This window comes from Macaca thibetana, chromosome 4 (assembly GCF_024542745.1).
Source record: "Macaca thibetana thibetana isolate TM-01 chromosome 4, ASM2454274v1, whole genome shotgun sequence".
NCBI lineage: Eukaryota > Metazoa > Chordata > Mammalia > Primates > Cercopithecidae > Macaca > Macaca thibetana.
The window spans coordinates 34,306,481-35,214,045 of record NC_065581.1 but is presented as its reverse complement, the minus strand read 5'-3'; the positions used below and the strand labels follow the sequence as shown (position 1 = coordinate 35,214,045).

The 907,565-nt window shown below is 50.7% G+C and overlaps 12 protein-coding genes and 2 pseudogenes across 80 annotated transcripts in view; 10 read left to right on the top strand and 4 right to left on the bottom strand.

Annotated features, from left to right (window-relative positions):
- The first annotated feature begins 345 nt into the window (after positions 1-345).
- NUDT3 (nudix hydrolase 3) lies at positions 346-120,493 on the top strand. The gene is made up of 5 exons (XM_050787848.1): positions 346-470; positions 52,793-52,903; positions 103,566-103,610; positions 105,691-105,775; positions 111,162-120,493. The coding sequence occupies exons 1-5, from the start codon at positions 372-374 to the stop codon at positions 111,338-111,340; spliced, it is 519 nt and encodes a 172-aa protein (XP_050643805.1). The 5' UTR covers positions 346-371; the 3' UTR covers positions 111,341-120,493.
- A 35,891-nt stretch (positions 120,494-156,384) lies between these two features.
- SMIM29 (small integral membrane protein 29) lies at positions 156,385-159,492 on the top strand. Of its 8 annotated transcripts, none has more exons than XM_050787864.1 (5): positions 156,385-156,536; positions 158,031-158,218; positions 158,409-158,434; positions 158,750-158,855; positions 159,031-159,492. In XM_050787864.1, the coding sequence occupies exons 2-5, from the start codon at positions 158,108-158,110 to the stop codon at positions 159,094-159,096; spliced, it is 309 nt and encodes a 102-aa protein (XP_050643821.1). In that variant the 5' UTR covers positions 156,385-156,536; positions 158,031-158,107; the 3' UTR covers positions 159,097-159,492. The 8 variants fall into 8 exon arrangements, with proteins under 8 accessions (XP_050643821.1, XP_050643822.1, XP_050643820.1 ...); XM_050787865.1 differs by lacking the exon at positions 156,385-156,536 and adding an exon at positions 156,805-156,926 and having other exon boundaries at positions 158,031-158,158; XM_050787863.1 differs by lacking the exon at positions 156,385-156,536 and adding an exon at positions 156,805-156,926.
- A 165-nt stretch (positions 159,493-159,657) lies between these two features.
- Positions 159,658-169,662, bottom strand: HMGA1 (high mobility group AT-hook 1). Of its 5 annotated transcripts, none has more exons than XM_050787689.1 (6): positions 169,546-169,662; positions 169,190-169,303; positions 165,294-165,472; positions 163,086-163,169; positions 162,361-162,411; positions 159,658-161,058 (listed from the first exon to the last, which is right to left on the bottom strand). In XM_050787689.1, exons 3-6 carry the CDS (start codon positions 165,426-165,428, stop codon positions 161,005-161,007), a joined length of 324 nt encoding a protein of 107 aa, XP_050643646.1. In that variant the 5' UTR covers positions 165,429-165,472; positions 169,190-169,303; positions 169,546-169,662; the 3' UTR covers positions 159,658-161,004. The 5 variants fall into 5 exon arrangements, with proteins under 5 accessions (XP_050643646.1, XP_050643645.1, XP_050643647.1 ...); XM_050787688.1 differs by having other exon boundaries at positions 159,658-161,055; positions 162,357-162,411; positions 165,327-165,472; positions 169,546-169,657; XM_050787690.1 differs by having other exon boundaries at positions 165,327-165,472; positions 169,546-169,657.
- A 44,461-nt stretch (positions 169,663-214,123) lies between these two features.
- LOC126953365 (keratin, type I cytoskeletal 18-like) lies at positions 214,124-215,682 on the bottom strand (annotated as a pseudogene).
- Positions 215,683-258,246: 42,564 nt separating this feature from the next.
- GRM4 (glutamate metabotropic receptor 4) lies at positions 258,247-385,514 on the top strand. 6 transcript variants are annotated; one of them, XM_050787589.1, is made up of 12 exons: positions 259,252-259,433; positions 270,578-271,459; positions 315,261-315,477; positions 346,720-346,855; positions 349,623-349,777; positions 352,361-352,501; positions 367,475-367,675; positions 367,909-368,045; positions 371,641-372,576; positions 379,784-379,816; positions 379,895-380,030; positions 385,258-385,514. In XM_050787589.1, exons 2-12 carry the CDS (start codon positions 270,941-270,943, stop codon positions 385,305-385,307), a joined length of 2,661 nt encoding a protein of 886 aa, XP_050643546.1. In that variant the 5' UTR covers positions 259,252-259,433; positions 270,578-270,940; the 3' UTR covers positions 385,308-385,514. The 6 variants fall into 6 exon arrangements, with proteins under 6 accessions (XP_050643543.1, XP_050643545.1, XP_050643546.1 ...); XM_050787586.1 differs by lacking the exon at positions 259,252-259,433 and adding an exon at positions 258,247-258,524 and having other exon boundaries at positions 379,784-380,030; XM_050787588.1 differs by lacking the exon at positions 259,252-259,433 and adding an exon at positions 258,441-258,494 and having other exon boundaries at positions 379,784-380,030.
- LOC126952767 (ubiquinol-cytochrome-c reductase complex assembly factor 2) lies at positions 378,796-696,636 on the top strand. Of its 50 annotated transcripts, XM_050787720.1 has the most exons (8): positions 649,014-649,157; positions 659,911-660,287; positions 666,112-666,325; positions 667,501-667,720; positions 682,648-682,794; positions 692,754-692,828; positions 693,660-693,729; positions 696,454-696,636. In XM_050787720.1, exons 2-8 carry the CDS (start codon positions 660,089-660,091, stop codon positions 696,549-696,551), a joined length of 1,023 nt encoding a protein of 340 aa, XP_050643677.1. In that variant the 5' UTR covers positions 649,014-649,157; positions 659,911-660,088; the 3' UTR covers positions 696,552-696,636. The 50 variants fall into 50 exon arrangements, with proteins under 50 accessions (XP_050643686.1, XP_050643699.1, XP_050643701.1 ...); XM_050787718.1 differs by lacking the exons at positions 682,648-682,794; positions 692,754-692,828; positions 693,660-693,729; positions 696,454-696,636 and adding exons at positions 668,788-668,963; positions 671,225-672,746 and having other exon boundaries at positions 648,918-649,157; positions 667,501-667,676; XM_050787729.1 differs by lacking the exons at positions 649,014-649,157; positions 659,911-660,287; positions 666,112-666,325; positions 667,501-667,720 and adding an exon at positions 378,796-378,799 and having other exon boundaries at positions 682,647-682,794.
- On the top strand, positions 591,675-601,952 carry MLN (motilin). Its single transcript, XM_050788839.1, has 5 exons — positions 591,675-591,896; positions 594,845-594,968; positions 596,768-596,884; positions 600,109-600,211; positions 601,738-601,952. Exons 2-5 carry the CDS (start codon positions 594,852-594,854, stop codon positions 601,950-601,952), a joined length of 552 nt encoding a protein of 183 aa, XP_050644796.1. The 5' UTR covers positions 591,675-591,896; positions 594,845-594,851.
- LEMD2 (LEM domain nuclear envelope protein 2) lies at positions 606,553-625,008 on the top strand. The gene is made up of 9 exons (XM_050787673.1): positions 606,553-607,320; positions 608,927-608,967; positions 611,558-611,633; positions 615,129-615,205; positions 616,103-616,182; positions 617,882-618,027; positions 619,017-619,118; positions 619,200-619,302; positions 623,471-625,008. Exons 1-9 carry the CDS (start codon positions 606,567-606,569, stop codon positions 623,619-623,621), a joined length of 1,530 nt encoding a protein of 509 aa, XP_050643630.1. The 5' UTR covers positions 606,553-606,566; the 3' UTR covers positions 623,622-625,008.
- Positions 696,637-697,637: 1,001 nt separating the features above from the next.
- ITPR3 (inositol 1,4,5-trisphosphate receptor type 3) lies at positions 697,638-774,259 on the bottom strand. The gene is made up of 58 exons (XM_050787539.1): positions 773,889-774,259; positions 754,565-754,635; positions 739,465-739,586; positions 737,350-737,436; positions 736,551-736,709; positions 736,260-736,358; positions 735,831-735,914; positions 732,738-732,884; positions 732,407-732,502; positions 731,889-731,939; positions 731,563-731,705; positions 730,144-730,243; positions 729,898-730,058; positions 729,105-729,246; positions 727,777-727,938; positions 726,798-726,970; positions 726,139-726,258; positions 725,607-725,789; positions 724,181-724,432; positions 723,940-724,084; positions 723,435-723,576; positions 722,509-722,708; positions 721,024-721,153; positions 720,478-720,535; positions 718,878-719,043; positions 717,797-717,961; positions 717,640-717,714; positions 717,100-717,225; positions 716,192-716,314; positions 715,896-716,096; positions 714,591-714,842; positions 714,270-714,395; positions 714,043-714,168; positions 712,077-712,197; positions 711,324-711,514; positions 710,564-710,712; positions 710,268-710,376; positions 710,045-710,135; positions 709,791-709,960; positions 709,194-709,368; positions 708,900-709,084; positions 708,474-708,674; positions 708,208-708,318; positions 707,588-707,683; positions 707,349-707,450; positions 706,556-706,642; positions 705,949-706,059; positions 705,685-705,877; positions 705,339-705,464; positions 704,710-704,882; positions 703,925-704,089; positions 703,010-703,202; positions 702,402-702,506; positions 702,195-702,322; positions 701,269-701,434; positions 700,473-700,633; positions 699,107-699,268; positions 697,638-698,505 (listed from the first exon to the last, which is right to left on the bottom strand). The coding sequence occupies exons 1-58, from the start codon at positions 773,975-773,977 to the stop codon at positions 698,437-698,439; spliced, it is 8,016 nt and encodes a 2,671-aa protein (XP_050643496.1). The 5' UTR covers positions 773,978-774,259; the 3' UTR covers positions 697,638-698,436.
- Positions 774,260-784,091: 9,832 nt separating this feature from the next.
- LOC126952823 (eukaryotic translation initiation factor 1-like) lies at positions 784,092-784,633 on the top strand. The gene has a single exon (XM_050787882.1). The coding sequence runs from the start codon at positions 784,234-784,236 to the stop codon at positions 784,573-784,575; it is 342 nt and encodes a 113-aa protein (XP_050643839.1). The 5' UTR covers positions 784,092-784,233; the 3' UTR covers positions 784,576-784,633.
- A 25,840-nt stretch (positions 784,634-810,473) lies between these two features.
- Positions 810,474-815,587, bottom strand: LOC126953363 (putative gametogenetin-binding protein 1). The gene is given in 6 exon segments (XM_050788838.1): positions 810,474-810,732; positions 812,729-812,757; positions 812,760-812,846; positions 813,778-813,987; positions 814,664-814,686; positions 815,436-815,587. Coding segments are annotated over 6 exon segments (609 nt in total). The 3' UTR covers positions 810,474-810,624.
- A 421-nt stretch (positions 815,588-816,008) lies between these two features.
- The window catches only part of CUTA (cutA divalent cation tolerance homolog), a 162,139-nt gene continuing 70,582 nt past the window's right edge, over positions 816,009-907,565 (top strand). The window contains exon 1 of one of the 3 annotated variants that reach the window (XM_050787841.1): positions 816,009-816,018. The gene's annotated coding sequence lies outside the window, so the exon portion shown is untranslated. Of the gene's footprint in view, positions 816,019-850,616; positions 850,627-906,518; positions 906,529-907,565 lie in introns of those variants that run through there. The other 2 variants (XM_050787846.1, XM_050787845.1) reach the window with 2 other exon arrangements.
- BAK1 (BCL2 antagonist/killer 1) lies at positions 819,600-827,323 on the top strand. Of its 2 annotated transcripts, XM_050787835.1 has the most exons (7): positions 819,600-819,875; positions 821,974-822,083; positions 822,246-822,346; positions 823,964-824,099; positions 824,450-824,593; positions 825,663-825,843; positions 825,970-826,545. In XM_050787835.1, exons 3-7 carry the CDS (start codon positions 822,277-822,279, stop codon positions 826,072-826,074), a joined length of 636 nt encoding a protein of 211 aa, XP_050643792.1. In that variant the 5' UTR covers positions 819,600-819,875; positions 821,974-822,083; positions 822,246-822,276; the 3' UTR covers positions 826,075-826,545. The 2 variants fall into 2 exon arrangements, with proteins under 2 accessions (XP_050643792.1, XP_050643791.1); XM_050787834.1 differs by lacking the exon at positions 821,974-822,083 and having other exon boundaries at positions 825,970-827,323.
- LOC126953362 (uncharacterized) overlaps positions 828,342-907,565 on the top strand; it is a 102,738-nt pseudogene continuing 23,514 nt past the window's right edge.

Sequence of the window (907,565 nt, the reverse complement as noted above, 5' to 3'; positions counted from 1 at the left end):
GCGCGATTCCCGAACGCGGCCTGCGCTGCGAGCGCGCGGTCGTCCCGCAGGCCGGTGCGGCCTTACGCCGCTGACGCATCGCGCCCAAGATGGCGGCGCGGTCGTCGTCGGGGGTGGCGGTGGCAGAGGGGGCGGCGGCCCTGGCGGCAGCGGAGACGGCAGCCGTGACGGTGGCAGCGGCGGCGCGGGACCTGGGCCGGGGGGAATGAGGCGGCCGCGGCAGGCCAGCGGCGGAGCCGTGTAGCGGACAAGCTCCCCCTCCCTGCTTCCCTTGGCCGAGCCGGGGGCGCGCGCGCACGCGGCCGTCCAGAGCGGGCTCCCCACCCCTCGACTCCCGCGACCCGCACCGCACCCCCACCCGGGCCCAGAGGATGATGAAGCTCAAGTCGAACCAGACCCGCACCTACGACGGCGACGGCTACAAGAAGCGGGCCGCATGCCTGTGTTTCCGCAGCGAGAGCGAGGAGGAGGTGAGGCGCCAGGCTGGGCTGGCCGGGGTCGCCGGGTCTCCGGCCCCTTCGGGTGGAGGCGCGAGGGGCGCCGCCGCTGGAGGAGGGTGTGCCCGGGCCGCCCCGCTGGTGCAGAATGATGTTCCGACGGAATTTCCTGAGGCGAAAAAGGGGGGAAGGACCAAGGACGTTGGGGCTGAGGGGAAGCGGGTCTGAGTGTGGCCGCACGGGACGCGCCGGGCGGAGGGGGTGACCGGCTTGCGGCCGGAGCGCTTCGGTTCGGCCGCCTGTTACCGGGGAGAGCGGCCGCGGGAGAAGGCAGTGGGCTGGGAAGAGTGCGGCTTTCGGTTCAGGCCAACGGCTTTGATCCAGGAAGAGCCGCTCCGCACTTGTCAGCCAGGCACATGTGTGCGGAGGCTGGTGTGCACGAGGCGCGGGCCGGCCTTTGTGGCAGAGAAATAGTGCGCTTCATTGGCAGGTTTGGGGTTTGCCGAAGGATTAGGTGTCTGTGAGCCCAAAGCCGAGGGATGGGGGTGGGGGTGTCTTCGGAAGATTTAGGGCGTTGTGCATAAGCCACAGCCAGCTGTTTATTTTACAGTGCGCTGGGTAGCCTTTATGGTGTAGTCTGAGAAGAAAGGACATTTGATATAATAATCTTTGTGTGCTGACAATGTTTCATATTAATTGGGAAGACCAAAAGCAGGATTTAATATTTTTGCTCTGACGTTCCTCCACTGCCTTGTGGGAAGAGCCTTAGAATTAAATTAGCTAGGAAAATAAAAATGTTTTAGAATCAGTTTCTTTTTATAATAGATAGGGTACTTTAAACAAAAATCTCGGCTTCCCAAAGCCGTTTCTGTGGTGATGAAGGGAGTTCAGAGAAGCACATGTTTTGTAAATCCACAAAGAATAGCTGCTTTGGAAATTCATAAGATGCCTGTGGGAATGCATTTCTCTTATGTGCATTGTGGTAAAATGGCAGTTAAACTGCAAACAGTGAAGGACAGTGAAATCCAATATGTTATACTCCAGCATTCAGCAGTGGGCTATGGTGGCAGGGCCGCAGTACAGTGCATGGTGTCGAAATGGGGAAAGGAACTTGACCCGTTAGTTATGAAAAGAAGCTGTGGCGAAAGAGACAGATGGATTGCCAGGAGTTGCTGTCCAGAGGTATTTAGGAGGAAGTGGGAATTTGAATTACTGCCTGAAGAAAATTAGTTAGTGAATTGTGCTGTTAAGGGATCCCATGTGTGCGCCCTTTCAGCAAAACAGAAAGAAAGGAGATTTGGAAACGTATGCTTTGTATCCTACCATATATTGTAAAAGTCCCCAAAACAGATGCATTGTAATAGCTAACCAGGGCCGTGCTGTAAATTATACACTGTTTTGGAATGCATATTTGAGTAAAGTAAAATTATTCCTGGTGCTTACTGCTCCAGAGGCTTTATTCTCTTCATTATCATATCATGTTATGGGAAATCAGATGGGATCACAGGCTCTTAACTGAAGGGAAAGCTGATTAGCATAATAGCATGTCCTACTACACTAGTATGCCTAAATCTGTGAGCACCCCAATTATAAGTATAGTTTAGTTGCACAAATGATGCAAGACTATTTGTTTTGAAAAATCACGGCCGGGCGCGGTGGCTCAAGCCTGTAATCCCAGCACTTTGGGAGGCCGAGACGGGCGGATCACGAGGTCAGGAGATCGAGACCATCTTGGCTAACACGGTGAAACCCCGTCTCTACTAAAAAAAAAAAAAAAAAAAAAAAAAAAAAAAAAATCACACCAGGCCGGACGCGGTGGCTCACGCCTGTAATTCTAGCACTTTGGGAGGCCAAGGTGGTGAGGCCACGAGTTCGAGACCAACCTGGCCAACAGACCCCCATCTCTAAATTAAAAATAATAATAATAAATCATACTAGAAATAGAAAACGTCTTTTTGATAAATTGAAAACTATAGATCATAAGCAAACTAACAAAGGCTTAATTTTCCATTTTCTGTTAAATGTTTTATTATGCACTGACATTAGGAACATTAATGTTGAAAGCTTACTTGTCTGTTTAGGCTACCTCACGGCATCTTACAAGTCAGACCAGGCATAAGACTTGCCTTCTAGGGCTTACTTTTTTTCTTTTTTTTTTTTTTTTTTGAGACAGAGTCTCGCTATGTCGCCCAGGCTGGAGTGCAGTGGCCGAATCTCGGCTTACTGCAACCTCCGCCTCCCAGGTTCAGGCGATTCTAGGAGCTTACATTTTTATTTTTAAAAATTTATTTATTTATTTATTTATTTTGAGACGGAGTCTTCCTCTTTCACCCAGGCTGGGGTGCAGTGGCTTGATCTCAGCTCACTGCAACCTCCACCTCCCGGGTTCAAGCAGTTCTCCCTGCCTCAGCCTCCTGAGTAGCTGGGATTACAGGCGCCTGCCACAATGCTTGGCTAGTTTTTATATTGTATTTTTTATTTTTTATTTTTTTTGAGACGGAGTCTTGGCTCTGTCTCCCATGCTGGAGTGCAGTGGCACGATCTCAGCTCACTGCAAGCTCTGCCTCCTGAATTCACGCCATTCTCCTGCCTCAGCCTCCCGAGTAGCTGGGATTACAGGTGCCTGCGACCACGCCCGGCTAATTTTTTGTATTTGTAGTAGAGACGGAATTTCACCGTGTTAGCCAGGATGGTCTCAATCTCCTGACCTTGTGATCCGCCCGTCTCGGCCTCCCAAAGTGCTGGGATTACAGGCATGAGCCACCGTGCCCGGCCTTTATTTATTTATTTTTTTGAGACAGGGTCTCACTGTGTCACGCAGGTTGGAGTGTAGTGGTGTGATCATGGCTCACTGCAACCTCAACCTCCTGTGCTCAAGCAATCCTCCCATCTCAGCCTCCCAAGTAGCTGGGACTACATGAACAAGCCACCATACCTGGTTGATTTTTAAATTTTATGTGGAGAAAGGGTGTATTAGTCCATTTTCACACTGCTATAAAGAAATACCTGAGACTGAGTAATTTATAAAGAAAGAGGTTTAATTGACTCACAGTTATACATGGCTGGGGAAGCCTCAGGAAACTTACAATCATGGCGGAAGGCAAAGGGGAAGTAAGAACGTTCTTCACAAGGCAGCAGGAGAAAGAGAAGCGAAGGAGGAACTCCCAAACACTTATAAAACCATTGGATTTCGTGAGCACTCACTAGCATGAGAACCACATGGGGGAAACTCCCCATGATCCAGTTACTTCCCTCACTCAACACATGGGAGGGATTACAGGTCCTTCCCTCCACAGGTGGGGATTACAAATCGAGATGAGATTTGGGTGGGGACACAGAGCCATACCATATCACAGGTTCTCCCTTTGTTGCCCAGGCTATTGTCAAACTCCTGGGCTTAAGAGATCCTCCCATCTCAGCCTCCCAAAATGCTGGGATTATAGGCAAGAGCCACTTTGCCAGTCCAGGAGCTTAAAATTTTAAACTGTTAAAATGAAGTTTCTTTAATGCATTGAAACATTTAGTTTCCTTTATTGAATTTCTTTTTGAATGTTGGTTAATGAGCAGAGGAATCATGCAGAGCTTTCAATTACAGATGCAGTGGGTGTTACAGCTAAAGCCTGGGAAGAAAAAGAAAATGAGTGAAATACGTCCATTTTAGATTTCTTCAGTTCAACAAATGTGTATTAAAACAACAAAAACCATGTATTAAAGAGCCTACGATGGCGGCAGCACTGTGTCATGGGGAATCTAAAGATTAGCATCTCTTCCTGTGGACAGAGTTGAGTAGTTTTAGATGAGATTCCTTAATCGGGAGGGATTTTGGACCACAGAATAATCTCTAGGGTGCTTTTCAACTCTCAGATTATATAATTGTGTTGGAAGGAAAGTAATTTGTTAGTTCCAGGAGAACTTTTATGTTCTCAATAGATGTGCCAGAAGCATTAGCTGCCACACATTGTGGGAATGTAAAATTCAAACCGAATAGGGCATTCAACCCAATTAAAAAAAATTTTTAATGGGCACTGATGGCCTTAATCAAGATGGAATAGTTTACAGAATATTATTAGCATTAATACGATAGTAATATAAGTATATATAGGACCTTGATTTATAAATTTAAGCAATGTCAAGAAGCATACATGCAATGTGAAGAAAAAGAGATGAAAATACAGCCGTGTGTTGCTTACATTGGCGATACATACTGAGAAATGCATCATTAGGTGATTTTGTTGTTGTGTGAACATCATAGAATGTACTTACACATACCTGGCTGGTATAGCCTACTGCACATGTAGGCTGTATGGTATATAACCTGTTGGTCCTAAGCTGCAAAACTGTACAGCATGTGACTGTACTGAATAAATAGGCAATTGTGATGCAGTAGTATTTGTGTTTCTAAACATACCTAAACAAGCAAAGTACAGGAAAAATACGGTACAAAAAATAAAAAATGGTTCACCTGACCAGGACACTTACTATGAATGGTGCTTGTGCGACTGGAAGTTGCTCTGGATGCGTCAGTGAGTGAGCGGTGAGTAAATGCGAAGGCTTAGGGCATTACTGTACACTACTGTAGACTAGAAACACTGTACAGCTTAGGTTGCACTAAATCAAAAAATTATTTTTTCAAAAATTAACAGCTTACTGTAATTTTTTTACTTTATAAGTTTTTACATTTTTTAACGTTCTGACTCTTGTAATATTAGCTTAAAACACATTGTACATCTGTATAAAAATATTTTCTCTTTTTTTCCTGTCACACTAAAATCACTTTTTCTTTTTTTTTTTTAAAGAGTTGAGCTCTTGCTCTGTTGCCCAGGCAACAGCCCAGGCTGGTCTTAAACTCCTGGGCTCAAGTGATCCTTCCACCTCAGCCTCCCAACAGCTAGCTAGGACAACTGGTATATGCCACCATGCCTGGCTAATGTTTTCTTCGTTATATCTTTATTCTAGAAACTTTATTTAAAGATATTATTTATTATTTATTTGTTTTACTTTTTGTTCCTCTGCCTACCCATATTTTACTTTTTTTTTTTTTTTTCTTTTTTGACACGGAGTCTCGCTCTGTCACCCAGGCTGGAGTGCAGTGGCGTGATCTCAGCTCACTGCAAGCTTTGCCTCCCGGGTTCACGCCATTCTCCTGCCTCAGCCTCCTGAGTAGCTGGGACTACAGGCGCTCGCCACCATGCCCGGCTGATTTTTTGTATTTTTAGTAGAGATGGGATTTCACCGTGTTAGCTAGGATGGTCTCGATCTCCTGACCTCGTGATCCGCCCGCCTTGGCCTCCCAAAGTGCTGGGATTGCAGGCGTGAGCCACTGTGCCCGGCCCATATTTTGCTTTTTAAGCTTTTTCTTTGGTTGAAAACAAAGACACAAACACACATTAACCTAGGCCTACACAGGGTCAAGGATCGTCAGTATCACTGTCTTCCACCTCCGCATCTTATCCCACTGGGAGGTCTTCAGGAGAATAATAGGCATGGAACTGTCATCTCCTATGATAACAATCCTTTCTTCTGAGACTGTTTTACAATTAACTTTTTAAAAAAGTAAGTAAGTAGAGAGAATACACTCTAACATAATAAAAAGTACAGTATAGTAAATACATAAACCAGTAATACATTTACTATCAAGTATTATGTACTGCACGTGATTGTATGTGCTACATTTTTTTTGTTGTTGTTGTTTTGAGACAGGGTCTTACTCTGTTGCCCAGGCTGGAGTATAGTGGTGTGATCACGGCTCGCTGTAGCCTTGACCTTCTGGGCTCAAGTGATCCTTGCACCTCAGCCTCCCAAGTATCTGGGACTCCAGGCACGCGCCACCATGCCTGGCTAATTTTCGTATTTTTTTGTAGAGATAGGGTTTTGGCATTTTACCCAGGCTGGTCTTGAGCTCCTGGACTAAGGCAGTCTGCCTCCTCAGCCTCCCTAAGTGCTGGGATTACAGGCATGAGCCACCGTGCTCAACTGTGCTAGACTTTTATGTGACCGGCAGCACGGTAGGTTTGATTGTGTACTCACCATAAACACATGAGTAGCACATTGTGCTATGACACCACAGCTACGATGGGATAGGAATTTCTCAGCTCCATTATAATCTCTTGGGACTACTCTTGTATATGTAGTCTGTAGTTGACTGAAATGTTATGTAGTACATGACTATATTAGAAGATAATATCTCATGAGTAGCCAAACCTATCATTCTAGGTTTTTTTTTTCCCCAGCTCCAGAAAACTTTATTTATAGACCAGCAACGAGAGGCTGAAATTCTGATCCAGGTTAAGATGTGTCAACGTAGTAAGTTTATTGAACACTCATTGAGTGCCAAGTTCTGTGATACTGTTATGAAGGAGACAGACATGCAGGGAGCTTAGAGTCTAATGGGAGAGATGGAACAACAAACAGACCCAACAGCGTGATGAAAATGATTCCCTTTTCTCTTTCTGGCTCCTCTTCTTGTTGATAAACAAAATTTAACAGAAAAAAATCTCCCACTTAACAAGTTCTACTGATTGTTATTGATATGTTGATAACATCTTTAAATTGGGTATTTGTGGTAACTAACATTTATTACAGTAGGTTGAACCTGATATACAGTTTCTTAACCAACCACTACTTTAACCAGCTTGGTACACTGAATGCTTGGCAGTTACTCAGCAGGCTTCTGGGTCTGGTGTACCCCAACCAGATGACCTCCCAGCTGCCAAATTGTGTGATTACAGTTAGTTACCTTTATTCCTGTATCTGTTTATGTTCATTGTACTTGTTATTGTAATTGTGCAACTTAACCAGCGAAATTTGAGTTCAGAAAAGAATAAGGCTGGGCATGGTGACTCATGCCTGTAATCCCAGCATTTTGGGAGACCAAGGTGGGCGGATCATGTGAGCCCAGGAATTTGAGACGAACCTAGGCAACATGGTGAAACCCCATCTTTACTGAATACATAAAACTAGCCAGGCACGGTGGTGTGTGCCTGTAGTCCCAGCTACATGGGAGGCTGAGGCACAAGAATTGCTTGAACCCGGGAGACGGAGGTTGCAAACAGCACGCCACTGCACTCCAGAGTGAGAGTCTGTCTCAAAAAAAAAAGAAAAAGAAAATAAATTACTGCTCACTTATATGGACAAATAAACTGGAGAAGATTGGAGAGGGGATCTTAAAAGTCTAGGACTCTGCTCATAGATTACTTCATGAATGTTTTTAGGTTTTTGTTCTTTATAGAAACTAGGACTGGGAAACATAGATCATTAATTATGGGTGTGGCATATGAAAGAAAGACAACTTACAATTCAGCAATAGACTCATACTCAAAACAAGATCTTGGCCCTACAAAGATTAGCAAATAAATACATGTTTATATGCATATAAAAGATTTATTTGTATAATCTTTTGTATAATGTATTTGTATATACATTTGTATAATGTATGTATATAATATGCATACATATACGTATTATATACATACATTATATGTATGTATATACTATATACATACACACTATAGGTGTGTGCCACCTTACCTTGCCTGTATATGTATATGTACATGTATTTTTTTTTTTTTTTTTTTTGAGACAGAGTTTCGCTCTCGTTGCCCAGGCTGGAGTGCAGTGGCACAATCTTGGCTCACCGCAACCTCCACCTCCTGAGTTCAAGCGATTCTCCTGCCTTAGCCTCCCAAGTAGCTGGGATTGCAGGTATACACCACCATGCCTGGCTAATTTTGTGTTTTTAGTAGACACGGGGTTTCTCCATGTTGGTCAGGCTGGTCTCGAACTCCTGACCTCAGGTGATCCGCCCACCTCGGCCTCCCAAAGTGCTGGGATTACAGGCGTGAGCCACTGCACCTGGCCATATTTTTTATTTTTTGTGGAGATGAGGTCTCATGTTGCCCAGACTGGTCTGGGACTCCTGGCTCAAGTGATCCTCTCTACTTGGCCCCTCAAAGTGTTGGGATTATAGGCATGAGCCATCACATCTGGCCTGTTTGATTATTTAATATTTTCATTTGCTTTTTGAAAATAATATATAATTAATATATGAAGTATGTACATATAAATGTATATTTATCTGCTAATCTTTGTTCTTAGGGCCAAGATCTTGTTTTGAGTTTTTTGTTTTTGTTTTTGTTTTTTGGAGGCAAGGTCTTGCTCTGTTGACCAGGCTGGAGTGCAGTAATGCGATCTCAGGTCACTGCAGCTTCCACCTCCCAGGCTCAAGTGATCCTCCCACCTTAGCCTCCCAAGTAGATGGAAGTACAAGTGCATGCCACCTTGCCCAGCTAATTTGTGTGTGTGTGGCGACAGGGTCTCACTCTGTTACTCAGGCTGGGTTTGAACTCCTGAGCTCAAACGATCTTCCCACCTCAGCCTCCCAAAGTGCTAGGATTACATGCGTGTGCCACCGCGCTCAGCCTACATTTATATTTTTTAATCAGCAGTATCCTTTACTTGAACTTTAGCATAAACTGTATAGAAGACTAACTTCTTGAGTAAGATTTTATTATCCTAAATTGGGTAATATGATATTCATCTGTCATATTGTTCAACTTTGGCCCTCCTAAAGTACTTCCAGTAAGATTATCCTTCTTCCCCCAGTCTTTCCTTTTTTAGAGCCTCTGTGAGGAGAAGTGAGAGACAGGGGTGGGCTTGTTTGTACTCTTAGAAAGGCCAGATGATACAGAACATACAACAAATGACATCACAGTGCCTAGGAAAGTTAAAGCTGCTCCTAACGGGTCTGTTTTTACCCAGGGAGAAAAATGAATACTAATAGGATTGTGTGAGTTAGATTTCCCTGTGCTTTAAAGCTGTTTTAATAAAGAAAGGATGAAGCTGTTCCTAAGGTGTTAGGTTTGTTTGTTGTACTTTTCCACTAGAAGCCCTATGTCTCTTGGCAAACAGGGAGCTGCTTCACATTTTCTCAGATCCTTCAGCTCACCAGGTTGGAATGGAGAGATGATTGACATTGGAGCTCCTCAGTGGGCAGAAACTGGTGGCCTGTTTGTCTGTAAAATGCCCCAGAGGAGCAGGTGAACCGACAGCAGGCTCTAGAGAAGGGAGTAAGACACAAGGAGCAATCCCAGAGGCAATAACCATGACAAAGGGCTTCCGGTAGATCCCAAGGTGGTCAGGGAGTCCTTTTGTAACACATCTTGGTCGCTGTTCAATATTAACATTGCTCTAAGATCATGATGGGTTCATTGATCCAGTCATGACTGGACATTTCTACTCCTCATTTCTCAAAATCTTTCCTGGAAGCTTTTTTCCCCGCTTCCCCTTCTGTTTGCCTAATACCAGTTAGTCATTTCTTCCATTACATTATTTTTTGCCTCCTTCCCAAGGTGTGAATTCTGGTCTAAATTCATACTGCAGTCTCCATTCTTTTAACTCCTTGCCCCAATCCTACTTCTTTGCTTCTGCTTTAATTCTCATTTCTCAATAAAAATAGTGCTGCACATCTACTGTGTGCTGTGTGAAGCAATCTATATCTTTCTTCATAGCCTAGTACAGAAAGGAAGGGCCCTTTTTCAGGAATACGATTGTTTATTCATTTCTTTTTTTTTTTTTTTTTTTTTTTTTTTTGAGACGGAGTCTCGGTCTGCCACCCAGGCTGGAGTGCAGTGGCCAGATCTCAGCTCACTGCAAGCTCCGCCTCCTGGGTTTACGCCATTCTCCTGCCTCAGCCTCCCGAGTAGCTGGGACTACAGGTGCCCGCTGCGTCACCTGGCTAGTTTTTTGTATTTTCTTAGTAGAGACGGGGTTTCACCGTGTTAGCCAGGATGGTCTCGATCTCCTGACCTCGTGATCCGCCCGTCTTGGCCTCCCAAAGTGCTGGGATTACAGGCTTGAGCCACCGCGCCCAGCCCACTGCTTATTCATTTTTTCAGCACACATTTTCGGAGTGTCTGTGTAAGACCGTGGGAATACATGGATAAATAAGACTGTTTAGCATTTTGGGAGGCCTGTGTGGGAGGGTCGCTTGAGCTGGGGATGTCTAGGATGCGGTGAGCTGTGTTTGCATCATTGCACTCCAGCCTGGGCAACAGCGAGAGAGACCCTGGCTCCAAAAAGAAAAAATAAAAATAAAATAAAATAATGAAATGATTCCTTAAATAGGCTTTCTTTGTATACAATTAGTTAATCTCTTTGTTCATAAAACAGTAAAGTCCTTTTAAAGAACTGCTTAGAAAATCTTTTCTTTGACTTGGTTTTTTAACATATTTCTGATGTGTTTTATAAGAGCAGCTTAGCAATGTTGAATAAAAATGGATATGAACTCAGACATAGTGCTTATACTTTTCTTAAAAGGAAGAAGGATTGTGATTTTTCTTTTTTTGGAAATGGAGTCTAGCCCCGTCGTCCAGGCTGGAGTGCAGTGGCACAATCTCGGCTCACTGCAACCTCCGTCTCCCAGGTTCAAACGATTCTCCTGCCTCAGCCTCCCGCATAGCTGGGATTACAGTCGCCTACCACCACACCCGGCTAATTTTTGCATTTTTAGTAGAGATGTGGGTTTCACCATCTTGGTCAGGCTGGTCTCAAACTCCTGACCTCGTGATCCACCCTCCTCGGCCTCCCAAAGTGCTGGGATTACAGGCGTGAACCACCGCCCCGGGCTTTCGTTTTTTTTTTTTTTTGAGACAGGGTGTTGCCCTGTCATCCAGGCTGGAGTGCCGTGATGCAATCATGGCTCACTGCAGCCTTGACCTCCTGAGCTTAAGCGATCCTTCTTCGTCAGCCTCCTGTGTAGCTAAGATTACAGGCATGCACAACCATGCCTGGCTAATTCAGTTTTAGTAGAGACAGGGTCTTGCTGTGTTCCTCAGACTGGTCTCAAACTCCTGGGCTCAAGCAGCAGCCCCTCCTGCCTTGACATTCCAAAGTGCTGGGATTACAGGTGTGAGCCACTATACCTAACCATGATTTTTCTTTGAATATTTAGGAATCCTAATAAAATACACATTAAGGGAAGTTACAAAACAAAACAAGAGAAATCACATTGTGCTTATTATACTTGGAAATTTGTTTGTGTTTTGAGACAGGGTCTGGGTCCACCACCCAGACTGGAGTGTAGTGGCATGATCATAGCTCACTGCAGCCCCAACCCTCCAGGCACAAGTGATCCTCTCACCTCAGCCTCCTGAGTAGCTGGGACTATAGGCATGTGCTGCCACACCCTCCTAATATATATTTTTTATTTTTTGTAGAGGTGAGGTTTTGTTATGTTGCCCAGACTGGTCTGGAACTCCTGGCTCAAGTGATCTTCCCTCCTTGCCTTCCCAAAATGTTGGGATTGCATGCATGAACCACCACATCTGGCCTGTTTGATTATTTAATTTTTTTTTTCTTTTTTTTTAGAGACAGAGTCTCACTCTGTCACCCAGGCTGGAGTGCAGTGGTGCCATCTCGGCTCACTGCAAGCTCCACCTCCCGGGTTCCCGCCATTCTCCTGCCTCAGCCTCCCGAGTACCTGGGACTACAGGCACCCGCCACCACGCCCGGCTAATTTTTTTTGTATTTTTTAGTAGAGACGGAGTTTCACCGTGTTAGCCAGGCTGGTCTCGATCTCCTGACCTCGTGATCTGCCCGCCTCGGCCTCCCAAAGTGCTGGGATTACGGGTGTGAGCCACCGCGCCTGGCTTTTTTTGATTGATTGTTTGTTTGTTTGAGATGGAGTCTCACTCTGTCGCCCAGGCTGGAGTGCAGTGGCACCATCTCGGCTCACTGCAAGCTCTGCCTCCCGGGTTCCCGCCATTCTCCTGCCTCAGCCTCCTGAGTAGCTGGGACTATAGGCGCCTGCCACCATGCCCAGCTAATTTTTTGTATTTTTTAGTAGAGACGGAGTTTCACCGTGTTAGCCAGGATGGTCTCCATCTCCTGACCTCATGATCCGCCCACCTCGACCTCACAAAGTGCTGGGATTACAGATGTGAGCCACCGTGCCTGGCTTTTTTTGTTTGTTTGTTTGAGATGGAGTCTCACTCTGTTGCCCAGGCTGGAGTGCAGTGGTGCGATCTCGGCTCACTGCAACCCCCATCTCCCAGATTCAAGTGATTTTCCTGCCTCAGCCTCCCGAGTAGCTGGGGTTATAGGCGCCCACCAGCAAGCCCGGCTAATTTTTGTATTTTTAGTAGAGTTGGGGTTTCACCATGTTGGCCAGGCTGGTCTTGAACTCTTGACCTCATTATCCGCCTGCCTCGGCCTCCCAAAGTGCTGGGATTATAGGCGTGAGCCACCGTGTCCGGCCTATTATTTAGTACTTTTATTTGCTTCCTCTTGCAGAAATGATTTGATTGCTAGACTTATATTCAGCCCTCACTAACCAAATGTGCGGAGCCCTGACTCAGAGCTTTTACACCTATGACTGTGGTATTGATTTCTTCCTAAGAAGCTTTGCAGTTTGGGTAGTTTGCCTTTAATAATAGTAAGACAAAACTTTTAGATTTTATTGCCAATATAAGTTAGGAAAACAATCCAGAGAGTTCCTGTATATGATAATTGTATTTCTGTGGGGTTTTTTTGTAGGTTCAATAACTATTTTATGAGGAGCTAGCTGGGCACGATCATCCTTTTGCCAGGGTGTGTGGGTCATTTTTTTTTCAAAAGGGAATTATTATTTTTGGTTACAAAAGTAATTGTATTGTGATATCTATAAAGAATATTTCAAACTGAGGAGTTTTTTTTTTTTTTTTTTTTTGAGACTGAGTCTGGCTCTGTCGCCCAGGCTGGAGTGCAGTGGCCAGATCTCAGCTCACTGCAAGCTCCGCCTCCCGGGTTTACGCCATTCTCCTGCCTCAGCCTCCCGAGTAGCTGGGACCACAGGCGCCCGCCACCTCGCCCGGCTAGTTTTTTGTATTTTTTAGTAGAGACGGGGTTTCACCGTGTTAGCCAGGATGGTCTCGATCTCCTGACCTCGTGATCCGCCCGTCTCAGCCTCCCAAAGTGCTGGGATTACAGGCTTGAGCCACCGTGCCCGGCTAAAACTGAGGAGTTTTTAAATGTGTAGAATACAGAATCTGAGCTTCAGTCTACTGGCAAGATGGAATTTAGGCCGGGTGCAGTGGCTCACACCTGCAATCTTAGCACTTTGGGAAGTGGAGGGGAAGGATCACTTGAGCTCAAGAGTTTGCGACAAGGCTGAGCAATGTAGTGGGACCCTGTCTCTATAAAAAAAATTAAAAATTAGCCTGGTGTGGTGGTATGCGCCTGTGGTCCTAGCTACTTGGGAGGCTGAGGTGGGAGGATCACTTGAGCCTGGGAGGTCAAGGCTGCAGTAAGTCATGGTTGTGCCATTGCACTTCAGCCTGGGTGACAGAGTAAGACACTGTCTCACAAGAAAAATAAGATGCAGTTTGGAGTGTAAAATAGAGAAGTGTGGAGAGTTTATAGGAGGTGTTTATAGGAATTGGAGAAGCCTGTGAAGAAAGATGGGCTAGAGTGTCAGGGATGACTTTATGGAGCAGGCTAGACCTGAACAGCTTGGTCGAGTATGGGTAGTTGAAGAATATCCTAGGTGAAGGACACTGGGCCAGCTAGACCACGGAAAGTCAGAGGCCCAGATATGCTGCCTTTGGAAGCCTGTTTGTATCAACGTATTGTGGATAAAGAAAGCTCTTATGCACTGTCTGTCCCCCTAATCTGTGCTGGGAGAAAGAGAGAAAGTAAGAGGGCCCAATCCAGTGTCTGAGAGAGTGATGACCCTTTTTCTCATCCCCAAGGACATGAAAACAAAGATCTCAACAGAGAATTCTATCCATTTTGAACCCTGTAACTAACAGTGAAATCAACCAGGAAAATCCGTGATTTCGATTTCACCTACTTTTCATTTCATGGTATGAATACTATATACCACTAAAAATTAGTACTTTAACTGGCTGCAGTGGATCTTGCCTATAATCTCACCTACTCGGGAGGCTGAGGCAGGAGGATTACTTGAGACTAGGAGTTTGAGGCTGCAGTGAGCATTGATCTTGCCACTATTCTCCAACCTGGGTGACAGAGCAAGATCCTTTCTCTTTAAAAAAAAAAAAAAAAAAAAAAAAAAAAATAGGGCTGAGCATGGTGGCTCACGCCTGTAATCCCAGCACTTTGGGAGGCCAAGGCGGGTGTATCACCTGAGGTCAGAAGTTCAAGACCAGCTTATTCAACATAGTGAAACCCTGTCTCTACTAAATATACAAAAATTAGCCAGGCATGGTGGTGGGTGCCTGTAATCCCAGCCATGGAGGCTGAGGGAGTAGAATCGCGTGGACCTGGGAGGCAGAAGTTGCAGTGAGCCGAGATCGTGTCACTGTACTCCAGCCTGGGCAACAAGAGCGAAACTTTGTCTCAAAAATAATAATAATAACAATAATAAATAAATAGATAAAAATTAGTACTTTACTGCATAAAAGAAAATTGATTTAATATGTATTTACTTTTTTTTTTTTTTTTTTGAGATGGAGTTTCACTCTTGTTGCCCAGGCTGGAGTGTAATGGCTCAATCTCAGCTCGTTGCAACCTCCGCCTCCCAGGTTCAAGGGATTTTCCTGCCTCCACCTCCTAAGTAGCTGGGATCACAGGTGCGTGCCACCACATCTGGTTAATTTTTGTATTTTTAGTAGAGATGGGTTTCACCATGTTGGCCAGGGGATCTCAAACTCCTGACCTCAAGGGATCTGCCCACCTTGGCCCCCCAAAGTGCTGGGATTACAGGCATGAACCACCGCGCCTGGCATAAATTTTAAAATATGATCTCTGTGCCAGGTGCAGTGTCTCAAGCCTGTAATCCCAGCACCCTGGGAGGACAAGGTGGGATGATTACTTGAGGCCAGGAGTTCGAGACCACTCTGGGTAACATAGCAAGACCCTGTCTCTACAAAAAAACTTTTGTGGATTACCTTTAATTTTTTTTTTTTTTTTTTCTTTTTTTGAGATGGAGTCTCTCTCTGTCGCCCAGGCTGGAGTGCAGTGGTGTGATCTTGGCTCACTGCAACCTCTGCCTCCCAGATTCAAGCGATTCTCCTGCTTCAGCCTCCTGAGTAGCTGGGATTACAGGCAGCTGCCACCACGCCCAACTAATTTTTATATTTTTAGTAGAGATGGGGTTTCGCCCTATAGTCCTTGCCACTGCAATATTCTAAGCATTTGATATTTTTTCCAATAAATTATTTTTGGCTTCAGACAGCCAGGCTTCGTTTCTTTTGCTTGCAACCAAGAACTTTGTCTAATATCACTTCAGTAGTTTTTAAGGTAGACTCCTCAACTAATCCAGTGCACCAGAAGAAACGTATACATGTTGAGTCAGAAATTTTTTTGTGTGTGGAAGAGCTTTTCATTTTATTTATGAAGCAAACTTTAACATTTTTCCTTTTTTTCCCCCCAAGTTAGGATCTTGCTCTGTCTCCCAGGCTGGAGTACAGTGATGTGATCGTGGCTCCCTGCAGCCTCATCCTCTTGGGCACAAGCAGTTCTCCCACCTCAGCTTCCCAGGTAGCTGAGACTACAGGTGTGTGCCACTTCATCTGGCTTTTTTTGTGTGTGTGTGAGAGAGATGAGATCTTGCTGTGTTGCCCAGGCTGGTCTCAAACTTCTGGGATCAAGCAGTCCTCCTGCCTAGACCTCTCAAAGTCTGGGATTACAGGTGTGAGCCGTTGCACCTGGCCATTTTTCCGCTTTTTGTGGTAAAAATTTATTCATGCTAAAGTTTGTAAAATTGATTTTAAATGGCAAAAAAGTAATTCAGTCAAATTAGAGCAAATCAGAGCACTGTAACTAACAGTAACCTGAACGCCAGTGTTTTTATAAAATGCTTATCAGCATAGTCATGCTCTCTCCACACTTTTTTTTTTTTTTTTGAGACAGAGTCTCGCTCTGTCACCCAGGCTGCAGTGCAGTGGTGTGATCTTGGCTCACTGCCACCTCCGCCTCCCAGGGTCAAGCAATTCTCATGCCTCAGCTTCCCAAGTAGCTGGGGTTCAGGGGTGCACCACCACACCTGGCTAATTTTTGTATTTTCAGCAGCAGCGGTGTTTTACCACATTTGCCAGGCTGATCTCAAACTCCTGGCCTCAAATGACCTGTCTGTCCCAGCCTCCCAAAGTGCTGGGATTACAGGCATGAGCCAACGTGCCCTGCCCTCTCCACGCTTTTTAAATTCTCTTTTTAGAATTATCCTAAATAGTATTTGAGAATGTGTGAATTCTTAATGTTTTAAATGTTGGGGGTATCAAGAACCAGATTTTTTTAAATGAATTTTTGAAATCCAAGTTTATGAAAACTGTATGATGCTGCTTAAAATACACATATTGTAGTCTCCAAGTACTGTCTTGGTTAACAGGAATTTATTGAGTCTTCACTTTTTGCAAAACATTATTCTTGATGCAGTGATGGTTTTAAAACTGTGGACATGTCCACTGCTCTCCAGGAAGAATGCTTTTCTAAATTGATGAATTAATTAAATTACCATTAGGCATTTCAGTACAGTTGAACAAGTGGCCGCACTATGTGCCTTGGGTGGGATCAGATAGAAAAATTAAAGAGGTGGGACATAAAGTACATGGAGCAGTTAGAAAAAATGTAGGAAAGTCTGTGCTTCTGGAGTGCTTCGTTTTGGATGCAGAATACAGAAATAGTCAATCTTGGGCTATAAGAAGTTGATAGGACTTAGGTACAAAGGGGAAAGAGTATATTAGGAGAAGGGGACCCAGCATGACTGAGGGTGGGAATGAGTTTGTTGCATGCCAGAGACTCTGAGCATATGAACCTGGGTCTGGGATAGTGGTGTGGCAGGGTATCTATGGGGAGTGATAGAGGATGTCAGCTGGCAGGGAGCTAAAGGTATAGAGTCTTGATTTGAGATAATGAGGAGTTTGGGTTTGATCCCACAGTGGGGAACCACAGTTGTCCTTCGAAGGGTTGTGGAAAGGTTTGTGTGAGAGAGGAATGCAGGGTGAACTTAATGGGGGCTACCAGAGGGAATGGTTGGGAGAATGATGTTCTCTTCTGGAAGTGAGAGCCATGGTAGCAGGAGAATGGAATGAAGTAGTGAGTTAAATGACAATGCAATCAAAGGGTGGACAGGTTTGGTAACAGATGATATGTTAAAGATAAAGGAGGCCATGCATGGTGGCTCATGCCTGTAATCCCAACATTTTGGGAGGCGGGAGCAGGAGAATCACTTGAGGCCAGGAGTTCAAGACCAGCCTGAGTAACATAGGGATACCCCGTCTCTACAAAAATAAAAAAAATTACCTGGGCGTGGTAGTGCATGCTTGTAGTCCCAGTTACTCTAGAGGCTGAGGTGGGAGGATCAGGCTGCAGTAAGTGCCATTGCACTTGAGCCTGGGAGGTCAAGTGGCATGATAGTGCCACTACACTCCAGCCTGGGTGACAGAGTGAGACGCTGTCTCAAAAAAAAGAAAAGAAAAAAAAAAAAGATGAAGGAGCTATGGTTGAAGATGACTTTTAAATTTTGATCCTGGGTGACAGGAAAAATGGAAATTTAGAAGAGGTTGGTTTCATAGAGAAGATGGAACTTTGGTTTTGTCATATCGAATTTGAGGTGGTGAACTGAATTCAACTGATGATAGTTGGAGATGTGGGACTAGAAGGGGAGTAAGAAGTTAGGACTATAGATACAGTGTGGAGTGTCAGGGACCTTGGAGAGGGAGAATAGAAAGTTAGCACGAGAGAAAGTACGCAGAAAGCAAAGACCCTGAGCTTTGGGCATCATCACAGTCAAAGAGGCACTATCATAAAAGCGGAGGTGGAAGAACATTTCACAAAGATGTGATGGGTGATAGGTCACACCTAGAGCCGTCAAGTATAAGGAAGATGAGATGGAGCAACAGATTTAACGATGACTTTATGAAACTGTTAGAAGGATGGTAAGATGGACATGTGGATTTGGGTTGATTAAATCAGGAAAGAAGCGCATTTTCTTCTGAGATTGGAAGGTGGATAAATGAAAAAATCCAAGAGCCTGAATTATATTGACATGAATTCGAGAAAACTCCTTCCAGATGGATCTATTTTGAGAAGGAAAGAAGTTCACCGTATTTGCTCTTCCAGTCAATATACTGATCTGGTGATTTGAGAGGCAAGAAAAAGTCTAGCAGAGTTACTGTGGTGTGGTCAGGATTGAAGTGATAGTTTTATAAGGGGGTACATTTGGAGGCTGAATGGTATTTATCCTTACAAACAATTGTGGGCCTTCTGTGTACAAAGCAGCATGTAGACTCCAAGGAGGATAAACTATGAGCAGGAGAGACTATTTTAGAACTCTGGTAACTTTTTTTTTTTTTTTTTAATTTTTTTTGAGACAGAGTTTTACTCTGTTGCCCAGGCTGGAGTGCAGTGGCAGGATCTCAGCTCACTGCAGTCTCCGCCTCCTGAGTTCAAGCAATTCTCCTGCCTCAGCCTCCCAAGTAGCTCGGATTACAGACGTGCACCATCATGCCTGGCTAATTATTGTATTTTTTAGTAGAGATGGGGTTTCACCATGTTGGTCAGGCTGGTCTCGAACTCCTGACCTCGGGTGATCCCCTGCCTCAGCCAAAGTGCTGGGATTACAGGCGTGAGCTACTGTGCCCGGCCGAACTCTCGTAACTTATAACCTAGTGGGCTCAAAAGGAGATGGAATTTATATTGTTTAAGTTTTGTATATTTCCTTATCCCTTTGCATATAGACACTGGAGAGGGGAAAGAGAACTGTAGAGATGTTCCTAGATTGGGGACTGATTCAAGAGCATGGTATAAGGTCAGAGGAATCAGAAAGTAGACTGAGAGTCAGTTGTTTTATTTGTAAAATGTGAATAAATAATACCTAATTCATGAAGTTGTTGTGAGACTTGAATGAGGAAAGTAAAGTGCCTCCCAGATAACATAGTTGGTACTGTAACAAAGGCCGGAACCACAGAAGGAATCGCACTGGCCAAGAAATGATGATGATACACTGAAATGAGTGCTGTAAAAGAACCGTCTCCTAATGCTTTAGGAATGGAAGAGTAGACAAACGCTGGATTGAGAAGTCAGACATAGTGGAAAAGGACTAGATCTGAGTGTTGAAGGATGACTGTAAATTTGCTGCTACTCCAATACAGATTGTGCAGGCATTAAAAAAAAATCAGATGCTGATCATAACAGCGTCACAAAGACAGACTGATATGTGATCTAAAAAATATAAGAACTGAGAAAGGAAGGAAAGATTCGGTGCAGTAAGTGGTGCTCTGAATTTACAGTGAAAGGGCTTTTATGGAAAGAGAGGAAGACCTGAAGCTATAGAATCTTTACATTTGTAAACCTGGAAGTAAACATAGACATGATCTATCCAGCCACCTCAGTGAAATAAGGGAACTGAAACCAAAAGAGTGTTGAAATCTGTCTACTGTGATACTTCTGGTAAAATAATAACAAAGATAAAACAATACAAAGATAACACAGTTTTCTTCTGACAGATCCACAAAAGGAGTTAAACAGGTAGAATGCAATAATTTTTTTTTTTTTTTTTTTTTTTTTTTTGAGAGGGAGCCTTGCTCCGTCACCCAGGCTGGAGTGCAGTGGCGTGATTGCGGCTTGCTGCAACCTCTGCCTCCCGGGTTCAAGTGATTTTCCTGCCTCAGCCTCCTGAGTAGCTGGGACTACAGGTGCATGCCACCACACCCGGCTAATTTTTTGTATTTTTTAAAGTAGAGATGGGGTTTCACCATGTTGGCCAGGCTGGTCTCGAACTCCTGACCTCAGGTGATCTGCCCGCCTTGGCCTCTCAAAGTGCTGGGATTACAGGCATAAGCCACTGCGCCCAGTCAAATAAAAATATATTTCTAAAGCAGACTCCGAGTACCAGTATTTAAAAGAACAAAAGCAGGTGGAATGAAAGGCTGTACCACAATTATAGAAGTGTAATCTATACCAACTTCAGCAGCATCTATTGCTGTTGTCACTGTTAGCTGAAGCTGATCACGAATCCTAGCACCAGTGCATGTGTGTTGTAGGAAGAAGCTGAATTTGTCAGAAACGTGGATATTTTTGGCAAATTTTGAATGCTGTAAAATACTTTTTAAGGCAGTTTTAGTAGTCTTCCTTTCATTATAAAGATGTTCCACATTCACCATAGCAAATTTGGAAAATACCCTCTTTTTAGCCCATTAGGTTATAAGTTACCAGAGTTCTCTCCTGCTCATAGTTTATCCTCTGTGCTGCCTACATGGTGCTTCATACACAGTAGGCCCACAGTTATTTATGAAGATAAATATCATGCAGCCTCTAGTTTCCTCCAAAACGTATGAAGGAAGTTATTCTCTTTAATCATTCTGGCTTTAAATTTTATAACATTGTGTTTAATTTATATACAATTCCTCCCCCCCAACCCATGGGACATTTCTTTGTTGCCCAGGGTGGCCTCGAGCTCCTGAGTTCAAGTGATCCTCCCACCTCAGCCTCCTGAGTAGCTTGGGCTACAGGTTTAGATTATATACAGTTTTTTTTTTTGTTTTTTTTTTTGAGACGGAGTCTCGCACTGTCGCCCAGGCTGGAGTGCAGTGGCTGGATCTCAGCTCACTGCAAGCTCCGCCTCACGGGTTTGCGCCATTCTCCTGCCTCAGCCTCCCGAGTAGCTGGGACTACAGGCGCCCGCCACCTCGCCCGGCTAGTTTTTTGTATTTTTTAGTAGAGACGGGGTTTCACTGTGTTAGCCAGGATGGTCTCGATCTCCTGACCTCGTGATCCGCCCATCTCGGCCTCCCAAAGTGCTGGGATTACAGGCTTGAGCCACCGCGCCTGGCCATATACAGTTTTATAATCTGTTTTTTCACATATAATATGCAATTTCTCCTAATTTCAATTCTGTATACACATTTTTAATGGTTACATGCCCATGAAAATGATGAAAGAAGGTACTTAAATGTTCTTCTCTTATTGTAGATGACAGTGTTTATATATATATAAAAAATATATAAAAATATATAAATATATATGTAAATATATATAAATATACATATATGGCTGGGCACGGTGGCTCACACCTATAATCCCAGCACTTTGGGAGGCCAAGGCACGTGGGTCGCTAAGTCAGGAGATCGAGACCATCCTGGCTAACACGATGAAACCCCGTCCCTACTAAAAATACAAAAAATATATATATACATATATATGTGTATATATATGTATATATTTAATATGCATAAATTGTGTGTATATATATTCCAGCCTCCCAAAGTGCTGGGATTACAGCCATGAGCTACCGCGCCTGGCCCAAAGCATTTTCAGTAGCCATAAAGTTGCACTTTAAAGACACAGCAAAGCAGTATTAGACTTTTTTTTTTTCTTTTTTTGAGACGAAGTCTTCCTCTGTTGTCCAGGCTGGAGTGCAGTGGCGCAATCTTGGTTCACTGCAGCCTCTGCCTCCTGGGGTCAAGTGATTCTCCTGCCTCAGCCTCCCGAGTAGCTGGGATTACAGGCATGCACCACCACACCTAGCTAATTTTGTATTTTTACTACAGATGGGGTTTCTCCATGTTGGTTAGGCTAGTTTCGAACTCCTGACCTGAGATGATCCCCCCGCCTCGGCCTCTCAAAGTGCTGGGATTACAGGTGTGAGCCACCACGCCTGGCACAAAGTACACTTAAAAAAAAAAAGTGACACTTGGCCATCAGAGAAATGCAAATCAAAACCACAATGAGATACCATCTCACACCAGTTAGAATGGTGATCATTAAAACGTCAGGAAATAACAGGTACTGCAGAGGATGTGGAGAAATAGGAAGACTTCTACACTGTTGGTGGGACTGTAAACTAGTTCAACCATTGTGGAAGACAGTGTGGTGATTCCTCAAGGATCTAGAACTAGAAATACCATTTGACCCAGCCATCCCATTACTGGGTATATACCCAAAGGATTATAAATCATGCTGCTATAAAGACACATGCACACATATGTTTATTGTGGCACTATTCACAATAGCAAAGACTTGGAATCAACCCAAATGTCCATCCGTGACAGACTGGATTAAGAAAATGTGGCACATATACACCATGGAATACTATGCAGCCATAAAAAAGGATGAGTTCATGTCCTTTGTAGGGACATGGATGAAGCTGGAAACCATCATTCTGAGCAAACTATCGCAAGGACAGAAAACCAAACTGCGTGTTCTAACTCATAGGTGGGAATTGAACTATGAGAACACTTGGACCCAGGGTGGGGAACATCACATACCGGGGCCTGTCGTGGGGTGAGGGGAGGGGGGAGGGATAGCATTAGGAGATACACCTAATGTAAATGACAAGTTAATGGATGCAGCACACCAGCATGGCATATGTATACATATGTAGCAAACCTGCACGTTGTGTACATGTGCCCTAGAACTTAAAGTTAATACAAAAAAAAAGTGACAGCCAACCGTCTTAAAGAATTATAATTCTCCTCTTACCAGTCTTATTTCCCCAGTGCTCAATAAGAATTAGTGTGATTCTCTATTCTTCGAATCAGTGAACCACATAAACAGACTGGTATCTCTGATGGTTTCAGAAAGGATCTCGTATAGATTTATTTGCAGTAAGGAATCAATAACAATTTAGTAGTGATTGTACTTTCCTGTTTCCCATGTTGCATATGCATCTGCTGAGTATGAGACTTGCTATCTTCAAAGCATTTTTTCTTTTTTCTTTTTTGTTTTTTTGAGACGGAGTTTTGCTGTGTCACCAGGCTGGAGTGCAGTGGTGCAGTCTCAGCTCACTGCAACCTCCACATCCCGGGTTCAAGCGATTCTCCTGCCTCAGCCTCCCGAGCAGTTGGGACTACCGCCATGCCACCACGCCCAGCTAATTTTTGTATTTTTAGTAGAGATGGATTTCACCATGTTGGCCAGAATGGTCTCAATCTCTTGACCTCATGACCCGCCTGCCTCGGCCTCCCAAAGTGCTGGGATTACAGGCCTGAGCTACCGCACCTGGCCCAGAGCATTTTCAGTAGCCATAAAGTTGCTCTTTAAAGACACAGCAAAGCGGTATTAGACTCTTTTTTTCCTTTTTTTGAGACAGAGTCTTGCTGTGTTGCTCAGGCTGGAGTGCAGTGGCGCGATCTCGGTTCACTGCAACCTCTGTCTCCTGGGTTCAAGCGATTCTCCTGCCTTAGCCTCCTGAGTAGCTGGGATTACAGGCATGTGCCACCACGCCTGGCTAATTTTTGTATTTTTAGTAGAGACGGGTTTCACCATGTTGGTCATGCTGGTCTTGAACTCCTGACCTCAGGTGATCCACCTGCCTTGGCCTCTCAAAGTGGTGGGATTACAGGTGTGAGCCACCGTGCCTGGCCAGTATTAGACATTTTTAATGCATTGTTTTCTTTGTTGGTGATTGTCATTAACAGTACAACACCTGTAACAAAAACTGTGTTTATGTTTTAGCCAAAGAAAACACGTGAGAATTCACCCAGAGGTGCTGGACTTCACTGGCTTGATGGTCAGCTTAGTCTAAAATTAACACCATTGTTCAACTTGTCAAGTCCTGTCCAGGGAAGGAAGTTGGACATTGGTTTCCCATATTTGGCTCAACCAGTGTGTGACAGACACTGTTGTTTGGCTGACCCCACATCCTGAACCCTCTTTTCGCTAAATACTCATTTCCCAGTTTTCTGTGCAATTAGGAGTGGCTGTCTGACCCAGAAGCAGAAGTTTGCTGAAGAACAGATGTGACTGGCACTATTACTTCTGTCATCTGCCTTGAACGTTGAAGTTGTATGTGGAGTTGTAGCAGCCACTTTGAGGCCATGAGGAGGAATGGGAGAGTGCAAAGATACAGAGTCTGGGCCTTGATGGCATCAAGTGGTCAGACCAGCTCCAGTAGCAGTCTTCCTCAGATTTCTGTTAGTGAGAAAAGTTAAGTTCCTATTTATTTTAGCCAGCATTATGCAGGTTTAGATTCATAGAGCATAGTGGATATGACTTGCAGAATGGTGCCAAGAAGGCAGCAGAAACCATTAGGGCAGGTGCAAATGGTCATAAATGTTCTATGGATAATCTGTTTGGATTTTGAATAATAACTTGCCATATTCTTAAAAATAAATCAAGAAAAATGTAGCGTTTTCTAAATATTATGTTTCAGGGCTTTATTCAAATGTAACTTAAAAAAAATTTGTTTTCGGCCAGGCGCGGTGGCTCATGCCTGTAATCCCAGCACTTTGCGGGGCCGAGGTGGGCGGATCACGAGGTCAGGAGATTGAGACCATCCTGGCTAACACAGTGAAACCCCGTCTCTACTAAAAATACAAAAAATTAGCCGGGCATGGTGGCGGGCGCCTGTAGTCCCAGCTACTCGGGAGGCTGAGGCAGGAGAATGGCGTGAACCCGGGAGGCGGAGCTTGCAGTGAGCCGAGATCGTGCCATCGTGCCACTGCACTCCAGTCTGGGCCACAGAGTGAGACTCTTGTCTCAAAAAAAAAAAAAATTTATTTTCAGGTAATAGACATTATAAACTGCCTCTAGGAAACCTCAGTTTTGTCTCCAAGATTATGAATATTATGTACCTTTCACGAGTGGCATGTGTTAGTCATACCAGGAAGAGGTCAGGATTAGTGTCTCTGGGTCCTTGGAGTTTCTACCAGCCGGTTGCCTAATACTGCCAAGTTTCCTGAGAAGACCCTCCAGGCACCTGCTCTGTTTGTGGCTTATTCAGTTAAAATAAGTTGTAATATTCAGTAGAATTTTAAAAAATCTTTTCATTGTACTGAGGTGACGTGGTAAATGACTTTAGATCAATATGTTGATTTTTCTTAGACAAAGACTTCCCTGTCTTTGATGCTGCCCTCTTAAGCCACACATTGTCACATCATGGTCTTTAATTTCCTTCCAGCACCTATCACTGTTTGACATTATCTTACTTACCTGTTTACAAGACCCCGTCCTTAACTGTGACTTCATCAGAGCAGCTGTCTCCTATGTCTTGCTTACCATTGTAGCCCCATCGCCTAGACAGAAGTCTGACACACATGTCTTAATGTTTGGAATTTTTGCCTTTCAACTATAAGACAACTACTGGTTTATTTCATATTTTTAGATTAATTTTATTTCTGAATGATGAAAGAAGAGAGATTTCAGGATGCTTTTTGCAAGTATCCTTTTGTAAATAATGTTGTAGCTATGAGTAACTTAACCCCCAGTAAATAAAAAGTCAAGACAGAGAAAGTCTTCATTATATATTTTTCTTTTATGTAGTCATTTTGGTGAGTTGAATTTAACTCACAGATCTGGTAGAAATTATTTCGAAAGAAATTTGCAGAATTGTATTTATGTTCCTTGTTAACATATATTTCTATACAAGTTTTCCTTCTATATCTTGTGTTCAACCAGTGATCTATTACAGGTACCCAATAAACAGTATAGAACTAAATCAGAATCAGCTAGGCTGCTAAGGGAGTTGAACTGTGAGGAAGCTTCTCAAGATCCACTCCAGAAAACAGACAGTGAATTGCTTATAAAACAGAGCTACTGTTGGGCTGGGCGCGGTGGCTTTTGTCTGTAATCCCAGCGCTTTGGGAGGCCAAGGTGGGCAGATCACGAGGTCAGGAGATCAAGACCATCCTGGCTGACACGGTGAAACCCCGTCTCTACTAAAAATACAAAAAATAATAGCCGAGTGTGGTGGCGGGCACTGTAGTCCCAGCTACTCAGGAGGCTGAGGCAGGAGAATGGCCTGAACCCGGGAGGCAGAGCTTGCAGTGAGCTGAGCTCGCACCACTGCACTCCAGCCTGGGCAACAGAGTGAGACTCCATGTCAAAAATGAAAAACAAAACAAAAAGAGCTACTGTTTCATACATTGATGCTTAAACCTGGGAGTTTGTGAGCTACCAGTTGAAAATTGCTGTCTGAGATTCATCTATACTGTGTTTTTGTTTTTCCCCTGTAGTATGTTTTGATGATATTTAATGACAGCCAAATAAACAAGACTTTCTCTCCACGCCCTAGAGCCCAGAGGATTGTATGCTGCTGCGCTTCTTTGCTTTATGAGGTCTCCTGGCCTGTGCCTTTCCAGATCAGTTATTCCTCCAAGAGTTCAGGTCCCTTCTCAAGCTTGTAAAGAGGCTAGGCCTTCTCAGGCCCCAGCTACTTAGTAGGGAAGAAGGAGAGGGAAAAAGCAACTTGAAGTAGTCCTAATATGAAAACATCTCAAGGAACAAACACCCGAAAACAATATTCTTTATGGAAGATGCAGTTTTCTTTTTTTGAGTTGGAGTTTCACTCTGTTGCCCAGGCTGGAGTGCAGTGGCACAATCTCGGCTCATTGCAACCCCCGCCTCCTGGGTTCAAGTGATTCTTCTGCCTCAGCTTCCCGAGTAGCTGGGACTACAGGTGCAAGCCACCATGCCCGGCTAATTTTTGTATTTTTAGTAGACACGGAGTTTCACCATATTGGCCAATCTGGTCTCGAACTCCTGACCTTGTGATCCGTTTGCCTCGACCTCCAAAGTGCTGGGATTACAGGCGTGAGCCACCGCGCCTGGCCAAGATACAGCTTTTAACCTCTCCATTCTTTTGGCAGTCCCCAGCTTTCCCCACTCCCCAAAATGGTAGCCAGTTTTGCCCATGGCACAGCTCTTTCTTCTCCATCTTTTCTTCCTTCTAGGGTATGAAGTAATGCTCTGAACTTCCCTTAGAGCAGCAGTGTCCAAATGCAAGGCTAGGAGCAAGTTTTTATTTTATGGTAAAATGAGAAAAAGAAAGCCAATGTATGTATAAGTGCTTTGGAAAGTTGCCACTTTTGTTCTGAAATTAGGTTTGTCCTAGTGTTTTTGGTACTAAAATGTTCCTTATGAACTGGATGGTCATGCTGGATGGTACTTATGTTTAATCTTTTATTTACTTACATTACAAAATATGATAATGGCAACTACTAGTACCTTATTTATTTTTTCTTTATTTTTTTTTTAATGATATGGAGTCTTACTCTTGTCACCCAGGCTAGAGTTCAGTGGTGCGATCTCGGCTCGCTGCAACCTCCACCTCCCAGGTTCAAGCAATTCTCTTGCTTCAGCCTCCCGAGTAGCTGGGATTGCAGGTGCACAGCACCACACCTGGCCAATTTTTGTGTTATTAGTAGAGACAGGGTTTCACCTTGTTGGCCAGGCTGGTCTCGAACTCCTGACCTCAGATGATCCACCCATCTCAGCTTCCCAAAGTGCTGGGCTTACAGGCGTGAGCCACTGTGCCCGGCCAATTTATTAAAATATTTTTAGGTCGGGCATTGTGGCTCACACCTGTAATCCCAGCATTTTGGGAGGCCGAGGCGGGCGGATTACTTGAGGTCGTCGGGAGTTCGAGACCAGCCTTGCCAACATAGCAAAACCCTGGCTCTACTAAAAATACAAAAATTAGCCAGTTATGTGCTCGCCTGTAATCCAGCTGCTTGGGAGACTGAGGCAGGAGAATCACCTGAACTCGGGAGGCAGAGGTTACAGTGAGCTGAGATTGTGCCACTGGACTCCAGCCTGAGTGACACAGTGAGACTCTGTCTCAAAAAAAAAATTTTTTTTTAATTGTGGTAAAATATATGTAACATAAAATTTGCACAACTTTAGCTATTTATAAGTGTACAGTTCAGTGGCATTAAGTACATTCCAATTGTTGTGCAACTATCACTTCTGTCCATCTCAAGAATTTTTTCATCTTCACAAACTGATACTCTATACCTATTAAGCAATAAGTCCCAGCCAGATGTGGTGGCACACCTTACAGTCCTAGCTTCTTGGGAGGCTGAAGTGCAAGGATTGCCTTAGCACAGGAGGTAGAGGCTACAGTGAGCTATGATCATGCCACTGTACTCCAGCCCAGGCAACAGAGTGAGACCCCATCTCTAAAAAACAAAACAGTAAGTTCCCATTCTGGCCTCTTCTGTGCCCCTGGCAACTACCTTCCCTCCTTCCCTCCTTCCCTCCCTTCCCTCCCTTCTGTCCTTCCGTCCGTCCGTCCTTCCTTCCTTCCTTCCTTCCTTCCTTCCTTCCTTCCTTCCTTCCTTCCTTCCGTCCATCCTTTCTTTCTTCCATACTTCTGTCCTTCCTTCCCTCTCACTCTTTCTGTCTCTCTTTCTCACTCTCTCTCTCGCGCTCTTTCTCTCTCTTTCTTTCTTTCCTCTCTTTTCTTTTCTTTTTTCGACAGGGTCTTGCTCAGTCACCCAGGCTAGAGTGCAGTGGCAAAATCATGACTCACTGCAGCCTCAACCTCCTCAGCTCAAGTAATTCTCCCACCCCAGCCCTCCCCAGCAGCTGGGATTATAGGCATGCATCACCATGCCCAGCTAATTTTTTTTTTTTTGGTAGAGATGGGGTCTTGCCATGTTGCCCCGGCTGGTTTTGAACTCCTGGGCTCAAGTGATCTGCTGGCCTTGGTCTCCCAAAGTGCTGGGATTACAGGTGTGAGCCTGACCCATTCTACTTACTTTTTAAAAAATTTTATTTATTTATTTATTTATTTATTTATTTAGACTTTTTGAGACAGAGTCTCGCTCTGACTCCCAGACTGGAGTGCAGTGGCATGATCTCTGCTCAGTGCAACTTCTGCCTTCGGGGCTCAAGCAATTCTCCTGCTTAAGTCTCCTGAGTAACTGGGATTACAGGCTTGCGCCACCACCTCTGGCTAATTTTTGTATTTTAGTAGAGAAGGGCTTTCACCATGTTGGCCAGGCTGGTCTTGAACTCCTGACCTCATGTGATCCACCTGCCTCGGCCTCCCAAAGTGCTGGGAATACAAGCGTGAGCCACCATACCCGGCCTGTATTTATTTTTAGAGATGAGGTCTTGCTGTGTTACCCAGACTCGTCTCGAACTCCTGGCCTCAAGGGATCTTCTTGCCTCAGCTTCTTGTATAGCTGGGAATACAGACATGAGCCACTATGCCACCATTCTACTTTCTATCTCAATGAATTTGACTACTCCAGGTAGCTCATATAAGTGGAATCATAGAATTTTTGTCTTTTTGTGACTGGCTTATTTCACTTAGCAAGATGTCTTCAGAGTTTATTCATCTTGCAACATGTGTCAGAATCTCATTCCTTTTTAAGGCTAAATAATATCCCAGAATTTTATTTATTTATTTATTTGACGGAGTCTCGCTCTGTTGCCAGGCTGGAGTGCAGTGGCACAATCTTGGTTCACTGCAGCCTCTGCCTCCCAGGTTCAAGTGATTCTCCTGCCCTAGTCTGCTGAGCAGCTGGGACTACAGGTGCCTGACACCACGCCTGGCTAATGTTTGTATTTTTAGTAGAGATGAGGTTTCATCATGTTGGCCAGGCTGGTCTCAAACTCCTGACTTCAGGTGATCCACCCGCCTTGGCTTCCCAAAGTGCTGGGATTACAGGTGTGAGCCACCTTGCCTGGCCGATTTATTTTAAAAACGCGTCTGTGAAATTTTAAAAATCTGGAAGTCACTTGTTAACATCATGTCCTGGATGGACTAATATTTTACTGATTGGTTCTTTTAATAAGTATTTGTTGCACTTCATATATACTCTACTGGATGCTGTTGGTGTGTTACATAAATGGCCAGTTCTTAGGCCCTGCCTGAGTTTGTGATTTATGACGGGAGGGAAAGCTTCACTTACAAGCAAGGTAAAGGTTGGGCAAAAGACACGGTATTTGTGAAGAATGGAGAGGATTTATGTATGACCTCCCATTGTTTAGATTTGTTCTGTTTTTTTTTTTTTTTTTTTTTTTTTTTTTTTAAATATCCTAGGCCATGGCAGACCATTGTTTAGATTTAGAAACTGTCAGTAGCACTCATATTTTTAAAATCAACTTATTAAAAAAAATTCTACAGAAGGCAAACAACAGGTTGAGCTGCTGTCGGATATACTGGAAATGATAAGGGAATTTTATAATGCTAAAGAACAAAAGGGCTTGGCTTCTAGATGAGGACAAAACCTTAGTACGTTTATTTAAATTCAATTATATTTACAGTAATTTACAGTAAGACAGCTTGTCAGCTGTTAACTGTTTCCTCCACCAGTCATGTTTTCTAACTTTTTATAATCATGTTACATGTTTCTTCATTCTTAATGCCCAACATAGGTAGGTAAAAACAGCCCTTGTTATATAATAATTTGACAGCAATAGAAAACACCAGCAGAAAAATTTGTTACTTAAAACAGAGCATGGTCAGGTTTAGTCTTACTTGAGAGCTTGACACTGCCTGGTTAGTTAGCAACTAGCTTACTTGTTAGCATCTCTGGAACAGAGGAGAAGCAGACGTTGGGCGACAACCATGGTGAAACCCTGTCTCCACTAAAAATACAAAAATTAGCTGAGCTTGGTGGTGGGTGCCTGTAATCCCAGCTACTTGGGAGGCTGAGGCAGGAGAATCGCCTAAACCTGGGAGGCGGAGGTTGCAGTGAGCTGAGATCGCACCACTGCACTCCAGCTTGGGTGACAGAGCGAGACTATCTAAAAAAAAAGAAAAAGAAAAAAAAATTACTGCTGGGCACTGATTATGATTATTTCTATTGTGAGGATGATTGTGGGGGTAGAAGGAACTTTTCTGACATATCAGAAGACTGGCTAGCTTAATGTTGAACTGGACATGGGAAAGTTACAAATGTGCAATTACTAAAAATACGTAATGATCAGAACTCTCACCTAGCCCATGCTTAATATGTCTATTTTGGGCCCTCTTTCTCACTGCCAAGACTCTCTAATCTCTCACAACTGCTGAGTTTGCTGCTTATCCTTAAATGACAAGCCTGCTTCCCTTACTCCCCTTCATGAGTTAGGATAAAAATTCAGTTATTTTTGAGTGCTGAGGTGGATGAGCAGTTAAGTCTGCCCTTTATTTACCTTGGTTATTTGCCATTTCTGCTAATCTCTTTTGCATAGTTACCTGCCTCAAGTGGAAGTGACTAAATGCCAATACTTGTTAACTTGCAAAGGAACCCAAGCAATCTTTTATCCTTCATGAGTTGATACGGATCTGGAGGACCCCCAAGCTCTGCTGCCCTAGAACCCAATAAACTTTGGTGTGGCTGCTAGCATTTTATGCAACCTCTCAGTTCATAAACCAGCTATGAATGTCTGTTAGCTGTTTTGGTTACCCAGCAAAGTAGAGGGGAAAACCACGTCTTGGCTGATTTGAGTGTTGTGCTCAATCGTTAACTGTATATTCTGAGCACATTTTACTAGTCTAAGTTGTTAGAATCCATGTGCCGTATAGAACTGAAGCTACCAAAAGCTCTTTATTCAGATGTAAATTCTCAGGACTATCATGAGTGTTAGCTCATGGAAGCTAGTGCTGTAGCTGTCAAATGGAGACAGGTGGTTTATGGAAATAATGGCTTTAGAGTCACGTCTGAAGTTCAGGTCTGAATTATCCTCTAAACCAGTTTCCTCCAGTGTAAAATAGAAATACATCCACTAATACCATCTGATTCCTAGGGTTACTGTGAGAATTTAATTAGGTTATATTTACATGAATAGAACTTGGGGCCGGGCACCGAGACTCACGCCTGTAATCCCAGGACTTTGGGAGACTCAGGTGGGGGAATAACTTGAGGTCAGGAGTTTGAGACCAGCCTGGCCAATATTGTGAAACCTTGTCTTTACTAAAAATGCAAAAATTAGCTGGGCATGGTGGCAGATGCCTGTAATCCCAGATACTCAGGAGGCTGAGGCAGGAGAATCACTTGTTACTAATAATTTTTTGAGTTTAGATTGAACCCTTAGTGATCTGTTGAGGTAATCTAGCATATAATTTAAAAATATTTTTAATCCACGAGCTAGCCCACTAGCTCATACCTGTAATCCCAGCACATTGGGAGGCCAAGGCAGGAGGATCTCTTAAGGCCAGAAGTTTGACACCAGCCTGGGCAATGTAGCAAGACCCCATCTCTACAAAAAATAAAGTTAGCCAGGTGTGGTGGCATGCTCCTGTAGTCCCAGCTGCTCTGGAGGCTGAGGTGGCAGTGAGCTATAATCATGCCACTGCACTCTAGCCTGGGGTACAGAGCAAGACCTTGTCTCTGTGTGTGTGTGTGTGTGTGTGCGCGCGTGTATGTGTGTGTATATATATATAATAAATGTATATTTAGTACTTTTAAAAATAAACTTTACTTTTTAGAGCAGTTTTTGGTTCATAGCAAAATTGAGTATAAAGTACAGAGTTCCCATAGGTCCCTGCCTCCACAGGCAGTCTCCCTCACTATCAGCATCCTGAACACAGTGGTACATTTGTTACAGTCAGTGAGCCCACCAAGACACATGATTATCACCCAAAGCCCATACTTTACATTAGAGTTCTCTCTTGGTGGTATACTTTCTATGGATTGGACAAACGTATGCACCATTACAGTATCAGACAGAGTAGTTTCACTGCCCTAAAAATTCTCTGTTCTGTCTCTACCCGTTCATCCCTCCCTCTCTGCTCACCCCTAACAACCACTGATCTACTGTCTTCATAGTTTTGCCTTTTCCAGAATGTTACCTAGTTAGAATCATACAGTATGTGGCCTTTTCATGTTGGCTTCTTTCATTTAGTAATATGCGTTAAAGTTCCCCTATGTCTTTTCATAGGTTGATTGAGTACCAAATAATATTCCTTTGTGTGGTCGTACCACACCTTATTTATCCATTCATCTACTGAAGGACATCATGGTTGCTTCCAAGGTTTTGGCAATTATGAATAAAGCTGCTATAAATATACATGTGCAGGTTTTTGTGTGACTTAAGTTTCTGACTTTTTGGGGTTAATACCAAGAAGTATGATTGTGTTATCATAGGGTAAGAGTATATGTGGTTTTGTAAGAAACTGCCAAACTGTTTTCCAAAGTGGCTCTACCATTTTGCATTCACCCCAGTGAGCAAATGAGTTTCTGTTGCTCCACATCCTCACCAGCATTTGGTGGTGTTCAGTGTTCTGGATTTTGGCTTTTCTAATAGGTGTTAAGTAGTGTCTTCTTGTTGTTTGATTTGCATTTCCCTGGTGACATATGATGTGAATCATCTTTTTATATTGGTTTACCATCTGCATATGTTCTTTTACAAATTATTTTTTGGAGACAGGGTCTCACTCTGTCACCCAGGCTAGAGTGCCAGTGGTGCAGTCATAGCTCACTGTAACTGAACGCTGGGGCTCAAGTGATCCTCCCATCCCAGTCTCCCAAGTAGCTGGGACTGCAAGTGCACACCACCACACTGGCTAATTTTCAAAATTTTTTATAGAGATGGGGTCTTGCTATGTTGCCCAGAGTGATATCAAACTCCTGACCTCAGGCAGTCCTCCTGCCTCAGCCTTTCAAAGTGCTAGGATTATAAGTATGAGCCACTCCTCCTGGCCCCATATGTATATGTTTCTTCATGAGGTGTCTGTTCACATCTTTTTCTCATTTTTATTTAATTTAATTTATTTATTTATTTATTTTTGAGACGGAGTCTTGCTCTGTTGCCGAGGCTGGAGTGCAGTGGCCAGATCTCAGCTCACTGCAAGCTCCGCCTCCCAGGTTCACACCATTCTCCTGCCTCAGCCTCCCGAGTAGCTGGGACTATAGGCGCCCGCCACCACGCCCGGCTAGTTTTTTGTATTTTTTAGTAGAGACGGGGTTTCACCGGGTTAGCCAGGATGGTCTCGATCTCCTGACCTTGTGATCCGCCCGTCTCGGCCTCCCAAAGTGCTGGGATTACAGGCTTGAGCCACCGCGCCCGGCCTTTTTCTCATTTTTTAATTAGGTTTTTTATTGTTGAATTTTAAATGTCCTTTGTATATTTTGGATGAATCCTTTATCAGATAAGTCTTTTGCAAGTATCTTTTTTTTTTCATCCTGTGGCTTGTGTCTTCTCATTCTCTTGGTATTTAGTACATTTTAACTTATTTTCCAGGGGAAAAAAAATCTAGTTATTTGAACTTTTTCTGCATGTGTGTCTATGGGGGAGGGAGAGAGAATAGGAGTAACATTTTCGAGTCTTACTAAATGGTTATTATGCTTTCCTTCAAAAATTAAGTAATTGTTATAGACAATCTTTTTTTTTTTGAGATGGGGTCTTGCTCTGTCGCCTAGTGGCACGATCTTGATGATCTCGGCTCACGGCAACCTCCGACTCCTGGGTTCAAGTGATTCTCCTGCCTCAGCCTCCTGAGTAGCTGGGATTACAAGCCCCACCACCATGCCTGGCTGATTTTTGTATTTTTAGTAGAGACAGGGTTTCACCATGTTGGCCAGCCTGGTCTTGAACTCCTGACCTCAGGTGATCCACCCACCTTGGCCTCCCAAAGTGCTGAGATTGCAGGCATGTGCCACTGTGCCCGGCATTTGTTGTTTGTTTTTGTATGTTTGTTTGTTTCTGAGACAGGGTCTCACTTGGTTGCCCAGGCTGGAGTGCAGTGGCACAATCACCACTTACTGCAGCTTTGCAGCCTCGACCTCCCCAGGCTCAGGTGATCTTCCTTCCTCAGCTTCCTGAGTGGGTGGGACTACAGGCACATGCCACCATTCCTGGCTAAATTTTTGTATTTTTTGTAGAGATGGGGTTTTTCCATTTTGTCAGGCTGGTCTCCAACTCCTGGACTCAAACAATCTGCTTGCTTCAGTCTCCCAAAGTATAGACATTCTTAAAACTAGTTTTAGCATATCACACCCACTAGAGTGGAAAATAGCAAGTGTTAGTGAGGATGTAGAGAAATTGAATACCTCATACATTGCTGGTGGGAATGCAGAATGGCTCAGCTGCTGTGGAAGATTTGTGGGTCCTCAGAAGCTTAAATGTAGAATTATGTTTGACCCAGCAGTTTCACTTTTAGGTATGTACTTAAAGGGATTGAAAAGCTTGTACTCAAACATTTGTAGAGGAATGTTCAGCACTATTTACAATAGCTGAAAGGTAGAAACAACCAAATGTTAACCAGGAGATGTGGATAAACACATTGTGGTATATGGTGTATACATAAATTGGAATGTTATTCAACTATAAGGAATGAGGCACTGATACATGCTACAATGTGGATGAACCCTTCAAATATGCTAAGTGAAAGAAGACAGACACTAAAGGTCACATTTTTATTGTATGATTCCAGTTATATGAAGTATGCAGAATAAGCAAATCCATAGATACAAAAACCAAATTGATGGTTGCCAGTGGGAGGGCGGGGACAGGGAATACCTGCTAAATGGGTATGAGGTTTTTTGGGGTTTTTTGTTTTCTTGGACGAAGTCTTGCTCTTGTGCCCCAGGCTGGAGTGCAGTGGCACGATCTTGGCTCACTGCAGCCTCCACCTCCCAGGTTCAAGCAATTCTCCTGCCTCAGCCTCCCAAGTAGCTGGGATTACAGGCGCCTGCCACCACACCCTGCTAATTTTTGTATTTTTAGTAGAGACAGGGTTTCACCATGTTGGCCAGGCTGGTCTCGAACTCCTGACCTCAGGTGATCCGCCTGTCTCGGCCTCCCAAAGTGCTGGGATTACAGACGTGAGCCACCGCACCCAGCTGAATTCTCAATCTTAATGTGGTTGTTACCTATCTTTTTCTGTGATTTCTTGTGATAACTCCTTACCTTCCTGAATTGAGTAAATGTTATTTCTAGTAGGATAAAGCAGTCTGATGGTTAAATTTAATTCATTTCAGAACACAAAACTTTGTGAAATAGTACTTGAAATTACATAAAAATATTTTCCCTGCAATAACTATCTTTCTATCTTAATTTTCTCCTATATAGTTAATGTTTTATTCCTGGCCCACCATATGATTGGCTCTTTTTTTTTTTTGTTCTCATGTTTGTAAGAACAATAAACTTGAATTCATACATCTATGAAGAGCTGTTTGTGCCCTATCTACTCTCTGGTTATTGCTCCTCTGCCCAGCCCTAGCTCTGGCCCCCCTGTGAGGCATGGGTTTTATATATCATGGCTCTAGCTGGGCATCAGGCCAGGCTATCATGGTTTACAATCTATTGGTATAAAATAAAAATTTCTTTTTTACTTTAAAAAATAATTTCCACATAATCACTTGATTGTGCTTATGTGTGGAATTAGTATTTTAATACTAACCTGTGAAAATTTTCTGTGACTCCTTTGAAATAATACGCCATAGGATGGAGTTAGGAACCCATAATAACAGTAACAAAAAAGAATAAACTTAAGACATGGATAAGGTCAGTGAAGATAAAACTTTTTAAATGTTATTGAAAAAACTTGAAAAAGTATCTTGCTCTTAGGTGGGAAGTTTCAACATCCTGTCGATTCTTGTAAATTAGTCTATAAATTCAACTTGATTCTTGTAGAAATTATAAGGGGGGTGTGTGTGTGTGTGTAAACCACTCATGCAGTTTCTGATTTCAAATGGATAAGAAACCTTGGAGGAAAAGCCAGTAAAACTCTGAAAAAGAAGAGTGAAGGGCAAGTATGGTGATGTTAGCCCCATGAAACCATGTTGCAGACCGTGGTACTTAAAATAGAATGCTACTAAACTGGATCATGAATTGGCAAATGAATCAATAGAACCAAATAGATAGTCCAGAAATAGACCTCAATGCATATGGGAACAACTGACAAATACCTGGAAAAAAGTATAGTCGGGTTCCTTCCTTGTATTTATAATCAGAATAATTTTTACATAGATAGGAAGTACAAACATGAAAAACTACAATCATAAATTACTAGAAAAAAACCTGGGATAATTTCATTGTAATCTTGGACTAAGACAGGACCTTCTAATTATGCTAATTTGAGTCATAGAAGAAAGGATTTGAAGGACCTACATGAATGAAAAGCTACACCTTGCTTATGGATTAGAAGACATACAGTTTTTCTGAAATCTATTTGGTTTTACAATACTAATCAAAATCTCAGCAGGTTTCTTCTTTTAAAAAAATAATATTTTCATTCTAAAATATATGAAAGTACAAATGGCTAAGGATAACCAATGCATTATTATTATTATTATTTTTTCTGCAGGGTGCAGGGGATATAGGGTCTTGCCCTGTCACCCAGGCTGCAGTATAGTGGGATGGTCACGGCTCACTGCAGCCTCAACCTCCCAGGCTAGGCGCTCCTCCCACCTCAGCCTCCCTAGTATTGCTGAGACTACAGGTGCTCACCACCATGCCCCGCAAATTTTTTAGTTTTTATAAAGATAAGGTTTTGCCATGTTGTCCAGGCTGGTCTAGAATTCCTGGGCTCAGGCAGTCCACCTGGCCTCCCAGAGTGCTAGGATTACAGGCATGAGCCACCATGCCTGGCCTTAAAAAAACCTTTTGTTATGGAAAACTTAAAACCTGTTCCAAAGTGGGTTGAATAGTATAGCGAACCCCTATGTACTCCTCAGTCAGCTTCAACTGTTATCAGCTCATGGCCAATTTTGTAGGATGTGTTCTTAATCACTCCTCCCCCTCCACTATTATTTTGGGTCCAATCTCAAACACCATATAATTTTATTTGTAAATTTTCAGTAAGTACTTCTAAAACAATACTGTCTTTAAAAAATAACCACAATTCGGCTGGGCACGGTGGCTCACACCTGTAATCCCAGCACTTTGGGAGGCCGATGTGGGTGGATCACAAGGTCAGGAGATCGAAACCATCCTGGCTAACACGGTGAAACCCTGTTTCTACTAAAAATACAAAAAATTAGCTGGGTGTGGTGGCGGGCACCTGTGGTCCCAGCTACTCGGGAGGCTGAGGCAGGAGAATAGCGTGAACCCGGGAGGCAGAGCTTGCAGTGAGCAGAGTTGCGCCACTGCACTCCAGCCTGGGCGACAGAGCAAGACTCTGTCAAAAAATAAAAGATTAAAAAAAAAAACAAAACACAATTCCATAATTATACCTAAAAATAATTATATAGAAAACACAAAATAAATGATTGATTTTTTCCCCCTCAATTTGTCATTATTCCCCAAATTAGTGAGTTGGTTCATTGACATCCCTCAGTGGTTACCAGTTCTGTTTTTATTTTTTAAAAATTATCAATATAAACTCATGGATTTAAATATATTTGATATTCTAATCTGTTACAGTTATTCTTACTGGCCTATTTTTGACCAGCGTGAGCCTTTTCAAGTTAAATCCTGAATCCTTTTGATACAGTCCTAGTGGGTTTTGATAGCTTCTTCAGTATCTGATTTGACAAGATGTTTCAGACTTACCTTGTATATTTCCTGTTGGTCATGGAATCAGCCATATCAGGAATGAAAGTACAGCATTCTGTACAAAGAATCACTATTGGTTTTACAGATATAGAAAGGATAATAAGGGAATATTGTGAATAACTATAAGGCAATCAAATCAGTATTTTCAATGAAATGGGCAAATTTCTTTTTTAAATTTAATTTTTAATTTTTGTGGGTACATAAGATATTTTGATGCAGGCATACTATGAGTAACAGTAACATCAGGGTAAGTGGGTATCCATTACCTCAGGCATTTATACTTTCTTTCCAGGGCTTTATTTCTTACATTGTTAAGCATCTGGTTCCTAAGATGTCCAGTATCACAGACACAGCCAGGAACAGTGTGTCCTGCATTTAAAATACCCAGTCCCTTCGTGGCTCCTGTCATGCTTTTCTCTCTTGAGATTGTCCCATTCTACTCCTAAGCAGGGTCTTATGTTTACTGGTTTATTGTAAAGGATATTTCAAAGGATACAGATGAAGAGATGCATAAGGGAGGTATAGGGGAAGGGGACCGAGCTTCCATGCCTTCCCTGGGTGCACCACCCTCTAGGGACCTGCACATGTTCAGCTGTCTGGAGTTCCCCAAACCCTGTCCTCTTGAGTTTTTATCCAAATTTCTTGAAAGATACAAGCTACTAAAGCTTCCTTAAGAAGAAATAAATAAGCCTATGTCTATTAAAGAAATTGAATTTATAGTTAAGCCCCCCCCCCCCAAAAAAGAGCTGTAGGCCCAGGTGGCTTCGCTGGTGAATTCTAACAGATATTTAAGAAAGAAATAGTGCCATTCTACACAATTTCTTTACTTTTTAGAAAATAAAAGAAGTATAATTTCTTTATTTTTAGAAGAGGAAACATTTGCCTGTTTTATAAAGCCAGTATTACCTTGATACCAAGATGGTACACTACAAAAGAGAACATCAGACACTGTATCCTTCCTGAACAGAGACCCCAAAACCCTAAACTAGACATTAGCAACTTGCAGTATACAAAAAGAATAACACTTCATGACTAACTGTGATTTATTCCAGAAATACAAGGCTGGTTTAACATTTAAAAACTGGTCAGTGTACTTTACCACACTGACAGACTAAAAAAAAGAACCACCATATCATCGTATCAGTAGATTCAGACAAAACATTTGACAAAATCCAATATCCATTTATAAAAAAAAAAACAAAACAGCCGGGCGTGGTGGCTCAAGCCTGTAAACCTAGCTACTAGGGAGGCTGAGGCAGGAGAATGGCGTAAACCCAGGAGGCGGAGCTTGCAGTGAGCTGAGATCCGGCCACTGCGCTCCCGCCTGGGCGACAGAGTGAGACTCCGTCTCAAAAAGAAAACAAAACAAAACAAAGCAAAACTCAGCACTAGGAGTGGAACTTCGTTAACCTGATAAAGGACATCTACGCCAAACAGCTAACATCATACTTAATATTGAAAAAATGAATACATTACCCCTAAGATTGGGAATAGATAAGGTTGTCTCCTCCTACCACTGCTATTCAATATTATTTTGGAAGCCCTAACCAGTACAGTAAGGCATGAATGAGAAATAAAAGACATAAAAATTAAAGGGGAAGAAGCAAAACTATCTTTATTTGCTGATAACATGATCATCTATGTAGAAAAATCCTAAGGAATCCACCAAAAAGCTGCTAGAACAAATAAGTGAATTTAGTATGGCACAGAATATAAAGTCAATATATAAATATTTTTTTTATATATATATATATGTGTATATATATATATATATATTTTTTTTTTTTCTCCTGAGATAGACTCTTGCTCTGTCGCCCAGGCTGGAGTGCAGTGGTGTGATCTTGGCTCACTGCAACCTCCGCCTCCTGGGTTCAAGCAGTTCTCCTGCCTCAGCCTCCCTAGTAGCTGGGTTTACAGGCACCCGCCACCACGCCTGGCTAATTTTTGTGTTTTTAGTAGAGATGTGGTTTCACCATGTTGGCCAGGCTTGTCTCGAGCTCCTGACCTCAAGCAATCTACCTGCCTCGGCCTCCCAAAGTGTTGAGATTACAGGCGTGAGCCACTGCTGCTGGCTAAATGTGTGTGTGTGTGTATGTGTGTGTGCACGTGTGTGTGTGTGTGTTTATTTGAAATGAAATCTCACTGTACTGCCCAGCTGGAGTGCAGTGGCTGTTCATAGGCATGATCATAGAGCACTGCAGCCTCAAACTCCTGGCCAGGCCCAGTGGCTCATGCCTGTAATCCCAGCACTTTGGCAGGTTAAGGTAGGTGGATCCCGTGAGTCCAGGAGTTCAAGACTAGCCTAGGACCAGGCGCAGTGGCTCACGCCTGTAATCCCAGCACTTTGGGAGGCTGAGGTGGGCGGGTCACCTGAGGTCAGGAGTTTGAGACCAGCCTGGCCAACATGGTGAAACCCTGTCTCTACTAAAAATATAAAAATTAGCCGGACTTGGTGGCGGGTACCTGTATTCTCAGCTACTTGGGAGACTGAGGCAGGAGAATCGCTTGAACCCGGGAGGCAGAGGTTGCAGTGAGCCGAGACCACACCATTGCACTCCAGCTTAGGCAGCTCTGTCTCAAAAAAAAAACCAAAAAAAAAAAAAAAGACTAGCCTGGGCAACATGGCGAAACCCTGTCTCTACAAATAAGTATTAGCCAAGTATGGTGGCAGGCGCCTGTAGTCCCAGCTACTCAGGAGGCTGAAGTGGGAGGATTTCTTGAACCCTGGAGGTCAAGGCTGCAGTGAGCTATGATGCGCCACTGCACTCCAGCCTGGGCGATAGAGCGAGATTCTGGCTTAAAAACAAGACCAGGTGTGGCTCATGCCTGTAATCCTAGCACTTTGGGAGGCCAAGGCAGGTGGATCACTTGAGGTCAGGAGCTCGAGACCAGCCTGGCCAACATGGTGAAACCCTGTCTCTACCAAAAAAAAATACAAAAATTAGCTGGATGTGGTGGCATGCACCTTTAATCCCAGCTACTCAGGAGGCTGAGGTGGGAGAATCGTTTGAACTCTGGAGATGGAGGTTGTAGTGAGCAAGACTCTTGTCTCAAAAAAAAAAAAAAAAATACTTTGGGGTTGTGTATAGGTAAGTAAAACAAGATTGGCAAACATTGATAGTTATTGAAGTTGGACTACTTAGGAATTCATTATATTTTCTCTCTACTTTTATGCATGTTTGAAATTTGTGTATAATAAATAATAAGTTTTAAAAACATACCCTGTGGTTATTTTAAAAAAAGGAAGGGGCTCTCAGAGTGTGCTGATAAAATGATCTCCAAGATTTAAGTGAAAAGGCAAAGTAGAACAATGTGTATAATGGGTTACTATTGGGGTTGACAAAGAGGAAAGAAAAGAATAAATATGTATTTATTTATACTCATACGTTAGAATATCTCTAGAAGTCTTCACAAGAAGTGCCTCTTGGGACAGAGTTAAGAGAAGGCTTGCTATGTTTTTTTTTATGCCCTTTGAATATACACATTATGTACTATTGAAAAAATAGTTGTTTGAAAAGAGTAGAATTAGGAAGACAAATTCTAGACACATATACCTGTATAAATTTAGAATGATAGAATATTAATGCTGAAAGAATTTTATAGATTTGGGCCATCTCATTTTAAAACTGAAAAAGCTGAAGTCTAGAGAGAGTTAATTTTTTCATTGCATTTATGTGACTGGCGTCAGAGGCAGACCTGTAACCCAAAGTCTCCTGACTGTCCTCCTCTATAAAGATGACAGTATACATTTGTGGTTTAAACTTTGACATCTTAAAATAGACTGAATTGTGGTTAATAAGTTGATGCTACCTCGGGAACACAATAGCTGCCCTTGAGTTTACAGTGAATGTCTTCTGTTTGAGCACGTATTATGGAGGCGATAATTTGGTACATGGCTTGGCAAAATCAGCATATTGATGAGCAGGAATTTTACAGTATATTCCTATAGTTCTAAGACTGTGGGAAAATTATGCAATTCATGGATATCAGGAAATGCTGTTACTGTGACTTTGTTTATTAAAATAACCTCAAGGCCAGGTGTGGTGGCTCATGCCTCTAATTCCAGCACTTTGAAAGGCTGAAACAGATGGATTGCTTGAGCCCAGGCGTTTGAGACCAGCCTGTGGAACGTGGTGAAACCCTGTCTCTACAAATAATGCAAAAATTACCCAGGTGTGGTGGTGCACACCTGTAGTCCCAGCTGCTGGAGTGGGTGGGGGGTATTGAGAGGATTGCTTGAGCCCAGGAAGTTCAGGCTACAGTGAGCCAAGATGGCTCCAGTGCAGTCCAGCATGGGCAACAGAGTGAGACCCTGTCTCAAAAAATAATGATACAGTAAAATAACCTCGAGAAACTGGAGCATTTTAAATATTTCATTCGCTTTATTTGGCTTTCATAAATTTCCTAAGAAATAGTGTTTGGCATTGTTCTTGGCCAATTGTAAGATTTTTTTTTTTTTTTTTTTTTTTGTAGAAACGGGACCTTGCCTTGTTGTCCACTTGGTTCTCGAACTCCTGGGCTCCCACAGTGCTGGGATTACAGGTGTGAGCCACCATGCCCACCTCCATTTATACATCTTAAATACTTGTTCTAAAATATTCAAGCCATACTCAAGGTTTTAAAGTAAAACACTTCCTCCTTAGCACTGCTGATTGTACTGTACAGAGGCAATCTCTGTACACCCTGGGGACTCACTTAAGAATGATACATCTGTGTGTATATATAGTTTTTCTTTTTTTTTTTTTTTTTTTTTGGAGACGGAGTTTGACTCTTGTCGCCCAGGCTGGAATGCAATGGCACGATCTCAGCTCACTGCAACCCCCACCTTCCGGGTTCAAGCAATTCTCCTCCCTCAGTCTCCCAATAGCTGGGATTACAAGCACCTGCCACCACACCCAGCTAATTTTTGTATTTTTAGTAGAGACACGGTTTCACCATGTTGGCCAGGCTGGTCTCAAACTCCTGACCTCAGGTGACACGCCCGCCTCGGCCTCCCAAAGTGCTAGGATTACAGGCATGAGTCACCACACCCGGCCCTCTAATTTTTTTTTTGTTTAAAGACAGGGTCTTGCCTTATTGCCTAGGATGGAGTGCAGTGCACAGTCATAGCTCACTGTAACCTCAATCTCCTGAGCTCAGGTGATCTTCCTGCCTCAGCCTCCCAAATAGCTGGGACTACAGGCATACACCACTAGGTCTGGCTAATTTTTTTTTTTTTTTTTTTTTTTTAATAGAGACAAGGTCTCTCTCCATGTTGCCCAGACTGGTCTTAAACTCCTGGCCTCAAAAGATCCTGCCATCTTGGCCTCACAAAGTGAGTGTGGGTTTTTTTTTTTTTTTTTTTTTTTGAGGTGGGGGGGTGTAGAGATGGGGTCTCAGTACGTTATTCAGGCTGCTCTCAAACTCCTGGGCTCAAGTGATACCCCCACCTCAGCCTCCCAGAGTGCTGGAATTACAGGGGTGAGCCTCTGCACCTGGCCACCAAAGTTTTTTTTTTTTTCTTTTTAAAATTTCTGTCAGTGTGCATCCCAAAGTGTTGACATTACAGATGTGAGCCACTGTGCCTGGCCCCGATATCTGTGTAATAGTTTGTGTCTGTGGAAACCTTTTCATATTGTTCTTAAAATAATCTTGTTGCTCCCAAGGTAAAAACTGTCAGAATATCTGTTCATAACACAGTATGATGTTTCTTTGTACTAGGCAGGGAATTTCCTCTTTGGTTAAATAAGCGGCCTGATAAGCTAACTAAGGTGAAGCAATGTTTATAAGGCATTTTGTAAATTGACTGTTTATGTCTAGTGGTTCCTTCTTTGAGCATTTTTTTTTTAGTTCCTCTGTAGCTAAAAAAAAGAGTTTTAAATTTTTAAAAGAGTTGTTAAAAATAGTAAAATGCTTTAAAGCTGTAGAAACTGAAACTTCTGTGCTTGGCCCTATGATAATTTATTGATTTACTTTCAGCAAGTTATTTAACCTCATACTCAGCTTTACTCATCTTTTAAACATTTTATGGGATCATCATGCACAAGAACTTGTGACAGCTGTTCTTTAAAACATTGTGTAAAATATAGTAAATGTCCATTTATCTGGAATCCAAACAAGTACAGATAGTTACTCACTTTTACAGATAATTACTCACTTTTATCTTGGCCTTGTTTTTAAGAAGGGACACATAAATTATTTAAAGGGCTCATCTGAAGATGCAATTTGCAGAGCATATCACAGATTTGATAGGATATGGTCCTGGTGCCATCTGGGGTACCAGCAGAGCACTCTGGCAGTATTGGCAGTGTTGAGGGGCTTGTAAAATGTCACGGGAATTGCATTGTTGGAAACAAGATCATGTTGAGTGCTTTACCGCATGCAGTTGATTCTCCAGAAATCAGTAACATGTCTAATCATGTAGTTTGTTAATCACGATTTCCTATGGCATAGATTATCACCGTAATTAATCTCTTTTTTTTTTTTTTTTTTGAGACGGAGTCTCGCTCTGTCGCCCAGGCTGGAGTGCAGTCGCGCGATCTTGGCTCACTGCAAGCTCCGCCACCCGGGTTCACACCATTCTCCTATCTCAGCCTCCCGAGTAGCTGGACTACAGGCACCCACCACCATGCCCGGCTTATTTTTTGTATTTTTAGTAGAGACGGGGTTTCGCAGTGTTAGCCAGGATGATCTTAATCTCCTTACCTCGTGATCCACCCGCCTCGGCCTCCCAAAGTGCTGGGATTACAGGCGTGAGCCACCGTGCCCGGCCTAATCTAATTTCTTTAAGGAGAGTATTTCCAGAACTTTGACCTAGGATCTCTGGAGTGTATCTATGCCCACTATACCCTTGGCAGTAGGAATGGAGACTTGGCTGATACCAAGGTGGATGGTGGGTGGATAGGGAGAAAGGGGTCAGATCCTCTGGCCAGAGCTTTGCAAATGCCCATGTTCCCCTTGTGTTAGTCTTATTCTGGCTGGAAGATTCTGATACCATTGTTTACAAAATCACCGTCAGTTTCCCTCTTAACTCCAGTCCCACATTCATACAATTTCTCACCAGAAATACTCATTAGACGTCTCACTGAACCCTCAAATTCATATGTTCAGAGGATGATTTCACAACTCCTCCCTGTGGTTCCCTCCTCCACTGACGCCTCCATATTCTCCTTGGAAGGCTGCTACACCATTGATCCAGCCCATATCCAAGGAGTCATATTCCCACGTCCTGTCAGTCACTTGGCCTTATAGACTCTTCTTTCTATGTATCTGGAAACCTGTCACTTCCTTCCGCTTCCCACTCCTACTGTCTTAATCATTTCTCAACCTGCATTACCGCAGGAACCTGCTCCATTAGCATGCTTTCCCATCTCCAACATATGTCAAAGTTACCTTTCTAAAACTCAAATTGGGTTTTAGAGGCCAATTCAGGAGGATCCCTTGAGTCCCGGAGTTCAAGACCAGCCTGGACAACATGGCAAAACACCGTCTCTACAAAGTAAAAATAAAAAGTATTAACTAGGCTTGGTGGCACATGCCTGTTGTCCCAGTTACTTGGGAGGCTGAGGCAGGAGGATCACTTGAGCTCAGGAGTCCAAGGCTGCAGTAAGCTATGATTGTACAACTGCACTCCAGCCTGGGCAAAAGAGCGAGATCTTGTCTGAAAAAAAAGAGAAACCTTCCCATATCATTTCTCAGTCATGATCCATCCCCTACTCCCTGAGTCTGAGTTGTTGTTTCTTTTTTTTGAGACAGAGTCTTGCTCTGTCACGCAGGCTGGAGTGCAGTAGTGGGATCATAGCTCACTGCAGCTTCGACTTCCTGGGCTCAAGCAATCCTCCCACCTTGGCCTCCCCAGAAGCTGGAACTGTAAACATGCACCACCACACCTGGCTATTTTTTTTGTTTAGGGTTTCTGTTGTTGTTGCTTTTGTTTTTTGAGACAGGGTTTCATTCCCATCTCCCAGACTGGAGTGCAGTGATGTAATCTTGGCTTACTGCAACCTTCTCCTCCTGGGCTCAAGCAATTCTCCTGCCTCACCCTCCTGAATAGCTGGGGCTACAGGCTCACACCATCGTGCCTGGCTAATTTTTTTTTTTTTTTTGTAGAGATGGGGTCTTGAACTCCTGAACTCAAGTGATCTGCCTGCCTCAGCCTCCCAAAGTGCTAGGATTACAGGCATGAGCCACTGCACCTGGTCTAATTTTATATATATATACACACATATATATATGTATGTGTACATATATGTGTATATATATAGATTGATTGATTGATTTTGGTAGACATGGGGGTTTCTCTATGTTGCCCAGGCTGGTCTTGAACTCCTGGGCTGAAGTGCACCTCCTACCTCAGCCTCCCAAGTAACTGGGACTACTGGGTTTACAGGCATGAGCCAGTACATCCGGGCAAGTATCTCTTTTCATTATCACTGTGGTATCCTCAAGCTACGTATTTCTCAGTCTGTATAATTACTCTTTTTTGGTCTTCCACTAGATACTCGGTTCCTTTAGGGCAGGGACTATGGGTTTCTTTTATATTTTAAAAATTTATATTAAGCACTATTTAGCAAAAAACCCCACAACAATTTCTAAGAAATAAAACAGTCGTGTTCCTGCTGTATTTCTCCCTCCCTTCATTAGGTATATCATTCCCACAGATTTCTTTATCATTTCACTGCACACATGTCACAAATCAATACAATGTTTTTTCTGCTGTGCCCCTGTGGAAAACAAGTTGTCACTGCGCCACCTGTTGATTTCTGCCTGCTCTACAGAGCCACCTGTATCATGAATCCAAGAGTCTGTTTATGGGTGGGTGTGTTCTGTGGGTCTCTTTATCCACCTCTGCATAGATATCACCTGTCTCAATGACTAAAGCTTCAAAATGGTCTGATACCTGGTCAACTGGTTTCCCACTTTGATCTGCCTGCAAACTGCAGTGTATTTAATCTCTACGTCTCCAGTTCCTGGCTCATGATGATACTTAATGAACATTTGTTGAATAGGTAATTTTTCCCCCTTAGTGTGTTATTTTCAGAATCTTTTTGGAGCTTTTGCACTTAATTCCTTTTCAGATAATTGTATATGTCAAAATCAAACTTCAGAATAAGAATTTACTGACCAGAACACCATTTAGTACTTTATATGATAGGAAGGAGTAAAACCACTGGCTAAAGTGAAAAATTTTTTGTGGGTGGACACAGTGGCTCATGCCTTTGATCCTAGCACAATGGGAGGCCAAGGCAGGAGGATTGCTTGAGACCAGGAGTTCAAGACCAACCTGGCCAACATAGTGAGACCCCCATCTCAAAAAAATGAAGTTTAAAAATTTTTTAAATTAGCCGAGCATGGTGCTGTGTACCTGTAGTCCCAGCTACTCGGGAGGCTGAAGCTGGAGGATCCCTACAGCCAGGAGTTTGAGGCTGCAGTGAACTTTGATCCTGCCCCTGTACTTCAGCCTGGGCAACAGAATGAGACCCTGTCTCTACAAAACACAGAAACAGAAACTTTTTTTTTTTTTTTTTGTAGTAAATTCTCAATAGGTTGTCAAGGAAACTTACCGAGGAGAGCTATTTACCAGTAACAGTGTTTGCTTTGAAGTGTGGCTACAAACTAATGAGGCTTGCTTCCTTCAGCCTCATTATTGTAGTCTTAGTTCATATAGTCATGGTTGAATGTGCAAAGCAGTAACACTTGCTAGGTTTACTAATTAGTGTTTCACATTGATTGAAATTTAGAAATTGAATGCTTATACTTTGTCAGAGGTTTCCTTTTCTTTGCTTTAGCTTTGAAATATTCCTGTAAAGGTTTTTCTTTTGGACTGTAACTTCATTGCATGGCCTTAGTCAGCCTTTGAAGCAATGCGTAGGTTTATAATGGCTGGCAAGCACTTTACCGGGAAGTGAGGGAAGAAAGACTATGTGTTGTTATTTATACAACAAGTCAGTGGAGGATTAACCCATTTTACTACTTTTTCTTCTTGAATCTTTTGTAGTTGGATAAATATGACTTAAATGCCTTTGTCTAGAGTCTTTGGAGGGCTTTTTTTTTTAACCTTGTAATTTGAATTAACCTACATGCTTATATTTGGGTTTATTTTCTTTTGATAAGGAATGTTTTAAAATGTAAGATTGGTCACAGTTATTGGTCACAGGCACTAGTTTTATGATTTAGTAAATCACTGGCCAGGCGCAGTGGCTCACGCCTGTAATCCCAACACTTTGGGAGGCCTAGGCAGGCGGATGACCTGAGTTCGGGAATTCGAGACTAGCCTGACCAACATGGAGAAACCCCATCTGTACTAAAAATACAAAAATTGGCCGGGCATGGTGGTGCATTCCTATAATCCCAGCTACTCAGGAGGCTGAGGCAGGAGAATCGTTTGAACCTGGGAGGCGGAGGTTGTGGTGAGCTGAGATCACACCATTGAACTCCAGCCTGGGCAACAAGAGCGAAACTCCATCTCAAAACAAAACTAAGGATAACCTGGAAGCTTACTCCATTGAGGTATAGACTCTGGGGGAAAAAAAGTACCACTGACTCCCTTCAGCTTTTAAAAAATGACTGTGATTGGCTGGGCGTGGTCGCACACCTGTAATCCCATCACTTTGAGAGGCTGAGGTGGGTGGATCACCTGAGGTCAGGAGTTCAAGACCAGCCTGGCCAACACGGTGAAACCCCATCTCTACTAAAAATACAAAAAACTAGCTGGACATGGTGGCGGGCGCCTGTAATCCCAGCTATTCGGGAGGCTGAGGCGGGAGATTCACTTGAACCCAGGAGGCAGAGGTTGCTGTGAGCCAGGATTGCACCACTGTACTCCAGCCTGGGCAGCAGGAGCAAAACTCCATCTCAAAAAAAAAAAATAATAATAATAATAATAAGACTGTGATTGCAAAACTAGTATTTTTTTTTTTTTTTTTTTTTTTTTTTTTTTTTTTTTTTTTTTTTTTTTTTTTTTTGAGACGGAGTCTCGCTCTGTCGCCCAGGCTGGAGTGCAGTGGCGCGATCTCGGCTCACTGCAAGCTCCGCCTCCCGGGTTCACGCCATTCTCCTGCCTCAGCCTCCCGAGTAGCTGGGACTACAGGCGCCCACAACCGCGCCCGGCTAATTTTTTGTATTTTTAGTAGAGACGGGGTTTCACCGTGGTCTCGATCTCCTGACCTTGTGATCCGCCCGCCTCGGCCTCCCAAAGTGCTGGGATTACAGGCGTGAGCCACCGCGCCCGGCAAAACTAGTATTTTTTAAATTGAAATGAAATTCACATAACATTAGCTTTTTTATTTTTTATTTATTTATTTTTTTGAGATGGAGTCTCGCTCTGTTGCCCAGGCTGGAGTGCAGTGGCCGGATCTCAGCTCACTGCAAGCTCCACCTCCCGGGTTTATGCCATTCTCCTGCCTCAGCCTCCCGAGTAGCTGGGACTACAGGCGCCTGCCACCTCGCCTGGCTAGTTTTTTGTATTTTTTTTAGTAGAGACGGGGTTTCACTGTGTTAGCCAGGATGGTCTCGATCTCCTGACCTTGTGATCCGCCCGTCTCGGCCTTCCAAAGTGCTGGGATTACAGGCTTGAGCCACCACGCCCGGCCACATTAGCCATTTTAAAATGAACAATTCATTGGCATTTAGCAATCACCATTTCATATCTACTTTCTGAATACTTTCATCTTCCCCAAATAAAGCCCTTACCTGTTAGGCAGTTGCTACTCGTTTTCCCCTTCCTCCAGTTCCTGGTAACCACCAATCTGGTTTCTGTTTCTCTGGATTTGCTTATTCTGTGTATTTCATATACATGGAATCATACCATATGTGACCTTCTGTGCCTGGCTTCCTTCACTTAGCATGTTTTCAAGGTTCATCCATGTTGTAGCATCTGTCAGCAATTCGTTTTTTTAATGGCTGAATAATATCCCATTGTATGTATAGGCCACATTTTGTTTATTCATTCACTCTTATTGGATATTTGAGTTTTTACCTTTTGGTTATTGTAAATAATGCTGCTATAAACATTTGTATGGAAGTATCTGTTTGAGTACCTGTTTTTAGTTCTTTTGGTTACATACCTAGCAGTGGAGTTACTAGATCTAATGGTAACTTTATGTTTAACTTACTGAGGAACAACCAAATTGTTTTCCACAGTGGCTGAATGAAGCATTGTACATTTCTATCAGCAGTGTACGAGGATTCCAATTTCTCTACATCCTTGCCAGCACTTCTTATGCTGTGTTTGGTTGATTGAATTATAGCTATCCTAGTGAGTGCGAAGTAGTATCTCATTTTGGTTTTACTTTGCATTTCCCTAATGACTAATGATGTTGAGCATCTTTTCATGTGCTTATTAGCCATTTGTATATCTTCTCTGTAGAAATGCTGTTTATCTTTTTGTTGTTTTAGATACTGGACCTGTATTAAATATAGAATTTGCAGATATTTCCTCCTGTTGTGTAGGTTGTCTTTTCACATTCCTGATTATGTCCTTTGTTACACAGAAGTTTTTAGTTTCAGTAAAGATCAATTTATCTTGTTTACCCTTTTGTTGCTCATGCTTCATATCTAAGAATTTGGCATATCTTGCCAAATTCAAGATCATGACAGTTTACTCCTGTGTTTTCTTCTAAATGTGTTATAGTTTTAGCTCTTACGTTTAGGTTGTTGGTCTATTTTGATTTCGTATAAGGTCTGAGATAGTCCAATGAGAGGATTTTTTTTTTTTTTTGAGTTGGGTGTCTCACTCTGTGGCCTAGGCTAGAATGCAGTGGCTTGATCATAGCTCACAGCAGTCTCAAACTCCTGGGCTCAAGAAGTCTTCCCAAGTAACTGAGACCACAGGTGTGCACCACTAAGTCTGGCTAAATGTTGTATTTTGTTTTGTTTTGTTTTGTTTTTTTGTAGAGACGAGGTCTCATCATGTTGTCCAGGCTAGTCTTGACCTCCTGGGCTCAGGCAGTCCTCCTGCCTTGGCCTTCCGAAGTGCCAGGATTACAGATGTGAGCCATCACACCTGGCTCTTATAGTACCTTTTAACTGAGTATATGTACATATCAACCAAAAACTGTGGATTTCATAGTATTTTAAATTATTTTGCATTGTATTAATCAAAGCAGAACTTAAAATATATTTGAAAAATAGTACTTGTAAATTTAAGACAATTTTTCAGTCCATGGCTTATACACAAGTGACTGAATATGGATTCATGGATTTCCTTCCCATAACACCATGATCTTCTATGAATCTACAGATCACATATTTTGTAGATGAGCATCAGAAGAATCTCTTATGACAGGGAAAAGAGAGACTGAGGATGAAGGCAGAGTTTCCAAGGGTCCATAGCCGCAGAGACCTCAAGGAAGAGGCTGGGGATAACTGGAATGTCATTAACTAGAAGGCAGTGGTGGAATCTGTAAGGGCCAGAGAGGAAGTAGCATTTCATTTGAGGCAACAAGGATGGTTGCAGAGTTTGGTTTGTAGGCTCACAGGTCATCATCAGAAAGTAATGGTTTAGGGAGCAGTTGAAGATTCCTTTATTTCCTTTGGAAATAATGCCAACTCAACTCAGCCTCCAAACAGGGAGTCCAGCTGACTTTGTTTAGCATCTTTCCTACAGAGAGGGATAAGGAAGGAAAAGGAACTAGGCAAATTCTAGATTTTTATTTCAACTCTGACCAGAATGCTGGCTGAGTCTTTAAAAAAAAGTCCGGTTTTATTTTAGCTGAAAATGTGATGAAAGGAATTTTTCTACTTCTCATGTGGCCAGGAGAATTAGGGTCCCTTAGAGTCTAGGGTGGTGTATTATATTGGCCTGTGGCCATCTGATGGAGCAGGAACTGGGATACAGCTCCCAGTTCATGAGTGAGAAACTTGGTGGGGAAGTGTTGGATCACAATGGCAATCATGGTCAAGGGCCTTCTGTCTTCTGGCCAGCTTTTTCAGTGCTGACAGGCTCATCAGTGACAATCTTCTTTTTTCTTTTTAAGTCTTTTTTCCACCTTGTCAGGTCTGTGTCCAAAGGGCAAAAGGAACAAGGAGGGGATAAATGAGCAGGTGATTGAGTGTCTGAGGGGAGTGTAGAGATAATGGTCTTCAGATGCCCTTCTGCTTTTACTGGCTGATTGCCTACTTTTTCAAATAGAAACGAAAGCTACTTTGCAAGAAGTGATTTGGGAAGGCATAAACAAAGAATGGGTCTTGGTTACTTTGATGTTTGTGGTGTTTAAACTCTGAATTTGTGTGGATGTGTCTTTTTGAATTTTTAACCCCCCCATGCAACCTTTGTGACTTAACAGGTGCTACTTGTGAGCAGTAGTCGCCATCCAGACAGATGGATTGTCCCTGGAGGAGGCATGGAGCCTGAGGAGGAGCCAAGTGTGGCAGCAGTTCGTGAAGTCTGTGAGGAGGTATGCATGGAGAAGAGAGGGCACAGCTATGCCTCGTCATCATGAACCTGTCCTATCTGTGTAGTTCTTTAATAAATCAGCACTCACTGAATAAATGTACAGTCACAGAAAAAGGGCAATGAATGGTTACCCGGTCCCTCCTTTATTACCGGATGGGGTTGTGACATGGTAATGTTAACCAGGCACTCTATGCCAGACTTCCCATGACTTTTTATGCCAGACTTTTGTGACTTCCCATGGATTTCTTCCAACACTGCCTATTACCTGTGGCACAAAATCAAGAAGCAAATCGTTCCTCACCTCTAAGGAGTAAGAGGAACAGGCAGCATTAGTATAAATGACTTATTGTCATTAAGCTTTGGAGGAGGCCCTTGTTTTCATGTGCTTACTGCATCCTAGCCATGGAACTGTGGCTAAAGCAGTGAATCTGTTAGCTAGATACTATGGTACAACTTGAGAGATAATAGTATCTTCTTTTTTATTTAGTCACAAGATGTTCCACATACATGTGTTGAGTTTCTGGGCCATGATATCCTACTAGATACTCCAGAATAAATAGAAGAAATAAAGTCATGGACCCTTAGTTCTCTTATTTCAAGCATTTACAGTCTGGGGGAAACTGAGAAACAGATTGCAATTCAAAACCCAGAGAAACGAACTATTGTTTTCCCATAGCCTCTTGTGGTGACACCATGCTCTGCTCTTCTTGTTATCTCATTTAGGACTCATAACTCAGTTGTGTAAGCTTTATTGCCACAGTTTACTCACCCTGGTCACATAGGTAGTGCTTTTGAAATCCATTTCCTTGTTCTAGAGGGAATTTAAGATTGATTCTAAGAACATATAAAAAAGCACTTACAACAAGTCTAATTTCTATGTTTCTTTTGGATCCAGCTTTTGGTGAAGTGCACTTAGAATAATCTTACCCTTGGAATATCCAAGGAAGTCTTGATTCTCGCTCTGAATTCCTAGACTTACATTGGCTTATGTTACTGTCGTTGTAGCATCTATCTTACTCCCATAACTAAATTGTTCTCTCTGAGGGTAAAAATCACGTTTCCCATCAAAAATCCTTACTTTCCGTGCCTATTACACAGCTAGGTGAACAGAAAGTAATTAATATATGCTTCTTTGATAGATGGAACAATGGTTGGAACAATGCAGATGCTGAAGAAATACCCTAAATGGAAATTGTCAGAGTATAGAAAGTGATAAACATTGACAGAGAGGATATGAGAAGGCATTCTTACAGGAGGCTAACCCGGGTAGAACCAAATGGAATCAAGAGAGGGTGTAATGAAGAGAACATTGACGTGGGAATCCTGGTTTCTGTTACTGTCAGTTAATAACTGTGTGACCTATGAGAAAATAACTTTAAACACCCTGGACCTTTGTCCGTCATTTGAATATCTTCCTTTTTACTCCATCGTGGAGGGAGGGAGGGGAATATGAGGTTCAAATGAGAACATGAGTATGAATATCCTTTGTGAATTATGTATCACTCTACCACGTAGGATGTATGCAGCTGAAAATAATATTATGCCCATTACTGTTCCGTAACAGGCTTATTATATCACATAATAAGTCGTCCCAGGTTGGCTGACTCAGCAGTATTAAGAACCCAGGTGCTTCCCGTCTTTCTGTTCTGCCATCCTTGGTACATTGGCTTTTGTTTGCGGGCTTGTCTCCTGTGGTGACAAGATGGCTATCACAGCTCTATCCTTACACATTCTTTTCAAATGTAGGGCACACAGTTTTACCTCATGGGTCTCTTTATTTGAGAAAAGAAATTTTCCCCAGAAGGTCCCCAGCGGACTCTTTATGTTGGTGTTCCAGAGTTGCTTCGCATGCTTGTGCTTAAACTTCCTGGCAAAAGGTATATCAGTTCCATGTTTAAACTACTAGAGCCTTCACCATCTAGGATTTGACTTTGAGAAACCTCTTAGACTTTAATTTAAAGCAATTGAAAAGCATGACCAATAAGAGAAGATAAAATGTTTATTTTGTTAGAAATTTAACTTATATTGGAATGTGCCAATACATGTTTACTCTAAAAAAAATGAATAGATAATATATAATTTTAGAGTGAGAAAAAATTTATTATACAGGCCATACAGTCTCTGTCACAGCTACTTAACTCTGCCATTATAGGGCAAAGGTAACCATAGACAGTAAAATACATAAACAAATGGGCCCGGTTATGTTCCAGTGAAGCCTTATTTATAAAAACTGTGGTGAACCATAGATAATGCCTGGTTTAAGCTCTTGCTACTCAGAGTGTAATTGATGGACCAGCAACATCAGCATCAGCCAGGAGCTTGTTAGAAATGGAAAATCTCAGACCCCAACCCAGATCTACTGTATCAGAATCTGATTCTAATAGGACCTCTGGTGATTTTGAGATCCTACTGCCTTAGAGTATTGAATTCTTACCAATGAGTGTTCTGAGAATTCTTCCTGATGGATCTGTGGAGAGAAATGCTCTTTGAGGGATGGACTGTGGTTTAGTGGTCTCCACACCCATTCCAATGACTCTTCTGACATGGAGAGATTAGAAAGCTAAAAAGTACTTTTCCTAGACTCAGGTAAGGAATGCAACTAAGTCTCCTTGATGATATTTAGATATCCCCAATACAAAGCACTTGTACAAGATTGCTGTACTCACGAGGAGGTCATGTTCTGAGAGCAGCGGGCCCATCTGTTTTGGTGGCACACGTTTAGACAAAGGAGATATGGTTTTGGAATTGGCAGCTATAGTGTCAACTTCCTGATTTGGCTGGTGGCTTTTATTTGGCAGCTTCCTGATCCATCCCAGAGACAGCAACTCCCTTGGCAGTCCAGTTCTGCCATGTGGTTTTAAGAATTGTTCTTGGAACCTTGGTCTGTGTTTCTTGAACTCTCCTAGTGATTTTGTAAACTGTTTTTATCCCTTATAAACCATTATCTTAAACTAATCAGGTGGAATTCTGTTGTCTGCAATTAAAAATCTTGACCCAACCAGATTCCCTGTGAATGTTAACAGCTGCTTTAGTTGTATCAGACGTTCTCCTCTGCTTGGCCATGCTAACCCATCAAGGAATTGAGGTGTCTTTGCAAAGCATCCCCCTCCAGAGAAGAGTGTCCAGTGGCCCGTGAGAGAGGTGTCTGATCTACAGTGTGTCAGTAGTTTAATCAGGCAGACCTGTTTCTGTTGGAAAATGAAGCTGTGACAGAATCCAGTTCAGAATCTGCACCTTCCTCATAACTGTTTACTGATTGAATGTTACTTGTCTGTTCAACAGATATTGAGTGCCTATCCATCTTGCACAAAATACCGGGCCACAAATTGGGGATACAGAAATTTGGGTTCTACCATCATCACATGAGCTTAACGTCTCACTAAGAATACAGAGTTAATAGGAAACTATAATTTGAAAATTCAACTTTGAGGGAACAGTTTGTACAGCATGCTGGGGCACTTGTTGGCAGAGTAGCCAACTCTGGCACAAAGACTGGCTCCTAGGAGAATGTCTGGATGGTTATAGACCTGCTCATTTAAGATTTTTCCATTTTGGAGGGACTTTGGGGATACAGTAGGTAGTGTGATGGTGGTCTTGTACATGATATCCCCACATAAGGGAGATTAGATAGAGGAGGGATGAAGTAGCTGGTGAGCTTTTCTTTACTGTGAAGCAGAATTGGGTTCCCACTTTCCTGTCAGACCTGGGATAATGCAGAATTAGAAGGGTGTAGACACACCCTGAAGGCCAGGTATGATTCTGTACTTTGCATCCCTAGGCCTGAGGGCACCAGAAGCTTTGCCTAATTCTTTCTGTAGGAACTCGAAGTTTGACTGTTCAAATATGTGGTGTGGTAGGGCCCGTTGGTGGACCTAAACTGAATAATTTTGATTTAAATCCAGTTGGCTTCTGTAGGTTCTAAGGTGCTTAAGGCAAAAATAGTATTTGAGAGTGACCATGCAGTTGTGGATTCAGACAGATTGTTACAAGACCTGAAATGGAGTGGTGGTTCTCTAGTAGAGAGAGAGGAAAAGGTTCAAAGACCTTGTGCAAAGACTTGATACTTGGTTTTGGGAGTTGTGGTTGGAATATCTCTGGCCGTTCTACTTTTGTAGAGCACATTTGGAATTTGTGTCTCTTTCAGGAAAGCTTACCTTATTTGTTGTCACTGTTGCTGTTCTGTGTTTGAGTGTTACAGTCGAGTTGTCCCTCGGTTATACAAGTGCAGCTAAGATGTAGAAAACCAGATGTTTGCAACAGGAAATGCATTGAGGGAGTAGGAAGGATATAGGGTACTGTACTTTTGTTTCCTGGAAATTGCATACTATCCTTCTATAGGTAAAAGGGAGAATAGTGTGAAATAGGAATAAAGTGCTCGTGAAACAAGGAAATGAAAAGTGCAGCACAAATAATTAAACTACACTCCTCATATGTTTAGTATCTTACCTAGCTCCTCTCTTGAAAGAATCCTGATCTTGAAACTTTATTCTCTCAGTAATACTAGAATAAAGTATGGGATATGATGATGTGATTCTTCTTTGATTGCAGGCAAGCTCTGCCTGCCATTCTCAGCCTTAAAGAATCCTTCCTGACTTTAGATCGAGACCATCCTGGCTAACGTGGTGAAACCCCATCTCTACTAAAAATACAAAAAAAAAAAAATTAGCCGGTCGTGGTGGCGGGCGCCTGTAGTCCCAGCTACTCGGGAGGCTGAGGCAGGAGAATGGTGTGAACCTGGGAGGCGGAGCTTGCAGTGAGCAGAGATTGCACCACTACACTCCAGCCTGGGTGACAGAGTGAGACTCCGTCTCAAAAAAAAAAAAGAAAAGAAAAAAATAATAATCCTTCCTGACTTTGAGCAAATTATTTTTTCTGCAGTCAGAGGAGAATCATCTAATCTTATCCCATATTTTATTCCAGCATTATTGAGAGGATAAAAAAATGTCTGTGAACTGCTTTGAACTTTAGAATAAGTATCCAAATAAATAAAATGTACACACAATAAAAATAAAGAGAACATGTCATTACAAAAACAGAAACAGTTCAGTGGCTTCCATCAAAACAGAATGAAAGAAGTGGATTTTCCAGTTTTATTAACAGAGAATTAGACTTGAAATCAGAGACTTGAAATATTGATAGATGTTTTTTATTGTCCTTGAAGGGAAGCTTTTGTAAACAAAGCACTATTTAGAGGTTTATTTAGTTTTCAAGATGTTTATGCTTTCAGATCTGATTTTTCATTTGGAAATGTAGGAGATTTTAATAGCCACTTTTTGAGGGGCTTTGTGGATAATACCTCTATACCAATTAGTTGAAAACCTTCAGATGTTTCAGATTCCATTTATAAATTTAATATATTTGATTTTTTTTTTGAGAATTTCAGTTGTCCCACTTAAAAAAAAAAACTTCATAAAACTCTTCAATGAAAAAAAGTCTTGTGAAAAACTACTACAAGTAAACACAGGGGGAAGCATTTTAGGGCACTGGTCTGGACAAAGATTTCATAGGTAAGACCTCAAAAGCACACGTGACAAAAGCAAATATAGACAGATGGGATTGTATCAAACTAAAAACCTTCAGCACAGCAAAGGAAAGAATCAACAGTGGAGATATAGTCTACAGAATGGGAGAAAATATATATGCAAAATATTCATTCAACAAGGGATTACTATTCAGTATACAAAGAACTCAACAGCAAAAAAAGAATCCAATATTAAAATGTGCAAATGATATGAATAGACGTTTCTCAAAAGAAGACAAATAGCCAAGAAATACATTGAACAAGGCAGGGATTAGGGACAGCAACACCACTCCCAGACTCCCCCACCCCACTCAAAAGTGTGTATATAACCTTTTGTTTGTTTGTTTTGAGACGGAGTCCCGCTCTGTCATCCAGGCTGGAGTGCTCACTACAACCTCCGCCTCTGGGTTTCAAGCGATTCTCCTGTCTCAGCCTCCCAAGTAGCTGGGATTACAGATGCCTGCCCCCATGCCTGGCTAATTTTTGTATTTTTAGTAGAGATGGGGTTTCATCATGTTAGCCAGGCTGGTCTCAGACTCCTGACCTTAGGCAATACACCCGCCTTGGCCTCCGAAAGTGCTGGGGTTATAGGCATGAGCCACTGTGCCCGGCCCTTATATCACTTTTGACTCTACAAAAACTTAACTGCTAACAGTCTAGTGTTGACCAGAAGCCTTACTGTTAACATAGTCAGGTAACACATATTTTGAATATTGTATGTTATATATACTGTATTCTAGAGAAAAGAAAATGTTGTTAAGAAAATCATAAGAGAGAGAAAATACATTTACTGTTCATTAAGTGGAAGTGGATAATCATAAGGTCTTTATGCTTGTCATCCTCACATTGAGTAGGCTAAGGAGGAGGAAGAAAAAAGGTTGCTCTTGGTATCTCAGAGATGGCAGAGGTGGAAGAAAATTCATGTATAAATGGAGCCACATGGTTCATACCTGTGCCGTTCAGGGGTCAAGCTGTATATGAAAAAATGTTCAACATCACTAATCATCAGGAAAATGCAAATTAAAACCACAGTGAGATATTATGTTCCCCTAGTTAGGATGGCTGTTACTTAAAAAGACAGTAACAAAGCCAAGGATGCCGGGCGTGGTGGTTGATGCCTATAATCCCAGCACTTTGGGAGGCTGAGGTGACCAGATCACCTGAGGTCAGGAGTTCAAGACCAGCCTGGCCAACATAGTGAAACCTCCTCTCTACAAAAAATACAAAAAAAAAATAAAAGATTAGCTGGCCTTGGTGGTGGGTACCTACAATCCCAGCTACTTGGGAGACTGAGGCAGGAGAATCACTGAAACCTGGGAGGCAGAATTTGCAGTAAGCTGAGATCACGTCACTACACTCCAGCCTGGGTGACGAGAGTGAAACTCCGTCTCAAGAAGAAAAACAAACAAACAAAAACAACGCCAGGGAGGCTGCAGAGAAAAGGAAACTCTTATATGCTATTGGTAGGAATGCAAATTAGTATAGCAATTATGGCAAGCTGTATGGAGGTTCCTCAGAAAACTGAAAATAACTTTGGGAGGCTGAGGTGGGAAGATGACAAGATAAGGAGTTCAAGACCAGCCTGGCCAACATGGCAAAACCCCATCTCTACTGAAAATACAAAAATTAGTCTGGCACAGTGGCATGTGCCTGTAATCCCAGCTACTTGGGAGGCTGAGGCAGGAGAATTGCTTGAACCTGGGAGGCAGAGCTTGCAGTGAGCCAAGATTGTGCCACTGCACTCCAGCCTGGGTGACAGAGCAAGACTCCATCTCAAAAAAAAAAAAGAAAAGAAAACTGAAAATAGAACTACCATATGATCCAGTGATCTCTCTGGGTGTATATCCAAAACAAAGGAACTCAGTGTATTAAAAGTCTGCACTTCCATGTTCATTGTAGAATTATTCACAATAGCCAAGATATGGAATCAGCCTAAGTGCCCACCAACTGATGAATGGATAAAGGAAATGTGATATATATAAGTATACACACACACAGCACTCACACATATACACACAAAATGGAATAGTATTCATCTATAAAAAAGAGTAAAATAATGTCATTCATGGCAGCTGAACTTGGAGGACATTAACAGTAAGCGAAGCCAGCTGGGTGACTCACACCTGTAATCCCAGCACTTTGGGAGGCCGAGGTGGGTGGATTGCTTGAGGTCAGGAGTTCGAGACCTTCCTGGGCAACACAGTGAAACCTCCCCTCTACCAAAAATACAAATATTAGCCGGGTGTGGTGGCACACGCCTGTGGTCCCAGCTACTCAGGAGACTGAAGTTGGGAGGATTGCTGGAGCCCAGGAAGTCGAGGCTGCAGTGAGCCATGATCATGCCACTGCACTCCAACCTGCATGACAGAGTACGAGACCTGGTCTCAAAAAAATTAAAATAAAGGAGAAATAAGCTAGGCACAGAAAAGATGAACACCACATGTTCTTTCTTGTATGTACAAGCTCTAGTGTTCTATAGCACTGTAAGGTAACTATACTTAATACTTACTGTGTTATTTTCAGATGAGATTGGGCACGTTCATGGTGGTATGGCCATAGAGAATTGTGTGTTTTCAGATAGCTACAAGTAAGGATTTTGAATGTTCCCAAGACAAACAAATGATAAATATTTGAGATGATGGATATGCTAATTACCCTGATTTATCATCATTTGTTTGTTTGTTTTGAGATAGAGTCCTGCTCTGTCACCCAGTCTGGAGTGCAGTGACACGATCATGGCTCACTGCACCCTCCATCTCCTGAGTTCAAATGATCCTTCCATATCAGCCTCTTGAGTACCTGGGACTCCAGGTACGCGCCACCATGCCCAGGTAATTTTTATATTTTTATAGAGGCTGTATTTCACCATGTTGCCAAGGCTGGTCTCCAACTCCTAGGCTCAAGCCATCTGCCCGCCTTGGCCTCCCAAAGTTCTGGGATTACAGCCATGTTATGCCCAACCAGATTTATCATTATATATTGTATACATATAGCAAAATGTCACTGTACTCCATAAATATGTACAATTATTATGTGTCAATTAAAATTAATGACAAAAATATTTATAGCCAGGCCTGGTGGTATGGGCCTATAGTCCCACCTGCTGGGGAGGCTGAGGCAGGATGATCACTTGAGCCCAGGAGTTCAAGACCAGCCAGGGAAACATAGCAAGACCTCATCTTAAAAAACAAAAAGAAAAACAAAACACAGCATTTTCAAAGAAATACAAAGTTTTATAAAACACAGAGAAACACTTTTTTTTACAAACTCCTGTGACTCTCATATATTACTCTTAGAAATAAGATGTTTTAGAGTCTTTAAATATTCCCATGCTATATATGAGGTTTGTAAGATTTTTAACTTAAAATCATGAGTCAGAAATGAATTATTCAACTATATTTTTGAAATTTGAGGCCACAAGACTGCCAGCCAGAATAGATAACATTCTTGTAAGCATTACAAGATCTTAGATTATGTCTGGTCTCCTTAACACAGAAATACTTAATGTGGTAATAAACATTATAATATTTAAGACTAAAGTATTATAAATTATAAAATACTTATTGATTCCCTTGAACATTTTTATGTTTAATTCTAAATCTTTCTAGGATTGAAAGATGCTTACCTGCTGAAGAAACTGAGTCTTCCTATTAAATGAGGCCACAACTCTTAGGTGACCTGATAGGGCATGACTCTGTTCACTTTTGCTTCATCAAGACTCCATAACTTCACAAGGCTGGGGGTCATGGAGTTCACACAGCATGAATCAACATAGCTAATTTAGTGCATCAGCGTGAAGGTTACTTCATTCATGAAGCCTTTGTGATTCCTCCTAGTAGGTTCACTCATGCTATATGTTTCCATTGCAGTCTGTATTTCTAGCACTGTGGTATTGTTCATGCTTTATTGATGTTGCTTGTTGAATTATCTGTCTTTTGTGCTAGACTTTATACTCTGTATAGTCTCCTTCCTTCCTTCCTTCCTTCCTTTCTTCCTTCCTTCCTTCCTTTCCTTCCTTCCTTTCTCTCTCTTTCTTTGTTTTTCTGTCTCTCTCTGTTTTTCTTTCTCTCTTGCTCTCTTTCCCTCCCTCCCTCCTTCCCTCCCTTCCCTCTCTTCCCTCTCTTCCATCCCTTTCCTTCCTTCCTTCCTTCCCTCCTTCCCTCCTTCCCTCCCTTCCTTCCTCTGTCACCCAGGCTAGAGTTCAGTGGTGTGGTCATAGCTTACTGTAACCTCAAACTCCTGGGCTCAAGCAATCTTCCTGCCTTGGCACCCTGAGTATCTGGGACTACAGGTACATGCCACCATGCCTGGCTAACTTATTATTATTATTATTTATCAGAGACAGGGTCTTGCTATGTTGCCAAGGGTCTCCTAGCTTCCAGCCCCTCCTCCCTCAGCCTCCTAAAGTGCTGGGATTACAGGTGTGAGCCATTGTACCTGGTCCCCATTTTTTCTTTTTTCTTTTTTTGAGATGGAGTTTCACTGTTGTTGCCCATGCTGGAGTGCACGATCTTGGCTCACTGTAACCTCTGCCTCCTGGGTTCAAATGATTCTCCTGCCTCAGCCTCCTAAGTAGCTGGGATTATAGGCGTGCACCACCATGCCTGGCTAATTTTGTATTTTTAGTAGAGACGGGGTTTCTCCATGTTGGCCAGGCTGGTCTGGAACTCCTCACCTCAGGTGATCCACCTGCCTCGGCCTCCCAAAGTGCTGGGATTACAGGTGTGAGCCACCGCGCCCGGCCCCATTTTTTCTTGCTCGTTGTTGAATCTCCTGTGCTCAACACATATTTCAAGTGCTTCATAGAGTGCTACAATTATTGACCTAACTATTGGAACAGCTGCAGAAATGCAACTGCAGTATATCCTTTTAGGTTGTCAGAAATAGACATATTCTCCAAATGCATCAGTTAAGTGAGGAAGAACATGACGTTGTCACAGCACCTGCCCAGCCAAGGCTGTACAAAGCTGGAAACTTGGGCATCACTCGTGGCAGGTGGAACAACAGTGGGAATGCAGAGTGGCTCAAGGAGCCTGGTCACATGCCAATGGCTCAGCCCCTCTCTTCTACTGCGGAGGACCTGCCTATCTCATCTCTTCTCAGCCTCCTCGCTTACTGCTTTTATATTGTGTTTTTCCTCTCTTATGCAAAACTTACTGGTCTGTTGACTCTGTATTCAGCCTTCCTAAGAGAGGACCTGATTGGTTTTGCCTAGTGACAACTTCATGTAGTATGCCCCTTTAGGCAGAGCTGCCAGGCCACATCGTCAGCGTCTGGCTATTTTGAAAATGTCTACCTTACCTTTGCATCAGTTGCTGATATTTAATTCTCTTAGCTGTGCTCAGAGTAGTGAAGTCACATGCTATAAAAGCATGGCAACCCATGGTTAAGTACCATCTGCAGCAGCTTTTCCAAAGGTCCTGTGTATGTAGTAGGAACTGTTATTATCTACATTTTTACAGGAGAGAAAAGGCTGAGGTTGAGTGATTTGCCCCAACAAGTTGTGTCCAGCCTAATGTGCTCAAGATAAGATTTGAATCCAGGACATCTTTCGTCCCCAACACTCCTAATGCTATAGCTCCTTGAAAGATGTCCACCAAAATGTTTGCAGTGGTCATATTTATGTTAGTTTATAGGTTATCAAGTTCTCTGCATTGAGTGTGTGTTTCTTTTATTACTAGAAAAAGTTTCCATATAAACATGAAAGGATTGAGATTATTCAGTAGTTTATCATGGCATTGTCAGTCCTAGGTCTCATTAAATTCCACCTGTTCTAAAGCTTTGTTCAGCCCATCTTAAAAATTGTAGCATTGGCCGGGCGCGGTGGCTCAAGCCTGTAATCCCAGCACTTTGGGAGGCCGAGACGGGTGGATCACGAGGTCACAAGATCAAGACCATCCTGGCTAACATGGTGAAACCCCGTCTCTACTAAAAAAAAATACAAAAAACTAGCCGGGCGAGGTGGCGGGCGCCTGTAGTCCCAGCTACTCGGGAGGCTGAGGCAGGAGAATGGCATGAACCCGGGAGGCGGAGCTTGCAGTGAGCTGAGATCCGGCCACTGCACTCCAGCCTGGGCGACAGAGTGAGACTCTGTCTCAGAAAAAAAAAAAAAAAAAAAAAAAAAAAAATTGTAGCATATTGGCTGAATTTCAGAAACAGATAAATCTGAAGCAGTTGACACATTAGCAACCACATTTAAGGGGAGGGCTAAAATATTCCCTTTTGCAAATTAGCCTCGATTTTTTAGCTGCTCTTGGTCAAAATCCCATTAGAGTGACCCCTTACAGGGTTAGGAGAACAGGCTTGCTCCCATGGCCTGCCATGGGCTTTAGTAACAGTGCCTATTTAGACCAGGGCAGCAAAAGCTGTGTGAGCCAGCCATGTGATAGTCTTTCTGTAATAAAAAAGGAAAGCACCTCTTTGTATGATCTCAGAGCTATTCTTTCTTGCTAATTCAGTGGGAAAGGTAAAACTCTGGGCTGACAGGGAAAAAAGGGAAGCTGTGTCTGAAACTGTTCTGTTTTCTGTTTGTCTTACATTCCCATTTCCTTTACCTTTTCTCACCTCAGCCATCCCAAGAGTATTATCACAAAAATAGAGAACATCCAAAAACAGAAAAAGGAGGAGAAAATTGTGGGCCTAAGTATAGCCATTCATTAGTATCCATTCCTTCATATTGGTTTCAGGACCCCTGGTGGATATAAAAATCAGCAGATGCTCAAGCCCCTTATATAAAGTGGCAAAGTATTTGCATATGACCTACACATACCCTCCTATATACTTTAGATCATTTGTGGATTACTTATGATACCTCATGCAGTGTAAACACTATGTAAATACAGTTGACCCTTAAACAACAGGGGATTGAACTGCACGGGTTCATTTATATGTGGATTTTTTTCCAGTAAAAGTTACACTATTACACTGAGTGTGCTTGCCTCTCCTGCTTCCTCTTTTACCTCCTTCACTTCTGCCTCTGAGGTGGCCCCTGAGACAGCAAGACCAACCCCTCCTCTTCCTCCTCTTCTTCCTTAGCCTACTCAATGTGAAGATGATGAGGATAAAAACCTTTACTGGACTCCACTTCCACTTAATGAATAGTAAATATATTTTCTCTGCCTTATGGTTTTCTTAATAACATTTTCTTTTTCTAGCTTTATTATAAGAATATAGTAATAGTACACACAACATACAGAATATATGTTAATCAGCTGTTATTAGTAAGGCTTCTGGTCAGTAGTAGACTATTCGTAGTTAAGTTTTGGGGGAGTCAAAATTATATACCCACCGGACATGGTGGCTAGGGCTAGGAGTTTGAGAACAGTCTGGGCAACATAGTGAGACCCTATTGCTACAAAAAACAAAAAATTTAAAAAAAATATTAGTTGGGCATGTTGACATGTACCTGTAGTCCCAGCTACTTGGGATTCTGAGGAGGGAGGATTGCTTGAGCCCAGCATCAAGGCTGCAGTGAGCCTTTATTGCGCCAGTACATTCCAGCCTGGGTGACAGATGAAGACCCTGTCTGTTAACAAAAAAAAGTATACACAGATGTTTGACTGCGTGGGAGTTGGCACCCTACCAACTTGTTCAAGGATCAACATTGTTCAAGGATCAACTATAGTTGTACTGTATCGTTTAGGAAACACAAGGGAACAAAGTCAGTACCTGTTCAGTACAGATACAATTTTTTTTTAAATTCTTGATCTGCAGTTGGTTGAATCCACAGATGTGTAGTGCACAAACACGGAGAGCCAACTGTATTTGCAGTCAGCCTGATAGTTTGTGATACAGCCATTGCTTTTTTAAAAAGTGTGATTAGTTCTCTGTGACTTCCTCACTTATGTCGTAATAGTAGTTCTGTGCTACTCCTCTGGCTCATGCCACCTGTTGCTTTGCTGTAGAAACAGTCCATCTTCAGGTTGGTGATGTCAGCTTAGATTTCCCTGTATCTTTGCTGCCCTCCCTCAAGTTTTTGTACAAGTTATGTATGTACAGTATCATACATAAAATAGTAACTCCACAGCATGTTTTACTTAATTAACCTTCATTAAAGAACGTTTGTTTAAAAAAAAAAAAAAAAAAAGAAAAATCCAGCAGGTCATGGACAACTTAGAAAGTTTGAAAGTCTGAATACCTTAATGTAGAATAATTGAGGTTGCCTTCCTAATGGCACTGCAAGAGTTCAGATCTGCTCAATTATCTCTCACTTTGTTAATCTATCTTATAGCAGCCTGTCAAGAAGTTATTTTAGTCCAGGCGCAGTGGCTCACCCTTATTATCCCAGCACTTTGGGAGCCCAAGGTGGGTGGATCACTTGAGGTCAGGAGTTCGAGACAAGCCTGGCCAATATGGTGAAACCCCATCTCTACTAAAAATACAAAAATTAGCTGGGCATGGTGGCACATGCCTGTAGTCCCAGCTGCTCGGGAGGCTGAGGCAGGAGAATTGCTTGAACCTGGGAAGCGGAGGTTGCAGTGAGCCGAGATCGTGCCATTGCACTGCAGCCTGGGCGTCACAGGGAGACTCCATCTCAAGAAAAAAAACACAAAAAGAAAAAAACGAAAAGTTATTTTAACTCTTGATTCTGTTTATATTCTCTTTTCTTCTTTCTTTTTTTTTTTTTTTTTTTTGGAGACAGAGTCTTGCTCTGTTGCTTAGGCTGGAGTGCAGTGGCGTGATCTCAGCTCACTGCCACCTCCACCTCCCTGGCTCAAGTGATCCTCCCACCTTGGCCTCCTGAGTAGCTGGGACTACAAGTAAACGCGCACCACCACACCCAGCTAATTTTTATATTTTTTGTAGAGCCGGGGTTCTACCATGTTGCCCAGGCTGATCTCGAACTCCTGAATTCAAGTGATCTGCCCACGACCTCCAAAAGTGCTAGGATTCTAGGCATGAGCCACCACGCCCGGCACCATTTGTATTTTCTAATAAGAACATGGGAAATGCCTTAGTGAACTTTATTTTTAAAATATGTGTCTTCTTATCCTAATTCCTGTACCGTGTATTCCCTGTCCCTACAAAAGAATAGTTGTTCTTGGCCAGGCACAGTGGTTCACATCTGTAATCCCAGCATTTTGGGAGGCCGAGGCAGGCAGATCACCTGAGGTCAGGAGTTCAAGACCAGCCTGGCCAACATGGTGAAACCTCGTCTCTACTAAAAATGCAAAAATTACCCAGGCGTGGCAGCAGACACCTGTAATCCCAGCTACTTGGGAGGGTGAGGCAGGAGAATCGCTTGAACCTGGGACGTGGAGTTTACAGTGAGCCGAGATCGCACCATTGCACTCCAGCCTGGGGGATAAGAGCGAGACTTCATCTCAAAAAAAAAAAAAAAAAAAAGGTTGTTCTCATATTCTCGTATATGTATTATATATATATAAAATATATATTTGTATATATGTGTGTATATGTATATATGTATTTATATGTATATCTCTCTCTATATATATACACACACATAGCAACCAGAAGGCTCCATATGGTATCTCCGAACAGTCTCTAACAGGAAAGCAGAATTTCATGTTTCATTTTATACAAGAATAGAACATTTTTATTTTTAGAGACAGAGTCTCTCTCTATTGCCAGGCTGGAGTGCAGTGGCGTGATCTCGGCTCACTGTAACCTCCACCTCCCAGGTTCAAGCGATTTTCCTGCCTTAGCTGGGACTACAGGCGCATGCCACCACGCCCAGCTAATTTTTTGTATTTTTAGTAGAGACAGAGTTTCACCATGTTGGCCAGGATGGTCTCGATCTCTTGACCTCGTGATCTGCCCACCTTGGCCCCCCAAAGTGCTGGGATTACAGGCGTGAGCCACCGCGCCCAGCCTGTCTTCAATCTTTCTGATAAGTGCATAGAAGAAAACGCTGATGTATGCTGCCTTCCCTCTCTGATTCGGCTACCTATAAGAGAAGGGCCCCCGTCCTATGATCACATGATCTGCTTGACCTTATCAATCACTTGGATGACTCACCATCCTTACCCTGCCCCCTTGTCTTGTATACAGTAAATATCAACGCGCCCAGCCATTCGGGGCCACTACTGGTCTCTGCGTCTTGGTGGTAGTGGTCCCCCAGGCCCAGCTGTTTTCTCTTTACCTCTTTGTGTTGTGTCTTTATTTCTTATGATCTCTCATCTCCACACATGGGGAGAACACCCGCCAAACCCCTTAGGGCTGGACCCTACATCTCACACCTGTAATCCCAGCACTTTGGGAGGCCACAGCAGGTGGATCACCTGAGGTTAGGTTCGAAACCAGCCTGACTAACATGGCGAAACCCTGTCTCTACTAGAAATACAAAAATTAGCTGGGCATGGTGGCAGGTGCCTGTAATCCCAGCTACTTGGGAGGCTGAGGCAGGAGAATTGCTTGATCCTAGAAGGCAGAGGTTGCAGTGAGCTGAAAACATGCCACTGCACTCCAGCGTGGGCGGCAGAGCAAGACTCCATCTCAAAAAAAAAAACAAAAAAAAAAAACTGGATTCTCATGTAAGATCTTCTGATCTTTCAATGTGGACAACTCATTTTAAAAATTGGCTTTTACAAATGTTAGAGTAATATCTGCATATGAATTAAAAAGACAACAACAATAGTAGGACTGAAAGGCTCATAGTGAAAAACAACCGAAGTATGTGTTAATTAAATGAATGAGCTGTGTTTCGAATTTTAACTTTATTTTAAACTGTAAATTGATAAACTCCAACCTCTTAGAAGATAGTTTTTGTTTTTGTTTTTTGTCTCTGAAAGCAAATAAAGGTTTTTAACCTTGGGAATATTTTACTGTTAAATAAAAATATTAAAATTAGAAAGTGTATCTAGATGTAAATTGCTATAAGAGAGACTGTGAGTTACCCCGTTTGTTTAAAAGCAGGCTTTATTTAGATGGAATTCTTGAACTTCCATTATTTAATTTTTAAAGGATTTTAAATCACATGAATATGAATTCCTAATAACAATGTACATGTATGGCCTGTGGCTTTATCTTTAAAATCAGAACTAAAATAGGCAAGTAATTTTTCTGTATGTTTGACATTTTTCAAAATGAAAAGTTGAGAAAATAAGCATAAATTCTTATCATATACCAACTACATTCAAGATCTGAGCTGGAAGCTACAAAGGACAGTGATGTGATAGATGCCACTTTCCCTAATATAGAGTGTGTGTTTGTCAGTATTGCCATGTCTGTCAGCACTACCGTGTCTTTATTTTTACTTGGTAAGAAGACAGATATTTTTAGCTCCTTTGGTCACAGCACTACAGTATATAAGAATCATCGTGTCTTAGTACATTATATGTGAGGATCTTATTCTGACAATTTATTCTTTTTAAAGGATTTAGTGGGAAATGTGGATCCGTAATAAAAATTGCAGGAAGGCCGGGCGCGGTGGCTCAAGCCTGTAATCCCAGCACTTTGGGATGCCGAGACGGGCGGATCACGAGGTCAGGAGATCAAGACCATCCTGGCTAACATGGTGAAACCCCGTCTCTACTAAAAAATACAAAAAACTAGCCGGGCGAGGTGGCAGGCGCCTGTAGTCCCAGCTACTCGGGAGGCTGAGGCAGGAGAATGGCGTACACTCGGGCGGCGGAGCTTGCAGTGAGCTGAGATCCGGCCACTGCACTCCAGCTTGGGCGACAGAGCGAGACTCCATCTCAAAAAAAAAAAAATAAAATAAAAATAAAAATAAAAATTGCAGGAAAGCCTTTGTTCACCTAACATGAACATATATTTTTGTGTGAGGAAGCATCTTTATTCCGCCCTCCTAGGAAAACTCATACACAAAAATATAGCAAAAGAAGTTAAAAGCTTATCCTTAGAAAAATAATTTTGTCTGGGTGCAGTGGCTCACGCCTGTAATCCCAGCACTTTGGAAGCCAAGGTGGGAGGATCACTTGAGCCCAGGAGTTTGAGACCAGCCTAGGCAACAAAGGGAGACCTTGTCTCTATAAAAATTTTTTTTAAATGAGCCAGACATGGTGGCTTACACCTACAGTTCCATCTACTCAGGAGGCTGAGGAGAGAGGATCGCTTAAGCCCAGGAGTTTGAGGCTGCAGCAAGCTATGGGCAACAGAATGAGTCTCTTTAAAAAAAAAAAAAGAAAAGAAAGAAAGAAAAAAGAAAAAAAAATGATTATATAAAGTGATCAGAAAAAGCATATCATGTTTTAATGTAGAAGGTGGTGTGAGGCAGTTTTACATTAGAGGACAGAATGAATCCCATAGATGTCTGGCATTACCTTTCAGACCCTTAAGTAAATTGGTGTTGAATCCCATTTCTGGCAGCTGAGAACTTAGAAAGGGTCTTCCCTCTCAGTTACAGTTCAGGGATGAAGGCAAACCTTGGCATAGACATAGCCTCCAGTGAAGGGCCTGGCTGAGATGCAATTGCAATGATTCCTGTACTCAGCTTTTGCTCTGTGCTCACGTGGCTGAGTGTAATTCAACACTGGCCCCAGAGCCATGTTCCTAGTAGAACCGCCTCTCTCTCTTTTCAGAGAAGCGTCTCTGCTCTGAGGCTGTTACAGAATGGTAAATGGCTGCCCCTGGATTATTTCCATGATTACTTCTAGAGTCATCCTTAAGATAATTGGCTTTTTAGTGACTGTCATTCTGGTTTTTGCAAAAATTCATGGTAGATACTATTGACTGTATGAAAAGTGGTATTCATAATGTTATTACATATTTGTGTTAGTGACCATTTTAGTTTTAAATATATAGGTGCTTTTGACTAAGACCATTAGAGTGATTTGTAAAGTTTTAACCCTAAAAATGGAGACACGCTGGGTGCAGTGGCTTATGCCTGTAATCCCAATACTTTGGGAGGCCAAGGCAGGAGGATCACTTGAGGCCAGGAAGTCAAGATTACAGTGAACTATGATCATGCCACTGCACTCTGTCCTGGGCAACCAAGTGAGACCCTATCTCAAAAACAACAGCAATAACAATAACAAAAAACTATATAATCTGAACAAGACTTTTATTCTGAAGGCTTTTTTTTTTTTTCCCGAGATGGAGTCTCGCTCTGTTGCCCAGGCTGGAGTGCAGTGGCCGGATCTCAGCTCACTGCAAGCTCCGCCGCCCGGGTTTACGCCATTCTCCTGCCTTAGCCTCCCGGGTAGCTGGGACTACAGGCGCCCGCTACCTCGCCCGGCTAGATTTTTGTATTTTTTAGTAGAGACGGGGTTTCACCATGTTAGCCAGGATGGTCTTGATCTCCTGACCTCGTGATCCGCCTGTCTCGGCCTCCCAAAGTGCTGGGATTACAGGCTTGAGCCACCGCACCCGGCCTTTTTTTTTTTTTTTTTTTAAGCAGAGTCTCGCTCTGTTGCCCAGGCTGGAGTGCAGTGGTGCAATCTCAGCTCACTGCAACCTCTGCCTCCTGGGTTCAAGCCATTCTTCTGCCTCAGTCTCCTGAGTAGCTGGGATTACAGGTGTGTGCCACCATGCCAGGCTAGTTTTGTATTTTTAGTAGAGACGGGGTTTCCCATGTTGGCCAGGCTGGTGTCGAGCTCCTGACCTCAGGTAATCCGTGCACCTCGACCTCCCAAAGTACTGGGATTACAGGCGTGAGCCACCACACCCAGCCCATTCTGAAGGTTTTTAAGTGCTCCTTGTAAGCACTTAGTGATGCTATTAATATATTAGTGTAGCCAAGTTTGATCACTTGATTAAGCTAGTGCCCACTATAGCTTACCATTTTTTTCTGTTTATAAAAATAATACATGTTCCTAGTAGAATGAAAAGACAGAAAGTGCAAAGAAGATTATATAGTACCCTAATTCCATGGCTAATTATTGTTTCCCAACTTTTCAATCATGAAAATTTTCTAACATGCAAGAAAAATTCAAAAATAGTAAAACAAACACTATACTTCTTGTAGATATAATATCTTTTGACCTTTTGCATACTCGCTTTGTCTTTCTATATTGTTAACTTTTTTTGGCTATTCCATTTGAATGTAAAGTTGTAGATAGTGTGACACATCACTCCTAAATTCTATTCTTTAGCATGTATTTCTTTTCCTTTTCTTTTTTTCTCCTCTTCTCTTCTCTTCTCGTTTCTTGTTTCTTTTCTTTTTTTGAGACAGGATCTCCCTGTGTTATCCAGGCTGGAGTACAGTGGCGCAGTCTCTGCTTACTGTCACCTCCACCTCCTGGGCTCAAGCAGTCCTCCCTCCTTAAGTAGCTGGGACTACAGGCACGAGCCACCACACCCAGCTAATTTTTGTATTTTTTGTAGAGATGGAGTTTCACCATGTTGCCCAGGCTGGTCTTAAAATCCTGGGTTCAAGAGATCCACATGCCTTGGCCTCCCAAAGTGCTGGGATTATGGGCCACTGTGCCCAGCCTGCCTTTCTTTGTGCCCGCCCACCCTTCCTCCCTCTCTTTCCGTCTTTCCATTTTAAAATTTAGATTTGGGGGATACATGTGCACATGGGTATGTTTGCATGTTGCTGAGATTTTGACTTCTAATGACCGTGTCACCCAAGTAGCAAATATAGTACGTGATGGGTCGTTTTTCAACCTCCTCCCACCCCACTTTTAGAATCCCCAGTGTCAATTGTTCCCATGTTTGTGTGCACGTATACCCAGTGTTTAACTGCCACTTATAAGTGAGAACATGCAGTGTTTGGTTTTCTGTTTCTGTGTTAATTTGCTTAGGATAATGGGCTGCAGCTGTAACCATGTTGCTGCAAAAGGCATGATTTCATTCTTTTTTATGGCTGCATAGTATTCCATTTTGTATATGTACCTTTTCTTTATCCAGTCCACCATTGATGGGCACCTGGGTTGATTCCACCTCTTTGCTATTGTGAATAGTAGCAGGCATCTCTTTGGAATAAGGCCAGTCTCCTGCATAACCGCATACCATTGTCACACCTAAGGAGGTTTATAATAATTCCATAATATTATCCGGTATTGATTCTATATTCAAATGTCCCCAATTATCATGAAATGTTTGTTACATTTGTTTCCTCACTAGGCCTTAACTTAGGTTCACACATTACTGTTGATTGTATGTCTTTTTAGGCTGTTTTACCATAGAACTTCCATTCTTTCCATATGCCTAGCCCCCGTGATACTGACTATTTTATAAGAGTCCAGGGGCTGGGCACGGTGGCTCAGGCCTGTAATCCCAGTACTTTTGGAGGCTGAGGCAGGTGGATCACGAGGTCAGGAGATTGAGACCATCCTGGCTAACAGTGAAACCCGTCTCTACTAAAAATACAAAAAATGAGCTGGGAGTGGTGGTGAGCACCTGTAGCCCCAGCTACTCGGGAGGCTGAGGCAGGAAAATGGCGTGAACCCATTAGACGGAGGTTGCAGTGAGCCAAGATTGCACCACTGCACTCCAGCCCGGGTGACAGAGTGAAACTCTGTCTCAAAAAAAAAAAAAAGAGTCCAGGGTAGTTGTCTTATAAAATACCTCACATCCTGGTTTTGTTTGATTGTTTCTTCCTGGTTTCCTTTAACTTTTTCCCCCATCCTCTGTATTTCCAGCAGCTTAGTCTAAAACAGTGCCATCCAATAGAACTTTCTGAAGTGAAGGAAAAGTTATATATCTTCGTGTTCCATATGGCAGCCACTAGCTTATGTGGCTCGTTAAACTAATTAAGGCTTTCTGGGCACACTGCCTATGGGATAGTTCTGCTCCACGAGAAGCAGTAAAGCAACAACAACAAAAACAAACTAATTAAAATAAATAAATATAAAATTCAGTTTCTTAGTTACACTAGCCACATTTCAAGTGCTCAATAGCTACATGTGTATCATGGTCACCATTTTGAACAGCCCAGGTTTGGAGGCTTGATTAGATTTAGGATAAATATTTTTGGTGAGTTGCACATAGGTATGCTGTATGCTTCCTGATGCTCATGTCACTTGAGGAGGTTCTAGTACCTGGGCGCCTTGGTGAGAATGTAGTACTGCTGAGTGACTTGCATACCCGTGGAATGGATTGGGAAAGATAGTGATGGTCGATCTTCCCTGAGATTTGCCACTTCTAAGCAGAGAAGAAATAATAAGTGAAAAATATATATATTATACCTCACTGATTATCAGATAAATGCAAATTAAAGCAAGCTGGTATCTTGCTCTTATTAGATTAGCCAAGATTTTAAAACTAATTCTATTAATGATGAAGGAGACAACACATATTATTATCATTGTTATTATTATTATTTTTTTTTTGAGATGGAGTCTCGCTCTGTCACCCAGGCTGGAGTGCAGTGGTGTGATCTTGGCTCACTACAACCTCTGCCTCCCAGGTTCAAGCAATTCTCTTGTCTCAGGCTCTTGGGTAGCTGGGATTACAGGTGTGCACCACCAGACCCAGCTAATGTTTTGTATTTTAGTAGAGATGGGGTTTCACCGTGTTGCCCAGGCTGATCTTGAACTCCTCAGTTCAGGCAATCCACCTGCCTCGGCCTCCCAAAGTGCTAGGTTTACATGCATGAGCCACCGTTCCTGGCCTGAGATAGCACATATTATAACCTTAAGGATGTCTATGCTATCTCGGACCCTATATGCCATTCTAACTGCTTTCCCTTCCAGGACCCCACACATCTGACATAATGCATGTGGTTCCCTCCTGTCCCTCCTTCTAGAAACCCTACCCTATCCTCTTGCCACCTAGAGACACCTCTTTCGGTTTTCAGCTTAGTCACTACATTTTATCAAAGCTTTTATGACTTTCCGTGCTGATACATAAGTGCTTGTTTCACCATTTCATTGTAATGTAAATTTCAAGTGTTTTTCCTATATATTTAATGTGGACTATTTATTTATTTATTTTGAGACAGGGTCTCACTTTGTCCAGGCTGGAGTGGAGTGGTGTGATCATAGCTCACTGCAGCCTCAACCTCCTGAGCTCAGGTGATCCTCCCACCTCAGCCTCCCAAGTAGCTGGGACCACAAGTGCATGCCACCATGCCTGGCTAATTTTCTTGTATTTTTTGTAGAAACAGGGTTTCACCGTGTTGGCCAGGCTGGTCTTGAACTCCTGGACTCAAGAGATCCACCCACTTTGACCTCCCAGAGTGCTGAGATTACAGGCATGAGTCACTGTGCCCAGCCTAGTGTGGACGTTTTAAAAGCAGAAAAGTAGGCGCTGGATGCAGTGGCTCACGCCTGTAATCCCAGCACTTTGGGAGGCCAAGGCGGGCGGATCATGAGGTTAGGAATTTGAGACCAATCTGGCCAACATGGTGAAACCCCATCTCTACTAAAAATGTAAAAATCAGCTGGGCATGGTGGCAGGCGCCTGTAATCCCAGCTACTTGGGAGGCGGAAGCGGGAGAATTGCTTAAACCCGGGAGGTGGGGGTTCCAGTGAGCCAAGATCATACCACTACACTCCAGCCCAGACAACAGTGCGAGACTCTGTCTCCAAAAAAAAAAAAAAAAGAGCAGAAAAGTAAAAAGAACAAATTTAAAATTTTCATACTCGCCACTAGTAACATTTTGATGTATTTCTTTCTGTCTGAGTTTTGGCCTATTAACAGCCCTCCTTCTTGACTGTGGGCTTTTCAAGAGTATTTTCAAATATTGGATACAGAAGTGAATTAGGAGGTTCATATAAATTATTAAAAAGGAGACAGAAGTTTCTCTTTACTGTTGTGATATTGAAACATATATATATGTTTTCGTCTCAGGTTCCCGGCTTCTAACTGTCATAGCCTTTTGGAGTTAACAGTGTTTTGTTATAATGTTGGAGCACTTTAGGCTTCAGGAGCAGGCCTCAGAAAACAGAATCTCTGTCTCTGACTTCCTCCTGCCCTCCTTTTACCTGCCCAAGACAGGGCTCTAATCTTTCCCTGCCTTTCTAATTGTGGGTCACAAGATCCTCATTCCAGAGAGGGTCATGCCCCATATGTTGGAGGAAGAAATCCTGCACAGAAAGGCCAAGAAGAATCTGAACAAACAGGCCTTGTTAGGTTTTCCTACTCGGTCGATTAGTATTAACTCATACCCTTTGTGTTCAATCACATTTCAATGTGGTTGTCCAATCATGCCTATCCAGTGAAATCTCCGTAAAAGGCCTAAGAGGACAGAGTTCAGGGAGCTTCTGGGTAACTGAACACGTGGAGGTTCCTAGAGAGCAGCACACCCAGAGAGGGCATGGAAGCTCTGTGCAGCTTCCCCCAACCTCACCCTGTGCATCTCTTAATCTGTATGGCTTATATTCATTGTAATATACCGGTAAATGTGAGTTTCCATGAGCTATGTGAGCTGCTTTAGCAATTGAGCCCAAATAGGGGGTCGTGGAAATCCCAACTTGAAACTAGTCAGTCAGAAGTTCCAGAGGCCCGGACTTGTGACTGGTAGGAAGGAAGGAGGGTCTTGTCGGACTGAGCCCTCAACCTTGGTTTCTGAGGCTGTCTCCTGGCAGATAGCTTCAGAATTGAATTGGATGACACCCTGCTGGCATCCCCTGCAGAACTGATCCCTGCTTGGTGTGGGAGAGGAAAACCCCCACACATTTTGTTACAGAAGACTTCTGTGTTGATTGTTTGGTGTGAGAGCACAGAAAAAACACGGTTTGAGTTTTCCCTGCCTCACAGCTGTCTTTTTCTACCATCCCAGCCCTTTTTTCCTAGAAGAGCCCTATCCTCTCTTGCCACAGGCTTGGACACATTGACCAAATCTTGTAACTTTCTGTGCCTTTTGGTTATATCTCACCCCAGCATTTTCACTTCTAAGTATATGCTGAGAAATGCTTATTTATGAGCAGAAAGAAGCATGTACAGGCTAGGCATGGTGGCTCACACCTATAATCTTAGCACTTTGGGAGGCCACGGTGGGAGGATCATTTGAGTCCAGGAGTTTGAGACTAGCCTAGGCAACATAGCGAGCCTTCATTTAAAAAAAAAAAATTTTTTTAAAGAAGCATATACAAGAGGTTCATCACAACTTTATTTGTAATAGCAAAAAATTAGAAACAGTAAGTGTCCACTGATAGGAGAATGGTTGTGTCAAATATGACACATTCATATTTTGTATTATCCAGCAGTTTAAAAATAATATAGGAAATCTATATATCCCAACATAGAGCGTCCTGTAAGACATATAGTTAAATGTTCGTTGAAGATAAGGTTAGTTGGCAAGCGTGATCCCATCTGGGTAAAATAAAATGTACAAAAACATATTTGTATGTGTTCATATATATGTAAATATACAGAGTGGAATCTGGCAGGGAAAATATTAAACTGATTAGAGTGATTACCTCTGGGGAAGGAATTGGGACTGGAAGGAAGCCATGGAAACTTTTACTTTATCTGAAGTTTAAAAAAATTTTTTACAACCCCGTCATCTTTTCCAGAGTCTGGGCAGAAATGTGAAGCAATCGTGCAGTTGTAAAGTTAGTATTTAAAGTGCTTAAGGATACAGCCACCCTTTCCCCCAAGAATTCTAAAGGGATATATTTGAGCTTAGAAAAGTTAAAATTAGAATTGCTGAAACTCTGTTCTGTATGTCTTCTCCTTGGGTACGAGGAAGTGAAAGCGAAGGTGTCTCTGGGGGCAGATGGCAGAGCTTCAGTTAGGCTTTTGCTTTTGATGCAAGTTTATTTTCGGCTTTTAAACCTGACCTTGCTGTTCTTAGAGTTTTAACTTTTTAAATTTAAATTAAAATGTTTTGTTTGTGAGGATAAGATTAGTTGGCAAAGAGGTGGTTCACATGGAGATCACTGAGATAACTGACTATGTTTCCAGAGGACTGGGTTAATCTTTAAAGGGGTAAAAGACACTTTGACTAGAAGTAATCCATGAAGAACTATCAGATGTGTTAATCATCCTGAGAACTAGAGAATATTGCTCTTGTATAAATTTATGCTTTTGTGTATTGAGAAGCGATGAGTTATCTGTTGCTACCTAATAAAACTTAAAATAAGGATAATCATTTGTTATCTCATGCTTTTTGTTAGATATGAATTCAGACAACGTACAGGCATGTACCATGTTGTCTGGAGCCTCAGCTGAAAGAATCAAAGGCTGAGAGCAAAATACTGTGGGGGGAGAAAAGCTTGAATGCCTTTTCCATAGGCTTCCAGTAAGTTTTTCTCCTACATCTGAGTTGTCTTTGCTCACTTTTCTCTCTCTCTGCACCTCTTAACATTAGATACCTTAGGATTAGGTCCTTTGTCTTTTTTTTCTTTGTCTGCTTCTCATTTATTCCTTGATGATCTCTCCCAATCTGGAGGCTTTAAATACAGTAAGTAGGTGGTTGGATTAGTGGGTAAGTAGGTAGTTGGGTGGATGGGTGAGTAATCTATCCCCATCCACTGCTATTCTTGTCCTGCCTACTTGGTGTTTCCATTTGACTGTTCAATAGCCATCTGAAACTCAATATGTATAAACCTTGATTCTACTGCCTTCCCCCAAACCTGCTTCTCCAGCAGTCTTCCCCATCTCAGTAAATGGCAGTTCATCCTTTAAGTTACTTAACCCGAAAACCTAGAAGTCATCCTTGATTTTTGTTCTTTTCTTACACCTAATACCTAGTTCATCAGCAAATCCTGTTGGCTCTACCTTCAGAATACGTGTGTCTAGAATTCAACCACTTCTCACCATCTTTTTCACTATCCCCCTGGTCCAAGCCACCATCACCACTCACCTCAATTCCTTAGCTATACCCCCTGCACTCTTGCCTTCTTCACTCTGCTACTTTCAACACAGTAGGCAAAATGATCCTGTAAAAAGAAACCAGGTCAGATCATGTCACTCAAAGGCTTTCTAAGCTGAAGCCCTTAGACTGGCCTGTGATCTGTCTGCCTCTGGGACCTCAGCTCTCACTCCCCTTTTCTCACTGTGCTCCAGCAATACTGGTAGCCTCCTTGCTGCTCCTCTAATACCAAGCCTTTTCCCTCTCAGTGCCCTTGTGATTGCTGTTCCCTCTGCCTAAATCACCGTGGTTGGAAATAAAACAGTCTAACATTAAACCTGGAGGAGAGAGACTTCATCCTGTTGCTTTTTTCAGTGTTTTATTAAGTGCCTTTTATTGGTGAAGAAATGCCATGGTACTGAGGATGAGAAATTAAGTTTCAAATAACAGAATGTGTTTATACTAGAAGTAGCAGGTCCAAGCATTCACACCTATGCCACATGAAATACTGGTTTTCATCTACCTACCTGCCATTCTTGCTCATTCATTTCTCTTCCATATGAAGCAGTCCTGTCCTTCAGATGAGGCGGGAATTTCTAGGAGACTCTCTTTGCCACTGAAGTGTTCATTTCATTTGGCTCCATTGTTCCTCTTTACTACCTTTTGTGATTGGGGGGAATTTGAGGGCAGTCTGGGATGCCATCTGAATAACTCATTCTGTCAGTTAAGAGACTTGGTAGGGGTCCACATCAGGCCCTAAAATAGATACGGTTTTAGTTTCAAAATAAGCCATAAAAACTCTCTCAAAAGAGCCAAGCTTTTGGGCCAGGTGTGGTGACTGACACCTGTAATCCCAGCGCTTTGGGAGACTGAGGTGGGAGGATTGCTTGAGGTCAGTTCAAGACCAGCCGGGGTAACAGAGAGAGACCTGTCTCGACAAAACAAAGCGAAAAGAGCCAGGCTTTTGAAGTGGGTTTCTAGAGTGGAGAGTAAGGCAGTCAAAGAGGGGAAGAGATTGTTTTAACCAAGATGACGAGAGCTCCTCCATGACATGCTTTAGCAGAGATTTATGAAAGCAGGAAGAAAGACGATCAGCTATTTCTGGCCGTGTGACCAGCAAAGCTCTGGGTGTCAAACTGAATTGAGGACATCACTGAGAAAATCCTTAAACTTGAGAAGCCTAAGGTAGTATGCCTGTCATATATAGGGACTGTGATATTAAGTGGAATTTATTTTTATGGGGTCATAGAATCACATTGTTGAAAGGACGTCAAGAAGTTATCTAGTTTAGTATACTTTTGGTCAAACAGAAACCTATAACTATGCAGGCCTTCAGTTTTTTCTTTTGAATACATATTTATAAAAGATATGTCTGTACATGATCTAAATGAGTAAACTTTTTGAGACAGGGTTGTGCTCTGTCTAAAAAAAAATTTTAATGAAATAAATTACCTTTAATGCCATTGAATAGTGAGATGCCACTACATACCTATTTGTATAAAATTAAAAAATGATGTCATTTAGAAAATTGAGAATAAGAAAGGTAGATGCAGCTTATTGCTGCTTTAAAATAAACTGTTCATCTCTCGTGAGTGAATAGATGTGATATTAAATGTTTCAGAAAGAACAAGACCACGTTTGTAGTGATATTTGGCAAAGTTGAATTTTTTTGTCATTTCAAACTGAAACTGCCAGTTCTGCCTTTAAAATGAAAGCTAGAAAATTGAGGAGGCTTTCGGGTAGTAAGAGAACCAGAATCACTTAAGACTGCAAAACCAGTTTTTCTTAAGTGTTTGTTCCCCCAACTCCCTTTTTAAAGCTGGCCCTTCATACGGATTTTTCAGGTAGTCTCAAAGGCAAAAGATTTATGTAATACCCCAATAGTAACTGCAAATTCAAAAAATAGTTTAATATTCCATTTAAATAAACTTATCTCCCCTGCAGAAAGTGTCCTGATTTATTTTCCCAGCAGCGGAGATGAGGAGGTTGGTACGTGTATGTGCTTTAAAATCGAAGACACCTAGGTTCTAGTCCTGGTGCTGATTATCATCTCTAGATACCAGTTTTCTTGTGTGGAGCATAGATATCATGATATAATACCTGCTTCACAGGTAGACATTTAGTAAGAACTCAAATGCTAGGTATTATTCTTACTAGGAAAACAGACTAATTTGCCCTGAATCCCACAGTGACTTATGACCTGAACCCTCAGGACTGTCTCCCAAAGTCCTGGGCTTTCATGTTCCCTTTTCCCCTCCCATCACCCTATTAACTTTGTCAGGAGTATGCTAATCAAGTTAATGAACTATATGAATAATTTTAGGCTTCTTTACGTAGTTAGGAAAGAAACTACTTTTGGCCTTAGGGTTTAATGTTTTTTGTTTTGTTTTGTTTTGTTTTTTGTTTTTTAGACAGAGTATCACTCTGTCACCCAGGCTGGAATCAGTGGTGGGATCTTGGTTCACTGCAACACCCACCTTCCAGATTCAAGTGATTCTCCTGCCTCAGCCTCCCAAGTAGCTGGGACTGCAGGTATGCACCACCACGCCTGGGTAATTTTTGTATTTTTTTTTTAGTAGGGACAGGGTTACACCATGTTGACCAGGCTGGTCTCAAACTCTTGACCTCAGGTCGTCCACCCACCTTGGCCTTCCAGAGTGCTGGGATTACAGATGTGAGCCACCGCGCCCGGCCTTATATTTTTAGTAGAGACGGGGTTTCACCATATTGGCCAGGCTGGTCTCAAACTCCTGACCTCAAGTAATCTACCTGCCTTGGCCTCCCAAAGTGCTGGGATTAAAGGCATGAGCCACCACCCCCAGCCAGGGTTTATTTAATTTTTCTATGCTCACTTTTTTTTTTTTTTTTTTTTTTTGAGTCTGAGTTTCACTCTCATTGCCCAGGCTGGAATGCAATGGTGCAATCTCAGCTCACTGCATCCTCCATCTCCTGGGTTCAAGTGATTCTCTTGCCTCAGCCTCCCAAGTAGCTGGGATTACAGGCATGCGCCACCATGCCCGGCTAATTTTGTATTTTTAGTAGAGATGGGTTTCTTCATGTTGGTCAGGCTGGTCTCGAATTCCTGACCTCAGATGATCCACGCACCTCGGCCTCCCAAAGTGCTGGGATTACAGGGGTGAGCCACCACTCTTGGCCTAATTTTTTGTGTTTGTAGTAGAGATGGGGTTTCACCGTGTTAGCCAGGATGGTCTCAATCTCCTGACCTCGCGATCCGCCCACCTTGGCCTCCCAAAGTGTTGGGATTACAGGCGTGAGCCACTGCACCCGGCCTAAACTTTTTTTTTTTTTAAAGCCGTTTTAGGTTTGCAGCAAAATTGAGTGCAAACCACACAGAGTTCCCATATATCTACTGACCCTACATGTGCATAGCCCTCATTATCAACATCTCACACCACAGCAGTACATTTGCTTCAATCAATGTACCGACACTGGCCAGGCGCAGTGGCTCACGCCTGTAATCCCAGCACTTTGGGAGGCTGAGGCGGGCGGATCACGAGGTTAGGAGATCGAGACCATCCTGGCTAATACAGTGAAACCCTGTCTCTAGTAAAAATACAAAAAATTAGCCGGACATGGTGGCGGGCGCCTGTAGTCCCAGCTGCTTGGGAGGCTGAGGCAGGAGAATGATGGGAACCCCGGGAGGCAGAGCTTTCAGTGAGCCGAGATTGTACCACTGCACTCCAGCCTGGGTGACAGAGCAAGACTCTGTCTCCAAAAAAAAAAAAAAAAAAAAAAAAAAAAACCAACACTGACACATCATAATCACCCCGAATCCATAGTTTTCATAAGGTTCCCTCTTGGTGTACTTTCTTTGGATTTGTAGAAAGACATAATGACATGTATCCAGAATTATAGTATCATACAGAATAGTTTCACTGCCCTATAAAAATCCTCTGTGCTCTGTATATTCATCCCTCCCTCCCCTAAACCCCTGGTAACCACTGATCTTTTACGGTTTTCATAGTTTTGCTTTTCCTAGAATGTCTTGTAGTTGGAATATACAGTATGTAGCCTTTTCACATTGACTTTTTCCACTTAGTAATATGCATTTAAGATTCCTCTATGTATTTATTTATTTTTCTGTTTTTTTCTGAGACAGGGTCTCGCTCTGTCACCCAGGCCAGAGTGCAGGTGTGCAGTCTCAGCTCACTGCAAGCTCCACCTCCCAGGTTCAAGCAGTTCTCCTGCCTCAGCCTCCCGAGTATCTGGGACTACAGGCCTGTAGTTGTGCGCCACTATGCCCAGCTAATTTTTGTAATTTTAGTAGAGAGGGGGTTCCACCATGTTGGCCAGGCTGGTCTTGATCTCCTGACCTTAGGTGATCCACCCACCTCAGCCTCCCAAAGTATTGGGATTATAGATGTGAGCCACCATGCCCAGCCCCCTCCATGTCCTTACATATATAACTTGATAGTTCATTTGTTTGAGCACTGAATAATAATCCTTTGTGTAGATATACCATACCTTATTTATCCATTCACCTACTGAATTCACCTACTGAAGGGAATCGTGGTTGCTTCCGAGTTTTGGCAGTTATTAATAAAGCTGCTATACAGTAATCAAGACAGTGTAGTTTTAGTAAGAGATAAATAAATAAGTGGAACAATAGCGGGCCCAGAAATAGACCCACATTTATGTGTAGGTTTTTTCATGGACATAAGCTTTCACCTCCTAATTTAGGTAAACACCAAGGAGTGCAGTTGCTTTATCATCATATGGTTAATAGTATGTATAGTTTTGTAAGAAGCTGTCAATGTGGCTGTGTCATTTTGCGTTCTTTCCAGTGAGCAAATGAGAGTTCCTGTTGTTCCACATCCTCACCAGCATCTGGTGTTGTCAGTGTTTTAGATTTTAGCTATCCTTTTTTTTTTTTTTTTTTTTTGATGGCGGAGTCTCTGTTGCCCAGGCTAGAGTGCAGTGATGAGATCTCAGCTCACTGCAACCTCCACCTCCCAGGTTCAAGCAATTCTCCTGCCTCAGTCTCCCAAGTAGCTGGAATTGCAGGCGTGCACCACCACACTCGGCTGATTTATGTATTTTTAGTAGAGACGGAGTTTTGCCATGTTGGCCAGGCTAGCCTTGAACTTCTGACCTCAAGTGATCCACCCGCCTCAGCCTCCCAAAGTGCTGGGATTACAGGCATGAGCCACCCGTGCCCTGCCAATTTTAGCTATCCTAATAGGTGTTTTCTATTTTAATGAAGTTCACCTTATCAATTTTTTCTTTCAGGTATTCTGCCTTTGGTGTTGCATCTAAAAATTCATTGCCAAACCAAAGGTCACCTATATTTTCCCCTGTGTTATCTTCTGGGAGTATTATAGTTTTGTATTTTACATTTAGGTCTGTGATTCATCTTGAGTTAATTTTTTTGAAGGGTATAAAGTTGTGTCTAGATTGATTTTTCTGCATGTGGATGGCCAGGCAAAAATGCCAGCATCATATGTAGAATAGACAATTTTTTTCTCCATTGTGTTGCTCTCATTCCTTTGTCAAAGATCTGTGTACTGTATTGATGTGGGTCTATTTCTGGGCTCGCTATTTGTCCATTTATTTATTTATTTGTCTCTTACTAAAACCACACTGTCTTGATTACTATAGCATTATAGTAAGTCTTGAAGTTGGATACCCGTTCTCCAACTTTGTTTGTTCTCCTTTCTTACTGAGTTGGCTGTCTGGGCTTTTGCATCTCCTTATAAACTTTAGGATCACTTTTTCAATATTCACAAAATAACTTGCTGGGATTTTAATTGGGATTGTGTTGAATCTGTAAATCAAGTTCGGAAGAACTGACATAATAATGTTGAGTCTTCCTATTAATTAACATGGATTGTTGCCATTTATTTAGTTTTTCTTTGAAATCGGAAAGTTTTGTGGTTTTTCTTATATAGATCTTGTACGTGTATGTTATAAATTTATACCTAATTATTTCACTTTAGGAGGTGCTAATGTAAATGATACTGTTTTTAATTTCAAATTCTACTTGTTTATTCTTGGGATGTAGAAAAGCAATTGACTTTTGTATATTACCCTTGTGTCTTGCAGCCTAAAAACAAGCTAATTGTTTTAATTTCACAATTTTTTTGTCAATTCTTTTGGATTTTTAAAAAATTAAAATCATATCATCTCAAACGAATACAGTTTTGTTTTATTCTAGTTTCTCACCATTAAGCTTCTGGTTTCTCACCATTAAGCATGATGTTAGCGATAGTTTTTTGTACTTATTCTGTATCAAATTGAGGAAGTCTCCCTCTGTTCCTAGTTTGTTGAGAGGTTAATTTTTTCCTTTTTTTTTTTTTTTTTTCTGTGTCCAACTATGATTGGAGATTGAGAGATTTTTTTATCATGAGTAGGTGTGATTTTGTCACATGCATCTTCTGCATCTGTGCCTGACCATGTGACTTTTAGCTTGTTGATGTAATGGAATACATTAATTGATTATTGAACATTGAACCAGGCTTGGGAGAGATAAATCCCACTTGGTTGTAGGTATAATTCTTTTTACACATTGTTGGATTTGATTTACTACAAGATATTGGTCCATAGTTTTCTTGTGATGTATTTGTCCTGTTTTGGTATTAGGGTAATGCTGGCCTCATAGACTTAAGTTAGGAAGTATTCTTCCTTCTAAAAGAAATTGTAGAGAATTGGTATAATTTTTTCCTTAACTTGTAGAATTCACCAGTGGCCCATCTGGGCCTGGTGCTTTCTGTTTTGGAAGGTTATTATTATGGTTATTATTGTTGTTGTTGTTGTTATTATTATTATTTGAGACAGAGTCTCACTTTGTCGCCCAGGCTGGAGTGCAATGGCATGATCTCAGCTCACTGCAACCTCTGCTTCCTGGTTCAAGTGTTTCTCCCGCCTCAGCCTCCTGAGTAACTGGGATACAGGCATGTACCACCGTGCCCAACTAATTTTTTGTATTTTTAGTAGACACAGGATTTCACTATGTTGGCCAGGCTGGTCTTGAACTCATGACCTCAAGTGATCCTCATTCCTCAGCCTCCCAAAGTGCTGGGATTACAGGCATGAGCCACTGTGCCCTGCTCTTGTTACTATTTTTGAGACAGGGTCTTGCTCTGTCACCCAGGCTGGCGGGCAGTGGCACAAACATAGCTCACTGGAGCCTCAAACTCCTGGGCACAAGCAGTCTTCCAGCCTCAGCCTCCTGAGTAGCTGGGACTACATGAATAGGCAACTATGCTAAGCTAATTTTTTTATTTTTTGCAGAGACGGAGTCTCACTGGTTTTGCTCCTCCTTGTCTCAAACTTCTGGCCTCAAGCAATCTTCCCACCTCAGCCTCCCAAGTTTATAGGCATGCAGCAGGATTATAGGCATGCAGCACCGCACCCAGCCAGTTATTTATTATTGATTTAATTTCTCTAATAGATAGAAATTTATTGGGATTGTTTTTTCTTGTGTGAGTTTTGACAGATTCTACCTTTCCAGGAATTGGTCATTTCGTGTAGATTGTGAAATCCATGGGCACAGGGTTGTTCATAGTTTTCTTTTATTTTCCTCTTTTTTGTTCATGGCATCTTTAGTGATGTCTCCTTTTTCATGTCTAATATTAGTAATTTGTGTCTTCTTTTTTTCTTAATTAGCCTGGCTAAAGGCTTATCAATTTTTATATGATTTTATTTTTATTGTATATTTTAAACATACATTTGTATACTTTTAGGCTTTTTAATTTTACTGACCTTTTTTTTTTTTTTTTTTTTTTTTTTTTTTTTTTTTTTTTTTTTTTTTTTGAGACGGAGTCTCGCTCTGTCGCCCAGGCTGGAGTGCAGTGGCCGGATCTCAGCTCACTGCAAGCTCCGCCTCCCGGGTTTACGCCATTCTCCTGCCTCAGCCTCCCGAGTAGCTGGGACTACAGACGCCCGCCACCTCGCCCGGCTAGTTTTTTGTATTTTTTAGTAGAGACGGGGTTTCACGGTGTTCGCCAGGATGGTCTCGATCTCCTGACCTCGTGATCCGCCCGTCTCGGCCTCCCAAAGTGCTGGGATTACAGGCTTGAGCCACCGCGCCCGGCTTTACTGACCTTTTAAATAACCAGTTTTGGGTTATGTTCATCCTCTCAATTGATTTTCTGTCTCAATTTCATTGACTTCTGTTCTCATTTTTAATTATTTTCTTTTGCTTACTTGGATTTAATTTGCTCCTTTTCTAGTTTCCTAAGGTAAAAGCTTAGATTATTAATTTTAGATCTTTTTTTTTCTAATATATGCATTTAGTGCTAAAGTTTTCCTCTAAGCACCACTCTCACTGTATCCCACAAATTTTGATGTTATGTTTTTATTTTTATTCAAAAATTTTCTTGAGATTTCTGTTTTGATTCATATGTTATTTGGAAGTGTGTTGTTTAATCTCCAAATACTAGGGGATTTTCCAGCAATCTTTCAGTTACTGATTTCTGTCTTTTTTTTCTTTCTTTTTTTTTTTTTTTTTTTTTTTTTTTTTGAGATAGGGTTTCATTATGTTGCCCAGGCTGGTCCCGAACTCCTGAGCTCAAGCAATCCTGCCATCTCAGCCTCCCAAAATGCTGGGATTACAGTTGTGAGCCACTGTGCCCAGCCAAGTTAATTGATTTCTTAACTCCATTGTGGTCTGAGAGCATACATTTTTATGATTACTGTTCTTTCAGATTTGTTAAGGTGTGTCTTGTAGTTCAGAATGTGGTCTGTCTTGTTGGATGTTCCACGTGAGCTTGAGAATAATGTGTATTCTGCTGTTGTTGGATAAAGTGGTCTATAGAGGTCACTTATGACAGTTTGATTTTCTGCCACCTAGATCTGCCTATTTCTGATAGAGGGGTGTTGAAGTCCCCAACAGTAATAATGGATTCATCTACTTCTCCTTGCAGTTCTGTCAGGTTTTGCCTCATATATTTTGATATTCTGTTGTTAGGCATATACACATTGACGATTATTACATCGTCTTGTAGAACTGATCCCTTTATCATTATGTAATGTTTCTCTATTCCTGATAACTTTCGTGCTCTGAAGTCTGCTTTTTCTGAGATTAATGTAGTTACTCCTGCTTGCATTTGATTAGTGTTAGCATGGTATGTATCACTCTCTATCCCTTTACTTTCAAGGTATGTGTTTTTATACTTAAACGGGGTTTCTTGTAGACAACATATTAAACGTACTAGATGACTCTTGTTTTGTGATACACTCTGACAGTCTCAGTCTTTTTTTTTTTTTTGAGAAAAGATCTCACGCTGTCTCCCAGGCTGGAGTACGATGGTGCAATCAGTGCTCACTGCAGTCTCGACCTCCTAGGCTCAAGCTGTCCACCCACCTCAGCTTCTTGAGTAGCTGTGATTACATGTAGGCACACACCGCTATGCCTAGCTATTTATTTATTTATTGTAGAGACAGGGTCTCCCCATGTTGACCAGGCTGATCTCGAAATTCTAGGCTCAAGCGATCCTCCACCTCCACCTCCCAAAGTCTTGGGATTACTGGTGTGAGCCACCGCACCTGGCCTTTTTTTTTTTTCTTTGAGACGGAGTTTCTTTGTATCTCCCAGACTGGAGTGCAGTGGCACGATCTTGGCTTACCGCAACCTCCGCCTCCTAGGTTCAAACGATACTCCTGCCCCAGCCTCCTGAGTAGTTGGGACTACAGGCATGTGCCACCATGCCCTGCTAATTTTTTTTATATTTTTAGTAGAGACGGAGTTTCACTATGTTGGCCAGGCTGGTTTCAAACTCCTGACCTCAAGTGATCCATCTGCCTCGGCCTCCCAAAGTGCTGGGATTACAGGCATGAGCCCCTGCGCCTGACCCTGTCTTTTAATTGATGTATTTAGACCATTGATGTTTAAAGTGATTATTGATGTAGTTGGATTAATATCTCCCATGTTTGATAGCTTTCTATCCATTGCCCTTTGTTTTCTGTTCCTGTTCTTGTCTTCCATTCTTTCTCTGCCTTTTGTGGGTTTAACTGAGCATCTTTTTATTTTTTTATTTTTTTATTTTTATTTTTTTTGAGACGGAGTCTCGCTCTGTCACCCAGGCTGGAGTACAGTGGCCGGATCTCAGCTCACTGCAAGCTCTGTCTCCCAGGTTTATGCCATTCTCCTGCCTCAGCCTCCCGAGTAGCTGGGACTACAGGCGCCCGCCACCTCGCCCGGCTAGTTTTTTTGTATTTTGTAGTAGAGACGGGGTTTCACCGTGTTAGCCAGGATGGTCTCGATCTCCTGACCTCGTGATCCGCCCATCTCGGCCTCCCAAAGTGCTGGGATTACAGGCTTGAGCCACCGCGCCCGGCCAAACTGAGCATCTTATATTATTTCATTTTTCTCTTTATTTTGTTCTTATCCTTCATTTTAATGGGTTCCTTGGAAGAAGAGATAATATACATAGTCTGCCACTACATTTTTTGTTAAAATTTTTAGAGACAGGTTCTCCCTCTTGCCCAGACTGGAGAGCAGTGGTGCAGTCATAGCTCACTGCAGGCTCAACCTCCTGGGCTCAAGCGATCCTCCCACCTCGTCGTCCTGAGTATCTGAGACTACAGGCGTGCCACCATGCCTGGCTAATTTTTTTATTTTTGTAGAGATGGGGTCTCACTTTGTTTCCCAGCCTGGGCTTTAACTCCTGGCCTCAAGCCATCCTCTTGCCTCAACCTCCAAAAGTGCTGCATTGCAGGCATGAACCACCACACCTGGCTTTAACTTTTTTAAGTTTTAGAATTATTATTGTTTTTTATTATTTTTATTATTTTTAGAGACAGGGTCTTGATATGTTGCCCATGCTGGTCTTGAACTCCTGGGCTCATGCAGTCCTGCTGCCTAGCCTCCCAAGTAGCTGGGATTACGGTTGTGTACCACCACACCCAACATTTTAGAATTATATCTCTTTTTTTTCCTTTGACTTGAAAATAATGGTATAAATGTTTTTGTTTCTCTAAGATACTACACAGGAGTATCTTGCTTTTAATAGACTACTCTTCACAAATTGCACATAGGCCACATTTGTAAATTCACTCATTTCTGTGTATGATTTATCTCAAAAGCTAGTAGCATTTAAAAAAGAATTGCTCCTTAGTCAAGGAACTGGTATTTTAAATTGACTAATTTAAAGGTATTTTGCTGTTAGCATACTTTTAGTACAAATAACTACCCTAAATTAGTTTTTAACCACTTTTTAACAATTGGAATGAAAGATATCTTTTTACTCCGTTTAGTGGTCTGTGTTATAACACACATTGAATGCCACCTGTTGACGAATAGTAAGCTTAGTGGCTAAGTGTACAGATTAGAATGTGCCCTGTTAGAGAGAATATAGTACTGTATTTGAGCTGGTTTGTGTTGGAACCCTGAATAGAGGTGGAATTACTGGGACAGGAGCCAGTCGCCTTCTGCGAAATGAACTGAGTCCAGAAGAGTCTTCCAAAACAGTTGTGTTCGCTTTCCCATCCAGTTCCACATTCCAGGAAAGGATTTTTAGTCATTAGGAAATATATCCACAGCTTACTTTCCATTGACTTCAATATAATTAACAGTGGTTTCAGCAAACACTAAATGCAACCCTTGCCTCTGGAGATGCCACAATCATTAAACTACCAACAGCTGCTGGATTTAGACAAATCTAACTTATCCGGCCGAGTTGCCACTTAACAGCTTTCTCTTAATTCCATGGACTTACAAATACAAGCTGCTTATCACAAAGCTTGCTACACAGGAAGCAAATTTAAGGACTGCCAAGACAGTATGGTAGTCATGAACTTATGTACACCTAGTAAACCTTCATCAATATAAAGTAAAAATTATCAGAGTTATGGGGAAAGTCGACAACTCAATAGCCATATTGAAGACTTCAAAACATCTCATTTTGTGCTTAATAGTCCCTATGAAGAACAATAAAATCTCATTTAGAAAGTGATTGAAAAAGTGGCAAACAGAAAAATAGAGGTTAAATAACACCATTAACAAGATTGAGCACGTAGCTATGTTGAGAGATAAGCTTCCACCCAACGAAGATTATGTAATTTTTTCAAGCATGCATGGAAGGATAAGAACATAACCATATGTTGTACAGGAATTATTACAAATTCCAGAGCATCAGTATTTATAGACTATGTATACTCTGATAGAATGCAGTAAAATTAGAAATCAACAAGAGAAGAAAGAGAAATCAAAAGAGAAACATAGGTTTGGAAACAAAAAAAAAATGTTCTAAATAATCCATGAATTAATCATAGAAATAAGCAAATAGAGCTGAAGAACTATGAAAGGCCGGGCGCGGTGGCTCAAGCCTGTAATCCCAGCACTTTGGGAGGCCGAGATGGGCGGATCACGAGGTCAGGAGATCGAGACCATCCTGGCTAACACGGTGAAACCCCGTCTCTACTAAGAAATACAAAAAATAGCCGGGCGAGGTGGCGGGCGCCTGTAGTCCCAGCTACTCGGGAGGCTGAGGCCGGAGAATGGCGTGAACCCGGGAGGTGGAGCTTGCAGTGAGCTGAGATCCGGCCACTGCACTCCAGCCTGGGCTACAGAGCGAGACTCCGTCTCAAAAAAATAAATAAATAAATAAAAGAACTATGAAAGCACTTCACATCATGACTTAGGGGACACAGCTCAGTCAGTTCTTTGATGCTTAGATGCTTATATTAGAAAGTTAAATGGACATTAAATAAATTAAGCCATCAACTCAAGCTGGAAAAAATAAGAGCAAGCCCAAAGGAAGTAAAGGGACAGAAATAACAAGGAAAGGAGTAGAAATTAATAGAAAAATAGAAATGATCAACAAAACCAAAAGTGGGTTATTTTTATTTGTCTAATAAAATAGATAAAACTTCTGGCAAGACTGATAAATAAGACAAAAATAAATGAAGAACCAAAAAGAGAAATAACCACAGATTTATAATAGAGGTTTTTAAATTATAAGAATGTTACAAAGAGTAACAAACAGAAAGATTTGAAAACTTTCATATAAATTTTCCAGAAAGTCCTACCCAAATTTACTTTTAGAATAATCCAGGCCAGGCGTGGTGGCTCACACCTGTAATCCCAGTGCTTTGGGAGGCCAAGGCAGTTGGATCACTTGAGGTCAGGGGTTCGAGACCAGCCTGCCAACATGATGAAACCCCATCTCTACTAAAAATACAAAAATTAGCCGGGCATGGTGGCGCATGCCTGTAGTCCCAGCTACTAGGGAGACTGAGACAGGAGAATCGATTGAACCCGGAAGGCGGAGGTTGCAGTCAGCCAAGATAACACCATGGCACTCTAGCCTGGGCGACAGAGCAAGACTCCATATCAAAAAAAACAAACAAAAATCAGACCAGGCACAATGGCTCATGCCTGTAATCCAGCACTTTGGGAGGCAAAGGCAGGAGGACCACTTGAGCCCAGGAGTTCAAGACCAGCCTGGGTGACATAGTGAGACCTCATCTCTACAAAAAAAAAAAAAAAAGTTTTTAATTAGCTGGGCATGATGGTGAACCCTGTTGTCCCAGCTACTCAGGAGACTGAGGTGGGAGGATTGCTTCAGCCTGGGTGGTCAAGGCTGCAATGAGCCATGATCTGCACCACTGCACTCCAGACTGGGAGACAGAATGAGAGGCTTTCTCAAAAACAAAAACAAAAAAAGGAAAAAGAAAAATTTGAAAACCTACATGTAGATCATTAGTCCTTAAAGAAATTAAGTAGTAAGCACCTCCCTTCCTGCCAAAAACTACCAAGATCAGACTAGATTAATTTTACTAAAAATTTTAAATATGTATATTCTTGAAGACTATTTAGAGGATAGTTACATACCTTTTGTAAGACTGGTAAGATCTTGATTAATGATTAGCAAACTCTTTCTTTCTTTCTTTCTTTCTTTCTGTCTGTCTGTCTGTCTGTCTGTCTGTCTTCCTTCCTTCCTTCCTTCCTTCCTTCCTTCCTTCCTTCCTTCCTTCCTTCCTTCCTTCCTTCTTTCTTTCTTCTTTCTTTCTTTCTTTCTTTCTTTTCTTTCTTTTCTTTCTTTTCTTTCTTTTCTTTCTTTTCTTTCTTTTCTTTCTTTTCTTTCTTTATATAAGGGGGTCTCACTATGTTTCCCGGGCTGCTGTTGAACTCATGGGCTCACAGTCTTTCCACCTTAGCCTCCCAAAGTGCTACGATTACAGGTATGAGCCATGCCCAGCAACAGCAAATTTTCTCTTTTTTTTTGAGACTGAGTTTCACTCTCATCACCAGTCTGGAGTGCAGTGGCGTAATCTTAGCTCACTGCAACCTCCGCCTCCCAGGTTCGAGCGGTTCTCCTCCCTCAGCCTCCCGAGTAGCTGGGATTATAGGCATGCACCACCACACCCGGCTGATTTTGTAACTTTAGTAGAGATGGGGGGGTTTCACCATGTTGGCCAGGCTGGTCTCAAACTCCTGACCTCTGGTGATCCACCTGCCTCGGCTTCCCAAAGTGCTGTGATCACAGGCATGAGCCACCGTGCCTGGCCTCATAGCAGACTTTCTTTGAAGGGCCAGATAGTAAATGTTTTAGACTTTAGAATTCATATGGTATCTCAGCTCTCCTGTTGTAATGTGAAAGCAGCCGTAGACAATACTTAAACGAATGACATAGCTATGTTCCAGTAAAACTTTAATTGTAAAAACTGATAGCAGGATGGATTTGGCCTGTAAGCCATAGTTTGCTGACCCCTGATCTTGATAATTAAAACTAGAAGGGAACAGTAAATTGTCATTTATGAATGAGAATTTGCACAAATTCTAAGTAAAAATTTATTAAAATTCAACAACTATTCATTATAAAAACTATTAGCAAGCTAAAAATAAAAGGAACTCTCTTAACCTGATAGAGCATCTAATAAAACCAAGAGCAAACATCAAATTTTTGAAATGTTCAAAGCATTCCCATGACAGATAAGAATAAGACAGTTCTGCTTGCTCTTATGCTAACATTTAATATTGAACTGTGATCCTAGCCACTGCAATTAAGACAATAAAAATAAATACAAATTGTAAAGATTCCAAAGAAATGGCCGGGCGTGGTGGCTCAAGCCTGTAATCCCAGCACTTTGGGAGGCCGAGACGGGCGGATCACAAGGTCAGGAGATCGAGACCATCCCGGCTAACACGGTGAAACCCCATCTCTACTAAAAAATACAAAAAAACTAGCCGGGCGAGGTGGCGGGTGCCTGTAGTCCCAGCTACTCGGGAGGCTGAGGCAGGAGAATGGCGTGAACCCGGGAGGCGGAGCTTGCAGTGAGCTGAGATCCAGCCACTGCACTCCAGCCTGGGCGGCAGAGCGAGACTCCGTCTCAAAAAAAAAAAAAAAAAAAAAAAAAAATCCAAAGAAACAAAATTGTTGTTATTTACAGAAGGTGCGATTATTAACTTAGAAAATGAAAGAAAAACAACAGGAACTCCAGTATTAATAGAATTAGTGAACACATTTGGAAAGATTGCAGGAGATAAGATTGATATGCAAGAAAACCAGCTGAGTATTGCTGCTTCTGACTAGCCTGGGCAACATAATGAGAACCCCAATTCTACCAAAAAAAAAAAAAATTGCCAGGTATGGTGACACATATCTGTGATGGCACTACTCAGGAGGCTGAGAAGGGAGGATCACTTCAGCCCAGCAGGCCAAGGCTGCAGTAAGCTGTGTTTGCACCACTGCCAAAATATCTGAAAAAACTGATTTTTGGCATTTTATATGTAAAGGTACAAAAATGGCTTAGAAGTTTTTGTTAAAGAAGAGCAGAAGCCGGGCGCAGTGGCTCACGCCTGTAATCCCAGCACTTCGGGAGGCCGAGGCGGGTGGATCATGAGGTCAGGAGCTCAAGACCATACTGGCTAACACGGTGAACCCCCGTCTCTACTAAAAATACAAAAAATTAGCCAGGCGAGGTGGCATGTGCCTGTAGTCCCAGCTACTCGGGAGGCTGAGGCAGGAGAATGGCGGGAACCTGGGAGGCGGAGCTTGCAGTGAGCCAAGATCGTGCCACTGCACTCCAGCCTGGGCAATAGAGTAAGACTCCGTCTCAAAAAAAAAAAGAAGAGCAGAGAAGGGTATTCAAAGTATTGAGATAAAGTTGTATTAGTTAAAATCATCAGCATATGCTATTAGTACATAAATTAACAACTAGATTAGTAAAACAGTAATATCTATGGCTCTATTCTGGACTCTCTAGACCATTGGCTATTTGGAAATAAATTACAGATGGATCATATGATAAAACTCTCAGATAATTAGAAAAGATAATGTGACTCTAATTTTATGCCATAGGAATAGGGATGTGTTACCTTTTTTACTGAGACAGAGTCTCACTCTGTCACCCAGGCTGGAGTGCAGTGGTATGATCTCGGCTCACTGCAATCTCTGCCTCCTGGGTTCAAACAATTTTCCTGCCTCAGCCTCCCGAGTAGCTGGGACTACAGGCACATGCCACCACGCCCAGCTAATTTTTTGTATTTTAGTAGAGACGGGTTTCACCATTTTGCCCAGGCTGGTCTGGAACTCCTGAGCTGTGGCAGTCCACCCACCTTGGCCTCCCAAAGTGCTGGGATTACAGGCATGAGCCACCGCACCCAGCCAGGGATGTGTTTCTTAAACAAGATAGCTAACACAAAAGGTAAAGATAAGTAAAATAAACTGTGTCTAATGAAACATGCTCAGGAAAGAACATTGTAAACAAGGGTAAAAGACACGTGCCAGATTGGGAGAAAATATTTACCACAGAGCGTAAAGCATAAGTATCAAGAAGGAACCTGAAATGGGAGAATAGTCTGAGCCCAGAAGTTTGAGACCAGCCTGGGCAACATGGCAAAACCTCATCTCTACAAAAAAAAAAAAAAAAAAAAAAAAAAAGCCAGTTGTGATGGCACGTGCCTGTAGTGCCAGCTACTCAGGAGGCTGAGGCAGGAGGATCGCTTGAGCCTGGGAGGTTGAGGCTGCAATGAGCCATGATTGCACCACTGCACTCCAGCCTGGGCTACAGAGACTGGTCTCAAAAAAATAAATTAATTAATAAAGACACAAAGAACTGCAGATTCATTATGATGGTCACCTGTCAAATAAGAATATGAATATATAATTCTCCAAAGAGGAAATCTGAATGTTCACTGAAGTAGGAAAAAGCACACAGTTTCAGTTAAAAAATTAATGTAATACAATTTCGCGCTCATTATATTGACCCAAAAGTGGGGAGGGAAAATGGCTAACAACAAATACTAAGTATTGAAGAACAAGAGTGATGGCACCTCATACACTGCCTGTGTACTTTGGAGAGTGTATCAGTTTGCTGTATAACAAACTATTCCAAAATGCAATGGCTTTAAATAGTACATATTACTACTTACAAGCCAAGGTCAACTTCTGGTGTCAGCTGGACTATTCAGGTATCTGCAGCCAGCTCTGAGTTGAGTAGGCAACTCTGCTGATCTTGGCTATGCTCTCACACAGTTTGGAGGTTAGCTGGCTGTAGGCCACTCAGCCTAGACAGCTGTGGTCTTTCATCCTTTAGGAGCCTAAGCTCAGGCTTATTCATATGCCGATGGCAGAGTTCCAGGAGGAAAAGTGGAAACTACAAGGCCTCTTGAGGCCTAGGCTTGGACCTGGTAAACCATTCTTCTACATTCTGTTGGCCGAAGCAAGACACAAGGCAAGCCTAGATGTAGGGATGGGCAAGTAGATTCTATCCCTTGATAGGAAAAGCTGCAGAATTACGTGTCAAAGGATGTGGATGTAGGGAGAGGTGGAGAGTGGTCACCATATCTGCAGTTGACCTACCAAAAGAGACCAACTTGAAATTATCTGGAGGTACTTATCCTCTGTGACTGAGAAATTTGACTTTTAGTGTAAATCTCAGAGAAACTCTTTCACTTGACAATGAGGAGATAGATTAGATCTACAAGAGAATTTTTTGCAGCATTTTTAATAATAGCAGAAGTAAACTGACAAGTGAGTGGATTAATAAATTATGGTAAATTCATAAAATAGATAACTGTTCAACAATTAAAATGAATTACCTAGAACTACATGTGTCAATATAGCTAAAACTCTGAAACATAATACGGAGGGAAAAAGTTATAGAAGGTAAAATACCTTTTTTTAATTCAGTAGAGAAACTTGCACAAATACTGTTAATAGTGGATACATACCCAAGTAGTAAAAGTATAAAAACATGCAAGAGAATGATAAACACCATTTTCAGGTGAGTAGTTGCCTCTTGCAGGGAGTGGGGAATACAGTTCTTGGTCTTCTCAGAGAGCCGCCTTGTAAATCAAGGGAAGAAGTGCAGGAACCTTTCAGCTGCGAATAATAACAGAACACCTGTCTAAAAGTGGCTTCAGCATCATCAGTTATGTGAGAAACATGAAGGGCCCAGACATTGGCCGTTATTACCTCATTGCTTCACAGCTCCCCAGCATCAGGGCGCTGGGTCAGCTTCTCACTAGATTTCTTTGGCCTTCCCCTTATGATCAGATGATGATAGCAGCTCCAGCTTTCACATCCCCACTTGACAAGGAAGTACAGGGTTTCTTTTTGTGCAGTCTTTTTATCGTGGTGGGAGATCTTTTCCAGAAGTCCCTGAGAGACAGCCTCTAAGGAGCTGTTGAACATGCAACACCCGTGAAGCAGTCCCTGCAGAGGGGAGCAGAATTTCCTATGCCTTGCTTAGGTATGCCTTCTGAAAGTACGCCACAGCCCCCACCTGGACAGAATCTGGGTCTCCCTGGTAGCGGCAAGGGAAGGGGAATGCCTGTGGGCTGAGCCAACATCAGTTAGTCAAAATGTCTACTGTAGAGTGAAAAGCTGGTTACAGAAGATGGCGGTCCACTTTGTGCCAACAAAGTCAGGATTCCTTGTGGTAGATCATTTTAGACACAGGTTCAAAGGGCCATCACCCACATTAGTGCCTCTGCCTAAGCTTTTGTACATATACAGGGAGACTGCCACAGAGCAAGATGAGATCCAGCCCTTTCCAGAGAAATACCTCAATCCCAGTAGAACACCTCAAAGGAAAAAGAGACACTTGTGTTTTTTTTCTCTTAAAAAAGCAGGGCTGGGCAGGTGGCTCACACCTGTAATCCCAGCAGTTTGGGAGACCAAGGTGGGAGGATCGCTTGAGACCAGGATTTCAAGACCAGCCTGGGCGACACAGCGAAACCCTGTCTCGCTGTGTCGCCCAGGCTGGAGCGCAGTGGCACAATTTTGGCTCACTGCAGTCTCCGCCTCCTGGGCTCAAGTGATTCTCCTGCCTCACCCACCTGAGTAGCTAGGATTACAGGTGTCTACCACAACCCGGTAATTTTTGTGTTTTTAGTAGAGATGGGATTGCGCCATGTTGGCCAGGCTGGTCTCAAACTCCTAACCTCAGGGGATCCACCCGCCTCAGTCTCCCAAAGTGCTGGGATTACAGGCGTGAGTCACCACACCTTGCCTTACAAAAAAAAAAATTAAGAAAGTATCGGTTGTAGTGACACATCCCTGTAGCCCCAGCTACTTGGGAGGCTAAGACAGGAGGATCACTTGAGCCCAGGAGTTCAAGGCTGCAGTGAGCTATGACCATGCGCCCTAGCCTGGGTGACAGACTAAGACCCTGTATCTTAAAAAAAAAGAGAAACGGTAGGCAATTGTTCAGATTATTTTTGTTAACCAGGCCTAAAGTACTAGAAAAGGGTGAAAGAACTATCTCTACTAAGATGGACTTTTAAATAAAGACTCCCTCTCCAGATTAGTGGTTTTTGACATATAGATTGAAATTGTAACTGCTTTCATATGATTTTGCAAAAGACAGATCCATACCAGCATCCTTATGGAACCGAATTTAATATATCCCTGAATTTAATCTTATCCCCAAATGTGTGAGCCAAATATCTGTCAGATGTGGCCCTGACACATATCCCGACCTGCATGCAGGCATCATGTGACAGATAAAAATAACTCACTCTCAGATTGCTTGTGGCAGCATTTGAGAAAAAACTAGGAGATGAAAGTTGGACTCTGAGTCTGGGAAATTTGTGAAAAAGTAAGATAGCTAAGGTAAACTGGGAGAACCTTTGCCTGTGAGAAATTTTTCTTTTTTGTCAGCACTATGACCTTAAAGAACTGAAATCCTTTTACTAAAGGGGGAACCTCTTGCTGAGAAAAATGCTGAATTCCAATATCTAAAATTGGTAAATAGGGAAATATTTGTTTGCTTTATGGTATAGAATTATTGGTAAGATCACATTAAATAGATTTTGCTAATTAGATCCCATAAATACTATGAAAGACAGGCTAAGGGACAAATAAAAAATATCTTTAGCCCTGTGTGGTGGCATGTATCTGTAATCCCAACTACTCAGGAGGCTGAGGCAGGAGAATTGCTTGATCCCAGGAGTTTGAGGCCAGCCTGGGCAACATAGACACCACCTCTTTAAACAAACAAGTATCATTACTTTCTACATTCTACAAGTTGGAAGACTAATTGGAAGTGAAAAATACCACTGAAATGTTGGTGCATAAATGGCAGCATAATTTGACTTACACTAGATTTTACACATTTGTGTCTATTTCAGATAGGTACTTTTACATTTTTCTTTTTTTTTTTTTGAGACGGAGGTTCGCTCTGTCACCCAGGCTGGCGCGCAGTGGCCGGATCTCAGCTCATTGCAAGCCTCCGCCTCCCGGGTTTAGCCATTCTCCTGCGTCAGCCTCCCGAGTAGCTGGCACTACAGGCGCCCACCACCTCGCCCGGCTAGTTTTTTGTATTTTTTAGTAGAGACGGGGTTTCACCATGTTAGCCAGGATGGTCTCGATCTCCTGACCTTGTGATCCGCCCGTCTTGGCCTCCCAAAGTGCTGGGATTACAGGCTTGAGCCACCGCGCCCGGCTACATTTTTCTTAACTGCATCTGACACAGAGTGAATCATAGACACATGTTGGTGTCAAATGCAGAGGTACTATTACTAAACGAAAGTTTTGTGTTTTGAAGTTATTTTGTTTTGTTTTTTTTGAGACAAGGTGTCTCTGTTGCCCAGGCTGGAGTGCGGTGGTGCGATCGTGGCTCACTGCAGCCTTGACTTTCTGGACTTGGGTGATCCTCCCACTTCAGCCTCCTGAGTAGCTGGGACTATAGGCATGTGCCACCATGCCCAGCTAATTTTTTGTATTTTGTAGAGATGGGGTTTCACCTTATTGCTCAGGCTGGTCTCGAACTATTGGTCTCAAGCAGTCCACCTGTTTCGGCCTCCCAAAGTGCTGGGATTATAGGCTTGAGCCACTGTGCCCAGCCAAACAAAGGTTTTAAATGAATTATATTGAGTTGTCATAATATTAAGTTGATATGTGCCCTAAAAGTTTGGAGATTGTTTTATAAACTTCTAGTTTCTTTAAGAAAAAAATAATTGGATAGTAGCTGCTAAAGAGAATGCTTTCTCTCTCTCTCTCTCCTTTGCGGAGGAGAAAGGTGAATGATGGCCTCTTAAATCTTTTCTCGGGCCGGATGCAGTGGCTCACGCCTGTAATCCCAGCACTTTGGGAGGCCGAGGCGGGCAGATCATGAGGCCAGGAGTTCAAGGCCAGCCTAGCCAATATGGTGAAACCCTGTCTCTACTAAAAATATATATTTTTTAATTAGCTGGGTGTGGTGGTGTGCACCTGTAATGCACCTGTAGTCCCAGCTACTTGGGAGGCTGAGGCAAGAGAACCGCTTGAACCTGGGAGACAGAGGTTGTAGTGAGCCGAGATCGCACCACTGCACTCCAGCCTGGGCGACAAGAGTTTTAAAAAAAAAAAAATTTTTTTTTTTTTCTTACCTCTGTCCCCCAAGGCCCTCATCTGCCCCAACAGCTCTCCTCCCAGACCCTCAGTGGAGGCTTGTGGCAGGAGCACAGGTGACATGTCTCAGGAGATGAGCGGAGTGTGTTCAGGCTGCCTGGGATCAGAGTACAGAAATGGCTTTCCAACTCAGGCTGGCCTGGCAGCTTGTCCCACTTGTCAGGCAGCTTCATTGGTTAATTCATGAAGTATAAGCTAGCTAGTTTTAGCTGACTGTGGAGGGCAGTTATTTCTAAAAATAGAGAGAAGCAACTTACTATTTTCTTATTTAAGAAAGGCAGACATTTCCATTCAAGTAGACCAAAAGCCACGTGGGTAAATGAATATAAAATGGTAGAGAAAGCAGACATGTTGGCAAGAGAAAAGAACAGAGTTCATTGACAGATAATTAGCAAAAATTAATTTCAAAATATGTCATCCAGGCCAGGTACAGTGGCTCACAACTGTTATTCCCGTACTTTGGGAGGTCATAGTGGGTAGATTACTTGAGGCTAGGAGTTTGAGACTAGCCTGGGCAACACAACAGGATCTTGTCTCTACAAAAAAAAATTTGTTTGATTAGCTGGGTGTGGTGGCATACGACTGTAGTCCCAGCTACTTGAGATGGTGAGGCGGGTGGATCACCTGAGGTCAGGAGTTCAAGACCAGCCTGGCCAACATGGTGAAACCCTGTCTCTACCAAAAATAGAAAAATTAGCTGGGCTTGGTGGCACACACTTGTAGTCCCAGCTACTTGGGAGGCTGAGGTGGTAGAATTGCTTGAACCCGGGAAGCAGAGGTTGCAGTGAGCCAAGACTGCACCACAGCACTGCAGCCTGGGTGACAGAGTGAGACTCTGTCTCAGAAAAGGAAAAGAAAAAAACAAAAGTATATATTAAGAAGGCCTAGGCCGGGCATGGTGGCTCACGCCTGTAATCCCATCTCTTTGGGAGGCTGAGGTGGGTGGATCACAAGGTCAGGAGTTCGAGACCAGCCTGGCCAACATAGTGAAACCCCATCTCTCCTCAAAATACAAAATAAAAATAAAAATAAATTAGCCTGGGCCGGGCACGGTGGCTCAAGCCTGTAATCCCAGCACTTTGGGAGGCCGAGACGGGCGGATCACTAGGTCAGGAAATCGAGACCATCCTGGCTAACACGGTGAAACCCCGTCTCTACTAAAAAATACAAAAAACTAGCCGGGCGAGGTGGCAGGCGCCTGTAGTCCCAGCTACTCAGGAGGCTGAGACAGGAGAATGGCCCGAACCCGGGAGGCGGAGCTTGCAGTGAGCTGAGATCCGGCCACTGCACTCCAGCCTGGGCGACAGAGCGAGACTCCGTCTCAAAAAAAAATAAATAAAAAAAAAATAAATTAGCCTGGCGTGGTGGCGGGCACCTGTAGTCTCAGCTACTTGGGAGGCTGAGGCAGGAGAATCGCTTGAACCTGGGAGGCAGAGGTTGCAGTGAGCCAAGATTGCACCATTGCACTCCAGCTTGGGTGACAGAGTGAGACTTCATCCCCCCACTCAAAAAAAAGGTCTGACCACTGAAGTTGCCCCTCTCCCTGCCACTTCTTGTCATCACATCACTCTGTGTATTTCTGTCATGATACTTACCCGTAGCAGAATTACCATGTTTATGTTCTTGTTGATCTAGGCTTTCCTGAGTTCTTGCAGGGTGCTGAACTCTCTTCCAGCATATTGTATACGGACAGCCAAGTCAGACAAGGGTCTTAATCTTATGGGATCTTGCATTCTAGCTGATTCATTGTTATACCTCTGGCACATACACTGTTTTCTGGTTCAAATTAGGCATTTAGTATATATTTGTTGAATGAATAAGTGAATGAAGTAATCTGTGTGTATATGTATGTATTTAGAGATAAGGTCTGGCTCTGTCACCCAGGCTGGAGTGCAGTGGTGTGATCTCGGCTCACTGCAACCTCCACCTCCTGGACCCAACAACCCTCCCACCTCAGCCTCCCGAGTAGCTGGGACTACAGCTGTGCACCATCACACCCAGCTAATTTTTGTATTTTTTGTGGAGACAGGGTTTCACTATGTTGCCCAGCCTAGTCTTGAGCTCCTGAGCTTAAGTGATCCACCCGCCTCAGTTTCCCAAAGTGCTGGCATTACAGGCGTGAGCTGTAGTACCTGACCAATTAATTAATTAACTAATTTTGAGACATGGTCTCACTTTGTCACCCAGGCTGGAGTGCAGTGGTGTAGTCATAGCTCATTGCAACCTTGAACTCCTGGGCTCAGGTGATCCTCTCACCTCAGCCTCCCCAGTAGCTGGGACTGTAGCCACATGCTGCCATGACTGGCTAATTTAAAAACAAATTTTTAGAGGCAGGGTCTCACTATGTTGCCCAAGTGGATCTTGAACTTTTATCCTCAAGTGATCCTCCCAATTCAGCCTCCCAAAGTGGCAGTGCCTGACCTGAAGTAATCAATCCCTCAAAATATTTTTGGTATGGTGGCTTCATGGCCTTGATTATCTTGCTAGGTTTAGCTAGCTTTGCAGTAGGGAGAGAGACCAGAAGAAATGAAAGGCATTCTAACTTCCCAGAGCATACACTGCTGTTAGCAGTCTGTGACACAGAGGAAACACTGGTATCACTTCACAGATGTGAGTCTGCCCAAGCTGTGTCCTCTTGTTTTTTGTTTCTATTTTATAAACTGCTTAAGAAGACTGAGAATGAGACCAGCAATATAATACTATCAGTGCATTAATTATTCTTTTCACTTTCCAGGCTGGAGTAAAAGGGACATTGGGAAGATTAGTTGGAATTTTTGAGGTAAGTCTGTTAAAATCTTTGGTACAAATGATATGTATTAATAACCACACAGATATTAACATAGGAAAAATGCCATCTCTGTTTCAGCGAGTTTTTGGGTTTTTTTTAGTTATTTTTAACTTTTTGAGACAAGGTCTCACTGTGTCGCCCAGGCTGGAGTGCAGTGGCACAGTCATAGCTCACTGCAGCCTTGAACTCCTGGGTTCAAGCACTCTCCTGCTTCAGCCTCCCAAGTAGGTGAGACTACAGAAACACACCACCATGCCTTCTAAATTTTCAAATTTTTTTGTAGAGACAGGGTCTTGCCAGGTTGCCCAGGTTGGTCTCAAACTCCTGCGCTTAAGCGGTCCTCCTGCCTCAGCCTCCCAAAATGCTGGGATTACAGGCGTGAGCCACCGTGCCCAACCTCGGTGAGTTTTTTAAAGAAAGCAGCACCAACAGAGGATAACATGCTTTAAAACAAAAAGAAAGAAATCCCATAGTCTTGTCCCCTAAACTACTAGAATTATTTGTAAGTATTATTTTACCCCATTCCTACCTTTCTTCCTCTCCTACCAAGGTAGGAGGAAGGGTAGCTGAGTGTAGCGAGACAAGAAAAATAGAAGATAAGTAACAATAACAAAGAGAGGAAAAACAAGGAAATAAGCTGTGATACAAATTTGAAAGAAGGCAGGAAAAAATGTGAGAAATCAGGAGAAATAAAGATGAGCAGATGCTGGGCATGGTGGCTCACCCCTGTAATCCCAGCATTTTGAGAAGCTGATGCACAACAATCTCTTGAGGGTAGAAGTTCAAGACCAACCTGAGCAAGAGAGTGAGACTCTATCTCTACAAAAAGTTTTAAAAATAAAAATATCAGAAGAAAGATCTCTAATGAAAAAATAGCTATGTAAATAAATAATTTTTTTTTTTTTTTGAGACAGAGTCTTGCTCTGTCACCCAGGCTGTAGTGCAATGGCACGATCTTGGCTTACCACAACCTCTGCCTCCTAGGTTCAAGCGATTCTCCTGCCTCAGTCTCCCAAGTAGCTGAGATTACAAGTGCCCGCCACCACATCTGGCCAATTTTTGTATTTTTAGTAGAGACAGGGTTTCACCATGGTGGCCAGGTTGGTCTGGAACTCCTGACCTCAGATGATCCGCCTACCTTGGCCTCCCAAAGTGCTGGGATTATAAGCATGAGCCATCGCCCCGGCAATAAATAAAACTTTTTAAAAGGTGGCTGGGCACTGTGGCTCATGCCTGTAATCCCAGCATTTTGGGAGCCCAAAATGGGAGGATCGCTTGAGCCTAGGAGTTTAAGACTAGCCTGGGCAACATGGTGAAATCTTGTCTCTACAAAAAAAATACAAAAATTGGCTGGGCACGGTGGCTCACATAGGTAATCCCAGCATTTTGGGTGGCCTAGGCGTGCAGATCACTTGAGGTCAGGAGTTTGAGACGAGCCTAGCCAACATGGTGAAACGCTGTCTCTACTAAAAATGCAAAAATTAGCCAGGCATGGTGGTGCATGCCTGTACCAGCTACTCAGGAAGCTGAGGTGAGAAGATCACCTAAGCTCAGGAAGGTCAAGGTTGCGGTGAGCCATGATCATGCCACTGCGCTCCACTCTGGGTGACAAAGGCCCTCTCTCAAAAAAATAGGTAAGTGGGGTTAGTGGGAAAAGGGGTGGGTGGGTGTGTGTGTGTGTGTGTGTGTCACACTCAGCTTGTTTGCCTTGCTGGGGTCACTGAAGTTTGAGACCTCTGTGGTGGCCCACCCATCGACAGTGCTTTCCCTGGTGTTCTAGCTAAATTTACATGATGCCTTTTTCTTAAGGAGTCACAGCATTCCTGTGAAGTTGTGTTTAGGGGAAGGGGAGGCAAAAACAATATAAATACTTGGTTTTAGAAGTCCAGGCAAAGAGCACACCCTCAAATTCAAGTGTGGCCTGTTTTAAATCATGTAGAACCATAAAAAGTAAAAGTTTAGAATCTTTGTGTCTAAGCTCTCTGGACATATGCTTAAGAGTGTGTTTCATTTAAGTAATTCCAGCTTTCTAAGGAAAAACTCTCTCTGTCCTTCTCTCTTTGCCCTTCAGAACCAGGAGAGGAAGCACAGGACGTATGTCTATGTGCTCATTGTCACTGAAGTGCTGGAAGACTGGGAAGACTCAGTTAACATTGGTAAGCCATCTTCAGACAGCCTGGAAAGGGCTCCTCACAACCAGCCCTTGCCATGCCACAGGTCATTACCAGAACCAGAAACAAGAGCTTACCAGGCTCAGTGGCTCACACCTATAACCCCAATACTTTGGAAGGCCAACACAGGAGGATCACCTGAGCCCAGGAGTTCAAGACCAGTCTGGGCAACCTAGTAAGACCTCATCTCTACAAAAATCAGAAGAATTAGCTGGGTGTGGTGGCACATGCCTGTGGTCCCAGCTTGTGGGACCTTGCGGGAGGCTGAGGCAGGAAGATCATTTGTGCTTGGGAGGTTGAGGTTACATTGAGCCATAATCATGCCACTGCACTCCAGCCTAGGCAACAGAGTGAAACTGTCTCAAAAACGAACAACAAAAAAAAAAACAAGAACTGGATAAAAAATAGAAATAATTGAGGGATGTGTATAATAAAACAAGCATGTACATTTTGAACCCGATAGTATTTTGAAATGTTTAAATGGAATCTGAAGTGAGTATATGGTCCACAAATAGAAGCATGACCCCTAAAAATAAGAAATGTTGCTTCTAAAATCAAACTGAGTCCTTCCCAAACGGGCTATACTTCTGCACCTCCTGAGCAGATACTGATTGAGGGCCTCCGCCATGCCAGGCTCACTGCTGGCCGTGGGGACCGTAAGTGAGAGCAGGACCCTGGTCTTGTTCCTATTGAGAAAATTGTTTGTTTGGTAGTGTGAGTCCCTCTAGAAATCATTTAGTAGATGCAGAATAGTGCAGGTAGTTTCTAGTTTTATTCTTATATGATATATCTACAATATATATTTTTATATTTTTCATGTTTTATATGAATATAAAAATGATAAAATTTATGAATTTTTTTTTTTTTTTTTTTTAAGGCGGAGTTTCACTCTTGTTTGCCCAGGCTGGAGTGCAATGGCACGATCACGGCTCACCGCAACCTCCGCCTCCCAGGTTCAAGCGATTCTCCTGCCTCAGCCTCCCTAGTAGCTGGGATTATAGGCATGTGCCACCACACCCAGCCAATTTTGTATTTTTAGTGGAGACGGGGTTTCTCCGTGTTGGTCAGGCTGGTCTCGAACTCCCAACCTCAGGTGATCCACCCTCCTCCGCCTCCCAAAGTGCTGGGATTACAGGCGTGAGCCGCCGCGCCCGGCTTATGAACTTTTATAAAAGGGTGCTGAGTGCACTCTTTAGGTACACCCAGCTTTCTCCCAAAGGAGTCATTTTCTTTTATCTCAGATGGCCATTATGTTTACATCTTTTGAACTATAAACTGTGGTGGTGCAAAGGTTGGTTCACGGTTTGATTATTTACCTCTGAAGGAAAGTATATTCTAGAAAGTAAAACACTAATTTCCGTTACAAATTGGCAGACAGATAAAATTTACTTGCCAACATTCTCCCTTTAATGTTAGTGTTTTCCTTGCTGCCATGCCCCTCACATTGTTACTCTGGGCAGTTCGTAGCCCTTTGGCTCTTGATGGCTTTGTATCTAGTAATAATGCAGGGTGCTCAAGGAAATAAATTCATTGTGGATATGCTGAAAACAGACTCCCTGACAGCTGTGCTAGCGCCAGAAAAGGAGACAGCAATGGATGTGTGGTGTGGCCCTATCCTCAGAGCACTCTGTCAGGCAGGAGTCACACACTTGTGATACTAACTTTTTTAGGTACCGTTGCTCTATTAATATTCAAACAAACCTTTCACCTTGTACTCCCACTTCTGATAATTGACCCTAATGAAATAATCTAAAATATGACAAGCCTATGGAGCCTTCCTTCAGATGATCTTACTACCATTTTTCTTACCGGTTAAAAATTGCATCTTAAATGTATAACTCAGTGAACGACAAATCAATGAATGACGTGTGTCTGATGGAATGTTATACAGCTGTTAAACACCATAGTTTAACACCACCTGGTGCAGTGGCTCACGCTTGTAATCCCAGCACTTTGGAAGGCTGAGAAAGGCAAATCACTTGAGGTCAGGAGTTCGAGACCAGCCTGGCCAATGTGGTGAAACCCCGTCTCTACTGAAAATGCAAAAATTAGCCAGGCGTGGTGGCACACACCTGTAATTTCAGCTACTCAGGAAGCTGAGGCAGGAGAATCGCTTGAACCCGGGAGGTGGGGGTTGCAGTGAGCCAAGAGTATGCCAATGCACTCCAGCTCGGGCAACAGATAAAGACTGTCTCAAAAAAAAAAAAAAAAGTCAATGTTAAAGAAAAGCTAATATTGGCAGGGATGTAGTGAGACTGACATCCTGACAGACACAAGCAGGACTCGGGATCAGTGTCGCCTTTCTGTAAAGCACTTTTGCAGTATAAATCAGGAGCCCTTGAAAGTTCAAAAGCTCTATTTTTGTAGTCCTTGTGCTAGATATCTTTCCCTAGATGGTTAAAAAGAAAGAAAAAATGGGGAACATTTTTTAAAAACAGGATTATTTATAATAATTAAAATCACTGGGCATGGTGGCTCATGCCTGTAATCCCAGCACTTTGGAAGGCTGAGGCAGGCAAATCACTTAAGGTCAGGAGTTCGAGACCAGCCTGGCCAACATACTGAAACCCCATCTCTACTAAAAATACAAAAATTAGCTGGTCGTGGTTGTGTACACCTGTAGTCCCAGCTACTTGGCGACTGAGGCAGGAGAATTGCTTGAACCCGGGAGGCAGAGATTGCAATGAGCTAATGGCACTGCACTCCAGCCTGCATGACAGAGTGAGACTCCGTCTCAATAAATAAACAAACAAAAATTAGCTGGGCATGGTTGTGGGTGCCTGTAATCCCAGCCACTTGGGAGGCTGAGGCATGAGAATCGCTTGAGCCTGGGAGGCAGAGGTTGCAGTGAGCCAGGATCACATTGCTGCACTCCAGCCTGGGTGACAGACTGAGACTCTGTCTCAATAATAATCACAGACAATTGATGTCCAGTGATGTGGAAATGGTTAAATGAATGATAGTACATCCATTCTAGATATTAAGATATAACGCAGCCATAAATGTCTGACCAAAAAAAGACAGGGTCTCACTCTGTTGTCCAGACTGGAGTACGGTGGATCACAGCCCACTGCAGCCTCAAACTCCTGGGCTCAAGCAGTCCTGCCTTAACCTTCCTAGCAAGGCAATGTCATATTTTTTTCATAACATAGATTGCTTAAGAAACAGTGTGACGTAGGATAGGCGTGGTGGCTCATGCCTGTAATTCCAAGTACTTTGGGAGGCTAAGGCAGGAGGATCACTTGAGGCCAGGAATTTGAGACCTCATTTACACAAAAAAAAAAAAAAAAAGAAGAAGAAGCAGGTGTGGCGTGTGCCTGTAGTCCTAGCTACTTGGAAGGCTGGGGCAGGAAGATTCCTCGTGTCTGGGAGCTTGAGTTTGCAGTGAACTATGATCATACCACTGCAATCCAGCCTGAGATCCTATCTCTGGGGAAAAAAAAAGAAAAAAGAAAAGAAAAAAGAATGTGAAGAAAAAAAGAACCAGTAACAAAAATTAAAAAGCAAATTCAGTAGTACATACTTTTAGCAGCCAGGTACTCTTCAGGTGCTTTGCATACTAATCGTCACAACAAACTTGTGAGATAGGCCCTATTTATTGTCTGTTTTATAGATGAGGAAAATGGAGCAGGAGCACAGCTATCTGAGGCTGCACAGCTCATTGGAGCCATTTATGTGATTGGAGCCCAGCACTTTGGCTTCAGAGTCCTTGTTCCTGACCATAACACTCTAGCAGAGCTGGTCAGGATTCGGAGCACCTGAAAGCATGATCCAATTTTAGTTATCTCAAGATTGTTTCTTTTTCAAGTATATGCAAAAAAGGCAATTGTGCTAGGGTATTGAGAGTGGTCTTCTCTGGTTTACAAAATTATGGGTACCTATTACTTTTATAAGAGAAAAAATATAAAGGATTTTAAAGCGTGGACTAGAAAAGAGTAAGAAAATAAACTGAAAAATAGAAGTGTGATTGTATTGAGATTGTTTTTTCTTATTTTAAAAAATATTTTCTGGCTGGGGGTGGTGGCTCACGCCTATAATCCCAGCACTTTGGGAGGCCGAGGTGGACAAATTACGAGGTCAGGAGATCGAGACCATCCTGGCTAACATGGTGAAACCCCATTTCTACTAAAAATACAAAAAATTAGCCAGGAGTGGTGACGAGCGCCTGCAGTCCCAGCTACTCGGGAGGCTGAGGCAGGAGAATGACATGAACCCGGGAGGCCACTGCACTCCAGCCTGGGCGACAGAGCAGGACTCCGTCTCTCTCTCTCTCTCTCTCTCTCTATATATATATATATGTAAAATTTTTTTTTCTATTATGTCAGTACATTCACTCTTAAAAGAAAACTTTTAAATAAATTAGTGATTACAAACCAGCCATCCTAGTAATTCTGGAAGCTGATGTTTGTGTTGATTTTCTTTTTCCCCCTGCTTGGATCAGGGTGTCACTCTGTCACCCTGCCGGAGTGCAGTGGCGCAATCACAGCTCACTGCAGCCTCAACTTCCCGGGCTAGGGTGATCCTCCTACCTCAGCCTCCTGGGTAGCTGGAACTACAGGCTTGTGCCACCATGCCCAGCTAATTTTTGTATTTTTTGTAGAGACAAGTTTGCCATGTTGCTCAGGCTGGTCTCAAACTCCTGGGCTCAAGCGATCCGCCCACCTTAGCCTCCCAAAGTGCTGGGATTATAGGCATGAGCCACCTCGTCAGGCCCTCATGTCAGTTTTTTACAAGAGATGGGGATGCTGCTGGGCTTTGATCCCTATGTATGTGCAAGCAAGGAAAGCTCAGAGACCCAGGAGGGCAGGAGGAAAACACTAGCCATAGTTCTCTCTGGAGGGCAGGTTTTACACAATTACTCTTAGCTCTTCAGTTTTCAGGTTTCTCGCCTATTTTCTACATTAGACATTTGTATAATATTTGAAGCATACGAAGTGCGCTTGAGTTACTTTTGTAAGGAAAAAAAGTATTAAGAAACATTGCTTTAACGTTTTCTACATTTTCTCAAAAGTTCTAGGCTCAGAGGCCGGGCGTGGTGGCTCACGCCTGTAATCCCAGCACTTTGGGAGGCCGAGGTGGGCGGATCACAAGGTCAGGAGATCGAGACCATGGTGAAACCCCGTCTCTACTAAAAATAGAAAAAAATTAGCCGGGCGCAGGGGCGGGCGCCTGTAGTCCCAGCTACTCGGGAGGCTGAGGCAGGAGAATGGCGTGAACCCGGGAGGCGGAGCTTGCAGTGAGCCGAGATTGTGCCACTGCACTCCAGCCTGGGCGACAGAGCGAGACTCCGTCTCAAAAAAAAAAAAAAAAAGTTCTAGGCTCAGAAACCTTATTGCTCTTGTACTAGTTTCTTTTCTCTCTGCCTCCACAGGAAGGAAGAGGGAATGGTTTAAAATAGAAGATGCCATAAAAGTGCTTCAGTATCACAAACCCGTGCAGGCATCATATTTTGAAACACTGAGGCAAGGCTACTCAGCCAACAATGGCACCCCAGTCGTGGCCACCACATACTCGGTTTCTGCTCAGAGCTCGATGTCAGGCATCAGATGACTGAAGACTTCCTGTAAGAGAAATGGAAATTGGAAACTAGACTGAAATGCAAATCTTCCCTCTCACCCTGGCTCTTTCCACTTCTCGTCACAGGCCTCTTCTTTCAAATAAGGCATGGTGGGCAGCAAAGAAAGGGTGTATTGATAATGTTGCTGTTTGGTGTTAAGTGATGGGGCTTTTTCTTCTCTTTTTATTGTGGGGTGGGGGTTGGGTGTGTAATTTGTAAGTACTTTTGTGCATGATCTGTCCCTCCCTCTTCCTACCCCTGCAGTCCTCTGAAGAGAGGCCAACAGCCTTCCCCTGCCTTGGATTCTGAAGTGTTCCTCTTTGTCTTATCCTAGCCCTGGCCAGACGTTTTCTTTGATTTTCAATTTTTTTTTATTAAAAGATACCAGTATAAGATGAAATCTTTCAAGAATTTGTCCTATAATATGCTGTACAGTTCAGTAGAGTGGTCACTTCCACTGCAGGATACATTTATCTACACATTATATATCGGACATATAATATGTAAATAAATGACTTGTAGAAAGAGAAATTTGTTTAATTTTTCAAGATTTTTTTCTCTTTTAATTTGGGCATTTCTGGAATTGAGAGCCTCACAATTAATATACCTTTTCGTTTTTGATGCTAGTGGCTGGGCAGGTTGCCCTGTCCTCTCTCTATTTCCCAGTCGTTGACTGTAGGTATGGGAAGTGTTTAGCTACCTTCATAGTGCTCCCAGGACTCATGGCCTTTCCTTCTTTAAGCTGTATTTCCATACCAAGAAAGAAACAGGAAGAAACCTTTATTTTATTATTATTTTTTTAACCAAGCTAGGAACAAATGTCTCAGCCCAGATCTGTAAAAACAATGATAGAAATTGAATTCTGCCCCACATGTTGACAGTAGGGTTTGAACTGGATTCTTGAGATTGCTTATCTAAAAAACTGGAGCATCAGGTACCATTTCTGTCCTGCTGGTTTGGAATCTTTTCCGTAATGCTACTTATTACCGACAACGACCTCTCTTTGTGTCCGTATATGCCTTACACCGTGCTGACCTGGATATTGTCCTTGTGCTCTGAAGCATCCAACTGTACTTTGCAGGTGCATCAATGTAGTCCCGTCCCCGAACTGGGTAACCGTGTTCCTGAAAAGTACACTGGGGAAATTCACCTGCTTGCTTGTCTTTGTAATGGCACGACACTTGTGATTGCACCATGAAGCATGCTCAGAGCTATTAAACTGGTCTCCCATCTCCCACCAGGATATGAAAGGTCCATATGGGAAGCCACGTAATCACTTATTACAGTGGTTACATAATACACTGGCTCACTGCAGAGTTTTGTTGTTTTTTGATACAGGTTTCGTGCTGGCTTCATTTGCCAATTGTGTTGTTTAGTTCGGAAGTAAGAGGGTCTTGAGATTGAGGGATAGGGAGGAGTACACTGACTGATCCCTGGCTTAGAACAAGAGATTATCTCTGTACCCCAGTGTCATCTCCTTAGCCAAGATGTGAAATTAAAATCGTAGTTCTCCTTATTTAAAAATTCTAATAAAGCACTCAAACTTTGAAAAACTTTTACTTTTCCCTCCTACTAAAAGAAATGTATGTACCTCATAGGCCTGTGTCATTTAGTGTTCAGCACTTTTGGGAACATCAGTTGGTGAACTTTAAATTTTGTTGTCTACTCACCAGGCATGGTGGCTCACACCTGTAATCCCAGCACTTTGGGAGGCCAAGGCAGGCGGATCATCTGAGGTCAGAGGTTTGAGACCAGCCTGGCCAACATAGTGAAACCCCTGTCTCTACTAAAAATATAAAAATTAACTGGGCGTGGTGGGCGCCTATAATCCTAGCTACTTGTGAGACTGAGGCGAGATAATCGCTTGAACCCGGGAGGCAGAGGTTGCAGTGAGCCGAGATTGCACCACTGTCGTCCTGGCTGGGCAACAAGAGTGAAACTCCATCTCAAAAAAGAAAAAAAAAATTGCTGTGTACTCTTAGTTTACATCCTCTCTCCCAATCTTGAAACACAGAGCCAAAGAGCAGTTGTATTCTTGGGATACCATGATACCTCTGGGAAAGGAATTATATCCCCAAGGAGAGGTCCCATTGGAGAAGAACACCACTGTGGAACTTGAGTCTGAATGCCAACTTCCTATTCACATATCCTTCTTAAAAACGAACACACTGTTTCTTATCCTGACCTAGAGCATTCTAAAGTTCTGTTCAAATAAAGAGCAAAATAAAGTAGATTTAACCAAATGCTAAGTGGAATTCAAGAAACACATTCTTCCAGATAAATACTACCTTTATGGTATGGATTTGAAAGTCCTTTGCAGGAAAACAGTCAATACTCTTTAAAAAAAGGAACTGCAGGGCCGGGCATAGTGGTTCACACCTGTAATCCCAGCACTTTGGGAGGCCAAGGCAGGTGGGTCGCTTGAGGACAGGAGTTTGAGACCAGCCTGGCCAACATGGCAAAACCCTGTCTCTACTCAAATACAAAAATTAGCTGGACGTGATGGTGCACGCCTGTAATCCCAGCTACTTGGGAGGCTGAGGCATGAGAATCACTTAAACCTTCCTGGGAGGCGGAGGTTGCAGTGAGTCAAGATCACGCCACTGCACTCCAGCCTAGGTGACAGATCGAGACTCTGTGTCAATAAATAAATTAGAAAATAAAACAGACCTGCAGTGCTAACAGTAATGTATACATTTGTTAATGGTCTGAGTGTGTTTTGACTGGGCTAGTGTAATAATATACTACCCTGAAAGGGCAGTTTTGATTGTTGTTGGTGTCTTTGGGTCAGGAAAGTGAACTGTGCCAACAAGTATTTTTCAGTGACATGAATGGATTCCTGTTAATGCAATTAACTGAGACACTGTGCTTATGCTTTCTTAACTGACAAAAAGAGGCTTTGTCCAACATCAGAATTGTTGAAACTGGTGCTGTTTTCTGTTGCATTGGGATTCTGATGATCGGGGATTTTCCCTCCCTGGCACTGTAAACACCATGGCCGTCTTTACTGAGAATATCATCACAGTCCTTTAGTGATACATTAGTTAGACCCATGGTTGCAATACCTTTATCTCCCCAAAGAAAAGAATCAAAAGAAAGCACAAAAACTACCCTGTTTGCAGAATATTTCATTGACATTGATTTGTCATTAATTCTACCAGTGCTGACCTCATTCAGACTTGGTAGAAACAGATTCCTATGTTTAGGGCAGATCCCTAGCCTCTTGCTCACAGTGAATTTGCATGTCCTAGATTCTGGTTATTGCTAGAGCATCCATTAAAGTCTACCAAACTCAGGACAGAAAAAGATAGCAGTGGATTTAAAAAATTTTTTAGTTTATAAATTACAATCATTGGGGAAACACTAGTAAGGTCATGTGGTCTTTTGGACCAGGATTTTCTCCTCTCTTCTGTCTCTCTGTGTGTGTATATATATATGTGTATGTGTGTGTGTGTGTGTGTGTGTGTGTGTGTGTGTGTGTGTGTGTGTAGGAGGACAGAAGGGCTACCAGGAGGTGTCAACCATGTTAGATTTTCTGTAGCCTTCCAGAAACAGTGCAGCCCATGAAACAGGAATCTTAATTTTCCTCATTGCAAATATAACAGGATGGAACAGTTAGTGAATTGACTGTTTTGTTTTTGCAAGTGTCCACCACTCCATCCGCCCTGCATAGAGAGGGCTCTCTCACTGCTAGGTCTAGGCTGAGCCATCTGGAAGGATCAGAGGGTGTGGGAGTATCACTGCCTCTCAGGCTGCAGAAGGTCTCGAGGGTGGTGTCACAGCAGGATTTCCACCTTCTGCATTGTGCTGCACAGCCCCATGGAACGTGAGGCACTTGAGGCCTTGCTTCTTGCAGCCTCTGGGGAGCAGAGTAGGTCACTGCCCTCTGGGAGTGTTTTGCAGTAGTTTTGTAAATGTGTTGCTACATAGTCAAGTTCCTTTGTGGCAAAGAAATATTTTGTTTTGATATTAGGAGCCAGCCCATGTATTGTCTCTTAGGCTTGCTTGCTTAGAAGAAAAAAGTCACCCTCTGTGGTTTTTAAAAGAAGAAAAAAATTCTGTGCCAATCCGTTCCTCCCCCTGCTCCTTCCCTTTTCTCTACATACAGTGCTCATTGGGGGCTCCTGCTAAACCTTCTTAACCAGAGAAGTAATAGGTACTTGTTAGACCTGAGTGTACGTTTCACATGTTATCCTTCACCTATTTCTCATTTCATCTAGTACTTTCTTAATGCCTTTGTTGGAGTCCCCATCCTCATCTTTAAAAAAAAAAAAAAAAAAAAAAACAGCTGAGCCTAAGCCACATGCACATTTTTTAGTTCACAAAAAGGATTTAATAGCCACATTGTGATTTTTGCCACAACTGTGTGTGATTTTAATATTCTCTAATATCAAGGGTGGATTTAGAATTAAAGGAAATACCTGGAGAAATCACAGTGGGATGAATTTTTGCTTTAAGAGAAATGAGAGTTGGCTGTAATTGATAATACAGCTTTATCCTAGTCTCATCTGCATTTCAGAAAATAACCCTCATCTTTACAAAACATAGGACACTTGTGAGACAGTTAACTCAAGCAGCTATGGGGAGGGAGGACATTATTGAACGGTGATTAAATAATGCAGATGGCCCTTCTGTTTCTTAAAGACGGTGGATAGAGGTCAGACTGCCCAGTTGAGGCAGCAGGCATTTATTCGGAGTCCTGTTGGATAGAGCCTGTCTCCTCGAGGCTGCAGAGGCTTCCAGGATGTGGAGCTGTGCATGTTAGTGACTCAGCCTTGCCTTCATCAGGGCACCCACCTAACTTGGAGCAAGTGGGAGAGGACCCCAGAGTCATCCTCTGTGCTGTTTGGTGAGTTTTGCAGCGGAGACTTCACCATCCAGGAGAGCTGTGTTTCTGTGTCACTTGGAATATCACCTAAAAATGAAACACTTGATATTTTAAGGTATTAAAACAAAAAAAAGTGAATTGGGGAGCATTGGCTGCAATCCCTAAAAGATACTGTTATCTGTGCAACCTGATATCTCAAGTATCAGGTTGACTTGAGATCACCACAGGTCCTGGGAGCCCAGAGAGTTTAGGCATGCTGTCCTTTGGAGGCCAGCAGCCTTTCACAAACCCTGCCTCTAAAAGGGTGGTTTCACATTTGACCATGTTTTTGCATTAGCCTCAGAAACTCTTGTCTTTAGCTGATAACCTTTGAGGGATGTGAGAAGCCTAGTTGGAGCATCTGAGAAAATGATACCTCTCACCTTCAAATTAATCAAATAGTTTGTCCTCCTAGTCCCCTTATAAATTAATAAATGGAGGACCGGGCACGGTGGTTCACGCCTGTAATCCCAGCACTTTGGGAGGCCAAGGCGGGTGGATCACGAGGTCAGGAGTTCAAGACCAGCCTGACCAGTATGGTGAAACCCCGTCTCTACTAAAAATAGCAAAATTAGCCAGGTGTGGTGACACACTCCTATAGTCCCAGCTACTCGGGAGGCTGAGGCAGGAGAATCGCTTGAACCTGGGAGGCAGATGTTGCAGTGAGCCGAGATCCCGCCACTGCACTCCAGCCTAGGCGACAGAGCAAGACTCTCTCTCAAAAAAAAAAAAAAAAAAATTAATAGGAAGAGAATCCCATTTTGTGATGATTTGGGCACACTACTTGAGCTGAGGCTAGCAGTCATGTGATTTTGGCTGTCTCTGACCTGAAGCTTTTGAAGTAAGAGTTATGTCTCTTCCCTGAAGCTTTGTTTACGGTGATAATTTGGTGAGTTTGAGCTTGTCTTAGAAAATAAGACTGTCCACCTGGGGAGGGGAGCTTATAGGGAACCCATGTTAACTCAGAATGCTGAAGAAAGTGCTTTTAGCCAAAAAAGTAAGATTACTACCTAGAAGGTAGAAAGAAGTCATTGCTTCTGTTCCTCCAGCAGTCAGTTGTTTAATAACTCTAGGTTTCCTTTCGTTTTTATCCCCAGTTCTTACTACTAAAACTTATTTGACTTCCTATCAGGAAGCAGACAAAAAAAGCGCCATTTAAAACCCTGGATGGAGGCTTTAAAGGATACACAAACAGCAGCATTGTCATTTTGTTCATCACCATTTTGATGTGCTACCCATTCTTCCACCCTCCCTTTCCTGCCCCCAAGCCTCCCAGCCAGGCCAGATGTGAAGATTATATTAATCACTGATTCAGAGAACATTAATTCTTGTCTGGATTAATTATCTACTAAATTGCTTATTATCTGTGACTACCTTGCAGAGAATATCTCAACAGTGCAGTAAATTAGCTCTCCTAGACTTGAGCTTCCAGCCAGGCATTTAGATCACTCTTAAGCCTTTGTGGAATTCTGAGGGAAAAAAGCAAGATGCCTCAATGCCAATGCTGGGCCTTAAGACTCTACTCCCCTCCCTGTAGGGTGGGGCAAGTGGCTCAGTTTTGGAAAATCATTTTGCCAGTAAGATTGCCTGTGAATCCCTTTTAAGAAGTCGTCCTGATCTGAGCCTGTCTTCCTGAGCACTTTGGTGCTAAATTGAAAATGGTAAGCTAAAGCAGTGACAGATCCACATAGCCTCTTTAACCTCTTTATTGTCTTGCCAAAAAAAAAAGTTTCTCAGGTTAAACCTTGGTCTTTAACCTCCCTTTGTTGTGGAGAAAATGTGTCACTAATCAGTGGTCCAAAGGATATCTAGCTTTGGTTACTCAGTTCCTGCAGCATAACAGATACGACTTATGCCAGGGAAGGTAGCGGCTGATTATGGAGACACCCAGGAGCAGGAATAAGAAGGGATAGGTCTGTTCTACATAGAACCTCCCCAGATCTGAAGTTAAGTCTTGGAGAGTTTCCAAAGTGCTGAAGTAAAAAGGAGACTTGGAGGGCCTTTGCTTAATGAACAAGAGGCTTGTGTCCTCCCAAGAACATGGAGTTCAGAAGGGAGTAACAGGTACCTAAGCTATATAGCTCACAGACTGAAACCTGCCCGCTCACCCCATCCCTGGTGACTGAGAGCATTTTTGCTCAGAATTTTCTAAGAGGACTCTCCCTTCAGAAATCCAATTTGCTACCAGAATTTTGTTTAGACTCTGAGAATCTCACCCTTTCACTTCCATCTGTGAATGGACATAGATGTGTTGCTCAGGGATCAGAAACATCAGAGTCTAGGGCCCAGTGGCATGGTGTTGCATTAATAGTTAGAAAAGTGATTGGTCAACTCTACTGTAAAAGAAGTAAATAGTACAGTTTTGTAAATGTCAGGTCTGTTCTATTGTTTTATGATCTGAAGACTATCAAACTGGTTGATAATCAAAGAAAAGGTTGGTGGTTAGAATAAGTAAAATTTCAGTTAGAAAGATAGCTTACCAGTTTTCCCTGTGCTTAATTAAGGAAATCAAGAGTATTTCAGGATGTTGAGAACTGTTGTAAAATGGAATTGAAGTGTCTCTCACCTTCTTAGGTGTATCAGAGAGAGGAAGTGGAAGGACAGTAGTAGCATCTTCATACTTACTTTTGCCAGCCCAGCCTCCATTTCAAAGACTTTGTCTTCCATCCTATCCAATGACGTGGTCAGGGATGGGCTCTGAGGTGGCAGTGAGGCCCCACCTTGGTTTGCTCAGCTGTGATGTGTAGTCTCCACACAGCTTAAGGGTTTTTAAGGAGTTTTCTCACAGGATTACCTCCACTCCACTCATCTACCATCAGCATCAGAAAGGTTAACATCCCTGGGACCATTCCACTTACAAAAGAGATGAACTAGTGTGCTTTCTCCCCTTTTCCAGGTGTGCCATCCATATACAGTCTCCTCTTGGCCAGGTTCAACAAGTGTTTCCAGGGAACCCTGTGACTTGAGCCTAAGTAGCCAAAATGTATTGAGTTTACATTTTTCCAGAGGACAAAAGTATTTCTTGTCCCTTTTCCCTCATGCTCATATGTTTTAGCTGAGGCTTAAAAGGCCAAGTTGAGTAATGTCTCTGGAACTGAGACAGAGCCAGGGACCCATGTACCCAGGGACCAGTCCCCTGGGGAATCACACAGTGGCTCAGACTAGACTGCTCTGTCCCACCAGAACTCTGCTGCTGTTCATTTCCATCAGGACCACCCAGGAAAGCAAGTAAGTTGGCCTTCTCATCATTCGATCACCTAATCTCTTGGGCTGCAGGATGACAGCATATATAGATCTCCTGTTTAGACAGTGTGTTCATAATTGTAGAAAGGGATAGAAAATGGAACCACCAAGAGGCTGCGTCATTTTTGAAGAGGATGGCAAGGATGACCCCAAATGAGCTCAACAAAACTGGGAATCCAAGGAATGGTGCTTGTAGGGAAAGAGAGGTCAGTTTTGGTCCTTAAACCTCTTGGCACCTGGTGTGGGTTATAAAACAAGGAGCTGGAGTAAAATTGTCCTTACCTCCAATCCAAATGCTGTCCAGGATTTGGGAGCTACCCAACCTGTGGGTATATGGTGTTGGTTTCCATTTTTTGTTTGCGTGTTTCCAAAACAATCTTGCTTGGTACTGCATGGAAAGTTCAAGCTTTTCTTCTTGCCCGCTCAGGACCACCTGTCTGGGCTGGCCTCTTCCCCGTGTCTTCACAGCGTTCCTAAGGAAGATTTTTGCAGCGCTCTCTGGAGCTGAGGGGAGTGGAATTTGGTCCAGAGAAGGCGGAAGGAAATAGTTTTCCTGTTTCCTTTTCTCGAGGCAGATGTTCTCAGGCTTCCTTCACACCTTCTTCCCATGGGTGCGGCTGGCAGTACAGTCAGGTTGTGGAGGAGGGCTCAGAAGAAAGGGGCACTGGTTCAGCCCCAGGTTTGGTCTGAGACAGGCACACAGCAGATACTATCCCACCTTCCTCTCTTAAGAACAGGCCAGCCACACATATAACCCTTTCCCTACTTTACTAATATGTCCCTTATGTGGTATCAGCAACAGAGGACAGGCAGACTTACCCCCTGCCATCTGGAGAGAATGTTGTTACTACCCGTAAAACTTGACCACCCCCATATCCCACTCCTTTTTGTAAAAACAAATGCTTAAACCTGTGAGCCTGCCATTCCTTTCTATGTGTTAATCAGTTTCCTTCCATTTGAGCTGTGTGGGAGGGAAGGGCATTGAAACTGTAGATTGTAATCTTGTGCCAACCAATAAAAACCAGTATTTCACACATATCCCTTTTAGTGTCTGGTGTCTTCTTTCCAGAGGTTTCCCTTGAGTCCTTCATGTCAGTCTTTTGGTTTCCCCCACTCCTCTGCTGGATTCTTGGGAATTGCCCTAGAGGTCAAGGGTGATCCCATGGAAGATTTGGTGTGCAGGGCATTCAGGTGAGAAATGCAGTGGAGAAGCCAGAGGCTATTAAAATCAGCATGTTGTTGTATCTTGCCATCCTTGCAACCAGGTGCCCAGAGAGAGCCCTGGTTAGACGGTCAGTGCCCAGTGCTGAGGAGAGGGCCTGTCCCCCTTAGCCAGGGAGGCTTTCTAGGGGGCGCAAAGGAGCTGGAATGGGAAAGAGGTGAGCCACTTTCAGAATAAGGAAGCGTCGCAAGAAGTTGCCTTCCTCTGTGTGGGGTGGAATCAGGAAGGGTGGAGCCATTTTTGAAGTTGTGTAGTGGTAGGGCTTGCAGGCAGAGAATGGGTGAGTGTCTTCAGTGGGAGAGCAGCATTAAGTGAGCTCTGTCCCCTGGTCCCAAAATGGAAGGAACAGTTTGAGCTGTAATGGAAAATAAAGTCTGATGAGATCAAATTATGGAAAACCACAGAAGCCAGTCCAGAGAGTTTGGTTTTATGCATGGGCGTGTTCCTGAACAGGGCAGTCATGTGGTATCAACCATGTCTGAGGAGGAGCCAGCAGGAGAGTTTGGAGTGGAACAGTCTGGAAGCCGTTGTGATACCATGCAAGGAGTGCACTGGAAATGCAGTGGGGGATATAGAAACAAGAATGAACAGCATATCACACAGAAACACCCATCCGCCAAGACAAGCTGGCTTCTCTAGGATGGGACTTTGTTGGCATCACCACTGGTCAAGTATTTTAAGCCAAGAAACCTGATGGGGTCAGTGGAAGAGAGTCGCTTCCAGGAACAAGACTCACACAAATCTAACTCGTAAGAGACTAATGTATATGCCCAGGTGCTAATCGGTTCATTTATATGATGGTAAACATCAAAGTTACCTGGTTTGTGTACTGGCTGGCTGTATGGGAGGCCAAAACTAGGCAGAAGGTGGGTTACTGAGCAATAATAATAACCTGTTGACCATTCTACCACAGGACGAATTCCCTTTCAGTTGGTCAGAGAACTCTCCCCCTAAAATTCTGATTCTGCAGGCTTCCTTTGTCCATTCCATGATGATCACCCTTCATTCCTCCATCAAAGGATTCTTCCTTTTGCCAGATTTAGTGTGTATGATGAGGCTATGAGCTCATACATGCTGATACAGGTGATGTACTCAGGAAACCACCAACTGGCCACCTCTAATTGGGATTTGAGTGTTCTGGAAACTCCCCACTCGCCCATGTCAGATCATTATGGACCATTCTAAAGCTGATCCATCATCACATTGACTACATGATTCTATTTCATTTGCAGAGGGTAAATTGCAAAGTTCAGGATTACCTTTCTGCAGCCTAGTCTTCCAATGGCCTGCAGGACTTGTGGCTAGAGAGAAAGAACTCTAAAGAGACACCCCAAAACTTCGGACATGGGTGGAGAGAGAAAAATCAGCCCTGAGGACACCATTGCAGCCCCTGTCATTGTGGGGACCAGCATTGCACTTCCTCCATCCTTTGTTGACATGCCGGGTGGTAGCACTGACCATCTAGGCCAGTTTGAGTTGGTAGAATAACTGCTCATCCCTAGTCGGGGTGGCTTCCATCTCTGGACACCTGATAACTGTTCCAAGAAAGCCTGGTGTTACAAGCCATGGCTTTGCTTGCTTTCTGGTTTCCAACAGATTGAGGCTGTGAAGGGTTTATTTTATATCCTTGATCTTGTGACACCAAGCTAACATCTCAACATCTGAGGATGTAGCCATGAGGTTCCATGTGCTATGTTCTGAATACCAGCAATGTGCTAAACCTAGGACACACAGTCCTCACAGAGGCACCTGCTTGGGTGACAGATGGCATGAAATGGGAGAGGTGACAACCTGGGAAAAGTAAGTCTCGTGGGGGGGGTGAAGTAGAAAGGACCAATATCAGAGAGAGCTCAGGTGGGAGGACCATGGAAGGATGAGATGGAGATAAGAAATTGAGAAAAGGGAAGAAGGACAGTCATCCAAAGGCTACCTGCTGTAATAGAAGATACAAATGTTGGGAATTAGCCCAGGATGCAGGTCTCTGCTCCCCTGCTGACAAGCTCTTTGATCTTGAACAAATTACCATCCCTGCTCCCTCCTGTTCAGTGGGGGAGAAGTCTACTTCGCAGGATTATTGTGTTAAATAAGTGAAGGAGTGTGTGTGACACCAAAGTCAGGGTGTGATTATCAAATGGTGGCACCTCTTTGGAAATGCCAAGGCCTGTGCTGAGTTCACTAAATAAGACACAAAGTCACTACAGACGCAAGTAATCACAATGCAAAGCGATACATGCAATACAAGAAGCCCGAGGGAGTGCCTAACTCCTCAAAGGAGGCATCGTCTGAGAGGATCCATGAGGGATGCGTGGGATCCCAGCGTGAAGGGACAGCATGTTCGAAGGCAGAGCACTGTGTTCAGGGAACATGATAGGGATAGTGGGCAGGGAGGAGGGAGAGGCAGGTGGTGCCATGGGAAAGGTTAGCTGGGGTCAGGTGGCTTAGCAGGCTGTGTTTGAACTTTACTCTGCATGCCTGGGAAGCCAACAATGTTTTTAACAGAACAGTGACTACATCAGGTTGGGCATTTGGGGAAGATGATACTATCTACTCAGTGTTTCTTGTGTTCCTGGCCAGGTGGTGTTCACTGTTTTACACTTAAGTCTTTGCAGTCCTATGAGGCATAGGTCATGGTAAAGGAAATGGAGGCTTAGGGAAGCTAACTGTTTTCTAAAAGACCTAGACAAACTTGTCTAAAAACCACAGGGTAAAGCACCAAGGATGTCTAAGACAATTTGGAGAAACTGCCAGGGAAAACACAGGACTACAATGGAAGTCCTATGTTCAATCAGTATCAAGACTTAATATAAAGGTACAGTAACTAAATGTGATAAATGGAATAGCTGGATAGAAATAGAAGTGAATTAGACAATAAAAGTGAGCAGGGGACCAAAACACAGACCTGTGCATACATGGGAATATGGTAGGAGCCAGAGGAACCATGCACCTGAGTGGGGAAAGGAAGAGATCTTTAGCAAGTGGTGTTGGGACTATCAATTAACCAAACAGGAAAAAATGATATAGCGGCCAGGCACAGTGGCTCACACCCGTAATCCCAGTGCTTTGGGAGGCAGAGGCAGGAGGATTGCTTGGGCCCAGAAGCAGGGGGCTACAGTGAGCTATGATTGCACTAGTGCACTCCAGCCTAGGACACAGAGGGAGACCTGACAAAAAAAAAAAAAAAGGCACAGTGGCTCACGCCTGTAATCCTAGCACTTTGGGAGGCCAGATCACCTGAGGTCAGGAATTCAAGAGCAGTCCGGCCAACATGGTTAAACCCCATCTCTACGAAAAATACGAAAATTAGCTGGGCATGGTGGTGGGTGCCTGTAATTCCAGCTACTCATGAGACTGAGGCAGGAGAATCGCTTGAACCTGGAAGGCGGAGGTTGCAGTGAGCCGAGATCACGCCACTGCACTCTAACCTGGGCAACAGAGCAAGACTCCGTCTAAAAAAAAAAAAAAAAAAATCCCTACCTCACACACCATATGAAAATAAATTCACGAATATGAAAAAAGACTCATAAAAACGTTTAGGAGAAAATGTGGAAGTTAAGTAACATATCCAAGGTAATAGAAGAACTGCAGTTCAACATGGGGGTCTGGCTCGCCAGAACCTGCCCACTTGGCAGTTCTTTCTTGGTCACTTCAGACTGTAAGAAGGACCAGGGCAAGGATAAATTGAAGGTGGGGAGGGGCGAATGAGGGCAGGATGTGCACCTGGTCCCTACACACCTCACAGGAAGGGTTGCAAGGGAGGCAGAGGGAGGGACTTCCTCATGACATCGCCATCACTCAATAAACAGGCACTGGTGATGGGCCTAGATGCTGACAGGGTTCTTGTGTGAGAGAGACCATCAGGTACTCCACAAACATCTATTGAGGGCAGATGGGTGGTCATTATGCTTAGGTAGGTGTGAAGAGGATGCAGATAAAGCAATAGCAGTGAATCCTTGCATGATAGAGCAGGAAGGATTTTAGGGATCATCTAGTCCAATCCTCTGTTTCACAGATTTAGAAATAGACACAATGAGAAGGGATTTCACTAGTATTCTAGTTTGGAACTCTAAGTGAAAAATACAGATCACTGGCCATGCTGTAAATAGCTGCTCTGTTTCTGTTGACATGAAAATCTTTTTTAAAAAATGGTTATCCTGGCTGGGCATGGTGGCTCACACCTGTAATCCCAGCACTTCAGGAGGCCAAGGCAGGTGGATCATTTGAGCTTGGGAGTTTGAGACCAGCTTGGCCAACATGGCAAAATCCCATCTCTACTAAAAATACAAAAAAATTAGCAGGGTGTGGTGGTGCATGCCTGTAATCTCAGCTACTCGGGAGGCTGAGACACGAGAATTGCTTGAACCCAGGAGGCGGAGGTTGCAGTGAGCCAAGATCGCACCACTGCACTCCAGCCTGGAAGCCAGAGTGAGACTCTGTCTCCAAAAAAAGGGTTATCCCACTCTGGCCACCAAACTCTATCAGCCAGTGCCACATCAAGACCCATGCCCGTGACTTCATCACTCATTCACCATTAATTACTCCATCTTTCTTGTCCCCATGTTCTTCCAGTGTAGTCTCCCTCAGAATCCCAGACCTGAATTAATCCATCTTATTTTATTTTATTTTATTTTTTTCTGAGATGAAGTCTCGCTCTGTCACCAGGCTGGAGGGTAGTGGCGCAATCTTGGCTTACTGCATCTCCTCCTCCTGGGTTCAAGCAGTTCTCCTGCCTCAGCCTCCTGAGTAGCTGGGACTACGGGCGCATGCCACCACAGCCAGCTAATTTTTGTATTTTTAGTGGAGACAGGCTTTCCACCATGTTGGCCAGGATGGTTTTGATCTCTTGACCTCGTGATCCGCCCGCCTCGGCCTCCCAAAGTGCTGGGATAATCCATCCATTTTCATCCCCTCCTATGTGAGAGCTGAGCCTGCCCAGAGAAAACCATATATACCATGGGGTCACTATGGGTTCATGTCTCCCCTCCACTCCACCTCCAGTGCTTCCCATCAATAGCCAGTGACTATCACATTGACAAGTCCAAAGGTCACTTATCAGTTCTCATCTGACCACTGGCCCCCAAATCCTGTGGTGTCCTTGGCAATATTTCTTGTTCTCTTCCTACCCATAGCTTTTAGGTGAGGTTCCACCTCCTTAGATTAGTACCCAATACCTTTTGTGAGTTGGCCCCTGCCCACCTCACCAGACTAATTTCTTGCCACTGTCTCATCCTTGTTTTCCCCTGGCCTCATAGAACTTCTTACAGTTCTCCAAATGCATGCTACACCATCACACTGTTTCACAATTCACATGTTCTGTACCCTCCTTTGGGAAAGATCTCTGGGATACTTCTTCCTATGCTGGACTGTGTGTCTGCTTGGACATGCCCCTGTTCTGAAGGTGCCTTCTGAAGGAAGGAAAGAGATTTCTCCATTGTGGTATCCAGCTAAGTGATGCAGAGCAGGTACCCTGGAAATGAAATATGGGTTGGAACAAGCAAAGAGCCAAATGACATTTTGGGGATGTCTGCCGCACAAGAAATGTGTGCCAGTGTCACCGGGTCCCCTCAACCCCCTCCCTCCACATACCCCTTCACTTCCCCCAAACCCTGGAAGCAAATGCAAGGTTCCCTGGGACCCGGTGCCAGAGACGTTTGGAGCAGGTGGAGGAGGTGGGGAGAGCCAGGTAAAGAGGCTCTTCCCTTTGGGGCAAGGGTGACATTCAAATAGTGTGGCACTCACTGACCAGTCAGAACAAACACGCGATGGAGGCTTCTCCTCTGAGGCCCCTTCCCCAGGTTTCTCTTCCTGCCTTGAGTCTGGAGGGCAAGGGAGTAGGAAGAAGAGGTGCTTTTCTAGGATAAGGAAACCCTCAGTTCCTGCTGCTCCTCTTAGCTCAGCTCAGCAGCCTGTGAACTCTCCCAGACCTGGGGCAAGAGCTAATGGGAGGCTGGTCACTTCCTGCCAGGCTTGTGCCCGGGCAGAGGAAGCCAAGTTTGGGTGAGCCTGGAAAGGAGGAGAAGAAGACGGGAAGTTTGGGGGGCTTGCAGTTTATGGGGTGGAGTTGAGGAAAATTTGTTTTGCTTGGGGCAAACTCCATCTGAGGAAGTTGAGTGGACCAATTATAAGAGCTAATATTATTTTCTAATGTTTTTCAACTTATAAAACACTCTCCCATCAATTCAGACCATTCCTTGAACACCTACTACCTGCACAGGCCCAGGACCCAGACCTTCACATCTACCTTGAGGGGCAGGTACTTCCATCCCCGCCTCGCTGCAGAGGCAGCTGAAGCCTGCAGGGAGCTGGAGGACAGGAGGGAAAATCAGTTGAATGTGGAGCAGGATGGGAAGGTGAAGGAAGCTGGGGACGGAGAACAAATATCTTGCAAGTCAGGCCTCTGGTGTTCTCAGGGGCTGGTCAGTGAGGGGTTCTCTCCGTTGAATCTTCAGGACTCACTCAGTCCCTGCTCACTTGTCCCTTGCGGGTATGCAGGCCCGGCATGGGCACCTCTTCCTCCCTCCCCCTAGCCTGGGCCCTGCCCAGCCCCGCTGACCCCTTACCTCAGAGTGGGGTGGGAGCCCAAGGCCGACCTGGCCCCAGGTCCAGCCTCCCACAGGAGACCAACAGGCTTCTTACTGGCTGAGATGGTGGGAAAACCGCTCGAGCGAAGGCAGGAAAGTGGGAAAACACGGGCTGCACAAGGAACACCAAGTGATTTCACAAAGAAGTGAGTCAGTGTAGGGAAAAGCCTGGAAGGAGGCGCCCCTGGGGTCAGGACACCGTGGGCTGGCCTGGCAAGGCTGGGCCTGTGCAACAAAATGGCAGGCAGGAAGAGTCCGCGGGCAGCCTCAGCTCTTCTTCCTTACTGTGTCCGCCCCTTCCCAGTCCTTGGAGCTTGGTCTGTGGAGTCGTCAGTCATTCATTCCACTATTTAATTTTTAAAAGACTCTTTAAGAAACAATTTTTTTGGCCAGGCTCAGTGGCTCACACCTGCAGTCCTAGCACTTTGGGAGGCCGAGGTGGGAGGATGGCTGGAGCCCAGGAGTTAAAGACCACCCTGGGCAACAAACTGAGACTCCTTTTCTACTAAAAATAAAAACCTGGCCAGGCATGGTGGTACGGGCCTGTAATCCCAGCTACTTGGGAGGCTGAGGCAGGAAGATCCCTTGAGCCCAGGAGTTCGAGGCTGCGGTAAGCTATGATGGTGCCACTGGGTGACAAAATGAGACCCTGTCTCTAAAAAAAATTTTTTTAATTAAAATTAATTAATTAGGCCGGGCGCGGTGGCTCAAGCCTGTAATCCCAGCACTTTGGGAGGCCGAGACGGGCGGATCACGAGGTCGGGAGATCGAGACCATCCTGGCTAACACGGTGAAACCCCGTCTCTACTAAAAAAATACAAAAAACTAGCCGGGCGAGGTGGTGGGCGCCTGTAGTCCCAGCTACTCGGGAGGCTGAGGCAGGAGAATGGCGTGAACCCGGCAGGCGGAGCTTGCAGTGAGCTGAGATCCGGCCACTGCACTCCAGCCTGGGCGACAGAGCGAGACTCCGTCTCAAAAAAAAAAAAAATTAATTAATTAATTAAAATATTCAAAATAAATTTAAAATAATTTTAGGACAGGCACAGTGTCTCATTCTAGCACTTTGGGAGGCCAAGGCAAGAGAATTGCTTGAGCCCAGGATTTTGAGACCAGCTGGGACTAAAGGCACATGTCACCGCGCTCTGCTAATTTTTTTTTTTTTTTAAGTGGAGATGGGGGGTGTCACTATTTTGCCCAGGTTAATCTCCTGTTTCCTAGCTCAGGCAGTCCTCTTGCTTGGTGTCACAAAATAATGGAATTATAGGCATGAGCCACCCCACCCGACTTTAAAAGGCATTCTTTATTATTATTATTATTTTTTTTTTTGAGACAGAGTTTCGCTCTTGTCACCCAGGCTGGAGTGCAATGGCATGATCTCGGCTCACTGCAACCTCCACCTCCCAGGTTCAAGTGATTCTCCTGCCTCAGCCTCCTGAGTAGCTGGGATTACAGGTGCCCGCCACCACACCCAGCTAACTTTTGTATTTTTCGTGGAGAGGGGGTTTCACCATGTTGGCCAGGCTGATCTCGAACTCCTGACCTCAGGTGATCTGCCTGCCTTGGCCTCCCAAAGAGCTAGGATTACAGGTGTGAGCCACTGCTCCCGACCTCTTTATCACATTTTTTTAAAAGTTGTATTGAGGCCGGGCACGGTGGCTCACGCCTGTAATCCCAGTACTTTGGGAGGCCAAGGCGGGTGGATCACAAGGTCAGGAGTTCGAGACCAACCTGGCCAACATGGTGAAACCATCTCTACTAAAAAACACAAAAATTAACCAGGCATGGTGGCTAACGCCTGTAATCCTAGCTACTCGGGAGGCTGAGGCAGGAGAATCGCTTGAACCCAGGAGGCAGAGGTTGCAGTGAGCCAAGATTGTATGACTGCACTCCAGCCTGGGAGACAGAGTGAGACTCCATCTCAAAAAAAAAAAAAAAAAAAAGTATTGAGCTATAGAGCTATAATTAACATACAATAAGCTGCACATATTTAAAATGCATAATTTGAAAGGTCATGACATGTTTGCCTATGAAACTATCACTGCAACCAAGATAATGTACATATCCATCACTGCCAAAAGTTTCTTTGTGCCCCTTTGTGCCCTCTCCCCTGGCCCTTGGCCCCCTAACCCCAGGCAAACACTAATCTGCTTTCTGTCACATTACATGAGTTTGCAAGTTCTAGAGTTTTCTATAAATGGAATCATACATAATAAATGTTGTATATGTTGTGAGGTATAGAGCCAAATTGATTTTTTTCCATGTAGATATCCAATTATTCAACACCATTTGCTGAAATCCTTTTATTCCTAGTTTGCTGATTTTTCAATCATAAAAGGGTGTTGAATGGTCAAATGCATTTTTTGGCATCCATTGAGATGATCATGGCTGGCACAGTGACCCACGCATGTAATCCCAGCAGTTTGGGAGGCCAAGGCTGGAGGATTGCTTGAGCCCAAGTTCAAGATCAGCCTAAGCAACATAGTGAGACCCCCTATCTCTACAAAACATTTTTTTAAAACAGTTAGCTGGGCATGGTGGTGTGCACTTGTAGTCTCAGCTACTTAGCAGGCTGAGGCGGGAGGATCACTTGAGCCCAGGAAGCTGATGCTGCAGTGAGCCATGATCATGCTACATCATCCCACTGCACTCCAGCCTGGGCGACAGGCGAGATTTTGTCTCAAACATAAATAATATAATATTTTTATTAAAAAAGAGATGATCATGTGGACAGTCTTGTTTCCCACCGTCACACTGCCTGCGCTCACCCTTGCCAGGTGGCATGGAGTACCCTGACCCCACTACTCACTACCCTTGGAGCCTCCAGTCACTTAGTACCTTAATCTCAGTGTCCCTAGCTTCAAAATGGAGATAATGACAGCTACCTCATAAAGATTATTAGTAGATTGAAAGAAATAACATACATGGGATATGTTATTGTCTCACTGTCCTATTAATGTGGTGTATGACATTGATTTTCTGGTGAACTACCCTTACATTCCTAGGATAAATCTTTGGTCATGGTATATAATCCTTTTTGATATGCTATTGGATTTTTTTTTTTTTTTTTTTTTTTTTTTTTTTTTTTTTTGGAGACGGAGTCTTGTTCTGTCGCCCAGGCTGGAGTGCAGTGGCGGGATCTCTGTTCACTGCAAGCTCCGCCTCCCGAGTTCACGCCATTCTCCTGCCTCAGCCTCCTGAGTAGCTGGGACTACAGGCGCCCGCCACCACACCCGGCTAATTTTTCGTATTTTTAGTAGAGACGGGGTTTCACCATGGTCTCGATCTCCTGACCTCGTGATCCTCCCGCCTCGGCCTCCCAAAGTGCTAGGATTACAGGCGTTTTATACTAGTGTACTAGTAGTTGGTTGAGGGCTTTTTGTTTTGTTTTGTTTTTTGTTTTTTTAAGGCAGGGTCTCACTCTTTTGCCCAAGCTGTAGCGCAGTGGCGCTCTCACGGCTAACTGCAGCCTCAAGTGATCCTTCCACCTCAGTCTGGGCTCAAGTGATCCTTCCACCTCAGTCTCCCGAGTAGCTGGGACTACAGGCGCATACCACGATGCCCAGCTAATTTTTTTGTATTTTCTGTAGAGATGGGGTCTCACCATGTTGCCCAGGCTGGTCTTAAATTCCTGGGCTCAAGTGATCCTCCCTCTCAGCCTGGCAAAGTGCTGGGATTACAAGCATGAGGCACCACATCCAGCCTCAAGCAACTGTCTTGGCTCAATGTCCCAAGTGGCATGGGCCACCACGCGTGGCTAAAAAATTTTTTATTTGATTGATCGATTGATTGATTGATTGGTTGATTGCAGACAGTGTCTCACTCTGTCGCCCAGGCTGGAGTACACTGGCACAATCATGGCTCACTGCAGCCTCAAACTTCTGGGCTCGAGGGATTCTGCTGCCTCAGGCTCCTGAGTAGCTAGGACTATAGGTGCTTGTTGAGGATTTTTGAATCTATATTCATAAGGAATATTGGTCTATAGTTTTCTTGTGGACTCTTTCTCTGGCTTTGGTATCAAGGTAATGCTGGCCTAATAGAATGTGTTAGGAAGTGGATCCTCTTCAATTTTTGCAAGAGGTTGTGTAGGGTTGGTATCCATTCTTTTTTTTCTTTTCTTTTTTTTTCTTGAGGAGTCTCACTCTGTCGCCCAGACTGGAGTGCAGTAGTACAATCTCTGCCTCCCTGGTTCAAGCGATTCTCCCACCTCAGCCTCTCAAGTAGCTGGGATTACAGGCATGAGCCACCACGCCAAGCTAATTTTTGTACTTTTAGTAGAGTCAGGGTTTCACCATATTGGTTAGCCAGGCTGGTCTTGAACTCCTGACCTCAGGTGATCCAGCTGCCTTGGGCTTCCAAAGTGCTGGGATTACAGGCATGAGCCATCGTGCCCAGCTGTTGGGAGATTTTTGAGTACTGATTCTATCTTTTATTATAGGTCTGTTGAGATTTTTTATTTCTTCTTTAGTCAGTTTAGATAATTTGTGTGTTTCTAGGAATTTTTTCCATTTCATCCAGATTATCTTATTTGTTGGCATACAATTGTTCATAGTATTTGCTTATAATCCTCTTAATTTCCGTAAGGTCAGTAGCAATATTTCTGTGTTTATTTCTGATTTTAGGTATTTGCATCTTCTCTCTTTTTCTTAGTCTAAAGTTTTACTTTTTCTTTGGTCTTTTCAAAGAACCAACTTTGGTTTTACTAATTCTACTTTTTTTTTTTTTTTTTTTTTTTTTTATTGAGAGAGGCTCCCTCTGTCGCCCAGGCTGGAGTGCAGTGGTACGATCTCGGCTCACTGCAACCTCCACCTCCCGGGTTCAAGCAGTTCTCCTGTCTCAGCCTCCCGAGTAGCTGGGACTACAGGCACATGCCACCACACACAGCTAACTTTTTTATATTTTTAGTAGAGACAGGGTTTCACCGTATTGGTCAGGCTGGTCTTGAACTGCTGATCTCAGATGATCTACCCACCTCGGCCTCCCGAAGTATTGTAATTATAGGCGTGAGCCACTAAGCTCGGCCAATTCTATTTTTTAAAATTCTCGACATCATTTATCTGTTATCTAATATTGATTGTTTCCATCCTTCTGCTGGGTTTAGGTTTTGTTTGCTTTTCTTTTTCTAGTTCCTTAAGGTGTAAAGCTAGGTTGTTGATTTGAGATCTTCCGGTGTTCACAGCTATAAATTTTCCTCTGAGTACTGCCTTTACTACATCTCATCAGTTTTGGTATGTTTTCATTGGTCTGAAAATATCTTATATTTCCCTAGCGGTTTCTTCTTTGACTTGCTGGTTTAAGAGTGTGTGGTTTACTTTCCACATATTTGCAAATTTTCCAGTTTTCCTTTCACATGTGATGTCTAGCTTCATTCCACTGTGGTCTGAGAAAGTACTTTGTGTGAGTTCAGTCCTTTGAAATTAATTGAGAATTCTTCCATGGGCTAACACCTATGTTAGTAAGGGATGTTGACCTGTAGCTTTCTTTTGCACCTTCGTCTGCTTTTGATATCAGAGAAAAACTGAGTCAGAATGAGTTAGAAAATATTCTCTCCTCTCAATTTTTTGGAAGAGTTTAGGAGAGATTGGTATTAATTCTCCTTTAGATGTTTGGTTACAAAAAAAAAAAAAAATTCACCAGTGAAGTCATCTAATTCTGGGCTTTTCTTTGTTGGAAGGTTTTTAAGTTTATTAAGATCTGTTTTGTGGCCTAACATACCATCTATCTGGGAGCGTGTTCCATGTGCACTTGAGGATACTGTATAGTCTGCTGTTGCTGGTGGAGGGCTCTGTGTGTGTCTGTTAGGTCTAGTTGGTTTATACTGGTTTTCTTTTCTTTTCTTTTTTTTTTTTTTGAGACAGAGTTTCACTCTTGTTGCCCAGGCTGGAGCGATCTCGGCTCACTGCCATCTCCGCCTCCCAGGTTCAAGCGATTCTCCTGCCTCAGCCTCCCGAGTAGCTGGGATTACAAGCATGTACCACCATGCCCGGCTAATTTTGTATTTAGAGATGGGGTTTCTCCATGTTGGTCCAGCTGGTCTTGAACTCCCGACCTCAGGTGATCACCCACCTCTGCCTCCCAAAGTACTGGAATTACAGGCGTGAGCCACTGCGCGCGGCCTGGTTTATACTGGTTTTCAAGTCCTCTGTTTCCTTATTGATCATCTCTGTAGGAATGTATTCCACCCATTATTGAGAGTAGGGGATTGAAGTCTCCAACTACTATAGAACTGTCTATTTCTAAACAAATACCTCATGTTCCTACTTATATGTGGAAAATAAAACAATCAAACTCATAGAAGCAAAGAGTATATTGGCCAGGCATGGTGGCTGACGCCTGTAATCCCAGCACTTTAGGAGGCCAAGGCGGGCGGATCACGAGGTCAGGAGATCGAGACCATCCTGGCTAACATGGTGAAACCCGTCTCTACTAAAAAATACAAAAAATTAGCCGGGTGTGGTGGCGGGCGCCTGTAATCCCGGCTACTTGGGAGGCTGAGGCAGGAGAATGGTGTGAGCCCGGGAAGGGGAGCTTGCAATGAGCCAAGATCACGCCACTGCACTCCAGCCTGGGCAACAGAGCGAGACTCCGTCTCAAAAAAAAAAAAAAAAAAAGAAGCAAAGAGTATGTTGGTGGTTACCAGAGGCTGGGGGTAGGGGGAATGGAGAGATGTTGGTCAAATGGTATAAAGTTGCAGTTAGACAGGAGGAATATTTAAGGAGATGGATATGTTAATTAGCTTGATTCAATAATTCCACACTATATACATATATCATAATATCACTTTGTACCCCTTAGAGATGTAAAATTATAATTTGTCAAAAAATTAAAAATTTTAAATAGCAACTAAATAAAATAATGCTGCACAGGCCAGGTACCGTGGTGCACACCTGTAATCCTAGCACTTTGGGAGTCCGAGGTGGGAGAATCACTTGAATCAAAGAGTTCTAGACTGGCTTAAGCAATATAGTAAGACCTCACCTCTACAGAATTTTTTTTTGTTGTTTTTTGAGACGGAGTCTTGCTCTGTCGCCCAGGCTGGAGTGCAGTGGCACGATCTCAGCTCACTGCAAGCTGCAAGCTCCGCCTCCCAGGTTCACGCCATTCTCCTGCCTCAGCCTCCGGAGTAGCTGGGACTACAGGCGCCCACCACCACACCAGGCTAATTTTTGTATTTTTAGTAGAGATGGGGTTTCACCGTGTTAGCCAGGATGCTCTCGATCTCCTGACCTCATGATCTTCCCGCCTTGGCCTCCCAAAGTGCTGGGATTACAGGCGTGAGCCACTGAACCTGGCCAAAAAAAATTTTTTTTAATTAGCCAAGCGTGGTGGCACACACCTGTAATCCCAGCTACTCAGGAAGCGAAGATGGGAGGATCACTTGAGCCCAGGTGGCGAAGGCTGCAGTGAGCCAAGACAGCACCACTGCATTCCAGCCTGAGTGACAGAGTGAGACCCTGTCTCAAAAAATAATAATCTGGTATAAATATTCTTGTACACATTTGTGAAGATATATATTTTCATTTTTTTCTGGGAGGGCACTTGTTGTGTCATTAGGTAAGTTTATATTTAAATGTATAAGAAAATTCTAAACAGTTTTCCAAAGTGATTGTACCATGCCACACTACTACCAGCGATGCATGAGAATTTCAGTTGTGCCATATTCTCTTAAAAATTAAGTATCTTTATTTCTTTGGGAGGCCGAGATGGGCGGATCACGAGGTTTTTTGAAAACTCTATTTCTGGCAGCCCTGTAGTCCCAGCTACTCAACTCTGTCAGTATTTGCTTCATATGACAGAGCGATTACGGGATTCTGAAAACTCTTGTTCAACATGTCAGTATTTGCTTATTATACTGTTGTTCAACTGTACTGTATCTTCTTGATGAATTGACTCCTTTATCATTATAAAATGTCTTCCTTTATCTTAACAATTTTTTACTTAAAATTGATTTTGTCTGATATTACTTTTTTTTTTTTTTTTTTTTTTTTTGAGACGGAGTCTCACTCTGTCGCCCGGGCTGGAGTGCAGTGGCCTGCCATTCTCCTGCCTCAGCCTCCCGAGTAGCTGGGACTATAGGCGCCCGCCACCTCGCCCGGCTAGGTTTTTGTTTTTGTATTTTTAGTAGAGACGGGGTTTCACCGTGTTAGCCAGGATGATCTTGATCTCCTGACCTCGTGATCCGCCCATCTCGGCCTCCCAAAGTGCTGGGATTACGGGCTTGAGCCACCGCACCCGGCCTGTCTGATATTAGTGTAGCCATTTTTGCTCTCTTTATGCTCTTCATGGGATACCTTTTCCATCCTTTCACTTTCAATTTATTTGTGTCTTTGAGTCTAATGTAAGTTTCTTATAAACCACATATACTTAATGTACTTAGATTTTTTTTTTCTTTTTCTTTTCCTTTTTTCTTTTTCTTTTTTTTTTTTTTTTGGAGACAGAGTCTCACTCTGTTGCCAGGCTGGAGTGCAGTGGCGTGATCTCAGCTCACTGCAACCTCTGACTCCCTGGTTCAAGCGATTCTCCTGCCTCAGCCTCCTGAGTAGCTGGGATTATAGGCACGTGCCACCACACCTGGCTCATTTTTGTGTTTTCAGTAGAGATGGGGTTTCACCGTGTTGGTACGGCTGGTCTTGAACTCCTGACATCAGGTGACCCACCCACCTCAGCCTCCCAAAATGCTAGAATTACAGGCCTGAGCCACCGCACGCAGCCACTTGGATTTTAAAAATCATTTCAAGGCTGGGTATGGTGGCTCAGAAAAAATACTTTTTCTGTTTTTTTAAACAGAGCAAGACTCCATCTCAAAAAATAAAATAAAATAAATAAAAATAAAAATAAAAATAAACATTTCTGGCCAGGCGCAGTCGCTCACACCTATAATCCCAGCACTTTGGGAGGCCGGGGTAGGCAGATCATGAGGTCAGGAGTTCGAGACCAGCCTGACCAACATGGTGAAACTCTGTCTCTTCTAAACAAAATACAAAAAGTAGGTATGGTGGCACATGCCTGTAATCCCAGCTACTCAGGAGGCTGAGGCAGGAGAATCACTTGAATCTAGGAGCGGAGGTTGCACTGAGCCAAGATCGCGCCACTGCACTCCAGCCTGGGCAACAGAGCGAGGCTCCATCTATAAATAAATAAATAAAATAAAATAAACATTTCAACCATTTTTCAGTCTACAGTTCAGGGGCATTAAGGACATTCACATTGTACAACTATTGCCACCATCCACTTCTGGAATCTTTTTCCTCTTCTCAAACTGAAACTCTGTACACATTTAATAACAACTCTCATTCTCCTCTCCTCCTAGTCCCTGGAAAGTCCTATTCTTTCTATGAATTCGCCTCATGAGTGGAATCATACCGTTTTTGTTCTTTTTTTGATGGGCTTATTTCACTTAGCACACTGTCTTCCAGGTTCATTTCTGTTGTGGCACGTGTGAGAATTCCATTCTTTTTGAAGGCTGAATAAAATATTCCATTGTGTGGATACACATAGTTCGTTTATTCACTCAGTTGTTGAGGAGCACTTGGGTTGCTTCCGCCTTTTGGCTGTTGTGAATGCTGTGAACGGGGGTGTACAAATATCTGTTCAAATCCCTGCTTTCAGTGCTTTGGGTATATACAGATATGGTTTGGCTGTGTTCCTACCCAAATCTCAACTTGAATTGTATCGCCCAGAATTCCCACGTGATGTGGGCCCAGAGAGAGGTAATTGAATCACGGGGGCCAGTCTTTCCCATGCTATTTTCGTGATAGTGAATAAGTCTCACAAGATCTGATTAGTTTGCTGCAGGGGCGGGGCCCTCATGGAGAACTTCTGCTAAGGCAGTGAGGAAGGGAAATGTGGGGTCGGAGCCCCCACACAGAGTCCTTCCTGGGGCACTGCCTAGTGGAGCTGTGAGAAGAGGGCCACCGTCCTCCAGACCCCAGAATGGTAGATCCACCTACAGCTTGCACTGTGGACCTGGAAAAGACACAGACACTCAATGACAGCCTGTGAAAGCAGTGGGAAGGAAGCTGTTCCCTGCAAAGCCACAGAGGCAGAGCTGCCCAAGACCGTGGCACCCCCATCTTGCATCAGCATGACCTGGATATGAGACCTGGAGTCAAAGGACATCATTTTGGAGCTTTAAAATTTGACTGTCCTGCTGGATTTCAGACTGCATGGGCCCTGTAACCCCTTTGTTTTGGCCAATTTCTCCCATTTGGAACGGTTGTATTTACCCAATACCTGTACACCTCATTGTATCTAGGAAGTAGCTAGCTTGCTTTTGATTTTATACGCTCATAGGTGGAAGGGATTTGCGTTCAGATGAGACTTTGGACTGTGGACTTAAGGGTTAATGCTGAAAAGAGTTAAGACTTTGGGGGACTGTTGGGAAGGCATGATTGGTTTTGAAATGTGAGAACATGAGATTTGGAGGGGCCAGGGACAGAATGATATGGTGTGGCTGTGTCCCCACCCAAATCTCAACTTGAATTGTATCTCCCAGAATTCCCATGTTTTGTGGGAGGAACCCAGAGGGAGATAATTGAATCATGGGTACCGATCTTTTCCATGCTAGTCTGGTGATAGTGAGTAAGTCTCACATGATCTGATGGGTTTATCAGGGGTTTCCCCTTTTGCTTCTTCCTCATTTTTCTCTTGCTGCCACCATGTAAGAAGTGCCTTTTGCCTCCCGCCATGATGCTGAGGCCTCCTCAGTCATGTGGAACTGTAAGTCCAATTAAACCTCTTTTTCTTTCTAGTCTTGGGTATGGCTTTATCAGCAGCGTGAAAATGAACTAATAGAATATCCAAAAAAGTAGAATTGCTGAGTGATACGGTAATTCTATTTTTTTTTTAAAGATGGGGTCTTCCCATGTTGCCCAGGCTGGTTTCAAACTCTTGAGCTCAAGCAATTCTACCTCAGCCTCCCAAGTAGCTGGGACTATAGGCACACACCATAACGCCTGGCTTATTTTTAATTTTTTGAGGAACTTCCATACTGTTTTCCTTAGTGACTGCATCACTTTACATTCCCACCAGCTGGGTACAAGGGTTCTAATTTCTTCACATGTTCATGAACACTTTTTCTGTTTTTTTAAAATATATTATTTTAAAAATGTATTATTTAGAAAATATGCATCCTAATGGGTAGGAAGTGGTATCTCATTGTGGTTCTGAATTTTATTTTATTTTTTGGTAGAGATGGGGGTCTCACAACATTGCCCAGACTGATCTTGAACTCCTGGGCTCAAGCAATCCTCCCATGTCAGCTTCCCAAAATGCTGGCATTACAGGCACAAGCTAACATGCTTGACCCATTATGGTTCTGATTTGCATTTCCCTAATTATTAGTGATGTTGAACATATTTTTATTTGCCATTTGTCTTTCTTCTTTGGATAAATATCTGTTCAAGAATAGATGGATCATTTTAAAATCCATTCTGCCAATCTCTGTCTTGTATTCTGAGTGGTAAAATATAAATAATAGGGCGAACATGGTGGCTTACGCCTGTAATCATAGCACTTTGGAAGGCCGAGGTGGGAGAATCATTTAAGGTCAGGAGTTCAAGACCTGGCTGGCCAACATGGAGAAATCCTATCTCTACTAAAAATATAAAAATTAGCCGGGCATGGTGGTGCGAACCTGTAACCCCAGCTACTTGGCAGGCTGAGGCACAAGAATTGCTCGAACCTGGGAGGCAGAGGTTGCAGTGAGCTGAGATCATGCCACTGCACTCCAGCCTGGGTGACAGAACAAGACTCTCAAAAAAAAAAAAGTCTCAAAAAAAAATATATATATATATACACACACACGTATGTATACATGTATACGTGTGTGTGTGTGTATGTATATATATATAAAATATAAAATTTACCATTTTTACCTTTTTTTTTGAGATGACGTTTTGCTCTTTTGCCCAGGCTGGAGTGAAGTAGTATGATCTCAACTCACTGCAACCTCCACCCACTGGGTTCCAGCGATTCTCCTGCCTCAGTCTCTCGAGTAGCTGGGATCACAGGCGTGCCTGCCACCACACCTGGCTAATTTTTTGTGTTTTTAGTAGAGACAGGGTTTTACCATGTTCGCCAGGCTGGTCTCGAACTCCTGACCTCAGGTGATCCACCCACTTCAGCCTTCCAAAGTGCTGGGATTACAGGCATGAGCCACTGCACCTGGCCCATTTTAACCATTTTTAAGTGTAGAATTCAGTGTCATTAAGTACATTCACTGTCTTTTAATTGGTTAATTTAATCCATTTACATTGAAAGTGATTACTGATCCCGAAGGACTTACTTCTGCCATAGTGTTGTGTTCTATTGTCTTACCTCCCTTGTTTTTTTTTTTTTTTTTTTTTTTTTTTTTTTTTAAGAAAGGGTCTTGGCCAGACATGATGGAGCATATCTGTAATCCCAGCACTTTGAGAGGCCAAGGTGGGAAGATCACTTGAGGCCAGGAGTTCAAGAAAGAGAGAGGGTCTCACTGTGTCACCCAGGCTGGAGTGCACTGGTGAGATCATGGCTCACTGCAGCCTTGAACTCCTGGGCTCAAGTGATTCTCCTGCCTTAGCCTCTTGGGTAGCTGGGACTACAGATTCATAACACCACACCTGGCTAATTTTTTTTTTTTTTTAGAGATAAGGTCTCACTATGTTAGCCAGGCTAGTCTTGTACTCCTAGCCTCAATCATCTCCCACCTTGGCCTCCCGAAGCATTGGAATTACAGGCATGAGCTACTGCACCCATCCTGTCCCATCTTTTTTGTTCCTCAATTTCTTCATTACTGCCTTCTTTTGTGTTTGGTCGATGTATTTTTCTACTATACCATTTATATTTCATTTTCTAGATATTTCTTAGTTGTTTTCTTTTCTTTTAAATTTATTTTTGTAGAGACAGGGTTTCACCCTGTTGCCCAGGCTAGTCTTGAACTCCTGAGCTCAAGTGATCCACCTGCCTCAGCCTCCCAAAGTACTGGGATTACAGTCATGAGCCACTGCGCCTGGCCCTATTTCTTAGTTGTTTTCTTAATGGTTACTATGGGAATTACAGCTAACTTACCAATATAAATAGCCTGTTTGTCATAAACAACTATGGAGGCCAGAAACCAATGGGCTGGTATTTTAAAGTACTAACAGAAAAAAATTTTCAACCAGGAATTCTAGGCAAGGCATGGTAGGTCATGCCTATAATCTTAGCACTTTGAGAGGCTGAGGCAGGAGGAATGCTTGAGCCCAGGAGTTCAAACCCAGCCTAGGCAACACAGTCAGACCACATCTCTACAAAAAAACAAAATTAGCTAAGTGTGCTGATGTGCGCCTGTAGTCCCAGCTACTCCAGAGGCCATGGTGAGAAGACTGCATGACCCCAGGAGTTCAAGGTTATAGTGAGCTATGATTGCACCACTGAGCTCCAGCCTGGGTGACAGAGTGAGACCTTGTCTCTAAAAAAATAGAATTCTACATCCAGCAAGACAATCCTTTAACCTGAAGTAGAAATTAAGACATTCCTGAAAAACCAAAAACTAAGGGAATTTGTTTCTGGTAAAGAAATGCTAAAGGAAGTCCTTCAGACTAAAACAAAAGGACACTAGACAATAACTCAAATCTATACAAAGAAATAAAGGTCATTGGTAAAGGTAACTACATAGGTAAATATAAAAGCTAGTATTAGTGTATATTTGGTATATAATTCCTCTTTTTGTTTCCTATATGATTTAAAAGACAAATGCATAAAACAATTATTATTATTATTATTTTTTTGAGGCGGAGTCTCGCTCTGTTGCCCAGGCTGGAGTGCGGTGGCTCAATCTCGGCTCACTGCAAGCTCCGCCACCTGGGTTCACACCATTCTCCTGCCTCAGCCTCTCAAGTAGCTTGGACTACAGGCACCCACTGCCACATCTGGCTAATTTTTTGCATTTTTTAGTAGAGACGGGGTTTCACCGTGTTAGCCAGGATGGTCTCAATCTCTTGACCTTGTGATCCACCCACGTCGGCCTCCCAAAGTGCTGGGATTACCCGCGTGAGCCACTGTGCCCAGCCCAACAATTATTATAAATCTGTGTTAATATGTCCACAATATATGAAGGTAAATTTTTTGTTTGTTTTTGGGTTTGTTTTTTTTTTTCTTTTTTTGAGACAGGGTCTCAATCTCTCACCCAGACTGGAGTGCAGTGGCACGATCTCAGCTCATAGCAACCTCCACCTCCCATGCTCAAGCGATTCTCCTGCCTCAGCTTCCCAAGTAGCTGGGATTACAGGTGTACGCCACCGTGCCCAGCCTGAAGATAAATTTGTAACAATAACAGCATAAAGGGAGGGGCAGAATTGAATAGGAGCTGTTAATGTACATTATTTATGTATTTATTTTCTTTGAGATGGAGTTTTAATCTTGTTGCCCAGGCTGGAGTGCAATGGTGCGATCTCGGCTCACCGCAACCGCTGTCTCCCGGGTTAAAGCGATTCTCTTGCCTCAGCCCCCCGAGTAACTGGGAGTACAGGCATATATGCCACCATGCCCGGCTAATTTTGTATTTTTAGTAGAGACGGGGTTTCTCCATGTTGGTCAGACTGGTCTCGAATTCCCGACCTCTGGTGATCCTCCTGCCTCGGCCTCCCAAAGGGCTGGGATTACAGGCATGAGCCACCGTGCCTGGCTGTTAATGTACATTATTAAAGCTGAGGTGGTATCAGTTCAAACTGATTATGATTATTCTAAGTTTATCTATATTTTTCTTCTTTTATTTTTTAGACATGAGGTCTTGCTATATTGCCCAGGCTGGACTTGAAACTATTTCTTTTTAAGTACACTTTAGCAGTTGGTGTCTTTCCATGTATTCTCCACTTAGCCCAAACTGCCAAATGTATTGGCATAAAGTTGTTCCTAATATTCCCTAATTATTCTTTTATTATTATCTGTGGAGTCTGTAGTGAAGTTACCTCTCTCTCTCTCTCTCTCTTTTTTTTTTGAGACACTCTGTCAGCCAGGCTGGAGTGCAATGGCACAATCTCGGCTCACTGCAACCTCCGCCTCCCAGGTTCAAGCAATTCTCCCACCTCAGCCTCCTGATTAGCTGGGACTACAGGTGCGTGCCACCACTGCTGGCTAAGTTTTGTACTTTTTTAGTAGAGACGGGGTTTCGCCATGTTGGCCAGGCTGGTCTCAAACTCCTGACCTCAGGTGATTCCCCCACATTGCCTCCTAAAGTGCTGGGATTAGAGGTGTGAGCCACCACGCCCGGCCCTCATTTTTGATATTAGTGATTTGTGTCTTTTTTCCTCATCAATCTGGCTAGAGTTTTATACATGTTGTTGATCTCAAGAAGCAGCTTTTGATTTCATTGATTTTCTGTATTTTTTTATTTTCTAATTTTTTTTATTTCTGCAGGTTTTTTTGGTATTTCTTTTCCTCTTCTTACTTTGTTTTTAGGTGGTAGCTAAAGTCATTGACATGAGACCTTTCTTTTTTCTGTAATACAGGCATTTAGTGCTATAAGTGTCTCTTCATTTTAGAGGCATCCCACAAATTGCGATATGTTGTTTCCATTTGCATTCAGTTCAAAATAAATTCTAATTATTCTGTGATCCAGAGGTGTGTTAATTCAGTTTCCAAGTATTTGGGGATCTTCCAAGAATCTTCTTCTTTTTCTTTTTTTTTTTTTTTTTTTTTTTGAAACGGAGGCTCACTCTGTTGCCCAGGCTGGAGTGCCGTGGCGCAATCTCGGCTCACTGCAAGCCCCGCCTCCCGGGTTCACGCATTCTCCTGCCTCAGCCTCCCAAGTAGCTGAGACTACACGCACCCGTCACCACGCCCGGCTAATTTTTTTGTTGTATTTTCAGTAGAGATGGGGTTTCACTGTGTTAGCCAGGATGGTCTCAATCTCCTGATCTCGGATCCGCCCGCCTTGGCCTCCCAAAGTGCTGGGATTATAGGCGTGAGCCACCGCGCCCAGACCCAAGAATCTTTATGTTATTCATTCCTAATGTAATTTCATTGTGATCAGATAACATACTTTGCGTTTTTTTGTTGTTTGTTTTTTTGAGATGGAGTTGAGCTCTCGTTGCCCAAGCTAGAGTGCAATGACACGGTCTCCGCCCACTGCAACCGCTGCCTCTTGGGTTTAAGAGATTCTCCTGCCTCAGCCTCCTGAGTAGCTGAGATTACAGGCACGCGCCAACATGCCCAGCTACTTTTTGTATTTTAGTAGAGACAGGGTTTCACCATGTTGGTCAGGCTGGTCTCAAACTCCTGACCTCAGGATTCACCCACCTCAGCCTCCCAAAGTGCTGGGATTACAGGTGTGAGCAGCCACACCCACTCCATACTTTGTATTACTTGAATATTTTTTAATCTTTGGAGACTTGTTTTATGGACCAATATATTATCTATCTTGATAAATGTTCTCTGTGCACCCATTATTAGGTGGAGTGTTTTATAAATGTCAATCAGGTCAAGTTGATTGATTGACAGTATTGTTCAAGTCTGCATGTCCTGGCTGATTATACTCTCTACTTGTTTTATCAGTTACTGAGAGGAGTATTTAAATCTCTGACTGGCCGGGCGCGGTGGCTCAAGCCTGTAATCCCAGCACTTTGGGAGGCCGAGGTGGGCGGATCACAAGGTCAGGAGATCGAGACCACAGTGAAACCCCGTCTCTACTAAAAATACAAAAAATTGGCCGGGCGCGGTGGCGGGCGCCTGTAGTCCCAGCTACTCAGGAGGCTGAGGCAGGAGAATGGCGGGAACCCTTGGGAGGCGGAGCTTGCAGTGAGCCGAGATCGCGCCACTGCTGCTCCAGCCTGGGCAACAGCGTGAGACTCCGTCTCAAAAAAAAAAAAAAAAAAAAAAAAAATTTATTTATTTATTTAGAGACATGGTCTTGCTGTGTTGCTCAGGCTGGAGTGTAGTGGGTATTCGCAGACACTATCATAGTGTCCTGCAATCTTCAGCTCCTGGGCTCAAGCAATCCTCATGCCTCAGCCTCCAAGTAGCAGAGACTACAGGTGTGCCACCACACCTGGTCATTTCTTGCAGTTCTATCAGTTTTCGTGGCATATATATATATTATATATATATTTTGTTGTTGTTGTTGTTGTTGTTGTTGTTAGAGAGAGTTATGCTCTTGTTGCCCAGGCTGGAGTGCAATGGCGCAATCTCGGCTCACCACAACTTCCGCCTCCCAGGTTCAAGCAATTCTCTTGCCTCACCCTCCCGAGTAGCTGGGAGTACAGGCATGTGCCACCACGCCAGGCCAATTTTTGTATTTTTAGTAGAGACAGGGTTTCTCCATGTTGGTCAGGCTGGTCTCCATCTCCCGACCTCAGGTGGTCTGCCCACCTTGGCCTCCCAAAGTGCTGGGATTATAGGCGTGAGCTGTTTCATATGTTTAGAAGCTCTCTTATTGGGCACATGGACATTTAGGATTGTTATGTCCTTGATTAACGTTTTTGTTATTATGAAATTACCTTATCTCTGGTAATATACTCTGCTCTGAAATTAACTTTGCTTGATATTATCATAGCTCTTCCAGCTTTCTTTTGATCAATGTAAACATAGTGTAAGCATCTTTCCACCCTTTAAATTTTAGCATATTTGAATCTTTACATTCAAAATGTATTCTTGTGGGCAGCATGTATTGAATCTTGCTTTTTTATCCAGTCTAAAAATCTCTGATATTTAAATAGGCTGTTTAAACCATTTACTTTATTATTTTTTTTTTATTTTTATTGAGACAGGGTCTCACTCTGCTTTCCAGGCTGCAGTTCTGTCGTGCGATCCTAGCTCACTGCAGCCTCAACCACCTGGCCTTAAGTGATCCTCCCACCTTAGCCTCCAGGTAGCTAGGATTACAGGCATGTGCTACACACTGGCCTTTTTTTTTTTTTTTTTTTTTTTTTTGTTGGTAGAGACAGGGTCTTCCTATGTTGCCCAGGCAGGTCTTGAGCTCCTGGGCTCAAGCAAATCTCCCACTTCAGCCACTCCAAGTTCTTGAATTATAGGCAAGTGCCACCACGCCTGGCCTCCCATTTACTTTTTTTTTTTTTTTTTTTTTTTTGAGATGGAGTCTAGCTCTGTCATCCAGGCTGGAGTGCAGTGGCGTGATCTTGGCTCACTGCAACCTCTGCCTCCTGCAGATACTCCTGCCTCAGCCTCTTGAGTAGCTGGTATTACAGGCGTGTGCCACCACGCCCAGTTAATTTTTGTATTTTTAGTAGAAATAGGGTTTCACTGTGTTGGCCAGGCTGGTCTTGAACTCCTGACCTTGTGATCCGCCTGCCTCGGCCTCCCAAAGTGCTGGCGTGAGGCACCGCATCTGGCTCCCATTTACTTTTTTTTTTTTTTTGAGACGGAGTCTCACTCTGTTGCCCAGGCTGGAGTGCAGTGGCGCGATCTTGGCTCACTGCAAGCTCCGCCTCCCGAGTTCACACCATTCTCCTGCCTCAGCCTCCTGAGTAGCTGAGACTACAGGTGCCCACCACCACAAGCAGTTAATTTTTTTTGTATTTTTAGTAGAGACGGGGTTTCACTGTGTTAGCCAGGATGGTCTCGATCTCCTGACCTCATGATCCGTCTGCCTCAGCCTCCCAAAGTGCTGGGATTACAGGCGTGAGCCACCGCACCCAGCCCCTGTTTACTTTTAATGTAATGGTTGATATAGTTATGTTTCATTTTATCATCCTATTTTTTTTTTTTTTTTTTTTGAGATGGAGTCTTGCTCTGTTGCCAAGGCTGAAGGGCAGTGGCATGATATCGGCTCACTGCAACCTCCTCCTCCCGCGTTCAAGTGATTCTCCTGCCTCAGCCTCCCGAGTAGCTGGGATTACAGGCACCCGCCACTATGCCTGGCTAATGTTTGTATTTTTAGTAGAGATGGGGTTTCTCCCTGTTGGCCAGGCTGGTCTCAAACTGTTGACCTCAGGTGATCCACCTGCCTCGGCCTCCCAAAGTGCTGGGATTACAGCGTGAGCCACTGTGCCCGGCCTTTGCTATTTGTTTTATAGTTGTCGTACCTGTGCTTGGTTCCCCTATTCCTCTTTTTCTTTTCTTTTTTTTTTTTCTTTGAGACGGGGTCTCACCCAGGCTGGAGTGCAGTGGTGCGATCTCGGCTCACTACAAGCTCCGCCTCCCGGGTTCATACCATTCTCCTGTCTCAGCCTCCTGAGTAGCTGGGACTATAGGCGCCCGCCACCATGCCCAGCTAATTTTTGTTATGTTTTTTAGTAGAGACAGGGTTTCACCATATTAGCCAGGATGGTCTCGATCTCCTGACCTCGTGATCCGCCCGCCTTGGCCTCCTGAAGTGCTGGGATTACAGGTGTGAGCCACCGTGCCCCACCCCCCCGTTCCTCTTTTTCCGCCTTTTTTTTTTTTTTAAGATTTCTTATTTTATATTCCACTTTATTTTCTTTGTTGGTATCTATAACTCTTTGTTACTTTATTAGTTACTTTAGGGTTCATACTATATATATCGTCAACTCACCACAGTCTATCATTAAGTGATATTATACAACCTCATATATATATGAATATAGTAGTATATTCCCATTTCTTTCCCAACCTTTTTTTTTTTTTTGAGATGGAGTCTGGCTCTGTCACCCAGGCTGGAGTGCAGTGGCGCGATCTCGGCTCACTGCAAGCTCCGCCTCCTGGGTTTACGCCATTCTCCTGCCTCAGCCTCCCGAGTAGCTGGGACTACAGGCGCCCGCCACCTCGCCCGGCTAGTTTTTTTTTGTATTTTTTAGTAGAGACGGGGTTTCACCATGTTAGCCAGGATGGTCTCGATCTCCTGACCTTGTGATCCGCCCGTCTCGGCCTCCCAAAGTGCTGGGATTACAGGCTTGAGCCACCGTGCCCGGCCTTCTTTCCCAATCTTTATGCTATTAAAGTAATACATAAATTGCATCCTTTATATTTATTGAGACTTTTTTTGTTTTGTTTTGTTTTTTCTGAGATGGAGTTTCACTCTTGTCACCCAGGTTGGAGTGCAGTGGTGTGATCTCTGCTCACTGCAACCTCCACCTCCAGGGTTCAAGTGATTCTCCTGCCTCAGCTCCCAAGTAGCTGGAATCACATGCATGTGCCACTACACCTGGCTAATTTTTGCATTTTTAGTAGAGACGAGGTTTTACCATGTTGGCCAGGCTGGTCTGGAACTCCTGACCTCAGGTGATTCACCCGCCTAGGCCTCCCAAAGTGCTGGGATTACAGGCATGAGCCACTATGCCCGGCCAAGACTTGTTTTGTGGCTCAGAATATGGTCTGTCTTGATAAATGTTCCATGTGCAAAAGTCCCACAACACAATATTGGGTTTTTTGTTACAATCTATTACTTTTTTTTTCTTTTTTTTGAGATAGACTCTTGCTCTGTCTCCCAGGGTGGAGTGCAGAGGTACGATCTCGGCTCACTCTAACCTTCGCCTCCCAGGTTCAAGCAGTTCTCCTGCCTCAGTCTCCCTGAGTAGCTGGGACTACAGGTGTGCGCCACCACACCTGGCTATTTTTAGTAAAGACGGGGTTTCACCATGTTAGCCAGGCTGGTCTCAAACTCCTGACCTCAGGTGATCTGCGCACCTTGGCCCCCCAAAGTGTTGGGATTACAGGTGTGAGCCACCGTGCCTGGCCTCAATTACCTCTTTGAAAAGATTTAACTAACAAGACGGGGCAAGCTGGGCATGGTGGCACGCATCTGTAATCCCAGCTACTTGGGAGGCTGAGGCATGAAGATTGCTTGAACCAAGGAGTTCTAGACCAGTCTAGGCAACATAGGGAGAACTGGTCTCTAAAAACAAATAGGCCAGGTGCAGTGGCTCATGCTTGTAATCCTAGCACTTTGGGAGGCTGAGGCGGGCGGGTTACCTGAGGTCAGGAGTTTTAGACTAGCCTGGCCAACATGGTGAAACCCTGTCTCCATGAAAAATACAAAAATTAGCTGGGCATGGTGGTGGGTGCCTGTAATCCTAATTACTCAGGAGGCTGAAGCAGGAGAATCACTTGAACCAGGGAGGCGGAGGTTGCAGTGAGCCGCGATGGCACCATTGCACTCCAGCCTGGGCAACAAGAGTGAAACTCTGTCTCAAAAATAAGTAAATAAAAGCAAACAAACAAAAATGGTAGTGTGTGTGTGTGGGGGAATATATGTGTATATGTGTGTGGAATATATGAGCATATGTGTATGTACATATATACACACTGACACATATAAATATATTTACATATATGTTTACTCACATAACTACCATTTTCAGTACTCTTCATTTCTTTAGGTAGGTCCTTTTTTTTTGTTGTTTTTTTTAAGTAGGTTTTTGGGGAACAGGTGGTGTTTGGTAAGTTCTTTAGCAGTGATTTCTGAGATTATGGTGCACCCATCACCTGAGTCATGTACACTGTACCCGGTGTGTAGTCTTATATCCCTCACCCCCTCCCACCCTTTCCCCCAAGTCCTCAAAGTCCACTGTATCCTTCTTATGCCTTTGCATCCTCATGGCTTAGCTCCTACTTACAAGTGAGAACATAGGTGTTTGGTTTTCCATTTCTGAGTTACTTCACTTAGAATAATGGTCTCCAGCTCCATCCAGGTTGCTGCAAATCCCATTATTTCATTCCTTTTTATGGCTGAGTAGTATTCCATGGTGTGTATATATAAATCACATTTTCTTTATCCACTCGTTGATTGATGGGCATTTGGGCTGGTTCCATATTTTGGCAATTCCAATTTGTGCTTCTATAAACATGTGTGTACAAGTGTCTTCTTTCTTTCTCTCTCTTTTTTTTTTTTTTTTTTTTTTTTTTTGAGACAAGGTCTCGCTGTGTCTCGTTCTTTTGCCCAGGCTGGAGTGGAGTGCACTGGCGTGATCTCGGTTCATTGCAACCTCCACCTCTTGGGTTCAAGCGATTCTCATGCCTCAGCCTCCGAAGTAGCTGGGACTACAGGTGTGCGCCACCATGCCCAGCTAATTTTTGTAGTTTTAGTAGAGACGGGGTTTCACCATGTTGGCCAGGCTGGTCTCAAACTCCTGACCTTAGGTGATCCGTCCACCTCGGCCTCCAAAAGTGCTGGGACTACAAAGTGCTGAGCCACTGAGTCCAGCTGCAAGTGTCTTTTTTCATATAATGACTTATTTTACTCTGGGTAGATACCCAGTAGTGGGATTGCTGGATCAAATGGTAGATCTACTTTTAGTTCTTTAAGGAATCTCCACACTGTTTTCCATAGTGGTTGTACTAGTTTACATTCCCACCAGCAGTGTAAAAGTGTTCCGTTTTCACCACATCATGCCAATATCTATTGTTTTTTGTTTCTTTTTTTTTTGAGGCGGAGTCAGTCTGGCTCTGTCGCCCAGGCTGGAGTGCAGTGGCACGATCTCAGCTCACTGCAAGCTCCACCTCCCAGGTTCAAGTGATTCTCCTGCCTCAGTCTCCCAAGTAGCTGACATTACAGGGGCATACCACCACACCTGGTTAATTTTTTGTATTTTTAGTAGAGATGGGGTTTCATTGTGTTAGCCAGGGTGGTCTCAATTTCCTGACCTCATGATCCGCCCGCCTAGGCCTCCCAAAGTGCTGGGATTACAGTGAGCCACTCATTACAGAGTGAGCCACTGTGCCCGGCCTGTTTTTTGATTTTTTGATTATGGCCATTCTTGCAGGAGTAAGGTGGTATCACATTGTGGTTTTGATTTGCATTTCCCTGATCATTAGTGATGTTTTTCTTTTTTTTTTTTTTTTTTTTTTTTGAGACGGAGTCTCGCTCTGTTGCCCAGGCTGGAATGCAGTTGGCGGATCTCAGCTCACTGCAAGCTCCGCCTCCCGGGTTTACGCCATTCTCCTGCCTCAGCCTCCCGAGTAGCTGGGACTACAGGCGCCCGCCACCTTGCCCGGCTAGTTTTTTGTATTTTTTAGTAGAGACGGGGTTTCACCGGGTTAGCCAGGATGGTCTCGATCTGCTGACCTCGTGATCCGCCCGTCTCGGCCTCCCAAAGTGCTGGGATTACAGGCTTGAGCCACTGCGCCCGGCCGAGCAATTTTTCATGTTTGTTGGTCACTTGTATATCTTTGTTTTGAGAATTGTCTATTCATGTCCTTAGCCCACTTTTTGATGGGATTGTTTTGGTTTTTTTCTTGCTGATTTGTTTGAGTTCCTTGTAGAATCTGGATATTAGTCCTTCGTTAGATGTATAGATTGTGAAGATTTTCTCCCATTCTGTGGGTTGTCTGTTTGCTGATTATTTCTTTTGCTGTGCAGAAGCTTTTTAGTTTAATTAATCCCATCTATTTCTCTTTGCTTTTGTTGCATCTGCTTTTGGGTTCTTGGTCATGAAGTCTTTGCCTAAGCCAATGTCTAGAAGGGGTTTTCTGATGTTATCTTCTAGAATTTTTACGGTTTTAGGTCTTAGATTTACGACTTTGATCCATCTTGAGTTGGTTTTTGTAAAAGGTGAAAGATGAGGATCCAGTTTCATTCTCCTACATGTGGCTAGCCAATTATCCCAGCTCCATTTGATGAATAGGGTGTCCTTTCCCAACTTTATGTTCTTGTTTGCTTTGTCAAAGATCATATCATCGGCAGTGACAGTATGACTTCCTCTTTACCGATTTGGACGCACTTTATTTCTTTCTCTTGTCGGATCATATTTTTATTTGGTACAATTACCTTTTTCCCTGAAGAATTTCCTTTAACAGTTCTTGTAGTGCAGGTCTGCTGGTGATGATTCCTTTCAGTTTTGTATATCTGAAAACATGGTTTTCAAAAATTTTTAAATTTTATGGTTCAATTTTTATCTATTTATTTATTTTGAGACCGGGTTATGAGACTGGCTAATGTTTGTATTTTTAGTAGAGACAGGCTTTCACCATGCTGCCCAAGCTGGTCTCAAACTCCTGGGCTCAAGTGATCCACCCGCCTCGGCCTCCCAAAGTGCTGGAATTACAGGCGTGAGTCACCACGCCCAGCCTGAAAACATCTTTATTTCTTGTTTTTGACAGATTTTTTTCGCAATATTCTAGACTGAGAGTTTTTTCTTTAAGTAGTTAAAAGATGTTGCTCCACCATCTTCTCACCTGGATTGTTTCCAGTGAAATCTTATGTCATTCTTAACTTTGTTCCTCTGTGTGTAACATCTTTACCACTGGCTTTGAGCAATTTGATTACGATGTGCTTTGGCATAGTTTCTTCACGTTGCTTGTGCTTGGGTTTATCGTGCTTCCTGGGTCTGTAGGTTTATAGTCATCTTTAAGTTTGAAAAGTTTTGTGTTGTTGTTGTTTTGTTTTTTTGAGACAGAGTTTTGCTCTTGTTGCCCAGGCTGGAGTGCAATGGCATGATCTTAGCTCACAGCAACATCTGCCTCCCAGGTTCAAGCAATCCTCCTGCCTCAGCCTCCCAAGTAGCTGGGATTACAGGCATGCACCACCACGCCTGGCAAATTTTTGTATTTTTCAGTAGAGATGGGATTTCTTCATGTTGGTCAGGCTGGTCTTGAACTCCTGACCTCAGGTGATACACCTGTCTCGGCCTCCCAAAGTGCTGGGATTACAGGAGTGAGCCACCACGCCTGGCTCAAGTTTGGAAAGCTTTTGGTCATGATTTCTTCAAATATTTTTCTGTTCTTTTTTTCTTCTCCTTTTGGACCTCTAATTATCCATATATTAGGCCATTTACGGTTATCCCACAACTCACTGATCCTTTTTAAATTTTTCTTTGTTTTTTTTTAAATTTTTTAATCTTTGGGTTTCATTCTGGATAGTTTCTATTGCTATGCCCTCAGGTTCACTTGTCTTTTCTTCTGTAACATCTAACCTGCCATTAATCTTGTCCAGTGTAATTAATCCTGTCCAGTATGGTTTTTTTTAAAAAATCTGATATTGTAGTTTTCATCTCTAGAAGATCACTGGGATATTTTTCTTTTTTTTTTTTTGATTTTTTTTTTTTTTTTTGAGACGGATCTCGCCTTGTCTTGCAGTGGCCGGGATTGCAAGCTCCGTCCCGGGTTGAGCCACTGCCTCAGCCCCTGAGTAGCTGGGACTACAGGGGCCCCACCTCACCCGGCTTTTTTTTTTTTTTTTTGAGACGTGTTAGCCAATGGTTTCACTCTTGTCGGCCTCCCAAAGTGCCAGGCTTGGAGGGCATACATTCCTTGCTTAAGTGTGGGATTCTTGGTTCACTGCACCCAACCTTTTTTTTTTTAATTTTTGAGACGGAATTTCACTCTTGTCACCCAGGCTGGAGTGCAATGGCGTGATCTTGGTTCACTGCAACCTGTGCCTCCTGGGTTCAAGTGATTCTCCTGCCTCAGTCTCCTGAGTAGCTGGAATTACAGGCTCCCGCCACCATGCCCGGTTAATTTTCGTATGTTTAGTAGAGACGGGGTTTCACCTCTTTGGCCAGGCTGGTCTCGAACTCCTGACATCAGGTGATCCACCACCTCGGCCTCCCAAAGTGCTGGGATTAGAGGCGTGAGCCACCGCACCTGGCCACCAGGGTCCATTTTTTTTTTTTTTTTTTTTTTGAGATGGAGTCTTGCTCTGTCACCCAGGCTGGAGTGCAGTGGCCGGATCTCAGCTCACTGCAGGCTCCGCCTCCCGGGTTTACGCCGTTCTCCTGCCTCAGCCTCCCGAGTAGCTGGGACTACAGGCGCCCGCCACCTCGCCCGGCTAGTTTTTTTGTATTTTTTAGTAGAGACGGGGTTTCACCGTGTTAGCCGGGATCGTCTCTCGATCTCCTGGCCTCGTGATCCGCCCGTCTCGTCCTCCCAAAGTGCTGGGATTACAGGCTTGAGCCACCGCGCCCAGCCCCAGGGTCCATTTTTTAACGGATGTCAGATATTATAAAAACTGGGTATTTTTGCCTTCCTATAAATCTTCTTGAGCTTCATTCTAGAAGTTAACCGAAAATAGTTCAATCCTTTCAGGTCTTGCTTTTTTGGTTTGTTCAGTGCATCCAGAGCTGGAGGACACAAGGATGAGTGAGGCATTAGCTGAAGTGGGCAGACAAGTCCAGGCACTAACCACAGCAGCATGGATAAGGAGGCAGTCAAAACTCGAGCAGCGGAGCACAATGTAGTCTCAGCCCCACCCTAGCCTCCCGCTTCCTGAAATGGCAGCTGCATGAAGAGGGAAGGCAGAGCGGCAGTTTTCCTGGCTATACTTGGAGGTACTCTCATCAGATATGAAGCTTGAACACAGGAAGACACCAGGCCTCAAATGTAGCTCTGGGGCAGCTGTCAGCAGAGAGTTGTCCAAGAAGAGAGGCCCACCTGTCATCTCGTCCCACTCTGCCGTTAATGATCAGGCCAAGGGCCCTGAGAAGTCATCACACTGCTTAGGCATCAACTGACTCATCTGCAAATCGCGGTTGCTCCACCTGCCCTGCCTAGCTCACAAGGGTGTTCTCTCTTAGGAGTAAAGAAAGTAAAACCTGGCCAGGCGTGGTGGCTCACACCTATAATCCCAGCACTTTGGGAGGCTGAGGCAGGTGAATCATCTGAGGTCAGGAGTCAGAGATCAGCCTGGCCAACATGTTGAAACCCCGTCTCTACTAAAAATACAAAAATTAGCCAGGCATGGTGCTGCACACCTGTAGTCCCAGCTACTCGGGAGGCTGAGGCAGGAGAATCGCTTGAACCAGGGAGGCAGAGGTTGCAGTGAGCTGAGATCGTGCCACTGCACTCCAGCCTGGATGACAGAGCGAAACTCCATCTCAGGAGGTGGGGGGGGAGGAAAAGAAAGTAAAATCTTTACTGGGTCTCTGGCCCTGAGAGTGGCTTTCTCCACATACCCCTCTAAGCAATGTGACCACTGGGCCTGCTCATAGAGGGCCCTCAAGATTTGTGGTTAGAAGGCCTGAGGAACTGGACAAAAGTTGAATGTGTGGGCAGTCATAAGGGCCTAAGTTCTCAAACCCCATCACTTACCCCCAACTTGCTTGCAAGACGTGGCAGGCCCAGGTCTGTCTGACAGAAGCCTAGGGTGAGGGGTCTCCCTACTCTCCAGACTCAAAAGCTTGAGAGCAGTAGGAGATCCAACTGGAGCTTCCAGACTCACGCATTTCTTTCAATCCTTTCCCTCCATCCTTGATTCCCCATGACAGTCAGATGGTAGTGTCTGGAGACAAGGGATCAAAGTTCCCATCTGCCCTCTGACCTCTGCACCAGACCTGCCCTCATCCAGCCTTCCCTGGAAGGGCCTGAGGAAACCTGTAGCTGGACCAGACGAAGCAATTCACCCATGTTGGCACCATTGGCTGCCTCTAGCTAATAGGGCCTGGGCTCCCAGAACCTCACATCTGCCCCTAAGGGTTCCTCTGGCAAGAACAGGGTGACCTAGATCATGCCTTTTGCCCATTACCACCTGGTGATCCAGGAGGGCTTTAGCCTGGTTCAGCTGCCAGAACCTTGATGTTCTTGGGTGGTTTCCATAATCTGCCAGTCAGTTTTCCCAATCCTGTGTGATTTTGGGGGGGTAGAGGAGGGTCTGCTACAAAACTATATATATAAAAAATATATATGCATATGTATACACACACATACACGTTTGACGTAACTGTAGATTCATATATAGTTGTAAGAAATCATACAGGGAGGGCTGGGTGCGGTGGATCATGCCTGTAATCCCAGCACTTTGAGGGGCCGAGGCGGGCGGATCACGAGGTCAGGAGATTGAGACCATCCTGGCTAACACCGTGAAACCCCGTCTCTACTAAAAATACACAAAATTAGCCGGGCGTGGTGGCGGGCGCCTGTAGTCCCAGCTACTCAGGAGGCTGAGGCAGAATGGCGTGAACATGGGAGGTGGAGCTTGCAGTGAACCGAGATCGCGCCACTGCACTCCAGCCTGGGTGACAGCGTGAGACTCCATCTCAAAAAAACAAAAAAAGAAAAAAAAGAAAAAAAAATCATACAGAGAGACCGGGTGCGGTGGCTCACGCCTGTAATCGCAGCACTTTGGGAGGCCGAGGTGGGCGAATCACCTGAGGTCAGGTGTTTGAAACTAGCCTGGCCAACATGGTGAAACCCCGTCTCGACTGAAAATACAAAAATTAGCCGGGCATGGTGGCAGGCGCCTGTAGTCCCAGCTACTTGGGAGGCTGAGGCAGGAGTATCACTTGAACCTGGGAGGCGGAGATTGCAGTGAGCCAGGATCGTGCCACTGCACTCCAGCCTGCTTGACAGAGCAAGACTCCATCTCCAAAGAATAATAATAATAATAATAATAATACAGAGAGATTGTGTACACTTTGCTTAAATTCCCCCAATGCCTGTAATCCCAGCACTTTGGCAGGCCGAGGTGGGCAGATCACGAGGTCAGGACATCGAGACCATCCTGGCTAACACAGTGAAACCTGTCTCTACTAAAAATGCAAAAAAATTAGCCGGGCCTGGTGGCAGGCGCCCCTAGTTCCAGCTACTCCCACTCCAGCCTGGGTGACAGAGCAAGACTCTGTCTCAAAAAAAAAAAAAAAAAAAAAAAAAAAAAAAAAAAAAAAAAAAAAAATCCCAGAATGATAACGTTTTACAAAACTGTAATAATCACAACCAGAATATTGACACTGGTAAATTCCACTGGCCTTAGTCAGATTTTCCCAGTAAATGTGTGCCATTTTAATGATAAGACCACAAAAGCTTTGACCCAAGTTTACCAACTTAGCAAGTTGCCTTTGACCCAGGGGAACCTCACCCCACCGCTTCGTGTGTTCCCTAAAACCGAAAACAGGTGAACAGGAGTAACTTAACATTTCAGGGGATATTATGTGGTAAGCTCCCTGCTCATGTCATCATTTAATCCTCACAATAGGCCGGGCACGGCTGCTCACGTCTGAAATCCCAGCACTTTGGGGGGTTGAGGCAGGCAGATCACTTGAGGTCACAAGTTCGAGACCGGCCTGGCTAACACGGTGAAACTCTGTCTCGACTAAAAATACAAAAAAAATTAGCCGGGCGTGGTGGTGCGCTATAATCCCAGCTACTGGAGAGCTGAGGCAGGAAAATCACTTGAGCCCAGGAAACGGAGGGTGCAGTGAACCAAAATCGTGCCACTGCACTCCAGCCTGGGCGACAGAGCCAGACTCCATCTCAAAAAAAAAAAAAAAAAAAAAAAAAAAAAAAAAAAGGCGCAGAGAGGGTGGGCGTGCCAGGGCCCCCGGTAGCCCAGTCCTGCCGCACTCTACCAGTCGAGCACAGCCCGAAGGCCAGGGAACAAACACAGAAGGAGGCCGAGAGGGCCCGGAGCAGGGTCCTGCCGCGAAGGGCCTGGGCTCATCGTTAGAGTGCGGCGCGACCCTACTCTGGCTGCAACGAGACGGGTGAGTGAGGTGGTCGCCCGGGATCTCCCAGAATCCGAGCTCCTGACGCGGGAGGGCCAGGGGCCTCCGGAAAACTGCGCGCGCCCCGCCCTGCCCAATCCTGCCCCGAGCCGCCCGCTCCTCCCCCGCTGCGTAGCCCTCGGCTGCCCTCTGCCGCCGCGGGGCGGACCCTGCAAGCCCCGCTGTCCCCGCCTTCGCACCGCCCACCTCCGCCTCCGGATTGGCGGCTCCAGAAATCTCCAGGCCACCCGCTTTCCGCTACCGGATTGGCTGCGCCCAGGCGCTAAGGCCCAGCCCATTTCCCCGGGTCCTTTGATCACGCGCCTGACGGCTTTTCCGGGGCCGGGGAGCCAACCGAGGGCGTTCCTGTCGGGGCTGCAGCGGCGGGAGGTAAGGCATGGCCAGGCCGGCTGGGCTGCAGAGCGCCGGCACGGGTCCACGCCTCGGGGTGCCAGGCTTCCAGGATGTTCGGGCGCGGGGCGGCTCATCCGCGTCCCCCAACACCCCCCACCTCCGGCCTGAGCCTCCCAGCGCCGTGGGAACCACCTCCTGTCCACTGTTGCTGGCCCGCATCCTAGCAGCGGCCTGACGCCCTCCCCACCCTGGCATGCCCCCTTGGCCTGGGACGATGAGCATACGACTGGGTAAGGGCAAGCTCGATGCCCCGTGCCCTACGGACACGGGGGTAGGTCGTTCATACCTTGCCCTCTGATAGAGACTCAAGCGAACCTGGGTCGCGGACCTTGGGCCATCAGCGTGCAAACCGCCCCAGGACGATCTCTTTGCTTCTGTCGATGGGGACTGACCCTCTCCACCTCTGCCTGTCAGCCCAGGCCAGGAGGGGAGGGACCTGGGCGGAGCCCTGGGTGGAGACAAGAGGAAGGTGACATCATCTTGAAGATACAATCCAGCTTTACCCACTCGTGTCCACCCTGGCACACGAAACCGATGGGGCAGAGGGTGTTCGGGCTGTATGTCTGAGGTGACACCAGGGACAAGGGCATAGAATTCAGGCATGGAGCCCATCGCTTGAAGTGGGATTGGACCAGGATGGAAGCGGAACTCCTTCAGATGCTCCCACCTCACCCCTGGCTGCAGTGCAGGTCCCTCCTTTAGACCTCATTTATCCATTTTGCTCCACTGGACGGGTACTGGCAGCCCAATGCCCCAAAAGGGCTGGGGCAGGCACTGGAAACCTGCACTTCTTTCCCCAGAAGTTGAGACTTGTAAATGTCTCTAGCTGGGCCCCGCCCTGATATAGGGATAGGAGTTGGGCAGGACTCAGCCCTGGATCCAGGCCTTCCCTTGATCCCCTTTCCTGCCAGGATTTGCCAAGACTCACTGGAGGGTTACACCCGGTACATCTACCTGGAGGATCCCTCCTCCCAGGATTTGACCTGGGACCAGTTTTTATAGATCTCCAGCTCTGGGGGAGGGATCCAGAGTCTGGATGTCACCTGGGTGCAACTGATAACCTCCCTTCCTCCTCCCCAGGGAGCCCAGTGGAGGCGCCCTCCCGAAGTGCCACTGCCCATGCTGACCAACCACCCAGCCCTCCGGCTGCTGATGTCATGAGTAACACCACTGTGCCCAATGCCCCCCAGGCCAACAGCGACTCCATGGTGGGCTATGTGTTGGGGCCCTTCTTCCTCATCACCCTGGTCGGGGTGGTGGTGGCTGTGGTAAGGAGCCCTCATATACACACACAGACACCCACAGCTTTGCTAAGGCAGGGGCTGGGTGGGCCTGGTCCAGTCTGCACAGAGTCCCCACTGTCCTGTTGAGGGAGTCAAGGGTGTGGAGGTGGGCCTCTCTCTGCTTGTGGGCCTTCCCGGGCTCAGCAGCCCCCACAGTGCTGTGTCTCTGTTGCAGGTGATGTATGTACAGAAGAAAAAGCGGTGAGTGTCCCTGTCTCCCCACCTGCCCTATCCCCACACCCATTCTGAAATTCCTGCTCATAGGCTCTGAGTTTTCTGTAAGAAGCCATCCTGATACAAGCCTGAATTTTGTTTTCCTTGCCCCAGCCTGAGGTTACTCACTGGGGAAAGTCCCTTTGTAGAATCAGGGTTGTATTCTTGGAACTATAGTGTGTCCCAAAAGGCACCCACTGGTTGAAGTGCCCCTGCCTGGGAGAGGGAGGCGAGATGGGGCAGCCAGGTGTTTGATGAGGGTTGGGGGGCCTCCTAGGCTGAGTCCCCTCCCCTGCTCCCCAGGGTGGACCGACTGCGCCATCACCTGCTCCCCATGTACAGCTATGACCCAGCCGAGGAACTGCATGAGGCTGAGCAGGAGCTGCTCTCTGACATGGGAGACCCCAAGGTGAGCACTTGGGCGCCAGGGGGAGAATGAGGCAAGGTGGGGATTAGCCCTGTTCCCAGCCATACTCGTCCACACTGAAACCAGAGCCTGGTTCTGCTTACTTGGGCTGTAACTGAGTGCTGCAGACTCCCAGGGAACACAGCCCAGCCTTGTGGTGTGGTCTCTTGCCCGACAGGTGGTACATGGCTGGCAGAGTGGCTACCAGCACAAGCGGATGCCGCTGCTGGATGTCAAGACGTGACCTGACCCCCTTGCCCCACCCTTCAGAGCCTGCCGTCCTGGACTGCCTGAGGCCCTGCCGTCAGCCTGCTTCCCCTGGCTCCCCCTGCTGGGTGCTGGGTCTCCATTTCTCCCTCCACCCACCCTCAGCATCTGCTTCCCACGCCCTCACCATCACCTCACTGCCCCCAGGCCTTCTGCCCTTTGTGGGTGTCGAGCTCACTGCCCACCCACAGGCACTCATGGGAGGTTTTCCTTCTGGGATGGGGGCGGCTGGGAGACACCTTTGCTTTCTCTAGCCCTCCTGGGCTTGGCTTGGGCATAAATCCCCAGGAGGGCTTTGGAGTTGTTTCCATGGTGATGGGGCCAGATGTATAGTATTCAGTATATATTTTGTAAATAAAACGTTTTGTGGCTAGGGGTTTTGTTGATTTCATCAAGAAGCTTAAAATGACCTTCCTCTGAGGTGATTCCAGTGCTGTTTCCCCTCCCTTCCCACAGCCTGAAGGACAGGGCCAGAACCCAAGTGTCACCTACCCTACCTGCCCCAGGCTTTAGAGGCACACACCACAGTAGACTCCAGTCCAGAAAAGGATATTTTTTTTTATTCAAGTAACTGCAAATAGGAAACCAGAGGGGGAGCCCCAGGCTGGGACAAATCACGGCTACCCCTCCCCAACAGAACAGGGGGAGGAGGCGGCCCCTACACCCTTTATGGTCGATTTGGGCCCCCTTGCTCACTCTGCTGCAGCATCCTAGGGGCAGGGCCCCACCTTCCCTGGGACTGGGGTAGTCGGTCACCCAGCCTGCCATGCCCCAGCCCCTCTTCCCCACAAAGAGTATCTTGGGGGAGGGGATCGTGGGCAGAACAGGAGGCAATGAGGATGAACATTTGGCGCTGGTAGCAGCAGCAATGACGGATGTCGAAGAATGGAACATTGAACAAAAAACAACACAACTGTCCAGAGGTAGTTTGTGAACAGAGGAAAAATGGAACCAGAACCTTGGGGGGCAGGGAGGAGCAGGAGGGGGGTTGGGAGAGGGCAGGGTGAGCTCCTTGTTATTGGTGCCCCATCTGAGGAGGGGGAAATGGCTGAGTGGCGGAAGCAAAGTAGGGTGAGGGGAGCAGCCCCAGCCCACCTCAGGTGACGGCCACAGGGCTCGTGGGCCTCACCTGGACAATAAGCGACTGCATCTCCATCACCACCACATGTACTCAGATCCCAGGCGGAGGGCAAGGGGGCTGTGGCCACAGTGAAGCGGGAGTAAGGACACACCCCTCCTGCCTTCCTGGAGCCAAAGGGGGCTGCCCAACCTAGCGCAGGGACTAGGGAAGGTGAGGAAGGATGAAAAATGTGAGCCCCATGTGATGACAAAGACAGTTTGGCTGGGGGAATCCTGGGGCCAGCACCCCCTCCACTGGCCACACCTGCTGCTGCCAGGGCAGTGGAGTAGGGCGGGCCAGGATGAGATGGGGCTTGGGCCCCTTTTAAGGCCAGGGGAACCCTCCCAGGTCCCACTACAGGAAGCCAGAGGGAACAGTGAAGGAGCAGAGAGAGCGCCCCCAAACCAAAAGCCCAGAGAGCAATGTCCCCACCACCAAGGGAGTGGGGACGCAGCAGGTGCAGGGTGCGGCTAAGTGGGATGTTAGCCTTGTCCAGGAGGGCATGTGTGTATGCGTGGGTGGGCGGGGGGAGCTGGGAACTGAGGCCAGGGGAAAACTGCTCCCCACTCACGCCATGGGAGCCCTGCAGCGGCTGGTGTGCTGTGTAGTGTGGTGGTGAGGGCACAGGTGGAAGATGGGGGTGGCGGCCAGAGTCGGTGGTGATGGTGGGTCTGGGGAAGGGGCGGGGGCGGTGGGAGCGGAGCAAAGCTGTCCAGTCCCAGAAGGAAGCTGCTCCTCCAGTGAGGGGCAGGCGGCACGCATGGGTCACTGCTCCTCCTCCGAGGATTCCTGCGAGATGCCCTCCTCTTCCTCCTTCTCCTGCGAGGTGGGCAGTTGTTGGTGTGAGCTCTGGCCTGGCCCCCCTCTTCCACCCCCAGAGGCTGGCCCCCACCCGCTCCCTGCACTCCCTGGCTCTCCTGAAGAGGGATGAGTCAGGGCTGAGTGTGTGGGTGACTCAGCAACCTCCACGGCCAGGCTTCATTCATAAAAAGAATTTAAAAGGAGGAAAAAACCCCACACACATGCTGCTGTCACCCAGAGCCAGAAGCCAAGCCCCCTTGGCCCCCAAGCCCATGGAGCACAGGAGGGCAGAGCTCAGGGCAGCACTGAGCTTCAGGACGTGACTGGCTCCCTAGGGGAGAAGAGGTGGGGAGGAGGTGGCTGGGGGAGGAAATGGGAAGGGGTGGCTGGAAGGTACATGAGCCCTCTGGTGGGTGCAGGGGAACCAGGTCCTTGGCCCACAGGGGCAGATGCTGCGCTGTGGTGCCCTGGCCCTCGGGAGTGGCCGAGGGCTGACCCCAGGCCGGGGTGGGGAGGAAGGGGAAGTGTGTGCCGCCGGGGCTCACTCACTGGGCGGGAATGTCGGGACACCACACGGGGCTACAGCCCCCGTGCCAGGCATAAACTCCAAAACAACTTGTTTCCTGTTACTCACTCTTGGGGCCTGGCCAGCAGCACCCCCTACCCCCCTCCACCCCAGCAGTGGCTCAGCTCGAGGAATGACAGCTTCAGGGATTTGAGGGGGCAGGCTGGGGGTAAGAGAAGGCCAGGAGCTGGAAGGCTGGGGTGACCCTAACTGCAGTGGCCCCCTAGAGGCAGCCTCCTGACTCAGCCCACTGAGCCTTTCCACCAGCTGTTTGAGGGCCCAGAAGTGGATGGTGCCCTTCAGTGCAGTGTGGTGGGTCACATCAGAACTCCAGCACTGACCCCTCCCAGGGCCCAGCTCCTTCACTGTTTCTCTTCTCCAGAGGATGATAGGAAGGACAAACCTTGCCCCTGTGGCTTCCTTTCCTCATCTCTAATTGAGGGGGACACAGGCTAGATGACTTCCCAGATTTCCCCCAGAAGTTCTGAGGATTCTAGGAGCAGGAGAGGGACCTCCCACACAACTAGGGCAGGGCAGGGGGATGTGGTCTGGTTTGTACCTGGGACCCCTCACTTCTCATGGGCACAGCCCAGGCCAGGCACCCCCCCCCCGCTCTGGACTTCTATAAAATCTGATGTCCCAGCAGGTCAGGGACAGCCTTTCCATAGGGGGTGCATAGCATTAGGTACTATGTACTCTTAACACCCTCACTCAAAGAGCCCACGAGGTAAGCAGCAGTCTGCTTCTTCACCTACCAGTTTTTTGGGTCTGCCCCTTGGTTTCCTTCCTGGAGTTGTGGTGGTTTTCTAGAGGGTTAGAGAAAATATCTCCTAAGTCCAAAATGCTTAACAGTGCTCACCTGATGCCCAGTGGTGAGGGAGGGGCAGACCTACCTGCCTGTTCAGGGCGGCCCAACACTCTCACCCAACAGGCCCACCCAAGTCCAGCTAGCGATGACTGGCCAGCCACATTTGCCCCCTCAACATACACACACGCCCCCTACTCCCATCTCCACCCATGACTCAGAGGATATGAGTCGTGTCTTAGAAAAAATAAAATAAAAAACAAAACAACTTTTCTGAAAGGCTGATGCCACTGTGAATCTGGCCTTTGCTGCCTGTCCCCACCCCTTCAGGCTCCAGGGGACCCCAAGAGGAGAAGGTAACATTCTCAGCCCAGGGGCTGGCAGGGACCCTCCACTCTCCCCACTCCGCCTTTCTCTAGATCAGGAAAGCCGTGGGACTTGACCTCATCTCCGCATTGTCCTGGGCAGGACCAACCCCACAGAAGTGAGACCTTAGTCACTGCCCCACTCTCCCCAATTAGCAAAGACTCATTGCCACCCCTTTACCAGGGAAGGGGGTGCACAACTGGGATGACTGAGCCCCTTCCCAGACCTCCCCACAGCCGTGGCCATGGAGCCAACAAGGGGATCCTCTGCTGGTCATCCACCCAGGGCTGGTCCCATCTCAAGTCTCACCCGGGTCTTGGCAGCACCCTTGTTTTTGCTTCCCTTTGGTCGGCCCCGAGGTCTCTTAGGTGTTGGCACTTCGCTGGGCTCCTTCTGTAAAGACAGAGAGGATAGTCAGGGACAGTCACTACCTGTGTTTCCATCCCCTTAGAAGACACAGCCCCCTGCCTCCTCAACAAGGTTAAGTCAGCAAGAACCAAGAACCACCTCTGACCCAGGAATCCCTTCAGGATCCAAAGCTCTAGTTTGAGCATCTTTGCAAAGTGCCTCCCATCCCTCCCCTTGCCTCCCTGCAGATTTCTAAGACGCAAAATGACAAGAGCCCAGAAGACCCCTAGGAAAAGCATTCTGGGGACAGAAAGATACTGTTAGGTGGCTCTGCCCAAGTGTCAGTTCTGACACTGATCTTGGGCAGGATACGTAATGCTGGAGCCTCAGTTTCCTCATCTATAAATGGTGAAGACTTCCCTCGCAGGGTTGTCATGGAGATTAAATGGGTAATGTATGGTTATCTAGCACTGTCCCGTGATCACTGCCCACCCTCTCAGATGACCTATGCTGGACACACACTCCCTGCCTGCACTTACAAACCTGGAGCCCATCCAGGCTGCCCCCAGAGAAGGGGAATTACAGCCGGACTCCAGAGATCCCTGCCATCATTCCCACTGAAATTTTAATAAGCCCTAAATAGAATAAAAAGCTGCTGCATAATGCATACAAGGTACACGGTGAAGGTGCGCCAGCTACTGTTTCCTAGGGGGCTGCCCATGGCCTGTCTATAACCAGGATCCAGTAATCCAGCACCCCTCTTGACACCTCCCACTGACCATGGCTAACTGCTGGGATAGGAGGGGAGGCTGAGGGAGCTAGGCTAAGAGGATAAATGATCCCACCCCAGGCTCTAAAGGTGGCTGCCGAATTCCAACACAGCAGACTCATCACAGCTCGTGTCTCCCTAGGCCCAGGTCAGCACAGACCACTCTCCACCTTATGGACAGGGAAAACCTACAGGTGAACAACCTACATCATGTTTAAAGGGCAAAGGTCAACCTCAACTCCTCTTACCTCCTCCCCAGGGAAGGGAAGTAACTGGGCTTCACCAACAGCCACCCCTCACTTGGGTGACAGCTGCCTCTGTAAGAGGCCAATACGGCCCCCCCCCCCCCCAGCCCAAGTGGCCATGCTCCCTACGGTGCCCCATAGTGCCAGGCTGGCAGCCTCATCCTTCTATGAGGACCTTGTGGGGAGAGCAGCACCAGGGTTCTGAGGGTCACTGACACAAACTCCCCAACATTTTGACTTCTTGGGCTTCAATTTCCATCTACAGTGCCAGGGGCAATGCCCATTCCAGAACTACTCATAACATGGCCTGTGCATGAACAGGTGCAGGCCCACGCAGGTACCTGTTTCTCACCCGGGATGAGGAAGTACAAGAATCAACCATAAGTACTCAGAAACTTTACAGCAAATTGACAAAAATCATTTTACGTGCACTGAAACTGATTATTAAAAACCCTGAGCTTCTGTGTGTTTTTGTTTTTGTTCATTCATCTTTTTTATTTATTTTTTTTGAGACAGAGTCTCACTCTGTCGCCCAGGCTGGAGTGCAGTGGCATGATCTCGGCTCACTGCAAGCTCCACCTCCCAGGTTCAAGGCCATTCTCCTGCCTCAGCCTCCAGAGTAGCTGGGACTACTGGTGCCCGCCACCAGGCCTGGCTAATTTTTTGTATTTTCAGTAGAGACGGGGTTTCACTGTGTTAGCCAGGATGGTCTCAATCTACCTAGTAATCCGCCCACCTCTGCCTCCCAAAGTGCTGGAATTACAGGCGTGAGCCACCGCATCCGGCTGTTCATTCATCTTTACTACATTTTAAAATCACCGGTCCACAGTGGACTGGAAATTAAGAAAAAGGTGAATGTTTTAAGCAAGCACTGGGTACATGACCTCTGGGGTGCTTTAGGTTTGACTTTCTGCCATTGGGCTTCAGAATTCATCTTGAATTCCTCGGCCCCCGTTCTCTCCTGGTGGTCTCTAGAGATCTGAGCAGAGTTGCAAGTGCGGCAGGAGTACACACAGGTGGGAGGACACACCCACATGCTTACTGCACAGAATTATTCTGCACCCTCCATGCATGTTCTCACCTGCTGAATGAAACTCCAGGCACCTCCCTAGCCCCAAAGGGTAAACCGAGTGAAGGAAAGGTTTGGACACCCACCTGACTCCCTACCAGCGCTGTCCCGGGACTCACCGGAGGCTGCTTGCGCGGCCTGCCCCGGCCCCGCTTCTCAGTGCCGTCCTTTTCCTGCTTGGAGGCCAAGGGCTGGCTGGACTTCGAGCTCGACTCGCTCATCTTCCCTTCTCTAAGGAGCAGGTGGAAGAGTGATGGCTGGGATGCTGGGAAACAGAAAAGTGCTTTTAGACAAACATCTCACTTCAGCCACTTTCTACCTCCTCATCACCCATACCTTCAAGGCACACTGCAGAAAACTGTGCTCCCAGGGGCCCCGAGGCCTCCTACTCTGCCCAGGATGGAGGGGTCTGCCCACCCCCAGATGCTGCCAAGGGCGGGGAAGGGCCGTTGGCCCTAATCAGCTCCTTATCTATCTCCTGTTAAGAAGGGCTCTTTGTTGTCCTGCCTTAACACCGCCCCAATGAAGCAGGGTGGGGGGGTCCCAGGAGGTACAGCCAGCCCAGACCTAGCTACGTGGGTGAGGCCGCCCTGGGACAAAGGTGTGGGGAGGTGGGGTCTGACATATTGCCAGCATCCCCTCCTTCTGTAGCCAACTGCTGCCCTTTGCCTTTAAGAGAAAACCCAGGCCGGGCGCGGTGGCTCAAGCCTGTAATCCCAGCACTTTGGGAGGCCGAGACAGGCGGATCACGAGGTCAGGAGATCGAGACCATCCTGGCTAACACAGTGAAACCCCGTCTCTACTAAAAATACAAAAAAAACTTAGCCAGGCGAGGTGGCAGGCGCCTGTAGTCCCAGCTACTCGGGAGGCTGAGGCAGGAGAATGGCGTGAACCCGGGAGGCAGAGCTTGCAGTGAGCTGAGATCCGGCCACTGCACTCCAGCCTGGGTGACAGAGCGAGACTCCGTCTCAAAAAAAAAAAAAAAAAAGAGAAAACCCAGTCTATGCAGTTCAGTGGGGACTAGGGAAAAAATGGAAAGAATGAGACCTTGCGATCTGGCAGCTACGGACATTGATCCCCTGCCCACTTCACTGACAATATTGCCTATCTGGCAAGGTCCAAGACTCAGGACCGAAAAGAGCCAATCACATAGCTAGGGGGTGCCCACCCATCAGCTCTCTTCTCTGTTCTCACCCAGGGTAAATCCCTGGACGATTCAAAGATTGGTATAATTGAGGGAGGGAGGAGATGGTTGAAGCTACAGTGTGGGTGAGGTGGTGGAGGAAAGGGAGCCCAAAGCCAAAGGCCATCCTCTTTCCCCTTACCCCTTCTCTGCCCAACTGGAGTCAGATGGGACTTTGTCAGATGGGCAGGGAATTCTCCCAACTGAAATGCACCGTCTAACAGACCCTAGCTGGCCCCCTGGCAGGGCTCATCCTAAAAGCTTCTTGGTCATTTTCTAGCATCCTCCTTCTTCTTAAGGGTCTGTTGGGGTTTAATTAACCCTATCAATTTTTAGTTTTCCTAAAACTTCCCATTGGAAGGATGGCCTGCAACCAGTATTTTGAACACCCTGTACTACAGGCTTAGAAACGACAGTTCTCCACATCTTCATCCTAGTTCTTATCATCCACAGGCTACAGATAGATGAGACGCCGGAGGCCTAGGCTACACATTTTTCCAGTAACCAATCCCTGCCTGCCCACGGTAAGGGGTGGGCCCAAGCGGCTCCACTTCTGAAACCCTCTCAATCTGTAAGATCAAGGTAATTATAAGGTACCTGCCTGAACTACTCCTGACTGCTTCAAGGATCAAACTAGGTAATAGTTTAGAAAAACTTAAAATAATGGAAAGAAATCTTCACTCTAACCAAAATAAGAACTAGACCATTTGAAAATGATTTATGGGCCAGGTGAGGTGACTCATGCCTGTAATCCTAGCACTTTGGGATGCCAAGGCAGGAGGACTGCTTGAGGTCAGGAGTTCGAGACCAGCCTGGACAATACGGTGGGACCCCCGTGTCTAATTTAAAAGAAAAAAAAAAAAAAGAGTTTTTACCCCAATGAGAGGAAAAAAAACGTTTTTCCAAACTTGTGATTTCTGGAGGGCCCAGGACCTCCATTCTCAAGCATCAAGAGACCCTCCAGACAGCGGGACTTTGCTAATTATTCTATCTTATAATGTTTCAGACTTGGAGACCCTTTTAAACAAGGTGGTTGGTGATTTATCCTGCTCCATCATTAGTGGCTTGGCCTGCTATGCAATTACAGGCAATGATTAGAATCTTATATTACACCACAGGTCCCCCTTCAAACTAAACATCAAAATTAATCAACTAAACGAGTGCTGACCTCATATAAGGTCTGCCCGAGGCCCCCTCATCGAGGGGGTTCCAGTTGGGCGAAGCCAGTACGGAATCCCAGAGAGCCTGGCCCGGCCTGCCTAGAGATCTTGGCGGGTCTCCCTGGAAGCTCTCATACCATCTGGTGCCTCCCCCACCTCTTGCTGCTGGGGACCCTTTAATCCCCCTCAGCCAACCCCCCACGAACTAAACGAAGGCCCGAGGCCCTTTCCAGTGAGGCCAAGAAACGCTCGTCTCTTCCACCTGTTTCGGAACATCAGAGGCCTGTCTTGTAGGAACTACATTTAGGGCCTAACCCCAATCCCTCACTTTGTAATATGCCCGCTTGGGCCTCAAGCCTGTCTCCTCCATACGCTGTGCACGCAAAGTGTGCTCCTCGAATACTTAAGGACTCTGCAGCAAAGGCCCTAGGAAATTATCTTGGGGGTTCCCTTATTTTCTTCCCCGTCCCCCGTAAAATAGTGGCCCAGAGAAGCCTGATGAGTTGCCGAAGGTCACACAGCAAGTTGGCGAGCAGGAAAAAGTAGGTTCCCGGAGACCCTTTCAACCCGCCACTTTGCCTACCCGCCTAGCGGCTAGGGCTAAGCCCCCGAGGCATCAGGCTCCAGACCCGGCCCCAGGGTGACTCTGCAAGTGTCTGCGCCTGGCCGTTGCAGGCCGGCCGGCGGGACTAGGGGCCAGGGCGCACGGGGGGAGGGGCGCAGGCCGCTCCTGCAGGCGCGGGAAAGCAGCGCACCCCGACCGCATGCACCGCCACGCGGGTGCACCCGGCCCCACTTCCTGCCAGAGGGGGCACCCAAGCCCGCCTTGGGGCAGGAAACCTGGCGCGCGCGGGAGCGGGGGAGAGGAAGAAAGCCCCCTCCCTCCGTCCCCTCCCCGCAAAATAAAGCCCCAGAAGAAAATAAAATAGAAACGGGGAGTCAAAGGGACTAGTTCCAACAGAGCCCAGCAAAGCAGCGAAACCAGTTTGTGGGGGCGGAGGGCAGGCCCGGCCCCTGGGGCTGAAGAGGCGCAGGCCAGGCCAGAGGTGGGGTCGGGGTGAAGCCCCAAACCCAGGCCCGCGCTCCGGCCTCATCTGCGGAGGGGGCGCGAGAGAAAGGCCGAGAGGGCGTAGGGCCGAATTTCGGGGTTCCTCCCCATCCCCCTCACTTCCAGAACTTCCCTGGGCTGCGGGGGGCGCCCGACCCCCCACTCTCCCGCCGCGCCGCAGCCCGTGTCTCTCCTCGCCCCTCACCCGGGCCCGGGCTCGGGCTCCGGCGGGAGCGGCCGCCGCGCGAGGTGCGCCGGGCTCCTCCGGGCTCCGCCGGGTGCACAACTCGCGCTCGCCGCAGCTGCGCGCCCCCTCCCCCACCGCGCGCCTTTCCCGGGTCCCCGCCCCCCGCAGGGCGCCCGCGGCGCGGGGGAAGGGGTGCGGGCGTCCTCCCCGCGCCGCCGGGCCCCGCCGCCCGCCCCCGCGCCGCGCGGCCCTCCCCCGCCGCCGGCTCGCACCGCCCCGGCCTGGGAATAAAGCCGGCGCGCGCGCGCTGCAGCCCCGGGCGGCTCGCAGGAGGGGCGGCGTGCGGGCGGGGGCGCGGGCGCCCCCCTCCGCCGCCGCCGCCGCGGGCCCCGGGGACGACTCACCGCGAGCTCGGCCGCCGGCCTGCGGTGCGCGCTCCGGGTTGCCGGGAGCGGCGGTGCTGGGCGCTGAGGACCGGCCTGGCTCCGCCGCGGCCGCCGCTGGTAGCAAATGCGGATCTGAAACCGGGAGAGAGAGCAGAGGCGCTCAGAGACCGCCGCCGCCGCGTGCTCGCCGCCCAGGCCCCCGCGGGGTATTTATGTGTCACAGCCAGGCGGGGGGACAAAAATATTCCCCCTCCCCCGAAGGATGGCGAGGGGCAGGAAGCTGGGCACGGCCCGTGCGCGGCCTCAATAAATAAATAATTTAATTAAATTATAGATATAAAAAAAAGAAGCCACCGGAGCGGCCGCGAACTCACGCCTTCTTGGAGCCGCGCCAGCGCCAGAAATAGCCCCGGCTCGGAGTCCCAATTAGAGGAGCGCAGCACCGGCTCAGGGGAGCTTAAAAAGAGCGACCCAGGGGCAGGGGGGACGGGCCCGCCCGCGCCAGCCGTGTCACTCAGGGGGCGGGGCCATGCAAATGAGCCCGGGGATTTAAAAGGGCGGCCGCCCGCCAGCCGCCGCTGCCGCGCGGGTGGGTGCTGACGGCGGGGAGGGGCGTGTGGGAGGCCTGGGCTGCGAACTCGAGTCGACCGCCCACTCCTCGCAGTCCCGGACGGAGGAGGTGTGGGAAGGCACGCACAGAGGAGTCACGAAGGAGCTTCTCGCGGGGGGTGGTGACGGGTGGCGGTATCCTTCCTCCCTGGTACAGTGGTCCCAGGGAGAGTCACCTCTAGGGGCTTCCTGGGCGTGTGGGCCAGGCCCCCCCCAGGGTGTGCGGGGGTGGACGGGGGTCCACGCGGGCCGAGGGGGTGAAGAGAAACGCGCTCGTTAGAGAGTTCCGCGGCCTACACGCCGCCCCCTCACTGAAATAGAGGGCTGGTAGATTTCCCCTGGGCGGACAGGTGTCAGCATGTGCCTTTCAGTGTCAACCCGCGTGTGGTTGATTGGTGAGATACAAGTCTTGTGAAATTCAAACGTGAAACTTGTGAAATCCAAAGTGTTTTATTAATGGCCACCAGCGAGCCATGATCAAGGTGGAGCCTTCCAGCGAAACCAACGATTGGCTCGTTGGCAGGTACACCCAAGGGAAGCTTCATGCCTTGAGGTGACTTAGATGGTGTTCTGGAGATACGCAGGCCCACTTGGGGACCTGGGCCCTTACGCTGGGACTGTAAATAAAAATAAAACGTGGGCCAGAGGTCGCCTGGAAGCGCTTTGAGGGCAGGGGCCGAGCACGCAGGCCATCTCCGCCACGCCTGGCCCGCCTGGCGCCCGGCTTAACAAAGACTTGTTGCACCGAGCGAGAAGGAAGCCAAAGGGGAAGATGGCGGGGAGGGCGGTGGGGGAGGAAAGGGCGCAGGCGGAGAGGCGCGCCCTGCAGGCCGGCCCGGGGCCTTCTCGGGCGCACCTCCCGCGCCCGGTCCCCGAGGCGGCCTTCCACACCTCCTGTGATGCAGGGAATTGAAATGCGCTCCAGTGACACACGGCTGTGACTCATGTTTTTCTCTGCTCCCCTTCTTCCCGGTCAGCCGAGGCCCTGGCCCAGCCCCCTCCTCAGGGGGCGAGCCGGCGGTGGAGGGGACGCAGGAAAGCCCTGGGCCCGGCGCGGAGGCGGGGTGGGGAGCGGCGGGCTGGGCCTCGCAGTTGCAGGAATGTGGCAGGAATGTTTCCGGTGGGGGTGGGGAGCGGGCGGGGGGTGGGCCCAGCCCCCACCCGTGCGGCGGGAAGCGCTCGGGGCCCGGGCAGCACGTGCTCGGCCGGGTGGGGGCGGGGGCGCCTGGGCGGGAAGGCGCCAGGGGCTGGGAGCGCGGGTTCAAAGGGGAGGGCGCGGGCCTGGGGCCGGCCCGGCCTAGGGGTGGGCCCGGAGGCCGCCCTCTGCGCGCCGGCTCCCCGCCCCGCGTCCAGGTGAAACGCAGTTCCTGAGAAGTCCCCGGGCCGCCCCTGGAGGGGAGAGGAAGTCACCAAAGGGCGGCCCGAGGGGAGGGGAGGAGAGGGCGGCGGGGCCCGCGAAGGAGGCTGGGGGAGGGGCGACCTGCCCCTTTGTCTGGCGGGCGGGTGGGTGGGGGTGGGGCCGGTGGATCGCGCCGCTCCCTCCATCTTTGTGCCTTGGGCCCCGAGCCCACGCTTAGTAGGCCGTGAGTGGTGGTGGCTGGAGGGCGTTCGGTTTCGAGCGCGGGAACCTCTGCGGCGTGGCGTGGAGGCGCGATCCCTCAGCCTCCAGCACCCCCTCCCAGGTCACAGGCTCCCCGCCAGCACCCTGGGACCCAGGTCTGGGCTCGGGCTGCCCCCAAGAGCCGCGCGCCTCTCCACTTCGCGCTCTCCAAGGCCGCGGAGGCTGCTAGGCCCGGCCCCGGGTTGGCGGCCTGGCGGCTGGGGAGGTGCGGAGAGGGTCCTGTCGGTCCCCTCTCTCGGGTACATCTCTCCCGTCCGTGTGGGACGCGCGGCCGCCCCTGGGACGGGGAGGGGAGAGGGACTTCCGCCTCGAGTGGGCTGTGGGAAAACTTGGCCAACTTTTTGGCCCACTTCTAGCAAGGCGACTCGATCTTGTTTTTCCTACTCTTATTTTCCCCTCGGCCTGATTTCCTCAGCGACTTGTTTTTTACCTTGTATTGTGTGTATTTTTGTAAGCCACCTCAAACCCTCTCTGGAAGGAGGCAGGTATAAATAAATTCGTAGGCAAATAAATATAGTAGCTTGTTCCCCTCCAGGATTACCCACACCCTTGAAATCCAAATAACTCGACTCACTGACCCCCACCTCCACGCTTTCTGGATTGTAAATGCCCTGAGTTCACTGCCTTGCCTTTCTTTTCCCTTTGAAAAAGTCTTAAGCAGAGGAGCGAGTGGTAGGGATAAAAAGATGAGTAGGATCTAGTCCTTGTCCCAGCGAATTTCACGTCTAGAGAAACCAGAATCAAGCCTGCACTAGAGAAAACTGAATAGCAGTACAGGAGATGCCATGTTAGAAAACATTTCATTCAGTAGTTATTGAGAAGCTACTGTGTAGCAGGAACTGGGCCCAGTTCTTGGGGTACAATCAGTGAACAAAGTCCCCCGCACTCTTGAAACTTGGACCAAGGGGTCAGGCGCTTAAAGACTTAGAAGGAACTACAGGAGGAGAGGATGGGAGCCCAGGGTGGTCAGGGAAGTCCTGGAGGAGACGGGCTTGAGCAGGCCTTCATGAGACTTGGGTAGTTGGGTGGCTGAGGAGTTGGGGACAGGGCAGGCAGGAAGAGGGAGCTATTCCAGGCCAAGGACCTGGTCAAGGCCTGGAGGATTGAGGGGTTGGTCGATACCAGAACCTGTCTTCCCGACAGGAAGCATTTTCGGTTATTGGAGTCAGCCTGTACAGTTTCCTCAAGGACGACCCAGTGAGCTTCAGTGAACCCAACAGGAATGTCCAGGGAATGGGGAGTTCGAGTCAACTTTACATACATTGGGACGCTGACTCTTAAGCTCATTTTCTAGTTGAGTAGGTGAAAAAACTAGTGTGGATGTTTCCATTTAGTTCTATTAAGTATTTGGCTTGATGCATTTTCACAAAGTGAACACTTTGTGTCACCAGCATGCAGACCAATAAATACAACATCTCCAGTACCCCTATGTAACCACCATCCCAACCTTAAGCAGCGTTTCATTTCACCTGTTTGTGAACACGTAGAGATATGGAGTCTTATATTTTGTATTCTCCTGGGTTAGTTTCCTTGCTTACCCTTATGTCTGTAAGGTTCATCCATGCTACTGTGTGTGGCTGCAGAATGTTCATTTTCAGGACTGCTTAGTGATGTGATATGAATGTACCACAATTTTATATCCATTCTGTCGAAGGACATTTGGATAGTTTCTGGCGGGGGTCTATTGTGAATAGTGCTGCCATGAATGTTCTAGAATATATCTTGGTGAGTAGATGTGCAAATTTCTGTTGGGTACGTGCCTAGGAGAGGAATTACTGGATCACAGGATATGTATGCTCAGCTTCAAAAGACGAGCAGGGCACTTCAGAGTGAAAGCGGCACTATTAATACTTATGACCAGACAACAGGCATAAACCTGACCTGGCCCCTATCAACCAGGACTGACCCAGGCCGGTAGGAGGTGGGGCTACCCTGGTACACAATGTTTGACCACTCTCCTCGAGAGTCACCCAGCTACTAGTGCATCTGGTCATCTGGCAGGATCAGGCCTCCAGGCTCTGCTGACCACAAGTTCTGCTGCCAGCAAGGCTGGCAGGCCTAGAAGGGGAGGAGGGCCTCTGCTGCTTCCAACTTTCGAGGGAAAAACTCTCAAGTGAAAAGGAGGGCCCAGGAATCAGGGCCCTCTCCACTTTCCTACTTGAGCTAATAACCCACCTTGCATGGCCCCAAGATGCCATGGACTTTTTAGCTTACTTCTTCAGGGCTTTACCCAAGGAAGCCCAGCTCCTCTCCAACCCCTGAAGAAATCTAAGGAGAGGGTGGAGTTTATGAGCATATACTGAATGCATATGTTCTCTTACGTCCCTACTGGTGAGTGATGCTATTGCCCCATTTCACAGATATTAAAACCAAGTCTTGACCGGGCGCGGTGGCTCACACCTGTAATCCCAGCACTTTGGGAGACCGAGGTGGGCAGATCACCTGAGGTCAGGAGTTCGAGACCAGCCTGGCCAACATAGGGAAACCCCATTTATACTAAAAATACAAAAATAAGCTGGGCATGGTGACACATGCATGTAATCCCAGCTACTCAGGTGGCTGAGGCAGGAAAATCACTTGAACCTGGGAGACAGAGGTTGCCATGAGCCAAGATGGCGCCACTGCACTCCAGCCTGGGCAGCAGAGTGAGACTCCCTCTCAAAAAAATAACCAAACAAGTCTTGGGGCAGTTAAATAGCTAAGGATTTTGCCTCTTTCCCCTCTACTGCTTCTATTCCCAGGCTGGGTGGGCTTGCTGCTTCCTCCCAGCCTGGCCAGATGGATCCTTCCAGGTACCACCACCATGGGTGTGGCCTTAAAATGGGTAGCTACATTCCTGTCCTCAAGGGGCTTGCATTGAGTGGGGTGCATGAGGGAATAGACAGGCACACAGGCAGTTCCACCAATGTGATACATGCTGTAATGCAGGCCTGAGGAAGCACAGGGCAGGGGCCCAGGGCATGGGTGGAGCATCCCAGGAGGCCTAGGAAGCAGGCAGGTGGGAGCAGTAGTTTGGCATGGGGATGGGCTTGGAGCTGTGAGAGATGTGGTGGGCAGGTATTTGGTATGCACCATGCCCTACGTTCCTTTGAAGCAAGTTTTGGATATGAATTGGGTTCCATCAAAGAAAGAAATTTGGGGCCAGGCACAGTGGGTCATGCCTGTAATCCCAGCAGTTTGGGAGTCTGAGGCGGGAGGATCATTTGAAGTCAGGAGTTTGAGACGAGCCTCAACAACATGGTGAAACCCCATCTGTACTAAAAATACAAAAAACTTAGCCAGGCATGGTCTCGCATGCCTGTGATCTCAGCTAATCGAGAGGCTGAGGCAGGAGAATTGCTTGAACCCTGGAGGCAGAGGTTACAGTGAGTCGAGATCACGCCACCGCACTCCTGCCTGGGCAACAGAGTGAGACTCCGTCTCAAAAACATAAATAAATAAAATAATTAATAAAGTGGCCTGGCGCGGTGGCTCACGCCTATAATCCCAGCACTTTGGGAGGCCGAGGCCGGTGGATCACCTGAGGTCAGGAGTTCGAGACCAGCCGGACCAACATGGAGAAACCTCGTTTGTACTAAAAATACAAAATTGGCCGGGCGTGGTGGTGCATGCCTGTAATCCCAGCTACTCAGGAGGCTGAGGCAGTATAATCGCTTGAACGCGGGAGGCAAAGGTTGTGGTGAGCCGACATCGCGCCATTGCTATCCAGCCTGGGCAACAAGAGTGAAACTTCATCTCAAAAAAAATAAAAATAATAAAGTGAAATTTGGTGGGAGGAAGCACAGAGGGAAATTCTGCTCTGTGGGCTATGGAGATACGGGTTTTCTACAAGACATCCAGCATCTAGTCACCAGCTTCGTTGTGTTCAAGAGGCAGGTGCAGTGGCACAAGGCCTCCTGACCCTAGGTCAGATCTCAACCATGCTGGTGGGGCCTCCTGATTCCCTACCCTCCTCATCAGGGCAGAGGCCAGGCCGGCAGTTCAGTCCTGTTGTTCCACAGGGCCTAGCATGGAGCCGGCTCCTCCAGTTCTTGCAATGGTTTTGTAAGCACCTAATTCCTGGCATTCAATCTCTCTACATGAGACCTAAGGCATGATTCTCCTCTGCTCAGATTCCTCCAGGGGTTCTCATCTCATACAGTAAAAAGAGAGGCCTTCAAGGCCCTGCAGTCTGCCCTCTGACCCCATCTCCTACCCGTTGCTCTCTCTGCTTCAGCCACATGGGCCATTTGATGTTCCCCAGGCCTGCCAGGCATAAGCCCACCGCAGGGCCTTTGCATTTGCTGTGTCCTCTGCCTGCTTTTCCCCTGATGTCCTCAGGGCTTAGTTTCTCACTGCCTTCAGGTCTCTGTTCAGTATTACTCATCTACACTATTTACAACTGTACATCTCTGGCCAGGCATGGTGGCTCATACCTGTAATCCCAGCTCTTTGAGAGGTCGAGGTGGGCAGATCACTTGAGACCAGGAGTTTGAGACCAGCCTTGCCAACATGATGAAACCCCGTCTCTACTAAAAATACAAAAAATTTAGCCAGGCGTTGTGGCGCATGCCTGTAATCCCAGCTATTTAGGAGGCTGAGGCACGAGAATCATTTGAACTCAAGAGGGGGAGGGCACTGCACTCTAGCCTGGGGGACAGATAGAGACTCTGTCTCAAACAAACAAACAACCTGTACATCTCCCGTTATAGTCCACCATCTCTTTGACCATGCTTTATTTTTTTCTTGTAACACCTGTCAATTTCTAACATAAATAAACTCATCTATTTAACTGCTATCAAGTGTAAATATGTGTGGTATTTTCTGTGCAGCTCCCTCCACTGGAAAGCCAGCTCCATTAGGTTATGGAATTTTATCTTTTGTGTTCCTTGGGGTATCCCTAGGGCCTAGCGTAGTGTTCAAACTCACACAAAAAAATGCGTTGAATGAAGAATGATTAGCCAGAGTGGTTATCCGCAAAGGCCAAGCCACAGGGCTTCTGTCCCCAAACCTCAAGGCAAAGAAGAGGTCAGGGAACCCAGCAATCATCATGGGAATGGCAGGGTGGCCAAGCCTGAGACAGGTGCAAGGGCTTTTGCACCTTCCAGAGGTAAGTGCTTTTTTTTTTTTTTTTTTGAGGTCGAGTTTCTCTCTTGTTGCCCAGGCCGGAGTGCAATGGCGTGATCTTGGCTCACCCCAACTTCTGCCTCCCAGGTTCAAGTGATTCTCCTGCCTCAGCCTCCCAAGTAGCTGTGATTACACGCCCGGCTAATTTTGTATTTTTAGTAGAGACAAGGTTTCTCCATGTTGGTCAAGCTGGTCTCGAACTCTTGACCTCAGGTGATCTGCCCGCCTCCGCCTCCCAAAGTGCTGGGATTACACGTGTGGTGGCTCATACCTGTAATCCCAGCACTTTGAGAGGTCGAGGTGGGCAGATCACTTGAGACCAGGAGTTTGAGACCAGCCTTGCCAACATGATGAAACCCTGTCTCTACTAAAAATACAAATTTTTTCACTTGATCTCAGGTTTAGTCACAGGAGCTGGCAACCATTTGACAGCAACCACTTTGTCCCTTTCTTGGGGCAGACTGGCTGGTTTGCTTGTTGGTGACCAGGCGTGGTGGCAGCTCACCAGACTGTGAGTTGGCCTGGATGAGTGCAAGATTTTGGCTTTCCGTGGAACAAAATAGTTACCCTTTGGTCTGAGTAACGTGCAGCCCACAGTCCAATGTTACAGGGTCTGCAGGTAAAATGCCCCCAAACACAATGCCCCTTTCCACCCAGGACCAGCTGAAAACACATGCACTACTAAGCTGCGTAGCCTGTGAAAGCCGCGTTCGTGTGAGCCGGTAGAAGGCGGCCTGTTAGGATGGCTACTGCACACACATGTGACCCCGTTACCCAGGTGCTGGCGTGTTTTCTGGAATCCAGCTTGAGGCCTGGGCTGGGTTTGCCTCCCAGGCCACACACCAGGATTGGAAGTCCATGTCAGCTCACTAGCCAGCGTTAGGTTGTAGGGGGTCAAGTCCTGTAACTTTAGCCACTGCTGCTACCCGTGTCACACCCGCTGGGGAACAGGCACTGACTGAAGTTTCAGGGGATTTTCATATGGTCTTTAACTTATTTCTCTTGTTTCTATTTCTTGCCTGCTTTTTTTTTTCTTTTTTCTTTTTTTTGAAATGGAGTGGTGCTCTGTCACCTGGGCTGGAGTGCAGTGGCACGATCTTGGCTCACTGCAACCTCCACTCCCAGGTTCAAGTAATTCTCCTGCCTCAGCTTCCCGAGTAGCTGGTATTACAGGCTCACGGCACCACACCTGGCTAATTTTTGTATTTTTAGTAGAGACACGGTTTCACCATGTTGGTCAGGCTGGTCTCGAACTCCTGACCTCGTGATCTGTCCACCTCGGCCTCCCAAAGTGCTGGGATTATAGGTGTGAGTCACCATGCCCGGCCTCTTTGTTTTTTTGAGACAGAGTCTCACTCTGTCACCCAGGCTCCAGGCTGGAGTGCAGTGGCATGATCTTGGCTCAGGGCAACCTCTGCCACCTGGGTTCAAGCAATTCTTTTTTTTTTTTTTTTTTTTTTTTTTTGAGACAGAGTCTTGCTCTGTCACCCAGGCTGGAATGCAGTGGTGCGATCTCGGCTCACTGCAACCTCCACCTCCCGGGTTTGAACGATTCTCCTGCCTCAGACTCCTGAGCAGCTGGGACTACAGGCGCATGCCACCACACCCAGCTAATTTTGTATTTTTAGTAGAGACGGGTTTCACTATATTGGCCAGGCTGGTCTCGAACTCCTGACCTCGTGATCCACCCACCTAGGGCTCCTAAAGTGCTGAGATTACAGGCATGAGCCATGGCGCCTGGCTAGGATTCAAGCAATTCTTATGTCTCAGCCTCCTGAGTAGCTGGGCTTACAAGTTTACGCCACCATGCCTGGCTAATTTTTCTGTATTTTTAGCAGAGATAGAGTTTCACCATTTTGGTCAGGCTGGTCTTGAACTCCTGACCTCAAGTGATCCACCCACCTCAGCCTCCCAAAGTGCTAGGATTACAGGTGTGAGTCACCACACCCTGGTCTCTTTCCCGCTTTCTAAGCCAAGTGGGAATGTGTCGTGGGCTGTGGAGGGGGAACAGTGACCCCAAGGCTGGCTGCCCTGAGCCTCCAAGCCTGACTGTTCTCCATCATTAGCTGTGGGCAGGCTCCCTCCCACTGCAGTCTGGGTTTGCATGAGTTTTGGGTCATTTCCTTCTGCCGCTACAGGCTGCACCATTTACCGAAGGTGTGTCACAGCTAGGGGACACTGCCCTGATTAGGGAGACATGTGAGACCAGAACTCCAGGCCACCCTGCGTCCTTAGCCCGAATCTTTTTCAAGGCTGAATGTGGTAATGGGGTCCCCGTCCTAGAAGGGGCAGGAGGGTATGCTGCCTGCCTGAAACCAGAAGCACAGGGGCGCCTGGGGCGGGATGTACAGCCTCACAAGCTGTGGGCCAAAGTCAGGAGATGGAACTGAGAGCAGGGTGGAGGTCGAGGGGCGGGGGTCTGGGCTGGGGAGGAGGTGGGCTGGGGGAAAGGGGCCAACACCACGCTGGAGATTCGTGAGAAGCCTCTAAGGCTTTGTTTTGTTCTTCTCCACACCCACAAGCTTCGCACCAGGGCCTAAGGGGACCTTGGCGCTCAGCAAAAGTTTGGTGAATGGATGGTTGAATGAGAGTGAAAGGGGCTGGGGGAGGGGTAGAGGAAGTGGGTAGCTGGGGGAGGGGAGGAAAGCAGAGTGGGGGAAGGGAGGTAGCCACTGGCGGGAGAGCGGAGGAGGGAGGCAGGCTGAGCTGGGCAAGCCTGCTGGTCTGGAATCTGCCTAGGAGATGGTGGCGGGGAGCGGCCCAGCCGGCTCCCGCTTCCACGCCAACCTCCTCTCCTGCTCCCTGCTCACCCAGTCCTCAGGCCTTTCCCCCACCCATAAATCCTAGGGGTCAATATGCCCTCTAAGACCTAGTTAGTCCTTGCTGTAAATTGGGTTGGAGCCTCTTTATTTTCTTATTTTCTAGGAACCCAGCCACTAGGGGGTCTCTAGAATACCTGAGTGGCCTAGGAGGTAAGCAGCGTAAATCTGGTGGCCAGCCCAGGCTGGGACACCTCCCAACTCCTGGCTTCTCTCTGAGGTCTGCTGGATGGTGGGAAATACAGCTACTGAGAACTGGGCATGCTTTGCAGTCTGGGATGGAATCTATAGGGCAGACTGGTAAGCTAGCGAGCAGAGAAACCCCAGGGCCTGCCCTGCTGGCAGCTGCCAGGGACTCCCCAAAAAAGCAGTGGAGCTCGCCATGGGCAGTGTCAGGCTGGAGCTGCTGACAGTCAGGTTTCTGTGTCATCATACAGGGGGCCTGTTGACTTCCTCAGCTTTTGGTGAGGGGCAAGGGTGGGTCTGCATCCCAAGGCCGGTCCTGTTGCCTCTTGTCTGGGCACTTCTGGGCCTGCTCTCATCTCCCACCTCCAGCCTTGCTGCAGTCTCCATCCTGGACCCACAGGTCCCCCAGGAAGGGCTGGCTGTTGATCCCAGTACTTCTCTTGTGTTTGTGGGCCTGTTGCTACCAGCCCAGGTGGAGGTGGAGTGTGTAACAGTGATCAACAGCTCCTTTCGAAGCAGCTTCTTGACTTGGGGCCCTCTCCTCCATCCCTGCTCCCTGGGATCTGTCCGAATTTGAGACGCATCCTTTCACATCATTTTTGCCCTTGGCTGGAAGGGGCTTTGAGGGTAGGATGGCTGTTGTGGGCAGAAAAGAGGGCCCGTCTTTGTTTTTTTGAGAGGGATTTTCGCTCATTGCCCAGGCTGGAGTGCAATGGCGCGATCTTGGCTCACTGCAACCTTAGGAAAAAAAGGCCAGTCTTTCTCCCTCTTCCCAAAGAAGTGTGGTGGGGTTGGCACCTGGAACCTGGTGGCCCTACCCACCTCGGCATTGGCCTGAGTCCATCTTAAGAGGGTGGCTTGGTCTTCTGGAAGTCTACAATGCTTTTCTTTGACGAGCTTAAAGCACCTACTACGTAGTGAAACAGAAGCCTGAGAAGGTTAAGTATCTTGCTGTAGCAAGGAGTAGAAATGGATAAAAGACGGAGGGTCTAGGGGTGGGGTGGGGCCTAGGCCACTTTTGGTGGCCATAAGAGTTGGGGGTGGGCCAGGCACGGTGGCTCACGCCTGTAATCCCAGCACTTTGGGAGGCCGAGGCGGGCAGATCATGAGGTCAGGAGATCGAGACCATCCTGGCTAACACGGTGAAACCCTGTCTCTACTAAAAATACAAAAAATTAGCCGGGCGTGGTGGTGTGCACCTGTAGTCCCAGGTACTTGGAGGCTGAGGCAGGAGAATGGCATGAACCCGGGAGGCGGAGCTTGCAGTGAGCCGAGATCTCGCCATTGCACTCCAGCCTGGGCAACAAAGCGAGACTCTGTCTCAAAAAAACAGAAACCCCATCTCTACTAAAAATACAAAAATTAGCCAGGTGCGGTGGCGGGCGCCTGTAGTCCCAGCTACATGGGAGGCTGAGGCAGGAGAATGACGTGAACCCGGGAGGCAGAGCTTGCAGTGAGTGGAGATCGCACCACTGCACTCCAGCCTGGGCCACAGAGGGAGACTCCGTCTCAAAAAAAAAAAAAAAAAAAAAAAAAAAGAGTTGGGGGTGGAGAGGATGTGACTCTGAGATTGGGGGCCTGTGTCCTGCCTGCTGCTGCAGACAGATAGGTGAGATAAGCCTAACATTTAATGAGTGCCTTAGAGCCTCAGATGCATAATTCCAATCCACACTGGAGGAAATGCCCTTATTCAGCAAGGTCAGGTGACTTGCGAAGGCCAGTGGCTGAGCCTGGATTCAGATTGCAGATATCTGCAGGTCTTACCTGTGGCCCAACTCCTGTCCTCACCACCCCATCAGGGCTGCCCAGGGCAGACCACCCCCACTTAGCGCTTCCTATCCCAGCCCCTTTGCCCACCTCTACTTTCCTTATATTCTACAGCCCACATCTAACATCAAGACTGTGCTGTCCATTGCTATAGCCATTAGGCACATGTGGCCACTGAGTGCTGGGAATGTGGTCAGGCTAAGCTGAAATGTGCTGGTAGCATAAGTACTCACTGGATTTACAAGGCTTAGTACAAAAAAAAAAAAAAAAAAAGAATAAAGAAAAAAGAAAAAAATAGTTTTTTGTATATTGATTACATGTTGAAATGGTAACATTTGGATATACTGGATTAAATATAATACATTATTAAAGTTAATTTTGGCCAAGCCCAGTGGCTCACGGCTGTAATCTCAGGGCTTTGGAAGGCTGAGGCAGGAGCTTCAGGAGTTGGAGGCTGCATTGAGGTATGATCGCACCACTGCACGCCAGCCTGGACCACAAAGTACAGACCCAGTTTCTTAACAAACCCTTTAAGGAGACTTGGTTCCTTAAAAAAAAATTAGGCCAGGCGCGGTGGCTCAAGCCTGTAATCCCAGCACTTTGGGAGGCCGAGACGGGCGGATCACGAGGTCAGGAGATCGAGACCATCCTGGCTAACATGGTGAAACGCCGTCTCTACTAAAACATACAAAAAACTAGCCGGGAGAGGTGGCAGGCGCCTGTAGTCCCAGCTACGCGGGAGGCTGAGCCAGGAGAATGGCGTGAACCTGGGAGGCGGAGCTTGCAGTGAGCTGAGATCCGGCCACTGCACTCTAGCCTGGGTGACAAAGCAAGACTCCGTCTCAAAAAAAAAAAAAAAAAAAAAAAAAAAAATTAAAATTAAAATTGGCCGGGCACTGTGGCTCACGCCTGTAATCCCAGCACTTTGGGAGGCCGAGGCAGGCGAATCACCTGAGGTCAGGAGTTTGAGACCAGCCTGACCAACATGGAAAAAACCCGTCTCTACCAAAAATACAAAATTAGCTGGGTGTGGTAGTGAATGCCTGTAATCCCAGCTACTTGGGAGACTGAGGCAGGAGAATTGCTTGAACTCGGGAGGCAGAGGTTGTGGTGAGTCGACATCATTGCATTCCAGCCTTGGCAACAATAGCGAAACTTGGTCTCAAAAAAAAAGATTAATTTCATGTGTTTCTTTTTACCATCTTAATATGGTTACTACAAAATTAAACATTACATTCGTGGCTTCCCTTCTATTTCTATCGGGCAGCACTAGCCTAGATCATTTGCTTATTTTTTGTTTATCATCTCCTTCACCTAACCAGAATGCCAGCTCCTGGAAGGCAGGGGTTAATATATTTTGTTTACTGTCCTGCTTTGTTTACCGTCTTGTCCCAGGATTTTATAACTTGGCATATAGTCGGTGTTTAATAAATATTTCTGTAATTGAATCGCATCGATTGATTCTAGGGCAACCTTAGAGGATGAGGAGGAGAGGCTGGGGGAGGGACGGAGTTCATCTCTGGTTCCCCGGGGCGCTGCAGGACCTCAGATTGGCCTCCTCCTTCTGCCATACCCCAGGAGGCTCCACCAGGTGACGTGGAAGACCCTCAGGGGGTCCTTCTTGACACCTCGTGGGAGAAATGGGTCTGGGGGTCTAGCCGTAGGTTAGCAACGCTAGCTTCTGGAAGCTGGAAAGGGACTGCCCTGTGGAGGCGCCGGGTCCAGGCTGCTGGACCCTCGATACTCTGCTCGCCCATCCCCACAGGGACGCACAGGCCCAGCCCGGGAGTGCGGGCAACGGCCGCGTACCGGGAGCCGGCCGGGGGTGTGCGTGCTTCTGTCTGCGGGGAGGGCGTGGGTGGGGGGTGTGTGCAGCTAGGGCTCACACACGGTCACTGTGTCAAAACAGCGTTTCGAACACTTTCTCTTTCCCTGCGATTCGACTGCGGCTCCGAAAGCCCCTTCCGCAGGGACTTCCCTCCGCGCCTGACTCACGCTGCCTCATGCGTGTGACTCAGGCCGGCGCCGCGCCAGCCCCGGCCCCGCCCCCGCCTGCCACCCGGCCAGCCGCCCAGCGCAGGGGAGGGCGGCCCGGCAGGGGCGGGGCCACGGCGGGCAGAGGGGGCGGAGCTCGGGAGTGGCAAAGAAACTGAGCCTTAGGAGGATGCACCCTTATGAGCCTGCTATAGGGAAAGACTGAGGGAAATGAAGACAGCGACTGAGTGAGGGAGACAAGAAGACTGATAAAAAAGGGAGAGACAAAGTGGGGAAGCACACAGAGGAAAGGGGCCATAGCCTTCCTGAGAGGAGGCCAGGGGAGGCCCAGCTAAGGCAGACAGAAGGTGGGAGGGTGGGAGAGCTGAGCAGTGAGGGGAGGGAGGAGAAATAGGGAGACCGGGAGCATGGGGTGCTGGCCTGCTCCGCGCTCTGCTCGCGCCTTGGGGGCTGGGACTGTATTAGGAGGCTGGGCGGAAGGCCTCAGAGCCTGGCTCTCCTCTAGCGCCACCTTCCCAGCTCTGTGGCAGCCGGGGTTACTTCATGTCTCTGGGCCTCAGTCTTCTCATCTGCGAAATGGCATGGAGCAGGATAACCCTGCTTCCCTATGCTTGTTATTCTTCCTTCTCCCCGCCCCTTCCCCTCCCATACCGACTTCTTGGTCCGGGCTCCCTTACCAGCTGGCTTCCTCTTGAGCAGCACCCATGCAGCCGACCTGAGGGGTGGCGAGAGAGAAGTCAGGGTACTCCTGGCCCTGTTTTGGTCCTTGGTCTGACTGTGGCTATGCTCCTCCATGGTGGCAGCTCGGGAACACTGCATTTTCCCATTACCCTTTCAGCCCAGAAATTGCAGTGGCTTGTCATCATTGCTGGTCCCAATACCCAGGCTGATCTCCTTCACCCTGCTCCCACCCCTGTCGTCCTTCCATTAAAGCCTCTTGTACCTTTTAGTTGCATTCCATTTCCTGCCTGGGCCCTGTTTGCTATACAGCAGGGTGAGCACTAAGTGAGGTAGCACAGGACTTAGCATCCAGTGAGTGCTCAATAAATCACAGCTCTTAACATCATCATCCTGCTCCTTCAAGAATACGGGTGTGGGCAAAAATGATAATCATGAGGGGAATGATGCACAGCTTTAAAAAGCTCTTTTTTTTTCTGAGGCAAGGGTTTGCTCTGTTGCCCAGGCTAGAGTTCAGTGGCATGACGGAACCTCACTGGAACCTCAAACTCCTAGGCTCAAGGCATCCTCCCACCTCAGCCTCCCAGGTAGCTGGGACTACAGGTGCACACCACCAGGTCTGGCTAGTTTTTTATTAATTTTATTTTTTTTGAGACGGAGTTTCACTCTTGTTGCCCAGGCTGGAGTGCAATGGCTTGATCTCGGGTCAGCGCAACCTCCGCCTCCCAGGTTCAAGTGATTCTCCTGCCTCAGCCTCCCGAGTAGCTGGGATTAGAGGCATGCACCACCACGCCCGGCTAATTTTATATTTTTTAGTAGAGACTGGGTTTCTCCATGTTGGTCAGGCTGGTCTCGAACTCCCGACCTCAAGTGATCAGCCCACCTGTTTTAAAATTTTTTGTAGAGACAGGGGTCTTACTCTGTTGCCCAGGCTGGTCTTGAACTCCTGACCTCAAGCCATCCTTCATTGTTTGTAATGCTATCTGTTATGGGTTGACCTGTGTCTCCTGCCAAACTCCTGGCCTCAAGCGATCCTCTCACCTAAGCCTCCCAGAGTGCTGGGATTACTTCTGCAAGCCACTGTTTGTGGCCCCCATAAATCTTTATTTATTTATTTATTTATTTTTGAGACGGAGTCTCACTGTGTCTCCCAGGCTGGAGTGCAGTGGCGTGATCTCGGCTCACTGCAAGCTCCGCCTCCCGGGTTCACGCCATTCTCCCGCCTCAGCCTCCCAAGTAGCTGAGACCACAGGCGCCCGCCACCACGCCCGGCTAGTTTTTTGTATTTTTAGTAGAGACGGGGTTTCACCATGTTAGCCAGGATAGTCTCGATCTCCTGACCTCGTGATCCACCCGCCTCGGCCTCCCAAAGTGCTGGGATTACAGGCTTGAGCCACCGCGCCCGGCCCCCCATAAATCTTTAAATCGTCACAGTGAGTGTGTGAAACAGGTACGGGTTATTAGTCATTTAGACGTGCAACCTCTGCCTCCCAGGTTCAAGTGATTCTCTTGCCTCAGCCTCCTGAGTAGCTAGAATTACAGGCATGTGCCACCACATCCGGCTAATTTTTGTATTTTTTAAGTAGAGATGGGGTTTTGCCATGTTGACCAGGCTGGTCTCGAATTCCTGACCTCAAGTAATCCAATCGCCTGGGCCTCCCAAAGTGTTGGGGTCACAGGTGTGAGCCACCACACCCGGCCCCAATTGGCAGAGTTTTTAAATGACCAGTCTCAGTGCTGGCTGTGTTTCAGCCCACTGAGTCCTCTCACATGTTGCTGATGAGAATGGGAAACATGCTTGACCTTTCTGGCAAGCAGCTCAATCGTGTGTAGGACTTGAGAAGGGTTCAGCTCTTTGGCCTGCTAATCCCATTTCTAGGAATCTCTCCTCTGACATAATTTAAAAAGGGGTCAGAGGTTTATGTCCCAGCATCTGAAATTTATTCCATCATTATAGTAATAATAATAACAGCAATAAAAGAAAACAACATAAATGCCCAACAGGAGGCAATTGGTAAAACATATTAAGAGTGAACGGCAGGGCGCGGTGGCTCAAGCCTGTAATCCCAACACTTTGGGAGGCCAAGGCGGGTGGATCACAAGGTTAGGAATTGGACACCAGCCTGGCCAACACAGTGAAACCGTGTCTCTACTAAAAATACAAAAATTAGCTGGGCATGGTGGTGTGCGCCTGTAGTCCCAGTTAGCAGGAGGCTGAGGCAGGAGAATCGCTTGAACCTGGGAGGCGGAGTTGCAGTGAGCCGAAATGGAGCCACTGCACTCCAGCCTGGACCACAGAGCCAGACTCTGTCTCAAAAAAAAAAAAAAAAAAAAAAAAAAAGAGGTCGGGTGTGGTGGCTCACTCATGTAATCCCAGCACTTTGGGAGGCCAAGGCGGGCGGGATCACAAGGTCAGAAGTTCAAGACCAGCCTGGCCAATATGGTGAAACCCTTTCTCTACTAAAAATACAAAAATTAGCCGGGTGTGGTGGCAGGTGCCTGTAGTCCCAGCTCCTTGGGAAACTGAGGCAGAAGAATCACTTGAATCCAGGAGGCAGAGGTTGAAGTGAGCCGAGACAATACCACTGCACTCCACCCTGGGCGACAGAGCGAAACTCCGTCTCAGAAAAAGAAAAGAAAAGAAAAAGAGTGAAGGATGATGGAATTTTTTTTTTTTTTTGAGACAAAATCTCGCTTTGTCACCCAGACTTGCTTTCAGTGGTTCGATCTCAATTCACTGCAACCTCCACCTCCCGGGTTCAAGCTGTTCTCCTGCCTCAGCTTCCCAAGTAACTGGGATTACAGGTGTGCGCCACTGCACCCGGCTAGTTTTTATATTTTTAGTAGAGATGGGGTTTCGTCATGTTGGCCATGCTGGTCTCCAACTCCTGACCTCAAGTGATCTACCTGCCTCAGCCTCCCAAAGTGCTGGGATTACAGGCGTGAGCTACTGTGCCTGGCCAGATGATGGAATGTTTTATAGCAATGAATATAATTTTTTCAGAGTAAATGCCATTAGGAATGCTGGACACCTATTATGGAACTCCTAGAACTAATAACTGAGTTTCTCGTGGCCACAGAATACAAGATCAACACATGAAATTCAATTGTGTTCCTATATGTTAGCAATGAGTAATTGGAAGCTGAAATTAAGAACACAATACTATTTATCTCTAAAAAGAAAGAAACAAAAAAGGAAATATTTGCGTATAACTAAACCTACACAACATACACAGGATGTTCTAACATAACATACACAGGATGTCTATGCTGAAAACTACAAAAAATGCTGATGAAAGAAATCAAAGATCTACACAAATGGAGAAACATACTGTGTTCGTGGACTGGAAGACTCAATGTAGTAAAGATGTTATTTCTCCCCAAACTAATTGAATTTAGTTTCTTAGGGCTGTCATAACAAAGTGCCACAAACTAGGTGGTTGAAAACAACAGAAATTTTTTGTCTCATAGTTCTGGAAGCCAAAAGTCTGAAATTAAGATGTGGGCAGGGCCGTGCTTTCTCTTAAGCCCCCAGGGGAGGATTCTTTTCAGCGTTTTCCCAGCTTCTGGTGGCTTGCCTGCAGTCACTGGTATTCCTTGGCTTGTGACAGAAGCACTCTAACTTCGCCTCAATTGTCACCTGGCGTACTCTCTGTGTCTCTGTGTCTCTTCTCCTCCTATAAGAATATCAAACATATTGGATTAAGGGTTGACCTCATCTTAACTACATCTACAATATGCCTATTTCTTCTTCTTTTTTTTTTTTTTTTGAGACGGAGTCTCGCTCTGTCGCCCAGGCTGGAGTGCAGTGGCCAGATCTCAGCTCACTGCAAGCTCCGCCTCCCGGGTTTACGCCATTCTCCTGCCTCAGCCTCCCGAGTAGCTGGGACTACAGGCGCCCGCCACCTCGCCCGGCTAGTTTTTTGTCTTTTTAGTAGAGACGGCGTTTCACCGTGTTAGCCAGGATGGTCTCGATCTCCTGACCTCGTGATCTACCCGTCTTGGCCTCCCAAAGTGCTGGGATTACAGGCTTGAGCCACCGCGCCCAGCCCTACAATGTGCCTATTTCTAACTGAGGTCATATTTCAAGGTGTTGAGGGTTAGGGCTTCAACATATCTTTTTTTCTGTTTTTCTTTTTTTGAGACAAGATCTCCATCTGTCACCCAGACTGGAGTACAGTGGCACAAACACAGTTCAGTTCACTGCAGCCTTGACCTCCCAGGCTCAATCGCCTGCCTCAGCCTCCTGAGTAGCTAGGACCACGGGTGTGGGCCACCACACCTGGTAAATCTTTTTTTTAATTAACTAATTTATTTATTTATTTTTGAGACTTTTTTTTTTCTTTTTTTTTTTTTTGAGACGGAGTCTCGCTCTGTCACCCAGGCTGGAGTGCAGTGGCCGGATCTCAGCTCACTGCAAGCTCCGCCTCCCGGGTTTACACCATTCTCCTGCCTCAGCCTCCTGAGTAGCTGGGACTACAGGCGCCCGCCACCTCGCTCAGCTAGTTTTTTGTATTTTTTAGTAGAGACGGGGTTTCACCGTGTTAGCCAGGATGGTCTCGATCTCCTGACCTCGTGATCCGCCCGTCTCGGCCTCCCAAAGTGCTGGGATTACAGGCATGAGCCACCGCGCCCGGCCTGAGACGTTATTTTTGAGACGGAGTCTCGCTCTGTCCCCCAGGCTGGAGTGCAGTGGCTCAATCTAGGCCCACAGCAAGCTCTGCATCCCAGGTTCACGCCATTCTCCTGCCTCAGCCTCCCAAGTAGCTGGGACTACAGGCTCCTGCCACCATGCCCAGCTAATTTTTTTTGTATTTTTAGTAGAGACAGGGTTTCGCTGTGTTAGCCAGGATGGTCTCGATCTCCTGACCTCATTATCCTCCTGCCTTGACCTCCCAAAGTGCTGGGATTACAGGCATGAGCCACCGCGCCCGGCCAATTTATTTACTTATTTATTTATTTAATTTTATTTTTTGAGACAGAGTCTCGCTCTGTCGCCTGAGCTAGAGCGCAGTGGCGCGATCTGGGCTCACTGCAACCTCCGCCTCCCAGGTTCAAGTGATTCTCCTTCCTCAGCCTCCTGAGTAGCTGGCACTAGAGGCGTGCGCCACTATGCCCAGCTAATTTTTGTATTTTTAGTAGAGACAGGGTTTCACCATGTTGGTTGGCCAGGATGGTCTCGATCTCTTGACCTCGTGATCCACCTGCCTCGGCCTCCCAAAGTGCTGGGGTTACAGGCGTGAGCCGTGCCTGGCCAATTTATTATTATTATTATTTATTTATTTTTTGAGACAGAGTCTCTTTCTGTCGCCCGGGCTGGAGTGCAGTGGCGAGATCTTGGCTCACTGTAAGCTCTACCTTCCAGGTTCAAGTGATTCTCCTGCCTCAGCCTCCTGAGCAGCTGGGATTACAGACATGCGCCACCACCCAGCTAATTTTTTGTATTTTTAGTAGAGACGGGGTTTCATCATGTTGGCCAGGATGGATTCAAACTCCTGACCTCAGGTGATCCACCCGCCTCGGCCTCCCAAAGTGCTGGGATTACAGGCATGAGCCACCACGGCCGGCCCAACATATCTTTTTGGGAGACACAATTCAAACCATAACGCTGATCTGTCGATTTAACACAATTCCAATAAAAATGCCAGCAGGAGTTTGTATACATATGGACAAATTAATTGTAAATTTATATGGAAAGGCAAAGAATAGCTACAACAATTTTGAAAAAGAAGAATAAAGTTGGAGGAATTATGCTACCTGATTTTAGGATTTGCTGTATAGCAACAGTATGGTATTGTCAGAGGAATGGACACATAGATCAATGAAACAGAATAGAGATTCCAGAAATAGACTCATGTAAGTATGGCCAATTGATTTTTTTTTTTTTTTTTTTTTTTTTTTTGAGACGGAGTCTTGCTCTGTCGCCCAGGCTGGAGTGCAGTGGCACAATCTCGGCTCACTGCAACCTCCGCCTCCTGGGTTCACGCCATTCTCCTACCTCAGCCTCCCGAGTCGCTGGGAGTACAGGCGCCCACCACCACACCCGGCTAATTTTTTGTATTTTTAGTAGACATGGGGTTTCACCGTACTAGTCAGGCTGATCTCGATCTCCTGACCTTGTGATCCACCCGCCTCGGCCTCCCAAAGTGCTGGGATTACAGGCGTGAGCCACCGTGCCTGGCCGGTCAATTGATATTTGACAAAGGCGCAAAAGCAATTCAATGGAGAAAGGATAGTCTTTGCAACAAATGGTGCTTGAACAAGTGGACATCCACATGCAAAATATGCATGACTCAGGCCGGGCGTGGTGGCATTTTTGTATAAAAAATACAAAAAACTAGCCGGGCGAGGTGGCGGGCGCCTGTAGTCCCAGCTACTCGGGAGGCTGAGGCAGGAGAATGGCGTGAACCCGGGAGGCGGAGCTTGCAGTGAGCTGAGATCTGGCCACTGCACTCCAGCCTGGGCCACAGAGCGAGACTCCGTCTCAAAAAAAAAAAAAAAAAAAAAAAAAAACCAAAAAAAAAAAAAAACAAAATATGCATGACTCACGTCTGTAAAACCAGTACTTGGGGAGGCCAAGGCTGTAGAGCTGCTAGAACCAAGTGTTTGAGACCAGCCTCGGCAAAATTGTGAGACCCTGTCAAGAAAAAGGAAGGAAGGAAGGGAGGAAAGAAGGAGGGAAGGAAGGAAGGAAGGAAGGAAGGAAGGAAGGAAGGAAATAATAATTAGATCTAATATACAACATCTGGAGGAATACATAGGAGAAAATCCTCACGATCTGGGGTTAAAGAGTTCTTAAACATGACACTAGGCCAGGCGCTGTGGCTCATGCCTCTAATCCTAGCACTTTGGGAGGCCAAGGCAGGTGAATTACCTGAGGCCAGGAGTTTGAGACCAGCCTGGCCAACATGGTGAAACCCTGTCTCTACTAAAAATACAAAAATTAGTCAGGCATGGTGGCAGGTGCCTGGAATCCTAGCTGCTTGGGAGGCTGAGGCAGGAGAATCACTTGAACCTGGGAGGTGGAGGTTGCAGTGAGCTGAGATCATGCCACTGCACTCCAGCCTGGGCGACAGAGCAAGACTCTGTCTCAAGAAAAAAAAAAAAAAAAGTCCGGGATTACAATCACACCTGTAATCCCAATACTTGGGGAGGCCGAGGCGGGCAGATCACCTGAGGTCAGGAGTTCAAGACCAGCCTGGCCAACATGGTAAAACCCTGTCTCTAGTAAAAATACAAAAATTAGCTGGGCATGATGGTGGGCGCCTATAATCCCAGCTACTCAGGAGGCTGAAGCAGAATTGGTTGAACTCCCAGGAGGTGGAGGTCGAGCCAAGATCGTGCCACTGCACTCTAGCCGGGTGACAGAGTGAGCCTCCATCTCAAGAAAAAAAAAAAAGACACTAAAAGCTGGATCCAGAAAAGAAAAAATATTGATCAATTGGAGTTCATCAATATTAAAGCCTTTTGCTCTGCAAAAGACACCATTAAGAGAATGAAAAGACAAGTTACAGGCTGAGAGACAATATTTACAAGTCACATATTTGACAAAAGACTTGTATCCAGAATATATTTTAAAAACTCTGGCACGGTGGCTCACGCCTGTAATCCTAGCACTTTAGGAGTCCAAGATGCGTGGATCACTACTGGAGGCCAGGGGTTCAAGACCAGCCTGGCCAACATGACGAAAGCCCTGTCTCTACTGAAACAAAACAAAGATTAGCCAGGCGTGGTAGCGCGCACCTGTAATCCCAGCTACCCTGGAGGCTGAGGTTGCGGTGAACCAAGGTCATGACACTGTTCTCCAGCCTGGATGACAAAGCCTCTGTCTCAAAAAACAAAAACAAACAAAATAAACAAAAACAAAACCTCTTCTTACTACTCAGGACACTGAAATGGGAGGATCCCTTGAACCTAGGAGGGCGAGGCTGAAGTCACTCCAGTCTGAGCAACAGAGTGAGATCTTCTCTAAAAAATAAAAGAAAAAGAAAAAAACTCTAAAAACTCAACAGCAAGAAAACAACCAAATAATTTTGTTTGGGAGGGGGTTAACCTCCACAACCCCTCCTTCAACCAACCAATTTTAAAATGAGCAGACACCTCACCAAAAAGAATATGCAAGTGTGCAGAATATAAAGCACGTGAGAGACATTGCCCAGGTGTGGTGGCTCACGCCTGTAACCCCAGAACTTTGGGAGGCTGAGGCAAGCTGATCACTTGAACTCAGGAGTTCCAGACTAGGCTGGGCAACATGGCTATACTCAATCTCTACAAAAAATACAAAAAGTAGCTGGGTGTGGTGGCGCCTGTAATCCCAGCCACCCAGGAGGCTGAGGCAGGAGCATTGCTTGAGCCTGGGAGGTGGAGGTTGCAGTGAGCTCTAAAATTAATAGAGTTATACACCAAAAGAGGTCATCGCACTTCAGCCTGGGCAACAGAGTGAGACACTGTTTCAAAAAAAAAATTAAAAAAAGAAGAAGAAAGAAAGATGCTCAACATCATTAGCCACTGGATGAGTGTAAATTGAAATCACAATGACCCACCTTTCACACTTCTGTTATTTACCCTAGAGAAATAATTTATGTTCACACAAAAACCTGTATAATCTTTTTTTTTTTTTTTTTTTGAGACAGAGTCTTGCTCAGTCACCCAGGCTGGAGTGCAGTGGTGTGATGATGGCTCACTGCAGTCCCGAACTCCTGAGCTCAAGCAATCCTCCCACCTCAGCCTCCTGAGTAGCTGGGACTACAGGTCCATACCAACACACTCAGCTAATTTTTAAATTTTTTGTAGAGATGGGGGAAGGGAATGTCTTGCTGTGTTGCCCAGGCTGGTCTCAAGCTTCTGGCCTCAAGTGATCCTCCCACCTCGGCCTCCCCAAGTGCTGGGATTACAGGCGTGAATCATCATGACTGGCCTTATATGAGAATGTTGAAGCAGCTTTATTCATAATCACTGAAAACTGTAAGCAAGCGCAATTGGGTGAATGGACAAATAAACTGTCCATCCATTCACGGAATACTGCTCAGTCATCAAAAGGAATGAACTATTTTGATACACATAACATTATGGATGGAAGAAGTCACACTGAGAAGTTTACATGCTGCATGATTCCATTTTCATAACATTCTAGAAAAGACAAAACAATGGTGATGAGAGCAGATTAGTGCTTCTCAGGGTTTAGGGATGGAGGAAGGTGTGGCCACAGGGAAGAGCAACTAGGGAGTTTTTTGGGAGTGATGGAACTGTTCAGAATCTTAATTGTCAAGGTGGTTATGTGCATCTGTACAAGTAAAATTCATAGAACTATACACCAAAAGAGGTCAGCACAACTGTATGAAAATTCAAAGGAAACCGGGCCTGGTGAGGTGGCTCACACCTGTAATCCCAGCACTTTGGGAGGCCAAGGTGGGTGGATCATGAGGTCAAGAGATCGAGACCATCCTGGCCAACACAGTGAAACCCTCCCTGTCTCTACTAAAAATACAAAAATTAGCTGGGCGTGGTGGTGCACGCCTATAGTCCCAGCTACTTGGGAGGCTGAGGCAGGAGAATCTCTTGAACCTGGGAGGAGGAGATTGCAGTGAGCAAGATGGCGCCACTGCACTCTAACCTGGTGACAGAGCGAGACTCTGTCTCAACAACAACAACAACAACAACAAAACCCAAAACAATAAAAAACCATATCCAGTTGGATAACTGAGTAATAAAGCAAGTGCAAGTTTAGAACAGTGTTAATGGGAGCATCCAGGTGGTGGGGATGAGTGTTCAACAAACGTTTCTTTTAGCTTTGCTGTTTGAAAATTTTCATAATAAAATGTTGAAAAAAATCTATATCCACAGTGGCACTGAGTTTGTTTTAAAAATCTCTCTTTCGGCCTGGTGCGGTGGCTCACCCCTGCAATCTCAGCACTTTGGGAGGCTGAAGCGGACAGATTACAAGGTCGCGAGTTCGAGACCAGCCTGGCCAGTATGATGAAACCTCGTCTCTAATAAAAATACAAAAAAATTAGCCGAGTGTGGTGACAGGCACCTGTAGTCCCAGCTACTAGGGAGGCTGAGGCAGGAGAATTGCTTGAACCCAGGAGGAGGAGGTTGTGGTGAGCTGAGATCACGCCACTGCACTTTAGCCTGGGTGACAGAGATCAAGATGATTTCATCTCAAAAAAAAAAAGAAAAAAAGGTCTCTCTTTCTTCTCTCTGCTTATCTACACCTATATGTGTAGGGAACACAGTGAAGGCATTATGCCAACGTATTATCAGTGGTGATCTTGCTGAAGAGTGAAAATGCTGGTGATTACAAATATGTTTTTGTATATTCATGTGTTTTATTTTGTTTTCCTTTTTTTTTTTTTGAGACGGAGTTTCGCTCTTGTCACCCAGGCTGGAGTGCAATGGGGTGCAATTTACTTTTTTTAGTAGAGAGTACTTTTTTTTCACCAAGTTGCCCAGGCTGGTCTCAAACTCCTGACCTCAGGTGATCCATTCGCCTGCCTCAGCCTCCCAAAGTGTTGGGATTACAGGCGTGAGCCACTGCTCCCAGCCTGTATTCATGTGTTTTCTATAATCAGCATATATTATTTAGGGAGATTGTAGGCTATATTTTTGAAATGCTTTTTAAAAAAATTTACATGTGCAATGCATGCTTGTTGTAAAGTTCAAACCATACAGAAATCTGTAATCCCCCAAGGGCAAATCCCTTGTGCTCACTTCCGACACTGTTAATAATCTGTGCATATTCTAAGGGCTAAATATACATGTTTTTTCTTTTTCTCTCTTTCTTTTTTTTTTTTTTTTTTTTTTTTGAGACAGGATCTTGCATTGTTGCCAGGCTGGAGTACTGTGGTGCCATCACTGCTCACTGAAGCTTTGATCTCCGAGGCTCAGGTAATCCTCCCACTTCAGCCTCCCAAGTAGCTAGGACCGTAGATGTGAGCCACCAAGCCTGGCTAAGTTTTGTATTTTTTTGTTTTGTTTTGTTTTTTTGAGACGGAATCTTGCTCTGTCACCCAGGCTGGAGTGCAGCAGTGTGATCTCAGCTCACTGCAACCTCCACTTTCTGGGTTCTAGCAATCCTCCTGCCTCAGCCTCCTGAGTAGCTGGGATTACAGGTACCTGGCATCATACCTGGCTAATTTTTGTTATTTTGTATTTTTTTTAGACAGAGTCTTGCTCTGTTGCTTAGGCTGGATGCAGTGGCGTGATCTCGGCTCACTTCAACCTCCCCCTCCTGGGTCATGCGATTCTCCTGCCTCAGCCTCCTGAGTAGCTGGGATTACAGGCACGTGACACCACACCTGGCTAATTTTTGTATTTTTAGTAGAGACGGGATTTCATCCTGTTGGCCTGGCTTGTCTCGAAATCCTTACCTTGTAATCTGCCTGCCTTGGCCTCCCAAAGTGCTAGGATTACAGGCGTCCCACCGTGCCTGGCCAATTTTTGTATTTTTAGTAGAGACGGGGTTTTGCCATGTTGGCCAGGCTTGTCTCGAACTCCTGACCTCAGGTGATCCACCCGCCTCGGCCTCTCAGAGTATTGGGATTACAGGCGTGAGCCACCACGCCCAGCAATGTTTGTATTTTTTGTAGAGATGGGGTTTCACCATATCGCCCAGGCTGGCCTTGAACTCCTGGCCTCAAACTCCTGGCCTCAAGTGATCCGCCTGTCTCAGCTTTCCAAAGTGCTGGGATTACAGGCAGGAGCGACAATACCTGGCCCTAAAGGCTAAATCTTACATTCAGGTTTGTTGCTTTCATATTTTGTCATCTTTTCAACATTAAGCAGCTCTTATATATAGTTTTTGTCAGTTAAAACAAGTAAAATTAAGTCGAGTGTGGTGGCGCACGCCTATAGTTCCAGCTATTCAGGAGCCTGCGGTGGGAGGATCACTTGAGCCCAGGAGTTCCAGGCCAGCCTGGGCCACACCAAAAGACCTGAGACCTCCTCTCTAAAAATAAATAAATAATAAAAAAGTAAAAAGCAAGCAAACAAACAAAACCAAAAACTAGGCAGCTCTGACATATTTTAGTTTTATTTCCCATTGTTAACATCACCTAGCAATAAGTTTTATGTTTAAAGAAAGAAAATGGCTTCTTCTTTTTTTTTTTTTTTTTGAGAAGGAGTCTCGCTCTGTTGCCCAGGCTGGAGTGCAGTGGCGCGATCTGGGCTCACTGCAAGTTCCACCTCCCGGGTTCATGCCATTCTCCTGCCTCAGCCTGCCGAGTAGCTGGGGACTATAGGTGCCCGCCACCACGCCCGGCTAATTTTTTGTATTTTTAGTAGAGACGGGGTTTCACCAAATTAGCCAGGATGGTCTCAATCTCCTGACCTCGGCCTCCCAAAGTGCTGTGATTACAGGCGTGAGCCACCACACCAGCCAGAAAATGGCTTCTATTCTACAGGTTCAAGGCACAGATCCTGAAGTGAAGAGAAAGTAAAGTGCAATAACTTCTCCTGGTTCTGAGAACTGGACCAGGAAAATCTGCCTCCTTGAAACATGGAGTCACCCTTTTTTGTATTTTATTTTATTTTTACTTTATTTTATATATCTATTTTTTGAGACAGAGTCTTGCTCTGTCACCCAGGCTGGAGTGCAGTGGCATGATCTAGGCTCACTGCAACTTCAGTCTTCCAGGTTCAAGGGATTCTCCTGCCTCAGCTTCCCGAATAGCTGGGATTATAGGCATCCGCCACCACGCCCGGCTAATTTTTTTGTATTTTTAGTAGAGACGGAGTTTCATCATGTTGGCAAGGCTGGTCTCAAACTCCTGACCTCAGGTGATCCACTTGCCTCAGCCTCGGCCTCCCAAAGTGCTGGGATTACAGGCGTGAGTCATCGCACCTGGCCCTTTTTTGTTATTTTAAAATATGTAACTATAAATACTCACTTTCAATTTCTTTTGTAACATGGGTCAAAACCTCTTTTGTTGTATGTTTGTGTGTTTCATCTCCCTGATTATAAAGTAATACCAGCTGAGGAAACTAAGGCCAGAGTAGGGAGGGACTGCAGGGGGCAGGATGTACTTCTGGCCCAGCCACCAACTCTGTGACTTCTCTCTGGGCCTCAGCCTTCTAAACTGCAATATTTTATAATGAAGAATAAGCAAATGAAAGTAATAATAAAACCCTGTTGCTGGGCAGCAGCGTGGAGAACACTGCAGACTGTCCCTCATGCCTGATCTCCTTTTCTTCCTGAGTACTAAAGCTTTGTATTTTTAGCTGAGCACATGACACATTTTGACCCTCAAAATAGACTGCTTTTCCTTGCCTCCTTTGCTAGATATGGTTAGTGGAAAACAAGCAAAATGTTTTTAAAGGGAAGGCATGTTTTATGTTTCTCCAGTTACTCCTTTCTAATGGCTAGAGTGTGGACATGATGGCTGGCATACATGCAGCTATTTTAGATCATGAGGTAGCCTTGGGGATGAAAGCTGCCCACTGCAGAGCAACCAGATGGACGGTACCCACCTGGCTTCCTGGCACACTGCAGCACATCATACCAGCTCTGGACTGCCTGCCTTGGGCCTTCTCAAACAGGAGAGAGAAATACATCTCTGTCTAGCAGAATCTACAGATATTGGGGGATTTTGTTCTTTGCAGTTGTATACAAGGCAAGAAAATTGATGAGGAGGCTGTTTCAGTAATTGAGGGAAGAGACCAGGGGCCTGAACAGTGGCAGAGAATGGATTGAAGAGACATCTGTCTGGGACATGCCAAGCTCCTAGGGCCTGAGGGCCTTCATGAGGGCTGCTGATTGAGTTGATCTGAAGTTCAGTAGAAAGGTCTAAACTGGAGAAAATAGATACGTTCAGAGAGGTAAAGATGCCCCTGGTAATATGACCGGGAGGGCTGAACTCTGAATGGAGTGCGTATTAGTTATCTATTAAAGAGTATCACATTACTACAAAACCTTAATGAGTGGGGGGTCAGAAATCTGAGATCCGCTTAGCTAGGTGGTTCTGGCTTGGGAGGTTTCTCCTGAGATTGCAGTTAAGATCTTGGCCAGGACTGCAGTCATCTGAAGGCTTGATTGGGGCTAGAGGAGCCAGTTACATGATGGCTCACTCACATGGCTGTAGGCAGGTGCCCTAGTTCCTCACCACATGTGCCTCTCCCTGGGGCTGCGTGGGCCTCCTCATGACGTGGTGGCCGGTCTCCCTAGAGTGAGTTATCCAGAGTGCGAGCAAGGCAGTTACTGTGATGCCTTTTATGACCTCCTTGGAAGCCACACATTGTCAGTTCTGCTGTATCTTGTTGGTAATGCAGGTCACCTTATACAATGTGGAAGGGACCACACAAAGGTGTCAGTGCCAGGAGGTGGGGACCCTTGGGCCTAATCTTGAGGCTGGCTCCTACATAGGGAAGATCAGTAAAGGCTGGAGGAGACAGGAGCTGACTTGTTATGGAGACCTGCCCTGTGCTGAAAATTTCATGGGAGCAAAGATTGATGCCACTTCCTGGGCATGTGTCACATGGTGGTTAGACATGCAGGCGGGACTTTTGAAGGCTATGTGGCCTCTGAGAAGTTTTAGCATGGGCAGTTTTGATGATTAAGAGAAATAATGTGTATAAGGCACAAGGCCCACAGGAAGTACTCACTAAATTTCAGCTCCTGAGGCCAGGTGCAGTGTGGCTCACACCTATAATCTCAATACTTTGGGAGACTGAGGCAGGCAGATCGCTTGAGTCTAGAAGTTTGAGAGCAGCCTGGGCAACATGGTGAAACCTCATATCTACAGAAAATACAAAAATTAGCTGGGTGTGTGCCTGTAGTCCCAGCTACTCAGGAGGCTAAGGTGGGAGGATCAAGCCCAGGAGGTTGAGGCTGTAGTAAGCGGAGATCGTGCCACTGCCATTGCACTCCAGTCCCGGTGACAGAGTGAAACCCTGTTTCAAACAACCGCAAAGTCAGCACCTGGTGAGGACAGTGTCGGAAAGACTGAGGATCAAGTTCCCACTTCGTCGCTTGGTAGTTGCAGTGCCTTAGCCATCAAATGGGGATGCCAACATCCGTCTTACAGGGCGTTGTGAGGATTAAGAGAGGAAATACATGTAAAATGCCGACACAGTGCCTGGCACATCAGAATTACTCAAATAAAGCTTTCTGACGGTTAATTTCTCTGCTCAGAATTCTCTGCGGCTTCCCCTAGCCTGCATCACCAAGGGCATTCGAAGCCTTCCCTGACCTACCTTTGCCAGCTGAATTTCATCTCCACGCCTGTGCGACCCCATTCTCGCCACCCCACAGGCCATCCCCCTGCCCAGCCTCTTCCTTCTGTTCATCTCTTCCCCAGGCTTTTCTCCCCGGGGTCTCCCAGATAGGGCCTCACCTGCTTTTTATCCCAGAGCACTCTATATCTCTCAGGCGTGTCCCTGCCTTGTTCCCTGTGCCTGGAGACACGCTGGGCACAGCCTGGGGTGGCGGAAATCCACACAGGGACTGTGTCAATGACTCAGCTGAGATGAGGGCCACCAGGGGCTAACTGGGCTGACTGGGGAGTAGCGGGGTAACCCACTGAGATGGGGAGCAGCGAGAGAAGGAGGAAGGGGAGAGCTGCCCAGGAAGGCTGCCCGGAGGTGATGAGTGGTGTCCTTCCCTCCCGCCCCTCCAGGATGTCCAGCCAGCAAAGGGTGGAAATTGAGTCTTTTTCATCTGCACACTTTAGGTGCTCAATAGTTAAATTAAAATTTGAATTTAGTTGGGAGAAGTGTAATTTAAGCATTTGTGGAGTAATAAAATCCCTGCCTTTCCCCCAAATAAACCCCACACCAGCTTGCTCAAGGTGCCTGAAATCCGCCTATTAGAATCATGTCCAGCTTAAAAGCTGGCATCTTCAGAAAGCTCCCGTTCCAACCTGCACCCAGCGTGCTCCGTGGGAGGGCAATAAAGGGCCCATGAGTCCTGATTAACTGATCTGACAAACCACCTGTCACCCATAGCCCTAAGCCACACTGTGAAACTGCTAGGGTGGCACCAGCTTTTTATCTTCCTCAGGGTCCTCCCCTCAGGCCCCCAAGCCACCCCCTCATGGTCCAGATTCTCCCCAGAGTGACTCCGTCCCCATGGTCACCTCCCCTCCTGAGCCTCCCGCTCTGAGGGCCAAGGGCTGTCCTCAGGGTCCTCCTGGGGCTCCCTGGTGGTTAACAGCCTGAGGCAGGATAAGCTCCTGTTCAGAGCGTTGAGAGGAAATTGCCCCTGCCTCCACTCCTCTCCCCACACACTACCTAGGCAGAGATGTAGGGCCCTGTCCTGAGCCTTCGCCCATGGAATGCAGGTGCAGCTGTGCTGGGGTGGAGTAAGGTGGGGTCATACAGCCACAGGGCTCAGAGTTGCAAGGCACCCCAAGAAGTCAGTTGGCCCAGTCCCCTGCTGTTAGGCAGGCGAGGGACTGCTGATTGTCCACGGTTTTGAATGAGGTATTTAATTGGTGGTATTATCCACCTCCCTGGATAATACCAGCATCTCTCCCATGGGGAAGTGCTTCTCACCTGGGGCTTTTGCATTGGATGGTCTCACAACACGCCCAGGAGGGAGGGAGGAGTGCTGTACTGGTGAGCAGGATTCAGGTTGCCTATCCCTGGACACCTTGACTCAAATGGCTCCAACTATGAGGACATTTATACTCTCTGGTAACAAGGTGACCAGAGTCGGGTGTTTCCGTGCTGGTTAATTGAGTGACTCAACTGCGTCATCAAGGACTGAGGTTGTTTTTAGCTTTCATTTCTGCCATTGCCAAAGGGTAGGCCATGTTTTTTCTCATGGTCACAAGATGACTGCCTGTCACCAGGCACTATGTCTAGACACGACAACATGCAGTGAAAAGACAGCAGCCTTCCCAGGAGCTGCCAACAATATGTCCTCCTGTTTCAGTGGCCATAATTACAGCATTGCTCTCATAATCTGATATTAGTGCCATGTTGGGAGACAATTACTTCTCCATGATTCTCTCATGTTTCCACATATCAGGTGAGCAGAGATTGTCTTTTTCTGTCTTTTTTGTGTTTTCTTTGGATACATAATAGCTGTACATATTCTGACTGTCTTTTTTCTATCTTTTCAAGGAGGTTTATATAGTCAACAGCTTTGGAAGATAATGTTTTCCTCCGACCAAAGGGCAGGTTTGCTTAGGTCCCGTTACAAAATATTCAGGTTCCTGGCGGGTGCGGTGGTTCATGCCTGTAATCCCAGCACTTTGAGAGGCTAAGGTGGGCAGATCATTTGAGGTCAGCAGATGGAGACCATCCTGGCCAACATGGTGAAACCCCGTCTCTACTGAAAATACAAAAATTAGCCAGGCGTCATGGCACACGCCTGTATCCCAGCTACTCAGGAGGCTGAGGCAAGAGAATCGTTTGAACCCAGGAGGCGGAGATTGCAATGAGCTGAGATGTGCCACTGCACATCTTGCTTGTGATACAGCTTGCTGGGTGATACAGCAAGACTCTGTCTCAAAAAAAAAAAAAAAAAAGACTTAGGTTCTTTAAGCTCAGGGTTCCTCACTTGTAATAGCCCACTTCAGTCACATGACCACACCTCACCACAAGGGATGCTGGGAAATGTAATGTTTAGCTAGACAATCATGTGCTTAGCTACAATTTCCATTTCTTGTATGTATGTGTGTGTGTGTGTATGTATGTATTTTTGCAACAGAGTCTTGCCCTGTTGCCTAGGCTGGAGTGCAATGGTGCCATCACATTTCACTGCAGCCTCAACTTCCTGGGCTCCAGCAAACCTCCCACCTCAGCCTCTCAAGTAGCTGGGACCACACAGGTACACACCACCATGCCTGGCTTTTTAAATTTATTTACTTATTTTATTTTATTTTATTTTTGAGTTGGAAATTCACTGTTGTTGCACTGGAGTGCAATGGCACGATCTCAGCTCACCACAACCTCTGCCTCCTGGGTTCAAGCAATTATCCTGCCTCAGCCTCCCGAGTAGCTGGGATTACAAGTATGCACCATCACACCCGACTAATTATATATATATAAATAAATAAGTATATATATATATATATATATATATATATATATATATATATTTTTTTTTTTTTTTTTTTGAGACGAAGTCTGTTGCCTGTTGCCCAGGCTGGAGTGCAGTGGTGCAATCTCAGCTCACTGCAACCTCCACCTCCCAGGTTCACGCCATTCTCCTGCCTCAGCCTCCCGAGTAGCTGGGACTATAGGCGCCCGCCACCATGCCTGGCTAATTTTTTGTATTTTTTAGTAGAGACGGGGTTTCACTGTGATCTCGATCTCCTGACCTCGTGATCCACCTGCCTCAGCCTCCCAAAGTGCTGGGATTACAGGCGTGAGCCACCGCGCCCGGCCTAATTTTATATTTTTGGTAGAGATGGGGTTTCTCCATGTTGGTCAGAATGGTCTCAAACTCCCGACCTCAGGTGATCTGCCTGCCTCAGCCTCCCAAAGTGCTGGGATTATAGACGTGAGCTACTGCACACAGCTACTTAAATTTATTTTTTAAATTAATTATTTTTTGTTGTTGTAGAGATGAGGTCTCACTATGTTGCCCAAGCTGGTCTCAAACTCCTAGGTTCAAGCAGTCCTCTCTCCTCAGCCTCTCAAAGTGTTGGATTACAGACATGAGCCACTGCACCTGGCCTAAAATTTTCATTTCTACCTAAGAATGGAGAATGTATACTGGGGCAATTGGTGGTCTGTGCCACAGTTACCCCATTAAATCTGGGATTCTACTAGGGAGTCAGGAGGAATGGTGTTGGAGGCAACAGCAGTATCTGCCATGGTAGGGTTGGTGCTGTGTTCCCATTTTATAGATAGGGACTGGGTTCTGAGTGGGTGGTGTTGCTGCTGGGTCCAGAAGCCAGGCCGCTGACTCCTGACTTTAGTTTTCTTCCATTCTTCTCCTGCTTCTGCAGCAATACAGATCAGGTTAGGCTGTGGGCAGGGGGAGCCTCCCACCAGCCTTGGCATGCAGGGCCACATCCTCTTCTCAAGACACTCAGTCCCCTTGGCTTCCTGAGTCTTCTCTCTCCTGCTGTTCTTCAGGTCTTTGACCTCTCTTCCTCAGGCTCCTCCACTTTCTTTTCTTTCCAGCCTGTCACTTCCAGAGTTCCCCAGGTGCTCACTTGCACCTGTGTTCGCTGGTCCAAATCAGATATCATCTGTTGCCATGTCCCCACACTCCTGGCAGTGGCTGCTGCCATCATGCCGGCTGCAGCAGGGAGGTACGGCTGGGGCTGCACACTCCATGGAGCCAGTGGGAGCCCCGCCCCTTCTGAGTTGGGGCAGGAGCGCCCTGGGGTGCCGCTGCAGCCACCCAAATCGTGGCCACCCAAACCAAATGGAGGCAGACCGGGCCTCCGGCTCCATGGAGCTGACAGAAGCCCTGCCCTCCTTGGCAAGGCTACAGCCACCCAAACTGTGGCTATGGATCTGAGCCTCCCTGTGCTCTTAGAAGGGCCAGGAGCAGGCAGGAGCTGCCCTCCTGGGTGCAGCTGCAACCACCTGACCGTTGGCTGCAGACCTGGACCTCTCGCTATATGGAGCAGGCAGGAGCCAGGACAAGAAGGAACTGAGCCCCTTCTGAGCTGGTGGAGTGGGAGCTCCCAGGTGCTACTGCGACCACCTTCCCTGGTGCAGGATCCAGGCATCTCTGCAGCCTGCACCCTCGGGGCCCCAGGAAGAACCCACCCCGCTTCTGTCCCTGCAGGCTCGGGGTGTCTGCTCCTGCTGCCTAGCTTCTCTCCACTCCTGGGGCCTGCTTGGATCTTGGAGCAGGGGTTGGGGCAGAGCCCCAGGGGCCATGAATGGCAGTGGGAGGCTGATTGATTCCTGAGTAGAACTCCAGTAAGGCCCCACCTTCAGGCCAAGGAGAGCCTGAAGTCTGGGGGCCAGGCTGCCGGTCCTGAGGACTGGAGTGGGAACTTGTGGTGCCTCTCTGGGCTGCCCATAGCCACCCATGGACCAATCAGCATGCACTTCCTCTCATCTGAGGTCCATAAAAGCCCCGGGCTCAGCCAGAATAGGGCAGAGGATGGCCAGAGGACAAACAGGGCAGAGTGATGGCAGGATGACCAGTTGCAGAGAGGAGCTGCTCTCTCTGCTGATAGCTGGAGCTGACAGAGTGACCAGGTGTAGAGAAGAGCTACCTCTCTGTTGAGAGCTGCAGAGACAACCCACCAGCAGAGAAGCGCCACCCTCTCCAGGGCCTCCTCTCTGCTAAGAACTGAAAACTCGAGGGATGACCTGTCTACGGAGAGGAGCTACCCACTGCTGGTCTCTGAGCTGTTGTAACACTCAACAAAGCTCATCTTCATCTTCACGCTTCGCTTGTCTGCATACCTCATTCTTCCTGGGGGCACCTGGACACAGGACAAGAACTTGGGCAAAGGCGCCAGGGTCACAGGGGTTTCCGGCCTGAAACTGACATCCCAAAGACCCTATAACACTCCTATCTGCCTAGACCTCTCTGTGTGCTCTGGGCTTGTGAATCCAGCTGCCCATCTGACACCCCATTTGGGTGTCATACAGGCACCCTGATGTTATGTTTAAAAGTGAACTCATAGCTGGGCATGGTGACTCACACCTGTAATCCTAGCATTATGGGAAGCTGCGGCAGCAGGATCCTAGAGCCCAGCTAGGAGTTTGAGACCAGCCTGGGTAAAATAGTGAGACCCCTGTGTCCACAAAAAAATAAAAAATTTGCCAGGCATGGTAGCATGCATCTGTAGTCTCAGTTACTCAGGAGCTGGGGCAGGAGGATCCTTTGAGCCAAGGAAGTCAAGACTGCAGTGAGCCGTGATCTCTTCGGTGCACTCCAGTTCACCACAGACTGAGACCCTGTGTAAAAAAACAAAACAAAAACTCATGACATCACCCACAAACTTGCTTTTCCACTCTCGGCAATCTCAGTAACTGCTTCCACCCTCCAACTAGCAATGTTGGCACCTTCGATGCCTTCCTTTACCTCTTCCTCCACATCCATCCCCCTGCATACTGGATTATTGCCATAGCCTCCTACTCTGCCTCCCTGAAGTTACCCTGACTTGCTTGCCCATCCATTCCTTACTATCTTTTTTTTTTGAGAAAGAGTCTCTCTGTGTTGCCCAGGCTGGAATGTAGTGGTGCGATCTTGGCTCACTGCAACCTTGCAACCTGCACCTCCCCGTTCAAGCGATTCTCCTGCGTCAGCCTCCCAAGTAGCTGGGACTACAGGCTCGCACCACTTTGCTAGGTTAATTTTTGTGTTTTTAGTAGAGACAGGATTTCACCGTGTTGGCCAGGCTGGTCTTGAACTCCTGACTTTGTGATCCACCCACCTCGGCCTCCCAAAGTGCTGGGATTGCAGGCGTGAGCCACCGCGCCTGGCTCTTTACTATCTTAAAATGCAAGTATGATCACACTAATCTTAAAAATCTTCAAAAATATCTTCAATGGCTTGCCATTGCTTTTAGGATAAAGACCAACATTCTTTAAATGATGTGGCAGAACAGTTGCCCCTCCCTTGTCCATTATTTTCAATTTGTAGCTGGGCACAAAGTCATTTAAATAAAGATTCCGCTTCCCAGCCTCCCTTGTGACTGGGTGGGACCACGTGACTAAATCCTGTCCAATTGAATGCAGACAGAAATGTGATGTTCTTAGGTAGGGAGGGGGCAGGGCTTCTTTTGACCTTTCCTTTTGCCTGCTGATGAGAATGAAGACAAGATGGCTGATACCGTAACCCCCATCTTGGACCAGCAGGAGGAAACGATTGCTGAGGCTGGTGCAGCGCTACCTTAGAAGAACACACATTAGCCTTAAATCAGGTACCTACCTTTGGGCTTTGGTTATGGAAAACAGTTAAGCGCTGAGCTTGTTTGAGTCACTATTTTGCATTTTCTCACAGCCCAAACAAATCCTACCTGAATCATATGGCCCTGCTGGGCCCTTCCCCTTGCTTACTCTGCTCTAGCCACAGTGGTGGTGTTGAGTTTCTTCTGCACACCCACCTTCTTGACTCAGGGCCTTTGCATATACTCTTTCCTCTGCCTGCAGCACCCTCCTCATCACACTTTCCTGGTCATCTCCAACCCACCCTTTCAGGTGGGATGTTGCTTACTCCAGGAAGCGTTCCTTGACTGCAAGGTCATACCTACAGTATTTTATACCTAGAGCATAATTTTCTTAAGGTTTTTTTGGACAGCATAGAGCAGGTTTTTTTTTTAACACCTCTCCTTTATTCAACATTACCTTCAATAATAATCATGACTTGAATAATAACAACCAATAAAAATGCAGTAAAAAAAAAAAGTTCTTTCTTTCCTTTTTTTTTTTTGTTCAGACAGGGTCTCACTCTGTCACCCAGGCTGGAGTGCAGTGGCACAATCCTAGCTCACTGCAGCCTCAACCACCCGGGGCTCAACTGATCCTCCCACTTGAGCCTCCTGAATAGCTGGAGCTACAGACGCACTTATTTTTATTTTTACTGGAGACTGTGTTGCATTATGTTTCCTGGGCTGGTCCTGAACTCCTGAGCTCTAGCCACCCTCCTGCCTCAGGTTCCTGGAGTGTTGGGATTACAGGTGTCAGCCACCACGCCTGGCCAAAAATTTTCTTTTATTGAATTCCATACATATACAATTATCCTAGTAAAAAATAAAACAAATATGATAGAACCAAAAAAAAAAAAAAAAAAAAAAAGAAAGAAAGAAAGAGGCCGGGCGCGGTGGCTCACGACTGTAAACCCAGCACTTTGGGAGGCTCAGGCGGGCAGATCACGAGGTCAAGAGATAGAGACCATCCTGGCCAACATGGTGAAACCTCGTCTCCAGTAAAAATACAAAAATTAGCTGGGCATGGTGGCGTGTGCCTGTAGTCCCAGCTACTCGGGAGGCTGAGGCAGGAGAATTGCTTGAACCCAAGAGGTGGAGGTTGCAGTGAGCCAAGATCGCACCACTGCACTCCAGCCTGGTGACAGAGCGACACTTCGTTCCCCCAAAAAAAAAAGAAAAAAGAAAAAAGAAAAAAGTATTAGGTTAATATTTTTAAATTATATTAATGCGTTTTTTGACAAAAGAGAAAAATGAATATCTAGATCTATTGCAGCAATGAACAATGTTACATTTTGCTTTCCAGCCTTCTGCAAATTTGTCAAAGACTTTGTCAAAACTGATCTTTGCATATTCGTGTCCTAGTGTAGGCAAATTTGTCATAGAAGATTTGTTTATCTTCTATCATAGTTGACCGAAAAACACTTCTTACTAATTTTTATTTGGGGCCGGGCGCGGTGGCTCACGCCTGTAATCCCAGCACTTTGGGAGGCTGAGGTTGGAGGATCATGAGGTCAGGAGATAAGCCTGGCCAGCATGGTGAAACCCTGTCTCTACTAAAAATACAAAAAATCAGCTGGGCATAGTGGCGTGTGCCTGTAGTCCCAGCTACTCAGGAGGCTGAGGCAGGAGAATTGCTTGAACCCAGCAGGTGGAGGTTGCAGCGAGCTGAGGTCAAGCCACTGCACTCCAGTCTGGGTGCCAGAGTGAGACTCCATCTCAAAAAAAAAAAAAAAAAAAAAAAAAATTGGAAATGTTTCTTTTCACATGAGGCAATAGATACACAAAGAGTTAGGGAAAGCCTTAAACATAAGGGTAAGTTTGGCAGAAATTCAGAAAAAAATTCATTTTACACTAAATTCCAGAAATTACAGTACTGTCAATATCTGTGTTTCTTTGAGATTGATTTTAAAAGCTTTCGAGTATCTTCCCAGTGGAAAAACTTTAAACAAATAAAACTCCCAGGTGACCGCATAAAATTATGCTACCAATGTTTATTTCAAATCCAGTGTTTAAACGCAGAACAATATAGTACAACAGGGATTCTAGAAGCAACTTTTCTCTGCAGTGAGTGTAAATAATTCTGAATCCATATGGACAGGGGCAGCTGGGTCCTCCTGTGCTGGGGATTGGCTAAAATAATAGAGAATTCTCTCAATTAACTTTCAGGTAAAATCAATGTTTATTAAATAATAAGTAACAAAAATGTGTTAATTTGAAACTTACATATAGGTTATTAAAGGTCAACAGTAAGGGAAGCAATTGTTGAGGTTTTAAACCACCAAAATAATTTGCGGGTGAGAACGTTGTTTAGAGTCGCTTGGGTGTAGTGATCCTGAAGAGCAGGGTGGCTTTTAGCTTGTTCTTATTGTTTGAAAATATGTTACCGACACTCCCCTTACTGCTGGCATCAGTGCAGACGCGCAGCCACCTGCCCCTGGTGCGCTCTCTGAGGTTTTGACTCCCGACGTTTCCCGTCGAGGCACTTGCCTCAATTATGAGTTCAGACTGTGTTTGTGTCATAACTTTTTTTTTTTTTTTTTCATTTTTCCCCCTCTGTTCTTTATTTTTAGGGAGGATGTCATGAATTCTTTGAGATCTGTTCCCCACTAGGCTGTCTGCTCGACTCCAAGTGGGTAGTCCCCGTTGTGTATGGCTATGCCCAGCTCCCAGCAGAGTACCTGGCACTCAAAAGGGCCTCAATACCTATTTGTTGAATGAATGTAGGTGAAGAACCTGGCACAGAGTATGCGCTCCATAAAGGCAGTGACAGTGACCGTCAGCTGCAGCACATTCAAGGTCAACACCCCTTCTTGGTTCCCCTCAGGCAAACCCATGTCTCCCTCTCTTGGATCGCTTTATCTCTGGAAAATAACCTTATCTTGGCCAACAGTCCTTCCTGGAGGGCAGCAGTCACATCTCATTCATCTCTGGGGTTCCCTGAACCCCAGCAGAGGGCCTGGCACAAAATAGGAGTTAATCACTACTCCTGGAATAATCATAGTCTATTGAGCGTCCACACACACCAGGTATTTTATATCACGCGTATGGTTTCACTTCTCCAGGGGGAGCATAAGGAAAGTTGAATGACATGTCCAAGATCACACAACCAGTAGTGATAGAACCCGTTTTAGTCCAGATCTCCAGATCTCTGGGGCTCCAAAACCCCTGTGCTTTCTATGATTCCTCTTCCCAGGACAGGGAGCATCAGGGAGGTGGGTGGGGGGGAGAGTGTGAGGAGGGTGTGTGTGGGGGTTGATGGGGAGGACTTCAGTACTGGGGTGGGCCTGTCCTGGGGACCTGGCTTGCTCAGGCAGGCGGAACCTGGGCTTCCGGTCAGGCACGTGCCAGGTACCTGGGGTGATTCCTGGTCAGCACCTCTGCCTTTCCATGGGGTTGAGGAGCCCAGGTGTGGACCGGGAGCTCCAATGCCAGCCCCACCACTGGTGAGCTGTGCAGCCTGGGCAGGGCAGAGAATCCCTCAGGTTTTGGTTTCTCCACACACAGAACGGCAAGCCACAGGAGCACCCCAATCAAGATGGCCAGTACTGTACTGCCTAAGGCATCGGCCCCAGGCGGAGCTCTCCCAGTGCCAGTGTCTTTGGGTCCATGTTCCGTTCTCCCCACTCCCTTTCACAATGCAGGAGGAGCAAGGTGCACTCCGACGGGCCGGGCACGGAGGGCGTGCGGCGCACCTGATGGGGCGTAGCGGTCCCCAGGCTCCTTCCACGAGGACGCCCCTGAGGCAGCACCGGGATGCCAGGCAGCCGGCTCCCCTGTAAACTGGGGTCCCGGGCGGGCAGGAGTTGGGAGGGATTCGACCTGCAGCAGTCAGCAGCGTGGAGGCAGGGGGGCCGTGGGTGCCGACTTGGGGAGCGGAAGAGTAGTGCGGCCGGTGGCCCGCGTGGGCCTGACCCTGGGAGTCTCGCGTGGCTGCCTGGCGCCACCTCGCGGTCGTGCCCGCGTCGCCGCGCCTGCTCTAAAAGCAGAGCTGCTGGAGGGCGCGGGTGAACTGGGATTGGGACAATTTGGGCTCTTGGGCTGCGATACTGCGACAAACTCCCAACCCCGTTTCCTGTCTTCCGAGGGAGGGAAAACCAAGGCTTTGAGGGTCTTCTAAGGCCTGCGGCGAGCTGGGAAGGCTGGGAAGGAAACACCGAGTGAGGCAGATTGGGGCCAAGGACGCTCCTGGAGCTCAGGAGGCCGCCGAGCGTCCACACCATGGCTCAGGTTCCACCGTTCAGTCCCGCAGCCTTTCAGTTGTAAATCCCTTACGCCGGTGGGTCACACTCTCTTCTCCACTCTTTTCTTCTTCAGCCAACATATAAACCTAAACACTTCAATCAGGAAGACTTTGCACATAAATGAATGAAAAAGCGGTCAATATAAAAACTGGGTAGAAGCGCCGGTCTGTCTGCAAATGAGACCGTCACCGCTAGTGCTGTCGGATGAAGGCTCCGCTGGACACAGCCTCTGGTCCCAGTCAGCCTTCAGCTACCCTGAGAGGGACAAAAGCTCCTTCTGAAGAAGTCAGTGGGTGAGGTCGATAATGAGTCTTGAAAACTGGGGGCTCCGTACAGGTCTAGGGCGAGGTCTGTGTCTGGGGGCCCAGGGAGCATCTGTGTAGGAGCACGCCCCTCTGGATTTCTGCTTCTCAGTGTCCTCTGGCTGGACGGCAGGTGACCTCTAGGGATCTGGGGCGGTGCCAGCCAGCCCTGTTGCCTGGTAGGGGCACTGAGTCCTGGGGACACAGGGCAGGGGGTGCAGGAGGTCAGAGACCCTGGGATTCCAGGCAGGGATGGAAAACAGTGCCCTCTCACTGTCACTACCCTGCCCTGTCGGCACCAGGCAGGCATCACTAGGGTATCCCAGCACTCTAGCTGTTTGTTTTGCTTTTAATTACTAATTTTAAAATATTTGATGCATAAAGAAAAATACATATACACCCTCCAACAAGACTATTTAGTTTTTAATATTTTGGCTATTTGCTTCAGATCCTTTTTTTTTTTTTTTTTTTTTTTTTTTTTTTTTGAGACAATCTCACTGTGTCGCCCAGGTTTTTTTTTTTTTTTTTTGAGACGGAGTCTCGCTCTGTCGCCCGGGCTGGAGTGCAGTGGCCGGATCTCAGCTCACTGCAAGCTCCGCCTCCGGGGTTTACGCCATTCTCCTGCCTCAGCCTCCCAAGTAACTGGGATTACAGGCGCCCGCCATCTCGCCCGGCTAGTTTTTTGTATTTTTTAGTAGAGACGGGGTTTCACCGTGTTCGCCAGGATGGTCTCGATCTCCTGACCTCGTGATCCACCCGTCTCGGCCTCCCAAAGTGCTGGGATTACAGGCTTGAGCCACCGCGCCCGGCCAAGTCGCCCAGGTTTGAGTACAGTAGTGCAATCACAGTTCACTGTAACCTTGACCTCCCAGGCTTAAGTGCAATCCTCCCACCTCACCCTCCTGGGTAGCTGAGACTACAGATGCATGCCACCACACCTTGCTAACTTTTGTATTTTTTGTAGAGACAAGGTCTCCTGTTACCCAGGCTGGTCTCAAACTCCTAGGCTCAAGCAATCTGGCTGCCCCAGCCTCCTAAAGTGTTGGGATTACAGGAGTGAGCCACGACACCCGGGCATCTTTTTTTTTTTTTTTTTTTTTTTTGAGACTGGGTCTCACTCTGTTGCCCAGGCTGGAGTGCAGTGGTGTGATTACGGTTCACTGCAGCCTCGACCTCACCCCAGCTCAGGTGATCCTCCCACCTCAGCTTCCAGAGTAGCTGGGACCATGGGGGTGCCACCATGCCTAACTAATTTTTTTTTGTTGTTGTTGAGTCTGAGTTTTGTTCTTGTTGCCCAGGCATGATATCAGCTCACTGCAACCTCTGCCTCCTGGGTTTAAGTGATTCTCCTGCCTCAGCCTCCTGAGTAGCTGGGATTACAGGCATGCACTACCATGCCCAGGTAATCTTCTATTTTTAGTAGAGACAGGGTTTCTCCGTGTTGGTCAGGCTGGTCTCGAACTCCTGACCTCAGGTGATCCGCCCACCTCAGGCTCCCAAAGTGCTGGGATTACAGGCGTGAGCCACGGAGGCAGGCCTAATTTTTGTATTTTTTGTAGAGACAGGGTTTCTCCATGTTACTCAGGTCTTGAACTCCTGGGTTCTAGCAATCTTCCCGTCTAGGCCTCCCAAAGTATTGGGATTACAGGTGTGAGCCACCACAGCCGACCTCTTTTTTTTAAAATACAAAAAGTCACAGAAATAACTAAAGACCACCCTTGTGGCCTCTTCTCTCTCCCTTCCCTGAAGTTTTTTTTGTTTTGTTTTGTAAGGAGTCTTGCTCTGTCGCCTAGGCTGGAGTGCAGTTAACACGATCTCGGCTCACTGCAACCCCTGCCTCCCGGGTTCAAGTGATTCTCCTGCCACAGCCTCCCGAGTAGCTGGGATTACAGGCGCGGACCACCACAACCAGCTAATTTTTATATTTTTAGTAGAGACGGGGTTTCACTATGTTGGCTAGGCTGGTCTTGATCTCCTGACCTCGTGATCCACCCCTGCTTGGCCTCCCAAAGTGTTGGGATGACAGGCGTGAGCCACTGCACCCAGTCTGTATTTTTTATTCTCAAACATGTTTTAAAACTTTTACCCAATAGGTATATATCTTTATTTTATTTATTATTATTATTATTTTTTTGAGATTCAGTCTTGCTCTGTCACCCAGGCTGGACTGCAGTGGTGCGATCTCGACTTACTGCAACCTCCGCCTCCTGGGTTCAAGCAATTCTCTTGCCACAGCCTCCCAAGTAGCTGGGATTACAAGTGCATGCCACCATGCCCAGCTAAGTTTTGTATTTTTAGTAGAGACAGGATTTCACCATGTTGGCCAGGCTGATCTCAAACTCCTGACCTTGTGATCTGCCCTCCTCAGCCTCCCAAAGTGCTGGGATTACAGGCGTGAGCCACTATCCTGGCCCAGGTATGTATCTTTAAACAATATATGGTATTGCTTTATATTCTAAAAGTTTACATGAACAGTATCATAATGTTGTATGTCATTTTGCAAATTGCTTTATCTCAACATTATGCTTTTGAGATCGATCAGTGCTTATCTTTGTAAATTTAATCCATTCATTGTAATCTCTGTGTGTCTTTTATTTTAACTACTCTCCTGCTGAGAATAGGTTGCTTGTAAAATTTCATGATTATGATCAATGCCTCAGAGAACCTTCTTGAGCACATCTCCTTGGAAGAGAAACAAAAGCTTCTCTACAGTATCAACTGGAAACGGAAGTTCTGGGTCATAACGCTCATGCATCTTCACCTTGACGAAGATTTGTCAAATTGCTCTTCAAAGTGGTTGTACCAATTTACACTCCCATGGACAAACTATACAACTCCCATTTCTTCAATTACTCTTGTTGTGTGTATTAATTTTTGCCAGTCTGTTGGGTGTGAAATGGTATTTCAATCTTGTTTTAATTTGCATTTCCCTAATTACTAGTGAGACTAAACAGCTTTTCATGTACATTGGGCATGAGTGACCTGCTCTTCTTTGAAAAGCCTGTTCAGATCCTTTGCCTATATTTATTTTAAGTTATTTATCTTTGTCTTTATCTTTTTTTTTTTTCTTTTTTTTTTTTTTGAGATGGAGTTTTGCTCTTGCTGCCCAGGCTGGAGTACAACGGCACAATCTTGGCTCACCGCAAACTCCACCTCCCGGGTTCAAGAGATTCTCCTGCCTCAGCCTCCCAAGTACCTGGGATTACAGGTATGTGCCACCACGCCTGGCTAATTTTGTATTTTTAGTAGAGACGGGTTTCTCCATGTTGGTCAGGCTGGTTTTGAACTCCCTACCTGAGGTGATCACCCACCTTGGCCTCTCAAAGTGCTGGGATTACAGGTGTGAGGCACTGTGCTTGGCCAATTTTTCTATTTTTAATAGCGATAGGATTTCGCCTTGTTGGCCAGGCTGGTCGTGAACTCCTGGCCTCAGGTGATCTGCCTGTGTTGGCCTCCCAAAGTGATAGGATTACAGGTGTGAGCCACTGCACCCCTCTCCAACTTTATTTGTTTACTTTATTTTTTATTTTTTAGAGATAAGATCTTGTTCTGTCACCCAGGCTGGAGTGCACCGGCACAATCATGGCTCACTGCAGCTTTAAACTCCTGGGCTCAAGGGATCCTCTTGCCCAGCCTCCCAAGTAGCTGGGACTACAGGTGTGAGCCATTGCACCTGGCCTATGTCTAAGTATTTTTAAATTACTTTTAATTATTCGATAATATTTTTTAAAAAAAACTTTTTTATTTACTTGTTATTTCTTTTTTTCCCCCACAATGACCTCGGAACTTTTTATTGGTCTTCTGCTCCCCAAGGGGTACCCTGCTTCTGCTGGCTCAATGCCTCGGAACTTTGGTGGTGGTGGTCTCATGCACCACTTTGCTGTCCACTATCCTGGCGGCAGGGGGAGGGTCGTCTGTTGGATGGTGGTCATTTGCATGGAGTTGCTGCTGTCCAGGGCATCCCAAGGTTGAAGTCCTTGCCGTCTTCCAGCAGGCGGTGGTAGGTGGCGATCTCAGCCTCCAGCTTGACCTGGATGTTCAGCAGGGCCTTGTACTCCTGGGCCTGGCGCTGCTCCTCTGTCCGGGTCTGTGCCAGCTCCAACTCCAGGTGCAGCAGGACCCCGCTGGGCTACTCCATCTGCAGGGCGTAGCGGGCCTTTGCCTCCCTCAGGCTGTTCTCAAAGCTGGCCTTCAGATTTCTCATTGAGTCCAGGTTGATCTCCAAGGACTGGACTATACATCTCAGCTCCGTGAGCGTCATGTCAGCAGCTCTGATCTTGGCGGACTGCATGGATCACTGTGGTGCTCTCCTCAGTCTGGTGGGAGCAGTACTGGTTCAGCTTCTCTTGGTTCTTCTAAGCCAGCTTGTCATATTGGGCCTGGATGTCTGCCATGATCTTGGCGAGGTCCTGTGATTTGGGGGCATCTACCTCCACGGTTAACTCAGAGCTGGCAATTAAGGCTTGTCAGCCTTTAACTTCCTCCTCATGGTTCTTCTTTATGAAGAGCAGTTCCTCCTCGAGAACCTTGATCTCTGTCTCCAGCTGCAGCCGAGTGACATTGGTGTCATCATTGACCTAGCAGAGCCTACAGATGTCGCTCTTCAGACTGGCACATGGCCAGCTCTGTCTCATCAGTGGCAAGATGGGGATTGTCAATCTGCAGAATGATGTGGGCATTGTTCACAGAATTTGCAAAGATCTGAGCCCTCAGGTCCTCCATGGTCTTGAAGTAACGCCCCCAGTCTCTGAGCTGGGGTCCCTTCTTCTCCAGGTGCTCCTGGATTTTGCTCTCCAGCCTCCGACTCTCAGTGTCCAGGCTCCTCACCCTGTCCAGGTAAGAGGCCAGGCAGTTGTTCAGGCCTTGAGTGGTCTCCTTCTGGTTCTAGATGTCCCCCATTTCAGTCAGACCCCTGGCCATCCATGTGGCCCGGCCCCCAGACCCCAAGGCACCCTGGAAGCTGGTGGAGTGGGACACAGAGATCTGAGAGCCTGGGCCCTCAGCATCTGCATAGACGCTGGCTGTGCTGCTGACCAGCTGGGCACTAGCTGGGCGGCTGCATTGAGTTCAGGGGCGGGTAGTTGGTGGAGAAGGTGGTGGAGAGAGTGGTGAAGCTCTTGCTGTCCAGGGAGGAAAGTGCGAGGACAGGACTTAGGTTTTGCCGAGGGCCTGTTTAATTTCTTTAGAGATGGAGCCTTGCTATGTTGCCCAGGCTGATCTTGAACTCCTGTGCTCAAGCACTTTAGCCTCCCAAAGTGCTGGAATTATAGGTGCACACTACCATGCTTAAAAAGCTTTTTGTTATGGAAAAATGTAAATATATAAAAGATAAGAGATTATATAATGAACTGAAGTGGGTACCTGTTAGCCAGGTTCAGCAGCATTATTAACATGGCCAGTCTTTTTTTTTTTTTTTTTTTTTGAGGTGGATTCTTGCTCTGTCGCCCAGGCTGGAGTGCAGTGGCACAATCTTGGCTCACTGCAACCTCCGCCTCCCGGGTTCAAGCGATTCTCCTGCCTCAGCCTCCTGAGTAGCTGGGATTACAGGAGCCCACCACCATGCCCGGCTAATTTTTGTATTTTTAGTAGAGATGGAGTTTCACCGTGTTGGCCAGGCTGGTCTAGAACTCCTGACCTTATGATCCACCCACCTCGGCCTCCCAAAGTGCTGGGATTACAGGCATGAGCCACCGTGCCCGGCAACATGGCCAGTCTTTTTAAAATCTATATTACCATATACTCCTCCAATTCCCAGACTGGATTTATTTTGAAAGATTGTGTTTTAAATTCTCAAATGTATGGAAAGTTTTTTTTTTTTTTTTTGAGATGGAGTCTTGCTCTGTCGCCCAGGCTGGAGTACAGTGGCGCGATCTTGGCTCACTGCAAGCTCCACTTCCTGGGTTCCCACCATTCTCCTGCCTCAACCTCCCAAGTAGCTGGGACTACAGGAGCCCGCCACCACGCCCGGCAAACTTTTTTATATTTTTAGTAGAGATGGGGTTTCGCCATGTTAGCCAGGATGGTCTCGATCTCCTGACCTCGTGATCCGCCCACTTCGGCCTCCCAAAGTGCTGGGATTACAGGCGTTAGCCACCGCTCGCAGCCAAATGTATGGAAAGTCTTTATTTATCTTTTTTTTGCTAATAACTAATAACATAATGCATTATAAATAAAGATTACGGTCTGCATGATACTGAATTGTCAATATTACTTGCGACGCACTCTGTTACTAGCATGTAATCATTTTTGGTAAACGTTACATGTATGTTTGAGAGCAATGTATATTCCCCAAGTGTTTGGTGCAGGCTTCTACATATTAAAGTTTGTTAATTTTGTCATTCAAGTCTTCTATACCTTTGCTGACTTTTTATCTTCTTTATTTATTAGTAGTTGGAAGGCGGGGTGAATTACACCTGTGATCCTGGCATTTTGGAAGGCTGAGGCAGGAGGATCCCTTGAGCTCAGGAATTCAAGACCAGCCTGGGCAACATAGGGAGACCCTGTCTCTACAAAAAATTTAAAAAATTAGCCAGGCATGACAGTGCACGCCTGTAGTCCTAGCTACTTGGGAGGCTGAATTACAGGATGATTACTTGAGCCCAGGAGATCGAGGCTGCAGTGAGCCGTGATCATGGCCCTGCACTCCAGCCTGGGCAACAGAGCAAGGCCTTGTAACAACAACAGTAACAACAACAACATCAACTGCAAACTCCATTCTTGTCTGATATTAATAAAGATATGCTAAGGGCCAGGCGAGGTGGCTCACACCTATAATCCCAGCACTTTGGGAGGCCAAGGCGGGTGAATCACTTGAGGTCAGGAGTTTGAGACCAGCCTGGCCAACATGGTGAAACCCTGTCTCTACTAAAAATACAAAAATTAGCTGGGTGTGGTGGTTCGTGCCTGTAGTCCCCGCTATTTGGGAGGCTGAGGCAGCAGAATTGCTTGAACCTGGGAGATGGAGGTTGCAGTGAGCCGAGATCTTGCCACTGCACTCCAGCCTGGGCGAAAGAGGGGGACTCCATCTCAAAAAAGAAAAAAAAAAGGTATGCTAAAGTTTTGGGGGGGAATTTTAGTATTTACCTGCTATATCTTTTTTCATCCTTTGACTTTCAGACTTGCTGTGTCTTATGACTTAGATGTGTCTTTTATAAACAGTATATAGCAGGCTTTTAAAAAAAATGCATGTGTAGCTTAACAGAACGTATAATTAATCAATATATTATCCCCTTTCCTAAATACTGCAAGAAAGACCTCAGAACACTTCAGCGCTGGCCATCCTCTTTTGCCTGGCTTGTTCTGTATTTTAGGTCTGTCCTCTTTCTGGCACCCTCAGATTCTACCTTAGTATTGTTACTTTATGGCAATGGGGCTCGTTTGAATTTCCTCACGCTTACCACCGGATTGCTCACCGTTTCTTCACACAGCTCAGGCTTCCCTTCTGGGATGGCTTTGCCTCCTCCTGCAGCACATCCTTCACCTGTAGATCTGATAGTGGCAAGCACTCCTGGTTTCATTTTGTTTGGAGCTTTTTAAATTTTAATTAATTAATTAATTTATTTATTTATTTTGAGACAGAGTCTCACTCTGTCGCCCAGGCCGGAGTACTGTGGTGCAATCTGGGCTCACTGCAACCTCCGTCTCCCGGGCTCAAGCAATTCTCCTGCCTTAGCCTCCTGAGTAGCTGGGACTACAGGAGCGTACCACCATGCCCGGCTAATTTTTTGTATTTTTAGTAGAGACAGGATTTCACCACGTTAGCCAGGATGGTCTCGATCTCCTGGCCTTGTGATTCGCCCGTCTCAGCCTTCCAAAGTGTTGAGATTACAGGTGTGAGCCACCGCGCCCAGAACTTTTAAATAATTATAAAATATGACACACATATGGCCGAATCATTAAGTCTTCTTCTATCCTCTACGGCTACAGCTCTTAAAATCTTTTTCAAACTCATTTTCTTGCCTCATTGTGCTGTTTTCTTTTATTTATTTATTTATTTTTTGAGACAGAGTCTTGCTTTATCACCCAGGCTGGAGTGCAGTGGCAGATCTCGGCTCACTGCAAGCTCCTCCTCCTGGGCTCACGCCATTCTCCTGCCTCAGCCTGCTGAGTAGCTGGGATTACAGGCACCTGCCACCATGCCTGGCTAATTTTTTGTATTTTTAGTAGAGATGGGGTTTCACCATATTGGCCAGGCTGGTCTTGAACTCCTCACCTCAAGTGATTCACCCACCTCGGCCTCCCACAGTGCTGGGATTACAGACGTGAGCCACCGCGCCTGGCCTAATTTTTTTTTTTTTTAAATTTTTAATAGAGACGGGGTTTCACTATGTTGGCCAGGCTGGTCTCGAACTCCTAACTTCAGGTGATCCACCCGCCTTGGCCTCCCAAAGTGCTGGGATTATAGGCGTGAGCCACTGCACCTGGCCATCATTCTCTCTTTAAATATTTCATCTCCTTCTTTTTCTCTATTCTCTTTTTTTCACATGATGATCAAATATATATTAAAAAATCTTCTTTTATCCTCTATGGCTACGGCTCTTAAAATCTTTTTCAAACTCATTTTCTTGCCTCATTGTGCTGTTTTCTTTTATTTATTTATTTATTTTTGAGATGGAGTCTTGCTCTGTAGCCCAGGCTGGGGAGCAGTGGCGCGATCTCGGCTCACTGCAAGCTCTGCCTCCCAGATTCACGCCATTCTCCTGCCTCAGCCTCCGGAGTAACTAGGGCTACAGGCGCCCGCCACCTCGCCCGGCTAATTTTTTGTATTTTTCAGTAGAGACAGGGTTTCACCATGTTAGCCAGGATGGTCTCCATCTCCTAATATCGTGATCCGCTCGTCTTGGTCTCACAAAGTGCTGGGATTACAGGTGTGAGCCACTGTGCCCGGTCCATTGTGCTGTTTTTTAGGCAAATTCTTTGAAAGTATTTTCTGCTCACTAACTGTCTTTTCAGCTGTAACTAATGATGCTTTCAATACGATTTTACATTTCAACCTTTATATTTTTTATTTCTCAAAGTTCCATGTAAAAATCTATGTATTCATTCCTAATGGTCTTTTGTTGAGTATATATTTTTTTTAATGCATCTTTTATTTCTTTAAGTATGTCATAAATATCTACTTGACATTTTGTATCTGAAAATCCCCAAATCTTCAGTCCTTAGGGATCTGTAGTTCATTGTTTCTGCCAGCTCACAGACACAGTACCTCACCTCCTTGTGTGCTGGTGATCTTCGTGAGTTCATTGTTTAAAATTTGTGGAAGTCTCAGTTCGGTTTGGGGAAGAGTTTTGCAGACAGCATTTGCATTTCTATTTCTGTTGGTATCAGGAAGTGATCTGAGATTACTTCATATCCCCTTGAAAGAACAAGTCCCAGACTCCCTTTCCCCATTTTGGGCTGGCTCAAGGCTCAGTTTCCCCATAACACGGCAATTTACCTAACTGTCTGCCGCTTCAGCCCTGGCCAGGCCCCATTTCCTTGTCTAGGAGGTAGTATTTTTGGAAACATACCCTATCTCTTGTCAGATCAGCTACCTCTAAAAAATTATGCTGTTCAGGGTTTAACTCTTCTCAGCCATGATGCCACAATGGCTGAGAACCTCTAATACTTTCCTTTTCTACTTCTCTGACTGGCCAGGGGTCACATGACCCCAGATGGCCAACTGGAGTCCTTCCCTGGAATTTTCTGAATTAGAGTGGTAAGAGAAGCTTCTTCCTCTTTGGGGCAGCATCTTAAGGATGTGAGCTCAGTGAGGGTGGCAGTCATGCTTCCCACACATGGGGAGAAAGCCTCCGAGAATGGAACCGCATGCTGAGAGATGAGAGAAAGTGGGAGAGAGGGGGAGGCTGCAGCATTTCCTGTATGAGCTGTGGTTTGATCATGTGAGCCAGAATATTCGCCCCTTGCTGCTTGGGTTTTCTGTCTTTTGCAGTCTTGGTTTTTACCTGGTGAGATGATGGATCGTTATTATTTTGTTTTCTGCTTTCTTTTTTTTTTTTTTTTTTTTTGAGACGGAGTCTTGCTCTGTCACCCAGGCTGGAGTGCAGTGGTCGGATCTCAGCTCACTGCAAGCTCCGCCTCCCGGGTTTATGCCATTCTCCTGCCTCAGCCTCCCAAGTAGTTAGGACTACAAGCGCCTGCCACCACGCCCGGCTAGTTTTTTGTATTTTTTTTTAGTAGAGATGGGGTTTCACCATGTTAGCCAGGATGATCTCAATCTCCTGACCTTGTGATCCGCCCATCTCGGCCTCCCAAAGTGCTGGGATTACAGGCTTGAGCCACCGTGCCGGGCCTTTTTTTTTGCATTTTAAAATAATCTATCTATCTATCTATCATCTATCTATCTATCTATCTATCTATCTATCTATCTATCTATCTACATTTTGTTAAGAGAGGGTCTCACTCTCTTACCCAGACTGGAGTGCAGCGGTGCAATCATGGCTCACTATAGCCTTGACCTCCCAGACTCAAATGATCCTCACGTCTCAGCCTCCCGAGTAGCTGGGACTACAGGTATGTGCCACCACATCCAACTAATTTTTAAATGTTTGTAGAGACAGGGTCTCACCATGTTGCCAAGGCTGGTCTTGAACTTCTGGCCTCAAGCAATCTTCCTGCCTTGGCCTCCTAAAGTGTTGGGATTACAGGCCTGAGTCAGTGTGCCTGACCATCTGTATTTTTTTAAAATAAGAAAGTATTATTAATTTAAAAAGTGTTATCTAAAAATCCTGCCTTAATTTATTTGGTGAAGAAAATATCCTAACCCCAGTCGATTTCTGTAAAGTGAGGTCACATGTTGGGTTTGGCTAACGCAGGGGCCTTTGAAGTGGGTGAGGACTGACTTGTATGTCCCTCCTGTTGATGGTGAGGGAGCAGCATGCCATCGCATGAAAGACAGCCTGGGCTTGGTTGTACCAAGTGTCTGTGGTGTCCCTGATGATGGAACAGTGGCTTTGGAACTCCCTGCCCTGTGCCAACCTCTGCCTCTGACTCCCCCTCACAGGGCTGTATTGTTTGAGGGGCTGCTCAGTCACCCTGGTGTCCCTGGCACCCAGCACCGAACTGCCAATAAATGTTTTTGATTGACTTATGCTAGACCTTATTATTTTTTTTTTTTTTTCGAGATGGAGTCTCGCTCTGTTGCCCAAGCTGGAGTGCAGTGGCGTGATCTCAGCTCACTGCAGTCTCTGCTTCCCAGGTTCAAGTGATTCTCCTGCCTCAGCCTCCTGAGTAGCTGGAATTACAGGCTCCCACCACCATGCCCAGCTAATTTTTGTATTTTTAGTAGAGATGGGGTTTCATTATGTTGGCTAGGTTGATCTCAGACTCCTGGGCTCAGGTGATCTGTCCACCCTGGCCTCCCAAACTGCTGGGATTATTAGTGTGAGCCACTGCACCTGGCCTGGACCTCAGATTTTTATTTTATTTTTGAGACAGGGTCTCGCTCTGTCACCCAAGCTGCAGTGCATTGGCACAGTCAAGGCTCATTGCAGCCTTGAGCTCCTGGGCCCAAACAATCCTCCCACCTCAGCCTCTCAAGTAGCTGGGCTAATTTTTAAAAAATTATTATTATTTATTATTATTATTATTATTTTTGAGACGGAGTCTCGCTCTGTCACCCAGGCTGGAGTGCAGTGGCACGATCTCAGCTCACTGCAAGCTCCGCCTCCTGGGTTTACGCCATTCTCCTGCCTCAGCCTCCCGAGTAGCTGGGACTACAGGCGCCCACCACCTCGCCCGGCTAGCTTTTTGTATTTTTTAGTAGAGACAGGGTTTCACCGTGTTAGCCAGGATGGTCTCGATCTTCTGACCTCGTGATCTGCCCGTCTCGGCCTCCCAAAGTGCTGGGATTACAGGCTTGAGCCACCGCGCCCGGCCATTTATTATTTATTTTTTGAGACGGAGTCTTGCTCTGTTGGCCAGGCTGGAGTGCAGTGGTACAATCTTGGCTCACTACAACCTCCATCACCTGGGTTCAAGTGATTCTCCTGCCTCAGCCTCCAGAGTAGCTGGGATTACAGGTGCCTGCCACCTGGATAATTTCTGTATTTTTAGTAGAGATGGGGTTTCACCCATCTGTTGGCCAGATGTTGGCCAGGTTGGTCTTGAACTTCTGACTTCAGGTGATCTGCCTGCCTTGGCCCTCCAAAGTGCTGGGATTACAGGCATGACCCACTGTGCCCAGCCTCTGGGCTAATTTATTATTATTATTATTATTTGTTTTTGAGACAGAGTTTTACTCTGTCACCCAGGCTGGAGTGCAGTGGCACTATCTTGGCTCACTATAACCTCCACCTCTCAAGCAATTCTTATGCCTCAGCCTCCCAAGTAGCTGGGACTACAGATATGTGTCACCATACCTGGCTAATTTTTGTATTTTTAGTAGAAACAGGGTTTCACCATGTTGGCCAGGCTGGTCTTGAACTCCTGGCCTCAGGTGATGTGCCTGCTTTGGCTTCCCAAAATGCTGGGATTACAGGCGTGAGCCACCATGCCTGGCCTTAATTTTTTAATTTTATTTTTCATAGAGACAGGTTCTTGCTATGATGCCTAGGCGAGTCTTGAACTCCTGGGCTCGAGCAATCCTCCTGCCTTGACCTCCCAAAGTGCTAGGATTACAGGTGTGAGCCAGTGCACCTGGCCCAGACTCAGATTTTGAGGTCTCCACACAGCTTAGTGCAATCAGAATGAGTCAAAAAAAGATACAGGATGCTTTGAGATACTTGTCTTCTCTGAGTCTCAGTTTCCTCTTCTGTAAAGTGGTGTAACCATAGGTAACCTTCTGCAGCATTGTTGTAAGGATTGGACACAATGTACAGAGTGCACACATTGGTTAAAATAATCCAACTCTGATGTTGGAGGAGAAGGAAAGATGAAGTGGTAGGTGTTGACAGTCACAAATCGTGTGAAAGGATATTGAATGAGGCTTTTCTTGTTGTCACTTAGAATCACAGTTGGGACAAAGAAGCATTAAGACTCATAGTCTAGAGAACGTGGACATTACGTATGGCAGACTCCTCCAGGGCCTGTTAAAAGGTGGATGAACCAGTTCTGCTTCTCCTGAACATTCTGCCAGTTACCAGCAAGGATGGCGTGTTCCTAAACTGAGTAACTGGTGAAGTTGCCTAATTTCTCTGTGCCTCAGGCACCTCACCTGTAAAATGGGGGTAATAATAGTATCCACTTTTTTTTTCTGAGGCAGAGTCTTGCTCTGTCGCCCAATCTCTGCCTCCCAGGTTCAAGTGATTCTCCTGCCTCAGCCTCCTGAGTGGCTGGGATTACAGGCACCCACCATGGTGCCCGGCTAATTTTTGTATTTTTAGTAGAGATGGGATTTCACCGTGTTGGCCAGGCTGGTCTTGAACTCCTGACCTCAGGTGATCTGCCTGCCTCAGACTCCCAAAGCGCTGGGATTACAGGTGTGAGCGACCATGCTCCACCTAGTACCCACCTTTTAGGGTTGCTGGGAGGATTAAGTGAGTCTGATGGTGGTAGTGGTCCATCTGGAGTGGCTGCTGAAAAGACTCTGCTTGCAGTGCGGGAGGCATGGCTGGGGCTGATAGCTCCATGGAGCCAGCAGGAACCAGAAACAGGCAGGAGCTGCATCCCCTTCTGAGTTGTTGGGGTGGGAACAGCTGCAACCGCCCAGCCACAACTGTGGACCCCAGCGTCCCTGTGCTCTCAGGGGCCTGGGAAGCCCCTCCACCCCTGCAGGCTCAGAAGCGCCTGCTCCCACTGCCTGGCGTCTCCCCACTTCCACTGCCTGCTCTGATGTCAGAGCAACGTTGTGGCCAAGCCCAGGTGCTGTCACACCCAGAGTCCGGGTGCTGTCATGACCCAGCCAGGTGTGTGTGCACTTGGTGCAGTGCTGACACGCCAGCCCCCTGCGCCTTGGCCCCCTCCAGACTTTGAGTGCTGGTAAGCATGGGAGGGAGTCCAAAGTGGGGCTGAGGGTGCCTCGGCTCAGGTCTGCAGGTGCCCCTGAACATGAACAGCCTGGGCACCATGAATGGTGGCAGGAGGCAGACAGGCTTCTGGGCGGAAAGGAGTGAATCCCTGGTGAAACCCACCTTCAAGCCAGGGACAGCCTGAAGTCTGGGGGCCAGACTGCCAATCAGCACACAATTCCTCCCCTCTGAAGCCCATTAAAAACCCCAGACTCGGTCAGACTTGGGCAGATAATGGATGACCTGCTTGCAGATAGGAGCTACCCACTCTGGGTCTCCTGAGAGCTGTACTGTCGCTCAATAAAGCAGCTCTTCACATTGCTCACACAAACAGGGCTGAAACACGCCCCCGGCTTGCCATGTTTGCGAGCAACAAGGAGAGAAAGAAAGAAGAGCTTCAGCCTTTTGGTGAACCCAGGCTTGGGAGCTCCCCAAGGCAGGGCTGTGACATGCTTTTTGGGGCTCTGCGGTTCCTGGCATCTCCAGGCTTCCGGGCACCACCATGTTCCCTGGTGTACACAGTGGAAGCTGCTTGTGGTACGTCTGGACCAGCTGCAGCAGGGAGCCAGTGCCTGTGTCGGTGCCTGGAGTGGCCTGCCTCACCGCAGCTGGTGTACCTGGCTGTACGCAGTGGCCAGACCCTGTGCTTGCTCGCTCACACACCCCTTGCCACTCCGCACCTGGCTCGCCCTTGGCAGGCATGGGATCCAGGCTGGCAGCAAAAGCTGAATGCAGCCTGCCAGGCCAAGTGGGTAGAACAAGCCCAGTGGGCCTGAGCAAAGCTCGTGAAAAGGCGCCACCAGTCACAGAGGTTTCCAGCTGGTGAAGTGATACCCTGAGGATCCCGTAACAAACTGTTCTCAGTGCAAGGAGAACAGTGACCAGGACCTCAGAAGCGATGTGTCTTTTATTAGCATTGCTTTTGTTTGAGATGCTGTCTCAAACATCTCTGAGATGAGATGGAGTCTCGTTCTGTTGTCCAGGCTGGAGTGCAGTGGTACAATCTCGGCTCACTGCAACCTCCGCCTCCCAGGTTCAAGTGATTATCCTACCTTAGCCTCCCAAGTAGCTGGGATTACAGGCATGAGCCACTATGCCTGGCTAATTTTTGGATTTCTAGTAGAGACTGGGTTTCACCATGTTGGCTAGGCTGGTCTCAAACTCCTGAGCTCAAGTGATCCACCTGCCTCAGCCTCTCAAAGTGCTGGGATTACAGGCGTGAGCCACAGTGCCTGGCTCTGATATTAGTATTATTACCCCAATTCCTTACCTACCCCCAACTCCCATCTGGGTCTACATAAGCCAGAATTTAGGAAATCTAGATAAATCCTAGGAGAAAGGGTGGTGACTTTCCTCTCCCACTGCTCTCGTCAGCTATGGGGGCGACACTAGGGGCTTCCTCTCCCTGCAGTGGGGAGGTTGGGGGAGTGCCTGTAGAAAGGGGAGCCCACATCACATTCTCTGACTGGATGTTTGCCTCCTCAGTGGTCAGTCTGATCTTCCCCTAGGCCCACTTGAGCAGGGACAGGTGGGATGAGGACAGCAGGGGTCTCTTACATGGCCCTTACTTGGTGAGGCCGGGATGAGTGAGTCTGCTGTGGCCAAGTGGGCTCTGGGAGCATTAGACCTATTTTGCTTGTCTCCCCAGGGAGGGCTGGCTGCTGGGCAAGGGGCCCTCAGCAGCAGGAGTGGGAGTTGGACCCCAGGTGGGAGCTGAGAGGTGGTGGAAGGGCTGGGGCCAGCACAGGGGTCCCCTGTCAGGGCACTGAATTGGCAGGGACCGAGCCGGGACCCTCCCAGCCCACCATCGCTCTACGAGAGGCTGGTCGTGTGGCTGCCACACAGCAGGGAGCCACTGACACCCACAGGGAGGCGATGCCGTGAAGCACAGGGTCCCTCGCTTCACCCCTCCCTCCTTCCCAGACGGGGGAAGGCCCAGGCCCCTCCCGTTCACAGGCCCCTGGGCATGGCCGTGGGCCAGGGAGGGAGGAGGGGAGCGCTTGACCAGACATCAGGTGGAGTTCAAGTTGGCACAAGATGGGGCAGGGCTTTTTTATATCTGAAAGTCACCAGAAAGCAATGGGATGTGCTGGAGATGGTGCTAAGGGATGGGAAGATGTTAAAGGCTGGATTTAACATCCCCTTTAAAGGGGACACAAAATGGTTTGCGTTAAAGCGCTGCTGAGCTGAGAAGGTCCTTGGAACCATTCACCAGTGCAGCATCCCCAAAGCAGGGTGGTGGCCTCTGCTTACCCTGGTGCTGTGCCAGGGGTGTCCAGCTCAACACAAGGAACTGAGGGTGAGTGACTCCTGAAGTGAGGCTAAGCCCCCTGCCCTTGTCAGGAATGATGTAGGCAGCCTTGGGGTTGACACCCCCGTCCGATCCACAGTTTAGGGCAATGCAGGCTGAGTAGGAGGGTAAGTCCCCAAAACTGCATCAGCCGGGCATGGGGCCTGATAGCAACCCTCCCTCCCACCCCTCCTCTGTAGGGGTCAGGCTCAGACCAGGGTCAGATGACAGCCAAAGGTCCTCGGGGACCCAGAGGAGTAACACCTGTGACTTCAGAGCAGAGGAAGAGGACCCTGCCAGGGCGGAGAACAAGATGGTGGCTCCACCTGGTGTCCTGAGCCCAGGCCTGGCTGAGGGCACAGGGTCAGAGGGTAGCAGTGTGGGCTGCTTCAGGCCACAGGGCCCCAGAGAGGGCGAGGTGGGTGGACCAAGGACAAACCCATGCCAGAGACCAGCTGAGGAAACTAGGCAGGGAACCAGGATCCCAAACGGTTCCCACCACAGCGAGGCACCTGTTTTTGGCTGGGACCTGTAGGGGACGCTACCTGGCCTGCCTGCTGTTTGCTGCTTCAGACAGTTCTCTTTTGTTAGTGTTTTTCTTATCATTGCTTGTGTAAGGCCTTTTAATTTAAACCTTGTTTGCTGAGTGAATGAAAGTAGACCCTTTTCCAGGAGCTGTGTCCATTTGATGGAAAAAGTTTCCAAAGACAACTTTTTTTTTTTTTTTTTTTTTTTTTTTGAGACGGAGTCTTGCTGCTCTGTCGCCCAGGCTGGAGTGCAGTGACGTGATCTCAGCTCACTACAACCTTCACCTCCCCGGTTCAAGCAATTCTCCTGTCTCAGCCTCCTGAGTAGATGAGATTACAGGTGTCTGCCACCACACCTGGCTAATTTTTGTATTTTTAATAAAGACGGGGTTTCACCATATTGGTCAGTCTGGTCTTGAACTCCTGACCTTAGGTGATCCACCCACCTTGGCCTCCTAAAGTGCTGGGATTATAGGCGTGAACCACTGCGCCCAGCCCCAAAGACAACCTTTCTAAGCCCGAATTTCCTCACACATGAATGGGGAGTAGCAATATTTACCTGAAAAGGCTGACGTGAGGGTTAAGTGAAATAGTGTAAAGGGTCTGGCACAGTGCCTGGGACACAACAGGTGCTCAGTAAATGGCAGATTGTTATTCTGCCTCCTCCTTCTATACCCACATACCTTCGCACATTTCCTGGTACTTGTATTAAGAAGGAAAAGGTTACAAGGAAGAGGTGAAGCAAGATGGCAGAATAGAAGGCCCCACTGATCATCTGCCTGACAGAAACACCAGATTCCACAACTGTCTACATAAAAAGCACCTGCGTTAAGAAACAAAAATGAGGCGAGCATTCACAGTACCTGGTTTTAACTTCACGTCACTGACAGTGGCACTAAAGAGGGTAAGAAAGGCAGTCTTGAATTGCCAACACTACCTCTTCCCATCCCCCTGCAGCAGCTGCATGGTGCGGAGAAGTCTGTGATTGGGAAAGGGAGAGCGCAGTGATTCTGAGACTTCAGATTGAGCTCAGTGCTGCCCTGCCACAGTGGAAAGCAAAAGCAGGCTGAGCTCAGCTGATGCCCACCCATAAAGGGAGCATTCAGATCAGCTCTCACCAGAGGGGAGTCACCCCTCCCAGTGGTCAGAAAGTGAGTTCTGGCAAGCCTTGCCACCACAGGCTAAAGTGCTCCCGGGTCTGAAGTAAACTTGAAATGCTGTCTAGGCCGCAAGGACTGCAACTCCTAGGTGAGTCCTAGTGTTGAGCTGGGCTTGGAGCCAGTGGGCTTGCGGGGCACACAACCTATTGAGGGTGGTTGAGGAAGTGCTTGCACCAGCCTTCCCCCGGCCCCATGCTGTACAGCCCGTGGCTCCAAAAGAGATCCATTCCTTCTGCTTGAGGAGAGGAGAGGAGAGGAGAGGAGAGGAGAGGAGAGGGAAGAGTAAAGGGGACTTTGTCTTGCATCTTGGATACCAGCCTAGCAGCAGTAGGATAGGGCATCAGGCAGAGTCATGAGTCTAAGGCTCCCATTCCAGGCTGTAGATCCTGGCTGACATTTCTAGACACACTCTGGGCTAGAAGGGAACCTGGTGCCTTGAAGGGAAGGACCCAGGCCTGGCGGGATCTATCACTTGCTGACTATAAGAGCCCTTGGGCCCTGAATAACCAGCAGCAATACCCAGGTAGTACACTGTGGACCTTGGGTGAGACACTGAGATGTGACTTCAGTGTGACTCAACACAATCCCAATTGTGGTGGCTGTGGTGAGAGACTCCCTTTTGAAAAAAGCAGAGGGAAAAGTAAGGGAGATTTTTTCTTGCACCTTAGGCACCAGCCTATCCGCAGTGGGGTAGAACACGAAGCAGGCCCTTGGGGTCCTCGATTCCAGACCTTGGCTCTTGGATGGCATTTCTGGGCCTGCTCTGAGCTGGAGGGGAGGCTGCTGCCCTGGGAGGAGAGACCTCGGCCTGACAGCATCCAACACGAGCTGACTGAAGAGCTCTTGGGCCTTAACCCTTTTCTCATTTAAGAAAAAGCAAAAATGTGCAGCTCACTGCCAGCACTCGTTTAATTTTACACAAACACGCTCTTTGAGGCTAAAGCGAATCTGACTGATTTTCAACGTGAAAATAAAATATAAAAACCTCTTGGAGTTATTTCTAAACAGAACTAACATCATCAGAATCATCTGAATCATTAGAAGCATCTATTTCAGGAAAATCGGATTCATTAAATGAATCTTTGGCCAAAAACTGTTCGAGAATGATGTTAACATCAAGCATAGGAATGCTATGTTTTCTAGGATTTGACATTTTCAGTGATCAAGAATTATTACATTTTGTAAATGGAAGTATCACGACTAAAACCAGAATGTTCTAAATAGAATAATGTCTTTTGTTTTCAAAGTCAATATACTAGAACAATGTGAAAATAATAATAAAAGGGAGATAATTTGTGACAAAGTTATCTCAGTGTAAACGCTGCAGCTGCAAGTGCTCCAGCAGGTATTCTCGGGGCAAATGGGAAATTAAGTGAACTTCAGCAGTAGCCTGCCAGTGCTCCCCATGGACCTGTGGTGGTGGCCATGGGGTGAGGCTCATCTGCCTGTGGAAAGGGGAGGGAAGAGCGGGAAGGACTGTGGCTTGTGGTTTGAGGGCTGCCTCAGCCACAGAGAAAATCAGGTAGACTTCTAAGGTTTTTGACTCCTGTCCCTAGCTCCCAGATGACATCTCTGGACCCCCTTGGGGCCCAGGAGAACTCACCACCCTGAAGGGAAGGACACAGCCTGGCTGGCTTCACCACCTGCTAATCATAGAGCCGTAGGGACTTGAGTGATCATAGGCGGTAGCCAGGCAGCGGTTACAGCAGGCCTTGGGCAAGACCCAGAGCTGTGCTGGCTTTAAATCTGACCCAGTCCAGTCCCAGCCACGGGAGTGCTTGTATCACCCGTCCCTCAGGACCGGGACCAGGACCAGGCAGCTCAGGAGAGAGAGAGAGGAGAGAGAGAGAGAGAGAGAGAGAGGCTATTTATGTGGAAGAAAGTAAGGGAAGAGAATAAGGGTCTTTGCCTGCTAATCCAGAGAATTCTTCTGATCTTATCCAAAACCACCAAAGCAGTACCTCTATGAGTCTGCAAGAACTACAGCATAGCTGGGCTTGGGCTGTTCCCTATTGCTCACACAGCTTGGATCACAACACCCAAATCCTTTTGAATACTTGGAAAGCCTTTCTAAGAAGGACAGGTACAAACAAGCCCAGACTGCAAAGACTACAATAAATACCTAAGTCTTCAATGTCCAGACACCAACAAACATCAACGAGCATCAAAACGGTCCAGGAAAACATGACCTTGCCAACCGACCTAAACAAAGCACCAGATACCACTCCTGGAGAAAGATATGTGACCTTTCAGACAGTAAATTCAAAATAGCTGTTTTGAGGAAACTCAAAGAAATTCATGAGAACACAGAGAAGGCATTTGGAATTCTATCAGATACATTTAACAAAGGGATCAAAATAATTTTAAAAAATCAAGCAGAAATTCTGAAGTTAAAAAATGCAACTCATGTACTGAAGAATGCATGAGTCTCTCTCCCTCTCTTCCTCTCTTTTTTTTTTATTTTTATTTTGAGATGGAATTTTGCTCTTGTTGCCCAGGCTGGAGTGCAATGGCATGATCTTGGCTCACCACAACCTCCGCCTCCCGGGTTCAAGTGATTCTTCTGCCTCAGCCTCCCTAGTAGCTGGGATTACAGGCATGCGCCAACACGCCCAGATAATTTTGTATTGTTAGTAGACACGGGGTTTCTCCATGCTGCCCAGGCTAGTCTCGAACTCCCAACCTCAGGTGATCCACCCGCCTCAGCCTCCCAAAGTCCTGGGATTACAGGCTGAGCCACCGTGCCCGGCCAAGAGTCTCTTAATAGCAGAATTGATCAAGCATGGCAGGGCACGATGGCTCATGCCTGTAATCCCAGCACTTTGGCAGGCCGAGGTGGGTGGATCATCTGAGGTCAGGAATTCAAGATCAGCCTGGCCAACATGGTGAAAACCTGTCTCCACTGAAAATACAAAACTCAGCCAGGTGTGGTGGCACGTGCCTGTAATCCCAGCTACTTGGGAGGCTGAGGCAGGAGAATCTCTTGAACCCAAGAGGCAGAGGTTGCAGTGAGCCAAGATCATGCCACTGTACTCCAGCCCAGGCAACAGAGCAAGACTCTGCCTCAAAAACAAAACAAAACAAAACAAAAAATTGATCAAGCAGAAGAAAGAATTAGTGAGCTTGAAGACAGGCTATTTGAAAATACACAGTCAGAGGAGACAAAAGGAAAAAGAATAAAAAATAATAAAGCACACTTACAGGATCTAGAAAATAGACTCAAAAGGACAAATCTAAGAGTTATTGGCCTTAAAGAAGAGGTGGAGAAAGACACAGGGGTAGAAAGTTGATTCAAAGGGATAATAACAGAGAACTTCCCAAACCTAAAGAAGGATATCAATACCCGAGTACAAGAAGGTTCTAGAACAGCAAGCAGATTTAACCCAAAGAAGACTACCTCAAAACATTTAATAATCAAACTCCAAAAGGTCAAGGACAAAGAAACGATGCTAAAAGCAGCCAGGGAAAAGAAACCAACAAAATACAATGGAGCTCCAGCACACCTGGCAGCAGACTTTTCAGTGGAAAATTTACAGGCCGGGAGAGAGTGGCATGACATATTTAAAGTGCTGAAGGAAAGAAACTGTTATGGTAGAATAGTATATCTGGTGAAAATACCCTTCAAACATGAGGGAGAAATACTTTCCCAGACAAACAAAAGCTAAGGGATTTCATCAAAGTCCAAAAGAAATGCAAAAGAGAGTTCTTCAATCTGAAAGAAAATAACGTTAATGAGCAATAAGATGTCATCTGAAGGTACAAAACTCACAGGCAATAGTAAGTACGCTGAAAAACACAGAATGTTATAACACTATAACTGTGATGTGTAAACTACTCTTTAAGTAGAAAGACTAAAAGATGAACCAATCAAAAATAATAACTACAACGTTTCAAGACGTAGGCAGTAAACATTCCTTCCTTCCTTCCTTTCCTCCCTCCCTCCCTCCCTTCCTTCTCTCTCTCTCTCTCTTTCTTTCTTGACAGAGTTTCTCTCTGTTGCCCAGGCTGGAGTGCAGTGGCGCAATCTCAGCTTATTTTTTTATTTTTATTTTTTTTTGAGACAGAGTCTCGCTCTGTCGCCCAGGCTAGAGTGCAGTGGCGCAATCTCGGCTCACTGCAAGTTCCGCCTCCCGGGTTCACGCCATTCTCCTGCCTCAGCCTCCTGAGTAGCTGGGACTACAGGCGCCCGCCACCGCGCCCGGCTAATTTTTTGTATTTTTAGTAGAAACGGGGTTTCACCGTGGTCTCCGTCTCCTGACCTTGTGATCCGCCCGCCTCGGCCTCCCAAAGTGCTGGGATTACAGGCGTGAGCCACCGCGCCCGGCATTCAGCTTATTGCAATCTCCGCCTCCTGGGTTCAAGTAATCCTCCTGGGTTCAAGTAATCCTGAGGAGGATTACTTGATTACTGAGTAGCTGGGATTACAGGCACACGCCAGGGCACCCAGTTAGTTTTTGTATTTTTAGTAGAGATGGGGTTTTGTCATGTTGGCCCCATGCTGCTCTCTAACTCCTGGCCTCATGTGATCCACCCGCCTCAGCTTCCCAAAGTGCTGGGATTACAGGTGTCAGCCACCATGCCTGACCTATCCTTCACTCTTAATATGTTTTACCAATTGTCTCTTGCTGGACATTTATATTTTTTCTTTTATTATTGTTGTTATTATTATTATTACTATAATGATGGAATGAATTTCAGATGCTGGGACATAAACCTCTGACCCCTTTTTAAATTATGTCAGAGGAGAGATTCCTAGAAATGGGATTAGCAGGCCGAAGAGCTGAACCCTTCTCAAGTCCTACACATGATTGAGCTGCTTGCCAGAAAGGTCAAGCATGTTTCCCATTCTCATCAGCAACACGTGAGAGGACTCAGTGGGCTGAAACACAGCCAGCACTGAGACTGGTAATTTAAAAACTCTGGGGCCAGGCGCAGTGGCTCACATCTGTAATCCCAGCACTTTGGGAGGCCGAGGCGAGTGGATCACAAGGTCAGTAGATCAAGACCATGCTGGCTAACATAGTGAAACCCTGTCTCTACTAAAAATAAAAAAATCAGCTGAATGTGGTGGCACACACCTGTAGTCCCAGCTACTCAGGATGGCAAGACAGGAGAATTGCTTGAACCCAGGAAGCGGAGGTTTCAGTGAGCTGAGATCACGCCACTGCATTCCAGCTTGGGTGACAGAGTGAGACTCGGTCTCAAAAAAAAACAAAACAAAAAAACAACAACTCTGACAATTGGGGCCAGGTGTGGTGGCTCCATGAGGCTTTATTGTTTCTATTAAAAAGTGGGGCAATAAAGTTAAAGTGTAGAGATTTTATTTGTTTTCTTTTTGCTTGTTAGTTTATGCAAGCAGAATTAAGTTGTTACCAGCTTAAAATAGTGGGTTATAAGACAGTATTTGCAAGCCTCGTGATAACCTCAAATCAAGGAACACAACAGATAGACAAAAAATAAAAAAAGCAAGAAATTAAATCATATCACCAGAGAAAATCACCTTCACTAAAAAAAAATAAAAAAAACAGGAAGAAAGGAAAGAGGATGACAAGATCACAAAACAACCAGAAAACAAATAACAAAATGGCAGAAGTAAGTCCTTACTTATCAAGAATAACATTGCATGTAAATGGACTAAACTCTCCAATAAAAAGACATAGAATGGTTGAATGGACCAAAAAAACAAGACCCAATAATCTGTTGCCTGCAAGAAACACACTTCACCTATGAAAACACACATAGGCTGAAAATAAAGGGATGGGAAAAGATATTCCATGCCAATGGAAACCAAAAAAGAGCAGGAGCAACTATACTGGTATCAGACAAAGTAGATTTCAAGACAAAAACTGTAAGAAGAGACAAAGAAAGTTATTACATAATGATAAACAGGTCAATTCAGCAAGAGAATATAACAATTGTAAATATATGTGCACCCAACACTGAAGCACCAAGATATATAAGGCAAATACTATTAGAGCCAAAGAGAGATAGACAATAATAGCTGGAGACATCAACATCCCAATTTCAGCATTGGACAGATCTTCCAGAAATTAACCAAGAAATATAGGACTTAATCTGCATTATAGACCAAGTGAACATAATAGATATTCACAAAACATTTCATCCAAATGGCTGCATAATACACATTATTCTCCTCAGCACATGGATCATTCTCAAGAGTAGACCAAAGCCAGATGTGGTGGCTCATACCTGTAATTGCAGCACTTTGGGAGGCTGAGGCAGGTGGGTCACTTGAGGCCAGGAGTTTGAAACCAGCCTGGCCATCATGGTGAAACCCCATCTCTATTAAAAATACAAAATTTTGGCTGGGCATGGTGGCTCACGTCTGTAATCCCAACACTTTGGGAGGCTGAGACAGGCAGATTGCCTGAGGTTGGGAGTTTGAGGCCAGCTTGGTCAACATGGTAAAATCCTATCTCAACTAAAAATACAAAAATTAGCCAGGTGTGGTGGCATGCACCTGTAGTCCCAGCTACTCGGGAGGCTAAGGCAGGAGAATCACTTGAACCTACGATGTGTAGGTTGCAGGGGGCTAAGATTACATTACTGCACTCCAGCCTGGGGAACAGAGAGAGATTCTGTCTCAAAAAAAATTTTTTTTTTTATCTGGGCATGGTGATGTGCACTTGTAGTCCCAGGTACTCAGGAGACTGAGGCATGAGAATTGGTTGAACCTGGGAGGTAGAGGTTGCAGTGAGCCTAGATCACGCCACTGCACTCCATCCTGGGCGACAGAATGAGACTCTGTGTGAAAAAAAGGCCAGGAGCAGTGGCTCATGCCTGTAATCCCAGCACTTTGGGAGGCTGAGACGGCAGATCACTTGAGGTCAGGAGTTCGAGAGCAGTCTGGCCAACATGGTGAAACCCCTTCTCTACTAAAAATACAAAAATTAGCCAGGCATGGTGGCACATGCCTGTAGTCCCAGTTACTCAGGAGGCTGAGGTGGGAGAATTGCTTCAACCCGGGAGGTGGAGGTGGCAGCGAGGCGAGATTGTGCCATTGCACTCCAGCCTGGGTGACAGAGTGAGACTCTGTCTCAAAAAAAAAAAAAAAAAAAAAAAAAAAAAAAAAAAAAAAAAAAAGGGTAGACCAAATGTTAGGTGGCAAAATACAACTTAAAACATTAAAAAAATTTGAAATAATATCAAGCATCTTCTTTGACCACAATGGAATAAAACTAGAAATTAATAACAAGAGGAATTTTGGCAACTATACAAATAAATAGAAATTAAACAATATGCTCCTGAATGACCAGTGGGTCAATGAAGAAATTAAGAAGAAAGTTGAAAAAGTTCTTGAAACAGATGATAATTAAAAACAACATACCAAAACCTATGGGATACAGAAAAAGCAGTACTAAGAGGGAAATTTATAGTTACAAGTGCCTACATTAAAAAATAAGAAAAACTTCAAATAAACAACCTGATGATGCATCTTAAAGAACTGGAAGATCAGGAGCAAACCAAAACCAAAATTAATAGAAGAAAATAAATAATAAAGAGCAGAGATAAGTGAAATTGAAATGAAGGAAATAATACAAAATATCAGTGAAACAAAAAGTTGTTTTATTGAAAAGATAAATAAAATTGACAAACCTTTAGCCAGACTAACTAGAAAAAAGAGAGAAGGCCCAAATAAATAAAATCAGAGATGAAAAAGGAGATATTACGACCAATATCACAGAAATTCCAAGGATCATTATGGCTACTATGGGCAACTATATGCCAATAAATTGGAAAATCTAGAAGAAATGGATAAATTCCTAGAACATACAGCCTACCAAGATTGAACCATGAAGGAATCCAAAACCTGAATAAACCAATAACAAGTAATGATATCAAAGCTGTATTAGTCTGTGCTCACATTACTATTAAAAAAAACCTGAGACTGGGTAATCTCTAAAGAAAAGAAGTTAATTGGCTGATGGTTCTGCAAGCTGTACAGGAAGCATAATGCTGGCATCTGCTTGGCTTCTGGGGAGGCCTTTGGAAGCTTGCAGTCGTGGCAGAAGGTTAAGTAGGAGCTTGCACATCACATGGCCAGAGCAGGAGCAAGAGAAAGAATGAGGAGGGAGGTGGTACACACTTTTAAACAATCAGATCTCATGAGAACTCATTCACTTTTTTTTTTTTTTTTAAGTTTTGCTCTTATTGCCCAGGCTGGAGTGCAATGGTGCAATCTCGGCTCACCGCAACCTCCACCTCCTGGGTTCAAGTGATTCTCCTGCCTCAGCCTCCTGAGTAGCTGGGATTAGAGGCATGCGCCACCATGTCCGGTTAATTTTGTAGTTTTAGTAGAGATGGGGTTTCTCTATGTTGGTCAGGCTGGTCTTGAACTCCCGACCTCAGGTGATCCACCCGCCTGGGCCTCCCAAAGTTCTGGGATTACAGCCGTGAGCCACTGCATCCAGCCCAGACTCATTCACCCTCATAAGAACAGGACCAAGGGGATGATGCCAAACCATTCATGAGAAACACCTCCATGATCCAGTCACCTCCCACCAGGCCCCAGGTCCAACATGGGATTACAATTCCACATGAAATTTGGTGGAGACAGAGATCCAAACCATATCAGAAGCCATAATAAAAAGTCTCCAGCAAAGAAAAGCCCGAGACCTGATGGCTTCACTGTTGAATTCTACCAAAGACTTAAAGAAGAACAAATAAAAATCCTACTCAAACTACGCCAAAAAATAGAGGAGGAGAGAATATTTCCAACTCATTCCGTAAGGCCAGTATTACCCTGATACCAAAACCAGACAAAGGCATGTAAAAATACTACAGGCTAATATTGCTGATGAATATCGATGCAAAAATTCTCAACAAAATACTAGCAAACTGAATTCAGCAACACATTAAAAAGATCATTCATCATCACCAAGTGAGATTTATCCCAAGAATGATTCAACATATGCAAATCAATCAATGTGATACATCATATCAACAGAATGAAGGACAAAAACCAACTGATGCTGAAAAAGCATTTGATAAAATGCAACATCCTTTTGTGATAAAACTGGGTAGAAGGAACATACCTTGACATAATAAAAGCCGTATGTGACAGATCCATGGCTAGTATACTGAATGAGGATAAACTGAGAATCTTTCCTCTGAGATCTGGAACATGACAAGGATGCCCACTTTTACCACTGTTGTTCAACATAGCACTGGAAGGCATAGCTAGAACAATCAAACAAGAGAAAGAAATAAAGGGCATCCAACTTGGGAAGAAAGAAGTCGAATTATCCTTGTTTGCGGATGATATGATCTTACATTTAGAAAAACCTAAAGACTCCACCAAAAACTATTAGAACTGATAAACAAATTCAGTAGAGTTGCAAGATACAAAATCAACACATAATGATCGGTAGCATTTATACATGCCAACAGTGAACAATCTGAAAAAGAAATCAAGGAAGTAATATCATTTGTGATAGCTATAAATAAAATAGAATATCTAGGAATTAACTGAATCAAAGAAATGAAAGATCTCTACAATCAAAATTATAAAACACAGATGGAAGACATTGAAGAGGGCACACAAAAAATGGAAAGATATTCCATGTTCATGGATTGGAAGAATCAATATTGTTAAAATGTCCATACTACCCAAAGCAGTCTACAGATTTAATGCAATCTCTATCAAAATACCAATGACATTCTTCACAGAAATAGAAAAAAAAAACTCCTAAGATTTATAGGTAATCACAAAAGACCCAGAATAGCCAAAGCTATCCTAAGCAGAATGAACAAAACTGGAGAGATCACACATTACCTGACTTCAAATTATACTACAGAGCTACAGGAAACAAAATGGCATGGTACTGGCATAAAAACAGAGACCTAGACCAGTGGAACAGAATAGAGAAGCCGGAAATAAATCCTTACCTTTAGAGTGAACTCGTTTTTGCCAAAGGTGCCAAGAACATACACTGGGGAAAGGACAATCTCTTCAACAAATAATGCTGGGGAAACCGGATATCCATATGCAGAAGAATGAAGCTAGTCCCCATCTCTCACCATATACAAACATTAAATCAAAATGGATTAAAGACTTAAATCTAAGACTTCAAACTATGAAACTACTAAAAGAGAACACTAGGGAAACTCCTCAAGACATTGGAGTGGGCAAAAGTTTATTGACTAATACCCCACAAGCACAGGCAACCAAAACAAAAATGGTCAAATGGGATCATACCATGTTAAAAAGCTTTGGCACAGCAGAGGAAACCATCAACAAAGTGAAGAAACAACCCACAAAATAGTAGAAAATATATAAAAACTACCCATCTGACAGTGGATTAATAACCAGAATATATAAGGAGTTCAAATAACTCTATAGGAAATAATCTAATACAAATATAATAAAAGGTGGGCAAAAGGTCTGAATAGACATTTCTCAAAAGAAGACACACAAATGGCAAACAGGCATATGAAAAGGTGCTCAACATAATTGATCATCAGATAAATGCAAATCAAAACTACAATGAGATGTCATCTCACCCCAGTTAAAATGGCTTTTATCCCAAGACACGCAATAAAGAATGCTGGTGGGGATGTGGAGAAAAGAAAACCCCCACACACTATTGGTGAGAATGTAAATTAGTACAGCCACTATGGAGAACAGTTTGGAGGTTCCTCAAAAAACTAAAAATAGAAGTACCATATGATCCAGCAATCCCACTGCTAGGTATACACCCAAATAAAGGAAATCAATGTGTCAAAGAGATATCTGCACTCCCATGTTTATTGCAGCACTATTCACAATAGCCAAGATTTGGAAGCAACCTAAGTGTCCATCAGCAGATGAATGGATAAAGAAAATGTAGTACTTATACACAATGGAGCACTATTCAGTGATAAAAAAAAAAAAAAAAAAAAAGATGCTGTCATTTACAACAACATGGACAGAACTGGAGGTCATTATGTTAAGTGAAATAAGCCAGACACAGAAAGACAAACTTTGCATGTTCTCATTTATTTGTGGGAACTAAAAATAAAAACAATTGAACTCATAGAGATAGATTGTAGAAGGATGGTTACCAGAGGACTGGGAAGGGTAGTTGGGGGTGGTGGGAAAGTGGAGATGGTTAATGGATACAAAAAATAGTTAGAAAGAATGAATAGACCTAGTATTTGCCAGCACAACAGGGTGACTAGCGTAAAAAATATTTATTTTTATTTTTATTTATTATTATTTTTTTGAAACGGAGTCTTGCTCAGTCACCCAGGCTGGAGTGCGGTGGCGCGATCTCGGCTCACTGCAAGCTCCGCCTCCCAGGTTCACGCCATTCTCCTGCCTCAGCCTCCCGAGTAACTCGGACTACAGGCGCCCGCCACTACCCCCGGCTAAGATTTTTGTATTTTTAGTAAAGACGGGGTTTCACCGTGTTAGCCAGGATGGTCTCTATTTTTTATTTTTTTGAGACAGAGTCTTGCTCTGTTGCCCAGGCTGGAGTGCAGTGGCGTGATCTCGACTCACTGCAACCTCCACCTCCTGGGTTCAAGAGATTCTTGTGCCTTAGCCTCCTGAGTAGCTGGGACTACAGGCATGCACCACCACGTCCGGCTCATCTTGTATTTTTAGTAGAGACGGGGTTTTACCATGTTGGCCAGGCTGGTCTCAAACTCCTGACCTCAAGTGATCAGCCTGCCTTGGCCTCCCAAAGTGCTGGGATTACAGGCATGAGCCACTGTGCCAGGGCTATAGTAAAAAATACTTTAATTGTATATTAAAAGAACTAAAATAATATAATTGGATTGTGTATAACACAAAAGATAAATGCCTCAGGTGATGGATACATTTACCCTGATGTGATTATTACACATTGCACGCATGCATCAGAATGTTTTATGTAACCCGTAAAATATATACACCTACTATGTATCCACAAAAATTAAAAATTAATTTAAAAAAAGAACGGTGGCTCAAGCCTGTAATCCCAGCACTTTGGGAGGCTGAGATGGGCGGATCACGAGGTCAGGAGATCGAGACCATCCTGGCTAACATGGTGAAACCCCATCTCTACTAAAAAATACAAAAAACTAGCTGGGCGAGGTGGCAGGCGCCTGTAGTCCCAGCTACTCGGGAGGCTGAGGCAGGAGAATGGCATGAACCCGGGAGGCGGAGCTTGCAGTGAGCTGAAATCTGGCTACTGCACTCCAGCCTGGGTGACAGAGCGGGACTCTGTCTCAAAAGAAAAAAAAAAGAAAAAAAGTAGTCCTGGCGTGGTGGCTCACGCCTGTAATCCCAGTGGTTTGGGAGGCCGAGGCGGGCTGATTACAAGGTCAGGAGTTCGAGACCAGCCTGGTCAACATGGTGAAATTGTGTGTCTACTAAAAATACAATCAGCCGGGCATGGTGGCAGGTGCCTGTAATCCCAGTTACTTGGGAGGCTGAGGCAGGAGAATCGCTTGAACCCGGAAGTGGAGGTTGCGGTGAGCCGAGATCATGCCACCGCACTCCAACCTGGGCAACTGAGCAAGACTCCATCTCAAAAAAAAAAAAAAAAAAAGAGAAGAAAAGGTCAAGAAGAGAAACGAGGTTGAAAGGACCAAAAGGGGTGTTGGAGTGCCCTCTGCTGGCCAGTGTTGACTCAGGGCTGAGTCAGAACCTGTCAAAGAACCAGGCCGGCTGAAAACGGAGCTGCCCTGTCCTCCTTCCTGAGATCCCTGTCTTCTCGAGAGGAGGGAGCAGCTTCTGTCCCTGCGGGGAGGGGTATCAGTAGCTGCCCAGGCACATCTGCTACAGCAGGGACACAGGCTCCCCAGATCTGATACTCTTGCACTGTGAGGGTCTCCTGGCTGGCAACACTTGCTGCAGATGTGGTTGGAAGGAGGAGGCGCGGGAGGCCCAGGGAGACTCGGTGCAGGCCTGGAATGTGGTACCAAGTCATCTGCTCTCAAGCTTGTGATCGCCCCCATTGTCCCCACGTCAAGTAGCTGTAACCATGCTGTTTTTCATGGTTACAAAGTGGATCACCTTCAGCCTCTCACTGGTTCCTCACACAGTCCATGAGAGATTTTCATTCCTCTCAACAGCTGCTTTTCAGAGAGGTTCAGGGACTTGGCCAAGGCCGAGCTTTGTGGTTGTCTCAGACCCGAGGCTCCAAGTCCTGCGTTCTTCATGTTCTTCATGTTGCCTCTCAGAGAATCATAGAAATTTAATCTCCTGGCCAGGCATGGTGGTTCATGCCTGTAATCCCATCACTTTGGGAGTCCGAGGTAGGTGGATCACCTGAGGTCAGGAGTTTGAGACCAGCCTGGCCAGCATGGTGAAACCCTGTCTGTACTGAAAATATACAAATCAGCTGGATGTGGTAGCGTGCGCCTGTAATCCCAGCTACTAGGGAGGCTGAAACAGCAGAATCACTTGAACCTGGGAGGAGGAGGTTGCAGTGAGCTGAGATTGCACCACTGCACTCCAGGCTGGGCAACAGAGCAAGACTCTGTCTTAAAAAATGAAAGAAAATAAATTTGATCTCCTTGCTGTCTGATGCTTGAGTCACCTGCAGTATCTGTGACACGTGGCCATGCAGTGATGCTGGTCCTCCAGTGCACACCTTGGGGGGCAGGGACCTCCCTTTCCCTGGGGCAGCCGTTCTTGTGGCGGCTGACTGCTTCAGCCTCCTGACTTGGATTCGCCATGCGGAAGACACTGCTTCCTGTCTGTGGTTTCTCTCTCTGGACAAGTTCTCCTCCTTGGGCCATGGAATGAGAATATCCAACCTGCTGCCTGGAGATATTTGAAGATATTATTGGGGATCCCTGAGTCTTTCCCTGGCAGACCCCAATTCTGCTTCACCTGTGTTCCCATCAACCAACATTGGCATCATTGGCTCCGCTCTACACCTCCTAGATGGGTCCCTTCTGAGCCCGCCCCCATGACCCGAGCCAGGCTGACTCTCCCCTATCGTCTCTGTAGTCTTTTCTTTCTCCACCCCCTGCCACCTACCTGAGCTCTGTGTGACCCTTAGGATTACCCCAACAGCCTCCTAATGGGCCTCCCTGCCTCCAGCTTTGCCCCTCGGGGCCATTCTTCACTCTACATCAAGAGGATTTTCCTAGGCCTGGTGCAGTGGCTCACGCCTGTAATCCCAGAACTTTGGGAGGCCGAGGAGGGAGGATCACGAGGTCAGGAGATGGAGACCATCCTGGCTAACACGGTGAAACCCTGGCTCTACCAAAAATACAAAAAATTAGCCGGGTGTGGTGGCAGGCGCCTATAGTCCCAGCTACTCGGGAGGCTGAGGCAGGAGAATGGCATGAACCCAGGAGGCAGAGGTTGCAGTGAGCCAAGATCACACCGTTGCACTCCAGCCTGGGCAGCAGTGCCAGACTCCGTCTCAAAAAAAAGGATTTTCCTAAAAAGTTTCATCACTAGCGCCCATTGCCTTGCAGTAAGTCCCAACTTCTTCCCCTGTCAGAGGGGACCCTGTTCCCACACCCACCCTGGACCTCGGCCTTGTTGAGCGATTCCCCCTAGCTGCTTGGTTTGGGTTTCTGACCTCTTCACTTTGTACTTGTGTGAGGACTGGAGCTGGGAGGAACAGAGGCCCCTTTCAATATGTAGACTCAAGCTGCATGAAGGGGAGCCATGGTCAGAGGTGGAGAGGGACACCGCCAGGTCTCAGGAGGCAAACTCATTTTCCCTCTTCCTTCTCCATATGTGGGCAGATTTTCCTTCCCTCTCAGGCTGCAGGGCGGTGAGTGTCCCAATTCATGAATGACAGGTGCAGCACACAATTAGAGTCAATCTGTCTCTCTCTCTCATCCAAGTTCCTGGGAGAAAACATCAGGTTGGTATGAGCCCACTGCTGTGCGGGGCAGGGGCAGGTGAGAAAACCTGGAGTGCCCATCACTCCAAGGCCCAACCCTGGTGTCTGCCCAGCAGCCTCCCTGCTCTCACCCAGGTCTGAGCCTGCTGCTTCTCCTCTGGGCTCTAAGGTTATCCTGGGTTCACTCTGCATAGTCACAATGTCTGTTCAGAATCCCCCTTCTCCTAGAATCCCCCACTTCCCCCATAACACGTAAAGCAGCCACTTCCTTTCCTTTTCTTTTTTTTAAGGCGGACTTTCACTCTGTTGCCCAGGCTGGAGTGCAGTGGCGCAATCTCAGCCCACCGCAACTTCCACCTTCTGGGCTCAAGCAATTCTCCTGCCTCAGCCTCCCGAGTAGCTGAGATTACAGGCGCACATCACCATGCTTAGCTTTTTTTTTTTTTTTTTTTTTTGAGACAGTGTCTCGCTCTGTGGCCCAGGCTGGAGTGCAGTGGCTTTATCTTGGCTCACTGCAACCTCTGCTCCCGGGTTCAAGCCATTCTCCTTCCTGTCTGAGAACCCAAGTAGCTGGGATTACAGGTGCCCACCACCACGCCTGGCTAATTTTTGTAGTTTTAGTGAGATGAGGTATCACCATGTTGGCCAGGCTGGTCTTGAACTCCTGACCTCAGGTGATCCACCCGCCTTGGCCTCCCAAAGTGCTGGGAGTACAGGTGTGAGCTACCGCGCCTGGCCCCTACTATTTTTGTCTGATGCCAGGTAGTGTGGTGTGTATGTAATCCCAACTACCTTTAGCCATGTCTTTCTCTTTCTCTCTGACACTTAAAAAAATCTCTTTTTTTTTTTCCTTTGAGATATGTCTCCCTCTGTCGTCCAGGCTAGAGTGCAGTGGCTCAATCTTAGCTCACCACAGCCTCAACCTCCTGGGCTAAAGTGATCCTCCCACCTTAGCCTCCTGAGGAGCTGGGACTACAGACGTGCACCACCATGCCTGGCTAATTTTTAATTTTTTTGTAGAGATGAGGTTTCACTTTGTTGCCTAGGCTGGTCTCGAACTCCTGGATGCAAGCAACTCTTCTGTCTCAGCCTCCCAAAGTGCTGAGATTACAGGTATGCACCACTGTGCCTGGCCTAAAAGACTCTTTTTATTGATTTTGTCTCTGTTCTCTTGGTTCTTTTCATTTCTTTCATGAATCTCTTATTATATTTTCCATTAAATTTAATTTCCCGTTAGAGTATCTTTCAATTTATTCATTTAAATTTTTATTTTATTTTATTTTATATTTTTATTTTTTTGAGATGGAGTCACCCAGGCTGGAGTGCAGTGGTGTGATCTCGGCTCACTGCAAACTCCACCTCCTGGGCTCAAGTGATTCTCCTGCCTCAGCTTCACAAGTAGCTGGGATTACAAGCGGGCACCACCACATCTGGCTAATTTTTGTATTTTTAGTAGAGACAGATACCTGTCTCTACTGTTTCACCATGTTGGCCAGGCTGGTCTTGAACTCCTGATATCAGGTGATCTGCCCACCTTGGCCTCCCAAAGTGCTGGAATTACAGGTGTGAGCCACTGTGCCTGGCCATATTTTTAAGTTTTATTTTTATGGGTGAGTACCTTGCAATTTAATTTTCATTTCTGAAATGATTTTAACTTTTCTTTCTTTTTTTTGAGACAGGGTCTCACTACATTGCCCTGACTGGAGTTCAGTGGCGCAGTCTCAGCTCACTGTGACCTCTGTCTCCCAGGCCCAAGAGATCCTTCCATCTCAGTCTCCCATGTAGCTGGGACTATAGGCGTGTGCCACCACACCTAGCTAATTTTGTATTTCTCACTGTGTTGCCTAGATCTGTCACTTTTTCTTGAATTTCTTTCCTAATTTCTGTTAACTTTCATTTCCTGCTTTTCTCCTTTTTTGGTCTATTTCTGTTTGGTGTTTTAAAATTTTTTATTTAAAGGGTTTTCATACTGCAAAGGCTTATGTAAGAATACTTAGTTTGGGTTGGAGTATTGTGTTACAGTTTTCTACTTGGTATTTTTCTGGAGGAGAATTTTGATCAGCTAAAACGTTTTGATTCTCACTTTCTATTTTTTTCTTATAGTAGATTTGTATGAATGTTTGCTTTTTTCAGTTCATGTTGAAGTATCTGCTATTTCCCTTGACCAGCAATACAGGCACTTGCAGACAGAAGCAGGGGATTTGGGTGACTTACTAGGTTTCTTAGTTCAAGGGCACCCTCTTCTAAAGAAGTTTTCCCCCCTAGGCTCTGTTGCCCAGGCTGGTGTGCAGTGGCACCATCTCAGCTCATTGCAGCCTCAACCCCCTGGGCTCAAGCGATCCTCCTGCCTCAGGCCTCCCCCATCTTCCCCCAGCAGCTAGGACTACAGATGCATACCCCCACACCCAGCTAATTTTTGTATTTTTTGTAGTGATGAGGTTTTACCATGTTGTCTAGGCTGGTCTCGAACTCCTGAACTCAAGTGATCCACCTGCCTCAGCCCCACAAAGTGCTGGGATTACAGGTGTGAGCCCAGCTTCTAAAGAAGTTTTTCAAAAAATCAATGATACTTTTGTTGTGGGGAGGGGGTGATATGTCTTTTGATTTTGTGATTGTTATTGCTTTTGTAAAACCTTTAACTTCCACAGCTTACTCCCTTCTCTGCGTTCACCACCAAGCTTTCAAGGGACGCCTTCCCCTTTCGGGTCGCCCCCTCTCCCCTCCACTTCCTCAGCCCTTTCAAGACCGCCACTCTGGTCCTGCACATTCTCAGTTCCCCCAGAAGTCGGTGTTCTGATCCACCGGGCATCAGCCCTTTCTCAGCATTGCCCCAGTCAGGGCAGGCCTTGCTTTCTCTGGGGTCATTGTTTGTGTCTACACTCAGGCCTTGGCTGCCCTCTCCTCTTTTGTCTCCACCTGACTGTGTACTCTGTGGGCTCCAGACCTTGTTCTGTCATTTTCAGATGTTTATTTCTCTATTTGGTTGTGGATGGAGTTTACAGTGCTCCATCCACAGATGATGCTGAGGGCAGGGGGTAGGAATGACTTTCTTTGATCTCCCTGTTGTTCTGCATGGCTTTGGGGGGATATGCGGAGAGGCTGGGTTACAGGGGCTGCCATTATCCTAAGGCACCCTGGAAGGTAGCTCACGTCCTCTCAGTGAACAGGCAGTGACCATCAGCAAGTTACACATGTGTTGTCAAGTCCATTCCTGTTATTCTCTTTTACAGTTTTTACATTTATTGCCTAAATTGGCCAGAGACATCCTGTTGTGTGCAGCTGAAGAAACCTAGCTGTAGCAGCGTGTTTCCTGCCACCTGGGTGAGGCTGGATTGCAGGGTGAGGCGGAGGTGAGCTAGACGGAGAGGTGGAGATGCTTGGAGCTCCTGTTTCAAGCCATCTCGAATGCAGGGGCATTTTTGGGAACTGGACAACTTTGGAATTCCTTTATTTATTTATTTACAGACATGGTCTCACTCTGTCACCCAGGGTGGAGGGCAGTGATGCAATCTCAGCTCACTGCAGCCTACGTCCTGTGTTCCAGTGATCCTCCCACCTCAGCATCCTGAGTAGCTGTGACCACAAACACATGCCACCATACCTGACTAATTTTTTTTTTATTGTTTATTTTTTTTTGTAGAGACAGGGTCTTCTTATGTTTCCCAGGGTGGTCTCAAACTTCTGGGCTCAAGCGATCCTCCTGCCTTGGCCTCCTAAAGTGTTGGGATTACAGGCATGAGCCACTGCACCCCACTCCATGTATTTATTGAAACAAAACACACTTTCAGCATGAACACACCCATGTCATCAGCACCCAGGTGAAGGACAGAACATAAGAAGCCCCCAGGGGCCCCTGCATGTCCCTTTTGGTCTCTGCCCACTTCAAAGGTAACCAATATTCTGACTTCTCTCACTATAGGCCAGTTTTTATACTTTGTAGAAATGGAATCACATGGAGTTTGTGTATGTATGCTTGAGTCTGGCTTCTTTTGCTCAATATTACCTCTGAGTTCCACGCATGTGGTTGTGTAGATGCAGGATATGTTTTGGAGTTGGAAGTGACCAGACTTGGAGATTCATCCAGTGCCCTTGGACAAACCACTTCACATCTCCCACTCAATCCCTTTGTCTGTCAAATGGGGCAGATGGTGACAATACACAGCTGTTAGTGCTGCAGTTTTCACATCCTGCTCTGTTAACGGGCCTGGAATAGGGCAGAGGTCCCAGGGCCCTCTCCCTCCCTTTGCCTGAGAGGGTGGGGTCTGGGAGCACTTGAGCTGGAGTTGGCTCCAGTGTGTGAAACTTACACACACCTCTCCCTACCCACACAGTCCTTGACATTTGCACTTTTAAATTTTAAAATAGCTCTTTTGTCTTCCTTCCTTCCTTCCTTCCTTCCTTCCTTCCTTCCTTCCTTCCTTCCTTCCTTCCTTCCTTCCTTCCCTCCTTCCTTCCTTCCTTCTTTCCTTCTTTCTTTCTTTTCCTTTCTTTCTTTCAGATGGAGTCTTGCTCTGTCGCCCAGGCTGGAGTGCAATGGCGCTGTCTCGGCTCTGCAACCTCCGTCTCCTGGATTTTAAGTGATTCTCCTGCCTCAGCCTCTTGAGAAGCTGGGACTACTCGCCTGGTTAATTTTTGTATTTTTAGTACAGACGGGGGTTTCGCCAAGTTGGCCAGGCTGGTCTCAAACTCCTGACCTCAGATGATCTACCCACCTCAGCCTCCCAAAGTGTTGGGATTACAGGCATGAGCCACTGCACACGGCCTAAAATATCTCTTTTCATGGAGTGCCTGCCTGCCCTGGCTCTCCACTCTGTCCCTCTGTCCTCAGTGCTTGGGCCCCTGGGAGGACATGGCTGTATAATTAGTAAAAATATTAAAATATTGCACAAGTAATGATGCATGTTAGTGACAATCTCTCTCAGCATATGGAGCTTTAGTTTGCCTGGACAGACATGGCACAGGGTTGGGCATAGGGGGTTGAAGCCCTCCCGGCTAAGCTCTCTGAGCTTCTGAAGATAGAGACCTCGCTATGTACCTCTGGGGTTGTGGTGAGGATGAAAGGGGCTACCCCATGCCAGAGCCTGCCGACGCTGTGCCTATAATGCCTGGCAGCGCCTGTAATGCCTGGCAGCGCCTGTAATGCCTGGCATGGAGGTCTCAGGCGTAGCTGCACCTGGCATCATCTGGGATAGCTGGAGCCTAGGTCCTCCGGCACACAGTCTGGTTTAGGCCGGCGCGGCAGCTCCTTCCCGTAATCCCAGCGCTTTGCTGGAGGATCGCTTGAGCCCAGGAATTCAAGACCAGCCTGGGCAACATGGCGAGACCCTGTCTGTCCCAAAACAAACAAACAAACAAACAAACAAACAAACAAACAAAAAACAGATTTTAATTGGTTTGGAATGCGGCCTGGACACAGGGAAATTTTAAAGCTCTCCAGGTAACTCCAGTGTGCATCGAGGTTGCGAACCGCCGGCCTGGCACACAGAGGGAGCTCAGGGGATGCTGAGAGTGGGAGGATGCCGGCTTGGGAACCTGGAGTTGCAGCTTCCTGCGGCTGGCGCGCCCCTCCTTGCTCCCCTCCATGCCTCTGCATCGCACCCCACCCCTGTACCCCACCTTCCTCCCACCAAGGAAACCTCACCTGCCGCCTCCCACCCAGGTCCTTTGGATTTTGCCGGTGTGTGTGGGTGCGCATAAGAGGCCCCTCCCTGCCAGGAGAGCAGGTGAGCTTGGCCGCGCACGAATCCGAGGGGGTGGCCGCCCAGCTGGGAAACAGCCCTGAAATAGACCCCCGCCGCCCCCGCTGCCTCCTTCCGGAATCTGCTCAGGTGAAAAACAAGCCTCTCAATCCGGGCGTGTCCCCCGGCGTGGGACGGGGAGGCGCCCAGCGTTGCGGGAGGCGTAGACTGGGCCTGGGTCCCTCTCGGACCCGCCCCAGGCCCGGCCGCTGGGTGCAGTGAGGGCGTTCGGCCACCGGGCGGCGGTGCTGGCCCGCGATGGGGAGCCCGGCTCGTGGGGCGCGGGGCCCGCGCTCGGGTGCGCTGGAATCGAGGCTCCTCACGTTCTTCACAGCGATCTCGCCGCGTTTCTGGGGTGGCTGAACTGGCCCTCCATTCTAAGGAGGCCGGCGCAGGGTGCCTGCTTGGGGCAGTGGCACCCCCTTCTGCAGGCACAGAGAGCCGGGCCGGGGTGCCAACTCCCCCCCACGTGTGTCCTCCCTGCCCTGCTGCTGCTTTTTATCCCACATTTCCCACGAGCTTCCTGAGGTCTAAGAGTGTGTGTGTGTGTGTGTGTGTGTGTGTGTGTGTGTGTGTGGTCAGGACCATCCGTCCATCTAACCTCCCATCTGTCTGTCCATGCAACCACCCACCTATTTCACATTTGTTGCTCAAGGACTGTAAACCAGCTGGACCAAAGAAATGGGGTGGGAAGGGGCACATTCTTCCCGGTCTGGGAAGGCAGACCAGCGAGCGGGATGCCTCGGAATTCTGGACTAGGGGTGCTGCTTAACCTGGGCCTTGAAGGTTGGGGAGGGGGTTTTTGGGTGCAAAAGAGAAGGTAATTTGGCCACAGAGGTGAGAAGGAGAGTTGAGGGCCCAGGGGCTGGGCTGGGCTGGGGTGGGGGAGCAGGACCGCGCTGAGGGGAGGTGTGTGCGGGGAGCCGTGCTCACCATCTCACAGGGCCATCGCAGCAGCCTGAGCTGTGGGCTTTATCTTCCTCTCCTTATCAATGAGGAAACCTGGGCTGGAGAGGTCAAGTGCCCATGCAGTGGTGAACGTCACAGCCCAGGCTGAATGTGGCTGAATGTGGCTATGGAAAGAGCCTAGCTTTTAACATAGAGCGTGACACCTGGGGGAGTGTTGTGCCAGGGTCAGCCCGCACCCACTGACAGTCCCAAACACCCCATGTGGTCCTGGACCTGGCACTGGCCTCCCAGGAATACAGGGGGTCTTTCCTGGCTTCTACTTTTTTTTTTTTTTTGGTGACATAGTCTTACTCTGTTATTGGGCTGGAATGCAGTAGAGTGATCTCGGCTCACTGCAACCTCTGTCTCCTAGGTTCAAGTGATTCTCATGCCTCAGCCTCCCCAGTAGCTGGGATTACAGGCATGTGCCACCACGCCTGGCTAATTTTTGTATTTTCAGTAGAAACGGGGTTTCACCATGTTGGCCAGGCTGGTCTTGAACTCCTGACCTCAGGTGATCCTCCCACCTCAGCCTCCCAAAATGCTGGCATTACAGGTGTGAGCCACCGCACCCAGTCCCGGCTTCTGCTTTTGTGCCCCCAAGGTTCCTGCGGTTCTGTTCTCCCTGCTCATACCTGCTCACAGGAGAGCATCTATCATCAGCCATGACCTCTGCAGTGTTTGGGAAAAACACTTTGCCCCTGGGAAGGCGATTCAGTTTTGTCAGCAGGTGGGGAGCACTTGGTGGGGGCAAGCCAAGGCAGTCTTGGGGTCCCCAGCAGTCCTGAGACAGAGCTGAGGATGGAGATGCCCGGAGTGTGGGGGATGGAGACTTGAAGCTGGGCTGGCCAGAATCTGGGGCAGGGACTGAGGGCAGAGACTGAGCCGGGCATGAAATCTCTGTGCAGCCCTGGCCTCTCTGGGCCCTGCGTTCGTGTCTGTACCCTGAAGGGGTGATGCAGATCCCAGATATAGGGAGGGCTGAGGAGAGGCCCAGGGGTGGGGATATAGGATTGAGCTGGGTGTGTGCGTTGGGGAGCCCTGGGTTTTCTGCCCAGGTCCCTTCTTGTCCAGGGTAGAGTCCGTATGTCTCAGTGGGTGAGGAGGTCTCCAGGGTCGCACCACAGAGGCTAACCCCTGGACCCTCCCTCCTCTGTGCCTCTCAGCTTCCCCATTTGTGGAGTGGAATCATTGCACTGGCCAGTCCATCACAGGGCTGTTGTGGAGACTCTGATGAGCACCTGGCATGCAGCAAAGGGCTCCAGTGTGCCACCTACTCCACCCCCAGCGTGGGGCTCTGCAGGCCCCAGCCCTCCTGAGATGCCCCACCTTCCCATCCCCAGCCACCTTCCCACCTTGTTCCTGCCTGTCCCCCTTGTCTTCCATTGTGGGGGCCTCGTACCCCACTCCAGCTGGTTAGAATTCTATTAATATTTCAGTTTGATGAATTAAAGATTCTTTTCTACCCTCATTCTGATGTCCCAGGAGGGAATTAAAAGCGCATCGGATCCAATCAAACGCCATTAAAATGCAGCCCACTAGGGTAGGAGCTGGCGTGTGGGCTTTTCTTCCCCAGCACTGCTTTGTCCTCTTTGGGGGGTCTGGGTGATGGGTCGGTCGTTGGGAGGTGGGTACAGGAAGAGAGAGGAAAAGCTGAAGAGGAGGAGGAGGACAAGGGGTGTTTGCATAAATGCTGCTGCCTCCTTCAAGGGGAGCAGAATCCCCTCCACCCCTGTAGCTCATGTTTCCCCAGGAATCAGGAGGAGGGAGTTGGGGGCAGTGCAGCTGTGACCTCAGCCCCAGGGCCAGACCACAATACCCCTTCTCCTCTGCCTTGATGAGACTTTTTCCAGGGCAGTGCAGCCTGCCTGGCGTCCGTGCTGGAGATACCTCAGCAGCCGGCCTTGGAGGCGGCCTAAGCAGGATGCAGGCTCCTCCAGGCTCTGCCGGTGGGAGGTCCCGGGGCCTGTGTCCAGCTCCCTGTCTTGTCAGCTGTCTGGGTCCTGCTTGGGGAGGAGCAAACATTGTCCATGGAGTTTCCGAAGTAGAACCAAGGCTGGAGTGTGGTGGGGGGGGACATTGACAGAGGGGCCCACCTGGGATTCCCAACTGCCAATCAATTAACAAGCCTGTGTGGTCTTGGCCCCATGTCAAGGGCCTGGAGCTTGCTTGGAAGACAGGAGCATCAGACACAACCTGAGTCCCCAATCGTGGGGTCCCTGGCCCTTGAAAAGCATTTCTCACTCCATTCTTTCATCCCCCAACTGCCCCCAGAGTGGCCTGCCACAATGGGACTCACATTTGGCAGTGGATGATGCTAAGGCTCAAAGTAGCAGAGTGGCACGGAACGCTCACTTGTGAAGACCCTGAGTGCTGTGGGCAGTGTCCACACTGGTCTGTCCATGGAGTGTGTGCAACAAGATCCTGGAAGAGTGCGGTGGAGAGCTCGGTAAAAGGATTGGAGGGTCTGAGGAAGATGGGCAGGGTGGGGGTGGGCGGGCAGCACTCCAGATTGAGGGGCAGTGAAGCAAGGACACTCTCCTCCCAGGGCACCGCCTCCTGCAGGTCTCCTCCCAGGGCCAGCTGGACTGTGCCCCCCCCCGCGCCTGTCACCTGGCTGCTCCCCCGGCGCCTGCCCGGAGTCCTGCCATTCAGCCGATGGAGCAGGCGGCCGTGAGGTCTTGGGCGGGAGGGGCTTTTAAATGTTAATTGTATTTTGACATCCCGGCTTGTGACATCCATCCTAATGACATTTGGCTCGCGGCTGACAGCCCCCGGACATGTGGAGAGAGAGATGATAAGTTGTTTTAAATTGCAGCCAGGCAAAGAGGCTGGAAAATCGTGAGTCTTAAGAAAAAAGAGGGCCGGGCGCGATGGCTCAAGCCTGTAATCCCAGCACTTTGGGAGGCCGAGACGGGCGGATCACGAGGTCAGGAGATCGAGACCATCCTGGCTAACACGGTGAAACCCCGTCTCTACTACAAAATACAAAAAAACTAGCCGGGCGAGGTGGCGGTCGCCTGTAGTCCCAGCTACTCGGGAGGCTGAGGCAGGAGAATGGCATAAACCTGGGAGACAGAGCTTGCAGTGAGCTGAGATCCGGCCACTGTACTCCAGCCTGGGTGACAGAGCGAGACTCCGTCTCAAAAAAAAAAAAAAAAAAAAAAAAAAAGAAAAAAGAGACAGGAAGAGGACGGAGAGAGAGGAGGAGGAGAAAGTCTTTCTAGGTGGGTCATTCATTCATTCATTTAACAATTTGTTGGACAATAAATTCTTACTGTAAACTCGGCACAGTGTCTGTCTGCCCAGTGGAAGGCCAGGTGCTCAGTCTGGCCGTGCACCCCACTCCCCCTTATCTAGGTCTCTCGGCTCTTCTGAATCCTACTTGTCTTTTAGGGTCTAATTCAAGGGGAGGCCTCCTTTGGCCTCCCAGCCTCAGCCATCCCTATCTTCCTGGCCACTCTTATGCTTAGCCCATGGCAGGGCGCGGGAGGGGCACAGTCAGGACCTGTGCCTAGGTCCTCTGCCTCAGACCACCAGGACCTGTGGTTTAGAGGTGACCCATTGAGCACCCGGGCTGCCACTTGCCACCCCGCTCTGGGAATGAGACCCAGTCCTAAATCCCACCATCCCTCCCTTCTTTTTAAATAAAGTGCTTCCTCCTCTCTGCCAGTGGCAGGAGGAATTTCACTCTGGCTTCTCTCAACTTCTGCCCTGTGGCTGCTGGAAAGGAAGAGGCAGTTTTCCTGCTTCTTCTGCTGTTCCTTTCTCATATCCCCTCCCTCTTCAGCCCTACAGGTGGGGAAACTGAGGGTGGGGAAGGGAAGTGGAAGCATAATCTCTCAGGTGAGGGGGCCCTATAGGTGGGGAAACTGAGGCTGGGGAAGGAAAGAGGAAGCATCATCTCTCAGGTCAGGGAACTCCGGAGCAGACAATTGGCAAGGCTCAAGCTGACCTTGGACCACTCGTCTCCTTCACCCACTCCACTCACAGCCCTTCTCCTGCCCGCCCCCTAGCCACTTGGTGGGCATCCCCTCCTTCCCAGCTGCCTTGACCTCCATGCAAGTGGGAAGAGACAGAGACCCCAGCCTAGCCTCTAACTCTGTCCTGCACCCACACTCTTGCGGGGTGCTCCTGCAGCATGTGTGAAGGCCTCTCTAGCACGCTGGTGCCGAATGTACTCTATCATAAATCCTCACCTACGTGTTCCCACTTAGTCCTGGGTGAATGCATTTAGCAGAGCTGTGTTCAGATCCAGCTCTCTCTGCTCTCAGCCTGCTTGGCCCCAGCCAGTCTCTCTCCTCCTTCAACCTGCCTGGGCAGGTGGAGGTACAGGTACAAATGTGCTGTGTACCCTGGAAAGCCCTTAGTCCAAATGGGATGATTACAGGTGCAAGGCCCTTATCAGAGACCCCTGGGGCCAGGTCTTTTTGGAATTTAGAAATATATTATGGTGCAAATGCCATACAGTATGCAATACCCCCAGGAGGCCTGGGGCAGTATCCTCAGAGCAAATTCAGGCTGGCCTTCCTGCAGTGCAACAGACAGTATTCCTCCACCAAGGCTCGAGGCAGCAGCAGGGAATAGCTTTGATGTCAAGTTTTGTTGCCAGTTGAGTTGCCAAAAACTTATGAACAAACTTGTGGCTTTCAGAGCATTTCAGATTTTGGAATTGTGGAAAGGGGACTTTAGCCTTAGTCAAGTTATTACTCCAAGCCAAAAGCTGGAGAAACTCCCAGAGAGGTGGGAAGATTCCTGGAGGCTGGATTCATACTGGCCTGAGGGAAGAGCAGATTCCCAGGGCTCTGTCCCAGAGCCATCAAAGGTGTCACTCATATCTGTCCAAGCCTGTCCTGAGCAGGCTGTGGGAATTTCTTTTTTCTTTTCTTTCTTTCTTTTTTTTTTTTTTTTGAGATGGAGTTTCACTCTTGTCCAGGCTAGAGTGCGATGGTAATATCTTGACTCTCCACAACCTCCGCCTCCCGGATTCAAGTGATTCTCCTGCCTCAGCCTCACGAGTAGCTGGGATTACAGGCACGTGCCACCAAGTCCGGCTCATTTTGTATTTTTAGTAGAGATGGGGTTTCTCCATGTTGGTCAGGCTGGTCGCGAACTCCCAACCTCAGGTGATCCTCCCGCCTTGGCCTCCCAAAGTGCTGGGATTTGCAGGCGTGAGCCACTGCACCTGGCCAGGCTGCGGGAATTTCTAAGTGCTCTTGAGGTGAAGGAGCGGGACTGAGGTGACCTCTAGAGGCAGAACAGGGACAACTTACCCAGGATTCTTAACCCAGGGCCCCAGGCCCTTGACCTCAGCCCATGGCTCCTCCTCAGTGCCTGCAGGGTGACTTACAACTCCCTGGAGAGCCTGGGGCCATTGCACTCCCTGTGCAGTCAGCTCTTCATCCTGAAAATGTCCTGCCAGGGGACAGTTATTGTTTAAACAAACCCCCCCATCACAGACATTTTCATCTAATGGCCTGGTTTAGGGGAAACCAAAATTGAAACCCATCAGACATGGAGGCTGAGGTGATGGCTGGGCCAGCTCAACACAGAAGCATTTATCAGGTGTCCTGGGTCTGCTTGGTTCTCTCAGGGAACCTGCACCTCCAGGCTCGCTTTAATTTATTTCAACAAATCCTAAAGGTCAGGATTTTCAATGACAATTGCCCTCCTCTATTAGGAGTCTTTCAAAAGGTTGGGGTGAGTTGTTTTCCCTCACCAGGGAGGACAGAAAAAGAGCAGGAAGAAAGAATCTGATGCAGCAGGAATGAGTTAGGTCAGACCTCAGGAAGAACTTCCAGGTCACACAGGTATGAAACACAGGCTCAGGACTCTGTATTATTATTTTCTGTAGGACTCCCTGCCTCTCTCTCCTCCCTTCAGCCTTCCCCCTCCCCTGCAGAGACGATGTTGCCATTTCCAGGTATGAGGACTGGTGCAGGAACGGGTGGGTCAGCATCACCCCCTGCTTACTCCACCAGTAGCAGGCTAGCTTCCTTTAAAGGTTCAAGAGTGAGACCCAGTTCTGAATCCCACCATCCTTAGGGAGACCTTGGCCCAGCCCCTGGTCTCACTGATGGGAAAACCAACGCTCAGAGAGGCTGGGGGGCTCCCCCACATCACATGGTTCTTAGTGCAGAAGTCTGGGCTTCCTGCTTTCCTGCCTTGTGTCCTCTTCCCCTCACCCCAACTCTTCACAGTCAGAGCACGACTCATAGGGGAGGCAGGCTTGCTGGAGACAGTGTTTAGGAATCAGGCCTTGGAGCAGCTGGTTCAGGCCAGGTCCCTTGAAGTGTGACTCCTTGAGGTCATTTCTGATTGCTTTTCTCCCACAGCTGGGGTCCCCCAGCTCCCCCAGGGCAGGGGATGCCACCAGAAGTTCTTTGAGGTGTGTGTGTTTGTCTCTGTGTGTGTGTTAGTCTATGTGTCTCTGTGTGTGTGTCTCTGTGTGTGTGAGTCTGTGTTTGGGTCTCTGAGTCTGTCTCCATGGCAAGTCAAGTCAGCCACGACCCAGCAGAGAGAACAAGAGTGAGAAGAGGGTGCCCCAGCTGGACAAGTGGGGGCCCACAGGTGAGGGCCACTGATGGAGCGCTTGGCCACTGTGATGGTCTGGAGGCCTGGGGTGGTCAGGATGTTGCCCGGAAGAGCTAGGCCTCAGGCTGGGAACCTGCGAACTGGACGAGTCCAGAAACTCAGCCATCTGCCAGCCAACAGTGTTTCTTTTTTTAACCCCTGAAAAATATAGCCTGCCCAGCCTTCTGCGACACAGCTGGTGGCGGGCGGGGGGTGGGGTAATTATGGCCAGAGTGAAAGCAACACTGAGGGGCAGGGGGTGGGGAGAGTGGCTGGGTTTGTTTTATCTCTCAATAAACCATGGCTCATGTTATTGTCACTGTAATTAGTCCATTCATTCATTCATTCATTCATTCATTCAACAAAAGTATATTGAGGATTCTGTTAAAAATTTCAGTGGCTCCCACTTACGGGTGCCTAAATACAGGACTAGGTGCTGCACGTACATTATTTCATTCTGTTTTCATGAACACCTTGTAAGCAGGGCCCCAGGCACTAGTCCATATGGTACCTCTGAGAGGATCAGAAAAAGGAACCCCATCTTTTGGGCAGATACAGCCACAAGACAGGATGTGTCACTTGTCAAGACCAAGGCAGGCTGAATTTGAGCTGCCCTGAGGCCTCTCAACTGGGTGGCCTCTTGGCAGTGAACGATGCACACCCCATACCTGTAGTTCTGCTTTGAGATTAGTGTCATAATCCTTGTTCTACAGATAGGAAACTGAGGGCCTTGGGTAATGTGACCCACACACACACGTGACACAGATTTGAACCCAGGCAGGCTGTTCCCAAGGACACGGCCTCTCCAGGAATAACTTGAGTTCCCTGCAAGCCCAGAGCAGTGCACACTTGGCTGGGCAGAGCTGCTGGGCAGCAGGAACTTTCACGGCCTTTGCTTATATCTCTACAAAATGTGTGGTGCTGGGGTCCGAATGACCACGGGGTGCACTCCTCAAGGGCAGAATTGCGTTCAGTCACGTGTGTACACCTAGAGCTGGGAATGGAGCAGGACCTCAGTCAGTGTTGTTTTCATTAAAAAAAAAAAAAAAAGCATGAATGAATGGACAATCTGGGTGCTTCCCTCAGAGACTTCAGACTGATTGGGTAAATGAGACATGTATTTGGGCCATTACATGTGACATCAAAGAGAGTGCAAGCTTTGCCAACATTTATTCACCCACCAAACAATCCTTGAGCTTACGCTACCGTTCAGGCATGGTGCCAGGCTCCATGGCCAAACGATGCTGAACGAGATGTGGTTTTGGCCTAGCATAGTCTGGAGCTCTGGAGGAGGTGGAGCCTGAGCAGGTCTTCAGGAAGGGGCAGGAGCATTGAAAAGGGGCAAGGAGGGAGAAAGGGCAGTCCCGTTGCAGGCGGTGGGGGTCTGTCCCTGTTATTCCCAGACCCTCCCAGACATTCCCCTCACCTAATTTCCCCTGTAGAAATTAGGGTTGAGCTGTGAGGGTGGCAGAGTCCTGCCAGGCCTGAGCATCGTCAAGCACAAGGTAGCACTTGGCAGATCAGCTGGGGGTCGAAGTACTGATGGGGAGGGAGGCCTCTGGCCAGCCTCTCCAGTTCTGCCGCCTTCTTCCCCCAGCTCCCTGGCACAGTGTTGTGCGCCCTCCCCAGGACAAGGACAGTCACACATCATGGCTCTAATTGAAGCCACTTCTGCAGTCTGGGGCGAGATGCTCTTGCAATCCTAAGAGGGCTGCAGTGGCTCCCTCACTTCCCCTGCTGCCTGCCTCTAACCAACTGAAAGTTTTCAAGCCCCCTCCAGGAAGGAGGCGAGCTGGCTCTGTGGTTGGTTAAGGGATTCTTCCCGAGTCTCACTGCAGCCTGCCAACCAGGAGGCCACCTGTTACACTTTTGCCAACCAGTGCTGGAGGGAGACCAGCGGGTGGGGTGTTTCCCTAGCCTGATGGGGTTCTTAGGTGGTAAGGGGGCTCTGTGGAAAGTGTCCCTCGGACAGGCTGTGAGATCTGGGGCAAATGGAATCACCTCACTGGGCCTTAGTTTCTCCCCTTGTTATACACTTGCACCAGGAGCAGTGGGGTGTGCAAATGAACATGCCACATGGGGGCATACGACACGTGCGCGCGGATGTGTGAGGTTCCAGTGACGCACCAGGGTGGGAGTAGCGCGCCCCTCTGCGTCCCTGTGCTTTGCTGTACTTTTCTGGGTGTGTGTTGGGGAGGCTATGTTCCTGACCCTCCCCCTCTGGGGTGAGAAGGGGTCCCCGCCATGTCCTCGGGGTAGGCGAGCTAGCAGGCGCACTGGGAGGAGGAAGAGGGGGGCTTCCGGAAGAGGGCGCCGGTGGGGTGTGGTGGAAGGGGAGCTGCCAGCAGGTCGGGTGTGGAGGGGTGGCGGAGCGCCGCGAGAGCCCTGGCCTTCCGGAGGTGGAGGTGTGGGGTAGGGGATGGGCTCCAGGTGCTCTCTCTTTAAAAGGCCGGCGGAAGCGCCGTGAGCCTGGCCGGCACTTTCAGCGCAAACTTGCGGGGCTGGGCTCGCGCCTCCTCGGGTGCACCAGCGGCTGTGGGCGCCGGGGCCAGCGGCTGCGGCTCCCTCGCCCCCTTGCGCTTCCCGGCGCTCCCGCCCTCTCCCGCAGCCTCCCCTCTCAGCGCCTTCCTCGCTCTCTCGTCTCTCGCTCTCTCTCTCGCTCGCTCTCCAGCGCGCTCTCTAGCTCGCTCTCATTTTTTTTCCTGCTGCTGTTGCCGCTGCCGCGGCGCCGCGAGGCGCCCGCACCTCGGCCGGCTGCGCTCGCTGGTCGCTCCCGCTCCGCTCCCTTCCCAGCCCGGAGCTCTCGGCCAGACTCACTCCCCTTGCCGCCTCTCCCTCTCCTTCCGGCTCGGACGCCGGGCTCCGCCGCAGCAGGAGCAGGGGTTGCCGCCGATCCCCCTCTCGCTTGCTTACTTGCCGGAGCAGCAGCCGAACGCCGCGCGCTTGGCGGCGGCTCCGGCCGGGCGGCCGTCAGCTCATCCCTGCTGCGTCCCGGACTCCGGGCGGCTCCGCGGCGCGCTCGGTCCGCAGCGTCAGCGCCGCCCGCCGCGGCCCGGGCTCTGGGCACCGCGAGAACCGTGCCTCCGGCTGTCGCCTGCCTGCGCCCCCGGGGCAGGCGGCACGCAGCCGACCCCTCGCCGCGGCTTAAACCTTGCTGGCGCGCGGTGAGTTGTGGCCCGAGGGGGACGGACAGAGGGGACCGTGCCCTCCGGCCTCCTGGGGCGAGGGCTGCGGCGGGGACATCGGGGCTCAGGGAGATGGCCTCCGGCGAGCTCCCGCGCTCGGAGTGCCCCGAAGAGAGCCGGCGCCCCTGGAGCCCTAGGGGCCGGAGGGCTCGGGACCTGAACTAGAGGGTCTCCCCTTGGGGCTAAGGCAGGCTTTCCGGATGCCCCTGAGGGAGGGAATGGGGCAGAGGCTTTTTTTGCGGGCCCGGTGGAAAGTACTGTCTCTGCATACAGGGGCTTCCACAGGATAGAGGGTCGTGCCAGCTTTCAGGTGGGGGCGGCGGCATTAGCGCATCCCAGTCTGCGGAGAGGCAGGACAGGCGGGGGCGCGGGGCATTATTTGCACCTCTTCCCGGCAGTCTCCCGGTGAGAGGGCACCCAGCCTCGCGCGCCTGGGCTCCTTTCTCAGGCACCGCGTCCGGCTCCCGTGCCCGCCCCAGCGCCGCCTTCGCCACCGGCCGGAGCCCGGCAACCGCTTGCCCGTGGCCTCGGCGGGTTGTGGGGCTCTCCAGGGTCTGGGGTCTCCCCGCAGCCCCAGGACTTCAGGGTCAGGCTCTTTCCGGACACTCGGGACCGTCCCTCCCCGGGACCCTGATGAACCCGCGCGTCTACGCGGCCGCCGGGCGAGCGGACCGGCCGTGGTCTCTGTGTGTGCATGTGTGTACGCGCGTGTGTGCTGGGGGTCCCCGCTCCGGGGTCGGTCTTTCCCGGCGCTCGCAGGTGGGAGCCGTCTCCTCCCCGCGCGGGGGTGGGGCCGGGAGGTGGAGGCCCCGACTGCGAGAGGCGCCCCCGCACCAGGGCGGTCTGAGGCTGTTGTGCTGAGATGGGGCAGCAGCATCGGCGGCGGCAGGGAGTCCTGAGGCCCGAACGTACGAGCGCCCCCTGCCCCTAGGCCCCGAGTGACATCCCGCCCTCAGACTTTCATTCCCTTTTGGAGGAGGCGCCTTGCTTCTTTCTCCCCTCCCGGCCCCTGGCGCGGGAGAACACGGCCTTTCCGGACACCAACTGAGCTGCGCTTGCCTAGCTGGGTGCCCGAGGCCACGTGTCTGTCAGAGCGGTGGCTGCCCCTGTGTAAATCTGGCAGAAAGCCCGAGGTGACAAGCAGGGAGGGGAGTGTGTTTCCATCATAGTCCCTCACCTTGTCCGTTATGGGGTGAGTGGGGGCCTAGGGCAGGCGGGGAGGGCAGTGCTCCCAGGGTCTCCATAGGGAGCACCCCATCCCACACCCTACCATTCTGCAGCGCTCAGCCTCCCGCCCCGGGGCCAGCCAATGGTGGACGTGAAGAATGCCCTCATTCCCATCTCCCCACACTCCCGGGATGTGTCCTGGGCTCGCCCCACTTTCCCCTGGATCCCAATGGGATGCTGGGCCTCAGACTGTGGGTCTGCATGCTCAGCTCCTCGGAGTCCAGAAGGGCCTCAGGGCCTTCCGACCTAAGGTAGGGGGAAGCTTCCATGAAGAGGGGGGGACTAGAGAGGCGTCTAGGCACTCCGCTGAGGCGTCTGGGCACTCCGGGGTGTGATCACCCACAGCGCAGGGGCCTCATCACTTCTTCTTGGTAGGCCCTGAGGACTGTTGAACCAGTCCTCGAAATGGGCCTGGCTGCGGTTGGAGCCTTGTCCCCTCTCCCACTTCCTGGAAGGCCTCACCAGCCCTTGGTCAGATCCTGTCTTTGTGGTGGGGTGGGCAGGAGACTTTGAGGATGGTGCCTCCAAGCCTCTGCTCAGCCCTGGGCCGGATGTGATGTCTGCTTGTGAATTGGGTGGCCACTGTCTCATGTTCCTCCAACTTCCGTCCTTTTACACATAAGCTTTTGCCTACCTGCCAATACCTTCACAGCTGTCAGGGACAAAAATACCCTAAAAGTTATCCCCTCGCACCCCACACCTTAGCCACTTCAGGGACTACCTTTTCCAGGGGCATCTGCATTTAAGAGAGACGGGAGAGGAAGATGGCAGTGCTTAACCCAAAGGAGGGCTCTACTCTACTCATGGATTCTCAGGCATTTTCAGGAGCCAGATATATTGCGGGGGGGGGGGGGGGGGGGGGGGGGGCGCGACATGTAGCTCCTCACTAAGCACAGGTCCTGAGCAGGCGGAGGGGAGGTGGGAGCATGTCAGGAGTTGAGCTGCTTTCTGGGCCTCAGTGGCCTTGCGTAGGCCGCTCCTCCTACCCCCCCTCCTCCCTCCTCCCCCGACCTGCGTCTGGGCGGCTTCATTCCGTTGGAGGCGTGACGTCTCTGGGAGGGAGCGCCTTGCACAGCGGCAGGCAGCCCGAGGTAGGTGAGAGAGCGAGCGAGCAAATGAGTGAGCCCGGGACTGAGCAGTGTGCTATCCAGAAGGGTCAGAGGGCCGGGCTCAGGCCCAGAAGGGCTCTGCAGCCCCCACCCACTTCCTGAGGGGTCCACAGTCCAGCGCCAGGATGTGCGGCCACACCCATACCCGCCCTGCCGCAGGGGGACAGCTGGCAGCAAAAGATGGGAGCAGAACCCACAGACTCCTGAACTGAATAATTACAGCCGATAGATGTGTCCTCTCTCCTAGACAAGTGTGGAGCCGGCAGCCTCTAATTACCACCCACCCCAAGATATCTGCCCACCCCACTGTCCTCCTCTGCTCGGCCTAGAACCCAGCTTTCCAGTGGGCAGGCTGCACTGGCAGCCTGGGCAGCTGGGCCTGCTGGCTGCTGGCTCGAAGGTTATCTCACTTCTGCTGAGTGGCGGCCGCCTTTGCCTCCTGAAGAAGGCATGCGGGGAGCCGGCATCGGAGCTCTGGCCCCTCACTGGGGCTGCAGAAGGGCTGCTGGCTGTCTTGGCAGCCTAACAGGGCTTGCACTGGTGGGCAATGGGCCTGGAGCAGTGGACACCAGCTCTCTGTCACTCCCACTCAGCCTGATGGCTCCTAGAAAGAACGGAGAGGGCTCATTTCCTTAAGTGTCACCTCTGCCCTAATTAGCAGGGGATTATAAAAAATTAAGTTAGAGGGTTTGCTGCCTTTGGTCCTTGTAGAGTGCAGGCTGCTTTTTCTGGGTCCTGTGAGCCGTCTATGTCTGTCCTCTCTCTGTGTACTGTCTCCGGCCTCCCTCTCCCTACTGCCTCCCAGATGAACCTGACGCTGGTAGCTCCTCCTTCACAACCAATTCCTTCTCCCTGCCTGGCCTGGGGGCTTCTGCCTCAGTTTCCACTTCTCCCCTCCACCTGGCTTGCCTTGCCTGAGCCTGCTCCTGGAAGGGAGGCATGTCAATGGAACTTGCTTAGAAGAGATGTAGTCTGCCAGCCAGCAGCCAGCCCACCCCACCTCCTCACCTGCAGGCCTGAGAGACTGTTCCAGTCTGTCCATGTTTCTCTTGGCTCCCTGGAAAAACGAGCACAAGGATAGTAAAAATCACCCCTTAAATTAAAGCTGATGACTCCCGTCGAAATGTTTTATTATTAACCTCACCATTTAGCAATCTCGTGGCAGCAGTGAGGCATAAATATATGTGTACACACGTATATTAAATAAATTGGGGAATGTAGTGCATAATGACATTATCTGGACCCCATTCAATTAAGGTAGATATTATCTGTGGTAATTGGGAAATGCCAGCCCATGCCATTTGGGGCCGAGCCACGCTGACAGGCAGGCCGTGGTGTCTAGTTAAGGCTCTCAGTTCTCCCAAGAAGGCACTCTCTGCCCATTGGCTGTGGTGACAGTGAGTCCCAGGAGAGCTCGGGCAGCTGCTCTCCCTGGGCTGGGCCACCAGCATGGGAATCAGGAGGTCTGGGTTCCACCCAGTCCTTCACACTCGGCCCTCCCAGCCAACCCTCTGTTCCTTAGGGTGACACAGGCTAGCCCTTGGATCTGTTTCCTGGTTGGGGGCATGACTTCTAGTAAAAACTCTGTCATTGCCACAGGGTTATTTTTAGGTTTAAATGTAGAAATAAATATTGGAGACTCGACCTGATTCCTGAGCTTGTGGAGGGTGATTGCTTCTCAGGTGCCACTCACTGCCCCTTTTCAGTGCCTGACCTCGGTGCAGCTGAGGGATGGACGTCTCCCCACCAACCACAGTTATGTTCTTGCAGTGCAGTTTGGATGTTGATTGGGCTAAGCCAGTGACCCCAGCTTTCCAGGGCAGTGCTGGGTTGTTGAGGGGACAGGAAGAGGGAGGAGAGAGGAAGAAGCAGTATTAGTGGCAAAGCTCACAATAGTAACAGCTGCAAACAAAGACACTTGCCCACTTGGGTCTTATGCTGGAAAACTGGAGACGGTGGTGTGTAGGGATGGGGAGGAGGGGCCTGGGGGTCTGTATGGTTGGGGCCTACTGGGTGGAGGAGATCCAGGCAAGCATGAGCCTGGTGGCTGGTCCCCTGGCTCTGGGAGAGGAGGAAGGTCAGGGTGGGGCATTGTCTAGGCTGAGCAGGGGGACCCAAGGGCTGATGAGATGTGCTTGCCTTGTCGGGGGGACTTGCTGCTGTGAGCTGCTGTGGCCTTTCCAGGTGGCTGTCCTTCTAGGTCTCAGGTTTCTCTGGTGATGAGTCCCTGCCTGTGCTGTGCTCAAACCCTTCCGTGGCCCCTCATTTCCCTGTCCACACTGTGGTCCATAAGGCACCTGTTGATCTTGTGTTCCGGACCCTCTCTGACATCGCATCAACCCTCTCCCCACTGCTCCCTGGTCATGTTGGCCTCCTTGCTCATCCTTGAACATCAGGTGCCCGGCCTGTGCCCACCTCAGGGCCTTTGCACTTGCTGTTCTTTCTCTTTGGAATCCTCTTCTCCCAGATGTTCACATGGCTCATGCCTTTACTGCTTTTACTCTAGGATCAAATGCCATCTCCTCAGAGAAGCCTTCCCTGATTTTTCTTTTCTAAAAAAAATCTTCTGGGTCATTCATTCCCTGTCCCCTTACCTGCCTTATTTTTTGTCATATCCCCTGATCTCCTGAAGTTCCAGCTGTCTATGTGTTCATGTATTTGTTGTCTGTCCTGTGCCCACCCACTTTGGGACGTGCGCTCCACGGGGCAGGCATTTGTGTCTGTTTCACTCCCAGTGTTTCCCCGGTGCCCACCCAGAGCAGGGCCTGGCGCATAGTGGGTGCTCAGAGCACCTTTGAATGTCACCCTGAGGGACTGAATGGCTGTGGCAGAGGGGACTGTCTTCTGTGCTTGAGCACACAACAGAGTTGTGAGAATTCAGTGCTAGGTCCGAGTGCCACTCTGGACTGGGCACACTGCTGCAGATCCCCTGTCCTGGGCTCTGCTCTGGGCAGGGACCTGGCTTTGCCTGGTCACTTACTGAGCCTTTCCTGTGTTCTGAATCTTGGACTGGGCATGGGGGACATAGAGATGAGGGCAGTGCTGTCCATGCAGGCCTTTAATGTGCTCCCAGCCTCGTCATTGTTAACACAAGAGAGGTTCTGTGTTGTGTCTAACTGCGGAGGAAGGAGATAACAAGAATTGTAATAATCAGGTCAGGCTTCCTGGAGGAGGAAGGATCTCAGCTGCTTCTTGAAGGGAGAGCTTCACAGAGAGGAGGCTGGAGGGAATCATAGGGAGAATGCAGGGGCAATGGATTGAAAGTTTTCTGCGCCAAGTTTCCACTGGCATTAGGCAAAAGAATTACTCCCTCCTTCCTCCCTCCCTGCTCTCCTCTGGGGCATTCCACCCCATGCCCATCACAGAGACAGTCACCTCTGAATCAGGGCCATGCTGTTTTGGCAGAACAGGGAGGGGACAGCTTGTGGAGTGGGGTCTGGGGTTTCTGGCATCAGGCTGGTGAGCTGGAGCAGCTCAGCGGGGAGGGAAAGGGAAGAGGATTGGGGCTAGACCCCCACTGTGCCCTTCTTGCTCTTAGCTCTTAGCACGTGGCTGTGGCCATTCTGGCTGACTGCCTGGGAGCGGGGCTTCTCTTTAGGCAGAATAAAGCCTCAGCTGGCCTTGGGTGGGTTGAAGGTTCCAAGATGCCTTCTCATAGCTCAATCAGTCCTTAGTTTCCCTGCCTGAAACTATGCCTCACATTCCACTATTAGAATCATTCCTGTGGGTTAAAGAATTGCTTATGGAAGGGGCCTTAAACACAGAAATAGATTACTTGAACGAGAGGCCCAGGAATCATTTGGTTCACATCACATCATTCATTCACTTCCACGAAGCCTGCTGGGGATGCCAGGCTGTGTGCAGGGCTGGGCTGCAGAGGTCAGCACAAAGAGGGCTGTGCTGCTAGGATTTGAAGCACTAACTGGTTATCCCCCTACCCTATGGCCTGGGAGTCATACAGTGTGGCTGGCAGGGGTGGCACAGTTCTGACAGTTCTGACGACCGATTCCTGTCCTGTCCTACAAACCACACCTCTGCCCAGCCAGTGGGGGCCCAGAGGAATGGCAGAGGGGTCACAGAGGTGAGGGGAGGGGAGAGACCTCCAGTTCTCCCTCATTTCCCCTTTGGGACAGTGGCCCTGCCATCCCCCTTCTGGGAGATGCGGTATGTGGGCGATGAGGCATCTAAACAGTTCGGGAATTGAAACCAGACTCCACACAGCCATTCACAATTCTCAGCACTCCTGAGCACCTGGGCTGGGTGGGCCCTGCAGAGGCAAAGGTGAATGGAGATGAAGGAAGTGCGGGTGGGAACACAGAGAAGGTTGGGAGCTGAGAGGAATGTGGGAGGGAGCTCTTGGCCTGGCTCTTTTTGCTGAACCCCAAGGGGCTTGGGCCTGAGTCCCCAAGCCCCTTTCCTATGGGAGCTGACCCTCAGAGGGCCAAGAGCAGGAGCCAGGGGCTCTGGCAATGACCCTGACCCTGGGGAGCAAAGGACAAGGTTGTTCCCTCTATTTGCCCTTTATTCTGGTGTTTGGGTTTTATTCTGTTTTCTTAATTTTGGAAGAATAAAAGGAAACTCAGTGAAAAATAATTGGGGGTTTGGTAAATCACAGCAGTTCTCTTCGGATCTGGTTGTTGTTTTGTGGTTTGTGGTTCTTTCTGGCTTGGGCCCTGGATGCAGGGGGAAGGATTGAAGTTGGAAAAGCACGAAGGTCCTGCTTGTTTATATTATACTAAGAAGTGGGCTGGGCAAAGTGACTGACACCTGTATTCCCAGTACTTTGGGAGGCTGAGGCTGGAGGATCGCTTGAGCTTAGGAGTTCGAGACCAGCCTGGGCAAGCAACATAGTGAGATGTCATCTCTACAAAAAAAAAAAAAAAAAGAAAAAAGAAAAAATTACCAGGGCTTGGTGGTGCATTCCTGTAGTCCCAGCTACTCAGGAGGCTGAGGTGGGAGGATCGCTTGAGCCTGAGAGGTCGAGGCTGCAGTGAGCCATGTTTGCACCACTACACTCCAGCCTAGGCAACAGAGTGAGACCCTGTCTCAAAAAAAAAATGGGGGCGGGGACTTAGAAGTGGCCACAAGGCAGGTTCCTGGAGTCCCTGCACAAAAGCCCTAGATATCAGAGAGGTCCCAGCTGGGATGTGTGGGGACTCCCCCCATCCCCCTTACTCTGACTGTTAGTGGGGGAAAGGGATAGCCTGCAGCTGTCCCCAACCAGCTCCCCTCACATCCCCATTCACTGGAAAGAATGTTCTGGAAAACACTGTTGGCCTGAGAGTTATTGCTGTGTGGAGGTGACCCAGTCACTCTCATCCCTGCCTCTCAGGGCTCTCATTCCTCCATGCCTGGCTCTGTGGTCCCCTGGAGCCAAGGAACCTAGCGGAGCCAGAGAAGAGGAGAGAGACTGGGAGAGGGTGGTGGGGAAGGGAGAGGGAAAGGAAAGGGGAAAGAGGCCGGTCTGGGGGTGGGGCCCACACTGGCTTGGACTCACAGTCATCCCTGCAATTTTACCTGGGGAAGGATGCCCCTAATTGACCCAGGCTTGAGCTCTCCTGGCTATTTTGGAATTGGCGGGGGAGTGTCTGAAAACTGGGCAAAGGACTTTAAAGAAGGACCCCTTCTATGTGCCCCCAGCTCCCGCCTCTGCAGAAGGAAGCAGGCCCTGCCGGGGAAGGGAGCATCCGCCTGGCCCCCACCCCAACCCACCCCACCACACCCAGCCTCTGCTCTCAGTGGCTTCTTTCACTCATGGGGTATTTTTACTTTTCCCTTGTTCCTGTTACATGATCAAAGGAGGGAGGGGAAGCTAAAAGAGGCAGTGGCTTGCCCAGTTCTCTGGAGAAGCTCAGAAAAGGCAGGCCTAGTGGGACTGAGGGGTGGACAGGGACCTGTGGGCAGGGGCTGGGACCCAGTCCTGTGGGAGGGAGGTCTCGCAGGGGATCTGACCAGCCTGGGGCTCCAGGCTCTTGATTCTAGTCTGCGGGTGTTTGCCTTTCTCCTCTTGGAGGCCTCCTTCCCCCATGGCGTCTGCCCTTCCCCGTGTGTGTATGTATATGTGTGTGTGTGTGTGTGTACGTGTGTGCGCGTGTGTGCACGTACTGCTCAGCCCAGACGTGCTCTGGCCTCAAGGAGAAGCCTGTGTGAGCCCTCACGAAGGATCTGGAAGCCTGAGCAGGGCCTGACTGTCAAAAGCTGCTGTGTACTGGTTTCCCAGCCTGAATCTGCCCTGCTGTAGCCCCGGCACACAGCCTGTCATGATGCCAAAAATCCTTCCGTTTGAAATTCATGGAAACCGATCATAAACTCACAGGACGTTAGAACTGGCAAGGCCTGAGAGATCCTCTGGGCCAGCACAGAGGAGCAGTCAGGGGCACAGGCAGCTTGCACAAGCTCTGTGCCCCTGGCTAGATGTCGCTTAAGCACTTGGTGCCTTGCCTTCCTCATCTGTGAGATAGGGATAAAAATACCATGTAGCTCATAGGGATGTGGGGATTACATGAGAAAATGTAGGTAAAGCACTTAGAACAGTGCTTGGCACATGGCAGTGGTTATCATTTGCTGTGATTTCTCCACAGGACACCGTCGGCATTTGGACAGGATGGTGTTTAACTGTGCAGGCTCTCCCACCCACAGCTGGCCAGTTAGCATCTGTGCCCCCTGCCTGCACACAGGCTAGTAGCTGACTCCCCTCCATCAATGCAGCAACTGAAAATATGTCAGCAGGGACAGTATGGCCCCCAGATTGGATTCTACTCCAACGCACCCATTTTACAGATTTTCCTGAGAGCTAGCAGGGATGCTATCTAGCTTATCTCTAGCTACTGCAGCAGGACCGTAAGATTCATCTGTAGCTCTTCTGGTTTCTCTCTTCTGAATTACCTGGTACTGGCATTAGCAACTCATACCCCACCTCCTTTCACTCTCCATAGCCATCTAGGACAGACATCTGGTAAACTCATTCACAGGAAGGCATGAGTGATGATGAAAGCTCCATACAGGTGCAGCTCCCTACTTTGTATTTTAATGGCTCCTAAGCCTTCCCCAAAGCACTGGCCTTGGCCCCCAGTCCTAGGTCCCCAGCTCCTGGCTCCAGGGGAGAGGGTGGTATTGTGAAACTTTCTTCAGCTTTGTTGGGGCTTCCCAGTGTGGCTGATGCGGCTTCCAGTCCTGGATGCATCTTGGTTCACTGTGTGACTCTGGGAGAATTATGTGATACCTCTGGGCTACCGGTTCAACTGCAGCATGGGGCCAGGGAGAATTAGTAGCCATATTCTTGGTTTCTGAGGAGATAATGTGAAGGGAGCATTTTGAGGAAGGGGTGAAATGTGAAATGAGGGTCTAGAAGGCTGGAGAAGCTCAAGAGCTGAGGCTGGACTCTGGGGGCACTGCAGCTTCCTTCCCTCCCCTTGGCCCAGAACTGGAGCAGTCAGGGCCTCTGCAGGGGGAATGACAGGTGGGGCAGGGATGACCCTGAGACCACTGCTTGGTCTTGATGGAGGGACCACATCTCTGGGGAAGCCTCTCAATCCCAACACAAGCTCCTCTTCCAACTGCTTGGGAAAACTGAGGCACAGAATGGACAAGTGACTTGCTGGTTTTCATTTGACAAACCCCTGGGGAAGGGGGCCTTGGATTTGGCCCCCAGCCAAGCCCTGACTCAGCTTCCATCTCTTCTCCCTGTGGCCTCCAAAGTGGTGGGGAGGGAGGTTGCTGGCTTTGAATGGGGAGGCTGGGGTGAGGGAAGGATCCTCCAGGGGAAATTAGCCCAAATTAGCAGTGAGAATGAGGAAGGGCTGGTGTTCTCTCCTCTACCCTTGCAGATAAATATTTAATCACAACAACAATAATAATGATGATGATCTTAATAATGTGCAGTAGCTCAGGCCGTAACCCGAGCCCCGCTCTCAGAGGGAGGAAGTGGGGTGGGGAGAAAGAGCAGTGGAGAAATGGAGAGATGAAGAAAGTCAGGAGAGGGAGGGAGAGAGGGAGGGAGGGAGGACATGCAAGCTGAGTGGAGGCCTGCTCCTCATGCAGGGGCTGCTGGCTTTCCCCTGCCCTGCCTGGGGTAGCTGTGTAGCTGGGGTGGAGGCAGGAGAGTGCAGGGTTCACCTTGCGCTCCCTGATTCAAGATGAAAATCCAGAACCGCCACAGCCTCAGCTCCTCCCTGGTCTTCCCTTGGCCCAGCCTACACCACTACATTCCAGGATGATTTCTTGAGGGGGCCTTATTTGCGTTCCTGGGTCTCTGAGTCCCTGAAGAGCCAAAGTGTCTTGGGTTCCAGAGCTGAGAGCAGGGAAGCTGGGCTGCAGTAGGCATTGTCCAAGCTTTGTCTGAGCTTGTAATTAAACTGCACACTCCCTGTGTGACTCAGGCAAAATGCTCTCCTGCTCTGGACCTCAGTTTCCTCATCTTTGTAATGAGATTGGGCCCATAGGACCTGTTTCTTGCTCTCCTTCATGTGGGTGTGTTGAGGAAGGCCCCTCTTCCTCCCAAGCCAGTTCGAGGCTGTTCCTGGGGACTGTGCTCTCTGATGCCCGGGCTACTGATGGCAGTGGGTACAGGTCTTAGGAAGCTTCAAACATGACCTAATTTCTGCCCTACACTCTCCCATTTAAGCCAGAGTTGAGCAACGGCGGAGAGGAAACCAAGTACAGATTTATGGAGTCTTTGGCGATAACCTCTAGCATCTCCTTCTCTCAGGCTCCTGATGAGAGATGAGACTAGCTAATGTCTTCTTTGGGCTTCTGTTTGATACTCTGTCTCTCTTTTCCCCTTCTAAGGTTGGTAGGAGGAGAGGATTGGAGCTGTTTTCTCCTTGATGCCAAGATACGCCAAGCTAGGAGCACTCTGCCCTTTCCACAGTCATCCACCGAGAACAGGCCTGCAGGACGGGACAAGGATCAGAGCCTTCCTGCAACCCCGGCCACTGTCTGCTGTCTGTGGGCCTGGACCGTGTGGGCAACTGCGCTTGGCCCGAGTGACAAGGAGGTGGGAGAGGGTAGCAGCATGGGCTATGCGGTTGGCTGCCCTCAGTCCTCCTGCTGCTGAAGCTGCCCTGCCCATGCCCACCCAGGCCGTGGGGCCAGGGGCCTGCCAGGGCTAGGAGTGGGCCTGCCATTCATGGGTCTCTAGGGATTTCCGAGATGCCTGGGAAGAGAGGCTTGGGCTGGTGGTGGGCCCGGCTGCCCCTTTGCCTGCTGCTCAGCCTTTACGGTCCCTGGATGCCTTCCTCCCTGGGGAAGCCCAAAGGCCACCCTCACATGAATTCCATCCGCATAGATGGGGACATCACACTGGGAGGCCTGTTCCCGGTGCATGGCCGGGGCTCAGAGGGCAAGGCCTGTGGAGAACTTAAGAAGGAAAAGGGCATCCACCGACTGGAGGCCATGCTCTTCGCCCTGGATCGCATTAACAATGACCCGGACCTGCTGCCCAACATCACGCTGGGCGCCCGCATTCTGGACACCTGCTCCAGGGACACCCATGCCCTCGAGCAGTCACTGACCTTTGTGCAGGCGCTCATCGAGAAGGATGGCACGGAGGTCCGCTGTGGCAGTGGTGGCCCACCCATCATCACCAAGCCTGAACGCGTGGTGGGTGTCATCGGTGCTTCAGGGAGCTCGGTCTCCATCATGGTGGCCAACATCCTTCGCCTCTTCAAGGTCAGTGCCTTGGTTAGTCCCCTGAGGTGCTCTTCCCCCAGCGGTCTCTGCCCGCCACACGCCAGGGTGCCAGGCCTGGCCGACCAGCCCCTTTTTCCTCCTCTTTTCCTCACTCCAAGGGACAGTTTTTTCCTCAGAGCAGTATCTGAGAATTTGGGGCAGCTCTTCCTGGTTTCAGTATGTTGTCTTGTGGTCTTAGCATAGGCACAGCAGAGTGAAAGGCATCGGGACCCAGCCTTGTGGTGCTGACCGAGGTGCTGAAACAGCACCTGCCGCTGGAGGCTTGGTGAGCAACTCCACTCCTCTCCAGGGAATTCTGCACCAGGAGGGAAAAGGATGTTCTGGAGAACGACAGAAGGGAGGAGGAGATAGGTAGACAGACAGATAAAAAGATAGGCAGGTGGATAGACAGAAAGGCAGACAGATAAGAAGAATGGAAATATGAATGCTGGAGATTGCCAGGGAGAAAAAGCAAGATTTTTGTTTTGACATTGTTTTCATATAATTGCAATTCCCAAGAAAGATATGTTTTTCTTCTGGATAGTTGAGGAAGCCCCCTGTGGCCCTCCTGTCCCACCCGATATTATGGTTGGAGAATGTGTCCTCATTTTTTAGATGGGGTGTGGGGCTGCTGAGCCTGCAGAGAATGCAGATGAGGACGGGAAAACTGAGGCCTGAGAGAGTAGGCGGTCTCTGTTTCTGGTGCCCTGGGCCCTGAACCAAGCTTCCCTCTGTGATTTCCTTCCTTCTGCCCTTCTTCCCTGCACACCTTTCTCCCTTTCCTTCTGGAATCCCTCCCAGCCCCCTCCTTGCCGCCTCCTTTCCTCTCTTCCTGGGGCAAGAGCTGCTGATTTGCAATTCAATTGGAGCCAAGTGCTTCGCTAAGCTGCTAAAACAACTGAAAGCTACCGGGTAGAGAGAAAAACATTACAAGCATTTTACCAATAATTATGTGCCCGTTTCTCTCTTGGAGCCTGCCTTGTTTGCTCTGTGTGTGTGTGTGCGTGTGTGTGTTTGTGCATGTTTGTGTGTGTGGGGAGTGGAGGAGAGAATGGGGAGAGGGAAGAGGAAGGGACACAGTGGAAGCTGCTTGGTCCCTCCCTCACCCTGGTGTCAGATTGTTGGCCTCTGGAGTTGACCTTTGTCTCCCTAAAGTCTCCAGGGCTAGGAAGTAGACTGAGAGAGGCTGTTTTGCACCAGGCACGGTGGGGAGAGCTGAAGCTGGACCACTCTCACCAGAACTCTTTCTGGAAGCCATTGGCCCACTTCCCATGATGCATCAGGATTTGGGGGCATGTCTGGGGGCCCGGGTAGAAGTGGAGATGAAGGGAGAGGACGGTCCCAGTGTTGGGGTGGGGGTGAGGAAGCTTGTGGGTGGCAAAGGAGGAGGCCAGAGTTGTGCTGCCACATGTCTGGGTGGGGCAGGACTTTTGCCGTTGGCTGCTCTGGGGCTGAAGAACACGTGTGCCCCTAACTGTGTATGCAGCCATGTCTCTGGTATGCTCTGTGGGCCTCAAATATAAGGCTTTTCCTGGAGTATTGGTTTTACTTGATGAGTTGGATGAAAACACAATTTTAATTTTAAAACAAATGGATGCATTATGAAGACAGCAAAATTTGTACATGGTTTTATTTTCTTTTTATGATCAGTGGTTGAACATGGATGTACGTAGTTTGAAGATGAAGCAGGAAGCTTGAAAGCATTTCTGCCCTCACGATAGGCAGCTGGAACAATCCCTGGGGGCTGTGTTGGTCTGATAATCTTTCAGAGTTCTTTGGCAGGATGGTTTGGGAATGGTAGCCTGGTTCAGTCCTCCCACCGCACCCAGTTTTGCAGTGGGGACTGGACACAAGAGGAGAGGAGGAGCTGGCTAGGCTGTCCCAGGCCAGGGCCTAGTGATGGCTCAGGCCACATGAGTCATCACTTCAGCCCGCCTGGCCCTGGCCTAGGAGCTGAGGCAGTCTGGGCCATCCAGCAGAGGGGACAAGCCCTTGGACTCCTCCTTGTCAGCCTGGCAGGGTGGGGCACAGATCCCCAGCCTCCAGGAAGGTCACCCCACAACTGAGGCTGCTGTATTCTCTTTATCTGAGCTTGTAATTAAACTCCTTTAGTGACTCTGGGTCTTTTAGAAAGATGGTAAAACAGCCTGGTCCGGCCCTTGAACCTGTGACATTGGTGAGGATCCCTTCCCCTGTTTTTCAGAGCGGAGTGAGTGCCTACTTTACAGGGAGGCAGAGAGGCCAAAGGAGCTGAGAGTGCCCCGTCACTTGGTACATGGTGAAGGCTCAAGGAATGGTCACTCAGAGTTGGGTCTTAAGGTGTGTTCTTGAGAACATAGATATTTTGAGATGAGACGCTCAGTGCCCCAGACAGGGGATTGGGCTGCAGCTGCTATGCTAACCTCTCCCAGGATGGGGAAGGGCCAGGGTGGGGTGAGGGGCCTGGGGTGAAGAGCCTTACCATCCTGGGGGTTCATAGTGTCCCCTGTCTGGCCACAGAGGAGCGTGGTGCAGTCTCAGTTTGGTTTGTGCCTCCTCAGAACACAGGATGGAGTGGTTGGGGCAGGGGTCAGGAGCCCCCCAGGCTGCACAGAGAGCAAGGCAGGACCGGGAGGTAGAGACCTGGGGAGTGGAGAAGAAAGCAGGACAGGGGGGCAGAGCTGGACAAGGAAAGGGAGGGGCAGCAGGGGGGAAGCCAGCCGGCTGTGGCCTGCATTCCCTCGGTCCCTTTTAACGGCCTTAATGTTCCAGGCTGGCGACAAGAGGCCTCCTCAATAATTAAACTGATAGAAACAAGAGGCTGGGTGAGAAACTTAAAAGCCATTTACAGAAGCAAAAAGATTGAACTTTGGGGAGGGAGGTTGGGAACAGGAGCCTCAGGAAAGAGAGGGTGAGGGAGGGATGCCTTGCGGGAGGGGACCTGCGCCCACCACCAGGTGTCCATGTCAAAGGGCACCACTGCAGCCCCTGTCCTGCTCCCCTGATGATGGGTTAATGTGGCCTGCTGGGAACTTGGCACCAGAGGCTGTGATGACAGCTTTCCTTCCTGCAAGAGGTGGACTTCCGGTGCTTGGTTCAGAGGGGGTGATTTCCTGCATGGAGAATGCGAATGGGGTGCAGTCAGGGTCAGGATGTGAGCAAAACTCACAAGCCTTAGAGCTGGAAGGGGCCAACCTCTTGCTCTACAGATATGGAGGCTGAACCCTGATAAAATGACAGGGCAGGGCTCAAAGCCAGGTCCCCTCTCCCAGGCCTGACTCCTGGGAGACTGCCTGCTCAAATTAGCTGAGTCAGAAGTGGGACTTGAACAGGTCTCTGTTGGGGACCAGAAGGCCTGACTCTGGGAATTCATAGGTCTGACAGCTTCTATCCCTAACTTCCCTGCTCCCACCCCTTCCTTCATTCGCAATTTGTCCCATTCTTTCAGGACAGGGGTGCTGATGGGTGTGAAGAATACCTTTGGGTGGGCCCCCAAGCCCAGTAGTTGTAGCTTGTACAATGCACTGTTGGGGGCCCAGCCCAGGTTCAGGCCTGGGTTTGAATCCCTGATCCACTAGTTACCTCACCTCCACTTACCATGTCAGTTATTTACACCATAGTGTGAATGAGCCCATAAGACCTTTTCGTGGCTGGCGTGGTGGCTCACACGTGTAATCCTAGTACATTGGGAGGCTGAGGAGGGTGAATCATCTGAGGTCAGGAGTTTGAGACCAGCCTGGAAACATGGTGAAACCCCGTCTCTACTCAAAATACAAAAATTAGCCAGGTGTGGTGGCATGCGCCTGTAATCCCAGCTACTCGGGAGGCTGAGGCAGGAGAATCACTTGAGCCTGGGAGGTGGAGGTTGCAGTGAGCCGAGATCGTGCCGCTGCACTCCAGCCTGGGTCACAGAGTGAGACTCCGTCACAAAAAAAAAAAAAAAAAAAAAAAAAAAAAAAAATCCTTTTCCTGAGAAGTCATTGTTGGGGGGAGGAGGAGCAGACTGGAGACACCCCCGGAGGGAAACAGTTTCCAAGTTCTGTACCTGTAAGAGCTCAGAGGGATCCAGAAATCATTTCTTTGAGTCTTTTATTCATTTTGCAGTGGAAAAGCTAAGGCTTGGAGAAGGGGGCGCTGCACAGCATGGGGGTAAGCATTTGGACTCTGGAGCCAGGCAGCCTGAGGCCTGACTACCCTGGCAAACTGCTTAACCCTTCTCTGCCTCGGTTTCCTCATTTGTAAAATAGGGATGATAATGGTGCCAGCCTCATAGGACAGCATGGGGATGAAGAATTAAGGTCCAGCTAGGTGTGGCGGCTCATGCCTGTAATTCCAGCACTTTGGGAGGCTAAGGTGGGCAGATCACCTGAGGTCAGGAGTTCGAGACCAGCCTGGCCAACATGGTGAAATCCTGTGTCTACTAAAAATACAATAATTAGCTGGGCGTGATGGCAGTTACCTGTAGTCCCAGCTACTTGGGAGGCTGAGGCAGATGAATCGCTTGAACACAGGAGGCAGAGGTTGTAGTCAGTGAGATTGCACCATTGCATTACAGCCTAGGTGACAAGAGCGAAACTCAGTTTCAAAAAAAAAAAAAAGAGTTAAGGTCCAAGAAGGCCTAGCATGGTGCCTGGCACACAGTCAGCCCACAGGAAATGTCACAGCACAGCTTGTAGCTGGGCCTGAAGTCAGCATGAGGGACTCCGCTGATGCGGAAGAGGATGGAGTGGGCAGGCAGCGCCAGACGGTGACCTTTAAGGCTGATCCCGGAGAGTTTTCCACCATCTGCTGGGCCTCTGTGTCTTCCTGCCACGAGCGCAGCACTCAGTGTTGAGACTGAGCAGACAACTTCGGGTCATGAGAATTTCTCGCTATCACGAAATGGGGCGTGGGGAGGGGGAGCAGAGGTGGCCTCTGCGTGCCACCCCCAGCCTGGCGGTGTGAGTTCCCTAGTCCCATGTCGGGCTGCACGTGCCCTCTAGGCTCTTGGCTGCTCTTGAGCCGGGACTATGGGTGTGGCCCCGGGGGAACACTGGCTTAGATCCCACAGGATGTTCTGTCGAGGACATGGCTTCGTGTCTTTGGGTGTTTTCACTACACAACCAGGAGGAACTCTAGAGAGAGCCCACCTACCCTACTGCAGCCTGCCCATCTTGACCAGGCCAAGGAACCTGGAGGCAGTTTTGACCACCGTGTTTCTGTTTGTCAGCTCACCCTGCAGGCTGCACTTTCAGAACTTGTCCTGGACATGACAACTCCTCATGGCCTCCACCCCCATAGTCTCTTACCCAGCCCATTACAGAAGCCCGGTCTTTCCTCTCCCTGCCTCCAAATGGCCTCTCCACAGCCAAACCTTCACTCAGCAGCCAGAGATCTTTCTAAAACCCAGAAGGAATCCACTCAACCCTCTGCTTAAACCTTTTATTGGCTTCCTGTTGCTCTTCGATTAAAATGTGAACTCCTTTCCTGTCTGAGAGGCCCTGTGCTACCTGATGCCCCGATGTCCCTTTGTCTCTCCGGGCACTGCCCACACCAGTCATACTGTTTTCTTTATGCTCCTTGAAGACACCATGTTATTTTCCAACCGCAGGGCCTTTACACCTGCTTGCCTCACTGTCTGGAGTCTTCTCCTCCCATTCTTTGAAGCCGGATCTTTCTCATTCGGCCTTGAGCTTAAATGGCTTATCTTCAGAGAAGCTCCCCGGCCCCTGGCTATTCTGTCTCTTTCCCTGTTCTTTTCCTTGATGGCACTCATCACAGTCGTGGTCATGAACACATTTGTTTTCCTTTTTGCTATTGGCGTCCCCTCTAGCCCAGGGGTTAGCAAACGATAGACCAGGAGCCAAACCTGGCCCGATTTTGTACAGTTCATGAGCTAAAAAAGGCCTTTATGTTTTAAAGGGTTGAAAAACAAAATAAAAAGAAAAATAATGTCATGATACAGGAAAATTATGTGAAACTCACATTTCTGTGTCCATAAATAAAGCTTTAATGGGAACACAGTCATGCCGATTCACTTATGTCTTGTCTGTGGCTGCTGTCAAGCTACAAGCACAGAACTGACTAGAGGAGACAGAGACAGAGCTGGCCCCTGCTAGGCTCTACGCCTCACCTATAGAACTCCCAGCTGATGCGGGCCCATGGTGGCCCTCAGGAAACCCTCACCAAATGGACTCATGGTGGGATGAGGAACGGGAAGGAGACCTCAGCAGCTCTCATGTCTGCAGCAACAGCTGGGCTGAAGTCTTGGGAGCTGAAGTCTTGGGAGCTCCCTGCGAGCTCCTGGCTGTGGGGATGGGTGTGGCTGGACCTACCTTACCAGTGGTAGTGGTAAGTGGCACTACCAAGCCAGTGCCCTCTAGTGCCCACTACTGGTGGCATCCAGGGTCAGCTGGATGTGTTTCTTTCCCCCCAAAACACCTTCTCCAGGTCCCCACTGACTCAGGGGATTTTTCACCTGAAGCTTTGCTGCTTGTTAAAGGGGATCACCATGTACCATTTTAGGCGGTCATTAGAGATTTGTCCCAACAGAACTGTAAATGTTGGGGGGGTGGGGGATGAAAGAGGGACCCTCTCTAAGAGGTGACTGAGGTGAAATAATTAGAACATTTACATAGCACTTACCCTGTGCCAGGCTGGTCCTAACCCTCACAGCAACCCCAGGGGCAGGTACACAGTTGTTATCCCTGTTTTGCAGAACTGAGAACTAAGGCACAGAGAAGCTAAGCAACTTGCCGAAGGTCACACAGCTAGTAAGTGGTAGAGCCCGGATTTGAGCCCAGGCCATCTGAACCTGAATCTACCTTTTTCCACCACTCTGCTCTCCTCCTTCTTGACCACTAGCTAGGGGTGAGTTTGAGACCTGGCCTGATGCTTACTTACTGCATGGCCTCTACAAGCCTCAGTTTACTCGCCTGTGAAATGGATGTGATGATACCCAGTTGGTAGAAGCGATAATGTGCCCAAAGCCCTCAGCAGGTGCTCAGGGGAGGCTGGGGATACAGAATAGAATTTGATAGACGCTGGAGTGCTCATGCGGTGCTGGGGAAGGAGAGAAAGGGTTGTTTGAAGTAGGTCTCGCTGAGGGTGACTGTCAGGGGCAGTTCTCCTGAGGGGAGGGCAGAGAAGCCCCCTGCTGAGATAGTCTGTCTTTCCCCCAAACCCCTACTGTGGTGAGAGCCTGGGAAGGGGAACCTCCAGACCAGAGCCAGACCCAAGCCTGAATAGAGAGGCAAAGGGACGTGGAAGGAGGGGAACCCTGGCATTGGGCAGCCCCAGCAGCCCTAAGGGGAGGCTCAGAGCCCCCCTGGCTACTGGCAGTCAATCATCTGTGTGCCCTTGGGCAGGCCCTTCCCTGTGGAGTGGGGCCAGTGGTGTAGAAGTTGCTTTGCTCTAGCGGCTCTAAGCCTAGCGGCTTGTCACAATCACGGGGGAGTTCAGGGAGCATTAGATTCCTGGATCCCCAGTGGGCCGATGAGACTGGGAGTCCAGGGTCTTTGTTTGGACACTTAGTAGCCTCAGTTGGCCACTGACCCAGATGCCTCAAGTCCTTGGTTTTCTTCTCCAGGGAGTGCCCCACCCACCCTGCAGTCCTCTCAAGCCTGCTTCCTCCAAGGGGCACCCTGAGGTCTGGGAGGGTTTGGAGTGGAGGCAGGTAGGATGTCAGCTTTAGCATGCGGTGACTGGATGGGCAAACAGGCTCATTCCTGCAGAGTTAAAAGGCAAGTGTGGAGGCCTTTGGGGGCCTCTGGGAAGACCTCCTAGAGAGGCTTTGGAGGCAGGCCCCATAGGCTCCTGGAGCCCAGGTAGGAGCTGATGGGGCCTCTGGATGTGATGTGTGGCATTATGGAAGGGCTGAGGTGGGGGCTGAGTCTGGCGGGGGGTCCTCAAGTTCATGACTGCTGGCTCTGGCTTCTTCTCTCCCATCTGGAACTCAGTTTGTCCATCTGTAAAGAGTCATGCATGTATTTGTTCATTTACTGAACCTACTGGCCATCTCCTCCATGCCCGGCTCTTCTAGAGCAGCGGTCCATCTCAGCTGCACATTGGAATCACTTGGGGGAGTTTAGAAAAGCCTCATACTCTGGCCCATCTCAGGAATTCAGATTTAACTGAGATTGGGCCTGGGCTGCCCGAGTGATGACAGCTGCGTTCCAGGTGCATTCGAAGTGAACTTGATCACGCAGGAAGCACACGGGTGAGCCCTGCCCTGGTGGGCTTCCACACTGGAGGGAGAAGGCAGGCAGTGAGAAGACAAAGCATGTAGTGCGCATCGTCAGGGGAGCAGTGCCCTGCAGAATCACAAAGCAAGGAGTGGCTGGAGAGCCGCACGGGAGGGGATGTCAGTCTAGACAGGGTTGGTGGGGAGGCCTTGTTGCAGAGCGTACTTTTGTACAGAACCTGAATGGAGTGGAGGGGCCGTCCTGTGGCTGTGAGGAAGAGTGTTCTAGGCAGAGCAGTAACATGTGCAGAGACCCTGGGGGCAGGCCTCTGCTTGGCTGTTGATCTGAGCGGGGAGCTTGAGATGCAGGTCTGAGACAGTCCGGGGATCAGGGAGAAGGCCTTCAAACCCCTCCTCATCCTTCTTGCTGCAGAGGGTGTCGTGGGAGGACAAGTCACCAGGTCTCTTGGGACCCCTGTTTCCTCACCTATAAAGTGGGCAGATGGTCCCTGAGCAGCCCTTGTGAAGCCACAGAGGTGAGAGCCCCCTGTGAGAGGCTCATTCTTCCCCTGGGCTCCCACCCTGATGGCTTTTGCCCACTTGGGCCTTCCTGGGCCTCGTCAGACCCTAACCCGTTACTCCCCCTAGCCTCCAGCCTGAGGATGGACAGAGTTGGGTGCTGGAGACCAGAGAGAGGAAGGGCCAGCCAGATGGGGATCCCCGAGGGGCAGTAATGTGGTGGCTGCCGCGTGGACCCTGGGGCCAGCTGGCCTGGGTTCATACCCTTGCTCTGCCATTTGTTGCCTGGGAGAGCCTCTCTGTGCCCCCCATTTCCTTGTGTGTAAAATGGGGATGCCCGCAGCACCCACTTAACAGGCGCTGTGAGGATGAAATGCGTGCACAGCAAGGCCCAGGGCAATGCCTGGTGCGTAGACCATGGAGTGTGGAACAGAGCACCGGCTCTGGAGGCTGCATGTGGTAGGTGGTGCAGATCCCGGCCCCAAAAGTCTGACCCTCCTGAATCTCACTCATCTCAGCTGGGAAATGGACAGAATCACGTGCACCTTTCTGGGTGCGGGTGAAAATCACAGTGGGAGCTGGTAGTCTGGCGGGCTTACACAGGGCCCGGTCATGTTTGTCCTCATCTCCTGCCAAAGGAGCATCCAAGGGGGCTTTGAGGGGTATGGCCTGAGTCGTGAAGGGTGGGGGGCATGGTGATGGGAAGGGGCACATCACCGCATTGATCCACCGATGACTCTGGTAGGTGTGCCAGAGCCTCCTTGCATGGGGACTTATTGACCTGGGGTTCTCTGGCCCTTCATACTGTTGGGTGGCCCTGCTGCGGGCGCTGGGGTGATCTCTGGCTCTCTATGCAAGGCAGGGTTGAAGGTCTTCCCTTGCCAGTGAAGCCACCTGTGGCCCAGGTCCTGCTTTCGGGGCCTGCCTCTGCTGCCGACTCGCTGTGTGACCTTGGGTAACGTGGCTGCCCTCTCTGTAAATGAGAGCACAGGATTAGGCAGGCTCTGAGGTGACCCACTCCTCCTCACCCGGTCATGCTCTGTGCTTTCCACGGCCTGCCTCCTGCCCTGCTCGGGCCATGTCCTCCTGGAATGCCGTTCTTGCTGCCTTGTGGGCAGTTAGACTGACTCGAATCCAGCAGGACTTAACTGACCTTCCCAGGGCATGTGGGGGCTCTTGCGGGAATCATGTCTCTCCCCACAGTTCCTGAGCACCTTGAGGGCAGGATTGGGCTGAACCGCTCTTGGTCATCCCCTCAATTTCCAGTGCCTGGCCCGGAGACAGACAGACAGACAAACCGGGGAAGCCGCCAGCCCGAGGCCTGGGTGTGGAACTGAGGGACAGGATGGTGCCCACAGCAAGGGTGGACCCCCATGAGTCTGCAGGGTTAGCCCCGCCCTCCCCCCCCCGCCGCAAGGAACTGTGTGCCTTCATTTTTCTCCCAACCTACTAAACTAGCATTTTTATGACCCAGACATGCTGGAAATGAAAGGAAGGCAAATTCTGCTTTATATTCCAATTGACCTTTATGCTTGCCAGTCGCTCGAGGCCTGGGCTGGGGGCAGTGAGGAGAGGCAGGGCCGGCCTCGATGCTTGGTTCCATGTGGAGAGTGGTGGCCCACAGCGCTATTGCGGGTAGGGGAGCCGGAACACAGTTTTGCCCCCTCTTTCCCTGTCTGTCTGTCCTCAGCTCCCTGCCTCCTTCTGTCTGACTGTGGCTTTCTGTTCCCCTCTCATGTGTTCCACCCCATCTCTTTCTTCCCCCTGGCGCCTGTTGGACTCCCTTGTGTACCACACCACCCACACACAGACAGTGTTGGGCTCCCTCTCTGTTTGGGTGGTGTGGGACAGCCTCAGCCTTGGTGGCCTGTGGTTAAGGGCTGGAGGCAGAACGGCTGTCAAGCCCACCTGTTCCTTGTGGGACACATCCCAGCCTCTTGCCTACTTGGCTGCCCACCTGCCTCATACCTTGATTACGGCCTCGGGCATCTCAGTACTGAGCACTTCCTGGTGGGCACCCATCCCACCCAGACCCCTCCCTCCGACTCAGGGTGCCCCTCAATCCCACACAAGTCTTGGCACTGCTCAGGGCCCTGCTCTCCTTGCCTGTGGGGGTGAGGAGGGCTGGCTCTGCAGACTTCCCAGGGATGTCGGGAGACCTGGCCGGGTGCAGAGCTTCAAAAGGGAAACTACAACCTGGGTTCAAGCCTCGGCACTGCCACCTGGCTCTATGGACTTGGCAGACCACTCACCCTCGCGGAACCCAAAGTCCAGATCTGTAAAATGGGTAGAGTGGCTGCATTAGCTGGAACAGCAAAAAGTGACTAGCTCAATGCCTAGCACATTGTAGGCACTGAGGAAACAGGAGCTGTTGTAAAGTGGGCCTGCATGTGAGGAGGAGGCTGGATTCTCCTTCCTGTCCCTCCTCTCATTCCTTTATTCCTGGACCTCAGTTGTTTCCAGGCCTCAGTTTCTCCCTGGGGTCTGCTGAGAGGTGGTGCCCCAGGAGGAGGGATGCTCTGCTCAGCCCTGGCCCTGGCCCAGCACAGGTGCCCTGAGCGGGGATCCGCCTCGAAGGCGCTGCCTGGTCCTGGTCTCCAGCCAGCTACAGGGCGGAAGAGGGATTGAAAAGTCATCAGAGTTGAAATCTCCTGGAGAGGGAGCTCTGGCTGGGCAAAGCGGGGCCCTAATGGGAACGGACAGAGGTAACACTTGCCTCATTCTCTGTCCCTGGGGCTGTGGCTGAGGGGAGGATGGGCAGCATCAACCTCTGTCAGGGCCCTGTAGAGGGTGGTGTTTATGTTCAGTGCAGTCTCCTCCCTCCGACCCAGCTCAGGCTCTGGAAGCTGGCAGGGAGTCCAGTGAGGTCCCCACAGCAGAGCAGCTGGAAGAGAACAACCCTTAATCCCAGGGAATGAATTCCAGCTGGGAGACCGTAGCCAGGGAAGGAGTCTGAGGCTTAGGACTGGGGGGCGATGTGTGAGGGTGAGTGGTTTCCGGGGTCAGGTCTGTTCTGAGAGGAGACTTCAGCAGGAAGTGAAGTGTGCGCAGCTCTCACCATGCTGCCTTTCACTTTATTGAAAATGAGTGGCATGTTCAATGTGGGTCTGTCATGAAGGGCTTTCTCTCTTTTACGAAGGTGTACATATATCTTAATAAATGATTTTAAACATATGGAAAATTATAGAGGATAATATAATGGATTACCCTGTACCCAAGACCTGGCCCACATACTGATATCTTCCAGTAACAGTTTCAAAACTGTTTAAGAAAGAAAACTTTGCAGGCTGGGTGCGGTGGCTCATGCCTGTAATCCCAGCACTTTGGGAGGCAAAGGTGGGTGGATCATGAGGTCAGGAGATGGAGACCATCCTGGCTAACACAGTGAAACCCTGTCTCTACTGAAAATACAAAAAAATCTGGCCAGATGTGGTGGCACGTGCCTGTAGTCCCAGCTACTCAGGAGGCTGAGGCAGGAGAATCACTTGGACCCAGGAGGTGGAGGTTGCAGTGAGCTGAGATTGCACCAATGCGGTCCAGCCTGGGTGACAGAGTGAGACTCCATCTATACATAAATAAATAAATAAATAAATAAATAAGAAAAAAACTTTGCAAATATGATTGAAGGCCTCTGCATACACCTCCTTGCCCTCTCCCTTCTCTTCCTCCTTGGAGGCAACCACTGCCCCATCCTGGAGATATCTTTAAATCTCTTAATTCCTGTGCACTTAAAAAATGCAGGCGGGGCACAGTGGTTCACACCTGTAATCCCAGCACTTTGGGAGACCGAGGTGGATGGATGACTTGAGGTCAAGAGTTGGAGACCAGCCTGACCAACATGGTGAAACCCTGTCTCTACTAAAACTACGAAAATTAGGCAGGTATGATGGTGCACGCCTATAATCCCAGCTAGTTGGGAGACTGAGGCAGGAGAATCACTTGAGCCCAGGAGGTGGAGGTTGCAGTGAGCTGAGATCACACCATTTGCACTACAGCCTGAGTGACAGAGTAAGAATCTGTCTCAAAACAAAACAAAAATATATATACATATCCCCACACATAATATTTAGTTTTATTTTGCGCGTTTTCTTTTTTTTTTTTTTTTTTTTTTGAGACGGAGTCTGGCTCTGTCGCCCAGGCTGGAGTGCAGTGGCCGGATCTCAGCTCACTGCAAGCTCCGCCTCCCGGGTTTTTTACGCCATTCTCCTGCCTCAGCCTCCCGAGTAGCTGGGACTACAGGCGCCCGCCATGTCACCCGGCTAGTTTTTTGTATTTTTTTTAGTAGAGACGGGATTTCAACGTGTTAGCCAGGATGGTCTCGATCTCCTGACCTCGTGATCCGCCCATCTCGGCCTCCCAAAGTGCTGGGATTACAGGCTTGAGCCACCGCGCCCGGCCGCGTGTTTTCTTTTTTTTAAGAGACAAGGTCTCCTCCCTCTGTCACCCGGACTGGAGTGCAGTGGTGTGATCATGGCTCGCTGCAGCCTCGACCTCCTGGGTTCAAGTGACCCTCCTTCTGCTCGCCTCTGGAGTAGCTAGGACTATGGGCACGAACTACCACAATCTGGCTAAGTTTTAAACTTTTTTGAAGGGACAGGGTCTTGAACTCTCGGCTTCTAGTGATCCTCCCTCCTCAGCCTCCCAAAATGCTGGGATTACAGGCGTGAGCCACTGTACCTGGCTTATCTTTTGTGTTTCATGCATGATAAAAACAGGATCATGTTGCACATGTTCCACTTGCTTTTTTGGCTCAGTGCCACGTGGCTCTGTGGTTGCTGTGCTCATTTTCTTTGCTGTGTAATGTTCCACGGTATGACCATGCCCCTGTCCAGTTACTTGTCCATCCTCTGGTTGTGGGCACCCAAGTGATTCCACAGTGATCTTTCTGTTTCTACAACATCCTTGCCGACGTGTCCGTACGCTCTGGGGGAGCTCCTGGCGGCGCATGCCCAGGTGTGGCATTGCAGGCCCGGGGGGAATTGGGGGAGCTCCTGGCGGCACGTGCCCAGGTGTGGCATTGCAGGCCCGGGGGGAATTGGGGGAGCTCCTGGCGGCACGTGCCCAGCTGCGGCATTGCAGGCCTGGGGGGAATTAGGGGAGCTCCTGGTGGCGCATGCCCAGGTGTGGCATTGCAGGCCCGGGGGGAATAAGCCTGCAGTCTTTCTCAGTGCTGCCCCGTTGCTCTCTACATTCTGCGCAGGGAATGGTTTTCCTGCCTCCCTGTTGGAATCCCCCAGGGCCTGTTAAACACAGGTTTTCACAAGGTGCCAGGGTCTATTAATATAAAATGGGGGGTGGGGAAGTCAGGGAAGGCTTCCTGTAAGAGGAGAATGAATGCTGAGACTCAGTGGTCAGGACACAGTGAGCTAGGTTGAGGGGTGCTGGCTGGCAGAGAGGTCATTCCAGGAGGAGGGAACAGCCAGGACAAAGGCCTGGAGGCCCGGAGAGAGGGTGTGATGTGCTCGTGTTTGGAGGTTGGCTGTTCTGCTCCTGGGAGGCTGCTGGGGCTGAGGGGGTGATGTGGCAGGAGCTGGGGACATGACAAAGGTGTCTTCTTGCCCGAAGTGGTAGCTCCTGACAGCCAGGTCTCTGGTTGCAGCTGGAAGGAGGTTTATGAGAAGCCTGAAGTGCGAGGAGATGTTAAGTGCCTTATAAGTACTTTGATTATTTTAAATTCCTTAAGTGGTTTTCTAAGATGGTCCTAAGTATCCCAGGGACACAGACACAAAATCAATTAGGAAAGTGCAACAAACCCAACAGGGGAAACGAAGGGGAAGCCAGGAGCCCTCTTACCTGCCTTCTCTCCCTCCCTCACCCCCACAGGACCTGGCCAGGACTCCCTCCCTCACGCCCCAGGCCCTGTGCTGAGGTCTCGTGGAGGGAAAGAGTGTGCGTGCTGGGGAGGGGTGCCTGAGTGTCTCCTTAAAAGATGGGTTTCTCTCCTGAATGAGCCTTTATTCAGTGGCCTTGGAGGAGACTGGGTTCCCCAGGCCTGGCTTCCTCAACCCCACAGATGCAAAATCTTTGGGCATTCTTTTAAGTTACGGTATTACTGTTTGAATGTATCATACATTCCCATGGTTCAGTCTTCAAGGTATCAAGAGACACGCTCCCACCCCAGCCTGGCCCTAGAGGCAGCCATTATTCCCTGTGCACACTTCCAAAGAACCTCAGGCCTGCACATGGGCTGGGCTGCGTGTTGCACGCTTGCAGAGGCTGGGTTCTTTGGAGATCCTCACCACCGACCTAGCATAGGAAGGGGATTAAATGCATATATATGGCCCCGCGTTCTGCCACCTCTATGCCCCCCAAAGCTGCAGTGCCTGCTGGGTGACCTTGCAGCATTCCCAGGGACATGCTTCGTCAGTGTGTAAGGACCTTTTTCTTTGTGTGGCTGCGTAGTGCCCCTGTTTCTGGTCTCCACATAATGGACATTAGGTGGTTTCCAATCTAGGCTCTGACAGAGCTGCTGTGGAAGTCTTTGCATGGGCGACTTTGCACGTCTCTGCAGGACAGACTCCTCCCACAGAGGGCTGGATCAAAGGGCAGATGTGTTGGCAATTTCCCTTGATGTGGCCACCTTGCCCTCCTGCCAGAGAGGGGCAGGACTGATCCAGTGGTGCCCTGTGGCTGGGCCTCCACCTCTGCAGGACATGCCCAGAAGGAGGCCCTGTGGCCGATCCCGACCTGGCCTCATGTAGCAGGTCAGGGATTCGTCACCTCTTTCCCTCCCTCCCTCCCCCCCCCCCCCCCTCCCCCTCCCCCCCCCCCCCCCCCCCCCCCCCCCCCTCCTCCCCCCCCTCCCTCCCCCCCCCTCCCTCCCTCCCTCCTTCCTTCCTTCCTTCCTTCCTTCCTTCCTTCCTTCCTTCCTTCCTTCCTTCCTTCCTTCCTTCCTTCCTTCCTTCCTTCTGTCTTTCTTTCTAAAGAACTTTTCTTATCTTTTTCTTTTTGACAGAGTCTCGCTTTGTCACCCAGGCTGGAGTGCAGTGATGCGATCTCAGCTTACTGCAACCTTCGCCTTCTGGTTTCAAGCAATCCTCCTGCCTCAGCCTCCTGAGTAGCTGGGATTATAGGCGCCTGCCACCACGCCTGGCTAATTTTTGTATTTTTAGTACAGACCAGGTTTCGCCATGTTGCCCAGGCTGGTGTTGAACTCCTGACCTCAGGTGATCCACCAGCCTTGGCCTCCTAAAGTGCTGGGATTACAAGCGTGAGCCACTGTGCCTGGCCTCATCACCTGTTTCTTTTGTGGATCTCCACAGAATCTAGAGGGATGAATCACACGTTTCTATTTGTTTTAACAGAGAGATGTCAATATAGGAAAACAAATCTCAGTTCCTAAAAGAAGCGAGGCAGAGAACCTACTGGAAGTTAGCAGCAAGTACCTGATTCAACCATGACCATTTTAATCTTCATGAGAGATTAAGTTAGTGGGTTTGGTTCCAGTTTGTACAGTTGTATTCATTAGGTAAATGTTTACTGAAGATCTGCGAAGGCCCTCAATTTTGCTGTTGAACAAGGAGGTGGGTTTTTCCTTTGCTTTTATTTGCTTTCCAGTTCAATTAAAAAATGCATATTTTATGTGAACCTTGGGAATTAGCATGTGAGGATGGCCCACGGTTTTCAGGACTTTCAGATGCCTGCTGTAGGTGGCTTCTGGGCATTTCTTAGAGACTGCAATGGGACAGAGGGCCTGGTGGAGAACGGTAATAGGGAACTCAGGGATAAATCCCAATAGTTCACAATTTACAGCTTTCACAGTCACTTCTTGATCATTCCACACAAGAGTCCTACAATGTGATCAGGACAGCTTACAGATGAGGAAACTGAGGCCCAGAGAAGTTAATGTGTGGGGGGCCACCTCAGCCAGTTAGAATCAGAGCCGGACTTCGAATCAGGGTCCCAGGCCCCCAGCACAGTGCCCTGCCCCTGCACACACCTGAAAGTCATGAGTGTGTCCTCCTAGTCCAGCAGCTCTTAGTGTAGGAGCCTATGGGTGCTTTGCAGGCTGGAATCAGGTCAGCCCTTGCTCTATCCCATTAAGCACAGAACAGGCAGCCATGGGTCCCTCTGTGAGTGGGACTTGATGTCCCTTAGGCCCTTTCTGTTGTGCTGGTTATAAAAGCCAGCATGTTTGTCACAGGTTTGGAAGAAAACAGAAAAGCGTGAAGAAGCAAATTGAAATTGCTCACTCATTCTGCTATCCAGGGTGACAGCCTTGATGCGTGTGTGTATTTCCTTCCAGCCTTTCTTCTGTGTAATTTACCAAATTGAGATCACAACATCTATATGGTTCTGTAGCCAGCTTTTGTCCACTAGACTACAGTGGTGAGCATGTTCCAATATCCTTGATTAGTCTTTGAAGACTGGCATTCATTCAATGGCTAGGTCATCACCCATGGGGGGCCCTCGCATCTTTCATGTACCACGTCTGCTGGTGGCTGGATGTGAGGTCTTGGGGCTGCTTCCCTGGCTGCATCTGTGCGTTTCCAGTGGCCTCTCTCTCCATGAGGAGATGCGATGGTGCAGCCTTGGGTGCTGGGTGGTGAGGAGCAGGAGGTGGGAAGCCCTACCTAATTGGAGCAGTTATCCTGGGAAAGACAGGTGCTCAGGTGAGCTCCCCGTGGGGGTGGGTGAGGAGGTGGATGTGGCAGGTGGAGTGTAGGAGGTAGCCAGGTGTCCCAGGTGATACTTGGGGTGCTGAATGAACTGCAGGCATGGGAGCCAGGGACCGTGGCTTCACTTCATGCATGCTCAGGATGAAAGCCCCCTAAACCCCGGAAATTCAACTCAGGGATTTAAATCCAATGTGGCAGCTGAGGGAGTGGGTGGGCAGGGAGCCAGGCTGGCAGGGAGGGATGACCTCACAAGTATCCTTCACCATGGACAGGTGGGGTTCGTGGCAGGGGGGCCTGGTAGAAGGACGCAGATACCCCTGAGGCTCCCAGGTTAGCACGGCCTTGGAAGCCTTTTTGGACTGGCCCAGCCTGTCTCGCCCACCTCATCTTCATTCCCTCCCTCTGGCCCTGCCATTTTCAGTTCTGTTTCCCCTGAGGCCAGTCTCTGAATCCCCCCAGCTTCCCATCTGCTGGGCCTCTGCTTCTGATGGTCCACCTGCCCCGAAGAATGCTCTGTCTGCCTTTTCATTCCTTTACATTTTTCTTTAAAATGGAGGTACAACGTATACACTGTAAGATACACAAATTTCAGGTGCATGACTCGTTGAACTTTTATAAATGCATGTGCCCGTATCAGACAGAGAACATTCTCATGAGCCCCTCCTAGTTCATATCCTCTCCTCCCCAAGGATAATCAATAGCCTGATTTCTAACTGTGTACTGGTGTCGCCTGGTTTTGAGCCTCACGTAAACAGAATCGTGCAGCGAGGTTTTTATGTCCGGCTTCTTTTGCTCACATTGTCTGTGAGAACCCCCTGGAGTTGGGTCTGTTGGTGGTTTGCTCACTTCTATTGCTCTGTACTCTTTCATTGTATCATTGTTTGGGTAATTCATAATTTATTTACCCTTTCTGCTGCCACTGGACATTTGGGCTGAATCCAGTGTTTGGCTATTATGAATAGAGCCGCTCTGAACATTTGTGTCCTTTAGTGGATGTAAACGCTCGTTTCTCATATACATATTTTAAGTGGAATTGTTGGCTCATAGGTTGCATGAATGATTAGCTTTAGGAGGTACTGCCAATCATTTTCCCAAAGAGACTGTACCTTCTTGCCACCTTTCTTTGCTTTGGTAATCCCACATTTGTTCTGAGGCCCTTCTCCAATGCCCCCTCTTCTGCTATCCTGAAGAGAATAACCCTGGTCACTGGGGTGTCAGCTCTATGAGGCAAGGTCGTGTCTCTCTTCTTCCCTGCTGTGGTCTCCAGTGCCTGGAACATAGTAGATGTTTAATAAAACGAATGGTTGGATTTATGTGTCTGGCGTGTGCTAGGTGTTTTCACAGGTTATCTTGTGTGAGTCACCAGCTAGGAAGTCAGTATCACTGGCCCCATTTTACAGGAGAGGAGACTGAGGCTTGCTCAGAAAGCAGTGGAGGCCTGCGGCGCTGCCTGTCCCTGAAGCCAGTGCTCATTCTGCAGTTCTAGGCGGCATGTGTTTAGAATTTCTTGCTCTTTTTCAGCTCGCCCACTTTGATTTCACTCGGCCTCATATTCTAGTCCGGGGGTTGTTGAATTAAATCTCGTGGGTGACCCAGTTAGTTTGTGACCCAGCCAGCTCCTGAAGGATCCGTCAGCTCTTTCTTCATTCTGAGCCTGTGCCCCAGAATCAGGGATTTCCAGGTTGGACAAGGGTGGTGAGGCCGCAGAAAACCCACTTGTATATAATTAAAGCCCTCTTCTGGTGCGGCCAACATTGGTACCTCATTTTTACCTTTTCAAAGTCCCTTTCCACTGATTGACCGTCCATGGAGGTCACAGTCTGGCCACTGTCGTTGGCATTCTCTGAGTGATAACAAATGGAGCCCAGGGGGGTGTGATGTGTCCGCAGTTCCTCCTGGAGCCTGAAGAACTAGGGTGAGAACCTGGAACTCCTCCTCCAGCCTCGCGCTGTACAGTTATTTAGGGAGGGCTGAGAGCAGGCAAAGGATTGGAGTTAGGCCCAAAACCCAGCAAGGCTTGTCCCAGGGCCCCTTTGGGAAGCTATAAAGGCTCTTTCAGAGCATCGATTTACTAAATGGTCTTTTAGAGGCCTGAAAGGTTTGCCGAGTGTCTCAGGGCAGACCCCTGGAGGCTGCTGTCCAAGGTCCTGAACCAGGGCCTCGTGGCTGGGAGTGGGGGAAGGGGCAGCAATTTGGGCTTGGGGTGCTTATGCTTCCCAGAGGATGCGCTCCTGCCAGTTTTGGTGGGAGCTGGGCATGTGGCCGGGCAGACGGTGCGGGTGCCGTGATATTTTAATTGAAGCCTGGAGACACGGTTGCTCTCTCTACTGCGCTAACAATGTAGGGAATAAATAATTCAGCAGTGGCTGTGTTGTGCCTGCTGTCCTCACCCACGGGGGTGGCCACACGCATGCACACACACACACACACACACGCACACACACACACATGCAAGCTGTGGAGTGGGCCAGGAGCTGCTGTTCTGGCTGGTGGCTGGCCCAGAGGCAGCACGTTGCCATTTAGGCAGGGCCCTGACCGTCTCTCAACCCTGGTGAATGGTGAATCTCTTTGCACCCAGGCAACCGCTGAGGAGAGATTAGCAGAATCTGGGGACAACTGCTCTTGGGTGCAGTGATTAGTGGCACTTAAAGGTCCATTTGACCTCAAACCAGCCTGAGATGCTGGTGACCTGGAGAAAAGGCCCCTCTTAACGGACACGTTCCCTGGGCTGTGTTTTGAATGGATTCCATTTGATTCAGCAAACATATATGGAGCTCCAAGTTTGTGCAAGATACCAGAGCAGGTGGTGGGGATGGGCAGGATTGCCAAGTGAATAAATCTGGGTCCTTCCTGGATGGGGAGGTGTGACGGGCATGTGATTTGCCACAGCTTGAATTGGGGTGTGGGAGGGCTGTGAGGGGTACAGGCGAGGGTCTAGGGGCTGAGAGGAGGGTGAGAGCAGTTCTGATGAGGTGTGCGTGGGGCAGCTCTTGTCAGAGGTGGAGCCGGGCAGTGTCCTCAGGGCAGAGGGTGGGCACAGGTGGGACCTTGGGCTTGTCTGTGACAGAGATGTGGCATGTGGGAGGGTTGGGCAGGGGGTAAGTGGAGAGGGGCTGGGGGACATCAGGGGGCTTAGGTCAAGAAGGTGGACTTGATCCTGCAGGATGGTGCCTGCCTGGATTTGGGAGTTAGAAGTATTCCTTTGGGTGTGGACTGGAGGGTTGGTTACAGGGCAAGGCCTGAAGCTGAGAGAGTGATGAGGAGACGGATGGAACAGTTCAGCCTGGAGATGATGGTGGCCCGGATGATGGCCTTATGCATGGTGACATCCATTGGTTCATATATCCACCAAACAGTTGGTGAGCATCTTTTAGGAGCAGATGTTGGGTTGGGCTGAGAATGCAGCAGAGTGAGCCAAATGCACACCATCCTTGCCCACACAGAGCTGACCTTCTGGACACGGGAGAAAGACAGGAGACATGGTGTAATCATTTACATGAGTGAGGACAGGTGCTGTGGAGGGGACCTGCCCAAGGCCAGGGGCTAGAGAGTGGTGAAGGAGGGGAAGGGTTCTTGTACACAAGGCAGTCAAGGAAGACCTGGGTAGGGGACTTTGGAACACAGACCCAGGTGAGTGAGGAAGGCAGCCCGGTGGCTGGGTGGTGTTTTGGGTGGCAGGCACAGCCAATGCAAAGGCCCTGAAGCAGGAATGTTTTTGGCCCATCTGAGGAGCAAGGGGGTTGCTCAGAGGGGAGGGGAAGCTGTAGCAGGGCTGGGTCAGCAGGGCCTGTGGGCTCTGAGACAGAGGAGGACTTTTACTCCAGGTGCAGTAGATAGTCTTGGAGGGTTTTAAGCAGAATGACACAATTAGACTTACGTTTTAAAAAGTGCTCCCTGGCTGCCATGTGAGGACCAGATTTGTAGCACTGTTAGAGCCTTCAGCTGCACCCTGCTGCCTTGCTTCTCCTTCCTCCCTTCTCCCATCACTCCTCCCCGAGGGCCATCAGCCTCATCCCTGCTCCACAGAAAGTCCCTGAGGAGGCTTTCAGAGGGCTGGGCCGTTCTGCAGAGCCCCATCCTCCCTCCAAGTCCCACCCCAGTCCTCAAACCTCAGCCCAAGCTGGGACCTCCAGCTACTGCTAGATAAACCCTGCCCAAGAACCTGCGTCTGTTTTCCTTAAAAAGTGGGCATTTCGACAAATATCTCCCTACCTGGGTCAACGTTAGGTTTAAATGGGGGAACATGGCCAGGCGCGGTGGCTCAGGCCTGTAATCCCGAGGTGGGAGAATCACTTGAGCCCAGGAGTTCGAGACCAGCCTGGGCAACGTAGTGAGACCCCATCTCTGCAAAAACAAATTTAAAAATTAGCCAGGCGTGGTGGTGAGCACCTGTGGTCCCAGCTTATCAGGAGGCTGAAGTGGAAGGATCGCTTGAACTCAGGCATTTGAGGCTGTAGTGCGCTGTCATTGCACTGTTGCACTCCAGCCTGGGCAACATCTCTAAAATAGAAATAAATGAAAAGAAAGGAAGGAAGGGAGGGGGGGAAGGGAAGGAAAGGAAGAAGGAAGGAAGGGAAGGAAGAAAGGGAAGGGAGGGAGGAAGGAAGGAAAACAGAGAATGTAGGTAAAAGCTGTAAATGGAAGGCCGTTATTATTGCAATTTTCAAAGCCAGAGGGAATGACCAAAGGGAATGGTTAAGGACAGACCCTGAGAGCAGTTGTTTAGCAACCTGTGACTCCCAAAGACGGTCCTGGTGAAAACATAAATGGATTCAAAGCTGCAGGGAAGAGAAGTTTGGGGAAGCAGATGCCTAGCAAACTGACAGAGGAAGTTAGGGGTATGGGAGCATCCCTGGCTGAGAGGTGCGGTGAGGGCATCTGTGTCACTCCTATTCTTGGTGTTTCATGCCCTGGGCCCCAGGCAAAGGAGGGAGCCAGGCAGGGGATGGGGTGGGGGGCTGAGTCCTGTTTTCACTAGAGGTGTTTCCTGAGCCTCTCCTGCCGCCTCCAACCCCTTCCCACCAAGAAGCTGGGGCCAGGATAGTTTCCAGCTGGAACCTGCCATGGGCACTAAAGTGTCCTCATTTTGGGGGAAGCTCACACTCCCCACCTTCCACACTCAGGCCCTTCTGTCCCCCACAGAGAAACTGGTGAGTCCCCCCAGCTGCATCAGATAAGACCCAACAACAGGGACCTCCCTCTCTCCCACCTCAGGAGGGTGGTTGAATTAACTGCCTTTCATATTTTTGGCAGAGAGCTGTCAGTGAGACCCAAACAGGGAATGCACTAATTGAGGGTCTCCTTCTGGGAAACCCCTCTGATTGGCGTCCAGGAATCATGGGTCTGCCATGGCCGCCAGCCCGGCATGGCTTATAGAGCTGTAAGCAGGGAGATGCTGCCTCCCTGGGGCGGGGGAGAGGAGGAAAAGAAAGGGCCTGTTTAATTTAATTCTGTGTTTTATCGCTCGTTGGATAAATAACCTTCATTAAGATGGAAGGTGGGGGGATGGACAGGGAGAAGTTTGATTAATTTCAAGCTGGTTTCTCATTTGTTAATTTTCTCCCAGTTCAGCAGGATTATTAAAACAAATTACAGGCACTGCTCTCTCCTCCCTGGGCTGAAGCAGGGCTCTCGGGGAGTGATCATGTACCCTCTTCCACTACGTTTATTTAGGTGCAACTTGGGGTGAGTGAGGAGGCCTCCCCATTTCAGAATCTCCGGGCAAGTCTCCTTTTCTTATTGAGAAACCTCAATAAGATCTGGACAATCTGGAAATGGAACAGGTGGGGATGTGCCGGGTCTGGGCACCCTCCCCCAAGCAGTGCCAATTCCTGGGCAGGCTGGTGACTGAGGAGAGAGGCAGTGCTGCCAACTCCAGCCCATGGTGCCCCGGGGGGCAGCCTCTGGGCATCCCCAAGCCGGTGCCAGTGCCCAGCGACCTTAATCCTCCTCCATCCCCACTGCCACCTGGCCGCTGCCCATGTTGACCCCCACCCAGCACATCAGCTCTCGCCCACCTGGAGCTCTGCCCCTGCCCGGCTGGTTCTCCCACGGGCAGGACCCAGCTCTGCAGAAAGCTGTCCCCTGCTGGGGTGTTGGTGGGGGACAGCACTTTCCTGCCTACCGTGGGCAGTTAAGAGTTCCAGCTGCTTGATGGGCAACTGGGCAGGATGGCAAGATCTGGGGTGGGTTATGAACACTCTCGTGCTCCCCAAAATGCACAGCATTTCCTTAATGCTGCCTTCACCAGTGCTGACTCTATGTGTGTGTTTGTGTGTGTGTTTGCACGGTTGGTTGTACTTACCACCAAGAGCCCTGTGAGTATGAGTCCAGGAGTGGCTCCTCATCCACGTGTGGGCACACCTGCCTGAGCCGCTGCTCCTGAATGTGTGTGGGGTGGGGGTGTATAGGGATGCTCAGTGCACCTGTGTGCCTGAGTGACCTTGCCTGTCTCAGAGCATGCCTCCACCGGCTCCTGGAAGGGCTGGATCCTGGCGTGTGTGTGTGTGTGTGTGTGTGTGTGTGTGCGCGCGTGTGTGTGTGTGTATATGTGTGGTCTGTGTGTGTCTCCTCCTCCCTGGCCCCTGCTGCTGTCAGCTGATACCCAGATGCATGAGACAGATTGTCTAGAGCTGCCCCCAGCCTTGGCAGACTGAGGGTGCCCATGGGGAGCCCTGTCTCTGCTTGGCTCCTTGCAGTCTGTGGGGCACAGGGTTCCCCTGGAGAGAGGCTGTCCCTTGTGGGCTCTGACTGTCACTCCCAGCCTGCCCTGGGGGGAACTTCCTGCTATCTCACCTCCAGGCCTGAGCTGGAGGAAGGCTGGGCAGAGGAGAGCTGCCAGGCAAGACAGATGGCCTGCAGCCTGGGCCAGGGAGGGGCACCACTTTGATCTCTGATGCCTTGGGGACTCACAGGCTGCAGGTGCTACCAGTCCAGCACCCAGGCATGGCGGGGAGGCTGAGGCAGACACATGCTCCAGGAGAGACATGTCATGTAAGGTGGGGCTGAGAAGGGGTATGGTAAGGGGGCAAGGAGCGGGGCTGCTGTGGCTGAGATGTTCAGCAACAACCTCTCTGATAATGTGACGTTCGATTAGAGATGTGAATGGTGTGAAGGAGGACATTCTGTGGAAAAGCCCAGTCGGCAGAGGGCACTGCACATGCAAACGCTGTGAGGCTGGCCATGCTTAGGGTGCTTGGGGACTGTCGCAGGAGGCCAGTGTGGCCAGGTCGGTGGGGGAGTGGGGCTGGTAAGAGCAGAGGTAAGTGAGGCAGTGGAGCCGACGCAGGGCCAAGGCTTTCCTTCAGTGTGGGAGGGCTTGGGACAACAAGTGGGTTTTTTTTTTCTTTGGTGGTTGTTTTTGAGACAGGGTCTTGCTCTTTCACCCAGGCTGGAGTGCAGGGGCGCAGTCGTGGCTCACTGTGGCCTCGACCTCCTGAGCTCAAGCGATCCTCCTACCTCAGCTTCCCAAGTAGCTGGAGCTATAGTTGTTCTCCACCATGCCTGGCTAATTTTAAATTTTTTGTGGAGACAGTCTTGCTGTATTGCCCAGGTTGGTCTTGAACTCCTGAGCTCAAGCAATCTGCCCACTTCAGCCTCCCAAGGGACACCATGGTTTAAGTGACGGTTGTGCCTGAACATGTGACCCACTATGTCCCACATGTGTCCGTGTGCACATGTGTGGACCTAGACCACCCAGGGAAGGGGAGCAGGCTGCTGGGGAGGTGTACATGGAACAGAGAGTCAAAGAGCCTTGGAGGTCCTTCCAGCTGAGGGCACAGGCAGGGTCTCCATGGCTCCAGAGAACTTGGAACCACATGAAAGTGAGAGGGAGGCAGACTTCAGCTCAGTATCCTGAAAGCCTGGCAGCCGCAGGTGCTGGAATTGACTACTGTGTAGAGTGATGAGCTGCCTGTTGCAGGAGGCAGGCCAGCAGAAGCCAGAGGCCCCAGTCAAGGATACCGTAGGGGGTAATCCTGCCCTCCACAGCTAAGAGTCTATGGTTAAAGGCCCCCTTCCAGGAGACATGGGTGGGTTTGAACAGAAATCCGCTTTTGAGACTGGACAGCAGGCATTGTGGAGGTCTTGGAGGACTGGGCAGGGCTTTGGGCCCCTCTTTGAATGTACTCTGCAGATGCCCACTGTCTGCTGGTGCCCGGGAGGCCTGGCTGTGCCTGCTGACTGGGGTGGCAGGCCTCTCTGCAGGCTCTGCTCCAGAGGCAGCCCCTGCAGGGACCCAATGAGGCCTGGGTTGGTGGTGGCAGAGCTTTGTCAACCTTCCGCCTTTTATGAAGATTCTGGGGCAGGGGCCTGAGTGGGTGGGACAGGGTGGGAAGGGCTAAGATCAATGAGGGGTTGCATTAGTGGGCCTGGGCTGCAATCAGCTGCTGGCAGCTGAGGACAGCAACTTCTCTCTAGTCCCCAGGTCCTCACGCTGAGTGGCGGGTAATAATTCCTACTGGGAAGGGCTGCTATAGGGGTGGCATGAAGGGAGATGACGGTGGAAAGCACTATCACAGGTGGGTCCCTGGAGCAGACCTGAGTGAGGGTTGCAGGCACTCTAGCTGAGAGGGGACCTCGAGGTGCACCGGTACAGGAGGGGAGGTGAGAGGGAGGGATGGGGGGCTGGTGCCAGTGCCTTCGTGAGCGGGAGACCTTGGTGGGCAGCCAGGAGATGGCAGAAGCAGATCCTCAATACAGGGCAGGAGCTGACCTGTTCTCTGCCACATCCCAGCACCTGGCACACTGTGGGCACTGAACTGGACATTGGAAGGTCTCTGCAGGCGTGGAGGGAAGTAGAAGGGCTGCGGGGGAGGCCCCCCCCAAATCAGGTCTGCCATCCTTCCAGAGAAGCTGGGAGGTTGGATTTCTGGGCTGGGGATCATAGGAGGCTGCCACGACAGAGCCAGAGGGTCTCAGGTGATTCCATCCAATCCTTATTTCTCTGTGGAGGCAGCATAGTGTGATGGCAGGCAGAGGCCGGCTGCGAGGGTTCAAGCCCCGGCTCAGCCACTTATCAGCTGAGTATCCCTGGGCAAGTCCCCTCCGCAGTGCACTGGGCTAGGCACTAGCAGCTCTGTCTGCAACAGGTTTCTGGTGAGGCCTAAATAAATTAATGCATAAGCAGTGCTAAGAGCAGAGCCTGACACATCATAAGTGCTTGAGAGCTGTTAACTCTTATTATAGTGGCTGTTAGGATTATTCGATGAGAAACCTGGGGCACAGGAAGGAGGACCGTCTGCTTTGAGGTCATGCGGTGAGTTAGAATTCAGGTCTTCCCATCGTGGCAAGCTCACGGAAGCTGCGGAGTGTGGCAATGGCAGAGGTGGGGTAGGGTGGCCTTCTTCTCCTGCTCTGGGCTGGGTCCCTGCCCTTCCTCGCCCTGCCTGTGCTGCAGAGGTAGCTAGAGAACCCACAGCACCATTGTTTTCTTGAAAGAATGGGCCCAGAGGGGAACCATGCAGCTGGCTTTGGAGAACTTGTTAGCCTTGTCTCCTGGCTCCAGGCCCTTGTGTTTTTGGTGTGCTCAGTGTCTAGGCAAGGGCTTGTCAACTGTTTGTCAAAGGAGGAGACACCCAGGAGCCAGAGGGTTTGAGGGAGGGTCATATTTCTCTCCATCTCCATAGACATCCCAGTCCAGGCTGCTGTCTCCTCTCACCTGGACTACTGCAATGGCCTCCCGCTGGTATCCAGGGCCCATCCTGCCCATCATGCTATGTCTCCCATCCTCTGTTTTGGCCTCTCAGTTTCTTGAACCTGCCATGGGCCCTTGGCCACAGGGCCTTTGTACCTGCTGCCCCTTCTGTCTGGGATGTGCTTCCCTCCCCTCTTCACCTGGGTTTTGCCTACCTATCTTCCAGATGTCAGCCAAATGCCGCCTCCTCAGGGGAGCCCTCCATTGCTACACTGACCAGATCCAGGACCTTGTTCCAGGCTCTCATCCCCACCGCCTCTCGGACATCACGATTTTGTGTGTGTTGGCGTGTGGGTCTGGTGAGAGGCCAGCTCTCCTGCTGGACTCAGTTTCACGAGCTCACAGCTTTGTCTGCTTTCGCTTACTGTGGCCTCCTGGTGCTTGCTGTGGTGCCAGGCGCATAGAGGTGCTCAGGAGGTATATTCTGAATGTGTCCATCATGGAGTGGAGCCATATTGCCTCCCCCCCTTGCCAGGTGCTAGAGGGAGTGGAAGGTTACCATGAGTACCTGTATGTGGGCCCCTTCCTGCGGGCACCACCAGAGATCAGGTCAGAGCCAGGGGCTGCCAGTGTCCAAGGACAGCGTGGGAGGCAGCCAGGAATCGGCCAAAGATCCCTTGGGGTCCTTCTCACCCCTGGCTTCGGAGATACCCCCTGCAGGCTGAGTGCTCAGCAGCCAGCTCTGCCCCAGGGCCATTGAGGCTGTGCTGGGCGGAGGGAGGGGCCAGCCTCTAGCCGCCTGTGGTCTTGGCTGAATTGCTGGCTGCTTGGCCCATCCATTCCTCAGCTGCCTTATCCACACCAGGCCAGGAGTTTCCAAATTCTCTTTGCAAGCAGAAAATATCCCACAGCAGAATCTTGAAGAAACCTGATGATGAGAAGCAGGTGAAAACCGACCATTGCTCAGGCTCGCCTGTTTGTAGTTGTCATTAATATTTATTTGCAGAACCTGCAAGATGACGGTGTGGGTGCCAGGCACTGTCCTAAGTCCCGGGGCTCCAGCAGTGAGCAAGGCAGATCTATCCCCTGCCCTCAGGGAACTGATGTGCCAACGGGAGGCAGACATTCCTCACTAGATGCGTGAGTGAAAGGTGTGGTGTTGCAGGAAGTAGTGTGTGGAAACAGCCAGTGCAAAGGCCCTGAGGTGGGCTCCTGCCTGCTCCTGCCTGTTCAGGAACAACATGGCTGTTGGAATGGCTGGAGCAGGGTGAGTGAGGGGGAGGGTGGTAGGAAGGGAGGCCAGGGGGCTAATGGTGCAGGTCATGTAGAGGCCTTGGGAGCTATTGAAAGACTGTGGTTTTTACTCTATGAGAAGGGAGCCTCTTTTCTTTCTTTCTTTCTTTTTTTTTTTTTGAGACTGAGCCTTGCTGTCTCCCAGGTTGGAGTGGAGTGGCGCGATCTCAGCTCACTGCAAACTCCGCCTCCCGGGTTCAAGCGATTCTCCTGCTCCAGCCTCCTGAGTAGCTGGGATTACAGGCGCCGGCCACCACACCTGGCTAATTTTTGTATTTTTGGTGGAGACGGAGTTTCACCATGTTGGCAAGGTTGGTCTCAAACTCCTAACCTCAGGTGATCCACCTGCCTTGGCCTCCCAAGGTGCTGGGATTACAGGCATGAGCCGCCACACCTGGCCGTGATGGGATCCTCTTTTTTTTTTTTTTTTTTTTTTAAAGACGGAGTCTTGCTCTGTCGCCCAGCCTGGAGTGCAGTGGCCGGTTCTCAGCTCACTGCAAGCTCTGCCTCCCGGGTTCACGCCATTCTCCTGCCTCAGCCTCCCGAGTAGCTGGGACTACAGGCGCCCGCCACCTTGCCCGGCTAGTTTTTTGTATTTTTAGTAGAGACGGGGTTTCACCGTGTTAGCCAGGATGGTCTCGATCTCCTGACCTCGTGATCTGCCCGTCTCGGCCTCCCAAAGTGCTGGAATTACAGGCCTGAGCCACCGTGCCCGGCCGGGATCCTCTTAAAGAAAGGAGCCCTGTGGTGTCACTCAGGTTTTAATTGGGTTCCTCTAGCTGCCAGGTGGGAATGCACCGTGCATGTGTGTGGGAACGGCAAGTGTGGGTGGCAGGAGACCAGCAGGAGGCTAAGGGCCCTGTTGTGATAGCCCAGCCAGAGATGCTGGAGCTGTGGACCTGGGTGGTCCTGATGGAGGAGGTGAGTCGTGGTTGGATTTTGGATCTCTTTTCAAGTAGAGCCAACAATATTTGCTGATAAATCAGGTTTGGGATGTGTGAGAAAAGGACTCAAGGACTTTGTCAACACTCTGGCCTGCACAGCTGGAAGGCAGAGTAGCAGTTACCTGGCAGGGAAGGACTTTGAACCTGCTGAGTTTGGGACACCCATTGGATAGCCCAGGGGAGCAGCAGCTGGATGGGAGCCTGGAGCTCAGGGGTGCATGCTCTGTCTCCTCGCCTGCCGTGGTGAGATCTGGTGAACCCCTGAGAGGGCAATCCCAGGCCCCAGGGAGTGAGTGGAGAGGCAGACAGAGGGAAGGGAGCGCTGAGCCCTGGGGGCCGCCAGGGTCGGATCAGGGACAAGAGGCAGGACGAGCAAAGGAAGCTGAGAGGAAGGAGGGGACCAGGAGTAGTGGGACCACCAAGCGAGGAAGGGACTACCCGGGTCAAATACTGCAGTGGGGCCAAGTGCAATGAGGACTGGCGCTGGGGAGAGGGGACCGAGCAGCCCCAGCCGCAGCTCAGCACCCCCAGCCTGGCCGGTCACCTAGCCTTGCCTGCATCTTCCTTCCGAGCTGGGTTTTGGCCCCCCTCCCAGGGGTCAGGCTCCCTTTCCCCAGTGGAAGCCCCCAGAGCCCCAGGAGGGCCTTCTCTCTGCCACCCTGGGGCTGCCAGCCTGGCCCTGGCCTGGCTGTGATATAAATTATGGGGAAAGATGGTGATGTGACTTTTATCGGCTCATGTGTTCAATAATGGTAATACATCCCATTATATCATATTATATTAATATAGTGCAATATATTACACACAGCGCTGCACATTAACTTGACTCGAGAGCGCACTGGGCAGACACCATGGTTAATTTTCTTGGCCTAGCCACGCCCCGTTGCCAGCACTCAGTGCTCCTGGTGATGTGGTCATCAGGACGTGGGGTGCAGTTACGGACACCCCAGGCACTACACTGAGGTTTTCCCAGACCCGCGCCTGCCTGTGTGAGGATTGTCGGCTTTTGGAGAAGGGGCTTTCGGATGTTGTTACTCCCACCTTGTGGAGGCCCCTCTGTCCTTACCCATGAGAGCAGCAGTGGTCACCTAATTAAGCCCCCATTGAACAGATGCAGAAACTGAGGCTCATAGATGTGAAGTGGCGCCCAAGGAATGTGGTGGGGAAAGACCTGGAACTGGGACTCTCAGCTCCCCATCCGGGCTGCTTCCTGGGTGCGGGGATGGTGTAGGCAAAGGGCAGGAGGCTGGGAATGGACACACAGTGTGTGCCAGGTGGGGAGGGAGCAGGGGGTGAGAGTGCTCAGGGGCTGGGGCCAGACAGACCAAATCTCATTTTGCCACTTGTTGTATCATCCTGTTTCCATGTATTCTTGGGCCTCCGTTTCCTCATCTGAAAAATGAAGGTAATAAGTAATGTTCGCTTCATGGGATTGTTGTGTGAGGGAGAAGTGAATAATCTACATGAAGTGCTTGGCACAGAGTAGGTGCTCGTTAGCCGACAGCCACCAGTCCTGTTATGATGACAAGAACACTCCAGTAGCCTCGTGCTGCTGCCGCCTCCCGCCCACTGGCAAGGATGCCTGGCCCTGGCCCAGTCCGCTCCGTGTCCCCAGCCCTGGGGAAGCCCGCCCTGCCCCACCCTCAGCCTGACCCCTTTGGGTCCCACAGCCTCCCTGGGCTGCCCCCAGCTCTCCCTGCCCCTTGGACATTTGGGTGTGACCTAAGGTCAGCATTGCCTGTGTCCTGGCCCACAGACAGCACCGTGGCACAGAGGAAGCCCGGCTTGCCATTGGGTGGGCCTGTGTATGAGCCCAGGCACGTTCCTCAGCTTCGGAGGGGCAGCTTCTCATCTGAGGATCGGGCTCCAGCTTCCTACCTTGGGGCCGTGGTGAGGGTTACCAAGCAAGGCTGTGCATGAGCCTCTGCCGCACCTCCTGTGTGTGAGAGAGGTGCATGGCTGGCTCCGAACATCTGGGCCAATTCCTCCCCTCTCCCCAGGCTTCTGTAACACCCATTCTCCCTCGGGACCCTCGCAGTGCCTGAAACACGCCAGTCTCTCACCATGGTGCCTGCGGACAGGTGAGGAGACTGAGGCTCACAAAGGAGGTGACTTGCCCAAGGTCACTCAGTGAGGCAGCTTCTTACCTCTGAAAGTTGGACTTTGAGCCCTCCTTGGAAAAGGGGGCATGGCTGTGACCCTTGGGGCTCCTTGATGGGCCTCTGCCCTGCCCACCTGGGCTCCTCCTGGCCTCCCCCGACGGATCACTGTTGACAAGGTTACTGAGTCAGCATGTAAAACCTGCAAACGTGAGTGTAATTTATTGATCTACATTTCGCCTATGAAATAGGACAAGTGCTGATTTGAGGATCGCGTTTGCTCTCTCCCTCGTCCACGCCTCCGCCCGCTCTCTCGGGTGCTCTTATCTGCGGCCCTGCCTCTGAGCCTGCATCGAGCCGCCTCCTTTGTCAGCACCGCCGAGGCTCTCCACTCCATGCCCTCTATTCTTCTCCAGCTTCCATGCCTTATCGGGCCCCTCTTTTTTCCTGGGCTCCTAAGAAAACATGTAATGTTTAAAAGGGTGAGACAAGGGACTGAATAAAGCGCTTTCTGGGGAAATATTTGTTCAAAGGCCTGTTGCCTGCGTCTGTCTGGTTCTCTCCTGGAAAACATAATTCAGAACGGGCCTGGAAATTAATCCAAGTGTCCGCTTGTTCTCCTGATAAGAGGCTGGGCAGAACCCGGGGATGGGGAGACAGGGGTGTCATGGGGCAGCTTCTCAGCATTTGCTTCTGGGGGTGTCAGTGGGGGACACGGTGCGACAGGTCCCAGGAGGCGAGGGATGCCAGAGGGAGGGTCCTGCCTGAACCCAGGAGGGAGGAAGGAGACCTCAGAGCACCTTCTGTGTGCCGGGCATTGCCGTGGGTGGCCCGCTTACTGCAGAGTGACGCCACTGGCTTGCCCGGGCGCAGCGTCAGACCATGTGAGAATTGGAGCTGCTGACCAGCTCTGTGACCTTGACAAGGCCCTGAGGCTTTGGGCCTCGGCTTCCTCACCGGCTGAAGGCACTTCAGCACTGAGGTGCTTGTCTCATGGGCTGGCTGTGCACAGGGAATGAGGTGTCCCCTTTGTTCAATGAACGCCTGTCCTGTGCCAGGTGTCTGAAGACACAGTGGGGGGATAGCATGAAGCCCCAGGCTGTTGTTTTGGAAGGAGATGGATACTATATGAATTAAGTAAGGAAATATAGTGTGTTAGTAGGCGATCATTGTGCAGAAAATCAAAGCAGAGGAGGTGAAGGCGGGGTGCAGGGGAGGGAGGTGGGATTGGTCAGGGAAGGCCTGCCTGAGAAGAAGACATTTGAGCAAAGTCTTGAAGTGAGGGATGAGAGGGAGCGAGCCGCATGCATGTCTGGGGGAAGAGCATTCAGGCAGCGGAACAGCCAGTGCAAAGGCCCTGAGGCTAAGTGTGCCTGGAGAGTTCGAGGCTCAGTAAGGAGGCTGGCGTGACTGGAGCTGAGTCAGTGAGGCCAAGCTGGGAGTGGTTGGAGATGAGGTCAGAGGTGTTGAGCATGAAAATGCTTTGTTAAAATGCCAAGTGTTGCGGGTAATTCTGACAGACTGCTCTGAGCTGAGCCGTAAAGGGCATTTTATTAGCACCTGGCAGGGGCTCCCAAAGGAAGGCTGGTGTGTCAATTTTGCAGGAAGCGGGGAGGCCTGTTATTGCTCCTGTCCCCTGCACACCTTAAATGCCCCAGTCCTTCCCGCTGGCTGCAAGATGGTGCAAACTCTTCCCAAGCTGTTTCCCCATGATGGTGCCAAGAGAAAAAAGAGGACCCTTGGGACTTCAGGGCCATGCTGTGGGGGTGGAGGACAGGTTAGGATCCTAGTGAGGGACCCTGACCTGGCCACCAGGGCACAGGTGGCAGTGGTGGTCCACACGTCCTGGCCATACCCCTGGCCTCCGGGAGAGAAGTCAGGGGCCACGAGATCACTCTCTGGCAGCCTCGTGTGGGGTTGGTGATCCTAATTAAAAGTTCAGATGCAAAAGGCTTGATGATGGAATTTCTAATTAAATCAATTTCATCTCGTCTGGGAGACAGGTTTGCATATAATAAGCATGAAATTAATAATTATGTATAGAAACTAGCTATTGCTCAAAGCAGAGCCATTTTACACAACTTTCCAGGGCTCCTGCCCGATCTTTTGTGCTGGAGATGAGTGGGCCACTTCAGCCCTTAGTTTGACAGCCAGGAGTGGAGGTGGGGGCTCAGCAAGGAAAGGAAGCAGGGCTGGTCTCCGGCTACTGCCCTGAGGATCCTGCCCCACAGGATGGGGGCGGCCTTCTCACTAGAGGCTGCAGCGTCACCCTCAGATTCTCAGTGTATGTGTGTAGATGTTGCGTGTGTGTGTGTAAATGCATATGCATGTGTAGGCCCACCATGTACAGAGGAGACAGGTTTTACCTGACAGCAGCATGGAGTCTGCAGCTAGTCCGAGTTCAAATCCTGGCTCACACTAGCTGTGTGAGCTTGGGCAAGTAACTTAACATCTCTGTACCTCAGTTTCAGAAAAATGGCGAGAATAAGAAGGCCCACCTCATAGTGCTATTCTAAGATTGAAGGTGTTAGGGTGCATGAAGCTACTTAGGACAGTTCTTGGCACATAGTAAGCACCCGATAAGTGTTAGCTCTCATGATGATGAGGATTGCATGTATGCGTGTGAATTTAATTCAATACAATTCTGCCCAAACCAGCCTGTGATGAGTGTGAACTTGACACATCCAGGGCCTTGAGGTGGAGATAAATAAGAGTCATTCCTAGTTCTCCCAGAGCTGGAGCCTAATGTTTACTGCTCCTTGGGTCTGTCAGCATAGGCGAGGTGATGGTGCCATAACAAACAACCCTCAAAGCTCCGTGGCTTAAAATAGCGTCAGCTTAACTCTTGCTGTGTTACATGTCTCTGGGGGTTGGCTAGGCACTCTGCTCAGGGACCCAGGCTGGGCTGGAACATTGCTCAGGGACCCATTGCTTACAGTAGCAGAGGAAATGTATACCCTGTAGGTCTCAGGACTGCAATTCAGTGCAGTGGGACAGAAGCGATGGGCATGCTCTGCTCTCAGCTCATTGTCCACAACTTTTCAAGTGGCCCCAAGAAGGCAGAGATCTTGAAATGCTGGGCTGATGGCTCTTGCCCAGCACCCAGCATTAGTTCTATGTGTATTCATTCACTATCGATTGTCTCTCCCACTCGGATGTCAGCTCCAGGAAGGCAGGGATCATGCAGAGTACTCAGTGGGTGCTCAGTAAACCTGGTCAAGTGAGTGAATTAATGAATGAGCAGACAGAGCTTTGGAGGAGCATGGGTGGATTCTGGGAGAGTGTATGGGGGGAGGCTGGTGGCTACAGGAGCAGCTGAGGCAAAGGGACCGCATGGGCCTCATGGCCAGTTCTACTGTCTTTGATGATAGTGCCTGCAGCCTAGGACACTCTGACGTGCACTCTCCATCACAGAGGGGAAACTGCAGGTCGTGGTGTGATAGGAAGGGGGCTGTATCGTGGGGGGCATAGGTTACAGGGGCAGAGGAGGGCCAGAGCAACCCTGGAACTGGGCAGAGGGGAGGTCCATCTCCAGGCTGGGGGGAGGAGCAGAGCAAGGGAGGCCAAGGGCCCTGGGGTGGCAACTGCAGCTTCTTCAGCTAACAGGAAGAAGGCCGAGTTCGGGCTGGTCCAGGGTGGGCCCTCGCAGGCTGATCTGTGACCTGTGCACTGGGGCACGTGTCGGCTGGCCAGGGCCAGACAGGGGCACATGGTCAGGCCCCAGAGTGACTGGATGCTCAGGGCAGGAGTTGGCAGCTGGTCTGCGTCCACAGAGCAGAGGAATCGATCTGATTAATGAGGGCGTCAAGTCCTGAGGTGAGCGCCCAGGCAGGCCTGATTCGAATTCCTGGAGGGTCTGTGGGGAAGGGGCTGGTGTTCCCAGATGGCTCTGATGAGTGTCAGGGAAGGCGGCATTGAAGGCAAAGGGCCCCATTGTGTGTCCCTGGAGGAGTTGCTGGGGTAAGGACAGACAGTCTCCTGATCTGGGGTCTATCCGGCTACTCCCAAAGACCACCCAGTTGTGCCCACTCAGTCCCCTGCCCAGGTGCCCCCCGCCATTTCCCCTAGGCCTTATTCTTTGGTCACTGGGGTCAGGACAGCTCCGTGGAGGGCATGGGTGTGTGAGGCCTCCGTGGGGCTGTCCCAAGATGTCTGGGTTACTCTAACCTTCTGCTCCTGAACCCAGTGGTGTGCATCAGCGATGGGCCCGGTCAGGGCTGAAGGCTGGGGACTGCTGGCGTCCTCTCCGTGTGCTGGCCCCACCCTACTCCCTCTGCTGCCTCCCTGCACCCCCTGCTGGTCCCCACTCTCTCTGTGACCACATATAATTGATCCCCAATGCTGTGAGTCTCCCGCTAAGTGCCTGCCACCCACCTCCCCTCCACCCCGAAGCCCCTGTCCCAGATCAGGCAGCGTCAGCTACTGTCTGCAGTGCACTCGCCGCCTCCTCCTGGACTGCCAGGCCTGCCTCTCCAGACTCTTCCCCTGCAGGCTGAGGGCCATTCTGACCACCTGTACCCCTGCCCAGGCTCCCTCCACAGCTGCCCTGGCTCCCAGGAAAGTCCTGCCCTCCTTAGCAGGGCCTGGGAAGCCCCTGTGGCTGGGCCTCTGTGCACAGCCAGCCTGGCCCCAGGCCCTGCCATTGTTCCCCTCACCCTGTGGCTCTTCCCTTGCCCATGGGAGATTGGGGGGAATCTTTGTTCTCCCAGCCACAAGTCTGACTCCCCAACTAGGCTGATTCTCTGAGTGTTATTTAAATTTGTGTCCCCAGCACCTGGCCAGAGGGGTGCTCAGGTGCTCTGTGAAGGGGAGCCCTACTGAGTGTGCAGGTGAGACCCGCTCCCAGCCCACAGAGGGAGGGAGGAAGGAAAGGGCAGTTGGCAACCCCTCCTCTTGAACCTCTGGCCGCCCCGCCCCAATCTCTGCAGCTAAGGCCCTGTGGGGGAGGCTGCACCACTCAGGCCCCTGAGGAGTCAGGGTGGGGGATGTTGCAGGCAAGGCCCTTGGAAGCCGGCACTCTCCTCCTCTTTCTCTGAACCACACGTTCCTGTCCACCACAGCTTTCATGTACCTAAAAGCATCACTAGCTTTTATCTGTGAAGCAAACAGCTGATGCTGAGAGCCCGGTGGTGGAGGGCCTAAAGCAGCCAGGATCAGAAGGGCAAGGAGCATGCAGCCAAGCCTGGGGCTTGTGCCGGCCCGCGCAGGCTCCCCTGCTCCCTGGGCGATAGGGGCTGCGCAGGCCAGGTGGGGATCTTAAGGTCTGCCTGGGTCCTGGCTGGGCCAAGGCTGGTGGCCAGAGGTGGCTGCAAGATCCCAGACTCAATCTGTGGTGGCATGGCCTGGCCTGTGGGTGGAACAGAAAGAGCAGAGTCAGCAGGGAGGGTGGGGCAGAGCTGGAGGCCTGCAGGGCATGCCCAGGAGGGTGGGAACAGGGGCCCAAGCAGCTCAGTCAGCACCTTGTTTCTGACATCTCCTGATGGGGATACTCAGAGGACACTATCATCTCTCCAGGCCTCAGCTTCCTCATCTACAAAATGGGCACAATGATCCTAGCCCTGCCTTTCTCTCTAATAAGAATATCTAGCATTTGCCCAGGGCCCCCATGCGCCCGGCCTGTTCTAAGCACTTTTTGTGTATTTGCTGATGCAGTCCTTTCTGTTGTGATTGTGATGACTTTATGGGGAGGAAACTGAGAGGGTTCACTGGATTGCCTAAGGTTGCAGAGTTGGATAGCGAAGCTGGGTCACAGCCCCGGGCAGGGTGGCTCTGATGGGTGCTGGACACTTACATGCTGTGCCAAGCATTAGGGCAGAGGAGGAAAGGCAAGGTGCTTTTAACAGAAAAGGTCACAGGCAGAGGAGTGTGGGTTTTGTCAGGTAGCCCCTGGGGTGTCTGTGGTGATGGCCCTGGACGTCTGGTCACTTGACTTGGGGCATACGAGGCCTTGTGGGGGTTGTGGTGGGGATTTCAACCCTAACTGAGCCGAACAGTCTTGAACAAAGCTCCAGCCTTCAGAGACTCTGAGTACTGTGCTCCGGGTGGGCACTGAGATGCTGGGCACGTTCCCTGCCCTCCAGCATCCTCGTTCCACCTTTGGATGGCGTGGGATGTGGACCAGCTGCCCTCAGTGGATTTTCAGATGCTGCGGTTCTGGGAACCAGTTACCCAGAGCTGGAGCTGTGGCCTTCTGGGTCACCGCCTGTGTGCTAGCCGGTATCAGCATGCCTGGGCTGGTTGTGTGAGGCTGCTGGCTGGGCCTGGGGCAGCCCGAGGGCAGATCCAGGCACTAAACACATGTGTGTGCCTGGATACACACATGCACACATGCTCTCACACACAGGCATACACACATGCTCACACACACACAGGCATGCACACATGCTCACACACACAGGCATGCACCATGATCTCACACACACACACACACACACACACACACACACACATATGCATGCATCATGATCACACACACACACACACACAGGCATGCACACATGCTCACACACACAGGCATGCACCATGATCACACACACACACACACACACACAGGCATGCACACATGCTCACACACACAGGCATGCACCATGATCTCACACACACACACACACACACACACACACACATATGCATGCACCATGATCACACACACACACACAGGCATGCACACATGCTCACACACACAGGCATGCACCATGATTGCACATGCTCACACACACAGGCATGCACCATGATCTCACACACACACACACACACACACACACACATTGCATGCACCATGATCACACACACACACACAGGCACACATGCTCACACACACAGGCATGCACCATGATCTCACACACACACACACACAGGCATGCACACATGGCCTTTGCACTGGCTGCTCCCTTGGCCTGAAACACCTTGGCCTCAAATACCCCTCCCTGCTGGGGTCCTGACAAAGACATCGCCCTGTAAGAGAGGTCTCTCCTGGCCACTCTGCAACACTCCCCTGTTTCTTTCCTTTCTTTTTTTTCCTCGCTCCTTATCCCCATCTAATAGACTCAGAAGCTTATGATGCACCTCTGCATGACCTGCCTCCATCTAGACTGGAGCCCACTGAGGGCAGTTGTCCATAGTCCATCCCCAGCCCTCAGAACTATGCCCGGAGGCCGTGGGTGCTCCATGCCTCTTTGTAGGGGGAATAAATGAATGAATGTGCAGGGCACCCATGTGCTCAGGACACATGCTATAGCCCATGCGCCCACGTGCATGTGTGTATGCGCACACACACTCAGATGTACTTGAAATCCATCTTCATTGTTGCTTAAGTCCGGAAGCAGCTTTTGTCTTTCCTCATGTGGCATGGACCTCCTTGTCACTCTGGAAGCCAGAGACAGGGGAAGAGGAAGAGAGGTTTCTTCATGCATCCTCCCACCCCTCAGCCGCTCACCCCTTATCTCAGCCGAGGCTCTCCTGGGTGGTGGCTGCAGGCACACTGTGTGTCACTCCAGGGGGCCGTACAACCTACCCCTCATCAGGGGGCCCAGACAGTGGAGCACTTTTTGCACAAACACTTTCTGCCATCTCTGCTGGTGTCTCCCAGGATGCAGTGGGTATTGACTAGTGTTTGGGGGTGGGAAGAGTCTAGTTCACCTCTGCATCTCTCCACGTGGCCTTGCCTGCACAAGGTGGGGTGCTTAGAAGGCCTGTTGAATTGATGAGTAGGCAGAGAACAGTAACACCGGGAGGATGTGCCTGGTGCCCTTGGAGCGGCCGCATTCAGTGCTGTGGAAGGCTAGGCCCCCTCTGAAGGATGAGGGCTCAGGGAGGGCTGCCTGGAGGAGGTGACATTTAAGTTGGGCCTTGATGAGCAGGGGGATTTGGATGTGGGAGATGAGGTCATGGGCTCTGGGGACAGAGGAAGATAGACAAAGAGGAAGGAGAAAGGGACAGACAGAGGGACCTAGTGCAGGATGCCTGTACTTGGTCAGGGGCTGCTGGAATCTGAGTTCTGACTCTTATCCCTTGAGGGTGTGACACAAGCTGCTGCGTCCCCAGCACCTGGAACAGTGCCCAGTGTACAGTAGGTGCTCAATGTGTTGGGTGAGGGAAGCAAAGGAGGCAGAGGGATGGAGCAGCTGGCACCGGGGCGGGCACCGCTGTCTCCCTCCCCTCCTGCTGCTGCTGTTGGGAGAGGAGAGGAGCGTTCTCTGAGGAGAATGTAAATTGCACGTCCCCCTCCTGCTCGGGCTGGGCTGCGGAGACAGTGGGAGTTGAAGAGACGTCAGAGCCCCACATGGGCCAGGTTGTCACAGTCACCTGCTTAGACGCAGACATGGCTCCCTGCCCGCCTGTGGCGGCCCCTGACACCTCCTGCCCCCCATCCCTCCACTCCAGGTTGGGGTAAGAGAGCCTTGGAGAGCCCGATAGCATTCCCAGGATGTCCCTGTGACAATGACAGTGACAACAATGAGACTATGGAGAGAGCGCGTGATGGGAGGGGGCCGGAAGAGAGGGAGAGTCCTAGGAGGTAAAGTCAGAGAGAGGCAAGAGAAGGCGATTGCTGCCAGAGGAAGTTTAGCGGAGGAATGACAGCTCCCCTAAGAGCTGACCCTTAGTGCTCACCGCCTGCCAGGCGGTGTTCTGAGTGCTTTGCCTGAATTCCCTCGTGTGACCCTCACAGCCTTAGGAGACAGCTATTGTAATTATTCCCATTGTGCAGCTGAAGAAACTGAGGCCAGGGGAGGTGAAGTAACTTGCCCAAGTTGTTTTTCAGCTGGTGAGAGGCAGAGCTGGGATTTGAGTTTAAGCAGTGTAGCTCCCCAAATTCTACTTGAAACTGTCTCCCTAGGAAGTGTGGGAGGGCTGGAGCTGAGGAGGGAGGCTGGGGGGAGAGCAGACAGGAGAGGCTGGCAGGTGGACACATCACAGGAGGCTGGCTTATCCCTGGGATCCTGTTCAGGAGCCTGATTCCCACACCCGTGTCTCAGGGTTGGGTCCTTGTTCCAGTGTCTCAGGAATTATTGGGGGAAGGTCAGGGGCCCCTCCTGGGCTCTTGAAATCAGGGGCCTGGGGCTCTTCTGCAGGCTGACATGCGTATCCTACAGGAGCGCATGCTTGGCCTCCCACCCTCTGGGGAATGGAGTGTGTGCCGTGGGCTGGGGCCAGTGTGCCAGGGCCCCGCTCTGGATGTGGGCCAAGGTCTGAAGGCTTCTAACGAGACTGGCCCCACAGGGGATGCCCGGACATCCATCTGTCCATCCTGCTTACCACCTGTGCTGAGCACCACCTGGGCCTAGACAGGAGCTTGGAAGGAGGAATAGGGATGAGTGAGAAGGAGCCACCTCATCTGGGGGGGCCTCTGTTTCCATCTGCCGCATGCTGTGAGGCCTGGCTTGAGCAAGTCCAGAAACCGGAGTGGGCCTCCTTCCCTCTCCCGGGAGCCAAGGCCCGGTGGGAGGAAACACCAGAAGTAGGGACAAGCTTCTGATCAGGAGGGGCGTGGAGGCAGGCAGGTGATGATCGCTCCTGGCTGAGGCGCAGCAGAGGCCAGCGAGAGACGTAAACAAAACACTTGTCTCTCAGGGACCTCCCCCCAACAAAGAGCTAACCTCCCCTGCACAGCGTGAAGAGTGCAAAGGCTGAGAAACTGCTCTAAAACACAAGATTTCTTAAAAACAAACCAGCCATGACTCGAATACCATTTTCAGACCTCAAAAATAACAACCTTAAAGTGAATTAAAAAATATCCAGTCAGAGCTCACATTTTAGAGGGTGCTGTTTTTATGCTAAGTGTTCTCCAAGGCAGAGAGGACTGGGCTAGTTTTCAGTCACTGCTGACAGAGCAGGCGAGGGGACACATAGATTCAGGTATATTCAAGTGTGGTTTGCTTTCCAAATGGGTGAAGATGTGCATGGTTCAACACTGGAAACCTACAAAGGGTAGAAGGTGAAAGGTCCCTGCCCGATCCTGTCTCGGCCACTTGCTTTCCTCCCCTGAGGCAATGCACATGTTTTGTTTCAGAGCAACCAGTATGCACTTCCCCTTTCACACAGTAAACAGCTTCCACCTGCATGTTGCCTCCTTATTGCTGTTATTTTTACCCCACAATATCTTGGAGACCCACCCAGAGCAGTGCCTGGAAATCAGCCTCGTTCCTTTTCACAGCTGTGTAATATTCCTTATCTGGCTGGAACTTCTTTAAACAATCCCCTCTTGATGGACATACAGGTTGTTTCCAAAGTTTTACTGTTACAAACAGTGCCAGTGGATAATGTAGTACATGCCATTTTATAAAGACCACAAGAGCTACAGTGAGGGGGTTTGGGAGTTAACCCTTGTTCTGCTTAGAACCCTAAGGTTCTCTCCTGTCTGCTCTCCCCTCAGCCTCCCTCCACAGCTTCTCCCACACTTCCTAGGGAGACAGTTTCAAGTAGAATTTGGGGAGCTACACTGCTTAAACTCAAATCCCAGCTCTGCCTCTCACCAGCTGAAAAAAAACTTGGGCAAGTGACTTCACCTCCCCTGGCCTCAGTTTCTTCAGCTGCACAATGGGAATAATTACAATAGTTGTCTCCTAAGGCTGTGAGGGTCACATGAGGGAATTCAGGCAAAGCACTCAGAACTTAGGGTTTCTAACCCTTGCTTAGAACCCTTGCTTAGAAAATCCAAAAAACCAGTTAACTGTTTCCCCTACCCACATCCTCACCCGTGAAGGTCTCAGTGGTTTGGGCTTTTCCCACAGGGGAGGCGGACAGTGAGCCATCTGGGCCATGCTTTTGGCAGTGGGCATTCTCAGGGGAGGGTGGACCCTCCCTGCCCCCAGTCAACTTTCTTATTGTCATTTGTCCATTTATTAAGAGGCTGTGGGGCCTACTACGCGTTGACTCTCCCCATCCTGCTCTGCTCCGGCCACACAGGCCCCTTGCTTGGCCACCCACACGCCAAGCTCATTCCGCAGGGAGCTGCCGCTCCCTGGGCTCCGATACCTTCCTATCCTTGCTCATGCTGGCTCTGCTCGGCCGTCGCCTCCCCAGAGAGGCCTTTCCTGGCCTTGCCACCTGCCACCCTGATGTCCCACCCCCTTATGCCACTCTGTGAGGCCTCATGGTTGTGGAGAATGGTCCCGGTACTTGTTAGCTTGCTTGCTCCTCTCCTCCCACCAGAAGGAAGCTCCGTGAGTGTTTTATTCACTGCTGTCCTCAGCACTCGGGACATCATAGGTGCTCAATAAAGTATTTGTTGAAGTGAACAGAGTTGAATGTTGGGATATTGAGGTGGGGCTCCTAGGTTGGCAGAAGCTCTGCCCTGTCCTGAGGAGGGGAGCTGACTGGTCTGGGAGGTGGTCCCAGGGATAGGGACACATTAGGCTTTAGCCAAGTGGGCAACCACTTGCCAGGTGCACCCCCAACCTCCCACCTGGCACCACTTGCCAGGGGCACCCCAAGTATTCCTGTCCCAGGAACATTTCCCCACCCATGGTTGCCACTGGGCCTGAAGTCCTGGCCACAGGTTTCTTGGCCAGGATTGAATCTGAGTGATTCCTTAGGGGCATAAAATCTTAGTTTTGACGCCAGCCGGGATCAATATGCATTCCCCACCCCTGTCCCCTTGGACAACTGAGCGGGCAGAGGGCACACAGGAAGGAGAAGTGTTCCTGTGGGCCAAGCGGCGAGTGGAGCCCACAGGCCCTGACCAGCCAGGAGAGCAGAGCAGTGGGTGGGGCCCTGGAAGGGAGGGGTGGAGAGGAGGGACCATACCCCTTCCCTGTCCTGGGGATGGTTGGGTGTATCTACAGGAGGCATGGGGTCTGAGTCTCATGCCTGCCTGGGGAGGGTCCAGGTGAGGCCTGTGGAGGCAGGAAGATGCCCTGTGACTAGAAAGCCCTGGGGCTGGGGCAGGGCCCTGGGTCAGCTCTGCCTTGGAGAGGTTGTGGGACCCAGCAGGGTGGTGACTCTCTGGGCTCAGTGTCCCCAGCTGCAGAGAGAAGGGACTTCCTGAAGCCCACCCTGCTAGCTTCCTGGGCTTCCATCCTTGGGGGTGGAGTGGGGGACGGGGGAGCTGGAATCGAGGCTCCATCTCCTCTGAGCAGGGCACGAGGAAGGAGGCTGAGCTGGCAGAGAGCTGTGGGGACAGGGTCTGCTGGGTCCTGATCAGAGGGGCTGCCTGGGGACATGGGATGGGCCACCTGACCCCTCAGGGCCCCTCCTAACACCCAAATCCCCAGGCTGAATCATCTCATGTATGTGGGGATTTTCCCTGGGCTGGGATCTTTGAACTCTTTGTGTAAATTGAGGCAGCCAGAGGCTCCCAGGATGTATGTGTGTGGTGTGTGTACGTGTGTATGTGTGTGCGTGTGTGTACCTGTGCGTGGTTGGAGTGTCTTTGGGGACCCCAGGGAGGCTGGTTGGGAGACTTTCTGGAGGAGGAGGCAGTGCCCATGGGGAGGGGTGGGCTGTAGTGGTCCCAAGGCTGTGGGGACCAGAGGGAGGTTGGTGTGTAGGGGAGTGGGGCTGGCTCGGCGGGGTGGGGGCAGCCGCCACCCTCAGCAGCCCCTTTCGCCCCTCAGATACCCCAGATCAGCTACGCCTCCACCGCGCCAGACCTGAGCGACAACAGCCGCTACGACTTCTTCTCCCGCGTGGTGCCCTCGGACACGTACCAGGCCCAGGCCATGGTGGACATCGTCCGTGCCCTCAAGTGGAACTACGTGTCCACGGTGGCCTCGGAGGGCAGCTATGGTGAGAGCGGTGTGGAGGCCTTCATCCAGAAGTCCCGTGAGGACGGTGAGTCAAGTGCCTGGCTGAGGGGTCATGCCGGGCTTGGGGGCATGTGACTGACCCACCGAGAGCCCCCAGCCGGGGCCTGATGTGGGCTCTGACTGCCTGGCTGTTGCCAGGTGGGCCTTGTCCTCCTCTTTGAGCCCTGAGTTTGGCCCATGGCCTCACTGGGCTCTGGGTGACTCCTGTGCATGGCAGGTATGAGGACTTCGCAGACGTGGGTGTGCAGATGAGGGCACTGTTGACCTCCCTGGTGCGGGAGCCTGCAGGGCGGCCGCTGTCCTCACAGCAGAGGAAGGGACGGGGTGGGGACGAGGGCCTTGTTTAGAGGGCTGTCAGGGACTCGGGAGATGGGTGGACAGCCAGGCAGGCTCTCAGAGGAATGAGGAATTTGGAGCCCCTAAAATTGACCTGTCTGTGCTGGGGGTGAGGGGTGAAGGGCCGTGGGTGCCCTGTGCTGGTTTGGGCATCAGTGAAGAAGGTGTCGCTGTGGGTGGAGTCTGAGGAACTGGCAAGTATTTATTCTCCTCGAGGTCTTCCCCTCATACCCTGATGCCACCTTCCCCCATTAAGCTTGCTGCATTGCCTTAAATTGCTGTCCTCAGATGCTCTGTGATAAAGCTTTCAGGTGTCCCCAGAGATAAGCGGCTGAGCAGTAACAAGGGTTAACCCCTTGGCAGGTGACTCCCACCTAGCAGGGCCTGGGAGCGGGCCCCTGGCTGGGTCTCTGCTTCTGCTTGGTGCCCTGGGAGGGCTGGCTGCGTGGGCTGCAGCTGTGGGCATCTGGGAGCAGCAGGCAGCCCTGGGCTGGGGGGCCTTCACCTGGGCTGGGGTGAGCCAAGATGGGACGGCTCCTAGGAGGTTGTGGGGCTGAAGGATGGTGCCTGTGACTTCCTCGGGGCCCTGTTGTGGTGTGTGGGGGAAGCGGGGAGGCCCTTCTCCCTCCTGGCAGACCCACCTCCTGCAGAGAGGGCCCGTCTGCCCTGCCCCTGGTCTCTCCCAAAGCCCTGCCTCTACACAGCTTGCCAGCGCCTGAGACCTTGGGTGATAGTGTCTGTATATTTATACCCTCATGGCCTCAGGACTCTAATTGCTTTTCCTAAGGACTACAGAGTGTCCGCAGGCTGCCGTTGATAACACCCCGTGAGCATAATGCTGCTATAAATCTCAGATAAGCCTCTTTAATTGTACTGCTGAAGCTGCTTGGGTGCCTCCACCTGGTGGAGGGGGCAGCGGGGCGGTGGGAAGTGGGGCAGCGCTGACTGATGGCTGAGGCTCCAGGCCACTCTGCACTCCGGCAGCCTGGCAGAGCAAAAGGAAGCAGAGGTGAACAGTATTCCACTCCTACCTCCAGGCGGGCTGGCAATAGCACCTGGGGACCCTGGCAGACAGTGTCAGAGCCTCAGAACCCCAGAGCCCAGCCCCTCCCTCGGGCTACCCACATGTCCTTTCCTCCTTTGCTCAGACCCAAGACCTGGGCACCTCCCTCTGGATGGCACCTCCTACCCTACTCTGCTGGTTCCTTTCCTCCTTTGCGGCTTGAACTCTTCCCCACACCAGCCTCCTGCCTTTTCTGTTCAAGGCATGACCTTTGCAGGATTTAGGGACAAAGGTATAGGATGGGGGAAGGGCTCGAGGGCCGTGAGTCTCTGTGTTCAGTTGTGTTCAGTCCCTGCCCTGAGGGACCTCAAAGCCACCCCCAGTGCTCATACAGGCCTCCCTCTGTGCCCAGCACCTGCTGTCCTGGGCAGTCCTTCCTGCCCTACGAGGTAGATGCTGCCTCATCCCCATTTTGCAGGAGAGGAAGTGCAGGCAGAGAGGCTGAATAGTAGCTAGCACCAGGCCACACAGCAAGTAAGAGGTGGAGAAGGGATTTGAACCCAGAAGGGCTGGCTCTGGGACTAGAGGTCTCACCTGTTTCTGTACTCTTGTCTTCTCTGTCTTCTGTCATTTGCGTGCTCGCTGAGACCCACCTGGGCCAGCCCCTGTGCAGGTGCTAGGGTGTGACAGGGACACACAGGTATGCCCGTGTACACACAGCCTGGAGGGACAGGAGAGGCATGGGATAGGGGTGCGGTCTGGGCTTTGTGTTTTGGCTGAAGGTAAGCCTATTGTTTACTTTTTTAAAAATCAACATCTGCCGGGCGCGGTGGCTCAAGCCTGTAATCCCAGCACTTTGGGAGGCTGAGGTGGGCGGATCACGAGGTCAGGAGATCGAGACCATCCTGGCTAACACGGTGAAACCCCGTCTCTACTAAAAATACAAAAAACTAGCCGGGCGAGGTGGCGGGCGCCTGTAGTCCCAGCTACTCGGGAGGCTGTGGCAGGAGAATGGCGTGAACCCGGGAGGCGGAGCTTGCAGTGAGCTGAGATCCGGCCACTGCACTCCAGCCTGGGCGGCAGAGCAAGACTCCGTCTCAAAAAAAAAAAAAAAAAAAAAAAAAAAAAAAAAAAAAAAAATAAAAATCAACATCTGATCAAGTATTGGGTGGTTAGAAAAAATAAAGTCTACTCAAGATTTTTTAAAAGGACTTCATGATCTAGAAAACTAAAATTTGCTATTACGTGAAGGCCTTCAGCATGGGGCACTCCTGTCCTGGCAGAGGTGCCCCTCACAGTGCCTGCCACGCCCCATGCACCATCTGCACCTCCCTGAGGTCCTGGCTTCCTGCTTGACTGGGCCTTCCACGTCCCCAAACTTCCAAGGCCACCCCATGCCAGTGTGCAACAGCCTACGGGGGCCTGGCCAGGGCAGGTTAGGCAGCTAGATCTCCTCGCGCAACCCAATAAATGAAACTTGATTTGGAGGAACATCTTTTAGAAGGTGAAAAGAAAGGGAGAGAGAGAGCTGCACTCCAGCTGGCCAAATTGAAACCAGAATTGAGCGGCCGGTAGAAAGAGGCCGCTGTACCTTGTAGCCTAATCCCTGCGAAAGATTAAAGATGTCTTTGGCTGTATATTGTATTGATTCGTCCTCTGAAGTATAAATCATCTGTGAGTTGCTCAGAGGAGCGCCGGGGAGGGGAGTGGCGGGGAGAGCGTGCTGGCCAGGCTGGGATGCATGTTGGAATTGTGGTGAGCAAGTCCTAGGTGCCAACTGTGTGCTGGGCTCTGGGTCCTTCAGAGGAGCATGACTATGCCCATTTTATAGATGGGGAAATGGAGGCCAGAGGGGGCGGGTCACTTTCCCAAGGCCACAGAGCCAGAACACGGAGGAGCTGGGTTGGGAACCTGGCTCTGTCCTTCAGGTGGGGAGCCCATAGGTGGCACCTGGAGTGGCTCAATACTGACTGGGCCACTGGCACCAGGCCTAAAGGAAGTCCTGGCACTGGCATTCCCCACCTCCACCCTTGTCCACACATGCTCTGGGCAATCCTGTGGCCCTTGACTGAGCCCTGCCTGGACCAGACGCCCCCTGTGAGTATTACAGATCCTGGTAATGACCATGCAGCGAAGTGCAACACCGGCGGGCTAGGTGTTTTGTCCCCATTTTGCAGATGGGAGAACTTAGCCTCAGAGCAGTGATGTGGCTTGCCTAGGGTCACACAGCCTGGTGCCGGAGCAGGACTTGGAGCTAGGGCTGTCAGGTCAGGCACTCTACCTATATGCCCTGTCTTCTCCAGCTTGCATTGCAGAAGTGGCGGCAGGTGCATAAGAGGTCAGGCTCCTTCAGGCAGACCTGTGCCCTGGCTCAGACGCTGACTGGCTGTGCGATCTTGGGAAAGTCATTTCGTCTTTCTGGGCTCAGTTTCTTATCTGTGAAATGGGAATAAAGCAGGATATAAGAGTAAAATATGCGGCTGGGCACAGTGGCTCACACCTGTAATCCCAGCACTTTGGGAGGCCGAGGCAGGCAGATCATGAGATCAGGAGTTCGAGACCAGCTTGGCCAACATGGTGAAATGCTGTCTCTACTAAAAATGCTAAAATTAGCTGGGCACGGTGGCACGAGCCTGTAATCCCAGCTACTTGGGAGGCTGAGGCAGGAGGATCGCTTGAACCTGGGAGGTGGAGGTTGCAGTGAGCCAAGATCATGCAACTGCACTCCAGCCTGGGTGACAGAGCAAGAATCCGTCTTTAAAAAAAAAAAAAAAAAAAAAGAGGAATGAAATGTGCTCCTGGCACATGCCGGCAGGAGCTCAGGAATGCGCACCAGAGGGTTTGTCAGGGTCTGGCTGTCTGGGTCCCAGCCCTACCTGGGGCCTGGCTAGTCCTGGGAGGCCTGGGAAGTGCTGGGCCCCTGTGCTGTGCCCTAACTGGGAATACAGGTGTGTCCAGGGACGGGGCTAGAGACAAAACTACAGGAGCCCAGCCTAGCTTGGTTCTTAGGGGATGGCTGGTCTGGTGGGGAGAGGGCAGCAAGGTGAACTCCAAAGGCAGCTAGGCCAGGACGTGTGTGTGTGCGTGTATGTGTGCATGTGTGTGTGCGTGTGTGTGTGTGTCTGTGTGTGTGTCTGTGTAGGGGTGTGTGTCTGGGAAGTTCTGGTCATGTGACTGGCAAGCCTGCCTTGGTGGGGGTATCTGTAGACCGGGTCTGTGTGTGTGTGGGGGGGTTGTCTGTGTGTGTGTGTGTGTGTGTGCGCGGGCACGTGTGGACCTTCTGGCTGCAGCCAGGACTCCCTCCTCCCTGTCAAGGCAGAGGCTGCACCAGGGAAAGGCAAGGAGACTGCCCTTCCCTCGCGGGCTCCTCCGCGGCGTCACCAGGGCGGGATTAGACATGCAGAGCAGGCCCCGCCTGGGCTCTGGAGATAACGCCAGTGAGTCACCGAGGAGGGAGAAAGGCAGGCAGTGGCAAGCGGGTGGCACAGACGTGGGCACAGATGTGGTAGGTTTTTTTTTTTTTGAGACGGAGTCTCGCCCTGTCACCCAGGCTGGAGTGCAGTGGCGTGATCTCAGCTCACTGCAACCTTCACCTCCCGGATTCAAACGATTCTCCTGCCTCAGCCTCCCAAGTAGCTGGGACTACAGGCGTGTGCCACCATGCCTGGCTAATTTTTGTATTTTTAGTAGAGATGGGGTTTCACAATGTTGGCCCGGTTGGTCTTGAACCCCTGATCTCAGGTGATCCACCTGCCTTGGCCTCCCAAAGTGCTGGGATTACAGGCATGAGCCACCGTGCCTGCCTTTTTTTTTTTTTTGGAGATGGGGTCTCACCCTCTTGCCCAGGCTGGAGTGCAGTGGTACAATCACAGCTCATTGGAGCCTCAACCTCCCAGGATCAAGCAATCCTCCTGCCTCAGCCTCCCAAGTAGCTGGAACCACAGGCATATACCACCATGTTTGGCTAATTTTTTTTTTTTTTCATTTTTTGTAGGGGTGGGGTCTCACCATGTTGCGTGGGCTGGCCTCAAACTTCTGGGCTCAAGTGATCCACCCACCTCCATCTCCCAAAGTGCTGGGATTATAGGCATGAACCACTGCACCTGGCCCAGGCCTGTTTTAAGTGCTTTGTACATATTACCTCATTTAGCTCTCAAGACAGCTCCATTATACCAATGGCTAAACAGAGGCTCAGAGAGGTTAAGTAAGTCCCATGAGGCCACACAGCAGGGCAGGATTAGAATCTGGCAGATACTCTCCCTAGCCACTGAACTTACCCTCTGTGGTGCATGGGGCAGGAAGTCCTATCCACGGGGTCACCCAGGAGTTTGTCTCTAGTCTTTTCAGGTAAGTGCGTCTAGCATGTCTGGGTATATCTGTGCCTCAAGGGTGGAAACAAGATGGCCTCTCTGGGTGTGGCAGGAAGGAGTGTGGGGGGCTTGGCCTGCTCCTTGGAGGATGTCTCATTCCTTGAACAGCAGGAAATTCTGAGGCCCTACCTCTTGGCTGTGTTGCTGTGCCCTCCATTGATATTCCAGAGATGTGGGTGAGTCAAGCTGTTGCTGGATCTGACCTCTAGCTCCGACTCCCAGGGCTGAGCATCAGACTTGCATGTAGATGGCCTCTGTCAGCACAGTGGCATGGCACGGCTGACAGCCCACTGAGGAGACAGTGCTTGGGCAGCAGGAGGCCCGGGCTGGGCAGCTCCTCGTCCAGTGGGCTGTGAGACTCTCTGCATGTGGCGTCCCTGGCTGTAAATGGAGCACCCCATCTACGGAGGCTCCACGGGGATGAGGTGAAGATCTGTGTAGCCAGAGCCAAGGGAGCTGGCACCACTTGCATTAAGGGTGCCTGTTCCGCTGCCCCTCCTCACTCTCCGGCCTTGCCTCCTTCCGCGCCTCTCCCTCGCTCTTGCCACACCAGCTATCTTGCAGCTCCTCAAATGTTCCAGGCACCAGCCCACCTCAGGGCCTTTGTGCGGGCTGGTCCTCCTGGGGGAAAGCTGCTCCTGCATATCCACGCAGCCCGCATTCTTGGTGTCTTCAGGTGTCTTCTCGGATGTCTCCCTTCAGAGAGGCCTCTGAACAGCCTATCTGAAACAGCCCCTGCCTCAGTCCTACTCTCCAGTCCCCGTACCCTGCTCTGTTTTTCTTTATAGCACCAGACTAACACCTTTTTATTTGTTTGTGTATTGTCCACCAAGGCAGAGATTTTAATCTGCTTTGTTCTCTGCTGCATCTCCAGCATCTGGCACAGCCCTGGCACATAGTAGTTGCTCAATAAATGCTTGTTGAATGAATGGTTAATTGCAAAATCCAGCCCCCAACTACTCACTTCTTCTTTAGCTCTCTTCCCAACCCTAGACCTAGAAGTTGCTCTCCCAGCCTACAAAGGGGCAAACTGAGGCTGACAGAGTGTAGGCATTGGGGGTGAGGCCAGGCTAACCTGGGACCTCCACCTCCTGCCCCACTGAGCTCCCTGGCTGTTCCCCTTCCTCTCTCTGCTGACTCACTGAAGACAGAAATCCATTCCTGGAGACATAAGGGAGGGAGCAGGAACTCGGGGCCTGTCAGCAGCTGCGTCAGGTGAACTGTGGGGTGCGCCTCGTGCCATTCCTCACTGCTGGCCTTGGGTGCTTCATCCTGCAGTGCTGCTGCCCCCGGGGGCAGGAAGGGAAAGTGGCTCAGTCCTCCACCAGCTTGAGTCTCCAGCTGGCCGGAGCTTTCTAGATTTATTTCGCCCTGTGCTGTGCCCTGTGCCCTCCCTTGCACATAGAGGACCGCAGCATACCATATGACTCTGTAGAGTGAAATGTGAGTGAACAGACGACCAGCCCTGTTCCCTGGGCACGTTCCAGCCCCGGTGTGAGACAGAGACAGGCCGCAGGCCCTGCTCTCAGGCCCTTTTGGTGGGCATGAGAGGAGCTATGCACAGCCAGCCCTAGCACCTGCCCTGCACACAGTAGGTGCTCAGCAGAGCCTGCCTGAATAAGTAAAAAAAAGGCATGTGGTGATGTGTCCATTGAAGTGAAGACACAAACCCTAGGGCTGCAGGGGCTCCAGCCCAGCCAGGCTGGGCAGGCAAGGAGGGCTTGGAGGAGGTGTATTTGGACAAGAGGAGGAAGGAAAGGCCACGCCAGGTGGGAGAACAGTAGGAACAAAAGCCTGGAGGTGTGAATGAACAGGCAGACGGAAGCGATGAGAGGCCTGGGTTGGAGCTCCTGTGGCCGTGGGGTGGGGAGGGGATAGGGAGCCATCTGAGGTGGGGCCGAGGAGAGTTTCTTTTAGGTCAACACCGCATGTTGAAATGTTTCGGCTGGCTTGGCTGACCATCTCCACTTGTCGGGCCCAACTCGCTCAGGGCCCTGAGGGGTCCCCTTGCCATTGAGGCTCAGAGCCAAGGCCCTTCTCCTTGCAGGCGCCTCTCACCTGCCCTGTCCCAAACAGAGCTGAGCTCCTTGGTGGAGCAGGCGGGGGTGGAGTTTTTCCCTCGCAGGCTCCCTGGGAAGCCCCTTCAGGTGGGCCACAGTACCTGCTGACCCTTCCCTCTGTCCCCGCCCCACTGACGGCTCCAGAGGCCAGGGAGGGACAGGACCCCACCTAGCTCTGTGCCCCCCGCCCTCCCTCGCACATAGCAGGGCCTCAGCACACGCTACAGAATGAAGAGTGAACAGATGACCAGCCCTGTTCCCTGGGCCGCCTCCTCTTACCTGTGACAGGAGTGGGTACAGTAGCCCGCCTCTGAGGTCCAGCTGGCACGGACAGGCTGTGTTCTCGCCCTCCATGGCCTTGGCTCTAGGCATCCTTCATGAAAGCAAAGACCTGTTCCCCACAATTTGGGCTCATCCTGAAGACACCCTCAGACACCCACTGAAAACTACTTGTTTAGAATGTGTCTGTCAGAGGAGTGCCAGAAAGGAAGCTTCGAGCAAGGCCGAAAGGAATAGGAGTGGATGTCAGCGCTGACCCCTCAGGGCTTGGCGTTTTGGTTCAGGAATGATCGGGGCCAACTGCATGGTGGCAGTGCCTGGAGTGTGCAACCTTCCCACCTCATCAGATGAACCATGGTCAAAATGAGCAGGGAGCAGGGGTTTGAGTGGGGGTAGAAGCAGGGAGGGGTGCTGCTGCTGGCTTTAGCTTGTATCCGAGTATCAGATGACTTTTAGCAGCTTCAAAGGGAGAGGCCTCTGGACTGTTCCACCAGCTGCCTCCTGGGACCAAGGGACCCTGCAGCCCAAGGCTGAGCACTCCGCCCTCTGACGTTGCGTTTTCCCAGGATGAGGGGGAGTGGGCCCCACCCTGCAGCAGAACCTCCCATTCTAACTTATCAACCAGGCCGTTCTAGACCCGAGACCCATCTTGCCTTCCGTTGCCCTTGTACGCCACCTATCACTTTGCTGCGGGTGGAAATTAAGTGGACCTGGCATGGGCGCCCCCTGCCAAGCCATGAGACCCACCACTCGCCAGCTGGGTCTCCTTGCCGGGGCTTGGAGATTGGCAAGGTGTTGTTGTTAATGTGACTGCTCGTGATTGCCAGGTCAGTCTCCGTTCCGTTGTGAAGATGAACCACGCGTTTGCTTGGTGCGCCTCGGGGACTGCGCCTGTCTGCTTGGATTCCTCTGCCACTCTGACCTGTGCAGGGCCTGACGCCTCTGCATTTTGTAAGTCCCCAGGTTGGTGTCGCCGGGCCTGCTGCTTTTCTTTCAGTGCAGCCACTTTTCCTGGCTCCCTCTGCCTGATGCGCTTGTCCAGACGGGGACATGCTCCCGTCTGCATTCGCCTCTAAGCTTGATGGGAATGACAGGAGGAAGACGTCAGATGCTGAGCCCTTTTTCTCTGAATTTGCATCTCTTCCCTCCTGACGAGAAGCAACGTTTTCTTTCACAGCCTCCTTTGTGGAATGTGTTTGAAGATTCCTTTGGGGTTTGAAAAAATTCCCTTTGCCGGTGGCAGCCCCTTTGTGGCTTTGGCCTTCTGAATCCGGTCCTTTTCCCCAGTGATGCAGGAGAATAGAGTGGCCAAGAGCCCAGACACTGGGGCAGACGGCGTGGCTTCAAATCTGGCTCTGCCATCATGAGTTGTGCTACCCTAAACAGTCCCCGAGGGGCCCTGTGCCTCAGTTTCCACCTTTGTCAAACAAGGATAGTAATAGTCCTTCCCTTACAGCTTGTTGTGAGGTTAAATGCACGCATAGCTATAAAGCGCTTGCCGGGTGGACCGGGCACTGCACCGAGCACTGGTGCTCCCGAAGGCATTAGTTGTTTTCCTTCTTAACCAGAGAACAGGAGCAGGGCAGGGGGCCCTGGGCTGGGAGGCGGACTGAGTTCTGGTCCCGGCTCTTGTCCCTGGGCGGCTGTGTGACTTTAGGCTGGTAACCTTCCCTCTCTGAGCCTCAGCTTTATTGACAGCATGCAGCCAACATATCAGGGGACCTCTGAGTCCCCCAAGGCACAGGTCTTCACATCCCTCACTGACTTCTCGTGGCTTTCCTGTCTCACTTTGCCACATGGAGGGTCAAGCACCACAGTTGGTCTCTGGCTTCCTGTGTGTCTTGTTTTTGGACCCAGGCAGGAGCCCACAGAGTAGCTACTTCCAAAGCGGCCTGCTGCTCCCTAACTCCTCTGGCCTCTGATTTTTTTTTTGATGTTTTTGACAAATCTCTCAACTGGAACCCCATTGTCTTCAAGCTCATTTTCTTCTGTTGTTTTTTTTTTTTTTTTTTTTTTTTTTTTGAGACAGAGTCTCGCTTAGTCGCCCAGGCTGGAGTGCAATGGCGCGATCTCGGCTCACTGCAAGCTCCGCCTCCCGAGGATGGTTCACGCCATTCTCCTGCCTCAGCCTCCCGAGTAGCTGGGACTACAGGCGCCCGCCGCCTCGCCCGGCTAATTTTTTGCATTTTTAGTAGAGACGGGGTTTCACCGTGTTAGCCAGGATGGTCTCGATCTCCTGACCTCGTGATCCGCCCGCCTCGGCCTCCCAAAGTGTTGGGATTACAGGCGTGAGCCACCGCACCCGGCTCTTCTGTTGTTTCTTTCTCCTCACTGAGCCTGTTCACTCAGAACACACTGGGGTCTGTCCCCCAAGCTCCCACTGGACAGGGACCCTTCCAGTGTCTTCCCTTGGCTAAAGGGCAAGTGGTGAAGGCTGCTGCCCTGCTCACCCCTGCTCGGGTTTGGGCCTTGACTTTCAGGAAAGCATCTTCACCTGTTTGCTGACCCTGGACTTCGGCCTGCTTTCCTGGCTGGGGTGGGGTTCTTGGAACTCCAGGTCCTCACTCTGAGCTCCTTGGAGATGTGGCTGAGATAAACCCCATCTGCCTTTTCCTCTGCATCTCTGAAGGGACCTGTGAACCCACCATTTCCTTCCCTGTCTCACATTCGCCACCCAGCACTTCCCACCTCAGGCCTACATGGGCCCACCAAGTGCCCTGGGGCGGGTGGGAATGTCCAGCAGCCTGAGTCCCCGTCTCAGCCCCAACCTCCACCACTATGTGACCCTACACGATTCACTTCTCCCTGAGCCTCTGGTTTTTCATTTGTAAGACCAAAAACGGACTGTGTGCCTTCCTCAGTGGGCTCATGTATGTGGGCATGAATGGTATATGTGGACATTTCTGCCTTGATATTCCATGTTCCCCAACCTGGTCCCTCTTCCTTCTTCCCAGAGCCTTTGAGCCTGAACAGACTCAGCCTCCCATGCCAGCCTCACAGCCAGCCTGGCCTGGCCTGTGTACAGACCCCTGAGGCTCCTTGTGTGTAATACACACATTTTGAGGCCATGTTCACGAACTATCATGACAGACGCTGCTCCCCGGCCCCAGCCTCAGTCCCTGCACAGAAACCCTGAGCATTGTCCCCACTGTAGAGGAGGTGACTGCAGCCCAGGGTGCCCAGGGGCTTGCCTGGGCCCTCCCAGCTTGTCAGGGCAGAGCTGGGCTTTGTAGCCAGTTCTGTGTGACTCCGAAACTGGCCCTTGCTCTGGAGCTCGAAGGTGGGAAGATGGAGTCCTCCTTTTAAGTGGGGAATTTGGTTCCCTTCATCTGGCCTTCCCCAGGGAAGCACTGGTGGGCTTGTCAGATGGGCAGGCCTCAGAAGGCCCTGCCCCACGGAGGCCAGCAGTTCTAGGGCTAGGGAGGAAAGAGGTAGGGATGGGGGCACGGTAATCTGCAAGGGTCCCTGGTTTCCCCACCTGGTGTGAAGCTTGGAAGACCTTGGCATGGTGTGTGTGTGTGTGTGTGTGTGTGTGTGTGTGTGTGTGAGAGAGAGAGAGAGAGAGAGAGAGACAGAGAGAGAGAGAAGAGAGAAGTGGGTCAGGAGCCCTCAAGTCACATGTGACTCCCACATGACCATGTATGGGCCGTGAGGGGCCCTTTCTGAAAGTGGTCTGGGAGGGCTGAATCCCCTGGCAGCCACTTCTCCGGTGCTGGCTCCCCTCGTGCTTCTGGGACTTTCAGGGACTCAGAAGGTGGAACCCGGGCCTCCAAATCCCACAGACCTGCCCAGGGGTATGGCTGGTGAGGAGGGGCGTGGCCATTTTTTCCTTCTGCCCTCCAGCCTTTGCATCCCTTTCCTCCACAGTAATTCATTCATCTGCAGAATGAATATTTATTGAGCACTGACTGTATGCCAGGCATTGGACCAGGACACTGGGGTACGGCCGTGGACTAAGCAGATGAAGCTCCTGGCCTTGTGGGGCTCACACTTGGGGAGAGGGCAGGAGGAACTTGCAGTGAATAAGCAAACACATCACTGTATAATTATAATTTGAGATACCAGCTGTGAAAGATGCGGCTCTGAAGAGGAACAAAGCAGTGTAAGTGGACAGAGAGGGGCAAGTAGGGGAGACTCTTCCCTGTAAGGTTGACGGACTTTCGGTCCTCACCCTGGCTTTCTGCAGGGGTGACTTTTGGCACATCCCCAGCTGCAGCAAGGGCATTAGCCAGGTGGAGATCTGTGGGAAGAGGGCCCCAGGAAGGGGAACTGGCATGTGCAAAGACCCTGAGGTGGTGCCTGCCTGGCATTTGGAGAATAACCAGGAGGCAGGAGCAGAGTGAGTGAGGCAGGGAGACATACGGGCAGAGGAGGGCAAATTGCATGGGGCCCTGGGGGGCCCTGTGAGGACTTTGGCTTTTGTACTGGGTGAGCTGGGAGCCGTTGGAGGGTCAGGAGCAGAGGAGGGTCGTGATCCCTCTGGCTATTGTGCAGGGAATAGAGTGGGATCTTGGGCCAGTGTGGAGGCCACTGTAGTCCAGGCAAGAAGTGACAATAGCCTGGACCAGGGGTGGGGGTGGTGAGAAGGGACAGATTTGGGGTGTATTTGAAGTCTGGGCCCACTGGCCTTGCTTCTGGGTTGCCTGTGGCCAGAGGGCTGGAGGGTGAGGGGTCACCAGGCCAGGCACAGTGCTCCTGGCTTCAGTACCGTGGATAGTGAGTCTGCCCCAAGGTCAGCTGCTTGCGAAGTCCTGGTTGGCTCCAGCCCAACCAAGGGCCCCTTTTTGGGCCAGTCTTATGGATGCTGAGTGGGTCTTCATGTGTGAAGTTCAGTTCCTTCCCCTTGGTTTTGTTACCAGTTTCTTTTTTAGCTATACATGTTTATTTCTGGGCACTGCTGCGAATTCTTTTTGGGACAAGGCAGGTCTGAATGCGACAATGAAGCTGGGATGAGAGGTTTGGAGCAGTTGTCTCCAAAAATCTCTTGTGTCTCTGGCTAAACTGTTGTTGCAGGGAGGGGAAGGCCAGGCAGGATGGGGGAGGGGAGGCTGCCTTGAGAAGCAGTGATGGGAGAGACCTCCACGGGAGGTGGGCCTGTCCCAGGGTGGCGGGGGGCTGTCCTGGCTGTGTGCCTCCCTTCTGAGAGTCAGGAGGGGCAGCCTTCCCGAAAGAGCAGCAGGTGACGTGAGTCGAGTGGGCTGGCCCTGGCAGAGAGTGCTTTCCCCGGCCTGCCAGACTTGCCTTGTGTCCATGGACGAGCCATTATTCCTCACTGGCTGTTGGTTTCTCCACCTGTAATATGGGTACAGCTGTATTCCGACTTCGCTGGTTATTGTAAGAATTACAGAGATAGGAATTAGCCAACAGAAAGGCCTAGTGAGAGCTGTTGGGAGTGAGGGGCTACCTCTGAGGCCTCAGACCCAGGGGAGTGCCTGGGCCTCTTCCTGGTGGGGGTTCTCCCAGCCTCCCGCTGTGACTGTCCTCTCCTCTCTCCCCCACTTACATGCTGCATTATATCTGTGCCCCATTTTGCGGTAGACAGAATGATCATATGGATATTCTATGCAAATTCTGCTTTTTAATGAGCCAGAAGGAAAGCTAACGACTCTTGCAGACGTCTTGGGGCCCCAGGGAGGCCTTGGGATATGGGGAGGAGAGGAAGCAGGACAAAGTGACAAGTAAGAGGAGAAGAGGGAGGGAGGGTGGAGAGTGAACAGAGGGCCATGCAGTAGGGGCTGCGGAGGGGTGCAGGAGAGGGGACAGTGGAGGCCCTGTGACCATCTCCCCAAGCCTCCGTGCCCACCCCGTTTTACAGGTAGGAAACAGGCTGAGAGCAGAGGCTACTTGTCAGGGCACCCCAGAAGGCAGGAAGCAGAGAGGAGGGCCAGATAGAAAGGTGGAGGCGGGAAAGAAGATGGGGTGGAGGAAGGGAAGGTGGAGGCTGCAGCACTGGGTTCTGGCTGGTGGGCTCGGTTTCCTTATCTGTGAAATGGTTGTAATACCTAGGACCTGGTTGTACTGGAAGGAGCTCAGACTTCAACATGTAGAAAGGTTACTTGACTGGGAGTGCTGCGTGAACATGAGGGGCTGTGCAATGACGGGAGAAAGTGTGTATTGTGGGGAGACAGAGAAGAGGCAGAAGGTGGGCAAGAGAGAGTGGGGAAAGACGGGAAGCACAGAGGAACAGCAGCTTGAGATGGGGCCAGGAGCCTTCCGGACAGTAGGTCAAGTGTTAATTAATTAACCACCTAACTAGCATGTTCATTCCTTTGTTCATTCTCTTGTCCCTATTGTTGGCTTCACAGATGGATGGCAGCTCCACGAGGGCAGGCTTATCTGTCCTATTCCTGGTGGTACCCACAGAATCTAGGACAGCTCCTGGCACTGGGGGTTGCTGAGTCAGTGACAGTGACTGCTCTGTGCCTGGCAGTGTGTGGATCCAGGGCCCAGCAGTGGCCACTGCTGGAGTCAGAGGCTGGTGGGTGCAGAGGCATCTAGTCCAGTAACTTTCATTCACTGTGCTAAGTGCAGTGATTGAGACATTGAGATTGTTATAAGCGCCCAGGGGAGGAGGAGCTTGGGGATAAAAACCCATAAAAGCTTCCTGGAGGAGGGGGCCTGAGCTGAATCCTTAAGAATAGATGGAGCTGACTTGAAGAAAAGAGTCTGGGAAGGTGAATTAGACATCAAAGGCAGAGCAAAGAGTCTGTCTAAAGGCTCCGACGTATGTTGGAAACTGCAGATGCTGTTAGAGGTGGGGGTGGGAGAGGAGGCTGGGAGTGGATGAAGTCAGTCCTGCAGAGCCCTTCAGGACAGGCTGAGGACTGGACTTGGTCCTGAGGGAGGTGAGAGCCACTGAAGGTGTGAGGGATGGGAGTGACCGGGTGGGACTAGAGTTTCGGTGGAAAGTTGTAAGGGCCAGGCTGGGCAGCCTGAGGTTTGTGTGGCAGGTGTGGGGCTGTGGTCTGGAAGGACGGTGTCGACAGAAGTGGGGGTGCGCCATGAATTAGGGCCTGAGGGATGAGGTATGGGTGGACCTGCGCCAGGGACACTGCGCCAGGGACATCTGGGGCTCCTAAGCCAGCCTGAGAGGGGCCTGGGCAGAATGTGTGAGCACAGCACGTGCTGGTCAGCCTCGGGCAAATCCTGGCCCCTCTCTGGTTTAGATCAGAAACGAGCTTTCAAGTCTGGGCAGCTGCACCCTACCCTACCCCCGGGGACATGTGGGACATGTGGGGAAATATGTGGGGCACTTTGGATTATCACAATGACTTGAGTGTCTAGTCCCTTGTACTGTAACATGGGACAGTCCCACACTGTGAAAAGTTGTCCCACCCCAAATGTCTGTTGAGAAAAACTTGCAGACGCTACCCACCCCTCCCCCAGCTCCAACTACAGCATACAGGAAGAGCCCCTGCCTCCTGCCCTTGCTCCCCAAGGCTCTCCTGACCCTACTCAAGGCTGCTCCCAGGATCCAGGCCTGGAATCCCTTTTCCCTCCCTATGTGGTTCCTGTCTCCCATCCCCCATGACCCCCATCTGGCCAAGCAGGCCCCCAAGCTTTGAGGCTCCAAGCCTTTTCCCAACAGTGCTGAGAGCCTGGGGGAGTTTTTTGGGGTGAGGACTTCTTCAGCTCAGGGCTCACATCTGGGCCCCAGCCCCCAGCATCTGCCCATCAGCTTTGCCAACCTGAGTCCTCACAGCCCAGTGTCTCAAGAAGGCTTCTCCTGCTGCCCTGGGTGAGGCTGGTCCCTGCTGCCGTGCTCACTTCGGGAAGGCATCCTCTCACCAGTCCCTCCACCAAGGCCAGCTGACACGTCCACCTTCTTGGTCCCCCCTCCCTGGCGTGGACCAGCAGCCCCATTTTCCAGCTGAAGAAGCTTGGTGGAGTGAAGGGATCATCTGGTTATATCCAGTGCTGGGGCTTGACCCAGCCCCCCGGTTTTCTGTATTTCTTGCTATTCTGCCACCAAAAGGAGTGGCCTGCAGGAGCCAGAGCCGGGCTCTTTGCCACCCCTCCCTCCTGGCCTGGCCTGAAGAGGAGGGGCAAGGGCTAGCTCAGGAGAAGGGTCCAGGGGGACTTCATTACCCAATGCCTACTTGTGGCAGTGGGTGGGTGGGAGGGGGCGCCGAGCCTGCTGCTGGCAGGGAGGCATGCTTGGCCTGCCTGGGTAATTACATCTCAGCATTTCATTTTGCTTGTCAGTTTCCACTTCCAAGGGATGTGGGCTCCTAAATATTTCATCCCAGCCTGCACTGTCTGTTCTTCTCTGGCCAAACCACATGCCCAGCTGCTGGCCTCTAACCCTGGCCAGGCCCTACTGCTGGCCTGACTGTGCCTCGAGGTCATCTTCCCCATGCCTCTCTCTGCCCCAACACAGGGTCTCTGCCACCAGCCCAGTGCTGGCTCCCATTCCCAGGGTATCTGGGGTGAACAGACTGGGGAGACAACATTGTTGGAAACTAGGTTCATTTCAACTATCGTCGGTTGAGCATCCTACACTCTGCTGGAAACTGGGCGGTTAGAAACGGGAAAGACACAGTCTGCCCTTGAAGGGGCTCATGGGCTGATGGAGGAAACCAACAATAATAGTATAATAATAATAAACACTTCCTGAGCACCAATGTGCCAGGAACTGTTCTAAGTACCTTATGTATATTAACTTGCTTATTCTTCACACTTTGTTATGTGGAGACAAGGCTCAGAGAGATTAAGGAACTTGTCCAAAGTCACACAGCTGAGAAGTGGCAGAGCTGGGATTTGAACCTGAAGCAGGCCAGTTCCAAAACTGACCACAGCACAAAGTGGAGGATGGCAAGTGGCAGTGGAGAGGAGCAGGCGGGCGCGATGAGCTCCCACTGTGGCAAGGGGCTGGGATATTTCATGTGGGAAGAGGCAGAGAAGTGGGGCCCTAGGCTGGAGGGAGCTGAGCAGATAGAGACGTGGGAAGGGCATTTCTGGCAGAGGGACCAGCACTGGGAAAGGCTCTAGGGGGGAACGTTCTGGCTGAGTTGGAGAAAGTGGTCCTGCTGTGGTAGAGGTGAAGTGAGGCGGAGGAGACGACTGGAAGGTGAGATGTGACCTCCTCCACCAGAGTGTCACTGGAGTTGGGGAAGATGGGAAGAAACTTGGGGGTCTTGTCCTGTGAGTGGCTCCTCCAGTATCCTCAGCCACACTCCACGGTGTCCCGGCCTTGACCGTGGCCTGAGGCGGGCACAGAGCCGTGCAGTCAGGCTGAGGGCCCTGTTCGCCACAGCCCCACCGCACTGCCCACGGGTTGGACCAGGACATGACCTCGGCAGGGACCCTGACCCACACTAGCAGTCTCGAGTCTGGCTCCCGGTTGGCCTCCCACTGCTGTGTGAGCCTTGGGCAGACTCCCTTCCCTTCATGAACTGAACCCAAGAAATGGGTGGGATTCGCTCATCAGTGAATGCTGGGCACAGCCACTGAGGGTGGGGACAGCAGACCTGGGGTAGGGGCCTCTGGAGGGCTTTGGGTGGCGGCCACGAACCAGCCATCTCTTCGTGTCCTGCCTCATCCAGGCCCCTCCTGCCCCATCCAGGCCCCTCCTGCCACCATCTGCCTCCAAACACCATGGCTTCCCTTTTCTATTATTTTTCTGCCTTTCTTGCTTCAGAGGTGTTTTGCCTAAGTGGGTTTGTGTTAAGACATTAAGTCGATCACTCAGCAAATTTCCCTCTGCTCAGAGCCTAGCGCCATGAATAATGCAGCTCTGAGCCACACCGCCTGCGCTGCCCAGCGGCCTCCTGTCGGGGGGACGGCAGGGCACAGCTCTGAGATGTTGAGCCCCACAGCTGCCCTGGCAGGTCCTCCAAGGCCTGCATCCTCCTCCACACCCCAAAATATCCCCTAGGGGCTAAGCCTGTCCACAGGTGATCCGCTCTAGTCCTCACTGTAACCCTGCTGTGTCTGGGGGACGGAGTTCATACCATACCATTTCACAGAAGGGGAAATGGAGGGTTGGAGAGGGGGCAACGTGGCTTTCATCGTGAAGCAGTAGGTGGTTGAGATGGGACATGGCCCTGTCTGTGCCCAGACTCTGCCTCCTCATGTCACACCAGTCCAGCTCTCGTATGTCTGTGTCCCCTTCTTCTGCCCCGTTGGTGCCCCTGCATCCCAAGATCCAGCCCCGTTCTCCCAGCAGGGGCAGGGACAGGCGGGAATGGAGAGCCTGGTGGCATAGGGTGGGGTTTCAGAGGCAAAAGGACGGCTTTGCCTCAATGTGCCGGCCACAGAGCTGCTCCATGAATAGCCGTGCTGTCCCCTCCGTCCAATTGCTGGACCACAGGCCCCTCCATGGTCACCTCAGCCAGTGAGGACCAGGCCAAGGGAGGAGGTGCTAATTGTGCTGAAGTGTGGCTGGGCCCCCAAACGACGTGAGGGATGTGAGCTTCTGCCAGGCCCTGGTGCATGCTAGGGCCTCGCAGGGCCTTTCTGGGAAAGGATTGAGGCTAATTGGGGCATTCACTGGGGAGACTTAGCAAGGAGGCCTTTCTCAGTTAAGAAGAGATGGGCTGGAGGGGTGCTTTGTGCACGTGCGGTGACCGTGTGAGAGCCGCCAGGCGGTGTGAGGGTGGGGGTGCAGACGCGTCGTGGTGGGCACTGCCTGCTTGTGCTTGGTGGAGCAGGGTTGGCCGGGTCAGGCAGGGTTGTTGTATGTGACTGTCCAGGGTGACCTGTGTCTGTGTGTGGTGTATCTGTGACTCTGTGTGGGGTTATGTGTATCTGTGTGTGGTGCGTATCTGACTGTGTATGGTGACGTGTGGATGTTTCTGCATGTGGTATGATGGTGTGTGTGTCTGTGGTGTGTATGTGACTGTGTGTGTATCTGTGGGGAGTGATGTGTGGGTGTGTCTGTGTGGTGTGTAGTGATGTGTGTGTATCTGTGTGGTATGTGTATCTGTGTGGAGTGATGTGTGGTGTATCTGTGTGGTGATGCGTGGGGGTGTGAATCTGGTGAAGTGTGGGTGTGTGTCTGTGTGTGGTATGTATCTGTGTGGTGACGTGTGTGTGATGTGTATCTGCTGATGTATGGGTGTGTGTGGTGACATGTGTGTGGTGTGTATCTGATGATGTGTGTGTGTGTGTGTCTGTGTGGTGATGTGGGGGGGGGTGTGTGTGGTATGTATCTGTGTGGCGATATGTGGTGGTGTGTGTGTGTGGTATGTAGCTGTGTGGTGATGTGGGTGTATGCCTATCTGTGTGGCAATGTGTGTGTGTGGTATGTATCTGTGTGGTGATGTGTGGGTATGTGTCTGTGTGGGGTGTGTATCTGTGTGGTGATTTGTGGGTTTGTATCTGTGTGGTGGTATGTGGTTATTGTGGGTGTGTGTGGTGTGTATTTGTGTGGTGATGTGTGGGTGTGTAGTGGTGTGTATCTGTGGTGATGTGTGTGTGTGTCTGTGATGTATATCTGTGTGGTGATATGTGTGTGTGGTGTGTATCTGTGTGGTGTATGGTGTGTGTGTGGCGATGTATGGGTGTTTGTGTGGTGTGTATCTGTGTGGTGATGTGTGTGTGTGGTGTATATCTGTGTGGTGTGTGGTGATGGTGTGTGTGTGTGGTGTGTATCTGTATGGTGATGTATAGGTGTGTGTGTGGTGTGTATCTGTGTGGTGATGTGTGTATCTGTGTGTGGTGTGTAGTGTAGTGTAGTGATGTGTAGGGCTGTGTGGTGTGTATTTGGTGATGGTGTGTGTGGTGTGTATCTGTGTGGTGATGTGTGTGTTTGTGGTGTGTATCTCTGTGGTGATCTGTGTGTGTGTGTGGTGTGTATCTGTGTGGTTTGTTTGTGTGGTGTTTATCTGTGTGATGTGTGTGTGTGATGTGTATCTCTTGGTGATGTGTGTGTGGTGTGTATCTGTATGGTGATGTGTGTGTGTTTGTGGTGTGTATCCCTGTAGTGTGTGTGTGGGGAGTATCTGTGTGGTGATGTGTGTCTGTGTGGTCTTTATCTGTGTGATGTGTGTGTGTGGTGTGTATCTGTGTGGTGATGTGTCTGTGTGGTGTTTGTCTGTGTGATGTGTGTGTGTGGTGTGTATCTCTGTGGCGATGTGTGTGTGGTGTGTATCTGTGTGGTGATGTGTGTGTGTGGTGTGTATCTCTGTGGTGATATGTGTGTGGTGTGTATCTGTGTGATGTGTATGTGTGGTGTGTATCTCTGTGGTGATGTGTGTGTGGTGTGTATCTCTGTGGTGATGTGTGTTTGTGGTGTGTATCTTTGTGGTGATGTGTGTGTGGTGTGTATCTGTGTGATGTGTGTGTGTGGTGTGTATCTCTGTGGTGATGTGTGTGTGTGGTGTTTATCTGTGTGATGTGTGTGTGTGGTTGTCTGTGGTGATGTGTGTGTGTGGTGTGTATCTCTGTGGTGATGTGTGTGTGTGGTGTGTATCTGTGTGATGTGTGTGTGTTTATGGTGTGTATCTCTGTGGTGTGTGTGTGGTGTATATCTGTGTGGTAATGTATGTGTTTGGTGATATCTGTGTGATGTGTGTGTGGTGTGTATCTGTGTGGTGATGTGTGTTTGTGGTGTGTATCTGTGGTGATGTGTGTGTGTGGTGTGTATCTGTGGTGATGTGTGTGTGTGTGGTGTGTATCTCTGTGGTGATGTGTGTGTGGTGTGTATCTGTGTGATGTGTGTGTGGTGTGTATCTGTGGTGATGTGTGTGTGGTGTGTATCTGTGTGATGTGTGTGTGTTTATGGTGTGTATCTCTGTGGTGTGTGTGTGGTGTATATCTGTGTGGGGATGTGTGTGTGTGGTGTATATCTGTGTGATGTGTATGTGGTGTGTATCTGTGTGGTGATGTGTGTGTGTGGTGTGTATCTGTGTGATGTGTGTGTGTAGTGTGTATCTCTGTGGTGATGTGTGTGTGGTGTGTATCTTGTGTGATGTGTGTGTGTGGTGTGTATCTCTGTGGTGATGTGTGTGTGGTGTGTATCTGTGTGATGTGTGTGTGGTGTGTATCTCTGTGGTGATGTGTGTGTGGTGTGTATCTGTGTGATGTGTGTGTGTTTATGGTGTGTATCTCTGTGGTGTGTGTGTGGTGTATATCTGTGTGGGGATGTGTGTGTGTGGTGTATATCTGTGTGATGTGTGTGTGGTGTGTATCTGTGGTGATGTGTGTGTGTGGTGTGTATCTGTGTGATGTGTGTGTGTGGTGTGTATCTGTGGTGATGTGTGTGTGGTGTTTATCTGTGTGATGTGTGTGTGTTTATGGTGTGTATCTCTGTGATGTGTGTGTGGTGTGTATCTCTGTGGTGATGTGTGTGTGGTGTGTATCTGTGTGATGTGTGTGTGGTGTGTATCTCTGTGGTGATGTGTGTGTGGTGTGTATCTCTGTGGTGATGTGTGTGTGTGGTGTGTATCTCTATGGTGATGTGTGTGTGGTGTGTATCTGTGGTGATGTGTGTGTGTGGTGTGTATCTGTGTGATGTGTGTGTGTGGTGTGTATCTCTGTGGTGATGTGTGTGTGGTGTGTATCTCTGTGGTGATGTGTGTATGGTGTGTATCTCTGTGGTGATGTGTGTGTGTGGTGTGTATCTCTATGGTGATGTGTGTGTGGTGTGTATCTGTGTGATGTGTGTGTGTGGTGTGTATCTCTGTGGTGATGTGTGTGTGTGGTGTGTATCTCTGTGGTGATGTGTGTGTGTGGTGTGTATCTGTGGTGATGTGTGTGTGTGGTGTGTATCTCTGTGGTGATGTGTGTGTGGTGTGTATCTGTGGTGATGTGTGTGTGTGGTGTGTATCTGTGTGATGTGTGTGTGTGGTGTGTATCTCTGTGGTGATGTGTGTGTGGTGTGTATCTCTGTGGTGATGTGTGTATGGTGTGTATCTCTATGGTGATGTGTGTGTGGTGTGTATCTCTGTGGTGATGTGTGTGTGGTGTGTATCTCTGTGGTGATGTGTGTGTGTGGTGTGTATCTCTGTGGTGATGTGTGTGTGTGGTGTGTATCTCTGTGGTGATGTGTGTGTGGTGTGTATCTGTGTGGTGATGTGAGTGTGTAGTGTGTATCTGTGTGGTGATGTATGTGGTGTGTATCTGTGTGGTGATGTGTAGGTGTGTGTCTGTGTGTGGCTAGGGGTTGTCTGAAGTTATAATTGGGTGCAAATGTGTCAGGTTGGGGATTTACATGACTTGTGTGCCCAGGTTTGTGGGTGTGTATGTGGAGGATGTGATGGGATTGGGTGTGGTGTGTGTGTTTGTGCGAGGCTATGTGGTGACTGGGTGAGCCTGTGTGGCTGTGGGACTATGGGATCTGTGACTGTGTCAGTGTGTGCATGTGGCCCTGTGCCCGTCTTTGTGGCTGTGAGGCTGTACGAGGTTCTTACTGGGTCCATAAGTGTGATGGGAGCTGTGTCCCTGGTGAGTGTGTGTGACCGTGAGACTTTGTGAGCTTGTGGTGGTGCATTGCCGTGTGTGTGTGTGGCTGGGGTGTGGTGGGGCTGTTGAGAGCCTTCAGGAGGGAAAGGATGTGTGTGCTGCCTTGGACAATCCTGGTGCCCTGGTCCCCGCCTCTGTGGACCTCTCCAGCCCTGGGTCCTGGGTCCTGGCCTGACTGAGTGATGGGGCCCCTGTCCTCCGAGCTCCTGCCGTCCTGCCTCAGCAGCCCCACCCCCCTAGGCCTTGCTCCCTCCCCAGAGGCGTTGACTCCTGGGGGCAGACCTGCACAAACACCACTACACTGGGCCCTCACACTAGCCCTATCAGGTGAAGTTTAAACCATCAACTGTCACCTGTCTTCAGGCAGGGCTCTTGTGACCCGGTCCCTTTGCATAGCCAGCATGCAGTTTTCTTCACTTGCTCATCCTTTGCAGGCTGATTTCCCAAGCACTCACGGTAAGGAATTGATGTCTTGGTGGAGAAAGTAAAATCCCAGCAGAAGGCAGGACAGAGGGAGACGTCCAGGTGCATGTGGGTACCCACCCCACGCGTGTGGACGCTGAGCACGGAGTATCACTGTGGACCAGAGCAAAGTAGATGCCAGGCTCAAATGGGGTGTCCAGTGCCTGAGCATGTAAGGAGGTGGCAGCCCAGAGGGGAGGTCACCGAGGGGATGGGAGCATGTAAACAGGTGCAGGTGCCCACCTCCAACTCTTACAGAGCCTCTGCCCTCACGCCCATGCTGGCAGCTCCTGCCAAGCTGTCCCCTCAAAAACCTGTCAGTCAGGAACTCAGTTCTCCATTCGTCCAGCAAATGTGGATTACCGCTGTCCTGGGCAGGCCCTGCACAGGTCCTGGGCTCCGTAAGGCCCCAAGCAGAAAGACAGGCCCCAGGAAGATAAATGCAGCCCAGCCAGGGAAGAACTGGGTAGGGAGCCAGAGGGTGGCTGAGCAGCTGAGGTGGGGGCGCTCCTGGCTGAGGGAGCAACATGTGCAGAGGCCTGTTGGGGGCACAGATGTGGCCAGATGGGTGGATCCTGGTGGGGACTGGGGTGGTCCTGGATGTTGCAGTAAACCCAAGTTCACTGGGTACATCAGGGAGACCCTCCTGGGAGGAGATGCAGGCGCTTAGGGTCACACACACACACACACACACACACACAGGGGGCCACCAAGGGTTGTAAAGCTGGGAGTGTGTTGGGCGGCTGGAGACTGATGAGCTGGGGAGCGGGGTCACAAGCAGGAGCAGACAGGTGGGGGTGACAGGTGACGGGAACCAGGCCTGGCCCTCTGTACAGTCCCAGACCCAGCCGGAGCCAGCCCAGTCCTCGTGTGTCTCGCACCCAGCTCACTCGCCAGCAGCCGCATGGGGAGGGCCTTTGCTGGGGCCTGGTGTCCTTCTTACCTTGAAACCCCCTCTGGCCATAGAACTGCTGCCTGGGCTCCATTATTTACATTCAGGCTTTGCTCCCAGCTGAAAACAAAAGTAGCAGTCACCAGCCACCAAGCCCTCTGAGCAGCTATTTCTGGTCCCCTTCCTGAGAGCTGGTTTGGGGAAGGGCCTGGCTTTGGGAGTCAGAAGGAAGGAGGGGTGTGTGTGTGTGTGTGTGTGTGTGTGTGTGTGTGTGTACGCCCATGAGGGTCCAGGGGTAGCTTCCAGCCTCTGTCCTCCCCTCTGTCCTCCCCTACGGGAACCAGGGGGACCTGCTCTCCTGCCCCCGTCCCTGTGTGTAACTCCCTACCCCCTACCCCGCTGGAAATTGCTGCCTTCACATTTTGCCATAATGTAGATTTTTCCACTTGAATTCCTAGGGTTTATCTTTTCATTGTTTTCCTCTCTTTTTAAATTAAAAAAAAAAATTTTTTTAAGGAAAAGAGAAAGCGAGGATGTGCATATGTCTCTGCTGGCCTCAGGGCCGGCTGGCTGGGCCCCGAGAGGCCAGGCCTGGAGACCAGAGGGAGCTGGCTCAGGGCTCTGGAGGAGGATTTTTCTCCTTCCTTGTCTGGAGCCGAGCGTCCACCGTGATAGCCTGGGGGACCCCTGACTGTCTCCCCACAGCAGGGAGTGGGGGGGCACAAGCCAGCTCCTCTCACGGGAGGCCTTTTCTTTTCAGCCCGCCCAGGCTGGCTGCACCAGTGGGCACATCCCACAAGTGGCGGGCAGGGGTGGGTCCTTGAAGGCAGGGGATCTGGAGGCTGTTTGAGGGGTGGCCTTGCAGGATGACGGGAGGACTTTTTGAGACAGGTGGGGTGGGGAGAGCCATGCCAGGGAGGATGGGGAAGGGCTGCAAGGAGAGCGTCCCGGGCACAGTGGGGGCTCAGAGGGTCCTGCCACGGTCAGACCTCCTGTAAACCTAAGCTCACCTCAGGCTCGGACAATCCCAGGTGGTGCAGGACAGAAGTGTGAATTCATTTAGCAGCACATCCCACCTCACTTGAAGGTAAGTGGGATTTACAAGTTCCAAAGTGTTCTCAATTCCTGGGGTCTCAGGCAAGGCAGCAGCTCCTAGAGAACAGTCAGACCTGAGTTCAGATCCAGCCTCTGCCTCTCCAGTTGCATGGCCCAGCCTAAGCCTCCCTGTTCTCCAGGGCGAATCCAGGTGGACTGAGGGGATGCAGCCCCCTGTCTCCATCCAGCACGTCATGCTGCTGCTGTCCTCTGCACCGATTCCAGGATGTTTACGGTTCCTTCCCACCCTGGGACGCAAGCTGCATGGCGTCAGGGCTCTGTCCTCTGCAGGGCTGCATCCCAGTGTCTCACACCATGCCCAGCATATAGGAGACACTCAGTACACATCTGTGGGCTCCACGAAGGGAAAGTGGTGGCAGCAGGCAGGCAGGTGATGTGAGGGGCCTGTACTTCCCTGAAGATGTGCCTGCAGATGCTCAATAAATGTGGGCTGCTGAAGAATGGTGCTTAGGGGTCGTGCAGTGGGGGTGTGGCTCCAGGGGGCCCTTCCTCTGCCACCTGCCTGCTCAGGCTGACCCGGAGCACTGTCCCCTTGCGCTTCTGCTCAGGGTGATGGCTCTTCCTTCTGGTTTTGCTTCCCCAGCGAGACTGAGAGCTCCTGAGGAAGGAGTCTTACTCAATATCGTTTCTTAGGGACCGACTGTGCCAGGAACTGAGCAGGGCACTGGAAGGAAGGAGGAAGGGAGGGAGGAAGGGAGGGAGGAAGGGAGGGAGGAAGGGAGGGAGGAAGGGAGGGAGGAAGGGAGGGAGGAAGGGAGGGAGGAAGGGATGAAGGGAGGAAGAAAGGGAGGGAGGAAAGGAGGGAGAGAGGAAGGAAGGGAGGAAGGGACAGAGGGAGGGAGGAAGAAAGGGAGGGAGGGAGGAAGAAAGGGAGGGAGGGAGGGAGAGAGGAAGGGAGGGAGGGAGTGAAGGAAGGAGAAAGGGAGAGAGGAAGGAAGAAGGGAGAGAGTAAGGGAGGGAGGGAGTGAAGGAAGGAGAAAGGGAGAGAGAAAGGAAGATGGGAGAGAGGAAGGAAGATGGGAAAGAAGGAAGGAAGAGAGGAAGAAAGGAAGAAAGGACACAGACCTGACCCTGACCTTGGGAAGTACAGCTGGAGGTGGACATTGACACAGATATGTCAGCTGGGCCTGGAGACCACCAGGAAAGGTCACCAGACCACAGATGGAAAGGACGGAGAGACTGAAAAATATGACAGGAAACTGATACCAAGTTTCACCCACAAAGTCTCTATTTCATGTTCACGTGGGGATGCCTGAAGCCTGGGGTGGTGAGGGTTCCAGCTCACACCACCGGAGGGCTGGCCAGGTGAGAGCCTGCTCTCACGGGAAGATGGGATTTCAGGAACCACATGGCTGGGAGGAGAGAGGCAGGCAGCCCCAGGCAGGCGGGCGTGGAGGAAGGTGGAGGAAGGCAGGCAGCCTCCCTGTGGAAGCCCTTGGGCCAGCTGCGGCCTTGCAGCCCATTTCACAGATGAACACAGGGAGACTCCGGTGTGCCCTGCTGTGTTCTCTGTCAGGCGACCCCACATGAGGACCGCAGCGCCCTTGCTGTCACCCATGTCTAAAAGTTTTGTCCAGCCGGGGTTCTGTGGCCCAGATTTGCTGAGTAGTCCCATGTTGCCACATCTGCTTGATCCTGATTATTTTTTAAAGAAATAAAATGTGGATTGAGTCGGAACCTTCTTCAGTCCTGTTCCTCTCTTCTCCCTCCAGGTAACCATGATTCTGAAAGGTGGCAGGTTCCCTTCCTGTCCTTGTTTAGTCACTCAACAAATATTTTGGAGCACCTACTGTGTGCCAGACAGTGTTCTAGGCACCGGGCAGAGTGTGATGAAGACAATGGACAAAGTCTTTTGCCCTCATGCAGCCTTTTCTCATATATGTAGAGCAAATATATATGTGTCTTCATAAATATTATATGTGGTCTTTAGATTTTACATAAATGGGACAGATTCTGCTGCAACTTGCTTTTGTCCATCAGTTTTATGATTTCAGGATTTATCATGCTGACACATGAGAACTCTTATTCATCTTAACTCCATAATAGCCCATTGGGCAAACACACCACAGTTTATTCATTCTTCTGTTATAAAACATTTAGGTTATTCCCATTTTTTTGCAGTTTCAGGAGTGCTGTGTTGCGCGACTTTGTGTGGGTCTCCTATGCCCACATGCGGGGGTTTCCCTGGGGACGAGTGTGGATGGGGAAGCACTGGCCTGGAGGCAGCCAGCGTGTTCAGCTTTACTAGATGCTGCCATGTGGTTCTGCAGAGGGTTCCGATGGACACGCCTTGATCAGGTGTCCAGCTGCCTTGTAGTAAAGGCGGGCCCCGAGGGATGGGGCCAAGCATAAGTCAGTTTTGATGGGTGGGACAGCCCAGGGAGAAGAGGAGGTGTGGAGCCTGGGCGGGCTGGGGAGGAGGCACAGAGCTGGGAGAGACAGCGGTTCCTGCTGGAAAGCAGTCAGGGGCTGGCCTGGATCCCAAACTTCCCAGTGCAGTGGTGAGAGCCTCGTCTGGAGGTGGCTCTGCCCCTGCTACTGTGTGCCCCTGGGCAAGGCCTCTCTGGCCTCCATCTCCTCACTCTCCATCCAGCTCGGGCCAGGAGGTCTCCAAGGTCCCTACAGACTTGATATGCTCAGATTTTCTTGGCAAGTGGCTGTGGCTTCCTGCCCCTGGCCGGCGAGCAGAGGCACCAGCTTGGCCGGGATGGCAGAGCTTGCAGCTGGCAAGTGGCAGTCGGGTGTTTGTCAGAAGCCTGGGCTGCTGGGGTCCTGGCAGGAGGCTGGGCAGGGGCTTGCCAAGGGGAACCTGGGAGAGCCAAGGAGGCCATGGGGACACCCAGCCTTCTTCATCTGTGTCCCCCTCCCCATATGGTCCTATGCCTGGAGCCTGAGGAGTAGAGGGCCCCAGTCTCTGCCCTGAGATACGGAGTGGGCTTGTTCCCTGAGGGCTTTGTGGGCTTTAATTTGACTAAATCTACTCTCAGTATGGACCCATGGATTCTTATTTTATTCAATGAGAGAGGCTGGGGGAAGGGCACAGGGTGAGGAGGCATCCCCTTCCTTGGGGGAGAGGTTTGAAACAGGCATCTGCGGGAGTGTTAGCCATGTGGCCCAGGGGCTGGGCTGGTGGGCTTGGTGTGACTTTGGGTCTGTAGCAGCGTGGCCTGGAATGCACAGGGTGGGCCGTGGTGATGGTGGACGTTGATCTGTGCCAGTGCGTGCATTCTGTGACTGTGTGGACACATGTGTGCACACATGTACACGAACCCACCTAAACAGAGGCTGCAGAAGAGGCTCTGGCTCGTGAAACACTGCCCCTTTATTCTCAGTGGCTGCTGCGAAGTCATTGCTTTGCAAGAAAAGGGAACTGTCCAGGAGTGGGAGGGGCTGCAGGAAATGGGGGCCTCTCCACCTGAGGGAGGCTCTGGATACAGACCAGGACTGCAGTCCCACTCACTGGCTGTGTGACCTTGGTTAGGCTATTTCACAATCTGAGCCTCAGTTTCCTCATCTGTGAGATGGGATTATTAGCACTGGCTAATGTGTGAGGATTTGAGACTGGGCCTCGCATGGTACCAGGCATGCAATGGATGCTCAGAGGCCTCTCAGGTCGCTCTGGCCGTCCCTGGCTGCAGCAGGCACCAAGAGAGCAGTTGAGGCAGAGATTATGCCACTGCCAGGAGTTTGTGTCATCCCAGAAGAGGGCCTGACTTGTGAGCCAGTTCCTTTACCCACTCCCCTGAGCAGACATGCTGACAACAGGGCTGTGAAACAAAGGGACCCCACGGGTACTTGGTATCTCATCCTGGGGGCAGCGACACCAGTGGGCACTCACCCCAGGATGGGTGCCATGCCCCATCCTGCCCATGGGCCCACAAGCCCCCTCGACTCCACAGTCCTGTCCCTTCATTACATGACTGGCTGAAAGGTGGCCGCTAGAGCCAGATGGCCCAAGTTCAAACTCCAGCTCTGCCCCTGACTATCTTCATGATCCTGGAGAAGCTACTTAACTTCTCTGTGCCTCAATTTCCTCATTTATAAATTGGAGATGTGGTGATTACACTGGCTTCAGATGAGTGAATCCATGTAAAATTTGCAGAATAGCATTTCCCATGCATTGGACACTCCATAAATGTTCATTAGTATTATGGAGCTCTGCACACCCCCTTCCCCCGCACTCCCCTCTGGTCTGAATCTCTTGCAGTTGGGAGGATATCAAACCCTCCTCAGACTGCATTAGCATCTCAAGTACCTTGTGGCTCACTCACACTCCTGCTGACTGAGCCATGGTCACCTAATCCTTCCTTCACCAGCAAAATGAAGCTTGCAAGATATGCCCTGAGGTGCCAGGCAGGACCATCACATGGATCCTCTTAGAGGAGCATCACTCAGAAATAGGACTTAACCTAACAGTTTCTCCCTGTTTGAGAGCAATTAACTCCCTTCTCCTGCCTTCCTCTCCGCTCCTGGAGCCAGGTGGCTCATCCTTCCCTTCCCTCTCCTCCCAGTCCAGCCTTTTCCTCTGTCCATCTGTCTCCCCAGATGGGGGGAGAAATGTCGCAATTGGCCCACTTTCTAAGTGGAAAGAAACCATATGGAGGGTTTAGTTGGGAGCTGAGAGCCAGCCTGGCCAGCGGTGCAGCCAGCAGCTGCCTCCCTTGGCTCCCTCTGTGACCCCAGACTGACAGGGACCCCAGTCCTGCCCAAGCACCCTTGCTCCTTCCCCCTCCCCATGAGCTCCTAGTAACCATGCTCTTCTCTAGCACTTGGGACTTCTTGGTGTCTTAGGAGAGCCCTAAGGAGCTGTGTGTGTGTATGTGTGTGTGCACATGTGCGTGTGTGTGCATGCATGTGTGTGTTGTGTCCTGTGGGCCCAGGCCAGCAGGGTGCCTGGCACAGAGCAGCCACTCCTTCCAGAGCGTACCCTGTTCTCTCCAGAATGCCTACTGCCTGGCCACTTGCATCCTCTAAGGACTCAGCCCAGTGTCACTGCCTTTGGGTAGCCTTCCCTGGCAGCCATCTCCCTACCCATGGATAGGGACCCCTCCGTGGGTGGAGCTGGGTGCTGGCACTGCCCTGTGGGGCTGGTGGTAGTCATGTCCCCTGCACTCTGAGCCCCTGGCAGCTCCACCCAGAATTTTCTGATGTATTGGGGCAAGTCTGTGTAGAAGGCTCAGGTGACCCCAGCCCGGACCTCCAGGTCATTTGGAAGCCCAGGGGTGCCCAGCCAAGGTGTTTGGTTTGAGGCATTGTATGGGACCCAGAGGAGGGCAGCCGCCATTAGATACCGGGACTGGCTTCAAAATTAATCCCTCATGCTTTTCTACTGACTGCCACCATGGGCTTCTGGGGTCTTATTCTCTGGGGGTCTCCAGTTCCTGGACTCCAGTAGGGCAGGTAACTGTGTGGCTTTGGGTAAGCCACTTCTCTGAGCTTCAGTTTCCTCATCTGTCAAAGGCAGTGGCTGACACAAGCATGGCCCACAGATGCTCTGTACCATGAGGTTGGGTGAGATTTAAACACATGAATGACATCTGTCCCCTGCCAGCACTTGAGAGGCACATCTGGGGCTGGGGACTGGCTGGGACAAAGTGCTCCCAGGGTCTCTGATGGCCACCCAGTCTGGTCGTGAATCCTGGCAACATCAAGTATTAACCCTCTTCTGATGGTTCCAGCCAGTGGCCATGCATGCTGCTCTTACCAAGGGCCTGGTGATGGGCATGGGACCGAGGGACAGGAGCCCTGAGAAGCACGTGGATATGGGTGTAGCAGGGACTGACGCCTCAGGGTGGGCTCTATTTCCAGCTTTAACCCTCCAAGAAACATTATGAGGGGGTTACAATAAAAATAATCAACATTTACTAAACACTAGGTACCGGATGTTGTCTTTATATGCATTACCTCACTTATTTTATAACGATTCTATGAAATAGGTAATGCCATTATTTCCACTTTATAGGTGATGTATGTGCATCACAGAGAGGTCCAGTAAGTGACCTAAGGTCACACAGCAGTAAGTGGCAGAGCTGAGATTTGAACCCAGGCAGTCTAGCTCCTAAGCATGATGCTGTGCTGCTTCTAGCTGCTGTATGGGGAAACTGAGGCTCAGAGTACTTAAGTGACATGTCCGGGGTCACCAGCTGGTAAGTGGAGCCAAGATTGGTACTGAAGCTGTTCTGACTGCACAGCCCATATCCAGAGACTGGGATCCCAGGGCTGGGAGTCAGGCTGGGGAGCCTAGGCAGCACCCAGCCCCCATCTCCTGGAATGTGTGTTGGGAGAGTGGTGGGGAGATTCAGGTTCCCCTGCCCACCCCAACTAACTGGTACCCCTCCTGCAGGGGGCGTGTGCATCGCCCAGTCGGTGAAGATACCACGGGAGCCCAAGGCAGGCGAGTTTGACAAGATCATCCGCCGCCTCCTGGAGACTTCGAACGCCAGGGCAGTCATCATCTTCGCCAATGAGGATGACATCAGGTGAGGGCAGGTGGCAGCACGGTGGGCACCGGGAACCATGCAGGTGTGGGCAGAGCCACAGGTCCTGTCCAGCTGGAGACCTTCCCAGGCAAGCCTGACCCCACCCTGGGATCCGGAGAGGTGGGTGTGGGTGAGTGTGTATATGGGCAGGGAGACCCACAGGCTGGCACGCAGGCTTCTGCTATGGGGCACCCCTTCCCTCCTCCCTCCATTTCCTGCATCCGTTCCACCTGCTAGGGATGGCTACCTGGGTGCTTTAACAGAGGGCTGAGGCCGTGAGCTTGGGGCCAGACCACTTAGGTTCTAATGCTGTTCTCTCACCTACTCGCTGTGTGACCTCAGGTTAATTTCTAACCTCTCTGGCCCTCTGCTGCTAAAACACAAATGAGTTAATGATACCTGCCTGGTAGCATTTGAGAATTCAATGCAGGAATGTGCATAAAAGGCTTAGAGTAAGGTCTGACATGAAATAGGTGCCCAGTAAATGTGGGCCACTTCTCAGCCCCTCTCTCCTTTCTGTGGTGAGCTCAGAGTACAGAGAAGAGCTCTGGGCTGTGTTTGGTTCTAGTCTTGGCTTAGGCTCAGAAAGTCCAGGCTGAGGGAAGACACAGCCCTGTCCTCAGGGAGCCCCAGGATGAGGGGAGATACAGCCCTGCCTAGAATCTGGTAGGGCCCTCTAGTCCCTGCTGGTCACTTCTCCTTCAGAGAGGAGGGTGAGAGCAGATGTGGCCCCTGCCAGGTCTCCTCAGATATCTGGTCTGGGCTGGCAGAGCCTGCTGTGCCCTCAGACTCCCCCTCACTGGACCAGCCAAGGCTGCTCTGTGTGCCCGTCCTTCCCAGGCGGCTTCTCCTATTCCTCACCAGTGCTCCCAAGCCGTTTCTCACTTTCTAACCTGGACTCCAGAGTTGCTGCACAACAGATACCTTCCCAGGCCATTCGTGGGTCCCTGGAGGGATGGAGGAGGGCTTCTGGAAGAACATTACGGCCTCAAAAGCCAAAAGGACCAGCTGCAATGGTGGTGTCTCAGGCAGCGAAAGACCAGGGAGGGGAGGCCCTCAAGCCCCATCCTGACAGCCTCAGAGCTGCACAGAGGTGGTACCCAGTCCCTTGAGGCGTGCAGGTCCCCTGAGTTCTGGCTCTGAACGTTTATGATGGCCACCGCTCAGCCAGCTCCTGGGGAAGCTTCTGAGCCACCAGGCCGTGCTCCCCAATTCCTGCCCCTTACTCCCATCCCAAAGCCTGGCAAGACTTGGCTCCCACACCCCACCCAGCTATGCGGCTCACTCCAGGCCCGCTGTTTTTGAGGACACCTTCGCTCGGATGGACCCACATTCTGGGAGGGGGACTGAAAGCACTGGGCCTTTTGTCCCAGCAAAGAGGCCCCTAAGGGAGGGCTGGAAGGGAGCTAGACTGACTTCCGGAGCAGGCTGTGGGAAGTGGGGTAGGAGGCGGGGGCCATTTCTGGAAATCCACATGCATTTTCAGAAGCAAACAGAAGTAAAAATAAATCCAGGTGACTCTGCAGGGCTGGATGGTTGGGAGCTCTGGCCATCTCAGGCTGGCCGGATGCAGACGGGTATTAATAGGGTGTGGGTGTGGGTTCTGAGAGCAGCCTTACATGCCATTAGTGGTAACCTAGGCTGTGGGGGGGCTACACCAGTGAGTGGGGCTGGAAAGCCTCAGGAGTTGGGAGATGATGGAGGAGGATGGGGTAGGATGAGATGGACAAGGCCAGCTCAGGTGAAAGCTCTGGGGCCTGGAAACATTTGTTTCTTCCTGGAAGCCCAGGCCCTCCAGCCCCAGCTGGCTGCCTCCTGCACAGGCCCAGCAGCCACCCCCAGGCCCTGGAGTCTATGCCCTGGTCCTCACCGACGGAAGGGCCTGGACAGTTTGTAGTATCTCACAGCCTCTCACTTGCTGTGTGGCTGTGAACAAGTTCCTTGCCTCCTCCCTACCTCAGTCTCTCTTCGTGGGAGCTGGGTTAGGGGAATTCTGCTCATTCCTCCTTGTTTTTCCCTTCCGAGATGTCTTTGAAGGGCCACTTAATTCATGCCTCCATGAAGTCCCAGCTGAGCGCTTGCTGTGGGCTCCTCGGCCCCGGGCTGGGCTCTCGGGTCCCTGGTTTGATTTATATTACCATCACAGGCAGACTGGGCTGTGTGTGAGCACTGGGCGGCTGGCTCCACACCCATCTCCCTCCATCACCCACTCCCACTCAAGGTGTGGGGCGCAGCTCTCTGAAGGACCTGGAATTTTGGCACAGAGGGCGGTGAATGAAGAGGGAGCTGCGGGCAGAAGGCAGCATGTGCAGCGGGGTGAGGGCGGCCGTTGTGTGATGGTGGATGCGTGTGAGAATGGGCAAGGAATGTGGGGATGGATGAGACAGGAAGGCGTGCGTCTCAGGGGACCGGGGCTGGGCAGAGGTGGTTCTGGGGCCTGAGTCAGATGTGGGACGGGTGTGGATCTGGGGGGACAGGTGTGGTCGTTGCAGGGACAGATGTGGGCCTGGAGAATCACACTGGGCCTGCAGTGGGCATGGGCCCAGGGACAGGCAGGTTGGATGAGGCAGTAGCCAGGGGTCTATGGGCAGGTAGGGGCAGGGGGTAGGGGGAATCCACGGGTTGGGGTGAAAGCATGGGTGCTGGGACAGTTGTGGACCCGGGGCTTCTGGGGGTCAGGGACGTGGGCCCAAAGCAAGTGTGACCAGGAGTGGGGGCAGTTGCGTGGACAGACACGGCTGGGCTGGGCTGGCGTGTGTTCCTACAGGCGTGTGCTGGAGGCAGCACGAAGGGCCAACCAGACAGGCCATTTCTTCTGGATGGGCTCTGACAGCTGGGGCTCCAAGATTGCACCTGTACTGCACCTGGAGGAGGTGGCTGAGGGCGCTGTCACGATCCTCCCCAAGAGGATGTCTGTACGAGGTAAGGCCGGGCAGGTGCAGGTGGTCGGCACCTGGACTGCTCCTCCTGCCGTCCCTCCTCGGCTTCCTTCTCCTCCTGCTCCTCCCCTTTCCATATCCCTCCTTTCCTCTTCTTTGGCCAACAGCCTCTTTTTTTTTTTTTTTTTTTTTTTTTTTTTGAGACGGAGTCTCGCTCTGTCGCCCAGGCTGGAGTCCAGTGACGCGATCTCAGCTCACTGCAAGCTCCGCCTCCCGGGTTCACACCATTCTCTTGCTTCAGCCTCCTGAGTAGCTGGGACTACAGGCGCCCACCACCATGCCTGGCTAATTTTTTGCATTTTTAGTAGAGATGGGGTTTCACCATGTTAGCCAGGATGGTCTTGATCTCCTGACCTCGTGATCCACCTGCCTTGGCCTCCCGAAGTGCTGGGATTATAGGCGTGAGCCACCGCGCCCGACAGCCCACAGCCTCTTATGTTCTGAGGTTCTGGACTGGGAGGTCTTTTAGGCCACACGCAACACAGCAGAATTTGAATCCAGATTCAAGACCTTCCCTCCTTTCTTCTCAGACAATTTTGGGGTGGAAGGTGTGTGTAGAGTCCACTGCTGGAAGAGGCTGGGAGCCACCCTGCCAGGGCTACAGGACAGGCCTTTCCTGCAGAGACTGCCTGGGGTTGGCGGGCCCTGGGATGGTGCTGAGGTTGGGCCTGCCTCGCCCTGAATCCCCTCCTCTCAGGGCAGAACCCACAGTCACCTGGGGAGGAACGAACTTCTCTGGCCAGAACTTCACAGAGAGTGAGGTGTGATGTTCCCGTTAATGGCCTGATGGGCAGGGACCTGGCAGTCTTCACCATGAGGAGAAGGCTCCCTGGGCCCTCTCCTTCCCTGCCCTCCCTCCCTTCAATAGAATCCAGCATTAATGGAGCTGGGAGGGACCGCAGACATCTGCCTCTCCAAGGCACTTCCCAAGACACGGAGGCCTGATGAAGGGAGGGACTTGCTCAAAGTCACACAGCAGTGTCCTCTCTTCATCCTGAGGCAGAGGGAGCTCCCTGGCCCATGACTCCTTCTAGCCCTGGCCCATACCTGTCCATAGGCCCATGCCTACCCTGTCATCCAAACCTGCCCCACTGGGCCTACGCCTCCCCCAGGCCCATGCCTGTCCCTGCAAAGACCACATCTGTCCCCCCACATCCATACCTGCCCCATGTCTGACTCAGGCTCCAGAACCACCTCTGCCCAGCCCCGGCCCTCTCAGACTCATGCCTTCCTGGCTCATCCATCCCCACATCCCTTACCCCATCACACATCCAACACCCCCCCACCCACCCACCACACACACAGCCAGAATTTCCACACCACCCCCAGCCATAATAAACACAACATAACAATAACTGCTATGGTGCTTACCAATGCCAGGACCCTTACGGACATCTCCTTTAGCCTCCCCAACAACCCTGTGATGCATTCTTCCCCACATTTAGTAGATGGATACGGAGGGCTCAGAGAGCTTGAGACACACACAGTGCAGCGAGTGGCAGAGTTGGGACCGGAATCCAGGACTTGCCTGACAAGTACCTTTTCTCTCAGGAACATTAGAGAAGCTTTTAGAACAATGGTCCTCATCTGGGGATGATTTTGCCCCCCAAGGGGACATTTGGCAATTTCTGGAGCCATTTTTGGTTGTCACAATTGGGGGATGCTGCTGCTGGCATCCAGTGGGTAGAGGTCGGGGTGCTGCTCAGCATCCTACGGTGCATAGGACGCCCCCCCACAGTAATGATCCCACCCAGAGTGTCCACAGTGCCAAGGCCGAGAAATCCTACTGCAGGCCAAATCTCCTCCTCGATGCCAGTGCGTCTCCTGCCACCTGGCCAGTCATTTTGCTTCCACTTGGACGCTTCCATGGGCAGGAAGCTCCACGTGGGCCCCACTGAGCTTTCACGCCTCTGGCTCATACAGAGCAGCTCAGTCCACAGTGCCGCGAACAGTCAGTATGGCAGGAAGGGTGTCTGGGAGGAGGAGAGGTTGTTCACCGCCAGCCTGCCCACCCTAGGACATGGTTTCCCAGGCTGAGAGCAGAACTGTGAGCCATGCAGAGCACGTGGAGGAGGGAGGTGGCCTCTGTCAGTGACGAGGACGCCCTGGATGTGAAGGGAGAAGGTCCAAGTCCTGGTCTTGCTGTGTGACCGGGGTAGTCCCCTCCCTTCTTGTCTGACCTGGTCTCCTCTTCAGGTGCTCCCAGTGTTGGGCAGCCCCACCAGCCTCTGTGCTGTAATCTCAGGACTCCCAGGCGGCCCCTTCTCAAAGCCCGCTGTTAGCATTGCAGCGGTTAAAGGCCGCGGAAACATCCTCATCGGTGTGCTTCTCTTCCATAAAGGCAGCAGTTGTAGATTACACACGCTCCCCCTGGGACCTAATACAGCTCTTTTCATTTTGAATGAAATGAAATGCTCCACATTTTGTTTTCTCCTGGATCAGAGGATGCGCTCCTCCCAGTCTCTCTCCCTCCGCCTGGACCATCTCTTATGCTGAGGGAGGCGGGAAGGGCTGGGGCTGGTGGGAAGGAGGCCAGTGAGGCCCTGACGTCCCGGTTCCCTGCCAGGCTTCGACCGCTACTTCTCCAGCCGCACGCTGGACAACAACCGGCGCAACATCTGGTTTGCCGAGTTCTGGGAGGACAACTTCCACTGCAAGCTGAGCCGCCACGCCCTCAAGAAGGGCAGCCACGTCAAGAAGTGCACCAGTGAGCACGCGGGCCGGGCAGGGCCGGGCGGGCTCTAGGAGGAGCCGGGGAGGGCCGAGCCTGGGCGCCTGAGGCCGAGAGTCTCCCTTTGACATGGAGTTGGGCCTGCACCTGGAGTGGAGTTGGGAGGCCTGGGGTGGGGACTGGAGGGGCGGGGCCACAGCCGATTTGGGGTGTGGCCCTGAGATCCCTGGGAGTGGCGAGGCCTCTGGCCAGCCCACAGCACGGCACTGACCCCTCCAGTCTTGACGCACACCAGGCTGGGCAATTTCCAGAAACCACCTCTAACCTCCAGGGTTCCCTCAGTCACTCAGCAAGCACCAGTTTGGCTCCTAGGCCGTGCCTTGCCCGGTTCTAAGCTTGGCAGATATAGGGCAGTGAAGAGAGTCCAGCGGCACTTGGAGTTTTTATTCTAATGGGGAGACAGACAATCAAGAAGATGAGTGAATGATACAATATGTCAGAACAGAAATGTGCAGAAGAAACAAAACAGACAATAAAAAGAATGGAAAGTGCGAGGGTAATTGAAACTGCAACTGTGAAGTGGCCAGGGACGGCCTGCTTGCGCAGGTGACATCTGAGCCCGCACATGAGAGGGATAAGCCGCGCAGGGGAGGGGCAGTGATCGGTCCATTTTACAGATGGGAGAACGGAGGCTCAGAGGAGGTGAGTAGAGGCACTTGAATTCCCATAGATAGAGGGCGGTAGAGCATGACTTGCTCCCGGGTCTGAGCCCTAGGCTCCCCGCCCCCTAGGGAGCCATCATGGCGTGTCCACTTCAGATACATCCAGACAGGGGTCTTTGCGCGCCCTGGTTCTGGGTCACTCTGCGGCAGGACCCAGCCTCAATAACATTGGGGTGCTCTGGTGCCTCTCAGCCTGAGTGGTGCCTAATCGAAGATGATGAGTTATCTCCTGTATTCTCCCAGACTTGATCGTGCAGTTCGGTCAAAGGGCGGGGGACACGCTGCATGGAATCAGCTCCTCCAGGGCCAGGGGAGAAGGGAGTGTGATGAGGGTGGGTGGGGAGCATGCTGCCCTCTGGTGGCCAGAGCCCACAGGGACGTGCAGCCACTGGACCACTGGGGACCCAGAGAAGCTCACAGCCAAACCCACCTGATCTGCAGAATGAGTGCAGGTATGCGAGTGTGCCCAATGTGTGAGCATGTGTGTATACACCTGTGACACGTGACTTCGCATGTGTATGAGAGCTGGTGTTCCTGAGAGAGAAGGGGTGTGTGTGCCTGTATGTGGGGCTTATGTATTCCTGGGTAAGCTAAACATAAATATTGCTATTTACTATGTATCTACTGTGTTCAGACACTTTACGGACATCATCTTTAAAATGTGAAAGACATTTCACTCTCACAGCAACTCTAGGAACTCTTAAGATTCCTGCACTCTAGAGGAGGATATGGAGAGTCAGAGAGACCAAGTGACTTGCCCGAGGCTGCTCAGCAAATGCCTGAATCAGGCAGTAATCACAATAGAGGTGTGAGAAGCGCAAAGATGCCTGGGTGTGGAGGCTGAGCCCTCCTGTGTGGGGTGGCCATGCATCCTGTCTCCCGTGTTCTGGTGTAATTATTGAGAGCATCCCCTTTGGTTCTTGGAAGTGCCCATGTGGGATGGAAAATTGTATGGGCACCCTGATTTAGATCAGCAGACCTAGATCGGGGGTGAGGATGGGGATGGATGGGGTGAGGATGGGGTGGGAAGACTGGAAGTGGTGGCAAGATGGACAGCTGGGGCCTCCTGGACCCAGTGTCTAGGCCGTTGAGGGGTCTGGGCTGTCAAGGGGAAGGGCTTTCTGGAATCTCCTCTTTGTCTGGGAGGGACAGGAGGGGAGAAGGCTTTGGTCAGTTCCTATAGGCTCTGTCCAGACTTCTAGTCCTTGGGGCAGGATTCATGAACCTCTCCAGCAGTCCTAAGGGAGGCGTTTGGTCTGATTGTTAGCTCAGGTGGGGAAGGAGGACTGGAGCAGGGTTCAGAAGAGCACAGAGCTCGGCTGGGTGTGGCGGCTCACGCCTGTAATCCCAGCACTTTGGGGGGCCGAGGCGGGTGGATCATCTGAGGTCAGGAGTTCAAGACCAGCCTGGTCAACATGGCGAAACCCCATCTCTACTAAAAATACAAAAATTAGCCAGGTGTGGTGGTGGGCACCTGTAATCCCAGCTACTCAGGAGGCTGAGGTACGAGAATCGCTTGAGCCTGGGAGGTGGAGGTTGCAGTGAGCCAAGATTGTGCCACTGCACTCCAGCCTAGGCGACAGAGTGAGATTCTGTCTCAAAAAATAAAAAATAAAATAAAAAAATAAAAAAAGAGCACAGAGCTTTGCCGTGAGCCTGAGGCAAGCTCTGCAACCTTTCTGGGCCTTTGCTTTCTCATCTGAGCAACGGGATTGATGAGCTGGCCCAGAGGGTGTCTCCAGAAGGAAGTGAAGCGTTAATGGAGGCACTTCCTGATCTGTAAGTGGTGGCTGTAAAGCCTGGAGGTGAGTTAGAGTCACCTGGGAGCTTTTAACACATACCAGGGCGCCACCCCCAGACCAACTAGATCAGAACCTCAGTGGTGGGGCCTAGGCTGTGGATTTTTACAAAGCTCCCTAGGTGATTTTAATGTGTATTTAGTGCTGGAGCAGTGGTTTTCAAGCTTTGTTCACATTGAATCACCTGGGGATCTTTTAAAAATTCAGTTACCCTAGACATTCTGGTTTAATTTGCACTGGATGCAACCTGAGCACCAGGATTTTTTGAAGTGCCCCAGGTGGTTGTACTATGCAGCAAAGTTTGGGACCCTCTGGCTTGGAGGGAGGGGTGGGTGATGGAGGGAGGACGGCGTGTGCCCTAAGCAGGTGAGGAGGCATGAGCAAAGGGGCAGAGGCTCTAGTGGACGTGGTACATCTCACCTGACCCGAATCCTTCCTGCTGCATTGGGAGCTCCAGCAGGGTCAGAGTCCCTGTGTGGCCCCAGGCCAGGCGCGGTGAGCCTCTCAGTCTATCTCTGTGTGAGGTGAGGGGTGGGTGAGGGGGCTGCTGGGAATGTCTGTGGGACCTGACACCCTGGGGGAGAGGCAGGCAGCTCTGGTTTCCCCATGGTCCTGCTCCTGAGCTGAGCCTGTCCCACGGGAGAAGGCCTTAGGCCAGGAGGACTGGAGTGACACCCACAGAGAGCTGGGAGCAGGGGCAGGGGAAGGACCCACTCCTGGATCTGAGTCTGACTCTGCCTCCTCCCTGCTGTGTGACCTTGGACAAGTTATCTAACTTCTCTGAGTCTCAGCTGCTGTCAGTAGAACAGGGAAGTCAACAGCCACCTCAGTGAGCTGTGAGGTTTGGAGATAAAGCGTGTGAGGAGGCTGGCTGAGAAGGTGCTGATAAAATGATTGTTATTGCTGATATAGAGAGGAAGTGGGAGAGCTGGGATTTAGACAGGCAATTGGGTAATCTAATAGTCCAAGTCTGTTGGTACCAATTCTGTCTGTCTGCTGTAGGATCCCGGAGGAAAGAATGTGCCATCCTGAAAGTGGGTAGTATAGATGATCACAGATGCAACTCCCATTTTACGGAAGAGGAAACTGAGGCAACTTGTGACTATCACAGAGCTAGAGAGCTGTCAGAGCTGATTTGCAGCCTGGCTGTCAAAGGCCCCTGCCCTTCCCGTCCTTCCCTCCCATTCCTCCGGGGCCCCTCTCTCTTGCCCTCAGCCAGCCCGGGCATGCTCTGTGAGACCTATTCTCCACCTGCCCCCACTCTGTCTCCAGAGTTTACTTTCCCCTCAGCTCTTCAGGATCAGCTCACTCTGCTCTCCTGAGTGCTCACGTTCCATAGTTGGCCTCTGTCTGTTTCAGTCCCACAGGCCTGCCCTGCTCAAGGTCTCACGGAGAGCAGGTGCCACTCCTGTGTCCTTTGCTTTGCCAAATCCATTCCTTCCCACCCCAGGTGATGGATGGGCCTGGTGACCGCCCAAGAGGGTGGGAAGGACCCTCTCATCCTGGGATCTTACACTTGGAAAGATTTGATTCATCCTTCAAGGCTGTCTGAAGTGGAGTTCCCCCAAAATGAGGATTTGATAGCAAGTAGATGATTTGGGAGGGGATTCCAGGAAAGAGGAGAGAAAGCAGAGATAAAGAGGGTGAGATCAAGCTGGTTGCCACTGTGAACAATTGGAGCTTAATCCTCCTGGGACAGAGGAACAGGCCTCTTAGTCATCCCACAGAGAGCGAGAGGGAGCCGGGGTATGTGTGTGCCAGCCCCCATCAGTCATTGGTGGAGGGATGCTCCTGAAGGCCATTAATTCCTTGGCACCTCCAACCTGCCAAATGGCTGGGCAGAGAGGGCTACTGTACCCAAGAAAGCCTCAGAAGGGTGGCACATGCTGGCAGCTGGAGGCTGAACTGGTGTGTGCTGAAGGGGTCAGGGTTGGGGGTATGGTAGAGCACTCATTCTTTCTCAAACATACGGCTATTAGAGTCCTGCAGACCTGGGTGTGAATCCTGGTGCTGCCAATTCCTAGCCATGTGGCCTTGGGCACATTACCTCACCTCTGGGGGCCTCGATTTCCTCATCTGTGCAATGGGAATTATATTATCCCCTCCCATTCTCCCAAGAGCTCCATCCCCAGTAGAGTGCTACCTCCCTCACGGCTTCCAGGGAAGTGATGGGAGCTGATCTGCAGGAAGCACTTGCAGATGGCCCATGGATCCCCCCAACCCCATCGAGCTGGGGTCACTGAGAGGGGCATCTCTGCAGCTGTCAAGCCTACCGGAAGATAGCGCCTGCCTCCTCCTTTCCTCCCATGCCCTCCCGGGGAGCCCAAAGAACAGGGTTTGGGAATTAAAGTCGTAAACAAGGCAGCTGTGGCATCCGTCTTTTTGACAGCGCTGCCAGCCAGGTGACGCTGAGCGGAGGAAGGCCCGGTTTATGAGGAGAGAGGGAAAATTTACTGCCTGCTGCACACAGGGGCTGCGAGCTCAGAGAGGGAGGGCAGCTGCATGGTGGTTGGGGGTGTGTGGGGAGATGCCAGTCGCCCAGCCTGTGCTACCAGCAGTAATAACGGTAATAGTGAAAACATAATCACAGCTAATATTTATATAGCATTTATTAATTGTCGAGCTCTGTTCCAGTATTTTGCATATAATTTTTGAAGCAACCCACGTTACAGATGAAGCATCTGAGGCACAGAGAGGTTAAGGACTTGCCCAGGGTCACACAGAGTTGGAGTTTGAATCCTTCCATTTGGCTCCAGAGACGTTTTGCTTAGAGCAGATGATATCCCAGCCCCAGGCCCCTCCTGGCTTCTCCAGCCCGCCTGTGAAAGGTCTTCCCACCTCTGCATCCCAAAGAGAACCTGAGGAAGCCTCCCTCCTTGGGCAAATAAGAAAGGCCAACATTTGGGAGCACCCTTTATGTGCCAGGCCGTGCCCCCATTAGAGGAACTCACAGTTGTTCAAACCATTGGCCCTTCACTCAGTGCTGCTTCCCGCTCATCAACTGGGAAACCAACAGCGTCGACGAAGAGTCTGACTGTGTGCCCAGTCAGCCCTGTGTTGGGCTCAGTGAGGGGGACAGACTTGCCCTGGGGAGCCGTCCTGTGAGTGGCCTTGCAGATAAGGTATAGTGGATGGTGGCGTGGCCTGGCAGTCAGAGCCGTGGGCTCCAGAAAAGGCCTAACTGTGAGGCTGGAGAAGGCAGAGCCTGGAGGCCTCTTGGAGGAAACTGGGAGTGCTGGGAGGACAGGAATGCTGCACTTTTATGTCAGAAGTTCTCACTGAGAAGGTGTGTGCTAGTCTGTTTGCATTGCTATAAAGGAATACCTGAGGCTGGGTAATTCATAAAGAAAAGAGGCTTATTTGGCTCACGCTTCTGCAGATTGTGCGAGAAGCGTGGCACCCGCATCTGCTTTTGGTGAGGGCTTCAGGAGGCTTCCCATCATGGTGGGAGGGAGACAGGGGAAAGAGAGCAGGAGGAGCCAGGCTCTTTTTAACAATCAAATCTGTTGAGAGGGAGTCAGGAGTCGCCTCCCTCTGGGTAAGCTGCTCCAGCTCCTCGGCCTCGGTTTCCTTATCACTGAGATGGGGATCCCTTTTGGCCCAACCACTAAGCCCTCAAAACACCTGGGTGCATCATTCCCTGGGACTGGCAGGAGTTGGTGTTGGGCCAAGGCTGAATTGTTGGGGACAGAGCTAGAGATGGAGGAGACTCAGCCAAGTGGGTTACAAATTCCCAGACTGGAAAGCATAATAGAGTGAGAACTCACTCATTACCATGAGGAGGGCGTCCAGCCACTCATGAGGAATCTGCCCCCATGACTCAAACACATCTCACCAGGCCCCACCTTCAACACTGGGGATCACATTTCAGCATGAGATTTGGAGGGGACAAACATCCGAACTATTTCAGGGCGATCCTAGAGCGAACACCTGAAGGCTGTGAGAGAGAGAGCCATGTGGAGACCTAGGAAAGGGCATGCCAGGCACAGCACACAGCAAGTGCAAAGGCCCTGGGATGGGCTCCTGCCTGGCAAGCCTGGGGAGCAACGAGGAGGCCAGTGTGGCTGAAGCAGAGAGAGCAATAGGCAGGAGATAGGGTCATGGGGGAGCGACGGGCAGGTGGTACAGATCATGTGGGCCTTGCGGGCAGTTTGTAAGGATTTAATCTTTTATGCAGAATGGGACAAGCCATTGCAGGGTTTGAAAGAGGATTGACGTGACCTGATTTATGACCTAATGAGATCACTGGGCTTCTACCTGCTCACTCCTCTCTGGGAGCGAGGGCAGAGTGGGAGACCAGTTAGGAGGCTGGTGCTGTAATCCAGGTGGGAATGATGGGCCTGGGGCGCGTGGTGGTCATGGAAGTGGTAAGAAGGGGTCGGATTCTTTGTAAACTTTGCAGTGTGGCCATGGTGTTTATGGAAGGATTTAACGAGAGAGAAAGATGACAGAAAGTCAAGGATGGCTTCAGCGTTCTCTGCTGGAACAAGGAGATGGATGAAATTGCCATGCACTAAGATGGAGTGGGCGGGAGGAGGAGCAGGCTGGGAAGGAAGGCAGGGCTTTGGTGGAGGCCATGTGGAGAGTGGGATGCCTCCTGGGACCCACGTGGCCTTGTGGAGTAGGCGCTGGAGTCAGGGAGAGGCTAGAGTGGCCATGTGACTGGGGAGCTGGCAGAGTACAGATGGGGCTGGCTGGGAGCACCAAGGAGTGTGTGTGGCTAGAGAGGAGGTCCCAGTGAGCCCTGGATGCTGGAGTGTTGGGGGCCGAGAGAAGGGGGCCAGCATGGAAGCTGAGAAGGGGCAGCCCGGGAGGCAGCAGGGCCCAGAGCATGGTGTCCCGGCAGTGATAAAGAGAGCACTAGAGCAAGGAGTGACTGGCTCCATCACATGCTGTCCAGGGGCCAAGTGAGACTGGTTGGACTGGACCATTGGACTTAGCTACCTGGGGGGCGATTGTGACCTCCACAAGAGCAGTCTCCTTAGAGAGGTGGGCGCAAAAGCCAGACTGGAATTGGTCAGGAGACAGAGGAGAGAAACTGATGACAGTGAGCAGAGGCACCGCTTTCGAGGAGCTGCATTGTAAGCAGGAAGAGGAGAGGCGGGTCAAGAGAGGGGATTTGTTTGTTTGTTTAAATGGGAGAAATGACCTCTTCTACCTTAAAGAGAAAGACATAGTGTGTTAGTTGTTCTCACACTGCTATAAAGAACTACCTTAGACTGGGTAATTTATGAAGACAAGAGGTTTAATTGACTCACAGTTCTGCAGGCTATACAGGAAGTGTGACTGGGAGGCCTCAGGAAACTTACAATCATGGTGGAAGGCGAAGAGGAAGCACGCACGGCTTACCATGGTGGAACAGGAGAGAGAGGGCGAGAGGGGAAGTGCCACACTTTCAAACCATCAGATCTCTTGAGAACTCACTATCATGAAAACAGCATGGGGGAAATCCGCCCTCATGATCCAATCACCTCCCACCAAGTCCCTCCCATGACGTGGGGATTACAATTCAAGGTGAGATTTTGGGGTCGGGACACAGAGCCAAACCAAGTCTCCTAGTAAGGCGGAAAGCTAAATGCTGCTTGAAGGGAGGCTGGCTGACTAATGGGGAAGAGGGATGTCTGCGTTGGGAGTTGTTAGCAGGGGCCGGGCAGCTCATCCACACTTGCCTGAGACTCAGTCCCCAGAGTACCCCCCACGCCCAGCCCCAGCCCCTCCTGAGTGGAAGAGCTGAGCCCCAGCTTCTCAGCCAAGGTGTGCTGGCCTCAGAACCAGGGAGGAGCTGAGAGCTGGTCCTTCTTGGGCACTGGGCTGTGCAGGCGCCAGGTGTGACTCTCCTTGCCTAGTCCCAGGTGTGAACTTTACTTCACAGATGAGGGGTCTGGAGCTCAGAGATGCTAAGTGACTTGCCAGGCCCAGCAAGGGGCTGAGTGGGGGTTTCCAGCTGGCCCCACCAGACCCTGGGGCTCGTATCCTGTTTCTCAAAGCGAGGTCTGTGGACATCTGAGGACACATTCTTGAGCCCAGATTCACAGGGACTCAGGAGTGCCATGAGGATTCTTAAAGTCTGCATTCTCGTGTTGCTGGCCATCCCGAAGTGAGCTCTCCCAGTCTCAGAGACGTGGCTTCTCTGCTGCTGTGAGCATTTGCAGTTGGGCTTCACTGTCATAGCCAAGCTTTCAGCTTCTATCCTCAGTGTTTTCTTGCTGGGGTCATATTCTTGAGGGTCTGCAAGAATTGTTTCCTTCAAAAGGAGCCTGTGGCTGGCTTGAGGTTGAAGAGCCCCAGGCGATGCTACCAGAGCTCTTGGAGCTTGTAAAAGACCACTTGAGAGGGAGTCAGGAGTCGCCTCCCTCTGGGTAAGCTGCTCCAGCTCCTCGGCCTCGGTTTCCTTATCACTGAGATGGGGATCCCTTTTGGCCCAACCACTAAGCCCTCAAAACACCTGGGTGCATCATTCCTTGGGACTGGCAGGAGTTGGTGTTGGGCCAAGGCTGAGTTGTGGGGGACAGAGCTAGGGATGGAGGAGACTCAGCCAAGTGGGTTACAAATTCCCAGACTGGAAAGCAGGCGACTTGATGAGGATGGAAATTCGAGAGGAGGGGACCGGCAAAACCGCAGTATAGGGCTGAAGAGCAAGCGTGTGACTCTGGGCCAGGGAGATCCTGGCTGGTGACGTCTGGGAGTTTGGGGGCTTGTGGGGTGGTGAGCCTGGATTCGGGAACAGGACTTGAGGGACCCTCAGAAGGAACTGAATGTCTCAGGAAGCACAGAGTGGCAGCTTTCTCCACCCCATCCATATGTTGGGCTAGGCCGAGCTGACCTGGGTTTGTCTATGCGGTGGGCATCCCTTGCCCATCGCATGTTGGTGGGGAAGGGGTGGGGAGAGTCAGCACTAGAGCCAGCACCAGCCAGGCTGCAGACAGGATGGAGGGGAGGCCTCTAGGGGTGGAGCGTCATCCAGCAGGCGCGTGTCAGGGAGGAAAGGAGAGCTGAGGCTGAGAGAGGACTTTTGTGCACAAGACATGGTGTTGCATCTCCGTCAGTCCTCCCAGCGGCCCCTCAGAGTAAGTCTTACTATCTAGAATTCACACTTGGGAGATGGAGGCGCTAGGACACTCCTATACTTGGCCTAGAGTGTATAGCTGGGCCATGGCCCCGCCGAGAGTCAGGGCCATATGTGTTTGTTTGGTCCATTACACAAGGCAGCCTTCTCTGGAGGGGCTCTGGGACCCCCTTATTTTACTCCCTACTCCCTGGAAGTTTGCTTAAGGGACAAAAATGGGTGCAGGGTATAGTTGTGGCTCATGCTCACCCAGAGCCTTGGTGTGCCTGGCACCTCACCTTCCCATAGTTCTGGGAGACAGGCTGTGTAAATGCGGGTTGATATCTGTGTAGGTGTGTGGTGTAGACATGGATCGATGCTTGACTGCACATGGGAATGAGTACATGTTTCACAGCTATCACTGCCTCAGCCGTACCCCTCAGCACTCACCACCCCTGTGTGCACTAATGGGGCTCATGCCTCTGGGAGCAGCCCTCAGCCTAGGACCGGCGGAGCTGGAGCATTTATCCCCATGAATGGGACGACGCTGAGGTGTAGTTTACAGGGTCTTCTGGAGGTCCCCAGCAGGACGGAGCCCCACATGTTGGCATTAGTTGACTTCCCCCCCCCCACCTCACCTCCTTGTCCCCTCCTCATGCTTCCTGGCATCACCCCCAATAAAACCCTTGCTCTCAAGTCCTCAGCATCTGCTTGTGGGACTTCTCAGCCTAAGCCAGTGGGTGAATCTGAATACCCATGTGTTTGTGTTAGTGTCACGTTAAATGTGTAGTTGTAGCTATATTGGAAGCATTTATATGTACACCTGTGTTAGAGCATGCATGTGTGTGTAGACGTGTGTAAATTCATGAAGGTCCGTGCGTTTGCTACTCTATGCATGCAGATGTGAATATCTGTGAGTGTCTGTGTGGTGGACTTTGTCTACCCTGGCGTGAGGGAGCTGCTTCAGCAATGTGTGAACTGGAGGATTGTGGCTCGGCGGGTGAGTTGTGGAGAGGTGAGGGGGGAGATGAGGAGGACTCTGATTATTTCAACCTTGAAAACTCATTTCAATTACAATTTACAACCTGCAAACAAAGGCTGCAGTCGCCGTAGTAACCACGCTTCCGGGTTTTGATGGAGAAAATCCTCCCTGGATGGTTCCCCAGCTGACTGTCACCCGTGGCGGAGCCAAATGCATCTCTGCCTCACTGTGCCCCGGGACACAATTAGGACATCTTCAAACTGTTGCTGCTGTCACTGCTGCCATGTGTCTGGAATTTGTCTCCTCCAACAGCTCTCAGAAATGCATGTCTTGCTTCCTCCCAGAACTGCGGTGCCCCTGCCTGGTCCTGGGGTTCCTGCCCACCCAAGAGAGGGGATTGGGGATTTTCCCACCCCTTTCCCTCCACTGGCACCTTCCTCCTCTAGACCTGCAGACAGGGAGTCCTTAATCCCTGGTTAGGTCTGGCCAGACAATGGGGGCAGGGCCTGGGTCCCAGGACAGGGGGAAGGAGGCAGGTCAGCGGCTAAATGGAGGAGGGACAGTTCAGGGTACTGAAGACTCTTTTGGACAACCAAAGAGATCTGGGTTCAAGTCCCAGCTCCACCACTTCCCAGCTAGCTCCATCTACAGGTATGTGTCAAACACCTACTCGGTGCCAGGATTCCTGTGAGGCTCTGGGATGTCACCCACCCACCTGCAAACCTTGCTCCCTCCCCTGTGAGGGGGCCAGTGAAGCCTGTCTCCCAGAGCTGTGGGAAGGCAAGGTGCCAGGCACACAATGGCTCTGGGTGAGCATGAGCCACGGCTGCAGAGTCACCTGCTAAGGAGCCGGGTTGGGTGAGGCACAGGCACAACTGCAGCTGCTCATTTAGGCCAGAGCGTCCTGTCTTGTTTAGTGAGGGTTTGTGGTTCCTGCAGTATCCCCCACCCCTCCCCTACATGCTCCGACCCCTGCAGAGGAGTCACCTAGTTTCCTGTGGGGCACAAGGGAAGGGCCTGAGGCATCTGAGGCCAGAGTTGAGGAGTGTGTGGTGTGTGCGTGTGTTTCTGTGTGTGTTTGTGTGTGTATCTGTGTGGTGTGTGTGTGTATCTGTGTGTGTTTATTTCAGTGTATGTCTGTATGTGTGTCTATCTGTGTGTGTCTGTGTATATATGTGTATGTATGTATATCTGTGTGTGTGTGTGTGTGTGTGTGTATGTGTGTGGTGGGCATCCTCACAGCCTGGTCACTTCACTGCACCCCAGTCTTCCCATATGTTACTGGGGCTAGACTTGAGACAAAGTCCAGGAGGCCGCAGCAAGTCGAGAAGTTGCTAGAAGTCCACACTGCTGTGACAGCGCTGGGATGGATGCTCTGTAGGGGCAGCACCCCAGGCCTAGCACTCTGGAGCCCTTCCCCCGGAGCTGCCCTGGGTGGAGGCAGGTTTCCCTGTCGAGGAGGCTCCTGCGGGATGTCCACACTAGCATCCATACTGATAGCTTCGTGACCCTAGAGAAAGCCCGTGGCCCCGAGCCCGAGTGGCCCAGGAGTGGATGCTTCAGCGGGACCCTCTGAGGAGAGGCTGAGGCTAGCCTCGTGGGGGAGGTGTGTTTCCCCAGAGATCCAGCTGGCCTCCAGTGGCTGGGCGCGTCCTTGGCCTGGGAGAGAGCTGCCTTCTCTCTGCAGTGGCCGCAGCCTCCCACTCCATCCCTGGTTAATAATTTAGTCTCTCATCCATATGAGATGAGGCTGTGATGGGAGCTGTGGGGGAGTCAAGTAGTGTTTTATGCTTCCTCAGGCTGGAGAGAGCAGGGCCTAGGGGCCTGTGGGGAGCAAGTGTGGGTCCAGGGAGGGTCTTTCCAGGTAACTCTGTCCCAGCCTTCTCTGTGTCCTTTGGGGATGGGATCGTCCATTCTACGTCTCCCTAAGCCCTCATGACCTTGTGATCAGAGGCCTCGGGCAAGGCAGGATGGCGAAGCTGTCTTTCGTGTTCATCCCGTCTGTCTGTGCCTTGGCCTGGAAAAAGTGTTGCTGGTTAGCAAAGCTGGCAGACGTGACCCAAGTCAAGTGCAGCCTGGGATGGAGCAGGGGTGGGGTCTGGAAGCTGGGAGTGCCCATCCTGTCAACCCTGGCTGTGTGACCTGGGCTTCCCCACCAGCCTCAGTTTTCTTGTCTTTAAAATGGCTGTGGGGGCAGATGACCCCCGTGGTCCTGGTGTCCCTAGCATTGTGGTTCCATGGTTTCTACTGTCCACTCAGCAATATGTGAGTACCTACCCTGAGCAAGGCTGAAAATGGGATGTGGTTCTGGCTGGTAGGGTTAATGAGTGACCAGGCCAGCTATCCCCCATCCCCACATCCTTGTGTGGCCGGGATTAGACGGTGTGAAGGGATTAGAGGGTGCAGCAGACCTCAGGGAGAGGCAGTGAGATCCCCTGTACCTTGGGTCTGCCTCCAGGGTATCCAAGGCAGGGGGCTGGACACAGTAACCTCTGGGAAATCACTGCCTCCTGTGGACCCAGCTTAACCCTGGCCTATGAGGGCAGGACGCAGGTGCAGCCGCACACCCTGCTGGCCTCTGGGGAATTGCCTCTGTGCAGTGTGGCATGTGCCCTCTAGCTGAGAGGCACGGGCTAGGAGTAGAGCGATAGGAGGAGTAATTTCCTCGCCTGGCCTCAAGGAAGAAGGCCATGCTGTATGCAGGGGCTGTGGTCTTGGGAGGGGAAGCCAGGCTTCCCTAGCTCTGCCCATCCTCCCCCTTCCTCCTCCCAGCCATCCTCCTGCCCCCATGTCCTCACTTCAGATCCCTGGTCCCCTCCCCACGTTCCTGCCCTCCCGCATCCCTGTGTGGCAGAGTGTGGTGCTCAGGCTTGGAGTTGGAGTACCTGGGTTCACATCGGTTCTTCATGGTCCTGGAATGTTGATGAGCTTTTCTGTGCTCAGGGCTTCAGTTTCTTTTTGAGATGGAGTCTCAGTCTGTCGCTCAGGCTGGAGTGCAATGGTGCAATCCCAGCTCACTGCAACCTCTGCCTCCCAGGTTCATGTGATCCTCGTGCCTCAGCCTCCTGAGTAGCAGGGATTACAGCTACCTCCCATCAGGCCTCTCCAGATGTTCCCAGATAATTTTGGTATTTTGAGTAGAGATGGGGTTTCACTGTGTTGGCCAGGCTGGTCTCGAACTTCTGACCTCAAGTGATCCACCCACCTCAGTCTCCCAAAGTGCTGGGATTATGGGTGTGCCATGCCCAGCTAGTTTCTTCATTCTACAATGGAGTTGATTACACCATAGCATTGTTGTGAGAAATCAATGAGTGAATATACATCAAGAGTTCTGTACAATGCCTGACACATAGCAGGTACTGGTGGAAGTTACTTACTTAATGTTACTGTTGTTATTCAATGTGTTATCTAATATCATGATTACCCAGGGTCCAGGCCAGGAACCACCTCCCCCTCCACAAAGTTGTCCAGCCCAGGGACCTCCATAGCCCTCTTGGAAGCACCTGTTCTGCCCACTTAGCACATAGGGTACCATGGACGAGCCACCTGCTGGCTGCCAAGTGTTTTCAGTACCTTATCTCATGGAAGCCTCATGGCAGCTCTGTGAGGTGGGATCATGATCCCCTTTTTGCTGACGTGGACAACCAAGGAGGCTGCACAGGGCCCCAGAGCAGAGGTCAGTGGACATGGAGGGGAGGGGAGGAGGATGGGAGGTCAGACCCCAGGTCACAGTGCCTTGGGGAGCCATTGCGGTTAGCAGCGAGGAGTCTATGGGGGCGGGTTTCTCAGTTTGCAGAGTTCACTTATCCTTGCCACTGGGGGATAGGAGGGTTGTCCCTGAGGTAGAAGAGGGATGGATGGGAGTGATGGTGACTTCTGGTATCTAGGGTGACTGGAAACCATTGAAGGCAGTCTTTCAGCCTCTCTGGGCCTCAGTTTCCCTACCCATACCCTGGGGTGAGGGCAATATCCTCTGACTGGAGCGACTGCCCATGGGTGATTGGCTTTAGGGACACTCCCCTCATTGATGGACACAGCTACTGTCCTGGATGTTTCCCAGACTTCGAGAGGGGCAGCTACTCCCAAGATTATCCCAGGCCAGGACTGGGGGAAGGCATCAAGGGCCACAGCCACAGGGAGACCTCTGGGACGCTGCCTTCCAGGGTGACGGGTGACAAGGGAGTCTGCCCTGGATATTCTGGGACCTTGGGTGGCACAGGCATCAGTGGCACAGTGTCCAGGCCGTTGGACTCTCCCATTACACCCATGGGCCTGTCTCCAGGCGCCTCCACAGGGCCATCTCCTGGGTGATGGAGCACTGGGCTGGGAGTCAGGAGGCCTGGCCGTGCACAGATGGGCTGTGCCACCTCTCCAGGTGCCAGAGGGTGGTCTGGCTCCCATGACACCACTGTAAGGACAGTGGGCCTCACGAGTGTCCCTGTTCCTGGTGTTTCATTGCAGACCGTGAGCGAATTGGGCAGGATTCAGCTTATGAGCAGGAGGGGAAGGTGCAGTTTGTGATTGACGCCGTGTACGCCATGGGCCACGCGCTGCACGCCATGCACCGTGACCTGTGTCCCGGCCGCGTGGGGCTCTGTCCGCGCATGGACCCTGTAGATGGCACCCAGCTGCTTAAGTACATCCGAAACGTCAACTTCTCAGGTGGGGACGTGGTGCGGACCATGCCTGACCCTGGGTATCCTGGGCCATGCCCGAGGGGAGGGGCCCTTAGGCTCTGTGGGGTGGGAATGGGAGGCCTCTCCCGATGTTTCCAAGAGGTGAAATCTCCCCGGATGTTCCATGAAGGGGTGAGTCAGAGAGGTCTCTGCCCCAGGCTCATCATCCGCCCTGCCTCTGGGTAAAGGCTCTGCAAAGATACCCACCCACCTTTACAGGCATCGCAGGGAACCCTGTGACCTTCAATGAGAATGGAGATGCGCCTGGGCGCTATGACATCTACCAATACCAGCTGCGCAATGACTCTGCCGAGTACAAGGTCATCGGCTCCTGGACTGACCACCTGCACCTTAGAGTAAGTGGGAGGGCAGGGAGTGCGTGGAGAGTCACTCACGCAGTTCCAGCCCCTGGGAGGGGGGGCCCAAGGGGAGGCTGCCGCTGATTAGCCCTGACCTCCAGGACTGCTGCTGCCAGGCTGGGGCTTCCTTCCCAGTGCCCCCTCCCAGACCTCAGCGGTTCTGAGGCCCCCACCCTGAAATGGAAGACAGGGCAGTCGGAGTTCTGCTGCTATTCTGGTCCCTGCCCCCTCCCTTAGCCTGGGGCCTTCTTGCCTGCTACCCACTGAGGAGGGGATGGGGGAACTCTGGATCGAAGAATTCACACCAGGGTCAAATGGCTCAAAGGCTTTTTGGGTGGGCAGGTGGGGGGCGATGGGGGTGCATGGGGGAATAAGGTGAGGAGAGGAGGGCTGCATTTGGACAGAAGAGGAAGTCTTAGGGCAAACGACCCAGGTCAAATGGTGGGATGTGTGGCACTGACTGGTGAGTAGTGAGCCAGTTGCCAGCTCCCCAGCCCCGTCAAAGCACGATAGAGGGCAGCCATTTTTCTAGGTCCTCTTAGCCACACTTTCCTAGCTCATGGACTGTCCCAGGGATGTGGTGACTTTCCCTTTCGGGCCCTCAGTATCCCAGCAGTGAAACAGAGCAGTGTTTTTGGAGAGAAAGGACCTTTGGTTTGTTCCCCAACAAAGTGCTTGTGGACTTGGTCTGTACCTTGCAAGGGGAAGGGGTGAGCCATAACCGGGGTGGGCCACTGTGACCCCCCGGATAGACTGGAGAGACTCAGAGACAGGTCCTCATCTGGCCTCCGCCCTCCGCCCTCCTTGTCCTGGGATCCTGTGGGTGTTGCATTGAGGCCCCGCTGTCTCCTCTTGTCATAATCTCTTCCATCGAGGAACCCCTCATGCTCTGCTCTTCAAAGCACTCTTGGCCTGCATCTCATTTAGCCCAACCATCTTCTAAGTCAGAGGAAATCTCTCAGGAAACCCAACCCTGGGGAGGCAGAAGGACTCTCCTAAGGCCACACTATGTGGCAGGAACAGCCTGTTCCTAAATGAGGATCCTTGGATTGCTGAGTGGAGAGAGATGGGCACAATGGGGTGTGAGGAGCTCTTGGCAAAGTGGGACAACACCAAATCGATGTGCCTGTCTTGTTTTGGTGCAGTGGGCAGAGCCCCGGGGCCGGGGACTGGAACTCATTAGTGGCAGCAGCTAGCATTTACTGAGTACCTGCTGTGTCCCAGCTGCTGCTCTAAACACATCGCCTTGCTGTGAGGATGACAGCTCTGTGAAGCAGGCAGTTATCCCTATTTTCCAGATGTCCTAACTGAAGGTGGAAGGCAGGGACTGGGCATGTGTGGGTGGCAGTGGGCCCTTCCCCTAAAAGTCCCCTCCCCAGGAATACAAGGCCCCTCCACCGGCCAGACCATCTTCATGGTCCATTCTGATGCAACTCACAATGCCCTCTTAGATCTCCTCACCTGTAAGGTCCGGACAGAGCTGAGGTGGTGGGAGGAGGGAGATGGGGTTGGACTTTAACCATCAACCTTCCCCACTTTCTCCGTGAGTGGCTCAGTTTGGGCTGTGCTGTGAGGGCCACAGAACAGGCAAGGTAGCTGTAACCACCTACCTGGCCACTGTCCTCCTCCAGGGTCTGAGAGTGTGGTGGCCTCGCGTCACTGGTACCCTGGACCTTTTTGCCTGCTCGGTTATTCTTTCATAGATTCCACAGAGACCTGCTGGTCCTCTACTATGTGTCAGCCTATGCTGAGGGCTGGAGACACAGCAGGGAAATTAACACAATGCCCCTGCCCTCATGGAGCTGACATTCTCGTGAAATATTAAAAAGTGTATCCATTATGACTTCTAAATGGAGGTGACTCCAAGTAACAAAGGGCAAAGTAGCTTCATATCTACTTTCATTGGATCAGATGAGAAAACAAAGGCTCAGAGAGGAGAAGCCATTTGCTCAAGGACACACAGCCAGATAGCAACAGAACTGTGATCCCAGGACTTGACCTCAGTCACTGCTCTTTCCATTGGAACCACAGAGTTTTCCGGAACACTCATCATCACCCTGTGTCCTCTGGGGAAGGGTCTTTCCCCTGCAGTTGTGCAGCTGCAGTGCACAGTGACCGTCCCACCTCGACATTCCTGCAGGACAGGTTGCACTTGTCCTTGCTCTGTGCCCTTTGGCTTCTGAGATAATCCACATCCTGTCATGCCCAGAACCACAGGACAACCTTCTCCCTTGAGATTTTCTTCCTACTTTGCCATGAGGCATCCCTACCCACCCCACCTTATCCTTTTCCTTTATTCTTTTTTTTTACTTTTTAACATTTTATTTATTTATTTTGAGACAGAATCTTGCTCTGTCGCCAGGCTGGAGTGCAGTGGCGTGATCTTGGCTCACTGAAACCTCCACCTCCCGGGTTCAAGCAATTCTCCTCCCTCAGCCTCCCAAGTAGCTGGGATTACAGGTGCATGCCATCACACCCAGCTAATTTTTGTATTTTCAGAAGAGACGGGGTATCACTGTGTTGGCCAGGCTGGTCTTGATCTCTTGACCTCGTGATCCACCTGCCTTGCCCTCCCAAAGTGCTGGGATTACAGGCCTGAGCTACTGTGCCTGGCCCCTTTTCCTTTATTCTAAAGCCCTCCCCAAACCCCTCTACCAGCTGGTTACACTTTATCAGGAGGTAGCACCCAGTGCAAATGCACCAGTCTAGTCAGGCTTGCTGTGCTCTGAGAGTGAGCTCTTCCTAAGAGATCCTTTATTTAGAACAGTTGCTTTGGATACAGCTCCCAGGTGTAGTCACGTCCCTTTGCCCGATGCCTGAGGCTCTTTTGGGACTTTCACTTTCCGGAATATTGTAGCATATTCAGTGGCGTGTGACAACACTCATGTGGCTCTGTTGCTCACAGCCATTGTGTCTTCAGGGACATGTAACTGTGCGTAGCACTAATTTAGAGCAAGATGTAAAGAAATGCTAACTCCTGAGCACACATTAAGCACCCTCTGATTAAACTTTTGTTCGTTGCTCCCTGCTGAATCCAACTCCATGTGCTGTTTGGCAGAGGTGCCTTGGGCTGGGCCATAGGGCAGCACATCTTCCACTCCGGTGTGCACAGGAATCAGCTGGGGGGTCTTGCTGCAACACAGATTCTGAGTTAGTAGGTATGGGATGGCGCTGCAATTTGCCTTTCTAACAAGCTCCTGGGTGAGGCTGCTGCCGCTGCCCTGGGACCACTGAGTAGCAAGGCCTTAGGGGAGTCAGGACTCCTGAGTTCTCTCTGCTCTGCCACTGTTGTTTCCTGTGACTCTAGGTTGTCACTACTGCTTTCTGGGCTCAGTTTCTTCATATGAATCTTGAGAGTTTCAGGTTCAATCAGGATTCCCTGTAGGTCAATTATGTCTGAGTTATGCCAGAGACCTTATTTAACTCCAGCTGTTAGATTCAGTATGTCCCTGTGGGGTCCGGGCAGCTGAACTTTTAGCCAACTAGCTGAGTGATTTGAGTGTGGGGCTACAAGGTGCCACCACCCAGTAGGATGGTCCCAGGTGCAGGGTGGCGTGTTCTGAGGCCTGCTCTACGGTACTGTTATTGCCAGATAGAGCGGATGCACTGGCCGGGGAGCGGGCAGCAGCTGCCCCGCTCCATCTGCAGCCTGCCCTGCCAGCCAGGTGAGCGGAAGAAGACAGTGAAGGGCATGCCTTGCTGCTGGCACTGCGAGCCTTGCACAGGGTACCAGTACCAGGTGGACCGCTACACCTGTAAGACGTGTCCCTACGACATGCGGCCCACGGAGAACCGCACGGGCTGCCGGCCCATCCCCATCATCAAGCTTGAGTGGGACTCACCCTGGGCAGTGCTGCCCCTCTTCCTGGCTGTGGTGGGCATCGCTGCCACGTTGTTTGTGGTGATCACCTTTGTACGCTACAATGACACGCCCATCGTCAAGGCCTCGGGCCGTGAACTGAGCTACGTGCTGCTGGCGGGCATCTTCCTGTGCTACGCCACCACCTTCCTCATGATTGCCGAGCCCGACCTCGGCACCTGCTCGCTGCGCCGAATCTTCCTGGGACTAGGGATGAGCATCAGCTACGCGGCCCTGCTCACCAAGACCAACCGCATCTACCGCATCTTCGAGCAGGGCAAGCGCTCAGTCAGTGCCCCACGCTTCATCAGCCCCGCCTCGCAGCTGGCCATCACCTTCAGCCTCATCTCGCTGCAGCTGCTGGGCATCTGCGTGTGGTTTGTGGTGGACCCCTCCCACTCGGTGGTGGACTTCCAGGACCAGCGGACGCTGGACCCCCGCTTCGCCAGGGGTGTGCTCAAGTGCGACATCTCAGACCTGTCGCTCATCTGCCTTCTGGGCTACAGTATGCTGCTCATGGTCACATGCACCGTGTATGCCATCAAGACACGCGGCGTGCCTGAGACCTTCAATGAGGCCAAGCCCATTGGCTTCACCATGTACACCACCTGCATCGTCTGGCTGGCTTTCATCCCCATCTTCTTTGGCACCTCGCAGTCGGCCGACAAGGTGAGTGGTGGGGGCCGGGGGTGGACAGTGGGTGGGTGAGGGCAGTGAGCAGGGGACAGCCTCCTGAGGCTGGCTGGCCTCTCCCCTGCTCCAGAAATGCCTTCTTTCATGCCTCATTCTGACTTCTCTCCCAGTTGCAAGTTTTCTCTCTGGGTTCTGGGTTTTCTTTCCTCTTTCTCTGTTCATGCCCCTCTCCCTCTTCTCTCTCCCTCTTTCTCTCTGTCTCGTATCTCCTTTTTTCTCTTCTCTTTCTGTCTCCTTCAGCCCCACTTCACTCCCTCTTTCCATCCTCCCCCTGTTCTCCTTCTCCCCTCCTCCTCTCTCTCCCTGTCTCTCCATCCCTGCTGCCCCTACCCCATCTCCTTCCCTTCTTTCCTCCCCCTATTCTCTCACCCCTTCCCCTCCTCTCTCTATTAACCTGGGATGCCATCACCCCTTCCCCTCCTCTCTCTATCAGCCTGGGATGCCATACCCTCCTTCACTCTTCATTCTTTTCTAGACTCCTTTCTCTTACCTCTCTCGCTACTCAACCCTGTCTTCCTTTTGGTTCACTCCTCTCTTCTCCCTCCTCCATCTTTCCCTCACAGGATCCCCATGGGACCCTTCCCCTCTCCCCAGCCCCAAGCTGCCCTGGGAGCCCAAAGACTAGGGGCTGGCAGAGGGCCTTTCCTTCCCTTGGCTGGAGTTGCAGAGTGGCTACCTCTGTCTCCTGTTGGCCTGTTCTGAGGACCTGGGCACACCCCAAGAGACCTGTATGCTTGGCTCACATCCCAGTCCTGGTGCTGGCTGAGTGACTCGGGGGTTTTATCTTGAAGGACTGGGAGTCACTGAAGGCAGGGGCGTCAAGGTGAACCAAGGACCCCAGGTCTTGGTCTGATCTCCATGTATAAGTGTGGGATCTGGGCAAGTCAGTTGGCCTCCCTAGCCTCAGTTTCTTCATCAGTAAATTGGGGCCATGTCCCTTTCCCTGCAGTCCTTCCAGGTATTGTCACAATCACATGACACAATGGGTGCACAAACAGTTAATACAGTGTAAGGAGTGTGGCGCTGAGGAAGCCAGAGGAGTGGGGAACGAGATCAGAGAGGTGACAGGCCAGATGGTGGCGATAACATTGGCTTTTACCACGAGTGAGAAGAGAGGCTGCTGCAGGCTTCTGAGCAGGTGAGGGTGCTGTCTGATGTAGGTTGAAAAGGACCCCCTGGCTGCCAGGAGCAGCTGTGAGAAGGTCACTGTCATGCTCTGCAGGTGAGGGTGTCCCCAGTAGATGCAGTGGGGAGTGGGGGAGTCTGGGCCTGTCTGGAGACTGGCTGGCCAGGTTTCCAATGGATGGCATTGGGTGGGAGACCAGGAGAGAGTCAAGGAGAACACCATGCTTTGAGGGCTGAGCAATCAGGAAGGAAGGAGTTTCCCATGCTAAGGAAGAGAAGACAATGAGAGGAGCCTGTGAGGGGGCAGGAGAAGGGGTCCTTTGGACATGCTAAGTTTGGGATGTTCATTAGACATCCAAATGCAGCTGCCAAGTCAGTGGTTGAATATAGGAGTCTGGAGTTCAGGGGCAAGTTCTGGGCTGGAGACATATCTGAGGAGTCGTCAGCTTGAGGCTGGCATCTAAAGCTGTGAGCCCATGGCTGGGCATGGTGGCTCATGCCTGTAATCCCAGCACTTTGGGAGGCTGAGGCGGGTGGATCACCTGAGGTCAGGAGTTCGAGACCAGCCTGACCAACATGGTGAAACCCTGTCTCTAGTAAAAATACAAAAAAGTAGCCAGACAAGGTGGCTTATGCTTGTAGTCCAGGCTATTCAGGAGGCTGAGGCAGGAGAAATGCTTGAACTTGGGAGACAGAGATTGCAGTGAGCTGAGATTGCGACACTGCACTCCAGCCTGGGTGACAGAGTGAGACTCCATCTAAGGAAAGGAAAAGAGAGGAGAGGGAAGGGGAGGGGAGGGGAAGGGAAAGGAGGGGAGAGGAGGGGAGCTGTGAGCACCAGTCTGAACTCCCAGGGATGCCTAGTTTTCAGTGAGGCAGCAGCCAAAGCTGCCATGGGATGGGGTGCTTGTCATGTGGAGACACTTTACCTAACGGCTGTTAGGCCCCATGGCAGCTGGTGAGGTCTCATCATCTCTTGCTTACAGATGAGGACAGAGGGGCACAGAGAGGGGGAGTGACTTGCCTTGGTGGCACAGCTGGACTTGACCCCACTTTGTCTAACTTAGGAGCACCCCCCTCATCCTGAGCGCACCCTTCCCCCCTGCAGCTCTGGGATACCTCACGCCCTGGGACTCCTTGGTAGGTGCCTACCTCTTTTCCAACAGCTCCTCAAGGGTCATCTTCCAATAGGGGTCCTGTGGGGGGCCCTAAGAGGTAGACCTTGGGGCTGGCAGTGAGTGTCCTAAGATCTGAGATCTGCTTCAGCAGGGGGATCCCACCTTGCATGTCTGAGCCAAGCAGCCGCCATGCAGCCATGGCGCCCAACCCGTGCTGTGAGCTGGGTCTCTGGCCTCCACCAGGCCTGCTGTGGGAGGCCCTCCCTGCTGAGTGCAGGTGCAGGCAGAGACCCTCACGCCTCTCAGTGCTCATGGGCCTGTGGAGCCAGCGGGGAGGCCATCCCATACCCCAGGAGGCTGGCAGCTTGAGAAATTACCCTCAACAATACCAGGAGGCCCCTTCCCACACCTCCTCAGGGAGTGAAGGTACCTGGCTGGGAGGCCCACACTTGACGGTTAAGCCCCTCCCTCCACCTTGCCATAATTCCCCTGGCTGCCTTCCAGCAGCCCACTCCCCAGTGGGGTCCCTGTCATCCCAGGATATCAGGCCCTCTGGTCTCCAGATGTTGCAGCCCAGCCCCCCAACTCAGCCTTCCTACCCTTTGCAATCTCTCCAGGTGACCTACCAGCCGCTGATTCCTGCCTTTTTAGGAGGCTCCCCCAGCCAGCCGTGATGATGAAGGGAGTCCCTGAGATGATCAGTTCATAGGCCCAAAGAGGGACAGGGACTTGTCCCAGGTCATATGACAGGCTGGCCTCACACTGGGTGCTCTCTCCCTGGTGTCCCAGGACATCGGACATATACCTCTCCCACTCTGGGCCTCTGAATGGGAGGGGGCAGAGGAGATGTGCTCTGAAGTTCCTGCAGTTCAGGCTACCAGGCTTCTTAGAGACTCAGGCAACCCGGGGCTGTGTCTGGGCCATGTCATGCCGAGTTGCAAGATGTCCCAGTGCAAGCTGCAGGTCTGGCTGCTAAGTGTGTGTGTTTGCATGTAGATCAAGCGGGGTGTGGCTGTTGTCAGGAGTTGTGGTATGCCTGCAGAAGTGTGTGTGTATAGATGTGTGTGTGCCTTTTTGTGCATGTACATGCTCAGTGGTGCATGTGTGGTGTGTGTGTGCACGGGTGTGTGCCCATGTGCATGCAGATTGAGTGGGGATGGGTTGATGGGTGTGCTGAGGGGTATGTAGCTGCTGGTGTGTGTATGGATGTGTAGGTTGAGTATATGTGCCCAGGAGTGTGCACAGAGTGTGCAGATGTGTGAGTGCAAATGTTAGTGAGTGTGTGCAGGTGGATGTGTGTAAGTACATTTGTGTCTATGTATATGTGCCCATGTGTGAAGGTGTATGTGTGTGTGTGTGTGAGCCCAGCTGAGTCAGATGTAAGTGTGCAGCTGTGAGGTCAGGTGTATGTGTCAATGCAGGTATGTACGTGTATATTGATGTGTGTGTGTGAGCAGGCATGCATGTATGCACACACGCACTTGCACACTCCCTGAGGGTTCAGGTGCTGGCACAGAGTGAAGCTGTCTGTGCCGCTCTGGTGAGCAGGCGGCTGGATTTCCCAGCCTTAGCCCGGATTTCCAGGGCTTAACACCGCAGCCATTTGGCATTACACTGAGCGGGCTTTCTCCACTACGTGGGGTTACTGCTCAGTCATGCTTGGGCGGGATGTGGCTGCAGAGGCAATCAGGGTGTGGGGAAGTTTATTTGTCTGGTTTGTACAGATTCGGAGGATCTTGGTTCCTATCAGGGTCAGCCTGCAGAAGCACAAGGCAGGCAGAGCTCCTTGGTGCCCCCACCGGGGCCCCTCAAACCCTGTACCCCCAGGCCTAGCACGAAAGCAGGAAATTCATCATCCACATCTACAGCTGCTCCTTCCTGCGCCCTTTCCTTACCCCAGGTGTCCTCTGCCCTCCTGCATCCAACTCAGCTCAGACAAGCTCCTTCACTGTGGGGAGCACATGACTAGTGAGGTTGAATGCAGGATTCCTCACAGAGGACGGAGTGCAGTGGGGGCCCATCCACACAGGGGAGCAGGGATGGTGGGAGTTCAGGCACCAGCGGGCTAAGAGGCGGGTGGGTGAGAGAGGAGGGGAGATCGTAGCCTGAAGGCCGCCTCTCACTCTGCCTCCCTTTAAGACCTTGGTGCCTGGGTTCAGCCCCTCAGGAGTGCCTGCTGGGGTCTAGACCACTGTTTCTCTGATAAGGGTTAACCTGCTACCACCTCCTGGTGGCCATGTGTGCCTTCACAGAATAGGGCTCCAGAAACAATGTCTGAGCCAGAGGCAGGTTCCCATGGTGGGGCTCAAATTCCACACCCTGGGGCAAGGATCGGAACTGGCGGTGTACAGGGCCCCCGCTTCTGCTGTGTACAGGGCCTACCTCCCAGCTGGGGATGGCTACAGGAGCCCCCAGGGCCCATGCTGGGAGGGAGGGTTCTGTTCTGTTTATTGCCCTTGAATTTTGTTTGCAGAAAGGCTCCTAGGCTGAAAAACAAAATAGAACAGAACACCAATGACTGTGCCCATGTGTTCAGAGTTGACTATATCATTTTCAGCGCCCAGCACAAAATGGAAACGCAGAGCCCACTGTTCAGAAATTATCCACAATTCAATATGGTGGCAGCAGGACCTTAAACCGAGAGCTAGGCACAGGCCCCTGGGTGAGTGCACAGGTTGTGCACTCAGCGCTGGCCCTGCCTGTGTTCATGGAGGGGCGTCTGGTGCCCAAAGAGGGGAGGAAACTTGTTAACATCCCACAGTGGGCTGGGGCAGAGTAGAATCTGGAACCCAGGACACTGACCCTCAACATAAAACCGTGTCCCCTGCAAGTGTTCCTCTGCCCAGAGGAGGGCCTCTATTCCTGGTCCCACCAACTCCATGTGGGCCCAATTGCACTCCACCCATCAACAAGGAGCAAAGGGTCTAAGATGGGGGTCTCACCTGGAACACAACCCCTATTCCCAAGAACCCCTAGTGTGAGAGGAGAGCCAGCCCTGCCCTCAGGGAACTCTGATGTAATGAGGGAGAGGGAGACACACCTTGTCCCCAGGGAACTCCCAGTCCCATGGTGAAGACCCAGATGACAAGCCTCTTCTCCATTAGCCCGAGACTCTATGATATTCCCAAGCGTCTGTTTTAATGCTCTGGAGCCTGTTCCTGCCCTCTCACTCTGGCCACCAGCCCCATCTCGGGCGGGAGAGGTGTCCAGCATGCCCCCGCCGGCTGGTCATGACCTTTCCCTCCAGGAGAGCTCCATGCCCACGGGTGAGAGTTAAGTGGTGTCTGAGGATGGAGGCCTGTCTGTGTCTGGAGGGGCGCGTGCTCACTGGGGGACAGGCTTTCATTTCCCCTGGGCCTGTGACATTTTCCTGAACCAGTGGCCGCGCTCGGCCTCCTTCCCCTTGGAGCTCTGCCTGACCTGGGCCACACCAGCCTGGAGGCTGCACTTTGAGGAGTGTCAGCGCCTTGGCTTGGGCACATCATGGCTGTCCGGTCATGCCTCCGTGTCCCCCATGTCTCTTCTCCTCAGTTTCACCTCAGTGCCTGCAGTCACTAAAAGCAAGTTCCACATGGCTTCACAGTCTGTGCTTGGGGTACCCTCATGGTTTAGGTGAGGTAACTGCTTTCATCCCATTACACTGAGGGAAAAACTGAGGCCCACAGAAGGGCAGGATTCTCCTTTTAGGCCCTACAGCTTCTCCAGTCCCTCTCCCAAAGGTGGGAAACCCAGGACAGGGTGGCTGGGTTTCCCTGGAAGGTCATCCCATCCAGTGTCATGAGGCATTTATGGAGGGGTGTGCAAGGGACAGGGAGGAATATAAGAACTGGAAAACCTGGTCCTTACACGGGGGGTACTGCCAGATGAGGCCAGGGCCCCTATGCCTTCAGGAAACAACTCCAGACCTGTGTCCACACTGCCGGTCTGGGTAGAAGAAACGAAGGGTGTCATGGGGGCCCATAGAGTTGGGGGTCAGGAGAGGCTTCCTGGAGGAGGTGAAACATCAGCCACGTACCAGGGCAGGACCCAGGCCCAGAAAGCAGATTTGGGGAAGAGCATTTCCTGCTTCCTTCGTGCCCAGACCCAGGAGGCCTAGCCTGGGTCTCCTTTGCTCCCACCTTGGCTGAGGTGGTTCAGAGGGGCGGCTGAGGCCTGGAGGACCTGGAGGAAGGGAGAGGCAGGGAGGGGAATCCCAGACAGGGACAGTGGGAATTGCCGAGCCCTGCCTGGAAGGCCCTACTATTGTAAAATGGATTATCCGACACCCAGATTAATGGGCTTTCATTTTGCTAAACATCTGTCACCGTTAGTGCTGGTGAACGAGCATGAAATGAGCTCTGACTGCTGCCACCACCGTATCGTGATGGGTGCCAGGGATCCCGTGCTCTGCACTGGGGACCATTGGGGGGCAGTCATTGAATGGGGGCCTGGTCTGAGGGGCTGTGATGTGGCCACTGGGTGTTGTTCCAAAGCACCAAGGGGTGCTCCTGTCACCCTCAGCCCTGAGAAGGGCCGGCTGTGGTCTCCTGAGAGCCTCTCCTCAGGCACGCCTCCTCCACATAGCAAATAACAGCAGTAACCTGAATTGGCACTTACCATGTGCCAGATGTTTTCCACACTTTTAAAACATTTATTAAGTCACTTAATTCTCACAACAGCTGTAGGTGGTAAGGACTATCATTATCATGCCCATATTATACATGAGGAAACTGAGGCACGAGAATGTGACGTGTCCGATATCACACAGCTGGAAGTAGTGAGCCAAGATTTGAATGCAGAAACCCTGGTCTGCAGTCCCAGCTCCAAGCCACGACTCCCTTCTGCCTGAAGGCAGCGGGATGCAGGGTGGGGTCCCCAGGTGCGTCTCTGGGTGGGAACTGGCGGAGGTCAGGGCTCACACGGGGTGGAGCCTGCTCTGATGCCGCCCTGCCCTCCGCCAGCTGTACATCCAGACGACGACGCTGACCGTCTCGGTGAGTCTGAGCGCCTCGGTATCCCTGGGAATGCTCTACATGCCCAAGGTCTACATCATCCTCTTCCACCCGGAGCAGAACGTGCCCAAGCGCAAGCGCAGCCTCAAAGCCGTGGTCACGGCGGCCACCATGTCCAACAAGTTCACTCAGAAGGGCAACTTCCGGCCCAACGGCGAGGCCAAGTCCGAGCTCTGCGAGAACCTCGAGGCCCCAGGTGAGTGCCTGGTCCTGTTCCGCCCCCTCGGGCCCCAGGCCCCGCTCCTTTTGCAGCAGGTCGGCTGAGCTCCTGCCCCACCCCGCCGCTCCCTACCCCGATGCCCCATCCTGGAGAGGCGGTGGGGGAACCCTGAGGCTACAGGTGGAAGCCAGCCTCTCAGGGAGAGCCCTGAGGCACTACATTAGAGCCGGTTCTGTCCTGCCCCTCCTGGTGGCCTGGAGAGAACCTCAAGGTTTCCCCAGCCTGTGCCCTAGCAGCACCCTTCCAGGCATCTGTGCCCCACCCCAAGGCAGGCCACCAGGGGGCGCCTGGGCCCTGAGGGTGAGTGGAACCCCAGGATTTCCCTGTGCTGGGGCACGGGTCTCCACCTGTGCCCTTTCAGCCCTTCTGGGAGAAGGGGTCGTCCCAGGGGCCCTGCACACTGGCCCTTTGGTAACCTGGTTGGGTGGGAGTGGCCCTGGGCAGCTGTAACACCCAGCTTGGCTTTGTTCGGCCACCTCCTAGCAGGCACCTGGGCAATAGGGATCCGGGACATGAACTGGCCAGGACCGGTGAGTGAGGGCAGGGTGAGGCAGAGGGACCTACAGAACTGCCTAGCGGCGCTCAGGTAGCCGCCTGTCTGGGGGACTGTCTGAGGAGACCCAGCAGGAGAGGGTCATCCTTTGTGGTGGGGGAGGGCACCAGGCAGGGACCTCGGCGGCTGAGGGGCAGGCCTGCAGTCTGGAGCTGGCCAGGACAGGTCCCTTCAGGGCTGGTTACAGAGCAGTGCCACCATCTTTGCCAACTCCCCTCTTCCTCAGAGATCTGCCTGTGCTCCCCTGTTTTGGAGAGTATACCAGCTTCTGACACCCTCCCCTCTCTGATCAACACCCCTTATGCCTGTGTGTTCCCTTTCCCTGCCCTGTGACCTCTGGTTCTTTCCAGTCCTCCTCCTCCCCATAGAACACCAGCTTCTCCCCACCTACGACTCTGGGGTTCCCTTCAGGTGTCATGCTGGCCCCCATACAGAGCAGGGAAGGAACAGAGGGGCCCATGGGACTCCTACCTTTGGCCTTCCATGTCTACCTGGATGTCCAGAAACCCCAGATGAAGCCCTGACCAGGCCTTTCTGCCTGACTGGGGACCTCGTCCCGGCTTCAGTTTTCCTCCTTCCCGTGGAGACCTCCCTTCTCAGGTCCCAGGTCCCGTTCCCTCCAGGCCCCCTCTCTGCTGCGTGCAAGAGCAGGTCTGTCAGATGCGCTTTTCCCCAGTGCTCCTGAGAGTTAGTGGGTATTAGCCTCTCCTGGAGGTGACACCCTGACCTCAAAAGGTGACACCGTGGGTGCTGTGACAGGGCAGAGGGCCCCATAAAGGGTGGGGCCCTCACAGAGAGCTCTGATGGCTCAGTACTGGTCCTCTGCCTCTGCTCCAGCCAGTCACCTGGGAACATGGGACAATTACCCACTCCTGCCAGAGAAGGAGGGGTGTGGAGGCCTGGGGAGGGAGACCCCGTATCCCCAGGTCCCTGCTTCCTGCCCAGAGGAGCCTGGGGGCCTCCAGGCTGTGGAGCAGCCCCCACGGGGCTCAATTCCAGCTGCTCTGGGGTTGGGAGGGACCGAGGGGTCTGTGGTCACCAGACCCCCTGCAGGCCTTGGCATCCTCCCCCCTGAAAATCTTAGGGGCTTCCATGGTAGGGAAGTTAGGGAGCCCCTCTCCCTACCTCCTATGTGAAGGCCAGTGGCCAGCACCCTGTGCCCCCATTGTCTCTCAGCTCAGTGACAACAGAGGCCATGGAGGCACCAGGCAGGAGCCAGGTGATTAATTCTGGGGGCAGCCGGACGGTGGGGGTGTGAGCAGGAGGAGTGGAAAGGTGTCACTCCTGTGGAACAGGGACATTTTTCACTCTGTCACTGGCAGGCTACGTATCTTTAAACAAACAACAGAATAAATAATTCAGGGGCCTGATTGCAGGCAGACTGGGTGCGGAGACAAGGGGCGACAAATGGGGGCTGTCAACTGGCGCCTAGCACTGCCTGGCTAATTGTTATCTGCGCCTCCGGCAACTGAAAACCAGCAGCCAGGGCCTGTGGTCAGCACCGGGTGGGCTCAGGGCCTCGGCCCGTATTCCTCGGCCTTCCCCTCATACTGAGAGTGTGCCGGGGGTGTTGCTGTCCCTATCCGGTCCCCGCTGCTGGAGTAATTCCAGCCCTGTCCTTCTGCCTAGCATGCTGCAGGATTTAAAGAGTGTTTCTGTTCACCTCTTGGCTGACCCCACGTGGTGTTTATTATCACCCCATCTTACAGATGAGAGAATCTCGGCTCTGAGAAGGTCAGTTTGTTAGAAGGGCCACATGGCAGGTGTCGAGATTCCCCCATAGCATTGCAGGCAGGACTGGACCCCAAGTTTCCTGACTTCTGGCCAGAGCCTTTCCCTTGGAGCCTCACTGTCAGCTCGTGGGGGCCCTGGGCAGACTCACGGCTCCCGTTTTCCAGATGGTGAGACTGAGGCTTGGGTGAAGGGCTCCCCAGCTTCTGGAACCTGTGAGCTGGGTTTTCTAGGGCAGACAGGTGGGGCATTAGAGGAGAGCAGAGGCCCTGCGGTCCTTCCTCTCCACACTTTCTCTAGTCTGCAGCTGCCACTGCTGCCCCTCAGCTGCCCTCAGGCTTGCATCCCCTGCAGTCAATGGAGATTTTGTTGTGGCTGCTGAGAGTTTTTTTCACCTCTGAACCAGGAGCTGCTGGGTTTTACAGGCTTGGAAGCTGAGTTTTATCAGTTCCCCCAGGGGGTGACGGAGCCCTGGGAAGTTGATTCTCACCAGCCTGGCCTGCTGTGATTCACATAGCCACTGCTGCGCGTTTTCTGACCATGGGGGATAGAATGGAGTGAAGATGTTGGGGGCAGTTGGCAGCCCCTCAGGAGAAGTAGTTTAGGCAAAAAGACCACTTGCTGAAGTTACAGGCAGGGAAACTGAGACCCAGCAAAGAAGGGGAAGAGCTGCCTGAGGCTCAGAGAGAGTGTGAGGCCGCCCTGCAACTAGAATCTCAGTTCCTGCCCTCAGGGTGCTGATCTGCGCTGATCTCCCTCTCACACCTCCTGCCATCCCAGGCCACCTCCTGGATGCTGCCCCCCCGAAACGGACCTTGACCTGTCCTGTGGTCCCTCTGCCCTCTGCCCTCTTGGTCATCCAGAACCCTGGAAGGTCATGGGTCCTTTCAGAGGTGAAGGTGGGAATTCTTCATGAGCTGTAAGGTGTCATGCTGTGTTCTTATTCTTTTTTTGGATGTTGTGGCACCATTTTCTTCCATTGGCAGCTATCCAGGTAGCACCTAAACTTTGAAACTTGCCCACCACCATCCGGCTAAGTGATTCTTCATCATCTGCTTGAATTTTTCTGTTGACAGGGAGCTCATAGGCCACTGACTCCACTCAACTCTGGCCAGGAGAAAGTTCTTCCTTTAATTGAACTGGACTCTGACCTTCATGCCTCCCTACTAGTCCCATGGTGGACCCCTCTGCTCACCCCGTCCCCAACCAGTTTGCTTCTTCCACATGTGATAGACTGATAGTTGGACACCGAACTCCTGCCTGTGTTAGTGGGCTTCCAGTTACACTGCTGTGACAAAGAGGTCCCAGAACTGAGCAGCTCAAATCAGACAGATGTTTGTTTCTCTCTGCCGTAATAAGACATCATGGGTGGGTGGGAGTGGGGACCCAGGATCTTTCCATCTTGTTGCTCCATTGGCTCCCTGAAGATTGAGGCTAGATGACCTCAATGGTTGTTCTGCTCATGGAAGGGAAAAGAGAAGAAGCATGGGGGAAAGACCCATTTTAATTGAATGACATGGGAGCTGCACACAGTCCTTCCATGTGTATTTCATGAGGAAGAACGCAGTCAGGTAAGGCCTCACCTAGCTGCAAGGGAGGCTGGGAAACCTAGTCCTTCAGAGTCATGTGCCCAGTGAAATAGGGGAGAGAGGACTGGGGGGACAATTTGCAGACCACCACACCTGTCCCCCAGTTTCCTCTTCTCCAGATGACCCTGGCTGAGTCTGGCAGATGTGCCTCCTTTTTGAGCCAACAGATCCCGACCGATAGTCAGGGCAGCTTTAGGACAAAGGGCAGCTGGTTTCTCCCACCCACTGCTTCTCTCCACACTCGTGGATCAGCCCCTGCCCCAGGCAGCAATACTGCCCTGATTACCACCAGTGAGCCAGCTCCCAGGCCACTGAGGGAGGGCCTAAACCCTGGCTGAACAGGACAAAACCAAGGGTCTGGCCAGGCCCCTCACCCCTCTGGCCTTAGTTCCTCATCTGTCAAGTTGGGTGATGCTTCATTGGCTGCCTCACTAGGCTGCTGTGGGGTCTGCACTCTGGAGGGGTGGGGGACACTCACACTGCTCATGAGAGCTGCTGGCATCACTCAGCTATGGACAGGAATGGGAGATACCCTGATGTACCACCCCAGTCCCAGGGTGGAGTAAGGGCCAGAGGGACAGGGGCAGATAAGGGGGGCTCAAGACTGAGGGAGACGGGGCACCGAGAAGTAGAAGGGGTGGATGCTCAGAGGGCCCTGGGGATCCGGGGGACTTGTGTTTCCTTGGGTGTGGGGCAGAGTGCTGAGTCAATCGCATGCCTCAGTTTCTAGCCATGCATGGCCCCACTCTGGTTTTCATTATTTATTTCCTCTATCCCTGTTCCTCACTCTCTTCCCCTAGGCCACCGTTCTAATTTAATGTATATTCCTTACATGTGCGCATCCAAATTGCGTGTGGTTGAACTTCTGAAAGACTTCCCTTTGATAATATTTTAAGGTTATATGATGTCATAAAAAAAGGTTTCTTTTGAAGTGTGGTAGAATTAGGAGGTGGCAGGGGCCCCATGCTGGGGAGCCCCTCACATGGGAGTGGGGTTTGGGGAGGGAATGCTGGAGGAAGGAGTCATCTCTAGAGTAAAAAGGGAAGAGGAAAGGCATTCCAGGCAAGCAGCCCAGTCCGGCAAAGGCGTGGAGGTGCGAAACATGGGCCCAGTCCCTGGATGAGGAGCTGGGAACAGCAGGAGAAGCAAGCGGATGGGCCAGGCGGGGCCGGTGCAGTTTGGGGCAATGTTGATAGCTCAGCCCAGGACTGGATGCCATGAGAGGTGGGGAGCTATGGTAGGTTCTTGTGCAGGGTTATGCCCGTGTGGAAGGAGAGTTTGAGAAAAGCAGCCCCTGACTCCTGGGTACCCCTGGTCTCTCTCCTTCCAGCGCTGGCCACCAAACAGACTTACGTCACTTACACCAACCATGCAATCTAGCGAGGCCATGGAGCTGAGCAGCAGGAGGAGCCGTGACCCTGTGGATGGTGCGTTGGGCCAGGGCCACACCCAAGGGCCCAGCTGATGTCTTGCCTGCCCGTGGGCACCCACGGATGTGGCTTGGTGCTGAGGACAGCAGAGCCCCCGGCCGTCACTGCTGGCAGCCTGGGCAAGCTGGGTGAGCGACAGGAGCACGAGGGGCCGGGGCAGTGCCAGGCTACCACAAGAACCTGCATCTTGGACCATTGCCCCTCCCGGCCCCAAACCACAGGGGCTCAGGCCGTGTGGGCCCCAGTGCTAGATCTTTCCCTCCCTTCGTCTCTGTTTGTGCTGTTGGCGACCCCTCTGTCTGTCTCCAGCCCTGTCTTTCTGTTCTCTTATCTCTTTGTTTCACCTTTTGCCTCTCTGGTGTCCCCGGCTGCTTGTGCTCTCGGCCTTTTCTGTGTCTCCTTTCTGGCTCTTGCCTCTGCCTCCTCTCCCTCATCCTCTTTGTCCTCAGCTCCTCATGCTTTCTTGGGTCCCACCTGTGTCACTTTTCTGCCATTTTCTTTCCTGTTCTCCTCCGCTTCATTCTCGTCCAGCCGTTGCTCCCCTCTCCCTGCCACCCTTCCCCAGCTCACCAAACCTTACATGTTGCAAAAGAGAAAAAAAGAAAAAAAAATCAAAACACAAAAAAGCCAAAACAAAAACAAATCTCGAGTGTGTTGCCAAGTGCTGCGTCCTCCTGGTGGCCTCTGTGTGTGTCCCTGTGGCCCGCAGCCTGCCCGCCTGCCCCGCCCGTCTGCCGTGTGTCCTGCCCGCCTGCCCGCCTGCCCCTCCTGCCGACCACACGGAGTTCAGTGCCTGGGTGTTTGGTGATGGTTATTGATGACAATGTGTAGCGCATGATTGTTTTTATACCAAGAACATTTCTAATAAAAATAAACACCTGGTTTTGCACCTGGGCTCCACATCCACTGAGGGTCCTGCCATGGGACCACAGGCTCAGCCTGCAGCTGGAGGGCCTGGACCTAGAGGGAAGCGGGAAATGGGCTCTGGAGACCCAGGGCTTGGGGGCTGTGGAGACTGTTCCCTGGGCTGGGATCTAGTGTGCTGTGGAGGGGCCAGATTTCCAGGTAAAGGGCAGGGACATTGCAGGAAATTCCAGGAATCGGCACCTAGTAGTCCCCTAGTTAGGGGGGGATGCTCTGTCCCCAGCCCTGGGAGGGTAACATTTCTGCCTTGCCTGTCCTCTGTCTCACACCCCTCACACCTGGGACTGCCCTTCCATCCCCGCCCCCATAACCTGCGCCTCTCTCCTTCCAGCCAGGAAGTCCTCTTCTTGAGAAGTTAACTTCCGAGGCTGCCAGCACTCACAGCCATCCCTTCCTGCTTCTGTTGTCTCCAGGCTCGGGTGCTAAGATGATGTGTGTCTGTTGTGGAGATCAGTGTGTTGTATGTGTCCACGTGGGCCCACAAGTGCACGGCACAGGCATGGCCGTGTGGCTTGTTGGCTGCGTGTCTGTGTGCACGCCCAGCGTGTCCATGCACATGCGTGTCTGTCTTGTTTGAGTGTCTGGTCGTCTGTTTGGGTCCCGGTGGCTCGTGTGGATTCCTGTCTCAGGCCCATGGTGAGCGTTCACCGCAGCTGGCTTCCCTGGCAGGTTGGGAGGTGGGAAACAGGAACACTTAGGGGCTGGGCTCTGGCTGGGGTAAATTATAGAGCCAGCGACACAATGAGGCCATAGGCAGCAGCTGGAGCCCGGGCTGCCTGTGCCTCCCCCTCCTGCCCCGCCCCTGCCCTGCCCCGCCCCCAGGTCCTGCACCCCCTCCCACCTCCAGGCTAGCTGACGGCACTGTGGAGCACAGTGGAAGGGACTGGAGGAACCCTGGGCAGGGGGCCAGGCAAGGACAGGGTATGAGGGTGTGTGTAGGGGTGAGGCTGGGACACTGAATTATGCCAGGTATCATGTCTTCTCCATCAGCCCACTCTTACTTCTGGCCTGGGCATCTCACACACCTGTGTGTAGGAAATCTCTTCTTCCCTGGGACCTGTGTGCAGCACCTAGTAGATGCTCAGTAAGCGTCTGTGTGAGGGACGGAGACAGGAAAGGAGCGCCTCACTGATCATCTTGCAGAAGGTTCCTAAGACCTCTGCCCAGGAAGGATTCCACCCAGTGCTCCAGCCCGGTCAGGCAGAACTAGGTTGCCAGATCAAGGGTATCTGCCGAAAGCTTCCAGGGCAGTGGGGGGGTGGGGGTGGGGTGAGAGGTAGGGATGGGGAATGCAGAAGAGGGTACAACCAGCTCTCCCCCAGGATGACTCTGGCAGCACCCCAGCCTGGGCACCCTGCCCGCTCTGTGGCTTACACCCCTCCTGAAGTGATTGCTGCTCTGAGGTCCAAGGCTAGGTCCAGGGCAGGGCCTGCAGGGGTTTGATGCTCAGCCCAGGACTTGCCTAGGTCCCCCTACATCTGTGGGACCCCCATCTAGGTTCCAACGGGAGAATCACCTCTCCAAGGGAGCTGCTGCCCCTCGGCTCCCCTTGGCTCTCAGGAGGGGCCCTCAGGGCCTACCAGTCCCCTGCCGGTGGGGAGAAATAGCCCTGCCCTCAGGGAGCTTCCAGTGTGATGGAGGAGATACAGCAGACTGTGTCCCAAAGTAAAATGACTGTTAGAATGAGGTGGGTGGAGGAGGGAAGCCTTGGGTGAGTGTGACTTTGGGCATCTGAGCCTGGGGTGCAGAGGTGGGCTCTGTGGGCCTGAGGTGGACAGAAAGGAACCAGGCCCTAACAAGACTTTTGCCAGCTAGACCTGCTGCAGCAGTTGGGAGGGTGGGTACTGCTGGGGTCCTGGATCCATCACCTAGAAGGCTCAGGCCAGTGCAGTCAGGACTGGGTCCCATAGCTGGGCTGGGTGGGACCTGCCCTGATGCCTGTGGTGGGAGGGATGCCTGGCCCTTCACGGGTGGCTTGGCTCCTCGCCTTTGTTCTCATCCTCAATTATCAATGACCAGAGAAAGCTGCTAAGAATCTTCACAATGTTAGATTTCAACAAGATGGAGGGGAGGTTCAGGGTCCCTGGCACCCTGGATAGGGAGCCAGCGGCCCCCAGAGACCTTTGCTATGTGCAGGGGGTATGTGCTCACCCCTGCGGCCTCAGCCTCCTCAATGTCTGAACGAAAGGATTGGGCTAGCAGACATCCCATCCCACAGCACACTTTCTAACCAGCAGGGCAACTTCTAGACAATACAGACGCTGGGCTCCCCCCAGACCACTGGACCTGAACTTCTGCGGGGAGGGCTGGGCACAGGCACATTTTAAAAGCTCCCCAGCAGATGGGCCGTGCAGTCAAGTGGGCCAGGTGTGGCACCAGACTTTGGGGTTTGTGAAGTCAGGAGGGAGCAACAGTGCCCACTCGAGCTTGCCTGGGCTCAAGCCCAAGGCTGGGCTGCTGCCAGCCTGAGCAGACACCCAGGAACTTTGAGGCCAGCTGGATGCACAGGGCACTTTTGTGGAACTCCTAGGACCCTGGGGAGACCAGCCTCAGGAGCAGAGTCTCAGGTCCCTTCGGCCTCTGAGGGGCTGTTCTGAGCTCTAATGTCTTATGGTCTGCCCCTCCCATCCTTCTTTCTCAGGCCGTGGAGGCAGAGGCATAGAGCCAGGCAGGACAGAGGTCTCAGTGGGCCACATGCCAGCTGCCCCCACACTGCCTCAGCGTCCAGGCCCTCCAAGGGGTCCTGGGGAGCCCCTGAGAAGATGCTGACCCTGCAGAAGGCTGGGCAGCCCGCTTTCTGACACCCTCACTGGCTCCACAGCTCCCCCTTCCCATCCCAGGTTTCCATGTGCCCACTGAACAGGGAAGGGAGACTGAGGCACTCCCCTGGCACTGAGGGCTCCTTCTGTCCTCCTGCCTGCCCTGGATGATCCTGGCTGCCCCTCAAGGCTTGGCCTTGGCACTCTGAGCCTCACAGGGCTCAGACCACCACCCCCAACCCAGCACTGAATGGCACTCGGCACCGGAATCTCACTTCGGTTGGCAAAAGCAGCAATTAGCATCTAATGAGGCTTCTTGCTTTATTTTTAGGTAACCTCCAAGGCCCTGCCTGTGTAATTCAGCCCGCCATTGCTCGGCAGATAATTAAAGCATGTCACCATAATTTGCCTTTTTTTTCTATAAAGCCCCATAATTATGTTTTTATTGCGAGTGAGGGGGAGAAAGAGGGGAGGGAGAAAACAAAGAGAGGTGGAGTTGGGGCAGGAAATGGGGCTTGGCTCCTTCAGCCAGACCTCCTCCTACTCCATCCACAGAACCAGGACCCCCGCCCCCATTCTGGGTGCAGCTACCCCCTGGGACCCACCTAACTTCCAGGGCATCTCTTCCCCCTTTTATAAAACCAGCCCCAGTTTGCTCCAAAGCACACAGGGCAGGGAGCAGCAGAGCTGAAGCCAAAGTGGCCAAAAGTGGATGATTCTTGAGCGGGGCGTGGGCACATGGGAAGTCTCTGTGCTGCTCTCCTTCCTGTATATTGGAAAATTTCCATAATAAAGAGTTAAACAAAGCTCCACCCCCAGGAAAGGCTTTTCTGACTGCAGGGCAACTGGTATCTGCCCTCAGGGCACTTGTTTCTTCTTTCTATGAGGTGAAGGGCTGTCTTTTTGCACCAGGAGATGCATTTCTGTCATTATTTTGGTGCTGGTGAGTGGCAGTGGGTGATCCTTCCTGGAGCATCTGAAATCACTCTCCAAGCCTGCAGGCCAGCTGGAACAGGCCGGGCAGCTGCACACATGGTTTGAGGGAGCTCACTGCCCCCAAACATCTTCCCAACTCCAGCATCAGTGCCCAGAATTCTGTGGTTAAAGCCTCAGGCATGTTCTCCCAAAACACATCAACCAGCCAGCAACCATACTGGAGTTCAGCATCAAGAAACCAGTTGCCCTGAAGGTGTGGGACAGGGGACAGGTAAGTTTTGAAGTATCTGGTTTTGAAATAGCTCCCCAGATTACCCGAGCTCAAGAGCAGACCCTCCTCCACTTTCTGAATGCCCCTTCAGCCCCAGACTTCATCCTGTATTCAGAGGGCTTGCTCATAGTTTTCACCCACCGCCAGACTGTCAGCCCCCACCAGGGCAGGGCATTTCATTGCAGTGAATCTCAGGGCCTAGGACAGTACCTGGCATATAGTAGGTGTACAAGAAATGTTTGCTGAATGAATAATCAGGGAGATGGGGCTGGAATGGATACTTAGAGGAGCCTGTTTGGCTGTATCCCCACCCGCTAGCACTCAGCAATATCTGAGTCTCTGCTCAAAGTTAGTTTCTTCACTTAAGCTTCCCACGGTCTTCCCCAGAGGTCTGGGGAGAGCTCGGATGTAGCACGTTTGTTATTGGGTAGAAAGTGACCCCCATCTACCTCCTAGGATGACAGGCATGCTGGAGTGGAAATCAGGTGACCTGGATTCTAGGTAAGGCTCTTTGACCAACTTGCTGTGTGCCCTTGGGCAAGTAGCTTCCCCTCTTTGGGCCTCACTTTCTTCATCCTTAAAATAAAGGATTGAGCTCTGAGTGCTCAGAGCCTGAGTAAGCAGCCAGCGTTCCAGCAATGCAGAAAGGGGAGGCTACTGCCAAGAAGAGTCTTTTGGGGCCAGTTGCTATGGCAACTGTGCACACACTAGGGGGTTGGGGAGGGGCTCGAGTATGCAAATCAGGCCGTTCCTTTGGCTTCCCCAGCCCAGGTTGTCTGTGCCTGGAGAAAGAGGTTTGTTAACATTTGGAGCAGTGGAGGAGGATGGAGAGCCGGTGGGGGTTGTTGGTGGAGGGGACCAGTGAGGGTGGGCCCGCCATCCCTGCACTCTGCCACTCCTTCACTGGCAGGTGAAGAAAGCATAGAATGAGGGGTAAGCTGGGTGGGGCCCCAAGGACCATCCACTGTTCCTCGTCATACACATTAACAGAAGAGGAAACTGAGGCCCAGAGAGTCAGGAGGCTTGTCTAGACTTGAGAGGCCTCGTAAAGCCCCACCTCACATCCTGATCACCCACCCTCCCTCAATCAGGAAAGTTAGGGGAGTGCATGGTTTTCAGAGGGGCCCGTAAATGCTCTTCTTTCTGAGCTTGTAAGATGCTCTTGGGGAAGCAGGGAGAGGAGCCTGGAGGTAAGGCTCTAACTTCATCCAACCCATGGAGGTGGTCAGATGCCCCGCTGAGCATAGGCAGGATCTGGGGCCATGCACAGATAAGGCCAACTGAGGAGTCAGGTTAGAGACCCTGGCTTTAGTCTCTTGCAGGTCTCTGTGACTTGAGTACCTGAGCCTCTTAGCTCTCCAAACTTCAGTTTCCCCATCTGTGAAACAAAATAGTATCTGCTGAAAATGATTTCAAGACTACAAAATCATTGCATGACCACAGGAGATGGGGAGAGGATGTGAGCCCTATCCTTGACCTTTGGCTGCCTCACCTTCCGGAACAGCGTGCTCTCTGCGGTCCTCCTCCCACCCGGATCCTCTCTCCTCTGTGGTTTTGGGCTTCTTTTCTTCCACCCACTCTTCAAATGCTAGGGCTCCCTCTGGGGCTCCAGGCTTGGAACTCTTCTTTCATTTCAAAAGTTTTATGGCCTCTCTCATTTAAATTCATGGCCTCAGACCTTTCCAAATATCCCATGTCCTCCTCCTACATTTCCCCGCTTCCCTTGCAGTTGGTTTGAGGCCATGTGACTGTTCTGGTCAATGACCTGTGGGTATAAATAATGCCAGTCACTTCTGGACTGAGGCTCGGGTACCTCCTCCACGTCTCTCTTTTACTGTGCTGGCCTGGGAAGTCACGTGTTGAAATGGTGGCACATAAGATGGAGGGTACCTGGGTCCCTGAATCACTGGATGGAGGAGAGCTTCTGCCAACCCATGGTGAACTTTCTATAAACAAGAAATAAACTTATTTTATGCTAACATGTTGAGATTTCAGGGCTTGTTACTAAGTTTTTCTTTTTCTTTTTCTTTTTTTTTTTTGAGATGGAGTCTTGCTCTGTTGCCCAGGCTGGAATATGTGGCACAATCTTGGCTCACTGCAACCTCCACCTCCCGGGTTCAAGCAATTCTCCTGCCTCAGCCTCCCAAGTAGCTGGCATTACAGGTGTCCACCACCATGCCTGGCTAATTTTTGTATTTTTAGTAGAGACAGGGTTTCACCACGTTGGCCAGGCTGGTCTCAAACTCCTGACCTCAAGTGATCCGCCTGCCTTGGCCTCCCAAAGTGCTGGGATCACAGGCATGAGCCACTGTGCCCAGCCAGTTATTTCTCTTTTTTTTGAGACGGAGTCTTGCTCTGTCTCCCAGGCTGGAGTGCAGTGGTGAGATCTCGGCTCACTGCAAGCTCCACCTCCAGGGTTCACGCCATTCTCCTGCCTCAGCCAGTAGCTGGGATTATAGGCACCCGCCACCATGCCCGGCTCCTTTTCTTTTTTTTTTCTTTTTCTTTTTCTTTCTTTTTTTTTTTTTTTGTATTTTTGGTAGAGACAGGGTTTCACCATGTTAGCCAGGATGGTCTCAATCTCCTGACCTCGATCCACCTGCCTCGGCCTCCCAAAGTGCTGTGATTACAGGCGTGAGCCACCACGCCCAGCCCAGTTATAGTTTTTTCTATCCTAACTACTATACCATCAAACAAGTGCCAAATGTATATATATCTCCTAGCTTCCAAACCTCCCTTTGAGCACTCCACTGACTACTCAGAACTGTCTACGGTGGAACCCATAGTCTTCTCTTGAGTCTTCTTCTTCCTGTCTCCCATGATCCCTGTCTTGGTGACAGCAGCCATGCAAGCCAGAAACCTATGCCTTATTCTAGGCCGCCTTTCCCACCTCTCAGCTGCTAATCCCCAACATTCCCTCTACCTGCTTCCATGCCCAGGACCACCTCCTGGATTCGTGCCTTCATCACCTGTCTCCCCTGGACAGCCGTCACTGTCTCCCAGCTCCTGCTGTGGCTTTCAGCCTTTATTCCTTGTATATGTATAGATGATAGATAGATAGATAGATAGATAGATAGATAGATAGATAGATGATAGATGATAGATATAGATAGATGATAGATGATAGATGATGATAGATAGATATAGATAGATGACAGATAGCTAGACAGACAGATAGATAGATGATAGATAGATATATATAGATGATTGATAGATAGATAGATAGATAGATAGATAGATAGATAGATAGATAGACAGACAGATAGATGAGAGCTTTCTATGTTGCCCAGGCTGGCCTCGAATGCCTGGCCTTGCCTCCTTATGTGCCAGGAGAACAGGCCTGGGCCACCGGGGGTCCCAGCACAGCCTTTATTTCAATACTTTAAAGGTGTTGCTCCCTGTCTTCTGAATGGCATTGTTCCCAAGGAGCATCCCAATATCTGCCATCATCCTTATCGCTGTTCTTTTGTATATAATACATTTATTTCCTCTCGCTGCTTTTAAAGTTTTCTCTTTCTCACTGGTTTTAAACAATTTGGTTATGATGTGCCTTGGCATAGTTTTCTTCGTGGTTTTTTGTTTTTTGTTTTTTGAGACAGAGTCTTATTCTGTTGGCAGGCTGGAGTGCAATGGCACGATCTCGGCTCACTGCAACCTCCGCCTCCTGGGTTCAAGCGATTCTCCTGCCTCAGCCTCCCAAATGGCTGGGACTGCAGACGCACACCACCACACCCGGCTAATTTTCGTATCTTTATAGTAGAGATGGGGTTTCACCATTTTGGTCAGGATGGTCTCGATCTCTTGACCTCGTGATTCGCCTGCCTTGGCCTCCCAAAGTGCTGGGATTACAGGCGTGAGCTGGCCCTCATGTTTCTCTTACTTGGATTTTGGTGAGCTTCTTGGATCTGTGGGTTCAAACTTTTCATTATTATTTGGAAAACGTCTGGCCATTATTTCTTTTTTTTGTTTGTTTTTTGAGACGGAGTCTCGCTCTGTTTCCGTCTACCGCTTTTATCTGCTCACCTCCAGAGACTTCTATTATACATATATCAGGCCTCGAAATTGTCTGACAACTGAATAATGCTCTATTCATTTTTTTCCTGGCCTTTTTTCCTTCTGTGTTTCATTTTGTATAGTTTCTATTGCTATGTCTTCGAGTTCACTAACCTTTTCTTCTGTGGTATCCAATATGCTGTTAATTGTATCCAGTGCATTTTTAGAAATATCAGCATTGTAGCTTTCATCACTAGAAGCTCAATGAGATCTTTTCTCTCTCTTCCACATTTCTAGTTAAAAGTTCATTTTTTCCTTTAGCTTCTTGAACATGTGCAATGCAATTATAATAACTGTTTGAATATCCTTGCCTACTAATTCTATGGTGTCATTTCTAGATTGATTTTTTTTTCTTATTATGGGCCACGTTTTCCTCCTTGTTTGTATACCCAATATCTTTTTTTAATGTTTTATTTATTTATTTGTTTATTTTTGAGATGGAGGCTTGCGCTGTCACCTAGGCTGGAGGGCAGTGGTGCGGTCTCGGCTCACTGCAATCTCTGTCTCTAGGGTTCAAGTGATTATCCTGCTTTAGCCTCCCGAGTAGCTGAGACTACAGGCATGAACCACTACATCTGGATAATTTTTGTATTTTTAGTAGAGATGAGGTTTCACCATGTTGGCCAGGCTGGTCTCGAACTCCTGACCTCAAGTGATCACCCGCCTTGGCTTCCCGAAGTGCTGGGTTACAGGCGTGAGCCACCATACCTGGCCCCAAGTAACTTTTTTATTGGATGCCAGACATTATGAATTTTACTTCATTGGGTGCTGATTATTTTTGTATACAAAGAAATATTCTTGAGCTTTGTCTGGAATGTGGTTAAGTTACTTGGAAATGGTTTGATCCTTTCAGGTCTTGCTTTTAAACTCTGTTACACAGGACCAGAGCAGCACTGAGTCCAGGGCTAATTGTGCCCCACTTCTGAGGCAAATCTTGGTGAGTTCTCTAGCCTGTGCCCTGTGAATTATGAAGTTTTCCATTCTGGCTGGTGGATCATGTGTGAGCTACAGGGATCGTTCCCTCCAATCAGCCTCAGACAGTTTCCTTACTGGAACCTGATGCATGGAGCGGTATTCAGCTGAGAGCTCCAGGAGGACCTGGGGGCTCGCTCTCTGTGAAGTGTCTTCTCGCTGCACTCTGGCCTGTGGTCTCCAGCCCCCTCAGCCTCCCTGAGCTCCAGCTCAGTCTGCTCTGCCTGAGTCCCCTCCCCCTGTGCACTAAGTGAGACAATGGTGGGCTCACCTCATCTGTTTCCCATCTCTTAGGGATCACTGTCATTCACTGCTTAATGTCCAATGTCCTGAGAACCATGGTTCCATGTGTGTGTGTTTTTTTGTTTGTTTGTTTTCAGTTGTTTCAGACAAGAAGATAAATCTGGTCCCTTGTTACAGACTGAATCTCTGTGTCCTCCCCAAATTCATATATTAAAACATCATCCCCCAAAGTGGTGGTATTAGGAGGCGGGGGCTTTGGGAGGTGATTAGGATTAGATGAGGTCACAAGGGCAGAGGCCTCAGGAATGGGATTCGTGCCCTTGTAAGTGTCCTGAGAGAGCCTGCCTCTCGCTCTGCTCTCTGCCATTGAGGATAAGACAAAAAGTGGCTGTCAGCCCTTACCAGAGCCTGGCCACACTGGCACCCTGATCTCAGAATTCTAGCCTCCAAAATTGCAAGAAGTAAATTTCTGTTGTTTATGTGCCACCCAGTCTGTGGTCACTGGTCACAGCAGCCCAGACTAAGACATCCCTGTCCCTTCATTTCAGTTGGCAGTGGGCGTGTCCTCCCGTCTTTCTGGGACACAGATCCCATTAGGCCGTTCCCCTGCTCGGTTCCACCTGAGCTTTCTCACTGCCCCCAGTCTAATAACAAGAAGGACTAATGCAGTGCCAGGCACTGTTTTAAGTTTTGTGTGTTGAACTGTTTAATCTTTACAGCAAGTGTGTGGGGGAAGTGCTCTTTTTGTTCTCATTTTACAAATGGAGATAATGGAGCTTAAAGAGGTTATATATCTTGCTCAAGTGCACACAGCAGGAGGAGCTGGAGGTGGAGCTGGGATTTGAACCCCGGCAGTCTGGCTCCGGTCGTCATCCTTAGCCTCCACTCCACACTGCCTCCCTAAGGCATTCTGGTTGCCTTCTGCTTCCACCATTCATTTCTCCATTCAGTTGCTTTTCAAGCACTACTGTGAGCCCGAATATACTGCAGTTCTTAGAGACATGGAGCAACTAGCTTGAAGAAACAATTATAAAATATGGGGAAGAGGAGAGTGGCTACACACACCAGCAGCTCAGAAAAGGGTCTCTGAGTCACCTTCCTGAAGGAGTTAACACCTGAGCTGATCCCTAAAGGTCTGTCTGGTGGAATGGAGACAGGGAAGGGTATTTCAGAAATGAGCAAAGGACAGAGATGATCAACAGCGTATTTGGGAAGAGAGGCCTAGTAGAGATACTGGGAAGACCAAGATGAGCACTCCAGGGGTGACAGATGAGGCTGAAGAGCCAGGCAAAGGAGAGGGGAGGGGACCTGTGGGCTACACCCAGTGGCCTGGACTTCTAAGAAGGGAGTGACCTGGTTGAAGCTGTCAGTTGGGACAGCCTCTCTGCGGGTGGTGGGATAGAAGGGTCTGGCCTGGAGGCTGGGAGACCTGTTAGGAGGCCATTGCTGTGGGTCTGGTGAGAGATGAGGGCCTGGGGATGAGGGACTCAGTTGGATGCAGAGGGTAACTGAGCAGATGGAGTGGGGCAATGCTGGCATGGATGACTGGATGGTGGAACTGCCAGAAGGGGACAGTGAAGACGTGTGCTCCTAGGTTATATCTTTAAAAGGAATGGGCATGTACTCCTTTCAACCCTTTCCTCTCCCCTCCTGCTGGAATGCAGATGTGATGGCAGGAGTGGGAGTAACCACCTTGAACTCAGAGACTGAAGTCAAGTTTAAGGGATGGCAGAGTCACACTATAGCCTAGAAGCACCACGCTCTGGACTGTTATGTGTCGAAGAACTCGACTTCTAACTGGTTTAAACCATTCTATTTTGGAGTGTCTGTAAGGGCAGCTTAGCATCTACTTGAACTAATGCACCTACATGCCACTGATTCTCCACCAGTGTTGAGCTTTGTGTAGGCTGATCCCTGTGCCAGGGATGCCATCCCTTCTGGTACCTCCACCTCTACCTACTTGGACAATGGGCACCATTAGGTCAAGATTGATGGCTTGAGACTGTAGTCCTAGCTACTCAGGAGGTCGAGGCAGGAGGATTGCTTGAGGCCAAGAGTCTGAGAACAGCCTGGACAATACAGTGAGACCCTGTCTCTAAAATAACAATAATAATATTTTTTGAAAAAAGATTCTACTTTGGCATTCCCTCTCCCAAGAATGGTCCTTCTGCTGTACCTCCACTACACTACATTTTATTGTGTTTTCTTGGATATTTCTGCATCCCAGACCATAAGCTTCTTGGGGGCCACATCTTATTTCTCTGTGGGGTCAGTGCCTCCTTCTCGTAGGGACTCAATATATGTGTTGGTTGAATGGTCTGAGCAGTGGGTGCAGACAGCATGCTGCAGGGTTGCTGGAAGAATGAAATGAGTGCACCGTATTTGTCATGTGGGCTGGGTTATGCTGTGTGACAGTCACAAATTCTCAGTGGCTTAAAACCGGAAGATTGTTTTTCCTCACTCACACTATCCATCCGGGGAGGGGATCTGCTCATTACAGTGACTCGCGGATTGCAGATGACGCAGGCTCCTCCAATCCTCACGCGAGGCTTCCCTGGCAGGGGAAGAGAATATGGAGAACTGCACGCTGGCTTTTCGTGCTTCCACCTGGAAGTGACACATGTCCTTTCTCTCATATTCATTGTCAAAGCAAGTCCTGCAGCCACACCTCAAGGGGGGTGAGGATATGTAATCCTGTTGCCTGGAAGAGGAGAACTGGAGCTATTGGTGAGCAGCGGTGACGGCTACCACAGCTGGGTATGGAAAAGTTTGGCATGGTGTCGAGAACATAGCACACCATCAACCAGTGTTTAGGTTCCCCAGTCACTCATCATTCAACAAATACTTCACCGTCACAATGGTGAAAACAGTTGATGTTCCTTGTCTCATGAAGTTTATGGTCAAGGGGGGAAGACGGGACAGACATTTCTCAAATCAACACACTCATATACAGATAATGACAGTTTGTAATAAGTGCTTTAAAGGACATGAACAGGGTCTCTTGGGAGAAAATAATGGGGTGTGTGTGTGTGATTATTTTAGAATGGGGAGTCAGAGAAGGCCACCTGAGGAGGCAGCGTTTAAGATGAGACCCAAAGAAAAAGGAAGAAGTCAGGGAAAGCGCAGGAGAAGAGCAGAAGAAGGCGTTTTAGGGAAAAGGGATAGCATGGGCAAGGCCCTGGGGTCGGAGGAGGGCTGGTCTGGCAAGTTTAAGAAATTGAAGGAGGTCTGTGAGGCAGCACAGAGGGACTGGGGTAGAGGGCAGAGTGAGGTGAGGGTGGAGAGGCCGGGACCTAGGCATCCACTGGAAGGCCGCTGGGAGGCTTTAAGCAGGTGGGGCCTGACACGCACCCTTAGTGACCTGTGAAGTGTTTGCGTCTCCAGGCTCAGACCACAGAATCCTTTGCTTCTCCTATGCTTGCTCCCTGGGGGATCTCATCAGATCCTGTGGTTCCAACTCTGAAGTGTGCCTCTCCAGCCCTGTCCTTGCACCTGAACTTGACCCATGTGGCCTACTGCCTACCCCTAGCTCTGCCAGGCACCTCCAGGTGACCCTCCACCCCCTTTTCCTGCTCCTCCCTCCCATCTTGCTCTCAGTAAAAAGCCCCACCCCCCTCATGGGCAGAAACCTTAGGGCCAACCTTGACTTCTCCCGCTTCCTCACCCTCCTCATCCGTGTGTCTGCAGCTGCCTTTGCCTTGCCTTGACACCTCCAGAATCCAACGGCTTCCCTCCACACGGTCCCGTCACCGCCATCCTTAGCCTGGGTTCTGAGAGGTCTTCCCAGTGGATCCCTGCTTCAGCTCTTGGTCCTCAGTCAGACCCCCACACAGCAGCCAGAGGGATCCTGTGAAATGTCAATGGATCCTTCCACACCGCTGCTGAAGACCCTCTACGGCTTCCCATCACTCTTTAAATAAACCTTAAATCCTGGCCCAGTCTATGAGACTCTGCGGGGCCCACTCCCCAGGCATTTCTCTAGCCTCATCTCCTTCCCTTTTTGCCTTTCTCACTCCAGCCACTTGGGCCTCTTCACTCTTCCCAAACAGTCGGTTGCTGTTCCTTCAACAGGGAACGCTCTTCCCCCTAATTCTGGCGGGCTCTCTTGAGCTAAGTTGCCTTCACAGAAAGGCATTTCCTGACTGGCCCACCTTAGACAGCACCCACCCCGCATCCCTGCAGCCACCTATGGCTTCATCTTCCCTCCTAGATTTCATCACTCCCTGACAGTAGTTACTGTGTCACCCTCCCCCAGCAGAACATAAGCGCTGCGCAGATAGGAACTTTGCTCTGTTTTCTTTTCTTTCTTTCTTTCTTTGAGACGGAGTCTGGCTTGGTCGCCCAGGTTGGAGTGCAGAGGCGCCATCTCGGCTCGCTGCAACGTCCGCCTCCTGGGTTCAAGCAATTCTCCTGCCTCAGCCTTCCGAGTAGCTGGGATTACAGGCATGCGCCACCACACCCGACTAATTTTTTGTATTTTTAGTAGACACGGAGTTTCACCATGTTGGCCAGGCTGGTCTCGAACTCCTGACCTCAGGTGATCCGCCCGCCTCAGCCTCCGAAAGTGCTGGGATTACCGACGTGAGCTACCACACCCGGCCTGTTTTCTACTGAACTTCCAAATCCTGAAACCGTGCCTGGCACATGGAAGATGTTCTATAACTATTTATTGCCGGGCACGGTGGCTCAAGCCTGTAATCCCAGCACTTTCGGAGGCCGAGACGGGTGGATCACGAGGTCAAGAGATCAAGACCATCCTGGCTAACACAGTAAAACCCTGTCTCTACTAAAAAATACAAAAAACTAGCCCGGCGAGGTGGCGGGCGCCTGTAGTCCCAGCTAACTGGGAGGCTGAGGCAGGAGAATAGTGTAAACCCGGGAGGCGGAGCTTGCAGTAAGCTGAGATCCGGCCACTGCACTCCAGCCTGGGCGACAGAGCGAGACTCCGTCTCAAAAAAAAAAAAAAAAAATGTATTAAATGAATGAATGAATGGAGCAAATGCCTTAAATTCTAGGCACCATTAGAAAGACAGAGACCTTGCTTTGTTTTATGGAGAGAGGGGCCAACTGGGGTTACTGGAAGTTTGTGTTTCTGGAGGTACAGAACGAACAACTTTGGAACAGATTCTGTTTGCTTTTTCTTCACTCCAGGTGGGGCCCTTTAGTTACACACAAGCAAGCCAGGGCCCACCCCCATTTGTTCGCAGAGGAAACTGAAAAGTCATCCACCACAAATTGGAATGCAGATGCTGCAGTTTGCCGCGTCGAGTGTGCTGTTTACTCATGTAAATTGGGAGCGTCTCTATCCCGGCTGTGCCCTTGAAACATTAGGGAAATGCTTTTCCCTAAACGCACATTTAGACTGAACTGTGGCTGTCCCAGCATGGTGTCACTTTGATGTTCAATAACCAGACTCTGGAAATGTATTTTAGAGTTATTATGACTGTCTTGCATTGTCCCAGAGCCAGTCCTCATTCATTCATTCATTCATTCATTCGATCATCCATTTATTCATTCACCAAGTCAGTACTGAGCACCTTGTGTGGTCCAGAGTGAACCAGGCTGACACGGACTCTGCAGGAAGCAGTGAGTATTCTTGCTGCAGGCGTCGCTTGGGTCTAGAGCCACGAATGGGGAGGGGGGTGCAGGAGAGGACACCCTGAGGCTGTGAGCCAGGGAGGTGAAGAGACCTGGAGATCTGGAGAGGGAGGAGATTGTGGAATCAGGCCTTGGCTTCATGGAATCAGGCAGGGCCCACAAGGATGGTGGGATTTGTGGGTTTGTGAGCCTCAAGAGCAACTGCTGCTGGCAGGCAGGTCACACACTCTCAAGACCCTGCTGATTGTCTCCCAAACCTTCGGTAGCACATGCTCTGGGCTTCCAGCTGCACACTGGCACAGGGAGAGGGAGTGAAATCAAAAAGGCATTTACCAGGCAGAGAGAGGCGAGCTGGAGCAGTAAACATTAGAAAGGAAGATGCAGGCGCAAGGGACAGTGGATGCCTTGAAGAATTGCCACTCACAGAATACCCAGAAGTGCTCCATAAAATGAAACAACCATTCTTTTTCAATACATGGCTGGGTTTGTAAAATGAATAAATGAATGACTACAAGGAAAATCTTTAGGGTGTCAAACATTAAGAGGGTGCTGGAAGCCTGAGTGTAAGGGACTCTGAAGCTGTTGGGAGGCCACAGGTGGTGTGCAGATCATGCTTCTCCAAGAGCCAGATCCAGGTTTCCCAACAGCAGCATGATGGGCACTTTAGGCCTGATTATTCTTTGTTGTGAGGGGCTGTTCCATGCATTGTAGGATGTCTAGCAGCACCCCTGACCTCACCCACCAGATGCCCATAGCACTTTCCTCCTCTGATGTGACAACCAGAAATGCTGCCAGACTTTGCCAAATGTCTCCGGGGGTACAAAATTGTCCAGGTGGACACAGGCCTAGAGGCTTGGTTTTAAAGGGCCCCACAAGGAAGAAGGGCTGTGGGCCCAGGGCGGTGGGGAGTTGTAATTGAGAGCTCCACAAAAAAAACTAAGACTTTCAAAAGTCTACATTTTTTGTGGAAGGATAGAGAAAAACATCCATTCAGTGGCAAAGAGAAATAAGAACATTTGCCTATTTTGGCATGTGCTCTTTGTAGGAGAAAAAAAAAAAAAAGCCTTCTTTGAATTTTGTAATCACAAGCCTGACCACACAGGGGTATAGGTAAATGTTTGCATTATGTGTGTTCTAGGAAATACCAGGTGGTGGAACTAACCCCAAGTGTGTTGGTAGCACCTAGCCACCTGGCTGGCAGAAGCAACAGCAAATTCTCTTGGGAGGGGCACACCTTCAACTTTTGCTGTACAGGATTCCCATGGATAGAGACCAGCTAAGCTCAAGTTTACAATACAGAATTACAAAGCATGCAGGGAAACAACTGATCACGAGCAAGTCAGTAAAAACCACAAATGGCAGAAGTAGACCTTCAAGACTTAAGATATTGGAATAATCAGATTAAGAGTATATACATATATACACACACACACACACACTTTAGAGACAAGGTCTCCATCTGTCATCCAGGCTGGAGTGCAATGATGGTGTGATCTTGGCTCACTGCAGCCTCTACCTTCTGGGTTCAAGTGATCCTCTTACCTCCGCTTCCTGAGCAACTAGGATGACAGGCTCACATCACCATGCTTGGCTGTTTTTTTTGTTTTGTTTGTTTGTTTGTTTGTTTTTTGTAGAGACAAGGTCTTACTATGTCTTACTATGTTGGTGGTCTCAAACTCATGACTTCAAGTGATCCTCCCACCTCAGCCTCCGAAAGTGCTGGTATTACAGGCATGAGACAACTGCATCTGGCCCAGAATATGTCTTTTTAAAATATCATGTTTAAAATGAAAATGAGCAAATTATGAAAATGAACAAATAGACTCAGAAATGAAAATGATAATGTTGAAATTTAAACCTCAATAGATGGGTTAGACAGCATATTAGATACAGCTGAAGAAATAATTAGTGAACTGGAAAACAGATATGAAGAAATCATTAGCTATAATGCTGCACAAATAGAAAAATATGAACAACAGGAATAAAAATATGGAATACAGAAAGGGGGGTTTAACAAATGTCATCTGGGAATTCCAGAGGAGATTACTGAGAGAATGGGAGAGGAAATATTTAACAATGTGTTGATTAGAAATTTTTCAGAAATGATAAAAAAGATAAATCCTGGGAAAGAAATATAAAGATCTGAACAGAGTAAATAAGGAGAAACCCAGACCTACAAACATCATAGTGAGACTGCAGAAACCTAAGAAGATCTTAAAAGCAGGTGGATAGAAAAAGTCAGAGCACAATGACCCCAGGATGGATCTGTGGGACATGAACACTGTTCTGAGGTGCCCAGAAATGACCCAGGGAAGGGGACCGTAGGAGAAATGCTGGATTACTGCTAGCATGAGCAGGTGGGGGCTCAGACCATCACTATTAAAATTAAAAATGTATGTCATCTTAGTGATCCCTCAAGCTGGGCCTGGTGGTTTCACACCCACAGAGGGAACCTCTTACATGCCTTTGGCCCACGGGCTGTTGGGGGTTCCTTTTGATTGGAGAGGGTGAGGGCTGCCTTTGCAGCACTGCCTGGCTACAGTCTGGGGAGAGCAGTGGAGTTGGGGGACCTGGAATTGACCCTAAAGGCAGTGGGAGGTCTGGGGCTGACCCTAGACCTCTGATCTTGCTTGGGACTCTAGTCCCCCCTCAAGGACTCTGGAGAACACTAAGGGCTGTCTTCCCATTCACAGAGGCTTCATGGAGGAGGTGATGGGCTGTAAGAGGAAACTGGGAATGGTGGGATGGGGAAAGGTGGGGTGGGGCTGGGTTGTTTGCAACAAACTGGGGACGACAGGGGGAAGGCTGAGAAGGAGAGAGTGCTGAGGGGAAACCCAGGGACTGTCTTTATTTCTAGGTAAAGACAGCACCTCCCTCAGTCCCACACCTTGTGCATGCGCACCCCCTTGTCCATTCTTGCTATGAATTTTTCACCAAACAAGCTTCATTAATCGTCTAATAACCAGATTAATTAAGGACGCTGAAAGTAAACAGCAAGAAGGTAATTTGCTCCTGATTACTGTGTAATTGTGGGAGGATGCACTCATTTGCATATGCAAAGAAGGCTCCAAACAGAGACGATGATGACAACGGAAGAAAGTAATTGTGTACCTAAGCGCCAGACCCCAGCTCTTTCTCTCACCTCCCACCTTCTCCAGAGCCCTCCTTAGCCTCAATTAACAGGTGATGGAGAGGCCAGCCCAGTTCCCCAGCCCCAACCATCCCAACTCGGGACCCAGCTACCCAAGCCCTGTGGCCCAGGCCGGCTCCTCCAGCTCCTTCCCCGAAGGGAAACTGGGAATTCTTGCCTTGACCCTGCCTGAATGACCTTGGCAACAAGCCTTTTATCCTTAAGGCCCCTAGCCTCCATTTCCTCAACTGTAAAATGGGCTCCTAATTACCCCTCCCCTGTCGTCACTAAGAGGACTAAACTTAGAGCGAACCAGGGAGTCGTTTATAAATTGTAAAGCTCTGGGCAAAAGCTCTCTGTGTCTTATTTTTTACCTGAGTCCAGGATTTGCTGAGTGTACCTCTTCAAAGGCCCCTTAGAATCCTGCCTCCTTAAGGAGGCCTTCCGGGATTGTGCCCCTCAGGGGAACTGGCTTCCCTCTGGGCCGCAGTTTGCTCAGTTCTGTAGGAGAGCTGGCGCACAGCTCCAGCTAAATCCACGAACCCTGGGGACCGGTGAGGCGTAAAGGCCCTGGGGAGAGGCCACCCTGTCTTCGCCTCACCAAGGCTAGGCTTAGACTTGGTGGGGGGTACCCTGCGCTGGGGCGTCCTCTTCCCCGCAAGGGTCTCAGACGTCATATTGTTTTCTTATGGCGGCTGATGTCTCTCCTAAACTCAATTTGCGTTTTCAAAGCAGCTAATAGACTTATTAAAAAATCCATTTCACTCGGGATTGAGTCTGACTGGAGCTAGATCAATTCGCAGGGGCCTCTCCCCGCGCCCTCGCGTCGCCAATGGAGACCGCGGAAGCCAGTCCGCCTAGCTCGGCTCCCAGACCCTGCAGAAAGGGCCCTCAGCTCTGGGACCCCTCTAGCTCTCATCATCCCGTGGTCGCGGCCCTCGTCCACACCCGCGAGGCTTAGGTAGCTTGCCTCTTCCCATCACGCAGCCTCTTCCAAGAGCTTGTAAACTCTTATTGAACTCTCTCTGGACAGGTGTGTAAACCTTGGGGGGCGGTTGGGGGAGGCGCCAGTTTGTGTGCAGTTGGGGGGCGAGGGGGAGGCGGCTTGATTTATCGATTGAACTGCCCCCCACCTTTGATTTCAAACCACCTCCCTCCTGCCCGGCCAGATGTGGTCATTGCGTGGCCCTGGGATTTGAAAGGTCCCCATGGTGCCTCGGGTTCAAATCCCGGGTCTGCCCCCCTCCTTGCCATGAGACCTTGAGCAAGTCACTTCTGCTCTCGGTCCTCATTTTGTCCTCTCTAACAGCAATACCAATACCTCCCTGCAGGATCAGGGTGAGGCTGAGGCTGCGGGGAGAGCCATGCTTGAGACAACAAAGATTCTCAACTCTCCCTCTGTTGCTTGGGGGAAACAAGTTTTGCATGTTTATAGACACAATGTGAGACAAACAAGACATGAGGCAGCCTCTCCCCCACACTCTTCCTAACAGAGGAGTCCCTAGATTGCGATCTTGGTGAAGGTCAAAGATCCTGCCTAAATACCTGTGGAACATTCGGTGATGATAGGGGTTCCCCACATTCTCAAATGACAGAAATCAGAAACTAGTCCAGGTTGGCCACTTGAGTCTGAATCCTGTCTCCATAACTTACTAGCTGTGTCTTCATGAATGCCAGCCTTTTTTTCTTTTTTGAGACAGAGTCTCTGTGGCTCAGGCTGGAGTGCAGTGGCGGGATTACAGCTTTCTGCAGTCTTGACCTCCTGGGCTCAAGCGATCCTCCCACCTCAGCCTCCCCAGTAGCTGGGACTACAGGTGTGTGCCACCATGCCCGGCTAATTTTTGTGTGTATTTTTTGTAGAGACAGGATTTCACCATGTTGTCCAGCTGGTCTTGAACCCTTGGGCTCAAGTGATCCTCCTGCCTTGGCCTCCCAAAGTGCTGGGATTACAGGCCTGAGCTACTGTGCCCAGCCGAATGACCCTTATGTAGTAGTTTTAGGGGAGGGAGAAGGCCCAGCCCCAGCCTTCGTCTTTCCTTTTTCCTCTATCCTCTGAGAGCAGCCTCAGCCCAGGAGGTCCTGGCCTCTTGCAGCTTCTCCTTCCAATTACTCTTTGGCCAAAAGGACAAGGCAGGCAAAAGTCTCTAGGGGTTTCCTTCTGTGTTCTAGTCTCTGGGGAGCAGGACATGTGTGGGGGCAGGACTGCGACCTCCTGTTCCCGTCCACAGCTACTCTCTGCCTCCGACTTTCTGCCTCCTGACGGTCACACCCTCAGCCCCCTGTGCTCCCTCAGTTCTGCCCTCAAGCCGTCTCACTGCCTCTGAAGTCTCTGGCTTTTGGTCTTCAGAGAGCCCCTTAGTGGGCACGTAGGGCTGGGAAAAGTGGGGATGGAAGGAGGGATGATGGACTTAGACTGGGTTTTGGAAGAAGCAGTTTCTGGAGCTGGAGAGACCTAGAGTGCCCAGGACGGGAACCTGGTGGCAGTCCAGCACCCCAGGTCAGCAGCCCCTTCATTAGCAGGCACCATTGATTTTGTGTGCTCAGCCTGGCATAGCAATTGTCCAGTGTCCCTCCTTGAAGAAAAAGTTGCCTTTGAAGGTTCAGGAAGGTGCTCGGGACTCAGGGCCTCCCTAAGCCCACGAGGGCTCCCCAGGCTCTGCCTCAACAGGAGGGTCAGTCCCACTTCTTCTGTCTCCACACACCCCGCTCTTTGAACCAAGAGCAGGGTGAGTCTCCTTCCCTCTTCGCCTCCTCTCGCAGCCCCCTCCCCTTCCTTCCCTCTGGGGCTCACCATGGGACCACCAGTTTGGCGGGACAAAGATGTTGGGACAGGCAGAAATACTTCAACAAGGATTTACCCAGAACCCACAAGTCTTTGACCTTCACCAAGATCACAATCTAGGGACTCCTCTGTTAGGAAGGGTGTTGGGGGAGAGGTTGTCCTGTGTCTGTAAATATGCAAAACTTATTTTTCCCAAGGCAGAGGGAACTCAGCTTCTCTGAGTAGCCCCCATTCGGGGGTTGCAGAGTTGCTGACCCTGGTGTGAAATGGACATTGAAACATCTAGAGAAGGTGGTAGAAAGGGAATTGGGGTAAGAGAATGTTAAAGAGATCATGACTTTCATGTAAGTAGAAAACTAATACGTGCCAAAGACTTTAGCTTACTATGTAATGAGGGAACCAGTAAGATGTTACAACCAGTTCAAAGGAGAGTCCGAAGGGCAGATTCATTATAGGCCACCGGAAATGAAGTTGCAAATAGATGAAAAATAGGCCATATCTACAAGTCAATAGTCAACGGCACTTCTATCAGACAAACTTCAGGGGCATTTCTATGGACAAGAACCATTTACTTTACCCTCAGTTTTGTGCAACTTACCAAGTTATAAACGAGCTCAGAGGCAATGAAAAGCAGAAGCCCCTCAGAATGAGATATAGCCCAGAGCTGTGCACCAGATGGAACAATTGGTAGACTTCCCCGATTTCAGAGCCGTTCGCCATTTCTTGTGAATGGAGGGTGAGTGGGGGACAGGGCTAAGGACTCATCAAAGGCACATACCCTCATCTGCTTTCAGGTTTGCCTGGGCTTCCTTGAGCTTTGGAGAAGAGAATTTGAGCCCTGGTAGCCTTAGCATCTATAACTGCTCTCCTTTCTTTTTAATTATTATTTAAAAAAAATCAAATTGTAACGTATTGACCAGGCACAGTGGCTCACAGCTGTAATCCCAGCACTGTGGGAGGCTGAGCCAGGCAGATCGATTGAGCTCAGGAGTTTGAGACCAGCCTGAGCAACATGGCAAAACCCCATCTCTACAAAAAATACAAAAATTAGTGGCATGATGGTGCACACCTGCAGTCCCAGCTACTTGGGAGGCTGAAGTCAGGAAGTCAAGGCTGCAGTGAGCCATGATCGTGCCACTGCACTCCAGCCTGGGTGACAGAGCAAGACACTGTCTCAAAAAAAAAAAAAAAAGTTATACACATATTACAGTGAAGTGCACAAATATCAAGTCTACTACCTCATGAATTTTTACACATGTATACACCCATGTAACCATTATTCAAATCACCGTATAGAACATTTCCAGAATTTCAGAAAGTTTCCTCATGCCCCCTCCTAGTCAATAATGTTCCTCATGCCCCCTCCTAGTCAACCCTGGTTGGGTGCGGTGGCTCACACCTGTAACCCTAGCACGTTGGGAGGCTGAGTTAGGAGGATTGTTTGAGCCCAGGAGTTCGAAACCAGCCTGGGGATCATGACGTGCACCTGAGGCAGGAGAATAGGGTCTGGAAGCAGGAAACCTAAGGCCAATTCATGCTGACATCCTAGAACTAAATCAAAAGGAAAGCTCCAACTTTCCACAACCAAGTGACAAAAGGACCAGAGGCCACTCCCCCTTTGCAACCCCCCTTCCTTTTCTGCATGGCGGATGAAAAATTGAAAGTACCTCTGATTGGTCCCCTCCCACACCCAGTCAGAGTGGTCATGGGCTTAGTCTTCATATGCATAGGAGTATAACTTTGTAACTTTACTTCAATCAGACTGGTTGCGGGCCACTACTTTATTTAGGTAGGGTGCACACCAAGTAACCAATGGGAAACCTCTAGAGGGTTTTTAAACCCCAGAAAATTATGTAACCAGCACTCTTGAGCAGCCTGCTCGAGTCCAGTCCCACTCTGTGGAGTGTACTTTTGTTTCAGTAAATCTCTGCTTTCCTTGCTTCATTCTTTCCTTGCTTTGTTTGTGCATGTTGTCCAATTATTTGTTCAAAATGCCAAGAACCTGGATGTAACACACCTGTAGTCCCAGCTATTCGGGAGGCTGAGGCAGGAGGATCCCTTGAGCCTGGGAGGTGGAGGCTGCAGTGTGAGCTAGGATCTTGCCATTGCACTTCAGCCTGGTCAACAGACTGAGATCATCTCAAAAAACAAAAACAATAACAAAATGCTAACCTCCTTAAGAGGTAACCACCATTCTGACTTATATCACCACAGATTATTTTTGCTTGTTTTTGAACTTAACATGAATTGAGCCATATAGTACATACAGTATGTATGATTTTGTATGGATTGCTTCTGTATAATATTTGTGAGATGCATCCATGTCGTTGCATCTATGAGTAGTTTTTTTATTTTTATTGCTGAGTAGTACTCCATTGTATGATTATTTCATCTCCCTTTGATACAGATTTAGGTTGTTTCCAGTTTTGGCCCGTTCTGAGTAAAGTTGCCGTGAACATTCTTTCATATGTGTTTTTGTAAACATATGTTTCATATTCTCTTGAGTAATGTCTAGGAATGGAATTGCTGGGCCATATATTTTACATATGTTTAGGTTTACTAGACAGAGGCAAGCAGCCCAAGTGGTTGCACCAATTTGTATTCCCCTAGCAGTGTATAAGAGTTCTACTTGCTCTACATCATCACCAGTACTTGGCGTTGTCAGTCTTTCTCTTTTTAGTCATTCTAATGGCTGTATTGTGGTCTCTTATTTTGGCCTTAGTTTCCTTTTTCCATCATTTGTGATCAATGATGTTGAGCACTTTTTCATAGCTTATTGAAAGTTTGGATACCTTCCTTTATGGTGTGCCTCTTAAAGTCTTTTGGCCATTTTTGAGTGAGTTGTCTTTTCCTTTTTGATTTGTAGGAACTCTTTATCTATTCTGGATATGAGTTTTTGTCATATCCACGTGTAGGTAGATATCTTCTCCCGCTCTGTGGCTTGTCTTTTTGCTCTCTTTTGGTATCTTTTGATGAACAGATGTTTTACATTTCAGTGAACCCCAATTTATCAATTGTTTCCTCTGTAGTTAGTATTTTCTGTGTTTCCAAAATATTTCCCTACCCCGAGGTCATGAAAATATTCTCTTACAATCTTTGTCTAGATGCCTTATTGTTTTACGATTCACATTTAGATTTATGATCTACTTAGAATTTTTATTTATGCTATGAGGTGGTCTCAAGCCTCATTTTTTTCTCTATGATCCAGTTGATCCAACTGACCCAGCATCATGGTGGAAAAGTTGCAGTGGTGTCTTTGTTGCAAATCAATTGACCCACATATACGGGTCTATTTTTGGATTCTCTGTAACCTCTCTTATTGGTCCGTTTGTCTACCCTTAACCCAATATCACAGTGTCTTAATTGCTGTAGCTTTATAGAAAGTTTTAAAATCAGGTAATTTAAGTTGTTCGTCTTTGTTCTTCCTGATTGTCTGGGCTATTTTCGGTTCTTTTCATTTTTACATAAATCTTAGAATAAATAGACTTGTCAATTTCCACAGAAACCTGCTGGCATTGAGATTAGGATTGTGTTGAATCTACAGATCATTTTGGGGAGAACTGACATCCTACCAATACTGAGTCTTCCAGTCCAGGAACACGGTACATGTCTTCATCTACGAAGTCTGTCCCTAATTTCTCCTGGCATCTTGGCTCAGCTTCTAAACCCTACTGCACTCCGGCACTGGGTGGGCATCAACTTCCATTCCTTTGACTGCTGTAGGGAGTTCACTATCCAGCTGTAGCACTTCAGGGGGAAACTCAGGCACAAGGCACGAGAGAGGGAGGAGGAGGTAGAGAGATCTGAGGAGCTAAGAAGGCACGGGGGCCACGAGGCCCCCAGCCACCATCTACCCCCCGCGCCCCTCCTGAGGAAAGCCTGCTTGGTGGGAGACCTCTGAGCCAGCAGTTGCACGCAGCAGTCATCTGACCTCCCTGAGCTTCAGTTTTCCTAGTTGTGCAATGGGAGTGTGGTCTCAGCATGAAGAACACACGTGAGGAATGAAGAATGTACATTGCAGGGCACCTATTAGGCACTCGATACATAATAGTGGCATTTGTTTTGTCCTGAAGGGAAGACCGATCTCACCAATGTGGACACAGAACCAGAGAGGGCCAGACCCATGAGGCCCTCTGTGCCAGGCACACTTTTGTCCCTTTTAAGGACCAACTGAAAGTGCGCCTTAGTAACAAAGAGAAGAGAAAAGAAAGGTGATATCTGTCCAGAAAGCTGGACTAGACAAGTGGTTGGTGCCCCAAACCCGAGGGGCTGTCCGGTCCCAGGCTGATCACTCTTCCTGTTTGCACAGACTTCCGGATGGGCTCTAAGTGCTAAAAGGAACTAATTAAACCCCTGGCAACTCCTGCTTTGTTTCCCAGTCACAGATTTTGTGCTGACAGAAGCAGTTTCTTGCCAGATTATTCTTAAAGGGGATAAACCCTTTTCCTACTGAACATTTTAAATACAATTTCATGGGAGAGAGTGATTTTAAAATACACTTTACTAAGCACTTCCCTTTTTATTTGAAAAACACTTTTATAGCACTTGTCATGGGCTAAGCACCTTGCAGATCTAATCTCATTTAATCCTCATACTAACCTGTTATTATCATCACCGTCTTATCACCTACAGGGTAACTCTCTTGCTCATGATGGGCAGTTAGTGGGCGACAGAGCTAGAATTCAACCCAGGCAGCCTGGCTCCGTGGCCTTGCGGTTAACCTGGCCCTGGTGGCCTGCTTGGGAAAAGTCTTTCTCAGATGGCTGGCCTCCGAGGGCCATCATTTTAGAAGTCCCCGGGGCTTCCCCTCCTGTAGCCCTCTGCAGCGCCTTTGGCCATGCTCCCAGCTTGCTGCAGAGACCTCATTAACCAGCAGCTCCCAGGGCCTGGGGGCGGAGCACCTAGCTTCAAAGTCCCCTCCTCCCTCCCACATCACATCAGGGAACTTGGCCTGCAAATAAGGCAGTGTTATGGATTCCTGGCAGGCAGCAGCAGTGTGGCTACCAGTCAGCCAGGGGGCACGGCCAGGACTGGCGCAGGAGCTCTGGGGCTGCAGCCTGGGGGGACTCAAAGGGAGGAGGCCCCAGGGCAGCCTGCCTGCCTTGTTTCCCTTGAGGCTGGTTCAACATGGTCCTTCTTTCTAGCTGCTGGAGATTGAGAGAGAGACTCCCAGGTCTTGGTTCCAGCCTCAGCGTTCAGGATACAAGTAGATTCCCACCTCAGGGCCTTTGCACGTGCTGTCACTGCTGTCTAGACCACTTTCTCCAGAAACCAACATGGCTCACCCTTTTACTTCCTTCTGATTTCTGTACAAATGTCACCTCCTCAGAGAGGCCTCCCCTGACTATCCCGTCTAAAATAGCACACACTGTCCAGGCCTCTAGCCCCTGACTGCATTTTCTTCATAAGTGGTATGAAAACATTCTCTGTGTCTGTTGCTTTTTTGCTTGCTGTCTGGCTCTCCCCCAGGAGGCTATAAGCTGCCTGAGGGCAGGGACTTTCGGCCTTGTTCATCGTTGTATTCTCAGTGCCTAGAGCATGCCTGACATAGTATGTGCTTGATAAATACTTGTTGAATGACTGATTGGTGGGTGCTGCAAGGCTGGATGTGCTGCCTTGTGTTTCTACCCCCGAGCCTCCTCATCTATATAAAGACGAGACAGTGGCTGTCCTCCTATCTGACCAAGGATGTCAGGATGGGCTGCGTTGTGCTGTGGAAACAACCCCAGAGCCTCAGTGCTGAGCTGACTTCCCTGCCTCTTCTCTCTCTTCGTGGTAAGAGAGGTAAGGCCAGTCACATCTACAGGTGGTGAGTCTCCGGATTTGCCCCCTCGCCTCGATCTCGCACTTAGAAACAACTCTGGCTACTTGTCCCATCCATGGGCTTTAGATTCTGGCTTGTGACAGCTGTGTCCTCTTTTGGAAGAAAGCATGGGGACATAATGGTTTACCAGCAGGATGAAAACTGGTTTAGTGGCTGAATAGTTATCAGTGAACCCAGCACTTAATTAGGAAAGATGGGCCATGCAGGAGCAGGGAGAATCCCCCTTCCTCTGTGCACAAGCTCACGGTTATGGGGCCCCACCAGTAAACCACGCTGCAACAATGAGAGGGTAGGTGTGGGGATGGAGCCCGTGGCGGGAGGGCCAGGTAGGGCTTCCTGGAGAAGGTGGTGCCTGGGCTGAACCTTGAAGGATGGAGCTGTCAGCCTGTGAGGAGTGGGGAAGCTGCAGCCTCCAGAGAGGAAGGTGCTGCAGGAGGAAGGCACGGAAGGGAAGAGGAGGCAGAGGGACTGAGCTTCGGAGCGGTGCCCTTAGTGACCGGAGGATTGAGCGAAGCTTCTCTGCAAACTCGATGGAGGAAAAATCGATACCTAGTTGGGTCTCCAGGCATCACGCCTGAGCCGTGTTCAGAAGCTCCGTGAACAAAGCAGGCCTCAGGAACCTCGCTGCAGGGAGGGCGAAGCTGCCACAGCCCCCTTGGTGGTGGGGGGGCAGGGGGAGGGGCTTTGGCCACACCTTTCAGAATTAAAAATGTTTGTTTCTCCTGGCTCCTGCATCCAACATGCCTGGGCGTTGGGGAGAGAGGCACCAAGGCCTGGGCCCCTCAGGCTGCCCCAGTCCTCTCCAGCCTCACTCTGACTCCCCTCCTAATAAGCCTGGCTTCCTCTGTGGCCCCCACCCTGCAGACACTGCAGCCACACCAGCCCAGTCACCATTTCCCAAAGGAGGCGGCTCTCTTCTACTTCCCACTCACTCAGCCTGGAACGCGGCTCCTGTCTCCACCTGTGGAGACCCTGCCTATCTTTTAAGACCTCACCAAGCCACCCCCTCACTGAGGACTCCCTCCCAGACCCAGTCCGAGTCCCTGGCTCCCTCCTTTGGAGTGGGTCACCAGGAGGCCCAACTAGAAAGGGTGGCAAGGAAGCCCATGCACCAAGACCTAGAAGAAACCGAGAGGACCCAGAGCCCAGGGCACGCGGGAGGATTCCTCCCGCCCTTTATCCTGAAGCAGGTGGAAGGATAAGGGGTTAACAGGAGATGGGTTAACAGCTTGACTGGGAAGGAACCAGCCAGGTTTCATAAGGCTCTCAGGTGGCAGGAAGGTGCTTAGAAGAGGGGGTTGCGGGGGAGGGAGGCTCAACCTCTATCAAGATACAGAAAATTATCATCGCTTCAGAGAACTTCCCTTGGCCCCTTCCTGGAGAATCTCTGCCAAGAGACCATCCATGGTCTATTTTTTGTAAGATGGCCGCCCAGGTAAAGACTACATTTCCCCATCTGCCATGTGGCTCAGGTTGTGGAGGATGAGGGATTAGATTCAATGGGGCTCAATGAGCAGGAGGGTGAGGGTCTGGGGATGGTGGACAGCTGGGAGGTCTACAGAGGGGCTTCCTCCTTTGATAGCTTGGGGCAGCTCAGGGGGCAGCATTTCAATTGAGAGGTTTCCTTTTTTTTTCTTTTTTTTTGAGATGGAGTTTCATTCTAGTTGCCCAGGCTAGAGTGCAATGGTGCTATCCTGGCTCACTGCAACCTCCACTTCCAGGGTTCAAGTGATTCTCCTGCCTTGGCCTCACAAGTAGCTGGGATTACAGTGTACACCACCATGCCCAGTTAGTTTTTTGTATTTTTAGTAGAGACAGGCTTTCACCATGTTGGTCAGGCTGTTCTCGAACTCCTGATCTCAGTTGATTCACCCGCCTTGGCCTCCCAAGGTTCTGGGATTACAGGCGTGAGGCACTGCGCCCGGCCCGATTGAGGGGTTTCTCTTAATCAAGGAACAAACAGAGCACACGGAACAGTCTGGCGTTTGGGTAAGACAAAGACTGTTGTGTGTCCTTTGCCAACTAGACTATTGCCAATGGGACACACAAGAAGCTGGTAGGAGGATTTGGGTGGCTAGAGTATGGGATGGAGGCAGGGGACACTTTTTCCACAAACATTTTATTATGAAAATTTCTAAACATAATGGAAAAGTTGAAAGAGTTGAACAGAGAACACATCCATTTGTCCATCACCTCAATTCTACAATGAATAGTTCACAAGATTTACTTTATTCCACGTACCTCCATCCACCCATCCATCTTATTTTTTGAAGCATTTCAAAGTAAGTTGCAGACATCAGTGCACTTCACCCCTAAACATTCAGCATGTGCACTGTTAACTAGAGCTCAATATTTGTTTCTGGTTCCTTTTTTGTGTTTGGTGTTTGTTTGGAGATGTTTAGAGATATATGCATGAAGCAGAATGTACCAATCTTAAGTGGATCATTCCATGAGCTCTTCAAAATGCACCTGTGTAATCCAACCTTTTTTTTTTTTTTTTTTTTTGAGACAGAGTCTCTGTCTTGTCCCCCAGGCTGGAGTGCAGTGGTACAATCTCAGCTCACTGTAACCTCTGCTTCCCGGGTTCAAGCAATTCTCCTGCCTCAGCCTCCAGAGTAACTGGGATTACAGGCGCCTGCCCCCATGCACGGCTATTTTTGTATTTTTAGTAGAGATAGCGTTTCACCATGTTGGCCAGGCTGGTCTTGAACTCCTGACCTCAAGTGATCTGCCCACCTTGGCCTCCCAAAGTGCTGGGATTACAGGTGTGAGCCACCGCATCCGGCCCAACCTCTGTCAACAATACAGAACATTATTGTCGCTTCAGAGAGCTTCCCTTGGCCCCTTCCTGGACAATCTCTGCCAAGAGACCATCCATGGTCCATTTTTTTGTAAGATGGTTGTCCAGGTAAAGGCTACATTTCCCCACCTGCCATGGAGCTCAGTGTGCTTCTATGATTAAGTTCTGGTCTATGGAGTGTAAACAGATACACCAAGTGGCAGCTTCTGAAGACGTTCCTTAAAAGACCTGGTGTGCTCTCGGCCCTTCTTCATCTTCCCTTCTTCCCATTGCCATGCCTGCGGTCTTGGGCCATGAAGAAGGGGACACACCCAGGTATGGTGGAGCAGGGAGCTGGAAGGCCCCTGACTCCTGAAACTCTTCATGGGCCACTAATCTGTAATATTGGCGCGTGGGGGAGGCGAGTGTGGGTGGGCAGTCTGTCACTTACTCCAGATTTTCATGTGAGAGAGAAATAAACATCTACCCTGTTTCAACCTCTGTCAATAGTAGTCTGCATTCCAGTCAAACTAGTCTTAATTACAAACTTGTCTACCTTGTAAATGTTGTACTATATGCATGTATTACCTATTCAAAAAAGTGAATCATAATACAAAACTGCATGTAAAATAAACAAAGAGAGGGTCTGCTGTACAGACTGTGCCTGCTCTTCCCAACCAGTAGTGGAGGGTTGGAGTCACAGCTGGTTCTGTGAGTTAGGACGTAGGATTGATGTCACATGGCACAGACCCAAATTAGCAGTAGCTTACACAAGATAGAAATGTATTTCTCTGCACATAAAAGCCAAAGCAGCCAATATCACAGATTAGTGACCCAGCTCCCACCCTCCCATATGTGGTCATCCCATATCTGTTCAATGACCGTGGTTTCTGAACACAAAACCTGAAAATCTCTAAGGGACACTGGCACCCTCCAGGAGACATAGGCAGCTCTCTGGTCCACACTATAATAAACCCTCTGAGACCTGCCTGTAACCTGGGCAAAGGCTTCTCCTGCCCAAGACAGAACCTCCCACACATGGGGGGCTGCCAGCTTCGGGCATCACAGGACTGGACCAGCTCCCCAACCTGTGTTTGTGCCCTGGCTCCAAGCTGCCATCTCTGTCTCTAGACAAGCTCCTAGGCTTCCAGGGCCCCCACCCTGGGCCTGGGGATTTGGAGACAAGTTCTCTTATCTGGCATTGCAGCAGGCTATCCACCAGCCTCCTGCCCTCTCACTGATGTCCGGCATTGTTGACGCACCAAACCTTAATCTTCTTAGGCCATCCTCACTTGCAGATGTCAGATTCCACACCTGCTGCCATCTCAGCCTTATGCCTTAGATCCCGGTTGTCACATTGCCGTGCTCCCAACCAAGTTGCAGGAGTCTGAACCTTGGCTAATAGCTCTCAGTCTGGGGCCTAGGGGCCATCAGAGGGGCTGCTCGTCTGGCAAATCCATTCCCTAAAAACCATCCTTGGATTTGGGACTGTCATTAGACTGGCAACAATAATAACTTTAGTCATAGTAGTAGTAATAATAATAATAATAGAGCTACTGCTTTCTCAATACCTATCAGATGACAGATGCTCTCATTATATTTGTCTGAGGCAGGGCTTGTTTGCCCCCATTTTACAGATGAAGAAACTGAGGGGGCTAGGAACAGTGGCTCACGCCTGTAATCTCAGTACTTTGGGAGGCCAAGGCGGGAGGATCGCTCGAGCCCAGGAGTTTGAGACCAGCCTGGGCAACATAGTGACACCCTGTCTCTACAAAAAATGCAGAAAATTATCCAGGCATGGTGGCACACACCTGTAGTCCCAGCTACTCAGGAGGCTAAGGTGAGAGGATCACTTGAGCTGAGGAGGTAGAGGCTGCAGTGAGCCTTGACTGGGCCACTGCACTCTAGCCTGGGAAACAGAGCAAAACCCTGTCTCAAAAATAAAACAAAAGAGCGAGCGAGCGAGAGAGAGAGACAACAACAACAACAACAAAACAAAAACCGGAGGCTCAGAGGTGTTAGCAGACACTTCCATGGCCACATAGCTCAGATGAGGGTGGAGTCCAGGCCTGGCTCCCTCCAGAGTGTCCCAGGCTCTGCAGCTGTGTCCTTCCCAAGGTCATGAAAAGGGCCTGGAGTTCAGTCTGGCTCAGATACTCACTGGCTGTGTCACTGGAGGTCAGGTCCTTAGCCTTGCCAGCCTCGGTTTCCTCACCTGTAAAGTGAGAAGGATGATGTATGGGGCACAGGGACATATTGAACCCTTTCTCAGCCATGGTGTGACTGCCTCTCTTCCCTGAGGGCAGGGTACCCTCAGGGCCTGGCCCTGTGCCTGGCACCCCCACTCCAGACCTTAGCAAAGCAGAGTTGGTCTGAGCTGCTAGTGCTTCTGTTAGTAGACACGCCTCGGGGGCACGCATAGGTCAGAAAAGTGTCACAGGGGATGGGGACTGGAAGGTAAGAACAAGGAGGGTGCGGACACCGGTGGGCAGGTGGGGACAGAGATTGGGGGCTGAGCCAGAAGAAGTTTTAGAGCAGGGCAAAGGTGCTCAGGGCAGGCTGAGGGAGGTGACCTCCAGTGACACACTTCGAGAGAACATGCCAAGATCCAGGGCCAATGGCATGGAGTGTGGTTCCTGTGTGAGCCACCCTGTGGCAGAGGGTCCTCTGGTCCTGGCCAGCTCTAGGTCACATCTGCACCCCCACGTTGCACCCCTCAGGCCTGCTGACTCCTTCTGAGCCTTGGGCCCTGCCCTTCTCAGGCCTGTGGAACCTCTCAGCATGGTTCTGGCCCTAGTGCTCTGGGTAGCTCGTGCAGACACCTGTCCCCCCACCACCCTGATGGCACTCGGGGAGGGGCGTGGCGTGGGCAGTGGGCAGCAGGGGAATGGAGGGAAATGAATTCCAGACGAACCGTCAGCCCTCAGGTGCAGCCAGCATGGGGGTGGGGTGGCAGTTAGGAGAGCAAACCCTGGGCTGTTTTCCCGCAGGAGCAGCTCCGGTGGTTATTTACTTTTCTGAGATTCTGGGAGGGGAAAAAAATGAGCATGGGGCCTCCAGGGGCCTCAGCAAACAGAAGAGAGGCGTTAGTGTGTTAACCGATTCTGTCAGCTGGCTGCGCGGCTTCCCTGAGGCAACTGGCCTGTCGGCAGGTCTCAGGGAGCCTTGGGGACAACACGGAGGGCCCAGCCTGGGCAAGCCAGAGGGAGCGCGTGGGTCAGAGAAGCTGTGCCACCACCCACCACCCACTGTCCAGGTGGCCCAGGGAGGGGAGGCCACACAGCCCAACCAGAATGGAACCCGTCCACAGGGCCCGGGTCCCAGGACGGGGAGAAGGAGCTTGGAGGGGAGGTATTACTGGGTGGGGTGGGGGTGGGGGTGGGGTAGCTGGGGCTGTTCAGCCACTATGTACCCAAGACCAGAGGGGGCCCTGCTGTCAGGAGCACCGAGGCCATTCTCCAGCTGATCCCGAGGCTCTGGTGTCCAGGACCCTGACAGGCCAGAGTTCCAGACCTGGGCAAGCCCTTAACCTCTCAGGGTCCATGTTTCTCTGACTGCAGCCTAAGGATAAGGACAGCTGCTGGCTGTCTCCAGAGGGCACTTGAGAGGTCATGGAGCGCAGTCATTTTCCCACCTCATTTCTGGAGGTTGGCATGATTCTCTTTTTAACAGAGTGGGAGGCAGTAGGGTGAGACGCTGCTTTCTTTGGGCTTCAGTGCCCTCACCTGTGAAATGGGTATGATGACAAAAGCGCCTGCCTCCAGAGTGGTCGTGAGGCTGCATGTGCTCAGCAGCGTTGACTCATATTCTACGCACGTGTGTTGGGCAACGCCTCTGCCCCAGGACACCCGACAAGTTTATATGGTCCCTGCCTTTAGGGGCTCAGTTCTCAAGGTGTAATCAGAGGACCTCTGGAGGTTCCTAAGACCCTCTCAGGGGCAGGCCTCGAGGTCAGAACTGTTTCTTAATAACACTAAGATGCTATTTGCCGTTTTCACTGTGTTCATCTTTGCCACTGATGCTGCAAAAGCTACCTGCTTCAAAGTGCTCTGGCTTAGCAAGGGTCGAGGTGGTGGCACCAGACCCTCCTAGCAGCCATGGCGTTCTTCACCACCACACACCTGCAGGCAAGAAAGAAAAGCCAGTTTCATTATGAATGTCCTTGATGAACCAATCAAAATAATTAACTTCATTAAATCTCTATGCATGAGTATACATCTTTTTAGTATTATGTGTAGAGAAATGAGAAGTACATGTGAGGCATTTCTGAAGAACGTGGTTCTCTAAAAGAACAGCATTCATGAGATTGTTTGAGCTGTGAGCTGAAATTACTATTTTTAACCCCCTTAAACACCACTTTTACTTGAGGAAAACAACCGTAGACCAACTATAGTTACTCAGTCTTGGTTATTTGGCATACACTTTCTCGAAAATGAAGGAAGTGAGCATGTTGCTTCAAGGAAAACAACTGACAGTATTTGTTGCCAATGACAAAAATTTGAGTTTTCAAGCAAAAATTAGAATTTTGGAAAATTTTTATTTGCTACTATGAGCTTGACAGCTTCCCAATATTTTAAAGAGTTTTATTTCCAAGTGATCAATGCATGCACGATATTATAAAGTCATGCTTGGGTAAAGATCCATTCAGAGTATAAGATAGACTGATGGATTTTAATATAACAGAATATGAAAAGTTTGTTGATGAGGCTTTAAATTCCAGACTGCAGGTAACCCTAAAAAATCTACTACTTGATGAGCTTTGGTGTAGTATCAAAGAAGAATGTCCACAACAACTGAAAAGGCCATTAGAATTCTCCTCTGTTCTAACTCCATATCTGAGCAAAGCCAGATTTTCTTTATTTACCTCAACCCAAACAACATATTGCAGTAGATTTAATGTAGAAGCAGATAACAGAGTTTAGCTGTCTTTCATTAAGCCAGACACTTAAGAGATTTGCAAATCTATAAAGCAATATTGCTCTTTTCCCTTTTGTTTTTGAAAACAGTTATCTTCCACAAACATATATTACTTATATTAACATGAAATGAGTTTATTGTTTTTATTTTAAATGAATTAATGAGTATTTAAAAGTTTCTCAGTTTTAATATCAAATACGGCAACTATCAATAAACCCACATAAACCAATACTCTTTGTGGTCCTCAATAATTTTTAAGAGTGTAAAGGGCTCCTGACACCAAAAAGTTCAAGAACTACTGATCTAGTACATGTGGGAACAAGCAAACAGTTATTTGCAGCTGGGTGAGTGTCAATGTGGGTCTGTACAAGGCAGAAGGAAGGTGAAAGGGCAAGCCAGGGGGGCTCCCAGGAGGAGGTGTCCTTATAACACAGCTAAATGTGGCTGACAGGAGATTTTCAGGTTTCTGGAACTGAGATAGAGGCTGGCATGAAGAATCCTTGGAATAGCAGAAAGATCCTCAGAAACCCATGAGCAGCTGACACTGCAGGCATCTGAACAATGATTTGAGCTGTTGCTCCCAGGCCAAGATACCCAGGCATCAATGTACTCATGGACCCAATAAGACTAGGGGTCCCATGTCCACATGTACCCAGTGTGGTCAGATCCAGATGCTAGTGGCAGGGACCCTCCCTCTGACCTCTAGCAAAGAGACCTGCAGGACACCCTGGCTGAAATCAGGGAAGGGGCCATCCACTGACACTATGTCCTCTCCCCTAGTTCTGCCCCGAGGCCCTTACGCCAGGGCCAGCACAGGACCTGCCTTCCTCCTCCCAAGGCCCCCTTTCCCCAACACTTTGTCCATTTCTAATTTGCAGCTAGCCTGGCTGGTGTGAATGGGCGGGGCCGGGGAGGAGAAGAAATTCTCGGTGGCAGGAGAGGAGCCAGGCTTTTCCTCACTCTGAGTCACCGAGGCCTCCATCTTCAGCTGGAGCATGAGAGGGCAGACCCTGTGCTCTCCAAGTTGCTCACAGCCCCAGACTCCACGTCATGCAAGCCTGGCACAGTCGCAGGGTTCCTTGCCTCTCATGGTGGAGCGAGCTGAGTTATCTGCCCAAGAGGGAGCAGCAACAGGAAGAAATCCGGTGAGGCCTCAGTGTCAAATATGTGCACTCTCACCTCTCTCCGACCTCCCCGGTCGGCTCTGGGAGCCGGGACTCCACAGTCACAGCCTCCACTTCCTCACCTCCCACCATCCTCACCTCCTCCACGCAGCCTCCAGCTCCCACTGCTCACTCCAGTGGCTTTAGTGAGTCTCCAATGACTGCCAACCTCTCGCCCCCAAGGCCTGCCCTTGCACAGGGCCCTGCACTTGGCAGTGTTCTGACTTACTTTGACTCCCTCAACGTAGCCATGCGGTGCTCCCCAGCCTCCACCCACCTTGCCAGACCCCCACCTCACCAACGCTTTTGTGAAAGCCCTGCCCTCTTGCTGTCTAAATGCTCCAGGACCACCCTTGACCACTGAATCTGCTAGGAAAGTGAGCAGCTGCCAGTCAGGAAGACGTGACTGACAGTGGCGTTTTATTTCTTGCATAACAAGAAGTCTGGAGGTGGGGGTCCTGGGCTGGTTCAGCTGCCCAGGGATGTCACATGGTCGTCTCTGGCTGCAAGGGAGGCTGTGATGGTGAGTTGTAAGTTTGCTTCTTGGGCATATGGTGTGGATGTGGGGCGGTGGGATAACCAGCCAGGATCTTCTCTTGGAGAGCTAATCCTCCCCGGCCCCCTCGACACGGATGCCTCCTAGCTTGATTTGAACCACCAGCCTCCCTCCGGGACTCCAGTTCAGCACTTCCAACTGCCTGGTTCAGTTTCACCTTAAAACCACAGCCCAAACCCAACCAACCCAAACGAGCCTCTCTTCCTAGGTCCATCGCCCTGCAGTCCACTTGGTTGCCCGAGTTGGAAACAGCAGCGCCTGTTCTGTCTGCTCCACCGCCTGTATGCATGCTGTGCTTCTGCCCGGGCAACGTGGTCCCCAGAGCAGCGAGCTTGAGCCCACTTCCCCCAGTGACCCTGGCCTGGCTCAGGCCCAGGACATCTCTCTGCCACTGCCCTCCCCCCACTCCAGTCCCTCCTCTGCCCTGGGCCAGATCTGTCTAGGGCACACAACTATCTGACCGGACTAGCTCCTGGAGTCTGGCTGCAGCAGGCTTTCTGGTCTCTCATCCTATTCTATATACAGATCCCCCACATCTCCGAACCCCCCAGGGACACAGGTAGGCCTCCACTGCCTCTGGACTGCACTTCACTCTCCTCTTGCCACCAGCCAGCTTCCCACTCACTTATGACCCACAGAATGTGCTGCCTCATGGCTTTGATCCTACATGGATCTGATGCCCCATGGTCTCCCCGAGTCCTTCCTCTGCCCCTCCTCCGCAGATCCACCAGTGAACGCCCCCTGCACAGTACTGTGGACAGGTCAAGCTCCTGAGCAGATTCCAGGCCAAGCTATGGGGCAAGGCAGCCTCTTCACTATTTATTGGCTGCTCTGGGTCAGGTGCCTGCCTTGGTCCCATCAGCCGAAGCCATGGGGATCACGTAGTCCTCACCAGGCTGACCTTCCAAAGGAGCTTGGGGGCAGTGCCACAGAGAAGTAGGGGCAATGACAGCAATCCTGTACCCATCTCTCCAAGACCTCTGCTCTGCCACTTCAAATACAGTCTCCTCCCAGAAGCCTCCCTCAACCACCCACCCTACTACTGAGCCGGGAGCCCATAGCTTGACTCCTCCTGCCCAGGCACTGTGGACATCTTCTTGTAAGAGTGTGCACACCAGTGGGGCCGTCTCTGAGTCGTTTACCTTCCTAGCTGGTTTCTGAGCCTCCTCACAGCCCTCCTATGCAGTGAATACACTAGGTACTCAATAAATGTTGGGGAAGTGATATGAACAGAATGTCTGACTCAGCAGGGACTTGACAGCATTTAGTTGCAAACCCAGGGCTCGTGTGTCAAAACCAGCTCTCAGACTGGTTTTGTTGGGCCCCCATTGAAAACGGGCAGATTTCCCATCCAAATCTGGATTTGCAGTTTCTCTTGCACAAGTTGGCTTGGGTTCCCCCAAAGCAGAGCCCAAGGCGAGGATAGACTTGTGTGTTTGGGAGATGAGCCCCAGCAGCAGGAGCGAGGGAGGTGGTGGAGTGAGCAGGAAGGAGGAAGAATGGTGAAGGTGCAGGACGGAGCTGGCACTGCTGTGGGCACCAGGGTTCCATCTGCCAGTGGAACCGGAAGCCACGCCTCAGAACTGACCATGGGAAGGAAGAGACTGGGGCACTTGTCCACCAACTCTGTCTTCCATTGGTTGAGGGCTGTCCAGGGCATTTACCTTCCTCGAACTTCCTGGATGCCCGTCACAAGGGCTGGCTTGGAAAGAAATCCCAAGGCAGGAAGTGAGAACAGTGCTGGGCTCTCGTGCCTGCTGGGAGAACCTGCAGAAGTAGAGGTGCACCACCCCCTTTTTCAATTTTTAATTTTTTTTTTGGTAGAGACAGGGTGTCAATATGTTGCCCAGGCTGGTCTCCAATCCTAGCTTCAAGCAGTCCTCCCACCTCAGCCTCCCAATGTGTTGGGATTACAGGCGTGAAGCCGCCCTGCCTGGCAGCTCCCCTTTGGACAGGCACTTCCCCCACCCTGGCCCCATGCCTCATCTTTGTTTCCTTCCATCCTCTGCATGTTGCTGAGTTGGTGAATCTGGTAGGATCCCTCAGATCCTTTTATAGAGGGCCCTGGGGCCCCGAGAGGGAAGACCCAGAGACCTCATCCAAGGTCTTGCAGCATGCACACCGGGTTGGGCTCAGAACCCCTGACTCCTGGCAGAGTGCCCCCTGCCACCCACTCTCCTTCCCTTTCCACCCCAGGCTTGCTGGGGGCTTGACTTCTCTGCCTCAGGAACGAGGCCCTCAGACAAGGGCTGTGGACTGTGAACTCTAGCCCAGGCCTTTCCCCTCTCTCTGTAGCTGGCTCGGGACAGAAGCCAGTAAATAACATGCCACCCATCGATCGAGGTCACTCAGGCCAGGGCCGATCGATGGCCGCAGACAGCTGGGCAGGCAGGTAATGAAGTGCCAGCTCCTTGGCGGGGGCGCTGGCAGCCCTGAGATTTAATCCCCTTGCCTCTTCCATGTGGCTCCAGCTTGGGTGACAGGAGGGAAGACAGATGAGGCTCCGAGGCTGGTGGTGGGGGGCGGTGGGGGAGTGGGATCCAGGAATAGGGATGGGCAGTGGGGGTGTGAAGTTGGTAAGGCTCGCTGAAAACGCAGGCCCTGTTTCTCCTGTGGGCCGCCTCCCCAGGCAGGCTTCCCTTGGGATCTTCCCAGAAGGGCCTGTATCGCCCATCCCCCTCCACACACAAAGCACATTTCACCCTGTGTGCTTGTGCCTGCAGGCGTACAGCTGTCTACGCTTCCAAAATGAGGGCTTTGGAGGGCAGGAAAGAACACAAGAGACAAAACACTGTTGAACACATAAGATGCGCTGACTCAGTGTCTTGGGCTTTGTATCTGTCATCTTATTCGATGTTCACAGTCGTCTGGCTTGATAAATATTATTATGTTCGTTCCAATAGATAAAGAAACAGGCTCAGAGAGGAAGAGACGGTTAACAGCTAGAGCTGTCCAGCGATGAGCCAGACAGGGTAGCCTCATGAGGTGGTGAGTTCCCTGTCACTCTGGGTATTCAAGCAGAGATGGAAGGGCTAGCTGTCAAAGGGCTATGGAGGAAATCCTGCAGAAGGTGGGCCTTGGACTATGTGACCATGGGGTCCTTCCCAACTTTGAGCTTGTGTGAGTCTTTGGGAAAGATGGACTAAGCTGGGTTTCAGGAGCAGGGCCCTGGGTCCCAAGTGGAAGGATGGCTAAGTGAGAGTGGTCACTACACTGGTGGTTTCCAAACCATGGCTGCAGACCCCTGGGGCACTCTGCAGGGACTTCAGAGTCCACAAATATTTGACTTAAAGTTCATTTTCAGCCGGGTGCAGTGGATCATGCCTGTAATCCCAGCACTTTGGGAGGCCAAGGTGGGCAGATCACTTGAGGTCAGGAGTTCGAGACCAGCCTGGCTATGATGGTGAAACCCCGACTCTACTAAAAATACAAAAATTAGAAGGCCTGGTGGCGCACGCCTATAATCCCAACTACTTGGGAGGCTGAGGCAGGAAAATTTCTTGAACCCGGGAGGCGGAGGTTGCAGTGAGCTGAGATGGCGCCACTGCACTCCAGCCTGGGCGACAGAGCAAGACTCTGTCTCCGGAGAAAAAAAAAAAAAGCTCATTTTCAATACAGTTTTTATGACGAAATAGTACCTAAAACCAAATACAGGCTGGCAATTATGTTATACAATTTTTAAATTGTATAACATAATTCACATAAAATCACTAGAAAGGCTGCTTTGGGTGGATCTGGGGCTAAAGATTCTCCTACATCTGCATTTAATTGAGAGCCTTGCAAAGATGGAAAATATTGAAAAACAAAAGCCCCTCTTTTAACTTGCAATTCCTTATCTGTATGAATAAGTGATAGCCTACAACACAACACAATGCAGAAAGAACTCGGAGGCTGAGCCTGACGCAGGATGGAAACCGTCACCAGTAATCCCTTATTTGTCTCACAATCAACAAAACAGCCTTGTTCGCATCTTATCTAATCTCATTATAATGCTCTCTTGTATCATAATAGGAATAAGGCGTGCATGTGAACACATCCGGCGTCTGTACTCATAGGACTTTTATCTGTTTTACACATTGTGATTCCTCTTAGACTTCATTTGAGGAAAGAGTTTTACGGTTGAACATCCTGGGACGCCCCCATGGTGAAGTGGCCGATGCTGCCTCCCAGGCTCTTTCTAAGCAAGGTGGGGTGGGGGTGCGGGACCCGGGGGTGCGGGACCCGGGCCTGCGGCCCCTGCCTCTCCTTACTCTCAGGCCGCCGCCTCATGACAGCACCCATGGTGGACGCCTGTCCCTGGGCCCCAAGCCTGACCCCACTGCTGTGGGTGCAGGGGTGAATGGGGTAGCTGGAGTCCCTGGCTGACTCTTCCCCAGGAGGACAGTGTGAGGAAGAGGCAGTGGTGGTGATGGAGGATGCTCAGAGGCCTACCTGAAGGCCTACGCGGTGCCGTGCATGGGAGGCCACGCGTAAGCAGGAGTGAGGCGGGAGCAAGGAGCCACAGATAGAGCAAGCGTGGGAAGACATGAGTCCTCGGCCAGGGTTGAAGGGCTGGTGGATGGGAGCTGGTTTCCACCTGGGTGGGAAAGGCCTCCGCTCTTGTTCCGTGGGTCTGACCAAGAGGCCCAGAAGCTGTGCTGCCCTGAGCCCTGCCCCGTCTCCCTGCTGGAACTCCCTTCGGGCCTGCCGGTCTGCCAGGGCTGTTTACGCAGTCTGTTGATGCATATGGCCTCATCTCTATCACATGCGGCTGCCCCATCGACTCTCTGACCCTCACACCAAAATAACCCACCTGGCCTGACCTGTGAGACCCAAGGCCTCCTCTCCACACAGGCCCTGGGGATGGCCCTGATGAGCCAAAGTTTGGGGGTCAAAATACCAACCTGATCTCATATAATTCACTCCTCTCCCTACCCTTGAGCAACCCTGGTCTTAGGTCTGCTGCTCCAACCCCCCAAGCAGCCTCCTGCCCCAGGGCCTTTGAACCTACTCAGTCCTCCTGGAGCTTCTTTCCTGCAGAGAGAGCTTTGCACAGTGGGCTGCTTCTTAGCCTCAGGTCACACCTCAGGTGTCACCTCCCCAGACAGTCTCCCCTGACCACCTCATCCAGTGTAACCACCCCATTCTGTCACCATCCACACATTCCGTCACTTGGATTATCTTTTTTCCATGGCACCTCGCATTTTCTGCGATTAGCTTGTCTACATCTTTTCTAGAGTATTTTGTTTTTCTGCAGCAGAATGTCAGCTCCACAAGGAGCTGTCTTGTTCATTCCTGTGTCTGCTGTCCCTAGCACCATGACTGGCACACGGTAGGTACCCAGCCAATGTTCGTGGAGTCAGGGAGCTCAGATGTTCAAAGCTGTGTGCGCTTTGCAGCGATGATTTCCTGAGAAATGGGTGACTTTATTTTTAAGCACAGAAGTGTGGAGGGTTGAATGAGAGAATAGAGAAAGGTGCTCAGGGAGAGAGGGAAGGTGGCTGGTGGGCCGTGGTGTTTGCGGGTGGCGGTGTTCTGGGCTGTGTGAAGATCTAGTAGCTGATTTGAGGGAAAGCCAGATGCAAGTGGAAGCATCCATGTCTCAATGATGTGAGAAGAAACCCGGGGCAGAGGGCACAGAGAGGGGGAGAAGACAGCCCAGGCTTGGGAGCTGCCTAAGCAGGCCATCATCAGGCCCTACTCCCCAAGGCAGGGGAGCCTGGAGCTTGCCACTCACTTAACTAAAAGAAATGGGAAAGAGAAATGCAGGCATATTTTTAAAGAAGATCTTTTAAGATTGCAAAATATGATCCAGCTACGTTATTATCCAGTGGACATTGCATTACGCAGAACCCAAAAGGGAACGCTGCCTTTCCTTGCTGGTGCCCACCCTGCTGAGGAGGGCGCCGCCTGCTCTGCTGGGGCCTGGGAGGGTTTCCTTAGAGCTGTGGCTCTTGGTGAGGCCTTGAAGGATGGGGAGTTTTAGTTGAAGGGGGAATGGCATCCCAAGGTGACAGACTGCTGCGGCATGGGCCCACAGGGGAGCCAAAGCTCTACCAGGTGTGGGGAGGTTTGGGGACTCAGGCCTGGGTTCCCGCCCACCCCAGGTGGTAGGAGAGGTGTATGATGCCAGGGCTGAGAGGAGCTGACAGAATTTTGTTTTCTCCGCCCCCCACCACCCCCCAACCCCGCTGCCTCCTCAAACACAACCATCCTTTCATCTGGGCTCACCCTGCCCGCCTCCCCACGTCTAATCTCATTTAGAGCGGCAATTAAATTTTAAAGGCCCATCAGCACGGTCCCTCAAATACCAGGTTCTCTCCAGATAGGATTATTTAATAGACTGGATGGCAACTGTGCGGGCTCCGGCTGGGGCTGCAGACCCACCGAGGCAGAAAATTAATCAACACAGCAGCCTCCCCCCGCCCCCTGGCAGACAGGCCTGGCCTGCCTCCACTCCCTCTCCCCTGCCTACCTCGGCTGCCCCATGAGTTTCCTGAGCAGGGGGCACCAGGGTTTGCAGGAGGAGGGCGGGAAAGCCTCAGGAACCTGGCAGATGATCTCAGGGGCCTGCCTGGAAGCCCCATTCTGCCACTTATTAGCGAAGCCAGGTGGGACACATTACTTCACCTGTCTGGCCTCAGTCTGCTCATCCGTGTAATGGGGTCACTAGAGGCTCACAGAAGCAATGTATGTACAGCACTCAGCGTGATAACCAGCACTTGGCGTGATAACCAGCACTCGGCGTGATAACCAGCACTCGGTGTGATAACCAGTACTTGGCGTGATAACCAGCACTCGGCGTGATAACCAGTTCGTTGCAGGAACTCAGTACATAAAAATTCCTTCCTTCTCCTTCACAAATAACCACAGCTTGTGTGCTGATGTGTGCTGGTGTCACGGACACCCGGCTGGGGACAGGGAGAGGAAGGTGGGAGTGGGCCTGAGCGTGCGTGGGTCTGTGGGCTGCCTGCACCTTGGGCATGTGGCATCAGGAAAACGGGCCTCTGAGGTTCGGTGTCACGGGTAGAATCTCACTTCCTGTGTGTTCTTGGGCAAGCCTCTTAGCTCTTGGGCCTCACTTTCCTCGCCTATAAAACAGGGACAGAGTATCTACCGACTTCATCGGTCATTGTGGGGCCTGGTGAGGTGACATGACTGAGTCCCTGGCACAGCAGTAGGTGCCATGACAGTTCTGTTTGTGTCACCCACTGGGTGCCAGGCAGCCCTCATGCGGGGCAACGCCAGGGGAGAGGAGCAGCCTGGGTGAGCTGGAGAGAGACCAGGTGAGGGTAAGGCACACACCAAGGAAGTGAGGCTCAAGACCCTGGGGACAAGGGCTGCGTCTAAGGGCAGTGGCTCACCTCGGGCTCCCTCCCGCCTGCCCTCCAGATCCAACTCCTGCTCCTTGGTGGGGGCTTGAGGATGCAGAGGGCGAGAGGGGCTATCTGTGAGAAGGGAATCCCGACCTGGGATCTCACATTCATCGAACAAATATGGACTGAGCACCTACCCTGTGTCAGGCACTGCTCTAGGTGCTACAGGTGCTGAGGACACAGCAGTTACCACAACAAAGATCCTGTCCTGGCCAGGTGTGGTGGCTTACACCTATAATCTCAGCACTTTGGGAGGCTGAGGCGGGTGCATCACTTGAGTCCAGGAGTTCCAGACCAGCCTAGGCAACGTAACAAGATCCTGTCTCTACAAAAAATACACACAAAAAATTAGCCAGGTGTAGTGGCATGCACTTGTAGTTCCAGCTACTCAGAAGGCTGAAGTGGGAGGATTGCTTGAGCCCAAGAGATCAAGGCTACGCTGAGCTTATGAAGCTGGTATTAGACAAATGCTAAGATGACAGTGAGTGCTGTGGACAGGGAAGTGGGGCTGTGAGCAGGGTGGTGGCAGGAAGGGGATAAGCTTTTTAGATGGGGTGGTCAGGAGGGCCTCTGTGAGACGGTGACCTTTGAGTAGAGGCCTGAAGCAGGCAAGGAGCCTGTGGCTATCTGGGGGAAGAGCATCCAGGTAGAGGGAACAGCCAGTGCAGAGGCCCTGAGGCAGGAGTGAGGCTGGCTGTTTGAAGAGCAGCAAAGAGGCTAAGTGGAAGTTCAGTGCTGGAGGGGAGCAGAAGAGGGGATCAGTGATGCAGGAGGGGCACAGGCCTCGTGGACACTGTTTCACTCGCCAGAAGTGGACAGGAGGGCAGGGTTCTGAGCAGGACAGCAACAGTATCGGACATGCTTTTGCCGGGGTTTCTGAGACTTCTGAGGGGCAACTGAGTGCAGAGCACAGGCGAGGAAACCAGGGACCAGTGAGAAGGCTACGACTGTCCATGGGGAGGTGGTGACGGGGTCCTGGGCTAGGGTGGGGACAGTGGAGGTGTGAGAAAGCCTGGGATTCTGGATATGTTTTGAAGGTACAAGGGACAGGCAGCAGAGACCCAGGGTTGAGTCTGGGGTGGTCTCCCCAAGACCTGCCCACCAGGTTTCTGGCATTCGGCTCCTCCATCCAGCACATCCCCCTCCTTGGCTCTGTTGGACTCCTTCTCCTTGCTGGAACCTTCTGGAAACAGCCCCACGGTGGAGAGGGAATCTTCCCAGCTAGCGGCACTGGTCGGCTTCTGCCTTTGCAGTTCTGCTGCCGGCCTGGTGCTGAAGGCTGCATTGGGGCTGGGCGGAGGCTGGACCTCCAGAGCTAGAGGAGGGGAAGCTGCGTGATTTCTGCCAGAGTGGGAGACCCTTAGGGCTGAGGAGGGGTGATGACAGCAAGAATGAGGAAGCGCAGCCTTTCAGAGTGGCGCCCCCAATCCTGACCGCCCGCGGCCTGGGCTCAGAGACCAGAGACACCCCTCCTGGACTGGACTGCAGGAGCGGGGCTCCCAGGGTCCTGTTCCCGTCCATCCCGGTCCCCTGCACCCAGCCGGCTGGCGTGGCGGGAAGGAGAATGCGGTGCCCCTTCCCCACGTTCCCCCTCCCCAGCCCCCAGCCTGCACGGTGCGGTCCGGGTTCAGCTCCGAGAACAATCGCCCCGCCGGCCCTGAAATTCAGCAAATTGCCTGGTGTGCTCAAGCCTGCCGTTTCCCGTGCGCTCCTGAGCCCCGACGAATTATCTGAAGAGAAATCAGCCCTGTTTTCCCCTCTCCTCACAAAGGAATAAATGAAAAGGTTTTCAAATTGCTTCTAAAGAGAGGGCTCGGCCTCGCGCTCCCCACGCAGACGCGGGTGCTGTTCCAAGGCGTCCCGCCTGGGCCCCACGTCTACCCACTCGCCCACCTGAGAGAGGGAAGGGTGGGGCGTGGGAAGGGGGAATGGGGACACGGGGCGGTGCCTCCCGAATGGTGGTCCCAATCTGCCTTCCCCTTTGGGAAAAGGCCTTTGGGGTCATGTTGAAATACAGATTCCCAGGGGGTCAGGAATTCCCAGGCCGATTCCTGCTGGAAACTGATACCTGCATTAGCCAACCCCAATTCCCTGTGTGTTCTCAGGTTTACTTTATAATCTAGGTTTTTATTTTATTTTATTTTATTTTATTTTATTTTATTTTATTTTATTTTACTTTGAGATGGAGCCTCACTCTGCTGCCCAGGCTGGAGTGCAGTGGTGCAATCTCAGCTCACTTCAACCTCTGCCTCCAGGCTCAAGCGATTCTCCTGCCTCAGCCTCCCTAGTAGTTGGGATTACAGACATGCGCCATCACATCCGACTAATTTTTGTATTTTTAGTAGAGATGGGGTTTCGCCATGTTGACCAGGTTGGTCTGGAACTCCTGATCTCAAGTGATCTGCCCACCTCAGGCACCCAAAGTGCTGGGATTACAGGCGTAAACCACTGTGTCGAGCCGACTTTATAATCTAGGTTTCTAAAGACCATGGCGGCTGGGCACGGTGGTTCACACCTGTAATCCCAGCATTTTGGGAGGCTGAGGCAGGCGGATCACCTGAGGTCGGAAGTTCAAGACCAGGCTGACCAACATGGAGAACTCCCGTCTCTACTAAAAATACAGAATTAGCTGGGCATAGTGGCACATGCCTGTAATCCCAGTTACTCGGAGGCTGAGGCAGGAGAATCACTTGAACCTGGGAGGTGGAGGTTGCGATGAGCCGAGATTGTTCCATTGCACTCCAGCCTGGGCAACAGGAGCGAAACTCCGTGTGAAAAAAAAAAAAAAAGAGACCCAAAGACCATGGCAAGTTCAGGGGCAGTAGGAGAAGGGGAGAGGAGGGCTGAACTAGGTGGGCATGGTGGGCAGTTGCCCACTAGCTCCTGGGGCAAATAAGTCAAAGGGCACCTGTCCACACACTTCTTCCCAAAACTCACAAATGCTGACTGCAGAGGAGCAGAAGGGAAAGGCTACAGGGAAGGGGACCCAGCATGGGCAAAGACCCAGAGGTGGGAGAAAGCAGATTCCTTCACAGAGCCAGGAGAAGGTTGACGTGTTTGGGATGCAGAGTGAAGGACTGCGGCGGGTGGTGAGGCCGGCAGGCAGGCTGGAGACCCTGCCTATGAAGACTGCCTTTTGTCCAAGACCACTAGGAAGCTAGTAAAGGTTTTCAGCAGCAAAGTGATGTGGTCAAATTTTTTTAAAAAAATTGTTAAAAAAAATTAACATAGTAAAGTTGGCTTTTTGTAGGGGCTGGCAATTATGTGAGTTTTAACATACGTATAGATTCATGTAACCACTACCTCAGTCAGGATATGGAACAATTCCACTAACCCCAAAACTCACCCTTTGTAATGCACTCTCTCCAGCCCCTAACCCCTGGCAACCACTCACCTATTCTCTGTTGCTATAGCTTTGCCTTTTCCAGAATGTCACATGAATGGAATCATATAGCATATATCCTGTTAAGACTGGCTTCTGTCACTCAGCATAATGCCACTGTGATTTGTCCAAGTTGTTGCATGGATCAGTAGTCCCTTTTTATTGGGATTGTTGGGTCATAGGATACATGTATATTTCACTTTATGAGAAACTGCCAAACTGTTTTCTAGAGTGGCTGTATCATTTTGCATTCCCACCAGCAACGTATGAGTGTTCCAGTTGCACTGAATCCCCACCCGCATCAGGCATGTTTTTATATTATTTGCTCTGTAGTTATGTAGTGGTATCTCATTGTGGTTTTAATCTGCACTTCCCTAAAATGACACAGAGTCACTTTTCATGTTTTGTTCTTTTCATGTTCTTTTCTCTCTATTCTATTCCATTGATTTATATTTGCCATCCATATATCCTGTCTGGTGAAGTATCTAGTCTTTTGACCATTAAAAAAATTGGGTTGTTTGTTTGATTATTGAGTTTTGAGAGTTCTTTACATATTGTTGATACAAGTCCTTTGTCAGATATATGATTTGCAAATATTTTCCTTCCAGTCTGTAGCGTGTCTTTTCACTCTCTTCATAGTGCCTTTCACAAAAGTTTTTAATTCTGATGAAATTCACTTTATTAATTTTGTATTATATAAATTGTGCTTTTTGTTTTATTATATAAAACTCTGCCTAACTCCAGGTTGTGAAGTTTTGTTTTTGTTTTTGTTTCTTTTCTTTTTTTTCTTTTCTTTTCTTTTGAGATGGAATCTCGTTGTGTTGCCCAGGCTGGAGTGCAGAAGCTCGATCTCCGTCTCCCGGGTTCAAACAATTCTTGTGCCTCAGCCTCCCGAGTAGCTGGGATTACAGGCACGTGCCATCATGCTGTGGTAGTTTTTGTATTTTTGGTAGATATGGGGTTTCACCTTGTTGGCCAGGCTGGTCCCAAACTCCTAACCTCAAGTGATCCACCCATCTCAGCCTTTCAAAGTGCTGGGATTACTGGCATGAGCCACTGCACCTGGCTGTGAAGATTTTGTCACGTGTTTTCTTCTAAAAGTTTTATAGTTTTAGTTTTAGTTTTTTAGTTTTTTTTTTTTTTTTTTTTTTTTTTTTTTTTTTTTTTTTTTGAGACAAAGTCTTGCTTTGTTGCCCGGGTTGCAGTGCAGTGGCATAATCATAGCTTACTACAGCCTCCAACTCCTAGGCTCAAGCGATCCTCCCACTTCAGCCTCCCAAGTGGCTGGGACTACAGGCATGCACCACTGCACTGGCTATTTTCTTATTTTTATTTTTTGTAGAGACAGGGTCTTGCTATGTTAACCAGGCTGATCTCAAACTCCTGGCCTCAGCTGATCCTCCCACCTCAGCCTCCTAAAGTTCTGGATTACAGGTGCCAGAAACCATTCCTGGCTCAATTTTTTCTTTTTCAAAAATGTTTTGACTATTCTAGTTTCATTGTCTTTACATATACATTTTAGAATCAACTTGAGGTGGGAGAATAGAGTCTGGAGGCAGGGAACCTAAGGCCGATTTGGGTTGACTTCCTAGAACTGAATGAAAAGGAAAACCCCACCTCTCCACGCCCAAGTAACAAAAGGATCAGAGGCTACTCCCTTTGCAACCTGTCCCCACAACCCTGTGTCTCAGATGAAAAATGGAAAGTACCTCTGATTGGTCCCCTCCCAAAACCAATCGGAGATTGGCATAGGGTGTAATTAACTTTGTGACTTCACTTCAGCCTCTAATTGGTTGCCTTTCACAACCAATCAGACTGGTCATGAGCCACTCTGCCATTTAAATAGGATGCAACCAAGTAACCAATGGGAAACCTCTGGAGGGTATTTAAACCTCAGAAAATTCTATAGCCAAGGGCTCTTGAGCTGCTTGCTCAAGCCCATTCCCACTCCATGGAGTGTACTTTTGTTTAAATAAATCGATTTCTTTAAACAAAATCTATATTTTGTTTAAATAAATCAAAAGAATGCTGCTTCATTCTTTTGTTGCTTTGTTTGTGCATTTTGTCCATTTCTTTGTTCAAAACACCAAGAACCTGGAGGACTTATAGTCAAGATCCCCACCAGTCACAAACTTACTTATATCTGCCAAAAAGTTCTGCTGGGATTTTGATTGAGATTGGGTTAAACCTGTAGTTGAGTTTTGGACATTGAACTTCACTGAGTCTCTCAATTCATGAACAGATGGGTCTCTCTATTAGGTTTTGGATTTCTTATATCAGCATTTGTAGTTCTCCCCATACAAATCTTGTATATGTTTCATTATATTAATACCTATGTATTTCATTTTGGGGAACAATTATAAAAGGTATCGTCTTTTAAAACACTTTGGTTTCCAGATGCTCATTGCCAGTATGTAGAAATAGGATTGCTTTTGTGTCTTAACCTTATATTCTGTAACCTTGCTAAACTCCTATTCATTTCTAGGAGCTATTTGGGTAGATTCCACGTTTTCTACATAGACAATCCTGTTGTCTGTGAACAGGGATCATTTTATTTCTTCTTTTCCAATCTGTGTTGCCTCATTTCCTTTTCTTGCCTCATTGCACTGGCTAGGACTTCCTATACCTTGAGACTCTCATTCCTCGAGACTCTCATTGCACTGGCTAGGACTTTCTGTACCATGTGTAACAGGAGAGATGAGAGTGGATCTTCTTGTCTTGTTCCTGATCTTAGAGAAATGCATTCAGTCCTTCACTATTAAGTATGATGTTCGTTGTAGGGAGTTTTCTTTTGGTAGGTGCCCTTTATCAAATTAAGGAAGTTCCTTTCTATTCTTAATTTACTGAGAACTTTTATTATAAATGGATGTTGAAGTTTGTCAAGTGTTTTTTTCTGCCTCAATCAATATGATCATGTGATTTTTCTTCCTTAGTCTGTTAATATGGTGAATTACATTGATTGAATTTTAAAAGACAATACCACATCCACCCCAGCCCTGACCCAGGGTCCTCCATGCCAGCTTTTCAGCCCTGCCTTCTGCTGAAGGTGCTCATTCTTCACCACCTGAGTATCAGCCAGGATGCTTTTGGCTGCAAGTAATAGAAAAGCCACTCATAATGGCTTAACCAACAGGAGTTTTTTTTATTACTTCTATTTATTTAACACCAACAGCGGCAGACATCTGTGCAGGCATATATTTAAGGGTTTTGCAAATAACTCACTTTTATTCTCATAACAACCCTGTGAGGTAGGTACTATTGTTATGCATTTTACAGATAAAGAAGTTGAAGTAGCTGGTTTAAGGTCACAGACTTGCTTAACAAGATGTCAAGAGGTTGAATACATCAAGGGCAGGTCCAGCGGTTCAGCACATCATCTTGGGCCCTATTTTTGCTCCTCCCTCCACTCTGCTATTCTCAGCATGTCAGCCATGTTTTTTTTCCTAATGGTCACAAAGTGGCTGCCACATCACACGCTCACACCATAATATCCAAAAGCAGGAAGGGAGGGCTCCTCTCCTAGCATATGGCTCTCTTTTTATCAGGGAGTAAAATCTTTCCTAGAATCCTTCTAACTGACTTCTTTTTATGGTTTATTGGCTGAAATTGGGTCACATGCATACATTTAAGCCAGTCACTGGCAAAAGGGAGCAGTGGGTTTGCCATGACCGACTTTGACAATCATGTGTGGCCTCCCTTCCCTGAGCCTCCCCACCAGAAGAAGGGATCTTGTCTGCTGGGTGGGCAACCAGCAGTGTCTGTCACAGACCAACTTCCCAAAGGGCCAAACTCTTCTGCTTCCCAACATTTTGAATCAGTAGGGGAACTCAAACAAATGTTTAACAGAGTCAAAAATGGCTTCTCCACCTGCATGGGCAACTAATGGTATATTTGGGAGAAATTTAGAGTGACTTGGCTGTAGCACAAGCCTGGCTGCAGAGCCAGGCCTCGAGTCCCCTCCCCTCCCACCTGTTCAACTGCCCCCATTCCTCAAGACTCAGCCCACAGTCTCCTCCCAGCCCCTTGCTTCCTGCCGCCTGTCCCACAGCATGTTGTATGTACCTTGAGTGTTCACCTCCTGAATTGTGGTAGGTGAGTTATATGTGTCTCTCCTCTACCATCCTCCTCAGTGGGGTCCTCACACACAGGAATGTGTCTCATTGATTCTGGTGTCCATGGAACCTGGTGCAGGCACATAGAATAACAGCAATGGCTGAGAGGGCTTTGCCCGGCGCCAGGTGCTGGGGATTTATATTTATTGACTCTTTGGATCTTCCTAAGGACCTGAGGGTGTGTGGCAGAGGCTGCTCTTGGTCACTGATGTCCTCTCCCACCCCCCCCAGACACACCACTGGGCCACATCCCCTGGCCACCTTTGCAGCTAGGAGTACCTGTGTAACCCTCTTGTCACCAAAGGAAGCTGGGTGGGAGGGATGCGAGCCCTGCCAGCCAGGCCTTCAGAAAATCTTCCGATCTGCCTCTAGCAGGGCCCTGGTTGTGGAGACCATGGGGACCATGGGGACAACAAGGGTAGGGCCCCTGGGGAAGGTGGAGCAACAAGACAGAAAGAGCCTGGGCCCTTCGGTCGCTGCTCCCGGGGGGCCCGCCTGCTGGCGTAGGCTGCCCTGTGCTGAAACACGAGGGGGAAAGAAGCTGCGGTTGTGCTTGAGCCAATGCCCTCCATGTGCCATGGGCCTGGTACGGCAGCTCAGCCCACCCTGGCTGGTGCAGGTGGAGGCTACAATCATCTCCCACAGGATTATCCCCATTCTAGAAGTAGGGGAACCAAGGCAAGGGGTAGTGGGGGTTGAGTAATTTGCCCTGGGTCGCACAGCCAGTAAGTGGCCATGCCAGGTGACCCAGGCAGCGTGGCTGCTGTGCTCTGTACCCTCAGCAGGCTCTGATACAGGCAGGAGCAAAGTCGGGGACAGTCAGGACCTGCGGGCTGCAGATGAGATGGGGAGGAGACTCCGAGAAGAGCGAGGTCAGAAACGATGCTGAAGTCAGACCTGAGCTCAGAACACACCGACGGGAAGGAGCAGGAAGGAGAAACGAGGCCTGAGGAGGAGGCGCTGGCGTAGTCGGCGAGGGCCGGGGAGGGGAGACAGCTGTCTTGAGTCAACTGCTCCGAGAAGCTGGGCCCCAGGGAGCCTAGAGGGTCCCTGGGTGTGGCAACCTGAGGGGGTGTCTGTACAGGTACGAATGTCACTTACAGAACCGGTGCTCATAGGACTCAAGGAACCTGGGTGGGCATCCAGCCCAGCCCCTACTAAGGAGGATACTGGCTGGGAGGCATTAAGAGGCCTGCCAAAAGTCCTGGTGTGGTTTTTTTCATTTTAACTCCAGAAGATGCTTTGTGTGGTAAACATTGGCTCCAGAATCACATCTGGAGCCCGGGAAACCCAGGGCACCCCCGCCAGCCCCCTAGCTCGTCCTGGTGTCACTGTGCTATTATTTTAACTATTGCACTCACTGAGAAATACTGCCAGCGTGTAAAAGACTGTGTTAATTAATTACCCGGGCACTTCATTGAGAGTCAATGGTGTAATTGTTGTTCGTGGTGGATAAATACTAATTGAATATTAAGAACATATTTGTGCAGAAGGAGCTGCTTCGGGAGTGAGCTGTGCCCTTTGTCAGCCAGATGTTTGGACTCGTTATAGAGGCTGAGTCATTAGTGGGGGGTGCCCTGGTATGTGGGCTCTGTTGTTCTGTGTCTGTGAAGGAAGACAGGCCGCCTGAGGAAGGACTGGCTCCTGGGCAGTGAAAGGTGAGGGATTTCCACGGACAGACCTAGACTGGAGATAGGAGCTGTATTAAGCAGATGACAAATAAGTGCTAAGCTTTGGCCTAGGCAGTTCCAGGTGTAATTTTTTAAAACTTTCATACAGCTGGCTTAGTCCTGGCCAGGGAGGCAGTCAAGGTGGGGCGTGTTGACTCCATTTTACAGGTGGGGAAGCAGAGGCTCCCTGAGTGAGGCTGGTGACTTGCTCAGGATCACAGAGCCAGTCTCCCTGCTCCCACTGCAACAGGGGATTACACAGATATACCTAGCTGCAAGGGAGGCCAAGAGACATGGCCCAGTGGTGTGCTGGGGAGGGGGTGGGAGAGGATATCAATGGCCAAGAGCAGCCGCTGCCACACACCCTCAGGTTCTTAGGAAGATCCAGTGAGTAAACAAATATAAACCCCCAGCACCTAGCACCAGGTAAAGCCCTCTCAGTCATTGCTGTTATTCTGCATACCTGCACCAGGTTCCGTGGACACCTAAGGCAGGCAGCTCACACTCGGGGCCCCAGACCCCAGGTCAGCCAGGGGAGGTGACTCTCTCCCCCTGGTTCTCTGGAGTCCCTGTGTCCCAGGCCTGACTGGTGCCCGGGAATCAGAGCCCTCCTGGGGTTTCTAGCTCTGGTGATGGCTCCGCCCTGTCAAGGCAGTGTGAGGCAGTATAGTTAGTAATGCAGGCTCTGCAGCCAGAATTCTTAGATTAAGAGCTCAGCACAACCTCCTACGTGCTGAGAAATATTGGGCAAATTACTTAAACTCTCTGTGCCTCGGTTTCTATACTAAAATGGAGACAATGATACAGCTCACAAGCAGGGCAGTGGCTGACTCACACTGTGTGGAAAGAACATAGGCTGCCCTCTTGGCCAGGTTCCCTTGTGCAGTGAACAACCCAACGTACCTGACTGTATATGGCAGCCCTGTCTACAGGGTTGTTATGACAGTAAACAAAATATAATACAGTAAACACCCAATGCACGTTAATAATCTTCCACAGTTTTTGGATCCCATTTCCCTAAGAAGTGGGCATGACTTTGCTGCCACCCACCAGCTGCCAGCCCTTTTAGAAGGGCTGATAAGAAGACATGTAGACCAAGAACACGAGAGGAGACGACTTCTGTCACAGCACCAACGGCCGCCGAATCTGCAGAGCCTGATAACAAAGTGTCTGCCAAAAGTCCTGGCCCTACAGCCATCAGAGCGGCTGAGTCAGACCTTGCCACCGCCTCCTCCACTCCAGTCTCTTAGTCACTGCAGTCACTGGGTCCTGCAGGGAGTTACTCACAACTGTGCGGAACTCTTAGTTGAGCCTCCCCAGAGGTGGGCCTTGAGGCAACGATTCAAATCCAATTGGATTCCAGTTTAATTGGTGGATGTGGGGAGGGAGACAGGAGGGAAGGCAGCTGCTGCGGGCAAGTGGAGCGCGATGCTGCTGGGAACGCTGGGAGGCAGCCAGAACCTGCCCCACGGTTACCACGCCCAGGGCCTCCCAGCTCCCTGCTGTTGGGGCTGCTGCGTAGGAGGGCAGCGCAGACTCCAGACATGGCACTCTGTGAGACTGAGCGTCTGGAAGGCGAGTGGGTGGACACCGAGTGGGAGAAGGGTGGAGGGGACATGGGAAGCACTGATGGGGTCTGCTCTACCACGAAGCACCTTCCCATTCCCGGCCCATTGGCACGAGGGACTCCTCCAGCAGAGAAGCTGGAAGTGGAGGTGGGGCCTGAGTCATCAGGACATTCCTCGCCAGGTGCCAGGGGCCATGGTCCAATGTCCTGCCATTGTTATGAGTTCAGTCTGAGGGAAGAGAGGTTGGTTCTCTCCCACCATCACAGAGCTTGCAAGCACAGAGGCGTGTGGACCAGGGCCCGTGCTCTTAACCACTGTCCTGCAAGGGCCACACTGTTAAAAACCCACTTGGCTCAAAAGGGTCTACAGGGAGCAGCTGACAGACGCCCTGCAGCACCCTAGTTTCTTCCTATGGGGACACTGGAGCCCACCTCTGGGGTGAGGGGGCGCCATGTGGGCCCCTCCTGGCTCAACTCAGCCCAGTAGCTGGGGGAGGGAGGCTCTGGACTCAGGTCACTGCCCAGTGCCTTTCTCCCACTGCAAGGCACTCCCGAGTCTGCCATGCAGCCAGGCAACCTGGTCTAACCCCACCACACCTGTTATTAGTCAGGGACTGGGCGAACCCCCAGCAGCTTCCCTCAGAATCCTGTGGGGGCATCACCAGCAGGCCAAGTCCCCTCCATGCTGGGCGGGAGGAGGGATGGAACCCGAGGCCGCTCCAGAGCTCCAGGCTGAGGAGGGAGGCAGAGCCCTTGAGAATGTCCTGTCTGATGGGCCACCTGATCCTCAGGGAGCTTCCCTGTACTGGGGAAGGCACAGCGCCAGCGGGGGGCAGCTCTGCATCCTCCACCTTCCTGACAGGGTAGCACAGTGGTAACAAGCCCACACCCATCCTCAGGAACACCAGACAGAAGCTGGGAAGCTGAGGTGGGGCGTGAGGGAAAGCTCTGTGCTCTCTTCCTGCAGGGGATGAGCTAGGTCCAGGCATCCAGGTAGGGCCAGGCGGAAGAGTGTCCAGGAGGCCAGAGGCAGGAGCCATTGTGTCCGTCTCCGGAACCCTCTCTGTGGCTCCTCCCATGGCCCATCTCACAGGGTGGGGAAGCTAAATGAGGCTCCCATCTCCTTATGGTCCCTTGGAGCGGCCCCCCATAGCTCAGACAGCTCCTGGGCCAGCGTAGCAATCTGTGGATGATGTCCAGGAAGGGTCCCCTCCTAGGTGCCTCAGGGGGGTTCAAGCCCAGGCTTGCACAGCCTGGGGAGTGGGCGTCTGTGTGTCCCATGGCAAGACGACTGGGAGAGGCCAGAACTGCCTGGAGGGTGTTGAGATCTCAGGCACATCAAGGTAGCCCCCCTCACCCCTCACCCCACACTTCAGCCTGCATCCCAGGACCCCGCAGGTATCAGCAAAGTTCTCCCGGGAAGCCAAAGACATCAGAAGTGCCCCAGGAAGCCACCACCCCCAGGGCGACAGACGGGACTATTTATATGGAGGAAGCAGGCCTGTCACCTCCAGCTCCAAGTTGCCTCCTGCTTCCCGGCTCCCTCTCTGCTGCTGCCTAGATTAGGAGCTTGGCAGATGGAAGGAGCCGGGACCTTCCCCCATGCCCCAGGCTCCCTACATGTGCCAGCGCCACCTTGAGCTAGCAGGGGCCTGGCTCACCCTTCCTGGCTGCCTGTACCTGCCTCCGACCCTGGTAGGTAAGGACCTAGTGCCAGTTGATTCTAGGGGATAAGCCAGAGGGATCCACAGAGGAAGGGGGGCAGAGAGGGTGGGATGATGGTTGGAAGACAGGGAGAAAGGAAGGGGTGGAGGAAACAGTGTGGAAACCTCAGGGGACAAATGAGCAAGGAGGGGAGGTCAGATCTGAGACAGAGGAGTGGGGCAGAAGGAAGAGTGGGGGGTCCGGAGGCCCCTCCAACAGTGTCTGTGTGCAAATTAGGAAAAGGCGCCCTCTGCAGGTTTATGAATTAGAAGAGCGCATAAATCAGGGGTGCCTCTGTGCGAAGAAAGATATCCTCCTTCCCCGAGGACTTGGCCTCATGCCAGGTCACGGAGCCTGGGGAGAGGGGCATGGGCCCGCCTGTTGCCCCTGCTCCCTGTCATGACCTGCACTGCTGCACCTGGCAGCCCGGCAGCCCTGCTCCTGAGGCCCTAGCAGGAAGAGTGGCTGAGGAAGAAAAGCCTGCCTTGGGGCCTGATCTCTGGGCTGGGGACCACTGTAGGTCAACCCCAGTGCTCTGCAAGGTTCTGACCCACCAAGAGGCAACTGGTTTAATGATGTTGGTAACCAGACCCCAGGCTCATTAGGAAAGCGCACAGCGTGCTGACCCAGCCAGGCAGAGTGCCCACAGGCGACAACCCGTGAAGCTCTAGCCTGGTCCCCCACGGGGTGACAGTCCGGACCTCCTGCCAGAATTTCCTGCATCGGTGGCGGCTGCTTATGTCTCCCAGCAGCCCCAGAGGAAGGATAAGCACCTGGCTCAGCATCCCAAGCCCACCTGGGGTCCACCCTCCGTTCCCCATTTCTTCGTACACCCAGCAGATGGGGCCTCTCACCATCCTGGGCGCGGGGTCCTCCGGCTTTGATTCCTGGTTGTGTTCTGTGGCTTTGGCACTCAGGAGGTGTTAGAGACTGATGTGCAATTTGCATTTTAATAAAGAAAGTTGTATTTCAATCATTTGCATTTAAATAAGGTGCTGCTTCCTCCCTCCCTTCCTTCCCTGCTGGTGGTGGCACCTTTGGGAGCAGAAGAATCCCCAGGCCTTCCGTTCCCTCTACTCCTCATCCAGCCAGCTTCAGTGTGGGGTGATGGGAGTGGTGGGAATCTGCCCTCCCAGTACTCAGTCTCTCCCTGCAGAGCTCTTTTGCACAGGCACACACACACACACACACACACACACACGTGCGCAATGAACATTCACATGCATCACATGCATACACAATGCACATGAGCACACGCGTGCATAAGCACATACAAACGCACAGCCACCAAAGGCAATAAGATGCCCACTTGCCTGGTGCTCCCCCAGCTACCCAACCCCTGGTAAACAGCCTGAAGAGGCTCAGGCCTGGGCGGTGACACCCCTGGACCCACTGCATCCAATTTTTGCTGAGTCCTTTCCCTGGACTCCAGTGGGGCCCATGTAAGTCGAGGGGGTGGGGAGGGCAGTGGCCCAGCATGAACCCTGTGTCCCTAGGAGCCCCTTCCTCACCCTGGCTGGGCTCCGAGGGTGCGGTCTGCACACTGAAGTCACCTGAGTTCCAGGCTGCCAGCTTTCTTCTTTCTCTACCAACATTTTTTTCACCCAGCGCTTTGGCTTACTGGTGGTTCCCAGGTGGCTGCCAGCTTGCTTTCCTGGCTAAAGCTCTGTCTCCTGAATCAGCACCCGCCCTCATCTCCCTCCAGCATCCCTAGACTCTCCACACTTGTGGTTTCTTCAAGACAGCACTCTCTTTACTTTTTTTTTGGTGGGGGGGTTGGAGTCTACGCCTCCTCTTCATCCCTGCTCCCCTTCTCCCAGGCCGTGCTGTGGCCCACAGACCCACATCCTGCACTCCTGGCACTGGCCCTTAGGCTCAGTTTCTCCATCTCTACATGGGGCAACCGTGCCTGCTCCTTGACTTGTGGGGATTAACCAGTCACAGAGTCACATGCTTGGCACATGGTAGAGGCTCAATAAAATGAAGGCTGGTTTCCCCACAGAGCCCCCAAATTCACATAGCCGGATCACACTGGGCATTGAAATATGGCCCCAATAGAACCTCAGGACTGCCACAGGTTGGTTTAAGCAGACACTGTGTCATATGACTCGGTCCAACAGGAAGGAATACAGCCTGACACACAGTGAGAAGACCTGGGTGCCGTGTCACCTCACCTCTGGGAGCCTTGGATTCTCTGTCTGTAAAACTGGTGGGATAACATCCGCCTGGTCTCCCTCAAAGGACAGTGGGAGGGGCCAATGAGCTGCAGGGCATTGGTGTGCTTGGGAGGCTGCAAGGTGGGAGGGTAGGCCCCTGGCTGGCTGGAGAACAAGAGGCAGGAAACCCAGGCAGAGCTAGGCAGGGCCACCGGCCCTCACAGGGTACCTGCACCGACAGCACCCATGTGCTCACAGCCAGCCCCAGGAAGCCGAGCTACTGTCCTATTTACAGATGAGGAAACAGGCTCCAAAGTCATTCCACCACCCCAGCCCGCTGGCAGGACGTGGAGAAGGCTGGAAGTTGTGCCCACATGAAAGGATGTGGTGGCGACAAGCCCTGTGGGCATTTGGATGTAGAGCATTCCCGGCCAGGACCCAGAGGCAGAAGCATGACGCCTGTGCTGGGACAAGGAGGCTGCCAAGAGGAGCGTCCTCCGCCCTGGGGCACCGGCGAGGCTGGTGGCCTCTGATGTGGTTGTCTTCTATTTTCTGAGTTGGCTGTGATGGGCAAAAGGTTGGAAAGCTGGGTCTGGGGCAAAAGGCACCCAGGGGAATGGAGAGGCCAACCTAGGACTCCCCAGGCAGGAAGGGCAAGGAAGCGACCCCTGGGATGGGGTCTCAGGGAAGAAACAGAAACTCAGGCAGCAGGTCAGAACTCGGCCAGTGGAGCCAGGTTTGCCCCAAGCCCTCAGGTCTCTTCCTAACGATTCATCCCAGAGGCCTTCCTGGCATTGCCATCCCCACAAATGCTTCCGGACTCACAAGGTAAGGTCTTGGAAGCATCCCCTCCCAGGAGCATGATTAGAATCCCACCTCTGCCCACCAGAAAAGAATGTCCATGCAGGTGTGTGCCCCAGCCCAGCCTGGACAGACAGTGCTTCCCTCCCCATTTGCAGCCGCTGCCTGTGGTCCAGCCCTGGTCGGCCTGCTCAAAGCCAGTGGGGGCCCTGTTACTTTAGCATTCCCAGACATATGTAGAGGGAGAGCTGTGTGGGGGCACCTTTGCCTTCTCGGCTGAGGGGCCAGAGCCATGGACAAAAGCCCATCACTGACCAAATCTGTAGAATTTGTTGCGCACTCACCGTGTCCCAGGTCATGAACCAAGAATACTTTTTATCTTCACAACAGCCATATGAAGCAGGTTATGAAGGCACCCAAAGCTCTACATTGAGGATGTGACGGAGCCAGGTTCAAACTCAGGACAGATGGACACAGGCTCTGCCCTCACTGATGAGCTGAGTTAGTTCTGTGCTGACTCCCTCTCACTTCCTTCCTCTTCCCTTCCTTCCGCTGCCATCGATAGAGCTCCCACTTTGTGTTGGGCCCTCTCTGCACAGAGTATACATTGCAGAACAGGGAACTCTCCCTGTTGCTCTGCCGTGGGCTCTTCCCCTCCGGCGTCTGGGGAAGCCTATGGACCCCTTCTCAGAATAACATTTTTAAGTCCGCAAAATAAAATAGCTAAGATTCAAAGGAAACCAATTATATTAAAATACAGCTATCAAAATATTAGAAAAAATTGTACTGGAGCGATATATGTGCTTCTTTATTAATGCACTGAAAGAATGAAATTGAGCAGTCGGGCTGAAACCACATCCTCTCAAAGTAGGGTTGAGCATGAGTGAGACTTCAAGTTTTCTGCTGCAATTATAATATCATTGAAACGATCTGCACTTTCTATGGGTGACAAAGTCCCAGATTCTGGGACCACTTCTGTGGTTTGTTGCTAACGCACACAATGGAAACAGGTGCTACGTTCAAATAAAGAGGAGTGAAAATAAAGATGTGATTCTTCCTGTCCACATTCCCAGGCCCCGGCATTCTATCCTGGGAACTGTAGGGATCCACAGACCCCAGGTACTACCACTGCTCCAAGGGGTGTAGATGCGGGAAAGACAGCAGAAGAGGAGAGCAGGGAAGGGGCCAATCCCTGAACAGGAAGTGAGGGAGAGAGGCCACGGCGCTGGGGGAGGAGTAACCGGTGGAGGGAGGTGAGGAGGCCAGAGTGGCAGGCACGTGCGAATGGGCAGAAGCTGGTGGCCCGGAGTTTACAAAATGTCTGGCCATGCTAAAATTTTGGATTCATACTAGGAATGACAGCCTTGGGACCATGGAGACCAGAGCAGGGATGTGGTCTTATTGATGATCTCAGAGGGGTCCCTCCCTAGAGGACAGCCTGTGGGGCAAAGGTGGAGGCAGGGGACCAGTGAGGGGTGATTGCTGTCCTCCAGGCCCCAGCCAGGATGGCAGCAGTGCAGCAAAGTGGTCAGATTTTGGGCATTTTTTTTTTTTTTTTTTTTTGAGACGGAGTCTTGCTCTGTCCCCAGGCTGGAGTGCGGTGGCGCGATCTCAGCTCACTGCAACCTCCGCCTCCCAGGTTCAAGCAATTCCCCTGCCTCAGCCTCCCGAGTAGCTGGGACTACAGGCACACGCCACCACACCCAGCTAATTTTTTTTTTTTTTTAATTTTAGTAGAGACGAGGTTTCAACATGTTGGTCAGGATGGTCTCAATCTCCTGACCTAGTGATCCACCCGCCTTGGCCTCCTAAAATGCTGGGATTACAGGCGTGAGCCACCGTGCCCAGCCAGATTTGAGGAACTTTAAAAAAAATGGCTTTTTTGAGATATAGATCACATAGCCTACAATTCACCCATTTAAAGTGTATAATCCCATGGTTTTTAGTATGTTTGCAGAGGCAAGCATCGCCACAATCGAATTTAGAGCATTTTCATTAGAAAGAAACCCCACAGCCATCAGCAGTCATTCCCAATTTCTACTCCCCACACCCAGTCTGCAACCTTTCCTCTCCCTCACACCCCCGGCCCCAGGCAATCACTGATCATTTAATACTTTCTGTCTTTGTACATGTGCCCGATTCTGGACTTTCCCCCCTCTTATCTAACTGTAATTATATATCCTTTGACCAGCCTCCCCCCATCCCCTCTCCCCCAAGTCACCCCAGCCTCTGGTAACTAAACTCCACTCTCTACGTCTACGAGAATGACTTTTTAGATTCCACACATGAGTGAGAATCACGTGTCTTTCTGTGCCTGGTTTATTCCACTTAACATAGTGTTCTCCAGGTTCATCCATGCTGTCACAATGACAAGATTTCCTTCTTTTTTTATGGCTGAATAGTACTCCACAGTGAATATGTACCAATTTTCTGTATCCATTCATCTGTTGAAGGACACTTAGGTTGATTCCATGTCTTGGCTATTGTGAATAGTGCTGCAATAAATATTTGAGTGCAGATTTTTTTTTTTCAGCATGCTGATTTTATTTCCTCTGGATATGTTCCCAGTAGTGAGATTGCTGGATCATATGGTAGTTCTATTTTTAATATGTTGAGGAACCTCCATACTGCTTTCCATAATGGCTGTGCTAATTTACATTTCCACCAACAGTGTGCTAGGGTTTCCTTTTCTCCACATCCTTGCCAACACTTGTTATCTTTTGTCTTTTTGATAATAGCCATTCTGACAGAAGTAAGGTGATATCTCATTGTGGTTTTGATGGGCAAAAGACCTGAATAGATATTTCTTAAAAGAAGACATCCAAATGACCAACGGGTATATGAAATAATGCTCAACATCACTAATCATGGGGGAAATGCACGTCAAAACCACAGTGAGACACATTTTAAATGTAGAGCCAGCAGGATTTCTGATGGGTCGAAGGTGCAGGGTGAGGAAAGGAGAGGCACGTGCCCTGCCCCAACCCTGGACCAGCGGCTGGCTCTGGGCAGCTGGTCCCTGCTGTGACAATGGAGCTCTGGTTCCGCTACCTTGCCCCCAGCCTGAGAGGTGCCCTGTGGAAGCTGAGGCAGGAGAGAGGGACAGCTGTGGAGCACTGAACAGGGACCAGATGGCAAGCTCACTTCCTGACTTTTCAAAGCCGCTGTACTCTTTCACATGCATCCTTACTGTCTTTTACACCAAGGCTTCCAGGAAACCTTCCCGCTGCCTCAAACACAGTACTGGCTTTGCTACATGACTTTCTTTGCAAAAACACAGGAATTCCCTCGAGAGATTTACCTAGCTGATTTGTGGACATGGGATGTCCTCTAGTTACTCTCACTTCCTGGGTGACTCGAGAATGTCCTTGGCAACCCCAAACACAACTTTTCTCCTCCAGGAGCATTTCCAAAGACAGCTGCAAGACCAGGAGGCTTTGTCTCAAACTGAAAAACAAGCCGCCTTTAGTAGATTCTCAAAAAGTGTTTGCTGATTGAATGAATGAGGTGAATAGGGGTGAGGAGAAAAAGACAATTTCTGAGGTCCCTCAGAAGTTTGATTTGCTTTGAAGTTCCAGAATATCAATATCCATGGTCCCATATAAGAGCAGGAAACCGTCCCAGGTCCAGGTGCTGAGGCTCAGCACCGTTGTGGGTGGTCGTTCCTGTCCTGCCCCAACACAAGTGCGTCGTGGGCAGCCAGCAGCCCCCCCTTGTCTGTCTCTCTGCTCACACCCACCCGTACCTGCCCCTCAGCCTGACTCTCTGTCCCTTATGGGCCATGCTTTGTGGCCATTTGGTTCTCTAGAGAGTTCTCAGGATCTGGCACCCCCATTTTTTGAGCTGGACGGAGGGACTTTCAGCTCCCAGTCCCCCCTCCCCTGAGGAGTCATATCCCAAGGAAGTTCCCTTTAGAATGCCCAAGACCTCCCAAAGAGCTAAGGCCTAGATCAGAGATTGGCAAACTATGGCCCACGGGTCAAATCGGGGCCACTACCTATTTTCGTATGGTCTGAGAGCTAAGAATGGGTTTACATCTTTAAATGGGTGAAAATGAATCAAGATAAGAATAATATTTTGTGACGTGAAATTATATGAATTTCACATTTCGGCATCCATAAATAAAGTTTTCTTGGGACACAGCCGCACATTTGTTATGTATTGTCGCTGGCTGCATTCGCCCCGCATGGGCGGATTAGACGGCTGTGATGCAGGCGGTGTGGTTGGCAGAGCTCAGGCACGTGCTATCCGGCCCTTTGTAGCACAAGCTGGGGGGCGCCTGGCCCAGAGCACGTGCAGCCCGTGGCACCTGCACCGCCTGCTCCTAAGAGAGTGACTTGGGTTGTGGAAGTGAGTTCCTTAGGCCCTTGAGGCGTGAGTGTTTTCCTACCTGTAATCCTGCTTCCCGCTGAGGTCGGTCTGAGAGTTTGAGGATTTCACGAGATTGGCTTGTGCCATGAATGGCCCCAGCGGCGCAGAGTGGTGCCTTTCGGTAACTCATGCTGCAGCCCCTGAGACTTGCCCTTAACAGGCAATGCTGCCCCCAAGTAGGTGGGCACCTTCCTGCATGAGAAGTCAAGTTACAGGGACCACAGCAGGTGAGGAGGGCAGCCTGGCAAGGGAAATGAAGTCACGTGGCTCATCCTAAGAGGCCAGTGACTGGAGATAGCTCCTTACCTTAGATGGGTGAGGAGACCCGTCAGGGTGGGTCACTGCCTGGTCCAAGAAGCATGGAACACATGGTCCAAAGTGCACTGTCTTGGTGGGCCCAGGGCCCTTGGGCAAGTTCCTGCCCTCCCCTGGGTGTGTCCTCATTGGCGTTTTGGCAGGGGTGGGCTTGCTGCCCCCGCCTTCCCCAGTCTGAGGCCAAGCAGCCCTCACCAGCACTCTCCTCCCTGGCATCTTCATACCACCTCTCAGGCATTCATCAGCCCTAACCACCAGCCCCCAAGGCAGGGCCATCTGGGTGTGGCAGGCCCGGGCCGGCCCGGGAACTGCCTGAGCTCTCTGAGACAAGGGGGTTGAATCCTTCCCTCTCGCCTCCCACTGTGGCTTTATTAATTGTTTATATTGGAGACTGTTAATTGGCAATAACCAGAGTGCTGAAGTGTCTTTTAATCACCCCCTCTCAGGGCCCTGAGGCTGGATTCAATAAAGCGAGAAGGAATTAGCACCCCCCATCCTCTTCATTATCACAGTTAGATAAACTGCCAACACCTGTCATGCAAATGAGCAGGAAAGAAAACCCAGCCCCTCCTCCTGGCCCTGCCAGGAACTTCCCTGGGTGAGGTAAGATGCAGGCCAGACTACGACAGGCATTGCACACACACACACTCACACTCACACACAGGTATACAAACCCACACACTCACCTCCTGTACCGTCCTGACCACACTCACTCACTTAATAGGCGTTTCTTGAGCACCTACTATATGCCTGGAGCTGAGGAAACGGCAGTTTATCAGGGGACCCAAACCCTAGAGGACAATGACAAAGGCCTCTACAGGGTGCTGTGGGGGGCCAGAGGGGCAAGGACTCTCTTTTTGGGATGCAGGGAGGGGAGTGAGAGGAGGTTCTGTTGTCTGTGCAAACCTACACCCTCGAGGAGTCCTAACACATTGCATGGTGCCCACTCCATCTGCGAAGGCACCTGAAGCTCCCTGGCTCCGTCTGTAGGTGAAGAACCACCCCTGGAAGGCTCTGACACACCCACACTCTGGCAGTTACTGGAGGAGTTATTGTTGGCCTTGGAGACAGGGCAGCCAGGAGAGCTTGCAACAGGCAGGGTTGGAGCTGCGGGTGCGGCCTGGGGTTCGAGGGGGGCTGCGGCGGGAAGCTGTGGCTCTCTGGGTGCGGGTATGAGGGCCTAGGCCCCTTGTCCTGAAGGACAGCCAGTGGCTCCCCATCACTACATCTCAGACTACACTGAAGTCCCTGCCACAGCTGAGTTGGCTCCGCCTCTCCACCACTCTCCATTGTTCCCAGTGTTCCCATCACCATCTGTAACACGCCTGAGCTCCAGCCACGCGGGCCTTTGCCACCCCACCCCCGGCTGCTCCTGTGCTGCCTCCTGCCCACCCAAATGTTTCCCATTCATCCTGCAAGGCCCTATTCGGTTTTTCTTTGTGGGGAGGGGTCAGTGAAGACAGTGGGTGGGACAGCAGTGGATACAGGATGGAGTCTGTTTCCTGTTCAGCCCTTAGATTGGGTTTGGACCTGATGAGAGGCGAGGGCCAGACAGTGAAGGGATTGTGAGAAGCTGAGGGACTCCGTGAGCAGATGAGGGCTTTCAGGTACTGACAGGAGGGTTTACCCGTCAATGTGACTATATATACCGAGAAATTGCTATGGCCGCCAAGCTCCTTCTGCATCATAATTGTCTGCAGACCTGCCTTGTCCTCCTGGTGGTAAGCTCCCTGGGGGCAGGGACGGAGCTCTATTTATTCCCATGTCCCAGGTCAAAGTCCTGGGCCAGGGTCTAGAACGCAAAGGAGCTGACAGAGCAGGTTCCACAGCTCACCCATGTTACCCTGGCGCCCAAGCAGGTTGGGAACCAGCACTGACCCCTGGGTGAGGCCCTTTCCCTAAACGGGACTGCCCCCAGGAGGCCACCGTCTCCCTCCTCTGCTCCAGCTCCTCTGGTGACCTCCTGTAGCCTCAGCAAAGTGGGAACATTACTGCACACTTGCACACAGGCTGAGGCAGGCACCCAGGAGGAAGAACAGAGGAGAGGTTGGGGGGCATCTCTCGAGAGGCGCCCACCCGGAGAGCAGTGTGGGGCCAGTCGGCTGGTGTACTGAGATCCTCCGATAAATGAGGGGCCAGGCCCCAGGCTTCCTGTCTTTAGACTCCAGTTTCCTTGTCTGTCAAACTGGGATCCTAAATCTGACCTTGTAGCCTCCCACCTGGAGAATCCCCCAGTTGCCTCCATTGGAAGCTGAGCATAATCTGTAGGCATGCAAGACCCAGGGACCTGGCCCTGCTCCCCGTCTTCCTGCACCAGGCCCCCACACTCCAGTCACGGGGAATTCCTTGCTGTTCCTTGAATGTGCCGCTCTCCCATACCCATTTTTGCCCTTCCCCCATCTAGAACACGCTCTCCTATCTGGCAAATTCTGCTCGGCCTCCAGGACCCAGCTCTCTGACTTTCCTTCACACCCTGCACACTGCAGCTGTCCCTGCCTCTCATCGTCCCCTCTACATGGAACTTCTGCGGGGCCATGTCTCATTAGCTTCACGTCCCCAAGGCCTGTGTGGAGCTGGTGCACAGTACCTGTTTGCCAAGGGAGTGAGTGATGCTTTCTGGGGTCCCCTCCAATTACAGGATCCTGATGGAGTTATCTGTGTGTAGGTGTGAGGAGGAGGTGAGAGGTGGGGGAAGCTGTGTCCCTTAGGGCTGGCCTCAGGCTTTGGAACTCCAATACCCCCTTCTCAGAAAAGCCCCAGTGCCCCATTGCCCTCAGACCCTTCTTATTGTGCCTCCACAGAGCTTGAGTTCAATAGGATTAGGCTGGACTGGGAGCAACAGAGGTGTGAACTCTGAATGAGTTAAACAAAATGAAACTGGATTTCTCTCTCGTGTAAAAGTCCAGATAAAGTCTCCCAGGGATGGCACCACAGCTCTGCCCTGTGCAGCCCTCAGCAACCTAGGCCCTTTTTTCTCAGTGGCCCCACACATGGCCTCCATCCCAGGTCCCACCTCAGGACACAGCTCCCTGCTTTTGACTGGCGGATCTCCCTACTCTTCTGAGTCCGCGTGGATCTCACTACTGACTCCAGGTGGACTCCTGGCCCCAGCCTCACAAAGTCATTAATGCCAGGGTTTTGGAGAGGTGCCCTCTTTCTGTGGGAGTTTTCTAGCTAGTAGAGTGAACACCTGGGGCTGCCAGGGGCCATCCCTGCCCCCCATATGTGAAGCCAGCCCACAGAGGAGTCGGGACAGTCCTGTTGACAAGACTTGAGCACCAGGACCCAGCCGTATCTGGAGGTCCAAACTTTGTATGGACTTGGGCCAATACGTCCACCCCCACCATTTTATTTTTCTTTATTTAATTTGAGTATAGTTCTGTAAAATTTGATTAATACAAGAGCTTAGAATGTCACCCCTCTGTGGATATTTGGATTTAAATAAAAGAAACTCTGAGATGGAGACACACTGAAACCCCAAAGGAAGAAGCCAGTGAAAGGAGTACGTGAAAATGTGGAGAATAGGTCTGCCCTCTCCAGCGTGCCCTGCGCTCCGTTCCCCTTGCTGGTTCCCCCCAGCCCCACCCGGCTCCCAGCCTCCTCTGTCTCTGCCCAGACCTCCCTCTGGACCCTGCAGCTATGTGCTGTGCTCAGCTGCCCACTGGACATGTCTGCTGGGAGAGCCCACACACAGCCCACGTACCACATCCAAAACCAAACCAAAACCAAACTCATCAGCCCCACCCTGTAGCCCGCTGCCCCCTCCTCCCAGCCCAGTCCTCTCAGGGGCACCCCTTACAGTCCTGCGTCCTTAACTTCTGCCACCTTGAGCTGCTGTAATTCAGTGTGAGCGCCCTCACAGTCTCTCCCAACCTGCGGGCCTGCCCTCTCCCCGTCCACTCACAGCCCAGCTGCCAGGGCCTTGTCCTAAACGCATGCTGGTTTAGGATGGACTTTCTCATCCTGAAGCAGGCAGGGTGCTGTGATCTGGAGGAACTGCGCAGAACGCCCCAACAGGGGAGGTGGGGAACACGGGAAGAGCCTGGCGCATGGCTGCCTCTGAGCAGGAGAGGCTGTGAGTCCTGTCTCCTACAGAGAGTGATGCCAATCCAGCTGTCATCCTGGGGACCTCCTGAGAGTAGATGGGTCCAGAGAGCTCGCCTCACCCTGCCTCGTTGGGCCCCACGGGGAACAGCTCCTGGCTTCCCAGGAGGCCTCAGCAAAGTCAAAGCCCTTGGTCACAAGCTTCAGGTGCAGGCAGAGGTAAAGCTCAGTAAGTCCAGGATGAGGACACCTATCCCTCATTCAAGGACTTCTACTGATTGCTAAATACCCTGCCTCTAAATGAAAAGCCATTAAATGAAGACATATTTTCATTAATTTTAGAGAAAAAATTACTGTGGTTTCTAACTAATGTCAAGGCATCTAATTTCTCACAGATAGAAAAACAGCAATTGAACATGGAAAACAAGTTTATATAGGAGTAAATAGCAATATGAGATTAAGCACCACAGTTTGTAACTAAAATGTAATGTGATGAGGGTTTTTCTTTCTCGGGAAAGGACTGGGTGTTGCCTGATGTCAAGATAGGAGGGGAAAGGGTTCGGTGTCTCTGAGGATCTGCTTCCAGGCAGCAGCTGTTGGGGGTCATGGTTATCTTGCACTGAAAAACAGAGAACAGAGAAGCATAAGTTTAGGGCAAAATCGAGGCTTAACGGAGAGCACTTCCACCAAACAGGTGGAAATGGCCATGCAGGCAGCAGCCTGAGGAGCCCTGGAAGTTGCTGCTCCCATCTCCTGCTCAGTGCCTGATAAAGCAAAGCAGTTTGGCCTGTCCAAACTTGGAAGGCAACTCAGATGTATTCCGTGTGTTAATCTCTGCTGAGACACTGCAGAGCGCACTAAACAAGTGGCAATTATGACTTTTTTTCTGGAAGTGTAATGCCAGCCTCCAGGTGAAGCCAGCCTCACTGGGAGCAGTTTAACTTTGTATTTTTAAAAATCATGTGAGCCAATAAATCCTCTCTACTGTTTAAGGCAGTATTTTCTGTTACTTGCAATTGAAATATGCACCTGCAGATTCCTCACCCCCAGGCCCTGCATCCATCTGCGGTTTGCCAATTGCCCATTGAAGGTGCAGTGAGGCTTGGATGCTTGTGTCTGTACTGACCATGTGCAGTCTTTTTTCCCCTGCCATTATTTCCTACGTAACACACATAACAACAATTGTATTAGGTATTGTAAGTAATCTAGAGATGACTTAAAGTACAGGGGAGGATGTGCATAGATTATGTGCAAATACTATGCCATTTATTTTTATTTTTTATCTTTTGAGACTCAGTCTTGCTCTATTGCCCAGGTTGGAGTGCAATGGCGTGATCTTGGCTGACTTCAACCTCCGCCTCCCAGACTCAAGGGATTCTCGTGCCTCAGCCTCCCAAGTAGCTAGGATTACAGGCGCCCGCCACCATGTCCGGCTAATTTTTGTATTTCTGGTAGAGATGGGGTTTCACCATGTTGCCCAGGCTGGTCTTGAACTCCTGACCTCAGGGGATCCACCCGCTTTGGCCTCCAAAAGTGCTGGGATTGCAGGCAAGAGTCACCTCGCCCCTCCATATGCCATTTAATATGAGACTTGGGTATCCTTGGAGTTTGGAATCCTCAGGGGTCCTGGAACCAATCCCTTGCGGCTACCAAGAGATAAATTTATCTAATTAGTGGGGTTTGGGGTGAAAATGTTTTTATAATGAAAAAGAAGGTGGGAGGGGAAGTTGTCAGAAAAGTGGTGTCACTTTTCGAAAGCCAATAGGGTGAATAGTCGTCAACCGGGAAGCCTGAGGAAGGGTCTGTGTTTTCCCAGGACTGGAGGACTCCTTCCCAGCCCTGTTAGGAGGAATAGACATCTGTCCACCCCGGTGCCCACCCGGCCGGGGGTGTGGGCAAGCCGATCCTTACGGCCGGGAAGGGTGTCTGCTCTGGGAATCCAGGAGAAACAGAGCTGGGAGTGAAGCACTTGGGTTTCCCCACCGCCCTGCACGTGCGGGCGGGCCACGGCTCCCTTCCCCTCCTCATCCCTAGCAGAGGTCCTCAAGAGGGAGCAATCAATGTGGTTGGACTCTGAGCGTTTATAAGGTTCAAGCTGAGATACGGGACTATCATTCTGTAATTTTGTGGGGAGGGGCAAACCTGATTCCCCTCAGTGCCCCTTCCAGCTGTGTGAAGCCTGCGGTTCTGGGGCCCAGCGTCCCGGCCCCCACGTTATGGCAGTGAAGCTCCTCCCCGATTCTTGATTACACTGTTTGGATAGGATTGGCTCCCCTCAGCCCGGGGGCGGGGCCTGGGTATTTGCAGCCAATCAAGGAAGCTCCTCAGCCACAGGACTTGGTCCAAATTGGGAACATGACCCATTCAAGCCAATGAGATACAAGGAAATTGGTGCTGGGGGACTCAGAGGAAAGGAGCCCCTTTGCTTTTCAGAGCGTTACTGGCAGATGTGCTCGCTGCCGCTGGACTGGAAGAAGGGAGCATGTGCCTGTAGCTCCACGAATGCGGATAGCCATCAGCGGGCAGAGGGGGCAGTGTGAGGATAAAGCTGACGCCATGGAAGACAGAGAATATAGACGGGAGTAGGGTGTCCAGTGACACCACTGGGTTGCTGGAGCCAGCCTCACCTGAAGCAGTTTAACTTTGCATTTTTTTAAAAAAAACTATGGCAGCCAATACATCCTCTCTACTGTTTAAGGCAGTATTTTCTGTTACTTGCAGTTGAAATATTCCTTCCTGACAATGCTGGTCTCTGCTCCAGTATTGAGGGTCATACCCATGTGGATCAGAAAGAAGGGGCCCCGACGCCGGGCAACAGGCAAGGTTACTGATGGCAGAGGGCTGCTGGGCACATCCCATGTAGGGCTTCAGATGGATGATAGCATCTGATTCATGATGGACATCTCAGGCTGTCGGCTGCTTTGTGACTCAGGGTCAGGCATTCAGTCTCCCTACAGCCCGTGGTGAGACCCATTTCCTCAAAGAAGAGTTACTTATTCAGAAGCTCCAGAGACTCCACTGGGAATTTGCGACTGGGGGCTTGGCTTGTCTCAGGTGAACTCCACACAGCATTGTGCCCTGCCCTGGACACTAAACATCACTAGGAAGGGCTGAGGACAAAGGGGCCTGGACCACAGCTGAGACCCCCTGCAGAGCCTGCCTTTGCTTAGGGCCCCATGCAAAGCTGGATGTTTTCAGGTTGCTTAGAAACCCCTTTTAAGTTGGTAAAAAGAATTGATCTTAAGGCTGCCTTCAAAACCCAAAGAAGTCATGAAGCATTGTGCCTCCTTTTAAGTTATTCATTTGGAGAGAACTTTCCAACATGTCTCAGACCACTGGACCTGCAGGATCCTCTCTGAGGTGCCAGGTCCTGAATCATGGCCCAGTCTCTGTCACATGTGCATCTTACCAAGACATGGAGGACGTCTGTGACTTCCTTCCTGTTGGACACTATTAGTGTTGTGCCATCAGTACAAAGCACGAGCCCACTGGCAGGGTGATGCCCCTTGGGATGAGAAGCTGGTCCAGGCTGTGGGAAGAACCAGAAAGCCAGAATTTCCTGAGGCAGAACTGTACCATTATGTTCCTCTCCCTGCCAGGGGCAAGCAAACTACTTCAAGTGTTTTCTGTTTGTCAGGCAGAGTACATTCCGTTTTCCAGATCAGCAACTGAATGCCAAGCACAGGGCTGAATTAATTTGCTCTACCAAGGAGCCTACATCTGGAACAGCAGCTGCAAAAGGAATGGCCACTCTGTTAAGTGTACAACGTGCCACTGTTGTTTGCTAAAATCCTGGCTATTTTTCACACTAGCCAATCTGGGATAGAAAGGAGATGTGGTCAGTATTGTCCCAACTACATCTTTCTGGTGTTGGATGGTGACACTCAGCCTTGCAGTCCCCTGGGGTTGCAGTGTTGCTTTTGGTTTACTATATTTGTGGGTAGAAGGCGCGCAAGCGACTTCCTCCTGGCCCTCCCTTAGTCTTCTGATCAGGAAGCTGATATGGGGTTTCTCTCCTATAAAGGCCTCCATTTCCTTTCAGGAACTTGAGAAGTCACTGCTGGAGGGGGTTGAAGTCCCGCTGACCTACTGTAGGGAGGATTCAGGTGGGAACAGTTATCCCTGAGCTCCCAAAGTACCAGTCTGCCCTAGAGACCACAGTGGCATTCCTGTTCCCAGGAGTTAGAGCTAGCTCAAATAATTCCCTAATCACCCATTCCTCCTGTGATCATGTCTTAGTTCATTTGTGCTGTCATAAAGGAATACCTGAGGCTGGGTAATTTATAAAGAAAAGAGGTTTATTTGTCTCACGGTTCTACAGGCTATAGAAGAAGCATGACGCCAGCATCTGCTCCTGGTGAGGGCTTCAGGAAGCTTCTGCTTATGACAGAAGGCAAAGAGGAGCCAGCTGCAAAGACCACATGTCAGGAAGCCAGAGAGAGAAGGGAGGTGCCAGGCTCTTTTAGCAATCAGTTCTCTTGGGAACTAATAGAGTAAGAAAGCACTCATTACCATGAAGACAGCACCATGGTAATGAGTGCTTTCTTACTCTATTAGTTCACCCCTTCACTAGGGGTCCACTTCCATGACCCGAACACCTCTCCCCAGACCCTACCTCCAACACTGGGGATCAAATTTCAACGTGAGATTTGGAGAGGACAAATATCCAAACCACGTCAACTTAGTAACCCAGGTAAAGGGCAGCAGCTGTGTTTGGAGGAAGCTCACAGAAGATTTATCATGTCCTATGTGTGCTGTTATAACAGGTTCTAGCTCAAAGGCCCTGTCTGCCCCTGCGTTTGAGAAGCTCTGGGTCTGAACCAACCCTGGACTGGGAATTCCATCTCAGTTACAGGTACTCAAGCAAGCCCTTCATTCACCAAACCTGGAAGATTTTGGTTATAGAATCAAGTAAGACCTCAGTGGGCTGCTTGCTCATTTCATCCCTTCACTGATCAAGGGATGTCTTGATCACTTACCCATATCCAGGGATCACTGCTTTCAGAGTGATTCCCTTAGCACCCACTCCCTGCCTCCTTTTTAGAGGATGGCCATGACCTCTATTTTCACATAGTTACTTAACCTGGGCTAGGCCACTAAAGCTCCTCCCACCCACTCTAAGATTAGAAATCCCATTGTAACAGCAGCACTTCTGCTATAATTTCTAACTATTGAGAGTGGGTAGCTGAGCCCATTTTACAGATTTGGGAAGGGTTGATATGGAGTTTTATTGGTACTGACCTCCAATAAATGGTTGTGCTGTGACAATGTGCCTCTCACATCACCTTTTGCGATGCATGTAATTGACTGCTGGCCCCAGCGGCTGCACTCTGACTCCTCCACTGTGTTTGTACCAACACCACACTTGCCCAACCTGCACCAGGCCTACCTGTGCCCCACAGGAATGCCAGGCCGGCCCAATTCTGTAGGGCTCCTCTTACAGGTGACTGTGGCTCAAGGACTTCCCATTAGCCTTGCTGAAACTTTCTCAGAGCTGCTCAGCCACCTGAAACTCCTGACCCAGCCTTCCTTCCTTCCTTTGGTCCTTCCCAGTGATCAGACCTGTGGTGCCATGAGGGCTCTGCCTACTGCCTCTGCCTTTCTCCCCGTTTTCCTTTGCAGGAATTTTCTAATCCCATCTTGGTGTCTGCATCCTAGAGGACCCAAACTACCACATTTTATACCTTAAGTTGGATAAGAGGTTCATAGATGTTTGTTACATTATTCTTTATACCTTCTGTAAGTCTGAAATATGCTATTAATTTTTTTGATACGAAAAAGACAATATTATTATCCTCTTTCACTGAGAGCATCCTCAAAGGAAGGAGGAAGGGAGAGTCTCCTGGAATTGATGTGAATTGAGAGATCGATTCAGCATTCCTCTCTCTAGCTATTTTGACTTCTGTTCCTCTAATGATGCCAAGGATTTTCTGGTCCCCTTTTGCCAATTAGTGTGGATCATCATATGGTCCAGGTTTGCAGTAGTGACTTCTACAAAATGTCAGAACTTCTGCCAACTGCCTGAGAGAACACACTGAATGCAAAATTTCTGGTGACTGCACCCATACCAATAAATGCAGCCAAACCTGCACTTATATCCCTCTCGCCTTGATAAATGCCCCCTCAAGATCCATTTCTACACATATTCCTCATATCTTAGGAATATAAATTACTGAATTTCTGCAATCCTTTCCAGGTATAACTATTTCCCACCCGGATTCTGAATTTTATCATCTGGACCATGTTCGGTCTGGGTCCTGAATATTCTGGGAGAAACGGTGAGGGGTGAGTCATGAGGGAGCTCGAGAGTGGTACACTGAGGTACTTGGATGCTTAGGGTCTCTTGAGACCCTATAATCCTCCCAGATACCACTGTTCCAGTAAGATATTAATATTTCCTGGTCAATTCCCTCCACTTCGCAGAAGTCACCTGGTGAGGTTGTGAATTCACTGACACTGTAGTTCACAGTAACTTCAGAATCAATCTCTAAGTTCCGTCTTCAGCAATTTCAGCTGCATGGCTACACGCAATAAAATACTATTTCAGCACGGTCATATAATGGCTCTGAATTTTATTCTGTGCCTCGAGGCAAACATTTTGACTTGAGTCTGTCATTTTCTTGCTTTAAATTATCCGGTATTAGGAACAACCATCCAGCCTATGGTCCCAGCACTCATATCCTTTATAAATGGGTCCATGGCAGCTGTTACAGTCTTTCACTTTCGGTTGGTACATGGTCCCAGGTGACCGGAGGGTATAACATGATTAGTTGTTCACCACTGTGTACCATTGGCAACCACTTTCCTATCCAATAATATGAACCATAGTCTGACTGATTTTCCCCCATGGAGTTACGAAAACCAATTCCAAGTAGCTCACATATCCCTAAGGGTTTTGCATGAATCCCACTCCCGGCACTAATTTCTGAATCAGGGTTATTTGACTGCAAGCATCGAAAGTTGACTCTGAAAAAGTGAAACGAGAACAGGGGATTTATTGAGGAGTTAGTGAAGGAGGTCACAGAATAGAAGGAGAAGCTAGACAACACGTCTCAAGATCCACAGGAACCAGGGTAGCTCTGGAGTCTTGAGTAGCATGGGCAGTCTCTCTAGGGTACAGCCACGAGATGCCTCCGTGCTTACCACCTTCCATCCTGTGTGTCTCCATCAGACATTCAGGTTCTGGAGAGAGGTTTTGATTGGACTAGACTGGGTCATGGACCTGACCCTACCATGAGGGACACAGGCCCAGTGATTCACCACCTCACGGAACCAACACAGGGCCAGGCAAACTGTGGTTTCCCCCAGTGAAAAGATGTTGAACAGACAAAACTAGTGTGTGAATTCCATACACCATTTCCTTTCAACTGTGAGCCTTTTCACATTCTCTTCCCTCTTCCTGGAGGGCTCTGCTCCCCTGCAGGCCTTGGCTTAGATGTCACTTCCTCTAGGAGGTTTCCACGAGCGTCCAAGCCTGGGATGTGTGCCCTCCGACACGATACCATAGCACTTGTCTCGCTATGTTGTAGTCGTCTGTTGACTTGTCTTTCTCTCCTGTTGGTGAACTCAATGATCGCAGGGATCCTGTCTACCTTGTGCACATTTGTCAGCCCCAAGTGACACTATTCATGGCACATAGTGGATCCTCAGAGCTATTTGTTACATGAATAAAGATACAAATCTGGCTCTCTCACTAACCTGATGTGACCTTAGGGAAGGCCCTTCCCCTCTGGGCTTTAGTTTTCTTATTCCTAAAATGCAGGGTAGCAGTATTTATTGTTTGAGGATAGTCTGATGGCAGGAAATAGAAATCCATGTATGCTAGCTCAACAAAACAGGGAGGGTATCGTGAGGAATCAGGGCATCTCATGGAACCTGAGGGCTGTGCAAGGGGCTGACTCAGGAACTAAAAAACATTCTAGAATCAGCGTGTACCTTTGTTCATCCTGCTCCTTCTCCTGGGGCCATGTGGTCCTGCCTCTCGCTCCTCTCACACACTCCAGGTCTCTGCCTCTGTTCATGGATGGTAGTGACCACTTCAGCCCACTTGTCTCAGGTTCTTCCAGCTCGTGTGTCCCTGGTTGGGTTCCCTGAGGGGCAGATGCTGACATGGAGCTTGTGGAGGATGTTTACTAGGGAGTGTTCCCAGGCTCAACCCTTGTGGGAGGAAAGGGAAGGTGCAGGAGTGGACAGAGGGGGAAGCCGAGGTGTGATGCCATCCTCAAAATGTCCTCTGATCTCGTGGAAAGCCCTGGACCTGGGATAGTGAGGGGACTGAGCCTTTAACCACTCCTCCGCATTTGGATGTGGGCTGCCCAGGAAAGAGAGCACGGCCATGGGCAAAGCAGCTCTCTTTGGCTGAGGCCATCCTTGATGCACTGACAGCTGGTGATATGGTTTGGATTTGTGTCTCCACCAAAATCTCGTTTGGAATTATAACCCCCAGTATTGGAGGAGAGGCCTGGTGAGAGGTGATTGGATCATGGGAGTGGATTTTGCCCTTGCTGTTCTTGTGATAGTGAGTGAGCTCTTGAGAGATCTGGTTGTTTAAAAGTGTGTAGCACCTCCTGCTTCGCTGTCTTCCTCCTTCCCCAGCCCTGTAAGATGTGCCTGCTTTCCCTTCGCCTTCTGCCATGATTGTAAGTTTCTTGAGGCCTTCCCAGTCATGCTTCCTATATAGCATGCAGAACTGTGAGCCAATTAAACCTCTTTTCTTTATAAATTACCCAGTCTCAGGTAGTTCTTTATAGCGATATGAGAATGGACTAATCCAGCTGGGGAGTATCTTGTTTCCCAGCACTTTCAGCAGCAACAGCTAGAGGAATATGCCCTTCATTCCTCTGGGAGATCTGGGCAGTGCATCAAATGTTCTTCACATGAGACTAAGTCCCAGGCTTGATTCCTCTTCTTGAGGAAGAATCTGATTGGCTCAGCTATTGTTCAGGTGTCCACTCTAAAGCCAAGGCTGAGCTATTGTTCAGGTGTCCACTCTAAAGCCAAGGCTGTCAAGTTACATGAGACAGACAGCCCTTCAGTTAGGGATGGGAGGGGACCAAAAAGAGGGGATGTTCAAGGCTGGTGAGGATGTGGAGCGACAGAAACTCTCATTCTTGCTAGTGGGAATGCAAAATGGTACAGCCACTTGAGAAGACAGTCTAGAAGTTTCTTACAAAACTAAACATGCTCTTACCACAATCTAGCAATTGTGTGCCTTGGTATTTACCCAAAGGAGTTGAAAACCTATGTCCACACAAAAACTTGTACATGTCGTTTATAGCAGCTTTATTCGTAATTGCAAAACTTGGATGCAACCAACATATCCTTCAGCAAATGAAGGGTAAATAGTTGTGGTACATCCAGACAATGGAATATTATTCTGTGCTATAAAGAAATAAGCTATGAAGACATAAAAAGACATGGAGGTAACTTAAATGCATATTACTAAGTGAAAGAAGCCAATCTGAAAGGGCCACATACTGTGTGATTCCAACTAGGTGACATCCCTGAGGAGGCAAAACTATAAAGACAATAAAAAGATCAGGGGTTGCCAGTGGTTTGGGGAGTGAGAGGGAGGGAGGAATAGGCAGAGCACAGCAGATTTTTAGGGTAGCAAAAATACTCTATATGATTCTACAGTGGTGGATACATGTCATTGTACATTCACCCAAACCCATAAAATGTATATTACCAAGAATGAATCCTAATGTAATCTATGACTTTGATGACAATGATTTTTTTTTCTTTGATGTCAATGTAGGTTCATCGATTGTAGCACGTGCACCCCTCTGGTGCAGGGGGTTGATAATGGGGAGGCTGTGAATGTAGGCGGCAGGGGTATATAGGAACGCTCTGTATCTTTTTCTTTCGATGCTGCTTATGGTTGAATCTCATCAGCAGGGAGTGCATTAGGTAGTAGGCAACAGGAAATGCTTGCAGAGGGGAGTTTATTTGGCTTGTCCAATAAGAAGTCTGGGAGAAGGCAGTCCTGAGCTGACACAGTCGCTCAAAGATGTCCCTGGGGACCTGGGATCTTTGTTTTCCTGCTCTGTCATAGCTATACATGTCCTCCTCATGGTCACATGGTGGCTGCTCACCTCTGGTCATCACATCTGTCTCCTATAAATAAGCAGAAGGGAGAAGAAGTGAGAAACAGGAAGGGCAAAGGGTTCTCCTCTAGCTAGGCTTTGTCTTTTTATTTGGAAAGGAATGCCTGTTCCACAGACTTTCACTTCTTGCCCCTTGGCCAAAAGTGTGTCGCAGGGCTACTCCTAGCAGCAGCAAGGGAAGCTGGGAAAGTGAGCATTTTGGCTTTTTAGCCATTGAGTAAAGGAAGGAAAGAAAAAGGGGGCTTGACAATTGCTTTTGGATAGTTCATCCACTGTATGTACCACAACTGCTTACTGCCTGTGTGACCTTGGACAAGTCACTTAACCTGTACAGCTTGTGCCTCCTTTGAAAATTAAGATAATCATAGTGTGTACATCATTAGGTGAGTTCATACAATGCCCGATATGTCAGAAACTCTATTGACGTTAGCTATTATTGTTGTTACTCAGGCAATCAATGATTCCAATGGTGGCATTATAGCCACAGTGGCAGGTGTTGGGGTGAGGTGTGTGCCATGCCCCTTTTCCTGCTGGCATCAGCCTTGGAAAGCACAGTTCACAGAGCATGAGTGTCTTGCCCTGAGGAGGCAGGTGGCCCAGAATTTAGTTTCAATTTGAAATGTTTGAGATCAGGGAGAGGGGCCCTAGGCTTCAGGGTGTAGTGGATGTGGGTGTGTTCCTATCTTCTGGGGCAGGACGGCTCAGTCTGGGTGAATAGGGGGTCGCACTGGTCCCCCTGCCTGGAGAGGGATCATTTTAATGAGTAAAATTTGGCCCTGGGGGCTGGTGCCACATTTCTCTTCCTTACTGCTGGGGAATCAGAACAAATCGATTGTGAGCAACCCTAATACATTGATTCAATTTGGTGAACAGAGAAGACAAAATGAAGGGGAAATATGTATTGCTCCCAGCCACAGGGCCAGTGGTTAATCTCAGCTTCATAATCTTGTGCTGGTGGTGTCTTAAATAATTAAGTGGAGTGAAGGCTGACTAAATTATTCCTCCTCCCCTGACCTCTTAGAGGACCACTGGCCTGTGTAGTCAGCCCACTGTTTCCCAAGCACGCGGGTGCCCTTGGCCACCTGGCGTGGTATGTGGTTGGGCACCCAGGTGGGCTCAGGCAGGCATGCACTTGTCCCAGGCCTACAGATCTGCACACATATATGTGCACACCCCACACACATATGTGCACTTGTCCCAGGCCTACAGATCTGCTCACATATGCACACCCCACACACACCCTGCACACCTGCATATATCCCTGCATACCCACACACTTGCATCCAGCCAAGAAGGAGCCCCTCCTACCCCCAGCAAGGAAGAGACGGAAGAGGTGAGGGGATCAAGCTAGGGGGCTGGTGGTGCAGTGGCTGAGGGTTGGGGGGCTCTGAGGCCCAGGCGCCCTCTCTGTTGTTTACCTGCCGCCCTGCACAAGAGGGCGGCTCCCCTAAGCTGCCTCTGCTGCAGCAGCTCCTCTCTCCTGGGCCCCGCGCTCCAGCTGGTGCCCGCCTCGTTAATAAAGGCAGATTGCTGCTCAGCTCGTCCCCAGCACTCCTGACGGGGCCATTAATATTCCAGGGAAGATTAACTCCCCCTCTGCTCCCACCCCTGCAGCCACTGGGCCCTGCCTGACAGATGAGGACCCTGGGCTCAGACAGAGATCCTGGAAGCTAGGCAGGGTGCTGCCTGAGATGACCTCTGGAGGTTAGGCACGTTCCTGCCTCCACCTGGCCCTTCCAGGCTTCACTTGTGAAAGTAGCAAAGCATGAACGAGAGGCAGAGCCAGGCAGGCAGGTGGACCCTGGGATGGCATCTTAAGGGATCTAACTCAGTACTTTTATTTGGCTCAAAGAATGCGAGTGACCTACCTACTGTCACATGGCAGGAGCGGAACCCAGGTCCACTCAGATCCAAAATGGCGGACGGTGTCCACACACCGTCTATGGAGGCCATGGTGGGGCACAGGTGCAACGAGAATGGCAGCATGATCCTGCCAGGGAGCTGCCGGTGAGGCACCTACTCAGAGGTGATCTCTGGTAGCTCTTTTCCTGCTTGATAGTGTCTGCCTGGGACCTGCAGGCGGCAGAGGCGCTGAAGGTGGGAGGCAGCAAAGAAGGGAATCCAGGCCTCGAGGATTCTAATTTAAAGACACAGCTGCCCTGGAATCCCACTTCTCTGACAAACTCCAGCTCCCTCCCGTGTGTAGCCCCCTTACCACCTCAGGCACACTGCATATACCACACACACATGCCATACACGTATACACACACCTGCACACACCACACACTCTCAAGTGCACACAAGCGTGCACTAAACTCATCCATTCTTGGAGTTTTGATCAGCACTTACTTGTGATAATAAAAACTAAATATTTGGTTTTTGTCCCTGTGTGCTGGCACGCAGACCCTAAAACTCTTGGAATCTCCCAAGTGGAAAGTGTCTTTTGTATGCTAATGAGATGGGTGGCGGTCCTAGGTAGCTTCGGGATGGAGCTGGTCACCAACGACCAAGGCTTGATTAGAAGGTTGGGACTTTCAGCCCCACCCAATACCTCTGGGGAGGGGAGAAGGCTGGAGGTTGAGTTCAGTCACCAGTAGCCAATGATTTAAACAATCATGCCTACAGGATGAAACCTCCAGAAACATTCCTAAGTGATGGGACTTGGGGAGCTTCTGGGTTGCCACACAAAGGGAGGTGCCGGGAGGGGACACAGCCAAAGAGGGCAAAGAGGGCATGGAAGCTCCCACCTCTCCCCTATACCTTGCCTTATGCATCCCTTCTGTGTAGCTGTTCCTGTGTTATTTCCTGTATAATAAACCAGTATAAGTAAGTAAAAGTGCTTTCCTGAGTTCTGTGAGCCATTACAGCAAATTATCACAGGGAGGAAGGGGTTATAGGAACCCCTGATTTAGAGCCAGTTGGTCAGAAGTACAGGTGGTGATCTGCGACTTGCAGAAGAGGCCCCCCCGATCCCCAGCTCTGACAACTGAAGCAGCAGTCTTGCAGGACTGAGCCCTTCCCGCGGGGTCTGCGCTAACTCCAGGGAGTTCGTGTCAGAATTGAATTGAGTTGAAGGACATGTTACCAGAAAAATCAAACTGTAAAATATTTAAAAGAGGTTTATTCTGAGCCAATATGAGTGACAGAAGCCCAGAGTACACAGTCACAAGGAGTCCTGAAAAAGTGCACCGGGGTGGTCAGGGCATAGATTCATTTCATACCTGTTAGGGAGGTAAAGACATAAATCAGTACATGGGAGGTACACACTGGTTCAGCCCAAAAAGGCTGGATATCTTGACGCAGGGTTGATAGGTTACAGGTAGATTCAGAGATTCCTTAAAATACAATTGGTTGAAGGTGTAAGGCTCTGTCTATCTAAACTTGGAGTGAGAAGAAAAGAATGTTTTTCTCGTTTGTTTGTTTGAGACAGGGTCTCCCTCTGTCGCCCAGGCTGGAGTGCAGCAGTGCAATCTTGGCTCACTGAAGCCTCCACCTCCCAGGCTCAAGCGATCCTCTCACCTCAGCCTCCCGAGTAGCTGGGACCCCAGGTGTGCACCACCACACCCGGCTAATGTTTGTATCTTTTGTAGAGACAGAGTCTCCTTATGTTGCCCAGGCTGGTCTCCATCTCCTGAGTTCAAGCAATCTGCCTGCCTCAGCCTCCCAAAGTGCCTGGCCAGAAAGGAATGTTTTCACTTAAGGATGCAGTGTAGTAAGATTGATGGCCTGTGGGTGTGACACAACCCTTGCCTGGCATGGCCTTAGGTCCTGTTTATAATCTTGTATCTTACTGCCACAAAGAGTCTGTTGTGTCAGTCTCGTGATCTTTATCTTAACATCAATTCCTGTCAGTTCTGCCTAAACTCTGAAAGGGAGGGGGTATACTGAGGCGTGTCAAACTGCCCTTCCCATCATGACCAGGAACTCCATTTTTTAAGGTTTCTCTGGGGTCCCCTTGGCCAAAAGGGGGTCCATTCAGTTGGTGTGGAGCTTAGGATTTTTAGTTTACAAACATCTGGTTGGGTGGCTGGAGAATCAGAGAGCTGGCCATTGAGTGGAAGAAAAACCCACACATTTGATGTCAGAAGTATTGTGAGTAAAGATAGTCAAAACTCAAAATTTGTGTCTCTGGTCCAGCTGCCCTCCAAGCTACAGTGGCTTCCCATCTTTGTGATGGCGGGGTCTCCAGTGAGCCATGCCTCCTGCTATCCATGCCCTGTGTGGTTCCCTACTTTTGAACCTGGATCAGGCGAGCCATGTGTTAGAAGTGATGCTGTGTGACTTTGGAGGCTGGGGAGACCCTAGATTAGAAATGCCTGGGTAAGCCCAGAAAACCCATGCTAAATTGTGTGAAGCCACTCAGTTTTGGTGTGGTTGACAGTGGATCATCAACTACAAGGAGAGCCGAGGTGAGACTTAAGAACAGCTTGGACTTTGGAGAATCCTGGCTGTGACTTTTGTGGGTTGTCTTGTGGGGCCACTGCCAGAGATAGGATGGGTTTCTCCTGAAGTTAGTCAACATTCACTCATCCCAGGTACAGATGGATCTGGATAAAGGGAATGAGGACTTGGGACCAGGTGTTACACCAGGGACATTGGGGTTAGATTGAGCTGCAAATAACAGAAAATCCTCAAAGAACAGTTGCTCGCAACAAAGTATGATTCTCTCTCAGTTGCATGATGCTCAGAGGCAGGCAGCGGAGGCTGGCATTTCGCAACCTTCAGGAGTGCCCTTCACATGGTATTCTGTGACTGGCACCTTCTGGAACACACCACAGAATGCCATGTGAAGGGTGCCCCCTGGAGTTGGGCAGCAAAGGGCACCACCAGGCTTCTATCTTGTTGCGCCATTGTGCATGGCTTCCATTCCAAGGGCACACCCCTACTCCATGATCCAGGGTGACTGCTGGAGCTCTAGCCATTCCATCTGCTTTCGGTCAAGAGGGAAGGATGATGAAAGCCACCCCTCATTCTTTTAAAGACAGTTGTTGAAAATGACACTTCCATGTATACCTCATTGGTCACATGACCACATCCAACTGCAAGTAAGGTTGGGAAATTTGTTCTGAATGGTACCTGCCCAGCTTCAAATCAGGAGTTCATAGAGGAGAGTGGACACTGGGGGACACCAGAAGAGTCTGCGGGAAGAGGAACCCGTACTTTCCAGGTTCAGGGATCAGCCCCAGAAACCACAGTAGAGAGGTAGGGATCGGAGGCCCACGGCCACGTGGAAAGACGCAGAGGGCAAGGCTGGGGGTAATGTGGGGAGCTGGTCTCAGAAGAGACCCTTTCGGATGATCACAATATAGTATCATTCCTAAACCGTGAAGGCCTGTTAAAGTCACAGCTAAGACCATACAGTGAGGTGGGGAATCAGGGAAGGGTCTGTCCCATGCTCAGGACAAACAGATGAGAAAAGAGAGGGGCCCCTACTAAGTTCAGTGGTGGCAAGAAACCCCAGGGAGCTGTTGCTGAGGACAGCTGAGTCTAGCACCCGGGGGCCTTCCAGAGACGGGGCCTTTCTTCTCACAATCTGCCGTGAGGTTAATGAGGTTTGTCCACAGACGCCTCAGACCCAGCATGTCCAAATAGAGCACTCACCTCCTTCCCTGCTTCTCCCCACTCCAAACCTGCTGTCCCCAATCCTCAACCTCTCTGGTGTGGCCAGCCACTCTTGCCGAGCCCCAGACAGACACCTGGAGACACACTACACTCCATCTCTCACCTGCTCACCTCCAGCCCTCAAGTCAGCCCCTCCAACCCTCAGCGCTCCTACCTGTGCTCTGCCCTCTCACTCTGCCTCCCTGGCCCCTGTAACCTTGCCTGGATTACTGCAATCAGGCACCTGACTGGTTTCCTCCTCTGGTCTCCCCTGCTCTACCCACTTGGAGAATGCTGTATGATCAGCGACCTGATGCCCAGTTGTAACTTCCATCCTTGACCACACCCCTGGCTAGCTCGAGTCCTCCAGCCGCTTCTCGCTGCCTCCAGGATAAAGTTGCAGCCCTCATGAGCTGCCTGCTGCCCTCCTCAGACCAGCTCATACCTGCCCTTCACTCCTCACACCAGCTGCCCTGGACTGTGGCATCTGGCCCCTTCAGGCCAGAGTCTTGATATGACATACATATTGCAAGTCCTTGGTTCTTCACCATCTCATGACAGGGTGAAGTTGGTTCCCATTTTACATCTGAGGAGACTGAGGTTCAGGGAGGTTAAGAATCTCGCCCAACATCCCAGAGGCTGAGCTGGAATTCAAGCCCAGAGCAGCCTCACTGGGAAGTTGGTGCTGTCTCCTCCAGCTGTGCCCAGTGTGGTCAACCTCCCTCCAGGTCACACGCATTCCTAGTCTCTCATGTTCATCAGCACACAGCCCAGTGCTCAGACTGCCCTTCCCTGGGGACCTCATTCTCTTCCACAGACTCATTTTCATATTCTTGCAGGTGGCTCAGTATAAAAAATCTTACAGGGCAGGGCATGGGGACTCAGGCCTGTAATCCTAGCACTTTGGAAGGCCGAGGCAGGTGGATCACTTGAGGTCAGGAGTTCAAGACCAGCCTGGCCAACATGGTGAAACCCCATCTCTACTAAAAATACAAAAAATTAGCTGGGCATGGCGGTGGTTGCCTATAATACCAGCTACTCGGGAGGCTGAGGGCTGAGGAAAGAGAATCACTTGAACCCAGGAAGTGGAGGTTGCAGTGAGCCGAGATCGCGCCATTGTACTCCAGCCTGGGCACAAGAGTGAAACTCTGTCTCGAAAAAAAAGAGAGAAAAAAAAATTACCAATTTCTTCTAACAGAGTCAGCTCCTCTAGCCAACGAATCTTTCCCCCTTTCCCGGCCTCAGACCTTCACACAAGCTGTTGCTCCCTGTCTGCCCCAGGAACCTCTCCCCCATTCATTGCATGACTGGCTCCTTCTCATCTGTTTGGTCTCAGCTTAAATGTCACTTCCCCAGGGAATGTAAAACAGTGAGACTTCGGAGAGTGGCGCAGTCATTTTTTACAAAGTTAAACATAAATGCACCATATGACCCAGCAATTCCACTCCTAGCAATTTATCCAAGGGAAATGAAAACACACATCCACACAAGACTTGCGTGTACGTGTTCCACTGTGTGGATGACCACATTTTCTTTATTTACTCGTCAGTTACACATTGGGGTTGTTTCCACCTTTTGGCTGTTACAACCAATGCAGCTATAAACATTCACGTATAAGTTTCTGTGTAGGCACATGTTTCATTTCTCCTGGGTATATACCTATGAGTGGAATTGCTGGGTCATATGGTAACTCTAATCTTTAATCACGTGAGGAACTGTGACTGCTTTCTAAGGAGGTAGTACAGGCAGATTCGGATCCTTTTCACATCCTCACCAACACTTGTTATATGACTTTTTGATACCAGTCATCCTAGCAGGTGTAAAGTGGTGTCTCCTTGTTTGGATTTACATTTCCCTGATGACTAATGATGTCAAATACCTTTTCATGTGCTTATTGGCCATTTGTATATCTTCATCGGAGAAATGTCTAATCAGACCTTTCGCCCATTTTTTTGGTTTTTTTTTTTTTTTTTGCCTTTTTATTATTGATTTGTGAGAGTTCTTTAGATACAAGTCTCTTACCAGATATATAACTTGCAAATATTTTTTTTTCTTCTTTTCCTTCCTTTTTTTTTTTTTTTTTTTTTTTTTTTTTTGACAAGTCGCCCTCTGTTGCCCAGGCTGGAGTACAGTGGTGCAATCTCAACTCACTGCAACTCATTGCAACTGTTTGAACCACCTCCTGGGTTCAAACAATTCTCCTGCCTCAGTCTCCTGAGTAGCTGGGATTACAGGTGTGTGCCACCACACCCAGCTAATTTTTGTATTTTTAGTAAAGAGAAGATTTCACCATGTTGGCCAGGCTGGTCTCAAACTCCTGACCTCAAGTGATCCACCAGCCTCGGCCTCCCAAAGTGCTGGGGTTACAGGCGTGAGCCACTGCACCTGGCCTATTTTCTCCCATTCTGTGGGTTGTATTTTTACTTTCTTGATAATATCTTTGAAACACACAAATTTTTAATTTTTATAAATTCAAATTTGTCTTTTGTTGCTCATGATTATGGTGTCATATCTATGGATCTATTGCCAAATCTGAGGTCATGAAAATTCTCCCTATGTTTTCTTTTAAGTTTTATAGTCTTAGTTCTTACATTTAGGGCTTTGATTAATTTTGAGTTAACTTTTGTTTATGGTGTGAGGTAAGGGTCCAACTTCATTCTTTTGCTTATAGCTAACCAGCTGTCCCAGCACTATTTGTTAAAGACTATTCTCCACTGAATGGTCTTAGCACCCTTGTTGAAAATCAGTTGATGGGAGACACATGGTTTTATTTCTAGACTCTCAGTTCTAGTCCATTGGTCTCTGTGTCTATCCATTGATACAGACCACATTGTTTTGATCACTGTTGCTTTTCTTCATCACCACATTGCACGGAATACTGTGGTTCAAATATTTGTTGACTGTTCAAAGCCCAACAACAAAAAACCACCAGGAACACACCCCTAGGATTTATTTAGCTTGCTGTAGCAAGGGAGAATGCACCCTGCAGAACTTCCCAAGCATTTCAAAAAGAGAGTTACGAAAGGGACCTCCTTCCAGGGTTGGGGTTGGTGCTGGGTGACTTTAGGGAGAGGGTGAGGAAGCAGAGTCTAGTCTGGGGTTGGGTGCTTCCAAGAAGTGGGGCAATTTGGTGATAGGGAACTTAATTTTTATACAGGAGGTAGGAGGATTAAAATAGGGCTAGATTGTCACTGGTGGAGAAGCACTGGTCACTCAAAGAGGCTGGTCAGTCATTTTGTGACCCTGGAGCAGTCTTCTCTAATGTGCTGTCTTGAGCACTGTCTTTGTTTCTTTGGGAATTTCTTGGTCTGATTGTCAGCAAGGCTGTTTTCCACATTCTGGGAGTAAACAGATGTCCTCTGCTGTGGAACAACTAGAGATTCAGCAGGTCAAGGCAGCCTCCATAGAACCTATGACATCTAATCCAATGCTTGCTTTAGGGACCAACACATTGGCCAGGGTCAGCTGGGGACAGCAGGAGGTGCCCTCAGTGTGTGACGGCTTGTGCCTTGACCACTAACTCACCGTGTGGCCTGGGCCTGTTTCCTCATCTGGAATATGGGAAGATTGGAGGGGACAGCACCCCAGCCTCCTTCCAGTTCTTCCTCCGTGATCTACCTGTCTTCCTGTGCTATTTCAAAGACAGGGAAATCTCCCACGATGAGTGTCCCTATTTCACCAGCCAATACCACGTGTGTGCACTCACACACACTCCTGCACACACAGGCAGCTGTGACTCACCCGCCTCAAGTCCCTGATTCAGTCTTCTAGCTCAGCAGCTCCAGACATTTGAATTTCATACCCTGGCAAAATTTCCAAAAAATATTTTTGGGACCAACACAGGGTTGCCAATATTTTATTTTGTCAAATAGGACATTAAAAATAGCAAGTACTACCACCTGCTGCAAACATTGAATCATAAAAGGATAATATAATCAAGGGTAATACTTTCAAGTTTCCTGTGTTCTCCTCATTTTTTGGACAAGGGTGAAATTCCTGCTGGAATAGACAATTGTTAGTGTTCCCTGTGTTTAGGAATAGCTGTTTTATCTTTTGACTTTTGCTCTTATTAAAATGCAAATGCTGTCTGAGGGCCAGCCTCAGTTGGCCACAAAGGAGTGAAGGGCTTGTGGGGAGGGTGTGTGGCAGGCTGAAGGAGGGGACAGGAAGGGCTTTGAGCTGAGCCCTGAACATCAGGTCTCCAGAAGCTCAACAAGCCAGAGAGGAAAGAACTCTCACCCATGTCTCCAGGCACATCTCAACAGCCTCTTTAATTGAGACGTTTGAAACTTCTCAGCCCTGGGAGAAAGTGTTGGGTAACAGGTGAAGCTCTAGTCAAAGTAAGGCTGAACTAGAAATCTCCTCTCTGGCCTTGAAGCTGTGCCCTCTTAACACCTCCCTAGCTGCCACATTAGTTGTGAAATGTTTGCCCAAAGCCTATGAGAAATACTGTGTGTGTGTGTGTGTGTGTGTGTGTGTGTGTGTGTGTGTGTGTATGACAGAGAGAGAGAAATCTCTGCAACCACCATAAGTAGTTTTTGTAGAAGAGAGAAAGAAGTGGAAAGTAAGTTGTCCAGCCCCACAACAATGGTGTGAGTCTATTTTTAACTTTTTTGGGTCACAGGACAACACATAGCATTGGTGATTCACTCTGTCTGGACCGTGCAGAGCCAAATTCAAAGAGTAGACCCCTCCTACCCCCAATGCATTCTCCCAGTGCCCTATGCACTGTGCTACTATTCCTTTAAAATGTGCTTCTGTGTCACCAAAGGGGACCAATCAGCATGCAGGGGGAGGAGCTACTTGGGGCCCTGACCACCAGTTGTGCCAATAAAATAAGAGTCTATAGGGACTGCTCGGGAGTGACAGCCTCCTGAGGAAGCTTGGAGCAAACCCGTTTAAAGGGACAGTGTATCAGATGGGCCACTCAGGTGGTATAAAGCATTCAGAGTCCCTGAACTGAGCAATGCAGCCCCAAAGTGGCTGCTGTCCTTCTGGAAGATGATAATTTGCTGGAAAAGACAAGCGATTTATCTGTCTAATTGGGCTTTTATTTGCATTTTAAATCATGCTCTTTTGCTAAACTAATGGACCCCCTATTTATAGATGACTCCAACACAAAGTGACTACTAATTACTACAATTAATATTACGTTAAGGGCTTGCCAGCCAACTTCACAGCAACTTGTATCGCCTACTCATTTTCAATTAAGGCACATTGACAGGGAGAATACGTGGTTATTAAGAGAGGGCCCTGGGGTGTAATTACTGCTCACGAAGGTCATTAAGCAACTCCCCTGCAGGGTTGGCACCTTGGCGCCCAGGGGCTGGGGCCCAGATCCACATCCTACCCGGGGCCATAAAGGCACAGTGCCTCAGGCTGCCAGGCAGATGGCAAGCCTGGCTCTGACTTGCCTGGAGGTGGAGCAGATGATGCCAGGACGCTGGGGCTGAGACAGCAGAGGCAGGGCAGCTGAGGGGGCTATTCCTCCTCCTGAAGACAGCAGTTGTGGCAGCCACTGGAGAGCTGGCAGGAGCACCGCAGCCTCCCTGGAGCGGCACGCAGCAAGTGTCTATGAGACCTCCTCTGGGACAGGCAGGGGGTGGCAGTAGGGGAGCAAGGTTCGGGGGAGCCTGGGAGGCAAATGCTTCAGGGCTGGGAGGGGTCCTGGGCTCCAAATGCTGGGGAATGGCCACTTCTGAGGAGGAGGAGGAGACCTTGGGGTGAAGCGAAGCCGTTAGAGAGTAGGAAAAGGCCTGGAGGGGTGGGGTAGCGGTTGGAGGAGTTGGAGAATGTGAGCATTTCAATATTCAGGGCCAGGGTGCTTGTGACCAACTGTCCACTGATTCTTCCTGACCTGGCAGCCACAGCCCACCTGCCACAGTCAAGGCACGGGCTGTTGGCTCCAGAGCCAAACCCAGGGCCCAGGCAGGGGAAGGCCGGGAACCTATGAGGCCCAGGGCCGAGACCTGCTGGTGGTGGGTGAGGACCTGGCACAGGAGGTGAGCAGCCCCTGGCAGTGGGGTGCTGGAGCTGGGCCTGGGAGCCAAGCCAGGGCCTTCCTGACTTCAAGAACTCTGTGTTTACAAACTTGCAATGGGCCAGGGTGGAAGATTTAGATCATGAAACATTACAAACCTACAAATGCCACAAACCAGGTGTTCTCCTTCAGAGAGCTGGGTGTGAACCATTTCCCAGCACACCACAGCCTTGGGGCAGCCTGTCAGGGCACTGCGCCCTGGGGACTGCACTGTGGAGCCTTGTTTATTTCCTTAGCACCTGAACCCACGTCCATGTAGTGTACTTGGTAGGAGCTCAGTAGGTGTTGACTGCACTGAGTTCGAGGGGTGGAGAGGAAGTCCAATTCTAAGAAGCGGGCTGCATAGATAGCGTGGCTTCTCAGGAATCAGGTGGGGCTGTGTTCACCTCCAGACCTGGGGTCTACATTTGGGACAAACCTACAAGTCTGGACAGGCACTTCCTCCCCCATGGCCTCAGTCTCCAAGGAGTCCCTCTCTCACCAGACCAGCACCCACACACCACCAGCTGCCTCGTCCGGGAAGGGGATTGGGCCTCCATGGGGAATGGGCTCTGGAGTATTGCTGAGTATGGGGAGGGAGGGCCCTCAGCCCTCTGGGGAGGACTGAGTTGGGGGGTCCCTGGGATAGTGTGCAGGCCCAAAACATGGCTGTCACGGTTCTTCTGGCCACGCTCCTGAGAAGGCTCTGCCCATCAGCCCTGCACTAATGAGTCCTCTCCAGGCTCTATCCTCACTCCTCTGTCCTAGTCACCTTCATTGCCTTGTTCTCGGGTGTCCTCATCCTTTTCAAATCACCTCCAGCGGCCTCTGTGTCCCTCCTCTGTCCTCTCTGCATGGTAGGTCTTCGTCAGCACCGGGAGGGAAGGGAGAGGAGGAGGCGGGGTCGTGGTGCTGCGTGTTAGGATCAGGTTTGCTGCACGAGAATGACAGTGGCTCCCATAAGACGTTTCTCTCTCCCTTACCACGGGAAGTCCGGGGCTGGGATTGGTGGTGCCATGCCTATCTCGTTGCTCTGCCATTCTCATAACGTGGCTCCCACCTCACGGTCCAGGGTGGCAGCCATCACTCCTGTCTGCCTCTGGCCAGCAAAGGAGGAAAGGGCAGGAAGAGGAGCATGCTGGTCCCTTTGAGGCACTTCCTGAAATCCACAGGTGGCAACTATTCTGGCTATCAATTTCTTGTACCTGAGTTGTGGTCCCCCTGTGCTCAGAGAGGAACTTCCTTTGCCTCCAGGTCCAGCCGTTGTCCCAAGAAGGCAGCACTCCACTGGCAGGGGACCCCAGCAGACCTTGTCCAGGTGCCACAGGTACACGGTTGTGGGCTCGCCTTCCTGCCTGTGGCCAAGAAGCACTCCCGTGTGACCACAGCCTCTGTGGCAGGATGCCAGGCCCCGAGGAGCACACCAGATGCTGGGATTGCCATGGAACCCACCTCTCCATGGGGTGACTTTCACATGTGCAGCCTGGTCAGGGTTGGGGGTGTGGAGGGAGCAGGACACAGTGTCCACCATCCCACGGGCTGGGCCTTGTGCCCTTAGCTGTCAGCCAGATTGTGCCTGGTAAACCATCTCTACTTCTTTGCTTTCTTCTTTCTAATTTCCTCCAGAAAACTCTCTGAATGTTTGCTGGGCTAAAACCTGAGAAACTGAGGAGGTGATTAGAAGAGTTTCAGGAGCCAGGCACCCAGGGAGGCAGGGCAGATGGTGACCTCCTTACAAGGCCACTGATACTCTCCCCCACCTTCCAGGGCTGGGACTCAGCATGGTTCTCCCCAGCTCTGCAGAGCCAGGGACCGTCCACTCAGGAGCCGGCCTGACCAGGGTTAGCCCTCCCAGTGGCTCGGCCTCTCCTCTCCTGGTGTGACTCTTTTTTTTTTTTTTTTTTTTTTTTTTTTGAGAGAGGGAGTCTTGCTCTGTCACCCAGGCTGGAGTAAAGTGGAGCGATCTCGGCTCACTGCAACCTCTGCCTCCTGGGTTTAAGCAATTCTCTTGCCTCAGCCTCACAAGTAGCTGGGATTACAGGCGCCCGCCACCATGCCCAGCTAATTTTTGTATTTTGGTAGAGATGGGGTTTCACTACGTAGGTCAAGCTGGTCTCAAACTCCTGACCTCAAATAATCCGCCTGCCTGGGCCTCCCAAAGTACTGGGATTACAGGCATGAGCCACTGCGCCCAGCCGTGACTCTTCTTCAGGCCCCATTTCTACCTCCCCCAGCTACCCTTTCTCTTCCCTCCCAAGTAGCCCTTGCCAGCCATCAGGGCTGATGTCAGGGGCCTCCGTGGATTAGGAATGAGGGCAGCAGCAGGAGCATGACTCTGGGTCCCCCAGGTGGGCTCACATAGGCTCCCTGGCCTCCTGCTGCTTTTTTGCTTCCTCCACCTCCGCTCCCCAGGCTCGGCTCTCCTGGGGCTCAGTAGGCAGTTCAATGAGGGATGCCACCAAGACAGCACCTCCACCCCGGGCCCAGTGGGGGTTGTGTCTCTGGGCAGAGCTTCCCCAGTGGCTGTCCCCATGGGCCCACCAAGCTGTCTCATTCAGAGAGGCTGAGAACCGGCAAGGAGGAGACAGGCCGTCACTTCCCACCGGTTGGAGAAGGCACATAGTAGGCACTAAATAAATGCTATTCTTCCCAGCTTTCTCTTCCCTTGCATAACACGAAGTGCTTCGTGAAAATTTCTGGTTACTCATAAAAATCTTAAATAGCTCTCACTTTGTAAGTGTTTAGACAACTTAAAAATGTAACTCCCCCACCACCCGGTTTCCTTTTCATGTGCTAGTGGGGGCCGTGTTTATATACACAGTTATGCCGCTGAAAGAAAGGGTCTCGGTGGCCACGATGCGAAAAAGCCGGATGTCTGGGGTTTTGGTAATTGTCTTAGTGTGTTTTGTGTTGCTTATAATACAATATGTGAAACTGGGTAATTTATAAAGAGAAAGAATGTATTTCTTATAGTTATGGCAGCTGAGAAGTCCCAAGTCCAGGGGCCACATCTGCTGAGGGCCTTCCTGGCGCAGGGCGTCTGCAGAGTTCCCAGGCAGGCCAGCTCAGGTCTCTCTCCCTTTTATTATAAAGCCACCAATCTCACTCCAGTGAAAACCCATTCATCTACTAACCCATTAATCTGTTAATCCATGAGTGGACCAATCCTTTCATAAGGGCAGAGACCTTCTCTCCCAATCACCTCTTAAAGGCCCACCTCCCAATACTGTGGCACTGGGGATTAAGTTTCAACAGGAGTTTCGGCCGTGATAAACATTCCACTATAGCAGTAAGGGTAGCTGGTGCAGTGGTGTGCTTCATCTCTTCTTGGGCTGGCCTCTATGTCGACCCCCACTGCTGAGGCCACTCCCTGGGGCTCCTCCACTCCCTGATTCTGTCCAGGAAGCGACCCACATCCACCCCTCCTCCTGGGTCCTTCCTCTTTCTCTTGACTGGGGCTCCTGACCTCGCTCTGGTCCTCTGTGCCTCGGGCTGCTGGGCCTGCCTCACCTCCACCCTGCTCGGCCATAGCCCCACACCCATCACATCCATAGTCTGGCTACCCATTGAGCTGCTTCCATGGCCCGTTCCCAGAGCTGCTGGGCACGTAACATATCCCTACCTAGATCAGGCCTGTGGGCACCTAGCTGGCCTCTAGTTAGCCTCTTCTCATCCTCACAGCCCTCTGCCTCTTGGTAGAAACCACCCCTCCTATTTCACAGAGAAAGAGAAGCTGTCAGAGAGGAACCCTGACCTCCCTCCCATTATTGCCCTCTTCCTCTCCCCCACCTGCCATTCCCACCGGCATTTAAACACCTGAGGCCTCCCTTCCGAATGGGAGCACCTCTCCCAGCCCTCACAGGGCCTAGACGTCAGGGCTGTACTGAAGTCTAATTCTGCCATCTCCCCCGCCTTCTCAGGGCCCACGCGACCGAGGCAGCGAGGACTCGGCTGGCTGTGCCTCTGCTCTGCTGGGATTTCCGCCCTTCCTACCCACACGGCTCCCTCTTCCTCACGGTCCAGCTCAGCTCTGCCTCCTCCTGCTTCCTTCTGCAGCTCTGTACAATCTTCCTCTGGTTTAATTTCCTGCACCTGCAGCTCTTGGGCGTAATATTAATTTGTCGTGTGTTTGTTTTGTGTCCCACCCTCTCAGCAGAACATCGGGTCCAGGAGGGCGAGTGCTTGTCTGTCTTGTACACAGGTGTATTCCCAGGGCCTTGGGTGTATGATTGAGCAACACAAAAGACTTATTCTATGAATGAATGCATGAATAAGTGAACGATCTTTATTCTGATTCTATAGGTAAGGAACTAAAAACAGCCCCTCCCTGGCCACTCAAACCTTCCTGCTTCTACCTGGCACACCCTTCTTCCATCCTGGGCGGCTCTCCTGCCTCTGTCTGCACTCCAGCCCTGGGAAGCCCTGCCCACACTGGGCACTGGGCTTATCTCCTTTCACTGAGCTTTTTATCCATAGGCCAGCTGGGATTCTTCCTCTGCACAGTCCCTGTTACCAGGCATGGTTCATACCAAAGCTCCTTGAGTTGATGAAAGAGAAAAGGGGATTTATTAAAACAAACCCCAGTAGCTCACCTGCCTTCAGAACAGGCCAGGGGTATCTCAGATGGGCTTGTGAGGTGTCTCAGGACAAGCCATGTGCTACAGACACCCAGAAGCAGGGCTTCACCCCACCCCTCTCCTCTCTTGGTACCTGGGACACCCCAGGTTGAACTCCTAAAACTTTAATTGCCCCCTCCCAATGATTCAAAGGTCCTGCATTTTCTGGAAAACAGAACTCCCTGGGCAGACTCACAGGAGCACAGCTGATGCCTCCACCCAGTTCTGCATGAGCCCAGCGAGAGAGTTTTCTGGGTTAGCACTGGGGGTGGCTGAACTCATGTGGGAAACGATCCCTAGAGGGGGACATGTCTGTGATGGGTCAGAGCACTGGTTTGTGTGAACTGCCCCAAGCTCATTATCGAGGAGAGTTTGAAAGGCTCCAAGATTCCATCACCTCCTTCCCTGCTAGCCTCAAAACCTCCCAACCAGAGTGCTCACAATGAAGCCAGGATGGGCTAGGAGTCAGGAAGGCGCAGAGGGTCAAGGAGATGGGATGGGGCCAGGGAGGAGGTTCCTAGGGAGGGGTTCCAGACACCCACCTGCCACTGGACTCTGCCAGAGCCAGAAGGTGGCTCAAAGGAGAGCTGAGACTCATTTTGCATATTCCTTGCCTTTCACCCATCTTCCTGGTTCCCAGTGGCAGGATGATTTCCTCCCTGGCAATGGCCCCTGTACAAACAGCATAACTAGGCGGTGGCTGGATCTTCAGGGACCCTTCCATACTTTTGGGTCAGATACCCACATCTTCCATCTCTCTTCCTCAGGGGCCTCCAGGGTCTTGCATGCAAACTTTGCAAATGGACACGGCCTCTTCTGCCTATAATTTGCCCCCTTCTTCCATCCTCTCCCTCCGCACAAGCTACCACTGTGCACCTGGTTTCCCAGGGCTCGCGTTTTCTCTGTCTCTGTCCATCTCTCTCCCTATGTCTGTCTGTCTGTCTCTCTCTCTCTCACTAGCCGCCTCTACCCCTTCATCAGTCTTTAAGCCTTGTGTTTTCCAAGTCTCTGTCTCCATCACAGTTTCCCAAGCTCAGCTTCTGTCATCCCTGCTTTATAACCGAAATGGTCTCTAATCGGCCCTCTGCCTCCAGCCTGGCCTGTGCCATCTGCATGCTAAGGCCTTTCTCCAGCCCACACCAGATCCTGCCTCTGGTCACTCCTCTTTGCTGGGCCCACAGAGCCCTGTGTGCACTGGCCTGCCTGCCTCCCATTTCTTCAGGCAACACCCCAGCTAGTTCCTCCCAGCTCCTAATGTTGTCCGCTGCCCCCCGGATCCTTTCACTTGGCTAGCTCCTGTCCACCCTTGAGGTCTTAGTTTAGACATCTCTACCTTGCAGAAGCTCCCCCTCTGCCTGTTGCCCCCTCTAGGCTGGGATTTGCTGCTCTCCTTTGTGCTTTCCAATGCGCTGTGTGGTCCCATCCTGAAACACCGCACCGCAGGGCCCGCTCATAATGGCAGGGACCATCCTTCTTACCCTCCACCAAATCCATAGTAACAGCCCAATCGGCAGGAAGGCTGGTGAAGCCACGACTCTGCTCTCGACATAAGGAGCCTTTTCAGGGAGAAGGAGGGGACAAGGAGGCCTGGTGAAAAGCTGATGGTGGAGGCAGCTATGTCAAGACGTGGTCAGGATGCTGTGCCCAAGACCCCTCCTCCCCGGCCATCAGTAGTGACTGCGCTCAGGGAATGTCCAAGGTGGCGCTGCTGGAGGAGATGTGAGCAGAAAGTGAGAGGCCTAACGGGCCCAGTCTGCCTGTTGGCCTCTTTCTCTTTCCTCTGGACATGGGGCCTTGAGGAACATCAGCACTTGTGACCACGAAGATGGAGGTGACATGCTAAGGACAGCAGAAAGATGGACGGGGTCCTGATGGCCTGGGCCCCAGCCCTGGACTGCCTACCTCCATGTAACAGTGGGCATGGCTGCTGTGACTGGCCTATGGAGCAAGTCCTGGGGGAGATTTTCCACCCTCCTAAGATGTCCTGGCTCCCCACTGCGGACCTGAGGCATCTCCTCCCCACCACCCCCTGACCTGTGCCATCATCCCTGCTCTGGAGACCCCACTCCAGGCACAGTCCTAGGCCAGGAGCACAGTCAGGAGGTCCCCAGGCTCTATGAGTCTCTGTTATTTTATGTTGTAACCCTCAGTCTGTGTTGAGGCTCCCTTGGTTCTCCCCAGTCCTGGAGGAGGGGGTTAGTGTGTGATGTCTGACTCTTGGCTATCTGGCCCTACTCCCCTTGATTGTGGGCTGCCATGGAAACCCACTGACCACAAGGCTTGGCCCCTGACCCTGAGGAGGCAGTCCCCTGACCCAGCCTCCTGGGATCATCTGGACCCTGAGCTGGGGGGTGTGAGCTGAGGGGTGTGAGCTGGTGGTCATGAACCAGGTTCAGCCTCTGAAGTCCAAGCCCAGAGGTGAATATTTGGCTGATTCACCAGATTGTCGGGTCCTAGCCCATCTGGCAGGACACGGGACTTACAGCCCTAGGCCTGGCTGGGGCTGGGCCCCGTTTTTCAATGTCAGCACTTTGCTCCCTGTTCCTCAACACCAAACACCCTGTTAACACCTTGGAAAAGACCAGGGAATGCTGGCAGCCAAGGAAGCCTGTTGGAGCTTGAAGAGCTACATCCCCTGATAATGATGGTGGGCACTGGGCAGCCAGGTCTGCAACCTTTAACCAACACAAAGACTGGGTAAAGAAAATGCCATTTCTTTATTTGGTTGGCAGCTTTTAAAAAACTGCTCAAATGCCCAGTCTGGTTTAAAGTTCAGTCCCATTTGGAATCAGGAAGAGTCTCCCCAGACCCCAGGTGTGGCTGGCTCCTGTCTGCAGAGAGGGGTTCATTGTCCTCCTGGGTGCGGGTCGCGGCTCCTCCTTCTGGCTGGAACAGCACTCTGGCTGGCGCTCTGAGCTGGTTGTAGTTTCACGCGGTCCAGTCTAGTGTCTGCACTGAACTGACCCCCACCATGCTAGGCACCTCTGTAGCTACACAGCCTTCTGGGTCCTGCTTACAGCACGTGGAATCAGGGCAGTTCAGGAAAACCAAGCCTTAGTGATCTCCTCAGCCTGCCCATGCAAGGTGGCCACAGAGCAGGTGCATGCCCAGGTGGCCATAGGGCCACTCGCCCTTCATTGACTTTACTTAGCTTGTGATGGTTCTCCCGCTCTGAAGCAGAAACCTGAAGAAGGGTTTTTCTCTTTATTCTCCTTCCCAGAATCCTTTGGTGCAGTCAGGGCCAGCTTTTCCCTTCTCTTTCCTACCCAGACCTCACTTAAGTAAAAATTCCATACAGAGTCCAACTCATCAAGCCTGGCCCTCAGCAGACTCCTAAAGATGATTCAGGAAGGTAGACCCTCTTCTTTCAGAACCACAGCCTAGGTTGCCACCTCCTGGGATTGCAGCAAACACCTTGCTACAGAACCAGGAGCTGATGATTACCTGCACCGCCTCTTTCATTCTTTTTAGAACAAACCAGAATGCTTCCATATCAACTTAGCCATAACGTCAGGCCACCTCTCTCTCCAGCTGTATTCCTGGGTTTGTTCCCTTGCTCCCAGATGGCTTTTTCACATGGAAACTGGCTGGTCCAAGACCTTTGTGTGAATTCTCCTTTGTGGAGTTCACCATGTTACTGTAAGTCCATGAAGACATCAAAGCCCTATCCCACCCTGAAACCACTGGTCCTTGCTCTTGTATATGGATTCAGAGCCCTGCCACCACTTCCTCTATACTGCCACACGCTTCAGCCTGGGACAGCGTTTTAGTCCCCTTCCTGTTCCCAGCCCAGTCTCCTGGGAAGCAATTCCTGCCTGCTCTATTACCCTGTTCTGCTAATAGGGTGCCCAAGTGCCCCGTTACTCCTCTGCCTTCCTCACTGTCAGGGTCCCAAGTGCCTGGGTTTCTGCATTGGTGACTATTTTGAGCTAATTCTTAGTTCCCGCCCCCTCAACTTCACCTGCTCTAACTTCCTAAGCCTACGTATCCCCAGAAACCTGAACAGCTTCAGGATGCTTTAACCGCTTAACAAGGATGTTTTGCATCTCAGAAAACCCAATCCCTGATCCTTACAAAAATGGCATTTCTGAAAACTTTTGATGTCAGACACCCTAGCTTGGATTCCATTACCCCACCCAGGGGAACCTGTGAACCAGACCATAAGGAGGCAGGATTGTCCCAAGCAGGGGCCTCCTTTGAAGGCCTTTTTTGTGGGCATTCCAGCTCAGAAAACTCTCTCCTGCATCACTCACTGAGGTTTGCATAAGGCCCTCCACCAGCTCTTCTCTGACCTATGGGAGTCGAGTCCTGAGGCTGCTGGGGAGTCTGAATGACCAATACACGGACCCTGTCACTGCCTCCACCCATCCCCAGCTCTCCGCCCCAGCTTCCAATGGTGATTGCTGGCCTCACTTTCAAAGAGGCCCAGCTATGCTGCTTGACTACTCTGATTTTGGCCCCCGTCCAGCCCCACTGACTTCCTGCAGCTTGTGAGTCCACATGCAATATTCAGGACCAACAAGATTTCAGGTAACCTTCAGGAGACTCCAGAAAATCCAAAGTGAAGACAGAGCCTGAAGACCCATGAATAATTCAGCTAGAGGAAAGGCCCTTCCCACCCACCGATGTTTCTGGTTGGTCAGAGACAAATGGTTTGTGATCACTTTTGAGATTTCTTAAATCTTTTGAATATCCTTATGCTATCCCCTTCTCTGTTCTTAGCTGAGAAGCATTTAAATTGCACAGGGACTCTGCACTTGACTGGGAGATAGTGAAAAAGCAGGGAGCCAGAGCTCCCATCAGCAGCCACTGTGGAGGGGCAGGGAGAGGAACCTCAGAAGGTTGAGTAGGCGGTTGCAGCTGTGAACAGAAGAGGAAGCTGTGATGCAAGGGCAGGCGAGCCCCAAAATTGGGACTTAGCCCAGGAAGGTTCTTGAGTTCTCCCAGGAAAGAATTCGAGGGTGAGCCGGTGGTAGAAGAAAACAGCTTCATTAGGCAGCAGTTTTTCAGCTCCGTGACTGTCCCTGCAGAGCAGGGCTACCCTGTAGGCAGCATGTCAAGAGTAGCAGCTCAGGGACAGTTCCACAGTCATTCTGACACCCACTTTTGATCACATGCCAGTTGAGGGGTTGATTATGCAGAAATGTCTAGAAAAGGGGTGAGAACTTCTGGGCATTGCCGTGGCAATGGTAAACTGTCATGGCACTGGTGGGCATGTCTTATGGAGAGAGAGGTGCTTTCGGTGCCTCTTCCGTGTCATCCAGTTTTCAATCTGGCCTGAAGTTGAGTCCTGCCTCCTACTTCAGCTGGCCCGAGATCCCAAAGCACAAGCAAGAAAGGGATCATGGGGAATGGACCCAAGATCTGAAAGGGGGACAGGACCGAACTGGCAAGAGTCCTGTCACTCAGGCGGACAGGGGACAAGGAGTGAGGAGTGACAGGGATGGGGAGCTGGGATGACATGGAGGCATATTTGGAGGATGGCTGGTCCATGCAGAGGAAATGCCCAGTGGGCACCTCGTTCCGTTGGAGATGGTAATGTGGGAGATGCTCACCAATTCCGAGCCTGATGGGTAAGGGTGAAGCATCCAAAGTCACGGCTCATTCTCCATTTCCTGGATCTAGACACCGAGTCCCAGAGGTTCCCTGAGGCTCAGACTTGAATGTTCTTTGGAGATGCTATTGGATGAGGATGGAACTTCCATTAATGGTGTGGGGCCCAGCTAAGGCTGGGCAGGCAAAGAAGACGCAGAAGTGGGTGAAGGGCAATCTGCCCTCCTCCACCCTTTCTCTCCTTTGTGGAATTTTGCTCAGCATTGCCCAGCAGACGCATTTTCACGGGAAGGACTTCAGCCCCAAATTTTCCCACTCAGACCAGTGTCAGCTTGGGGTTCCTCTTTCCCAAGCCCAGAAATTTTCTCTCTTAAAAAGAAAAGATGCAAGCTCCCTAGCAAGTATAGAAAAAGGGTAGGCACCCTTTAGAAGAAAGACACCGGTGTCATCAGCTAATTCCATGGTGAAGTTCTTAAGATCTTCCCCTAGGATCCCTGCCCCACTCCCCACTCCTGCCTCCATTTACCAATATTTCCTGAACTCTGAGTTGGGGGAACCCTGTGGGCTGGCGGGTAGAGGGGGATCTCAAGGTGGCCTCTCTTCCTTTAACTCCTCATTGTGTTGGGGGTTCTGATGTGGCAGTGATGGTGCAGTTAGCTGGGAAAGAAAATGGGGCTGGGACTCTTTGTGCTAAAGCTGGAAAGCGGTCAGGGTGAGCCTTGATCCAAAACCCCCAAAACGCTCGGGGGCAGGGGGAGACAGGCGTGACAGCCCTGCTTGTGCCTGGGGCACCTAACTAAAGGCCTGTCTGGAAACCCTGCTCTCTCCCTGCTGCCTGTTGCTAGACTGGCCACTGTCTTCTCCAGGACAGGGAAGCCCCACAGGTTCACTGTGCACGGCACCACACTTCCCACTCCATCAAAGGCCGGGGACCACGCCTCTCCCTCCCCCACCCTCAGAGCCCCCTCTGCACTGTCTGGCCCTCAAGGGCAGCAGGCCTGTGCCTGGGTAGGGGAGCAGGACTACACATTTTTGGTCCTTCTTCTCCCTGCCTCTGGGGGTTCAGACTCAAAGGAAACTCATGTTGCATCTCATTTCACAGATCGCTTAGCATGCCATCTGTCAGGGGGCAAGCAGTGGCCAGCCCAGGCCCAGAATGGATTTTCTACCAGGGTCCAACAGGCCCTCTCCCCAGTAAGTAGCTCCCCCACAGGACAGCTCTATTCTGTCCTGGGTTGAGAGACAAGGAGATTTGATAGGACCCCACCCCAATCCCACCCCACTTGAGACTTGGTGCCTTCCCATGTGCTGTCATCCACCCACTCATCCATTCAACAAATACTCACTGGCCACCATCTATGTGGGCCCTGTTCTAGAAGCTGGGGGACAGCATGGTCGAGAATGACCACAACCTTGCCTGCATGGAGCTTCCCTTCTAAGGAAGCAAGAGAGATACCCAACAAAGAGAAGAGATGGGTGAGATCAATTCAGACAATGATAAGCGCTGCGAAGAAAATACGGGGCCGGTGTGATGGGGCAGCCTTGGGCATGGGCCCAGGAGCCACAGGAACTCAGAGAAGGCCTTTTCAAAGGGGATGTCTAAGCTGAGCTGGAGGCATGAGGATAAGCCAGTAGTGCATAGGAGAAAAAGTGCTTCAGGAGCAGCCAGACAGTTTCTGTTCTGGGAATGGATCTATACTTCCTGTGGTCAGCAAATCTCACAGGGAGAAAGGAGAGAGGCCCAGGGGAGGAGGAATGGGGGTGGAGCAGAGGCCTCCTCCCTAGGGAGAAGCACCTGGCTGTCCTGGCCTCCTGAGAATCCTCTCCGGACAGTGTCTGCCTGGCTTGTCTCTGATGGGATCCCTGCCCACGTCCTTTCAAACCAGGAGCCACCCCTGCTGCCCTTGGCTCAAACTAGTATCACAAGAGAAGAAGCACAACATCTTAAACCCAGTCCTGTTAAAATCACATCTGAGCCCCTCTCCCCTACTTCCTACTCTGTTCTCTTCCCTCCTTAAACCGTAAGACAATTTCAAGAATAATCTATTAGTCCCTCATTGTTCAGTTCAATCCCATGTGTCTTTACCGACCATCTGGTATGTGCCCTGTTTTCAGGCGTGCCAGAACCTGGCTGTGGGCCCCAGCTCCAGGCCCTGGAGGGAACATCCTACCTTCTCTCCCTGTACCCTAAACCTGACCACTTCCCTCCTTAGTTCTGTCCTCTGAGCTGAGCTGGCAGGGATAATGACGGATTCTATGTCCCCATGGTCTCATATGCAAAGCAGTGACTCCAAAGCTCTCAGCCCATCCAATTTAGACAAGAGGTCTGACTTAGGAAACCTGCTGGATCTGTCCTACAGTGTCCGAGCCTACACCCTTCCTGAGCAGACTTTCTCTTCCTGGTCCCCTCACCCCTGACCCTGGGTTGCCTGAGGCTTCTCCACGTTCCCTTGAGGCCCCTTGAGGGCCCTAAGCACCCGGTCTAACCCCTTCCTCACCCCTGGAGAACTCATCGCTTCCACCCAGAGATGCCTGCCATCACCCTGTCATCTGCTGTGAGAGCAAATGTCATTGCTGTCTCCAGCAGGTGCCAGGCTTATTCAGTACCCATTAAATCGAACCATCAGCCACCATTACATACGCAGGCAGGCAGCATGTAGGCCAGCTTCCTTGATTGCTACCAAAACCCTTCATTTATCCCCGAGGTCAGGAGGGGCAGAAGGGGCAGAAGGCCTTGTCCTCAAGAAGTTTATCATCTTGCTAGAAAGAAAAAGAATGCCTAGGGAACTCTTAGAGAGTAAAACAGAGTGACGCCTAAACAGAGCATAATAAAGGCTAAGTGAATATGGGCTGCAAAAAAAGTGCTCTGTGTTGTCAGAGGACTGGGGAGACTGTGTGGGCTGGAGTGGACAAAAGGGGCTTCATGAAGGGGAAGGGCTCCAGCCAGGCCTTAAAGAGTGGACAGAGAACAAGAAGGAAAAGTGGGAAGTCACAGATTCCTAGATACCAAAGAAAAAAATAAAAAATGTGGCAACACTCTTGAACGATGCCATGGAATCCCTAGCACCGGGCAGAGGACGGTCCTATGGGAAGTGAGGCTCTGCCTCTGCAGTCCTATGTGTGCCTCTGAAGCATGGGTAGTTGGCCTGTGAGTCCACACCAGCTGAGAGCTGCTGGGATAAGGAAGCAGGTCGGGAGAGGTTCTGGCTGCAGGAGCTCAGGTTTGGGGGCAGGCAGAGGGAGAGAGGCAGTGCGTGTCCACCTTAGTTTCCAGGGAAGAGGCTCTTACCACCTGCTTGGGAATGGGCTGACATGGACTGTGGTTGGTGCAGGCAGGCAGGCAGCAGAATAGGTAGGGAGGGAAGGGCAAGAGTTGGAGCCACAGTCAGAGACAAGGCCCCCAGAGCAGGCAGCCTGCAGAGCTACAAAACAGTGGCTGCAGAAGACAGGTTTCTACTGGATTGCTGATCCTTTGCTCACATGTGGCCCAAAAGTGTGGACTCATCTCCCAGGCATCCTTTCCCCCTGTCCCCCCCAGGCCCAATGCCTGCCCCTCAGCCTCCGTGAGCCAGTCTGCACCGCCATGGAGGTCTGCATCTTCTCAGGCTGCTTCTCTCAGCCTCCCCCTCTCTATCTTCTCAGCCCCTTTATTCACTTGCTCCTGGATTCCAGGATCTCCAGCTCCAAATCAATCCACACTTAGCAAGCCTCCGCTGCGCCCTCTCCACAGGCCTGAGGCTGTTTCAGGCCACACCGCAGTTCCATTCTATCCCTCCCACCCCATGCCTGGAGATGTGCACTTCAGCCCCAGTGTTTTCATCCTACTCTCCTGTACATCCTCAGTTCCATTGCAGGCTGCAAGACACAGCGGGGCTCTGAGACCAAACGCAAAGGCTGGACGAATGGCTCCAAGCTGCTGGGAGTGAAGCATGAATCAGGGCAGTTTTTCAACCAAAATAGGAAAAAAATACAAATCAGCGTCAAACTGCATGAGATTCTGATGGCCACCAACCCTGTGACAAACAGTGATCAGGAAGACATGGAAAGGCATTCAAAAAGAGCGAGGCGACAACAAAATTGATCCGCCTAATCTAACAACTGACAGGCCTAGGGCGTGGCAGAAAAGCCAAGTATGTAATAGTCTCTCCACAAGTGCCACCAGGCTAGAAAAACAAGTGCTGGCGCCGAGTGGCTGGCGCGGAGTCTCGACGAAGGCGGGTGGAAGAGCTCAGGCGACGGCCTTGGTCAGTGGTGAGTGGCCACGACAGAGTAGAAACTCTGCAGCAAGATAGAGACTAGGAGGCGCCCAGGGGTTGGTTAAACACAGTTCTACTGTGCACAGATAAGCAAACAGCTGCAGTAAAGCTGTGTCTTCCTTAATCACGACGTCCCATCTTACTAATTGCCCTGAAATGTCCCCAGAGCTTCTTAGAAGGCTGTCCTTCCAGGGGCACCACTTTTCTGGGTGATTAGTTCAATGCATCCTCCCTGAGCCTGGCCACTCCCACCCACCCTTGGGATGAAATGTCTGTCTCTTGGCTCCGACTGCCAACTCTCTCATCTGGACGAGACGCCGAGATGCGGTTCTTTGTTAAAGACACCTGGCAGCGTCAAATACAGAGTTTTCAAATCCACAGAGAGAGGAAAGGAACTGGATTCATTCTCCAAAGTGACAGACCCTGGAGTAGGAGGGCTCTGGTGGTGGGGCACTGAGGCTCCCGAAGCCCACATCATAATATTTAATGCTCTGGTGGCAGAGGGGCCCCAAATATACCCCTAAAATACCTCATTTTAGGAAGAGGAATGATGATGAAATGTGGTCATTGGTAAGGGAAAAAAAAATCAAAAAGAACTGTTTAAAGAGCAAAAACTCCACAGGAAGTCTTAGAGAATATTTGAAAATAAAATAAAAAAAAAAAGTGTCCTGCAGAACAAAAAGACTAGGCCCATAACTGGATGTCACAGGCAGCTAAATGCAGAGCCTTAGGGGCCACCTTGAGCAGGGAGCCTGCTGGGAGGGAGGGCTGGAGAGGGGGCCTCAGTTCCCCACCCACACTCGAGGGGCTCCTCACAGACCTCAGAAGTAGGAATTAAAGAGTCTTCAGGGCTACAGAAGGCTTCCATCAGCCTAGAATGAGGGCAGGACACACAGAACCCCAGACACACACATTTTGCAAATGAATGACAGGTGTCCATCCAGTCTGCCGATGACACACAGAGGTGAGGGAGAAGGACCATTGACCACCCTGTCCAAACCGGCCCCCCTCACATCCAGAGCCTGGCCACCCCGAGCTGGCTTCCAGAAACCTTAGACACTCTAGCCGGGAGTGATGCCTCTACCCTTCTTAACAGAACTTGGGCAAAGCCCTGGTCACAGATGATGTACACCCAAGTACTTTGAGCACTAGAACCTTCTTTCCCCACCATAGGTACTATGACTATTGTTAATGTAACACTATTATGGAAGCCTCAAAATCCTTTTTCTGGTCCAGACATCGCAAGGCCTCAGGAACATTTGCCCCCAAAACCCGCAGCAGGGCTGTTTTGAATCCACTGCACATCTTCGGGTATATCACAAAAAGGTATCCCCCTCTGGGTGGATCCAGGGCAGGTGGCGCCCTGCTCAGCCTGCTGCATGGAGCTGGGTGTCTGCCCCTCAGATGAGCCCCCAGTGCAGGGTACAACTTGCAGAGGCACGGGGGGAGGGCAGAGGCTTCTCGAGGGGAAATGGCCTTTCGTGTTTACGGTATGGTCGATCATCTGAATGGAGGGCAGGGGACCAGGACAGAGGTAGAGGCTCCTTCCCTTGAGCAGGGGACAGGAAGGATCACCACCACTTTGACAGTTGCTGTTTCTGGCTGGCGACAGGGTGGACCAACATCTATTAGAGGTGACTGCAGAAGTGACGGGCCTTGAAGCCCAGTGGAATTGCTTCATGTTAGTCTTTTTGGTTTTAAGTCAACTTTTGATGCAAGTAGAACACACACACAGAAAAATGCACACACGTGTCATAAATTTCCAGGCCAGTGCATTTCAACAACTGAATGGACTCATGTGACTAGCATCAAGGTCAGCAATCAGAATAGTACCAGCCTCCCTCCCTGGACCTTTCTGTGATCTCCCTCCCCAAATGTAATCACTAACCTGAAATCTAACCCCACAGATTACGTTTGCCTGTTTTTTGAACCTTACACAAATGATTGCTAATAATATTTAGCCCTTTTATGTGTGACAGTTACATTTGGAAGCTGTATCATGCGGTTGTATTCCGTTGTAGAAATACACAATTTATTTATCCATTATACTGTTAACGGGCATTCAGGCAGTTTGACTTTTCAACTTTTTTTTTGCTGATTACAAAGATAATCAAATAGTCATTGTAAAAAACAAAAAACAAACAAACAAAAAAACAGTTCCCATTTTCCAATCTCATGGAGAGCTCCAGGGTCTCTCTGGGTTCTCAACATCCAGGCTTCCCTTCCTTCCTTCACTTTTTGGAGCTCCTGTCACCAGCATCCACATCGCTGGGCCTTTGTCCCTACAGCTCAGCTCAGCCTCCTTACAATCCCCAACCCAGGCCAGTGTCCGCTCTGCCTTCACACCCCAGCTCCACAGGCACTCAGACTGCCGGAAAGCTGCTCCCGCACAGCCACAGTGCCAGGAACCTCTGCCTCCCTCTCCAGCTGGGCCTTGGGGCCTGCCCTTCCACTTGCTTTGATCAGCTGCCTCACCTCTTGCAACCTCCTCTGGGCTTTTTGCAACCACTAGCCAGAAACTCAGAAAATATCTTCAGCAGCTATTTCACTGAAGAAAGGAGGCCCAGAGCCTAGCGGCCTTCGCCTGCCTCCTGACCCTCCCATGTGCCAGTTGACAGGACCTCCTGTCTCCCAAGGTCTGGCCCTGGACCCTCCTCCCCAGCCTCTCCAGGATTTGAGCCCTGCAGTCTTCTCCCTCGATCCAGAAATCCTCAGCCCCTGCCCTCTCTAGGGCATCTTCCACTCAGGCTGCTAGTGGGCCACTCCTTCCCTCCCTCCTGGGGGCACCAATATGCCCTCCACTCACCCCACAGCAGCAGCTTGAGCTGAGCTCACCAGCAGCCTTGCTAAATCCACAGGACACTGCTCAGGCCTCCAGCACAAAATCTCTAGGTGGCATTCTCTGTTGAGACTTGTCCCTTGACTTCCCGGAGTGCCACTTTTCCTAATTGCTCTCTCTACTCCCGACCCCACCCTTTTTTCACCCTTTTTAAACCAGTTCCTCCAACTGCCTCTTAATGACAACTTTCTCCAACATTCTGGGTTCATCTCTTTCCTTCTGGGGCTTCTCTCTTAAGACAGAATGTGGGAAACTCTCACACCTCTCCCATCCCTGGTCCCACCCTTCTCCCGGAATTCAGGCCTCCTATCTAGCCATTCTACCTAGAGGTCCCAGAAGGGCCTCAGAATCTCAGGGAGTTTCCTTTTGAATCAAAGCACATTGAATTTTGCATTTAGGAAATAAGCCAACAAGTGTTTTCGCAATACAAGCTACACAATGTAGAGCTCAGCAAAACCTTGGCAGGTGGGCTGCAGAGCAAACAGTCTGTCCCTCCCAAGCCTCCAGGGTGCGCGTCATCCTAGGTGAGGTGCGCTTCCCAAAGTGCCTGAAAGGTGCATTAGAATTGCTGGCAGAGCATGTGGTTTTTCCATGTATGGAGAGGAAACCTGGATTTAAGAGGTTGAGACACTGGAGAGAAGGACTGTATTTGTCAGGGAGCCAGCAGGAGCCGAGACCCTACCAAACCAGGTATTTTCAGCAAAGCTCAGTGATCTGACTCTTTATCATGACAAAAGTTTGGACCTGCTGCCGTGAGTAGAAGACAACCTAAAAGAGCAAGGGTGTGCAAGGTGGGTAAAGAAGGTTCCCTATACAATGAACAGACTCAGAGAGGGCAGCCAGGCCAGAGCCATGCCTTCCCCTGAGGGATGCAGGCAGCCCACACCAGTCAGCAGGGAGATGCCTGGAGAGATGTCTCTCCGACTTCATTCTCCTGGCGCAGCCAGGGCCTCTCCAATGCAAATGCAAGATATCGGGCACAGAGATCTTGCTGGGAACAGGGCCTGGAGAAGAATGTGAGAAAGAGCAGAAACAGGGGGACTGCATCAGCACCATTCAAGACATCCAAGACAGACTGAGGATCGTCATGGACATTGCAGTAGGGACCAGGAAGTAAACTCGAAGGACCCAGTGACCTTCCTGGAGCCTTCGTCCATTCCCCTTATTGACCCTCCTTTTGTATTGTCTGGATGAATTGCCAGTGAAGCCCTCACTTGAGAGGGTCTGTGTGTTTGTACCACCGCAGGGAAGGCTAAGGGCAAGGCAGGGGTGGGCAGGATCCAGTGAGCCTGCCTTCCTCCCCACTTGATGCCATCCCTAAACTGTCTGAAAAGTGTCACCTGGCTAAGCAAGAAAGCCACTAGAGACGTGGGGTAAAGATGAAACAGGCAGCTCCCTGGAGGCTGGGTTTTTAAGGAGGAAGAAATCTGAGACGGAAAGATGATGTTTCAAAAACTTGTAAGGATAAGAGAAATGGTTTACCAAAAGGAAAACCCCAAAGCAGGGCTGAGCATGTGTGTTTCTGAGTGCAGAACTGTTACCAGTGGGGTGGTCAGAGGAGGCATGCTGGAACCGGTCTTATTGAATGCTATTTTCAATGGGGAAATGGGATACACAAAAGAGAAATGACAACTGTGGGTGGTTAGATTTCCAACCACAGGGAGAGAAGCTGCAGAAGGACCAGCCCAGGGCGCAGGGAAGTAAATGACAGATTCCGAGTCGACAAGTGTAAGGTGTGGCCCTGAGATAAGGGGGAGGATCCGGGCGCCCCTGAGCACAGGAGGCCAACAGAAGAGTGGAGCCACCAACTGAAAGCAAAATAGAGCCTCATCTGACACTTCACCCAAGCAAGGTGTTTCCGCACAGGAAACCCACTCATTCTGTTGTCAGTGAAGCAAGATGTTACAAGGCTTTTTCTAGTCCAGAGAAGGGTGCCAGGCAGCTGGGGATGGGGAGAATGGGGGTGTTCTAGAAAGAAGAGGGCTGGGCTGAGCTGTGTGTAGCATCTATCCAGTCTTTTAAGGATATGTCGGCAGGGATCATGAATCAGCCTACGAATCCTACAATATCAAGGCTAAGGCATCCCTTGGGCTGCAAGAACCCGTTGAGTAAAGCAGGTAAGCTCTTCTCTCTGGAGAGTATTCTATGCTAAAAATAAATTTGAAGTAGGGCTTAGATGCACTCAGAGAGAGCCCTATAAGGATAATGGAGGAAGCAAGGGGACCCCACTGGGGGCCCAGCAGCCGAGAGGCCTAGTCCTGTGACTGACTTGCAAGCCTGTCCTTAGTGTCCCTGCCCTGGCAGAAGCTCTAGCTTTGGCCTTTCTTACATTTCAGGCCACACAGTGTGCACAGCATTGCCAGCTGTGGGCTCTTCCTGTGTGTGGTGAATGAAAGGTAGGCAAAGATTTGTGAAAAATCAGAATGGTTTCCAGGCAACTGTGAGCCTGCTGGTCCCAGCAGAAAGCAGTGTGCACTCATGAGCGGAGCCCAAGGCTCCAGAATGGGCCTTGACCAAGGCCAAGCCCCGGGAGGGATGATGGTGGGCGGTGGGGGCACAGCGAGGGGCGCGTGGCCAGGTAAGAAGTCACTCCACACTTCCAGTTCATGGCCCAGGTTCAAGACACACCTCCTAACCCCCAAGAAACCGCTAGTGCTGTCTGTGAGGCCCTTCTGACAACCCTAACTGCTCACACCCCCAGCATTTGCACAGTGGGGAGGTGGGGAGGAGAAAGGAAGGAGCCCTATTCTCCACAACGGTGTCCCTTCTTTCTCCCCAAAGGAGCCCCTCGGAGTTTAACTGCAGGTGAGGTGAGCACAAGTCCACGTTCCCACTCCTGACCCTGGAAGCCGATCCACTTCCAGGACTTTCTGCTTTCCACCTTCCACCCTGGACCCTCTTCTAAGCAACTTTGCACTTTCCCCACCGTGACCTACTGTGGCTCCTTGGGGGCCACCTGCAGACTGGAAAAGTAGATCTTCCTTCCAGCGTCCTCTTTTCCCACCTCGGTCTCACTCCCATGCCTCACTTCGGCTCTCCTTCTCTCCCCTTCCCTGCTGGGAGAAGAAAGGGCGACAGCCCATCACCTTCGGGCTGGCTGATGGGGACACCGCCCAGCCTTGAGGGCATCCCAAAGGCTTTCAGGACAAAGGGAGGAAAACATTTCCACCAATGACTTTCCACACCCCCACAAATGGCTCCTGCCTCCAGCCATTCCAGAAAGACCATTCCAGACTCAGAGCAGCCCGCCTGCCTAAGCGGAATCTTCTTAGGCGGAGAAGCCAAAGGCTCCAGGTCATCCACAGCTTCCTTTGGAACCTAAAAATCAGAACTTGATTGCAGTTGTCATGCTGATGGACAGAAGTGCATAGGGGACCTGCCACACCCACACGTCAAGGGAGAGGGAATGAAGACCAGAATAGTCAAGCCAAATGACGAAGACCAGGATACTCAAGTCAAATGACATGGCTGGTGGTAGAGGGAATGGGACTGGTGAAAAAGCAGGTGACGCTAGAAAAATCTGAAAAGTAAAAGGTGGGAGAGAGCCAGTGTGTCGAGGTGGAAGGAAAGGCAGCCTCCCTGAGAGCCACACAGTGAGCCCAGGCCATCGAGTCATCACCACCCACCTCCACCCAGGCTCTTCTGCACCACTGACCCCACCACTGCCCCCTGGACCTCTTCTTTCCCCTGCTTCAGAGTGGCCCAACGACAGGAAGAAGCCATCAGAGGGACTGCTGCCATCTAACGGGATCCCTTAAGACTTGGTGGAACCAGATGTGTCTACTGGTTGCCCTGCAGTAGCCCTGACTTCTTTAGGGGTCACATTTCCCTCTGTGTATGACTGTCTTCCAGCCCTGCCACTGTGTGCATCTACACTTTCCCTCAGGAATGTCCTGGGGCCTCTGCTCCTCTGTGTTCACCACGTAGGGCTCCTCATGGACCCCTGTCTCTTGGCACTGTATCTGCTCGGCCCGTTCATCTTGAGCCTTCTTGTTTCTCTGTATTTGCATTCAGTGTGAGGGCCAAAATCCAGAGCTGGTCACAGAGGAGAGTGCCATAATCCTGGGGATGGAGCCTTGTGGTATCTGAGGACGGATGTCCCCTGATCTTTACCCTGTCCTTCCCCTTGGCTGGGTAGCAGCCTGTGAGCCCAGAGGGGATTGGGAAGGCAGGCCACATTGCGTGAGGAAGCCGCAGACACTCACTTCCTGGCGTCTCTTCCCCTTATCCAAAACCTGTCCTTCCCTGAGGGTGGCTCCTCTTCCAACTCTTCTGAAAGAAACAGTAAGGCTCTTCTCTCTTCTATCTTCCCTCAGGCAAGGACTCCAGGACTGTGCCTTACTGGCTTCTTTCCTTCCACTCCTGACCATTCTAACCCCTCTTGGTGATGCTTCCTCTTCCTCTCGGAGCCCTCTCATGTCACATGACCGTCTTCTTCCCATCTTCATCTATCAACAACCCAGTGTACTTCCACATTTACATCCCCACAGGAGCTTATTAGAACAATGCCTAGCACGTAGTAGATGCTCAATAAATATTTGTTGAATGAATGAATGGAGGGCTCTGGCCTCAGACTCACCAATTTCATCTCTGCCCCAATACTTATCAGCCTAAACAATTTTATCAACCCCCAAGGAGACTTGCTGCTCATCTCCACTTCTGCCATCCATCCCCACAGCCAAACCTTGAACCCAGCATTACCTACGGAGCCCCCACCTTGGCTCCCCACCACTCCCTTCTCTGGAAACATGTTATGGCTGCTCATCCCAACTTGAAGCTCTTCAGTTACATATTATGTTTTTTCTCTACCTCAGGGTCAATCTGTTTAAAACCCTTGGTTCCCTTTTCTTTATGCTGGGCTTGCCTTGCTGGTCTCCAACCTTGGAACAGTGGACCTTTCATTTTCTCAAGTCTTGCCCTTTAGCTCTGCTAAGAGAAAAATGCTACCAGCTTCTTCCATCACTGCTCGGCAGGGCGGGCTCCCCTCTGCTAACCCCTGTTGGCCCTTTTCCCCAAATTCCCAGAATTTATCATTACCCTCAAACCCTCATCCCCATCAGTTGACAACATCCACTCTTAGTTCACTGATAAACACCTCGGCCATCAATTGTGAACTCCCCCCAACCCGCCAACCTCACGTCGTCTGTCCATGTCTCCCATTACCTCCAATGTGCTCCTTGCCCCTTTGTAGGGTTATGCCTTTGCCTGGGCTTTGGGATACGCCAGCCTTTCTGCTCACCCCAGGTTGGCCCTCCAGCCAAGTATCCCTCTCCCCAGATTTCTGTTAAGTTCCCTCTGCCCTCGCCTCCCTCCCCACAGCCTACCTCCCGTCAGATTTATACCTTCCCTTCACTATCCCCCTTCCTTAAGCTAGCGTCCTCTTTCAAAATTGCCATTTATCAGAAACCTCTGGAAGGATCTTCACAGTCTGTGGAAGGCCCGCCCACCCTTCCTGTCCATCTCATCCGGTGTAATTGGCCTCCTCTCCCACCAGCTCATGGGTCTCATCCCCCAGAGACTCAGCCCCCTTTTTGTTGCCACATCCTACAACCTTTCCTATTCCTTTTTATTACAGAAGAAATCCATGCTTATTTCAACACTAAAGAGAGAGTCAAATGTGTGAGTCCCTCTTACCCTGCCCTGAATGGTGTTAAAGGTGGAGCATGTGTCCTTCCGCTGTTTACTACATGCAAACGTAACGTAGGTTTATGTACACAAAAAGAAGTTGGTTTCAAAAACATATATGAGATCCCAGTACACATATTATTCTGCAGCTTGCTTCATTTCAAGCCATGTACCAACATGGTTCCACATCAGATCAGTGTATATGCCCAGCCACACTCTGTGAGACTGCACTGCACCCCATTCTGTGGCTGTGCCATGAGTTTAAGGGCTCCCCATTTAGCAGGCACGCAGGTTGTTCCCCATGTTTTTAAACACTGCCAGGCTGCCACAACTATCCCTGCATGCTTATCCTCACGGAGTTCTGTATTATTTCTGTTGGAGAGAGTCTCAAAAATGCCTCTGCTTTTTATTTCTATTTAAATATTTTTGTTAGATGGCCCTCCAGAAAGGTTGTACCAGCTTTAAAACCCTCGGTTCCCTTCCTTTTCTTTATGCTGGGTGTGCACTTTACCTCAGCCCTCGAGGGTGCCTCTGCCCATGCCTGGGCCACCGCCCAATAACCTTTCCCTCGTGGCATCTGCAGCAACAGCCCTGCCCGCCCCTTCCAACTCTGTCCCCAGCCCCCCCACAATAGCACAGACATTTCTCGCTATGTTACTCTTTTGGTCTTCTTCTCGAACCTCCTCTCACTCCCCGTCCCCCTGACACTGGGCCATCTTCCTCTGCCAGCCCTTCGCTGTTGTTCTGAAGATTCTCTGGGTTTCCTCCTCCGTCATCTTTATGCCCAAGGCAGTCAGATGGATCTCCCGCTCCCTCTGCACCTCACCCCTCTTCTCTCCCTGGGCCACCTCGCCTCGTGGTACAGGGCAGCCAAGTCATTCAAGCCAACTGCCCAATGAACGAGGATCTACACAGGTGAGTGTGCGGAAAAGGAGAGAACTCACATCGACCCTGGCATTCATGCATTCTACAAATATTTATTGAGTACCTATTATGTGCCAGAGGCCGGGGAAGATGTTCAGCTGAATCAGGCGAGGTCTGTCTTGGAGGCAAGGGAGACATTAATCAAATAATCACACAGGTCAATGTTGGGTTTCAAATTGTGCTGGGTGCCATGAGGGAGTGGCTCACAGACATGTCCCTGGCAGCTGCCTTGCCTGAAGGAAACATGTTATCAGGGGAATGGCATTGGAACTGAGACCTGAACAGAGGGCAGGGTTTGATCGGATGAAGCAGAGGAGGAAGAGCTCTCCACGTTGCTACAGCAGGCCTGGGCCAGAGGGCCTTGAGAAGAGGCCTTGAGAAGAGGCCTGGGAAGCCCGGGAAAGGATGGCAGGCAGTAGGGGAGAGGAACGTGTGTTTATGAGACACCTGATCTTGGACCTGTCTGTATTTCTAGCCAATCTAGAAATAATAACAGGAAAGCACTCACTCCCGGCGCTGGCCCCTCTGAGACCAGGAGACCTTGGGTTCAGCATACACTGATGGGGAAGAAGCAGGATGCAGAGGCCTTCACCCTCTCTCTCACTGATTACCAAGGTTATAGCCCTACACTCTGCCTTTGCAGATGCCATGCTTCCTCTCAGCTGGACACTCAAAAGCCTCCTACCAGTAACTGGAGAGAGAAAGTAAGCCTCTGGGCCACAGCCAGGGGGACAGGGGAGGGTCAGGACAGTTTGGCTTTTGACCAATCCACCCTTGCCTGGCCAAGCCCACCCCTGGCTTCCAGAGGCACGCCCCCCCCCCCCCACATCCAGGAATGTGTGCCAGGCAATGTTTTCTCGCTGGATGCATGGGGAAGGGTTCTAGTTCTTCATTCACTTAGTGTGTCCTGCTCTTGGAGTCTGGGCACCTCTCAATAGAGGCTAAGAAATGCTGATCCCTGTGGATAAGAGAGCCACCTAACTTGGCCATCAGCCACTGAGCCCATCATCCATCTAAAGTCTCTCCAAATACTGGTCAGATGGAGGTTTCCATAGTCGCCATTCTAAATGGCAGGACATGTGACGGAGTCTGGAGCCCCATCCCAGCTACCCTTCAGCCTTCCTTCCAGCCAAGAACCACCTACTCTGCCCAGAGAGGCCACATTGCGCTCCAGCCAAGGGACCCCCTCCTTTCCTCCCTAGGAAAGAAGTTCTGTCCTCTATCCCCAAGGAGACTGCATATCCTTCACCACCTCCACTGAAGTTTCTAATGTTAGGTGGTCCTTCTCTTCACAGCACCTGCCCAAGTCTGTGTTTAGATGCCTCGAGCCTGATGCTTCCAACTAACATAGAAATGCCAAGGCCCAGCATGCTTCCCTGGCCATCCTACACCCTTGTTGAAATCCAGAGGCTCATGGACTTAAAAGTTCTTCAAAAATGAAGCCAGCTAGCTTCTACCCCCATGCCACAGCAGCCCTGCACAGATTGGTAAGCCCACTGTGACTCTGCTTAGTCCACCCTCCTGCCCATCCACACTGATCACCAACCACTAAGCCTTGCCTGCGGGAGTCCGAGGCACTCACTAGGTCTCTGACTCAACCTGTAGTGAAGAGGGGGTTTCCTGGGAGTGAAGTACCTATGAGGGTTACTGCCCCTCCTTTCTGGATTTTGGCTCTGAAAGTGTGGAATAAGACAGCGCACAGCGACTCTTCCACTTCTCAATCCAAGAGACCTCCATATAGTTCCATTCCATTCCAATGACCTCTGATCAGAAGGAAAATTACTATTGCAATAACACAGCACTGAGAGATTCTGAAAGAATCAAGCCAGGTCCTTTCGCAGATCAAAGCTTTCAGGAATTAAATGCTCAGTTAATTCACGGAGAAAATGATGTGTGGGTAATTTCTGGAATCTTTTCACCTGGGCAGACACGTGACTCCCACCAGATCTCTCCCACCTATTGCTTTGGGTGCCAGCCAGAAGGCATTGTCCCAGCCCGGGCTGGGTTCTAGCCCTGGGTCAAACGGGCTGGAGTGCCAATAAAGATGGTACTCAGTGACCTTGGTTCACCAGCAGAACCTGAGAAACCCTCTTCTACATGAAAGGAGAAGCAGCCCCTTGAGGGCAGCACCTGCCGGTGAGTGTGAAGCCAGGCCACCCTGTCCTTACAAAATTCTTGCAATATTTGAGAGAGTAGACATCCGAGTGTATAAAGTACTTTTCCTGTGCATCTTTTCAATTCCCAGGTAGTCCCAGTGGGCTCAAACTATTCACCCAGAGAAGACAGTATGAACTAGATTTACCCTGGCCCCTGACCAGACCTGGTGGTGGCAGCTCCAACTCCATGCAGACAGGAGTTGGGCTGCCCTACCCGGAGAAGCTAGCCACCCACTCTGCCCGGAAATATCTTGAGTGTCCCCAGAAGCCCTACTCCTTCCAAAGTTGAAAACAATGGTGATCTGCTGAAGACACTGGAACTCCACAGGAAACTGCTGAGCAAAGGAGGCAAGGAAAAGGATATTGAAAAGGATATTCTTGGAATATCCAGAAAACCAAGCAGGGAGGGGGATGTTTAAGGGAAGAGAAGGGGCTATCTCCTAGGGAGTAGTCTAGAATCTTCCCGTCACTGACACCCAACTTCTGCCCATTATCAGAGGTGCATCTGTCCCTTGGTGAGGGACAGGTAAGGAGGACTCCAGCAGAGCCTCAGCAAACAAAAGCTGTTTGCCTGCTGCGGGGGAGGGTGTGTGTGACAGGGAGGGTTGGAGAGGGGCTGCCTTCCACCACTTGTAGTTCTAGGAATCCATGGACACCCTTATCGTGGCTGCAGGCCAGTGTTCCGCGGGTACTTGTCCTAGGGTGGGAGGAAGCAGCTGTGAAGATGCCAGCCTACTAGGGACAGGGGTAGGACCAGGTGTGCAGCCTGGGACAAGGGACAGAAGGAGGAAGCAGCACCATCAGCACTTTTTCCTTAACACCTGGGTGTGGGTTTGCGTGTGCATTTCTTAGGCAAAGAGGCATCTTAGTGCATGTTTTAAGCTGCCATCTCCTCCTTTTAAGCCTCCTAATTAATATCTGCTATGTTAATTATTTACTGGGAACAGATGTTAGAATTTAAAGAGCACTGAGCAGAGATCTTTTGCTAATCAATTTATTTTAACAGGTTTAAGTCTTTACTACCCACCCAATTGGAGATTTCCCCACCACTGGAAGCCTGAGCTCCTACAAGCCTGTGTTGCACATATTTCCAGCTCGCCCCAGGCTTGTTGCCTGCTCTTTAGCCCCTCCCCATCCTGGCCAAAGTGCCTCCTTCCCTTGGTATTCTAATTTGATCTGCGTAAGTCTAATTTGACCTGGAGAAAGAATCTTTCCTTCTAACATCAGTCCTTAGGTTGGACTAAACGGTCACTCAGTGAGATCTGGCCATGTCCTTCTAGGCTTTGAGTCACGTTTGCTGAAGCCATGCCAGTAAAATATTTCTGGGACTGAGAAGAAGTCAGCCTGACATTTTAAACAAACAAAGGCTGCAAGACTAAAAGGCCCATTTCTGCCTCTCCCCAGGGGTGTTTCTCACTGGGTGGGTAGGGAGGGCTTCGAAGCAGCCTGTGAAGTGTGGGTCAGCTTGAAACACACAGGGCAGCAAATCCGAACAGGCAAAGGCCTCACTCTCCACAAGAATGTGCAGTGTAGGAGACGGCCAGGCCTGCACCCTCATGTTTTTCTGCCTGATCAGGGTGAAGAAGGGAAAGGTGAGCTCTGATCCTGGAACTTCTTCCCTGCCCTCTGCCAGCTCCCACCTCGCCACCACCCGGGGTTCTGGAACCACGCCAGGCAGGGCAGAAACCGAAGTGCTTTTGGAAGTCCACAGGGATTCCCACACCCACCACAGCCCAATTTCATCTGCCCACAGGTGCTCCCTGAACTCAATGGCTCTGCCTCAGCAAGGATATGGTCTGAAGGACAGGTATGGGGGCAGAAGAAGGTGAGTCATGGCGGGGTGATGGGCCTCACTACTAATCTCATCTTCCCAACATCAATTTCACCCAGGGCGTTGGACGAGGAGCCCCTAGTGGTTCCGTATGGTGAGGTTCTGTAGTTGCAGGATGTGGTCTCCTCCTTCAAGTCCATCTTTACGCAGAAGGCTGAGGGAGGAGGTGGCCAAGAGGCTCACTTTTGTTTTTGCCTGACGCCTCCTGGAGTATCACTGTCCCAGGAGCCCCTTTTGACATAGCCATCTTATGTTTGGGGCTAGGGTTTGTCTGCGGGTCCCACTGAAAATATTTATTAGAGACAAGTATCCAAGGAAGGAGGAAAACAGCAGTAACTGAATATGTGGGTTTGCTACCCACAGAATGAGGCCAGGGAGGGTTTCTGTGCAGGAACAGGTAGCTTGGGCTTGCAGGAGTCATACAAGGAGTGATGCCTTCAGACAACTGACTCCCAAGTTCCATTTTCCCTGCACAGGTAAGGAACCATCACACACTTGACTTTGCCTCCCCAGAGGCCAACTCACGAGGAGGAATGGGCTTCCCTCGCTTCTTCCCAGGCAGAGCTGAGGTGACTCCTTGGGGCTGGGGGCTCTGCCTCTCGCTGAAGTCCAGAAGAAAACATGCCTATGGCCTCAGACATGACAGAGTCTCCCTTGGCCTCGGCCGGTATTTGACAGTCTCAACCCCACCTGCAGAGGTGCCTGTGAGAAGGGCTCTTGTTCCCACCCTAACACAGATGCCATCAGGGACCGCTGTCCAGAATTTTCTGATAGTTCTGGAGGGTTTTTGGAGCCCTAATCCCACTGTTCCTTGTCTGTTCTGCTTGTAACAGAGCTCATCTTTTGGGTACCTCTTTCAGTGGGCAAAGAAAGGGTCCATTGTCTGAGTGGGGGCCTGGGCCTGGGCCTGTGCCACATGGGCCAGGGAAAGCTTCCTAGGTCCTTCTGCCCAGAAGGAATTTGGTCAGGCAGGTGAGGGAGAGTCTGCCTCCGAAGAGGGTCTGAGAAGCAGTCACATTGACCCAACCTTTGCGTGTGGCTTATTGACAACATCCGCACCCACAGCCCTGATCCATGTCGGAGACTCCCCACTTCAAAGTTCTTAAAGCCCTCACAGCACACATGAGTTCCTGTGGTCTTGGGGCACCCAGTTGCCTCAGGTCCTTGCTAGGCTCTGTTTCCTGGGCCTTGTTGGGACCAAAGATTCTGCCACAGCCAATGAAACAAGACCAAGCAGAGAACAGCACAGCATCCAGGGAAGGAGGGGGCTTGGAGGCCAACAAGGGCCATTGTCCCTGGGGAGGGGGCAACTCCAGAGAGCACCAGTGGCTGAGAGGCTCAAGTCCCCAGCAAGGCGGCAGGCCCTTCACTTCTTTCCAAACCTAAGGCTCTATGCACCATCAGGACCATTTGATCCATGCACTTGGTTTCCACCTCAAAGATGTTTCCCTTTCAACTCTAAACTCTGGGCCGGGCAGGCAGGCTCAGGGTCCCTTTACTTTACAAAATTAACCAAGGCTGACTAGACAGGCAAGAATATGTAGTCTCCACACATTTTTTTTAGGGAGCAAGAAGATACTTTGGTTGTGGGGGGTTGGGAGGGTCTTACGCCATGGCCCATAGACAATCACTGCCCACCTAGAAATCCTTTGTGGTTCAGGAGGAGGGGAATTTCCTGCTGGCTCTTACATTCCTCGAAGGTATATACAATTAGCTATAAGTGGGAACAAATGGGGCCTGCTCAGGCGCCATTCTCCAGTAGTTAAAGCTCAAATTGATCTAATTCCTTGGATGCATTCCTAGATTTCACTTAGTTTCCCACCCTTTCTCTACCCCACTGCTGATACAGATCTTATTTATGTGCCTCTGGTTCTGGTTCTGGCCTTCTTTAAGATCTAGTAAGTATGTGCATTGCCAGTGCCAACTATGTGTCAGTTCCATGCCAGGAGCTGCAGGAGGGCCCAGTGGGGAATGAGGCATTCCCTACCCTTCAGGGAGTCTGCCTTTGGGTTGGGAAAGCAGATGAATGTTAAAGGGCACAGCGCTGCCTCGGCGACCTTGCACGTATCCACATGTGCCACACAGGCAGTCTTGAACCACAGCTAATCCGAATCAAGGCCACAGGAGCAAGGCCTTGACATCCTGTGATCCTCCCAGACCACCAGAGGATGGGAGGCTGGAAGTCCCTGCTCTGAGGCCATCTCCTACTTGTACTTTCTCCCCTGGGAGTCTACCATGAGGCAGTTTCTTATCCTCTCTGGGTTCTAGCTAGAGAATATCGCAATGGAAAGAACTACTTTCCAGGTTTCAGGATGAAAACACGGAGGCACGAATAGTCACGCTGCTGGATTCAAGCCCTGGTACCCAGAACCTTTGGAACTCAGGCTCAGACTCAAATTTTCCTCTGGTTTATTCTGTGAATGAAGGCATTTCTCTGGGTATCTTAGTAGGGAGCCAGTTAAGCCCCCAAACTTCCCCTCTTCCCTACACCTTCGCTGACAAACAGATCTCCTGGTCAGCAACTGTCCCCCAAATGTAGTTGAGGACTGATAGCAAAGAGCTAATGAGACTGCTGGTGCTGGGTAGCTTCTTGGAGCATGTCCCCTTCCTCTTCCCCTCCCCACCCTCCCCCATCCTTTCATCCTATGGCAGCCTCTCCTATTATTATTTAATAGCCCTGGCTGGCACCTGCCCCCAACCGGAGTTCGTTGGTGTTGTATAGAAGCTGATAGAAGCACATCCATTTTTTTGCCTTTCTCAACCCCAAGGCCCCTGTCTGGTGAGCAGCCACTGACTTCTGCTCTGTAAGAGCACGCTTTAGCGCATTTTGAGTATCACACATTCTCCTTTTTGCCTCTTGCCACAGACCCCAAGGCACCTCCTCAAGATGACCACAGCTGTGACTGAAGAAGCAGTCACAGCAAGCTCACTTCACAGGAACCAAGCTGTGGGTTGATCCTACAGACTTGAAAAGGCAACTCAAAAAGGTATGAAGTTGTCAGATCCTCACCCCCAAACTGTGGCACACTATTAACGCCTCTAGGCGGGCACGACTGCATGCCTTCCACTTGGGGCCTGAATCCTGCCTCCCTGGGCTGAGCGGCCTCCATGCCAACATGCTCTGACTATCGTGATGCCCCTGCAATGCCTGCGACCCTGCTGAGGCACAGCCCACCTCCTATCCCTCTGGGACTAAGGGGTCGGCGAACCAAGAGGTTTTGGGGGGCCTCCCTCCAGGTTTCCCAGCCTCCAGGAAAGCGCCCCCGCTGCCCCCGGCCCCGCTTCATCCCGCGTCCCCATTCGAGGGCCCTTCTGGCAATCAAGGCCCTTTTTCACCCTCAGAGAGGGAGTTATGGTTCTGCCAGCCCCAGCCCCCTAAAGGCCGCGCGGCAGGACGGAGGCAGCCTTTAAGAAGAGCAGTTACTCCGAGGCCAGGCCGCAGCGCGCGGACAGCGGGCACGTGGGGAGGGACCTGGTGGCCTTCAACGCCCCGGCCCCGCCCCCTCGCCCCGGCCCCGCCCCGGCCTCTCTCCCCGCCCCGCGCCAGGCTGCCCCTGTCAAGCCCGCGGGGGCAGGACTCTGCTCTGAGGTCCCCGGGTGGTTGTTGAGGGCCTCGGCCTCCCTAGATTCCTTCCCATCTCCCAACAGCAATCCTCCCAGGGCCATGAGCCAGGAACCCCTGGTGGTTCTGTATTCTGAGGTTCTGCAGACGCAGGGTGTAGTCTCCTGAGAGTCCATCTTGATTTGGGAGGCTGCGGGAGGAGGTGGCCAAGACCCCTTCCCTAGACCTCGAGGCAGGACGGAGGCAGCCGTTAGGAACGGCCCCACTCCACCAGCCGGCCCGGCGGGGCGGTTACTCTGTTCCTGAGGTACCCCCCCGGGGTGGATGTATGGGGACCTCCGCCTCCCTAGACTTCTAGGCCAGGGGCGAGGACCACCTTAGAGGATTTCCCGAGACGTGCCTGATTTCACATGTCCTGTCCTGCTGGCAGGGTGCGCCTCCTTTCTGCGCTTTGGGGAATGGTGCCTTCACGCACTTTGTAAAGGGTCTGGAACTGAGCTGAAGAGAAGTGATTGAGGGCTACTGTGGAAAGTCTCAGCTAATTCAGGTTTCTTCACCCACCAGATTGTCTGTGGGGTTGGAAACAGCTCTGGAGGGGGCCTGCAGAAATTACTTTCCCAAGTCTTTGGCCTGGAAGGAACGAACAGTGCCTGGCCAAGGACTTTGGGCAGGAGAGAGATGGGAGCAGAGAGGAGCCAAGGTCTACTATTTTCACTTCTGTCAATTAGATAAAAGCCCTTCCCAGAAGCTTTGAGCACCGCTGTCAAGTCCCATTCTTCCCCTAAACCATCCAGGTTCCATCTGCCTTGAAGCCAAAGGATCTTCTTAGCTTCCTCAAGAAAAATTCAGGCTCGAGCTTCTCCACCAGCACTCTCCTCTCCCCGAAGGAGTGGGTGGGCTGCATTTCTCTTCATATTCTATTCCATTCCAGACTGTCCTGGACTACCAGCCTGTCCGCCACCCCTTGGGGACGTCCCCTCCTACTCTGCCCTTGCCCTCTCAGGTCCCAAGCTGAGGAGATGAGCAGAGCGGTAAAAAGAGAGGAGGTTTTGAAAAGCAATGTCCTCTCAGTCTTTAACAGATGCCCCCCTAGGAACCTGCAAGAAGTGAAAATTAATAAGCTGAAGGTGGCCACAACCAATCTCTGCCACACTCACACCCTCCCCCATCCCAAATCATTCATTTTAAATAGTGGAAGACCTTTTTAAAAATGTAACATAAATTGGCTATTTCTTGAGGCAAACAAAAGGTGGCTCTGAAGCGATACATTTGTACTTGCATAAATTCATTAAAATAGAAAGCTTATAACCATCCAGGTTTCATTGACAGCCCCAGTCCATCTACATGCAGAAATGGTCCCCCAAAGCCATCTATGACAATTATTCTCACAGATCATCATGATAAACTCTAAGGGAATATACTAAGAAAGAGGGAAGAAGAGAGGAGGAGTCCATTTTTAATTAGTGGTTGGAAATAGAGCAAAAGTTAGACGGCCTTAGGTTTAAAACACAGATGTGCATTGTGATTGTACAAAGGAGGAGCTGTTGACAGAGAAAACAAGGTGGTGAACTCTGCCCTGGGCCTGGGACAGTTAGGAGAGGGTGGCTCACCGCAGAAGATAGACTGGTAGAGGGGTATCAGGCTGGAAGAAGCACAGCTTGGCCCTGGCGGAATGGCGGAGTGGCTGGAGGGACTGCAGGAGGAGGACAGATCTGGAAGCAGGTCTGGGCTATACTTTGGCCTCAGCCAGGGAGCCAGAGAAGAAAGGCTTAGATTCGAGGGGGGAAATTCACTCTCCCAAATTGCTTTCTCAGAAGCGTTAATTCAGATCACCTGAAGACAGGGTCTGGGCCCCACTATGGCATGGTTCCCAAATGGGGGTGTGCTTGGAAGCCTTGGTGATTAAAGGGTGTTGACTAATAGAGTCAAACTCTGTAAAATATTTGAAGAGATTTATTCTGAGCCAAATATGAGTGACCATGGCCCGTGACACAGCCCTCAGGAGACCCTGAGAACATGTGTTCAAGGTGATCGGGGTACAGCTCAGTGTTATATATTTTAGGAAGGCATGAGACTCAAAGACATTTAAAAAATACATTGGTTTGGTTCAGAAAGGTGAGACAACTCAAAGTGGGGCTTCCAGGCTATAGGTAAATTTAAACATTTTCTAATTGACAATTGGTTGGGTTTATCTGGAGACCTGGGATTAATGGAAAGGAATGTTCAGGTTAAGGTACAGAATTGTGAGAACCAAGTTTTATTGTGCAGAGGAATCTCTCAGATAGCAGACTTCAGAGAGAGAGCGGGTTGTAAAATGTTTCTTTTCGGACCTAAAAGGGTACCTGGCTCTTAGTTGATTTATCTCCTGGATCTGGGAAGGAAGGAAGGAAAACAAAGGGGAAAGGAAAGGTTTCTTATAGAATGTGGATTTTTCCACAAGAGACTTTGCAGGACAATTTCGAGGTATGGCAAGGAAATGTATTTTGGGGTAAAACATTTTGATTTTCTTCCTTGCTATGCCACAGTCGGATTGGAAAGTAAGTCACGATATATACGGGGTCAAATAAAACCCACCTGATGAGAATGTATGGTTGGTAGGGCATGACTCCCAGACCTCTTAGATAGGAATCTGGGCAAGACAAAAAAAATCAGAACTTAGTCCTCAAGGGAAGGGGCAGCAGCGCTGTCGAGGGCTAACCAAGCATCAGGACTGGATCACCAGGCTTGGGAGAGTAGGGGTGTCAAGGCCCCGACAGCAGGGAGGGCCTTGGCCCCACCAGGAGGGCATCAGAAAGCAGGGAGCACTTGTAGTTCACCGTGATTCCCCTCGAAGCCCTGGGCCAGTCTCCTGCAGGGAAGGGCGGGCAGGAAGGCTTCCCCATAGGGGCAGGCTTGCTTTTTTGGCCAGCCACCCACTTCATATGAAAAACAGAGGTCCCCACTCCAGCGGTGCTGCCAGAAGGAAATCAGAAGCTCTAAACTAGAGACCAGAATCTGCGGAAGCTTTGAAGAGTGGCATCTTGTCATTTCTAGATGTTTCTACTTTGGTTGACTCTTTAATTTTTCTGCAGTTAAAACCATTAAAACAGCAAGGAAGCAGGGGCCAGGAGGGGAGCCCAGATCTGTCCCAAAGAAAACGAGAAAGACTGAATCCTTGGGGCCTGCCGTACAAAGGAGTGGTGGGTTGGAGGAGGGTAGGCAGAGACTAGGGTGGTCTGGGACTTTAAGTGCAAGACCCTGTGGATTTCATGGGGGGCAAGCCATGTGCAACAGAGAAACTCAGGAACCAGGGGGTTTCGCACAGAGGTCTGGGTGCTGTGAGGTACAGGGAAAGAATTAGTGGGTCTGGACCAGTGGGTAGGTGAGTCACAATGGAGTGTTGGTTTAGTTTAATCTCTGGTTTGTGTTGAGTGAATTTGCGTATAGTCCAACCACCACCCCCCTACCCCAACTAGACCATGTGCCCCTCAGGAACTGGGACTGTTTTATTTTCTATTCCTTATAGCAGGCTCGGTGCCTGGCACACTAAGTTGAATTTTATTTAAAACATTTCATTTACATTAAATGGTATATTTGCAAGTTCATTCTTCCAGATCTCAGTTTATTCTTTTATCCAGTCATTTTAAAGGGATTCTCTCAGACCCTCCACTAGCTAAGGGAGCCGAACTTTTCTTCCAGAATTGTCAGGAAATGGGACTTACTGAGTTAGTGAGCTACTTATTTTATCTAGAATTAACTTTGTCTAATAAAATGTATATGCATTTTGGGAATGGATGAGGTGCTACACAGATGAAAGACGGTATTATTCGTCATACAGTGTTTTTGATTATAATAGATTATTCTCTGCCAAAACCCAGAAGGGCTCAGTCGAGGTAGGTTGCTGAAAGGGGAGGAAGTCTAAATAGCAGAATCAGACTTTTCCATAAGTTTACAGTGGGGTATGGGCAGCACTCAGGCAACCAGCCCTCGGCACAGCAACAGGGGACCCACCTCCTAAGTTGGGGCTGAGTAAAGACATGTTCCTGGGGCTAGGCTTTGCCAAGGCAGGCCTCTTCTGAAACATAAGCCCCATCTTTCTCCTGGCCCCGCCACCCCACCTCAGATGTGCTGTCTAGAAGCTGCACATCTGGGGTCGTTCAAACTCCTGGCTCGAATCACTGGAATCACCTGAGCAGGATAATTTTACAGTAATGATTAAAAATTGCTCTTCTAGATATAGCCTTGCCTCAGGGTAACCATTAAGAACATTACTTCCTAATTTAAGAAGCTCAATGTAGGGCGCTTTGGGCATTTAAAAAGAGGGAACTGCACTCATATCTTGATAAATTGTAAAATGTCTCCCACCATCTTCTTGTTCCAAATCTCCTCTTCTGCTTTCTACCATTGCCCTCTCTGGCATATAATCCTTTTAAAGAATAAAAACAAAAACAAACAAACAAAAAAAAGGAAGGTAATGAAAAGCCTATTGTTTCTTAGTGTCCACTGATGTTAAACACGCACACACATGCACAATTATGAATTTTGTGTATTTCTTCCGGGGGTTGGAGCCATAGGGGTTACATATTGGTATGCGATTTTGGAGCCTACACTTGAAATGGGAATTTGGATGTAGTTGAACAGACTTTTAACATTGCCCCGAGAAGAATTATACTGGCATTTGCTGGTCTGTGGTGTCACACCCCGGAGTGTATAGGATCCTCACCGGCTCTGTGACTCACCCTGGAAGTTGCACCTTTCTCGGGGGGCAGGGTGGGGAGTCACTTTTTATAAGTAAACCCTAGAGAGCAGTGTTTCAGTATCAATCAGTTTCTCAAGTTTGAGAGCAGATTGCGCCTCAATCCCTATCTTTGGGGGTGCTCGCCAAGCTTTCTGGGGTGCCGTCAAGCCAGGATCTCCCATTCTGATGCATCCTGGGTCTCCACTTCCCTTCCCTGCCTCTTCCCTGCTCTCCATGCTGAGCCAGCTAGATGGGTGAAACAGAGAACCTGTCTAGTCCAAACTCCTTATTTTACAGATCAGGAAAGTGAGGCCCAGAGAGGGATGACCCTCACCTCATCCTGCATCCCCCTCCCCCTCTTCTGCCTTCACCCCAATACCTTCCAGCGTGAATGATGCCAACCCTGTCTCTCTTCGAGCCCCGCATCCTGCATTACTCTTTTCACAATATTTTTGAGTAGGTGGCCTGCCACAATCTTATATTTGGCATGGCAAAGGCAGACCCCTTTCCCTCCCTGCAGACCCCCAACTCAGCCACTGTGAGTGCTGTAAGGCCAGTCCCCACCTGTGTCCTTCTATTCATCACAAACTCAGCACATGCTTCTTTATCTTTTACCTCCTTGTGTCCACAAAACGGGCCACAACCAGGGTCATGCTGGTTGAACAGATCTGGGAGAATGGTAATTGACAATTCACACCAAAAATTGTGTTGAACAAAAATTCTCTTCTATTAGAATAATGACAGGAGAGACCACTTTGCCATTATGTTGCTTTCTCCTCAACTGGGACACACACAAAACCTCAATAAAAATGTTATATCAAAGGCTCACAAACATCATTCAAATCTTCCCTAACCCATTGCTTTCATGTGAAAAACGAGCATTTCATTAAAAACAGGACTGTTGTGTGTGACGCTTGACAGGATGTTAATTTGTTGTGGGAATCTGTCAGTGTGCAAACAAGTACTTGCATGTTTTGTGCAGATGAGGTAACCGCTTGTAGAATGGCAACACCAGAAGGCATTTGGGTGACCTGCTTTGGCCTTTTGACTTTACAGAAGAAGAAACTGATGCCTGGCGAGAGGAAGGGACTTGCCCAGAGAGCCACTCACTGGTAGTAGAACTGGGACTAGAACGAGAGCCTCCCGACCCCCAGGCAGGGCCCTTCCTTCTCACAATGGCAGAACCACAAGATGTTGACAATGGAAAGGATCTTGGAGGTCTCCCTAACACTTCTAAATACTGAAAGGTTGGATCAACTGCAACGAGAGAGAGCCAACTACGCTGAAGAACTTGTCATCGCCTCCTGAGAGCTGCCTGAATTGGAGCTGCAGGTCCCAGGAAGTAGTGGCTCCTCTTCAGAAGCTGGGTCTGCAAGCCCGTGCAAATGTGAGTTGTCCGGTTCCCTTCCTGCACTGGTGGAAGCTGCTAGAGGGCAGACACTACGCATCTTGATTCTTTTCTGTCAACTTTCAGCTGTCAGCTCTGATGTTTCCTCATCCAACGGCTGCTTATGGAAGCCCCCCAGCTGCCGGGCCAGTCGCCAGCCGTCTGAGGTGTCGACAGAGAAAGAGAAAGACCAGGAAACCATTTCTAACATAGTTGGCCCAGAGCAGAGAGTGAATCGCCAGAAACAGCCTGGAAGAGGCTATAAAACGAAAATAAAACAGGATGGTAATTTATGATGAGCAGTAAAAAGGCCTGGGAAGCTGAGCAGCCAGTGAAGGTTCATTTCCCTCTACTCTGTGGATCTTTAACCATGCTGAGCATTTCCCTGTCCAGCCTGGCAGCCCCTCAAATTTGGAAAGCCCTCTGTCCCCCACATCAAGGTGAGAAAGTAAGGCTGTCTTGGCAGCCCTTGCTTCACTGGTTCTCCTCTGCCAAAGCACCTGCCCACAGGGCCTCAAAACCCTTACGATAAAATTCATTTCCATTGTGCAACACCATGAAGATGGTGAGGCACATTCCCACCCATTATCTCATTTGATCCTTACAGAAATTCTAGGAGGGGCTTTTATTTTTTTTAAGAGACGGAGGCTTGCTTTGTCATCAGGCTGGAGTGCAGTGGTGCCATCTTGGCTCACTGCAACTTCCGCCTCCCAGGTTCAAGCAATTCCCCTGTCTCAGCCTCTTAAGTAGCTGGGACTACAGGTGTGTGCCACCACACCCGGCTGATTTTGGGAGGGGCCTTTTATGAAGATATAAGGGTACTGAAAATCACTCACAGCAAATCAAAGACCCAAGACCTGACAAACCCCAGACCTGGACTCAGGACAACCTATTTCAAGATCAAAGTCTTTCTCAAACCCACCCCATGAGCCTTGCTAGGAGCAGAAGACTTTAAAATTTAAGACATAAGTGTAGGCTGTTCCCCTGCTTCTACACTCCTCCCATCCAGGAAGCCCCAAAGGCTGGAGCCCAGGTGTGGGACAAAGGGCACCCACAGAGAGCCTAAGGACCCTCAAGGCGGAGCGGGCCAACTTGAGAGGGAGGCCAGCAAACCTCTCTGATGTCAGAGCCTTCAGGCAGTGATTAGAGCAGGCTACCTCTCTGCCTCTCCCTGGCCCTATCAGGGTGGTCACCCATGAGTCACTGAAGTTTGTGGAGCCCATGGGCTGTCCCTGCTCTGAGGAGCCCAGCTGGGTCTCCACAAGGCCTGGCCAGGTATCCCAAAGGGCTAAGCCAGCCTCTTCCCCCCCTTACTGGCAGGTGTGAATTGTTCCTAGCGGCCCAGACTTCTCGACCTCTCGTTCTGTGCAGGGTGGGTGGTGTGCCCCCTCAAGCTCCCAGTTTACAAAGTTCAAAAGTGAGGGCATGTAGCAACTGGTGAGAGAGCTCCCACCACATCCTTCCAAGCTGGGTTTAGAAGGTGCCTGAATGAGGAGGGAGGTGCCTGGAAGCAGAGCGGCTCTGGACACCCTCATATTCGTGTGGCTCTTCCTTGGGTTGACCTGGGGGTCTTCCTGTGGGACTGTCCCTCTGTGGAGTAAGAGGGAAGAGGGTCAGAGCTGCGAGCTCTGGGGTGGAGTCCAGTGCCGGTCCTACAATTGACTCATCATGTGTCCCCAGAGAAGTCACCTCTCTTGAGATCCAGTCACCTCTACTTGTCCATTTTATAGCACCCTTGGAAAGCTCCAATGAGATAATGGGTATGGAAGGACCTGGTAAATAAATCAAGTGTCCCTGAGTTATAGGGTGCTATAACTTATCATTGGCTGAGCAAGGAGGTCACCAACAGGCCCATCCCAGCCACTATCCATCTTGGGGCTATTTATGGCGAGTCCCCAGGTCTGCAACTGCCATCGTGTCCTCAGCACATCAGGGCTTGCATGTTCACATACTCCTCCCTGTGTGCAAGCCTGAAACTCAGGGAAAGCAAATGCAACTCCAAATCAGGCCAAGGTGGAGGACCCGAGGGTCACTGATCCTGAATATTCCCAAGCCCACTCCCTACCCCCACAGACATCCTTTCTTTTTCACTCATCCTCTCCCCATGATTCCTCAGAGGAAGGAGGAGGCTACCCAGCTCAGAGCCCTGTGCTGCTCTCTGCTCATCTACCTGAAGCTCAAACTGTCCTGATCTCCATTGCTTTTCAAGAACAGGTGTCAGCAAAAACCTCAGGCATTCTCAGCAGAGGGCCTGAGAGCCATGGTCCCTAATTGAGGCTGCTCACTGGACACTGACTTACAGGTCTGAAGACCTCAAGACCCAGAAGACCACTTCTGGTTACAAGGCTGGGCAGCAGCTGCCCTAAGCCTCTCTTTGGTGTTAATTTCCTAATCTGCCCCCAAGAACCCCAGATTCTTCTTAGGGCAGATTCCCTTGGCTGTTCCTTTTATTTAACCCGGAGTATCCCTTGGGTCACTTGATACTTGAGAGGAGAATTCTTTGTTAAGCTAGAGCACAGATGTTCAAAAGTGAGTTTTCAGAGACATGGATGCCACCACCAGGATCTTAGAGGATGGCCTTCCCTTGCTCCCCAAATGCCCAAATTCTGAACTCTTGGGTGTCCAACCCCACCCAGCCAGTCTCCAAAAACTGCTTCTCCTTCCTCTCTCTTGCTCTACAACACCTCCTGGCCCTAACAATGCCACTATTCCTTGAGTGGTTTGACGCAAGTGAAGTAACAGATATAAAACAATTGAGTTTGAAGTAATCGACGCAAGAATTTGGACTCTGGAGAACTTCCCAGAGGAATGAAAATCAGCAATGTGGTGGCCTCTTTGGAAAAGACCTGCCATGATGAACAAACCCTAACAATGCTAAGCAGGTCTGTCTGCTCCCTCCAATTCCTTTTAAAAAACACTATCAAAGAATGTGTGACAGAGAATCCACCCAGACCTGATGATCTGCACCTCTTCAGAGGAGCTGTGCCATAGAAACTGGGAAACTGCTGGCCGGGCGCGGTGGCTCATGCCTGTAATCCTAACATTTTAGGAGGCTGAGGCGGAGAGATCACCTGAGGTCAGGAGTTCGAGACCAGCCTGGCCAATATGGCAAAACCCTGTCTCTACTAAAAATACAAAAATTAGCTGGGCGTGGTGGCGCATGCCTGTAATCCCAGCTACTCAGGAGGCTGAAGCAGGAGAATCACTTGAACCCAGGTGGCAGAGGTTGCAGTGAGCTGAAATCATGCCATTGCACTCCAACCTGGGCTACAGAGCGAGACTCTGTCTCAAAAAAAAAAACAAACACAAAAAACACACACAAAAAAACACCTGCAAACTGTTACTTCTTGGTCTGGGCGTATTCTCCCAGATTCGCTAAAGGAAAGGATAGAAGTTTCTGTGACCCAGAGTCCAGAACTGAGCATCGTGGAGCCCCTGCCAGAGGGTGCTGGCATCCTGCTAAGCATTCCTCTCCACCCCCCTCCCCAAAGTTCTGCAAAGGAGACCTCATTCAGGTGCTCCCACGCTGGCTGTGGGCGCCAGGCTGATGGCCCTCCAGAACGGATGCCTTTGGAGGTTTACTGAGGCTGACTGAAGCCAGAGTTAGTTCCCATCACTTGTCTCGACATGGATAGTTGGACTGCTGCCCTTGCTTAGGGGCCTTTCATTCTTCACTGGAATCCAAGTTACACTTCCGCTTCTTCACTAGTTGGCTGCTGCATATCTAAGCTGCTCAGAGTTCAGCCACGGCAGTTCCTTGGGCACTTGTGGGTGCTTGTGGCTCAAAGGCACCATGCTTGGCTCAGGGGCTCCCACTCCCAGTACTTAGGGAGCACCAAGAAAGGAATGGCTAGGAATCCCACCCACAGTGTTCCTGTAAGGCCAACATAGAAAAGTCTGCCTTCAGTTGAGCCAGCTCGTCAGTCCTAGAATGAAGGCAGAACTCAGCCTAGGCCAATCTGAGGGAGGGTCTTTTTTTCAAATTAAAAAAAATTTTTTTTTGAGATGGAGTCTCACTCTGTCACACTAGCTGGAGTGCAGTGGTGCAATCTCGGCTCATTGCAACCTCTGCCTCCTGGGTTCAAGCAATTCTCCTGCCTCAGCCTCCCATGATGGTGATTCTTAATTAGCAGGGCCTGAAGTAATGAGTCTCTCTCCCTTCTTTAACAATGCAGTTGAGAGGCTCCCAGGAGCACGGATCCCGATGGGGCTGTCTGGCTTTTTTCTTGCAGAGTCCATTTATCCCCTGCCCCTGTTCCCCTCAACCTCCCTCTGTTTATGTTCAAGCTGACGTTTCTATTGATGTATTGATCTCTGCTAGCTGAGGAACATTTCTGCTGAACACGCTCACTGCTCAGTTGGGGGGCCAGAGGGGCAGGCTCTGCAGGGGGTGCCAGGGACAGCAGCCTCAAGTCTGGCCTAGGGTGGGGAAGGGTACCTGGGACGGAGATGTTGATGGGAAACAGGGAAATGATTGCTTGTAAAGACAAAAGGGGGCAAAAGAGAGAACTATGATCAACAGCTGTGGCCTCCCATGGATGCCCTGGGGCACGGGGCCTCGTGTGGCATGGAGACGGATTGGCCTGGAATCGTTTTACTCCACTTCACTTTTGAGTGGATGCGGATCAGTCTTCCTACCTGCCTAGGGAAGCTTTTTTCTCCTTACTCTTCATCCATGGTTAAGAGACTCAAAATAACGTGGGAATGTGTATTAAAACCTGTCAACTGCCAAAGGAATCAATGTGAGCTAGGATGCCTTGTTGCCACTACCTGAGGACCTGTGAGGTTTTTAGCTGACTGTGATCTGAGAGCATAGTTCTCCCCTTAGCATCTGAATTGTTTGAAATGCTTGTTCTCCGGTGCCGTAAAGAAATAGCACTTGAGGCCGGGTGCGGTGGCTCAAGCCTGTATTCCCAGCACTTTGGGAGGCCGAGACGGGCGGATCACGAGGTCAGGAGATCGAGACCATCCTGGCTAACACGGTGAAACCCCGTCTCTACTAAAAAATACAAAAAACTAGCCGGGCGAGGTGGCGGGTGCCTGTAGTCCCAGCTACTCAGGAGGCTGAGGCAGGAGAATGGCGTAAACCCGGGAGGCGGAGCTTGCAGTGAGCTGAGATCCAGCCACTGCACTCCAGCCTGGGCGACAGAGTGAGACTCCGTCTCAAAAAAAAAAAAGAAAAGAAAAAAAGAAATAGCACTTGAACATAAACTTATTTATCAAGGCCATTTTTCCTTCCTGCAGAAAGGGTACACTCGCCAGCAGTTTTGCCACAAAAGTACACCAAACAAAGGAGACAGGGTCATTCATAACCTGACGTGTCCACCCTACTGCTGTGTTCAGTTTCCATTGGCTGGAACGGGACCTCACATTCTGTATTTGTCCAGATTGGCTAGCAACTTAGAACTTTTTAAAAGAGGCAAAGGTAGAGGAGAACAAAGGAACAAAGGTAGAGGAGAACAAAGGTAGAGGAGAACAAAGGAGAACTTGTGGAATGCTGAGAAAGGTAAAAACACCTTCAAATAAGGAAGAGGAACAGGCCATGACCTAATGCTTGCTTGGACCAGTATAAGCAACCCAGGGCAAATATTTAGGCTAAACTGTGGGAGCTAAGAACATAAAATACGTTGATTTCTTTATTACGGCTAGCAGATATTTAAGAATGTTAGCACAGGTCTTTGAATAAATTTTGCTTCTAAGAGAAGTTACTATTTATTCCTAATTAGACAGGGAGGAAAGTGTTTGAAGAGGAACCTCTACTTTACTTTTTACAGGGGCCCAGACAGGTCGGCAGCGACAGGCTCACAAAGAGGGCCCATCTGCTGTCCAGAAGAGACATGCTTGTCTCAGCTCGACAAAGCAGTTCCATTGCCACACTCTCACTGCTGGAGCTCCCGCCTATCCTCCACTCCGTGGAATTTGGGGTGATCCTGGCAATCTCTCATTTTTGCAAAATCCCAACAGGCATTTAACCAAAGGCAGATTCAGGCTGTGGGTAGGGGAGAGTAGGGCACACAAAAGAGGGCAGCTTCCTTGTCTTCAATGTCACGCGCCTCCCATGAAGAGACCACCAAACAGGCTTTGTGTGAGCAGTAAAGCTTTTTAATCACCTGGGTGCAGGCGGGCAGAGTCCGAAAAGAGTCAGCAAAAGGGTGGTGGGATTATCATTAGTTCTTCTACGTTTGGAATAGGTGGTGGAGTTAGGAGCAATTTTTTGTGGGCAGGGGGTGGATCTTACAAAGTACATTCTCAAGGGTGGGGAGAATATTACAAAGTACCTTCTTAAGGGTAGGGGAGGATATTACAAAGTACCTTCTCAAGGGTGGGGAGGGTGTATTGTCACAAAGTCAACTGATCAGTTAGGGTGGGGCAGGAACAAATCACAATGGTGGAATGTCATCAGTCAAGGCAGGAACTGGCTATTTTCACTTCTTTTGTGGATCTTCAGTTGCTTCAGGCCATCTGGATGTATACGTGCAAATCACAGGGCATATGATGGCTTAGCTTGGGCTCAGAAGCCTGACATTTAACTTGCCTTGCTCCCTTGAAACATTTCCTTGTTTTGACTTCTCGCTCCAGGTACCTGCTCACAGAGCCCCTGCCCTCAACACTGTGGTCTTTCCACTCAAGGAAGCCTCAGTTGGCTTTTTGTGGGGTGGTAAGACATTGCTTGGTCATGACGTGAAATGCAATGAGACATCACCTTAATTCAGACTAAACACCATCTGGTAGCCTGGTACATTCACACACATAACCTGGGAAGAGGTTTGCAAATTGCATGTCAGGAAATGCATGTTCTCATCTTTGTGGCATGAGAAGAAGAAGGAGGCAAGGCCTGGGTCCTAGTTTCAACTCTGCCGTCACTGAGTGGATAAGCAGTTACTTCATGACTCCAACCTTTGGTTTTCTCCAGAGCTGGACTCAAGGCCACTCCCAGAGTCTTTTCTGTGGCTGTGATGTTGGAGGCTTTAAGAGCACTGGGGACCCATTCATCACATTTCAAGTCAACTCTGTGAAAAATCATTTAGTCAGAATTATCCCAAGAGGCTCAGCTCGCCCCTTGGGCAGGTCTCCCAGCAGCACTCCCACTGGGCCCATTGCACATGCCAGCCCAGGGGACTCATGGTTAACATCCGGGCGAGAGAAGCTCGGGACGCTTATGACTGGCAGATTAGCGTTGGGAGGCATGGCAGTGTTGATCAAAGGACAACCTTGGGCCAGGCTCAAAGCAAGAGCAATTGGGAGAAATAATTAGGCAGAGTCAGAATGAAATTTAAATACACCTGGACCTGCCTCTCCTGTTCACCAGAGTCCTACGGCCGACGCCTGCACATATCTACGACCAGGAGCTGGGTCCCCCATTCACGCTTCTGACCAACATCTGCCTCCTGGGATGGACTGGGCCCTCCTCCACACACTGGTATCCATTAGACACACCTTTACACACTGCACCCCACCCTCTCCGTGTGAGATGTCCTCAAGGTCACCTGATCCAGCAGCCTTGAAAAGAGGCCTCTTCACATGACATTGTTCCAAACCCCAATACATGCAGGCTCATTTTCTCTGAACACTTAATTCCTGGTGGGTGTAGTTGAAATCTACTCAGAGCTCCAGGACAGTGTGTCTGGCCAGCAAGGGGCCAGGAAGCCAGCCTTCCCCTTCCTTATCCTGCGGCCTGCCCTCATTTCCCATATCCCCCCTGCTCCCCAGCCCCTCCTTCCCAGGCCCGGCTTCAGCAGCCCATTTGGGCCCTCTTGCCCTCACCCCACACCACGCCCATCATCTGCAAGAGAAGCTTATTGGACATGAATGGTGTCATCATAGAGATGAACAGGACTAAAATTATTGGGAGAAGAGCTCACCGGAGCTGATACTCGATCTGGGTCAAAGCAGTGGATAGAAAGGGGTGCGTTCCACTTATTGGCTCAGCCAAGGTGCGGTCTGCCCAGGAACCCTCCCAGAGAGCTGCAGTGGGGGCGGGCTCGTTAAAGTATACAGCAGGGGAGCACCCCACCCTGGCCAGGGAACAGACGCAGCTCAAGTTAGCATAGTGCAGTGGCTGGCCTGCCGTGGACCGCATGTAAGAACTGATCAGATGAGGGAGCAATTGATTGTGCCTGACAAGGCCAGGCAAGGCTTCGTGAAGCTGGGCTCTGGCCCAAGTGAGGCCTGGATAGAGAGGTCAGTGCATAGCTGGAAAGGAGCAGAGCCAGCAACTGTTTTTGATATACAGATGACTGCGCCACTCCCCAGCAGCCCCTTCTTTTTTCTGGGTACCTGGATGTCACCATGACAACCAAGCCTCCCTCAGCCTGTGGTGTGGGCTGGGGGCTCCGTGAGCTCAGGGTGGGGACCCCCAAGAGGTGGTAGCAGCAGACCTAGGGGAGAGGCAGGAGAAGGGAGGGTTAGAGAGGGCAAGCTGGCTCTGCAGGGGTGGTGGGCTGGGTGGCTGGGGAGGCTGGAAGGGCAACCCTCTGGTGTTGGGGAGGGGAGTAGGACTGAGAAACACCCATGAGAGCAAGCAAGTTATGGGCCCCCCTCCCCGCCACTCCCCACTTTCAGCACTTGTGTGATGTCATTCTGAGAACACCACCATCACCGGCGTGGAGAGCAGCCGGGACCCCGTGGGCAGGTCCCTAACCTGGTCCTGGTAGTTGGACTCCACCTCTGGAAGTGAGCATATCTCTCCCTCCTTTGCTTCTGCAAGGAAGGCACAGTCCCAAGCCTTTTCCAGCAGTCCCCAAATTGTCACTGACTGCCCCATCCTGACCTTCGAGCTGTCCTCTACCCTACTGGCAGCCTCCACTGCATGTGCATGCTGCAGTCAGGGCCTCCTGAAGGCAGTTCTGAGGAATGGCTCTGGACAGAAAAGGGAAGGGTACTACATGTGTCCCTGAGCTGTGACCAGCAGGGGATTGGGGAGGGGTCTGTCCCGGCCCACCCGTGCTGCTCTGAGAAGGTGGCCTTCAGCCTTGCAGTCTGGATTCCTCCCTCCCTGGGGGGAATAGATTAGGGTATGGTGCATGATGGTGTAATCTGTGTCTACAGCTGCAAGTCACTTAGGAGAGGGCCCTGCCATCTGGGCCTCTGAAGCAGGTGTAGGGTCAGCGGAAGAGCTCACCTTCCTAGTCACAAACCCAGGTGGTGTGTGGTTCCTGCTTTCCAGCCCCATCAGCCTCCCTGGCCGTGTACTTGAAGACATGCTTTCCTCTGACGGGTGAAAGACCAGGTGGGTTGCTCCGTTAGGGTCAGGCTGGGATGGAGTGTCCTCAGGTCAGACAGACCCAGCGTTGCCTTGTTCAGCAAAAGTGCCAAGATGCCATTTCATCCTGTGCATGGGAACAAGAGTGCCCACTCATTCCTCAGGCTTTCTGAGTCTCTACTCCTACCTGTCACCACCTTCTCCCCTACTTTCCCACCCATCCCAACCCTACCCTGCAGTGAGGGAGGTTGTCCTGGCAATTAACTGTCCATTCTCCTACTGGGGCCCTTCAAGTAACGTTTGGAGCTTTTCCCTAAATCCCAGCTTGGATAAATGATCCCCTCACGTGTCCCCAAATTCTTGTTTGGTTTCTGAAGTTGGTCAGATGCTGCTTTCTGGACCCCGGCTGTGGGAGGGTGCATCCACCTCCTGCCTCCATCATTTCAAGTTTGTCTTCCCAGGGCTTGCCCTGAAGGTATCTGAGATTGCAGGGAAAGATTTCTGCATAGGGAAGGGCCTGCCAGGGGAAGCAACGCAGGATGCTGAGGGCAGGCGGACGTTGGAGCAGAGGGTGTCCCCTCCCGGCGCACCGGATTCTCTCTCCACTCCAGACTGCTGCTGCTGCCTCAGCCATTCGTTACTCACCTCTTCCTTTTCTTTCTGGTGATCTTTTTAGCTTCAATGCCCAATGCTAATCACCTCATGCTCTGAGTACTTCCCAGATCAACCTTCTGAGAAGCAGAATCCATTTGCCCTGTGTCATCTCTTCATCCCAGACCACACCTCAGGTTGACGTGCCTTGATGGGCTGCCCTCAGGTCAGCTGGAACCAGGCACAGACAGAGACCTGGGGGTCTCCCTGTGGGACAGAGCAGCTATCTTTAGAAGGAGCCATGTGCCTGGCAAAGCAGCAAATGGCATGTCTATTACATTTTCATTAATTTGACAGACGCCTGTTGAGCTCCCTCATCACATGGCAGGCACTGTTCTAGGCCCTGGGTAAACCACAAAGGCAAGGACAGGCCCAACAGGGTCCTCCGCCGTTCTTTCCCCAGAGCACAACAGCCCTTCGGAGTCTAGTGGACTCTTCTCTAAGAAATAGGAGATGGTGGGCCTGGCAGAGCTGGATGAGCTCGCCCAGCCACTGCCAGATAAGGAGACGGATGCACAGAGAGGAGGTGTGACAGAGCCAGGTGAGCATGCAGGCAACAGGGGCTTCATGTCTGTGATGCTGGGGCCGGCCTCTGTCTGTCTTCATTTCAGGGAAGTGTCCCTCAGGCTTCTTCCTCTAGTTGGAGAAAGGGAAGCCCTGATCTCTTGATTCTGCAATTCTTCTGCCCTTGCATCTTCCTCCAACCCACTTGTCCCAGCCCTCTTGTATTGTACCTACCTCGGCTGACACTGGTGGGTGTGGTGAGGAGGGTGCTTCAGAACTAGGGCCCAGGGGACCCCACCTGCCAGCTGAGAAACCCAGGACCAGCCCTCAGCCCTCTGGGAAGACAGATGGGCGGCCTACCTGATGGTTCAGACTCCTCCGCTGTCAGCTGTGGGGCCATTTCTGTCACCACGTGCCGATAACTGAGTTTTCAACTCTGTGGAGGTTCCCTAAAACAGGACACCCTCTTGCACAGATTTGTATGAAAGACAACTGTGCTGGAGGCATAGGCGTCTAGAAGTTCCTTAACTCAGATGCATGTGAGCAGAAGTGCTTTCAAGTGAATCCAGTCACTTTGTTCTAAGTCCCACATTCCGGCTATGACTTCAGCCCGGCGAGTTCCCTCCAAGTTGCTGCTGCTTGTGCTTCCATTGCAATTCTTCCTGCTTTCTGTGCTCAGCTCCCCAAAGCTGCCTCTGCCCTCACCATGCTGTAAGGCTGTCCCTTGGCCCCCCAGCACCTCCTGTCCTCCTCACCAGCCTAGTCCAGCCAACCCCACTGGCCTCCGGGGTGGGCCAGCAAAGGGAGATGGAGAAAGAATGAGAGCCCCTGACAGCCCAGTCAGCAACGTGGAGGCCCAGGTCTGTGTTTCTAACCAGAACTGCAGATCAACCTCACAGGAAACTTTTAAAATCTCACACACACACACACACACACGTGGGCCACCCCTCAGAGATTTAGATCAGTGGGCCCATGTTGCATCTGTCTGTTCTAAGTGGTGGATGAGGGGAGAAAAGAGAAAGCCCCCTCTCAGCATACAAATGGCAAAAAAAAAAAAAAAAAACACAAACACAAAAAAAGAGGTGCAGAGAGAAATTGCATTAGGGAACAGTTGCCTGTAATTGTTACCAAACTTTTGGAAAACAAGAAACAACAAAGAAATAAAAGCAGTTGATAATTAAGTACATAATTGTACACACCACTTGTTAATTAAGCTTTTACTCCTAAAACCTGACAGAATCTGCTTACAAGGTGATAACGTGCAGGAACGTGGCATATGGTGAGCCATCTGCAATACAAACGCTTTGTCGATGAAAACTTCCCTGCCCCACAAAAAGAAGGAGATGCTAAATGTAGTTTTCCGGAGCAGAGTGATGTATCTTCATTCCGTGCAGAAAACGAGTTGATGGTACAGTGTGCAGATGAAAGAATGTCAGGAAGGGCCACGCGGCTCCCTCTGTCCTTGCTGCGGCTCTGCGCGTCTGTGGCCCATGGTAGGGGTTCTGGGCATCGCTGGGTTGGTTTACCTGGTACCTGAGAGCAGTGCCTTAAGAACAAATGAAAAGCAACACTTCTCTTAAGTGTTCCCGTTCTGGGTGTGCAGGGAGCCAAAAAAGACCTACGAAGGTCTTGAGAAAAGTGGGTTGAGGAGCAACGACGGTCCCCCTGTTTCTCAACTGTAGCCCACTGCCCACTATCCCACCACTGGAGCTGTGGTCTCCAAGCCTCCTAACCTCTTCAAACCCTCCTCGGCTGTAAAATGGAGATAAATTACTTACCTTGTCAATTGCCCTGGGTTGATGGCAAGCCCTGGTGAGATTGTTCCCAGACCAAACTGAGGGTCGGGCTGCTATTCGTCATGGCCCAATAACGAGATGCGGTGAACTGGGGAGGAAGTTTTTATTTCTGTAACCGGTTACAGGTAGAAGGCCTGGAAATTATCGCTAGACCAACGCAAAATTACAAAGTTTTTCAGAGCTTGTATACCTTCTAAGCTATATGTCTATGTGTAAGTGTGCATTCATCGAAAGACATAAGTGATTGACTTCTTTCAATCTGTAACTAAGGTCTGAGTCCTGAAGGCCTTCTTCTGGAGCCTTAGTAAATGGACTTAATCTAAATGGGTTTAGGTGCTGGGGTGATTACCCTTGTCTTGTCTCCTGCTAAATCACGGAGGTTTGGAGAGTTCCTTCAGATCCCCAATAAACTTATCTGTGGAGGCCTGGGGAGTTTCTTCAGACCCCCAGTAAAACTTGTTTAATCCTAAATGGGTCCTGTTAAGAATTCCTGTGTCATGCTTTAAGGCCCAGGAAAGGCCTCGGCAAAACTCTTGATGGGCTTTTTGTTTCATTCCAGCCTTTGTATAAGGGCACTGGCTTTTTCATTGTTTAAGATTTAACCACTCAGTCAGTACTCAAACAGTTGTGATGGAGGCCAGTGTCAGTGAAACCTGGCCTGCCACAAGATGATGTAAAAAGCGTATGTCTGGTGTGAGATTTTACGTATGTAGGAATTATTGTTACTAATAATAAGCCCTTGAACCCTGCGTGCGCATACCTTCACTTCAGCTTGATCCTTGACCTGCACGCAGAGCTGCACAGCAGGCAAGCCCAGGGCAACAGGCTGGATCCTTGATCTTCCTGGGCTCCAGGGGTCACTGGGGAGGGCTGATCTTTGGGAGACGTGGGAGGATGGAGCATGGGTGCAATGGAAAGGGGCCCTGGGGTCCTACGGTGCCTGCGTCTCCTTCGTTCTGAGGGCTTTCCTAGTTCTGCTGCTTGTGTTCTAAGAGTCTGACAAAGCAGCCCTGCAGAAACTGTGGCAGCTGTAAGAGGGGAGGGCCACCCGGGGTTTGAGGCTTTGGGGCCCAGTGGGTGGGCTGGCCTCCTAGAGACAGCTAGCTGGGAAAGCAGTGGGGCTGGGGGCCCTGCCCGCGCCCACCCGAGTCTCCGGGCCTCCAAGTCTCTGCCTTGCCTCTGTGACTCTGCTTCTCCCCCACCTGCTTCTTCCAGGTCTTCTGAAGGAGGAGGGGTCTGGCCATGCCCGTTAAGAAGGCATCCTCCCCAGCCCCCACCTGTGGGCCTTGGCCCCTGCCTACCCCAAGAGGGCTGCCTTTGGTCTCACACTCATCCCCACGCTCATCAGTGGGGACACACATTCCCAAGCACAGTGATCCGTGTGCATGGGAGAACTCCCACCCTCCTCTTGCCCTGTGGACCCCCTTGTTCAAAACTGTCCTCTGCTCAGGCTCAGGCCAGGACTCCAGGTTTTTGCTTCCTGGACCCAAAAGCGGGGACCCCTCCACCTCTGCTGGGGGCATCCATCATATTCATTGATGATTTTTTCTCAAGTATTCCATAAAATCCCTTGTCGGGCTGTGGAGACAGCGCTGCCTTGCTCCTGAGCGCCTCACCTCCGCCCCTGCCTGCCTCTCCTGCGGGGCCCACTGCTCTGTGCTCCATGGAGGGGCCCACTGTCCCTGGCCTGCCACTGCCCTGGCCCTTCCTCCAGTGATGAATGCTCCTGCAGGAAGCCCTGGGAAGTCTCTATAGCACCACGCCTGCTCTTGTCACAAGAGAGGGGCACAGTGTAGGCACAGTGTCTACTCCCTGGAAGGCAGGGCCATGTCCTGGTGGTCAGACCCACCAGGTATATTGAAGGGAACAGAGGATAGTCCCCGAGTATCTGCATGGGCCTTCCTGTGAGCAGGGCATCTGGAGATGGAGCATCTCGTTTCTTCCTCTCAACAGCCCTGGAGGGAGGCGAGGGGGAAGGGAGCAGCAGGGCTGTTGGGGGATGGTCACGGGCAGCCCTGGGTCCCAGGCTATGATGTGTCTGTACATTGGTGCCGCTCCCCTAACCAGGCCGCTTTCTCCCTTGGAAGTATGGGTAACAGTGTACATCCCAGAACAGGCAGAGGGAGTGCTCTTGATACTCAATACTTTACCCGTCTATGGGTTTCTTAGTCTCCACATCTTGTAAACAAAGGAAACTAGGTCTGTACAATCCCCAACACCATCACAGAAACAGATTCTAAAGCTGGAAGGAATCAGAGATGATGAGGTCTACTCCCCCTCATTTTGCAGAAGGAAAACCTGGTCCCCAGGGCAAGAGTGATTTGCTGAATGTTGTCAAGGCAATGGGAGGCCTTGCTGCCTTGGGGCCACACTCCTGCTGCTCCAGCACCCCAGTATATAATAGCAATAGCAGGATGGCTGGTGCAATGACCACCAGACAGGTGGAGAAGGTGGCTTGAGCAAGGAAGTAGAAATGGAAGAAAAGCCAACTTCTGGCCACTGCTGAGAGGGCGATTTACTAGGGCAGAACAAGAGGGTCTCCAGGGACGGACAAGTGGCTGCTGTATTTCTAAGAACAGAAGCCTCTTTCTATTGCTAGGGGCAAGAGCTCCTTTTGGGCATGCTCTTACATGAAATAAAAAGGGTAGAATTAGGGCTCGATGTGGGCTGGGGGGTGAGAAGCGGATAGGGGGCGGTGGTGTGGCTGAGAGAAGAGCCTGAAGGGGGGAGGCTCAGGTTCTGGCTCAGGCTCCAGAGGGTGGTCCCTGGCCCTGAAGAATGACTGAGCAGAGCCATTGGGGGGTCCAAAGCCCATGCTCAGCTCTAGGCTGGATAGGGTTTGCAGGCAGCGTCCATCTCAGGGCTCTGCCCAGCTGTGGGCGTGGCACTGAATCAGCACAGACCTTGGGCCAAAGCACCTGGGACGTTCCCAAGGGGGCCCCAAGGGCCCCACCGACCCCTCAGAGGGGAGGGAGGGGGATACCTGCTCCAGAACTTGGAGCCTCTTGGCTGAAGGGGTTGTAGGAGACGAGCTCCTGGTACAGGCTTTCAAGTGAGGGGAGGGGCTGGAGAGGGGAAGGAAAGTGATGTGGGAGGAGGGGTGTGGGCAGCATTCTCGGAAGGTGTCCCCACGCAAGGGAGTGGAAGGATGGACAGGCATGGCCAGGTTCTTGCTCCAGGCCTGGGACCCTCTCCTCACCTTCCAACTCACTCCTGCAGTTTTGGCCGTCCTCCACAGAGGAAAGGCTGCCTTGTGAAGGCCTGAGTTGGCCAGCAGCAGCACAAAAGTTCCACTGGCCTGTCCACCCCCACCCCTACCCCATGCTGGGGGAAGCTCAGTTCCCCAGGGCCATTTCACCAGCTAGCCTGGCACCTCTGGGAGGCGCAGACAACCTGCCAGTATCCCCATTTTGAACAGACAGCAGAAGTATTTGGTGCTCACACCCACAACTGCTGCCACTGATATAGCGGAGGGCTTATCCGACAGAGATGGCCCTCGCCCGGGAGCACTAGGGAGCCAGGTTCCTCTCCCCAGCAGAAGGGTATGAGGACATTCTCTTTGGAGCACCTGCTTGCTGCTCTGGGTCACCTCTCAGGCCCTCTGCCCCTACCCCAAGCTCCTCCTCTTGCACTGTCCCAGGGGTCCCTCAAACCCAGGCCTTGATGAGTGGGGAGCTCTGTCCCTAGCAGGACCTCCTGGCCATCCTGCAGCTTTCTCCCTGCACAGGGAGGCACAGGTAGGAGCCGAGGGCCGTGTCCAAGAGCTGCTCAGCTGCCAGCCCTTCTCAGCTTCCCAAGACTCCCACCCCCAGGTAGTTTATTTCTCAGGCCGGTTCTAGTACAGAGAAACACACTGCAGGCCTGCGGCTCCTCCTGAGCCCCGCAGCTGGCCACAGCCCACTTGCCCTCCATTCTCTCTCCCTCCCACTGTCCCACTGTGGCCTCCTTACCCCTCTCTTTCCTCTCCCCTCTCCCTTTCCCTCTGCTACAGGAGAACAGCACAACCCTTGCTGCATGCAGGCTCATACATCCCACAGCCCCTCTTCACGCTGTGGGGCTTCTGCAGGAATTCCTGTTGGGTCTTTGAGCCCGCGGGCCCTCCTCGCTGGTAGCTGCACAGAGTAGAAATGCTGGCCTGGTAGGAAGGAGGGGAGAAGACCTGGAACAGGAGTGAAGCAGATGAGGTTGAAATAATGCAACCGTTAGAAGAAACTTCTTGAGTAAATTTGGAGATTAAAAACATTCTCCAGCATAGCGAACGTACTCACCTGAAGCCTGGATGGCAGAGATTAATGAACTATGGGATGGAAAGTTAATCTCCAAAGATCTTGCTCAGGAATAATATAAATTGGTTGCCCTGGGTATAGTAATCAAATGGACCGCTAGTGCTACAGTACAAATACTTGTTTCTTTTCTTTGGTAGAAGGAACAAAATTTGAAAAAAAAAAAAAAAGAAAAGGAGCTTTTAAATTTCCCTCTTTTCTCTTCATACATAAAGAAAAAAATCATTTGATGCCTCTGTTAGGCCTTTTAAAGCAATGTGCATGGGGCAGGACTGTCCCATCCCCCGCTGCTTTAATCAATTCTGTGTCTGCTCTCCTTGTTTGACTCCAATCTTAAATCTTTGGGCATCTTCAGAAAAAATTCCCACAAAGGGATCCAGGAGATCATCCCGTCCACCCCCTACCTGTATTGGCCTCCCAGCCCCACCCCCAGCAAAGGAGCAATCATCTTGTGCTCAAAAGATTCATTTACCCCAACCCTGTCCTCACCCAGACTGCTGGATGCCTGTCTTGGCCTAGGAGGACAGGCTCTTCATCCACTCATTCACTCATTCATTCATTCGTCCATCCCACAGTGCAGAACTGGGAGGCGCCCAGCGTTCAGCTTGTTAGCACTGAGAAGCCATGGGTTCTGGAATTTCCCAGAGTCCCAGTTGAATAGAATTTCATTGTTTTAAAGTGAAGGTTGATGTTTCAATAAATCCTTTAACAGATTTTAAACCTTTCTGTGAGTGAATCCACAGTCTCCACGTTCTGATTTCTCTTCTGCTGCATGGTAGCTAAGGAAGAGCCTGTGGTTGTGAGAATAGAAAGGCACCAAAAGCTCCCGGTCACAGGCGGTGCCAGCTGGGATCCACACAGGAATCAGCCTTGGTAAAGGGGAACCTAAATGGCTGGCAGCTCAGAAGAACCTGGGCCTGGGGGCATTGTCCAACGGCTGTAGCTTCACAAGAGACCAATTTCTAAACCCAAAATACCAAGTATGTCTTGTTTATTATTTTTATTTTTTTAGGACAGAGTTTGACTCTGACCCAGGCTGAAGTGTAGTGGTGCAATCACAGCTCACTGCAACTTGTATTTTTTATAGAGATAGGGTCTCCTGTGTTTCCCAGGCTGGTTTTGAACTCCTGGCCTCAAGTGATCCCCCATCTGCAGCCTCCCAAAGCACTGGGATTACATGTGTGAGCCACCATGCCCGGCCCAGTTATTTATTTACCCTGAGAAATGCAACTGTCATGGGGACCAGAACCCTCAGTACACTCTTCCTATTGATTATGGATGAGGGAAGGCGAATCCTAAGTGCAAGCTCAGGGCAGAAGTCAGATTGGACAGAGAGGTGTTTGGAGTTGCACTTGTATAGCTCTTCATTGAGAAAAATGTCGACATTAAACACAACAGCTGTGGAGGATCTTTGGCAACCAGGCAGAGAGAGGCCTGTGGCCACAGTGGGGCTGTCTGCCCTTCTTTCTGACTCCCAGCAGCTGAAATCTTCTTATGTCTGGGGACCCTTCCCCATGCTGTATTAAGTGGAAAGCCTACCTCCTTTTACAGAAATGCAAAATCCCAGATACTCACCTTTTCTTTTTTCTTTCCTTTTTTTTTTTTTTTTTTTTTTTTTGAGACAGAGCCTCTCTCTGTCACCCAGGCTGGAGTGCAGTGGCGCGATTTCGGCTCACTACAACCTCTGCCACCTGGGTTCAAGCGATTCTCCTGCCTCAGCCTCCCAAGTAGTTGGGATTACAGGCACCTGCCACTGCGCCTGGCTAATTTTTGTAGGTTTTTAGTACTTACAGGGTTTCACCATCTTGGCCAGGCTGGTCTTGATCTCATGATCCAACCCCCTCAGCCTCCCAAAGTGCTGGGATTACAGGCGTGAGCCACCTTGCCTGTCTGATACTCACTTTTTTATACTCCTTTGTAGGTTGGCTGTGATAGGTGTCCTGGCCACACCAGTGGAGCACCCAGGCCTCAAGCAGCATGTTGGGGAAGGGAAAACTCCCCATTCTGGTGATGGAAGTGGCCGTGACCACATCTGGTTTTCAAAGGTAGCTTTATAGGAACAGAAACCAGCAGCTCCCCAACATCTGGCCCTGTCTGCTGTGCAAACCACAGGGACAAGGACCTTTCTGGGGCGCCAGTGGCATCCTCTGGAACCAGCTTCTCAGTGGAATTTCAGATGCTATTCCTGGTCAATTGCCTTTGCTACATGGTATCCTTTAATAAATTCTGTTTCTGCTCATATCCACCTGAGTCATTCTCTGTACCCTGCAAATAAGAACCCTGCCTGGTAGATGACCCTTGGCTCTGCCACCTGGACTCAGTTGTCCAGAGTCACACAGCTGGTGAGTGGTATACCTTGGGCAAGCCCAACTCCCTGGACTGCCCCACCTGCCCCCCTGTCTGCCTGAGAAGTCCTGGAGGAAGCTGATGAGCGCCATGCCGCCAGGCATCTTGGAGAGAGTAAGCCAAAGGGTGAGTAAACTCTAAATGGGCTGAGAGCAAAACGCATGTTTTTTTGGGGAAGAGATGTTCTACCAAGCCTAACTCTCTGGGCAAGGAGAGCTAGGAATGGTTTCAGGGCCAGGGACCTGGTCACCACACCCCCAGCCTCTGGCTCTGAGCTGACAGCAATAAGGATCCCAAAAAATGAGCACTTAGCAACAATTAATTGCTAAGATGCAAAGAAAAATTGTTTTGAATATTAAAATTATAGCTATAACACTATTAGGAGTATGATTCAGAGTTTATGGAAACATTATTTATATTGATTTATTCCCAGAGCCATCAAGACTCCTTGAAAATAATTAATGTTGACATTTCCATTGCTGAAGCTAAATGTTGATATCATATAATGAAAATTATATGCTTGGGATGGGCTGTGCTCTAGGAAGCATTAAAACAAACACCAACATCTACAGATCCCTCCCTACCCCCATTACTAATGACCCAGTCACCAACGGGCAGGCCTCTGAGGCTCTTCACCCACAGGCCTCTAGCCCAGCACCATAGCCATCAGCCCATCCGAGGACTCTCAGAAGCAAGGGCCAGCACCCCAGGGTAAGGATGGGGCTCATCCAGGGCCATGAGCCAGGAGGTGGGTCAGTGTCTAGAGAGGAAGCCCCTTTGGCCAGATCCTCGTAGTTACTGAACCACTGAATTGCTGCTGGCCTCAAGAAGTGAGGGAAGGAGAAGGACGAGAGGAGGTGAGGGGAGTGATTTGGCTGTGACTCCCCCAAAATCTCATCTTGAATTGTAATAATTCCCACATGTCAAGGGCGGGACCAGGTGGAGATAATTGGTTCATGGGGGCAGTTTCCCCCATGCTGTTCTTATGATAGTGAGTTCTCACAAGATGTGATGGTTTTATAACGGGCTTCCCCCTTCCCTCACTCTCATTCTCTCTCCTGCTGCCATGTGAAGAAGGATGTGTTTGCTTCCCCTTCTGCCATGCTTGTAAGTTTCCTGAGGCTTTGCTGGCCATGCAAAACTGTGAGTCAATTAAACCTCTTTATAAGTTACTCAGGCTCGGATATGTCTTTATTAGCACTATGAGAACAGACTAATACAGGGAGTGAGGAAGAGAGGAAGAATGAAGGGAGTGAAGTCTTCCTCCAAGCCTTGGGAAATTCCCTACAATGTGACTACAAAGCTGTGACCCTCAGGCTGGCAGCAGAATGCCAGTCTCCCCTTTTCTTGAGGCAGCCCATGGCCAATCAAGTCTTTATGGGCTGATGCCTTTATAAGAGCCAGCCATCCCACTCAGGGAGCTACACCCTCGCTACACCCTCTCATCCTCGCCTCTGCACCTCACCTCTGCCTTTGTTCCTCCACCAAGCACACAGAACAGTTGGCTACTCACATTCACTCTTACAAAACCCTAGGGAGGGGAGATGCTCAAAGATGATGACTTGAATAGCAAGATAAGAGCCCATTCATTGGTGGGTAGTGAAAGCAATTTCATGGGCTGTGACCAGCATCATAAAAAAAAAAAAAAAAAAAAGAAACAAGTAGAATATATCCAGTGTATGAGTGTATGACAAGCTGGGAAGGGTAAATTTCTATGAATCCTCATTTAAGTTAGGTGCATGGACGTATGGGTCCTGTGTAATGTTTATTTTTCCTGACTAAAGGCTGTTGTTTGCTCTAGAGTTTTGTCTGGATTTTAACATTTCCATATCAGTTTCTAAAGTAGCAGTAGTTGGTTTCAGGGGACAGAAATCGGTATGTTCAACCCTATTATCCCTGTTAATTTCTATTTTGATTCCAGATGTGTTCCCAAGGGCCAGGGATGGAGTGGTGTCGGGGGATGGAACCAGGTTAAACTACATACACACACACACACACACACACACATTGACACCCCCCCACACACACTCACACACATACTCTCTCTCTCACACACACACTCATCCATACATTCACAACTGATGCAGGGATTTTTCTTAGCCTGTTTCCCAGACTCACAGAAGGGGTGCCCTGTCTACTTGGCCCTCCATACTCAGCCCCTTGCAGAAGCGAGCGAGTGCAGGATTCAGCCGGTCACTCCAAGCACCAACACAGGAGCAAATTCCATGTGAGGCCTGTGGCCAGACCAGGTGTGTCACCTCAAGGGGAATGCAGCAGCAACCAGGCAAGAGTGTCTATGATCTCAAAGCCCCAGAGCAGGTGTTAGTGTGCTAATTAGCCCTTTTAGTTCCACCATCCACAGCCTGATGGATGGCTGCATGTTAGCAGCTCAGTTGGCCCCTGGCCCCATTGTGTGGTGTGGCTGCCGTCTGCCAGTGAGGGCAAAGGACCAGTGTGACAGCCCTTCTGGGTACCTAAAATCAATGGGTCCTGAGCTCTTGTGCAGCATCCCAGAAGAATGAGGTCATGCTGACAGTTGAAGGGTGGTGAGGGCAGAGAATTTTATTGAGTGACAGAATCGGCTCTCAACGGAGAGGGGAGCTGGAGAGGGGACGGGAAGGGCAGGTTGTCTTCCCCGAAGTCAGCTTGTCTCTGTTCCAAAGTCAGGTTGTCTCTTCCCTAAAGTCAGGGTATCCCTCTCCGAAGTCAAGTCGTCTCTTCCCTGAAGTCAGGCCATCTCAGTCTCTACCAACTGAGTCTGGGGTCTTTATAGGCACAGGATGGGGGCAGAGCAGGCTGCAGGTAGTATTTGAAAGGCGACATTTGATTGGTAAAAAGGCATTATTCAAAAAAAAAAAAAAAAAAAACCAGGAGAGAGCAGGCAAACAGGAATAGAAGTTCTCACCCTGGGTCTCAGGTTTCAGACTGTTTTTGGCTTGAAGATGGGGTTTCACCAGGGACCCACCCCTGTCTGCCTAGGATTTCTCTGCCTCCTGCCTCTATCACAACCACACTTACATACCCACACAGTCACACCCATACACCCACATATATACCCACACATTCACATACACACACATCACACATTCACACCCACCCACTCACACACACACATTTGCACACAATCATCCACTCACACTCATACACATATATCCTGTCTCACACATTTACCCACACTCACACCCACACACCCACCCCCCAACACACATTCACACCTACTCATTCACACACACTGGCACACACACTCACAAACCAGCAGAGACTCGGAACCTGTGATTTGCCTACATGTTCTTCATGCACATTTATTTTCCCTGCACAACCCCTGCAGGAAAGATTAGTCAAGGGAACAATCCAGGCACCCGGTTTTGTGCTCATTACAGCCCACAAACAAGAACATTCATAAAAGACTTTCTCTGACCAGGGACTCCCATGGGCAGGAAGTGTAAAGTCGGCACCCCATGCTGCTGCTACAGAGTCAAGAAACCCCATTGCTGTCAAAGGTTGCCTGGAGGGCTCTGGGGTGGAGAGTGAGCCATCACTGGGTGATACAGCATGTGCGCATTCATTTTTTTTTTCAACAGATTTGAAGCATCTACTGTGTCCCATGCACTGTGTTAATTTGGGGCCATTAGAGACAGGCTCTGGCCTTGAGTTGCCTCCTGCAGTGGGAGAGTAGCCAGGCGACCACGGCAGCACGGGGTCCTAAGTGTGATTAGGGCTGGAAGCAGGTGCCAGCAGCTGCGGGGGCTCCGAGGAGGGGAGGGAGAGGGTGAGGGCATTCCTGGTAAGGGACTGCACATGACACGAAGGCCTGGAAGGCCCAGCATGGGGCAGGAGAGGGTACTTGGCCACGGTGGCCTCAGGAGCCCACAGGAGGACGTAAGTCCGCAGAGCCAGGTGAAACCCTTGCAAGGACTGGGTGGCTCCTGGGCAGCATAGAAGGAGCGGGAGAAGAGGCCCCAGAGGGAGCAGCCGCTCCGCTCTGCAGTTTTCAGAGAATTGGGTTGGGTTCTGGTGAGAACAGCTATCTGGGAGGTGCTCAGGCTTGTGGACAAGATGGCTGCCCTGAAGAAGGAGATTGCAGGAATAAAGCGCCTCTTGGTGGGCGTGAGGCTGTGCAGGATGACACAGCAGGCTTTGTGAGGGCCAGAGAAATCCACCAAGGGTCCCTCCTCAAGAGTGTTTTAGGCCCTTCTCAGGTCTCCCTGTCCACAAGCCTCCAGACCTGCCCTTCCTCCTCCACCTCCCCCCAGAATCCTATTTAAAGCCATTAGGGGTGGGGGCAACAGGGAGGCAGCAGGCTGAGAGGGCACAATGGGCAGGTCCTGTGGGGACTGTTTGGCATGGATGTGAAGGTGTAAGTTGCCTGAGGGGCCTCTTCCCTAGGATTCTGGGTCTCTCCCTTCACGGACCTCCCACCCCCAGGCAGAACGACTGGTCTAGAAAGGAGGAATCACACACAGTGGTCTCCGGGCATCCATGGTGAACACAGGTTCTTCCCCTCAACTTCTTCTCTTCCTCTTTGCCTCTTCCCAAGAGCGCCTGCTCTCTTCGGGGGGGATCCTGGACATCTGGGGAAACACTCACTACCCACTGGGGTGGAACACATGACCTGGGCTAAGCCAATTGGTGCACCTGAACTCCCGGCCCAGTGATGAAGCAGGAGTAGTCATGTGAACTGCATCTGTCCAATGAGAATGTGTCTTAGAACACTGGCTAGGAATGCGGGAACCAAGACATGGTCCTGCCCCACCAGGGAGCAACCAGCCTGGTTGATGAAGGTGGTGGGTTGATGAAGGTATAGCATTGAGAAGGCATTGAGAATTGAGAATTCTAAGCATTAGAGGAATGTGTACACGAGAAGCACTCCCTCTCACCCGGCTTGCTCTTTCCCTGCCTAATGTTTGATGAAGATGGTAATATTTATTGAGCACCTAGGTCTGTGCTAAGCCTGTGCTGAGCGTTCCATGTATTAACTCATATCTCCAACTTTATCACGGTCCCCGTGAGAGATATGATAACAATCTTCATAGATGAAGACCCCAAGACACCAAGCAGAAAGGGAATGGCTCCGCTCCTGGACCACCACCTTCCTACATCCTGTTCACACTTCCAGTGCCCCTGTGAGAACCTTCACAGCCTTAATATCAACAGGCTTCTTTATTTAAGACGCTGCTGTGGAGAATGTGCTCCTGGGAGTGGCCACAGGCCCAGCCTCCCCACATCCCAATCTACCCCAACTCTAGCACCATCTCTGCCCTGATCCTTCTAACCAGGCATCCATGTGACCTTAGGGAATGAGGCCAATGGAACCTGAAGCTAGTCCGGAGGTTCTGTGGCCCCTTGCTCCCTCGGGTCTCCTGGCAGCCTGTACCCATTCTAGTGCTCCTGAGAGGGCTGTGTGCTTGGCAGCAGACTGGAACCTGCCCCACAGGAAGCTGGCTCATTTCCATGCAGGCACCACCGTCTCCTCATCCCTATGTGAACATCACACTTGCTCAGCTACATGCTGGGCTCCGCAGGGCTCCTGCTGCTGAGCACCAGGGCTCTTCTCTGTCCATAATGAACTCATGTCTGCTTATATGTGGAGCAGCTGGCCTGTGGCCCCTGCTTTAACACTCTGCATCCCTAATCTGAATAGTGGTGCCACTGCCCTCCTCCCCGTTCTGGCCACAGCTGAATGCCTTACCCAGCATCAGTCCCTTGGTGCTCCCAGCTCATGGATCTCCCAGGCCCTGGCTCACCCTCAAGTCCTGCATACCCTGGGGATGTTGTCAGGAGTAGCAGGAAGGCAAGAGGGCAGATGCAACAGCTTGGCCCACCCAACCTGTCTTCCAACTACAACAGTTCTAAGACTTCCTTTACAGCTAGGGTTCCAGATGTGATTTGGAGTCACCAATATACATGCAACTGCATGAGACTTGATTTTGGAGCTGAGTCATGTGAGGAAAGAGACAGGGTGTGGGATATTCACTTTTCAGGTGTAGACAGTGGCAGAAGCAGCATGGTTTTGGAACCAGCAACTGTAGCAGCAACTTTTCAACTCAGCAGGTAGTTGTCTGACTCAGCAGTGTCCTTACCGTGGCAGGCAGGATGTGATTCTGGAGCCAACAGCTGCAGGAAGCTTCTAGACTCTGCAGCTTCATGATTGCAGAAGAGGCAGCAGCTCTCTTGGCAACTCACTTCTGCATCAAGGCTTTAAGAACTTAAGCCCAACCCAGAGTCTGTGTCATCAGCCCTTCTGACAATTCTGTATAAACTAATACCCAGTAGTAAGTCCTTCCTGCTTAAACTAGCTACAGAGCAGTGTTCTCTATCCAATTAAATCCTGGACGACATCCTGTCTGCAGGTAGAAAGCCCATCTGCTTGTAAATTCTCATAGCTGGAGCCCGGTGGGAACAGCTGTAGGGCCCCAGCATATGTGCCCTTTGGGGAGTCTTAGAATTCTATGGCTCTAGTCTTCAGAAGGTGTCTAGGGGAACAGCTGAGCACTGGCAACAGCCGTGAGGAAGTCTCTGCTGGGGAGGATGAAGCTGACTGGGCAGTGGCAGCAGGAGGGGCCGCCAGGCCAGGGGAGGACAGATGAAGGCTGGGACTCTGCTGGGCAGGGTGGAGGGGGTTCTCAGCTACAGATGACAGAATCCCATGATTCTTGTTTAAGAAGGGGCATTTATCAAGGGTTGTGGATGACTCACAAAAGCACTAGAAGATCTGAATAAACAAACTAACTGAGCTTCCATGAACAACTCCCAACAGCACACCCCAGAACGGGGCCGGCAAGGGGGCTGCTGCCTCTGCAGAATCCGGAAGTTGCAGGATATAGAAGCAGCCTTCAAAAGTCTGATGCCATGACTGGCTGTAGTAAAATGGACACCTCATGCCCTTCCTCCCTGCCCTCACAGCTCAGCTCCAAACCAAAGTCTCTTGTGTCAAGTTGGCAGAATCTCAACGTGGCTGGAACCCAAGAACCCCAAGAAAGTCTGGGAAGTGTAGTGTTAGCTTTCCAGACTCCCAGGGCAGAAAGGGAAGCCCAGCCGAGGAGAACAGGAACGGGAAGTGAGTGAGCCAGCACACCATACCCACCACACACCCCTTCCACTCTCTCTGCGCTCCTCGTCAGTCCTATGGGGGCTCCAGAGTGGGGAGCAGGGTTGTGGGTTCGGCAGGCCCTGTCCCATGCCCCTCGATGTGGCTTGCACAGCAGCCCTATGTGAGGTGGTCATAGGATGAGGGCCCTACCAGCCCAGCTGCTGAACCACCCCCCCCACCGCCACCTCCAAGTAGTTTAAGCAGAAAAGGAATTTATTCTGGGATACGTAGCAAGTCACAGAGCCACTGGGAGAGCCTAAGGCCCTTTAGTAGCTACACTACCAGGAATATCGTCTGAAATCACTGCAGGGCTGGATCACAGAGACCCGTCTGTCATGGGAGCAGGTCCCGGCATCCCATCTCACCCACCGTCACTGAGGCTTTGACACTGAAACCCCTGCCACGCCACCGTGCCTGCAGCCACCCTCACCCCAGCAGTGTGCTCAGGGGCCGTTCTCTAGGGTCACAGCTTCCCCTTGGTGGAACGTGGCTCTGTGGCTCTGCTCTGGCCACACCAGGGTCTGGGAAAGTAGCTGTTGGGATTCCACAGTGAGAAACAGGGACACATGGAGTGAGCAGGGACTTCCTCCAACTTCTCAGGGTCTGAGTGGTCAAGAGAATGACAAACATCACCTCCAAAGCCTCGACCAGATGAGGGTTAAACAAAAAACTTTGGGATATGGCTAGGGTATGGCCAGGCCCTCTTCGGTATACTCTGCCCCTCCAGGACAGGCTTAGAGTGTGTCCTCCGTCTTCCCAGCCCTCCTCTGCTCCCTGGTGCCGGCATACTGGTGTTGGCTAAATGTTTGGGAATTGAGCTGAACCGTCTGCGTAGCTAATCTGCCTGGCTCCTGTCAACATGAGGGCATTTGCCTGGCAATGGGGCCCAGCCTGTTTTCCACTCAGAAACGCTGTGGAGAGTGAGAAGATCTTGTCTGAGCAAGCTTCCCGTTAACTGTCACGGTGACCTTAAAGACTGGAGTTGGTTCTGGTGACCGGGGGAGGAGAAATAATATAACACAAATAGCAGCTACCATCCGTTGGACACAGTAGAGCAGCCGCATGGACTGGCTGGAGCCAGACTGCCTGAGCATGCACTCCGCTGCCTCCACCAGCTCAGCCCTGGGCAAAGCGCTGAGCCACCCTGTGCTTCCATTACCTCACACATCGAATGGGGATAGCAACAATACCAAAGTGGCCGTGAGTCCTATATGAGTTCATGCAAGAAAGGCCTTTGGAAGGAGGCCTGGCATAGAGAGGAGGGTAGCACTTTAGTGGTGCCTTCTGGGGCAGTGCTGAGTGCTTGCATTAACACCTCTAAGCCTCACACCTGTCTGGGAGGTCAGCTCATTAGCATCTCTCCCTGAGGCTCAAAGAGAGCAAGTCACTTACCTAAGGCCACCCAGCCAGTGAGTGGCAGAAGTGGGATTTGAACCCAGGTTTGTCTGACTCCAGATTCTTACCCCGAAGCCCAAGAAAGAGGGGGCATGTTCACACCATGCCCACTCCACACACACATCAATACCAGGGTGCCTCCCACATGCACAGCGCTGCTGGGGCTTGGAGATTCCAAGGGGAGGGGGCCACCGGCCACAGGAGGCTGCTGCAATCAGATACTGATAATCCGGGCTGGTTAATGTTGAGGCAGGAGTGGTCTAGGGTCCTGCTGGAGCCAAGCAGAGGGCTCTGAGCCCAGTCTGGGCACCCGGAATGGCTTCCTGGAGATGACCCTGGGTGGAGCTCTTGTTTAAATTGACTTACTGGGGGTATGATTTATAAATAATAAACTGTACACATTTTAAGTGAACAGTTCGATGAACTTTAACAAATGTGCATACCTGGGTACTCACCATGCCAATCGAGATATAGAGCAATTCCATCTCCCCCAGAAAGTTCCCTCCAGAAAGTTCTCTCCCGCCCCTTTCCAGTCACTGTTCTCCAACTCCCACCCCAGGCAACCACTGTGGGCTGAGCTTTGAAAGATGAGTAGGCAGGGAGTGTCTCTGAACCTATTCTGGTTCAAGGGTTGCCAAAAAAATATGTATCAAAAAAAAGAAAGATGAGTAGGCTTCTTCCCCCTCATTCCCCATCCCTTTGGCTCCAGCCAGGGAAAGCGATCCCAAACATCAGCCAACAACTCCAGGCTGGCTGTGGGCCCTCAGCCAGAGTGAGGGAAACTGTTGGCTGCCCACTTCCTTCCTGGGCCTGACCTCTGGCTCCTGCAGGCCCCGGTGCCCCCTCCACCCCAGCTCTGAGCCTCTGAGCTGCCAGCCTGCCCAGTGCCCACCAGTGCTCCAGGAGGACAGGGATGGTGCCCACAGAACCCGGTAGGGAAGCGGGAAGTGCTGAGTGAGTGGATCCGGGTGTGCAGGGGGCTGGGGAGGGCAGCCAGGCCTGGTGCCCCCCTGAGCCAGCCCCTGGTCAGGGAAATACTAGGCACTTCTGCTGCACCCCTGCTCCCTACCACTAGGCCAGACCCGCTTCCCAGGCACCCTGGGGTGGGCGGCCTGGAGCAAGGTAAAGGGGTAGTCTCTGGTCTCTCAGCACCCCACTGGAGACATTCCTGCGCTTGGAGCAAGACAAGGGAATGGGCAGGAAGCCTCATTAGTGCCCAGAGCACTGGACTGGGGCTCCCCTATCTGCCACTGACTAGCATGAAGTTTGGAACCAGCAACCTCCCCACTCTGGACCCCTCCAGCTACACATGGAGAAAGATCTCTAAAGTCCCTACTAGCCCCAGAGGCGGAAAACCCTCCTTAACCTCAACCCTTCCCTCTGGAAGCCGTCTAATCTGCAACCCTCCAACTCGTTGCAAAATGCAATAGTTCGCTCTAGGCTGAGAACCCAGGCTGTGGAACCAAGACCCCATCCACCCTGGGCCAGCCAGAGAGGCAGTTTGACGTAGGGCAGGCGCTGCTAATGGGCTGCTGCAGATGCTCACTGTGCTGGCTGGAGAGTTAATTACTCTGGAGGCCAGAGAGAGATGAATACTTCATAAAGCCAGAGCCACCCGTGAATTATTCATCCTCCATTTGTCACAAGGGGTAGAGGGACGCGACAGACAGCTCGGAGGATGCAGGCGCCCAGATTGGGGGGAAGGGGAGCACGTGGTGCTGCCTCCCACTGACATCCAGAGGAACTGGTTCCTCTCCCATCCCAGCCTCGGCCGGGTCCAGGGGGTCTTGGCCCAGCTGCCTGGGGGACTCTGGGCCCCTCCCTTGCCCTCTCTGGTCTTGGCAATGCATCTGGGCTAGGTGGCATGCTCTGACAGTGACCCAGCCCAATATCAGGGGAGCCCAGGAGATACTGGGGTTGAGACCTCACCCTGCCACAGGACCTAGCCACAGGCGTGACAAATTCAAACCAGACCACAGCAGGCAACCGCAGAGAGAGGCCTCAGTGGAGTGGAGAGGCGGATGTGGGCACTGCAGTGTGGCATGGGCCTGTCACCCCCGTCCCCAGCCCTCCCCATGCTCAGGGCTGCAGCAGGTAGGGGGGATGCCCCAGAGATCTCCCAGCCCCTTTCTCCACCCCAGCACTTGTCCATCGCTGCTCCAGGGCCCCTGGGGGTTTGCCAGAGCAGAGGAAAGTGCTGAGTAGCTGTGTCCTGAAAGCAAGTGCCACCCCTACACCTGAGCTTCTCCCACTGCCTCCCGAGCCTCAGAACTACCTGAGGGGAGATACTACTGTAACCTCAGAGACCGCCGTCAGCCATGGGTCCAGTTTATCCACCTAAACAACAACCTCCTTCCTTGTAGCCTTTTGATGGGAAGCAGGAGGTAGCTACACAGAAGAGGGCAGCCCACTGTGTAGCTGCATGGGGCCCTGGGCCCACGCGAGCTCTTCCTGCGGGTTTCTGGCCTGGTCAGAGGGCTGCGGGTGGGAGTCACTCTTGGAGAGGCCCAGACCCCGTCCGCACCAGCTGGGCTGCCCTGAAGCCAACCTTCCTCTCTGGGTATGATCTCTCTGGACCCGAGGTCCAAGCTCAGCCCAGGGAGTGCTCTGACGCCTAGGCCTCCCCAACTCCTCTCCAGCCCGTGGACCCTGGCCCACGCCAGAGGAATGCACCTTCGCAGCACAGAGCCTTGCCTCACTGGACCTGGCACCCTGGGGCTGCGCTGGACAGAAGGGAGTTGGGGAGACCAGGAAGAACTGAGCTCAGCGTGCAACCTGGGGCCAGGGAGGGAGAGAAGTTTGTTTGGGGGACTCCCACTGCTTCCTTCCCTCCCTGCTGGACTACCATTTCCCTTTCACACCTTCCTCAGACTGTGCTAGCAACGTTCCTTTACAGGAACTGAGATCCAGAGAGGGGGGCTCCGCTCAGGGCAGGCAGGGACCCAGCCTCGGGCCTCCTCCCTGGGGTTTCATTTCCTTCTCCACCACTCCCCTCCCTGCCCTCACCCGGGAAATGGACGTTTGGGCCTGGTGACCTCCAGGGCCCCTTCCTGATTCTCCTGGGTCTTTCTCCTTCTGGGTGAGCTGTATCCTCTCAGGCCCCAGTGTGGATTCCATCTGGTGTCTACCCAGCTTTCCTAACTCAGGTAGGATTTTAGCCTCTCTGAGCCTGTTCGTACCTTGGACAACAGGGTAACATCTCTTGCCCTGCTGACCTTGGTTCCTGTGTACAGGTTAGATGTCATCAAAGATGGGAATGGGGCTTAAAGTCAGAAAGCTCCTTGCAGATGTGCAGTAGAAGGTTTACATGATTCTGGGGTCTCAAAGTGACAGCCCAGCTCTGCTCTATTTGGCTGCCCCATGTGATTTCATATTTGCTGCCATTAGGCAGGGCACGTGGCATCCGTTTGCTCCAGGCCTCCCCGCTGCCTACCTCCTAGACTGGCCGGCTGTGTCAGACGTCCACCTTGGAGGTTGGCGCTGCGTTTGGTGGTGTCAGAACCCTCACTTCTACCTGGAAGCTTCTGGGTCCTGTGGGCACCTCCCAACTGGGAGACCACACAGCTGGAGTGCACAGCTGGCAGGGGCCAACCCGTCCCACCTGCAGCCAGTTGCCTCTGCCCCTCCCCAGTATCCAGGAGCCCCAGCCTCCGGGGCCTGAGGGCAAGAAGGAGCCCACAGGTGCTACCTCCAGCCACGGCTTATAACAAATTGCTTCCACAGGCCCTGAAGTGGATGCAATGTTTTCCCTATTTCCATTTAGAAATGTGCCAAGTCTCCCCCAGCCTGGTCCCCTCCCCAAATCTAAACCCTGCCTGTGCTCCCCAGACCTTAAAGAATATTTAACCACCTGTTAAATGATTTATCCCATTGAGGTTCCAGAGCTCAGGGCATCTCACGGGCCTCCTCGAGAATTAACTAGAGCCATAAATCAAAGCGACGTTTGAGAAATTTCCAGCCGCCTCAGACAGCAGGCAGCGGCTCCAGCCCAGACAGGGGAAATGGCATTTAGATGGGGGAAATGGCATTTAGAATGGAGAGGCAAGAGCACCGGCGGGGAGCAGCCTCCAGACCAGCTCAGACGGGGGTGGAGGGCCAAGGACATTGCTTCAGAGGGCTCTGTGCAGAGGCAGCCACAGATATGTCCTCTCCGTCCCGGTGCATCCAATACAGGCAGCATCTTAACTCCTGGCACGTGCAGAGAGCCCTCCATGGTTGGCAAAGAGCTTTCCCACCTGTTATCTCATCTGATTTCAAAACAGCGCAGGGAGGCAGGTGCTGCGACTGAATACAAGAAGCCCAGTGGTGAGGCTCCAGGCCTCTGCAGGGGGCAGGGGCAGTCTTGACTTGTGGCGGCCCGAGAGTGGACGAGTGTGGCAGGACTCAGGGACCAGACAGTGAGATGGGCTGAGGCACAATGGCAAGAGGGGACCAGGTAGGCTCTGTTCAGATTCTGGGTCTGGGGAAGGAAGGAGGGTAAGAGGGGCTGATGTTGAAGACTAGTTATGTGCTAAATCCAGACCCAAGTGGCAGAGGTGAACCCTCAAATCCCACAAGAACCTAAGGAGGTAAGTAGTTTGTTTTTTGGGTTTTTTTTTTTTTTTTCTGGAGACGGAGTCTCGCTGTGTCACCCAGGCTGGAGTGCAGTGGTGCAATCTCGGCTCACTGCAACCTCCACCTCCTGGGTTCAAACAATTCTCCTGCCTCATCCTCCCAAGTAGCTGAGATTACAGGTGTGCCACCACCATACCTGGCTAATTTTTGTATGTTTGGTAGAGATGATGTTTCACTAAATTGGCCAGGCTGGTCTCAAACCCCTGACCTCAGGTGATCCTCCTGCCTCAGCCTCCCAAAGTGTTGGGATTACAGGTGTGAGCCACCGTGCCCAGCCAGAGAGAAGTAGTTTTTTAAGCACCATTTTACAGATGAGCAAACTGAGTTTAACTGACCTGGTCAAGGTCACATAGCCAGCAAGTGTCAGAGCCAAGAATTGAACCTAGATTCATCTGGCTTCAAATTCTGTGCTGTTCTTCTCCACTCTCAGATCTGCTAAACATAAGAACTAAATTTGACTGGGCACTTGGCAGTGCACACAGCAGTCCCCTAAGGGCCTTATATACATTATCTTCTGTAGTCTGTCCAATAACCCCAGGAGGTGGGTTCTCCTATTCTCTCCATTTCACAGATGAAGAAGTTGAGGCCTCAACCCTCAGCTCTAAGGAGCAGTGCTAGGGCTTGCAGCCAGGCAGGATGACCGCAGAGCCTCTCTGTACCACCACTCACTCAGGTCCCCTGTGCTTGGAGCCCTGAGCTAGCAGCTACGTGTGAAAAGCTTGGCGGCTGTGCTTTCCAGGCAAGAGGGAGACGGTTGAACCATCAGGCCCTATCTTGGAGGGAGAGAATTCCACACAGAGAGGGGCTCACACCAGATGCTCAAACACCAGGCTAGGGCCAGTAGACAGTGCAAAGCCAGGTGCCTGAGGGGTCCCTAGGAGTTCCATGGGCCCCCAAGGCCAGGGCTGTTGGCAGCAGACCTAGTGGGCCCCAGGTACCCAGCCATGACTGACTCTGAAGCAGAGGGGCTGGGCCATGGCCTGGGCTCATCTCCATTCAGGAGCACCCTGAGGGGAATGTCAGGGCCAGCAGGAGCTCAGCATGACCGTTGGCTCTCTGCAGGGGTGAGGGGTAGCCCTGAACCTGAACCATCCCCTCTCCATTCCTTGATAGCGAAGGCTCTGGTCCCAGAAGTGAGGGCCTCTCCATGAGGCTGGAGGCAGGGTCCAGCGGACAAGAGTCAGGGCCCTCAATATCCTCCTCTTGCCCCCATAACCCTTGACATGTCCTGGAAAAGCCAGCACTGGGCACCCAGATTCTTTCTCCCACATGGCTTTACCCCAAGAGCAGAACAGAAATTCCTTTTCAGTTCTTGAGCCCCAGTTTGTAATTGAGAAATCCCCAATTTTTTTTTTTTTTTTTTTTTTTTTTTGAGACATCCCGCTGTCACCCAGACTAGAGTGCAGTGGCATGATCTCAGCTCACTGCAAACTCTGCCTCCTGGATTCAAGCAATTCTCCTGCCTCAGCCTCCCAAGTAGCTGGGACTACAGGCATGCACCACCACACCTAGCTAATTTTTGTATTTTTAGTAGAGACAGGGTTTTACCATGTTGGCCAGGCTGGTCTTGAACTCCTGACCTCAAGTGATCCACCCTCTTTGGCTTCCCAAAGTGCTGGGATTATAGGCATGAGGCACCATGCCCAGCCAAAAAATCCCAAATTTGAGAGGACGCCTGATCAGTATGGTCTCCCAGAGGCCCTGTCCTGTCACTCCATGGCATGGGGGACACGGGAAAGTAGTATTAAACACGAATGCCCCAGCACCTGTGGGGCAAGGCACCCTCTGGCCGAGGTGGCTGCTTTCACCCCAGCTTTGCCCCCATATCTCCCCTCACCCCCTCTGAGCCCCTGAGCCTCAGGGTGCTACATCCCCACCAGGGATGACCCAAGGCTGGTGCCTCCAGGCAGCTGGGATGAGCCGAGGCCATTCCCACGGTGGTGTGGTTAGGGGTCCCGCAGGCACAGGCCCGGGGCAGGGAGCCGGCTGCTTGCCTCCCAGCCGCAAGCTGGCCAGCCAGGCCCATCCACCCCGGAAAGCAGGACCTGAACTTGCCCCTCCCCGTCTGCCCCTTACTGGAACATAAATTGAGCCAAGTTTGCAAAGAGCCCAGTGTCCCCTAGTGTCTGCTCGGGGCACAGCTCAGGCTCCTCAGGCTTGAAGCCACTTGCCTGCTGGGAAAAAGGTGGGAGACACCCCGTGAGTCCCAAACACAATGGTGAGGCAAGACAGAGGGTGTCCTCGACCTCACCTCCCCGCCTAAGGGCCTCGGGTTGCCCTCGTACCACCACCCCCATGCCCCAACCTCCCACTCTAGCACCCCCTTCACCCCTCGCATCAGATCCTTCCCATTCTACGCCTAAATTTTGCTGGCCCCATCCCAGCTAGTCTCTTGACTCAGAATGTCAGGGCCAGGAGCTCAGGGTCCCATCATCATCACAGATGTGAAGGCTGAGGCAACTGGGCCAATGATGCCAGGGTTGGTGCAGGTATATGGTGAGCACTTTATTGGCTGACGCTCAGTTGGCGTCTGGTTTACAGAGACCTGATGACGCCCCTGAATCAATTGCTGCAGCTGGGCTTACATGGCTCCCGGTGCCACCACCACTGGCCAGACAGAATCTCTGTGGATTGAGGGAGGCTCATTTCTGCCCCAGAGCCCCTGAAAGTTCACCTAAGAATGGATACTTGGGACAATGGCCTTCCAGGCAGAGCAAGTCTCCAGGACAAAGACCTTTCGGCCAGAGGGACCCAGGGAGGCCTCTCAGCTGGAGCCGGGTGACTGTGCTGGGCTCCTGGGAGCGGGCTCTGAGGGCCGCCACCCTGAGTGATGATGTCAGAACCCCCATGGAGAAGCAAACAATTCAGGGGTGTCCAGGCAAGAGAGAGGAAGGTCATTCTCACATCACCTGTCATCTGTCCCTGTCAGGAGAAGGGGCAGGTCTAAAGCCTTAAGCAGAAGTGGGGGTAGGCCCCATACCTTGGACTCGGGGCCAGAAAGAAAGTCTGTTTTTCCATGGCTTCCGTCAGCGGAGCCCAGGTCACCTTCCCCCTACCCCCTGAGAGTGGCTTCGTGAGGCTGACAGGCTGTGTGACACAGCTTAGCAGGTCTCTTAGCAAAGTGCACATGTCACTAGCATGCCAGGTGCTGGGAGGGAGGAACAGGCACCCAGCCCAGCTCTCCTCCCTCACCTCGGGATTCTATGGCTGGAAGCTGCACCAGCAGAGGGGTTAGAGAGGCTAGAACACAGTTACTGGGTAGTGCCGGTCACCCTGGGTCTGGATGCTGCAATGGTCCAATTTGATAGCTCAAACTACCGCAGGAAGGGTCTCCAGAGGTCCTGGGGGGTGCTGGTGGAGCAGAGAGCTGGTAGCAGTGATCGGGGGGCGGGGGGTCCTCCCCACAGCCTCAAAGGAGACTGGGAGGCAGCTCTGGTTCCCTCTCCCAGCCCCAGGGCTCAGAAGGAGTGGGATAGAGGAAGTGTCTGCACCAGAATCCCGCCCATGAGGACAAACTTCTATGTTATTTGGGGCACAACTGGAAGGCGCTGATTTTACCTGGAAAGCAGGAGGAACCTAATGCCTGACACCAATATAGACTTTACATATTTCCCAGCTAATAGCTGCTTGTAGCTTATGCTAATTTGGCATCAATTCTCTCTTTGTTATGATTAAAGACCGTATCACAGACAGCATTAGCAGTGAGCCTAATGCAGGAACTGCTGGATAGCTTGCGGCCAGGGTTGTTCTACGAGAGCTGCAGGGCAGAGGGATGACCTCACAGATGAGGAGGCTGAGGCCGAGGCGAAGGCTGAGAGTCGCAAAATGTCTGGCCCAGGGTGGGTCAGGGCAGAGCCGGGACCGGAGCTCACACTCCCTACTCCCATTTTCCCTCCTTCCAGCACTGCCACAGCTCAAGTCCTGGCCTTCTACCCAGCACCCACTCATGCAGTCCCCAACCTGGTCCTGACCCCAGTTCTTCACCAAGCAGCTCTCAAAACATATATCCCCACCCTGGCTGAAAGCTTCCTTCAGGTCTTAAATTTGACAGGAATCCTGGTTCTACCCCAATTCCAGTTGAATTTCAGTCCCTAAACCAAACCCTGACACCAATCTCCCCAGCCCACACCAGTCCCAGCTCTGGCCCTGGGCGCGGAAGTGTCTAGCACCTAACCCTCAGCAAAGCCCTCCCTAGGATGAGGTCTGGGTCCACCACCCCCTCTCCCCAGGGTCTGAGGGATTAGGTGACATATCTAAGGTCACACAGGAATGAGTAGCAGAGTTGGCTGTGGAGCTCAGGTCCCCCTGACTCTGGAGTCTCCAGGTGGGGGTGGACAGCAGGAAGCCTGGAAGGTGCCGGGAGATGGTGGCCCCTCCACAGGCACTCCTCTGACAGCACATGGCCTCACAGGAGCCCCACAGATTCTCGAGAGTTGGGCAGCTCAGAGATCGTTCATCTCCATTTTACAGATCAGAAGACTGAGGCCCAAAGGGAAAGGCTAAGGTCAGTGGCAGAGCAGAGCAAGAGACCAAGTCCCCTGACAGTCTACCCAAGGCTCTCCCATGGCCCCACCCTGCCTCCTTCCCACTCCATAGGGGCTGAGCAGGCAAGTCAGGTATGGAAGAAAAAATAATGCAGGAAACTGCAAGATCACAGACGACAGAATATTGATTTCCATCCTCATTCCTGGAGAAGTGCCCCAGAATGGCAATGCCAGCTCAGCTGCCTTTAATCGGGAGGCTGCCTGGGCTCCAGAGCAGCCACTGGAGTCCCTGCTTGCCAACAGTGGGGTGTTGATCAAACGGGTTACCGCCCTGCACTCCCACTTCCCTGCCTGTAAGATGGGACCATGTGGCTCCCCAAGACGTTGCTGAGTGTTGAGATCTGATGATAGATGCACAGCCCCAGCTCAGCAACTGGCTCATTGTAGGAGCTCCCTGACTTTAGTTCCCTCTACCATCTACACCACCCTGTGTCTGGGAAGGGTCATCTTTCAGCAACATCTCTAGACCCAGCTGACCTCCCAGTACCATCCACTCAGTTCTGGAACTTGGGCTGAAGAGGTGCTTTGTTCATGCAAGCGTGGTGGGGTGTGAAGATTGACACCCTGAGTCCCTAGGAGCAACCTGGAAGACCAGCTGACAGTATTTAGCCCTGTCCACCTGCCCACCTCTGGAACATTCTGGTGGGCCACTCAGGTGTATCTGCAAGGCCCTGGGGCTGTGTGGAAACATCCAAAGCTTGGAGTAGCCTTGAAGGCTGAAGAATGAAGAGTGACCCCGGGGCACAGGACCCAGCAGGGGGGCCAAAGAAAGGGGCCCTGGGGTGATGGGGCCAGTGCTCAGGCCCCAGAAGGAGGAGCAGTAGCAGTCGAGGTTCCCTGGGTAGGCAGAGGGGATCCCACCAGGGAAAGACAAATGGCCAGATGGCAGAGGGAAGACACCGGCTGCGGCCTCCACTGGGAACATTAATTAAGCCTTCAATTAGAGCAGGCCTGCCCCTGTCGGCTCCAAAGGGCACCCAGGGCTCCAGTTGCCCTGCCCAAACCAGGAGTTAATAACTCACCCTGTAATGGACTCAACAGAGAAACAGCCAGGAGCACCCACTCATCCATACGCCTGCCTACCAGGGTTCTGGACAGGAGGGAGAGCTGGGGACACCTCTTTGGATCCCTTTATTCCCCAGAAGCCACATCACAGGCCAGCTGGAGGTGGGAAAGCACAGTAGTCCCTCTTGTCCCTGGGGACTGGAGTGTTCATGTACTATTCCCAGAAAATCTCTGCATTTTACGGCAGGGAGGCTCCAAGAAGTTTTATTTACTGTCCGGGACGATTTACTGTGTGTGGTGCTGGGAACAGAGATGGGTAACACCCCAGCTCTGCCCTCCAGGAGTCCATGTTCAGCTTAGGCAGGGCTGGCCAGGGCAGGGAGTAGGAGGGAGAAAATAGACATGAAACTGACCATAACCAGAGCCTTCTATGGCCAGTACTGTCAACAACAGCAGCACCTTCTAGGAGGTATGAGAGGAGAGTCTCAGCTCGGGGGTAAGGGAGAGCCACACAGAGGTGGCCAGTAAACTGAGAGGTCAGGGTCATATAGTCCCACTCCTTGTTTTACAAGTGAACAACCTGAAGCCCAGAGAGGGCAGGTGGCTGGCACAAGGCCACACAGCTATTCAGGGTCAGAGCCAGAATTAGAACCCTGTCAATAGTGGGCCTCTCCATGCTAAAGCAGCAAACTGAGGCCCAGAGAGTTACTTAATTAGGACATTGAATGGAATCCTCTGTCACCCACCCTGTCCTGAGAAAGACTGGCCCTCCAAGGGTCATTTCACATGGCAAACATTGCCCAAGGGTACACATGCAATCTGTTCTACTGAGAGTGCTCCAGAGAGCAATGGCTCCCCCAGCCTCCCCTGGGTGCCTGGCTCCTCCTGTCCCTTTCAGCCTGCCCCTTCTGCCTCCCCATCTCCTACCCAGGACCCTCAACCATTCTCCCAGCACCTCGGGCCAAGGCCAACTGCGTGGGCTGCCAAGAATGGTCAAACTCCAACCTTCCCAGAACTGGCCAGGGCTAGGGCTTTCTTTTCTTCTTTTCTTTTTTCTTTTCTTTTTTTTTTTAAAGGGAGTCTCACTGTGTCACCAGGCTGGAGTGCAGTGGCACAATCTCGGCTCACTGCAACCTCCGCAGTGATTCTCCTGCCCCAACCTCGCAAGTAGCTGGGATTATAGGCACCTGGCTAATTTTTTGTATTCTTAGTAGAGATGAAGTTTTGCTATGTTGGCCAGGCTGGTCTCAAACTCCTGACCTCAGGTGATCCGCCCACCTTGGCCTCCCAAAGTGCTGGGATTACAGGTGTGAGCCACCATGCCCGGCCCAGGGCCAGGCTTTTAAAGCATGGTTGTGACACAGCCTGCACCAGAATCACCCAGGGAACTTGTTAAAATGCAGATTCCTAGGTACTGCCCAGGACCTGGTGATTCAGAATCTCTGGGAGTGGGTCATAGGAATCTGCATTTTAGAATAAACTCCCTGGGTTTGTTTTTCCCCATAAATGATATTAGTGGATACATAAATGTAGAAAAGTGTAGAAGTAAAAAGTGAGTTGCTGCATGCATTTTCACAAACTCCACATCTGTTTAATGTCTACCCAGGTAGAGAAATAGAACATTTACAGGCCCTCACAAACCCCTCATGTCCCTTCCAGTTACCAACCTCTCCAAACAGGGCCACTATCCTGACTCCTGACAGCTCAGTTCTGTTTTGTCTGCTTCTGAATTTCACATGTATAGAATTCTACAGACACCTGTGTCTGCCTTTTTTTTTGCTTGACATTATTTGTGAGACTCATTCATACCATTATATGCATTTGTGGTTTGTTTATTCTCACTGCTGAGTAGCATTCCAGCCTATGATTGTGCCACAATTTGCATGCATTCTGCTGTTGATGGGCATTGGCTTGTTTCCAGCTTTGGGATATCAAAAGAGGGCTGCCATGAAAATTCGATGACATGTATCTCCGTGGACATTTGTATACATTTCTGATGGAGATATGTCGATCAGCAGAATTGTTGCATCACAGATAGGGTTTGCTTGTGTTCAGGTTTAACAAATACAGCTGAACAATTTTCCAAAATGGCTGTACCAATTTAGACACCCACCTGCAGTGTCTGAGAGTTCCAGTTGATGCACATCCTCGTCAGCACTGGGCGCATCTCTCTTTTCATCTCAGCCATGCTTGTGGGTGTGGAGTGATACCATTTTATGCTTCAACTTGCATTTCCCCGATGACTAATGATGTTGAGCACATTTTCTTATGTTTATTGGCCATTTGGGCATCCTCTTTTGTGAAGTGCCTCTTCAGATCTTTTGCCAACTTTTTAATCAGATTGTCTGTCTTTTTCTTATTGATTTATAGGAGTTCTTTATATATTCTGGGTTCTTGTCCTTTCCTGGCTATGTGTATTGCAAATATCTTCTTCAACTTGGTGTCTTGCCTTTTTACTCTTAATGATGTATTTTGATAAACAAATTTTTTATTTTAATAAAATAATTTTATTAAATATTTTTTATTTTCAATCAAATAATTTTTTTCCTTTTTGAGGTAACACTTTTTGTGTCTTATGTCCAGGTGGTTCTATGCACCTGAAAGTTTGAGGGGGTAGCTGGAGTTCTTCCAGACGGGCGACAGGCCTTGTTAATGCTCATTGCCACTTTCTTCTCAGACAGACACAGAATTCCCTTAATCATATGTGCCACACTTGCTGAGCACTTGTCCTGCTGTGGGGCACTTTACATGTTGTAGCAGACATCCTTGTGGGCATCTATTCAGCCTGAGTCCCAGCTGGAGCCTGTTTACTGAGAACTACTCCTGGACAGATGGGCCGTGGTGTGGCGGTGGCACTGGTACGTGACCCTGGCACACTGGCCACAGCTGATTGGACAGGACAGACCCTTACCAAGCTGAACTCGTCAGGCTATCTCTCCTGGGGATCTAGATTTGTCCTGAAGGGTGCTAGACTCAGTTCTGATTGTAGCAAGGAAGAAATGATGAGAACTCAGGAGCCGAGGCTGCCATGAGAGCAGGAGAGGGCACATTTGGCCCCACAGCCCTGGAAGCCCGCAGAGGAAGACAGAGGAAGCGGAAGTGAGACGGGGTGGAGTGTGACACTAAGATACGCTGCACCTCCTGGTTCTTGGCCCTCACAATGCACTCCTGCCTTGGGGGCCCCCAAAGATGACCAATAGCTTTTCAATAAATTCCCCTTTATGTTTAATGTGAATCCTGTCCTTGCAACCAAGAGAGTCTTATCTAAGAATGGTTAGCATCTTGAATCTTCAGAGCAATGAATTCTTTCCCTCTTAGAGATAAAGAAGCTGACTTGGGCTCAGGGAATGATTGCATTTTAAAAAAATGAATTTGATTCCCTCATCTAGCTTTGGACACATTGAGCAAAACACATATGAAACAGGACACTGTTTACTGCAGACCTTTTCAGAGCCTTTGATAGAACGGCACATAGGGATCTGCCAAATGCAGAGTCTCTCTAACTTATTCGACTTGTGGAACCTCCTTTTGTAAGAGGCATTGCGTGAGACTAATGTTTTATGGAAATTGCTGTGAGGAACCAAATTTCTACTACCTGCCCCAAGGTGTTCTCTCTGGAAGGAGGTGTCCTGGTCCAATAACTGGAAATGTTCATCTCCCCAGGTACATGACCCCTCAGTGGATATGATGAGGGAAGGGATCTGTTTTCTAAATCTCTTTCCTGAGGGTTTTTCTAACCTGAAGCAACCGTCCTGGGCCTGGGCGCCGCTAGACGAATCAACTATAACTGAATTTCAGAACTTTCCAAGTGGTTGGCAGGCCTCATCATGCCAGGGACTTCAGGCTCCACCAAGCCACTGTCATCCCTGGAGCCTGGTCCTTAACCAGCCTGCCTCTTCCCAGCAGGAATGAGGCCAGGAAGGGACAAAAAAAGAGGAGGGAATCTGGGAAGAAAAGACGAGGGAGAAAGGGGAAAAACTGAAGGAAGGAGAAAGAACCAGAGAGGAAGGAAACAGTGAGGAACAGACAGACCCTCAACAGGGGCGCCAGGAGGGTTTCATGAAGGGACTATTTACCAAAGGTGTGCACAGGATTTTGGAAAACCAACAAAGATGGAGCAGGTTGGGTGTGGTGACTCACACCTGTAATCCCAGCACTTTGAGAGGCCAAGGCGGGCAGATCACCTGAGGTCAGGGGTTCGAGACCAGCGTGGTCAACATGACAAAACCCCATCTCTACTAAAAACACAAAATTAGCTGAATATAGTGGTACACACCCATAGTCCCAGCTAATGGGGAGACTGAGGCAAGAGAATCCCTCAGGAGGCGGAGGTTGCAATGAGCTGAGATTGTGCCACTGTACTCCAGCCTGGGCTACAAGAGCAAAACTCAAAAGGTAAAAAAAAAAAAAAAAAAGGTGGAGTGTGCCTAGGAGCCAGCAGCATGGAGTCATGACCACCCCTAGTCCTGAAGGGCCAGGGAGGGAGTGGACCCGGAGAGAGTGAGTGTATTAGTCTGTTTTCACGCTGCTGATAAAGACATACTCAAGACTGCGTAATTTATAAAGAAAAAGAGGTTGAATGGACTCACAGTTCCATGTGGCCGGGGAGGCCTCAGAATCATGGCAGAAGGTCTCGTCTCACACAGCGGCAGACAAGAGATAATGGGGGCCAAACGCAAGAGGTTTCCCCTTATCAAATCATCAGATCTCATGAGCCCTATTCCCTACCGCAAGAACAGTGTGGGGAAGACCGCCTCCACGATTCAAATTATGTCCCACTGGGCCCCTCCCACCGCATGTGGGTGTTATGGGAGCTGTAATTCCAGGCGAGATTTGGGTGGGGACACAGCCAACCCGTATCAGTGGATGTGGAGGAGCCAGCTGAGCAGCAGCTGCCAGGGCCTTCGGTGCTGTCAGCCCAGCAGGCCCGGATCCATCCCATCCATTGTCCCCCTACCCTCTGATCTCCTGCTGGTGCCTCCCACTGGCCAAACCCTGTCAGAGGCCCCTGGTCAGGGAGCAGCTGGTGCAGCCACACACTCACACTCGCAGAGTGGAGATGGGCAGGAGCAGCTGAGGGGAATGGAGACTGCCTGGCATGGGAGGCTTGGGAGGAGGCTGGGGGAAGCAGAAGGGCAGGGAGGAGAGATGAAAATACAAGTCCTCCAAAGGGAGGGCCTTGAAAGAGGTAAAAGCAGAGAGGAGCCTCCAGGCTGGAGGCAGCTTTTCTCTGCACCCTCCTAGATGCATGGGCTTGTCGCCTCTCCCCAAACCACCAGATCTGTGAGTATCAGAACGGCCCGCACTGGGCAGCAGACATGTGGGTGTGGCCCCAGCACAGACAGGCAGCCGGCCTCCTCCCTGCTCCTGCCAGCTCCCACAATCGGGTGGGTGGATGGAGCTCTGCTGAGCTCAGCTCGACAGGCCCACCTCTGATGTGCACAGCCCTCCCTTTATGCAAGCCATGAGTGCCTGAAAGGTTGGGAGCATAAATCAATGCCAGGCAAAGGAGTCCTCGCTGAAATTCACCAGGAAAAAATGCATCGCTGAGGATCCTAGAGTGAGTTCCTCTCCACAGACCATAGTTGTCCCCGACGTGGCTCTTGGCTACGCACACATTGGAGCAGTTGAAAGTGGGCCCACTCTGACTATGAAGCTTCATCAGGAGGATGTTCTGGCCACGCCAGGGTGGGTGATGAGCTGCATCTGCCTCCCAGCCCCGCAGGTTCAGGGAAAGTTGCCAGCACTCACACTTCCCTCTCTGCTTCTCTCCTCCACGTTCTGGTAACTCCAAGGGGGAAAAGTGCAGGCGCCTCTCTCTACCCATTCCGCAGAGAGGTGAGCTGATGGGCAGGTACTCAGAGCCGCCTCAGGCCTGCCCCTGCCACCACCCAGCCCACCTTTCTCCACCAGCCTTATGAACTCCGGGCCCGGCCCCTGCCTTCAAGGGGGCCTGACTCCCTCACTGGCATGACCTCCGAGGGCCTGGCTGGGTGGAGATGATGGGAGAGCCACCTCCCAGTTCACTCGGAGCAACAGCAACACTGGGCCTTTGGTGAGATAAACCCAGGAACACCAAGACCAACCCGGGGAAAGGGATGTCTGAGGCAGAGAAATCCTTCATGAAGGGAGGCAGCTGCTGTAGATCAAAGCTGTTTTCTGTGCCTCTATGTCATCATTAGCAGAGGGCAGAGGTGGGGGAAGACGGTGGCAGGCACAGGACTACAGGAGAGCTCTTTGCGTCCCCTAGAGTAGAGCTGATGCCCCTGAAGCATCTGGTGGAGGTGAGGGGGGCAGTGCCAATGTCCTCTGGGTCCAGGGGCTTGTGGAGGCCAGAAGAGGATCTCCAGGACCAGGTCACGTGCCAGGGAAGGCTTCCTGTTGGAGAAAGCCTCTGAGCTGAGTCCTGAGGAGGCACTGGTGGTAGGCACACTAGGTGGTAGGTACACTACGCCACACTTGGGTAGGCCAACCCCGTGTATTTGGAGTGTCTTCACTTATGGGGGACTTAACAGAAAGGCAAGACACCAGGAGAGTCTTGAATCCAGAGACCCATCATGAAGTACCCATTAATGATAGACGGATGAGGCATTCAGAGAAGGCTTCCTGGAGGAGGTGAGCCTAAACAAAGCTTGAAAGGAAAGGAGTCAAGAGAGACTGTAGACCTTGGTAGACCCCTCACTTCCATGCCCTCGTTGCTCCCAGGATCTTTTTCTCCTCAGCCACTGTCTTGGTTTGAAGTTGTACAATTCTCTAATTGTTTCATTAATGTCACTGGACTACGGGCTCCAAGGTTTTGCTCACCGTTGTGACACAGTGAATGTTCAATAAATGTTTGTGGCAGGAATAAGTGAAAGGATGAGTGAATGACTGTTTGACTTGTCCTAACTACTGTGGTCTGGAAGTGGCATGGGTCTGTCCCACGGAGGAGTGGGAGGCAGTGGGAGGCCTTGGAGATCTTGCAACACAGCTGGAGCTACACTGGGTGGGCTGGACAGAAGATGGTCTGGGGCAGCGAGACAATAAGCGCAGGGTTCCTTGTTCTTGTTTCCAGGGGAAGTGGGAGCTGGGAAGAGGGCACAAGGCTAGGACCCAATGGAGCGTGCCATCTTGAACCCTGCAGTGGCTAGAGCTTGCAGGAGATGGGCTTGGAGGGAAAGGGGGCCCGGGATGGAGCCAGACCTCACATAGTGTGCACCCCAACCCCACAGCCCCTCTCCCCAGCCTGGGGTCCTCCAGGAGCTGCTGGACCTCTTTCTCCTGTCTCCCCCACTGCCTCCTTGGTCTGACTGTGCAGAGTGATTTGTGGGCCTGACAAGTTGAATTGTGGGTAAAGCGCTGTCTAAATGTGGAGCAAATTGGAACTGCAGCTCCAGCTGGCGGGCCATCCATCACGGGAAAGGCTCGTCAGCACCTCACTGCCCTGCCCAGCCTGGGCCCCTCACTGTGCTTGCCCCAGGGGTGAAGGGGTCTCCTCCTCTCTCCACCTAGGGTCTGAGGGGGCCAAGGATAGCATGGGAATGGGGGCCTGGGACTAGGGACCTAGCTGGAAGAGAGACAGGGAAGAGGAGGACTGACCATTCCTTGCATTTGTAGGGTCTCCTTTCGGCTTTTCCATAGCATTTTATGCTGATGAATTTCACATAAGCCTCCCAAGAGGTGTATTGTTTATAAATTGGGAAACTGAGGCACAGTGCAATCAGGTGAAAGGTCCAGCCTTGCACTGCACTAACAGAGACTGGAGCATGAAATTTACTGCTGGAATACCTGGCATTCTTAACAAAGCGGTCGTTTCTTGCAACACGGAAGAATTCAAAAGCAAATAAATATTCCATCTGGCTCAACTCCTAGTTCCTGGAACTGACACCTTAGTGGCTCCGTTATGGACGGATGAGGTGAAGGAGCCGCAAAAACACCTATAACCTGCAGGCCCTGCCTTGAGGGACTCGCTGTCTGTGCCAGCAGCTGTTCCCGTTCTAGGAGAGCCCTCTCCCTGCCTTTGCCCTGCCCAGCCTCTGACACCCCATTCCTCAGTCCATGTGACGCAGCTCCTGGCCACGGCTGATTAGGCCAGAGGCGGTCACCTGAGCCAGGCTATCTCCTCATAGCCTGGCCCTGACCTCTGACTTGGGACCTGCCTGGAAAAGATGAGCTATGCCAATTAGATGCAAGGAATTTGGAATTGGGATCTTGAGCAACCCAATCAGGTAGCAGAGTGAGCCAAGCTGAAAGTTCCCAGGTAACCTCAGGACTCATCTTTCTCAGAGGCCAAACTGTCCAGACCCTGCTTACTTTCCCCTGCCTCTCCCTCAACTCCGGATCCAGAAACCTCTGTGTGTGTGTGGAAGAGGGGAGGAAGATGCTACACTTGCTCTCTGTCATCCCACATGCCCCCAAGCTACCAAACTGTTTATCCACATGAGTCATTTCCGTTTCCCCTTGAGGCCTGGGTTTGGAAACTCAGAACCCAAGCACAGACTGCTGTCTCTCTCTTTATGCTGAGTCATCCCTTCCTTGAGACAACAGCTGAGCTGTCCTGCTGACTACTGAACGGAAGCGGCCAAGGTTGGGGATGGAGAGGAGCCGTGGAATATGAATTAACATTCCCATATGTTATCCTGTCACACAAGGTTACCCGTGGCCCAGGACCTCAAATGTGGAAGCATCAGGAAGGAAGAAAGCGCCTCTCTGCAGGGGAGGGGTGTGTGTTTGTGGAGGGGGGGCCTCTCTGCAGACCTCTGTGCTCCTGATTTCATTTTTGTGGAGCCCTTCCTGGCTGCCCTGGCCTGGGCCTCTCATGACCTGTAAGATTAGTGCTAAAAGTCCGACTGTTTGTACAAAGTACGTTTGTATCTGTTTCAGTCAGGGTTTAAGTGCAGGAAACAAAAGGCATGTGGGGATTTTAAGCAGAGAGGCAATTAACATGGGAAATTAGGTGCTTACAAAGTCACTGGAGGTGCTGTAGCAGTCGGCATTAGGCTTGCATCCAGGAATGAGTATGAAACGGCTGAACTGGCCCCATCAGATAGGGGAGGAATCAGAGCCACCACCGGACACACCAGTCTAGCTGCCATCCATCATCTGAAGCTGCTGTCACCACCACACAATGTCTGGGCCCCATAAAGCCGGTGCCTGGACATTGGAATGCCATGAAGGAAAACTCGTGTGTCCATGAGCCTACCTGCCACCAGCAAATAGTTAACGGATGAAGGAGCTGGCTCTGCCTCTCTTCCGCCCTGCAGGCCTCATGTAGGTGTCTGCATTCAGCAGAACCTCACGAACGGAAACCCTAGGTGCACGGGAGCCACACTGCTGTTAGCTTTGTAGCCTCTGCAGCAGCAGAAGGCATGGAATGGATGCTGAGTCCAAGCACATACCTCAGAGCCCAATTCCAGATTCCCAAGAGACCCCAGAGGCGAACGTGGCCCATCTTTTGCAGCCGGTGTGGACTGACTGCCCTTGGTTAAGGCCTGGCCTGGGGAAAGCTGTGTAAATACAGGAGGGGCAGTGGAAGGGGAGTGGGGACTGAAGAGCAAAGTGCGTGACTCTGAGTGTGTGCACACATATGCACCTGCATGTGCCTGTCCGGGAAAGAGGAGTGGGGGTGGATCTTAAGGGCTGTGAGATGAAGCCCAGCTCTCCCGACATTCTCACAGGACCTCTTATAACAGGAGCAGCCAACAGCTGTGGAGGCTTCCGTCCAGTGGGGAAGTCAGCGGTGGGGTAGACCTCACCCGCTCCCAGTCTCCACCTACCCTGGGTCAGCACAGCCATCTCTGATCAGCTCTCACGGGAGCCTGAAGTCTTTGTCTCTCCTTGAGCTAATTTCTGGGGATCCCAGCATCTTGTATTAACAAAACCAGGGTACCTAGAATGTCCCTCTCTTCAAAATACAGTTGTGACACACACTGTGGCTGCAGGTTCCCTGGGGGAACCTTGGCTGGGGTGAGGTTCATTGAGGCTCAGTTCTGCCTGACGGGGCCCTCCCTGCAGGCCGCTAGCCCAGGGCAGGACTGAGAGGTTGAGAGATGCCAGCCCCAGGAGCTGCTCAGCTTTGTGGCTGCAGCTCCCTCAGCAGAAACCCTTGCCTGTGGAACTGCTCTCTCCCTTTTGCTTGTTAAATAGTTCGTCTGCTGCCACTCCCCGCTCCTGGAAGATGGAGGAGCTGCCACTCTGGAGGCATGGGGAGGTGGGAGGGAGCACACACTCCAGGCCAAACACCCGCCTGCCCTGGCATGCAATCCGCAGGGAGACCCGGGAAAGGGAGGCTGCGTTCCGCAATGTGTCAGGAAGACAAGACAGGCTCTCTCTGCTCCTCTGCCTTGGAGAAGATCTTAGCCGAGCCTGACATCAGGGTCGACTTGGCCAGAGCCTCACAGAGACTCAGAAGCTAATGAAGGATTCATCCCCATCACCTCAACTCAGGACGTCCCCAAGGGAATGACCCCTCCTCCCTCTGCCCCCAAACTACTGCCTCCTCCGGCCTTCCCTGTTTGTGTCACAGCCCCCTCCCCAGTCTCTGAGACCTGCTGCTCCATCCCCTGAGACTTCTCTCAGATGTGGCCCTTGCTTGTCATTCCTACCTTCGGACCCACTCCCCTACCTTCATCACCACACCAGCCACCTCCCTCAGCCCTCCTGCAGCTCCCCTGTCTCCTGTCCCTGGAGGGTTCCCCTGCTGAACACCCCTGGACACCTCCCATCCCCCCATAACTGGCTAAATGGAGCCCCAGTGCCTCAGCCTTGTCTCAGAGGCTTTCTGAGGCTCACCCCCGGCAAACCGTTCCAGGCTATCTCCCACACACACCCACATTCTTGCCAAACTATATTATGCATCAATTCTCGAATAGTGGCCACATGATGGAAGCTGGCTAATTAGAGCCCTGTCCTGAGACTTTTTCCTGAACTGGTCTTCTGGGATTTGAGCTGTAAGGACGGTGTGGTAGACTGAAGAAAATACCTCTCTCCCAAAGATGTATGTACTTCTTAATACTTGGAACCTGCAAATATTACCTTACCTGCCAAAAAAAGCGAATACTGCCTTATATATAGCAAAAGATGTAATTAAGTTAAGGATCTTGGGAGGAGAAGCATATCCTGGATAATTTGGGTTGGCCCCGAATGCCATGACAAGTGTCCTTTACACACAGAGAGAGGAGAAGTTAGACACAAAGGAGAAGGCAATGTGAAAACTGAGCAGAGAGAGATGTGGCCACAAGTCAAGACATGCTGACAGCACCAGACGCTGAGAGAGGCAAGGCACGGCGTCTTCCCTGGAGTCCTCAGAAGGCACGTGGCCCTGCAGACAACTTGATTTCAGACTTGTGGCCTCCAAAACTGTGAGAGAATAAATTTCTATTGTTTGAAGCCACCAAGTTTCTTATAATTTGTTATAGCATCCCCAGAAATGGATACAGATGGTGAGTGCTGGAGCTGCAGGAGTCATTTTGTGCCATGTGGAGAGGATGTGGGAAGCCTGAAGCAGATCCAGAAGAAAGTAGAGCTAAGGGGTGGAGAGGGGTGCAGGGGGCTGGAGAGAGCCTGGAGGACACTGGGTCACCCTGCAGGCAGCCTTCCCTCCCTAGCCTTTTCTGCAACATAAGCCAACATGTTTCCCCTTTTACTTAAGCCAGTTTGAACTGGTTTTCTGTCACTTGCAGCCCAAAGTGTTCTGACTAACATTCTCACCCAGTAATTATTATGAGCTTTAAAAATAGCTCAAATCTTTGACCCAGTGATCCCAGCTTTCTGCCCTAAGAAAATAATCTTTACAAGGACAGTCACAGCAGTGTGAAAAAATAGAAACAACCTATATATGCAACCACAGGACATGTGTTCATGAATTATGGGGGGATATTATGTAACTATTAAAACTACATTTTCATGCTTATTATAAAATAATAAGTGAAAGGCAGGACAGCAATAAGAAATACATGCACACACATAACCATGCATTTGTATATTTATATATAACAAGAAACTCCATTGTAAAAAATTGTGTTTCAGATAATTTTTTTTTTTTTTTTTTTTTTTTTTTTGAGACAGAGTCTTGCTCTGTCACCCAGGCTGGAGTGCAGTGGCGTGATTGCTTGAGATAATTTTTGAGGCAACAAAGCATTATACATGCAGTTGAAATCCTTTGTGTACCTCCCCTCAATTTCTTACACAGCCTCCTTCCCTCTCCGAAGGTAGCTATCTTATCTAAGTTGGTATCATCCTCATGTATGATTTTAAATACTTACTGCTTATGTATGTATCCATAAGTAATGCATCATATTTGCACGTCTCTACATTTTAATCTGTAGGATGAGGCTTTCTGCAACTTGTCTCTTCTCCACCAACCATATATTTTGCTTTCAGTCCATCTTGATAGCATGTTCATTAATTTTAGCTGCTGTCAAAAATTCCTTTTCTTAGTGTCCCACACTTTACATATACTTTCTCTGGTTAATAAACGCTGAGCTCATTGGCAATACTTCTTACTCTAAAATCCTGCAGCTCTTATGGTTCATTGTGTACACGCATGAGATTGTCCCCAGGGGTTTACACCCCAAGCGCAGTAGCGGGCGCAGGACATGTGTGTCTTCTTCCCTACAAGGTGCAGCTGAATTGTGCTCCTAAGGAGTGGTATTTAGAGTTAGTAGTTGGCGGGACACAGTGGCTCACGCCTGTAATCCCAGCACTTTGGGAGGCCAATGAGGGCGGATCACGAGGTCAGGAGATCAAGATCATCCTGGCCAACATGGGGAAATCCTGTCTTTACTAAAAATGCATTACAAAAATTAGCCGGGCGTGGTGGCACATACCTGTAGTCCTGGCTACTGGGGAGGCTGAGGCTGGAGAATTGCTTGAACCCGGGAGGTAGAGGCTACTAACCCGAGATCGCGTCACTGCACTCCAGCCTGGGCGACAGAGTGAGACTCCATCCCCCGCCCCCGCCCCTCCCCAAAAAAAGGGTGAGTAGTTTCCATTTTCCACATCCTCAATAGGGAGACGTTTTTGACAATCCAGCGGGTAGGAAATTGTATCTCGCCATGTGGTTTGATGTACATTTCCCTTTTTACAGGGCTCTCCATACACTTTCCATAGATTCATGTCCCCTTCAGTTTCCTCTTCTGTTCAATGCTTTTGACCACTCTACTTTTGTCTTTTGAATGGAAAATATATTCACACGAATTACACTCAAATGTCAACAGTGTCTTAACACTTTTTATTTCTCTTTTATAGTAACAGGACACTTCGTTTGTGGTGGCCCTATCAGCGTCCCCTGTCTGGAAAACATCCCCCAGCTTCCCACCTGCTCCGGCCGTGTGGTCCAAATTGGAGCCCAACTCTCACCTGATCCCGCCCCACAGGTCACAGGGTTTGGTCCAGGGTTAGGCACATGACCCAGTCAGACCAATCAGAGCCCCTCTCTGGGCTTTTTAACTGGAGGACGAGAGCGATTCTTTCCTGGTCGATCATGAAAATGTGAAGACATGAGGCCAGTAATCCTGCTTCATAGAGACACACAGCCTGCGACCAAGAAACAAATACCAAGGGAGAGAGGAAGGGAGTGAAAACGGAGAGGGCGTGTAGGCAACCAGACCTACCACATGTGTCCAGACACGCCGCGGCTCTGAGCTCCACTGACTCGCACAGACTTGGGGGATGAGGCCCGGCCAGAGACCTGCCCCTACCATCAAGGGTTGCCAGCCTTCTGCAGGGCACCCACCAGGTCTGATGTGCCCAGGGCTGGGGAAGACCCTCGCTCTGACCCTTTAAATCCAGGCTGCAGAGAAGCCTGTTCCTGACGCCGAAGCAGCAACACTGACCAATTCCCAGCAGGACTTCCGCACAGGGCCTGGGCCTGCTCACCTGTGGGGAGGCGCTGGCCAAGGGCATCCCTCGCCGCTCGCTCCTACCCCCGTGGGCCTCGAACGGCCCCTTCCCGCTGAGTCAGAGGCCTGAAATAAGAAGCGTGTTCCAAAAGATGTGACTTTTGGGAAAACTTCAGCCAAATCAATTAATGATAAAACCCTTGAGCAAACACAGCTACTTTTATCATTTTAGAATGTTGTGACTGGAGCAGCAAACGAAATTAAATTAAAAACACAGAGACTTCAGGTCAGAACCCCAGCCGCTCTTGTTGGTTTTTAATCTCCTATTAAACGATATATCTTCTGATGGCTTTTGTCAGCTTATTTAATGTAATAACCCAGGACATGTGGCCCGCTGACCTCCTCATTCCCCCCACATGGCTAAGGGGGAGGGTACCACTGGCAGCCAGGTCCACCCACAAGCTTAAAATGGGGATGGGAGGGGGGCAGCCGTCATGGGGAACGGCAAGGGGCCACAGAGGACTCTGGAGACTGAGCTTCACTAGAGCTCTGTAGGCAAACACAGGGCACGGAGGTGCCCCGAGGCCAAAAAGCTTTCCCAAGTCACATTCAGAGCCAGGATTGGAACCCAGGCCCCCCGGCAGCCAGCCCACAGCTCAGTGTCCAGGAAAAGGGCCGAGTGCAGGGCTGGGAGTGCGGTCCTCAGTTCTCCACCCCCTCTCAGGGCATTAGTAGTGGGGCTTATGCAGCTCAGTCTGGAAGACAGAATCAGAGTCCCAGTCCCCAGGAGATCCTGGCCTGATGGCAGAGGACTTTCCCATGCTCGGGGACTTCCCAGTGTGAGGATGGAGACACAACCCTGCCCTCAGGAAACTCCCAGTGAGGTGCAGACACAGGCAAATACAGATGGCCAAGCCTCCAAGTAAATTGTTTTGGTGAGAACAAGAAAGGGTGGCTTGGAATGTGTGTTGGCTTCACCAAGAAAGGCTTCCTGGAGGAGGCGGAGAAGGGGGCAATCTCAAGACAGCTTAGGCAGAGGATTTGTGGCAAGAGAGAGAAGCTGCAGCGGGTGAGGGAGCAAAGACACAGGGTACATTTCCACTATGAGTTGCCTGTACCCACACACAGGCACACACAAACATACAGGCCTGTGTGCACACACTTACACCTATGCGTACGTACAAAACCATGCACTCAGAAACACAAGCTGACATACCAGGCATAAGGACACATGGGTGTTCTCTTACCATCATGCATGCACACACATGCACATACACACATGCATTTATGCACATACACCTGTACATGCAGTCATAGACAGACCTACACGCTGGCCAGGACCAGGCTTTGAATGAAGTCCAAATATGCTCTGTCTGCTCTGCTCTGCTCTGCTCATAGGTATGGGGTCCTGCACTGCCCCCAGCCATGCTTGGGGCCCCCAGCAGCTGTACTGCCTGTTAAAAGTTTCTGAGCCCCCTGCCTGGGCTCTGTCGGCATCCCTGCCCCTGCCATGGTCCTGCCCCCTGGTGTACCTGCTGCCTTCTCCCTGGCTCTGTGGGCGGGCAGAGAGCTGGGGCTGGCCAGGAGGACACTCCTCGGGGAACTTCGTAGAGCTACCCACAGGCTAGGGAGAGGTCTCCGGGGCTTGTCTGGGCCACTGCCCAGCCTCGGAGCAGGATGTTCCTTCCCTTTCAGCCACTTGCTGCCTCCCTCCTTTCCTCTCAAGGTCTCTGACAGGTCAGGTTCTTTCGAAGACAATTCAGAGGAAGATTACATGCAGGAAGTTTTCTGAGAAGAACACCTGTGAGGAGTGACGCAAGCAGGACTGGGCAGACAGAGGGACTGGGCTGCTCTGTGGTCACAGCAGAGGCCTCAGCCACCCCAGGGAGGACAGAGGAGGGGAGGAGGCCCTACAGCCTGTCCCACATGGGGCAAGGGGATCTGCCTTCACACTGGTGCATTTACCAGCAGCTGGATGCTGGCTGTCCCCAGAAAACGCTGCAACCTCAAAGGAAGAGGCCAAGGGTAACCACAAGGAAGAGGAGCTCAGCTTGGTGCAGTCAGCTGTCCACATCCCCCATGGCTGGAGAATGGGCACTGGGGTCCTGAAGGGAAGTATGTGGGCAGCACCTAGGTGGCCACTATAGTCTCCAAAGGATGAGGCGCCTGACCCCCTCCTGCTGTAGGCCTCACTCACGTCCCTTCTGCTGCAGTTGAAGTCCCCTCTCTTGAGTCTTTCTGAGCCCTGCTCCCCTGTCTGTCCTTCCCGCTTCAAACTATCGCCTTAAGCTGGTGTGGACGGCTCCATATTGCAGGTTTCAGATTCCCTCACAGGAAGCCAGAGGGTGAGGCTCCCTCCAGCACCCTCTCTCTCGCCTCTCCTGAGGCCCAAAGTCACCTCTGAACACAGGGGTGCTGAGTCATGGGCGAAGCGATAAGGACACCCCCTCTGACTGCAGTCCTTCGTGACTCAGAGCAGTGGGACAGCGGCTGAGTCTGATTTGCTCTGGGCTGACAAGACAGCGGTGTGGGCTTGTGACTATCATTCAGCAGGCTCTGTGGGTGGCAGAATGACAGGATCCCCTCTTACCTCAGTCCTCGGTTGATGTCCCCACCACCCCTGTTTACTCTCACACACACAGCGCTGGCAGGAGTGGGAGCTGAAATCCTTTGGATTTGAAGCACACTTCATTTCTTCTTCTCCAGGGAAAGTGTGAGCTAGAGAGTGCCGACTTTGAGACCAAGGGGCTGTTCCCCCTAGACTATATTTCATCTGTCCTAAGGAACACATTTGTTTCACACTTTAATATCCCTGAAATTGAAATCTGTCTAACAGTTGGTGGCATAACCTAGTTTAATCAGCAGCATTTTCCCCCTTCATGGTAAAATAATGGTTCCTTTAAAAATCACTGGTATCCTAGATTTGATGAGACTGGTACTTTGCATCCACCTGGGAGGCAATGCCAACCTCTCCACCCAGGGAGATGAGGGAGGCGAGGGAAGGAGACCGGAGGCTGGGCTGCTTTCAGCACCCAGGGAGGTCAGGGAGGGGAGGGGAGGAGACCGGAGGCTGGGCTGCTTTCAGCACCCAGGGAGGTCAGGGAGGGGAGGGACTAGAGGCTGGGCTGCTTTCAGCACCCAGGGAGGTGAGGGAGGGGAGAGATGGGACTAGAGGCTGGGCTGCTTTCAGCACCTGGGGAGATGAAGGAGGGGAGGGGAGGGGAGGGGAAGGGACAAGAAGCTGGGCTACTTTCAGCACCCAGGGAGTGAGGGAGGGGAAGGGAGGGGACCAGAGGCTGGGCTGCTTTCAGCATTCCCTGCATCAGGCTTTCACTGGGCAGCTTCCGGATCTGGGCCCTCCCAAGGCCTCCTGCAGGCAGATGAAGAGCAGAACCATGTTTTGGAGCCAAACAGAAAATTATTTTTGGAGACTCAGGGCAGAAGTTTACCTCTAGTGCCCTGCAGACCTCAGCTGCTGGCGGCCAAGGTCCTCCTTCTGAAGCCTAAATAAAAGTAGCTGAAGCTAGTCCAGCCTCAGCAGCTGGGGCGATGACAGCGATGTGAACGTGGGTGTAGATGTTCCAGGGAAGAGGGCTTGGGGCTGCGGCTCCAGGTGAGGCCTGTTGAAGTGTTAATGGGCACCATCTTGAGCTGAGAGAATTAGCCCCATGGGGCAGCCAAATGTAAAAAGCCTGGGAATTTAGAAAGAAAATGCTGCCCTGGAGGAGAGGCAAGATGGGAGAGTTCCGGATGCTGAGCTGAGTGGAGGAGAAGCACGTTATGGACCTCGTCTGGCACAAGCAGCAGGGAGCCCCCGACACTGCACTCAGCTGCTGGCTCTCATCGCTGCCCTAGAGGCTTGGTGAGCTCCCAGATGGCCATCTCAGCAGACTCCTGTGGGGCAGGTGGCAGGAGGATGATACTGAGATCCATGCCTCTTTCAACAAGCAGCAGAGACAGGAGAAAGCTACTTTGGCCACAGGGTCAGTGGTGGGAGCAGGTGGGAGCCAGCATCTCCAGAGGGAGACTCCAGGCAGAGAGGAGGCTGAAGGACCTGCTTGGCAGTGTAGGTTGAGAGCCCCACTGTGCAAGACACGATGCTCCCTCCTCACCCCCTCCAACCTGAGCGGAAGCAAGGCGCTCTGGGAAGCCTGGTTTGCAGGAGAAGGCCAGGAGAGCAGGGCCCTGGAGCCCAAGCCCTGCAGGACGCCTGGCCAACCCAAGCCAACTTCATTCATTCCTCCGCCCCATAAACACCTGCTGAGTAGTGAAGCAAACAGGCAAAACAGACTCCTCTGAAGGAGTCTACGTTCTAGTGAGGGGAGAAATACATTAAACAAAATAAACACAGAATGACATTGGTGCTAAGCGCCACAAAGAAAAATATAACAGAATGAGGAGGTTGGAATGAACAGGAATACCGCTTTCTATCACGTGGGCAGGGAAATTCCTCTGCACAGATGTGACGACAGACGTAAGTGAAATGAGGGCGGGAGCCTTGGGGGCATCTACGGGAAGCTTCCTTCCGCTCAGCACACCAAGCAGTGGTGCAAAGGCCCCGCCAGGGTGGGACTCGGATGGTCCCAGACTAACAAGAAGATCAGGGCTGGAGTGGAAGGAGACAGTGAGCGAGAGGGAGATAGGTGCGGGGAAGGAAGTGGCATCCAACCCCACAGGGCTTTCTGGGCCATGGAAAGGACTTTGGCTTCCACTCTGAATGTAAGGGAAGTCTACAGAGGGTTTGAGCAGAAAGGGGTGACCTGACTTCGGTTTTAACAGGATAACAGACAGCAGGGGCAAAGGGCAGGCAGCAGGGACGCTGTTAGAAAGCCATTGTAATCTCCAAGCAGAAGATGACAGTGGCTGGATTGTGGATATATTTAGACGGCATAGCTGATGAGATTTGCTGACAGATTGGATTCGGGATGTGTTCCAGTTATCTATTACTATACAACAAACCACCCCCGATCCTTGGTGGCTTAAAACGACCATAGGCATTTATTTTGCTTATGAATCTGCAAAATGTGGGCAGGACTCAGTGAGGAAGGCTCCTCTCTACACCACATGATGTCAGCAGGATGGCCTGGGAAGCTGCGGAGCCACTTGCAGGGTGAGTCTCACATGGCTGGTGGGTGCAGGCTGATGGCTGCAACTAGGGCTTGGCCTGGCCCATCTACCCGAGGTCTCAGCCCCTCCTCATGTGGGCCTCTCCCAGGGCTCCTTGGTTCCAAGGGCAAGCATCTCAGGAATCCAAGGCAAAACCTGCAGGGCTTCTTACCATCTAGCCTCGGAAATCCCAGAACATCACTTCCTACTGCCTTCTATTGGTCAAGTGAGTCACCAGGGCTAGCCCCGATCAACGGGAGAGGAATTAGACCCCACCATCTCTCAGCGGGGAGAACAAAGAACTTATGGCCATCATTACTCTGCCACACAGTGTGAAAGAGGTGAGGCGAGGGTGACTCCAGGATTCTTGGCCTGAGCCACTTACGTCCTGGTGTATGCCACTAGTGAGGCAACTGCTTCTCGCTCACCTTACCCTCCAGAGGCCGAGCTGTGGGCCTTGTCCAAGCCCCCTCCCTCACAGGTCTTATTTCTTCCTGTCAAATAAAGGGTCTGAATGGGAAGACAGTTGTCCCTTCCAGCCCTGGGACACTAGCAACAGGGCGGGGAGCAGCTTCCTTATGGGGTCCAAGAGACGAATGACCCCTCCTCCCAGGAGCTACTCTTAGAACCTCGGGCGGGAGGCCTGAGACAGGGCTGGGGTGGCTGGCTGGGAGGCACCACAGAGCAGGGGCCTGGCCTGCAGCCCTTCCCCTCGGCATCCTGCCTCTGCCTCTGGGCCAGAGCCACCCATGTGTCCTACCCACACTCAGGAAAAAGGTGGACAGGCCCTGCCCGTGAATGCCAGGTTCTGGTTTCCAAGCCTTTATCTCTCAGGGCATGGCCAGGGATCAGGAGACCCAGAGGCAATCAGCTGATCACCTGTCCACTGTGGCCCCACTCTGAGCCAGGCAGCCTGGGTGGGGGCCTCTGACATGCTTTTCCTGACGCAGAAGAGGGCCCGGAGAGGGGCTGCTGCCCATGGCTATGAGCACACGGCTCCACCCAGCCTGGCCCATCACCCTGCACACACACCTGAGATGGCTGAAAGGTGTATGTCTCCCTCCTGCAGGCAAGAATAACAGAATATGGACTCCCCACCCTGAAGAAAAGACTCTAGCACAAACTCTCATGTGCCCATGAATGTCCTGGGGTGTGTCCTTAAAATACTGAAGCTGAATCAAAGGTTCTGTGTTTCCACCCAGTCCCCAGGTGATGCCAACGCTTCTGGGCCACAGGGCAAGGGGCTGGTCTAGCCAGACCTGCGGCTTCCCAGGTGGACACCCCAGGAGACTGCAACACAGCCAGCCTGGCTAGAGGGACCATTGTCCAGCCCCTCATCTCACAGATGAGATGGACAGCAGCTGTGGCACGCCAAGCACCTACAATGCCACCATACCAGCTGGGCTCTGGAGCGAGAACACACAGGTGGATGGGCTCTGTGACCTTGGGCAAGTTCCTTTGTCTCTCTGGGTCTCTTTGCTCATCTGCAAAATGGAAAGAAGCCTGGAAAGCGGGAGAGAAGGATGGGTCGGGAGAAAGGGGAGTAGAGGGATGGGGAAGAATATTGTGCAGGTGACCTGGGGGGGAGCACTGAAAAGGAGAGGTGAAGGGAGGAGGGGCAGAAAGAGAAGGCAGGGGAAGAGGGGGCAGGGCGAAAAGAGGCAGTCAGGGAACCTTGAAGAGAAGGGCACTCAGCCAGAGTCATAACTGTGGGATGGTGGGAGAAGGAGAAAGTGAGGAAGAGTCTGGGGCTGGGGACCGGGACAGCCTGGGTGTCATGGAGGAGGTGGGCAGGGAGGGTGGGCCCGAGGGGGATGCAGTGCTCTCCCTTCGTCCCAGGCTCTCAGGTGCCAGGGAGAAATGAGATTCTAGCTGCAACCCTTCTGGGAAACATCCTGCCTTTTCATTTATGGGGAATAAGTAGAAAAATGACTGGAGGAGGTGCCACCACATTATTATTATTTATTTATTTATTTATTTATTTATTTATTTATTTATTTATTTTGGGCAATTGCGGCAAAAATGTCTCCACTGGGAGTGTAAAGCCCATCAGGATGGTACACAATGGCCGGCCGCCTTCAGCAGGCTCAGCACCTGCAAGCCTTCCTCCACGGGGCCATATTTAACCAGGGGTCCCTGCGGCCCAGACATGCCTGCAGTCCTGCAATGAGTTGCAGAGTGGAGGTAAAACACTCACCACTGGGCATCTCTCTGGCAAGCCTGGCCCTGGTTCCACCCAGCTCTACAACACAGCCCCGAGAAGGGACACTGAGGCACAGGAGCTTCTCCACCCCTTTCTGGACCACCAGACCCACTCATTTGTACTGGCTTTTCCCACCCATTCAGGGGCTTCCTGAGACCGGAGTTGACCTTGGGCCTCCTTGAAGAAAAGAGAAATGGCTCTCTGTGCCTTCCTATAACCCACACCCCCAGTGAAATCGTTCTCTTTTGATTTTTGTCCGAAACAGTTCTTTGTTGTCTAAGACTAGGAGGGGACAGAGAGGAGAGGCTGGTGGCAGTGGGAGGGGGACAGGGGTCCTTGTAGGAAACAGAGGAATTATGTCAATAGGCTGCCAAGGGTAGAGGCTGTCATCACGGGCCTTTACAAGGCGCTGTGGCAGTGAGCGTGCAGTGTTACACAAGGTGTAATTCATAAGGGCCCAAAGCCGGCAGGGCCTGCGGAGCTCAGCCCAGGGGCTGGGGTGGCCCATGCCCTCCTCCAAGGAGCAGCAGCCCCTGCCACCCTTGGCGCACACTGTACCTTGACATGGAGTGCCCACCCCTCCCGAGCAGTTGTGACTTTACTCATTTCTCAAGGCCCGGCACAGATGCCACCTCCTCTCCAGAGCCTACTCTGAGCCTTCCAGCCTAGGTCTCCCACCTTCCCTGCGCTGCCCAAAGCCAGCTCAGAAACGACATCCTGTCCTTCAAGAAACCCACCGCGCCCTGTGGTTGGCCAGGCTTCTTTCTCCAAACACACTGGGAGTTCCTTAAGGGCAGAGCGGCCCTTGTCCTGGCTCCTGTGAAGAGCCTTTGGCAACTCCCTCTTCCTGTTTCACAGGAGGAGCCTCACGACTCAGCGCTTCCGCACCCAGCCTCCTGGCCCTAAGCACGGAGAGCCGCTGCCTCATTCCCCTTCACCACCCTTAGCCCCCCTGGCTCTACACATTTGAGCTCTTTTTTGGTTTATTGTCTATTTCTCCTGACTAGAATGTAAACTCCATCAGGGTGACTGTTTTTGTGTGTTTTCTTCTCTGCTGTATCCCCAGCATCCGGAACGGTGCCCAGCACAGAGTAGGTGCTTAGTAAATGTTTGTTACACCCAGCTCTTTACAGAGTGAATTATGCAGTAGAATTTTTTCTTGCCTTGATCTATACACACGCAGCAACCGAGGAGAGGTGATTTGTTCTGCACTGGAAAGCGCGGGGGAGAAGGGAGGTCTTTCATACCACTCTGAGGTCTCGCCCCTTTTCCTAGAAAATCTGGAAACTGGTAGCCTCTCTCCATAGAATTCTCTTTATCCAGAGCATAAGCCCTCAGAGAGCTCCAAGAACAAATATTTTTTGCTCACATCTCTTTTGGAAAACATTCAGAGAACACCCTGCCTTTTTGAGAGGAGAGAAGTACAGTGACTCCCACAGTGTCACCACTCAGCAAGTCAGTGGCCCGGCCAGAGCCACCCCCGGCGCCAGGCCAGGGCACTGGCCATTCCCACACTGGCTCTCTCTGCCACCCACTGAGGCTGAGAGAGGCAAAAGACCAGGAAAGGGGCTGACTTTGGAGTTTTGATCCAAAACTGGGGCTGGGGCTCTGGGGAAGGCCCCAGGCCCAGGAGGCTCTGCACAAATAGAGCTGGTTCTCAGGCTGGAAACCAGACCAGCTGGGCCAGCGCTCTCACCTGGAGCCTTGTGAGAGCACTGCCTCCTGGGCCCCGAGCATGGGGTTGAGTAGGAATCTGCATTCCTGACACACGCTCATGCTGCCGGGAGGAGGACCAGCTTTGAGAACCACTGGCTTAGAGAAAACACCCCCAGCTCTTCCTAGGCTCACATTGGGGAACTGGACTGGGAATTAGGCTGTGTGAGGGGCCTTTGCTTTTTATTTATCCGCTTAGGCATTGTTATGAACATTTAAAGACCTGTAGAGATTATTTCTTATTAAAACTTATTTTCAAAGTTTTAAAAGAAAACGAACAATTCATGCATGGTGTGAATGGCAATTATCTATTCAACCTAACAAGCATTTATTATGTGCCTACTGTGTGCAGGCCAAAATTTTAAATGAATAAGAGGCAGTCCCCATTGTGTAGACACAGAGCCGTGAGGGGGAGTGAGACAGATAAAACAGCATTAATAGAAAGGAGGAGGAACCATGCTAGAGGTGTTTACAGATACAATGGAGACACAGGTGGCAATTCATTCCACCTGAAGAGTCAGGAAAAGCAGCCAGAGGAAAGGTAGCATTTTCACTCAGACTTGAAGGACCCCAGCCAAGGAGAACAGCATGAACATGGCCTAGAGAAGGCAGGATCTGCATTTTTAAGGAACTGGACCAAAAGCCTGGGGTGCTGGGTGGCCTCAGATATGGGGGTTGGAAGACACTGGAGGTGGGCCAGAAAAAGCAGGTGGCAGGCGGGTGCTGAAAGTCCGTAAGTGGCTGTGACTTCACAGAAAGCTCTCAAAGTCCTGAAGCAGAAAGAGGAGCCGTCAGGCATTCAGAAGCAAGGCTGAGGGTGAATGGGCTGGCAGGAGGAGGAGAAGAGAGGCTGGAGACCGGGGAGAAAGCAGGTGCGGACATCCTGGAGAGGGATGATGGGGTCCCGGGTTGGGGACAGTAGAGCAGCAGCACTGGGGACAGATATTGTTGACTCCTGGCCTGAGGGAAGAGGAGGGAGAGGGAGGGGTTGATATGCCCTGAAGTTCCCAGCTCAGCCACAGGGATGTGCCAGCTCCAGGACCTGTATCATGTGGACCTGCCCTATTTCCCCAGCCACAGTTGGTTTGTCCATGTCCAGGCACCTGATCCAATTAGGTGACGAATCTGGGGATGAGGGGGGCAGCACTGAGATTCTGCCAGAGACCCGCTCTAGAGGATTCTTTGCAAAATATGTATAACTAAGGCCTCAGCCTTGATACCTGCACCCTCTTGTTCCCAGCACGGGACTGGGGACTCAGCCTGGTAGTCAGAGGAAAGGAGGGCAGAAAGGGCTGGTGCAATCCAGGAGGACCTCCTAGAGAAGACAGCTGGATTTGGATAGACAGAAGGAAAAGCAGAAGCCATGCAGGAGCACAGGAACAGGCAGGCCCTCAAAGTCCATCTCTTCCTCTCCAGCCCTCTTGGGGGAGGAGCCCCAGTGCAGCCCAGCACCTCTGGAAAGGGGCTCCAACTCCCTCCTCCTCACCCCTCTAGCCTGGGGTCCCAAGAGTAGCTCTGGTAGGGAGTGTGTGGCCTCTCAGCAGAAGGGGAAATGAGCCCAGGGAGAGCAGTATCTTAGTTCGTTGTGTGTTGCTATAACAGAATACCACAGACAGGGTAATTGATAAACAATAAAAGTTTATATGGTTCACTGTTCTAGAGGGCAAGAAGTCCAATATCAAGGTGCCAGCATCTGGTGAGGACCTCCATGCTGTGTCATCCCATGGCCAAAGATGGAAGGGCAAGAGGGCACAAGAGAGCAAGGGTAAGAGAGGGCTGAACCGGCCTTTCTAACAAGCCCACTCCCGAAATAACTAACCCACTCCTTCGATAATTACATTAATCCATTCGCGAGGGTGGAGCCTTCATGGCCTCAGCATCTCTTAAAGGTCCCGCCTTTCAACACTGCTGCATCAGGGATTAAGTTTCCAACACATGACCTGTGGGGGACATATTCAAACCACAGCAGGCAGCAACTCACCTCAGGTCACACAGCCAGTTAGTGGTCCTGCAGGACCCCAAATTCAGGCCTCTTTCTCCTGGGGAGGTAGCCAGGCTGGGCAGACCTCCATGTGGCAAAATCTCCCAACCTGTATGGGACACAGAGGACTGGCCCAGAAATGCTGACTTGGAGCCCCATGTAGACTTCCGTGGGCACTGAGTCTGAGAAGCCCTGCACGCCTGGTGCACCCACTCCTAGAAACTCCTTCAGCTCCAGCCTGGGGTGGGGGTCAGGAGGTTAGCAGCACCATAGTCTCACAGCCTCAGACAAATGCCTTCCTGCTCCCACTTCCAGCTGCCTCCCATCTGGCCTGGGGGTGGGTGGTGGGGTTCGCTAAACCCTCCTTCCAGAGTGCCAGCCATAAGCTGCCCGCCACATGGGGAAGGGAGGGAAAGCGGAGAGAAAAGAGGCTCTGGTTGGCCAGCCCAGGTGCCTGTAGACCGCTCCTTGGTGGTAGGCAGCCACTGCTGTGTCACAGTGGAAGTCGCAGCAGTGACAGGGACCTAGTCTGATCCACTGAGATGCAAATGGATGGCAGCATGCTGCAGCAGAAGAGGACACAGATGCCCCGGCAACTGGAGTCTCCCCGGGTCAGGACCAAGCCCACTCAGGGCCTGGGTGACAGCAGGAAACTCCAGTTCCTCTGTTTCTTGCCTTGCTCTGTACCAATTCTCCCTCCCTCCACACACTCCATCCTTTCTTTTCTTTTCCTCCCGTCTCTCTCACACCTCCCTCCGTTCCCCTGCTTCCCTGCCCCTCCCTCCTCCTCCATGGTTGTTATTCCTCTGGGTTGAGCATTGCCCTCCCCTGTGTCCTCTTTGTAAATCTCCCAGGGAAGTCCTCAGGTTGTTTCAGTGACTTCCCTGCAAGGACACAAATGAGAACACAAAATGTGGGATGAGGAACATCTCCCTCCATTCTCCCATTTGGCCTCTTGAGCCCTGCCTTGGGACTGCAATGACAGGAGAAGAAGCCAGAAAAAACAAAGGGGAGTCTGGGAAGCGGAGAAAGCGCCAGCACCTGCCCACAGGGAGGAGTGGGGATGGGCAGGGAAAAACTGGGCCGACCCCAAATTTCAACCCCGGAAGTGCCCAGAGCTCCACTCTGGCAGGGGCAGGGACCTGGGAGAGCCATCTTCCTCCACATCCCTGGATCTCCCTCGAGCCTGAAGAATATGTGTCACCTGCCTAATGAGGCACAGCAGGTGGAATGGGGTTACAAAGTGTCAATGAAGCCATTCCCCACCATGCACAGCAACCAGATGTGGCAGGTCTGCGGCAGGAACTGGCCCACGATCCCTGTCACCCCACCGTCCCCCTCCTGGGGAGCCTGAGGCCACTGCTGTTCATTCCCCAAGGGGTGTTCTCAGCCAGCACACCCAGCCCCAGCTGGCTCGAGAACCGTCAAATGTCTCCTACATCGCACACCAGCTGAACGCGGCCTGCAGCCTGAACGTACTGTCCCACACACTTGCACTGCCATTTTTCAGATGTCTAAAGATGCTCTTGTGATTAATAAAACACAAATGCATCCAAAACGTTGCTGAACCCGTAATGGATTTTTGTCATTGTGAATTTCCTACACAGTGACTGGTACTGAAAGCTCAGTTGAAAGTTTTTATTTTCAAAGTGATGCTGGGTTTTATTCTTTTTTGGTTTTCTTTTTAACTTTTTTATTCTGGAGAATTTAAACACACACATGCACACATACAAGCAGAGAGACTTGGGGAGCCCCAGATACCCCTTCCCTAGCATCAGCAGCCCTCAGCTCCTGGCCGGCCTCATTGCATCTACATCCCAGCCACGTCCCCTGCCTAGTTATTTTGAAGCAAACCCCGGACACCGTATCATTTCCTATTTCAATCTTTTACTATAGATCACTAAAAGATAAAGACTTTCTTTTTAAACAGAATCAAAACACCATTATCGCACTTAAAGAAAAAAGCTTAATGGTAATTCTTCCACATCCAGTCAGTGTTCAAAGCAGTTGAGACTTTTTTGTCAACCATGGATCTTCACGCTTGAAAAGGTGGGATCCACTGGCCTGTGTGTCCCTCTTGTTTGGTCATAACTGTGCCTGCCTTTTATTCCTCACCCAACCTCCTCCCCATCGTGGCGGGTAAGAACAATCTTGGGCCAGAAACCGAGTCAGAATCCTCTTCCCTTCCAAACCCCCAGCGGAGAAGCGAGTCAGGGCTGCTGCTGTGGTCTCCACAGTGGCTGTACCATAAACACGTGTTCAGTCAAATTGAGTTGCACTCTGATGCTGCAACACAGGTGTAGATCGAAGGCCTCAGCTCAGAGCGTAGTGAAAAGCAGTGGGCATCCCACCCCCAGCAGGAGCGGACACACAGGGACAGGGTCCAGGTCCAGCACGGGGGTGGGGGCAGTCAGCTTCCTCCTCTAGGTATCCAGAATAGAGCCCACAGCCCCAACTATTCTGCTGAAGGGTCTTGCCTGCCTGACCTCTGTGCCACTCCATCAGGTCCTGTGAAAAGCTGTGCCTAAGCACCCTCCTCTCTGCTCTGCATCTAAATGCCACCTCCTCTAGGGAGTCCTCCTGGAGCCCATCTACCACAAAAAGCCCACGTACCTTTATCCTCTGTGTCCTCTGGACTTTGCCTGGCCCACCCTTTACTGAGGTTGAATCATTTGCTTCCCCTTCGATGTAGCTGTGAGCCCCTGAAGGGCAGGGACAGTACCTAGTCCATCTCCATATCCCCCCATGGAAAGCTCTTAGCAACTGCTTACAGCTGAACAAACAGCAGACCGTATTTCTACCTGGAGATGTGCCTTCCTTGCTGAGATATTTCCTTCCTTATTGATTTTCTCTACCCCTTTGATCATTTTCTTCCTTTTTAAGTCAGAGCTTCTCACACACAAATCCATTTATTGTGCAAGCTCTTAGTAAGCACCACTGTGTCCCAGGTGCAGGGGTAGGCAGTCACTCCACTAACAGTGAGGCCGGCAGGGGTGCAATGACGCGAACAGCATCACGCATGTGTAGGTATGTATGGGTGCAGGCGTCTTCTCCAAACCCTCCACACGTGGGTTAGGTCCTGCAACCCCTGGGTTCACATAATCCCAGGCCTGGCTCTCCTTCACCTCCAGGTGTTGGCAACTCAAACCTGCATCAGTCAGGTGGTCCCATCCTTGGTGGAGATGACATTTAAGTTGAAGAAAGATTTTCACATCCATGTCTCATTCAATTCTCAGCTCACCCAGGAAGTGAGGGATTGGATGAGACAAACATGCCCAGTCATCAGTAGATGAAAGTGAAACACAGAGAGGTTGTGCTTTGCCCAAGAGGCACACAGCACAGCAGGGATTCAGAGTGCCTGGACCTGAATCCAGCTTCAACACATTTCAGGGTCCATGAAGCCAGCCTCCAGGAGACCCCACGTGCACAATGCTTGGTCTGGTCCCACCCCCAAGCCCTTTGTCATCACCCAGAAAACTCCTTCCTCCCTGTGTCTGGTGCTAAGAGAGTTGGGAGGGGCCTCCAAAGCCCCCAGCATGGCCTACCCCCTTCGTTACATTAATATTACAGTTGAGGTAACCGAGTCAAGATGGGAAAACGCCTCAGCATGGATTGAGCACCTACCAGACACACCAGGCTCTTGGCATCCATTGTCTATTTAATGCTTACCCAGCCCCAGCAAGGCAGACCTTGACCCCATGATCTACATGAAAAGGGGCTCCAGCCAAGCCAAGCCCCAATATTTTTGCAACCTCACTGGCCAGAAATGGGAACAAACTTCTGTATCAAAGCTGTCAGCACTTCTCTGATTCTTGTGGAAAGATAGCTCTTCTGTTCTGAGAAAAATAATGTAGCAGATTTTTTTGTGTAAAAGTGCAGCTAAACTCTTCTGGACTGGAAAGAGTGGATTTGATGAGAAGCACACGATTTTGGAGGCAATGTGGCCTCTCTCTCTCAGCTCAGCAGAGGTTGGGGATCTGGACCCTGGGTCACAGGGTTAGGGCCAAAGGCACTTTCACTAAAGGTCTAAGTGGCCCCTTGGTATCAGTCCAACCTAAGGTGAGAGCCACCCAGCGGGAGAAGTGTTGGAGAGGTGCCTGTGGAGGCAGGATCAGGGCACCTGCCAGCCAACTTTTCTTTACACTGGCTAAGCCCTAAGTAAAGCTTGTTTAAACCCCAGAGCCTGGTCTTTGCCAGACTTTGCAAATTAAGGGAATTAGGCTATGTCCCAGCTTGGAAGGAAGGGGTTGAGGAGGAAGAAATTGACCTGAAAATGCCCACAGTGAAGAGGTGGCAGGCAGAGACCAGGAACAGCTGTCAGTGGGAGCGAGATGCTGGCAGAGCTGCCACCACGGATTTTGGGAGATGTGCAAGAATTCCTTGCGGATCCCCAGAATTGCTTGGGAGGGAAACCTGGAAAAGACTGGACTTGCCACATGGCAGGAATGGGAGGGGTTCAGAGTATCATCTCGCTGAAAATCGCAGACCCCATAGACTGGGGAAGTCGGACACATCTGGGTCACTACCAATGAGAAAACTGAGGCCCCTCAGGCCAGATGCATTGCCCAGCATCTCCCAAAGCCCCTGCTCTTCTGGCTGGAATAAGAATGCAGCTCTCCTGCCTCAGCCCTGACAGTTCCTCAGGAGAACCAGTTTCCCCCAGGCTGAGAGGCTGGTTGGCCCCGTTCCCTTGGTCACCATCTCCTTGCCTCTCAGAGGCTCCTCTACCTCAAGAAGGCATGGAGTTCTTAGGGTGGCAGCCCGCCCTGACATGTGTGTCTGCCCTCCACCTTGGCTCTGATTGACTTTTTACTTCCTGCCTGTCCAAGCAATAATTAAGATTCCTTTTTCCATAGTAAGCAGCTGCTGTCATCACCACTTCACAGCTCTGCTAATCACATTCCCCTTCTTCTCTTTATCCTGGAGGCAGGTTTCTGACAAGTCCTGTTTCCATTCCCTGCAGAAAAAAAAAGAAAAAGAAAAAGAAAAAGAAAAAAGGAGAAGGATGTTGAAGATAGAGCCTGGGAAGGTGAGGATGGAAGTGGTAGATCTGGGGGTGGCTTTCTTAGAATATGAACAAGTCCAGCTCTGACTTCCAAGGCAAGCTCAACCCGGATGGAACAAAGATCACATTCTGCAGAGAAAGTAGGAGGGACCCTCACGACCCCATGGTACCCAAACTTACCTGTCCCTGGTACCTGAATCTCCTCATTATAGATTTATCCTTTTGAATAGGGCTTGTTAGAAATACAGATACTCCTGGGCCAGGCACGGTGATTCATGCCTGTAATCCCAGCACTTTGGGAGGCTGAGGCAGGCAGATCACCTGAGGTCAGGAGTTCAAAACCAGCCTGGCCAACATGGTGAAACCCCATCTTCACTAAAAATACAAAAACTAGCTGGGTGTGGTGGCACACACCTGTAGTCCCAGCTGCTCAGGAGACTGAGGCAGAAGAATCACTTGAACCCGGGAGCCGGAGGTTGCAGTGAGCTGAGATTATGCCAGTGCACTCCAGCCTGGTTGACAGAGCTGGACTCTGTCTCAAAAATGAAAATAAAAAATAAAAATAAAAATGATACAGATACTCCTGGAGGGAGACTTGTCAAACTCAGAGTGATTTTTGGTGGCGTCTGTGAGGATCCTGTGTGCTTGCCCCCTTCCCCTGCTCTGCAATGGATCACAGTGGGCTGCCCCCGCAAACTACATTTCCCAGGCTCCCTGCCTGCTGGCTTCCTGTCAGGTTAGATCAATAGCAGCCACTGGCTGGAGGCTGGTAGGAGGGAGAAAAGGAGAAGCCCGGGTATTTCTTCCCACTCCTCTGATCTGGGGTGTCTCTGCTAGTGGCTGTTTATTGGCTTCCAGAGTTTGTCCCTCCACAATTCCAGTTCCAGTTCCAGCCTGGAAGGGCCCTGGGTAGCCCCTTCTCTGCGTCCCAGCTCCCGCTGGGCAGCCTGGTTCCTGGGCTGTCCCTATTCCTCCGACCTAGGGTGGAGCAGATTCCTGCCATTAGCAATCTTCGGGCCTTTCTTTCCCCATCTCCTGCTCAGCTCCTCCAGCACTTCTGTAATTTTTTTGCATATTATATTCCCTGATTGAACTGCCTGGCAAAGCTCTGTTTTCCTGCTTGGACCGTCACTGATAGAGCTTCTCACCATTAAAATATTCAACACAGAACTGTTGATGCCACCTGGCCTAACACATATCTCTTCCTTCCTCAGTTTTCCCCAGCTCAGTAAATACCACCGCCGTCCACACCACACTCAAGTCAGAAATCTAAACATCACCCTTGATTCTTTCATCACCAAATCTGCTTCCAAGTATATATTCTGAATCTTGGGTTTCCGTCATCACCATCCTCCCTCCCCTGGCCTGCGACTTCCCGACTGGGGTCCCTGCTTCTCATTTCCTCCCACAATCTTCTTTCCACATGGTACCCCAACCCACACCATGTCTTCTCCCCCGAGTCTAACGTCCCTCAGTGGCACCCCCTTCAGACTATCTAGGGTCAATCAGGATGTGTGGCCCCTGTGGAACACCCCCTGCTTCTGGCTATCTTATGAAAAGAAATGAGGGCTCAGAAGTGATGACAGGAGACTGTAGATTTGGAAAAGCCAGGTTATGTGGCAAATCCTAGCTGAAAGGGAGAGAGAGAAAGGATGAGTCCAGCCCCTCTGGCTCTCTCCCTCTGCCCCCAGATGGGAGGAAGGGTGGCTGCTGATGATCGGGGAATGGTAAGTGTCCTCACATGGCCCTTGGGGTCTTGTGGGATGGCTTCTCCTCCTCCTCCCCACAGCTCATCCACCCACCCCACCACCCCGCTAGGCCTACTCCACACCATGTGGAATGTCAGTTTCTAGAACACAGCCAAACTCTTTCCTGCCTGTACAGTTTCCCGGCAGGGCTGCTCCTGGCAGAGGAGTGGCGCCCATGGCCCTAGCTGCCCATAGTCCTCTTGCTCGTTCCACTGTCCCTGCTGGAGGGAGCAGTAGGGAGGGTGGGAGGGCCAGGTCTTGCTGCAGTTGGCTGTGTGGGGTGACCCTAATCCAGCCTTTGGCCAGTGCGTGTGTGAACCCTCAGTGTTGTCAGGGCAGCTTAGGGCTCTGGCTGCTCCCCTCAAGGGAGCGTCCTCTGGTGCCGGCCACCTTCCCCCAAGGCCTGGGATCTGTGGTTGGGGGGCTTCTCCCAGAGGCAGGGCTTGCCTCACTGGCTGTGGAAACCCTGCCTCTCTGTGTCCCATCTCCCAAACACATCCTCTCCTGCCTCCCCCAACCTCCTTTACCACCAACAGCTGCAGAATTTCAGCCGAGAGCATAAAAGACAGGTGCTTGTCTTTGCCTTTGTTCTTTTAAGAAGAAAAACAATGAGGAGACAAACCCTAGGAAATCAAGTGGGGGAAAAATCCAATCCTGCCTTCTGAGGAAATGTTAAATCAGCGAATTGAGATGCCGACATGAAAGCAGGATGGCCCGTGGAGCCTGTCACACCCGGGCCAGCAGGTGGGTGGTGGTGGGATGGGGCATAGCTGGGGAAGGGGCCTCCAGTGGCACCAGGCTGAGGCCCCAAAGTTCATACCCCGTGGCTCCCCTTTGGCTCTCTCTGGCCCCTGGGCTCTCATAGTCCCTCCCCACCCAGCAGTACAGTGTGATTTAGGGAAAACTCTCTTGCTTCAGCCCCTCCCATCCCCAAATTATACTTAAGTCCCCTGCCCTACCTATCGTGGAGGAGAGCGCTCCCTCCTGGTGGCCTCAGTGAGTTTGGCCTCCTTGGCCCCCCAGGACTGGCCCCTCGGGCTGCACCTCCTGAGAGAAAGTGGCCCTGCTGCCCTCCATACCCCCGAATGAGTTAGCCCTTGAGGACAGAACTGCATTCCTGTTTCCTGGGCACCCACCGATGCTCAGTGCCCTGGTCAGCACCTTATGACCTTGGACCTGCTGGACACAGGAGGGATCCGAGTGAAGCACACAGGGGCAGTGAGGAAGGGAAAGGTGGCTGGGGTCTGTGAAGAGGGCCCATCGGGGGTAGCCACTCAGTGCTAGGCTGTGGGATGGGGTGTGAAGGAGACCAAATGATACTTGGAGAGGAGAACAGCAACCAGGGAGGCAGCACCAAGATGGAGCGGGGGCAATGGGAGGAAGAGGAGGCCAGGGCCCCCTCCCTGGTACTTGAGCTGGGCCCAGGCCTGAAGAAGGCATGCGGGACCTCAGGGATGACAGCTTGGGGGTGGGCGGGGGAAGGGAAACCCCTCCGTGTGGTTATCGCCATGCCCAGGCTGTTTTGTCCTCTAACGAGCCATGTCCTCCCCATGCAGCATTGGTCCGTGTGGTTCTGTGTGGAGCTGGCCTCTGTGGGAGCCTCCACACACTAAGCCGGCTGGGAGTCTTTTAGGAGTCCTTGGCCCTGTCATCATGAGCTTTTTGGAAAAACACTGGGGGGACAAACTGGACCCCTGTAACAACCTGACAAGGCCAGTGGCTGAGGGGAGGGCTGTACTCGCCATTTCATCGGCCCCTTCCCTTGGGAGCTAATAGCAAGCCCCCTCCCAGCGGGAGGCTGAGCCCGCCCACACTCCTCTCTCCAGCTCCCTGAATCTCTTGTTTTCCTGAGTACCCTTGAATGAGGGGTAATCATTCCAGAGACTCAGCAGGCGATGTTTGGCTGCCCTTAGGGAAAAGGGAAATATGTCCAAGTCTATTTGTTTAAATCATTCAGCCCTCCAGGTTTCAAAGCCGCGTGAAGGGTGGCCAGGGCCATCAGCACCACGGACAGCGCACTCGGGCCCAAGAGGCCACCAGGTGCCTGCAGGCTGGAAGCTAGGGAGGAGATGGATTCTAGGCCTAAGAAAACCTCACTCTCGAGGCCCTGAGAGCATGTCCCTTTGACTGCAGCTTGAAGGGACATTGGATAAGGAATGTCACCGCCGGGCCCAGTTGCCTGGTAATCAACCATTCTCAGTGCCCTGCATGGAAAGGCAATTAAGGCGAGAATTAAAAAGCCATCGCATCATTTAAAATCCAATAACATGGCTGGCCTGAAATGTGTCCCCAGTCTCTGGGGAGGGTGGAGGTGGGGTGTGGGAGATGCTGAGGGTAGAGGGATGCGACAGCGAGGGAAGAGAAAGGTAGAAGGGGAGAAGAGGATGGCATGGGCATGGAGGTTCCTGAGGCTGCACACCTTCCCACCACCCAGCTGAAGTCCGCTCACCCAGCCCCTCTTAAGAGCCCTTTCTGATGACTCCGGCCTTAAGGATATTCTCTTCTCTGGAGTCCTTCAGAGCTGGCTGCCCGTGCTAAGTGCCGTCTTCTGGTATTCAGCATTGATTCCCGGCTGTTCATCTTTCCTTCTCGAGCAGAACAAGTGCTCCTGCAGGGCTAGGCTGTGCTTACAACGTCCGTGTGCACACCCCCACCCAGTGCCAAGCACAGAGCTCAACACTAGGTAGCAATTATTCACCGCTTACCAGTGGGTCCCTTGCTGTACCTTTTACATACTGCCCTGAACTGAACACAGTCCTACCCAACTCCGCATTACCTCTCTGCAACCCAGCAAGGCCATCCCCCAAATGAAAATAATAAAACTTGTGGTCCTCACAAGTCTGTGTGTTAAATGCAAAGCGAGTAAGGGCATTTCCCCCTTTCATTTCCAGTGTCTAAAAAGGGTTCATGCACATTCCTTCATGTAAAAGCTCTGAATTCACTTCTCCCTCCTAAGAGAGCCAGAGAATTCCTAATCTACTAAGATGATGTTAACCCTTTTCACATCAAATAAAGCCCTCCTGCAGGTAATCTTCCTGTCACAAGCTGACTGCCTTGATGTGACTTGGAAGTGAGTGGGGATACTCCATTCCCTTTCATTTTCCATCCTCCTTGGTAAAACCTGAAAGCGGGAGGATTCAGGTTTGATTGGAGCTGTTCTTGCAATTTATGCCTTCTGTCCCTTGAGGGCTTACACGTGTCTATTTTAAATAAACTCCCCCTTTTTTATCTCCTTTTTACAAAGAACAACTCAAATCTTCTCTGAGGAGAGCTTTACTTTGGGATGGATTTCAGTTCTGACAGTTCAACATTCATGAGGCGGGCCCTGGGTGAATAATGATTAAATGAATGATCTCTGTGATGGAGTCTTACTTGAGAGCTGGGGATATTCTCTCAAGGTCCTGCAGTGTTTTGGGCTGTAATTTCCTAATAACTTGGTCACTCTTTCAAGGAAAATCTTATTCTAAGAGGTGGAGAAGGAAGAAAAGGGATGGATGGTGTCAGGGGAGGGAAGGGCGAACTCTAATGCCCCCTGTCTTCAGAAGTGCCTTGGGCAGTTTTTTTTCCTTGTTTTAGTTCTAGGTAAGAGAAGCTGAGGCTTGCCACTATCTAAACTGCTGTCTCCAAATTCATCCTGCCTGCGTCCTGGACACTGCAGTGTGAACACAAGACCATGACTCTGGCTCACCCTACTATCCTACCTGAGATTTTGGGACCTGCCCGTTTGGTGCATAGTTAGATGTGGCACACAACAGGCTACAAGGATTAGGAATGGAGGATTGTGGTCATTTATGGTGGCAGATCTGGTCTCTACTTAGCCAGACATCTGTGAAGGGGTTGGGGCCTGAGGTCCCCAGAAAATGGAAGGTGTGACTGGCCCCTTACACCAGACCTGACCAGCAAACAATTTCACACTCAATTCCTGGGTGAACTCACCCTGTTCCACCAGTGTCTCACACTTCCCCAGATCTCACCCAGCCACCCAGCCCTATCCCTGGACGCAAGAGGAAACAGAATCCTCCCCTTTCTCCTGCCACTCCAGAGTGGGCTAGTGGAAGGAGACCCACAGCTGTCAATGGCAGAGGCTGCGTGTGGCCCGCTGTTTCCATTTGTAGCGGCTGGCAGCCCCCAAATCCAAAAGCCATCAGCCCAGCAGATGTGGGGAAGTCAACAACTGAGGTTTGCTGATGCAATGGAAGAGAAAAAATTTGGACAGCTTGTGTCTTCTACCTGAATCCACCCTGGATAAGGCTGACATTTGAAGCAACTTTGGCTCCCATCCTCATGGCATAAAACCTCTACCAAGACTTCTTTCCTTCTTAAGCATGAAAGTGCAAACTTTTCTCAACCACAGACTTCAGACTTCCTTAATCATTTATGAGAATGTGTTAGCTGTCCCTGCCTCCTGTTCTAGTGCCTGGTGCCCTCAGCTCAGGGAGCCAGGAGCTCTGCCTGCCCTGAAGGGGTTGAAGAGAAAGAAGCAGCTTTGGCTTACAAGAGGCCAACCTTTCCTTAGAATTAATTCATCACTTCCAGAGCAATCTGCTTTCTCTTCACACACATCCATCATTGCCATAAAAATATAAGTACACATATTTAAAACTTGATTAAAAGGAGATCTGGTACCACAAGCTCAATTCCCAGAAGAAACAGGAAAAAAACAAATCCCATAGAAGTCCGGTGCATAGACCCTGCTCTTAGCACCCACAGCCTGTCCTTGGAAAAAAAGTTATGTGATCTCTTCTTGAAGTTTTATAGCAGCAGCTTTGGCAATAAACCCCCGCAAATAGAAAGGAAACCCAGAAGCAAGTTGGTGATGGGGACATTTCTAGGAGTATTTTAACCCCCCGGGGAAATATTGACCAGGAAATCGGCAGGGATGCTATTGTAAAACTCAGCCGAGTCCCTAGGTTGTGTGCACACTGTCAATAATCCATGAGGCTGAACCAAAAAGAAAAGCATTTTATTGGATTGTTTCGGGTCCAGGTTGTCACTGTGCATTGAATGGACTCAACAGGAAATTGGAGATGCAGGAATGTTAATTCAAGTAGCAGATGTAACACACAAACAAGAAGCTCGGCAAATTGGAAATTAATCCTGGCCGGATCCGCTCTGTGTCAGTGTTTTCCTCTCCACTTGCACTGTGCCTGTATCATGGGGCTCTTGGCATATGGTGTCTGCTGTGTATCATTTCTCAACAAATCATTTGTGAGTTCTGAAAAAAGATCCTGAGTCATAGAAGGAAAAGAATAAAAATACTCCCCAGGTCACCAAAGCCTGTGTCCCCTGGGCCAGGGCACAGTTGTTGCCCAAAATAAATCTCTCAGAGCTTTGCTTGACCCAGTTTTAAACGTCGTCACCATCAACTTGTATTTTTGCTTATGAGTCCGGTTGCACACCTCTGTCTCTGTAAGGGACATCAAGGACTTCAGACGCGAGGTCTCGGCAACAACTCTCTGTCCTCCTGCCCTCCCTCCTGCCCCTGGGTTGCCTTGCCTTGGCCTTTGCTCACCATGAGCGATGCACATTTAATTCTTACCAGCGTTCTGGACAAGCCAACCTTTTGAAACCTTTCATTTTTCATTATTATTCCTTCAGCTTTGACTGCAATCCTTAGGCTGTTTTGGTTCCTCTGAACTCTGCCTTCGTCTGGCTGCCGCCCTCTGGCTCTTTGAGGAACCCATCTGGAGAACAGGGCAGTGTTCAAGCTTCCCGGCCCCCAGGAGCCCCCAGTTGCACCTTTTCTTCTTGGCTGGTCCCTCCCTCTCACCCATATCCTCCATCCTGTGTCCTCAGGGCCTTGGTGACATATGTCCAGCAGCCTACCTGGCCATTTCCAGCACGCAGTTCTAACTCCTGACATCTTCTTGTATTACATCTCTGTCCTCCCTGATGTTTGCTACATCTCCCAATTTAGTATCATCTGCAAATTTAATTAACATGCTGTTGCCTCCCTGTTCCAGACCATTAATGAAGATGTTATGGCAGTACCCAGCAAACAATATTTTCAAGGTCATGAGGAGAGGAGAGCTAAACTGCTAATACCTCTGCCCACTGTGGGAGAAAGAGGCAATCAAGTGCTCACATGTGGTTTGAGCCATTTCCTCTGAGTTTTGTCAACTTCCTTTCCTAGACTTGGGTAAGGTTTCTACGCCTCCCCTCTCCCTCGGCTGCTGCATATCTGTGGCAATTCCCACTTGGAAAATGAAGAACATCAGATTACGCCTTCCTTTTATTTTTGTCCAGTTTCTAGCAGGAGAGAAACAGCCACTAACTGAGCATTTGTAGGGAGAGCCAAGGTACATGGTAAAGACAAAGTAGTGGTTATTAGGCTTGTTATTTACCCAACTCCATTTCTAAAGCACTAACCGTGGCAGTGGAAAATGCCCAGCGAGGACCAAGGCACAAATAAGGTAGAGAAGACGTATTCCTGGTGAGACGGTTCCCAAAGGGCTGGCCCACACGGCCTGCAGCCCAGAGGCGTGTGAGCGGAGGCCCCTGCATCCCAGCAGCTTGTGACCCCAAAGCAGACCTGGAGCCCCCTGTGAGTCTACATTCCCCTTTTGCATTAGCAGGCACAGCTCATTGTGAACCCTGGTTTGCCTTCCTTCCACACCGAACTGCAGATGTCACACTGTAATACTGCAAATTACTTGGGTCAGAAACACTGAATCATGGGAGCGATCCAGGTTAGTGCTATTCACGCCCAGAAAATTGATCCTGGGTTATTTACTGTTTCCCGCACTTCCCTTCTCCCCATCTCTCACTACAGGCCTGCCTTGGGCTTGGAGGCTCCTAATCATTTCTCAGACAGAGTGTCTTGGAGGCGTCTCTGGACCAGAGCCCAGAATGGCCCAGCAGAGGCAGGGCACGGATCTCAGAGCTCTAGAACAGAGGGGCCCTGAGAAAGTGGCCTCAGATGTCTCCCTGTGCTCAGTGGATAGACCTGGTCCGCCATCTGCAGTCCTCCTCCCAGCCCAAGCCTGGCCTCTCCAAGCCTAAGGACATACAGCAGAAGCGGCACTTGTTCCAGTTGCTCAGCTCAGGCTGCCTCATGCTCAGAGACCTCATGGGGGATGGCTTAAGGAGAGAGTGGCAGGTTTATAGAATTGGTACCAGGCCACTGTTTTGTGTCTTCCCCAGCTACAAACATCCCTATGCACACTCACCAAACAATGAGGGGCAGAAGAACAGAGTTATTTAAAAAATAAATAAATAAATAAATAAATAAAAACTTCATTCTGAAGCCAGACTCCCTGGCCTGGCCATTTGAATAGCTGTGTGACCTTGGGTCCATTGTTCCACTTCAGTTTCCCCACATGTAAGTTGGGATAATAACCACACGAACCTCAGGGCTGTTGTGAGGTTCTAAAAAGCAGACGCGTGTAACATCTGGCTGTTATTTATCACATGCTCCAGACACTGTTGAGGTCAGGGACCAGCACACATTTTCTACAAAGGTCCATGTAATAAATATGTTCAGCTTTGTAAGCCACAGGTCTCTGCCACAGCTACTTAAACTCTGCTGTTACAGCCCCAAAGCAGCCATAGGTAAAATGAATGAGTGGATCTGTTCCAATATAACTGTATTTATGAACATGGAAATTAAATTCACGTGTCACTAAATATTCTTTTGGTATTTTAATTATTAAAAAATGTGAAAACTGGTTTTAGCTCACAGGCTGTAAAAAGAACAAAAGTGGCAGGCTGGTTTGGCCCATTTTGCCTGTCCTGGTCTAGGTGCTAGAGATGCAGATGTGATGTGCCCCATCACAGCAGCCCATGCTTATGGATGGAGCCCTCCAGAGCATCCCCGAGCCTGAGAAGCTAATAGACTACTTCCTGACTCTCAAGGGACTACTTTGCCCCCACCAAGGTCTGTGACTTTGTCTTTTTTTTTTTTTTTTAAGAGACAGGGTCTCACTCCGTTGCCCAGGCTGGAGTGCAGTGGCATGATCATGGCTCACTCTATCTTCCATCTCCCAGGCTCAAATGATCCTCCCACCTCAGCCTGCCGAGTAGCTGAGACCACAGTGGCATGCCATCATATCTAGCCAATTGTTTTTATTTTTTGTAGAGATGAGGTCTTGCTATGTTTCCCAAGTTGGTCTTGAATTCCTGGGCCTCAAGCAATCCTCTTGCCTCAGCCTCCCAAAAGCTGGGATTATAGGTGTGAGCCACCTTGCCCAGCCTAGCGACCTCTTCCTAAAAGCCCCTCTTGAAACAGGGCCAGTAAGACTCCAATGAGGCCCAAGGTTAAGGGATGGCAACTCTGCTGCAAACCCTGGCATTTGGAGCTCTAATTCCTGAGATAAGTCTCAGACCTCAGAGCCACACCACACATCTCACAACAGCCGCTGGTCCAGTGTGCTGGAGTTCTAACCGTGGGTGCAGAGTGGAGTGCTGTACACACAGACCCCGCTGGCAGGAAGCGAGGACACCGAGCTGCCATCTGTTTTCATTAAGCCTTGCTGAGTGGGGAAGGTAGAAGTTATCTGCGCTGGGTTTGAAGCACTGCAAACATTTGTTTCTGAGTGGAAGGGCCAGAGCAGACCCAAGGACTGGCTGGGCAGGGTCTCCTGGGTAAGAAGTAGTGCCCCTCTGGATGTGTGGGGCAGCCTCTCTGGAAGGTGCTACTAGCCAACGTAGGTCGCCTGGGAAAATGGCCACTGCCCACCCAGACCCTCGGGATTCCACATCCTGACTGTACCCCACCTCGGTCTCTGCCTGGTCCATCACAGGTACCCAGAAAACTAGAGATCTTCCAGAGTGATGTTTTTACCCTAAAGTCCCCTTCAAGGTATCATGAGGATGCCCAATATTCCATTTCCTCCATCAAATCTAAATCCTTCTGCTTGGTTGCTAAGGGTCCCCACACTCAGATCCGACTGAGCGGCTCCTAGACCACACAGGGGACCTCCTGTGACACAACCACACCATCCTAAGCCTGTGTGTGCCCCAAATCCCCAGAAGCCCTCACTCCTGCCCTCTGCTGCACCTGGCCACGTCTGGCCTTCACCCTCGTATAAAGAGACCTTGCAGGGGAGTCACAGACGAGCTGTTTAGCAGTGCCTCTGTTTCCTTATCTATCAGATGGGGGAAACAAACGCACCCACCTCACGGGGTTGCTGTGTTTAATCAGAACGTTCGTGTCAAGCACTTCCTGAGTAATGCTGCGCTCTGGAAATGGCCCCACCCAGCCCCAGCAACAGCAACCCAGGTCTGACTCCAGATCACATTCACCTCTTCCCTCTTCCCTCTTTGAATCTTTACACGTACTGTTTGAATTGCATGATTACCATGAAACACTGCCCAGGTAGGTGTCCATCTCCCCATTTAGGCTGCGGCGTGCAGACCTCCCACGCTGTCACCCCTCTGCATTTCCTTGGCTCCTTTGTGGCATCTGGCCCCACACAGCCCTGGATCTGGACTCAGTCATTTTCTTTTCATTAATCCACTGAAATGCTGTCACAAACTCCTGAACACTTTCTTTCATGAGGGGCTTCAGGGGGAAGACTGAAGAGAAGTTATCTTTCTAATACACACTCTGACAGGTCAACAGAAGATCTGATCACTAGAGCGTTGGCCTGCAGATGCTCACCAATGTCACATATTTAAGGAACAAAAAAAAGAAAAGGCTTTTGTTAAAATGACCTCTGAGAGGCAGCTGAGTTTTCAGTGGATGGGAGAATGCCATCTGGGTGTCATCTGACTGTCGCTGTTCCTTCCAGGAAAGCCCTGGAAGCCCACAGCGTGGCTAGCCCTGCCCGGGGTTTCCATGAGTTTCAAGAATCCAGGCTCCCTCACCGAGGGCCCCCAAAGCTGTGGTTAAAGGTTAACAGGCTCCAAGGGCAGCTCCCAGGGTTGGGAGGTATATAAGAACCCATCAGATCAGTCGGACACCAGAAGACAAGCAGAGAGAGACTCCTCCAGACCCACTCAGACCACACGCACGCTGTAAGTAGCCCTCGGAGAAAGGGGGTGGGGAGCGGTTGGCATGAACCCTAAAGCAGAACGGTGGTGCAAGCCAGAGCCAGCCTGGTCCAGGGCCCTCTGCCACCTTCCAGTGCCCAGCCGGGCTTCACACTGAGTGCCCGAGCTGATTCCCAAGGCATTAGTGAGCAGAGGCAGGGCTGAGGCACAGAGGCTGGAGGGAAGCAGGTGGGTGCACCTCCTGGCAAAGCAGCGTCTGTTGTGGGTGGGTCTGGCACATCCACAGTGGGCCGGGAACCCAAGCCAGAGCTCATCATGGATGCAGGGCTCCTCTTGGCATGGTGGCTTTGCTCTGGAAAGGTAAGGAAAAGCTGGCCCTGCGGTGACTCATGCCTATAATCCCAGCACTTTGGGAGGCCGAGGTGGGCAGATCACGAGGTCAGGAGTTTGAGACCAGCCAGGCCAATATGGTGACACTCTGTCTCTACTAAAAATACAAAAATTAGCTGGGCGTGGTGGCGGGCGCCTGTAGTCTCAGCTACTCAGGAGGCTGAGGCAGAAGAATCGCTTGAACCCGGGAGGCGGAGGTTGCAGTGAGCCGATATGGCACCACTGCACTCCAGCCTGGGAGACAGAGTGAGACTCCATCTCAAAAAAAAAAAGAAAAAGGAAGGAGGGAAGGGAAGGGAAGGGAAGGGGAAGGGGAGGGGAGGGGGGAGGGGAGGGGAGGGGAGGGGAGGGGGGGGAGGGGAGGGGAGGGGAGGGGAGGGGAGGGGAGGGGAGGGGAGGGAAGGGAAGGGAAGGGAAGGGAAGGGAAGGGAGGAAGGAAGGAAGGAAAGGAAAAAGAAAGAAAATAAAAGAAAAAGTTGACCCCAGGGGACAGCACATGGGGAGGCAAGGCTAGCCCAGCCAGGAGTGCCGCAGGGGAGGGCAGACGGTCACCCCCGTCATGCAGAGCTGGGCACTTGAAGGCTGAAGCCCCCCATCTCTGATGATGGGAAAGGAATTAGTGCCTCACTGTACAATGAAAAGCTCCCTCTCCCACTTCCAGCTCGCCAGAACACATGAACTTAGGTGACATGCCGACTGCCAGTTGGATCAAGAAAATGAGCAGCAATTGGATTTTGCCTTTTTTTATTTAAAGTTTTTATTGATTCCTATGGAGTGAATTAAATACACCAGAATGAAACAGGATCTATAGCTTCTCTGAGAAGGAAATGGGACGCCATAAATGTGACACATCCATCTCTGCTTGGGGGAAAAGCAGGCCCCAGAGACTCTTCAGGGAAAGCACAGGAATGAGACGGGTCCCACCCACCTCAACCCAGTCTCCGTTCAGCTCAGGCTCCTCTGGGGCTCCGCACAGGGCCTCGGCTTCCTGGGAGGTGGTCTTGAGTGGGCAGGTGGTCCTTTCAGCCTGCTGGGAATTTGCATACAGCTGGGATGGGGAGGCTTTCGCTGTCTGAGCTCTCTTGTTCTTGTTCATGGAGTTTGAACAAAATGGAGAGAAAATAGGAAGTGGGAAGAAGAGAGAGCTGGAATAGTAAGAAGGCAGAGGGAGCGTCTGGCTTGGCAGGGTGGCTTCAGATGACTGAGGAGACAGGACTTGGCTGAGAGGCAGGATGCAAGCCTGCAGCCTTGGAAGGTTCTGTTCAAAGGGGGAGCCAGGTTGAGACCTGCAGAGGAGCCCCGAGGCCTTTCCAGGGCAGACCCTCTCCTGCTGACAGAATCCAGGCTGCCTAAGGACTGGAGGAGCCTTTATCTGAAACCTTGTAACTACCTCCACCCCTACCCCTACTGCTGTCTTGGCCTCCCCTCCGAGCTACTGCTGTCCTGGCCTCCCCTTCCTGCTCGGAGGCCTGGCCCCTGCACTCAGCAGTCCACCCAGCACAGGAACAGTGGTGCCCAAGATGCATTCAACAGGCCTGCCCCCTGTGCCTTCCTCCACCTGCTATGGGCAGAGGCAACATGAAATGGGGTATTGGGAAAAGCACTGGGCCTCAAAAGGCCAAGGTTCCAGCCCCTGCTGCCTTTGAATGAGTCAACCATGGCTGGCATTCAGCTAGGCCGTCCCACCCCCACCCCAGGACCACCCTGTCCCTGCCCAAAGTCTGCCCAGTGGACGCTTTCTTAAGGCTCTGTACCCCTGCAGTCACCATGCCGAACTGCTCCCCGCCAGGACCGGAGCTCCAAAAGCCCACCACAGCCCAATGTCCTGCCAGCTATTCTACACACACCTGCTTCCTGGTCAGCAATCACCGGGTTCCAGGGTGTGAGGAAAGAGGAAGCCCGCTCCCTGCTGTTTCAGGATGGTGGCAAAAGGCAGCTAGATGCACTGGAGCATGCGGCACGGGGCTTGTTCCCAAGACACCACTCCCCCAACAGGGAAGGGGGTGCCCTCTTGGCTCAGGGATACAGCTCCATGCTGAATTTTTCCATCTGGCTCATCCTTTGCAATGGTAGAGGTTCTACAGACCCAGGGTCCTGGCCTGGCACTTCCAGGCAGAGCCCTGGTCATCTGGGCTTGGGTCCACCCCTTTTGTCATTCTCAAGGCACTGGGGCAGGGAGGTTTCCCTGGGTCTTGGGGCACAGTTCTGTTGATAATCTAGGCATTCCTTCTCTGAAAGATGAGGTCCTCCTGCCTTATGAGCCCAGCTGACCCCAGAAGACCTCGCCTGTACCAAAAGAGAAGAACAGACAAGTGAAATGATTCCTCCCTGGTGTGTGGTAGGGGGCTCGACGGCCTTTCCCAGGAGCTCGGCCAGCTGCCACAGCTCTGGGGCAGAAAGGTGCTCAGAGCTCATCTGCTAAAGCTCTGATGCCAGGCCCAAATCCAGAGAGGCTGAGCTCTGGCTGAAGATCACACAGCAAGAGCTGGGGCATGGGCCAGAACTGAGGGCCCCTGCCTCGGACACAGCAGTCTGCCACTATACCCCAAACTTGGTGACAAGAGCTCCTTGTCATTGTCCAGCTCCAAGATGGTATCCCGTAAGGCTGTGGCTGCTCTGCTGGTGGTGCATGCAGCTGCCATGCTGGCCTCCCGGACGGAAGCCTTCGTCCCCATCTTCACCTACGGCGAACTCCAGAGGATGCAGGTAAGAACCTCCTGCTGCCTGCCTTGCTAGCAAGGCTGAGGTCACTATGACCTACACCAGCAATACCAAGGAAAGTGTGAAGGACCAGGACCCAAGATAACCCCCAGTCCCAGCCGCCTCTCTGGCCACCTTTGCGCCTTCACTGGCATCACTCAGACATGTCAGTGGCTCATATGAGCAACATCTTTCCCACCCCTGCCTATCCTTTGGAGGAAATTTTTAATTAACAAGCCAATAAATATTTACTGAGCTGCTCTGCAGTATAAGAGGCCACCCTGGGTGATGGGCCCGAGCATGCAAAAGAATCTCAGCACCTCCCCATCTCCGGGGAGCAGGCTGGGGTGCCAAGACACGAACATATGAAAAATTAACTAACAGTCGCAGACAAAAGAGAGATGTCACAGGCAGGGCATGATGCATTGCCCCATCAGTGGTGCTCAGGTTCAGAGGAGGGAGAATCACCAAGGGCTGGAGCGTGCTTGGAAGCCTGCAGGGAAAAGGTGGAACTCAGCTGGGGGCCTTGAGAGATCAGGAGCAAGGGACCAATGGGAGCCAGCACCCAGAGGCGGGAAACAAGGCTGTGGTCCATGTAGCAGTGGCCAAAACCTCCTCTTTAGGGCCCAGAAGAGAACCAGGCAGGCCTCGTGGAACTCAGGCAGTGGAGCCTAAGGAAAATGGAACTGCTGGCTCTGCCTCCCGGCTGCCTTTTACTTTAGACTTCAGGGATGCTGAGTGTCTATGCAGATGTTTGGTTTCTTTAATCCCAGGAGATGAAGAAAGGGACTTTCATGCTCCACCCTGTCTGACACTGAGACTCCAATAGGGATGAATACATGAGTTAGTGCCCAGGGAGGTCTCGAGGCTCTGGGGCACAGCCTGTCTGCAACTGCCCACTCTATGCGGGGAGGTGTGTGGGGATCCACATTCCCAGTGAACAGCGCTCTTTTGAGGGGCAAGGCTGAATCCAGATCCCCTTCTTCAAGCAGACATGGGAACTGGGTAGGTACAACAGCAGGCCCCAACACACTGTCTTCCACGCTGGCAGGCTCCCCACAGGATGACCGTTTGTTCTAGAATCACCATGTCTCAGGGCAGGCCAACAGCGGAGTCCCGAGAGTGTCACTAGAGAAAGCAAAGGAATGAGGATCACAGTGCTCGGGGACCTGGCCGGCAGCATGCCAGGCAAGACTGGTGGCTGGACAGGAATAGCCAAACCCAGTGGAACATAAACTAGCAAAATGGCAAGAAAAGGACACTGCATTAATCTGCTGCATGGCTTTTCTCCTCATAATTGCCAGGCACCGGGATTTTTATGAAGAAGCTACAAACTCCCTCCTCCATAATTTATCTCCTGTCTTGCTTCTTATAAATCACCTCCCAGGGACTCTGAGTTCCTGGGCCACCCCATGGCGCCCTCCCAGACTAGGCTGACTTGCTACTTTTTTAATAGGCTCTCTGCTAAAAAAGACACATTTTCATACTTAATATGCATGAAGGGCAGCCATTATTTTCAGTGTTTTAAGTTAATTAACAGTAACAATCTGGGTGCAATGTTTTAACTACAAAGGAATGGATTCCTCTTCAAGTTGACCTATTATTGTTGGGCAACCTCAAGGGCCATCCATGAGCCACTAGTTAGTATCTGAGACTCCTCGTGCAGAAGGCTCCTGGGGGGAGGGTTCTTTCAGTCTGTAGGGAGCTGGGGGCAGGTAGCGTCCTGGGCAGATGGAGACAGGTGAGGGGCCATCAGGGTGGGTTGAGGGAGGGCAGTTCTGTGCAATTTTCTGCTCTGCCCTTAGGAAAAGGAACGGAGTAAAGGGCAAAAGAAATCCCTGAGTGTATGGCAGAGGTCTGGGGAGGAAGGTCCTGTAGACCCTGCGGAGCTCATCGAGGAAGAAGGAAACGAAATGATCAAGGTGAGCAGACAACAGGGACAAGGGAGAGAAACTCACAGCAGGGCATGCATTCCCCTGCCTGGCCCGGAGGCAGGGCCCACGAACCAAAGCGAGCCTCAGAGTGTCCTAGGATACAGCAGTGAGCTCCATCCTCGTAGGGAGAGACGGACTCCAACAACGAGATAAATCAACCATTTCAGGCACCAGATAAGGAAGTAGGAGAGTGACTGAGTGGGGTTTGGGGGACTGCTTCGTCCCTGAGATGGGTCAGGGAAGGCCTCTTGGAGAAGGTTACATTTGACTTGAAACCTGAATGAAGAGAAGGAGCCACCTGTGCAAAGAGCTGGAGCAAGGACCTCCTGGGAGAAGGAACAGTGAGCACAAAGACTGAGAAGCACTGGTGGGCGCCAGGCCCTTGTGGCAGGCGCGAGTCGAGTGGGCAAGAGGGCAGCATGGCCAGCCCAGGCAGGGCCTGCATGCAGCGCCACTGGGGATTCAAAGCAGGGAAGTCACTGGAGCCCTCTCAGAGCTGGGGCAGCACGAGTGGAGGCAGGAGGCCAGGCAGCAGGTGCTGCAGTCCTCCGGAGAGAGGTGGCGAGGGTGCCAGTTCCTCCCCTCCCAGACAGAAACCCAGGAGCCAGCCACAGGCCTCAACACCCAGGGCCGACTGTTGGGGCTGGGGAGAACCTTGAGCTTGTCCCGTGAGCTCTTTTATTTCACAGACTCGTTTATTTGGGTGATCAATAAATGAGCCCCTACTAGGTCTGAGGCACTGTTCCCGGCACTGGGGACGGGGTGGTGAACAGACAAAATCTCCGCCCTTGTGGAACTCACACTCCATAGGGAAGAAGTAACAAGATCCTAGGACGACTGAAACAGACCACAAACAAGGTAAAGACAGGAAGCAAACTCAGCAGTGTGGCAGGCAATGACATGTGCGATGGAGGTAAACAGAGCCACAAGGAGCCGTGGTGGGTTATGGATCTCAGTGGGCAACAGCAGGCGTCCTAGGAGACGGTAGGGGCACACAGACCAGAAGAGAGCAAGGCATGAACCACAAGGATTTCCGGGGGAAGAGGCTTCCAGGCGGGAGGGACAGCCAGTGCAAAGTTCCTGAGGCAGGAGAGGGCCCGGTGCATTCAGGAAGAGTGAGAAGGCCAGAGAGACTGGCGGAGGGGCAGGGGCAGCTGTGGAGTTCACAGGCCACTGGACTCTCCATTCACTCTGCTGAAGTGGAGCCCTCGGGGTTCTGAGCAGAGGAGGGACGGATCTGATTTACATTTTAAAGGGGTCTCTCCAGCTGCTGAGAACAGACTGCAGGGACCGGACAAAGGCAGAGGTAGGGAGGCCGCTGAGGAGGCTGCTGTAGTATGAGACACAGAGAAAAAGAGAGAGGGAGACTTCGGCCTCAGGCGGTCTTGGTGGAGGCAGGGCAAGGAGGTTGGATGTTTTAAATATTTTGGAGGTAGAAGCCCACAGGATTTGCTGAAAGAATGGATATAGGATGTTAAGAAAAAGTGAAAATTGACTTCAAGGGTTTGGGCCAAAACAACTAAAGAGGGAGTTGCCACTCACAGAGACAGAGTAGTCTGTGGTTGGCTGCAGGATGGCAGGAGGAAGATCAGGAAGTCAGACTGGGCCTGAAAACCATGAGATGCTCTTGGGTATCCAGGCAGAGACATTGCCCGGGCAGGTGGACATACAAGTTTGGAGTTCAGGAGAGACGTGAGGGCTGGAGGCACACGTGTAGGGGTCATCCGTGGTTAGAAGGAATTTCAAGCTAGGCGCGGGTGAGCCATTTGAGGAGACAGGTATGGATGGAGAAGCAGAGGCCCAGGCCTGAGTGTGGGTCACTTCCACACAAAGGGGCCCAAGGGGCAAGAAGACTGACATCCAGAGAGAGCAGGAGTCTCCTTGTCACGGTCACATAGGAGTCAGGGCAGAACCCAGCTGGACTCCCACCTCCCACTGGACACAGGCCAGTGATCCTTCCTGGTGCTGTCAGGCCCAGAGAACAACCTGGGTGCTGTCGCCGCACTCAGCACTCAGCAAGGTGGGGCTCCTTTCCCCCCACATCCACTCCGAACTCCTTGGGCTCCTGAGGAGGGAGCTGGGAGGGAATCCAGCAGCTGGCGAGCAGGAGCACACTCAGAATCACCTCCTAAATGCACCTGAGTCGGAGTTTGAGGCACTAACTCCAAGGTTGCCCGGGGACATGGTATGTCCATGAAGCCTTCTTGGGAAGGCTTGGGTGGGGCCCCTCTCACCTCTTTCCATCTCCTAGAACCACGACATACAGAGCTGGGAGGGCCCTTTGGGAATGCCCAATCCAGCCTCCTCGTGTTCAAGTAAGGACCCTGCTAGAGGGTCTAGAGGGAGAGGCATAACCACAGCCGGGAATGGCACAGGCAGGACTGAACTGGGGCACTTCAGACACCCTTCAGGCACCCTGAGCCCCCAAGGGTCTAGGAGGCTCATTCCTGGAACCCAGGGAGCCCGGTGGGAGGCAGAGGCCAGGAGTCTTCCAGTGTGCTGGCTAGTTTGTGCAGCAAGAGCATTGATCCAGGAAGCTCTGGCGGAGGGGCGACAGGGAGATCAATCAGTGCCCTAGGCTCTGCCTCGAGGCTGCAACTACCCCTTTGGTGGAGAGCCTCCAGACAAGAGGAAAGGTAGCCTGGTGGTCGTGGGCACAGACCCTGGAGCCAGGCCCCTTGGATGTAACATCTTCATCCTCTGCTCCTTACCACCTGTGTGGCCTTGAGCAAGTTACTCAATCTCATTGTCCTCAGTTTCCTCATCTGCAAAATGGGAACAGTAACCGTCCCTACCCCACAGAGCTATTGAGAGGTTAATATACATAAAGCACTTAGAATAAGTGTAAAGCGTAGAATAAGGGTAAGGCTCCACAATGTTGGCTATTATTGTTGAGGGGGCAGTGAATTCCCTCCTCATGAGAAAAGCCTGCTGGGGTTCCTGCTGATACCCGTCCCCCCCCTCCCCGTCCCAGCATCCCCATTAGGGAAGGTGTGCTGATCCTCTCAGCAGGACTCAGCGACCTTCAGGATCCAGCCCTCTGGTTAGAATTAGGGGAAGGTGGCAGAATTCCCAGCCATCCCTAGAGGCTCTAGTGGGGTCTGCAGGGTGGTGTGGCTCCCGTGGGTCCCTCCTGCCACCTGTAGTGCACCCAGGGGTTAAGGGCCCTCTCCACACCTCTCCCTTGTTATTAACGCTGCCTTATTTCACAGCTGACTGCTCCTCTGGAAATTGGAATGAGGATGAACTCCAGACAGCTGGAAAAGTACCGGGCCGCCCTGGAAGGGCTGCTGAATGAGATGCTTCCCCAGCACGGTACGGGGAGGGCGGGCATCTCTGCAGCTTGGCCAGCCTCCGCCCACCCTGGCGTTAATACTCCAGAGGCAGGGTTTCAGGGTGGCAATTTGTTTGGCGGCTTTGCACTTGAGAATGTGGAGCTGTCTTCTCCCTGGGCTATGCTGTGATACCTGCTGGTGGCTGCAGAGCCCCAGTTCTCCAGGGAGACGGGGCTCAGGCTGGGTTCCCAGCAACCCACCCCACTCTCCTGCTCCAGATATTTTAATTCCCTCCCACAACATCACCACGGGGCGGTTGCTCCGAAGGAAACCTTGGTGCACTTTCCCGTCCCCATTCATTCTGCAAATTAAAGTCCTGAGCCCTATTTGGCTTTGCCCAGTTCAAGGTCTGCCTGAGTTACGTGAGCAAAGCTACATCTCCTCTGACAAACAGCCACTAATTACTTCTCATAGTCCCCAGGAGGAGAGAAGAGACTCGAGGAAGTGCTGTTAGTGATGGAGAAACTGGGAGGTTAAATGACTTGCCCCAGGCTATAGGCAGCTTCCAGGCTCCTTGCAAAACATCCCACCTTCCTGCCCAGCCTGCCCTGGTGCCCCCTCCTCCCTCCGACCTGCAGGCAGGTTTTAGAGGGCAGTTTCATAAGCAGACCTGCTGATGGTACTGAGTGCAAACCTCTGCTTTTCTGCAGCAGCCAAGTGACGGCCATGCTGGGGAGAAGGTGGACAGATTTGGGAGGACTCTCCCGCCCAAGTGAGGCCCTGGGAATTTGCACAGCCTGCCAGCTGGGCTTGGAAGAATAACACCCTTTCCAAAGCAAATCCCCCTCCAGCAAATAAAGCATGAAATATACAGAAATGACTCTTATTTAATATTTTAATTCCCAAAGGGCAAACTAAGGTCGCAAGAAAAAGGCGGGAAAAGTAAAGCTCAGAGAAAGTTGGCCATAAATAACGCTTACATTAACATTGTGTGCCTTTTGTGAGTTCTAAGTTCAAATATTAACTCAGATCCAAACAACTGAAAGAGTACCACTCACTGGCCCTTCCATTATAGGTGAGGAAACTGATCATTCTTTTGCCCACACACCGAGCCAGTGACAGACTGAGGACTGGAATTCAGGTCTCCCAGGTCTCGGTCCATTTTTAGTTTACTGACACGCTCGAGGTCTAATGGGCCAGAGAATTTTAGGGCCTCTGCACTCAACCCCTTGCCAGGTAACTTCCAACCAGCCCTTTAACCTCAATGAGCCTGTGCAAAACCAGGGTGGTAATATCCGCCTTGAGATCTGGGATGGAGGCACAAGCAAAGAGCAAATTACTATTATCACCTTGTGACTATCAGCTCCAGCATCCGCAGCAGAATTACACAGCCAACCCACTTATTTTTGCCTTCTAAACAAAACTGGATGGGAAATTTCATTCTAATTTAATTTTACATTAATGAATGTTCATTTATTTATAAACTGGGGCCACATCGGAACTGCAGCTCCCTCCATCCATAGGTTACCAGCAATTAGACAGTGTCCATTCTGCATTTCCACCCAGGCTTAGCCACAGAAAGTAGTTACCAGAACAAGAACTCCAACGCTGAACAAGAGACCCTTGTTGGAGGTACTCTGAATTCTCCCGAGAAACACTCAAACCTTCCATGGGCTCCCACCCCTGCCACGCTGCACATTCACACGCATTTCCAGCACATATACCGATCAACCCCTGAGCAGCTGCAGGTTCCTGGGAAATGCTGCCAAGACGCCCGGTAATAGAGAGAGAGGGCTGCGGCAGAAGGGCATGCGGGGGGTGGCGGGGGAGACACAGAAATCTATAAAGCCTGCTGCTGGGAAGATCTGGATCCAAGACTCCTCCCTTCCGAGCTCCACCAAGCCAGTTCACCCCATTTTCTGTAACACACTCCAAGAAGCAGAGAAACAAGATGCTCACAGTGGTCCCCTTCGCCGTGGAAAATGCATTTTGTGTCCTTCCCTCATCCTCTGCTGGAATCTGACCCTGTATCGAGACTGCCTTCCCCCATCACCAGCAGGGGGTGCCCATTTCTGGGGCGGGGCCCCAGCACTGGCTGGGGCATTTTCCCTGAGATTCTGGGTGTTGAAGAGCCTCTAGTTGAAATAGACATCCACCACGGAGGGACATGGGGTCCCCAGGAGACTGCCCAGGTGGTCTGCACTGTTTAGGTGGGAACTGGTTCAGCAACCACAGCACTGGGGAAGGGAGAGGGTGCATTCTGCAGAAAAGCCCCGTTCAAAGCTCAGCGCTGCTGCCCAACAGCCCCAACCCTCACCCCGCGCCCTCTGATGTGCTTCTCGGTAATGAGCTGCAACAGAGACCCAGCTACCACCAACATCTGTATGCACAGTGCCCTGGCCGCTTGTTTAGATGTGTCGGCTCCTTTCTTCTCTGGTTTTCCTCCTCCTGCCACTGTTCGATTTCTCACAATCAGCTCAAATAATTCTTTTTTCACTAACAAGCTCCTCCAGTTTCCAGGATAGCCGACTCGATTGCTTATGGGACATCCACAGCTTTGGAAGAAATTAAAATTGGGAGGAGGTTGGGGAGGATTCTGTGAGCTGAGTGAAGAGAAAATGACCATGCTTTCACAAAACAGAAGAAAAAGAGACATGCTCCTGGTTAAAGTAATAGAATGAGTGGGACCAGGGACCAACCAGGATCAGAGATAGGGAGGGTAGCCGGAGTAAGCAGGAGAGCAAAGACGCCATTCCTCTTCACACCTCACGCAAGCTTATCCAGCAACATCTGCAAGAATCTCTCCAGATATCTGGCAGTTACAGAAAGGACGGATTACCCCGTGTTCATCTGGAATGTACTTTACACTTAACAGGACCAGAGGTCATTACAGTGCAACTTGAACCTAGCTTCACAAAATGGAGATGATGAGGTATTTTCTTGGTAACCGCATGTGTGATTTTAGCATTACTGAGCTATGTGGATTTGCCATGAAATTGAATAGTTAAAAGCAAAGAGTAATTGCCTGATATCTGTACGCTGTAATTTAGTGTAATCTAATCATGGACAAAGCCCAAAAGAAAATATTCTCAAAGCATTACATTTTTCTTCATACACAATTTGTTATTGACATTGGGTAATATATTTCATGCCTTTGAAGGAACTCTTACTCATGGATATCAAAGTGTGAGAGCAGTCAAAAGAGTGAGGGATTTGTTTAATTTTCAACAGATTATGAAACACCATTCTGGCATTTCTCTGTGGCTCCTTTTCCCCCTGAGCTGATGCACCCTCAGACCTAGAGAGAGAGAGAAAGAGTGCCCTCCTCTTCCATAAGGCACTGAGATGGAACAGCGGGAAGCTGGGTGTTCCTGGGGTCATTCCAGTCAAAATCTGAGCCCCAAATGGCCCCACGTTTCAACCACAATCTCCCGGCGCCCTGCCCCCACTGTAATGTCACCTATTATGTAGGTGGGGAAGCCCTGAATAGCTGAGGCGACACATGAGGCCCTCCATGAGGGGTATCAAGGACGAGTCCGTGGTCCCTGAGTATCTTTGAGTGCCTGATAACTGTGTGCAGGGCTTTTTGCAGGAGGAGGAGGAGAATGGAACCCACTAAAAGATTTATGGCTGTGATTATTATAAGGCTCTGCCAAGACAGAGAGAGGTCAGCGAGACGGAAGGGAGTGTGGCAGCCCCCCGGGAATCCAGAGCGTGCTCCGAGCAGCCCTTCACCTCTGCCAAATGTGTGGATGTGGTTACTAAGTAGATTTAGATATTGGAGCTTATTTTTCCTCTTCTGCCTTTAATACATCAGGAAGACGGACCACAGCCTGAGCTGCTGCTCACCTTAAAAAAAACAACACAGCAGTGATGAGAAAGGAGGGCATGCAGAGCAGCCTCTGACTTTGCAATATTGCCCTTTTCTTTACAATATGCCTTCCTGCCGTGGACAGGCCCAGCAGGAGAGCCAGGCTGAAGGCACAGAAAGGCTGGCTCCCAGAGGCCCTGGTGGGCTTCGTGGGCAGCTCCCAAAGGGGCAGCAGTGGCAAAGAAGAGCTGAGGTCGAGCCCTTCCAAGCGGAGGGGAGCGTGTGGATGGTTGTGTGGAGGAAAGCAAAAAGGAACACACCAACTTCACTAAACCAAAGAAGGGCTATAAATCTGGGCAGGAACGTGACTGGAGCTGGGAGTCCAGGATGAAAAGGAAAGGCCCAAAAACTGGGAGGAATGCCTGACTAACTTGTGAAGTTCCTTCTCAGAGGAGGTGGGGAAGGGGAGCATTGATCAGCAAATTCGCTGTTAAGTGGTCACTGGGTGTCCCTTGGTGCACACCCAAAGCCCTGCCTGTAGGATCCTGCAAGACAAGGCCATCGACAGCCAGAACCCACCATGGAGGTAGAAGGGCTGACCATGGGTGGCCAAAGGCCACAACTCCAAGCACAGTGGGTTCTACACCAGAGGGAAGACAACAGAGTTCTGGGGGAGGGGCTGTGGGCCACTTGACCCTAGATGTGTGGAACGGCAGCAGTGTCCCCAAACATAAGGAAGCTGACAAAGCCCACACTGCGTGCCACCACTGGGGGTGGCTCCAGTTCAGTCCATATTTTTAAATCGCCCTGAGATCCATTGTGATAAAATAGACCATAACTCTGTGAAATGCTGTAACGATAACTTTGTTTAAGCATTAGTTTCAAGCCCTCTTAGAATACGTGGGGCCAGTACTGATGCCGAAAGGCTCATTCTTTATATATTGAACTGCACAGCTGCAAGGAGCTGCACAAATGTTACCAACTCATTTGTCATGCAAACAGTGCTTCAGAAAGAAATAAAATACTATTATGTGGTATATGTGTTAGGCAATCACTATATCAAATTCATGGCATTCCGTGCAAACACAGACAGAGAAAAGGAAAACAACACTTGGTGAGAGAAATCACACCACATGGGAGCAGCTAAGTCAGGGGAGATGGGGAGGCCAACAGTGGAAGCTGACCAAGCTGAGGCTGTAATTTTCCCAGCAATTGTGGCCAGGGTTGAATACCCCTGAGGTGGAGCAACTGGCAGGAATGCAAAACCCAGACAGAGGAGCATAGCATTGCCCAGCGTGTCAGGGAGGGGAGGGAATAAAGTGAGGAGTGGGTAAGGGGTCTGTTGGGACAGATATGGGGATTCCAGGGAGAAGGGGCCTGGGGGAAGGGGAGAATGGAATAGCAGGGGTAGAAATAGATGGAACCTATTGGGCCAGCAATAAATGTTTGGGAATGGGAGTTGAGGGATGTGGAAGGAAGATTATAAACTGGCTCTATTTTCAGTTGCCACATTCCCTTGCTTCCCTTAGGAGTTTCCTGCTAAGAGCCTTCATGTAACCAAATCACCTGCCCTGTGGGAGACTCTACACAGCACTGACACTGCAAAGATGTGGGTTAAGTATAAACACGCATGAGCGTGTGCCCCGCACTGTCCCAAGCACCTTAGCCAAACTACCTCTTCTAATCCTCACAGCAACTCTATTGAGGTTTACTGGCAAACAAGCTAAAAATGTTAATTGAATATGATCACACATCTAATAGTTGTGAGTAGGGATTTGAAACTGAACTGACTGGCTCCAAAGCCCACATCCTAAACCACCAGTGAGGCTACAGGACCGTGTATCTCTGGAGTCTTCTCCCACCCATGTCTCCTTGTAAAAATCCCATTACGCAGACACAGGCCCTCCGCAGAGAAGCCTCAACTGCCTACTCGAGCCCAAGGGCATTTTGCTCCTCTGCCTCCACTATGGAAACTGCGTCCCATCCAGGCTGGCGCTCCTTGGGGGCCAGTGTCTGTCCTAAGGCTGGGATCACACCTACTTGGTGCTCAGTGTCGCCCAGTTAACAAGCCCGAAGTCGGGACAGGGTCTTGGAGCATGCCTGGCGTGTACTATACGGCCCAAATAAAACCGGATCACACATCAGTCCCCAAGCCCAGATAGGCAAATGATCCTGTCTTTCCATTCGGGGCAGTGGCTTCGTTCACCATTAACCAATTCATCCATTAAATCAACACTGACTTTACTGAATGCTTACCACGTGCCAGAGGCAAAGCTAGGGTTGGAGGACTCAAAAGATTAATACTGTTTGATCTAACAAACAAAGGGTAGTGGGAGAGCGGAGAGAGAGGGAAAAACAAAACAAAAAATTTAATCCCCCTTGGACCTTCCCACCATGGCGGCTCTAAGAGCCACGTCAGACCTCCTCATCATGGCCGACCCATAGGCCGAGCGCAAACCTTCCCAACATGGCGACCGACCTTCCCATAATGGCGCGGAGCCCCGCCCGCTCTGCCGCGCCTGCGGGAGGGAGCAGTTCCGGGTGCGGTGCGCGCCGGGGGCGGGCGGGGGGCGGCGTCCTGGCCATGGCCGGCCTGTCGGACCTGGAACTGCGGCGGGAGCTGCAGGCCCTGGGCTTCCAGCCAGGACCCATCACCGACACCACCCGGGATGTCTACCGCAACAAGCTGCGCCGCCTGCGGGGCGAGGCCCGGCTGCGCGACGAGGAGCGGCTGCGGGAGGAGGCCCGGCCGCGGGAGGAGGCCCAGCCGCGGGGCGAGGAGCGGTTACGGGAAGAGGCCCGGCTACGCGAGGATGCGCCGCTGCGCGCCCGGCCCGCCGCGGCCTCTCCGCGGGCGGAGCCCTGGCTCTCCCAGCCGGCCTCGGGCTCGGCCTACGCGACCCCTGGGGCCTACGGCGATATCCGACCCTCCGCGGCTTCCTGGGTAGGGAGCCGCGGCCTCGCCTATCCTGCCCGCCCGGCGCAGCTAAGGCGCCGCGCCTCGGTCCGGGGCAGCTCCGAGGAGGACGAGGACGCCCGGACGCCCGACAGGGCCACGCAGGGCCCGGGTCTCGCGGCCCGCCGCTGGTGGGCAGCGTCTCCCGCCCCGGCGCGGCTGCCTTCCGCCCTCCTCGGCCCCGACCCGCGCCCGGGCCTGCGGGCGACTCGAGCGGGCCCTGCTGGCGCGGCGCGGGCCCGGCCCGAGGTGGGGCGCCGGCTGGAGCGCTGGCTGTCTCGGCTCCTGCTCTGGGCCAGCCTGGGGCTACTGCTCGTCTTCCTGGGCATCCTCTGGGTGAAGATGGGCAAGCCCTCAGCGCCGCAGGAGGCGGAGGACAACAGTACGTCCTGGGCCGGCGCAGGGGAGGGCCCTGGGGGCGCGTGTGTCTGCCGGACGACCACCCGTTCCTGTCGGCGCCAGGCCGTGCACTTCCAGCCTTGTCGGCAGCCTCTGACTGTCTTTTCATTTCCAGGCCTGCCTTCTTCCAGCTGTTGGAAGAGAGGGCCAAGGCTCCTGCATCTGCAATAATTTCTGCCTTCACTTTCTCCTGTTCTCCTTTTCTGCCCCAGCCCTCCCTTCTAAAGTCTCCCTTTGAATCACAAGCTGTAGTCACTGCTCCCCCAACCTCTGGTTTTCTCCCTGGAGAGGAAGCCACACCCTTCTCTAGCAGATTCACCCCATCCCTTTGGGTTCTTCCCGTTTGACCTCTGGCTTACTCACACACTTTGTGCCTGTTTGAAGGCACTCCAGATTTCACTGACCCACAGATAGGATCTGGTTGGGGGTCCCAGCTTTGCAGCACCAAAAAGTCCACTCTCCACTTCTTTGAACCACAGAGCCGCCGCTTTGTCAACAGGAGAATCTACCAGCCTTGCTTGCCAGACAGGTTAAACTGATAGCAACGGGAGGCATTTACCATTGCTTGTAGCACCCTCATGGAGTGTGTTGAGAGACTGTGACTCAAGGATGCTCACAGCCATCCTTCTGGCCACACTTAAGTTACATGGTTAGATATGCCAATGAGAGGTCTTCAGGGTACAGTATGTATCCGGAATAGCTGAGGATTGTGTGTTTCCTGAAAAGAAAGATCATTTCACTATACATTTAGGTATAAAGGGCCACTGTAGTTCACCAACTTTTAATACTCTTTACAAAGCACAAATGTGAGTAATACTGTTCCCAGCTTCCAGCCAAGGCCACATCCTTCCATGCCTAGCAGGAACTTCCAACATACAGGAAAAAGCTAAAGTATGTCTTAGCTGTTGTGGCAGATGGATGTTTGGGAGTGTACAAGTCTGTGGGCAAGGGTATCAACAGACTTGTGTGCAGACACCCAAATGATTTCCCCACTATGAGAGCAGTTTATCAACTATGTGAATAGTTTGTCGACCTGCTAGAGAAATTAAGCAGACCTGGGAGTGTCATGGTACTATAACTACACTGGTGATGTCAAACAGTATCACACTGGTACTCACTGCTGAGATGTTTTAAGACAACAGTGCTAGAATATATGCTGGTATCTACCCGGACTTCCCCTCCCATTATGGTGTTAATCTCTGTTTAACGTATCATTGTTTTCAGTTTACAAAACTGTCCTGTATTTTGTTTTGTTTGGGCCTAACTTCCTGAGTTAAGCAGGGAAGGCCCATTTGATCCCATTTTACAGATGAGGAAACAGATTCAGAGTGGTTGAGTTGCCCAAGAACCTTGAGCTAATCATTTTCAGCTGGGACAAGGACCCAGCTATCTTAATTCCTAATCCAGGATTTGGATACCCTTACATTTTGCTGTCTGCATTTTAAAAGTGCCTTCCTTAGATGACATCTTTCTAATCACCACCCTTGGCTTGGTAATGCTTTACTCCCCCCGAATGTTGTGAATAGTCTCTTTGTATTCCTTTCTCAACCCACACTTAATTTCCTCTGTGTTTCTTTTCTTGGTCTCAGTGAAGTTATTGCCAGTGGACTGTGAGAGAAAAACAGATGAGGTGAGTTTGAGTTTCTCTGGCTTTTATTATTCCTCCTGAGGATATTAGCCTCCATCAGGAGGTAAACTTCCCCAGAACAAGAATAGGATCATTTTCAAGGAGTGCTTCCTGTAATGTACCAGAGTCACATTGTGTTCTGTGATGTTTGTGTCAGGCTCAATTGTGGCAGTGAAGGAATACTTGAAATAGAATTGACCTCCCAAAATCCAACCCTGGGCTTGTTATGGACGTTTCCCATCAAATGTAGCATTTTCTTCTGCCTGAGTCAATCTAGGGGGATGCAGTAGGTTGTTGTTGAAGGACCCCTCAAGCTCCCTGGCACGGGGAGGAAGGGCTGGCATTTCTAAGCATCAGGAGGCCAAGTTCTCAATTCCACATTCTCTCTCTCTGGTGATGCAGCTGTGGCTCTGAAAATGCTGTTCTGATTTGAAACATAGGGAGTTTGTTTGGAACACATCTTAAGTAGAATTAGCCCTCTTAGTCCACATTTAGATTTGCTTTATGAAGCTCTAATATTTCCTACAAATAATATTTGGGGATGAGCAGCCCCATCCATTTATGAATCATGAAGGCAGCATTATCAAGGAGCTGGGATGCTGGTTCTGGTGATAGTCTGGAGAAGATATGGGGCAGTAAATTTTCAGGTCATAAATTGTACCAGTCTTGTGCTGCCAGAGGGCATGACTTAGTAGTCTAATTATTAAGTGTGCAATGCCTGGCCTCCCGAGCCCTTAGTTAACATCTCTGGTAGCCCAGGGGCTGGGAAAGAAAATGACCCATGGTCCTCTGGCCACCCCTGCATTGACTGTCTTACCCATGTAAATGGGGGGACATCCTGGTGCAGATAACCACTTTTATTTCTCTTTGGCTTCTGGTGTGTCATAGTTTGGGGTGTTTTATTACATCCATTTATTGCATTCATCCACCAAATATCTTTGCTTCCCAATTGTTTTGTAAAAGCAGATTCATAGTAAGTTTAATCTGCCTTCTTTTTTTTTTTTTTTTTTTTTTGTGCAGTGGCGCGATCTCGGCTCACTGCAAGCTCCGCCTCCCGGGTTCACACCATTCTCCTGCCTCAGCCTCCCGAGTAGCTGGGACTACAGGCGCCCACAACCGCGCCCGGCTAATTTTTTGTATTTTTAGTAGAGACGGGGTTTCACCGTGGTCTCGATCTCCTGACCTTGTGATCCGCCCGCCTCGGCCTCCCAAAGTGCTGGGATTACAGGCGTGAGCCACCGCGCCCGGCCTAATCTGCCTTCTATCATAAAAACTGTAGTTGATGATGAGAGGAAGTGGCCCAGAAACATAGGCAGCCAGAGAGGAAACTGGAATTTGAAGACTTAAAACAAAAACAGGAAAAAATAACATTCTGTAAGACTTCTCAGTGCTATGAGTTTTGTTTGTCTTTTAATTAGAAAATGGTTCCATGGTTTCTGTTTCTTGGTCCTTCACGTCTCTAAATTAATCAGACCCACAAGTGAATGGCACATTTGTTCCCTGGCCTTCTCTGATCTGGACACACTCAGGCCCCGCTTGAGTGAGCCCAGACAGGTACCCTCCAGGTCCTCGCTACAGATGTGCTCTGTGGACAGACAGCATTCAGCACCTGCCAGCGAGGGCTTCACATGCAGATATTCCTATTTGTAACCATTCAGATCTTCATCAGAGCATCAGAAAGCAGGGGCTGGGCCATCTCAGTGTAGGCTTTTTGGAGCTGAGATTTCATGGGGCACCCTTCGCCTTTCTGGAGGGTGGACACAGGAACAAGCAGGTGGGGACGTGTTTCTTGGCTTTGGTGAGGCTCCTGCTGAAAGTCTTATTCTTTGCATAGCTCCAGGCTCACGGAGATCGCAGACGGGCATTTGAATTTCAGATTCGTGTTCTTTCCCTTTTCGGCCGTTGAAGACAGTGACACTTTGTGTTTTTCTTTCTGCCTTTGTGCTGCCGAAAACGTGGGGACAGGCTGGGAGTGGGTGTGTTGTCTTAATCAGGCCGTCTCGTTGTCTGGTACCGTCTGTCCTCCTGTTTCCTTTAGGTGGTAGCAGCCTCTGCTGAGTGGTTTGTGTGAGTTCGCATGGAATCCTACCACAATCCTTACTCAGATGAGGGCCCTGAGATTCCACCTAAAGGGAGACGAGGTGGCAGCTGCTGACATTCTGCCCTGTCTGCAAGCTCTCCCAGCTCTTCCTGCTCTCCCAGCTCAGCAAGCTCCGACAGCAGTTGCTCTTCCGTCTGAGGAAGCTGCGTGACTGCATCATCCCCCGACCACGTCGCCTCTGCTCAGCCCTCTTACTGGCTGTCATTCCAAGGGAAAGGCAGGAGCCAGGAGCCTCCAGTGCAGCCCCTTGGTTACAGTGTCTGCTTTCAGCTCTGCCTCTGCTTCTCCAGGGTCTTTCTCAGGCAGTTAGCCCAATATTTATCAAATCTCTCCCTGGGCCCAGCACTTGGCAGAATTTGTTTCTATTTTGTAAAAGTATGAGATGTTCCTTGCTGCTTAGTATTTGACAGTGTGGCTGGAGAGGTAAAGATGGACTGACAGACCTCTCCCACCCACCCCTCCTTGCTGACCACTTGTCCCGTGCCTTTCCAGTTCTGTCAGGCCAAGCAGAAGGCAGCCTTGCTGGAGCTGCTGCATGAACTCTACAACTTCCTGGCCATCCAAGCTGGTGAGTAAGTCACATAAGTCCTGAGATGCCTCTTGTGAGAGCTATGGGCGGCTGACCCGGTTCATCAGGCTGGTTAGTTACACTGCGGCTGGCAGGCGAGACCCTCCCTGGTTGTCTCCCAGAAGGCATATTCAGAAGCCAAGTCTCACCTTCTCGCCTCCCCACTCAGGCACATCTTTTATAAGCCTTGTGTTTGAACAAAACACATTTGATTCTTGCTCCTCTTTAAGGGAGGTCCTGGCCTGTGCACAGGCCTTCCTGCAGCTGTTCTCCCTTCTTGGGGATGCCCAGTACCTAATGCTTTGGGGGTCCGTGTTGGCATGGGAAGGGGCCAGGCCCCAGGTGTTGTCAGAATCTATGTCCTCCCCCCAGAGGGACCCTCTGAACCAGATGGTTGGCTGGGCCAGGGAGAGGCCTCTTGCCTGTGCAAGTAGCAGACAGTCTGTGTGGTGGGCCCTGGTGTCACATCTGGTCCTGATCACCATCTGGCTGTCGGACCTCGGACAAAGTCCCTGATTCTCAGTCTTCATCTCCCTGTCCGACCAAGGGCTCCTGGGTCCATCTGTTCTCTACGAATGAGAGTCAAGTGCTGTCCTCTAAAAGAGGGCATTCTCAGCACCTCTGTGAAATGCCCCTGAAAAAATGCATCCAGAAGATGCATCCCCTACTGTTTTATTGGGTGAAGTTATTCCTTGAGGCCAGAGATATCACCTGCGTTATTATGTCCTCCCTGATGCCTGGCATCCAGGAAGCTCTCAAAATCACTTGCACCTGACATAGGTGAATATCAGCATATGTGCCTTGTGTTAAATATGCTGGACACAAGAACCAGACAGAGCAGTTGTATCTTAAGGGATATTCAAGAGGCGCCTCTTACCTGTGGGGTCAGAGGACAGATCTTAGGATTGTGAGGTCAACCCTTGTCTAAGGTTTCACTAGGAAATTGGGGTCAGGTGGACTTCTCCTGGGCCCTCAGTCCTCAGGGTCAATCTCATGAGCATCAGCTCTTCTGCCTCCTTCCTCTTGAAAGTGAGAGATTGAGATGGCAGGGGAGGTATCCATGAGCACTTGGAGGAGAAACAGGTACTGGGGCTCCTGCTCACAGCATCATAGGAATTCCTCTGTATGGCCCAGGTGCTTGGGATGTCAATTCCGACCAAAGAGGGTGTTCCAAACCTTTGTGTCTCAATTGTGGTCCAAGGACCCATAGCATCCGCATCACGTGGGAGCTCACTAGAAATTCAGAATCTCAGGTCTCATGCCAAACCCAGTGAATCAGAGTCTGTATCTTAAGATCCCCAGGGGATTTGAGTGCACCCTGAAGTTGAGAAGCTCTGCTCGAAATTGGGTCCTAGTAGATATTTCTCTTCCATCCCACCCTCCATATGTGATCCTGCCTTATGCCCTCAAGGGTCCTGGCATCTGTTGCCCTCTGACAAGCCTGGGGGGCCGCCTTGAAGGTACATATCTCACTGAGACAGGAGTGTGCCTCACAGAGGCTCCTTAGTAGTCCTCAACCCCTCCCCGCCTCTCCTGTTAGGGATCCGCTGTGGGCTGGGCACTGTGCAGGGCCTTGCAATGAGATGACTCAGCTCCAGGTCCTGCCTGCAGAGTGGTTGGGGTCTACTAGAAGAGACAGGCCACCTACCTCCCTGACCACTGGGTGATACAAAATGTGATTAGACAAGAACCAAGAGGTCAGAAGTTCTGGGAGGCACAATGCCTTTTAGCTGGAGCAGTCAGGAGAGCGTCACAGGGGAGATGGCATCTGTGCCAGGCCCTGAAGCCCAGATAAGACTGGTTATGCGTATGTGGGGAAGGACAAGGCAAAGCGGTAGGAAGTTATATCTCGGGTGGGAAGCAGCACCTTCATGGAGGAAGGGGAAGATGAGAGAGTGAAGTCTGGAAGTGTTGGTTAGGCCCCACCATAGATGGCCTTGGATGCCAGGCCACCAGAGCTCAATCTGGCAGGCAGTGAGGGCCAGAGAGGCTTTGAGCAAGGGAGTATCGTGCTGAGAGCCAGGTGCCAGGAAGACGAATGCGGCAGCAGCTTGAGTAGCGCAGTGTCATTTAAGCAGAATCATTTTCTTTTTTTTTTTTGAGACGGAGTCTCGCTCTGTCGCCCAGGCTGGAGTGCAGTGGCGCGATCTCGGCTCACTGCAAGCTCCGCCTCCCGGGTTCACGCCATTCTCCTGCCTCAGCCTCCCGAGTAGCTGGGACTACAGGCGCCCACAACCGCGCCAGGCTAATTTTTTGTATTTTTAGTAGAGACGGGGTTTCACCGTGGTCTCGATCTCCTGACCTTGTGATCCGCCCGCCTCGGCCTCCCAAAGTGCTGGGATTACAGGCGTGAGCCACCGCGCCCGGCCAAGCAGAATCATTTTCAAGCGTTATTGACAAAACAACTGGATTGGAAAGGGGAGAGGAGGAACCGAATCGGGAGGCCATTTACGTGGTCCAGGCAGGCCTGGCAAGGGCAGGAAGAGTCCTGGTGGGAACGGGAGGATGCTAGAAGCCACCTGTATCTCAGGGGACCCCTTGGGTCAAGATCAACTTTGAAGTAGGAGGATTTGGCTGTGTTTGGGGAGGGGGACAGGCTTCAGTTCAGTTTCAACATTTTAAAATATGACCTTCAGCTTCTCCCTTCCCCAGCATGCAGAAACACAGACACTGGCCACCCGAAGTCCGCCAGGCTGTGCTGGGTCAGGGCAGTCAGGCCATGCACACATGTTAAATAGCGTGTGCGTGCCTGGCCCTGGACCCTCCCTGCTCTCAGGGAGTCAGGCAAACCACAGCACAGGAATAAGGACCAAGGGCTGTGGCAGGTCACTAAATGTGGGGCCATTTCATCAAATGAAAGGCCCCTAGGGGCTGAGGGCTTCCTGGAGGAGATGGCCCTGGGCTGGACCCGGGAGGTTGGGCAGGACTAAGCGGGAGGCTGCCAGCTCTATCCTATGGGAGCAGACCTCCAAAGCCACTCGGGAGAGCTGCCCCTTGGTGTGCCGTGCTGAGGCCCCACTGCCCAGCACGCAGACATCCTCTTCCTCCAAGGGGCCCCTCAAGACAATAGACCTGGCATTCCAGGTCGCCTGCCTGTGTCATGAGTTAGAATCCCCGTGGTGCCCATGGCCTCCCTGCCTGCCTTTTTTCTCAGGCTGTGTTTATTTATAGTGCCATTCTGGTACCTTCCGAAGCTATCTGTCTGATCCTTTTAGGGATCAATTGCAAAGAGACCTTGGTATTGGGCAGCTTTTTAGTCATTTAATGCAAATCGCCACACTGCTTTGCAGGTCAGGTTTTAATGATCTGGAATCGATCCAAGCTAAGTGGCTTTTGATCTTGCTGCAGAGTGAAGATGCCCCACAGAAGCCAGGAGCTGCTGGGCCACATGCTCCTTATTAGAGCTGATGGCTTGATTCTTGCTACATGTTTTAGTCTGTTTCAGAGTGATTTTTCCTCTTTGTGTTTGAGTGTGTGTGTTTTTTTTTCTCCTAGGTAATTTTGAGTGTGGAAATCCAGAGAATCTGAAAAGCAAATGCATTCCTGTTATGGAAGCCCAGGAATATATAGCGGTAAGTAGGCTTCGGTGCTTATCCATTCCTGGGAGGGCCTGGTGCTTTCCTATTGGTCTTTCAAGCCCTGTTGGGGTTTTTGTTTTTGTTTTTTTGTTTGCTTTGTGGCTTTTGTACTAGGCTACCTTAAGTTAAGGTTTGGTTTATGGCTTTTTGTGCTAGGCTTCCTTAAGTTAAGACACCCATGGTAGTGACTGCCCCAGAGCCAGGCCATGTGTAGTGGGGCGGCTCTCCTGACCTGCTGCACTGTAGGTGTGCCTGTTACCTGCTTCTCCCTTGGTTCACTTTGGTCCTCTTGCCTTCAGCTTTCAGGAGAAACATGCTGTCCCTTCTCTCCCTTATGATTACCATTCATACTGCCAGGGGGCCGTTTGATTTCCTGTGTGGCCTCAGGATGGTAGATATAGAACTATGGAGCTGGCATTCCAGGTCGCCTGCCTGTCCAGTAACTTAGGGGTCATCTGGTTCCATTTGCATTTCACAGATGAAGAAACAGGCCTGGAGAGGGTCAGGGACTTGCCTGAGGCCAGACCACTTGCACCGGCCACTGGGCTCACCCACTGCCAGCCCCAACCCTGTTACTCGCTTTACCCCAAGATGAGCTGCCAGCTCTCTGGCCTGATGCTTCCGTCCTCAAGAGAATCATATTCTTTTGGCCGCCTCAGACCCACATTGTTTTCCTGCTTGTGCTTCCGCATCACCTCCTTTGGTTGTAGCTTCTTCCTTGGCTTTCATCAACCCCAAATTTCCTTCCTGCCAGTTTGCTGTGCTTTTAGCAGAGTGGGGTTTTGGGGCTGTGGAGGACACGGGAGAGGGCTTCCTTAATCCAGCGGCAGAATGTTGTTCCAACTGCTCCACCTAGACGCAGAACTAATCTTCTCCCGCGCCCTCCCACAGAATGTGACCAGCAGCTCCTCCGCCAAGTTTGAAGCCGCACTGACCTGGATACTGAGCAGTAACAAGGACGTGGGCATCTGGTGAGTGTGGGCAGGGTGGCGACACAGCATGGGTGCCTGCAGCCACTGTCTTCGCTCATCACTAACACCCGTGCTCCGACAGAGCTGTCTCAGGTCTGAAGCTGGAGGCTGGGTCTCCCAGCTGAGTCATGTGGGCTAGGATGGAAGTGGGGCAACAGAAGCAAGAACCATTTGGAATGCAGTGTAAGGAGCAGCTTCAAGATGAGACATAAAATCCAGGTGTTAGGATGTTAGCCTGGTGTTACAGCTAAATCCTGCCTCAAGTAACTCAGTCTGTGCCTTTCTCATTCATCAACGCCACATGGTTTGTTGGGGAAGGCATTTTTCTGCACTTTCTCTCCTCGGAAGCTAGTTTTTATTTGTAGATGAAATTATTCTTTCTATATGTTGGTTTTACTCACTATGGAAATCGCATAAGGAAATACTGGATTTTATTCTGACCAGGCAGTTTCTGCCTCATTTTAATCACTGGTGAGCGCTGTTAGGAAAGATGGCAAACCCTTTCTTGAGGCTGAAAGGCTGTATCTGGCGGCTCAGCCCAGGGGGAGGGGCGTGTCAGCCAACAGCCAGGCAGCCTCAGGGACCTGTCCCTTGCTGGAAGAGCAGCATTACCTACCCCCTTCCCACTCTCGGTGTTTGTGGGGGTTTCTATTCAGGTTATAGCTCTTGATATTAGAACATCCTCTAGAGTTTTGTTCTCTTCCTCTCTAATCCACCCAAATTACTAATTCCATCAGCACTGCATCCAGCAGAAGCCCCTCGGGCAGCTCAACCTCAAGCTGGATAACTGGATGCATGGCACGATTAAAATTCGTTGGCTTAAATTAAAAAAAAAAAAAAAAAAAAAGGGCTGCCCCGAGTAGCTGAGCAATTTTCCTGTGTTAGAAGAGGCGGAGGAGAATACGGATTTTATCCTCAGCAGCAGCGCTCACTGAAGCTGCTAACAAAGAATGATGACACTCGCCTTTTCATGTTGGGGAAGGCAGCCTGGAGGGTGGCAGAGCTGCTCACGATGACCATGTTGAAAGTGGGTCCTGAGAAATCAGGACACTTGGGATGACAGCCATTCCAGCTTGCAGCCTCAAGAGCATGATATTCTCGCCCTGGGTCACCTAGCTGGAAGAAGGCTCTGGTGTCCACAGCTCTGCAGGTCCTGACACCTCCTGGCCAGAGACCACGGTGGAGGCGCTGTGGCTGGGGTCTGGCCTCGGAGAGCCTGGTGGTTTTCGTTCCCCATGAGCCTCACGGATGCCCCATGATCTTTAGCTTAAACAGCTTATGTGCCTCCTCACCATGGAGGAAAAGCGCAACCTCCCAGATTCTGTCTTTCAGTCCTTGCCATGCAATTGCAAAGCTAGTGATTCAGTAAACATTTCCATTTCTCTGTGCTGGGAGGTGGGAATCCAATTTACAGTTTAATCTCCTGCACGCTGAGAGAGGCTGTCAAAGACCTGACAGAGGGGGACGTCGCTTTAGTGGTAGGGGTTCAAGCCTGCTGCCGTCTTTAAAGCTTTATTCATTCTAAGTAGCCAATGTGGGAAATTTCTGGAAAGAGTACAGCCAGGATACCAAGCCCATTCTATAAGCAAGTAGAGGCCTTGCATCCCTCCTTCCTTCGCTTCCTCCTGTTTGAAGCGGGGTTTGTGCTGCCTCTCCTTGGAACTTTCCAACATGTTTAGAGCCCTGTGTCCTGTTTCAGGTTGAAAGGAGAAGACCAATCTGAACTGGTGACGACCGTGGACAAGGTGGTCTGCCTGGAATCTGCCCGCCCCCGCATGGGCGTTGGCTGCCGCCTGAGCCGGGCCCTGCTCACTGCTGTCACCAACGTGCTCATCTTCTTCTGGTGTAAGTCCTCGGCCGCCTTCCCTCCCCTTCTGTGCAGTCAAGCGCACTCCTAGGCATGAATGATGAGCTATAGAAATTCCAGGCCCGGAGCGTTCATTTCTGTCTAGTGAACCTGAGGTCTGTCTCATAAAACAGAGGAGATGAACAAGTCAGCCTCTGCCCTGGGTTGTCTTTACCTTTGGAGATTGGTGGCAGGAACGTGAGGATAACTAGAAAATGTCCTTGATTCAGGGCAGATTTCCTAAGCGAGAGCCTGGCCTGAGCAGGAGCTGGGCCCCACCCCTTCTGGGCTCTGCAGGGATCCCAGTGTGGACCAGCTTCGAACAGGAGGCACAGTAGGGGCTTGGCCTAATTTTACTCCCTGAAAAATGTAAACATCTCCTGGAGAGCTGCAGATACCTGATGAAAGCAAGAAGGACTCAGGGTGCTGCGCTGAAAGGAGGGCACCAGTCTTACCTCCTGACATCAGGGGCCGCCTTTGAGCAAAGACCTCAGGGCGTCTCTGAAGGCGAAAGGCCAAGTCACAGAAACCACAGCTCTCCAGAGACAGTCGGAGCTACAAATCACAGACCGCCTCAGTGTGCACACAGCTCCCTCCCCCACGCCATCAGGCACAGAAATCATTATCGGCAGCAGCATCTCGGAATACAAAGGGCTCCGGCATGTATATATGTATGAAACACCGTGTTCTGGTTCACAAGGGAGGAGATGAAAGCCCCAGAACGAGGTTGGGAGGAGCCGAGATCTGGACAGCTGGGGATGCCGCTGTGGTGACAGCTGGCGGGAGGAAGATGATCACTTAATAGTCTGTCCTCCCTCTGCATTTCTATATCTTTTGTTTCTCACATGCTGGTCCTGAGCCTGACATGTAGTAGGTACCCAAACCCATGTGGCAGATCCCCCACAACCTCCATCACAGCATCTTGTCCATGGTGAGACCCACTGCCAAAGGAAGTGTGAGGGATTAACAGTGTTTTGTTCCCTCACAGGCTTGGCTTTTTTGTGGGGGCTCCTAATTCTCCTAAAATACCGGTGGCGAAAGTTAGAAGAGGAAGAACAGGCCATGTATGAGATGGTGAAGAAGATTATAGGTGCGTGGCCCCCTGGTGAAAAAAGGGTTGCCGACACCAGCCAGAAGGTCCTTGCCCTAAACGGTGTGCTCTCTCCTGCAGACGTGGTCCAGGACCATTACGTGGACTGGGAGCAGGACATGGAGCGCTATCCATATGTAGGCATCTTGCACGTGCGCGACAGCTTGATCCCTCCACAGAGCCGGTGAGTTCCTGGCCGGGGCGCTGGGTGTGGGGTGAGGCGGGGTCCAACCCCACTGAGCTCCACAGAAGGAAGCCCGGAGCCTTGCATCCGATGTCAGCCGAGGGCAGTGCAGACCCCAGGGCCAAGAGTGGTGCTGCTCCCCATCCTGGTGCTCCCCAGCATGCTCGGCTCTTTATAGCAGGATAAGCTAGAGAAGACGTATGAAAGCACGGTCCCACACCTCTGTAGAGAGAACGCTGGCAGTGGTGATACCAGTTGGGAGACTTTGGGCTCCAAGTAACAGCAGCCCCCTCCCCCAGGGCACAGGTAGTGAAGGAGCTCCTCCGTCTCTGTAAGTGGAAAGTTCAGAGCTGCATGGGCTCCAGGCACAGAGCAGTCAGGTCTCTGGTTCCATTGCTCTTGTGATTCTCGTGGTCCCACACTCCTCCACGGATGTTATCAGCAGACTGGGATCCCCCATGGTTGCAGATAGTGGCCAACAGCAGCTGGGACACTGTCCGCCTTGTCACAGAGCAGGGAAAGTGGGCCTCCTACTACTCTCAGAAGCAAGAGAACATGTTCCCAGTCGCCCCCAGTGACACACTCCTGGAGGCTCTATTGACCAGAATCTGTTATGTGTCTGTTTATGAATCAGTCACTGGCAAGGAGAAGGAGATTGTTTTTCAAACTTTCTAAACCATGACCTGCAGTCAAAAACACCTGTTACCTGCAACACCATGGTCCAGTTCCCACACACCCATGTGCACACTCATGCATGTACACGTAACTGAAAGCCAAGTTTCACAGCATGAATGGGGTCAGCTCCCAGGGCACAGAGCTTCATGGGAAGGGGTGGCAGGGCCACTGTCATGTGCAGCTGCAGGCGCCTTCCACATGGGCTGTGACTGCTAGAGTTGTATACTGGAGTCCTGACAAAACCGGGCTGGGAGAGGGCAGAGTCCCAGGAGACAGCCAGCAGGACCCCCACGTGTTGGCTCTGGTTGTGGTCCCTCCCCAGCAGACTCTTGCTGTGGTTTCTGGCCAGATGCTATCAGCTGCTGCTGGGTGTTGCTGAGAGCTCACCCTTGCTGAGTGCTCGCTGGGAGCGGGGCACGGCTCAGAGCTCTCCACAGGTGCAAACTCACTCACTTGGTCCTCACCATGGCTCACACACACCACAGAAGTGGCCCCATTTTACATATAAGGAAACTGTGCTCAGGAGTCCCATGGCTAGTGGCATTTCTGTGCTCCCACCACCAGGCTCTACTGTCGGCATCATCCCTATCTGCAACCCAAGAGGAATCAGAAAAATAGAGCCTTTAGCAGTCCACTTTAAGTCAGGCACACTGGCTCACACCTGTAATCCCAGCACTTTGGGAGGCCAAAGTGGGAGGATTGCTTGAGCCCCGGAGTTCAAGACCAGCCTGGACAACATAGCGAAACCCCATCTCTACAAAAAATACACAATTAGTGGAGCATGGTGACACATGCCTGTAGTCCCAGCTACTCAGGAGCCTGAGGCAGGAGGATCACTTGAGCCCAGGAGGTCAAGGTGACAGTGAGCTATAACTATGCCACTGCACATCAGCCTGGACAACAGGCCAAGACCTTGTCTCTTATAAAAAAAGGTCCATCTTAAACATGAAGATGCTTGGTGCCTGTCATGCTCACCCCACTCCTGGAAAGGTGGCAGGCAGGAAGTTTAGGGTGAGCAGACTCAGCAGCATAGGCTGTGCTTGCTCTGAGAAGCGCTTGCTGTTGGTTTCAGCGTGAGGCCCTCTACCTCCCAGGGAAGGCCACTTGGGGTACTTTAACTCCCACCTAATTCCTGGCCCTGAGCATCTCAGTCAACCTGTACCACAGTTTCTTTATCCTTAAATGCAAGTGATCCCGCTGCCTTGCACAGGGCTGTGATGAAGAGACTGTCATTCATTCATTCATTCATTCATTCACTTCCTCCACAAATGTTTATTGAGCACCTACTACATGCCAGATACTCTACTGGGTCACCGGGAGACAGCAGAAAGTGGAAGAAACAAAAATCCCTGCCCAGCTGGAGAATTTGTTCTCAGGAAGGAGACAGATGACAAGATGCATAAGGAAAAGATGTGATATTAGGTAGTGACAAGCCCTAAGGGAAGGGGGGTTGGTATCAGTGTGGTGTCCTCAAGGTTCATTAAGTCAGTGCCTAGTAGCCTGGCACGGTGGCTCATGCCTGTAATCCCAGTACTTTGGGAGGCTGAGGCGCGTGGGCCACCTGAGGTCAGGAGTTCGAGACCAGCCTGGGCAACATAGTGAAAACCCGTCTTTACTAAAAATACAAAAATTAGCCAGGTATGGTGGCATGCGCCTGTAATCCCAGCTACTCAAGAGGCCGAGGCATGAGAATCGCTTGAACCCAAGAGGTGGAGGTTGCAGTGAGCCGAGATCATGCCATTGCACTCCAGCCTGGGTGACAGAGCGAGACCCTGTCTTTTAAAAAAAAAAAAAAAAAAAAAAAAAAAAAAAGGAGACCAAGGTGGGGGCAGATCACAAGGTCAGGAGTTTGAGACCAGCCTGGCCAATATGGTGAAACCCCATCTCTACTAAAAATATAAAAATTAGCCGGACATGGTGGCGGGCACTTGTAGTCCCAGCTACTTGGGAGGCTGAGTCAGGAGAATCACTTGAACCTGGGAGACGGAGGTTGCAGTGAGCCGAGATCGCATCACTGCACTCCAGCCTGGTGACAGAGTGAGACTCTGTCTCAAAAAAAAAAAAAAAAGTCAGTACCTAGCACGTGGGCATCATCCAAGGGTAGCCATTATGCCTTGGGCTTAGATGATATTCCACATACACGTTCACTTAAATGAGATCATGAGACGGCATTGCAGCTTGCCTGCAGCCAGAGCTACCACCCAACCCGTCGTGCATTAGCAAAGACACCCAGAGCTGCTGCCACTCAGGTCGCCAGCCCTCAGGGTCAGATCCCCGTGAACCCCAGATGCCCGTGCCATTTGCTCTCTTGACTCACCTCCCAAGCCAGTCAGTCCAGGCCAAGCGCCCTATGTCAAGGAGACATTGGCTAGCCAGTCAAGTCTGCCCTGTAGATGAGGGCCTGCTTGGGAAAGACTGAGGGAGATGGGAAGAGCTGGTTCCGTGGGAAAAGCGGGGAGCTGACTGGAGCAACTGACCTGGGAAGGAGGGACTGGAGTGAGGCACTGCCCACTCAGCACTGGCCACTTCCTGCTCAGGGAGCCAGCACCTCGGAGCTCAGTCCCCAGGGAATGTGTGGCCTTGGCCAGACCACCAAGTGTGGGCTGCTGAATAGGCCCATGGGGTTTGGTTGGTGGCAGGTCCTGACCCCTGGGGAAGCCCTAGCCCCCTCCCTGCCTCATGGCTCACTGGCCACCTCCGTTTGTCCTCCCCTTCTGCTCCCATGCATACACACTCAAATTCACTGTCTCTCCACATGTGGGATCATGGGGAGGTGGTCTGCAATGATGAGAAAAGGCCAGGTGCTGTGCAATACCAGGGTTCACAAAGGAAAAAGATCAAAGTGATCCTCCCCATGGCTTTGGAACCTTCTTGTCCAGTCTGGAAGGGGCAAAGAATACATGAGGGGGAGGCTGTCCAGGGGGGTGCAAGGCCCTAGAGACCCAGTAAAGAAGGGACTCTGGCCACTGAAGGGGCCCTCCCTTGTGGATCTGGTTCCCTAGAGCAGCTCCAGCTTCTTGGCCTCCCCGATCTGATGCTTAGCTCATCCCATCCCCCGGAGTGCTGTGGAGCTTAGATGAAACAGCCCAGTGCTCACTCTTTAATGAGCCCACCCGGAGCAGCATCAAGATGCAGTTGGCGGGGGTACTGGAACTGGCTTGGCGAGGGCTGCTGCAGGCAACAGGTCCCAGCAAGAGTCAGCTAGCCTAGCACAGCCCTGCACACCTAGAGACCTGGGGGTGCTCCAGACACCTCGGCCCTTTAGCTCCCTTTGATTGAATGTGTTTGGATCAGTAAAGGTGGAGGAATCATTTCTCCATGGCCCAAGACGTTTTTCTCCTCTGCAGTTGTCATGTTAGTACCTGCAAAAGCTTTTCCTCCCCTGTGTAAAGTCCATGCTGGAGCTTGGAAATGTGTCCCCTTTGTAGGAAGGGCATCCACAGGCTGGCTCACCTCAGCAGTGTCAGGCAGAGCCCCATCCCTCTCATTGCAGGAGACGCATGAAGCGTGTCTGGGACCGAGCTGTGGAGTTCCTGGCCTCCAACGAATCCCGGATCCAGACGGAGTCCCACCGCGTGGCGGGAGAGGACATGCTGGTGTGGAGATGGACTAAGCCCTCTTCCTTCTCCGACTCAGAGCGATAAGCCCCAGGCAGGGACTTGTTCCCGGTCAGCCTGTCCCAGGACAGCCCACTCCAGGGGCACGAGAGGGTCACCAGGCCTGCTGGTGCTGAATTCACACTTGCCTTGACTTTCAGCCTTGTCCTGACACGATTCCAAAGGTCTGCCAGACTCTTCAGAGCAGCTCGGCTCGCAGGAAAATGTGGGCTTCCTTTAAAGGGAGGGGGAGAAGCCAGGGTGACGACCCAGACTCTGCCCTGTTTTGCTGGCAGAAACGGGAAGAAGGGTTTAGTTTTCATGAATAGAAAACAAGCAGCAGCTGTCAGGCCCGGCAGACAAGCATGGGGCCGGTGGGCTGGGGCGTGGCCACGCCTGGGAGGTGGGGCAGGGATGGTGTTTTGGGTGGTGGGATGGGGGGCAGCTTGGTCCATGTGCCTTCAGGGGGGTGTTACCTGGGAGCTCAAGCGTGAAGGAAGAAAGCCTGTGCTCTGGCTGGCTGGGCCTCTTTATCCTGAAGGGGGAAGGTGCTAGAAATTAGAACAAGTGACTGCAGGGGGACCGTCTAGAAACCAGGCCCTGACACGGGCCATCAGGTCAGGAGGAGTGTGCAGCCGGTACAGCCTCCTGGGAGGATCCCGAAGTAAGGACGGGCCGAGAGCAGAGAGGACGGTTGGGCAGCCCCAGGGTGGGCCTGCCTCAGTGTTGCTTCTCACAGAAGCTGCGACTCTAGACCAGGCCTGCAGCCAGAACGCCGATTCCGGGAGCTTGGGAGCCCTGTGTCAGGGCCGAGAGCCTCGCACTTGCTGTGTGCGAAGATCGCCTTGCTTTACTGTGACCACAGCCCCCACCCGGGGCTGTTTAACCAGAACTTCAGCGCAGCCGGCGTTTCTGTTACCCCGGCCGCGGCTCCTGGCGGCGGGAGAGACGCGGTGGCCGCAGGCTGCCCCCTGCCGGCCACACGGGAGCAGCGTCCGCGCCGCCGCCCGCCGGCTCTCCCGCCAGCAACTCAGCCCAGCTCCCTGGGAGGCAGGCTACAGAAACACCCCGACGGGGGGCCTTAAGTTCGAGAAGCCTCTCCAGCGAGTCTTATCCCGGTGTGTCCTCATCTGCAGCAGGCAGGAGAGGGGGAGCAAACAGGAGATGCCACAGCTGCCTCCAGAAACATTAACCACCTCTCTCTGGTCTTATTGGTATTTTTTGTTTCCTTAATAAAGCTCCAGTCTCCCTCATTTGAGCAATACTCTCATTTCCTCTGATGTCTGGATGATCGGCAGGGCAGGAATCTGAGCGCTGGCCCCGTAGTGAGGCCATGTTCTCATAATCAGGCTCCAGCCAGAAAAATAAACACTGCAACAGGCTTCAGTATCAGGGCTGAAACTGCTGGATGAATAAACTATTTATTAAAAATGGATGTTTCTTGCCCATGGTTCTTTCCCTTCCCCCCAAAGCTATGTCTAAGGAATGGCAATGTGTGGACTTCTTAAGCACCAGCTCTGGGAGGTGGCTGGAAGGGAAGGTGGGAGAGACAATAGGACATGGGCTCTGCAGTTCCTCCCAGACCTCTGGCCTCTGCCACCAGTGACCAGTTATCGAGTAAGCTGCATAACTCTCACAGCCTCAGTTTACACATTTGTAACATGGTGTGATGACCCTGTCTTCCAGAGTGGCTATGAGGATTGCAACATGCTGCTTGGTCCCAGTGGGTGGCCAGAAGTGGGGGTCAATGGGGCCTTTTTCCTTTGGCTGCATTTCTGCCTCCCCTCAAGACCCAGAGGTTCCTCTCGGTGCTCAGCACCAGCCCCGGGAGGAGGAGGAAGAAAACAGGGTGAGGTTGGATGGGGCTTCCCAGCAGCTGGTAGCGTCCATCATGAGTCCGACTTGTCTCCTGAGGCCCAACCATAGGGAAGACCACTCATTGCCCACCCATGTGGTCTGGCAGGTACATGGGGGTTCCTTTGCCAGGGCTGCTGAGCGTGCTTCTGGATCCCATTGCTGTCCTTCCTTTTGCAGAGGCCCCAAGGTCACCCCAAGAAGAAGGCAGCCAGTCCTGCCGTGCCCCATGGGGCTTGCAGGCTGTTGTGGTCACCTTTCCTGTTCACGGTGAGCACCAGCCTGTTATCCTCGTCATTTCCTCTGATGGAAATGGACCCAACTAAAACAGTTGGGTCCATAGTCAAACAAAGGACCTGGAAACACAACTCGGGGGAAAAAATGAGCCTGTCTCCCTTTTCTGTTCCTCATGAAAGACTCCCTCTGCCACGTTTTGTTTTAAGCTGAGAAGGGAGCTAATGCAGGGCTCTATTTCTGTGAAGCTGTTTGGAGAGCAGGAGCGAGATCAAAATAAACTAAATAACAAAAGGCCCCCGCCAGCCCAGCTCCTTCCTTTCTGGAACACGGAGCGCCTTGGCACAGAGGCCCCGAGGTGCGTCCTCGGCCTCACTCAGGCTGCAGACATTTCAAAGCAGGCTTTCCGCTTTCCTCAGCTTCTCAGGGCCAAGTCCCCTTTCAAGCAGCTCTTATTTCACAAGGGACAGTATGGGGCAGTGGGTTTGTCTGAGGGAGGTGTCCGAGGGCATCTTTGGGCTGGAGTGATTGCTGAGAAGTCCTAGTTGTTCTGCCCAAATCCCTTCTGATCACTCCCTGGGCTGCAGACCTGTCTTTTCTCGGTGACAAATAGCCTTCTCGGGCCACAGTGGACACCGATAAAGAAGCTTCAGGGGCAGGGAAGGGGAGGCTGTACCCCACAAATCTCAGCCATGGACATCCACCAAGGAGCTCCAGGCCACCTTCCGGAGTCTCGACTCAAGAAGACGGTAAACATGGCCATTTGTCACTGACTTATCATAAGAACTGCAGTAGCAGCTGTTCCCCCTTAATTAATACACCATTGACTTTGAGCCTCAAAAAAAAAAAAAAAAAAAATCCCTTTGCTGAGGCAGGTGTGTGGACTCAAATCCATTATCCTGTCGGCCTCCCCCAGAAGGAAGGCCCAGGAGAGTGGTTATACAGTAAGTCACCCAACTGTTCCAAAACGGTCCTCCCCAGGCAGCCAGGCCAACCTCTCCACCCATCCCCAGAGAAAGTTCTAGAGACAAGCAGAGAGTCTGAACAGAGGGTCCCATGATGTGCAGGGACAGAGAGGCAGGGGATGAGGGCAAGTGGGAGGACCCCGTCGGCACCGTGCCACCTGGCACCCTCATGTTATTCCAGGGGTGACGCTGTACATGGGTGGGCGTGGAGGCCCGGGGCTCAGCATCCTCAGGACCAGCTCTGGCCTTCAGTGGCTTGGATCTTGGGCAAACCACTTTATCCCTGTATCTGGGCGAGTTACTACACAAGCCTCTGTCTGGCTCATTCACTGCTGTGTCCCCAGCAATCAGAACATTGCCAGGCCCACAGGAGGCACTCAATAAATATTCAAGAAATAGATTAACGGAAATCTCGATCCCAGAAGGAGGACAGCCTGGCACTGAGGTTTTTTTTGTTTTGTTTTTGAGACAGACTCGCTCTGTTGCCCAGGCTGGAGTGCAATGGTGCAATCACAGCTCACTGCAGCCTCTGTCGCTCAAGCAATCCTCCCACCTCAGCCTCCCGGGTAGCTGGGACCACAGGCACAGCTGAGACCACAGGCACACGCCACCATGCCTGACTAATTTTGTCTTTTTGTAGAGACGGGGTTTCACTACGTTGCCCAGGCTGGTCTCAAACTCCAGGGCTCAAGCAATCCCCTGCCTTGGCCTCCCAAAGTGCTGGAATTACAGGCATGAGCCACTGCGCCCAGCCTGGCACTGAGTTTCTAAGGTCTGGATTCCTCCAGTTTCCTTTCAGGCTGGTTTTGTTTGTTCGTGTTTCTTTTTCCAATCTGAGTGACTCTGATCTGCCACAGTTCCAGCCCTCCCACTGCCTTGCAGCATGCACCCCGCCCCCTGCAGGCTGTCTCTGGGAAGGCAGCCTTGTTCTGACCACAGAGGGGACTAGGCTGGACTTTCTGAGATGGGATGAGGTTCCCAGACTGGCCAGACAAATCGGCCAGGAGCAGCTGTGTTTACTTGCATTTCCTTGAGTGGAACAGCCAGGGGAGCACTGAGGACCTGCCTAGCCCCCAGCACCACATGACAGAAACAGCGTGGTGAAGATGGTCTAGAGACTGGGCATGGAACCACACAAACCCCAGGATTTAGGCCCTCTAAAACATGGCTTCTCACCAGCCCTGTAAGTGACAGCTTGAAGCAGGTTTAACTTGGTTTCTAAAGAAAGTGATGGGATGTTTCTTCCTGCCAAGAGTGTGGCCCAGTTCATCACTGAGGCTCCTCCATGAAGTCAGGGTGATTGTCTCAGCATTGCAAAGGTGTGGTGAGATTCCAGGGACGGATGACTATTTTGCAAACCAAGAAAGTGTTACCCACTAAGGGACCAGGACCGGGCTGCCCTGGCCGGGCAGATAAGCAGGAACAGTCCCGAGCAGAGTCTCGGAACAGCGAAAGAGCTGAACAACAACCTCTGAGAAGAAAGGGTAGAGGAGGTATCACTGATTATTACAGCCCAACTTCTAAGCTGCTTCTGTTTAGTAAGGAGACAGAGGAAAGTACAGTAATTTTCTTCAATGAAAACAGGCAACAGAATTCCCTTTGCCTCGTTCCCCTGGCAATTAAGCCCTTCTCTGCAAATGAAATGATTTGGTTTTCATGGGGACTAATTTAAGCACACTGGAAGGACCGCTGAACTTTTTGATTGCAAACACCAACATGTGCAAAACAGAATCCAGCAGCTATGCCAGGCTGGTGAGGCCGCCCCACCCGTGGAGCTGAGGGCTTCGACGTGGTGAGGTGGATGAGCCCTGGCTGGAAGTCCAGCTCTGTCCCTGAGTCCATGACACTTCCCATGTGACTGACCCTCTCCCCGTCTCCAGCTGCCATCTCCTCATCCCAAGTGAGAAAGTTGGACTAGATCTGAGCTGACAAACTCAGAAGTCTCTGACATACTTGGTAATGGTGGTGGGTTGAAGATGCCACATGTTCCTTGCCACTCCTTTCATCAAGAAGTGGAGTCTATTTTGTCTCCCTTGAATCTGCGCTGGCCCCATGACTGCACTGGCCAATGGAATGTGGTGAGAAGGACACTGGCCAGCTCTGCTCTGAGGCCTCAGGAGGCCTCATTGCCTCCCCTTTTGCCCTCTTAGGCCCTGAGTCTCCATAGAAAGAAGTCCAGCTGCCCGGCTAGAGACTCCTTGTGGGGAGAGATGCCAGGCCAACCCTACCATTCCAGCATCCCAGCTGACACACCAGATGCGTGAGTGCAGCCACTTTGTACCGGCCCAGCTGCACCATGTGAAGAGATAAGCTGTTCCCACCACACACTGCCCAAAGAGTGGAACCATGAGTAAATGATGGTTGCCTTATGCCACCAAATTCCTATTATTATAACTTTTTAACTTGAAATAGTTTAAGACTCACAAGATGATGCAAAAATAGTACACAGAGTTCATGCGTACCCTTCACCCAGCTTCCCCCAATGATATCCCACATAACCACAACATAGTATCAAAACAAGGAAACTGACCTTGATACAATCCTGTTAACTTAGGTGCAGGCCAAATTTGGGTTTCATCAATTCTGTGTGTGTGTATATGTATGTGCCTGTGTGTGTGTGTGTACTTTTAATGAAATGTTACACCATGAAGCTACTAAGTTTGGGGGTAGACTGTTACTCCCAATAGATAACTAATACAAGAATGGACAAGATCCCCCAGAAACACAGCTCAGACAAACTTCAGCACAAGGTGAATGTGCTGGCTCATGTAAACCAATCCACTAGAGGCAGGGTGGCAGGCCTCAGAGCAGCTCCACCCAGGGGCAGGGGAAGGATCAGGTCCTGGGCATGAGCCACATTTTCTAGAGGTCCCTTCTAGAGGACACATCTGAGAGGAAGAAGGGACCCACCCCCTGCACCACGGTGGGGCAGGGGTGGGGGAAGGACCGAGCCCTGTGCCTCCACTGGGTCAGGGCACAGAACCATGCTTGGTGGCTGGTCAGAATCACAAGGGCACAGGGAAGAGGAGCAACCCTCAAAGGAAGGGATGGGCACTGGGAGCAGAACAAGAGTGGGGAGCCATGCATTGCAGAGCAAAGGCAAGCCCCCAGGGCAAACCCTGGGCACGCAGCCCCCAGGTGGGAGGGGAAGGACATTCCACACTGGACCCAGAATGAACATCCAAGAGGTATTGTGGGAACTGGGGGCAACCCTGAGGGATAGGAATGGCTCATATGCAGAGTAGTCACTGAGGCCTTCTGCCAAAATTCTGGCACCAGAAAAGATTAGACCTCCCCACCCCTTTGAAAGTAGGCATGGCTATATGACTTGCTTTAGCCAATGAAATGTGAATGGAAGTGACAAATAGCACTTCAAGACAGAACCATTAAGAGCCCCTTCTTTTCCTCTGCCAGGGTGTGGTGCTGCAGCTGGGGGCTGCCCCTCAGCCTGGGTCCCAGAGCAACAGTGACTGGGAACAGGAGCTCTAGCTGCCCCCACAATGTACCGTGTGATCAAGAAACCAACTGATGTTGTCATAAGCCACCAAGAATCGAGGGTTTGTTATTGCAGCATCCACTGGCCTGTGCTAGCTGCTACAGGTAACTAGCTATTGCCATCTTCCCCGAGGGGAGGACACACACACACACTGCAGTAGGGGAGGTGGGGGGAACACCTGAGTCCTCTACCCTCCAACATCCAGTGCCTGGAAGGTGGAGAATGGATGTGAAAACTCTGGAAGGCCTATTCAGGCCCTAGGATGTTTTGGCTCTGCTAAGCCTTGGTACAGAGACCAGGGCAGTATCTGGCAGACTCTGTAGTGAGGCACTGCAGCCAATCCCTCCAAGCTGGCTACCCCCGCTGTGCAATTACCACCTACACAAGGTCTGGAGTCCCCTGAAGAGAAGAATGAAAGAAGTGGCGCACAGTAGGTGCACAGGCAAGGAGTCCTCATGCCACGCAGCCATGCCGGCTCCACCAGCAGCAGCCAGAGCCACAGCAGAGAGGAGGATGAGGCTGCACATTTGGGTGCTGCACAGGCAGGTTAGCAGTGGTGGCAGAGCCACACAGCAGTCCCAGGAGAGCCAGGGCCCATGCCAGCCAGTCAGCCTTGACCAAAGCTTGGTGGAAGAAGCCAGCAGGGCCCAACCAGGTCAGTCAGTGGAAGTGGAAGTGAGGTAGGGTGGACATCTCACAGCGTCCCATCCCACGCAGGGACTCATGTGCACAGCGTGCTGCTGCTCAGTGCAGGCCCTGTGTGGAGCAGGTGCCCACAATCCCCACCAGGATCTTGAAGGTGACTGGACGGGAGTGAGGAGCCTAGGCCAGAGAGGGAAGTGCGTGTGTGCGCGCGTGTGTGTGCGCGTGTATGCTCGCATGTGGGCACACTGACACGCACGCACACGCTTGTGCTCCAGCCAGCCAGTGTGGGGAGGGGTTTCCTCTGAGACAAACATGCTCCATGTACTTTATCAAATTTGCAGATGCCACACAGCTGGGGCGGACGATGGATGGCAAATACGCCAGATGACAGAGCTGGGATCTAAAGAGAAGCTGACAGGCCAGAGCGATGGGGTAGATCTAACGAGATGAAACTTAACAGGGACAAACGTGTTTATTTCACCTCATTTATTTATTTGTGTCCTGCCTCCATGTGCTGAGGAATTGGGAGGAATGAGGCTCACAGGAGGAAAAAAGTGAAATGCCCACCACAGTCGGTGGCCTGAGGTGGGGAGGGGTAGGGGGTTGGGGTTGGTGTGGGCTTGGGGGTTTAATGATGATGGTCAGTTCTATAGGCATCAGTGGCTGGCAGGGGCTGGCAGGGGCAGGATTGGTCTGCGGCTGCATCAATAAAGGTGTAGCATCCAGGCTGGGGAGGGCAGTGGGGGCTCAGCAGTCAGGGCACCTGGGTTTGAAGCCCAGGATCTGCTGGGCAGGGACACAGCCTCCTCCACACCCTGTCTCTCCTTCCCCGTGGCCAGGGCACCGCCATCCCTCTCTCTTTACACAACTCCCTGCAAGTCTGGCCTGGGCCTCTGAGATCCTCCAAAGTGCAGGGAAAACAGGTCAGTTTTGCAAGAACTTTCTCTCCACTCTCCCACCAAAGCTGAGAGGGCCGGGCTTGGAGTTTTCGCAGCAGCTGAGGGTTGGGAGTTAGATACCTCTCTCCCTTCTGAAGGGCACCTCCCAGTTCTCCAAGGGGGTTCTTACTGGCTCTCTCTCTCGGCTCTGGTTGGGAAGAAGGTTCAGCAGGAAGATGGTCATTTCTCCTAAACATTATAGGAGGGAGGGTTAGGCTGGTTCTGAGGACGCCTAAGGGGGCAGGGCTGGGCTTTGTGAGCGAAAGCCTCTGAAAAGAAACCCCAGCTCTACAGGAGGAGGAAGGCCTTGGGCTGCCGCAAGAGGCAGTGAGGCTTCTGTCACTGGAGGTATGTAAGCAGAGTTACGTGGTCACTCAGCAGGGATGCTAGCCCTGAATGGACGGATAGAGCTGGATGCATGCACTGAGGTCTTGCCCCACACCAAGATGGTGTGATTCTATGCAAGCTTTTGACGAAAGCTGGGCCGAGTTTCTCACCCACAGGAATCCAAATCCTCCTGAACGTGGTACCTCTCCCTGGGGAGCTGTTTGCCTGGTCTCCGTAGTTAAATTGAGAAATGGAAGGAGTTTGGGGTAGCAGCCAGGACTGAGGGTTCCTAAGCATGATTGGAGCCCTGTAGCCCTGGAGTGTGGCCAAGGGTCACAAAAGGAAGGGGGACTCCAGACCTCTGGGAACCAGAACTGCCTGGAGTCCCACCCCTCATGCCCCCACACAACTCCTCACCCGGCATGTGACCTTGTGCTCCAGGGAGGCTGGAGCCTAGGAAACCCCTCCACGCCCTTCCCTGTTCCTTGTCCTCTGAGGGGCAATGAAGTCTGTGCCCCAGCCCTGCCCTCTCAGCACTACTGAGACCCCCACAGAACCTGGTGTCTGCTGGGCAGGGCTGGGGCACAAACTGTAGGAAGATGTCACCCCCACTGCCGCAGCCATGGCCATCTTGCCAAAGGTCAGTGTGAGACCAGGCCCAGACCAGCCTGCCAAATGCAGACTCCTGGGGCCCTGCTGGGCTCTGAGTGAGGACCTCAGGTCTGGAGGGGAGGGGAGCAGTAGGATCAGACCCCTCTCCACTGAAGACCCACTCACACCACATGCAGATATGACCCCATTATCCCCTTCCCTCCTTTCCCCTCCCTGTCAGAGGATAAGGAGGGAGGGGGCAGGTGGCTCACTTCTCACCCTTTGCTGTCCCTGGAGGGCTTCCAGGAGGCAGAGTCAATTCAGCTGCAAGGTCTGGAGGAGGAAGAGTGAGTTCATGTGGGGCCACAGGGCCTGGTGGGGAAATAAGAACCAGCCAGAGAGGGACAAGCAGATGGTGGGTGTGGGACGGCAGTGCTGTCCACAGCACAGCTGGCAAGGCCTGGGCCCTGGATTCCAATCCCAAGTTCAGTGGCTTCCTGACTTCCTGGCTGGGTAGCCTTAGATGACACACTTTCTCTGGGCCTCACGTTCCCACCTGTATAATGGGAATGACACAGGCACCAACCTCGCAGCTGTTGAATGGATTAAATGACATAGTGGACAGCGCCTGGCACACAGACAGTATCTGTTGTTGTTATCGTTATTATGAAAACATGTGACTACAGACAGTATAACTAAGAATAACAGATAGAAGTACCAATATTCACACTTCAGCTAATGATAAAGAACTTTTCAGAGAGGCAGAAGTGTCTCTCACTGGAACAGGCTGTGCAAGGTGCTGAGCCCCCTGCGCTGGGAGCATTCAAGCAGCAGGTCCTTGTGGAGAAATGCCTGTGTGCGGAGGGTGTGCGAGGGTGGCCAGCAGGGGTCAGCAGTGCACCAGGAGGGGAGGAAGGCCAACCTCCCCACCAGTTCTGGGGACAGGAGTGACACCGGGGTCAGGCTGCCTTGCTTCAGGGCAGAGTCCCCAGCCACTGGCCCTAAGCCCAGGCTGAGAGCTTCTCACAAGTGTCTTGCAGGGGTCAGGCCAGGGCACGGACAGCAGCCAGGCTGGGCTGGGGCCACAGGAGAGGGGAGCTCTGAGGCCTCCAGTGAGGAGCCCCAGGCTGAACACACAGGGGCTCTGGGCAGGCTGCAGGGCTGCAGCAGGGTTGCTGGCGTCCCAGCAGACAGAGCTCTGGGTTCAGGCCCCCAGAAGGGTCACTCGTGTGGCCAACATGGGGCCTGCTGACCAGGCTCTCTGTGCCTGAGCCTCCCAGCCCTCTGTGCTAGGGCTGAGATCTTCTTCCCCTTCTGAGTGCCACAAAGCAGGCTGCCAGGGTCCGTCAAGCCCCACCCCCAGCACTGAGCCCTCTCAGCTCCACTGGGGCCCTCCTGGGGCCAGGAGACTGAGGATGAGGAGACCGGGCCCTGGGAAGGATGAGGAAGACGCTCATCCCAGCTGGCTCCGCCAGACAGAGACACCCAGGCTTCTCCCTCTTTGGTCCTGCAGGCCTGCAGAGCATGGGGCCCGAGACAGGGCTGCCCTGGAGAGAAGTGGGTGTGGCAGGCAGAGTACGAAGCTGTCCCCCACTCTGGAGAGGAGGGGAGAGCCTGATACATCCCTGCAGCCTGCCCTGGTACACAAAGCCCCCAGAGCCTACCACTGGGGGCCCCAGCAGAAGATGAGGGGCTTATTTCTGCATCTGACTCTTGGAGGCTCCCATTCAGAGAGTGCAGCTGCAGCCCCAGGGACGGAGGTGGGCTAAGTCCAGGTAAAAGCTGGCACTGTCTCGCAGCTGTGGAGTCAGATGCGGAGGTGGCTGGGATGCCCTCTGCCCACCGCGGCCTGGCCAGCCCCGGCCCCTCAGGAGTGGGGGTGGATCTTTCCTGGCCTCCCCTGGGGGAGGCTGTATCAGAGCAGGGCAGACAGGAGGGAAGGGGACGGACTGAAGACTGAGCAGAGAGGGCATGGGTCCCTGGCAGGTGGGCTACTTCGGAGCTTAAGGAAGCTGATGTCCCCCACCTGCACTCCCACCCCAGGAAACGCTCTGTCGAAACAGGAGAGTGACCCAGCTGACAGTGTCCAGGAGGGATCTTAGGGCTTCAGGGTGGTTCCAGGGACACAGGGAAGGTTCCCTGCCAAAACCAAGCCAGAGCCAAAACAAACAAAACCTCACCTAAGAGGAAGAGGCCTGAAATTCCACCATCAAAGATTCATTCCTTTAGTTTAACACTTCGTCCTTTTTAAAAATGCAAACCTCTCAGAGTCTCACCTACAAGTAGGTTTGTCAAAGGAGACAAGAGAGAGGATGCACAGCCTTGTGGTGAAGAAAAATGGCAGAGGCCCATCGAGAGAGCAGGTGGGGGCTCCCAGGACTTCCTTTGTGGGCCACACAGCTCTGGCTAATGGCCAGCTCTAAAAACATCTGCAGGAGGCCAGGTGCGATGGCTCATGCCTCTAAACCCAGAACTTTGGGAGGCCGAGGAGGGCAGATCATGAGGTCAGGAGATCGAGACCATCCTGGCCAACACGGCGAAACCCCATCTCTACTAAAAATAAAAAAATTAGCTGGGCATCTTGGTGGGTGCCTGTAAATCCCAGCTACTCAGGAGGCTGAGGCAGGAGAATCGTTTGAACCCGGAAGGCAGAGGTTGCAGTAAGCTGAGATGGTGCCACTGCTCTCCAACCTGGCGACAGAGCAAGACTCCATCTCAAAACAAAACAAAACAAACAGGAGAGGGGGGCTCTGAGTCTCCCCATTCTGTTCCTGTGTGCAGGGAGTGGACAGATTCACACCCCTCCACTGAAGACACCATTCACACAGGCACATGCCCTCACATGCATGTCAACATGTGCCCACCTGTGCACACACATGCATATAAGAAACTATATATGCAAACCTGGGCCCTCACCCCTCAGGTCATGCATTCAACATGGAACCTGGGAAACATAAGACCCTGAGCCCAGCTGACCCATAGGGGAAGGGAAGGGGTGCAGTCTCCACCGAGCACTCCTAACACCTCTCCAGGGGTGGCTGCCGTGGGCTAAATCCCACCCAGGGGTTGCTTTCTAATGTAGAGTCAAAGCTTCTAGCCAGTGAATATACATGGAGCACCAGCAAGCTGCTGAGGAGCCCTGTGACAGCTGAGAGGTGGAGCAATTAACCCCTCAGTGGGGATTAGCTTTTCACATGGGCGTCTGTCTCTGACCTCCCGCAGGCTCGCAGGCTCAGTCCCTCTCTGAGTCTTCAGCCATGCCACCGTGCTGATCCACCTGCACTGCACATCCTTTGGTGCTTCAGCAGGCAGGGCAAGGTAGGGGGTCCACGTTGGTGCATGGACTCATATACTAGGGGCTTTTTTTTTTTTCTTGTTTTTGAGACGGCGTCTTGCTCTGTCGCCCAGGCTGGAGTGCAGTGGCGCGATCTCGGCTCACTGCAACCTCCGCCTCCCAAGTTCACACCATTCTCCTGCCTCAGCCTCCTGAGTAGCTGGGACTATAGGCTCCCGCCACCACACTCAGCTAATTTTTTTTTTTCTGTATTTTTAGTAGAGACGGGGTTTCACCGTGTTAGGCAGGATGGTCTCGATCTCCTGACCTCATGATCCACCCGCCTCAGCCTTCCAAAGTGCTGGGATTACAGGAGTGAGCCACCACGCACGGCCTTCCCCTCCCTTCCTTTTTTAAAAAAAATAAGTTTGTTATAAAAGTGACACATGGCTGGGCACAGTGACTCATGCCTGTAATCCCCAAGCTTTGGGAGGCCGAGACGGGTGGATTGCTTGAGCTCAGGAGTTTGAGACTAGGTCAACACGGCAAAAACCCGTGTATACAAAAAATTAGCCAGGCGTGGTGGTGCGTGCCTGTAGTCTCTCCGCGGGAGGCAGAGGTTGCAGTGAGCCAAGATCGCACCACTGCACTCCAGCCTGGGTGACAGAGCGAGACTCTGTCTCAAAAAAGAAAACAGTGACATGGACATAATTTTTGAAAGTAAAATAGGACTTCATGGCTATGAAGAAAGAACATCTGTCCCTGCCCCACCCCCAGGCCTACTTCCACCTCTGTTGGCCAACTTGGTTCTATGTAATACGCATACACAACAAATTCATGGTTTTTTTTTTTTTTTTTTTTTTTTTTTTTTTTGAGACGGAGTCTCGCTCTGTCGCCCAGGCTGGAGTGCAGTGGCGCGATCTCGGCTCACTGCAAGCTCCGCCTCCCGGGTTCACGCCATTCTCCTGCCTCAGCCTCCCGAGTAGCTGGGACTACAGGCGCCCACAACCGCGCCCGGCTAATTTTTTTGTATTTTTAGTAGAGACTTTCACCGTGGGTCTCGATCTCCTGACCTTGTGATCCGCCCGCCTCGGCCTCCCAAAGTGCTGGGATTATAGGCGTGAGCCACCGCGCCCGGCCAAATTCATGGTTCTTTTATTTTCGATTTTATCTATTGACTTAGCAAAGATTGTATTTTAACTTCCCATTAGGAGGATTTAACTGGCCCATTGCCCACTCCTCCTCCCCCATCCTGCCTCTTTACTTAACAATTTTTTTTAACTCAGCATCCCATGTTTACATCAGTGTTACAACATGTAAATATTAGTCTAGCTGAACCATACAGCATATTAGGATTATATTTCCTTTAATGTAAAAGTTTTTGGGCAGGGCACAGTGGCTCACGCCTGTAAAGCCAGCACTTTGGGAGGCCGAGGCAGGTGGATCCCTTGAGGTCAGAAGTTCAAGGCCAGCCTGGCCAACATAGTGAAACATCGTCTCTACTAAAAACACAAAAAGTAGCCGGGTGTGGTGGGTGCCTGTAATCCCATCTACTCGAGAGGCTGAGGCAGGAGAATGGCTTCAACCTGGAAGGTGGAGGTTGGGGCGAGTCAAGATGGCGCTACTGCACTCTAGCCTGGAGAACAGAGTGAGACTCTATTTCAAAAACAAAACAACAACAAAAAAAAAACTTTTTGGTTCCTAAAGTTAATTAATTTTCCTGTTGGTTGTTGTTTATTCCCTGAGGTTTCTGTTTTTGCTTTTGAGACAGGGTCTTACTCTGTCACCCAGGCTGGAGTGCAGTGGCACCATCATGGCTCACTACAACCTCCACCTCCCGGGCTCGAGAGATTCTCCCAAGTAGCTGGGACCACAGGCATGCGCCACCACACCTGGCCAGTTTTTTTGGTTTGTTTTTGTTTGTTCGTTCGTTTTTTGAAGAGATGGGTCTCCCTGAATGCCCAGGCTCATCTCAAACTCCTGGATTCAAGTGACCCTCCCACCTTGGCCTCCCAAAGTGCTGGGATTTATACTCCTGAGCCACCAAGCCCTGGCCCCTGAGCTTTCTATGTACCTTCATCAGTTTAACCCCAAACTCTCTGACCAGACTTTAAACCTCTTCTCCAGGCAGTCACATACCTCTGGCAATCTGATCAGTCTGTTGTTCCCTTGGTGGCATCTTCCCTCTCTGGAGCGCTCCCCAGGCCTGCAGAGCCCTGAGGCCCTGGGACCCGCCTCCACCACTCTCCAGAATTGGACTCCCTACCTCCCAGACGCCATGCCATTCTCTTTCTTGGCTTATGTCCTCATTTTGGTGGAGGGCATTATCTGAGAGCTTTCAGCTGATCCCCCTGCCTCAGATGTACGTGGGGCTTCCAGTTTCAGAGACTTTTACCTTGTTTCTTATTGGATCCCTTGATGGCTGGCCCGCCCCAGAATGGAGAAAGCTGGCTGGGAGCTAGTTACCACCTGTTTGTCTCTTTTCACCTCTCTGAGCTGCGCTCTCTCGTCTACAGTCCTCTCTGGCTTATTCTCCCTGTCCTTGCAGGCACACACTTTTTCATCCTTTGCTATCATTTAGTTGGGTTCTCAGATACAGTGTTTAGTTCACGGTGGGGATTAACTGGAAGCACATCTCTGATTTCTTATTAGAAATCCCACGAGACCTAGCACAGTGCCTGGTACCTAGCAGGTGCTGCATGGATGGATAAATAAACAAATGAAGGAATGACAAAGAGACAATCCTCTATCCTCAAAAAGCTCACGGCCCAGTTGGGTGGAGGATGCAGGTTGGAGGGAAGGGAAAGTAAATGTGTAGAAAACCTTGCCAGAACTCAGTGTGGGGCGGGTGCCGTAGGTGGCTGTGACACCAAGGCGCCTCTGGAACTCAGCAGAGGACAAGTACATCAGCTGCACAAGCAGGGAGGGCTCCCTGGAGGAGATGGCCTGCTGATCAGGGTAAAACATGGGAAGGCCAAGAAGAGGAGAGAGGTGAATGGAGGGAATCACTGGACAAGTATATCTGGGCAGCCAAGTTCAGGGAGCAGGTGGGAAGGTGAGGGAGGAGGGGCTCTCAGACTGGGGCCAGACTCACCCCATCACTACGGGAACTGCCACAACCTGGGTAGGGGCATGAGGAAGGCTGTGCCTCAGAGAGGCCAGTTGTGCAGAGGATAAGGGTGTCCTCCACATGAGAGGTGAAGGCTGAGGCAGTGGCCGGAGGGACCGTGCAGCAGGTGAGCAGCAGTGCAGTGAAGACCAGGACAGAGAAGTTAGGAGAGGAAGACCTGGAGGTAACTGTGGCCCCCTTACTGGGAAGAGTGCAGCCAGCAGGAACCTACAAGTGTCCCGCAGGGGGCGGTGGGGCTGGAGACCAAGATGGTGTTGCAAACACAGCAGGGGACACGCCTTGAACTGGGTTTTCTTCCTGGTTTGGTCACTTACTAGCTGTGTGCTCTTAGGCTAGTGACTTACAGCCCCTAGGACTCAGTTTCTCCATCTATAAAATAAGGATAGTCTAGCCACACATCTCTCTACCTCCACGGTCTGCACCCCTGTCACCTCCAGCCTGACAAATGCAAAACATCCTCACTGGCCCCATTTCATTCCTTGACCCCAAGGTTGGCTTCATGATACACGAAATAAGTTCCACGCTCAGAAGGGCCCCAAGATTTCATTTTGCACTGGGCTTCACAGGTTGTTTAGATTAGGATTGACCCCTATCCACTCAAAGGAGAAGCCAGAGTTTCTCTCTCTGTCACACACACACACACACACACACACACACACACACACACACACACGCACGCACGCACCCCTGACCCTCTTCTCTACCTCTCTCCCCTGGCTTCCTCTGCTCCAGCCACACTGGCTTCCTGGCTCCTGCCCCTGCTTGCAGTGCCTCTTCCTGGCTTCCTCTTCCCACATCTACAAACTGGCAAACCTACCTCCTCAAGTCTCTGCTCAAAAGACAGCTCGGCCAGGCCTTCCCTGACCTGCTTCTTTAACACGGAAACCCCCAATACACCCCACCATTAATTCACTGCATTTTTTTTCTCTGCCACACTACCATCTACCTTCTACTTGTTTTACTTTTAAAAAAAAATTTAGGCTGGGCATGGTGGCTCACACCTGTAATCCAAGCATTTTGAGAGGCCAGGGCAGGTGGATCACCTGAGGTCAGGAGTTCGAGACCAGCCTGACCAACATGGCAAAACCCTGTCTCTACTAAAAATACAAAATTAGCCAGGCATGATGGCACATGCCTGTAATCCCAGCTACTCTGGAGGCTGAGGCAGGAGAATTGCTTGAACCCAGGAGGTGGAGGTTGCAGTGAGCTGAGATTGAGCCACTGCACTCCAACCTGGGTGAAAAGAGCAAGACTCCGTCTCAAAAAATAAATAAAATAAAATAATAAAAAATAAAACATTTTTAGCTGTCTGCCAGTTAACAGCAAGGGTTTATATTGGTTTTGTTCCCTGATTAACTCCACTATCCAGATCTGTGCCTGGCCCGGAGAGGGAGCGCAGCCATGTGTGCAGAATGAGTAATGTGGTGATGTCTCCCCAGAGCCTCTCGGTGGGGGAGGGGGGGTTCCCCCCCCAGTGAGTGTGGCAGGCAGCCTGTACATCCAGCTTGACAGGTGAAGAAACAGGCCTGGAGCTGCAGGGAGGGCTGCCACACAAAACACAGGACCCCACTGAAATTTGAGTCGCACAGGATTAAATTCAAATGTGACTGGGCGTCTGGTATTTCTATTTGCTCTCTGGCCACCTTAGCTCTAGGGACTTGCCTGCAGTCACCTCCAATTCAGTCTAGACAATTCAGTCTAGACCCAGCCTCCCACCCCTGCCCCCACGCTCCCCATCTGCTCGAGGCTGCCCTTCCTGGCACTGCCTTGGGGACACTGTCACTGCCCCAGTCTGGGAAAGTGAACAGGCTTCTCGCCTTCTAGGCCTAATTTTATCTGCACCTGCAGGGGCTGGAAAGGGCACCAGAAGAGCTCTGGGGACTGAGCGGGCCCATGCCTGCAAGTGGCCTCCTCAGGCCTCAGAACTTAGAGTCTGGGTTTCTGCCCTGGCCTTGTCCAGGGGTGCAGACAGTTGGGGCATAGCTAGGTTAAAATAAGAGAGGTGTGAGGGAGAAAGCTTGAAGGGCCTTAAGGGTCCTCAGGGCTCAGGAGAGCCCCACAGCGTGTGGGACCCTCGTGGCCAGGTCTCACTATGTCTCACCTGATGGCTCCAGGTCTCACTATGTCTCACCTGATGGCTCCAGGTCTCACTATGTCTCACCTGATGGCTGCTGCAGCTTCCCGGGGGATTCCCCAGAATTGCAGGATCTCCCAGGGGATTCTCAACCCTGTGTGAGGAGTCAGAAACCTGTGCCTCAGTTTCCTCATCTGTGCAATCAAGGGATAATAATGGCACTTTCCCCACAAAGTTACTGGAGGATTGACTGAGTTGATACATATTCATGGTTATAACAGTGCCTGGCACATAATAAGGGCTTTGTATGTGTCTGCTGACATTGCTGTTACAGATGTTGTGATCTGAACCCCTGGTCTTGCCACCAGACTCCAAGCATTCCCTGCCCTCCCAGGTCTTCCCAGTCCCCTCTACTGTCTACAGCAGCCTCCAGGGCCTTCCTCGGGCAGAGATGGGGCCACGGGGAGTGGGATGCCCAGAGAACAAAATCCCTGACCACCAACCTGCCCAGATGCGGGGCCAGCTGCCAGGGGACAGTGTGTGGGCAGGCCAAGGATAGATAGCAGCTTCAGCCCCGCCAGCCCAGCTCAGCAGAAACCAGGGCCGACAGTAATGGGCTGGCAGCCCCCAGCTGCAACCAACTTCATTTTCTGCCACAATTAAATGATCGCCCGCATTTGCTCACCCTCACTTATTCAATTACTTTAGCGGCCCTGAAGGACTCTCAAATAAACAGCCATAAATAACACGCGTGGCCGCCCCCCAGGCTATCATCCGTGCCCAGCAATCACAGCCCCAGCCCCGCACCTTCCTTCCAGCAGAGAGATGCTGCCTTGCGCCTCCCCATTCCCCAAGTTAATCCTCCCCAGCTCCCACCACCCACGTCTGAAAGTCCAACCCCCAGCAGGAGAGTCTGCACATCTGGGTCCCCACCTGGCTCTCCCCCTGCCCAGCTGGGTGTATCTGGGGGGCCACTCCCTCCGGGGGCTTCCATGTCCTCATCTGTGGAATCCCTGTTATTAAAAATAATAGGCTGCCAGGCATGGTGGCTCACGCCTGTAATCCCAGCACTTTGGGAGGCCGAGGTGGGCGGATCACGAGGTCAGGAGATTGAGACCATCCTGGCTAACACGGTGAAACCCTGTCTTTACTAAAAAATACAAAAAATTAGCCGGGCATGGTGGCAGGTGCCTGTAGTCTACTCGGGAGGCTGAGGCAGGAGAATGGCATGAACCTGGGAGGCGGAGCTTGCAGTGAGCTAAGATCCCGCCACTGCACTCCAGCCTGGGTGACAGAGCAAGACTCTGTCTCAAAAAATAATAGGCCAAGCATGGTGGCTCATGCCTGTAATCCCAGCACTTTGGGAGGCCAGGGCAGGGCAATCCCATGTGGAATGAGGAAAAGTCCATGTGAGCTATAAAGTGTTGTCTTGGCAAGCGGCTGCAGTCCTGGCTTCAGTTGAAATGGGCACCCCTGGCGAGGGAGGAGAGAAGAGGTATCCTTCTACCTGCCTCCATCCCCACTTCCACCCAGCCACCTTGAAGCCTTCCAGAAATGCCATGCTCTTCAGGCCTCTGGGCCTTTGTGGACACTGTCCCCCTTGCTGTTCCCTTCATTCATTTCTCTGCTTGGAGATTACTACAGGAGTCCTTCAAGGCCCAGCTTGCATGCCCTCTCTCCTAGGAGGCCTGCACCTCACCCCCATGGCAAGTAGATGAATCTCTCCTACCTTCTGCTCCCACAGCAATTTACGTCCTGGATTTGGGGGACAATGCCAGATTCAAATATTCTGAGCCACAACATAACCATGTCAAGACATGAATCTAAAATTAGACAGTATGACGACATCATTTCCACTTCCAGAGACCAAGCCCCATGTTATTAAAAATCATAGGCCAAGCATGGTGGCTCATGCCTGTAATCCCAGAACTTTGGGAGGCCAGGGCAGGAGGATCTCTTGAGCCCAGGAGTTCCAGACCAGCCTAGGCAACGCAGTGATACCCCCAACTCTACAAAAAAATCTACAATGGTGCACACTCACAGTCTTATTTCCTTAGATGGCCGAGGCAGGAAGATCACTCGAGCCCTGCAGTGAGCCATGACTGCGCCACTGCAATCCACCCTGGGCAACAGAACATGACCTTATCTCTAAAATATAAAAAAATTTAAAAATAACAATATTCAAGATTTGGGGGAACCTTGTGTGATACACTGTGCTAAATGCTTTTTACTTGCATTATATCACTGAAACATCACAACAATCCAAAGAAAATTATCCTCATTTTACAGATCAGGAAACAGAGGCCCAGTGAGGTTAAGATGCCCATCCGCAGTCACATCACCAGGAAATGGCAGAGTGAAGAATAGAGCCCAGGTGAGTCCACATCCACAGTCCAGCCTCGATTCCGTGCAGCAGAAAGAACTGGCCATTCTGGGACGGGGGTTTAGTTCTGGCTCATCCACTAGCCATCCTGCAACCCCAGGCAGGGCCTCTCACCTCTTCACAGCCTAACTTTGTCTCTCCTCTCCTGGAAAATGAAAAGACTATTATCAGGTGGCCTCTGAAGGCCCCTCCAGCTCTGGTGTTCCAGGATTTTCTTTCTTTCTCTAAAGGACTGCTCTGAGTGGAGCCAACAAAGCAGTCAAACCAACAAGAGTGGCGGGCTCAGGCATGCCCTGGGGAGACGCTCAGGGCAGGGTCCTCTCAGTCTCCCCCTCCTGCCTGGAAGGCAGGTGGCAGCCTGTTCTCTTCAGGAAAGCAGCCCTCCACCCTAGAGAGGGCAGCAAAAATTTCTCCAAGGACCAGTGGGCAGGGCGGGGCCCCTGCTGGCCACCTTCCTCCTGCAGCCCTTGATGTCAGCCACCGTGAAGGCCTCATAAACGTTACACGCAGATTGTCTGTGGGACAAAGGAGATGCAGGCTGCCATATCAATGGCATGTAATTGGCTTCTCAATGTCACACATTGGCTCTTGCGTGGATTAAAAGTCCACAAGAACCTGAATCCTGGCCTGGGGGGTGGCAGCCCTGGGTCCTCTGGGTCCCAGCTCCCCGTGTGGCCCTCAGCAGGGATATCTTCTCCCTGGGCCTCAGCCAGATGTGGTGTGGTCTGGGGGATGTGGATGAATGACCCAGCACTGCTGGGAGAGCTAGCCCAGTGCCACATCCCCAGCCTGTGGCCACGTGCAGGGGCAGCCATCTCCTCCCCTCCTCCCAGCCTTCCGCAGGCCCAAATAACGGCCCAGGCTTGGCTGGGGAAGTGGAAGAGTGACCCGCGCCTTCCCCGCTGGGTAGAGATGTGTCTTTGCACCAAGGTGTGACTGAGGGCTGCCTGATAATGAATCCGGGCTAGGAGTGTGGGCCCCAGATTCAGATCGCGGCTAGGCCACTCTGTTTCCTCCACTGTGAAATGAGGGGAATGATGGCCCCTCCCTCACAGGGCTATTGGGAGGACCCAGTGAGATAAAGTATGTGAAGAGCTCAGGGCAGGGCCAGCCCTCTGCCCCCTAACCTGCTTCTACTGATCATGGCCATAGGGTGGGCATGGTGGCTCCCCTCAGCACCTCCCATTCCCAGGGCCACACACACACACACACACACACACACACACACACACACACACACGGCCTGCAGAGGTTGTCTGTCCCTGAGGACCTGAGTGGTAACACCCCTGCTGCTTCCTAGTCAGTGGGGCCGTCTGCCTTCCAGAGAGTTTATCACCTCCCAGATTCCCGGCTGTAGTGGTCTGGGCCGGCCCTCCTACCCCAGTCTCTTCAGCTGTTTGGGAGCCCGACAGGGCAGGCTCTGATGCAGAGCCCTGAACTGGGTCCAACACGCAGGCTGGAAGCTCCCGGGTGGGGCTGGGAGCTGGGGGCCAGGTCAGGCCAGCAGGGATGTGATGCTAGGGAAGCCATAAGCCGCCCAGCCTCAAGGTCCCCCTTGCTGTGAAGGGCTGGACACTGACCTCTCTCAGGGCATGCTCCAACCTGCACTTTCTAGGCAGTGAGGCGGCGGGGAGGAGAAGGAAGAGGAAGGTGCCAAAAGCTGGGGTACAGTGACAGGGGAGCCCAGCATGGCAGGAGGGGCTTTTACTGGAACGTGGGCAGGTCTGTAGCCGCCACCCATGTTTACACTGTGGGAAGGGGTGATGACACATCCTAGAATGAGGTGGAGGTTGTTGTCTCTAGGGCAGGAACACTGGGTCATGGGAGCAGGGACGGGGGCAGCTGTTGAGGAGGGATGATGCCACAGAGCCACAGCAACCGAGCCAAAGGCCCCCATCAACGGGTCAGGGAGAGGAAAGGAAACCGCTGTTGTGCAAGCCAGAGCATGGCGAACCCGGGAGGGAAAGCCAGAGACCCAGAATGTGTCCACGTGTTTATCCACTCATTCATTCATTCACCAAACAAGTATTGGAAGGCTGGCGCTGGGTTACATGCTGAGGACATAGCGTTGAGCAAAATGAGCCAAGTCACTGTCCCCAAGGAGGAGATACAGGCAAGGAGCAAGTCACACACATAAATATGCAACTACAGCTGGCATAAGCACTTCTAAAAAAAGGGACTAGGTGGTAGACTGTTTTAGAAAGGGCCAGGAGGGCTTCCCGGAGGTGGTGACACTGGAGCTGGAGCTTGCATCTGAAGGATGAAGAGGAGTTAGCCAGGTGTGAGGTGGGGCTGAGGAGGTGGGCAGGGGCTGAACACTGGGGGTGAAATTTGGACTTTATTCTAAGGATGGAGCCACTGACAAGTATTAAGCAGCAAAGTGACATGACTTGAATTGTTTCTAAACATCACCCTGGGGAGAATGGCTTGTAGGAGCCATAACAATTACAAAGGAGCAGGCTGTAAAGAGATGTGGGAGAACATGAGGAGCTACTGAAGTCATCCACGACTACAAGGTGGGCCAGGCCAGGGCCACAGAGATGGAGAAAAGGGGACCAATTCGAGAAACGTATGGGGCATGAAATCCACAGGACATAGTGAGGGATGAACAGCCAGGGAAGGCAGCAGTGAAGGGGGAAGTCCTCAAAGGTCAGTCCAGGCTGGGGAGGGAGAGGCCAACGGGGAGCTGGCCAGAGAGAGACCTGCCCACCAAATAGTGAGTGCATGCCTATGAGCCCCAGGCGTTTTCTGCCTCCAAATGGTGGCATCTATGGGCTGGCCTAGGATGCTCCTAGTCCACAGAAGAGAGAGTACCACGCTGGTCAGGACTGATTTCCGGAAGCCAGGACCAGAGGGTAGGCAGAGAGCAAAGTGGGTCCCAGACATGGCTATGGAAAGCGTAGAGCAGCAGGCATCTTGGAAGGGAAGTTGAGCTTTGGGGAAATGACCATGGAGAGAAGTTGGCTGAAGTCGGAAAACAGAAATAAAGTGCCCTATATGATTGCATAAGGAAAGTACCAGATCATGGATTCTGGACGGCGGGCCCCTGTGTGTGTTTACTGCTGTACGTCTCAGGTCACATATTAGGGGCTCGAAAATGTTGTTACATAAATAGAAGAATAAGAAGTCAATATGGAACCTTGCTCTTTACAACAGCAGCAAAACAAACACAGAAAGCAGGTGGTGGAAAGTGGACAGGCCCTCCTGGAGACCTGGGGGCCAGGGCACTCACTGGCCATCTTGCTCAAGTGGGAAGTCCTTCCCCCTCTAGAACCTGAAGGGCCTCCTGCTCATCCCTGTGGAGGTTCTGGGGTTCCCAGAATAGGGATGTGTGTGAGTCCAGCGTGAGAGGGAGAGGGGAGGTGGGGCAGGGCTGGGGGGAAAGGAGGTCATACCCTCTTCCAGGGCCAGGTAACCGGAGCCCAGCACACAGCTGGGCAGGGGGAGGGACAGAGCACGCAGGAGGCCATGTGCCTTCCCTGGTGAAATGTGATCAGTCAGTCACTCTGCAGGGGGAGTCATGGGGCAGGGAGGGGATCATGGGACCCCCACCCCACTTTAAACCAGGCTTCAGGGCACCCCAGGAATTCCTGTTATGTCTGCGGGGCTCTGCCCTCTCTGGGCATGGGGAGGCCCACATCCATCCACACAGTGGAGATGGGAGAGGAGCTCAGCCACCCAAGGGCAGCTGGGCAGGTAGGTACCCCCACACGGGCTGCAGCCTCTCCATCACCCCTTGTTCTTTTTTTTTTTTTTTTTTTTTGGAGACAGGGTCTCTCTGTGGTGCCCAGGCTGGAATGCAGTGGCGTGATCAATTATGACTCACTGCAGCCTCAGCCTTCTGAGCTCAAGCATTCCTCCTGCCTCCGCCTCTGCCTCTCAAAATGCTAGGATTACAGGTGTGAGCCACCGTGCCCAGCCACCCCTTGTTCTCTTGCTGCTAACACATCTGCTGAGCAGCTCCTGCTGTGCCAAGCATTGGAGCAGGTAAAGAGGGCACTGAACAGACAATGGCTGGCGGGCAAGGGCCAGGAGAGTGGGTTCCAGTCACCTTCCCCATCTTGCCTCTGTGAAATGAGCAGTGAGGGAGAAGGGGCCATCCTGGAACATGTTCTCCATGGACACGTGGAAATGGAGAAAGTACTGCACCAACAGATCTGGGGGGACCAGGAGATGGGTAAGGGGGTCTTGGGGGATGAGTCCGAGAGAGGCTGAACCAGACCAGTGGGCGACCTGGGCCTGAGCGAAGCAGGCAGTGTCTCTGGCCAGAGAAGAGGCTGAGCCCCTCATCCACACATGGAGCGGCCCAGGAAAGGCAGGTGGGGCACCAGTGCCCAGGGGAACTTTAGCCAGATGTCCAGGGTAGCCTGATCTGCCTAATACTGGTCCAGGGTTACTTGGACCTGAAGCCTGTCCCCTGATGAACCCTGTCCTTTGCCCCCACCCCCTCTCTCATGGTCCACCAGCCTGATTCCTCAACATCTCAGGAACTCGCCCTCTCCTTCCCCACACTGCCCCCTCTCCCAACCAGGCTAGGACTTTCCTGGAGGACAGCATCTGTCTGCTCACCTTTGAGAGTTTTAGACACAAGCCTGAGCCGACTCTTCCTGGCATAAAGCACCTAAATTCCTCCCAGAGGCTGAGGACAGAGGGTGGTGAGGCCACCTTGTCCCTACCCCATCTCTCCCCAGTCCCACTCCCTATAGCTTCCACCTCCCTGCCCCTCCTCCTGCCTGTCTCTGGGCCTCTGCACAGCCTCTCCTGTAGCTACAGCCCCTTCTCACCACCCTCCCCACTCAACCAAATGACCCTGTTTCTCCTTCAGCTCTCAGCCAGTCAGCTCCTCCAGGACGCCCTCCTCACTCTCTGCAAAGTCCTCTACCCTCTATTCTCTCACCAGACACTTAGCCTGAAGTTGCCCTCTGACTTGCTAAGCCCCCAACTGCAATCCCCTGACACTGGGGGTGCTTGGTCAGCCCTAGCAGAGGGCCTCAAAAAATGCTTGTTGATGGACTGATTGTCCTCAGTCTAACTGACTGTTGCCTGAACGTCTTGATTGTCCTCAGTCTAACTGACTGTTGCCTGAACGTCTTGCCGCCTGACTTTCCTTCTCTCTAGCAGCCACAGCTTAGGGTAAGCTGCAGTGAGGTTCCTGCAGAGAGGATGGGGCAAGAAGCCCAGCAGAAAGGAGAGCAAGAACCCCCAACCCGAGACTCACCCCTTTTCTTTCAAATTAGGAATCAAAAAATAACCAGGGCCTTGCGGTGATCGGCCCTCGGTGCCCAGGTCCTGACATCCATGCAGGCAGCTCAGCTGAACTCTCCCCTGCCTTAGACCACTCCTCCTTTCCTCCTCCCCTCTTCTCTCTCCTCTTCTTTGTCCCCTCCCTTCCAACCCCTCTGGCCCTGCCCCAGAGCAGCAGAACACCCAGCTGACAGCTGGACATGCCAGTCCCCACCAGCCCTTCCCCAGAGGGTCAGGTGACCCTTCCCTCCCCAGGTCACGTCAGCCCGGCCCTCCCGGACAGACCTCGCGCACCAGGGCTCTGGTGGACAGTGAATGCTCCACGCTGGGATGGGCTGTTGCCTGATGCCTGTACATGGTGGGCACTGAGAGACAAGATTCCTGGGCCCTGCCTTCCACACACTCCCTACCATCTCAGAGGAAGCTCTGGTGAGTGCCGCCTTGTGGGCAGGGACGGGCAGGGCCAGCCTTGCTGAGCCTTTGACGGGGCCTGACTGAGGGGAGAGAGGGTCTTGTGTCCACAGGGCCTGTCTATACCCTGGGGTCTCATCTCCATTCCAGGCTGGTCAGGAGTCTGCCCCACGGAGGTGCCAGCGTCTTCGTGGAGGTCTGTCCATCTGTGTGTGGCGGGGGTGGGGTAGAGTGTTGGGACAGTTCAGTGCGTATAGGAATTCTGGCATCTGCTCCTCTTTCATCCCTCTCCCTTCTCCCAGGGGAATTCCACCCCTCCCCTTCCAGGGGTGCCTGGAGTCCTCTCACTTCAGGGTGGACTGGGACTGCAGAGGAAGCTGGGGGGAGGGGCAAGTACAGGGGGCTGCGTTAACCCTTAACAGAGGCAGGTGTCCAAGAAACGTGGGCAGCAGCATCTCCTGGGCCCAGGAACGGCATGTCCTAGCCCAGCAGCCCCAGCTTTCCACGGGAGGGGGCAGGAGGCTGGCACAAGGTTGGATGACGTCAACGTCTACAGCAGCTGCCTGGGGCCTGGGGCAGGGTGGTGGTAGACCATGGGATGGGGGTCATGGGGGTCGGAGGCATGTCTCCACTAAGCGGTGGTCCCTGATGCCCTGGGCAGTGGTGGAGTCTTGGCCCCCACCCATGACTCTTCTAGGCACCCTAGTGAACCTGAGAACTGAGCTTGCCTTGGGGGCCTTGGGGTCCCTGGGGGCCTTAAACCCCCCATGCCAGGCCTCTTCCCCAGAAATTCTGATCCCATGGGGAGGGACTCAGGCTTCTACACTTTTTAAAAGCTACCCATTTATTTTTTATCCTTTTATTACGAAAAACTTCAAGCATACAGAAAAAAATAGAGGGAATGATCTCATGAACACCTGTACATCCTGCGCCTGATTTCAGCAGTGGCCCGAGTTTTGTCGTATTTGTTTCATCAAATACGCTACAGCTAGAGTGTCCTGACATCACAGCATGCCTCTCCCCCATCACAAAGTCCCTCAGTACGTCCTCACATAACCCACTGTCCACTCACAAATGAGCAACTACCCATGAGTGTCTGCGTCCTGTCCGCGGTCTCCTTTCCCCAGCTGGCCCCAAATGTCTGTTAGTGTTTTGTTAGAAGAGGATCCAGTCAAAAGGCACTGGGTCAGCAGGTCTCTTAAATCTCTTTCAATTAGGAAGAGCCTCTGCCAACCTCCCGACCACCCACCATGGGTGATTTTTCCCCACCACTTTGCCTTGCTGAATCGAAGGGGTGGGGGGTGTCCCAAAGGAGGGTAAGAACATGGCAGAGTCAGACAGCTCTCAGTACAGATAGGAAAGCTGAGGCCCAGAGAGGCAGGCACAGGGAGCCTGAGGCAGAACCAGGTCTCCTGTCCCCTCCTGGGCCACTTCCCTGCATCCCTGCCCCTCAGTGCTCCTGTGGCCTCTGGGGCCCTCCCCGTCTTCGCCCTGCTGCTTCTGGGGGTCACAGGCCAGGCCAAGCCCACCCCCTGGACAGCAGCATCTCCTGCTTTCTCCTGCCCTCCACAGAGCACTGAATAAATCCTTCCCAGGCAGAAACCCTGATGGTTGCTATCTTATTCACCAGCAGCCACAGGGAACAGCAATAAACTTTATGAGCATCAGGTCCTTCAGGGAAGGAAGCCTGCGCACTGGCTGGGGAGGTGAGGGGTGGGAGCGGGAGCAGGAGGGGCGTGCTTGCCCGCGGGCTGCAGTTGCAATGAGTTACCTCAATACTAGTTACTGCAACTCATCCAGGGCTGGGAGGCCCAGCTGGCAGCTGAGAGGGCTCACCCACCCACTAGGGTGCCACAGCCTGGGTGGGATGGACAAATGGGGTGGAGATTGCTGGAGATCCCATCCTGCTCTGCCCAGATGGGCTCTCAAGTGTCCCACCGCCCCCAGCCCATTCCCACCCCCTCCCCCTCAGCCCCTGACCCTGGTTAAGCAGCGGAAGGGGAGGGCAAGAGGAGATGTTGTTATAGAACGTTATGGGGAGAATCCAACCTCAATGATGGCTTCTGAGCTTTTCAAAAACCCCCTGCCTGGTGGAGGCAGAACTTCAGCTGCCGTTGGGGCTCTCTGGGACAGGTCTGGGCAAAGCCAGGCAAACCTAGGGCAGTTCCAAGAATGTGTCCCCCAGTCGCTGGGCGAGGAGGTGGGTGCTGGCTTTAGTTTTCTGTTAATCCCTCTCAGGCATTTGGAGCCTCAGCGTGTGTGCCGCTGCCCTCTGCTGGGGAAAGACCTTGCCTGCATTCTCCCTCAGCCACACACTCCCAAACACGCACAAGCATTCACACGCACTCACACAAACATGCAAACACACACACGCACACACACTCCGTCCCATTATTGTGTTTTGACCTTAAAGAGCTGTTCCATCTTGCAACCATAAAACCGCCATGCTAACCGCTGGCAACACCTTGCGTCTGTGGCTCATAGGCCTCTTGCACAAGACAGGTGGTGGCTGGTCATATTACTTAGAGGAAGGCGGCAGGTGTGGGGCAGGGTGTTGGAGGCTGGGAAATGTGTAGGCAGGTCTGGGTGTTTGGCAACATCCAAGATCCTGGGTGCAGCTTCAAGAGGCAAAGTCCAGAGGAGAAAAGCATGCCTGGGAGGGGCTGTCAGAGCAGTTGCTAACCATGGCTGAGGAGCTGCGTGTCCAGGGGTCAGGATCTATTAGGGGACCAAGAGGGAGAAGCCCTCGCAGCCTCTGCCTTCCCAGAGCAGCCCTTCCAGTGGCACTCGACTTCGTGAGTCATCTTTCCCCCATATTTCTCCCACCTTGACAGCAAGATCAGAACATTGTTGGTGCTGCTAAGTACATTTGTCAGTGGCTGAAGGGCTTCTAAACTAATAATCGCTGTATTAAAATCGTATTTGGTCCTCAAGCTGGAGAAACATTGTGAGATTTTAAATGTTAAGAAAAAAGAAGAAAAAGAACCCCTCTCAAAGGATAAAATCAGCCCCGAAATAAGTTTCTATGACTGAGGAATATGAAGTATTGTTCTGTGATTCTAGAAATCAAGCCTTCCCCGGGAAACAGATGCTCTCCTAAGCCACATATTTCAGCCATGGCTGGGAAAGTGATGTGTGAAGTCCCCCAGCACCAGGTATTGATCCCACCGAGCCGGGGAGCCACACGGACGGAGGGCGCACCATCCTACAGCCCTTGAGTCATTTTTAGAATGGATTTTAAAACTCCATTTTTCCCCCTGGAAAATAAGCTTGTACCTTCCAACCTGGATGGCCCCAAATGATGCACGACCCCTCAGCCATGTGAGAAACTCCAAATTTCTCCTGCCCATTACAACCTAAGCGGTTTTAAATGGTTTTTGGGTCCTCTCATCTCTAATAGATTAAAAAATGCTCCCTTGGGCATCGCGAAGACATTGAATGGTACTTGTACCAAACCTCTGGCTCCGAGAGGCCTGTGAAATGTAAGTTAGAGCTTCAGAGGTGAGAGGGCAGGCCATAAACCATGCTGCTTTGCCGCCTGCCACATTTTATATTATAGTTTTCTTTTGCTACAAGCTGTTTCTTAATTATCTTCTACCCAGAAAGCCCTCTCTCCACCACATGGCTAAGATTTATCGGGACGTGGTCCCAAAGGCTTCAGCACCCTGATGATCTCAGGAGACCACCTCCCTGCACTGAGCTAGGGCCCAGGCCAACATCTCCTCTGGTTGGCCAGGCTAGGCTCACTCTCCGTCCCCCTCCATTGCCGGCTGCCTCTGCAGGCGCCCTGGTGCTGCAGCACTGGCAAGGCCAGCCCAGCACTCCCGCATCCTCCTCCTCCACACAACCCCCCCCCTTCAGCCATCGCCTCCCACCCTGTCCTTGACCTTCCCTATTGCTCCTTGTACACACGCTCCCTGAAGCAGGCCCTCCCCCAAGCTCCCCAAGGCTGAGCCAACATCTCCCCTCCTCCTGGACTCCTTCTCAGACCCCTCAAACCACCCTGATCTCAGCCAGGAGCAATACCTCTCCTAACCTCTTCTCTAGGACCCATTTGTCAACATAGTTTTTTCCCTACCAGTCCCTATGCAATCCTCATTACACTCTTAGGATCTGTTGATTGAGAAAAAGAGATGATGACAAAAACTACCAGGAATTCAATAATGCCTTTAAATGAATTTGTATTTTGTTAATTACCAACACATTTACATACATTTGAGAATTATCATGCCTCTAGGGGATTACTTTCCTACTCTGCAGACTGTGGTGGTGAGGATTTGGGTAAGGTCTTGGTGGGCCCCCGGGTGACAGCCCTCACCCAGGGCCCTAAGAATCCACACTGCTAAGCACTTCGTTAGGCACTGCCACCAGCAGCAGGATGCCCCTGGGTGTGCGCTCTTGCTGCCCAGCCAGGTGCAGCTTCTGAAAGTCTCCCTATCCTGACACAGGTTACTGAGACAAATGGCATAAAGAGGGCCCCAGACATCACCCTGGCCCTAAGAGCCTGAGTTGGGTCTCTGAGACTCTCAGAGACAGCCAGAGCAACTCAGCAGCCACTCCCCATCCAAGGGGACTGCACATGGTCAGAATGGGCATCGACTTTAGAATGAGAAAGACTCGTCACGGCCGAGTCCCAGGACTAGTGCCTGCTAGCTGTGGACCCCAGGAAAATTCTGCAACCATTCAGACCCTCAGTGTCGCCATCTGAAAATTCTCATCTGGAGAAACAGAGGTGTGACTGTAAAGCCAGGGGTCCAGAATTGACCCTTAGGAGTGGCAATGACATAGGATATGTTTGTGCAAGGAACAATTTGAGTAGCTGACTCAAGTGAAGTTGCTTTCTTTTCTTTTCTTTCTTTTTTTTTTTTTTTGAGATGGAGTCTCGCTCTGTTGCCCAGGCTGGAGTGCAATGGCATGATCTTGGCTCACAGCAACCTCTACCTCCTGGATTCAAGCAATTCCCCTGCCTCAGCCTCCCGAGTAGCTGGGATTACAGGCACGTGCTACTGGCTACATGCACTGGCTACTTTTAAAAATATTTTTAGTAGAGACAGGGTTTCACCACGTTGGCTAGGCTAGTCTCGAACTCCTGGCTTCAAGTGATTCACCTGCCTTGGCCTCCCATAGCACTGGGATTACAGGCGTGAACCACTGCGCCAGGTGAAGTGAAGTTGTTTTCAACTTAAGAGCTCCACACTGGGTGCCTGGCTGTGAGTCAGTGCATCAGGCAGGATGAACTAGGTCCTGCTGCATAACAAGCTACCCCCAAATCTCAGTGACTTCACAGAGTGAAGATTTATTTCCATAATGCTATATATCCAGTATGTACAGTCACTTAGGGACCCTGCTGACAGAGGCCACACCTCAGCATGTGCTTCCAAGATCACCATGGCCAGGGAAAGAGAATAGGGGGAATATCTCTTGAAGTTCCCGCCCAGAAGTAACACATGGCACCCATCCACATGATGCTGGAGAAAGCAAATCACGTGGGCCACGCTTACCTTCAAAGCTGCAATCATACCATGTTCCCACAGGGAAAAACAGAATGTTGTGAACAGCCCTGACAATGGCCACAGTCAGCCAGTCTGTTTTCGGATATAAGAAGCCAACAGGCTTTGAAAAGATATAGTCCATGACTAATCTATTCCTATTTTGAACCCCTACAAGTTTGATTTGTGGTTTCGTCTGCCACCTTCCCTAAAATGGGAGTGTGAGTCCTAAAAGAGATGCATCTTCTGTAATGTTAATGAACTCAGATTTAGCATGTGGAAAGTGCTTACAACATACAAAGACTCTCCGGAAATAAAACTGTGCCGACGGGTTGTGACAAGTTATGATGCCCTTCTCCGCCTCAGGTTGATGGGTGGCATCTGTCATTGTGTCTGGCATCAGCGAGGTCTTGGGGTCTTAGAATCACTGGTATTGTCATCTGTCTCCACTCTGGAAGCCAAACCCACTCACGGCCCTGCTATCAGTGACCCTCTTTTCAGACTGGGGAGTGTCTCACGGGCTAGCACAGGCTGGCTGTCACTCAGGCCCCGTGGGGCTGCGGAGCAGGGTCTGTACTGGCAAAGACAGCCCAGGGCCTCATTTAACAACCAGTTTGGTGGCTGTGCCCCATCAGCAGAAATTAGCCCTTGAGTCTCCTGGAGTGAGGCCCAGCGTTACTTCATTCAGGACATGATGCAATGACAGGGCAGGAGGACACAGAGACCTGGGGCCATCTGTCCACTTCCTGGTGGTGGCAGGGGGATGGGCAACCTTTAAGTTGAGCTCTTCTGGCTAGGGGCATCTCACCCTCTTGCCTGCCTCATTCTTACTCTCCCTATGCCCCCGCAAGGAGCCCTAGGGAAGGATGCTGGGCAAGGGGTCTGAGCTGCAGGGATGTGGGAGGAGATGTGGGCTGGAGAGAAGGACAACTGTCTCCCTTCAAAGCACTAAAGAGAGCCAAGGATATTTGGCAGCAGGCACCTCACCTGCCATCCAGCACCCAAGCTGACTCATGGGAGTTAGTCCTGAGAATAACCCAGGCAGTGACAGACCCCTCGTGGTGGCAATGCTTGGAAGAAAGACTCCACGAAGGAGTGTCTGCGCTTTGTCATCAGAGCATCACGACAAGGCTGTGGCAGAGGGCCACAAGCCAAGCCTCAGAGTGCTTCCCTGGTTCATCTCAGGCCTCAGCAAGCTCCAGGGGTGCCTGGAGTAGACCCTGGGCTTCTGACCCTTGCCCAAGGCTCTTAGGAAACAGAACAGGCCCAGGGCGCTGTGGCAGAAGTGCCTGCATGTGGCAAAAGGAAGGTCTGAGGTGAGAAAGGTCCTGCCAACTTGAATGATTTAATTGGGACTTGCCCGTGAGGAATGGGAAAAACAGGAGCCTCCCCCAGCTCAATCCCACAGAGCTGGAGGCCACACACAAAGGCAGAAACAGATAAAGAACCCTAGTCTTCCTTGGGAATCTGAGGTCAGCATCAGTGCCAAGGGGAGGCCACAGACTGCCTTCCCGAGCAGTGGTGAAACCTACCCTGCCCAGCCCCAGCTGAAGCTCCAGGGGCAGATGCCACTGCTCCTCCTGTCTCCTTCTGCCCCTTCCCACCAACCTGTGTCAGAATTGCAGACCACACAGCTCAGGAGCAGGAGGCCCTGCAGATGTCACCTAATCTACATCCTAGGCTGGCCCTCAAGAGAAAGGGCCTCAGTTTCCCCAGCCACCAAGTCCAGGTTTTTTTTTTCACAGGCTGGCTACCTGGTAGACAATCGCTGCCAATCCGTCCAGGTCCAGGGCAGGGGAGTTTGCACTGCTGTGCCACAGGCTGTGCGGAAGGCCCAGGGGTCTTCCCTGCTCACACTGCGCTCTCTGAGGAGGTACAGCCAGGACTCCTGAGAACGTCTGAGATCAGAGGGGAAGATTGCAGCAGGAACCAGTTCCCTGCTGGGAATGACAGCGCCTCTCGGGTCTCAGTGACACCCCCAGCCAGGAGGCTGTGGGAAGGTCGATACCAACCCCTGCTCTAGGTGGGCTCCCGCCTGATCCCTTCTGGTGGTTTCTGCAGAGGTGGGAGAGAGATGTGCTCCCCTCTCCAGCCCACCCACTCCTAGCACATGAACTGAATGTCATCAAGTGGGATGGGAGACAGGCCAGGGGGTAGACCAGGCCTGGGAGACAGGAAAACCTGTCCCAGCACCACCAGTGACTTACAGGTGACTTTGGCCAAGTCCCGGCCTCCTTGTGGCTCAATTTCCTGAAGTTTGAAGTATATAAACAACAACCCTCAGCCCTCTGCAGTGTGGCCGGGGAGCACACTCTGGGGCTACCATGCCTGGGTTCAAATCCCTGCTCTTCCCATATTAGCCAGGTGCAGATAGGGAAGCTACTTAACCTCTCTGTGCCTGTTTCCTCATCAGTAAAACAGGGCTGGTAACACGAATTGCCTCACAGGGTTACTATGGGTTGTAAGGCTTAAATGGGTTACTCTACACAAAGCACTAGAATGTGGCCACGGCAAGCGCCATATGCATGTAAACATTTATTGCCATTATTTCCTTGCCACAGCTTGCCACGGTGACGTCCATGTCCTTAGAGCTCTTTGGGGAGGTGAGCCGGGGAAGACAGGGGCGTGGACTTCCCAGTGCAGCAGCAGGAGGCCCAGGTGTGATTTGGCTGGGATGAGGCTGTGGAGCTGGGCTGGTATCCGCTGAGGCCAGGCCTGGCTAGTGAGGGGCCAGCCCTGGGGATACAAGTGTGTGGGGCGGAAGCCTTGCTCCTTCCAGGAGTGGCTATAAATGAACTTTACAGACTACCTGTCCCTGTAGTCACCAGAAGTACCTCTGCCTGGGGACAGGTCAGCTGGCAAAGGCCGACATGCCAGCAAGCCCAGCGAGAGGGGAGGCATCAGGCTGCCTTAGCTTCTCTGCTCTACTCCTTCTTGCCTTCTCCAAATTGCAAGTAGGACTGGGTTTACAGGCAACTGGCATATCCTTCCCATAACCAAAGGGTTAGCAAACTGAAGTTATCAGCTTTTTTGTGGGCCAATTTTCCTCTGTGTCCAGATACCTATCACCAGCTTCTTTTCTCAGGTCCTGAAACAGCTTCCCGATGGGGCTCACCTCTGCGCCACACTAGAGCAGAGCTGAAGAATGCCTAGGCTGGAGTCTCAGGCCCAGCCCCTTCACCATCAGACCTCCATCCTCCCACCCCAGCAGCCCCAGTTCTCCCAGTCACTCCAGCCACACAGCCAGTCACAGAAGCCTCACCCCTCATCCTACATACCAGCCTGAAGCCACACTCCTTCTCCCTCCTATAGCGGCACTTTTGGCCTGTAGGGCAGTAGCCAGTGGAAGAGGCCCAGTGTTAGGGAATGAACAGGCTGTGTTGAGGTTTTCAATGCCCGAGTGAGGTAGAAGTCCAGGCGGCTGGCAGGAGCCTCTCTGAGCCAGAGGCCTGGACAAATTGATGGGCACTGCTGTGCATGAATCCAGCCGGCTGTGCCTGTGGCCTGGACTGAAGGTCAATTAGAGGGTTAATCTTGCCCAGCACTGCCCAGCCTGGTGGCATCCATGACCGGGAGTCCAGCAGAGGGAGAGAGTATTAATAACTTGGTGGCGACGGGCACTGCTGTGGGAATGTGCTCTCAGGACAGGACGAACAGGGCTGGAAAAGCCTCCCCTTGCAGTGTCTCCTTGGCACTCTCCTGAGACAAAGTCAGGACGTCTTTAGGGGCTGTGTTTCCAACCCAGAGCGCCAGCTTTTGCCTGAGACCCATAGGCCCACCCTCAGGGAGGGTAAGAGGAGGGGGAGGAGGAGGAGGGGGCCGGGCCTAGAGAAGAGCAGGCCCCGGCTTTACTTCCCACTCTCCTGGCCAGCCGCAACCCTGCGCATGGTACTGTAGGCCTCACTGTCCTCATTTGCAAAGTGGCCTGCCTGTCCTACAACCCAGAGCTGTGAGGAAAATAGGACCAGCATGGCAATAATGCTAGAAATAATGATCACATATATTGAATGCTTTGCTCTGGGTACTGGGCTGTCCTTTCCACGGGCCTTATCTCAACTATGTCCCTAACTCCATGAGGTGAGTATCATTATTATCCTGTTCTACAGAGGGAGAAGGAGAAACTGAGGCCCAGAAAGGTTCAGTAACTTGTCCGAGGTCCCACAGCAATTATGTCACGGTGCCACGATGTAAATCAATGATGCACACCCATGCTGTACAAAAATAAAGCACTCCTGGCCAGGTGCGATGGCTCACACCTGTGATCCCAGCACTTTGGGAGGCCGAGGAGGGCGGATCACCTGAGGTCAGGAGTTCGAGACCAGCCTGGCCAACATGGTGAAACCCTGTCTCTACTAAAAAATACAAAAATAAGCCGGATGTGGTGGTGGTCGCCTGTAATCCCAGCTGCTCGGGAGGCTGAGGCAGGAGAATCGCTTGAACCCGGGAGGCAAAAGTTGCAGTGAGCTGAGATCACACCACTGCACTCCAGCCTGGGTGACAGAATGAGATTCTGTCTCTAAATAAATAAATAAAGCAAGCAAGCAAGCACTCCTGTACCCGTAATCCTCTGCAAGACAGTGAGAGCCCCAGTAGCAGTGGTTCAGCTTGCTTCTTGTTGGGCCTGGGATGAGTGTTCCCAGATGAAGGCAGGCAACATGACAGGTGAAGTTAAGATACTGTCTCTGCACCCTAGAAGCTTAGCATGTTGCTTGAATTTTTTTAATGTTTTAATATTTAAATTCAAAACGTACAAAACATTATTTAAAGTCTCTGGCTGGGCCCAGTGGCTCATGCCCGTAATCCTAGCACTTGGGAGGCCAAAGTGGGTGGATCACTTGAGCTCAGAAGTTTGAGACCAGCCTGGGCAACATGGTGAGACTCCATTTCTACAAAAAGTATAAAATTAGTTGGGCATGCTGGCACACACTTGTAGTCCCAGCTACTTGGAGGCTGAGGAGGGAGGATCACTTGAGCCCAGGAGGTCAAGGCTGCAGTGAGCCAAGATCATGCCACTGCATTCCAGCCTGGGCGACAGAGCAAGACCTCCTCTTAGATAAATAAATAAAGTCTCCTTCTCATCCCTGCTCCATGGAGGCAACCACTGTAACTGGTTTCTCATGACAGATTATTCCAGAAGTAATTGATGGATATTCACAGTCTTGTTTAAGGTACCAGTGAGGAACCTGTTCTGGGGTCGAGGCTGTGTGGGCTCTTCTAAGCACTGCCCTGCCCCAGCCACCACCTCCCTCATCTAACTTCCACCTTCCTCCCCTGCTTTCCAGAGGCCCCGCTGAGAACCCACAGACAGGAGGACAACTATGCTATGACAGCAGTAAAGGCCAAGAAGGAGAAAGTTGAGGACCGCTGACAGCCCGTGTGCTGTTGGGAGCTGCCCGTTCTACTTCACACCTTCCTCTAGCAAACTGTGCAGGGACCCCACCACCACCACCGTGTGTCACCATGGTTGTGCAAAACAGCGCAGACGCCGGGGACATGAGGGCAGGCGTGCAGCTGGAGCCCTTCCTGCACCAGGTTGGGGGGCACATGAGCGTGATGAAGTATGACGAGCATACAGTGTGCAAGCCCCTCATCTCCCGGGAGCAGAGGTTCTATGAATCCCTGCCGCTGGCCATGAAGCAATTCACCCCACAGTACAAAGGTGAGTGCCTGGGCAGCCAGGCCACGTCTGGGTGCCGCCACATGGAGGCCAGCTCATCCAATGCACCCACTGCATCCTCCTGTGCCGTGGGTGTGTATAAGGGTTGCCATGGAGACGCACCCCTCTCCCAGTGGGGCTGGCCTTCGCTGTCCTAGTTTCTCTGCACTCTTCAAGCCTCCAGGTCTAGAGTGTAATGCCGTTTGGCTTCCTTATAAATTAGCTGAAGCCACCAGGCTTCAAGGGATGGAGAAAATAAAACAACACCCATGTCCCACCTGGTCTCCAAGGGGGCATTCTGGTCTGTGCCTTCCGGGTGCCATAGCCAGCCATCTGATGCTGGCTGTAAACACAGGGCAAAGTGGGGCCTCCTTAACCTCCCTCTGAAAGCCAAGGAGGATGGCAGGCCTGGGACAGGGCTTAGGGATGCTGGGATGTGGCTTGCTTGGGAAGCCAGAACTGCCGCCCTCACCCAGGAAGAGGCAAAGCCAGGGATACGGGTTGCTGCTTGTGTGTAGCTGGGAAACTTCTGCATGGGGCAGCATGGATCTGAGCACAAGGTGGGTTCTGGGGAAAGAAAGTGGGTGGGGAGGGTGCTGCCTCCAGGCAGGGGTCAGGCTCCCCAGGACAGGGTGATTTGTCCACACCCAGCCTTCTGAAAGTGAGGCTTACAGGGCTCAGCCACACTCTGCCCGGTAGCCGGCCCCAGCAGTGAGGTGACTGCTCAGAGAAATAACCTCTTTAGAGGACTGTAGACCCCATGACTGCAAGCTGCTGCCCTCGTCAAACTGTTGATGGTGAAGGTGACAATAATATCCAAATAAGTCAATGAAAAACACATTTGCATTTCAATGATCAAGATAACTGGGAAGGATGGGGCCTGGTGTTTCTCAAGTGCAATCTGGCCTGGGAAACCAACTTCACCAGAATCCAGTGTGTATGTGCACAAAGGTGCACAGGTCCCCACGCCCCATGCCAGACATGTGAATCAGAATCCCTGGGTCTTGGGGTGAGGGTCAGGAATTCTCTCTCTTTTTTTTTTTTAAATAGTTTCGGTCTTGTTGCCCAGGCTGGCGTGCAATGGCGCGATCTCGGCTCATTGCAACCTCCGCCTCCCAGGTTCAAGCAATTCTCTTGCCCCAGCCTTCGGAGTAGCTGGGATTACAGGCACCCGCCACCACACCCAGCTAATTTACGGGGTTTCTCCGTGTTGGTCAGGCTGGTCTCAAACTCCCAACCTCAGGTGATCCACCCACCTCAGCCTTCCAAAGTGTTGGGATTACAGGTGTGAGCCACTGTGCCCAGCCAGGAATTCCTATTTAGCATGGTCCAGACCTAATGCCGGTAGGGAGACCAGGGCCTGGAGCCTTGAGCATTGCTTCCAAGCACTGTTTCACACATGCCTGGACTTCAGCCAGCCTGCCACTCCTGAGAGTCTAAGACAAGACCGATCAGCGTCACACACGGAGAGACGGGGAAGATGGTCCGTGGGCCACCTGTGTGGGCCTCCCTCTCCCTGAGGTCTTCCCAGCCCGCAGGCTGGTGTTGCCTGGCTGGTTGTGGGGTCACTTCCCATCTTGTCAGAGCACCCACTGGAATTAATGTCTGTTCCTTCAGAACTAAACTTAGCCCAGCAGAGGGGTGGCAGGATCGTGTGTGGGGCGGCCTCCTGCCAGCACCATTTCACGCTTGCTCCACACAGCTCTGGGGCTGAGATGGATGCCGGGCAGCCGCAGGCTAAGTGGGAGAGGCAGAGAGGTTGGCCTGGCCTTCAGGAGGTCGTCTTCACCCCCTCCTCTGCCCTGAGGTCTGGCTCCTAACTGTGGGCTCTTGGCCACATGGGCCTGCTCCACTCAGCTACACTGTTACTAAAGGGGTGAACTCGGGTGTCAGTGCTCAGGGGTCATCTAGCCCAAGGAAGGAGGGGGAGTGACTTGCCCAGGGTCATTCAGCGAGGGCCTCAGGTCAGGGGCACCTGAATCCCCATAAGGCTGCCACAAGGGTCTCCCTTTCCTCCGCTATAGGAACAGCCCTCACTGAGAGGGGCCATTTCTGAAGTGGCCACCACATGCCACAGAGTGCGTGTTCTCTCTTCTCACCACCCTACACCATGATGGCATCAGGGAGGACGATGGGCAGGGACGCCACTCCAGAGGGCAGTCTCTTGGGTCAGAGCTCGCCCGGGACCTCTGCTGGGCTCTGCAGGCTGATGGTGCCCTGGGGCTGACCCCCTCTCCTCCCAGGCTGCCGGTCAGCACTGGGCAATGAGGATGTACTCGTAGGTCCAGTTGGTTAACAGTTGACCCGGTTGACCCGATTCATATTTCAGACGGCAGCAAGTAAATGCTCTCATAAACTTAAAAATAAATACATGATAGAATATTCACGGAGGCTCAGGAAGCTACTAGGCCAAACCAAAATTGCTGAGATGCTCTGGGCATGCCAGTTGTGGCAGTAAGCTCTCTCATCTGTCCAGCTGGCATGGTCTCGGGTTGAGATGCATGGGGAGGGCTGGGCAGGCCCTCCTGCCCAGGGCAGGCAACTGGAGACTGTTTGTAAGGGGGTTATCTGCTTGGGGTCCCCGACTTCAGAGGGAAGGGCTGCGCTGAGCCACAGAGGGGGGTGAGAGGGAAAGACAGACAAGAGCTGGAGACAGACACAGCCCGTCGGAGGCACGCAGAAAGACAGAGAGGCAGAGATGCAGAGCCTGGCTGTGTCACTCTGACAATATGAGAAATGGAAATGACTTTTGGATTTTATTGGTTTTGGGTTATTTGCACCTCTGCTCTCCTCCATTTACTCAGACACTCAGAACTGATGAGATCAGACAAGGGCTGGAGCCTGGAGAAGCGGGTGAAGGTCACGCTTCCTGTCCCTCCAGGAAGGCCTCCTGGGCCTGGGGCTCCCAAGACTATGGTTTCTGGCAGACCTGTCACCGTAGCCTCACACGTAGCAAGGCCAGGGGAGTGCTGGAGGGCAGCGTGAATTTTCCAAGACCCAAAAGGGCTCTGCACAGGACCGGCACACCAGGCTCCCCAGGCAGCTGGGAGGCCTCGGGGCTCCCCAGGACCTGCACAAGGCTGGCAGCTCTCCCCTCTTCTCACACCTGGAAGGATGGGCTCGGGACAGGCATTGGTTTGGCCTGGGCTCCCAGCTCTCAGTGCTGATGACCCTCCCCTCAGGGAGGAATCACAGCCTCTCTGTTCTCTCCTATGGAACAGAATGACCAGAACAAACATGACAGGGGACACAGCAGGAGTGTCCCTAATGCAAACTCAGGGTAAACATAGCGTGACAACACCAGACCCTCCGGAACAGCCTGTCCCTTCCTCCATCCCCACGTCTGGCATGGCCCTCCCAGAGCTCCATCCCACACCGGCTGTGTGCCCTTGGGCAGGTTATCCCATCTCTCTGAGCCTCGGCGCCCACTGTCAACACTCTTCCAGGCGTACTGTGACTTAGCAGTAGCAAGGGAAAAGCAGTAACATGACACCCAGCAGGTGGAAGACAGGATGGCTGTGACGATCTGTGATTCCTTCCTCAACCTGCCATCAGCCCCTGTCTCATAAGCAGGACAGCGACAGTGGGCTTGGCCTAGGGGTAAACGCTAATGGCAGGTGAATGGTAAAATGCCAGGTTCGGGGACAGCGTTATGGTTATCATCATGATGACTTCACAGGACACGGGAGCCTGGGATGGGGTGAGGAAAGGCAGCACCTTTTAGGAGATGGAGAGGACTGAATGTCACTCTCGGGCTGCAAAATTAGGGCACTGGGAATCTGAGATGACAGGACTGGCCCAGGGAGACCGCTGAGCTAGGCACAGGCAGCTCTGGAGAGCGACTTGCTGAATTATAGAGCAGCCCTGAAAATGAGTGTCCACGCTGACCAGCCCAGGAGGGCCCGGCAGCGATGCAAGCTGGGAGATCAGCTGCCTTCACAGCTGGCTCAGCAGAAATTGCCACTTACTCTGAGAAGGTGACCACGTGGCTGGGGGGAGAAATAAATACCTTGGAGGACATACAAACATGCAGCCTACCCTCTCTTGGTCAGGGCCTGGCAGAAAACAAAAGGCACACTCAAACGAGGTTAAATGAAGAAAACCTTAAAAAGGAACCGTTTGGCAGGGTGCAGTAGCTCACATCTGTAATCCCAGCACTTTGGGAGGCCAGGGCGGGTGGATCACAAAGTCAGGAGTTCGAGGCCAGCCTAGCCAAGATGGTGAAACCCCACCTCCACTAAAAATACAAAAATTAGCCAGGCGTGGTGGCTGGTGCCTGTAATCCCAGCAACTCAGGAGGCTGAGGCAGGAGAATGGTGTGAACCCAGGAGACGGAGGTTGCAGTGAGCCGAGATCGCGCCACCGCACTCTAGCATGGGTGATAGAGCAAGACTCCGTCTCAAAAAAAAAAAAAAAAAAAAAAGGAACTGTTTGCAGAAATATATGCAGGATTCAGGGGAACAACCAGGGACTGGGGGGACCCAGAGACCATCAACACTGGAAAGCTGTCACCACCCCAGGCCAGAAGGGCCACAGAGAAACACAGCAGGGTATGAACACAGTGAAGAGGGGTGGGAACCAGTGGAATAAACGCCCAACCTTTCTCCTCCCACCCTCCCATCTCCTGCCAGTGCCCCCCACTGGCAAATCCACTGGGAAACTGGAGGGCAAGGGAGCCACTGGTATACTCCATCAGGTCACTCCTTCAGCATATAGCAGGACAGAGGGGTGCGGAGTGTGCTGGTGACGGCAGGCGCAGAGAGGATGAGCGCATCAGCTGCAGGAGAGAGGACACGTATTCTCACCTCTGCTTCTCCCAAAACCACAAGGGTGGCCATCTCCTTGGCTACTACCAAGACTCTGGCGAGGCCAGGCACCACCGGAAGCCAAACTCCACGGAGGAAGGCCTGGGCTCTGTCACCACCAGAGGGAGGACACTAAAGGGTGGCCGCAGAGCTGCTAATGTGCCTGCCACAGCTAATTACCCAAGCCTGGCCAATGCCCAGGAGGATGCCCCTTAGCGTGTAGGGTAAAGGTATTTCAGACACTCTTCACTTTCACAACCAGTGTTTTTTTGTGCCTCAATGACCAACACCGATGGTAGGAGGTTACACAGTTGGGGAAACCTCAAAAGGCTTGTTTCATCAAAGAACCATGTTCCACCAATAATCTTCATGTGCAGATACATCTAACCAGAGGAAATGGCCGGCCATCAGCTCAAGGGCAGACAGACGGGGGGAGGGCGAGTGAAGGGGCGACGGGGAGCCCCGAGCCCTGGAAGGCTGTGAGAGGAAGGTTTCCTGGAAGAAGCAGGTCCGATAAAGATACATGGGAGGGAGAGGAAGGCTAATCAGGAGGCAGAGGGCACAGAGGAGGGATAGGATGGGCCCAGCTTCCCTCACTGGCACTCTGAGGTGGGAGGCCGCTTCGCAGAGGACCAGCTCCAATGCCCCCAGGTCAGGCAGAGCTGGCTTGGCTGTGGCGTGACTGGGAGGTACGACTGTGCACAGAGGAACTGGAATACGGGGACAAAATGTGCGGAGTTGACTTTGTTTAAAGCGCAAAGGGGCAGGGAAGTGCGATAAAGCAGAGGATGTGTCAAGATCAGCCCAAGGCTACTTTCTCCAAGCTCTGGGGCTCATTCTGGGACAGCGAAACCAGGCAAAACCAGGCCAGTCCCAGAGGTCTTCCTTGAGAGAGGAGCTGGGGAACGGGGGAGGTGGACCTGGACCATTAAGCTAAATTCCCAACCTGTCATCGCTCCTGCATATCCGCATGGTGGCCCTCTCACCTGGCTCCTCCCCTCCCCTTCCCTGTGTGTTTGCAGGCACCATCACAGTGCACCTCTGGAAAGACAGCACAGGCCATCTCAGCTTGGTTGCCAACCCAGTGAAGGAGAGCCGGGAGCCCTTCAAGGTCTCCACAGAGTCGGCGGCAATGGCCATCTGGCAGACGCTCCAGCAGACCACCGGCAGCAGTGGCAGCGCCTGCGCCCTTGCCCAGTGGCCGCACGCCCAGCTGGCACGCTCACCCAAGGAGAGGTGAGGCCACTGGGCAGGATGACAGAAACCCTGTCCCTCGGCAGGGACCGGCACTGCTCCCACCTGTGCCCAAGGCCAACCACTCCCCATTAGGGCTGGTGCTGAGAAAATGAGAAATTCAGATGAATGCTCTGTCTAGAATAACCAATGTGACCAAAGAAAGGAATGGATTTTCTTTATGCCACTCCTAGAAGGGAGGATTGTGATGCATTTTATCTCAGAAGTTGAAGCACAGGCAGAGTTCTCTACTGAGTAGGTATCCGGTACATATTTGTTTAATTAAATACCTGTTTCACTGAGACCATGAAGTGTCTCTGGGGAGGAAATGTACAGAACAGAAACCCTAGAATAGTGTATGTAGAGGAAAAGTGTGGCTAATTGCTCTCAGAAATCATCTCTTTCTCTAGCAGTTGGAAGGGGCCAGAAGGGAGGTCAATGTCGTGCTCAGAGGGTCCCTGGAGATGCAGGAGGCTCAGGTGCCTGAGATCCCTACCAAAAGCTTTGACAATGTCAGCTGACCTTTCTCAGGTGAAAAGGCTCCCCGGGGCTTTTTAAAACATTTATGGGAAACAAAAGGGAGCTAATACAATGAAAATGCCTCCCTTCCCAAGGAGTGCCACAGATCTCATTAAGCCTCTGGGCTTGGAGTCAGGAAACAGGTGCATTATCTCCATTTCACAGATGGCCACTCCAAGATGCCCAGAGGGCAGGAGGAAAGGACCTGCCACTGTCCGCACTCCCCGCAGCCCCCACCCACTCCGTGCCCTTCTGAGGTCTCAGGGAGGTGACGGCCTGCCTGCTGGATTATCAGAGTCCAACCCCAGGCTTGTGATTCCGGTTAGGGCCACTGCCCCCTTAGTGTGTCGCCTCAATAGTAAGACCATTAATAATCCAGGTCACTTGCAAGTGAGTTCAAATCACCTCAGTCCTCTGAGGGGGCAACATGTCCTAGTAAGTTCTCCAGGGTTTGGAGAAGCCACTTGAGGGCTGCAGTGTGGTGAAATCTGGCCCCAGGACCTGAGTTGGGCAGGGAGGGTGCCCCAGCCTGATGAGGGCCACCCTGGAGAGCAGCTGGGACCACCCTGTCAGAGCCCATCTCAAAGAGCCCAGTCAGCCCCAGGCAGCAGCGCTCTCAGACCTCTGCTCTGACTGTCCTGTGCTCCCCTCCGCCGCAGCCCGGCCAAGGCTCTCCTGAGGTCCGAGACCCACCTCAACGCTCCAGCCTCCTCGCTGGTGGAAGACACTAATGGGAACCAGGTGGAGAGGAAGAGCTTCAACCCATGGGGCCTGCACTGCCACCAGGCCCACCTGACCCGCCTGTGCTCCGAGTACCCAGAGAACAAGCGGCATCGTATCCTTGCCATCCCCCTCACGTGCAGTCCCAAGGGCGGGGGGATAGAGAGACACAGAGGGGCAGAGGTGAGTAGAGGAAACACACACAAACACGGGGCCAGCGAAGGGTGGGCAGGGAGAGACAGATGTGAGGGACAGCTGGAAGGCACAAGCCCTCAAACCCAGGTCCTAGAAGAAATCAGCTGCCTCCAAAAGAACAACTAGACAGTATGGGGAAGGCAGATGGAATTACACTGAGCGCAGTGCCCTCGGGGGGCCCTGGCTGTGTCTTTGCCACTTGGCAGTAAAGACAGGTTAGGATGGGAGTGTCTGTGGTCAGACAGGAATGATGAATGCCATATTGGGTGAGGGCAGCAGGGGGCTCAGAGAGCTGGATGAGTCCCCAGCCCCAACCTCCCTTCCATCCCTCCAAATTCTACCTGCAGGTGTCTTCCCATGGGGCCCACACAGTGAGAGGGAAGTGTGGCTCCTCCCTTAGGGGAGTGTCCATGGGGTGGACTATGGGATGAGGTAAGAGCCCCTCCCCTACTTTTTCAGGGAGAAAATTTAGGTTTGAAATGCCCCTTCGTTACCACTGCTGTGCTCCTTCCTGCAAATGGGTGGCTGGTTTCATAGTATTTACCAAGACACATCTGCAATCATAATCCCTAAGAAGCTTTTGCAGGATAATTACTCCACTGAAATTAATATTCCTGCAACTCATCTCCAAAGCTAACATCAACCCACTTCTCCCAAAAGGTATTGGTCCATTCAGCAGGACTGGAGGTTTTAGCCTTATGATTTTCTGCCGTAAAATGTAAATTGGGCATGGCCTGCCAGGGATTTCACGCTTGCATTTAAATTTCAACCTCAGAGCAAAATGGAAAAGGAAAAAAAGCTCACATACTCATAAACTCCCCCTAAATAAATGGACTTATTAAAGCAGCCTGCAAAGCTAATACTTTGAATTCTTAATAGCAAGGATGAGCTTGTCTGTAAGGAAGGCAATGGGAGTGAAGAATGGTGCCTGGAATAGGGAATTTCCAGGCAGCTTCTGAGGCATGCAAACGGCCTGTGGCGGAACAGTTGCTCTGAAGTCCTCAGAGCCTTCCTTAACGTGGTGTGACTAGGGTTCTTGTTGCTGGAAAATGTAGTGTCACAGTACACGCATCCCTGCGTCCTGGATCTGAAGATGGGGACCCGGCAGCATGGCGATGACGCGTCCGAGGAGAAGAAGGCCCGCCACATGAGGAAGTGTGCGCAGAGCACCTCAGCCTGCCTGGGTGTGCGCATCTGCGGCATGCAGGTAGGTTGCATGGGGCCCGCCGCTGCGGGGGAACATCCCAGCACGACCACGGTGGGGTAGGGATGTCTCCTATCCAGATGCCACTGCCCCCTGCAGAGCCCTTCACTTTGGAGGAGCCACAGAGGAGGCCAGGAGCCAGTCTTCCAATGAGGAAATGCATACCCTGGTCTATGACACACTTGGTCATTTCTTTTTCTTTCTTTTTTTCTTTTTTTCTTTTTTTTTTTTTTTTTGAGACAGTCTTGCTCTGCCACCCAGGCTGGAGTGCAGTGGTGTGATCCGGCTCACTGCAACCTACGCCTCCCGGGTTCACGCCATTCTCCTGCCTCAGCCTCCCGAGTAGCTGGGACTACAGGTGCCCGCCACCTCGCCCGGCTAATTTTTTGTAATTTTAGTAGAGACGGGGTTTCACCGTGTTAGCCAGGATGGTCTCGATCTCCTGACCTTGTGATCCGCCCGCCTCTGCCTCCCAAAGTGCTGGGATTACAGGCATGAGCCACCACTTCAGCCCACACTGGATCTTTTCAAGAGTACCCTTCAGAATAGTGATGTCAAAAACCATCACATTTGAACGTGGTCTCACAATCTTTGGCAGCTGAAACTTTCCACAGTGACCATGTGGCTCCTGCTCATGGTGCAAGCGGACCTTTGATGGCAGTGTGTGAGGCTGGGCTGGGGGAAGAACTAAGAGAAAGGGCTTCTTGGTGCAACCCGTGGCTTCCTGAGTCCTCCTTCTCTTGAATGATAAAGCTGAATTCTCTCCTTCTTAGATGCTGTATGGCAATCAGCTCTTTGAATTTCTATTAGCCATTTCCCCTTCTTAATCCACCTTTTCTGCTGCTTTTTGTTACCAGTTCTGGTTAATAAAGTGGGAAGGTCATAACCTGCTAACCCTGCAAAGGAATGGTTATTTTCTGTAACTCAGACTTTTGGGCTCTGATGTGGCTTATGGCAGGGCCTGCGGGAGAACAGGAGAAAATAAACTTCCTCTACTCGCTCCCTCTACTCAAAGCAAAACCAGACACCGATTTGACGGTAAACGTTATAGCTTTCCTTAATTGAAACTGCCACCCCTTGAAGCTGGAAGTTGAGTCTATAAATTTGTTGCACAGATGTCCTTTGGAAAGCCGGGAATGCAGTCCTCAAGAGAATGGAGTGTGATGATTTGTGGTGTAAATGGAATCTCTCTCTGGACCTCAAATCTTCTGAAATTGATCTGATTTATTTAGAAAGTGATGCCTGTCATGTATTTATGACGGCTAATTTAGCAGCCAATCTGCAGCCCTCCAAAGGCAACACCAAGTCTATCATATCTTTCTGATTTTTTTCAACACTGGTTTTCTATAAACATATCATGTAATCTGAGGGCAGGAATGACGTGAGAAACTGTCTTGGCCAGGCACAGGCTGCCCCTTCTAGGTGTGCCAGGCAGAGGGGTGCCAACCCCCCCTTCTGACCATGCCCACTGCTGGCCTTGGTTCAACCTCGGCTGCTGCCTGTGCCATCTGAATTAAACGGGGGTGGCTGCCACTGTCCCCCATCAGCATCTCTCTTCCATCTGCTCCCTTCTGGTGGCCAAGACACAATAGGGGAGGGGAGCAGAGATGGTGCCAAGGAGAGGAGCCACCAGCCCCATAGAGCTGCCATGAACCTCCCTCCTCTACCAGGCTCCCCTCAACTGCACTGGCTGCCTGGAAACTCTGTCCACACCTGACCTAGCCTATCTTTTTATCTTCAAACAATTCACCCCACTCTACCTCAAGAGGCATTATTGTTGCCTTGGAATCTGCAGAGAAAGGACTTTATAAACTTCGTTGAGGAAATTTTAATCTAGTTGGCTTTCCAAGGCCATTGGCTGTGATTTCAGATTCCTATTAAAGCTTTCTAGCTTGGGTTTGCTAATATTTGAATTGAAGAGGGCCAGAAGCCAAGGCTTAAATCACGATTTGGAGGTTGACATTGGAAATTCACAAGAAAGAAGATCCAAACGTTTTCCTCGTGGGTGGAGGGTCACCTCTGTAGGGTGAAGGATCTTTAGACCTTGGATTACTACTAAAGACTTGCACAGAAAGCATTTTAAAATGTAAAAGCTACCCTGGCACTTGACAGAAGATCATCTTCTGCTCATTTCAGTCACTCTTGCCCTACATCTCCTAAAAATCTGTTCATATGTTATCCTAGCTTGTGATGCTGAAACCATACCAGATGCGATTTGTTTAAATTTCCAATCTTCACATTTTCTTTCTTCTTTTTAATATAAGGTTTATCAAACAGACAAGAAGTACTTTCTCTGCAAAGACAAGTACTATGGAAGAAAACTCTCAGTGGAGGGGTTCAGACAAGCCCTCTATCAGTTCCTACATAATGGAAGCCACCTCCGGAGGGAGCTCCTGGAGCCCATCCTGCAGCAGCTCCGGGCCCTCCTCTCCGTCATTAGGAGCCAGAGTTCATACCGCTTCTACTCCAGCTCTCTCCTCATCATCTATGATGGGCAGGAACCGCCAGAAAGAGCCCCAGGCAGCCCACATCCTCAGGAGGCTCCCCAGGCAGCCCATGGCAGCTCTCCCAGTGGTCTCACCAAGGTTGACGTCCGCATGATTGACTTTGCTCATACCACGTACAAGGGCTCCTGGAATGAGCACACCACCTACGATGGACCAGACCCTGGCTATATTTTTGGCCTGGAAAACCTCATTAGGATCCTGCAGGATATCCAAGAGGGAGAATGAAACTTCCTGGGCTTCTCTGGATTTTTCTGGGCTATAGATCTCAAAAAGGGACCTGTTGGTTGCTAGGGTAGTCCAGACACCCCTTAGATATCTTCATAATAGTCCTATCTACCGTCAAAAACCATCTCTATATACGGCAGACTATGTTAACAGCTGCTGAACAAATCAGCTCTGGAGGTGATTCCACATCCCCTGGCATCATGCTCTAATGCTGCTCATTGGAGAACGGATAGCCAGGAAAAAGTGGCACCTTCTGGAGTACACTGGAGGGGGCAGCCCAAGTTAGAGGCCACCATTGCTGTGACATTCTGGAATATTTGCATCTAAAAATGTTTACTCGTTGCCATGCTGCAGTCCGCGCCAGCTGTGAGGCAGAAAACTTGACTTGAAGCAGCCTTGAAGAGTGAGTTCATGAGTTCATGGTTTTTCTCTTTGTACGGGCTGCCTGCTCCAAGGGCAGGCAGAGCTCATGAATGCCTCTTACCTTCCTAAGCAGAGTTTTAGGTGAGACAGGATGAAGCAGAACAGATCTGCCCATCTTACCTGCTCTGCACCCAGCTTCCAAGTGGACAGAGCCAAGCCCAGGCATGAGCTCTGGCAAAGCAAGGCCCCAGATTCTCCATTTTTGCCTGTGGAAAGGAGGGTCCCTTTACAGACTTTTTTTCCTTTTTTTTTCCCCCAAAATCTCTTAAAATGAGGAATCTCTTAGCAGACTTTGGAGTTCCCCATTCTGCCACATTCTGACCATGAGACGCGGCTTGCAGTGGGGGTGAACGCACATAAGAAGGGACCACTGATGCCCAGCTCTACTCTCTGCTTTCTATTTATTTATTTTGGGGGTGGGTTGGGGAGTCAGAAGAACCTGGAGGACTGAGGAAACCAGGGACAATGTTTACAAGACTGGTGGACAAGTGTAAATATGGAATAAGAACAAACAGTTCTAATTAATTCCTTCTTCTGCAGTACGGAAACCTATTACAATGCCCTTGAGTCAAGCACTGAGATATGTTACCCAATTAGGGAAATACATTTGTTAATAAAATTGCTGAGGTCACCAGTGATTATTGGTGTGCCTTATTACCCTTTCCATTTGTTTATTCTGATCACACTGTATGATAGTTCCAATTTATGAGCGACTAGCGTATACCACAAGAACAGTTCACTGATTTCCTACAATCCTTCAGGGAACTCGGGTGGAAATGGTGGCTAATAAAATATCTGCATGTATCTGCAAGGCAGGCACCAGACCTGAGAAGTAACTGGTCCTTTTATTTGAATCTCATACAATGCACAATTAAGTAATTTTTTATTCTCATGGATAATTACTATTCACACTCCAAAATCCACACTAATAAAAAGAAAGAATGGACAGGATAATTAAAAAAAAAAACTTTTGTTTAATTTTAGGACATACTCTATGGGTTTCTAAGCAGGTTAACTTCCCAAATTATGTTTGGCCAAGGCAATGATGTGATTTATTTGCATGCTGTGTGCCCAAGGTGGGAGAGTTGAGTCAGAGCATGTTGGGTAACAAAAGGGAGTCAGCCTAAAACTAAATATTTGCTAATGACAAAACAGAGCCCTAAATACTGCCTTTTCCAGGCCAGTTCCTTGCTTGAGAATCCGGAACCACATCAACCAAGTCCAAAGCCCCCTGCTTCGTTTCTCATTTCTCCCCCTGTTCTCAGCTCTGGGTGTGAGGGGACTTGCCTGAGGATGGCACAGAGATGATCGGCTGGAACCCAAGTCTTTGGGGGCTGGCCCACCCAAGTCATTAGCTGTGTCACAACTATTCCCTGTGGCCGGGGCCCCAATTCCTGCCCAGGTGATGCCCCCTCTCTCAGCTATTCCTTTACCCCATGGCATTCCTTATATATGAGGTCTTCTTCCTCCTTCAAATCATTTGAGGCCCAGCCCATGTTCCCATCTCCTCCTAAATATGTCCCTAAAAAAAGTAATTTGTTGTTTAAAAACAAAGTGGGGAGAACAAAGTTGTCTACTGGTTTTAGTGCATTCTTACTGGACTAACAGACTCCGAAGGGTTGCTGTGATCTGAAAATTTGCATGTGACTCTGCAGATTCAGAAATTCAATGAATTTAGAGACTGAATGAGCCCACCCAGTTGCTCCAATCTGCGAAGCAGGAGAAGAGAAAGGCATGGAAAGAAGAGATGATGGGGTGTGTATGTTTTTGGTCTCCAATCTGTGTTTACTTGAAATGGCAAAAAGAGTGAGGAAGCTCTAAATAATCTGGCAGTCAGCAAGAGTACACTGAGCAGCTATTCCTTGCTCATCTCCTGGCTCACGCTGGGGAAGATGCAGCTCTTGAGGAGCCTGTATTCTAGTTAGGGAGGCAAGAATAACACACATGAACTGACACAAACCATGCAAGACAGGACCCAGTGAGACAGAGAATCACCTGTGTGGGGCAGACGATCAACCCTATCATTTACAGTTGAAGATGTTCGCTCAGAGCAGGGGCATCACTAACCATGTTGAAGGAGGTGGAGCTCCATCTGAACCCTGAAGGGTGAGAGGAGTGGAGAAGGGCTGGGGGATGGGTGAGGGGACGGGAAGAGTGGAGAGTGGGGGAAAGGAAGAGTCCAGCATGCCCATGAGTCTGTGGACAGAACAACGCATTTGGAATGGGGGTTTTGTGGTTGGAAGTAGTAGAAGAGAAATGGAATGAGCCCAGATGGTAGAAACACTTGAAAATCTAGTCAAGTAGATCGTTTGTTTGTGATGTCATTACTCTGTCCTTCTTTCCTTCTTTCCTTCCTTCCTTCCCTCCCTCCCTCCCTCCTTCCTTCTCACCAAGTATTTACTGAGTGTCTGGTACATATAACACAGTGCTAAGCCCTTGAAAATCTGACTAAGTAGCTCATTCATTTGTTTGTGATTTCATTAATCAGTCCTCCCTCCCTCCGCCCCTGACTCCCTCCCTCCCTCCCTGACTCCCTCTCTTCCTTCTTGAGTGCCCAGTACAAACAACACAGTGTTAAGGCCTACATAGGAAACAAGGAAGTGTGAGGATCATGTCGTTATTGCTAAGAATCTCATAATTTAACAGAGAAGTCAGACCTCCTTATGAAAATATCACGGGTGCTTCAAGAGGGGATGAGGACCATCTGCTCGGCTATGCAGTGCTACCCGGAGAGGAGCGGCAGCGAGGGCTCACTGCCTCATGGGGTGATTGTGGAGGTGGTGTGTGAGCTGCAACTTGAAAGGGAGTCAAGTCTGAAAGGTGATGAAGAGGGGCAGGTGTTCCAGGAAAAGGATCAACAAGCATGAGAACGGAGAATCGAGCATTCTGCCAGGGAATGGCAAGTAACGGTTTGGGGTGGCCACAGGGGTTGATATACTTGGGCACTGAGAGATTAAGATGGAAATGGAGAAACCCCAGAACATGAAAACTAAAAAAGACCTCCGAAACTTCTACCTCTATGGCTCCCTCTTGTCTGGAAGACTGTAAGAGCCTGTTGGCTGGCTTCCCTTACCCAACTGGGTAAGGGAAGAGCCCTCTTCTTTTTTGAATCGAGGTACACAGGTATTAGTAATTACTAATCGAATAACTGAATTAGTAATACACAGGTATTAGTTGGAGTTAGGCTAACTGCTATAACACACAATTCCCAAGTATCAGTAGCAAAACATTACAATCCAATATGGTCAGCGGAGAACCCCCTGCTCCACACAGTCATTCAGGAACCCAGGCTCTTCCCATCATGTGACACCACCCTCTTCAAACACAGTCTACAAGGCTGCTTTGATGGGTAAAAGTCAGACAGCAGGGAGAAGGCACATTCCCATCCCATGGGCAAGAACTAGCCATGTGGCCCTACCCAGATGCCAGGGGGTCTGATGTGTCGTATAATTAACTGTGTGGCTAAAAAGAGGAAATAGGTTTGATGAGAACCTCTTTCTCCATAAACCTCAAGTCAAGTTGATACCTGACCTAAGGAGAGAGCAACAGAGACATACAGAGCAAGTGGAGAACGTAAGGGGATGACAGGGGCCTGGCAGTGCCAGGGCTGCAGGTTCTGATCTAGATCCTTCCTCTGCCCATGTCCTCATACAGTTAGTGTGCTCCAAGTGCTGGAAGATTTCCCAAGCATCTCCCCTACCTCAGTTTCCTCTTCTGTCCCATGGGAACTCTAACTTGGTCCTCCAGATAGGAGATGTGGAAGAGCAAACATGGATCCTTTCCATCTCTGTGGAGCAGGGACTCAGGGCAACCCAGGAGATATCCCCCCCCACCCCCATCCCATCCCTCCAGTGTCCCCTGTGTGATTAAAGAGGAGGCTAAACAGCGGAATGTTATTACAGCTTTTCCATAATGCAATGTCATCAGGAAGCCCTGGGCCTCTGGGCAGCACCCTGGCAGCCCCATCACTCTTCCCAGCTGCACGGAGCTTTTAGACCACGCAGGAAAGGGCAGGACGCAGTCTAATAAAACAAATGGCAAGGCAAGACCACTCATCAGCAGCTCTTCAACATGATCTAAACTCCTGACTTTTGATTTAAATCTGCATCCTCTGTGACCAAAAACATAAAACAGAAGATGAGGAAAAGAACTAAAATGGAAGTGTGGGTGCCAAGATTTAGAGGGGAGGGAGGCAGGGAGGGGGAAAAGCAGCCTGGGACAACACTGAGTTGAGCGCCAGCCAGGCAGGCTGACTTGCAGCCAGGCTTGGGTCATTTTTATTATGCATCTCTCAGAACTTCTCCCTTCCATTACTAAACTGCCCTGAAATGGGACAGAAAGTTTGAGAATCAATCCCAGAGCAGACAGGCGTGGTGGCTCACATCTGTAATCCCAGCACTTTGGGAGGCTGAGGCAGGTGGATCACTTGTGGTCAGGAGTTCAAGACCAGCCTAGACAACATGGTGAAACCCCGTCTCTGCTAAAAATAAAAAAACTGGCCGGCATGGTGATGCACACCTGTAGTCCCAGTTACTCAGGAGGCTGAGGCAGGAGAATCGCTGGAACCCAGGAGACAGAGATTGCAGTGAACTGAGATCACGCCACTGCACTCCAGCCCGGGCGAAAGTGCGAGACTCTGTCTAAAAAAAAAAAAAAAAAAATCCCAGAGCAAAATGTGGAAATCTACCTGCTCCCAATTTCCCTTAGCCTTTCTCCCCCAGCCCTTGAAGATGGGCAACTTAAAGGGGAAGGGCTGAGGCTGGGGATGGGGGGACCAGATGACCTGAGCTTATATTCTCAGGTCGTTCATTCTCTTCAGATTCTTTGACTCAACAAATATTTACAGATGACTGGGTACCAGGCCCTGCTGTCAAACAGTGACCAGTGCTTTGAGGCAAAAGCAAACAAGAGAGAAGAGGCTGCTACTTTAGATGAGGGTCCGGAAGGCCGCTCTCAGGTGACATCTACTACGAAACAGATGCAGAGAGGCAGCAGATCCCTGGGCAGATGACAGGCATCTCAGCAGAACTGAGGGGCTTTGGATATATTCAGCTGTACTTCAGGTCCCCACTGAGCCTATCCCAGCACACCTCAAACACTTACATGTCTTTAAAAAAAGCTCACCTCCAGAATAAGGCAGCAGTCTATTACCAGAGTGACCCTTCCAGCTACCTTTAACAGAGGGCATGAAATGACTCACTATTCTGATGCAAGTCCAGATTCACTTTTTGGGTAACATATCTAGGTATTGCAGCCAATCATTTCCTCCAGCTGAATAAGGTGAAAGAAGAAAAATCAGGCAGTCGTGCTCCACAATGAAGCTAAGTATTTAATTCCTTTTTAATGTTTACATTATTAACACCAGCATTACAAAACGATATTTTTTACTTGCAAACGATTTAAATGCGCAATTCCGTGTCTCAATTACCGGTATCATTATAACTTGAAAACCTGAAGCAGCGCTCCCTCCCTCCTCCCTCCTCCCCCTAATGGTGCCTAGTTTCTACAAAGAGCAATCAGGGCTCCATAAAGCCCAAATACCCACTCCAGATGACTTGGGAGGTGAGGCCCTGGTGGGGGTTTTCAATGAGCCAAGGGGGCTGCATTCAGTGTGGAATGAGTGACAGCCAGCAGGTGGGTGTTAAAATGGTCATCAACTCCCCAAGGTGCTGGCACCACTGAGCTGCATTCCAGGCAGTGCCTATTAATGTGCTGGGAATGGCGCTGGGTGATTGACAAGCCGGTGAGTCCAGACTGGCTGAAACCACCCACGGGCACAAGGAAAGGAAAAGGGGGCCTAGAAAATGATCAATGATGGCCACTGCGATGCGTTGGCTTACTTTGCACTGGAACTGGCCAAGGCTACACCAGGTGTATAAACACATCAAGCACAAGGTTTACGATGATAATGCTGCAAGGGGGCGTGAACAGGCGCCTGGGGGAGTGGCCAAGAGCACGGCTCTGAGCCACCCAGCCTGGGCTCAAGTCCTGGCTCTGCAACTTACCAGCTGGTGACCTTATCCTCTCTGTGCCTCAGTTTCCTCAGTTTTTGTAAAAAATGGCAGGATAACAGTGGTACATAAATCTGAGAGCCATTGTGAGGACTAAATGAGTACATAGGTGTAAGGCATTTAGAATTGTGCCTGGGCTGAGCACAGTGGCTCATGCCTATAATCCCAACACTTTGGGAGGCTAGGATTCGAGATCAGCCTGGGCAACATAGCGAGACCCCATCTCCACAAAAAAATAAAACAATTAACTGGGCATCATGGTGCCCAACTGTAGTCCCAGCTACTCAGGAGGCTGAGGCTGAAGCAGGAAGATCACTTGAGCCCAGGAGTTCGGGGCTACAGTGAGCTCTGATTGTGCTCCTACACTCCAGCCTGGGTGACAGACTGAGACTCTGTCTCTAAAAAAGAACAAATAAAATAAAAAATTAAAATTTAAAAAAATTGTGCTGGCACATAGTAAATAGTATTAATTTATCACCATAGTTCTCATTTTAAGATGAAGAAACTGAAGCTTACAGTAATTAAATAACCCACCTGAGTTTGGCTACTCTGAAGATCTTTGCCTTTGCTGCTCTGTGCCTGGAAGCCTCTCTTGCCCATCTTCCCGTGACTGCCCCCTCAGGTGACTCACAAGTTGCTCAGGGACGGCCTCCAGACCACTGACCCCTCCCCTGCCCCAATCATTGTGGACCCAGCACCCCGCCTTGATCTTTCCTTGGCACTTATTACATCTGAAATTATCTTGTTCATTCAGCAAATGAACTATAAGAGCACTATTATTATTATATGTTTGCTTGGTTGCTGTCTGTCCCCATAGGGGCAGGGCCCTCACTTGTCTTGTCCACCACATGACAGGAACTCAGGGCCAGCTTTATGGGTGTGTGGCCTGCACACTCGCCCAGGGCCCCGCACTCAGAAGGGGCTACATTTGCTTTAACGCTCTGCTGTTACTGTCTTGAAATTCTTAACAATTTTTTTCAGAGACAAGGTCTCACTCTGTCACCCAGGCTAGAGTGCAGTGGTGTAATCACAGCTCACTACAGCCTCTGACTGCTGGGTTCAAAGCAGTCAAGCCATCCTCCTACACAGCTAAGACTACAGGTGTGCACCACCACATCCGGCTAATACTTTAAATTTTTTGGAGAGATGGGGGTGTCTCGCCATATGGCCCAGGCTGGTCTCAAACTCCTGGGCTCAAGTGATCCTCCCGCCTCCAAGTAGCTGTGATTACAGGCGCAAGCCACCATGCCTGGCCTTAACAATTTTTTAACAAAGGGCTTTACATTTTCATTTTGCACTGGGCCCCAGAAAATTATACTGATAGAGTGATCAGGGCTATAGATCAGTGAGTGAATGAATGAATGAATGAATGAGCAAGCCTACATTCCAACCAGGTCTGTCAGACTCCAAAACCCTACTACTTAACCACCATACCAAACAAGCTTCCATATGGAGGAAAAGAGGTGGGCAGGGCAGTCAGAACCAGGGACTATCACAGCCTGAGCGAGAAGAAGCTAGGGTACAGGGGAAGGGAGCACCTTAAGAGGAAGCATCTGTTTGCGCTTCCTCTGGAGCCCAGCGTTCTTCTCAACCTCTCATTGTCCTTGCACCTCAAACAGCATGAAAACCATTTGCTGCCACCTAATGTTACTTTTTGGTTGCCTAAGACAGAGGGACCTTGGTCCTGCCTTCCAGGACAGATGTGGACCAGCCAGGTGCTCTTTAAAGTTACAGCTATGAGAGCACCTCGGGGCAGCCAGCACAGCCCTAGGTGCCTGGACTTTGATAATAGATACAATTCTTGTCCTTTGTACCTCAAGGCTGTCATCAAAACTACATGGCTATGAGGTGAGGATGGAGCAGGGAGAGACTGTTGGGCTGGGAACCTGGGGAGGTTAATCAGGGGAGCTTTCTGGAGGAGGTGTCCTTGGGCGCCTCATTTTCCACTCCCCCTGACCTCTCCTTACCTCAGGCGGGCATCACACATTCTGGTCCCCAGAGGTTTTCCTTCAGTGGTTTACTCTTAACATCTTCGGAACAGTTAAAGTCATTCCAGTTAAAATCACCCACTGATCTTTCCTCAAATTAAACTCCTCCCTCTCTTTCCCACTGCCACCCCAGGCCTGCCTCTGGTTGTTCTTGGAGCCATCCCTGATCTTCTCCCACTCTCCTCTGAACAGCAGGCCTGTGTTTCTCCAAACTCGCTAGCATTGTCTAACACTTCAGTTAAAGCTCTTGTCATCTGTAACTTTATGTCCTGGTTATGTACACATTCCCAGACTTGGCTGTCAACTTCTTGAAGGCAGGACTCTCCTAGATTTACCTTTAAAATGTAGGTAGGGCAAGAAGGAAAAGGTTTGGAGGAAGCAAAGTTTTGTACACATTGGATGGTCTTGGCTAAATACAGGACAGTAGAGATACACTGAGGCTTCCTTATGAAAAATGCAGATGGTGGGACAGTCTTTTGAGAACAAAAATCAGTTCACATGGTGATGTAGCTAGAGACATATAAGAGAAGACTTGGTAAAACAAACACATTTTAACGGGAGAAAGTATTTTGAAATCACATAGCTGTCAAGGAATTAATATCTGGAATATACAAAGAACTCCTAAAACTCAATAACAACAACAACAAAAAAACCCCGATTAAAAACAGGTAAAGGACTTGAACAGGTATTTCTCTGAAGATATACAAATGGCTAAGCACATAAAAAGATACTCAATATCACTAATCATTAGAGAAACACAAGTCAAAGCTACATTGAGATACAGCTCTCACCCATTACAATGGTTACTATCAAAAAACCAGAAAATAACAAATGTTGGTAAGGATGTGGAGAAATTGGAACCCTTGTGCACTGGTGGTGGGAGTGTAAAATGGTGCAGCTGCTGTGGAAGACAGTATGGCAGTTCCTCAAAAAACTTAAAATAGAATTACCATATGATCCAGCAATTCCACTTCTGGGTATATACCAAAAGAGTTGAAAGCAAAGTCTTGAGATGTCTGTACATCCATGTTCATAGCAGCATTACTCACAAGAGCTAAAACATGGAGGCAACCTAAGTGTCTATCAATGGATGCATAAACAAAATGTAGCACATACACGCAACGGAGTATTACTCAGCCTTAAAAAGGAAGGAAATTCTGACATATACTACAAAATGAATGAACCTTGAGGTGAAGATATTATGCTAAGCAAAATAAGCCAGTCGCAAAAATATTGCAGGATTCCACTTACATGAGGTACCTAGAGTAGTCAAAATCATACAGACAAAATAGAACGGTCGTTGCCAGGGGCTGGGGGGAGAGGGGGGGAATGGGGATTTATTGTTCAATGAGTATAGAGTTTCAGTTTTACAAGAGTTAGGGAGATGGTGTGATGGCTGCACAATATTATTCAGTGCTATTTCATACCTATGAACTGTACACTTAAAAATGGCTGGCCGGGCACCGTGGCTCACTCCTGTAATCCCAGCACTTTGGGAGGCCGAGGCAGGCGGATCACCTGAGGTCAGGAGTTCCAGACCAGTCTGGCCAACATGGCAAAACGCCATCCCTACTAAAAATACAAAACATAGCCGGGCATGGTGGCGGGCCGCCTATAATCCCGGCTACTCCGGAGGCTGAGACAGGGGAATCACTTGAACCCGGGAGGCAGAGGTTGAGCCATTCACTGCACTCCAGTCTGGGTGACAGAGCAAGACTCTATCTCAAAAAAAAAAGGTTAAGGCCAGGTGTGGTGGCTCACACCTGTAATCCCAGCACTTTGGGAGGCCAAGGTGGGAGGATCACTTGAGCCCAGGAGTTTGAGACCAGCATGGGCCACATAGCAAGACCTTGTCTAAAACAAAATGGTTAAGATAGTAAATTTTGTTATGCGTATTTTACCACAATACAAAATTAATAAATTGTAAAAAAAAAAACAAAAAAACAGTTTTTCTTAATCAACCCAGTTCGCATTGCTCATTCTAGAAAACCTGGGCCTCCCAGAGAAAAATGTTTGGCTTATGAGGGGTAGGAAGGGGGGAACAGAAGGGATACTAGCAGGGACTGGGCAGAGAGGAACAAGAACTAGGAAGCACTAAAGAAGGAACTGCGGCAGAGTACCAAGGGATAGTGACAGGTACAGGGGCACACACGAACAACGTTCAAACACATCTTCATCCAGTAACCTGTATTTACATGCAAATGTATTGGTTTATGCAAAACAGCGGAGGCCTCGGAGGAGGGTTTTTTAGTCTCAAGCTTGTGCAGTCATTGAAAAAGAGAAGCAAAGCTGTCCCTCAGGTACTCCACGTCCGCCTTGCCCCTGGGAGCTGGGCCGGTTCCAGGAGGAGGACGACTGAATTAGCTCGCTTTGCAGAGAAAGGCGAGCAGCGCCCCTACCCGGAGAGTAACTGGGCGCCTGCAAAGTCGCGCATGCCCACTTCGGCCTCCCGCCCCACTCCTAAGGCGGCGAGACTTAGTGCGCAAGTACCATCCATTGGCGGCGACTCCTCCCCCTAAGGCGGGAACACACGGGGCCCAAAATGGCGGCCAGCCGGTACCGGCGTTTTCTTAAGCTCTGTGAGGAATGGCCAGTGGACGAGACCAAACGGGGCCGGGACTTGGGCGCTTACCTGCGACAGCGGGTAGCACAGGCCTTTCGGGAGGGAGAGAATACCCAGGTGACCGGCGGGGAGGCGGCTGGGACGAGGGGAGGAAAGGACGAGGCAGGGGCGGGGCCAGCTAGCGCGCTATCAGCGGGATCTGCGCATGCGCGCGTCCTCCTTCCAGGCCGCACGTGAGCGCAGACCCCCGTTTCTCCCCAGGGAGCTACTGAGAGCTACGCCCTTTCTACTCAGCGCTCTCCCCCCGCTGCACCTTGGAATTGCCGAGGAAGCTTTTTTAAAACTCCAGATGGGCCGGGCGCGGTGGTTCACACCTGTAATCCCAGCACTCTGAGAGGCGGAGGCGGGAGGATCGCTTGAGCCCAGGAGGTCAGCCTGGGCAACATAGTGGGACTCCGTCTCCGCAAATCAAAAAACAAACAAAAACTTAAGATACAGAATCTCTAGGGGTGGGATCTTGACCTCAGTGTTTTAAAAGCTCTCCAGGTGATTCAAGGTGCAGACAGTTGAGATCCACAACACCAGTGGCAGCTGGTGACAGCCTCAGCTTTTTGCTCCCGTGTCACGGTAACGTTACCTCATTATCTCGCAGTGTTGTGTATTGACTGAGCTAATCCCCAGTAAACTGCAGGTCCCGGCTAAGCGTTTGCGTTCTTCCTGAGCCCTGTAAGCCTGTGCAGCAGGTTTGGGTCCTCAGCTCATGTAGCTGTGTGTGAGTAGTAGGCCTACGTTCTTGCTCTCCTCCAGGTTGGCGCTGCAGCTCTGCGATTCATTCGTTCATATAGCTCGTATTTATTGAGCACCTACCATATGCCTGGAGCAGTGCTAGGGAAACAGCAGTGTAAAACAGGTGAAGTCCTGCCCGCATGAAGTTTTACATTGTAGTTCAGGACACAATAAACAAGTAGGTCTACATAAGACAGATAAGTACTGTGATCAATAGAAAATAGGGTAGCATGATAAAAGAGTAATGTTATTAGTCGGGTCTTTCTGAGGAGATGACACATAGGTAAGACCTAAGGCAAGAGGATGAGCCAGCCATGTACACTTGGCGGGAAGGACATTCCAGACACTGCGCATGCCCAAAGGCAGGAGGCAGATTGACATGTTCCAGGACAGAAAGAAAGCCAGAATGGCTGCAGGGTAGTGAGTAAGGTGGAGTTTGCTAAGGTGGAGGTCAGGAGCCAGGCACAGTAGCATATTATCTGCTCTGATTAGCTGTTAGACCTCATCGTAAGGCCAGTGAGAAGTCACTGGGGATGTTTAGTGAGGGGACTGATGTGCCCTAATTTACTTTTTTTAAGACTATTCTGATTCTATGTGGTGAGTGGGCTATAGGGGGCAATAACAAAAAAGCAAGGCGGCTGGAGAGAAGCCGATTATGGTACTATAAGCGAGCGATGGTGGGGGGTTGGATGAGGATGGCAGCACAGAAGATGGGAGTGGCTGGATTCAGGTTATGTGCAGGTTGAGTCAGCAGGACTTGCTGATATGTGGGATGTGGGATAAAGGAAAAGAGAGGAACCAAAGATAGCACCTAGATTTTTTTTGGCCTGAGCATCTAGGTCTAAGATGGTGCCATTTACTGAGGCAGGAATAGGTGAAGTGTAGGAAGAATATCTTGAGTTCGGTGTTAAGCAGGTTAAACCTGAGATGCCAAGTACACTGATTTCCTAGTGGCAATGTCAAGTAGGCGTGCTATATTTGAGCTTGGGGCTCGGGCAAGAGACCAGAAATGAAATGAGATACATACACAGTCTGAAGAAATGACTTGCGAAACTTGGCCAAGACCTGTCAAAGAAGGAACATGGTCTTTTTTTTTTTTTTTTTTTTTTTTTTTTTTTTTTTAGCTTAGCCCGAAACAGAGCCAAGCCAGCCCACCTAAAGGAGCAGGAGCACGCCCAGTGGCATCATTGTGACTGGACTGCTGATTGGCTGACAGCCTGGGGAGTGTCTGGCCCAGGTTATACAATACCCAGGGCCCTCCCATTGTTCATGGTGGTCTTCACTGGCCCAAAGTGGAAAGATCTTTAAGGCAAGAATCTTATCTAGTCCCAATTCTACAAACCCCGTGAGCTTCCTAAAGCTGTACTCCCTGCATGTTTTTAGTATGAGCTTCCTGAAAATAGAGATGATGCCATTTTTATCTTTCCCCCTCTCCCCTACCAGTGTCTAGCATAGTCCTTGGCCCATAAAAAACACTCAGTAAATGTCTGAATGGATAAGTAAATAATTGGTTGTGGCTCATGAGACAATTGTCTGAATATAGTTTCAGATGTAGCAGAACTAGACAAAGAGAAGTTGTGAAGAGTGAGAAAGGAATATTTGTGTGTTCTGAGTGGGCAGAATTGATTTGAGAGCTTACCATGTTTGGGGAATTTCGGGATCTATGGAAGAAGGCCATAAGCTGGCCCTCACCACCAAGGAGCTTACAGTTGGGCAGTCAGAGGCTCCATCTTTGGGGAGGTGAGAGAGCATTACATTCACTTGCTTGATTGTTAGTGTAAGAGGAGCCAGCAAAGGAGGAAAGAGTTTTCTCCTTTGGAGTTGTTATCACCTAGGGAAATTGTTCCTGAGCAGTCAAAGGCCCACACAGGTTTGAGTCCCAGCTGCAGATGCAAGTCATGGCTCTGTTGATGATTCTGTAGCAGCTGATGAATGCATTCCTGGTAGAGTGAACCAGTGCATCACGATGGCAGCAGGAGCATTACTCAGGACCACTGTTGTGGTACCTCATCCTGATGTCACCTGAGAATGCACCTGGGCTTAGTAAATCTTTGTGGTAATTTTTGAAGGGCGCAATTCCTTGCTGGAATTGAAAACACTACTGTGAGTCACTCCTACTGACACCCCCAGATCATGTATAAAGACCTTGAGAAAGCAAGGTGATTCTGGTAGGCTGTTCATTAAACTGGCAGCAGGAGGTGGGGATTAGATGCAGTTGACTGACTAGTATGGAACTCCTCCTTGGTTATGCCGGTTGCCAGAAGACAGGACTGGAGGGGAAAGTAGCTCTGTTCAGGCCATCTTTCCATTCCTGTAGAGGAGAGAGGCAGTCAGTCCTCCTCTCAGCCTCTTGGCTTCCTTCGTCCTAATGATCACCCCGAAAGGTGCACAGCACACCTTTGCCGGCATGATCTCATTTAATCCTTAGTGCAGCTGAGTGGTAGCCATTACTGTTCCCATTTTACAGATGAGGAAACGAATCAGAAAAACCAGACAACTCTCTGGGGATTCTCTAGCCGTAAGAGACAAGCCAGGTGAGAAACATACCCAGCCTTCCTGGCCCTAGTGTGCGTCGTCTCCTGGGTGCCTGGCCTTTCCTCAGCTGCTGTTCCAAGTTATTGTTAGAACAACCTGAACAACCTCTTTTTCCATGAACATCACACCACTTCCTTCCCCTGGTTGCCTGTTCAAACCTTTTTGGGCCATAGATAGTTTGGGCAGCAAATGGAACTCCCTGTGTTTACCCATCTATTCTTTGCCCCAGCCACTACCAGTCCAGATGGGAAGAAAGATGGTCCTGGGTGGGACACCAAGCAGAGAAAAGCTGGGTTAACTAAAGGGCAAATTAATAATTTATACTCAAAACCAGAGTACAAAAACCACTGCCTCCATTTATTCCACCTCAAATTGCCCTCTGGGGAGTCTCGTGGTCCACCCTAAACCCACCAAGCAGGGAGGTGGTGGTGGGAGCAGGAACACACGTAACTCCTCTTACACCCCATATCCTATTGTGTAGTTTTAAAAAGTCGGTGTTTATGGGCTTTGCCCCTTTTGAATACAGTTTGTCTAAGAACACGTGTTTCCTACAGCGCTGAGAGCTTAATAAAAGAATTGCAACATGGGGGAAGGTGGCACAACAACTGTAATTGTTGACTTAACAACAGGGAAAGGAGCAGATCTTTCTAATGAGTTCATTAGGTGCTTCCTAAAAGATCCCAGACTGCACACCAGCACCCACTTATGTAGCATGAGTTACAACTCCGAGGGGTGGCCTGGAAGAGCTGCTGCCCAGGAAGGGGCTCGCCCACCAGGGAGTTCTAATTGTATTGTATCCAAGTTTAAGTATAATAATATTGGCCCAGTTTGAAAGAAGTTAAACTTTTTCTTGAGTTTCTAATAATGTAAATGATATTTCCACCTTCTCAGAGGATAATTCAAAGGTATTTTTATGATTCTGTTTTGTCAGTCATCCAGTTGAGGCCTGATCCTTGGCATTCCTCAGTGTGCCAGGGAGCTAGCTCCCAAGCCACCTGGCATATGCTGGCCACGGTGAAGCCATGTCAACGTTGCTCACCCCCACTTGTGAGCCCCCTGAAGTCATGTTTTTGAAGAGTGTCCTAAGAGCAGATTATCCTATTTTTAGTTACATATCGAGCCCATCTAAAACCTGGAATTGTAAGGAGAATCATCTCTAAGAGGGAATGCAAACATCTCCATCTTTTTTTCTCTTCCAATTCTGAATGGCGCCAGTGTGAGCTAGGGTAGTATTCACACCAAGGGGTGGCGTTTATCTCTGCATATGTAAAGCTGCAGTCCTCCTCCTGAAGGGATAAATTCTTAGCCACTTTTGGTGGGTCACTACTTTATTCAAAGATCTCTGGGGTCTGCCTGTTGCCTCCTGGACAGGTGGCAGGCAATTTTGTGAGACCTGCAGTGCCTCTGATCCTTGGTCCCAACCTGTGTTTCCAGCCTTGCCTCTCACCACCCCAACACGAGCCCCAGGCTCAGCAAGGGTGGCTTCTCATGGTCTCCCAAACTGTCCATGGTACAAGCGATTGTGATCCTTTGAGACTTAAGTGCACTGTGGATCACCGTACCCCTACAACCTCCAAAAACCCAAACACAGAGTTTGTCAAGAATTTGGTGGCTTCCCAGGCTCTTGGAGCCCTCCGTGGGTTCCCCTTAAAAGCTCTGCCTGCCTAAAACACCCTTGTCCTGTGCCTCTTCATGCTTCATCCTCCCAGTCATTTCTGGTCCCTGTGTCACTCATGCCCAGGTCGGCACTCCTCACTCTGTGCGCTGTCGCTGCAGTGAAACTTAGCCCTTCCTTGCCATACCTCCCCGTCAGCACAGCCTGGTGCCCAGCTCCCACCTCGGGTCTCCTGCAGCGGCCCGTGCTTCACAGCTCTGGCTCTCACTTGCATGCTGCCCCGGGCAGGGTTGGTTTCTAATTCATGTGTATCTTGTCTCTGCAGTGTGCCTGCCAGCTTCTCCACAGCTGGCCTGGGTCGTCTTCTTTATGGCCCTCACAGTCCCCTAGTGGGGCACTCTCTCTATAGTAGGTGCTCAAGAAATACATTTTCAACTCAATTGAAGGGAATAGGCTCCCATAACAGAATGAACTCATTTCAGAAGTTCATTACCAAGTCTTGAAAGCCTTTTTTTTATAGATCCTCCTGGACTGAATCCAGCTCTACCTTAATTAGCAAAGCAATTTGCAACACCCTTTCCCAAAAGTGCTTATGCGTCCCTTTGTGTGACTAGAATAGGCGCCGCTGTACCAATTGCTGTCACCACCCAAAATTCAATTTGGAAAATCGAAATCAGTGCCTGCGGCACCGACGTAGATTTGTATGTATAAAAGTTTAATATGGTAAAGAGAAATTTACTGACGACTGAGCAGGGGAAATGCAAAAGGAGCAAAAATAGAGCTATAAAGGACACTCGTCAGATGAACATCTATTTTATTCACATTTGGGGAGCAGTGCTGAATTTTTCATAATGTCCCCACTGCTGCCTTTTTCAAACCCAGCACTGCTATTAGTCCTAAAACATCCATGATCTCATTAGGTATGAATGCCAAATCAGGTAATTTAAAGCTTGTATTAAGAATATTTCTAAAAATGCACAGTCCATTTCATCAGAAAAACTGCATTTCAGAACTCAGGAATGTTAGTGCTGGAGTCTGTGAATAAAGTGTAAGCTATAGGAACGTGGTGAGGCTTCTGGAATTTGACAGATGTCTCCACTGACATCCTTTTAAGGATGACTTTTTTAATTGCTGAGCTTGAGTTATCTGTGGCTAGGAACCCAGCATTGATCAAGGCTTCATCACTCCTCAGGCAGTAAGAACTTGCTAGAAATGGGTATATCTCAAACTCCTGTCACCTCCACTGAGCTGCTTTTACAGCCTCAGACACCTTCTGACCTCAAACAGGAAACTGGGTGGCAAGTCTGTTTTAGGACTCAGGTGTTTGTTTTTCTTTCTCGGATTACAATTGAGTCCAGGACTTCTGGGAACTCTCTAGGAGACTGTCTCTTTCACACAGAGGAAGCTTAAGAAGTGAGAGTACCTGAGCGTCACTTTGCTTTTTGCACTTAGACTTTGTGCACTTTGCTCTTACAGGAGCAGCACTCTGCAAGGGTGACCCGTCCCTTGTGCCCCTCCTGTCTGTCCTGCTGCCCATCAGAGATGGGACTAGGTGGCAAGGAAGGACAGCACTTTATAGCACACCTGCTTGAGGGTATGATACAAGGTTGCTGAGCAGCCTACTGGTGACTTCTCACTGCTAGAGAGTTGGAGCAGGAACTTGAGTTGACAAGGTGTTTGAGGGTGAGGATCTGGTTGGAATGCAGGTTTATCAGGAAGCAGTGTTAGGAGCCCAGGAGAGAGGCAGAGGCTATGGGAGGAAGGCAAATCAGCGTGTGGACTCCTTTCCTAAGAGCTTAGTTGGGAAGGTGGTGGGGATGGTGGCAGGATGGGAGGGTCCAGATAAGCAGCCATCAGGTGAAGACCGGGTACAGCAGACAACTGCTCTCTTGGCAGACCATGGAGTGCTCAGTGACCGCTGAGAGCCACCAGCGTCAGTCAGGAGTGAAGCCTCAGCAGTTTCTCATCCGTCCTCACTTCCGTTTCCAGCGCCATCATCTGCAGTGCACACCAGCCATGCTGATCCACTGATAACATGCTGACCCATTCCCTGGGCACGGGCTCCACCTGGTCCTGTGCCTGGAGCGCCCCCACTCCCTTGCTGTTACATGCACCCATCCTCAGCCGCTCATTCTCCAGCACTTCCTGCCTGGCCCCGCAGGCCCATAGCATCTCGTACATGCCCCTTCGTTCCACTCTCACCAGGGTGGTCCTAAACCGTTCTGTCCTTTCCCCTCTTACTTTGTGAGACAGGGGCCTGTGTTTACTACAACTCTTTACTACTAATAACTGTAAGAAAAACTAATCACTCACATTTATCGGTGTTCCAGGCCTGGAATTCAGAGCAGCCCAAGCATTACCTCATTTATCCTCACACCACCCTGGGAAGTAGGGGCTATTATTATATTTTCTTTTAAAAGAAAGGTTAAGTTGGCCAGTATGCTTCAAAAATGTTCAATGCATGAAAGACAAAGGCCGAGGAACTGTCCCGGATTAAAAGAGACTAAAAGATACATGACTGTTACATGCAGCAGGACATCCTGTTTTTCCTTAGATTATTATTGAGACAATTGACAGAATTGGAATATGGACTGTGCATTAGATAATAATGTTGTATCGATGTTAAGTGGCCTGAATTTGATCACTGTACTGTGGTTATATAAGAGAATATTCTTCTTAGGAAATGCACAATGAAATATTATGGGGTGAAGGGGCATTATGCTTCTACTTTCAAGTGGATCAGAAGAAAGATACGTATGTACAGATACAGAGAAAGATAAACTGGCAACTTTTTTTTTTTTAAGTGTGTTTCATGGGGGAAGAGTGAATGGTTTGCCTGACATCACATAGCTGATAAGGGATGGTGCCAGGATTCAACCCAGACAGTTTGGCTCCACTGCTCCCTACAGCCTTGGAGGTACTCATTCACCCAAGCATCCCCTGCTCATGGATGGGCCAAGCATGCTCTAGGGTCTCAGTGAATGCCTGTTAAATTTATAAGTGAGCACACTTTGGGAGGCTGAGGCGGGCAAATCACAAGGTCAGGAGTTCGAGACCAGCCTGGCCAACATGGTGAAAGCCTGTCTCTTCTAAAAATACACAAAATTAACTGGGTGTAGTGGTGGGTGCCTGTAATCCTAGCTACTTGGGAGGCTGAGGCAGGAGAATCACTTGAACCCGGGAGGCGGAGGTTGCAGTGAGCTGAGATCGCGCCACTGCACTCCAGCGTTAGCTTTTGGCTGTGCATGCCCTGCTGAAGAAGTATTCCAGATGTGTTCGTCCAGATGTGTGCAGAAGTCCATTCTAGCGGGACTTTCCCTGGAAGAGCTGTCCGGCAGCAGGGAGGCACCAGCCTCATCCTTTTCCATTCATTCTGTCCACTCAGATAATGACTTTGATTATTATTCAGCAAACACTGGCCACCTCTTCAGGCCATAATCCTTCCTCTTCTGATGTATCTAGCTGTTCTCATGATGAGTAGCCTGAACCCAGGAATGGGTCAGGTAGAACTAAATGATGGATTGTCTTTTTTGTTTGCTGTAAAGTAGGGACCTCATTTGACATGCACAGAGAGGCAGCAGTGGAGCTGCCTATTAAACTTCTTTACTACTGATTTATTTATGCTCTGCCTTCTCCAAGGAAGGATTTAAGTTAGGAAAAAATCCATCATTTGAATTTTGGGGGAAAAAAATGTAAAAGAGAAAGTTTTGTTCTGGGGAGCTTTTCAAAATTCTTGGCAGAAAAATTTAAAGAATTATACATAAGTAATAGCAAGGACAGAGTAAAGGGAAAGTTCGAACTAGAGGGAAGAGACCACGCCTCCTGTATGCCGCCTGTCTTCCTGACCACGCCTCCTCTGTATGCTGTCTGTCTTCCTGACCACACCTCCTCTGTATGCTGTCTGTCTTCCTGACCACGCCTCCTCTGTATGCTGTCTGTCTTCCTGACCACACCTCCTCTGTATGCTGCGTCTTCCAGAGAATGCCCATCGGGGCATCGCTGTCTCTGGCACCAGAGAATTTACTTATATCCCCCTTTCTATGGCAACGCCTCAGGGTTCTGGGCCATCTCCTTTCTAGCAGGACCTAACTGTGGTCCCATCTTGGTTCTCCTCAGTTTACCCATTTTATCTTAAATGTTGCCACCTTCATGTTTCTTCCCTTCTTGTAGAGTTTCAGCAGCTCCCCACTTATCACAGATGAAAACTCAGGTGATTTTTTTTGTTTTTTTTTTTTTTTTGCCTTTGCTAAAAGATTCTGTTGGTCTGAGGCTGGGCATGGTGGCTCACGCCTATAACCCCAGCACTGGGAGGCTGAGGCAGGCAGATCACTTGAGGTCAGGAGTTCGAAACCAGCCTGGCCAACATGGTGAAACCCTGTCTCTACTAAAAAATACAAAAATTAGCTGAGTGTGGTGGCACATGCCTTTAATCCCAGCTACTCGGGAGGCTGAGGCTGGAGAATTACTTGAACCCAGGAGGCGGAGGTTGCAGTGAGCCAAGATTGTGCCACTGCACTCTAGCCTGGGCAAGAGAGTAAGACTCTGTCTCAAAAAAAGAAAAAAGAAAAAAAAGAATCTACTGGTCTGGCCTGAAGCATCCCAGAGGATTCCTGCCGCCTCCTCCTTGCTGACAGCATCTCCTCCCCCAGGAAGGCCTGCCCTTCTCCCTTCTGCTCGCTGACCCCTGTGCTTCTTTCAGAACCTAGCGTCGTCTCACTTCCATCATGCACTGACCACTTGAGCATGTGGGGACTCCCCCACTGAGTCCCTGTAGCCCACTCTGCCCAGCACCCCCTTTGTTAGGCACGCCTTTCCAACCTTACATTTCTATTGTGGCATCTCCCACTGCAGCTGCTGTCGTGGCTCACAAGTCACAGATGCTCCACAGATGCTTGTTTGCTGATTAATCTGATTTTTCTGCAGGTTGGGGAGTTGATGAGGCAGAGCTATGCCTCCAAAAAGTAGTTTCTAATAGCAGAGCTATAGTCCAGGTTTGCTTCCCGCAGAGTGGAGAAGCCAGTGCTAGCTGCAGGCCTGCTTCATGTGAATGCCTTATTAAGTATGGTCTTTCCTCGAGGTACAGACACTGTGGGAGGCAGGACTCCTTTGCTCACCTCCTTGGGGGTTCTTTGCTTTTCAGGTTGCAGAGCCTGAGGCCTGTGATCAGATGTACGAGAGCTTAGCGCGACTCCATTCAAACTACTACAAACACAAGGTGAGTGGGCCACAGTCTTTTATATCCCCAGCTTTCTGACAGGACAACTAATAAGAATGAGTGAAAATCTGATTATGTAATGTTTTGTAAAGAATTGGCTTTGCTGCTTTCAAATGAAACCAGTAATTTCAACCAAGCCAACAGAGGTGCCTGGTAGAGGCTTTTACACCACCTAAATAAAAGCTGTTTAAAATTGTGAATACAGGGAAAAGGGAAGAAACAAAGAAAACCAATTATGAATAGAAGCCATGTATTTGATATGCCAGTGTGTGCTCCTGGGAGTGTCTGACAGCCATTGGATTTATACCAATTTTCCCATTCACTCTGTGGAACTGACACCTCCCCACACTCTGGTGATAAAGGTGGGATGATTGGGAAAGTGCCGTCCTTTCCGGAGCTGGGCCCCAACATGATTACTGTCAAATTCCATTTAGAGTGGTTTTTCCCATACTTGAAAAATGTGTTCAGTAACTCCACAAACGTGGCCATATGCCTATGTGGAAGATGGATTTTTTCTAAATCCTCCTTACTAACATGTGATCCATGAGCAGCAGCATGGGCATCACCTGGGAGCTGGTTAGAAAAGCAAATCAGGGGCCCCACCCATACCTGCGTTTTCCAGGGAGGACTCATGGGTACATTAAAGTTGGAGCTGCCTGCTGGAGACTGTACCGGTTCTTGTGAGGCCAAGTCTTAACCTCAAGGTGGCGCTGCTCTTCTTGCTAGGCCTGGCCTCTGGTTGCCTAGGGCCCAGATGAAATGCAGTCAGAGAGCAGGGCTTGTGGACTGATCTCTCTCCTCCCTTCACTTCCTTTCTGCCCCGGTGACCAGTACCCTCGCCCCAGAGACACCAGCTTCAGTGGCCTGTCATTGGAAGAGTACAAGCTGATCCTGTCCACAGGTAATGAAAGCACAGCTGCCTTTTCTCATTGGTTTGCAAATGACTCTGAGTTTGAGTGGCCAAGGGGAATTGTCTAAGGCGGCAGCTTTGCTTGATGGAAAGTCTTGTAGAACAGCCCAGAGGAAATTCTGAAGCTACAGGGCTCATGCATTTTGACCATATACTGTGGAGAAGGTCAAAGGCGTTATTTAAAAAAGAAAATCTATCTTTAGTGCTTTTAAATTCAAGGCTGGGCAGCAGGGAACAGGGGACTACATATTTGCCAAATGGAAGTAGTTGAAATCAGGATGGAAGGAAAATTATTTTATTTTTATGGTCCTAAGGGGGCTTTATAAACAATGAAGGTTTTAATTAAAACAAAAAGCCATTCAATAAACGTGTTTGGGGATATCCGCCTAAGAGTTATCTGACCCAGGGGACGTGGTCTGTGGGTTAGATATGAGTTGAACTAGGTATGTTTTAGAGTCATTGATAGACTCTGATTAACAAGAAAGGAAACATCCTGCCAAGCCTGTCCTTTCCTTAATTCCCTATCTCCATTGTCCCTAAGGAGGGGGGGCCAGAGAGCCAGGGCTGAAGTAGGCAGGTACTGGAAAATTACTATTTTTGTTGCCAAGTATATTATATACAAAAATAGGCTAACCTTTTCTGGAAGGGCATGGCCCTGACACATTTCCTTCTGGTATTCTAGAAATATGTCTTTCCTCTTCTTCTGGCAGCCTTCAGCAACTTAGTTTTGAGGATTTGGGCTTCTAGAAAACCATCTTCTGAGATTAAAACCTGGTGGTGTCACCTGCTATTACATGTCAACTCTAACCCTGTTTTTATTCCAGTACTCTTTGGGAAAATGGGTGAAGATATTTTGGCCAGGCAAAATCACTTTATTGGCGATTTTTTTAATGTGTAAATTTACTCTTCTATCCCTGGGTCTGTCTAATTAGCAGCATTGATGCACATTATCGTGAGGGCCCTGGACAGTTTGAGCAAAGTTTGAACTTGAAGTGAGGGTGGAAATAAGTTCCAGAGGCCCTGCTTCTGCCCTCTATGTTGTTCACCTCAGGGCAGCCTCTGCAAGTGGAAAACAGGCAGCAACGAAGGCTAGGAGATAGTCCCGCCATTGGTCCACGCTGCAGCTTGTTCTGGCTGCAAGTTTAGTTCCAGGAAATTTGCTGAGAATTTTTCACAGCAAGCCTCGTATTTTTGTTGCAAATTGTGTGGCGTAAGCTTACCAAATGTTTCCTCTGACAGGACAAGAAAAGACCTGCAGCACCTTGTAGCGAGAGGCTTTGAGGGCCTGGCGAGTCTGAAATGTGCTGTGTTCTGGGTCACATGTGTGTCCACCCTGGGACTGGTGTCATGGAAAGCGCCTTAGGGAGGCCTCAGGGCTTGGAGATGGACAGTGTCCCTCAATGTCCACCTGGACACTGGAAACGTGGACTTCCGGAAAAGCGCCAGAGCAGGGGCTTTTTTCTGTCACCTTTCTTGGTCAGAAAAGATACTCTTTTCTCCGGTAGTTTTGTTAACGTGAAAATTCAGGCCAGGCAAGCAAAACAATATTATAAGAATATCTAAAATTTAACATATACGTAAAATTAGATTTCATGGAACATTAGCCCTAGAGACTTCAGAAAAATGTTTCCGTACTGGGGGTGATTTTGCCTCCCAGGGGACATGTGGCAATCTCTGGAGACATTTTTAGTTGTCACAACTGGTGGTGGGGGCAGCGGTGCCACTGGCATTAGTGGGTAGAGGCCGGGATGCTTCAAAACAGCCTCCGGTGATGCACAGGCCAGCCCACAACGAAAAATTATCTGGCCCAAAGTGTTGGTAGTGCCAAGGCCAAGAAACCCTGCTTTGGTTCCTGGGTGTGGGGACGTGTATTTTCTTAAACAAAAGCCCCTCCCACCCGCACTGTGGTAGAGATGGCTGCCTTTTCATTGAGTGCAGGCTGTGTGCCAAGCAAGTTACTTCCATGATTTTCTTTAATCCTTACAACTTTGGAGGTACATGTTTTTTTTTTTCTTTCTTTCTTTTTCACCTCTCCCCAAGTTGTCTGCAGATGTGTGTTTTTATCTTCATTTTACAGATGAGGAACCCGAAGTATAGAGGGTTGAGTAATGTGCTTGAGGGGACCCACAGTGGGAGGGGACCCACAGTGGGAGACAATGGGCTGGGATTCAGGCCTAAGTCCATCCCTCTCTCAGTGCCTGCTTAATTCCACAGCATGTGCTGGACCTGCACGCCAGGATTCAAATCCCTGCTCCACTTCCCAGCTGTGCAAACTGAGCAAGTTACTTCACCACCTCCTGCCTCAGTTTCCACACCTGAAAATGAGACAGGCCTGTGTGGAGCAGGCCAAATTTTGCGATGGACCATCTGGGCCTGTGGGTTGCACAGCAGACAGCGCAGGGCCATTTATTTGCCCTCGTATGGAGCAGGGCAACGAGCAGCACACCCTGCTTTGATGCCAAGGGTGAGGAGAGGGCAAGAAACCACTGAGAGCGTGCTGGGCACACAGCCTGGCACACAGTGCTCAGTCACCGCGAGTGGTCACTTCTGTTACCCTGTTTGATCTGCTCCTCAGAAGCTGGGTCTACACTTCCCTTTTTCAGGAACACACTGTGTGAAAAGCAGGGCATGCTTGTGTCGGGAAAGCCCCATGGGTCCAATCTACGTCATCAAGTTTTAGACTTGTCTCTCTCTTTTTGTCTTTCCCTTTTGCAGACACCTTGGAAGAGCTTAAGGAAATGGATAAAAGCATGTGGAAGAAACTGCAGGAGAAGTTTTCCTCCAAGGGTCCTGAGGAGGATCATAAGGCCTGAGCTCAGGCCTTACCTCGCCCACATATCTAGGTGTGGAGTCTTGTACATTGCCATCGTCAATAAAACTGCCCCAGTTTCCCCGTGACCTTACAGTTTGGGAATCTCCTCTAGCCTTCCCAGAAAGGCTCTAAAGAAAGTTTCAGCCTCAGAAGGGATGGCGATTGGGCTGTCTGCTGTGACAGCTGCTCAGGGGAGGGAAATCTCCTGGGGAGAGGAAATGCAGGTTTCCCTCTGGGCCTGACAGGGAAGGTAATGGGGCCTCCGCACAAGGTGCTTCCTGCAGGACCACAGGAGCCCCCGCCCCTCCAGCAGGGGTCTGGTGCCTCCTGGCAAGATACTCGGGCTCCCTTTTGTTGTAGGAGCTCCTGGGAGGAAGCCAAAAATAGCAGTAAATACTGAAAAGGGCATCCTGTTGCAAACAGAAAGCATCAGGGAAGTGTGAGGCCCAGAGAGGCAAAAAGCCTGCTTGGCCCTCGTCCCCACTGACTCAGAGGACGAACCTCAGGCCTCTGTCCCTGACCTTGCAAAAACCCACACTGCCCAATTGGCTTAAGGGACAGGGAAGCTATAGACAGGCCTTGGCCAGGCGGGGCCTCAGCTGCAGTTGGCTTCAGCATTGTGGGCAGGTTCTGTAGGTGGCCACAAGTCAGAGGCCCTGCTGGCTGAGGACACACACAGGGTCACCTCATTATTCCATGGAACTTTGGCTCTTACTGATAGACACATTCACTTTCCTAGTTGAGCATTCTTCTGTCTGGAACCGTGAGGGACCAGGCTGGGCCCACAGCGCCCCTGGTGGGTACAAACTAGAAGTGGGTTCTCAACCTCGTCTGTGTCTAGACTCCTCAGGATGTTCTGAAATACATAAAATAAAATCGACAGGACTGCAGTAGAAACTAGTTATGCCTAAATGCAGTTCTGGGTAGGGAGATCTCAGGGGAGGACCCGAGACACGATGTCACTCAGTGCATCTCCCGAGAGCCTGAGGAGAGGCCAGGCCAGCAGGGAAGGACTCTTGTTCCTGTCTTCTGCCAGTGTGTCCTGTTAATCCCCACAGCCCCCGGGGGAGTGCAGGAAACACATCCCTTTTTAACGGACTAGACTTCTATTAATTTATTTAAGGCAATTAACATATTAGTTCTCAGGCCAAAGGATTTGTAAAACGTTACACCAAAAGGAGAAAAACAAGCGGTCATGAAACAGCCATGCGAACGCCGCTCAGCCCTTGTTTGGCTGGGCATACAACTCTCCCCCAGGAAGCCTGGGAAGAGGCAGGTCCCAGGAGCAAGATGGTCCATCATGGAGTCATCAGGCCACCTACAGCCATGCCAGGGTGGCATGGACACGACAGTGAGGTCTGCACTGGCTACAGCAGATTTGAGGCACGGAGGGAGCTGTACAGCCATGGGCAGGGCTGAGCACAGCACCCTTGGAATAAGTTAAATAACAAAGCCCTAAAATCACTAGTAACAGCATTACTGCCACCTCCCCAGAGGCCGGCAGCAGCCAAAATGTAGTGCTTGGAGATAAAGGGGTGACCCCACTTTTAACTACCCATGAGGAGGACTACAAAGAGTTGTCAGTTATTGCTTTAAGGGACAAAGGTCTCTAGGTAGGATTTGTCTTCTGCTAAGGCATTAAGGTGAACTGAGTCCCAGTGAACTTTCAAGTCTTTTTTTTTTTAAGGGCTCTAAGCAGGTCTGTGAGCTCTGAGGCTCCCCCTCCATGCTGTTGAAAGCCTGGGTGGGTGTCGGGGTGTCTGGCAGAGTGGGAGTGGAGGCTGGCCAGCTGGCTGGGCCACCCAACCCAGGGGAGGGGGCAGTGTTCTTCACAATCGCAGTCTCCAGTGATGAGCATCCCCTGCTGGGGCCTTCAGTGGCTCTTCTCAGCGGCTCATGCAGTTCTGGACATCCACAAAGCCTAGGCGTTGCCTGCGTTTCCGCTGCTCTGTCATCTAGGGTTAAGCAGATGCCAACAGGCCTGGTCAGGCCTCCTGGCACCTTCTCTCCATGGGTGCTGTGGAAGGGCTTGGCGCCCGTCTTCCTCTGTGGGCCCAGCTGCTATTCAGCACTGGCGGTGGGCCAGGGCCCCTCGGGGTGCTTTAAGGATGTCGATGTCAGCACCAAACCCTTGTTCTCAATTAGCGTGTCACAAACCCCGGATCTGATGCAGCTGGGAAACCAGCCCACTAACAGGCTGCCTCATCTTCATGCAGGCACTGCCAGATGCAGAGGAGGATGTCTAGGCAAGAGGGCCTTAAACTCAGGAATCCCCTCAAAGGACCTACCTGGCAGCTGCAAGAGGAAGGGGATGAGAGACGGAGGGCCCCACCACCCTGTACTAAGTTTCCACTTGGCCTTGTCTTTAACAGCCCAAGGCAGGGGTTGTCAACCCCAGTCTGACTTGCCATGTAGGGGAGAGTGGGTTTGGAACCTACCTTCTCATCCAGGGCCAGAGGCCAGTGGGGAAGAGGGTGGGGCAGGAAGGATGAAGGCAGGCAGGGACTGCCCAGGGATAGAGCCCAGGGTGGGCCTGGGATCAAGCAGGGTGCATACCTGCTCCTTGAGCTCATTGAGCTGGGCAGTGAGGTGGGATACCAGCTTCATGGTGGAGTTGAGCTTGTCCTGGAGAATCCGAATCTCATTCTGCTCCCCCTCGCCCTCGTTGCTGACAAGGGACATGGCCCGCATCCGGGGGAACCAGTCCAGGTTCTTGTTCTGAAAAACATCACCAGTGGGTGAGCAGGCATGGGCCCAGCCCAGAAAGGCCTCATTTAGAGTAATGTGGGGGGAGGCTTCTGCCACACCCCTGACAAAATTACTCGTCAGGGATGTGTCATGGGAAAATCTGAATTGACCTGGTCCTCCCTGGGGCCAGAGTGAGCTGGCAGTCAACCCTCTGTCAACCCTCTGCCACAGAGACAGGCTGACTTCCGTTAGACAGCGTCGGCAGCTGAGTTTGAGTCCTTCGCTGGTATCAGCACCATCTGTTTACTTTCATAACACCCCCTGAGAGGTGGAGGAAGGCCTCTGCACCCAGACAGACCCTGGATCTCCTTCCTTCCTTCCTCCCGCCCGCCTGCCTGACAAGCACGCCCCACGCCCCGGGAAGACACAAGTTAGACAGATGGCAAACGGAGGGAGCGGGAGGCTCCGCTGAGGAAAGCTGGCATCTGACACGTGCCTGGGAGGCAAAGCCACGTTTCCCAGGACAGAGGAGTGGGGAGGGAGGGGCACTAAGCAGTTCTCGGCTTCCTTGTGAGCTGTGAATTCTCAGACCAGCAGATAAACCTGTACACAAAGATCAGCTCGAAATACAGACTTAAACGACAAAGAATTCCTTCTTTATGATTCATTGTCTTCACTCCATTATTACAGACATTGGACAGATGATATTTAAAGTTTTTCCAGGCTCCCCTTCAGCCCAGGACCATCTAATTCAGACTTTTTAGGAAGCAGCCTGCCTTCCCACCAAGCTAGAAAACACTCCCTGAGAGCGGCCCACAGATCACTGGCCAAGACAGGATCTCCCCAACTCCACCCCGCCTCAGCATCACTGCACCACAGGCCCAGGGATACCACACGCGTTCTCTGGGGCTGATGGGTTTGCTGTGGGATTTTTCCTGACACCCAGAAGTGGGAGGAGGCCCCTCCGCAGCAGCGGGCCCCCGGCAGGGCCCCCGTGCAGCCCAGAGCTGCTTCCAGCTGCTGCTCCTCGCCCTGCTGACCTTTCAGCAAGTGTCTGCAGCTGTCCGAGCCCCTCCCCTGGCCTCCCAGGGCCAACAGACAGATGTGGCCACTCTTCGCCAGAGCCCAGGGCACTCAGAAGCTAAAGCCATGAGGCCTCTGGTGCACAGTGATGTTGACTCGAGAATGGCTGGCTGGTTTGGGCCCACAGGCCCGGCGCAGCCCCTGCTCACACCTTGATCATCTGGGCCACGTAGCTCTCGGGGCCCGTGTAGTCGGTCTTGTTCTTCACGCGGACCAGGACAATGAAGTACAAGTAGTTCCACATGTTGTGCTCCAGCTTGATGTGTTCCTCAAATGACACCGTCTTGTTATCAAACTTGTCCCTTTCCAGACCTGAGGGTGCAGAGGGCGGGAATGAAACCATCAGCCATCAAGAGCCACTGCAGGGCCACCTGCTGGAGGGGACCCAGCTTGGGGGCGGGGAGGCATTTATTCTCAGGATGAGCGCTTCCAACAGCTTGCTCTGGGCTATTTGGGTCACTGCTATTTGAAGCAACAGCCACTTAGTGGAGATCCTGCCCTGCCGCAGCTGCAGCCCTCCCGCAGCGGAAACTGAGGACTCTAGTAGTAAACGCCAGAATTCCCCGAACTCAGGGGAAGCATGAATGGCTGAATAAGCGAGGCCCTACAGGCCATACAGGTGACATCTGCCTGAGCCCGAGGTGGCTGGTGAGGGGACTAGCACTTCGTTTCAGGGGTGGGAAAAGCACTGGACCGAGACTAGAAGCTCCAGGCACTGTCTGGGCTCAAGTCCTCGCCTAGAAACCCCAGGGGTTTACAGGGATGGCCCTGTCTCGCTCCCTTCTGACTCCAAGTTCAGGCAGGGTCATGTTCTCCCCAGTTCTGGGATGAGCAAATGCATCAAATCATCAGCCCCACGGCAGGAGGGGCCAAACCGCCACTGCCGCTGGCGTCAGATGATGTCCCAGCCCCGCTGCGGCCTCCGCAGAGCAGGAAGCAACCCTCACCACAGATGAAGCATGTCGTCTTGAGAATCTCCTCCTTCTTCTGCTTCTCACTACGCAGGTCAGCGAAGGTGTCGATGATTACCCCAAAGATGAGGTTCAGCACGATGATGATGACGATGAAGAAGAACAGGAGGTCATAGACCACTCTCGCTGGGAAGAGAGACTCCTGTGGGGGGTGAGGCAGGGAGGCTGGGCCCGGTGGTCCCCACATTCACCCGGGCAAGACAGGACTCAGGTGGGGGCCAGGGCTGTGATGAGGGCCTCTGGCTTAGGGGCTGTCAGATGGCAGAGTGGACCCAACCTGGCTCCAGAGCAAGAATTGCAAGCAAAAGCCCTGAGTTTGGGTTAGGAAAGCGTGGACTCAGGACACGATGGGGTGAAGGCCTGCAGGAGTCAGGTGTGGGGAGGTAGGGCTACGAGTCTTGGCATGTCTCTGCCCCTAACATTGATTAGGGAAAGAGGCAGCTCTGAACACCTCTGCCCACCCTCAGGACGCCTGGCCACACGCATTCCAGAAACCGTGTCTGGCCAGGGAGGCGGCCTCTCACTCCTTCTCAGCAACAGCGGAAGGACTGACATTCGGGAACGTGGCTGCCCAAGCCGAACCATGAGGCCTCCTGATGAAGCTGATGAGCTCCGCCCTCTGCCCGCCTGCTGTGGGCTAGGAAAGCCAGTGGTCACTGTCCCTAGCCCTGGGGCAAAGTTTGGTTGCCAAAGTCTTTCCTTATGGAATGAGGGGGTGAGGGGGCAGCTGAGCAGTAATGTCATGGAATTGGCCGGGTGTGGAAAGCAGAGAAAAGGGGATACAAGTTCGGGGGAGGGGGTTCAACCCTGAATATCTGATGCGAGGCCAAGGACTCTCCACATTTGCTGATCGGTACAGTGGCTTGGGCCCCGCAGGTTTGGGAGCGGGCAGGAGTGCTCACATCTTTGGAGGGCTTGCGGAGAATGTCGCCTACACCACCACCGTTGCGTAGCCCATGGTTCATGACAGTGACGATGCACATCAGCAGAGTGTCACAGGCCCGCTCTGTGCTGTCCAGCTCCCCATCCTCTGCAGGCAGAGTGTGCTCAGGCCCAGGCTGTCAGCTCCTCCCTCCCCACCCAGACTCCCACACACACACCACCCTCACCTTCCAGGACCTCGGGCACCGAGACCCCTGAGACACAGTCCATCTTGTCCCCACTGCAGGTGTCCACAAATGCAGCAGCTCCATGTGGCATCCCCAGGGGGCTGGCTGGAGGGGACATGGATGAGGTCACCAGGAGGTCCAGTCCCTGGCCTTATCATCCCCTGGCTCTGTCCCCAGCGTCACATCCTCCAGGAAACCTTCCCTGATCCTGCCAGCCCTCCACTGTCTGGCCACAGTGAAAGGTCATCACGCCTCTGCCCCCCACTGGGTTGCACACTAAGGGCAGGGAGGGGTCTCTGTACCCCTAGGCCTGGCACACGGGCAGCTTCTGCAAATACTGGGTTTAACATGAATGACAGTGCAAGGAGCTCCAGCCCTCAAGCAAGGGGTTCCTTAGGGGCCAGAGACCCAAGGCTCTCCCACCCACTCAGTGTGTTCCAGAAAAGAGCGAGGCAGACTGGTGTGAGCTAGACGTCCCCAGAAGCCAAGAGGAGAAGCAGACGGGAGCCTGGTGAGGTAAGCGCTGCAGGTCCTGGTCCTGATGCCAGACACTTGTGAGACCCAACCTCATTCCCCACAACCTGCCCAGGAGAGGAAGCCTCCAAGACCTGTGGAGTGGTTGTTGGGCAGTCGGTCGACCTCAAGGATGAAGTCATCCTTGAGGAAGAGGAAGCCAACGATGGAGAAGAGGTAGACCAGGATGAGGGCCAGCAGGGCTGTCAGCAGGATGGAGCGGCCATTGCGGGTCACACTCTTGATGACGTTGAACAGGGTCTCCTCGCGGTAGATGAGGTCAAAGAGCTGCAGGATGGGGTTGAGATAGGGATGGCGCCTTGAGGGGCTGGGCCAGCCAATCTCGCTGGGGATGCCACTGGAACCCTGAGGGCTGCCCGGGCTCCAGAGTTTCCCAAGGCTCCTCTAGGGAGGTCTCTGCACTTAGTCAGGAGTAACCAAGCTGGGTGGGTCTGTCAGGGGAGCTTCTCAAAGAACCTGGAATTCTAGGGTCACAGAAAGGGAGTGGCCCAGGGGAAGGCACGAGGGGTGAAACGGGTGGTTGAATACCAGCCAACTCTTACAATGCCCTTGCTACATGCCAGGAAACAGTGTAAGTGCTTTCCATGCATTAGCTCATTTCATCTCACAATTATTTTAGAAGGCAGGGGCTGTTGTAATCACCATTTTACAGGTGAGGAAACTGAGGCATGGGGCAGTTAAGAAACTTGCCCAGTTACACAGCTAGCAGTAGCCCAGCTGAGATGCAAACCCCTGGTCCAGCTCCAGAGTCCAGGCTTGAACCACCACTGTACAGGAGAAAGGGGTCAGATGGCCACCAGGAGTGGCCATCAGGGCCTTGAGGGCCAGGCTTTTGGGTAAGGCAGAGGAAGACTGAAATCTCACTGCTCCCAGCCCAGCAGCAAAAGGACTGGACAGAGAGACTGGTGACAGGGAACTGCCAACAACTCATGGGAAGCCTCAACCACCTCATGCCCCCATCCAGCCCCAGCCCACCCAGAAGGCCTCACCAGGATGCTGTAGAACAGCTCATGAGCAAAGAGGCCCAGGACACTGGTCAGGATGTAGCCCACGTGGTAGAGGAATTCCATGTCCATGACCATGGCCTTATAGCCCCGGATGAAGGTGCCACGGTTGCCCACGAAGCTCACCACAAACACGATCTTATTGGTCAGCTGGGGGCGAGTGCAAGGCATGAGGGTCAGTACCCTACCACCTACCCTGAATCTGCACACATGCCTCCCCATTGCCCAGCTCAGAGCCTGGGAGGCACGGCATTAACGAAATTGCTTCCAGAAATACATCTGGGCGCCTGGGACTCAGGATACAGAAGCAGCCCCTTGGGTCCTCAGTTCCAGGAAGACAGTGACGTATAGGCAAAGGAGGATGGGGACAGAGAAGACCACTGACTGGGTCTATCAGGCAAAGGTATTCCTTGCTCAAAGCACTTTATTTCCATCTGTCAGGAGATTGTCATTATATATGAATCTGCACATCTGCCGCGTAGCAGTGCCCCTGGGCAATGCACAGCCAGCAGTGTGCACAGCCACCCTGACCCTGCTGTTCCAAAGGGACTCTTGAATTTCTGTCTCTGGGTGCCAGCTGTCCTCAGATGTTGAGGGAGAGGAAGAAGGCACAGAACAGTCCCTGCCATCGGTCTATAAGGAACTTGGGAGCCCAACAGAGAGGAGGAGATGGGACGGAGCAGGGGCTTCTGGAAGCAGCAGGCCAGCGTGCCGTCTGAATGCAGTGAGCATGAGCTTGTTTGGGAATGGGGGCTCCCTCTGGCACTCACATTGAGGGCACCCAGGATGTTGAGCGTGGGCCCGATGCCCAGATAGTAGATGGAGCGTAGGATGAGCGCCACGATGAGGGGGCGAATGCTGTAGCGCTTGGTGAACAGGGCCGCGATGGAGAAGCAGATGAGGATCCAGAACAGCAGTGAGATGAGAGGGGAGTCCAGCACGCCTGGGGGCCAGGGGCAGGGTGAGAAGGGCTCCCTCAAGCCCACCACAGCCCCACAGCAGGTCCAACAGGTGCCGAAAAGCCACCTTCTCCTGGCAGCCTTCTCAGTTAAGTTCCTGGTGCCTGGTTTTAGCCTTCTCCATTACACCTGCCCCTCAGGCCTAAGCGGGAGGCCCTCTCCAGCTGCGGCTACCAGGTCTTGTTTCTGGCTGACACATCTGTGCATGTGCACGTGCACGCATGCGCCATCTCCCATGAGGTCAAAGACCCTGACCGTCCCCTTGGACCGCACCTGTGTCTCCATGATGTGGTGAGAGCCCCCAGGAAGGTGCAAGGGGGTGCTTTTGCACAGTCTGCATCTGGTCCCCTCAGAGGCCAGCTGGCCTCAAGGCTCTGCCCCAACCCAGGAAGGAGGCATGGCAGGGCCGGGGGACCTGCCGGCCAGCCCTGTGTTCTCACCTGTGGACGCGCCCTCCATGTAGGGGTAGAAGAAGGCAATGATGATGTTGATAAACACGGCCAGGTTGAAGGAGATGCTGCCCCACAGGGTCATGCGGCGGGAGAACCAGTAGATCAGCGGCATGCCTGAGGAGGGCAACGGCGAGCTGCTGGAGGGCCCTGGTGAGCACCCTCTGTCCCTTGCATGCGGGGACGCGCTCAGGAGGAAGCCACACATGGAAGAGCGCTTCCTTGGGGTGGGGGGGGGGTGGGCGCAGGGCACCCACAGGCAGGCAAGGGAGGCCATTATAACAGGGTGTCAGTGAGCAGCTCCAGACCGCCCCACCCTCCCGCCTGCGGGTCTCACTGCGGAGCTTGCGCTGCCACTCCATCTCGTTGTGCAGGAAGGAGGACTGGTCAAAGAAGTCGCTCACTTTGCTGCCCTGCTCGTCCTGCTCGGTAGTGGTGAAGAGCCGGTGCTTGGTCTCCTCCGTCAGGAACTGGCAGATGCCGGGCACTGGGAACACGATCTGCTCCATGCTGCGGTCCTGCCGCACAATCTGAGCACACACAGCACATGGTCACACCCGGCCCAGGCCCCCACGCCCACCCCTGCTGCCCACAGGCCCACCTCGATCTGGGACGTGTGGTTCTCGTAGTAGGCCAGGGGGTCTTCCTCCTCCTCCTGTGCTGGCACTGAGGACTTGAGCATCTGTGACAGCTGCTTGTTGTTGAGGCTGAGCTGAAGATGGGGAGGGCGCAGAGGTCAGACCCCAGCCTGCACATCCAGGCCTGGCACTCAGCCCCTAGCCTCCCAGGCCTTCCCCCAGCTCTGAACTACACTTCAGCGAGTGTTCCCGCCAAGCCAGACCAGGCCAAGCCCAGCCCAACTAGGACGTAGCCTCGAGAATCTGGTGCCAAAGGGAGGGAAGCGGGAGAGCCATTACCAGAGAATCCCAGAGGATAGCCGGGGCCTTCCTCAGTCCTGCCCAAGTGCAGCCCGGGTCCTGCTTAAAGCTTCCAGAACCACCCCAGACCCACCTGAGCCTTGCTTCCATTTCTCAGTCTGGGTTTCACCCCTGGCTGCCAGTCCCGATCAGCCTCCTGAGCTGTACCCCCAAATTCTAGCCTGGCTCATATTCTAGGGCCTCACTCTGTTCCAGGCTATGCCCTTGGGTTGAGGCTCCTCCCTGGGCTCCAGGCCCTGCCCCCACCCCAGTCTCGGGGCCAGCACCCACCATGGAAGAGATACCCTCGGCCTCCTCCTCTTGAATGCGCTTCACCGGCTTCAGCAGGTGCTGCAGCTGTTTATTGTGCCTGGAGAGCTGAGGGAAAAGGCAGCACAGTCACCAGGGCATGGTGGCTGGGCAACATGGTGGCTGGGGGACGATGATGGTGACTGGGGGGTGATGGCAGCTGGCGGGGCATGGTGGCTGGGTGGTGACAATGGCGACTGGGGGTGATGGCAGCTGGCGGGGCATGGTGGCTGGGGGGTGACAATGGTGACTGGGTGTGATGGCAGCTGGGGGGGCATGGTGGCTGGGGGTGACAATGGTGACTGGGGGGTGATGGCAGCTGGGGACATGGTGGCTAGGGGGTGACGATGGCGACTGGGGGGTGATGGCAGCTGGGGGACATGGTGGCTGGGGGGTGACGGTGGCGACTGGGGGGTGATGGCAGCTGGTGAGGGCATGGTGGCTGGGGGGCAATGATGGTGACCGGGGGGTGATGGCATCTGGGGGCATGGTGGCTGGGGGACATGGTGGCTGGGGGGTGACGATGGCGACTGGGGGGTGATGGCAGCTGGCGGGGGCATGGTGGCTGGGGGGCATGGTGGCTGGGGGGCGACGATGGCGACTGGGGGGTGACGATGGCGACTAGGGGGTGATGGCAGCTGGGGGCATGGTGGCTGGGGGACATGGTGGCTGGGGGGTGACGATGGCGACTGGGGGGTGATGGCATCTGGGGGGCATGGTGGCCGGGGGAGTGATGGCTGTCAGGCACCCAGGGGGCCACTGGTGGAACTGGTACCTGCAGCGCCAGGATGTAGATGTTGTGGCCCACTTCACGTGGGCTCACCTCCGAGTTCTCACGCTCTTCTTCCTGCAGGTAGGCCTTCTTGATGACGTCCACCTGGAGGGGCAGTGCCTGTTCCAGTGCTCTCTTCCTAGGGTGGTAGGGCCAGCCTGGCCCTCATCCCCATCCCAACACACTCCACCCAGTCCTGCCTGCCCGCCTGCCCGCCCGCCTGCCCGCCTGCCCAGCCTCACCAGCTCCTGGGGCCGCAGGCTGATGAGGATGCGCTCGGCATTTTCACTGTCATGCCGGCTCTCCATCAGAGCCAGGAGCAGTTTGGAGGCATTGTCCTGGATGGAGGGGCGGAGGGAGGCAGGCCACAGTCTCAGGGCCCCCACCGTGCCCCTGACAACTTCTCCCTCATTCCTCTCCATAACAACTCTCCCATCCCACAAAAGGTCAGGTGCCATGACCTTCCCATCCTCCCTCCCCTAGGCTTAATGAGAAGCATCCTGCACAGCCAGCCCACCCATAGGCTTGCCCTCGCCCCCACTGTGGCAAACACTCAGCTACCCAGACAGCAGACACACACGTAGCAAGTCCTCAGCTAAACCAGGACATATCTGTATCCACAGTGTGTGTGTGTTTCAGCATGCTTGCGCACACGTGCACGCATGTATATATAAACATGCGAATATTACACACACACCCTGCACACACCACACACTTGTGCATCCAAACGATGCCCCATCACACACATAATCTAACACCCATATATTACACACCACTATGCACACTTGACACGCAAGTCACACATACGTGCATGCACATCACATGCACACCCAGCACTCACACACCTGCCACTGGGCCCCACCTTGAGCTGCAGCACCAGATCCATGCGGTACTTGCACAGGGGGCTGATGTCATTGAGGATCAGTGCGGTGATGATGTCTATGCCATTGGACTCGTGAGTCACAATGCAGGTCTGGCAGGAGGCAGTGGGGGACACAGGGCCCAAGCCCTGTCAGAATTGTGGCAGCTCCAGAGAACTCAGCCTCTCTCCCTGCCCCAGCTGGCTGCATCTACCCGCATGTCCACACTGCCACCCTGGCTGCCGCTTGTGCCACCAGGCCAGCTCACCTGGTTCTCATGGCAGGGGCCCTGGCAGTACTCAGTGAGGGTCTCCAAGGTCTGGATGACGAGGCCCACATTGTCCTCATTGATGTAGAGCCCCAGCAGCCCCAGGCCACCCGTGGTGCTGCCGCACATGATGTCCAGGAACTGCAGCGTCTCGCACACCAAGTTGTAGTTGGTTTTGTTGTTCTGACAGCGCAGGAAGTTCTGCGGGGCACAGACAGGTTGGGCACAGCACAGCTGCAGCATGGAGTGGGAGGCTGGCCTGGGGAGCACGATCTTGTGTGCTGCAGGGGTAGGGGAACCACTGGCCACAAAGCAGCAGTGCCCAGGCCAGGGCACACATGCCATAGAGGGACACCGGCCACAGTGCCTGGTCTGCATGCCGGCTGGCTGGTGGGGGAAGGGGCAGGTGTGTGGCAAAGCACTCACCTGCAGGTCCCGGTTGTGATTCTCGCACAGCAGCTGCAGAAAGCGCAGGATGGGCTGCATGATGAGCACAGACGTGCCCATCTCGTTGCTCTGCACACGTTCGCTCACTTCGTGCCCCCGGCGCAGGCTGGGGCCCAGCGAGTAGCGGGATGAGGAGCCAGGTATGGAGAAGGAGGCCACGCGGCCTGTGGGCGAGACCTGGTGAGGCTGGAGCTGCCCACCCCCTAGGCCTCCACCCTGCACATCTTATCCTGGGAGCCCCGTCACGCTGCGCCTCTGCCTCAGACCCCTGACCTTTAGTGGTGGGGTCGACTGGCTCACGGTCCTCATGTGGCTGGCTGCCCAGGTCATTCATGTTGACTGCCACGGTGGACTTGGTCTCCTGCTGGGCCCGCTTCATGCGGTCGTGCAGCACCTTGAAGAAGCGCTCTGACTTCTTGTCACTCATCATCAGGTTGTGGAAGGATTTCTGGAGATAGACAGTGGCCAGGGAGCAGCCTCAGCACTGGACCCTGCTCCTACGCAGGGCGTGGAGCAGGCACACCACACTGCTGGGGCCACCGGGGCCGCAGGGGCCTGACTAAAGGCCTGGGTGCTGGCGGCTAGCATCCATGGCCACCCATGGGTGGCTCCATGCCCCATGTCTGTTCCTGCATCACGTGGTCCCTTCACCACCCCCACATATCCCTCTGCCCCAGCCAGGCCTGAGCCCATCTCCTCATCATCCTGCCCCCATCATGCCCACTCTTCTCACCGCTCAGCCTCTGCTCAGGCCTCCTGCCCTCCTCTTTCACACCCTCCTTGGCCTTCAGTGCCCAACTCAAGGCCCACCTCCTCCAAAAAAGGGAGGGAGGCAAAGGAAAGCATGTCCAGGCCCCAGGCCCCCCACACCTGGATCTCTGTGTTGCCACCATCCAGCAGGCGGATGGCCAGGCCAATGCTCTCCTGGAAGATCTTCTCATTCTTGGTGCTGGTGATGAGGTCGCATACCAACTTGGTGGCCCCCTCCTTGTCCAGCCGGCACTGCGTGGCTGCGATTGCCGACCAGTCTGGGTCCAGGCCTGCGGGGGGACTCAGTTGAGGGAGAGCTGGTGGGACAGGAGAGCGGAAGGGAGGGCCCAGGGGCAGGAGAAGGCGATACTGACCAGTGCCCATGGGGTCGGGAAGGTCCCCCCGCGAGGTGGACTTCCGGTTCTGGAGGTAGTTTTGCAGCAGCATCTTGCGCAGCTGATTGCCCTGGGGGAGGATGGGAGTGAGGCCCCATTGTGGGTACAGTGCACCATTGACCACTGGCCCAATGGGCTTGACCCTGAGCCCCTGGGCACTCCTGACTGGCCCACCCAGCACTTGCCCCACCAGGGCACTCACCCGGTCCCCATACTTGGTTTTCTTGAGCAGCATCTGCTGCAGGGTCCGCAGCACCTTGATGCACAGCTTCTCCTCCGACTCCATGAGGTCCTTGGTGTGCTGGATCAGCCTGAGCCAGTCAAGGAGGCAGCTCAGGGCAGCCCCACGCTGCCTCGCTCCAGCCACTTTCCCGCCCCATCCCAGGCAGGAACACCTCCAGGCCCTCTGACCCCGTGAGCCTGTCTAGTCCCCACCGGGCCCTTCCCTGCCCCCGGCCGCTGCACCCCTGCTGCCCCCACACCCAGTGTCTCGCTCACTTGGACAGGAAGCCCCCACTCTCGCAGCGCTGGTAGGCCTCACTGCCCTCCAGGAAGAGCAGCTCAGGCCAGTGCAGGACGTCCACCAGCACGGACAGCTCAGCCTGCACCAGGGGCTTCAGCCGCTCCTCCAGGGCTGTGATGATGTCCTGGAGTGGGCAGGGCAGGGTCATTGCCAGACGCAAGAAATGACCTGGGTATGACTGCCATTCCCCTGACCCGAACGCCAAACGGCTCCACAGATTGCCCTGCCTCTGTCTGAGGGGCCCACACCCACAGAGACACCCTGAACACAGCATGATGTCTGTCTGCTCAGAGCCCTGGCTGGGAGCTGCAAGGCCTGGCTTCTCTCCCAGCTCTGTGTGACCTTGGGTAAACCCCTTACCCTCTCTGAGCCTCAGTCTCCCACCACGTGGGGAAAATAACCCACCACACCCAAGCTACCGGCCAACGCGATGGCGCACAGAAATGTGCTGCATAGACGGGAAGGTGCTGCAGGAGCCAGGGGTGGTCCCGAGCTCCAACCCCACTAGCAGGCCTCTGGGTTCTCCAGGCTTCCTCTGGAAGGAGGCTCCCCAGTCCCCTGCTGCAGGGCCCGTCCTTAGCAGCCCCAGAGTGGGGAGAAGCCAACCAGCCCCTTCCTGGAAGTGTGAGCAGGACAGGAAGAAACACTCCCCGAGAATTTGCCCCTCCAAAGTAGGGGAGCTCCTGAGTCAACCAAGCAGCTCCCGTGGCAGATGCCAGGCAGCCCCACACCCACCTGCAGCTTCTCAATGATGTTCTTGTAGTCCCACTGGTTAGCGGTGGGGGTGACGCGGGGGAAGGCCCGCGTGGTTGCCTTGTAGCTGGAGGCGTTCCGCTGGGCGGCAGCTGCACAGCTGGCTCCACTGCTGAGCATCGAGCTGATGTGGGCGTCCAGGTCCATGGGCAGCGAGATGGCCCGGCCCTTGGCTGGGTGGGAAGGGAGGGGGTGCTGGTGCAGGGGCAGTTCAACCAGCCAGAGGCCAGGCTCAGGGCTGCCACACCAGGAGACAGAGTGAACTAGACTGAGGGTCTGGGGGACAGAGACCCCCCACCCTGGCCTACGCTTGAGGGACTGAGAGGCTTTCTTCCCCTTGTTGGGTAAAAGGAGAGTTTCTGCCTCTTTGATTACCCCCTGGCTCTACCCTGACTTCCCCCTCCTTTGTCTCTCACCTGTCTTCTCCTCTTCCCCAGCTGTCCCTAACAATCCACAGGCCTCCCTCCTGCCTGAGCCCATCTGCAAATACCCATAAAAAACTCTAGCTGGAGAATGTCGGCCAGCATCCTTCTCTGGGGAACTGACTCAGAGGAGAAAACAGCTTCTCTCAATTGCCAGTATGCCAGGCAGACACCAAGAAGGACTTACTGAGAACCACCTGGGAGCAGGAGATGGGCGAGCTTAGGGATAAAGTGTTTATTAGGAGGGCAGGCGTCCCCATTGTGAGCAGTGGAAGGAGTGGTTTGGAGCTGGTCAGTACCCCGGCACACTCACCCACCATGGCGAGGGTCCGGATGCAGGCCTCCACAGAGGCCTTATGCTGCTGCTGTAGCCACGGACACTCGAGGAGCCGTGTGGTGGACTGCAGCAGCTGCACCACAATCGTCTGGTGTGTCTGCAAGAAGTCACAGAGCCCGCTGCTGCAGCCCAGCCCCGCACCCTGGGCAACCCAAGGTCCAGGAACCAGGGCCCAATCAGAATGGGCATGGGTGGAGAGACGGAGCCTTCACTAGCCACCATAAGCCTTTGTGCTGGTTGGAAAAAGGTACTTGCATTCCCTTCAGCAGTGCACGACCTGCCCAGCTGTACACGGCAGCCCTGTAACTCCCCAAGGCTGTGGGCTCATAGCCATGTTGCTGACTCTTTCAAAAAATGTTTAAATAAATTAATGTTGTAAAAAGATGATGGATTTACATGGTTCAAAAACCAAAAGATTATTTAAAAGATAACACTTTGAGGCTTGGCACAGTGGCTCACACCTGTAATCCCAGCACTTTGGGAGGCCGAAGTGGGTGGATCACTTGAGGTCAGGAGTTCGAGACCAGCCTGGCCAACATGGTGAAACCCCGTCTCTACTAAAAATACAAAAATTAGCCGGGTGTGGTGGCGGACGCCTGTAATCCCAGCTACTCGGGAGGCTGAGGCTGGAAAATTGCTTGAACCTGGGAGGCAGGGGTTGCAGTGAGCCAAGCCTGTGCCACTGCACTCCAGCCCGGGACACAGAGTGAGACTCCATCTCAAAAAAAAAAAAAGGTAACACTTTGAGAAGTCTCTCCCCTATCACTCTCACAGCCCTGGAGCTGATCAAGGATGGGGAAAGCTGACCCCAATTACCAGAGTTCCATGGTCCCAAAGGGATCCCAGGGCCCAAACGATGTGTGTCAAAATACACCACCCTTCCTGGGAAGGCAGGACTCAGCATTTTTCCCCCCAGTCTTAGAAACGCTACCCCACACCACCCCAGCCCTATCCCCCTAAGTAGCCCCTTTTGTTGGTTTCTTTTGTATCCTTCCAGTGTTTCTTTGATCTCGGTCATGTAGCAGGGCCCTTCCTTAAGGGAACCTGGCTCGCTTTCATTCAGGGGGCTCTGGGCTGAGCACTGGCTCGAGTCTGGGAATCTGGGGATTGACTGAGGAGCCATGAATCTTTCGTGATTCAAATCAGGCTTCTGTACACTGGCCTGGAGCCCTTCTGCTTAGGCCTTCAGAAGACTACCTGCCTATTTCAGTTCTAAGATCACTGTGATCAACTAGCCAGCACAAAGGATCTCTGCCAGGGAGACTGTTGTGATCCCTGCTTTGGCTGTGCCATCCCATGCATGGCACATCCACCTTTTCTTTGGTGAGTAAGTGCTGCCACTTTGGAATCTGCCACACCCACTGGACTTAGGAGTTCCTGCTGGATGATACCATTCCCACTGTCATCCTGGCCCACAGAAACTGGGATATGCTTGTTGTTTTAAACTGCTAGGTTTGGGGATAATTTGTTAACACAGTATAGATAACTAATACACTTAGGCCGGGCACAGTGGCTGACACCTGTAATCCCAGCACTTTGGGAGGCCAAGGCGGGCAGATCATGAGGTTAGGAGATTGAGACCATCCTGGCTAACATGGTGAAACCCCATCTCTACTAAAAATACAAAAATTAGCCGGGCGTGGTGGCGGGCGCCTGTAGTCCCAGCTACTCGGGAGGCCGAGGCAGGAGAATGGTGTGAACCCAGGAGGCAGAGCTTGTAGTGAGCAGATATGGCACCACTGCACTCCAGCCTGGGCGACAGAGCGAAACTCCGTCTCAAAAAAAAAAAAAAAAAAAAAAAAAAAAGATAATACACTTATGTATCCTTTTGCTACTTCTTTATGTACTATAAGCAAATATGAAGATATATTCTTATTTCTCCCCTTCCTTTCACAAAAGCTAGGCAAGTTGGCCCTGGGGTGGCGGGAGAGGAGAAGCTCACCTGCAGGGAAGTGCTGTTCTCAGAGAACGGGGAGCTGAAGAAGGCGTTGATGGTGTCCAGCACGACGCTCAGCACGTACTTCTCCAGGGCGGGGTCAGCCACACGCTTCTCACGCTTGCTGCAGACCTGAGGCAGGGGAGAGGGATGCCTGGGGGGGTCCTCACATGGGGCTCCTCCACTCCCACCCCTCCTGAGGGGCTTTGCCCACACCCCACACGGGGACAGACCCGCGCCATGTCCAGGGTGAAGTTCTCAAAGAGCGTCCAGATGTGGTTGCTGGTATAGATCTCCTTCATCTCCACCTCCGTGTCCACATAGCAGTGGTTCACGAAGTTCACATAGGCCATTTTCACCTGGGCAGCGGGCGGGAGGTCAGGGGCGTGAGCAGGCCGCCCGGCTGGGCTGTCCCTGCCACATTGCTCCTGTCCCCTGGCCTCCCAGTTCCTGCCCAATTCCCTGGCTTGGCTTTGCCCACTCTTCCTGTCCCGTGGCTTTACCCGCCCCTTCGCCCCATCTCCAGCCGTCTTGCCCAGTCCCCCGATCCCCACCTCAGTGATGCAGTCCTCATGCGTCACCACAGACACCACATCCTCCAGCGGCAGCAGGGAGGTGCACTTGATCTCAGTGTAAACGTTTTTGCCCTCGGCGCAGGCAGCCAGCAGGTCCACCAGGGAAATGTGGTACATGAGGGGGCTGTGGTCCTCCACGCCATTGCGGGCGGCCTTCATCATGTCCAGCAGGTGGGCCAGCGATGCCTTATCGTTGTAGAACACGACCACATCGTCACCTGCATTGGTCAGCTGCGGGCAGGAGGGGGCACGTGTCTCACACTCTTGGTCCAGCAGGCCCTGGGCTCTCCTCTCCTTTGCTTACCAGGGGGAAACTGGGACTCTGACCACAGAGTCCCACCTGAAATCAGGAAATCCTCCCCTGGCTGGGACTTGGGGGTTCCCCAGCTGATGTCTCAGGCCCTCTGCCAGCAGAGATACTGACCCCAGGACCCAGAAAGTCCCTGCTTCTCCCCACTGGAAAGAAGTCCCATAGGGGTCATCTCAGAGGCAGCTTCCTCCAGGAAGCTCTCGCTAATCCTGTCCTGCTCACCCCCTCCCTCCCCTGGGCTCCCACAGCAGTTATTTAAACCCTCCTCACTGAGCACACACCACATCCCTCTCGTGCCAGCGACTGCATTATTCACAGTAACATAATAATAGCAATTAATAATTAACACTGCGCAGCAGTTCCAGCACATCGTGTCTTGTTTATGATGTCCTAATCTCCCTTCAGTGTTTGCTCCTTTCTCCCCCTGCCGCCTACACTGTCAGATGCTCAGGGGCAGGGACCACGTCTGTTCCAGATTTAGACCTAGCCCTTTATCCTTCATGCCTTCACTCAACGGGTGTCTGTTGAGAACCTACTATGCGCCACACACTGGGGCCCTCGCAATGCACACAAACGATGGGGTCCCTGCCTGTGCCCCCCAGGAGCTGGCACTCAGCTGATGTCCCCCGTGCACGTACAATCCGTGGCACGTAGTGGGTGCTTCCTGATTTTAAATGAACGATGACAATTGACAAGTGAAGGAATGCGTGCTTAATTTCTTTCTGGCCTATTGTCTGAGTTCTGCTGGGTGTCTGATGCTGCTGGGACCCTGTTTGCGTTCTATCAGGTCCATAGCCTGAGTTCTACCACATCTGCAGCCTCACTTCTCCCTCTTCGTCCCCTCCATGGTCAGCAGCTGAATGTTCCTTTTGTGACCCACCGTCTGACTTCTCTAACTCTGCAGCCTTCCCGCCAAGCCTCTGCTCTGGGCCCCCACCCCAAGATCCCTGAGCACCCCTCAGCCCCGCCCTCACCTCAGTCATGATCATGTCCTGGCACTTCTTGACGTACTTGCCCTCAGCCTTGATGACGGTGTGCAGGAAGTCCAGGTACTGCACATGGCGCCCGTGCGTGGCCAGCAGGTGCACGAAGTGCTGCAACACGGGCTCGCTGATCTCGGAGCAGAGCTGATAGTTGTTCAGGAAGATGTGTTGCATGGTCTCTGCCTCCAGGAGCTGCAGTGGGGGGCATCTGTCAGAAAGAGTTCTGGGCCCTGCCCCCACCCTCCCACCTCCCACCTCGTCCAGGTGCTCCAGCCCTGCACCCTCACCCCTGGCGTGAGGAAAAGGTGCAGGTGCTTGTGCAGCAGGGCCTGGTTGCCAGGGTTCCCTGCACAGAACTTCTGCAGGAACTGGTGCGTGTAGCGTAGGATCTCCATCATCTTGGCATCACCCTGGGCACAGGAGGCAGGGAGAGGGTGTTGGGCCCACCAAGGAGGGAGGCGAGGCCCCAGCTGAGCTCCGACAGGAGCAGGGGTGTGTCGGGCTTGGGACTGGGACCATGAAGAGGTCAGGGTAAAGGGAAAGTGGGGCCCCCAGGTCAGGATGGAAACGTGTGAGGGGCGGGAGCTCAATGGCCGAGATGAGGCTGGAGTTGGGGCAAGGTGACAGGGTCACGGTCAGTGTCAGGGTGAGGCCTGGGACATACTGAGATCAAGATCAGTCATGGCAAGGGGCTGAGGGTCAAAAGGGGAGATGAGATGAAGATTGGAGTCAGGAGCCAGGGTGGGCCTGGGGACAGGTCAGCGTAAGATGTCAGGATGAGGAATCAAAACCAGGGGTCAGGACAAGGCCAGCACTGATGTCATGGGTCAAAGAGAAGTTGGGTTCAGTTAGGGTCAACGTGGGTCAAGGTAAGGAAGCTGAGGGTCAAAGGTTGAGATGAAGCTGAGATTATCAGGGTTAGGTTAGAGAGGGGGAAAAAAGGGAGTCAAGATCAAGAATCAGCATGAGGCTGCACTTAAGTCAAGGTCAAAGGGGATTAGGATGAGGGGTAGAGGGTCAAAGGTGATACTAAGACAGGGTTCAGGGGTCAAGGCATGCCTGCAAACAAACAGGGCAGTGTAAGAGGCCAGGTGAGGATGGGAGAGGTTGCCTGCATTAGGGCCTAGCGTACGGGTGAGGTCAGGGTTCAGGGGGAAGCCGCCCCAGGGAGTCAGAGGTCAGAAGTCAGAGCCACCTTGTCGTAGGGGATCTGCAGCAGGTCCAGCATGACCTTGTGGGCATCCATGTTCTTCAGCAGCCGTTGCTGCTTCTTCCTCATTTGCTCCCCGACCCCGCACATCTTATTCAGCCTTTCCAGGATCTGCAGGGGAGGCGGGTGAGCCAGAGCCCCTTCCCTACTTCTCAGGCTGCCCTCTGCCTGGCCCACCACAGACAAGTTCCAGCTGGCACCCGGGACAGGAAGGGGGAAGGAGGTCACGGGCGCTGAATCAGACCCTCGTAACAGGCCAGGGAAGCACTAAAAAACCCAATTCCACCCATAAAAGTAAATAGAACAATATGACTGCAAAATGGAATTTCATGAAATTCCTTCAGCTTTAAAATAATTCCATCTGGACCTTGGCAGGGCTGTTTTTAATGTGCAGCAAAGGCTGGAAGATGTCTATTGTGAGGGCCAGTGGCTGGCCGACGGAGAGGCACAGGAGGCCTGGCCAGCGGGAGACCCCAGGACCATTGGGGCTACAGAGCCCTACCCCGAGGACCCTTGGCCACTCACGCCCTTGACAATCTGGTAGTTCTCACTGCTTTTCTCCCCTGGTGGGTGCAGAAAGCCCTCCTCGTCCGTGGGCCGCTGGAAGCACAGAGAGGATGGAGATCAGCCAGGCCCAGCCCTCACAGGGAGGTCTACCCTGGCCCCCTGCAGCCCCGCTCACCTCCTTCTTGTCCTTGGCTGCGCCTGCCTCCACCTCCTCGCCCTTGCCGCTGCCCTTCTTGTCCACCCACAGCTCTGACTTCTCCACCATGGTCCGCAGCCGGTCCAGCTCTGACTTGATCACCTTGTAGTTCTCCACGTCCTGCGCTGAGATCAGCAGCTGAACCTGAAGGTAGAGGATGGGCCTGGCTGGTGAGATGGGCTCCAGGTCCATGCCACTTAGAGACCTCCAGCATCTCCCCTACTTGAGGGTTCCCCTCCCAGCATCACCTGCCACCACCTGCCTCTCTCCACCAAGCCAATTCCCACTCAATGTTTCTGGCTCTGCCATAAGCCCACCACCTCCAGGAAGCCTTCCCTGATGGCCACAGGCCTCCCTGCACTGCCTGCCCTGAGCTGCCACATAACCTGGCTTCAGTTACTCACTGACTAGTGCCTCAAGTGGCTGTGGTCTGTCACTCATCCACTGAGACCCCAAACAGGCAGGGCAAAGCATAGTGGCAGCCCTGAACCCTGAAGGCCCAGGCCTGCGTCTGACTGCCACCATTCTCACTCTGGGTCAGTGGGCAATGGAGGAAAGCTCCCTGGGCCTGGATTCCTCCCCGCTCTGGAATGGGAGGGAGAGTAGTAACCTCGCTTCAGGGCTGCTATGAGAATGCCATGCAATAATGCAAGTCCAGTGCTCAGTGCCTGGTACATGGCAGACACTTATTTTTTAAAGGCCAACACTGACTGGTATTGATATTTCACAGGGAGCTGTCGGGACTGCGTGACATCACAATAGCAAACGCCAGTCACGTCAGTGAGGGTTGTCTGCATGCTAGGCATGATTTGAAGCATTTAGCATAGGTGCACATAATAGAGTTGGCAAACTGTAAAGTGCTGTCCACATTGTAAGAAATGGCAGGCACTAAGCCAGGTCAGGAGATTCAGTCTTCACCTAGGAGCTCAGCAAGGCTGAAAACCCCAAATGTACATCCCAAGTTAACCCCTGAGCTGTAAGCTCCTTAATCATCGTTTACTGTCCCCTAGTGCCCGGTGCAGGCCTCATGCTCAGGGCCAGGGCCAGGTAGTCCCGTCACCTGCTTGAAGGTGTGCATGGCCTCCTGGCGCTGGCTGAAGTGCTTGAAGAGCAGCTGCAGGGCACCCGAGACCAGCGGCGCATAGTCGTGCATGGTGAGGTGGATGAGCACGCGCAGGAACATGCGGCCGCCCTCGTCATCCACCTCCAGCATGCTGCTTGTCTTCCTGCGGACACGAGGGCGCAGGGCGCGTGGGTGAGACTGGCACGCTCCCTGCTGTCCGTGGCTGGTAAGGGGGCCCTGGCACAAGCACACTCCCCGCCACCCACTCAGCAGATGCAGGGCCAGTCTAAATGTGTTTAAAATATTGACACTTTCTCAGCAGTTTAACAGCCACTCCCCTGAATCCCCGGAGTGACCCGTGTCTCCTGGGATCTCTCAGGACTTCCCTTGATTAAGCAACTGAAGCAAGAACTCTTTTATTTATTTATTCATTTATCGAGACAGTCTTGCTCTGTCGCCCAGGATGGAATGCAGCCAGTGGCATGATCTCGGCTCACTGCAACCTCCACCTCCCGGATTCAAATAATTCTCCTGCCTCAACCTCCTGAGTAGCTGGGATTACCATTATGCGCCAACACACCTGGCTAATGTTTGTATTTTTAGTAGAGACAGGGTTTCACCATGTTGGCCAGGCTGGTCTCGAACTCCTGACCTCAAGTGATCTGCCCGCCTCGGCCTCCCTAAGTGCTGGGATTACAGGCGTGAGCCACCGCGCCCAGCCAGAAGCAAGGACTCTTAACACAGATCCCACTGCCACCATGCCGGGGATTCATGGATAGAAGCTGGGCCCATGAACAGAGATGGAGAAAACGTTACATCTTTATTTTTCCCAACCTCTAACCAAAATACAGCATTTCCTTCAATGAGGAAATATTTGTGGCACCTGTGAGTCTGTCACCAATAAATATCACATATGTTTTCACACCACCTCAGAGTTGTTAAAATCACAAAATATCGTTTATATTCGTCGCTCCCTTGAAGTAATGGTACTAATTATACCCACCGGTGCAGCTCGCTACTTAACGTATTAGCAAAGAGGCACATATATCACTGTCACTGCTAATTTGTTTTCTCCAATATTTTGATAACTGTCACTCCAAGCCATTGGTTCCCTTTGTCTTGTTATGTGCTTTATTTTATGAGTTTACAATCACCATTCTGAAAAGCAGTCCGTAGGCCCTGCTAGACCCAGGCATAAGCCTGGCCCCAAGATGCTAAGAGCCCCCAGTAAGCCTCTGCCTCCAGCCCCTCAGGGCTTCGGGTGGATGGGCTGCATGTCCCCACACTTCCTCCCTCCTCTGGGACTGGGGACGTTGTTCCAGCTATCCAGCTACCTGATTCAAGTCCACTGCACAAGAGAGGCACACCTGCCCTGAGTAGGGGTGGAAGAATGGCGGGATGACTAGGAACCAAAGGGCCCCCGAGATCAGTGGGACTGGGGAGGCAGGGGAGGGGCTGAGCACAAAGCCCAGTGAGGGTCTGCAGAGAGAATGGCAGAGGGAAGGGCCAGCCCCCAGCCCAAGAACCCAGACCAGCCCAAGAGGGGGTATCGAGCCTCCCAACCCCACACACCCCTGCAGCTCAACCCTGGCCTCACCCCACTCCAAACATGGCCTCCGCCTGCTCCCCGATACGATCCAGGTTCATGTTGGCAGCTGTGGGGAGAGGGGCAGATGGGAGCAGGTGGTAGGCCCAGCCCAGGAAAGAGGGGAGCACAGGCAGATACTCAAACCACCCTCTTTCCTGCACTGGCTGCACAGCAGCTGCTCTGCCTGCCCCTTTCTGGGAAGGAACCAAGTAGGGGAGGAGTCACAGCCCCCTACTTCCCTGCAGGGCAGTGCAAAGTGGGCAGAGATCCAGGCTGGGGAGTCAGGAGATCAGGTCCTGGTCAAGCTCTGCCTCTGATTGGTTGTCACCTTGAGCAAGCCCCTGCTTTTCTGTGAGCCTCAGTTTCCCCATTTGGAAAACGAAGGGAAGGGTGCCTGCTCTTCCCCCTCACTGAGGCAATTAAATGAGACAATGGAGAGAAAAGGCCTTTGCGGACTAGAAAAAGGAGCAGGGCTTGGGAGCTGGCTCCACCCCACTGCTGTGTATCCCTGGGGAAGTCGCACAGCCTCAGCCTGAAGGCAGGGCAGGGGCTCACTGGTGGAGTCGAAGGCAGGGGCTGTGCCATCAGCCCCGCTGTCCTGCATGGGAAACACCTCCACGAACTCCTTCTTGAAGACAGACAGCAGATAGGAGATGCGGTAATCCAGGCGGACATTGAGGATGAACTGGAGAAGAGGGGAAAGAATGAGGAAAGGGTCAGGTGAGGATGGGGTGAGGACTGACCTGAGGTCAGAAGGCCCTTCCTACTTTATGGGGGGCAGGGGGCCCCCAAAAAGGCTCTAGCACTTGGGGTAGCGGGGTCCTCAGCACAGTCATTCGGGACGCTCCAGGATGTCACAGCAAAAAAAACAAGACCCCTCTCCCCAAGGAGGCCCAGGGTGCCCTCTCCTCAGCTCTTGCCCCAGTGATGGAGGACGGGGGCCTCCTCTCAGCATGAGGCAGTGAGCACCCCTGCACCCAGCCCACTCAGTCCCTCTTTCCCAGGTTAGACACTGACAGGAAGGGGAATGAAGCTCCCAGGTCCAAATCCTGACTCTTGTTCTCCTATCCTGCTCAGCCAAACAGACCCTGGATACTCACAGGAGGGGAAACTGAGGCCTGTGAGGGAGGAGGAGCGGCTACTGTGGGGCAGACGTGAGGATGCAGGGTTTGCAGACATGGGTGAGTCACACAGCCTCATGGCACACAGGGCCTTTGGCCAAGCCCCAGGATGCAGACATGGAAGGCCCAGCCCTCAGAATGAGTCAGAAGCTCCCTCCACTCTGACTCCCCGCCAGAGGTCCCCCATGGAGGTCACTGCACTACCCTTCCTGCCCTCTGGTGACAGCAAGGCAAAAGCAAGCATCCCCATCCCTTCTCGGGGATGAGCCCCTTCCTGGGGTGTGGCTGGGGAGTCTCAGATGAGACCAGAACAGCGATGACCGCATCCACCTTGCCAAGAAACAGGTTCTTAAATCTCTAGCTCTGCTTCAAAATCCCTGTGACCCTGGGAAAGTCCCCTCCCCGCTTTTACTTTCCCCATCTGTAAAATGGGAGAATTGAGTTAGACTTCAGTGCACGTCAGAATCACCTGGAGGGTTTGTCACAACACAGCCCACAGGGCCCCTCTCCAGTGTTCCTGACCCAGTAGGTCTAGGGTGGGGCCCGAGAATGTGCATTTCTGTTTTTCTTTTCATTTATTTATCATTATTACTAATTTTTTAATAAAGATGGGGTCTCACCCAGGCAGGTCTTGAACTCTGAGCTCAAGCAATTCTCCTATCTTGGCCTCCCCAAGTGCTGGGATTACAGGCGTGAGCCACTGCGCCCAACCGAGAATGTGCATTTCTAGCAAGCTCCCAGGTGAGGCTGGCCCAAGAACCACAATGTGGGAACCGCTGGGCCTGACAGCCAATCCCGATGGAGCCTTCAGTACCAAATACTGAGATCTGAAGGGGTTTGCCCTGCCCAGCCTCCCTGTACCTGCCCCATTACCCTCCCCCTATCCCCAACACCTCCCACGTGGTCCTGGCCAAGGCACCTGAAGGATTTCCAGGATCTTCAGCTTGGTCTCCATCACCACAATGTCCTCATTCTCCTCAAACTTGCTTCTGTCCAGCGGTTCAGCAGCACTGGCCCCAGCAGGCAGGCTGGGGGCACCAAAGACTGACTGCTTGCGGCTCAGCACCATGGTGGACATCATGTGCCCCACGCCCTGGATGGACCGCCGCACATTCTTGCCTGTGGAACGGGGAGTACAGGAGGTTGCTGAGGAGGTTGTAGAGAGTGTATAGCAGGGATCCCTGGTCTGATGAGGGAGGCAGAGGGTGCACATTCTGTTTATGTCAGCTGCAGGCAAAGCCTTGCTAAGGAAGGGACAGGGCTAAGCCAGGAAGGCTTCCTGGAGGAGGGGAGCTTTAAGCCAAATCTGGGGAAAGAAGGAGGTGTCAGGGCAAAGGTGAGCTGTGTGGGGAGATGACTGAGAATTGTCTGTAGGAAACTGTAAGAGCAGCTACACAGCCTGGGGACTGAGGGGACACTGCAGGGAGGACAGCCCTGAAAACAGTACCAGGCTCTAGGCACCTTTTGTTTAGATGAGTTTATGCCCCCTGGGAGTGTCTGGGAGGGCAGGGCTGCCGCTCGCTCATCCCTCAGACAGGCTGTGCCTCCCTCCTCCTCACACACACAATGACAGGGCTGTCTCGCTCCTCCCTCACTATCTCCCCTCAAGACCAAGCAGGGTTGGAAGGCAACTTCCCCAGACCTGGTGTCTCCAGGGAGTCCGGGCAGGGACCCCTCTGGTCCCGCTGAGGTGGGAGAGGCTTGGGCCCAAGATATTCTCTTGAGGCAGAGCCAGGTTGGGTGGGGGGAATGCGGGGCTGGGGAAGGTGTTGATCTGAGGGAACTTCCTGTGCTAGAAGGAGGTTGAGGACCGCCAGGGTGGCCCAAGCCGGGCAAAGGCCTCACCACCGGGGTCCTCATAGGCCTGCAGCATGGCCGGGGGCCCCTGCACACAGTCGATGATGCCCAGCAGTGTGCGAGTGAGCCGCAGCAGCTCGCTGAAGCTGTAGAAGCCGAAGTAGATGAGGTTGTGCGCCAGGCTGACCACCTGCGGAGGGGCGGGGCCGAGGTGAGGTGGGAGGGGCCGGCGCGCGGGGGCGGGGCTTCGTGGAGGGCGGGCCGGGACTGGGGAAACTTCGTGGAGGGCGGGCCGGGACTGGCGAAAGGGGCATCATGAGCGCGGGGTTCCCAGGAGGGACAGCGGAGCAGGGAGAGGCAGCCCTTTCCCAGGCATTGGAACAGCAGCCTGCCTCTTGGAGAATCCCAGCCTTCTATACGGTACCCCTGCACTGGCTGGGGATACAGAAGGAAGTGGGGGGATCCCACAGCCGATTCCTGGGTGCAGACTGAGGCCAGTGTAGGGCCAACCAGAGCCCCACGGACCCCAGCCCCTGGGCACTCCCCCAACCACCTCAAAAGTGAGCTTGTTCTTCTCCTCGTTGGCAAAGGGCACAGCCTCGCTGACCACATTGTTGAGGTAGTCCTCCACGAACTCCATGGTGTTGGCAAACTTGTTCTTCTTGTCATCTCGGGATGCGTTGAGGTTGGAATCATAGCTGAGGGTGGAGGCCATGAGGCATGAAGGTCCCTGAGATGCACCCACCCCAGCCTCTGCCCCTGCCCCGCCCACCCTGCCTCCACGACCCTCTCACTCCTTGATGGTGATGGCTGTGGGGATCTCAGTCCAGAGACGGGCAAACTTGACCGGCGTGACCAGCTCCTGGGGGTCGCGGTCCACATGCACGTGCAGCATCAGGTGGCAGAAGGAGGCGCGCAGGTCAAAGGGCAGCATCTCATCCGCCATGCACAGGAAAATCAGGTCCACACCCAGCTGCTGGGAGATCTCATCGATGGCCAAGTACTGGCGGTCCAAGCACATGCGGGCAAAGAGCTTCAGCTGGTACCTGCAGGACAGGGAGGACGGTGAGGACACGGCAGATGGCAGCCGCAGGGCTGCTGGCACTGGGCACTGGACTTGGTGAGGACTCAGTAAAATGGCAAAGGGATTAGGTTAAAGATGCACCAGCTGCAATTCTGAGTTAGAAAGGTGAATGGAAAACCTGTCTGTGATGACGAGTACTTGCAATTCTCCCCCTCCTGGCTAAGACTCAGCCAGGACAGGTTTTTATGGGAAGAGGGACGTCTGAGAGATGAGGGAAAGGGTGAGAGACAGGGGAGGGCAGTGAGGTGAGAAGAGCCAGCCTTGGCCAGGAAGGGTGAGGGCAAGATGGGAGAGAGAGGACAGGGAGGTGGGTAGGTGGTGAAAGGGGTGTGACCTTGATGGAGGGGATACAAAAATGAGGAACGTAGGAAGCTCTGTGCTGCCCTGGCAATACCAGGCCCTCTGCCTCCTCCTCACAGACATGACTTCCCAGGGGCTCTGGAACCAGACAGCCTGGGTGTGGGCCATGGCTCACTGCTGATGGCTGTGTAACCTCAGGCAAGTTCCTTTACCCCTCCGTGCCACTGTTTCCCCAGCTTTACGACAGGAGTAACTATAGTAGCTACAACAAGGGTTGTCATGTGGCTCAAATGAGGGATCAGGACAAGTGCTTTAAAAGGTGACTGCTACGTGGCAAGCATTTAAGAAGGGCGTCTAAAGAGATTTTTTTTTTTTTTTTTTTTTTTTTTTTTTTTTTTTTGAGATAGTCTTTCTCTGTAACCCAGGCTGGAGTGCAGTAGTGTGATCTTGGCTCACTGCAACTTCCACCTCCCAGGTTCAAGCGATTCCCATGCCTCCGCCTCCCGAGTAGCTGGGACTACAGGTGTGTGCCACCATGGCCAGCTAATTTGGTGAGGTTATTTTAATAATACACGTTTGGAAACAGGTTGGGTTTCTTTGAAGCCTGGTTCCTGTGCTGCGCCACCCAGTGCTATTCGGGGCACAGAGTCCTCTTCACTCAGACTTCCTGGAATGAGGCTGCATGGCAGGGGAGTGACAGCAGGGACGCCTCTTCCGAGGAGGCAGGAGCCCCACCTGAGGCTGTCAGAGCTCATCCTCAGCAGGGATTGGCCAACAGCCTACTGAGAAGGCTCAAAGGCACAGGAAGAGGGAGGGGAGGAGCTGGGGCGGGGCACCTGTAGTAGCTGAGCACATTCTCGTCGTGGGCGTTGCCGGCCCGCGCCTCCTGGGCCAGCTGCCTCACACTCTTCTCATGGTGCTCGTTATTCTTGTCAGTCCACGTGAGCCACACTTCCTCGTCTGAGTACTCGATGCTCAGGTACTCGTGGGATTGGGCCATCTCCTTTACGGGCCGAAGTCTGCAGACCACCAGCAACCTGTCACAGGGAGCCAGGGCCAGGGCGCTACGCCTGGACCCCTCCCTGAGCACACCCGGCCGCACAATGCCAAACACCACAGGGACCCAGACAGACCATATACATCTCAAGGGCAGGGTCCATGGCTCATTCTTTTCTGTGCCCCTTCCCCACTCCCCCACCCTGCCCCACAGTGCCAGGCACACAGCAGGACACATAAGAGGCACAGAGTTCACAGCTGCAGAGAGCAAGGGTGCCAGCTCCAGCCTGAATCCAGACAGGGCCTAAGCTCTAAGACAGCTGGGTGCCAGCAACGTGGAGCCCAAGTGCGGGCAGGGGGCGCAGGGCTCACTCGGTCTGGATGAGAATGTCACTGTTCTTGGGGTCCAGCACACACTTGCAGATGAGCTCCTGGGTGACGGGGATGGCAATGTGGTTGGACACACACAGGTCAGAGAGGTAGTCCAGGAACCTGGGGTGGTGACAGCCAGGGGTGGGGAGAGGGTCTCAGAGGCTGGTCCCTCTAAGGACGGAGCCCACCCTTCCCTTTCTCCTTCCCCAGCTGGCAGCACCGCCACCCTGCGACTAGCTCCCTCTCAAGGCTTAGAGATGGGTGGGATGGACTCCCAGGTCCCCAAGGAGGGAGAGCCCCAGGGCATCATCCTGGAGTCCGGGAAGGCTAGATGGGAGTTCGGGGGGACAGGGTGAGGAGGCGCAAGGGCCAAGGTGATATTCAAAATATTTAACAACTGGTTCAATACAGGTTCTGACTTTGCCACTGGAGGTGGTCTTGGGGGCCTCTAGTGGTACCAGGAGTCATTCCCATTGTTGCTAGAGTGGGCCAAATTTGGGGGGATCCCAGAGAAAGGCTAGGGAGGCTAAGGCCTCAGGGGGGTGGCAGTTACCAACAGGTGCAGGAATAGTTCAGTATTCTCACAACCAGCAGACTTTCTACCCAGGCAAGGGAGGAGGGAGGGGCAGGCGCCGGGCAGGGAGGGGCTTCGGGCCCACCTGGGCTCCCGGTTCTTGCGCACAAGGCTGACGAAGGTCTCCACCTCGGTCTTGGTGATGTGCTTTTCCAGGAGCTTGCGATTGTTGTGCAGCAGGGCGGTGATGGTGTCCTCAGCCAAGATGTCATAGCCAATCTGGGACTGCATCATCCCAAACTGCTTGGCAATGTGCTCCTGGGGGGCAGACAGGCTGGGGGTCACAGAGAGTCACAGGCGGGCCACAGGGCCCAGCTCTGCTCTGGAACACTGCCCCCAGACCCCGAGATAGGGACCCAATACCCTAGAAAGGTGGAGGTCTGCCGGGCGCGGTGGCTCACGCCTGTAATCCCAGCGCTTTGGGAGGCCGAGGCGGGCGGATCACAAGGTCAGGAGATCGAGACCACGGTGAAACCCCGTCTCTACTAAAAATACAAAAAATTAGCCGGGCGCGGTTGTGGGCGCCTGTAGTCCCAGCTACTCGGGAGGCTGAGGCAGGAGAATGGCGTGAACCCGGTAGGCGGAGCTTGCAGTGAGCCGAGATCACGCCACTGCACTCCAGCCTGGGCGACAGAGCGAGACTCCGTCTCAAAAAAAAAAAAAAAAAAAAAAAAAGAAAGGTGGAGGTCCGGGAGAGGAAGCATCACTGGGCAGAAGAGTGACTTAGATTACGTAGTTATTTAGCTCGTGGGCTGTTTCCCACCAGAGCGAAACCTCCACGAGGGCAGGGACCTTGTTTGTGTGGAAGGATTGGCTACATAACTTGTCAGGCCCAGTGCAGAATGAAAGAGCAGGACCCTTGCTCAGCACGGAATCTAACCCAGTGCAAGGCCCTTGTGAGCAGTGGGCCAGGTCCCGTTCCCATGAACTCAGCCCTGCTGTCTGGTGCCCTACCGGACCCCAGACCCCAAAACAGTGCCTGGCACAGCACGTACGCCTGAGGAAATCACTTGCTGAGGAAGGAACACATAGCCAGCGAGTGGGCCAGCGGGGCAGTGGCACACCTGGTTCTTGCGGTAGTCCTCCTGGGAATGCCGCAGCACACGGTAGCACAGACGGAACATGTGCTGATAGGGGGCATTCTTCTGGTCTGACAGCTCCTCCAGCCGCACCAGGGGACCTTCACCCCCCTTCTCACGGAACGGGGCCTTCAGAATGCCAAAGATCTGGGGGAACACGGAGGGTGAGGACTGATTGCCCAACACCTGTCTGCATCCTGAAGTCATCCCAGGAGTCATCCCTGAGCCCCGACTGACTCTGCCCTAAAGCCAGCCCAGACATCGGCTTCGAGCTGATTCTAAGCTGGACCGCAACCCCAGACCAGCCATCCTCAGCCCCAATTCCAGCCCCAGCTCTCTCTACTCCTTGTTGGAATCCCGAAGCTGACCCCAGCCCATCCCTCCCTGATGCAGATTCTAATCCCAGCTCAGATCTGGGGCCTGGGGGAAGAGCAGAGGGTCTCGGCAGCTCAGGGTCTGAGGCTAAGAGAAAAGGCAGGCAGGGCCGCTGTGGCCAGAGCTTAAGAGATGAGACACAGGCCTGCCTTGTCAAAGTAAAATGTTACATAATTACAAAAATGTTTTAAAGGTTGGGGCTGGGTGGAGAGGTGAAAAAATTGTTCTGAAACAGACAGCAAAGTGACAGAGCAACAGAATGGAATGAAAAAACCTTAACTGGATCCTCATTTTAAAAAAAAAAAACAAGCTTTACAAAAACATTCTGGGAACATTAGAGAAATGTGATATGGACTTGGTATTGTTGTGATTTTCTTAGGTGTGAGCATGTACTATGGTTATATAAGGCAATGTCCCTATTGTAATAGGGATGCCTGCTGAAACTTTTGGGTGTAAAATGCTGCCTATTTTGAAATGTGTGGACAGAAAGATGGATGTGTGAATAGAGCTACATAAAGCCAAGGCAGCAAAATGGTGAGGCACCTTGTGTTCCCTGTACTATTCTTCAATACTTTCTCAATATTTGACGATTCTCATAATAAAAAAAATTGTTAAACATTTTTTTGAAGCACAGCTCTGGACCCGACATCCTGAGCTCAAATCCTGTCTGCCGCTTCCTAGCTGTGAACCCTGGGCCAAGCAACTCTGGCCTGTGTTTCAGCTTCCTCACCAGTAAAACAGGGTAAGAATCACGGTGCCTCCTCCAGGCAGTGAGGATCAAATTCGTCAACACATGTGGGGTACTTAGGGAAGTGCCTGGCACATGGTCGTGCCCCATATATACTGGTTTTTGTTAAAGTGGGGGATGAGCCTGCAGTTCAAGGCATCCCTCTCCCGGCACCCGGCCCCTCCGCGTCCCCTCATGAGTACACACGCACCTGTTTGAGGATGTTCTGCTCTCTCATCAGCTTCTGCCGTTCCCGGTTGGGCTTGGTGACCATGATGTCCAGGACATTCTGCCCATTGTTGGGGACATCACTGACAAAGAACACCAGGTCTTCCAGCAGCTGGATGACAAACCTGGGTGAGGGTACCCGGGGATGACGAGTGTGAGATGCCCACCCAGCAGGTGCCTCTTGTGGGGAGCCAGTCCCTCCCAAAACATGGTTTTCCTGAGTTCACTCAGCAGCCCCCAAAGCACAAAACCCATCCTCAGCCTACGACTCCTCTCCCCGGCTTTCCCCTGAAATACTCTCCAAACACGCCCAGCCCCACCCACCCTGGATTTCAAAGTGGCCCCAAGACACAGAATCTCAGAATATCCCAAGCTGGAAAGGAAGTGCAGGGCACGAGGCGAGGAGTCTGGTGTGAAGGGGGCTGCATTTGCATCCTGACTCTGCCACTTACTAACTGTGTGACCCTGGGCAAGTCTCGTAACCTCTCTGAGCCTCAGCCCCGTCATCAGTAAAGCAGGGCTAAGTGGCCTTGAGACCAGGCTCAACACAGTAACCAGCTCCATCATAGGGTTAGTTCTGGGAGTACTTGAGCTGTGAGGCACCCAACTCCTGCACCCAACTCCAGGGTCCCAGGCTCAGCCAGGGCCCCACAGGGGCCAGTCCCCCACTCTCTCCCCAGTTTGCCTGACTTCTGCTTCATGACTCCTTTCTTCATGAAATGCAGGCCCTGGGAGGGCAAGATCACTCAGAAAACCTCTGTGCCACTGCAGCCCACCTGCGGTCATTCTGGCTGATGAAGCCCTCATTGAGTTTCTCCACGGCGCTGGCCAGCATGGAGCTGGCATCATTGGCAAAGTCCAGGTCTCGGATCTCGGACACAGGCACCGACACGATGGCAAAGGCCTCCTTGTCTTCCTTAGTGGGGCAGGTACCCAGCTGCAGGGACAGGGGTCAGCAGGGCACCTGGGAACAAGCTCCGGCCCTGGCCCCAGCCCCCCCCCCCACCCCTAAGGACCCGCACCATAAGCCGGATGGGCCGTTCCTCCTCGATGTCAATGGGCACATTGGTGCTCTGGATCCACGTGTTGGTGCAGAGGTGCCGCAGCCGGACGTACGAGTTCCTGCAGGCGGGTGGGAGGGCAGGGACTCGGGGAGTGCACCACGGAGTGTGTCCTGCTGCCTGCCGGCCTACCTCCCCAACACTGCCACGGCTTCCACCCTACTCCACACCCTCAACAGCTGTGGGACAGGGGCCACTGGTGCCCCTCCAGATGAGGAAGCTGAAGTCAGAGAAGAACAGCCAGAGCTAGCCCTGCACCCAGGCTCCGTCCTGACCACTGCACTAACACGGGCAGCCTTGTCCACGCTTCCAAAACCAAAACTTGTTTGTACACTTGGGACCAAAATTCATGTGGACAAATGAGGCTATTTAACTATTTATCCCATTGAATTTCAAGATGCACACATTTCATAGAACACATGCATTACACAGAAATACTCAATGTCTATGATTACAAAATACAAGTTTACCTTTCTAAAATGAAAAACAATCTGAATACCAAATCCATCTGCCTCCGAGAGTTTCAGGGAAGGGACTGTGGGCCTATGTTGTGACTCAATTAACTCTCCTCTTAGCCCTGTTAATAGGGAACCTTGGCCGGGCGCGGTGGCTCAAGCCTGTAATCCCAGCACTTTGGGAGGCCGAGACGGGTGGATCACGAGGTCAGGAGATCGAGACCATCCTGGCTGACACGGTGAAACCCCGTCTCTACTAAAAAATACAAAAAACTAGCCGGGCGAGGTGGCGGGCGCCTGTAGTCCCAGCTACTTGGGAGGCTGAGGCAGGAGAATGGCGTGAACCCGGGAGGCGGAGCTTGCAGTGAGCTGAGATCCGGCCACTGCACTCCAGCCTGGGTGGCAGAGCGAGACTCCGTCTCAAAAAAAAAAAAAAAAAAAAAAAAAAAAAAAAAAAAAATAGGGAACCTTGATGTTCCCACTAAAATGACGGAGGCAGAGTGAGTAGCAGCCTGAGGTCATACAGCTTAGGACACACCAAAGCCTGGATTGACACTTGAGAAGTTTCTTGATGTTCTGTCCTAGAATCTCAGAGTTGGCGGGACCTCAAAGGCCAGAGAGTCTGGCCTCCCCATCCAGTGTTTGGGTTCCCCGTGCTGCTGTGTCCTAGACAAACTGCCATGTAGCCTGTGCTTGAGCACCCAGACCAACTGGGGCAGGCGCTGGGCACGCGGCAGCCATGCAATGGTGGTCAGCCGCCCATAGACCTCAGAGCTGGATCCCCTGAGGGATGGGACCTGCAGAGAACCCAGAGGCCAAAGGACCTCAGGAGGGAGGAGGAGTGAGGAATCCAGAGAGTCCCAGAGACAGGAGGGCCCAGCCTGGGCACCACCAGCCAACCCCCAGGCACATGGCGCATACCCACCGGGGCACGAAAGAGTCGGTTTTCTGCAAGGTGGTGGGGTCCAGCTCAAAGAGAGAGGCAATGTCGTTACCATGAGGCACAGCCACCAGGCGGTACTTGATCTTCTCCCCAGCATTCCTGCGGCCTGCACGGCCCTGGGCCCCCTGGGTGAGGACCCCAAGTCAGGTAGAAAGCCCTACCTCCTCTCAAGCCCCCGAAGCACCTGGGATCCCATCTGAGGGGCCATCTCCCTCCAGCCCACCTCCCAGGGTTTCACAGCCTCCCCTGCCCCCTCCTACCCCCAGGGCAGGCCCATGGCCTCACTGGAGACCTGCTTTGCTCCTCACCATTCCTGTTGCCTTGGGATCTGAGGCATCACCTTTGTAACTGGGGTTCTCCTGGACAGAGATACAAGATGCAGGGGAGCTACTGGACACCAAACTATACCCACTGGACCCCACTGCAAAACATAGTCACCTACATAGGACCCTGGGTTTGGGCAGGCAGCCTCCACCCCCCCAGGGGTGCCCATATCATTCCAGGGGAGCCCTTCATGGCCCCTCTCCATAGAACCACAAATGAACACACATACACACCAATGCCCCAACACACACAAATGTGTGCATTATAGACACATGGGAAATTTTGCTCACTCTGTATCCCCAGTGCCTAGAATAGTGCCTGGCACATAGTAGGAACACAGTGGTATTTATTAGGCTTCTTTACAGTCATGCCTTTATTTGGTAATATCGGATAAATGCATGAGTGCAAAGAAGTCAGGGTCCACAGGCACATGTGCCACATATTCAGACACGTGTACATGCGCACAACATGAGCCCCAGGATGCCCTCTGCCTCCCGCTCACCTCAGCAGCCAGGTAGTTGCCCGTGGCCAGGTGCTTGAAGCGGTACAGGCCATTCCAGTGCCCAGCTCCTCCACGGCAGGGGTCGTGGTGGACCACCTGGGGGCACGCAGGTGTGAGGCAGGAAGGAGAGACTGGCCAGGCATGGGGAGTCAGACCCCGGGGAGGCCTGGAGATCTCTGGGTAGGTGGGTTCTGGACCCTCCCTGCCTTTTGACTCTGGAGGCGCTCAGAGGGAGGTAGGGGTCAATATCCCACCCTCCAGGATGGTGGGGAAGAGGGAGAGGTGGCATCCAGGGCTAAGTCCGGGGTGCCAGAAGCAGGGCTCTTCTGACCTCCACCTCCCAGAGAGCATTGGAGCTGGTGGCCGAGGTGGCCGACTGGCGCAGTGTGGTTCTCAGGAACACCTGCAGCTTGCCCTTGTACTCGTCACAGGTCAGGAACTTCTCCTGCTCCGCATGGAACAACCGCACTACGTCTCCCTGCAGGCAGCAGGGTGTGGCTCAGGATGGCTGCGGCCCCTCCAGGCTCAAGGACCCACCCAAGACCCAGCCCCACTTGCCTCAGACAGGGGTGGCTGCTGGCAGGGCCCCTCTTCCAGAGCTGGCACACAGAGAGGGGGCTGCAAGCTGAGCCCCCCTAGAGAACAGCCAGAGCCCAGGCACTCTGCCCTCAGCCCACATCCCAGACCCCAAATCCAGAGCTCTCCCAGGCCTTCCCATGTTCAAACCCACCCTGGACCGCCTCCCTCCCTATCTGTGCCTCTAGACACCCTGCCTAACCTCTAACGGCCCATCTCCAGTCACCCCCTCAGTCTTCCCAGGGCCATGACTGCCCCTCTCTCAGGGTCCCTTCTGCCTAAATATTGGTAGGTTGTGCCCATTTCTTTTGCTCCCCTGTTGGATAGGGGCAGCATGGAGGGCATGTCCATGGCTTTGGACACAGATACTACGTTTGGATCCTGTCTCTGCTTTTTTTTTTTTTTTTTCAGAGACAGTCTCACTCTGTCACCCAGGCTGGAGTACATGGCACGATCTCAGCTCATGGCAACCTTTGCCTCCTGGGTTCAAGCGATTCTCATGCCTCAGCCTCCTGTATAGCTGGGACCACAGGTGCATGCCACCACGCCCGGCTAATTATTTTATTTTTAGTAGAGACGGAGTTTCACCATGTTGCCCAGGCTGGTCTCGAACTCCTGAGCTCAGGCAATTCACCCGCCTCAGCCTCCCAAAGTGCTAGGATTACAGGCGTGAGCCACTGTGCCCAGCCTGTCTCTGCTCTTAAAAGTTGTGTGACCTCAGATAAGTTCCTTAACATGTCTGAGCCTCAGTTGCCTCTTCTGTAAAATGGGAATACTATGACCTCCTTGCAGAAATTGTGAGGATTATAATATGCATGATGAAGTCACACTGCACACTTACCGCGTGCCAGCCACTGTGCAAGCACTTGTAAGCTTTCTCACCCAATCCTCACACCAACTCTCTGGGTAAATACATCATTAGCCCCATTTTATGGGTGGAGAAACTCAGGCATAGAGAAGGTAAGTATCCTGCCGAGGGTCATGCAGCTAATGGCAAATGGGACATGAATCTGTGGCCCAGTTCCAGGGCCTACACCTTCATCATTCCATCACCTTCCTCCTGCTGAGACCCTGCCGCCCAGCCGGCACACAATGCATGGCTGCCACTCTTGCTATCATCACTAAAGGCATTTTCTGTCTTCCCTCCACTGAACACACACTAGACACAAAGCATTCTGTGAATACCTGCAGAGTGAATGCAGCAGTGAATGCAAGAATGCATGAATGAATGACGATACCCAGATTGGTCAGTTACTATGGCAGAACCTAGTGACTTCTGTGCCCCAGAAGCGCAGGGCAGGGGCAAAAAAGCAGTGGACTTAGCACCAGAAAGCCTTGCTTCTGAGCTGCCTTGGAACCATGGAGCCATGGCGGATTCCCCAGAAATAATCCTATGTAGACCACAGAGTGAGGCCCAAGTGATGCTTCATTTTATTTGTTTGTTTGTTTGCTTGTTTGTTTTTTTGAGATGGAGGCTCGCTCTGTCGCCCAGGCTGGAGCGCAGTGTGGTGCAATCCTGGCTCACTGCAACCTCCACCTCTCAGGCTCAAGTGATTCTCCTGCCTCAGCCTCCTGAGTACCTGGGATTACAGGTGCCCACCGCAACGCCTGGCTAATTTTTGTATTTTTAGTAGAGAAGGGCTTTCTCCATGTTGGCCAGACTAGTCTTGAGCTCCTGATCTCAAGTGATCCACCCACCTCGGCCTCCCAAAGTGCTGGGATTACAGGCGTGAGCCACCCCGCCCGGCCAAGATGCTTCATTTCCTAAGTGCTGCACAGATTCGGGGCTGGAACTTTAGGGAAGGCTTCCAGGAGGGGTAGTGCATGGCTGGACCTTGATTAATGTGTGGACGATGCGCAGACTTAAGGGAGGGAGGGAGGGAGAAGGCATTGGCGCAGGGCATGGGTGGACGGGAAGCAGCCCAGGAGGTAAGAAGGATGAGGAGGGTGGGGGACTGAGGCAGCCTGAGCACGGCAGGGGAGTCTAACAGAGCGGCTCAGCGAGGGGAGGAGGGCAAAGGGAGCCACTGCAGGCTTCTGAGCAGGGAGGTGCATGAACACGCAGCCTCCTTAGGTGGCTGCTCTCGGGCCTGTCACCTGCCCCTCTGACAGGTTTCACAGCTGGATGTTCCTGCCTGCTCCCCTAGCTGGACAGCCTCACACTCTACAAATCTGCCCTCCCTGCCCTCCCTCTGCACCCCGTCTGCTGGTTCCATCCCCTGCAGCCCCACCCAAGAGACATCTGAACTCTCCTCTCGCCCACATCTGGTGTTCAGGTTTTCTCGAGTGGTCTCTCCGGTGGCCCCAGACAGCTCCCTCTGCCCTCAGTCCTGGATCCTCCCGAAGTCTTCCCTGCAGTATTTCCCAGGCCCCCCTTCTCTCCCAGAGCTCACATCAGCATGTTTGGGACCAGGAAGGAGACAGGCGGTGACCCCTAACTCAGCAGACAGGGCAGCCTCACTCCCTCGCCGATGAGAGCACAGGGCAAGGAGCAGGGGGCCTGGCATGGATCCAGGCAGCAAGAGTCGGGGAGAGGATGGTGCTCAAAGGCTCTGGGTCGGGGGGATGGAGACCCCCAGTCCACTGACACCCCCTTAAACAAGAGAGAAAACAGACTGGGCAGGACCCAGGGAGGATGGAGAAGGGGACTGTGGCCAGAGACGAGAGAAGTGGCAGTCCTGGTAGGGCCATGTGGGTGGGGCCCTATGGAAGTGGAGGGAGGCTGGGGGGTGCAAAGCTGGGGAGAGGGTAAGGGCCTGAGGCCTGGCGAGTGGAGAAGGCAGGAAGAGGACCCTGGTGGGGAGGGCTGGGTGGCCAGCTGGGCAAGGCAGGGGTTCCCAGTCCTTACTCCTTTCAACACCTCCTCCAGATGGTCCCGGAACTGCATAAACAGGTTGATCTTCCAGCTGGTGTTGCAGTTCACAGAGTTGACCTGCGGAAGGGTGACGAGACCTGTGTTGCTAGGCAGATCCCAGCCACTGAGGGCCCAGAGCAGGGCTGAAAGGAAGAAGCAGCCCAGCCACCGTTATAGCACAAGGACAGGGTGTCTTCTTCCAGGCAGGGTCCCCAGACTCCAGCCCGGCTACCTTGGGGCCACCAGCCTGTGGGGTGGAGAATGAGGGCAGCGTTGGGAAACGCATGCAGGAGCCATGAGGCCCAGCTTGTCCAGCGGGCCAGATGGGGCTGGAGGCAGAGACTATGGCGGTGAGCGGGGTGTCTTCACCACCAGGGGTGCGTGGACGTCCCTGCACTGCCTGGCTGACCCCCGACCCCTCACCTCCTTGCAGCCGGCATTATCGCTGAGTTCGTAATTGCTGGCATGCAGAGGCTGCCCGGCGTTGACAGGATTCAGGATCACCTTGTCCCCCACGACCACCTGAGCAGACAGGCAGGACAGGTTAGGTGGGAAGGGCAGGGCCCTCCTGTCGCCACACCTCCAGGCCTCCCTCGGGTCTCAGTCTGCCCTTCTAAGAAATGCGCATGACCTTATCCAGTCCCCACACCGCAGACCCTACAGAAACCCCTCTGGAGTTCCACCAGGCCCCTCCAAGCCCGGCCCTGCCCTCACATTGTCCCCATTGCTCCGCAGCTTCCAGAAGGGCTGGATGAAGAGCCAGGAACCCTCGTTGCCTGTGGCATCCAGGGTCACCCGCATGGCGTTCTTCTCCAGCAAGGCCGGAAGCCGCTTGTTCACCGTCAGGTACTTGTTGCTCTTCATGTGCAGGAGCTGGGGGTCAGGTGGGTGCGGAAAGGTCACCGGGCCCCAGGGGGCGGCCATCAGGGAGGGGATATGGGGGGATGCCCTAGACCCTTGGTCACACCCTGGCTGCACACACAGTATCAGACACCTGTCACAAACACACAGGCCGACACCCACAGCCACAATCACACACAAACATGCACACAACAGGCATACCCCCATGGACACCCTGGTGATCACAAGAAAGAAGCTGTTCTAAATACTTTACATAGATTAGCTCAAGTAACCTACAATGATCCAAGAGGGAAGCACTATTACTGCCTGATTTCACAGATGGGGAAAACAAGGCACCAGGGAAAGTTAAGTAACTTGCCCAAGTTACACCATTAGGAGTAGCAGAGGCAAGATTTGAATCCAGACAACTTGGCTCCAGACTCCATGCTGGTGGTCACCATGCCATAAACACACCCATGGCACCGCTACTGAGGCCACACAGCAACAGACACACACAAAGTCAGACGAACAGCCACACAGGCCCCAGGGCCACTCATTCACCCAGGGACACACATGCACAGAGGGCAATGCCTGCTGGCAGCCCTCACCTGGCACCAGCCCAGCCTGTTAGGCAGGGAGAGGGACAGGTGGGAGAGAGGTGGGCCAGCCTCACCTGGATCACACTTCCATACTTCACGACATCCCCGTGCACCTTCTTGTTCTCCGTGTCGTTTTGCTTCTGCTCCATTTGGGCCGCATGCTGGGCAGACACACACAGAAGTGAAGAGTGGGCTCAGAAGCTGCTCCTAGAGGGAGACATGCCCCAGCCCCACACATGCATGCACACATGCACACACACACACACACACACACACACACAGAGTCACCTTGGACTCCAGGACCCTTTGGACCCCTGCCCCAGCTCTTAGTGCTGCACTCCGAGTGCAGAAGCCAGCCTGAGGTCTCACAGCACACACAGCCCAGGGAGCCAAATCCCTACACCTCCCCAGCCACCTCCCCTGGAGAGGGCATGCCAGCAGCACCTTGAGCATCCCCAACAATCCTCTTACACACCCAGGAACCTAAAGCTGTGTCTCACCACCTACCCTCATCTCACCAGACTCCCGAAGCCCCAGACACGGGACCCCTGTCCCAGTCCAAACCCTGGCAGGGGCTGCTTGGTACCATTTCCTGGCTCCCACCACCACCCCCACTCCTCCGCAACCTTCTCTCCCAAAACTGTATGCATTCAGCCCACTGCCTCCAGGCAGCCCTCCCTGACTGGTCACATCCCACTCTGATGGATCCAATGCTGGTGGCCTTGAGGATTTGGTCTACATCCCATTAGAGACAGCTTTTTAGGCTCTTCTGTCCCCTGTTAGACTGGAAGCTGCCTAAGGATAGCTGCCCTGTCTCCTCCACCAGATTAGGGGTTCCTGGAGGGCAGGAGCCCTGTCCCCTCCATCAGACTGGCACTCTCTGAGAGCAGTGGTCTCTGCCCTTTCCTCCTCCTCAGTCCTTTACTGAGACCACGGCGAAGGTGGCAGCTGGAGAGCCTTGCCATGGACCATGTGACTTTCCACAAAGCAACAGCATGTAGCTGTGTGACTGCTTTCGGTTCTGATTATGTGGCTCTGCATAGGTGAATGCCCTCCTGCCAGGCCAGATCCCCAGCTCAGCCTCTACCTGCCGGCAGCGGGAAGGAAGCCTGTGGCAGCCCCCAACCCAGGAAGAGAGCAGGGGTATTAACACCAGAGCTCAGGCAGTCCACCTGCAGCTCCCTCTCTCCAGCCCAGTTCACAGCTATAGGGCATAGCCCAATGTCCCCATTCTAGACCCACCTCCTCTGGGCATGGGGCTTAGGGGAAGGGGACAGAGGGAAGCAAGGTTTGTATGACAAGGGGTGGGGCAACAGGGCCCAGGGCCCAGGCTGCAAAGTTCCTGACCACAGCCCAAGCCTCCCACTCTCTTTGTGGTTTGGGGAATGGGGCTGGGACCCGGAGATCTGCCTAGGATGTGAACTGAGCCACTACCTACAAGGGGCTCATAAGCAACCACCACATCCCAGTATCATGGCATGATCCACGTGTCTGAGGAAGCCAGGGTGAGTCAGAGACCTGGGGGCCATCTAGGCTGTACTGCAGACTCACAGGATGACCATGGACAGACCAGTCCCATCTAAGGGCCCCAGGCTCCAACTCTATAAAACAAGGGGAGAGATTAAGACTAGATCCAGGGCTCCCAAATTGGGTTCCCCAGAGCCACTGTCTCCACAAGCCACTGGGAACTCCATGGACAGCTGTACAGGTTGTTCACTGGTCTGTAGTGTCGGCATTCCACTCTCTGAGCCACGCAACCTGGCATAGGGCTGTGCCAGCCTGGAAGAAGGGACACTTTCTTCCCACTGACACAACAGAGTTATAGAGACTGGTGAGTCACTGGGAAGGGACCCTGCTCCCCCTACATCCACTCCTTCACAGCAATTCACACCAATCTCTTGCATACTGGAATTTATTTTTTTATTTTTATTGTTTATTAATTTTTTGTAGAGATAGGGTCTTGCTATGTTGTCCGAGCTGCTCTCAAACTCCTGGCCTCAAGCAATCCTCCTGCCTCGGCCTCCCAAAGTGCTGGAATTACAGGTGTGAACCGTCACACCTATGCAAGTTTTAGAAACCACTCAGCTCAGCCACAGAGCCCCTACTGGCTCCGACAAGCAGCGCCGCTGTTTGTGTACCCAGGCTCCTGGTACATGTGCACAGATGCATGCCTGCACACACACACATACCTGCAGCTTCTGCAGCAACACCACATCAGCGATCTTCTCCTTGTCCTGCTTGGTCTGCTTGGCCTTCCAGTACTGCTTCTGGGCCGAGTAGCGGTTCATGGGGCACACCTTGAAGAGGCAGTCTGTGGTGGGGAAGGTGGGGGGTGAGGGGAATGGTTCATCTGGGGCTCAGGGCCCTCCTGGAGAAAACCCCAGCCTGCAGCTCTGCTCTCCCAACCTTTCCCCATTCCCGTTCCCCGCTGCAGGCAGACAGGAAGCAGGTGGAAGAACCTCATAAAATTTGGAGCATCCCGGAATACACTGAGTAGAATGGGGAGGCTCACAGGCGGGTTTGAGAGCAGTGCATCTCACTTGGTGGGGTGCCCTCTTCCCCTGGGAGATGTACCAGAGGCTGCTGGGGCCTCACCCTTATGCCATGTCTCTGCCCAGCTTCTGTGAGTATTGGCAGCTAACAGCTCACATCTGCATCCTCCTTTAGCTAATTGCCTTGGCCGATGGAAACCATCTTGCACACAGATGCCTGGGAAATGGCATACCCCTCTCCCCAGGGGCAGCCCCTATCCAGTAACTGACACAGGCACAGAACAGCCCAGCCTCTGGAGGGGACAGTCTGAGGAGCAGCTCACAGTCCCGAGCTCCCCGTGGGGTCAGGCTGAGGCGCATCTCCGCCTGAAACCACACCCTTGCTCAGCTTCTTCCCTTGCCTATACAGAGAGGAAGAGGCTCCCTCACTGTGTTCTCCTGAGAACTTCCTCAATAATTCACCCATCTTAGGCTCCGCTTCTAGGAATCTGACCTAAGACAAGGCAAATCCAAATTCCAGAAACACGTTCTCTAGTACAATTTTTATTTTGGCAAGTAGATAAAACAACTGTTATTCCCATAAGCCTAAGCTTCAGGAAGGGTGTCCAATTTTTCTGCTTATCCAAAGGAGGTAGGAGTTGGAAAAGCCTGTTCGAAAGCTTGGTAGGAGGGGAGGGAGGATTCTGGGTGCTGATGAGGGGCTGGTGTGGGTGACTGGGCCTGCGTGACAATAGCCTGGGCTGCCCTGGGAAGCAGTGAGCTCCCCATCACAGGAGGGATCCACAGCCTGGGCACGGAGCAGGACTCAGTGGCCCTGAGACCCCTCTCATGCTGCAGCTGTGTGAGTCCCTGATTGCACAATGCTCCAACAGTGTGGAACAGAAGGGAGATGGTTATGCTGGGGGACTAGAGAGGAGAGAGCCACTGGAGGGTCCCAGAAACAAAACCCCTTCTTCAGGTCCTTTCCTGTTTCCTCTAAGAAAGCTGTGTCTTTTCTCTGGTCAAAGCTGGTCATCCAGTCCCAGGGATCAAAGAAAAACTGGATTTTCCGTCCAGTTCATAAGGAGGCAAAAGTCCCATGGGACCATTGAGAGTAGAAACCAAGTGAACCAAAGATGAAGGAAGACAGAACTTCCTGGAAAGGAAACGGAAAAATGGCAATTCCACAAGCAGATGGAGCCACCAAGGGCTGCCCCGCCTAGCCCCGCTCAGCACTGCCAGCATGAGTGGACATCACTTCCAAAAGAGCACCCAGTTTGTTGGAGAGAGTGTGTCTTTTTTTTTTTTTTTTTTTTGAGACACAGTCTCACTCTGTACCCCAGCCTGGAGTGCAGTGATGTGATCTCGGCTCACTGCAACCTCCATCTCCCAGACTCAAGCACTTCTCCTGTCTCAGCCTCCCAAGTAGCTGGGATTATAGGCATGCACCACCATGCCTGGCTAATTTTTCTATTTTTAGTAGAGATGGGGTTTCGCCATATTGCCCAAGCTGGTCTCGAACTCCTGGCTTCAAGTGATCCACCCACTTTGGCCTACCAAAGTGCTGGTATTATAGGTGTGAGACACCTAGCCTGGCTAAGAGTACGTCTTTATGGGTTCGGGTCAACCCTCAAGAGGCAGCTGGGGTCCTCCTGCTTCTTCTGGCTGGGTTGGCACTCCCTAGGCTTCCCCACGTCATTTTGTGGATCTCACTGCCTTGTTAGAGGTAGGCAGTTCCCAACAGAGTGGTGGGGAATGGGGCACACCAAGGAATGTTCCAGAAATTCACTGGGTAGGGAGTGATTTGGGCTGTACCACCAATTGTCACAGTAGCACTTAGTGAGCAGAACAGGGATGCTGGATGCCTGCACCACAGAGATTATCCTGGGTGATGCCTGATGGCAAATGTCCTGCCCACACGCATAGGCGGGCATCTATGAGCAGTGTTCTGGGCCTAGAGCTATACACAGGGGCACGAATTTTTTTTGCATGGATTTAGCAAACACTGAATTTTCCAGGAATGCAACTCCAATATAAACTGAGGGAAAGCTGCCCTTTGTGTTATTCAAATTTTCCCAGGAGTTTTCTGCTATTTCAGAAAATACATCACTCATGGCCACACCAAATGGGTGCATGTGTGGCTGCCACACTCATGATTTAAAGGCAAGTGGGCTGGGCACAGTGGCTCATGCCTGTAATTCCAGCACTATGGGAAGCCGAGGCAGGAGGATCACTTGAGGCCAGGAGTTCAAGACTGGCCTGGGCAACATGGCAAAATCCTGTCTGTACAAAAAAAAATTTTTTTAATAAAAAATTATCAACGGGCAGCAAGTGGTGGGAAAAAATAAAAATAATTTAAAAAAAACAAAAAATTAGCCAGGCATGATGGTGTGCATCTGTAATCCCAGCTGCTCAAGAGGTTGAGGCAGGAGGATCGCTTGAGCCAAGAGTTCAAGACGCAGCATTGGCAACATAGCGAGACATTGTCTCTACTAAAATTCAAAAAAATTAGCTGGGCGTGGTGGTACCTGCCTGCAGTCCCAGCTACTTGGGGGACTGAGACAGGAGAATCACTTGAGCCTGGGAAGTCAAGGCTGCAGTGAGCCCTGATCATGCCACTGCACTCCAGCCTGGGCGACAGAGCAAGACTCCATCCCCAAAAATAAAAAATTAAAATATGGATATGGATAGATTGTATTATTTATGAATTCCACTGTATGTTTTTTGCTACCCTCACCAGACTCAGGGGTGGGCAGGCTAGCAGGGATTGGTACAGCTCATCACTGTTTCCCCAGCCCCTAACCTGGGCCTCAGCAAGCATCTGCCGGATGCATACATCAACCCAGAAATGACTTCCTCCTGTATAAAGCGGTAGGGTTTGATTTAACCTTGGAGGGAGGAAGAGGTTATGAGGCACACAACTGGAGGAAAGGGCAGGAGATGGGAGAGGATATGGTGCATCTGGGAACAGGACACAGGTCCCTCCTGGCAGGGGCAGGGAGCTCATGCAGGAAACGGGCCAGGCAAGGGAGGTGCTGAGCTGAGACCAGAGGGGCTAAGAGGTGCAGGGCCCTGTGTCTGAGCCCACAGGTCCCGGGGATTGTCAGCCACTTGGTCTCCACATGGCCCACCAGCCCCTTCGGCCCCTAGTCCAGACAGGAGAAAAGGCGGAAAGGGACAGGTACAGCCCCTAGAGCAGGGGTCTCAAGCTTTTCCGACCTCGACTCACCCAAGAAATAAAACTTAGATCATCACTGCTTAAAACAGCATGGGGACTCCCTGCCCCTGGTCTTGGTACCAGGCCCCAGGTCCGACAGGGCTGAGAACCATGGTGACCATCTATGGTGATAGAAAGCAACTAAAACAACGGAATTTTTTAAATGTGTGTTATGCTAAGACTTAAAGAATCGACAAGATGGTGAAGAATTACCCAACCAAAAGAGAAGACAGAAAGGAAAACAAAGGCCGGGCGCGGTGGCTCAAGCCTGTAATCCCAGCACTTTGGGAGGCCGAGACGGGCGGATCACGAGGTCAGGAGATCGAGACCATCCTGGCTAACACGGTGAAACCCCGTCTCTACTAAAAAATACAAAAAACTAGCCGGGCGCGGTGGCGGGCGCCTGTAGTCCCAGCTACTCGGGAGGCTGAGGCAGGAGAATGGCGTGAACCCGGGAGGCGGAGCTTGCAGTGAGCTGAGATCCGGCCACTGCACTCCAGCCTGGGCGGCAGAGCGAGACTCCGTCTCAAAAAAAAAAAAAAAAAAAAAAGAAAGGAAAACAAAAGAGATATAGAAACACCCAGCTACTTTTGCCTTGAGGCGACTTCCTGATTCCCAACAGCATGGACTTTTATTTTGACAGCTTCTTCGTATCAGAGGTCCATGCCCAGGCCCACAGAAGGTGAAAGGTCAACAGGAGATCGGGATCCTAAAGGGATACCGTCTCAGACAAGGGCTGAACTCACAGTAGAACAGCTCCTACCAGGAGCTAAAGATACCAATTGGAATCCCCCAGATGGTTCAAGAAACCCCAAACTTGAGCTGGGCTTCAAGAGGGCTTGAACTGGTGAGACCCCCAGGAGTCTGGCAGAAGGAACAGCAGGGCCTTCCTGGAGGAAGGTACCTTCATCCTAGACTCAAACCAGACTTTTCAAATGCAATAACCAGTATATGCTCAAAGAAAAGCAGGAATCCTTGGGAACCAGACACCACGGGGAGAACAAGCCCACAAAATAGACGCTAAAAACAGACACGCGCAGAGACTTCAGACGCAGACAGCACCTGTAAAACAGATATGTCTTCTCTGCTTCAATCAATAAAAAAAAAGCTTCAAGATCCCTGCAGAGAACAGAAAAAGATTTAAAAAAAAAAAAAAATGACACGGCAGAAGAAAAAAGAACCAAGTAGAACTTCTAGAAATAAAAAAAGCTTCAATAACCAAAATTTAAAACTCACCGGACATATTTAACCAGAGAATAGCCAGAGTTGAAGAAAGAATTAATGAAACCCCAACAGCCCTTATAGGGTGGATGCATTTCAATTCTATCCTATCCATTTCTGTCAATGATGGCTGAACCCATTCAAGTGACTTCACAGCCCACTAGCGGGTCAGAGCCTGTGTCTGCATGACAAACACTGCCCCGAAGCATCCCCAGGAGAGCAATGAAGTCAGAAAAGAGCCCTCCCGGCTCCTGACTCCTCCGTATCTTTCTTGGAAACTTAATACCTGGAACTTGTGAGATTCAACTTTTTCTCTCACACTGATCCTCCCTCGGAGCCTTGCCCTCACATGCATGTGCCAGAAGATGCCAAGTGAATGAATAAACAAGTGGGTAGACTCGGGGCCCGTCGCCATACACATCCCATGCTTCTACTGCACTGTGCTCCTTGCCCAAAGGCAGGCCTGTCAGAACCCCAGAAGGGGCCTGAGCCGTCCTTGTCACTAAACCACAGGGCTGAAGGGCAGAGAGGAAGAGAGTGGACAGGTAGCCAAGAGACTGGGCCCACACAGGAGTTGCAGTTGCAAAGTCCATGAGAAAAGGTGGAGGGTCCAGGGAGGTTTCCTTGTAAGGATGGTTGTGTCCCGGGGTATGTACCTGTGGATGAAGGGGCACAGGGCTGGTGAGGCTGCAGACAAGAGGCTATTCATTTATTAAATAAGGTCAGTCAACATTCACCCAAAACTGACTAAGGTGCCTACCACTCCAAATGCCCACTGCCACTGCATACCATCATTCCAGGGCAAGGGGGATAGCTTTAAAATATACAAACTCCCAGGCCCTCCACAGATCTTGGCAGGTCTGGTGTGAGGTCTAGGAATATGCATTTTTAATGGCACCTCTCCCCTACCCCTTTTCTACCCTAGATGGTTCTGTTGCTCAACCAAGCACCAGAGTAGAGGATCCAAGTCAAGAACAGAGAGCAAAGCAAGTTATACAGTCACGGTAATGTACAAGCTCTGCATGAAATAATGCCTGTATCTGCTTCCAATTGTCTTCAATGTTTAGACTCAACCTATAAAACAAAACACCCAAGATGTCATTGTGGTTACGGAAGAGAATGGAAGGGTTATTCAGTCTTGATGACTTAAAAATAAAAATAGGCCAGGCGTGGTGGCTCACACCTATAATCCCAGCACTTTGGAAGGCAGAGGCGGGCAGGTTGATTCAGTTGAGACCAGCCTGATGAAACCTCCTCTTAAAAATAAAAATAGGCCGTGGTAGCAGGCGCCTGTAAGCCCAGCTACTTGGGAGGCTGGAGAATCGCTTGAACCCGGGAGGCAGAGGTTGCAGTGAGCCAAGATCACACCACTGCACTCCAGCCTAGGCAACAAGAGCTAAACTCCATCTCAAAACAAAATAAAAATAAAAATAAAAATACATGTGGCATAGGCCGGGCGCAGTGGCTCACACCTGTAATCCCAGCACTTTGGGAGGCTGAGGCAGGTGGATCATGAGGTCAGGAGCTCAAGACCAGCCTGGCCAAGATGATGAAACCCCGTCTCTACTAAAAATACAAAAAACATTAGCCGGGCATGATGGCGCAAGCCGATAATCCCAGCTACTCAGGAGGCTGAGGCAGAGAACTGCTTGAACCTGGGAGGCGGGGATTGCAGTGAGCCAAGATTGCGCCACTGCACTCCAGCATGGGCGACAGAGACTCCATCTTGGAAAAAAAAAAATAGACGTGGCAGCCTGGGCGTGGTGGCTCACACCTGTAATCGCAGTACTTTGGAAGGCCAAGACAAGAGGATCACTTGAGCCTAGGAGTCCAAGACCAGCCTGGGCAACTTGGTGAGACCCCCCATTTCTACAAAAAGTTTTTAAAACTAGCTGATCTGCTGACACGGTACGTACCTGTGATCCCAACTACTTGTGAGGCTTGAGGCAGGAGGATCACTTGAGCCCTGGAGGTCCAGGCTGCAGTGAGCCATGATTGTGCCACTGCACTCCAGACCCCGTCTCAGAAAAGAAAAAAAGATACACATGGCAGTAGTGGGAGGGAGACATGGACAGAGTGCTTGGAGGAATTGACAGAATGAGGGAAAAAAAAAAGGGGGTACCTGAGACTCTCAGGTTTATAAAGGTGACCCTAGATAACCTACAGGCCATAGGATGCTGTTGGGAGGATGAGGGGGGCAGTGGAAGAGCAGGCCATGAGAGCTAAATTCTCATCTATCTTAGAAGGGCACCAACAGATACTCTAAAATTGGTAAATCAAGCAGTAGTGGCTGGGCACTGTGGCTCATGCCTGTAATCCTAACACTCTGGGAGACCAAGGCAAGAGGACAGCTTGAGCCCGAGAATTTGAGACCAGCCTGGGCAACACAGTGAGACCTTGTCTCTACAAAAAATTTAAAAATTAGCCAGGTGTGGCGGCACACACCTGTAATCCCAGCTGCTCAGGAGGCTGAGGTAGGAGGATGGCTTGAGCCTGGGAGGTCAAGGCTGCAGCAAGCCATGATTGTGCCACTGCACTCTAGCCTGGATGACAGAGCAAGACCCTGTCTCAAAAAAAAAAAAAAAGAAAAGAAAAGAAAAGAAAAAAAAATAGCAGATTAATTATAACATTTGGAGACATGGGAGTAGCTAGCAGAAGAAACCATGAAAAGAGTTAAAAGGAGTTGCTCTCTCTTATTACATTGCTGGTGAGGGTGCAAAATGGTACAACGGCAGTGGGGAGCAAGAGCAAGTGGCAATCACAGAGCTCCCACACTCTGCCTCAGCAACCTCACTGCTGGGCCTGCATTTTCAGAGTGCACCTCCGCTTACATAAAATGACCACAGAAGAGGGTCTTTGCTGAAGCACCAACAGGAATAATAAAAGACTTGAAACAGCCCAAGAGTCCCTCAGGTGGACTGCTGAAACAAATTACAATAGAGCCACATAACTCTATGTGTGGAATGCTACGTAGCCACAGAAAAAGAGAAATTCTGACAGATACTGCAACATGGATGAACCCTGAGGACATTATGCTAAGTGAAATAATCCAGTCACAAAAGGGCAAATACCATATGGTTCCACTTATATGAGGTACCAAGAGTAATCAAATTCATAGAAACAGAAAGTAGAATGGTAGTTGCAGGGGTTGTGGGGAGGAGGAAATGGAGAGTTACTGTTTAATGGGTATCGAGTTTCAGTTTTGCAAGATGAAAAAAGTTCTGTGGATGGATGGTGGTAATGGTTGCATAGCAATGAAAATGTACGGAATGCTGTTGAACTGTACGCTTAACGATGGTTAAGATGGTAAACTCCTTGTTATGTGAATCTTACCACAATTAAAAATAAGTGACTTTTGTCAGGCACAGTGGCTCACACCTATAATCCCAATACTTTGGGAGGCTGAGGTGGGCAGATTGCTTGAGTCCAGGAGTTTGCTTATTTTCCAGCCTAGTTAACACAGTGAAACTCTCTGTCTCTACAAAAAATAAATAAATTAGCCAAGCATGGTGGCACACACCTGTAGTCCCAGATGCTCTGGAAGGTGAGGCTGGATTGCTTGAGTCCAGGAGATCAGGGTTGCAGTGAGCCATGGTGTCACTGCACTCTGACCTGGGCAACAAAGCAAGACCCTGTCTTAATAAATAAATAAATAAATAAATAAATAAATAACTTTTCTTAATGTTTAAGACAAATTACTATGTAATTTGTAGGAGACTATTTTCTCATAGTTGTCCAGGATATGCAACTAAAATGAGTATTTTTTTTTTGAGACAGGATCTCACTATGTCACTCAAATTGGAAAACAGTGGTGCAATCACGGCTCACTGCAGACTTGACCTCCTGGCCTCATGCGATCCTCCCACCTTAGCCTCCTGTGTAGCTGAGACTACAGGAGTGTGCCACCACACCCAGCTAATTTTTGTATTTTTGTAGAGACGGGGTTTCGCCATGTTGCCCAGGCTGGTCTCAAACTCCTGGGCTCAAGCGATACACCTACCTGGGTGTCTCAAACTGCTGGGATTACAGGCATGAGCCACCACGCCTGGCTAAAGTGAATATAATTAATTAAAGAGAAAAAGAGGAAGTTTGAGCTTCTATATATTAAGAGAGAAAGATCTCCAGAAGGGTCTGTCTACAGCAAGATTTATAAAGCAAAACCAGCAAAGAACAGAATAGTGTATATAGAATGCTATCTTCCTGTAAGAAAAGGGAAAATCTGGCTATATGTTTGTATTTGCAGAAAGGAACACTGGAAGAGACATAAGAAATTAAAGACAGTGATGACCTAAAGGGGCAGTGGTGGAGGGGGTGGGGAGCGGGAAGAGGGTGGGAGCAGACTCTCAGTGTGTGTTTGTATGATGTTTTGATGTTTTAACTGAATGAATAAATTACCTAGTTAGATTTTCTTATATGGTTGTCCCTGGAGAAAGGGAAAGAAGGTTGAGTGAGGAGGGTAGAGTGGGGGATCCTAGACCACGTATTTGTCTTACTTTTATAAAAAGGAAAAAAAGGAATGAGTACATTTTTGGCCGGGTGTGGTGGCTCACACCTGTAATCCCAACACTTTGGGAGGCTGAGGTGGGTGGATCATGAGGTCAGGAGTTCGAGACCAGCCTGACCAATATAGTGAAACCCTGTCTCTACTAAAAATACAAAAATTAGCTGGGTGTGGTGGCACATATCTGTAGTCACAGCTACTCAGGAGGCTGAGGCTAGAGAATCGCTTGAATCCAGGAGGTGGAGGTTGCAGTGAGCCAAGTTCGTGCCATTGTACTCCAGCCTGGGTGACAGGGTGAGACTCCATCTCAAAAAACAAAACAAACAAACAAACAAAAAAGTACATTTTCAGTGACCAAAAAAACTTATGAAAAGATGCTCAGCCTCACTAGTAGTCAGAGAAATGCAAATTAAAACCACAGTAAGATGCCATTTCACACCCAGCAGGCTGGAAGAAATTTAAGTGGGACAAGAACAAGTGTGGCAAGGAAGTGGGCAGAGCAAAGGGAGCCACCTGCACAGTTGCCACAGGGTCACTTTTCTTTTTTTTTTTTTTTTTTTTTTGAGACGGAGTCTCGCTCTGTCGCCCAGGCTGGAGTGCAGTGGCCGGATCTCAGCTCACTGCAAGCTCCGCCTCCCGGGTTCACGCCATTCTCCTGCCTCAGCCTCCCGAGTAGCTGGGACTACAGGCGCCCACCACCTTGCCCGGCTAGTTTTTTGTATTTTTTTAGTAGAGACGGGGTTTCACCGTGTTAGCCAGGATGGTCTCGATCTCCCGACCTCGTGATCCGCCCGTCTCGGCCTCCCAAAGTGCTGGGATTACAGGCTTGAGCCACCGCGCCCGGCCTACAGGGTCACTTTTCATGCCATGGAGGTGCATCTCTCACCTAGTAATCCCCCCACTCAGAACATACCAGAGGAACCCAAGCACACGAGCCTAAGGAGGTTCACTTCAGTATCGCAGGCAATTGCCAAAAGCTGGAAATGAGTTGAAAGTCCATCAATAGGAGCAATGAAGGGATTCCGTTTATCACCCAATGGAATGCAATATTGCAATTAAACACATGAACTACAGCTGTGTGTATCAACGCAGCTAAATCTCAAAACAGTACAGAATTTATTTTTATTTTAATTTCTTTGTTTGTTTTTTTGAGACAGCGTCTCCCTGTGTCACCCAGGCTGGAGTGCAGTGGCGGGATCTCGGCTCACTGCAACCTCCGCCTCCGGGGTTCAAGCAACTCTCCTGCCTCAGCCTCCTGAGTAGCTGGGATTACAGATGCCCACCACCACACCCAGCTAATTTTGTATTTTCAGTAGAGACGGGGGTTTCACGATGCTGGCCAGGCAGGTCTCGAACTCCTGACCTCTGGTGATCCACCTGCCTTGGCCTCCCAAAGTGCTGGAATTATAGGTGTGAGCCACTGTGCCCGGCCAGGAACCAGTATAGAATTTTAAAAGTGCAAAAGGATTTGTCCAGAAGACTACCTTTAATATATGGGGTTTAAAAAATATAAAAACTCAGCCAGGTGGCAGTGGTTCACGCCTGTAATCCCAATACTTTGGGAGGCCAAGGTGCGTGGATCACTTGAGGTCAGGTGTTCAAGACCAGCCTGGCCAACATGTGAAATCCCATCTCTAGTAAAAGTAAACAATTAGCTGGGTATGGTGGCAGGCGCCTATAATCGCAGCTACTTGGGAGGCTGAGGTGGGAGAATCACTTGAACTCGGGAAGAAGAGGTTGCAGTGAGCCAAGATCGCACCATTGCGCTCCAGCCTGGGTGACAGAGTGAGACTCAGTCTCAAAAAAAAAAAAAAAATCAAAACAAAAACCCTATATTGTGCACAGTTACATCCCTATGCATTAATAGCAAAAGCATTAAAACAGACCCCTGGTCAAAGCCTTGTGTTAGGCATGAGTAAAAAATAAAAATAAAACAGGTCCTTGAATGATGCACACCAATTTCTGACAAGTGTTTACCTCTGGAGAAGGCAGGAAAGGAAGGGGAAGGGAGGAAGATGTAGGGGGCTTCGGCTACAGCTGTGTTAATTCTTTAAAAGTAAAAAGATCTGGGCCAGGTACGGTGGCTCACGCCTGTAATCCCAGCACTTTGGAAGGCCGAGACGGGTGGATTGCCTGAGGTGAGGGGTTCAAGACCAGCCTGGACAACAAGGTGGAACCCCCATCTCTACTTAAAAAAAAAAAAGTAAAAAGATCTGAAATAAACGTAGCAAAAAGGATTTGACAAAGCTCAGCAGTGGGTGCATGGGGTGTGTGTTATTTTTCTCTTTCTTTTTTTTTTCCCTGAGACAGAGTCTTGCTCTGTCATCCAGGCTGGAGTGTAGTGGTGTAGTCTCAGCTCACTGCAACATCTGCTTCTTGGGTTCAAGCAATTCTCCTGCCTCAGTTTACCAAGTAGCTGGGCTTACAGGCACGTACCACCATGCCTGGCTAATTTTTGTGTTCTTAGTAGAGACAGGGTTTCACCATGTTAGCCAGGCTGGTCTCGAACTCTGGACCTCATGACCAGCCTGCCTCAGCCTCCCAAGTGCTGGGATTACAGGCATGAGCCACCGCACCTGGCCCTATTTTTCTCTTTACTATTGTATAGACTTGAAATATATCTTAATCACAGTAACAATAAACCGGGCTTGGAGCACGGACAGGTAGAGAGGAGGCGTAGGCTGAGGAAGGGGGCATCCAGTCATGCAAATGGAGAGCGGCCACCTCATCATTCTCCTGCCTGACACCTGCCCCCACACACTTGTCTTGGGGGCACTCGGGCTGGGGGTGCAGGTTCTGAGCTTCCCTGAGGTAGACCTGGAGACAGGAGCTACCCAGTCCCTTGCCCCAACAGGAGGAGGAAGAGAAGGAAAAAGGGCTAAGAGACGGAATGTGCCCCAGGCTCAGCCCAGTCAGCAGCTCGGGACTCACTGCAGCCACAGCCCAAAACCTTACAGCCAGGCAGAGTTCAAAGGCTGGCCTAGCGTGGGTGCCACACATACCAGGGCATCAGCAGCCTGGGCCTCCCAGGGCCTCGTCGCTCTGGAAATAATTCCCTGAACATGTTGGGGCTTAGGGTGTCTTCGAAGGTGGCTGGAGCTGAAGCCACAAGCAAAGAGCCATGCAGGGGCTCCTTCCCAAGGTGGGAGTGGTGGGGGCTTCGTGAGCCCAGCCTCCAGGGTCAGCAAGTGAAAGGGGAGCTGGCAGGGAGTTGGGCAGGGAGCTGGGAGTCCCAGCAATGGCCAGGCTCACCCCAAGAAGTTGGGGGGCAGAACTTCTGGGAGTCTTCAGGACAAGGCCATTTCTGATGACCACCAGCCAACTTCTAAAACGCCTGCCATAACCCCACCCCCTTGCTGGGTCCCACCCTCACGGGCCAGTGGAAACAGTGAAAGCCAGGACTCCCGGCTTGCGGCCAAGCCCCATCTTTGTCTTTTCTGGGCTCCAGTGTCAAAACTGAAGAGGCTATAGTCCATGTCTCTCGTCCCACATTGTAATGCCCCAACTTGTACTCGCCAGCCACAGGGTGTACGGAGGCCTGGCTCTGTCAGGTCTACTCAGGTCCCAACAGGGCCATAGGGAGTCCAGAGGGGCCTCTACCCACCTCACCAAGACACCAAGGAACCAGGAGCTTGGGCAGAGAAGAGGGAGAAGGAGATGGGGTCTGAACCTTTCTCTTCCACATCATTTTGCTGAATGGACCCAGCAAGGCTATGGGACCACACCCAGGTATGGGGGAGGGGAGCCCACTCACAGACTTTGGGAAAATGGAGAAGAGATGGAGGCCTGGGGGAGGAGGGAGGGGGAAGACGTGATGAGGGTGGAGGAGGGCAAGAAGTCAAAGGAGCATTTGTTCTGCTAAGTGGCCTTGTTGTTGTCAAAAATTGGCCCCAAACTCTGTCCACTAGAAGCCTAGGGCAAGTCTTCCTCGGTCACACCCACCTCCCTGTCACCAGCCTGTCACACCACACAGCTGCCCACACACACCTCGACATATATGCAAACCTTGCCTTCCGGTCCTGGCAGAGCCCACCCATGGGACCCTCACCTCAATCTCTCTCTCTCTATCTCTCTCTCTATTGCTAAGTTCCTTCCAAGAACTAGACTAAATCCTGCTACTAGATGGCAATCCACCCTCCATTTGCAGCCTCAACGCCCTCCCATTTCTGACTCCAGGAGAGGCCCAGGCCTCCTATCTCTACCCATCCGTCCTTCAGGGAACTGGGATAGGAGAGGTCAGAGCTGTGCCTCCAAGTGAGCACATGAAACCCACAGAGCCTGGGCTCCACTGGGGGAATTCTGGGTGGGTCACAACAACAGGACATGGAGCAGCCAGGCCTGAGTGAGGGGCAGGGCAAGAGGATGCTGGGGAGGGGCCCCACGCATGCACTGATTCCTCAAATGTGCTCGGGGACCCACCATGTGGCAGACACTGCAGGTAAAACAGCAAACAACACAGAAATTCCTCCCCTGGTGGAACTGACATTCTGGTGGGGCAGAAAAATGGCAAACACAAATAAATAAAATACAGTGAGTACGGCAGATTCACGCTACAGAGAAAAAGAAAGCAAGGAAGGGAGGTGGGGCCAGCGGTGTGATTTTGTATTGAATGGTCAGGGAGAGCCTCCCTGAAGATGTGAGACCTAAAGCCGCTGAGCATCTGGGCTGCGTGGATATTTGGAGAAGGAATGTTCAGAGCAGAGGGAACAGCAAAGATGCGGAGGCGGGAGTGTGTCTGGTGACTAGGAGGAATGGCAGGGAGGTTAGTGTGGTTGCAGGGAAGTGGGAGGGGGCAAGGGGGAGAGGATGAGGTGGAGACGCAGCAGGGGCCAATGGTGTAGGGCAAAGGGGCCTTATGGTGGTGAGGCTCATCCACCAGCCAAAAGCCCCCATTCAGAGCCCTGTGATGGAAGCGGAACAGAATTGCAGATGGGGGGCCCCTCTGCAGGTTCCAAGTGATGGGCAAGGCCCCTGGCAGCCAGCCAGCCTAGGATGCCGCCAGATTGTCTTAAATCCCGCTCCCCCTCCAGCATCTCCCTCGAGGACAATCCCAGCTAAGCTCTCCCCAGAGGAGCAGCCACGTGGGCAGACTTGGTGGCAGCAGGCCCAGCGTGTTGCTGCCTGCTCCCACCATGCCCACCACACCCAGGACCTGTCTGTCTGACTGTCGGCCGGTCTCCGCCCTCACAGGTAAGCACAACAATAGCACTTCACTCTGGCTCAGCATACTGACAGCCAGGATATTGTTTAATCCCCACAAAGGTCCTCAGCCTGCTGCGTGGCCCGAGGAGCCCACTAACCACACAGGACAAGGCCCCATGAACAAAGTCACTTGCCTGAGGTGAATTCTCACCAACTTCCCACCGAGGGGCTTTGTTATAGAGCCTCCTACAGGGCAAGACTCACACACAGGAGGGGGCTGAGGACACAGCCAGGGTCAGAAGAGTTCTGGGGTCCAAATCTCTTACCATACAGATGAGGAACTGAGGCACAGGGAAGGGCTGTCAGCAGGGTCTCCTAAAGCCTAAGACAATTCTCTTTTCCACCCATTCCCTTAGGAAACACCCAGTCACACAGACAAAGAAAGCCCTGCAGCTGTGGGGATTTTGAGGGGGAAGCAGAGAATGGGCCCCTGGCCAGAAGTGGGTGTGGCCCTGAGAAGTGGGGTGTGGCCCTGGAAAATGAAGGGAATGGCGAGTCTGTGCCAAGATGGCAGCAGTGCAAGCCAAGGGGGATTCCACCGACAGCAGAGTGAGGTCTGCAGGTCAGCGCCACATCTAATCCAGCCGCTGGGGCTGAATGCAGTTGAATAAATTCAGTCGTAGGTCCAGGAGCCTGCAGCCTGGGAGGGGCGGGGGCCGAGGAAGCAGAGGTCTTACCTCGGAACTTCTTAGGAGGGTTGTCCAGGTCCCCGGCCGCAGGCTCCACCACACAGCGGTCATCCACCAGCCTGCGGGACAAGGCAGCTCGGTCAGCAGGAGAGAAGAGACCTGTCTCCCACAGCATCCCTCCCTTACAGCAGGGCATGCCAGGGCACCAGTGAGCCCCTAAGGTAATTCCTCCATCTCTAACAAGCTCCCCACCATCAAGTCATTCTTTCCTAGCATCACTGTTGAAAGGCAAGGTGTCTCTTGGGGGTGGGGAGAACCCCAGGAAGAGCACAGAAGCACACCCAGCCCACCCCAACCCCCTGACTGGAGCTGCAGCTGTCCTGGGGGTCCTCTGCCGCCAGTCAGGACTGTCACATGCTGCAAGTGTATCTTCTGTCCCAGCCCTGAGACACTGCTGCCCTGATGGGAATGGGCAGTGGGTGAAGGGGGCAGGAGAGGAGGAGAAAAACAAAAGCATAGAGGAGTGGAAGGGAGAGAGACAAAGAGAGTCAGAAAGATAAAAAGGGTGAGAAACAGAAGCAGAGAGAGACCAGAGACAGACAGATGACAGAAGCATAGGAGACACCAAACTAGCGGCATGAGTCTTTAGGTCTCCAAGGAAGGATGATGAGTCTCACGCCTTCCCAGTCTCAGTCAGGCCTCATTTCATCGTCTCCTCTTTGGTTCACCCTAGGACAATTTCCCTCTTATAGCCATGCTGGCATTAATCTCGTATTTCTTGACGGCATTCATTTACTAATCCATCTATCCACCCATCCACTCATCCCTCCACCCATCCATCTACCCAGCCCCCCATCATCCATCTATTCATCCACCCACCCATGCACCCATCCATCCACCCATCCACCCATCTACCCATCCAGCCACCCTTCCTGCATTTAAAATTTGTCAGTGCCACTCCAGCCTCTAAGATAAAGTGATGCTGCTCACCAACCGTGTCAAAGGCCAACTCTGTCTCAGCACCCCCATGCCTGTTACCTCTGAATTCTCACCAACTTCCCAGCAAGGGGCTCGTTTTTAGTGCCATTTTACTGAGAAGAAAATCAAATCTGAACATTAAATAACTTGCCTAAACTCACAGAGCTGATTTCAAAGCCCATGCTCCTTCTGTACCTCCCCTCCCTGGGTTGGTTAAGAAGGTCTTTTCTGTTTTCTTTTTCGAGACGGAGTCTCACTCTGTCAACTAGGCTGGAGTGCGGTAGCGTGTTCTCGGCTCACTGCAACCTCTGACCCCGGGTTCAAGCGATTCTCCTGCCTCAGTCTAATGAGTAGCTGGGATTACAGGCACCCACCACCACGCCTGGCTAATTTTTGTATTTTTAGTAGAGACAGGGTTTCACCATCTCTTGGCCAGGCTGGTCTCAAACTCCTGACCTCATGATCCACCCGCCACAGCCTCCCAAGTGCTGGGATTACAGGTGTGAGGCACCACGCCCAGCCTAACAAGGTCTTTTGTGATCTGACCTCTACTTACTCCCTAGCTAGCCTCACTATTTCCTTGCCCCAACTCTACTAAACCTCCAGTTGAACCCAAGGTCCCCGGAGCTCTCATCTCTCCAGAGGCAGTCCTGGCAGCCAGCAATGCCTTAATATTCACTGCACCCTGGCCCCATGAAGCCACAGACCCAGCAAAACTCCATCCTTCCACCCTCAGCTCCGGTCTCCTACTCTGCAAAGCCTTCCTTGGCCAGTGCCTGTGGGCCTCCCTCCTTCATGTTCCGGCACCTGGTCCTGGCAGCGTCTCTCCCCACTTCTTGACTTGCTGTGTCTACGTGTGAGTTCCTTGAGAACGGAGCCCCTATGTGTTTTCTTTGGAATGATTAACACCTCGCACAATGCAAAGTGTTATGATAGAATAAGAAATATATATTTGGTCTTCATCCCGGTTCCTGGCTAGAGCTCCTAAAGCCCTTGTAACTTCCTAAGTGATAAGGGCAAGAAGAGTTACAACGTTGAGATTTTTGCATCCAGTTCCTGAAATAGATCGGAAGCAATAAAGATGAAATGGCATAAATTTTGTTCATTCCAAGCCTCTTTCAACCACACTTGGTTTTATGTTAATGAGGTGACTTTTGGAAATCCCCTGAGGATGGGGCTCCCAGGGGAATAACCACGTAACTTGAGGGTTCCCATTTTCAGCCTCACCCCCATCACGACCTCCTCCTGGAAGGAGAGAGCCGCTGAAGGTTAGGTTAACCACCAATGGCCAATGGTTTAATCAATCATGCCTATGTGGCCGGGCGCAGTGGCTCATGCCTGTAATCCCAGCACTTTGGGAGGCCGAGGCGGGTGAATCATGAAGTCAGGAGTCCAAGACCAGCCTGACCAACATGGTGAAATACAATGTTGTATTTCATCTCTACTAAAAATACAAAAATTAGCTGGGCATGGTGGCACGTGCCTGTAATCCTAGCTACACAGGAGGCTGAGGCAGGAGAATCACTTGAACCCGGGAGGCAGAGGTTGCAGTGACCCAAAAACACACCTGCACTTCAGCCTGGGCGAAAGAGCAAGACTCTGTCTCAACAAAAACAAAACAAAACAAAACAAAAAACATGCCTATGTAAGGCAGCCTCTGTAAAAACCCAAAAGGGGCCAGGCACCAGTGGCTCACACCTATAATCCTAGCACTTTGGGAGGTCGAGGCAGGTTAGTCATCTGAGATCAGGAGTTCGAGACCAACCTGGCCAACATGGCGAAACCCCGTCTCTACTAAAAATAAATAAATGAATAAATAAAAATTAGCTGGGTATGGTGGTACACGCCTGTAACCCCAGCTACTCGGGAGGCTGAGGCAAGAGAATCACTTGAACCCGGGAGGCAGAGGTTGCAGTGAGCCGAGATCAAGCCAATGCACTCCAGCCTGGGCAACAGAGTAAAACTCCGTCTAAAAAAAAAAAAAAAAGTTAGCTGGGTATGGTGGCACACACCTCTAACCCCAGCTACTCAGGAGGCTGATGCAGGAGAATTGCTTGAACCCGGGAGGCAGAGGTTGCAGTGAGCTGAGATGGAGCCACTGCACTCCAGCCTGGGCAACAGAGCAAAACTCCGTTAAAACAAACAAACAAACAAACAAAAAACCAGGTTCAGAGAGCTGGGCTGGTGAACACATGGGGGTACTGGGAGGGAGTCACCCCTGGAGAGAGCCTGGAAGCTCTGTATGTCCTGCTCCATATTAATCTCTTCCATCTGGTTGTCTTTCTGAGTTCTGTGAGCCATTCTAGCAAATTATTAAACATAAAGAGGAGGTTGTGGGAACCCCTGATTTACGGCTGTTTGGTCAGAAGCACCAGAGGCCCAGACTTGCGACTGGTGCCTGAGATGACATTAGTCTTGGGGGACTGAGCTTTCCACCTGTGGAATCTGACACTCACTCCAGGTAGATAGTGTCAGAATTGAATCGAACTGGAGGACATCCAGGTGGTATCCCCAGAGTCTGTGTCCTTTCCTCTCCCCGCCTCCAGCACCTGCTTAGTCCCTGGCCCTCTTCCCTTCTCCATCTGCACTCGCATCGTTGGGCATCCTGACCACACTCATGAACTTAAAAGCACCTCCAATACATTCACTGAGAACTCCCGCATTCACCTCCCACGAACTCCAGCCTCGGAGATCTAACTGCCTAGTCCACATCTCTACTCGGATATCCACAGGCATCGCAAACGCAGCCTATGCAAGCTGAGCTCCTGGCCTCCCACTGGAACATGCTCCTCCAGAGGTCCTCCCCATCTCAGTTGATGGCAACTCCATCCTTCCACCTGCTTGGTCCAAAAACCTTGGACCTCGGCCGGGCGCGGTGGCTCAAGCCTGTAATCCCAGCACTTTGGGAGGCCGAGATGGGCGGATCACGAGGTCAGGAGATCGAGACCATCCTGGCTAACATGGTGAAACCCCGTCTCTACTAAGAAATACAAAAAATAGCCGGGCGAGGTGGCAGCGCCTGTAGTCCCAGCTACTCGGGAGGCTGAGGCCGGAGAATGGCGTGAACCCGGGGAGGCGGAGCTTGCAGTGAGCTGAGTCCAGCCTGGGCGACAGAGCGAGACTCCGTCTCAAAAAAAAAAAACCCTTGGACCTTTCCTTGGCTCCTCCCTTCCACTCACACCTCACACCTAACCTGTCAGGAAATCCTGTGGGCTGCATCTTCAAAATACACAGTCAGGTACAGAATTGGACCTCTTCTTGTCACTTTCAACACCACATTGTCCAGGCTCCCACCAGCTCTCACCTGGATTTCAGTAACTACCTCCTCATTGGTCTCCTGGGTTCCCCCTTCACTCCCTTCAGCGTATTTCCCACACAGAAGCAGGGGGATCTCTTTAATTTTTTATTTTTTTGAGACGGAGTCTTACTCTGTCACCCAGGCTGGAGTGCAGTAGCGTGATCTTGGCTCACTGCAACCTCCGCCTCCAAGGTTCAAGCAGTTCTCCTGCCTCAGCTTCCCAAGTAGCTGGGATTACAGGCGCCTGCCACCATGCCCAGCAAATTTTTTTTTTTCATAGAGACGGGGTTTCACCATCTTGGCCAGGCTGGTCTCGAACTCCTGACCTCAAATGATCCGCCTGCATCGGCCTCCCAAAGTGCTGGGATTTCAGGCATGAGCCACCGCACCCAGCCAGGGGATCCCTTTAAAAGGTAAGTCAAATCAGGCCAGCACTCCACTCAGAACCCTCCAGAAGCAACCATCTCAGAATAAAACCAAAGAACTTACATGGCCTGAAAGACCCACATGGTTCACCCCCTCACCTCTCTGATTGCATCTCCTCCCCATCCCCCTTCCCCTCACCCTCTGCTCCAGCCCTGGAGCCCCCTCCAGGCTCCTCAAAGCCCTGAGGGGACTGGGCACTGGCTTTTTCCTCTGCCCAGAACACTCTACCTCCAGGATCCTCACCTCCTTCAGATCTGGGCTCAAACAAGCCTGTTCCCATGGAGACCCCCTCTCCCATTTTTATTAAAAATTGCAAACTGCTTCCTGCCACACTCGGTATGCCCCTCCCTGTGTAATTGTTATCCACAGCCTTTATCACCACCTGGATGGCTAGCTAGTTTACTTATTTTGTTTACTATCCCTTACCCTGACCCCATGGAATGTAAGTTCTGTGAGGGCACAGACGTGTCTGTTTTGCCCCCTGCCGTATCCTCAGCACCCAGACCACTGCCTGGTGCAGAGAGGGCACACACAAAATGCATACCGAGTTAATTAATTCGTTTTACTAGCTGTGCAGTAAAGTACACAAGAAGCAAAAGACAAGGTCCCTGCCTCAGGGAATTTAAAATCTCATTGGGAAGACAAATCACATACTCAGAAGATAAATAATAAAAAGAATATGTATTAGAGCCGACTGGTGGTACCAGCCGTGGGTTTTGTCCGAATTCAGGGAAGGGAGAGATCACTGCTTGGCCAATCAGAGAAGGTATGGGAGAAGCAGGAGCTGCTCAGAGCCTTGAATAATTCATAGAATTTCCTGTGAGATATTAGTGAATCAGATTTGCTGGTTGTCTCTTAACAAAGCCCTGAAGGGAGGGGACACAGGATGGATGAATTTTGATGGTGAGAGGAAGAAAGCATTGACCAGGGGTGATGGAGCCACAGGGCAGCATCGAAGTTGTGCAGCTGAAGAGAGGCTGGCGGCAGTCCCTGCCGCCTCCATCTTGACCAGCACACAGGGCCTTGTAGAGGGGGGAAGAGGAAGAGGCCGCAGAGTCCCCCTCCTCAGAGGGTCCCTGTCTGAGGAAAAAACCCATCCTAATCCCTGACCCCTCCACGCCTCTCCTGGGAACTCCTTGTCTGGGTCACACATGCAGGAAAGACACGCAAATTCGGGGGCCAAAGTGTTTTTCCTCACCCCTCTGGGCAAGCCCACCTGGTCATTACGTGGATGTCCATCTGTCCGAGCCTGCGCTGGCACAGCTTCTGAGACACAGCTTCTGAAGCCCCACTTCTCCAACTCAGCCCCTCCCCATCCCAGGGCCCGGCAGTCCACAAAGCAAGGAGTGCAAACAGACGCCACTTAGAGAAGAGAGGGACCGGTCAGGAGGGAAGCACGGACTCCGGAGGGGAATTCAAACAAGGTTGGGAAGGAAAACATCCCAGATGTGCAGCTGAGCGACGAGAATTGTCTGTGGAAGGGACTGGAGCAGAGAAGCAAGCCCTGGGCAGGGCTACGGAAAGCAGGGCGGGTCGGTCAGGAGTGAGGACTTGGGAAGCAGGAGATGGAACCTTGGGCATTTTCTCCTGGGTCCGCCAGGACCAGCAAAACAGGCATCATCTGGGAATGCTAGGCTCCTTTCTGTGTCCCCCAAGAACCTCCAAGGGGTGGCACCTTGCCACCTTGCCTTCCTTGTTTTATTCTCCAGCTAGTGTTTAGCGCAGCCCCCACCTGGTGTGTGTAAATAAAGAAGCTGGCCCTGGGCAGATGTTTGCAGGGTCCCACAGTGCCCCCAAGCGCCCCTCACCCGTGTCTCTGTGCAAACTCATTAGGCCTGAGGGATCCCATGAAGGTGATCTCCGGCGACAGCGGGGCGGGAGGGGACGGGAGGGAGCGTCGAGTGAAGTCATTAATAGATAAGCAAGAAAGCTCTTATCAGATGAGCTGTCGGGAGACCTGGGGCCAGAGGGAGGCCCGAGGGCCGGGACACAAGTTAGGTAAGTTTGGATGGAGAGGGACCTTCACCGGGCGAGGCCAAGACCTCTCCATCGCCGCGTGGTGGGGGCGGTTCTGGGTCCGCGCAGCGCGGGAGAGCTTGGCCCTGGCCCCGCCCCGCGCCCGCCCCGCCCCGCCCCGCCCCCCGGTGCTCTGGCCCCGCCCCCAGCCTGGCCCAGCCCGCGAGCTCCCGGCGCCTTGCCCCGGCCCCGCCCCCGCCCCCGCGGCGAAGCGAAACTCGCGGCCCCACGTGCAGCCTTCTCTCCCGACGCGCCGCAGCTGCCAAGGGAGGGCCAGCGCGGCCTCGCCCCGGCCTGCCTCCGACTGCGGGCCGCTGCCAGGACCCCGCGCCTCCGCCAGACGCGCCCGGGGGCGGGGCGGGTGATGTGCCGCTTCGCCCGCGCTTTCCTGCTCTCCCTGGCTAGTCTGCCCGCGTAGGGCGGCCCCGGGGGACCCCTCCCCACCTGCTGGCACCGACGTCGCTGGCCTTAGCGCCCCACCCCGACTCTTCCTTATGGCGGGCACCTGTGTTTATCAAACTAGCCGGACCACAGGTGCCCTGCTGAGTGCGCACCTGGCGCTGAAACCAGAGCCCGCGCTCTACAGGGGAAAGTGGCCGTGTCGCTTCACCCCTCTCTCCCCAAAGCCTCCCCACAAGGTCCCTCCACCCACAGGCCCCGCAAAAGGCCTGTTTCCACCCTCTACCAGCCCACCGATCTCACTGTCCAGACTCTACTAGGATGACACCCCATCCCACTCCTGCCATCTCAAGGCCAAGCTGAGGCTCCCGCGTGGTTCGCCCACCTACGCCCACCACCGACATCGCCCCTCATCTAGAGGCCGGTGGTACCCCAGCCAAGATCACAGAAAAGCTGCCCCTCCATCGGGCGACTCTATAGTTTATCAATCGTTTTTACATCCAGTATCTCATTGTGTTCTTACCACAGTCCAGTGTGAGACCCACAGAGTGGATGGAACCCCTGAGCCACACAGCTGGTCAGAGAATGGCACAGACACAACCCAGGTCTCCATCTACTCAACAAACCTCACTACGCGCCTACTATGTGCTGGGTGTGGTCCCCACCCTCCGGGATCTCCTGCGACCATGCTGAGTGCGGAGGACAGGAGCCCTGTCTACACCTGTGTGTCCCCTTCTCCCCTCCATTCAGGACCACCCCAGCAGAGGCTCAGGAGCCCAGAGGACAGTCCCTACAGTGCGCCTTCCATCCACTGGGAGGCACAAGACCAGTCTGAATAGCAGAAGGAGCCAGAGGGCTACAAGGAAAGGGTCCTGGCTGGAGGCCTGTGGGCAGGCAGGGCTGTTCTGGGTCCTCTGGAGAGGAGCTGGTTGACAGCTTGCTCTAGGGTTGGAGGAGTGCATAGTCCCTGAAATGCCCACGGGGTCTACACCCCAAGACCTTGATCTGAGGTAGGAGAGGAACACAGCTGCATCCCATTCTACCCCATTCCACCCAGTGTGGACTTTGAAATCCAGGTGGGCTCCAAGGGAAAGGCAGCAGGGCGGGTCAGTGCTGTCTGGAAAGATTAGATAAGGAGGAGGAAGGGAGCTAAATAGAAGTGGGGCAGGTGACTATCAAGGAGCCTGACTCAAAACCTGCACCTACCAGCTTGGCCACCATCAGAGCACCATGGGAGGGGGAATGACAGATTGGGAGAATGACAGACTGGGGAAATCCCCGCAGGACCGTGAACAACCCCCCTCCCCCATTCAGCTGTGGATGAGAAAACTGTCCCTGGGGCATGGAGGAGAAACTGATCAGCCCAGGTCACACAAGTTAACGAACAGCAAGTTCCAGATCCCAGGTCTTCTGGCTCCCAGCCCCAGACACTGGCTGTGGGCGGAGGATTACCCGGTGCGAGGCAAGAAATTGAAGGCACAAACTGTTTCAGTATAATAAGGAAAAGAGTTAGAATAAGAATAGTCATAAGACAAATTAGATATAGAGATGATCATGGACAATTAGTAATCATTATTATAAACATTATTAATCTTCAGCTTTTAATATTACTCTTTGTTGCATTACTAATACAACCTAGGAATAACCAGCGGGTATAGGGTCAGGTGCTGAAGGGACATTGTGAGAAGTGATCTAGAAGGCAAGAGGTGAGCCTTCTGTCACGTCTGCATAAGGGCCGCTTGAGGGCTCCTTGGTCAAGCAGTAACGCCAGTGTCTGGGAAGGCACCCGTTACTTAGCAGACCATGAAAGGGAGTCTCCTTTCTTTGGAGGAGTCAGGGAACACTCTGCTCCACCAGCTTCTTGTGGAAGGCTGGATATTATCCAGGTCTGCCCGCAGTCATCCAGAGGCCTAAACCCCTCCCTGTGGTGCTGTGCTTCAGTGGTCACACTCCTTGTCCACTTTCATGCTCCTCCCGTACTCCTGGTTCCTCTTTGAAGATCGTAGTAGATAGCAGTAGAAGGAATAGTGAAAGTCTTAAAGTCTTTAATCTTTCTTATAAGTGCAGAGAAGAAAACGCTGACATATGCTGCCTTCCCTCTCTGCTTCAGCTACCTAAAAGGGAAGGGCCTCCTATCCTGTAATCACATGACTTGCTTCACCTTGTCAATCACTCAGAAGATTCACCCTCCTTACCCTGCCCCCTTGTCTTGGATACAGTAAATATCAGCGAGCCCAGTCGTTCGGGGCCACTACTGGTCTCCGCGTCTTGATGGTAGTGGTCCCCTGGGCCCAGCTGTTTTCTCTTTATCTCTTTGTCTTGTTCCTTTATTACAGTCTCTCGTCTCTGCACACACGGGGAGAACACTGGCTAAGCCCCGTAGGGCTGGACTCTACAACTGGCCACCACTCCACAGATGCAGGCCAGCCCCAAGGACGCCACTCCAACAGCAGGCACTGTCAGAACACTGGGATGCGCTGGTGGTGGGTGGAAAGCCTGGGGAGGCCCTTTCTCCAGATAGCCAAAGTCACACCTACTAGGCGGAATGTTAAGAGAGGAACCCGGATTCACTGGTTGGGGCTTCTGGCTCATCAGAGAAAAGAAATTAACTCCTGCATCCCTGCAAAAGCAACCATTTCCTTTGCCTCTACATATCTTTACCAAGAATCCACCCTGTGCCAACAAGGGGCCAGGCAGTATATGGAACATATGGAATTTAAAAACAAGTACAGCTAAAGCCTTCAGAAAGCTTAAAGTCTAGAAAGGACAATAAGCCACACACGCAGAGAACCCCAACAATAGTCTCTCCAGGAAGAATGGAGATAGCAAGAACAACTAAACTTGGCCCAGTAGAAATGAAGGTCGAGGCCAGTGTCCCAGCCTGCCTCTGCCACAGGCCTGGGTTTCTGGCTGTCAGCGTCAGGCAGGCTCTCTGACAAGTCCTGGGGTCTCTACAGCGGTGCTGGGTGCATGGGAGGACATATCAGTAAGGCCAAGGAGAAGAAAGACAGGGATCAGGAGACCAAAGGGAAAGCTGGGAAGAGAGGGAGAAAAGGTGCAACCATGGGCCACCAGCCAGCCCTTGCCTCATATATTTGGCCTGCCAACCCCAGGCTTGTCTCCCACTCTCCATAACCCAGAACTGGATTCTCAGTCTTTCTCACTTGACAGAGTAACTGAGGCTGTAGGACCCTCAGCAGGGCAGACCTTCAGGCCAGCTCGCCCTGCCTCCAAACCTCTGCAGAGCTCTCTGGGACACAAAGCAACAAAGGCAGCTCTGACAAATCAATCCAGAAAGTGAAGCAGCCTACACCACAACCCCGCCTTGCCAGAAAATCGGTGTTCATGGTGGAAAAGGAGATGGGGGCAGGGCACTGTTTTAGATTAAAGGAAACTGAAGAGGCATAAGAAAATGTAACACGAGGACCTTGACAGGATCTCCGTGGGTTTTTTTTTTTTAGACGGAGTCGTCTCGCTCTGTTGCCAGGCTGGAGTGCAGTGGTGCGATCTCGGCTCACTGAAGCTTCTCCCTTCTGAGTTCTAGTGATTCCTGCCTCAGCCTCCAGAGTAGCTGGGATTACCAGTGCCAGCCACCACACCCGGCTAATTTTTGTATTTTTAGTAGAGACGGGTTTCACCATGTTGGGCAGGCTGGTCTTGAACTCCTGACCTCAGGTGATCCACCCACCTCAGCCTCCCAAAGTGTTGGGATTACACGCGTGAGCCACCACGCCGGGCCTGACCATTGGTTTCTTTAAATCAGGATCCTAGGCCGGGTGCAGTGTAATCCCATGCCTGTAATCCCAGCTCTTTGGGAGGCTGAGGCAGGCGGAACACGAGGTCAAGAAATCGAGACCATCCTGGCCAACATGGTGAAACTCCGTCTCTACTATATAAATACAAGAATTAGCTGGGCATGGTGGTGCGTGCCTGTGGTCTCAGCTTCCGCTTGAGCTCAGGAGTTCAAGGTTACAGTGAACTCTGATCATACCACTAAGGACAATGGGCACATCTGACTATGGATTGGGTCCTGAATGCTATTAGGAAACTATTTTTTTTTTTTTTTTTTGAGACGGAGTCTCGCTCTGTTGCCCAGGCTGGAGTGCAGTGGCGCAATCTCGGCTCACTGCAAGCTCCACCTCACGGGTTCACGCCATTCTCCTGCCTCAGCCTCCCGAGTAGCTGGGACTACAGGCGCCCGCCACCTTGTCCGGCTAGTTTTTTGTATTTTTAGTAGAGACGAGGTTTCACTGTGTGAGCCGGGATGGGATGGTCTCGATCTCCTGACCTCATGATCCGCCCGCCTCGGCCTCCCAAAGTGCTGGGATTACAGGCGTGAGCCACCGCGCCCGGCGGAAACTATTAATTCATGTGATCACAGCACTGTAGTTACATAGGAATGTATAATAAAATATTTAGAAGTGAAAAAGATGCAATGTTTATCATAAAATACTTCAGCAAAAAATACATGTATCAAATGTGACCACTGTAAACAATGATTAAGTCTAGGTGGTAAGCAAATTAGTGTTCTAAATGGTTCTCGCTACTTTTCCTGAATTATATTTATGCCTCAGGCTGTGAGAGCATACGTAAAGGCCATAGCCACCATAAGTAAGTGACCTGTAAAGTCTACCCACTGCCATGATCATCATCATCATCTTTGAGACACAGACTTAATTCTCCCTCCCATTACCTATATCACCCCCATCATCTATTTCTAGACTCGTGCTGGAGAAAGGGCTCTCCTGCACTGTGCAGGAAGGGCTAATGGCTGGCTGGCTGAGTGACGGGAAGAGCAATTTGTTAACCAAATATGCACAGGTGTCTGCCTCAAGCACCTGCAGCTGCTCCTGGACTGAGATTTGTGTTCACAACCCCTTCTGGCTCTGCCCACCTGCTGGCCAAAAAAACATACCACTCTGATCATTTTACTTCCTCACTGAAGCCTCTGCAGTGAGTTTCTCCTGACTGCCTCCCCAAGTGGAAATCCCTCTGTAATGTGGCTCCACCCAGTTCCATCCCCAGCCCACACCCTGGACTCACTGTGTTGTGAACGCCCAGCCTTATTTCTGCACCCACAATTTTTCTCACAGTCCCTAGCCTGAAAGGCCGGGTAACCTTCTCTCCTCAGTCCCCTGCCGCGTGACTCCAAGCTCTCTAAGCCAGGGGTCCTGACTGCAGGGAATTGTGACTGCAGGTACAAATGCTGGGTGCCGTTGGCACCTTTCGCATGTCCAGCCTGACATACCCAAGGGGCTCAGAGCTCACATTCAGAGGCCTGTGATGAACTTAGTAGAGATCTGGGTTCTGCTTTCCTCCTTTCCCAACCCCAGGTTTCCTCCCCTCCACTCACACAGTCCTCACTCCTAGAGAGGGGTACCCCAGCCCCACATGGGGTGAAGTCTAGAGAGCAGGGCTGGGGGTGGACACGCAGGGACCCAGGCATGTGTGCAGAGGTCATCCAAACCCAGAAACCTCCCCACAAGTTGAAAGCAGAAAGCTGGTATGGCCCCACCTAAAACTCAGCATACGTCCCCACCCCCAACCCAAGCCACCGCCCCAATGGGCCAAGCTAGGGAGGGGATGTGGGGTCAGGAATGTAGGGCAGGGCAGAGTGTGAGCAAGTGGCTCCAGCAGGATTCTCTCAGGCCGGCAGGATTCAGGCCAAGGAGCTGGATGCAGCCTGAGGACCTGGAGTCCCAAGGTGGACGTGTGGCACTGGTTCTAGGCTGAGCCAACCCTGCGCCACCCCCTCATCCCTTCTCCATCACATCCTCGCACTGCCTGGGAAGTGCCTGACACCTAATCTTAAGGGCAGAGGCTGTTCTTACTCCCCACATGCTAGTGCAACACTCACACATGACACGAATCGGGTCTGACCCTCTGTGGCACCGAGTTCTGTTCCCATACCCCTCCACCACTACAGAAACACAAAAAGTTAGGGAGCCTAAGAGTTAAAGGTGTACCCTGTCTTTGATCTCCATTTCTGGAAACGTATTACCTGAGAGGATAACTATAACTAGACAAGTGTTCAGGCATGTATGCACTAGGATGTTCAGGGCAAATTGTTCTTAACAGCAAAAATTTACAAACAGCCTGAATGCTGAATACTAGAGCTGCTTAAATAAATTACGGTACAGCATACCATGGCTGTGCAGCCGTAACAATGGTGTGTTGGCATGGGAAAATACAGCTCACTCTACATATATCCAAAAAAGGACGGGGTACAAAGCCATACGTGCAGTTTGATACTGTTTGTAAACGTTCATTTATGAATATAAAAGGCTAGAAGGTCACAGAGAATGTTCATGTAAGCCATAGTGGTATGACAGATCATTTTTTTGAGTTTTTCACATTTTCTCCAAAGAATGTATATTTTTTTTAATCTGAAAAATATATATATTTTCAAAAACTGAGTTGCATGGATTAGGCTAAGACCAAGACTCTGCCTTGGGGTACAGAACAGAAGTCTAACATCTCATTCCAGTGAAATCACAATTAAATGAAAGCCAAGCCAGGCGCAGTGGCTCATGCCTGTAATCCTAGCACTTTGGGAGGCCAAGGCAGGCAGATCACCTGAGGTCAGGAGTTCCAGACCAGCTTGACCAACATGGAAAAACCCCATCTCTACTAAAAATACAAAAAAAGTAGCCAGGTATGGTGGCGCACGCCTGTAATCCCAGCTACTCAGGAGGCTGAGGAGGGAGAATCGTTTGAACCCGGGAGGCGGAGGTTGTGGTGAGCTGAGATTGTGCCATTGCACTCTAGCCTGGACAACAAGAGTAAAACTCTCTCCAAAAAAAAAGAAAAGAAAGCCAAAGCAGGTCTGAAATCCACCCAGGGAATGCTGTCAGCAAGGGAAGGGCAGTCCTCCACTCCTGGAATTACATGTGTCTCAGAGACTTAAGGCTCAAAGGGCCCCACTGCACAGAATGGAACAAGCTGGACCTGTGCCTTGATTACCACTGATTCTCCAGTGCCTAAAACAGTGCCTTGCCTAGCACATGGTAGATGCTTAATAAATGTTTGTTGAATGACATTATGAAGTCTGATGAGGGCAAAGAGATGGGCCTTCTGGGCTGAAGGGCAGGTAGACCTAGCAGGCAGGCTTCCTCACAGCCTGTCAGCCTGGGAGGGCCCCCAGATCAGGGATCCAGGCCCTAGGTACTTATTAAAACCACCTGGAGAACTTTTTAAAACTCCAACACCCAGACCCCAGCCCTAGAGATGGTGATTCAATTGTTCTGGTATGGGACTTGGGAGCTGAAATTGTTTGTTTTTTTTTTTTAATCCCCAGGCGATTCTCAGGTACACGCAGAGCCCCTTAGAGGATAATGCAGGCCAACAGAAACTCACTCTGAGAAGGCAGGGCCTTGTTCAAAACACCCAGCAATGGCCAGGCACGGCGGCTCATGACTGTAATCCCAGCACTTTGGGAGGCCGAGGAGAGAGGATCACTTGAGCCCAGAAGTTTGAGATTAGCTTGGGCAGCAGAGGGAGACCCTGTCTCTATAGAAAATACAAGAACTACCCAGATGTGGCAGCACATGCCTGTAGTCCCAGCTACTTGGGCGGTTGAGGTGGAAGGATTGTTTGAGCCTAGGAGGTTAAGGCTGCAGTGAGCCCAGACAGCACAACTGCATTCCAGCCTGGGTGACAAAGACCCTATCTCAAACAAAACAAAACGGAAACCACCCAAAAAGTTGGTGACGGAACATGAGACAGACACCCTTCCTGAGAGCTATGCCTCTGAGGTTTCTGACCTAGGGATCCTGAGCCTGGAGACCTGGGGCTTCCTCTATATTTACCCCCATACTTTTTGGGTCCTGACCTCCAGGGAAGTAGGTCAGGCTGGCAGGTAGACAGGGAACCCCATGGGTAAGAGGCAGCGTCCCCTACTCACTATGATTACTCAGCCCTGGGTGATCCAGGTCCAGAGGCCCTGAGAGCTCCAAATGAGGCTCCAAGGCTGAGCCATGGGTGGGCAGAGGCACTGTGACAAATGTTGAAAGCTTAGCTCCAAGACCCAGTTCACCTGCACTCCCCCAGTTTACTGTCTGTGGGTCTGGGGCCACCTCTCCAGGTACTCAAAAGAGATCTTCGCCAGGCACAGTGGCTCACACCTGTAATCCCAACACTTTAGGAGGCCGAGGCGGGCGGATCACCTGAGGTCAGGAGTTTGAGACCAGCCCGACCAACATGGAGAAACCCCGTCTCTACTAAAAATACAAAATTAGCCGGGTGTTGTGGCACATGCATGTAATCCCAACTACTCGGGAGGCTGAGGCAGGAGAATCCCTTGAACTCAGCAGGCGGTGGTTGCGGAGAACCAAGATTGCCCCATTGCACTCCAGCCTGGACAACAACAGCGAAACTCTGTCTCAAAAAAAAAAAAATGAGGTCTTCAAGAGATGACTTGAGATCCTGACGGGTTTACCCTGTGTACCCAAGGCAAGTTCTCCCTAGCCACTGGCCTAAGGCCATATTAAATCATCCACTTTTTGTTGGCCCTGATCAGCTACTCCAGCCCTGGCCTCTGATGCTCCCACCTGTGGTGAAGGATAAAGCAGTGGCATTGGCCTCGCTCTCCTGCCAAAAACAGGTGTGGGCCTGCTTTCCTTTGCCGGCCAGCAGTCTCAACCACTCCTGGATCCACTCCCCAGACTCCTCCCGTCCTTCTCACCCAGAGTTAATGCACAATCTTCACCAGGACCTCTTATTCGCCAGGAGGCTCTAATTGGCCTCCTCCACTTTGCACTGAAGAACTCTGGCCAGAATCTGAAGATTGCCTCTGCCTCCCTCCCTAACCAATGCCCCCTTCCCATCTCCCAGGTGACCTGGCCCATCTGCCCACCAAGGCCACCCCTGCCTTCAACACATTCATTTTTATCCAGCCCTTACTGGGAACCTCCTGAGGCCTACACACTGGGCACTGGGTTAGCCCCGGAATTCAGTCAAATCAGCCTACGGGTTCACAGACATGGGCACCAACGGCCTCGGGAAAAGCAGAGGGGACCAGAGTTAAGAAAGGAGGCAGAAGGATTCTGAGGTGGATGAGGCAGAGAGAAAATCACTTAGAGCAACACCCCTCACACTTTAATGCACCAGTCCCCTGGGGATCTTAATAAAATGCAGATTCTCATTCAGTAGGACTGGGAATGGGGTCTGAGATGCTGCATTTCTGACAAGCTTCCTGGTGACGCTGAAGCTGCTGGACTGATTACTTACAGCACTTACGAATCATTCCTTCTTTGACCTTTAAGTTCCAAGGAAGCAGGAAGCACAGCTCCCTTAATCGCTACCAAGTCCCCAGCACCCAGTACAGTGCCTGTGGACCGGCTAAATATATGAATGGTGTTAATCCTGGCAAGGTGCCCAGCATTCCTGGGCCTACAGGGAAGCCTCCAATGTGAGGAACACCAGAGAGTGGTTTGTACAAAGCAGACAAAGCAGTTCAAAAGCATAGAGGACAAAGGGTTAATTCTGCCCTAGGGGTAGGGAAAGCTGGATTTCTCAAAAGAGGCCACTTTGCATTAAGCCTTAGAGGGTGGGACAGATTTACCCAGGTGGAGACTTGCTGAAGGGCGGGAACAACCCAAGAGCAAAGGTAAAGAGACTGAGAGCACGGGACAGGTTGCAGTTGTGTGGTGCACCTGGAGTTCCAGGTGTGGGAAGGTAAAAAAGCCCCAGAAAAGTATGATGCAGACATGCACAGGCCGATGTTAGAAAGTCATGCTAGGAGGGTGGACGCCCGCTGGTGGAACATCAGGAGATGTTGGAGGTGTTTGCAGGGGGAGGGCACCCTGGCATAGAAGGGCTTTCTAGAGGTCACCAGGATCTGTCCCAGGATCAAGGTAGACTGGAAGAAGCAGTTCCTGGGGCAGGAAGGGCCAAGGTGGGAGGAAGTTATGGAGGTAACAGAGAGAATCCTGGCCGGGCGCGGTGGCTCAAGCCTGTAATCCCAGCACTTTGGGAGGCCGAGGCGGGTGGATCACGAGGTCAGGAGATCGAGACTATCCTGGCTAACATGGTGAAACCCCGTCTCTACTAAAAATACAAAAAACTAGCCGGGCGTGGTGGCGGGCGCCTGTAGTCTCAGCTACTTGGGAGGCTGAGGCGGGAGAATGGCGTGAACCCGGGAGGCGGAGCTTGCAGTGAGCCGAGATCACGCCACTGCACTCCAGCCTGGGAGACACAGCGAGACTCCGTCTCAAAAAAAAAAAAAAAAAAAAAAAAAAAACAGAGAGAATCCTTTGTGAGGGAGTGAGGCCTGCACGAGGGTAGGGGAAGCAGCAATAAGACGTTTTCCCTGATTCTGTTAAATCTCACAGGTGCTAGGCAGGGCACAGTGGTTCACACCTATAATCCCAGCACTTTGGAAGGCTGGGGTGGGCGGATTGCTTGAGCTGCGGAGTTGGAGACCAGCCTGGGCAACATGATGAAACCCAGTCTCTACAAAAAAAAATACAAAAATTAGCCAGGTGTGGTGATGTGCCTATAGTCCCAGCTAGTTTTGGGGGCTGAGGCAGGAGGATTGCTTGAACCCCAGAGGTCGAGGTTGCAGTAAGCCGAGATTGCATCACTGCATTCTAGCCTGGTGACAAAGTGAGAGCTTGTCTAAAAAAAAAAAAAACTCACAGGCGCTTGAAAATCATCACGTGTTTAGCCCCAAGCCAGGCACTAAGCAACAGAGGTGGTCGTTTCCCAAAAGTCCCTGGTGCTCTTCAGACACCAAGAGGGGACTTCCACAATATTTCCCTATGTCCCTCTCAGCCCCCACACCCTCTCCTCCTTCCCTCAGCTTTATCAGAGGTGTTTACTCTGTACCTACTATGGGCAGCCCTGACGTCACTAGCCCTAGTCACTGCTCTCTGGAGGAGGCATGCACAGATGCTGGCCCAGATGTGGCTCCACCCCCATCCTCTAGGGAGCTGGGAAGAAGTCAGATCTAGTGGAAGTGGGGACAAACAGCCAGGGATTCCACATGTGAAAGGGAGGGCACCAGGAGGGACCTGGATGGTTCTGCGAGAAGGCAAGCAGGGCACGCTGGAATCCCAGGTGAGAACTCCCTGCTGGCAGAGCCAGCCCTCCAATCCCACAATCCATTCCCTTTACACCAAGATGAAAGCTAAACTCCCAGCAACCCTGGGAGAGACCGGTGACCCCTCACCTCCCAGGCTTGGGGTGAGCCGGGCCCTGTCCAGCGTCAGTCCTGAGCTGAGGATGCCAGGTTGTCCTCCAAGGCCACCAGAGAGAAGGCACCACATGGCTGGCTGGTCCCACTGAGTGGGTCAGCAGAGGAGGGTGAGTGTACCCTAGAAGACAGCCACGTGTGGTTGGGAGGATGATACAATTTAACCCAGGCCCCCGGAATGAAAACAGGACAAAGGTAGCAGACCCTGCCCTGGGGCCTGGCTGGAGACACCACAGTACACTCCCATCCAGCAAATCACCCAGCTGCTCCTCTGAAGATAAACCCTTCTTCTCTGCCTAATTTCTCTGCTGCCCTATCTCTGCTACAGGCCTGGCTCTCTCCAGGGACATGAATTGATTCCCTGTTCATCCAGCCCAGACCCTGGGAGGTGGCGGCCAGAATTAATTAATGTTTGTGAAGTGCTGGAGAGAAGTAGAACCAAGGACCCAAGGGCGCCAGATGACCCGCGCAGGAAATTGAATGGGAGAGGCGGGGAGAAGGGGCAGCTGGCCAGGACCTTGGAGCCTGGAAGGGGAGGGCTGAGAAGACACTCCTACTGAAGCTGGGAAGAACAGGGAGAGAGCTGTGAGGAGAAGGTGCGACCCCTCAAAGGCACCACGGGATCGGTAATAGAGGATTACGGGCTCCAAACTGAGCCTGCCCACCCCCCACAGCTCCGCCCTACCCTCAGAGCCGGGCACGTCCCGGGCCGGCTGCCCTCCCCCAACTCAGCCTCCAGCCACCCACCTGCCCGCCCCCGCGACCACCTGCAAAGGAAGCTTCGGCCCCTCCGCCCCCTCCAAAGGAGTACGAGGGAGGGTCGAGGCTGCGCCGAGGGGGCCGTCTCCTGCCAACTCGAGTAGGGCGCCCGAGTCCTACCTGAGCAAATACTTCACTTCCTTTCTCTAAAAGAAGGAGGCGAGCCGTTCCCCGCTCCTTGAGACTAGGGGGACGTCCAGGCCCTCTGTCAGGGGGCGGTGACGGCTGGACGCACGCAGCTGGCACGAGGGCCCACGGTGCCCCCTCTTTGCCCGCGCCCCTCTGGAGCTCGGCTCACTCACCCCAAAGTGCTGATGAAGCCATTGACGGAGCCCTCGGCGTACAGGGAGACGATGTCCCCGATGTGAAGAAAGCTGGACATTTCACTCATGGCTGCGGCCCTCCGGGGCCCGGGGCGTGAGGGGCGCCTAGGGGCGCGTGGCCAAGCTCAGTGCGGAGGACTGAGGCGTCCGGGGGGCGGCGAGGGGCGCGCCCCCACCTTGGAGCCCGACGCTAGGTGCGGCCGGGGCGGGCTGGCGGCCACGGGAGCCAGGAGGCTGCGCGGCGGGGCCCGGGGTCCGGGTGAGGAGGTGCCCACGTCTTGGCGCGCCCGCCGCCCGCCCGCCCCGCCCGGCCAGCGCGTACCTGCAGCGTAGAAGGAGCAGGAAGTCTGGGGCCACCACACACATGCAAATCCCGCCCGGGAGGCGGGGAGGCCACACCCCGGCACCCCCCCCCCCCCCGCCCCGGCAGCCCGCCCGCCGGCACCCATGTGCACCCGCCCGCCTCCCGGCGCCTCGCGCTCCTCGCGCGTCCTGGGCCCGGCCTCCCGGACGCCAAATGCGCCGCCAGCCCTCCTGATCCCCAAAGGCGTCCTGCACGGAAACGGGGAGCCCCCGAGTCTAGGGGGCTTGCGGAACTGCCATCCCTGTGAGGCCCAGGCGTAGTGGGGAGTTCTCCGCCCTCGGGGTTCCCGGACTATCTGCACCCGGGCCCTCGGCTGGCTAAGAGCCAATGCAGGCGCCCGCGGAAGGGGGAGTCCAGCTCTCTCCGGCGGGCGCCACCCCCGAGCCGCTCGCGGAGGACGCGCCCTGGAGCGCCCTGGCCGCGGCCGCCCTGCGGCCACCGCGCGGTCTCCGCGCCCAGCTGAGAGCAGGCTAGCGCCCAGAGGCGCGCTCATCCCTTTGCAGAGCAAATTCGGGATTAATTATTCTCAACGTGGAAAGTCTTTTCATTGCACAATAGAAAGTGCTCAGGCTTGGAGGGGAAATGAAGCAATGGGGTGGGTTTTGTTTTTTTTCTCTCCGCATTCCTGTGTACAGAGCTCCAACTTCCGAATCAGTTCAGCCGCTCCCTCTCCAGGAGTTGGCTCCAAAACTCTCTTGGCTCCTTACGTCTTTCCTTTCAAAAAAAAAAAAAAGCAGGGATGAAAATTACCTTCGCTAGTTGATAGCACACCCAAGGGCTAACGATGCCAAGTCTGGGTGCCGGCCCCCTTGGATTGACCCGCTGCGGCGGCGCCTCCAGGCTCTGGCTCCCGAAGTCCTGCCCTCAAATTCGCGTCCCTGGCTCGCTTACTTTCTGTTCTGTTCCCCGGTGCTTGGGTGTTTGCTTCCTAGTCCTTTATTTGAACGCCTAAGATAGGGTGCCCATTGCCACTGCCATTTGATCACTTTTGGTCCCTTCGGACCCTCCACCCCCACTTCCTGAGTTGTGGGGGGCGTTTGTCCCTGTGATAAAGGGAGGAGGGGACTCGGTGACTGAAGCAGGAAGAAGAGAGGCTAGGGGAGGGGTGGAGACAGCTAAAAGCAAAGAGACAGCTGCTGACCCTGCGAGGAGAAGAGCCCCAGGCAGTGGTTTTTTGTTGTTGTTGTTTTTTGTTTGTTTGTTTGTTTTACGAAGACCCCAGGAACGATATGCGAGGGAAAGACACCTCCAAGATCACTAAGTACCGTGTTTTACAGTTTTGTTTTTTCACCACGGCAAACAGTAACAAGTTTTATAGCAGAGCAGTCCACACCTTCAGCTATATATAAGCAAAACAATAGTTCACCAAACAATACTTACTCTTATGACCTTTGATGCACGCTGATATTTTCTATTCTATTTCAGTTGTGTTCTTGTTGTTGCTTTGATGCTGATTGTTACCCACTGAATTTTTTTTTTTTTTTAATGTCCCAAATGGGTTGCAAACTGCAGTTTGAAAAACCTCATCCAGTCCACTGTGCCAAAAAGAGATGGCCAAAGCCCAGAGAAGGAACACCACCCATCAAGGGCACACAGTAGATTCCTGGCAACTGGAGGCAGAAGCCAACCAAGCCTCTGATTTTTAGCCGGGTATTCTCCTATTACCCCGCACCAACTGAGCCACAGCAATGGGTCCCTGGAGCCTCACTGAGAAGGGGCAGCCCCTGGGACAGTTTCACTTGCTCCCAGGAGTCAGGCCTCCTGTATCTTCCCCAATAGTTAGAAGGGAAAAATATGCCTTCATTCCATAAGCATTTATCGAAGGCTTGTTATGTCAGGCCTCTGCTGGGCACCAGGCTCTGATCAAGCTGTCAGCCTGGGCCCAATTGCCTTTTTCCCCTCCCCAGACCATGAGGATGAAGAGGGACAAGTTGAAAACTTGCCTCCAGTGGCTGCACTCAGAACTTGTGCCACAGCCACACCCAGGAATCCACCTCCTTCCTCCCCTGACATCCATATAGAGGTTCCATAACTCAGCCAAAGTGTAGCAGCCAGGAATGGAGGTCACTCCACTTCGGGTCTCTCTGGACTAAAGCACACGGCCTTGGTTCTCCCCACCCCTCCCCATCCTAGGAGTACTTGGAGCCTCTGTCTCTCCACCAACCAGGAGGTCTCAGAGGTGAGGGCTCTGGGCCCCTGTCACGTGCTTCTTCCAAATCAGCTCCACTGTAAGCTCTTTTATACACCTAGGTTTTGAGTTAGAATTTGTTTCAAGAAAGGTTCTGTTGGTTAAACAACAACAATGAGGCTGGGCGCGGTGGCTCAAGCCTGTAATCCCAGCACTTTGGGAGGCCGAGGCGGGTGGATCACGAGGTCAGGAGATCGAGACCATCCTGGCTAACATGGTGAAACCCCGTCTCTACTAAAAATACAAAAAAAAAAAAAAACTAGCCGGGCGTGGTGGCGGGCGCCTGTAGTCCCAGCTACTCGGGAGGCTGAGGCGGGAGAATGGCGTGAACCCGGGAGGTGGAGCTTGCAGTGAGCCGAGATCGCGCCACTGCACTCCAGCCTGGGCGACAGAGCGAGACTCCGTCTCAAAAAAAAAAACAACAACAACAATGAAAACCAAAGTTTAAGAAACAGGTGGTACAGCTCCAGTGAGTTCCCTCCCCTGCTGCCTGCGTGAAGCCTTCCTATGCCTCCTCACTGCCCACGGAATAGTCTACAGACCCGAGCCCAGCACACCGGACCCTCAAGTCTTGCTGTCCTCCCACCCTCTGCAGACAACACGATTGCTCCTCAAGGAGGAGCCATGCTGCGGACTGGTCAAGAGTGCAGGCTCTGGCTCCCTTTTTTTTTTTTTTTTTTTTTTTTTTGAGACGGAGTCTCACTCTGTCGCCCAGGCTGGAGTGCAGTGGTGCGATCTCGACTCACTGCAACCTCCGCCTCCCGGGTTCAAGTGATTCTCCTGCTTCAGCGTCCTGAGTAGCTGGTGCCCACCACCATACCCGGCTATTTTTTGTATTTTTAGTACAGACAGGTTTTCACCATGTTGGCCAGGATGCTGTCAATCTCTTGACCTCTTGATCCACCTACCTCGGCCTCCCAAAGTACTGGGATTACAGGTGTGAGCCACCATGCCCAACCCGGACGCTGACTCTTACAGGCCTGGATTAGAGTCCCAGCCCTGCCACTTTCTAGCAGGCATTCTCTCAGCCTGTTTGCTTATCTGTTAAATGGAGAGAGTACCATACTAACATGTGAGGGAAGTGTGAGCCATCAGCACAGCATCCCAGGCAGGAAGGACTCAGTGTGTCCCTTCTCATTTCCCCAGGACTTCATCCACTCATACTGCTGTGCCTGGACTCCTGTGGCTCCCTCTAGCACTTCCCCTTTTCAGTTTCCCATGGTCAAAATAAAGTCTTCTTCCCTAAAATACTGGAGCACCAATCTTTTAAGTACCATTATGAAATACTTTAAGAAGTAATAAATAAAAATACAGCGAGTACCCTGTATCTTTCCTCTAGTTTTGTCAAATCTTTGTATTTTACCAAATTTGGTTCCTTTTTTTTTTTCTTTAAGAATTAAAACTTAGGCCAGGCACGGTGGCTCATGCCTGTAATCCCAGCACTTTGGGAAGCCAAGGCAGGCAGATCACCTGAGGTCAGTAGTTCGCAGCCAGCCTGGCCTACATAGTGAAACCCCATCTCTACCAAAAATACAAACATTAGCCAGGCGTGGTGGCACGTGCCTATAGTCCCAGCTACTCAGGAGGCTGAGACAAGAGAATCACTTGAACCCAAGAGGTGGAGGTTGCAGTGAGCCGGGATCGTTGCAGCACTGAGCCAGAGAACAATTCTATCGTGCTCACTGCACTGCAGCCTGGGCGACAGAGAACCATTCTGAAACCCCGTCTCTATAAAAAAAAAAAAAAATCAGTCCCAAACTTAAAAAATTGCAGTTGTGTCCAGGCAGTTGTGTCCAGGCAAGGTGGCTCACATCTAATCCCAGCACTTTGGGAGGCTGAGTCTGGAGGATCACTTTTGCCCAGGAGTTCAAGACCAGCCTGGGCAACATGACAAAACCCTGTCTCTAAAACAAACAAACAAAAACAAAACAAAAAACAAAATTAGCCAGACATGGTGGTGTGCACCTGTAGTCCCAGCTACTTGGGAAGCTGAGGTGGGAGAATCACCTGAGGCCAGGGAGATTGAGGAGGCTGCAATGAGCCATGATTATGCCACTGCACTCCAGTCTGGGCAACAGAGTGAGATCCTGTCTTAAAAAAAAAAAAATCAGTTGAAGTTCCTTATGCACCCTTCTCCAAGTACATTCTCTCCCTCCAGAGACAGCCACTAACCTGATTTGGGTGGGTTTCATTTCATGCAGGTTTTTACGTTTGTATCACATTTCAATGTATCCATAAACAATGTATGATATCACTTTGCAAGGTCTTATATTTTGTATAAATGTTATCACCCTGTGTGTATCCTTTGATACATAACTACTGTGTGATAGTCTACTTCCTGACCACATCACAATTACTTTATCCATTTTGCTGGTGACAGGTCTCAGATAAAGACTTATCAAGGTTTTGCTATTGCAGCAACGTTGCAATAAACATTCTTGTCTCCTTATGCACAGACATGCGTGTCTGTAGGGCAGTGTTGTTCAAACTATGGATTGAGGCCCATTAATATGTTAGGAAATCAACTTAGTGGGTGAAGATCAGCATTTTTTTTTTTTAGACAGAGTCTAGCTCTGTCGCCCAGGCTGGAGTGCAGTGGCTTGATCTCGGCTCACTGCAAGCTCCGCCTCCCAAGTTCACGCCATTCTCCTGCCTCAGTCTCCCAAGTAGCTGGGACTACAGGCGCCCACCACCACGCCTGGCTAATTTTTTATATTTTTAGTAGAGACGGGGTTTCACCATGTTAGCCAGGATGCTCCATCTCCTGCCGTCGTGATACGCCTGCCTTGCCCTCCCAAAGTGCTGGGATTACAGGCGTGAGTCACCGTGCCCAGCCAAGATCAGCATTTTTAAAACTCAAAACTGACTAGGAAATATCAATGTTTGTAACACATCATCAGGGTAACTAGTAGGGTGAAAGTTGTCTGTTGTATGGCATGTGTGCTGTGGGTCATGATATATTTCTTATTGAGGATATCTGTCAAAAAACCTGAAAAGCCCTGCTCTAGAGTAAAAATTTAGTACAATTGCTGGATTACAGGGAAGGTGCACTGTCAACCTGCAAGGAGTTGCCAAATTATTCTCCAACTTGGATGTTCTAATTTACCCTTTTGCCAGCTACATGGGAATGTGCCCACTGAACCGTATCCCCACCAACACAGACTTTTTAACATGAGATTTCTTTATTCCCCCACTATCAGAGAGCATATCATGGGCCATCTTGGATTGAAACATTCTGTTCTTTCTGGGCTCCCTGAGCCAACTGTGAGCTAGATGAAGGAAGCTGTATCCATTTCACTTTGTGTCTCCAGACCAAGTCAGGAAAATAGTAAGTGCTTGCTTGGCAGGGTACAGTGGCTCACACCTGTAATCCCAGCACTTTGGGAGGCCAAGGTGGGTGGATCACTTGAGGTCAAGAGCTCAAGATCAACCTGGCAAACATGGTGAAACCCCGTCTCTACTAAAAATACAAAAATTGGCCGGCAGGGTGGCTCACACCTGTAATCACAGCACTTTGGGAGGCTGGGGCAGGTGGATCACCTGAAGTCAGGAGATCGAGACCATCCTGGCTAACATGGTGAAACCCTATCTCTACTAAAAATACAAAAAATTAGCCGGGCATGGTGGCGGGCGCCTGTAGTCCCAGCTACTCTGGAGGCTGAGGCAGGAGAATGACATGAACTCAGGAGGCAGAGCTTTCAGTGAGCCAAGATCAAGCCATTGCACTCCAGCCTGGGCAGACAGAGCAAGACTCTGTCTCGAATAAATAAATAAATAAATGAAATACAAAAAGTAGGCTGGGTGTGGTGGTTCACGCCTGAAATCCCAGCACTTTAGGAGGTTGAAGCAGGTGGATCACTTGAGGTCAAGAGTTTGAGACCAATCTGGCCAACATGGTGAAACCCTCTCTCTACTAAAAATACAAAAATTAGCCGGGCGTGGTGACGGGTGCCTGTAGTCCCAGCTACTCGGGAGGCTGAAGCAGGAGAATCACTTGAACCCGGGAAGCAGAGGTTGCAGTGAGCCAAGATCGTGCCATTGCACTCCAGCCTGGGCACAAGAGCAAAATTCCATTTCAAAAAAAAAAGAAAAAGAAAAGAGTAAGTGCTTAATAAATCTGTGTGGAATTGAACTGTCAAGGAAAGAGAGGTGGAGAAAGTATATACCCTATACCAGGAGATACACAAGGAGACTGTGGGAGCCCCAGCTTGGGGTGTCACGTGCCTGGGTCCCCTGAGTGGGGAACACAGAGCTTCCAGAGATGCTCTAAGGAATTGGGAAGAACTGATGGGCTGCACCTCTTCTGAGTGGCTTGAGTGGAATGCTGTTAAGCTGGGGCCAACTTCAGGCCCAGGAAGGAGGTCACCATCATCCCCTTCATGACCAATCTGCCCGGCCCAGGCCCCAACCTCAATGGCTGGGTATCTCCTAGCTCCCACTAGCCCCACCTCCCAAAGGGAATAAGAAGATCTGATCAGGATTCCCAGGAAGCCAGTGATTTTAGGGGTCTCTGCGTGGGAGTTCTGGGGACCAGAGACTGGTGAAAGGGTCACTTTTTACCCTATCTCTTTTTAAAACTTTTTTTTTTTCTGAGACGGAGTTTCACTCTTGTTGCCCAGGCTGGAGTGCAATGGCATGATTTCGGCTCGCTGCAACCTCTGCCTGCTGGATTCAAGCAATTCTCCTACCTCAGCCTCCCAAGTAGCTGGGATTACAGGCGTGCACCACCAAGCCCAGCTAATTTTTTGTATTTTTAGTAGAGATGAGGTTTCATCATGTTGGCCAGGCTGGTCTCGAACTCCTGACCTCAGGTGATCCACCTGCCTCAGCCTCCCAAAGTGCTGGGATTACAGGTGTGAGCCACTGCGCCCGGCTTTAAAACTTTTACATTTCAGACTATGTGGCTGTATAACCTATAACCAAAAACAGATACAAATAAAGATGTTCAAAGCATTACCCCCAAGTTCCAAGTGCCAGCAGAACACCCCCAGGAAACTCTCCTCCTACACTCTGCATCCACCCTGGGCCTGAGAAGGCAAGGAAAGGAAGGCGGGCAGTGCCCAGACTTTCTCCCTGACTCAGAAGAGGACACTGGGGCCGAGGAAGGGGACTGGGATCTGGGGAGGGGCAAGCAGCTCTGAACCTAGGTGTCCTCCACTAATGTCCTTCTTTCCCTTCCACCTTCTAGAGACTTGCTCTCAGGTCTGCTGTGTGGGTTTGCACAAGGATCAGACCTCTCTAAGTCTCAGTGTCTGCCTCATTGTAAACAGCGTTCACATCACCTTCCCAGATTCCCCCCTTGGCTCTGACTGTTCTTTAAGCTCTGACTGGCCCTCTCTGACTGTAATAGGGAGGCATAGGAGAGCAGCTAGCTGTGCTTTATGGCAGCTAGCTTTGCAGACAGATAGTCTCGTGCTTGGGGGCAGATAACAGGGAGTTCTCAAGGGCTCCTCTGACCCTCAGTGCTGATTTGACAGCAGGGCCAAGTGGGGTGGGGCGAGGCTGGGCCAGAAGGGCTGACTCAGTGTAGCAGCCATCCGGCTGGGTCACCCGCCACGGGTGGGGTGCCAATCCAGGCCCGCTGGGGTTCCCAGAGAATTCCTTCCCCATGCCATAAGCTGCCCTGGGCAGGCACCCCAGCCCAGAGTAACCATTTAACCACAGCCAGGGAGAGTGTACAGGGCTTCCTGCCCCAGGAGCCTACACTCGCACACACACACACCCCCTCATGCACTTTCACACTCATACACCAACACTTTCACTCACATACTCTCATCCACATACTCAGACACACTGGCACACCTGACTTCTTGGGAAGGCTAGAAAGGAGACAGAACTTGTTCTGTTTTCCTCACCCCCACCCCCATGCCCCAGTCATCAATGCCACATCTATTTCTTTCAGATATTTGCTAACCACCTACCACATGCAAGGGACTGGAGGAATGCAGCCAGCTAACTCCAACATGTGGTCCTAGCCTGGTGAAACAAAAGATGAAAGCCAGCCGCTGCCGAGATTCCCACCAGCCACAGAAGAAAGCCTGCCGCCTGCTCTCTTCTGGTGTTGGCCTTGGAATAAGTCCCCTGGTGCTGGAGTCCTGAAACCAAGGGGCCTCTACTCCAGGTCTTCCCCAGGCTGACACTCAATTACTAGGTGCCCCCTCCTCCTCTCCCCTGAGAGGATAGGTCATAGGGTAGGTAACCTATGACATCTCCCAGGGCAACTTCACAGTTACAGTGAAAAACAAGTCCTGGGCTGGGTGTGGTGGCTCACACCTGTAATCCCAGCACTTTGGGAGGCTGAGGTGGGTGGATCACGAGGTCAGGAGTTCACAACCAGCTGTGGCCAACAGCCCCATCTCTACTAAAAATACAAAAATTAGCCAGGTGTGGTGGCAGGAGCCTGTAATCCCATCTACTCAGGAGGCTCAGGCAGAGAATTGTTTGAACCCAGGAGGCAGAGGTTGCAGTGAGCCAAGATTGCTCCACTGCACTCCAGTCTGGGTGACAAAGCGAGACTCCGTCAAAAAAAAAAAAAAAAAGAGAGAGAGAGAGAGAGAGAGGAGGGAGGGAGGAAGGAAGGAAGGAAGGAAGGAAGGAAGGAAGAAGAAGGAAGGAAGGAAGGAGGGAGGAGGGAGGGAGGGAGGGAGGGAGGGAGGGAGGGAGGGAGGGAGGAAGGAAGGAAGGAAAGAAAGAAAGAAAAAAAGAAAGAAAGGAAGGAAGGAGAAAGAAAGAAGGAAAGAAAGAAAGAGAGAGGAAGGAAGGAAGGAAGGAAGGAAGAAAGGAAGGAAGGAAGGAAGGAAAGAAAAGAAAGAAAAGAAAGAAAGATAAGACAAGTCCTGGAGCAAAATTTCTGGAGTCCTAGCTCCAGCCTCTAACTGGGTAGAGAAGCTCCCAGCCTCTCTGGGTCTCCATTTCCTTCTATGTAAAATTAAAATGTAGACCTGTATCTGCCAGGTCCTGGCAGGAAGTTGGCAATACACCCCCAACAGGTGATTAAAGAGAGGTTAGTGGGCTGGCACGGTGACTCACACCTGTAATCCCAGCACTTTGGGAGGCCGAAGCAGGTGGATCGCTTGAGGTCAGGAGTTCGAGACCAGCCTGACCAACATAGTGAAAACCTGTCTCTAACTAAAAATACACAAATCAGCCAGGTGTGGTGGCGCATGCCTGTAGTCCCAGCTACTAGGAATGCTGAGGCACAAGAATCGTGTGAACCTGGGAGGCAGAGGTTGCAGTGAGCCAAGATTGTACCACTGCACTGCAGCCTGGGTGACAGAGTGAGACTCTGTCTTTTTTTTTTTTTTTTTTTTGATACGGAGTCTGGCTCTGTCGCCTGGGCTGGAGTGCAGTGGCCGGATCTCAGCTCACTGCAAGCTCTGCCTCCCGGGTTCACGCCATTCTCCTGCCTCAGCCTCCGGAGTAGCTGGGACTACAGGCGCCCGCCACCTCGCCCGGCTAATTTTTTTTTGTATTTTTTAGTAGAGACGGGGTTTCACCGTGTTAGCCAGGATGGTCTCGATCTCCTGCCCTCGTGATCCGCCCGTCTCGGCCTCCCAAAGTGCTGGGATTACAGGCTTGTGCCACCGCGCCCGGCCGAGACTCTGTCTCAAAAAAAAAAAGAGGTTACCCCAGTCACTGAGCCGCCGCCGAGGACTCAGCAGCCTCCCCCTCGAGCCCCCTCACTTCCCGACGTTCCGTCCCCCCTGCCCACCTTCTCCCGCCGCCGCCGCCTTCCGCAGGCCATTTCCACTGAGGAAAAGGAATCATATCGTATGTCCGCTATCCAGAACCTCCACTCTTTCGACCCCTTTGCTGATGCAAGTAAGGGTGATGACCTGCTTCCTGCTGGCACTGAGGATTATATCCATATAAGAATTCAACAGAGAAACGGCAGGAAGACCCTTACTACTGTCCAAGGGATCGCTGATGATTACGATAAAAAGAAACTAGTGAAGGCGTTTAAGAAGAAGTTTGCCTGCAATGGTACTATAATTGAGCATCCAGAATATGGAGAAGTAATTCAGCTACAGGGTGACCAACGCAAGAACATATGCCAGTTCCTCGTAGAGATTGGACTGGCTAAGGACGATCAGCTGAAGGTTCATGGGTTTTAAGTGCTTGTGGCTCACTGAAGCTTAAGTGAGGATTTCCTTGCAATGAGTAGAATTTCCCTTCTGTCCCTTGTCACAAGTTTAAAAACCTCACAGCTTGTATAATGTAACCATTTGGGGTCCGCTTTTAACTTGGACTAGTGTAACTCCTTCATGCAATAAACTGAAAAGAGCCAAAAAAAAAAAAAAAAAAAAAAGAGGTTAGTGAATGGATGGACTTGCAGAGGTGTGGGCACCAAGGGTAGTGCAGCACCCTGGAGCAGGCAACTGCAGGAAGCTGTTACCACTCAGGCCTGAAAAGGCCAAGGAGGGAAATATAGCCTTCTGGAGGGCAAGGCCCAGACACTGCCAGCCTGGGGGGAAGTGGGGACCTGATGGAACAGATACACCCACCTCTCTCTCCTCCACCCTCTAGTCTCTTACCAATGCCTCCCATTGGCACAGCTTAATAGGAAACCAGAGGGCAAGGGAGCTGGGTGATTCAGGCCACAAAGGTCACCCTCTTGGGGCACACAGCCAGGGCAGAAGAGTGGGCAGAGGAGCTGGAGGGGCAGATGGAAATGTCTAGCATAAGTAACTACTTTGTAAAACACCTAGCTCAGTCAACAAATATTACCTGTAATTGTCATTATTTGCCTAGACCTGAGGATTCTAAAAAAAAGACAAGTGCGTGTAGATCTAAAGGAATGACCATCTAACGGTGGAATTTTGTTTTGTACGGATGACCAAGAATGGGACATGTATAAGGCAAGATTTTATCAAGATCTCCAAAATCAGGCCTCCAAGTCCCCTTCCCTGTTTAGTAATCAGTTTTTGAGTGCCTGTTACACCCGCTGGCTAGGAGGAGGAAGCTGGGGGGCTGGGCTGAGCCGCCAAGCCCCCTGTGTTCTGAGTCTGAGTTGGGAGTGGCGGGGATTACAGTGGAGGCTAATTACAGTTCTGAGTTGCCCTCTGAGGTCATCCCATCCTGAAGCCCAGGTTGGCATCTGGCAGGAGCTCCCAAGGAGAGGGGGTGGCCTCTGGCCATTCCTCCTGTCTCCAGACTCTGGAGGGGGACCCTGCACCAGGAGAAAAGCAGTGCAGGTCTCTGTGAATGTGCCCAGGCCTTGGCACCTCACCTGCCAACAAGAAAGGTGGGTTGGGAAGGGAAGCATCAGGCCTGTGATCCTGTGGGGAAAGGAGAGCAGCATGGAAAACTTCCCCGGGGGCAGGGCCAGGCAGGAAGGAGCAGGCTTTGTCTGAAAGAGATACAGGTGAAAAGCATGACGTCAAGTCCACCTGGGCTGGTCCTGGCCTCTAGCCGCACCCCACCCCATCTTGGCAGGACTAAGGCCCTCCCAGCCAGTCCTCGCCCCGGCTGCCCGGCCAAAGCTGGGAACGGATGAAATAGAGGGGTTCATCCACTTTACAGGACCTGCTCCCGCGCCGGGTTTGTCAGCCTCTGTTTCCGAATCATTCAGAAGGAAAAGGTCATGCATCCAGGGCTGTGCCTTCCGAGGGGGCAGGGAGGGGTCACAGCTGAGGCTCCAGAGTGGAGAGGGAGAGAAAGGCCTGCTGTTTGTAGGAGCTGAGCAGACACTGGGGCCCTTGTCCTGGGGCAGCGGGGGAGGCTGCTGGCCAGATGTAGAGCAGGCCTGGCCTGAGCAATCGGCCTCTTCCTCCCACAGCCCCCAGCTGCTGGGCCAGCCTAAGAACAGAGGAGACCTGACTGAGGTCTGCAGGAGTGCAGCCCCCAACCCCTCGCCAGGCACCAGAATGCCGAGACAACCAGGGCGCTCAGAAGCATCCCCAGGCGCCGAATGCAGTGCTGCCTTCCTGAGGCCCCAGCGCTGCAAAAATCATCAGAGCCTGGCCTTCAAAGTTGGGCAGGTTTTCTCTGGAAGGGGCTCTCCAGTCTGTGGTTGACCAAACCCAGCCTCTAACTTTCGAGGCAAGCAGTCTGGTGTGGAGGGCTGCATTCAGCCACTTGACAAATATTTATTGAGTCTGTGCTGTGTGCCAACTGCTGTACAGGATGCTGGGGTACTATAGTGACCCCAAGTAGACACAGCCCTGCCCTTGTGGAATTCAAGCTTGGGTACAGGTCTGAATCACTTACCTAAATTATACTGAACTGTGCCGTGTGCTGTGAGAGAGTGGGGTGTGGTGATGTAAGACTGGAGCTCTCCCAAGCAAGGCTAGAGCAGTAGGGGATGGGTGGAGAGGCAGGGAGAGGCAGGAGGGGTTCCCTGAGGAAGTGACACTTGAACTGACATTCCAAGCATTGGGGAATGGAAAGTGCAAAGGCACAGTGGCAGGAAGGAGCACAGTGAATATGCTCCAGGAAGGAGCAAGCAGCGCAGCTGTAATGGAGCAGGAGGGGCCCCAGCAAGAGATGGGGCCGAGGTCAGGCAGGACTTGGAATCACAGGAAGGGATTGGTCTTTGTCTTAAGCAATGAGAAGCCATGGAGGGCTTTTGCCTGGGAGGACTGGCTGGTAGCTGGGTTTTGAAGCCCACTCCCAGTGTCTGAGTGCAGCACTGCTGGGAGGGGCTGCCACAGGGTCCAGGTGGCAGGTGCCGGGGCTGGATGTGGGGGAGGGAAACAGGAAGGGAGATAAGTGGACAGATTCAAGGGATTCAAGAGCAAATTACAGCGGTCCTTGAAGATGACAGGATATGGAGGGTGAGGGTGACTTTTCTGCCCTCTGGGGCCCCTAGACTGAGGGGATGATGGGGCATGTCACAGTGTAGGAGCTGACAGAACCAGACAGGCTGTCATGCTTGGGGAGGTGGCTTTCATTCTCTCTCCACACCTGCTTCCCCTCCCCAGCCTCCCAAGGGCCTTGGGACGGGCAGGGCATCCGCCTGGTTCACAGGAAGATTCTAACCTCCTGAGTCCGCATTGTGACCAGGCCAGTCCCTCCTGGAATCCCGGGCAGGGAAGGAGTCCAGTGGCTGAATCATCCTGCTGATTAGCTGATGCATGTGGCCAGCCAGCCAGCATCCTCCTCCCTTCTGACCCTCATCCAGGGTGGGTGGGACTCCTGGGAGAGCAACTCCGAAGAAAGCCCTGCGCTGGCTGCCCACAGATTGCTCTTTTTCTTTTTAATTAAGAGACTTTACTTTTGCAGAACAGTGTTAGGTTTACAGAAAAATTGAGCAGATAATATAGAGTTGTCATATACCCCCCTCACCCTCTCACAGATTCCCCTATGATTACCCTGGTGCTCTGGTGTGATATGTATGTTACAACTATGGAACCAATATTGATACATTATCATTAACTAAACGCCACAGTTTGCATGAGGGCTCATTTTTCATTTTGTGCAGTTCCATGGCTTCTGAAAAATGTGCAATGTCATGCATCCATTGTTACAGTATGCAGACAGCTTCACCACCCCCGGAGAGCAATTCCAGAGGAAACCAGCCAGGTACTCTCAGTCCATAGACTGCACCCCACCCTTCCAGGCAATGCTACCCTGCTACCCTCACCACAGTGGAGAGCAGCCATCATGGAGACACCAGATGTGTGAGGAAATTGAGGCTCAGACATGTTATTTCATTTGTTCATGGTCACATAGCCGGTAGTAGCAAAGCTTGGGACCCTGGGTTCATTTGCGTTCCTCTAAAGCAGACCCTGAGGCCAGGACTCGGGAATAGTGGTTTATTTGGGAGAAGATCCTGGGAAGCACAAGTCTGGTTGGCACAGGGGCTCTAGCCTTCTGGCGACATTCTCAGGGGCTGTGCCCTGCAGCTTCAGGTTGTCCCACCAAGGGGCGGGAGAGCCAAGGTGAGGAGCAGGTTGTTTACCCACTAACTCCTGTGCTTCTTGGTTGAGAGTAGTACTGGGGACATTAATCCCAGCATTCCCATGTCCCTGTGGAAAGGGAGGAAGCCCAGGACAGAGGAGCAGCCTAGCAGAGCCCACGGAAGGACTTGGAGGGTGCTGAAGGCCAACCTAGGTCCTCTGCTTTTTCCTGTGCATCTCCAATCACTCATTCATCCTATAGACTGTCAGTGGGCCCCTGCTGCATGCCAGCCCTGTGCAGGGCTCATTTCACAGGAAACACTGGGATCCCTGTCACTTTGCTATGGGAAGCAGCAAAGTGTGGAATCTCAGGGTCCCTGCAAGGGGGTCCCCAGGGATGGAAGGGCCTGTGATCAGTCTCCTTGAGCTCCAAAGGGTGGTTCCCAGAAGACAGAGATGGATTCCTGCCAAGCACTGTGCCCACTCAGCCTGGGTCCCTGGGTGAACCAACCCTGAAGAACCTTTGTGCCGGCAGTCTCCTCTCCCCTCCCAGCCAAAGCAGGGGCATGGGGGGGAAGACTCCCCAAGGGCCTTGGTGCCCCTGGTTGCCACGACCCCCAGTTGCAACCCAGCTCCTGACTCCCTGCAAACCTGTGATGGACATGGATTGGGCCAAGCTGAGCATCAGCAGCTCCTCCCTGTGGTTGGCACTGCTGTCATTCTATGCTCTATTTCAAAATGTAGCCACTCCCAAGAGTGACCCCAGCACACCAGCAGCTCTCTGTGTTTGTCCAGAGTTGGCTGGGAGAGCTGAGAGGAAAACTACCCAGGGCAAGGCACGTGAGGAAGACTCAGAAAGGAGGAACAAATAACCAACCATCGCCAACACCCGAAGCCCACCCCTAGGTGGTGCCATGGTGCTTGGGTGTGTTGGTGCTTAGTCTTAACTCGTTCTAGTCCCCATTTTACAGATGAGGAAACTGAGGCTTACCAAGCTGTTGGGTCTTGCTGCCGATCAAACAGCTAATGGATCATTCCCATGCTCCAGATGGAGAATGGAAACTCAGCTGTTTAACAGGTTGGTGAAGGCTGTACAGCCAGCAAGGCATCCTCATTTTTCACATAAGGAAAGCTCAGGGAGGTGAAGGGGTTTGCTCAATGTCACAAGCTAATAAGTGACAGAGCTGTGACTTAAACTTGGGTCTGCTTGTCGCCAGGGCCTGTAGGCGTCAACTCCATGCTACAGAAGGGCCACAGCTGGGGAATCTGAGAGGAGAATCTCTTGTCATTGAGGAGTTATGCCCAGACAAAGGCAGAGCAGCCCAGCAGAGGACCCCTCACAGATGCCGCCCTGAACACTTCCCCAGCAGTAGCTGGGAGGAGCCTCGAAGTTGGGATAGGGACTTCACCAAGGCCTGTCTCCAGCCTCCACCTGCAGCTGCCTCCAAGATCTTCTCTGATTCCACCTTCCAGTGGGGGCCCCTGGCCCACTGCCTCCATCCTGAGCCAGACAGGCCTTTGAACCCAGGGTGAGTTTTCTCTGGCACCACAGTCTGTGGACCACACACAGGCTCTACCTGCCCTGCTTCCAGCCAGCTCCAGTGCCAATCACTGAGATTCATTAGCTCTCTCTTTGCCCCACAGACAAAATGCACAGCAGGAAGCTAAGAGGTTAGACAGCAGGGAGGACTTCCAGGTTGTCGGGAATGGAGATGTGAAGATTGGGTGACAGAGGTTGTGATGTTCTTTGAAAAAAGAAAATGCAGGAATGCAGCCTGCCTGACTAAAATCCCAAGTTCAGGGACTCCAGACTCATTAATTTTTTTTTTTTTGGCCTTTCCAGCTCTCTCCCTTCAGGGCCTGGGTGCTGGGATCGGGAACTGGAAGGCTGCCTTTGGAACCTGTTCAGACCTTCAACCAGGACCACACCCGACAGCTCACATTGCTCCCATTCATAGTCAATAATAATTATCATTTAGTGAACACTTACTACAGGCTCTTTATGTCTCTATCAACTCACTTAATCCCTAAATGGCCCTATGTGAGGGGTACTATTATTAGGCCTACTTGACAGATGGGAAAATTGAGGCCCAAGGCCCTCCACAAGACTCTTCGTCTTCCCAACATCTGCCCATCCTTCAAGGCTCAGCTTCAATGTCTCCCTTCCTGAAAGGTCATGCCAAGGACCTCTAGCCTGTCTCTTTTCTGCTCTCCACAATGCAGTCAGTGCTTAGGGACCACCCCTGCTGTGGGCCTAGGCTCTTCAGGCCAATCTGCCACTGCCTAACTCTTTTTTTTTTTTTTTAAAGAGTCTTGCTCTGTCACTCAGGCTGGAGTGCAGTGGCATGATCTTGGCCCACTGCAACTTCCACCTCCCAGGTTCAAGTGATTCTCCTGCCTCAGCCTGCCGAGTAGCTGGGATTACAGGCGCCCACTACTGTGCCCAGCTAATTTTTGTATTTTTAGTAGAGATGAGGTTTCACCATCTTGGCCAGGCTGGTCTCGAACTCCTGACCTTGTGATCCACCTGCCTCGGCCTCCCAAAGTGCTGGGATTACAGGTGTGAGCCACCACACCCGGCCAGCATAGCTCTTAACCTTGAACAAAAGCCTTCTCTAAACCTCAGCTTTCTTATCTATCAAATGGAGATTATGAAGTAACAACTGTAGAGGACTGATATGATTTGGATATTTGTCCCCTCCAAATCTCATGTTGAAATGTAATCCTCACCAGGCGCGGTGGCTCACGCCTGTAATCCCAGCACTTTTGGAGGCCGAGGCAGGTGGATCACAAGGTCAAGAGTTCGAGACCAGCCTGGCCAACATGGTGAAACCCTGTCTCTACTAAAAATGCAAAAATTAGCCGGGCGTGATGGCACGCTCCTGTAGTCCCAGCTACTCAGGAGGCTGAGGCAGGAGAATCACTTGAATCTGGGAGGCAGAGGTTGCAGTGGGCCGAGATCATGCCACTGTACTCCAGCAGCCTGGGTAACAGAGCGAGACTCCATCTCAAAAAAAAAAAAAAAAAAAAGAAAGAAATGTAATCCTCAATGTTGGAGGTGGGGCCTGGTAGGAGGTGTTTGAGTTAAGGGGGTGGATCCCTCTTGAATGACTGGTGCCCTCCTCATAGTAATGAGTGAGTTGTTACTCTGGGTTTGTACAATATCTGGTTGTTTAAAAAAAAAGAAAATGTGGCACCTCTCTCCTTGCTCTCTCTCTTGCTTCCTCTTTCACCATGTGGTATGCCTCCTCCCCCTCTGCCTTCCACCATGATTGGAAGCTTCCTGAGACCCTCATCAGGAGCAGATGCTGGTGCCATGTGCCCTGTACAGCCTGCAGAACTGTGAGCCGATTAAACCTCTTTTCTGTATAAATTACATGGTCTTAGGTATTTTTTTTATAGCAATGCAAGAAGGGACCAACACAGAAAATTGGTACCAAGAGTGGGGCATTGCTATAAAGATATGTGAAGATGTGAAAGTGGCTTTGGAACTGGATAATGGGTAGAGGTTGGAAGAGTTTGGAGAGCTAAGAGGAACACAGGAAGTTGAGGGAAAGTTTGGAACTTCTTGGAGACTGGTCAAATGGTTGTGACCAAAATGCTGATAGTGAGATGGATAATGAATGCCAGGCTGATGAGGTGTCAGATGGAAATGAAGAACTTATTGGGAACTGGAGCAAAGGTCACCCGTGTTATGTCCTCGCAAAGAAATTGGCCACATTGTCTCCAAGCTCTAGGGATCTGTGGAAGTTTGAACTTAAGAGTGATGACTGAGGCATCTGGTGAAATAAATTTTTAAGCAATAAGGCATTCAAGATGTGGCCTGACTGCTTTTAACAACCTATAATCAGCTATGAGAGCAAATAAATGACTTAAAGTTGGAACTTACATTTAAAAGGGAAGCAGAGCTTAAAAGTTTGAAAACTTTGCACCCTGACCATGTGGCAGAGAAAGAAAAATGCATTTTATTTTCTTTTTTTTGTTGTTGTTTTTTGAGACGGAGTCTCGCTCTGTCGCCCAGGCTGGAGTGCAGTGGCGCGATCTCGGCTCACTGCAAGCTCCGCCTCCTGGGTTCAACGCCATTCTCCTGCCTCAGCCTCCTGAGTAGCTGGGATTACAGGCACCCGCCACCGCGCCCGGCTAATTTTTTGTATTTTTAGTAGAGACGGGGTTTCACTAAGTTGGTCTCAATCTCCTGACCTTGTGATCCGCCCGCCTCGGCCTCCCAAAGTGCTGGGATTACAGGTGTGAGCCACGCGTGCCCCGGCCTATTTTCTTTTCTTGAGATGGAGTTTTGCTCTTATTGCCCAGGCTGGAGTGCAATAGCATGATCCCGGCTCACGGCAACCTCCACCTCCCAGGTTCAAGGGATTCTCCTGCTTCAGCCTCCCTAGTAGCTGGGATTACAGGCACCCACCACAACAGCCGGCTAACTTTTTGTATTTTTAGTAGACACAAGGTTTCACTAAGTTGGCCAGGCTGGTCTCAAACTCCTGACCTCAGGCAATCCACCCACCTCAGCCTCCCAAAGTTCTGGGATCACAGGCATGAGCCACTGTGCCTGGCTCTTGAAAAAAGCATTTTCAGAAGAGGAATACAAGCAGGCCGTGGGGCAATCACTTGCTAGAGAACATTTCAAGATTAAAAGGGAGCCAAGTGCTAATATCCAAGACAATGGGAAAAAAAGGCCTTGAAGGCATTTCAGAAATCATTAGAGGCAGCCCCTCCCATCACAGACCCAGAAGCCTAGAGGAAAGACTGGTTTCCTGGGCCAGGCCCAGGGTCCTGCTGCCCTGCCCAGCTTTAAGACAGTGCTGCCCACATCCCAGTTGCTCCATGTCCAGCTGTGGCTCAAAGGGCACCAGGTATGACTTGGGCTGCCATTCTGGAGGGTGCAAGCCGTAAGCCTTGGCAGCTTCCATGTGGTGTTAAGTCTGCATGTGAACAGAGTGCAAGCATCAAGGAGGCTTGACAGCTTCCCCCTAGATGTCAGAGAATATATGAGAATGACTGGGTGCCCAGGCAGAAGGCTGCCACAGGGGTATAGCCTGCCACAGGGGAGGAGAGATGTGGAATTGGAATCCCCACAAAGTCCCCATCAGGGCACTGCCTAGTGGAGCTGTGGGAAGGAGGCTGCCATGCTCCAGACCTCAGAATGGTAAAGCCACAGGCAGCTTGCATACTGAGCCTGGAAAAGCTGCAGGCACTCAACTTCAACCAAGAGCACCCACAGGGGCTACACCCTCCAAAGCCACAAGGGCAGAGCTACCCAGGATGTGGGACATGGAGTCAAAGGAAATTATTTCAGAGCTTTAAGATTTAATGACTGGGCCGGGTTCGGGCTCATGCCTATAATCCCAGCACTTTGGGAGGCCAAGGGTGGTGGATCACCTGAGGTCAGGAGTTCGAGACCAGCCTGACCAACAAGGTGAAACTCTGTCTCTACTAAAAATACAAAAATTAGTGGCCGTGGTGGTGAGCGCCTGTAGTCCCAGCTATCTGGAAGCCTGAGGCAGGAGAATGGCTGGAATCTGGGAGGTGGAGGTTGCAGTGAGCCAAGATTGCGCCATTGCACTCCAGCCTCTGGGAAAGAGCGAGACTCTGTCAAAAAAAAAAAAAAAAAGATTTAATGACTGCCCTGCTGGATTTAGGACTTGTGTGGGGTCTCTTGCCCCTTTCTCTCTCTCTTTTTTTGTTTTGTTTTGTTTTGAGATGGAGTCTCACTCTGTCGCCCAGGCTGGAGTACAGTGGCGTGATCTCGGCTCACTGCAACCTCCGCCCTCCGAGTTCAAGCGATTCTCCTGCCTCAGGCTCCCAAGTAGCTGGGATTACAGGCGTCTGCCACTGCGATGGGCTAATTTTGTATGTTTTTAGTAGAGATTAAGTTTCACCATCTTGGCCAGGCTGGTCTTGAACTCCTAACCTCAGGATCCACCTGAGAATCCACAGGCCTGTGAAATCAAAGACAAGTTATTTACTTCCCAGATACAATGGTAGTACAGGCATTGGATAAACATTCTTATTCCCAAAGAGAGAAATTTGCCAAAAGAAAGGGGCAAGAGGAGGCCGGGCGTGGTGGCTCATGCCTGTAATCCCAGCACTTTGGGAGGCTGAGGCGGGTGGATCACCTGAGGCCAGGAATTCGAGGCCAGCCTGGCCAACACAGTGAAACCCCTTTTCTACTAAAAATACAAAAAATTAGCTGGACGTGGTGGTGTGTGCCTGTAATCCCAGCTACTCGGGGGGTTGAGACAGGAGAATCGCTTGAACCCAGGAGGCAGAGGTTGCAGTGAGCCAAGATTGTGCCATCACACTTCAGCCTGGGCGACAAGAGCAAGACTCCATCTCAAAAAAAAAAAAAAAAAGTGTAGCACCTACCACTGCTTTCTCTCCCTCACTCTGTCTCTTACCAAGTGAGACACCTGCTCCCCCTTTGCCTTCTGCCATGATTGGAAGCTTCCTGAGGCCCTCACCAGGAACAGATGCTAGTGTCATACTTCCTATACAGCCTGCAGAACCATGAGCCAATGAAACTTCTTTTCTTTTTTTTTTTTTTTTTTTTTTTTTTTTTGAGACAGAGTCTTGCTCTGTCGCCCAGGCTGGGGTGCAGTGGCCGGATCTCAGCTCACTGCAAGCTCCGCCTCCCGGGTTTAGACCATTCTCCTGCCTCAGCCTCCCGAGTAGCTGGGACTATAGGCGCCCGCCACCTCGCCCGGCTAGTTTTTTGTATTTTTTAGTAGAGACGGGGTTTCACCGCGTTAGCCAGGATGGTCTCGATCTCCTGACCTCGTGATCCGCCCGTCTCGGCCTCCCAAAGTGCTGGGATTACAGGCTTGAGCCACCGCGCCCGGCGAAACTTCTTTTCTTTATAAATTAGCCAGTCTCAGGTATTTCTTTAGAGCAATGCAAATGGAGTGACACAAGGACTCTGGTGACCATTCAACAAGATAACAGACATTGAGCCCAATGATCAGTCCCTGGCACAGAGTCAGTGCTTAAAAGAGGCAGGTCATCGTGGCTAAATTGATTATACTTGCTCTCTTATTATTAATAGTACTTCATTATCCTACCTCTGTGGATTTCACCTCTCAACCTGATTATCAGTTTGTTGAAGACTCATCTTGGTATCTTGGTTTGGGGTCCCAGAATGCAGACCCTGAGACAAAGGTCAGAGGACACACACATGAATGGAGGTGGCCACGGCAAACACCAGCAGAGGAGTGAAGAAGTAAGGCAGGGGAGGGAAGGATGCCAATGGAGGTGTCATCGAACCAGTTACCACTGTGGGCAGTTACAGCCCTCTGGGGAGCTCGGGGAGCCCAGGCCAGAATATGCCTCAGAGTTGACCCAAGCGAGCTGCCCGGCAGCAGGGGATTTCTTGTTTAATTAATTAATTAATTATTTTGAGACAGGGTCTTGCTCTGTCATCCAGGCTGCAGTGCAGTGGCACAATCATGGCTCATTGTAGTCTCAAGCTCCTGAGCTCAAATGATCCTCCTGCCTCAGCCTCCCATGTAGCTGGGACTATAGGTGCATGCCACCACACCCAGATAATTTTTTACTTTTTGTAGAGACGTGATCTCATTATGTTTCTTAGGCTGGTCTCAAACTCTTGGGCGTAAGCAATCCTCCTGCCTCAGCCTCCCAAAGTGCTGGGTTTATAGCAATGAGCCACCCTGCACCTGGCCTCTTTTTTTTGAGATAAGATCTGTTGGCCGGGCACAGTGGCTCACGCCTGTAGTCCCAGCACTTTGGGAGGCAAAGGCAGGTGGATCACCTGAGGTCAGGAGTTTGAGACCAGCCTGGCCAACGTGGTGAAACCCTGTATCTACTAAACAAATACAAAAATCAGTTGGGTGTGGTGGCACGTGCCTGTAATCCCAGCTACTTGGGAGGCTGATGGAGGATAATCGCTTGAACCTGGAAGGTGGAGGTTGCAGTGAGCCGAGTCATACCACTGCACTCTAGCCTGGGCGGCAGAGTGAGACTTGGCTGGGCGTGATGGCTCACAGTAATTCCAGCACTTTGGAAGGCCAAGGCAGGCAGATCACCTGAGGTCAGGAGTTCAAGACTAGCCTGACCAACATGGAGAACCTCTGTCTCTACTAAAAATACAAAATTGGCTGGGCCTGATGGCTCACACCTGTAATCCCAGCACTTTGGGAGGCCAAAGCAGGCAGATCACCTGAGGTCAGGAGTTCAAGACTAGCCCGACCAACATGGAGAAACCCGTTTCTACTAAAAATACAAAATTAGTCGGGTGTGGTGGCGCATGCCTGTACTCCCAGCTACTAGGGAGGCTGAGGCAGGAGAATCGCTTAAACCTGGGAGATAGAGGTTGCAGTGAGTCAGGATCGCGCCATTGCACTCCAGCCTGGGCAACAAGAGTGAAACTCTGTCTCAAAAAAAAAGAAAGAAAAAAGAGTGAGACTCCAACTCAAAAAAAAAAAAAAAAAAAAAAAAGGTCTTGCTCTGTTGTCCAGGCCTGAGTGCAGTGGCAGGATCATAGCTCACTGCATCCTTGGACTCCTGGGCACAAGTGATCCTCCCACCTCAGCCTCCCGAGTCACTAGGATTACAGTGGTGTGCCACTGTGCCCAGCAGGGTTTTTCATCAACTGCTGGTGGGTCATTGCTGGAAGGCTGCTTCTGGGGCCTTAACTCCTGGCACCTCCAGCCTGCCGTGTGGCCATGACCAGCCATCCTCCCACAGCCAGAAAAACGACCGTCAGGCAGAGAGTTGCCAAAGATCTCAGTAAACAGCCTTCATAGGTGGGGAGGAAAGCTGAGGGATGCAGGCAGGGCATCCAGGGCAACTGCTGCAGCTTTCTCCCAGCTGTCATCTATCCGTGTGTTCATGCGAGCATGTATGTGTGTATTTGGACCGGGTTTCACAGTCACAAGGAATGTTCAAGTGGTAAAAAGGCAGACAGGGTGTCGGGTGCGGTGGCTCACGCCTGTAATTGCGGTGGCTCACGCCTGTGAAAAATGGCCGTGGTGGCACGTGCACTTGAGGGGAGAATTGCTTGAAGCCAGGAGGCGGAGGTTGCATAGCAGATGGATCACGAGGTCAGAAAGACTTTGTCTCAAAAAACAACAACAAAAAGGCAGACAGGCTGGGCGTGGTGGTTCACGCCTGTAACCATCACTGGCAGATCACGACAGGGATCAAGAATCCTGGCTAACACGGTGAAACCTTGTCTCTACTAAAAATACAAAAAAATTAGCTGAGCATGGTGGCGGGTGCCTGTAGTCCCAGCTACTCGGGAGGCTGAGGCAGGAGAATAGCGTGAACTCAGGTCGCGGAGTTTGCAGTGAGCTGAGATCACGCCACTGCACTCCAGCCTGGGTGACAGAGCGAGACTCCATCTCAAGAAAAAAAAAAAGGTAGACAGAAAAACATCTCCTTCCATCAGCCCCAGACATTCCCTCCCCTCCAGAGGCACCCCTTTTCCCAGCCTCCTTCCCACATACCCTTCTCTTGCCAGTCTTTCTAGTGTTGACTCCAGTCCCAGCCACATCTAAGGCCTCAGTTCCCCGAGGTGAGGATCCCTGGTGACGGCTCATCCTGTCTTCATCCGGCTCTCGTCCTGCTCAGCCAGTAGGCCAGGGATAGGAGCTCAGGCCTTGGAGACGTGGGGTGCCAGAGGCTGAGGGCAGGGCCTGACTAAAGGCCAGCACGGGCACAAAGGCAAACATCAGGGACATGTTGGTCCTGACCAAACAGTAGGGACTGGAGTGGGACGTGCTGCTAGTGGCTCATCTGTGAGGTGCATGGCTTCTCACTGCCATCAGGGTTGGCCAAGTGCTTTCTGTTTACCCCCTGGGGGCTGGAGGAATGATGGGCAGCCTGCCTCACTCCCTCATTGCATTTTCAGAGCCCCGTGAGCCATCGCCCAGCTTTGGGTCCAGTCCAGCGAGGGTTCAGCCTAGGAACTATGGTAGGCAGGGACTAAGGAATGAACCGGGAAGGGCTTTGAGCAATGTTCTGCCTACTCCAGTCAGCCCTCTGTATCTGTGGCTCCATATCCACAGATGTAAACAACTTCAGTTTGAAAATATTTGAAAAAATAAAAATAAAAATAAGACATATTTTAAAACAGTATAGTATAATAACAATTTACGTAGCATTTAAATTGTATTCAGGGCTGGGCATGGTGGCTCACACCTGTAATCCTAGCACTTTGGGAGGCTGAGGCAGGTGGATCACCTGAGGTCAGGAGTTCCAGACTAGCCTGGCCGACATAGCAAAGCCCTGTCTCTACTAAAAAATACAAAAATTAGCTGGGTGTGGTGGCAGGTGCCTATAATCCCAGCTACCCAGGAGGCTGAGATAGGAGAATTGCTTGAACCCGGGAGGCGGAGGTTGCAGTGAGCCGAGACTGTGCCACTGCAGTCCAGCCTGGGTGGCAGAGCAAAATTCTGTCTCGAAAAAAAAAAAAAACAGTTGTATTCAGTATTATAATTACTGTTGCCCTGACTGGTGTGCAATGGCACAGTCATGGCTCACTGCAGCCTCAATCTCCTGGGCCCAAGTGATCCTCCCACTTTAGCCTCCCAAGTAGCTGGGACTACAGATGCAGGCACCATGCCCAGCTAACTTATTATTATTATTGAGACGGAGTTTTGCTTGTTGCCCAGGCTGGAGTGCAATGGCGCGATCTCGCCTCACCGCCACCTCCGCCTCCTGGGTTCAGGCAATTCTCCTGCCTCAGCCTCCCGAGTAGCTAAGATTATAGTCATGTGCCACCATGTCCGGCTAATTTTGTATTTTTAGTAGAGACAGGGTTTCTTCACGTTGGTCAGGCTGGTCTCAAACTCCCAACGTCAGGCCTCCCAAAGTGCTGGGATTACAGGCATGAGCCACCACGCCCGGCCAACTTATTTATTTTTTGAAATTTCTAGTAGAGACAAGGTCTTGCTATGTTGCCCCAGCTGGTCTCAAACTCCTGCCTCAAGCAATCCTCCTGCTTTAGCCTCCCAAAGTGCTAGGATTACAGGTATAAGCCACTGAGCCCAGCTAGAGATAATTTAAAGTGTATGGGAGAATAGATGCAGGTTATACACAAATTTTTTTTTTTTTTTTTTTTTGAGACGGAGTCTCACTCTGTCACCCAGGCTGGAGTGCAGTGGCCAGATCTCAGCTCACTGCAAGCTCTGAGTCCCGGGTTTACGCCATTCTCCTGCCTCAGCCTCCCGAGTAGCTGGGACTACAGGCGCCCGCCACCTCGCCCGGCTAGTTTTTTGTATTTTTTAGTAGAGACGGGGTTTCACCATATTAGCCAGGATGGTCTCGATCTCCTGACCTCATGATCCACCTGTCTCGGCCTCCCAAAGTGCTGGGATTACAGGCTTGAGCCACCGCGCCCGGCCATACACAAATATTATGTCATTTTATGTAAGGGACTTAAGCATCCTCAGAAGGGAATCCCATGATGACCCAAGAGGGTTCCTGGACCCAGTGCCCCGCAGACATCTAGGGATGACTACTGCTACATAACACATCAGAGGCTTAGTGGTGTGAAGCAGCAGCCATTTTGTTTTGCTCTAAAGTTTATGGGTTTGTGGGTCAGGAATTTGGGAAGGGCCTGGCTAGGCAGTTCTCGCTTGGGGTCTCTCATGTCAATGCAGTCTGATGTTGCCTGGGGTTGGAGTCACCTGAAAGACTCAGTTGGACACACGGCGTAAGACCACTCCCTCCCATGGCTCGCAGCTGGTGTTGGCTGTTAGCTGAGAGCTCAGCTGGGGGTGCTGTAGATCAGAGCGACTCCACCTGGCCTCTCCAGCTTCACAACAATCTCAGGGCAGTCAGACTTCTTACATGGGGCTGGCTTACCCCAGAGCAAGTGTCCTGAGAAAAGCAGACGAAAACTGCATGGCCTTTTATTTCTTATCCACCCAACTTTACTAAGAGAAGCAGTCATAGCCTCCCAGAATCAGGGAGAGGGATATAGATACTATGTCTCAGTGGGAAGAGTGCCAAAGAATGTTGGTGCCACGTTTGAAACCATCACAGATGACATCTCAGAAACGGTCTCTCTTTCTGTGCTAACTGGGACCTCAGAGGTTACAGGCCCTGGAGCACACCGATAGAACCTAGGCGAGCATCCATGGTGCAGATTCAAAGACGGGGCCAGAGAGCACGGAGCCTGGCCCACCCTGCCTGTCAGTGACAGTGAAGGCCACAGACAGCAAAAGTCTCCTGGAGGGAGGGGCCAAGTCAGTAGTGTGTGCTGAGCAAGAAGGAGGCTTGTGAGCCTGGCCAACACAGCAAGACCCCACCTCCATAAAAAGCATTTTACAAAATTTGCTGGTGGCGTGTGCCTGTAGTCCCAGCTACTTGGGAGGCTGAGGCAGAAGAATCACCTGAACTCAGGAGGTGGAGGTTGCAGTGAGCCAAGATCATACCACTGCACTCCAGCCTGGGCGACAGAGCAAGACTGTCTGGAAAAAAAAAAAGAAAGAAAAAACAAACAAACAAACAAACAAAAAAAAAACATTTGCTCAGTGCAGTGGCTTACACCTGTAGTCACAGCACTTTGGGAGGCTAAGGTAAGTGGATCACTTGATCCCAAAAGTTTGAGACCAGCCTGGGCAACGTGGTGAAACCCCATCTCTACAAAAAAGTAGACAGGTGTGGTGATGCGTGCCTATAGTCCCAGCCAGTTGGGAGGCTGAGGCAGGAGGATTGCTTGAGCCCAGGAGTTTGAGGCTGCAGTGAGCCGAGATTGTGCCACTGTACTCCAGCCTGGGCAACAGAGTGAGACCCTGTATCAAAAAAAAAAAAAAAAAAAAAAAAAAAAAAGGCCTGTTGGGGTGAGGGGGCTGGAAACCTACACCTGGGCTCTCAGGTTCAAAAGAAACTGAGCTGCAGCCAATCACAGAAACCCGGCCAGGGCAGGGACTGTTCACAGCTGTACTCCCAACAGCCTCTCAATAGAGATTTGTTGGCTGGGTGTGGTGGCTCACACCTGTAATCCCAGCACTTTGGGAGGCCAAGGCAGGCGGATCACCTGAGGTTGGGAGTTCGAGACCAGCCTGACCAACATGGAGAAAACCCATCTCTACTAAAAATACAAAATCAGCTGGGCATGGTGGTGCCTGTAATCCCAGCTACTTGGAAGGCTGAGGCAGGAGAATCGCTTGAACCCAGGAGGCAGAGGTTGCAGTCAGCCAAGATCACTCCATTGCACTCCAGCCTGGGCAACAAGAGTGAAATTCTGTCTAAAAAAAAAAAAAAAAAAAAAAAAAAAAAAAATTTAAATAGAGCTTTGTTTACTGAATGAGGAGTGGGGCATGTTGGGGAGGGATTGGGATCTGCCCTGACCCCTGCCCCTTGCTCCTTGCTCCTCTCTGCCTTGCCTCCACACAGGGTAGCTGCCAAGGTGGCAGATGCCCAGCCCCTTGCCCACTCCAGGGGCCCACCCAGACCCTTGGGCACTTCCTGAGCAGCAGGACACATCCTGCCCTTCGTGCCCATGAAAGGAGGCAGCTTATCAGAGGGGAAAGGACACTCTGTTCAGGCCTGGCCATCTGCCTGGGCTGGAAGAGCCATGTCTAGGAGCTGGTAAGCAGAGCAGACCTGGGTGGAAGGGCCTGGGGACAGCAGACGATTGAGGCTCCGTGCCCCAGGCCAGGCCAGGACCCCAGCCTCTCTCAGGATCCACTCAGCCCCTGCACTCCTTTCCACCATCCTATCTTCTCTCCATTCCCTTCCTGCTTCTCTGACTCCTAGTAGAGTCTTCCACTTGCTCCATTCATTCAAGCACTATTTAAGGAATATTTTATGTTTGATTTTTGTTTGAGACAGGGTCTTGGTATGTTGCCTAGGCTGGTCTTGCTCAAGTGATCCTCTGGCCTCAGCCTCCCAAATAGCTGGGACTACATGTGCGAGCTACCATGCCTGGCTCTGTTTAAGGAATACTTTATATATGCTAGGCAACTGGGCTCACAGCAGCAAACAAAACAGGCAACAATGCCCGCCTTCATGAAACTTACATTTCAGTTAAATATATAATATGTTAGATGATGAAAGTGATCTCAGGAAAGATAAAGCAGGGCAAAATAGGCTGGGCATGGTGGCTCACGCTGTAATCCCAACATTTTGGGGGGCGAAGGTGGGCAGATCACTTGAAGCCAGGAGTTCAAGACCAGTCTGGCTAGCATGGAGACCAACCTGGCCAACATGGCAAAATGCTGTCTCTACTAAAAATACAAAAATTAGCTGTTGAAAAGTAAAAAAATCACCTTGTTGCCCAGGCTGTTCTCAAATTCCTGGGCTCAAGTGATCCACCCACCTTGGCCTCCCAAAGTGCTGGGACTGATTGCAAGTGTAAGCCCCGGCACCCATTGCCTTTTTTTTTTAAACATTGTGTGGTTTAGAGATACCCCCTTAGAAAGTGACAGCTGAGCAGAAGCCTCAGGAGGTGAGGTAGTGAATCACATAGACTCCCAAAGGCAACGTCTCCAAGGCAGAGGGAACAGCAAGGGCAAAGGCCCTGAGGCAGGGTAAGCTGGGTGTGGGCAAGGAACAGCAAAGAACCCAGGGTGTGACTGGGTACAGTGGTTCACACCTCTAATTCTAGCATTTTGGGAGGCTGAGGCAGGTGGATCATCTAAGGTTAGGAGTTCGAGACCAGCCTTGCCGATATGGTGAAATCCCAGCTCCACTAAAAATACAAAAATTAGCCAAGCATGGTGGCATACACCTGTAGTCCCAGCTATTTGGGAGGCTGAAGCAGGAGAATTGTTTGAACCCAGGAGGTGGAGGTGGAACCCAGGAGCCGAGATCCTGCCACTACACTCCAGCCTGGGCAACAGAGCGAGTGAGACTCCATCTCAAAAAAAAAAAAAATTTCCAGGGTGGACAGGGCATGTAGAACAAGAAGGAGAGCAAGAGGAGATGGGGTCGTAGACGTAGGAAGAGCCAGATGCCAGGGGCCTTATCAGCCCTTAAAGGACTGGGGCAATATGGAGTCAGTGCGGGAGTCTGGACAGAGGCCTGATGCTTTAAAATCACGGTAGTTCAGGGACATAGTGCTTACTGTGTGTCAGTCTCTTTCCTAGGCACTGAATATGCATTCAACCACTTAATCCTCCCAATACCTTTATTAAAGATGAGGAAAGCCTGGTGCGGTGACTCACGCCTATAATCCGAGCACTTTGGAAGGCTGAGGGGGGCGGATCACCTGAGTTTGGGAGTTAGAGACCAGCCTGACCAACATGGAGAAACCCCATCTCTACTAAAAATACAAAACTACGCAGTGGCTCAAGCCTGTAATCCCAGCACTTTGGGAGGCCGAGACGGGCGGATCACGAGGTCAGGAGATCGAGACCATCCTGGCTAACACGGTGAAACCCTGTCTCTACTAAAAATACAAAAAACTAGCCGGGCGAGGTGGCGGCGCCTGTAGTCCCAGCTACTCAGGAGGCTGAGGCGGGAGAATGGCGTAAACCCAGGAGGCGGAGCTTGCAGTGAGCTGAGATCTGGCCACTGCACTCCAGCCCGGGCGACAGAGCCAGACTCCGTCTCAAAAAAAAAAAAAAATACAAAACTAGCTGGATGTGGCAGTGCATGCCTGTAATCCCAGCTACTTGAGAGGCTGAGGCAGGAGAATCACTTGAACCTGGGAGGCGGAGGTTGCAGTGAGCCAAGATCACACCATTGCACTCCAGCCTGGGTGACAAGAACGAAACTCCATCTAAAAAAAAAAAAAAAAAAAAAAAAAAGAGGAAACCGATGTGCAAAGAGGTTGAGTGACTCGCTCAGGGTTGTTACATGGCTAAAATACAGAAGAACCAGGCCTCAGCGTGGCTCTGAGAGTTCAGGCTGAGATGTGCTCCATTTCCCTCCACCGAGGAGGCGATTCTCTGGGTTTTCCTCTAGGGCAGGGTTTCTCACCCTCAGCACTGCTGACACTTCAGGCCAGATCATTCCTTGTCATGGGGGCTGTCCCGTGCATTGTACGACATTTAGCAGCGTCTCTGGCCTCTACCCACTCGATGCCAGTAGCACTCCCCGAGTTGTGACATCACTGTCTCCAGGTGATGCTAAATGTTTCAGGGCGGGGATAAAATTGCCCCCAGTTGAGAACCACTTCTCTGTTTTCCTGTCCACTCCACCTGCCACTGTCCCAGTTCAGGTTCACTTCTCTCTCACTGCGACCATTGTGAAGGCCTCCACATTAGCTCCTGCCCCATCGCTATACATCTTACCAGGCCACTCTCCCAGGTCTCCAGCCCTGGCTCCCATTGCCCTGAGGATGAATGCCAAGCTGCTTAAATTGGCTTGTAAGGCCCTATATAATCCAGCCCCTGCCTGCTTCTCCAGCTCTCACCCACCCTTATTTTTAAGCCTTCTTTTGCAAGCCACCCTCTGCTCATTCAGTCTAGTGCCATATATTGAACTTGACACTGTGCTGGACACTGCAGACAATGGAAACAAAGCTCCCCCGAAACCCCCGCCCGTACCCCCAGGGCTTGCCTTTATGCGGTGTTTGCCTCCTGTGGGGAGAGCAAGTAAACACATGCAGCGAATCCTGTTAGCCCTAAAACCAGGGAGCTGTGAGGAAACCAGGGCTGGAGCAGGTGCCATGGCTGAGCTGTACAGGATGGGTATGGGTTATAGAGGGGGAGACAAGAAGAGAGCCAACAGCACCCTGGCAGTGGTGGGGCAGATGCAGAGAGAGGATGGAAGGCTAGGGTGGTGATTTAGGGCTCCAGCAAAGGCAGTGAGAGTGGGGGTGTTGAGTGGATCAGATGGCGGAGAGAAAATGAGCTAAACATAAATGGGTGGGCTGGGTGCAGTGGCTCACGCCTGTAATCCCAGCACTGTGGGAGGCCAAGGAGGGCGGATCACCTGAGGTCAGGCAATCGAGACCAGCCTGGCCAACATGGTGAAACTCCATCTCTACTAAAAATACAAAAATTAGCCAGGCATGGTAACACAGTGAAATCCTGTCTCTACTAATAATACAAAAAATTAGCCAGGCATGATGGTGGGCACCTGTAGTCCCAGCTACTTGGGAGGCTGAGGCAGAAGAATGGCGTGAACCCGGGAGGCAGAGCTTGCAGTGAGCCGAGATTGCACCACTGCACTGCAGCTTGGGCGACACAGTGAGACTCTCAAAAAAAAAAAAAAAAAGGCTGGGTGTGGTGGCTCACACCTGTAATCCCAGAACTTTGGGAGGCCGAGATGGGCGGATCACGAGGTCAAGAGATTGAGACCATTCTGGCCAACGTGGTGAAACCCCGTCTCTACTAAAAAAAAAAATACAAAAAATTAACCGGGTGTGGTGGTGCGTGCCTGTGGTCCCAGCTACTCAGGAGGCTGAGGCAGGAGAATTGCTTGAACCTGGGAGGCAGAGGTTGCAGTGAACCGAAAAAGCGCCACTGCACTGCAGCCTGGCAAGAGTGAGACTCCGTCTCAAAAAAAATTAGCCAGGCACGGTGGCGGGCACCTGTAATCCCAGCTACTCGGGAGGCTGAAGGAGGAGAATCGCTTGAACTCAGAGGCAGAGGTTGCAGTGAGCCGGGATCGCGCCACTGCACTTCAGCCTGGGCCACAGAGAGGGACTCCATCTCAATAAAATAAAATAAAATAAAATAAAATAGTGGACTAAACAAGGAGGCCCAGGACAGTAGAGGAGTCCAAATGGTTCCTACTTGGTCAGGAAGGTAGAAAGTGGGGTCATGGTGCAGACTGGACTCTTCCCAATCACAGACTGTTTGCCTGGCAGGCATGCCCTCCCCTTATTTCACCTGTCAACTTCCTCCTCCTGATGCAAGCCCAAATCACAAATGGTGACTTCTCCTGGAAGCCTTCTGGATTCCTCCTTGCTGGCATTGCTTGCTTCCTTCTCTGCACTCTCCAAGCTATACTACAGCAACATCATCATCTGGTTAACTGCGCGGGTCTGTTCCGGCCCTCCCACCACTGACTGAGTTTCTGGAGGCCAGGGAGCTTTCTTCAGCACAGGAGGCGCCGCGCTCTGCCGCCGGTCGACCCCTGAGGGCGAGGCCAGAAGGAACGGAAATGTGGCACTGTTCGGCGGTTCTCAGATGCGCGCGACTGCCCAAGTACGCACGCTCCGCTGGAGTCTGGGGTGGCCGGGCAGTCTCGGCCGAGACGTGTTTGCTGCGCTTCGGTGCACACAGGCACTGCGGTGCCAACCTCCTGGTTCCGCCCTCCCCCGGCAGGCGCCCACGCGTGACCTCGGCCGCCCACAGGCCTTCGACTCTTCCCGGACTCCAGGTCCCAGGCCACCCCGCTCCACCCTGCGGATGATGAAGACAAAGTCCCCCGCAAGTCCCTCATGTGGGGCAAGGGGGAGGTACCACCTGGGGCCGGCCTGGCTCCCCACTGAGCAGAGGTGTTGGCCAAGGCGCTCCCCCTAGTGGTAAGTACCCCCTGGTTCCCCCTCACAACCTCTGTAGTAAGTCACAGCCAGACGACCCCGCCCCACGTCTGCGGCAGCCTGGGAACCTGCCTCCCTGTTTCAGGCCCCGCCCCCTACAGCCTTCCCTCCTCGGCAGCCCAGGGAGCTTTAAAAATGCACATCACATCTCTCCACACTGGATCCGAGAATCCCAACTGGTGCGGTGGCGCGCGCCTGCGGTCCTCGCTGAGGCGGGAGGATCAATTGAGCCCAGGAGGGGAGGCTGCAGTGAGCTGTCATCGCGCCACTGCACTCCAGCCCGAGCAACAGAGAAAAAAAGAGAGAGAAACAAACCTCTAAACCCCTGATCAGCAAAGCACATCATCTCCACACATCCTTTCTGACCTCACCTCCTGTTCCACTCCCTCCCACTTACGCCCTTCCAGCTGCACGGATCCCTTTCCTCAAACCCACCAGGCCTGCTCTCGCCTCAGGGCGACGCACTTGCTGTGCCTGCGGCTGCCCTTCCCCCGATGGCTCCCTCCCTGGCTTCCAGCACACGACCTCCTCAGCAAGGCCTCCCCATCCCTCTGTGATATCCCCCCCACTATCCAGTCTCAGCTTTCTTCATAGCACCTGTCACCCTGGCATATCTGTTTATTGTTTGTCTCACTAGCAGTAATGTAAGCCCCCCAAAGTGGAGGTTGTGTATGTCTTGTTCACTGCTCTATTCCCCATTGCCTGGAACAGGACTAGCATGTAGTAGATGCTTCATAAAAATGGTTCCATGGATTCTTTTTTTTTAGACGGAGTTTGACTTTTGTCGCCCAGGTTGGAGTGCAATGGCGCGATCTCAGCTCACTGCAACCTCCGCCTCCCAGGTTCAAGTGATTCTCCTGCCTCAGCCTCCCGAGTAGCTGGGATTACAGGCGCCCACCACCATGCCCAGTTAATTTATTTGTATTTTTAGTAGAGATGGGGTTTCATCATTTTGACCAGGCGGGTCTTGAACTCCTGACCTCAGGTGATCCACCTGCCATGGCCCCCCAAAGTGCTGGATTGCAGGCGTAAGCCACTGTGCCTGGCCCCGTGGATTCTTTGAGAATCTTCTATGAGCCAAGCAGCTCTTCATTCAGCTCACATGAGAAGCCTATGATTCACCCATTGCATAGATGTGGAGACTGAGATTCAGAGAGATATGAGACTTGTCCACCGTCATATGAGCTTGCTGTAGTGGGAGCCGGGTTTCAACCCAGGTGAGTCTCTCCCCCTCTGCCTCTCTGCTTTCCAGCTCATCTCCTAGTTGAGAAGGGGGACAAAATATCTGGTTTTGCCTTCACTTCACCCTAGTATAGGCAAGGCTGACACCCAGTGACCCCAGACAGGGCCTGAGGCACCATCTCCCTGGGAGGTCTTGGTCAGGGGGCCACAGGAGGGGGATCATACAGTCTCCTGAGGTGGGCAGGCCCACCTTTGGCCCTGCCCACATTTTCCTGGGGCCACCCACCCTGACCCCCAGCTCCTAAATGACCCAACCCACTGCCTTCCTTTCAACCACCACTGAGACCCTAAACTCTCTCAGAATGGACCTGGGTGCCTCTGCTTTTGCCTTCGTCCCACCTGAGATACAGTGAGAGAGACAGAGACACAGGGAGACGTGGGGAGACAGGGACAGAGGCAGAAACACACACACAGAGACACACTTACATACCAACAGAGAGAGACCAGGAGAGTGTCAGACTTGGCAAGTCCCTTTGCAACGCTCCAAACCTCATGGATGCAATCAGGGCCACTGCCAGCCCATTGCCCCTTTTGAGCAAGTTAGGAAAGGCACCCTCCAGGGGAATACTACCCCTCCCAGGGCCTGGCGAGTGAGTGCGATGGGCTGGGCTTCAGTCCCGCTGGCCCTTCCGCCGAGTGAGTGTGTTGCTGCAGGAGGGTCCGTGGAAGCCGTCCCCAGATATCTCTATGCCAGGGGGAGAAGGCAATGCTGCAGTGCTCCCCAGTCCTCGGGCCCACCCCACAGGCCTGCCCCTGCTGTGTTCTCTGAGGCCTTTCAGGAACGCTTGGGCTCTCACCATTCTGGCCTTGACCAGAGCCCAGCCCTGTGCACTCACCCACGGGGCCTTCCCCCACAGCAGGTCCTTGGGTCACCTCTGCCTTCACCACTCAGAAATGTCAAGCCAAGCCCTTCCACAGAAACCAGCCCAGGATGCTGTGTGGTTGGGAAGAGGCCCTCAGGCCTGTTCCAGCACACAGACCCCCTCCTGCTCCAGGGACAGCACCAGCAAACCACACCACACTTCCCAGCCTCACAGACCCCCGCAGTTCAGAGGAATCCCAGGAGCGGACGAGAAGGTGCCATGGGCCTCACTGGACAGACAGGGAAAATGAGGAACAGAGAGGAACGGTGAGCAGCCCAGGGTCCCACACCCCGAACCAAGGTTTCTGCCCCCCTCCGCCCCTCCCTCCCGCATCCAGGTGCTCCCAGGGAAGCCCTGCAAGGCCCCACCCTTCCCAACAGAGAACACTCTGGGAGGAAATGATTAACAGGGCAATTAGGGCACAGGTGAGTCATCTGGTCACAAGGCCGCCTCCTGGCTGACTCAGGGGGACAGTCCAGATGGGCCCTTCCACCCAGCCCCAGCTCAGGGTCTGAGTCAAGGACTCCATGCGATCTGGCCAGGAAGCCCAGGAGAAAGCCCTCAGCCCTCTCCAGGCTCCACCCATGCCCTGCAGGCTGGGGGACAGAAGCGGGGACTCCCACCTTCACTGGGCTGGCTTGGGTCAGGGCAGGGGACCAGCTGCTACAGTTTCTGTCTCCCCACGCTAAGTCTGTGGCCACAGGGCCAGCCATCCAACCAACAGCTGTGGTTATCAATCACAGTGATGACTAAGAATGGCCATCATGTTCTGACATTGAACTTCAGCTCTGCAACAGGCCTCAGGCTAGACACCGTGGGGACCCATGGGGACCATCAGACGAGCTTCCATGGATAGCAGTCATGTTGAAAAGAGTTGGGGACAGTGAGCTTTTTTTCTCATACATCGGCTGAAGGGCCTCAGAGCCTGGACCCAGGCAGAAAGGAAGGAAGGGGGGACCCCACAGGGAAGCCAGCAGGACCTTCTGGTGAACAGCACCTCCTGGTGTCCAAACTAGGCCTGGCCCTGCTGCCCATCTCATCTCTGGGAAACCAGGTGTGTCGGTCTCCTTCCCTGGCCTGTAAGGGCCTGTCATTAGGCACCCCACCCCAAGCCCACCTTTACTTTTGAGATTAGGCAACACTGGACACCAGGGACCCCTGGCCTACCCAGGCCGGCCCTCCCGAGGCAGATCCCCTGTCCCAGGGCCTCTTTCCTGGCTTTGTCCTTGGGCGGGCTGGGCAGGAACTTCCTGCGGGAGAATTCCCGGATCCTCCCTAGGAGGCTACGGCAAGGCCTGGGAACTTAGGGAGGGAGGGAAGTCAGGGGCACCCCTCCTAACAGGGGCAGGGCTTGTGGACGGCCCCTGGCACTCTGGGCCCTGGGTCCTTCACCAGCCCCAGGTCAGGCCAGCCAGACCTCCTGCCCTCTCTGCTCAGACGCCCTGCGGCAGCCCCTCCACTCTGCAGCAGGGCAGCCCTAGCAGCCCCCTGGGCATAGACTGGGGACTAGATCAAGGCCTCAGATAGACTGGGCTTGCTCCAGGGTTGAAGATTGAGGGGCGGGGTCCAAAGACAGCTAACAATGAGGCCAAAGTCAAAGTAGATTTTTATTAATAACATCACAGGCCCGAGTTGGCTGGGTGGGATAGAATTTGGGGCAGACCCATCTTACAGACACATGGACACTGTCTCAAGACCCGCTGGTCACAGGGGCTCCTTAGATGTACCCTAAGAAGAGAGATACCCCCATGTACCAGCTCCGGAGATCTGGGCAGGGCAGACTCGGGGCCAGCGCCGGCTTCACTAAGGAGGCCAGTTTCCCATCTCATCCTCCTCAAGAAGCAGGCACTGGGGGACAGAAATGGGTGAAGAAAGATACCTCAGTCTTCTCTGTACCCCATAACCTCTTCCCTGCCCCCAAGAGACAAGCACCTGAGGACACCTTTCTCCCACTTCCCCTCGGCAGGCACAGCTCCACCAACCCTGAGCCACCTCCCTGCCACAAAATGGAGAATCCCTTCTCCCTCCAACTTGGGGGGGTCCTTGGAAGCCCCAGGAGTCAGCACCGCAGCCAGTCCCTCCCCTCCCTCACCTCTGGACCCCACCCCAAGGGGGGTCTGCGCTCTCCCATCAAGCCCAAGGTGGCGCTGCTGCTGCCTCCGTGCCCCTCCCTAGGTGCCCAGCATTCCCCAAAGGCTGGGGGCAGCCTCCTTCCCCCTCAGCACAGTGTCCCTGAGGGCAGCAAGAGGAGATAGGAATGGGGATGAGGACAGGACCTTTGAAACACCCACTGGAGATAGATTTTCTTAAGGCAACTGTCCCCAAAGTGAGGACTGGGCTGAGCCCTTACTTGCCACCACCCATAAATGACCCAGGCCTCTCAGCACTACTCAGGCAACCCCAGGACTGTGACTCCTGGGACAGGGCAGGCTGGCTGGGGAGGGGATGGGAAGAAGGGGGAGGGACCAGTGAGGGCAGATCCCAAGATTCAAACCCTTCGGTGTGAAAAGACAAAGTGACGGGCTCTGCCACGTGCTGACAGCCTATGTGGCTGTGGATGAGGTGACACACGGGCTTCCTGTGACATGGGCATGCAGGCGGGCTTGGGGCAATCAGAAGGATGCCTCTCAGTGCCCAGCAGGCATGCTTTCCTTTTTGTTTGAGACAGGGTCTCGCTCTGTTGCCCAGGCTGGAGTGCAGTGGCATTCTCATAGCTCACTGCAGCCTCAACTGCCTGGGCTCAAGTGATCCTCCCACCTCAGTCTCCCAAGTAGCTGGGACCACACGTGCACGCCACCATGCCTGGTTAATTTTTGTATTTTTTGTAGAGACAAGGTTTTGCCATGTTGCCCAGGCTTTTCTCAAACTCCTGAGCTCAAGCAATCCGCCCACCCCAGCCTCCCAAAGCACTGGGATTATAGACATGAGCCACCACACCCAGCCCCAGGTGGCAAGTCTTTCTGATAGGCACTGCTCCAAAGTGAATCACACTGTGCTAAGCCCCCACAAGGGAGTGCCTTTGCAGCTTACAGCTGCACACACATCATCTCAGGAGGTCCTTGCAACATTCCCCTTTCACGGGTAAAGAAACTGAGGCCTCTACTCAACATCACAGAACAAGCTAATGCCAGACTAAAACCTCTGGCCTCCAAACCCCATGCCCTTTCCTTTTGTAAGCTACACAGACTGTCAGGGCAAATGTCCACTGAATAAAAGAATGAGATGATGAATGGATGGAAATTAACCAAAAAGGTCATCGACACACTTTCAACAGATCCATCAACATGCACTCAGAGAAGCTGAGACAGGTCTAACCTTTAAAGGCCGATGTCAAGGATGGGGAGCAGCAGGATGGTACTCCGTCTGACCCAGTGGGGTCACTCCCCTGAGCCTATGTGTGTTTGGAGTGGACGAGAATGGGAGAGAGATTAGAAAAACAGCAGCATCGTGTGAATTACAGATGCACAGGAAAGACTTACAGCCTGTCTAGACAAATTCACTCATGTTACAGATGAGGAAACTGAGGCTCAGAAAGAGGAAGGGACTTGCCCAAGGCCACACAGCAAATGAATGGCAAAGTTGAGACCAAAAAAATGGACATTGTGACTCTAAGTCAAGTGAGAAACAGAGAGACTGATGGAGAAGAGAGTGTGTGTGTGTATGTGTATGTGTATGTGTGTGTGTGTGTGTGTTTATGTGCATGCTGCGTGCACTCACTCAGGTGGCCAGGGTCCTGAATTCAGAAATACTACCACCAAGAAGGCATTATGTCTACCCTATCCAGGCAGTGGGGCTGGAGCCAGGGCCCAGGGCGCGGAGGGGATGGTAAGCCTCCAACCCCACCTTCTCCAGGCAGGGCTGGTGGTCTGGCACGGGCCAAGCGTACCTGGCCATCCACAATGCCTGCCTCCACCAGGGTGATCTCTGGCCGGGTAGCAGCTCTCAGCCCTCTTGGCTGCCTAGCTTCCAGAGGCGAGACTCTTGCTGCATTCCCAGAAGCTTCTTCAACTCCGACTCCAGGAAACCTGAGAGCCAGAGAAATGGCAGGGGACAGGGAGATGGCAGAGGACAGGCAGAAGTAGAGTGGAGCAGCCTGCTGGGAACCCAAGGACCCGGAAGTGCAACCGCCCCCTGAGCCTCATCCCAGCTCTGTGTGATTCCTGCTCACCCTCAGTCACAGCCCTTTCTTATTCCAGGAGTGGAGCCAGCCAGGCACCACCCCTCCTTCGCCCTGCCTTCCCCAGGAAGCTCACTTTGAGGGCCTCCTCCGGCAGCGGCAGCATAAGAGCCTGCGTCTTCACCCACTGGGGACAGCATGTGAGGAGCAGGTATCTGCCCCCACCACCAACTGACTCAAGAGCCTGGATCTGGAACCCAAACTGCCTGCACTCAAATTCCAGCTCTGCCCATCACTAGCTGTGTGACATCGGACAAGTTCTCACTGTGAACTGGAGGTGGCAATCGGACCTACCTCAGAGTCGTAATGCAGTATTTCATGAAAAGTGCTTAAAGAGGGTCTGCCCCATTAATGGCTATGTAAATGTGAACCACGATTTTCATCATATTATGTATGCTATCACCGCTAACCCAACTGCTGTCCGTGTCTGGGCTGCCCGGGACTCTACTGGGAGAGAGGACCCTCCGGGGCTCTGTCACAGCAGTGCATGATGGGAAAACCAGGGATGGAGGCAGCCACTGAAGGCATTAGAAACCTCTGGGCTGGGGGAAAGGGTGCTGCTTGAGTAGTACCACCCCCTCAAACCCCGAGGAAGACCCTAGCTACACCTAGTGTGGCCTCCAGCCCAGCCACACACTGCTCCCCGGGCTCAGGTGGTCATCTTAGGTCCTCTGGTACCATCTGGTGGTACCTGCTGGTATTGCACCCCTGAGCCACCGGCCAAAGTGAGGCTTCCTGGGCCTGGGGCCACGTGGGAGGGGAGGGGCGGAAGCCCTTACGCACTGTGTCTGTGGATCTGAAAGTCTTGTTCAGTGGCGACTGGAGGGCAACAATGCCTGGGACACAGAGCTTGAATGAGCTGTCCTCTTCCTTCACTTTCTCTTCCTCGCTTTTCTCCTCACTGGGCAAACCTTCTTGGAGAGGAGTCCAGCCGGTCTCCGAGCAGGTGAGGGAGCCCAGGACCCCAGGCCTGCAGCCCCACCCCACCTCTAGGCAAGACAGGAAGCAGGAGGGAACATGTCCCAAAAGGTTAAGAAAGGGGACTGCTCCTTCCAGTCCCAGGCCACATATTCTGGGGCCCAGCCTGATGTGGGAAAGGCCCCAACCCATGCCTCACGCCCCCATCACCCACAGGCCTTGGCCATGGCCGAGTTTTGAAGCTCCTTGTACAAACTGTGGAAGTGGTTCCAGGGAGTAGCCTCCACCTTGGAAGAGGCCAACACGAGGTCTCCTGTGAATGGGGTGGTGGTCCCTGACAGGCTGGCCGCAAGTGGGATGGTCCAGGCCTCGGAGGGCAGGCACACGGTGGGGGGGCTGAGTTGTGGGTGGGGTTGCCATGTTTTCTTTAGCAAATGCCTACTGTGTGCCACACACCGTTCTGGGCATTTTACAGAGTGTCTCAGTTCATCCTTGCACTTCCTTCAAGGATAGGTACTATTATATTCCCACATTAAAGATGAGGAAACAGACGCAGAGAGGTTGAATAAGCTGCCGCCCATCACACAGCTCAGCATGTTAGAACTGGCATTTGAACCCAGGCAGTCTGACTCCAGCAGTCCCTCCAAATGTGTCCCGTGTCCTGCCAGGCCCTGCACCCCTGAGATGTTCTACAAGAAAAGGGTCCGTTTCTGACGCTTCCCCTCTGCCTATGGCCACCACACTCACCTTCAAGCAGATACTCTTTCTCCCTGGTGGAGGCCTCAGGGCTGACCTCACAGGACCCTGACACTCTCTGGATATTATTCCTTCAACTTCAGGATCTGGATAAAGTGGCTCCTAATCCCAAAGCACAGTCAGGTGAGGGAGGCAGGTGGGGCTCAGAGGTGTGGCAGAGATCCCCTAAACCTCCCCTAAGGCTCACCCACAGGTCTGCCGGCCCTCTCCAGCCTTCCTCTCCCATCAACCCCCTGCTCCACCATCTGGGGTTCTCCTCATACAGGGGGATTATCGCTCTCGAAAGTAGGGTGATGCGCGGGTGGGGAACAGAGAGAGAGGTGGGTCCCTGTCCTCACAGGGGATGGCTGCCAGGCCTGCAGAAGGGGCTGAGAGCAACAGGACCCCCCGCACTCCGGGCCCTGGCACATTCCCTTTCTACTCCCTAGCCCGTCCCCTTTTATGTCTGGTATCCCCCATCCACAACCCCTCACTTGTGGGAGGACCCCATCTCTGCCTCCTCCCCAACCCAAACCCCCATCTCCAACCTCCTCCCCACCAGATGCTTCTGTCCGTTGGCCACATCCACATCTCCCTGTCCTTCCCCACCAGGTGCCCTGTCCCAGGCCCTTACCCATCCAAGGCCTCCCTCCCCAGACCCTCCCCAGCATGGGTCCCCCATCTTAAGTCCCTGCCCTTCCCCCATCTCATGTCCAGGCCTCTTCCCAGTACCTCTGTCCCAGGCCTTGCCCACCTGGGTGTCCCCCCAACTCCAGCCCCTCACCTGTCTGAGGCCCCTGTTTTCCCGGAGGTGTCCCCTGCTGGCTCCTTCCTTTCCTCAGGCAGGTTGCCCGACATCTCCTGGCTTGCTATGGGCAGGACTGACTTCACCTCTCCACCCCAGGCCTTCTTGCTCTTGCGGGTGTAGGTCCCCATACCCCCCATGCCCAGCTTTGAGGATGCTGCCGTGACAGTTGTGAGAAGCCCCTGGGTACGGCCACAGAGAAGGCATGGGGCCGCAAGGCAGATGGTCCCAGCCCCCTCCCCCCGTTACATCCCGCTCAGCTCATCATCAGGGAAATGGCACCCTGGTCTGGCAAGGGGAGTGCCTGGGCTCCCGCCAGGGCTGTATCAGAGCTCCTCGGACTGTCCTTGCTCCCCACGAGGGAATGGAAAAAGTGGAACATGGAGGAGCACCCCGAAATTTGTGATTGGGGCTTCGGAGCTGGGGCTTCAATCCTGATAAGGTCCCCAACGCAGATCCTGTAGCAGCCACCCCAGGACCAACTGCTTAAGAACAGGAGGAGTTTTCAGATTAAAACCTCCAGTTGGAAACTTCCCGGAATTCTGGAAGGCAAAGATGGGGGAAGACGGGGGGTTGGGGGAGATTAGTTGGAGGTAGAGGGGGCAGGGGTTTGATGAAACAGGGAAGGAGGTGTAGGGGGGAGGCACGGGGTTTGGGGGACAGGGGGTGGAGACTTGGGAGACGAAGATGTGAGAGACCCAGGAAGCTTGGCAGGGAGCGAACAGGGAGAAGCAGGGAGGGAACTGAACCCTGAGGGCAGGGGGCTGTCGAGGACTGCACACACCTCTGTCCTTCTTGGGTTTGTTCTGTCCTCAAGAACACTGCCAGCAGCCAGACAGTATGTCTTCCCTCTTAGCATCCAGGTTTTATGTGTCCAGGTGGTAGCACAGACCCCGCTAAGTCTATTTATTTAGTTGTTTTTATTTTTATTTTTAATTTTTTGAGATGGAGTCTAGCTCTGTCTCCAGGTAGGAGTGCAGTGGCACGATCTTGGCTCACTGCAACCTCCGCCTCCCAGCTTCAAGCGATTCTCCTGCCTCAGCCTCCTGAGTAGCTGGGACTACAGGCGCCTACCACCACGCCCGGCTAATTTTTGTATTTTTAGTAGAGACGGGGTTTCACCATGTTGGCCAGGAAGGTCTTGATCTCTTGACCTCGTGACCCACCTGCCTTGGCTTCCCAAAATGCTGGGATTACAAGTGTGAGCCACCGCACCCAACCCTATTTTAATTTTATTTTTTTGAGACAGGGTTTCGTTCTTGTCACCCAGGCTGGAGTGCAGTGGTGCAATCTCAGCTCACTGCCACCTCCGCCTCCCGGGTTCAAGTGATTCTCCTGCCTCAACCTCCCGAGTAGCTGGGATTATAAGTGCACGCCACCGTGCCCGCCTTTTATTTGTGTGTGTGATGGAGTTTCGCTCTTGTTGACCAGGCTGGAGTGCAATGGCTCAATCGCAGCTCACCGCAACTCTGCCTCCCGGGTTCAAGCGAGTCTCCTGCCTCAGTCTCCCGAGTAGCTGGGATTACAGGTATGTGCCACCACGCCTGGCTAATTTTGTATTTTTAATAGGGATGGGGCTTCTCCATGTTGGTCAGGCTGGTCTCAAACTTCCAACCTCAGGTGATCCACCAGCCTCGGCCTCCCAAAGTGCTGGGATTACAGGCGTGAGCCACTGCACCTGACCTTTTTTTTTTTTTTTTTTTTTTTTTTTTTGAGACGGAGTCTCGCTCTGTCGCCCAGGCTGGAGTGCAGTGGCGCGATCTCGGCTCACTGCAAGCTCCGCCTCCCGGGTTCACGCCATTCTCCTGCCTCAGCCTCCCGAGTAGCTGGGACTACAGGCGCCCACAACCGCGCCCGGCTAATTTTTTGTATTTTTAGTAGAGACGGGGTTTCACCGTGGTCTCGATCTCCTGACCTTGTGATCCGCCCGCCTCGGCCTCACAAAGCGCTGGGATTACAGGCGTGAGCCACCGCGCCCGGCCAATTTTTTTTTTTTTTTTTTAAACAGAGTCTCATTCTGTTGCCATTCTGCTGCCCAGGCCAGAGTGCAGTGGCGTGATCTTGGCTCACCGCAAACTCCGCCTCCTGGGTTCACGCCATTCTCCTGCCTCAGCCTCCCGTGTAGCTGGGACTACAGGCACCCGCCACCATGCCTGGCTAATTTTTTTGTATTTTTAGTAGACACGGGGGTTTCACCATGTTAGCCAGGATGGTCTCGATATCCTGACCTCGTGATCCGCCTGCCTCGGCCTCCCTTTTTTGTATTTTTAAAAGAGACAGGGTTTCGCTGTGTTGGGCAAGCTGGTCTTGAACTCCTGGCCTCAGGTGATCTGCCTGCCTAGGGCTCCCAAGGTGCTGGGATTACAGGCGGGAGCCACCATGCCCGGCCTTTTTTTTTTTTAGACAGAACTCTCCCTCTGTTGCCCTGGTACGATCACAGCTCACTGCAGCCTCAACCTCCTGGGCTCAAGCAATCCTCCCACCTCAGCCTCCCCAGTAGTTAAGACCACAGGCATACACCACCATGCTTTGCCAATTTTTTTTTTTTCCATATAAGCAGGGTATTGCTGTTGCCCAGGCTGGCCTGGAACTCCTGCACCTGGCCTCAAGCGATTCTCTTGCCTTGGCCTCCCAAATGGCTGGGATGGGATTATAGGCAGCCTGGAGGGGTGATGGGATTATAGGCGTGACACACCACAGCTGGCTGCCTTTTTTGTTGTTGTTGTTGAGACAGGGTCTTGCTCTGTCACCCAGGCTGGAATGCAGTGGTGCAAACATGGCTCACTGCAGCCTCAACTTCCGCAGCTCAGGTGATCCTCCTGCCTCAGTATCCTAGGTAGCTGGGACCACCACACGCACAGGTGTGAACCACCATACCCAGCTAGTTTTTAATTTTTTTTTCTGTAGAGACATGGTCTCCCTTTGTTGCCCAGGCTGGTCTTGAACTCCTGGGGTCAAGTAATCCTCCCACCTCGGCCTTCCAAAGTGTTGGGATTACAGGCGTGAGCCACCGTGCCCGGCCTCTATTGAGTTTTAATCTCCGTTTACTTCACTATCACCTTCAGGATTTCAGATCTCCAGAGACCACCAAGGTGCATGGTGCACAGGTCTGAATTGCAGGTTGAATCTCAATTTAGTATTAGTATTCCCCAACGCGACTACAGAACTGATTTTTTTTTTTTTTTTTTTTTTGAGACGGAGTCTGGCTCTGTTGCCCAGGCTGGAGTGCAGTGGCTGGATCTCAGCTCACTGCAAGCCCCGCCTCCCGGGTTCACGCCATTCTCCTGCCTCAGCCTCCCGAGTAGCTGGGAGTACAGGCAACCGCCACCTCGCCCGGCTAATTTTTTTTGTATTTTAGTAGAGATGGGGTTTCACCGTGTTAGCCAGTATGGTCTCGATCTCCTGACCTCATGATCTGCCCGTCTCGGCCTCCCAAAGTGCTGGGATTACAGGCTTGAGCCACCGCGCCCGGCCTGAACTGATTATTACTATTTTTTTTTTTTTTTTTTTTTTTTTTTTGAGATGGAGTCTTGCACCGTCCCCCGGGCTAGAGTCCAATGGTGCGATCCTGGCTCACTGCAACCTCCGCCTCCCGGGTTCAAGCGATTCTCCTGCCTCAGACTTCTAAGTAGCTGGGATTACAGGCACCCGCCCACCACGCCCAGCTGATTTTGTTAGCCAGAATGGTCTCAATCTCTTGACCTAGTGATCCGCCCGCCTCAGCCTCCCCAAGTGCTGGGATTACAGGCATGAGCCACCACGCCCGGCCCAGAACTGATTATTAACCCAGCTCAGTGACCTTTAGAGAGCACCTTAAACCAGCTGAGCCTCTGTTTGTTCATCTGAATGGGTATTGTCAACAGCACTCACTTACAAGAGTTGTTGAGAAGATCCAACGAGACAATAGTTGCTAAAGTGCCAGGCATGCAGCAGTGCTTAAGAAACTTCTCACCCTGGGTTTTTTATTGGTATTGATTGATGTAGAGATGGGGGAGAAGATCAAAGACAAGGATTGAGAATCAGGGATGGGAAAAGCAGTGGGCCACTGACAGCCGCTCTGCCTGGCTGGGAGGTGGGGTGGGGAAAGTGGGCGGGAGCTGCTCCTGGGCCTGGCCCACCCAGATCACCCCTCCGGGCTGCAGGCCTGTGCGTCTGCATCCGGTGGCCACAGAGCAACTTCCTCTAGAGGGAGCTGATTGGAGCCGGTTGCCGCTGGCACCTCTATGATCACTGGAGTCTCGCGGGTCCCTCAGGCAGCACAGGGACAAGCAAAGGCTACATCCAGATGCCAGGAATGCACTGACGCCTGTTCCTGGAAGCCGAGCTCCCACTCAGCCCCTGGGAGCAGCAGCCGCCAGCCCCTCGGGACCTCTCTCTCTGCCCTGCTGAGCCACCCGGGTTGGGCCAGGATCCTGGCAGGTAAGCTGGAAGGGTCCTGCCCGTCCTCCCAAATCTCAGCAGCCCCAGCCCCAGGGTGGGGCAGGGAGCCTGCCAGGAGCCGGGTGGGGAAGGGGAAGCTCAAAGCTTACCTGGGCAGGTCCGCCTGCCCGGCTGGGGACCTGATCGTGGCAAGCCTACTTCTGGCTGCCCCTCACAGCTTCCCCTCTTGCCCCAGCCCTGGATGCCGGAGAACTGTGAGAACTGGGTCCTTTAACAGTCTGGGAGATGGGGGTGGAGGTCAGAGCCAAGGTCAAGGGCAGAGAGAGAACTTTCTCAGCGCTTCCTGCTGCCCAACATCCCTAGACTGGGTCCAGGGCCTGGCCAGGCATGTATCCCTGGGGAACATTCATCAGGGCCCAGCAAGCCCAGGAAGTCGGGGGTGGCTCCCCTCACCGGGAATTTAGGCCACTTGGATTGGGGGACAGAGCTAGGCCTGAGTCAGCATAGGTTGCTGGCCTTGGGGGGTGTCCTAAGGCTCTACCTGCTCCCCTCAGGAGCCTGGGTTGTTGGTAGAGGGAGTTGGGGGTGCCGTCAGCATCCTCTGGCCCTACTGTCCTGAGGGTGCTGGGTTCTGGAGACTGGGGAAGAAGGAAGGCCATCTTATTTAAGGAGCTCCGGGGGGGTGGGGGTTTTATTTTTTGTTTTTTGAGACAGAGTCTCACTCTGTTGCCCAGGGTCGAGTGCAGTGGCGCGATTTCGGCTCACTGCAACCTCTGCCTCCCAGGTTCAACCGATTCTCCTGCCTCAGCCTCCCGAGTAGTTGGGACTACAGGCGTGCGCCACCATGCCCAGCTAATTTTTGTATTTTTAGTAGAGACGGTGTTTCATTATGTTGGCCAGGCTGGTATTGAACTCCTGACCTCGTGGGCCACTGTGCCCGGCTGCAAAGTTCTGTTTTAACAAGGCCTTGCCCCTAGAGGTGGAGGAAAGGAGAGTCTGCCTTCGCCCTGTCCGTGTCTGGCAGAGCAAGGAGTGGGGAGCTGGGTGAGGGCACAGGTGGTCCAGTCCTCCTCCACCCCTTCTCGAGAGCTCTTGGGGCAGTTTCGAAAACACTCCCAGGCCTAGCGGAAGGAGGGTGGGCGAAGGTCCCCAGGCCCTGGGCGGTGGGGGTGGGGCTGTGTGCTTGGCCCAGGGTGGGGCTGCACACCCCCTCCCTCTGAGATAGGAGGAGGGCGCTTTCCTTCTGAGGGCCGGAGGGTGCCTGGGGAAATGGGGCTCTGGGAGGGGTGCAAACTGAAAGTGAAACAGCTGACATCCAGGAAACGCCCTGATGAGGGGTCACAGCACGTTGGTGCTGCGGTCAGGACCAGGCAAAGAGGAAAGTTGGCTGGGGACAGAAGACTAGGTGTGTGGTGGGAATACGAGGCAGGTTGTGGGGCTTCGAAGAAGGCCCTGATCCTGAGGGCTCCCTCCGGTCACTGCAAGGCAGGGGTGAGGAAGGCACAGGCAGGAGGTAAACAGGGAAAGTTGCCCTGAGAAGGGACACCCTCTGAGGTCCACAAACAAGAAGAAATCTTAAATGCTTGTTGAGTACATGGACTCATGGAGATTCAGACAAACAACCCGACTTTCCGTCACTAATGATGTGACCTCGGGCACTCAACTCTTTATGCCTCACTTTTCCAGCCTGCAAAGTGGGTATGATGGTGCTCACCCTGCTGGGTTCATGTGAGTTTTCAATGTTCAACACCCAGAGTGCTCCTAAGTGGGAGAGTATATCTTAGGCTCTCAGGAAATGTTTGCGGCTAACAGCCCAGAGTTAAAAAACAGGTGTGTTCTGACCAGCCAGAGGGAAGTAGGGCCTCTGAGGGCAGCCTTCATGGGCCATTGGCTGGGCAGTGGCTCGCTTGCAATAAGCATGTGCTGGGTGGGCTGCAGGAGGCCCCAGGAACAGCTAAAACCCCCCAGGCTCTTGCCCCAGGAGTGGTATGAGCTTGAGAGCCAGCGGGCACTGCTGCAGCCACACTCTCCTTGAGGGTGCAGATACCTCAGTCTGCCCTTGGCTGCCTCACCTTCTTACCCTGTCTCCCTCGAAGGGTCACCAGTGAAGTGCTCAGAAGTTGTTTCCTCCCAGCAGACTTCACTGGGACCCATGCTGGAGTGAGAATAAAAAGTCCCAGAGGAAGCCAGGCACAGTGGCTCACACCCGTAATCCCAGCACTTTGGAAAGCAGAGGCAGACTCACAGGTCAGGAGTTTGAGACCAGCCTGGCCAAAGTCCCAGAGGACTGAGGGCCTTTCTGGGAATGGGGAACCCTCTCTCCTGTGTGGACATGGCAACCTGTCTGGGGTCCCCAGTCACAGGTCCATGCTCACCCCCATCTCTGCTTTTTCTCGCCCATCCCCGCAGGCTGACCCCGTCCTCCACTGAGACCTGAAAAATGGCTTCGGGACAAGGCCCAGGTCCTCCCAGGCAGGAATGCGGAGAGCCTGCCCTGCCCTCTGCTTCTGGTAAGGGTCTTCCTGCCCCTCACCCATCCCATAACCATGAGTGCTGTCATGAGGATGGAAGGAGCAGGACTCAGAGGCAGGCTCCTTCACCTCGGTTCACCCACTGTGGGTGGGAACCCACGGGCTCAGAGGCTGAAGCTGCTGTCAAGGTTAAGCCTGGGAGGGGGAGGAGTCTGGACTGGGGAGGGCCTGGAGGTTGGGAGAGGCCAGGAAGTGAGTGTAAGGTGGGCACAGTGCCACCGGAGCAGAGGGCGGGGTCAGGGGCGAGGGAGGCAGGAAGTAGAGTGAGGTCTGGCTGCTATATCCCTCCAGCTGGAGAAATAAGGAAGTAAGCTGGCCAATCACCCAGTCAGGTCTGCTCAACAGGGAACGCAATTATTGTGACTTGGGGAGGAAGTAAGATGGCTGCCCTCCTTCCTTCTTCCCAGGGGACAGCCAGGGAAGCCCCAGCTCACACCCCATGGTGGGCTGTTCCCTGGACTTGGGAATCAGCTCCCAGGTCTGTCACTATCTCCCTGTGTGACTTTTCTGGGTTGAGGCTACAATTTCAGATTTTGTTTCCCACATTTCCCTGCACACAAAGGGCTGCGGAGCTGAGATGTACTAACGTAGACTCAAGAGCCCAAATGCCCGGGACTGTCCCAGCTCCCCGGCTTGTTCTGGCTATATGATCTTGCACACGTTAGACACCCTGTGTCATTTTCCCCCTGAAATCTGGAGATTGCCTGCTCCCAGGGCTACTGTGAGGACCCAATGCAAGTGCTGGAACAACTCTCCACACAGCATAAGTTCTAGGGCGGCTAAGGCTCTGAAGTAGGGATCTTTCTTTTCTTTCTTTTATTATCTTTCTTTCTTTTCTTTTCTTTTTTTTTTTTTTTTTTTCTGAGACGGAGTCTTGCTCTGTAGCCCGGGCTGGAGTGCAGTGGCCGGATCTCAGCTCACTGCAAGCTCCGCCTCCCGGGTTTACGCCATTCTCCTGCCTCAGCCTCCGGAGTAGCTGGGACTACAGGCGCCCGCCACCTTGCCCGGCTAGTTTTTTGTATTTTTAGTAGAGACGGGGTTTCACGGTGTTAGCCAGGATGGTCTCGATCTCCTGACCTCGTGATCCGCCCGTCTCGGCCTCCCAAAGTGCTGGGATTACAGGCTTGAGCCACCGCGCCCGGCCAAGCCACCGCGCCCGGCCCTTTCTTTTCTTTCTCTTTCTTTTCTTTTCTTTTCTTTCCAGAGTTTCACTCTTATTGCCTAGGCTAGAGTGCAGTGGCGCGATCTTGGCTCACTGCAACCTCCGCCTCCTGGGTTCCAGTGATTCTCCTGCCTCAGCCTCTTGAGTAGCTGGGATTACAGGCATGCGCCACCACACCCGGCTAATTTTGTATTTTTAGTAGAGACGGGTTTCTCCATGTTGGTCAGGCTGGTCTTGAACTCCCGACCTCAGGTGATCTACCCGCCTCGGCCTCCCAAAGTGCTGGGATTATAGGTGTGAACCACTGTGCCCGTCCAGGATATTTCTTTCCAGGGGTGAGGACAGCTATGGCCTTAGGAAGAGCGAACCCTCTATAAGGCATGGGGCTGCCAGGGTTCGGCCCTCTCTCCCTGACTCCCAGCTTTGATCCTCAGAGGAGCAGGTAGCCCGGGACACAGAGGAGGTTTTCCGCAGCTACGTTTTTTACCGCCATCAGCAGGAACAGGAGGCTGAAGGGGCGGCTGCCCCTGCCGACCCAGAGATGGACACCTTGCCCCTGCAACCTAGCAGGTAAGTTACAACCGCTGGGCCCACAAGGACATCTTCAGGGAGGCAGTGGCTCGCACGGGTCTCTGTGCAGGTCCTGGGAGCTGGGGAGACCTGAGGGGTCTTGCCCTTCTCTCATGGTTGCTCCTCTTTCATGTTGGGCTCCCACCCCCATCCAGGACCTTGTATCCTTTTTAGCCCATGCCCGCCCCTTGTCCCAGAGGCCAACACTCGTGTCTTAGAACATTGTCGGGGACCTCCAAGAAGGGGTGCACAGGGCCATGGACAGCTCAGGCAGAACCCCTCTGCCATGAGCCAAGGCCTGGCCCTGACTGCCTGGTTACCGCTCACCTGCCTGCCTCCTGCTCCTACAGCACCATGGGGCAGGTGGGACGGCAGCTGGCCATCATCGGGGACGACATCAACAGACGCTATGACTCAGAGTTCCAGACCATGCTGCAGCACCTGCAGCCCACGGCAGAGAACGCCTATGAGTACTTCACCAAGATTGCCTCCAGGTACCCCTGCCGGCTCCAGTCACTCCTCTGTCCTGTCACAACCACACCATACCCTGCCTGCATGATGCGCTCCTGGCATGGGGAGATGCCTTCTGTCAGTGTCCAGTGTCTGCTGTGAACTCACATGTGGTCTCAGCCCCCTGTTTTTCTCTCTCGGGGTCCCAGACTCGTCTTGTGGGCATTAGCTCACAGCTCTTTTGATCTCTGACTCCAAGGACTTGACTGGTTAGATCAGGACTCTAGAGGGGGCCTGAGGTGGGGATGTCGCCCACAGCTCCCCGGCCCAGCTGGGACACAGCTATCCTTCATGGTTCCAATTTGACACCACATATCACACTGAAGATGGTAAGGGTGCTAACCTCTGCCAGGTCCTAGAAATGGCTCCTAGTTGCTATAATCTGGCATCCAAGTGGTTAAAGACACCAAATATTTGGGTGTAAATCCAAGCTTTGCCCCTTCTGCCTTTGTGAAACTTCCTAGCCCTTAGTCTCCTGGTTTGTAAAATAGGGAAAATATGCTTAGCTCAGTGTCCTCCTTACAAAGTGTTAGCCATTGCTACCACCAGAGTTAGGGAGGTCAGTGTCGGGGTAGATTGAAGCGGGAGGTGAAGGTAGGAGTGATGGATTTTAGAATTAGTGCTCAGAGCTGAAATATCCAGCCCGTGAACTTAGAGGCCAGCCTTCATACCACTGTGATGACAGGAACTACCCTAATCTTCTCTGTCCTTTTCTCTCTGCCGTCTCTCGGGCTGCCAGGCCAGCAGCAACACCCACAGGTAATCTCCCTGCGGATTCCATCCACTCGCTCTGTCCTCTGCCCTCTCTGTGCCCCACTGCACCTGAGCGTACACCCCAGCAGTGGCATCCAGCTCATCTGGCCCTGAGCTTTCTCCTTTCGCAGAGACCCGGGTTGTTCCCAAATACAGGCCAGGCTGGGGTAGCCTCTGTGGCCTTAATTCACAACCAAGCTATATTTAGTTTTTCAGCTGGGAGAGGGGTGGGAGAGGCCAGGCAGGCTGAAGGGCTCCCTGGGGGCTCTCCACCAACGGTATGGGATGCTCTACCCACAGCCTGTTTGAGAGTGGCATCAACTGGGGCCGTGTGGTGGCTCTTCTGGGCTTCGGCTACCGTCTGGCCCTACACGTCTACCAGCACGGCCTGACTGGCTTCCTGGGCCAGGTGACCCGCTTCGTGGTCGACTTCATGCTGCATCACTGCATTGCCCGGTGGATTGCACAGAGGGGTGGCTGGGTGAGTATCCAAGGATTGCAATGTTCTCCCTGCTGTTGGGGCTGCCCCTCTCTCAGGCCCCGCCCCTTCCCTGGGTGCCTGTATTTTCTGCCAGCCTCTCTGTGACCACCTTGTTTCTCCCGGCAGGTGGCAGCCCTGAACTTGGGCAATGGTCCCATCCTGAACGTGCTGGTGGTTCTGGGTGTGGTTCTGTTGGGCCAGTTTGTGGTACGAAGATTCTTCAAATCATGACTCCCAAGGGTGCCCTTTGGGGTCCCAGCTCAGACTCCTGCCTGGACTTAAGCCAAGTTTTTGCCTTCTCCGCTCCCTTGCAGGGGTCCCCCCTCAAGAGTACAGAAGCTTTAGCAAGTGTGCACTCCAGCTTCGGAGGTCCCCTGTGTGGGGGCCAGTCAGGCTGCAGAGGCGCCTCAACGTTGCATGGTGCTAGTGGGCCCTCTCTGGGCCCAGGGGCCGTGGCCTCCTCCCTCGGCTCTCTGGGACCTCCTTAGCCCTGTCTGCTAGGAGCTGGGGAGACTGATAACTTGGGGAGGCAAGAGACTGGGAGCCACTTCTCCCCAGAAAGTGTTTCATGGTTTTAGCTTTTTATAATACCCTGTGAGAGCTATTCCCACCATTCTACCTGAGGCCAGGACGTCTAGGGTGTGGGGGTTGGTGGGTATACCCTATGTTCCCCAGGATTCAGCTGTTATGGAAGATCAGAGCCTAAGAGCTGGGACTGGGACTTGAGCCTGGTCCTGGCCCTCCCTAAGCATCGTGTGTCCCAGGAGCAGGACCTACTAGGAGAGGGGGGCCAAGGTCTTGCCCAACTCTCCCCCTGCTCCCATTCCTCCCTCCGACCATACTGCCTTTGCAGTTGGACTCTCAGGGATTCTGGGCTTGGGGTGTGGGGTGGGGTGGAGTCGCAGACCAGAGCTGTCTGAACTTAGGTGTCAGAAGCCTCCAAGCCTGCCTCTCAAGGTCCTCTCAGTTCTCTCCCTTCCTCTCGCCTTATAGACACTTGTCCCAACCCATTCACTACAGGTGAAGGACCTCACCCCCATCCCTGGGGGCCTTGGTTGAGTGGCCTGCTAAGGCCCCTCCTTGCCTCGACTACAGGGCTTAGGACTTGGTTTGTTATTTCAGGGAAAAGGAGTAGGGAGTTCATCTAGAGGGTTTTAAGTGGGAGGACTATCAACACCACTAGGAATCCCAGAGGTGGGATCCTCCCTCATGGCTCTGGCACAGTGTAATCCAGGGGTGTAGATGGGGGAACTGTGAATACTTGAACTCTGTCCCCTCACCCTCCATGCTCCTCACCTGTTTAGGTCTCTCCTCAGGGTAGGGGTTAGAGTGCCTTCTCTACTGGGCACAGCCTAGGGTCTTGTGGGAGAGGGGGGAGAAGTTCTTGATTCAGCCAAATGCGGGGAGGGGGGGGCAGATGGAGCCCATAGGCCACCCCCTATCCTCTGAGTGTTTGGAAATAAACTGTGCAATCCCCTCACCCTGACTTAGTAGTTTTTGTATTCTCTGCTACCCCTCTTTGCATCAGGCCAGACTGTGGGAACCTGCGCGTGCCTGGCACGCTTCTGGCTTATTACTGAAAAAACCTCACACTAGGCCCCCAGAATCCCATAGAGGTCTGAGTATGGTTCTGCAGCCCCCAGCCCGATGGAAGGCCTCGGCCCCTCCCCATGCACTTCCTTCATCTCTTTGGGTTTCATGCAGTTTCCCACCCTTTAGGGAATCTGGAAGATCCTTTAGCTACGGAGCTGGTGGAGCAGCTGCACATATCTGAGGACCCCCACAGGCCACCTCAGACCTGGGCTGAATTCTTCTCCCAGCCTGGGGTTACCACCCACGCTGGTCCAAAAGGCCCTTCTCCCCCACATTTAGCTCTGCCTGGGACACAATGTCCCAGCTCCCCCTTCATGATGTCTCCACAGTCAGCACACACGCAGGGCTTTCATTCTAGTTTTATGCTGCTTGGGAGTCCCTATGGGGACGCAGCCAGGGGTGATAAAAATAACAAGCATGGGGGCGTTGAAATGTTCCAAAATCTACAGTCTTTCCAGTCCTGGGCACCCTGGTCTGTGTTTCTGACGCCCTTCCAGAACGGTCACATGCAAGTCCAAGAGAACTCGTGAGCTTTACTTTCACCCTTCTGGGGAGGGCTTGCCAAGCCCCTTTTCCCTCCACAAGGTCTTCAGAGTCTAGTACAAATGCAATCTTGGAAAAGGGAGAAGGCGGCGCTGCAGGCAGTGGTGGCTGGAAGGTGGTTGCTACCAGGCACCCCGCAGTGTACAGGAAAAGCTCACAGACAACATTTATAGAACACGTACTGTGTGCCAGGCTTTATGCTGAGAGTTCATCATCTGCCCAAATAATAGGTATGGAGACGGGAGTGGGGGTGCTCAAACTACTATTTACAGAAAAGGAAACGGGTGCTTTCTCAGTCACCCAAGTAGTGAAGACTTGCCACCAGGATACTGGCTCGAGTTTTACGTGGAGGCAGGAGGACAATGTGGGGCTTGCGAGCACAGTTTCAGGGGGCCCAGAGTGCAGGGTCGCCTCCGCCCCCGACCGATGCCATAGAGGCTAGAGGTGGGCGGTTGCCCGAGTCCAAGATGGCCGCCGCCGCCGCGAGCACGCAAGCGTGCCCTTCTTTGGGCGGGGCCTCCGGGGCGCACCCCCTCCAGTCTCTGGGCTTTGAACATCGTGTAGCATTGACCGGCGAACAGATCGTTGCATCGCTGGAAGAAAGGCAGGTGGGCTGTGGTTAGCCTACTCGTCTAAGGAGTTGCAACGCTAACCGGAAAGGCATGGGTGGGGCAGCCCAAAAAGTTTTGGCCTGCCCCGCCCCCCAACGCCCTCTATTCTGCTGCCAGGATGTTCTGAAACCAGGGGATGAGAAGTTGTTAGGTCGGACACAGCCAGCCAGGGGCTGCGAGGATAACGGGAGTGTAGGGGCTTTGCGGGTATTAGGGAAGAGAAACCAAAATAACTCATTTCTATCCAAATTGTGCGCTGCTTCTGAGGTTCTGGCTTGGTTTCCACCAAATACGTCTGGGTTCGTCACAGTCTGTGATGTCACTGAGCTGGAGCAGCCCGGCCAGGGAAAGGAGCGGTGTGCAGCTGTCACCTGCTTAGTTCTGCAGTTTCAGTATGGATACCCGCCCTTCCTTGCACACAACAGCCTCACATTCTCCCCACCCCCATCCTGCCGCTTTACCTTCACGTATTTGTTTTTACCTCCTCTGGAGAGTATATATTAGAGAGTCACCGAGTGTCCATCCAAACCCTTTCGTTTGAAAAAATCCTTCCTTAGCCTAAAATCACTCAGTATATTGAACAAATTATTATGACATAGTCACTTGAATGCATTAAAATAAATTTACATTTATTCATTAAACTTAAACCACCATATCCACTAGTTTTGTTTTTTTTGTTTTTGTTTTGTTTTTTTCACCTGTGACAAAAATGTGCCCCTCCTGCTCCAGTTGTATGCACTTCAGATGGGGAGGCCCCATTTTGTAAGATGCTTGTAAAATGTGGATTTAATTTTTTTTTTTTTTTTTTGAGACAGAGTCTTGCTCTGTCACCTAGGCTGGAGTGCAGTGGTGTGATCTTGGCTCACTACAACCTCTGCCTCCCAGGTTCAAGCGATTCTCCTGCCTTAGCTTCCCGAGTAGTTGGGACTACAGGCACATGCCACCATGCCAGGCTAATTTTTTTTTTTTTTTTTTTTTTGTATTTTTAGTAGAGATGGTGTTTCACCATTCTGGCCAGGCTGGTCTCAAACTCCTGACCCCGTGATCTGCCCACCTTGGCCTCCCAAAGTTCTAGGATTACAGGTGTGATCCACCGTGCCCGGCCCAAATGTGGATTTAATTCTATCTGAGCTGAACAGATAAAGATAATCATGATTTTTTGTGTGTGTGTGTGTATGTGTGCATGCATATGTGTATGTGTGTGTGTGTGTGTGTGTGTAGAGAGAGAAGGGAGTTATCGAAGGTTGCTGGAGGTGCCCAAAAGTCAGGAACCAGAATCAGCAAAACCCAGCTTCTCCTGGGGTGTGTTGAGCAGTTGCTGGACACGTTAAAAGTGAGCACTGGACTCCTAGGATATAAAAGTAAGATGTGAGGAAAGGGGATTCAGTTCACTAGATAATAATACAACAGGCCAGGCACGGTGGCTCATGCCTGTAATCCCAGCACTTTGGGAGGCCAAGTTGGGCAGATCACGAGGTCAGGAGTTTGAGACCAACCTGGTCAACATGGTGAAACCCCATCTCTACTAAAAATACAAAGATTAGCTGGGCGTGGTGGCGGGCACCTGTAATTCCAGCTGCTCGGGAGACTGAGGCAGGAGAATCACTTGAACCTGGGAGGCGGAAGTTGCAGTGACCTGAGATCGCACCACTGCCCTCCAGCCTGAAAAACAGAGTGAGACTCCATCTCAAAAAAAAAGAAAAAAAAGTCTGGGCGCGGTGACTTACTCCTGTAATCCCAGCACTTTGGGAGGCCGAGGCGGACAGATCACCTGAGGTCAGGAGTTTGAGATCAGCCTGGCCAACATAGAGAAACCCCATCTCTACTAAAAATACAAGAAATTAGCCGGGCATGGTGGTGCATGCCTCTAATTCCATCTACTCGGGAGGCTGAGGCAGGAGAATCGTTTGAACTTGGGAGGTGGAGGTTGCAGTGAGCTGAGATCGTGCCATTGCACTCCAGCCTGGGCAACAACAGCAAAACTCTGTCTCAAAAAAAAAAAAAAGTAGAGAGAAAGAACAAAAAGTAATGATCTGGCCTATTGAAGCAGATCCCTGGCATATTGTCTGAGTGATCCAGTGAAGGGGCACCCCACCCCCATTACCAAGATCAGGTGATGGACTAGCAGGCAAAAGCTGGACTTTTCTAGGAAAAGCCACTTCATAGCCGAAGAGATTGAAACCACACAATCTCCCTTTACCTGGAGTATGGAATTTGGCAGTGGACGTGGGCAGGCACCAAATGGATGCATGTGAGAGTGTGAACGTGCATGTGGCTAAGTGTGTATGTGGCATCTGGTGAGTAACATGTGAGTGGGCATCGGTTGTTGGAATCAAAGAATGAATCAATACATCTCTTAGCTCCATTTATCTCAGCTCTTCCTTTGCAATCTTGAAATCATTCCTGGTGTCCAATGTCACAATTTGTTCCGAACAGCTTTGGCTAAGGACACACTGAAGGCTCCACTGAACCTTGAGGCGAACCTACTCTGCGAAGTTCATGGCACAGACTTTTGTGATGGTTGACTGTGTGGGACTGGGCTTACCAACCTTCTCATGTTCTAACCTGACCTGCTCTGACCTGACCTCTGACTCCACTGAGGGCAGCTTATCCAATTCATTTCCAGTGGATGGTTAGGCTTCCTCAAGAGTGTGAATATTTTCTTGCTAAAGTCTCAGGTGGGCCATACTGAGGAAAGGCAAGATGAATTTGGCATGTCTGGTGTCTGAAATTTGGAAGCTGTGAATCAGAGTACAAGAGGCACTTAGATGACAGTTACCATGTCTGCTTAAAAAAACAAAACAAAATAAAACAAAAAAAAACAGATTTGCAGGTACCTAAATAACACTACTACCAGGCTATGTGTGAGAAGGGCTGTGGGCAGGTTAAAAGCTGAGCGCTAGCCTAGTAAGGGCCTGGGGGATCCTCCTGGTTGTGATGCCTAGTGGAATGGGTGAGTGTCTTTATTTATTTATTTATTTGTTTGTTTATTTATTTATTTATTTTTGAGATGGAGTCTCACTCTGTTGCCCAGGCTGGAGTACAGTGGCACAATCTCAGTTCTCTACAACTTCTGCCTCCTGGGTTCAAGCGATTCTCCTGCCTCAGTCTTCAGCTGGGATTACAGGCTCATGCCACCACTCCCGGCTAAATTTTTGTATTTTTAGTAGAAACGGGGTTTTGTCATGTTGGCCAGGCCGGTCTCGAACCCTTGACCTCAAATGATCTGCCCCTCAGCTTCCCAAAGTGCTAGGATTATAGGCATGAGCCACTGCACCCGGCCAGGTGAGTGTCTTAACACGACTTTCATTCTGGGTGGCCTGCAGAATAGGCTAACTAGGAATAGCCCTTCCTTCTCCTGGCTAGAGGGGGCACATCCATGCTCAGTTCACCAGGCTGGGGATTCTTTGGAGTATTCAATGCATGCTTCTCCCTCTCCCCAGCCCCCTCCACCAGTGGGAGACACTGCGATGTCCACAGGCCTAGGATGTTCAAACGCTGGTGTTCTCAGACCGCTCCAGTAATGGGCCTGGCACCCCAAATCTAGATTGCATGGTGCCAAGCAGCCTGGTGTACCTCCACTGACAAAGTTGCTTTTTCATGCCAGCTCTACACAAAGATGGCAGGAAGCCCCTCCCACTGGAATGCACACTGGAAGAGCACCCAGCTGCTCTGGCTCAGGAGCCCTCCCCCCCTCGTCCCAAACCCCTGCCCCCTGCAGGGTGGGAAGTGTGAAGAGAGGAGGGTCAGGGAACCCATACTGCTTCTCTTGCTGATTTGTTGTTTTCTCTTCCACCAATAAAGCCTATTCCCAGGCTGTGTCACGCTGTGGAATTTGTCTCAAACCCAGGTACCCGATGGAGAGACCCAGAAGGGTGCTGTCCAGTGGGAAAAATAACTTATAGAGGGTAGAGGAGGGAGAGCAGGGAGCACACAGGGTTGGGCAGGGAGGATGCAGGTCCGTGCCTCACATGAATTTCTCTTCCTTGCCGCTCACCAGTCTCCAAAGCCGCTGTGCCTCCCTCTGCTCATGGCCACCCTGAGTCAGAGGCCGCTCCTGTAGACGGTCACTCCTCAGCTCCCCATCTCTGCCTTCTCATTGCCACTGCCAAGGCTGTGGGGTGTATTTTCAACTTCTAGATTTTTTGGTCATGGCCCTGCCTTAGGTCCCACCCAGCTCAAATTGTCCCCAGCACACCACCACCACCACCAAACTGGTTTCACAAAACATTGTCTTGATCCCCACTGAAAATCCATGAGGTACGTGATATTCATTACATTCACCTCCTTCTTGCTCATCCCTGGTGGGAGCACAGGTGTGTTGAAGGGTCTGCCCTCAGGCAGCTTACATAGCCACAGAGGAGGAGGCATTAAGCAGTTATCTGAATGGGACGCAGGGAATTTGGTGCCCCAGAAAAAATATGCCAGGTTGGCCTGGTCTGGGGGCACCCAGGGAGGATTTTCAGAGGAGGGGACACATAAATCTTTCCTTGAACAAACTCAACATATTCAGGCAGGCACTCAAGGCCTTCTCAGTGGCTTTCCATACTTTTTTCTGACTCCTGCCTTTGCTACAGCCAGATGGTCCAGGCACCACTCTGAGCTCTCCCGAGCTCCTTCCACCTCTCCCCTCCTCTCAACCCACAGGACATTTTACAGGATCTGCTTCTCACCTGAAATATCTCCTCCCACTCATCTCCTTTCTGTTTCAATGTGCTTTCCCATTTCTTAACATCCAGTGCTAATTCCCTGTGGGTCAGTCTCTCCCCTTCTCACCACCAATGGTCCTTGGGATCTGATCTACTCATTGGCCAGTTAAGGGCCTTGTTGAGTTGGAAAGAGCATTTCATTTATTAAATAAAAATTATAGAAAGCCATCAGCCTAGGCAACACAGTGAGACCCCCCTTCTCTACCGGAAAAAAAAAAAAAAATTAGCCAAACATGGTGGCGCAAGCCTGTAGTCCTAGCTAGGACTAAGGGGGAGGATGGCTTGAGCCCAGGAGTTCAAGGCTGCAATAAGCCATGATTACACCACTGCACTCCAGCCTGGGGGACAGAATGAGACAAATGAAGGAAGGGAGGGAAGGAAGGGATGAAGGGAGGAAGGGATGAAGGGAAGAAGGGGGGAAGGAGGGAGGAAGGGAGGGGGAAGGAGGGAGGGAGGGAGGGGGGAGGGAGGGAGGGAGGGGGGAGGGGGGAGGGAGGGGGGAAGGGGGGAAGGTGGGAGGGAGGGAGCGAGAGAAGGAAAGGAAAGGGAAAGGGAAAGGAAGGGAAGGAAAGGAAGAAGGAACACACTAGGCCAAAACAGATAGAACTAAACTCAAGATGGAGTCAGCCATGCTAAACCAAGTTGTTATCCGACCTTCTGAAAAATGAGAGAGAAATAACAGCCAATTTCTCAAAAAGATCAGTTTAAATCTTTAATCACATGATAATGAAGTTCTCTCTGTTTTAATCCTTAAACAAAAACAAAGGATTAAAGAAACTGAAGAAATCTGATGTTAACTAACCAGTTGTTTTGCTCCCCTTTCCCCACCTTGCAAGAAAAAAATGACTTTGAAGTCTGGGTGTGGTGGCTCACACCTATAATTCCAGCACTTTGGGAGGCTGAGGTGGGAGGATTGCTTGAGGTCAGGAGTTTGAGACCAGACTGGGCAACAAAGCAAGACCCTGTCTCTAAGAAAAAGAAAAAGAAAGCCAGGTACAGTGACTGACGCCTGTAATCCCAGCACTTTGGGAAGCCAAGGTGGGCGGATCACCTAAGGTTAGGAGTTTAAGACCAGCCTGGCCAACATGGAGGAACCCCGTCTCTACTAAAAATACAAAATTAGCTGGGTGTGGTGGCGCATGCCTGTAATTCCAGCTACTTGAGAGGCTGAGGCAGGAGAATCGCTTGAACCCAGTGAGCTGAGATCGCATCACTGCACTCCAGCCTGGGTGACAGAGTGAGGCTCCATCTCAAAACAAACAAACAAAAAAAATTTGCACGGTGTGGTGGCACGCGCCTGAGGTCCCAGCTACTCAAGAGGTGGAGGTGGGAGGATTGCTTGAACCCAGGAAGCAGAGGTTGAAGTGAGTCATGATCGCACCACTGCACTCCAGCCTGGGTGACAGAGTAAGACCCTGTTTCGGAAAAAAAAGAAGGAAAAAGAAAATATTTAGGCACTTTATTTTTTACTATGTGTGCCTGCTACTGCACTATACTCTTTATTTATTTTACCTTATTTAATTTTCACAAGTGTTTGGAGTATGCCCATTTAGCAGATAAAGAAAATGAAGTTTAGCTGTGCAGGGTGGTGGCTCCGAATCCCAGCTACTTGGAGGCTGAGGTGGAAGGTTCACTTGAGTGAGCGTGGGAGGTTGAGGCTGCAGTGAGTTGCGATCCAGCCATTGCACTCCAGCCTGGGCAATGGAGTGAGACCCTGTCTCAAAAAAAAAAAAAAAAAAAGAAAGGCGTGAAGAGGCGGAAAGCCGAGATCGCGCCACTGCAAGCCTGGGCTGGGCGACAGAGCGAACTCCGTCTCAAAAAAAAAAAAAAAGAAAAAAAAAATAAAATAAAATAATAAGAAAAGACACTGTCCGGAAAAAAAACTTTGCAGTCAGCTGAGGGTTGTTTAGGATAAACTCAGCTGGAACAAGTCAGCTTTCTTCCATGTGTCTTTCACGTCCCTTCAGCAGGTCAACCTGGGAATGTTTCGGGTGTGTTCTCATGGTGATCACAGAGAAGCAAGAGAAGAAGCAGAAACACAGGGAGTTTTTCTTTTTCTTTTTTTGAGACAGTTTCGCTCTTGTTGCCCAGGCTGGAGTACAGTGGCGCGATTTCGGTTCACCGCGACCTCCACCTTCCGGGTTCAAACGAATCTTTTGCCTCAGCCTCCCGAGTTGCTGGGATTACAGGCATGCGCCACCATGCCTGGCTAATTTTTTTGTATTTTTAGTAGAGACAGGGTTTCTCCATGTTGGTCAGGCTGGTCTCCAACTCCCGACCTCAGGTGATCCGCCCACCTCGGCCTCCCAAAATGCTGAGATTACAGACATGAACTACTGTGCCCGGCCAGTTTTTCAAACCTCTACATGTGTCAGGACAGCCGACATCATAATGACTAAAGCAAGTCACATGGCCAAGCTCAGATTCTTCAAGAGGGCAGGGAAATAGGCTCTGCTTCTATTTTGAAAGAAATTGCAAATTCACTGGGCAAAGAGTGTGTGGAGACAGGAGGGGTGAAGACTTGGAGCCACCGATGCAATCAATGTACCACAGTCTGCCTCTGGCCACAGGTTTTTTTGTTTTTGTTTTTGTTTTCCGAGACAGAGTCTCACTCTGTTGCCCAGGCTGGAGTGCCATGGCAGCATCACAGCTTACTGCAGCCTCGAACTCCTGGGTTCAAGTGATCCTTCCACTTCAGCCGCCTGAGTAGCTGGGACCACAAGTGGGTGCCACCACACCCAGCTAATTTTTTATTTAAATCTTTTGTAGAGACAAAGTTCTCTATAAAATGTTGCCCAGGCTGGTCTCAAACTCCTGGCCTCAAGCGATCCTCCTGCCTCCATCTTGCAAAGTGCTGGGATTACAGGCATGAGCCACCTCACCTGGCCTCTCTAGACACAATTACTTATGTTTTCTCTATATGCAAAATATGCTCATTCCCTGTTCCAGGACCCCCAAAAGACTCATCCAATCCTGACATTAGGCTGAAAGTCCAGGATCTTGTGATCTATATCAGGTCTAGATGTGGTACTTTTTTTGTTGTTTTTGAGACGGAGCCTTGCTTTGTTGCCCAGGCTGGAGTGCAATGGCGCAATCTCAGCTCACTGCAGTCTCCACCTCCCAGGTTCAAGTGATTCTCCTGCCTCAGCCTCCCAAGTAGCTGAGATTACAGGCGCCCACCACCATGCCCAGCTAATTTTGTATTTTTAGTATTTTCACCATGTTGGTCAGGCTGGTCTCGAACTCCTGACCTCAGGTGATCCACCCCGCCTCGGCCTCCCAAATGCTGGGATTACAGGCGTGAGCCACCTTGCCCGGCCGAGGCAGCCTTTGATGGTGGCTGAAATGCTTTCTCAGCTTGTTTCCTCCTGATGGAAAGTAGGCAGCCCAGAGGTCTTTGTACAGTTTGAACAGTCTCAGTCCCTTTGTGTCTAGATTAGCAGTGCGGTTGTGGGTGTAATATCCTTAAAAACTTTGGAGTTTTAATTATATCTGTATGATTAGAGTCTACCTTATGCATCAAGAACCACACCCCACATTTTCTCGAGATATGTTTCTTTGTTGACTTAGTCTCCACTAACTGGCTATCAACTAATTGTGTGAGGGTGCTGTGGGAGTCGTGCCTTTAAAATTCACAGAAGTCTTTTTGTCAATCAGAGGGTCTACTAGGCGTTGTCTTGATTTTCCCAGAGGATTTAACAGTCCTCAGCCATGCCCTAGAACGCATTTCTTACTCTGATAATCTTTGACTGGGCTAAGAGGCTAGAAATGAGAAATAAATTTTCTCTTGAGACGGAGTCTTGCTCTGTCACCCAGGCTGAAGTACACTGGCAAGATCTCAGCTCACTGTAACCTCCACTTCCCAGGTTCAAGTGATTATCCTACCTCAACCTTCTGAGTAGCTGGGACTACAGGCATGTGCCACCACACCCAGCTGATTTTTGTATTTTTAATAGAGACAGGGTTTCATCATGTTGGCCAGGCTGTTCTCGAACTCCTGACCTCAAGTTATCTGCCTGCCTCAGCCTCCCAAAGTGCTGGGATTACAGGTGTGAATTACCAGGCCCAGCAGAGAAAACATTTTACTTTTCCAACCCAGAAAATGCTGCACCCTCCACATTTCCTCTGAATTCAGCTCACAAATTGACTAGTTCATCTCTTTAGCTCATCTCTTTTTTTTTTTTTTTTTTTTTTTTTTTTGAGACGGAGTCTCATGCTCTTGCCCAGGCTGGAGTGCAGTGGCGCGATCTCGGCTCACTGCAAGCTCCGCCTCCCGGGTTCCCGCCATTCTCCTGCCTCAGCCTCCTGAGTAGCTGGGACTACAGGCGCCCGCCACTGCGCCCGGCTAATTTTTTGTATTTTTAGTAGAGACGGGGTTTCACTGTGGTCTCGATCTCCTGACCTTGTGATCCGCCCGCCTTGGCCTCCCAAAGTGCTGGGATTACAGGCTTGAGCCACCGCGCCCGGCCAGCTCATCTCTTATAAAAATTTTTTTTGAGACAGGGTCACCCAGGCTGGAGTACAGTGGCATGATCATGGTTCACTGCAGCCTTGACCTCCCAGGCTCAAGTAATCCTCCCACCTCAGCCTCTGGAGTAGCTGGAACCACAGGAACCTGCCAGCATGCCTGGCTAATTTTTAAAATTTTTTGTAGAGATGAGAGCTATCTATGTGGGCCAGGCTAGTCTCGAACTCCTAGCCTCAAAGGATCCTCCTGCCTTGGCCTCCATAAGTGTTGGGATTACAGGCATGAGCCATGCATCCAGCTTAGAAAACTTTATCAAGGGCCAGATGTGGCTCATGCCTGTAATCCCAGCATTTTGGGAGGCCCAAGAGGGTGGATCACCTGAGGTCAGGAGTTTGAGACCAGCCTGGCCAACATGGTGGAACCCTGTCTCTACTAAAAAAATACAAAAATTAACTGGGTGTGGTGGCAGGTACCTGTAATCCCAGCTACTCGGGAAGCTGTGGCAGGAGAATCACTTGAACACGAGAGGCAGAGGTTACACTGAGCCGAGATCGCGCCACTGCACTCCAGCCCGGGCAACAGAGCAAGACTGTGTCAAAAAAAAAAAGAAAGAAAGAAAGAAAGAAAGAAAACTTTATCAAACACAGATAGTAAAAGCCAACTGACACTTTCAACATTCTGCTTGGAGATTTCTTTGCTCAAATCTGCAAGTTCGTTTGGTATAATTTCTCCTTCCTTCCTTCCTTCCTTCCTTCCTTCCTTCCTTCCTTCCTTCCTTCCTTCCCTTCCCTTCCCTCCCTCCCTCCCCCCTCCCTCCCTCCCCTCCTTCCTTCCTTCCTTCCTTCCTTCCTTCCTTCCTTCCTTCCTTCCTTCCTTCCTTCCTTCCTTCCTTCCTTCCTTCCTTCTTGACAGAGTTGTGCTCTTGTTGACCAGGCTGAAGTGTGCAATGGCACGATCTCGGCTCACCGCAACCTCCGTCCCCTGGGTTCAAGTGATTCTCCTACCTCAGCCTCCTAAGTAGTTGGGATTACAGGCATGAGCTGCCACCATGCATGGCTAATTTTTTGTATTTTATTAGAGACAGGGTTTCCCCATGTCGCTCAGGGTAGTCTCAAACTCCTGAGCTCAGGCAATTCGCCCACTTCGGCCTTCCAAAGTGCTGGGATTACAGGTGTAAGCCACCGTGCCCAGCCACTGATGTTGTTTTTGAGACCGGGTCTCATTCTGTCGCCCAGGCTGGAGTTTCAGTGGCATTATCTTGGCTCACTGCAACCTCTGCCTCTGAGGCTCAAGTGATCCTCCTGTCTCAGCCTCCCCAGTAGCTAGGACCACAGGTCCCAGGCGCCATCACCCCTGGCTAATTTGTGTATATTTTGTAGAGACAGGGTTTCATCATGTTTCCCACGCTTGAAATTGCCTTTGTAAAAAAAAATTGAGCACAAGGTTAGATTATGGTTTGGGAGTCACGCAGCCAGAGGTTACAAGGTTTGTAACTTTCTCAATTGCTCCTATAGATAATGTTACTATTTTAAATCCCAGGACTAGTGCTTGAGGTGTTTTTCAGACCCTGCATTCTGATGGACCAGCTGACACCACCCAAACCAGTAACCTTTACCAATAAACTGACACAGTAGGTCTCTGACCCCCATAGGAACTGACTCAGCACAAGACGACAGCTTTGACCCCCTATGACTTTATTCCCAATCCAACCAATCAGCATTTCCCATTCCCTAGCCCCCTCCCCACCAAACTATGCTTACAAATCTCTGGATTCCAAATTCTCAGGGAAGCAGATTTGAGAAACATCTTTCATCCTTCAGCTTGGCTGGTCCTGTGATTCTTAAACTTTCTCTACTGCAATTCCTGGTGTTCTCAGTGTTTGGCTTTTCTGGGCAGCAGGCAGGAAGAACCCAGGTGGGCAATTACAATGGTCTAAAACAACCATTCATGATTTCTCCCAGCCAATGTCAACTGAGCAGTTCTGCTGACTGTGCTTGCTCATGTATCTTTTTTTTTTCTCTTTTTGAGACGGAGTTTTGCTCTTGTTGCCCAGGCTGGAGTGCAATGGTGTGATCTCGGCTCGCTGCAACCTTTGCCTCCTGGGTTCAAGCAATTCTCCTGCCTCAGCCTCCCAAGTAGCTGAGATTAAAGCCACCAGATGTGGCTAATTTTGTATTTTTAGTAGAGACAGGGTTTCCCCATGTTGGTCAGGCTGCTCTTGAACCTCAGGTGATCCACCCGCCTTGGCCTTCCAAAGTGCTGAGATTACAGGCATGAGCCACCGTGCCTGGCCGTGCTCATGCATCTTTAATCAGGTGTTTGAGGACTCCCTGGGACCTGGCTGGTATAGGATGGCCTCCCCTGCACAGCTGGGGTTCCCTCCATGTGTCTCTCTCACATCCCTCCAGCTAGCTGGCCCAGATATGACTCAGGTTAGACTGAGCATGTTTTCATGACAATTGCAGGCAAGCAGGAGAGGAAGTGCAGACAAGTGCAAACACGAAAGCACATGTTTAGTCATCTGCTGGCACCAAACCTGCTAGCATTCTTTCTGAGCAGAGTCAGAAAAAAATATTTAATAAAAATAAAAAATAAATAGAAATAATGGGCTGGGCATGGTGATTGCGCCTGTAATCCCAGCACTTTGGGAAGCCGAGGTGGGCAGGTCACTTGAGGTCACGAGTTTGAGACCATCCTGGCCAACATGGTGAAACTCATGTCTCTACCAAATATATATGTATAACAAATATATATGTATGTACACACACACACACACACACACACAAATTAGCCAGGCATGGTGGCACATACCTGTGTTCCTAGCTACTCAGGAGGCTGAGGTAGGAGGATTGGTTGAGTCAGGGAGGCAGTACCACTACACTCCAGCCTGGATGACAAAGTGAGACTCTATTTCTTCTTTTTTTGACACAGAGTTTCTCTCATGTTGCCCAGGCTGGAGTGCAGTGGCAGCAATCTTGGTTTACTGCAACATCCGCTTTCTGGTTTCGAGCAATTCTCCTGCCTCAGCCTCCTGAGTAGCTGGGATTACAGAAGACCGCCACCATGCCCAGCTAATTTTTGTATTTTTCGTAGAGACAGGGTTTCACCATTTTGGCCAGGCTGGTCTCGAACTCCTGACCTTGTGATCCACCTGCCTCAGCCTCTCAAAGTGCTGGGATTATAGGCATAAGCCACTGCGCCTGGCTGAGACTCTATTTCAAAAACAAATAAATAAAAAAATGCTTAAATAAATGATTATTTAAGTTTTTCTTATACTCCTTAACATATCCTTTAAACAAAAGAGACTGTTGTACACACTATTTCTATTTTTGAAAGCAGGAAATGGGCCTGGCGTGGTGGCCTGTAATCCCAGCGCTTTAAGAGGTCAAGGCAGGCAAATCACCTGAGGTTGGGAGTTCGAGACCAGCCTGACCAACATGGAGAAACCCCCATCTCTACTAAAAATACAAAATTAGCTGGGCATGGTGACACATACCTGTAATCCCAGCCACTTGGAGGCTGAGGCAGGAGAATCACTTGAACTTGGGAGGTGGAGGTTACAGTGAGCCAAGTTTGTGCCATTGCACTCTAGCCTGGGCGACAAAAGTGAAACTCCTCCAGCCTAGGCGACAAGAGCGAAACTCCGTCTAAAAAAAAAAAGGCAGGAAACAGTAAAGCAAAACCCTACTGTGGTGTGGAGGAATCAGAGCAAGGAGAGGGTGTCTTTCTGAAGACATTTTTCTTCCTTTTCATGAAACTCCCTCTCAGATATGCCTCCCTTCCCAGCTGGGCACAGTGGCTCATGCCTGTAATCCCACACTTTGGGAGGCCAAGGTGGGTGGATCACTTGAGGTCAGGAGTTTGAGACCAGCCTGGTCAGCATGGTGAAACCCCATCTCTACTAAAAATACACAAATTAGCTGGGTGTGGTGGTGGACGCATGTAATCCCAGTTACTCTGGAGGCTGAGGCAGGAGAAAGAATCGCTTAAACCCGGGAGGTGGAGGTTGCAGTGAGCTGAGACTGTGACACTGCACTACAGCCTAGGCAACAGAGGGAGACTCTGCCTTAAAAACAAAAACAACAGCAACAACAACAAAAAAATGCCTCCCTTCTCCCACTTTCTTTTCTTTTCTTTGTCTTTCTTTCTTTTTTTTTTTTTTTTTTTTGAGATGGAGTCTTGCTCTGTTGCCCAGGCTGGAGTGCAGTGACACTACCTTGGCTCACTGCAACCTCTGCCTCCCAGGTTCAAGCAATTCTCCTGCCTCAGTCTCCCGAGTAGCTGGGATTACAGGCATGTGCCACTAAACCTGGCTGATTTTTGTATTTTTGGTAGAGACAGGGTTTCACCATGTTGGACCAGGCTGGTCTCAAACACCTGACCTCAGGTGATCCACCTGCCTCGGCCTCCCAAAGTGCTGGGATTACAGGCGTGAGCCACCGCGTCCAGCCCCTTCTCCAACTTTCTAAGAAGAGACTCTGAGATTCTTTTTTTTTCTTTTTTTAGAAATGTAAATTTCTAAATGTAAACTAGGCTGAGGTCAGTGGGTCACACCTGTAATCCCAGCACTTTGGGAGGCCAAGGTGGGAGGATCCCTTGAGGCTAGGAGTTTGAGACCAGCCGTGGCAACATAGTGAGACCCCATCTTTACAAAAAAAAAATTTTTTTTAATTAGCCAAGCATGATGGTGCACTCCTGTAGTACTAGCTACTTGGGAGGCCGAGGTGGGAGGAACCCCTATAGCCCAGGAGTTCAAGGTTACACTGAGCTATGATCCTGTCGCTTCACTCTAGCGGGGCAACAAAAGGAGATCCTGTCTCTAAGGGGGGAAGTAATTTTAAAATTCATTTATGTAATTATCAGACTTCTTTTTAGTTGTAGGGGCAAATCAATAAGATCATAGTAGAATTACAGCAAGAAAAATATGAACTGAAAGTCCTTTATTACTTTGGGAAGGAAAATAGAAATGATCGAATAAAAACAAAACCACAAGATTTTTTTTTTAAGCTGGGACTATAGGCAAATAGCCCTGAGCCCAGCATAATGTTACTTTTTTTTTTTCTTTTGAGGTGGAGTCTCGCTTTGTTGCCCAGGCTGGAGTACAATGGTGAGGTCTCAGCTCACTGCAACCTCTGCCTACTGGGTTCAAGCAGTTCTCCTGCCTCAGCCTCCCAAGTAGCTGGGATTACAGGAGCCCGCCACCACGCCTGGCTAATTTTTGTATTAGTAGAGATGGGGTTTCACCATCTTGGCCAGGCTGGTCTTGAACTTGTGACCTTGTGATCCACCTGCCTCGGCCTCTGAAAGTGCTGGGATTACAGGCATGAGTCACCGTGCCCAGCCCATAATGTTACTTTTTTAATGTAAAGTTTAGAAAAGAGGCTTTGGAAGACTGAGATATTCTCTGTGCGTGTGTTTGTTTTGTTTTGTTTTGTTGTTTTGAGATGGAGTCTTGCTCTGTCGCCAGACTGGAGTGCAGTGGCGTGATCTCGGCTCACTGCAACCTCCGCCTCCCAGGTTCAAGCGATTCTTCTGCTTCAGCCTCCTGAGTAGCTGGGACTACAGGAACGCACCACCACACCCAGCTAATTTTTGTATTTTCAGTAGAGACAGGGTTTTACCATGTTGGTCAGGATGGTCTCAATTTCTTGACCTCGTCATTCGCCCACCTGGGACTCCCAAAGTGCTGGGATTACAGGCGTTAGCCACTATCCCCGGCCTGGAATCTTTAAGATAACTTGATTTGCCACATTTGACAGTCTGAATTATTAGGTTTATGATAATTATTTACATGCTTAAGAATTTCTTCTTGTTTGACTTGTAAATCTGCCCTATGAGGAATTTGAAGTGCTTGGGAAAAAAATCAAGTGTATTACATTTGTAAATGTAGTTTAAATATTTAAGAGAATTTAATTAACTAAGTTTATAAATGCTATGAGTAATGTTCAAGCAAATTAAATATGTCAAGCCCATGGGCTAATTGTGTATTAATCAAAGAACAAGTTATTACTCTTATTTTTATCCACAACCTGAAAGATTTCTAAATAGAGTATCGGGATATGGAAGTTAAATTTAAAAACGTAAGAAGATCTGTTTTTTTGTTTGTTTGTTTGTTTGTTTGAGACGGAGTCTTGCTCTGTTGCCCAGGCTGGAGTGGAGTGGCGCAATCTCAGCTCACTGCAAGCTCCGCCTCCCGGGTTTACTTACGCCATTCTCCTGCCTCAGCCTCCCGAATAGCTGGGACTACAGGCACCCGCCCCCATGCACAGCTAATTTTTTGTATTTTTAGTAGAGACGGGGTTTCACCGTGGTAGCCAGGATAGTCTCGATCTCCTGACCTCGTGATCCGCCTGCCTTGGCCTCCCAAAGTGCTGGGATTACAGGCGTGAGCCACCACGCCCGGCCGAAGATCTGTTTTTAAACTTACAATATTAACTGAAAATTGATTTAGGCTAGGGGCAGTGGTGCAAGCCTGTAATCTCAGTACTTTTGAGACTCCGTCTCAAAAAAAAAAAAAGAGGAAAAGAAAGGAAAAGAAAAAGAGGAAGGAAGGAAGGAAGGGAGAGAAGGAGGGAGGGAGGGAGGGAGGGAAGGAGGGAAAGAAGAAAGGAAGGAAGGGAAGGAAGGGAGGAAGGAAATTAACTTAAAAATTTAAACATGAGCAACTTCAAATAGTCCTTTCTGTTCTCAAATGTTTCCCTAAGATATTCACTCTCCAAGACACCTGACTATTTCCCGTCTCAGGGTTCTCTTGGAACTTCTGCCTGAGTTTTTACAGCCTTTCTTCCTGACAACTCTTTCACCTAGCCCCGCCTTTTAAGGTTACTTAACTTGTATTTATTTGTTTTTAATTAATTAATTAATTTATTATTATTATTATTTTGAAACAAGATCTCACTCTGTCACCCAGGCTGGAGGGCAGTGATAAGATTCTAGCTCATTGGCCGGGCGCGGTGGCTCACGCCTGTAATCCCAGCACTTTGGGAGGCCGAGGTGGGTGGATCATGAGGTCAGGAGATCAAGACCATCTTGGCTAACATAGTGAAACCCCATCTCTACTAAAAATACAAAAAATTAGCCGGGCGTAGTGGTGGGTGCCTGTAGTCCCAGCTACTCGGGAGGCTGAGGCAGGAGAATGGCGTGAACCTGGGAGGTGGAGCTTGCAGTGAGCCGAGATCGCGCCACTGCACTCCAGCCTAGGTGACAGAGCGAGACTCCGTCTCAAAAAAAAAAAAAAAAGATTCTAGCTCATTGCAGCCTCAAACTCCTGGGCTCGAGCAATCTTCCTACCTCAGGCACCCAAGCAGCCGGGACTACAAGGAGCAGGCCACCACACCCAGCTAATTTTTCAATTTTTTTGGAGATGAGGTCTCACTATGTTGCCAGGGCTGGTCTTGAACTCCTGGGCTCAAAAGATTCTCCCACCTCCGCCTTCCAAAGTGCTGGGATTACAGGGCTGAGCCACATTCCAGACCTTAACTTTTGTAAGAATACACATTTTGGCCAGGCACAGTGGCTCAGGCCTGTAATCCCAGCACTTTGGGAGCCCGAGGTGGGTAGATCACTTGAGGTCAGGAGTTCAAGACCAGCCTGGGTAACATGGTGAAACCACATCTCTACTAAAAACACAAAAAATTAGCCAGGCATGGTGACCCACGCCTGTAGTCCCAGCTACTCAGGAGGCTGAAGCAGGAGAATCGCTTGAACCCAGGAGGTAGAGGTTGCAGTGAGTCGAGAGCGAGCCACTGCACTCCAGCCTGGATGACAGAGAGAGACTCTGTCTAAAATACATACATACATACATATATACATACATACACATTTTGTCAGAGTAGTTTGAAGGCAGGATCCAATGAAGGGCTTAGCAAGTACCTGGCATGAAATAAAGTAAATAAGTTTATTGACTGTGCTTGTTCATGCCTTCTTCTTTTTTTTTTTTTTTTTTTTTGAGATGGAGTTTTGCTCTTGCTCTTGTTGGTTATCACCTCTATATTCCACAGCACTCACAAGCTTCAATGCTTACTCTTTCAGTGGTCTTTCTCTCGGTCCAGTATTTATAAATTTGGCTTATATAATAGTAAAATCGAAATTTTTTAAAAAAATGCTTTAGACCAGGTGTGGTAGCTAACGCCTGCAATCCCAGCACTTTTTTTTTTTTTTTTTTTTAGACAGGGTCTTACTCTGTCAACCAGGCTGGCGTGTAGTGGTGCAATCTTGACTCACTGCAGCCTTGACCTCTCAAGCTCAGCCTCCCAAGTAGCTGGGACTATAGGTGTGCACCACCACGTCCGGTTAATTTGTTTTGTTTTTTTTTTTTTTTTTGAGACGGAGTCTCACGCTGTTGCCCAGGCTGGAGTGCAGTGGCGCGATCTCGGCTCACTGCAAGCTCCGCCTCCCGGGTTCCCGCCATTCTCCTGCCTCAGCCTCCTGAGTAGCTGGGACTACAGGCGCCCGCCACCGCGCCCGGCTAATTTTTTGTATTTTTAGTAGAGACGGGGTTTCACTGTGGTCTCGATCTCCTGACCTTGTGATCCGCCTGCCTCGGCCTCCCAAAGTGCTGGGATTACAGGCTTGAGCCACCGCGCCCGGCCGGTTAATTTGTTGTTGTTGTTGCAGGGAAGGGTTTTCACCAGCTTGCCCATGCTGGTCTTGAACTCCTGGATTCAATTCTCCCACCTCGGTCTCCCAAAGTGCTAGGATTACAGGCATGAGCCACCACATTCGGCCAATCCCAGCACTTTGGAGGGCCAAGGGCTGGTGGATTGCTTGAGCCCAGGAATTCAGGATCAGCCTGAGCAATGTAGTGAGACCCAGTCTCTACAAAGAATTTTTTAAAATTCGCCAGGCTGGTGGCATGCACATGTGGTTCCAATTACTTGGGAGGCTGAGGTAGAAGGATTGTTTCAGCCTGGCAGTCAAGGCTGCAGTGAGCTGTGATTGCACCACTGCACTCCAGCCTGGGCAACAGAGACTCTTCTCAAAACAAAAAGAAAAAAATCACACACACACAAGCAAAAGTATTTTATGCTAAAAGATGTTAATTCCTGGCAAAATCTCAATTAACCAAAGATTAGGATAGTAAGGAAAAACACTAGGGAAATGGTTGTGCAAATTTGTCTCTAAAAGGATTTAGGCTGTTTACAATGGCCTAAACCAAAAAGCATGATAAAATACATTTAAAACAAAACAAGAAAGATAAGGCAAGGGGAAAACAAAGATAGCAAAGTGGGAGGGGGTAAATTAGCAGAATGGAAAAAAAATGCACATTCTAACATCATATATCCTTGTCCTACAAGATTAGCTCTAAGCTTTCTTTCTTTCTGTTTTTTGTTTGTTTGTTTTTGTTTTTGAGACAGAGTCTCCCTCTGCTGCCCAGGCTAGAGGAAGTCGCTTGATCTCCACTCACTGCAACCTCCACCTGCTGGGTTCAAGCAACTATCGTGCCTCAACCTCCCCAGTAGCTGGGATTACAGGTGCGTGCCACCACGCCCGGATAATTTTTTGTATTATTATTATTATTATTGTTATTATTATTTGTATTTTTAGTAGAGATGGGTTTCACCATGTTGGCCAGGCTGGTCTCAAACTCCTGATCTCGGATGATCCACCTGCCTTGGCCTCCCAAAGTGCTGGGTTTACAGGCATGAACTGCCGTGCCCTGCCTATATTCAGTATTTAGTAGTCACACGCTGTACAGGTTTGTAGCCTTGGAGCAACAGGCTCTACCATAATAGCCTAGGTGTGTAGAAGACTATACTAGCTAGGTTTGTATAAGTGTACTCCATAATGTTTGTAGGACAACTGATTCGCTTGGCACTGCATTTCTCAGGGCTGGGTGCAATGGCTCACGCCTTTAATCCCAGCACTTTGGGAGCTAGAGGTGGGCAGATCACCTGAGGTTGGGAGTTCGAGACCAGCCTGGCCAACATGGCAAAACCCCATTACTACTAAAAATACAAAAATTAGCCAGTCGTGGTGGTGCATGCCTGTAATCCCAGCTACTTGGGAGGCTGAGGCAGGAGAATCGCTTGAACCCAGGAAGCAGAGGTCTCAGTGAGCCAAGATCAGGCCACTGCACTCTAGCCTGGGCAACAGAGCAAGAGTCCGTCTCAAAAAAAAATTAATTGATTGAATAAAACAATGCATTTCTGAGAATGTATCCCCATCGTTAAGCAACACACAACTGTAGCTGAGATCCCTTAGAACTGCCCTCTTTTAACAGATGAGAATCATTCATGAGGTAGTCCCAGCTGCTCAGGAGGCTGAGCCGGGAGGACTCTGCCCAGGCCTAGGAGTTCAAGGCTGTAGTGTACTGTGATCATACCTGAGATACCTGAGAAGAGCCACTGCATTCTAGCTGGGGCAACACAGCAAGATCTGCCTGGAAAAAAAAAAGAATCAGAAATGAGTACAGGGGTGGAAATAATATCTTACCACTAGGACCTCAGAGCTCTCCCAGGTAATAGGGGATCAGGAACAGCTCTAACCACTAGTGCTCTGGCCAAAAGAGGGCTTGCCATGACAATAAGGGGCACAGAGCACAGGCAAATTCTCTCTCTCTCTTTTTTTTTTTTTTTTTTTTTTTTTTTGAGATGGAGTCTTGCTCCATCACGCCAGCCTCCAGACTGGAGTGCAGTGGCACACTCAGCTTACTGCAACCTCTGCCTTCTGGGCTCCAGCAATTTTCCTGCCTCAGCCTCCTGAATAGCTGGAATTAACAGCATGCATCCTGACACTCAACTAATTTTTGTATCTTTAGTAGAGTCAGGGTTTTGCCATGTTGGCCGGGCTCGTCTTGAACGCCTGACCTCAAGTGATCTACCTGCCTTGGACTCCCAAAGTGCTGGGATTACAGGCGTGAGCCATCACGCCCGACCTGGCACAGGCAAATTCTAAGCCTTTTGTCTGACACAAAAATAAGACTGCTTACTAAGATAACAAGCTAAGAGGTCTAGTTTGACACATCCTACAACATGTGGGAGGAAGAATGGGGAAGAGCCCACAGCTGGTAAGAAACTGCAGGTAAGTCCTCCAGTCAGAGGCTGTGACTCACAGGAAAGTCCTTACTCCATAATTCTCAACAGGTGCAGTGGCTCACGCCTTTAATTCCAAGACTTTGGGAGGCCGAGGCGGGAGGATTGCTTGAGCCCTGGAGTTCAAGACCATAGGAAGGACTTACAACATAGGAAGAGGTGTCTCTATAGAGGCTAATAAATTAACCGGGCATGGTGGCACACATCTTTAGTCCCAACTATTCGGGAGGCTGAGGCAGGAGAATCCCTTGAACCCGGGAGGCAGAGGTTGCAGCGAGCCGAGATTGCGCCACTGCACTCCAACCTGGGCAGCAGAGGGAGGTTCCATCTAAAAAAAAAATAAATAAATAAAAATAAATACTGAATATAATACCATGGTAGGTATTTGTGTATCTAAACCTGGAAAAGGTACAGTAAAAATATTGCATTATAATCTTATGAGACCACCTTCTGGCCGGGCGCGGTGGCTCAAGCCTGTAATCCCAGCACTTTGGGAGGCCGAGGCGGGCGGATCACAAGGTCAGGAGATCGAGACCACAGTGAAACCCCGTCTCTACTAAAAATACAAAAAATTAGCCGGGCGCGGTGGCGGGCGCCTGTAGTCCTAGCTACTCAGGAGGCTGAGGAAGGAGAATGGCGTGAACCCAGGAGGCGGAGCTTGCAGTGAGCCGAGATCGCACCACTGCACTCCAGCCTGGGCAACAGCGTGAGACTCCGTCTCAAAAAAAAAAAAAAAAAAAAAAAAAAAAAAATGAGACCACCTTCTGTCATTGACCAAAACGGTAATGGGGTGTGTGACTATGCTGCTTGCCTTTCTCACACCTGGAGTCTCTGTGAGTGGTCTGCACAGCAGGAGCCCAGCCCTGGGACTGACTGTAGCTTCCAGGGTGGCTGCCCACCACCACTGTCCTTCAGGTCATCCTAGACACACAAGAAGGACGTGCCCAGCAGGACTATATTGTTTTCCAGACCTCAGAGTATAGTCTGACCCCTGAGAGAGCTTATTTCTCCAACTTCCTCAAAGAGATGAAATGATTTTTTAGCTCTTTTTTGTCACTCTACTCTGGTATTGAAATGATTTAATTAGATTAAAATTGGGGGGACATTAAGGTGGAAGACTGCCACCTGCAGTTTGCCAGCCCCTCACACTGTATAGCTCAAAGAGAAGTCTTCGTATTGTTGCAGAAAGGATGAAAGGCTGAAAGGATGAAAGGATGAAAGGGTGAAAGGATGGGGTGGGGATTAATTCCACCCTTGACATGAATGTGATAGAAAAGAGATTCTCAGGATATCATCTAAAAATGAAAGCAGGAAACAGATTCAGCTTTAACTACCCATTGTCAGTATTTCTGTGGTCACTAGGAGAAAAACTTTTTTTTTTTTTTGAGACAGTCTGAGTCACTGTTGTCATCCAGGCTGGAGTGCAGCAGTGCAATCTCGGCTCACTGCAACCTCTGCCTCCTGGTTTCAAACAATTCTTCTGCCTCAGCCTCCCAAGTAGCTGGGTTACAGGCATGAGCCACCATGTCCAGTTTTGTATTTTTAGTAGAGACAGGGTTTCACCATGTTGGCCAGGCTGGTCTCGAACTCCTGACCTCAAGGGATTCTCCCACCTCGGCCTCCCAAAGTGCTGGGATTGCAGGCAGGAGCCACTGTGCCCAGGCTAGAAAAACGTTTATCCGAGGAATCCTTTTAGGCTAGTTTGGACTGGAAGAAAGTGGAGAGGTAGGGAGTCTTTGGCTCATCACGGGGAGAAGGAATCCTGAAATAATAGGCTGGGGTAGCTCCACCCCTAAGGAAGCAAATGGAGTATCTAGAACCAGGGGGAAGGGGCTAGGGGGTGGGAGCAGAAAAGATCACAGCTAGTTCTCGTGGGGCCAGGAGTGAAGGGGCTAACCAGCAGAGATTTGGCCTGAGATCCCTGTTCTTAACACTCAGACCCTTTTCCTTGTCCACAAATAGGATTTTCAGTTGATAAACCTGAGGCGATAAACCAGTTGGAAAGGAGAGGTCTTGTGTATCCAGGCTTGACAAAGCCACACCAGACATAATGCCAAGAGACAGCCAGACAGGGAAATGCAGCAAGACCTCTGGGGCCCGGTCTGCTCTGCTTTTGACTTGTACTAATCAAGGCGAATAGTTGTAAAAGCTTCTGAGTTATTGCTAAGAGTATAAGCGCATTTTAATTAGTTTTGTCTTCCTGATTGATTTTACAATTACCAGTGATTATCCTTTCACTCTCAGGCCTTGCTCTGATTCGGGGTTACCATGAAGGAAGGTTAAGATGGGTTTCTTGGGCTGAGCACGGTGGCTCACGCCTGTAATCTCAGCACTTTAGGAGGCTGAGGTGGGTGGATCCCGAGGTCAGGAGTTCGAGACCAGTCTGGCCAACATAGTGAAACCTCATCTCTACTAAAAATACAAAAAGTTAGCCAGGCATAGTGGTGTGCACCAGTAATCCCAACTACTCGGGAGGCTGAGGCAGGAGAATTGGGTGAACCCAGGAGGCGGAACTTGCAGTGAGCCAAGATCCTGCCATTGCACTCCAGCCTGGGCAACAATGTGAGACTCCATCACAAAAAAAAAAAAAAAGGCCGGGCGTGGTGGCTCAAGCCTGTAATCCCAGCACTTTGGAAGGCCGAGACGGGCGGATCACGAGTTCAGGAGATCGAGACCATCCTGGCTAACACAGTGAAACCCCGTCTCTACTAAAAATACAAAAAAAAACTTAGCCGGGCGAGGTGGCAGGCGCCTGTAGTCCCAGCTACTCGGGAGGCTGAGGCAGGAGAATGGCGTAAACCCGGGAGGCGGAGCTTGCAGTGAGCTGAGATCCGGCCACTGCACTCCAGCCTGGGTGACAGAGCGAGACTCCGTCTCCAAAAAAAAAAAAAAAAAGATGGGTTTCTTGGTCAGATGGGGTAGCTTACGCCTGTAATCTCAGCACTTTAGGAGGCTGAGATGGGAGGACCACTTGAGACCAAGAGTTTGAGACTAGTCTGGACAACACGGTGAAACTCCTTTCCTAGAAAAAAATTTAAAAATTAGCTGAGTGTGGTGGCTCATGCCTGTGGTCCCAGCAACTCCTGAAGCTGAGCAGGCAGGAGGATTGTTTGAGCCCAGGATTTTGAGGCTGCGGTAAGCTATGATTGCACCACTGCACTTCAGCCTTGGGTGACAGAGCAAGACCCTGTCTCTAAAAAAATAAAATTAAATTAAAATGTTTAGGATGAGTTTCTTTCCACCTTCATCAGGTGGAATCCCAGTTCTCAAGTTCTCAATGGACTTGGGATTTCAAAGTGAGAAGAGGGTTGTTCTCACGGTTCTTGTTGTTTGGTATCTGTGTGTTTTTTGTTTTTTGTTTTTTGTTTTGGAAATGGAAGAAGCGTAGAGAATGGGACTTTGGATCTGGAATCTCCAAGTTCTCAAAAACTTTCATGTTCAGTAAGCACCACTCTGAATCCAGTGGCCCCTCTTCTGGCATTGAGACTGAGAAAAGGGTGTCTGAGTGATGGCAATGGGACCTCCAAACCTCCTTCCTCATCTTTGCCTTAGTGAATTCCTAGGGACTGGGAAGATGATCCAGGCAGTTGTCCCAACAGAAAAAGCTGTTTTGCCCCCCCCCCCCTTTTTTTTTTTTTTTGAGATAGAGTCTCGCTTTGTCGCCCAGGTTGGAGTGCAGTAGCACGGTCTCGGCTCACTGCAATGTCCGCCTCCTGGGTTCAAGTGATTCTCATGCCTCAACCTCCCAAGGGGCTGGGATTACAGGCATGCGACACCACATCTGGCTAATTTTTGTATTTTTAGTAGAGATGGGGCTTCGCCATGTTGGCCAGGCTGGTCTTGAACTCCTGGCCTCAAGTGACCTGCCTGCCTCGGTCTCCCAAAGTGTTGGGATTACTGGCGTGAGCCACCGCGCCTGGCCTGTTTTGCCCTCTTGAAGATGGAGACCTTCCCTGGCTCCTGTGTTTGGGGGACCAGGAGCCCAGGACTCTTCTACACTTTCCTGTTTGCTGAGTTTGGGGCCTGATACAGTACGGTATCGATGTGAACCCCATCATCCAGGCCACTTGGGTCAGTTCTCTCCATGGGTGTGCTAAAGGCAACATAATAACCTCAGCCACCAGACATGTAAAGAGTTAAGGCTTTATTGCTTATGAAGTTAAGTTAAACATTAGACGGTCAAATTCTGTTTAAAAACTAAATCCAAGCTGGGCACGGTGGCTCATGCCTGTAATCCCAGCACTGTGGAAGGCTGAGGTGGGCGGACCACTTGAGGTCAGGAGTCCAGCCTGGCCAACATGGTGAAACTCCAGCTCTACTAAAATACAAAAATTAGCCAGACGTGGTGGCGGGTGCCTGTAATCCCCGTTATTCGGGAGGCTGAGGCAGGAGAATCCCTTGAACCCACGGAGGTTGCAGTGAGCCAAGACTGAGTCACTGCACTGCAGCCTGGGCTACAGAGCAAGATCCTGTCTCAAAAAAAAAAAAAAAAAAGAGAAAACCAAATCACCAGTAGAGTCCATCCTTATTTCTGTTCATTTTCACCTCCATACTCTTATGAGGAGAGAGGTTGGTTGCTAATAATGAGCCTCTCCTGGTTTAAATGAAAAACCACACCTTCCAGAAAACAGCATATCTATTTAAACAGCATTTCCAGGACTACAAATCGTAAGAAACCTATCAGCATTGCCGACTTTTTAGAAGTCAGAGGTTACTTTCCCCGGACATAATAGCATCTCTGAAGTCTAGGAGTCTTGAAAGACTCCTTAAAAATAACCTCAGCTAGAGTAGTTTTATGACATTGAATATTTGCTTTCTGCAATTGTAGAAGAGATAATTTTTTCCCCTTGTAATCTTGCTGAGATTTCTCACTAGCATTTACAAAAGCCTGGCTTGGAATTCCATTAATTAGTATCAGAGAAGGGAAATAAGAGGCAAATCTGACAAGCTCAAGTCTCATAACGCAAGGAAAGGGCTGGATGGGATAATTATCTTTTTTTTTTTTTTTTTTTTTTTTTTGAGACGTAGTCTTGCTCTGCAGTCAAATGCTCTATTCCTGAGCTATACCCCCTTCACCTAGTAGTCTTGCTCTGTCACCCAGGCTGGAGTGCAGTGGCGCAATCTCGGCTCACCGCAACCTCTGCCTCCCAGGTTCAAGCGATTCTCCTGCCTCAGTCTCCCAGGTGCATGTCACCACACCCGGCTGATTTTTTGTATTTTAGTAGAGACCGGGTTTCACCATGTTGGCCAGGCTGCTCTAAAACTCCTCACCTCAAGTGATCCGCCTGCCTCAGCCTCCCAAAGTGCTGGGATTATAGGCTTGAGCCACCACGCCTGGACTTGGATGGGATAATTATCAAACAGAACACAGGAATATTTATAGATTTATTTTTTCTGTACACTCCAGTTCTGGCTTTTATTTAACACTGACTATACGATACTCTGATACTACCACATGCTTACAACCCAGAAAGGTGTATTTTTATATTAGTGTCTGTAAAGACGGATTTAAAATGTGTATTTTAAACACAGCAGTTGAGCTGAGTGCATTTTATATAATATGCTGAGATTTACCTGTCCTACTTCAAACAAATTCTCAATTTCCCCGAACACGGAGATACAAAGGAGTCATGTTTTCTGCCTGTAGAATGTGGAGGATGCGTGTTAGGCAGAACACACGTCAAATATAAGTTGAGTCTCAGCTAGTCCCAGCCGCTCATGTGGCCCTGAGGCCTGTGATCACAGCCTCTCCTGTCACTGCCACACAGGTGGCTCCTGGGCCAGAGGCCAAGCAGTAACTCTTGGGGTCCCATGAAGAAAGGAGAGCAGAAGCTGGCTGGTGGGACACCCCAGGCCCAGTTCATTCCAAGTGGAGCTGCTCGGATGACAGCTCCCCGAGCTCGGAGCTGGTGTGGTATCACTCCTGTAGCGAGGGACCAGGAGCTGTGTGTCAAAGATGAACTAATTTCTACTCCATTTCCTTCTCAAACGCATTTCCTTACAGCCTTGCCCTGGCTGTAGAGGCTCCCCTGCTTTCTGTTCAGGATTCCGGAGAGGAAAATTCTAAGCTCCTGTGTGTAGTAAGCCCTTGAAATAGGTCTTCTGGATTATTTACTAGCATATGGTGGTTTGAAGATTTCTTTCTGCCACGTAAGTAGATAGTTTTCAGGTGAAGTGCTGGAATTTACACTAGCCTTTGGGAACACTTTCATTTTAGTACGGTGGCCATATGTCCCAATTTGTCTAGGGACAATGCTGGTTAAGACCCAATGTCCTAGTGTAATTATTTTTATTTTCTCTATGCCTATGCATACCCATGTGTGATTATTAATACGACTCCCTTTCATTCCTAGAAGTAGCTCCGTTGGAACCGTAAGCCATGTGGTCACTGGAATTCTAGGACAGATTTCATATGCCCTGATCTTGCTTCCTACTCCCCGAACCCCCTCCCCAGTCACTCTCTCTAACTTAACCAGTCCCACTAATTTACCTCCAGGGCCCCGCAACTGTGCAGCCCAGGAAGCCCTTTTCACCACAGGTTGGTTGTGTAATTGGCTTCTGTCATTACTGTGGCCTGTGATGCTATGTGAGGATGAAAACCAAATACTTTAATTACCTCCTGCCTAAAGGAATTATGAAAAGTAGATGAATCCCAGTTGTAAACACCCTGAGGAAGATGTAGCATTGAGTGGCTGTCCTGTGCAACTTCCTGAAGGGTTCTCATCACTTCAACTTGTTTTTTATTTCTGACTACGTTAAGACAAAAATCAGGACAGCTTCAGGGCCAACGTGGGTTGTTAGGCCAGCCCAGGGTCTTGAAGTAAGTTCAACTGAGGTACAGTCATGCGCTGAATATCAGCGTTTCGGTCAATGACAGACCACATATACAATGGTGGTCTCAGAAGATTATAGTGGAGTCAAAAAATTCCTGTTGCCTAGTGGTGTCTTGGCTGTGCTAATGTCATGGTATGACGACTTAATTTTATTATTTTGGTTTTACTTTATTATTATTATTATTTTGAGACAGAGTCTCACTCTGTCACCCAGGCTGGAGTGCAGTGGCGCGATCTCGGCTCACTGCAACCTCCGCCTCCTGGATTCAAGTGCCTCCAGAGTAGCTGAGATTACAGGCACGTGCCACCACGTCCAGCTAATTCTTTTTTGTATTTTTAGTAGAGATGGGGTTTCACCATGTTGGCCAGATTGGCCTCGAACTTGTGACCTCAGGTGATCCACCCACCTCAGCCTCCCAAAATGCTGGGATTACAGGGGTGAGCCACCGCACCCAGCCTGTTTTATTTTATTATTTTAGTATTATTATTATTAATTATTACTTTTTGAGACAGAGTCTCACTCTGTTACCCCAGCTGGAGTATAGTGGTATGATCTTGGCTCACTGCAATCTCTGCTTCCCAGGTTCAAGGGATTCTCATGCCTCAGCCTCCTGAGTGGCTGAGATTACAGGGGCACTCCACCATGCCTGGCTATTTTTTTGTGTATTTTTTTTTTTTGTACAGATGGGGTTTCACCATGTTGGTCAGGCTGGTCTCGAACTCCTGGCCTCAAGTGATCTACCTGCCTTGGCCTCTCAAAGTCTCGGGATTACAGGCGTGAACCACCGCCCCTGGCCTCTTTTTAAATTTTTAATGTTTAAAAATATATATATATTTATAACATATATTTAATATATTTATATATAAATACATAATACATGTATTTATATATAACATATATATACATATATTTATATATAACATATATATACATATATTTTTTATATAACATATATATACATATTTTTTTTTTTTTTTTTGAGATGGAGTCTTGCTCTGTCACCCAGACTGGAGTGCAGTGGCCTGATCTTGGCTCACTGCAACCTCCACCTCCTGTGTTCAAGCAATTCTCCAGCCTCAGCCTCCTAAGTAGCTGGGATTACAGGGGCCCACCACCGTGCCTGGTTAATTTTGTTGTTGTTATTGTTGTTGTTTGTTCGTTTGTTTGTTTTTGAGACAGAGTCTTGCTGTGTCACCCAGGCTGGAGTGCAATGGTGCGATCTCGGCTCACTGCAGCCTCCATCTCCCAGGTTCAAGTGATTCTCCTGCTTCAGCTTCCCAAGTAGCTGGTATTTACAGGTGCCTGACACCATGCTTGGCTAATTTTTTGTATTTTTAGTAGAGACAGGGTTTTGCCATGTCGGCCAGGCTGGTCTTGAATTCCTGACCTCAGGAGATCTGCCTGCTTTGGCCTCCCAAAGTGTTGGGATTACAGGCATAAGCCACCGCTCCTGGCCCTTTTTTTTTTTTTTTTTTTTTTTTTTTTTTTTTTTTTTTTTTGAGAGGGAGTGTCACTCTTATCACCCAGGCTGGAGTGCAGTGGCACAATCTCAGCTCACTGCAACCTCCCCCTCCTGGGTTCAAGTGATTCTCCTGCCTCAGCCCCCTGAGTAACTGGGATTGCAGGGACACACCACCATACCCAGCTAGTTTTTGTATTTTAAGTAGAGGGGGTTTCACCATGTTGGCCAGGTTGGTCTCAAACTCCTGAACTCAGGCATTCTGCCAGCCTCAGCCTCCCAAAGTGCTGAGATTACAGGCATGAGCCACCGCACTGGCCTACATTTTTTATTTTTAGTAGAGACAGGGTTTCACTATGTTGGCCAGGCTGGTCTCAAACTCCTGACTTCAAGTGATCCACCTGCCTTGGCCTCCCAAAGTGCTGGAATTACAGGCGTGAGCCACCATGCCTGGTTTATTTTTAATTTTTTTTGTAGAGATGGGGGTCCCCCTGTGTTGCCCAGGCTGGTCTTGAATGTCCTGGCCTCAAGTAATACTCCCACCTCAGCCTTCCAAAGCACTGGGGTGGCAGGAGTTAACCACTTTGCCCAGCCTATTCTTTTTTAAGAGATGGGGGTCTCGCTATGTTGCCCACGCTGGAGTGCAGTGGTTCACAGATGCGACACCACTACTGATTAGCATGGGAGTCTTGACCAGCTCTGTTTCCTGCCTGGGCCAGTTCACTTCTCCTTAGGCAACCTAATGGTCCCCAGCTCCAGGGAGGTTGCTATATAAATGTTGAAGTTAGTGCTGACACCAGATCAAGATAGCTCATTACATCTCAGAAATCCTTTGCTCAAGCAATCCTCCTGCCTTAGCCTCCCTCAGCTTCTGGAGTAGCTGGGACTCCAGGTGCCTGCCATGGTGCCTGACTGCTTAATTTCTTTTTTTTTTTTTTAGATGGAGTCTCACACTGTCACCTGGACTGGAGTGCAATGGCTCGATGTCGGCTCACTGCAACCTCCGCCTCCCAGGTTCACACGATTCTCCTACCTCAGCCTCCAGAGTAGCTGGGATTACAGGTGCCCACCACCACACTCGGCTAATTTTTTGTATTTTTAGTAGAGAGGGGGTTTCACCCTGTTGGCCAGGATAGTCTCGATCTCTTGACCTCGTGATCCATCTGCCTCGGCCTCCCAAAGTGCTGGGATTACAGGCATGAGCCACCGTGCCCGGCCACTTAATTTCTTTATAAATTTAGTGTAGCCTAAGTGTACAGTGTTCATAAAGTCTGTAATAGTGTACAGTAATGTCCTAGGCCTTCACGTTCGCTCACTACTCACTGAATGACTCACCCACGGCAAATTCCAGTCCTGCAAGCTCCATTCATAATAAGCGCCCTATATAGGTGGACCATTTTTTAATCCTTTAAGCCATATTTTTACTGTACCTTTTCTATGTTTAGATACACAAACACCATTGTGTTACAACTGCCTATAGTATTCAGTACAGTGCTGCACAGGTTTGTGATCTAGGAGCAACAGACTAGACAATCTAGCCTAGGTGTGCTGTAGGCTGTACCAGCTGGGTGTGAGTAAGGATACCCTGTGGTGTTTGCACAACAATGTATTTCTCAGAACATGTCCCTGTCATAACGGGGTGATGACAGTGCTTCCAGAGAGGCCTCCCTGTCCAGGAGAAACAGCTCCCTTCATCTCTTTCCCAGCTGCTTCACTCAGTTTACCATTCCCGCCTGGGGCCTAAAAATGTCTGAGTTTGTGAACTCAGCTCTAAATTTCCCTTCCTGTCTTCGTTACCTATTGTTCACGATGGAATGGAATGGAAAAGGTTTGAAGGAAAACCTGACAGCCACTGAGGTTGGCTTTGCAAGGGGGATCACCACAGGTAAGACAGGCCTGGCCCTAAGGCTCAAACCACCCTATTCACAAAGATGTCAGTGATATTAGCTAACCTTTGCTAAGTAACTCCTGCTTGCCAGTCACCATTCTAGGCATTTTCCTGCTGGCAACCTTAAGGGCAATGTGCTTTTATTATCCCCATTTTATAGGTAAAGGAAGTGGCTGGCAGGGCGTGGTGACTCACGCCTGTAATCCCAGCACTTTGGGAGGCCAAGGCAGATGGATCACGAGGTCAAGAGATCGAGACTATCCTGGCCAACAGGGTGAAACCCCCTCTCTATTAAACATACAAAAAAAATTAGCCGGGCATGGTGGCAGGCGCCTGTAGTCCCAGCTACTTGGGAGGCTGAGGCAGGAGAATCGCTTGAACCCAGGAGGCAAAGGTTGCAGTGAGCCAAGATCATGCCACTGCACTCCAGCCTGGGCGACAGAGCAAGACTCCATCTCAAATAAACAAAGAAAAAAATTGCTCTTTATTTTCTGATTATAGAAGTAATCGTTCATTATCGAAAAGTAGGAAAGCACAGAAAAAACAAGTTATCTCTATTTCCACCCTGAAATATAATCCCATATTTAGTAAGGGTTCTTCCAGGTCTGTCTTTTTTTCTTCCTGAGTATATATATTTCTAAACACAGCTGGGATCATTTGACACATCTGTTTTGCATCCTGATTTTTAAAATGTCTTCTATATTCCCATGGCATGTTCTGCTCTTTTACATTACTATTATCATTTTTAAAATTGGAGACGTGGTCTTGCTATGTTTCTGCCCAGGCTGGTCTTGAACTCCTGGGTTCAAGTGATCCTGCCATCTCAGCCTCCCGGGTAGCTGTAACTATAGGCATGCAGCACTCCACTCAGCTTCTTTTACATCGTTTTTAAATGGTTGCAAAGTCTTATATTATATATATGTACCGTGATGAATTTTGTTCTTAACTGATTCCCTATTGTTGGACATTTATGTAACTTCCAAGCTGTTATTATTAACCAGCATGCCAATTTTCGATGAGAAATGTATCTGGCAAGTAAATAAGACTATTCTGCAAGTTGATCACACATCTTTTCCCTATGAGAAAAGATGTAGAAAATCTAACTATATCACAGAATTCAAAAAGGGGCATTGATTAATCCTAGTAACTGGAGTCAGGAAGCTGTGTCATAGCCTGTTAATATTGTATTTGGACATATGTTCCGATAACATTTTCTACACTGCAGCCTTCCAAATTACATCAAAGACAATGCCCTAATCATGTCAAGGTCTCCTCCTCCTCACCGTTAGAGATAGCTGGAGCTGAATGGGTTCTGCTGGTGATTAATCTCTCTCCTGCCGCTCTCAGGGTCCCGAGTGCCCTTCACCATCATCCCCATGGACTGACACCTAAACATCTCACATACTTGTCCTTTGTGTATACACACTACCTTGTAATCTTTTCCCCCATAACTTACATCTCATTTCCTTGTATGGAAAGAATCCATATCTTTGTACCGTTTCAGTATTCAATTGACAAACTGTAGCAGCTTTATACACTATTAGATGAATGTATAGATTAGTGCGAACCTGTTCAGTATCCTTTCTTCTTGGAGGCGTTTGCAAAATGATTTAATGTATGTCTTCGTATTTTTTTTTAATCCTAATCTTGCTCTGTCACCCAGGCTGGAGTGCAATGGTGCAATCTTGGTTCGCTGCAGCCTCTGCCTCCCAGGTTCAAGCAATTCTCCTGCCTCAGCCTCCCTAGTAGCTGGAATTACAGGCACCCGCCACCACGCCCGGCTAATTTTTGTATTTTTAGTAGAAAAGGGGTTTCACCATGTTGGCCAGGCTGGTCTCGAACTCCTGACCTCAGGCGATATGCCTGCCTCAGCCTCCCAAAGTGCTGGGATTACAAGCGTAAGCCACTGCGCCCGGCCAAAATGTTCTACTTATGTATGAAGAGTGTGGAGAGTAGAATAAGAAGACAAGAAGAAAAGGAAACGTACACAACAGGACGCTACAGTTTTCTTAAATTTTAAGTGTGTTGGTTGCAGTGGCTCATGCTGTTATCCCAACACTTTGGGAAGCTGAGGCAAGCAGATCACTTGAGGCCAGAAGTTCAAGGCAAACCCTTGGCAACATAGCAAAACTTCATCTCTACAAAATATTTTACAAACTAGCCAGGCATGGTGGTGTGCCTGTACTCCCAGCTACTCGGGAGGCTGAGGCTGAAGAATGACTTGAGCCCAGGAGTTGGAGGTTAAGGTGAGCTAGGATTGAGCTACTGCACTCCAGCCTGGGCAACAGAATGAGACCTTGTCTCTAAAAAATAAATAAATAAATCTCATTTCTCTTTTTCACTCAGTACTGTATTTTTTTTTAAATTTTTCTTCTTCTAATTTTATTTTAGAGATAGAAGTCTCACTCTGTTGCCCAAGCTGGCCTTGAACTCCTGGCCCAAGTCATCCTCCTGCCTCAGCCTCTCAACTTGCTGGGATTACAGGCATGAACCTCTGCACCTGCCCAAGTACTGCATCTTTAAGATCCATCCCACAGAATTAGAGTAAGCATTTAAAAAAAAAAATGCTTGTTGCTCTGTGTTCATTCTTCCTGTGTTTCTAACTGCTATAAAGCGTTTCACAGCAAACATCCTCCTTCATCCTCCTTCCTTTACCCACCTTCTTTCCGGGACAGGAGACAGGGTGCCAAGATAGTTCCAACTCCCTGTCCCACAGCTACAACTTATTCAAACAAGTTCCCAGCCAGGCAGCTTACGCCTGTCATCCCAACACTTTGTGAGGTTGAGCTGGGGGATTGTTTGAGTCCAGGAGGTTGAGACCAGCCCAGGCAACATAGTAAGACCTCATCTCTACAAAAAATAAATAAATAACAAACAAAAAAAAATTAGCTGGGTGTGGTGGTGTACACCTGTAGTCCCAGCCACTTGGGAGGCTAAAGTGGAGGGATCACTTCAGCCCAGGGAGGTTAAGGCTGCAGTGAGCAGTGATTGAGCTACTGCAATCCAGCCTTGGCAACAGCGAGATCCTGTCTCAAAAAAAAAAAAAAAAAAAAAAAAAAAACCCCACAAAACCCAACACGTTCCCTTAGGCCCTGTACCTGGGTGTGGCCTTGCTGGGTCACAGGGCCTGTGGGCCTGTGGGTACTTATTTTACTTTAGTTACTGAGTCAGCTCTCCCTTCCCACTGGAGCACGGAAGGGCCCTGCGTTCCCATATTCTCTCCAGTGCACGGCACCATCCTACTTTCTAATTCGCCAGTCTCATAGATATAAAGTGGATCTCATGTTAATTTTGTGTGTCTCTAATCACTAATTATCTTGAGCATCTCTATATGCTGATTAACTTTTTGGTTTCCTTGTCTATAGATTGCCTATTCATATCCTTTGCTGATTTTCCCATTGGAGTTGTTCTTGTCTGGTTAATTGGCGAGAGCTTCTAGATATTAATCTCTTGTCAGTACTTTTTAATCGAGATATAATTCATATACCAAAAAATTCACCCTTTCTAAAAATGTGGTTTTTTATTTTTTTAGAGAGAGAGTCTCACTATGTTGCCTAGGCTGGTTTTAAACTCCTGGGCTCAAGCAATCCTCCTGCCTCGGCCTCCGGAATGCTGGGATTACAGGTATGAGCCACTCTGCCTGGCCTTTACCCTTTTAAAATATACAATTCAGTGGGTTTTTAAAGTTTATTTACAGAGTTGTGCAACCATCACCATAATCTTAGAACATTTTCATCATCTCCAAAAGAAATCATGTACCCACTAGCAGCCACTCCCTCTCCTCCACTTTTCTTTTCTGAGACAGAGTTTTGCGCCTGTTGCCCAGGCTGGAGTGCAATGACGAGATCTCTGCTCACTGCAACCTCTGCCTCCCAGGTTCAAATGATTCTCCTTCCTCAGGAGAGGAACCCTGGAAACCACTAATTTACTGTCTGTCTCTACCATTTTGCCTATTCTAGACATTTTGTATACATGGACTCATACAGTGTATGGTCTTTTGGGTCTCACTCTCTCACCCAGGCTGGAGTGCAGTGACATGATCATGGCTCACTGTAACTTCAACCTCCTGGGCTCAAACACTCCCTCACCTCAGCCTCCTTAATAGGTGGGACTACAGGCACATGCCACCACACCTGGCTAATTTTTTTTTTTGAGACCAAGTCTTGCCCTGTCACCCAGGCTGGTATACAGTGGTGCAACCTGGGCTCACTGCAACCTCTGCCCCCAGGGTTCTATCAATTCTCCTACCTCAGCCTCCTGAGTAGCTAGGATTACAGGCGCCTGCCACCATGCCCAGCTAATTTTTCTGTATTTGTAGTAGATACGGGGTTTTGCCATGTTGGCCAGGCTGGTCTTGAACTCTTGACCTCAGGTGATCCACCTGCCTTGGCCTCCCAAAGTGCTGGGATTACAGGCACGAGCCACTGCGCCTGGCCTTTTTTTTTTTTTTTAATTTTGTTATTGTCTGTCAACTCATACCTAACCAGCCAACTTTTGTATTTTTTGTAGAGATGGGGTTTTGCCGTGTTGCTTAGAGTGGTTTCAAACTCCTGAGCTCAAGTGATCCACTCGCCTTAGCCTCCCAAAATGTTGGGATTACAGGTGTGAGCCACCACAACCCAAAATATTATTTTTTATTTTCTCCTACATTTAGGTTTTTTTGTTTTTTTTTTTTTGTTGTTGTTGTTTGAGACGGAGTCTTGCTCTGTCACCCAGGCTGGAGTGCAGTGGCACGATCTCGGCTCACTGCAAGCTCTGCCTCCTGGGTTCAAGCGATTCTCCTGCCTCAGCCTTCTGAGTAGCTGAAACTACAGTCACGCGCCACCTTGCCCAGCTAATTTTTTGTAGTTTTAGCAGTGACAGGGTTTCACCGTGTTAGCCAGGATGGTCTCGATCTCCTGACCTCGTGATGCCCCCGCCTCGGCCTCCCAAAGTGCTGGGATTACAGGGCATGAGCCACCGCGCCCGGCCCTTAGGTTTTTAATCCATCTGGTTTCCTCTTGTACATGGCGTTGGGTAGGATCCAGTTTTATGTGTATCTGGATAGTGAGCTAGTCTTCCAGCACTATATCCGAACAGTCCGTCCCTGTCTCAGTGATGTGTGCTGCCACTGTTATTCTGTACTGAGCTCCCACATATGTGTCTCTAGTTTCTCTTTTCTTTTTTCTTTTTCGAGATGGAGTCTCACTCTGTTGCCCAGGCTGGAGTGCAGTGGCACAATCTCGGCTCACTGCAACCTCCCCCTCCTGGGTTCAAGTGATTCTTCTGCCTCAGCTTCTCAAGTAGCTGGGACTACATGCATGCACTATCACGCCTGGCTGATTTTTTGTATTTAGTAGAGACAGGGTTTCACCATGTTGGTCAGGCTGGTCTCCAACTCCTGACCTCAAGTGATCCACCCCCTCAGCCTCCCAAAGTGCTGGGATTACAGGGGTGAGCCACTGCGCCCAGATAGTGTGAGTAGTTTTGCTATTGTGAATAGTATATTTTGCTAGTGTGAATAGTATTTTTTTTTGGGCAAGTTATATTTCTAGTTGATTTTTTGCTGATATGGAAAGAAATGCTATTGGTTGATTTTTTTATCCAGCTACTTTGCTGAATTATTAGCAATAATAATTTTTCTCTAATTATTTTTTTAATTGTTGTTGATTCTGGTTTATTTTCTTTCTTTATTTTTCTTTCTTTATTTTTTTGAGATGGAGTCTCACCCTGTCACGCAGGCTGGTGCAATCTCGGCTCACTGCAGCCTCGGCCTCCCAGGTTGAAGTGATCCTTCCACCTCAGCCTCCTGAGTAGCTGGGATTGCAGGTGCCTACCATCATGCCTGGCTAATTTTTGTATTTTTAGTAGAGATGGGTTTTCACCATGTTGGCCAGGCTGGTCTTGAACTCCTGGCCTCAAGTGATCCACCCACCTTGGCCTCCCAGAGTGCTGGAATCAAAGGCATGAGCCACTGAACCTAGCCTGTTTTCTTTCTTTCTCTCTTTCTCTCTCTCTTTTCCTTCCTTCCTTTCTCCTTCCTCCCTTCCTTTCTTTCTTTCTTTTTTTTTTTTTTTTTGTTGAGATGGAGTTTCACTCTGCTGCCCAGGCTAGAGTGCTGTGGCACGATCTTGGCTCACTGCAATCTTCACCTCCCAAGTAGCTGGGACTACAGGCAGGCAACACCACACCTGGCTAATTTTTGTATTTTTAGTAGAGATGGGGTTTCACAGTGTTGCCCAGGCTGGTCTCGAACTGCTGATTTCAAGTGATCTGCCCACCTCGGCCTCCCAAAGTGCTGAAATTACAGGCATGAACCACTCACTGCACCTGACCCGATTTTCTTTTTTTTTTTTTTTTTTTTTTTTTTTTTTGAGACGGAGTCTCGCTGTGTCTCCCAGGCTGGAGTGCAGTGGCGTGATCTCGGCTCACTGCAAGCTCCGCCTCCCGGGTTCACGCCATTCTCCCGCCTCAGCCTCCCAAGTAGCTGAGACTACAGGCGCCCGCCACCACGCCCGGCTAGTTTTTTGTATTTTTAGTAGAGACGGGGTTTCACCATGTTAGCCAGGATAGTCTCGATCTCCTGATCTCGTGATCCACCCGCCTCGGCCTCCCAAAGTGCTGGGATTACAGGCTTGAGCCACCGCGCCCGGCCTCTGGTTGATTTTCTATATAGATAATTAGATATCTGCAAATAATGAATTTACCTCTTTTTTTTTTTTGAGATGGAGTCTTGCTCTGTCACCAGGCTGGAGTTCAGTGGAGCGACCTTGACTTGCTGCAACCTCCGCCTCCCGGGTTCAAGCGATTTTCCTGCCTCAGCCTCCTGCGTAGCTGGGATTACAGATGTGTGCCACCATGCCCAGCTAATTTTTGTATTTCTAGTAGAGACAGGGTTACACAACGTTGGTCAGGATGGTCTTGATCTCTTGACCTCGTGATCTGCCCGCCTCGGCCTCCCAAAGTGCTGGGATTACAGGTGTGAGCCACCGCGCCTGGCCTTGCCTTTTGTTTTTGTTTGTTTGTTTGTTTGAGACAGAGTCTCACTCTGTTGCCCAGGCTGGAGTGCAGTGGCATAATCATGACTCACTGCAGCCTTGACCTCCTATGCTCAAGTGATTCTCTCTCAAGTATCTACAGGCCTTAGAGACGGGGCCTCACCATCTTGCCCAGTATCTTGCTGTGACTTACAGTGATCCTCCCACTTCTGCACACACCACCATGCCCAGCTAAGTTTTGTAATTTTTATAGAGACGGGGCCTCACCATCTTGCCCAGGCTGATCTTGAACTCCTGGGCTTAAGTGATCCTCCCACTTCTGCCTCCCAAAGTGCTGTGATTACAGGCTTGAGCCACCGCGCCCGGCCTCTCAAATTCTTTATATAACAAATCTTTGGAAGCATTTCTGAAAACATAGCAGAACATTGTTTATTGAGAATGTCTGAGATTTGACCTATTCCAGATTATTTCCGGGGTTTAGATATCTTAATTGCCAAAACAGCATGGTGATTAAATATATATATATATGTTTTGGCATAAAAGGGAATGGTTTGTAATATGGGACATAAGGTATTATAAGAAATAAACAAAATTTTAAAGCATAGTGCCTCCAGAAAGTGTATCAGCGTGTGACTCATTAGGACATCTTAAATAGCTGACATTCTGTATAGATGGAAAACATGTCCACATTTACCTAAAATTAGAAAAGAATAATATGTTACATAAAACAGGAAATACTTAATGTAAAAACAGAATATATCGTATTTACCAATTCTCATACTAGAAAACATATCGAGCAATAATAAAATGGTATCTGAACTCCCCTTTCCTAGGATTGTTGTTGATCTGAAACACGAGTGTGAAGAAAGGTCAGATTTGGCCCCAGCTGCAGCCTAAGAAGCGTGCAGAGCCACAGTCAGCCTGTAGGGCGGTCTGCTCCTGCTTCCGGCTTTCTCTTTGAGTCTGTACATCTGGAGTGGTCTTCTTCGTAGTAAGTGTACACAGTAAGGCTGTTCTCTTGTGTTAAAGAAGTCTAGAGTCTCAGTTCCAGGCAGTATGGTGACTCCCTGAGGCTATCAGTGCCCCAGGCTCCTTCTGTTTTTCCCACTGCCATCCTCAGCCTGTGGCTTCTTCAAGGCCACATCACATGTGGAAGATGGCCCCTTTAGCGCCAGCCATCACATCCACATTCCAGTCAGGAAGAAAGAGGAAGCCAAGTCAGCTCCCCTTAAAGCATCACTCTCAAACTTGAGCTCAACATGTGTAACTCAACAGGTGGTCTTGTTATAATACAGATTCAGATTCAGTAGGTCTGGGCTGGGGCCCAAGATTCTGCATTTCTAACAAGGTAACACACTTGGAGTAACAAGGCTTTAAAGAACTTTCTGGAAGCCCTGCTCAGTGACTTCTGCTCTCATTTCTTTGGCTAAAACTGTATCATATAACCAGATTCATTGGTTCCCACAGAAAATTGGAAAACTGCTTGGTGTGGGGACCCACTCCACTTCCCAAATCTGGTGTCAGAAATTATACCATCACAAAGAAGATGAGGAAAAAATAACAAAAAAAAAAAAAAAAAAACAAGAAGTGATGTGGTTTGGAAGTATTGAGTGTCTTGAGTGAGAGTATAGAAGAAAACAGAAAACTCGGCTGGGCACATTGGCTCACACCTGTAATCCCAGCACTTTGGGAGGCCAAGACAGGTAGATCACGAGGTCAGGAGTTTGAGACCAGCCTGGCCAACATAGTGAAACGCTATCTCCACTAAAAATACAAAAATTAGTTGGGCATGGTGGCACATGCCTGTAGTCCCAGCTACTTGGGAGGCTGAAGCAGGAGAATTGCTTGAACCTGGGAGGCGAAGGTTGTGGTGAGCCAAGATCACGCCACGGCACTCCAGCCTGGGCAACAGAGTGAGACTCCATCTCAAAAAAGAAAACTGAAAACTCTTTTTCCCCTGCAGTGGCCGGTGAGAGGGGCTAGGATAATGTTCTGAAGGGCTAAGAAAGACTCGTCCCCGGGAGCTTGGTCTTGCATGTATTCTTCATATTCAGCTTGTGTTGGTTTTTAACTCCACATATAAACCTCCAAGACCCTGTAGCTCTACAATTATATCGACATGAAAAGCTTTGGCCAGGCACAGTGGCTCATGCCTGTAATCCCAGCACTTTAGGAGGCCGAGGCAGTGGATCACGAGGTCAGGAGTTCAAGACCAACCTGACCAACATGGTGAAACCCCGTCTGTACTAAAAATACAAATATTAGCGGGTGTGGTGGCGGGCACCTGTAATCCCAGCTACTCAGGAGGCTGAGACAGGAGAAATCACCTGAACCCAGGAGGCAGAGGTTTCAGTGAGCCGAGATTGCGCCACTGTACTTCAGCCTGGGTGACAGAGAGAGACTCTGTCTCAAAAAATAATAATAAATAAATAAATAAGTAAATAAATAAGAAAAGCTTTAAAAAAATCATCAGGAGTGCCAGGCGCAGTGGCTCACGCCTGTAATCTCAGCACTTTGGGAGGCCGAGGTGGGCGGATCACAAGATCAGGAGATAGAGACCATCCTGGCCAACATGGTGAAACCCCGTCTCTACTAAAAATACAAAAAAATTAGCCAGGCGTGGTAGCGGGCGCCTGTAGTGCCAGCTATTCTGGAGGCTGATACAGGAGAATGGCGTGAACCTGGGAGGTGGAGCTTGCAGTGAGCCGAGATCACACCACTGCACTCCAACCTGGGCAACCGAGCAAAACTCTGTTTCAAAAAAAAAAAAAAATCTTGAGGCCGGGCACAGTGGCTCATGCCTGTAATCCCAGTACACTTTGGGAGGCCGAGGCAGGTGTGTCAGCTAAGGTCGAGAACAGCCTGACCAACATGGAGAAACCCTCTCTTTACTAAAAATACAAAATTAGCTGGACATAGTGGCGCATGCCTGTAATCCCAGCTACTCAGGAGGCTGAGGCAGGAGAATCACTTGAACCCGGAGGCGGAGGTTGTGGTGAGCCGAGATTGTGCCACTGCACTCCAGCCTGGACAAGAGCGAAACTCCATCTCAAAAAAAAAAAACCTTCAGGATCCTGATCCAACAGCAAAAAGATCCTATTGAGACATTCTTGATCATCAAGGGCAATAGATGAAACAAGAATGACAAGAGGTTTATGACTGTGCAGTTTGCTCTTTTATGAATCTGAATTTTTTTCAAGAAAAAAAATTCAAAGACATCCAGAATATATAAATAATTCCTACAATCCAACAACAACAAAAAGCAACCTGGTTAAAATACTAACTGCACAACAGTTAGGATGGCTTTTTTTTTCTTTTTCTTTCTTTTCTTTTCTTTCTTTTTTTTTTTTTTTTTTTGAGACTGCATCTCGCCCTGTTGCCCAGGCTATAGTGTATGGTACAATCACATAGTTCATTAAGCCTCGCACCCCTGGGCTCAAGTGATTCTCCTGGCTCAGCCTCCCAAGTAACTGGGACTACAGGTGCGCCACCACACATGGCTAATTATTTTTTTATTTTTTGTAGAGACGGTGTTTCACCATGTTGCCCAGGCTGGTCTTGAACTCCTAGGCTCAAGCAATCCTCCCACCTTGGCCTCCCAAAGCATTGAGATTACAGGTGTGAGCCACCACTTCCAGCCCAGGATGATTATTATAAAACAAAGAGAAACCCAGAAAATAACAGATGGTGAGGATGTAGATTGGAACCCTTGTGCATTTCCGGTCATGCGCAAAGGAACCGTAAAATGACACAGCCTCTGAGAATATAGGCACAGAAACCAAACCAAACTGTTTTTGCTATTCTCTCATGATGATCAACACAGAAGACTTCTGCGGCCTCTGGTCACTAAGAAGTGCACGCAGAGTTCTCCCTACTAGTAACCAATCAATCAATTCTATAGCAAACACCAGCTGGGTGTCCTCTAAATCAATTCCAACACTTTGTGGAGGTAGCAGCAGATCCCACGGGTTGAGGGCTCAGTCCCACAAGACTGCCCCCCACTTCTGATGCCAATTGCAAGCTCCAGGTTGTCTAGCCTGTGCTTCCAACCAAGGGCCTATAAATCAGAGTTCCCACGACCCTCTCCTTGCATACTATTAATCTGCTGGAGTAGCTCACAGAACTCAGGGAAACATGTGCTTATGTTTACCAGTTTATTATGTTGACCCAAGGAAAGAAACTGAGGCAAATAGATATAGATAGAGAGTTTATTTGGGCCAAGGGTGAGGACTGCAGCCTGGGAAGCATTGGGAAGTGGCCCAGAGAACAAAGAAGAGGGTGCTTGTTTGTTTTTTGAGAGAGTCTCGCTCTGTCACCCAGGCTGGAGTGCAGTGGCATGATCTTGGTTTACTGCAACCCCCGCCTCCCGGGTTCCAGCAATTCTCCTGCCTCAGCCTCCTGAGTACCTGGGATTACAGGTGCCCACCATCATGCCTGGGTAATTTTTGTATTTTTAGTAGAGACAGGGTTTTACTATGTTAGCCAGGCTAGTCTCGAACTCCTGACTTTGTGATCCACCTGCATCAGCCTCCCAAAGTGTTGGGATTACAGGTGTGAGCCACCATACCCAGCCTGGTAATTTTTAAATTAATTTTTTGTTTTGTTTTGAGACAGGGTCTCACTCTGTCATCCAGGCTAGAATGCGGTGGTGTGATGGTTGCTCACTACAGCCTCTACTTCCCAGGCTCAAGTGATTCTCCCACCTCAGCCTCCTGAGTAGCTGGGACTACAGGTGTGCACCACCCCGCCTGGCAAATTTTTTCTATTTGTTGTAGAGATGGGGTCTCACTATGTTGCCCAGGCTTGTCTCAAACTCCTGGGCTCAAGCGATCCACCCACATGGGCCTGCCAAAGTGCTTGGATTAAAGGCATCAGCCACTGTGCTGGGGCTGGAACTGATCGTTTAAAGGGGGCTGGCATTCCTCACATAAGTTTCTTTCTCACTTACAAAGGATATTACAAAGGATACGGATGAACACCAGATGAAGAGATGAATAGGGTAAGGTATGAGGGAAGGAGTGTGGAGCTTCCATGCCCTCTCCAGGTGCCTCACCCCGCCAGGAACCTCCAGGTGTTCCGTATGGAGGCTTCATTACTTGGGCATGATTGGTTAAATCTTTCGCCCTTGGTGATCAACTCAACCTTCAGCCCTCTCCCTCCCTAGAAGTTTGCGGGTGGTGCTAAAAGTCTCAAACTTCTAACCATGCCTTGGTCTTTCCAGTGACCAGTCTCCATCCTCAAGCTACCTAGGGGCTACCAGCTACCAGCCAACTTACTAGCATACGAAAAGACACTTGTACTTTGAATATTACAAGGTTTCTAAGAGTTATATGCAAGGAGACCAAGTATATATTTCACAATATCACAAGCCACTGTGTAAAACAGTATGGCAGTTCCTCAAAAAACTGAACATAGAATTACAATATGATCCAGCAATTCCACTTCTGGGTATGTACCCAGAGAACTGAAAAGAATTCAAAAGAATTGAGGCCGGGCATGGTGGCTCATGCCTGTAATCCTAGCACTTTGGGAGGCTGAGGCAGGCGCATCACCTGAAGTTAGGAGTTCATGACCAGCCTGGCCAACATGGTGAAACCCTGCCTCTACTAAAAATACAAAAAGTTAGCCGGGTGTGGTGGCGGGCGCCTGTAATCCCAGCTACTCAGGAGGCTTGAGGCAGGGGAATCACTTGAACCCGGGAGGCAGAGGTTGCAATGAGCTGAGATCGTGCCACTGCACTCCAGTCTGGGCAAAAGGAGAGAAACTCCATCTCAAAAAAAAAAAAAGGAGTGAAAGCAGGGACTCAGATATTGGTACACCCATGTTTATAGCAGCATTATTTACAATAGTCAAAAGATAGACGCAACCCAAACGTCCACCGATGGATGAATGGATAAACAAAATGTGGCATATGCGTGTGATGGAATATTACTCAGCCTTAAAAAGGAAGGCGGTTCTGGCACATGCTACAACATGGATGGACCTTGAAGACACTATGCTAAGTGATATAAGCCCATGACAAAATTATTGTATGATTCCACTTATATGAGGCACTTAGAGTAGTCACATTCATAGACACACAAAGTATAAGGGTGGTTGCCAGGGGCTGGGGAGAAGGGAATGAAGAGGATTCAGTTTAGCCTAAAGCTGCTTCCTTACAGTGTAAGTTTGGCGTAAAGGTTTCTCTGGCTGGGTGCGGTGGCTCATGCCTGTAATCCCAGCACTTTGGGAGGCTGAGGTGGATGAATCACCTGAGGTTGGGAGTTTGAGACCAGCCTAACCGACATGGAGAAACCCCGTCTCTATTAAAAGTACAAAATTAGCTAGGCGTGGCGGTGCATGCCTGTAATCCCAGCTACTCAGGGGGCTGAGGCAGGAGAATTGCTTGAACCCGGGAGGCGGAGGTTGCAGTGAGCCAAGATGGTGCCATTGCACTCCAGCCTGGGCAAGAAGAACGAAACTCCGTCTCAAAAAATAAAAAACATGAAAATAAAAGAAAAGATTTCTCTGTACGTAGTGAACTGTAACCTAACTGGATGTGTAAACAGCCTGTACCAATCATGGAGTTTTGTACCAATCATGGAGTTTTAGCCAATAAGAAGCAGCCAGCTGTTCAAACGGTTCAAACAAGGCCAATGCCAAGCTGTAGCCAATCCAGCTGTTTCCATGCCTCAGTTTCGCTTTCTGCACGCCACTTTCTTTTTTCTGGTCATACACCCTCGTCCTTTCTGGCCGCTGAGGCCGCACAGAGTCCTCTGAACCTCTGGTGGTTCTGGGGGTTGTGGCAATGCAGGAATCATCCTTTGTTCAGTTAGATTCTGTTAAATTTATTTTGTCTAAGTTTTTCGTTGAACAGGAGTTACTGTTTAATGGGTACAGAGTTGCAGTTTGGGAAGGAAAAAAACATCTGAAGCAAGTGAAGTTACTTAATGCCACAAAATGTGCACTTACTGGCATTTGCGGAGCCTGTTTGCTTCCCTTGGCAGCCCTGACTGTCCCCTTCCCACTGGAGGGATGTCTCCCGAGGCTTGCTGGCTGGCCTCTTGTTCTACAGCTCTTTTTGTTCATTGGACACTAAACACAAACTCGAAGCCCGCCCTTTTCTCTGGGGAAGGTGGTTGTGCTCCTCAGGGATTATTTCTCTGGCCGCTGCAGAAATCATGTATCTCAGGATTACGTGATTTTTGAGGTGTGTGAGGATGTGGTCGTGTACTTCACTCATGGGGAATGGCACTATCTCACCCCTCCGAGAGGAATCTCCACAGCATGTGATGATAGAGAATTTCAGGAAGGTGATATGATCTGACTGCATTAGGAATTCTCTGAGCCTAAATTCATCCATTGCTAACTAAATCATTGCTGCTGCTGGGCTCACACTTGTAATCCTAGCACTTTGGCAGGCTGAGGCAGGTAGATCACTTGAGGTCAGGAGTTCAAGACCAACCTGGACAACATGGTGAGACCCCATCTCTACTAAAAATACAAAAATTAGCCGTGTGTGGTGGCTCGTGCCTGTAATCCCAGCTATTGGGAGGCTGAGGCAGGAGAATCGCTTGAACCTGGCAGGCAGAGGCTGCAGTGAGCCTAGAGTGCGCCACTGTACTCCAGCCTGGGCAACAAAGTGAGACTCTGTCTCAAAAAAAAATCATTGATGCTGCCCATTGTTAGTGGTGGTCTGGTCTAAAGATTTCAGTTTTGATGATTTTAGTTTCTTTTTCTTTTCTTTTTTTTTTGAGACGGAGTCTCGCTCTGTCACCCAGGCTGGAGTACAGTGGCGCGATCTCGGCTCACTGCAAGCTCCGCCTCCCGGGTTCACGCCATTCTCTTGCCTCAGCCTCCTGAGTAGCTGGGACTACAGGCGCCCACCACCACACCCGGCTGATTTTTTGTATTTTTAGTAGAGACGGGGTTTCACCGTGTTAGCCAGGATGGTCTCGATCTCCTGACCTCGTGATCCGCCCGCCTCGGCCTCCCAAAGTGCTGGGATTACAGGCGTGAGCCACCGTGCCCGGCCTGATTTTAGTTTCTAAATCCGTGCAAGCTGCATGGTCCCTCCCCATAAAAAGTGGACTATTCCTGCTCCCCATTGACGCTGGATTCTGCTATTTCCCTTGCTAGAAATGGAAAGCTTTCTTACTTTCTTGTGCTATGAGTCTTGACTGTCACTCCCAGCACCCCAGTGGTTTTCACTCGTATTGAAGCCCTGCCCTGTGGAGTTTTACTTCCTGTCCCATTACAGAGTAGCCCTGTCTGTGCTTTGCCACCAAGCTCTTTTTTTTGTTTTTTTTTGAGACGGAGTTTCGCTCTTATTCCCCAGGCTGAAGTGCAATGGCTTGATCTCAGCTCACTGCAACCTCCATCTCCCAGGTTCAAGCAATTCTCCTGCCTCAGCCTCCCAAGTAGCTGGGATTACAGACATGCGCCACCACGCCTGGCTAATTTTGTATTTTTAGTAGAGACGGAGTTTCTCCATGTTGGCCACGCTGGTCTTGAACTCCCAACCTCAGGTGTTCTGCCCACCTCAGCCTCCCAAAATGCTGGGATTACAGGCGTGAGCCACCAGGCTGTTTAGTTGTTTGCCTGGCCATGTCTGTTTCCCAGAGACAGAAGGGCTCAGACTGCGCTGGGTTCATTATCTTCCCGTTCCTCTTTTCAGCGCTATGAACAGAATTTTATTTTTTCAAACCTAAACCAATCATCTGCATTGGGATGGATGGATTGAGGGAAAGATCATGGTACCAGATCTGCAGGCAGCTGGAGACAGAAGTCTTCACTTGCATGGGTAAGTGAGGGGCTGTAGCATCTCTCCTTGTTGCAGCTCCTTCCCTGCACAATTAAAAATGCTGAAGAGCTCAGGGAAAAAGACTGATGAGTCCTCATTTTCTCTCTTGGTCTCTAAGAGACCGGCCGTTTTTTGTTTTTGTCGTTTTATTTTATTTTATTTTATTTCGAGACGGAGTTTTGCTCTTGTCGCGTAGGCTGGAGTGCAACGGCGCGATCTCAGCTCGCTGCAACTTCTGCCTCCTGGGTTCAAGCAATTCTCCTGCCTCAGCCTTCCAAGCAGCTGAGATTACAGGCGCCTGCCACCACGCCCAGATAATTTTTGTATTTTTAATAGAGATGGGGTTTCATCACGCCCTGGTCTCAAACTCCTGACCTCAGGTGATCCGCCTGCCTCAGCCTCCCAAAGTGCGGGGCCAATCCCTACTCTTACTATTAAGGGTTGTGAAGATGTGTCACACCGTAACTGTCCTCTTTTTGCTGTACTTGATTATTCTGTTCTTTGAAAAAAATTTTTTTAAATTTATTTTGAGACAGGGTCTCACTCTGTTGCCCAGGCTAGAGTGCAGTGGTGCAATCACTGCTCACTGCAACCTTGACTTGCCAGGCTCAGGTGATTCTCCCACCTCAGCCTCCCAGGTAGTTGGCACTACAGACGTGTGCCACCATGCACAGCTAATTTTTTTTTTTTTTTTTTTTTTTGTAGAGATGGGGTTTCACCGCGTTAGCCAAGCTGGTCTCGAACTCCTGGGCTCAAGTGATCCGCTCACCTCAGCCTCCCAAGTGCTGAGATTACAGGTGTAAGCCACCGCGTCCAGCCTGAGTACTCTGTTCTTCTCAAGTTGATTTTTGTGCAGAATGGGGATCAGGTCATGTTGTGTTTTTGCTTGTCAGGCGGTGAGAACAGAACTGAGAAGGTGGGGTCAACTTTAAAGACGGGCATTTCCGAGGACACGGAAAGTTGAGTGTTGAGTCCATTGGGAGGACTCCAAAGGCCAGACTTCAGAGATCCAAATTTGTAGAATCTCATGAATCCCAAGAAAACACAAGAGATCTTAGAAGGAAAGGATCCTTCAAATGTGGTGAGTGCAGTAAGGGATCTAGTAGGAAGTCACACCTTGCTGTTTGCAGAGTAAAGGCGTGTGGGGAAGCCCTGAGGAACAGCCGCAAGTTCTCCCACAGCTGACACTGCTCCAGAGAGAAACCCACACCTGCAGGAAGCACAGAAACATCTCTGTGTGTGATGACTTGGCCGTCCACTGCGGAGAAGGCCCAGGAGTGTGTGGAAAGGCTCCACAGATGTAACCCACATGGAAGAGCCTGGCAGACGATGAGGCCCATTCCTCCCACCACAGAGCACATGTGAGAACAGAGCGCAGGCACCTTCTCTCAGAAGGCCATTGTTGTTGATCAGGTGGTCCATTCTGGAGACTTTGGAAGCTGTTTAGGATGTAAAGAATGCAGGAGTGATTTCAGAGAGGGGTCAAAGCTTACTACACGCCAGAGAGTTCATGTTCCAATAAGTCATATACGTGCAGGAGGTATGGAAGAGCTTTCGTGTGTGTTATACTGCAGAACCGGAGGGGCGCCGTCAGGGCACCAGAGTGGCAAAGCCTTTAGGGAGAGCTCCCAAGTCCTGGTTCATCAGTGCATTCACACCAGGGGAAAAGCCTTTTACAGGTGGGGAGAACTTCAGGGATCAGCCTCACGTCATTGTCAGAGCTTTCATTTTAGGAAGAAGCCTTTACATTATTATTTTTGGAGACAGTGTCACTCTGTTGACCAGACTGGAGTGCAGTTGTGCGATCACAGCTCACTGCAGCCTTGACCTCCTGGGCTCAAGTCATCCTCTCACCTCAGCCTCCTGAGTAGCTGGGACTACAGGTGCACGCCACCATGCCCAGCTAAGGAAGATGCCTTAAGAATGCTGAAAGGTTGGCCAGGCGCCGTGGCTCATGCCTGCAATCCCAGCACTTTGGGAGGCTGAGGCGGGCAGATCACCTGAGGTCGGGAGTTTGAGACCAGCCTGACCAACATGGAGAAACCTCGTCTCTACTAAAAATACAAAATTAGCCAGGCATGGTGGTACATGCCTATAATCCCAGCTACTTGGGAGGCTGAGGCAGGAGAATCGCTTGACTCCAGGAGGCAGAGGTTGTGGTGAGCCAAGATAGCACTATTGTACTCCAGCCTGGGTGACAGAGCGAGATCTGTCTCCAAAAAAAAAAGAACAACAACAACAACAAAAAACCCTGGGCGCAGCAGCTCACTCCTGTAATCCCAATCCCAACACTTTAGGAGGCCGAGATGGGCAGGTCACTTGAGGTCAGGAGTTTGAGACCAGCCTGGCTAACATGGTGAAACCTTGTCTCTACTAAAATACAAAAAATTAGCTGGGCACGGTGTCGCGCGCCTGTAATCCCAGCTACTTGGGAGACTGAGGCAGGAGAATCGCTTGAACCTGGGAGGCAGAGGTTGCAGTGAACTGTGATCATGCCACTGCATTCCAGCCTGGGTGACAGAGTGAGACTCCGTCTTAAAAAATAAATAAATAAATAAATAAATAAGAAAGAAAGAATGCCAGAGGTGTGGACAAGTGTTCAGACATAACTAGAATCTCAGGGCCCATCAGAGTCCACATAAGAGAGAAGCCCGGGAATGCCATCAATGTGGCTGGACAAGGAATACCAGCCTTAGAAATCATCAGACTGCATTTTGGGGAGAGGCACTGACTGGGAGGGAGGAGGGAAGAAAGGCTGTGGATAATCATGAGGACCTTCATTAACATAGTAGAATTCACACAATTTCAAATCCCATGAGTGTAATGAGTGGGAAAGCAGAACAAGATCACACCTTACCACAGAGAGAAAAGCCTTCACTTTTCATTCATTCCAGAGGAGGGCTTGGTAAGTTGTTTTTGTAGAGGACCAGAGAGCAAATCTGTTAGGCTTTGGGGGCTGCATGGTCTCTGCTGTAACTGCTCAGCTGTACGGGAAGCACAAAGATGGCCACAGACAGCATGTGTGCGAATGGGCACGGTTGAGTTCCGGTAAAGCTTAGCTTTTCCCTTTCTCTTTCCCTTTCCCTTTCCCTTTACCTTTCCCTTTCCCTTTCCCTTTCTCTTTCCTTTTTCCTTCCCTTCCTTTCCTTTCCTTTTTTTCTTTCTTTGTGACAGGGTCTCACTCTGTCGCCCAGGCTGGAGTACAGTGGCGCGATCATGGCTCACCGCAGCCTCAACATCCCAGACTCAAGTGATCCTCCCACCTCAGCTTCCTGGGTAGCTGGGACCATAGGCACAGCCACCCCACCCAGCTAATTTTTGTATTTTTAGTAGAGACAGAGTTTCACCATGTCACCCAGGCTGGTCTCAAACTCCTGAGCTCAAGGGATCTGCCCACCTCAGCCTCCCAGCGTGAGTCACTGCACCTGGCCCCAGTAAAGCTTTCTTTCCAAAACAAGTGGCCACTCAGGTTTGGCCAAGGGGTGTACTTTGCCAACGCCTGTCCTAGAGGTTCGAGGGGAGGAGTCACACTAGATAGGGGGTCCTGCAGAGAAATCTCACAGGAGCAAGTTTAGTGTAGCAGAATCTGCAGGGCTGCCTGCCTCATCAGCGGGGTCTAGCAGGAGACACATGGGTGGTCCAGAGACCTGAGTTCTGCCATGAAACAGCTGAAGGACTAGCCCCCATCTCTCAAAAGCCATGTGGCTTCTATGAGAAGCAAAATAATGTGTCTGCACATGCCTTTTTTTTTCTTTTTTGAGACAAAGTCTTGCTCTGTCGCCCAGGCTAGAGTGCAGTGGTGCGATCTCAGCTCACTGCAACCTCCACCTCCTAGGTTCGAGCGATTCCTCTTCCTCAGCCTCAGGAGTAGCTGGGATTACAGGTGCTCTCCATCATGCCCAGCTAATTTTTGTATTTTTAGTAGAGTCAGGTTTCACCATGTTGGTCAGCTGGTCTCGAACTCCTGACTTCAGGTGATCCACCTGCCTCAGTCTCCCAAAGTGCTGGGATTACAGGTATGAGCCAACATGCCTGGCCTGCATGTGCTTTGGAAGTAATATAGTAAGTACACCTAAAATGGTGATTTATGTGAAAAGATTCACTCTTTCTCTAAATAGTTGTTGAGCCCCTGCTCTGTGCCACCTTCCTGCCAGAGGCAAATTCAGGAGTGTCGGAATGCATATGGTGTTTAGAACCACAGACTAGATGATTTCGAGGGGAACCACGAAGGTTGAGCTGCAGGCCCCCAACACTTAGAAGTTACAGGGAAGTGAGGGATCCAGCACGGAAGCTGTGACGACGCCCTGTGGAGTCGGCAGAGCAGTGTGAAGGAAGCGTCTCAAGAGGGCTGGGGTGGCCACCGCCTCCAAGTTCTGCCAGTGGGTGGGTAAGGGCAGGCTTGGGAATTTACCACTGGATTGGTCAAGGTGGCTCCGCTGGTCTCCTAGGGCTGCTGTAACAAATGGCCACAAACTGGGTGGCTTAAAACAACAGAAATGTATTCTCTCATGGTTCTGGAGGCTGGAAGTTCAAAGTCAAGGTGCCAGCAGACCGTGCTCCAAATGCTTGAGGGGAGAGTCCTTTGGCGCTTCCAGCTTCTGGTGGCTCCAGGTGGTCCTTGGTTTGTGGCTGTGGAACTGCATCCTCTGCCTCTGTCTTCACGTGGTCGCCTCCTCTGTCCGTGTCTCTCCTCTGTGTGTCTCGTGATACTTGTCATTGGATTTAGGGCTCTTTCAGATATGATCTGATCTTCAGATTCTTACTTGCATCTGCAAACACCCTTTTTCCAAATCAGTTCATGTTCCTAGGTTCCAGGTTTGCAAAGTGAACATATCTTTTAGTGGTGGAAGGATCTTTGAACCCACTAGACGTGGTGTCAGTGGAGGAACACGTGGTGGACTCTGGAGAGAATGGGGGCGGAGGGATGCAGATAGCAAGCCTGTCTAGAGCTAGAGGATGAGGCTGTGCTACACCTGCCTGGTAGAAGCCAGGATCCAATCCTACCTAACTCGAGTGGCCTCCTAGACACCCCCCTCACTGCACACACACACCCTTGCTCAGAAGGCAGCGGCTGGAGGAGGGAGGGGACTTGTATTGCAGCACTCCTGTTACACAGCTTTTGTAATGGCCTTTCTGGAATTAGCAACTGTAGTATGTGCTTTGCTTCTGGGTCTCTAGGTGCTTAAAGGACACATGAGCTTGGTTGGGACTTGGATGGGGCTAGCATCGCCAAGGCCACAGCACAGGAGGTAGAAAAGAACAAATTTGCAATGGCCTGAGCTGCCCTCTGCTCCCTACATTCTCCATGTCTAGGAGTGGGGCTGCTGGTTGCTGCACACACCAGCCTATGGCACAGCTGCCTGTTCCTCAAGACTGCACTGGGGACTTGCAGAAACTGGGTTACCTGCAGTGCTGAGGCGGCTCTCCATAAAACAAACTGTGTGACCTCCCTGCAGCCACCCCTACTTTTTCCGCAGGAAATTTGTCCTCCTGTAGCTAAACCCAACCTCTGTCCCAAGCTTCCAGGGGAAAGGAGAGACTGTCTTCCAGCTGAATGTAGGGCACCCACATCAGGCTTGGCATCAAAGCCACCGCCCAGATGCCCCATGGCAAAAGCCCACCCTAGCTGTTTTGCATAGGATTTCTTAAATGGGCACACAAATAGCTGGTGTGCTTTGGGAACAGTGAAGGGGTGGCCTGCCCCTCCACACCTGTAGGCGTTTCTCGTTAGGTGGAACGAGAGACTTGAGAAAAGAAATGAGACACAGAGACAAAGTATAGAGAAAGAAAAAGTGGGCCCAGGGGACCTGCGCTCAGCATACAGAGGACCCACGCCGGCACCGGTCTCTGAGTTCCCTCAGTATTTATTGATCATTATCTTTACCATCTTAGAAAAAGGGAAGTGGCAGGATAATAGGATCATTGTAGGGAGAAGGTCAGCAGTAAGACATATGAATAAAGATCTCTGCGACATGAATAACTTTAAGGAAAAGTGCTGTGCCTTGATATGCATATGCAAACATCTCCATAAACCTTTTTAGTGCATAAAGAGCAGCATTGCGCTAGCACGTCCCACCTTCAGCCTTAAGGCGGTTTTCTCTTTTCTCAGTAAATAGAACATACAATCGGGTTTTACACCGAGATGTTCCATTGCCCAGGGAGGAGCAGGAGACAGATGCTTTTCTCTATCTCAACTGCCAAGAGGCCTTCTTTCCTCTTATACTAGTCCTCCTCAGCACAGACACGTCACGGGGTGTCAGGCTGGGGGACGATCAGGTCTTTCCCTTCCCACGAGGCCATATTTCAGACTATCACATGGGGTGAAACCTTGGACAATACCTAGCTTTCCTAGGCAGAGGTCCCTGTGACCTTTGGCAGTGTACGTGTCCCTGAGTACTTGAGATTAAGAGAATGGTGATGACTTTTCACAAGCATACTGCCTTCAGGCACTTGTTTAACAAAGCACACCCTGCACAGCCCAAAATCCGTTAAACCTTGAGTCACCACAGCACATGTCTCTTGCAAGGACAAGGTTGGGGGTAGGGTCACAGATTAACAGCATCTCAAATACAGAACAAAATGGGGTCTCTTATGTCTACTTCTTTCTATATAGACACAGTAACAGTCTGATCTCTCTTTCTTTTCCCCACAAACAGTGAGCTGTAAACTCAGCCTTGAACAAAAGAGAACGAAAAGGAAGGTCTTAGGAAGGAGGCCTTGGTCAGAACGCCAAGTTTCCAGGTGATGCCAGGATGAAGTTACTCATTGGAAAGGGATAGTACCCCGGGGCAGATGTTGGTCAGGGAAGGGGGATGTATTTGAAACTTAGTTTACACATGGTTTGCAAAAAGGCTTTCTTTGAAACACACCTCCCTAAATAAGTTGGGTCCCCTGTTCTTCCATCTCACTTGTTCAGTGTCCATCATCGCCCTAGGAGGGCAGCTCTGCCATGACCAGGACTGGCCCAGCCTCTCTGCCTAATGCATGGCTGACACTGGGTGAATTGGAGGGGAAGGGTGGGAAGAAATAATCAATGTCATCTGCATCTCAGGCTTGGGTCCTGGGAGAGGGCTTTCCTCTGAGTGGTTGCTGTCTGACATCCCCCTCTGCCCCTGCCCTAGAAGGACACCTGATGCTGTCTGCCTGCAGGAGCTGCCTGCCCTGCCCTCCCCCCAGCCCATAACACTGCGGGGAATGGAGAAGGGCTGACCCTCGGATGCTCACCTGGAGTCACGGAGGATGAGTGAGTGCCACACTGCCCCCCTCCCTGTGATTACTTCTGCTGATAAGTTTGCCACAAGGGCCTCCTCTGTTGTCACCACCGCTATCACTTGCCACCTCCCAGCTCTTCCTCTTCCCTATTCCTTCCCTTTATCAGTGGACTCCAGCTGAAGGAATGCCGCAGGGGTGGCAGCATAGGACCATCCACCCCATTCTGTCCTGTCCTCCCAGCAGTTGGATGTATTTGAAACCATCGAAACCATCTGATGGAAGCACACAGCCTTTTTTTTTTTTTTTTTTTTTGAGACAGAGTCTTGCTCTGTCACCGGGCTGGAGTACAGTGGCATGATCTCAGCTCACTGCAAGCTCCGTCTCCCAGGTTCACGCCATTCTCCTGCCTCAGCCTCCCGAGTAGCTGGGACAATATAGGCACCTGCCACCTCGCCCGGCTAATTTTTTTTTTTTTTTTTTTTAGTTCAGACAGGGTTTCACCATGTCAGCCAGGATGGTCTCGATCTCCTGACCTCGTGATCCGCCCGCCTCGGCCTCCCAAAGTGCTGGGATTACAGGTGTGAGCCACCGTGCAAGGCCATGGAAGCACACAGTCTTACGCATGTTACACACACATGTGAGAGTGGGTTTCTGCACCGGCGTTTCTCTAGAGGATGGACCAGGCCTCAGCTGTTTCTGAGGTTTGTTTCCAGAGATGGGATTACCAGAGAGGCCCACTTTCTATGTCCTGGACCTCTCTAGTTTGGCTTTTTTTTTTTTTTTCCCACACAGAGTTTTCCTCTGTCTACCAGGCTGGAGTGCAGTGGTGCAATCTCAGCTCACTGCAACCTGTCTTCTGGGCTCAAGCAATTCTCCCACCTCCGCCTCCCAAGTAGCTAGAACTATAGGCGTGCAACATCACGCCTGGCTAATTTTTGTATTTTTAGTAGAGATGGGGTTTCACCATGTTGGCCAGGCTGGATGGCCTTTCTTAAATAAACATTTTGTTTCAGAGTAAAAATAAATAAAATATGGAAAATATGGCCAGGTGTATGGCTCATGCCTGTAATCCCAGCACTTTGGGAGGCTAAAGCGGGTAGATCCCTTGAGCCCAGGAGTTCGAGACCAGCCTGGGCAATATGGCGAAATCCTGTCTGTATAGAAAATAAGAAAATTGGCTGGGCGTGGCGGCTCGTGCCTCTGGCTGCAGCTACTCGTGAAGCTGAGGTGGGAGGATCACCTGAGCCCAGGAGGTCAAGGCTGCTATAAGCCATGATCACACCCATCCTGAGTGAGTCTCTGTCTCAAAAAAAAAGAAAAAAAAGAAAAAAAGAAATATATGGGCATTGTTTGCTAATTATTGGTTACCAATATCTTTTTTTTTTCTTTTGGTTACAAGTAACAACTAGTATCTTTCATAGTTATGTTTTCAGGATTAAGGCTGTGCTTAACTGACCTTTCCATAATGTCTGTATTTCTTTTTTTTTTTATTTTTTATTTTTTATTTTTTTTGAGACGGAGTCTTGCTCTGTCGCCCAGGCTGGAGTGCAGTGGCCAGATCTCAGCTCACTGCAAGCTCCGCCTCTCGGGTTCACGCCCTTCTCCTGCCTCAGCCTCCCGAGTAGCTGGGACCACAGGCACCGCCACCTCGCCCGGCTAATTTTTTGTGTTTTTAGTAGAGACGGGGTTTCGCCGTGTTAGCCAGGATGGTCTCGATCTCCTGACCTTGTGATCCGCCCGTCTCGGCCTCCCAAAGTGCTGGGATTACAGGCTTGAGCCACCGCGCCCGGCTGTCTGTATTTCTTTTGAAATCTGACATCTTTTCTAAAAAAGTCCAAGTTTTGTAAAGCACAGATTTAAAACAATTTTTTAACCATTTTTGGCCAATAGTTATAGGCAAATAGTTCCTATCTAACTGAATAGTCTTTTTTGACTATTAAAGCCTGGTTCCAATGGCTTTATTGGATCATACACACTGCAAAGCATGTATCATCTTGGAATATTTGAGAAGTGTCTGTTTCATTGCTTACTGTTTTACCAATTGCAAAGTTTTTTCTAAGTGATGTTTATTTGACACTTTCGAAGGGAGAAGACTGTCCCACAGCCAGTCACCTGGGGCCTTGTTTCCAGAAGTGGAGTCCTGGAATCAGCGCATCTGCGAGCAGTGGGCGTCACATGGTATAACGTTATGGTCAGTGTGGCCTAGAAGTGAGCTCCAGCACCCTGCCACCCTCCCAACACAGGACACTACACATGTAACCAGAAAATAAAAACAAGAATGGCTCCTGTTTCTAGATTATCTAAAAGGAGGGAATCTCTTATTTCTAGATTTAAATTTAAACTTTTTTTTTTTTTTTTAGAGACAGGGTCTCGTTTTGTTACCCAAGCTGGAGTACAGTGACACCATCATAACTCACTGCAACCTTGAACTCCTGGGCTCAGGTGATTCTCTCACCTCAGCCTCCCTAATAGGACTGCAAGCACACGCCACCACACCTGGCTCATTTTTAAACTTTTTTATGGAGACAGGTTCCCCCTATGTTGCCCAGGCTGGTCTTGAATTCCTGAACTCAAGTGATCCTCCCGCCTTGGCCTCCCAAAGCACTGGGATTATAGGCATGAGCCACTGTGGAAAGGAGAGAAACCTTTGCAATGTGAATAGACTTCTCTAAAAGCACACTTGGCTTCCTCCCTCAAACTTACTTGATTCTGATGCTTTTTCCCACTCCATAAACTCTTTTACAAAGTTGAATTTACATGTATCATTAAGATACATAATTTCCACTGTTACATCCTTCTTAGAGGTCACTTCCCCTTACCTACTGCTTGACATGACTTTTTTGAGGGAGTGTGATTAAGGACATCACAGGACTAGACTGAGCTTTTTGAAAGCAGGGGCCGTTTCTCAGTCATCTTGGGTATCTACAGCACTTGTTGTGAGTGAATGAATGAATGAGGATGGAATGATGGAAAGAGTGATGCCTGCTCTGCTTTCACATGGCCATAAAGCAGGCATCCAGGTACCCATTCCCAGGAGGAGGTGAGGTCCACAGTCTCCACCCCCCAAGCCCCCATCCCTTCCTGGACCCTGGTGGGAGCCCAAGTGTAAAGCAGCCCAGACCAGAGAAGGGGTTACAGCTGGACAGCCCCCAAAACACAGGAGGGCAGATTGCTCGAGCATCCCAGTCTGAGAACAGTGGGGGCAACATGCCAGAATGGAGGTGAAGGGAACGGAGGGGCAGGGGCGTGAGCTCACCTCCACCCTGTGGCCAAGGAACGGGCACAGGTAAGAAGGGAAGGAAATGTCCTGGGCGCGGCAGGAGATCGCAGACCTGTGAGGGAAAGTGAGGAAGAGCTTGCAACGTTGGGAGGAGAGGCAGGAAAAAAGTTTCCTTTCCTCAGAGGAAAAGGAAGGAGAGCCCAGTTTTAAAAACAAAACCCTCACCTGCACCCTCCATAACCAAAGATCCCGACACTGATTCTCGACAGCTGAAAGTGAGCTGGGACACAGAGGGGTTCATCCACCCCCCAACTGCAGACAGCAAGCTGTGGGAGGAGCAGGTTTATGGGCCTTGAAACCCTCTGAGATGGGAGAGATAATATCCATAAAATCCAGGATTGCTAGAGAGCCACAGACTTGCTCTCCAAAAGGCTGAAAATAGAAAGGAGGAAGTGAAATTAATAGAGCTGGGAATGAGAAAGAAACAAGGCCATGTGTGCGTATCTTTAAAGCTAGGAAATAACAACCACATCTTCTGAACACATTACATTCCCGGTGCCGAACTAAGCAATTTGCACTTATTTAATCCTCATATAACAATCTAAGGAGACGGATATTACAATCTTGTTTTATTGGTGAGGAAATTCTCTCAGAGAAGTTGTTACCACACCTGTAATCCCAGCACTTTGGGAGGCCGAGGCGGGCGGATTACCTGAGGTCGGCAGTTTGAGACCAGCCTGACCAACATGGAGAAACCCCGTCTCTACTAAAAATACAAAAATTAGCCATATGTGGTGGCGCATGCCTGTAATCCCAGCTACTCAGGAGGCTGAGGCAGGAGAATCACTTGAACCCGGGAGGCGGAGGTTGTGGTGAGCCGAGGTCGCGCGCCCTTGCACTCCAGCCTGGGCAACAAGAGCGAAACTCTGTCTCAAAAAAAAAAAAAGAAGTTAAGTTACTTGCCTGAAGCCACATAACTGAGCCCAGTTCCAGCTGACTCAAAAGGGTACAAATTTAGTCACTATGTCAGTTATTTTCAAACTTTGTTTCTTTGTTTGTTTGTTTTTGAGACAAATTTTGCTCCTGTTGCCCAGGCTGGAGTGCAATGGTGCAATCTCGGCTCACTGCAACCTCCACCTCTGGGGTTCAGGTGATTCTCCTGCTTAGACCTCCTAAGTAGCTGGGATTACAGGCATATGCCACCACACCTGGCTAATTTTTTGTACTTAGTAGAGACGGGGTTTCACCACGTTGGTCAGGCTGGTCTTGAACTCCTGACCTCAGGTAATCCACCTGCCTTGGGCCTCCCAAAGTGCTGGGATTACAGGCATGAGCCACCGTGCCTGGCCTGCTTTCAAACTTTTTTGACTAGGACCCACAGTAAGAAATATATTTTAGACCGGGCCCAGTGAGCCAAGATTGTGCCACTGCACTCCAGCCATGGTGACAGAGTGAGACTCTGTCTCAAAAAAAAAAAAAAATAGAAGAAAAAGAAAGATATTTTAGATTCTAAGCCAGCACACATACATATAATTGATAACCAAAATGAAAATTTTATAAAATGCATGTACCCTTACTACTTATTAAAAGAAGAACTTTAGTCAATAAAATTTAGCAGAGTTTATTTGAGCAAATAATGATTCATGTTAGGTATGGTAAGTAATGTCTGCAATCCAGCACTTTGGGAGGCTGATGTGGGAGGATCACCTGAACCCAGGAGTTTGAGACCAGTCTGGGCAATATAGTAAAACCCTGTTTCTAAAAGAAAAAAAAAAAAAAAAGAGAGAGAGAGATAATCCATGAAAGAGTGGTTTGTAAAAAAAAGCACTCACAAGTATGAGTTGTAATTTATATCTTATATATAATTTTTTTGGTGGGGACAGTCTTGTTGCCCAGGCTGAAGTACAGTGGTAAGAACTCGGCTCACTGCAACCTCCACCTCCCGGGTTCAAGTGATTCTCCTGTTTCAGCCTCCCAAGTAGCTGGCATTACAGGTGCATGCTACCACACCTGGCTAATTTTTATATTTTTAGTAGAGACGGGGTTTCAGCATATTGGCCAGGCTGGTCTTGAACTCCTGATCTCAAGTGATCCGCCCACCTTGGCCTCCCAAAGTGCTGGGATTACAGGTGTGAGCCACAGTGCCTGGCCTCTATCACATATATGTAATGGCCTCTGTCCCCTCCACTAGAATTTGAACCCTTCGAGAGTGGAGAATTCTTTCATTCGCTACCTTTGTATTTCCAGCACTTGGCCTAGAGCCAGCCATTTAGATGCTCCTCAATACATTTTGGAGGAATGTTATCATTAATTAATCAATATCTGCCTGAAAGAGGACTCTGGGGGCATGTGCCAGGGCTTCAGCCTTAGTCCTCTCATGTTCAACATTCTTCTCAGCTACCTGGACACGGAAATGAATGACATATTTATCAAAGTTTCAGGTGGCAAAAAACTGGGGCAGCCAAAGTACTGAATGACAGAATCAGGGTCCGAAAATAACTTAGTAGCCTGGAATGGTGGGCTGAACGAACGTAGAGAATAATAGACATCTGTATTCTGCCTTTCTGTCTAAAACTTAGCTTCATAAGCACAGGACTGGGGGTAGATGATTTAACAGCAATACATGTGAGGGACTTGTGGTTTTTACTGCAAGCTAATTAATGAAGCAGCAGTGTGGTTAGGTCACCAACTCTGCAGACTTAGACTGTGAAAATACAGACTCAGTGAACAAGAGAGGGAGACCAGAGTCCCCCTACTTTATGCAGGTCAAATGACACTGGAAAAACTGGCTTTGTCTGAATGACATTATTAAGGAAGACATTGACAAATTGCAAACCTTTTTAGAGGAGACCAATATGTTGAACTTGCCTGCGTCACAATGAAGGATTCCTGTTAAGTATAAGACGCCATAAAGTTATTGGATGAATAAGAAACTAGGAAAAGATGTAACACGTAAAACTAACACAGAATTAATATCTAGAGTATTTAAGGAACGTCTGCAAATCAACAAGAGAAAGCCAGGAGTCGTAAGAGTAAAGGTCACAGAGAACAAGCACTCGTTTCACAGAAGAGGAAGCTTGAACCGACACCAGTGTAAGGAAAGATTCACCACTGATCAGATAAATTAAATGAAAACAACAGGACTTCCTTTTTCTGGTAATAGGAGTATAACCCTCTCAAGCAACCCTCCAGCTGAAAACAACTAGATAAGCTGAATAAAATACTGAAAACAGGCCAGGCACGGTGGCTCATGCCTATATTCCCAGCACTTTGGGAGACCAAGGTGGGCGGATCACCTGAGGTCAGGAGTTTGCGACCAGCCTGGACAACATGGTGAAACCTTATCTCTACTAAACACACAAAAATCAGCCAGGCGTGGTGGCAGGAGCCTGTAATCTCAGCTGCTCGGGAGGTTGAGACAGGAGAATTGCTTGAACCCAGGAGGCAGAGGTTGCAGTGAGCCAAGATCGCACCACTGCACACTCCAGCATGGGCGACAAAGTCAGATTGGCTCAAAAAAAAAAAAAAAAAAAAAAAAAAAAAAACATCTTCTGTAAAGAATTGACAAGGTGGGACAGCATCACTCTGTAGGCAACAGGAACCAAAGGAGAGGGAAGTCCGGAGGCTGTTCTCTCTCCAGGACCCTTCACCCATCAGGGGAGGGTAGAGGGTCAAGCTTCTTTTGATGATGTATTTTTCTCTCCCTCCCTCCCTCCCTCCCTCCCTTTTTCTTCCTTCCTTCCTGCCTTCCTGCCTTTTCTTTCTTCCTCTCTCTCTTTCTTTCTTCTTTTCTTTTTGTAGAGATAATGTCTCACTGTGTTGCCCAGGCTGGTCTTGATCTCCTGCCTCAAGCAATCCTCCTTCTTTGGCCTCCCAAAGTGCTGACAACCACTGCATCCAGCCTAATGGCCTCTTTCAGTGAAAGGATCTGAATCACAGCCCAGCACCATCCTAGGTGGGAAATCTATCAGGACATCCCCTTTTCCCCAGTGAACTGTAAGTGGACCAACCGGCCAGAATTACAGCCTAGCTCTATTTGCCTGGATTATCCAGGGAACCCCCAGGCCTTGACTCTGGATAGCCCAAGACTGACAGTGCTCCCAAGCTCCTAGCAAACGCAAACACAAATTCTCTGCAGAGGAAATCACCTTCGTCTTGGCCCTTAAATTATTCCCACAAATAATTTTTCAAATATAATGACCAGCATATAGTCAAAGATAACTAGGGACACAGGAAATTAGGCTTCAGGTCACTGCCCTAGAAGTCCAATTTCTGTAGCTGTGGTAATCCAAATCTAACACCTGGGAGCAGGGATGTCATAGAGTATGTGGCCACCAACAGCTACGTGCCCCAGGACCCAGAGACTGCATGAGTGAGTGAGAGTGTGGGTACATGTGTGTGCCACCACAGTACTGGAAAGTTCTGCCTGGCAGAGCTGGTCTGGTTTTGTGATACAATAATATTATAACTTTTGCAGAGATCCATGGCTTATGCCTACAATGCCAGCACTTTGGGAGGCTGAGGCGGGAGGATCACTTGAAGCCAGGAGTTCAAGACTAGCCTGGGCAACATAGTAAGACCCTGTCTCTACAAAAAAAAAATTTTTTTTTTTTTTTTGAGATGGAGTCTCACTCTGTTGCCCAGGCTGGAGTGCAGTGGCTGGATCTCAGCTCACTGCAAGCTCCGCTTCCCGGGTTTACGCCATTCTCCTGCCTCAGCCTCCCAAGTAGCTGGGACTACAGGCGCCTGCCACCTCGCCCGGTTAATTTTTTGTATTTTTTTTAGTAGAGACGGGGTTTCACCGTGTTAGCCAGGATGGTCTCAATCTCCTGACCTCATGATCCGCCCGTCTCGGTCTCCCAAAGTGCTGGGATTACAAGCTTGAACCACTGCGCCCAGCCAAAAAATATTTTTAAGTAAAAAAAAAAAATTAGCCAGGTGTGGTGGTATGTGCCAGCTACGCGGAGGGCTGAGGTAGGAGGATTGCTTGAGTCCAGGGAGGTCGAGGCAGCAGTAAGCCATGATTGTACCACTGTATTCCAGCCTGGGAGACAGAACAAAACCCTATGTCAAAAAAAAAAAAAAAAAAAAAAAAAAAAAAAAGACACTTGTTCCAATTTGTGTAAAGGTGCTCTATGGCCTAGTGGCAGCTCCATGTATAGACTTTAAATATTATAACTATCTGGCTGGGCACAGTGGCTCACACCTGTAATCCCAGTACTTTGGGAAGCCAAGGCAGGTGGATCACCTGAGGTCAGGAGTTCAAGACCAGCCTGTCCAACATTGTGAAACCTCTTCTCTACTAAAAATACACACACACACACACACACACACACACACACACACACACAGACACACACACAAAATAGCCAGGTGTGGTGGTGCATGCCTGTAATCCCAGCTACTTGGGAGGCTGAGGCAGGAGAATAACTTGAATCTGGGAGGCAAAGGTTTGCAGTAAGCTGAGATTACACCACTGTATTCCAGCCTGGATGACAGAGTAAGACTCCATCTCAAAAAGTAAAACTAAATATTACAACTGTCTGATACATACAACAAAATTCTAAGTTTATTATTTTAAAGAAATAGGAAAGAAGAAAAAGTGAAAAGTGATATGGCAGATTTTTAAAGGAACCTAGAAAAAAGAGTTTTTAGAAATGATAAATACAATAATTGAAATGAAAAACTCATGCCCGTGAGATAACTACTTTATACCAGTTAGAGAGATCAAAATTAGAAAGATGGGAAATACCCAGCACTAGCCAGGATGCAGGGCACCAGGAGCTCGTGGGCAACACTTGTGGCTATATATATTAGGTGCTGCCCCCTGGAGAGCCGCTGCAGTACTGAGTGCAACTAGGCACGTGTGACAGTCCTGACCCTGCATTCAGAGCTCAGAGAGACCCTTGCACTAGCTGGTGCAGACAAGCATGAAGGCATCCAACCTTGTGGCACAGACCACAAGCAGCTGCGAGGAACACCCTCATGCAGCACCCAGAGATTTTATTACAGCAGGTGTGGAAAGAATGTTTTCAAATGGAAAAGTTCACACCATAGCATGTGGAAACCGAGAAACGAAGAAACCTTATCCTTGGGGGGAATCTAACTAAATAGGAAGCAAAAGCTATTATTCATAAAATCATAAAAGTGATTATTCATAAAAGTGAAGTGATTAAAACATTGAATTTTTAAAATATTTTACTTGTATTGCTGTCAGAGTATTAAAGTCACTTAATTTGTTTTGCAAAGTCCATACACATTTGTTACAGAAGATATAATATATGATGTGGCTGTTTTAAAAAAAGGAATATTTTTATGTCAACATTTTTTCGTAATGATAGCTGGGCTTCTCACAGAGTCATGTAAAAATAAACTCACAGCTAAAATGCAAAACTGACCAATTAGTTTGAGGGAGTTAATTTCCCAGTGACTGCAATTATTTGCATCATCTGTTTTTTTCTAAATAAATTAACAAATCATCTTTCTACATGTGGATATATTGGCAAAGATAATGAGTAATTTTAATTATTTAATGTTATTAAAAATGTTTTTGGCCGGGCGCGGTGGCTCAAGCCTATAATCCCAGCACTTTGGGAGGCCAAGACGGGCGGATCACGAGGTCAGGAGATCGAGACCATCCTGGCTAACACAGTGAAACCCCGAAACCCCGTCTCTACTGAAAAAATCCAAAAAGCTAGCCAGGCAAGGTGGCGGGCGTCTGTAGTCCCAGCTACTCGGGAGGCTGAGGCAGGAGAATGGCGTGACCCCAGGAGGCAGAGCTTGCAGTGAGCTGAGATCCGGCCACTGCACTCCAGCCTGGGTGACAGAGCGAGACTCCGTCTCAAAAAAAAAAAAAAAAAAAAAAAGTTTTTAAGCCCGGGCATGGTGGCTTATGCCTTTAATCTCAGCACTTTGGGAGGCTGAGGTGGGAGAATCACTTGAGGCCAGGAGTTTGAGATCAGCCTGGACAACATGATGAGACCCTGTCTCTACAAAAAAATATAAATAAATTAAAAAATTAGCTGAGCATGGTGGTGCAGTCCCAGCTACTTGGGAGGCTGAGGCAGGAGGATCCCTTGAGTCCAAGAAGTTGAGGCTGCAGTGAAACGTGTTCATGCCACTCTACTTCAGCCTGGGTGACAGAGTGAGATGAAGTCTCAAAAAATTGTTTAAAGTTCATATAATAAAATGTAGCCTAAAGCCAAATCCAAGATGTGAAGACCATATATTAAATTTATATCAAAAAATGAGCAAGCACTCACTATTTTGTGGAAAGCTGATTAAATCAAGAGACCCAAAGCAATACTTAAATACATTCATAACAGATGTTTAAAATAGTAAATTGAATCTATCTTATTAAAATCAGATCCCCTGACTCCATATACCAGATGCAATTTGTGCTGATAATATTTAAAACAGTTTGCAATTCCTGAACATCCCTGGCTGGTCCCTGGAAGATGATCCTTGGGAAAGCTCTACGGGTGGAGGTGGGGGCTGCCTAGAACCTGACATTCAGGGTGGGCACATCTGGCAGCCTGTCTGGGCCTGGATAACAGAGGATTGACTACTGAAATGTATTGCCACCAATCAGCTCTCATGTTTCTTGGTTTGTTGGTGTAAAATTGTTTATGTTGAGGCTACATTTGCAAATTCCTTATTAAGGGATTAAAATTACACTGATTTGCTTTGTTGTATTTGGAATGCAAAGCTCAGATACATTTTTATTGGATTCTGGAAGCCCCAGGGGTTTCTCATAAGTAAGCTGCTTGTTAATTGCCTTTTTTGTACATAAACAAAATCCCAAATTGGATAAATAAAAGAAAATGGAGAACTAAACTTTCTCTACTTTAAAGGCAATTTATATAGTTTTATGTCTTCCTTTCCCCTTTCCATTAATTATTTAACACATTTTATGATACATGGGGGTAATTGGCTGCTTTAAAATTAAAACTGAGAAAAAATACTTATGAGATCCAAATGATGGTGTTTTTCCCCAATAATAGTTCTGAGATATGATGGGAGGCATTTGAAAGAGTATGAACTTTACAATCACTCAGACCTGGGTTTCAACTGGGGTTTCTCAATTAGCTATAAATTAATTACCCTTTTGATGTTTCTGCTCTGTGGAATGGGACTATCACTCCCATTACGGTTGTTATGAAGGCAGAAGATAATATGAGTAAAGCGCCTGGCAAATGAGAGACAATTTCTTTTTTTTGTCTTTTTGTAGAGATAGGATCTCACTCTGTTGCCCAGACTGGAGTGCAGTGGCACCATCACAGCTCACTGCAGTTTTGACCTCCTGGGCTCAAGCGATCCTCCCACTTCAGCCTCCTGAGTAGCTGGGACTACAGGCATGTGCCACTACACCAGGCTATTTTTTTTTATTTTTTATTTTTGTAGAGATGGGGTCTTTTTTTTTTTTTTTTTTTTTTTTTTGAGGCGGAGTCTCGCTGTGTCTCCCAGGCTGGAGTGCAGTGGCGTGATCTCGGCTCACTGCAAGCTCCGCCTCCCGGGTTCACGCCATTCTCCCGCCTCAGCCTCCCGAGTAGCTGAGACTACAGGCGCCCGCCACCACGCCCGGCTAGTTTTTTGTATTTTTAGTAGAGACGGGGTTTCACCATGTTAGCCAGGATAGTCTCGATCTCCTGACCTCGTGATCCACCCGCCTCGGCCTCCCAAAGTGCTGGGATTACAGGCTTAAGCCACCGCGCCCGGCCGAGATGGGGTCTTGCTTTGTCCCGAACTCCTGGCCTAGAGTAATCCTCCTGCTATTCAGCCTCCTGAGTGACTGGGATTACAGGCATGAGCCACCATGTCTGTAAATACTTTCCAGTGTGACTTCATTTCCCCCGAACCTAACACTTTCATATGAATTAATTAATCTAATCTATATAATAGTCTATGAAGGTCTGTCTCAAGCCCATCAATATGAACTTATAATTAAAAACTAGAAAATTAACAAAGAAATAATCCACCACAAATTAGACTTTGTTTACACCACAAACAGTGCAGGATTAGACCCATAAGCACTTCAGATAATGAAATTACAAGATTCAGTCTCTAAGTATGTTAAAAAGTATTGAGGTTATAAAACAAGGAATCAAAAGAAAAATAAACAGAATGCTATTGGAAAATCAGGTATCATTTTCAAAGTTATTATTATAGACAGTGAATGGGTTACACAGACAATTAGAAGTAGCACAGAGGCTAAGTTCAGTGGCTTACGCCTGTAATCCCAGCACTTTGGGAGGCCAAGGCAGGAGGATCACTTGCGCCCTGGAATTTGAGACCAGTCTGGGCAACGTAGCGATACCTTGTTTCTACAAATACTTTTAAAATTAGGTGGGTGTGGTGGCGTATACCTATAGTAGCAGCTACTTGGGAGGCTGAGGTGGGAGGATCACTTGAGCATGGGAGGTTAAGACTGTGGTGAGCCATGATTGTGCCACTACACTCCATCCTGGGTTATGGAGCGAGACCCTTCCTGTGTCTTGGAAAAGAAAAGAAATTACTGAGGACAGAGATGGATACTAGAAGATAAATCTGACAAAATTTTCTAAAATGTAGCATAGAAAGCTACAGAGATGAAAAGTGTGTTGAAGAGATGAAGAGGCATCGTGGATAGCATAAGATATTCCAATAAATATTTGAAAATATTTGAGCAGGAGAGAATAGGGAGAAGATGAGTGGAGAAAATGCTCATTTACAAAATCATTCAGCTGTTTAGAAGCACCTAATGTGTGCCAGGCACTATTCTAGGCTCTTAGAACATACAAGGAGATAAGAGGAAGAGATCAGAGCTGATCATCCTCCAGAACTGACTTTGGACAGTAATTCTCTTTCAGGAAATGAGTCCCAAGATACACTAGATTCTCACCTGGGCACATAGAGAAACTGAAGGACTCAAAGATGGAGATGGGGTTAAAAAATAGGAAAGCAGGGCCGGGCGCGGTGGCTCAAGCCTGTAATCCCAGCACTTTGGGAGGCTGAGACGGGCGGATCACGAGGTCAGGAGATCGAGACCATCCTGGCAAACACAGTGAAACCCCGTCTCTACTAAAAAAATACAAAAAAAAACTAGCCGGGCGAGGTGGCGGGCGCCTGTAGTCCCAGCTACTTGGGAGGCTGAGGCAGGAGAATGGCATAAACCCGGGAGGCGGAGCTTGCAGTGAGCTGAGATCCAGCCACAGCACTCCAGCCTGGGCAACAGAGCAAGACTCTGTCTCAACAACAACAACAACAAAAAAAAAAAAAAAATAGGAAAGCAGACTGGGTGCTGTGGCTCATGCCTGTAATCCCAGCACTTTGGGAGGCTGAGGTAGTCAACAGTTCGAGACCAGCCTGGCCAACGTGGTGAAACCCCGTCTCTACTAAAAATACAAAAATTAGCTGGGAGTGGTGGCGCATGCCTGTAGTCCCAGCTACTTGGGAGGCTGAGGCAGAAGAATCACTTGAACCTGGCGGGTGGAGGTTGCAGTGAGCCGAGATTGTGCCACTGCACTACAGCCTGGGTGACAGAGCGAGACTCCATCTCAAAAAAAAAAAAAAAAAAAAGAAGAAAGCAGGCCGGGCGCGGTGGCTCAAGCCTGTAATCCCAGCACTTTGGGAGGCCGAGACGGGCGGAACACGAGGTCAGGAGATCGAGACCATCCTGGCTAACACGGTGAAACCCCGTCTCTACTAAAAAATACAAAAAACTAGCCGGGCGCGGTGGCGGGCGCCTGTAGTCCCAACTACTCGGGAGGCTGAGGCAGGAGAATGGCGTGAACCCGGGAGGCGGAGCTTGCAGTGAGCTGAGATCCGGCCACTGCACTCCAGCCTGGGCGGCAGAGCGAGACTCCGTCTCAAAAAAAAAAAAAAAAAAGAAAAAAAAAAAGAAAGCAAAGACATTTCCCACAAAGCAACAATGCCTGGACATACTGCAAACTTCTCAACAGCTACTGTAGAAATTAGAAGACAAGGGAATGCAGAATACAGTCTTCATAGTTCTTAGAGAAAGTATCTGGCAACATCGACCATAAAACCCAACTAATCCAACCTTTGACATGGAAGGTGACTTGAACTAATAACCAGTATACAGTCAACTCTGGCTTAGATTTACCCAAATCCTTACAAACTTTTTGGACAGCTGGAGAAATGTGAATATAGACTGCATTAGATAGTTTAAGGAATCATTGTTATTTTTAGTGATATAATATTGTGGTTAAGTAGATGTCTTTAATTTCATAAGATGAATACTCAAGAATATTAGGTGAAATGTCATGATGTTACAGCATCTTTGGGGTGTCGATTTTCTTCCTGAAAACCTTGTGGCTGGTGGTGCCTTTGGAGCCTTTGCCCATGTTCTTGTCCTGTGTCCAGGTACACAGACAAGCGAAGGGTGAAGAAGATGAAGAGGGCCTTTATTTAGTGTTAGAACAGCTCAGAGGAGACCCACAGTGGGTAGCTCCTCCCTGTAGACAGGTTGTTCTGTCGAGTGTTTCAGCTCTCAGCAGAGAAGGCCCTGGAGTGGGTAGCTCTGTTCTGCCCATGGTCGTCTGCTGCCCTCAGCAGAGAGGAGGACCTAGGGAGAGTGGCTCCTCTCCACAGGCAGGTCATTCAGACATCTCCACAGGCCTCTGAAGGTCTCATCAGAGAGGGTAGCTCCTCTCTGCAGCTGGTCATCCTGTCGTCTTTCTGTCCTCTGCCCTCTTCCCTGCTCTGGCTGAGTCTAGGGCTTTTATGGACTGAGAGGGGAGAAAGTGCCTACCAATTGGTCATGGGCAGCCATGGGTGGGCCTGGAGGAGGCACCACAAGTGCTCACTCTGGTGGGCAGAACTGAATGCCTGGCCCCTAGCCTTCAGGTCCTCCCTGGCCTGAAAGTGGGGCTTTACTGAGGACCCCCTTCCACCCAGGGCTGTGCCTTCCACTGCCATTCAAAGCCCCAGGACTGGCCCCGACCTGGTTCCCACTGGAGCTGCCAGGGAGAGGAGAGAGGTCAGGCAGCAGGAAGACTGGGTAGGGTGGGGCGGGCTGCAGAGATGCCCAGATCCTGTGCCTGGGAGGGCAACTGCAGCTGCAACCAGGGAGCTCCCACCCTGCCAGTTTGGAAGAGGCAGGTTTCCTGCTTGTCCTCAGCTCCTGCCTGTTCCATGGAGCAGGAGGCCCAGGTCTGCAGCTGTGGGTTGGGAGGCTGCAGCTGCAACCCGAAGGGCAGATCCTGCCTGCTCCTGCCCCCTCCAAGAGCACAGAGAGGCTGGGATCCACAGCCACAGTTTGGGCTCCGTAGATCAGGAGGCCTGGGTCTGCAGCCAGGGTTTGGGTGGCTGCATGGCACCAGGGAAGCTCCTGCCCTAGGTCAGAAGGGGCAGGGCTCCCACTGGCTTCATGGAGTGTGCAGCCCCAGCCAGACCTCCTTACTGCAGCCGGCATGATGGCAGCAGCCACTGCCATCAATCATGTGTGAAATAATTTTTTTTAAAACCATAACGAGATAATGTTTCACATAATTATATAGGCTAAAGTAAAAACGTCTGCAAATACCAAGTGTTGGGGAAAAGAAATGCCTTACATGCTACTGGAAGAGGTGTAAATGGGCTAATTAGACAGCAATTTGAGACTAAGTGGTAAAGCTGAAGATGTAATCTCCTTCTACTCAGTAATTCTGCTTTTTAAGTTTATAGCTTAGAAAAATTCTCCTGCATGTACAGAGGCATCTTCCAAGTGGTCCCAATGAGTGCTGCTTAAAGGCTGTATGTGTATGGCCTTTTATCCCCAGGATGCATTTTCCAACATTCTTCCTTGTCTCTTGCTTTTTTTTTTTTTTTGAGACAGAGTTTCACTGTTGTTGCCCAGGCTGGAGTGCAGTGGTGTGATCCTGGCTCACCGCAACCTCTGCCTCCCAGGTTCAAGCGATTGTCCTGCTTCAGCCTCCCACATAGCTGGAATTACAGGCATGCACCACCACACCTGGCTAATTTTTGTATTTTTGGTAGAAAAGGGGTTTCTCTATGTTGCTTAGGCTGTTTTCAAACTCCCGACCTCAGGTGATCTGCCCTCCTCGGCCCGCAAAGTGCTGGGATTGAGCACTGGGCCTGAGCCACTGCACCCAGCTCTCTCTTGCTTTTTTTTTTTTTTTTTTTTTTGAGACAGAGTCACACTCTGTCGCCCAGGCTGGAGTGCAGTGGCATGATCTTGGCTCACTGCAACCTCTGCCTCCCCGGTTCAAGTGATTCTCCTGCCTCACCCTTCCAAGTAGCTGGGATTACAGGCTCACGTCACCAACGCCCGGCTAAGTTTTGTATTTTCAGTAGTGACGGGGTTTCACCATATTGGTCAGACTGGTCTCGAACTATTGACCTCAGGTGATCCACCTGCCTTGGCCTCCCAAAGTGTTGGGATTATAGGCGCGAGCCACTGTGCCCGGCCCATCTCTTGTTTATTGTCCATCACATGAAAGTGAAAGAAAGAAAGAAAGAGAAAGAGAGAGAGAGAGAGGGAGGGAGGGAGGGAGGGAGGGAGGGAGGAAGGAAGGAAGGAAGGAAGGAAGGAAGGAAGGAAGGAAGGAAGGAAGGAAGGAAGGAAGGGAGGGAGGGAGGGGGGAGGGAGGGAGGGAGGGAGGGAGGGAAGAAACCATTCACCAAGGATATAATGTTAGCATATAACTTAGTACAAGAATGCTTATATAACAGATGGATCAGTAGGAGTCTTCTAGCCTAGCACAGTGGCTCATGCCTGTAATCCCAGTACTTCGGGAGGCTAAGAAGGGAGGATCACCTGACGCCAGGAGTTTAAGACTAGCCTGGGCAATATAGTGAGTCCCCATCTCTTAAAAAAAAAAACAGCCAGGTGTGACGGCACACACCTGTAGTCTCAGCTACGAGGGAGGCTGAGGTGGGAGGATCTCTTGAGCCCAGGAGGCAGAGGTGGCAGTGAGCCAAGATGGCGCCACTGCACTCTAGCCTGGGTGACAGAGCCAGACTCTGTCTCAAAAAGAAGTATTCTGATGTGAATATTGCATCACCTGTGATGTGATCAGCCAATAATGTTTGATATGAATCCAGTGAAAACTTTGGATCTAATTTACAGTTTATAGGAAATATAGAGGAAAGAGGAATGTGCTAACCACTACCACAAGGAAGCAGTCAGACCCAGGAGGTGGGAAACTCTGCAGGGCAGCCTACCCTGTCTCTTCAGCCAATGAGCACCATGAAGAAAAGGACTGTCCAAGACTAAAAGAGACTAACAGGTATACTAAATAAACTGACAGTATGTGGTTCTGGATTGGGTCTGAACTGAAAAAGCAAACACAATTGGGATAATTGGAAAACTTTGAATATGGAATGGATATTAGATGATACTAAGAAATTGTTTATTTTGGTAGATTTGTTTATGTTTAGTTGACTAAGAAAAAGTTCTTTTTTAATATAGACACAAAGTATATTTAAGGTTGGAATATCAAGATCTAAAATTCTGGATTTTTAAAAGATAAAGCAAGTTTAAAAATATTTTAAAAGGAGGTGAAATCGAGTTGTTTTTATTCAAAGAAAAACAAAGAGTTTATCACCTACACAGCCTCAGTGAAGGATTTCTAAAAGATGTATTGCAAGATGAAGAAAACTGAACATTAAGATGCAGGAGAGGCCGGGCGCGGTGGCTCAAGCCTGTAATCCCAGCACTTTGGGAGGCCGACGTGGGTGGATCATGAGGTCAGGAGATTGAGACCACCCTGGTTAACACAGTGAAACCCCGTCTCTACTAAAAATACAAAAAATTAGCTGGGCGTGGTGGCGGCGCCTGCAGTCCCAGCTACCTAGGAGGCTGAGGCAGGAGAATGGCGTGAACCCAGGAGGCGGAGCTTGCAGTGAGCCGACACCGAGCCACTGCACTTCAGCCTGAGCAACAGAGTGAGACTCCGTCTCAAAATAAATAAATAAATAAATAAATAAATAAATAAAGATGCAGGAGTGAGGAGTCTACAAATAAATCAGTAAGAACTTGAGTACATTTAAATAGGAGTTGACTGTACAAAGCAAGAATAATAATAACGTCAATCTGGGGCATAGAAAATAAGATACAGTGAGACACTGGACTCCAGATGGAAGGGAGGTGGTTGGTGTGGTAGCATTCAGAGGCCCTTTACTCTTCTGAAAGAAGGCACTGAAGTTAATCAACTTTACACTTTGTCAAGTGTGCATACTATAATATTAAAGATAGGCCGGGCGCAGTGGCTCATGCCTGTAATCCCAGCACTTTGGGAGGCCGAGGCAGGCAGATCACAAGGTCAGGATCGAGACCATCCTGGCCAACATGGTGAGACCTTGTCTCTACTAAAATACAAAAAAAAATTAGCAGGGCGTGGTGGCACACACCTGTAGTCCCAGCTACTCGGGAGGCTGAGGCAGGGGAATCGCTTGAACCTGGGAGGCGGAGGTGAGCTGAGATCGCACTACTGCTCTCCAGCCTGGCGACAGAGCGAGACTCTGTCTAAATAAATAAATAAATAAATAATAAAATAAAATAAAATATAAAAGATAGTTACTAAGAGAACAGAAACAGAAAGTGTAACTTCAAACCAGTAGAGAGAAAATAAGGGAAAAAAATAAAACATAATAATTCTAAATTATTATCATGAGGTCAGGAGTTTGAGACCAGCCTGGCCAACATGGTGAAACCTTGTCTCTAGTAAAAATACAAAAATTAGCTAGGCATGGTGGCGGGAGCCTGTAATCCCAGCTACTCGGGAGACTGAGGCAGGAGAATTTCTTGAACCCAGGAGGCAGAGGTTGCAGTGAGCCAAGATCATGCCGCAGCACTCCAGCCTGGGTGACAGAGCAAGACTCTGTTTCAAAAAACAATAATAAAATAAAATAAATAAATCCACATAGTCACCAATAACAATAAGTATAATTTTCCCATCGTTCCAAGGTTTATTGGGTTGAATGATTTTTAAATAACAAGCTATATGCTATTTACTAGATCACATTTAAAACAAACAAGCTATTTTCAGAAAAGTTGAAAATAAATGGATGGAAAATGATATAGTAGACAAAAAGTTAACCAAAGGAAAGGATTATTAGGGCGGGAGCAGTGGCTCATGCCTGTAATCCCAGCACTTTGGGAAGCCCTGGTGGGTGGATCACGAGGTCAGGAGTTCAAGACCAACCTAACCAAGATGGTGAAACTCCATCTCCACTAAAAACTGCAAACATTAGCCAGGCGTGGTGGCAGGTGCCTGTAATTCCAGCTACTTGGGGGGCTGAGGCAGGAGAATCACTTGAACCCAGGTGGCAGAGGTTGCAGTGAGCTGAGATTGTGCCACTGTACTCCAGCCTGGGTGATACAGCAAGACTCTGTCTCAGACACACACACACACACATGCACACACACACACACACACACGATCCCATGGATCAGAGCCTTTAGCAAATATGTCTATTATAATTTCACATTCAGGAACCTGGTAAATAACCACATGGTGAGTTCAATGCCCAACCGGGCCTGCCTGTTGTGAGTCAGATTGGAATTGAGAGTCCGTCTATCACTTGACCACCATAACCCCTATTTTTTTTTTTTTTTAAAGAATCAGGATCTCACTCTGTTGCCCAGGCTGAAGTGCAGTGGTGTGATCATAGCTCACTGCAGCCTTGATCTCCTGGACTCAAGCAATCTTCTCACCTCAGCCTCCTGAGTAGCTGGGACAACAGGCTTGCACCATCACTGGAGCTGTTTTTAAATTTTGTTTTGTTTTGTTTTTGAGACGGAGTCTTGCTCTGTCGCCCAGGCTGGAGTGCAGTGGCCGGATCTCAGCTCTCTGCAAGCTCCGCCTCCCGGGTTTATGCCATTCTCCTGCCTCAGCCTCCCGAGTAGCTGGGACTACAGGCGCCCACCACCTCGCCCGGCTAGTTTTTTTTATTTTTTATTTTTTAGTAGAGACGGGGTTTCACCGGGTTAGCCAAGATGGTTTCGATCTCCTGACCTCGTGATCCGCCCGTCTCGGCCTCCCAAAGTGCTGGGATTACAGGCTTGAGCCACCGCGCCCAGCCTTAAATTTTTTTAGGGCTGGGGAGGTTTTGCTATGTTGCTTAGGCCAGTCCCAAACTCCTGACCTCAAGGAATCTCCTGCCTCAGCCTTCTGAGTCACTGGAATTACAGGTGTGAGCCACTGTGCCAGCTCCCATATACCCCCACTTAGAATGGCATTTTGAATCCCCAGAATTGGCATTAATTCAGAGCCAGTGTCCAATAATCCCCAAAAGGTCTGGGTATTTCCTTTTTTGTAAGGCACAGTCACTGTAGGAAATGTCTGCAAATTCCTTTAGGGAATGCTTAGAAGATGTTTTCTGTAGTTGTTGGTGTTTTTCGTTTTGTTTTGTTTTGTTTTTGAGACAAGGTCTTGTTCTGTTCCCCAGGCTGGACAGCAGCGGTGCAATCTCGGCTCACTGCAACCTCGACCTCCTACAGTCAAGCTACCCTCCTACCTCAGCCTCTCAAGTAGCTGGGACTATAGGCACACACCACCACACCTGCTAATTTTTTGTTTATTTTTTGTAGAGATGAGGTCTCACTATTTTGCCCAGGCTGGTCCCGAACTCCTGAGTTCAAGTGATCCTCTCGCCTCAGCCTCCCAAAATGCTGGGATTATAAGTGTGAGCCACTACGCCCAGCCAGAATGCTTAGAAGAAGATGAAGGTGTATGTTTCCTTCCTTCTTGCCTTCCTTCCTTCCTTCCTTCCTTCCTTCCTTCCCTTCCTTCTTCTTGCTTTCTTCTTTCTTTTTGAGGTGGAATCTCACTCTGTTGCCCAAGTTGGAGTGCAGTGGTGTGATCTTGGCTCAATGCAACCTCTGCCATCCAGATTCAAGCGATTCTTCTGCCTCAGGCTCCTGAGTAGCTGAGACTACAGGTGCCCGCCACCACACCCAGCTAATTTTTGTATTTTAGTAGAAACGGGGTTTCACCATGTTGGCCAGGATGATCTTGATCTCCTGACCTCGTGATCCACCTGTCTTGGCCTCACAAAGTGCTGGGATTACAGGCATGAGCCACTGCACCCAGTCGCAGGTGTTTTCTTATAGCAGTGTTACAAGGTCCTGTGAGATCTTCAAGGGAAACTAGCCTCCTATTCAAGCAAAGGGCTCTGAGTCAGTGAACCAACTTTAGCCTGGAAACTGAGTGAGAGGCCACCATTCACCATTGTTATGACTCAAATCAAGTATTTGGCTACTGGACATAGGGTTTTCCTATTATACAGATCAGCTAACTCCACCAAAGATCTCTGCAGGCCAAAGTGTTTTGATTACTGAAACATTTCTGATGCCCTTTATGGTTGATGTGCCCACCTAGTCTTTGTTGGTTAAGTGCTTCAACTTGGCCTCTGCTACAGTGCAATACCATCATCCCCACTGAAATTAGGGGGCCCATCTTAAAGTTGGAACCCCCCCACAGCCTGGTCTAACAAGGGGAATAACCAGAGAACTTGTCAAAGACGCAGATGTTCCCCTGACGTATTTTTTAATGCCTTGGTAAAGGGAGTATCTTCTTGGGTCTTTACATAGAATAAGTCACACGTGATCAATCCACTCCAACATTGCCATCTCCCGATGCTCTTGGATTTCTTCTTCCACAACACACCAGCAAAGCTCTGGCGTCTTAACCTCATTAAATTAGACCTCATGAAACTTGAATTTTGAGTTCAAGTTTCAGTCAATGAACAAAATAAGCAGTTAGATTCACCTTCATCTACACAAGCTAACACTTTACATTCAGAATTCTAGTAAGCACACTCATGTAAAAGGATTTGGCCTGATATTGTGCTATATCAGGTCTACCAACCTCTGATCTACCAACTTCAGAATCCATTCCCATGTATAGTCCCCAGGTTACTACTAATATATATTAGCAAGGCCCTGCAATCCTTTTGGTGCCTAAGCTGTCTCCTCCTGGGTCCTAAGTACTCCTGTCCCTCTGGAACATGCTAAGACTTTATGGGTCTGGTGGCCACAGGGTATGGCTGTGGTGGGTCTAGTGGAGAATGCGCAACCCTATTCAAGGCATCTGCCTCAAGCAAGGTTGTCACAAGGATTTCAAGCAGAAGAAAGGTAACGTCCTCAGACACCAGAGGGCAACTTACTTCTGCTGGTCAGGGGGCTCAGAACGACCCCCTGATAATCTTGGATCTCAAGACTATTGGCTTCATTTGGATATCTCAATTCATTTGAGTTGTCTCAGTTCATTTGAGATGTCTTGATTACAAGATTCAGGATCCCATTCTTTCCTTATCAGTGCCCTTTCACATTAAAAACTTGCCAAGACTGTGAACTCAAATGTCATTATAATTAAGTAAACGGCATAATTAAGTTTTATTTTTGGTCTTCAGCAATATCAACCCTGGATCTACAAGAAAGATTCCTAAAAAAAAAATTTTTTTTTTTAGAGACAAGATCTCGCTGTGTTGCCCAAGCTTGTGTTAAACTCCTGGCCTCAAACAATGCTCCTGCCTCAGCCTCCCAAGTTGCTGGGATTACAGGCATGAGCCACCGTTCCCAGCAAGGTTCTTTTTAGGGTCACCATGGAAGCTTTCTTGTTCTCACTTCAAGACTTGAACTGAAAGGTAACAGACATGAACTTGTCATTTTTTCTCTTATGAGCTCTCAAGTACACTGGAAAGAACCGTCCCACACCTTAGAGCTTATAGTCATTATTACCGTCATAATGGTGCAGGGTGGCAGCCATATGCGCTCCTGAGGCATGTGCTTCCTTCTGTTGGCACTCCATCAGAATCAACCACAGATGATGGCTTGACGAATTGTGGTGCCATTGCATGCCCATTTCTCATGGACAAGGAGGTTAGCACTGTGCTCAAGCCCAAGGACACAAACAAACCAATGCCCAAATCTCACCTTTTTCAGTCTGTTCCTGGGACCACTCCTGAGACCGATTTTTTTTTTTTTTTTGAGATGAAGTTTTTTTTGTTTTGTTTTGTTTTTGTTTTGTCACCCAGGCTAGAGTGCAATGGCACGACCTGGGCTCACCGCAACCTCTACCTCCCAGGCTCAAGTGATTCTCCTGCCTTAGCCTCTCAAGTAGCTGGGATTACAGGCATGTGCCACCATGCCCTGCTAATTTTTGTATTTTTAGTAAAGACGGGGTTTCACTGTGTTGGTCAAACTGGTGAACTCCTAACCTCCAGTAATCTGCCCGCCTCGGCCTCCCAAAGTGCTGGGATTACAGGGGTGAGCCATTGCGCCTGGCCAGGACTGATTTTTTATCAGTCTGTGTCCAATTAGTAGACAGAAACCATCCAGTAACTTAAACAGAGTGGCTTAATATAAAGAATTATTAAATGATTAACTATAAAGATGTGAAAAAAGCTCTAAAGGGTATCGTGGAGTGGAGGGAGAATACCACCAAGGCCCTAGTTGAGACCTTATTGGAGAAGCTGCAGCTGCAGTCCACTGGATGGCGGAAAGGTCTGCCGCACGCCCCGGCCAGAGCTAGTCAACAATCAGCAGGCAAGCAGGAAACAACCCCCAGGGTGGCAGGGGAACGAGGCTGATGGACAGGCATGGAGAGCTTGGCTGCTTGGAGCACGTGGTGTCTACATCAGGAGGGTTTCGAGGTGAGCTGAGGCCAGTGGAGAGGCATGCAGAGACAGTGAGGGCACCACTACGGCTGTGCGGTCTGGAGTATGCTAAATCTGCATTGGCAGCAGCAAGGTGGTCTCTGGGCCCACACTGGGGCCTCACGGTAGCTTATTCATGGTGTGCAGCTGAGGGGCTGCGTTCTCATTCTTGGGGCACACAGCTTGAACAGAGCACTCGTAGATCATCCCCACCATTGACATACATTCACTGCTGATAGACCATGGAACAGGAGCAATAAAAGCAAAATGCAGCACACTGGAACTAGGAAGAGAAGCTCCCTTCCTTCTACAGCATCCCTCCTGTGCCCTCTACTGAAAAAGCTCAACATCATGCTCCTTGCAAAGGAGAAATGCTTACATAGTCCAGTCTTTAATAGTGCTTTCATAGGGCCAGGTACAGTAGCTCATACCTGTAGTCCCAGCTACTTGAGAGGCTGAGACAGGAGGATCACTTGAGCCCAGGAATTAAAGACCAGCCTGGACAACATAGTGAGAACCTGTCTAAAAAATAAAAAATCCTAGGCCTGGCGTGATGACTCACGCCTGTAATCCCAGCACTTTGGGAGGCTGAGGCGGGCGGATCACGAGGTTAGGAGATCGAGACCATCCTGGCCAACACGGTGAAACCCCGTCTCTACTAAAAATATAAAAAATTAGCCAGGCGTGGTGGTGGGCGCCTATAGTCCCAGCTACGTGGGAGGATGAGGCAGGAGAATGGCGTGAACCAGGGGGGTGGAGCTTGCAGTGAGCCTAGACCATACCACTGTACTCCAGCCTGGGAGACAGAGCGAGACTCGGTCTCAAAAAAAAGAAAATCCTCTCATAGTGGCATTCTGGCTGTCACACCTTTCCTGAGTTTGTGGCTGGTTAGCTTCAATTTGCATTGTCTTCATTCAGCATATCAATGGCACTTAACAGCAGTCTAATAAGGTATAAGATGTACAGATTAGAAAGGAAAAAATAAAACTGACATCATTCATAGATGACATAGAAAATCCAAAAGAGTTCACAGAAAATGTTAAAATTAAGAAGTAAATTTAGCATAATCTTTAAATCAATTTTTTAATTCTTTAATTTTTAATTTTTATTTTTTTGAGACAGAGTTTTGCTCTTGTTGCTCAGGCTGGAGTTTAGTGGTGCAATCTCGGCTCACTGCAACCTCCACCTCCTGGGTTCAAGTGATTCTCCTGTCTCAGCCTCCCAAGTAGCTGGGATTACAGGCGCTAGCCACGACACCCGGCTAATTTTTGTACTTTTAGTGAGATGGGGTTTTGCCATGTTGGCAAGGCTGGTCTCGAACTCCTGACCTCAGATGATCCACCCACCTTAGCCTCCCAAAGTGCTGGGATTACAGGCATGAGTCACTGCACCCAGCCTCATGAATTTTTTTTTTTTTTTTTGAGACGGAGTCTTGCTCTGTGGCCCAGGCTGGAGTGCAGTGGCCGGATCTCAGCTCACTGCAAGCTCCGCCTCCCGGGTTCACGCCGTTCTCCTGCCTCAGCCTCCCGAGTAGCTGGGACTACAGGCGCCCACCACCTCACCCGGCTAGTTTTTTGTATTTTTTAGTAGAGACGGGGTTTCACTGTGTTAGCCAGGATGGTCTCGATCTCCTGACCTCGTGATCCACCCATTTCGGCCTCCCAAAGTGCTGGGATTACAGGCTTGAGCCACCGCGCCCGGCCCCCAATATTTTTTACAAGTACCTTTTTATATGCCAGTAACCGTCAATTAGAAAATGAGATTTTTTAAAAATACAATCTAGGCACAG

Excerpts from the sequence above, each read along its gene's own strand:
- NUDT3 (XM_050787848.1), top strand. The coding sequence starts at position 372 with ATGATGAAGCTCAAGTCGAACCAGACCCGCACCTACGACGGCGACGGC. Across the intron at positions 103,611-105,690 it reads GATTAGTTGGAATTTTTGAG|AACCAGGAGAGGAAGCACAG; the intron begins GTAAGTCTGTTA and ends TTTGCCCTTCAG. Across the intron at positions 105,776-111,161 it reads GGAAGACTCAGTTAACATTG|GAAGGAAGAGGGAATGGTTT; the intron begins GTAAGCCATCTT and ends CTGCCTCCACAG.
- SMIM29 (XM_050787858.1), top strand. Across the intron at positions 158,856-159,030 it reads CTGACATGGGAGACCCCAAG|GTGGTACATGGCTGGCAGAG; the intron begins GTGAGCACTTGG and ends CTTGCCCGACAG.
- HMGA1 (XM_050787687.1), bottom strand. The coding sequence starts at position 165,428 with ATGAGCGAGTCGAGCTCGAAGTCCAGCCAGCCCTTGGCCTCCAAGCAG. Across the intron at positions 162,412-163,085 it reads AGGGTGCTGCCAAGACCCGG|AAAACCACCACAACTCCAGG; the intron begins GTGAGACTTGAG and ends CTAACCCTCTAG. Across the intron at positions 161,056-162,356 it reads CAGACCCAAAAAACTGGTAG|AAGGAGGAAGAGGAGGGCAT; the intron begins GTGAAGAAGCAG and ends ACCTCGCAGGAG.
- GRM4 (XM_050787586.1), top strand. The coding sequence starts at position 270,941 with ATGCCTGGGAAGAGAGGCTTGGGCTGGTGGTGGGCCCGGCTGCCCCTT. Across the intron at positions 349,778-352,360 it reads CAAGAGGATGTCTGTACGAG|GCTTCGACCGCTACTTCTCC; the intron begins GTAAGGCCGGGC and ends GTTCCCTGCCAG. Across the intron at positions 372,577-379,783 it reads CCTCGCAGTCGGCCGACAAG|CTGTACATCCAGACGACGAC; the intron begins GTGAGTGGTGGG and ends GCCCTCCGCCAG.
- MLN (XM_050788839.1), top strand. The coding sequence starts at position 594,852 with ATGGTATCCCGTAAGGCTGTGGCTGCTCTGCTGGTGGTGCATGCAGCT. Across the intron at positions 596,885-600,108 it reads AAGGAAACGAAATGATCAAG|CTGACTGCTCCTCTGGAAAT; the intron begins GTGAGCAGACAA and ends CTTATTTCACAG. Across the intron at positions 600,212-601,737 it reads TGAGATGCTTCCCCAGCACG|GCTTAGCCACAGAAAGTAGT; the intron begins GTACGGGGAGGG and ends ATTTCCACCCAG.
- LEMD2 (XM_050787673.1), top strand. The coding sequence starts at position 606,567 with ATGGCCGGCCTGTCGGACCTGGAACTGCGGCGGGAGCTGCAGGCCCTG. Across the intron at positions 607,321-608,926 it reads GCAGGAGGCGGAGGACAACA|TGAAGTTATTGCCAGTGGAC; the intron begins GTACGTCCTGGG and ends TCTTGGTCTCAG. Across the intron at positions 619,303-623,470 it reads TTGATCCCTCCACAGAGCCG|GAGACGCATGAAGCGTGTCT; the intron begins GTGAGTTCCTGG and ends CTCTCATTGCAG.
- LOC126952767 (XM_050787718.1), top strand. The coding sequence starts at position 660,089 with ATGGTTGTGCAAAACAGCGCAGACGCCGGGGACATGAGGGCAGGCGTG. Across the intron at positions 666,326-667,500 it reads GCACGCTCACCCAAGGAGAG|CCCGGCCAAGGCTCTCCTGA; the intron begins GTGAGGCCACTG and ends CCTCCGCCGCAG. Across the intron at positions 667,677-668,787 it reads CCCAGAGAACAAGCGGCATC|GGTTCTTGTTGCTGGAAAAT; the intron begins GTATCCTTGCCA and ends TGGTGTGACTAG.
- ITPR3 (XM_050787539.1), bottom strand. The coding sequence starts at position 773,977 with ATGAGTGAAATGTCCAGCTTTCTTCACATCGGGGACATCGTCTCCCTG. Across the intron at positions 724,085-724,180 it reads ACAGCCATCACCATCAAGGA|CTATGATTCCAACCTCAACG; the intron begins GTGAGAGGGTCG and ends CTCCACCCTCAG. Across the intron at positions 723,577-723,939 it reads AGAACAAGCTCACTTTTGAG|GTGGTCAGCCTGGCGCACAA; the intron begins GTGGTTGGGGGA and ends GCCCCTCCGCAG.
- LOC126952823 (XM_050787882.1), top strand. The coding sequence starts at position 784,234 with ATGTCCGCTATCCAGAACCTCCACTCTTTCGACCCCTTTGCTGATGCA.
- BAK1 (XM_050787834.1), top strand. The coding sequence starts at position 822,277 with ATGGCTTCGGGACAAGGCCCAGGTCCTCCCAGGCAGGAATGCGGAGAG. Across the intron at positions 822,347-823,963 it reads TGCCCTGCCCTCTGCTTCTG|AGGAGCAGGTAGCCCGGGAC; the intron begins GTAAGGGTCTTC and ends TTTGATCCTCAG. Across the intron at positions 825,844-825,969 it reads TTGCACAGAGGGGTGGCTGG|GTGGCAGCCCTGAACTTGGG; the intron begins GTGAGTATCCAA and ends TTCTCCCGGCAG.